Below are 1,153,433 nucleotides of genomic sequence, written 5' to 3'. Positions count from 1 at the left end.
AGAATGGACTAACAGGTACCAAAGGGAAAGGGACTGGGGAGGATGGGTGCGTAGGGAGGGATAAGGGGGGAGACAAGAAGGGGGATATTGAGACTAGCATGCATGGGGAGGGAGAAAGGGGAGTGCTGTACAACACAGAGAAGACAAGTAGTGATTCTACAACATTTTGCTATGCTGATGGACAGTGACTGTAAAGGGGTTTATACGGGGCATCTGGTAAAAGGGAGAGCCTAGTAAACATAATATTCTTCATGTAATTGTAGATTAAAGATAACAAAAAAAAAGAAAGAAAGAAAAGGGGGATTACTCCCTGATAGGATAAAACTAACTGTAAATCACCGATTAATGCATATTTTAAATATCCTTAATTTTGATAACTTAAAGGGTGTCAGATGATCGGCTATGGAGGTACACTTTTCTGATATATTCCTTTCTCTTAAGAAAAAAAAAAAGGAGTTCCTGTGTGGTGACCTCCAATGAGTTCTACACAATGGTATAAAGGGCTTATCAAAGTGTGGGCAAAGGGTCTGTTTGTGTTTATACAGAGGATCAAAGCCTAATTTGACTACCCAGAAAATGAACTAAGATATGATATGAAGAAGAACTTCCAACATCAGCACTCTCTGGAAGAGTCATACCAGAAGATGGTCATCAAAAAACCTCAACAAAGATCCAGGCAATGTTGCAGTTGTAGCTGCATTCATCCCACCAGTTCCTGGACTTGCCATTGGGATGAAGAAGGAGATATCTAAGCTGGCCTGTGCATACAGTAAGACAACAAATTTGACTGGATCTATACTGTTGGAACTCAACCAAGAATTAGGAGAAGTCCAAATTGTAGCGCTCCAAAATCTTACAACTACAGACTATGTACTGTTAAAAGAACATATGGAATGTGAACAGTCCCCAAGAATGGGTTGTTTTAATTTGTCTGATTTCTCTCAGACTGTTCAAGTTCAGTTGGACAATATCCACCATATCATAGATAAGTTTTCACAAATGCCTAGGCTGCCTAACTGGTTTTCTTGATTTCACTGGAGATGGCTGGTAATTATAGGTCTGCTTTGGTTATGTAACTGTATTCCTATTATGTTAATGTGTTTACGCAATTTAATTAGTAGTTTAAAACCTATACATGCTGAAGTTACTCTACAAGAAGATATGCCAAAGAAATAATCAATCTTCCCATGTTTTCTTCCGTCTGCTACTTCTGTAGCTTTTCTTCTTCCTTCCTAATTACAACCCTTAAATAGAATTTGTGCCTCAAATCGAATTTACTGAGTATCGTAATTCTTCCAAGTGATAAAGATACCTCAAGACAAATACTGGGCATAGAAGCCACAGGGCATAAATCTGCAAAGAAGTAAAAAGCTAACCTTTTCAAACAATATTGCTTCTCTCTCACTTACCAACTTTACATTTCCCTGTATGGCCCCGGAAGATGACTGGTTAGCCATAGACGGGTAAGATTCCTCAAGGGAGGAACAACCTAAGACAGGCACAGTCGCAGGGGGGCCATCAGGTGAGAAATTGGGGATCAACAGAGATGAGGCTTAGAACCTCACCCCCCCCTGTTTTGAGAGAAATCTTCTGCATCCGTGGATATTTTATTGCCCTTGTCTAACTTGGATTAACACTTAGTCTACAGGCACACACCTGATCATCTACATTTGCTCTCTTACAGCACTGAACTACGTTTTCTACCTTTATCTTGCATCTACCTACCACTTCAGCATTTTATTTAAAATAATAATAATAATAATAATAATAAGGGAGAAATGTGGGATTCACATATAAATCAACTATAAAAATCAAATTAATATTCATATTTGACCTGATTGTTTATAGTTCATAATGCGTGATCAAAACCGAAAGTTTCTGTGATGACTGCCCTTGTACTGTTCACCACGTAAGAACTTACTCACTGTGTAAGAATTTGTTCACCATATAAGAGGTTGTTCGTTATGCTTCAGAAGTTTGGAGACTGATGAGAATTAGGCTTTGGGTGGATTAATGATTGTGCATTGAGCATTGACTCCCCTATACAGAATTTTATTGTTGTTAACAACCATTTGATCAATAAATATGAGAGATGCCCTCTCAAAAAAAAAAAATCAGTTCAAATCAATTAATTGGATGCTACAAAGTAATTAGAATAAGATTATGGAGGAAGAAAAGAAGAAAGGAAAGCACGAAGGTAGGGAGGGAAGTGGGACAAATGAATGATGGCAGGATGGTGAGAAGGGAGAAATAAGCCTGATGGATTATGGTACACATGCCAGTTGGATATTGTTGATGTCATGGTATCATGCAGGTGTGTGAGGTATATACTAATAAACAATATTGGAGATGTATCAAAATACAATTTTATTTTCAATTCTTTTACATCTATTTGTTTAAATATGGTCATTTGGTATCCTTGGATAAACCTGGCAGGCTCATTAATTATCTTGAAGCTACCAGCTAATAACCTTCTTGTGTTCTTTTTTGCCATGAACATGATTTTAATTTGAAAATAAGAATTGCTAGTACTAGGTTACAATTTTAAGTTTTCAGATCTATTAATATTAATTCTCCTCCCTCCCAAGTCCACTACCGCACCGGATGCTTTCTCTACCAGGGATGTGAAGTTAAAGAGAATGCTTAGTCCTCATTCTTTTCTTTCTCTCTTGCCTTCATCTAAAACGATCATAACTTCAGTCCCTTTGGGGTTGGTTGAAGGGAGAGAGAAGGGAAAGAGCAGAAACATTTCTTTGTTGCTGAAAGCTTTAATTTCTCTGGGTCTCAAGAAGATTTATAATTTTTCTTTTCTCTTGTGAAGCATTTTTGTGAATTATTTAGATTCTTATCATGAGGCTCTCTGAAGCCTTAACTCTTATGGTGCTAGTGTTAACATTCCTTTCCTGAGACAGGATTTTTACACTCCTGTTTTGGATCATTAGTGATTTATCTCACACAGACTCTTTATTTTCCCAGAAGGTTTTCTTGAGAAATATTAAAATATATTCAGCCTGCTTTCCCCTTTTGAGACATCCAATTTTAATTCACCAGTGGAGACAGCTGTCTTTACAACTCCAGAAGTACAGAACTTACTTGCCTCTGACAAAAAAAATAGCCATTTTCTTACCTGATTGCAGACTTCCACACAGGAATAAGACACCTGAAGCATCCTCAAGAAATTCCAAAAAGCTCTATTCACTCTGGGTTTGAATTAGAAGGTAGCAACCCACTATCCTTTTCTTTGAGGAGATGCAAGGGCTATTAGCATTTTTCCGAAAGGAAATCTGCCACATAGCTTTTTTGTGACCCCTTTATATGACCTTGATTTGACTGGGAGTCCAGTAGTAATAGAAGAGATTCTTTAACTTTTCTTCTAGTTGCACATTTACTGTTTGTCTTAAACTTATTTTTGTTCTTAATCTCAATTTTATTAACATTGCTTTGAATATCAGAGCAGGAATTATCCCACTTCAACATAGTACAGATAATGTTATTTTTAAGTTTATAAGACTGGATTAATTTAGGGAAGTAAGTAGCTATGCCAAGAACAAGGAAGAGTCTGAGACATAACCCTACTTTCAAGCTGACAAGTTAGTCAACCAGTGTCATGGATGCTGGTAACTGACATAAGATTCCTGAGACTAAAGTGGTTTATTATTCACTATAAAAATAGTAACAACATCAGAATTTCTGTGCTAGTCTCCCAAGCCCCAGTTTCCAAAGGGTGATAGGAGGAAGGCTAGATGATGTTTGCACACATAGTAGGTTATGTTCAGCAGAGGAACCCTGAGTTAAGGGAACCCAAATCTTTTATAACTCGTAGTAAGTATGCCTGTCCTTTGTTCCAGAGGGAGATATTTCATTACTACACTGGAAAGTAAACATTCCTGTCTAATGTTACAGAGTAAAACACTATACCCTTCTTCTAAGCTTGCTAAGCAAATCAACGTGAAAAAATACTGTGGGAGAAAAGGATAGTCAGTGCCTATTTTGAGTCATGTGAACTCTAAGAGAACCATGGAGAGTTGGCTCCTAAAAGATAAAGGTGCTTTATAACAAAATATGAATTCAATTGCTGTTATATTTTATGTGATAGTTCAATATTTAGATAGAAATTTTGCATAAATAATTTGAATTTAGAGGTTGAAGCTTATTACACTAACTTATGTTAATTTAACTTCAATGGAAATCAGTTTATTAATCTATAATAAGGAATTGGCATAATGTAATTCACTTAACAATTTCATGATTCTGTATTAGTGACAGATAATGTATAATAAAAGGAAGATCTGGAGCATTTCTTTAAAGGTACTAAAGATTTATAAAATTAGTTGCTTATTAAAAAAATTAAGATACTCATGGGATCTTGTGAATTGATAACAGTGTGGTTTTGTTATGGTACTTGGTGATTGGTGTTTTCTGTTTAGTAGGGAGTGATATAATAAATTATGTCTTTTTTTCCATTCTGAAATACAATTTAAGAAATCCATAGTGTTGAATTCAATATGAGGTCTTTTATCACTGAGATGAAACAGTTTGGGACTATTACAAAGCCTAGCATCACTGTTCACAAAATGTCTAAGTGCTCTTGAAAAACAAATTATATTTATCATTTTATTCAATTTATTATTTTGAAAAAACTATTCAACTCCCAAATATAAATTCTTTAAAGATGATAATTGTTTCATTTCTTTAATGAGTGCCTTAAAATAATGCCCCTTTCATTTTCCCATGATTATTTCCTCATTCAGGCACATTTATTTCCTTATCCATACACTATTGCAGTAGTTTCTTAACTGTTCATCATAGATAAATTTTTTCACATGGATTTTTCAGTTCACAGTATTGCCAGAGCAATCTTAAAATACCTTAAAGCTTCAATAGCTTAATAGATCACTGAAAACCCCTATTTTTTGTTTTTTAGTTTTTCTATGAAATACTCTGTTATTAACTTCCACTCACCTGTCTTTCCAGGGTGCTCTTAGAACATGACTATTTAAGATTTTATCCCTTTGTGTTATCATAACAAAACCACACACACACACACACACACACACAAAACAAAAAAAAAATGATTTCTTTTTGCCTCAGGTTTACTTCAGTATATGTGGCCAGTTTCCTATTTTCTACTCTCCACTCCTGTTTTGAAGTACAAATTAATATTTATAATATTATTACATTGATGTTTCCTTTAATGCTTGTTTGATTTTATTTTGTATACATTATTTTGGCCATTAAGAGTTTTATTAGAGGTAATGAAAATCAGCTAATTCAAAGTGAAGAGTGTCAGATGACCTCTGGCATACAATTAGAGCTTTATAATTGCCATAATATTTTCTTCCTCCTGTAACTATCAAACCATTGAACTACAGGCTTGTAGACCACTGAGTTGTTATTCACCTCATATAGGCCTTTGGGGTACACTGTTATGCTATAAACTTTGCTCTTAAAAATTTCTAAATGTCATATGTTTAGATTCTTCCACAATGCTGAGCTGTTTGTTGTAATTACTGAGTAATTATTTGTTGAATAGTTAATGCTCCAGAAACATTATTAGACAATTTCTCTTGACCTATTATAACAGAAGATTGTCTGCTGTTTAACAGGCTTATTCAATAATGCATATGGCTTTCATACATATTTTTAAATACCCACATATTATGCTATCAGACACCAAGGTATATTTTTTGTAGTGAAACATTTCCAGTTATTATGTTAGTTAGCAATCTCCTCTTGTGAATCTTTACAGAATATCAATGTTTAACTCATCATAAAACATAGGAAGAGATGTTCAATATACATAGATGTGAGGATCCTTGTGTTATTTTTTCCAAATTGCATTTTAGGCACATACTACATTCCTATTAGTGACATCATCTAAGTTCACCTGTGTTAGGAGAGCTAGAGGGAAAGTGGAGCAATGGGAGAGGCTAGGATGAGACATAATCAGTTTGGGTCTCACGTATGAGTTCCCCTTTGTGCTGAATTTGTTCCATCTGCCCCTTTGCTTTGTGGCTGACTTGTAGGAGATACATAAATGGGTACTTTAGCCTTTTGGAATTCAGTTGATTCAGCCATTAAAGAAAACCAGCAGTCTTGAAAGATGGAAGAAAGTTAAGCTGAGGTGTCTATTTTCCTTTTTCGTCTTGACAGTAGCTACAGGTGCATGCCTCTTTTTATGAAATGTTAGGGTTTTTATCTAACAATTTCTTGCACTCAGTTCTCTCTCTGTGAGTTCTTGTAGCTATTGTCTCTTATATTTTAGGGCCCAGTGATGTATTTTAACTTGGTTTCTCCCTCAAAAACCTGAGTTAAGGACTTGGGTGTAGTTAATCAGGAGTTATATCCAAATAATTAGGACAAGACAGAAGGAAATATTAATAAAAACTATGTTATTTAACTTGTTAAAACTTTGTGCCTGGGGTTTAAGCTCACTAGAGACCCCCTACGGAACTATGTAGAATGTTCCTTGGGATTTTCTTTCTGAAAGATGGAGGGCTTGAATTTACACATAAATTCCCTCTTTAACCCCATTGCTCTGAGATGACTAGCTTCCTTGCTCTTCCCTGAGGTTTCTATCCACATTGGCCTCCTGTGGCTTCAGAATAGTTCTTAAAATCACAAGAGAAGTCTGGCTAGTAATGGGAGTAAAAATGTCCACCGTACCTGGGTTGAAAATCAAAGGAGGTTACAAGGATGTAGAACAAGGCACCAAACACATATGCAGCAAAATAAGAGCTGGGCCATCGTTACTAGCTTTAGGGCCCAGCACATTTCCCTAGGGTGTCCTTCTTCACTGTCCACATCTTTTAAATAGTAACCTAATTAAAATGTTCTCAAACGAATCAGTTTGACCATAGGATCTGTTTTCCACCAGGCCCCGATGGATTCTTCTCCCTCTGTCAGAAATAGTTGCCCCATGACACGATGCTGTGGTCCATCCAGCAGTTGGTTCTGTCTTTCCTAACCTTTGAATAGGCTTCTGCATCAGTACTAAACTCACCTCGTATGAGCTGATTATATTTCATTAAAGTAGGTCTGAGTCTGTCAGGTTTTACGTGTCTAAAATGAATAAATAATGTAAATGTGTTAAGAGGAACGCAAGGTAGAATAACCCCCTGTGGCAGGAGACCGACAAAAGATAGTATTCTGTCCTGAGCCTACTGGTCAAGAAAGAGTAGATGGCATTAACTTGAGAAAATTCAGCTCTGGCTCTGTACAACTGAGGCCACAGAGGCACAGTGGTTTTAAGTATTTCTTGTAATAGAAAACTTTTATATAGTATGGTCTTTGGGGGTCTCATTTCAATTACAAAAGTATTTCTAAAGTCGTGTAGTTATTAAACATAATAAAGTGCCATATGTCTCTGTTTGGTAAGGTGTCTGATCATAGTGTTTTAAAGAAACATTTTTTTTTCATCATAATTAACATGAGGGTTCCTTCGTTATTGATTGAATGAATTACAAAGGACAAGACTACAAATTATGTACTGTACTTTGTGGCAAAGAAAATGTACATATTATAATAAAACAAAATTTTTTCTTTCCCTTATATTTTCATTTTTGTCACTGTAGAAAAGTGCTATTCTCTAATAGAGTGATTTATTAGAGAAGATATACCTGGTTTGGTTTTATAAGCATAATTTCTTTATATATTTTGCAAATCAGAGCAGGAATTGTCATTTGCACCATGACATTTTTTCCATAAAAGTGGAGTGAGAGGCCCATAGATAGTAAGAGTTAATATTGTAAGGGTAAGGACACAATTACTAGAGTCAAGGAAAAGGGTTAAGTGTTGTGCCATTTATTTTATTTTTTTCTGTATTATAGACAAGTGTTTGTATTTATTTTAAACAAATTGTAGCTCACGTTAGTATTAAAGTTACATTTCACAGTAGGATGATATATTACCTGGAGCTGTTTTTCCCCTTTGGAAAGGGCTAGTGGTATCCAATCAGCTTTGAACACACTGAATTATCTTCTTATTTATGCAAAATGGTAAATAGATTTTAATGGGCAGTATCCAATTCCTTTTTACTTTTGTATTTTGCTTTAAGGAATTTTTCATTATAAACTGCTCAGTTTATTCCCATATCATACTATCTAAATGAGTACTAAAATCTGAAAGAATATTAAGTAGTGAGATTAAGTTTGTAGAAGATAGAGGGCTCAGTAAAATTAAAGTGGCTGAAATTTTAAGAATATAATGAATACGTTTAACAGTGCTCTAAGGGTGAAATCTGATATTCTTTCTTTCAGTCTCATTCCTTCACATTTGCACTGATTCAGAAATGTTTGAGTAAATATTTTGTGCCAAGCACTCTGTTATTTTCCATGGGTGCAAAGATTGAGCCAACATCATGAATGTGACCTCATTGACCTTGCAATTTAGTGAGACAGACTGATGTTAATTAATCATACAATAATTTAATTATACATTAATAATTCCTCTACATATAAAATATGAGTATATAAAAGTGTTCACTATAAGAAGAGTTGCAATTGTCTATGGGATCTCTGAGGTGAGGTCAGGTAGGCTAGGACTGCAGTTGACTAAGCAAAGGGAGTGGGGGCAAAGTTACTGAAATATTCTGAGTTAAGGAAAAGATTTATGCAAATACCTTGATGTGCAAAGAATCATGGTCACAGTGGTGGGAACGCAGTGACTGATAGGAAAAAAGTATCAAAATGCCTGGCGGGATAACCAGGTGTTGATTCTTACAGAAACCTAAGATTCTGATAAGTATCATGTTCTTCATCTTAAGAAAAATTTTCATGACATGTCCAAATTTGTATTTCCAAACGGTGTTTTTTTAAATACTGTGTGCAGAACTATTTAGAGGGGCCAGATGAAGATGATGTTTGTCCATTAGGGTGTAATTTCATTACCCATGTGAAAGGCCATATCAAGAAGGAAATTCAAGACAGAACACAGGGATGTATCTGTGAGATACAATTTGGAAGTGAAGTCCAAGAGATCTAGTGATTAATTTTAAAAAGAGGAAGTCATCAACTATGGTTGCTGTGTGTTCATGTTGGGGAAAATAAACTCATAGTTTATCTATATTTTGAGTTAGAGACTACTTGGAAATAGATTCTTGGAAGGGAATAAGTTTATATGTTTATTTTAAGATATATTGAGTTTGAAGATATTTGACACATGCAAAAAGGTGTTTAATGGACAGTGGGTTATATTGGTCCACAGTTTAAAACTCTGGACTAGGTGCACATCCATGTGTGATTAAATGGAAACAATGAGGAGTACTTCAGAGCAGAATAGGTACTTGACTCTGACAGACAATTGAATGACGTTCAATATGACATTTAAAAATACCATTGAATTCAGAAATGCAGAGGCCATAGATGACATTGGTGAGGAGTGTATCCATTGGGTGTAATAGGCTGCCAATTACATTGGAGCTGAGGAATAGGAACCACTGATCATAAACAAATTTTTAAATATTTGGTCCTGTAAAGGAGAGATCTATGTTAACAGATGCTCTGATAGCTAAGTTACATTTTGACAATATCTCACAAAACAGGTCTTTATCATTAAAAAGAAAGGACTTCTACCATTTAAAAAAATCAATTATAACCAACTTCCCTAATTCTGAACATTTTTAGAAAAAATATACAAACAATACTGTATTCTCAAAATATGTGTGATTGAGTAATTAAATGACCCTATATGATTTTTTTGACTTCTTAGCTTTTTCAACCATAAGAACAGCTTATAACTATAAATAATAATGCAAGGGATAGAATAGTTAACAAATATCAAGTTGATTATTTTTTAGATAAAAGATGAGATAGTATAATAAAGTAACTTTCATGAAAACTAAGACCTCCAAGAAACATTGGGGAGTTTCAAAACTAGTTTCAGATATATACTTGTTGCCAAGGGAGAAATGGTTTTTCAAGAAGTAATTTGTAATTGGCTTTCCTTTTGTCCGTAATGGACCAAAAAATTTAATATTGTTCTGATGTTCCAAAAGTGTACAGCATTGATTTCTTACTTCAGTTTTGAGCGCCCGATCTGTTTTAGTGTGTTTTTCATATACAATGGCTAAGACTCTAATCATGTCACTCCTTTGAGTTAATCTGTAATATGATTCTCCATTCCACAGTCAGGATCATTTTCTTTATCTTTTTCATTTTTCATTTTATTTCAAATTCTATTCTTTTCTTCCATCCTAACATTCCTCTTTGAGGTTATGTTCTGTCTCTAATTCTTCTTCATTACTTTCCAAGTGTTTTGTTTGTTTTCTTTTAATTGAAAAATTGAAAGAAAAGAAAAAAATACTCAGTAATTAATTCTTAAGCTTTAAGAAATTTTTCAGTTTTAAACCATATATTATTTAAACTATTTAGAAACTTGAAGTCTCTTTGTGTATCTTTGTATCAGGGATTCAGACTAACAAAATCTTCACAATTTAAAGACATTCATTGTATGTTAAGAAAAATATTTCATAGCTCTATGTATTAATTAATATCCATGTTTAAATATATTTACCTTTATAGAAATCTTCCACATTTGAATTTCACTTAAGCAGTTTTGTGTTGAGAATACATACTGAAGTGCAGAAATAGAAGTATCAATCATTTGTACAATGTCTCTTCATGTCTGAGATCTCAATTCCACATTTTCTAGCAATGTTTTCTACTTTTCATACTCAGTAAATTGAACACTTTTTCATTATGTCTAGTCTTGCACCATTTCTATCTCTTAAATTAACCATATTTTAGTTCCCTAAAATGAATGTGTATGCATGTCTGCATGTGTGTGTGTATGTGTGTGTGTTTGGCAAGAAGATCTGTTGAGATATTTAATTGTGTTTGCTCTTCTGTGGTATTTCCACCCTGTTCACCCTTCTTTTCTCTCTTTAAAAAATTGTGTGTTGGTATTTTGCACTCTGTTACTTCAAAGGCAAGAATATCCTTTAGGGTGAAAGGCATTAACCTTACCTTCCTTCTTTTTGAAGGTGTAATATTTTGTATGAGTTTTACTGGAGGAGGAGAACAAGGCAAGCCCTTTGGGGAAAAGTCTGGAAAAGAGGAAGAGCCCAAAACCAAGAAAGGAGATAAAAGTCTGGTATTTTGAGATACATGGTGATAGAGGTCTCACTCTTCTGTTGTGCTCCACAAAATTGAAGGCATCTAGGGCCAGGGTCAACAAATAGCTGCAAATATCTAGGAAACTTGTATCCTAGGCACTGGGTTTCCAGGCTAGGCAAAGATACCCAGGCCCTGTATATGACAACGAACTAAGCTCCTAGACTTCAAGGGGCTGTGTGCAACTTGGAGAGTTGGCAACTCAGTGGGAACCCTGGGACCCAGCAGTAGGGACCTCACTGCATGTGCCAGACACCTCAATAATGACAGATTGAATTTTCCATCAACCAAGTGAAATGGATGACAGGGAGTCACATGTAATTTCATATAATAAAAAAAAAGTGAAGTTTTAGCTACTACTACACTTATAATATTTTAAGGGAAATAATAGATGGGCTATTAATATTATACTCATAAGATAATTGTGAGTTATTTTCCCCTCACTTGCCAGATGTCAGATTACCCTCTTTCCTTTCTTATTGGCACTTAGATTGTTTCTGTGTGAGGCCTTTGTGTTTGCCATCCCCTCAACTTGAATAATATAGCGAACTCCTTGTTATTCAAGACTGACTCAGTTAACATACCCCTCCTCGGTGAGGCTGTCACTGAAAGATAAATTTATGTTATGCCTCCTACCTAGAGTCAACCCTTTTTTGTCTTTATAGCATTTACTCCAAATGAAATTATCTTGTTAATTTACTGATGTGGTTCTATATTGTTTAAATCACCCACTAGAAAGTAATTCCCATGAGCACAGTGCCTTTGTCTATCTTTCCTGCTTAGGGAAGCCTATGTAAGCCAGTCACATAAACCTCCATGAGTATTTTCTTATATGAATACTGACCTTCTAGTCTGTTTGCATCCTGGCAAACATCATGAGTATATTCATTTATTATTTCACCTTTTATAATTTTTGACTTCAGGTTATATAGTTCTTTAGACTCTGTAGTGCATAATCACTGAGTGGTTCATTCATAAACTTACCATTGTAAAGTTTTGATCAAGCAGAAAATCTCAATTTCTTTCTCATATTATTTATATAAAATATGTCGGGATACTTGCACTCTATCTTTTTATTGGTGTTAATGAAAACTTAGTAAAGTGCTGAGTCAGCCATGAAAGAACACAAGATTAATGAAGACGTTAAAAGAACCATCGAGTTCTGTGCAGTTTTCCAAGGCAGGCTGTTATTTAAAAGAGTTAATGAACTAGAGGTATGTAATTCTGAGAAACAGATACAATTAAGCAAAGTATTGATTTACCCATTAGAAGACAATTAATCATTTTTGCTCTAAACAAAATGATATTCTTTGGTTGCGGGTCAAGAACTTTGTTTCAACTTTCAATTTTAGATTGCAAGGTTAAACTAGATTTTTCCACCTTTATTAATACTACAGATACTTCTCTTAGTCTTAGAACAGGTGATATATAGATAATAAGGATCCCTATAATAATATGAAGAATGGTGAAACAAGATAACTATTAATTTGAAGATAGAAATTATATACCACAAGGAAACTACTTTGATAATAATTATTATTAACATTGTTCCAATAAATGGAAAGGAATGTGGCTTCTTTAAATTTCCTCTAACTTCATGACTTTTGAGAGTTAAAAATTTCATAAACCTCAACTTTTAATAGTAGATGGGTTTTACTAAAGCTGCCTATTCTTCTTTGGGTAGAAAAAGCAGAAAAAGGATCTAGTATTGTTAACTCTTTGCTATCCCTTCAAGTATTAGAAACTTTTTTGACTGTACCCTAACATAATAAGGGTCATGTAATATAATTGCAAGGTTTTTGTGTGCAATTAAAACAAAATTTGCAAAAATCAGTACTTGACTTTACAACATCAAATGTTTTGTTGAAGTCTGTTGCATATTAACAAGTGCTAGGGGAATGACTTGAAGTTTGAACAATCATGTCTTAGATTGAAGGAGGGCATTTTTGTGCATGTGGCCCTGTGTGGATTATATAGCCCGCAATTGTATGGAGTTCTCTTGGTGTTGGGAGGCCTCTGGTATTTTTCTTCAGAGGGAGAGACTTGTATGGAAGAGTAAGGTTAATCTTCACAGATGCCCTTTCTACTGCTAGTATGAATCATGGGAGAATTTTACCAGGATCGAGGAAAGGGCATCACTAACAATGTCAGTGATGGTATTGCAGTATTCATTAATTCCAACTGGTACAGTTTTTTCAGAAATTCCTTGCTGATCACAAGCATAATGGCAAGATGAAAGGTGGTTCCTCAGTTTTGGTAGCTGGGGAAGGTTAATTGGATGTCTACATGCCTTTGTCTCCACTGATTTACCTGTTATTAGGGGTATTGAGAGTCAGATACAGATGGAATTTTTAATGACTTGGGCTTGAAATACTTACTTTGTCATCCCTAGTTACTGCAGGTAGCAAGGCTGACTTATAATAATGAAATCATGTCATCTTATAAAGACCAAGATAGATTTTTCTTTATAGATCTTTCTATAATGGCAGAACAGGAGTGAAGAGGATTGAGATTATTCAAAACTGTATCAACTCATTAATATATAGTTGAAGGGAAGAGAGAACCAATATATCTCTGTGACTCTCCATAGGAAATGATACAATTGATTTCAAGTTCCTGCCCACAAGTCCTACTTCTATGATAAATCTGATCCTAAGCCCACTGCTGACTTGTGCCCATGAAGTTAAACATCAAGAGAAGACTGTGTGTGTTGTTTCTAAGAGATTTCTGTGAAAGACAATTAAGAATATATCAGTGGAATATCCATACCTAAATTATCTGGTTCCTTAAGTAGCACATTGATCTAAGTAGTCCAGATTTGCAACCCTCATCTTTTGGAAGTTTACAGCTATTTAAAACCAGAAGACTTTTAGGCTTTCAAATCTATGGCAAATATTCATTCAGTTAGTATAATGTTTTTGATGATATTATGGATCTTGAGAAGTAGTCATAACTTTAAATGCCAACAATTTTGGAAATAGGGGAATGCTTACTTTAGAATTATAAAAGTGTTCTAAAATGTCTTTCATAATTGTAAAAATTTCTGAAGAATGATCTAATCACATATATACAAGACACATTCGTGTATGACATATAGTTTTATCACTTTAGTCCCAGTTTGCACATCTCTCTGCCCTCCCCCTTTTTATATTTTTATGTCATTTACTTTTTGAAGAGAGAAGTCCAGTTGTCTTTTAGAACATCCCATATTTTGGATTTGTGTGATGGCTTTCTTGTAGGATTTTCAACGTGTTCCTTTAGACCCTTGACTTGTGTGCCAAATCTAGCTTGTGACTTCTTTTTATACAGTATTCTAGCTAAGAATGCATTCTATATTTTAAAGGTTATTTTTAAACATGAATGAAAAAAACAAATAAGAAAAAGAATATGCAAGTAAGATAGTATGTGGTCCAAAAGCCTAGAATATTGTTTATCTACCTTTTAGATAAAAACTTTGCTAACCCCTGTTTCTACTGTTAAACTCATGTAAAACATTTTACCTAGATTAGCTTATAAGTTTAATGAGCACTGTGTATTACATTACCTCAGGAATCAATGTTGTCCCAGTCTGAAGTATGCTATTTTTGAGAATTTGATTATGATGATATAGCCAGGTAACTTCTTTCTAAAAGTATGTTTTCCCCTTCACATTAGCATATAATGCCAGAGTTACCTTGCTTGGACACCTTGGGAATATCTTACTTCCTTTCTATCTTTCACAAATTGGTATTAGAATCCATTGATTATGCTTGGCTGTATCAAGTATTCCATTAGGGGTTTCAAAATGTGATTTTCTAATTTTATTTTTCTCTTCTTTTACTGTATGGCATTCTTCTATAGTAAGAAATGTCCATCAGATTCTCTTAAGGAGGAATGGTGGCAAATAGTTTAATTTTGGCCTTAATCATTAATTTTCAGAAAAAGTACTTGATGTAGTTATGGTTTCCATCAGTGATGGTTAATGGATTTTTTTCCCCCAGAACTAAAGTCCACCTCTGACTCTTATCCAGTGTTTGCTCCTTCCATCTAAGCTATGTGTGCATTGCTGAAGTACTTTTTCTAAAAATGTCCAAGTTAAAACATTTCTAACAACTATAATATGCATTGAATAATTGAGGTTTTATCTTCTTTGAATGAAGAAGTCATTTGGTAGTTAACTGGTGGCTTATAATTGTATCAAGGAAAATTTAAATTAATGTTTTCCCCAATAAGTTATCTTTGGTAAAAATAGAGATTGCCAATCCTTCTCTGATTTTTCTCTTCAAAATATCCTTTGCCGAATCTTTTACCCAAGAGCATTGGAATTTGAGCTCAGTGAGTTGCTACTATAAACAATTTTATGAGATTTAACAGATCACTTAATGTCTGTAAACTCAGCGCATAAGGTATTAAGTTAAAATAGATGTTGAAAAACAATTCTTGGTAGGGAGAATAATGAAATATGAAAAAAGCAAAGTAGTTCTATTCTAGTTACCAAAGTTTCTTTTTAACTCCATGACTCATCAAGCTAGATTGTAAAGTTGGTGTAAAAATCTTACTCTTTCTTCCTAATTGAATTATATCTGTTTTCTTGTTGACTGACTGCATATGACACAGTTTTAGAGATGCTGCTAATGAGGATAAAGAGAAAAAAGAAAAGGTAAAAAATTGGGAAGTTAGAATAGAGAATTCAAATGCAGTTGGGAAAGCTGGGCAATGGGGAAATAATAAATCAATGAACTAAATACAGGTAAGCCCCTCAAAATGGTTTCACTCTCAGGATCAATAAATAAGGGATGTGAAGTTACTAGAATTTTTGTCTTCTGCAAAAGAATTCAAATTTATCTTATCCTGGGTTAAAATAATTGACTGAATTTGAAACTGGTAATAATTTACTATGGAACACTATTTTCAACTAATAAAAATATGATTTCTCCTGAATTGGGGTATCGTGGTCATATAATGGCAATTTGTAATGTGAGATCAAAATAAGTTCTACTGAGGACTCCATTCACTATAACAGCTGAAATGTGGTTTCAACACTATCTACCTCCTTGCCCTGGTTTAAAGTACAGTATTCCAGTAGTCCTGCTATTCCCAAAGGTTTAATAATGTGGAAAAACTGATATGCTCATCATGAAGGGCAATACATTTAAGCTTTACACACATCCTGACATAAAAATATTGCCTCAATTTGTTACAAAAGTCTGGATCTATTCCAATATCACAACTTAAAAGTTGTTGTCCCACATATAGGGATAATAAAAAATTATTACTGATACTATTTACATAGCACAATATTAGAAAGTTTTTATGGGCTAAATTAATTTGTACAATATACTTGGTCAAAAATTCTAAAATCCTTACTGAGGTTTAGCCTATCCCAAATTAAGACAATTGCTAAGCCCCTTCTTACAATATATAATAACCATAAAAATGACTACAACTTCTTCAGATATAGGTCATCAAAAAACCACCCATCCTTCAGTTTTTCTTAGTTCTCAGAAAAAATATATTAGCTTGAATGTAATTTGTAAAATTACTGTTTTATTTCTAAATGATTAATTTATAATGCAACACACTGAAATACCAGTAATCATATATAATCCCTGGAAATTTAATCCAAGAGAAAAGATGAGAAAGGCAATCAGATTGGCACAAATAGCAAAAACTTATATAATATTGTAACTTAGATATTTTTCTCCCTAAAAAAATATTTATACTAAATAAATGACTATTATATATGTACTTAAAGTGATAATGGCAACCCCCCCAAGAAAATTATATGTGTGCTTACAGGTTTATGTGAGTATATTTGGTTATATATGTATATTTCTCATGGACATAACTATTTACACATTTACATGCATTTTATACTCATTCTTTTAAGGATTTCTGATAAAGATACTGAACTCTTAAATGCCCATTGTAATAATACTGGGTTCATAGAAGTTCTATTTTTTCACAATCTGAGAACAGAGAAATGAATAAATTTGTAAGAACTTACAGATTTCCACTAATTTTACTGTATAAGCTATGAAGAATATTTATACTTTGTATTTTCTGTATAATTTTTCTAGTATTTTTAAAATAGGAAAAAATCTGTCTTTCTTTTTAAGGAGTCTTTGTACCAGGCAGCTGCTTTGTAGGGGCTTAGATGCTACTTTTGACATCTGAAGTTAATGCCCCAAATTCCCAATTTAAGATCTGTATTTGCTTTTATGGATTTACTGTTGTAAAAATGGATTTTGCTGTATATACTTCCACATAATGAATAACAAAGGGTCAGATGAAGCCAGGTTAAGGTAATAAAATATTCTTATGAATATAAAGAAAACAGTTTTGTCTTTAAACTTACATATTTTTAAATTTTGAAAAGACTCAACATTTGATGATTCTCTTTGGGACTCAGTATCAAATTTTTGACATTTAGGGTTATATCCATACTCTTTTCAAGTGAATGTGAATTAAAATAACAAAAAAGTTATGTGCGAGAGGCCAGCTAGACTTTAGATAGAAAAGTGTTTGAAAAAATGTTATTTTCAGAATAGCTATGCATGAGAAACATTTCTCAATTATTGCTATTAGTTGTTAGTTCTTCTTTTTGCCTTTTAGGACCTATATTTTTATTGGCATACAGTTGATCTATAATATTGTATTGTTTCAATTATACAACATAGTGATTCTGCAGTTCTCTACATTATGAAATGTTCACCCCAAAAAGTGCACTTACTATCAACATAGACATTACAGTATTATTGAGTATATTATTTATGCTGTACTTTCATTTCTGTGACTAATTTATATTATTGAGATTTTGTGCTTCGTTATCTCCTTCAACTCTTTCAACTATCCACCCTACCCACTCACTCCACTATGGCAACCACCAGTCACTTCTCAGCATCTATGAGTCTATTTCAGTTTTGTTTAGATTCCACATATAAGTGAAATCATATGATATTTGTTGTTCTCTGCTTAGCCTATTTCACTGAGCATAATACTCTTTATGTCCATCCATGTTGTTGCAAATGGCAAGATTTCATTTGCTTTTTTTTTTTTGTCTGAATAATATTCCATCACATGTATGTACCACTTCTTCTATCCATTCGTCTGTTGTCCATGGATGGACACTTCACTTGGTTCCATGTCTTGACTATTTTCAATAATGTGGCAATAAACACATGAGTGCCTACATCTTTTCAAATCAGCGATTTTTTTTTTTCTTCAGGTAAATTCTTAGCAGTGGAGTTACTGGGTCATACAATATTTCTATTTTCAGCTTTTTGAGGAACCTCTACTACTTTCCACAGTGGCTGCACCAATTTACATTCCAACAGTGCAGGAGGGCTCCCTTTTCTCCGTATTCTCACCAACACTGGTTATTTCTTGCCTTTTAGAGATCCGTTCTGACTGGTATGAGTTGATATCCCATGGCAGTTTTGATTTGCATTTTCCTGATGATTAATGATCAATGATTGTCCATCTGTGTGTTTTCTTTGAAAAAAATGTCTATTCAGGTTCTCTGCCCATTTTATAATTGGGTTGTTTGTGGGGTTTTGTTTTTTTTTGGTGTTTAGTTGCATGAGTTCTTTATATATTTTGGATATTAGCCCCTTATTGGATATATCATTTGCAAATATATTCTCCTATACAGTAAGAAATGTTTTTTCAGTTATGGCTATTAGTTGTTAAGTTTGATTTTTAAAATTTTGTTGGATGAGGGATAGTTGATTTTTTTCATGGCATTAAAATAATTTATCTTAACTATAAAATTCAATATGTTCTCAATGTAGATTCAGTTTCTCACTCTTACATGATTAATCTCTCTTTACTGGACCATTCCCAGCTGCATTCAAGTATGTTCTTCATCTGGCATTTTAAGAGGTTCCAGACTCTTTTCTCTTTTTTCCTTCATAGCAAAACTCTTCAAAATGTATCTTCTGTGTTGCCTTTCACCACTTTCTTACCTCTAGTACATTCTTCAGTCACTCAAATCTGTTGTCAGTGCAATTATTACAGTTGCATCCTTCCTATCAAATACAAATGGCACTTCTCTCACTTTTTATTGGAACTTTGAGCAAAATTGGACAGATTGTATCACACTTTTTAAACACTGCCTTATAATGGCTTCCCTAACAACACATATTCCTGGTTTTCTTTCTGTATTGCTGATAAAAATTAGTCTTCTACACTATCTTAAATACTGAAATTTATCAAGGCCTCCTCCTAGATTCTCTTTTCCTCTGTTACGTATTGTCTTGTTATTCTAGTGTCCTTTGTTCCCTTTGAGGCATAGATGTTCACACAAATATATCTGCCATCTCTCTATCAATTGATTGATCAACTATCTCATTCCCAGTTCTCAGAGGGTAAATTCTTTCTCCTAGTTATTCTATCAATCTCTCACTAAGCACCAAATACATTTCTACACTTGTTTACTTATTCCTAACAATCATGCTAGATTGCTCACAAAACTTTTACTAAACATTTAAACAAAGTCAAGCCTCTCTTTAAACATTATTTTCTTAACAACAGCAACACAATCATAATTCTCAAGCCAGAGGACTCAGCTAGGTTCAAAGTCCCATGCAGATTAAGTCCAAAGCTCGTCCATTCCAGCCAGCACAGGGCAGCTGCAGCCAGGGGCGCATCCAGGACACAAAGACCATAGAAGCAAATAACGATGATTGTCCAGGGCCAATTTGTTGTTATTACAGGAATATACAGAGGCCAGCTTCTAGGCCTTTTCCCCAAGGTGCCAGAAGAGCCAGTCATTGTTGGTCCATATGTTGAAATGTCCAGGGCCATGTCCATTTTACTCCTAATTGCTGCACCCATCCTTGCAACACATGTCCAATAAAGTGAGTGCCTCGATCGCTCTCAGCAACCGGCGACCAACCACAGGCTGCAGAGAGATGCTCTAGGCCCCTCTTGGTGGTTTGCTGATCTGCACAATGTGCAGGGCACTCCTTCCGGGCTTGGCTGACTTCTTCAAAGGTGAAAAGCATGCCCCACCGACAGGCCCACATTGTCTTTTGCCCCATGTGCAACAAACACTGATGTAGCCATTGGGCCACATCAGAGGCAGGCTATCCTTCTAGCCAGCACATCTGGGCCAATGTGTCCACTTCATCATTCCCTGGGGATGCCAAAGGCAAGTGGCCAGTCACATAACATATGGTAGGTGTCTGTGCCACGCCACTCCGTGGCCTTTCGGTCCAGTCTCACACCCACCCCACCATGGGATAGGAGGTTATTACCTTGGTCGGAGCTGTTCCAGCGATGGGCTCTGTAGCCAGCAAAGCGTGGTACACAGCAGCCAGTTGCTTCTCTATTAAGGTGACCCGGACCTCTGCTCCTTTCCATGGTTGTGGCCAGGCTCCGGAAGGCAGCAAGAGGAGCAACAGTGGCAGAAGCAGTAGCCTTAGGTTTGGGCCACGGGCCGGGGTCAGTGTGGCCAGCAGCAGTGGTGGTGCCTCCACGACCACACGAGTGTAGACACATGTCCCTCGGCGCGAGCGCCACTTCTCCCCATCATTTCTAGGGGCGGCCCACCCAAAGGTCACACCCATTATGACAGATTTCAGGTTCACAGGAATCCTGCCAATACTACACCAATTGTTGGTCCAGGGAAAGGAAATCCTGGGGCAAAATACCCCTAAAAATCAAAATCAGTCAAAGGGAGAAACAAAGTTTAAAACCTGTTTATTGCTCACAAACTGCAGTCCCAGTCCGTCTTTTTTCTCTCCTCCAGCAGCCACCACCGGCCCTCCCACTCACTTCTCAGGTACAGATAAGCCCTCTGTTGCCCAGGTAATCACCCACTGATACAGAGATGAACTTCTCCACCCCTGAGGAAAGATGCAAATGCACTAAAGCCATACTTCTTTCCACCTCTGAATGCCTATTGACATACAGATACACTAAAGCCAGGCGAGATATTCTGGAAATGTTTCAATTTTACCCACAGATGGTGAAGCACAGGACGGGAAAACAGAGAACCTGTCTTCCGATAAACCATCTTTTAATTAAATCTGTGACTCTGTGTATAAAATTGGTAATAGGTTGCAAGGGCCAGATAGTCTGCACTTTTAATTTTTATATCAGTTTATTTTTTGTTAACTCATTAAACTAAAAATATTTGGTTATATGTGGTAGTCAAAAAAATGCCTGGATTTTTTTCTTTTTGGAATGACCTCCAATTCTAAGGCTGTGAAAATAACTTCTCATATAATGATATCTATCTACTCAATGAGTGGAATAATATATTTATATGAATCCAGTTATCATTGTTACATTAAGTTAATGTTGAAGACAAATTACACCCATTTGTTGGTAATATTTTTGTGTGTGTGTGTGCAGTGAATTAGTACTTTTAGAAAGAGAATGGCCAGTACTATTGATTAAACAACACTTTTGCAAATAATCATCCATGCTGAGCATGCATTCAGTGCAGTGTCTTTTCAAATCATGTTCAATAGCATTTAAAATGCAAGATACATGAAAATAAATTGGGACTTCCAAATAAGAAATAGAAACTTAAAAAGAATATTGTGAAGCTTTGTTATTTCACAAATGGTTATTGCTAAGAATTCAATTTTTTTCCTTTTAGATTTTATTCAGGAAGCTTTGAATTGCCATAGTAGTTTAGAGCCAACAACTGTAACTACCTAATGTTCTTTCTTAAATTACCGCAAAACAGCTAGAACAGTATTGCTATCCCTAGGGGATTTTTTTTCCCCTTTCTATTTAGTATTCAGATGTAATCATTTGTCATTAACCTCACTGGAGACCTATCCAGTGTAACAATAAAACAATGAAGAGATATTTGAATTCTGGCAGGAAACTTGAACATCTGACTGAAATGGTAATAGATTAGAACATAAACATCTTGTTGATTACCTTAAAATGTCTAATTAGCAAGGATGGTTTATGCAAATATGAACTATATATTACCTATTTTTAAAAACATCTTTGCACACACAATACTGAGTGGAAATTTTCAGAAAGTTTAAAATCAGCAACTTACTTTGATTGGGTTAACTTCCTTTATGCTTTCCAAGATTAGAATGTTAATGTTTAGATAGAAAGATATGTTAATTCCTACTTCATGGTCCGTAAGTCAAGTCATATCACCAGTCATTAGGTGTACTATAAAATAATTTAGGAGGCATTTTTCTAAATCCAGATATTTATTTTACAACTAAATACAACATTAAATTCTTTAAACACTATTTTTTGAGACATGACATGTCATTAAAAGTATTCTTTACTCAAATAGGTTTAGGAAATGCTGAGATAAATGAAGTTACATAGATATGTTTGTTGCATAATACTGTCTTCAATAAGCTTATTTTCATAATAAATCTCTAATAAAAGTACAGAGGTTACATATTTGTCTCTCTTCTACCTCAGATTAAACAGCATAAGAGCTTTCTAGTAGGTCATTGTTATTTTTAATTTGTGTAAACCAGTTTATGTAAACTTTATAAAAAGATTAAACATTTTATAAACTTGTTATGCAAAGTGTTTTAAGACTGTCAGAGTCCTCTTATGATCACATATAGATCTTTGAATAAGGGTGTATGAATCACCTCTTCTTAATTATATATTGTGGTAAGCTTAGTTAACTTCTTCAACTCAGCTTCTTTGTAAAGAAAACAGACAGAAAAATATTGTCTCTTGGGATTATAAAGGGTTTTCAATTAAGTAATCTATGTAATATAAATAGAACCAAACTTGGCTCATATTAAGTTACTATTATATGAATCTTTAATTTTCATTCTATTGATGATGTCTCTACCGCATTAACCCATTGTTATGTATCTTTAGATTGTCAAACTCAGATTTTTCTTCAGCCTCATGTCCTGAGATATGTGTATTTCCCAAATGACTTATTGATACTTACCAACTCATATTGCCAGCCTGCATCTTAGAAAATAGATTATTTGCCTACCTTATTCATTTCCTACTACTTTTCTCCAAATCTGACCAATGACTGGTTTTATCCTGACTGCAACCTCCCCATCAACTTGATAAATTGTTTATTTTGAATATATGCATTTTCTGTACTTGAATAGGGTCTGTTCACACTCTGTGTTGTGTGTATCTGTGTATATAAGATGTTATATGGCACATTTCTTGTTGGCTTAGCATTTGAGATACAGCTCCAAATCTGAAGACAACTGGTAATAAGTACCAATATGCATAGAGGTGCTAAACAAATATGCATTGGACATATTAAAAGATAGGACACCAGTCCAGCAACTACCATGCCTTTCTGATCAAATGAAAAGATGTTTCCAGTAAAACTCCTCATAGATACTGGATATATTAATTTACTATTGTTGCCAATTGTAAATTACCCTGCACATTGCACCATAAAACAACAAAAACTTAATATCTTACATTCTGTGGGGGCTGGAAGCCTGGCACAGTGCTGACTGGGCTACAATCAAGGTGCTAGAAGGGCTGCATTCCCTTCTGGAGGCTCTAGGCTCAAATAATATTCTTGTTATTCCAAGGCTCTACAGGCCCCCACATTCCTTGTCTCATGGCCCTCCAACTCTATCTTCAAAGTCAGCAAGTACAGCCAAGTCCATTTCACACTTCACATTTCTCCCTCTTCTTATGTCATCTCAGCTCTTTGATGGCAGCCAGAAGAGGTTCTCTGCTTTTTAGAACTCAAGTGGGCCTAGGCATACCAGGATAAATTCCTCATCTCAGTATCTTTACCTTTAGTCACAGCAACAAAGTCCCTTTGACCATGTAAAGTAACACATGCAACATTTTCAAGGATTGGAACATGGGTGTCTCTGGTGACTATACTGTACCTTCCACACTGGGTTTTTCTAGAAGAGGAGGAGATTGTTTTTCATATTCTGCAGTAACTCATTCCAAGGTAACTGATCCAAGTGGTCTGTTCAGTATTCGAAAAGGAGTGGTAAACTGAGTAGAAGTTCTCAGGAGAATCAAAATAATTTCCTTATGAGTTTGTGGCTAACACAGAGATGGAAATCTGTTTATGCTTCTCACTTGGAGAAAGCTAAAGGTGGGGAAGGTGACTGAAATAGCCAATCCTGGCATAGAAAGGAGAAAACAGCTGTTGGGAAGAGCCATTTCAACCTGTGAATGTACTTGTGTTTCCTTTGGTCTTTTGGACATTCTATGATGAAACATGTTGCTGGGGGGTCCCCTCTAAGCATTCTTTGCATGTGTCAGTGGACTACAGTTATGTCAACCTTGGGGCATGATACAACAGGACAGGAGGTGGAGACTATCACAAAAATTAGCTGGCCAGTAAAGAATCTAGTCAAAGATAGTGTTGATGTCCTTGGGGAATATTCAAAAACTCTTAATCATATTACATGAATTTCTGAGCATATGGTTACCTGCCATAAAAGAGCTAGATTATAGCAACTTCTAGTTCCTCTCCCCTCATCCCATTCCCATGTCATAATTATAGCACCTGGTATGCACATATGTGCTTTCAAATAAATAAATTTCCTTGAACAACACCAACAACCTCTTAAATTTCTTTTTGAATTGCAAAACAGAAGTAAAAATCACTGAAATTAATCTATTTTCAAAGATGAAATATATAGGGTTGTCATAAATGATTTTGAAGAATGGGACTAGTCATAACCTCAAGTGTAACAGGTTAAGTGGGCTGACATAATCTGAAGAAATTGATAAGCTAACTTGGAGGCACCGGGTATTGCCAGTTGGAAAGACAAAGTAAAGGATAGAAACTAGGAAGTGATTTAAAAGTCCATATTAGGAATAGTGAGTTTGAACTCCATCCCCCTCCCCCACATGTGCAAACTAAGAAAAAACCAAACATCTTCATGTTAAAGTTCTCACCCAAGTGACAGATTTCCTTCCTAAAATCCTTAAACCTGAACTCCTAGTCAGAACTGTTATCATATGATTTGAGGTTTCAAATGATACGGTCTGCCTGATTCTGGACGCTCAAATATGAGAAATGGATTTAAAGTGGTTCCAGTGTTCAGTTAGATCTGGAAGCAGAGAACAGACAGAATGGGGCAGGGACAAAATGTGATGAGAAAAATGGTTGAGGATTTTGAAATGGGTAAGAGAAATATTCACCTTCAAGGGGGATGAAAAATCCAAGACAGAAGTATGAGTTCTTTCCCACTTAGATACATTATAGTGAATTAGAAAAACAAGTAGAAGTCCTCAAATAAATAGAACAGACATTTTTCTGCTATCAGATGATGGACTAACAGCAGACATCTCAGGGGCCTGCATAGAAGTCAAAGACAGACAATGGTTAAAAAAAAATGCAAACCATCAGTCAGATTCTTTAACTTAGAAATGTATGAACAAATAATCAAGTAATGATGAAGCAAACTCAAAGCCATTTCAGATTTTTTTTTTAAATCAAAGGAAAGAAGAAGAAAGAAGCTTAAAAAGCAGACTAAATGGAAAGTCACAAAAGCAGTTAATGAATTCAATTTACAAGTTTATGACTAATTACAATAAATGCCACCTTTATGATGTTTTCAAAAGACTCCCATAAACCTGAGGGTACAAACTGGAAACAATAGAATGGGCAAAGATATTTTATGCAAATACTAAAAGCAATTTTCTTTAGCCACATAATATCAGAAAATATACTTTTAAAAACAAATATATGTACACATATTGCCTTCTTTAAACACTTTATTTTGGTCCTTGCTATCACAATGTGAAAATAAATGAGATGAAAATGAAAAAAGGATATGATAAGCTATATAATATATTATTATAGTATTGTGAACTTAAACTAGAAAATTTAATCCTTGCCTCTGTCATTCATTAGTTGTGTGACTGAGCAAGTCACTAAATCTCCCTGTGTCACCTCAGTTCAATTACTAAATGAGAGCCATAATAGTAATTACTTGATAGGGTGGCCAACTGTCCTGTTATGTCCTCCTGAAAAGATTCCTCAGATGTAGGACATTCTGGGCTAACATCAGAACAGTACTCAGAAAACTGGGAATTTAGTAACCCTAACTGAAGACTAAATCATTTAATGACCCTTAAAGTGCATAAACTTTTTTTTTTGGCAGAGTAGCTATTATTACTACAAACATTCATGCAGACATGTGAGGTTCTTATATTTCCATCAATTCATCAATCATCTAGTCATTGAAGATACATTAAAAAGCATTATGATGTCCAATATGCAGATGTAACAAATTTGGTCAGAAAAATAAATAATAGCGGATTCTTAATAGAACAAAACAGACATGTTAACAAACAAACATACACTGTTTCTGCTGCTATGCACAGTGCTGAACAATGAATGCCATGAAGGATGGGTGTTCTCAGTCTGTCTGGGTGCATTAGTGATGGGGTGAGGCAGAGTTCAAGGTGAAAAGAAAATCTTCATATATAAAATAAGACTTGAAATGCTTGAATGGTATGTATGCTTCTGTCAGTTGGACTGGATATGAAAATCGTGGGAAGAGGAAAGATATTGAGTAAATCATGGTTTTCCAACAGATCCCAGCTTCTTAGTTATCTCCAAATCTCTGGAACAAAGAAAATTCTAATTTAGAAACTTAGCTTTTGTTGACACTTTTATTGCATAGAACTGACCTGAGTATATATTTACCAGGTGAGTTTTGATGTCCAGATATTTAAATTGAAATTTCTATTTACCCATAATTCGTAAGATCAGAGGAGATTTGGTTCCTATTCTCCGAAACAGCTTTGAGCATTCAAGGGATGAGAGCAAAGAAAATTGCAGTAGTTTCAAGCACAAAATGGTCAAAGGTATGTAAAATGTAATTAATTTCATTAAAATTTGTTTGACAGTTTCAAGACTATTGAAACATACATTCTGCTGTCTATGTGGTATTTTTATTTTTTGAAATAGCATTGAGGTAAGAAGATCATTTGTAAATCAGAAGAACTGGGAAAAATGGATGAAGATGTAAACAAACAAAAGAACAAACTCCAAAGCATGGTGGCTGATCATGATAATGTTATTTCTCATGATTTTGTGGGAAAAATGAAGAATTTATTGACACAAGGAATATTTCTTAAGGTTAGACTAGGTTTCCAAAAGGAAGGTTTTTTGATGATTTTCTATCTCTTAAGTATCAGTTCTCTTGGTATTCTAGCTTGCTATAGAACCAGCCTTACCATGTAGAAACATTAGCCAATGTTGGTTTGGCAGACACTGACTTGTTTGTCATGAATGGGTAGTTATATGACACCTGTTTCAGGGTATAAAAACAACAGAATCCCTAGTAGTAACTTGCAAATACCTCCTTATAGATGTTTTTACAAGACAAAGAACTTCATCCATCGAAATTGTCTGGGAGTAGGATCCTTGGGCAAGGGAAGGGAAGGTAGAGAAATATATCCATCATAGTGTAGGTGAGTGGCATGGCAAGGAGAAAATCATTTTAACCGGTGAACATGTCCATAAAGGGGCTACACTGATGACCTTAGGGGAAGAATTGGAGATTTTTGCTCCTGTTGTGAGTGAAAAACTTTAGGCAGAGGAAATGTATTTAAAGTGGATTTGCTTGAAATTTTTATTTCATGTGTTTTAAAAATCCTCTTTGTATTCCTCAATGAGCAGAGCTATAATGTAGACACATTTTTTAAAGCTTCTAGAGTCCAACTGGAATGTGTTGAATATTTTTTTATTCCCTATATTTTGTAAACCTTGAGGGACAGAAATATTTTTCAAGACAGCCCAACTGGATTTGGAAGAAATAGATGTCTCATTTCATATTTGAAGAGAGCTCACCTTCTTTCTATGTGCAAATGGTTAGATAGATATTTCACCTATTTGATTATACTATTTCTTTAAGAAAACAAACTGAAGGCTTTTATGGCATGTCATAGCATAATTTTAATATGTATAAATTACATAAATTAGCTATTAGAGTAATACAACTAAAATTCATTTCAGGTGCAGTTAAATTCAATAGAAAAGTCTAAGAGAAACAAAAAGAGGGAGAATTATACATGAGAAAGTACAGTCAGAATGTAAAAGACCTAATTAGACTAATTTGTGAATTTATTAATGTCTAGATTATGTCAAAATCATAGTTAAAAATAGAAGGTAGATACTTAATTATCCAGATATTTAGAGCAAAATAGGCAGCCTAGATATGTTACTAAATACAGAAAACTGAAGGAGAGAGTAAACAGAATAATTTCTTTTGTTTAGGAGAAATGATTTGATGCTAACTCAAGAGCATAAGATATTAAATAGAAGAACGAAGAATGTTTTGTCTGGTATTTTTTTTCAAAGAAAAAAGAGCATGAATTCTCTATCTTCATTTGCTGAATTGAAAGTACACATGTGCAAATGTTACCACTAGAGAATGGTAATTGGCTTTTTGAGCACATAAATGTCCCTTTTGAATTGGATTGCAGGTTGGTGTTAAGATTTCAGATCCATAATGGATGATCACCAATCATTGCCCATTTGGAGGGCAAGTAGGGCAATTACAGATACTCACAAACATTAAATATAGTACAAAATATTGTTGCTTTTATTGAAGATGCATTTATCTACACTTCATCCCTTGAACTATGTAATTCTGCAATTTTATATATAATTAACCAAAACCCACCTTAGGCAGCTATTACACTATAAAAAATCTTTTTTAAAAAACTTGTTTTAAAAATATGCCTCTTTTTGTGTTCTAGTGTTCCCTTGGAGCCACAGACAGCCAAATCCTCTTCTTAAAAGAGCTATGTAGAGTTTGAAGTCATTTTTCACTTCAGGATTTGCTCCTTCAAGCTTTTGCTCCCATTTCAAGTATTAATTCCTCATGTAATGTTGTTATCACCATAACCATTCTTGAATGTTCCTTTTACCTTATAAAAATATAGGGTCCAGCTTAAGAGTAATAACTCTGGAATCAAATTGCTCTGTTGTTTATTATCTATGTGACTGTGGGTTGCTATTTAAATTCTCTGTTCCCATATTCTCACCTATAAAGTGAGTGTAATAATAATGCTTAATTTATCAAGTTGTTGTGGAGATTAAATAGGTTAATTTTACAAGAGCAATTAGGCAAGTGGTAGGCATTTTTGTTGTTACTATTATAAAATCATCTCCACTCTCATTCTAAATTCCCATTTATCATGCAAGATTTTTATTTGTTGTAATACATAGTCAACTCATTGACTGTTACTAAAATCCCAACGTGAATTCCCACTTCCACTTCACAGGCACAGTTGCTAACTAATCTCAGATTCCCTTATGCACTTATTTTATGGAGCTGACTGTGAAGTCTTATACTGGTCTATATTACATTCATTTTTATCAGTGCCAGCCTTTGTTTCACCCTAGCAAATGTGGTTGGATCCTGACTTCATTGTTTAGTGCATTTAGGTTTAAAAAAATATATTATCAAAATACATTCACATATGAGATTAATGTATTTTCCAAATTTTAATTCAGGTCCTAGGTAACAGAAGTTGTGAGAGGCTTCTCAATGAGGCTAAGGAGATAAATTTACTAAATGGCCATGAGAGGCTTTTCTACAGATTGAAATTATACATATTTTAGATACTTTTAGATATTGTCCTTCTGAAAATTGTTGATCTAAATGACTTTACATTGGCCAACATATGCCTATATAGTTATGTTTTTGTAATAATTTGTCAAATACCTTTATGATGAATACACCATTATGAATATCATTTACATAAGGACCACTGTGCTCTCTGCATCTTCTAATCTTAGCCCTATTTGAGAAATTATTGAGTTTGAGCTATAGTAACTTATTCTTAATGCCTCTATGCATATTATCAGGGAATATTTTTCTAGACAGTCATTTAATATTTCTGAAACAGTTCTTGATTTTAAGACTAATTTCTGATATTTGGGTTTCTTTCATTGAAAGTATTAATATTTGCCATCTTCCAGTATTCTGTATTCTAATTCCTCAAATATCAATATTAGTGATTTAGTGAAATCCTTGCAAAGCTTTTTCAGATTTTTGAAAAGATAATGACTGGGCTAGAAGGTTGCTCAATTCAGAGTAGCCAGGTGTTGTCACCCATGTTAGTTCGTGATGCAGTTAGGGACAGAAGGGATCAATTTGGAATGATCATCACATCAACGTATGGACTGTCATTCTAGAAAACTTGAGTTCTAAAACCTGGAACTGATTTTAGTGATTCAGGGATCCCCATTGTGCTGATTTCCAAGTTATACATATTCTTAATTCATTACACAGCCCTACTGGTTTTCAATACACTTTGCTTTTATCTACTCTTCACAGTGATTTCCCAGTCAAACTAAACTTTCAATTCAATGCCCCTACCCACACCATACACCGTATCTCATGTAAGTAAGAGACTTGGCCATGCTGTTCCTTGTGCTTCTTATTTAAGAAAATTCTTCTTTTTCCCTCTCCCTCTCGATTTACCTTACTAATTTCTAGTTATATTTAATGTTTGTCTGTTAGGTCACTCCCTTTGGAAGCCTCTTTTACACTGCCACTTCCCATCCCTCCATCCAGCTAGTCAGCTAGTTCTTACTGCTGTGTGAGCACATATCTCTGTGTGACATACAAAACACTTATCGTACACAATTTTAGCAGCTACTTCACACATCTGTAAGTCCACTGGATCCTTGCAACAATAAGAAAAATAAGACTATGATTTATTAAGTGCAATTATGTACAGGTATACATATCAACATATTTATAACTATATATAAATGTATGTTTAGGCATATATATGTATATGAATGTAGATATGTACTTCACACTTCTAGGAAGGAGTTATATAAAAAATAATTTAAACAGAACACTTATATAACTTGTTCAAGATCATACATCTATCAAGGAGTGAATACAGAATTTCCTGCTGTAGGCACCTAATAACTAAATCAGTATCCTTAAAAAATCTAAACTGAAAAGAGTTCCCAGATGATCAAGGTGTGACATAACAACACTTATTTTGCATTTATTTTCTAAATGAGATACAGAAATACCCAATGATAATATACTGGAGACAGTCCTAATTTTCTCACAAAGAAACCTCATTGTTATATGCCCAGAAGAAAATGCTCAGCAAGTAATGGGTGCTCAAAATATTTGTTGATGGAAATTAGTCATTTTTAGGGAGTATCCAAAAAGAAAGCTTTCACCTAAGGAAATTGTGTGACTTGCCTTGTGACTTTGAACCTGGGATCTCAGTCATTCTATGACTGCATTCTATTACACATTCCTTGATGTGTAATTGTATAAATCCTTAGAAGCCTCTATATAACATATATACATTACACATTATATATATTTATATGTATAATTATAATACAGATAATTATAAAAATAAGAATAAGGCTGCACCTGAAAAAAACACAAAAAATATGCATGGAAATTATCTCAAATTCATATTTTCTTTCCATATGCTTTAGGAGTACAACATTAACTTCAATATTTCTAGGACACTGCATTATGTGACAAAGGTAAAACTATATTAAAACTATACTTTGGTGGTTGCTCAGAATTCTGACTTACTCAACCTTTTATAATTCTGAATGATTTTGACAAAAATATATATAACTGAGTTCAAAAGAAATACTTCATTAGGAATAAAAGGCCAAGGTTTTTCAATGTTGTGAAAAAAACCAGGGTGCAGAGAAATATTATTTATATACTGGTTGAGTATAAAACCTTTTTTCAGGCTTTACATATGTATATGTGTGTGTACATATAACACATATATTTATATGTATATATTACACAAGTATTTCCCATTAAGGTGTTTTACGGAAAGTGTCAATATAAATGGAGTTTTCTTAGTTGAATATATCATGCTGAATTTTGCAGTACTTCTTTATCTGAATTGTGTTCTCTGAGTTTTGCCAAAGATAGTTAGCACATGTGATCTTTGTCAGACATGTATTTTAATCTTTTGGCTATGTCTGGCAAATCAAAATCTTCAGTGGTCAAGAGATCTCTGAAATAATAGGGTTCATTGAGCCTTTACAGAATCTAGCCAGAAAAAAAGACTAGTCCTGGGACAGGGAGTTTCTGTTCCACCAGGGGCAAGGCCAGTTAACAGGAACAACTTGTCCACCAGACTCAAGAAACAGGGCACATTTCTGAGGGGTCTCAAGGAAAGAAAGGTTCTTTAAGTTCACATTGGCTATAGATAAGAAAGATAGGCTAATGTGAAGCGGGGAAAGTCCAGGAATGGATGGTTAGTCCACAGACAAGGCTCACATATTGCTTGTTAATTATGGTCAGACACTACTCATGCACAAGGGGGATGTAGTGGTTCTGAGAACCTTCTAGATAATTGTTGAAATGACTTCATCCAGGAATCTAGAATTTAACTATGGCCTATGGCTGTTGACTGATTACCTTCCTTGTCTCTATCCCTCATTCTTTTACCCTTTTATCACTTAATTTCCTTATATTTCAGAATCTTTCCTTTTCAGCCTTGTCCCTTTCTTGTATGTGTATGTAATTTAGGAATTTACCCCAGTATCCCATCATTTGTTCTGTGTGCTTTATTTTCTGACTTAGAAGATAAATGCAAAATGGTATATTTATCTAATAACTTGTTCATTTGGAAACTGATTTTCATTTTAGACTCTTACAGATATTAGGTTAGTTATTAGGGGTATTTATTTGGCTTTTACAGATATATGTGTTGCATGTATATATCCCTCAAGCCAGGGTAGTGTGTGTGTGTGTGTGTGTGTGTGTGTGTGTGTGTGTGTGTGTGTGTGTGTGTGTGTCGGGCTATTTGTTACCATATAGAGTTAGAGTGTTCTTATTTCTTCAAGGTCTAGCTTGATGAAAATGTTAGTCCCTTAGATAATTGTAACTGTCGTGATGTCAATAAGTCTTACACTTCCTTCACATGAGGCAAGGCACACGTTTCATTTAAATTAGCCCTAGTTCTGTCACTTCAGCAGTCTGCTTGTGTAAACAGTGGTAAAGCGTGGCTAGTCACCCTTGTTTTCTACACTTACAGTGAGCAGTTCTGAAACTACTTTCAAGAGACATGATTGAGCACACTGAAATAGGCGCATAAAATTAAGATTTCATAACCCACAAGAACTACCTACACTAAATAGCAGCAAATTATCAGTGTTGCTTATACCACCAGCATAGATGCAAATTAAAACACCCTTGGATTGCAAATGTGAAAGTTTCATATGATTTAGACAAATAAATATTTAATTTCATACATAAGGAAAGCATTTGAGAGAGATTTTAAGGAGTGAAAAACTGATTTTCTGTATCTGCAAATGTGACCTAAATTAAACCTAGCTTTAAAATATGTATTTAATGTACCAACATACATTTTTAGAGCAACCCCATCTCCAAATATGTATTTGTGTGTAAAGAATTGTTCACCATCTATGCAGCTTAAAAAATCAGATGTTTTCATTATTCTGCTTTCCCTTTTCTTATTTATATGCACATGTGTTTTACCATAGCATCATAAATTCACTTTCATGTTCCATACATTTTACTTAATTTATTAATCATAAACTTTTTCCATGCAGCTACAAAGCACTCATAATTATAATTTTAATAATGGAATACTATTTTATCATAAATGTTATCATTTTAAATTTATCACTGAAATTAAATATTCAATGGCACTGCCTCACCTTTTCTTCTTAAAATAATTCCAAAGACTGTGCTTACTGGGTGGAAATGCATGAGTATTTTTATGACATATTATTTTAAAAGGGCTTCGTAAGTAGCAATATTGTGATTTAGGATGTCACAAGGTCATAAAATGTTTGTATTTGATGTATCTTAAAGTATTGTCCTAGTATCATTTAAAATACCTTAAAGATATTTTCCACTCCTGAAGCCCTATGGGCAGCAGCTGTCTGAGTGGTTCTAGTACTCTAAACCTAAAGGATTTCCTCCAATTTCCAAAGGGTGGGCTAAAAAAATTTCCTCCTTGGCTATAGTACTCGGTAGGATACTAATTAAGTAGTGAGGAATAGTTACTTTTAGACTGAACACTGCTCTGGACACAGCTAACAAATAAAAAAAAAACATTCTAGAAAGACTCACACTTGTTCCAAGTAATGTGCCTGTTTCCTACAAATACGTACACGAGTGTTTAGAGAAATACAAAACCTCCATGATGCACTAAGGTAAAATTCATCATGTCTTGACATCCAATAAAATATTGCTCGGTATTCAAAAAGCAAGAAATTTTGACCAAGAATAGTAAAATAAATAAATAAATACAAAGAAACAGATCCCTAGATTACAGATATGATAAAAGTAACAGGCAAAGGCTAAACAGTTATTATAATAATACTTCAAATGTACAAGACAATAGCAAAAAGCTTGAGCATGATAAATTATGATAGAGTCATGGGAAAAAAAAAGAACGATGTGTGATATAGAAAAAGAGTAAAACAACTGTAAAAGAAAAGACTAGAGAAGTTGAAGATAGAATAATAGAAACTACCTGAAATGAAAGACAGAAAGGTTAAAATACTGAAGACACAGTGAAGAGACCACCAGTGAGCCTTAGGAAAATAGCAAGTGGCTGTGTGTAACTGGCATATCTGAAAAAGGAGTAACAGAAAAAAAAAAATTATGAAATAATGTCTGCAGACTTTCCAAATTTGATGCAAGCTATACCAATCAATTGAATAAGTTCAACAACTCCCAAGTGTAAGAAACATGAAGAAAACTATAAGATATATAGTAATAAAATTCCTCAAGCCTGAGGATGAAAAAAACAAAACCTAAGAGCAGTCTGAGAAAAGTTTAAAGAAAAGATGGCAGCACTATAGGACTTCATTTAACACAATACAAGCTAGAAAACAATGGAAAAGCATAAAATTCTGAAAGGAAAACAATAGCTCTTAATCTGTAGACTACATTCTCTAAAACCATCTTTCAAAAATGAGAGTGAATACGACATTCTCATCACCAGCAGATCTGCATTAAAAATAAGTGTTTAAAAATGTCCCTCAAGATGTAATGTATAGCATAAGGAATATAGTCAAGATATTGTAACAACTTGGTATGGTGATAGCTGGTACCTAGAATTATCATGTATATAAATGTTGAATCACTGCGTTGTACACCTGAAACTAATGTAATGTAATACTGTTGTCAACTACCCTTCAATTAAAAAAAAAAAATGTCCCTCAAGAAAAAGGGCAATAATATAAGAAATCTGGATCTATACATGGAATGAAGAGCAATGTAAATTGTAAATATGTGGGAAGCATATTATTCTTTTCCTGTTTTTTAATCTCTTTTTATTGATAATTGACTCTTTCAAGCAAAAATAATAAACAATGTACTGTGGCACTTACATGTAGAAGTAAAATATATGAAAAAATGACAAAGGCTGGATAGGGGAGTTCTTAGTATAAGACTGTAATTTCCTTATGCTGTAATATTGTAGGTGAAGTAAAATATCACTCAAAAATAGGTTGTGATAACTTAAAGATGATAAATCCTAGTTCAACCATTAAAAATGGGATTATAGCCAATAATCTCACAAGGGATATGAAATGCAATCATGGAAAATACTCAGGAAATCCGAAGAACAGGTGCACCCAGGGAAAATATTTATCAAGTTTGTAGATTTAAACCAAATGATGCAAGTAATCACACTAAAACACCCAATTAAAATGCAAAGAATGCCATATTGAAAAAAGAAGCAGGATAAAACAAATGCTGCCTAAAAGAAATCTTTATAACTATGAGGGCACACTAGGTTATAATAGAAGGGTAGGAAATGTATACCTAAAGAAACTGAGCTGGTTATATTAATATCAGACAAAATAAAGACAGTATAACCATGGCTGAAAAGTAATCTCTTAATGACAAAGAGTTTAATTCATCAAGAAGTCACAGCAATCTCAATTAAAAACCTAAATAAGAGCTGCAGAATATGCAAGCAAACGCTGGTAGAACTGCAAGGAAAAGAAAAACAACAAAGCCACAATTACCACTGAAGATTTCTTCACCTCTCAGTAATTGATATGAGCAGACAGTGGGATGCTGGTGGAAATGGTAATTGATATAATACCTTGGAATACAATTTGTCCACTTTTAAAAAGCTATACATACACCAGCCATTCTTTTCCTAGGTGTATGTATAACAATTCAAGAGATAGGATGTATTGTCAGATTTCCTTTATATACAGTTTTTTTTTAAATGCAAACTATTATACAGTGACGGGAGACAAATCAGTGGTTTCTTTAGGGATGGAGGTGGGAGTGGGGTGGGTATAAGAAAAAAAAAGGAAGGAAGAATTACAAAGGAGCACAAGGGAATTTTGCAGGTGATGAGTATAATCACTTTGATTGTAGTGGGTGTTTCATGGGTTTACATGTATGTCACCATCTATTAAGCAGTATATGCAGTCTAATGTATATTGATTCTCTCTCAATAAAACTGTGAAAAGCAAAATATAGAAACCAACCTAACAAAGAACAAAGGCTCTATTCTTTCCATTTTTATTTCTGGTTTGCTATATTATCTCTTTACCCAGCAAAGCCTAGAACAAATTTTCTTTGAATTTACTTAGTGATCCAGCTCTTTTTCTCAGCCTGCAGTGCCAGCTCAACAAAGCAAAAGCCTAAGTAGTTAGTTGAATGTTGCTGACCATGTCCCTCTAGAATATCCTTTAATGATTAGTGATTTCAATCCTTATTTTACTTTTATCATTTCCTTCTAACATATATGATATGTATATGTAATGTATGCATAATATGCATATGACTATTATAATATACACACATATGATGGAATATATAACATGCATATGCATATGTGGCATATACACATGTATTACATAACATACTATATGTCTGCATATGTGGGTTATTATATATAAATACATATTTGTGTGGCTATATGTGTGTGTGTGTGTGTGTGTGTATATACACATACCCATATAGTCAGTCACAAAGACACAAACATACTATATTATGATGATACAAATTTGGACATTGATTTTCATGAGTAAGCTAGTTAGAGTTAATCTAAGTGATATTATGTTAGATTATTTTACTGTTGATTCAAAGGAAAAATTAGTTTTAATTAGGACTACAAAACTGAGGAAAACTTTTGAATTGAAATGTGGTTGTGTTATGGAGAAAAAGGCATGTGGCTTTTCAAAAGATACAGCAAACCAATGCACAAGCATACATGAATGAAGCAAAATTTCCCAAAACTATACTGTGTGAGATGCATGCTGATATTTCTTACTGTGTAATATTCATTCAAAAATATGGTAAATTGATTCCTCATCCACTAATGGGTCATGACCTACAGTGAATATGCTTAAATTTATTTGTCCAAATTCATAGTATGCTATAGCTAATATTCTGTTGTGTCAAACTCTAGCAAAACTCTACTTTATGAAATAGAGTTGAAACATTACTTCAAATATCCCTAATCTACACATTAACACCTTCCCTCTGTGTCTGCAAAAGCTACAGAAGTTATAGCACATTGTCTCAGAGCTGGCTGCTCTTTCTGACTGCTGGGAATAAATTATCATTCATTAGTGCCTTCCTAGTGGTCTCCGAGGTTGTTAAAACTTTTCTCACCTCATAGTTAAGTGGAATTGGAATTAAAGGCTTTGTTGCCTTTCAGAATTTGACCTCAAAAGAAAAACAGCATAATTTTTAGCCTTAGAGAAAATGACCTCTTATTTCCCAAAGTTCCCTTGCAAACCCCATCAATGATATTATTATCATGATTTTGTCTTCTTAATGTCCTAAGGCATCTTATAGACCTTTGCATATCTGCAATGTGATGGATTGGAAAGGGGCCAGGCCTTCTTTGTTTCTGGATCTTCCTGTGGCCATAATGAGGCCATACCATTTCTAAAATTTTTAGAACATGTAGTTTAATAATAGAAATGTGGAATGACCAATGAAAAACCTGTGATGTTTTTCCACTCTGACATCATTCCCTTCTGCAAAATTTGCATGCACTTTTTTTTAATAGCAAAGTGGAAAAATTGCACAGAAAGTGATTAAAGCTGCTTATACTTTCTAAATGTTTAGGGGCTTCTATAGGAAAATTGGAAGGGTATTAAATTGGACAGGGCAATTCAATTATGTTAGGGTCCTGCACGGAGGTGCCTGGTGATCGATTTTAATCAGTAATTGAAGGATTTTTAAAGACACTGTTGCTTAATATATACTTTTTTATTGTTTATTTTGCTGCATGGTAAACAAATACTTCATCTTAATGTCTTAAGTCAAATTCCTATATGAATTGTTTTTGGGAAAAATAATGAACATCAGTTAATTTTTCTAAAGAGATGCCAAAGAATAAAAGGAAAAAATATATTGTAGGGGGAGGGTAAAATATTAGTGAGATTGAGCAACTCAGTACAAATGTCCATTAAAATGTCCCACTGGAGTAATATTCAGGAATTTTAGTGAGAATGTGGGATTAGAGCTCAACCCATTCTATTTCAGTTAAAACAGTCAGGTAAACACTATTTTATATCTAGATTAGTATATGTGAATTTAACCAATGACTTATACTTCAGTGTCATTAATGGCTTGACAAAACAGTACATATCAAATGAAAAAAATTAGTAGCAAATCCCACAATCACTTCTCGTAAAACAGAAGGAGCATCCTACTTTTGTCCTAGTCTAAGCAAACATCTGGGTTAAAAGTAGTCCATACTCCCTTTCTGCTCATGAGTTGGGATGCTTATGCTGACATTCTGTTCCTTTGGGAAATTGCTTCTATAACCTAAAGCCACTGGAAATGGAGACTGGAATTACACTGACAGCTAAGGAAAGAAGGGATGTCAATAATATTAGGACTGAAAAAAGAAACCCTGAGAACACCCTTAGAATCCTAGAGTCTCCAGACATTACTTTGATCCCAAACAAAGAAGGACCTCCACTGAAAATCACATGTTAGATTTGCTGGGTACTGCGAGCCATAGATTAGCATAAAATTCAGATAACCAAATTCATAAATCACATGGTAATCACTAGAGGGAGATAAAAAATAGTATTTAACAAATTCCAACATACAGATTTGTGACATAAAATTAGATTTGTCATCTTTGGTTAAATGTCCATATTCAGGAGTATTTGACCTGGAACTTAATATCCAAAGCCCACCTCTTCCTCAGACGTTCAGGTATATATTTTTCATGGACAAAGACCATGCTCTTTTCCCTATAACTTTGAAAAATAATTATACATTTTATGCTATTGTAACTCTTTGTTTGTTGGTTTGTTTTAAGCACAGAGCATAACATCAGAATAAGGGCTGTTCTAAATTCCAGATGACCAGCCTGAAATGTCTGTGTCTGTTTTATGGGATTCTCTGTGATCTGTTAATGCACCAGCCTGCAGATATACAGCCTCATAGATGTATTGCCATCTTTTCTGTACATACCCAGGAAAACTGGCTTCATATACCTTTTTAATTTGCATGATAACTGAATTTACTGTAAAAGAGCCAAGGTTTTAGAAAGGCATTTAGACATGTATTTCTACTGCAGGTACAAGGTTCAAATTTATAGTTATTTTTCTGAAGCTATTTTGCCATTGCCAATAACATCTTCCTAATAATCAGTTGCCAAAACATATTTCTTTTTTATTGTTTAATTTACTTATGGTAAAAAAAAGGGGCTGGATATTATTTATCTTCCTTGATTTTATATATATATATATATATTATATATATATATATATATAATATATATATATATACTCAACCAGAACCACAAATTACGATAGAACTCAAGATATTTCAAGATAATAGCTTGGGTCATAAGTTCAAAGTATTAATTTTGCTTATTGGCCTTCTTTGGAGCTAGTTTGCTTATAAGCACCTTTGTGAAATAGTGTCTTTCTCAGTGAGGGGAATTTATATATCCTCCTAAAGGACCACTGAGTAAATTATCTTAAGAACATTATTTCAGAGATGTCAGAATCCTTCATATATTCCCTTATTAGTTTATTAGAATAGAGTCACAAGTAGATTAGCCTGGTTTTTTGATTCCTACATTTTAGTTAATGGGACTAAGGCACAAATTATTATTAGGCAAAGTTTGCCTGGCTAGTCACTTACAAAGATGATGCTAGAATCTAAAGGTGTTCAGGTAGTCAATATATATATATAAATACAGAATGGAGAGTCATTCATATTCAAGTAATCAATTGAATATAAGACTAGAGCAGTTTTTTCAGAGAAAGTAGAAAAAAAAGCAGAGATCATAGGACTAAACACTGTGAAATTAGGGTCAAGAGAAATAAACAATTGCCTTTCACAGACGTAAAGACTTTGACCATGACCGTGATCATTCTCGCCTTTCTGTGCGTATCATTGCCTCGCCCCTTAGCCTGACCTGAACATATTAGGATGGGAATCAGCAAGGTGGTATGACATTGTTTTCTCTTTAGTCTCTTTTGTTTATTTTTCCATAGAATTTTCACAAGACAACCAGGCAATTTTTCATGTAGGTTATTTTCTATTAGTCTTATTTCCTTTTGGTGTCTTTTACCCTATCCCTTTATTCCCTGCATTTCCTGTAAACTGTAAAACAGGTCTACAGGTTAGATTAGAATCAGGTTAAACTTTTTTGCGAAGACTATTTCATAGATAATATTATACACTTCTTGATTCATCTCATTAATGGACTCATAGTACCATTTTGTCTCACTATTAGTGATGTTAAATTTTGTTACTTAAGAAAGTATTTTAATTTTCATTATAAGAAAGTATTTTAAAGTTTTTCCAGAGATACTAGCAAGTAGCCTGTGTTGTTTCACTTTGCCACCTTTAATTGTCCTCTACCAAAATTTAATATATGTAATATCCTTAATGATTCTTACTTGAATCAATTGCTTGATTAATGGTTTTAAAATGGTGATTTTTCTAATTATATCATTCCTTCTAAATATGTTGGTTATCATTCTTCTGAGAAGTACCTTCTCTCATTAACTAGGAATAAACAAACCACAGTTCTTCCTACAAAGAAATAGCAAATGCTTATCGCTTTTTCCATTAATTATCCATTTTCTGTTCAATGTTCAGAATAATGGTCACCTCCAGTGGGGCAATTCCTGCTTTTGTTTTCTTACTCCTCTTCTTCTCCCCCCCCACCACACCCCATCTTATGTTTTGATATTATCACTATGAACTCATGGTTTGTATTTACCTAATGCTTTATACTCATTTACAGTCATTATTTTAAGTTTTTCTGATCATGTCCAATAGTGTCAACACTATTCTATGCATATAGTACGTCCTTTAGTTGACTCTGTAAGAGGACTTGTGTGTAATAGTATTCTTCCATGTTACTGTTCATTTATAACCTTTTTCTATAGCCCAGAGGGGATATGTCTATGTGTTAAGTATTCTGGGTCAGTTTGACCAGGAACATAGTGCACCATTTTAATATGCACTTTGATAATTGCCAGTACCTTTTTAATGATATTAATTCATATCAGAGTTATGTATCAGTTTTCTTCTGTTTTGATTCTGTTTTTTTGGGGGTGGGGGGGAGTTGCTAAAAGTTAATTTTTTTTCCTACTTTCTTCTTAAGGTAATTTGTATGTATTTGTTTTACCAGATTAGGTTTGTGTTGGATTTTCGCTTGAATTCCACAAAACACCCTGGTGTATTTGTCATGTATTTTCCTTTTTTTACTTATGCAAACTGAAAGTGACTTCTAATAGAACTGCAGGAGATCTAACCAATTCAAATACATTCCCTCATTTTCATCTTTTTTTTTTTGTCCTTTCCCTTTCTGCTTGGAGAGAACTCCTACTCCACTACCATTCCACTTGACTTCTGTGTGACAGCTATAATATTTCTTTCCCACTCCTGTGTTTAATAATGCTCTCCTTGAGACTTCAGTATTGCAGACTGCTACTGCTCCTTTCACGGGCTTCTCCTGTTTATTTCCCCCTGAAATGCTATTCAGCCACATCTTACTGCTTTGAAGCTACTCTGCTCAAGTGGAGGGAAAGACCTTTTATTCTACTAAACACATTTCTATGAACTACTCTCTTTCATGTTGAACTCAAGGAAGAGTTCAAATCTCAAGTAAATTGACTGTTATATGAATACCACTCTTTCAATTTCTGCTTCATTTTTCCTCAGGATTCTGCTAACCTCCAAATGCCACCTTCTTTTCTTTAGTAATGATTCTTCTTCTGCCAAGATCTTTCTCCTCCTGTTCAGTTTGTCTACTCTGCGTATACAGGTACATGCTTTACTTTGAAGTTCCCACTGCATTTGCATATGTCTACAAAGTAGAGAACACAGGTGCAATTATTCCCACATGATAGCTGAGGGAAGTGAAAGTTACAGAGGTTAAATGACTTGTTCGTATTCACTTGTCCAAGGTTCAGAACTGTAACAAAAATTCAGACCTTTTGATTCTAACTGTGGGGCTTTGTCTACTATACCAATCTGCATCATCTAATTAATGACAGTACAGTTCAGTGGTTAACCATTAGACAGAGCTAGGTTCTCTCTCTGGCACCACCATTATCCTGTTGACCTTGAGGATATTACTCAGTGATGTTTCAGTTTCCTAAGGTATAATATTATAATAATATTTTAAACAAATTTTAATTGAAATAATTACTAATTTAAACCATAAAGATCTTGAAATTCCACCATTTTTACCCTAATGGCAAGCATATAATGTGCACTAAATATTCAATTTGTTACATATTATTATAATCAAATGGTCTTGGATTATTGCTGAATAAGAAAATGCCAATTAATGCTAACAATTTTTAAGAAGATGTCCACATCTTAGATAAAGAAACAAAATCAACTTTTATCATTATTAAATATATCTCATTCTTTGCTTTTCATCTAAGACAATGTCTTCTTTGGAAGAGTAGAATTCTCTAACTTTTACCCTTTAGAATGGAAAATGACATTGTGTTATTATGGTTGTTCTTATTGCTTTTAATAATACTTCATTTTACATGTATTTAAATGCATTTGACTTACTGTAAGTCTGCAAATTTGAAAATCAGTGCCACTTCTTGGGTTATTTATTAATGTAAATGAATCTCCCACACATAGATAAAAATCATGATATAACACATTGCTTAACCACATAAACATTATCTGATTTCAGCAAACAAATCTGAGATCAGCAATCCCTGGTCCAAGGAACAATTTCTAATGGTATTTACAATTTTTAATATCATCTACACTGAATGGTCCATGGTTACCTATATCAGCAACCAGATCTGTATACCTCTTCTGTAAAAGTATAAATAGTAAATGCTTTAGGTTTGGGGGAACATATGGTCTCTACCATGGCATTTTTAGAGCCAAAACAGCCATTAACTATAATTAAAAGAATGGCTGTGGCTGTTTATTTACACAAACAGGTGAGCAGCTAGATTTGTCATGCAGGCGGTAGATGGTAGACCCCTGAGAGAGAAGGAGGATATATCTCAGGAAGAGGGCCAATAAAGATATCAGAAATAATACTGTGTGGACTGTGAGACTAAGGACTAAAAATATGGAAGTACATAGGTAATTAGTGACGCTTTAGGTAGGAAGAGCACTAGAGAATAGATATTTTAATAGGCCTATGATGTCAGTAGAAACACATACATAGTTCTGGGGTTGCAATTGGGTGACGGTAAAGGAGGGCATGCGAGGCTGGAGGGTTTCAGGCGTCAGAGTAAAGAGCCTATTTAAGACCTCTTTAATGAGTTTTCATTTAGTTGTGGTATGTTATTAACACACTCAAAGGTCATAAATTAATTATGCTTCTGGAAGCATCCTTTCTACATAACTCTTCCAAAGCTGCAGGTTTTGTTTCAAGACAAATGTGTAAGAATGATTTCAGTATGAAAAATAATTTTATTTTGTAACTAACCTATAAAATTATATTCTGATTATTTACTTACAAGGTTGTGTACTACATAAAAAGGAAAAATCAGATTGATTTTGTGGATATGAGGACATATTCTATAAATGGTTCAAGTTTTTTTTTTCTTTTCCATTTAACATAGCTACATTTGGAAAAGAGGACTGTGTCAGTGACTATGGTGCTAACAGACCCTGTCTATTGGTATTGTTTTATCTATTTTTCTTTATGAGAACAATGTGAACATTAATTAAAAGTTTTGAAATTGTATAGAACACAGAGCAATTGCTTTTTGGCAAAATGATTACAAAAACCAAGATACTTTTCTTTATTGATATCTGAGATAATAATTGTTTGAAAATATTCAGATGAGAGAAAAGGAAAACAAAGAGAAAAGCTCTTCTTTTTTTGTTCTTTAAGTTGTGGAGCAATAGGATTCTTTGGTATGTTAATTATACCTCTGTGTTTCAGCCTTCATCCTCCCCAGTAATTTATTAAGTATTATTTAAATTGATTCTAACAGCTATACACCAGAGTTTGATTTGTTTCCATTGCCAAGAAAGTTTCAAAAACTAATTAATGCAAATAATTCATTATTGAACAATAAAAAAGGAATGAATGATTTTGACAGTTAACAAAATTTGAAAATGATCCCATATCAGAATTCACATGAAATTTCTGAAGCAGCTTTTACACATTATCATTAAAATAAGGTCTATGGGACTATGTATGTATGAAATATATTCAGGAATTTATTTAGATATAACCTGGAGTTGTTACAAGACAGCATAAAACCTAAATGTGATTTATTCCATCAGGAGTTTTAAACATTTTAACAGTAAGGTATTAACAAAGGGCCATGTGGTGGAAAATATGCCAGGAAGCTGCTCAGGCTGAGAGTGGGGGCGGGGGTGGGGGTAGTTGGTAAGGGCCTGGCTATACCTGTTTGATTTGAGTTTTGTTTTTAAACATACCAATAAAATTAAGACAAATGTAAGGGAAAGATATAACTGGCTTAGGCGACATCTGGAAAAGAATGTGAACCCTATAGTACTCAGCCAATGAGGAACCAGGGGAAGGACTCACACACTAGGAGATAAATTACTGGTGCCACTCTCCCCAGGTGTGCCTGCTCACTAGACACCCCTTCTTGCAAGACCATCATTAAAGCCTCGCTCCGCTGTTCTCTTTGTCTCCGTGTCCACTTACTGAGTTTGGACCGGTGAGTGTGTTTACTACATGGAGGACTCCACAGTCATAGCAATGATCCAGACTTTAAGAAATGCTGCTTTAGCAACTGCTAGGGGCTGAACTTAATGGTAGAATGTGAAAATACAGAGGGAAAGATAAAGTTCAACCATAAAGACTAGGATAATTGACATTTTGTAGGACAGTCAAGAAGATAAAATGCTTAAATAACAGTGTAACAAGGACTATGAGAAAGTTACATCTAGGATAACACTGGCAGACATTCCTTCAGTAGAGACAAGGGGATGGAATAACTTCTAAGTTATTTGGGTTTGAACTTTCAAAGTTGATCATGCGGGAGTTAAAAAGAGCCCAGGAGAAAAGGGTGTGTTTCAAATTTTCTAGATTTCTTGAGGAATTGAATGACCTAATCCTTGTGAACAGTTTAGCACAGTCCTGAGATACAGTAAGAACTTAAGAAATGATGACTTGTGTTGGGCATTATCACTTGTTATTTGTTTTCTGCCATCCAAAATAGTGCCTAATGCATAATAACTGTTCAATTTAGTAGTTGATTAATAAAAAAACAGGAAACCTTTAGTAATACATTTTGAATTACCCAGTCTTCAAGGAAAAAGAAATATAGTCATTGGATTAACATTCCATTTATTTGCATTCTATAAGAGACTTTGTTGGTAATTGTGAAGAGAGCATTGCTAATACAGATGTACCTCATTATTCCCAGTAGATGAAGTTCTAAAGTGGGATGTTTTGTTCAACTTTTTGTGAGTTAAATCATACATTTTTATCCCATTCTATTAGAGGAGTACAAGGAGAATGAAATTATATGCAGTTAACAATGATTCTCAATACCTGTTCTAAGGATTTGTCTAATGTAATTGCTCCATCAAGTAGTAAAATCACCTATAAATGCTTAATTTACTAGAGAAAAATCACTTTTTAAAGGTCCCATATATTGTTTGATACTTCAAATTTAAGAATCACTTTTATATCTGTGCAATCACCTTGTAAACTAGGGGTTTAAATTTTGGGGGTACACAAATTGGTTTTCCTGATGTTTGTCACAGCTGTGTGTCTAAAATGACCCAGTGGTCACCGTTATTTAGCTATTGGGTATCTTTGTGTTACAAATATAAAAATGCAATTCAAGAGCTTGTTCTTTCCCTGTGTTCATTATCTCAAGGAGCCCTGTAGTAAGGAGACTCCTCCTCTAGGATCATTGTTTTGACAGGTGCAAACATGTGGGCTATTGAAACATGACTGTAAGAGCACGAGAAGCAAAACTTGTAAGTGAACAAAACACCCAGTGTCTTCCAGAGGAAGAGAACCTGGACCTGGGTTATGACATCTCTCATCTGTATACCACTGATTTCACAATTTTTGGAGAAAAAGTCATTTTTATAGTCCCTGAGGTCTTTATAGTCATTTAATTTATATACATAATATGTTTTCCTTACTATGATACTAAACTCACCAGTACATTTCCAATAATAATATTGGCTTCTTATATAGGTTTTACTGAGAGAAAATTGAGTAACCAGAGGAGAATTGGCTAATGTATTTCTCAAGGTAAATTACTGAATTGTCATTTTGCTATTAAATCAGTATGTCTGACTAATTCATGAACTGAGGGAAAAAAAAGTGCACATTATATTTATTTATATAACACAGGTCAAACATTACACCAAAGGAGTCACTTTTTTTACACAAAAGGAATCACTTTGGAAAGTATAAACTAAGCAGGGAAAACAGATTTCTGTTGATGTTTTTGCTGATTTCTTCTGACATCTGACTGAAATGTGGACTGGTTTTTTAGTCACCAGCTTCTGTGTTCATTGATTAGCTACTGAAAAGGGCACAGCTGGTAGAAAATGCACATAAATGTCTCTACTTGATGTCTACACCTTGCTACTTATGCCATAAAGCTACACAATTCCTCTGACTGACTTATGGCTGGTCTGCTGGTCCTGTGCTTCTCAACCATGCCATGCCCCTGCTTTAAATTTAGTCTTACTTTGGGCTTTCTATGAGTTTGCCTCTTAGCACAGGAACTCTCTAGCAAGTTGGCTTACTTGTAATTCACATACTCCTTTTGCATCCCACAGAGTCATTTGAAAGCAAGGACCTCAGACAAAAGCTCAGATACACACACAGTCACACAGAATGGCAGTGAAGTAATGAAATAGGCAATTATAAAAGTCACTGTAGTTGCTTATTTCATCTTTCTTAACTGATTTGAAAATAAATTATATGCAAAATATGTATATAAAAGTATTTTGGATCTATAAATTATAAAATATATTTTGTAAGAGCATAAAGGAGGTAGGCAGAGCAAAGCTGTATTGAAGTAAGGAAACTATACCCAATAGTAATTTATATCCATTGGAATAAATGAAGTGAACCAAAAATGTTAAATTGGAAATCTAACATACTCTATAAATATATACTTGCCCTGCTTTTCTCTCAGCTTCTTGAAAAAAATGAGATATTTGTATAAAGTAATTCTGATTTAAAATTTTTAACTTTAAAATTATATAAAGTAATGAATATAACAATATGTTAAAAGGTTCCAATATATATATATATCTATAATATGAATGACAATAGAACAAAAAAAGAGTGAAGAGAATAGAGCTATATGGAATAGTGTTGCTATATTTCACTGAAGATAAGTTAGTAGAAAGCTGAAGTAATTCAATATAAAATAACGTTTGTATTATAACTACTAGATTGACCACCAAGGAAATAACAAAAAGTGCAGTATACATATCATTATAGAAATTTAAATATAGTGCTAGAAAATACTTAATGAAAATTAAGGCAATAAAGAAGAACAGAAGACCAAAAAGCATTATAGAACTCCTGAACAACCAGTGAATCAAAAGAGAAATCAAAATCAAAATCAAAATATATATATTTTTTGAAACAAACACTCATGGAAACACATTAAAAAATAAAACTTAGTTGATGGAGCAAAGCACTTTTAAGAGGTGTTTAGGAATGTAAGAGTGGTTCAATATACACAAATCAATAAATGTAACCTACATTAATAAGCAGAAAAATAGAAATCATGATCATCTCAATAGGTGCAGAAAAAGCATTCAACAAAATTCAACATTCTTTCATGTTAAAAACTCTACAAATTGAATATTAAAGGAATGTACCTCAACATAATAAAGCCCACAGCTACCATACTCAATGGCAAAATGGTCAAAGCTTTTCCTATAAGACCAAAAATAAAACAAGAGTACCCATTCTCACCACTCATACTCAACATGGTACTGGAAATTCTAGCTAAAGCAGTCAGGCAAGATAAAGAAATAAATGGCACGAATTGTAGTAAAATTGTCCCTGTTCCTCACGATAGGTTCTTATGTATAGAAAATTTCCCATCAAAAAACTTTTAGAACTAATAAACAAATTGAGTAAAGTTGAATGATATAACATCAATATACAGAATCAATTGTTTTTCTGTACACTAACAATGAAACACCTGAAAAAGAAATAAGGGAAACAGTCCCATTTACAGTAGCACTGAAAACAATAAAATACTTCAGAATTAATTTAACCAAAAAGGTGAAAGATCTGTACATTGAAAGCTATACATTTGTTAAAGAATTTGAAGAATACATAAATAGGTGGAAAGATATTCTGTGTTCATGTTTTGGACTAATTAACATTGTTAAGATTTCCATACTACCCAAAGTTATCTATAGAGTCAATATAATCCCTATAAAAATTCCAATGACTTTTTTTTTTACTTTAAAGAAAAAACCTTTATTGAGATATAATTCATGTATGATACAAATCTCCCCATATTAAAGTGTATAATTCAGTCTTTTTTAGTATAGTCAGAGTTGTTCTACCATTACCTCTATTTAATTCTAGAAAACTTTTATTACCCCAAAAAGAAACCTCATGCCGATGAGCAGTTACTTCCATTCCTCTGCTCCCTCCCTCCCTCCCACAGCCCCAGGAAACCACTAATCTACTTTCTGTTTTCATAGAAGTGCATGTTATGGGCATTTCATACAAATTGAATTATCTAATATGTGGCCTTTTAAGACCAGCTTATTTTACTTAGCACAATATTTTCAAGGTTCATCCATGTAGTCCATTTACTTTTAAGGTAATATTTTATATGTTTCAGTTTAAGTCTATCATTTTGCTATTTTGCCCTATTTGTTCCATATATTCTTTGTTTTTTCCCTCCTCTCCTATAATACTTAGTCCATAGGCACACACCTGATCATCTACATTTGCCCTCGTACAGCACTAAACTATGTTTTCTATCTTTATCTTGCATCTACCTACCACTTCAGCACTTTATTAAAATAATAATAATAATAATAAGGGAGAAATGTGGGATTCACATATAAATCAAGTATAAAAATCAAACGAATAATCATAATTGACCTGATTGTTTATTTTTTAAGAATTCATTTTTTTCTCTGTTGGCTTTTTAGTTATTCATCTTCTTTTTCAGTGGTTGCTCTAAAGTCTACAATACGCATCTTTAATTTCTCACAGTCTACTTTCAAATAATATTATACCACTTCACATATTACAGAAGAAACTTAAAACCCTGTACAGTTGACCCTTGCATAGCACAGGTTTGAACTATGTGAGGCCACTTATATGTAGAATTCTTTCTCTAAATATATTGGAAACATTTCTGGAGATGTGACAGTTTGAAAACACATTTTCTTCTCTCTAGCTTACTTTATTGTAAGAATACAGTATTTAACACATGTAACATACAAAATGTGAACTGACTGCTTATGTTATTGGTAAGGCTTCTGGTAAACTATTAGCTGACCAATAGGCTATTAGTAGTTAAGTTTTGGGTGAGTTAACAGTTATCTGCAGATTTTCAACTATGCACTTCAGGGGGATTGGTGCCCCTAACTCCTGTGGTGTTCAAGGGTCAGCGGTAGTCATTTTCCTGCCTCTCTTGTCCTTTGTGCTTTTTGTCATACACTTTACTTCTACATATATTATCAACTCCACAGTGTATTGCTAATATTTTTGCTTTAAATTTTTATTTATATTTTACATAAATTTTTAAATGAGGCTAAAACATCTCATTTCTTTCCATTTATTTCTTGGTGGGGATCTGAGTTTCCACTGGTATCATTTCCCTCAGGCCTTTAACAGGTCTGCTGACAATGAATTCCTGCAACTCTATTACTGGAAACAGGATTCTATGTTGACAGTTTTTTGTTTGATTCAATTAAATGTTGAAGATTTAATTCCATAGTTTTCTGACTTGTATTATTTCTAATGAGAAGAATCAGAGATTATTGTATTTTCTTCCCTGTAATGTTTCTTTTATCTCTGGCTCCTTAAAAAAAAATTGTTATTCATCACTGGTTTTAGACAATCTAAATATCATGTGCCTTGGTGTGATTTTCTTTGTGCCAGGCATGGATTCTACTTCTTGGATCTGTGGATTTATATACATATACATATATATATATGTATATGTATATATTTTTTATTCGATTATCAATAATCTGCAATTACATGAAGAACATTATGTTTACTAGGCTCCCCCCTTCACCAAGTACCCCCCACAAACCCCATTACAGTCATTGTCCATCAGCATAGTAAGATGATGTAGAATCACTACTTGTTTTCTCTGTGTTGTACAGTCCTCCCCATGCCGCCACCCCAACATTATACATGCTAATCATAATACCCCCTTTCTTTTTCCCCACCCTTATCCTTTCATTCCCACCCATCCTCCCCAGTCCCTTTCCCTTTGGTAACTGTTAGTCCATTCTTGGGTTCTGTGTTTCTGCTGCTGTTTTGTTTGTTCAGTTTTTCTTTGTTCTTATACACCACATATGAGTGAAATCATTTGGTACTTGTCTTTCTCCACCTGGCTTATTTCACTGAGCATAATACCCTCTAGCTACATCCATGTTGCTGCAAATGGTAGGATTTGTTTTCTTCTTATGGCTGAATAATATTCCATTGTGTATATTGTATCATATCTTCTTTATCCATTCATCTACTGATGGACACCTAGGTTGCTTCCAATTCTTGGCTATTGTAAATAGTGCTGCGATAAACATAGGGGTGCATCTGTCTTTTTCAAAAATGGCTGCTACATTCTTAGGGTAAATTCCTAGAAGTGGAATTACTGGGTGAAATGGTATTTCTATTTTGAGCTTTTTGAGGAACCTCCATACTGCTTTCCACAATGGTTGAACTAATTTACATTCCCACCAGCAGTGTAGGAGGGTTCCCCTTTCTCCACAACCTCGCCAACATTTGTTGTTGTTTGTCTTTTGGATGGTGCTGATCCTTACTGGTGTGAGGTGATATTTCATTGTTGTTTTAATTTGCATTTCTCTTATAACTAGCGATGTGGAGCATCTTTTCATGGGTCTGTTGGCCATCTGAATTTCTCTTTGGGGAACTGTCTGTTCAGCTCCTCTGCCCATTTTTAATTGGATTATTTGCTTTTTGTTTGTTGAGGTGCTTGAGCTCTTTATATATTCTGGGTGTCAGCCCTTTATCATATCTGTCATTTATGAATATATTCTCCCATACAGTAGGGTACCTCTTTGTTCTACTGATGGTGTCCTTTGCTGTACAGAAGCTTTTCAGCTTGCTATCGTCCCACTTGTGCATTTTTGCTTTTGTTTCCCTTGCCTGGGTAGGTATGTTCATGAAGAAATCGCTCATGTTTATGTCCAAGAGATTTTTGCCTATGATTTTTTCTAAGAATTTTATGGTTTCATGACTTACATTCAGGTCTTTGATCCATTTCAAATTTATTTTTCTGTATGGGGTTAGACAGTGATCCATTTCATTCTCTTACATGTAGCTGTCCAGTTTTGCCAGCACCATCTGTTGAAGAGACTGTCATTTCCCCATTGTATGTCCATGGCTCCTTTATCGAATATTAATTGACCATATATGTTTGGGTAAATGTCTGGGGTCTCTATTCTGTTCCACTGGTCTGTGGCTCTGTTCTTGTGCCAGTACCAAATTGTCTTGATTACTGTAGCTTTGTAGTAGAGCTTGAAGTTGGGGAGCGAGATCCCCCCAACTTTATTCTTCCTTCTCAGGATTGCTTTGCCTATCCGGGGTCTTTGGTGTTTCCATACGAATTTTTGAACTATTTGTTCCAGTTCATTGAAGAATGCTATTGGTAATTTGATAGGGATTGCACTGAATCTGTATATTGCTTTGGACAGGATGGCCATTTTGACTATATTAATTCTTCCTAGCAAAGAGCATGGGATGAGTTTCCATTTGTTAGTGTCCTCTTTAATTTCTCTTAAGAGTGTCTTTTAGTTTTCAGGGTATAGGTCTTTCAATTCCTTGGTTAGGTTTATTCTTAGGTATTTTATTCTTTTTGATGCAATTGTGGATGGAATTGTTTTCCTGATTTGTCTTTCTATTAGTTCATTGTTAGTATATAGGAAAGCCACAGATTTCTGTGTGTTGATTTTGTATCCTGCAAATTTGCTGTATTCCGATATCAGTTCTAGTAGTTTTGGGGTGGAGTCTTTAGGGTTTTTTATGTACAGTATCATGTCATCTGCAAATAGTGACAGTTTAACTTCTTCTTTACCAATCTGGATTCCTTGTATTTCTTTATTTTGTCTGATTGCCGTGGCTAGGACCTCCAGTACTAAGTTGAAATAACAGTGGGGAGAGTGGGCATCCCTGTCTAGTTCCCGATCTCAGAGGAAAAGCTTTCAGCTTTTCACTGTTCAATATGATGTTGGCTGTGGGTTTATCATATATGGCCTTTATTATGTTGAGGTACTTGCCCTCTATTATCATTTTGTTGAGAGTTTTAATCATGAATGGATGTTGAATTTTGTCAAATGCTTTTTCAGCATCTAAGGAGATGATCATGTGGTTTTTGTCCTTCTTTTTGTTGATGTGGTGGATAATGTTGATGGATTCTTGAATGTTGTACCATCCTTGCATCCCTGGGATAAATCCCATTTGTTCATGGTGTATGATTCTTTTGATGTATTTTTGAATTCGGTTTGCTAATATTTTGTTGAGTATTTTTGCATCTATGTTCATCAGGGATATTGGTCTGTAGTTTTCTTTTTTGGTGGGGTCTTTGCCTGGTTTTCATATTAGGGTGATGTTGGCTTCATAGAATGAGTTTGGGAGTATTCCCTCCTCTTCTATTTTTTAGAAAACTTTAAGGAGAATGGGTATTATGTCTTCTCTGTATGTCTGATAAATTCTGAGGTAAATCCATCTGGCCCAGGGGTTTTGTTCTTGGGAAGTTTTTTGATTACTGCTTCAATTTCTTTGCTGGTAATTGGTTTGTTTAGATTTTGTGTTTCTTCCCTAGTCAGTCTTAGAAGGTTGTATCCTCTAGGAAGTTGTCCATTTCTTCTAGATATTCCAGCTTGTTAGCATATAGGTTTTCATAATATTTTCTATTAATTCTTTGTAATTCTGTGGGGTCCGTCATGATTTTTCCTTTCTCGTTTCTGATTTTGTTGATGTGTGTTGATTCTCTTTTTCTCATAAGTATGGCTAGAGGCTTACCTGTTTTGTTTATTTTCTCAAAGAACCGGTTATTAGTTTAATTGATTTTCTTTCTATTGTTTTGTTATTCTCAGTTTTATTTATTTCTTCTCTGATCTTTCTTATGTCTCCCTTTCTGCTGACTTTAGGTCTCATTTGTTCTTCATTTTTCAATTTCAATAAATGTGACGTTAGACTATTCATTTGGGATTGTTCTTCCTTCTTTCAATAGGCCTGGATTGCTATATACTTTCCTCTTAAGACTGCTTTCACTGCGTCCCACAGAAGTTGGGGCTTTGTGTTGTTGTTGTCATTTGTTTCCATATATTGCTTGATCTCTATTTTAATTTGGTCGTTGATCCATTGATTATTTAGGAACATGTTGTTAAGCCTCCATGTGTTTGTGAGCATTTTTGCTTTCTTTGTACACTTTATTTCTAGTTTTAGACCCTTGTGGTCTGAAAAGTTAGTTGGTAGGATTTCAGTCTTTTTGAATTTACTGAGGCTCTTTTTGTGTCCTAGTATGTGGTCTATTCTAGAGTATGTTCCATGTGCACTTGAGAAGAATGTGTATCCTGCTGCTTTTGGATGTAGAGTTCTATAGATGTCTATTAGGTTCATCTGTTCCAATGTGTAGTTCATTGCCTCTGTGTCCTTTCTTATTTTCTGTCTGTTGGATCTATCCTTTGGAGTGAGTGGTGTGCTGAAGTCTCCTAAAATGAGGGCATGCATTCTATTTCCTCCTTTAATTCTGTTAGTATTTGTTTCACATATACTGGTGCTCCTGTGTTGGGTACATATATATTTAAAATGGTTATATCCTCTTGTTGGACTGAGCCCTTTATCATTATGTAATGTCCTTCTTTATATCTTGTTACTTTCTTTGTTCTGAAGTCTATTTTTTCTGATACTAGTATTGCAACACCTGATTATTCCTACCTGTTGTTTGCATGAAATATCTTTTTCCATCCCTTGACTTTTAATCTGTGCTTGTCTTTGGGTTTGAGGTGAGTCTCTTGTAAGCAGCATATAGATGGGTCTTGCTTTTTTATCCATTCTATTACTCTGTGTCTTTTGATTGGTGCATTCAGTCCATTTACATTTAGGATGATTATTGAAAGATATGTACTTATTGCCATTGCAGGCTTTAGATTCGTGGTTACCAAAGGTTCAAGGTTAGCTTCTTTAGTATCTTACTATCTAACTTAACTCGCTTATTGAGCTATTATAAACACTGTCTGGTGATACTTTATTTCTCTCCCTTCTTATTCCTCCTCCTCCATTCTTTATATGTGGGTGTTTTATTCTGTACTCTTTTGACTGTTTTTGTGGGTAGTTGATTTTATTTTTTGCCTTTAGTTGGTATTTAGTTGGTCTGCTTTCTTGCTGTGATTTTATTTTCTCTGGTGACATCTATTTAGCCTTAGAAGAGCTCCCATATAGAGCAGTCCCTCTAAAATACCCTATAAAGGTGGTTTGTAGGAAAATTCCCTCAACTTTTTCTTGTCTGGGAATTGTTTACTCTCTCTTTCATATTTAAATGATAATTGTGCTGGATATAGTATTCTTGGTTCAAGGCCCTTCTGTTTCATTGCATTAAATATATCATGCCATTCTCTTCTGGCCTGTAAGGTTTCTGTTGAGAAGTCTGATGATAGCCTGATGGGTTTTCCTTTGTAGGTGATCTTTTTTCTCTCTCTAGCTGCCTTTAAAACTCTGTCCTTGTCCTTGATCTTTGCCATGTTAATTATTATGTGTCTTGATGTTGTCCTCCTTGGGTTCCTTCTGTTGGGAATTCTGTGTACTTCTGTGGTCTGATCAACTATTTCCTCCCCCAGTTTGGGGAAGTTTTCAGCAATTATTTCTTCAAAGACACTTTCTATCCCTTTTTCTCTCTCTTCTTCTTCTGGTACCCCTATAATGCTGATATTGTTCCTTTTGGATTGGTCACACAGTTCTCTTAATATTGTTTCATTCCTGGAGATCCTTTTATCTCTCTCTGTGTCAGCTTCTATGTGTTTCTGTTCTCTGATTTCTATTCCATCAATAGCCTCTTGCATCTCATGCATTCTGCTTTTAAGTCCTTGCAGAGATTGTTTTATTTCTGTAATCTCCCTCCCTACTTTGTCAGTTAGCTCTTGCATTTTTCTCTGCATCTCCATCAGCATGGTTGTGACCTTTATTTTGAATTCTTTTTCAGGGAGATTGGTTAGGTCTATCTCTCCAAGTTCTTTCTCAGGTGTTGCCTCTGTGGTTTTGGTCTGGGTCAAATTCTTCTGCCTTTTCATGGCAATAGAGACAGTTGTGGGGAGCTGGTGTGTGTGTCGGCTGGAAGAATGTCCCTTCTTGCTAGTTTGTGGCTTTCCTCTCATGGGAGAACAGTGACCCCTAGTGGATTGTGCTTGGCAGCTGCACGCAGATGGGGTCTCTGATTCTTGCCCGGCCGCTGTGAAGAAAGCTCTGCGGTTGCTGTGGGCGTGGCTGTTCTCAGGCGGCTGCTCCACTGTGGCGGGGCCTCATCGGAAGGGGAATGGGCAGGAGGCTGTTTATCTCCATGAGGGGTCTCAGAGCTGTGCTGCTGCCCAGGGGGTTAGGGTGCCCGGAGTTCCCCGGGATTCCCAGCTTCTAGGCTGGGTGCCCCGGGATGCTTCCATCCAGTTGTGGGGTCCCTGTCCCTTTAAGTCTTTCAAAAAGCATTCGCTTTTCTTTTGTCCCAGGGGCGCCAGCTGTGGGGACTCGCTCACAGGTCTTACTGCCCTGTTTCCCTAGTATCCACCACACCATGCACTGTGTCTGCGCTCTGGTACCGTTGGCTAGGGCTGGGTATTTAGCAGTCCTGGGCTCCCTTTCCCTCCCCGCTCCGACTCCTCTTCTCCCACCAGGAGCTGGGGTGAGAGGCGCTTGGGTCCCACTGTGCCACGGCTTGTATCTTACCCCCTTCGTGAGGCACTGGGTTCTTGCAGGTGTAGATGTAGCCTGGCTGTTGGCCTGTATCTTCTGGTCTCTCTTTTTGGAATTTTGGAATAGTTATAGTTGTTGTATTTTCAAAAATATATATGATTTTGGGAGGAGATTTCTGCTGCTCTCCTCACACTGCCATCTTGGCTCCTCTCAAATTCCAATGACGTTTTTCACAGAAAAAAAAAAAAAATTCCTAAAGTTCATATGAAACCACAAAAGATTGAATAGCCAAAGCAATCTTGAGAAGAAAATAACAAAGCTGGAGGAATCCCTCTTTGTGATTGTAAGCTATATTGCAAGGCTATAGGAATCATAACAGTTTGGTATTCGTATAAACAAGGCACATAGATCAGTGGAACAGAATAGCACAGAAATAAACCCATGCTTAAATGTTTAATGTTTGACAAAAAAGCCAAAGAAATTCAATGGGGAAAGTACAATGTGTTCAATAAATGGTGTGAGGAAAGCTGGATATTCACATGCAGAAGAATTAAGTTGGAACTCTATCTTATTCCATTCATTAAAATTAATTCAAAATGATTAAAGGCTTAAATGTAAGATATAAAACTATAAAACTCCTAGGAGAAAACATAGGGAAAAAGCTCCTTCTTATTGCTGTTGGTAGTGATTTTGGGGCACATCAAGAGCACAAGACACAAAAGCACAATGAACAAGTAGGACTGTATCAAACTAAAAGGGTCTACATAGCAAAAGAAATAATTGGAAAAGTGAAAAGGCAATTTATGGAATGGGAGAAATGTAAGCTGTCTAACTGGTAAGGGGTTAATATCCAAAATATATAAGGGACACATACAACTCAACAGCAAAATCATCATCATCATCATCATCATCATCATCATCATCTAATTTTAAAAATACCTAAATATACTTTTTTCCAAAGAAGACATAAAATAGCCAACATGTACATGAAAAAGTCCTCAATACCGTTAATCACTAGGGAACTGCAAATCAAAACCACAATGAGGTATTGCTTCACTTGTTAAAATGACTATTAACAAAAAGATAAAAGACAAAAAGCTTTGGCCAGGATGTAGAGAAAATGAAACCCTTGAGCACTGTTGGTGGGAATGTAAATTTATACAGCCACTATGGAAACAATGTGCAGGTTCCTTAAAAATTAAAAGTAGAACTGCTATATGACCTAGACTCCAAAAACATGAACAAGGGAAGAAAAATAGGTAAATTAGACTTCATTAAAATTAAAATATTTGTGCTTCAAAGATGTTATGAAGAAAGTGAAAAGACCACCAAAAGAATGGAGAAAATATGTGCATGTAACATATAATGAAGGACTTATATACTTAGTATATAGTAAAGAACTAAAAAAGTCAATAATACAAAGGGAAATGCCTATATTAAAAATATACAAAGATTAAATAAAATGGTTAAAAAATGGCTAATAAACACATGAAAATATGCTCATAAGTAGCCATTAAAGACAAGTCAAAACCACAATAAAATACAATTTCCCATATGCTAAGGATGCTTCAATTAAAAAGACAGATTATAAACAATATTGGTAAAGTGAAGAAATTGAAATCCCATATATTGGGAAAATATAAAATGGTACAGGCACTCTTCAGAACATTTGGGTAGTTACTCAAAGTTTTAAAGTAACAGTTGCTGTATAACCAAAGAATTGCCCTCTAGTATACACCCAAGTGAAGGACCACAGGACTCTACAAACATTTGTACACATTATTGCTGTTTGTGGGAACTAAAAATGGAAAATATCCAAATGTCTATCAGCTAATAAAAGGATAAGGATAATATAGTATAGCCACAAAAGATAATAGCAGTGAAATGAATGAATATGTATGTTGTATCATGAATAAATCTTCAAAACACTATGCTAAGTGGAAAAATCCAGGGAAAAAAGACCACATATTGCATGAGTTAACTTGTCTGCCATGTCTTGAATAGGGAAATCTAAAAATACAGAAAGTAGATTTGTGGTTGCCTAGAGCTGGAGCTGTTGAAGAGGAATAAGGAATGACTGCTAATGAATATGGAATTTATTTTTTTAATGAAGAAAGTATCATGAAATTGATTATGCTGATGGATGCCAACCTCTGTGAATATAGAAAAAAACACAGTTATGCCCTGTAAATTGGTGAATTGTATGGTATGTGAGTTATATATCAACAAATCTCTTTAAAATGCAATGAGAATGTAAAAGGAATAATTTCATCTCTTTGGGGGCATGTTTCACAGTAATGGAACTTAGCATTAATTCCAGTTAAATTAAATAATTTGATAAAAAATGTATGTGGTAAATAGTATGTAATCCTGATGAAGGAATGTAGGAGACATGAAGGAAAACAGAGAAATATAAGTTCAGAAAGTTAATATGTGAGTAGAATTTGGACGGTAACACTGTCAAGGTGAGTTTATGTTTGATTTTGTGTTTGTAATTTGGAGCAAGTAAAGGTTTCTGTGGAGAGAAAAATGATATTAGCATCAGTGGGTACTTCAGGGACTTTTATGATCCAACTCAATTTTAATAATGCTGATCTTTTAAATGGTATATTTTAAGCACCCAAACTCTTACAAAGTCCATTATACAATGTGGCCTTAATGTCTGGAAACATGGGCAAATATATCTAATGAATGGTTCACAATCAAAGAGTCAGTTGATGTATCATCCCTTGGCACTGAGGAATAGTTTAGTGCACTCTCAAAAGTTGCATTGAACTTAGTGTATTAATGCAGAATTTTCATTTATTTCTGCAAAAAAAGTCATATGATACCTAAGATGATTTTTGTCTCTGACTTTTACTGAATACACTGCATGTTTAGCATAGCCCAGAAAAAATAATGAGGGTTCAAAAATTTTTTTCTACATTTCTGGACTTTACAGTCACCCTGTCAATAACCTATCACTATTATTGTAATCTCTTCACATTATCCACACCACAATTTTATGGTCTCTCATGCCATGGGATTTTTAAGTTATTTTTAAATTTGGAAATAAGCGTAAAACTATCTGAAGGTAAAATCTATGTCTTTAGTAACAAATACACAAGAAAACTGTAGAGAACAGATAATGGTACAGAAAATATTTCACAGAATTTAAGTAGTATTGGCAGGCATCAAATGACAAGTTTATTTACTAATGTCAAATTGATGATCTAAAAATCTGATTTGTAGTTTATGTACACAATTTTATTTTAGGAAGTCACCATTCTTTGCTGCCACTATCATATTTTGAACGTCTCCGTCTTAATTTGTGTTCAGGGTACACTGGACTGAGAATGCAGGTAAATGGACCTTTTAATTTATATTCCTTATAAGTAATATGAACCTAACCTTGGTATCTCCTGAACACAGAAACAAGTGCTAAAGCAATTGTCTACAGATAAGGATTTAATTTTACTTTACACAGCTTTCAGAGTTATTACAGAGTCAATTTAAAAGTAAGAGTGCTACAATATAATAATAGTTGCTCACAGGTGGAGCTTGCATATAGAATCTGTAATTAAAGTATCTAATTAATACTGTTCATCTATGGTACTTGAGTTTAAAAGAGGCCAGCTTTTTAAGGGATTTCATCAAGATTTCCTTAGTAGGATGAGGGCAGTAATTACGGAAAACAAGTAGATTTTTTAGGCCTCTAGCTGTCAATTGGCTTGATGCTGATGAATCTACTATATGAGACAAATTTTCGAGGATAGAATAGTGTGATACTCTTCTATCCCTGTGTGCCTGTGTCAGGTTGTGGGAGATGAACTTGTATCTTTCTAATCTTCCTTAAAGGATGATCAAGTTTTTCTATTTCATACCTACTTTTCTTTTCAACTGGTGGGGGATCTGGGTGAGGAATCAGGATAAAACACTTCATTTATATAAAAATTGCTACTGTCATCAAATCCATCAGAAACTTTAATTCATAACTACTTGCAATTACTTAGCTTTTTGTGGGTAACTGATTATATACAATTAGATTGTGTTTGAAGACAGAGTGGTCTTTAAGTCAGTGCTATAATCCCTGTCCCAGGATTTTTATTATACCTCCTGATTTGCTTTTTACTCAATGATTCTGGACAATGTTGTAAGACTCTTTGATTTAGGGAAAACAAATAAAACAAGCAACACTAAATGCTTTCTGGAACAACAAAGCACAGTAGATGTGGGTTATGATGATACTTGTAAAAATTGCAAAAGACTCTATAATCACAAAAAGTAGAGATTATCCTAATAGCATCTTTATTTCCCTCTCTCTAGTGTCAGTGCTTCTTAAAATTTGGGATGGATAATAAGGGAGAAATGTGGGATTCACATATAAATCAAGTATAAAAATCAAATGAATAATCATATCTGACTTGATTGTTTATAGTTCATGATGCGTGATCAAAACCGAAAGTTTCTGTGATATGACTGCCCTTTCACTGTTCACTGTGTAAGAACTTATTCACTATGTAAGAACTTGTTCACCATGTAAGAACTTGTTCGTTATGCTTCAGAAGATTGGAGACTGTTGAGAATTAGGCTCGGGGTTGATTAATGATTGTGCATTGACTCCCCTATACAGAATTTTACTGTTGTTAACAATCATTTGATCAATAAATATGAGCGATGCCCTCTCAAAAAAAAAAAAATTGGGGATGGATATAGTGATTTCTACCCATTTATATATTGTAGCACACATAGGAATGATTCTACTTAAAAGGCATGTTGAAGTAAATGAGGAAGATTGCTTATACTCTAGTTAACTGCTCTGGGGAATTAAGTGGATCAATAATTCAGCTCAACGGGAATTCATTTGTGGCCCACCAGTGTGAGGCTGGACTCCCCCTGTGTATAAGAATAACCTGGGGATCCTGATTTCAGAGGTTTGGTGTGGGGCTCAGAAATCTGTACTTCCAAGGGATACCCCATGGGGCTCAATGACAAGCTTCAAGGAGTATATGTGCTGATTTAATTGCTGCTGCTCAATTGAACAACAAACAATATAGTTCTTTTTAGAATCCAATTGATAAAGTAGTGCCAGACTAATCATGGTTGAGAGCAGTAATTTGCCAATATCAAGTTAGAGTGGTAGGTCAAAAGGAATAACGACTTTAAGGTCACAGGACCTGATTTACTTCCCAGTTGTGAAAATTACTATAACCCTAGGAAAATCATTTAATCTTTGATTTAGTTTCCTTGACTATCACAATGGAGATAATTAAAATCCTTCAAAAAGTCTTGGTGAAGATCAAGATAGACAATGTGCAAACACATTATGGACCACTCAATGTTTTACAAATGTCAGAAGTGTATTATTATTATTACTATGATTATTTATTATCAATATTATTATTACTATTGCCACTTTGGAATGTAGAGGTTAATTTCTTATTTGAGTTGTGATTATCTTAAAGTTACTACAAAAATTACACAATGATTCATTTGAAATAAATGACTTGTTTCTGCTCAATAGAATATCTTACAGAAAACATTTATAAAATGACAAGCAGAAATCTATCAGAAAGATTAAAGTAGAGGATATTATAGGTCATCACTTTGTAATACTTTTCAAATGCTCATAAATGTGATTTTGAAATAATTTTATGTATCTAAAATGAACATTAAATTGTGATTTTATAAAGTGGACCTACAGTATACTGTAAAAAAATGGAATGCAGTTTCAAAGGAAATTAAGTAAATATATATCAATTGTGCCAATAGTATTACTAATGCATAATTCTGACAGCAACACATTATAAATTATTCATAAGGGGAACAATTTGTAAAGACCTTTTATTACTCAATTAAGGAATCCATATACACTTGATTATATCTGTCTTACTCAATGTATCTTATTAGGTTTGTTCATTCAATCAAACAACAAATGTTAATTGAATTCCTACTCTCTATCAAGTATTTGGAGTGTAAAGATGAACTCCGGCTAGGACTTCAGAAAGCCTTCTGTATTGATGGAAGATTAATATAAGGATACTAATATGTAAATATAACATAAAATAATAATCTTATCATTGAAAGGATTATAATTTCTATGAGAATGATAAATAAAGTACTAGATAGAGATTCATTAAAAGGACATCTTAACCAAATGAAGGCATTCAAAGTAGGCTTGCCAAAGAGATCAGACTTGTGTTGAATTCAGATATTCCAATGAGAGGAACACAAGAATTAACAAATGGAAAGAAGAAATTAGAAACAAATGAATGAAGCAGGCCAGATATTAGAAAGTAGAAGTGTTAGAAACTGCAGTGTACTGAAGAGCAGAGTCCTCACACAGTTCCGGGTTATTACTGCCATCCAAGATTGCAAACCCGCTACCACGATACCTTCTAGTATTTTCCAGAAAGCCCAGATATTCAGGCTTGTGTGTGAAATTTCCATTTTTTCACATATGAAAAACAGTTCTGTATGTTCTGTTCTGATAAAATGTCATGTTTGTAAACAGAGTCTCTGGGTTTGCTCTGAAATCTTCACTCACCAATCTTGTTTCCAAAGTAGAAGTTTACTATTGTCAACTCATACTTGTTAGTGAAAACTTACGTGATGGATTCTGCAAATTTTATACTTAGTTTCCTTGTTGAAAAAATAAAATTTCAGAGGTAAAATTCTTTGAGAAGAAGAAGATTTATGCTAATATGCATGAAGCCCTTTTTAGTAATGCAAAAGTCTCACAGCCTTATTTTAGATGTTCATTAATATCCAATGCCCCATCACCTAATAATACATATACACGCAGAATTAATTTTTACTTTATTTTCTGTTGTCATGTCAATCTAATGTGATGAATGACTTAAAAAAATGGGGAGAGGGTAGAGAAGATGAGAAAAGAAACACTTAGGTTATTTAACTAGAAAAATCAGAGAAGTGTGAATGTTTGCTAATTATGGATTAGATGAGGGAATATATAATTTTCCCTTTGCATCTCTTTGAAGCCCTGAGGCTACCTTTTACCTTTAAGAAAGACAAAGGTGAAAATAGTGCTGGTGTTAACAGAAAGCAGAATGAACTGTAAAGTATTTCAGGCATTTTATTTTCTTCCTGATGTTTCTAAAATTTATGAGCATTTTAATGGTATCCCAAATTGTACAAAATTTGTAATCCTGCCTACTTTTCTGGAACAAAATCTTAGTTCACATTTCACAAGAAAGTAATATTTAAACTACTGAGTTACATATACTCAGGGGGAAACACCAGAGACAATGTAAACATGTCTGCAATATAAAGTTATGCCCTGGCTATTCAGCAGGCATGCATTAAGTGCTTCCTGTGGATCAAAACAGTACAGAGACAGAAGACATAGGAAATGAAATAGAGAATTGTACTGTAGTGTGTCAAAAGCAAAGATGGAGATGCACGTGAGGTGTTCTAGTACTTGGGGAGACTTTACATTTGGGGGTTCACAGAAAGGAGCTTAAAGGCAGATGGCTAACAGTTTTTTTCAAAAACTGAAAGTAAGTCATGCACAGAAGGTGGGTGATGTCATTTCAGGCTATCAGACTTTACTGCAAAATAGAGCAAACATTTTCCAGGAAAGAATATTTAGGGAATATGAATTTACAGAAGAGAACAAAAAATCACACTGAAATATATTTGAAAGGTGACTGTTAAGGAAAAGAATATCAACATTCTGTATACTCATAAAATGCAAGTACATTTATCTGCCTTTCATAAAAAGAGAAGAATATTGGGACATTAAAAGCAAATGTTTGATATGGCTTATGTCAGAATTAGTGCATTGACCTTATTGATAACAGAATATAACATTCCTCTCCAAAAAACTAAGATACTGAAGTTCAGATAACTCTTCTGTTAGAGGACAGAATTGTTCCTGATCAGTTTGACCCTTACACCAATAGATATATAATAACCTCATGGAAATGTGTACTGATATAATTTGTACTGATATCCTCCAGCAATAAAATTTATCACATTATTTTATTTTTGAAACTATTCGAATATGCCTCAGTTTACCAATTTGTCAAGGCAACAAGACTCAGTCACATTCACAATCTTTCTTATTTCTGTAATATCCCATGGGAACCCTGAATTTATATCTTCCAAAATTTGGGGAAACCACCTCTAATGTTAAGTTCTTCATTATATCAGGTTCTCTTACTCCTCATTTTTTTTGAGCCAGACTTGGATGCACTGATTGCTCAAGTCCCCAGGTACAGGTCTAGCCTTCCTGGTAGACCTTACTTGAGCTACATTCTCTACTTGTGCTTGACCTAATAGTGCAACATACAGGGACTGTGATCATGGTGCAGTGCACAAGTAAATTCAGTCTCTGATTGTGGTATGCTGGATGTGCATGCAGTTTGTTTTACTCTTCATTATGTTGCTGAGATGAGGAAGGAGTCCCTTAATGAAGTCACCTTGGAATGTGATGTCTTGCCATTCTGTTCTTATAGAAATATTTGCCCATTTGCTCAGACTTCAGCTGCATTCTTTGCACAATTTTTGCAGTTTTAGGAATGTAGACTCTCCTGTATTTCATCTTCGTGTGTCTGACAAGAAAATTTACTTGCTTAATTCTCCAAATTGATATATTCTGTGTCTACTAAATGCAGAAAATATTTCCTGCCATGCATATATAACTTCTTGATTAAACCTTACACCTCTCCTCGCCAAATGCATGTTGCATATTTATTGTCGACCTAATACACTAACATTATCCTGTGTAATAGGTTTACTTCCCGATCAGTTCTATTCACCACTCTCCCATCTGCAGCATGAACCTTCTAAATATCTTAACTCCTGATGAAAAGAAGCCAACTCTACACTTATCCTCTTTCTACTTCTCTGGTTATTATTTTCTATCACACTCAGTCAACTTCCTGTTGGGACTCACTGTGTGGTAACAAGTGTTATTCACCAGGATGCAAACCATCTACTAGTCCCTTCACTTGAGAAAAATCCCAAGTCCCTTCCCAGTTTCGGGAAATAGCATGAGTTGGTGGTTGTGGCATTCTCTACTCAACTGAAATGATCGATTTTCATTTTTCAACTTGCAAAAACCAACTTGATCCCTTTAAAATTATTCAGAGGAGATATGACATATAAGGTGACCTCAGCTCTAAAGATAAATAATGATGGCTTCTGCTCCTCAGAATGGAAGATGAGGAAGTGCATGATTTATTTTTCCCTCAAAATCACTAATACAGCTTCTTAAAAATAGACACGTTTGAAAAAATTATTTCAATAAATCACCTTATTAACCTTGTTATTTATTTAAGACAAATAATAGATTTGGTAGTTATCGGTGTTTACATAAGTATCAGCTAGGAAATAATGTTATACTCTACCCACATTTGAAATAGAGCTTCACTTCTGCTATAATTACCTGTATACCACAAATATATTAAAAAGAGGATGTTCATAGAGGCAAAATTGTTTAGTGATTCAATAAATACAGTTTTGGGAAGAGGCTAAGTGTGATAGTTAAATGAAAAATGAAAAATTGGTATTCTCTAAGTATTTAATGTATACAAATTGTAGCACCTTGAAGAATTATTTGGCATGTTTCAGGATGGGATAGAAATATTGATAGTGCAGATAATTTCAGCTTAAGAAGAAATTTTCATACTGGATTTTGAAGGAGCTTGTTTTTGAAATACATTTGTAAAAAATTACTCAAATTACACATTTTATGTATAAAATTTTCTATTAGTGTTTATACTTTATGTAGAGTCTTCTTAGACTAGTAGTCCTTTGCTTTGCACGTTATGAATTCTTATTTTATATGTGATTGGTGAATTAATGAATGAGTATGTGATTTTCTCACCATCCCCAGAAGGAAAACTTCAAAGGTTCACATAAGATCCATATCTGTGAAAGCCCTCTTCTGGTTCATGGACTCCTTTATTCCACACAATTTTGAAGATTTTTTTTCTTTATACATATTTATATCATTAGTATCTGAAACAGATCCCCACATTTTTGTCAATGAAATAAATGAATTAAAATGAAAATGTGAAATGGCAATGGAAAAATTGAATAATTCACTTTTTATGATTGTATGAGAAAAATACAGATTGGGTGATCTATTGAGTTGAAAGTGTTATCAAATTCAGCATTATTAAAAGTCCAGAGATCAGTTCTTCTGCAATTCTAATGTATGGCTTTCCAGTATCTGTTTGATGATTTCTGCTGATAAGTACCGTACGACTTCACAAGACAGATTCTTTTGTAGAACATGTCTGTTAAAATTTCTCTTCCTTACAGCCAGCCTAAATTTACTACATAATAAAAATTTTCTTCTTAGAGTGACACAAAATAAGTCTTCAGATTTTGATGATGTTGCAAGTATTTGAAAACACCTGTCATGAGTTTTCACATTATTCTACCTACCAAACTAAATATTTTTAATGCTTTAATCATCAGTTATATTAGCAAATCAAAGGCCTAAAGACTACCTAGTCTTACATGTGACTAGTCTTGGAGAAGATAAATCATTAATTGGGGATGTTTAAACACTTGTACACCTACATAGTAAAAGAGTTGAGATTAAAACCCAAGTTATATTCTTTAAAAGTAGTTTTAACTGAAAAAAAAAAAAGATAACTGCAGTGTCTTCAATATTTTAGGTTCAGTTGCTGTCGTCATTTAATATCTCAGTAATATGAATGCTGAAGCTTTCATGCTGCTTTTGGCTTTTATTTCATGGGTACAAAATGATTTCTGCAGTGCCTACTATTAAAACTACATTTCAGAGAAAGGAGAAGGAAGGAGAAAGGTTCTTGCCTCTGCAAAGAAAATAAAGACTCATTCAGAAATCCGCCCCACACCCCGCTCCTGATACCAAGAGAAAAATAAAGCCTTCCACTTATCATTTTCACAGAAAAGTGGAGTTGTAGAATGGGTTATTGGTCAATCAGCCAACAGTGTATGCCATAGGTATCTTAAGATCCTTAGACATGAACCTTGTTTATGATAACACTGTCTAATTCATTCCTTATATCATTACTTCCAGAATGATAAGCATTCTGGTCATCTTTTAATGCACATAATACTATTTTAACAAAAAATTTATCATAATTTAACACTGTGGTTTATTATATGATTGTTCCATATTATTTAAGGATTGTTCCTGTGGCAATCTGGCTTGTCTAAATGTCTTGTTTTGCCAGTCATATGGGGTCAAGGTGACATATGCCGCACCCAAGGAAGGCGTCCTAAGGTCCATCTTTCTTTTATTCCTTTGTACAGTAGTGGCATGCTCTTCAGACTGCTCCCTGAATGAAAGCAACAGACAGAGAAGAGCAGTCAGTATCAGTCAACAAGAATCAGAGATGACAAGACTCTATAGTCAGAAGTCACTGAAGTTTGGGGGTATTTAGTTATCCCAGGCAACTCTGAGAAAAGCTGACTATTCTATGAATAGCTTAATAGGGGCTTCATGTATGTTTTCTAATGTAATATTCAACACATATCTATGAAGTAAGCCCAGTTTTAGTTCTCAGAGAAGAACTGAGAATCAGAAAGATTTAATTCACTTACTAATGTCCCACAGTGGATAACTAAGGGACAGAATGGACATTTCCAGAGTGAGACCCATTATTTGAGATATGTTCTCACTGCTAGGATGTCCCATGGAAAGTGAGCAACTTTGATCTTGCTTATTAACAGATTTTCTGAGGAAATCTCAGACTGAATTGTTACATTTTAGCACAGTTGTCTCAGACAGGGTGAAATAAAACTTTTCTCATTTTTTCAACATAAATATTTTCAAACTATGGCATCACAGGAAAATAACTGAAGCAATAAATATCTTTTACAATTAGGTGGTATCAATCTCTTTAATTCTACCATGTAAATTTTCTAAGATATTTCATTACCAGTTTTGAATTTCTGCTCTAAAAAGCTTCTACTTCTTTCAATCGATTTTATAGCAAGAAAGTGTGCAGATAAAATTTTAGTAGAAAGCTGATACCATATTCACCCTTGTATCAATTCAACAAGAGGAAATTTCCTAGGAGAAACATAACTTTTTTTGGTAATTACTCATATTTCCAGATGTCCCAAATGTGCCATTGAAAAAAGGGCCTATCATTGTACAATGCACATTTGACCATATTTTTTTCTGTATATCAAATGTTATACTCAGTGTTTTGGAAGGCTTCTTAGGTAGGTGATATGCTCTAAAATTTCTGAAAATGCTCTTAACTGTGATTAGTGAAAGAAAGACGATGTAAGTGCTTCAGAGAGTTGACGTTGATCATGTGCTGTTTATTAAATTTTATTTTTACTGTTTAATCTAGGGTTGCTGTGAACAGCACGGGGCTCCTACCACCTCAGTTTTCTCCATTAATTTCTGGTAGTTGAATATGAAACTATTACAAAAGATGGGGGATACACATTCTCTGTTTTCCATGATTTGCAACTCTCCCACCCAGATTCTACCCCAAAGCAATATGATTATAGAGTTATCTTTTTGAGATAGTCAATTTAAGAATGATGAAATGCAGGCAATAATTATAAGCAGGATTCATGAGACAAAAATTAAGGCAGAGTCTACAATAAATTGCAGCCCTTGCAGAGCATTTGGCTTTCTAGACTATTTATATGGATCTTTTTAACTGCCATAGCTTTTCTTCCAAATGTTCAATTAGATAATGGGGCTTTCTAGTGCTGGTTACAACTAATATCATTCAGAAGTAAACTGATAAATCCTCTGTAGATTAGAAAGCTTGTCAAAGACAGATTAGGTCTCTCTTGTCAATGTCTCTACTCAACTGGCCTGCATTCTTTATGTAGGTACACACATCCTCTCTTTCTCTCTGTCTCCTTCACACACTCACACAAACACAAACACCATGGTGCCAAAACAAAACAAAGCTCACCAAAACAAAACTCACAACACTTTAGTGGAGTTTAATTTTAAGTGTTGCCTAATGTCAGGAAGAGCTCAATTTATTCAGGTAATAGGAAGGAAATAGTTCCAGACAAGTAAGCTAAGGTGGTAAATAAAATTAGACTTTTAAGTTTACATACATTTTACCCCATTCCATTCTTCATGTGTTAGAGAGTTAATAGCCTTAATCTCTCAAAGTAGACAATTTTCTTTTATAATTAGCAAATATTTTTTGCACCTCTAGACATTAAACTATGTATGTTGGCTTCTGTAAGTATACAATTCTCTTTTTATTAATAATATAGAAAATACCTTAGAAGAATATTTAAAAATCTTAATTTTTCTGAAATAATCTTGAGATAATATTTTAAAAATTAAATTAATGCAAAGTAGCTACACTGCACAAATATGAACATTTTAAATAAAGACAGGGCCATATTATTTATTTGTTAATTGTGTCAGTCTCCAATCTTGGTATGACACTGTTTCTGTTTTTCTTTCTTTTTTGAAAGCCTGTTAAATTTTTCCCCTTATATCCTTTCCCCCTAGCTTTATTGAGATATTACTGACATTATGGCATTTCAGCCTTTAAGACATATAGTGTAATGTTAATTTTCATATCATTGGTAAACACATATTTTTAACATCGCTTTTCTGTTATAATATTTAAACTTATTAGGATCAAAATCCTTACAATTTTGGTACTATGCAATGACACCCAGTTTATTGTGATAGTTAAAAGAGGAAATCAAAAAGGCCAAGACAAAAATGAAGATATATTCATTTTATAAAACCTAGGGTTAACACATCATGTGTTTTCTCACATCTAGCACTAATAGCATTAATAATAATTTTTAATGAGCATGGTTTGCTTCAGTTAAATACCAGTGGATAATTAACAGATTAAAATATGGCAAAATTTGGCAAAATGTTAAATATTTATTTTGATTAAATTCTTGTTTTTAAATATCATAATTTAACTATTAGAAAAGTTCACTGTGTCTGCCTCTAGCTGCTCTACTCTTACTACCCTTAATTTATAATATTTGGATTATGCTCTTTGTACTCATTGTGTATATTTATCTTTTGTAGTTTATTGGTTTGTGGATATTTTTCACTCAAGACCCTTTCCCTAATCTTTTGTGAGACCTCACTTCCTAAATATACTGAAGCCTTCTGAGGGCTTTGGCTACTGGGAGGTAGTCTTGCTTTATCTTATTTTTTTATGGCTTTTATTCTTAGAGTGTTTCCTTTTTTTTGAATCCAAAATTCATCAGTTCCCTCTTTGGTCACTTATGTTTATTTTTAATTCCTCAAGATATTGTGCACTGGATGAGATTTGTTCTGTGACCAGGATCCCTTTTTTCCATAAGAAAATACATAGAGTCAAGAACAGGATAATTGGGCGATGCAATTGTAAGACATAATGAAGGGAAGGAGAGATTGAATTTTCCTCAGAGGAGATAATGGCTGAAGTTGTGAAGGTAAATGTTCCTACAGTGGGGGAATATCATTACCATTCTTGTGTTTTATTATATTTTCTCTCTGTCCTCATTCCTATTATTCATTTCCATTATTTTTACTTCATGTCCTTCCTCTAATCACTTAGTAAACTTAAGGTAATATAGTGGAAATAATGAGTAGGAATTTGTACTAAGCTCTATATTTCACTGCTGGTGCATCCAGCAGTTATGTGAGTCAAGGAAGAGAGTTGCTTAAGAGACTGTGTTCTAGTTTAACTCTTGACTTTACCACTTCTAAGCTGTGTAATACTAAGTTAAGTTAGCCTGTATATATTTAATTGTCTTCTACCTGCAAATGGGAACATACAGCTATCTCATAGTCTTGTGGAGAAAATTTAAAAAGTTCATGTCTGAAAACTTCAGTATTTTTCTCTCTTCTGGCTCTCTTTCAATTGTTAATATCTTCTTTAAGGAGTAAACAAGCCCTGGTTTGATATTTTGAACCTGTGTATCCAGCCATGGCTCAACTTTTTATTTATATCCACCAATCAATCCCCTTCTTACATCAGTGTCATTTTAGGATTTATGTCATTTATAACAAAATGAGCCTAATTGATACAAGCTGAAATTTATGTTTCTTAGAGAACATGCTTCTTCCTCCAGATGTAATGTTGTTGATAAATGAGGCCCTTCTATGAAATCTGTGCTTTTGCAGTACAACTGTCCTTTAGATGTGAATGATCTGCCTCAGAATGGAGCTTCCAGAAAAAAACTGGAAGAATGAAAAATGAAGACTTGATGACTAGGTACTAAAGCAAATGCTTTACTTCAACTTTTCCTGATTATTCCCTTTATCCCCACATTTTCATTTCATGATTCTCAATCAGTCCTGCCCTATTACCTAAGCACTCTTTACCCTCTAACATGTCTTTGTGTTCCATTCCTTCTGACTAGTCTGATGCACCTGGAATAATTGCAGTGTCTGCTAACCAGTCCCAGTCGCCTCTGTCCTATGAAGTCTGGTGACTAATGTCCCAACATGCAGTCCCATTTATTTTTGAGAACCAACTTTCAAGAATCCTTTCATTGTTGTTACTGTCCTATTACTTGTTCAATCACTTATTTATTCAATAGATAGTTAATAGTTCATTTATTTATTCATTAAATATTTAATGGAAATCTGTTCTTTTGCATGCCCTATGCTGAGTACTGAGAATAAATGTAACAAAAAATTACTCTGAATCTAATGTCAAGGGACTTTTAGTAAAATGGAAGGGTAGCTTAATTTTCATTATGGTTAGGTGCTCTGATAGGGATAAACATACAGGGCACAGAAAGCTCACAGAACACTGATGCCAGTCCTGAGGATCAGTGCTGGATTTCTCAAAGGTGACACTGATTTAGTCCAATCAAAGAATAATTTATTACTTTCAATGGTGAAACTAAGAACATTTTTTTTTTAACCAAGCAGACCATCAGGCAAATAAACCTAGACACCCAAATGTCATGACAATAAAAGATGCTTTTAATGCCACCTTCTCCTGACCTTCAGAACAAGAGTAAATGAAAAGTGAATTGAGGTGTTTGCTCAGAAAGATATACTGCTCCCCACTTGATACAGAAGAGATTCTACTGATGACAGAGGCGGGTATTAGGGATGTCTTTGTAGCCTTTGGATCCCTGAGGAATCTAGGAACTGCTTCTTCTAGGCAGGGGAAGGATAATTGTGTCAGAGAATCCCTGCAATGCAAAAGCAGCCTTGTCTAGAAGAGTTCACGGTCTTTACTTCATGGGGCTATCTTGGGGTTGTCTTCACTTTCATCGAGAATGCCCAGTTCTCATAGGGTTTGATGTAGCCACACAGATTTCTCACTGATTATAAATGAAAAAATTTCTGTAGTGAAAAAAGCAATCATACCTAAATCATACTATTGTGTAATCACAATTCTACATCATTTGATTTGTTTTGCTTACAGACATAAACAAATTTAAGGAGCAATTTGGGGACCTAAGAAATTTTCATATTTTCTTGGAGAGCACCAGCTCCATAGAAGGAAGTATTCCCAGTGGAAAATAATGATAATAAAGGCAAAAACCAAAATTTTAGTAAGGATTCATGTAGCCTGAAGGGCAGAGGTCAGTAGACCAGAGAGTGAAAACACAGGTAGTAGAGACTTTGAACTGAATTCAATATCTGAAGTCTTTATCACAGGACAGTGCATTATGGAATTGATGGTCAAAAGTGAAAATGCTGAAAGGTAATGGAGAGGGTGGTTTGGTGTGTGTGGAAGAAGAGTTGTTTTCTCATTCATTTTCTTGATATATTTTGAATAATAAAAGCAAAGGAAGAAAGACATATATAACTATCCTTAGTGAAACTCAGAGATTTCCAGAGTTACTCTTTTGGACCATACCTGAAATATATTTGGAATATCTTCAGCATCTTATATAATAATCTAATCAATTTGGGCTTTCCTGTTTGGTAATTGTGTCTTGTTTTCTGCAGAGGAAAATATGCATTTGAATTATAATTAAGTAACCAATGATATACTAATGTACCCTCATGGAAATGAGTCATCTCTTTTCTTTTCTCTGTGACTTTGCCATGAAGAGGGAATTCAGAGTGATGGTGTACCTACAAAAAACAGACCATGAAAGGCTACATGTCCCTCCCAAGATCCATTAGGTTTGTGGTTGACATATTGCAGTTGTACTCACATCTATTGGTTACTTTCTATTTTCCAGAAAACTTACCATGTTCTGAAGGGATAGCAGTTATTAGAGAATACCCTCTGCAATTTAGGACCTAAGCATCTTCAGAGGAAACAGACATTCCTAAAACGTACTGCATATTTTACTAGTAGTATGAACTGACTCTGTGCTACATCAGCGATGGAGGGATTAATGGTGAGATTTTGCACATTTCTCAGAAAAAGAAAAGAAGGCATTTGGATCATTGCCATGCGTGTGACAGCTGGGGAATGTTCTGCATCCTAAAGAAAAACATATCTAATAACATAATATGCTATATAAAATCACTGATTACTACAAACTTGATGTCTAGTATATATTATACCAGAGTATAGCTTTATAAATCCATATCCCTTATCTTTTGTATTTCCAAAGGTATTTTTCATTCTCTCTAATTCCCCTCCAGGTATTTTCCAAGTAAATTGACAGGGGAGTGATAGAAAGAGACCATCTTTGAGAATTAGTTAAGGGTCTAGTTCTGTGCTAAGTATTTTACTTATCTCTACTAAGGAAAAAAAAAACTTGAAATCCTTAATCTCTTTTTATGTAATATATATGCATTTATGTAGGCATGCATTTATTTATTTACTTCAACTTGAGCTTTGTAAAATTGCTAGCTGTTTTGAAATAGAGTTATATTTTAATTATTACAATGGATATTAAAGTGGAAAAGAAGCTAAATGATCTAATCAGTATACATCCCTTCTATTCAGGGTTGTATTTTAAAGAGCATATCCATAAAGAATAGTCATCTGGCTGATAATCCTGGCGCACACTTTCAACGCATCGATAATATTCTGGCACTCTGTAATTACAAACTGGGCATTGGATTATCTTTATGAACAACCAGACTTGATTTCTCTCCTCAGTTGCCTAGACAATATCAGGTTGTTGGTAGTTTAATGCTGTTAGAAAGCTTATTCCACCCACAGACTGAAGGAAAGGGCTTTGCCTCTTCCTTCCTTGTTTTTATTAGAGACTCCACTCTGTAAATCTCTGGATTGAGCACCATTACCACATGTACTGCTGAACGGGATTAACCAAGTAAATTTAATCTGAGTGTATTTAGAAAGCAAATCTATTAATCTTCATTAAAAATATCATATTAAAAATGAAATATTAAGAGGGAACAACTTCTGTATTCATGATGTACATGCAATATAGTTTTGACAGAGCACCTTTGCATAAACCAGTTATCTTCACCCCTGTTAATTCTCACAGTGGGGGCATTTGTGGGAGTCCAGCTCCAGTGGGGGGGGGTGAAGCCCAAAAGGATGAGACGGAGTTGGCGTATGGAGAGACAGGACACAGAGTCAGATGGAGGTGGTCTCTCGACAAAGTGTCGATGACAGCTTTATTTGTACCATTTTGCACAAGGATATGATTATTTTTTATTCTGATGATTCATTAGTATAGGCAGTTGGTTAATAAGTATAGGCAAGCTTTTTTCTTTCTTTTCCTTTCTAATCTATTCATGGTTGGTCAAGAGTTAGACAAGTGACTGTTTTTCTGTTCCTTGACTGAAACTTTTCTTATTAACATGAACTCTATTGTGTTTTACGTTTCTATGCAACGCAGTTTCTAAGTAGTGCATGTGACCGTAGGAGCGTGCAGTATGTAGCAGCGACTATGGAGTCTATCAGCTCAGGGTGAAATACAGGTCACCTAGTGCCACAGTTAGCTAGGACTCTTTCCCACAAAAATATTCTTAGAGGCTTTAATAAATTTATAATCAATCTAAAATCATTAACTCATATCTTCACTTTATACCCCTTTATAGGGCACAGTAGGCAGCAAACTAAATTTCTTCTTCTTATCTACATTTCTCTTTCTTCTGTGTGGATACTAAAATCTCCTTAACATATGCTACACAGGTCTCCATGACTCCACTACTGCAGGGACTAGACAAGTTCTTACATGGTGAACAATGCAAGGGCATTCATATCATAGAAACTGTTTCTGTTTTAACTACAACCTTTAAACTATAAACAAGTAAAATATGATGTATAATTATTCATTTGATTTTTATACTTTATATGTGAATCTAATAAAGTGTTAGTGTAGTAGGTAAATGCAAGATATAGATAGAAAGCATGATTTAGAACTGTAAGAAGGCAGGTGTAGATGATCAGGTTTGTGCCTACAGACCAAGTCTTATTCCAAGCTGAACAAGGGCAACAAAACATCCACAAGTGTAGAAGATTTCTCTCAAGACTGGGGGGGTGAGGTTCTAAGCCTCACCTCTGTTGGCCCCCTTTTTCTCACCTGATGGCCCCCCTGCGACTGTGCCTGTCTTAGGATTTTCCTCCCTTGAGGAATCTTACCCATCTCTGGCTAACCAGTCATCTTATGGGGCCATACAGGGAGATGTAAAGCTGGTAAGTGAGAGAGAAGTAATATTCTTCGAAAAGGTTAGTTTTTCACTTCTTTGGAGATTTATGCTCCATGGCTTCTATGCCCAGCACTTGTTTTGAGGTATCTTTACTTCCTGGAAAATCATGGTACTTGGTAATTTCACATATGAGGCACAAATTCTAGTAAAGGGCTGTGATTAGGAAAGAAGAAAAACAAACTATAGAAGTAGTAGAGGGAAGAAAACATGAAATGATTAGTTAAGTGTCAACAGAGTTATTCTATTCAATATTTTCTCATGACTCTACTTCTATAAAACTTTCCATCACTAGTTTCACTAGCATTGTAAACAAGGGGGGCATTCTCAGTGGAAATGGGGTGGTCAATGTTTGACTAACAGCAGGTTTCAGTACTTTTATGCCAAGATCGCCATTTGGCCCCTGCGTGTTCTATTCTTCAGGAGCACTGTCCTGAAAAGCTTCTGGGAAGTTTATGTTCTCATCTTTTCTGTGCTGCTTAGCAGAGGTTAGCTTAGTCTTTGGCAACCATGCAAGTAAAAACCGCAAAGCCAATAGTATAATGGAAAATAACAAAATCAAGGTGGGTAATAGAGGGAGCCAGCTGGGAAGGCCCCTGATTTGTGGGGGTCTTCCTCCAGCCTGAGCTTTGCTACACAGCTTGAGTAGCATGGCTCCCGGCAGGCATTGGGCCTCATATTCATTTGGGACAAGACAACTCTATCCAGCTTTCTAAGAATTATAGCAATACTCTCTTTCATGACCTAGTTTCTTTGAAAATCCTTGCCTTCTCAGACACCCTGTGATTGTCCTAGGACATGACATTTCTTATGTTTGCATACAATCTGACACTGAACCATTGCAATTTCAGAAACAATCCAGAATCAACTAATTAACTTGTTGCATTAGAAATGAAGGATGATGGTGAAGAATTTATAAAAGCATGATTTTATTTCTTTGACAGCATATTTGGAAACTGCATAACTGTGTTCATCTCATAATTTCTCAACTGAATCATTGGGCATGCTAGGATTTTATGCATTTTCGTGAAAGGAGTACAGCATTATATGCATTTATGATTATAAACTAATGGCCAAGAGAATTTAAGGAATTAAAGGCTGTGTACAATTTCTAACATTACCATTTTATCTAAACTTCATGCTTGAGGGAAAGGAAAAATAAATGTTTCTGATATTGTTCTTTTATTTCAGTGTATCAACATCTTTATAATGTGGCACTGTATACCTGAGACAGAATCTGGACTTTAAGACCAAGCGTTTGCTCTGCCACTCATTTATTAACTGTGGGACCTCGAACAACTTCTCCAAGAATTGCTTTCCTTGGATGAGTGTGAAAGGAGGATAGCAATTTCTGCTTCTTTGTGTAATTTTGTGACCAATTCCAAAATAGGTAATCGAAAGTGCCTACTATATAAGAGATGTTCAATAAGCAAAAGCTAATTTAAAAATAAATGTATTTCGGCTGCTCCCTCTCTGGAAGCAGCCATTTTCTCTTTCAGATAATAAAATCTCTTGCATGGGAAAAAAATAAATAAGTTAATGTATTTCCCCCATAGTATATCTTAATTCTTTCCACATATTTTTGTTTCTTTATACCCCCCCCACCTTTGTCTTGTCGCCACAGTTTCTCTCTTGATCTTTTAATGAGCCACAATACCCAAAGTGGCACATAGAAATTTATCAGAGCTGTGGAAGTGGGGCATGGCTGGAGCGGTGCGACAAAATTTGAAGATTGCTAGAAAATTGTTCGGTTTTTGTTCATTTGCCTGATTAATGCCTTATTTTTAGTTTTTCCTTATTTTAAGGTACCCAAGTGCCATGGTTCACTTTGATGGTAGAGCAAGACAGAGAACCTGTCTCTTTTATGTTCTTATCTATTATGCTATTATATACCTTTATCATTGTAAATATAGATGAACAGAAGCTATAATTTCAATAATTATGAAACTATATTGCCACCCTATTATGTATATTTTGTATCAACCTTAGATTTTTAAAAATTCACCATATCATTAAACTTAAAGCAGAGTAACTTGGGAGGGGGAAATATTTATAACAGACATAAAAATAAATTTCTGTCTGCTGCAATCTAAGATACAGGTTGCAATTAAGTATTCCCTTTCTGGTAATATTTAGATGGAAGATAAAATCACCTTGGATGCATTGTCTAAAGTACAACATTTCATAAATAGGCAGAAATCAATTGATTATTTCAGTTTCTTCCCACCTTAAGATTTAAAATTAAAATATAATAGTTCTATGAAAACAGCATTAAATATACTTCCATTGCAGATCATCTAATAACTTTACAAAGACCAAGTTAAAAACAATACAAATCCCAAAGGGCAAGGATTTCTAGTTTTGCTCTGCTTTTATCTTTGTTTAATTTCAGAGCATGAGTTACTTCCTTGACATATATCAAATTCAATAAAAATAACAAATTGAGGCCATCGATTTCTTCTTAAAAGAAATAGAACAATGTCATAATTGAGACCAGGCAAAACATATCTTCCAAAAAATGGCGATTATTATTTGTGCCATAATAGTAATACTGTTTGGCTAAAGTGCACTGAGAATAAATGGCTCTGGCATTTGCAGTTACACAACTTGGCTTGGCAGACTGTTGTTTTTTTGGCATTGTGAGAGGGACTGAGCTCTTCACATTGTCCTGACAAATGAACCATGTCATTTATATAACTGCTGAAACACTGCCATCAAGTGAAGAGGTGCAGAATGTTATGTTTATACAAATAGGGCTTTGCACAAAATCCAGATTGTTTTTGATTTATAGATTTCATTTTTGTTTTTGGAGTAACAGTATCATATTCAGCCTGTAATGGGGAGACACTGTAAGGGTGGTACAAAGTGATCATATCGTCTAATCTATTTTATTTGGAAGTCTGAATGGTCATGATTTTTATACCTTTTCTTTAACTGATGAACAAAGTAGTTAGCTTCAGCTTACAAAGAGGTAATAAGTAACGCTTTGCAACCTCTAACTGAAACACTGTAGCGAGCATTTTGTCATGTGTATAAATGTCAAATCACTATGTTGTACACCTGAAACAAAAAATAAATACATAAGAATTTGGAAGAGTATAAAACTGGGCATTTTACACTCAGAAGTCACAACTTCAGCTGTTTGATGATGTAGCCACTTCCCACTCAGGATACACTGTGGTGTATCACTTTATTGACAGGATATTCCCATCATATCCACTCCTCTCTCTTTGTACCTCTCACCAACATTGTTAGGAAGCACATTCTTTTTCTGCATTGGAGTAAGTGAGCGGCAATGGAATACTTATAAATATTTGGCCAACCAGAGAACAAATTATAATTTGAAAGATGAGAGATATAAGCCATTATTTGTTGAGTGAACTTGGCCCTGTATTATACATGTTGGGGAGATAATCCCCCAATACAGAAAGGGGAACCTGCCATCAAGGAGATGAAGCAGTTCACCCAAGTGGATGACATCCAGTAAACACTAAATGCAGCAAAAAGTCTACCCCTGTGGCTGTCTTTAAAGTCCACTGTCTTTCCCTCACTCTCCTCCATTTATGGAAGTGAATAGCTAGTGATAAAATGAAGCTGAACTTAGGCATGCGATGAATTTATAACATTATGCACTAGGAGTACATTACAACCCTTTTCTGGTAGTAGAAAATTATGCCTCCTGTGTAATGGCATTTAATAATTTTCTATGGCAATACTGCATCTCTTAGTTTGGTGTATCATTGTATCAGCTCCTTCAAATAAGATAATGAGACCTGCATCCACTTTTGTTTTCTTACCCTGCATTATGATACATGAAAATGGGTTCCAAGTTTTATTGATTAAGCCCAGCTACTCAATATTAAGATATAAAATATAATCTCTTTCTGGGATGTAAGTGAGAGAAGCATTTTTTGTTTGTGTCAGTTATATTAAACTGTTGTTGGATTTGTGACTAGGATTTTTTAATCAAATTTTTGGAGAATTTGTAGCACTGTCAAGATTTTGTTTGTATTTATCAATAGGGATTGCTGGGGAATTCTATTAAGAAATATTGATCTTAACAGTATTCAGACATATAATCACAAAATCATAACTCGTTGCTGAAAATAAATTAATCTTTTCTCCTTCTTGGTAAAATTAAATATTTTCTAAATATGTTTTATATAATTTATTCCTAGAACTTTTGATAATACATACAGTATTTGTATTTATTTTACAGTAGGTAAAAAATAAATGACTATGAATATTTCACTCTTACTTATTCAAACCATTTCATTAAGGATCTTACCTATATAGTTGACAAACATCAAGTAATTTTCAGTGGGATTTTCCTGAAGAAGTAGTGGATTATCATACTAATTATATAAGGACTTCCAAGAGCTTCAATGTAGATATCAGGTAAATTACCACTAGACATTGAAAAAAATATGACATTTAAGGTGGAAAGAAATCTCTAAGATTATCTGCCTACAAAATATACAATGTGCGTGTGTACATGCACATGTTAATTGCTCCAAAGTGAGGGAAGGATACTGTACTATAATCTACATTATTGGATAGTTTAGATTATCACCATGTATAGTATTGTTAGATAATGAAATTATCTCTCATAAACACTGAACTCTAGATTTGAAAACAGTGCTAGAGATATTTCATAGGGACTTGATACTGATTGATGAGTCTCTGCATAATAATTTCACCAAATAATTCAAGAAAACTTCAACCTGGATGGATTGTTTGGGCTTCTTTTAATATCTGCTTAGTGGTTGTAATCAGAAGGCCTAGAGCACAGATATCTCTGTGGGAGCCAAAAATCTAATGCTTCATTCATCTTTTAATAATTAATCCTTAAGGCTACTGCAGTGTTACGTGATGACTGATACCATCCTAACTGCCTCATGACAAGCTAAAATAGAGGGCTTTTCTGGAGCTTAGCATGGTTATTCTGAAAGCAAAATGCTTTGCTAGAGGAACTTTCCTACATTAGGACTGAGACACGAACTGAGCCACTTAGAAGTCTGCTTCTACTCCATGTTCTTATACAGCAGTGAACCTGATATCTGCAGTGACTTACTGTTTCTACTTTATGCATTTCCACATGTGCCTTTTTTGTGAAAGCAGATGTGGATGTATGTATCTTGGTGATAGTTTGTGTTAAAAAAACAAGTGACAGCATGCTTTTAAAGTCAAAGGCAACCTTAAAAAATTCTGCAGAAGGCACCTACGCATTTTTCTGTGCAAAAGTAATGAAACAAATTAATTTCTGCCTTCTGAAATTCAAACAAGTTTATTTTTTTCACTCATTTAGATAATGCTTTAACTAAGAGCCAGCAAACTTTATCATAGATTTAGACAAATTTGCTCACATCTTCCCATGGATTGCCCTAATCAATATTGCGAGATGCTGCCACCCCGTTCCCAACCCCCTTTCCCAACCCTGACCATTTTCACAGTTAAAACTTACCCCCTTCTCCTATCATATATAATGAACTTGTTTTATGGTTATTATATTTTGCTTATTTTCTATGTATTACTATATGGTAATTGCCAGAGTACAAGACTTTAAAAAATTTGTCAATATATTCCAGATACCTAGTAAAATGCCAATTATACAAGCTACAGAGTGATCAATAAAAATAGGTATTAAATGAATACATACATGTTTAAGCAATTAGCAGCAAGAACACAGAAAATCTAAGAAACTTTGAAATTTCTCTATTTTCAATGGGCATACATGCTCCTATGATAAAAAGTCATAAGAAGAATACAAAAGTGTGGATACTAAATTGTGTTCAATCATCAACTAAAAAACAATTCTAGTAGTAGTATTAAACACTTACAACCTTATGGATTTATAAGCTTCTGAATTTATAAACTGATATGCTTTATAAATCTATTTTTCTCTTAGCTGCAACTGAAGAAGATAGCATCATTGAATCACAAACATTTGTTTTTGTATCCTTGTGATGAATAATAAAATTGGAAAATATTAAGCCAAAAAGTTAAAGATTTTTAAAATAATTTAAGGGGGAACAATTTCAACATCAGATCTTTGCATCATCTTAGTGTATAACTTAGATTCACTTTATATTCATCTGATTTCCACAAATAAATATTCTACATACAGCAAGTGATTTATTTATGGGAACTTCATACTGTTGAATTTCTTTTCATGTAATTTTTCTTTTAAGTAGCAGTAGTTCCAGATGAGTCCTAATTCCAGTCACATATGTACTGCCTCACCTTAAATAATACACTATCTTCAGGGCATCATTTTACACCCCTGAAAATGTAGGGTTCAGTCTCTGTGATGTCCGAGTTTCCTTCTGCTTCCATGATTGTGTGGTGCCTATGCATCCTCCACTCCTACAATTCTGTGTCTCTTCCTACTTCACTACATATGTTTGTTCTTATGTTAAAACACTTAGTATTAATGAATCTATCTGGATCTGCTTTTAATTTACCATGTATACATTTAAAAATAAGCCTGTTATAGTGAAGCAATGGTTAATTTTAGAATTAGGCAGAATTTCTTACACTATTTATTATGTATATATTAAAAAATACACTATGGGGAGGGAGCCAAGATGGCAGCGTGAGTAGAGCAGTGGAAATCTCCCAAAACCACATATATTTATGAAAATATAACAAAGAAAACTCTTCCTAGAATAAAGACCAGAGGACACAGGACAATATCCAGACCACATCCACACCTGAGAGAACCCAGCACCTAACGAAGTGGATAAGATACAAGCCCCAGCCCAGCGGGAGCCTAGCGCCCCTCCCTCCAGCTCCCGGCAGGAGAAGAATAGGCAGAGCTGGAGGGAGACGGAGCCCAGGACTGCTGAACACCCAGCCCCAGCCATCCAGGCCAGAGTGCAGGGCCCTCGATACTAGGAAAACAGGGCAGCAAGAACAGTGAGCGGGCACCAGAGGCCTGGCGCTGGAGGACACCAGAAAAGCGAGCAACCATTTTTTTTTGTTTGTTTGCTGTTTTGTTTTGGCGAGTGCCTTTTGGAAGTCTTAAGGGCTTCCATACTTTTGGAAGTATTGGGATAAGGAACCCAATACTAGGGAAACAGGGCAACAAGACTGGTGAGCAGATGCCTGAGGCTGGCGCCGGAGAATAAAGAAAAATGAGAGGCCACTTTTTTTTTTTTTGTGGTCGTTGTTTTGTTTTGGTGGGTGCTTTTTGGAAGTCTTAAAGGATCAGGGAAGGACACAATCCAGAGGTAGGGAATCCGGGGATCTCTGGGCACCCTAAACCCTGGGCTGCAGGGAGCAGGGAGGCCCCTTATGGAGATAAATAGCATCCCAGCCGCTCCCCCTCCAACGCAACTCCACCACTTTGGAGCAGAGGCCCGAACCAGGCAAGGCCCACAGCAACAGCGGAGATAAACTCCATAGCAGCCAGGAAGGAAGCAGAAGCCCTGTCTGCGTGCAGCTGCCCAGCACAAGCTACTAGAGGTCGCTGTCCTCCCAGGAGACGAGGGCCACAAACCAACAAGAAGGGAAGTTCTTCCAGCCGTCACTCGTCCCAGCTCTGCAAACTATTCCTATCAACATGAAAAGGCAAAGCTACAGGCAGACAAAGATCACAGAGACAACACCAGAGAAGGAGACAGACCTAACCAGTCTTCCTGACAAAGAATTCAAAATAAGAATCATAAACATGCTGACAGAGATGCAGAGAAATACGCAAGAGAAATGGGATGAAGTCCGGAGGGAGATCACAGATGCCAGAAAGGAGATTACAGAAATGAAACAAACTCTGGAAGGGTTTATAAGCAGAATGGATAGGATGCAAGAGGCCATTGAGGAATTGAAACCAGAGAACAGGAATGCATAGAAGCTGACATAGAGAGAGATAAAAGGATCTACAGGAATGAAACAATGTTAAGAGAACTGTGTGACCAATCCAAAAGGAACAATATCCGTATTATAGGGGTACCAGAAGAAGAAGAGAGAGGAAAACGGTTGGAAAGTATCTTGGAAGAAATAATTGCTGAAAACTTCCCCAAACCGGGGGAGGAAATAATCGAACAGACCACGGAAATACACAGAATCCCCAACACAAAGGATCCAAGAAGGACAACACCAAGACACATAATAATTAAAATGACAAAGATCAAGGACAAGGAAAGAGTTTTAAAGGCAGCTAGAGAGAAAAAGGTCACCTATAAAGGAAAACCCATCAGGCTAACATCAGACTTCTCGACAGAAACCCTACAGGCCAGAAGAGAATGGCAAGATATATTTAATGCAATGAAACAGAAGGGCCTTGAACCAAGGATACTGTATCCAGCACGACTATCATTCAAGTATGATGGTGGGATTAAACAATTCCCAGACAAACAAAAGCTGAAGGAATTTGCTTTCCACAAACCACCTCTACAGGACATCTTACAGGGACTGCTCTAGATGGGAGCACTACTAGAAAGAGCACAGAACAAAACACCCAACATATGAAGAATGGAGGAGGAGGAATAAGAAGGGATAGAAGAAAAGAATCTCCAGACAGTGTATATAACAGCTCAATAAGCGAGTTAAGTTAGGCAGTAAGATATTAAAGAGGCTAACCTTGAACCTTTGGTAACCACGAATTTAAAGCCTGCAATGGCAATAAGTGCATATCTTTCAATAGTCACCCTAAATGTTAATGGACAGAATGCACCAATCAAAAGACACAGAGTAATGGAATGGATAAAAAAGCAAGACCCATCTATATGCTGCTTACAAGAAACTCACCTCAAACCCAAAGACATGTACAGACTAAAAGTCAAGGGATGGAAAAACATATTTCAGGCAAACAACAGCGAGAAGAAAGCAGGGGTTGCAGTACTAATATCAGACAAAATAGACTTCAAAACAAAGAAAGTAACAAGAGATAAAGAAGGACACTACATAATGATAAAGGACTCAGTCCAACAAGAGGATATAACCATTCTAAATATATATGCACCCAACACAGGAGCACCAGCATATGTGAAACAAATACTAACAGAACTAAAGGGGGAAATAGACTGCAATGCTTTCATTCTAGGAGACTTCAACACACCACTCACCCCAAAGGACAGATCCAGTGGGCAGAAAATAAGTAAGGACACGGAAGCACTGAACAACACAGTAGAGCAGATGGACCTAATAGACATCTATAGAACTCTACATCCAAAAGCAACAGGACATACATTCTTCTCAAGTGCACATGGAACATTCTCCAGAATAGACCACATACTAGGCCACAAAAAGAGCCTCAGAAAATTCCAAAAGATTGAAATCCTACCAACCAACTTTTCAGACCACAAAGGCATAAAACTAGAAATAAACTGTACAAAGAAAGCAAAGAGGCTCACAAACACATGGAGGGTTAACAACACGCTCCTAAATAATCAATGGATCAATGACCAAATCAAAATGGAGATCCAGCAATATATGGAAACAAATGACAACAACAACACTAAGCCCCAACTTCTGTGGGACACAGCAAAAGCAGTCTTAAGAGGAAAGTATATAGCAATCCAAGCATATTTTAAAAAGGAAGAACAATCCCAAATGAATGGTCTAATGTCACAATTATCGAAATTGGAAAAAGAACAACAGATGAGGCCTAAGGTCAGCAGAAGGAGGGACATAATAAAGATCAGAGAAGAAATAAATAAAATTGAGAAGAATAAAACAATAGCAAAAATCAATGAAACCAAGAGCTGGTTCTTCGAGAAAATAAACAAAATAGATAAGCCTCTAGCCAGACTTATTAAGAGGAAAAGAGAGTCAACACAAATCAACAGTATCAGAAACGAGAAAGGAAAAATCATGACGGACCCCACGGAAATACAAAGAATTATTAGAGAATACTATGAAAACCTATATGCTAACAAGCTGAGAAACCTAGGAGAAATGGACAACTTCCTAGAAAAATACAACCTTCCAAGACTGACCCAGAAAGAAACAGAAAATCTAAACAGACCAATTACCAGCAACGAAATTGAAGCGGAAATCAAAAAACTACCAAAGAACAAAACTCCTGGGACAGATTGATTTACCTCGGAATTTTATCAGACATACAGGGAAGACATAATACCCATTCTCCTTAAAGTTCTCCAAAAAATAGAGGAGGAGGGGATACTCCCAAACTCAGTCTATGAAACTAACATCACCCTAATACCAAAACCAGGCAAAGACCCCACCAAGAAAGAAAACTACAGACCAATATCCCTGAAGAACATATTTGCAAAAATACTCAACAAAATATTAGCAAACCGAATTCAAAAATACATCAAACGGATCGTACACCATGACCAAGTGGGATTCATCCCAGGGATGCAAGGATGGTACAACATTCGAAAGTCCATCAACATCATCCGCTACATCAACAAAAAGAAAGACAAAAACCACATGATCATCTCCATAGATGCTGAAAAAGCACTTGACAAAGTTCAACATCTATTCATGATAAAAACTCTCAGCAAAATGGGAATAGAGGGCAAGTACCTCAACATAATAAAGGCCATCTATGATAAACCCACAGCCAACATTATATTGAACAGCGAGAAGCTGAAAGCATTTCCTCTGAGATCGGGAACTAGACAGGGATGCCCACTCTCCCCACTGTTATTTAACATAGTACTGGAGGTCCTAGAAACGGCAATCAGACAAAATAAAGAAATACAAGGAATCCAGATTGGTAAAGAAGAAGTTAAACTGTCACTATTTGCCGATGACATGATACTGTACATAAAAAACCCTAAAGACTCCACCCCAAAACTACTAGAGCTGATATCGGAATACAGCAAAGTTGCAGGATACAAAGTCAAAACACAGAAATCTGTGGCTTTCCTATACACTAACAATGAACCAGCGGAAAGAGAAATCAGGAAAACAACTCCATTCACAATTGCATCAAAAAGAAAAAAATACCTAGGAATAAACCTAACCAAAGAAGTGAAAGACTTATACTCTGAAAACTACATGTCACTCTTAAGAGAAATTAAAGGGGACACTAACAGATGGAAACTCATCCCATGCTCGTGGCTAGGAAGAATTAATATCATCAAAATTGCCTCCTGCCCAAAGCAATGTACAGATTTGATGCAGTCCCTATGAAACTACCAGCAACATTCTTCAATGAACTGGAACAAATAATTCAAAAATTCATATGGAAACACCAAAAACCCCGAATAGCCAAAGCAATCCTGAGAAAGAAGAATAAAGTAGCGGGAATCTCACTCCCCAACTTCAAGCTCTACAATAAAGCCATAGAAATCAAGACAATTTGGTACTGGCAGAAGAACAGAGCCACAGACCAATGGAACAAACTAGAGAATCCAGACATTAACCCAGACATATATGGTCAATTCATATTTGATAAAGGAGCCATGGACATGCAATGGTGAAATGACAGTCTCTTCAACAGATGGTGCTGGCAAAACTGGACACCTACATGTAGGAGAATGAAACTGGACCATCGTCTAACCCCATATACAAAAGTAAACTCAAAATGGATCATAGACCTGAATGTAAGTCATGAAACCATTAAACTCTTTGAAGAAAACATGGGCAAAACCTCTTAGACATAAACATGAGTGACCTCTTCTTGAACATATCTCCCCGGGCAAGGAAAACAACAGCAAAAATGAACAAGTGGGATATATTAAGCTGAAAAGCTTCTGTACAGCAAAAGACATCATCAATAGAACAAAAAGGAACCCTATAGTATGGGAGAATATATTTGAAAATGACACATCCGATAAAGGCTTGACGTCCAGAATATATAAAGAGCTCACACGCCTCATCAAACAAAAAACAAATAACCCAATTAAAAAATGGGCAGAGGAACTGAACAGACAGTTCTCCAAAACAGAAATACAGATGGCCAACAGACACATGAAAAGAAGCTCCACATCATTAATTATCAGAGAAATGCAAATTAAAACTACAATGAGGTATCACCTCACACCAGTAAGGATGGCTGCCATCCAAAAGACAAACAACAAGTGTTGGCGAGGCTGTGGAGAAAGGGGAACCCTCCTACACTGCTGGTGGGAATGTAAATTAGTTCAACCATTGTGGAAAGCAGTATGGAGGTACATCAAAATGCTCAAAACAGACCTACCATTTGACCCAGGAATTGCACTCCTAGGAATTTACCCTAAGAATGCAGCAATCAAGTATGAGAAAGACCAATGTACCCCTATGTTTATCGCAGCACTATTTACAATAGCAAAGAATTGGAAGCAACCTAAATGTCCATCGATAGATGAATGGATAAAGAAGAAGTGGTACATATACACAATGGAATACTACTCAGCCATAAGAAAAGGGCAAATCCTACCATTTGCAGCAACATGGATGGAGCTGGAGGGTATTATGCTCAGTGAAACAAGCCAAGCAGAGAAAGAGAAATACCAAATGATTTCACTCATCTGTGGAGTATAAGAACAAAGGAAAAACTGAAGGAACAAAACAGCAGCAGAATCACAGAACTCAAGAATGGACTAACAGGTACCAAAGGGAAAAGGACTGGGGAGGATGGGTGGGTAGGGAGGAATAAGGGGGGGGAGAAAAAGAGGGGTATTAAGATTAGCATCCATAGCGGGGTGGGAGAAAGGGGAGGGCTGTACAACACAGAGAAGGCAAGTAGTGATTCTACAACATTTTGCTATGCTGATGGACAGTGACTGAAAAGGGGTTTATAGGGGGGACCTGGGATAGGAGAGAGCCTAGTAAATATAATATTCATCATGTAATTGTAGATTAGTGATACCAAAAACGAAAAGGCAGTTCCTTTGTGGTAACCTCCAATGAGTTCTACACAAGGGTATAAAGGGCATATGAAAGTGTAGGCAAAGGGTCTGTTTGTGTTTATATAGAGGATCAAAGCCAAATTGGGCTACCCCGAAAATGAACTAAGATACGATATGAAAAAGAACTTCCAACATCAGCACTCTCGGGAAGACTCATGCCAGAAGATGATCATCAAAAAAACCCAACAAAGACCACGCACTGCCACAGCTGTAGATGCACTCATCCCACCAGTTCCTGGACTTGCCATGGGAATGAAGAAGGAGATATCTAAGCTGGCCTGTGCATACAGTAAAACAATAAATTTGACTGGATCTATACTGTTGGAACTCAACCAAGAATTAGGAGAAGTACAATTGTAGCGCTCCAAAATCTTACAACTACAGACTATTTACTGTTAAAAGAACAGATGGGATGTGAACATTCCCCAGGAATGGGTTGTTTTAATTTGTCTGATTTCTCTCAGACTGTTCAAGTTCAGTTGGACAATATCCACCATATCATAGATAAGTTTTCACAAATGCCTAGGCTGCCTAACTGGTTTTGTTGGTTTCACTGGAGATGGCTGGTAATTACAGGTATGCTTTGGTTATGTAACTATACTCCTAATATGTTAATGTGTGTGTGCAATTTAAGTAGTAGTTTAAAACCTATACATGCTGAAGTTATTCTACAAGAAGATATGTCAAAGAAATAATCAATCTTCCCATGTTTTCTTCCACCTGCTACTTCTATAGCTTTTCTTCTTCCTTCCTAATTACAACCCTTAAATAGAATTTGTGCCTCATATCAAATTTCCCGAGTATCATAATTCTCCCAAGTGATAAAGATACCTCAAGACAAATGCTGGGCATAGAAGCTACAGGGCATAAATATGCAAAGAAGTAAAAAGCTAACCATTTCAAACAATAAGGCTTCTCTCTCACTTACCAACTTTACATTTCCCTGTATGGCCCCAGAAGATGACTGGTTAGCCATAGATGGGTAAGATTCCTCAAGGGAGGAACAGCCTAAGACAGGCACAGTCGCAGGGGGTCATCAGGTGAGAAATTCGGGATCAACAGAGGTGAGGCTTAGAACCTCACCCCCCCTGTTCTGAGAGAAATCTTCTGCATACGTGGATGTTTTATTGCCCTTGTCTAGCTTGGATTAACACTTAGTCTACAGGCACACACCTGATCATCTACATTTGCTCTCTTACAACACTAAACTATGTTTTCTACCTTTATCTTGTATCTACCTACCACTTCAGCATTTTATTATAAATAATAATAATAAAGAGAGAAATGTGGTACCCACATATAAATCAAGTATAAAAATCAAATGAGTATTCATATTTGAACTGACTGTTTATAGTTCATAATGCATGAGCAAAACCGAAAGTTTCTATGATGACTGTCCTTGTACTGTTCAACATGTAACTTATTCACTATGTAAGAATTTTTTCTCCATGTAAGAACTTGTTCGTTATGCTTCAGAAGATTGGAGACTGATGAAAATTAGGCTTGGGGTGGATTAATGATTGTGCATTGAGCATTGACTCCCCTATACAGAATTTTATTGTTGTTAACAATCATTTGATCAATAAATATGAGTGATGCCCTCACAAAAAAAATAAAATAAAATAAAAATAAACACTTCCAATTGTAAAGTAAATAAGTTACCAGGATGTAATGTATAGCATAAGGAATATAGTCAAAATATTTTAACAACTTGGTATGGTGATAGCTGGTACCTAGAATTATCATGTATATAAATGTTGAATCACTGTGTTGTACACCTGAAACTAATGTAATGTAATACTGTGTGTCAACTACCCTTCAATAAAAAATAATTATCTATAAAACAAAAAACAAACAAAAAAAATACACTATTGTAAATTACACCATACCAAACACTGAAGATATTTTTATAAAATATATTTTACATTTAAAAATACATAAAATATATAAGAGGGAGAAAATATTTGTCATGTTTTTCTTGAAACTATATTTTAAAAAAGAAAGTGCTGTCATACTTATCAGGAGCCTGCCTAGTTCTAAGCTGTGAATTGGGTGTTTTACTTCGATTATCTCATTTACCAAGACAAAAACCTGACAAATTTGAAGATAATATATTTTTAATATCATCTTAGATGATAACTTTATTATCTTGTCCTGAATATTAACTTGTATCTTCTCCCAAAGCCAACAAATTAATTTATTTTTTCAAGATGTGAAATACATGCTAAGCACATTATTAATATTACAGTTACTTTGCCCAAAATTTTAGTTATATACCCTTTTAAAAAGCTAAATTATTGCAATTGTAATGTAGTACCCATGCATTTTTGAATAAATGAACATACTAAGTTTATATATAAAAGAAGAACATTTTCCTGTAAATTATTTCATTTCTCAGATATAATCACTGTCTATGCATTTAGTATATGTATTTAGATATATTTATTGTCCAGTTTAGTTAAAATATCGTGTTTATCAAACCTAATAATTATATTATTTATGCATTATCTCTGTTTATTGTGAAATTGGAAGAATTAGCTTTCAAAATGATCTAGTATCTGGATCTATAAACACTTGAAAGTTGTGTTATAACATTTAATCAGAAATAACACTATTTAATGGTATATGCATGCATTATATTTGTTTCTGTCTGTAAGAACATACAGGACAATTTATAAAAATTACATCAGTACCACAAGTTACAAGGAAATATTTGATAATTAAGAAATAGTTTTATCTTAATTATATAACTGCTTTTCAGATTCATATTTGAAAATGCATAACTCATCAGTTCTTTTCATTTACAGGAATTTGCAATGTCATGTTTCTGAATAGTACACACAAGACCTACAAATAAGGTATAGTACATTTTCTTTTATATTGAGATTTACATTTTTAAGCCTTAAGTTAACAGTTTACATTTAAATAGTTTTGTCAATACAGCTAAGTTGTATGTCATAAGGCAAATAATAAGTGAATTGTTGGTTTTGGGGATCCGAGTAACAGCCATCATCACTATGCTGGCAATTACTTTGTGGTTCCTCTTTTGTTTTAATTGAAAACTTATGTATATGCATATGCCTTCCACTAGCTGCTTTTCTCAAGTATCAGTTTTTCACAACAAATAAAAATGTTTGATTGTTTTAGTTGCTCTGCCATTCAACAAGGCCTTTCTTGCTAAGCTTCATATGATACATTAATTGATCCACTGAAAGGATCTCATGTCGAAACTTCTGTCCAAATCCAGTAGACACAAGGACAAAATCATGGGAAGTATGAACTTGTCAATATCAGAAAAAAACAGAGTATCTAAAATCTGAATGTGGGGTGATGTTAAGAGAGAGAAAAGAAATCCATTTTTTAAAGTATAGCTCTTTATTCTCAATATATAATGGCTTATCTGAATTATTAAAAGTGATCAATGTTAAAATGAATTCACATATTACATGAAATTGTAAATTAATTGTAGAAATATTGTTTAGTCCTTTATATATCCTGGGAGGAAATTTTGTATTTAACAAGAGCACTTTGATATGCAAATCCATTTACTTGGGCTCTTTTTCTTTCTGAAGAGACCCTTGTTGTCAGTGTGCTGGCTGAGAGCTTGTTAAAAAAGGAAACAGAGTTGGAAAGGCAGAGATGTTGAAATATAAAAAGTAAATGCCAATACTCAAACTCCTGCCTTTTACAGAAGTTTAATGACAGGAAGCACGTTTTTTGAAAGGTCTTATTGGAGTGACTTGGGTTCAAATTGTAAATAAGAATCTAGTCTAAGGAGATGAGCCAGTCCTTATGAATTCCTAGGAAAGCTAGTTACTTCTTAGTCTAGGAAATAAATCCAGGAACAAGCATCACATTTCATTATTTTGTTCACGTTTTCATTCTTAGCTTCTCACCAGAACTTTAAAAAAAAGTCAACAGCTGGGTAAGAACTTTGAATATTTTCAAACCTTGTATTTCTCAGCTGTTTCTCCGCTGGTTTTGGAAAGATGCAACATTAATATGAATACTTTATGAGTATAGCTCTAAACACATGAATATAGTAAAATAAGCTTGACAGTGAAGTGACAGATAACTGATTTGCATTTATACTGAACTGTTCTGTTTCTTTAAAAAATGCCCTTTGATACTCTTAGATATTTTTCAATTAATTTGTCAACTTTTGGTCATATAGATTTTAAAAGAAGAGTAGGGCAATATGTGTAACTTAAAAAATATTCCTGGACATATTCAGCTTGTCTCTTCTAGTGAAACATACCTCAAAATCATAAGAACTAATTATTCCTTCAATCCCTGACATAATAACACAAACAGAAAAACATCTTGCAATAAAACAGTCCCAAATTAAGCACAACAAGGTTTTACAGAGGAAATTTCTTGCCTTCTTCAGTAATCCTATAAGGTTGTATAATGCAATTAAATTTTAAAATAATTTTACTAGCCTGAAAAATTAAGTTCCCCAAGTAATACAAAGTGGCAAACTAAGATGTTCAGAGAACAGTAGTTATACAAATACAGTTTGGGTGAAAGAATTTACTCAAATGCAGAGCTGTCCTTGTCTTTGAGGAATTTCTTAGTTAAAAATTAAGGCTCATCCAATCAGCTCAAGAATTGCTATTTCAAAAGTCTCCTATCTATGTGTGGACCTATTTCCTCACTGCCTGGATGGCTGTAGTTATGAACAATCTGTAGAGGTATAATTACCTAGGCAGTAAGTCTAGGATTTCTTGTAGATGGGTTTTGTTATTTGCTTTTAGGAGAAGAGAGAGAAATTAAGAATATCCATAACCCAAATGGTCTATATGCTCCTTTGCTCTATGCTCATCAGGATACAATTAAGATACACTGTAGTTATTGTACTGTTCATTCTAAGAAGCTGTCTTTGTATGTCTATTTTTATATATGTCCCATATTTAAAGGATAAAGCAATGCACATCATGTTTTCTTATCTGAAATTTTATTCTTGATTCTGCTGTCACAGTGATGAATATGTATAGATAGGTACATAGCAAGACAATTTCTGAAAGTGACGGAGATAAAAAAATACTTAGTATTCTTAGCAGATACATGAAAAGGAAATCTCTTTGTTATATTTGGTATTCAGTGCTTTTAATCAGTGCTTGTAAGGCAGGCTTACACAGCTTTTTAGAATATTTAACATTCACTCCTTACGTACGAGCCTGAATGACATTAACCAAGCAGAAGATGACTGCTTTGGCTAATTTCATCTATCCCATTTTTGTAATGCATTATTAGGAACAGCCTTCCTGTGTTCAGGTGTCATATATGTTTTTTAATGAAATATAGTCAACATACAATAGTATATTAGTTTTAGGTGTACATATAGTGATTCAACATTTATATATATATTACAAAATGCTCATTATGATAAATGTACCATACAAAGCTACTATAATATTGACTATCTTCACTATGCTAAACTTTATATCTGCATGGCTTACTTTATAACTGAAAGTTTGTATCTCTTAATCCCCTTCACCTATTTCACTGATCTCTACAACCTTCTGACAACTACCAGTTTGTTTTATATTTATAAGTCTGTTTCTGCTTTAGTTTTGTTTGTTCATTTGTTTTGTTTCTTAGATTCTGCATGTAAATGGAATCAGATGGCATTTATCTTTGACTTATTTCACTTAGCATAATACCCTCTATGTTCATCCATGTTTCAACAAATGGCAAGATTTCATTCTTTTTATGGCTCAGTAATATTCCATTGTATATATGTACCACATCTTCTTTATCCATTCACTTGTCAGTGGACACTTAGGTTATTTCCATATCTTAAATATTGTAAATAATGCTGCAATGAACATAGGGGTCAATATATATTTTCAAATTAGTGTTATACTTTATTTGGATAAATGCTCAGAAGAAAAATTGCTGGATTGTATGATTTTTATAGTTTTAATTTTTTGAGGGTGTTATATGTTTTATTTATTAATGAAATTTTGTTTCTAGCTGGTTGTTAGGATAGCTGGATAGAAATAATGCTAGTTCATCTGAGCTAATTACAAGTTACAGTACAGAAATAACAAATAACAAATATTTGAAGTCCAGAATTCAAGTTTAGTTTAATTTTTAGGCCAATCTGAATTACCTCTTGATTGTATGCCTCTTTTTTCCTGTGTTATGTTCTCTATTCCTCAGTGTGGCTAGCCAATATTACACATTATTTGTTTTGGCATATGTTGTTTATAAAGTGACTTCTAGATTCTTCTGTACCTACACTGCCTTTCATCACTTAATGTCTTGTACAAGCCCAACCCCTATAAATCCTTCCCTACACATTTATAGCCTTGCTATACCAAAATAATTTTACTCTTATAACATATACTATGTAAATAACCACACATTATAATTCCCTTGTCTTCTAACAACACTGAATAATATATTATAACAAATGAGGTACAACAAATAATGCAAAATGGCAAAACCCTCTTCTCTAAGATGTTGTTCAGAGAATAGTAGTTGTAAAACTAGTGGTGTAAGGATTTATTCAAGTATCACTACATTATTGTCCATTGACTCTGTATTATATTAACAGTACCACCCCCACTAGATGGCCACTTTCTGGCGGGATCAATCATGTCACTATGAGAAGAGAAAGATGAAATGAAAATCGAATTAATTAAAATAACCATGTCATATGTATATGCTTTGCAAAAATAACTGAGAAGAAAGTAATAGACATTTTATTAAAGGAGGTGTCTTATGAGAAACTGATGAATAGGTTCTTATAAATATTGCTTTTGCAGTGATCAGACATGTACGGCTACGGAAAGGACAAATGTTTAATATAGCACAACAAAATAACTTCTCTAGAATTTTTGAATTGGTTTACATCTCCACATAGTTACCTTCTAAGCATTTGTCAGGAACCAGACCTGATCTGGCTTGTTTGGAGATCTATCGACATTCAGTGATTCCATAACACTTGTACCTTTCAAAATACAGATTATTATATATAAAGAAGTTTTTACTCTTTATTTTGTAAAATGAGGAAGAGAGGATGTTTATATAACCAATGCCTTCTTAGCATTTATTAATTTGGGGTTATAAACTTCATTGTTTTCCTTTTTTAACTACTATTTAAAAGTTTTTTGTCAGAAATGCACACACACACACTCATGTACCAAGGTATGCTATCCTGTTCAAGGAGAAGTTACTTTCCATCTGTAAGTCATCAGTGAGAATATTGGGGTAGAAATAGGGGCTAGAAATATTTGCCTAACACAAATGATCTAGAGATTAACTGTGTTATTATAACTAATAAGCTTAACAAAATGTCTGGCACTTATTAAATTATTAATAAATAGTGTGATTAATAGTAATCATAGACACATTATTAATATTCTCATTTTCAGGGCATTATAATACATATTTTATAATTATTTTTTAAGTTATTGATTATTAATTATCTTTCATGGTCTTCATGTTGGCTATTTAGAAAGGATAACTTGTATTTTTTTACTGTCTGGGTCCTACTATATCTCAAAATGTCTTCCTACTACGAACATTACAACATACTATCTGGAACAGAATACAGAAATAACATACTTGCTGGAATAGAACTTTTAAGCTAAAATACTCTTCCTTTATGAGTTCTGTATATGGTGGTCTGATATATTAGTGTTTAATGATGTAGACAGTTCAAGGCCCAATCTGATTCTTATATATTTGGGTGTTTTTCCCATTCAAGCTTCTGTCTTTGTCATTAATATTTGAAAATTCCAGAAGGAAGTGTTTGGTGTAATATTTCTCATTAAGTTTGTCTGGAAACTCTCTCTCAGTTTTTAAAATCTGATTTTCCTTAAGGGAGAAAGTGTTTCTTTTATAACTTTTTCCATATTATTTCTGTCCTCCCTTTTCCTTTACTTTCTCCAGATAATAGATTGACTCTTCCATATCATTTTCCATTGCATTAGTTCTTTGTTTATTGGTTTTTCTCTACCCTATTACTTTGAATTCTGGGAAATTTACTGCATTACGTCTAGTCTTATAGATGATTTTGTTCCTTATTCCTACTGCTCTTTATTGTCTTTTTGTGATTTTCAATTTGACAATTGTGTTTTCCCTTGTTATACTATCTTTCGTGAGTTCACATATTTTTATAGCTAGATCACATGACTTTACTGACAAAGGTAAACTTTGGGTCTACAGAAAATATAAATTTCTTCTCTTTAGACTGTTACTAATCTGAACTACATATCAAGCATCCAAGTTCCTATTAGCTACAAGGAAAATAAATAAATAAAGCAATCCAAATTTAATTAGCCCAACTATGCAATATTCAGTATCTCTTGGATTAAAGGAAAAAAATCAGTTTTTTAGTGATTGAATTCCTCCTATTTTTTTTCCCTAAATAAGTGTCTGCGCATATGTACATGTTGTAGTGTGTGGGATGAGATGTATGCAGCATAGTGTAACTGAGAAGACCACATGATAACATAAAAAAAAATGTGGCTTTACACACTCTGCTTCCTTTAGTCTTTGATACAACATGCCTTCTTTTCCTGGGTCTTTTTCATCTGAAGTCATGATCTGTGGTCTTGATTAGGGCCCAGTAGTGACCTATACCTCACTCTGTGATGAGGTTTTACTCTGAGTCTCATTGGCTGTGATGATTAAGGCACACTGCATAGCCCTCTGCTAGGCCACCAGTACCTAGGCTCAAAGATAACTGTGGTCCACAACTTAACTAGATTCTCAGTGAAGATCACATCTATGACACTGAAAAAAGCTAAAATTCAGAGCTTCTCTCTCTCTGACAAAAATAAGCTTACAAGTTTTCTCTGATGGGTCTTCCTCAAGGGTGTGAGACACCCTATGTTCCCTTAGTGTTACCCTTCCTAATGCAAATCTCTCTCTGCTTTTGTCTGCATTTGTCACTTTTCTGTCATCCTGATTTTTCTTCTCACAAATACCATAGACTAGAAAAGGGATGGCCAATCTTTAATTCCCATATTGTCTTTGTCAGTCAGATGTAGGAACTATAATAATCTGAAGGGAGATCACTAGAACTGAATCCTATGTATTCAGTAGTTTTATGCTAAATTGAATGCGAAGACCAAAACATTCTCTCCCAATACAGTGACCTAACTCAGAAAGCTACTGACTCTCTGGCAAACTGATTTATATGTTAGAGGCTAAAATTCTCCTTGTTCCTTTTCTCAGCAAAGCCTCCCACTAATATTTTCCCCATCCTCATAATAACCAGCAGAAATTCCACATAGTATCTGTTAACTGGATTTTGCCAAACATAAATTTAAGCACTAGTGTACAATTTTACTCTTCATTGAAATTTGTATTTTATTTATATGTTTTTGTTTTTGCTTTGTTTTCTTTTGGTTTACTTGCCAAACTAGGTGTTAAGCTCACAAGTATACCTCACAGTTTTTGAGTATTTTAGTAATCCTATGGCTTTAATCCTACTTCTTAAATAAATATATTTAGAGATTATATCTGCTTTCCTCTTTGAGCTCTATTTATGTAAAGCTGTCATATCTTTTTCCATGATCACTTAATGATGAGCACTTTGCTTTTACTTTGAAATTCTTTACTAAAGATTCATAATAAGATTTAGTGTATATCATCTAAGTTTAGCAAAGTGATCTTCCCACTTCAAAGGCCAGAGACTGTCTTGAGCTATGTGTGCACAATATCTGAGTGTATGGCACATTCCTGTGAGTAAATGCATTCCCTCAGTCCAAACAGCACTACCAAGGGCATTATTTCTAAAAGGAACTTCTTTCCAATTTAATCAATTGTTCAGTAAATTCTGGGTTAAAATGATGTGATGTTGTCTCAAAATTTAATCTTTCTCTAATTTTATTTTAAGATACTATGGGTGCTGTGAGCTTTGGCTATGATGTGTTTTGCCCTCCTTTCAATATATACATGGCATTTTGAAACTTTAGAGGTTTCCTCCCACAAAAATAAAACTGATTGTTTATACTATATTCTCTCTAAAAATTTTTAAGGACTGTTTGTTTATTCACTATATTTAATACAGTAAAGCCTTCTCTGTACAGTCTGTCATATCTGCCTCTCAATCTTACCAGGATTGTTTTCTAGGAAGTACATCATTATAGTCAATTTATCAGAGAATTTTTTAGAGTCTGGAGGATCGCAAGTAGTCATGTTAAAGGCTAGAGTGACTGTTCCACATATGGATTTATCAGGCTTTTCTCTCGCATGCAGGAAAAGAGAGAGTATCCCTGTGCCGTGCTGATGTGGCGCATGCAGGTCATGGCTGGTCTCCACAGTTAGCTTTTCAGAGTATTTTTAAACTCACATCTGCCTGACAATAAATAAATGTACTATTTCTTTCTGTATGCATGTTTGGGACAGGATTCTGTTTTCAGTATCATCATCAAAGTACTGTTGATAATAAGGAAGTACCTAATCTGTGTTGAGTACTTAGTACTTTACATGGACTACATTATTCAGTCCTCCTAAAGCCATAGAAGCGGCATCATTTTCCCTACTATGCATGTGTGGAAAGTAGACAGAATTATATTGTACATGATTAGCAGAACTGATATCGCCCAAAGGTCTGTCTCACATCAGGGATCATTACTCCCAATTTTACTTTGCTGCTGATTAACAAGAATAGCAGTAAAAATATGGGAGTTCTTAAGAGGTGGAGAGTCATCAATTTTTCAATGAGCCAGGTCACTGATGCATATTACCTTAAACTTGGATTCTTTTTGTAACATAGTGAGATTAATATGTGTGGCTTACTGGAAACATCGTGTGTGACACATTGTGTCAAGTGCCCCACATGGAGCAGTGGACAAGACATACTGTATTCTAATTATATTCTCACAATACAATGAAAAAGATTCAAAACAAGCCATCATCTAGAGGAAATTATCTGCAAATCACACATTTATAAAGGATGTGTATTCAGAATATATAAAGAACTCTCAAAACTTAGTAGTAAGAAAACAACCCAATAAAATAAAAACAAAATAGTTGTATAATCACTCCACTCAAACCAAACTCCACTTCACCCATACAGATGAAAAATAAGGGCATGAGAAGATGCTTAACATCATTAGGGAGACACAAATTAAAGCCACAGTGAGGTCCCACTACACACATTAGAAAATCTAAAATTACTAAAATGGTGCAACTGTTTTTGACAATCAGCTTGGCCATTTTTAAAAAAATCATTGAACATACACCTATTGTATGAGCCTGTCATTCCATTCCTAAATATTTACTTAAAAGAAACAAGAACATATGTTCATGCAAAGGTTTGCCCATGAATGTTCATAAGAGTTTTCTTTGAAATAGCACCAAATAGAGACAACTCATATATCTACCAATAGATAACTTATAAGCAAATGGTGGTGATATATCAGTGCAATGAAATATTCAAAATAGAAGGGAATGAAATATTGGTATCCCCAGCAACATGAATACATCTCAGAGTAATCAGGTAGAGTGAATGAAGCCAGACAAAACAAATACCACATGCTCTGTGTTCCCAGATATACAACTAGACATCACAAAGCAATCCACAGCAGTAAAAGAAGACAACTGATTGGGAAGGAGAGTGCATAGGGGAGGAGGGAGGGGTGACCAGGAAACACGAGTGAACTTCCTGGAGTGACGGGTATGCTTGTTATCTTGGTTGAGATGACAGTTTTTTTGGTGTTTACATATATGTTAAATTTGCCAAATTATACACTTTACATATGTGAAATAAAGTGTATGGGGATTAAAATTCAGCAAAGCTTTTTAAAAAAGTATTCATTTTGAAAGGGTTTAAAGAATCAATGAAATGGACAAACATTCCAAAATTTCCATGGAATATCACATCCTGATTGTGGGTGAGCCAACTATGATTTCTAATTAGGAGTTTTAAAAAAAAGGAATGTACAAGATAAAGCAATAATTACTTATTTTCCATGATTGAAAAGAAGTAAATAAGTTATTTTTCCTGGAGTGTATATAGTGTTATTTCATTTTTCTATAGTTCTCTGAAGAAAAATAATGAAACAAGAACCAAAATAAGAAAAGGCCAACCCTGTATTATATATAAAATATATCACTTAAATTGTGTTGCATCATAAGCATTCCAAAACTTCAAATGAAACGTGTAATATCCCCCAAATAGATGTCTTTTTAGTTATATTTAATATCTAGATGACATTTTATAATTTGTTCTCATTTAATTTAAAATTATATTGCATTATTATGTTTTTAATTTTATGTTCTGTTAAAATAGTGTTGACATGGGAATGATCAGACTTAATTCTAAACACATAGTTGCATATTTGGATATGAAAGAAAAATACAGTTAGAATTTCAACTTATAAACTTAAATACTTTATCAAGTTATTTTTATGTAAATCTACACACAATAAGAAATGTACGTATGTATATTTTGAAAAGGTAGCTCTTCACCATAGAAATTTTCACTTGACTTTATTACTAATTGCAAAGGCCTGTTGATGTGATGTCTTCTCTAAAGATCCCAAGGAGAGTAGAGCATATATAGAGACCTTGACTTATCAGTTTAGATGTTTTAGCTGAACTGGATTCGGTCAGGAAGTACAAATGTTGTTGTGCCCTCTTTGTGTTTCTTCCTTTTTCTATTGTCTGATCCCTCAGTCAAATATAAAAACAGGCAATGAACTTGGCTGAGCACTGCACCGCTCTGTTCCCTGGTGCAGGCCTTGGGAATTTGGTTAGTAATTTGGCATTCTAAGCTAAGTGCAATACAAACAGCACAGAAATTTTTTTTTGTCTTTAAATTAATTTTATTAATACCATCTGGAGGTAGAAAAATATTTTTCATTTACATGCTTAGACACACAAACATATAGATTGAGATGTAATGACTACAGTTAGCAATACTTTTCATAAAAGAACATATACACAGACAAACTGTACAAAGATTTGAGTTACTGATATCCAGTTGCTTTCTTTCCTTTTAGCTTATTTGACTAAAAGTATCTCAGTTTTCAAGAATACACTCTAAGGGCGAGCAGTTTGCCTAACTGGGTTAAGGTTTAGATGGCCCAGAACAGGGCCATTAAAGGCTCTGAACTGATAGGGACTGTGTGTGTCCAGGGGACTGGAAATGAAATGCAAGTACAATTCTAGCACCAGTTATTTAAAGCCAGGCTATATTGTAAAAGATAAATTTCTTCTGTTTCAAAGAGTTTAGTTTAAAAACCTACCAATTTCTGAGGATAATGATGAACCCATAAGCAGAATAGATTTTCACCAAAATGATTTAGAAAACTAGTTTCATATTGTAGTAGTTCACGGGACTTTTGACTATTTTCTTTCCTTGCATTAAAATAAATTTGGCTGCATAACCTTATTATATTGTATACTTCTCTCAAGGACCAAGCCTCTCCATTAGAAAGTTTGTATTGAGGCTAGGTTTGTGTGCAGAAGATAAGACAATTCTTTTTCAGGGTCTGGGGATCAAAATTGCTCCCAGTTCTTTAGAATGCAAGCCAGAGGCATGTCTGGCTTTAAACTTGAAGAGGAAGCTCCCACCTCTGAAGTTAACCCAGGCGAGCCCCCATTCATCCTGCTCATGAAGCCGAAGAATGAGCTTCACAAACACTCAAGGTAGGAGAGCAAAGTACAGGCTTTTGTTGAGAAATGAAGTGAGAGGAAAGAGCTCCTGGCTCACTCCAGGAGGGGACAAGAGAGCCTCTGCACAGAAATTTTTGGTAGAGCAAACTGTTAAAAGAGCCTGATTCAAAAGATTTATAAATATATTACTATTTTATAATGTAAGTGCATAAATTAAAATTATATGTCTGTGTACATACAGAACTCATAAGTTTAGGTATACTTTTTTACTTTAGAAGTGTGGACAGAAATAGCAAAAACTTGGTAATTCCCAAATGATCTGTCTTCCCAAAGTAACTAGAATGCAGAGAAAAGAAAACTGGCAAATATAATGTCTGCATCATTCTTGAGGTAAATAAGTTACTGGAAGAAACAACTGAAAAATATTTAATAGTTCTTATATATCTTTCTGGTGTAGAACTCTAGAAACAGGAGTTTAATATTTCTCTTAAGTCAGATATTAGACTTAATAGAGTTACAGGGAAAAGCCAAGGTGTTTAGTTCTATAAGCTTAGAAATCAATTTAGGGAAATGTGTTGATAATGGAAAACTATTCTAATTTCTAAAAAGTAAAAGAAGATAAAGAAGGAATATTTTTACATTATTAAATATAAATGGATTATCATATTTATATAGATCTTTTGATTTACTGGCTTTCAGTGAATTTATTTCATTGAACAGTGTAATGACCTGTCTTGATATTTGCAATATATAAAAAACCATGCTAAAGAATGTAAGTCATTAAACTGCTTATTCTGAAACTTCTTATTAAATGAAACAACTAGTTATGAGAGAGACAGAGACAGAGAGAAAAAGAAAGAGAAAATGCGTTCTTTTGTTGGGCATGTTTAGATTAAGTAAGTCAACATTCCCAAATATCTAAACTGTCAAAAATTTGTGAGTGTGACTTTTTTTTTTTTTTTTTTACTGTTTATGAGGCAAGTGTACTGGATGTTCCAGTGTTATCAGCCAGGGAGAAATAACGCATGCATATTTCCTTTAACATCCGAACTATATAGGTCTTTGAGATCTGTTTTTTCCTTTATGTAGGAACTTCGTCTCCCCTGGGGTTGCTTTCCCTGAGTTTTCCTCTGTCAAGAATTATAGCCTATGGAGTAGTGAGAAGCAAAACCTATTACCAAAAAAAATGCCTATCTCTGTCTTAGCCAAATATGAACATGTTTAGTGTTTTCTTCATATTTATTATTTGACTTTATTATTTTTACTGTGGTCTTTTATATATTTATGAAGTACCTGAAAGGGTCTTTTCTATTACTTTTCCCACTTCTTCTTTTAATCCTTCCCTACTGGATTCTGTGCTCATACTGCTGATCTTCTTGTGACCAAAGCTAGCAAAAATCTATATATTCTGAATCATTACTTTCTTCTCAGTGGAGTAGTTGTAAAACAAAAGCTTTATTTTTTTTCTTGATAATGTCCATAGCTTCTTTTAAGAGGATTTTGGTGTGGCAGTACGATATTGTTGTACATGAAAAGCTGTCCAAGTAGCCTCTGTTTTCCCTATCAAGATTTCAGTGGACAGGTGCTCAAACTCAAGTTAATTTCCCTTCTCCTTTCTTGAAGCCCTTGCAAGTATGAAATTTCTCTCCATCACCTAACCTATGAATAGAACATTTCTGGCCTAGTGTATTCTACTGTTAGTACAAGAATTAACAGCTTTTTCTCGGTCATATCCACTTAATAGTTTTCCAGTTTATTTGTTCAATTATTATGCCAGTTGCTGTAAATAAAGTTGTGAGTAAAACAAAAAAAAAAATCTATGCTCTTAAGGGATAGACATTTTTGGAAGGAAGAGATTAATCAATAAATGACATATTTATATATAAATAATATATGTAAAATGTTACATATATAAAATATTCCTATATATACAAAATACACATAATTATTAGAGTTATCAGGGCAAAGAGTAAAATAGACCTGTGTTATTATATATAAAATTGGAGGTAATCAATATTCCATTTTAAACTAAATATGTAATCAAATCAAGACTCTTTTCAATACATGTTTAAGAATATTGAAATGGAAAACAGCAAAATAACTCTATTGATATGCAAATAAAAGGATTTGGCTTTAGTTTTCAAAGCACCAGAATCATATTTATTTTAAATTCACGTTACACTGAGAAAACTATTACTTTCAAGACATTTCAAATAATTTAGCTAATCACTTCAGTGTATCTCTTTGTAGTGCCACAAACTTTCATTAAAGCCTGTTTCTCTCTTCCAAGTGTTTGAAACATGTAACTTTTAAATCTTGGCCCATCACTGACTTGGTGCTATGGAAAGAATTTATTCTCATGAGATTCTGGTCTTGAGATATTAAATGTGTCTAAGAGCTATTTGATAAAAGTCATAAATATGCACACACACACACACAAATGCCTGTTTTAGTATTCAGCCCATCATAGTTCTTGTTTTCACTCTACTTTTTGTTTTAAGCAAAGTTGTAAAACTCAGTGGTACTTTATTGATTTTGACTCTCCTCCTCTAAACCCTATGGTAAAGTAGAATATGAATCAGTGCATTTATCTGATTTAATGTGTCTCTTTACATTTAGTGTGAATAGCTTTTTTATTAGCTTGTCCAGCTTGTCATTTACCTCCTTATGCCAGGCACTACACTGATCTGTCTTGCTTAACATTCAACAGAGGAAATTTCATAGATAAAAGGAAAAGAAGGGATGCAAACTCAACAGTCTAATCAGGTTTATTGCTAAACCTGGAAGGGACCCTCTGTTCTGGCAAGCAGAACAAAGAAGGCATCTCTTATGGGCTAAGAGACTTTTTAAGGCCAGGTTTTTTGGTGGACTTTCGAGGGGATGTGTCAGGGAAAAGGTGGGCTTGTGGCTTGCTGATACGTCCTTCAGAAAATGCTTGTAGCCTAAGTAAGATGAAACATAGGTCTCTTTGAGGTGGTGGGTTGGCTTATTCAAAACAGTGGTACTTCTGTCCAGGCTCTATCAATACATATAAGAATACTACTCAGAAGAAAAGAGAAAAGAGGTTTTTAGGACATCCTTTCCTACTGTTTTCATTTTATTCTTAGACCTCGGACCCCAAAGGTCAAACCATGATCAGATCAAAACTGATTTGAATGTCCAGTTGTATCCTTTTGAGCCACACAAGATAATAAATCTCATAATGCTTCCTCATTTTTAACTCAAATATGTGTAAGCAGATTATCTGTTCAATTATTTTCCAGTTATGAATAAAGTAATTTATTTCCAGGTAAAAAGTTATGCTGAAACAAAATAATGTTTCACTAGTAAGGACCATTTCTTACATATTTTCCACTGTATAAAATTACTATGCTTAAAACTATATTGCTATATTTTGTGTTTCCTTCTAAAATTCACAAACATAAAAAAACTGGCAATTTTATTGGCTGCTGAAGAAAGTCATAGCTAGGAAAGTAATTTGAAAGTTATACATTTCTTATTATGTATAATATTCTATTTTAAAACCATTTCCTTCCCAGATTGATAATTTCTATGGTATAATGATAACAAATAAAAATGTTACAGTCCATAATTTATACATTACTCTTTCCCTTTACTTGAAGGTAATTTTTTCATAGTTATATATCTGGTGATATGTAAATAGGCAGGTGATTGCTTCTTAGATAACCATGTTTTCTGCAAGATATTTGTATTTTCTTTAAGATATTCCTGTTACTCAAGTATAAAGCTTAGAATGGAGACAATATTTACCTCTTTCATATTTCTTAGAGAAAGCCCTCAAAATTTAATTAAATTAGATTCTAGGGTACATACACTAAAATATATGGATATACATTTAGAGCATTCATCCTATAAAATGATCCAGTAAAAATTTATTCTACAATAACTTTTCTTTAGAAGAGCAATGAAATGTGTGATAGAAATTCTGATATTGGTTTTGCTTCTATTTGCAAGTAATATTTTGGAACACATTTATTTGTTTTATTCCAAAGCTTTTCATCAAACAGAGCTTAAGTACTTTTTAAGGGCTATAGTTTAGTTGTGGAATATAAGCCTGAATAAATTCAAGAGGGTAGCTGTTTGTTTCAGTCTCCCCAGCTGACTGTTTGATAGGAAGATAAGTTTGGGTCCATGTTAAAAAAAAAAAATTTCTCTGTGGCCTTAAACTCTAACTTTTAAAGTTAAATATTGCACAGAGTTAGTTCCCCTGCCAACATAATTTTCAACTGGTTTTCTATGGATTACCTTCCATCTTATTGAACGAGATTACAAATAAAATCAATTTGGCATGAACTACATTCACTTTGAGGACATTAGTGCTCCCAAGCTCATACTTTGGTTAAACATGTAAATTGGCTACTCATGACTGTAGGGACAGTACCTGCTACTAATTCACATTCAGCTCTAGCATCCTGTTATGGCGCTAACTGCCAAGACTGTGCAGCAAGAGATGTTTGCATGGTTGTATTTCTGATTAGTTAGATGATCATATTACTATTCTGAACAAGATTGTTTTTTGAGGACTTTGCTTTACATTTTGCCTGGAAATAAAATGGAAAATTCAGTATAGTTATTGAACAACAGATCCATAAACCCAGTTTACATCCATTTTTTCCATAAAAGAAAATATCGAAGTATTTGAAATATAATTATAGATAATACATCATTAGAATGAATATAATTCCTAATACTACATAGCTTATTTGAAAGTCTAATCATTTTGGGGATCCAGTGGTGATGGAATTTTATTCACTGTGTCCTCCTGAGGCATTAAGAGAAATTTAATTACATAAATTAAGCACCATTTTTTTAAAAATAAGGGGATATTTTTTATCCTTTGCTGACTCTTTAAAACATCAGTAAGACCATAACTGTGAAGATCAGGTATTTTCCAAGTTCACGAGACTATGGGGAGAGTCAACATTTCAGACATGCCTCCTATGGCTCCTACTTTTAAAGGTAAAAATAAGAAACCATAAAAAAGGCTATATGAAGTAAATTTTATTATTTTACCTGGAAAGGTAAAAAAAATTGTCTAGTGTATCTGTTCAGAATGCTAAGAAAAGCAATATTGTTAAAAGTCCATTTCTTAAAGGTATTATAATAAAGATAGGAGACACTTTCTCTTTAATAATTTAAAAAATATTTTGTAATGCTAAAATAAAATTCTGCTTTTAGATTGTGTATCAGAATAATGCAGTTTATCATGCGACAAATGAGTACTGCTCAGGACAGTTACTGTTCTAAGACTGAATATACAGTCATGAACAAAACAGAACAGAAACCTGCCCTCTAAGCACTACTGATATTTTCTCATTTACATTCCTAATGAATTTATCTAATTAAAACATTTAACTGGGAATATTTTTGTCCATTGCTTCAAAAGGCCTTTAAGATAGCATTTTAAAATAAAATGATACATTATTTAAAAGTGTTTGCTTTAAGATAGAGATAGCATGAAAAAGTGCCCCCAATTGATTGACTTAGATTTCACATTATTCTATTGATTCAAGTTAATCTTCAAAAATGGAGGTGTAGCCTAATCTATTTCTGTTATGGTTACTAGGCTCCTAGTGATACTGGATTTTGAGGTGGAACAGATCATTTATAACAACAGATGATTCACATTGTCAATTATGGCTCCTTATTTAGTGAATAAACTTTGAAGTCTGCATCAGGAATCCAAATGTGGGAGGTGAGAGAATAGAAGACGTTTTTAATAGAAAAAAAAGAAAAAGAAAGTTTTTCTTTTGCTACAGTGTTTGAGGGATTTATGCTATTTTTCTATCCTAATATATGTTAGGCTCTCAAATAAAATTTTTAATAAAGAAAAGCACACCCTTTTAACTGTTAACTCAGAAACTCAATACCCACGACTCTGAACTCAGATAGAATGTGAATTAAATATTGCTTCTGAAAAACTCTATAGAGACCATATTTGTATGCCTTAAGGCATAGAAGAGGCAAATCACTTCCAAACACACATTCTCCCAGAGGGGAGTACAGTCTATTTGTTACTCCTCTTTATTTTCTGCTGACTCCGCTAAGTTATTCCTCAAAGGGTCCCTGCTACAAAGTTGCCAAGCCCACATGGCAACTAAAGTACTCTCCCATTTTACCCTGGAGAAAAAATGAAAGTATCAAAGACATTTAAAATCACCACAAATCACAGAGAATTTCGTCCTCATTTTTCAAGTGCTGTTTAAAAGTCAAAAAAGATGCTGAAAGTCAATGTTGTATTTATATTTAGCCCTGCTTATGTACATCCATCTGAAATCTCAGAGGAACTTTTATTGCCAATATAAAACGTTCTTGGTGAGAACCTGGAGGATTATTCTTTTTTCCTTAAGATATAACACTTTTAAATTATATACATTTTATTTTAGCTGTTGTTTGTTGATAATAATGAGAGATGTGGTATATGACATATTTAATATGGAATCTGTCTCTAAAAATATTGAATACGGATTTGGAATTTATCCTAAACATACACGATCTCCTTCATACATTAAACTTCAGGGAAGTGTTAACCATTACAGAGATGGAGACGAAAGAGAATTTCAGCTGAATCTCTGTTTTCTTTGTTTCTTTCTTTTATTTTTAATGAGACCTGAAGTAAATTTGGAGAGTGTTAACATTAAAACATCATGGCAGTTGTAATGTTAATCAGCAAACTTCCCTCAAAGAGCTACTGAAACTCTATCACTGTAAATTTAAAATCAGTATAATAATATTCATTTATGGTTGTATACAAATAAAATATTAGTTATATTGCTATATATAACATAATATGAATCAACATTTCTTTATGAATATTTTATCTTAAAATATTAATTTCATTAAACCTTTTATATTAAGAAAAAAACTGACATTCAGTTGGATTTTTTTCCAACATTAAATAAATCATTTGTATGCACTCCAAAAGCACTCTTTTATTCTTCTACTCTGCATTCCAAAAGCACTTTTCTACTATAGTTTACTTCACTAAATATTGTACTAGTTTTCCATTTTCATGTTTTATTAAATAAAACGTATCTTTAAGAACCAGACAGCTCTTAGTTTGAACGCAATCTTTATATCTTTCTGAGCATGTGTCATTGAAAAACCCAGTTAGAATTGGTGAGCTTCAGCTCCTTCAGTACAAGATGGGGGGTGGCAATATCTACCAGGAGTTTTTGTTGAAATGTTTTCAAGATATTCTAAGTGAAATCCCAAGGGTGTACATATAGCATGTCTTAAAAAACAAGGATTTATTACTATTGTCTCTAAATGTTCTCATTACACCTGAATACAAACTACAAACATATATACACGAATCTACATATATGGTCTACTCTTGACTTTGCACGGATACACACAAAGTCATTTACACTAAGTACATTTGCGCCCAAAGTTCTTAATCGGACAACCATTGAATGCAGTTCTAAAATACTAACATAATGTTATAATCTGTATACTTCTTATCATTACCTATCATTTTGAAGTTAGGATGGAGTTTTATAATAAAAATAACATTGATCCAGAGTACAATAGTAGAAACACATATTGAGCACTTCATATGTGAGGCTCAATTATAAATACATTATTTTATCTATAGCTCACATCTTTATGATGTAGGTGCTGTTATCCTACACATTTTAGAAAAGAAGTATTTAAGAAGCAGAGAGTTTGAGTAATAGCCCCCAAATCATAACTGTGGGTTTAAAGACTTGAGGGTTTCTTTTATCACCCCAAAGCAGAAACAACAGAATGAGCTCTTCTAGATAAATACAAGTGGAAGATAGTCGTAGATTGATCAAATAATGTAGGTTCTGACTCTCTCCCTTACAATGCTGAGACACCAAACCAAAGTTTCAAAGGACAAACCTGACACGTTGGAAATGTTTTAGGGCCATTTGTAAATTCTAAAAGTTAAAGAAAAAAATGAACCAATTTTCTAAAGGTGAGGTATTCCATAAGTTGCACCAATTTTTCGTGCAGCTCTGTCTTGAACAAATGACAATGTTGACCTTTTATTATAAATGTTGCAAACTCTGTGGAGTATCTTTTTGTCTGTAGATAGCAATAGGCACCAATACCATGTACAAGTGGTAAGCAAGGATGTCTAGATGGTAAACACCGGTAAATCATTTTGCCCTGATAAATGCTTGATTAAAAACTCTTTGAGGTAAAGATTCAACGTCTTATTTCATTGTTTTGTCTCTCACAGAACACCTAACTGCTGTTCAATATATTTTGGTTCATATCTAATGCTTTAAAATTCACAAGAAAGCATTAATGATTGTCTTTGAGGAAGGAGCTGCTGATGAAAGTGATGGAAGAGATTTTGTCTATTAGTCAAAATATAGATATCCTCTCTAATACTTCTCCAAACTCTGTTTGAATTAAAATGCAAATTTCATGCAAATTGGTTTGTATATGCATATATGCTCATATTTTTATTAAACAGTACTACATTATTTGTTTCTTTGAGATGATCAGTGTTTAATAGGGTAAGAAATTGTATTATTGAAAATTTCAATCATCCATTGACCTCAGGGATATATTTCATCAGGCAGAGATTCTTTAGCAGCAAGTATATTTGTTAAAGAAAACACATATCATATTCATGGGCCAGTATCATAGAACTTATCTTTTTAATTGCTTTTATAGAAGTTTAATAATTATAACCTTAAATTGTAGGTAGCTATTTTCATGAGGTACTGAATTTGAAAAATCTGTGGAATAAATTAGCTTTATTACAATTAGCTATTTGTAATATGACTATGATAACAAATTGAGCTTATATATATTCAAGGTCCTTTCAATAAATAATAAGATTTCTCACAGTTTGGTTTTGTTTGGATAATAAAATGCAAATCATATGAATAAGTTATTCATACTGTAAAACAAAAGTTGATAAATGGCTAGGATTGTGAATAAATTCTTTAAGTAAAACAATATATTGGAAATTTAGGATGATCATTATTTCTATTGAATAAGGATTTTATCCTCTAAGATAATTTGATTTGCATTCAGAAATCTTAAAATGTCAGGTAACATTTTATTCCCATGAAATTTTTCTTCTGCTTAAGGAAAACCAAGCACAGTAAGGTTATAATTAATTCATTAGCATAACATTTCTATATCTATGTACTGTCTGAAATGTACTGTACAGATGTTCACTTAGCTAATATGTAGAATACCCTCTTGATCAACACTATTATTTCACTTGTGCCAGCAGAGCCAGCTTATATAAGAAAAAAGTAAAGGAGGTTCTTTACATCTCCTTCACAAATTTATCACCTCAAGGTAATATGCAGGGACCACATGAGAAGATCATGCATTTAGTAGAAGCTACTTAACAGATTACATTAGCTGTTTAACAATTGACCAAAGCGTATTTCACAATGTAAGCTTTGTTTAGACTTATCCCCATTAGAAGTTTATAAGGACTCATGAACTTGTTAGGTGATAATAATAGAAATACACAATGATTTTAGACATTATTAAAATATCTGAAAATATTATAAACATCTACAGATTTATAGAAAAACAAAAGTACACCTTCAAAAAAGTGTTTCAATTCATTTCGGAGTTTGCAGGTATTTGTAATAAAAGGTCAAAATTGCCATTTGTTTGAGACAAAGCTGCCCAGAAAATTGGTGCAACTTATGGAATTCCTCACCTTTAGGAAACTGGTTCATTTTTTTTCTTTAGCTTTTAGAATTTGTGAATGGCCCTAGAACATTTCCAATATGTCAGGTGTGTCCTTTGAGACTTTGGTTTGGTATCTCAGCATTGTGAGCTTCACTTGTCTAGGAATGAATGCTAAAGTGTTTCTTTTCCATAGAGTTCTTACAAATGAGACATCAAAAATTAGATTTTTATAGACTGTATTTTTCTTTGGTATTCCTGGCCTATCAGAAATTGATGACTTCTCTATGTGATTATTTTCTATTTCCAGTAGCTTCAAGACTCACTTTGTAACTACAGGAAATAACACAGTTCCATAATCTAACCCTTATAAAAAGAAATTTGTCAATGAATGAAATCAGTTTGTATCATCTTCATAATAAGGTTAAAATGGTGATTGTTAAACTTCTTCAGGAAGCTCTTTGTAGTGCTCCACAAAATATTATATGGTGAGTCAAAGTATACTGTCGCTTAATCAGATGAAATAATCTAGAGCAAATGAATGGAGTGGTGCATTGAAATATAAATTTTCATTATGCCAAAATACTCCATACAGAAATCTATAAATACCCCCAAATCATTATGACATGTTATTCACTAGTATATTTATGATTAATAGATTGAACATATGCATATTGGCTTAAAGTACATAGTGTAGATATAGGTTTTATAATTTTACCTGGACATCTGCTTTCACAATGTTTCTATGTCATCATCCAGATTGGTCATTTTCTGAGATAAAGTGGGTCTCATTTCCTAATAACTAGAAGGACCTAGTGAAAACATAAGGAAATTGCTTTCTCATAATATATGACAAATACATGTTAGGAAGGAAGGAACTCGGCTTGGTGTCGCAGGGAAGTCAGATATAGTGAGACAAGAAACCAAATCAAGAAAGCAAAGTAAGTTTTAATGCACTCTGCATAGAGTCACAGAGCAGGCCTACCTAAGGAGAGATGAGCCTGGCTGCTCCTTCTGAGGCTTATTTTATGTGGTTTTTGGCAAGGCAGAGAGGTCCTTGGTTGACAGCTCTTAGCTCTCCAGGCTTGTTCTGATTGATGAAATGAGGCCATGAGCTGTGCCATGCCTGTGCTTCTGATGTTTCTTATCTGGGGGACCCTGGACATCTCCTGAGTTACTCTTGGACCCTGTGGCTTCATCTGATTAACTCTGTGAGTGATTGTGAGCTCTCTGGCTCTATCTGATCCACTCCCTGAGTCATTTTTGGGGTGCCCTCTCTTCTTTTCATCCACTCATTTCTGCTTTCTGCCTAACACATAATTTCTCTCTCTTCTACTTACTTATTAAAGATAGTAAGTAAGTAACTTCTGGGTTAAAAGTAAAATTATGTGAGGATAGCAACTTCTAAAGTAGATAAACAAGTTAAAGACAATTTATTTCAAATCTTTTTAAGCATTACCACCAATTGGTTTGGTTAGGTTGGGGCTCCAGGATTTCTTTCTGACACATGGTCATGCCCAGATCTGCTTACTCCAATTCACTGGAGCAAAATCCGTTTTCTTCTCACCCATCTTACAATGAAAATGTTACACTCAAAGTAGTTTTTTTTTTGTCACCAGCTTATTTTCTATTCAGATGCTCTCATGGAAAGATAGGAAAGTGATGTAGGGCAGGGACCTGGGACAGCCACCATGGTTACCTTTTCCTGCCTATGATGAAAAAAGCTACAATATAAACAGTATAGTAAGAACAGGATAGATTCCATCTGAAGGGTAAGATTCCATTTCAAAAGCCAGAAAGTTAGGAGGTAAGAATCCTAACATATTCTTTAGCAAACAGACAATAACTCAGCCCACCTTGGGGTCAGGTCAGGCGGTCTTGATTGATACGTTCTCAGAGGGAAGCTGCTAACCTCGGGAGGAACTGACCGATTTCTTGTGTTGTTAATTTTGCAGAATTACCTGGAGGACTGATAATAGAAGAGACTTAATGTCTCTCACCAGAGATAAGCATTTTGAGACCACTTTACAAGTCTGTACACCCTGGCCCTTTGAAAAATCTTTAAAAAAAGGGAACCCCCAACCTTTTAGGACCCCTCCTCTCTGAGGATGCCGGCACTTTTTCTCTCTTTAAGTGCATACCTTTAAATACAGCTTTCTCACTGCTCAGTTTACAGCGTTTTGTTTTTGGGCTCTTTTGTTTTATTTCCAAGTCTCCATTTACCCCTGATAAGTAGGGAGAGGCTGCTGAGAGCTCAGATTTGGGCCTGCAAGTTCCCGCCGCCTGGGTGGCCCAGACAGAACTGCAGATTCAGGAGCCTGTCTGAAAATCTCCTGTCTTTGGGAAGTTCGCAGAACGTAATCTCACTCCATCCCACGCTCTGTGGCTCTCCAAATCCCAAGGTAGTAGCGGCTACTCCCCACACAGTCTAGATACAAAAGGACATGGGCTAACAAGTGACCCTGGCTTTAAGAAATCGCAAGGAAATCCATCCTCTACCAAGAAAATGTTTAGAAAATTTTCCCTCTGCACCTCTGTACTTTCCTGCTCTCAGCTGCTTGCATGGCCGCTGCTGTTCATTTCTACTCTGGCTCTAATGAATTCCTTTCTTACCAACACTCTATCAACCTGCTCGAGAATTCTTTCTCTTTCAGTCAAGAGCTCTCTGCTATCCAGATTGAGGTCTCACCTGGTGTACCGGGAGAGTCCTCCCAGATGGAGCTGCCTGGCATCAAAAGGATGCATGAGTATTTGAGTAGAGGGCATTGGGTGGCTTTTCAGTCATGTTTGATTTAACTGTTTAATCTGTGAGGATGAAAATATGTAGTCAAAGTTAGGAATTAAAAGTAATTAATAAGTCTGTGTCTCATTTATTAGTGTAAAGTAATATTAATTTAATAACAATTTATTCAAATTAAAACTTAATCAGTATCTAAACCTAAACTTTTTTTGTTAATTTTATTTTGTTAGAAGAGAGGTTTCAGGCAGGCTAGAGTTCTTTGGATTTTCTTTTTTTTCCATATGCATCTCTCCTCAGGATGTTTAAACTAATTGATTATATGTGGGTTATAATATTTCCTTCTGTTTAAACTTCGGTCACATTCCACATTTTTTCTAATCCTTTGTTTCTGAAGTTTGGAGTGCCCAAGAGTTGCTAGTCTGACTGTCTACAGTTTCAGGCTATACACATATTCTGTGAAGAATCCTGACATTATGCGAGTTCCAGAAAAACCAAGGGTACAGTATCAGAGGAGTATTTTCCTTGTTATTAGGCAGAGACCTTGGTCATATACCCTCTGATAAATACAGTTCAAGCAGTGTTTTTCAACCCTGGCTGCACATTAGAATTAATTTAGGAATCCCTGTATCCTGGGATTGAACCAAAATTTTTTATTTCATTGGTCTGAGGTGTGGATATTTTAAAGCTCCCCACACCATTCTAAAGTTGAGAGCCACTCTAAAATAGGGCTAAGGAAGCTAGAGCAGATCTGAAGACTCTCCTGGAGCTGCAAGTAAAATCCAAAATCAATCAATAAATAAAAGTAAAGACTTTACTTTTCACAAAGAAGTCATGTGTGTAACAGTTTGAGGACCTTTACTGGGTACATCGAGTTTAGTTGAATGGGGGATAGGAATGAGAGAATTATGTATGAGATATTTTTATGTTGAATTTTGATCTAAAAACTTGAAACCAAAGCAGGTGATTTTAGATGTTTAATATATTCAGATCTTTTCCAAAACTATTCCCCCAAAACATTAGGCTTTAATGGATCACTATTTCAAAGAGGTTGGTCTTTCTCAAAATGTGACAGACCACCCTCAACAATATCACACGGAGAACCTCTTGAAATCTGACATTTCTGAGTCCAACTCTGCCCTTATGTATCATAACCTTGGGAGCTGGGCTTTCTAGGTGATTAGAACACACTTAGCTTAAGAACTACTGATTTCACTCAAGCTATCATGACCCTTGATGTGCTTTTCCTTCTTCTTATATCGTAACATCTCTGAGTAATGCCAGCCTATAAATCCCAATTTTATATAGATCTTCTTTCCTGATGCACAGATTACTGAGATTCCGCTACCTACAAGACAGTGTGCTCACTGGGCAGATACACAGATCAGAAAAATACGTTAAGTCCCGTGAATTCAATGGTGATGTCACTAAAAAAGGGAAATAAAAAGTGAAAAATATATTCACTTACATTCTAAGTCCATTGACATATATGGCAGTATGTAACTCCCCATTTTCAAGAGGATTGGGGTGTTGCTAGAGAGAATTATGCACATCTAGGTGCTACTGGGGTGACTTCATGTGACCGTGCGTTAGTGTGATGAGAGGGGATAGTGGTTCTGTGGGAGAGAAGAGACTCATTGGTTATGCTTTATATCTAAGTGTCATTTCATTGGGTGGGTCTCTGACCTTTAGGGTCACTCATACCAGGTCACTGTATTTGAAAAAGTACATAAGTAACAGTTCAGAGCTCTTATAATATCCCAGGCAATAGGACATGTGCTTTTTGTGCTCTACTTTTTCATGCTACAATTAAATGAAGAAGATACAATTTTTATTTCCTTTTCTACATGAGGAAATGGAGATTTGAAGAGGACAAATTACTTTTGCAAAGCCACAGCTAGAGCTGAGACAAAGCTCATCTTTTCAAATTCAGAATGTGAACCCTGATCCTTCAGGTGCATGATTCCTCTTCAGTATAGGGTGACTCACGACACTTGTGTTCATTTCCTAGGGCTGCTATTATACACCACATGGCCTTAAACTACAGACATCTAGTCTCTCATAGATCCAGGGCCTAGAAGTTTAAAATCAGTGTGTTGACAAGGCCATTCTCTTTCTGAGGCTTCCAGGAAAGATCCTTCTTTGTTTCTCCTAGATTTTGGTAGTTTGCTGGACCACCTCGGCATTCGTTTGCCTTGCAGATGAGTCACCAATCTCTGCCTGCATCATCACATGGCATTTTCCCCATGTTTCTGTGTCAAATTGTTCCTCTTATTATAAGAACATGAATCACTGGCTTAGGGTTACCCTAATCCAGTGTGACCCCATCTTAATTACATCTGCAAAGAACCTATTTTCAAATAGGTCACATTTACTCTTTCCAGGAAGGAGGGAGGAGAGACACTCATTCAACCCAGTATGGCATTTGCCAGTGCCTTGTGGAAACTCTGAAGCCATCTGACAATACATTTTGTAGTCACTGTTGTGAATGGGCTTATTCCTAGTTTCCCCTATTCAACCTTGGCTCCAATTTCATATGTCCATTGAAATGTTAGTCTTTTTTTCATATTACTCTTCCTGTGATGTCTATAATATTTTTAGAGGGAGGACACCGGGGAGCATTCATTACACATTAGAATATATATCTCAATTCTTTTGTTTTTTGTAGATGTACCAAGACAAGGCTTTTCTGTATGGCAGACTTTTGCTAATAGTTCTGATTAATAGTATAAATAATAACACTGATTGCTTCCTAACTATTTCCAAAGTGCATGTTCAAGCTTCTTTCCACTAAGTAATGCTACCTCTGTGATGCACTGATAGTAGTAAGAATATAGGGAATGGTTTTGCTGAGAAAGAGGTTTGGGGAAAAAAAAGGTGCCCTGATTTATTATGTAAAGGAAGAGAAAACAGTCTAGTTTACAATTTTGGAGGGAGAATAGAAAGATAGTGAGGTCAAGTCAGGAGGGAAGATAATCAAGATGGTTCAAAGTTGGTCTAGAATGTGGAATGTAGTATGATGAAGAACCTGAATTTTGACATCCTAAGATGGAAGGTTCAAGTTACAGCTCATCTGTAGGACCGACCTACTGACGGAGGGAAAGGGAATTCAAGGAAAATGGAATTAAATTATTTCTTCAAAGAAATTACTTATCCAAGACACAGCAATCTAAGTGCTTTAGAGAAGGAGGTGTCTATGCATAGTCCTCAAGAACTGAGCACTGCAAGTGAACTACATTGATGCTAGGTACCTAGGTACACAGCTACATGTTGGGAACCATGAGCTTTAGGGAATATAGATGAATATAGATGACAATTTGCTGTGCACATTGTACTCTTGAGCTAGAGGACAAGTGCATTGGTCTAGCCAGTAATACAGCTATTAGGTGTAAATTATAGGAAGAAAAACTAGCTTAGTGGGGTTTTTGGTTTTGGTTTTATATTTAACTGTTCCCCAATCTAGTATGTTTGGTCAGGAATGAGTTGGAAGAGAAAAATAATTTTAAATATTAAAATATCTGGTATAACATTGCCAATAATCAGTGTATTTATCCCAGTTATCCCTATTTAGAGTTCCCATATCCTTGGAAATAGATTCTAACTCTCCTTGCAATGCTCTATTTTGATCTGACTATTATCATTGTCAAAAATGCATGTGTCTATTAGATAATGTCAAATAAGATGAGGTGAAACAGAACAGCAAAATGTGAAATGCCTGGAATGAGGATACATCTCTTGTAATAATTTGCACATAGTAGACATCGAATAACTATTTTCTGAATGGTTGGAAGTAACCCGAAGTCAAACAATCTCCAACTGAACAGCAAACGTGAGGGCCACTAGTGATAGCACTTGGAGAGATGATAGTTCAGATTCTCTGGAGACTGAATTACAGTGCATAGCACTGTACTGTGCAAGCTCAGAAAGTATGCTCTTTATATTTCTTCCCACACTGATGCCAGAATTTGCCACCCATTATTTCTCCAGATCAATATTTTGCCTCATAGCAATGCCAAGGAATTAGTGATGGGGAGCAACAGGTATTTCTTGATTCTGTGTCATATATCACAACTTATTTTTGATAGGTAGAATGTCTGAACTCTGAAGGTGCCACAATTACTGAAATAAGTGTGAAGTTTTGTCTTTCCATGAACACAAAGCAATATGACACTGTGTTCACTTCTTGTCAAACAAGAAATATTCCTAAGAGACCTTTTTCTTGTTCAGTGCAAAGTCTAATAAAATTTGACAGCAGAGAATGTTTTTCTTTGGGAAAATATTTTGCAGTAACTAGATATCTGCTACAGGTGCCAGGTTGTTAATTTCATCTAGAAATCTTTCTTTACATTTTTACATTTTGTTCTCTATTCAGAGGTTAAAAAAATGTAACACAGTTTTTCTCCCTTACAAGAGAATAGAAAATACTGTTAATGTATCTGTGATTCTATACAATTTTCTTCTTTGTAGAATTAGTGAAAAAGAGAAGGACAGAAAAAATCAACTTCTAAATACAAATTCTGGACCTTGACAAAACTGAGAATTCAGCTGTTTTCATATTAGATTGAGTTTATTCTGAAAGTATTACTGGAACATTAATAATTAGAAAAGATTTGCCATCTTTGGTGTTGAGTTCATCCTTTAGCTAATAACAAGATAAAGGTTTTTAAAGCATTGTATGCAAATATAACAAAGTCTACGGAAGAACAGACATTTTGTTTTTCCCACTGACAGTCTCTTAGGAAATAAAAAAAAAGTCTGTTCTAAATTATTATAGTAGATGTCTCACAAATCATTCTGCAAACATGGATAACAACTCAGTCCTGAAATGTTCATCAGTAAAGGGGTAGGAGTTTATGATAACTGGCTTAAATTAATCTACTGGGGTAATAATGGGTGTTAGGAAATTGAACACAATGCCTTCTATAATAACACTTGTTTGAATTAATGTTCTAATTATATGAGAGAACTGAAATATTCAAAACTTTGCCTGGAACATTATTAGGGTTCAGTGCATGGTTAGTATTCTTAAAAGTGTTCTATGATTCTCAAAACTCATATCCATTTGACTGATAAAATCTGTTTTATTTACTCACATGTCTGAGAGAAGTCTATTGTAATCTTTATAAACATTGATCATATCCAGTTTGCACTACTCTGGTTTTCTATTCACTGTCTTCCTATTTCCAGTTTCAAGCCTTTTTTCATTAAACAGAAGTTTTATTGTTCTTTTAAGTTCTGTTGTTCTGCCCAAATTATTTTTTCTTGCCTCACTGAAGTATACAATGAAATTACTATTCATTAATTACTTCAAAATGACACTAAGTTTTCTTTTCTCCTTATTTCGGGTGCCCAAACACTTACATCATTTGATCACATCTACTTAGTTTTCTGCTTCTTTTTTCTAGTTTAACATTTATTTTTCTGTCATGTGCTACCCACATTATGTTCATTTCCTTTGTAGCTTTGATTTTCCTTATGGTTGAAGTGATTAGATGACCTGCAGCACAATTCAGAGAAATTTCCTACTATCAAGTGTGAAAGGCAGCCAGGGTAGCTGCTTATGGCCCCTGCCTCCTGATATTTGCACCATGTTTAGTTCCCTCTTCTTGGATGTAAGCAGGAAATATTGAATTGATTCTAATGAACAGAATACAACTGAAATGATGGCGGGTCCCTTCTGAAGGACCATGGCATATGTCTTGGACACTCACATTTGTTCTTTATTAAATTACTCACTCTGGGAGAAGTCAGCTGACACGTGAAAGCAGCAGTGGAGAAGCATGGATGGCAAGAGACTGAGACCAATAACATGAGTGAGTTGAAAAGTGTTCTCTCCACCCAACACCAGCACTACCAGTCAAGCCTTTACATGAGGCTGCAGCCAGAGTCAACAGCTTAACTGCAACCTCATGAGAAAGCCTGACATACATTTACCCAGCTAGGGATTCCTGACCCATAGAAACTAAGATAAGAAAAGTTTGTCTTTGTTAAGCCACTAAGTTTTGGGCCAGTGTCTTACATAGCAAGAGCCAATGTATACATCTATCCTTGATGTAGATTTTCCCTGTATTTTGCCATAATATCACCATATTTTAACCCATTTCTTTCATTGTTATTTATATAGGTCTTAGAGTTGAATAGCATGTTATAGTTTCCTTTAGCAATTTTATATATGACATTTCATATAAGAAAAAGTTTTAGCCTTTTTCTTTTTATTGTCTTTGGTCTACTTTCTTCTAATACCACCTCCATATTCAGTGGTTATTCATAGCTTCTTCTTATTTGCAAGGCCACTAATTTTGTGTCTGTTAGGTTTTTCTTTCTGATGTATTTATCCCTGATATGAAAAAAATGCCATGTATATGAAAGCATAGAAAAAACATTTCTTTCTATTTCTGAATAATGTCACATGCATTGTTGAATTCATAGACTATTCATTTGTTAGACTTTATGGGATGTCCACTCCTCTGAAAATCCTTCTCTGAATTTTTGCTGATGTACGTGTCATAATAGATTTTTAAAGAGACTTCATTAAGAAGAGCTTTAAATATGATAGCTTATTAACTGATGAAGTCCAATTAGGCAAGTGTTCAAACATAACTGCTGCATTTTTGACATCATTAAAAATTATTACAGTTGAAGAACTTTCAAAACTTATATCTTGCACACAACCTCCCTAAACAACTTCACAGTTTTCCTTTTGACTGGAGGTTCAGTGGCAGTTCTAACCCTGATTCTGATACAAACCATCAAAAATAATGAAACTTGACAAATACAGCTTAAATCTCCTTCTTCTCCTCTTAAGTTTTGGCCCCACCAAAGCTTCTGTCCACTGTATATAAAAACAACAACTATTCTCTATTCTGACTCTTATTTCCTGATTAAAGAAAATGAATGATGCACTTATATATATTGTATAAGAACATTCAATGAAATACAATATTGTGTAAAACAAAAATCTTAGGAAAACTGCTACTGATCATTTGCAGGAAACTTATATCATCATAAAATTAATGAGATAAGTATCATTATAACTCTGATCATCTATAGAAGATTAAAACAGGATAAAAAATTTCATTAAATATATGGTTTAACCATATCTTGATGAAAATTAATGATAAGAATAAAGGACATTAGAAAACAAAAACATGAAGTAAAATACTTTAGGTATCTATTATAATATATGTGTAATTACTATAATTGATGAAAGTTTATGTCCTTTTCAAAAATGGCTGACTGTTATTTAAATGAGCATAAAATATTACTCACACCTCATCTAAAATAAGTTTTTTCTCTAAATCCTCCCTTCCTGCTATTGACAGGTAATCTGACTGAATATAAAATTTATATTGATGTACTTTATATATTTTTTCAGCCTTTTACCCATATGTGCTTCAAACTTTCAAATTATTTTAAATTTTAAAATTCCATCTACTCAAAATAAAAAAGTAATAAGTTGAGTCAAATACTTGCTAGAAGCAGTTACAGATATTGATCCCAATATTTTCATTTTCACTGAATTTGTCTGTAATTGTCTGTGTTCATTGTTTAAATCGTATTTTTACACGAAAGCAAATTCACTGTATAAAGACATATTCTACAACATTTTATACATCTTCTATGTCTGAAGATTCTTGTTACACATTTAGTTCCTGGGAAAACTGACTCTGTAAACTAGTTTACATTCATGTAACGTAATGTCTGTAGGCTTACTCCTTAAAGTTAACTAAAAGTGTATTTAACTAGAAGCTCTATGCGGTGTCCTAAAGATCTACACTAAAATCTCATTTCCTAAGAGGAGCAACTACAAAGAATGTTTAAATATGTCTTTGCTTCCATTCCATATGTCTTTTACTCCAGAAGCCAGCAAATGAAAGTCATAGGAGAGGATGAATTTTATATATTTTGAGAAATATGATATTAAAATTACAGTTATTTTTCTCTAGATTAAGAAGGGACACACAGAATTCTTAATAAATATTATAAATAAATGAACCAGGCAGACAGACAAAATTTGATTAAAATGTTGGAATATAACATTCAAATGAAAAGAAAGCATTAAATAGAATATTCTATATTTGGCTTTAATATGTCAATTCTGTGTGGAAAAGTCTATGGGGAATTGCTTTAATCACCATTCATGTGACAAAAGTACCCAGGAAATACAATTACTTTAAGGTTAATCTAAATAAAAAATGTTCTGAATCTGAAAATAATCAATATATTTGACAAAGCATCAAAATACTGACAAAATACTATGTTAGACAACATTGGTACAATGAATTTCAAATCTTCAATAGAATTAGGGAAGAAAAAAAGGTAAATGTATATTTTTCAAAAACTGGTAATGAAATAAATAATTTCTGGCCTGTGCCACCCTGGTCAGATGACAGCAGCAAGTCACCTGAGTGTCTGAGGTGTCATAGTTCATGAAAATGCATTGGCCAATGGGAACACATGCTGAAGAGTGTAATCAATTCAGGAAAAAGCCTGGAAAATCGCATGAGTTGGAACATTAAAAAACTGAGACCTGTATACCAAAAAAGAGAGAGAAATATGAATAGCATTACAGTGTCATATTACTGTATTCAGCATTAGAGATGTTTTGGTCATATGAAATTCCACAAATTACTTAACCTTTCTGAAGTTTTGAATTACTTAGCCTTGCTTTGTAAAATGGAAGTATCTATATCACAAGTCTGCAAGGGACACAGTTGTAGCTCAGTAATTGTTCTGTTCTCCATATTTTACTAATGTGAAACATCTGAGTGAGAAGCAGAAAAGATAGAGGAGGGAGGTAAGATGCACAGGAATATGTGGAACTTGGCAAATGATTTTTCAGTTAAGTTCACATACACAGTGAGATGAATTTTAACTAAATCGTTTTAGGAAAAGGAGACACAAATCTCATAATAAGAGGTTGAAAAAGTTTTCAGAAAGTTATCAGAAGTCTTTTAAGAAGGAATTTAAACTCTGTTTCCAGGAATAAGTATACAGAGGGAATAGGAAGGAAAAAGAAGATATAAAAAGCATGGTTGAGAAGGACAAATATGAAAGGATTATGCTCCTTGTAATGGAAATGAACTATTACTAGTTAGAGTTGGGATTCATGAATATTAATTTGAGGGAAAGTAAGGTATATAAATGAGAGTTATTAAGGTGTCTTTACAAACAGAAGCAGCTTCATATTTCTTCCCATGTAAGAAAAATGAGAAGGCAAGGGAGAGCCATATAAAGAGAAAACGAATTCAGTTGAGACATAGCTGGAAGATAATAAAAAGTGGGCTTTACCCTTAGGAATAACGATGCACTCCTAAACTGCAGCCATGCTGATTTAGTTGCCATATTAACAGTACATATTACATAAAGCTACATTTATACATCTTTTAAAACTAAGAGGACATTTCTAAAGGAAGACTTATCCCATTACGGTCCTATCATTTTTTCTTCTTATTCAGTGTATGTGACACTCTCCAGTAGCTATTGTTTCCAACAAGCTGTTCTATTCTGAAATCAAGGTATGTGAAATAAAGTCATGCCACTCACCACAAAAGATCTTGTTATCCACTGCAAATTATATGTTTAAATATGCATTTACAGTTGACCCTTGAACAGCAATCCCCTGCACAGTCAAAATTTTTGTATAACTTTCGATTTCTCCAAAATGTGACTACAGAGAGCCTACTGTTGACTAGAAGCTTTACTGGTCATGTGAACAGTAAATCAATACAAATTTTGTATGTTGTATGCATTATATACTGTGATCTCAGAGTAAAGTAAGCTAGAGAAAGAAAGTTTTTTTTTCAAATTGTCACAACCCTCCAAAAATTTTTTCCAAGAGATTTATTGGCAAAAATCCTTGTATAAGTGGACCCATGCTGTTCACTGTGTGCTGTCCATGGGTCAACTATATATATACATATACATAATTATTTAATCAAAAAGGTCTTAAAAAGCTAAACCAGGTGTAATAAAGTGATTACTTAGCTATAGTAATTATTTACAAGATAAATATTTATAACATAGCCAAACCTCTGTGTTATAACTCTAGAGATTTGTATAGTTTATAAAGGAATAACAAGTGAAGCTCAGATATGCATTTGGTAGTTCTAGTTCTGAACATCACAGTCCCATGCTGATGTTGGAGAAGGACTCTCTTCCAGGGATGGGAATTTTACTCTCATAGAACATCAAAAAATAAGCAGTGAAAATATGTGAGACCTTAGAAAAATGTTTGCAATTTGCTGGACATCCCCATTACCAGGGCCCAAACCCCAAAAGTAGGTCACTAAATTTTCGATTTAAAATAGTTTCATGATAGTTACATAAATAAGGTAAAGCTTTCCACTAAATGTGGAATAATTTTTGTACAACTTTAAAAGACATTTAGCATTTAAAATCAAATAAAATTATCAAATGTTTTATGAGGAATTACTAGATTTAAGATTTAGGGATTTTAGATTATAACCCTGCTTCATCTGTTATTGAATGGTATGCCTGCAAATCCTTAAGATTTCTTGTAATTGTTATTCTTGATGAAATTCAGGACTTAGATTAGTTTGTATCTATGATTTGACTTGATTTCAATATCATATGTTTCTAAAAATATGTTTTTATGATTCTCCTTTCATCTAATAAATACTTGAATTTTGATAGATGCTTGTGTAAGTGATAGGGGTGCAAAGGGGAAGTCATCATCCACTACCCACGGTTTAGAGGCAATGAATAGGTGGCAAGCACTGGACAGAAAGTACACTTCAGATCGGCTTGTCAGTTCTGACAACTTTCCCCTAGTAAAGTCTTCAGAGAGTTATGTCAGTCCTTCTCAGATTCAAGTGTGAAAAAGGAATATTCAGCATTAGGAAAAAAAATACTGTAAGAGAAGCTGTCATTCAAAGCCATTAGGATAAAGTCCAGGTCCTGCCTCAGCAGTTTGTTGGAGTTTTTGTTGATAATCCACATGATGGAGATACCAAGGGGTTGTGACACATCACAAAGGTCTCAAAACACCACTTTCAGACACTGCTGTATTTCTGAAAGCCCATGTAGGATCATTAAATGAGCATCTGATGAAGCTGGTATTAAGCCTAGAGCTGGAAATAGAATTCTGGAATCAAAACCATATGTATTTATTAGGGAGAAAAGTAAGAGCAAGTTGGGGTGGGTGATCAAGGTTCAGTGCATAGAGATCAGTAAGGATTGTGGTGTAAACTTTGAGGCCAATTATGTTGTTAGGTCTCAATTGCTCGGGATTTTTGTTTGTTTCTTTTTTTATTCATAATTCATTTCCAGGGAAAACAAGGTGTGCTATGGACAAAGATTCTGGTTACTAGGGGATTGAAGGTTAAGGAAGCTAGAAACTACAGGCTAAATTTTCTGTAATGGTCATTTATGACCATATTCCTTCTAAAATGTATTTTGAAGCTAGGTCAAGTCCATTGGGGTCTGAATCTTTGGGATATTTTTCTATCAGTTTTACAGTGATGATGTCATTTGATTAGATTTTAAGCAAGTTGTCTGTGCACCATTCTACACAGATGCCTGCCCTGTACTGCTTCCTGAGTTAGAGGTAAGGTGATGTGCCTTCCCTGTAGAAAGTGTTGATGTCAGAAGACTTCACTGTCCCCAGGCCCCATATAACAAAGTCCCAAGATCACTGTGTAGGAATCTCAAGTGCCTCATACTGTAAGAGGAAGAGGATGTCCAGATGATGTTTCAATTCATGAAGCAGTTTATCTGCCTAAAAAAGATACCACTTATACTGAGGGGCTTTATTATTTTTTCAGAAAGTAGTTAATTTTGATATATCTACACCCAGTACAGGCATACCTAATTTTATTGTGCTTCTCTTTATTGCACTGTGCAGATACTGTGTTTTTATTTATAAATTAAAAGGATGCGGCAACCCTGTGTTAAGCAAGTTTATTGGTGGCATTTTCCTAGTGAGCATTTGCTCACTTTGTGTCTCTGTCACATTTTGCTTATTCCTGCAATATTTCAAACTTTTTTCATTATTATATTTGTTATGATGATCTTGGATGTTACTATTGTAATTGTTTTGGGGTACCATATAAGATGGCTAACTTAATTGATAAATATGTGTGTTCTGACTGCTCCCCCGACCAGCCATTCCCCTGCTCTCCCCATCTCCTCAGACCTCCCTATTCCTGGAGACACAACAATATTGAAATTAGGCCAATTAATAACCCTACAATGACCTCTTAAGTGTTCAAGTGAAAGGAAAAACCCATATCTCTCACTTTAAATCAAAAGCTAGAAATGTTTAAGCTCAGTGAGGAAGGCCAAGAAGTGTTAAAAACCAAGATGGGTCAAAAACTAGGTCTTCTGTACCTATTGGCCAAGTTCTGAATGCAAAACAAAGGTCCTTATAGGAAATTAAAAATGCTCTGATCACATAAATGAGAAGAAAGCAAAACATTATTGCCGATATGGAGAAAGTTTTAGTGGTGTGCACAAATGATCAAACCAGCCACAACATTCTCTTAAACCAAAGCCCAATCAAGAGTAAAGTCCTAACTCTTCAATTCTGTGAAGGCTTAGAGAAGTAAAGAAGCTTCAGAAGAAAAGTTGGAAGCTGGCAGAGGTTGGTTCATGAGGCTTAAGGAAAGAATCCATCTCCATAAAAGTTCAAGGGGAAGCGATAAATGCTGATGCAGAGGCTGCAGCAAGTTATCCAGAAGACCTGCCTAGTTCATTAATGAGGTGGCTGCACTACACAACAGCTTTTCAATGTAGATGAACCAGTCTTCTATTGGAAGAAGATGCCACCTAGGACTTTCATAGCAAGAGAAGAGAAATCAATGCTTCACTTCAAAGGACAGGCTTACTCTCTTATTAGGGGCTAATGCAGCTGTAGATTCTAAATTGAAGCCAGTGATCATTTTCCATTTCCAAAATCCTAAAGCTCTTCAGAATTATACTAAATATACTCTACTTGTGCTTTATAAGTGGAACAACAATGCCTTGGTGATAGCACATCTGTTTACAACATGGTTTACTGAATATTTTAAGCCCGCTCTTGAGAACTACTGCTCAGAAAAGATTCCTTTCAAAATATGACTGCTCATTGATGATGCGCCCGTTCACCCAAGAGCTCTGATGGAGATGTGTAATAAGATAAATGTTGTTTCCATGTCTGCTAACATAACATCCATTCTGCAGCCCATGAATCAAAGAGTTATTTTGGCTTTCACATCTTATTTAAGAAATACATTTCATACAGCTGCCATGCATAGTAATCCTGATGAATCTCAACAAAGTAAACTGAAAACTTCTAGAAAGGATTCATCATTCTAGATGCCATTAAGCACATTCATGATTTCTGGGAATAAGTCAAAATATCAATATTCACAGGAATTTGAGAGAACTTGATTGCAACCATCATGGATGAGTTTGAGGGAGTAAGGTTTCCATAGAGGAAGTAACTGCAGATGTGGTAGAAATAACAAGATAACTAGAGTTTTAAGTGGAGCCTGAAGTTGTGACTGAATTGCTGAAATCTCGTGATAAAACTTGAATTGATGATGTGTTGCTTCTTAGGGATGAACAAAGTGGTTTCTTGAGATGGAATTTACTCCTGGTGAAGATGCTATGAAGATTGTTGAAATGACTAAATAGCGTTTAGAATATTTTATAAACTTAGTTGATAAATCAAGGGCAGAGTTTCAGAGGATTATCTCCAATTTTGAAAGAAATTTTACTGTGGATAAACTGTTATCAAATAGCAGCACATGCTACCAAGAAATTGTTTGTAAAAGGAAGAGTCAGTCGATGCAACAAACTTCGCGGATGTCTTAGGAAATTGCCACAACCATCCTTCAGAAACCAGCACCCTGGTCACTGAGTAGCCGTCAACATCTGGACAAGACCCACCACCAACAAAAAGACTACAACTCACTGAAAACTCAGATGATGGTTAGCATTTTTTAGCAATAACGTATTTTTAAATTAAGCTATGTACATTATTATTATAGACATAATGATATTACACATTTAATAAACTACAATATAGTTTAAAAATAACTTTTATATGTACTGGGAAAACACAAAAATTCATTTGACTCATTTTATTACAATATTCACTTTATTGTAGTGGTCTGTTGGTGGGACCAATCCCATAATGTCTCTGAGCTATGCCTGTATAGCTAGGGTTCACATCTTCTGCTTCCAAGAGCCACATACCTATTAATTCAGATATTGAGAAGTAAGTAAAATAATGTAGCTTATATGAGGCTATGCAATAAACAAATGGAATAAGATTAAGAGGTCTTGGTTAAATTTTCACATTAATATCCTGAAACTTTCTTGGCTAAACATATTTCTCAGAGAGGAAGATTTATTCTTAGAATGAAACTTTAATTTTTTTTTATTGTTTTAGTGTAACAGTCACAACTCAGGACTAACAATTTGCAATATAAACATCCTCAAATAGTAATATTTGTGATTTTTAAAAAGTTAGTGTAAGATAAATTCTAGCTGGAATAAGCAGGCAAAGAGAGGCAACAAAGGGCCAGGTACTTTATTTAAATACCCCCAGTGATGTTCTGGCGGCCTGGGTACTACAGGCCGGAGAAGTCGCACCCGGTCAGGGAGGTGGGGGCTTATAAGGGGTTAGGAGGGGGAGGAGTGGGCAAGCTATCCTAGGGGGGTGTTGAGAGGTAGGATTGGCTAAAGGTGACATAATAGACAACTAGAAACTTTTTTCTTTCCAAGAGGGAGGAGGCTGACATCCGGGTCTTAGTTGGCACATCAGGATGGAATTCAGGGAGAGCTGTCCCCTTTCCATATACGGCACAGACTTTGGGGTCTGGTCTGTTCTCCCCCTATGGCATCTCTCTGTTCTGTTTGCATGTCCTTGTTTTTCCTTTCTCCAGCCTAACAGTCAGTATCAAAGTAATTTAGGAATCGTGTGAACTGGAAACTTAGTTGAAGCCATCATGCTTCAGCACATTCGAGGACACAATTTTCTTAATACAAAGAAAGGTTTTGGTAGAAGATAAAGATGGCAAAGGGAGTTTTGAAGTAGGATGCTATGGCATCATGTAAGTCCACAATCTCTTACCTTAAACATTTGCTGCCAATACTAAAACTTAAAATAAATCTTTAAGGGAAATACACATATCCAATAAATTATATAATACCCTTGGCAGGTTCTAGACAAATATTCCATCTTCAAACACATTAATATTTTTCCAATAAACATGTCTAGTTAGTTCAGGGTTTGCTGCCAAATGCATAATCAATCAGTGAAAAATAAAAACTTTTGATTTTTCAGAGTTTTTTAGATTTCAGAAATATAAATAAGATATTGTTATAGTAGCATCTTAAAATCGTTATTTATCTCTATATTATCTAAAACTAAAAAAAACTTATTTTAAATACTTTATCACAATACTTTTTCATATTTTTGGTAGGAGTTATAACAGAAAGCTCAGGCATCATTTTCTTGTGGAAGATTTGTAACATAAGTGCATAGTGTGAACTAATTTCACCTCCTCAGTGTTCTCAAATCCTTTCTCTCTGAGATACTTTCCACCCACTATCATAGCAATCTCTTTATGCTTAATTCTTTCCAAGCTGTGTGTATTCTTGAAGTGTCACAGTTCAGGGAAGGGATGAGACATTAGCCATTAGAGCAGAACCATTAGAAACAATTTTCTTAATACAAATGTTAGGCTTTTTCATCCATACCTTGTGACTTCACTAGATTTCAGAAACAATTCAGCGATCACTTCTCTTTGTTGCTTGTGACTGCTGCCCTACAGTGCTTATTTTTCTACATCTGCTAATATAATAGATCCTTGGACAAAAGTAAAACATATTACCACCTGGATTATCAGTGATGTGTGTATTCCATTTAAACTGTTATATACTGCAGTATAAAGGGGGATTAGCTCAGGATGAGAGCAGGTTAATTCACAAAATGACCAGTTTAGCAGTTTTCCAAAAGCAAGTGTTATTTTAAAACACTCATTTTGAGTACTAAGAATTGTGTTAAACATATATGATAGTTAGAAAAATATATTTTATCATCAAAAAAAAGAAAATCAGAATGTTGTAAGAAAATATGTTAGTCTAAGGAAATATGATTATTGTTAAATAATACCTAAGAACAGTTTCTATAATCCCATTTGTATGTTTTTTTTTTAATTATCCCAAGGATTCTTTTGCCAATTTCTCAAATGGCATTTCAACATTAATTTGTCATTTACAGTAACAAACTACTATGATATTCTTGTATTTTCTAACTTAAAGGGTTTTTTAAAATACATTTAACTTTTTTTCCTACTTAATTTTTTATCTTTCTCTCACAAAGTCACATTTATGTATAAATTTAGGTACTATTCACAGTTTATTATGTAATACCTTCTAGGTTTTCTTCTTTCTTTCTGATCTGAGCATCTTACCCTTTCAGTGTAAAACTTTCTGCAGTCAACTATCAAGGCAACATATTCTAACACATTGCTACTGTTAGAAATCAACATTTTATCATTTTGTCTGACAGAGTTGTTTCAGAGACTTTCCCTTTCTTCAGATATTTTTTGAAAATAATTTTCTTAGAATTTAAATGTAACTGCTTGTATTGTAATTTGCCAAATTCTCAAGTAACCATATATCTGACTTAATTTTATACCTCTAGTGGTAAGGAACCCAAACTTTAACATTTCAATTTTATGAGGTGGTGTTAGAGCATTTATTTTGATTTTATGTTTATATTTTACTATATTGTGTATCTCATTGTTGAAATTCTCACTTTGTGTGTGCATTGTTCTCCCAACCCTGATAAGCACCTTTATGACCATCTTAAAGTCTAATTCTGGAATTTTCATTTGTTCTTTTGTTTGGAACATATTCCTCTATTTCTTCATTTTCCTTGACTCTCAGTGACGGTTTCTGTACATTAGATAAAACAGCCACGTCTCCCAGTCTTCCCAGAGTTGTCTCATACAGAAGATGTATCTTATTGTTCAACCAGGTTCTTGTTCTTGGCTATCTCCCAAGCCTTGTGATTGTCTAGTTACCATCTTTGTTCTTAGTATCTTCCAGTAGTTGAGAATGTGCCAAGACTTGTCAGTCCCGAAGGGAAGGGTGTTACCAACCCCTAGTTGCAGGCTGAATAGAAGTTGAGCTGCAGGCAGCAGCATTTAAAGTGTGCATGTGGACCACATTCAAAGGTGGACTGGGAGCTGGGTTTCTCTGCTCCTTCTGTGCTGACTCCTGGGTGGTAGCTGGTTAAGGGCTGTTTCTCTGTTTACTATATTCCTGTGTGCCCCATGAATGCAAGACTCATTAGCCATCAGAGTCAGGCAGCCTCAAGAATCTGGGTGCTAGGTGTGTGTGCCCGCTCCTTTGAGGGAAATATTGGTGATTTTGGAGTGGGCTTCAGGGAGAATACTGAAGTGATATTTGCCAGCTTCTGGGTCCTCAGGAAAGATCCCAGTTTGTAGCTAGATGTGTGCTAAATTAGAAGCCTGATCCTCAGGCTACAGCTTTTAAGATATGCAAATAGACCTCTTTCAGGGAAAGGCCAGGAGAAGGTCATTTTTGTCTGCTCACTTTGCTCTGGGCCTGGGTGGTTAGCCACAGTGAGTCCTCCCACCCCAGCCAAGAGCTGTTTCTTTCTTTTCTATACTCCTGTGGGTCTCATGAGTACAAGTCCCATTGGCTTTCAGAGTGTGGGTAAAATTGTAGTATTTCCAGAATCTCTCACATGGCTTTAGTGCATCTGCATATTGATAGGTGTTTCCAAGGAAAAAGTAGTTATCTACATATCAATAGGTAATTAAAAGAGTGTGTGAGGGTTTATCTGGACCAAAGAGGTTGGGTGGGGCTCTCTGTTGCTGCAGCCTGGTCAGGAGAGAGATGGGACAGATGCTTGTAAGAAATAACCAGGTTTCTTAAACTTTATTTCTCCCTTTGACTGATTTCAGTTTCAGAGGTATTTTGCACCAGGATTTTCCCCCTGGAGTTACACAGAGTAAAGTGATTTGGATGTAGAATTCTTAAATATTGGAGGGCAAGTGTTGGGTCTGATCCCTTCCCTTTTCAGAGAGAAGCTGGAAGTTGTGAGTTCCCTCCCAATTGTATGTCATGGTGCTGGGGTAGGGTTTACAGTGAGAATGTGTTTCAGCCTTTCCTGCCTATTTTGATGTGGATATTTTCTCATTTGCTAAATTTATAGGAGTTGCTCAGCTAGTTTCTGAATTTCTTTCAGAGGGAGTTGTTCTGCATGTAGTTGTACATTTGATGAGTGGCAGTGTTGGGAAATAATTTGGTTTGGAGACACAGGGAAATCAGAGTGGAAGGTAAGGAAGGAATTCATTAAAGTGAGAATAGCAGGGAATGGTGACTGCCTTGCAGGCAGCAGAGAGCAAAGAACAGGGGCAGGAAAGAGGCAGAAAAGGGAACACATTGAACTCCTGCTGGGCCTAGGGAAGATCCCTTGCCACCTCCTAAAGTCAGGGTCACCTGGCTTCCTGTGTCTGCTTGAATCTACACAGCAGGGGAACTAAGTCCCTATCAACCCAGGATTTGGGGAGCCACAGATGGAGTGAGATTATGTTCTGGGAACTTCCCAAAGCAAAGAAAGGGGATTTTCAGGCAGGCTACTAAAGAGCATGATGGTACAGCTGCAGGTCCATCTGGGTCACCCAGGTGCTGGAAACTTGCAAACTCAAATCAGAGTTCTCAGTAGCCCCTCCCTACTTATTTGAAGTAAGAGACAGAGTGAAAACTTGTGCTTAAATCTGGAGAATAGAATGAAACATCAAAGTAACAAAGACACTACTGCAAGAGTGCAGAGACAAAATGTGTAAGTTGAGCAGTAAGAAGTCTTAAGGTAAAAAGGTGTGCACTCAAAGAAAGGGCAGTATGGGCAACCTCGGGGAGGAGGCACCGCTAAGGATTTAGGGATTGGGGTTTTATAGGGCTTTTTGGGTAGGAGTCAGCATAAGGCATGTTGTATACAGGTGATTTATTGTTCCTTTGAAGTTTTGTCTTAAGAATAGGTTTATTTAGATGACTGTGTTGGTCTGGATCTCAGCATTCTTTATCTATATAGGTTTATTTACACTTTAGAGGTCTATCTCCTGCCCTGGTTACAAAGTTACCTGATTAAGGGGCTGCAAGAAGAGGAAAAGCAGCATATAAATTTAAACAATAAGCTGGGACTTTTTTGCGGGCCAAATTGATTTTACAGTAGCGTGATCTAACTGGTACCATGAAGACATGGGCTGCTCTCTGATGCTTTTCTTTATCTGGGGAATATCTGGGTATTCCAAGTTGCTCTTAGCCTTTAAAACTCCAACCAATTACTTCATTAACTCTGTGAGTCCTTTCTGGCTCTTAGTTTTATTTGGTTAACTCTTTGAGTCCTATTTAGTGGGCTCCACTGTTATTCTCCCTCCACCCACTCATATCTTATCTTTCTAACAGAGTTGAATTCAGGAAACTTCTGTGTCCCCATTTAGGACCAGAATCTTTGTCTACAATTTATATTGATAATGAATATACCAGATTTGGAGGCCCAATTTTATGCAGAAATTTTGCTTACAAATATTAATGAAATATACATTTTCAAATATTAAATTTTTATAAGAAGACTAAATTACCTTATGATTTTTATTACTCTACAAGTATTCATATAAATGCTACTAAGAAGACTAAATAAAATCTTGTCAGCAATAAATTAATCAATATTATTAAAAACTACTAAAACCATGTTAGGCCTTATGAACTGCTTTACATTTTTAAGTACTTAAACATACATCTTTGTATATTTGTTAAATTTTGAAAATTTAGAGAACGTATTTTCTACAAATATTCATCTAATTGGCCTGGAATGCCTAAGAACATATTTTATTCTTAGTATTTGATACTTCTCCTTATCCCACCATATATTTTACCCTAACACAGATCATGTCATGATGTACCCTACAAAGCAGTCATAGATTCATTTAGTCATTATGGATATCAAATGATATCTGAAATAAATATCACATCAGTTCAACCACATTATAAGTATTTGAAAAATATTAGACACACAAAGATAAATGAATCAAGGCTCCTACCTTTGAGGAACTTTCAACTTCATTTCTAACATAATTTGGGAGGTGTATGACTGAATGAAAATCTATACATCCATGATCAAAGGAGTAATTAGGAAATCAATATTACTTTCCATATTACATGGAGCATCAAGGAATCAAAAGATAGCTGAAACTGCAATGAGTTTTTGGAAAATAGTCAACTGAAGAAAGGGCAGAACAACTGGAGATGTAAGTGCTAACTTAGAAATAGGTGCATTGGAAATTACTAATGGCCTAAATTAAAGCTTCACATTTAGTCACAGAAGGAATAAAAGTAATAGCCAAGAGACTTGGAGAGAGGTTGGGGAAGATAAAAAGGAAGCAGAAAAGATAATTAAGCCATCATTTCTGCTAAAGACATCACTCAAAACAGTTCAGATCCCAGGGCTCAAAAGTAAGCAGAAGACATACAAAGGTCTTTGTGAAGATTTAACAATGTACTAAAAGCCAAGGTGGGCAGAAACTCAGCAAGGGCAATTTTCCTTATTTAAAAAAGGTAAAATGTACTAAGTTTTATCTTGCTTTGTATTGTATGAAAAGCAAAAAAGAAAGCAATCCTTTACAAACATGTTAATAAGCAAAGGAAAATTACATAATTTTGCAAAAATAAGTTACTTGAAAAAATTTGACTATAAAAATTTTGCAGATAATAGCAAATTATGATATGTAGGACAGTAAAGAAAAATGCTTTAGCCACTCTATCACTTAAACGTCATATTAATTGTTAAATTGTTTAACAGCATTTTCTCACTGGAATACATTTCTTTCAGTTTTCACTTAGTTAAACCTTAATAATGATTTTAGGGCTCAGCTTAAATATTACCTTTTCAGGAAGATCTCTAATCACCATGACAGCTTAGTCCTGATGTCTCCGTTTACAACCAATTTCTGAAGACTGATAGAGATCAATGCATTTGAAGTTTGTAGAATCAAGCAGTCACAAACAAGCACTAAAACTGTCTTCGTAGTACTGTTACCAGGATTAGTACCGTATCTTACACAGTTTAAGTCTGGGATCAAAAGAAATGTATTCAGCTCTTGATTGCCATGGGTTAGCAGTCTGCCACTTGAGGAATTTTTTTGACACTTTGTATTCCTTCTGCTATACCTTTTAATCTATGTAATACCTATGCTAAAAGACAGGAACCAACACTCTGCTCTCTAAATATAGTCTTACAAAGACTCCTACAATAATGTATTACTTAGATGTATTATTTCAAATGTACACTATAGTCTTATTATGTGTTTTTTCTTATATTTTCATTTTGGCTCCTGTCTTTTAGAATAGGTATTATATGGATTAAAAGACATAGTGGAAGGCAAACAAATTGATTTTGTTTTCATGATTATAAAATATGAAAGTCAGGCAAGGTCTTTGCATTTTTAACAGATTCAAGAAGAATCAGAGAGAACAGTTAGTAAAATCTCAGAAAGGTGTATCAATGACAAAGCTATTTTGGGATATTCACTAATTTGAAGCTGAAACTATGAATTCTAAGTAATAAACTTTACACAAAGTGTCTTTCAAATGGTAAGTTTTGATAAAGAGTAGGATAAATGATATGGGTGATAAAGTAATATAAAATATATGGACAGTATGTACCTTGAGTATTACATCAGACCTGAATGTATGTAACATCCATACTTTCCTGATAGCTTTTAATTTAATTTCATATCTTTTTTTTTCCCCCTGAAGAGATAGGTTCAGTAGAGATCACTTAACAGACCTGTCACCTAGAGCAATTAGTGTATTGGCAGGAAGGATTTGGCTTAATAACTGGATACAGGTGGAAGGAAATTATGCCAAGGTCGATTTATGAGCCACCACAATATATCCTTGCACATCTCTTCTTTCCTTCCAACCCCTACTTTAAAAAAAAGAAAAGAAAAGCTAGACTGTTAGAAACCAAAGAGAAGCAAAAGCAAATTTTTCATATTTTGAAGAGGAAGTTGCTTTTGGCATGATGGCATGGTGTCAAAATCCTGGAGATGCCTTTGTTGATAATCATTTTTCCATCCTGCCTCAGCAACCCTTCCTGCAAAAACCTTCCAAAATGTAGAAGACTAGGTCCTAATACAATGTGATGTGCACATTTATTTTCAAGATGGAACAGAAAGGTTCTTTCATTGACTGATTGATTTATTCAAGATTTGTCAGACCCTGTGGAATCTGCAGTTTGGACAAGCCACAAACACATACAAACACACATTTTTAGGTATTTTAAATAGCTGACCTTGCAAACATTTTCTATTTGGCTATTATCCATTCCTTTCAATGTTTGACTAATGAGAGAACAAACATTAGTAACATTTATCATATTCTGGATTTAACTGTATTGAAGTTCTGTTTTCTAGCATGTCAGGTTGAGGTGGCACTGGTCTTAGTGAGGTAGGGAATCGCAACACCATCAGCCATCACATTAAAGAAAAGAACATTTTCAGCCATTACTAGATTTTCTCTGGTGTTAACACTCATATGCAGTATAAGTAAATAAGTAGTATAAGAATATAGAAGTCTGTAGAATGTTTTTTAGAACATTGTGTAACTATTACACAGTAACTAGCTTCCAAATACATTTCAGGTACGCTTTCTACAATGTGGGAAGATTCCTGCATTTCAATTTGTTTACCTGGTACTTGGACATTGAAAGTGGTTAAAATATAGTATTGAGGAAGTTAATTACTTCAGGTCAATTTGCAGCCATTTTCATTTCTGAAAAGATTGTGTATTAAGGACAGTAACATATCCCCTTTGCTTTTATCCCCTGTGGCATTTCGCTCACAGTTTATATTACACCCTTCTACCTTTTGTATTACACTTTGCTACATCCACCTGAATGTAAACTCCAGTAAAGTAAAGTCCTTTTCTTTCATAGACATTGCATTCTAGGTAGCCACAGTAGAATTCTTTTGAGATTTCATAAAGAATTTTAACATAATAGATAATATGTGCTCTCAGAAGGTCTGGCAATCAACTAACCCTTTATGTGAAGAATTATGACCATGCTATTCAGTATAGCAGTTAGCACCAATAGCACTTTGGATTAAACTTCAAAAAGATAGCCTTTTGGGTGGGCTACAGTACAAAAAGTGCTCCATTCACTGCATTGACTCAGCCTTGATTCAGGATGCAAGTACTATCAGAGGATCTGCATTTAGATGTCAGTGTCCACCTGCCCTTTCAGCCAGAGTCCTTTGCTTGGTACACAGACTGCCCTCCTTGCTAGAGGATCCTCAGTTTCTTCACAGGTATAGTGTGATAATTTGGAATTAGCTACTCCATTTTGTGTCTACTATTTTCTTGCCATAATAAGTTACATATCACTTAAAATTATAAAAAGTAACAAAATACACATTCTAGGACACACTTAAACACACTGCAAAAAAAAAAGATTTTTCTCTTTTCACTTTTCAAAGAAAAAGATTCAAAGAATTCCTTAAAAACTCTTAATCAGTGTGATTCTTAAATTTAAAAATGTATACAAATTTAAATTAAAAAAAATATATGTAGTGTAAAAATATACATTTAAAAATATATAAATATTAAATAAATCTTTAAAAATATAAACTTATCTTTAATTAAAAATAATCCACAAAAGCAGAAAAAAGTAAATGAGAGCAGTAAGAAATTCTGCTCTTTGAGGCTAAATCTAAAAGAATTGTTCTGCTACATTTAATTTCAGCTAAGTTTTTAAAAAATAATTTTCTGAAACATATCTGTGAGTAAGATGATAGTCATCCTAGGCATATACAAGAAATACATTAAAAAGTCCCCACAAGATTTATAAACTTGATTGGGTATTTTAATAATTAACCCAGATGGATTCAGATTGAAATTTAGTTCAAAACCACAAAGCATGAGGAAGCCCTTCTCTAGCCACAGATGCTTCACCAGAGCAAGAGTCATGGAAAATAAAGGTATGTAGGTATTATGAAGGCACATGTCTGAATTTCTGTTATCAGAATAAGGAAAGTAATAAAATGGCAGGGCTCCAGTCCACAGGAGATGTTGATTTTGGGTTCCATTATCTCCCCAAACTGTGTCTTAATAGCTTGACTTTGACAAAGACAGTTTGTTCTCTTTCTCTCCCTCGCTTATTTTCTTTTTTCAATGCCTCAGTTTCTCAATCTCATACACACACATACAGTTCATAAAATAAAGATTTCTGACAGCATTACTGAGGCTTTCTAAGTCATCTAAATAACATAGCGCCTCTTCTCTAACCTAACTTCATATATATGTATGCCAGATGGAATTGGCTCGTAAGACCTGATACATAAGGATGCATAATGACATCTAAAGAAATATCTGATGATATCTATAATGCTTCATTATGTATCAGCCCTTATTAGTGACAGGTGGTTGACAATATAGACTTATTTTTACTTCTTTTAAATTGTGCCTTTCTTATCTCATTGTAGTAACATAGAGATATTAATTAATATGAAAGGCTACCCCAGCTATATCTGTATTATATTATGATGCAAGCATATTAGATTCTGTAATAAAAATATTTTCTTGTTTTCACAGTCAAAGACATATTAAATAATATCAATAATGTAATACTATTTATTATTATTATTTTGTTCAACTTTGCATATATTTTCAAACTGGGGACTTCTAACTCTGATCTCCATATTTAGAGTCTGTAATGCATTAGGAAATATCTCTTAAGACTTTAATTGCTTATCTAGCAATTTTACTACATGTGTTGAAGCAAACTTGTTTAAAGAACTGTGTCATTTCAACAGTCCTCAAAATACCTTAATGACATTCACTCTATTACAGTAATGCTAAAATATAAAGTTTTAGTAAAGGGAAGGTGTGTATATATAGAAAAGCTTAGTAACCATTAGAGTATAAGGTCGATAAACAAAACCTTTCATTTGAATTATATCTCTCAGGACAGAAAAAAGGAATGTTAAGCCAGTAAAAGAGTAAGTAAAGATCAAGTGTCAGCCTGTCAGACACCTATAAGTCACAATTAAGTTGTTTTCTAATTATAAATGCATTCCTTGGCATTCATCTCCTGCTCTGGCATGTCAGAAAGAAATGTTAATATTCTGACCCAGAGGTCTGGCAGCCTTAAACTTCCCTGATTGTTAAACTTACATATTAATGTAGGATGTACCTCTGGCTCAAATCCGTTTCCCTTGAAGGACGATGCCAATTATTGTCCTTGCCAGTTTTTCCACTGGCAAGGCACAGCTCTGCCTGTTCAGTTCTCCCTGAAGTTCATGAAGCCAAGCGATGCAAAAACAATGAAAGGAATGCTTTATTTAGACTTTTTAAAGTGTTTCCTGGATATTGCCGAGAAGATAGGCTCCAGTAAGTATCATATTTCAAAACGAATTGAAATATATTAGATTTCCCTAACTCTGTAAGGATTGTAAAAATTGGTGATAGGCTTTTTCCACTATGCCATGCATGTTCCTCTTTCCAATCATCAACTTGCATTATGTTTGCATGTCATGGCACTTTTTACATTTTGTTTTGTTTCGTTTTTCCCTGAATAGTGTCTGCCCTCCCTCTTCTTTCTTTGGCAATATCAAACCTTATTTACTCTGGGATTTCTGGATGACAACTGGTTTCTATAAAATAGTTTAAATAATCTATATCCCCTGGTCTCATTCTGTACTATGAAAAGTATGAGTTTAATTCATCCAAAAGATGTTTTAGTTTATTTCAAAGAAATTTTTTTTTAGATAAGATATCATTGCATAAAATAAAGTTTAATTTTACTGACTGTATGCAAATAATAAACAAGAGATTCTTTGATGCAGTTACAGAAATTGGGTCAGAGATTGTAAGAGGCTCACAACTGCAAAGTCCACACATACATTAAGTTCAGTTTGACTTTATATGTAAGTAACATAGCACTTCACATTATTCCTAATCTATGCTTGCCTCTCAAATCTGAAAAGAGATATCTTAGTAGAATTCCATAACATATTTTAAAACTAGAATTTTAGTTAAGTCCTTATAGGACATAATTTCAGTTTTCTCTTGGGGTTTAAACCTTAATACATCATTACAAATTCATCACTATAAGAAATGGAAATGAACAACAGGCCACAAATTACTGAGCATGGAATGCTAGAACCAGAGATAATGATGTTGGAAAGGACACCTAAAGAAAAGTTACTTCATAGAAGCAGAGGATGCTAATAGGTTTAATAATATAATTAGATGGAGAGAAACAAAAGTTTACAAGGATTCTACTAATTAAATCATTCTCATTTGTTCACTCTTTCTCTCTTTCAATTGTCCCTGCCTCTCTCTCTTTCTGTCTCTCTCTCTCTCTATCTGTCTCTCTCCCCTCTCTGTCTCTTTCTGTCTCTCACACACACAATTGCTCTTTCCCTTTTCTGCTGCCTTACAGATTTGAAATTACCAAGAAAACACATGAATTTTGTAGCAACATAGAGAAACTAAGTCCAAGTTCTTTGGTATAAAGGTCTTCACCTGTGACATGATTTATTCTCTTTATGCTGACCCTTTTCTCCCTGTAAAAATTATATATGTTCATTAAAATGAGGTCAAGCAATAAAGAGCTAGTACACTGTCATAGTAAAATACATGTGGTTTGCCTGAGGTTATTTTCAATCCTGACATCTCCATAGACAAACATGCAGGCAGAAAAAAGAGATAACTACAAGTTTAGCTAGTTAACTAGAATGAGAAATATATATATATACAAACAGATTATAATATAATGCTATATTTAATAAAAATATTTAATTCTGTTTTTATTTAAGAAAAGAAGTTAAATGGAAATTGAAGCAATTGATGAACATCCAATAATAGATTTTTAAAGATATAAGATTAGTATTTAAGATTAACAAGATTGTAAAAATATTACTAAGATAAAGTCATTGTGTTTTAAACTGCATTTTAATAATACTTTATTAAATATTATATAATATATTATAATAATAATTATTACATAACATAGATTGATTCCTTGATATGAAAACCTGATATAATCGATTATCATTTCTCCCAACTTTATGAATCAGATTATTGTTTTTTAAATCTTGTAACAGTGTGCAATAGTTATATTCAGTTTTCAGTTATAGTGCCAAATTTTTTATTCTTGTATAATTGCATTCAATTCTTATTCATTGTCTTTTAAACATGTTTCTTCCAATACTTTCTGAGCTCATTATTTTTCTTAATTTTTAGTTGATTCAATCTGTTTATGTGTCTATGTGTAAGTGCATCATAGTAGGTGTATCAGCTAGTTTTTCTTCTACATTTAAGAATGCTATCATTGGTTTGGTTTTGTTCTGTTTATATATACATCAGCAGTATCTTGGCAGGTATATCTTTAGAGCACACTTTCCTTTGGGAACTTGTGGACATTATCTGCGAACTTCTAGTTTTGATTGTTACTTTGGAAAACTCTCAAGCTGGTTAAATTTCCCTTTTTTAAGAAATTTTATTTTTTTTGCCTGGACAGCTAAGGAAAAATTATCTTTTATCCTTGATTTTCAACATCTATGTTATTGGACTTGTAATTTTTATCCACTTTTCTAGAATTTGGTTTGTCCTTATAAGCTTTATATTCTGCTCTTAACAGAATTAATAGTGTCTTTTCAGCATTTCCCTTAAAATGTATTGAATATCATTTTGATCTTTTTTAAAGTTTTTAACCTCAGTGATAATAATTATTCTTACATTAGACTCTCATTGCCCTATATCTCTTATCTTCTAATTGTTTGAGGTTTTACATTCACTTTGATTATCTCAAATTGTCCTGTATCAGTTGATTTTCAGTTTGTCCTTCTTTTTGTTAATTATTCAATCTGCAAAGGTATCATTTTAAACCATTCATTATTTTGTAGTTCTCTTTTAAATGCAGGCTATTGTTATTTCCTTTTCTGAGTTGGTTTATTTAACTTATGATATTACTAATGTAGTCAGTAATGTGAAAAATATAGGTGAGATACTCATTTTCTTTCTTAGGGTAATATTAATTCTGTGCTGAATTCCTCACATCTCTCTTGAGATATGTATGTCATTTTCAAGGCTTTTATTAAATTTCTTAGATATGACAACTATTTAACTCCTCTGATACAGGGTGAGTTACTTTTCCTGTTCAACAAATATGAAATATGTTTTTCTCTGTTTTGAAGATAAAGCTCAGTTGAGCCTGCAGTTTTATAACATGTGTGTATGTATAAGTGCATATGAGTGTGAGAGAGAAACAAGATATTGTTTCTGTTCTTTCTTTTGAGATTTTATTAAATGTGCTATAAAAAGCTTCACTTAACCCTGATATTTATTCCATCTCAGTTGGGAATACCCTTTATTTCTGATAATTAGGTCAACTGAATTTGAAGCCATAGCATTTTTATTTCTGTCTGATTGAGTCAACCTCTGCTCTTCAATTCTTACTTGTTAACCATGCCTCCCCAGAAACTCTAATTTTCTTCTTCTCAGATTCAACGACATCAAGGATGAATCTCACAATTTTTTTGAACTTACCAGACTTTTTCCTGAGATGTGGGGATGGGTTTAGGTCCTTCTTGTGTTCCAAGAAAATATTCAATTTTTTTGCACCAATAGATTTCTTGGTTTCTTTGAAGAGTATCACATTAGTTTTAATTTTTTCTTTGTGAACTGTTCCTTGGTTTTTAAAAAGAGATTCAAGTTTGTTTGTTTTTATTTTTGCTTTTTCTACTGTATTTTTCTTGTTTTGTAAATGACAATTTGTTTTATCCTGTATAAGGGAGGAAGATTATCTATGACATACCTACACTCAAACATCTTTACTCATTATTTCCTTCCAGGTGATTTAACACATGTGATTTTTTATGTAGAATTCTGTGATAAGAATATCTTTGAATCTCAATGCATTGTATATAAATACAGAAATATTGTTATTCACTTATAATTATTTCTGCTTTGTATGAGTGAAGGCTATGTGAGCATGGAGATATGTGTGCACAGAGGGTGTGCATGTTGGTGAAGATGTATGTGTCAGAGTTGTGTGTATTACTGTCTGGGGACATGTATAGTGGGCAGTACTATGTGTATGAAAGGATATATGCATTTGTATGGGGGCCATATGATACATGGGGATGTGTATGTGGAGGGCTGTTTGTGTATGTGCAGGAGAGATACAGAGAGACAGAGACACACACAAAGAGAATTTCTGTGTGAATGGAAGCTTCTAACACTGGCAAAATCAAAAGAAAGTTGAAAAAAATCAAAATCAAAAGAAAATTTCATGATAAAATTTTGAATTTCTAGGTTTGGAGATAAATATTGGTGCTTCTAACAGTGCTAGGATTAACTCTCAAGATCATTAATTGTGATCATGAGGGTATGCTTGCATCCCTTCTGCAGTGTAGTCTACTGACGGTGTTGTTTGAAATTCTTAATCACACTATCGTCTCTCTTCAATGTAATATTATAATTCAGTGGCTGACTAAGCTATCATTCTCTTTGCTCTTTACACGACAGTAGCACTGAGATTCACCAAGAAGCTGTTCACTCCCAGTTGTATTTTAGCATTCTGCAATAAGAAACCACTGGGCATGAGCAATGCAGAATGCAATTAATTGATCTTTAACTCTCACTTCATGTGCTTCATGAAATAAAGGTTCTCAGCAGATTTTTTAAAGTTGAAAATACAATGGGTGCTGTATCAGCATGAATTTAAAATGGTCAGAGGTTAACAAAATGCATGCTAGATAGTAAAACAAACAAACACTTGTAGAACCAACATTATAGCTTTAAAAATGTCTATTGAACAAATAGAACAAATAAACTATTACCATATTTACAGTGTTTCAATTATTGAGTACTAAATATGGTCTAAAGAAACCATATAAGCTAAGACATTTTATACATGCATACAACATACAGTATAGCATTTATTTTAATATTACACTTTTAAAATGTTATATATTCTCTTTCCAAGAATATGTAAAGATAGATAATTGTATGTAGATTTTTCCTTAACTACCTAATTTACACCCTTCCTTCCTTCTTTCCCTTTCTCCCCCTCCTTCCTCTCTCTCCCTCTCTCTCTTTCTTTGAGAGCTATCATGCACATTGCAAAACTCTGAGTTTTAACCAGGTTACAATAATATTAGACCTATTCTTAGAGTTTGAGATGGATAGTGATGCTGTGTTAAGTACTGGATGTCCATTACATTATAACCCATTACTTGATGTCCATTTAATATACAAGTGCTATTAATATCTCTATCTTATAAATGAAGAAATTAAATAAGACTCTGATAGGTTGAGTAATCTGACCAATAAATGACATTCAAAGAGGGAAAGCAGGTTTTTCTCATTTTAGAGCCAAATGTCCTAGCAAAATGGTCGGACATATTATTAGAATATGTAAGTACTAATTAACAGATAGTTAATTTGCCAGGACTCCAGTCTACTGACAATCAAATACTGAAGGAGTATAACCCGATATGAAAGAAAGTCTTCAGGAGTCCCATGAACTAAGACTGGAGTCAATTTTGATTAATTGATGCCCACATATTGACTGCTAACAATTTTGTATTACTTCTGTGTGTTATTCAGGGCTCTCCAGAGAAAATGCGCCCATGGGGTGGAAGGATGTATGCATGTATGTATGTATGGATGGATGGATGGATGGATGGATGGAAGGAAGGAAGAAAGGAAGGAAGGATGGAAGGGTGGATGGATGGATAGATGGATGGAAGGAAGAATAGGTGGATGGATGGACAGAAGGAAGGAAGGAAGGAAGGAAGGAAGGAAGGAAGAATGGATGATGGAAGGAAGGATGGATGGATGGATGGATGATGGAAGGAAGAAAGGAAGGAAGGATGGATGGAAGGAAGGAAGGAGAGGAGATAGGGGAGATAGATAGAGAGAAAAATAGAAGGAGAGGAGAGAGAGAGAGAGAGAGAGAGAGAGGAGAGAGAGAGATTGATTGGCTCTACATGACAGAGAGGGCTGACAAGTCCAAAAAGCATAGGGCAGGTCAGTAGGTTGAAAATTCAGGTAAGATTTGCTGCTTCAGTCTTGAGTCTGAAAACCACCATGCAGGTCAGCAAATTAGAAACACAGAATTTCTCTGCTGTAGTCTGTAGTCTTGAGACAATTTCTTCTAATTCAAGAAACTTTAGTCTTTGTTCTTAAGGCCTGCAAGTGATTGAATGAGGCCACTCACCTTGCGGAAGGTAATTGGCTCCCCCACAAGGTGAGTGGTAAGAGTCTACTGTTTATAAATGTTAACTGCATCTAAATTAGAACATCTAGAGTAATGTCTAACAAACAACTGGGCAGTGTTGCCTAGCCAAATTGACACATAAAATGATCAGTAATGCTTTGTAATATCTTAGCTTAATAATGATGCAATTTTTAGAAAGCTGTTTATCTTTTCTAAGACTATTTCCTATCAGAAATAAATAGCTAATGACACATGTATTATAGCATATAGCATATATACATGGCTTACATATACACAGTACATATAGCATTTGTCTATTTCTTATTCCTTTTTACTTGCATGAATGTATGCCTGACACTCATTTGCCATGTAATCCTATTGATTTCTCCCTTATTAATCCAGTTTTCTCACCTATGAAATGTAGCATACTGTGGTACAACTCCTTGAGTTCTCTTCCACCTGTAATGTTTACTCAACCTGTGGGCCATCACTTCATTGACATTTGTTTACCTCATCATTCATGAAACTCCTTACTGATCTCTATTTTTATCTGTTGACAGAAGAAATTTTGCCATCACATGGCACTAATGATCAGGCAAAAGAAGGTCCTCATTTACCTATTAGTGGGAATAACTTCAAACTGTATTTTCTACATTTTTGGGTCTGGTTTCCCCAGTGACCAAAGTCATACATTTGTGGGAAATGAGGTCAGTACTCAGGGAACACAATTTTTATCTCAGTGCAAATGTACTGGCGAGGATTATGACTAAGTGGCATATTAGCTCTACGGGATGGGATGGACATGGGCGTGGAAATGTGTGAATGACAGAGAAGGAAGCTAAGCCTTTCATAACAGGGTTATACTGCAAATGCATTTATTTACCACTTCTAGTGTTTTCATTTTTCTCATTAAAACATTCCACACAAACTTTCCATACTTACACATCTAAATAAAGTTGGCATTTAAAATAGACATGTTACAAAAAATGTCAACCAGTGCCTTATTTATATATACCATTGATTATTTCTGCTCAGAGTTAATTCAGGTTTGACCAGACTGCTGTGACTGACTCAGATTTGCAGTAATGGACTATCACTGCCAAAGCTTCTCCTGGGCAGCTCAGCCTGTTCCAAATCAGTCTCTGTGTAAACAGCCAGCAGGGACATTAGCTCTGTGAGTAGGTTTTTTATGAGCCCACTTTGGCATCGAGTTAGACAATGGGAACACAAAAGAAGCTTTAGATATGTAGATAGTTCAGTAGCACTAAAAATTTTGTAAACAAGTTCATATTTCCCAAATTAAGGATCTTTACAGCCAGTGGAAAGTCTACCTAAGTGAATATACCAAATGGCCATTCTTGAGTCTGTACACTTGGTAACTGATTTTTTGTTTTCTCCTGCAGCCAGTATAAGTCAGCATAACTATCTTAGATTTGAAGCTCTTTAGGGAGATCTTTATATTATGTCTTTCCACTGTTTATGGGATCTAGTGAAGTACTATACCCAGTTGATGACTTAATAAAGTAAATGTTTATGATGACAGAACCCCAAACTCTTCAAAGTGAACTTAATTACAGTAACATTCTTTCAAATGTAATTTGTGCCCAGAAGTGAAAACATATCCATTGACATGTGCAGTTCAAGATTACTTCCTTCTTGAATTAGCTTTTAGTTATGATACTGTGTTCACATAATTCCAGTTTGTTTCATGTCAAGCAATACTGCTTCTGAAGCTACAGTATTTGGTTCACCAAACATTGAAAATTTGAGTTATGAGTAAACTGAGTCTCCAAAAAACAAGTTTTCAATATATCCTTGCATGTTAACAGACATCACACATGAAAAACTGATAAAATGGAAGAAAAATGTGATTATTTAAAAATGATCCAATGATATTCTTATTGAAATTATCAACATGCTGGTATTTCTTTTGAAATGTGTTTAATATTTGAATGGCATCCATTGTTTCCAATGTTGAAACTATTTTTGGCTATCACTGCAATAACCTTTTATGTTTCCAGATATCTCACAAACAATAAAATCTTAAGAGCATGAAATAATGCCAACATGAATAACTTTTTGTTAGCTCAGGGATGAAAAAAAGTATATTCGTTATCTTTTATCCCAAATCTCTATTTCCAGGAATTCAAATAGAAATGCCTCTGTGATTACATTTATTAAAATTTATTAAATTAAGCCCTGGATACAAATGCATAGTGATGACCTACTTCTTCTGAGAATAAATTAACTTTCTGTAAGGACAATCATCCTCTGCTAAGGTAGACAGGTTATTTTTCATTTGTGCCTAACTGTATTGATTTTGTTGGTAGCTGCTCCATTACTCAGTCAGCCTTTGCTTGTTCATTTTGCATCAGGTAGTAGAAGTTGAGAAAAAGCAGACGATTTGTTTGTTGGATTCCCTCTCCACCATTACTGGAGAATATTTTATGTGTGTGTCGATATGTATGACAGAGCTTCCTGTTTGCTTTGAGCATTATTTTTTTCCTGAGGCAATAAGTATTATTATAATTGAGAAGCAAAATATATTTCAATGTTGAAATAACAGAATTGGAAGACCTGAATGAAACTGATAAAAGTATCTCCCAGCAAGCCTCCAATTTATGAGGCATTATGACACTGGGAAAAGGAACAAAAGACATGTTTTCAGATAAATGGGAAGATTTGTCCACTTTCAGAGGCACTCTGATAGGTCATCTTCTGACGAGATAATGCACAACCAAAACAAAACAAAAAAGTCTTTGGGAGCTTTAGATTCAATGGCTTATATAATTTAGGATTAAGGTAGATATTTTTGAGAAGAAAGGGAAGGTTTTGTTTATTAATAAATGGAAATAAACCATGACTGCCTGACAGGTCCAAAGTCTCCTCATTGATTTAGACAAATACGAAATGGCATGGATGTTTGAAGCCTGGTGAGGAGATGCACTGATGCCATTTTATATCACAGAGTAAGCACTCGCTGCATGCCTTTTAAGTTGAGCACAGAATTTACTTTGCATTGACTAAATTTAATTCTTGGCTTCACCACTTACTAGGCGTTCAACTTTGGGCAAGTTATTTAACATCTTTGTACTTCACTTCTTACTAAATAATAGGGTTAATAGTATCCATCTCCCAGTATTATGGGGTAATTTTGTAAGATTTTATACATGAAACACTTAGAAAAGTATAAAGCATCAGTTATTCAATTAGCAATATTTACTTGTACCAAAATACTTTTTCTAGTGGGACTGTTATTACTATGATTGGTTATAGCCCCATAATTAGAGCTTTAAAATGCAATCCAGGCTGCAAATCAATCTCATAACAAAGCTCCCTGTTTTCACTTGACCACAATTACTATTTCATTGTTTCTAAGACTTTCTCTTCACTACAAAACAACCAGAGTAATTATTTTAAAATCTTTCATAGTCTATTTATCATTCTTGAAGTAAAATCCAAATCTTTCACCTTAAGGCCTTTATACAAAAACTGTCCCTGGGCATCCAAATGCCTGTCCTTCCTTCATTGCTCAATTGCACATAATACCCTGTCTTCTTGCAGTTTTTATAAAACATGCAAAATTCATAGCCCTTCAGGGACCTTACCCTTGAAGTTCTCTCAGACAGGGACTCTTTTGATCAGATCCCCCAAACTGAATTCATTATATTCAGGTCTCTCCTTAATCCCCACGTGAGAAAGGACTTCCCTTACCCCTTTCTGATCACTGTTCCTTTACCCTGCTTTATGTTTCTTTGTAGCAAGGCCACTACCCAATATTTTGTGTCTGTTTTCTGTCTCAGCCATTAGAATATATGTTTGAATATGTCACATATGTTAAATGCTGTGCTGTAGTACATGGAAGTATGTCTGACACATAGGAGCTACTGAAAAGAGTTATTTGTTTAATGAATACCTGAATGAATAATAAATGAAATAATTGAATGAGTGAATGCGTCATAGGGTAATTCATGTTTAAACAAACAGATGAAAATGACAGAAAATACATTGTCAACAGTAGTTCTATTAAAAACTAGGTTATTTTCTGAGGGGATACATATGTGTGTGTATGTATGTATTTGCACACTTATACATACCACATACATCATACATATATATGCACATATTTTATGCAATATTGATAAGAATGTTTGATGGAATAGTTAGGTTCTAATTTGAAAGCAAAATTTTTTTCAACCCAAATCTATAATTATACATACATAGAAGTTAAGTCTATTGCTAAAGGTCAGAATATATATAGGTCAAGTGCAATAAAACCTGAAGAATTCATAAGGTGAATTATAATCAACATATAAACTTGACTGTACAGATTATCAAGATCCTAAATTCTATTCTGAATCTACTATTACTCATTTTTAGTGACCCTGGGAAGGTTATCTCCTTTCTCTAAGTTTCTTCAACTGTAGAATATAATCATTGTATTTTATGATCTCTCTCACACTCCAAGAACAGATAGTATGAGTCTAAGCCAAGGTATTTTAATCTTTCTAATATACTAAATATTTTACTGAGAAGTGTATCTAAAACCTTTACCTCCCTGAAAACCAGTTTATATTTAATCCAGGGGATAGTACAAATGAAGTTGATCACATAAGCCATAGCATTTATGAAGTACCCAGAACAAAAAGGAACTACTTTTCCAAACATTATAAATGTGAGATACACACACACACACACACACACACACACACACACACACACACACACACACACACACGTTTTAAAAGTAGCTTTTTTGGAGGAAGTATAATTGATTTACACAAAAGTTTCTTTTGTCACCTGCAGTTAAGTTATTTGAACCTCCATCCCATATCACCCGTACTGAGAATCAGCCTTCTCATACATTGTTGAGCATCATGTTCAGAGAACTTGGAACATAGTATACAATAAGTATCTGTTGCCTTTGCCAACTAAATGAAAATGGTGATTAGCTCTATAATAATTTTAAGGCTTTCAATAAGCCCAGCAGGCAATTTAATAAGATGTGGTTATTTTCTGCCAGGTCTTCCATGTTGAAAATCAGGACTCTGCTCCCAGTGGAGAGAAAAGGAATGAAATGTATTTGATTTAGATGACTATGTACTGAAAATTGCTTTTCCTCCCACTGTCTATCTTGCAGACTTCAGGAAAAAATAATTAAAACTAAAAAGTACAATACTGCAAATTTAGCAGAATGAAGATACTTTTAAGAACAAGACTCAGGAGGCTAATAAAAAGATTTTCAATGGATCATCTTTGAGTCACTGGTTCAAATATTGCCCAGTTTAGGATTACTGGATATTATCATCTGTTGTTTGACAGTTTATGAAAAAGGAAGTGTTCTCTCCAGTGTTTCTTGAGCAAACATTTGAAAACCCTTATAAATATTTCTATTGTGACTAGTGGACCCAAGAGAGACTGTGGCACTTTCATACTGAGGAGCTGTTCTTTCAGAGAGCACTTGAGCCGTGTCAGTGACTTCCCGCTGCACACATCATTCTCCTGCCAGAAGTGCCACAGCCACCCAGAAGTCAACTGGCTATCTGGGCATCTGCTACCATAAGACATTTCCTGGCTTCCATTCCCTACAGCACTTGCATTCCTGTATGTGTGTTTGGAACCTGGCACCTGGCATGCCCAGAAGTCCAAACAGAATCTTCTTAGTGTGGTTTCAGTAGAAAAAGCAAATAGTTTCCAACTCAAGAGACAACTCCTACTGATTGCTTGTGTGTGTATAGAATGCTGTGTCCAAAATCCTGAGTCTGCATCCAAACTCAATAGAAAAAATGCTAGCATTGATTAATTATACATGATAGGGAGGGAAGAGTAGTCATAGACTTACTTTATATCTTCCTTCCCTGGTATAGATTATTCTATCTTTTATGATTTAGCAAATTGGGAAAATGAGGACCTTTTAATACCTCACTCATATTTTTACTGTGGATTTTTTTATCTTTAAAAGGAGTACCTTAACATACTTAGAATCTTATGGGCATTTGTATGATACAGTAGGAAATCATGACTCATTGTCGACGTGAAGGTTTTACCCCAACATACCAATTTTGTTTTTAAGTATAAATCAAATTTGATTTTACAACTCCCTTTTCCCTATATCCCATGTATATGCCTCATGATTTGGCATAGTGCTTCAACATGCCCACAGATTACTTCTTTTGGGGGGGCTAATATCATTTTGAATTTTGTTTCATTGGTGCCTTGACATTCTATATTGTCCTCACACATCTACCATTTGAAGTCTATTTTGAACATAAATAACAGTGATCTGTTTAACCATACTTTTATTAAACTAAATATCAGGAATAATTTCCACAAAGCAATCTAGGCTGACTGAAAGTTCTGACATATCAGACCTACAGATTGATTTGACTAGCTTATCAGTCAACAAACACTTTTTAATCAGTCATTAAAAAATTGACTGAGTCTCTAAAAAGGAAATTAGGGTCCTTTGCTGTCTTCCTGAGATACCAATACAAAAAGATAGGGTCTCTACCATGTAAGGGATTAAGATTTCAAACAATTATGTGAAATGTACAGAAAGAAACACTAACTTTCTGAAGGCATCAGGCAGGCACCAGTGTTTTACTGGAGAAAGATATGCTGCCCTGCAATAGAATTCTTTATTGAAAAACTGAGTACTCACTGAAAAGTTTTAAATTGATACCATGATGGACTTAACATGGTCAAGAAATCACTCAAGATTGAAGGCTCTAGGAACAGGTTCTATGCTTATATAATGGAGAACATGGTGCTTTCTGATATTTTGTATGTTCAGTGCACTGTGTACCATGTCTACGATACCACTAATTAATTCCTTATTCTAGCACTCAAGAAAGGAACATATTAAGTGATATTTGTTGATCAGTCAAGACAGCTGGGGTTAAGATGTTACTAGATATAAGGAACATTTAAATTGTATAAATAAGGTATTTAAAAAATCAAGACATATCATTTTCATGTTTTCATGGGAAAAAGTCGCGATAGTATTTCCACCCATATATTTCCCCCTGTGCATTTTCTCTTGAGATTTTGAGTTAAATAGAGATCTGTTGTTTGTTTACTTCCCTTGGATACAAATAAGGGCACATCTGGGCTGCTGTAACATGCTCAGTCTTGTCCACAAAATCAGGTAAGTAAAACAGAACTGAATCCACTATCTTCTTGCCTCCTATATCTTCTCTTTCCCATTTTGTCCTAAAGAACTTTCAGCTGATGCACATGACAGGAAATAGTGGAGGCATTTGGGAGCCCTGTTCTTTAGATGAGAGATCACAGGAATAGGTTGAGTGCCTCCTGATGTACTCATGAGGCCAAGTTATCCTTGCTCTTCAATGTAGCAGGTGAGAGAACTCTCCAATGAAACCTACTAGGCACCTAGATGCCTGCCATCTTTTCTAGAATTATTGCTGTTCTTGTTTCTTCTCTGATGGACCTTGAAAGATGACAGTAACTTGGGTCAAGTAAGGACTTTTATTACTTTTGGTTTCTCACTCATTATATCAGTTATCACTGAATAATGTCTTCAACAGTGAGCTTCAATACATATATCTATATATACACATTCAAATTCTATTGCAAAACTTTGGAATCCTTTTAGCAAGTGAGAAATGTAAACAGGGACTGTGAGAATTGAACAAAGAAAATAAAGACTCTTGAATTTTATGATGGCACCCCTGTGGAAACTCTTCCACAGGCATTTAGACAGAAGATGTAAGGCTTCCCTCAGAAACATAGGAACAATAGATAGTACTAACATACTTTGATAGCAGGAATGTGGCAGGGCTTTGATAGTATGCTAGATACTTTGTAGATTATAGGTGATGAAAGTAATTTTTTTTGTCTTTTCTGTTATAACCCTGGGAATGCAGGGAAGAAAATTTGTATAGACTGTTCACAAGTTCTACAAAATCTAAATCAAGTATAATTTCTTGGATTGTATGAAGCTTTTCAAGAATGAATTTTTTTTTCTTCGTTTTTTACCTAAGACATACCAATTTCTGTTCAGCTTTTCCTATTTAAAATTATATGCTAGAGTGAGCTTCCATTGCATAAAATGAGGTAGACCAGTACGATTTGGTACAAGATTTGTAATCATGTGGCTCATTTTTCACTGAGAAGATAATTATTAGACATTAGTTCTGTTTTTAAGTAAACAGTGCTGGCTTTAAGGTCAGAGAAAAGTGAATTCTGTCCTGGTACTTCCTATCTATGATTCCTTAGCTCCCTCTATGCTTCACTTAATTTAAAATAAAATAAAATAAAAAGAATATAAACGTTACTTTGTGGTGCTGTAGGAGGTAGGTGTAAAGCAGTTACAAAGTACTTTGAGTAGTACTGGAATGTTACCAGTGTTACTAGCTTTTACCATTATTTAATCACTTTTTTCCTCAGCTACAAAATAAGCATAGTAATATTATCTCTTTAGAGGAAGAAGCCACCTAAGTTGAAATTTCAGAGCATCGTACTCTCCTACAGTGCCATACCCAGCCATATTAGATTCTGATGCAAAATGAAAATGTGCACTTATGGGTGTGTGTGTGTGCATGTACATATGTGTGTGTGTGTACCTGCTTGTGTTTCATTGTATTATTTATATTATTATTTGTCTTGCTGAGTTTTTGGGGGGCTCTCAAATTTTGTGCTCAGAGTGCATGCCTCACACACTTCACCTAACCCTGGCCCTAATCTCATGGACCCTTTTAAAAACTAGCAGACTTATCAAAAATAGCACAAACATAAATCTGAGTGATCATACTAGCCAAAAGACTGAATTATCTTCCAGTTATCATGAGAGATATTAGTAGTACAAAATTTTCATCCTATTAAGATGCAATAAAATATGGGGAACTCAAAACATGTAAGAAAAATAAGTATTCTGGTTCTGTATCTATTTATTTATTTATTTATTTATTTATTTATTTATTTATTTTGAGAAAAAATTCCTGGCTACGGTGATGGTGGTGGTATATGCCAACTACTAAAAATTTAATCAGTCATGATTTATTTTTTGATGTTAAGTAAATGTTCATTTTTGCTCTTAATTGTGCACTTGTAAATTTATATTATCTTTTTCTTAAAGTCAGAAAATTGTGTTTTAGGCCCTACAGAAATGTAAGTGGCACTGTAATGACCACATTGAGATTCTCATGTAGAGAGTTTGGTCATTGTTTGGCATGGGGCTGTGCTCAAAACACAAAACACTTTGATATTCAAGAGTAGCTTTGATGCTTAGTCTAGAACTCTACTGTAAATATATACATTAAAATAGAACTTGAAAATACTGTTAATAGATTCTATTAGTCATAAGGTATATGCTCATGAAAAAGGAACATCTATCTTTTATCACATCACTGGCAAGCATAAGATAATTACTTTGAATTTAATTGTTAATAGTTTTATGGAATTAAGATTGGCCAAGTAGAAGTATAAAGAAATGATAATAGTTTCATGGGAAAGGTATTCACTTATCAAGTGCTTATTATTTTATATGTAGCATTTCCCATTCAAGCGCTTAGCTATTTTTAAATGTTTAGAAAACATTAAGTAAAAATGTGTTTAAAAGCACTTTTGGGCTTATAAAATGCTTAAATTTTCTTTTCTTTTAAAGCAAATTTTACCATATATAAAATTAATATATCTCATCAATTGGAGGAGACAACTGAATTGTTGACATGTAGTTTTAACTATAAATGTCGGTTTTCCTATTTAAACACCATAATATAGAGATCCTCCCTAAATTTCAAGAAACAAGTTTCCCAGATTACATATAGCCATACAGTACTTACAGGGACTAAAAAAATAATGAAAGAGCAGCAGGGTATTTAAGAACATTTGAAAAAATAGTTTCTTTTAAAACCTATGTAATAAAAAGTATATAAAGTCAATAAAACCAAATATTGCCTTGAATATTTTTCAAAATGATTCAACCAAGCAGGACCAATTCTATTCAATATTTCTTTTTAACTTTGAGAACACTTTTTAAAAAGAAAGAAAGATAAAAGTGAAAGAATGTCATATTCTTGAACCCAAAAAGACTAAGAATATTGATGTGGCATAAAGTTGGCAGCAAAAGGAATACATTCTAAGAAACAGAACTTATCTTCACGCTGGTGAGTGAATCATTTCATGAAGAATATGATGGTTGGAAAAAAATACCTTTGTGAAAGCCACATTAATGGTTTTCAGGGTGTGAATGCATATTTAGGTGCATGTCCACACTGGACTTGGCATACCTTTCATCACCATAAGATTGAATTTACCAGAAGATGGGTCTACTGAGGGAGTTTCACTTGCCTTGCCAAGATTATCTTCCTTGTTCCTGTGGGAATGATTTCTGTGGGGAAGACAGCAAACCTTTTCACATGTTAAGCACAATCACAGACCTTGAGGACAATTTCACAGCCATTGCTTGAGTTTTATTTCAGAAAACTAGCTTTGGCCACAGTTGATACAACTTCAGTCAAAATATGCTTTCTCATAAAGTTAGAGGCTATTCATTTTCATTATAAAGATAGAAAAGAAGGGAAATACAAAATAAAAATCTGTAGCATTTCCCTATAGAGAAAAAGTATAATTGTAAACAAACATGACATGTAAATATATTGAATTAATCATTTGCCAAAGGCACATATAAGTCACACAATAAAGGTGGGTGATTTCCCTGTCTTGGGGATAATGTTTTGTATGGTTTTATTATGATATATAGTACCCTTAGTATATATACCTTTTATTTTGTATTGGTGCATGCCAAACTAAGGGTAAAAATTTTGGGGAAACATTAGTGAAGCTAAGAAATAGTTTTTAACAATTATATAAAACATCTTGCCTAATGAATTAGGCAAGATGTTTTATATAATTGTATTTTTACCCAACCTTGATAAGACAATAGTCTCTAAAATCATGGATACTATAAAATCTGGAAATCTTTTAAAACAAGAGGAAAATACTTAAGATACGATTTTTTTCAATAAATGATGCTAAATCAGTCAGCTATCACTTGTAAGAATGCAAAAAAGAATTTCAGTTTTTAAAATTGAATAGGACATGGTTGATATGGACAAGTATTTATGAGTTAAAGATGCAAAATATAAACAAGGGCAATAAAGTACACTACATGAAAATTTTTCCATGTAATATTTTGAGAGTTGCTATTTCCCTATTTTATTAGTTACCATGAATTTTTTATATGTAATATTAAGGACTATTCGTGTCCTAAATAAAATGGATCTGATCAAACCATCAGCAAGTATTTCTTTTTTTTTTTAGTACCTGCAGGTACTTAATTTTGTCCCTCTGAGAGAGTTTATATTCTAAAGAAAAATTATTGTTCCAGTTACTCTGGTTTTCTAACAAATTATTGGAAAACATAATGGCTTAAAGCAACTATAAAATATTTTCTATTTCTTATGGTTTCTGTGAATCAAGGCATTTGGGAGGTTCTCAGCTACCAATGCTGGCTCAGGATCTCTAATACAGTTGTAGTTAAATGGCAGATGGAGCCCAAATTTTGTCAAGGAGGAACGCAGCAACACAGAGAGATTTCCAGGCATATCTGTCTCTTCAGGTAATATCACAGATTCTTCATCTAGTCCACCAGCCTGGCCTAATCTGGGCTTCCTCACAGTGTGGTGGTAGTCACACTGCTTACATAGCAGTTCAGGATTATATGTGAGCATCTCAAGAGAATTAGTAGAACCTGTATGACCTTTTGTCACCTATTTTCAGAAGTCACAGAGTATCACTTCCACTAGAGACAGAGTAACAAAGCAGTACAGATTCAAGGGGAGAAATCACATATTTTACCTTTAAGTAGAGAGAGTGCCAAAGACATATTGTAAGAGGAACATTTGTGATGAGAGATACTAATATGGCCATCTCTGGAAAGCACACTTTGCCAAAATTAGTAATCACTAAATAGCTTTACCAAACCGACCCTATTGATTAACCAATTTGATTCTCTTCCTGAAAAAATAAACACCTTTACCTGAGAAATGTTCCATTTTAAATGGATATTTGTCTCATACCATTTTAAGCTAACTATTATGAACACATTGTGATGGATAGGTAGACTAAGTTAAATAAAAATAATCAAGGCTACATGAATAGATGGATATATGAAAAAGGAAAATGTGTATTATATATTTTGATAAACCAAATTTTAGCATAACAACTATGTGAATTACAGACTTTGATACACCAACTCTGAAGCAGCAACTTGTATTAAACTGTATGCTAGGAACTAGGAGGACAAAAATAAGAATGAAATGTTGTATCTTCCTTAATGTAATTTACCATCCTTTGAGGTATTTAGGCACATAAGTAATTACAATTTAAGAGAGAATGAAGTGTATGCTTTTAACATATGTATGAATGGAAGGTGGATTGTAATAGACATAGATAAGATTAGTAAAATGAAAAGATCATCCAAATATTAGTGTCATTGTATGAGTGTTTTAACACTGTTGGTAACTTTAGCATTTCATGTACGGAAATGGGATTACAAGCAGGCTTTATAAGAATACATTGTGTTAATAATGTATGTGGCCCTCAAGGTAACCCCAAAAGCATAGTGTATAATTCATTGTGGGATAGATTCAATGCAAATGAATGGATTGAAATTACCATACATTACTCATCTGTGCTTAAAATTTTACCAATAGAAATCTGTTAGTGATAAAGATCTAGGGCAGCAGTTTTGAAGTGATGTGCTGGGCCATGGGATTTATCTTCCCTTTTGAATTTCTTTAATATCGAGGCAATTGATTGAGGTGATTGAGAATATAAGTTTTACAGACAAGCAGATTGATTATCTCCCTCTACCTTTTAGTGGTTATATGATCCCAAGAAGTTAATTTTGCATCATTAAGTCTCTATTCCCTCATTCTTAGAATGGAGATGATAATATTTACTTAAAATGATTTATGCTAATTGTTCTGTGTAAGATAGCTATGCTATTATTATTATAGCTTCTAAGGCTATTCTTCAAATAGAGTATACTATGAACATTTTTACACAGAAAGGTTTTATTACATTCAATTCTCAGATTAATATTTCTGGAAGTGTCTTTCAATATATTCCATACATTTAATGATAGAATTTTAACACAATTTCCCAATATACTGATAATCTTTTAATTAGGTAGATCACAACAAAGCCCTGTTCTGGTTCAAAGACTTGCATGAATGACAGCCAAGATTCAGGTTGCTTTCACTTCAGTTAAGTACAGAGGAGCCAATAAGTTAATTCAAAGAATACACAGAATGATAGATATTAAGATAATAGTAAATATATGAGCTCCCCTTGGTTATCATTATAGTCCATGAAGCAGGAAGAGGGACCTGTAAGATTAGAGTAGCTCAGACCTGTCAAGTTACTACATTTTATACAATTAGATAATAAAACCATGTAAGGGCAGGGGAATGTTTGCTTAAGAATGTACCCTTTAACCACATAAGGAATGTTTCTAGGCCTTTGTCATATATTCCTAATTCAATTTTTTTATTGCAGCATTGGTCCTACAAGAGATCTGCTGAAGTCCACCCTGTGAGCAAGTGTTCTAATTTACTTACCATTAATTTCATATTACTTTTATTTCATTAATTTTGGATTAATAAAAGGGAATCATTTTGGCTTTTGTTTATTTGCTCAGTAATGACCAAAACAATGAAATAGATTATTGAGCTGAAAACACATTTTTTTTTTGGCCACATAAAGGGCATAAAAAAATTGGTTTTTAATTTCCCTTTGGTAAAACATTATGTCCACAAACATGGCTAGTATGTTGACACAGTGATTTATCACAGCCTTCTGATACTGTGAAATAGTTGTTTCCTAACCAACTAATAAAGTACCTTGAAATGCTTCTAACTTAATAATTATGTCTTTCTTTCTCATTCAGCATCCTATAGAGCCTCAAATGATACACTAGATTTTTGTTACATTTATTACCAATTTACTAATTCTTCTGCATATATTGCAAAGTCATGAGCTGTGCAAGAGACAGATCTTAGTTTAGGTACTAGCTCTTGTATCCATTTATTTCATACTATATAAGGATATGTGAAGTGTCTTCCATTTGTCACCTACTCCCCTGGGAACCACCAATATAATGTTGGTGAATACAGTCTCTGACCTCTAGGAGCTTGCAGTTCATGGAGGAGACAAGTACATATTTACTTTTCAGGGATATGTGTTAGGATAAAGGTAAATATTGGTTGTGCTGGTGTGCAGGAGGGACACTTAGAATTTAGTGATAAACAAGCTGTTACCATGTTGACTGTAACCTCCATGTAGAGCATTCAAAGGAGTCGGCACCATTTCTAATGTCTAGGGTTTGGCGTGAAAGTCAAGAGAGAAAACGTGTCCAAGGCAGATGAGGAAGCAAGGGGAGAGACTCAGAAGTTTACAACACATTCAATGAAACTACAATAATGTACCTCAGCTGATATATAGAACATGAAGGAACAACAAGAAAGGCTTTTAATGCTGAAGAAAGTGGTAGCCAGATCAGAAAAGATCTGTTACATTATTAAAAAGATTTTGCCATTTATCAGCTGCAAGGTATTGAAAAATAAATTATCTGAACTCAGCTTTCTCCTCTCTAATAATGGAAATAATAGTGACTACTACTGTGGATGAAACATTCGTGTGTCCCCGAAGTCCATATTTTGAGGCCCCAATACCCAATGTGATAGTATTTGGAGTGGAGGTAGCACTTTAGAGAGGAAATTAAGTGTAGATGAGGTCATGAGCATACAGCCCCTTTGATGGGATAGGTATCCCATAAGTGGGTGAAGAGACCAGAGCACAAACCCCCATGCTCTCCCTCTTTCTCTCTCTCTCTTTCCAGCCTGCAAGTATACAGCCCAGAGGTACCTGTCTATAAACTAAAAGAGGGCCCTCAACAAAAACCAGATCTCAGACTCACAGCCTCCAGGACTATGGGAAAGAAATGTTATTTAAGCCACTCAGTCTATGGTATTTTTGTTATAGCAGCCCAGACCAGCTAAGACAACTATATTGAAAAATCAATGTGAGGATTAAATAAAAATCATACACAAGTACTTTTGCACGAGGCTTTACACATTACATTTGCACACTTATTTCTGTGTTGGCATTTCCATATTTTCTCAGTCAAATGAAAATGGCTCAAGCAGCTGTATGGATGGGATCATCTATTGCAGAAAGGAGGACACTGAGCTGTGCGAACACTGTAGGGGATGGAGATGTTGGAGGGATTTCAAATTTGTCTTGAGGTTTGGCATCCATATGGAGACATCTAATAGCAGATTAAAAATAAATTCCAATAAACAGATAATTATCATTTATCTGCTCTGTGCCAGTCATTATGCTAGATTTTGGGATTTGATAGAAGGGAGAACCAGTACTTGAGCTCACTGTACTTATGGTTCTCTGGACAAGATCAACACTGAACCACAAATAGAGGAAGAAATAAAGTATACAATGCATGGATGCACATAAATTACCTTATAACACAGTTTAATTTTTCAGGATCTCATATTTCAGTGACACATAAAAATTAGTTGGGTGTAGTATGAGTGTGGAGCCTGGGGTGAGGATCAAATTTATTTCTTTGAAGCAAAATATTAACATTTGTGAGCAAGACATGACCATTTATTAATTAAACACTTTGAGAAGGGATTGCAATGAAGCAAATTTGGAAGAAAAGAAGGAGGCCTGATACTAAGAGATTTCTGAGAACATTAATGGATTCTAAATGGGATGTGACTTAATCAGAAATGTTTTTCAAATATCACTTTGTGATATGCAGAATAGATTAGAGGGAGTCAAAAATGGAAATGGAGAGTTAAGAGACTCTTGCTCTAGTCTTGAGAATCAGTGATGATAGTACAGAGTGATAGATAACAAATAATAGATCGAGAAATGATTAAGAGGTATGTTTAACAACATTTATGCACATTTGATTGGAAGGAGGTGAAAGTATTTAGGAATCAAGTGTGGCGCTCAGGTTTTTGGCTCAAGCAGCTGTATAGGTAGAATCATCTATTGTAGAAAAGGAGGACACTGAACTGTGTGTACACTATAGGGGATGTTGGAGATGTTGGAGGCATTTCTAATTTCTCTTGAGTTTTTGGCATCCGTATGGAGACATCGAATAGCAGATGGTTGTATGGGAATGGAGTTCTTGTCTAGAAATAACAACGTGAGAGTCATCTACTTCACTGGAAAATTCATTTATTGCAGTAGACAAAAGCCTATGGAGGGAGATGAGGTGTGTAGTACATTGAGAAGAGTGCCTAGGATAGAATCTAAGTGTTTTTAAAATGTAAAGAAAAGTAGAGAAACAAGAGCCAGTGAAAGAGACTAAAAGGGAACAGACATAGGCCCAGGAGGAAACCAAGAGAGTACGGTTTCTGGCAACCAAAGATAATAGGCTCTAGTAGGAGAGATTGTCAGAGTTTCCAAAAAGTATTGAAAGGGTAATAAAAGGGAAGACTGAAGATTAAGACACCTGAGAGAAGCAGTAAAATGTTTGGTAGGTTAAAGAATCCACGTTAAAGTTTTAGAGCAGTAAGTGGGAGGTAAGGGCAATATTCTTGAAAAGAGTTTGATATTTAAGGAGAGGAAGGAGAGAAGAATAGCTGAGAACAACCAGTGATTTTTATTTATTTTTTTTACTTTATGTTTGGCTTGATTTTTGAGCTGCTGGTATTGTGAGAGAATTTGAAGATCTGGGAGAAAAATTTTATTCTTCTTGATTGGGTACAACTTTGAATGTTTGAGCCCATGGTATGAAAATGCTTTATAACTGATATTCTCATAACATGTTCAGCATTTCTGTTGGTTGCCTGTCTTATTACCTTGATGAATTGGGATTATGAAGATGCACTTAATCTTTGGAGAGGGATTTATAGTTAAGCTTCTTAAGTAATTAGGAGTCTCTTAGAAGTGTGTTCATAAATTCTAGGGAGGATTGGATGTGACATTTTTTAAAAATGAAAAAATAAACCCTAATTCTAAAGAGGACTTTTTTAACTACCATTTTGTAAACATTCATCTCTTTCAACTCATATGACTATCAAGTTTACTTACTTTTTACTGATAATTCTAAGAACAACAATGAATGTTTTAAATGTTAATAATGTGGCTATCACTGATTTATTGCTAAATTCACTGTTTCATAAAAAATCGGCAACCTAGCAAATATTCAAACAGAACTGCACAATTAAAGCAACTCAGAATTGGAATGCTCCAAGAAATCAACTAAACCAAATATGGCATCAATGCTTGAACCCCTGAGAAATTTATATGTGATCCACCCCCAGAAGTTTTTCTCATGTAAAATAGTTCATTTAATTATGTAAAAATGCTATTAGAAACAAATGCCTGAAAAAATGCTCAGATTTGTTTATATTTCTAATATATAAAGAATCTGTTTTACTATGAGGAAACTATGAGGAAAATTTTATGGCAAAATAGTCCAGAAAGATATGTAATGTCCATGTCTAGTAGATGATCAGCCAAACCACCAAAACGATGATGAGGGAGGCACACACTCTTTAATATAAATCTAGTATAGTACATTAGAGGCATCCCACACCTGGGAGAAGGAAAATTCCAGATCATGTACCGGAGTTGTGGTAAAAGATGGACTTTTTCTTGGACATATGAAGGAAGAAATAAAAATAATAACACTCATACTTCTGAGATGAAAATGAAAACCTGAGACTTATTATGCCTCAATATTGCATATAAATCTTCTCCTCACAGAAAATCCCAAGGGTGACAATGAAGGGAATCCAGAGCTGTGCTTATCGTTGATTTTTGAAAATTGACTAGAGGTTCCTGAGTGATCATTTTTGGGAAGAATATTTTGGGACTATTTAAAAGCATACAGATTATTTGAGAAACCATTTACCAAATTACCCCTTTTCAGTAGAAACTATATTGACTATTTGATCAGATTAACACTGAGAGATATGTACTCTGAATATGAATAGTTTTCCCCCAAATTCTTACAACTCTTACAGTCACTAATAGTTACAGTCAACAAATTCTGTCTAACAGGTCTCTCTTTGACCTATTGAAAAATAACCCAAATTTGTTCTACTGGTTCAAAGGGAGAATTCTGGCTTCAGCAAACTGACCACAGCATTTCTTTCCTTGTCTGCCATGCTCCCTTCGATTATTTTCCTCTTTCTGTGATCCAGACACATTTGAGGAATATCTGTGCTTTTCTACATCCTTTATCCACACTGGCCTTATTTACTACCTTGTTGCCAGTTGCTACACCTTCCCCTAGCGCAGTGTTCACACTCACTATTGACTGAATAAGTGTGCAACACTGCTGCTGCTTCAGATGAAATATCTCTTGATTAAGAGGAGATAAGGGTTTGAAAACAAGATAATGTCATGTAAATATAGTGTATAATAGATGTACCTCTACACAGCAAACTGGATTCTCACCATAACTTTATTTAAATGTTTGCTGAGCTTATTGCTTATTGACTGCATTGGCATTAACATAGCAATGGTAAGTATTTCAGCATTTATGTATTTTCATTGCTTGTCAGGACATCATCCCTTACAAACTTTTTCAGAACTCGTGTTCATTGATTTACTCAGGATTGTGTGGAAATTACAGAGAGAATCAGTGATGTTAATAGACTGGATTTTATGCCTCCTTTATTTGCACCTATAAATTTTAGTAGAGTTAATTCTAGGAAGTTGTTACCACCAGAGAATGTTGATAAGAGCTTGATTAAGATTGGAACAATCTCTCCCAATTCTAAACCCTAACAGCTTGCCAAACATGCTAGAACAAGAGACTCTTTGGTTAAATAACTTACAAATAATAGTCACACCTAACAATGTGCAGAGTATTCCCCAATGTAATTTATATTCTCTTACTATAACCATACTTATGTCAGTTTTTATCATGTAGAGTAGGAAAAAAAAGTGTTTCTCAGGCTGTCAGTGTTAGAATAGCTTTTTAATGCAATCTGTATGTTTTTCAATCACTTAAATTCTCTTCAAAGCTGAATCAACATAAAAATGAACATAAGTATAGTTAAGGGTATATGGATCTTGGAAGGCACCCCTGCTTCTATATTTCCACATACTTCCATTAGTTACAGAATTATCCTGCCATGTCACTTTGAGTCTGGAGTGGAACTTGACCTTATTCCAAAATATGTGACATGGTAATCTGTTGCTATGGAAATTATGAAGCTCTTTTAAACGAATCTATAAAGCAGTTATAAATTCCTTCACTCCAGTGGGATATGGATTTGAAGGAAGAGTATATATTTTGGAGATATCAGAATAATTGACAAGAAATAAATCAACTGTTCATAATCCTTGAAGATCCAGGTGCTGGTGATGCCTCTAAGAGGCAGCAGTCGGAAGTAAACGAAGTGCCTGCCTGAGTTACTGACATGCTTTTGGTACAGTGCCAATGTGCAGAATGACCTTGGCCCTTCCACACCCATCAGCTCATTTCAGTCTCCTCCGCCATGGGTAGAGAAAGCTTGTTGGCCTTGGAAGTAACTTGGACTCTCAATTCCCTCTGTCTGTGGGGTTTGGTTTGGGAAAGCCTGGCAGATGTGCTCTCGGCTTTGAAAGAATGAGTTTTCCTTCAACACACTTGCCAATGACTGCTTTTGGAGGAGAGCACAAGAGGAAGGACAGAAAGACACAGTAGAATTGTCTAAAGATTTAGGGAACAAGTTTGTCTCCCCAAATGCTGCTCTTTGAAATGGCTAAAATAGTGATAACTGAGTCAAAGGAAAAAACTAGTATAAATCAAAAAGTGAGGTAATATAAGTCTCAGTTATGCCAAATCTTAGTGATTCGTCTAATTTCATCTAAAAATAATATTTTGTATAACTGCATCTAATGTTGGATCTGGTATAGAAAATGCCAACTAGTATTTGCTGAGAGTGGAGCTCCTGAAGGATCATAAAATGTATACTAAATGTAAAATTGTAAATGTAGAATTATAAATAACTGAGACCATTTTAAAGTCAGCAAAATATTATGCTGAGGATTTCTAAGAAGGTGATTCATAAAACTCCTCTTCTCTCTATCACCTAAAGTCAATTGATGAAAGCCTTATATGACCAAAATAATTCCGTCATTACCTATTTAATAGCTTTGTGTATGTTTATGTATGCATTTATCATATACATATGTATGTACATAAATAGATCGTGTATATATATATATATGATAGCTATATCTAAATCTATCTATCTACCTATCTATCTATCTATCTATCTATCTATCTATCTATCTATCTATCTATCTATATCTATACCTGTGTTTAGTAACAAGACTTTAGGCTGAAGAAATCTAAGAGAATATCTTGGTAATCTTCCCTGAGTTTTTCTATTACAGACTGGGAGACAACACAAAGTTGATGAAGTTTTATTTTACTTACTACAGCAAAAAAAGATCCCCAATCCTTAGCAAATTATATAAAAGTACAATCATAGTTAGCATTACCTACCCTACAATATGTGATCCTTAAATACCTCTGTTGCATTTAGCTTTAGGTTATATTGAGATTCTTTTAACATTTTTTCTTTGTTTTTGGAAACATTTTCCTCAACTACTCTGGTTTTAAATATGTCAACCAAGTAAGTATCCACTACATGGAGTTTAGTGGAAGTTTTATTATAATTTTTTATCTCTGATAAAATAATATGTAATTTCAAATATTAAAAAGTCCTATAAGGTTTTCAAAAATACTGCTGAAAGTAAACTGATTGTTCAGAATCCTTTCTACTTTATTTTATTAAATTACTATTTATGCATAGTATATATGCATAATATGCAAGTATATAATTTGGTGTTTAGCTATATATATTAAATATATTAGGAATTAATCCAGTGTAGTAGAATGAATTCTAAGATGGCTCCATGATCTACATCACCTGGTGTTATGTCCTGCCTAATCATCTCCCCTCAGACATGGGAGGAACCCATAACTTGCTTATAACCAGTAGCATATGGCACAAGTTACGGGATATCATCTTGTGATGATGTCACAAAAGAGATCTAAGGCTTTGTCTCACTAGCACACATAGAGAGCTTGTCTTGTAAACTAAGAAGGAATTTACATGTCAGAGGGAAGAATAGGCAAACTCCAACACCTGAAGTCAGTCACCAATCAGCAGGCAGTAAGAAGGCAAGCCAGGACCTCAGTCACACAGTTGTAACCACATGAAATCTGCCAAAGGACTTGAGTGAGTTTGTAAATGGAGTCTTCCTAGTTGAACCTCCAGAAAAGAACTCAGCTCCAGCCAACATTTTGATTACAGCTTTATAAAATCCTGCCCTGGACCTGTGACCCATAAACAGTATGAGATAATAAATGCATTGTTGTTTTGAGCTGCTAAATTTGTGGTGACTTCTTGCACAAAAATGCAATGCTAATACATCTAGCATATGAGAATTAGAATTGAGAAGAGGTAGCATAAATAATACATTTTTTCTATTTAAACAAATTATACTATTTTATAATGTCTGTGTTCTCTTTAGGACAAAAAAAGTATCCCTAAGGCAAGAATGAAATAGCTAAAAAAAAATAAGCATTGCATTTAGTGAATATTTTATAACACATATTCTCTACTCTTCTTAGTTTTATTTTCCTGGTTTCAAAAAATGTTAGACTATATGAAATAGTCAAATAACTTGACTTTTAATGTCTAATATCATTCAAGATTAAAAATAGTTCCTATATTTGAAAATCCATCAGATGTACATAGAGATAAGTTTCTTTTTCTAAATTTAATCTTTAAAAATTAAGTTTTAAAGAATGGCATGAACAGTGAAGCATCTTCACATATTTGTATATGTATATGCACAAGTATATGTTTATGAAATTAGTTATTCCTTTCAACATTGCCCTTGAACTATTATATTATATCCTCCATTTGTTTTTCTAAAACAATAGTCTACCTGTTGGAAACCTCAGCGCAACTAAGTATTAAATGAAGATTATAGTGTGTCTTATCCCTCAGGCTTTCTCTCTAAACAGACAAGTGCTGGGTTAAAAAAAAAAAGCTATTGCTGGCAAAACAAAAAAAATCTACGTTAACTATAGTTACCTTGAATCCTGACAATAAAGGAATATCAGAATCAAAACAAAGTTGTCCAACATGAAATCATTACAAAGATTTATTGGTATGAATACAGATGATTCCCCAGCCCCAGATCCCTCGTTGAGGTTTTATTGTGTGGTTATATCCAAGAGCTTTGAATCTCAACTCTGAATAACCATTGACAATAAGCCTAGAATGGCTTGATCCCAGACAACTTGGTGAGATGCTGCTTGTAATGATCAAGGTTATTTTGATAATACTGTGGAAGCTTTTGTTTGTTAAAGCTTAAATCTGGGTTTAAAAAAAAAAAAACCTTCTCCACTTCTCTTTACTTTGCAGTTCCTATTGACTCAAGAACTCGGTCCTCCTTCTGGAAGGAGAGACATAATCTCCTTATGTCTTTCTCAATGAGCTATACTTGAGTGCAATGCATGCATTAGTATTGGTTTGATTAACTTTAATCAAATACTATGAAAAGCTCACTACCAGCAAACTGGAGTCTAAAGCCCATAAGAAACATGCTTTTAGTATATAAATTTGCTCGAGCTAGTGAATGGAGTTAGCAGCATTTCAAGCTTCTTAATAACAAGAGAAGTAACTTTTCATTATATTATATAAACCTGCTGTTAAAACAAGTCAAGATTCCGAATATTTAGATACCAAAAATAAAATTTCTATCTTTGACCAGCTATTTGCTTTATATTGTTCACTTAATACCAGTGCACAGATGAATTGGCATGAATACAAAAATATGTGGTAATATCCACAGCTATATGTAGGATATAGCTGATTTTTTGGCTTACAGCTAAAGCATTATGTGCTCCTACTTCATTGCTCTATAAAATGTGTAAAATTCATTGTTATGAAAGGTTCTCACAAAATACTAATATAATTAGTTTTATGATTTTTTTTAGAATAATACAAAATCTCCATTTTCCACAAATACAAACAAAAATGCATGTTAAACATATTCAAATGGTTATCTATGGAAGGGGAGGTGAATGATAATAAGAGGTGCTAAAAATAAATTTAAGAAATAAAAATTCATTAAGAGACATTGGGGGGTAGTCTACCATGGTGTCTGTGCAGTGATAACCATCAAATTTATGTTCACAATAATATCACTAGTACATGTGTCTATGTGTATATTGGAAGGCAAATTTTAAGAGATAAATACTATTTATCTTCAACTTTAAAATTGGACATATTTTGTTTTGACAGTTTATTGATAGATTTCATGATTAGGAATTTAAAGGCTACCTAACTATCCTTAAAGTTATGTAATGTTTTACATATCCACTTATTCATTGTTGGTTAACTTTATGTTTAATGATTCATTTTTTAAACTGTACATAAGGCACTTTTTCATTTTCTAAAATGAATTCTGAATCTTCGGTGTATGTTTTAAAATATCAACATGTTTTCAATGCTTAAAATCTTTCTAAAGCATCTAAAATAACCACTTTCTTTAATAAAGCAGACTAAAATTAATTTTACATGTGCATTACTGACTGTTATACTTCAAAGAATGCGTCTTCGTCAGACCTTGTGCTATGCAGGTTCGTATCTTCTCTCATGTAACAGAGCACTCTGTTATAGGCAGGCTATCTAACCTACCTATACCTCCATTAGATTTACAAAAGGCATCTGTGGGCAGCTGTGGCATGGCATTGCCTTTGTGAGAAGAAAAAGTACTCTTGCTCTGAGTAGATGCAGCCCAAACAGAACACAAGGGCTCACAAGCCGAGCACATTGGACTTTAACCGCAGTTAACTGCTCCCCAGGCACCTTTACTCATAACCTTGGACTTTAAAGGTATTAAAATGAAACTCAGGAAGTTAAGTGTCTCAAACTGGATTCAAACCCAAGTTTCTTTAACTTTCAAGGCTCTTCTCTTTCCCCTGTTTCCATGAAAGATGATCATCAAAATCATTATAGGAGTTACATTTATTGAGCATTTCCTACATGTTTTATATGCACTCAGTATATTCTGGACCTGTGAAACAATGCATTACACACACATTCTGTTTAATCTCAAAATACTAGTTCTATCACTATTTTACAAATGAGGATATTGAAGTTTAAGAATCAAGCAGCTTGGTGAAGATCAACTGGCTGGTACATGTCAGGATGGAGTTTTTGATACCCATGGTCGGCTCCAAACCACAAGTGCTTAGCCATGGCATTGTGGGCCATTGCTGTGAACCTTATGAGCTGGAGCTGTGACCAGGGATCCAGCTGTCTGTGGACAGTGAATGGACAGAAACTTAGCTTCAGTTGCAGACTTGTAGACCTAATCCATAGCTTTTGATTCAGTCTCCTTGGGAGTCTGCATTTTAACAATTACCCTATAGCAACTACCCTTTGGCAAATAAAAACTTAGAACACATGGCATATGTGACTGATAACAGGACTTACTTGCCTGAAAATCTATAGTGACTTCCTTCTGTCTACATGATAAAAACTAAACTTTAGCATTGCATTTCAAGAATTTGCTTTATTTAGAACTTGCCTACATATGTTGGCTCTCCCTTATCTGCACCTATAACCTAATCATACCAAATTTTGTGTTAAAATGATAATACTAATACCTAAAAGTTACTAAATAATATACCATGTTCCATTTACTGTTAAACCTATTTGCAAATTATACCACATTTAAATATATTAGTAAGTCTTTGGAGTAGGCATCATTAATATTTTAATGTCCAGATTACAAATCAGAGTCTCAAAGAGGTTAAGGAGTTCAAGTTCATTAGTTCTCAGGCACTTACATGCCAGCCCCAACACTTTTGCATATGATACTGATATGCCTCCCAAATTATAGACAGATTCACCAAAGCACAAGAAAATATAACGTGGTTCTTTAGTAACATAATGAAAGAGCTTTCATTTCTCTGTGATTTTTTTTTTTTGCTGTAAATAAGGAGCCTGATTGAGACTTAATCAGGTTACTTGCCCAGGTTACTAGCTGAATACAAGAGGCAGAGCCAGAAACCAAATACAAATCCATTTCCTAACCCTTCATAGCTCCGCCAGCTTCTCTGATATATGTTCTTGATATAGCATGGTGCCATTTAATCCACTTTGCTGGAATCCCTCCCTTTTGAGTTAGTAACATATTTCCATTGTTGTGTTCCAATACTGAAATTCATCCTAAATCATTAAGTGGTGAGACTATATATACCTGAAGCAGAAGTATGTTCTTTAATCTTTTTGAATTCCCCTAATAGTAAGAGGTACCTAATTCATAATGGTTCTTGCTTCCACATGTATCTTTTACTTAGTCTTAATTTGTAGACTTTCTTGTTCTCTAATTTGAGAGCTCTGTATAGTCTTCTGTTGCTTGTGTTGTTGTTTATGGCCCTTTGAAATCTACCTCCTGCTCTATCCATTATAAGCTAAGCCTTTTTTTTTCTTTAATGTGAAAAGATTATGGTAGAGTGTTTAAAATCACTTATGTCAAGAGAATATTATACAAGCAAAATGCTGGAGTATGGGAATATACTTTATCAATAGAACAAGTCAATTCATTAAACATTAACTTTAATGTAAGCCTCTTGGATAGAGGCAGTAAGGCACACAAAGATAAATTAAGCCCCATCTTCGTGGAAGTTAAATTATTAGGGAGGGACTCTAAGAAACACAAAAAAGATCATAAAATATCATATATAAGAGCTCACTTGATAGCAATGAATGACCAACTCCCTTAGACCAAGTATTTCTATTTCTATCAAGTTATGTTAATTATAATCAGAATATAATAAATTATGTTTCTACAAATAGATTAAAATTACAAGCTACTTAAATATCAATATATAAGTATTTTGTTAAAAAAATTACATATGCACATATATTGAAGCATCTCTAATTAAGATCATTTAAATCTAAATTTACTGTCAAAATGTGTCCATGGTATTTTGTTAAAAGATAAATGAGGTCAAAACGTAGTGTGTAGAGCAGGAATTTCGCTTTAAAATTGCATGTGTGAAAGAGAGACGGAGACACAGAGGCACAGAGAGATCAAGAGAAGTCTAGATCTAGAAGTCTAGAGATCTAGTCATATTTTTATCCACCATCTCAGGGTACTGGTTCTTTCACTGACTTTTTTACTTTTGTTTATTGCTTTTTTAAAATTTGTTCCCTAAAATTCACCTATGCTCAACCTGTACTACCTAGTGCATTTTTTTGACATCTTATTAAATGTTTTCCCCAAATCTAAATACGGTGATCTAAAATAAAAGAAAAACAGAAAACCAGTCATTGTCATGCATAAGAGTTCAATTGACAATAACCTAATTCCTCATAGGAGGTAAGGAAGAGATGAAATTTTCTGTATTCTAGCTGCCTTTCTGATGTGTTATCAAAGTTATATGTGAACATCACCAGAAATGAGGCTGGCTTTGTCATGAATAATAACATTAATAACATACAAACATTTAATAATACCTTTTGTTAGTGAAACAATCTTCATAATACCAGCCTCTTTATTTAATGAACAATATCAATGTATAGATTTTTCCATATGTATATCCCAGTGAAATGAAAAAAAAAGTCTTCTCAAACAAAATATATATGACTTTATTTAAATATGGTAAAGGTATCATTATTAAAACATCAATATTTAAACTTTTAAAACATCAGTTCATACAACTGCAAAATGCATCTGTCTCTTACAAGTCCCCACCACTGCCCCCTAACCTTCTATGTTTTGAAGGAAGAAACGATTCAGTTTATTTGAGCTGTTTCTAAAATAAGAGTAACAGATTCCACTTGAGGGTTCTAGGGGTTTACCTATGATTTATTTATGATTTACTCACCCACATTTACTGCTTGACACTTATGATACATTTGCTGACTCCAGATTATTTCCACATCCTTCAAGAATTTTTCTTCTCCCTAATACATCTATAGTGTGTTGGGACACTTCATAACAGAAGACAAAATACATTACGGTTAATTTTGAGGCAGAGTTAGCCACTTTAACTTACTCATCGCCTATAGCTTCAAATTTAAAATATAAGTGAATTTTATATTAAGTGAGATGTTACTCCCTGCAAATGTATATGTATAAATATGGTGAGACACTGTGTGCTGTTTTTTTTCTTAAATATAATGACTATATCATAATGATAAACAATCCATCTTATCCTTGAAGACAACAGATGCTATGGGGATTTTGTCTGTGTCCTTCACCTTGTCATTTTTAACCAACCTCAGGATACTTGCTCTGTCACAACTGTCTATAATACCTTCTGAAATTGCTTTTGCTTTTAGATTCTTCTTTCTCAGAGGCTCAGATGAACATTCCCACTAAATATGATATACACTTGAATAAATCATAGACATCATAGATTCCTTAAGAAATGTATACCTGATGTAGATAACAGAGTAACTGTTTTTTCTTTTTCACCAGTGTACAGATCCATTCTCAAAACATTGTTGAGGGATCTCATATAATATTTAAGAAATATGATGTTACTTATAGTATGTTTATTATAGTATGTTTCTCCATAACACATGAGCCATATGTGCCTGTTAAAGCCAAAAGTCTATTTTTAGCTCCTAGAGAACATGTGAAGTTTTCGTAGACCCAGAAGTTGTGGAGATGTGGAGGGCTTGATACCAAAGGGTGAATTTAAGGAGGTGGGAGATGAGAATAAATGGTGAAAGAAGTCTAACAGATTATTTTGACTTGTCCAAAATACTGTCGTTGAACGTAAGCTGCTAAACTTCTTAGTACTGATGATGTAAAACAGTAAAACAACCTGACAAAAGAGAAGAGAGAATCACCAGACAGGCTGGCAGGACACAGTACAGTAACGCAGCCAACACCGCTGATCAGTGGGGCATCGATTTGTCTTGTGGGCTGTAGCACCTGCTACGAATTGGTGCGAATTGCTCACCAGGAACTGTGGTTTAGCTCACTCGGCTCTCCCCTGCGTGCGCTCTGAGGAGCAGGACAGCTAATTGCTGTGACTTCCGTGCCAGTGAATCAACATGCTGAGCTAATAGCGACAGATAGAGGGCAGACAGATTCTTGCTAGCAGCTTACAGTTAGTAGCATGCTATAACTAAGGCAGTTCGCATACATCTCTGAACGGGGAGAAAGATAGTATGCCTTCTGGGTTAAGGTGTTGTGTTTTTTCTTTTTAATCTCTAGTAACAGTTTCTTGATGATGCGAGACTGGATATTAATGCTTTACAGAAACAAGAAGTGTAACGTGTGAATGAATCCTCTTGGACCTAGATTATGAGCCCGTGTTGTTTTGAAAGGGATGTTCAGGAGGCAGCCTTGGCAAGAAAACTTGCTGCATAATCTTACATGGGCTAAAGAGGAAACTTTAAAACGGCAAGTAAGTTCTCCCCCACCCCTGTCCTTTTTCTTAATCTTTCAAATTTAAAACAGCACTGAAGTACAGAGAAGTCAAGACTGTTGCAGTATAATGGGTCTCTGTCATGATCTCACTTTCTGTCAAGCTTGCTCAAAGAAAGAGTAGTAACAATGTCCAAGTAATTCTCTGCTGGAAGAATGAACACAACTCCTCTGTCCTCTTATTCTCCTTGGTTACGGAGTGCTATTGTAATTTCGTTGAGCTGTTAATGTAATATTTAGGAAGACACGTACTTTTGAATTATAAGTCCGTGTGATTTGTCATTTTTAACAAAAATATTAATCCTTAACTACTTTCTTACTTTTCTTGACAAAGTATAGAAGGGCATCAGTACTGATATGCTATGTTTGGTTTTTTGTGTGTGCAAATACGTGTGTGTGTGGTGTTTGGTTTTGTGTATACTCGTTGCTGGAAGCTATAGGTGGTGAGTTAAAGTGGCTAACTCTGCCTCAAAATTAACCGTGCTGTATTTTGTGTTCTGTTATGAATTGTCCTAATGTTTTCACTATAGATGTGTTAGGATATCTGCTTTCTGAGTAAAGTATCCAGGAGCATTAACCATTCAGTATTCTTATCCAGGTGGATTTCATTCCTTACAATACCAAATTAATGCTAGATAGTTCTCACAGCTTTCTTGCTTTGTCGTGTGGCCTTTGCTTTAAAAATATACTTTGGTAGCTATAGGGAAGGTGGGCCCTGAGTAATGTTTCAGGCCCAGGCTGCTATTACTCAGATCTCTAGTATGTGCAGATGGTCATCAGTGTGATGCATGCAGAGAGCCATTGTTAACTAGAATATAATATGACAGCCTCATATAAGGGTAACTCCAAGTCTGTGCTCATTTGCTTTCACAAATAGAGTTCACTGTCGAATCTAGTAACCAAATACTTAGGGGGTAAAACTGTGTTGCTTAACATCAGAGAAGCCAATAATTTGTGAGAGAGACATATTTAAGTGTAGAATCCTTCCTGTAGTTTTCACAGCAAGTTTGCTGCTTTTTATATATGTTCATGTGAACTTATGTTTCATCATAAAGTGGCTTTAGTTCTTTTAATTTTCTTCAGTTGTGGCTAAATGTGAGTCAGTACATTTATCTGCACATGTGAGTCTTCAAATTTCAGGAACCTGATCCCCTTGACTGTGGACTCATTCTCCTACGAAATAAAAGTACAATTTAATGTGCATTCAGTTGCACTGAGTAGGGACATCCTCATCTCTCAGCTTTTACAATGATATGATGAACAGGGAGTGGAAATCTGCATCACTTTGGTACAAAAAGACCCCTAAATATGAAGCATTAATGGGTCTGAACAGATCAGAGTATGTGGTCTCTTACCCTTAGCTGCTTTTCTGGGATATTATGTGGTAAGTTTTTGAGTATTTGTTACAAAGAGATTTAAATAAAACCTAGGTTTACTAAGAGATTTTAAAATATATTGATTATATCCATTTTTATATATCCATTCATGATATTATTTAATAAGCTTAGCGAGTGTCTGAACTATAAAAGTAGTTTTAAAAGAAACAGTAATTAGAATTCTAAAAGAAAAAGAATTCAGAGTTCAAGTTAAATGTTCCTTACAAACTTGGTTAGGCTTTCCACATTTAAATTTTGCATAGTATTCATTGTCTTTTTATCATACAACTTTAACAGCAGACAGGTAGACATAAACTGAAGGCATTTGAAAAAATGCCCCAGAATTTTAGTACACCGTCTAAGCATGAAGTTAAGTGCAAAAGGTAATTATTAATTTTCTTGTCAAAGAAAATCACTATTTTTCTTTCATCACAAAATGCACATAAAGCCAATGTATGTTAAGTAATTAATGATTCCTTTCTATAATCACTTTACCATACGGGTTCTTTCTTCCTAAATAAATAATGAACTTTTACAATAATGGTAAAAAGTAAAACCAAAAAATAAATTAAAAGTCTCATAAATGTGAATAATTTTTGAGGGTAGTAGATGAGTGTAATCCCCCTTGTTGTAAATGTGCAGGTATAATTTCAAACAATAGGAACTTTCATTCCTACTTAGATGGTGTAAAATAATACAGAACTCCTCTCATAAATCAGCTGCTATCTCAACTTTTTTCTAGCACAGAAGTCCCCTGTATACATTTACATTTTATTGTAGCTTTAGCACTTGGGAGAAATATATGGCTTTAAGTTTTCCTCAGGATCCCAATGTATGAATAAATTCAAGTTTACAGAAATAATAATATCAACAAAGAGACCACATTGCTTCTAAGTGGAGTGCATGTGTATCATCTAGAAGTTTAGTTTTGTTTGAGACTCTGTGTTAATAACAGGTTTTGGTAAAAGTTATTTTCTTTTTCATCTTTTTTTTTTTTTAAGAGTTGTTCTTACTATTGGGATCATCAGTGTTCTTGAACCATTTTGTCTTTCTTTGTCTCTATGGCTTTCATTGGCATACATAGGAAAGGGTATACGCTCATGGTATTGTTTGTTATCACTTTATAATATGACAGACTGTAGATTCAGAATTAATGATGACATATGGGGCTTCAAATATTAGTTTCATGCTCAAACATCATTGGATTGTATGAGGATCTATTGGAAGGAAGCATTGGAATTTATTAGTACTTATAGTCAATTTCATGTGAGAAAAGAATAACTAGGAGTAATTTATGGCAAGATTATATTCTGTTAGTAGAGTCTCTGTACAAATTCCAAAGGTTCAAAGTACTCAGAAACTGAATTAATTTATAACTGTAAAAGTTTAAATTGAACAATAGAGCCACTTAAACTGAAATGGTGACAGGACCAGAGAATGTATAGAGACATTCTAAATGTAACTATTACTTCCTTGCACATATGGCTAGGGGAGAAGGGGTAAGAAGGAGATTTTGAATGTGAGTATGAATAGTGTGGCCTTGAAGTAAAATCACCACCTGTGATGTGTAAACCAAAGTGCCAGATTTGCAGGACTGTGAAGGTGAACATGATTTGGTCTCAGCCTGCAAACTAGTCCCACACTTGTGAGCAACATATACACATACACTTTATTCATTGATGTAGGAGCATAGAAATCTCAGATTCTGGTACAAAGACAATCCTTTTCCATGTTAACCTTGAAACATTGCCTAGACATTTTTGCCTCAGTGATCACATCTATAAAACTCAGCCTATCAGACTTTCTTTTTTTTTAAAGATCAGCCAAGATAATGAATAAGAAACCTGTAAATTACTAAATAATCTAAAGTGCATTTAATCATTCTCATCTTATACACTTACTTATCCAGATGACTGTGTGTGTGTATGTCCGTATATTAATAAACAATACCAGAAGCAAGATAATTTCCACTCTAATGAGTTAAAGTTTGTACCCAAGCTCCAATTATAATGAACAAATTTCCTTTTATTTCACAAGTTGTTTAAAAGTTGCACTCAACCTTAAATATCAGATCATGGCTATTGAAGCTATAAATGTAAAAGGTAAAAGCAGTCATTATTTCAAAAAACAAAAGAAAACATTTCTTTCCTTTGGACTGGTAAATGGAAAAATTCAAAGCTTGTTTATTGTGCTATGTGATGGATTAGAAATTGACAGGAGGCGTGACTTCCTTTGTGGCTGTTAGAGTGTAAGCTTTCTCAGGCCATAGGAGATGTGTAGCTCCTATTACTTTGAAAAGTCATTCATTCTAATGCCTAGTGAAAGGGTGGGTTTCAGACAGATAAGTACTGTTTCCTGAATGGGGGGAGGACAGCGGTGTGTGCAATGAAGTGTATCATTCAAATGGAAGCCCAGCTAATGAATGCTCTCCCTGTTGTTTTCATGGAGATGTCAGAATGAGCCTTTTCTGATTCTGCATCACTGAATCCTTATGGAAATGCAAATTGTTTATCCAAGGACAGTGACTTTCCTTTTTGCTCTATCACTTAAGGGACTGATTTCTTCAACTTTGCAGCACACCACTGGAATCCAGAGAAGGATCATTAAAACTGGAGGAGAGGTTGTTATTTCTTTAGAATCTTAAGTCACTGTCTGAGTCAGTCAGAGACACAGAGATGTCACAGAGAGATATTCAGAGATACACACTCAAAGAGATACACAAAGATAGTCAAGAACAACAGGAGAAGCAGAGAGACTCACAGAAAAAGAGAGAAAGTTTTTCTCACATACTAAGAAATGGGCAAGAGAAAGAATGGGGGCAAAGAGAGAAATTGAAATACACAGTGAGAAAAGGGCAGAGAGAGAAAGATAGAGGTGGGGAGAGAGAAGAAGAGGTAGAGGGACAGGAAGAAGCAAGACAGTCAGAGAAATGGACAAAAAAAACCAGACTGACACAAAGAAAATAGTAAAAAAAAAATGAGAAAAGGAAATAGAGACAAAATGTCTGAAAAAAGAAAAAGAGATTGAGACAAAGCAAAAGAGACAGAATTAAATATTCAAGAATTGACGAAAAGCTCAGTTCTGCTCCAGTCTCTTGCTGGTGACAAGCTCGTTCCTCCACCTCTCAGCCCTGGTTTCTGTCTGTAAAGGGTGGGGAAAGGAAGCAGCTCACATTTGCAAAGCACCCTAGCACAGGACCTCATCGTTGAGGTGCAATTCTGGCGGTAGAGGCTTTGGAAACAGAGTTAGACTCAAGTGCTAGTCTTACCTCTTACTCTGCATGGAATATAATAAACAATTTAACATTAATAAGCTACAGTTGCTTCACCTTTGAAACTCAGAAATTATTTTCTACTTCATAGCCCTGCTGTGTGAATTAAATAAAAGCACATATTTCATTTGGGGCTTTGCACAATGTATTTTAGTAGTTCCACTAACTAGCTCACTGTCCAGAATTTAGTAAGTACTCAACAAATATTTAATCAATGAGTGCATATTTGCTCTGAATATTAGTTCCCATGGAGTAAGGGAAAGCTGAAATGATGTTTCGGTGTTTTAATGTGAAACACTGCAGTAAAATAGTTTCCTACCTGCTTTGCAGGGAATGGAGATATTGATTTGCAGAATTGCCAAAGCAGAGGTCTCCCTGCTGTCCACCCTACTTTCTTAAGAACAATTAAAATAATACTTGTGACCATAAACATTTGTGACTTTTGGTTATTGTTGCTTATTTATTCATTTACTTAATGTAGGGACAGTTTGTAGAAGAGAAAGGTGATAGGGATTTGGAGAAACTGAGTGAATGTAGTAAGGAGAGTGAAGATAGACTAGGGACCAAAGTGGGCAATTTAAATTAGAAAAAGACATAAAACTGAAAAGGGAGAAGGAGGAATTTGTAAAAATGAGACAAATGTGTGCTTACTTTTATAAATCTCAGGAAGATATGGGAGAAAGGAACATAAAAAGGAATGTGTTTAGTTTAGAAATGAAAATGTGTACTATAAAAGCACGAAAGTTATACATAGCTATAAGGTAGAATATGAGAAAATAAAGCACCTGGCCAAAAAGTAGTTGAAGTGTTCAAAATTTCAATTTTATTTTTTCTTATATGTGAACTTCTCTTTAATTCTTGAATTTTTAAATACTGAGCTCTCTCCACTAAGTATATTCCTTATACATGAATATATTTGGAAGAAAGCACTCTAAGAATGTATGCAAGAGTTTGAGTTGAATGTATTTTCTCTGTTTTATGTGTTATTGAATTTGTTTGGTGAATAAAGTAAAGAATAAATATTGAGTTGTCTACTGTGTATTCATGGTACTTTTAAATATGTCATCCATTTAACCTCTGCAATGTAGATGATGTAGAACAGATTTACCTTCCCTGAATAATTTTATTTTTGAATATCTCTGCGTGAGTCCCTTCATCCGAGAAGTGTTGACAGTTTCTTAAACAACCTTACTTTCTATCTGATGCTATGTGCATGAAATAGAATGCTCTGTTTTGGAACCTTAGCTTTGTTACATTGGTGTGTGAATATTTTACAGAAAATGGCAGTGAACAAAAACTTTAGGCCTCTTTACAAGGTTTACTGAGAAATTTTCACACAGGATATACTGAGTTCTGAATAGCATACATTATATGAATTCTTATTTTATATTCATAAATAAGGGCTAAGACTAGAATAAAATTCAACACAGCTTCACATAATAAGGCTTCACTCTATTATAGTAACAAATAATTTTTTCAAATGTGGTAACTTCAATTAAAGATATTGTGTGAATGAGAAAATGCAAAAGCAAAGAGCATCCCTAGTGTTTATGGGAGGTAACACATACTTAGCAAACAGTTGCCATTGGATGTAGATTACTTTTCCACCTCTTTCATGCACACATACACACACTCACACATATATATGCATATATATATATGCACATGTATCTAAATCAAAGCCATTTCTTTCAGTTCGTGTTTATTTTAATCAAAGCAGTAGTTCATGGTTAAAAAATCAAATTGTGCACATAATTAAATGCATACTAGTTCCTGCCTCTGTAGTTAAGTCCCCATCCACATAAACAGCTTTTTCCAACTTCTTTTTGAGGTGTTTCTTCTTTAGTTAGAGGTATATTTCTAAATAACATGCTTATATGCTACCTGTTGATTTATCGATTCAAATCATTATTTATTTTCTATTACTGCACTTAAAATTTGGCTGCTCTTACCATCACCACCTTTTCTATCCTACCCCAAGTTCCAAATTTGGTAATATATAATAAATTCTACTTGCATTAATATGATAAGACAATATCAAAAATAGGCTATGATTTTCTGTTTCAATTTTTGTTTTTCCATTGTTAATACATGTTAATGTAGATTAACATCTACATTGCAGAGGTTAAATGGATGACATATTTAAATGTACCATGAATACATTTCTCCCTTACTCATCCTTTCTTTTAATATTCAAGTTTATTTATTCTGAATATTCTCTTTAATTTTTTTTTTGTACAAGATTCTCCACAGATCATGCAAGTCAATAATTTTTCCCAAGTCCTCAGAAACATTGGTCTCTTAGTTCCATTGTTTTCCCAATATGGCAGCCTTCTTCTCAGTAGTATTGGGACACAGACTTATATGGCCTCACTGCCTCTGAGTAGGGTGTCAAATCAGCTGGCCACGAGACCACACAAGCCACTGGGAGTGCTAGTGGGGAGAAGCAGAGAGCTGTCTCACACTGCTTTATTGCTGCGTGGTCTCTCTGCTGAGCCCTGCTGACAGTGGTCGGGGCAGTAAAGTCAAGCATGCTTCTGCTTCTGTCTGGTAGTACATGGAAGATGAGCTTCCCACTCTCCCAGGACTCAGTCTGGCTAACACCATTGTGTTCATCAAGGTTCCAGTTATGTAGAACTGACAGAAACATACATGTCTTCTATTGAGAGAGAGAGAGAGAGAGAAGTTTATAAGTATACATTTATTTATAAGGAATTAACTCTTGTGATTATAGAGACTGAGAAGTCCCAAGATCAGTTGGCAAGCTGGTGACCCAGTGGTGTAAATTCTAGTTCCAGTCTGAGTCCAAAGGCAGGAGAAGACAATGTTCCAGCTTGAAGATAGTCAAGCAGAGACAGCAAATTCTCCCTTACTCATCCTTTCTTTTAATATTCAAGCCTTCAATGAATTAGAAGAGGCTCTCCCACATTAGGAAGGGCAATCTACTTTACTCACTGTACAAATTCAAGTATTAATCTCATCCAGAGACACCCTCACAGACACATTCAGAATGGCGTTTGACTAAATATCTGTGTACCTCTTGGCCCAGTCAAGCTGACACATAAAATGAACCATCACAACGACCTTGGTAGGGAAATTGGTCAGAAGTGGTTTTATTGTGCGTTTATTGTAAAAATAGAACCAACATATTTTATTGATGGTGAGGAGATAGGGCATGAAAGAAAGAGAGGGATCTTACCATGTTGTACAGCTCCGTGATGTTTAGAGTTGTTATGAGATAGGGAAGCCTGAGATGTGTTTAGAAAGGCAAATCTGGATTTGATTTTTGAACTTGTTATATCTGAGATGAATATAGTATATACAAATTAGGTGACTCTGCAAGTATAGTGTTCAGAGAAGAAGTTGGATCTGTATATAAATGTGTAAGAAAAGATGACTGAGGATTGAGTTCTGGGGTCCTGGAAAGCTTAGAAAAAGGATTCTTGTATGAAATCTGTTGATGGTTCCAGGAAAATAGGAACTGAGAAATAAATAGTTTTCAACAATCAGAAGTTATTGGTGTCCATGACAAGCACTTCAGGTGCTATGTTGTTGACTGAAAATTAATAGGCCTGGAAGTATTTTGGTCTTTGTTACTATTTTTATATTTTACACTCTCAAGAGTCCTGCTTGTTCCATTGCTTCATTTGTTTTTTATGGACTTATTCTCACATCTTTGGGAGGATATTACAGATTTATTTATTTATTTATATAATAAAGTTTTTTGACTGTCTGTGATATTTTCTCTCCCATTCCTACCTTTTATTATATGTGTTACTTCATTTTCCCTTTTCATTTCCTGGTTTCCCTCAAAGTCATTGATGGAGTGATTATTCATGTCTTTCCACTCACAGTTAAGGATTTATTAATTAAGGTATGGAGGCCAGGGAAACAAATATACCCTCATATGTAATGGTTCAACATTTATATTTTGTTCATGTGACTACCTGCAAGAGGTTTTATGTCGACAGGATGCTGGGAGTCTGGGGAGTGATCTTCAATAAATAGCTTCCAAATTTTCTCTGAGGGTTTGTCATCCAGACCACCTTCTATGGAAAACACGAAGCATACATGGGAGGTTTTCTGGGTCAGCACGAGACTGGATGAGGCATAAATGACTTCCTCTCACATTCCTTTGCCTAGAACTATGTCACATGGCTGAGTTTTTGCTACAAGGGAGGTCTAAACATGTATTTTTGAAGTGTGTCCAGACAGCAGCGGGAAATGATTTTTTACGAGCACATTGGTGTCTGTATCACTAAAGGCGAGGCATGAAATGCTCTTGGGCAATCCTGTGTGTGTGTGTAGGTATGTCAACAGATGGGCTTTACTGTGATGTATTCGACCAAATAGGTTATATTGCATTTCATGACTCTAAGCACAGGGGTTCTGTGACTAAGTCTTGAGAAAACACTCTAATATGTAAGCCATGGGGCTCTAGGGGAAGATTGCTCAGCAATTGGGGAGGGAACCTGGTAACTTAACACCCTTGTTTAAGGTGCCTTGGCTGATATTGCTCCCCTGCACTGCCTCTTATGGTGCTTCCACTGACTGAGTTTCTGCAGAGTCAGTTGGCTGTTTTTTATTATCACTGTCTTCCCACTTTTGACATGTGCTATGCAATTTTCTCTACTCAGTAAGAAAGTTTTGGTTTTCCACTTTCAAACGTCAGCAAATCTATTGAAATTACATTTTGTTTTGCCACTTGATCCTTGTAGTTCAATATTTCTTTTATTTCCTATAGTGAGCTGAGTTTGTGGACAACAACAGGTAAGTAATTTTGAATAATCTACACCTAATGTCACAAATTTGTATCTCAAAATTAAGTCTAAAAATGTGGTTTTTGGAATGATTCATTCATAGTTTCATTTAAACATGGAATCTAAATATTAAAATGCTCATTGCATGTTTTTTCTTGATAACAAGATATCATAAATGTATTGATTGCTCTTTGTAAAATGATGATTATAATCATTGATTCTTTGGAAAGATTTAAGTATATGTTAATTCCCTGTCAGTAAGTTACCTCAAACATCTATCTTTTGCTTAAAGGGTATGTATGTACACACATATGCACACACATACAAACACACTGAGCCAGCCTTAGTATCACACTTATTTTTGTTGCACTGCAATTTAATATGGAACATCGATGTTGGAGACATAGCAGGAGAATAAGCTGTTACATAGCTCATCAGGAAATTTTCCTTCCTACAGCTTTTCAGCAAGTCACAGGGTAGGAATTTAACAAGGAACAAAATAGAAACAAGCTTTTTGGATTAAGTAAAGCATTTACACAAACAGTATGTCTCAAGGTTTTTTTTTTTTTTTTTTAGTCATATCAAAGAGAGTCTTGGAAATGTTATATTTCTTGGTTGTCAAATCAATTTTAAGTTTCTAATGTTGTGAAGCCCCTCACTGTGTTAGAGGTGCTTATTTTGTCATGATGGAAAGATCAGCCCCAATTCCTGAGACATTCAATGTTGCCTCCTAGCCCGGGTCATCAGGATCCTTCTCGTGGAGAAAGTGATATTCTTTCCTGAGTCTTATTTAGGAAATGACCAGGTTTCTTGGGGTCCTTGATTCTATAAAGAATTTTGTTCATAAGTTTGAATTTAACTTAAAATTCAATGACACATTAAGTGAATTACTAAAGCAGTTCCACTGTTTCCACTGAAGCCCAGCTCCCACCCTCCCTACTTACCTGAAATGTCTCACACCATGTGACCCCTGACCTCCTACTAAATCCAAGGAGAGACTGCAGCCTTATCTTACACTCATCTGCATTATTAAACATTACTGACCACTCCTTGTTGAACCTCTCTTCTCTCTTATTTTTCATGGCATGAACTTGCTTTTGTTTTATTGTTACTGTGTTTGTTTTTTAATCTTATTTCTTTAGAAACATTTCAGGATCCTTTTTAGGCATGTATTCCTACATATGTCTTACATGTTAATATTGCCTTACTTTTTCTTCTGTTCTCTTTTTTCACATTACTTCTGATTTATATTCTTAACTAATTTAAGTTTATATTCTTAACTGTTAAATTCTTAACCAATTTCTGCCAGCAGAGGACACCAAAAATTATCTCGCCCATATCCTCAAGGTTCATTCCAAAGCTAAAATCTGCAAAACCAACTGTTTCTTGCAACTTCCATTTGAATATCCCATGGGTATTTCAAGCTCATTAAGTGTGAAACTAAGTTCTTAATGTCTTCCTCACCCTGCTTCCCAGCTTCCCTTTTGTCTACCCTATAATCTTATTACATTGATGAATAACACCCGACATCAAATTGCACCAGCTCAAAACCTGTGTATCAGCCTTTGGTTTCTCTTTCCCTTTCTCCTCATATTTCTTCAAATGGCTCAGTTTTGCTGCAAATTCTACCTCTTTAATATCCTTAGGATCAAACCCTTCTCCCATCCTTCCCTTAAGGTCCTCATCATTTCTCACCAGATACCCAACTCACCTGTTGGCCTTCCTCCACTTCCTGTGCCTCTCTTCTCCCTTCTGCTTTCATTTTTTTTCCTTCTACGGTCCTGCCAATCTCATCATATTACTGCCTTGCTATTTTACTATATTTCATTCTATTTATCCAGTTTATCCTTTGGATCCTCTCTCTGTACCCAATTAAGTTTTTTTCTTTTTAAAGTTTAATGTTCTGTGTAGCCAAAAACCCAGAGATACAGATCTGACTTGCCACAAGAATTAAAGACTGAAATATGGCTTTGTGATACATCTCTCCATTTGCCTCCTTTGCTTGTTGAATCTTTCTCAAAATCCCTGCATTGGCTGTTGGCAGCTTAGAGATCACACTATTATAGCATCTAGTACAAGAGAATTTAAGAAAGTTTGTGCTCTGATAATTCAACTAAAAATCTCTATGTTGGGTATGCTTCTGATTTTGGGTATGACTCTGATTTTTCTGAACTAGTTCATTTCCCCTATGAGGGAAGGATGAAAAATATAGATTGGCTCATTCTAAGTCATATTCTATACTCTTGGTTCTTAGAGAAGGGTCAGTTCTAGATAATATCGACATACTGTGCCTTAGCTTACAAAAGAGAGTACTTGAAAGTAACTGAAGTGATAAAATGTTTAACTGTGTTTCATCCTGAACCAAATAGTTTAGTCTTTTGACACTAATGTTGACTATCATATCATTATGTGTGAATTCTTAGACATGTTCCCTAAAAAGTCAAATAGAAAAAATTCGTAAATGTATACTTTCTAAGCACAGGACTGTAGCATGAATCATGTATACTTCCTTATATAATAGTCACAAACTATTATAGATTGTCATGTTTGATCATTTGGATTCTTGTTGAAGGGAATTTTCTTCTTTCCATCTTTAAGTAGAATTTTTTTGAAAACTTTTAAACTTTGGTATATAACTTATAAACTGCTTTTACAATGTAGTTGTCATCAGTTGTTTAGAGATACTTTTCTAATTAAAAAATAGTTTAAATAATATGGCATGATTCACTTATAAAAGAATCAAGAATTAATTTTTACATCAAAATTGACTTTCTGAAGCAAGATCTTCAAAGGCAGATAATTTAAGCATATCAGTTGTTACTCTTCTAGACTGGATAAGATAAATATAGAACAACTTCAGGGATGTTACATAGATTTTTCCGTAGTTAACCTTGGGAGGAGTTAGCAGAGATAATTGCAATGGATACAAACTGTACAATGAGTTATAGTGATAAAATAATATCAGAGCTTGCCTTTCCATGTTAGATTTTCTTCCCTTATTTTAATATAATAATTGTTATCTTAGTAACAGATACATGTTAAGGGGAAGAAAACCCCAGTCATATAGTAAAAATAAATGATAAGAAACTACGGTTTGTCATTTACTTGTACTGACATAGATTCAGGAATTTATCACTCATTGTATTCTAGACAGCATCCTCCTCATTAGAAGTTCTACTATACTTATATTTTTTATATTTACATTTCCAGCAACAGTGACCTGTATGGTATCAACAAATGTTCATTAAATGAATACATCAGATTAGTTTTTCAAGACAGCTTTTTCTTGTGACTAATGTATTCTTCATATTTTTGATTTCTATAAACAGAGCATTATTATAAACATTTGAAATATGACTTGCCTGATTTCTTGGAAAATTCTTTGATAAAATTTTGTCTATGCTTTTATCTGATCTTTTGAAAGAGTGCTATTTGAAAGAAGGTATCTTTCTAGAAGCACTTACTTTAATTGGTGTCATATAGGGAAGCAATATCATAATGAAGTGCCTATTTTTCTTAGTGATAATACACATTATATATGATTTATTCAAAAGCTACATTATAGGATTTAACTGTGGGCTTCCCAAATGACGTGATCCTCTTAAAATATCTCTGAACATTCATATACTGACAAGAACATGAAAGTCATATTCTCATCTAGTTGCTAGTTGTACTTCATGCATTTTAAAATCACAGAGTGATCATGGGGATGATGAGACTCACTTCCTGTAAGAAATCAGTCTTTTTTTTTCTACATTAATGTACCTGGAGAATTGAAAGAGCACTTTGTGTCTGTCATAAGTGTGTCCACTTAATACAACTGTTGACTGAATATAGGAATAAATGTACAATCCACAACAAACTTTTCAATCTAAATCTCTAGGAACTCAAGAACAATTAAAAAATTGAAGGAAATGAAATCTTAGAAACAAAGTATTACCTTCTTATATGGATTTCAATTATTTATTTTTCATTTCAGTTAAAGATTTAAATAATATAATTTTAGTGTTTATAGCCACTATTTATTAATATTAGAAATATATCCTTTTTTGTTTTACTGAATCAAAAGTACATATAAATAGCTATTTAAAAAGTTCTATATAAACCATTTGAAAAGTTTGGATTATTTACTGTTCTGATGTCTTTAGAGATATCAAATAAAAAGATAAGATGTCCTTATTGAGCAGAGGTACTTTAAAAAGCATCCTATTAAAAACACATCATGATGTTTAAAAAGTGTGTATGTATTTTTTTTAAGTCTTCTTTGGATTCTAATTAAATAAGTCTAATCTTTAAAACATGGACAATCATTTGAATGAGAAGAATATTATGTTTCTCCCAATCTTACTCTTTTACCTACAGAAAATTCTCCCAAGCCCAGATAAGATTTGGGTAGTGAAAGTTTTCAAAAGAAAAATAGATTTTCTTTGTATACCCTACTAATAATTATTTTGTGGATATGCAGAAAAAAGCATGAATAATATGCATCTCTATGTGAATCAAAATGGATTTATTGCAATTATCATGTTATAATATCTATTATTAATTCTGATTATTATTTAGCATTATCATATGACTATGTTGAAGAAAAAGAATGAAGAAAAAGAATTAAAAAACCTTTCCATAAATATTTGGTTTGTTTAACCTAAATAATGTATAGAGTAATACCTACAGACTTTATAATTAATAGGTTCATGTACAAATGCTTTTGTCTTTATATATATATATATATATATTTTTTAAATAATTATTTTTTATTGAAGGGTAGTTGACGCACAGTATTACATTACATTAGTTTCAAGTGTACAACACAGTGGTAGAACATTTATATACATAATTCTAGGTTCCAGCTATCACCCTACCAAGCTGTTACAATATCTTGACTATATTCCTTATGCTATACATTACATCCTGGTTACTTATTTATTTTACCATTGGAAGTCTGTCCTTTTTTTTTTTTTTTTTTTTTTTTTTTTGTGAGGGCATCTCTCATATTTATTGATCAAATGGTTGTTAACGACAATAAAATTCTGTATAGGGGAGTCAATGCTCAATGCACAATCATTAATCCACCCCAAGCCTAATTTTCGTCAGTCTCCAATCTTCTGAGGCATAACAAACAAGTTCTTACATGTAGAACAAATTCTTACATAATGAATAAGTTACATAGTGAACAGTACAAGGGCAGCCATCACAGAAACTTTCGGTTTTGCTCATGCATTATGAACTCTAAACAGTTCAAATATGAATACTCATTTAGTTTTTATACTTGATTTATATGTGGATACCACATTTCTCTCTTTATTATTATTATTTTTAATAAAATGCTGAAGTGGTAGGTAGATACAAGATAAAGGTAGAAAACATAGTTTAGTGTTGTAAGAGAGCAAATGTAGATGATCAGGTGTGTGCCTGTAGACTATGTCTTTATATATTATAATATTATATTATTATACTTTTATTTTCCTTTTTGTGAATATTAAAATAATTAGATGAATAATAGCACCCAATCGTTGTTTCTTTATGTTTCCAAAATTCCTGGAGATTTTGACTTAACATGGTAATCAATGGTCATTTTAAGGAATGTGAACACTGACTGAACTGGGATGGTTGATCAGATATTAAAGATTAGTATATAGCTCATTTATCAGTCATCTACTGTGAAAATAATTCTGTGTAACAAATTACCTCAAAACCTCAGTAGAACAAAACAATAAGTAATTATTGTTCATGCATCTGAAGTAGTCAACATGACATTTCTGGTGACTTGACTAAGCTCATTTTTATCTAAGTGTTAGCTGTCTGTTTGCTGCTCTAGACTGTCTTTAGCTGAGAATACTGAGGCTACCTAGCTGTGTTTCATGTGTCTGTTTTCTTCCTTCATGGCCATATCACATTGATGAAAAAGGCACGAAAGGCCAAGCTTAAACCCTTGTGTGCTTTTTAAGCTATTCACCTGTTAAAGCAAGTCACATGGCTGAAGTGAGTCTGAGTGGGAGGACACTGCAAAGTCACATGGCAGAAGCGGAGGGCAAGAGAAAGATAAAGAGGAGGGGTCATTTGGGACAACTTTTGTATATAAAACTCTACCTCAAAATATTTCTATTAGAAGATGGTTGGAAAATCATTTCAGGAGCTTGTACAGCATTTTCAGTATTGGGGCAAAGAAATACAGAATTCAAATGGTGATTCATGCTTGGGAGTCAGACGGATAGCGTGTCTGAAAAATCTCTCTGTGAATGGAAGGAGCGCCATCACTGCCTAGGTGTAGAGTTTGGAATCTTGTTCTGAAGGAGAGCTAGTATGCCCTGTATGGTTGCTAGACAACAGATTCTAAGAATCAGGGGAAAATGTCATTCTGGTGCTCTAGACTAGGTAGGTGACCAGGAACAAGAGAACATGGAGAAGTAGATGTGGATTGCCAGAAACCACTCATACTGCTAGTGTCATGACATCCAAGTTCAGCCACGAAAGTTGGGGAAAAATTAAACCCCTCTGTTGAGACTCTGCCACCTGATTCTGAAATAGAATGAGAAAGTGATTTCTAAATTATGGGAGATGAGGGAGCTAAAGCTATTACTTTGTGTTGGTGGTGATTTAAGTATAGAACAGTGATGAATCACATGGGACCCTTTGCCTGACTCAAAAGGGATTGGGAAAGGGGCATGGTAGATGTTACATTTATAGATAGGCACGTAACGTTCCTTCAGAGTTTTCTTCCATGCTGTTTACAGGTCAGCTGTTCCTAATCATAGGAGGAAACTGTCTGATGTCTCCAGTGGATACGGAAATAGAGAAATACAAATGACTGTGGAGATTTGAGTATAAGATGCCTTTTTGAAGATTAGTGTCCATGGTAAGACAGACAGAGGTATCTCTTACCCTAATGCCAGGATTTAACATTTCTCCAGAATACAATGTATTTGTTTTTCCTTACAAAGGAGATAGGCTTGAAAGATGAACAGCTTTTTACATTTATGTTGATACTCAGGCTGATCGTACAAAGGAATTGTGAGGTTTTGCCCTTGATGGCTAAAGAATGTTGGGGAACCAGAGAACTTCTTAGGAACATTTTTTCAGACCAACAGGGACCAGGTTATACTTATTACAGGTTCAGGGAGTCGCCGTGTCAGGTGTTTCTTAAATGGCCTGTCAGGAAGGTGCTTATTAGGCACTGCGCCACCTTGCACCTTATTAAGGGGATAGAAAATGAAGGTAGAAAATGAGAGGGATTTGGGGAGAAAAGCAAAACATTTTTTATTAGGCATTAATTCTAAGCAATGGGGCCTAGCAGAGCATTAAGGAGACAGAGATTGAGACAGGCTCCTGTAGATAAGAACAAGTTAAACAGTTAGGTTCTAGAATAAGCAGTTATTTTCCAAAGGGAATTGATAAGAGAAAGAGACACTTGAACTAGCTCTATGCTCTCTTTGCTTCTCTTTGTTTGTTTGTTTTCCGTCTCTTTGTCATCCTTTGACTTCATTTCTGGGTCACATTTGGGCAGTAGCTGAAGGTTTTTTCTGTTCTAAAATGCAGACATGCTTTTCTTGGTCAGATTTGTCTCAGGGCTTATATAAGGACTGAAAACTTGTATGGCAGGTGGAAAGCCCATAGTGGGTCCAGACTGGGGTCAAGGGGATGAAGTCAGAGGCATTAAGCCAATGTCTCACATAAAAATTAATTCACATATTAATTATTCAAGTCTGAAAGCAGTAAGGTATAAGGATATAACGAAAGTGAGAAAAATATGTTCTAATATATGTTTATACATGTTTATATAAATACTGCCTTTTGCCCTGTATCCATCATCTCCTGGTGATAACACTGTAGTTTGCCTTGGGAGATGCCAGTATCCCCCTATTCATTTCAATTCATATCATTAACAGTGGGTGATGACCCACTGTCCTCTGTGTGGGACAAGCAGGAAGAATCAGCAGCATGGTGATTGGCCAACACAAGAAATGTGTCCTAATACAGGCTAATTAGAACCAATGTGTATTGCATTTGGGAATTTGTTGTGACTCTCAGGAGAATATCACTCTTTCTCCTGCAATATATAGACACACATACCTGCATATATCATGTTTTAAAAAATAATGAGTGCATCCTCTGCACATCATTAGTTATTTTAAAACGTGCCAGATATGTTGGTTGGATTATAGTGCAACCAAGGTCAATGTTGTCAATTGGGTAATGTGTCCTGTATAAATATATATTATGTTAATTTTTTTCTTATTGCCAAGGAGAATGCTCATCTGAGTTCATAAAGTTGGATAGGTCTCCTGAGGCTCTTTGTGTCCTTAGGGATGGCTGAGTATAAACCTGAATGAAAAGCACTAAGAATTATAATTGTGGAGTTTAACATGAGATGCCCTTGGGAGAAGTTGGAATTGAGAAAATGGGTTCTTGTTCCCTCAGGGAAAACTGGGGATCCTTCTAGGGAGCCGGGTGGTGGAAGCATCCTCCTAGAGTAAGTCAGCATCATCTTATCAGACCACAGTGCTCTCTGTGCTGGAGTGTGAGTTAGACCAATTCTCTTTGGGACTGCCTGAGCCTCTAGGAGACTGGGAATAACTCAGCAGGAAGAGGAAGTTCAAGCAAAAGGTACCAGACTTCTTTGCTGCTAATATGGGTGAATTCTTCTGTAACTAATTAAAAAAAGAAGAAATTTGATGGGTTAGTACTTGTTCACCTTATTTTGTATACTAATTGGCCAATGATCTTTCTAAATGATAGGGAAAAGTTGGTGACCATTTGGAATACATTTCTAAGCATTTCACAAAATGCTTATGTAGGCATTCTTAGCCTAATTTTAAAGAGGGTTGGCAACTAAGATTCACAGAGTTTAAGAAGGTGAAAATCACTGATGGTAAATTGTGGAGTCAAGTCTAGAACTCAGGTTATGGCTGGCTGCAAGTTCATCCTTTTTCATGGTATCATATTATTAGACCATGCGATCATATGGCATCCTCGAAACTGACCTCTCCTCTGATTGTGTAAGCACTACTATTGAGTGATTATCAACAGTTCTTTTCATAGCAAGTGACTAAATCATCTGTGCTATGTATAACACTTTCAAACGCTGGTCGATTCTGTTTCATAGGTTTGTTTTCATAACCTCACTAATTATAGATTGCATTTTGTTTTTTTAAAGTCATTTATCTCTGAGACTTAAAAGCTTATTTGAATTATTTTGTGTTTTCTCTCCATTGTGAAGAATGTAAATGACTTAAAGTTGCACAACGTGTCTTTGTAAGCTTTCTTCTGTCTAAATGTAAACATACAACACCAGCTGTTGAGGTAATTGAAAGAAAGAAACTTGTGTTTGAAACATTTCTTCATATGGGTAATATTCTTTCAAAGCACTGTCTTCCTTCCAGAAGAAAGGATGTGTCTAGAAGCAGCAGATGGTAAAGATATTGAGTGAGCTACCATATCTAAATCAAGTGGGAAGTATTAAGATTTAGAGAACTGATATCCAATAGCTCAACTATAGAGAAATAATTAAGTTTATTTAAAAAAACTGATAATATTTATTTAAAATATTGTTCTCATGAGCTTAATAAGTCTTAAGTACATTTACTGGAAAAATGTATTAAAGTGATTGCTCCATAAGGATACTTTATTTCAGCGAATAACTTTCACTAGTTGTAAAATACAGTAACATTTTAGTAATAATTTATAGGGAAAAATACACATACTAAATGTAAATGAATTCTGATAATGAGTGCATCCTTACCACAAAGGCATTAAAATATTAAAAGGACACATTATAACCAAAGAAATATGGTATATTTCTTCCTATAGATGAAAACTATCTACATAGATGTGTTAATTTTTGTGAGTTGTGTGCATGTCATGTAACATACATTTGACATTTCCTATATGGCTTAGGTATCAAATGTATTATATTGTTAACTACTGACAACATTTATTTTAAGAGGCTAAGTTAGAAGTGAGAGACAAAGTAGGATTTGAGGTGACTTTTCCATATTGCAGCTGTCATTACCATAAATAATGCATGCCAAATTTTCTCCTTCTTTATTTCTATATTTGGGACATTATGGCAATGATGGTTTTCTAAGGAGCTTTCCATTTTGCTGTAGCATTTTGTATTTCTGCTCTGGCTTTGACCTTTACTGCCAATCAAGTGTCTACATCTTTCAGTGCCACTGTGGTTAATCAGCTAACAAATGTCTCCAGAATCGTTGCTTCTCGTTTATAAAAAGGATTATGTACATCTCAGAATTTTCCTTTGTAATTGCCTTATCACCTAATGAATACAAAAAAGGCCACATTTTTTCAGCTTTAACTGAGATATAATTGACATATTGTGTGCAAGTTTATGATGTACATTCTGTTGATTAGATACTACTAAATGATTGTCACATAGCATTAGCTAATACCTCCATCCTATTGCATTATTATCATTTTGTTTTGTACTAAGATATTCAAGATATACTCTCTTAGCAACTTTCCAGTATATAATACATCAGTATTAACTATAATCACCATGCTGTACATTAGATTTCCCAGAACTTGTTAATCTTATAACTGGAGTTTGTACCCTTTGACCAACATTTCCCCACCCTCACCCCTTCCCAGCTTCTGGTCACATAACCAGCACTATGCTCTCTGCTCTCTGTGTGAGTTTGGTTTTCTTGTTCACATTACTTCACTTTACATAATGCCTTCAAGATTCACCCAAGCTATTGCAAACAGCAGGATTTCTTTCTTATGGCTAAATATTCCATTGTATGTCTGTATGTGTGAGTGTGTGTATCACATCTCCTTTATCCATTCATCTGTTGACAGACACGAAGAGATATTTTCCCTGCCGTGTTCTTAGCATTATTCACAATAGTGAAGATATGAAAAAGAGGTCACATTTTTACTCACATCTCAAATCTTGGTGCTTCAAGCCCCTCTCCTGGGCTAGAAGCTTAAAGACTCTTTTTCAGAGATTCCCTTCCTCAAAAACGTTTCCAACAGTTTTTGATATTAGAAGAACAGCTCACCTTTGTCATATTGTGTTCGTTATGCATTGGAATCTCACACCATTTATTAGCAAAGACTATAAAGAATAATGAACCCAAAAATTCCCCATCCTCAAAGGAAATATTTCTGATTTCACATCTCCATTTGAGAACAAAAAATTTTCCTAGTTCTCAAGGCTTACAGATTTTGCAATAGACAATTGACCCTCAGTTAGCTAATGGTGAAATAATTTCATCATGTTGGAAAGATTTTGATATTTACCTTAGAGATCAGATTGGTAACTTTCCATTGCATTCATGCTATAACAGCTGACTTAAATTTCTGTCTATCTTAAGTATGTTCTCTTTGTGCTAAGGGTATTCTAGCAGATCTTGTTCAAAAGTAATCAAGTATTTCCCTAGAACTAGTTTGTTGTACCTTGAACAAAGGACTTTCTTATCTTAAATGGATGATATTGTGTATATTTGAGAACTATTTTAGGAAACCCATTGTAAATTTATTATTAAAATAAATCAAAACATAATAAAAGACTAAAGATTTTAGTATTTTTTCCATTGGTGTATTTAAAAGCAAGTGCAAATCTTTCTCATACATGTGGTATGCTCTGCTAATTATGATTTTTTGCACTGACAGAAACCAATGTGAGTTGTTTAATCATAAAAGGAACTTTTATAAAAGGAGGATATTTGCCTGCAGAATTGATGAGAAGTCCTGAGAAGGAGGCTAATCTATGAAAATACTGCAGTAAAGTCTCAAGGGCCTAAGTAGGAAAATTAAATTGACAGTGTTGACAGAGCATCACCAACTGAATGAATGAAGTTGCACTCATTTTTCTCCTTCTTGTGTCATTGAACTTACAGTTCAAATGACTTGAAATGAGAGTCGTAGTCACTTATGTTGCACTAATTCTTTGCTGAATCCACCTTCTGGCTAGGTGATGGCAGGCCTTTTGATTTATGTTCTAGCCAGAGAATCAGAGAGCAGGGGAGAATCAGGGTTCTATTATCAACAGGAAGTGGAGGAAATGTTGGGGTAGCCAACAAAAAATGCTAATTAACTACAGTTAAATGTACTCGTGTTTGTGACTGAATGCTGGTCCCGGTTGCAGCCAACCCTGGCAGAACTGAGTCACAAAGTATGTGACTCAATGCTGATGTACAGCTCTGTTCACCAGGCTTGGCTCCTTACTTTATCATGGTGTATTTTGGCTCTAGACTATAATTACCTGTTCCTAAATCTGGTTTTAGGAAGCCGCAGTTAAGTGTATTTTGTTTTTATATTCTTGCCACTTAAAAGAGTGTTTAAATTCTCTTAGTCTCCTGAATTAGAAGTTGTAAATGTTTTTTTAAGTAAGAGAAGAAATTTCTCTACACACCAGCAGCATCTGAGTCCCTTGAAACCAGTAGGTAAACTGGAAGCCCGGGGAGGATGAAGCCAGTGTCTCTCTGGAAGGGCCACCAGCACAGCCAGTGTGCCCTTCATCTGCAGGTTTTCTTTTGATGTCATGTCTTAATTTAATGTGAATGAAATGGTAGAGTCTTTGACCTCTTTATAAATTGTGATTATTTTTTGGCCTGCAATTATCAAAGGCTTTTAAACTTATTTCAGTAATTATAGTATGAGATTCAATCTGACCTTTCAAGAATGGAGAAATAGTAAGAAACATTTATTTCAGAGTTACACTTAATGAAACCTGAACTGTTTATACCCCTAGATGTGTGCTCATTTTAAGGAGGATGGTATATCATTCCAAAATTTGGGTAAAAACACCAATCGGAAACAAAAGTATAAGCAAAAACCTGACTGCACAATCTTTATAAAAGTAAGAGCAAGAAAACAAGCTGTTCACACACTGTGAGGTTTCTTCCACAGTGCTTCAATATAGTAGAAAATATTTAATGATAACTTATCCAAAGAAACAACAGCTGCTAAACCTCTATGGAAGTACTAATGGGTTCATGACCAGCATTTAATGGAACTACAATATCCTCAAAAATACTTGGCTAATGCAGTATAAATAGGGAATCTGTAGAAAGCACCTGTCTCTATACACTAGAAATTTATGCTGGTTAAAAGCAAGGGCATTCATCAATAAATCAACCTGAGATCAAATCCCGTGTTGAACCTACCCATGCAAATACATAGTATGTGTGTTAGCAGCATTTCCATTGCTTTGCCTAGCATCAGTAGATCAGTGCAAAATTAAGGTGTAATAGTGGCTCCTTCTTTGTTTCAGTGTCTTAGCGAGTATCTTCTGATCCTATCTGAACACAGTATGTACATAATTAATAAATCTTTTCGGGGTCTTCATTCCTTTGCTGGCTCAACTTTACAGATCTCCTGAACTGACTCTTATTTCCAGCCATATTGATTGCAATAAAGAAAAGATCTAAAAGCCCATACTACTTATTGATATACTTTGGAAAACTCTTAAGAAGCCCTCATTTTCAGCTTTGCTATAAATTACCAATATATTTTGTTGGAAGAAATAAATCTCATTTTTTTCCTTTTCAATTTTCCTTCTTGTAAGTACAAAAGAGTTACAGAAATTATTTAAAATTAGAACTGAATGAAAACTTTTGTGGAAATGATCAGTAATAGAAGAAAAAGAGCTCCTTGAAACTGCAAAAGGATAAGTATACTTAAATTGGATGGATGCTCACACTGAGGCAGTTCAAGGCTTGTGTACATCATAGTGCCTTCATTAGGTCTGGTTTATTGTGAGGACAGCCCCCCATATCCTTGAAATTCTCTTCTAACCCAGATCAGTTGACCCTCTTACAGGAAATCTTGGCTTTTGCTTCAATGCCTCCTTGAGATTCTGCTTCACCTTTCTATAATGGTGTCTTGCCAAGGGGTTTCAGCCCTGGACAAGTTCACTATGGATTCAGTGAGACCAAAGAAAGACAGTGGAATGTTCTTGGGGTGAAAGGGTTTATATCCAGCTTTATTTCCACAGTGGCAGGTCAATCACTAGAATCCCATCCACTTAGAGCGAGTCTGCCTGCAGCAAGCTGGTCTCTGTCTCTGGGTCTCTCCAACCCTGCAGCTGTCTGTCTCTGTCCTCGGCACTGCCACCACTCTAGTTTCATTTCTGCTCTCCTGCAGCCATGCAGCTGTGCCACTGTATCGCCCAGAGCACTGGGCAGATCTCTTTACATAGAGTCAATAATGACATATTGCCCACATGGGTGTAGTGAGCTAGCCAACCAGGGGCTGAGAATCCTGGCCATAAGAACTTTCACTTTATCCACAAATGGATACCTCTAAGGTTGCTTTTTTTTTTAATTGAAATATATTTGACATATGACACTGTAGAAGTTTAAGGTGCGCAACATGTTGATTTGTACATGACATTATGATTGCCATTGTAGCATTATCTATCACCTTTATCATGGCATAATATTTCTTTTTGTGGTGGGGATAATTAAGATTTAGTCTCTTAGTGAGTTTAATGTTTATAATACAGTGTTGTCATCTACAATCATTATATTGTGCGTTAGATTTCCAGGATTTATTTATCTACTAGTTGCAAGATTTACCCTTAAACAATATCTCCCTAATTCTTTCACCCTCCAGTCCCTGGTAACCATAATTTTATTCTCATTTTTTTTTTTGAGTTTGGCCTTTTTAGAATCTACATATAAGTGATGTCATAGAATATTTGTCTGTGTCCGGCTTATGTCACTTAGCATTTTGTTCTCAAGGTCCATCCATGTTTTTACAAATGTCAGGATTTCCTTCTTTCTCATGGATGAGTATATACTCTGTGTGTGTCTGAGTATTACTGAATATCCTGTCTATATACTAGATTTTCTTTACTCCTTAATTATTTTATGGACACTTACATTGTTTAATAAACCCATAGATCAATGGAACAGAGTAGAGCCTAGAATTAGCCCTCTGCATAATGGTCAATATTTGACAAGAGAACCATTTCCCCAATGAGGAAAGGAGAGTCTCTTCAACTATGGTTTGGAAAAACTGGATGACAACATGCAGAAAAAATGAAATTGGACCCCTATTTCAAACCACTCACAAAAATTAACTTGAAATGGCTCAAAGACTAAAACATAACACCTGATGCCATAAAACTCCTAGAAGAAAACATGGGGGGGAAGCTCCTCAACACTGGTTTGGCAATGACTTGTTGGATATGACACCAAAAGCCAAAATCAACACAAACTATGCCAAACGAAAAAGCCCTGCACAACACAAAGAGCCCTCAGTAGGACTGCTCTTTCACCCCTCTAAATGTCAGCAATGTTGACTGCTGACAGCTCTCAAACTCATTCTCAGTTTAGAAACCGTCTTCAGTCAGAGAGCTGCTTGTGCTCAAGATCACACCCAGCCCCTGATGGGCAGCCAGCATCCAATGAGTGGTCTGGCCATGGTGTTGGGGTGAGGTAGAAAGGTGTTAATAGAAACATCTGCAATAATTTCATGAAGGTGATAAATCGTAGGTGTTAATTCTGATTGTGTGACTGCATGAAAATAACTACCAGTAAAGTTTGCTTCTTGAGCAACCAACCTAAGCTATCCTTCATGGTATTTCCCAACACAAATTCAATACATTGTCAGAAATTGTTATTTTAATGAAATTTGGAAAAAATGTTAAGAGAATTTATATTATACTCTGCAAAGCATAAATGTAAAAAACAGAAAACATTCCTTTTCGAATGTATTTCTCACAACTCCCTTGTTTTTTCTCCCCTTAGATCTCGTTTTGACATTTATGTCTCTCACACTGCCTCAGTCTAGGACCACGTCCTGCCCCTCACCATGCCCTGAGGTAGCCTCACCTGCCCCCACCTGCAAGAAACAAAGAAAAACCTAGTAATTCAAGCCCAACACCTTACAAAATCAAGCTTTCGGTTAGAGGAAAATTCTACTTGTAGAATATTTTGGATACATTTTTATTTTTAATTCCCATTGGTCTGAACTGAAAACTGAAGCTTTCCGTAAGGTATCCTCTCATGAATTGTGTCTACCGGAAGCTGCTTTTCTTCCCTCCATGTACCTCCATGTATGCAGTATAAAATATTGGTAGGAAACCATTGCCCTAATATTTGATTAGACACTAGGCTGAAGTCTGAGGCCTGCCAATATGAGCTGCTATTCAATCTTTTTTTTTCTTTTTTTTTTATACAGGGTTATAATCTTGTTCAACAGTAGGGAAATGGTAATTCTAGATACCTGGTAACTTAAGTTGGGACTGGTTAGTTTTGTCAACCATTTTGAGGAATCATCCCATTGAATTAAAATATCAGTTGATGAAATAATTTCATTGTGTTGAGACCCAATAGAAATTGCAACAAAACCTCAGTATATAAATTCCTTAATCTAGTTAGGCAATGGTAATAAATCAAATTATTTCTAGGATTACTATTCTGCCCAAGACATTCTCAGCTGTTGGATATTATCAGGCTTTTGAGGCATTTCTCTCCCTATGATTCTTAGTATGTTAAGTGATGTATATTTTAGTAAATGATAACATTTGCATATTCCCCACGTAATTAGATTATACTTTTAGCCTGCTGAGCTGCATTTAAAGTTTAGTAATACATTGATATGATACAGTCCAAATGCCTTAGAGTGCATATTACAATGGTGACACTTGAGTTTAAGTAAACCTCAAAGAAAAAAAAGCAATTGTTTCTTCTTTATTAAATAGATTATCTTCAAAGAAGGGGGACATTTAATAAGAAATAAAACAAATATGGTAAAAAGTAGTAAATGTCAGATACTGAAAGTAGTAAGCCGCTATTAATGACTTACCTAAGATTTCAAGAGCTGGGGTTTCTATTATTTATCTACTCATTAAACACTGTGCTAAATTTTGACATTTAGATTTTACCTACCAGTGAAATTTAAATGAAAATCATGGTCTCTGAGGCTTAGAGGGTAATACTGTCTGAAATAACTAACCATTTGGAATTTAAGTATACAGTGTTTGATAAATATAGGTTTTAGTTAACATTAATCTATATGGGTGTATATAAATATGCCTGTGGGGGGGGGTGCTTATTCTTGGAAAAATGTGTATTTAAAATTTGTGATGCTTGTTTCTCCTTTGTTTTTAGTTTCATGATATAATACGTTCATATAGACTCATTCATTCTAGATTTCCTTCCTTATAGTGAACTCTGATTATTTTTACTGCCTTTAATGATTATGACAGTAATGTATTTGTAAGACTATGAAGAATGCCAGTTCATCTAGACTTGACTTTTATGAAGTGTTAAGTAGCAGGTGTTAAGGAATAGATTGTCAGAGATAAGAATTGGGTCTTAGGCAGGTGCAAAGCTGACTACATGAGAAATCAGCTTATCCTTTGCGTGTGATGCTGCTAGAATTTTTTGGCAACATTATGTGGTATTTATTTGGCATTTTTTAAAGTGATGAAAACAGAAACATCTGGAAACACTCAAGAACTTTGAAAAATAGTGTTCTAGCCAGAGGTGAGAAGGACACGTTATTAACCCATTAGTAATGGTCTGACATAGAAGGACCAAGAAGTGCTGGAAGCAATATGTCCCAGGTGACAAAAATGGCAATTATCTCTGCACCTCCAAAGCACTTATAGTTAAAAGATTTAAGCACATCTCTCCTTTCCTAATATGATACTGGAAATGATTCTTCCTTGAGACTGCATCTGCAGATGCAAGCCATTGATGACAAAACTGAGTGAGATGCTAGCAGCCTCATGGCAAAGCTGAGTCCTAGCTGTACCTGCTTAGTGAAGATCTTACATTTATGCTCTTTGATGGCCCATATGCTCTGATGAACCCAGTTCTAATTTGTGAAGGAAAAAAACAAAACTACAGATTAGGAGATTGAACATTTGCACACATTTGTATGTCATTTGTAATCCATGGCTCATTTACATCTAGCTTCTCCTGCCAAGACAGTAAGTCTAATTATACACAATATGTTATAAGTGTGCTATACATTCTGAATGTAGTTATAATACAAAGGAGTATTTTAAATTATTTCAGGAAACAAATCTCTATTGTAAAATATGCTTGAATATGGATATTACAAAAAGTAAAGTGTGCTTGAGACTATGTATTTAATGTCTCTTCCTAAATGGATTTACTGAAGCCTGGACTGTAGCTGAAAGACTGATAAAATGAAAGTAACTACATAAATGTATATAGTTTACAGGTATAAAAACATGCTGGATGTTTCATGTTTTTGGGTTCTTAAATTTTTTTCTTTATTATATTCCTCAAATGTCTGTTAAAAAACAGGGGAAAGGAAAACACTGAGTACACTACTGGTAGCTTTTCCTGTTAGAGGTGTTACATTTAACAGCTAGCACCACAACATGTTTTGTACTGTGATCCTTAACTCCACCATATGCAGAATTCAGACCCTCTCTCTCTCACGGTGTGGTACAACAGAGATTTTTTAGAGATATGACTTTGCTTGAATTCACATATACATATACTTTTACTTATTAATTTTTATTCATATGGATATGGTGATAGAGACCAGTGCCTGTGAATAAGTATGTAAACAGGGCATTTTGTAAACTTTTTAGGATAGATATATGAATTTAAGTCAAACATCAAACTGTCTTCTGTATCCTGACCTTAAATATGGATATGAGTATATATAATTATGCCTAATATTTATTTATCAAATGTATGTTTTATTTGTTTTATGTTATTTCATACTGGTAATTTTTGTTAAGCTTTAAGCCCTTTTGAGTTTGTGGAGTCATTGTCAGCATACCAAATTTTTCATAATTTCTGAACCAATTCAAGCCTTGGTAAAATTTACTTATAAACTAACCCCTATAATTTTATCACTCAATCCTGATTATTTTAAACTATTAGGTTTTAGAGTGATTTGTCTTATAATAACAACCTTGAAAAGATAGTTCAAGAAAATACAATATTAAATGTCTAACTTAAAGGTGTTGGATTATATATTGACACAGAAAATGAGAGTTAAATATTTTTTTTCCAAATTGATCATTTTGACAGCAAGGTTTCTTTAAGATCTCCAACAGATTTAACAAGGTAAAACCTATCTAAAAATATTAGGTTATTTTCCTCCCTTCTCGTTGCCAACATCTCTCAGAGCATAAACAGATGGACATTTAACTTCAAATAGAATTAACAATTATGGGGGAGATTAAAGCAATATTCTGGCAGAATTAGGCAGAACCATTCCTAAGCAGCTGAATTCAAAGTACCCATCTGGGCCACGGTGAATATATCAACAATATGTGGAGTTACCGTGGCATAGGGCAAGGAAGCCTGAATGACAATGCAGAATGTAAAGTAGACATCCCAAGTAGATTTCAGTATGGGCACATCAATATTTAGGGCTCCCTCCAGCCCTAAATACTTTCCTATAAACCAACTGGCTATTTTAGAATTTAAAAATAAGTTAAAAATTAAAGTTCAGAAGAAGACATAGCCAAAAGGAAAGTTAATCAAATTTCAGGAAGGACAAAATGAGGACAGCTCTGGGGGTCTAGAGAAGAGGAACCAAATAATGAAGATTTGTGTCAGGTAACTGCTGTTGTGTTGAATTAACACCATTTAATTTTGCTTCTTGTGGTAAATTCCTGCAGCATAATCCAATTGGTTAACTTGTTTCTAAAGTCAAGCACTAGGCCTGGGGAGGAGGGGTAGATCTGTCTTCACTGACAGAAGTACCACGGGTGTGTCCATCAGAGGAGATGTTTAAAACTGGAACAACCTCAGAAAAAGGAAGAGAGGTGTATGCTAGGCAGGTACAAACAGTAAATGCCCACCTCACACACTGCATTTCAGGCATGCTTGAATGAAAATGAACAGTCAAACCAAAACCAGAAGTGTTTGTCTAAAACAATGAATCTGCTAGTGTCAACATTTAGATTTTACTAATAGAGTTTAATATCATTCATGAGGAGGTAACTGGGAGGAAACCTTTAGTGTTTTGGTAATGAGGTTTGATTTTTGTTACTCCAAAATGAAATGAGCTCTGTATCTAATTTGATCACTTGTAACCTTACTAGCAAAATCAAAAAGAATAATGGACTGAAGGTTGAATGTAGTATCACATGGTATCAAGATCATAACTTGAAACTGTTAACGGAATGAACCAGCCCATTAAGAAAGTCTTCTCTAATCTAAATGCAGACATGTATGCCCTAGTCAAGTTGTCTTATGCTTCAGATCAGTGCTGTCCAATAGAACGGTCTCACTGATGGGAAAATTCTATATTTGCATTGTCGAATGCTGCTAACAACATGTGGTATAGAGACCCATACAAAAACAAAACAAAACAAAACATGTATTTGCTAAGGAATTCAAGAAACATAAGCCAGAAAAAAGAAGGCTTATACCAATCAGTGTTCTGAATCACAAACACTGTATTTCACACTAATGAAGTTATACAGGAAAAAAAATATTTTTGAGAGATTCAGACACCACAGTTAGCCTGCTGACTCTTGGGCACTGGATTCTAGAAATTTTGTCACAACTACTTCCCAAAGGGAGATGCTTCTGCTCTCCCCTTCACCAGAATAGATTCTGTACAGAACCTGACTTCTTATGACATTTTTTTATTGATGTCTTCTGTGAAATAACCACATTTGTGGAACCCATGTTGCATGCTGGCATCTCAACCACATGGAAATCTAAGCAGTAGAGTTTCTATGTTCTGTCTCAGGATGTACAGACTCACAGGTGAGTTTACAAAGGTTATCAGCTTCCCCAGCATCACTGATGTTCACAAACTTAAGAATGAGTAAAACTTCATTATAGTATCAGGTAAAATGCTCTGAGAAACATTCCTGCAGATGTTACAAGCATCTTTTAACTTACAGAAGTTCAATTATATATGCTAGGCAAAGAAACAGTGATGGGAGATTTTAAAAATTGCTTGAGTGCTGTTGGCAAGTATGACTGACATTCTATTCAATAAGTGTATTCCCTGGAGTGACTGGCTGCATGAATCCACTGTTATCTTTATCTCTGTTTCCTATAGCTCTCTATGTGGAGTATCTTGAAACTTTGATTACGACTAGTGTTTAAAGATAGGTATTTTTTTCCTACTTGCTTCCTATAGAGAAACTAGCTACTCACAGAAATCTGATTTCATATATACAGACACGATTTTCCTTCAAGTCATTTGGTTGATTGAGAGAAATGATGAATTGGTCATTTCTGCAGGCTAAGAAGATCCAGATAATTTGGGGAATTAAAATAAATGAAAATTTTCATATAGTCTCAGAGTTTCATCTTTTCTCAGCCAAAGTGCTGTTCTTCATATAGCAGACCATCTAGGTTTAAAATTTAACTTTTTCTGGAGTTTTTAAGATTAAAGATTAAATCCTTGTCCTGGTGCTTAACTTTCTCTGCTTTCTGACTGCAGGAAATGAGCTTTTCTTTATATGGCACCAGGAGACAGTCACACTTAATTTTCAGTGGACCATTAATCATCCCCAGCCTGTCATTGTGCTTCTCAAAGCACTAGTTGCCCCCAGAAAAAAAAAAAAACATTCCATTTCATTGTTCTTATAATTACTATTTTCACATAATCCCTAACATTTGTTGATATGATACATACCACTTTCTAGGGCATTTCCTTCCACTAGTACCCTATCTAAATTCCCTATCCCACCAGCGAAAATTGTTATCATAAACTACCTTATTCCGTGGGTTCTCTTTAATCTACCACACCTCATGGCCTGCCAATCACCAAGTAACCCAGCTCCAGCTCATCTTCATGTCAGTTTTCTCAGGCCATTTGTGGCACCAGTGATTGTAACCTGGGTTCCCCATAAAAAAGACTCTGAAATGGAGGTTATTATGGAGGGCATGTATTAGGAAGTGATTCCATGACCAATATTTCTATTTGCTGGCCTGTATCTATCTCTCTGTTTGTTTTTGATATGTCGTGTTTTCTACTCATGTGCTTGATGTGTGTGTGTGTGTGTGTGTGTGTCTAAGACATAATAATTGTAAAACTGTTGCAGAGAGAATTTGAGGCTTAAAAGGATGATACTTGCCTCCAGAGAGGAATTACATTTGCTTCTGAAAGGACACTTGCAATCTAGGACCACATCCATCAGTTTCTGGAACTGACAGAATTAACAGGTGAATGGCAACCTGCATGCGGACTCTGTATCTCCAGTTCCTTCTACTTTGTAAGTGGTAACATTCAGATTCCCTGCTGAAAGTAAAGAGTTCATCAATTCCTGTTTATCAGGCTATAGGCTTCAATTTTTTCTCCCTAGATCCACAAGAATGGTAAATATCTCACTTCACCCTGTCAACCTCTCCATAGTCCCTGTTGGAATAAGGAAACATCCATTAAAAAACATCCCCAGTGCTCAACTCACCTCCCTGAATTTCTCCCTACCTTCTGGTCCCCAAATCCTGGTAGGATAATTCTTCACTGTTTTGTTAACCCTCTGATGCTTTCAAGCAGATTTTCAATATGGTTGTCCAGTTTTCCTAATAATTCTCAGAAGATAAATTTATGCCAATTATTTAACCCCCCATTAACACAATTCTTAATCAGTATCTGTTGAAGTGTATTAACATTGTAAATGTATTTACAAAATATATTTACATTGTAACTGACCTAGCAGGTGCTAATCTTTAAAATTTTTAGCTGAAAACATGATATATTTATTACCACAAAACCTACAATGCCACAGTACAAATGTGAAGAAATGCAAACACCAAAGATACAATCCACACTGTGGATATTACTTGTCTTGGAACATATATGCATATATGTTTAATAGTCACCTAACCAGAAAAAAGAAAATGTGAAACACACATCTTACCTGTAGCCAATGTAACTGTGATGTAGCTATAGTTTGCTTTAGAAAACTAAATTGTGTTTGAGTAGTTGAAGAAGATTTTCAAAAAGTCCAAAACAAATAATAAAAAGATATGGCAGGGAGCTATCACTCTAACATAGTGTTTTTCTCTATGAGGATGTAATATGTTTCTCTCCCTGGATTAAACTGAGGAGTATTGTCCCTGGGAAATCAATACAGGAAATATTATCTGTGGCATTTCTGTCTTTCTTCGGTACATAGAGAGAAAAATGTTTTGCTGACTTAAGGAGAAGTTTTGCTTTCATCTAATCTGTCTTACTTAATGCCTCAAATACCACCATTAAAAAGGAACTCAAGATACAAACCAAAAAAAGTTGCATTTGTCTTCTAGGGCATAGGAAATAAAAGGTCAGTGAAAGTATAACTTTGAGGGGGAATAATGCAAGGAAGAGAACCGAAAAAGTGTTTATTTAACTTTGGTGATATTTGCTGATTCCTGTTTGGTGTAGTTCCAGAGAGACTGTATAATGTGGATACTTGAAAGACACACAGATTTAGAAAATAATAAAGGAATGTGTCACAGCATGGGGTGGGGGCATCTATGGTATTTATCGATTAGTTCTGTTGAGCAAGCATATACTGTTAAATATGACTTTCTCTTTGTTCCTCCTAGATGCCCATTACTTATTTTTATGCAGTAAGATTTTGTTGAATGAATTCCTTGGTTCAACTATAACAACTATTTATTGGGCACATATATGTGTCCAACAGGCAAGTAAAATAAACTTAGTATCAGACAACCTGGTTTTAATTCAAAACTCAAATGCAGTATATGACACAAAAATAGGCACCCCGTAACAGAAGTCATTCTCAGTCTTCACCACCAACATCACCATCACCATCACCATCACTACCACCACTGTCATCATCATTATCATTTGCTAGGTACTGGTTTAGATGTAAAGATTAATATGAAATGACCTCTTTCATTGAATGAATAAAGGGAAATTAGCCAGTGTTTGCAATACTTAGGGGAGTGATAGATGCATTGACTCACCACTGTGAGAGGCAAATTAGTGCTCTTGTTGGAAGGAAATTCTAAAGGAAATAAAGGGATTCTCAAAATTACAAAGGTTTCTAACAGTATAGTTTGTGCAGGAAACTTAAAGCTGCTCAGAATTGTGATACTATAAATTGATTCCTGAGTGGCCTCCCCAGAGCAAGGTACTTGGATTTGGTGCTATAGGTGATGGTGAGGCACTGAGGGATTTGAAGGAATGGTTTAACTCTCTCAAAGCCTGAAACTGAAGTGCCATGAGAAATTAATGTGAACAGTCAGATTCGAATTATTTGGGATGTAGGGGGCCCTTCACTTCATCTATCTCCATCAGTTTTTCAAAGTGGTGCTTCAGTTTCTCCAACTTCTTACTTCCTTCGTAAAGCTGTTCAGTTTCTCAGGGACCCTCAGGACATAAACACAGAACAGGACCTCAGCATTTAGCTCTCTTTCTAAATTTGTCCTATTTTGTTTTGTTTCAATGTTAGCAAGTATTGCTTTTTCACATAGATTGTCATCTCTCTGAGGGTTACATCTTTTCATAGATTAATTAATAGAAAAACAGAGCTAGGTGGTGCCTTAGAACTCTGATAGTTCTGTTCTTTCCCTTCACAGCAAACTGGGGATCCGAGGGGCTAAAGCCTTATCTAACTGTACACAAGCATCTATGGCAGAACAAGAAGAGAATGGCTGCCCTTCAAGTTCTCTAGTCTGTGTACTTTGTAATATTTCCATGTCTTCATGCTGTGAAGTACCTAATATTTGCACATAACCAAACTTACATTTAGAGTCAGATAGTACTTAGGCTACATACTATCAACATAATTTAGTTGTAACTCTTGGTATTGACTTTGATCACCTGGCTGAAGTAGTGTTTGTCAGACTTCTCCACTGTGAAGTCATTTTTCATCTCCTTCCACACCGTACTCTTTGGAAAGAAGCTACTACATACAGTGCACACTTTAGAACTGAGGAGTTACACTTTCCCTCTTTTAACTGGAGCACCTACATCATTATTTGAAATTCATCTTAATGGAAAACATGTCTCTTCCCCCATCTATTAATTTCTTCAGTCATTTATTTATATCAGTATGGACTGATATAAATCAGTATATGGATATTTGTTCTGTACTTTGGATTATCATCCAATATTAATATGTTCCATTATTGAGGTTAAAGGATTTTCTCCTCATTCATTTTGATACATAAAATGATCTTCAATTTTCTAAATTGTAATTCAATATTTTAAAATATTTTCTCATTTTAATGAATTTTGAGCCAATTACATACAGATTTTTCAAAAGCCTAAAACAATGTTTACAGATTAAAGAACATGCAGACATTATATTGTGTTCTGTTTAAGAAACAATGCTATGAAATCTATAATGTTAAAATACAGCTTTTGTCATTGCAAGCATAATAAATATGATTGCATGTTCAATAGGAAGTTTATGTTAAGAACAAAATTGTATAATGGTTAAATTTAAAAATTTATTTTCATAATATTAAAATTAACTGCTTCATATCAATTTAATACACATTATTGATCCACCAAACATTCATTAAATACTGACTATGTTTCCCACCCTTAAAGAGGTCATAAGTGGTTTAATTACAACCATGTATATAAATGATAACATAGAGATACCTAAGACAGATAACTTTTTTATAGTGTGATAAATGCTATACTAGAAAGGTACTGAAAATCCCTGCTAAAAGTGTTTAAATTTCTTTAAGCTAAATACAAGATATGTATTAAAAAGATGAAATGTTATGTACGTTTGGTATTGGTTTTAATCAAAGCAGAAGAGATTTGGTTTTTTTTTTTCCTAACTAGAACATGTTTTAGATACTTAATTGTTCAACAAATGAATGAATGGATGGATGAGTATACAATTAAGTGCTGTATTTCAGCTGTAGTTAAAATTCTCAGGTCAAATATAAGAGGCAGTTGGCACAAAATGGGAGCACAGTAAGTGCCTCTATAACAGTTTACTGAGTTGTTTTTAACCTAGCATGCTTAGTTCAGTTGTTCTGCTATTTTAAAACATTTTCCCCGGCACTGCTTAATTAAAGCACTCTTCATTAATTCTTCAAACTCACACACACAAGAGGAGCTAATCTTTGTAGTTCTCATTAAAATAAAAAATAACAAGGAGAAATCATACTGTGTCATAATTTTAAACTTTAATTACAACCACGTATATAAACGATAACATAAAGGATAAGTGAAGAGAACAAAGGAATGTAAAGGAATTTATAATTTTTTCTTATATCACAGATCAGATAACAGCTGAGTAGAGCCACCATTTCATTAAGTTGACTGTTTCAGATAATAAAGCTTGATAATTTGCTACATGCATATGGTTTTAAACCTTAAAGATGACTTTTTATATTTTAACTAAAATAAAACAGCAAAGTTTCTATAAAGCTGTTTGCATACATATTTAACAAAAGTGCATACATAATATTTTAAACACTTATAAAGTAATGCATTTCACCATGCCATCTCAAGAAGAATTCCATCTGTTTAGAAATAAAATGGAGCATCTCTTGTTATTCATACTTTCCAATACACTACTGCAGATCACACATAGGCTTATGTACTTTGTGAAATCTCCTTTAAAAATAGCAAGGTGATGTCATCCTAATTACTTGAAGACATGACATATGGATTATTTCCCTGTGTGATTATGGGATTAACTTCATTCTGAGGTTGAAGTAAGATGTTTGAAATCCCAATAATATGTATGGGCACCTGATTCCTATTGACTTTTTTTTTTTAACTTTTTGTGTAGTGTTGAGATTATTCTCATGAAGGCCAAAAGAAATTCCAATTTTCCTATTAAATGAAACAAATTTCCCTGCTTAATACAAATATCAGTCTAAGCTCCCTCTCTCACGTGGCTAGTATAGAACGGCGCTGGAATAGGTGTCACACTGCGGGTGAGAACAGGGATGAAACTTGACTGGAGCAGCCAACCACACCAGATTCACAGTGTAAGTTCCAATACTGGAGATACAATAATGCTGCTATTGTTTTATTGGTAGTTGACATTGCCATAATTTAATGATGGGGGTTAAAATGTACTAATAATTTGTTATATACCAGGTACCTATTTTTATTGAGATTTTTTAAGGCGGTATAATAATTACCTCACGTTCATAATCTGAACTCCAAACAACCCTCATAAATAGAATGGATGTATGACCCCCAAACACTGACGGCTTTGAGCATTTGAATTTTGTGTGGCCCTTCACAAGTGGCTGTGAGTCTTCTCAGCTTTCTGAATTTTAAAATGGGAAGGTGTATGGATTAAAATACATTAACGCTTATTGGCTCAATTTACTAACAACAGTTAAATTGTTGAAGTTATTATTATTGCTGTACATGGGAGAAAACAGGCTCAGAGAGGATCAGCAGCTTGCCTAAGGTTGCACAGCTACTGTCTGGGTTGAGATTTGAATACCCATCTTGGCTAGATTCAGAGCCAAATCCAAAGAAACCAAATACAAAGACCAACTTTAAAATGAGAATGTCAGATAGGAGTTGGAGTCAAGGGTAAGAATTATTTCAGGGAATTAATTGAATGGGACCCTATAAAAAAGAAAACTGCCCTCTGTGTTCACCACGTTTTGTTTTGAGGTTCTAAAGCTATACATGTGGGTATTTCAGATTGACTTAAAGGTCAAGAATGAGAATAGATTGTAAAAACCTACTTTTCTTTATATTTGCCAATTTATATACCATTTGATAGCTAAGGACATTCTGCCTCTTCCCTGTGGAGGTTTTGAAATGATGAATAGCTTGGTAGTTTGCTTCCAGGGGTACAAAAACCAGTCTTGGAATATAGGAATTTTCACAGCATTGTGCTGGATTTTCATAGCAATTATTAAGAATTGACACATCTTTAATCAAATTTTCAGACATAGACTGCCACATCTACTCTTATTGACCTTATTATCCAAAAATTCCCCAAGATTAATATTCCTGCATGCTGGAGAAGAGAATCATCTGTCTCCACTGTTAAGGAAACATATTTTTATATGTCACATTAGTAAATCCAATGCACTCTTATTTGTTTCAAAAAAGCATAGTTGCCTGGTTTTAAACATACGGTCAAAATTCTATAAACATACACATGTCTTTCTCATGAAAGAAGTGAATAAAATGCTCCTTTTATTTTTATCATGATGGCACTCAGCTACTGGATAAAATTATTTCTGAAATGTAAATTCCACCAGAAAGCTCCTGAAATTCTATTAAAATTAGGATTATTTGAATTCAAACTTGCATACATCGATATTATATAATATACACAAGTTGTTTTATATTTTCTTTTAAACTGTTTATATTTTTTCTACTTGGACTTGAAATTATATTTTTGAAGGTAATATGCTAATGGAGTCTACTGGTAGGCTATGTGCAGTGTTTGATGTCCTAAATAAAAATAGCAAAAAATGCTAGAACATTTCTAATTTGACCTGCCACAAGATATTTTTTTATAAGGTCTACCTTTTAAAAGGGTGATGTTTAAGGTTTTGAAGCTCCCATATGCATGCATGATTTTTCTCTCCTCATAAATTCCAAGTTAACTTGAATAATAATATATTATCTCTGCATTCAACTGTAACAAAACAAAAACAACAAAAACCTAGTAACAAATTATAGTGTCACTTAAAAGTAATTCTGACCAAATTAGTTAGCTTCATTTTATGAAATAAGATTTTATATTGTTTGAGGCATGGGAAAATAAAGTCCAGATATAATCCTGAAGTAAAGCCCTAAAATAAAAGCTCTATTATTGATGTGTCATGGTGAATCTGGGAATGTTTAAGTAGGGTCAAGAACTGGACTAATATACTCCCAATAGGATTCTTTTTCATTTATACTTGATACTTAACAAGATCCAGAAACTTTAAAAAGTTTAATATAAAGAAATGATAATGATAAGGTATTCAAGTTATGGTTTTAAAAGAAAATATCTCAAATTATTTGCATTTAAGGACTCAATGGAAACTGAATGAATTATTTTTTATGCTGCTTCAGAAAATGTATGGTCTCCAAAAGGCTTCATAAGCTATCACTCCATTGGGAATATCCACTCATTTCTTGCTTACATAAATCACAGCAAATTGCAATGTGTGTTTAATAAAACCTGAAAAATAAACTATAGTAGATTAGTGTATAGATAGACTATATGCATTTTATCTTCAAGGAAAATTACTTCAAATGTTGTCCTGTTTATCTATATTTTAACTTAAGTTCATAAAATAATGATTCATAGTAATTAAGATTATTTTTAATTTATTGTATAATTTTCCCACATGTTTAATGTGTTTCATTTCTCTTACACTTATATTTTCATGATTTACTTTATATGATCTTTTGAGAGCAATGCAAAATTATATTTAATTATTGAGAAAATAATAGATTCTACTGGCAAAATTTCTTAGGTTGTTTCATTCAGTGTGATTTTTATTCTCTGCAGTCAACAATACAAAAATGAATATGGTGAAAATCAATTTTTGGTGCTCTGATTTACCTTTGATTTTACGGAATTATCAACACATATATGTATGTCCCTCAAGTCAGTAGCCAGAAATCATTTGAAGAGAGTTATTTGTAATATGTTTTTAATTGATAAGTATAAAAAGAAGAAAAATAGGTTCATGATAGAATTTATTTGATAGAAATGATAGAAAGTGTTTATTCTTGATTTTGTTTCAATATTTTTGCAATTGTTATGGAGCCAGTACTATGAGGAAGTATTTGAAACTTCCAAGATAGGATATTGAAGTATGATGGTAGTTTAAGGCCCCCTGCAAGGATAGCCACACCTTAAACCTCAGGACCTGTGAATATGTTACCTTACATGGCAAAAGAAATTTTGTAGATGTAATTCAGGTTACTGACCTCAAGACAGGGAGATTATTCTGTATTACCTGGGTTTCCTCACTTTAAATAAATAAGCCTTTAAAAGGAGATAACTTCTCTGGCTGGAAGCAAGAAAGATGTGGCAGAAGAAGTCAGAGGGATCTCAAGTGCTGGGATTCAGAATGCTTGCTCTACGATGTGGGAAGACAAGTGTAAGGACCAGAAAGAAGTTCTGAGAGGCTAAGGGTAGCTCCTGTGACAGCCAGCAAAGAAACAAAGGCCACAGATCGACAAGAAGCTGAATTCTGCTAACAACCAAAGTGAACTTGGAAGCAGCTTGTTCCCAGTGCTTCCTGCTCAGAGCCCTGCCAGCCAGCACCTGAGTGTCAGCCATGTGGGACCCAAATCCAGCCTGAGCGTCGGACCTCCAGAACGATGACACATAAATAGTGTGTTGTTTTAAGCCACTGAGTTTTTGGTGATGTGTTATGGCATCAATAGAAATCTAATACTATTTGAATATCTCCATTAAATCAGTAAAATATTGTTACTATTTTTAAATGTTTCATTCAGACAGTCCCAAGTAGATGTATACTGTTGGCTGTTTCAGTTTTATAATATGAGATAAGGAAGAGAACATTTAAGTTACTGAGCAAACAAAATAATTTTCATAAAATTAAGATTCAAAATTCCTAAATAAAAATTATATACTCAATAATCTTTTATTAGCTCATTTGCTTCCATGCTAAGAAATTTTGGATCATAAGTAATAGAGAAATTTGATGATTTTAGTTATATTTAAATTTTAAAAATTATATAAATGGAAATTATTTTGGAAACTGGTGAATTGCTTTATTAAGATAGTCACTGAATTCTTTACATCAATAGAAGTACAATCCTTATACAAGTAGCATTCTATTTTGTTGGAAGAACTTTAAAAAATGACTTTTAATTTCTTAACAGCAATTTATTAACTCCTTGGCTGTTGTGGAGGAAAATAGGAGTTAAGCCTAAGAGCTTAAAGTTCTGGCTGTCTTTCTCACTTCTCTCCAGTTTATTTGATGGCTTTTTATATAAAAATTTATCATCAATAATGGTAATGAGTAGCTGATTAATTACTTAAACTTACTGTATGTTAAAGCAATGGGTTGAGTGCTTTACATTTAAGAATCTTAATAAGACCACAGAGGAAATAGTATTATTCTCTGTTTTACCAATAAGAACTCGGAATCCCAGTGAAGTTAAGTAATATCCCCAAGTAACCCATCAAAGTAGAAGAGCTGATACTCTGAATCACAAGTACTTACCACAAAGCCCATGCTTTCAAGTGCTATTTATCCTGTTTGCTAATTAGTCAATACAGATGTGGGCACTGGTGATTTTTCTACCTACTGAAAATAGAAAAGTGAATTCTAGTATTTTACTTCAACACTAACTATAAAGTAATCCATGCTAATAGTTCTGATTTAGATTCATTATCCCATTTTTAAAAAATAATATAATGATAAATATTTCCAGTTTTATATATATTCTGCAAATAATTATTGTTTTTTAGGTCTAAAAACATCCTTATTCATCATCTGCTGTGTGATAGGTATTATTTTAAGTTTGAGCTTATGATAGTGAAAAAACATACCAAAAATAACTCACAGAGTTTATATTCAACTCTGGATTGACCATGAAATAATTGACAAACAAATTAATATTTGTAGATCATATGGTAACAGGTGGTACAAAGAAAAGAAAAGCAGATCAATGAAATAAAGCATGGTGAATAGGGGTCATTTAAAATGCTGAAATCAGGTAAGACTTTACTAGTGAGCTGACATTTGAGCAGAAACTTGAAGAAGGTAAGGGATCAAGCCAGGTGGGTGTCTGGAGTAAGAGCTTTCCAAAAAAAAAAGGGAAACGGAGGTACAAAGTACAAAAGTCCTGAGGCAAGAATATGCAGAACATGCCTAGAAGCACATCAAAAAGGGTGTGGTTGGATCATAATGAGTGAGGGAGAGAGAATACTACTATTAAGGCATAGAGTCTGTGGTGGCCAAATCATGTTATAGTTTGTTGATCTGTTGAGATGGGGTGATGTGATCAGACTTATTTTGACAGAATTACTATAGATACTGTGCTGTGAATAAATTCTATGGATGGTGAAGGTAGGAAGGATACCTATAAAAAGGCTAATCCAGTAAGAAGATCATAAAGCTTAGATCAGGGTGGTGATTGCAGAAGTGATAAGATGTGGCCAATTCCTTGTCATTAAAGAGAATCAACATTATATCATTATGGATAGGATACAGCATAAGAGAATTAAGAGAAGTCATGGATGATTCCAGTAATTTTAGCTTGAACAACTTGAAGAATGGTATTGATTTTGAGTAAAAGTGGAGATGACAGAAGGATCTGGTTTAAAGGAGATATTTAGGAATTTGATTTTGGACATTATGTTTAAGATGTTTATTGGACATCTGAATGAAAATAAGGAGTAGAATATGCATATGACTACAGAGTTCACAGCAGAAGTTCAGATTAGAAATATAACCTTTGCAATTTTTAGATTATAAATGGGATTTCAAGTCATAAGACTAGATGATACTACAGAGAGAGAGTGAATGCACACAGAAAAAATACTAAATCTAAGCACTAAACCTTTTTACTTCAATGATTAATGATCAGAGATAGGGGGAAGTACTAGAAAAGGGGACTGAAAAGTTAGGTAGAAGGAAATTCCAGAGAGTGTTGTGACCTAGAAGTACAATGAATATTTTTTCAATAAGGAGAGAGTAAACAAGTGTATCAAATGCTGCCAATAGTTCAAGGAAGATGAGGATGGAGAACTGAGCATTATATTTAGTATTCTGGTCATTGATATTACAGTTTCAGGAATAGGACAGAGATAAGAGACTGAGCAGAATGGGTTTGAGTATGAATGAAAGTAGGGAAATACAGAAGTATAGAGAGCTTTTGAAAAAAGTTATTAACAGGTTGTAGAGGTTGCTATGAATAAAACTTCTGAGGTGTTTTCATAGGAATAAAGATATGGGACTACATGCCAATGAGAAAGTTAAAATAGAGAGGGGACATGTTATGATACTGAGAGGAAAAACAAATGCTGGAGTAATATCCTTGAAGTGATGAAAGTGGAGGTAATTATAAGATCATCTGGAATAACTTCATAGAAAAATAATAAAATAAGTCCTGCCAATTTTTTGTCTATTCTAAGTTTAACAGGGCAAGTGTTTTGATTCATTTTAGTCTTAATGTGAGTAAATCCAGCTTTTTGTTTTTCTTAATAAAAGATTAACTTGAATTTTTTTTCCACAAAACTAAAGCAAAGTACTTTCTTTAACTTCAGATTAAGTCTACTTATCTTATGTGAAATTGTTTTCACTGTGTGATTCATTTGTATAATGGGACATCTTTTTTTCTCGATTAGTAATGTCATAGTTTGAGTTAATCACATTGACCTAGGTAATAGAAATATATACTTAGCTTTTATGCTTGACAAGATGCTAATGCTATCAAAGATATATACAATAACTAGTAATAAGTTTTTAAGAGTAGTTAGGCCTTGAAATAATTTAAAGCAGAATCAAGTCAGAAGAGAATTCATTTCAGTATGTTCTTTAGCTCTAGTGTAGTGTTAAAATATTTCATAGGACGCAATGCTCTCAAAAGGACACTCTTTACCCTATTTCACTACACTGAGATCTCTTTCGATACACAGACAGATGGAACAATAGATTGGTCATTACCACCCACGCTTGTTTTTCCATGTCTCTATTTCGCCCGTTCTCTTTGGCACATTTTTTTTCTGGCAGTGGAAACTTTAATATATTACTCAAATTTTTATTGTTGATATAAGTTTTATTTTATTCCAGGTATATTACATGATTATTTTCCTTCAAGTAGGAGATACACAAGATATACAGACTATACTGTACACAAAACATGGCACATACCATTGCAGAGAAAAGGTTATGATTCTTGCATAACTATTTAGTAAGCAGCATAGAGTATGTAGCATAAAGTTGTGAATCCTAGGACTGAGATCAGAATGAAGATTGCCATGACATTGGCATTTTCTCAATACCATTTTCTTCTGGGTGATGATGCCATCTTGCAAAGGAAACAGTCTGTACTTTGACACTAGCATAGCTTTGGACAACTTATATAACATATCTGAAATTCCAATTTCTCTTCTGTAAAAATGAGGATAATGCTCTTTTTCAAAGATTTTCATAGTGATTACACAGGCTAATCTGTATAAAGTATTTTTCACAGAGAATGGCACTTAGTAGAAAGTCAGTCGATAATTTATTCACTCTAATACAAGTTATTTTCAATCTTCTAAAATTTGTTCAGTCATTTGATAAATCTTCTGAGTACTTATGTATGCAAATACAATTCTGAGTAGTGAGGACGCAGCAATAAAAAAATAAAGTAGGCAAAATTTCTGCTCTTGGGGAGTTTATATTCCATAGTTTTCTTCACGCCATTTTGAATTTGTCTATTTGTGATTATTATCTACAGGTCCTTTTCTGTTTCATCTTTTAAATAGACTTTTTTCCTAAAAAAAAAAAAAGAGTTTTGATAGTGTTTCATAAAAGTCATTACCCCTCAGGGGTGTATAATAAACCCTGAAAGGCAATAGATGATAAAAGCTTGACTGTGGGTTTAATAGACCACAATCTTACATCTCGTCTTACTACTCATTGTGTTATTTCCTTTTGCATCAGCAAATCTCTGTATCTGGCATGGCATAACTGAGTCCTTTTTTTCATCTGTCTGTGCCTGGAACAAAGCTAAATAATAGCGATAACAAAGTTCATAAAATGCTTAGAGACCACTGAAAGAACACACAGTTATTTTCCTTCTTTTCCACTCCAATTTGCTTTAATCATTCTGTGTTGATCTCAGGACAAGGGAATCTTCGTAAAGGTTCTCTCTCTCTCTCTCTTTTTCAAGTCAATTGAAAATTGAAAAATCCCTCTTTTCACTTTTAAAACTTGACCCCAATAGATTACATTTGCATGTTAATAGTTTCCTAAGGAAATCTACAGGTCTCTCTTGAAACTTAAAAGGTAGTGTAAATATTTGCTAAACATTCTATATTAACATTTTAACTTAATTACCACCCATTCCCATAATTACTCCCAAGAATTCTTTTCTGTAATTAGCAATATAAGAACAGGCACTTTGAGAAAGGGAGGATTTTATGGTAGTATTAGATTCCGCCCTATTGAACTTTGAAACTTCTACCATCTGTGTTTTTAGTGTCTCATGGAATCTGAGCTACAAAATGTGAATTATATTCTGGCTTTGTACACATATGTGACATAGGGATCTCAGTGGTTGCCACCTGTTGTAGTGTACAGAAATATTGCAAAGGTTTGCTGGCAAGGCCCTGGGGACTTTTTCCTCCGTATTATTCTTTGTGTTTGTCTGTACCAACCACCTGGCACTCTTCTGCTTCCACAAAAAGCCAGGGTGGGCCCTTCCTCAAAATAAATCTCCCTATTCCCTGGGAGACAGATGAAATAATGTCCTCTCCCAGATGGTCGGCCATATACCTTAGCTGAATATCTAATCATGACAAGTAGTCAAGGATTAACAGCAAGTTGCTAGAATCAACTTAAATTGTAAAACAAACCTATGTTCTAAAAGCATAGAGTAAAGAAAATAAATCAATAAAAGCATAGAGCAAAGAGATATTATTTTAAGATGACAACATTGGCAATAATCCCCTACCAAAAATGTGTGTTTGACAGTTTCATTGCATTTCATTGAGACATGTCTCAACAGCTCAAATGTGTGAATGCAATTGAAAAATATTACTGTTCCATTATAAAAATATTATTTTGTCTGATTGTACTTTTTAAAAATGCTAGTTAACAATTTTTAGGACTTTCACAAGTGCTTCCTCTAAGAAGAACCTTTTAACTATTAGGATGATTTAATACAAATTATGTATTGGATTTTTCAATGGATTTTTAAAAACTAGACAAACTTAAAGCTCAGATCATAGCAGTACGGTGTTTAAGAGACTCAAGTAAGTTTGTGTTTGTTTTTTCTTTACTAAATGATCTGTCAGCTATGCTTTAGTAATTAGAAATGTCAACTCCCTTTTTTGAGGTAGAGAAAGAAAAAGTTTTCTTTGATTCTCATAGGGTCCCTGGCTTGGTCTGAACATTAAACTGATAAAGACAGATTAACAGGAGAAAAGGATACATATGTGATCTCTGTGACATAGGAGTCTTCATAAGGAAATGAGGACCCAGAGAAACAGACCTGAGTATTTTTATGCTAGGTTTGATGAAGAATGGGTAGTCATGAAGTGAAGTTGATTTAGGTCAGGGAGTATTTTTCATTTTCTTAAATTGAAATATAGTTGATATGCGATATTGTATTGGTTTTGCATGTACAATATAGTGATTCAATAATTATATACATTACTAAGTGCTCACCACAGTTAAGTGTAGTTACCCCGTAACCATACCAAGATATTAAAATATTACTGGTGATATTCTCTATGCTTTACTTCCATTCCTATGACTAATTTATTTTATAATTTGAACTTTGTACCTTCACCTATTTCACCCATCCCCTCACTTCCCTCCCTATGATAAACTAGTCTATTGTCAGTATTTATGGTCTATTTCTTTTTTGTTTGTTTTGGGTTTTAGATTCCACATAGAAGTTAAATGATATGTGTTTGTCTTTATCTGAGTTATTTTGCATAGCATGATACCATCTAGGTCCATCCATAGGGATGCGAATCACAAGATTTCTTTCTTTTTTATAGCTGAGTAATATTCCATTGTGTTTATATACTGCTGCTTCTTTATCCATTTATCTATTGATGGGTATGTGGGTTGCTTCCATATCTTGGCTATTGTAAATACTGATGCAGTGAAAGTGGGTATACATATAACTTTTCTAATAAGTGGTTTTGTTTTTGTGGGGCAAATTCCCATAAATGGAATTGCTGGGTTGGATGGTATTTTTATTTTTAGTTTTTTGAGGACCCTGCACATTGTTTTCCAGAGTTGCTAGGCCAATTTACCTTCCCACCAACCCTGTAGAAAGCCCACACTGTTGCTAATATTTGTAATTTCTTGTATTTTGGATTGAATCTATTCTGACTGGTATGAGATGTTACTTCATTGGAGTTTCAATTTGCATTTCCTTGATGAGTAGTGACATAGAGCATCTTTTCATGTGTGTTGACCATCATGTGTCTTCTTGGAAAAATGTCTATTCTGTCCTTTGCCCATTTTTAATTGATTTTTGTTTGTTTATTTTGGTGTTGAGTTGTATAAGTTTTTATATAATTTGGAGATTAATCCTTATCAGATATATGATTTACAAATATTTTATCTCATTCTGTAGGTTACCTTTTCACTTTGTTGATGGTGTCCTTTGCTGTGCAGAAGCTTTTTGGTATGATGTCATCCCATTTGTTTATCTTTGTTTTTGTTGCCTTTATCGAAGAGATTGTCCTTTCTCCCATTATGTATTTTGGCTCCTTTGTTGTAAATTAATTGACCATGTATGCGTTGGTTTATTTCTGGACTCTGTATTCTGTTCCATTGCTCTATCTGTGTTTATGCCAATACCATACTGTTTTGATTACTATGGCTTTGTAATATAGTTTGAAATCAGGCAGTATAATACCTGCAGCTGCGTTTTTCTTTCTCAAGATTGTTTTAGCTATTCAGGGTATTTCATAGTTCTATACATATTTTAGGATTGTTATTTTATTTCTGTAAAAAATGCCATTGGAATTTTAATAGAGATTGCACTGAAGCTATAGATGGCTTTGGGTAGTATGGACAGTTTAACAATGTTAATTCTTCCAATCCATGAGTACAGAATATTTTCAGTTTATTTATGTATTCCTCAGTTTGTTTCTTCAATGTTACAGTTTTCAGTGTACAAGTCTTATCTCTGTAGTTAAATTTATTCCTAGGTATTTAATTTATGCAATTACAATTTTGGAATTGTTTTCTTAATTTATCTTTCTGATAGTTTGTTTTTAGTATATAGAAATGCATCTTATTTCTATTGCATTGATTTTTTATCCTGCAACTTTGCTGAGTTCATTAGTTTGAGCAGTTTCTTGGTAGAGTATGTTTCTCTATACATAATATTATTTCATCTACAAATAGTGACAGTTTTACTTCTTTCCCTCTGATTTGGATGCTTTATTTCTTTTTCTTGCCTAATTTCTCTGGCCAGGATGTCCAACGTTATTGAGTACAAGTGGTAAGAGTGGGCATCCTTGTCTTACTCCTGATCCTACAGGGAAAGCTGCCAGCTTTATGATGTTAGCTGTTATCTTGTCATATATGGCCTTTATTATGTTGAGGTCCTTTACCTCTCTCCCCCTTTTTATAAGAAATTTTATTATAAATTTATGTTGAATTTTTGAAAATGATTTTCTGCATCTATTGAGATGATAATATATTTTTGATCCTTCATTGCATTAATGTGGTGTATTGTCTTTATTGATTTGCAGATGTTGAACCGTTGTTGCCTCCCTGGAATAATCTTACTTGATTGTGGTGTATGATCCTTTTACTGTATTGTTGAATTCAGTTTGCCAATATTTTGTTGAGGATTTTTGCATCCATGTTCATCAGGGATATTGGCCTGTAATTTTATTTTTATTGGAATATAGTTGATATACAATATTATATTAGAGGTCAAGGAGTATGGAGGTAAGTGTAGTAATCTGGAAGAAATTTAGGAAAGCCTGTGATGATTCTTCTCAGCATTCCTTTTTTCTTTAGAGGTTAGGATGCTCTGGGTATAGGAAGGACGCCTCTCATAAGAGGACTGTATGACCTGTTTCAGGAGAGAGGAATAGCAGAAGAATAGAATGAGCTTCCAGCTTCTGCTGTTTTCTGAAATTCCTTCAGCTTAAATATTCAATATGTCGAAGTTCCATATTTGGAGGTAGTGTGTTCTAAACCCCATCAGTGAGAACATTTTAATTTCTTCACTGTCATAAGATACTTTTGATGAGATTTTAACCTAACTTTTCCTTCAAAGGACTTCACTATGCATAACCACATTTAACTCAGCCTAGACCAAATCTCTGCATTTTTTCTTAAAAGTACATGTTCTGCTGATACCTCCAGCAATATTTTTTTTAAATTAATTTACATTTAAGTACTATTTCAACATGAATTTTTAATTTAATTAGTATTTCAGCAAGCTAAAAACAATGAGCTATGAAAATTTTATTCTACATTTTTTCTATATGAATATGATTATATATGCTTCTGATATTATACTGTAACTCACAGGTGGGTAAAATATGAGTCAAAGTTAAATTAGTTGGATAGTTTATCTGTGTTTTTTCTCACTTACTTACAAGAAGATTTGGTTTCCTAACTGACTGTTAGTGGTGTGAACACTGTGTTTAGAATAACATTAGGATATACGTATTTTGTTATCACTGCCAGACCTTCTGTTTCCTTAACTTTTACTACCATCTAGTCCCTGGAATGCTCCAATTGCTTATGAAGAATGTTTCTATTCTGTATTAAAGATTTCTCTGTAATGTTTGCATTTTGATTTTAAAAGCAAGTTTGTTTTTGAATGACCAGAATCCTTCCTTCCTTATTTTGGTAAAAGAATGCTAGTTTTCTTTTGGAGAATTACCTTTCATCTATTCTTAGTCCATTGGTTTCAAAATCTTATTTCCTAGTTACAGATTTTTGTTCATTACCTAGGTCATTCTTTTCCCTGATAACTGTGAGTATTTTATATGTCATAAACATGACCCAAGCCAGACAAAATTAGAGTTCATTTTAGGATTTTTATTGGAAATGCTTGGTAAGAAGTTATTATGGGGGAACACCATGGGGAGGAAGGCAAGGGTTACAGGATGTGAGGGTGTGTAATGACCACCTTTGCCACCATGACAGGGTAAGCCAACCTGGAAATTCAGCCATCACAGAGGAAGCAGAGAAATAGAGAGGCAAGTCCCTGATGACATTGTTTGAAACTCTGAATCCAGCTTCTTTTCCATTTGAACTACCAGTTACTTGCTCTACCAGTTATTTTAATCAATAATTTCACTGTATTTTATGAACTATTTTGGCATTGATTTCTACACACAAAAATGTTGTGCTTACTATTTTGTCTTCATTCATAAATTTGAACTCAGATAGTTTCCCACCTTCCCCCACTATTTTCATTTTGTCTGGGAAGAGGAACTCCTATTAAAAAGTAGGTAATAGATACGTGAGAATTAAGCTTTTCAATTTTACCTAACTTTGCATTTTTCTGCCATCTAAAATCAACATTTAATTCTAAACATTTTAAATTGCTTACGATGTTCACAGTACTGATAAATAAACACAAAGGATGGTTCATTGAATTCAGTAAGTTCAAACAGAAAATGATCAAGAGTGGCAGCGTTATCAAACACTGCTATTAAAAACACAGGCTCAGGCAGCAGTTGGTGAATTGCGTGGATACTTCCACATTTTCACTGGGATCGGAGTTATTTTGAATAAGATATTTAGTAGCCATTTCTGCTCTTTTCATATTCAAAGTGTTAACAAATTAAATGGGCATGGGATAGGATGTGTGGAGATGTTCCTCACTTCAGTGAGGTCATTGAATGAAAAAAAAAATATATATATATATATAAAGATATATATATGTATGTATGTACGTATATGTATGTTGTAGCATCCAGATGTTTATCCCATCTTTTATAAAACAGTTTTTCAAAGAGGTCATGGTGACCAGAACTTCAAAGAATTAGTGAAGTAAATTTACAGAAAAACAGGGTCACTTTTTTATTTTGGTAATTTGTAAAGGATATTTTGAGAAAACAGATAAAGATATTGTTCCCTTAATAAATTGTATAATATCAGCACCAATCACTTCACAGATTATGATCAAGGCTTTCAAAACTTTGTAAGTATGCACTCATGAAACCTTCTGAAAGTAAAAACAGGTAAACATCACTAGATTTTTTGGAGCATTTTTTAGGAAATATAAATTATGCACTGACAGACAAATATCTATTCGTCCTCCCTCCTGAGGTCAGTGTGAACTAACTACCCTTCCTTGTTCCACACATGCGAGGAAGTCATGAAATGAAGAATATCTCCTTCTACAGCAAGGTCAGAAGAGAAGGCATTCATCCATTCCTGTAAGGTGAGGCTGTCTTTGCTTGGGGAATAATAGTGAAAGAATCATCTGGGATGCAGCTACATAGAGGTACAAAAACTTCAACAAATTCATCCCCAAAATGAGATAAGTGTGGGACAGAGAACCACAGTATAAATCTATTCCCTAGAGAAAATTGTAGGGTTTCTCAAAACATTGGGAAGATTTTATGTCTTCATGATTTGTATTGCTTGAAGGTAAATATACATCACAGGTACGGTATTATCTATTTCTTCATTAATAGAGATTTAAAAAATAGTTCCGAGAGATAAATGGTGTCCTAATTTTGTTCCCAAGCATGGCGTGATGTATTCTAAATTAAGACAGGGAAAGAATGGGGCCATATATTGTTAAGGAATTTAACTGCACACATGTGAATTGTTCCTATATTAAGAGAGAGAAAGCAGAAATATCAAAAGGAAACATGGAGATGGAAATTTCTTTAGGATTTATATATTTATTGCAAAGTCTGGATTTTTATTTTTTAATATATCATTTTTATGAAACTAATTTATATTATATCCAATTAAATTGATCACTCGTGTTTTGAAAGTTATGTTCTGCTTTATTGCTAAATTCACAACAAATTTCAAATACACATTTTGCAACCTGAACAAAGGAAAATTCAGATATTTGCTTTATAGTGCTTTGAGTGGAAATGAACACTTCAGGAAATGATTTGCTTTGAATATTACATATATTTTTTTATTTTAAAGAAAATGATGGTAATACCTTTCAGATGCCTTCTTAAAATCTAATTTATTATACCATGTGATTTTTAAAATTTGTTTGATTATAATGGTGCTGATAAGAAATAAGATGGAGGGAAACAGAAGGAGGAGACAGGAACAGAAGTAAAAGGAAAACGTAGGTAGTGAAAGAAATGCCTAAGGGTACATGCCACGGAGAGAAGAGAAGAGGAGAGTCAGTGGGAGATGGGACAATGAGAGGGCAGGAGAAGCCAGACCTAGGGGAGGCAAGGATAAAAGGAAAGTCAACACAAGTCAGGAAACTTGTAAGGATGAAATCATGTAGAGAAATAATATAACCAGGAAAGCCTCTGAAGAGGAGACTTAAAGAATATAATGTAATATTTACCAGATTTAAAAATTAAATGAAAGTATATTACTTCATTGAAAAGAAGCAGTTCAAAACGCAACCCCAAGTTCAGTGGTTAGGTTATTTGCACTGCCTTTGTAATATCTCTGATAACTCTACAGTCTGAATCATCTGAATAGTCTCTGTAATCTGTTTATGCTCCTTTTATATAAAAAAGCTTTAAGTATATAGGAGAGGTTTACATTGATATATGAAGATACTCAATATTAAGTGAGTTGGTATATTTCCACACTAAGAAATTTTATTTTGAGGATCTATTAATTAAATTTAGTGTGCTATATAGTATATTATTTGTATTAGAAATGCAATTGTCCACTTCTATCAAAAGTATATTCATGTTTTTTATTTTTCATATATGTCTGCATCAATATGCTACTCAGCTAGATTCCTTAGGACTTCTTTGGTTGTAAGGGAGAGAAAACCATCTCAAATAAGCTTAGGCAGTAAAGAACAGTAGAAGGAGTCCTTCAAGTATGGCTACATCCAGGGAAGCAAACAGACTCCTCTTTTGATGTCTTGTGTTCGTGTGTATGTTTCCCATGGTGTTGGGTGTTTATTCTCAGTTGCAGTTTGTCCCCCAGATATATGTTAAGGCTGTCGATAACCCTATTCTTAAACTCATGACTGCAGTTACTAAGGGAAGGAAGGCTTCTCTTTGCTGGTATGCATAATAAAACTTTAGGGAATAATCCAATTGGTTCTATTTCAGTTCCTAATTTGTCATTACTGGTAGACATGCCACTGTGACTGCCACATAGAGGGCAAAGGAAGTAGTTCCTCAAAGAAAAACCACTTAAAAAAGGAAAAAAAAGAAGGGATGCCAAGCAGGGGAAAAACACCAGAGGATAAACACACCTCAATTCTTGACAGCCTAACATACACACACACTATTCTAATACAGAAAATTTCTAATTGCCCCCCACCTAATGTAACACAACTATCCCAGCTATAGCTGAAATTACCCCTGCCCAGAAGAGAAACATCCATAGCTGTGTTTTATGTTTCTCATTTATCTTTCGTGTTCTCTAACATTTACTGTCATGTTCATTGAGACATGACAAGTCTAATGAATGGGAATTGCTTAATGAAGCCAATATTTACCAAAGTCTTCTCTATCTTCAGTCAAAATTAAAGGAAATCTAACTAGGAAACATTTAAAAAGCCCGCCCTCCTATTTATGAATTTTATTTTTATTAGCATTAATTTCACAATGTAAATATGAAAGAATAACTTAGAGACAATTAGTTCACATGCTGTATATTTACTAAATATGTAGGAACATTGATTGTGAAATCTTTTGCCCTGATCCAAGGTGAAACCAGGATGTATAAAACGAAAATCCAGAAAGTTTCACATGCAAAAACACGACTGGCTTAACAAAACATTGGTTTTTTAGAGAGGTTGCTTTGGTGTTCTCTATAAGCCTTTGTTCCACCAAGTCCATTGAATTGTTTCGTTTCTTTTTTTTTTTTTTTAAGATCTGTGTGAACATGTCTGGACTATTAGGCTATAGGTTTTAGGTTTTCTTGTTTTTGTTTTTTTACAAACCATTTCCATGTGTGTCTTGTCCTCAACTTGTAGCTGGAAAGTCAAACTGGAGCAGAGGCTCAAAGAGACCTGGAATCCAGGGCAATTAGGACCTTTCTCTGTATTTACGCACTCAAAAAAATGACTGTTGCTAGTTTCTGATTATGTTCCTGACACTATATAAAGGGTACTCTTTATGTATTGGTCTATGTTTAGACTGATTCATAATTTATGCATATGTTTAATACGTTGTAAATCCTGTAGTATCCTGTGTTATGTGAATCTTAGGACTCTATAGCTTCCTCTTTCCTGGCTTTTCCATTCATATTTCCTTTTCTAAAACATGTCTGGGATTTTAAGTAATTTTATTCTACAATGACATTTTTTTGAAGTAAGGTATAACTAACTAATGGAGATAACTGGAGCTAATGCCTTAAGCATTTTAAGAATGGGGCCTATTAATTCAAGTAAATTTATGCAGTATTTTAGCTTGAAATAACTTGATTTATTTCATGTACTGTCTGGACAAATCCATGTAATATTAAATTGTATCTTTAAGAAAAAAAATTGTATTGTTTCCTGTACTTGGTATCCCATGAGAAAATTAAACCAACATTGACATCCTTTCTATGTAAAGAAAATGTATGAGGATGAAAAAACATGACAAATGATGTTACCTTAGTCTTCCTAAAATATTTAAAAGATTGCAGTTTGAAACTGGGGAGAACATACATATGTGTATTGGCTCTATAATATTTTCCTGACATATGTATAATAACCCAATTATTGTGTGAACAACAGCATACTATAATTGGGTATTTCTGTCAATGTTTTCTGTTGATTTTAAATAAAGCATGTAAACAAGAACTGAAATATCCATATGGAATACTATCTTTGAATTAGAATCTAATCAAATATGCTAAATATAGCTTCTTAATGGTTGATGAACTGATAATAGTTAAATGGTACACTATATATCAGTGTCAAGATTTCTTATTTAGAATTTCTTTCTGGTGGAAATCCATTTACATCCATTAAGCAAAAATCATGATAAAATTCTCCTTAATTGACTGTATATTGTATTGATTGGGGTATATTGTTTTTGGTCTACCAAGACTTTAATAAGGATTTAATTTGAACATCCTTGGCTCAAATTATATTTAGTTTTATGTGATGTATCTTTTTAATATAAATTGCAAACCATGGAATGAAAGAGTTCATTTGTTATTTGTCAAACAGCATTTGCCAAAACAGCAAAAATGCATATTGGCTCAATGTTTGCTGATTGCACTATCTCAAGCCACTAGATTATCACTCTTGAACTAGAGTTTTATAAAGACTTAGCAATTTCTTGGTGGCTTTTAATCTAAAGAATCTAATCTAGAGATTCTTTTAAAGAAGTTTGATGATCAATCTTGTCCTAAACCACTAGTAAATTACTCAGTCTGCCACTTTGCTTGGCGGTAAAGATCTGGGTAATAAACTTCAAGTACAACCCAGATTTAGGGAAGTGAGCTAGCATTCTAGTACCGAGGTCACCTTTCTCTGCTCAGGGACATGCTACAAAGGGAGATCATTTTAGCGTCTTAGTCTAACATATATTCATTTATTGCTTTCTTGCTTTTCAAAGAGCTTTTATGTATTATGATATTTTGTTCTTAAAATAACAGTGGGAAAGAAAGACAAGATGTTTGTAAGTTAACATTAAAAAAAAAACTGAAGCACAAAGATTAAGTGACTTGGTAAAATCACATAAGTAGTTGGAGTAAGAATTCAAAATTTAAGTGATATTTTAATCCATGCTTCCCTTTCACTCATCCATACCAAGCAAGACCCTCTGCTGCTAGATGTATCTATACAATATGTATTCCATCTATTTAATATGCATGGTGGAATATATACATGGGGGTAACTCCTTGGTCATATGCATCTGTACTATGTGATAAATATTAGGTAGTCAGTATATGGCTGCTGGATTCAAAACTGATCTTTGACAGAGAATTGTATTGTCAGTACATTTATGCAATGGATTTTTGAAGAATCCATATAGTTTTTTCTCAATTCAGGTATCTCTATTACTGATTTATATGAACCCAAATGGTGGATTTATTTCTATATGGATTACTGATTTCCTCCCTCTTTTACATGTTCGGGTTATGCACTATCCTTCATGTATTTCAACAGTGTGTATCACTGAATACAGGGACAATAGGTAGGACAGTTTGAATGAATGCAAATCCCTCCTGACTGATTACAAACCACCAGGACACCCAAGCTTTCTTGTCACTTGGCTACATAACATTTTCATTTCTTAGAAATCCTAAAGATACAATGGCAGCATTTTTTTAGGAGCATAGAAAACATGAAAGAATGTAATAGAATCAGTTTGTTCAATGAATTCATTCAGGGATTTATATGCACCATAAAGACTGTAAAGCAAACAGGATTTGTAGGACACATAGGAAAGATTGTTTTATTCTTCAAGATGTTTAAAACAACATTAGCTTTATAGAACTTTTTCAGCAGTTCTTAGTGCTTATAAATATCCCTGTAATACATATATAACTTGCAAGGCAAATTTAAACTACTGGAAATGTTCTTTAATTTCCAGTCCTCTGGATAAATTATTTTGCATAATAGTTTCATAATAAAACAAGCTTTTTCTAGACATTTTATTAAGTATAGATATTGAAAGAGGAACATGAGACTTATTGATATTAGGTATTGTTTTCTTAGTAGTACAGACTAGAAACATCATGATATCCTTCTTCAAATATTGGGAAAGACTTTTAGGCAAAAAAATTTATAACAAAATATTAGTGCTTTTTAAAAAGCACTTTTTTTTTGCCCCATATGAGGAGGAATGATAAAGATACTGCATAGTTCTGAATATTTTCTTCCTGTTTATTATTGAGAATTGGCATCTTTTATCTTTCAGATTGGGTAAAGAAACATTGTAAATATTATAACTAAATCTGCTTTCTTGATAAAATACAGAGAGCACTACAAAGGGATTCAAAAGACTGGTGTCAAGTTTGGAGTTTGAAATTTTCTAGGTAGCAAATTGGCTGTCATTTAAGTCTCTTGGTCCAAATTCTCTAATATAGGGTGTTAGACTAGACTGGTTTTTAAGGTTCTGACTAGGTGCAATATATTATGTTGCAAACTTCCAAGCTTGCTTTGTTTGTGCTGTTTGTACTCAAATACCCTTGAGAATTTGAAAATATCAGGATATTATTGTCAGTTACATGTTTAGCAAGTACCATCTGTTTATGCATATTTTATAAGCAATTTTAAAAGCACATCTGTTTGAGCAACAGCAAGATAGACTAGAACAATCATGGAGGTAGAATTATACAAACCTAATTATGAATCCTAGTCTTCCTAACAAGTAGTTAAATATATCAGGTAAACTTTTAACTGCCTTGAGCCTCAGTTTTAGTTCTTCCACATAGTAAGGATAATAATTTTTATCTGGCAAGGTTGTAAATGAGCTACTGTCTATACTGCTTATCCATGGAATACTTCCTACTAATGATACTTTGCAACCAATCTATCTAATGTAAATATATTTTAATATTAATATTTGTAGTTTTTTTAAAGTACTTAGTATAGTATTTAATAGAGGCTGCATGTCTACTAAATGCTATTAACTCTTGCTGTTTTTTCAGTGTGTTTTTCACTCATGTTTTATAATAAGGACATTTTTTTTAAATTAATTAATTTATTTTAATTTTTTGAAGAACATTATGCTTACTAGGCTCTCCCTTACCCCAAGTCCCCCCCACAAACCCCATTACAGTCACTGTCCATCAGCATAGTAAGATGTTGTAGAATCACTACTTGTCTTCTCTGTGTTGCAGAGCCCTTCCTTTTCCCCCACCTCCCACATTATACATGCTAATCATAATACCTCCTTTCTTCTTCCCCACCCTTATCCTTCCCTACCCTCCCATTCTCCCCAGTCTCTTTTCCTTTGGTAACTGTTAGTCCATTATTGGGTTCTGTGATTCTGCTGCTGTTTTGTTCTTTCAGTTTTTCTTTTGTTCTTATACTCCACAGATGAGTGAAATCATTTGGTATTTGTCTTTCTCTGCTTGGCTTATTTCACTGAGCATAAAACCCTCTAGCTCCATCCATGTTGATGCAAATGGTAGGATTTGTTTTCTTCTTATGGCTGAATAATATTCCATTGTGTATATGTACCACATCTTCTTTATCCATTCATCTACTGATGGACACTTAGGTTGCTTCCATTTCTTGGCTATTGTAAATAGTGCTGCGATAAACATAGGGGTGCATCTGTCTTTTTCAAACTGAAGTGCTGCATTCTTAGGGTAAATTCCTAGAAGTAGAATTCCTGGGTCAAATGGTATTTCTATTTGGAGCTTTCTGAGGAACCTCCATACTGCTTTCCACAATGGTTGAACTAGTTTACATTCCCACCAGCAGTGTAGGAGGGTTCCCCTTTCTCCGCAACCTCGCCAACATTTGCTGTTGTTTGTCTTTTGGATGGTGGCCATCCTTACTGGTGTGAGGTGATAATCTCATTGTGGTTTTAATTGGCATTTCTCTGATAACTAGCGATGTGGAGCATCTTTTCATGCGTCTGTTGGCCATCTGAATTTCTTTTTTGGAGAACTGTCTGTTCAGCTCCTCTGCCCATTTTTTAATTGGATTATTTGCTTTTTGTTTGTTGAGGAGCGTGAGCTCTTTATATATTTTGGATGTCAAGCCTTTATCGGATCTGTAATTTACAAAAATATTCTCCCATACTGTATGGTACCTTTTTGTTCTATTGATGGTGTCCTTTGCTCTACAGAAGCTTTTCAGCTTGATATACTCCCACTTGTTCATTTTTGCTTTTGTTTTCCTTGCCCAGGGAGATATATTCATGAAGAAGTCGCTAATGTTCACATCCAAGAGATTTTTGCCTAAATTTTTTTTTTATAGAGTTCTATGGTTTCATGACTTACATTCAGGTCTTTGATCCATTTTGAATTTACTTTTGTGTATGGGGTTAGGCAGTGATCCAGTTTCATCCTCTTACATGTAGCTGTCCAGTTTTGCCAGCACCATCTTTTGAAGAGACTGTCATTTTCCCATTGTATGTCCATGGCTCCTTTATCAAATATTAATTGACCATATATGTTTGGGTTAATGTCTGGAGTCTCTCATCTGTTCCACTGGTCTGTGGCTCTGTTCTTGTGCCAGTACCAAATTGTCTTGATTACTATGGCTTTGTAGTAGAGCTTGAAGTTGGGGAGTGATATCCCCGCCACTTTATTCTTCTGTCTCAGGATTGCTTTGGCTATTCGGGGTCTTCGGTGTTTCTATATGAATTTTTGAACTATTTGTTCCAGTTTGTTGAAGAATGTTGTTGGTAATTTGATAGGGATTGCATCAAATCTGTATATTGCTGTGGGCAGGATGGCCATTTTGATGATATTAGTTCTTCCTGGTCAAGAGCATGGGATGAGTTTCCATTTGTTAGTGTCCTCTTTAACTTCTCTTAAGAGTGTCTTATAGTTTTCAGTGTATAGGTATTTCACTTCTTTGGTTAGATTTATTCCTAGGTATTTTATTCTTTTTGATGCAATTGTGAATGGAATTGTTTTCCTGATTTCTCTTTCTATTGGCTCATTGTTAGTGTATGGGAAAGCCACAGATTTCTGTGTGTTAATTTTGTATCCTGCAACTTTGCTGTATTCCGATATCAGTTCTAGTAGCTTTGGAGTGGAGTCTTTAGGGTTTTTTTATGTACAATATCATGTCATCTGCAAATAGTGACAGTTTAACTTCTTCTTTACCAATCTGGATTCCTTGTATTTCTTTGTTTTGTCTAATTGCGGTGGCTAGGACCTCCAGTACTATGTCAAATAACAGTGGGGAGAGTGGGCATCCCTGTCTAGTTCCCGATCTCAGTGGAAATGCTTTCAGCTTTTTGCTGTTCAATATAATGTTGGCTGTTTGTTTATCACAGATGGCCTTTATTATGTTGAGGTACTTGCCCTCTATTCCCATTTTGCTGAGAGTTTTTATCATGAATGGATGTTGAACTTTGTCAAATGCTTTTTCAGCATCTATGGAGATGATCATGTAGTTTTTGTCCTTCTTTTTGTTGATGTGGTGGATGATGTTGATGGATTTTCGAATGTTGTACCATCCTTGTATCCCTGGGATGAATCCCACTTGGTTGTGGTGTATGATTCTTCTGATATATTTTTGAATTTGGTTTGCTAATATTTCATTAAGTATTTTTGTATCTACATTCATCAGGGATATTGCTCTGTAATTTTCTTTTTTGGTGGGGTCTTTGCCTGCTTTTGGTATTAGGGTGATGTTGGCTTCCTAGAATGAGTTTGGGAGTATTCCTCCTCTTCTATTTTTTGGAAAACTTTAAGGAGAATGGGTATTATATCTTCTCTCTATGTCTGATAAAATTCCGAGGTAAATCCATCTGGCCCAGGGGTATTTTTCTTGGGTAGTTTTTTGATTACCATTTCAATTTCTTTGCTGGTAATTGGTTTGTTTAGATTTTGTGTTTCTTCCTTGGTCAGTCTTGGAAGGTTGTATTTTTCTAGGAAGTTGTCCATTTCTTCTAGGTTTTCCAGCTTCTTGGCATATAGGTTTTCATAGTATTCTCTAATAATTCTTTGTATTTCTGTTGGGTCCGTCATGATTTTTCCTTTCTCGTTTCTGATTCTGTTGATGTGTGTTGATTCTCTTTTTCTCTTAATAAGTCTGGCTAAAGACTTATCTATTTTGTTTATTTTCTCAAAAAAACAGTTCTTGGTTTCATTGATTTTTTCTATTGTTTTATTCTTCTCAATTTTGTTTATTTCTTCTCTGATCTTTATTATGTCCCTCCTTCTGCTGACTTTAGGCCTCATTTGTTCTTCTTTTTCCAATTTTGATAACTGTGACATTAGACTATTCATTTGGGTTTGTTCTTCCTTCTTTAAATATGCCTAGATTGCTATATACTTTCCTCTTAAGAAAGCTTTCACTGCGTCCCATAGAAATTGGGGCTTTGTGTTGTTGTTGTCATATATTTCCATATATTGCTGGATCTCCATTTTAATTTGGTCATTAATTCATTGACTATTTAGAAGCGTGTTGTTAAGCCTCCATGTGTTTGTGAGCCTTTTTGCTTTCTTGGTACAATTTATTTCTAGTTTTATACCTTTGTGGTCTGAAAAGTTGGTTGGTAGGATTTCAATCTTTCTGAATTTACTGAGGCTCTTTTTGTGGCCTAGTATGTGGTCTATTCTGGAGAATGTTCCATGTGCACTTGAGAAGAATGTGTATCCTGTTGCCTTTGGATGTAGAGTTCTATAGATGTTTATTAGGTCCATCTGTTCTAGTGTGTTTTTCAGTGCCTCTGTGTCCTTACTTATTTTCTGTCTGGTGGATCTGTCCTTTGGAGTGAATGGTGTGTTGAAGTCTCATAAAATGAATGCATTGCAGTCTATTTCCTCCTTTAGTTCTGTTAGTATTTGTTTCACATATGCTGGTGTTCCTGTGTTGGGTGCATATATATTTATAATGGTTATATCCTCTTGTTGGACTGAGCCCTTTATCATTATGTAATGTCCTTCTTTATCTCTTGTTACTTTCTTTGTTTTGAAGTATATTTTGTCTCATACTAGTACTGCAACACCTGCTTTTTTCTCCCTATTGTTTGCATAAAATGTCTTTTTCCATCCCTTAACTTTTAGTCTGTGCATGTCTTTGGGTTTGAGTTGAGTCTCTTGTAAGCAGCATATAGATGGGTCTTTTTTTTTTATCCATTCAGTGACTCTGTGTCTTTTGTTTGGTGCATTCAGTCCATTTACATTTAGGGTGATTATCGATAGGTATGTAATTATTGCCATTTCAGGCTTTAGATTCGTGGTTACCAAAGGTTCCAGGTTACTTTCCTTACTATCTAAGAGTCTAACTTAACTCACTTAGTATGCTGTTACAAACACAATCTAAAGGTTCTTTTCTATTTCTCCTCCTTTTTCTTCCTCCTTCATTCTTTATATATTAGGTATCAAATTCCATACTTTTTCTCTATCCCTTGATTGGCTTTGGGGATAGTCAATTTAATTTTGCATTTGCCTCACAATCAGCTGCTCCACCCTCCCTACCGTGATTTTACTACTCTGGTGACAGCTATCCAACCCTCGGAACACTTCCATCTATAGTAGTCTCTCCAAAATAGACTGCAGAGATGGTTGTGGGAGGTAAACTCTCTCAGGTTTTGCTTATCTGGAAATTGTTTAATCCCTCCTTCAAATTTAAATGATAATCTCGCTGGATAAAGTAATCTTGGTTCCAGGCCCTTCTGCTTCATGGCATTAAATACATCATGCCACTCTCTTCTGGCCTGTAAGGTTTCTGCTGAGAAGTCTGTTGTTAGTCTGATGGGCTTTCCTTTGTATGTGATCTTATTTCTGCCTCTGGCTGCTTTTAACAGTCTGTCCTTATCCTTGATCTTTCCCATTTTAATTACTATATGTCTTGTTGCTGTCTTCCTTGGGTCCCTTGTGTTGGGGGATATGTGGATCTCCATGGCCTGATAGACCATCTCCTTCCCCATATTGGGGAAGTTTTCAGCAACTACCTCCTCAAAGACACTTCCTATCCCTTTTTCTCTCTTCTTCTTCTGGTATCCCTATAATGCAAATATTGTTCCGCTTGGATTGGTCACACAGTTCTCTCAATATTCTTTCATTTTTATCGATCCTTTTTTCTCTCTGTGCTTCAGCTTCTTTGTATTCCTCTTCTCTAGTTTCTATTTCACTTATTGTCTCCTCCACCATATCCAACCTGCTTTTAATACCCTCCATTGTGTTCTTTAACAACTGGATCTCTGACCTAAATTCATTCCTGAATTCTTGGATGTCTTTCCGTACATCCATTAGGATGTTGATTATTTTTATTTTGAACTCCCTTTCAGGAAGAGTCACGAGGTCCATATCATTTAAATCTTTCTTGGGAGTTGTACTAACAATTTTACTCTGGACAAGGTTCCTTTGGTGTTTCATGTTTGTATATGGCGCCCTCTAGTGTCCAGAAGCTCTATTCTGGAGCTGCTGAGCCCCTGAAGCAATGTCGGGGGTCGCAAGGGAGCGGTACTGTTTCCCGCCTCCTGGCTGCTGTGCCTGTCTCCACTGCCTGAGCCAGTGGGCCGGGCACACAGGTATAAGTTTTTGTCCCAGAGCAGCCAGATATGGACCCCTGCTTTCCACAAGCAGCCATAATCCCAGTCTCCCCAGGAACTCTGCCTGTATTAACTTTCCAACCCGGTAGTCATGCAAGTTTCATGAAAGCACCATGAAATGTAGGTTTGTGCTCCCAGCGCAGATCTCCGGAGCTAGGTATTCAGCAGACCCAGGCCTTCCACTCCCTCCCTGCTCCGTTTCTCTTCCTCCCGCTGGTGAGCTGGGGTGGGGGAGGGGCTCGGGTCCCACGGAGGCACAGCTCTGGTACGTTACCCCGTTCGCTGAGGTCTGCTCTTTTCTCCAGGTGTGTGCAGTCTGACGCTGTCCTTTTTCCTGTTGCTCTCTCAGGATTAGTTGCGCCAATTAAATTTTCTAATTGTATCCATTTTTAAGAGGAAGCCTCTGTCTCTCTTCTCATGCTGCCATCTTTAATCCCTAGGACAGTTTGTTTTTGTTTTACTATAGTTGCCATTGCATGTAGAGGTCATATTTCTAGGCAAATATAAACTAGATACAACCACCAGTAATAAAATTGGGAAATTACTGAACTTTTTTTGCTGGTGATGATGTTTGAGTTAAAGTACATTTTGAATTTTAGATGTCATTGAATTTGCTGCTGCAATTCTCAGGCAATGTTTTGTTCATTTAAACTAACAAAAATGTACATACTATTGACTATGAAACAAATGTAAAACTGTAATACTATTTTTACCAATTTTCCTTATGTACTTGCACTTTATTCTGAATATAATAGTATTAAATTTGCATTAACAGCAGAAAAATAAGTTTATTATTACTTATGATTTTAAATGACATTAGGATGGTAGTAACAGAAAATTTTAATTGTCCCCAAAAATTATTATTTTCAAGGAAATTGAACTTCTTTGATTATTAAAATCAAAGAAAACACTTGAGGATGGATTGTATGACACAATGAAGTAAATTCCTTGTAATTTCATTTGTCACAGTGGACACTGATTCTTTACACTGTCTCTACCAAATCTTTGTCCTAATTTATTTGTATTCACTGTTGGTTGACAATTATTTAAAGAGGAAAATCTACAGCTATGAGTTATGTAAATGATGAGTTACTTACCTTATCTTTACCCTTTTTTGATCCTTCCTATATGTTAAAAATTTCACAATAACAGTATGAGCTCTCTCTCTCTAACTTGCCAATAGAATAAAAGTGTTTTTAAAATGTGACAACTAAGAGTTATAAAAATGGATATAATAATATTAAACTTGGAATACAATGAAATTAATTTTTCCAACTGTATTTGAAATACCCTCAAATAAAGGAAGACAGAAAAAAGAGGAAGAAAATGAGGGATGAAGGAAGGGAGGGAGGGAGAGAAGAGGAAAAGAGGAAAAGAAGGAAGAGAGGATATTGCATCTTTCTGGGTAGTATGCACCATGAGAATGAGTTCATAATATTAATGTTTATTAAAAATGAGAGCAGTAACACCCCTTCCTCCCAACACACACACACACACACACACACACACACATACACGCACGCACACGCACACACACCCTTCTTTAGCGCATGATAAAAAAATAAAAGAACTAACAGAAGCAACTAATCTGGGTAGTGGCAAAATCAGGATTCAGACCCAGGGACACCTGTGTGACTCTAGAGTCCATGCTGGCTGGCTAGTACATCATTTTCTCAAGAACAAAACTAGAACACTTCAGTTCTTAAATTCCAAACACTGCTACCACACTTTGTCAATTGCACTGACCTTTGGAACCTTTGTTTAAATGTTTAAAGATATAATAAAATTGAATAATAAGCAAAAGTACTTGGCAGGAAGTAACTGTCTGATTTCTGTTTATATCTAATAAGAAAGTAGGGAATCAATTTGAAGAGATTCCAAAAGAGAATAGCCATTAAAATGAGTTAAGTGGAGCTCTGGATTTTACAAAAGGAACTGGAGATGTTATAACATTAAAGTAGTTCAATATGAATTACCTTCTTGTAATCAGGCCAAAAAATAGATATAGTTTTGGATTCTTCTAATACGCTCCTCAGTGTTCATGGGGTGAAGTTCTGTCTTCATATAGGATCCAGGAAACAGTTTATTTAAAACCAACTACTTTATAATTTTTTCTTCTTAGTTCTAAAAGTAACAGTTTCTGCAAATTGTCATTATTATTACATACATGTTTACATTGCCATGAAAGTATCACATTTAGTTTTTTTAAAATAAGATGTTGTTATTTGAGGATAACCCTTGCATGTAGCAAAAACCCTAAAAATTAGAAGATTGGTTTTTATTGGCACATCTAACTAGTCCTTCCTTTCTGGAGCACTGTCAGTTTATTTTGTTAATTTTGTGATATTTGTCAAGGTTCCCTTCCAAACACATCAGCACTGGCTGAGTCTCTGTTACCTTTTGGAAAATAATGGGTATATAATAGTTCCCTTAAGATATAATTTTTCACAAAGAAACAAAAATTGCTAATTCAACAGAGAGAGAGGGAATGATATACAAACAAATGCATGGCCATTTAATGCATCTTACCTGTCTAACCGAGAATAATGGTAAAGGAAAAGGAATGAGGACAGCATTTAGATACAAAGTGTCCCATCTAATGATTGCTTTCCAACCGTGTTTTCAAAAACAGCAGACAATAGTATTTGTAGGGCACACTGTAGAAAGTGTGCCTGTTTCTGTCAGAGGAATCTGATAAAGTGTTGTGGCAACCTAAGGTCTTACCAAGCCCTGTTTCCAATCTTCTGAATCTTTGTATCATGGTGCAATTTAAACCCATTCTTAGAACACCTTAGAATCAAGGAAACAAATTGTATAAAGCATTCTGTTTTGTCTATATTATACCTTGGGATTTGTTTCTTTACTTTTATTTTTTGTTGTTTTTGCTTTTAATACCGTTTGCCTTAAACTAAGGACCTAAAATACCCTGTGTACGTCTGGAAGGACTCTGGACTCTGATCCATATAAGCTTTAAATTTTTAATTTTCTTTCAATGAATATTTGCTTACTATTTGCCACATACTGTGCAATGTGCTGGGGAGACCAACGTGAATAAAAAAAAAAAGAGTAAGGACACTGCTCTTATTAAAGTTTACATCCAGGATGTTGGAGGGGTGTAAGCAGACAGTAATCTAGTAATAATACCTAAACTAGCCCTCAGGAGAAATGTTATCAAAGAGGTTCATGTGGTAGTGGGAAGTGTTCTGCCATTCATTATCATAAAAATAATGATGCCTTCTATTTTAAAAAAATCTGATACAGCTAATTTTCTCAAACAACCCTATAATCCAGAGCTGTTTGTCTGGACTAAAGGACAGTAGAGAACTCAGTTATTAAAAAAAAAAATGTAACCATTGAGTGTTTTTATCTTTAAAAATGACAGAGGCTTCTTGGCAGAAAATTGTTATTTATTTATTCTTAGATTAAGTGTAAATTCCTCCTTCTCTTCGTGGTGGTGTTTGGAAATTATATGACCAGAACATACCTTATGACAGTTCCTTTTCACTGAAAATGGACTTCTCTTTGGCATACTGAATTGTTTGATGGTTTTCTAAAAATGCATCTCAAACCTAGCACAATTAAATTAACTAATATCGTCCTCTATTTAATCCCAAAATCTATGATTATACTTCATTGCCTGGAAGATTTCCCTCTCTTTAAGGCTAAGAATGTCTAAAGAGAGAAAGTTGATGAACTCTTTCAGAAAACATAAATGATTGATTAGTTAGTTCACTCATTTTTTAAGTCTCTATGTACCTAAAATGCAGTTAACACTTCATGAAACTTTGTGTAGGGAAGTGTGCAAAAAGATTTAGTGTAGCAGGACTGAGACTACTATCCTTAGAAAGACTTGCTTACAAGGTTGACCCTTGGCTGGCATTTGGGAACTTGGATTTTTTGAGCATTCTCATCATTACTAACTCATCAACATGGATCATGGTACATAAATTGTACTAACAACATGGTTTTAGCTACATACCTGCTTCCCTTCTCACACTGGAATTTTGGTATGTGCTAAGCATGAGCATTAAGTCCCTAGTGTGCTTCTCTGATGGGCAGAATTGTTACAACTCAGTGATGGAGGAATTACCTGCATCTGTGTGTCTCCAAAAGGAAAGGACTCTTGGAAGGTTGCACATGGTTTCTTCTGGACTTTGTCTCATGTGCCTCTTCTATTTGCTGATTTTGCTTTGTATCCTTCGACTGAAATAAGTTATAGCTGTGACTATGCCTATATTCTGAGTTCTGTGAGTCTTCCTAGTAATCATTGAACCTGAGAGTGATCTTGGGGACCCCTATGCAAGAAGAGTAAATATATTTGTATATATACATACACATATATATCCTTCTTGTGTCATATACACATATATACTGGTTGTGATCTGTAGGATTATAATCTTACTATAATCTTATTTGTACATGAGACATAGAAGAAGAACCTTTTAGTTTAGTGGTTCTCAACTGTGGGGAAAATAGGATTTTCTGAGCAGGATTCCTGCCTGGCCTTAATAGTGCCCATTGTGTATATAATAAGAGCATATTTGCACATTCCTGGCATGTTTACTGGCAACAGAGCTGCTGGTCAGTCTCAGGATTGCTGGTCCAGGGTAGGGGTGGAGAGGAAGCACCCATTCTTTCCTCTCCTCCATTCCTGGTGCGTAATTGGTTGTGTGCCTCTCAGTGGCTGGGGACCCACCCACAGAGGCCCTCCTGGTGTGGGAGCGCTGCCAAGCACACTGGGAGAGAAGGAGCAGAGCAGCCTGTGTTGGGAGTAGGGAGTGCAGCCAGAGGGAGCTGGGAGCTTGGGAGCTGTGAGCGAGGGCGTTCCCGACTGGTGCCAGAGAGAGTGCCTGTGTGAGCAAGGAGAGACTGAGCTGTTTCATCCTTCCACTGAAATAATTTCTCTTTTCCTTCCTAATTTCTCACCCTTGTCTGCTTTTGGTCTTAATGAATTCACAGGGAACTTGCTCCAGGAAGGGAACCCCCTCCCAAGAGCTTCATCAACCAACAGTGATTTTGCCCAAAGGGGACATTCAGCAATGCCTGGAGACATTATTCCTTCTCACAACCATGGCAGAGGGAGTTATTAAGCGTGTAGAGAGGTCAGGGATGGTGTTGAACATTCTTCAATACATAGGACATCCCCACTAGAAAGAATTATCTGGCCCAAAATGTCAATAGTTCTGTGCTTGAGAGACCCCATGTGAGAATGCAAGACAATATTCAACTAAAAACCAAAACAAAGAATGTGGAAAATAAATATTAAAGAAGAATGCACAAAAGGGAAATACTTTATTCTGAATTGAAGTCACTGCCAAGCCTAAAATTCCTTAGAATGTTTATGAAACTCCTAGAGACTTAAATAGCTATTTCCCTCTCCAATAGTTTCTCTATCTACATAGTCCCCAGTGTTAATGAATAGATGGCTTGAAATGTAGAATAGTTGTTTTAGTAGGAGCACCAACAGAATTCCTTTATTGCAAGATGTGTGTAACTCCACTGCATACTTTAAATGTGCAGTATGCAAATATTACCTATATATCCTCTTGTTGCTACCAGGAAATGCACTTGGATCACAGAGTTTCAGATACCTATTATCTCCGCTGCAATTCTGCAGTGGTTCTATAAATTATACTTCTAGTATTAATAAGAAATGGATACTAAAATGATTAGCTTACCTTATTCCTTCACTTCATAAAACAAAATCTTACATTGTGTAGAACTAATAATATGAATAATAATGACAGGGTGTTGGGTTCAATAAATAAATGAGTTATTTAAACTTTGTGCCCACAAACTGAGGCTATTTTCAGTATATAGGTATGGTGAATTTAGGGGGTTAAGAAAATGAGATAAAGCTTCAGGTCCTTCCAGTTCAATATAAATCTAGTCTTCATTATTAAACTGTATAGGCAGATGGCAGGCAAATCTTAAGAAAATAGGAAGGAATGGGAATGCTTGGTGTCAGCCATGGTTATTCCCAAATAACTGTTTATATAAAATATATATGGGCATTTAGGGAGAGAGTAAATCATAGATCTGCTGGGCAATGAGATCGTACCAAAAATCTGGGATCCATCGAGGGCATGGAAGAACAGTGTATGTAGGTGCAGATTTTTGGTGATAGTTCAAGATGAACTGAACATTTTGGAGTCAGATCTGAAGTCAAATTCCAGTGATCACTTATTGATTCTATGAATTTAGGTATATTATTTAACTTTTTTATTGAATTTTCTTAACTTGTAAGATTGTGATTATGAGACCTAACTGTATAAATCCAATGTGGAACTCAAAGTAAATGCTTAAGCTCATATTTAGCTATTGGAGTGACATTCCCTCCGATATGATGTACTGGAATGAAGGGAAGTTTGGAATCTTCTCACCACTTCCTGGCCAACTGAGTCAGATCATTTATCTTTTGGGCAACATGCGAAGGTGAACACATGGGACGCAATGACGTAAGAAAAACAGGAGCTGACAAAAACAGGAAGACAGGTGTGGCCACCCCAACCGCTCTTGGAGGTAAACTCTTTGCTGCCTTGAAACAGTCAAGTAGCATGGGACACTTGGTTCTAGAATCACTGTTTTCACGGAATGCATAGCATAGTCCTCTGCATGACTGGAAATTAAGGACTCTATGAAGTATTCCTGGACTTAAGTATTCTTTCTTGTAGTGTAGGGTGACCAGTTTAGGGTTTGAGGTCAAAGTGGTGAAAAGCCAATTTAAAGCCTACAATGTATAAGAATATGAAACTTGCATCTGGATCACATTTTAAAATGTTAGAAAGTGCTAACGACATAATAGCAAATAGGTTAAAGATGGGATTTAGTAATTTGGAGGTATTTCTCTCACTGTTCAGAGAGGAGGATGTTCTGACAACTATTCCAATCAGTTGTTGTCTTATTACTTAAATAATTACTTCATAGACTACCACAGAACCTGGAAAAAATCACGTAAAAATATCTTCTTTTCTATAATTTCAGAATCATTCAACAATACTGTAACCAGTTACTAAGCGTCCCAGACATGAGTAACTTAAAAAATGTGCTAGCCAATATTTGAAACTACTGGAGCCTTCACTGAATATTAATTCTACGTTCTGCTTTCACACCTCAGCCAATTTGTAAATCACTGCGTTCTGCTCACCCTCCCCTTTTAAAAAACATAATCAGTGCTCCATTGGCTTATAAAAAGTAAATTTCTAAACCTGCCTGGAATCCAGAAATCCCTTGAAGTAATAGCACTACTCAGAATCCAGCCAGAAAGACCCTGCCCACTTTACTGATTTCAAGTTCAACATCAGATTTGGTATATTGTGAAAGCAACCCACTCATCCAACATACATCAGTACACACATGCCTAATCAGGGAGAAAACAAGTTTATCTTTGAGAGGTATAACACACTTGTTGATTCTTTTTTTCCTGTGTTGTGCAATCCTTCTGATTAGATCACTTTCTTTCCTTTTTATGTTTTTTTTTCCTACAATGTACCTAAAGGACTTGGTTTTCATCTCACCTTCCTTTGAATAGTGATTCCTATGGTTATAAGCAATCAGCAATCTGAGTTTCATCTGAGCTCCAATCACATGCAATTTATAAAATCTTAGAAGAGCACAGAGAGGTACTAAGTAGTAATCAACTTAGCTTTGGTAGGACGATTTAATTTTTTATTATCTGCCACAGTCATAACCTGGTGATTTGATTTAAATCATTGAGGCATGCTTGCTTTTGAAAGACTTTTGATTTTTTGCTTTCTTATGAAGTATTTAGTAACAAAATTAAGATGTCTACATTCAGAAATTCACATAATTTTATGTCGTGAAGGATTATAAAATTCAATTAGTGATCAAAAAGAAAAAAAACTTTGTTAAACATAGGGGGCCTCTCAATTTGTTGGAAATGTTCACAGAAGAACAATTTGTAAGCAAAGACAAAATGCTTTTCCTAAAGTATGGGATATCATTTTTTGTTCCTTCACTGAAAGACAGATACTGCTTCACCTGGATTGTTGCTCAGACCTGCCATAAATTTGTTACTCAGAACTTTAGTGTAATATAGTGCTAGAGTGTCAGAGAAGGACACATATTTTCCTTAAAATATAAATTAAGTCTTTGATTTTTTAATACTTTTTATGTAACTAAAAACCCATAACCTCTCAATTTTCTGTCTTTTTAAACTTCACAGTCTACAGATTTCTGCAACATTCTAGTTTTCTATTTGAGTGTTTAGCAAATTATAAGGGAAGGACACTTCATAATATTCACATGCTAAAGTCAAATCATATGCTGACCTTTAAAAATTTATAGTAACTGTATCTAGCTTTTACATCTTTTTTTTCTCTCAGAAATGGTGTTCTCTCGTGTGTATGTGTATTTTTGTGCATTAATTTTGTATTTCTGTTTCACAAATTATCCCAAATCTTAGTTCACTAAAGTGACAAACATTTATTATCTGTTTCTATAGGTTAGAAATCCAGGTAGTGCTTAGCTGGGTTCTCTGGGTCCGAATATCTCACAAGGCTCTGACTGATCTCAGTGGGGCTGCAATCATCCTCAGGCCCATCCAGGAAGTGAGTGGATTATATTTCCCGTCAATCAAGCGGTTGTTGGCAAGATTCAGTTCTCCCTGGGCCTTTACACTGAGGTCTCAGTTCCTTACTGGCTTCTGGTCCAAGGCTTCCCACTGTCTTATACATGGGCAGTCTCCATAGACCAGTTGGCCCCATGGAAGGTGGTTTCAACTGAGCAAGTAAGATAGCAAGAAAGAGTGAACAAGAAAAAAGTCACAGCGTTTGGTTATTTAATCTTGGAAGTGATTCACCTCAAGCATGATTAGTCTCAAACTTGCTGAAAGGGAGGGGACTGGACATGGAAATCAGGAGGAGGGTATCACTGAGAGCCATTTCAGAAACTGCCTGTCATAGTCTGTGTGTGTGTGTATGTTATGAAAATGAAATTCCTTCTTTTAAAGCAATCTTTTACTTTCTTTGATTTTCTTTATACGCCAAATATTTTACCCAACAAATGAGGATAAGTAGAAATTTTAGCATATACCAGGTCACCCTTAATATTTAGGAGCAATATTTAGGAACACAGCATAACATATGTTATGTTTAGGATGCTGTGTTTGCCTGTATATTATGTTGGAAAGGATATATTCATCTCTCGTTCTTTTTTTTCTCTCAAGTGGTGGGATTTATAATGACTAGATTAAAGTATACTTAGGAACCAAATTAAGAACTATACTGAAGGGTATTAGTATAAGCTTATTAAAAGTATGGCTAAGTGGTTCTGTATGCATTTTCATAATCCACAAACTTTTATTTCCTATTGTATCATCTTTTTGTGTTTGTATGAATCAAATGCAGCTTTTGAAATAGGAACTTTTAGATAACATACAAATCAGTAGTGGCATACTGCTAAGAAGGAGTCATATACCAACATATAGGGAAAAGGGCTGGCTTTCAAGACAAGGCCTAAGCAAACGTTAAAGTTCTTCTAAAAACTACAGCTTCTTATGTACCCAGCACATGTCTCAGATTTCATTATTCTGATATCACATTTTCCTCAAATGCCTGAATATAAAGCTGGAACCAAATCTTATTTGATTATATGTAAGAATGTAATCATTTGCCAGATGTCCAGAGTTTCCAGTGACATGAATCTATTTAAAAATCCCAGGTTTTCAGTGGTTCCTCACCAGTGAAGATTCCTCACTTCTGACTTTCTGCATGCTCACCAGCTCTTTTCTAAGTACTTTAGTCGAGCTGTGGACACTTATCCATCCTTTCGGCAAACAGTGGGAGTAAAGTGTGTAACTTTTAATAAAATGCTGAAGTTTGTAAGAGAATGATGAAAATTTCAACAGACATTTAAAACTTACCACACAAATATGGCTGTTCTCAAAGAAAGTAAATCCTTAAATCTCTATAGTTGTTCAGTGCTGAGTAATGTGTTACCCGTGAATGAGGTAGACTTCTTATCTAACCCCAGGCTGCCACCCTAACACAGGAGCTAGTGTACCATCCCACTATAAAAGTGCCTATCAGCATGTCTCTCCTATTTAGAAAGCAGGCCTGAAATAGAAGTCTTTGAGGAAAGATTATGTCTGGACTTCACCTTGGTATAAGGCCTTGCCTCCAGAACTCTGATACTCTTACCCAGGGTCTATTACTCTTAATTTAGGAATCTACAATGGAAATCTACATCTCTTTAGGAGAAAACCAGTGTTCCAGGACTATGGGTGCATAGCCTTTCTCTGTGTCCTTCAATATATCAAGATCTTCAACATTCAAGATGAGTATATAAGAATATTTTCAAAGCTTACCTTCTTCAGTTTCGAGTAGCATCATCATTCCTTTGAAGGGACTATTTATTATCTATTGAGTGGCAATGACTAGGTCTGCACACACCCTGTTTTTATGTTCTCTACTCCCAAATCTCCTATTTGCCTTCTGAAAAGTGACTGTCTCTCCAAGGAAAAGCTCTATTAAAAATGTACTGGATATTCTAAATTCATAATTTGCAAAGTCTCTGGCATAGACAACCTCCCTTATGATTATGATCACACAGAGAAATGCAGTAGTAAGAGCAATGTGGTAAAATGTTGTTTTCTATAAATTCATTAAAAATAATTAAATGAGAGAGTTTGAAATAAGTGGTGGCATATATCCTATGACATATAACCCGATTAATTCTGTTAAAATTTATGATAAAAGCGAAAGATTTATCACCATCAGTTACATTAGGCCTATCTCACCATTTGTGGCAGACAGAATAATAGGTCCCTAAAGATGTTAATGTATTAATCCCCAGAACCTGTGAATATTATGGTGTATAGCAAGTGAAAATTAAAGTTACCAATTGGCTGACTGAGATGAGATTATCCTGGATTATCAAAGTGGGTCAATGTAATCACAAGCATTCTTTAAAAGGACAGAGGGAGACTGAAGAAAAGGTTGTTGCAAAATTAGCACAGTTTAGCATAGTTATATTAGTCCTGAAAAAGACTCAGCTGGCCATTGCTGGTTTTCAAGTTGGAAAAGGGCCACAAGCCAAAGAAGGCATAAAAGCAAGGAAAGAGATTCTCCCCTTGTGCCTACAGCAGGAACACAGCATGCCAATATTTTGATTTCAGCCCAGAGAGACATTTACTTCTTGCCTCCATAACTACACGATAATAAACATGTATTGCATTAAACCACCAGTATTATAGTAATTCATTACAACAGCAATAGGAAACAAATATGCCATTCTTCATATTTCTTTGCCAGCAATGATTATATGTCCTCCAATATATATTACTTTTTGTGTGATTTTAATCAGGTGGCCTCCTCTGTTAATCAGGACATTAATGATATCCTGGCATTGTGAAGAATACATGGCATCATGTCTGGAAAGAGTACTTTGTTAGTAACTAATACAAAAAATATAAAGTATTGTTTCCCTCTTTTTCTTCCTATCACAGTACATAGAGCCAAAATGTTACCTATTTATGATAGTGGCCTTTTAACTCTGGATCCCTGGAGACATGATTTGGGCATCTAGTCCACTCCAGGATGGGTAGAACTTTTTGGCCACTCTGATGGACATAACATTAAAATAAAACTAAATTAAAATCCTTGAAGTCATTACCTTAATGACTTTAAATGTTAGGTTAGCCAAGTTTTTGATTTTATAAAGTTTATTGTCGGATGTATTGTCTAGAAACTCTTTCCTTCCATATCCCCCTGTTTACTTCTTATTCTAACAGAGCAGCCAGAGTGATCCTTTTAAAAGCCTATGTCAAACCATATAATTTCTCTGCTCAAAATCCTCAATGTCTCTTCATCTCATTCTGAGTAAAAGCCAAATTCTTTAGATGTCCTACAGCTGCTACATGATCCAATCTCTTGTGAGCTGCCTGGCATCATCACCATAATAGTCTCTACTTCCACCAAGCAGCTCAAGTCACAGAGCTCCTTAGCATCCTAGAGCATGTGACATCTACTCCCTTATCAGGACACTGATTCTGTGCACTCTGCTAAGGATGCTCCTCCCCATTATCCATTTGGTTTGCACCCCTCCTCTCAGTGTTTCTGTGACGCTACTCTGGCCACCCCTGTTTATATTGCAGCCTACTTCTCTGGCTTCCTTGTACACCTTCCCTTCTTTTTCTTTGTAACTGATCACCTTAGAGCATACTACCCACTTTTACTTTGCTTTATGACTCCCCTCATTAGGATTTAAACTCCAACAGAGCAGGAGTAAGCCTCTTTTGTTCATTGCTGTGTTTTGTTCATTACTGTCTTATTAGCAACAAGAAAGGTGCCTAGCACATGATTTGTGCTCAATAATATTTTTTAAACTAATGTTTAATTACTTCTTTGCCATAGATTCAGGATCTTAAACACATCAGTTTCAAAAATCTTATCATTAAATCCATTCCTCTGACTTCATAGATTGAATAAATGAGGCTCAAAGAGATCACACAGCTATTTTCACCAAAAGTGAAATTCAAAATCTGCCCTGATTTAACTGTTTAACAAAGCTGAGAATAAGTCATTCACCTAACATCATATTTATAGAAGTAGGAGCCTAAAACTTTCCAATGTTAAACGTTTAGAAATGACTAACCTATTGATTGTGTTCATTATATTTTATTTTACTCATACGGAATTATTCACTTCTTATGTGACATCCACTCTTTTCTTCCCATTGCACTTTCTTGACACTGTTATTTGTTGAAGAATGTTTTTAATAACTGATATATAAAATACTCTTGTAATACAGTGAGTGTTTCAAAGATGGATATGGGCTTTACGATTACAGTTCTATGATGCATATACACTAGATCAGACACTGCTAGGTGCCACATTACATCCTTTCAGTCTCATCTGCCTCTAGGGCAATTGGCCGTTGGACCACAGCTGTGGGTCATCTGTGAGTGATCAGATGCAGCCCCTGACAGGACTGTGCTTCTCTCACCTCCCCCTGTAGGGCTTCAGTGTTGCCAATGAGGTGCGTCATCCTTTGGGGCCCTCTTTGCCCCCATACATATATGGTTCACTTTCACAGGGAATTCATCCTCCATTAGATAAACATTTGATCAGTGGGAAACAGAAGCTGGCCTACAATTTTGTCCCCCTGGAAAAAGCATATTTGACCTTGAAGACAGCCTTTCTATACTGAATGATCCATCACTCATGACACCAGTAGTGACCAGCTCAGTAACACACTTACGTAATATTGGCTCTGCCTCCCTTGCCCTGCCTCATTCTCTTCTCCCCTCACTCCTGGTTCTCTGGGCTATATTCTTAACAACTGTGGGACCTGAACTTATTCCCCAGGCTCAGTATTCCAGGAAAGACTGAGACATTGACTTTAAGGGTTTGAAACCTTGTAAAAGAAGGCATATTCAGACAAACCTAACCAGTTCAAAGTACCATGTGATATATCTTACTAAACACATAAAAAGGACTACACAAGTTAGAGGAAAGAGACATATTTTTTCAACTGAGACATGAGAGGGTTTTTGTTAAGAAGATGAACTTCATTGGGTATTAAATGGTGAGCTGGCTTTTGCTGGAGAGAGAAAGATGAGGAACATAAATATTGCTGCTGACAGTCATGGCATATAAGGATCTGAGCATGGGGTCTAAGTACGTAAGACTGATTCTCAGTCCATATGCTCTGTAGTAAACGGTGCTGCTTCAATTACCTTAAATAGAAACTTTCTACCACTGCTCTCTCATCTCTCTCTTAACATCCTCTCTAATCTACTTTTCTATTACTTTCTCACTATAGCTGTTCACTCTCTATTCAAACATACACATGCACAAACATGCCCCTCCATGGAAAATAGTATAACATTAGTGAGAATGCCTGTAGAATCAAACACATTATTTTATAAACACATGCTTATCTCTTTTTCATAAGTGCTTATCTATAATAATTCTTATTTTCTTGGGAGATTAAACTAAGTTGTTCTGGGGCATTTACTTTCTTATTAAATATTCCTGAGCTTGTAGTTCATTTTTCCTTTTTTTTAGGGAGAGATGTAAAAGGCTTTTCGTACTTCTATTCATCCCCAAACCTACAAAAAAAAGAAAAAAAAAGTAAAAATGTAGATAAATGAGAAAGCTCTCACTCTGACACTTGGACAAATCCTTGCTAAAAAGGGAAAGTTATGCCCTGAGGTTGTATGATTATGCTTGTCACCATCTCCTCCATGAAGTCATACAGATTTCAGTTTAAATCTCCCTTAGTTCACATGTGGACCTGCGACAGCCATATCAGCACATGTCAGCAGGATTTGTGACCAGAAGTGACGTCTGACATGGGACTCCCAGAATGCTAAGCCCAACCTTTAGTGCTCATCTCTACTTCCAACTATTAGTAAGCTCTGCCGCTCATACAGATGTTATTATTCTCTCATTCTGTTTTAGTTTGAGACTGGTCATTTGTGGAAAAAAAAAATCTGTAAAAATAGAATTTTCAAGTTTCCGAATAAGTTCTTACCTGACTTAAAGTGAAAGGTAAGCTGTAGACTATTTCTTTCTGAACACTGCAGTTGCAGTGTCTGCTTAATTACATTTCTTCTTACATTAGAGAAATGAACTACTAAATTATAACTTCGAATCAAATTTAAATCCCATGGCTCTCTCATAGTCCATCCAGCTCATCATTATAGTTTAAACCTTATTTCTTATTTGAGAACATGGACAGTCTCATCAGTGTTTTTCAGCTTGGCAATGTCCTCCTACAGGATAATTTAAGTGTGTATTTGCAAATAAGTAATTATATTCATAGGAATTTTAATTAGAAATTATCAAAATGGTAGTACCCATTTGTTGTTATTATCTATTTTTTTGAAATTACTGAGGTATCCCGAGAGTTGGAATATTCTGTAACTGAATGTAATAGGTCTTTATTTGGATACTCAGGACATTTAAAGTACAAAAAAATCATTTTTTTCTGTTTGCAACTACTAGGAAAATGATAGATAATAGATAGGTAGAGTGACTGACTGATTATGGATAGACAAAGGATAGATTTTTTTCTGAATCTCAGTCTTACTTTTCTCTCCTATTGAGTACTTAATTTCAGAAACCATTTTAAGAAAGAAAAAACATACATATATAGTTACTATTTTATACTAGTTTACATATTTTTTATATATTCTGTTAAGTCATTCAAATTTTACTCAAGCTTTCAGTGACAATATACTACTCTATATAGCTAATAGTAATTTATTAATGGATGGGAATATTAAATCTATTCAAATGGTTTATATACTTAGTCATATATATGTTCAAATATATAATTATTTTAATCCAAATTCAAATCAAGTATTGTACTGGGGATAAAGTGGTAAACTAAAACAGGTATGTTTCCTGCCCTTGAGAAATTCACTGTATTTTCCTGATATAGTTTTAGTTTTAGGATGGGCCTAGACAAAAAGTAGAATTACCAGTCTCAATATTTTTATTAATAAGCACATGCTTAGTAATTTCTATTAACTAATCATGAAAAATTGAGGCTTTATCTTTTTTTAAGAAAATGTCTTTTCCCTAAAAATCTAATATGAAAGAATGCACTACATAAAATGATGTTAACATTTTTTGGACTTGAATGTATTTGTTTCTATCACAAGTGTAGAAATTACAAAAATTTAACATTGAACAAAAAATATGAAGACATAAAAAATTATGCATGTGATCTAGAAAGATTATGGTTTGGCAATGATAGGGGGACATCTACAAAGTGGGAAGAGGCTTGACATATTAACTTCTGAAATCCCATAGCCAGTTCAATGAAATCAAGTCATTATGAAATGAAGTGCTGTCTTTAGTGAATTTCCTAAGTTATTTAAGAAGCCTCCAAGATCATTTTATTATGTGCCTTGGAAAAAGTTACTCAGTCAAATGTATCTTGTCAAAGTTATGATTCTTTTACAGGGATTTGATTATGATGCTAATAAATTCAGTGATTAAGGCTTTTTAGAAACTGCTTTGAGGATAAAGATTGAATATTTTACAGGACATACGTGTATGACATGTACATATCTGAACCTGTATATAGCACAATGAACACAGACAAAATCTGAATGTATGCTATAAGCTCTATTATTTCATGCACCCATCTCTCTGCTCACCTCTATACCACTGAAAAAAGGCTCCCTTTTGCAGTGGCTGGAGAAGCTATTTACAGACACTGGTGATGCTTGCGATAGAGAGTTCACCTCACAGGATACCCGATACTTTTCTAAAAAAGAGATCTCATCCTCTGATTACAGAGCTGTGTCCCACTTTAGTCTGACATTGTTCTCTCTATGAGGTGTATAGCTGTGAAGCTGTGAAAGAAAATATGACTGAAGAATAAAAGGGCTGCTAATGGTCAATGTTTCTGAAGTGAAAATTGAAGCTCAGAGAGGTTAAGTAACTTCACTTAGAGACACTGTTAACTTCACGCCTCCATTGTGTTCACTATACTGTGTTGCTTCATTGACAAGCATCAGGTACAGAATTAGGATGAGCTACTTAGTTTACAGGGAAACCAAAACACAAAACACTTGGATGAAGTTTATCAAGTCAAAAGTCAAATTGGCCTTGACAGGAAAGGGTTTAATCTTTTTGATAAATATAATATGTTTAGCTTCTTTGAGTCTAGGGAAAGATATTTGGTAATTTTTTAAATTTAATTCCTCCATCTAAGTAGATACTTATAGGCTAGAATACAACCTAATGGATATATGGGCAAATAAACTCAAGTATTCTTAGTGCTTTATCAAGAAATATTTAAGTGTTTCATGATAAAGTTTTTAGACATATTGATACTTTGCACAGACTGATTATATTCATGAGCTATACTATATACTGGGTTCTAAAATCTTCCATGGTCTGTAAAATTCTGAAGAGTTAATCAATCCAGATTATATTTAGACTGTCATTTCTTTAATTTTAATAAGGCCACAACAAAGCAGAAAGAACTGGCATACATTAGAAATTAGAGCAATGCTTACGGATGCTAGTATGCAAAATGAAACGTAGACTTCCACCCACTAGCAGTCTTATTTACCTAAATATGCTAGTCTTCCACTACCATCCATAGTGTTAAGCTACAGAATGGCAGGTGTGACTAGCTTCAAAACTTAATTGTGTTGACATTTTTTTCTTTGATATAAATAAGTGAAAATAACTTTATACATTTTGTTATTTTGAATCTTCATTAATTTGCAAACAGCAATGTCTAAGCACACATGCCAAACTGAATGAATTCTATAATACAAAATTTAAACAAGCAACTGTTCTAAATTTAGTCAAATTCACAGGGTATGTTCAAATGTATCTCATTAACTGCAGGCGATTTATGTACCCACTACTAGGGATATAAACAGATCTCCTTAAATTTTGAGTTAGAAACTGAAAGCTATCTTTTTGAGACTTATCCATGCCACCTTCTTCTACCATACAAATATTAAAATCTGATTTATAAATAGTGAATTTCAAAGTTGATCTTAACTATCCATTTTATGATTATTATAACACGTAAAATAAAATTAATGAATGTTGATATGCTATAACTCATAAGATGATTGATTCTGTGTAGTTTTTCAGTTTAGATCTATCTGTATTAGTTCCCAACCCAACTGGCTACTTATCTCTATTCTCGCCATCTTACTGAGTCTCAAAATGGAGCCTCCAGTTCTAGTTCAGAATGTCTTCTCCACAGCTGTATGAATGCTGAGTTCCTGCTCCCTCCGTCCTGTAACCCCAAAGCCCCAGGAGCACCTCCCTCAGCCACAGAACAGGCTTCCCCATCAACCTTGTTCTTCCTTGATGGCACTGATGCGCACAGTTCTTTCTCTCCTCTACTACAAGTATGAGATATTTTCTGATTTATTGTCTATAGTACTTGAACTTTTTCAAATCATCCCTGCTTATCACATCATGACTTCTTAAACTGTTTCTTTTTCCCATTATTGTATTTTTTATCAGTGTATATGTTTACATCTGTCTCTTCCACTGCTTTAATTTGGAGTGTAGATCTCCTCTTCGTCTAAATACCCACCAAAGATTTTAGCTCTGTTTTCTCTTTACCTACTAGCAGTTTCTGGCTTATGCAGGTACAATGTATTTGCGTTATCTTTCCTAAAACCTCTTGATCAAATTGAAGACTAGTGGGAAAAATACTAGATGATTTCATAATATCTTGTAAAGAATAAAATAATTTCTATTCTCTCCTAGCATTCAAATTTAGGAGTAACTCAGAAGACCCAATTATCCTGGCAGTACATAGAAAGGAAATATCTTTATCTATAGGTATTTTAAAATTTAATAATGTTTAATACATACTTTATTAATCAAGGGAAGAAAAGCCAGAAACAATTAAATGTCATATAAATCTAACCAGTATTAATGATGAAAGATCTAGGAATTAAACTAGGAGACATGATTATAGAAACAGAGGGTATTGTACATGAAAAAAATAAAATTTACTGCAAAATCAGTTGTTTCCAGTGCTTGAAGGTTAAAATTTTAAAAATCGAGTAAACTTTTACTGCATAGTTATAGACATTAGAATTAAGATCAAAAGAAATAACATATATTTGGGTTTCAAATTAAGGTTAAATTATGTAATTCATAAATGTATATCTTTTAACATATACATATGGGCTTCCTTTTGAGTATGTGATCTGACATTTAAGACATTGACATGCAGAGAAAAGCTTATTAGCAATCATGAATATTGTAAAGGTGATTTTTTCTAAGTGTCATGTTGGATATAGGTTCTAAGGTCTATACCTACTCAACTTAGTTGTTTCTGTAGTTTTCATTTACATAATGACTGAGAGGCCTTCTGTTTTCCTTATCATGTTACCCTGGGAATGGATGTCTGTGGCTTGTAGAAGAGCAATTGAGTTCAAGAAACTCATAGTGATGACTTATTCCATTTCAAGAATGAAATTCAATTGTTTCCAAGTATTAAAGGTAAAAGTTTGTCAGATTAAAAGTCTGAAAGTGAATGTCACTAGACCCAGGCATACTGTCATTGAAATAAACGGCCTCAGGGCTCCTTAAGGCTGCTTCAGTGATTTGTGGCAATGACTTGAAGTATCAAAGGAAAGGCATTTTCCCTCTTTAGAGTGATTAACAGATTAACCATTGGAACAGAACTCTTCTTCTCTATTTGTTCAGCTGCAACATGTGAGTAGCCTGAGGTGTGATAGCAAGCTGCCTCTTACTTGGTTGGCAGATTCAATAATCAGGTGGGTCAAGGAAATGAACTTTAGAAGAATCCTCAGTTATTTTAAATATAGTAGTTGCACACTCTCAAACACTGCAACTCCTACAGGTGAATCAAAACGCTGATTTTCCTAAAGCAGTCGTAGTTTGAAACAGAAATTAAATAGTCATCTTTTGCTAATCATAAAATTTGAAATCAAGACAGGGGGTAGATGAAGAAAACTCATGGACACCCAGGTCATTAAGTAAGGAAGTAAGAGAAATAAGAGTAAAACTTTTCACTTTGTGTTTTTTGTTATTTTCCCATTCGCATAAATGAAAGTTTCATTCTTTTCTAGACTAAGTATTTCTTGCAACACCAATTAAAGAAGCACTCCTGTCTTTTCCACTTTGTGGCAATAAATTATAGCAGGGTTGGAATAGGAGCTAGAAGAAAGTACAATTCAAAATCATTTTGACACAAAAAGACTGAACTCTAGTCTGTGGCCATAAAGGATGCTATTCTCTACAGTAGCCAGTAGATAATGAACAGGCTAATAAGAACATAATATATTGCTATTCCAAAGCTCTGAGTGGTCGGTAGATAGTCTTGAGAGAGAAATGTTTCACCCAGAAATTTAACTAACAGTGCGAATCAAATCATCATTGTTATTAAATACATTACATGTGATTAATTTTTAATCAAGCGATATCCATCATCATACTTTTCCAGTACTATTTATTGATTTCTCAATGTGGGTGACTCTTCAAGGCAAGCTCTTGTCACTAGATAACTGATGTTTCATTTATCGGTTTTATAAAGAATCATCTCATGACTCTTCTCTGGAATGGGGACTGACAGCATTGATTGGAATTAGTGCAATCAGAGGAAGAAGGATTACTCAGACTTTTGCTTGGTGGAATCATCAATATCTTTGTGAATTGCTATTTTATGCAAGATGTAATATACAGTTGGGATTGTTAGAAATTGCTGAGACTTCTTGAGTGTTTCCTTGTGTCAGCCATATCACTAAGGGCTCTTTTGCATTTTATCCTCACATCAACAGTAGATGGTAGATGCCGTTTTTTATAATTATTATTAATATTTTTATCCTCGTATTTGTTTTATAGAAAATAAAACTGAGGCTTAACGAGATTAAGCAATGAGTCTTTTAGAGGAAATTTACATTTATTTACTAATAAATAATAATATATGGAGTAAGTTTGTTTCCCTTTCTCCTCAGTCCATCCAATAATAAATACAGATGATTGGAAACAAGCATAACATTCTTCATTAACTAAAAAATAGATAAATAAATAAACAAGCTGTTTCTAAAACATGATTACATTTCAGACACCATGAAAAATACATTTGCAAAGATCTTATTTCACTGGCTAAGAAACTCATTTCTAATCAGAGAGAAGGTTAACTTCCATATAATGCATTGTTTTGCCCTTCTTTTCCCTTGAAATGAAAGAATCAATGATTGTGAAAATTTAAAACAAAAATCCACAGCCGTGCCCCACAGTCAATGTAGTTATTCTTTCCAAAACTAGGACACTTCACAACATGATGTCTAGCTCAATAGGTGAAAATTTAAAACTCCTCTGAGAAAGTGGCAAAAACATGAGTTTGCTTCAGAAATTTTGTTCCTGTTTTCGGTGATCAGTAGAATTATTACAGCTGGTTATCTAAGAGAACAGTTAATGAAATTCCATTCAAGCACTCCAAGAAAGAATGTAACCCCCAGCACCCCCACCCCCCACCACACACACATGTACACACACTTTATTCTGGCCCCTACTGGGTTAATGCTAACTCTCTTAAAGGTACACAATTGGAAGGAAAATATTTGAAGTTGTACAATTTAAAGCCTAGAAGGAAACCAGTGTGGTAATTAGTAAAATAATAGCTGAGAGACAATCTGGATGCTCAGGTAAAATCCTGAATATAGAAAAAGAAATAGAAGAGAGAAATTAAAACTAATTGCAGCAAAAGTCACAGGGCTGGCAGAATGTGAGAAAGTAGAAGCAATAAGGAGCAGCAAGCAGTTTAATAGTAGGAAGAAAAATCAGTTTTACATATAAAATTTCTCTCAAAATATTTTAGGTATGTATTTTTTAAATGCAGTTGCTCTCTTGCACTAGTTAAATATAAAAAATGAAAAAGATATACTGTTGTCATTATTTTATAATACTAATAAGGTTAGTTAGGTACACAGTCATTTCTCAGAAATATTATCAAACTACTTTATCCCCAAAACTACTGACATTCCTATATTCATTTCTTAGTTACTACTTTGATTTTACACATTTTAATTTATTTGCAGAAAAAAATTAATGGAAATTTTTACAGGTTTCATTAATTCTTTCTGAAGTTTTTATGTGCTGGTACACAATAAATAGTTCTTTTTGATGAACATTAGATTTCTTTCCAAAGAAGCTCTTTTGTCCAAGGAAATTTCAGTTCAGGAATGAAGGTGATGCAGCACACACACACACACACACACACACACACACACACACACTCACTCGCTCCTATACAACCATGAGGTAATGATCTTTCATTCTGTATTAATAAAATCATTGTATGTTCTATACAGCACCCAAATGGAAATGTTTCTGCCCTTTGTGTATATTTTCATAGGTGATATTATGCCATTTAATAAGTTATATATTGTATCATCTCTATGTAAACTACTCAACTTGTAAGATTCAGTGTATTTACCATATTCTAACCTGGTATTGTCTGTTTTATTGGATGCAAATTAAATAGCAAATACAAGCCCTGTTCCTTTGCTTTGTATCTTGCAGCCTTGCACACCACTCAGGCATGGTTGCCATAGCAATTTATCTACAATAGAAAACTGGCCTTATCACCCTTCTGTTTAAGATGTTGATGGCTCCCCTGTGATCATCCACATGACATACCGTACTCCTTGCATCACATTCCTGGCCTGCTTCCTTGGCCTAATTCTCCAGCACTCCCTAACTTGATGTTTATGTTACAATAATACAGAACCGTATAGTTCCTCAAACACATCTCTGTCTTTTACAATTGCTTCTACTTGCTCATGTTTTTCCGTTTGCCTAAAATAGAATAGTCCCTACCATTTACTTATCTACCCATTACCTACATTTAAGGTTTGTGTTGGATGTTGTAGTTTCCAAAGGACATTTTGGATCTAATGGACTGGGCCAAGTGTCCCTGCTCTGAGTTTATATAGTGTCATCCTTTTCCAGTTTCAGAATTACCTGCTGTGTGTTTATTCCTCTAGATTGCAGATTCCTTGATGGTAGAACAAATGTGTTTTTCATCTTTGAGTGATCATCATAGAGCATTGTATCTGGCAGGCATAAATGTTAACACATATTTTGGAATAAAATAGCCCAGTGTTTTTAATGAAGTAGGAATCAGAACTTTGTCTCAAAACGGTTTTGGCATTAATAAATAATTGTGCATTATTTTGAAATAAAAGCGTGTAAAAATGGAGTAAGGTAGACTAGATTTTTCCAATGTTCATAAATCCACACCCTGCTCTTTCTTCCCTGCTTAAAGACCATTCATTCATCATTCATACATTTATTCATTAATTTGGTTTCCATATGTTTATTTATAGGACTTCTGAGGATGGGTTCTTAGTCTCTGTAGTTGTTTCAAACTGTTACTATTTTCTCTAACAGCAACTCACTTCCAATAAAAACTATCCAGATATATTTAGACCCTTTTCCTCCTGAAGCACATAGGTGAGATTATCCGAGTTTATAATACTAAGACATTTCTGCTCAATGTACTATTTATTTCTCCCAGGGGTGGCTACTCTCACCAGAGTCTGCTTGCAATGAACTTCTTCAACTGTCTTAACAAGTCCTCTGCTTCTGCTTTGGGGCTGACCAGGCTTGCTTACCACTTCAAATGGCTCTTAAGTCAGTAGCTTAGATAGCTCAATATTCAACTCATTCATCACCTATAGAAATCAGCAATTAGGAGTACACCAAATTCATCAACAGACTCCGTATTTCTTATTAAAGACATATTGCAACCCTTTTAGAGTTGAATATCTGTTTCACATCATGTAGTTTGGCTGGATGCAGTTAGCAGAACTGTGTACCTCCTTTTTTATAAATTCTAATTTATATCCTCTGATTTACCATTTCCTAACAGTCAGGCCTCAAATACCTTCATGCTCCCCAGGGATGGTGGTTGAAAACTTAAAAATTAGGAAACATGGCAGTAATTCTAAAATTTTGCATTATTCTCCTACCCATCGAAGTCATTTCCTCTATCAAGAATTTGATATTTAATTTCTAAGATAAGCTCTGCATATCCTATATGTTTTCAAGATTTCAATGCATCTAAATTCTAGTAATGTTTTTGGATAATGTTTAATCATTAGACTAATATTAAACTTTATATGTATATATATATATATATATATATATATATATATATATATATACACACACACAAATATCTTACCTTTTTCAATTAAAGGCTAGTAGTTCCGTGAGGTCTGGGACTAAATTTGATATTATTGTATGTCTTTCAAAGCAAATAGTGGAGATGGTAACTAAAAACATATTTACTATTTTGATTCCTTTAAAAAAATAAGCTAATATTTGTCCAGTATGGCTAAAATCTGAGACTTGTTTATTGGGTTCTTTTATATGTTTCTAATATATAATGAAATATCCCAATATTCTCAAACACATTTGAGGAATAACTTTAGGAAGTGATGTGACTACAAAGAATTTGCATCTTTGTATACTTTGAACACATTTTTATCTTTATTCTTCTTTTCCTTTATCAGCAAGTGGGGATGACCTAAACATTTTCATAATGGATTATGCACAAAGCACATTAAAATTCAGTGGCACTATATTTTAAAAATCATTTTTTGGACACAATTTCATTAATATATATAGAAAAAGTAGTTATTACCCTTAAATCTCCAAATGCAGCAAATGGTGAAAAATAATGTATTGTGTTTCTTAAAATGTTTTTTATTTTGAAAATTTCTCTAGATATGACAATTACTTAATGTCACATTCTTACCCAAAATATGGATAGTCATCTTCATATCACGTAAGAAAAAAAGTGTTCATATTTGATAATACTTTAGACAATAAAATTTAAAAATTCTCAAGTATCAAAATATGGTTCTAATCAATTAAATATTGTAATTATTAATAAGGCATTGCTAATTCAAATAGATTTGTTTTAAATTATGGAATTTTATTTAAGACTTTTGTATTTTAAATGGGAGTTCAATGCAAATTTCTCTTACTTATCAGTCTTTCTTTCTGTTATTAATATCTCTGAAAGCAGTCAAACTTCAATTACCCTTAAAAGTAGCACCTCTTAAGTAATATAATATAATATATTACACATTTATTATTATTATGTCTTAATCTAATCACCATTATCTCTTCAGCTTAATCTCTCTATACTCCTGCTTATATCTGTTTCAGCCAAAACTCATTTTTTTTTGGTTTCTCTAGTAAACTATTTTTCCCATGTTCCTGGGCTTTAACATCAGCTATTTCATATTTGCATGAACCCTCACCTATGCAATTTCTTGCCTTCGGTGGCTCCTTTTCTCACTCTTTACACAAAAACCAAGCCCAAGTGGTTTGTAGACCTGCTAAGGATTCTAGAAGATGCCATAGGAGAGAATACTCATAAACTTGGGTAAAGAATGATATATGGGAAACAAAAACACTAACCATGGGGAAAAGATAGATAAATTGTTCTACATCAAAATAAAAAATGCTCATCAAAACACATAATTTAGATAGTGTGAAGGAAAAATTCATAGGAATATATTTGTAATGTGGGCCACCTAAACAGGGCTAGTATAAAAAACTTAGAAATAGTATATATAGGAAACCCAAACAAATCAATAAGAAAATTATAGTCAATTCATGGAGAAAAATAGGCGAGATAGTTCAGTTAGAACCTCACAAGGAGGCACCCCAATGTGCAATCAACTTTTGAAAATAAGTGCAACTTTATGAGGAAAATGCAAATAAAAACTGCAACTATGTACTACTACATACCCCTGAGGACCAAAGTTGAAAGGAAGGTAACATAAAGTAAGTGCAATGGCATGAATCATCCAGGATTTTCAAAGACTGCTTTTAGTATAAATGTGTGAAATCACTTCAAAAAATGGTTTGACATTATCTTCTAAATTTAAATTGATACATACACTATAATGTCAAAATTTCCCTACTAGGAAGATTATCATCAGAATGAAACCAAAATATCAGGATGTTTTTAGCAGCATTGTTTAAATAGTCTCAAACTGGAAACAACTCAAATGACTATCAACAATATAATAAATTAATAAATTGTGGTAAGTGAATAATATGTAGGAGTCCCCCTTTATCTGTGGGAGATATATTCCCAGACCTCCAGTGGATTCCTGAAACTGCAAATAGTACCAAACCTTTTACATATGGGTTTTTGCCCTACCCATATATTCCAATGATAAAGTTCAATTTATAAATTAGGCACAGTAAGAGATTAACAAATATAACATAATCAAATAGAACAATTATAACAATATATTGTAATAAAAGTTATGTGAATGTGACCTTTCTCTTCTCAAAATATTAATTGTACTGTATTTACCCTTCCTAAGATAATGTAAGATGATAAAATGCCTACATGGTAAAATGAAGTGAGGTGAATGATACTGGCATTGTGATGTAGTATTAGGCTACTACTGACCTTTCTTAACCTTCTGATGATATGTCAGAAGGAGGATAATCTGCTTCTAGATGATGGTTGATCCCACAGGCAACTGACAGCACAGAAAGTGAAACCATGGATAAATCACAGATTACAATACAACTAAGGAATGTTCAACATCCTTCTACAAGAATATGGGTTGACCTTACTAGTGAATATTGAGCAACATTAGCCACACACACACACACACACACACACACACACACACACAAATTCTGTCTTATGCCACTTCTATAACATTAAAAAATAGACAAAACTATTTTATGGTATTAGAAATCAAAGGGAAGAAACTATGACAGGAGTTTCTAGTGGGATAATAATATTTTTTTTCCTGCATTGTGTTTTCATGGTGTTTACCTGCTGTGTTAATTTACTGATCTGTACTCTAAAATTTGCTCAGTTTTATTTTTATATTATTATTATTTTTTTTTAATTAATTAATTTATTTTATTAGGGTATTATTGATATACACTCTTATGAAGGTTTCACATGAAAAAACAATGTGTTTACTACTGTCACCCCTGTTATCGGGTCCCCACCATACCCCTTTGCAGTCACTGCCCATCAGTGTAGTAAGATGCCACAGAATCACTATTTACCTTCTCTGTGCTATACTGTCTTCCCCCATGTGTGCCAATAATAATACAAATGAACCCCTTCTCCCTCCCTCTGCACCTACCCTTCCCCTCCCTTCCCCTTTGGTAACCACTAGTCCCTTCTTGGACTCTGTGAGTCTGTTGCTGTTTTCTTCCTTAAGTTTGCTTTGTTGTTATACTCCACAAATGAGGGAAATCATTTGGTACTTGTCTTTCTCCATTTGGCTTATTTCACTGAGCATAATGAAATAAGGATATTTCCAGCTCCATCCATGTTGTTGCAAATTGTAGAATTTAATTCTTTCTTATGGCTGAGTAGTATTCCATTGCATATATGTACCACTTCTTTATCCATTCATCTACTTATGGACACTTAGGTTGCTTCTATATCTTAGCTATTGAAAATAGTGCTGCAATAAACATAGGGGTGCATATGTCTTTTTGAATCTGAGAAATTATATTCTTTGGGTAAATTCCTAGGAATGGAATTCCCAGGTCAAATGGTATTTCTATTTTTAGTTTTTTGAGGAACCATATTGCTTTCCACAATGGTTGAATTAGCTTACATTTCCCACCAGCAGTGTAGTAAGGTTCCCCTTTCTCCACATCCTCTCCAGCATTTGTTGTTCTTAGTCTTTTCAATACTGGCCATCCTAACTGGTGTCAGGGGATATATAATTGTGGTTTTTATTTGCATTTCCCTGATAATTAGTGATGTGGAGCATCTTTTCATGTGCCTGTTGGCCATCTGAATTTCTTCTTTGTAGGATTGTCTGTTCGTATCCTCCGCCCATTTTTTAATCAGGTTATTTGCTTTTTGGGTGTTGAGGCATGTGAGTTCTTTATATGTTTTGGATGTTAACCCCTTGTCATATATGTCATTTACAAATATATTCTCCCATACTGTAGGATGCCTTTTTGTTCTGTTGATGGTGTCCTTTTCTGTACAGAATCTTTTAAGTTTGATGTAGTCCCATGTGTTCATTTTTGCTTTTGTTCCCTTGCTCGGGGAGATGCATTCAGAAAATAGGTGCTCATGTTTATATTCAGGAGACTTTTACCTATGTTGTCTTCTATCAGTTTTATGGTTTCATGACTTATATTCAGGTCTTTCATCCATTTCAAGTTTGCTTTTGTGTATGGGAATAGATAATAATCCAGTTTCATTCTTTTGTATGTCGCTGTCCAGTTTTGCCAACACCAGCTGTTGAAGAGGCTGTCATTTCCCCATTGTATACCATGACTCCTTTATCATATATTAATTGACCATATATGCTTGGGTTTATATCAGGGCTCTCTAGTCTGTTCTTGTGCCAGTACCAAATTGTCTTGATTACTGTGGCTTTGTAGTAGAGCTTAAAGTCAGGGAGCATAGTCCCCTCAGCTTTATTCTTCCTTCCCAGGATTGCTTTGGCTATTCAGGGTCTTTCGTGGTTCCATATGAATTTTAGAATTATTTTCTCTAGTTCATTGAAGAATGCTGTTAGTATTTTGATAGGGATTGCATTGAATCTGTAGATTGCTTTAAGCAAGATGGCCATTTTAACAATATTAATTCTTCCTATCCATGAGCACAGGATTTGTTTCCATTTATTGGTGCCTTCTTTAATTTCTCTCATGACTGTCTTGTAGTTTTCAGTGATAGGTCTTTCACTTCCTTGGTTATGTTTATTCCTAGGTATTTTATTCTTTTTGATGTAATTTGTGAATGGAATTGCTTTCCTGATTTCTCTTTCTGTTAGCTCATCATTAGTGTATAGGAGTACAACAGATTTCTGTGTATTCATTTTGTATCCTGCAACGTTGCTGAATTAAGATATTAGATCTAGTAGTTTTGGAGTGGATTCTTTAAATTTGTTCATTTTTAAAAGCATGCTGTACTTGAGTTCTTCAGAAAAACAGAACAAATAATATCTATCTATCTATGTATCTCTAGATGTTTTAGATATATATTTGTCTATATATCTCTAAATAGGTGGAGAGATAGAGAGCTCCATAAGGGGGGATTCATTATAGGAACTGGCACACATGGTTATGAAGGCCAAGAAATGCCATGATCTGCATGTGCAAGCTGGAAAACCAGAGAAGTTGATGGTATAACTCAGTCTAAGTTCAAAGGCCTAAGAATGGAGGGGCCAATAGTTTTAAGTCTCAGTGTTAGTCCAAAGGCCTGAGAAACAGCAGTGCTGATGTCCAAGGGCAGGAAAAGAGGAATGTTCCAGCTCGCCAGAGAGAGCAGATTTGTTCTTCCACCTACCTTTTTGTTCTATTCAAGTCCTCAAGGACTGGATGATCACCATTTTCACTGGTGTCCATATACTTTACTCCAACTACTGATTAAAATGGCAATCACTTCCAGAGACACCTTCACAGTCATACCCAGAAGAAAAAGAAGAGAAAACAGAGTTTTACCAACTATCTGGGCATCTCAGCCCAGTCAAGCTGACATAAAATAAGCCATCACATAAGTTATACTTAAAATATGTAATATTTAAAAGATTTAAAAATAAGTTTAGGTTTCAGTGAAGCCAGTATCATACATATGCTGTTGAAGTGAATTTAAATTGGTAAGGATGTTTATGAAGGGAAACTATGCAATATGTCTACTGAATATAAAAATAATATTAATGAGCTCCTAAGAATTTGTCTGAGGATAATGATCTTCGCTACACTGAAATGTATGACTGGGAAGGTGTATCATAGTTTTACTTGAGAGAAGTAGTCAAGCCAATCTTAAAAAATGACACCATTATCCACCTGAGACTTCAAGCTTTAAACCTATGAATCATTCTTATAACCCACTCTTTCCATTAATCCTGCATCCAGTTCAAAGCCAGTTATTCATTTTGTTTTGTACCTACTACTAACTTGTTCCCTACTCCAGTCTCTCATCATCTCCAGCCTTCTCTCCTTCCACTCAATACTTCTTAATATCCATTCTTTAAAAAAATGGTCTTTAAAAAGATGCATTAGTTTATATCACATCCCTGCATATACTCCTTGGAGCAAGGGGGGAAGGCTACAATATAAAGTACCCTTACAGACTCTCTCGATCATAATGTCCTCATTTCCCTTATAGGAATTACTACTCTCTGGATTTGTATTTATTTTCTTGTTTTATTTATATCTCTGCAATAGAATGTAGGCTCTGTGCAAAAAGAGTAATCTCAGTGCCATAAAATAGAGAAAAAAGTTGATAGTGAGTTTAGAACAAATTTGAATGTCCAGCCATAGTGTATTTAATGTATTAAATGAGATACTATGTGGCCATTAAAAACAATATTGATGATGAACCTTTTTTCACACAGAAAATGATTCAGTGTCTTCTTTTCCCCTCTAAATGAAGATGAAGGCACAACTATGTAAGACTCTTAGCATCAGTTGAAATAATATATTAAGAAGTAATCTATGAAAGTAAAAATATATACAAAATAATCATTATGGCATTTCACATTGTCCATTTGTTTTCAACTATATAATGCTTAACTTACCAGTAAAATAACCTCTACAGGAATTAAACTGTCTAAGAAATTAGGAAGTATTTATCTCCACTAAGATGTTAAATTATCTAACACTACCAGTATATTATTATAATACATGAAGAATATATATATGTTTCCTCCTAACAACCAATGTAGGGAATACTAGATAACACTGTAGTATGAAGAGAATTATATCCACCTGTTTTTATTTCTAAGGCTAACATTCTTCCAACCTTTTCCTTTCACCCTCCACCTGTTTTGTTATTGGCTACACAGAGAACTCCTGAGCTGTAGTTTCAAAGCTGAGATGGGACTGCAAAGTTATCATCATCATAATATAATAAAAATCACTTTCAGAGCATATGGCAAACAAGCAGAAATCCTTTCCTCAGAACTCTTGTTACTACTGGTTATATTCAGTTACAATAGGACAATGTAAATAATGATATTTCCATGGCAACCACTTCATAGCCCCTTTGACTTTTATTCCAAAATGTGGCAAACATTATTTCTGTGACATATGAACCAATTTTTCTTTTACACTTACCTTTTATCTTAGAATTGTCAAATCATATTACAAATTCCTCAACTTAGAAAGGTGGTAACATTAATTGATAAAAATTTTGAAGTATCATTTTGAATTACTACTATATTGTCTGAAGCTTATTTTTTCAATCCTTTGTCAAAATGGTCTTACTGCTTGAGACTTTAGTTTTTTGGCCTAAGAAGAGAAACACATTTTGGGCAAGCTTAGGCTCTCCTCCTCCCAACTCCCCTTCTGAAGAGAATATTACTTTTATGAACACAGTCCCTTGGTTAATACTGACTTTCCCTTTTAAATCAGAAGCATGGAGTTTAGTTTAGTTCCTTGGTCACGGAGCCCTTAAAACAATTTGAGGGCATAAAACAATTACCACAATTATCAAAGATAGCTTTAATAAGAAACTTTCACACAGAAGACACTATCAACAGTTAAAGAATGACTGTTCTCTGTATGCAAAAGAAAAGATGGTTCAACTGTCCTGGAAGAAATAAAAATAGAATGTACTTGATAAATTTTGGCTATTATGTGCCAGGTACCTTGTTAGAACATTTATTTATCTGTAATTTCTGAATTCACTGTAGGTAATCAGAGTAGCTAATGTTACCTTCATTGTACAAGTGATAAAATAGATAGATAAAATAAAGAATTTGGAAAGTTAGATAACTGATCACTTTTATGCTTCGTCAAATGACTTGGAGGATATTTAAACCATGTTCTGATGGATGTCATAGCTGAGGATCTTTGCAATACTCCATGGATGACAAATGTCCCATTTCACTCCCTTTCCCTGGCAAGATAAAGCAAGTAATTCATAGCTTTTGTTTCTGCTCAGCAACACACTTTATTAAAATACTTCTAAAGAGACTGTATATAGCATTTACCCATTGACTAGATTTGACACAATACTAAAACCTGGAGAAATATTCTGTCAAAATGTGTCAGTCTTCTGTAATTTTCCTTGGAGGGCCACATGCCACTTTATCTATGAGTGATCTTTTCATTGTTTGAAAAAATCATTTACATATTACTTTACCCAACCCTTCAAATATGCTCTTCCTCTCTAGTTTCCAGACATTTTAAATTTCCCTGTAGCCCATTAAATCAATCTATTTGGGTATGATTTCTAGCAAATGAATGCCAACTCTTTCTACTTGCAGTCCTTTGTTTGGCTGGCACCTTCCCTTTCTCTAGGTGTCTGTGACTCGGCGGAATGAAAGGATGCTGGTTCCAGGTAAACATGGACCAGTTTATCCCCTTGATTGCTTCATCACTTACAAGCATCACCCACCACATATTAAGGCTTTCTCACCAGACAGGTATTGATTTTGGAGTCTCTCTGCCAATGATGAGCAGGAGAAGTGCAGAGTGCCACTCAACAGAGAACTTAAGTCTGTGGCCTAAACTGTATCTGAGTATATTGCAGAATAAGAAATGGCCAATAAATAGAAGAGTATTTTTATGTAAGAAATGTTTTTTTCTTTCCCTCTATTTCTTTCCTTTCCTTTTCCTTTTTCTTGATAAACCATGAGAGATTATAAATGGCATGAACATAAATAAACATAAACATTTCTTCAGGGGTTGAAAATTGCAAATGTGCTAAGATATAAACATCTTCATTTCCATATTCATAGCATTGTACATAGTGGAAAATTAGAAACAGCACAAATGTCTAATACAATGTAATCAGTTAAATAAATTGAACCACATTCTCAAGATAATCATGTGCTTTCATTATTGGTGAAGATTTAATTTTATAAATGCATATACCTATAGATATATAGACCTAAATTCAAAAGTCATGCTGTGTGAACAAAAAGATTACAAAGCAGAACATCTGTTAACAGTGCTATTTTGAGGACAAAACTATGTATTTTTAAAATTCTCAAGAGTACGTAAATAATAGTTTATCTCTGAAATTTCAGATAATTTACCCATTTCTTTTGATAATCTGTAGTGACTAATTCTTTCTATCAAAAAGTCACTGCTTATGTAATAACTACAAGTAAATTTAAAAAATAATTTTTCTGCAAAGTCTTAACAACAACTATAAAAATTCCCTTTGCATCCTGTAGGACACCTCACCTGTACAATTGGGGAAAAGACAGGAAGATGTTAGGAGAAAAAAACAAAAGACATGTACATAGATTTTTTTAAAAGGCCCTGAGAAATCATAACTATATTATTTTATTTAAGTAGCTGAAAGTTTTTGGAATAATTGCAGAAGAAAAAATCAAAACAAAACAAAAACATAAAAAATGATCATGCTGAAGTATAATTTAAAGTAGAAATTTATTATAGATTTAAATTTTAAGTAGAATTTTAAGAAATTTAAAGTAGAATTTAGTAGAATTAAAATGCTAAAAGAACTTTTGTCAGCAATAACCTCTCAGGAAGAAAGTGAGAATCCCATGGGAAGCTTTCTGCTGCCAATACTATTATCCTTCTTTCTTTTTTCTGATATTCATAGCAGATTTTAAATATTTAAATGCAGTATCTTGCAACTAATTAACAAAAAGGATATATCCCTGTAACTTACTTTATCTTAAAAATACTATATAGCATTTATGGTTAATATAACATACTTTAGAATTATACAAATTGTCCTTAATGATACTTTTTTTTTTCTTTTTGGAGCTATTTAATTCATTTATTACTTGGTCAGTGAGGTCTGAACACATTTCTCCACAGTGCATTTTCCTCACTTTGGGACAGAGACCACGTACTCTTATAATGCTTATCTCCTATCACAGAGTAGGTTAATTTATTTTGAGGATTAATTTAAAGTATTGACTCATTTATCCCATGGATTTTTTAAACATCAAGAAACTTTCTTAAACTTGAGTAAAAACAGTTGAACACTATTTTTTCCAATTCACTCTTGATATTGACCATGTTGAGTTTTACACTTTGCAGTTATTATTTGACATCCTTCTAGTGCATCTTGACATTTATTTGACTATGCCCATAACTCCTTCTAAACAGAATAAACCCTTCTAAGCTTGACCACACTACTTTCATTTCTATTCAGATCATTTTTTAATTGTAGTCTCAAAGCATGTCATGATAATAATATTAACACAAAAGTTCATTAATATTCAGAACTTATGCTAAAATATCTGTGTATCATTTTATTTTAATCCTTGAACTGGTACACTTTCCCCCAATTGTACAGGTGAAAGCTTACATTATTTATAATAAAAAATCCTGGGCTGAAGCTCAGGCCTAGCTGAATTTCATTCATGCTCTTACACATTTTTCTTAGAGGAAAAAAACTCTACTTCTTTTTTCCTTGCCTCTCTTCCAATCTCTGATAATCATAGAAATGTCACTCCATAAATGGTGCAGGCTGATTGACAATCACTGAAGTGTGAGAACTGCTCCTAGTATTATCTTAGCGTTGACTCCTGTTCTGCAGGCATAGCTCTCCTCTTCTATCTAAGACTCTTTAATTTGGTTCATTCTAGAACTTAAATTTTTACATAATTCTCTACCAATCTAAAAATACTTCTTTGGGAAAAGGTGAGTGATATGAAAACAGAGATTTCATTGAAAGTTACATTACTGTAAAAACAATGCACTTTTTTTTTTTTAGAGGGCATCTCATATTTATTGATCAAATGGTTGTTAACAGTTAACAACAATAAAATTCTGTACAGGGGACTCGATGCACAATCATTAATCCACCCCAACCCTAATTCTCATCAGTCTCCGATCTTCTGAAGCACAACAAATAAGTTATTACATGGTGAACAAATTCTTACATAGTGAATAAGTTCTTACATGGTGAACAGCATGTTTTCCCTTCAGAAACCAAATTAGAGTATCAGTAGTCCAATAACAGCTCTCAAGTTTCCACTAACTTTTAATCCTCTAGGGTCATAAAAAGAGTTTGTTTCTATTCGAAAGATTAAGAAACCCTGTTCTCACAAAATGCTGCCAGTTTACAATGCGATCATTTGCTTTTTAAAATAAAATTAATTAAGTGTTGTTACATAGTGGTAACCATTTAGAATTTGAATTGCACACTTCACATCTAAAGATCATTTACTTCTATAAAGTAAGGTGCAAGTAACCATAAGGAAACAAACATTAAAGAACCTTCAATTATTAAGACTACAGATACATATATAGATACATAGAGAAAGATAAGGGAAAAAGTCATATCTCATAGGAAAGGCTCTTATTTACTTGAGAATTCTGCGCTTGTGTTTATGTAAGCACATGGCATCATTATCTCATTTAATCTTTGCTATTCCATCATCATTTTGTTGGCACTGCACCTGAGATTGGAGTTCTTACCTGATTGGTGAGTTTATTATTTTGAGTTTTTCATCAGACATGTTTGGAATTATTCCATTTTACATTTAAGAGTAGTTTAGGCATATGATTAGTTTAGAAATTATGAAATTTATATTTATAGATCTTACCTAACTGAAATCAAAAGCTTAAACTGTTTCTTATTTGTGGGCTATTTTCTATGCATGAGCTGGTTTAGGAAGGCTGAATCAGAGAAGAAGAATATTTAAACCAATTAGATCTCATCCTCAAAGCATTTGACTTGAGAGGAGATCAAAACTAGATGCCTGAAATTATTTTTATTTTTTAGACTTTAAGCAGTAAGAGATCATTTGACTCTCTGAATTTTGGTAGAATTAAAATCCTGCTGTAAACCAATGTATACTAGTTTGTTAAAAAGCAGTGATGGATTCTATAGATAGATTAAATCTACTATTACATTTTACTTCATATATATACTAGGCACAGAACAGGTAGCAGAATACATATTTCACCTTCAAGTTGTTTTTCCCCTGTATGTATGTATATATTATTGTATGATATGTATGTATATATTATTCTTCTCTGTCTCATATATATACATCACACAGTCAGTGAATATATTTAGCTCAAGAAATGCACAGGTGAGAATTGGAAATACATCTCCTTACCAAGGGCACATCTTGTGAGCTTGATCTAAATAAAGTAATCCATAGTTTCAGTTCAATGTATACAATAAAGTAAAGCTAAAAGGTATTATAAACCTTCATTCAAACTTATATATTATTTCTCCTGCAGCAGCAAGTAATTTGGGGACAAATAAAAATTAGTGCAGACATTTAAAATGATTAGCTCTGAAGTGTAGTTACAATTAAATTAAAGTTACCTTGAATTTCCTATGAATTTTAAAATACATTTTTCTTGAAAAATGGATAAACAATTGCCTTTAGGCCCTCAATATGTGAAGGAACTTCAATTTCTATTCCTTAAATTTGGTGTTTTCTCTGTTTCCTCCCCCCCCCAAAATAACATGATAAAGTCAGTAAAACTAAATTTCTGAGTGACTTGAACCCCATAAGCAGAAAGCCTCCAGCAAGGCATAGGATATTCAGTCCAAAGCTGTCAAACTATTGCTCTGTCTCATGTAAAATCACAAGCAGGGTGTAAAGATATTTTTAATTCAGAAATCCAATTTCCTTGAAGAATGGTGTTTGTATCTTCGATGTCTGTAAAATGCAAAAATTTAGGTGATAGTGTGCTTGAAAAGCTCAGCACTGTTATTAGTTGCCATTTCAGTGCCCTCACTTCCATACCCAGAGAGCAGAAAGCTTTCACAGTTAATGAATTGATGATGCAGAAGATCATTCTTCACTCAAAATTTATCACTCATGAGGTTTAATAGTTTAATCTGAGGCTGTGGTATTGAAGCAGAATTAGAAGAACACAATGGGTTCCCAGCTAAGGGATTTTAGGGTTGAAGAGTTACATCAGGAGAATTTCATGGTCTTCAAGCTTCTAGTGGCTATGGACTGTACCAATGCCATTTAAAAACCATCACACAGCAAGAAAATATGTAGTATATTACCACTCATTATTTTTAGTGAACAGGATTATTTGTAGGCTGCTCCTAAATACAAATAAAACATAAAAATGGACAATGTAGTGTTTTCAGAGACATATATACAGAGCTAGACACTGAAGTGACTGCTTTTTCAACAAAGACACAATCTATTTGTGGGTTCTTATATTTGACATTTCTATTAAGAATGTTTTGTTAATAAAATTTGATCAGAAAAACTGACTTTCCCTTTTCTTCTGTTAGGCACTCTTATGAATCTGTTCTATGCGATCATGAATCATTTTGTCCTTTCATTTCCATCATAACATATACCATCCCTCTTGGGGATCAATTGCAAACTAGGAACATAGACCCCCCCACCCCTGTTTAGAGATACTTCTTTCTCTCATGGGTGAAAATCTGAAGGAAAACCTGACATTTTTCTCACTGACCTTCATCCTTCTAAAACTATTATCAGATTCTCTAAAAGGTAATATCTTATGTACCTATTTCAGTACTTGCTATTCTAGGGAAACTGAGGTAATAAGCAGAGCTAAACATTATAGGCAATTTTAGAAGTTAGTGATTGATGTTAGTAGACCTGAAGAACATTAGTTGATTTATTATTATTACTATTATTATTATTATTATTATTATTGATTTAGAGACTTCTCCAGCCTAAAATGCAAATCTCCCATTTTCCATGCTGTTCTGGCACAGTTCCAGCTACACAAGCCTGCATGTGTACACACACACACACACACACACACACACACACACACACACATACACATACACACAGGACTTTCAGTACCATGAATGAACAAAACTGTTTCATGACTGCTTTTGACCATGCTTTTCATTTTAACTGTGTATTAATTATCTGTTGTAAATTGCTCCAAACAAATTAGGCTAAGATACAAACACGTACTCTCTCACACATCCCATGAATAGGAATTATAGGAGTGGCCCAACTGGCTGATTCTGGCTTAAGGTGTCCAACAGTGTCACAATCAAGCTGTGAACTGTATCACTGGGGTAAGACATGCTTCCATGCTCAGTCACTAGTTTATGGCAGACCTTGATTCTTTGCCATGTAAGCCTGTCCACAAGACTGTCTCATGACACGGCAACTGGCTTGGAACATGGTTTCAGAAATGAATGTAGTGTTTTGAGAAATTTCCCAGTAACAGTATCTCTCTGTTCCATGTATTATGTTCTGGCTTCAACCAACTCTTCCAACTTGCTCCTACTTAAGCATTCTAAAGTCCAGTGAAAAAAGTACTATTTCATGATCATACTTTATTTTTTATACCTCCTTTATTTTGCATGGCCTACAATCTGTGCCAGAATTTTCTTGTCTATCTAATGACCTCTCACTAATCCTGCAAGCCACATACACGTGATTAGTTTGTGAAATCTGCAACTGTTGCGCTACTTACATCCAGAAGAATTGTTTACATTTTCCCCAGTAGCCACAGGATTTGGCATCTATTTGTATTATAACACATACTCCATTATATTATTATTTATCATTTGCTTATCTTGTAGAGGTGAAGAACAGCTCGAGGGCAAGATTGTATATTCACTGTTATCTGTTCTGTGCCTAACACAGTCATACAAATAGTATTTGATATTTGCTTTTTCAGGATAGACATCATTATTTAATAGCATTTTTAATAAGTGGATGAATGGTGATAATGTGAGAGTTATCACAAATATGATGTAATTCTCTTCAATATTTTCTTCATTTCCTAATTAATACAAAGTGCTTTCCATGTCTGATAAGTTCATAAGGAAAGGGGTTAGAAGCAAAATGTAAGGTTTGACCTAAAACATTTTTACTATTGTACGTAAACCCTCATGAGCTGACAATAAATTTTTTGTTTAGAGACCACAATTTTTCACAGTTTTGAACATTTTTTATAATACTCAAGCTCTTTGCTCCTGGGAATTTTGTAATTACCATATCCGATAAAGAGTGCTTTATATTTGAAGGTTTTAAGTGAATAATGCAACATTTCCCATGTGTATTTGTAGAATTGGTTATATTACCATCATTTAGCTCAAATATTTAAAAATGACCTATTTTACCCTTTTGAATTTATGTATCATTCATGTAGATAAAGAAGTATAAATACTAATATTAGCAGGAATTCTTTTAAGGTTTTGGTAACTTTGACTACACAGTTATACTAAAAAATACAGCTGTAAGAAAGAAGAAAGTTTGGAAATGTTATTAATAAGGCAGAAACTCAATTTAGTAGATACAAAAAATACTGAATTATATTTTTAGCACTAGAATTTTTAAGCAGCCTCAGATCTCTTTATCAAGTTGTGTAATTTAAAAAAATTCATTAACTTCACTGTGACTTTATAAATGTTCTTAATATCCATATTGACTGAACTGGTCCAGATTTTCTCACTCACAGCAGTCAAGTATACATGCGAGATTTGGTGCTTTTTTTTCTGTGAAGAGACAGCTTGCTCCTGCTATGTGAAATTTTCCTCATGAATTTTTCTTATTGAAAGAGTAATTGCCTTTCTTAGTTGATTTAGAGATGCTGCTTCTGGAGTTCTTGAGTTGCACCAGAAATCTGTACAGTTCTTGTACAGTTCTTGAGTTGCACCAGAAATCTTAATAAGGGTTAGTTTATGTGTGCTTCATCACTAACTAGCAACTCTAATAGCACATGTTTAAATTTCCAAAACTAAGATGGAAGAAGAAAACTCTGTAAGCCTGCTTATCTAAGCACATTCTGACATATTTAATAACATCTCTATGTATTTTTCACAAGTGTATACTTTTCATGCACTACAGCACTTAATTGAATCTCTGTATCTATTAAACTTTGGATTCTGAAGTGTAACTATTTGGGTGGATATGAGGAAAGTTGATTAAACATTTTATTCAGTGTTTAGCCAGAGTCAAATTGAGCTGCTGTTTGTTAGGGACTATGATTTAGCATCCCAGCCGTACTCTTGGTTTAATATGATTAGCTCAACTCTGGAGGGGGAAAATTGAGGCTTAGAGGAGTAACTTACATGAGCCTAACTGATAAATGCCATATGAAACTCAAACCTAAGTTTTGTAACTTCAAATTCCATTCTTCCCATTTTTATATTCTTTCTACATTTATCCCTATTTAAAAAATAATGTCATTAGGCTTATAGGTTTGTTTTTCAGCTTAATTGAAACCTCAGAAATAGATTTAAAATTAGTCATTTTAATACTCTGAAGACTGTTTTGCTAAAAATATAAGTTGTCGACAACTCAGTAAAGCATTCCCTATTAGTATTTCCTTAAAAAAATAGCAATCCAAAACAAAACTCATCACATTAAAATTTTCAGTAATACTCCCTCAAACACTCTAAAGTATTAAAGAAACTTTAAACTTTTTATTTTTCGAAAAAAATCCATATATTTATAAATATAGTGCAATTAATAGTAGACAATCTTACTTTTTCTAAAGCATATAGGCCCAGGGTCATTATTAAAATTGGACATGCTGTTCTCTTGGACTTGGATATCCATGTAAGAATTAGAAAAGGAGGGACATTAGCTTGAAATTTTATATATATACATGTTATTTATACATAATAAATTAGAAACGAGTGTATATCCCCACATAATGAACAATGCTATCAAATTGTGAATAACAAATTTTTTTCATTTTATTTTTGTTATTGAAGTATTATTGATACACAGTCTTATGTTGATTTCAAATACACAACACAGTGGTTCAAAAGTTACCTATTATTATTAAATCCTCACCCCCTCTAGCGCAGTTGCTATCAATGTAGAAAGATGTCACAGAATAATTGATTCTATTCTCCATGCTGTACTACCATTCCTGTGACCAACTTATATTGTGATTGTGAATTATTGTGCCCCTTTATGCCCTTTACCCTCCCCCCAACAAACACCAACCTCTCCAGCTTGGTAAACACTAGTCACTTCTCAGTGTCTATGAGTCTACTGTTGTTTTATTACTTCTGTTTTGCTTTGTTTTTATATTCTAAAAATAAGTGAAATCATATGGTATTTGTCTTTCTCAGCCTGTCTTGTTTCACTGAGCATAATACCCTCTAGATCCATCCATGTTGTTGCAAATGGCAGGATTTCTTTTTTGGAATTGTTGAATATATTCTGTTGTGTATATGTTACGTCTTCTTTCTCCATTCATCTACTGATTGAATAGATTGTGTCCATATCTTGGCTACTGCAAACAGTGTGGCCATAAATGTAAGTGAGCATATATCTTTTCAAATAAATTCCTAGAAGTGGAATTACTGGGTCAAATGGTATTCCTATTTTTAACTTTTTGAGGAACCTCCATACTGCTTTCCACAGCAGTTGCACCAATTTACATTCCCAGTGTAGGAGGGTTCTCATTTCTCTGCATCCTCACCAGAATTTGTTATTTCTTGTCTTTTGGATAGTAGCCATTGTAACTGGTGTGAGGTGGTATCTCACTGTGGTTTTAATTTGCACTTTCCTGATGATTAGCAATGTGGAGCATCTTTTCATGTGCCTGCTGGCTATTTGAATTTTTTCTTTGGAGAAGTGTCTGTTCAGGTCTTCTGCCCACTAATCAGATTATTTGTTTTTTGGGTGTTGAGGAGTATGAATTTTTCATATATTTTGGATGTTAACCCTATACCAAGTGAATTGTTTATGAATATATTGTCCCATACTGCGAGATGCCTTTTTGTTTTGCTGATGGTATCCTTCGCTGTACATAAATTTTTAGTTTGATGTATTCCCACTTGCTCATTTCTTATTTAATTTCCTTTGCCCGAGGAAATGTGTCCTGGAAAAAAATTGCTCATGCTTATATTGAAGAGATTTTTTTGCTTATGTTTTCTTCTAAGAGTTTTATGATTTCATCACTTACATTCAGGTCCTTGATCCATTTCAAGTTTACTTTTGTGAATGGAGTTAAACAATAATCGAATTTCATTCTCTTGCATGTTGCTGTCCAGTTTTCCCAACACCATTTGTTGAAGAGGCTGTCTTTTCCCCATTGTATACTCACAGCTCCTTTATGGTAAATTAATTGGCCATATATGTGTGGGTATATATCTGGGCTATCTATTCTGTTCCATTGATCTGTGGGTCTGTTCTTGTGCCAGTACCAAATTCTTTTGATTACTATAGCTTTGTAGTAGAGCTTGAAGTCAGGGAGCATAATCACCCAGCTTCGAATAAAAGAAATTTTAATGAGCTTTTCCCATCTACTCTGTTGTTTCATGTTGAACAGGTTATTATTAACATGTTTTTCAATTTTAAAAAGTTATGTTAGATATAAGAACATGAAGGAATTGCTGAATTATTTATTCTGATACTTCTTACAGAAATAAGATTTTTTCTATTTCTGTTTATATGTTTATACCATATTATTCTCATACATCTTTTCTTTGAGGGAGTGAACTCTAAAAATTATTTGATTTGGGGAAAGGGGCATATTTTTGTTGCTGCTAGATTTTCTATAAAGAAAATGCATACTTTGAAGATTTAATTTAAATATATGGTTGATTTTGACCTAAATGCTTTCTGTACCTCATGAGTATTTCTTAAGTATAGAAAATGAATCTGGGAATATATTTATTACAGTTGCATTTTAAAAAGTTTGACATGTTCAAAAGTTGCTTTCCTTATTATCTATCTTAATATGTACAGCTTAAAAGAAAAAAATAGAATAAGCTTCTTTCATTATAATGGTGAGATATTAAATGGCATCTGTTCAGAGAATATACACGTGCCATTGGAATATGAAAGAATTTTTGTTTTAAGTGATTAATGCTTGATTTTGTATAATAGTTTCAACTTTGTCATTAAGAAATGCAAACAAATAATGTTTGTGATTTCTAGTAGAATATTTCATATGTATGTTTATATAAAATAGTCATGAAATACATATTAATATATATTTTATCAAATGGAACTTATGTTAGATTTTCTTTCAAGAAAGCATAACTTTGAAGATTCAGTATAAATGTTCATGTTTAATTAAACTAACTGATTTCATTTCTTCCTTAAAAATATCTTTGAAAATCTATTTCATGGTAAAAATATGATTCTTTTAAAAATAGATACATATACCATATTCCATCTATACTATACAGTTTTATCTCCCTATCTGTTCCTCCTGGGTGTACATTCTGATTGCTTCCAGGCTCTTGGTATTACAAACAATGCCTCAGTGAATATCCTCATTCCTCATATGAAATTATTTGGAGATATATGAGTATATCTGTAGGATAAATTTTTTAATATAGAATTACTATTTAATATAATACATGCATTTTAATATTTGATACATATTACTACATTATTTTCAGTAGAGGCTGCCACATTTACATTCACATTAACAATGTAGGAGAGAGTGCCTTTTTGCTCATATATTATCCAACATAAATCAACATATTTTACCTTTGATACATGAAAAATGGTATCTTCTGACTTTATTGTGTATTTTCTTATTAATGATACTTTAGTGTTTGCATGTACATATAGTGTATGTTTGTGTGTGATATATATATATACACATTATGTATTGTATGCATTTATAATGTATAGTATATATGTATGTGTGTGTATGTCACACATATTTACATGTGCTAAGAGAATTATTAACAAGTAATTCCCCAAACACCATGACTTAAAACAACAAAAGTATGTTTCTAACAAAATCTTCATTGTATCCTATTATCTATGGTAGCAATACTTCGTCTAGTGATTCAGGAAACCAGGCTATATTTGATCCTGAGGCTCAATATAAGTCTTCTCCCATAATTACCATCCATGGGAGGGGAAAATCTATACAGCTGAACTGGGTCTTTTTACTTCTTCTTTCCAGAAATGACAAATGACCCTTCCTCTCATGTTCCCAAACATCTAACATGATCCTGAGAAGTGTGGGAAACAGAATATCCCATTTTCCTAAGAAGGAAGGGAGAAATGCAATTTAGTAATATTGATATTTTCTACCATATTGAATTTTTTTTACCCAGAAAATGCAATTGAATTTATTTTTCAAACAGGCCCATGGGGAGATAAAATTCCTACTATAGAATTCCTTCTATGTCTTAAAACACAAATCTGTCAAGCAGCATATCCAAAGTCAAACTGATTTTTGTTGTGATATTTGTGTAGTTGGCATTAAAATTAGATAATCTAACTTAGAGGAAAAGTCTCCATCTCCTAATTGTAGCTACTCTAACAAAACTGGATATAAATCTTAAAATGTTTTTAAATTTAGTTTCATTAATATCAAAAACAGAAACTTATTCAATGTACATTTTTCTCTAGACTTACTTACATTTGGAGATGGTATAGCTTATCTTGAGTTTTGATTATAGTTATTCTAATGTGGAAAGAACAGTTGCTGAATTTTTTTCCTGTGATGATTCTGAAAAAGATTAACTTTGTTAGTCTTAGAAACTAGAATTTTCTACCCTGAGACTTACATCCCTGGTTACTACCATGGACACTGTTGACAAATGGTACTTGAACTTACACAATATGTAAGTAGGAATACATTCAAGTTTTTTACACATATTATAAATTAATATGTTAAAAATCCAAACCATAACCAAAGTGTAAAACAAAATAGTTACCATCTACAAGGTCAGGTTCCACTAAGTGTATTAAATATTGCAGTTTATTTATTTCATTTTGAAATACTAAAAGTAATACAGAATTCTGAAAAAAAGTATTTCCACTTTGTCATAGCAAAATTCTTCAGTAGACCAGAGACTGATAAACTTTATGACTAATGAATATTTTTTGGGAATTAAATGAAAAATATGGAGACTCTATAATGCCACATATATCCATTTATAACAAATGTTATACACGAAGTATTTTATTGTATTTTGAAATTAGAAATGTATTTTACTCAAATAGAATATGAGATTGTATTCTAGTATATTATGCACTTTCAAATTTGTTTTATTAAAAACATGTCTACTTCCTGAAAATAAATCCAAGCTCTACATACTTTTTAAAAGTAAATTTTTATTGTGATTAGAATATTCTTCAATAAAACTTTTTTAAAAATAATGAATTGAAATTCAGTAGTGTTTTTTGGCATGACAATGGTTCATGCCTGTGCATTTTTTAATCAAAATTTTTGTAATTCCCCTTTTAAAAGACAACATGTGTCCAAAATTATGACTAACAAAAGTTTGTGCTGCATACAAAATCCGAACTTCTATAATTACCACTGCTAGAAGTGACTCATTTTTTTCAAAAAAACATGGGATTCTCCAATTGCATTTCTGTCATATTATTTTCTTTGTTTGTGAGAGACTACATAATGAATGCAACTAATGCTCCACTTGCCAACATTATTATTTTCAGCTTAAAATATGTCATAAGAAAAGAAGTGAATTTAAGATTACTTCAGAGAGATTGATAAAATACTGTCATTAAGCCCTAAACTACAGAAGCACTTTCTCCACCACTGCTCTTTCAAGAGTGGTTGCTTGGCTCAATATCTATCTATCTATCTATCTATCTATCTATCTATCTATCTATCTATCTATCTATCTATCTATCATCTATCATCTTTCTATCCACCTACCTACCTGGCTATTGATAGAGATACATACATGCTTCAAATATATACACACACATATATATATGTAAATGCTTCAAACGGAGCTTTAGAAGTGGAACAAGTCCAAGTTTTAGTATGTTTACAACTTTCTCCAAACAGTATTTTTAATTTAAAAAATGCACTGCCCTATTTATTTTCAGGATGAGCAGATATAATGTGTTAATTCTCTTTCATTGTTTTCCTTTCTGCATTACTAAGGAATTTGCTATGTGTGAAGCTGCTGTTTATACTATCATATTTGATGTATGAGAGCCAAAGTGCTGTCATATTTTTCCATTTCACATTTTCCAACTTCCACAAGGCCTGTTTTAATCAGATAGAAATCCAAATTCCTAATAATAGGGTAGATAATTCCCATCAATAGGAAATTAATATATTCACTGTAATGTAAAACAATCGCACCTCATCTTACAATACAAAATAGCATCCTAAGTCCTGTTAGATATGAAATCTTACCTTAATACCATAACATGAGATTTCTTTTCTGTAAAAACAGTTTGAGAATATGAAATAAAATATATTGCTAACATTTCCATTTGAACCACTGTATTAGTTTCCTAGGGAAACTAAGGTAACAAATCACCACAGTCTTACAGACTTAAAACAACAGAGATGTGTTCTTTCTTGGTTCCAGAGGGCAGAATTCTGAAAAGGTATCAGCAGAGCCACGCTCTGTCTGAAGGCTCTAGGGGAAAATCTGTCTTTACCCTTCTAGCTTCTGTGGCTCCAAGCTTTGCTTGGTTTGTGGCTGCATCACGCCGATTTCTGCGTCTCTCATTACGGGGCATTCTCTGTGTGTGCTCCTCTTCCTTCTCTTCTAAATCCACACAGCATCGGATTTAGGGACTACCCAGTTAATCCATGTACATTTCATTTTAAGGTCCTTAATTTAATGACATCTACCAACACCCTTTTTCCAAATAAGCCATGTTCACACACTCTAAGGGTTGGGACTTGGACATACTTTTGGGAGTGGGACGGTTCACTATTTTGATCAATACAAACACTAAAAAAATTCTGTGGATTCCAGCTGAAGAATCCATATTGCCTAAAATATGAAAGTAGTCAAAACTAAAACATGATGTTAGGCTTATATTATAATTTCTGCTTTTGTAAATATTTACTTATATTTTCTTTCATCCAAATGTTATCTACACCTACAAGTTTCTTCTCAGATATAATTTCCCTAAGACATCTGGATGCTCTTCCAGATATAAGTGATCATTTTCTTACTCACTCAAGAAATCCTACTTTTTTCCTTTTTCTTATTGCACTGAAAACTTCCCACCTTGTAGATGGCATAATCAATACCTCTTTGTAGTCTATTTTCTCATAATCACTTTAACATTTTATGAAGGAAAAACTAAGGCTTTGGAAGATTCAAATACTTTCCCAAGGCAATGCAGCCTATAATAATCAGGATCATGTTTGCAACTCAAGTTAGTCAGACACGGGTCCAAGCTTTCAGTCAATACATAATGCCAGTACTTGAGACATACTGGGCTTGAGAGTGTTGTACAAAGACAGTGGGCATGGATTTGAAGACCTCAAATTCTAGACATGCTCTAATGAGTGACCTTGGTGGGGTCATCTAACCTCTCAGTCTTAGCTCCTGCCTTGCTCATGAAAGAAAGCTTTTATTTTTATAATTTCAGTCTGGAAATTAAAAGACAGCATTTATTTAAAGTGCCTAGTAAAGTATCTAAAATTAAAATGTAGATTGAATAGTTGTTAGTTGTATCTGAAACTTGGTTGAATCCATTCTGAATTCCCTCCAATACTTTGCCCATGAGAAGTATGTAATAAATGTCTATTGTATAAATAAACAATTTTAAAATTATTAGTAGCACATGCTGATGGATGGGAGTCTAGTTCTAGATAAATAGTTCATGTCAGTTTTCCGAACATGTACTTCTAATTCTGTTGTTCAGACCAAAGCAGTAGTTAACCTAATAGAAGAGAAAGAGTATACTTCCATTATTTGCAGCTACCCAGGTGAATAATTAGCACCATTGAAAATACTCATTAAAGGTTCAGTTATGAAATTTAAAATATTTTGTTTCATAGAAAAAATTTAAAGGAATTTATTTTAAATTATATTAAATGTAAAAATAAATCAGCATTTTGTGAACTCTGATCCTGCATCCCAGTAGCTGAAGGTGGTGACAGAAAGGAAACAACACACTGGAAGTGACCTGTCATTCCTTTGCAGTAACTATATTATGTTCCCTCAATTAACTTCTGTTATTCTCTTTCAGATGAATAGCTTATACCATCCCTCTTTCCTCAAACTTCCAAATAAATTTATCATCTCCAAACACCTACATATCTTAGGCCTTACCTCTAGAAATAATGGATGAACTACACGTGTCCACCGTAACTCATTCCCTTTTACCCAACTGAGGACTTCTGTCCTGTAGTTGTGCCGACTCTCCCTCCTCTGTTCTGCCTGTGCTCCCCTCCACCATGAATTATTCCTATTAGTAACAGCCCAGTCTTTAAAAACACAACCATGTACCCACACACCCAGTTCCCTGACTAACCATCACCATTCTCTCCCAACATTTTGCTCTTTACTTGTACAACACAAAACACCAATTCCTTAAATCCTCTATATTTCTTGACAGTCCCTAGGAAGGCTGTTTTCCCACTGCTCTACTGAAACTACTTCTTTCCAAGACATCAGTGACCTATGTTTTTCTGGATACCAAATGGTCAATTCTCAGTACTTATTTTCCTTGACCTGCCAGCAGCACTTGATACATACACACCCTCTCCTCTTTTGGAAACCCTTTCTTCACTTGGCTTCAGGGACTCCTTCTCACCCCTTCCCAGTTGTTTTAGCTAGATCTCCCTTATTTTGCTGACTGCAAAATATTTGCAAGTCCCATTTCCTCCCTCTTTATATTCACTCCACAGATAGTCTGGATCAGTTCCATGATTATTCCTTGACTGCCAACTGTATAACTCCCCTGACTTCCAAACTGATGGGTAGAATCCATGGCACATATTTACTTGGTGCTTTAAATGAATATTTCAAACTTCAGTTTTGCAAACCAATTATTGATTTCTATTCCAAGTCCATTTTTTCTCCAGCATAACACATCGAAGGGGTACCTCCATTTTCCTAATCTCCAGAGTTAGCTACTTCTCTCTCGTCACCTGCCACTAATGCCCTCTCATTAATTATGTCATAATTAAACTCAACTGTGTGCTGTTTCTCAACCATGACTGGCATGCTGTCAACTCAGAGCCTCTGAGACTGGTATTCCTTCTTCCCAATGATAGGATTCTGTAAAACACCCCTTGCTTATTTGGCTCTCAGTTCAAATGTTATTTTATCAAAGAGCCTTCTGTGAATATATTAAATAATTACTAACCCTTTCCCTACTCCAGTCCTCTTTGTCTTCCCTTACATCTGTTTTCAAGTACTAACATTACCTACATACATTTGTATATTTTGTCTTTTCTCACAAAAATATAAAATTCACAAAGTTCTTGTTAAATAATACTTTTCAAAGAAGGTGAAAAGAGGTTTAAAAAGACAAGTACATCTGGCCATGTATTTTTTATGGTTACTGTAAGAATAAATGCAGCTCAGCATGAGAAGTAGTGCACACTTCAGGTTTTTTCAGAAGTTGTAGAATTTTCATTATGGAAAGGAGGAAAACATCACCTCAAACGCTTGCCCTAAAGAATCTCTGCAGACACACTGCTGAATTATTGATCTTTTATTTTTGTTTGGTTAGGGGCTTCTCTTTATTTTCATTCATCTTGTACCACAATATTTGCCACAATGAACGTGAGAAATAGATAACTCATCACTATTATCCTGAGGGAGAAACCCTAGCTTGCTTTCATAAATGATCAAAATCTGTAAAGAAGTGAATATATTTAATCAAAGTTTAATGACATTTGTTTTTATTAGATATATTTTATCCAGACAGTTTACCATTCACATATTAATATATCATGTATACAAATAAGCACACAGCAGAAGTATCTTAGAAAAATTATCTTAATCCTTCAAATATGAGACAACCCCAAGAATTAAAATTATACCCAAAATTCAGAAACTTATGAGTTACTGGAAAATGATTGTCTGCTAAATTTGTTTTTAATAAGCTAAAATAAAAATAATACTTTTAAAATAACCAACAGGGTTTCATTTCAATTTACAATACTGTTTTACTTCTATGCAAGAATTTAAATAAACTTCCCTTATCAGACTAAGTATTTTCATTTTCTTATTAGTTTTTGTTTGTTCTATAAACAAATCACTCTTGCCAGTCTCTCAACTCCTCTGCAATTACTGTTGCTTAAGAAAGTTCCATTTAGAATGAGATTACAAGAAAATTATAGACATCAGCTGCACTTAAAATTGTTTAATATGACAGTTAGAATAGCTTTCGCTCGGCATGTATCGCTTGGCTGGTGGAAACTAGTGCACGATACAATTTTAGCACAAACTCAAAATATTAAAATTAGTCTACTTCTCATGTTCCCAAGAAAAGTGATTTTTAGAGGCTAATCTCTGTACACAGTATTTCCCACTTTAATTAGTGTCTGATGAAACAGAGTATGTGTCGCTAGTATATATGTTTGTCTAAAACTTCTTTTGGTAAGCATTGTGCGATCCAAATGAAGTTTCTTCTCTTCAATACAGTAATCTGCAAGGAAAATTTCTTAGATTATATAACCGTACTCTACTCTACAATATATTTTAGTGTCTATTATGTGTTTTGAAGTTCACATTTGTGATAGAAGTAGCATGCAAAGGTTTTTAGAATTGCAACTATATCAGGGCTTTGTTGTTCAGCATATTCAGAAGTTATATTCTCACCAAACATAATACTGTATATGCCTTGTCCTTCCATCTTTATGGTCACATACTAGATAACCCTAAACGTGGATTTGATAACAGTCTGAAACTCATTTTTCAGTATATTGAAAAATAGAAAAAAAAACAACCTGCAGGGAACAAGTTTTTTAATGAGTGGAGAAGCAATATTCATAACCTTAAAATCCAATATAGACTCTCATTGGAGGTTGAAATGCCAGTCTTAGTGATGACCACAAAAAGATAAGGAACAGATACCAAAAGTTGGCTTAAAAGATTTTCCAGAATGTCCTTGAATCTTTAAAAAAAAAAAAATTGGAAAAATATAGCTAAATATCATCATTGAATTTACCCTGGAATTTTGTATAAATTTTTAGATTGCTCACATGATTACAAAATTTAGAGTATAAGTCAACACTTGAGGCCAGGATGAAATTTGCAATGACTGTCCTTAAAAAGGCTTGCTTAACTTTGGTAAGGCACATGTGCTTCAAGTAGACTTTAGGGAGTGTGTGTGTGTATGTGTATGTAGTATTACTTTGTAAAGTAATTACATTGTGTTTCTGAAAATTCCTCTTGACAAAGTTCTGACAACAGCAGGACTGAAGTTCCCACCTAGGAGACTCTGGGCATCCTAACACATCTTTATAGCTATTGCATGTATTGAGAGAGATCTTTTTTGAGGCAGAAAGACACTCTAAACTATTATAATTCTCAAAGAATGTGACTTTGCAAAAAGTTTGGTGGGATGTGATGATAGTCCAGTAGTCCTAAATAGAAAGAGAAAGAGAGAGAAAAAGAGAGAGAACAAGCTGTGGTAGGTAACTGGCAGCCCCCGACAGACTCTAAAATCCAGAGTTTCAAGCTGGGGCACCATGGGCTGGACAGCACAGTACTTACATTTCCTTCAGTCAACCTCATAAGTTAAAAAAGGTTTAATTAAAACAGTTCAATAGTACATACTTCACATTAAAATCTAGACGTTCTGCTTTATCTAAAACACTGGAAACAAAAAAATGGGTTTGTACTTCCACAAAGAAGCTAATATTAATTTAAATTCATCAAGTGCCCAGTTCCCCATTTTCTCTCTGCCAGCTCCACTTATTTTCAGTATCTTCCTGACTGTTACAGTCGTATTCAGTTGTAATACTTTCTTTAAGCAACTGTGGCTAATTACACTTATTAAATGCACGCAACCTAAACAGACACACATGCACCTTCTTTTACCAATTTTCTCTTTTCTACAACTTAACACTCATTTTCATCCAACCACGTTAAATCTGATTATTTTTCAATCTTCATACAGCTATTGTTTACAAGCTATTAACAAAATAAACCTCTGACATGCATGATATATTTATGTGTATGGACAGAGGGATGGAATCTGTTCTTTGAATCCCCCTTTCACTCTACCTTTATCATTATTAAAATTGCAACTTCAAAATGACCCACAATATCTGATTTCATCTTTGCCCATGGGCATCACGTTAACAAGTTTCTAATCTTAAGACTTTTACTTCCTTTCATCCACAAAAGATTCCTGATTCTGATTTATTCACCCATCTATGAAATGGAAAAGTGGGAGAAAAAATGTTTCTAGCCATTCATTTGCATGAAAGCCCTCTTTAATATTTTCTCTAAGAGGAATATCTTGCTGAATCATGTAAAATAGGGGAGTTTTCATAATTTTGGAAGTTCCACTGCATGCTTTATGAATAGTATTTAAAAACTTGAATCTTTGAACTTCAGCATAATTCTAAGGGGAAAAATATTACTTTATAAAGTGATTATTGTTTAATTGGACAAGAGTGCTAATTAAGTAGAAAAGCTATAGTTTATACTTCCATACATGCTTTGAGGCTTTGTTTTTTTTTTCCCGATAATTCTTAAGGTTTTTATTTACCAATTTCCATTATTTTTGCCATTTCAACAAAAATATTAAAGTAGAATTATGTGGCTTATATTCACTCCCAGATAAGAAAGAGATGTTGTTATAAGTTAAAAGGGCTCTGCTAGTATCAATGCACTCAGACATTTGGGGGCAGATTTGCTTATTTTATTACCGGTAAAATGTAATCTGTATGCATAAGAGAAAATTATTTAAATTCTGTTTGCTCCTCAAGCAAAAACAATGTTGTATTGAATGACCATTGATAGATATGCCGAATTTTACAATTATAGTACTGGCTATCTTTTGTAAGGAATGCTCTAAAACCAGCTAATGTCATTCTTGTTTTGTTTATCTGTCCTGCAATTATTAAGCAACTCTGCCAGATATATTTAAACAGGTAATGTGGTTGGTGTAATTAGAGCATTAGTTATCACTTAGTCTGCCTGTTACTCATCATTTTCCCCTCAACTACATAGTTCTCCCAAGTTAATCTACATGTCATCCACTTTATGCATGGTCTTTTTGAAATACGTTATTGGTCACTATTAGTCTAAAAAAAACACAAAAACTTGTTACTGAGACCCTCTTTGATGTGTTGAGACCCCAACAAGTTCTTCTTGCTGAGTGTCACTTATGACAGTAGAATGAGACAGAGTTCAGGTCAGCAAAACAAAAGCTTTATTCTTTGATTAAGGAATGGAGAGGCAACAGGTCATTATCTAAAGACACCTTCTCCCCAAAATGGGACAGTGGGAGACTTCTAAGGGGCCAGGATGGCAAGGGTGGTGATGGCGGTGTGAGGATTTAGGGGAAAAGGGTGCAGACTTCCAGGGATGGCTAGTGTGTATGCAGTCTCTCGGACCCTGTTGCTCATGGCACCAATTGTGCCCAGCAAGGTGCATTTCTCTATCCCAGGAGGACAACTTGGAATGCTAATGTATTAGAATAATAGTATAATGAGCTTATAAGTAGGTCAGGTCTGATATCTTGCAACTGCCTGGTTCTGGCTGGTTTTGAGGTTTGGCTTTTTGAATCCTTGTTGCCTCATTTTTCTGTAAGTAAGCATAGCTCTAGAGCAACAGTTATTTTTCCTATTTTTTTCAGGGGCATTGCAAAACGGGGCAATCAAAAGCAATGGAAAAGACTGAGGAGTTTATATCCCAGTAAAATATCCTGGTGACAGGCTAGATTTTCCAGTTCCCTGTGATTTGGTAAGTAATATACATGTTCAAACTTGTCACATGCTAGTGCACTGTGTAGACTCTATCTCTAGGAATCTCTTTTTTTAAACTCATTTTTTGCTATTTTGTTTTTTACTTTATTTCTTCTACTTGAATGATTTTGCTCCTTTCCTTTTTCCCATGTAGATGTTATTGGATTCAATGCCCCATGGAAGTTCCATTATATCATTATATCCATGAAATAATCTTTGACACTCTAGTGTCAGCAACATGCTGGTCCATACTCCTATACTACATGCTACTGCTTATTATTGTTAACAGAGAAACGAGGCAGAACTGAAATTAAACAATAGCATCTATTTGGAGTCTCACGATTGCTATTTGGGGAGCAAAGATTTGGGCACTGATCCAAATTGTGTCCCACTAGGGAACAAAAGTTAGGGGTTTGTAAAGACAGAGGGAATGTTTGTATACATCGTTTACACAGAATTTTGATTGGTGTTGGAGGCAGAAAACTTTTTTTGACTGAATATTACAGGTAGCTAAGGCTATCAGTAAGCAGTCTCTTACTGTAGCATGTACTCTGGCTGAGTCCTTGGAATGTTTCTGGTTTCATCCAGTTCAAAAGTTCGTGGTTCCACCATTGAGGAGGTGCACAAAATCTGTCTCCTTAATGACCTCCCAGCACTATTTTTAAACTCCTTGACAAAAGTGATTCTATTTTATTTCACCCTTCACATTATATTTTTCTTTTTATTAAAGTATCACTGCTATACAATCATGAAGGATTCACATGAGTGACATTGGCTTTTAACATTCACCCATATTATCAAGTCCCCCCACCCCATTGCAGTGACTGTCCATCAGCACAGTAAGATGCTATGGAGTCATTTCTTCTCCACGCTATACTGCCTTCCCCGTGACCTACTGATATTGTGATTGCGAATTATAGTGCCCTTAATCCCCTTTTCCCCCGCTCCCCACCCACACTCCTCGCCCCCTTCCCTTTGGTAACCACTTGTCCCTTCTTGGAGTCTCTGAGTCTGCTGCTCTTTTGTTCCTTCAGTTTTGTTTCTTTGTTATACTCCACAAATGAGTGAAATCATTTAGTGCTTGTCTTTCCCTGCCTGGCTTATTCACTGAGCATAATACGCTCTAGCTCCATCCATGTTGTTGCAAATGGTAGGATTTGTTTTCTTCATATGGCTGAATAATATTCTATTGTATATATGTACCATTTCTTCTTTATCCATTCATCTACTGATGGACAATTAGGTTGCTTCAGTATCTTGGCTATTATAAACAGTGCTGTGATAAACACAGGGGTGCATATGTTTTTTTGAATCAGGAATCTTGTTTACTTGGGGTAAATTCCTAGGAGTGGAATTCCTGGGTCAAATGATATTTCTTTTTTTAGTTTTTTGAAGAACTCCCATACTACTTTCCACAGTGGCTACACCAATTGACTTTCCCACGATAGTGTAGAAGGGTTCCCATTTCTCTACATCCTCACCAGCATTTCTTTTCTTTTGGATGCTGGCCATCCTAACTGGTGTGAGGTGATGTCTCATTGTGGTTTTAATTTGCACTTCCCTGATAATTAATGATGTGGAGCATCTTTTCATGTGCCTGTCGGTCATTCGAATTTCTTCTTGGAAAAGTGTATGTTCAAATCCACTGCCCATTTTTTAATCAGGTTGTTTGTTTTTTTTAGTGTTGAGGCATATGAGTTCTTTAAATATTTTGGATGTTAATCCCTTATCAGAAAAGTCATTTTTGAATATATTCTCCCATATTGCAAGATGCCTTTTTGTTCTGCGGATGGTGTCCTTTGCTGTACAGAACCATTTTTGCTTGGTGTAGTTCCATTTGTTCATTTTTGTCTTGCCCAAGGAGATGTGTTCAGGAAAAAGTTGCTCATGTTTATATTCAAGAGATTTTTGCCTATGTTTTCTTCTAAGAGTTTCATAATTTTACTGTATGAAATTTTGGACTATTGAATTGTTGTTTTCATTTTTCTCCATACATAGCTTGATCTCTGTTTTTATTTTGTCATTGTTTTTTTAGGAGCATGTTGTTAAGTCTCCATGTGTTTGTGGGCTTTTTTATTTCTTTTGCGTAATTTATTTCTAGTTTCAAACCGTTGTAGCCTGAGAAGCTGATTGGCACAATTTCAATCATTTTAATATACTGAGGCTCTTTTTGTGGCCTAGTATGTGGTCTATTTTGGAAAATATTCCATGTGAACTTGAGAACAATGTGTATCCTACTGCTTTTGAGTGGAGTGTTCTGTAAATATCTGTTAGGTCCATCTGTTCTACTGCGTTATTCAGTGCCTCTGTGTCCTTACTTATTTTCTGTCTGGTTGATCTTTCCTTTGGTGTGAGTGGTGTGTTGAAGTTTCCTAAATGAATACATTGCATTCTATTTCCCCTTTTAATTCTGTTAGTATTTGTTTCACATATTTAGGTTCTCCTGTGTTGGGTGCATAGATTATTTATAATGGTTGTATCCTTCTGTTGGACTGATCCTCTTATCACTGTGTCATGTCCTTCTTTGTCTCTTGTTACTTTCTTTGTTTTGAAATATATTTTGTCTGATATAAGTACTGCTACTCCTGCTTTTTTCTCCTTATTATTTGCATGAAATATCTTTTTCTATCCCTTCACTTTTAGTGTGTGTTTGTTTTTGGGTTTGAAGTGAGTCTCTTGTAGGCAGCATATAGATTGGTCTTATTTTTCATCCACTCAGTGGTTCTATGTCTTTTGATTAGTGCATTCAGACCATTTACATTAAGGATGATTATTGATAGATATGTACTTATTGCCAGCGCACGCTTTAGATTTGTGGCTACCAAAGGTTCAAGGGTAGCTTCTTTTCTATCTAACCAGTCTAACTTAACTCACTTGGTACATTATTTCAAATACAATATAAAGGTTCTTTCTCTTTTTCTCCCCTTTTTCTTCTTCTTCCTCCTCTGCTCTTTATATATTAGGCATCATATTCTGTACTCTTTGTGTATCTCTTGCTAACTTCATGAGTTGTTAATTTAATTTCGTTTTGCTTCATAATTAATTAGTCTTCTACCTTTTACTGTGGTTTTATTTTCTCTGGTGACAGCTATTTAACCTTAGAAGCACTTCCATCTAGAGCAGTCCCTTCAAAATACACTGAGGAGATGGTTTGTGGGAGGTAAATTCCCTCAACTTTTAATTATTTGGAGATTGTTTAACTTAACCCCTGTTTCAAACTTAAATGATAATCTTGCCAGGTGGAGTATTCTTGGTTGGAGGCCCTTCTGTTTCATTGCATCAAATATTTCAGGCGATTCCCTTCTGGCCTGTAAGGTTTCTGCAGAGAAGTCTGCTAATAGCCTGATGGGGTTTCTTTTACAAGTGATCTTTTTCTCTCTCTGGCTCCCTTCAGTACTCTCTACTTGTCCTTGATATTTGCCATTTTAATTTTTATATGTCTTGGATTAAATCCTATGGCAGCTTTAGGGGCCTAACGCAGAGGCTCCTCCCTGCATGCAGGGCCCACTGAACACTGGCGGTGGAGACTGGTGTTATGGCCAGGAAGGCAAGTTCAAAATCCCAGACAAGCTCTTTCTTCCCAACAGGCACCAGATCCACTCACCTGTGACCCCAGCTGTTGCTGCAGGCACATGGCAGCTCCAGAGAGTAGAGCTTGTGTTGGGAGGATTCCTTGTGTTGGGAGATCTCTGTACTTCCATCACCTGACACCGTCTCCTCTACTTCATCTAATCTACTTTTAAATCCCTCCATTGTATGTTTCATTTCAGATATTGTATTTTTCAAAGCTTCTACCTCTTTAACTCCTGACTGAGATCTTGAATATTTTTCTGTATGTTTATGACTTTTATTTTGAAATCTTTATCGAGAAGATTGGTGATTTTAGTTTCACTAAGCACTCTTTCTGGCATTGTTTTTCTTGTGATTTTGTTTGGGCCAAATTCCTTTGCCTCTTCATTTTTTAGTGTTTCCTATGGCCTAATAACTTTGTGGAGGCAGCACCCTCTAGCTCCGAGGAGCTCTACTCCCTGAAGCTGCCATGTGCCCGCAGCAATGGCTGGGGTCACAGGTGAGTGGATCTGGTGCCTACCTGGAGGAAAGAGCTTGGCTGGGATTTTGAACTTGCCTCCCCGGCCATAACACCAGTCTCCACTGCCAGTGTTCAGTGGGCCCTGCATGCAGGGAGGAGCCTCTGCATTAGGCCCCTATAGCTGCTGTAGGCGGGGCCACCCTCTGGCTGGCCTGGAATTGGTGGGGTTGTCAGGTGAGTTGTACTGACACCTACTGTGAGGAAGGAGTGGCAGGTTGCATACCATAGTGAGGGGACCTCGGAGCTTCATTGCCCTCCAGGGGGATGGAATGTCTGAAGCCTCTGAGAGTTCCCAACCTGCTGGGCTGAGCTGTCAGAAAGATTTTTTTTGCATCTGTCCTCTCTTCTGAGCAGCAAGCTTTATGTAATCTTTGCCCTGTAAGTGCCCCTCTCACTGTTGGTAAGTCCTTCAAACTGCCTGCCTTTCTTTTGTCCAGGGGGCTGGTTATGAGTACAAGCAGTTGAGGACTGAAATCTCAGTCTCTCTAAGTATTCTCCTTGTCTTTGCTTTCTAACCCCATTAATCTCCAGAGTACCATGTAATGTGAGTTTGTGCTCCCAAAGATCTCTAGCACTAGTGTTCAGTATTCTTGGACTTCTGTTGCCTCCCTGCTCCATTTCTCTTCCTCCCACCTATAGGCTGGGATGGGGTGAGAGCTTATGTCCTGCCAGATCACAGCTTTGCTACTTTACCCTTTTCTGTGAGGTCTTCTCTTTTTCTCCAGATACAGCCAGTCTGTTCTGCAGTCATCAGGTCACTTTTTTCAGGATTACTGGTATTTGCTGTATTTTCATGTTTAATGTGATTTTGGGAGGACGTTTCTGTCTCACTTCTCATGCTGCTATCTTTTTCCCCTTCCCACATTATGTTTTGACTTGTATATATTTTATTCTCAAACCTAGTAATTCTTTAACAGTTGTCAATTAAAAAAATATATGCCACAGAGCCCTATTGACCATTAAAGAATTTAAAATGTATTAATTGAGAATATATCATTCCATCTTTAAAAAGTGTTTTCATAGCCATAATTTAATTTATATTCATTTTGTTTTCAACACACATTAAATATTCAAAACTTGACATTCTCAGAGTAATGATGTGAGCTACAAACATCCAAGTATTCAAGATATTTTTAATTTTTTATCTTTCAGCTCTTTTAGCCACATATAAATTAGATATATTTTAATATACAATTGTGTTATGATTATTTTTCTAGTTTCTAGAGCAATTGCTGCTTACAAGAACTTTTATATGATCCAATAAAACTCAGCATTATATTAAAATATATTTCCTTGTGAAAGATCATAATGAACTTAATGGAGTTCTAGCATGAATGAAAGGCTCACATGGTCCTTATATAATGTTGTTTTTCTAAGTTATATTATTCATCTTCACACTTTTGCCAGTTGAGAAGATTGAGCACTTCCTTACTTATATATATTTGTAAGATAAAGGGTAAAAGCTTAAAATAATTTCGTCAAAATAAAGCTTAGAAGTATTTCTAAGAACTACCTTTCTTGTATGTCTTTCTTTACTAAACTATCATTTGAACTACTATTTTTGATATGCTGTTTCTCCAAATAGCCAAGACTGTAAATTTCACTTATAATTTCTTAGTGTAAATAGAAAAAGCTCAAAGTGAAATTAAGTAGAACAACCTACCATTTGTTTGTCAAAATTAATAAAATATGTCTAATGAATTTAATAATAGTAATATCTATCATCATCAACATACTCATCTTTAACAGCATTTTTATCAACATCAAACATAGATTTAGCCTTATATAGTTTTCCAACTCTAAATTATGATAAATGAAATAGCTCCAATTTAGTTTTCTGAGGACCTTACCTAAAAAAATCCTGCAAAGACAATACAAATATGTTAAGTAGGTACTTTCTGTACCTGATTAGTTTGATTTTAAACAAACTTACTATAAGAACTTATAAGAACCAAGAAAATAGTTTAAGGTAATTATACAATCAACTGTTTTTGACCTTTTATTTCTTCATGGTTTAATCTCACAACTCCAGGAAAACAATGTTTGTACATGAGACTTCTATGGATACCTGACAAACAGCAACAGTTTCAAAAATGTTTAGTTATTGTACCACAGCACTGAAGTTTGTGTTCCTGATAACACTTCATCTTATTGAGACTACATCCATTGTTCTAGGCAAGACCATTATCTTCTTTGCTGAATGTAAATTGTGTTCAAATACTTCCATTCCTATTCTCAATCACATAAGCAACCATCATCTAAAGATTTAGAACAAGCACTAAACTTATCAACATTTTACATACATACATTTTTTTCATCAGATCCTTTGCTGTATTAATTTTCTATTGCTGGGATACAAATTACCATAAACACAATGGCTTAAAACAACCCATGCCAATTATCTCCCAGTTTTGGTGGTCAGGAATTTGGCCACAGTTTAGCTGAATCCTCTGCTCAGTGTCTTCTTACCAGACTGAAATTGAGTGCCTTCTGATCTGCATTCTAATCTATAGGATGGTTTGTGAAGAATCCCCTTCAAAGCTATTTAGAGAGTTGGCAGAATTCATTCAATTTTGGTTGTATGACTGAGGGCTGTTGTCTGCAGGCTGCCCTCAGGTATAAAAGGTTACTTGTATTTCCCTGGCATATGTATCTCTCCCTATGCAGCTTACAGTATAAACATTTGCATCTTCAAGCTGAGATGGAAAATCTCTCTTTCTCCAGTGTGTTAAGACTGATTTTTATATAACTTAGCTGAATCGAGGGGATGACATCTCATTACTTTTATCATGTTCTTTTAGAAGCAGGTCACAGATTCCACCTGCATTCTGTGTATGGGTATTATAAAAGTGCATGATTTGTTGTGAAGCATAATAGGGTTTGACTCTCACATCCTGTTAGATTGAAAATGCCACATGGACATTTATTTATTTACTTACTCATTATTCACCCCTTTTTGTCTCACATTGATGTAATCTCTGCATCTTATATAAAATGCACTGTCCATAATCACTCAATAAATGCTTATGCAGTAAATTTTCAAAATGAGTATTCTTTAGTGTTCCTATTTTTTTAATCATTCAACTTTTCATCTATGAACTGCAGCAGAATAAAGCATATTTTAATATTCTAATTTTTAAACCATGTCTCACAAGTTTTCACTAGTTTAGCATTCATACAGCAAGAAGTGGCAGAGCTCTGAATGCACCATCAGTCTCTTTTATTACAAAGCCAGGATTTTTTATTATAATACATCAAAAAAGTCACTGTCATTTTTTACACATTCAGTATCGATCTTTGTTAATTGACTTAATACTTAGATTTTTGTGAATGGATTTACTCTAGGAGAAGAATAATTATTCATTAATTTATTTGTGTTTCTTGGGATGTTTAATCTTCATCAAGGAAGAAATATTTGTCATAATTTGTTTCCTATGCCAGAGAATCGCATTACACAGAGCTCTCTGTCCAGCTTCCTTTTAAAATCATACATCCACTTTTCTGAGCTTTAAAACTCAGTTTTAAATTCACTTGGTTATATTTTTAAGTTAAGCATCCCACAGATAAAATAATGATTTTTTTTATATCAAAGTGGTCACTTCTTTCAAACTAAGCTTTTCCCTGTTATTTTTCTAAGAAATTGTGGGAAATATATTTATGTCTAAGAGTATTATTTAGGTAATAGCTCAAAAAACATAGATTGAATAGAAGTCCATTAAAATTGGAAATTAAAATTTAATACTCTCTAATTTGGAATCTATTTTGACATGATGTAATTATGCCAAGAATATGAAATGTGGTGCTTGCTTAATAGCAAAATCATTGTGAGGAATGTGAGAAAACTAAATTGATTTATTTCTGTTGTAGAAACAGGGTGTTTGATATGCACTAAATATATAATAAATTCTTAATGAGTAAATGCATATATAATCACTAAAAATAATATTCGATAGGATAGCAATAGTGGGCATAAATATTGAAATCCATTCTTTAAATTTTTGACTTACTAACATTTTATTAAACCAACTAGTGTGGCTAATTTATTATAACACAAGGTTCATACTCATTACTGATTAAATTGAATATTGACTTTCAAACGGATTCTATCTTTAAGTATAAATTGAATAGGCTAATAACATTTGTCAATAACTTTTTTCTTGATGAGGAGTATTACTCAAAAAGAAAACCGATGTCTATCCCTCCTTTATTTAGAGGTTTATGATTAAAACTGTTATTTAAAAAAGGATGGACCCTCTAAAACATGTTACGGCACAGTTTGAATGTTCCCAAGGTTTGGAAATTGAAAATAAAGGTACTGATTGAAATTTTCAAAGATCCATCAAAGTTTGTAGAAGAAATATATTTAATCTTGGACATTCCTTATATGTATCATGTGGCATCACTAAATGTATTTTGAGTTAAACTAGTCTCATTTAATGTTTACAGCTAATTAATATATATTTAAAATGTTTAAAACTGAAATGCAGAAGCTTGTCTATAAACAATTACAGTGATGGAAATATTAGTTCTTATGGATTTCTTCTCTTTTTCATTTTTAAAGTTATTTCAAGTTTGATTCCACCATATTTAAATTGTATGTATACATAGACAGACATATACATATATATATACACACACACACACATATATATATATATATAGAGAGAGAGAGACAAAGATTTTGTGTATGTGTGTGTGTGTGTGTGTATGTATGTATATATATGTATAACGAAAGAGAGGGGAGGAAGGTATAGGGAGAAATGGCAAATAACCATACATTTTAAAGTGAATGGTGAAGGTACACTCAGACATTGTAGAATATCAATAAACTGTAAACCCCAGCAAAGAGGTAAGCTGGGTTTGTCTGGCCCACACTGGAGAGGTGCCTTAGATTTCATAGTTCCCAGTGGAAACAAGGGTCATTTTTCTTTCCTTACCTAGAATGAGTTATAATCAGCCATTTCTGTCCTCAAAGCAGAATTTAGCTTATGACTAAAATAAATAAATAATAGATAATATCAATATTTATCTACATATAATATAAATTTAAATTAAATATAAATGTATTTATTTACATAAATTGTGTGTAAACAATGTAACTATGTGTTATGTAAAATAAGCAATTTTATAAATAGATATTTAATATAATGTATACATAAATTAAAATAAGAGAAAAATATAAAGTGATCTAGAAAGAGGAAATATAGCTGAAAGAATCTCTGGAATTTTATTTTCTCAAAGTTCATATTACAAATAAATAGAAGGAGATTCATAAGGTCATGCTAATGAGTGGTAACTATTCTCTGTAGCAATGAAAACATTCTTGACCTATCTACTATGATGAGGGGGATGAAAAGTTCCCAACCAGTCAGTGAAGGAAATTCAGTTTGGTGTGGTAAGATGTAGTAACTTTGGAAAGCCTTATTGTTTTCAGTTTGATACTTGAAGCTGCTCTGTAAGGAAGTTTGCTTTATTCTGGCAAGTGGATTGTATATATTTCTTGCAAGGAATAGAGAGCGGTGACAAGTTTTATTTTTATAGCTCTGTCTAGATGCTGTCACAGACAGGAAATTCCAGAGTTTGAACAGACTGTTGAAGGGCAGATGCATATGCACAGCCCCCACTTCACCAAGAGATTCTAGCTTGCTTCCTGACATTGTATTAATTTGGGATTTCTCATCGCAGTATTGGCTGTGGACTCCAAACCCTGATATATCAAGGAAATGAGTGGATTTCACATAGAAGCCAGGGACAGAATATAAAAAATAAATGAATAAATAAAAGTTAACATTGTCAAAATTGTGTCAGAGGGAATACTGCTGTGATGTCAACCCTGGCTGCTTTTGCCATGTGTCACCACTCCCAACCCGGGCACGGAGAACAGGGATAAACACACAAAGGGCAAAGCTTTGTGACTGCCAGCCTTTGGATTCATACTTGAAAGTGAAAGTCAATGAAAGGCCTTTCTTTAATCTCTTTCCAAGAGATGAACAGCAATCTGGACCCAGGACGGTAGACTCCACTGAGAGTGCTTTCAGCAAGCACTGTTGGAAAAGGCATGCGTTCCTGCAGAGGTCTCTTTCCATTATATTATCAGGAAGTATTTTGGTGGTTTGTACAGACATACTTCATTTTCTGAGTGCATATTAATTGTAAAATGACAGTATAAAACTTTGAAAAAGCAAGCTGGTATTTTCAAGTCACATATTACCTTTTAATATGGTATATAACGTGTTTGTGTTTAGGGTTTGTCTCTCTTCATATTGCTAGAATATTAGACTCATGAGAGCAGAGATATGAATGAGCTTTTGTCATTTGTATTTCCAACTACCTAGAAGAGTAAAGTGGCACCTCCCTGAATGCTTGTTGAATAAATGCATTTCTGAGACTATTGAATGCCAGAGAAATGAATATGAGCTTTATAATAGAGAATACAAATAAGGTAAATTCAAAATCGGTATATTATGTGTTGAGTAATTATTGTAAAGTATTCTAATGAGTATGGAAAATGCATCATAAATTTCATGAACCTTGCATTTACATGTAAGATTATTACATATTGGGAAAGTTGGGTTTTTTTCCCAGAATTTTTGACAACAGAATATTTCCAAATCACTACTGCAAAACTGTATCTTTATTAACAATACCAGTGTGTTCATTATGCCAATGAAATTATTTCCTGTAAAGCAAGTACAATGAATTTATTTACAGCTCAGCTTTGTTCTTTTTAAGTACTGGGCTTGATCTAGATTGCTAGAGCATAACATTATTAGCCAAGGAGATCTGGAAAAAAAATTTGTACTCAGTGAACATGGCAGAGTTCAACATGGAATTTATAATTAAAGTGTACTACCACATTAACAGTTTTGTTTGAAATGCCTCTCATTTACCTACAATCATTCAACAAAATTTGGGGTTCATGTATAAAAATTTGCCTACAATTCTAGAGATTGAAGAGAAATTAATGAAGATGGTTTCTTGTCTAAAGTTTTCAATCCATGCCAACTTATCTCATGACAGAAGTGCCACTGTTAGCTGATTGGCAGAGTAAGTGTATTCAACATGCTGGTCCTTAGTCTTTTGAATAAAGAAGCATAGCCTCTTGCCAGGAGGTATCTTCTCATTACATCTTTATTTAGAAAGTGGAGTTTTCTTATTTAGTCAACATGTACTCTGGGGTTTCAGTTATCAGTTTGATATGGTGAGTTTTACCTTTCAGGCTGCTGTAAATATGGAGCCTATTGAAATGATTAGAATTGCTTTGGAAATAATATAGATATAAATTGACTATTTTTAAAAAATAAGTGGGAAAGTTACTATCTTCCTCATTCTTCAAAAACAAACAAATGTAACACATGATCCCAAATATTATTATTATTATTATTCCAGATGGTAAGTGCTTTACCTATTCTAAATTAATGTTTATGCAAGTTTTTTTGTGATATTTTTAAGAGTATAAATATGATCCTCTAATAAAAATATACAAGATCACAGATCAAGAGGTTCTATTTTACAGACATATTAATAGCATTGTCTTTAATGATTTTAAAATTATGACACATCAGGTTGTTTTTATCTTGAAGGCTGTTAAATTAGACCAAATGGTTTGAGTGAGAAACAAAATAAAATAGTGTATTTGTGAGAGCATAATACTTAAAACTAAGCTAGTAAGAGGGAAGTCAAGACAGTAGATTGAGGGCCCATTATGGACCAAAACTTTATCCTCCTGTCATTTGGGAAGATACTACTTTCCCTTTAAGTGTTTTCTCTTCATTTTGTAATTTTAAATATTCTTTTCTGTTCATTAATGCCTCATTTCTAAATAAAACAAAAAAAGGAATGCAAGCCATCATAAATGTTAGGAAGGCTATAATCCAGGTTTGGGAAAAGGGATGCAGTATCTCTCCCGTGGGCACAGAGAGCTAACACAGCAGGCCTTTCTTGGCTTCCATGACCCCGGAAACCTTCTGAACGATTTGTTCTCCTTATCATTTCCTAGTTCTTTCCTGTAATGGAATGTGCAGAGGTTTCAGAATGACAAACTGCACCACCTCTTCAGTTAGTAACCAGTTTGTAATCTTGACCCAATGAGAATGACCTTTCCTCCACAGAATGGATGTCATAATCCCTACCTGAGAGAATATGCCAAAAACAAGTTCAGAAAATATATGTTCAAGTAGTTGGAAGATTTTATAGATGCTGAGTCAAAAATACTCATATAAGTCTTATGGCTCACTCTGAGGCACTCTTATAAGCATGTATTTATAGCCATTTACTTATTTAATCCTGAAAACAAACTTATCAGATAGTTACTATTTTATCTCCATGTTAATGATGAGGAAAATGAGATGGAGATGCTAATTAATTTACTGAAAAATATAACTGGTAAATTGAACTTGAACTTAAAAAGAAGGCATACTCTAGCTCACTGCTCTTGTAACTACTACCATTGGTCAATATTATTTCACTTTTTCCTGAAAGTAAGCATGAATTGTTGTTATATTTTCCTGCCTAATGTTGGGCTCTATTTTGGGCTCTTCATGCCTAGATCTTATAAAATCAGAAGCTGAGTCCTTTTTTCAAGGAAAAAAAAAATTGACAATCATGTAAAAAGAAAACTCATTTTTTTAAATGTAAAGAAGTACCAAAAAAAAAATAGATTCCACTTTAAAATGTGTGTGTTCTAGTGCAGTGGCCTTTGAAATCTAAGGACTGTATATCCTATGAGTAAAAAGAAATGACCTGTACTTTTAATACAATATTTAAATAAATTACATATATGTATATATGCTAGTGTACAAATAATCTTTATAAAACTCATAAAAAATGAATGATGATTTAAAACATTTTCTTTGTACATTCTGATGAACCTTATCTACAACTACTCTAAGAGAGAATCCTGGGCAGGAGGTATAAATTGAAGGACCTCCAAAAACAATATGGCTTGCCAGAGCATTTAGCCTACAAAGATTGGACAATCATTTAAACATTGGCAATCTCACATGGAAATTTGGATTTTTACCACCTTCTGGAAAAATCAGAAGATCTAGAAACACCATTGACAGAGGTTGAATACCAGCTGGCCTTTCAAGACAAATCCTATACTCCATATTTTATCACAGCCTTCACTATCCCTATTGTCCCATTAAGCTAATTCACTCTTTTCTTTTGTCTTGTCTCCTGTACGCATATGAGTTTAGAACTTCTGAGTTGCAGAAAAAAATTTCCTATTCCCTCTACTCTGATCTATAATCAGGGACATTTTAGAAATTCTGCATGGAAATTTCAATTTACAAAGAAATTGAGCACATCACTCTTTCAATAAGCCTTTCTGATATGCTCACTGGCCACTACTACCTCATTCAGTTTCTTTACTTTCTAGGCGGTTGCAAAGAAAAACAAAGGAATTAAAATGAAATTCATCCAAATGCTTCTGAAGACAGATGTATTAACAGATGATGGTTTATCCTTAGTCTTACTGGGCATAGTTAAATCAATTTCTTATCACTCTACTAGAATGGAATTAGCATTTTAATGATTTTTTTTCCTACTTAATTGTGTAAGACAAGTGTCCTTTGAAATTTTCATGTAGAATGCTAAAAACCGATTACCTCTTAAATTGTTGCAGAGCACTTCACACTGTATAGTAGAATTATGCTATGGGCAAGATAAATGTAGTAATGTAAACTGATTAACATTTGGTACACAGGGTCTCAATATTAAAAAAGGTGTGGTTCTGATATTATCAGCATATTAACTTCTCAATTTACTTGCTTAAAAGGAAATAGCAGAAAAGATTACTTTCCTTAGAAACTACTTGTCTGCAAATTCACAGTTCCAGAGCATTAAACAAGTGTGCTACTCTGTTAATGGATAAGGTAGCACAGCTAATTAACTATGAAGTCATTAAGGCTTTTCTGTTCTATGACAGTTCTGTTTACCTATAAGAGATTAATGAACTTGTCAAATGCTTCTTTCTCCCTTTTGTTATTTCAGATCAGCCTTGAAAGGAATTTGACAGAAGATGTTACAACATTTTCACTTCTGGAAATGGTTAGCTTCAGGAATTATCCTTGGTTCCCTCTTCAAAATCGGCTCTGGACAGTATGATGATGGTAAGACTGCTCTTAGACTGACCTTTAGAGTTAGCCAGAATGCTTTATTATTAAATTGAAAATGAAACATACCACAACAATGAATAATGCTAATTTGCAGTTTATTTTTAAAGGTTACTAGCTCTATCAATAATTTACTTTAATTAAAATAATTCTACAGAAGTGACATCCAAAACTCTGTGCTTCTTAATAAGGATTTTGCAGGATGGTAGAATATCCAACTCGAGACCTCTGTGTGAACGATTACTCATTCTTACAAAACAAATAATTAATTGCTATGAAAGAAAACACATTAAATTCTATTTTCTATCTGTCCCAGTAATCTAATGGGTAAGGCATTGGCCTCCTAAATTCTGTTTACTAACCCTTGAATAAATACAGACAATGGTCTGAGATAAAGTGTAAGAATATGAAAGATACCAGAAATTCCTATGAGAAAATTTCTCTGAAGGGGTCAAAAGTAGTGGCTATAAGTGATTTTAGTTTTAGCACTGTCACTGGGTATTGGAATAATTCATCCCCCACTATTTTATCTGGAAAGAGTGAAAAGAAGGTAAATGACATCACATTAGACTTTGTAAGTCATTCACCTTACTAGTAGCAAATCAGTCACTTAAGAAATATATATATGTATATTATATATTATATATATTGTATAATATGTAGTATTATATAATATATATTTTATAATATATAGTGTTATATAATATATATGTGTAAAGATATATATACATGCTATATACATATATACCTCATTTGGAATTTGCAGAGTAATTCACAATAGCATCTATTTTCATGAAGTCTGTAGCCTAATCCCCTGAAAAGTTATGCTAATTAACACAGTGTTTACTTCAAGTGCATCTGAATTTAATGTTCATGTCATTGCCATTTAAGGAGATTTTGACTCTCCAGTCTAAAAACAAGTTTTAAAATGCAATAAGAAATAATTAATGTGTTAGCTACTTTGAAGCAAAAATAAAAATCAGTGAAACTTTAAAGAGTATGACTGTATTAAACAGATGCATTTTTAATTGTGCCTCAGGAATAGATGACAATCAGTGTGTTGATATTTCTTTACGTCATAAGGCATTCTACCTTTATTCATATTTAGTGTTCAGGCTGAGCAATAAGGGATTCACTGTCATTGCTCACATTAGACATTCATGTGCTCTGTACTTTTTTATGTACTAACATAATTTAGGTTATAAGAGGAAATTACTCCTGGTTTAACCTGTAATGCTATAGAAATGGTTTCCTTAATAAGCTCATTTTAGCTCATGCTCTTTCTAAATATGCTTTCATAGTCTCGGAAATAAGATTATCAAGTTGCCATTGGCTGTCACATAGTGTACGTTCTGAAGCAGAGTGTAACTTCTTACCTGCCAGTGACAGTGTACAGAAGGGCTGCCCCCTAAAGGACCACAATACAGACGGCTCCCCTACAGCACTGTTAGAAAGCCTTCTCAGTTGGCCTCCTAGAAGTGACTCAGTTCTTGAGTAGATTGAAGGAATAGAGAAATGTTAAACTGGTCACAGAAATACAAACTTTGTCTAGTGTTCTGCAGAGATTGCTTAACTTTACATGCATTTCAGCATTCCTTCCATACTTGCATCTTCCAACATGCCCCAGGAGGTAGCAATGTTTTGTTCCCTTAGGTATCTTTATATCTCAGGTCCTCACCTCTCCGACCTCCCTCAACTAGGGACTCTTTGACATCACTTTTATTCAGTTGTTCAGCTCTGTGTGACTGAAATGGTTTTCATAACTATTACTTTTTTAAAATTCCATATAAAATTCTGAGCCCATGCTATGTAGGAATGAAATCAAAACTCAGCAAAGCATGGCAAATATTCAAAATAACACTAAACTGGAATGTGTGGTAAGAACTTCTTGAAGCAATTTCTTTTTATCCAGATGCTTAGGGATGCAAGTATGTGGTTAGATTGATCAAAGTTAATGATGATGGTCAGAAACATGCAAGAAACTTTTTCTATAGATAATCCATTGGTCGGATTAGCCTGCTGTGATAGTTGACAAAAGATTTACATACATGGTGAGAACTTCAGATAGAAAAAAATGAAGGAGAAAAAATTCTAAACTACTCAAAGGCTATTTGCATAACAGTCTAGGTTTCTCATATACTAAAGAATAGGATTATCCTTTTCATTGTAAACCATTTTTTATACTTTTCTATGTATTTCTTCAGACATAAGAAAGTTAGAAGGGAAAAAAAATTGAAACTTTATCCTGAAATTGAATATTCTAGTATTACCCAAATGTGTGAAACTCCTAAGAATAATATATTGTATAATTATTATTTAAAATATTTTTATAACAAAATTATTTACTTGAAATCTTTGGCTACGTTTTGAGTCTTTTTTTATATTTCTGATTCAAATTGCTGGGATAATTTTTTGATTTGGTAATAAAATTTGTGGATTGCCTCTTCCATAATGGACATTTTGTTTGTTTGATGACTATATATCTAAGCAAGAATTAATAATGTAAGATTGATAAAATTATATTAAATTTTAAAAGTCAGAATTTAGCTAACTGATAGAAATTTAAAGAATGTAATAGATTTGTAGTTTATAGTGTCTTTTTCTCCTCATAAGAGAGCATTAGCATTGATATTTTAGCTTATAGTAAAATGCATTACCAAAGCTGACAATTTTATTTGAATGAGAACATGTATCCTGATCCTAAATTAAGTGTGGGGAGCCTGGAAGGAAGCACCACGCGGAGGCAGAAGTAGCAGGGCCATCTGCTAAAGTATATGTTGTGTGGGAAAAAAGAAAAAAATATATATATAAAACAGATCCCTCATTCTAACATATTCACAGTGAGGTAAATAAGCCAAGTTGTGCATAGGATCTGTGTTTTTGTTTGTTTTGATCTGATTTTGAATTCATGGATGAATTCAGAAAGGGAGAGGAACAACAGGGACATGACATATGGGTAGTGGATATGTTTTATATTTATTTTTTTATTACTTCCTCTGTATTTTCAAGTTGTTGTATTGCTGCTGCAATTAGATGGGAAAAGACTTAAAGAAAAACTGTATATGGTAGCATTATGACTAAGTTTGAACCAAAGTATTACGGGAGTTTTAAAAGGTACATGTGCCTTTTAGGTGTCAGGTGTGTGCGCTTTTGAGAGTCAGGGAGAAAACAGACCAAGAGAGAGATTCCTTTAGTGTATGCAGACCACGACAGCCAACATGAGTTTATGAAGGAAAGGCTCCTCCCTGGCTGCTCAAGCACTTAGCCTTGAAAGCCAGAAATCTTCCATCTTGCCCTTGAGTCATTACATAAATTAGCATAGATCTATGATGTGAATGGAACTCTTATGTAGAACCAGAACAGCTATGAAAGGACCCTGTTTAAAACCTCAAAAGACCACAGTACTTCCTTAGGCTCAGTTATAATTAATAATTAATAATAATTATATGTTAACTGTTAATTTGTTATTAATATAAAATACTTTGTTAAAAATAATGAGTCTTGAAACTCAATTTATACAGCTTAGAACAGCATCTCATAAATGGCTAATATTCACTAAAATATTTATCATTATTGTTGTTATTAGTTCTCATTATAAATAATTCTTCTTTTATATAAACTTGCATATTTACTTATAAAGGAGTAATTTGTGCCCCTCTGTACTAAGTATATGTCTTTATGTCTCTCATAAACTTACTAAGCCTCTTGAAGACATAATTTTGTTTAATTACATTTTATTCCTAAAAGTATTAATAAATGTATCCTTTCCTTAGAAAGCTTACTGATTCACATGAAACTTTAAATGAAGTTTGAGGAACATTTCCAGGTTCATTTTTATGCTGGCTCTTAAGTAGTCCATGGAAGGTCAGTGATGAGATAAGCATGTCAATCAAGAGTACAACCATGTTCTAAGGTCTGATGCTAAAGCCTGGAGACATCATTTCTATCAATGCTTTCAGAAGCCATGAAGTAGAGTGCACCTGGTTTATATTAATTACACTTGAAAGATAATGAAAAATTACAATGCTGATAATAGAATCATAAAGAAAAAACAATTATCTTATGAGCCAAAACCCTTACTTTTCCAAGCAAGATGTACTGTCCCCACCAAGATGCCTTAACAAGAGATGGTTAAGTAAACTTACCAACTTAGCAAGAAGAGCTGAAGGATCTTACTGGTTCATCTTTCCAGGACATTAACAGCAGTCACATAGGGCAGTACTCTGTGGAACACTTACTTTCTCCCCTGGATCATGCTGGGAAGATTTTTTAAATCCCTTATTCTTTGAGTTTGCCTTTTCTATGCTTATGTACTTTATCTTCTACTTGTTAACATTATCTTTCTCTGAACATAGTACAGTGCAATAATTTTGAGTCTGCTTCATTAACAATTAAAGATGATTACTGGATCTAAGTACTTTTCAGTGAACTTGGTTGTCTCTGAATCTTCTTAATCCCTCATTTAAATATGATTTCTTAACTCAGCATACAAACAGTACAAATGTTTGCACACATACACACACATACACACACACATGTGTGGGTATAGCATAGTTGATACACATTTTAAACAAAAATAATCACTTGTAGCATATGTTATGCAGATTTAATTCATATATTATAGACATCTTTGTCTCTTTGTCTACCCCTTTTACTTATTCCATCTTGTAGAGGTTAAATTCAAGTTTTAAGAATAACTTAGTTAAAATCCTGAGTATTGTTTTTTCAGGGGAAGCTTTATAAGCTATTATATTTATATGCATTGTCATTATTATGTGACATTAGAATGGGAGGACAAAAAAGAACATTGCTATTTTCAATACTTTCTCCAATGAAATTTTCTTAAACAATCTCAGTGTCATGTCTAGATGAAAGCTTGACTGTGTCCTTTTTTTTAGGTTGTACCTAAACTTGCATTTATTTCATTTGCATTTATTTTTCCCTCTTTTCTTAAAATGGGTAATCTTGTAGAGCCTTGTACCTACCAAATGGACCTAGTTATAAAGACTTGAAAAAATTTATCTTTTATTGTTTCACCAACAATGTCCTAGTATGAAAGTTTAGAAATAAAAACTCTGTGACTTTGTGCCTAAAATAATTACTTTAATAACTTTTATATACTCCTTTAATAGACTCACTTAAAGCCCATCTGTGTATCTTGGAAGTCCTGAGAGTGAAAGAGCCGGGGTTGTGGGGGAATAACTCTGATAAATGGAAGACCAATTATTATTATTATTCTTAGGATTTTCTCTTTGCACATACACACAAACACACACACACATACACACTCAAAGAGATTATTCCACAATAACTTAGAATATCTAAGTTTTAATACTTCAGATACTCTCATATGTCCTGTTGTGGTAGGGAAAAGAAGTAAAATGTCTAATTCAGTGTCCAAGCAATGTAGGTAAAACTAATGATAAATGATAAGATGGACATTTCCATCTGTTGCTTAACCTGAAAAATTTGAACCCATTGAAAATAAAATGCTCACATCCTAATTGTGTGAAAAGGCAGGAATCACTTCAAATGTTCTTAATAGAAATTAAAATTGTGCAAAAATGTAATCATAATCTTGCCTGGCTCTGAGTTATCAAAGACTCACACAACTCATAATGGAGTGTCTAGTCATTTGGGTCTTTTCCTGCCAAGTCTCTGTACCTGTTACCACCACTTCTTCACCACTTCCCGTAAGCTTTGCAATTTGGTTTTTCTCTACTAAAAGTGCACTCTTTAAGGCCTCCAATGACTACTTTCTTGGGGAAAACCTATCATTTTATAGCTTTTCAGCAAATGGCATTATTGATCTACCTTCTTGAAACTTTTTCTCAGAGGTTCTTTGTACTGACTTTTTCTGATTGTTTACCTATCAGACTTCTTCTCCATCTTTCCTGTAACTATTCTACCTTTTCCTGTTCTGTAATTTTGAAAGCATCCCACTCTTGTTTATATTTCCATAAGGAGCCATATTCTATAATAAACAAATTTAGGTATTTCTGACAAGTAAACAAATTCCTCTCCTTGTTTTTTTTGGTTCCATCTGATTTCACTGGCATGGGGTATTCATCTAGCTGCATATCCAATGCATATACTATTACTTTTTCTCTAGTCCACATATTCATTTATTTATAAAACATTTATTTCATTAAGATTTTATTGAATATGAACTCTAGAAAAGACAAAGATAGTCAATATAATGTGATCTAAGAAAATGGAATTACATTCAGTATATGTGTTTTGGGGGATTACTAATGGAAAATCTGTTGAAGAATTTGGGTAGAGATAATAAGAAAATATTTGCAGACCACATTTTGAATTTTCAAATTAAGGAACTTAAGGAACATATGTAAATTTCAGAAAAACCATGAACACTGACTAGGTGTTCTTATTTAATATGGATACAGGCATCTCTGCAGCACTGAGGACAGTACATGCTGTTTTATGACTTCAGTCAGGGAAGGTTAGATATTAAAGTATCCAAAGGTAAGTATGTACTTTGTTGTGATCACTACCTATCCAAGGCATATTTATAAACTCAACTCCTTCATGAACCTCCAGCTAATAGCAACCACCTCTGTGTGTGTGTGGCGGGGAGGAAGACAGGGTGTGTATGGGGGGACACCCTTAGAATATATTTCTTGATTGCTTGTAGTACACAGTTTTTGTAATTGAATGTATTTAATGCCTTCTTATTTGCTACCGAGAAGTATTCCCCGCATGTTACATGCACATCACTACTGCATGTTCAACAAGTTTCTTGAAATGATGAATCATAAATATTTATTTTATCTGTAAAAAACATCTCTTAATAATAACCACTAATATCTATTTAGTATTTATCAATAAGCCCTCTCTATATTATTATATTATATTATATTATATTATATTATATTATATTATATTATATTATATTATATTATATTATATTATATTATATTATATTATATATGTATTAATATTACTTATTTCAATAACCACTAGTTGGGTCAATCTGCCAATGAGAATACTCATTTTTACCATTGAATATATTTAATGCCTCTCAAATATGGATTGAGAGATTAAATGTCTGTTTAACAATATTTAACAATAAGTGTCTAATTAGCAACATACAGGCAAGTTGTTCAGGTTTAAATATTATATATACATATTAATCTTCACAAGAACTCCTTGAGACCCTTGTGATTCTAATAACAACCACGTACTATTTCACTACTATTATGCCTTGTTTATACATCAGGAAACTATAGTGGCACAGAGAGGTTAAGTTGCTTTCCCATCTTGGGGCAACTATTAAGTGACAGAGCTGAAACCAAACCCGATATCTCAGCTCTAAGTGCAGTAATCACATGCTGTATTATTTTGCTATGACATCAAAACCTTAACCTTTCCTTCCAGATTTTACTCAAATTCTACTTATTTCTTGATACTAACTTATTCATTTTTTCTTTGATGTTGTTACTAATAACACACAATCAAAATTAAATGAGGAGAGGCTGGTCTAAGGGTACAAAATTCCAGTTATAAAATGAATATGTTCTGGGGATCTAATGTACAATATGGTCATGATAGTGTACTACATACTTGAAATTTGCTAAGAGGGTGGATCCTAAGTGTTACCACATTTTAAAAAGAAGGAAAGAAACTGTGTGAGATGATGGATGATTAATTAGCTCGACTGTGATAATGAACTCACAATGTATAAATACCAAGCCATCATGTTGTACACTTTAAATACATACCATTTTTGTCAATATACCTCAACCACACTAGAAAAAAAATAAATTCCATCTTCCCTTTTATATTATAATACATCATATAATGTTTGTTTTTATGTTTATATTATAAATTCCTGAAGATAGAGACTGTCTCATTTACTTTAGTTTCCCTCATTGACAGAATGACCCAATTAATGGTTATTGAAGTAAGTAAGTATTGAATTACCAAAAATAGATTGAGAGGTGAAATGTCTGTTTAACAATATATGGGCAAGTTGTTTAGGTTTGAGGAGTAGCTAGCGTTCAAACAATTCAAAAACATACTTAGTAAGAGTTTGATTTATGTGACACTGCTCAGGATTGACATAGCCGCAAAAGCAATCGATAAATTCCTGTGGTATGGAGATACAACTTACAACGTACTTTTTTGTATCTTGTAGGGAAAAGAACTTATGTAAGTTATATATGTAATGTTTTTAGAGATTCAGTCAATATGTATCTCATAGTAGTGTGTCATTTAGAGAAGTCTTTGTAGAACACTAAACTGGATCAATCCTTTCTTCAGATGTGTTTCCTGTCTTTCTTTTTCTGATGATTCGCTGCTTTCTGGACATTTGTTAAAAACGGTGGGTCACACTGCAGCAATTTTTCCTCAGATCAACAACCCTAGTCTACTAATATTCCCTACTCTTGTAGGATCCTACATTGCCCCTCGGGGCTGCTCAGTTAGACTGTTTAGTGATGACTGTTCAGCTAATCTGAGTTTACTGTTTTTATTAAACAATTGGAATACTGATGAGCGCCATTCAGTCTTAGATAATGTGTGAAAAGGACAATGGTAACTCAGTCATCAATATTGTATGTGATGATTATATCCAGGATTTGGCCACAGTTAGTCTCTTGGACACAGAGAGAATGCCGTTCTGATGATATCCCCATGGGGGAAAATACAGCATTTTAAAGTAATAGTAATAATGTATTATGTTTATTTTCATTTATTCATTCATTCATTCATTCAGGCATATCAAGCATATGCAATATCTACTCAGTTTTCTAATAATTAAAGCTAAGTAATTTCTATGTGTCAAACACCTTTCAAATACTATACACTCTGCCCTACTCACAATGCATATATAATACCCATAATTTATATATCATTATATTTCATTTACACAAGCTTACAAATTTTAACCCATGTATTTTTAAGTGGCTACTAGGTGTCAAGCCCTTTTCTAGGTGTTGTGGATATAGTGAACAACAAAACAGACAAAAAATCTCTTTATGTGGTTTGCTTTATATTGAAGGGAGACAGAAAATAATCCAAAATCAATAAGAAAATCATGTAGTGTACATGAAAGGGTTTATGTCAAAAATAAAGCAGGTAAAAAGAAGAAGGAATACCTTGGAGAATGCTATTTTAAAAATTGGAGGGTGTGAGAAGGATTTACTGAGAAGGTACACTTGAAGAGAAGTTTTAAGGAGGATGAGGGGAAAAGCCAGCCAGAAAGATTCTTAGGGGAAGAGCATTTGGACATATGAGACACCAGGATTTTTTTTTTTTAAGTGAGTGAAAGGACTTCGAGATGAGGACATGCCTTGTGAGTCTGAAGAAGCCAATTGCAAGAAAGCTAGGGTGGGTGGAATGTTCTGCCACATGAGGGAGAGGAGGTAAGAGCAGATAGGTGAGGCAGAAGCAGATTGTGCAAGGCCTTGTGGCCACTGGAGGGAGATGGTTTCTCTGAAAAGGAAAGCTACTGGAGTGCTTCAAACAGAGGAGTGAAGTGATTCACTTAAGTTTTAACAAAATTGCTTTGACTCTTGTATTGAGAATCAGCAGTTAAGATCAGGATGACCAGTGAGAAATGTATTAGCACTCCAGGCAGAAAATAAAGGTAGCTTAGACCAGGTCTTCATGACAGAAGTAAAAATGGTTGTCTATGGTGTTTGGAAGGTATAGCCAGCAAAGTTTGATGGTGTGTTGGAGCTAATAGAGACAGATTTGGTCTAACCATCAGGACAGACTGAGTGACCAACCTCATCAACAGGGTAAGCATAGCTAGGGCTGAGCCATAGAGGCACTGATCATACAGTCCTGTAAGATGAGAAAGAATCAAAAAGAATATTGATATATAGAGACTGTTTATGAAAAAAAAAAGAAAAATCTAAGAAAGAGTGGTTTACTAAAAACCAAAGGCAAGAAACATCTCAAGGAGAAAGTGATCAACTATGTCAAGTCTGATCAAGTGAAGTGAAATGTGAGACCTGAATGTAGGATTAGCGACGTAGCACTCATGACATTGACAGGGATGTTAAGGGTGAACATTTGGAGTGGTGGAGGAAGATGAAATGCAGGAAGTTCGAAGACACAAGTTAAAAAGGTTTTGTTTGTTGTGCTGTGTTTTAAATAGTGAGGCAGTGATAACAGGGAAGCAGGAATAAGGTTCAAGAACACATACCCCACCTAAGGTCTTAGTGATATAAGGATATGACAAAACAACTAACACCCCTTAGAAGGATATATATTCTCTTATTTATTCTACTTAATGTTCACTAAAATTCCATGAGGTAACTATTATTATTACTGTTTTCCAGATGAGAAAACTGAAGATACCAAACTATCTTGCTATCTTGTTTAAGGTCCCAGCTCCTACTCTAAGAGCCATGATCCTAGCTCAGGCAGCTGGGTGCAAGCTGCCACCCTCCTGACTGTTGCATCTTACGGCCTCCAGAAAGCATGAAAACACAATATTATAGACCCTGATGCCCAGAACCTTAGGAGAATGATGAAAGCTTTGAACAATTCCTATTACATGTTCATTAATTTGATATGTATTTATTGACATCTATAATATACCAGTTTTTTTGCTAAGTTCTAGGGATGCAAATATAAATAAGATACATTTATTGACCTTATGAATGTTACAGCCTACTTCATATGAAACATTACTAAAGGAACAAATAGAAATTACAAGTATAAATCAATATACTGCCAGTTATGAGGAACAGGTGTTAAAAGGATGGACCTCACGCTACCTGCCTTGAAGAGTCTTAAAGTCCGTGGCAGTTAGTCATAAAACGATTTCCGTAATGAGGTAGTTTTGAGTTACTTGGGAAATGAATGAAGAGCTACATGAGATTCAGTCCTGATCCATTATAAATTCATATGTGCAGGCAAAACAAAAGGGAACTTGAGTGGATTAAAAATAGATAATAAGCATTAGTATGTGGCTATGAAATATTATCTATGGCATAGTACTTGGAGCATGAGCTTTTGGATCACGCCTGTTTCAAATTCTGCAGAATATATGATTTCTGATGAGTTATGTAATCTCTCTATGACTCAGATCTCTAGTGGTTAAACAAAGATAACAGCAACTCTAATTAGATTGCCTTTAGGAGTAACTGATGTTATGTGTATTAACTGTTGAGCATGCTTTCTAGCAACAGGAAACGATAAATACATGTTTTTTTGTTATAGTATAAGTATTACTATTCTCAAATTAAGATGGACTTAATGTTTTCTCATTATTAATCAATGATTTTTTAGGTTTCTTTTGTCTGAAACATGTATACACACACACACACACACACACACACACACACAAAATCACACTATATAGGTTAAATAGACCATGCTTTTAATAGAATAATCATGTACCTTGTATCTTTTTCCATGTCCTATAATTCTTTGTATGATCTTCTACCCATCAAGCCTGTGAATTTTTCAGCTGAACTTACTAAGGAATCTGGCAGAGAGCAGAAACTCAGTAACTACTGGGTATTTGTACCTTTTCCATTTTTTCCTCTTATTTTGTCTACCTCCATTAATTAGTTTGTCAACTTCCTTTAGTTCCTTCTTTTGTATTTATCTTCCTTCACTCATATGCAGGTGTTTCTTTTACCACTTTATTCTTCTCATTCTTTTCACTCATTTCACTCTTCCCTGTCTTGAATTCTCATTTTTCTATCACCCTCCTGTTTGCCTTGTCTTTTAATGTTTGAAGTTCGAAGATACAAGTTACAAAGGTTTTGTAGAATTAAGATTTCTGACATGTTTTGCAGAGTAGACAAATAATGAATGAATTTTTAAAAATCAATGACTTAAAATATGAAAACATATTCAATAAGTTTTGAAAATAACTGAATCTTTCATTCTTTCATTCACAATTATATGCTTATGTGATTCCTACACCCATACTCCTACACCCTTCCTCTGTCTCTCCTCTCTCTCTCTCTCTCTCTCTCTCTCTCTCTCTCTCTCTCTCTCGCCACTTGCTCAACCTTTGATATCTTTCTCCCACCCTTTAGCTAATTTAAATTCTAGAGAGCACAATAAACATTTTCTTGGTTCCAGTCCCTTCATAATTCTAATAGCTGGGGCCAATTTAAAAAGCAATTTTAACTAGACTTTTAGCCTCCCTTGTTACAGAAGGAAATTAGGGTAGCATTTAAAAAAATTTTCTGATTGCATTCTTATAATATAGAAGTCCCCAGAGTGCACACCTACACATTTTAATACCTCTAAAGCTTCTTTCTATTGTCAGATGAGGAGCACTTTAAAGGCAATGCCATTCAATTTCCTCCCAATGATAGTGAAGTTTGAAAATTTTTTTCAATTTATTTTCTAAATTTCTAAGATTTAAATTCAAACTAGGACCTTTGTCAGATAGCATTTATTAAATATTGATTCCACGGGGGTTCATTTTATTATATAAAGTGAGGTATATTCTCATAAAAAGAAAACTGGAAGGAATATTGTCCAGTGAATTACTGACACTGGACCCAGGTCAGTGCATGAAAGCTCTGACTATTGCTAAGAGCTCTCTGGCTCCAGTAACCCTGATAGTAGCAGTCGCTTTCTCCTATCAGTTTAAATATGTTTTTTAAGAGCAGGTTCCCCAAAGTGTGACATTCAAAGACATTCATGATATGTTTTTCTTTCTTTTATAATATTAACTGTTTTGTGCCATAGCACAGATCAAAAAGACATGGAGAGGCTAAATTTACATATCAAAAACTGTAAGAAAATCAGCTTCTGTTTACTGAAAATTCTTCCTCTAAGAGTTTTCTGAGTGCAATGCCCACGCTAATATTAAAAGATACATTATGAGGATATCCCTGGCAAAGAAACTCTGTAATTCTGGATTTCCTATTAGCTTTAACCCATCACTAGAGAAGATTAATGGAAGGTACAACTGGCCAACAATGGAATCTCTAATAAAAATAACTAGAATCTTATGGAAAAGCACTTTGAAAACAAAAGAGATTCAACCAGATCCCCCTGGTTCAAGAACTGTCAGCTAGTAGTATGTCTTGTTGACTTTGGACAAATGCATTGTGGTATGAAATGCTGCAATTTAAGATTGCTAACATGTTTTGCAGAGTAGACAAATAATGAATGAATTTTTAAAAGTCAATGACTTAGAATATGAAAACATATTCAATAAGTTTTGAAAATAACTGAATCTTTCATTCAGAATTATATGCTTATGTGATTCCTACACCCATGTTTCAAATGGAAGTGGTTTTTTTAATCTGTACTAAAATACAAAGGCATACTGCTTAATTGAAAAAGAGTCCTTATTAAAATTATACACACAGACACACATATATATACATGTGACACACTGTCTTCAATTAAATATGTATAAGTATAGAATCAAATGAATTTCAAAAGTATGTACAAAGGCAAATGATATTCTAACCTCAGAGAATCTCAAAATAGGTCTCACAATGCTATATATATTCCAAGTTTGGCAACACATCCATCTGAATAAATTAGTAAATTATACTGATCAATTGGATTGTGTTGCAGAATTTCATTATAAACAACTAGAAAAAAGGAAATATCTTTGCTGGCACTACAAGAATGTACTCCTTATGTATTTGGTGAGCATTCTTTCAGATTTGAGGTTTGGAAATCATTTTGAGCAGGTTTAATACAAACAGTTATTTGAGGAGATGCTTTTGAAATAAATGAAAGAACGTACATCAGAATAGGTTTATCTAACTTTATCACCAATCCTTCTTCTTCTTCATATTGGAAGGTTATAAGAGATGTTTACAAGGAATAAACTTGGGTCAAAGTTACCTTATGGAACACTGATTCTTTCTATATAAATATATTTAAGGTATTTATTACCAAATATGCACTTTTGGTTTTGTTTATTTTCAGTGGATTTTGCTTTAAAATGTAAGGAAATAAAAATATGTAAAATGAACTCACATCTCTAGACTGATTAAACTCCATTCTGATTATTCTGGTTTATGACATAATCATAATTGCATCAGTCAGAGAAATAGATTTTCCTATAAATCACTGCATCTCTACTAGTAAAATTTTTTTTTGATAATTCATTGCGTCTGCTAATGCATATGTAGTATGTCAGATGTTCTAATTACTTTAGTCGCTATTCATTCATTTAATTACTTAATCACTCACTCAACACACTTTTATAGGGTCACTACTGTGTAAGGTTCCATTGCCAGAGGTAAATGTGACATGATCAAGAATCTGAATAAAGGTCAGTGTAAATCAAATACTGACAAAATTTATGAGTTATATTGGGACAAAGGTTGTTGACCAATGACAGTAGTTTTTATTTAGTCTTAATTGTAAGTGAAGCCATTGGTATTTTAACAGCAGGGGCAGAAATGAGGGAAAGGATGTGATATGATCCCATTTATTCTAAAAAATCATTAGCTATAGTGAGAAGAATGGATTTGTGTAATGACTAGTGAAGAAAAATAACATAGGCAAGACAAGTACCAGTGTCATAGTCCAAGCCAGGGATGATGGTAGTTTCAACCATGAAGGGGTCAGTGAGGATGGGTGGGGCATAAAACAGGCTTTAGAGACTAGTGGTGAAGAGATTCATAAATGAAAAATTTTACACAATGCACACACATATGATGTTTCATTTGTTGGGAAAAGGAGGGAGTAGAGAAAAGGGAGACAAAGATGGGCATAAGAAGTTACCGAGTAGAAACATTCACTGAGATAGAAACCCTAAAAAGACTAGAACAAGAGGAGAGATTGTGAGTTCAGTTGTGGACAGATTGATTTTTGAAATAGCAAGTAGTTTATTTAGAATGATGTTAAGTTTTTATAACAACAATAGATAATCCTCCATCTTACCCTAAATTTTCTAATGAAATCATTAGAAAGGTATAAAAGTATCAATTTTTACATTTATTCTGACTTGATCTTTTCTTAAAGAAAAATTATGTTTAATTATGATTATGTTCTGGATCTTTCACTCAATGTTGTATAGAATTCAATGAATTGTGTTTTATTATAGGAATGTCCAATATATAATTGGTAAGTTATCAGTTCAGTAAGTAAGATACAAAGTATAAAAATTAAACATAATCTTTCCTTCAAGAAAAATGACAATATTTTAATTTAATTTGTTAAAAAAATAATTAAAGCTAAAATGATAGAGAAATTAAGAAATGTTGATCTACCATTTAGAATGCAGAATTTTTCTCTAAAAATTTAGTTTGCTGGCTTTTTTTTTCTCTTTAAATATTATAAAATAAATAAATTTAGAATCTGCTTCAGGAAATATATTTTAACTCTTTGACCAAATAAGATTTTAAGAACCTAAGTTTGAGTAATATGTATTCCTCCTCATAGACTCTTCTTTTGAGGTCCTATTTGTCTGAATCTGTATACATCCTATTACAAACTATGGAAATTGAAAATAATTTAAAATTGTGTGGTAGCTATGTTACACAATACAACAAATTTGAATTTATAATTGATGTATATGAAACTTTTCAAAAGAAATTTAAGGAAAATGATCATGCATCCTTTTCCTTACCCACTTGTAATTCAATATGAAAACATTGAACACAACTACTAATTTTGGAAGATTAACAGTAATACTCACCTGAGAGTTTTTGTCCTTTTCAAGGGACACAGAAGATAAAGGGATAGTAAATTTTTTTATTATAGCATATAATAGAAGTATAAAGAAAGGAAGCTAGGTATTATCTTAATCTGATTAACTATTTCATTTTTCCTTTTCCTTTATTGTTCCTGCCTACATAAATTTTTGAGGTAATATCTTCAGGATTTTAATTATTAAATGCATTAATTGAGTATAACCAAATACACTCCAGATACCTCAATACTGTCAGGAGATCCCTGGAGGATATTTCTTCTCCCACACTCCAATATTGAATTGTGAAAGAATAATATTTATAAATCTGTCAACTATTTGGTGGAGCATATCCTCCTTTCCTTAACATATTCATTAGACTTCAATCAAAATGTGAGAGTAAAATGACTAATTTATCTCTGAAGTTGGTACCCCTGTCTGTCTCATAAATGTGTATATAAAACTTAAGGTCATAAGAAGAGGAAAAAATATTTTTTCATGAGAGACTTTGAGCCATCAGAGTTTAAGTAGCTCTTCTGTGTTGTGCAAGTTAACAAAATATAACACAGAATGGAGAGATAAATAGTGTCCCTATGTCTATGGAGAACATGGAGTGACTTCAGCATTTTAAGCATTTTGGTGAATAAAGTATTATTTTGATCCTTGAGGAATTTGGAAATTTGGGAGCATTGAAAGACAAAATCTTGACAGGGACATCACTGATGCACAGTGCTTCCTGACAGTCATAAGACTCAGGTGCTGCTTTCAAGAGACTTTGAGATCAAAGAAACCAGTTGTATAAGACCGTGTTGTCAAAGGAATATTCTAGAAATGACAGGGCTAAAATTTGAGAAGACATAAGCTTCAGCTATTCTACCAAAAGGTTGATGACCTTGAGAAAAGTCACTCACCCTATCTGGGATATACTTGCCTCATCTGTTTCATGAAGATGTTAATTTAAAGTAATTCTTTAACAAGAGATTCTTTTAATAAACTAATTAGTCAAGTAGGCCTGAGCATTGTCTACGTGGCAAGGTCCCTATATCCTTCCAACATCCAAACGTTTAATGTATGATGTGCTGTCCATGGTGCTGAACAGAACCAGAAAAGCCTAACTATGTCCTGAAACTTGATTGTTTCAACACCATATTTATTGAGGTCATGACACACACTAGATAATTTATTATTCCACTTGGAATAAACAGAATAATAGCTCCCCACATATTCCCACATCCTAATTTGTGCAACCTATGAATATGGTACCATGGGAAAGAACAATTAAGAATTTAAAAAAAATTAAATTAGCCTATCAGCCAAGTTTAAGATTAAGAAGATTATCTTGGATTACACTGAGGACCCAGTATAATTACTCGGGTCTTCAAATGTGAAAACTAATCCAGATTAATTCAAAGTCAGAGAGAACCATGACTATGAAGAAAGGAGAGTGATTTGTTGAGAGAGCTCATCTGGCTGTTACTAACTTTAAAGATGGAGGAAAGGCTGTGAGCCAAAGAAAGTAGGCAGCTTCTAGAAGATAGAAAGGACAAGAAAACTCATTCTCCATTAGACCTCAGGAAAAGAACACAGCCCTTTCCACACCTTGATTTTAGGCCAATGAGACTTATGTCTTTACAGAACTGTAATATAATACATTTGTGTTGTTTTAAACCACATAGTCTGATGATTTGTTATAACAGCCATAGAAAACTAATCTATCTCTTAAATATTTTACAGCATAGTTAGGGACACAAACAAGAACACTCATAAAGCTGTCAAAGTGGCATTCATAGAATATTATGGGGGCACAAAATGTCTAGCTAAGTCACTCTAGAGTTAGCCCATTAAGATTTTTTTAAATGAATGATTACGAGTTGAGTATTGAAGAGAAGTAAGAAAGACAGAGGCACAGATACATAATAGAAAGAAGAAAAAAATAGCTCAAAGAAAATAGTATATACTATGATATAAAGGTTTTTAAAAATTTTTATTGAAGTACACAATCTTACATTAGTTTCAAGTTACAACACAATGGTTCAACAGTTACCCATGTTATTAAATCCTCACCCCTACTAGTATGGTTACTATCTGTCAACATAGTCAGATGTTAAAGAATCATTGACTGTATTCTACATACTGTACTACTATTCCCATAACCAACTCTTATCATGATTGAGAATTTTTGTGCCCTTTTATTCTTCTCGCCCTCCACACCCACCCGCTCCCCCATGTCTCAGTGACTATAAGTCTACTGCTGTTTTGTTCCTTCTGTTTTTCCTTTGTTTTTATATTCCACAAATAAGTGAAATCATTTGATTTTGCCTTTCTCTATCTGGCTTATTTCACTGAGCATAATACCCTCTAGATCCAACCATGTTGTTGCAGATGGTAGTATTTATTTTCATTGTATGGCCAAATAATATTTCATTGTGTATATGTACCACATCTTCTTTATCCATTCATCTATTGATGGACACAAGTTGCTTCCGTATCTTGGCTATTGTAAATAGTGCTGCGGTAAACATAGGGGTGCATATATATATACTTTAAAAAATCACAGTTACTGATATCCTCTTTACTTGTATTTCACCATCAATATGTCTCAATACAGACATGGTTTTCCTTTATATGATTTTGGGTAAAATGACAAAATCTTGGCTCTGCTTCCTAGTATTAGAAAACAATAGGAATGTAATATTTGGAGACTTAAGTTTCTTTTTTGTCAGTTATAAAATTAAAGGCTTTGAAAATATTACATTGTATAGGCTTGGGCCTCTTTGCAACTTTCTATCATTCCTGTTATTAATTCTGAAAAAATAAAGGGTGATGCTAGCCTGTGACCCCATTGCCTTACCTTGTTCCTACTATCAGTTTTTCTTTTATTTCACCTTCTTTCTGTTTTCTACATTTCAGAAACCTAACCTCAAATCTTAAAGCACCCTGTATTTTTTACATGTGGCTTCTTAAAAACATATTTGTTTAAGATAGCTTCATGGTTTGACAACATCATTCATGATATTTATAAATTTCAGATCCAAAGGGAAAGTGTGATCTATCCACTTAACTGCAATTTTTGTTATACATTGTGCAGAAAAGAGACCTGAGACCATTGGCTTTAGAAAAATTTGCTTACAAGGACCCTTGTCTGCGAAAGTGATTGCCTCTGGGAGTGGATGGACAGGGAAATGGGAGATTAGAGAGGTGCAGAAGCATAGTATCAGGAATATTGTAGTTTTTGGATTAGACAAATTGCCAGTGTACATCACATTGTACAGATAAGTATTTTTTAAGAAAAACAAGTTCATATGGTAATGATGGTAGGGTATAATAAACTATGATTATTTCAATGAAGTACCTTCAAGATCTAATTTATGTTAATAGTGAAAAAAGAGCCTTGGAAACAGATTAGTATTTGATTTTTAGAATTATTTAATTAATAACTTCATGCCAATTAACCTTACTTTATCTTTCAGTTTCACTATTTAATAAATGTTAATAATGATTCTTTCATTTTTTTTGAAGGAGGCTAGCCATTAGACCCATTGCCAAATGTTTCTGATTCTCTGTACAAACACATTATAGGATTGACTTCTGCAGGTTTGTTTTTGTTTTTAAGTTATACACAACCATGATATTTGTGATTAAAAGTGAAATTATGCAGGTTGCCTCTGAAAGAAAACTTTAAAAGCGAGTGAATAATTCACCACATTTCCTTCCATCTTCTGAATGTGTCATTATTCACATCTGTTTACCTGCTTTTCTTAGCAAGTGTGGTCGCAGAATCATTTGGACACACGGAATGAACAAGAATGTATATTTATTCTATATTTATTCTACCTGTGTAACAAGGTTGTGGCAAAATACCAGATAGAAGAGGGAAATTTCAATGAGCAAAAGATTAGAACATTTCCCAGTATATGGAGATGTATGTGTACCCAAGTGGTAAATTGAGAGACATTAAATACAAATTCTGTGACCAATTTTTTTGCCCAAAGCTGTTCTTATTACTTGAATTGTTAGAGCAAAGCTTAGCTAAATAAGTATGTATTTTACATGAATTTCTAAATAATTGTTTCATTCCAGATTTGCCTTGATTGTGAGTCAAGAAAGCAAGTGCCAAAATTATTTATTTATTTATGAGTAATGTCTGCACATTTCAGAAACAAGCAAACTAAACAGTATATTGTTTAAGCATATTTATGCATGTGCCTTTTTTTTAGCAAGGAAAAGATAATCATAAAATTGTGGTGAATGATTACATTTAGCCATAGGAATTCAAAGCAGAGTTCATGGCTAGAAATCTCTATCTGTGTAAAGAGGTCACATACACTTAGAAATCCACTTAAAAAAATTAGCTATTTTGAGCTTGCTATTCAACATAGTGATGTCAGATGTTATATGGTGTTTGGGGAGCATAGAGAACATGAACTTTAGTTTTGTAACTGTAAAGAAGCCTAATCATGTGTCTCCCATTTCACTGAGATTCAAATGTTTTAGTATTTCCATAGTTGAAGCAGTTGGAAGATAGCATATATGCACAGGCATCTTTCAAATTAACTCTTTTAATTACCAAAGTTAAAACCAAATATATGAATTTCCTTCTTAGTCTCTTTTCCTGTTTCTTATCTTGCTTTCCCTTCTCCTCATCCTCTTTTAAGAAAATTTAGAGTCTTGATTCATACTCTAAGAGCACAGCCCCATTTTAGATGAACAAATAAATAATTCTTGATTTTCTAATTGAAATGCATATTTTTTTGTAAGGTACAATAAGTCCAGGGACTTATATCACCTTCAAGAGTTAATACAAGTAAAATATTCTTCATTTACTGTAGTCATAACTAAGTAGAACTGCTGTTGCTATCAATGAAGGAATATTTTGTAATTTTAATCATTTTTAAAAGTATTTTATATATTGACAGATCATATAAAAATAATTCCTAAGTATAGTAAACAGTGTCAAGATCTCACACTTTCACTTATAAAAAGTTCCATTCTCTTGAAATTGTGTATTTTTTTTTGCCCATGATAAAAATAATGATTGCTCCTGATGCAAGTATGTGAGAGTGCCCTTGTGAACTAAAGTTAGTTATTTAGCTGTGGACACAAGGAAACAAAGTACGGAAGGGATCTGTGAAGCTGAGGAAACCCTCTCAGAGGTGGAGACAGGTGCATAGCTAGAGTGTGAGTGTCCTGGAATATTGGGATACACAAACACATGGATAGTTCTGGCTGCCTCACTAATTTCTATAAATCTCTCTATGTGCCAAAACTCTCCCTATGATTTAGATTCCGTTTTTCCAATCTACATGTTTATTGTAGAAAGATCTCTCCAGAGTGAATATATTCATTAGCATTAAGTTAGAGGTATAATTGATTTATAGATACTTCTTATTTTCTGAACCTTGGAGATCACAGAAACTTACGTAAAATTATTTCAGGCTGTTTTGACTATTTGATTAATTGTCCTATAGGCAGTCAATCTAATCTAATCTCTAAAACAAAGTAATCATTATTCCCCCCACACTCCCTTATTTATTCATCTTCTACCTAACTGTTCAAGCCAATTTGAAAGGCAACCTGGATTTCCTCTCCTCATCACCTCTTATATATACTTAGACCCATTATATGTATTAGTTCTATTGATTCTAATTGTTATATATTGTTTCAGTCCCTTCCTGTACACTTTGCTATTTTACTAGTTAAGACTCTCATATTCTATTTATTCTGGCAGTTATAGTGGTCTCTTGAATAGAATTACTGCCTCGTCAAACTTGTACTTTGTCTTAAAGTAGTCTACTGAAAGATAACCACTGAAAAAATAATCTTAAAATGACCAAATCTTTTAGTCTGGCCTATTAAGTACTCCATAATTCACTCTGACTTTCAATTCAAACTCATCTTTTCAACTTTTACCTAATTAACAAACATGCCAAACACCTTAGAGTTAAAGCATGCATTTTATGCCTCCGTATCTTTGATTGTCCAGTATCTAATCTAGAAAGTTCCCACTCATCCTTGAAGAATCAGATCAGACATCTTTCCCTAGAAGCTTCCCTTCATCTTCATCCCTTGTAGAGTTATTCATTCTCTGTTATATGAGTCTAGTATGTCTTGCTCACAACATAACATTTATCACACTGAATTATTCACCTGTTACCCTCATTGGACTATTAAAACCTTGAAGATATAAGAACTGAGGCATATTTATCTCTATATATGGGTAATTTGTATGAAATTCACTGTCCAACCTTATAGTTTACCTCCAAGCACTACTTATTTTTCCTGTGGGCTTGACTCTTCTTCCTCTGTTGAAGATTCCTTCCATCTGCTTCAGCCAACATCTCTGTGGTTGGAATCATGAAAACTGCTTACTTTTGGTACCTGCCCTGGGTAGCAGATCCTTCAACTTAGATATAATTTGTGTTACTGGTGTGCCCTCTTGGAGATGGCTATTTAGACTCCTTTTTTCTTCAGTGTTCCAGAGTTCATTCAGCCTTGCCAACATGGCCACATACATCTGTTTTTACTCGTAGATGGAATTCAGCCTGAATCTCATCAGTGGATAAATTGCTCACCCACAAGTATACCAATATGTATTTTAAATAAGTTAATGGTTAGTTGAAAATATGCATATGTTTAAAATTATCTTAATGCCTATGTATTTTCCTTAATCTGGAAACAATATTATTTTTCATCATTAAAAAAATTTTTCTTACTCCAGTATGTGAATGAGAAGTACAAATCATTTATGCTCTGAGTTTATATTTTTGCTCATTCCTTTGAGAGAAAACTGCACAGATATCAAATCCCTAGTTTTATTTTTTAGACATGCTTTATGAAATCCCAAACATGGAATACACATAATGAGCAATAATAATTAATCAAAGTTGATTTTAGCTGTCTGAAGCATTACCTAAATACTCTCATAAAAATGTGTTGTTAATGTGCCACCAAAATACAATAATAAAACAAAAGATTAAGGATTTCTCCTCACATACCTTTCATTTTAACCTTTTCTATTGTTTGGTTTTTTTACTAGGTTTTGACAATCGCTTTTCCCCACAAATGACACATGATCTTTGTGAAATTCTGGGACTTACTTTGTTTTCATCTAACTGTTAGTTCTTTCTCCTTTTGATAAGCCATTGTCAGCATTAGAAAAAAAGAATTCTCTGTCAGAGGTGGACTTTGATGGGAAATAATCCTTAGTTTGCCATAATCAATGAATGTTTGCAAAGTACTAGACCTCTAAAGGAGATGTGATTGTGTTTAACCAACAATATGCTGCGGAGGGGGCAAAAAAAAAATGAGCTGTCTTAACTTTGCCAGTGGGCGGTTCTCTTCACTTTGTTCTAACACGCTGGCCAGCAGCTCCTGACATCCTCTCAGGAAGAACAGCTGCCTCTATTGCTAAGAGAAAAAGGGAAAGGGATATATCTAATTTCATGCAAAGCAATCCCATGCTCTTTATCTTCATAGGAAGCGAAGAACAAACTCCAACATTTGTTGCTTTTGGAGCTACCCTTGCCAACTGGTTTGTTTGTGGTTTCTGAGCACAAGTAACATAGGTAATACAGCATATAGTCAAAGTGAAAATTATCTCCAAAAAGACCAAGCAGGTTAAAAAGAACTCCAATCATTTGCCTAGAATCCACCCAATGTCATGTTCTCCATGTGATAAAATAATATGTTGCTTTTTTATTTATTAAAGTATCATTGATATACAATCTTATACTCAGGTTTCACATGAGCAACACTGTGGTTACTACATTCCCCCTTCTTATCAAGTCCCCACCAAATACCCCATTGCAGTCACTGTCCATCAGCATAGAAAAATACTATAGAGTCACTACTTGTCTTCTCTGTGCTATAATTCCTTCCCCTTGCTCCCCCTACATTATGTGTGTTAATCATAATACTCCTTAATCCCCTTCTCTGTTCCTTCTCACCCACCCTCCCCAACCCCCTTCCTGTTGGTAACCACTGGCATTCTTGGGTTTTCTGAGTCTGCTGCTTTTTTGTTCCTTCAGTTTTGCTTTGTTTTTATACGCCACAAATGAGTGAAATCATTTGGTACTTGTCTTTCTCTGCCTGGCCTATTTCACTGAGTAATACCCTCTGGCTCCATCCATGTTGTTGCAAATGGTAGGATTTGTTTTCTTCTTATGGCTGAATAATATTCCATTGTGTATGTGTACCACATCTTCTTTATCCATTCATCTATTTATGGACACTTAGGTTGCTTCAATATCTTGGCTATTGTAAATAGTGCTGCGATAAACATAGGGGTGCATATGTCTTTTTGAATCAGGGATCTTGTTTTCTTCAGATAAATTCCTAGCAGTGGAATTACAGGGTCAAATGGCATTTCTATTTTTAGTTTTTTGAGGAACCTCATTTTGCTTTCCACAATCATTGAACTAATTTACATTCCCACCAACAGTGTAGGAGGGATCATTCCCCTTTCTCTGCATCCTCGCCAGCATTTGTTGTTCATTGTCATTTGGATGTTGGCTATCCTAACTGGTGTGAGGTGATATCTCATTGTGGTTTTAATTTGCATTTCTCTGATAATTAGCAATGTGGAGCATATTTTCATGTGCCTGTTGGCCATCTGAGTTTCTTCTTTGGAGAAGTGTCCAGATCCTCTGCCCACTTTTTAATTGGGTTATTTGCCTTTTGGGTGTTGAGACGTGTGAGCTCTTTATATATTTTGGATGTGAACCCCTTATCAGATATGTTATTTATGAATATACTCTCCAATACTACAGAATGCCTTTTTGTTCTACTGATGGTGTCCTTTGCTGTACAGAGCTTTTTAGTTTGAAGTACCATTTGTTTTTGTTTTTGTTTCTCTTGCCTGGGGAGATATGCTCATGAAAAAGTTGCTCATGTTTATATTCAAAAGAGTTTTGCCTATGTTTTCTTCTAAGAGTTTTATGGTTTCATGACTTACATTCAGGTCTTTGATCCATTTTGAGTTTACTTTTGTGTATGGAGTTAGACAGTAATTCAATTTCATTCACTTACATGTAGCTGTCCAGATTTGCCAACAACAGTTGTTAAAGAGACTGTCATTTCCCCATGTATGTCTATGGCTCCTTTATCATGTATTAATTGGCCATATATGTGTGGTTTATATCTGGGGTCTCTATTCTGCTCCATTGATCTATGGGTCTGTTCTTGTGCCAGTACCAAATTGTCTTGATTACTGTGGCTTTTTAGCAGAGCTTGAAGTTGGGGAGTATAATCCCTCCACTTTTTTCTTCAAATAATATGTTGCTTTTTATGCAAGACTCTTCAATCTCTGCTTCCCCAATCATATTGTCCTCCCAGGGATATGCCAAAATATCATTATATCATTAATCTGTCAATGTATAAAGCTGCTGTGTCTCAAAATAGTTGCTATCTACTTACAGCTTCCACTAAGACTCAGGTTATAGATTTGTTAATGTTTACAAGTAAAGTATAATAAACATTAATAAATTTGAATAATCTCATTCCATGAAGGAAAAAAAACACTAACATAGATATAGATAAATACATATATATATATATATATATATATATATTCACACACATAAATACGCACTTGTATAATTTTCCAGTTTTAGGAAGGGCAACAATAAATGAGAATAAAATTGTTTCGACTACAAGCAAGTGCTTCATGAAGTCCATTATATTGTCTACAACATAAATACTTTATAAGGTCAATTTTTTAAAATTTGGAATGCGGGAACCTTCCAAACTTTAAGCGTTCTTAATACTTTAATACCCAGGTAAATACTTTGTATTCTAGTAATTACTCATTAATTTATCAATTCATTCATTAAACAGATACTTACTCATCTTCCATATTCTGCCAGTGTCTAGGTACAAGTGCAGTGGTAATAGGATTTATAAATGAGCAAAAGTTACTATTTTCTAGGTCTTTTACCAGACGATTCTTCACATGTATTAACTTTGATTCTAATTAAAACTGTATAAACACCTGAGGCTTATAGAGACTAAATTATCTAAGGTTATTAGATAAGACAAGCAAGATAAAACTGTAGTTACATCTTTTTCCAAAGCCCATGTTGTTCTTCTTCCTGCCCCAGTAAACACAACTCTCCAGGTGCCTACAAATCTGTTCCGCCTGCTCCCTGCCTTCCTCCCTGCCTCTCTTTATCTATCCCTTGGTTTTTATCTTCCCATCCTTCTTTCCTTCTGTGTTTCCCTCTTTCATAATTACTGACAATAAACCAAAATGAAAAAGTAGATTTGTGGTCACAAAGTGAAGTTCTCCATGGATACTACTTTCCTTTTAACCACACCTATTAAATATAGCAGATGTTAGATGATTTTAAAATTCTTTTCCAATTCTAAATTATTATCTCCTTCTATATCCATTAAATTGTAAGTTGGAACCCATTTGAAATTTACAGTAAAAGTCAGTATTGAATATTTAATGTTTTATTAAATATTTTTATTGTGAATTTTTAGATATCACATTTTTTCAGGTAAAATAAGGATATTTTTAGCTTGTACCCACCTCACCTACTTCTCAGGTTCTCTTCTGCCTTTGTAAGTATATTATTCTAATTATTTAATTAAATGGGCATAATTCTCCCTGTTCTTATCTAGTGTTCTTTTTATTCCTGGGAAAAAACATCAGTATAATCTAGATGTATCTTTTTTTCCCCAAGACAATGTGACATATGGTTTAAAAAATTAAAAATACAGATACTTCCGTAGAGTTATATATGAGGTAGCACATACAGCAGGAGGCACAATTTATACGTGGGAGTGTGCAGAGCTTCTGCCACCAACTGAAGAGTCAAAGAAGTTGAGTGAACAACTGGGACTTGAGTTTTACTCCAGTTGTTGGTGTCATTTGCTTAGATAAGTGGTGCTGAAAACAGCAATTCCTGGGAAGACACCAACACTAAGTAGAAACTAGTCCATGTGGAATGGCCTAGTGGAAATCAAGCAGGGAAAGTAATATTAGTTGAACCAAACTGTAAATGATTAGACTGATAAGACTGGACTTTATTTTGAGGTAAGTGAATCAAACAAGCATTCAGTCAAAGAACTAACCTGAAAAGAAGTGTGATGTTTTAGGAAAATGTATCTGAGAGTAGTAAGCAAGATGCATCAGGTCTTAGGAGACTGAATATAGAGAAACTACTTTCAAAGAAACCACAGGAAAGACTAGTTTATGGGGGACACTGGTGGAAATAGGAATGGGGAGGACCTTATAGAACTGTGATTCATTAGAGAGGAAACAGCCACTGGATTAAGTCATGCATTTGCAATTGGAAAAGAAAAAGGCACACGGATTATTCTGAAACTTGACAGTAGGGTTTGGAGTAATGAAAGGAAGCATTTAAAGCAGTTTTGTAGAGTAGGTTAAAAGCATTAGAATAAATGAGACCAAATCAGCCAGATTATCTCATTTCATGACCTGTGGAAAATGAAGATTAAAGTCTTGTCACTGATTATTGTATTTTTCAAAGTTAAGGGTATCGGTAAGTTCTCTCAAGCACTCAGTGTCCCTAGAGCTACAATTCTTCTCTTTGGAGACAGGAAAAGCCAGGGACATCTGCTACCTAACCGCTCCCACCTCCCACCTCCCACCTCCACATCTCAACACACACACACACACACACACACACACACACACACACACACACACACACACACACACACACACTTCCTCTAGCAGAAACACACAGCATTGGCCCTGATCCCTACAGCCCCCTACAAACATAAAAAGTAATCTTTCTCTTTTTAAAACAGGGAGATTATTTCATAATATTCTCCTTTATCATCTATGTATGTTGCCCACCCTCTCCACAAAATCTCATCCTTCCTTAGCCTCAGTCACCTGACTTGTAAGAACGACTTCTGGTTCAATAAATAATTCCATAGAAAATCTACACCTCATTCCTCACCAATAACTCTAACTTTCAAGGTTAAAAAATGACTCCTCTTACACTAAGTGAATAGTGATACGGTTTTTCTCCTTCCCTTAGAGCATTCAACGCTGTCTACCAACCCTTCCTCTAATTTCATTTTCCTTGGCTGCACCATCTCAAATATTTTCCATTGTCTGAATGAAGAAGATGGGATTATCTGCTTAAAATTCTTGACTTTAGGTAGATGAGAGAATTCTGAAAAACAAATCTCTTTGTACCTCAAATTTTGTGAAGTTCTAGTATCTTACTGTTTGCATATATCATACTGATTTTCTCACACAAAATAAACTTCCTTTACAAAATAATCTTGGAGAGGTATACAGATACCAGCACATTTAATAAACTGAGCTATTTAATTTGCACTAAGGAATCCATTTTACTAATAATAGTAATTATTGCTGCTAAAACAAGGTTCAGAAGGTCACTAATCAGTACATATTCATTCACTTGAAACAGAAGAATCCTAGCATTCATCCATTTTATGACAAGTGTTGCTTTTGTTATATAAATAATTAACAACCAAATTTAGCTTTACTGAGTGAATCAGATTTATATTCACAGTATTTATTTAAAATGAACTGCGACTGTATCATTTAAAAGAAATAATCATTTTCTCTACCTACACAGTAAACCTTAGCACATTGACTATACTTTAATCTGCTGTTTCAGTGGCTTTCAAACGGGATACATTTTCTCTCCACTGAAAATTCAGAGATTAGATGTTTTTATTCTTATTTGTTCAATAAAATTAGTGCTGAATCCCTTACTTTATTTTATTTTATTTTTTTAGGAAATCATATTCTTTCATAACAGGTTTTCAGTAGAGGGGAATAGTAGAAACATCATACGGATATTTCCCTTAGAATGGCTATAACATTAGTATAGACTGCCTCTTTTTTCTTTTGCAAACAAAATTCTATTCAAAATACAAACAGTCCTACAAAGTACCTAGAAGACATGTAAGTAATACAATTTTACAATAAAAGCTATTCTGTATGATTGTTGTAAGTATACTCTAATAAGAACAATTTCTGCTTCAATTTCTCAATGGCACCTATCATAACATGTGATTTTCAGCTTTCCTGAGAAGGTAGACAATAATGACATTCAGGGATTTAAATATGCTGATACAGGCTTCCTACTGAAGGTGTCCTGGTATTCTGTATCCTTGACCTTCACAGAACAGTAAAAAGAATCAATTTTAGAACCCAATCTATAATTTTTTTTATATCTATCATTTGATCATTTTCCCCAAAACTTTATTTTGGCTTAGTTTCATTTTATAAATTTCATAAAATTCATTTTATCTCTTTATTACTCTAATAGAATAAATTCATTGTATTTGATTTTTTGCATATGGTATGTGATTATAAGGTAATAAAATGGGTATTCTACCAATTTTGCCTAGATCACTTTCCAATCTCACTGTAATTACATCATAGGTTCACAGTATGGTTTTCTCCACACTGCTTTCAAATCTATGTAAACCTGAAATAATTTCATAGAGCAGCAGGCAGCAAACATTTCTTGTAAAGACCAGAGAGTAAAATAATTTAGGCTTTGTGGGCCAAGTGGTCTGTTGCAACTACTGAATTCTGCCATTGTAGCATGAAAACCATCAACAATATGTAAAGAGATGGATAAGACAATGAACACTGAAATTTAAATTTGATGGAATTTTCACATGTCAAAAAATATTATTCTCCCTTTTTTTCCCAGCCATTCAAAAATGTAAAAAAAAAAACACAAAACAAAACAAAGCAAAAAAAGTTTTCTTATACAATTGGCTGTGCAAAAATCAGGTTGTGGGCTGGAGTTTGCAGTAGGCCATAGTCTGACATATTCAGCAAACTGGCTTTTAGAGGCCCAGTCACAGCTTTGCAAGGGTACACATTTTGAACTGTGGAAGATTATTGTAAACTTGGCCCACACAGCAATGTTTCCAGAATTTCCATGAAAAGAGAGTCTTAATTGTGGCAGTCTAGAAAATGAAAGAGGGCAATCTACTTAGAAATGGAGTATGATGACAGTGACAGTATTAGATACTTGTTTTGAAGCCACTTTGCAAAGTAAATGTACGTACTTACTTAGATCCTCTATTAAGGGTGTCTCTGGTGGGGCTAATTCTTCTGCCCACCATCTCTGCCGCCCTCTATTCCCTACTACCAGTACTTACTTAAACATGAGTTATCTGTTACAAGAATACAAGAGAAAGGAGAACTCAGGGGAGAATTGTGTTTCTCATCAATTTCACTGTGTGTAATAGTTGTGTTAAATTCCTCAAACTTCAAGACTAATGTCAATGCCATTCTGAAACCATCCCTGTTTTTCTTTCATTTCATCTGTTACCCCAAGCAATGACTTATCAACCCTCCTTCCTTTAAATTATTTAAACAGTTTTGATCCTTATTAACAGATGTTAATTAGCAGTCTGCCATGCAGGAGAGTTGAGGACTTTTATTTTACATCTCTTTAAAGCTATGGAATCTGAAGATACAGAGCTTATTTAGTATCCTCACTAGTATCTCTAGGATGGAGCTTCATTTTTTAATGTCCTTAATTAAGCATTATATTTTTAAATTGTATTAAACCTATCAGATGAAATGTGAGAATGTTTCTAGGCTCTTAACTATTGATATTGAAAATCAGTGCTTGGCTTTCTTTTATTTATGCAAAAAAGGAGCATTTCTTTAAAAATGGTAGTAATAGATAAAAGCATGAAGCAAAAAACAATTTAAAAAATCATATTAACTATTTCCTTTTGATGAAAATGCCCGTTTGATATGTTGATATCCTCTTTGAATACCCTTTTATCTACAGATATGTTTTTCATAGAGAATAAAATGCTACTGATATCTCCATATAAAGTTACCTCTGTGTATCTTCATGTACACTTGCTTTATAGCAAGGTTATTTTGATTGTATCTTGGCCAAAGACCTAAGTATTTTGCACTTTGTTAAGTCAAATATGTTTATAATGGTATCTCAGCATAACCACTAATTTTATAACTGTAAAAATTAATAATGTAGCAACTACTCCTTTCAGCCAGCACACATCTGTGCGCATGCACATGTACAATCTCAAGTGGATAATATATTTCATTAGAATATGTATGCTTATTTACATACAGGTATAGCTAATGATAATCCTCATAATCATAGTAATGCATTTGTTGAATTGTTTCTCTTTGCTAGACATTAGATTAAGTACTCTACTTGCATTTCCTTGTATGGTGTGCTCACAACAATCTTGATGAAACATATAAATCTTCATCAATCATTGCTTCATTGCTATTAAGAATGAGTTTACCCATCACTCACTTGTGGAGTATAACAACAAAGCAAAACTGAAGGAACGAAACAGCAGCAGACTCACAGACTCCAAGAAGGGACTAGCAGTTACCAAAGGGAAGGGATGGGAGTGTCGGTGGGGAGGGAGGGAGAAGGGGGTTAAGGGGCATTATGATTAGCACACATAATGTAGAGGGGGCATGGGGAAGGCAGTACAGCACGGAGTAGTGACTCCATAGCATCTTACTATACTGATGGACAGTGACTTCAAGGGGCATGGGGGGACTTGGTAAAGTGGGTGAATGTAGTAACCACAATGTTGTTCATGTGAAACCTTCATAAGACTGTATATCAATGACCCCTTAATAAAAATAAAAATAATAATAACAATAATAATAACAATAATAATAAAGAATGAATTTACCTGAAATATATCCCTGGTTCTGCCTCATAGTATATGTACCAACATGAGGCTAGCCAGCCACACATATCTGCATATGGGAATTGTACCAAATGAAGAAAGAGCTGAACTCAATAGAGCTACTGTTATAGCCTAAATATCACTTTAGGAAGGATGTGTATGCTTATTGTGTCAGCTAAACAGATGTTTATGCTGTTATTTTGATAAATACTTTTCAATCTCAACTACTCATATTATATTTGGAAATAAACATAATCTGTTTTTAGCAAAACTAGAGTTATCAAAATATCCATTACCTTATCTCATACCAGGCTAAAAGGACAGGAGTTTAGAACATATTTACGCTAGGAAGTAGGTTATATAGATGAACTTCCTAATCTTTCAGTTCCTCCTGAAAACTAGTTAAAGTTGGACTGAAAACTCATTTCAGGTGCTATATTTGGATGATCTAAGGCACTTTCTTCTACCTCCTCATCCTCTTCTTTCTCCTCCTATTCTTATTCTTCGCATTTTTCTCTTGTCTAATTTATTATCAGTAGTAACGGCAAGTTACATTATATATTGTATGGCTTATCAGTGATACAGGTTTATAATCTCTCATTTTCTCAATTGAATGAAATCCAGCTAGCAGGTCACAAAGTTTTAGCTATATGGAACTATGATGTAATAATTTCCCATATATATAGTAAAGTGTAGGTTCTCTTTATTTTAATATAATTTATCCTGAGTAAGATTGCTTCTACACAAATTTATTGTCATTCAAAGGTAGGTTCACATATAGGTTAGGTGAAGAAATTGATAAATGTATCATCTTGAGGATCTAAAATTTTATCTAAAAGTTGCTTGTGGCTACCATATCACTAGATACAATCTTCCTAATACTCTCAGGTCATTCATAACTTTTGTCAAATATCCATGTTTTTAAAGTTGCAATGAAATTGAATTTTCAGTTATGTACTGTTTACAAACTAGGTTTTCTTATGTGGAATTTAAGTAAAATATAGGTCTACAAATTCCATTTTATAAAAAAATATATACTTTCAAATCACCGATTTTATTAGTAAAAATGGGCATTTAAAAAACCAAAATAAGACTTTACATAATGCAGCAAAATGTAGACTTCATGTATCTGAACACATATTAAACAAGTGTCCTTGGTTGCCAATGTTTGATCAGTGTTTAAGAAACTGTGGATCCAGTGGTATAATTCCAAACATTTACTTTCTATTACAATTACTTAAAAATACTTAGTTAAAAACCCAGATTTCTGTGCCAGCCAAGAATGTCCAATTGTATAAATCTGTAGTGGGGTCCAGGAACATGCATTTTAACAAATGCTCCAGGTGATTTCAGTATTAAAAATCCATTGGCATACTCTGATGGCTTATCCATCAGGATACACTTGGACAGACTTTTTTTCAAATCATCCCAAACATATTAAAATTTAGGGTTTCCCTAAGATGGAGCTTCTATGATTTTACTCATTTAAAGATTTCTCATCTATCTAGGAATACTTTCTTTATTCCTGACCTAATTTTGCATAGATAACTTGAGGAGACTTGCTCTTTCTCAGTATTCTTTCTGTCTTTTCAAGCTTTTTATAGTTCCTGCGGAGATCTCCTTTTTCCTTCTCTTTTGTGTTATAACTCCTTTTACTAAGGATCAAATGCTGGAAGACTTCAAATTGATTTCCTCCCACATGGTTTGGGGAATTTTTTTGCCTATTCAGCATCTGTGTTAAAATTGAACCAACCGTTAAAGTTTTTGCACACACACACACATTCTAAATATATTTCCTCTCTTAAAAAATATGAGATAAATTGCTAATGCTGAGACTATAGTTGTATGCAATAATTTCTGAATAGAAGCCACCTGCCTTATACAGAATGTGATATATCTAGTTTATCAGTATCTCTACCAATCCTTATAATTTCTCTGACATTCAGACCAAATATTTATGGTCATTTTTCACTGGGAGTATTTTTTATTATTGTGAAAATTCTCTCTATACTCATGTTTCTATTAAAAAATCATAGATCATAAACTTGGACAGAAAAAGCTGCATGTTTCAAGGAATTTTAGTGGAGAATATACTTTTAATGAAAATAACAATTTTATATGTGTCTATACTTTATAAACCTGAAATGCCTCAGACATTTTGTTATCTGTAGGCATCTGGTTTTGCAATTCCTGGTTTATGGGTTTTTCTCTCTCACTAGACTGAAAGTCTGGAGTGTTTTTATGCAGATTCAGATTATATCTCATTCATCTCGGTGCCCCAGGCACCAACCTAGCTATGAAATACCTAGCTTGGTATAGATACACATATGTTCATTGATTAATATTTTTTTAAAACTTTTTATGTACATTATAGATTGCATAGGTCCAATTATTTTATTATTTTCTTGGCCATATTTCCCAATCTATTGCACACCGGCTAGACTGTCTTAAATGTTCTTTTTTCCTGGAATCTTTGCTCCATTCCATAATTTCCACATATTTCTCCTTAGTGAAAGTAATACAAAAAGATCTGTTAAGCATATTTCCACACAGAACAAAGTATCAAGTTCAAAAGAATGATTTCATGTTCCACATACTTTTTAGCTTTATGTCTACCCATAGAAATCTCCCACCTCCCATTTATTACTTTATGTGCTCAATATATATTAGTTTACTTATTCTCACTTGATTCATGTTATTGTATCACTCACCTAATGTATGCTTATTCTCTGAAGTACAGGCCATATTCCAGTGTATTTTTATCCATATCTTTAGCAAGCATGATGAACATTTAGTAAAGATTGTGTGAATAAACACATGTCCAGCACCCAGTAAAAAATAAACCAATTAAAAATAAGCCCAAGTGAGCAATAACAGAAACTCTGCAGTGGTACTTGGTCTCCTGGTAGAAGTTTCTGTTGAAAAGGTTGGAGGAAGTCAGGACAACACGTGGAGAAGGCTGAGGAATGAGAAGAGCATCCTGACAACATATTCATTAGTAGTGACAGACCACTTCATCAGTGCTTATTTTGTTTAAATCTTTAATCATTAGGTCAGACAGTAGAACTGTAATGTGAAATCAATGTTGTATGGTTATTTTGATCATGAGAACTATTCAAATTTAAAATGCTTAAAACTTCCGTAAGGATAAAGTCCTGACTTTCAAAAACCTAAAAATTTAAGCCATTAAAGTTCTTTTGAAGAGCAATATTGCCTTAATAAAAACTTCTTAAAGATGAATAAAACTTTAAGCATTTCCAACAGCTTTCACATCTATTTTAAAAATTCTTGGAGAAGCAAAGTAGCATAGATTTGCTACTGGCAGGAAGTTGTGAAATGGTTGAATGATCCAACAGATGGTAAAACTCAGAATCTCTTCTGACCTCACAGCTCCTCTAGGCTAGTGATGGCTCAGTATTTTTGTAGTTACATTGGAGATATTTTAGGAATTTTTTTTGTTATATGAATATATAGTATAATTGTTATATATGCATATGAATGTGTATATGTATTTGCTATATATTCATATATGTGCATATGTATGTGAATATGTATGTATATATGTACATGTTGCTGTCTACTGCTTACTAATTCCCTTATAAATGGCTTTTTATTCACTTTGTCCTTATACATCACTAAGGCAGTTATCTTTATTTAGAAAAGTCATCTTTTTTAAGAAAAGTAGATAAATAAGCTGATACCTCTTTAGTGACAAATTTTATAACCTTAAAGTTGGAAATAGTCTTAGATTTCCTTATCTTTCCTCATTTTGGGGCTAATCTAAATAGTACTCATGGAAAGTCACTCGAGGTTGAGGAGCTCACAAACTTACTTTTAAATCTGGATTGTCATTTATTTCCCCCCTGCAGGGCAATTCCCAATAACCAACTAAGCCATTTTCCTCTTCTTTTTGGGGGGTGCTTGATCAGAATAAAACTGCTAACTTCTCCCTTTTAATACTAAACTCTGTTAATCTGCTGAAATATTAAAATTATCACAAATTTGCTTAATTATGTGTCTTCTCAGATTATTCCAGAAAGCATCTTGCACACAGAGACTCTTGACTATAGTACCAGCTACCATTACTCTGTGTGTGTGTGTGTGTGTGTGTGTGTGTGTGTGTGAGAGAGAGAGAGAGAGAGAGAGAGAGAGAGAGAGAGAGAAGAGAGGGATTGAGAGGAACAGGAGCTTTATATTTCATCTTGAAGTTGTGATGGCACCTGCTTCTCTGTTACTTTTCCACAAAGTAAATCACATTTGCTGTGAAATCATTGTTATTCCACAAACATAGGCTCCCCAGAACAATAGTCTTTCCTTTTCCTTGTTCATATTCTGCACGTATTTTAAACCTTGCTTTTAGGAGGCAGTAAAGTTTCTTATTCTTGAGCTGAGCATACTTTGGAGACATAGCAATACTATGTTTACCTAAAACAGACAATACAAAATATAAGTATTGTTTTTAAACCTAAATCAGTATTTTTGTCTGATCATCTGTATTTCTTTAGTTTCCCCAAATATTATGACTGCTTTAAATTAAAATGTAAAATTAAAATTACACTGTGCCTCTTACATGCTTATAGTATAATTAAATGAAAACATACACTTTTTGTCTAACAGTGGTGTTTTTATGCAACTGAGAAAGAAGCTAAGAAAATATTTAAGTAGATTTATTTGATTTTTAAGTATTGAAAGGGTATCTCGCCGCGACCCTCCTTACCCAGAATGACTCAGGAGACAGGGCCCACCACAAGAGATTTTATTATCTGAAAGAGAAGGTGGCTGCCCCAGAGGGAGGGGGGGAAGGAGAGAGAGAGAGAGAGACAGAGAGAGAGAGAGAGAGAGAGAGAGAGAGAGAGAGAGAGAGGGAGAGAGAGAAGGGGGACAGAGAGACAGAGACAAAGAGAGAGAGGGCAGCAGCGTGGTGCAGAGCGTAGTGCCTTTTATTGTGGCGGCTCTGCTCCGCCTGTTGCCTTGGGGGAGGGTCGGGATGTTTAGAGATAAGGCGGGGTAAGTCCAGGTAAGCCCCAGGCAAACTCAGGCATAATTCTCACCGGCTTATGTGCTTGGGACCATGGGGCAAATAGAGGATAAATTACTATATTCTTACAGATATCTGCTACAATTTTAAAGGAAGTGACTAAGAGTAAGTAAATAAATATTATCTCCAGGTGACTTTGTTAATAGCTAAGTATAATTAAATGCTCAGCATAGAGATCCAATAAATTTTGCATAAAATAAATACTGTAGTTAGAAAATAAATGTTTCTTCATCATTGACTTATTTAACTCATTTGTATTGCCAACATTATTCTATATTATTAGGGGCAGAACGATGAAGCAGACAAAAGTTCCTGTCCTTTTTTGGCTTACAAAGAGATGAAATTTCATTTATTATTGTACAATTTGTTCATCCACTCATGCTATTCCTTTGAGGACCAGAAAATTAATATTAAAAAGGAATATTAGAGCATAAACATCAAGATGGATTTTGCAAAATAAATCTAATTAATCCCAATAAGAAACTTGCTTGAAACTCATAACAGATTGTATTCAAAAAGTTTTATGCTATATAAATTAATTCTTTATATCCCATCTCAGTACAACTTTTGCCCAATTGTTAGGGGTCACATAAGATATATTATTGAAGTGTATTTCCACAACCAGTTTTATTTAGTTCACATAAGTAAGTTAAAGGCAAAATTTTCATCTCTCTAATAGTTTTTAATATAAAAGAGAACCACAAATAACATATTTTGCTGTTTGTTTTCCAAAATTTTAAATTACAATTTTCTCTAAAGATTGCTATCTTTATTTTTGGATTCATCTATAAGAAAAATATTATTTGTTCTCCCCGCTCAATCTGATCTAAAATAATTCAAATTAAATTTAAAAAGTCATTTTATTTGAAGGAAAAGCAATTATTAGAAGTCTAACAATGCAAAAAGAAGAGTAGTTTTTCTGTTGGTAATAGAGTTTTCTGTTAGCGAATAGCTGAGTGTAAATACTTAATTTTTCCATGCCATTCTTTATAACACCAATTTATTTTAATAAATGTTTTTATAAACCTTTAGCAATATGTCCCTTATTTCACTCCACACAAGGCCCTCACAAAATAGAATTTGTTAAACCAAGGATTTTGATTTTATTTCATGTGCCTTTTCTCCTTTTGGGACTATGTAATTCTTCATCTCTGTATAAAAAGTGATGTTTCATGTTGGCACTCTACCAAAACCATGATAGCCATTGTATAGAAAGAGCCAAAGAATTTTAAGACTTGTATATGTAAGAAAAGGTATTCATTTATTTGATTTTTGTGTGTGTTTTTGCTGTTGTTTACTTTATACCCTTTGAAGGAAGATTAGAATTCTATAGAAGAGGAAAAAGTCAACATAGAATCATATTTTCTTCTTTAGTCATTTTTCTTCTTACATTCCTCTTCCTAACTGGAGAAAGTTTTAAGTACAAAAGGAGTAGGAATATGGCTAAATGAGGAAAACTGATGACAAATATGGTACACTAAGATACTGACTTACTAGGCTAACCACAGATCTGCTTTAGGTATAGTTTGGACTCCCCTTAAGTTTCTTGGATTAAATGCAGAGTAATTAAAGCCTGATTTAGTTGTTCTCCTACATTTATAACATTGTCTTTTCAGATACCCAGCTGCCTCCTGTGTTCTATCATTATACAAAAGTCCCAGACCCTTCAAATTCTGTTCTCATTAACATTATGTGCTCTTTATTGGCTAGTGTGCATTATCTCAGCTTACAGAGTCAGTTGTTGATCTAGATATTTGGGCACAACAATTTCCCTGAGGCATACCTCATGCCTGTCCAATGGAAATTCTTATTTTAAAGAGGAATTTTAGAATACATATTAATAGAGTTCTAAAGGAATCAGAGGAGATACTTTTGAAGATTAGTGCTTCTGTATCCTTGGTTCCTATTTAAGTTAACCTCATTCCTTCTACTTAAATTATCTAAAAGTAAAAATAAAATAAATAAATAACACAATTATTCCTGATATATGTCATCACCTCCTTCTAACACTTGCAAAGGGACCCCATAGTGTCTGAAGACACATAACTTGTGGGGAACATGCGAGTTAGTGCAGAGAATTACAGATATTCAAAGTATTCAAAATCAAATTTTCACCTCTTAAACTTAAGAAATTTAAATTTAAATTGTAGGGAAAAAATGTGATACTGTGTTTAGTTTTTCGTTGTTGAATTTTGTGCACTGTCCTTTACTATGGTCAACCTCTGTCTTATACCTGTTATTTAACCAATTTAGATATTTTAATAAAATGATATATACAAAGATCTACAGAAGTCATCCATCCATGTTATTCTATCCTGGAGCAATGTTGCTATTTAAAGCAGTAAACAACAATGACAAAATACAAACAAAATGAAATAAAACAAAAGAAAACATATGTCTTTTATATGTAGTTCTCAAGTGTCACCAGCAAGATGCATTGTTCTAGGATATACTCTTACATTTCTTTGCCATTCACTATCTGCTGCCTCACCCCATTCTCTTCAATCCATGTTACCTTCAGAAAGTCCTCTCCCAGGTCCCAAGACTGCCTGTCTCTCATTCCTCTTTACCTCTTTCTCTTTTTTTATTTTTTATTAAGTTATCATTGATATCAATCTTATGAAGGTTTCACATGAACATTATGATTACATCATTCACCCATATTATCATGTCCCCACTCCACCCCATTGCAGTTACTGTCCATCAGCATAGTAAGAAGCTATAGAGTCACTACGTGTCTTCTCTGTGCTATACTGTCCTCCCCACTCCTACTATGTGTGCTAATCATAATGCCCCTTATTCCTTTCCCTTCTCCCTCTCTCCCCACCTCCTTCCCTTGGTAAGCACTAGTCTCTTGGAGTTTGTGAGCCTGCTGCTGTTTTGTTCCTTCAGTTTTTGCTTTGTTGTTGTACTTCACACATGAGTGAAATCACTTGGTACTTGTCTTTCTCTGCCTGGCTTATTTCACTGAGCATAATATCCTCTAGCTCCATGTTGTTGCAAATGGTAGGATTTGTTTTCTTCTTATGGCTGAATAATATTCCATTGTGTATATGTACCACATCTTCTTTATCCATTCATCTACTGATGGACACTTAGGTTGCTTCCATTTCTTGGCTATTGTAAATACTGCTTCAGTAAACATAGGGGTGCATATGTCTTTTTGAATCAGGGATCTTGTTTTCTTCAGGTAAATTCCTAGGAGTGGAATTACTGGGTCAAATGGTATTTCTATTTTTAGTTTTTTGAGGAACATCCATATTGCTTTCCACAATGGTTGAACTAATTTACATTCCCACCAACAGTGTAGGAAGGTTCCCCTTTCTCTGCATCCTTGCCAGCATTTGTTGTTCATTGTCTTTTGGATGTTGGCCATCCTAACTGAGGTGAGGTGATATCTCATTGTGTTCTTTGCCTCTTTTTCTTACTAAATTATTATTGCAAAAACCTGAAATAACCATTATAACAAAACATAGCTATTCAGAGGGCAAAATGGAAAAAATAAGTAGACCAAGACAGAATATTTTCAGGGGAGAGAGAGAGGTAGGCCCAGGAGTATTCTTGGATAAAAAGACAGAAAAACTGAGGGTAGCACAAAGATGCAGTTTATTATATAAATTTTGGAATCAGTACAGACATGGGTTTGAATCATACTCTGCAACATACTAACTATATGACCTTGATAAAGTTAGTTAACCTCTTGAATCCAATTTTTTAAAAATTGTAAAGTGGCTCAAATGTACCTATCTTATGGGATTTGTATAAAGATGGAAGGAAATACTTGGAGTAAAATATTTAGACAGTACTTTGTACTAAACACTCAGTCTAAGAAAGTATTTTTGAGATCCTAAGTGTTTTAATAACAAATGCAAAAGTTAAAACCATAGGACAAATATAAAGCCAGTAGATTGAAAGGCATAAAGTCTAATGCATAACATTTCTAAAGACATTCTTTGAAAGAATCAGTTTCTAAGGCTATACTCTGGCCAGACCACATGTACATTCCCTAGAAAGAAGAGTAATAACAGTGCTAGCTAGTGTGATACAACACTGATGTAGTAAGATAAATGTAATAACTAACAGTTTCCTGTGGCAGTTTTACCTATGATGCACCCTCACTATCACTGATAAACTATCAATAAATATAAATGGAAATGAAGTTTTTGAAACAACATTTAGAGTAGTTGTCTTAATGACATAAATATATGAAAATAATGGTACTACATAAGAAGTATTAAACCAATATTTAGTTATCTAATATAATATAAATAGATCTGCCTTTACACACATTTTCTCTGGGGAGCAAATAGAGTTATTTACTTTCTGTAGATATTCAGTGTTCTTCAAAGTGTCTCTCTTATAAAAATGTTAAATTAATTGGGAAGTGGTGGTTAAGAAAACACACTGCTTTATACCAGCACATATAACTATGTGATTTATATAATAAACAACCATAGTGGCAGTATATTTTCTGGATGTTAATAGCCTGAAATTCTTTTCAGTAGCAACATTAATCAGTCAAGGATGGGTTATTTTATGTTCTTTAATGGCCTTTCTTGATAGATGGAGACTTTGTTTACAGATTATTCTTCATTGAATTGCTATACATTGCAAGCTATGATTCTTAAGAGATGTTCTCAAAATACAAATTGCACTGCTGAGAAATCTGTTCTCAGCTAAATTAAATTAGATAGCTGCATTCTTTATGAAGCATAGGTAATGAAGCAGTATGCTAAAAATGCCTTTTCCTGAGACATTAGTGTGGAATGTCTTCAACATAGAATTTTTCCTAAAGAAATATTTTTCTGCTTGTGTGCAACTTTAGGAGCCTACTTGTTGCTTAGAGTAATTAATGTAGAATATATAGCATTTGAAGTTTACTTTATGATGTTTGACCATTATAATGAGTATCTGTCTTCAGGTCAGACATTACCAACAACTTTAATTTTTTAAAAAGTGAACAGAAACAGAAGTGCCCATTTATATTTTCCAAATGTTTAATAATGTTGAATATACTGAGAGTACAGTGGCAAGAGTTTTGGTAGTCATCACAATGTTTTGTTTCACAGAGGATATCATTTATTGTACCTGTGAGGGTAACATTATTCATTCACATGCTTGTAATACATCGTTCATCTTGATTCTAATAATATATTTTGCTCACATAAGTCTAGTGAATTGAGTAGAGTCTAAAAGTTTGGGTGTGATTATATTACTTCCAAATACATTTTTATTTCCTAAACATTATTGACCTTTAAAATCTCTTCCTAGGGATTTAATGTGTTTTAGTTTAGTTTTATTTGTTTTGTTTTGTTTTTAATTGAAACAATAGCTGTAGAAACAAATGTTTGTGTTTGACTGAACTATGCTAAATTAAGTCACCCATCAATTTAATTCAACATGGAAATTGGATTTTTAAGAGCATTTCAATGCCTTCTTCATAAAGGATATCATCTGACTAGATGACCATTTTATTGACTTTCTCCTTTTACTGTGGGTGACATTTTCCATAGAGTGCCCCTCACAGGCCACAGCTGTGCCTGATCCTCTTTTTAACTAGTTCTTTCACTTCAACAGTATTTGTCAAAGAAAAAAATATTTCATCTTAAAAATTTTAGTTTGAAAACTTCAATATTTTTGCAAGTCTTCTCACAGAGGCCAAGATAACATAGGTGAAGTCCTTTCAAAGGGACAAATGGAGTGCAGATGTGGCATGATTAACAATGTCTTGCCTCAGTCAACAGGCTTTATGGCACGTGTATTTCTCCCACCACCATTCCTAGTTATCTGTAAAGACTCTTTGCCCTAGACAGTAAAAACTTTCTAAGTTACTGTTGATTTATTAAGATAATCTAATGTTAACTCTAATAAATATGTAAAGATATTATAAATTTGGATATCTCCATTACCTTATAGTTCATTATATTTCCTTACTAAATAAAGTTTTTAGGATAAGGCAATTCTAATATCAAAGATCAGAGGTGATTTTTCTACTCTGAACCCTGAAACTAGAATAAGTTTGCACGCAGATAAATTGACAAAATGTGCAAAAAGTAAACTTATGCTAGAAAGGATGGAGACCTGCATGTCATTTTTTTAACCCTCTTTCCTCTGTAACAACTTATGCCATTCTCCCATATTTTTCCATTTTCAGTAACTTCACATACTATATTAGGTGGAGAGCAGGGGTTCACAGAGGATCAGAAAATTTGTCCTAGGATCCTCAATCAAGAAAATTATTACATTTAGATAAATTATGTAGTTATGTCCTATTATTAATTAGAAATCAAGTGTCATACATATAAATTCTGTAATTAAATCCTGTAATCTTATGACTAGATCAATTATGCTGTCATAGTTTATGATTTGCTGTATATAAAAGTGTTACTTTATAAAATGTAAATATTTTAAACAATTCATTTTTTCAAATACTTCTCAGCATTTTCATTTTTAAAATTTGCACTAAGCCTTAAAAATATATATAACCTCAAAACTGCTAGGAGATGAGATCAGAGAGAAATGCCAGGTAGAACCTTCTGGGATAGTGAGATAATATCATATCCCAGTTGTTCTCCAAATTATCCATTCAAAATAACTTATTGAGTAACTGGGTTGGAATAGATCAGTGAACAAAACAAAGATGTTATTAGTTTCTCAAACACTTGTAATAAATTTAAAAGTGGTACCAATAATATAACATCACTATTTTCTCTCACTGGCAAGCAACCATTCTGTTTTTCTGCAAAGTGGCACATTGCTGATTCTTAAAGACATTACAATATATTGCTTCACAAATTCCCACATACTTTTAAGCCTCTATGTTATGGAAAATGCCTATATTAATTATACAAATTAATATGTACATGTCTCTTAAAATATGAGTACAACAGGAACACTGGCAGAATGACTTTAATGATGTCAGTGAACAATGTAGCCCTAACTTACACATTTCAGTACTTTTTAAATTAAGTAATAAATACACTATAATCTAATGTGTAGCAAATATACCAGTGAGTCACTGTTTTTACTGCTAATGATTATATCATCACCTAGGATGCCTTTTCCATAAATATTTTTACCAAGATGATAGAGAAATATATACTTTAAAAAATATATACTTAGAAAAGTAAAACTTTTATCTTAAAATTAAAATAGTACTGTTCTCTCTTAAATATTTTTCTCCTGATGCAAAGCTGTGTCTTTCACTGTAAACAAACAGGAACAAATCAACTGAGACAATCTTCATTTTGCTTGGTAGTGTGGTACCACAGAAATGAAAATGTAAGCTAAAAACATATAAGGTAATTTTAATAATCAATGGGGAAAATTATGATATTTCCATGACCTTCATATTTTTGTCAAAATATTAAAAATATTTTAAGTTATAGATTTACAGGAAAAATTTTAAAAAGTAAAATTATATTTATTCAGCACACTGTAATTTATATTAAGCATTAAAGAATTAAAGTCAACCACTTTTTCTATAACTCTCTACATAAACTCAACTCAAATTTTACTCCAACGTTACTATTAACATTATTATTTTCATTTATCTGCTTCACTTTCATGTTTTCTGGCCCTTTTTCTCTTGTGATTACACTGAAATTAAAGAAGTAAAGTTTCTTTGTAAAAGGCGTAGTAAGAGCAGTTTGAAAGCCACTTGCTTTCTTCTCATCGCACAGCTAATTATAAGGAGTGAACATCTTTTCTAAGCTTTGACAAATTGCCATAATCGTAAGTATGGAACAGCTCTCAAAATCCCTGTTTTCTGCTGTCCATGTTATGAAGGGTGCCTGTGAGTTTCTTTAATGTGAAGTTTTTGTTGCCGTTGTTTGGGGTTTGTTTTTTGCTTGGGGTCACATCATCTCCTCCCCCTTTCATCACAACCACTCTGTTCACTTAACGCTGGTTGGTAAGTTCATCTTCGCTAGGTTGCTCTGCTGCAGCACTGTAACATGGGGAAGAAAATTGTCTACACTATAAGGTAGTTAAAAATATTAGAGTGGTGTATGTAGAGCAAGCACTTGATGGGCGGAGTCAATAGCTAATACAGGTTAGCTATTTGGATCAGTATATCTACTCTACAGACTCGAAGCCCCTTGAGGACAGGCACTGCTATGTCCTTATTACCTAGCACAGGGCCTAGAAGGTAGTAGGCACTCAATCAAGCAATTTTAAATGAATAAAACTTAGTTTCTCCACTCACAGGGCAACACCATCAATAAATAGAACTAAGCAACATATTTTTTTTCTCTCACTCTGTCAAAATTTATTTTCAGGAAAATTTCAAGGTTTATTATTCCACTTGCTCCCTTCCCCTGCCTGTGACATATAATAAAACAGTAAAGAATGCTGTTTTCTAAATGAAAATTATGTGACACACATGAGCATAATAAATACTACAAAACTGTGCCTAATTTTCCTGGAAAATAGTAGTAAAGGAAAAACTGGAAGTAATTTTGTTCTGATTTGATCTATCTATCAGTTTTACTAATCCTATTCTCCCTTCTTGGGACAGGACTATCTTTGTACAAATCTATGGGGATTTTCCAGATACCATCAGATTAACTCACTTGTGAATATTGTTCAGGCAGAGATGAAGTGGCTATTTTCCAAATCTCAAGTGCTCTACCAACAGGGAAGCAATATTATTTTTCATTTAATGAGCTTTAGCACATGGACAATTCAGATGACATAACTGAAAGAAGCTAATCAGCAAAAATGCAAGAGTTTGCCCATGGAAATCTGCTGACATTGCTGGCAGCTCTTATCTGTGGTGTTATTTGTTAAGCTGATAGTACCAGTGGGTGGAAACAAACTGACCAGTAATTGTACAGCTTTGGTACCCCCATGTTTTAAAATTGCTTTTTAAAAATACATATTGCTAGGAGGACTGCTGATGCTGATAATAAGAAAATGAAGCTATTGGTTAATCTATAGCTGTCACATTGCTATTAAAGAAGGCAAGTGAAAAAATTAAAAAAGAAAATTCTTTTCTTTAGTTATTAACAACTATTGTGAGGGTTAGCTTTAATTACTGTAAGAAAACTTTCTTGTTCTAAGGAGTAAGCTGTTTAATGAAGTAAAGATTGATTAGAACTTTTGTTCAAAACTTTAATAAAGACTGAGTTTTAAAAATATTCAGTTCCCTAAAGAAACTGGGAATTTCTGCCTCTCTTAGTTGAGAATGGTAATTCACAGGAAATTGCTATATTGGGAAAACCAAAATCAAGAAACGGAAAGCCTCCCAGGATTGATGTCCCAATTAAAGTAGCTTAGCTCACAGCTGGAGTGTACACTGGGTGGCTTAAACTAAACTTTTAGGGCAGCCAACGTCTGTGCGTCACTTACAGCTTTAAAGATACTTAGAGAACTTATATAGCTATAGTCTCTGAAAAGTGTCTTTCATCAATCAGGCCTTACATTACAGCATATTGTTCTTGGGATATTTTTTAGGTGTACAATTTGGAATATTTTATATTTTGTACTGTAAAATTTATTTGAAAATTTGATTTCCATAGAATGAAAGCCAACTTACTATTTGGTCAATATATTCTTATATGTGTAACTACTACTGACATCCCTGCACCATTTTTAATTTTCTTTTTGTTTTATTATTTGAAAATAGCCACATTATTTTTCTTTATATGACTAGACTATCATTCCTAATGGGCATTTGGCCAACTTACTTTTATTTACAGCCATGGTTTGCACAAATATTCATTCACTACTTGATTCTAGCTCTTCCATCCAAGGGCATCTCCTGCACAGGTTTCCACACAGGGAGAGAGATGGCAAATGAGGGATTAGCAGCTTGAATTGGAGTGAAGAAAACAGAGAAGACAATTATAAGGATGATATCAGAGGAAAGGGGACATGAATTAAGGAAGAATAACAAGAAGTGCTGCAAATTACTAAAGCAGAAGAAAAATGTTAATTGATACAATAAAAGATACAAAAAAGACCTTATTGTGGATAATATATTTCCATGATGATAGATTTAGATGATTATTTTATCAGTATTGTAGAATTTTCAAGACTTGTTTCATGTATCTCAATATTGAGAAAACTAATGTTTGCAGCCTTTTTAATAGAAGCAATTGTTTCTAAAAACATTTCTTATGCAATAATATTGAGGTGACTGATATATTTTACAGTTAAAAATAGAAGCCTTTATTCTAAAAGTTATGTATCTTTGTGGTTATTTACTTATTTATTTATCTTTCAACCTTAAATAAAACACGTATGGTATACTAATATCTTAGCAACAAATACCTTCCGATTGACCTTTTCATTCAGTCTTAATTTAAAATGATAAAAATGGTATTTACATTTAGGCAATAGTTTTTGTCTACCATTTGAACTTCGAGTATATAGTTGTTGCTAAGTAAATCTACTTTTGAAGGGTTATTGTGTAGGTGTTGAATATCCTTTAGGGAGTGTCTATTTTCACATACCTCCACTCTGATAGTAGAAACCAAAATCTCCTACTTTCCTTCCACACTTGTAGTGAGGTTTGAAACAACTAATGTAGTAGATTAGTATATGGGGATTTTTTTTAGGCAATATATGAGAGCTGATGATCTCACTTAGTATATGTTGGAAATTCTGTATGGGTACTATTATACCTATGGTTCTGCATGTCACTTTCCCATCTGTAGGTCTGTAGGTCAAGTAATTACATCCTTTGTCACTTTGATTATCCCTTGTTAGTATATAACCCTTCCTGTGTTCACTTTCGTATTATCTACATGCCCACACCCAAACTCGGGCTGTGAAATATTTATAATATTGACCTGACTCTGAAAAGGTAATATAAAACAATATTCCAATTTGGTTTAATATTCTATATGTTAGTATGCCCATTGGGTCAAAAATTCTTATTGCATAGATCAAGTATTCTGTATCAGAGTGTTTGCTTTGGTCTGTTGATCTATCCAAAACACGATTTCATTTATATGAAGTAAAAAAAAAAAGGGCAAAATTGGCCCATGTATTGTTCACAGATGCATACAGTATATAGTATGTATGCATTTGTAATATATATATATATATATATATATATATATATATATATATATATGTATGTATGTATCAGCTGATACAAGTAATAGCAGGAAATTCAGGATAGTTTAGGAAAGGGTATGCAAGAGAGTCTAAGGTAGCAGTAATGTTCTATTTCTTGAGATATTCATATTCAATTTGTTTTTTTTAATAGTGACTAGGACTATATACTGTTGTGTGTGGTTTTTTTTTTTGCAAGAAACATCATGATTAAAAGAGCTTATATAAATATGATAAGAAAAATGATGTCTTGATTATAACTTAATGGCATGTAGATATCTCACTGGATACCAAGTCTACTACTTAATCATTTCACATTTGATGTCACTGAGGCTATACCTTTTACCAATCATAGATTCAATGAAATAATCAGATGTTCAAAGGAATTTAGCATTCTTTGTAGAAGTGAAATAGTGTTGCTTTATATATAAGGACATGCTTATATAATAATAAGCATTTTCCTCTATACAAAAGTAAATTATTTATAAACAAACATTAGGCATTTTTACAATGTGGGAAACAGAAATTGTACATTTTCTATTTTTTAAAAAAGAAACTCCTTTTTAAAAAATGACACTACCGAATTATATAAGTAGTGAAATATGTAAGAGAAAATTTGGAAATACCCTAAGTAAAATGCTTTATTAGTATTATCATTAGTATTATTTTAGAGGTTTGCAGTTCATCAAATTTGTTGCATGTGCATTTATGTATATTTTTTTAATTAAGGTATCATTGATATACAAACTTATGAAGGTTTCACATGAACAATATTGTTTTCACTACATTCACCCCTATTATCAAGTACCCTCCACATACCCCGTTACAGTCACTGTCCATCAGCATAGAAAAATGCTATAGAGTCACTACTTGTCTTGTCTGTACTATACTGCCTTCCCTGTGACCCCCCCCTACATTATGTGTGCTAATCATAATATCCCTTAACCCCTTTCTCCCTCCCCTCCTGCCCGTGCCTCCCATCCCCTTTCTCTTTGGTAACCACTAGTCCATTCTTGGGTTCTGTGAGGCTGTTGCTGTTTTGTTCCTTCAGTTTTTGCTTTGTTGTTATACTCCATAAATGAGTGAAATCATTCGGTACTTGTCTTTTTCCATCTGGCTTATTTCACTGAGCATAATACCCTCTAGCTCCATTCATGTTGTTGTAAATAGTAGGATTTGTTTTCTTCTTATAGCTGAATAATATTCCATTGTGTATATGGACCACTTCTTTATCCATTCATCTACTGAGGGACACTTAGGTTGCTTCAATATCTTGGCTATTGTTAATAGTGCTGTGATAAACATAGGAGTGCATATGTCTTTTTGAATCTGTGATCTTGTCTTCTTTGGGTAAATTCCTAGGAGTGGAGTTCCTGGGTCAAATGGTATTTCTATTTTTAGTTTTTTGAGAAACCTCCATATTGCTTTCCACAATGGTTGAACTAGTTTACATTCCCACCAGCAGTGTACGAGGGCTCCCCTTTCTCTGCATCCTCACCAGCATTTGTTGTTCCCTGTCTTTTGGATGGTGGCCATCCTAACTTGTGTGAGGTGATATCACATTGTGATTTTAATTTCCATTTCCCTGATGATTAGCAATGTGGAGCATCTTTTCATGTGCCTATTGGCCATCTGAATTTCTTCTTTGGAGAAGTTCTGTTCAGATCCTCAGGCCTTTCCTTATTCGGGCTATTTGCTTTTTGGATGTTGAGGCATGTGAGCTCTTTATATATTTTGGATGTTAACCCCTTATTAGACATGTTGTTTATGAATATATTCTCCCAATAGTTTTGTATATATTATTAATCCTGAGATCAATACAGTTTATTTTGTATTGTGTATATATATATATATATATAGCCCCATTAAACAGATGGCAAAACTGAGATGACCTGAATGCCCTGTGTTCTATCACAAGTAAATGGCATAATTTTAATGTAAACAAAGCATTTCTGACTTCAGATGTGTTAGTGTTTAGAATCCAAAGGTAATTATCAGATAATCTCTGAATAACAATAAATATTTAGTAGAATTATTTATCTCCTTAAATCTAAAATGAAGAGTCCATACTTTGAAGACTGTAGGAATAACTTTAAATTGTATCATGTTCTTATCTTCCTAACTAAATCTCATCTATTTAATTCTACCTATCCCAAAACGGAGACACTACATTTCACAATGCTGTCTTGGAGTCCAGTTTTATAGGGGGATATATTTTTCCTCAGGGGGGACTTGGTGAAGGGGGAGCCTAGTAAACATAATGTTCTTCATGTAATTGTAGATTAATGATAACAACAAAAAAAAAGATCCCTTAAGACATTTCATTTATGTCAATAGACTCTGCTATGTCTTTTGGAGAGATTTTTGTTGTAATTTCAGTTTTGATTGTTTTGATCTGAGAACTCTAGGCAAAGCTTCTTAATACTGAACTATAGGTCTTTTCACATCACCTTTTCAAAGACTAATTTATTCCCTTTAAGGTGACTTATGTGCACAACCTAAGAGATGGTGGTCTTTCGGAGTTTGCTTTAATTACCTGTTTATTAGTTTTCATTTTCAAAACAATGGAAAGAATGGGAAAAAATAAAAATGACCAAATTATGGCAGTTAGAGGTGATTCCCAAACTATTTAAGTGTCAAGATAATCAAGAATATAAGCTCTGTAAAGGCAGGGATTGTTTTTCTCCCCCACAACTTTATCCACAAGGGCTAGTCAGTAAATGCATATTGAGTGAATGAGTGAAAAAGCTTGATTAAATTACTCCTGACAATACATTGAACTCTAGGTTTTCAAGAATCCATAAGGTTCAATGATTTCATAAGATCATATTATTTAACAAATATCCCCCAAGTGATTTTATGGTACTCACTCTCCTGAATCTGATGTTAAAAAAGTGAATTAAAGTTGTACAGAGATGAGGCCCGTTGAGAACAAAAACTGGAGACTTGAAAGATACCAGTGCATTTCTCACATTTCACAATGTATTTTCAATTATTAGAATTACTTTTTGTCTTCTGAGGCCCTAACAAAAATGGGAAACATCTAATCAGTTTCTTTAAAGATAAATTGAAAGTTGCTCTTTAAAAACTCTTTTTGTGAAGAGGTGGTAAACTATAAATAAAATAATTTTGTGGAAAAATGTGACTATGATACAGGCCAGAAGTCCCTGGGCACCTATGCTGAAATGGGTTAGAGTAGGCACTTAAAGACTTTTTTGTTTCTGTCCTATATTTCACATAGTTCAGCAATCATATAGTTTTATTTCTAAGATTATACTATCAGGGCACTCAACATTTCTTAAAACTGTAAAATGGTGATCAATCTTCTTTGTAAAATCCAATGTATCAGCAGCAGAGTTACCCTTAGGAGTAGGCAGAGGCGATATAAGTTGTGGGCAGCCTCCCAGCTCCCAGTAGTTATTCCTTGGCATGTTGTCCATTGCTCAACATTCAGATTTCATTCTTAAGGTCTTGATGTTTCCTCAGGGTTACCTGATCAAATGCAAATCTCCCTAAACCTCCTAACTGACTTTTTCAATTGAGATTACTTTGTTATTCATCCATTCCTTCCTTTATTCATCCACCCATTCATATTTGAAAGGTGTTTTTCTGCTAAGTAGTGAATTTGATTGATATTATCAAGTCTCAGCTGAGTTATCTCTACTGTGAAACCTTCCACGGACACCACTTTCCTTTGCAATCTCAATCCCCCTTGAATAATCAATCACTTCCTGTCCTATATTCATAATGAGTTGAGTTTATATTTAAGTTTTCCTACTGTTTACACTGTATTATATTATTTGATTACCTGTATTTTGCCTTTTATGGTATACAAACTCTTCAAGGACTGTGCTAGTGTCCACCTAGGTCCATCTATTATAACCAGTATAGTACCTAGCACCTAATATTAATTGTTTAATGTTTGTTACTTGACAAAATAAATGTATGAATAATCAATAAAAGATAACTGATAGGGTATCTACTTAAAAGACAGTAGTTTTAGGTATGGATATATGGCATAAACATATGTAACTATAATATAGCAGGATATTTGTGACACAAGAAAATGCTCAGAGGAAGGCATTTGTATTTACTTCCAACCTGAGAAAAGGTTCACCAGGTCTTCTCCAGTCCTATAATTATGATGACTAGAATTTTCATAAGTATTACATCAAATATAAAATGCAGTGCCTTGAGATTAAAAGTGCTAGAATTTGACTTTATATAGATTTATTTATTTATTAGGATTCAGTTTTTTAGCCACTTACTTGGAAGGCTTGTAATTATTCCGGAGGAAACCTTAAGATAGTTAAAATTTCAAATCATTATTAAGACTTGGTTCACCTTTGATTAGTATCTTTGGTCAATAGAAGAATCACATTGTTTAATGATATTTTCCAAAACAGGAGTAGAATTCACTACACAAATAGATATATTATGGTCATCCAAGTTTGATGCTTATTGAAGTTCTCATTTAAGTATTTTAAAATCAGCTTTGCCATTCCAATTATGTAGAGAAGAGAGAAGGATTAAGAGGCTTATAAAAAATGATTTAGATTAAGTTCTTATAAAGCAATTTAACTGCTCCCCATTAGCCTTCAACAGCTAAAAGAGCTGCACAATCCTGTTGTATACTTTCATATTTCTGACCAAGAAACAGACACCAGCTGATTTGGAAGAACAAAATAAATCATTTATTGGTTTGAATGTGCTATGTGTACTATTATTACTTTTAATCATTCAGGTTATTTCTTAAACCTCAGAGGACTATTCCTTAGAAAGACCTGCTAAAATAATTCCATTTAGCATTTCCTATAAGAGTAACAGTTCTGGAAGAGTTCATTCAAATTAAAATAAAGACTATTAAATCCAATTTTTGAACTATCAGAATGTTAGAGCAGTTTCTTTACCAATCAAGAGTTGATGCTTACACTGACAGGTGTGATTGATGGTACCATATTAATTAAAGTAAATGCTGATTTGTGTGTCTATGATCAATGGCTCTCAGTCTTTGGTGGGGGTTGGGGGGACAGATAAAAACTCTCTATAGAGATTCTTCCATGCTGGTTTACTTCAGGGACTCAGAAAGCACTTCAGAAAGTATAAGGATTCGATATAAGGAGTATAAGAATCAGTATTTTAATTTAAAAGTCTCCTCAGTTGATTCTAATATGCACTAAGGTTGAAAACTATTATGACCAAGTATAAAACTTTCAAAGCACCTATAATTCAGCTACAGTAATGTATACATCAATGTTAAACAATTTTAGTTTATGTTAATGTGATTTGGCTTAATTTAATTATGACATGCTCTTCAGAAGGACTCATCAGGGCTGTGGGTAAACTGTTAGAAGACTCTCAGAAGGGGAATTGTACTTGAGGCCAGAAGTCAAAGAATCCTTCACCCAACAGAGCTCTCCTAAGTTAGGCCCAATGACTGGAGGAGAGGCCTTATTTAAAGGCTGTATGAGAATGCATATAGACTGAGTAATCTAACCAATTTATTGGTTTCTGTAAAGGCTATCAGCAGTAATTTGATTGTGGTAAGAAACTATTACAGGAACGGCTGGCCTTGAATCTCATCTTTATAATTTGGGAGTTCTTGGTTTTTGGAGTAGTGATATGTGATTAATTAATCTTGACATTATTTTCTTTTCTGCATTATCTCCAGTATGGCATTCTATTATCAGAGAATACCTCAAGGTATTTTTTTGAGCACTGAGTGTCTTACAAAAGAACTCCTTACATTGTATATTCACTTGCGTCCATATTGCCCTTAAAAGCACTGAAGTGCTTAGAGCAAGGTGGATCAAGGAACAGGAGTCAAAAAAAATTGAACATTTCTGATCTCCCAGGTCTCCTTTCTTTGTCTCCTTTTATTTTGGCTACATCTCATTATCTAAGCTTTTCAGGTATCAATGCAGACATTTTTCTTCATCTTTGTATCAAAATGTCCAGGAAAAAATAACTTTACTAGATTGTATACTCCTTCATGGACAGATCTACCAATATACTTTTTGCTCAATGCTTAACAAAAAGTGGATATTTAACAATATTATTTGAAATAATGGACTAACTCTTTTACTAAAGTATATTCTTGATTTCTGCTAAATATTTTATGTACACAATACCTTAGGTCAAAGGGATATAAATCATGGTTTTGATTTGAGAAGATGAACTGAAGAAGGACAAAAGTCTAAGACACAGTAATCACATTGATCATGATCAACTGAAATATTTATGAAAACATCCTAAATTTTACCACAACATAATTTTTTAGAGTGATGTGGATTATAACATGTTGATCAATTTTTAATGTTTTCTTGGGATCTGGATAATAACCTGAAGTTTAACATCTAAAACTGAGTCTGATTGTATGCCTTGAAAATCCTAGGAATAACATTGTAATAACCTATAAGTCACTTTATAATCATTATCTTTGATAACTTCATGACATTAACAAAAAGAAGTTACCCTAAACAAATGTGATACAGATTATAGCCAAGGCTTTTTCCTAAAGCATAACAGCAGGTGACTTTATTCATTTTCCCTTTCATTTCCAACAAATGGCCTTTAATTGTTCAGTCATCATTCTGCAGGACATAGTCTTACTTTTGAAGGATGATGCCATCAATGTAGTGTTTATATCTTAGCTCAATATTTATTTCTTCAAGTTCTAGTCCTAAATCTAATCTCTAACCAAAGGAGTAAACTAAATATCCAGTGCTGATTTTTATAGGGGGTGGCCATTATGTACCAGAACCATGTATTTTAGTAATTCTAATTCACAAGGAGAGGAGATAGAAAGACTTCTCTTTCAAAAAAGTATTAAGTATTAAAAAAAAAAACTAGCAGTGTATTCTTGTGTTATATTGTACATATGGCCAGGATACTGTTTATGTAATAATACATCTTACAAAAATAACATGCAGAAGAGCTAACAGAATATAATATATAACATAGTAACTTTGATAGCAAAAAATTGCTCAAAAGAGATTATTGCACTGACATGCAACTTTTTATTGAATACAAGTAGATAAACAATTCTACGTCAGCAAAAGAAGATAAGGAAAATAAATACATTTAACCAACTTACTTAGAATTTCAAGGCTTGTTTGTTTTTTAAATAGTGAGGTAAAGAAGGGAAAAAAATACAATAGTAGTAGAGGATTTCAATAGCCCACTTTCAACAATGATAGATCATCAAACAGAGAATCAATAAGGAAACATTGACTACTTGTTAGACCAAATGGACCTAACAGACATGTACAAAACATTCCATCCACAGCAGAATATACATTTTTCTCAAGCACATAAGGAATATTCTCTATGATAGATCATCTGTTAGGCCACCATCAAAGTCTTAATAAATTTAAGAAGATTGAAATCTTATCAAGCATTGTTTCTGACCATAATTTTATGAAATTACAAATCAATTAGAGAAAACAGGAAAATTCATGAAAATGTGGCAATTAACAGCATGCTTTTGAACAACTAATGAGTCAAAGAAAAGTTCAAAAGGGAAATTACGTGTGTCTGTGTGTGTGTGTGTATCTTGAGATAAACAAAAATGGAAATACAAATACAATACACCAATAGTAATGGGATGCATGCAGGAAAAGCAGTGGTTTTAAGTGGGAATTTTTTAGTGATAAACACCTACATTAAGAAAAAAGAAAGATAAATACACAATCTAACTTTATACTTAAAGGACCCAGAAAAAGAAGAAAAACCTAAGCCCAAAGTTAGTAGAAAGAAGGAAATACCAAAGATCACAGCAAAAATAAGTGAAATAGAAATTAAAAGACAACAGAAAATATCAATGAAAATAAAAGCTTCAAACCATTTTTGAAAATATAAACAAAATTGGCAAGGCTTAGCTAGACTTAAGTAAAAAAAATGCTCAGGTAAATAAAATTAAAATGAAAGAGGAGCTATTACAACTGATGACAGAAAAATACTAAAAATCATAAGAAACTACTATGAAAAATTAAATGCCAACAAATTAAATAATCTAAAAGACATGGATAAATTCCTAGAAAGATACAACCTTACATGACTGAATCACGAAGAAATAGAAAATCTGAACAAATAACAAATAAGGAAATTGAATCAGTAATCACAAACCTCCCATAAAGAAAAGTCCAGAACAAGATGACTTCATTGATAAAGTCTACCTATCATTTAAAGAAAAATTAAAACCAATGCCACTGCCAAGAAATAGAAGAGGAAGGAACCTTTCCAAACTCATTTTAGAAGGCTAACATTAACTTGATACCAAAGCCCGAGGAGACTGTAACAAGAAAAAACTATAGACCAATATCTCTGATGAACATAGATTTAAAAATCTTCAATAAAATATTAGCAAAATGAGTTCAGTGGTATATTGAAGGCATCATTAGCCATAATCTAGTGGAATTTGTTCATGGGATTCAAGAATGGTTCAGTATATGTAAACAAAAAAATATGGGATATACCATATTCACAAGATGAAGGAAGAAAATCATGTGATCATGTCAATATATGCAGAAAAAAACATTTGATGAAATTAACATCTTTTCATGATTAAAAACTCTAAATAAATATAGATAGAATATACCTCAACATAATAAGAGCCATATTTGACAGGCCTACAGGTACCAAAATACTCAAGATCTGAAACAAGACAAAGTTGCTCACTCTTACCAATTTCATTCTGCATAGTCCTGGAAGTCCTAGGCAGAGCAATTTAGCAAGGAATAAAAAACACACAAATTAGGGAAGTAATATTGTTACCTTTAGTGAATGACAAGATATTCTATGTAAAAAAACCCTAACCACTGCATCAAAAAACAAAACTAATCAACAAATTCAGTAAAGTTTCCGGATATAAAATCAATATAAAAAAAGCTGCTATATTTCTATCCACTAAAAATGAACTATCGAAAGAGAAATTAAGAAAACAATCCTATTTACAATGACATGAAAAAGAATAAAATACCTAGGAGTAATTTAACTAAGAAAGTGAAAGCTCTGTATACTGAAAACTATAAAACATGGATGAAGAAATTGAAGAAGGCACTAATAAATGGAAAGCTATCTCATAGTCATGGATTGGAAGAGTTAATATTGTTAAAATATTCACACCACCCAAGGCAAACTACAATTTCAATGCATTCTCTATCAACACGCCAATAACATTTTACTCAGGCATAAAAATAAAATCCTAAAATTCATACTGATCCACAAAAGACCTCAAGTAGCCAAAGCATCTTGAGTAAGATGAATAAAGCTAAGGGAATTATACTTTTGATTTCAAACCATATTAGAAAACTATAGTAATCAAAACCATATGGTACTGGTGTAAAAACCACATAGACCAATGGAACACAATAGAGAGGCTAGAAATAAACCCATGCATAAATGTTCAATTAATTTTTGACAAAGTAGCCCTGAATATACAATGGGAAAGGATAGTCACGTAAATAAATAGTGCTGGAAAAATTGCGTATCTGCATGCAAAAGAAAGAAAGTGCATCCTTATCTCATACTGCACACCAAAATAAATTGCAACTGGATTAAAGAATTGTTATGTAAGACCTGAAACTGTAAAATTCATAGAAGGGAAATATAGGAGGGTAAGCTTCTTCTCCTCAGACTTGTCAATTTTTCTTTTTGAGGAAAAAAAGCAAAAACAGCAAAAGCAAAAATAAACAAGTGGAACTATGTCAAACTAAAAAGCTTTTTCACAGCAGGGAAACTATCCACAAAATGAAAGACAACCTATCGAATGGGATAAAATATTTACAAACCATCTATTTAACAAGGGGTTAATATCCAAAATATACAAGGTATTTATACAACTTAATAACAAAAACAAGCTAACAGCTCAATTACAAATGAGTAAAGGGTCTGCATAGACATTTTTCCAAAGCAGACATACAAATAACCAGCAGATACATGAATGGGTGCTCAAAATCTTTAATTATCAGGGAAACTCAAATCAAATCCATAATGAGATATCATCTCATAGCTGTTAAAATGACTATTAAAAAAAAGAAAGAGAGAAATGCTGACAAGGATGTGGAGAAATAGAAACTTCTACACTTTTGGTGAAAACATAAACTGGTATAGTCCTTATGGAAAACAGTATGGATGTTCCTCAAGAAACTAAAAATAGAATTTCCATATAATCCAGCAATCCCATTTCTTGTATATACCCAAAAGAAATTAAATCACTATCTTTAAGATATATCTGTACTTCCATGTTCATTTCAGCATTATTCTCAAGAGCTAAACTCTGAAAATAATTTGTGTCCATCAGTGAATCAATGGAATCAAGAAAATGTGGGATGGGTAGCTATAGATATAGATGGAGCATACAGATGGATACATAAATATAATATATATATATAATTCAAACTAATAAAGAAGGAAATCCTATCATTATGACAGCAGAAATACAACTTTCATTATACTAAGTGAAATAAACGAAATAAAGAAAGACAAATGCTTCATGGTATCACTTATATGTGGAATCTTAAAAAGAAAAAAAAGTTGAATTCATAAAAACAGAGAGACAGTAGAATGGATGCCAGGGGCTTGGAGGTGGGGGAAATGGAAAGAGGTTAATATAAACAAGATTTTCAGTTACGGATGGATAAAGTCTGAGGATCTTATGTAAAACGCTGTGACTATAGCTGATAATATTGTACTGCAAACTTGAAATTTGCTAAGAGGGTAGAACTTAAGTGATCTCACCAAAACAAATTAAACTAACACATAAATAAAATGGTAAATATGTGAGGTGGTGGATGAGCCAACTAACTTGATGATGGGGATCCTTTCACAGTACATACATGTATCAAATCATCACCTTGCACATTTTAAACATATTATAATTTTATTAGTTAATTATACTTCAATAAAGTTTTTAAAAAAAGAAGAAAATAGACAAAAGATTTATAGAATTTGGAAACTGGCCTTTATCTAGGGCAATAAATTGACTCCCTTGCTCCTGCAGAAATGCTCTTGTGACTTTGATGACCATGGGCAAAACTGGGTAGTTACCCATGAGCAAGACCCATTAAAATCAATGTTGTATAGAATTAATGTTGCACAAAATTGTGTGTCATTGCTTCAGGGCCAGTCTTCTGTTAAAATTAGCAAGTCGCATGTGAAAGTATCTGAGAATTACTTTAAAACTCTTGTAAGCAAGCAGCTTACTTATTTCTTACTACATGTATGGTGTTTCATTCAGTTTTTCATTTATTTAAAATTTTCTTTTTTCTTTTCTACTTAGGGATTACCAATAGACCTAAATCACTTGAGAGTAAGCATAATACAGCAAGACATTTAAGACATTAAACTTTAAATGATTAGGGGAAATAGGAGCATCTAGATATTGTTCAGTTGCAGATGTCAAAGTTTTCAATTTCCAGATATGTTGTTAAATCCTGTAATCACAAGCATAGTACGATTTTTTTGTATTTTACATTTTTAAATTTTGGCTAAATATTTAAGCTATTTTTGGCTATTACATTTCTTCACAATGAAATAACATGGTTAATATTTAGGATTTAGTTATAATGAAATTTGATCTAGGATATACCAAACAAAAAATTGACAAGAAAAGAATGGAATAATAAAACAGGGGAATTTAGGATTTTAATATAGGGATTACTTACCTATTTTTATGGTAAGGATTTATTTATAGGTTAAGAATACAGTTTAGGGAATACTACAAAGGATGATACCATCAGTACATAAAACTACTGTTAGCAGAATACTGTTTCCATTCTTAAATTCAAGACTGTAATCCTGAGAGAGTGAAGTATGGTGGGATTGCCAGAATCTGGAGTCAGAGAAATCTATAGAGAGAGACACCTCATAAGTGTTGTGACCTAGATATTGACCTATACATTTATGAAGTCTGTGTAATTGTCAACTATTTTTGCATGTCTTTTTATTTAGAGAAATTAACTATACAGCAGAGAGTTTGAAACTGTTTTTGAACAAATGGCTCAAAAATCAGAATTCGCCTTCAGGGAAAATGAGCCAATAGAAGTTGTTCAAATTAGGTGTTTTGTTAGATACAGAAAACTTTAAATGCTGAATGTTCCATCTTTATGAGCACCAAATTGGTATTATCTAACCATGTTTTTTTTCCTTCTAAGTTTGTGTATGTGTTTGATGATAGGGAGAGATAGAAGAAAAATAGTTTATTGTAGACTCAGCTTCACACTCATTTTAAAGCTTTTCATAAAGCATCATGCAAATATCAAGAAAAATAAAGAGAAATGGCATATTCCTTTTTACTCAACTAGTGCTGATTTCTTAAATGTATGGTATGTGGGGCAGTACTTTTGAAAGAAGATTTGGCAACAATATGGATTAGGGTGCTCATTTGTCTACTCTTCCTAAAATTGGGGGAAAATTACACATACAAAATTTTATATACATATACACATAATTAAACACATTTTCCTGTATACATATGTGTTTATGTATTTTATACATATATATGTGCATATATATGTAAATATCCATCCAGCAGATGCAAGGCATGATATAATTTAAAGAAAACATGAAGAAATGAAACATTGATATATAAATATAGTCAAGTGGAATGTGAGGTCGTGATTATAATCCTTGATTTGCTGATGAGGAATTAAAACTTGAAAAGGTAATATGATTTCTTCAAGGATACCAATTAACACCTGGGTTGAGTTTTTCACTTAGCTCTTCTACTTTACTGTGTATTATCTATGCACAGGAAATGCAAGAATAACAGTAAAGAAGTGAAAATTTCTTTCTTTCTTTTACTTCCCTGATTATCTGCTTGAACTCATCTTTTCTTCATTGTGAATTTTCAGAATGTTTCCCACAGGCCAGAAAGTAAAACTCATTAATTAATTAAGTACTAAAGGAACTAGAACTCATTGTAATAATAATTGAATTGGCAGCATAATAGATTCCATTTGAAGTTTCTACTATTTATCATTATCATCAAAAACCATAATATGTCTCCATGGGCAGAGTGCTTGACCTCCAGGACTCTATCTCTACTCATATTTAAAGAGAATTTGACAAGATTAAGCATTACATAGGGAATGACCTCTCTTAAATTCTCTTTTTGCTTCTCTTTCAAATTAATATTTGTTTTGGGAATTTCTAAAAGTAGCAAATTGAATCCTTTCATCTTCTCTGTAAAGATTAGGATTAATGCTGCTCTTCTGTTTCCAGAAGATAAACTGAGATAGAATCAGCTCTCTGTGATTCTCCTAGTCTTTGATGTTATTCGTAGTATTACTAATTATACTAACACTCAGTAGACATATGTAAGTGCCCAAAAAGAGCAAGAGTTTGGGCTTGGCTTTTTAACATGTAATAGGTACTTCTAACATGTAATAGGTACTCAACAAATAATTGTCAATAAATTAATAAATTTATTATTGCTTCTTATATGACATGTTGCGGAGGAATTTGGTTCAGAGATGCAGGGAAGTCAGAGTACTAGGTGAGGATGGAATTCATTAAAGCAAGAGTATCAGGGAATGACAGCTGCCTTTCAGGCAGCAGAGAATAAGGAAGAACAGAGGGCTGAAGGAAGTTCATTGATCTTCAGCTCAGCATGGGGCACATCCCTGCTAACTGGTGAAACCAGTGTCACCTGTTCAGGGTCTGCTTGCATCTGCATGGCATGAGAACTGAGTCCCTGCCACCTCAGGATTTGGGGAGCTGTAGAGCACTCAATAGGAGAAGATTATGTTCTATGCCTCCCAGAGGCAAAGAAAGGAGACTTTCAGGCAAGCTACTAAAGAGCATAACAATATAGCTGCAGTTCCGTCTGGGTCACCCAGGCGATGGAAACCTGCAAGCCCAAATCTGAGCTCTCAGCAGCCCCTCTTTACTTACCTGAAATAGGACAGAGAGAGTGAAGATTTGAGCTTAAGTCTGGAGGATTAGAATGAAATAGCAAAGTAACAAAGGCACTTACTGGAAAAGCATAAAGACAAAACATTATAAATTAAGCAGTGAGTTTATTTAAGGCAAAATGGCACACACTGCAAGAAAGGGGAGTGTGGGCAACTTTAGAGAACAGGTGCCCCTAAGGGTTTAGGGTCTAGGGTTTTATAGGCTGTTAAGGATTTTTCAGGAATGTGACAAAGGGCTAGGGGGTGTAGACTTGTCAGGTGGTCTCAAGATGCTGCTTTCTGGTGAGAGACATTAGCTCTCTTCTCTTTTTTTATCAGTCTTACAAGTAATTCTGCAAAATTAACCTAACACAAGAGATTTACTGATCTGGTTCCTCCCTGGGATAGCAGCTTCTCTCTGGGAACATATCAATCAAGACCACCTACCTGCCTTGACCTCAAGGTGGGCTAAGTTATTGTCTGTTTGCTAAAGAATATGTTGGGACTTTTACTTCTTAACTTCCTGATTTTTAAAATGCAATCTTAGCTTTAAGATGGAATCTTTCTTGTTCTTACAATACTGTTTATATCTGGGCTTTTTTGGAAATTAATCATGATGCTTGTTTCCTGCCCTAGATACAAATTATTTGATGAGGGGCTGGAGGAGGAGGAAAAAACAGCATATAGATTAAATTAAAGAGTAAGCAGGCCAAAGTAAATCTTACAATGTCATGATCTAATTGACACAATGAAGACATGGCTACACTCAGATACTTTTCTCTATCTGTGACATGAGTAAGTCAGGAAGTATGGCTCCACAGGGCAATGGAGTATTGAATTTAACACCCTTATGATTGCATGAATCACAGTTTATTTTGCAATTTCCTTTCATACAACAATCAAAGGGGGGATTAAACATATCTAAAAATCACACATATCACGGATCAATACATCTTATACTGGTCACGACTGATGGTTCAGGTCCGGGCTGTCCCAATCAGCCTCTCCTCTGTCCCAAGGGAAAATGATGCAGCAGAGACAGTTCCAGTAAAGTGGTGCATGCATGATGGAGGAGGAGCACAGGCAGATGAGCAGTAGCAAGCCTCAGAGCACACATCAGTGATCCAGTGTCAGGGACATCTGGGATGAGCTTGCCACAGGGGCTCCGTGTCCAGTCCCTCATGCAGTCCAGTCCAGCCATTCGGGGATCAAAGATAAGAGGGACAGTCCACATGTGGTGTTATTCAGCTCAGGCGTTCACTGGCACACCTGACATATGGAGTTACCTGGTTTGAGTGTTCACTGGCATGCCTTTCAGGGTGGGATATGTTTACAGAGGCAGCTGGTATGAAAGCAGGCAAGCCTGACATAAGCAACTCCATAGCGGAAACCTGACATAAGCAACTCTATGAAGGATGCTTGCATCAATCTGGAGAATATCTGGGCATTCTGAATTGCTCCTGGCCTTTGGAGCTTTAACTGATTAGCTCATTAACCCTGTGAGTCTTTTCTGGCTCTCTAGTTTTATCTGCTTAACTCTTTGAGTCCTTTCTAATGAGCTTTACTGGCTTTATTCTCCCTTTACCCACTCATACCTACTTTTCTGCCTAACATGACAGATTTTTAATTTTGTTATGTAATTCTTATAATGAAACTGAGTATCATTATTATGGTACACTTACTGAGGAACAAACACAGATTTCAGGAGTGGAAGTAACTTGTCTAAATTTCCTAAATATTAAGTTCCCCAAACTATTTGAGACCAGCTATGTTCCAAAGCCTCTGTCCTGAGCCAGTTCTTCAACTCACACCCTTCATTTTCCTATCTGCTAAGGAGTCCTGCCATCATTCACTCTGGAAATTTTCTTTCTTTTGATTCTTAAAATTTGCATATGGGTCCAGAGCCTAAGAATTTCTGCCTAAGCTAATACAACAGCAGCTTTTGAGGCCAGATCTAGTAAAATGTGAAAGGCATGAATTAAATATTTAGTAAAACCGTACCTTCTCCTTCCTACAAAGGTTAAGTTTCTACAAGCCTCCCATCTCCTTGCACCTGGCTATTCATGAATCCCATTTTATTTCTCTGCCTCCAGAAGGCTTATTTTTCAAAGTTTCCACTATTTCCCATTTCAACATTTTAAACTCAATTTAGAGCACTAAACCAATTGGTATGTTAACTGAATACTAATAAATTAGTATGTTGCTTTTCCAGGTGTTACAGTTGTATTTCAATGAGGGTATTGTGAAGGTAATGTCTTAATCCTCTGCATTGCTTTTAATGATGAGATTTATCAGACATTGACATATTTCAAAGAAAACCCATTGTATTTACTAGAATCTTGCTTTCCCCCAGGAAAGCACTTCTCTGCAGCTATCAAATTTGTGGTGATTTTTTCATACTCCCTGCATCCCAGAGCCAGGAGATCAACCTGGTATCCTCCCCTACTCACTTGCTAAAATCCTTGCTTTTTGAAGCCCATGTTTTCATATCCCTTGTTGCTAACTGCATCTGCCAATTTCTCTGTAGTGCCTCCTCACTCAAATTTTAGCTCAAAGGTCATCCTCCCTACCTCCGATTCTCCCTTAATCCTAGTGCTTTTACTATCTACAGGGATAATCTGAGGTATTTGGCTCTCAATTCCTTGAATTCCTTCTGATGGCCTTAACTCCACCTTGGGCACCCACAATCCAAGGTCAAACCTTAGAACTCATCACCAGGGTTGGGATTGGGATGAGACAAATGAGGCACACACTTTTGGTGTAAAACTTAAAGTATGCCAATGAAATTCAATAATCAAGATAAATTATATTTTATTGCTGTATTGAGAAATATTATGTAAGAATTCCATAAGGAACAGTTTATCAAAATATTAATGTCAGGATCAATAAATTGAAGTTTAATCAGTTTAATCTACTTAAAGTTATATTATATATTCTAAGTTTTATATTAAACTTATTTAAAGTTATTTAAGATATGGGTCAATAGAAATTGGCAAACATACAAATATTCTCAATTGAAAATGAAATAAACAAGGGAGTAGATTTGAAAATAGTATTGATGAATTTGCTTCCATGGAAGCCAAGAAAGTAAAATTATGATATATTCTAGTGCTAGAATAAGAATAAACTTAAAAATAATATTGTATGTTTCAATAACCTACTTTTCAATTTTTCATTATTTTTTCAAATATTTTAAATCTAGAAAAAATAACTATGAAAGCTTGTATATAGCAGTACACAATTTCTCTTTTGCATCTGGCTCCAATGCAGTTGTGTTGGTAAAAAATTTAGTTCAGAGACACAAGGAAGTCAGAGAAAGATAAGGAAAGAATTCATTAAAGTGAGAATAGCAGGAAATGGCAGCTTCTTTACAGGCAGCAGAGAACAAGGAAGAACAGAGGGAGGGAAGGAAAGCTCACTGAACCCCTGTTTGGCATAGGGCATATCCCTTGCCAACTCCTAAAGCCAGTGTCACCGAGCTCCAGAGTCCACTTGTATGTGCATTGAGTGGGAACTAAGTCCCTACCACCCTAGTATTTGGGGGAGCTGCAGAGCAGGATGGAGTGAGATTCTGTTCTGGAAACTTCTTAAAGGCAAAGAAAGGAGATTTTCAGGCAAGCTACTAAAGAGCATGAGCATACATCTGCAGTCCTGTCCAGGTCATCCAGGCAACAGGAACTTGCAAGCCCAGATCAGAGTTTTAAGCAGCCCCTCTCTGGTTAAAAGAGAGAGAGTGACACATTCGAAGAAAGGGGAGTGTGGGCAGCCTCAGAGAGGAGACACACTTAAGGGTTTTGGGTCTGTGGTTTTATAGGGCCTTTTGGATAGAAGTCAGCATAAAGTGTAATGTACATAAGTGATTCATAATTCCTTTGAAGTTTTGTCTTAAGAAGAGGCTTATTTAGGTGATTGTGTTGATTTGGATCTCAGCATTCTTTATCCACATAGATTTATTTACACTTCAGAGGCCTATCTCCTGCCCTGGTTACAAAGTTACTTGATTAAGGAACTGGAAGAAGAGGAAGAACAGCATATAGATTAAGTTAAAGAATAAAATGGGCCTTTTTGCAGACTAAATAGATTTTACAACGGCATGACACTTGGCCTAGGGCAGGGAAGTCCCTGAGGAATTGCTTTCATCTGGGGAACATCCAGACATTCCAAGTCACTCCTGGCCTTTGAAGCTTTAACTAATTAACTAATTAACTCTTTGAGTCCTTTCTGGCTTTCCAGTTTTATCTGGATAACTCTCTGAGTCCCTTTTAGTGAGCTTTACTGACTATTCTTTCTCCACCCTCTCATGTCTGTTTTTCTCCCTAACTGATGCACATGGCACTACCAATCACCACTTGTAATTGCTGCATCATGTCTGTAGATTTCCACCTATCCTTGCCCATTGCTGGGATAGTGAGATACACACATAAACACAAAGAAACTTTTTGGATTGGCAGGAGATTCTATTAGTTATGAAAGGTTAGCTTGATTGGGTCCAGTAGTAGGAGTTACTACTCTTGAACTCTGGATCTTATCTAAGTATCCTGCACAATGGAACCTAGCATAAGCTCTAACTCTGTGTATATGTGTATATGAGGTCACCAACTGTAAGAGAAGTCACAGCAAAATTTTTGTGGATCATACCATCTTGGGCAAGAAAGAATCTTGTATGTGACAAATTATTTCATGGCACAGTTGTCATTTCCTTTTTTAAGGTTTCTTATTTCAATGTTGCCAGTATATTGATTGTTCCCAGGGAGTAGAAATATTCAAGTCTAACCTATTGCCCAAGGCTTTGGCTTCTGACTTGGTCTGGAAATCCCAAAAGCTTGACTCTGTATTTCCTTTTAAAAAAAGTCATTAAAAATTTATTTTGGCACAATTATTTACACCAATTCCAACTCCACCAAACATCTGCTGACAGGAAGGGAGCATTTATTTTCCTTAATTTTTTAAATTAATTAAGGTATCACTGATATATAATATTATGAAGGTTTCACATGAACAACATTGTGGTTTCAATATTCACCCATATTATCAAGTCCCCTCCCCACCCCAATGACATCACTGTCCATCAGTGTAGTAAGATGCTATAGAGTCATTACTTGTCTTCTCTGTGCTATACTGCCTTTCCTGTGACCTACCTATATTGTGTGTGCTAATTATAATTCCCCCTACTCCCCTTCTACTTCCCTCTCCACCCACCCTCTCCAACCCCTTCACTTTGGTAACTGCTAGTCTATTCTTGGGTTCTATGAGTCTGCTGCTATTTTTTTCCTTCAGTTTTGCCTTTTTGTTATACTCCACAAATGAGAGAAATCATTTGGTACTTGTGTTTCTCTGCCTCACTTATTTCACTGAGCATAATACCCTCTAGCTCCATCCATGTTGTTGCAAAAGGTAGGATTTGTTTCTTTCTTATGGCTGAATAGTATTCCATTGTGTATATGTATCAATTCTTCTTTATCCATTCATCTATTGATGGACAATTAGGTTGCTTCCACATACTGGCTATTGTAAATAGTGCTGCAGTAAACATAGGGGTGTGTATGTGTTTTTGAATCAGGATCTTGTTTTCTTTGGATAAATTCCTAGTAGTAGAGTTCCTGGGTCAAATTTCTATCTTTAGTTTTTGGGGAACTTCCATATTGCTTTCCACAATGGTTTGGCTAATTTACATTCCCACAAACAGTGTAGGAGGGTTCCCTTTCTCCACAGCCTCACCAGCATTTGTTATTGCTAGTCTTTTGAATGTTGGCCATCCTTAATGATGTGAGGTAATATTTCATTGTGGTTTTAATTTGCATTTACCTTATAATTAACTATATGGATCATCTTTTCATGAGCCTGTTGGCCATCTGAATTTCTTCTTTGGAGAAGTGTCTGTTCAGGTCCACTGCACATTTGTTAAAAGAGTGTTTTTGGGTGTTAGGCATGTGAGTTATTTATATATTTTGGATGTTAACGCCTTAATAGATAAGTCATTTATGAATATATTCTCCCATATTGGAGGATACCATTTTGTTCTACTGATGGGGTCCTTTGTTCTACAGAAGCTTTTTACTTTGATATAGTCATACTTGTTCATTTTTGCTTTTGTTTCCCTTTCTCAGGGAGATACATTCACAGAGAAATTGCTCATGTTTATGTATAAGAGTTTTGCCTATGCTTTCTTCTAAGAGTTTTCTGGTTTCATGACTTATATTCAGGTCTTTGATCCATTTCAAGTTTACTTTTGTGTATGGGGTTAGGCAGTAATCCAGTTTCATTTCCTTACATGTAGCTGTCCAGTTTTGCCAACACCAGGGGTTGAAGAGGCTGTCATTTCCCCATTGTGTATCCATGGCTCTTTTATCATATATTAATTGACCATATATGCTTGGGTTAATAGCTGGACTCTCTATTCTGTTCCAGTGGTCTATGGGTCTGTTCTTGTGCCAGTACCAAGTTGTCTTGATTACTGTGTCTTTGTAGGAGAGCTTGAAGTTAGGGAGGATAATCCCCCTAGATTTGTTCCTCCTTCTAATGATTGCTTTGGCTATTCAGGAGATTTTGTGATTCTATATGAATTTTAGAACTATTTCTTCTAGTTCATTGAATGCTGTTGGTATTTTGGTATGGATAGCATTGAATCTGTAGATTGCTTTAGGCAAGATGGCCATTTTGACAATATTAATTCTTTCTGTCCATGAGCACAGGATGTATTTCCATTTATTGCTGTCTTCTTTAATTTCTCTCATGAGTGTCTTATAGTGTTTAGGGTATAGGTCTTTGACATCCTTGATTACATTTATTCCTATATATTTTATTCTTTTTGCTGTAATTATAAACAGAGTTGCTTTCCTGATTTTTTCTTTCTGCTAGTTCATCGTTAGTATAAAGGAATGCAACAGATATCTGTGTACTAATTTTGTATTCCTGCAACTGCTGAATTTAGTTATTAGTTCTAGTAGTTTTGGGGTAGATTCTTTAGGGTTTTCTATGTACAATACCATGTCATCTGCAAACAATGACTGTTTAACTTCTTCTTTATCAGTCTGGATGCCTTTTATTTCTTTATGATGTCTGATTGCTGCAGCTGGGACCTCCAGTACTATATTGAATAAAAGTGAGAGTGGACATCCTTGTCTTTTTCACTATCTTAGAGGAAAAGCTTTCAGCTTTTTGGTGTTAAGTATGATGTTGGCTATGTGTTTGTCATATATGGCCCTTATTATTTTGAGGTACTTACCCTCCATAACCATTTTGTTGAGAGTTTTTTTCATGAGTGTATGATGAATTTTGTCAGATGCTTTTTCAGCTTCTATTGATATGATCATGTGATTCTGTCCTTTTTGTTGATGTGGTATATGATGATTGATTTTCAAATATTGTACCATCCTTGCATTCTTAGAATAAGTCCCACTTGGTCATGATGGATGATCTTTTTGATGCATTTTTTAATTCAATTTGATGATATTTTGTTGAGTTTTTTGCACCTATGTTCATCAGGGATATTGGTCAGTAATTTTCTTTTTATGTGTAGTCTTTGTCTGGTATTGGTATTAAAGTGATGCTGGCCTCATAGAATGATTTTGAAAGTATTCCCTCCCCTTCTACTTTTTGGAAAATTTTAATGAGGATGGTATTAGGTTTTCTCTAAATGTTTTATGAAATTCAGCAGTGAAGGCATCTGGTACCAGAATTTTGTTCTTAGGTAGATTTTTGATTATCAATTTAATTTCATTGCTGGTAATTGGTCTGTTCAGATTTTCTGTTTCTTCCTGGGTCAGTTTTGGAAGGTGGTATTTTTCTAGAAGTTGTCCATTTCTTCTTGGTTATCCAATTTGTAAGCACATAGTTTTTTTTCATAGTAATCTCTAATAATTGTTTGTATTTCTGTGATGTCCATAGCGATTTTTCCTTTCTCATTTCTTTTTCTGTTTATGTGTCTATACTCTCTATTTTTCTTAATAAGTATGGATAGGGTTCATCTATTTTGTTTATTTTCTCAAAAAACCAGCTCCTTGTTTCATTAATTCTTTCTGTTATTTTATTCTTCTCAATTGTATTTATTTCTGCTCTGATCTTTATTATGTCCTCCTGCTACTGACCATGAGCTTTATTTTTTTTCATTAATTATGAGTTTAGCCTGTTCATTTGGGATTGTTTTCTTTTTTCTTGAGGTAAGCCTATATTGCTATATACTTTCCTCTTAGAACTGTCTTTGCTACACCCCACAGGTTTTGGGGTATTGAGTTGTTGTTTTCATTTGTCTCCATCTATTGCTTGATCTGTTTTTATTTGATTATTGATCCAATAGTTATTTAGGAACATGTTGTTAAGCCTCCGTGTGTTTGTGGGGCTTTCTGTTTTCTTTGCATAATTTATTTCTAATTTCATACCTTTGTGGTCTGAGAACCTGGTTGGCACAATTTTCATTTTTATAAATTTATCATGGCTCTTTTTGTGCCCTAGTATGTGATCTCTTCTGGGAGACATTCCATGGGCACTTGAGAAGAATGTGTGTCCTGCGGCTTTTGGGTGGAGTGCTCTGTAGATGTTTGTTAGGTCCATCTGTTCTAATGTTGTATTCAGTGCCTCTGTGTCCTTACTTATTTTCTGTCAGGTTGGTCTATCCTTTGGAGTGAGTAGTGTGTTGAAGTCTCCTAAAATGAATGTATTGCATTCTATTTCCTCCTTTAATTCTGTTAGTATTTGTTTCACGTATGTAGGTGCTCCTGTGTTGGGTACATAGATATTTATAATGGTTATATACTTTTGTTGGACTGACCCCTTTATCATTATGTCATGTCCTTCTTTGTCTCTTGTTAATTTCTTTGTTTTGAAGTCTATTTTGTCAGATACAAGTACTGCAACTCCAGCTTTTTGCTCCCTATTATTTGTATGAAATATCCTTTTCCTTCCCTTCAGTTTTAGTCTGTGTATGTCTTTGAGTTTGAAGTGAGTATCTTCTAGGCAGCATTTAGATGGGTCTTGTTTTTTATCCATTCTGAAACTTTATGTCTTTTGATTGGTACATTCAGTCCATTTATATTTAGGGTGAATATCAATAGATACGTACTTATTGCCACTGCAGGCTTTAGTTTTGTGGTTACCAGTGGTTCAAGGGTAGCTTCTTTCTGCCTAACAGTGTAACTTAGCTTGCTTAGTATGCTGTTTCAAACACAATCTAAAGGTTCTTTCTTTTCTTTGCTCCCCTTTTTCTTCTTCTTCCTCCTCCACTCTATATATTATGTGTCATATTCTGTACTCTTTGTATATCCCTTGACTAACTTTGTGAGTAGTTGACTTAATTTTGCATTTTCTTAGTAATTAATTGGTCTACTTACTTTAGTGTGGTTTTATTTTCTCTGGTGACAGCTGTTTAGCCTTAGGAGCACTTTCATCTATAGCAGTCTCTGTAAAATACACTGTAGAGATGGTTTGTGGGAGGTAAACTTCCTCAACTTTTGCTTATCTGTAAATTGTTTAATCCCTGCTTCAAATGTAAATGATAATCTTGCCCGGTAGAGTAGTCTTGTTTCTAGGCCCTTCTGTTTCATTGCATTGAATATATCATGCCACTCCCTTCTGGCCTATAAGGTTTCTTCTGAGAAGTCTGCTGATAGCCTGATGGGCCTTCCTTTATAATTGATATTTTTTCTCTCTCTGGCAGCTTTCAGTACTCTCTCCTTATTATTGATCTTTGCCATTTTAAATATTTATGTCTTGGTGTTGTCTTACTAGCATCCCTTGTGTTGGGAGATCTGTACACTTCCATGGCCTGAAAGACTATTCCTTCCCCGAATTGGGGAAGTTTTCAGCAATATTTTCTCAAAGAGACTTCCTATCTCTTTGCCTCTCTCTTCATCTTCTTGTACCTCTATAAAGTGAATACGTTCCATTTATATTGGTCGCACAGCTATCTCATTTCCTTTCATTCCTAGAGAACCTTTTTTCTCTCTGTCCCTCAGCTTCTTTGTACTCCTGTTCTCTAATTTCTATTTCATTTACCATTTCCTCTACCTCATCTAATTTACTTTAAAATCCCTCCATTGTATGTTTCATTTCAGATACTGTAGTTTTCAATGTTTCTATGTCTTTCTTGAAGTCCTCCCTGCCATCTTGAATATTTTTCTGTAGCTCTGTGAGCATGTTTATAATTTTTATTTTGAAATCTTTTTCAAGAATAGTGGTGTTTTCAGTTTCACTTAGCCCTTTTCTGGCATCTTCTCTTGTGTTTTTTTTGTACAAATTTTTTTTACCATTTCAGTTTTCAGTTATTCCTATGGAATAGTAACTTTGTGTAGGCAGAACTCTTTAGTGCCCAGAAGCTCTGTTCTCTGGAGCTGCTGAGCACCTGTAGCAATGACAGGGATTGCAGGTGAGCAGATCCAGTGCCTGCCTAGAGGAAAGAGCTCTTTCTTGCTTTCCATCTGTAAAGCCTGCCTGCACTGCCAGGTCCAATGGGCCAAGTGCACAGGGAGGAGCCTCTGTTCTACACCCCTGTATCTGTCATAGGTGGGGCTGCCCTCCAACTGGCCTGGTGCGATAGTGGGGGCACAGGTGTGTGGGACTGGTGCCTGCCAGGAGGTAGGAGTGACAGGTTGTATATTTCAGGGGGGCTTTCATGCCTGTGTTGCCAGCTCCTTAGAGTGTCTGAAGCTCCTTAGAGTTTCCAACCTGCTAGGCTGAGTGAGCTTGGATAATTTTATCCACCTGCTCTTTCTCCTGAGCATCAATCTCTGTGTAATCTGTGCCCTTTTAGCACCCCTGTCACTGATGGGAAGTCTTTCAAAGTGTCCACCTTTCTTTTGTCCCAGCCAGTTGTGTGTACCTGTTCTCTACAAATGGATAGAATCTGTCTCTCTGAGTATTATGCCTGTCTTTGCCCTCCAACTCCACTAATCTCTAGAGCACCATGTGATATGGGATCCTGCTCCCAGAGCAGATCTCAGGCTGCTGGATCACAGCTTTGCTACTTTAGCCTTTTCTGCGAGGTCTTCTCTTTTCTGCAGATGTAGCCATTCTGTTCTGCAGTCTTATGGTCACTGCTGCAGGATTAGTTGTTTTTGCTATATTTTTGTGTCATATGTGGTTTTTGGAGGAGGTTTCTGTCTCACTTCTCACACTGCCCTCTTTTTCCCTTCCACCTGTAATGGAGCACTTTCTAATAAATTAACCAAAATAATAATCAGTCTTGTGCATTACTAATACTAATGTTTTAGAAAAATAAGTATCTCTGTCCTTTTACAAATATTCAAGAATGTTGACTTTAGGAAGTTTTTTGACACAAATTTTTCCTATGAGAGTTGATAAATAAAAACCCTCTGACCAAATCCTATGATCAAGCAAGATAAAATAAAAAAATTAAAATCAAAAGATATTTGAGTGGCCTATTTTGCATGAACATTAGTGTATAGGTTTTCCTCACAATATAATTTTTCATATGTTTTATTCCTGGTATATTATATATGTGTTTTAATGTAAACATTTTGAGACATACCAAATTATTCAACTGTACTTCAGCATATATAATTATGTTTTTCTTTAAATTTCAGAATAAAAACATGTTCAAATTAATTGTTGCCTGCCATCATAATTGTTCCAAAATAAAAAGCAATTTAAATTTACATTAATCTGTTTTTACAGATTGTTTTTTGAAACCCAAATTTCAGATCTCAGTTTCACAAAGAAAAAATAAATTATGTATTATAATATGTAAATCTGGAAAAGGTAAATTCTTTTAAATGGTTCATAAAGTTTACTGAGATCTTAATTTTTACTGATGGTTGAGCTCTTTAGTGTAATAATGATAAGATTTTTAAAAACTTCATATTTGCTCTTAAAACAAAAAATAGTACCAATATGATTCATTTGCTTAAATGTAATACACAGAACAAAGAGTAGAATTGCATTTTTAAGAAGTTCTACAACAGGCAAAAGAACTTATGGTGAAATAAATCAGACCAGTGGCATGCCTCTGCAGGTAAGAGGAGATGTTGATTAGGAGCATAAAATACCTTCTGGGATTTTGCATATGCTCTGTATCTTCCCAGCGGCTTGAGTGACACAGGTGTACCCATTTGTCAGAACTGTTGAATTTTAACACTTAAAATCAACGTACTCTACTGCATATTAATTATATCATAATAAAAAATAAGTAAACAAAATGTACTCTTAGTTGAAGACTATGTTTTACTGATTTTTTTTTTTAGGTCAAAAAGTCTACTTCTTTTATAAACTAACATGTCAGGAAGTGATATGTAATAGTAAATTAAGATAAAATGAAAGAGGAGGGTAAGACCTGAAAGAATGTATGGTGGACTATTTTAGATGGTGTGGCAAAGTAGGCTTCCTTGAGAAAGTGACCCATGTATAGTGGCAGGAAGTAAATAAGGCCCTGAGCCACATATGCTATCTGGAATAAATACATTTCAGTCAAAGAAAAATACAAAGGCCAGACAGATGGGAAAGTACTTCTGTTTAAATTACCAACAAAATTGCTGAACCCAAGGTAGTGAAAGAAAAATTAAAAAATGAATGAATAAATAAATAAAAACTAAATTTTGAAAATATGTTTTCAAATATAATTTACTGTCATATAAACTAAATTGTACAAATCTGTTTTCTCTCTATTAGATATAATTTAGCTTTCTATGTGGGCATGAATCTCTTATTTCTTATAAATCTGCTTATGTGTTTAGATAAGTGTAGGTAACAGATAATTTTAACATAGAACTACTTAAAGTAGTTTCAGCAGATGCTGGAAACCATGAAGGATGAAGGCTTCTCTTACTGTCAAAGGAAATAATGCAGCAGGAGTGCCCTTCCATGATGTACAATTTCTTCATCTTTTGCTGGTTGCTCTTGACATCTTAATAAAAATTACTTACATATCTTGTGCCTTCCTTATCATTGCCTCCATAGATATATTTATAAATAAAGTGTAAAACTCCTCTTGGAATAATGAGAAAATACTACAGACAGCAAAATAGCTATTTCAACATTATAATGCTTGATTTTAGAGCATAGAGTCCTTAGCTATTAAAATAGTTACAAAACATTATGAAAAATCACTGTAGGATTTTTTTAGCCCTGCCAATTGAAAAGAGAAATCATCATTTCATTTTATAACACAATAAAAATATAATCACTTCATAATGGTTTGGAAGAATTAAAAGCATTGATAGAAAATGTGAAATTAGTATACAATCTCATTATATTTCTTTTTCAAAAGTATAATTTTATTAAAAGCTCTTATGCCTCAAAGTATATGGTTTTTACTCAGATTCTCACAAACCATTTAATTTATGCATAAGAAAAACTAGATTTATTTGCTGAACGCCTCTATTGAGGTATAGTTTACATAAATTAAAATGCAAGAAATTCAGTTTTCATTTTTGAATTTCTGACAGTGTTTTGACAGTTTCTTACAATTGCATACATCTGTGTAAATACTATCCCAAACAAGGAATAAGACATTTTCATCATGCCCCTTCCCAGCCAATTTCCTCTTCTATTGTTATTATCATCATCATCACCCTAATCATTCAGAAATCTCCCATGGAGCCATATTACTATTCAGTTTCTGTATTCGCATTTTTTCAACCTATAAACATAGTGCTACAAATAAAGACAGTTTGGCTATCACTGCTCTCTAGGGAGGCTGCCTGGTGGTTCAGGTCAGGCCTCAATGAATGGAAGCATCCAGGTGGGAATGTCAAGGACCAGAGGCAGATCCACATATCTAAAAATGGAAGTTTTTTTTTCAGTATATCTAGTTGTGATTAAACTCAGGGGAAAGGATCACACTAGCCAAACCCATACCAGGCAAATCCATGTAATAAATGCCAAATTGTTGAGTACAATAAGAAATATAACTGACAAAGGGGCTGCAATATTTGAATCTACTAGGTAATGCGTTTTTTCCCTGTATGAAATAAATATGCAAAGCCATTAGAATCAGAGGAAGTAGCTTTAATCCTGAGGATGGATTTAGCTCACCAAATTTTTCTAACCCATTGCATCCACTTGTGTTATAGGAATAGACAAAGTCAAGTTTTTTGTTTGTTTGTTTAAAGCATTGTTTCTTGATGGTGTTGAAGAGGGAGTAACATTCTTTGTCTTTCATTTTGTACGTTTTTTTTTCAATATATATAAATAGGTGACACATGGAAAAATATAGGAATTAATAATAATTTTAGGGTATTTCTTTGTACTTGGTTCCAAGCTAAGAACATTTTACCTACAGTGTTTTAATTTAATCTTCATGACAACCCAGAGATAGAAGTATTTTGCCATTTGATTGATGAAGTAACTGATGCAATATTTGCCAGTCCTACCCCCAAGACATACTTAATATTCATTTTCTAGGTTTTATTGGCATCTGGCTTCTTGATAAAAAAAATTAATAAGTGAAGATTGGCAACCTAATTATTTGAGATGGGCTCTATTTATTACCCCAAACATAAAATAGCTTACAAAAGGCTGTTTCCAACCATTTTTAAGATGGCACAGTTTTAGTACAATTCTGTTAATATAACGATTATGACGATTACGCCCACTTTACCCTAATCGCTAGTTAGCCGTAGTTCTGAATCTTCTTGAGGTGATGCAAAACTCCAGTTTCATCAGATAGAAATGTCTGACTTGATTTAAGATCTGTTAGGAATCTTTTCTTGATACATGACATTGGGAATCAATAGATTTTTAAAATTTTGCAAGTTTTAAGATTTGTTGATAATTTTGGTGAATTAAGTAGCATGTGGAAAAAATGATAAATCTATACAGATATGGTGATTTAGTGTTTGTTGTGGATGACTCAGCATTAATTGATTACTTTGGCATTAGGCAACGGCATTCTAGACCTCTCTTGCTTTTACTTTCTGTGTTCCTCAAAACAAGCCAATCAGCCTCTCCCAGGGCCTTTCATCTGTGTGGCTTATACTATAAATAGAATAAACTATTATTTGTATATATCCAACAAAGCAACCACTGAAATACTTGTTTTCCCTTATCATTGACCAGAGAAACAAGATGTTTTACACCTTTGACTTCTCAGGGTGCTGGTGGATTTTTGTTTTGCTTCAGTAGGGCTCTGTTGGTTTTGTTGCTGAAAAACACACACCCAGACCAGGGGGTGAATCCTATAGCTGCCACATGATCAGATTTTGAGCATGAGCTCCCATTTGACACCCCCCTTTGCTGGAGCAAGCTCATGCTCTGTCTTTTCAAAGGTATTGGTCAATGAGCTGCATTCCACTGATGTAAAGAAGCCTTCCTACAGTGTTTTCTAGAGAACTTTTGTCTGAGACTTTGTCTACACTAGTCAATTAATCTGTTACTCTTTTGCAACTGATCAAAATTGGAGGTAACTTGGACTCTAATAGGCAAAGGGATATCTCACTGGCTTGAGTATTTTCTTTGGCAGAAAAAATAGCACTGTACTTTGAGTGGATTTGCATTTGGATCTGCTGTCAGTGATACCTGGCAAATCCAGATGCTCATGCAATTACACATGTAAATCCATGGTTTTGTTCAATTGCAAGTACAAAACCCACCATATTAAAAGTGCTGCACAAAGCAGATGCACCCTAGGCCAGACATCTGTGGCTTTATGTTCAAGTAAAGCCAGCCTTAAGCTGGTGGCATTAACAGTCATGGCCGCCTTCAAAACCTGGACAATAACATGGATTTAAAGATATGTACTATTTTTAAAGAAATGCACCCATGATAAAAGAGGGATCATATGGTAACCGAAATGCAAATTGTTAAAATCCATCTTGGTAGCACTTTTTATTTTTTTTTTCATGTCATTTGTCAATTTCATTAAACACCTTCACACTCAAAAGTAAGTTTCTAAGCCCAGTGAGACATAATTCATTAATCTTTTTTCCATGATGTAGAAGTACATAAATAACTTTTCTGTATTATTTCTTCAAAGCCTGGATTCAACAAACTTTAGGTATCCTTTTTCTGCAATTTAGATAGATAAGTCTGTATAGTATAGAGAAATCATTTAGACTGGTAAGTATGATATTGACTTATCTGAACTGAAAAATCATTTTTTGGAAATGATTCAGTTAACTCTCTCTCTCTATATATATATATTTATATACATGCACACACATCATTTATGTCATAGTTGAATGATATGTATTTTAGATCTATTTAGAAAGACAGTTATATATGGAGATTTAGAGAGAATTATATATATATATAGCTGTATATGTTACATATATGTATATATGTGCATGTGTATAATCCTCATACTCATTGTTTTTTAAATAAACTTTCTTAGATATTTAATTTATCAAAGATAAGCTGGTCTGTATCATATGAGCTTGCATACCATGAGAGATTTTGTAAAAGTATTTATTGGCTTCATTATGCATAATGTGTTTTCTTTTTTCATTTCTTGATAAGCAATATTGAATTTCTGGATTACATTCTAATGTATCTTGTTGAATCCATACAATTTGTACAAGATTCGATGAGATGATACAATCATTGCATCATGCAATAAGAAATTACAATCAAATAGTTTTTTTTTTATAATCAATGAGTTCATGTTTTTTAGTGGGAAAAGGGATCACTGAACAAACATTAAAAATACTTGATAACAAATACCAAACAATTTATTTATGTATTTCATTCACTGCATAAAATGGATAGTGAATTTTCAACTTAAATTGGTTTTATAGAGATGATGAAACCCAGAAAGTGAAATAATATCAGTACTGAAAAATCTTCTACCCATTCCTTTTACTAAAATTATCACCATAATCACTACTCATTGGTGCATTTATCTAGTAATACAAAACAATATTGTTTGATTCTCACAAATCTGATTCATTCTGAATGGTTGCTTTCTTTATTTAAGCCAGATATATCACCACTTAATTATAATAGCCTTTTCCACCAGATGTCTTAATTTTATTGATAAAGATTACATATTCTGTTTGTTTCAAGTTTTACTTGCTTTTGATGCTTGCTCATTTATTACATTGCATTTCTATAATTAACATTTTATAATATACAAACATTTTCAAGTTGCAAGACCTCACATGGACTATCATTGCCTTTGTTTTTCAAATAATGGCATTAAAATTGCATTAGAAATTATGAAAATAAACTTCCTGGTGACTTGATGTTATGAATGTTTTCAGTGATTATCCTCTGAATTTCTTTCTGTAATGACACATGGTGAGCAGCAAAAATAGTCATTTTGGAATTGTACTTAAGATTTTTAAGCATCTCTTCATCTTTCTTTCCCCATAAAACAAGGCTTGTCAATTTATTTTTATAGGTTATTTACTTTTATCTTCTTACTTTGACTCTTTCTTTAAGTTTATTTACTATGATCACATTGTCAAGGTTTCTAAACCAGTGAGGGAGAAAATGATTCCAACAGAAGCTTTATTCAGAATCATTGTGCAGAAGGTAATAGATTTAGAGATTTTCCGTTAGATTTACTAGTTGGAAGGAACATATAGGTAAGCCATCCAATGTATTTTAATGGAAGCTCATATGAATCAGTATTTTAAAATGTAACAACTGTGCTTATTTGGGGGAATAAAAGGAATACATTTTATTAGCATCCTAACATGTACATTTTAAAATTAAGTATGTAAGGCATATTCTTTCTAACAATAAAATAGAACAAATATTCTTTTATAACATTAAAGAGTGAAAACTACAAAGCAAGTGGTTTTCATTAAAACTTAGAAAAATACAGATGACAATTTTACACATGGTTTGTGAAATTTTAAATATGTACACTGTCTTGGGAGGGCTATTTGGAAGATTTTAACATTTGTACCTACACCGTATTTGCTTTAAAGAGCGCCCAATTTTAAGAAGTTGCATTATAGAAATGATTGCATATTCTTGTATACTATATAAAATATATTCCTTGCAAAATTGTTTTAGTGAATATTGGAAACAAACTAAATATCCATGAATAGGAAAATAGTTCAAAATTATGCAATGACTTTAAAGAATTTGCTTCATATCTGTACTTTATTATTTCTATTATTTTTATTATTAGCATTATGATATTTCTTTGCCAAGTATTACCCAAAACATTGAAGAACACTCACTTTTAGAAATCCTGATCTAAGCCAAGAGATAGCAACAACATTAATCACTGTTCAGAATTTACAGAGGAAATTATTGTGATACTTTAAGTTTTTCTGATGTAGATTAATCCTCAGGTCATGATGTACAAAAAAAACTTTATGAGTAGACATTAGAACAATTCTCAGGGAAACTAGAGCAGAGGCCAGAGAAGTTTGCTTTGACAACAGGTTAGAAATGACCAAATTCTGAAAGCTCAAGGCTTCCAATTTTTAGCTCAGATGCATTAATGCAAATAATTTTGGTTGCATAAGTGGATTTCTTTTTTCAGTAGACATCGAAAGAATAACACACATGTGGCATTCTATGGAGTGACAAAACTTTACTTAAGGAATTAATTTAAATTACCTTAGCACCATAGCATGAGAGAATAAACTATTTTTCAGTCTAAGACAAATGAGGATGTTGAATAAACTTACTGCAGCAGGAACATAATTCCCATTTAAGTCTAAATTACCTCTAAAGTCAGAAATTAATTCTTATTTTGTTTTGTTTGCAAGAAGAGGTCATCATTAAAATATGCACATGTAAAGTGGTATTCCCCACTGTTGTTATTGGAGGACATTTATTGTTGGACTAAATCCACATGTGAAATAAGTCACATAGGGCTTTTGATAGAAAAAGATATTCAACCTTGCATTTCATTCTCTGAAGGGAAATCAGAAAATACAGCCTCCATCATTTATCTTCAGGGTAATAATCGGACCACATACACAAACACATACTCAGTGCCTTGGACTTGGCATCATAAGAATTATGACTTATTCTTGCTGAAGATGCATCATTGAATTTTTATGAAATATTTTGAAAACCTTACCTCTGTAGATGTTTTCATTTATACAGAGGTTGTTGATCTACTTGGGCTCCCAGGTGTATTAATATCACTAAGAAGATTATTGATGTTACAGTGCCTAATAAGAGCTTTAAATGCATTACCTTTCGGGCTCACAGGAGGTATTAAAATGTAATAAGGATCATTATTGAGTGCTTAGAATGTGCCAGGTCCTATGCTAAGCTGCGTCCTTGTTATGTATTTTTAAGTCTTACATGTAATCTATGTAGCAGAGAGTAAAAATTAAAAGAAATAAGAAATGGACTAAATAAGCCCATGAAAACAAAAGAGTTTATGTGTCTCTCCTGAAGGGGGTTGCCCCTGGGCAAGTTCTCTCTGGATTGTATGAGACCAAATAAGAACAACGGAACCCTAAGGGTAAAAGGGTTTATAGCAAGCTTTATTCCCAAGGAGGCAGGGTGAGTGCTGGAATTATGTCGGCTTTGGGCAGAGCAGGTCAGGTGGAGCACTTTATATAGTGACACTGACAAAAAATGGCTCATTGTCAATGAGTGTGGAAGCGTTAGCCTAGCAGTAGGCTAGTTACATCATCAAGTAATTTAAGGTTGGAGTGGGGGGATGCTGGCTATAGGAACTTCCATTTTACCTACGTTATGTTTGTGATGGTTATTTGTGATCAGTAATCTCTGATGTTACTACTGTAATTGTTTTGGGGCACCAGGAAATGTACCCATATAACATTGCTAAGTTAATCCATAAATGTGTGAGTTTTGGCTGCTTTATGGACCAGCCGTTGCCCCCATCTCTTACCCCTATCCGTGGGCTTTCTTGTTTCCTGAGACACAAGAGTATTGAAATTAAGCCAGTTAATAACCTTACAAGGGTCTTTAACTATTCAAGTGAAAGAGTCACACATCTGTCACTATATCAAAAACTAGAAATGATTAAGCTTAGTGAGGAAGTGTATCAAAAGATAAGACAAGGTAAAAAACAGCCAAAGTGGTGAATGCAAAGGAAAAATGCTTGACGGAAATTAAAAATGCTACTCCAGTGAATACACAAGTGATAAGAAAGTGAAATAGCCTTACTGGTGGAAAAAGTTTTAGTGGTCTGGATAGAAACAAGCCACAATATTCCCCTAAGCCAAAGCCTACTACAGAGCAAGGCCCTAATTCTCTACAATTCTGTGAAGACTGAGACAGGTGAGGAAGCTGCAGAAGAAAAGGTTGAAGCTAGCAGATGTTGATTTGTGAGGTTTAAGGAGAGAAGCCATTTCCATGACATAAAAGTACAAGGTGAAGCAGCAAGGGCTGATGTAGAAGCTTCAGTAAATTATCCATAAAATCTAGCTAAGATAATTAACAATAAAAATAAATGGCTGTACTTAACAACAGATTTCAGTGTAGCTGAGAAGATGCCATCTAGGATTTTCATTGGTGGAGAGGGGAAATCAATGCCTGGCCTCAAAGGACAGGCTGACTCTCCCATAAGGGTCTAATGCAGCTGGTGACTTATGTTGAAGCCAATGCTCATCGACCATTTTGAAAATCTTGGGGCCCTTCAGAATTATGCTAATTCCTATTCTGTGTGTGCTCTGAAAGTGAAACAACAAAGCCTAGATGATCACACTTCTGTTTACAGCATGGTTTACTGAATATTTTAAGCCTGCTGTTGAGACTAACTACTCAGAAATTTAAAAATCCTTTCAAAGTAGGACTGCTCATGAACAATACACCCAATCACTCAAGAGCTCTGATGGGGATGCACAACCAAGTTAATGTTGTTTTCCTGCCTACTAACTCAGCATCCATTCTGCAGCCCACAGATCAAGGAGTCATTTCAATGTTCAGGTCTTAATAGTTAAGGAATACATTTTGTAAGGCTATAGTTGTCATACATAGTGATTCCTCTAATGGATCTGGGCAAAGTAAATTGAAAACCTCCTGGAAAAGATTTACCATTCTAGATGCCATTAAGAATAGCATTTGTCATTCATGGAAAGAGTTCAAAATATCAATATTAACAAGAGGTTGTTAGAAATTAATTCCAACTAACATGGATGACTTTGAGGGGATCAAGACTTGCATGGAGAAAGTGATGCAGATGAGGTGGAAACAGCAAGAGAGCTAATCAATAAAGCAGTGGCATTGTTTCAGAGGATCGTCTCCAATTTTGAGAGATGTTCTACTAAGGGTAAAATGCTATAAACAGTATCATATGCCACAGAGAAATAATTCCTGAAAAGGAGAGTCCATGGATGCAGCAAACTTTGTCATCTTACTTTAAGAAATTGCCACAGCCACTCCAACCATCAACACCCACCACCCTGATAAGTCAGCAACCATCAACATCTAGGCAAGACCCTCCACAGAACAAAGGACTTGCTGGTAGTTCAAATGATGGTTAGAATTTCTGAGCAATTCCATACTTTTAATTAAGTATATACATTATTTTTTTGACATATGCCATTGCACACATAACAGATTACAGCATGCACTAACTTTCATATGCACTGGGAAGCCCAAAACTCATCAGACTTGCTTTTTTATGATATTCGCTTTATTACGGTGGTCGGCAGCTGAACCTGCGGTATCTCTTATGTGTGCATGTATTGGATTATGGTCTTATCTTTCCATGGTAACAGTGTTCTGAATCAAAACAAACAAAAGTATTGTTCATATAAATGGTCTCTCATTTCTCAGACTTTCTAATTATCTAATTAGATAAAAAGCCTAATCTGTAAGATAAACAGTCATAATCCAGATAAATATCAATTGAGATCCACACCACTGTTTAAAGGATCATGAGGTGAGGAGCAATTCAACCATTATGCACATCAGATTTTTCTGTTCTTCCATTGGATGACAATTTGTTGGGTCATGTATGGGATAGCGACCAAAGACACTTAATACTATGGAGATCACTAATGTGGATGGTTAATTATAGAGAGATGTTAACAGAAGGATTATGACTAAAGTATTTTATATTTCTAAGCGAGGAATCAAGGGTATACAAATTAAAGCAAGAGATGTGGACATATTACCCAAATTATCTATTTTTATTATTTATTTATTTTTCTTCCCCCCTATCTTAGTAACATAAAAGTCACCAGAAAGATCTGTAGGAGTATGAATAGAACATTCTTCCCCTAAAATGCCTCATGTTCCATCCTGAGACTGCAGTACTATTTCTGGGACTGCTGTTTTGAAACATCATCTTCCCAATATTATGAAGTTCTTAGGTGATGAGTTCTGTGTCCTTACTAACATTGTCCAGTGCCCCTGACAAAATGTGAGCCATGGCATGGTTTAAGGACAGAAGAAAATTATTCAGAATTACACATGAATTTTTTTTATGAGTTCCTCCCTTTATGATACCCAACTTCTTAAGAAATTTGCCAAGCTGTTTATTAATTATAGCTGGAGTTTCTGCTGAGGTCAGAAGCCCTGATGTTCTCATTGCATTCCCAAATTATGGGCTGTTCCACAGATAAAGCTACACACTCTCCTAATACTTTCTAATTTAAAAGCTCAGGTTAATAGGATAAGTTCTGCTTCCCAGGGTGATTTTTATCCTTGATTATTCAAGGCAAACTAACTTTTTGGACAGACATAGACAATCATGGAATTCCCCTTTTTAAGGGGAATTGAGTAGCAGGATACTACTAATTCTATAATGATGATTGGAAAGGGAAATATTCATAAAAACTCACAGGGGTTAAGCCTGCATTCTGAGAAATGCACATTTCCAGAAAAAGTTAAAAGTATAGCAAAAGGAATCAAGTCCATAGGAGTCTCCACTGCCACTATAATGGTTGGTGGTACTATTACCATTGTGATAAAAAGGGTGAGAAAAAAGTGGCACCTTGCCCTGTAGACAACGTGGGTAGGCTTTTACTACTAAGTCTGAAAGAAGGCCGTAGTAAACAGTTGGTCTTTAAACTGATTAAATTAAGTCAGAACACCGATATCTTGTCCAGATTTCCCATGTACAAATTGGTAAAAAAAGATTTGAGATAATTAGAAAGGACAGAAAAGCCAATTTTAAATTGCATGTGCACCTGTGTGCACACAATGTGCATGCACATGTGTACACACACACACACACACACACACACACAAATTTCATTAGAAATCCAGGGAAGAGATTCAGCTACCAAGGACTACGTTATATCTTACAGGTGTACTAATTTCAGAAATATTGGGAACTTACTGCTTGCAATAACCAATGAGATCCATAAAAACATCTTCTTGAAGATGTTTTCTTAACAGTTATAGGAAAGTTTTAAATAGTTTATACCACCTATACCATTGCAAGAATTAATGATTTTTTCCCCTGTGAGAAATTATTTCCAGGATGGTACATTTTGTGCTGACAAAATTGTAATTTTGCTTTGCAAATAATTACACATTCTAAGCTATAAGTAGTAGGTAGAGTCAGTCTCAAAGTTCATGTCATGGTTAGAACATAGCAAAAGTTGGCCTGCATAGATTTACAGAGAGATTCAAGGTCTTCAGATTCTGGTTGAGGACCTGAGAAAAGAAGGCCGGTGCCCCAGCATATGCTGGAGGGTAAAACTATTCAGTTAACAAGTATTTATTGATCTAAAAGGGACAATAAGGAAAACAGGACATTGAATTAGAATGATAAAACACACAACATCAAATGGCATGGAAATCAAAATACTTGATTTCAGAGAAATAGGAATAAGTATTTTGTTGATGGTCCCAAGGTCCTAAATGAATGGGTGCCCCAGTCCATTAGACTTCTTGACTCAGAGAAGGAGAATTGTTTTGGCATTGGTGCAAGGCATATTTATTTCTTTATTACATTTTTAACAGTGAGCTTTTGTCTTCTTGCTTTTGGTTTTGGGGGACAAATTTAAAAAGATATTTAAATGGGTTATTCAGAATGTGATCGGTTCTTCAGTTATTCTGTCAATATCAGTAAGATTTTTTTTGCCACACTAATAGTTGAAACCTGGAGAAATTCATTTTGGGATTAATTCATACTGGTAAGCCATTGTTCAAATTAGGTGTGATCTGATTATGAATCGGTAATAGGCCTTCTGGAAAGCATTGGTAGATAATTACATTTACATAGTACATCCTTACCCATTACATACTTAGGTGTGTTGTCCCAAAAGAGGAAATGATAATAAAGGTCAGAGGGTAAAAGGTATAAAGTAATACAGGTGGAGTGTCTGTGGACTTTTGCAGGTAATCATCTCCTAAATATCTCATTGACTCTGATCAAGAGACTGTGTGACTGTGGCAGAGTATTTGGATTATATCACTGTGCCTAAATCAATCAAAAGCTTTGAGACATTTGTTCCTTTGACTTGAAGGATAAAAAGGGGAATCTGGTGCATAATTACACTTCAAATCAGATTGGCATAAACTTTCCTAATCACATCCTCTTTTGTTTGTTTTCCTTTATTTTTATAGTACACAGGATAACTGTTTTTGTTTGTTTTTCCAGTGCCCTTTCTGCTTACAGCGTCTACTAATGTCTTTATTCAGGGAGGCTTCTTCCTATGGTACTTGATGAATTGGGTGAAAATATCTTGTTATTTTTTCTGTAAGGCTACTAATTTATTCTGAGCCTGATTCTGCTTTTGTTGTATATCTTCTTCAACATGTTCAGTGAGTAACTAGCCTCTAGGTATCAGTGGGACCATTTCCCATTCCACTTTTTCTTGTGTATTATGTACCCTAATCTCTTAGGTCTTCTCACAAAAAGTGAGGAGAGAGCTGAGTTTCCATCTCTTTCATGATCTACTCTGAACTCCTTTTTAAAGATGTTAAAGAGCCTATTCCTAAAATTTACAGAGGACTAGTACTATCTTTCTTAGGACTGGATAAGAGTCCAAACTATTTTCACAAGAAATTCTTTGGGGTAGACACCAAAAAATTTTCTTCACTATGTAGAGAAATCCTATATACTTCTGGTTTGCTCTAAAATGTAGGGTCTTTCCATTACCCTCAGTTTATCCTGACTTTGTATTTTTCATCCAATATTATTTAACTTCTAATTTTCTTACTAATACACGAAGCTTTTATATGGATCTAGGAGCCCTAAAGTATGTGTTGTTAGAACTACACTAAATTCCTCCATAAATTTCTATGAATCTTGTCTAGACTTTGGAAAGTATTTCACAGTGATTCTTAGCTCAGATTGAGGTGAATGCTAAAAATAAACTATCAGGGCTTTCCCATTTCTGAAGGGAATTAAAAGGCAATCAATATTTATGAATTTCAGACTCTCCAAAAGGTTAGAGGAGCAGATCAGAAAGAGGGGTAAAGTCAGAGGATAATGAGGGCCAAAGAGCAGGTGAAGATATAGGGTAGGAAAAAAGCCACTGAGTTCAAGTTGTTACCAGAATTTTAGCTCCTTTCTATTCTAAGACACTTCTTAGATTAACACTTTTCTTTATAGCAAATATTTGCAGATGGGCCCCTCTAATCTTAAATTATACTTGGTGAAATTATGCCTTTTGAAAAATAGCCATGTGAATTTGATTAAAATGTAAAAAGCAGGGATCCAGCCTGCGGGAGGTAAAATGTTAGTTTTCGAAGAGACAAAGCCATGAAAATCTAACAACAATTTGGTGAAAGTCAATTTTGCGCATTGTTTCTCAGGCTCCCAAGTTAATGGTTGGCTTTTTGAAAAGCACAGTCCAATAACCTGAGAGTCTTTGTGAGCAGAAACTTTTTGCAGATTTCATATACAACAGACTCTTACAGACTAAAGAAGGTAAGACTCAGGAACATTCACATAAGGTTTTGAAAAGCGACCCCAGGCAAAGTTTGTCCCAAGAAAACCAGCCTGGGAAGGAATCTTCTGAACTTGTCTGCCATAAGGCTGGCTTTAGGAAACAATTCTTCACGGTAAATGTCTGCTCTCTTCCCTAGAAATTTCTTCTTATAGACTCGTAAAAATGGGGATTGAAGGAGACAATGGGTAATGTTGGTTGTAAGGCAGATTTCCATCAAGAATTAAAGAGACTTCCCTTATTAGCATTTCCCAGTGGAGTGTGGTATTTCCAAGTGAAGGGTCTTGGGCTACAGGAACAAGGAGATCTCAAGTGGGACACATTTGTACTTCCAGGTAGTTGATCTCAAAATATCACCTGATAATCTGTTAGTGAAGCATACCTAAATTGATTAGAATTTGTAGAAATCAGAGAAAACATTACCTTGAAAAGATCTTAGCAGTATCTCAGATAGATAAATCAGAATGGGATATTTGTGGAGCTTTGTAGTCTAGGCTAAAGTGATTTAACACAGCTCTTTCAAAATGAAGAATTAATAGGGATTGGGAAAAGTCAATACAATAATTTAGAATTGGTGGACATAGTAAAAAAATCAATATCTTCGAACGATACACTATTGTTTGATAAGTGGACTGTATACTCAAATTAACAGACTCTTTCTCCAATAAACTGATCTGTAGGAATTTAATGGAAGAATAAACAAATAATTGTGAATTTATTTATTGATTTACAGTAAGGTGGTGGACAAAGGTTTCCTGACAGCAAAGTCGTTGTCATGCACTCCTACTTGAGTAATGTTGACATGAATAATCAGCTAATAATCTTGTATAGTGGGTATGAAGAGTTACTACTTAACAGGGCACTTATTATGTGCCAGATATTGTTGTAGCCACTTTACAATTACATCATTTAATCCTTGCAGCAGTTCTATGAGGTAGATACTCTTATTATCCCCTTTTATAAGGAAGCTGTGACCCAAAAAGTAAAAGTAACTTCCCCAAAATAAACCAAGAGTGAGCCAGTGGCTGAGATTCAGATGTGACCAAACTAGTACTAGAGGCTTTGTTTTTAGTCACTGCATTTTAATGTCTCTAATATATTAATAATGCCAGTTAAGTTTTAGAGATGATAGAGAACTGACAAAGTCATCATGGGATGTCAGGTAAGAGAAAGCATGGACACCTATGTCAATAGAGGCTTGACTTCTCAGTTATTTGCAGTAAGTAAAATGATGAAAAATTTACTTCATGTGTGTGAGCTACCTCTTCTTGAACCATAAACTGAGGATATTATATCATTTTCTTTTCTGGAATTTTGAAAGGTTTCATAATGGGGCAAGTACATGAATAATGACAAGGTATGCTCCTATGGAGGGTAGAGGAGAGAACATTCTAGAAGGGAAGACTTTAAATAAATAGGCAAAACTTCATATAAGCCAAATTCTTCAGAAATGTTTGTAGCTTGAATAAGATACTCATCCTGGGGAACATGAGGGATTAGTGGTTGATGTCAATGTAGTCCAGTTACATGAGTCTTGAAATGATTTACTGGAAGCTCTAATTGATGTGTCTAAAAGAAAAAGTGAAAATTATATTTTCATCATTTCTTATTTCAAATTATATTAGCAAACTTCATATTTATTGTTTCTTTAATAGTATGTGGTATAGGATTTGATAAAATGTACAGACATTAAAATGAATATTTCTGATTTCTGTGGGCTTTAGGTCAGCTCAAATTAATTTTGAAGTACAAAATACATTTGTACTATATTCTTCTAGGAAAACATACTATTTTTAAGGTGGCTGGAAAGAAAGAATTAAAAGAGATGAAGTATTTTTAGAAATCTGAAGAAAACACAGCAGTGAAATTGACAGCCTTATATGTTTTTAAGTCAACCAGTGTAGAACATTTTTCCAAGCAAAAGAAAGATATGTGTTACTCAAGATATTGAGGCATTGTAGTATACTAAAGTAAAAACTGAATTTTGATGGCAGTATTTTCTAATGAATTTTGGCATCTTATTTTTGTCATATTGTAGGCATTTATTTTTGTCATATTGTAACTCAGTATTGTTCTTTTAAATCATCACCAATGGATTTATTTCATTTTAATGTACTTATTCTAAACAGAGAAATTTTGAATTTTCCCTTAAAACGTAAGTTTAATTGTACCAGTTGACACAAATTAGGTGCCTCATGTAGATTTTCACTGTATTAAAAGACCATAAATAGTAATATCACTTGTTAAAAATGTATACACTTGAAAAAAATGCATTCAACTATATCCTGAATTCTAGGGTTTTTCAGCTATTCTATAGTTTTAGGTATTATCAGAGAAAACTGTTGCACCAAGCAATCTGTCTTTGCATCATTAAGTTACTTTTACATAAGGACAATTTCAAGTTTAGTTTCAGTTCACCAGAAAAAAAACAAAAACAAAGAACAAAAAAGACCATTCAGACCTGTATTCACGTGCGCAAGTGCACGCGCGCGCGCACACACACACACACACACTTACACACACAAATACAAGAGGGGATACAAAGAAGGAGAGATCACTGGTTCAGAAGGAGAACAGCAAAGGAGAGCTTTCCAAACCAGAGTTTTGCATGCACTGGATTTAACAGAAATAAGGTTTATATTTTGATGTCCTCAAATACTCTTTTTCTAGCTAGAGGGATTTAGTAGCGATTGTAAGAGAGAACAGTTGGCTTTCTGTTTCCGGGGTTTGGATTAACCAGAATTTCAGAAAACTATTTCCTAAAAATGCTAATAAGAAAAATAAAACAAAACAAAACAAAACTCTTTTTAAAATGTGTTAAAATGGAGAAAGAAAGAAAGTTACCCTGAGGCTAGATAAAATAAGAAAGTCTAAGTCTATTGAGGTAACCAAGCTTTGAAGTCCGCATTTGTTTTGGAGCAGCTGTAGATTGCTTATGGTTTAGATTCCATGTTTTGAGATTTTAAGAGTTTTGAGTATTTAAAAAAGTCAGAAAATAATATCTGGTGCATGACTAGGCCACGAAGTATTAAGGCAAAAATGTTACTCGTTGTAAAGACGGCCACTATATGGTGACTTAAAAGACTCAATTTATAACTTGACTGTGGTAATTATCTCACAATGTATAGTATATTAAATCATCATGTTGTAACCCTAAATATATGGCATTTTAATTTGTCAATTATAGTTCAGTAAATCTGGGGAAAAAATGTTTGGTTCACTAAGAAGGTGTAGCAGTTCTAAATGTGCATGTCATCTTTATACATATTAAATAAATGTAAAGAAAATTCACAGAAACACACAAAAAAATTGACAACATAGTCGGAGAAGTAAACACATTTCTATCAATAATTGATAGATCATAAGACACTCTATCAAAAGATATCGAGTATTTCAGCAATATATTTAAGTTATCTAATGGATATATATAAACCTGAACTCAGAAAGTTGTAGAACATACATTTGTTCTAATAATCCATGATATCTTTAAACTGTCCATGTATTAAACATTAAAGCAAGTCTCAATAAATTATTAAAAAACTGCTAGTATATCCACATTCTCAGACATTGACATACTTAGTTAATTCAGTAACAAACATAATTTAAAATAAATGTATTTGAACATTTTTAAAGTCATCTTCTAAATAATCCATGGAGAAAGAAGAAATCATCAGTAGAGGATAAGTTTAACTAAATGATAATAAAAATTAATTTTCAAGACTTTTGGACTGTAGATCTAAAAGCATGTACAGGGCAAGTTATAGCCCTAAATATTTATATTTGAAATGAATAAGGTCTGAAATCGATGAACTAAGCATTCATCTGAAATAATGTGTGTGAATGTATAATTAAAAGAAAATATTATGAAGGACAATAGAAAGAAATAAAAAGATCAGAAAATACCAAATAAGAGAATCAGCAAAGTTGAAGATTAGTTCTTTGATGAATTTGTAACAAAAGTGAGCAAGGAAAAATAGAGAGAAAAGGAGGAAAAGCCAAATAATCAATATTAAGAAACATATGGGAGAAACTATCCTTTCAAGAGAGAGATTAAAATATTTTTAATTAAAGATATTATGAAAACTGTATGCTAACATATTAAAAACATTAGAGAAATAGGCACGTTTCTAGAAAACCATTAAGTATAACTATCAACATCTGATGAAATAGAAAAACTGAATTCCAGAACCATCAAGTTAAAGTCAACCTACACAGAAAATTGCAATGTAACTTCAGTTCTGAAAGATACAAAATTATATTATCCCAAAATTCATAACTGAGTATGCAAAAAAAATAAATAAAGACCAGTCTCACAAACAGAGAGATGAAAAAATCTAACAAATCATTAATGAACTGAATCCAGTAGTATAAAGAAAGACAGTACATTCTGGACCAAATTTGTTTTATTTCAGGAAGACAGGTCATTTCATTATAAGACAATCTATTAAGATTTCTCACATTTATCAATTAAAGGAGAAAAAGTATTGCTTATCTCAAAGGTACAGTGAATACAATTGAAATAATTTAACCACTTTTCAAAAATATACAAAAACAAACAAAAACCTCTTAAATAAGATAGAAAGGAACTTCCTGAACTTGATAGTGGATATCTACAGAGCCTAAAGGACCATCTCATTTGATAATAAATTATATAAGAATTATCTTCAGAATCAGAAGGAAGAAGAGAATGACATTTCACTACTTATGTTGAACATTTTATTGGAGGCTTAGCTAGTACTTAAAGCAAGAAAAAAAAGCATTTGGTTCAGAAAGGAAGAGTCATTGCTGACTTTTGCAGATAAGATTCTCTATATTAAAAAAACAGTAATTTGTAGATTATTATAATGAACAAAAGTGGTAATAAGGAAGGTTCCTGGGTATAAAGTCAATATGATAAATTCAAAGTGTGTGTGTGTGTGTGTGTGTATGTGTTTTAAGCAGCAAGTACAAAATATAGTAATAAGGACTGCATTTAAAAGAGCAACCAGAAAATATGAGTGACCTAAAAAGAATCTAAGCAAATATGAGCAAGATCATTGTTTGGAAATTAATAACATTTATTGAAAGACCTTAAAGAAGACATAAATACGTGTATGAACAGACATGTATAACATTTGCACCGTCTAGGAAAAACCAATAGCATCATCAGTTCATCAGTGTAGAAAGTGATCTACCAATAAATGGCAAATTCAATCCAAATCCTTATAGGGTTTTTTTTTCTGGAACTTACCACCTGGTTTTTAAATTGATTTGATAGAGGGACAAACAAACAAACAAAGAAACAAACAAAATATCAAGGTCCATCAAGAAATTCCTAAGGAAGAAAAATCAGAAGGGTAGATTTTCCCTACCAGTTATGGAGACTCATTTTTAAAGCTGTGTCAAATACAAAGATGGGATAATAGTGCAGGGAGAGACCCAATAGACCAAAGAAGCTCAGTGAAAGGTGCAAAAACTAATTACCATATACCGTGGTATAAAACATGCCAGGAGCAAATGGAAGTTTAAACAGAATATGGCCATTGCAGATTGATGGGAATGTGATTTACTCTTTCATAAGCTGTTCTGAGATCATTGATTTCTCATAGAGAAATTTAATTGTTCTTCAACATTTGTTAAACAATTATAACAATCAGCTCCAAATATATTAATCATTTCTGTGTGAGAGACAAAACTGAAACTAAAGAAACTTTAGGGAAACATCCTTGCATTCTTATGACCAGGTTTTCTTAAATAAGACACATGAAGAAAAAATTCATAAGTATGCTACATTAAAGATAAGAATTTTCTTTGTTGGCAAACTTGAAAAAGGAGGGTAGTATATTCCATAAACTGGTAAAATATATTTTTAACATGTGTAACATAATAATCAATTAGTTTCCAGAATACATCACTTAAAAAAAAAAAATTCCCAGCAGAGGAGGCACTCATGTTCCTTACAAGTGGCCAAGTAGTCAGGACAAATGTAAATACAAGCACATGAAAGACTACATCGCAATAGTCAAAATGACAAAAATTCAATAGCAAGTGTTATAGAGGCCAGAGAGAAAGAGGAACTCTGAAATTTCTGGTAACTGTGAAATATTGCAAAAATTAGGAAAACAATTTGAAATTACTTAGCAAATTTAAATATATACTGTATTATGCCCTAAATACTCTTCTAATTACACACCAAGAAAAATATGCCATAATATGTATTGGAACTTTGTTTCTAATACACATACACAAACACACAGATACACACATACACAATCTTATCACAATAATAACCCCACCAATAAGAGAGCATATATGTGGAATATAGTCTAGTCTATAGCATCAAGTCTGTAAAGGTATATGGATTAGTATGGATTAATCTCAAAAGAGAATATTGAAGAGGAGGAGGAAAATTGCAGAATACATACAATGTGATTCTATTATGCAAAGCACAAAAACTTGCAAAATTCTACTGTATGGCACATAGAAGATTTATGATGTGCTAGTAATCTTTTATTTCTTATTGTGGGTGGTAGGGACATAAATATTCATTTTATGAAAACATTATTGTTTTTAAAACTGTGCAAATATATAGGTACCTGTTTTTGTGCATCTGATTTATTCGACATTGTTGAAAAGGAAAAACAAAGTAAAACAAAGAGACTAGTGACAGAAGATGGATGACAAATGGCTTGCTGTGTAAATAACACATTGTGCTTAAGAAACATTAAATACTATTCAAATGTCACGTTAAACTGCATGCTCAACTGTTTTATTTGTTCTTTCAAAAATATTACTAACTTACTTTGTTCATAGTGGAACCTATCTTGCTGTACAATACATGGAAAAAGATAAAGTAGAAGTAGAGAAAGGAGAGTTGAGTGCTTTAAACACAGTGAGTGCCAACAAATATTGACTAGATGATGGTTCTTCCCTGGTGTGCACTCGTCTTTGATCTGGATGAGAATCTTCTGCCTATCGCCTTCCCACAGCATCATGACAGGCTTCATGGAGCAGGGGCTCAAGCCAGTTGCCCAAGTGAGCACAAAGTCACTGAACCTTTGAGATCCTGTCATGCTGCCATCAGTGCCATGGGCCAAATTTCAAAATCTGAATTGATGAGGATCATGCTGAGTTAAAAGGAGCATTCAGGAATATTGTTTCTCATGTAGCAGGTGAAATGGCAGCTTCTGAAGGTGACAAGAAGATATCTCTCATTGCCTTAATGAAATTTTAATCTAAATGGGTTCTTATATAATAGGCTTTGCTACATTACAGCATTTCATATGTTATATTTTTATAGGGTTATTTATTCTATTGAGAATCCTTGTGATATTCTCTATGAATAGTTTTCAAGATAACTGAAGTTCCTTATTCTGCCTTCCAAATGTATGTGTTACATGTTTTCTTAGCAATGCATAAACAATTTAGGAGTTTTAAACAATAAGAAAACACTGATAATACTAATAACAGTGATCATTTATTAGCCTTTAATGTTGAAAGTTTTTATATATGCTTATTAAAAATAAATCAGAATTTACAGATAGCTCTAAAACATGCTTTTCATTTTTTTAACTTGTCTTTGTGATATCCAAATTTCTTCAACAGCATGAATATATTTTTTTGATCACTGATTTCAAGTTGTCAGATTTTAGATCACAAATGACAGACTCCAAATACCCTGTCTCATCTGGAATGGATTTATTACTCCATATCAGGTGATTTAGAAGGATCAGAAAACTAAGGCTGGATGCTACAGAGGCAAGATCAAGAGAGCCAGAGAAACACTCAGCTACAACTCATTTTAGTGGAAAGCCCAGTGCTGCACCCTCACTGTGTCACCTAGTATACGGTGGGCCTGACACTATTTCACCTACCCCAGCTTCCCACAAAGACACACACTCTGTGCATTGTGCTTACCTGAGTTCCCTTTGGCTCATTCGACCCTTTCTTTCTCTGGGGCATCCTCAGAGTGTGTTCTGTTTGGCAGGGTATAAGGCAAAGCCTACGTACAAATGAATCTAGGAAGAGAAGTTCTAAGATTGATAGCCACTATAGTACAAAAAAATCATACTAGACACTAGACAAGGGATGGAAGTGGGTGGCCCAGTCTACCTTATCTATGGAGTATGTTTGGGTCATAATGACTTAACAAAATTGTATAATGTTTTACTATTCTGGGTACCTTTAGCAATGATGTATACTTGTCAGATTATTTCTATATTAATGTATTCCCCAAAGTAAAATGTCCCTGTCGAGAAGCACTCTCTTAAAATTCTTGCCAATATTTTCTTTATTTCTTAAAAAAGAAATCATTTATAGCTCCACAAAAATCATCTAATAATTTTTATTTCCTTGTTCTCCAGCCAGTTCTGGCTATTATTCCTTTAATAAAATATTTGACAATTTGACAGAACAAAAAATATCACTTCATTTTAATTAGCATTTTGTTTTTATTATAAGCCTCATGGATTTAAATCTTTATAAAATATATTGTATACTATTCATTATTTAAAGAGTTTGCATAAATTAAATATTATGGTGATGAGCTGAGGTCATTAATGTAATTATTAATTAGTACAATGTGCCATAAAGTAATACTAGAGCTGTATTAGTTCAAAAAGACATTATTTGCTCCAGATGACTATGCTTTGTGATATGCTTTCTTCTATCTACTTTTAATAATTTTTACTCTCTCTGCCCTTGCTTTCAAATGGAAATTGCACCTTCCTTCAGGCATTTCTCTTCCTTCCCCCCCACATTCTCTACTTTTATTAATGTTTTATGACCTATTTTGGAAAAGAAAAGTAGGTTTGATTCTGAGTAGAAGTTTAGCACTTTCTCTTAGACTCAATTTTATGAGCTTTAGTATATAGTCACTTGGAATCACGGGGCTTACATTTATTTCATTTGCTGCTTCTTCACTCTATGATGATTGAAATTAAAAACAAAGACCTCCTGATGATAGAAATATTACCAAAGTTTATGAGGAAACAAATATAACAAAAGAATAACAAGTTCATCATCATATTTAAGTAAATGAATTGAAGAAGAGGTATAATATAATTATTTTAATGTTTAGAAGTTGCAGAGAAGATTGATTTTGTAGTGTTGTCTTCTTTTCCAGTATCATATAGAAAATTGCTGTGCTTATATCATCAGACATACAATACTAAGACTGGAAGGCTATTTGTAAAAGAAGAGACCGTGTAGCTTAGAAAGCAGCAAGGGAAGCAGGTGTTAACTAGGAAGTGTTCTTTGAGCTCACTGTTGGCAAAATGTGTGATAGGAGCAGACACAAATAAGATAGAGTCCCACCGTTGAGAAGGTCTTTTAAATAGCATCAGATCTTCAGAACCACAGACATCTGTATAGAGGGTTGATGGAAAATGAACCTGTGACTGTCAAACTCAATGGGACATTAAGCTTTCTTCATTATATATTGTACATTGTCTAAATGCCAAAGATGGTAAAAGACTTTCATCACTGCTTTATTATTTTCAGTTTTTGAGAATGCTAAAGAAAACTTCCAAGCTCCCACCCCCAAAATATTGGTTTATCAATAATATGTTTTTGTTCTCATGGCCATGTTAAAAACTGTAATGCCAGCTCACTTTCTCGATCAAAATAACTTGTGCATATGTATGTTTAAACCTGGGGCCACAGTGCCTTTTGTCAGACTTGACAACAAAAGTTTTGTCTCTGCCCCAAAGATGTCAGGTCACATTACTGCACTGACTTGGTTTTGGCATCCCTCTCTGCAAGGCTTATAATGCAGAAAAACGTTATTCCTTAAGTTAAAAAACATCATTTTAATAATAGTTGGCACATGCAGACATGACCCCTCTGACACTCATGTTTATTGTGAAACAGTGGGAGGAACCCAAGTTCATCTGGAGCTTGTGGTTCTGTGTTCAAGTTTCCTCTGGAATTACTTCTGGTTGTACGACCCTAAGCAAATTATGTTACTAGGTGAGATTGTATCTGAGGAAACACTGTGAAAGCAAGACGAGAATTATAGAGAAATAAGAAATGGATGTTTTGTGTTTTCTTTATTTTTTAGACTCTTACTCTTTTACAATTTTCAGCACCAGCCCTCTACCCAGGCCACTCTTAGGCTTTCCCCTTTGATAATAGAATCACAGACCCAGCTTTCTCCATGGCCTTGAAGAATGAGGAAATAAGATGGTGGGAAAAGGTCTCTGAATTTCCCATTATCTGTATATATTTAAATATATAATCTATGCCAGGCAGTGAAACCAAGTACTTTCTCCTGCTTCTCCTAACAACTCTCCTGCTTTACCCCTTCAATAAAGATAGTTATGAAGTTATAGCCTAGATGATGAAACAGGAAGTTAAATATGAGTGCACTCTTTTGGGGTTCCAGAAATACAAGCTTATGTAATTTCAATAAGTAGGAAAGTTACTTCAACATATAGGATCTTGTAAATCTGGCAGATCAGCTTCATGTTATAGAATGTGATGCCTGGAAACAGATGTGAGGCTCCCAGACACCCTGGTATCAGCTGGCTCCCATGTCAGCAGGCCCCAGCTGAGCTCCCCACAAGCTCCCACAAATTCAGGCTCCTGGCTCATCCTAGCACCAGTCAGTTCCTGCTGACTTGGCCAAGTCCAGGGGCACCAGGCTCCCTGCAATCCCCACAAATCTTCACACTAGATTGTTACCACATAATCCAAGTTCCTGGTGAGGCCTAACATCAGGCCAACTACTGTGGACTCAGACTTTCAACCCATCCCAGTGTCAGGCCAGTCTCCATGGACCCGAATCCAGACCAGCTCCTGTGGATTTCACTTTTATTCCACGCTAGTGCCACACAGACCCCTGCAGAACCAAACTCTCATTCGTAGACTACCAAGCTCTAAACTCACCCTAATGCCACACTGCTCCCCAGTACCCAAGCCTCCAGGTCAGCTCCCATGAAACCAGGTTCTAAGGTGATACCAGTACTGGACTGGATCCTGTGGACCAGATATTGTGGCCCCATCAGTGGTAACTGGCACCTGGTTGGCTCCCAGGGACCCAGGATCCAGGTTCCCCCATGCAGACCCAGATCCCACGCTATCACTGCAGACTCAACTGTCAGGCTTGCCCCAATGAAACTTGCAGTACCAGATGCCAGTACATCCCCCATGTACACGGTACCAGGCCTGTGTACCTTCAGACCCAAGTGCTAGGCCCTCCCATCCCAGGAAACAGCCTAAGTGCCCACTGGCTAATGAAAAGGTGAAGAAGGTGTGGTGCGTGTATACAATAGAATATTATTCTGTTGTAAGAAAGAAGGAAATCTTTCCTTTTGCAACAATTTGATGGAATTTGAGGGCAGTATACTAAGTGAAATAAGTCAGAGTAAGCCACATACTGTATTTTTCACTAATATGTGGAATCTGAAAAAGTCAAACTCATAGAAACACAGAGGAGAATGGTGGTTGCCAGGAGCTGGGGTTTGAGGGAAATGGGGAAATACTGGTCAAAATGTACAATCTTCAAGCTCTAAAATGAATAATTTCTGAGGATCTAGTGCACAGCATGGTGACTATAATGAACAAGCCTGTATATTATACTTGAAGTTGTTAAGAGAATAAATCTTAGATGTTATCACCACAAAAAATGGTAATTATGTGAAGTGTGGAGATTAACTCACCTTATTGTAGTAATCATTTCACAATATCTACAGGTATTGAATCATCACATTATGCCTACTTACAGATGTATATCAGTCATACCTCAGTAAAGCTGGGGAAATTGAAGTAAGAAAACAAATATGATGTTTACAAGGATAGGGTCTTTAATATTATAAGTAATTTAATGCTTACATTTGTCTCTTTATAACTTAGTGTGGAGAGTTTGCTTTTTTAATGGCAGTTTAGATACCCATAATTGGCTTGTGGCAAAGAATTTGATTTAAATTGGCAAAGGAGTCTGTAAACAAAGACTTATTAAGAATCTCACTGTTTGAAAAATGCAATTTTAAACAGTACTGTAAATGCCTCAGCTTTTATCTTTTGACCTTGTTCAGTATCTTAGCAAGTATCATGACTGAGAATTTCACCTGAGCTACCCCATTAGGAATAATTAGAAAATGAAATAACAAATTAGCTTTCAGAAGGAACATGGATGTAAACTCTTTAACTGCTTTTCATAAAGTATTTGTTGAATAATTATGTTTTCTTCATTCACACAAACCTTTATCCTTTCCTCTTTGTGTTTCAATTATAAAACATAAAGACAAATTAGATCATATGGTAAAACAAGGTGACAAACAGAAAAATCCTTTTAGGAAGATTCTAGAATAACAAAGTATTTAGAATATCAAGATACCCCAAAGAACTTTTAGAAGAGGCACCCAGGGCATTTTATACTAGATTATCAAAACAGTTTTTATTATTTTATTTGAAAGCATTCCTCTGATAATTTTAAAAAGGAAATTCTTTGCATGATTCAGTTCTCCCTAATGTATCCTCAGCAATCATGTGGCCTGTGATTAAGTGTATTGCTACTATTCCAATATGTTAACTGCTCATCAGAAATGCTAATATATCTTATGCCTATTTTGATCTGCTAATACAGCTTTCCTTTGAATGCTGAAAAACGTAAGAAACTGCTACTTAAATAATTAGAAATATGTAAAAATTATTGTTTTTAAAATGTAGACATGTATACATTTTGTTTGTGATTAGCCCATTTGGTTATAATACCATTTACCTAACAACTTAAAAGCACTTCTATATGCTAAGCACTATTCTATAAAACAACTTCTGTTTTACAAATAAGTTACAGAGAATGTAAGTAACTGTCAAAGTCCTAAAAGCTAGCAAATGGTAAAATGTTGCTAGTATTGTACCTAGACTTCCAAGTCTATCTCCATAACCCAATACTGTAATGCTTTTTCTGTCAGTGGTGAAGTGGTGACATTACACCTTGTACCAAGAATTATTCCACCCATCTCAGATTCCTCAAATGCAGTCATGGTTACTTGCTGGCAGTTTAGACACATAAGGAAAAAACTGTCACCATCAATAGAAGGAAAATCCAAACAGCTTCTAACTCATGCAGTATAAATTTAATGTAAAAAAACTACATTTGAGTATAAAGACACATATTTGACAATGCATTCACATTAAATTATAAAATTATGAATTATTGTAATATCCCAATTAAACACAAATAACCTTAAAAATATTTACTTAACCTTCTGATCAGACTTTTATGGATAGTTTATTTCCTGTCTGACCTTCTTCCTGTACCCCCTGTCTTATCTTTCTTTTGATTACTTAGATCCTCTTACTTCTTAAAAGCAAGAACGTTTTTCTCTCTCACCAAATGCCATCCACATACAAGTCTACTGTTGTTGATAGATCAATTAGAATAAAAGTAAATAGTACATTTTTTTAAGTAAGTAGAGACTGAGGAAGCCATGGACTCTACAGTAAATTGGCCCCATTAAAGCAGTGGTGTAGATCAGTAATCACTAATAACTTCAGTGGGCATTACAAGAACATGTTGGAACATCTTAACCAAATTATGTAATCCCATTAATGATTACACTAAGGCATCATCAAATATACCTTGTTCTCTCCATAGTAAAATTTGAAATCTATAAATGCTATTGCTAACAGAGTAATCATAGAAACCATATTCTGTTCTTGAATTGAAAATGAGTTACTGCCTATATCCTTAAATTCACTCACTTTATTTTGCTTTTCTTCAGTCATGGTCTAATTTCATATCTTTGTTTGGTTGACCCTAGTTTTAAATGACACAGGTTAGGATATGGTTCCATTGCTCTTATAAATTTCAAGGAAAATTCTTTTTCTTTTGAATGAGAGTCAAAATGTAAATTATAAGGAGATCCTATCTTAAGATATCACTTCTTTATATATTTTCCTGGAAATGAATATTCCAAAAATCAAAACGAGAATATTTCCTCTCCTGCTGCTTGTGACAAGCAAATTGGAAGTAAAATGTTTGTGCAGCATGACATTTAAAGAGGACACAATACCCCTTTGCAAGAGGAGTCAAATTGCTTTGAACTAGCCAACTGATTTTGTGTGTGTATGTGTGTGTGTGTGTGCAAATGCAAGCTTCTAAACAACAATGAACAGATGATTTGATTATGCAAACTGATACTAGGGCAATGTTGAGAAGAGCACAGGTTTCATAAAACCTGTAACTCTTCCTTGATCTTTCTGCTTAGCCATTTGGTCACCAGTGCACTTCAAAACTAACAGACCAATAGAAGACTGTGAGCACCCTGTTATTTTTTTGACCTGGAGTTCAAGGATTCTATTTGCCTCAGTGTAAATTCAATATGAATAGTGTATCTAGATTGATTTCTGGAATAGGAATCCCAGCATATTTCTGTCCATACAGACTCTCAGTAGCATTTCATGTTATCAGTGAGAATGTCCTTCACAATCATACACAGATAAGATTAGCCCTTACTGAATATTTACAGAAAGGCAAGAGATTCTCTACTGTCTTGGTCAAAGGAAAAAAAAAATAGGAATGATTTTCCAAATATATTCCTTCTGAAATAATGACATTGTAAAAATTATAGATATATCTACTTCCACCTGTACATTTCGCCAGGCTGTAGTCTAAGAAATTATAGAGTATCTCATTTATCTTTGTCATAATAAATCTACAAGATAGTTATACTATTGTTATGTAAACCGAGGTACAAGAAGAATCTTCTCTTCACTATTATGTAACAATTAAAAGGCAAATTAGGATTTGGAATTAGGTTTTCTTACTTCAAAGCACCTGTTCTTCACCTGTGTACTCTATTAGGAATCAGTTCCTTTAGCATCTTGATTGCCTTCAGCTCCACATGCCAAAGTGGCAGATTCTGGGGTGGCACATTCTGCTACCCTTCACACCACTGCCAAGGTAGTATGATGACCATATCTTTAGACAACTAATTTGTTCCCATTCTTTCCCCATCACTTGTGCATGAGAATAGCATTTCGAAGATTAAAAAGAAAGAAAAGATTGTTACAGAGGTTTTATTTTTATTGTTGAAATTTGGTTGAGGCTATTCATTCTTGCATTCAATACATAATTGTCTTGAATCTATATGTTGTAGGAACTTTGGGGTCACAACTCTGGGAGATAAATAAAAGATCTGAGTTGACACTGAAGTTTCTGTTGGTGAGGAATCAGACATACCTGTGAGAGTACATATAGATCAGGGAGACTGAGGATCAGAAATGGTTTCTTTGAGAAAGTGAGACACAAGCCAAAATTGAAAGGGTATGTAAGTGAATGATGGATTTAGTGTAAAGATTAGAAAGAAAGAGTGCAACAGAGAAAGGTCCACCTCAGGATAGAGCATAGAGTGATTAAAGAAAAAAAAATCTGGAATGTTGGGAGCAAGTAAGAGCATGGCAGGAGATGAAACTGTAGAGAGGGCCATGCATGTAGGACTTTGTAGACCATACACTCTGGTTTCCACCCTGAAGTAACACTATGCTGAAGATTGTAGGACATAAAAATAGTTTTAACTATTTTTAATGGCAAATCATTAAAAGGTAAGCAAGTTTTTTATGTATGAAAGATCACTGTGGTTAAAGATCGAAAATTAAAGAGTGGGGCAAGATGGCCTGTAGAGAGAGCAGTTAGAATAATCTATGTGATCAGGTAGGAGATTGGATTAGCATGGTGGCACTAGAAATTGAAAGCAGTACGTGGATATGGGAATTTTTTTTCAATAGGGATTAAATTCAAGACTTATTGATGAATTTAATATAAGAAAGCAAGGGAAATGGGTAGGCTTAAAGGCCATCTCCAGATTTCTGGTTTATGCAATGTGGTGCAAAACTGTGCCATTCACTGACATAATGCATACCTGAAGAGGCCAGGTGTGTGGGCTGTGGATAGCAATACATTTAAGGCACTTTTGAAATTGCAATTGCAGCTGTTGTCTGGCCAGTAGGACCTACTCAGAAGAGTCACATGGAAATACAATATGCAAGTTATTGGCATAGTGATGGCAATTGCCATATTAATATATGGGAAAAACATAAAACAAGTGGATTGATTTGAAATTTACTTGAAAACGTCTTGTTTGCTCTTAAAAAGAAGTTTTGAGAATGGGCTAAGGTGGACATAGGGTTTCCTGGCTACTTTGTCTTCCTGGTCAGAAGTGACTATGTTTAGACAATTACTGAATTGTAGCTTGCTTGTGACTTGTCTTAACTTTTGGCTGCAATAAAAAAAAATTACAGATTTAGTGTCTTTGAAACTAGTCATTAAATATCTTTCTAATATTTTCTGAGGTGTTTTAAATCTGACCTGTTGCAGGAGATTATTTAAAAATAGATGGTTTATTTTTTAGCTTGATGACAAATTTATAGAAATAAATCACACTGAGCCTTTAGGTATTTGTATTCATATCCTGCACTTTATAACAAATTGGATAAGCGAATAGGGTAGGGGCCTGAGAGGTTAGAAATTTGAGGCATGAAAAACAATGAATTTGTGATTTAACCAGGACAGTCAAGGGTGAAATTAAATAGATTAAGGAAGTCCATTTCCAAGGTGCAGCCATCATCAGCTAACCTGTCTTTCCTGTGGCACACAGATTATCCCTAGGCCACAGAGAATAAGATCACCCAGCCTCCAAATTGCCTTATAGTCTGTACTTTCATCTCCATTGGAATATTTTGCATACATAATACATCCCTGGCTATTCCATCCAAAATTACTGTTTTTTAAAAGACAATTCTGAGTATACTTGGCAATAAAAATATTTTTGTGCATTTCAAAACTAATTAATTGTACTTTCACAAGCCTATCATTCCAAAACAAACATTTTGGCTGTTGTGAAGAATGTTATTAATAGGTTGTTTTTATGTGTCTGACTAATCTCTCTTCATTATGTGTTTTACAAATTATTTTTGGTACAAATCTTGAATAAACAAAGTATTTTTTGGGCATAAAGTGTCTTATTTGGGGGATTTAGAACTTGCTGGAAGAATAATGCTTAGTGAAAGCCCTCTACAGAGGTCTGAGTGGAAGGAAATATAGCTTAGCCTCTACTCCTGGGCTGTTTCTGCTGGAGAGGATATGGTGAGAACTGACTTCTGAGCATGTTGAATGGAGAAATGTTGAATGGGAGATTGTAACTGGGCTGACTATAGTTCAGAAAAATTGTACAAACGTTCTTTTAGCACCACCTCTTGCTAAATCCTGAGGCTACTAACATGAATATAATACATCATTGGGCTGAATGAACTCTTGTGAGAAAGACACACTAATATTATTTCCGTGGATAATTTATCCAGTGGAATACAGAGTGTACTGAAGGAATGCAGAGAGGGGGGTATTTAACCCAGACTAACAAGGAAGATTTTCTAGAGGAGGTGATATCTTGCCAGATTTTAAAAATAGAAATAGTAATTAAGCAGGGGAAGAAGAGGAGGAAAGGTGTTTTAGAAGATGGCATGGCAAACATAAATTTGGTTTGTTATGACTTTCACTCTGAGAGTAGAATGGGGTAAGAGGCTGAGACTGAGTTGTACTTAGCTGAATAAAGTCTACTCGTGAATTTAAAGTAACCACTGGTGGTGAGTTTTAAGTAATTATACCCAGCTTCCTCCTTCTTTCCTTTTCCTTCATCCTTCCTGCTCATAAAGTTACCCATTAAATACCTATCCCTCTACTAATATTCACACACAAATATACAGCACTTGTCTACTCTCTGCAGCTACGACAGTCCTAATTAAGGCAGTGGCCATATATATGGGGCAGGGAGGAATAGTCTTGAAAACTACCCTCTAAAATACAAAGGAAGAAATGTTTGTTAATCTAAGAATTGCATCTTGTAAGAACTGGTCAGGTTTCCTTTATTGTCTCTTTGACAAATTGCCTCTGCTTTCTTGTATACCCTTCTCACTCTCCACACCTATTGTCTCTTTTTTTTTCTTTCGATCATTCGTTTTGTTAGTGAAATTATTAAAGAATTGGCTCCACATACAGTACGTGGTACTATACCTGTGTGATTGTTTATGAGTCTTTGTTCTAGCTCATCTCTAACCTTCCCCACCTGAGACCCTTGAAGAAAGGCGCTGTTGATTTTTTATTTGCATATTTAGCACATAGTAACGCATCTATAACTTTGACTGAATGAATACTTTTTGAATGCATAAAGGAATAAAAAACTAAATGAAAAAATATTATGAGTACATAGAGTGGAGAATAAATTCTGGCTGGAAGTATGAGTAAGTTTTCACAGAAGAGGTAAAATCTAGTTTCATCAAGAGAAGCAGAGATTTGCCAGGCAGAAGTAGAAGCAGAAATGCACATAGGTAACAAAACTTCCCTAAAAATACAAATTATGTTCCAGCAAAAATAAGGGGACTGATATGACCAGAGGGCACAGTGCTTAACTCTTTGCAAATGATGTGGGGAGCACTCATGCTTGAAAATGATATTGTAAATCATTTATTTAGGTTTGAAAAAGTTTGAATGGTAGCCTAAGGAATGTTTTTTTTTTATTGCAAAGGAAACATATAAGGCTTTTTGGGCGGAAAAGTGTCATTATTTTATGTTTGATTGGGATGCATGAAAATAATTCATGTGAAATGAAGACATGAAGCAGGATGACCGCAAAGCTTCTGGGCGATAAGTGAGGAAACCATCGCGAGAGTAGGGGTGACAGAGAAGAGCTCTGCTTTGTCATGGGGCATAGGAAGGAGACAAAGGAGTATAATGAGGATGAGGTCTTTTAGGTCTAAGAATATTATGACTTGAAACTCCTTGAATATTGATAAGAATGAAGAGAGAAAAAGTGGAGATCACTGAGATTTTAAGCTTTATATGAAAGAGCACATACTTTACAATATAGAATAGTGCTCGCCAAAGGCCTTACCCTTCATGTACATGGGCATCATAAATAACAGAATTCTAATTAATTAATGAAACCTTGAAATCATCTTCCAAATAACACATATACCTGGGTGGCTTTCAGCAAATCTGATAGATGCCGCAGTCACAGGAGTGTAACTGCACGACAGAGCCCTGCAGGCACACAGAGCACCTCCAAGGAGAGCGCTTCGTGTCTCAGAGGTGTCCATTGCACATCTTGCAGGCAAAGCCTTCACGTTTTAGTTACCATGAATAGTATAGCTCATGATACTATTTATATATTCATTATCATGAGATTTTTGGCAGGGTATTAGCAGTGCTTGAAATAACAAATTAGTCATCACTACTGATTGCAGGCACTATTCTTAAAGTTTGTTGAACATAGGGATAATTGACTGTCCGTAAGGTATTTTAACTTTTCATAGGAAACAAATGTTCATATTATTTTCAACTCAATCCATAATAATTTTAAGATACTTATATTTTTTAAGTTAATTATATCTTAATATATATTTAAATAGTTATATATTTATATAGTTAATATAGTTAACATATATTATTAAGTTAACACATTGATAGTACATATTATATACAAGTTAACATGTTAATATTGCATTGGAATTGCAAAATCTGACATAAGGATTTTATGTATTTGTTTTCCACAAATCATTAGGTGCTGTATCTGTTATTGTATAATACTTTTATATCTTTAAGTCCTCACTAAATATATACATGTACTCTCTCTTTCTTTCTTTTTCTTTCATTTCTCTGATCTGCTTCCACTGATGACTCTATACTTTTGACTCCAGACTGGCAATATGAGGGTAAGATGACAAAAATCAAAACCCCAAACAACCTCCTGAGCATTCCTTGTATGTCTTTGCTTTATTCTCTTTAAAATATTATTAAAATTCTATTCACTCTCTTTAATTAGACCCTTTATCACAATTAAAGTCCAATTATGTTTGTTTCTGTTGTGAAGCTTTAATTACAATTTATCCTTGTTAATCATCCCTTTATGTTATTTCTGGGTTAAATTACCATCCCATTATCTCTGTCATGAAGGACTTCAGCTCCCCTGTGGTCTCTGCTGGTGTTTTCTCAGTAAGATTGGAATATTTTTGTGGTGTACAGCGTGACTGAGTTATGATGTGGTAAAGGAAGCTATGTGTTTTCTATAAAATTAAAAAAATAATAAATTATTCAAAGTAATGATGCCTATCAGTTGAATTTCAGGCCTTTTCTTTTGTACTATCAATAAACATCTCAATGAATTTGATGTCAGGGTAGGTGCCCCTGCAGTTGCTACTTCTTACCCTTGGTTGTTTTCTTTCTCTAGATTGCAAACTAGCTCGGGGAGGACCTCCAGCCACCATAGTTGCTATTGATGAAGAGAGCCGAAATGGTGAGTGAGCTCTATGTTTCACAAATGACTTTTCTAAGAGGGATTTCTTCTAATGTCAACCGTAGATTTGGTATGTGCAGAAGTAATAAATGAAAACTTTAACCCAAATGCATGAACAGTTCCCCTTTAATGGTTTCCCTGCATGGGTTTAAATTATACCATATCCTGGAAATTCTTTACATATTATGAGAAACTCTTTCAATGACTAGAAGTGTTGTTTAGTTTTGATTGTGAATAAACAGTTTGAGTTGAGATCCGACCAAGAACACATCCAGCTACTGGCTGGAATTTTTCTTTGTCAGTGCGTAGAGTTGACTACCATGCATACAACACATCTAGTCATCTAAATAAGACACAATGTATCCTTCCAAACAAAGTGGACCACAAGGTAAACCTTACACTGCTAATTTAAATTGGCTAGACCTCCTAAAGTTTAAGGCCCATAGTCAGGGCAATTTAGCAATGGCTAACGGGAAAACTGAAAGGTCTTTGGAACAGAGGACCTGATGAAAGGTTGAGGGCAGAGAAAGAAGTCTGAATTTTCACTTAGGTTCTCTTCCATAATTAACCACTAATATCTAATTCATATTATGTTCTTCAAAAAGGTAATTTTACTTATCAAAACAAAAAATAAATGTAATTAGCACTTGTGTTCCATAACACTTCTAGCTTCTGTAAACTTAATGTACAACTATTTAAGATTTTCTCCCTCTATTAACCAGCAGTAATATGGTAACCTCTTGAGTCTTGGTTTTTATTTCAAACTATTCTGTGTGAGACTGTGCTCTGTGGCTCATTTTGTCTCCTAATTCTGTAATGGACCTTACATTGGACTTGCTTTATCTGTACTTTCTGTCTATTCTAAACACTGTATTTTCCATATTTACATTTTTAAAAAATTATGTCAAGAGGTTTTTTAGAGAATAACATTTTTCCTGGAATTCAACTTACATATATTTGAGAAGTCCTCTAATGTATATAATACTTTCATTGGTTCACTTCTTCGTGGATTTATTGTGCTGAATTAGAAATATTCCTTTTATTCCTTCAAAGAATTGTCATAAACACGTTTTTTTTCTTACACATCTTTTGGAATCAGCCAAAAATGTCTACAACATTCTTGGCCTCCATTTAAACAAATTTAAGTGTCTATACTCGATTTTAGCAACACACACACACAAAAAAAAAAAATCACAAAAATTAGTTTTATTTTTAAAAATTTAATCTTTTTAAACATAAAAGATAAAAGCATATTAACTTAATAAGAGTAATTATGATACACTTGAATAAATTGGAAATAATTCCTATATGTGTCTGAAGAAAAAATATATATATAAATACCATACCAGTTTTTATCTCATTGTAGCATTGTGGTATATTTATTGTTAACTATTTTCCTATAAACAAATCTATATTTTTATATGTTTTACAGTGAAAACAGTTTGCCTTTTTAACCAGAGGCAAAACATAAGATGAAGATAGCCAGTCTATATTTTCTTTTCTTATTCTTCCCAATTTCCTTGACCATATATGCCAAGCATTCAGTTTTACTAAAGAATTTTTTCAACATGTGCTTCCATGCAGAGTTCGTTTTGCTAGCCAGATATTAACCACCATGTCAATGATGGTGTTTTATCTCCCCTTGTGCTGATTAGACCCCTTTTCAAAAGAGCTCAAGAACTCTGCACAGATGTTGCCATGGTAGTGCTGCATGGTGGCATGTGGTAAAAGTTCAATATTTGTGTTTTAGAAGAATGTGGCATGATATCCTGTAGTGATGTTGTGCTCTTTAATTGGCATATTTTGTAGAAACTGCCAACTACTCAGAATGCTGCCAAAATTATCTGAGTGTCATCACAGTATAAATACTGATCTAGAGACTAAATGTTTTGCATTTTTCTTTTAAATAAAATTTTTAAGAATAGGATGATCAAATAGACCTCTGCCAGATATTAAAATTCAGTGTATAATCATCCTTGTCTTAAAAATCTAAAGGAAACTATGAAAGAATTTCTTTTTCATATTTTTCTTCAGCCAATCTGAGAAACTTGCCAGTAGAACAATTAATTCTAGTCCTGCACTTAAACTATCTTAATTTCTCATTTCCTGAATCTTTTAACTGGTAGTAATAAAATATATGGGTATCCTATTTTACCAGTAGAATAAGCACTAATTTTTAAAGATTCCAGGGCTTCTTTAAACTAAGGCATAGAAAACCTTTATTGAGCCAAACTAGTAAGTTTATTGTGTGCCAGCTTGCTTTTGGGGGACTTTATTAATGTTTACACTAAACAATCTTTATTGCTAAATACATCTTCTACTAAGCTATAGCTTTTAAATAGCCCAGTTTTTAAAAAAATCTGTATTTACTTTTTATAATAGTCACTGAGGTGTATATGTATAAAATATCCATTATTTGTCACATGTATCGGCATCTTTAAAGATTTTTATACCCTATGGGATGGACATATTCCCTCTTTGTGTATGCTATATGCATTGCACATATGTGTATGTTTGAAAGAATTAAAACCTTGATATGTGGAGATCCATAAACTTCTTTCTCATCCCAGGTCCTATTAGTTCTTCACCCTCCTTGATCATTGACCTCAACAGCCTAGCGACAATGGATTCATCATATCACCCTCTATCTGAATCAAGAGTTGGTTTTTATCATAACTACAGCAAATCAAGCTTGTGTTGATACAAAGTCAACACAGAAATAGACATATGTTGGTTCCTGACAACTGTCAGAAAGCTCTTGAGCCAGTATGCAGAGGGTGTTCAGTGTGTAATTTCATTTAGAGGAGAGAATATGTCCAGAAAAACAGACTTAGGATGTATAATCTTGTTTAACAAGATGAGAATGTCTAAATATTCTTTCTGGAATAGTTATACACATACAAAAACCTGCATGTGGATGTTTATAGCATCTGTATTCACAAGTGCCAAACCTTCAATGCAACCAAGATGCCCTTTCAGTAAGTGAAGAGGTATATTAATTGTGGTATAGCCAGACAAATTCAGCACTAAAAAGCAATGAGGTATCAAGTTATGAAAAGACATGGAGGAATCTTAAATGCATATTACTAAGTGAAGGAAGCTGATCTGTACAATTTCAGCTATATGATATTCTGGAAAAGGCAGAACTACGGAGAATACAAAAGCTCAGTAGTTGCTGGACATGGGCAGGGGAGAAAATAGGCAGGGAGCAGGGGACTTTTAGGTGGTGAAAATACTCTGTAGGAAATTCTAATGATGGATAGGTGTCATTGTCCATTCATCCAAACCTATAGAATGCACAGCACCAAGAGTGAATCCTAAGGTAAACTATGGACTCCGGGTGATTTTGATGAGTCAGTGTAGGTTCATCCTTGGTTTAAAAAAAAAAAGTAACATTCTGGAGGGGCATATTGATAATGAGTGAGGCTATGTATGTATGTGTGTGGGTAAACCTAAAGTGCTTGAAAAAATAAAGTCTAAAATCTTTCTAGAAATATGTTTACTAGTTTCACTTGACTCTGAGTTACTTATGACACTGAGTCCTTACTGGAAGGAGAGAGGAGCAGTTCCATGGGGACTATTTGAAGCCTGCCTTTGAGTGCCCACCAAATCAGAGTCCTGGCAGCTGCACAACTCTGGAACAGCATTTAAACAAGCTGTGGGGCCAATGGTTCAGACTGATTCTCTGAACCTGGGTAAATACATAGGTAGTGCCGAGTCAAGGGGACAAAAGTGATTTTTAAGTCATGGTTACTACAGAACACTGGAATTGACCAAAAATAGATTCAGAGACAAAAGGGTATAGCTATCTATGTGAGACTGGAAGGCCCATCCTGAAGGTCTTTTACAGACTTAAAGTCCAAAAGATATTGTGTGAAAGGTGATGCTGAGGGTCTCTACAGTTTGAAAATAGCTGTCGAAAAGGCTGACTCAATGAAGACGTTTCCTTTTCCTTGCCAAGGCTCATCCTAGAGCCAGGGCGGGAAACAGGGTTGAGGATCGTGGACCCTTACATGCTTCCAGAGGTAGAGAGGAGGTCACAGAAAGGAGCAATGAGCTCAGTTGGTCACTCCTTCCTCAGAATTTCTCTGGTCCAAGCATAATGTTAGAGGAGGAAGAAAGGGATGTGGAGATTGCTATTTCATTTGAGACGGTCATGGTATTGAAGGTACTTAGAAAGTGCTCCTCAGCATTCTTTTCCATTCATTGACACTTGGAGGAATTGGACATTAAATTATTTTGCTGGTGCTTTTCTTTCCTTATAGTTGCCAATTACATACTGCTCAGTTTACAGGAAGGAGTTTGCCAAACTCTGCCTGACATACCTCCAAAGGGTCGCAAGTGGGATCTCGAAGGCTCCTTGTAAAAGATGCCTTGCATTTGTGGACACAAAAACGTCAAATAACAAATATGTTTTTATGGAAAGTCCCAAAGTTTAAACAAAATGTGATACAATCAAGTTTTTTGGCCTCCAGATATTCAGAATCCTCCCCGATTTGCCTATTTTTATTCATTCTTCATTCTCTTAAGAGAAGAGTCTAACCTGGCAGAAAATTTTTGCAAGAAGAATAATCACAGTGGAAGAAGAGTAGAGTCTTCATAGAGTAAACAGCTAAGCGTAGAAGATGACTAGAGCCCCAGCTGTGAGAGAGCACAAGAAGGTCAGGAGGGAGGGAACCGAGGAGCGAAGATGGCACGTATCAGGCAGTCTGCACGACTGGGCTAATGTGAACGACCTGCAGAGGCCGTGGGTGCCAAGAATATGTAGTAGGGGGAACAATGTTTCATAATAATTTCTATAGGCAGAGTCTCTGGCTCTCGTCAATGTTTAAATAGATGTTATTGAATATTGACATTTTCATCTGGGCATGTCTTGGGTCATATTCCTTTTAATGTGTCAAAATTAGGACACTGATTTAAGATGTCCCTAGTTTGAATTCTGAGTCTCTCTGTCTCTGTCTCTCTCTCTGTTCTATAATAAATAACTATTTTGGTTATTTCAAATAAGACACGTAACAGAGTGTTGCCTACATAATTCTCATATCAAAGAAAATCTGAATTACACAATACTTTCTAACATATTAAACTTTGGAAAAATTGTATACAGCTTTACTCATGAAAAAAAGAAGGGAGCAGAGGGTGATCTAGTATGTATGTCTTACACAAAGGGTGGTTCTAAGTGTTCGGTTTTAAAGAATTACTTTCTGTAGGCACTTTGCCCCACCTGTGTTCTGCATTTTTGTCTCATTGCTAAGGTCTCCTTCCTTAAGGTTTTCATTACCAAATCCCAGAATAATTTTATATCTGAAATATGGAAAAATTATAAGGCAAATTGAAAATAAATCAAGCAAAATATGGTTTTAGGCAGCAGACTATATATACCCTTATGAAACATAACATCTGTAAAATAATAGAAGTTCTATAAAGATTAAGTAAATTAATGGATGATTGCACAAGTTCATAACATTTTTAAATGATTGTAATATTTTGCATGGGGTTATAGAGGATCATCAGTGGTGACATAAAGCCAGTGATCTTATGCACTGACAGTTTTGCTTTTCTGGGTAAATAGGAACAAAAATATTTTCTTTTTGTTATGTGATTTTATAACATCCCACCTTGATTTAATTTTTAACTGTGAATAAATTAAATCTTTTTATAAGACATTAGTGGTCTTCTGGCTAGATTGCTTATGGATATTGCATAGCACCAAAATCATGATTAAAAACTTCTTTATTGCCATTCCATTGTCTACTTTTCCCAGTCATCATCAAATCATTCTGAGTTATTTCCAGTGAAAAAATGTACACAATGATGAGGAAATAGAATTTTTCCATAAATTATGAAAGAGTTAAATGAAACTATTCAAAATGTATTTGCCAGTATTAGACCTAGGTTGATTTAAAACATAATCTTGTTCAATTCTTCATATATTTTAATCATTTTATTGTTATTGTGCCTATAAGACAACTGTTGCAATAGAAAACAATTTGGTTCTGCTCATTATTGGTGAAGTTACGTATGCAATGATGCATTCTGCTTCTTTTCATTTGTGCCAAAGAATCATTTTCTAAAAGGTCAGCAGCTGCAAACTTTCTGAATATATAACTGTGAAATGATCAGTAAATAGAAAAGTTTCTAAGCATTAAGGAACTGCATTACTTATCTCTGCAAGTTATCTAGAATTTTGTTGACATTTAAATTGTATATTATACTTCATTTATGATCTTTTTTTTCCTCTTTATTACTAAATACCCCCTGATATATAATGGGTTGCTGGAGCTAATGGAATGATCATTAAACAAGGGACAGGAGAAATACACCATGCAGACAGAAGTCAAAAAGGTCAGCAAGATAGGACACTTTATACAAGGAAAACAACTCTGTAAAAGTTAGTGGTCCTTTGTCTACTGTTTAAGTTTCACAATGTTGATATTATGAATGATAGTGAAACGATTGAATAGTGGAAAGTAATCCCTGGTGTCTAAGAAAAAGAAAAACATAAGAAGAAAACATTCTATACTAATTTTATTTTTCCTTGCTAAAATTTTTTATTTTAATCTCATGCTTGATAAGTATAAGTCAGAATTAATGTGGAAGTAAATTGTGTCACAGACATATGCATACAATTACAATGATACTGTTATAATGAACCACTTTTATATACAGAGAGTATTTAAATCATGTCATTAAGGCATATGACAGAAGCTAGTGTGGATTTTCTGTCACAGACTGTGAGAGTATAGGCTAGGCACCATGGTGGATGATAAGAGGGGGCCTGCGCAGTATAAGGATGGAAGGCTTATTAGATTCTATGCACTTGTAACCATGTAGAGAATATCTTTCCACAATTCTATTACTGGTTTTGGAATAAAGTTCCTTGGGACTTTCTCTGTCCAGAACCTTTCTAAGTAACGTCTATAACTGCTCTTCCTCTTGCATGCTCCCTTGTGGCTTTAGATTCCTTCATTCCCCTGCCCCACCCCCGCCAAGACTTTCTTTCTCCTTTGTCATGAATAGTTTTTCATTTCTTCTGTTTCTTGTGATCAAATATCATGTGAGGCCCCATTCTAAGCACCAAGGATGATCTCATGGAAGAAAACAGGCAAAACCATTCACCTCCTGGAAGCAGAGGCAGAAAGTCTAGGGAGAAAGAGTAAAGCAGAGCAAGAGAACAGGAATGACAGGTAAGTGGGGGGCAGTGATGCTATTTCAGGTAGAGGGATGTTTCTCTGAAGAGGTCATATTTGAGCAGAGTGATGTACAAAAATAAGACTGAAGATGCCAGCCATGCTTTTAGCCAGGCAGTTTACATTCCAGACAGAGGGAAAAACAAAATCAAAGACTCCAAGGATGAATATGACTGAATAAAAATATGGCAAAAAGTTGGCTGGACCAGATGAGTGATAACAAATGTGGTGAAGTAGAGAAGATGGATGTTGATTGAATATATGAAGGTTAGTCAGAAATTACTTTGTTTTTTTTTTTATTGATTTGCCAACAAATCAGTTGATAGTGCTTTCATCTAGCAACCTATAGTTAATAAGGATAATTCTCCTTCCCATCCCTGCTCAATGTCCTAGTTTTGCATAATTCAAAATCTGAATACATGTGTATATGTATTTTGTTTATAGTATCAGATAATTGTACCTTTTGAAGAAAATCTGCTTCACTAAAAAAAAAAAAATTCAAGAAATACATTAACTCATGCAATTTGGTTTGCTGGTATCACTGCCTCATTGAACACATAATAGAGGATTAATACAGTTATTCCAAAGGTCAGTGTGAACATGATAGATTACAGTCACAAATTAATACTGAGTATCTGAAGTTTGATAGTGTGGTGCTATGAAAACTATAACCAGTGATCTTATTGTTGTATTGTATTCAAAACGTCACTTATAAGAAGGGAATATTCAATACTACTGGATTCACATTTCAGAGAAATCCTTGCAAACATATTCACTTTGCTTGATAAAATGTTCATCTTTATAGGAGAGTGCTTGGTGAAAAAGTTGATTAATGTGCTTGGTTTTATCTTAATACTTTAGGACATGCAGGTGTAGGCATTATTAGTGAGAAAGTAGCATCCCATCAGTTATCTCTACAGGGTTCATTTGCTGTCCTTTATTTAGTAATGTGAGCACTCTTGTTGACAACAGTCAGACTAAAGGGTATAAATGAATTGAAAACAATGTTAATAATTTAAATGCTACCCTTGAGACTTTGTTCCAAATCTAAGAACAGTTGAAGATTTCTTGGTAGTGAATTAAGCCTATGGAACACTGTTTTAAGCAGTTTTCTTTTTTCTGTATTACTAATAACCAGTTAATATGTCTACTAGATTTCCATCCTGTAATGAGTAGCAAATATGAAGTGAATGTTTTATTTGTATTATTTAACATTCTTTTGATACCTTGAATCCTCATATCTCTAAAATTATGTCCAATTATGAGTTCCAGAAGCAAAGTAATTATTTCATTTGATTTCCATCTGTTTCAAAATGCCAGCTAAGTCTCACAAAATTCTATTTTTCTCCATAATTTTTCATTCTTCACTATGTACTACTTCCTGCTTTTTTTTCAATTGATGCAAAATAACTAAAATTGGTATCTTTGAGGAGACTAAATCTGAATTTAAATTAAATTAAATTCAGCAATCTGAAATTGAATAGAGATTATTATCTTCCCACATAGTATCGTTTAAGTTATGCATTTCTCTGATTGGAAATCTCTATTTTGTATGTAAAAATCTTTATCATTTTAGGCAAATGAAACATTGATAGGAAACTGTATAAGCATTCTAATGACTATATGTCTGTCTTTATTTTTTAGAAGGCTTCAGAAATCATGTTTTAGGCTTCAGTTTTATAGAAGCATGCTGTTTCAATGAATATATTTGTAGTGAGTATTGTATTTTAAGTATCAGTGTGAATTTAGCATTCTCCTCCATGGTATGTCTGTTTTTAATTAACTTAAATTTTGATTTTTAAAATTTTTGACTAGTAGCCAAAAATTAAGTCTCTCGGAAGATATTCCTTCTTTATTCTGTAAAATAGTCATTCAGAGATGACACAAATACTCCTGGTATAAGTGAGAGAGATGTTTTCTATGAGCCTTATACATGTGTAAGACATATAACTGCATATTAACAGGGTTTGAGAAATATGTATATATAAACAGTATTTATACAAACAGTGGTTGAGAAACAAGGGCAACCCCCTGCAAATACATAGAATTCAGTTACCTGTAAATATAAATCCATGCTTTCAGACAAGAAGGCAAAATTGTAAGCCTGTGCCTAATGTTTTTCTGTTAGCAACTGATGGTATCTTTTTTCTCAAAATAGGGAATATTAGGATTATTATATTAGATTGCAAGTTTCATAAGAGCAAAGACTATATCTGCTTTGGTTCATTGCTGTAAATACAGAAGGTAGTGAAGTGTTTGTAGGCACTAAAAAAAGCTACGTTTTGACTGAGTGAAAGATGCATACCACAAATGCCAGCAACCACCAGATGTAAATGGCACTTACATTTTATTTAGGATAGTGTGGAGTATCATTATCACTAAGTTTTTTTCAACATCATCAACCTTTAATCAAAATTCACTGCACATATAGAAATGGATATAGTAGCCTTTTTAACTGCAAATGTTCTTTTTACCTGCATGACAAAGTCTACAATGATGAGATGTATTTTCTTTTTGTGTTCAGTAGGATTTTATCTGAAATAATAGGAAATAGTTATGACAATATTCAAAAATAAATAAATGCTAATATATATTATATATTATATAATATATACAAATGTATACCCACATTTATAAAACGAAGAATGTCACCTAAGAGTGCAGGAGTCTGATGCAGACAAAGCTCCCTAAGGGACTGTGGAACCAGTAGAGTCAGTAAAACCACCTAAGTACATCTTGCTGCTGTCAGGCAAAAAATTGGATGAGTGCTGTTCCTTGCAGGTACTAAGTACAAGAGAGACAACCTGAAGAAATCCAGCCTTTCCAAAGGGAGATTCCATGAGGGAAAAAAAAAGAAAGAGAGAGAGAGAGGGAAGGAGGAGGAAAAGAAAAGAAAAATTTAAATTTGGTTATAGAGGAGGCAGTAAGAGAAACAAACTTAAATTTGGTTATAGAGGAGGCAGTAAGAGAAACATCCCAGAGCCACCTCTCCATCCCCGTAGGAAACACTGGAAGAGGCTGCCTTGTGCAGCCGAGGTCACCTCTCCCACAGTGGGAAAAGGACAGCACTGAGTAACAGCCCAGCAACTCCAGTTGGGTGATGTGACTGGAGAAACACATGTCTCATACAAGCTCTTAGAAGACTAAGAAGGGAGCTTTCCAACTGCAGGGACAAATTACTGGGAAAAAAGAAGACGAGAATTTCAAAGCATGCTTAGCAGAGAGTCCTACCAACAGGCCCCTGGGGGTAGCACCCCTGATATCTCCTTACTGGGTCCGCAGATGCCGCAAAACACCTGAGTGCCAAACCAACACCATCCTCCTTGTATGTGCTGCCAAGTGCACCCATGAGAATGAGCTCCAGAAAGCAGAGGGCACACTAAGAAAACAAACTATAGGCTGAGGGCAAGGGACATACTGTATATTTGAGCTGTTGCTTCACCTTCTGGAAAACAAAGGAGATGTTTACAATAGTCAGATGGGTGATTTGGAAGAACCAGAGCCATCTGTAGATTCAGTACAATCCCTATCAAAATTCCAATGCCATTTTTTCACAGAAATGACAAAAATAATCTAAAAATTTGTATGAAATCACAAAAGACTGGGTAGCTAAAGCAATCATAAGAAAGATAAATAAAACTAGAGGCATTACACTTCCTGATTTCAAACTTCACTACAAAGCTCTAGTAATTAAAGCAGAATGGTACTGGTATAAGATGACACACAGATCAACGAAACAGAATAGAGAGCCCAGAATCAAACGGTTACACATATGGTCAACTTATACATGATAAAGGATTCAAGAACATCTAATGGTAAAGGAATAGTCTCTTCAACAAATGGTGCTGGGCAAAGTGTATAACCACATGCAGAAAAATAAAATTGGACCCCTTCCTTATACTACTTAAAAAAAATCATTTGAAATATGAGACTTGGAACCATACAACTCTCTGAAGAGGACATAGGGAAGAAGCTCCTCAACATTGGTCTTGACAGAGTTTTTTGGATATGACACCAAAAGCACAAACTGCAAAAGAAACAATCAACAAGTGCAACTACATCAAACTTAAAAACTTTAAAAGCCAAAGAAAGGATCATCAAAATGAAAAGGCAATCTAGTGAATGGAAGAAAATGTTGGCAAACCATGTATCAGATAAGGCGTTAGTATCCAAAATTTATAATAACTCACACAATTCAATGACAAAAAAACAATCTGATTTAAAAAAGGGCAAAGAAACTGAACAGACATTTTTCCAAGGAAGACATACAAATAGCCAACAGGTACATAAAAATGTGCTCAACATCGTTTCTCATCAGGGAAATACAAATCAAAACCACCTTGAGATATCACCTTACACCTCTAAGAATGGCTATCATCAAGAAGACAACAGAGAACAAAAAATGTTGGTGAGGACTAGAAAAGGGAACCTTTGTATGTTAGTGGGATTTTCAATTAGTTCTGCCATTATGGAGAAGAGTATGAAGGTTCCTCAAAAAAATTAAATAGAGCTACCATATTATCCAACAGTCTTCTGGGAATATAACCAACAGGAATGAAAACAGGTTATTGAAGAGATATATGTACTCCAATGTTTACTGCCACATTTTTCACAATAGCCCAGATACGAAAACAACCTAAGTGTCAGTGGCTGAGTGGATAAAGAAAATGTGGAACATACATGTATAGTTGAATACTATACTGCCATGAGAAAAAAGGAAATGCTGCCTTCTGCAGCAACATGGATGGGTCTTGGAGATATTATGCTAAGTAAGATAAGTCAGTCAGAGAAAGAAATACTGTATGATATCACTTATATGTGAAATTAAAAAAACAAAAACAAAAATGGAATTCAAAGAAACAGTGGAATGATGGTTACCAGCTGGTATTGGGGGATTGGGAGAAATGTTGTTGAAGGGTGCAATTTGCAATTTACAGGTAAATAAGTCCTGGGGATCTAATATACAATATAGTTATTGTAGGCAACAAAAACTGTTTTATAAATATTAAACTTGCTAAGAGACTAGATCTTCACTGTATCTACTACCAAAAGAAAAACAAATCTCTTTGAGTCAGATACCATGGGATTTTAATCCCAGGTGTTCCGTTTCCTAGTTGCAGGGTCTAGGAAAATTACTTCATCTTTTTGAAGATTAATTTTACCAATTATATAATTGGAGGCATAATATTTGTCTTAGATAATTATTATGAGGATTAGAGAAACTAATGTCTATATTGCTTCTGGCATATAGTAAGGTGCTTAGTAAATAGAAACTATTTTTATTATCACTACTTCTTACACTACTAAAACCACTACTATACATCCACATGGAATGATTGTATTGTGAGTATTATAAAGTTGCAATACTCCTCCCTAAATTTTCCTGTGAGGAGTCTAAAGCTCAGATAGGAAGTGATTTTCACAGGTCAAAATGATAATTACTTGCCAAACTAGCATTCTAGAGGGTTCATCTAGCGTTTAAATACCAGATCCCAGAGGCACATTGTGATGGTTCAAATCATGGCTCTGTTACTTGCTTACCTTCTTGGGAAATTTTATTTCTTTGTGTCTCAGTATACCTATGTGTAAAATAGAAACAATTATATACCCACCCTAAGGAGCTAATGTGAGGGGTCATATGAATAAACTGTGTGCAAATTTGTTATGTACTTTATAAAACATAAAAACTAATAAATATTAGTTATCAATATTGTCAGCTTATCATTTTTTCCATTCTGTGTACCTTTGACAAAGCACTGATCATAAAATAAAATCCTATTTAAAATGTAAAAGTATTAAATTGAATACCTATGGTAAGTTTGTGTGTGTAAATTTTATATATGTACACACACACATTTATACTTATACTACCCTATGAAGAAATAATGGCATTTTACTATTCTTACTTAAATGGACGTTTGTAAAATGAAAAAGCAAGAGACCTCAAAAGCACACTGGGATTCTCAGTGTGAGATTATTAAAGAACTTTGCAGGTGTAAAATGCAAAACAAATACTACCAATAATACTGTGAAGTGTTCTTATAAGGAACAACTTGGTGTTTCTCTTTATATATGCATGAGGAAAAGCAATAGGTTATTAGCCATGTAATTATTAAAGGGACTCCAAAGGCATGCATTAGAGTATGTCCTCGTTAAGAAAAGCCAATGGGTGTTTAAAAATAACCATTACTTTGAACACATTTATTTATTTATTTAAGATCAGTTCATAAAAAAACGTGTTCTGGGTTTTACAAATCTGTCTACTGAATTTATGTCTACTTATTTCCAAATGGTGTAATGCCCTGGCACCTAGGCACAATCTTTAGAATAAAAACAGGAACTTTTATGTACTTTATTTTTATTTCTCCTATCCTTGGACAGTATTGATGCAGAATACTGATGACTTAATAATTGGCTATATTTTACATACACTTTACTCACATGCAAAAATAGTTTTTCTACTCTGGTTTGGCAAGCAATTCAATATCAGTTCACAGTTTAGTGGATTGGAAAATATCTTAAGAGTGTTTCTACTTTATTATTCTACTATACTCAAAGGTATTAGCCTTCAACCTTTAAAATTAGGGCAGAATAATGACCATTTGTAACCATTATCCAGCATCATGTTAGAAATTACTTACCAAGTGTAAGGTCAACATTCTGTATATTTTGGGATATATTGTTCCATTGAAAAAAAAACATTAATACTTTTTCACATAAACTTCCGTGTAACACAGAAATGATTTGATCTTTATTAAATATACAAACAACAGTTCATCTCAAAATTTTGAACTTGAGATATCCAATGTAAGCACGTTTTCTTCTAAACTTCATCCTTAATATTCATATTATATAAGGTGTATATTATATAAAGTGTTATTACCCACCAAAACACTAACTTTATAGAAACTATTTTAAGTTAATCAGCATATTTCCAGTATGCTTTATTTGGATTGAAAAAAAAACAACAAAAGTTGATGTCATATCCCTACTATTCTCTCAAGTCTTCAAGTGGCTTAGGTGATTTTCCCCTACAAACGTCTTAGCTTTAATAAATGCTGATTTACTTAACAGAGCTGATCTGAGTCTTGGGATGTGCATTTGACATAGCAAATAATGTGGTGGACAGTGTAAGACAGAAAATGTCTAATGATATAAGCTCTATATTGGTGCTTAGTGCCAGTAAAATTCTTACCAATAGTAGTCCAAATATGCTTTTTGACTAAGTGCTATTATCAGTAAATGAGGATCATGTTAAATAATATTGCTGCTATAGAAGGGAGACCTCCCAGATCACTAAGAATTCTATTTAGTTGTAGTTTAGTTAGGTCAACTTTCAGAATTTAATCTTATACCTTCTTAAAAAAACTGGGCCCGCAAAATTTCATTCCTCTTTTTAGTATGCATAAAAACTGTTTCAAGTTATGCTGAATTATATTTGTATGACTAAACTACATAGAACTTGAAGGGGAAAGTGTATTGGTGAATGATGAAAATCTGGCTGACTAGTATGGAAAGATTTGCATGGCATACATTGGCAAATGGGTTTTACGATTATGACCAAGGGAAATATCCTTTGCTTTCACATTATTATGTATATTATAAAAGTATATATTTATGTATATATAGAACCAAAAGGAACTTTAGAATATATGTATAGTTCCCTTGATAAAGGTCATATGACCTTGGATGAGTGAAGAAATATTTTCTTAAAGCAACCCATTTTAGAATATGGCTGCAACGTCTCAATTTGAGGTTACTTGTTTATCTTTTATAACTGCACGGTTTTGGGACAATGACTAATGGGAGAAATAGAGATTTATGAAAAATAGCAAGGGATAAAAGTAGATCTTTTTTTTCATTCATATTCACTTCTGTGACCCTACAACTCACCAAGCAGCCTTCCCTCTCCCTCTCTCAAGCTCTTTTTCTAAATTCCCAACTTCCCTATTTAAAATTAAGCATCAAGTATAGGTTAATAATATATTCTACATTATAAATCAGTTTATCATAAATTATTTTCTCCAGCCTGATTTATTTACTGATGGTGAGGTTCTAGACATATGTTTCTAGATTACAAAATCATGGAGTATGCAGAGCTAATGGCAACTCAACCTTTTCAACCATTAAAACTCTCTCTCTCCTCCTTACAATAGTAAGACTTAAATCAGGAGAACTCTAAGGAGAAATTGATATATGTAATGGGGATGAAAAAAATCATAGAACTAAGATTTGGACTTTACTCTTAGGTTTAGCAGAAGAAATGCTGAGGTTCAATAGCATTTATTATTCATTTAACATATGCCAAGCTGGAAATATAAAAGGTGATTAAGACATCATATCCTTGAAGAGCTTACATTGTATTTGTGAAGATAATATTAAAGAGACAATATGAAGGCATTAGCTAAGTACCTAGAAGACACAGACTTTATACAGAGGAGAAAATTATTAACCATCTGGTAGAAAGGAGGAATAATGGAAAATTTGGTGAGTAGAGAAATACTACCCTAACAATACTTGAGAGTATTGTGAAAAATTCATAACATTTTTACAGCACAAAAAGATTAAGTGGGAAGGGAAGGTGTTTGACCAAACAGATAATCATGAAATAGCCCGGTGTTTGGAGAACCTGGTAGCTCTGCATGGCTATATGGTATTTTATCTCACTTTCCCGAGGCATGTGCTAAAAGTTAAATTGTTAGGTCCTATCCCAGAACTATGGAATTTGAATCTTTGAATTTGAGACCCAAAGATGTGCATTATTATAAGCTTCCTGAGCCATCCTATGCATTTTGGATTTAGAGAAAAAATGCAGGTATGTGAAGTGGTCCAAGATAAAGGGGATGAAAGTTAAGAACTCACTGCTCATCACCAGGAGCCGGCAGTGAGACGCCAGCAGGGCAGTGCCTGTCAGTTTGCCCCTAAGACAATGACTCCCGGAATGTGGGTTTGCCTCTGGAGTGAGGTGGACCTATTATTAGGATGCTGTTTTGATCTAGGAGATAAATGATGAGGACTTGGACTATGTTCATTGCACTAGAAATGGAAAGAAAGGCACAGACCTACCAGATCTTTCCGGGTTAAGTACATGATCAAAGGATAGTTTGCTTTTTGATTCAGCACATTCTTCCTGGTTCCCCTTCATTTCTCTCTAGCCTTAAAAATAAGGAGTTAACTTTCAATGCCATGTATCCCACAAACTCATAGTTTTGCCAGCCTGATGATTAAAAAGAGTGCATACTAAATACACCTCAGAACATTGTCGTATGTCTTGGGAGAAAAGCTTTAGAGATCTCTTGGTTTAGAGGGAGCTTAGTCCCAGTCTGAGTAGCTTAGTCCCAGCACTAGCTTTCTAGATTTTTAAAAACATTCTCTCTACTCTGTTTCTATCCTTGTCTCTTTCTAGCTGAAATATCCCACTTAAGTTCCCTTGGTCATCGTAGGCCCATCACCGCAGCTGCCCTGGTTGCCCTTACTTCACAAGCCCCAGTTGTCTTCTTGCCTGGATCGCTGTAGCCTTAAGTGTGTTCTCTCCCCTTCTCTTCTGACTCTCATTTCCTTGCCTAGGATTGCATTTGATCTGCTTTGCAGCTTGAGATTCAGAAACTGTCAGTGGCTCCTAAGAGCGCCATAGACATTCCTTGCATACCTGTTGCCAAAGTAATCTTAACCTACAGGCACCTACACAAGTAAGATTTTACAATAACCTTAGAAAAAGCAATTTTACATATATCATACAAGAGGCAAAAGCATACACCCATAAAGGAGAATCATTACTAGCAACAAATGCTTATTGTATACTTATTTTGAGCTAAGCATTGTTATATAAACTAGAGACAGTAAAATGCATGATTTGAAGAGATTTACAGTCTCATTGAAGAGGCTAAATATGTGTTCATTAAAAAGATAAATACCATTTAAGAAATAGTGGAAAGAACACAAAATACAGAAAATAAAATTGGATTCAAGCCGAACTCTACAGCTCACTATAACTTTCAAGAAAGCATGTAGCCTCACTTTCATTATTTATAGAACTGAGGAAATAATACCTATCTTTATGGACTACTCTAATGCTAAATATAAAATGAAGTCACTCATTCATTCATTCAACAACTACATGTTAAATGAGAGGCTCTGTATCATACATTATATTAGGGAATAGAGACACAATATAGAGCAAGAAAACCTAAATTTCCACTTTCTTAGAGTTTATATTTAAGTGGGCAAGATGTGCAAAACAAATGCATATAATAAATAGATGGCAAAATACCAAACAGTGAGACAATCAGTGCTAAAGCTCTAAGAAAAACTTGGCCTGTTTAAGGAGCAGAGAGAAGTCCGGAAACTGACTTTTAGGTTAATTGTTTTAAGTGTTTCTTGACAATATGTGCACTGCTAAGACATGCATTGCTCTAAGTAAAATAATTAACACAATATTTTTTCTATTTGCACTTTTAAGAAAAAACATTTCGGGTTTGTTTAGAACATAAATGCAGTGGTGGTAGTGGGTGCAGAGTGGATGGAGTTACAGATAAAACAGAAGTGACCATGAGTTGATCATGTGGAAGCTGGGCAGTGGATAAATAGGAGCATATTACAGTATTTGCTACTTTCATATATGTTTGAAATTTTCCATCAAAGGAAGTTAAAAAGAGAGAGAAAGAGACAGAAGTATTGAGAGACTGAGATAAACCCTTACAAATTTTAAATTTCTATCACCTGAGATAAATCCTTACTAATTTTAAATTTCTATCACCATGGGATTCAGTGCTGAGCTTGGTAGAAATGTTGGAAAAAAGCTGAAAAGAATTATGAGCATGTTCCTTTGTGTTCTGATAAAATACATTAACAGAAAACTTCCAGAAACAGTGCGTTAACCAAATAAAGGGGTATCTTTTAACAGATGGAAGAAGTCTGTAGGTGGGAGTCTCAGGGCTGGGGTAGGAGTCCTAAGATACCACAGATCTGTTAGCTTCCTCTCCTTTTTGTTACTCTGATATGTGTGACCTTTGTCTTCATTGTCATAAGATAGTTCCTGTATCTCAAGGCACCACAATCAGATTCCAAGAATTACTGAGGAAGAAGGAAGTAATGGCAAAGAAAGTATAGTGCCTAATGAGGAAAACAAAAGTCTTTCTTGGAGGCTTCCTCTGTAGGTTCATTGTCCAGACTTGTATCATGGGAAACTCCTAGCTGCAAGGGAATCTAGGAATTTTAATTTTAAGTGGGAGACATTGCCCCTCCTCAGTCAAATCAAAGTAATACTAGTGAGGGGGAAAAAGAAAATGTACATGGAGTAGGCAGTAACTGATGGAATCCACCTCTTTGGCTATAGAACATCCACAGGCAAACTTTTGCCTCAGTATAGAGCATAATCCTCTCCTCTCACCTCCCTTATGAGAGATAATGGCCTGAAGTCTAATCTGTTTTTTATGTCACCCAAATCCACAATTTCACCCTGAAACAGAATCCTACTGTTAAAATAATAAGGAGAGACTTACAGATCACTCATTAAGAGGAGAGGACATTTAAAGAAGTCTGTGGAAGAAAAATCTGATTTGTAAAGGACCAAGTAGCAGACTATCAAAAAATCCAGAAGAGAGGCAGTTAGATAATGTAAAAGTGAGCCAAAAGAGCAGAATGTTAAGGTTTTGACATAGACCTCACTAGATCTAATAGATTTTGAATGGATGGCAGGATATCAGGAAGAGGTAGTTAATGAGAAAGAAATAAGGGTGATGCTATGTTTTTACAAACTCCCCATTTTTCTTCTTTGTATCATCTATTATCTCTGTGGAAGGAACAGAGATTATAATGTGCACCCTTACTGAGGAAATAATAATAATAAACTCTCTTGCTTTTGAATGTTACTCTTCAATTTGCAAAGAATGTTAATGACAATAACAAATATTATTTACTCAGTGCTTATTATGGCCAAGTTCCATGCAAACTCTTTCAACATTATCTCATTTAATCATTACAACAATCTAATAAGAAAGGAAATAAATGTACTCCCTTGCCACAGATGTAGAACTTAGAAAAGATCGTACAGCTGTGATCTTTTATTTGATCTTTTATCTTTAAATTTGCATTCCTACAAAGGACATGTTCTTCTTTTTCTATAATGCTACCTCATATACATTATCATTCATATCCACATATATTTGCATTTTTTTAGATGAGCCCTTAAACATAAAAAAATCTAACTTTTAAAATGGATGTGGAAAGCATGTTGGAAGAAAAATTCCTTTCTGGGGATCTTTGACTACTATTAGCATTTTTTTTCCTAGTGACTCTCATATTCTATGTCAGAATAAAAGGAATTTCAATCCAATCCACACATTAAAATTCTGGAAAGTTTCAGATTTCAAATACAAATAATTGTCAGTACTGCCAGAGAAAACAAGAGAGCTGGGAAGAGGAAAGAGTGGCTGGTGGAGGTAAAAGCTATTCGATTATTAACTCTTTGCTAAAGCCAGAGGTTGTGGATTATAAATTACTGGCTTCAGAAACTATGGCTTCAGGGATTGAACCACAAATTCAGACCACCAAGACATCCCCTCCTTTTATTTCTCATCCTGTCACTGTTTTTCTTTGGCTGTGGCCCTCATTCCCTCTGTCAAAAAAAAAAAAGAAATCTGAACTTAGTAAGGAGAGACTTTATTCAAATCGATTTTTGCAAGGAGAGAAGAGGAACTGCTGCCACAGAGAGAATGTTCTGACTGTAGGACCTGCAAACCTCACAAGGTTTAAACAATATTGGAAGTGGGATGCATGGAAGGAACGACTGGGTAATGTTTCAGAGAAAGTTTTACACCTAGGCCTGCTTATGTTCTGGAGGGATAGTGTGGTGAAACAGCCTGAAGATGAGTCAAAGTTTGAGGATCTGGGGAATGGAGAAAATTAAAGTTTGGTTAGTAAACATTTTTTCCCAATTGATCAGTAAGGATAAAACAGTTCAGCTAATCCTGTGTGAAGTAGAGAATATGAATTTGCATGGTCTGGGTCTGGCCTTGGCTGACGTAAATAAGAATGCATCCATTATTCTGATTTAAGTCACATGGAAGCATGATTCTTGGAAGTAAACCATTCACAAAAGGGTGACTTTCTTAACCTTCTTTCTCTCCCAGGACCACAGGGGTCAGGTGAAGTTCAACACTGTCATCCATTCCAGACAAGTTTTCTCTTTGTAGTGGTTCTCCTCAGGTACACACTTCTAAAGTCAGCTTCAAAGAGCAAAAGACATCTATCCATTCTCTTCTAATTTAGCAAATCCTAGCCAGGGATTCCAAGATGCCATATGCCATTTTCTCAGAGAAAATAAGGTACTGTGATGTAAAATGCTGATTTCACATGGGTGGGTAGGACTGGGTGGTGCCACAATTCATCCCTTCTAGGATTTTTTTCTATAGAGGAAAGAAAATACAGTTATCAGAGCTAGTCAGATACTAAATTACACTGGGCAGCCAAAGATAATAGCTACTGTAGTACACCATGCCTTGTTTCTTTGATTATTTTGTAAATTTTACTTTGCATCATGTACAGTTGGGAAATGATTACTGAATTCTGAAGATTTGCAGTGTCTACCTCAGCAGCTAAGATCTTTGACACTTGAATACCTCTGTACATCTCTCCACTGGGAGTGGTAGAGGTCTTTGTATCTTTCTCTCAAATGTGGGTATAGTGATGAATGTCTGTTAATGTTGACATGTCTTGCCTCTTCTACTGTTCAAAGGGCTCAGTGTGATAGTAACACTTTAAGCTACATCTTAAAATAGGGTCCCACTTTAATTTATTGCCATGAGGATACACAGCTTTTCTGGTATTAGAGCTATCTGCAGCTAATGGGAAACAAAAACAGTCATTCTGAAAGAATTGTAACTTGGTAACTAGGTATTATAGAATAATAACTGACATATAACTAAAGTTGGTAATCAGAGCATGCATAATATAAACTTAGGTTGTATTATGTAGTTTTGTAACTTTTGTCAAACATCAAAAACTAGATTCTCAATTGGTTATGTGACTTCTCGATAAGACTTTTTGTTCTTCATTTTGCAAAGAGTTTAGTAATGAGAAAATGTCCCTAAAAGTGAAAGCAAAAAAACCCCCAAATTATGGTATTTCAGGGAACATCATAAAAATTATATCAGGGTCACTTTGACTTTTACAGGTGAACTTAATCACATTCACTGAATTGTTTTTGAGGCTTAATGATTTTTAAGTGAGCATTTGAACACTTGGAGTCCTTAAACAAGACTTTTTTTTTGAAGAAAAATGTATTCTAAAGTAGTAAAAACCAATCACTAACAGAACAAGGCTTGTTGAATCTTCACTGCATTACTCTTGAGACTGAAAAAAAATTATACCTGGTTCCAATGCCAAGAAATTACACAATTGCTTTCCATATTTTTTTCCTAAGTAGCACTAAAGGAATATGAGGCACCTACTCTATAAACATTAAACATTGGAAGTTCACCAGATGGTAGTTTAAGGTTTTAAAAACTATGTAGATTGTTAAAGAAAGAATTCAGAACTTAATAAAAACTAAATTCAACTTCTTAATTTACCAGTTGCTAAGTGTGTGAATTTGCAAAATTACCTTAGGCTTTTTCTTAGCCACCATGTGAAGATAATAGTTGTCTAGTAGACTGTGTTAAGAATTTAAAAATAGATGGATTGGATTAAAGATGGTGGTGTGAGAAGTGAGACAGAGACCTCCTCCTAAAACCACATATATGAAAATATAATTAATACAACTAATTCTGAAAGAGCAACAGGAAAGAAGGCTGCACCAGACTGTACACACCTGGAGAAAAGAGCAGACCTCATGGAACAGGGTAATATACCAAAGCTGTGACCCAGTGGGGCCCAAGCCCTTCCCCCACCCCACCTCACCAGTGGGAGGAAGAGAAACAGAGCCGGGAGGGAGTGGAGGCCCGGGGCTGCTGAATACCAAGCCCTGGAGATCTGCTCTGGGAGCACAAACCTACATTGCATGGTGCTCTGGGGATTAGTCGGGCAGGAAAGCTAAGACAGGCAGAATACCTGGAGAGACATATTCCAGCTGCTGTGGAAAATAGATTCATATCCGGCTGATCTGGGTGGGCAGTCTGAGAGACTTCCTAAAAGCAAGAGGACTGCTAAAGGGGCAAGGATTGCACAGAGCTTACTGTTCAGGAGAAAGGATAGGTAGACAAAATTGTTTGCGTGCACTCTACCCAACAGGTTAGGAGCTTAAACGATCATCAGGCTCTCCATTCCCTGTCTGGTTATGCAGCTCCACAGACTCCACCGTGATATGTAGCCTGCTGTGCCTTCTTCCCGACTAGCCTGCACCTGGCTTGCAAACTGGCAACCCCTGCCCTGGCATCAGGCCAAACATAGGGAAGCTCCACCTATGGGAGCTACAAACATAAAGCATAGAGGCTTACACGTATGTGTTCGGCTCACTGGTTCTGGCAGTGGAGACAGGCATAGCAGCTGGGAAGCAGGAAACAGCTCTTTCCTCCCCCCAGGCACCATCACTGCTCCCCTGGACTCCCAACATTGCTTGAGGAGTAGAGCTTCTGGGCACTAGAGGGCACCACAGAAAAATATGACAAGTCAAAGGAACCTGGTTCAAAGCAAAATTATGAATACATTTGAGAAAGATTCAAATGAAGTTGACCTTATGAAACTTCCTAAAAGAGATTTCAAAATAAAAATCATGAACTTGCTCATGGAGGTAAAGAAAATATTTAATAACTTAGGAACAAATTTAGGATGGAGATCCAATCATTGAAGAACACAATGGAGGGTATTAAAAGTAGATTAGATCTGGTGGAAGAGATGGTAAATGAAATAGAAATTAGGGAAGAGGAATACAAAGAAGCTGAGGCACAGAGAGAAAAGGATCTCTAAGAATGAAAGAATATTGAGAGAACTGTTTGGCCAATCCAAATGGAACAATATTTGTATTATAGGGGTACCAGAAGAAAAGAGAAAGAAAAAGAGATAGAAAGTGTCTTTGAGGAAGTAATTGCTGAAAACTTCCCCAGTCTAGGCAAGGAAATAGTCTCTCAGGCCATGGAGGTCCACAAATCTACCAACACAAGGGACCCAAGGAGGACAACACCAATACATATAGTGATTAAAATGGCAAAGATCAAGGATGAGGACAGACTATTAAAAGCAGCCAGAGAGAGAAATAAGATCACATACAAAGGAAAGCCCATCAGGCTATCATCAGACTTCTCAGCAGAAACTTACAGGCCAGAAGGGAGTGGCATGATGTATTTAATGCCATGAAGCACAAGGGCCAGGAACCAAGAATAATTTATCCAGCAAGATTATCATTTAAATTTAAAGGACGGATTAAACAATTTCCAGATAAGCAAAAGCAGAGAGAATTTAGCTCCCACAAACCATCTCTACAGTGAATTTTGGAGGGACTGCTATACATGGAAGTGTTCCTAAGGTTAAATAGCTGTCACCAGAAGTAATAAAAAGGGACAAAGAGTACAGAATATGATACCTAATATATAATGAATGGAGGAGGAAGAAAAGGCAAGAAAAACAAACAAACAACCTTTAGATTGTGTTTGTAATAGCATACTACATGAGTTAAGTTAGACTGTTAGATAGTAAGGAAGTTCCCTTGAAACTTTGGTAACCACGAATCTAAAACCTACAATGGCAATAAGTACATACCTATCGATAATCAAACTAAATGTAAATGGTCTGAATGCACCAAGCAAAAGACATAGGGTCACTGAATGGATAAAAAAACAAGACCCATCTATATGCTGCCTACAAGAGACTCACTTCAAACTGAAAGACATACACAGACTAAAAGTGAAGGGATGGAAAAAGATATTTCATGCAACTAATAGAAAAAAGCAGGCATTGCAGTACTTGTCTCAGACAAAATAGAATTTAAAACAAAGAAAGTCTCAAGAGACAAAGAAGGACATTACATAATGATAAAGGGGTCAATCCAACAAGAGGATATAACCATTATAAATATATATGCACCCAATACAGGTTCACTTACATATGTGAAACAAACACTAACAGAATTAAAAGGCAAAATCGTATGTAATGCATTCATTCTAGGAGACTTCAACAGTCCACTCACTCCCAAGGACAGATCAACACAACAGAAAATAAGTAAGGAGACAGAGGCATTGAACAAAACATTAAAACCTGAGATGGACCTCACAGACAGTTGCAGAACTCTCCACCCAAAAGCAGCAGGATACATATTCTTCTCAAGTGGACACGGAACATTTTCCAGAATAGACTATATAGTAGGCCACAAAAAGAGCCTCAGTAAATTAAAAAAGATTGAAATTGTACCAATCAACTTCTCAGATCACAAAGGTATAAAACTAGAAATAAATTGTACAAAGAAAACAAAAAGGCTCACAAACACATGGAGGCTTAACAACATGCTCCTAAATAATCAATGGATCAATGATCAAATTAAAATAGACATCAAGCAATATATGGAGACAAATGAAAGCAACAGCACAGAGCCCCAACTTCTGTGGGATGCCATGAATTCAGTTCTAAGAGGGCGGTATATAGCAATCTTGACCTATTTAAAAAAGGAAGAACAATCCCAAATGAATAATCTTAATTCACAATTATTGAAACTGGAAAAAGAAGAACAAATGAAACCCAATGTCAGGCAAAGAAGGGAAATAATAAAGATCAGAGAAGAAATAAATAAAATTAAGAATAAAACAATAGAAAAAATTAAGGAAACAAAGAGCTGGTTCTTTGAGAAAATAAACAAAATAGATAAACCCCTAGCCAGACTTATTAAGAACAAATGAGAATCTACACACATAAACAGAAACAGAAATGAGAAAGGAAAAATCATGATGGACACCACAGAAATACAAACAATTATGAGAGAATACTATAAAAGTCTATATGCTAACAAACTGGGTAACCTAGAAGAAATGGACAACTTTCTAGAAAAATATAATCTTCCAAGACTGACACAGGAAGAAACAGAAAATCTAAACAGACCAATTACCAGCAATGAAATTGAATCACTAATCAAACAACTACAAAAAACTACCCAAACTACAAGGACAAAAAACTACCCAAGAACAAAAATCCCATACCAGATGGATTCACTGCTGAATTTTATTGGACACTTAGTAAGACATAGTATCCATTCTCCTTAAAGTTTTCCAAAAAATAGAAGAGGAGGGAGTCCTTCCAAACTCATTCTATGAAGCCAGCATCACTCTTATACCAAAACCAGGCAAAGACACCCCCAAAATAGAAAACTACAGACCAATGTCCCTGATGAACATAGATGCAAAAATACTCAACAAAATATTAGCAAACCAAATTCAAAAATACATCAAGAAGATCATACACCATGACCAAGTGGGATTCATCCCAGGGATGCAAGGATGGTACAACATTCACAAATCCATCAACATCATCCACCATATCAACATAAAGAAGGACAAAAACCACATGATCATCTCCATAGATGCTGAAAAAGCATTCGACAAAATTCCACATCCACTCATGATAAAAACTCTCAACAAAATGGGTATAGAGGGCAAGTACCTCAACATAATAAAGGCCATACTTGACAAACCAACAACCAACATCATATTTAATAGTAAGAAGCTGAAAGATTTTCCCCTAATATTGGGAAAAAGACAAGGATACCCACTCTACCCATTTCTATTCAACATAGTGCTGGAGGTTCTAGCCATGGCAATTAGACAACACAAAGAAATAAAAGTCATCCAGATAGGTATGGAAGAAGTCAAACTGTCCCTGTTTGCAAATGACATGAAATTGTACCTAAAAAATCTTAAAGAGTCCACCTCAAAACTACCAGAACTAATATTTGAATTCAGCAAAGTTGCAGGATACAAAATTAATACACAGAAATCTGTTGCATTCCTATACACTAACGATCAACTAGTAGGAAAAAAAAAATCAGGAAAACAATTCCATTCACAATTGCATCAAAAAGAAAAAAATACCTAGGAATAAACCTAACCAAGGAAGTGAAAGACCTGTAACCTTAAAGTTTCAAGACACTCCTAAGAAAAGTTAAAGAGGATACTAATAAATGGAAATTTATTCAATGCTCTTGGGTAGGAAGAATTAATATTGTTAAAATGGCCATCCTGCCTAAAGCAGTCTACAGATTCAATGCAATCCCTATCAAAATACTGAGTATTCTTCAACGAACTGTAACAAATAGTTCTAAAATTCATATGGAAACACAAAAAATCCTGAATAGCCAAAGCAATCCTGAAAAGAAAGAATAAAGCAAGGGGGATCTCATAAAGCAAGGGGGATCTCATTTCACAACTTCAAGCTCTACTACAAAGCCACTGTAATCAAGACAATTTGGTACTGGCACAAGAACAGACCCACAGACCAGTGGAACAGAATAGAGAGTCCAGATATTAACCCAAGCATATATAGTCAATTAATACATGATAAAGGAGCCATGGATATACAATGGGGAAATGACAGCCTCTTTAACAGCTGGTGTTGGCAAAACTGGGCAGCTACATGTAAGAGAATGAAACTGGATTACTGTCTAACTCCATATACAAAAGTAAACTCAAAATGGATCAAAGACAGAATATAAGTCAAGAAACCATAAAACTCTTAAAAGAAAACATAGGCAAAACTCTCCTGGACATAAACATGAGCAACTTCTTTGTGAACATATCTCCCTGGGAAAGGGAAACAAAAGCAAAAATGAAAAAGTGTGACTATATCAAATTAAAAAGCTTCTGTACGGCAAAGGACACCATCAGTAGAACAAAATGGTATATCCTCCAATATGGGAGAATATATTCATAAATGACTTATCAGTTAAGGGTTTAACATCTAAAATATATAAATAACTCACATGCCCAGCACCCAAAAAACAAATAAACTTATAAACAACTGTGCAGTGGACCTGAACAGACACTTCTCCAAAGAAGAAATTCAGATGGCCAACAGGCACATGAAAATATGCTCCACATCCCTGATCATCAGAGAAATGCTAATTAAAATCACAATGAGATATTACCTCACACCAGTAAGGATGGCCAACATCCAAAGGACAAACGACAACAAATGTTGGTGAGGATATGGAGAAAGGGGCACCCTCCTACACTGCTGGTGCGAATGTAAATTAGTTCAATCTTTGTGAAAAGCAGTATGGAGGGTCCTCAAAAAACTAAAAATAGAAATACCATTTGACCCAGGAATTCCACTCCTAGAAATTTACCCTAAGAATGCAGCAGCCCAGTTTGAAAAAGACATATGCACTCCTATGTTTATCGCATTACTATTTACAATAACCAAGAAATGGAAGCAACCTAAGTGTCCATCAGTAGATGAATGGATAAAGAAGATGTGGTACATATACACAATGGAATATTATTCAGCCATAAGAAGAAAACAAATCCTACCATTTGCAATAACATGGATGAAGCTAGGGGGTATTATGCTCAGTGAAATAAGCCAGGCGGAGAAAGACAAGTACCAAATGATTTCACTCATATGTGGAGTATAAGAACAAAGAAAAACTGAAGGAACAAAACAGTAGCAGACTCACAGAACCTAATAATGGACTAACAGTTACCAAAGGGAACAAGACTGGGGAGGATGAGTGGGAAGGGAAGGATAAGGGTAAACAGGGGCATTATGTTTAGCACACATAATGTAGCGGGGCATGGGGAAGGTAGTATATCACACAGAAGGCAAGTAGTGATTCTATAGCATCTTACTACGCTGATGTACAGTGTCTCTAATGGGGTATGTGGTGGGGACTTGATAATTGGGGGGAATCTAGTAACCACAGTGTTGTTCATGTAAGTGTATGTTAATGATACAAGAAAAAGAAAATAATTAAAAAAAATACCAAAAGCCTGCATGGCAGTTTAATGGTTACATAGTTACTATTAAAATTTCATCTTCAACGTTGAACTTGTCCTACAAAGTGCCTTTTTTTTCCGAATGACTTTCAAGCAATCTCTTAACTGCCACTGCTTTGAAATTCTTCTGTGGTTAGCTGAATTTGCTGTACTTACCTCCAAAGAAAAAACTGCTGAAAACTGCTTTAATTGTTTATTTTATTATGTATTTCCTAAAGCTCACACTTAAGTGAGGATTGTAATGTTGTCAAAAGGAAATATGTCCTGGCCAAAGTAGGCTAAATATAAAACTACCACCTAGTGCTGGTGAAGGCAGATCATCTGGAATCTTATGAAGTTCTTGAGTTTGGAGATACTACTTCGCTAGTTGCCTTTAGAAAAAGTGCCATTTTGGAGCATCTAGATAAAATTTTCTTTTCTGAGTTTATATCTTCAAAACTGCATTTGTTAGGTAAAGCTACAAAAGGAGTAAGTTGGCATAGAGTTCTTCCTATGAAATCCTCAGTAAATGTGACTAGTCTTTCAACTTTTGTCACCCATTAAATTCTTCAGTGAATATTTAAAAAACATTCTGCTTCAGACAGTCTGACTCAGTTGATCTAGGATGGGCTGGGCTAAGCTTTTAAACCTCCACAGCTGATCCTGGTATGTATCAGAATTTAAAAACTCCTGTTTTTACATCTTCAAGCATAAAGTTGGAAGACATACCATATGCCCACTTTTAGAGTTCTCTTAAGAAGAATTAGAAAGTAAAAACCTACAAGTACAACGATGCCTAAGAATTAATACCATCATATTAACAGCTACATTTGTTCCTCTTGACCACTCACTGTTTCTCTATAATTAAGTATAATATAATAGTATAAACATGTCAGAGTAGCTGAGAAATAATCTAATGATCCCCCATTTTGAATTTCCTTCCTTTTTAGGATAAGATTTATGACTTACTTAATTCTTATCATATACCTGTTATTAAAGTAAACATTGTACATAGATTCCTAGGATGTTTTTCCCTCAGATAATACCATAGGAAAGTGAAGCTGATAGAGTAGAGAATTGTGAAGGAATGTCCAAGTTCACATTCATTAACAAGGGACAGAAGTAGGATATAAGCTTGACTCCAGCCAATTCCAAATCTTAATCTCCTGCCTCTAAACCTCATCCTCTTCAGGAGTCAAATGAAAAATAAAACCTAACAGGTAGCTCTGTGTTCTTTCAGTCTAATTTCTGGTATTCATCTTTCCTCTTCTTTTCAGTGAGCTCCTCAAACTATCCTTCATTGTTGGAGGTCTAATTTATAGCCTATTGCTTTTAAGAGTTTTAGGTAAGCGTGATAAAAACCTAAACTTACCTTTTGGTCCCGAATGAAATAGTTGTACATTTATTAGAGGACAAAACATGGAGTACAGTAAAATCATCTATTAGGCTCTAGTATATAACTATTCATAAGAATTTGTAATAATGTTTCCCTGAGGTTAAGAGTTACACAGTCAGCATATTTATAAATCTCCAGAATGTACAGTCTCTGGAACATTCATATTTCTGTATATGCATATATCTCTCAGATATATGTGTGCATGCATGATGTGTAATATATGTATTTAAGAAATAATATACCTTGCAGAGTTAAAAGGGATATAAGTGTGTCTGACACACCAGCAAAGCTAACAAATACTAGTAATACTACACCCTACAGCCATGCATACTCTTTTTACAACTTCTTAAAAAGGCAAAAATGAAGACATTTGCAAGTATGACCCAAAGACATAGCTATTCTGTAACAGATAAAAATAAGCATCAAAGGGATATGTATTAAAACTGTGTTTGATAACCACATTTCTGTGTTCTACCTTAGTTAAAAAAATCAGTCTCCAAGGATAATTAACTTGATTTAATAGTAGTTCAAAATAATATTCTAGTGATATTAAAAATTTTCCCAGAAATCTAATCTAATCTAATTGAACACATACTTTTACATTTTTTAATAATCCTATATGGGAGTAACATTAGCTTAATTTATTAGTAAAATACCATAGAAAGTTCAGGAATTTCATATTAACTCCTTTTGTGAAGAAAACTACAGTTTTATTTAAAAATAAGATATAAAATGTATAGTTCTATCATGCTGTACTATTAAAGTCAGGGAAAAATACATGGTTTGAAAGGCAAATTATCAAAATAATCTGATTTGTCCAAAAATTTCTTTTGACTTTGTAACCTTGGTTTAGTTTAGAAAATATTTACTAGCTACTATTTTAAATTAAAGATTTTTGTTGGTGGCAGTGCTTTGTATTCCAAAAAAGGCAAATGCAATAAAGTATGAGAAGTTCAGTTTCTTCATTGTTTTGACAGTGTAAAAAAAAAAAGAATTATATATTTACACATCTAGCCCTTCTAGCAACTTTTGACCATGACTTTAGGAGGCTAAGAGGACATGGGGACTTTGATTCATATGTGGATCCTTTTACAAAGATGACTAGTCACTCACCTTTAAAAATAATTGATACATATAATTACCTTGGTAATATTTTTGACTGAAAGACACACATATCCTTCAATAACCCTACTAAAGCTAATACTGTAACATTTGTTGGAGTGATTTTCAAGACCTTTGAAGTACTCTGACTTGTAATATTAATTAATTTAGCATATGACTTAGTTCATGGAAGAGAAAATCCCAGAAAGGAAGTAACGGTTTGCTTCCTGTAAAGGAAGCCTGGAGCTCGGACCGAGCAGGTACGCTGCGGCTCTCTGCGTCCCCGCTCACTCAGGCCCCTCCCCGCTCACCATTCTCCTCTCGCTCAGGTCTGACCCTTCTCCTCTTGGTCTGCAATGGCTGCTCAGCCAGAGTCGCTGGATCCAAGTGCCAGCAAAGACACTTTCTCCAAGTTTTACACAATACAGTGCTTACACGTAAATAGGTAAAACTTAATCCCAAGGTCAGAGGTACTGGAGCAGGGATCAGAGGGCTTCATGGTCTTTTAGACTTAACAACTAAAAAAACAAATTTTAGTGCTAAAGAGAAAAGGGAAAAATAAACATTTGGTGGCAATGAGTAGCGTCTACCACGTAAAATTAAGTTAAATCTAAGTTTAACACCATGATTGTAAATCAGTTACTTAATTATACATTTTAAGTTTGAATAACAAAGTAGAAATTATTCCAAAAGGCCAAATTGTCTGAAGTATTTTAAGAACATAATCTAGCAAATATTCATAGATTCTAAATATTAATGCTCTAATACGGCACTCTTCAATATCTATATACGTATTTCTAAATCTTCCCACGGTAAAAAAAATGTGAACTCACTAGGAAAGCCTTTTTAAATCATGTAAAGGTCTTTCTATGACCTCCTTAGGCCAGGTTCGCAGTTGCCTTCTCAGCAAGCTGCTGACTAGAGTCTTCTCTGTGCCGCCGATGGGACTCACTGAGCCCCATTTACTGTTTCAATGTCAGTGTGGCTTTATACTTTGTAATGCTTAGATTCAAAATATTAGCTACCTGATTCGTCTGACCACTCACGGAAGATTAAAGTCAGTGAACGCCACCCATTATTCTATTCACGGACTAGACTTTACAATTGCTATGACTGTAAGATATTTAAATGTCTTCCTATATAATATTAAATATCCCTTCCTTCCATGGCTTTGTCTTTGTCCCAATGCTAAATGCCTTTCTACCTTAAGAGAGCTTTAAGGGAATATTTCAAGCTCTTTGTTGCCAGGTTATACCTCAAGAACGTGTGTTTTGTTTTGTTTTTTTACTAAATTTAGAGACAAACAGTCTTGTTTCCAAACTGAGAATGAATTGCGCACACTCATATGCATGCTTCCTGCTGAGAACTGGACTTCTGAAAAATAAATGGCTAAAAGTTTCATGGGCTGTAATAGGGAAAAACAGCAATTCCATCTGTTCAATTTCCTTCAGGCTGAAATTCTCCGGCTAGTTTCTTATCGTGAATATATCACAGTTGAAGTCAAGCAAGTGGCTAACATCTACCTTTTTGGGAAAAGGAACCAAGTGACTTGTTGCTTTTATTTTTCAAGTGACAGAGACCAAGTTTCTCGTAGAAAGAGAAATACATAAAATGTACAGTTTTATTATCCTGAATGTTGGATTGAATTGCATCTACTCACTTCTTTCCCAATATTCAACTTTGACCTTATATCAATAGGCTGCTTAAAAAAGAAGATAACAATTGCTTGGCTGAATAGCTAGACTTCCACATAACATATTTTGTAAACCGTTAATAAGAACCTATTTTCAGTTAATGGGGTCCTTTGATTTCCTAGAGTAACAAAGAAAAGAAAAGATTCTTATGTACAGAAATATAGAAGACTTTTATTACTCAAAAATTCTGACTGTCTTGAGCACTATTGGTAGCAATTACTTCTGCTTGATCCCAAAGATGGATATTCTGAGCACAATACATGATAAAATAAAAAAGCCTTCTTCTGTTGTGGATTCTCACAATTCCAACCCAGTTTCAACCTCATCTGCTATCTATCACAGAGAGGAAGTCTTGATTTTCCTATGGTCTTGACTTTTATATCTCCGATGTTCGGCCTGAGAATTCCTGTTTGGCCTGAGAATTCTTGTTTACACACCTTCTTCTTTGCCATCATCAAATAGTTTTTGAGTGGCTATTCACACACAACTGTGAAGTATTTTAGGGGATGTTTGAAAAACATTTATGGATGTGTTCATTTTGGATAAAGTTAACAGTATCAGTTAAGACTTCTTGGAACTTAGAGACTATTGAAGTACAGAGGTGTACACTTTTGGTTTTTAATTTTTTCTAATTCCCTAATTTGTCATGTACATTCTGGTTATGAGTCTGTTTTACTTCTATGGATTTTAAATTCATCCCAAGATTGAAAGAAACCCTCCCTTCCTCCTCTAAGGAGCTGGAATTGATTTTATTTCACACTTAGCTCGTTAATGTGACTTGTATCTGACTTGCGGCTGCTATTCCCTCTTCTGCTTGCTCGTGCCTTCCTGACCACTACTGGTTGCAAATTTCCCATTTGAGATATTCCAGCTTTCCTTTGAAGATTCTCTGAATTCCTGTAAACAGTATTAAAAAAAAAATGTGTATCTGTGGAGGCTACAGCTGGCGCCTCTTTCCAGGCAAGTGAAAGCACTCTAACTGGGGAATTCCATTATAAATGTAGTAAAGGTTGAAAAGCACTATTAGATGTTTGAGTGAGTCCCTTGAGAGCGTAAGAAGGAAACACAATCTCCTTGCTTCATGCTCAAAACAGGACACTTCAGTGCCTCTCAACACAGGTACTGTCAAAGAGCCAATTTGCAAAAATGCCACTTACTGTACTATTATGCTCTGTTCACATGGTAGAGGTGCTCTTTTCCCCCTTCCTCTCTGAAAATATCATCACTGCCTTTCCGTTCAGTTCAAACGGCTGGCATTACTTGTTGGGTTCCACTGCAACAGCAAAATTGCAATTTTGGATTGTATAAGTTATTTTTTCTCCTTTAAGTACCAAGGAAACATTTTTGAAGATTATGGACAACATAAAAACAAAACAAAACCAGCTTTAGGAGAGTAGAAGAAATCATCTAAAACCTAACGCACATGTCAGAAAGAGCATCGGGTTTACAAATGAGTCAGGCTCAGGTTTATAGACCAGCTCTGCTACCTATTAGCTACAGTTGCATGATTGAATGCCAATTCCTCTATCTGTCAAAATAGATTCATATTATTTATTTGATACAGTTGATGATCGGATTGAACTGGAAAATGTTTTAGAGTTAGGCATAAAACAAAAACTAAAATAATAGCTTATTCCCTTCCCCACAGTTTTGGAATTAGAAGGGTACCTTAACAAAAGAAAAAGTAGGTTAAAAGAAAGCAAAAACTAGAGAGGACCAAAGTGTAGCATTTATTTATTTTTGTTTCTATTTCTTTTATTTGTATCAGCTTCCCTGAAGCCCTAACACCCTCTGGTCAACATTGCAGTTTGCTGGTGGAGCTGTTCCTCCTCCACCACAGGGTGACCCTAGGGGGATTCTCAATTTCAGGCCATTTGGGAACTTAAAAAACAAAGTCACAAAATGATGAAAGGTATTAGGAGCTGAAATAACCTGATAGAAGCTTCTGAAAAAGAAAATCCATAAATTCCTGCAAATGGGAAAACTCAACTAAAATTTAATATCCAGTTATCTTCCTTCAGGAAAAAAATAAATTGTTCAACATCCCACATCAATGTGGCTTGTCCTTTGTCCATAGCATGATCTCTCTAGGCATTTGACTCCTCCCACATTCTAGTTCCAAACTCACTTGACCTCAGTCTGTGGATATTGACTTCTATGCTGCTCCTTCCATACCCTATGTTCCTGTTGACTATTTTTCAGAATCCATATATTTAATTCTCATGTTATTTTCTTTCCATTAAGACTTTCACTCACATGTGGAAATCTGAAAGATGGTACTGGAAGAAACAGGATCATTTCTTCTTTTTAGATTTTCTTTATGATAATTGATTGCTGATACCTTTTATTAGTCTGCCTTCCTTTCCACCTTGACTGTCTACCATGCATTTTTCTGATAGTTAGTAAATATACAGCTGCTTACCATTATTTTGATTCTGGTACCTGCCTACCAATTCATATTTTGCTTTTCTGTGCAGTCCTCTTGCCAGCCAGTATCCAAGCTTTATTCTCTGGTCCCCATTTCCTACATTTCTGATTCTGGGCCACAAATGTTTGATGAACCAGGTGAGTCCATGTGAAGTTCTATCCCAATCTCATGCCGTTCCACATAAACCCAGACCTTCTACTTCCAAATAATCATCGTATTCATTTCTTTTGAATGACCTGTTGGACTCACAGTTTTTTTTTCCTGCTTTATCAAGAAATATGGGACCATGTCCTAAAGTGTATGCATGGGAGTCATGTCAGAAAATAATATATCTTTGCAGAAGTAGTACAGTTTGGATTTCCTACACACCAGGAGTTATTTAACCTCCCTGAGCTTTTGTTTTCTCATCTGTGAATCATGAGTAACAATATAGCTTTCTTGTTATAACTTCATTAAACAATGAATGTTTAACAAATTTCTGTCCCCAAGGTCTGTTGTAAGAGAGGAAAAATAAATTTTCCTGTACCCTTCTGAATTCTTAGCTGCAATCCCTGTAATAAAAGACAGATTAATAAGAGCAAAGCAAATAGAAGTTTATTAGTATACATACCTCATGTATACATGGGAAATGCCTAGAGAAAAATGAGTAACTCCTTGAGGTAGCTTGGAATTCAGGTTTAAATACCATCTTAATAGGGAAGGGGGAGGAGGGATATAGGCCTCTTAGAGGAGAGTAAATGTTTTTAGGAAATGACTGATCCTTAGAAGAATATATGGGATAATGTTTACCTTGGTGTGGTGTCTGCTTCAGCTCTCCTCTCCTATGATGTCCATCGTTTCTGGTTGATGAAACTCCCAGGATGGAGAGCTACGGCAATTGGGTTACTTTTGGGGGATCTGTCTTTGGGCTGATAAGGGGAGTACAGAGAAAGCCTCTGTTTGCATTCACTCTTTGTCCAGCATTTATAACTCAAAATAATCAATATACCAAAGTGTCATATGTGCCACATCCAGAACTCCTACAGTCATATTTTGCAGTGGCATGTTCTCCTACTCTTCACTACTGTCACCTCCCCACCTCCTGCTTTAGTCCTCTGCCCTCCACCCTATGTACTTGTTTCTAACTGGTGAGACAGGGATCTGTGGACAGGCAGAAATCTGAAGTAAATTGACAGGGAAGCAGTTTGGTTTCTAAATCTCTTTACCAGTGCTTCAGTTAATCCTTTTATCTTAAATTAAATTTAACCTCACCCCACTGCCACTGCAGCACTGAGCACCGTCTGCTCCTGAGACCTTTCTGAGAAACGCAGCGTGTGCTGGGGCTTCCTATTGACTGTGTCCTGGTGGTGACTTTGGTTTCAGTTCTCTCGGCTCTGCTAGGTCATTTAGACACTTGCTATTATCTCCTGCTCCACCTTAATTTTATTGTTATCTCTCAATCTCAAGTATCTCTCTCCAAATCCCTGTACTTTTATAAATGAGATCTTTTTACTCATTTAGATAGGGCTCCTGGAATCTAGCCCCATCTAAATTCCTAACACTTCCTGTTATCTGGAACTCCAAGGAAAGAGACCTTGAAGCATTTTGCATCTGAAACTAGTCTAAATTACAGTCCATGATTTTAATATATGTATACCTTGATGCCTGCATTTTTATAAACTTTATCCACATTTAACTTATTTATTAGATATTAATTATAGAACATAGCACATACCCACTGAAATTGTGTTATTGCTTTGGGAATTTCAATAGAAAGTATATTGCTACAGTTTGTTTATTGTGATCATTTTTAGTATGCATTTATACTTTATTTTCAGAAACATAATGATGTTATAAATTTGTTTTGTTGTTTGTTATATAAACAAAGAAAAAATTTAGATGAAAGGTAGAGTTAAAGTATACTGTGTACATTTCTGCTAAACTGAAATTTGCTTTGTGCTCTAGAATATGTGAAGAGTCTCAACATCAGTTATTGAAATTGTGTGATGTGGCTTTTTTTCCTAGTTAGGTGGCTCTTATTCTTAGTATAATTTTGGAGTAAATTATAAGTAATAAATATTAAATGGCATATATTACTACAGGGATACCAGTGGGGTGCATTTGAATAAACATAATCTCTGCTTAGCTACTCATAATAAGCTGAGGGAACTATCTTTTTTTGTGGGACATTATGCTAATTTTCAGGACAATCTTGTCATTGAAGTGGGGTATCAGTTTCTAACTCTTGAACTTGCATTCGTATCTCTAGAATATAAAATCTATTCATATGATATAATTGTACTGTACCTCCATCATCCTATTTCACCATTATTTTGTTACTAAGGAGATTATTTCAATTTCAAATGAGACTCTTCTGGGAAGGATTTCCTAATAACCTAAAAAAATTAATAAATGTAGAGTTAGATATCCAACCAAAAATTCAAAATAATTTAAATAACTTTTTTCTTTAATAAGTATTAGAAGTCCAAATGATTGCCATATTTTTATTTCATATTAAAAGCTCAAGTATGCATATTCATATTTCCAAAAAAATCAGTTTATCCCTAGTGAACCATAGTCTGGAAAATACTTGCTTTGTTTTGAAAGACTGTTTCTGCAGTCAGTGGTGATCTCTCTGATACCTTATGAAGTTTGGAGTCTGGTCCTAAATAAGATCTTTCATTTTTTCCTTTGTATCAACATTTTCCTCTACACTAACATTAAATTCCAAATGAAGGAATTTTTAATATATGCAATGTAGACTAACTTTCAGTGGGCTTTGAAATCAGAAAACTCAGTGGAAATCCCTTTACTCATTTACCAAAGCTTATATAAGAATTAACAACTATTCAATAATAATAACAAAAAAGAATTTACATGTCTTACAATCCTATGTATTTTTGTTCATTGTAGAAAATTCAGAAAATACAAAATAAAATCATATGAAGTCTCATCATCCAGAAATTACCAGTGTTATCATATAAATGTATATCTTTCTAAACAAAACAATCACTCAATATATGGCAACTACTAAGTGTTACCTCATTGTGGTTTTGATTTGCATTTCCCTGATTAGTGATGTGGAGCATCTTTTCATGTGTCCGTTGGCCATCTGTGTTTCTTTTTGGAAAAATGCCTCTTCAGGCCCTCTACCCATTTTTTAATCGGGTTGTTTGTTTTTTTGGTGTTGAGGCATATGAACTCTTTATATATTTTGGGTGTTAACCCCTTGTTGGATAAGTCATTTACAATATTTTCTCCCATACTGTAGGATGCCTTTTTGTTCTGCTGATGGTGTCCTTTGCTGTATAGAAGCTTTTTAGTTTGATGTAGTTGCAGTTGTTCAATTTTTAATTTGTTTACCTTGCCCAAGGAGATGTGTCCAGGAAAAATTTGCTCATGCTTCTACTCAAGAGATTTTTGCCTATGTTTTCTTCTATGAGTTTTATTTTGAGTTTATTTTTGTGTATGGAGTTATACAGTCATCCCATTTCATTCTCTTGTAGGTAGTTGTCCAGTTTTCCCAACACCAGTTATTGAAGAGACTGTCTTTACTCCATTGTATATTCATGGCTCCTTTATTGTATATTAATTGACCATATGTGTTTGGGTTTATATCTGGGCTCTCTATTCTGTTCCACTAATCTATGGGTCTTTTCTTGTGCCATTATCTAATTGTTTTGATTACTGTGACTTTGTAGTAGAACTTGAAGTCAGAGAGCATAATCTCCACGGCTTTGTTCTTCTTTCTCAGGATTGCTTTGGCTATTCAGGGTCTTTTGAGGTTCTACATGAATGTTAGGATTATTTGCTCTAGTTCACTGTAAAATGCTGTTAGAATTTTGATAGGGATTGAATTGAATCTTGTAAACTGCTTTGGATAGGGAAGCTATTTTGACAATTTTAATTCTTTCCATTTACTTATATCTTCTTTAATTTCTTTCATGAGTTTCTGATAGTTTTTATTCAGAGTCTAGTTTTTCACCTACTTGGTTAGGCTTATTCCTATGTATTTTATTCTTTTTGATGAAATTGTAAGTGGAATTGTTTTCCTGATTTCTGTTTTTTGCTAGTTTGTTGTTAGTACATAGGAAACCTACATAGTTCTGTGAATTAATTTAAAATCCTGCAACTTTGCTGAATCCAGTTATTAGTTCTAATACTTTTTAGGTAGAGCCTTTAGGGTTTTCTATGTTATAATGTCATGTCATTTGCAAATAGTGACTGTTTAAGTTTTACCTTCCCAATTTGGATTCTTTTCATCTCTTTATATTTCCTAATTTCCATGGCTAGAACCTCCAGTACTATGTTCTTAACATTTCTTTAAATTTAGGAATTCTATGATACTAAAATCTGAGTTTAATAGCACATTATCAAATCACAGATTGTTAGAGTTGGAAGAAATCATGAATACTTATTTGAAAAGAATGTTGGTCTATACATGTAAACAACATAGGGTCCCCACACCTCTGGAGAAAGTGAAGGTACCTATGGCCAAGATTCTCACCTGGCCCTGGTCAGCTTGCTCACTATACACTTTTGGACGATACATTGTTATTGACTCTATATAAAAAGTTCTGTTCTGTGCTCTGGGCTGCATGGCTGCAGGAGAGCAGAGGCTGGAGTGGTGGCAGTGCAGTGGACAGAGACTGAGAAGGCTGCAGGGGCAGAGAGACCCAGAGGCAGAGACTGGCTTGCTGCATGCAGACTCGCTCTGAGTGGACAGGATTCTAGTGATTGACCTGACACAGTGGGAATAAAGTTGGGTATAAACCTTTCACCCCAAGAACATTCCATTGTCATTTTTTTGGTCTCATTGAATCCATAGTGATCTTGTCCAGGGCTAAAATCCACTGGCAAGACACCTCTATGAATTTTTACACTTGTAAATAGAAAAGGTTCACATTTTCTGTCCAGTATTTGCTAATGTTTACTAGAAAAACACATTTTGTCAAGCATGACAAATACTTCTAATGTTTCTCTGGAAAATAAGCTTCCTTCTTCAGAATAATCATATTAGTTGATTTTAATTTAATTTTTTACTTTTATTAAGTTGCCAAACATTTGTCTCAGGAAACTTTAAGAAATACCATTGTGCTGGCATTTGACATTCTAGTGCTTATCTTGAGCTCCTCTAATTAGATTTGCTAATAGTGTTGAATTTTGTCCAAGAATATTTACTTTGTGTGCATTCATGCAAGTTTTTGACTCTGGTAAGTTGATATTAGGCAAGTGTGACATGGTTTGTCTTGGGATAAGACCTCTTTTCTTTGTTTATTTTGAAGATAATCTGTTTAACCCTTTTATTCAGGCTCAGATGTTTGAGTTAGATAAGATGATGAAACTCCTTTTACATTAATATTCAACAATCTCACAAGCCTACTTTAGTTTCATTGAAGTCAGCTATTGCTATGGCACCTTTTGACTCTCATAGGCTGTTATACCTCCATTATGATTTTAGCTGTACACGAACCTCTTGACTAGTTAGTATCTCCCTACAACTTGATCCATTGACATAGACTCAAAAAACAGCTCAATGCCACCAATGACAATTTAATTCTGCAGTTAAAATTAGCCATTATTCATAATTATCAGCATCTGCTATAGTTTACTGATGGCTGGTCAAACCAGCATCCTGTGTTTCAGCCCAGGTGAACTCCCAACAGAATAAAATTAAATGAATGAGCTAGTTAACACCACATCAAGGAGAAGAACTATCCAGCAGAGCCCAGGCAACACACATAAACCTGAGAGAAAAAATAATAATAATTTCTAAGCACCCCCCATTAACAGATTTAATCCTGTTACTTGATCACTGTTCTATCAACTAGCTAAAAAACTACTTTGCTTTGCAGTAGTATGTGAACTTATTAATTTTGCTCCTAAAGTTGATTTTAATGACAACTCTCATTCCGACCTCTAAATGCTTCACAGTTATATTTTGAACCAAAGAATTTCATACCCACAGTCTTAGTTTGGGCTTCTATAATATAAATACCATAGACTGGGCGGTCTAAACCACCATTATATTTTCCTCATGGTTCTGGAGTTTATGGAGACCCCCAGTAAGCCTGACATCTTGTGAAGATCAGCTTCCTGGCTTGTAGATGGCTACCTTCTCACAGTGACCAAGAGAGACCATCTCTCCATGGCTCTTCTTATAATGGCACTAATCCTATGCCCTTATAAAATATGCATAATGAAGGCTCTGCCCTCAGTATTTAATTACTGAAGACCCCATCTCCAAATAGCAAAATATTGGAGGTTAGTACTGTAATAAACCTAACTTGGTCACAAAAAAAAAACCAAAAAAAACCAACTGAGGAAAGGTTTTGTGGAGGTGGCCACTGATTCTTCAATAGTAGTAGCTGAGGTAGTGGATTTTGGATAGGATGTGCACATACGACATCATTTATCCTCACATTTCTAAGAAAAATGCTTACTATCTGTTGTTTGTTTTTCAAATAATTCTGTCTGTGGGGGAGTGGTGAGGCCTTTTTACTTAGTTCATGAAGAGAAGTCAGGAACATTTTAGTGAAGAAAGTGCTAAATTACAGGACAAAAGGCATATGTAGTGGGAGAATGCATAGAAAAAGGCAGTAATTGTACCAAAAAATACATGGTTTAGATATATTTTCTTTTTTCACTTTCTTGTTTTCTCTGTTGGAAGAAGGCATTCTTTTACTTATTCATGTGCATAATAAGGGTTACTCTTATAGAGAGAATTCCTTCTGTATTATAACCCAAAACAAATTCAGGCACTTAGTGGAATATATAATGCATTTTATAAGAGTTTAGTGATTGCTAGAGTGTATCATTACAGACATTACACTAAATTATTTATTCAATATAGTATACATACACCTTTAATTTTCAGTCACAAATATAATGCATCTGACTTTATTTGCTTCCAAAAACAAATGAACACAAGTAAGGCATTAATGAAATAAGTAAACACCTCTATGAATAGCTTTAGGGCATAATTTAATTATGTCCACTCAAACTAGTAAATTCACAAAATTCAAATGGGATACTAACAATCTCACAGTCCAGAAAAACATTTTAGAGGCCCAATATTAATATATAGATAAAAGAGATTTCTCTCTGATTGAAATTTTAAGAAAAAATCGAATTAGTATACAATTTTTTTTCAAAATTTATTGCGAAATCAAAATTAAAATGTTGCTCTCTCTCAGTTTGTGTGGCTGGCACAATTATAATTTTCTCCCTCTCTTTCTCTCTTATTTTCCTAGTCTTTCCTCAGGTAGAGCATATTGTGCTCATTTTGTGAGACTAGATTCCAGTATGACACACATAACTCTGAATTTATACTGCATCTGTTATTTCTATTTTGCCTCCAGACTTGACTGCGATCCCAAGCAACACAATATGTTACCATTTAATTTTATAATATGCCATTTGCACAGCTTCTTCTTTTTTCCAACAGCTATATTAATGGAACTGCCAGAATAAGTCAGTTGAAGACATAGGCGAAAAAGGAAAATGACGCTATCAATGAGGATTTAAATATTCAATTATTTTTAAATTGCTTATTAGGTTGGCTCTTAGGTGGAAAGAGATGAAATCATGGAAAGAGAGGGTGGGGCAAAATACCATTTATTATGACTTCCTGTTCCCTCCTGAAATTAGGCAAATTCTTATTTTTATGTTAAATATGGGGTTTGTGTGACTTCTTTTAGAAGCTGAAATTTCTTTTCTTGTCAAGATTTGGTTTAAAGGAATGAGATAGATCTCTGTATTTCAAACTTGTCTATTATATACACTTTTCACATTTTTCCTTTCTTAAAAAAAATAAAGTGTAAATAACAGACCAGAATTTGGTGCTATCATTACAATTTGTGGGCATTTAACTTTTGGAGTTTACTACTCTACTATTTTCCAAGATTTTCTCCTAAGGACATGCTTTAATTGTTTCCTCTCGGCAGGCTCTATACTTAATAATTTTTTATTTATTTTATTTTTAAGTGTTCAAATTTATGTATACCTGCCAATCAGAATTTCCCATCAGAATGAGACACCAGTGGGCTCACTATGAGCAAAGAAGTTGGATATTTTTGTTAGTCTGTGTAGCTTTGGGTGAGCAGTAGGGGGTGGTTTGTAAATAAATGGCCAGTATCTTTAGGCTTTTGTAAAATACAGGAAATGTTAGGGTGATTATTTTGGCCCTTTGACCTTGACCTCCTCTGAAGTCCCTTAAAACAATAAAGTATGGAAGTCTATGAAAATGAACTTCAATATCCAAAATTAGTCTCAGGTTTTAAGGAAGACTTGATTTCATAATGGTGGGTGGTCCCCAACAACTGAGCATTTCTTTTTTTTCTGTATTTTATTTGTGCATTCATTCATATAAACATTATATATAAAGTACTTTATAAGCATCTAGTATGCAGCAGGCCCTATGCTACACCTGTGAGCAAAATGCTTAGTCATTGTTCTCAAAGATCTTAAGTTTAATGATGGGCACTGATGTGTAGAAGCAATTATAACAGATTGTTAGAGTGCTATTATAAGAACAGTAACAACAAAAATAAAAGGAATTGGCATAATTGGCATAATTGAGGGATCCAGGAGGGCTTCCTGAGAGAAGTGAGTTCTCAGTTGAGAACTACAGGTCATGTAAGAATTTGCTAAAGAGGAGTATGTGTGAAGGAGAGAAAAAGGGAGAATATTTCAGAAAAATGCAACAAGAAATGCTATGAGAAAATGCAAATGTTTTGGCCTATACTGTTTTATTTAAGTACATAAATACTTAAATACAGTAATAATTCAGTACTGTAAGATACTGAGAGATAAAACTAGAGTGATAAGTTAGTATTGAACCATGAAGAAGCTCATCTGATTGTGAAAGTAACCATGTAAAGGGTGCAGCAGGGGTGTAGCATGACCCTGTTTATGGATTTGAAGTCTCTCCCAGATAGCACTAGGAGAGCAAATTAAATGAGACAAACTAGAATCAAGGAAACAGGGTAGAGCCTATTACAGAAACCAGAGCAAGAGAAGTAGTACCTGACATAAATTTAACTTTTGGAGGATGGGAAGAAGTACCCAAATTTGATATTCATTAGGAACTGACAATAAATTGAAGTTGGGAGAGAAGAATGGTGACCTAGCCACGGCTTCAGTGCCGTCCTGGGGCCCGGAGGCTTGTTCATTCGCAGATGGCTGTGTCCCAATAGACAAATACAGATGACCTCTAAAAGAACCTGGGCTGCAGAAGAACACTGATGTCTACTCCAAGGGAGAAATGTGGCCCTTTCAATCCCTTGACCAACTATTGGTTTCAGAACACAAAAATAAGAGAATTCCAGTCAAGTACAGGGTTTCTATTCACCTGTTTTCTTTCTATGGCAGCCATGTGAAGCAGCATGAAGGGGCCTTCAAGTGTATGCATGTTGGAGTCAGAAATCCTAGTTTGAAATCTACTTCTATCACTCATTATCTTGGACCAGGTATTAAATATTTAATTTACCAAGTAGGAATAATCATCTCACAGTGTTATGATAAGAACTTGTAACATGGTACAAGTGAAAGTGCTAAGCATTTAGCTCAGGACCTCGATGTGCTCGGGCAATGTTACCACTCTGAATATATATACTGTTTGAAGGTGGGCCCTTGAAGGAAGCTGTTGGCAGTCTACATGCAGATCGATCAATGTAAGTTTGTTAGCACTTTTGAAATAACATTGTCATGTCCCTATAACATTCCCAGAGAGTAATAAAGAATTAACTTTACCTGCAGCTGTGTACACAAATTTCAGATGCCAGTTGTTTATGAAGTTTCTTCTCTGAAGCAATGTAGAAATGATAATAAATTACACTGATTTTTGATTCTGCTAACTGGCTTAAATTTTGCTTATCTGAGTGTGTATAAATAAGATACATTTCAGAAAAAAACTTTATCTAATCGCTATGATGCTTTAATACCTATAGGTCCAGGGAAATGAAATGCAAATGAATTAAGAGATTGAGTACCATATGCCAAATACCTTACTAATGCTTTACACACATGATATGTAATATATGCTAGGATTTTACAGGTAGGAATTGTTATCAGAATTTTAAAGATAAAGATACTGGGGTTTAATGTAACTTATTCACTATGTAAGAATTTGTTCTCCATGTAAGAACTTGTTTGTTATGCTTCAGAAGATTGGAGACTGACGAAAATTAGGCTTGGGGTGGATTAATGATTGTGCATTGAGCATTGACTCCCCTATACAGAATTTTATTGTTGTTAACAACCATTTGATCAATAAATAGGAGAGATGCCCTCTCAAAAAAAAAAAAAAAAAGATGCTGGGGTTTAAAGATACAATCAAATAAATTGTCCAAATAGATCCAGTTAAAACAATGACAGATTTAGGAGGTAAGCTTAGACAGGCAGTAGATGTAGATCAAGTTCAGGCTCCAATTGAAAGAAATGGTGACTACTATAATAATTTAATTTTTGCAACTTCCATACAGTGCCATAATCATTGGCATTAATTATTACTGAAATAGTAAATAAGTAGAATCAGTGGTTCAATGCTAACTTAATGGCTCCAGTACAGCTTAAATCTGCATGATGAAATTTAATTACTTTAATACCAAATATTTGAATAAAGTATGGTAAAACATTATGCTCCTTTGCTAGAAGTACCCTGGTCCAAAACATAACTAATATGTTTAAAAAAAACATTTCAGAAGAATAATTCCTAGGTTATTTAAAGTGAAAACACACCAGTATAAGCTTGATTTCATACTGCCTTCCATATAAAAAAAAGTTGGGCTTATCTTTAAAAAGTAAATAAACTTTATTTTTGGACTCTTAGGGAATTTAATTGATGAAGAAACTGGGGACACTCCTTCAAAATCAGGGTTAACTTTTCTGCAAAGTATTTAATAAAGTATGTCAGAGTTTCAGTCATCTGTCATTTGTAGCTTGAGAGGTATTTATGTTTTCTTTCTTATATATATATATTTTTTGTTGATAAATGATGTATTTCCTGAGTAGGGAAGAAATATCTGTGGATAATATTTGATTCATTAGCTAACTCAGTCTTGGAATGTTCTTCCTTCCTAGCTGCCTTTGGCTCTCTGTCTCTTCATCAGCAGCCTGTCCTGAGAACCAGTTAGGTGTTCAGCCCTGCTCTTGGGGAATATTGTTACTTGATTTGATTGTAAAAACTTCAAGATCATATGAACAGCTAAGCCAAATGCTTTCATATAGATGATCTAATGACCTGGGACAAGCTTATTCTAATGTCTTTAGCATTAGAATAAGATTGGACATAAGAAACCCTGGTTTTTGTTCTGACCTTGGAATTCTTGAGTACTTTGGGCATATCACTTCATCTTTTTGGATCCAATTTTTCCTAGTCTTTGAAAGAGAGATTGATTTGAGACTATTTTTTCTTCACCTGTAATAATCTAAGTATTGATTTTTCTCTAAAAGTTAATTTGTCCCAAAGATTTCTTCTATTTGAAAAAATCAGTGTACCATTGTTATAAGTGATATGTTAAGCAGCTGTCTTTTGTGTATATTTCATAAAAAATCCAAATAACTTATTTATTGTTGCCAAATTCCTTGCAATTTCAACATAGAAATGAAAGTTTCATTTCTTTGAATTTATGTTTAAAGTAAATTTTCTTTGACAAGAATCTTTCTTTGGGTTTTAATTGTTTGAAAGGCTTATGTACTTAATGCATTTTCTTGCTAGTTTGAAAATTATTGTTACTACCTAGTTATTTGATCAACTTTACAGTTATGTTTATAGAGATTTTTAAATAAATACATAATACTTTGGAAAATCTAATAGAACTGGAGATAATTGTACCCATCTATACAGAAAAGTGATTAATTGGAATTCTATGTTTACAAATTTCCTGTAAATTTAGAGGTATGTTTTTTATATGCTCCCAGGTTTATATATGCATTCCTTGTTTATTTGGAGATGATAAGGATTTTGATGGATTGTTACATTATTTTCTATGGTATCTTGATAATCCAAAGCCTTCTAATAAGCTGAGACACAGCACAATGTTGGAATGTTGAATGTGCAGGTGAATATTTAAAGCACTTATTTTGCCAAGCACATTAGTGAGAACTGATATATTAACAGTAAAAAAAAAAAGAAGTAAAACTTGCATCCAAATAATATTGTTCTTAGGGAAAAAAGGGAGAATCCATTCACCTAATTCATTCACCTGTTCTGAAGTCCTAAAACAAATTTCTGAAACATCTTTCTTCATAAGAATGATATTTATGTATGTTTAGTTGCCAGTCTTTTGCTTGATATAGTTGCAAATAGCACCTTACAAAAAGGTTTTCACTTACTATGACTTTACTTTCTTAAGATTCCCCCCACCAGACAAGGTATCTTTGACATGTATCTGGCCAAATTACAATCAGAATTTGCACATATTTTCATTTTAAATTAGTGTTTTTTAGCATTTTCTAGCTCTTAATCATTCCTGTGGCCATCACTTATAACTGATCTATAAAATTTCTGCATAACAAAAAGAAAGTCACCTCACCCAGACTTGCTCTCTCTTTGCCTTCCAGGAAATTATGATATAGAATTAATACACAGAAATATGAATTTCTCCTATTTCTTTACCAAATATTTTCTTCCCTGTAAAAGTGGTAAGTGGTAGTTACATGGGAGTTTTTAAAAATTACTGTCTTAAACTGAACAGATAATTTATTCAGTCTTTATATATATATGATATATTTCACATCTGGTTATACCTCTCTTTCCATTTCTCTGTCTGTGCCACTCTATGAAAGTTTGTCCCCTCCTTTTAACCCTTTTCTTCATTGTCCAAAACTGTGGTCCATCAAACTGGAAGCTTTTTTTACCCCATCTTTCCTAACTAAATCCACTGTCCAGCTGTCCCTGACCTGCACATTTTTTTTTTCTGGTTTATTTCTATCATACCATCTCTATATTGTGAAGTTCTTTTGGGTTTTGATGCCTAAGCACATAATAAGTGACAAGTAACTATTTAGTAAAGAAGTTCCTTGTGTCTCATATACTGGTATGGTTCTTTTAGTTATTTAGTTTTAATAAAATGACTTTTTGGATATAGGGCTTTTGAGTTGAAAGAATATGTGGCTCCTGACACACTGGCAACTTCCGTTACACTCACTAAAACTGCAGCTACTGAAAGTGACAAAAACTAGGTGAAAACTCTAAATAAACCTAATTCAAGGTGACTGATTTGACTTACCCATCAAGATAAGTTTTCGGTATTATATTTATATAACAGCAACCAAACACCCTTTTTTGCTGTTGTTCAGTTACGCAGTTTAGAGAGAACATGTTGATACAGATTCCAGAATTTAGTATTTTAGAAATTAGAGTATTTTTGCAACAGGGTAGTATGTAGATGCTCTTAAAATACATTTTAGTTTGGATTTTAATAAAGATTAAATAATACTTTTTATAATATTCTTATGAGAGAAATATAATGTCATGATTTTGTTAGGCCTTATTTATATCCTACTAAGTTATCTAATCTTTTCCACTTTGTCTTTAAATTTGCAAAGTGACTAGCAATATTTCACTGAAAATGCTGAAAAATAATTCTGTCATAAATCAGATTGTCCTACAAAAGCCATATTTGGTTTTCTGTGCCATGGTTGAGCATTATTCGACAAACCATAACATAAATACTTTTTTTTGATAAAAGGAAATGTGTAAAAATATGTTACACTAATTTAAAAATAAATGTTTTGCAGTTTATCAAAGTATATCTTTTTAACTTATGAGACCAATCTTTAATGTTTTGTTTTAAGGAAAATTGGGTTATACATGATTCACTGTTTCAATGTTTAATTATAGAAATAGCCTGCTACTTTGTTCAGACCTCATGTCTATTATCATTAATATGTGGGAAATGATATTCTATAGCAAACAAATCTATTTCTGAAAAAATTACATTTTAAAACACAAGCTTCTGCTCACTTCAATAAGTCAGCCATTTTATTTTTTAAATGCCTACTATATCCCAGGAGTATAAAATCTATCAAATGATTTCAGGAAATGAAATAAAAAGAGATTTGAATAGCTGCTTATATAAAAGAGAAGCTGTTGTAAGGTATCATAAGAATAATGACTGAATAACTATATAGACACTGATTGCTAGGGTAATTAAAAGAAGTAGTAATTCAAATATGGAGAACCTGGGAAGTGTTTTTAAAAGAAATGGAATATATGATTAATGAATAAAAATGTAAAAGAAGAATATTGCAGTGAAAAGTAGCAGCATGGCTGGTGTCCAAGAATATAGAGGCAAGAAAAGGGTTAAAGGTTAAAACTAGAACTCATGCTAAGTGAGGGCAGATTAGGCTATAAACAATCCTTAAAATCTAAATTTAGACCCTCTTCTTTCATTTAAGTCAGTGAAGCATCTTTTTTAGCTGCTGACTCTGTCTTCTCGTGAGCATTAACCTCTCTCTTTCCTCTCTCTCTCTCTTTTTAATGGAATTAGGTCACTCCTTTTAAAATAGATTGATTGGTTCATAGATGATTGAGAAAGATATAGATATTCGTCCTTGGAAATAAGGTCTTTTAATACCACACTGGGGTACTATTTAAGAGGCCTGTGCAAGGAATATTGAACTATGTATGCACCTGAGTTTGACTTTACCAGTTACCCTTTGATAAGAGTCCAGAAACTCTCAAGGTATGTGGTTGCTTGTACTTTTCTGTCCACTAGAGACAATGACCCCAAAGTTTATGGTTTTACTATGTGTGAGGTGTTATAACTATATTTAACACAGAAATCCTACCCAAATATATTTTCCTCAAAATGTATATATTAACCAGTTCTTCTAAATGCTCTGGAAATCAGATAACCAGATTTACCATTTTATGAATTCCATTATTAAAAAATTAATAAATTGTTGATGCATTCATTTCATCTTTATACAAGCATCTTGTTTTGAATGCTTTGAAAATTTAATTCGATACTTTCTTATATTGAAATCTTCCATTCAGTAGTAGTCATTCTCAACCTCCCCCCATTGTCACACTGGTTGCATTTTACTCAATTTTGCAATGTTCCTGTGCTGAAAGACTAAATGTCAACCACACTGAGGCAAAAATAAGGCAGAGTTAAGGTTGTTCCCGGTTCTTGAAGAGCTTCCTGAAAATGAGCGACAGAGAGGATGGTCTCTCTCTCCTGATGCTCATACACGAGGTTGGACATGGCTGTGCAGTTGGAGCCCTGCACCCCATGTGAGGGCTATCCCTCCTAAGCCACTACTACTGTCTGGCCAGAATCTTCTCCCGTGCTGTCTCTGGCTTCCCTACACCACTACCTAGATACATGAAGTGTTTTCCCGTTTTCAGGCCTCTAGCACACATAATTTTCTCTGTCTGAAATGTCCGTTGCCCCTGAATCCATTCCTTGAATACCTGTATTTATTTCTCGAGACAGAGTTCAAATGTCACTTCATATATAAAGCCTTCTTTCTCTAGCTCTCTTAGTGCTTCAGCAGCACTTTGCCATTAAACAACCGCAAATGTTTAATGAGGTCCTTCATGGTTGGGCAATTTGGAGGCTCTGGGAATAAAAAGTAAAATAAAACATAATCTCTGACCATATGGATCTTACAGTATGGCCAAGTGGTTACTGCATGATAGGGATGCTTATTCTCTTGCAATACCTGCTTTTATTAAAATAGTATGTCTACTTGGCTTTCCACTAGAAGATTGTGAGCTCTTCCTTGCCAGGATTTAGCATAATGTTATAAAATAATTTCTAGATGCTTAGAGCAAAGATTCTAAAATCAGACCACCCAGGTACAACCCCTGGCTCTCTGAGCAGCCAACTGTGTGGCCTGGAAAATTAAGTTACTTATCTCACTCCATCTGTTTTTTCATTGGTAAATAGTAGCAATTATTTCTCTTCTTACCATTATTCTTTTAGCTGGTACAAAGTAAGTAATGTTAATTTTTGGATTCTGATTGTGACGTTTAATATTAGATTATATATTTTAAATCTTATACTACATAAAAATGGAAATCATTACGGTATATAAAGTGAGTATTAGTAAGCTCAAAGCAACATTTTAAGACCTTTCTACATTCATACGTATGGATCTGTTTGTATTCGACTTACAACTTTTCATCTATAAAAATACTTCTTTGCTTGGAATGTATTTACATATAAACTTCTTTAATGGGTAAGCAGAGTTAGACGTGGACCTCTACTCCTTTCAGAGTCCTGATATCTAAACAAGTTTATTTCACCTTAATATCCCATGTATGTGAAAAGTATTCTTAAACTTCTTACATTGTTTTATATTTAATATGTGTTTTTAAGTACTCTAAAGTTCTGATGCTTTATTAAAAAATCAACACTACACAAGATGAAGGGTAAAAATACAAAAAAATGTGCATCAATCCAAATAGCTGACATATAACAACATCAGGGTTTACAAATAGCTGCTGAAGAACCTGGGAAGGAGTTTTGTGAAAAGTTTGTATTCAGATGGAAGATAACTAACATTACCGATGCAAAATAAACACATACCAAATGTATATCCAATGTACAGTTCCAGTTTGCATAAAATAGGACCTCATAAAGTATATATTATATTTTCCAGAAATTGAGACATAAATGTTAAATATGCTGGTTTAGCTCATTAAAAACAAACTTCACAGAAAGTGCTAAAGCTTGCCAACATTGCTGAGAATTACAATGTATTTGAAGGGCATTTCTCAGATTCTGAAAGTTAGTTACTCATTATATTTGCTTTGAGATACTATGAAAAACAGAGAGCCTAATAGCAAAAAGGACATCATAAAGTTAAGGTTATTTTTAATAAGTGTTAAAAGTGCCTCAGCTCATAACATGCTTCTATATTAAGCAAATTACTGTATAATAGGAATAGCTAATCTTTACCAAATTTTTGACATATGCCAGTCAGTATACTAAGAACCTTGCATGTGCTAAATTATTTAATTATTACACTAGGTCTAAGAGGGAGATTCTGTGTTATCATTGGTTTCATTGTACAGATGAGGAAACAGATGTACAGACATCTGTAAAAACTTGTTCAAGGTCCCAATCAGTATTTAAGATTTGCCCTGTTAATTCCAGAAGTCCCCACCTATGTGACATGTAAAGGGTTGATCATTGTTAATATGTGCTCCAGTGTATACTGGTGAAAATGTCAGATAGCTTGAATATTCTAGGCACAGAGTCATAAATCCCGTGGATGGTCTAATCTCAAGATGTTAGGACTTGGCAGTTCAGCCCCTTAGAGAGAAACTCACACTGATGTGATTAGCAGCAGTGCCAAGAAAAATCTTTTTTTTTTTTTTGACTAATCCATGTGAGGGGCCCACAAAAAATTTTAAAAGAAGAAAGAGATGGAATCTGCTATACATGAAACAGAAGTTAATGCACATAATTTTTTTTTCTGAGTTTCAGTATGTTACACCTAGTGCTAAAATAATCCAAATGTGTAGCCATTTTTTGTAGAAGAACAATTGCTAGAAGATGCTGGTAGGCATTACATTTTATTTATTTATTCATTTAGGATATAAGATATTTTTTTCTCATGGTATTCACAAACTAAGTATTGCTTCTGAAATGAATGAATAGCTGAGCATGCATGTTAGTGGCTATTATTTGATAACCCTTATAACAAGTGACATTGAGTAGCAATCCTGTATTATAACATCATCTAGCTAATAAATAATTTATGAAAAGGAATCATTTAGGTACCTTGTATCTGTTTATCAGACACTGCTCTAACTGGTATTGATTCAAAATATGTTCTTTCTATGATTTAACTTCTTTCTCACAGACATGTTTTTCAGTGAAGTGTTAATTACATTTGATTAGAAGTATGTATAAAACTATTAAACATCTTCCCTCTTAGATTTCTCAGTTGCACTTAAAACTCATTTGTTCAAAACTGCATCATTCCTCAACATCCCCTCCACCACCACCCCATTAAAACAAAAAGAGATTTTCCTCCAGTTTCTCTGTCTCATTAACGTCACCACCATCTAGCTAGTTCTTCAAGCCAGACAGATGAAAGTCATCTCTGATGCCTCCTGTTCCCTCATCTCCCATATTAAATGCATTAGGACCTCTCCTCTATTATACTTGTGTCTCAATGATTCTCTCTTTCTCTTCTGCCACCACCCAGATTCAAGCACCATGTTTTGACCAACAGCAAAGCCAGGCTTGTAGCAGGTGTTCAGTAAAAGTTTATTAAACAAATGAAATTGTTCAGGAAATCGTAATTCCCAAACAGTTCAGCATGGAATCACATGTCTTATTAAGCTTCCTCATACCCCATTTTATTCCTTTGTTTTAGCTCAGCAGTTGTTCCCTCAATATTGAGATTAGCCTGTAATATTCCACCTTTGTTACTCCTCAAGCCAACCGTGGAAGAGGAAGGGCACTTTAATGTTTTTATTATGAAATATTTCAATGTAGCATTATAATATACATGTAAAATTAAGATAAATGAAGATGGCTAAACCAACCGGCCAATATAAGGTCATAAAATGCCCAACAATATTAATAGTAGGATTTGACACAGATAAAATATATTGTGGAGTGTAGTCAAGGATAGTACAAATGTTTGGGTTAAAGAGACCTCTGAAATAGAAACTTAGTCCTCAATCTGCTTCTAAACTTTCTTGTGTGACATTATATGGCTTCAGTGTCTTCCTCTAGGGCTTGGAGAAGATTTTACATGAAATCCCTCCAGGACTAGAATTCTCTGGTTACTTATAAATGAATTATTCTCTCAAAGGGGTAATTTGTGTTATATTCCTTTCCCTTATTTCTACCCTGTCCCTCATATGGATATATCTATGTACCCAGTAGTAATACTCATGAAACATATCATGATGTCTCAGTTCTAAGGTCTTTACATAATATTGTCATTTATTCCTCACAAGACCTAAAGAATTTTTTACTTCTGTATGTTATGCAATAAACTAAGACACTGAGAGGTTAGTAACCTGTCCAAAGTCAGCACAGCTAGTATACGGCCCTGGGGTTCAAAGGTAGGAATCTGGGCTCCAGAATGTATTGTCCTAACCACTAGGCAGCATTCCTGTTGAGTTCAGTAACTGAAGGTTGGTCTTTAAGGGAGTTTTGGGGAGATGTGTGGTGGATGTCTGTCATCAAAGAGTGAGTCCTTCATGTAAATAAATAATTAAAAACATGAAATAATCTACAATAAAAGATGTTTATATAAAGTATTAGGTAATAAGGAGAGAAGTCACTCTATAAGCATCAGAGTGTGTAACCAAAGAGATGACACTTGAACTATTCATCTAATCTAAGTACAATAAGAGATAGCCTGACAAATGTATGAAAAGCTATGAGAAGGCAAAAGCCATGGATGGATTGTTAGGTTTTGAGGTTGAGTGAATAGTATGGGACAAAGAAACAGAAAACTTGTGTCTGTTTAAAGCGTCAAAGGTTTTATAGATCAGGCCAGATGTTTAACCTTCATGCCAAAACAATGTGGGATTATTTAAGATTTTTAAAGCACTGCACTCACACATTGGGAATTTTTAAAGATGATCACTTTTATGTGGAAGAAAATAATTGCTCTTAGACTAAAGGCTGCTGTTGGTGCTACCTTCAGGGACAGTAACTTTGATTGGTAAGAAACAGATGGAGAGAGTCTGAGCAAACAATAAAGTTCTGTTGTCCGAAAGTAAAAAACAGAAGCTACAACTCTAATAAAAGACAAACATATGGGAAGGCATCCTTTAAATAATAGAGGTATATAAAGCACACATAGGAATCACATATATTATTGTTAAACTGTTCTCATTTGGCAGCAACTATTACAAGAATGCCTTTGTGAAAACAGAATGTTTCAGTTGTATTCAGCAGCCATTGATCTATGGTAACAACATCCTGTGTACAGCCAAAACAACTCGCCTTGAGACAGAAGTATTACATTATGCTCATGCATAAAACAGTGCTGAATGCACAGTAGAAACTCTCTATGTGGATCTATACACTTTGTAGAGGAAGAAATTTTATGATTCGTGTTCACAATTACATTTTGATACTCCCTCATTTTATGAGCTTACAACTATAATTTATCATTAAATTTTAAGTATATTTTTTAAAATGTTGTTTAGCAATTTTAGATATGGTTGTATAATTTTTATGTCTAGAATCTTCTCATCAAAACACATTGCGAATTAGCTTTTATTTACCAGAAGAAAAATGCAAAATTTTAGATAAACTTGTTTTCTCTAAATTGAAGTGAGAGCAACAGCAGGTGGTCCACACACTGGGGAATAATCTGATAACATTCCAATTGTAAGACCGGAAATTCTGAAATGGTGCAATATAGGAATGGGATGTGAAAGCTAAAGAGCGCTTACTGGCTCAACACAACATCTTCTTTTGAAAAGAAAAGAAGGTATGAAAGTTAGCTGAAGAATAAAGTATACAGAGGTAATAGAAAAGAGAGGACAGTATTAAGTCCTTGGCTGTTACCCATTACATTACATATGGGTTTCTGTCTTCTCAATATTGCTCATTGTTTAGTTGTTACTGTCAGTAAAGTAGTGCACACAACTGTGAGGAAGGCTGACTTTAATAGCTCATTTTCTCGTCACTTTGACAGTTGGAGTTGAAATCAGTCATCTGCAATAAATACTGTTTTGTACCATGCACAATATTGTGCTCTGAATTAGCTGCTGAATTTATGATTTATATATGTCTTTGCAGGGTTGATCTGTACTTCATTATTCTTATCTGGACTTGAATTTTATCCCTAAGAAAGAAAAGTGGAAAAGATATGGACAAAAATTGTGAAAATAGACTAAAATATTTTAAAACTAATGAAATGTAGCAAGATATCCTTGGAAGGTGTTTGAGTCAGAAAAGACTAAGTTCAAACAAAAAGTGTTTCATAATATGTTTGAATGTTGCATATTTAATAGTATGTTATTTTTTAAAAGATTTTTATTGTCCATGGAGACTCTTTATAATCTTTAAGTGAAAATTGCTATCCTTATTTTACATAATAAACAATGAATGTTATTTTGTTTGGTTGTTGTGTTTGGCCTCAATAGCTCTGATTCCACTTGAAAAACCTTAGTAATAAAAAATTAAATATATATGGAAGCATATATATATTTATAAAAATGTTAAATATATTTATTTACATATATAAGTCAAGTTATTGAAAGGTGCTTGTATGTGAACTGTAGAGTGGAAGATAAAAAGTGAAGGAAAAGATAGAAAGTAAAGGAATTTGTGGCAACCTACTTTATTCCTAGGACTTTCTTGGTCATATGGCCTTAAGGGTGTATATTATAAATTCTTTAAAATATCCTGGTTAAGTCATTTATGATCATAAAATATGAGTCAAATTCTATCATAATAGAGCTTTTTGACATTAAGCAATCTATTAATCACTTGAAGGAAATGAGGGTATTTAGCCTGAACAGGAAAGTTTTTAAAGCTGTGTTTGACAGTTATTCTTAAGTATCAGAATTACTGTCATGAATTGCATTGATTGGACTTGCTCTGGACCTATGAGTAAGTTGCAGAATCACTTTTTGACTAGATATAATATGGTAGGGAGCATTTATATTTAATCCTTTCTAATGTCTACTGGAGATTTAAAAAAATAAATATGAAGATAGCACCTAAGTGATATATTTGCATTTGAATTGTAGAACCTTAGAGTAGAAATTGTATATTTTACATTCATTCTTCCTAACTGCTAAACACTGGTGAGCATAGGTTAAAAATCTATATGGGGAAGAACTACTCCAATTTATTTTGAATGCCTGTAGTATCCCCATCAGTTCTACTTAAGGTCAATTTAATAGAATTACCTAGTTCCCAACCCATTGGGGAAAGTGGCAAAATAATTTCTGGTTTAACTTTCTAAACCACAGATGTTAATTGTATAAATAAAACTCTTTCCAAATGATTTGGCCAGAATTCATAAAACAGAAACATCTGTTGTTCAGACTCACTTAAGGTATACCTTATTCTGTATTCTGTATTTATAAACTACTGCACACTATAAAGATACTGCACACTAGTTGTTGAAGTCTATAGATTTTCATGCATTATTTATAAAGTAAGTAAAAATTCCAATTATTTACATAATAATTGATGTTAGCAGAAAGAGTATGAGGTTATAAATAGTTTCCAAGTGCCAATAAATGCCAGTGGTGGAGATAAATAGAGAAAAGGTGATTTTATCACAGGTGATTTAATGCTGTTTTTCTTTAATATTTCTACAAATCCAGTGGAATCTTGGCAATGAAAAAGATAAATAGGATCAAATTTTACATTGCTAGAAATAACATTTAAATTATATCTGTGTATGTGAACATTGTGACAATAATAAGATTCTAGCTTTTTGATGTATTAGGTGTATTTAAGTATCTTTTGAGTAATTTAAGTTCATAGGCAAGATTTTGTGTATTCACTCGAGTAAAACTTCACTTTGGATTGCTCAGCTTTCTCCTTTATTTAGTAAATCCAACCAAGGATTTAGGAATGAACCTTTTACAGACCTGCGTTGTTATTGCTTAATTGTATTTTATTGACTTGGTCCAAGTGACATTTTGTTTACAGAGAATTTGTAAACTAAAAAATGTGATTAAAATACGTGGATGATTTGAATTTAATTTTCTTTCCTTTGACCGTGGAAAAGCTGTAAGTAAATATCATAGATTCCTTAAACTTATTTTTCGTCACTGAAACTAGTAAGATCCCTTTGTTATGGATATCTCTATGTACCTAAGCAAAGTTATTCATTGTTAACATTATTCGTAATTTTTTAAGTTGGTTACGGTCATTTACAAGTGTCTTTAGTAATCAGTTGTCTAAATGACTTTCTTTAGAAGGTAACTAATACAGTGTTTTTTATTTTTCCTCTTCTTTATTTTAATTTTTATTCATTTTATTTTGGTATCATTAATATAAAATCACATGAGCAACATTGTGGTTACTAAATTCCCCCCACTATCAAGTCCCCTCTACATACCCTATTACAGTCACTGTCCATCAGCGTAGTAAGATGCTATAGAGTCACTACTTGTCCTCTCTGTGCTATACTGCCTTCCCTGTGCTCCTACCCCCTGCTATGTTATGGGTGCTAATTGTAATGCCCCTTATTCCCCTTATCCCTCCCTTCCCGCCCTCCCTCCCCAGTCCCTTTCCCTTTGGTAACTGTTAGTCCATTCTTGGGTTCTGTGATTCTGCTGCTGTTTTGTTCCTTCAGTTTTTTCTTTGTTCTTATACTCCACAGATTAGTGAAATCATTTGGTACTTGTCTTTCTCCGCCTGGCTTATTTCACTGAGCATAATACCCTCTAGCTCCATCCATGTTGCTGCAAATGGTAGGATTCATACAGTGTTTTTTAAAAAGGAAAACAACACAAATGAGAAACCAAAATAAATTTTAAAATAACACTCTTATTTTCTAGAACCTTATTACTAGTTGGTTTAGTCTTCATTGCCTCCCTGCAATGGCACATTACCTGACAGGAAGCCAAAGACATTTTTTCAGTAGAGGAAGGAACAGTCACCTGCCACTTCAAACTTGCCTCTACAAATGGGAATGTTTGTCCCTAGAGGTGTTCTTCTCTTTTATTCATTTGAGCTCTTTGCATCTTATTATCTCTTGTTAATCAAATCTTGGGAATGTCTTGGATTTTCAAGACTCTTATCACCAAAGGAATAGCATGCAATCTTCCTTAAATCAGCAACAATAGAGTAAGTGATACACTTTTATAGACTTTACATACTTACTGTGAGATAGCAAGAAATCTTTGTATGACAATAACAGAATGTTCCTCTAGATTTCTGTGCATGTGCCTGAGTGTTTTATTTCTTTTGTTTCCTGGATTCTGGGCACCTGCCACCACCCCTCTATGCCTAGAATTTTATGCATGTCAAGGTGAATGACTCACAGGGAGCTGTGAATATCAACTGAATGTGTTACTCACCTTGTATTATTACATAGTAAAGAGTAAAAGGTTTTTCAGTGAAAAGGTCTCAGGTTCAGTGAGAGGGGAAACATCAGAGGGTGTGTGGTTCTAGTATTTAATGTAGTTTAGGCGTGAGCTGGAGTGAGTCTTCCCCTCCACCCAGAAATAGGCTGCAGTTTCTGTGTTTTGAGTTTCCTTAGCATAGCAAAGGGAGGGAGTCCCTGAGTTCTTATTGGTTGCTGAGGTGTGAATCAAAAGGCAGGGGGGGGCTTGAAGGTTGTTGGCAGTCAGCATCAACGATGGAGTAAGACTCTATCACTATGTAAGACAAATCTGAGAGGAAAATCAGAGAGGTAGTTTCTAGAAACTTAAGAATTTCACATTGGGCCAGAGAATAAGCATACATTCATTGAGCTCTTAAAGAGGAAGAGAAATTAAGTTTGGTTAACTGATAATATGAGTGCTACATTTAAGATATCCAGACTTTCAGAGAGAAAGACTGAGTGCCTGAAAAGATTGTCACTATCCCTGTTTGCCTCTGAAGATTAGAGAGGATTACACTCAGCATGCAGAGATAATATTGTTGTGACTTACAGTTTCAACAATAAATTTTATTGTTGAAATTCATTTTTTTAAAGTGAAATGGTCATATTTAAGGGAGTTCCTAAGATTCTGATTATTGTTTATCATAACCTTAAAACCTTCAGTTTTTCATTACATTCTTGTTAATTATGGACACTAGGTAGGACTGTAGGTGATTACCTTAATCTGCTTACAACCTATCTGTCCCCCCAACTCCATTTAAAACTGAAGATTTGGTTACTGGTATTAAATGATTTTATGATATTGGCAACCTACAACTTGCTTGAGAAAGTTATCAAATGATCGAGCATCTGAGGTGTGATTAATAGGCACTGTTAACCTGGCTTCTTCTCTTCCCTCCTCTGCTTACCTTCTTTGAGCATGTCACAGCTCATAATCAGTTTAGACAATAGATGAGATAATTAATCCACAGTAATATTTCAAAACACTTTTATTAGTTGTGTCAGTCCATAGTTTGAGGTTGGGTTGAGGAGGCAGATGTACTCTTAAAAGGAAAATAATAAATACTAGATTTTAATTATGCCTGTTTCCATGTAGCCCGGTGTTCATGAGTAAAGGACAAGACAGTATTTTTTGAAGGTTAGATAAATTCTGTATGTATTAGAGAGGAGATACTTTGCCATTGTAAGACTGAATAAAATCTAATTTTTTCAAGGAGAAAGATGTTATACTCAATTAAATATTATAATTAGTTACTATATAGAGATATCTATAGGAAAAAAAAATCAAATAATGTACTTTCCCAAAGTTTTAATTTAATTGTGTATCTTTCCACATCAGGTGGTTAGCATATAATAGTGGTTTTGTCCTTACAGTGTTTCTTGTTAAAGCAAAATTCATTCAAAAATTCATGTGAAATATTTATTGCCCATTCTTCTATAAATTATTTGATGAAATCGAAGTGACCCAACAGTTCAAGTCTAGAAGACTGACCAATATTATCTGTATATTTAATGCTAAGAAATAATTAATATTTGGATTTCAAATATGTTTGTTAGACCGTTACTACCATTTGACCCTTTTTAAACTGTCATATTTCCAGTTTACTCAAATGGCATATAATTGTCCAATGAGTCTGGGTTGTCTAGCAACAACTTTCTAAAAAGATAATGGAAAACTGAGATAACAGGAACTAGTGAATAAAGAAGAGATAAAAGCCAAATATAGTTTCAAAGAATTGAATATAAATAATTGAATAAGCAGCAGTATCTTTTGAACAATCTTGAAAATTGGCAAAGGAAAGCATTCGAAGGAATATGAATAATCTGTTTTTGCAAGCATTGCTCTGGACACACGACAAGAAAGTGTTCAGGATATGTTTGTATATAAAAGAATGTAAACTCTATCAGTTTGGAAACTGGATTTGGAGAGTATTGACATGTAGTTAATTAATCAAACCCTTAATAATAATTTCTCTAAAATAAAAACATAGATGGAAGGTAGCTGAAAACTCCAATGTGTATCCTGTGAAGCATCATCATGTCTAATTCTTTATGTACTAGTTTGTTTATGGAAATACTGGGCCTCAGGAGAATCAGAGAAAAATCAACTCAAGACTCCTCATTTATTCTGGGTGAGAAGACATTGTGTTTGCCATGGGTCCCAAAGAAACCGAGAATTCCAAAAGAGGGACGATCACTAGATTATATACAGTATCAAGGCATAAGTCGTAAAAGATACTGTCCAAAAAGAGCTCTGAACAAACTGGAATGCAAGCTCTTGCTCATGAAGGTAGATACAGAGAAGAGAGACGAGATAAGCTGGATGAAGGGGGGAAAGTCTAAGAAGAAAAGTAAAGTTAGGAAAAATCATCATGGAAGTTAAATAATGGACATCAGCTAACTGGGTTTTAAGATGGGTGAAGGAAAAGTCTAAGGGAATGTTTTAGAACAAGATTCTAGAAAAGTAAGATGCATACAGACTTTCAGCAATATTTAATGGTTTAATTTCACAGGAAAAATTTTAGACTTCATTAAATTAAAGACTTCATCTTCATTAAAGAAGATGGTTATAAAGAAAACTAGAGAATGGAGAGACACATTGATTTTACTCAACTTTAATAATTCTGGTGCATTGGATTGTGAATGAGATGTTCTGATGGTAGAATTAATGACAATATTTTTCTGAGAGCAGTCTACCTTAAAGGACATAGTGTACAGTTGCAAGCTCATAAATAGAAGCCAATGATTTACTCCCAAGAGAGTGGGCATTCACAAGCAGTTTAGTGCCATCAGGCTCATGATCAGAGTTCCTGTTTTTATTCTAAACCAAATTTTACTCCTGCCTCCTATAGAGCAATCTGCTTATGTTCATTTGCTTCATGGTTTGACATATTGAGATCAAATATAAGATAAAAGATAAGTAAATTTTCACTTGGACTCTCATAGCATATCTGAAATAAAAATAAAAACTGACAAAAAAAAAAGAATAACCACAAGCAAAGCAACTGACAAGTGAAAGGCTAAAGTCCTTAACTCAAGAGAAAATAAATACTATGGTAAGAAGCCTTTTAGGAGATGAGAAGATGGAACACAGGGTACAGAGTAGATGACTGACAGTTGACAAAAGGAGAGACAGCTCCATGGAAACAGCCAAGAAGGATTTTTTTCCTTGACCTCAGGAGAAAGAAAGCTATATACATTTTGGAAGATTAAATACAGATTTCTGTGGCCATGTGAAGACACATAATACAATATGAGAAAGTATATTGCTTGCATGTGAGAAAACATGGAAGACTTTGCTAATAAAAAAATATGCCACTTGCTGCTTAAGTTTAGGAAAGGAAATAGAGTGGTCCTATTAAATGTCAAGCACTACATGTTCACCAACGCCCTCAAACCGTCGCTGGCCCATAGTGAGCTCTTGGTCATATCAGATAAATAAAAGACTAACAGATGTTTAAGGAAACAGTGAATACATGACAGATAAATGGCTGAATATGTAGCAATATAACAAACTTCTGTCCCTAGTATGAGTCTCTTTTAGCTTTGAGAAACAGGTCAGTCTATCAGGTGCTTTCCCAGAGTAGAAATTTAAGTCATCAGATTTTAGGAAAGTATGTATAGTGTGATATCAGTTAAGGATTTATAAAAATCCTTCTATATGAAGGAATATAAAATGGAAAGGCCTAGAAAGTGGTCTCTAAAGAAAGATATTAAATTAATGTCACATTTTATTTGGTTGTCAGTAGGAGAGCAGGGATGCTTTTGCGTGTGCATCTTCAAAGAGGGGTAGGCAGGGGAAATGCTTGCCTGTGCCATTCTAATCATGGTCTACGGTGCTCCCCAGAGTTATGCAATGTGCCACCTGCCTTTTGAAGGTGGGATGTGTAATGCTTAAGGTGGGACAGCAGCTTTTTTTTTTTTACTGTATCTTCTATACATACATACATACATATATATATATAAACACACACACACACACATATATATATTTACAATAATTCACCCAGGTATATCTTTCATGAGTGAAAATGATAGTAAGAGAAAGAATCATCAAGTAAATATCTTCCTATTTCTTATCATCATAATAGTGTCTTTGATGATTTAACCTCATTAAAACATATCCTGGAAACGCAATAAATAGATGTTGAGTAGATAAGTTTCTTAAATTTGTGAAGACATGGAACTCTACAATTATTAATTCTGATTTCACAAACGTTTATTGATACCAGGTCTTTTCTTACTTATTTAACTCACTGAATTCTGTGGGCCAGATTCTGTGTGTTAGTGATCTGTTGAAGTTGTTACAGCTGGTAAATTGTGTATCACAACGCCAGCACTTATGCTCATGGCTCCCTCAGCTGATTCTCCCATATGAAGCTTGACCTCAACTAGCAGGTTGGGAATCACTGACTAGAAGATGGTCCAGGTCAGAAGAGTTGAGTCATGGACATTCCCATTGTAGGTAAAGAATACATTGGTTTTAATAAGTTCTTACGCTTTTAGTTTCTTAAAAATAGCAGTGCTGCTATTCTCATGAGTTAGTGGAATTTGGTGTTAGTTGGGATATAGATGAAGTATCGCAATAAAAATGCCTTCAGTGTCCTTTCCCTGCCTAAATGAATCATTAAAAAAGAAAATTCATTCTGCACATTAATATCTTTTGCCAGCCTCCTGACTGTGTGAGTCTTAGGAAAGACAGGAAAGTGAAAGGAGAGAAAGAGTATCACACGGCCTTAGAATATGATCAATTGTGTATTGTGACATGATTGATATTTCAAAATGCTTTACAGTAAAATTCAAACACAATTCATGAATTGCTTGCCTAATCTTATAGTTACAGCTATTAGACATAAAATGCTTCTTTGTAGCAAATTCTTTGAACAGAAAATGAGAGGTTAAATGAAGAGAGTAAGACAGCTAAGGTCACATGGAGAATAAATGTCACAGCTGGAAATTTGGGAAGGCCTTGCGATTCTGGTCCCTGTGTGTTTTTAAGTTTTATTTATTTATTTATTCATTCATTTATTCAGTGTAAACTTCCTTCATTCTTCTTTTCTAGTGTAGAATAATATTATGCCTAGCATTTTACTTTTCCAAATGTGATGATTTTTATTTATTGGATAAGCAAAAAATATGAACCAAAATGATAAGCAGTGATCCTAAGTATTTATAAAAATGGAAATTTTTTCCTTTTAATGGGTAACTGATATAAAAGGAATTATACAGAGGAAAAAAACATGATTCTAGAAAGGCATTTTAAATTAATTGTTTAATGCCCTTTTAAGAATTTGATTCTCTAAAGAAGGTACATGAAATCTGATACCATATTAGAGAAATAGAAGCTAAAGTAGTAGATCTAGAATTATCTAGAATATTCTAAATTATTAATCAAGTCAAATGGGATATAATTTTCATAGCACCTGAAGTACTAAAGGATAAGTAACTTGGTATTCAATTTACTTGGGAAATAGCAAAATAAACTTTAATTAGGTTTTCCTAAAGCTGTTAATTTTTAAGCATAGAAAATTGACCCAGTTTTTTTAATGATATTTTACCTCATGTCTAAACGCCACCTGCAAATGGCTTATTTGCATGGGGATGAAGTGCAAGGGCCTTCATCTCCCTTTTGCTTATTACTGGGATAACAAACCTCCGTTCATGAAGTACAGCATCGTTTTTGTTATAAATGAAGAATCAGCCAACTTTCTGCCACATCTGGCTACTGATCTATATAAGCTTTGAATAAACAGTAGACACTCAATTGCCAGCACCCAGTCCTTAAAAAATGGGAGTTCCCCACTCCCCGAGGTCAAATAGCTCTTTACTATAACTGCATTTCATCTTTCAGAAAACCAAGAATTTAAAAAGAGATAAGACTTTATAGCACAGGGAGGAAAACATTTATTAGATAATCTAAGAACAAATCTGCTTATACTTCATATACTAAATCTTTTCCCAATGTCCAACTACCCATAAAAATTAAAATGGTTACTACTGGCAGAATATTTTCACAGTCAACACTAACATTTACATTGAAAAGTAATTTCACTCCTTTTTGAGAAATTTACAGCAAAGTTATTAATTTTATGAAGAATCCAGGATCAACCTGAGTGAAATCTTAATGGCTTTCTGCTGGGCAAAGAGGAAGAGAGATTTAAACAGACCTCAATGGCATTTTAAAAGTATATTTACTTGATAGCACCAAGAAAACTCAAACTTCAGCATAGCATTTTTCCCACTACTTTGAAATGGACCTCATCCTCCTTACCTTAAACCTTCAGAAAGGTTACCTGTAAACAGAGTTATTAGTTACAGATGTATGGAAATATCTTTCAGTGAAGCTGCATGAAAATTTATGAAAGCAGGGATCAGCAAACTCTTTTTGTAATGGAATGGGTAGCAATGCCTCTTAAAAATATTTCACCAGATTGGATGCAACAATAAAATATAACAAGACTGTTTGTTCTCACATTTTGTTTGGTTTTATCCATAGAGCCTCATAATAGGACAACCTTTTATTTAGTTAATAGCCACAGCAAACTGTTGACCCCCATTGCGCTTGTAACTTAATAAACATACACCTTTGTCCCAGTCTTCTGCTTATTTGAATTCTTTCCATATCATTCTCAACCTTCAAGTTTCTTCAGGCCCCTGTTTCAAACTGAAGTTATGTTTTATGTTAATTTTTGCACATATTTATGTTATTGTGTATCACTCCCAGCTTAGTGTCATCTAAAAATTGATGCTAATTCTTTATAATTATTTGTTGCTTCTATCTACAGCTTATAATTTTTGTAGGAGGTAGACAGAATGTTTTCTCCTGTCTCAGAATTCTTATTTAATCCAAATGATGGCCACTCCTAGTTTCTAAAGAAAAATGGAAAGGTCTTTGAAGAATTTAATAAAAAATTGACAGATGAATTCTGTCTCCTAAACCCCACTGCCCATAATTAACTGTGCTCTTGTGTAAAAAGAGGACTAGACATTAGAGGAATCATACAGAGAGTGTGTTGTCTGCCTGAGTGAAAATGCTTAAAGTTGCTTCCTCCTTTCCTACGGGAACTAAGCTTGCTTTCTAATCTGTGGCCAGGTGGGAAAAGAACCGGAGTGGGCACGTGTTATCACTCTCTTGAACAGCAGGCACTTACGGGTTCCCTGTGGCGCAGTGGAACCATACATGATGAGATGGTTTTAGGAGAGCTTGATATGTGTCCTCTGGAGTTTGAGGATGAAACCAAACACGGCCAGTTCAGTCCTGGTACCTGCTTCTAGCTTTCAAAATTCTGAAGGCTAATGCGTGTTGAGGCAGTTTGTGATGGCAGGGTGAGGAAAGAGAAGAGCTGTCAGATTATCCTTCCACAAGCTGGAGGAGTAAATATCCTGTAGGTCAAGTAGGTGCGACAGGTGATGTAGGAGGCTTGTTCCCTCACCCTGTATCTCCTGGCTGGCAAGTTGCAGGAAGTCGGGGTGAGAGAAATCATCCAGGTCAGAGAACGCGTCGTGTTCCACAGAACTCAGGAATGCACCAATGACAGAACCAGCATTCCAGTGTCTGCCTCCCAAGAGAGCAAAGATCATATTACTTAAGAAACTTTCCATTCTTTCTTTTAATCCTTCCTGTTACAATCTTCCTGCTCCTCCTGCTGTAATCCCAGAGGAACCATAAACAGCAAAAGGAGAAGCTGGATAAGCAAGGAGAAGCCTCCCAACCGACCTGCGGCTTCCTGCTCCCTGCTGGGGGTGAAGCATGAGGAGGGGGAATGTTTGGATTTGGTGACAAGATTGTAGTTTTGATTTAGAGTGGGGAAAAGAGATCCCAGTGAGCAGGTGTGAAGGCCGTGATGGGAGGGGGGCAAAAACTTTATTTTTTCCTTTACACTCCTAAGTTCAGACTGACTGAAAGCCTATTATTGTAAGAATGATGAAAATCTTAATGAGTCTCCATTTGTTTCCTTAGTCATGTTTCTTTCTCAAACATCTGGCACGTTTGTCAGCATTATCTGAAAATGGGTTGTCTTCTTTCTTTAAATCTGTCCTTATATATGTATATATCCCATATGTATGATGAAAGGACATTCTTAGTTTCCTTCTTAGAGATGGCAAAAAATTAGGATCTAAATCCATAAGATACCTACTTTCTGAGTGATGTCTTATGATAGTATGATAGTTAAAGGTCAGTGAGAAAACCAACAGAATGGAATACTCTCAACCATGGATTTGTATAGACTTTTATTGAATTCACATCTCCAGGCTAACACAAATCTCCATTTTTCTCAAATACACTGTTCCATGTATTTTAGGATTGTGATGTTATATTTGTCTGACATACATGTGTCTATGTATCTGTATATGCATGTATTTGGATTTTATTGTTGTTATAGTATTTGTGGCTTATAGAATTGAACTGTGCTTTTGGGAGATAAATCCCCCAGAAACATAGGTACAATATCTATTTATTCTACTGAATTAAGGAAATAAATACAGAACTTCTTAATTACTGTGTTCAATTATAGAACAGACCCAATAGTTTTAAAAATTAAAAACTAAAATTTGCTTATTTTTTATGTGAACATATGTGATTTGCAGGAGGTCCAATTTACACTAGTGAAGTAGATACCCTAATTCTGTATAGTTTTGTTTCTCATCCTTCTGTTTCCCTGAAAAGGCTAAGAAATAGGTAAGTAGAAGTCCAAGGAAAATCTGGGTCCCTAGAGCAGAAGGCTAATTGGCTGAAAAATGAAAACTGGCTCTGAAGAGTGAGAGTTGAGTTGTCTGGAGATGCTGGAGAGAAAACAAGCCAGAGTAGGAATTTTGTTTTTGTTTTTTTTTTTTGCAGTAATATAAAATGGAAAGAACCTTCCACAAAAGAACAAAAATAAGAAAGTCATACCTTTTTCAGTATTTATTGACTGTTCCCTAAGTTTGCTAAAGAAAAAAAAAAAGACTAATCTAAAAAATCTTGTTTCTTATTACCTCTCCGAACACTTAGTGACCTTAATGTATTTCATTTTTTCTTTTCCTTGTGTTTATCTATTAAATGAGAAGGTATGATTCCTTAGAAGACAGCCAAAGTTCTTAAAAATATTTAATTGATATAAAGTATATAGGGTTTTTTGCAAATTAATAATTGCTGTTTAGTTGTAAATCATTTTCTCTTCAGTTTCCACTCATACCACAGCCTTACTCAGAAAAGTCCCTTGTTTCATGAGGTATTTTAGACCCATTTTACCATGTATGTTCTGGGCAACACCAAGTAGTTGACTTGCAAACTTGGGCAAGCTGCAAGTTTTCATTTAAAAGGTATGCAGGAGCAGAACATTTAATAAATCAAACCCAGTGTAGGGGTGTGGGGTGGTGGTGAGAACCCTTATTTAATTTAGACTTTGGAAGTGGAACTTATAGCATATTTTCCAATTCTAGAATAGAGCCAAATGGTCTGCATTTTTCCTTGAATAGCCTATTTTATAAAACAAATAGCCAATTTTAACTGTCTCACGGGTTGCTAGCTATTTCTATGTAACTGGGCCACAAAGCCTAGAATGACCCCTCATGTCCAAAAGAAAATTGGAAATCAGCTCTGAAATCAAAGCCTATTTCCAGATAATAATGAAGTGATTAAACATTTTTGAACAGGGGAATATCTTTCATTTGCTAATCAATGTGTTTGCATTCTGCTTTTATGATTAAGGGGTGAATTTACTGTTTGAGATAATGCAATATTAGAATAATTATTAAGAAGTACATTATAATAAAAGGTGTTCTTTGACTAGATTTCAATAGATAATTTTTAACTATTTCTTAACAGACATATTAAAAATACAGACTTACTTGATATGGCTAATCAGGTCAAAAAACAATTATGGAAATATATAGCAGTTACATGTAATCTAGTTAAATGTATTTCCCAATGTATTCTTAATTTTTTCTAAAAACCTGAGGCCATTTTATTACCAGAGGTAGATTAGCACTATATTGCTTTGTTCAAGGGGAGTGTATAGGAACAAATGACATAGAAAACAAAAGAAACTCCATGGCAAAGAAATTGATTTATATTAATTATGTATAAAAAAATCCTCTTATGATAATTTTGACAATTGTTTTTTCCCATGCACTATTTTCTGATGATTACTCTTTTAAGCACTTCATTTCTGTGCTTCTTTTGCCTCCATGACACCCCATGATTCAAAGTACCCTGATTGGTCAAGTTCATGAAGAACCCCAAAGATGATGTTTTCAATAGTAGGACACCTATTTTAAAGCACGTTCTTAAAATAGCCTTTTTTACTTACTTTGGCACTCTGTGTCTTAATTTATTTATCTGAAAATGAGGTGGATAATAGATCACTGTTTGAGTATTGCTTGAGTTCATATACATCAGTTTGCTTAGATGAGTGGCAGTATAGAGTCAATACCCAATAATTGTCACCTGTTACTATTGTTAGTAGTAGTAGTAGCAGCAGTAATCACAGCTGTAGCTGAGCATCCTCTTGTTACTTTTGGGCAATAAAACTTACATGCAGATATAGATAATATTATAAATGGGTATCAATCTTTACATTAGTTTTGACCATTCAAACCTTTTCGGCTCACGATGTTTTTCTCACTAAAAGTACCTCTACTGTCAAGTTAGACATGACTTTAATCAGATATAGGATTAAATTTAATATGATCCTAGATTTTTGTGGTTTTTAATAGGAGTCCATAAACAAAATGTCAAATAAGCTACTCAGAAAAAGAATGAAGTGTTAGATATTTGGTAAATAATAGATTTTAGTTAGCATCTAAAGCATTAATTAGAACACCTTTGCCCTCTCTGTCCACAAGCAGAAACCCTTTGTTAGCCTTTTATGATGTTGAAGAAGCTAATAATATAGAGGAATGATAGATATTGCCGAATTGTGGAGCTTATTGTTTTCGTGCTTTTTTTCAATGTTTGGCATTTTGAAAATTGTTTTTAGTTCAAGGCGAAAGAACAGAAGCTTGTTTTATGGACCAGTGAGGAATTTGCTGAAAGCAAACAACTACAGTTATTGAAGTGAATTCACAACATAACCTACAGGTGGTTTTGTGCATCATCTCCATGAATGTTCTTGGTTTGATGTTTAATGATATGGGCCATTCTTCTCACTTAACAATTCTTATGTCCTGTGCTGTGGGTGCCTGTCAACTCTGCAGGATATGTGTAGCAATGTTTACTCACTATCCCAGTAAAAGAGAAGGGATCTATTTCCAAATAAAGACTGTGCTTTTTTATGTGTGTGATAGCTGGCAAAGGGCATAAATTTTTACCAGAATAACAAAATTCCTTTTCAGGGCTTTCCCCTTCAATATGGAGCCCATGTTATCTAGCCTTGAAAGAGAAGAGAGTCCTTGTACAAATTTCTCTTACCTTATTAAACTAGGAAATTGTGGGTTTTTCAGTGGTCCACTTTTAATAACCACTGTCTGGGACCAAGTAGCAATCCAAGTCTCCTAGAGCAAACTAAGGTTGGAGGGAGTCCCAGCAGAGATAGAGTTGTGCTCTTTGTTTAGTATCTTAAATTATTAGACTACCATACTTTGTTTTTCCCACAAATGATCTTAAATTATTCATCCTTTAATTTTTTTCCACAAGGAAAAAGAGATTTTGAATCTTGGGTTTGTAGTAGGTTCTCTGTTTTGTCATAAAACATATGGGGTAAGTACCACAAATGGTATCTGGACCTTAATAAGTACTTAATAAATGCATTTCTTTTATGTTTGAGAAGCACAACATATATGGGCAGCATGTGTATAGCGCATTTGGTACGTAGGTTAAGGAAAGTCAGAATTTGCATGAACTGTGAAAAATACATATGAAAACCAATTAAATGAACCACTCTGTGTGCCTGAAATTTTAATGACTTCTTTAAGAATCTCCAGAGCTATAGTGGCCCTAGGACTAAAACTTCACAATCATTTGTTACTGTATATAGGCCTCAACTTTTAATATTTCAGAGAACCATTCTGTTAAACTCTAGGTTTTCCTATACATTTCTTTTTTCTTTAGATGTTTATTTTGTTCATTAATAAAATGTTTTATCTGAACAATAAACCAAAATATATTATATATAAAGGTCACTGCCTTGTCTTTTGTTATAATATCTAATTTTATTATAAGTCAGGGTAAATTTACTTTCTTTAATTTGTAAAATGAAAACAAAAACAATCAATAACAACAAAAACCTCATTAAATCAAGATGTATGTACTTTTTGAGTTTTCATTCTAGTTCTTTTTTATGAATGACTTTCTTTTCCATTTTTGTACCCAATTCTAATATGTCCTTTGTACTTTGTGTCTACTTGTAGCTTCTAGTTAGCCTCAGGTTAGAAAATTGGAAAAGTGAATTTAGAAGAACTGTATGTTACTTTGGTTGAAACCCAGAGTATAGTAGATGAAATAAAGACTCATTTTAGCTTTCAGCAGATATTTGTTGGGCACCTATTTTGACACCTGTCCTTTGTAGGTTACAATGCAGTTCACGTAACATCATAATCTCTAATCACAACATTGAGAAGTCCCAGGTGCTAGGAGACCTAACCTAATCTAGGTCATGCAGTGAAGCTTATTAAAGAAGGAACATTTTAGTTGAGATCAAAAAAATAAAAAAATAAAAGTAAAAGTAATTTAGAAAAAGAAGATCAAGGGGGTGGGAGAATGGTGTATTTTATCTGGCAACTGTATGTGTCTGGCATGCTGTATTTTGTCTGTCATTCTAGGCCTCAGCCAGTCCTGCTGGGAGCCCTTCAGAGTTGACTGAAATTGAAGCAAAGGGGGAATGCCTTTTTATTCTTACATTAGCCAGTCATGGGCCAATGGCTACCCACCTGAAGAGGCAAACCTTAGGGGAGTTAGTTCCTCTTGGGTTGTTGTAGGCAATACTTAGCAAAGGGTACACATGCTTCAGTCAGTGGTGATTCTCCCTCTGATTGTGGGATGGCTGTGCTCCCACGAAGAGGGGGTCTGGGTGTGACACAGACTATCTAGTACAATAATTTTCTCTTACATCAGTTTCTACAATGATGGTTAGGTAATATTTCTGTATCTTTTTTGTTTGTTTTGTTTTATTTTTACTGTTATGATTTTGTGCCCTTAACAGTTAATTTTCTACCTTTCTCTTATAGAAAACTGAGCAATTATAGCTACAGATAGTGACTGTATTTGGAAAGAAGAAAATTTATACTAGCTTACTTGGAGGTCTTCCTTTCTTTAGCTTCTACCAAGTAAGAAAACAAATCATAAAATGTATACATTTATGCAATTTCAGTCTATTAAAAATTTCTTGGTGGAAGTAAAAGCATAATAATTATCACCTGTTTTATTGTGAAAGATAAAGAAAAAATAAAATTCAATATTTCTGTTATAAAAATGATTTTTTAAATGACCTTAAACTGTTTTTACATAAGTGGCTCAATTTGACATTTGCATAGAAATAAAAGATAAAACATCTGCAGAAATAAAGAAGAGAGTAGCTTACTTGAGGAAGAAAAACAGACAAATAACAACAAAAAAGCTTGATAGCCATGGAATGTAGAGACACTCCATTAAGTGACCACCCAGGTTGATGAGATGCTGTAGCACTGAAGGCCTAATTTCACAACAGAACTAATCTGATATAAAAATCCAACCTTATCCTTATATGGTTACTAATTTTGAAAAACTGAACCTTTTAAGACTCTTTATTTATTAAAAAATGTGGTTAAGCAAAACACATTACTCAGTGCTGACACCTTTAAACACTCAACAAAGGTTTCTTTCATTGTTCCATGTATTGTTATTATGGTCAGGAAGAAAAACTGCTCTTTTAAGTATTCTGGAACTGCTTACTATGTTTTATCAAGTTAAAAAGTAGATATGTTTTGACATTGAAAATAAAATAATTGTTCTAAAGTAGGAGAAGTGAATTCAAAGTCAACGATCTCCAGGGCCAGATAGATAACAAAGAAAACAATAGAGACAATGGTGAAATGAAGATGACACACTCAAAATAAAGATACTCAAATTCAATTATAAAAACAACAATCTACTTTCCAGTTAGCCAGACTTGAGTTGAGAGAAGCAGAGGATTAGTTTGTAACTTTTGAAACAGGAGAGTCCGTCAGATTCCTGGTGTCATTACCAGTGAATGTTACTGTGTAAGGCACAGAACAGTCATGAGACATGAAGATGTCCCAGATATCATTTTCTTACAATACAAAGAAACATATTTAAATTTGCCTTGGTAAAGCAGGAATTCAACTGAAATGGTAAAAGAATTTCTTGGACTCCTAGGAAATGGAAAATCATTAGATAGATGCTCATTTTTCTCTGTTTCTGGGTCTACATGGTTTCTGTTCTCTATTCATCTATTCTGTCCTGAGACAGGACTCATGTCCAAGGCTGTTAGTATTTTCTCCCCTTGGCTTAAATTGACTGGTGACTTTATGTTGCCATGGCACCACTTCAGGGCCCATGCCAGTGGACTCCTACTTTAAATGCCTGTAATTAGTGCACTAGAATATCTGTTGTCCAAAATTAAATTCTTGAGAAAAAGTCTAGTCTATTATTTGCTTCCCCTTGAGTCAGGCTTCCAGCCTATTTTATTCACCTGTAGACAGAAAACAGAGTCGTGTGACACAGAATGGGTCTGTGTCAAGTTCTGTGCTTTATCACAATGACATTGTCTGTGACTCCCTTCTCTGAAGACTTTCTTTCTCTTCCCCTAACATTTTCTTAGCTCTTCATTCTGTCTACTCTCTTCTCTAACCTCATGACTTTACTATATATAGAGTAAGACATTTAAAGGCTCTTTGTGCTAAAAAGATTATGTCCATTGGTTATGTAATTCAATACTAAAACATTTTGAAACCATAAAATCCACACTTGCTGAAGCTAAATAGCAAATTCTAGTTTGCAAAGTTCTGGATAAGACCCTGAAATTGAACTTTTCTAATAACTGTATGAATGCATACATTTGTTGCCCTAACTGAAGCACATTTTCATCCTGAGGGAAATCCAACACAAAACTGACCACCCATTCAGGTCTAATCTCATTCTATCTCTCAGCCTTCATTAATGTTCCTAAACTCAGGTCATCCTCAGCTAAGGAACCAGGAGAACAGATCTGTAGATGTTCTCAAAAGTAGGGTGGGTGTAGCTTCCTTGCACAGGTAAGGTGGGTATAGCTTCCTTGCACAGAGATGATCAAAGTATAAGCTAACTGTGCACTTTCTGTCTGGTCTTTTAGCTGCAGTCTGAGGTTCCAGCAGGTTCAGGCTCCGAGTGACCACCTCACCAAGGCCAATGTCATGATCCCTTCCTATCTCCCTTCTCTGAAGACTTTTTTTCTCTTCCCCTAACATTTTCTTAGCTCTTTATTCTGTCTACTCTCTTCTCTAACCTCATTACTTTAGCAGGTCATATTATTGTCAGATTCCTAATTCATTCAGAGGGGATAATGGTAAGGAATAAAGGAAGAATGTTAGGTAAATACTGGTGCCATACGACCTCCCCCTTTCCTTAGCTGAGAATTTTTGGCTACTTTAGTAACTAAGGGAAATGTGTTCAATGTCTCCAAGCGATCTGGTGGCAGCATGGCATCTGCTCTGGGTGAGTAAAGCCCTGAATTTGCAAACATGACTTTTTAAATAAGGCACTCTCAATAAATTTTAACCTGCTGATGGTTGCTGAAGCTTCATAGAAACTTGAAAGAGTCATAAACCACCATTTAGAAACCTTATGTAGAAGAAACCTTCATCTTAGAGAAAAAATAGCTCTAATTAGATGTGAAGCAAACCCAGACAACTTACATAATAACAGGATTGATAAAGAGGAAATCAGGCAAATGGGATATGGGTTCGTAAGTTTCTTAGAGTTAGTTACACTGTGCTACTGTTTAATGAAAATTTACACTTTTTTAAAGAAGTGGAATTCAAAAAATCAATGTTTTGATAATACAGACTATTAGCATGTGTGCAGGATTTGTAGACCTGGAAGTTTCACAAATTGGAGGGGAGACACTACTGACATCTAATGGTAGAGGCCAGAGGTGCCAGTAAACATAACACAACACATAAAACTGTTCTGCAGCAGTGATCAGGCCCGAAGGGTCAGGGATGCTCCTGTTGGGAAGCCCTGTTCTAAACTGATTCTGCTTCATTACTCAATCAATTATATGTGTGAAGTAACTCTCACATAACTAATAACAAACACCATTTTACTAAGCATTTATTATGTGTCATTCTGAAAACTTTATATGCATTAACTCAGTTTATCCTCCTTGCATTATAAAATAGGTCATGCTGTAATCCCCATTTTACATATGAGGAAATGGAGACACAGAGAGCTAACTTGCTGACGATCACATAGCTAGAAGGTGATAGACCTGGGATTCATAGCAAGGCAATTTGGCTCCTGAACTTCACTCTTAAGAGCTATGATGAAGAGAATCGAATTCTGCTTATTATCTCCCTTCGTATCTCCCCATTCTCTTTCAACTTTAAGAAGCAGACTTTAGCAAATCTCAAGCTACAGAAGAATTCATAATTATGAGAGCTTCTCAGAAAATGGGATTTTTATACAGTATGCAGTGTTCTTCCACAGGTGTACTAAACTTTATCTGTAAAGTTAAGACTTTTTTATAATTTAAGGCTGACTGATTCATTCCTTATTCTCAAGTCTAGATTTATTTAGATTTATAAATAATAAGAGTAAAAGAGAAAAAGTCTTTAGCTCAAATCAGTAAAGTTTAAATTGCACTGGTCAAAAATTTAGGTGGGTATGTTTTTAGACATTTTACACTAATAAGCTATTTTACTTATTTTGTATTTTATAGTACTTTCTTTTCATATTCATTGTACAATATCCATGTATAAAAATTAAATAGTAAGTGTAATAGAATTTATTTTATGCAGTCTAGTATTGTAATGTATGTTGATGCCTAAATGATAATATTAAGCTATTTCTTTTGCTTTATAATTTTTGGAAGCGAACTCCAGCCAGATTCCAAATATTGATTTCATGTTATACTACTGAAAATATATAGTCAGAGGCCATTTTTAAATATTTTGCTTATAGTTTCTGTAAGGCTGGAGGCACCAGAGGGAGGAGTGAGCACGTAGGACAGTGATGATGTGCCAAAGTCCCCGGCTATTGCCCCCTCCCAACCTGAAGAATGTGCCTTGGACTAGCCAATCCTCACGCCGCTGTAATCTAGGCTCTGCCTCCCTCTACCTTCTTTAAAAACTCCCCACCTGTCTAGTTGTGCGTGACTTCCTCAGCCTGTGTTTCAGATCCGGGAACATCGCCCGAGAACTGCACTCAGACTGCTTGGCCCTTTGTTGCCTCGCATTGCCTGCTTATTTTCATTAGAATTTATCTTACAGTTTCATCCTCTATAAACATTTTCATTTTATTTTTGCTTTTTTTTTGTAATAGTGATCTCATTTTTTTAATGGAAAACAACACAATAATTTTTTTTCCCTTTACATATGATATTGGTGTTTATAGCTACAGTGATAATTGCTACAGGTATAATATTTAATAGACAACATCATTATAGTTAGTGAGGCAAAAGATAAACTTAAGTAACAGAATGACAGAAAATTGCAAGGCATAGTAATAATGAAGCACAGGAAGTAGATATGCTCTACCTTTTTATGTGGTATTCCAAGTCAAAAGGAGACATTCAAATGCCTGTTACATCCCATGTGGCTCTATGATCACATTTATGTGGTTCTATTTTGACAGGTTTGCTAAAGTATATCCTACCAGTAATATATGAACAGTGATAATTCAAATATTTATGTATGTAATATTTATTAGGAAAAAAAAGCTCTGGTTTTCCCCTTATGCTGAGAATTTTAGCAAATCCAGTCAGCTCCTCTTAATACTGCCTCCTTTCCCATTCAGCTGCTGCAACTGGAATCTAGGGTAACATTGTTTCTCATCTATAAATGTGTAATAGTCTCATACTATCTCTCTTTGCTTCCATTTCTGCTCTTCTATATTCTGTTCTCCAGAGAACAAAGAGATCTCTTAAGAATGTAAGCCAAATCATATACCACTCTTTGCTTACAACCATCCCATGCTACTCGTCCACTTAGAGTATCATCGAACTCCCTATTGTGTCCTGCCACACGAACCTGTTCAGATTGCATCACTTAAGCTCTACTCCCAAATCACTTTCCTCCAAAGGAATGGTCTTTTTTTGTACCTCAAATACTTTAGGCTCATTTTTGCCATAGGACATGTACACTAGCTCTTTCCTCTGACAGAAACATCATTTTCCTAAATTTTTGGCTAACTCCCCTTGAGGTTTCAGCTTAAATGAAATGTTCTTGGCATCTCTCGTGAAGCAGAGCAGAAATTCCACAGGAGTAGTCTGTAGGGAAAACTATGAAGAACTTTTTGTTTGTTTAAGTTGCTGTTTTCTCAAGTATATCACTATGGGAAATACTAAGTAAATGAAATATGAAAGGAATGCTATACATGTCTTAATTCATACCTTTCCTGCAATTATTTTCTGTGGGCCAGTCACCTAGTGTTTGGTAGAAATGTCTCAGGATTTCCTGTTTTTTGTATATTGAGTTTATTCCTTCTGGTCAGATTCTATTCAGTACCTTTTATAACTCAGAATGGTTAACTATTCTTCTTGTTCCCTCAGTGTCCTAGAGAAACACCTTCAGAGTCAGACTCTGTATATCCTGTACATGCCTCTGCTTTTTCCCTCCTAACAAGTGCAGGAGAGCTTTTCTACATTTATTCTACGTAAGATTCCCTTTTCTCTTACTTGGCTTTATGGTAAAAATTTGCACTCCTGCTCTGCCATCTGTTTTTACTATTCCTTTCTTGATCAGTTCCCTAATGGGCATTTTTACTGATCATCCTCAGCAGGATAAAGCTGTTTTAGGTAAAACTCTACTTAAGGGGAATTGACAGTTGGGGAGAAATAACTGTACAGGTTTGGGTAGTATTTATTAGAAGGCAAATCTATTGTATTAGAGGACAGAAATCCATTACTCAACAGAATATCCTGGGTCAGGAATTCAGCAAGTTTTTAGGAAATACTTTTGTGACAGGAATTCATTTAAGGTTTTGAATTTACAAGTTTAGTTGAACAAAATAGGCAGTTTAGTATTTTAATTCCTAAGCAACTAATTCATTTTTAAATATCAAGTGCAAAAGAAATACTACATTTAAATACAAAATAAATATTTTACCATGTTATAGCTACGTTACATAGCAATATTTTACCATATTATTTATTAGTGGGGTGGTACACATGTACACATGCTATTTTTTTTTGAAGAAAGTCTCAATGACAGTCTAAAGAAAAGCAAGATAATACAGGAGAAAGAAGAGGAATTCAGTTATGGCAGGAATCACAGGTTCTCGATGATGTGACTAACACTTTTATTCTTTACACTAGGCATTGGAAATGTGAGCTATAGAACAGAAATATGTATACAAATATGGAAAAAAATGGGAAGGCCTGACATAGGGTACATTAAATTTTTGATAATGTTTGCATTTCAAGTAAGAATATTCTTAAATATATATAATTTAAAACATTCTTGTCAAGGTAAGGGTTTAGGCTAGCAATTTAAGGAAAAATAATTAAAATCTTACATATTCATAGTCCCAAAATAGATTCCAGATGGAATTTTATTTGATTTAAATGAGAAACATAGAACCAAAAACATACTAGGAAAACAAGTGGGTAAGTATTCAGATTAGTTGAGGTTGTAAAAGGTGAGCACGATCTCAAAGATACACAAAGGAAAAGAGACAAACTATGGTATTTAAAAATTTTTAAATTATACATGCTTCCAAAAAAAGTCTATGAAAAGAGAAAAATCCCAAAATATGAAAAGAAGCATTTTGCTTTATTATAAGATCAAGTAATGTGTTTGGTTTATGCCTGTTTTCCCAGCATTATTATTAAGGCTGTATTTATTCACCCCTAAAGTTGTTCTAATCTGTACAATAAATTATTTGGTCACCTGAGTTACTACCCTTATTAAACAAGAGCTTAAAAATCAATAGAAAAAAAAAAGAACATGGATATTCAAATAGAGGAAATACAAGTAATCAAAAGGTCAAAAAAATATTTGAAAAAAAATTTCAGAGGAGAGAGCACAGAGAGGAAATGAGTAAGGTCGAGACCTTGGGGAAAAGACAAGGTGGAAAGAAGAAAATAAATACTTCACGTTGACAAGTAAGCAAGAAGACTTCAATTTTTGCTGTGAGAACACAACTTTTAGTACAATTTTCATGACGAACTTTTTGCAAGTAACTCCATTTGTAGAAGTTCAGTAAATTGTTGTGGTAGAGAAGGCAGAAACAGGAAACTAATTGTGATATTTTGAGTTCAATTCCTAGAAAAATTGCAGGTCCAGAGAAGAGCTGGACTTGTTCCAGTGAGTGTCACTTCCCTATTGTTTTCAGGGAAGACTAATATCTGAGTATAGCAGAAAGGGGATTTGAGGGGGAGGTGTGTGTGACAGAATAGAAAACAGGAAAAAAAGAAAGTATAAAAATAAATTTCCTGGCTCTTAATGTTAAATTGTAGATTAAACTGACACCCTGAACAATATTTAATCTTTCCATTTAGGATATGGTATGTCTGTTCACTGTATTCAAGTCTTCTTTTTTTGGCATTCTATGACATTTTATTGTTTCTTCTTCTATCTCCTATGCATACCTTGTTGTGTGTGAATTTAGTCATTGGCACTATTATAAATGGGATCTTTCAAAACATATAAATATGTTCAAAATTTTGGACTTGTCAAACTTTTTGAACATTTATACAGTTTGTTTCATTTGCTTATCTAAGTACTAAACTAGCACAAAGGTTTTGAAATGTTAGAGCACATAAATCACCTAAGTAGACTGCAATTATGCAGATTCCTGGGTATACTACTTACTGTCAGAGAGAGATGCGGGGACTGGAGAGATCCCCAGGAATCTGAAATTTCAAGTTAACAATCCGAGTGACCTTTGATCAAATAGTTCTTAGAGTTAGAAAACATTGACTTCAAATATGTAGAACAATGGTCACAAATAGTGCCTCAACAGTTAGATATCCATGTATTATTTTTCATTTGAATGGGAAGAAATTTAATTGTTTTTCTATTAACAGTGTTCTTTGCTACGGTCTAAGAGCAAGAGCTATATTGAATTATGACCATTCACTCCTTCAACAAATAATTAGAATGCCTACTGTGTTCCAGGAAATGTGTTAGGCTCTAAGGTTCTTGGTGAACCTACACTCATGGTTTCTGCCCTTATGGAATTCACAGGTCAGTAAGCAAGTGTGTGGGCCTTGTCCAAGACTGTGTTTCTTGTTGCCTCCTTGTCCTAGAAGATATGGTGCGTGCGAACCAGCTGTGTATCCTTATGTGTATGTAATATGATTCCATGTAAGCGTAACCTAGTCCTTATAATTATCTATGAGCAGTGTAACAAGATAATGTTGGTGACTGGAACCTGGATGGTAGAGCCAAGTGAAGCGGCACAAAAATGGCAGTTTTCCCAGTAAGAATTTTAGATTCCTGTATTTGAGTGTATCAGAGGACAGGTCACCTGGAAACTGGAAAGAACTCATCCTGGACAAGCAAAACACCAGCCATCACAACTAACCTCAGCCCATGTCCCATGAGGAATTCAGGAGAACTGAGATGCCTTGCTCAACCAAGTGCCCCAGCTTGAAATTTTCTGGCATGCTTTACTGAGTATTATTCTTTGGGCATTTTAGAGTAATCTGTAATAGTACAGGTCTCTGTGGGACAATTCTGGTAATGGCCATTTTAAAGATATGATATTAAAGCAGACCTATAAAGCTGACAGCTTCTTTAGTAACTCCTATTTTATATATATATATATATATTTTTCTAATCAGGGATGTATTTTAAGTTTTATCAAATGCTTTTACTTAGTTCTGTTCTTCAGTGTAGTTACCAACCTCCATCTATTCTGAATTCCTCAGTCTCTTTGGCAGATCACATGGCTTGAATTCCCAATGTACACTCTTCTGCTTACCACCTTAGAGCTTTTCTTATTTAATCACTTCAGTCATGCCCCCAGGTCACTGTTACAGATGAATAATAAAAAACTTTGACCCCAAAGAGCTGAGCAGTCAGTTCAGTATATTCCTATTATCATGAACTAAAGTTGGAGCAGAAAACAAACAACAGATTTAGCCCCAAGGATCTGTAGGGCCAATGTTGTGTAGTCCCTTGTTGTCTTTAGCTGAAAAAGAAGTAGAAGGGAGTAAAAGAGAGTAAGATAAATGACCTTGTCAAAGTAATCAGGGTAAATTGAACATACATCATACTGGACTCAATGTTGATCTCTCTGATGAGTCATATCAATTCAACTAAGCTTTTTGTGACAGACATTTTCTTGGAAACTGGGGATCCAAAATGAACAAGACACAGTTCTTGTAATCAGGGAACTTACTGCCTAGTGTTATATGAGAAGTATTGGTAATTATCTAAAAATATACTGATCATTTTAATAGTAACAGCCAACACTTAAGTGTTTTTCCAGATATAGCTCCAAGAGATGGACCTTTATGTGTGATATGATTTTTAGTTTATAAATCTGTACACCAGAGGTAGAGGAATTAAATAACCTTCTCAGGTTCACAATGCTAGTGAATAATGAGGTTGTGATTCAAACCCAGCAATCTGATTCTAGATATTAAGGACTTAAAATACTATTTTCTAAACTATGCCTTACAGTTTTACTGGTCTTTTTATTTTATTTTTTAAAAATCAATGAAGATATAGTTATCTATATTCTTTCTATTTTGAGTTTGTGATTAAAAATAATTCTCTATATATGTTGGAAATGGGTGCTTAAAATCTTCCGAAAGAAACAGTTGAAGTACATCAATTCAAAAGTGAAGTGAGTTCTATATGTGTTTGTAAAACAAGCATGTCTATGGTTAAATATTCTGTTATTAATGCCCCACTACAGAATCAGCTTGGATCAACCTATATTATGCACTTCATGATAAGGCCAGGAGCTTTTCCTTTGAATAACTTCTAAAATTTTCCATAGAGCATGCATGCAAACACACACACACACACACACAGCTTTAGATTCTGCATACATATCATTTCTTTACAAGTTCTACCAGTTGTGCTGTAGAGCAATACTATTCCAACCATTCCTATAATTGAAGCCTGCGGAGTCAACTGTTGAGCAGCAAATCAGAGCGCTGTTTCCCCAATGCTGGCTCAGAGAGATTCATTATCTTCTCTCTTTTGCTCACAGTGTGTCTGTCATTTTTGAAAGTGGCTGTTGCCTTTGCATTTCTAATAGAATCCTCACTAAAATTTATATTTTAGCCTAACTTGAAGGAGCCTACCTTCAAGGTTTGAAAGTATAAGTAATCATATTATTGTATCTTCTGGCCTCCTATTTCCATTTTCCACAGAAATTTTGTATATTGTGAGTTTCATCAAAAAGTGAACAAGACTATTTGGAAATAGAAAAAAAATGGACTCTGGGTAATTTATTCCAAAAAAATAGTGTTTCTGTGCAATTATTTACATAAATGTTAGCATTTCAAAAGCATTTATAATATCTGCTAGAACTATTAAACCCACTGGTTTCTGTTAGAATACTCCCAGTTAAGTATTTTCTTTGAACACATGATTGCCTTTGAACTCTAGCTCCCAGAGCTCCACAGTTAAGTAAAGGCTAAAAGAAATAAATTAAAAATTATGGCCAAATTCAAAGCCATGATCATTCTGCATCCTGACTTGTTTTGTTATGAAAGGTAAGCCAGAGAACTGTGATGTGCTTTAAAGCAATCAAAAAAGGAAAGATGAACCCAATTTTTCCCCTCAAGTTTGTGTGTATATAGGTGAGAAATATATATGTAGGCAGAAAGCTCTTCAAACCCACTCTCCCAGATTCTGGAGGCAGCAAAGTTGCTGGCCTTATTATGAACCTAGCCTTTTTCTCCTAATCACTTTAGTAGCTGAAAATTTGTTTAAATCCTATTTTAATAGATTCCTTAGGAGACAAGGACTATGGGTGTAGTCAGAGTAGGATAAGGGACTCCAGAAAAAGCAAGGCAAGATAATTACACTCAGAGCAGTGTAACAATATGCAAGGAAACCCTTTACCAAAACTCTGTTAAACATTAAGCTCTAGAGTCATTCTTCAGTGAGGTCAGTTAATATTCCCCAGATAAAGGAAAGTATCTCAGCATAGCCTATGTTTTTATTATGCTAATCATTTATAATCATATGTAAGATTCACTTTAGCATGCTAAAAGGGACTTAATGTTTCATCAAGGACAAACATCCTAAGACCACTTTTAACACATCCACACCCCTAAGCCGTTTATCAGTTCCCAAAAATCCTCAACTGCCTTAAATCCCCTAGACAATGCACCACCCTGGGCTCTCTTGTCCCCTCCTGGTGTGAGCCAGGAGCTCTGTCTGTCCTCTCACTGTGTCTCTCAATAAAAGCCTCTCCCTGGGTCTCCTACCTTGAGTGTTTGCTAAGTTCATTCTTTGACTCTGTGAACAAGAACCCCAGCATCACTTATGCATGAGGATTACAGTTGTGGGGTTCCCACAAGGTGTAGACAAAACTGAATACGACATTGGGAGATGGTTTTATTAAGACTAAGAAAACAGTTGAACATATTGTAAGTGGTTGTAACAGTAAATTGTATAATAATATTTTGAAAATGAGATCAATTTATATATCAAAAGCCAGTACTTCTGGGAATCAAGTACCTCGTCAAGATTGCTGACTGTTTCACATCACATGTTCCTGGGGGAAGACTCTAGAAGGTATCTAGTGACTCATCTTCAATAGGATGATTTTATGTAAAGTCCAATATGGTCAGGGACTTTAGTTATGAAAACATAGAACCCAATCTCACTTCTTTAAGCAGAAGGCATTTATTAACTGGTGTAAATAGCTCACATATTCTCACTGAAAGGGCAGAAGAGGTATATTCTGTTTTGACTTTTCAGGATAAAGTTGCAAAACTACAGCATAACTGGACTGCCACAGGAAATTCTACCTTTGTCATTAAGTCCAGAAGAGTGAAAAGCTGCTGCCATAGTTGCAAACTTCAGGACCGCACATTTCTACTCAGCCATGCCTGCAAAAACAGCTACCTAACACCTACTTTCCCCCATAATTCATTCTAAATAATGTCTCTTACAAAAAACATCTTGTCAGAGTAACCTGATCTTACACGGAATCCTAACTGTAGCTGAATCTTTAAAGTATAGTTTCTAGCTTCCCAGCTTATTTCCAGAACATGTTCAAGGAAGGTGGCTAGAATAAATATTTATGTGAGTGTATCCACAGCATCAGCCACATCTGACACAGGCTGGCATGTTGTCATCTGTCTCATTTATGACAATAAAAGTAGAGTCCAAGTAACATGTAACAGTGCATTAAAACTCATGGAAATGACAGATTTCCTTCAAAATTACTTTGGACTGTGAAATATAGTAGGGAAATTATTAACATTGAGTTTATAGTATTTTTTTATATCAAATGACACCACTCCATATTTTACAGAAATGGGATAATCATTATTAAGATTTGTAAGAAGATTATAGATGTATCGTTATATGTTTAGGAATTATGTGATGAGCTTCTCTATAATAGTACTTTTAAGAGCAGAATTCTCTTAAAAATTGTCTGTGGTGGAAAAAAAAACATGCCATCTTATAAGCATCATTAAAACCTCTATATGATATACCTCATGCAGAGAAAACAAGCATGCATGAGTTATTTTTTAAACATAGCTAGCTATGTTCCTAAATATAGTCAAGGGGACTACTCAGAGTCATCCTCCAGAAAGAAAGTTTTCTGTTTTCTTTGCTCTTTGTCTCCTCTTCTTCTTTAGCAAAAGAAATTGAAAACTCATTTAAAGTTCAGGAAAGAAAAAAAAAATTCCTGGATCAGTTGTTTCCCTTAGTGACACAAGTGGATAACTATAGCTTCATTTTTCTGGAAGAAAGATAAATAATCTCTATAAGTATTTTTGATTAGTGAGAAGTTGCAAGGATCTGGTAGTTTAACAAATTTGTGTAACATATTTAGCATGGTTAACACCTTCCTTTTCAATCTATACAGTTGATGTATATTTAATACTCACTTGAGAAGTCTTAAAATTTCAAATGTATAATGTAAATTGAATGCCATAATGAATCCTTATCTACCCATTACCCAGTTCAACAATGAAAACACTGCCATTTTTTTCAACTATACCTCTACCTATTGCTCACCTCCTAAGTGATTATTATTTATATGGCTCTTTGAGGTTAAATTTACTACAGTGAAAGCAAAAACATTAATTACACAATTTTAACAAATATGTATACACACACATGTTGTAATATATGTTAACACACATATTACCCCAGTCAAGATATAGAACATTTAAACTATTCTGAAGAGTTCCCATGTATTCGTTTGTAGTCATTCCTCCCCACACACTTCCCCAAGTAAATGTTGACTTACTCTATGTCACTATAGGTTTATTTTGTCTGTTTAAGAATTTTGTGTCAATGGATATTGAGCACTTCATATGGCTACTAGCCATTCATGCATCTTCCTTCATGAAATTTCTTTTAAATCTTCAGTCCATTTCAAAAGTTGTTTTCATATTATTAAGTTGTAGTTTTCTTTTGTTTTTGATTTTTTTTAATGCATTTCACATGTAAGTTCTTTTCTAGGTATGTTTTACAAATATTTTCTCCCAGTATTTATTTTATATAGAGATATCTTTTGAAGAACACAAGTTTTCAATTTTGATGAAAATCTAATTTATCAAAGTGTTCTTTTATGGTTGTTGCCAATTTGCCCTGCCTAAAATGTGCTGTGTCATCTTAGGCTGGGAACATACTCTGTTTTCCTCTATATGTTTTGTAGTTCTGGCTTTTATGACCTTTCTTATAGTAATTTTTGTTTTTGGCAGACGTAGGGTTTGGGGTTAAATTTTGTTTTTCATATGCTCACCCAATTGTTTCAGCACCATTTGCTAAAATGATTTTCCTTGCTCCCCTGAATTCCTTTAAGTGTTTGTCAAGTCAACTGTGGGTCTATTTCTTCTATTTCAGGAATTGCCAAACTATGACTCATGGTCTGTTTGTGTATGATCCATAAATAAATAACAGTTGATGTATATTCAAAGTATTGTCAAATAACAAGGAGCAACAAAAATAAACATCCCATATGCGACACACAAAACATTGAATGTCTGGCCCTTGAGAGACAAAATTGGCCAATCCTCAGTCTAGTCTGTTCTACTGATCTGCCTAGTCCTTTGCTAATCTCTATTTCTGTACCTTTATGGTATATATTAAAATCGGATAATGTAAGACCTCCTGCTTCAATATTCCTTTTCAAGATTGTTTTGTCTATTCCAGGTAATTTCTCTACCCATATACTTTTTTTTAGCCAGTTTATTAATTTCTATAAAAATCTTGTTGGGATGACAATTGAGGTTTCATTGAATCTATAAACACATGGGTTAAATTGCCTTAACAATACTGAATTTCCCAAGCCATGAACATAGCGTATTTCTGTATTTATGTAGATCTTTACTTATTTCAGCAACATTACAAACACAGTTTTCAGAGTTGAAATTTTAACAGTCTTTTGTTAAATGTGTTCCTAAGTGTTAGGTTTCTGGTGCCATTGTAAATGAATTTTTTTACTCTGACTTTCATTTTCTTGTATTTATATCCTTTTCCTCATCACATACTTTTGAATATTTATCTTGTGCCTTGACACCATGATAAACTTACTTATAAGTTCTAGTTGATAGTTGGATGATTTTTGAAGATTTCATATATGCTATAAATATGGGCAGTTAACATCTTCCTTTTCAATCTAACATCTTTTTTTCCTTGCTTTATTGCATTGGCTAGGATTTCCAGCCACCATGCTGAAAAGAATTAATATGATTGGATACCCTTGCCATCTTGTAGGTGTTAGCTGTAGGTGTTTTGTTTGCTGTGTAGTTTTTTAAGATATTGCATATCAGATTGAGAAAGTATCCTCTATGCCTAGTGTGCTGATTTTTTTTTAATTGTTGCCTAATTTTGATAAATGAATTTTCTATACTGGGCAAGTTGTTTTTTTTCCCCTCCTTCATTCTATTAATAGGACTTGACTTACTGTAATTATTAAACTAACCCTGCTTCCCTGGTATAAAACCAATTTGGTCATGATGTATTATCCATTTTATACATTGCTGGATGTGATTTGCTAATATTTTTTTCTAATAATTTTATTACTGACTATTTTTTCAGCTAAGGTAATAAAGATTTTAGTCTATACTTATTTTTCTTTGCTCTATCTTTGTCAGGTTTGGTACCATGAAACAGAATGGGATAGGATACCTCCTTCTCCATTTTTATAAGAGTTTAAGATTGTTTCCTATCTTATTCTATCTTGTTGTTTCATTGAACTAACCAGTAAAGTCACCCCAGCTGAGAATTTTCTTTGTAGATTAATTTTAATTAAAAGTGCAATTTTTTTGTAAGTATTGAGCTATTCAGATTTCCTGTTTTACCTTGTTTTTGTGGTCATTATTGTTTGAGTCAGATATATTATCAAAAAAGCTATTCATGGCAATCTCTTCTTATCATTTTAATGTTTGTAGGAACTCTAGTAATATCTTCTCTTTCATTCCTGATATTAATAATTTTTGTTTTCTTTATTTTTTACCTGCCTTACTAGTAGTTATCAGTACTGTTTTGTTTTTAACTAATCAAATTTTGGTTTTGTTTTTTGTTACAATTATTTTTCTGTTACATTGGTTTCTGTTCTTAGGTAAAAGCATTTCTGAGTACTCATGATAGTGTTCAGAACTTTCTAGCTCAGTGTTCAGTAGACAGTCTTGTGTGTTGAGAAGTGACTTTGTATTTGAATTAGAAGAACTGATTGCTAGGAATTTGAGCTAAAACCAATTAGGATATCAAAGCCCAGCTGTTAAGGTTGATCTCAAGTGTTCACTCTTCTCTAACACTGAAAGGCAGCTCTTTTTAGGAGTGGAATTATATTAGAGACATTAACTCAACCACTAGACTCAATACTAGAAACAGGGACCTTGTCAACTCTTCATTTTCCAGTGACTTTCATTTGCTAACTGAGACATTAAGTTTTCCCATGTTTTTGAGAAGCCTTTTGGTTTTTTTCTCCTGCAGTGGATTTCCTAAGTCACCTTTTGCCCTGTAAGTATGATCTTGAAGCCTAGAATATTCTAAGATGAGAGAACAGGAATTGAATGAGTTGATTATAAGATGGAGTTGATTAATTTGACATGAGATGCCTTCATTAAATAAAATTATTGAGAAGTGACGAGCCTGGGCTCTAAGTTAATTACTGTAGTAGAGTAGCACAGTCTCTCACTTCTGAATACTTCAAAAAGCATAAACTTCCCTAAGGTTTCATGCTGCAGACAGAGCTAAAAAGTGTCAATTTTTATTTTAAAGCAGTCTGTATTTACCACTCTCTGGGTTTCTCACATAATACCTACAAGTCTAATCATTAGGGATTAGAGATGTAGGTGGAATTATTGAATTCTGGACCTCCAGCTGTTATTGGTAAGTGGGACTCATGTTGAATTGAAGCATGTTACTTGCAAGGTTGAGTAGGCAAATGTTTATTGAATTCCTATTCTGTGCAAGATTTTCTGGGAGAATATAATTAGGAAATAATGCCGAGTTACAGGATCATTTGCAACAGTCTATCACTTAAAAATGAGTGAGGTATTGTGAAATAAATTTGTTTTATTGTATTTATTTTGTCTCTTATCCTCTTGTTTCATTTTCAACTTATATACAAATCCATTATTAGCTTTGTAACCACTATACCCATGTAACTTCCTTTTTCAACCTATAACTGTGATCTAAAATACGTGACATCATTTGAAATGTTATTTCAAACATATCCATATTACCACATATTGAATTAAATCATGTATAATTTGGTGTAACTTGGAAACAGCAAATACAAGACAGTATGTTTTTCTTTTTTTTTTGAACTTAAGTTAAAAAAATGTACTGAGTTTTAGCCTACATGTGAACAAATGCGCAAGCAATGAGTGTTCATACAATGTATGTAACTTTGTACATAACTACCACCCATATCAGGAAGTAGCTGAAAGCAGTGTTCACGTCCTTCCAAAATGTTATCCTTCTCCTTCCACATAGGTAGTAACCACTCTTCTGATTTCTAATAACAACCGTGTTACGTAAATAGAAGCAAACTATATGTGCTCTCTGTGTCTGGTTTCCTTTGCTCAAAATGTTTGTGAGATTTATATATGTTAATGTGTGTTCTGCACTGTATAAAATTCCACTGTATGATGATAAAAATGAATGTATCTGTTCTACTACTGACGTATATTCAAGTCAATGGATTCAACTCACTTTCATTTGTGTGAAACATATTCTCCCTCTCATTTTTTATTTTTGGTGGTTGTTTGCTGGCAGGTACCTAGAAAAATATGGATTCAAAATCAATTGTATTTGTTTTTAGCCTTTGTCATGGGAATGATACTTTGATGATGAATAACTTATTAATTTTCACTTTGCAAGAATAACAAGCTATATTAGATTCCTACTGCAGCCTTACTGAGGGAACTGGAAGAGTACCTATTATTCAGAGTATTAATTTCTGATACACATTTGTTGCCTAATCACATATTGGCTGAAAAGTTTATTTAACCACAGATGACTTGTATAATCACCTTTTATACATATGACATGATGGAAATATATGCATCTTATAACTACCAATTGATGATAAATTTGTTATGAAATAGGCTAGCACAATGAAAATCAAATAAAAAGATAACAGAAGGAGCTTTATCCATTTGTTTGTTAATAGAACAAACGTATTGTCTACCTTCATCATTTTCATCTTAAAGGTACTTAGTGAAAAATCCCACATTTATTATTGAATTATGGTCCATGCTACCTACTGGATTGGAGATTACTGGCTTTTACTAGTCATTACACACATATTTCTTCCTTTCGATTTTCTTGGTAATAGTTTTGTTTACTTAACAAATACTTTTTTCTTCTATTCTAAAGTAAATTAAACATGTAGGACTTACAAGTTTGCATGGAAATCAAATTTATAATTCCCCTATGATATTACTTTTGAGGGCCTGATTCTTCCTTGTTGCCTTGGATTCTGGGGTTTGACAACTTTGCTCTCTCATTGCCTTATTTTCTCTGCCTATTCTTACAACTTGCTGCGTACTGCCTTCTACCTCTCCAAGTTTGAGTCTAGAAGAAGCTGGAGAGGTACAGAGGAAGGAAAGGTCTTATTGCCACACTGTCCTGGTTTGGGCCACCTCTGAGAACCATTTTGTGAACCATTTTGATAGATTCTTTGGAGGCTTCTAGCTTTGGACAGCTCTTATTGGTGGTTCCTTGATCAAGCTGGTACACTCTCCATTTGGTTGCTTACTCGTACTACTGCTGTTGCATAGGGATGTACGGCCCAGTACCTTACTGTTGAAGTCTCTTCACTCCCCTTGGTGGATCTCTTGGGCTGGACCTAATACCATCTTTTTTGCTCTCTGTCTGACTCAGATCTGGTGTCAGGAAATAATCACTTTAGACCCATCTCCAGTTGGAATGCAGTGAACTCCCAACAGCAGCCCTTCAATTCTTACAAAAGCCATTCATCTAGATTTCACCCTAGCCCTTTAAAATAATCAATCATGAGTCAGACACCAGTCAAGTAATTTTCCTAAACTTCCATGCACTCAGTTCTTCTCAGAGATCTCCTTGAACCCCTCTCATCTAGCTTATGGACAAGTATTAAGAGTCTGAAACCTCACTCTTGGTAGGTTGGACCTACCACAAATTAACATCTTTTTCCTTCAAATCCAGAAGATTCCAGACTCTCAGAAATTCCCATCTTTGATCTTTTCATCCCATTAAATAAGTGTGAGGGACTTAACATTACATACTGACTTTCAGTCACTTCTTTTCCATGTCCTACATAAGTTATTTGGCACTTTCTTCAGTATGTGGCACAGTTTTGGCTAAAAGTTTCTTTTTTTATGTTGGGAAATTATTTGTAGCTATATAAGCATAATTTTATTTAGAAGAAAATGCTTTCACTCTAAGAGGAAGTAGCTCAGAAAGTCTGAAAGGGAAAAATAAATTAACAAAACAGTGCATATGGTAAAATCATTTGCAGTCTACAATAAATAACTAGTATTTTATTTTTTAGAAAACCAGCAACATATTACTGTAGCAGAACATACTGTTTAGTATAAAATTATGCAATTTAGGAAGTGCTTTTGGAATAGTCCACTAAAATATTTGAATTTTAAGCTTTATGTGCATAAACTAAAGAGTTGTCCATTTACTCGGTGGTATCTATTCTAATTCTATTCTGTGCTTAGTTCATAATGCAACCTAGGTCCCTGACTGTTTGTATATTTAGGCTTTCAGAAGACCTCTTGGTTTTCTGATATAAAAAAAAAGTACAAACAGAAAATGAAACAGCAAGGAATAAAATAATGTGAATTCTAAGCATCAGGGGTTTTGTTGATTTTTTTTTCAGGTTGCATAGGAAGTATAAAGTTTCTCTAGGAGAAAGAAACATTTCCTTGGGGTGATATTCTACGTGTATCTTTTTATTGATTGAATGTTGAAGGTATAGGCATCCAAGTGCTCTTGAATTTTTCTAAAATACCTGTTCAAATGGATTTAATCATTGCCCATTTTACACCCAAATGGCAATATATTGACTGTTTTTGTTGGCAGGATTTTATTGTGCATAAAATTCATAGATATGAAATTTTAGTCATCATTCTTAAGCATCCTTGATGATGCTTTTTGATAGATGAAGGCTTATATTGAGATTCAGAGGTGTGGGGACATATTTTCACAAATTTTGATTTATATAACATAATAACTTCAAGAGGATCCATAAATGATTTAAATAACTTTTTTCTTTAATAATATTTTTGTTTTGAGTTTCCTCAAAAATGGAACAATTATAATCACTCCTTTATTCTTTTTAGAAATAACTTTAAAAATTAAGTGTGACTGCTTTCTGTGTGTGAAATCAGGAGAAGTAGGAGTCAAAACAAGTTATGTGGGAATAAGTCTAATACGGAAATAATTACTTTAAAAATCTCACTCTATTGAGTTAAGAGTTAAAATTATTTCTAGTAAGCAATGAATAAGACATTTTAAGTAATAACAAAAACTCATACTCGTGACCAGCTCTGATGTTAAATCAGATTGGTTTAACAAAACGTGACTCAGTTGAATATTTGAGATGTAAGTAGCAACAGATCATTGAACAGGTCACCATAAAACTAGCCCTTAACTCTTAAGGATAAGGACCAAAAAAATGTGTACAATGAGTTTCAAACATTAATTTTTACATGTCTAAAATCCTTGCAATATTGACTAAAACTTCTGTTTTGCCGAAGTTACCTTCAGGCCAATCTACTGGATCATCATATCCAGTTTTTTTTTGGATCATCATATCCATTGTATTTAGGAAAACACAAACATTGTTACTGTGACATTTATACCTTTGCTATCCAATGCCTGGTTTGATACATATCATGTTTGTAGAAACATTTACTTGAATTTTATTTTATATTTGTGATAATTTGCTTCTTTTGTAATAAGAAAATATGTTCCACATGGAGCCCAATTCCAAAACAAGACTTAACTGGTTCTGTCAAAGAAGAACTGCATTCTACAGGGTTAAACAGGCAAGTAAAACTTTATTCAGATTATTGCCATAGGGGAAAGAAATTGAACTTAACTATTTTGAAACAAAATGTGAGAGGGTTTTTACACTCTGGTGTGAACTAGTGGAAAAATACTGGAGAAAGTTACAGGGAAGTTGGTCCATGTGATTAGGCCATCTGTATTTTCTAATTGTTGCTTTTTTTGGTTCCTATATTCCCACAGAGACTGGGAGATAGGGACACTATGTTTCTTGATGATTACATTTCAAAGTGACAGGCTACTAAGTTATTGTGAAAGACATTCCTGGGAAAAAAGCTGTCAAGGCCAGGAGCCTAGAATCAGGAAGAAACCTTTCTAAAGTTTAATCAACGGGAGGGGAACAGGAATGTTAAAGCCACCTTGGTCAATTTGACTTTTCACTGTGATTCAGAAGCAATTATTGAGGAATGCAAAAATGCACACAATATTGCAAAGAATATTAAGATATGTAAGAAAAATAATAAACAAAAGAAAATAAGTGCATAGATCCTTTTCTTGAACTTTTATTTGTGTAAGCATTTTCCACTATGGGAATATTTGAAAAGAACAAATTGGAAAAGAGCTTATCACATCCACACTTGGATTCAAATTCTCTTTAATTTAAAATTATATTTTGAACTCAGAACATCATCTTTCCACTAATCTAAGTATTTCTTAATGCTTACATTTTATAGGATATATCTTACATTACTTAATGCTTAACTATATAGGATATATCTGTGTTTAACATGAAAAATATTTCAAGGTATGTCCTTGCTTTTTCTTACTTTGAATTTGTACAATATTTTCCAAAATTTGAAAGTGACTTCCTTCCCCCCATATTTCATGTCAACTTCTAACAGGGAAACTGATTTTTAAGAATTATAATAAAAATGCAAAAACACAGTGTTGAAAAGAGAATGAAATGTGAATTCTGTGTTAATTCTAGTTCTCTCTCAGCAGGAAAATACTAGCCATATTGGTTCAGTGAGAACATTTTTCAAATGAAATCCCTCAACACCCTAACCCACCCCACACATATCTTCATATAATCTACTTACAATCATATGCTGAGCATTTATATACTGAACAGTATTAAATACCTTATGGCACTTAATGAATCACATCCTAAGCATAATTAAATGCATTGAAAGTGGAGCATTTGTATGTTATTATAAGATAGAAAAATATATTATAAGGCAGTGTATTTTGAATCAACATATTTGCATATATTGTATGTGTGACACTCACCAAAAAGTTTAAAAGTAGTTTTTATTTTTGTCCTTTTATTTGTGTATATCTTCTAAGAGGTCTACACAACATAATGTAATATGTATCATAATATATTTTGTAATAAGAATGTAAAGATGAATGTAATTCATGTAAGTGACAGTTAATTCTCTGTCTTAACACCTGACTTAGTTTCTACACAGGCTAAAATCAAGGCAAATTTATTATATATTTTTAATTTTTTTCATTATCTGTTCATTTGTTATCATTCTGCACTGCAGCTATGTTCTATTGCAGAGTTATAGTATGTCTAGATTTTAGTGTTGCTTACCTAATTTTCATTTCCTTTGTTTTTCATCTCTGTTGCTGGATGGCTGCGTCTAAAGATGTCTCTCTCTGCTCTCTAGGTGAAGCACTGGGAGAAACCTCAGCCTGGACAGGGGAAGGTTCTTGACTCTGAATGAGAAAGAATCCTTGAGCAGGTCACAAGAGTGTAGGTAAAGAAGGAATTAATTAGAGCGAGAGCAGCAGGGAATGGCAGCTGCCTTGCAGGCATCAGAGAGCAAGAAAGAACAGAGGGAAAGTTCTCGGCCTAGGGCAGATTCCCTTGCCAACTCCTGGAGCCGGGGTCACCTGGCATCCTGTGTCCGCTTGGATCTGCACATGAAAAATATGGGGACTGGCCCCTAACACACCAGGACTTGGGGGAGCCATGGAGGACAGGATGGAGTGAGATTATGTTCTGAGAACTTCCCAAAGAAAGGAGATTTTCAGGCAGGCTACTAAGAGTGGATGGCACAGTGGCAGTTCTGTCCAGGTCACCCAGGCGACGGAAACATGCAGGCCCAAATCTGAGCTCTTAGCAGCCCCTTCCTACTTACTAGGAATAAGGCAGAGACAGAGTGAAGACTTGAAAATAAAATGAAAGAGCACAGAGAAAAACGCCAATAATCTGAGCAGTGAGAAAGCTTTATTTGAAAGTACGCACTTAAGGAAAGTGTGGGTGTCCTCAGAGAGGAGGTGCACTGAAAATTTGGGGATTCTGTCTTTTAAGGCTTTCAAGAATGGGGCACAGGGCAGAGGGGAGTTGCTGGGTGTAGGCTTGACTTGTAGTCTCAGGTGCTTATCTCTGGTGAGAGACACCATGTCTCCTTTCCTTTATTATCAGTCCTCCAGCTAATTCTGCTAAATCAACCCAACACAAAGAATTTATTTATCCTGTCTTCTCCACAATAGTGATTACAGTAGTGGGGACATATCAGTTAAGACTGCTTGCCTTGCCTTAAGGTAGGCTGTTGAGCTATTGCCTGATTACCAGAGAATATGCTAGGAATTTTACTTCTCAACCCTCTACTTTTTAAAATGGAATCTTAGCCTTAAGATAGGGTCCCTCCTGTTCTTACTATACTGTTTGTATCTCAGCATTTTTCATCATAAGCAGGAAAAATTAATCATGATGCTTGTCCCATGTCCCTGCCCTACCTTGTCTTTTTCTTTCCTCTACCTACTTCTGCATTTCCCACCCCCAACCCCACCCGCTCCTTTCTCCCCTTCCCTTTTTATCCCTTTTTCCCCAAGCTAGAACAGCCAGTAAACCATCCTGTAAAGCATAACACTGGGTGATACGAGGAGTACAAAACCTACTTTAGAACAGCTCTGCCCATCAAAATCTGTCAACCTGGAAACTGAAATGGCATGTGCTTGTATCACTACTGGTTTGTGTATAAGAGCATTGAGAACTGTGTTGATGTGTAGTGTTGTCTTCAATGAAGCGAGATGGCTCTTTGTACTGAAAATACAAGGAAAAGCTTGCAGAAAAAAGACACTTGTGTGCATCACAAATGGTGGATAGAATATTGTTTTAAGTTCTTGAGATAAGAAAATACAGATAATAATTTAAATGCAGCAAGAAGACTATTCAGTTTCATTTTAAAAGTTTGTGAATGGAAACATAGGGGAAAGAAAGCTTGAAAAATAAGTTGACGGCATGTGATCTGAGTGATATATTTTCCTAAATCTTTCTCCTAGAGTTCATCTCTAAATACAATATTCTTGTTTTGCATTCCATTGTGTTCAGTCCTTACTGTTTTACTTTTATTCATGGTGACCATTACATTTTCTGAGTCTCTCACCCTGCAAATAATTTGTTAAGTGCTAAGACCTTGGCAGTATCTCCTGCTGATACATCTGTTTTAACAGAAATGTCCCTGAGAAAGAAAATTTCATCACCCAACACAGTCATTCAAATTATAGGTATGGCATTTTGATTTCAGTATATAGCAATTAGGGAGACTCTTATATTATCCTATTTAATAACTTTGTAAGTGGACTAATTTTACTTAGCAAATGTCCAGGCATCCTAGTTCTGGTTATATTAGAGCAAAGAATTTGCTCACAACTTGCATGTAATGAAGCTGATTCTATATAAATTTTAATTATAAAGACTGAATCAGGCTTGCAGAGTGTCTGAATCTGAATTCAAGTGGAAATGAACCAAACATCTTAAATTATTAATTTAAATCTCTCAGAACTTAAAAATTATATTAAGAATTTCAATCACATACTGGTGATACAAAGTTATGCACTTTCCTTAGCTGTAGTCTGGCTGAATTAGAAGTTTTCTCATTTTGCAACAACACAATTCATTACATTTTATAAGGAAACAGGAATGAGACATGACTTAGTGTGCTGTGTCATTATTTTCTGTATTAAAAAAAAGAGTCAAGTTGGGGAACATGAGAGAATACACAGCTAGAGAAGACTAATATTTTTATAAAGTGGTTAAGTTCATAGGGAGAAATAAATCCTCATTTTCACTCTGCTGAGTTTCCTCCTTTATGCAATAGGGCAACATTTCTGCCTAGTCAAAATTTTTAAGATAACAGTGAGATTAGCAGCAAAGCCATAAATATTCACTACTATGTTGAGGAAATGAGAGCTCCATTCATGTCTTTTCATGTCCTTCTCAGTTACATAGCCATTCATATCTCAAAATACTTCTTTGTTATGAAAAGAAGTTTCTTTAGGTTCTTTATTTGTCAGCATTCATTCTGTCTCCCTCCGCCTCCTGCGCCTGCTCCCCGCCAATGATCTGTGTTTGTGTGTGTGTTTGTCTCTGTGTGTGAGTGTATATATGTTAGCTGTAACACATGCACCCTCATAGCTCAAGTCTAGGTTTAAGACATATGTAGAAAGAATTTAGTACTGTTAACATCAGAGCTTCTCATTACTGGATGAGTTTCTTAGCTTGAAGGTAGAAGAGAAGAGGTTTAAAAATGGAATTCTATGTAGTAAAGCCCATGGTGTCCAGGGTTCTATGCTGACCTCTGAGGTTGCAATGACGGCGAGGACTTTCCTACCTGCCTCCTATATTAGGAGGCAGATCAAAGAAATACATAGAATGTAAGAGTAACAGAGTAATAATGATTGTCATTGAATGTCCATCCCCAAAGCAAATGAAAGAGAAACTCTCTTACCATGCACAATTAGTTCCCAGCACCTGTTACATGGTCTTCTAGTCCTTTGTTTTATTGGAATAATTGTTCAAGCAAGATGCGCTTGGCTTGAGGGTAAGGAGCATGAATTACGTATAATGTGAATAGTCCTGAATGGCTTCTTTTACTTAGTACTTCTTGAATCTGTGTGTTCCTCCTATAAATAAAAGTAATAAAGAAATAATGTGGCTTACTATGTACTTATCTTATTTATATTACTGATTTTTTCCTCATCTGATCACTTGTGGACATATAACATGTAAATGAACTTTCAAATGAAATTAGCTGAATATACCTACAAATAGACAATCTCTAGCTTAATGGACATTACAAAATGTAGTATTGTTGAAATTAAGATATTAAAATACTTCCTTCAGAGTATATAAACATGAATATACCTAAATTACAGTGAGAGCCTGGTTTGAAGAGTACAAACGTATCACATGGAATAACCTAGGATATAATGGGGAATAACCCAAGGATGAGCAACACAAACTTCAGTCTCAAAAGCTGTTAGGGCCTCCTCTCTCATCTCCACTCTATAATACTATTATATTTGTACCATCACACATAGCTGTGTATATAAGCTTTTGTTTCCTTTACTCTAAAACAAGTTTCTTAAAAATCACGAAATATGAGCTTTTTCTTTAAACTGCAGGCACATAAAAAGGAACTTACCTTTCTTTCTGAAATTCAAGTTCATAATTCTAGGACAGAGCTCTCTGCTTGCTAACCCTGTGCCATGTGCCCAAATGATTCCTTGAACAGTGGACCAAGCTGTATACAATGGCTGCTTCTGGACAATTGTAAAGATATGGCAGAGAAACAGTTACTGATTATTAAATTTATCCTATTGAAAAATTCTACTTCTAAGCACCAAAAGCCATTTGTTTATAAAACTATGTTTCTAATACTACATGTGAGTGTGTGCGTGCACATGTTTTTTTTAAAAAACTCAGATAAGTGGTTTTTTCCCCCATACTTGACTCTCTCTTTATTATACACACACACACTTGAACATACAATACACACACTTACTTGTCTTCTGATATACATCAGCAAGAGTCTTCTTTTTAAGTTGTTAATTGAAGTATATTTGACATACAGTATTATATTAATTTCAGGTGCACAACATGGTGATGTGACATTTATATACACTATGAAATGCTGACTACATTAAGTATAGTTGCCATCTGTCAACAAACAAAATTATTACAATAGTACTGACTATAGTCCCTATGTTATGCTTTTCATGCAATGATATTTATCTTATAGATGGAAGTTTGTACCTCTTAATTCCATTCACTTACTTTGCCTATCCCTCCTCCACATTCCTGTCAGGGAACCACCAGTTTGTTCTTTGTATTTATGAGTCTGTTTCTGTGTTTAATTTGTTTGTTCATTTTTTTTAGATTTTACATATAAATGAAATCATATAATAATTGTCTTTGACCTATTTCACTTATTTCTTCCATCCATGTTGTTGTGGTGAAAAGATTTTATTCTTTATTATGACTGAGTAATATTCCATTGTATACATACACCACATATTCTTTATCCATTCATCTACCAGTGGACCCTTAGGTTGCTTCCATATCTTGGTTATTGTAAATATGTTGCAATAAACATAGGGGTGCATATATCTTTTTGAATTAGTGTTATCATTTTCTTCTGGTAAATACCTAGAAGTAGAATTACTGGGTTATATGATATTTCTATTGTTAGTTTTTGAGGAAACTCCATACTGTTTTGCATAGTGGTTGTACCAATCTACATTCCCACCAACAGTACTCAAGGGTTCTCCTTTTTCCACGTCCTCCCTAATACTTGTTATTGCTTGTCTTTTTGATACTAGCCATTCTGATTTGTGTGAAGTGAATCTCACTGTGGCTTTGATTTGCATTTCTCTCAGATTGGTGATGTTGAGCATCTTTTTATGTGTCTGTTGGCCATCTGTATATCTTCTTTGGACAAAAGTCTCTTCAAGTCTTCTGTCCATTTTTTAATGGGGTTATTTGTTTTTAGGCATTGAGTCGTATGAGTTCCTTATATATTTTGGATGTTTTCCCTTTATTGATTGCATGTATCATTTGCAAATAACTTCTCCCATTCATTTAATCTATAAATAGTGGTAGTTTTACTCTTCCATACCCATTTGGATCTTTTATTTATTTTTCTTGTCTGATTCCTGCAGCTAGAGCTTCCAGTATTATGTTGAATAAAAGTAGAGAGAATGGACATCCTTGTTTTGTTTCTGATCTTAAAAGAAAATAGTTTTTTTTTCACCATTTTCTATAGCCACTTTGTTGCGAGTTTATATCATGACTAAACATTGAAATTTGTCAAATGATTTTTCTGCACCTATTGTGGTGATCCTCTGATTTTTAATCTTCCTTTTGTTAATGTGGATCACTATGATGATTTGTAGATATTTAACCATCCTTTCATCCCTAACATAAATCCCAATTGATTGTGAATGATTCTTTGTGCATTTACTGTTGAATACTTCAATGTATTGTTGAATTTAGTTCACTAATATTTTGTTGAGCAAAATATTTTTTTGTTGTTGAAAAAAATGTTTTTGCACCTATGTTCATCAGTGAAATTATCCTGTTATTTATTTATTTTTTTTGGAGTGTCTTTTTCCGGTTTTGTATTGGATAATTCTGGCCTTGAATAATGAATTTGGAAGCATTCCATTCTCTTCAATTTATTGGAATATTTTGAGAAGGATAAGTATTAACTCTTTTTTTAATGTTTCGTAGAATTCATCTGTAAAGCCATCTGGTACTGGAATTTTGCTTCTTGGGAGATTTTTGATTACTGATTCAATTTCATTACTAATAAAGGGTTTGTTCAGATTTTCTGTTTTTTCCTGATTCAATCTTGGAAGACTGTATGTTTCTAGGAATTCATCTCTTTCTTCCATGTAATCCAATTTGTTGGTGTATGACTCTTATAATCTTTTATAATCTTTGTATTTCTGTGGTGTCAATTGTAACTTTGCCTCTTTCATTTCTGATTTTATTTGAGTCTGCTTTTTTTCTTGATGAGTCTGGTTAAAAGGTTATGTTTTTAATCTTTTTAAAGAATCAGTTGTTAGTTTCATTTATATTTTGTATTTTTTTATCTCTATTTCATTTACTTCTGCTCTGATCTTTATTATTTACTTCTTTCTAATAATTTTTTTCTTCTTTTTGTACTTCTTTTAGGTGTCAAGTTATATTGTTTATTTTAGATTCTTCTTGTTTCTTGAGGTAGGCCTGTATACTGTAAATGTCCCTGCTTGAACTTCGGTTATGTCCCAAAGGTTTTGAACTTTTGCTTCATTTTCATTTATTGTGAGGAATTTTTTTATTTTCTCTTGATTTTGTCATTGATCCATTGGTGTTAGTAGTTCCTATATTGGGTGCATAGATATTTACAGTTGTTATATCCTCTTGTTGGACTGATCCCTTTATCATCAGGTAATACTCTTTTTTGTCTCACTGTCTCTGATTTAAAGTCTATTTTGTCTGATACAATTATTGCTACTCCACTGTTGTTTTCCATTTCTGTGTGCGTGAAATCTTTTCCCATCCCTTCACTTTCAGTCTGTATGTATCTTTTGTTTTGAAGTGAGTCTTTGTACACAGCATGTAGATATTTTTCTTTTAGTCTTCAGATCATATTCAGAGTGAGTTGCCCTATTTGTAGTTGCAGTCTTGTATCCATGGGTGGAGTTGAGCTCAGGGTCTTCCTACTCTGACATCTTCTGAGATAACCTAAAAATTTCTCTTCAGCTTGAAACTAGGAATAAAATTGTTAGGTCACAGAAAAAGATAATATGTTTTAGTAATTCTTTCTTTGTGCAAACAGAACACATAATGAAATAATATTTCTAACAGATTTCTGGATAGATACAAGATACATCATGCTATACTAAGTAGTAATTCTTATAGCAGATGAAAACATAAGATGATTTTGATACATAATAATATTTGAGAAGCTCTTTTAATTACTTTGTACTTACAATTTTGCTGTTTTGAAAATGGCTAATTACATATCTGGTGCAATAACCACAAGAACAATAACAAAACAAGAAGATACAGTGCATGAGCTTAATTGTTTATATGTATTTATATAATAGTTGTTTTCTGGATAATTTTTAAATGTGTAAAATATTATATGCAGCATAAATAAAAACTGAGGTGAAAGAAGAAAAAGAAAAATAAATAGGGATAAAAAGGAGAAATAATGTCTGAATCTAAAAAAAATTAATGCTATGTTATTGTATGTACCCATTAGAGAGAGAAAGAGAAAGAAATAGTTCCAGCAACAAAATTCAAAATGTCTGCAAGTTTAAAATAAATCCATTACTTATGATAACTACAATTCCTAATGCAACATAGAGGAATTAACCCAAGAGAAAAAAAGCAATCTGCTGGAGGGGTCAGGAAAATATAAATATATTGACATGGCATATTATGTTATTAAATAGTTAGAGAAGTCTTCATTGAGAAAGTGATATTGGAGCACAAAGCAGAAGGTAGAAAGAAGCAAGTCTGTGTTTTCCTAGAGGGAGGATATAAGGCAAAGGTGCTAAGCTGGGAGTGTGCTTGATGTTTTGCAGAGATAGCCTGCAGGCCAGTGGTCAAAAGGGCAAAATCAAGCCAGGCATTTTAGAACAATGTAAGTATTTGAGTTTTATTTTCAGGGATATTGGGAGTCACTAGAGAATTTTAAGCTGACGTATGTTTTAGAAGGGTAACTCTGGCTGTTGTGTTGAAAATGAACTAAGTCAGAGTGAGATCTAAAACAGGAAAATCATTTAGGGATTTATTGGAATATACTGAGGAATAAATATTTTTTAATTTGTTGGAATAGGAACATATTCTAGGCAAGAGATAATGTTGGCACAGACCAAGTTAGTAAAAATAAAGGTGGTAAAGAAAAAAAGATCAATTCTGGATATATTTTGTGTATAGTAGTATTTTTCTCACAAACTGGATATGGTGCATGAGGGACAGTGAGTCAACAATGACTAATAAAAAATTGGAAAGAAGGAGTTTCCTTTAACTGATGTGAGAAAGACAATATGAGGATTAGGCAAAGAAGTTTGTGGAAAGATCCTGAGCTTATTTTGATCAGATCTCAAATTTGATTTGCTTATTAGTTGTTTGAGTGAAAATGTGGAGGATGCAGTTAAAATGTGTGTTTTGGGTCCAGGTGAGACATCTGGCCTGGAGATTTAAATTTGGGACTCAATGAGCCAAGAGTATAGACAGGATAGAATGAGGCAATAAAAAAGAAAGAAGATAATACAAATAATAAAGTCATGGAGACACGGATGAATGAGCGAATGAGCAGGGGAGGTCAAGGGGAAGAAACAGTGATGTAGAAGTAAGTCTGAAGAGTATGGTGTTCTAAAATGTAAGTAAAAAGAGGTATATGGAGGAAAAAGTGATTAACCATATAAAATGTCGCTGATAAATTAAGTAATTGAGGATTGAAAACTGACTACTGAATTAACAACATGGAGGCAATTAATAACCTAGACAAGAGCTTTTGTAGTGGGGCATTGGGATGAAAGCCTGACTGGAATATGTTCAAAGCATGTAAGGAGAGGTTGTAGAAGAGGGAGTATGAGCTATTCTTTTGAGGATTTTCTTTTCCTAAGAGAAAATGCTTCAATTACTAACACAGCCTTGCCATATAATGAGTATTTTGTTTTGAAGGTGCTTTCATTATTATATTAATGTAGATTTTCATCAGTTTTGAGAGCAAGGGACCTGCACTAGGCTACACAATAAAGTTGTAGAGGAATTTGTTTAGAGCTGAGAGAAAGGATTTTCTAAAGTGGAGTGTGTTCCCATATGGCCAGCCAAAGTAATTTGGTCCAAAGTCAGTTATAATCAACTTATTCTTAGAAAGTTGAGCCTTCGGACTTCTGAGCTTATTGCCCTATTTGGGAATAGGTTTGACACTCAGCCAAATGAGGACCCTCTATAACATTCACTGGAGAACAAAGAGACTGTATTAGTAGTAATCTATGAGTTCTCTCCTAATTAAAAAAAATCAGTAACACTGTTAGATAAGATATTATGTATCTTATAAAAGAACCTAATGACAGATTTGATATTTATGGCATGTTGGAGCAAAATGTTGTAGGATTATTTGTTACAAGAACTTTCAACAGGACCTAAAGTTTTACGTATAAATTTTTTTTTTTTTGCTTACAAAAGAATCTTGTTCTTTATAGAACCTAATAAATTTTGTTTTCTTAAGCTAGGTTTAAAAATGCGTTTGCAGTTCTGATAGTGGGGATAGACAGAAATGGAAACAAAGCACGTATTATATAATACAAATTAGATAAGAGCTGATTTTAACATTAACACATAAATACACTATAGCTAAAAAATACCAAATATCACAACTTTATAATGTCTAATGCTGTATGGTCCTTACTGTCCTAAGCTAAATGCTAATTTTATTACACAAATGTGCCCTTATTTCCACTTGAATCTACAGTCCATAATCCACTACTCTTAGATGTTCCCAACAAGATATATTCAGGAGAGACTGTCTTGATATGAGGTAGACCAGTGTGCAGACATGGACCGTTTGCCCTTCCCACCCAGTTTCCACCTTCATAGTGCTTATGGATGACATCAGAAGGAGTCTGAGCACTGTGGCTTTCTGTTGGCTTCCACCAACGGGCAAAGTAAAGAGAAGATGGAGGGAGTGAGAAAAGTGACAGTCATGACTTTTCTTGGTTCCTCCCGATAGATTTTCCCCAAGGTGGCTCCCTTCTTCTCTAAATGTGGCTCTTGTGTTTTCTTTATGGATTCTTTTTTTTTCCTCTGGTGACTGTTTTCCTTCTGGATCCCTTGTTTTGCAGTGTATGACATTACCCTTGTAGTTGTCCTATATTTTGTTCACACCTCTGTCAAACATTCATTTACTAAATCCACATTAGATTAGTCTCATATGAGCATGCCATCTTCTTTTTCCAGTACCAACTAATACAGTTATTGGTGCTTGAATTGTCCCTAAGAAAAAAGAAACTCAAAATGAGATTCTTGGATTGGATTGTGTGCATATTTGAGAAATCAGGGATAATCTCCATTCCTGGGAACTGGGGGATCCAAATGGCATATGGCTAATCCATGCCAAGCATGGTATGACAGTTATTCAAATTAACACCTGGAGTAGCATGAGATGAAGGTGTAGAGTTTTGGGCAATCAAGTAGATGAAGCATTTAATCACTATGTCAACCTTAGTAATTATGATGACATTTGGGTTCTCTGGACAACTCTAAAATATATACATAGGGAAAATGTGAAATTAACAGCTATGAAATACATTAAGAATACACATGGGAACCAAAAGATCTCCATGGTAGCTTTAAAGGAGTCCTACATCTCTCTGTAATTGTTTTTCAGAGATGCTGGGCCACCTCTGTTCTCAACATTTTCAGATCCCTTAAGCCAACAAAATGGCACTAAATGGTAATAAGAGAGACATTGAGACATAAAACGGGAAAATGATGAGGCTAAAAACATTGAACTTTTGAATTCCATGAATCTCTTTGATCAATGAAGGTGAACCCACCTTTCCTCTATCTCTAGTCCCTAAGGAATCAGCCTTCTGCTGTTAACTGTCTTACTCTGACTATATTTGGGCAGTTTCTTCACAAGTTGATAATGATTCTTCTCAAGACCTTCACCAACTTTCCTCATTGCCTCTAGGCCCATAAGAAAGGTTAGTTCCAGACAGCTTGATAGAAAAATAAGACCAACTCCAAAACGAGATAGCCTATACACCAAAATAAGTGTAGAATATTGTCAAATTATATAGGCAGGGTCTAGAGAGAAGGTATGGGGGTAAATTCTAAATGTGTTAGACAATGGAAAATAAAATATGAGCCTTGCTTAGGCTGACTTCTTTTTCATGAGTGCGTGCATGCTGGATTCAGGTTCTAATGTGTTGACTAGCCTTACAGTAGAAGTGGTGTTAATAGTCTGCTAAATTAGGTAATAGAAATCAGGTTCCAGTGGTAGCTTATACTTAATAAGATCAAATTATCTCAACTTCCCTGGCATAATATAAAATTAAGGTTCTCAAACATTAACAAGCATTAGAGTCATATTGGTGACTTATTAAACACAGATTCCTAAACCCTCCCCACTAAGTTTGTAACATGATACTCTGTGGTGGAGATACAAGTATGGATTTCTAAAAAGTTCCCATGTGAAGCTGATAGTCTGCCTGGGGATCATACTTTGAAAGACATTATGAAAACCATAGTTACTTAAAGTGGCATATGCAGGCAAGCAGCATCAACACCAATAAGAATGTATCTACTATAAATACTAAATATATCTACTAAATCAGAATTTGTCATTCTAAAAAGGTCCCTAAAAGATTCATAGACAATTAAGTTGAGAAGCACTACTTAGAAAGGGATTTTAAAGACTCAGGGTGATAGAAAAATGAAATGGATTTATTTTTATGTATAACCTGATAAGCCACCTTTTATCCATGCCCTTCAAAGGTTCCCAGAGGACATGCACTATGCCAACCTTTAACAAATGTTTTAGTAAAGGGAGTATCCAGCTTCCTTTAAGAGCTCTATGTACTGATCTCTGTAGATTAGGATGATGGTAAAGGATGCTATAAGGGAAGCTGGTTTTCTGATCTGTAGGAATGAAGGAATGACTCTCTCTACAAAGTAATCATAGTGACAGAGATGGGATTAATATATACCCAAAAAGGTAGTCTCACTAAGGCTGACCTAGCTACCCCTATTAATAAATGCTCAACTTGCCAGAAACAGAGTCCACATCTGAGATGCTAATATGGTATCATTCCCTAGGGCAACCAGCTGACTGTCCAGCTGTCTAGTGCTACAGATCCTCTTTTATCATGGAGAAGACAACACATTATGCAGTATGGACTTTTGCAGTACCTGCCTGTAGTGCTTCTACCTGAATGACCATCCATATGTGGAGAGATTGCCTTTTCTGATGCCTTTACCATTTTATCATTGCAATGCAATGTTTTTTCCAGCCAATGTACTTATTTTAAGGCAGAGCACAGCATCTTTGCTCACATCCACAGAATAATTCAATGGTGTTACCAGCATGTTTCTTACCCAGAAGCACCTAGCTGGACAGGATAGTGGGACATGCTATTGAATCTCAGATTAGGGCTAGCTAGGAAATGATATTCTGTGAGGTCGCAATGCTCTCCTACAGCATGTGGAATATGCCATAAATTACAGGTCAGCATATTTTGGCTTCCTGCTCTGAGATCTCAGCCTGGATATATTCTGAGTTCTTATGACCAGAGGATGAGTATTTCTATCGGGAAACTTAGTCATGTTATAGATGAATTGGAAGCTAAGATTGTACTCTGGCATTTGCAAACTCATCATGCTGTTAAACCTCTCTCCAGAGCAGTGTTTCCTGTGTTATCTAATTGGTCTTCATTCCCTCAATTGAGGCATCAGCTGAGCAAGAGGACCAGGTATAAACCCAAGAACAACTGAGGCAAGAGGACCTGGTATAAACCTGAGAGATTTACTGAGATTCCCCTTAGTTCTCCCTTGCCTCAAAGTCCTAGGCAATAGAAAACCCAAAAGCCACTAAAGACAAGACAACCAAGGACACAAATCATATATGAATGGAGGTTTGCATCATCTCACCAAGTTAAAAAATCCATTCAACTGAGGTGCTTACAGAAGGTAAGAAGATGAATGAGTGGTGGAAGAAGGCAGCTCTGATGAACTTAGGCCTCCTGATCTGTTACTAAATGGGAATGGTAGCAACTGTGTTTTACCTTACTTTAATCCCTCCTTGTCCCTTGTTTGTTTTCTTTCTTTTAATGCTACTTTATATGAAGAACACTAGTGGTGACTAACCTTTAGAGAGTATAATGATATGGTAGCTGATGAGATTTCATATATCTTCTTATGGAGAACCCAAATTTTCTCTTCCATATTCACATTCCATTTGTCTCTGTTCTATGTTCTAATGTCACAGAGGCAAATCTATTCAAAGCATGCATGCATCAAAGGCCCGTCCTGGTCCACGAATTGTTTTTCATTGGGCTGTAAGGAGATGAGTGCAGAAATTGTAAGTAAGCTATTAGAAACTTTTGAAGCAATTCACTGGGACACTAAGTGCGTGATAGTGGACTCATATTAATGAACAGAGAACAGACCACTTCAGATGTGTGTGGGCTGATGTGCAGTGCCATCATGTTACAGTGTACAATAACATGAGGTTGATTTTCCAACTGTCATCCAAAATTCAGAGAAAATGCATTTATTTTATAACTAATTTTGTAATCATTTAAATTTATGATTCTGGAAATGGATTCTGGAGATGCACTGTTTCAGACCTTTAGAATAACTTTAAAAGTTCATAAAATGCTTTTTCTGATTTTCATCACTGAGACCAAGCAGATAAAATAACCTTCTAAAAATATCTGAAGAAAGCTTATTAAATTTAGTTTGGCTTATTTATTTGATTTTTCAAAAAAAAAAGGGTTATCTATACTATGAAAAAGGGAGAAGATGTAGAAAATTTATTTCATTAGTTGTTATAAAACAGATTACATTTGCTGGGTTGGATCAGCTTCTATTATCATGAGCCTATCTTTCTATGCCTGTTATAGTTTTACTTTTTAAATCTATGTATTTAATATAATGTCAAGGAAAATCCTTGAAAGAAGTAATCTTTTTTAGAAAACTTTTAACATTTGAGGGTATTTGTGGCTCTTTATTAATAAAACTGAAGCTTATTTACTTTCTTAGTACTGAGATAGTTACAGAGGAATGACAGAATTTACTATCTTAATGCATGTCTGTTTTATACACAAAAGCAAACTCTGTTTGATCACATAATGTGTTAAATATGTCCTCCAATTAATTGATTACTTTCAGGGATAAATTACCTATTGAAATAAAATATTTTTTCTGTGAAGTCTTTCTAACTGACATTTAGTATAATTCTAAGATCCTCATGTTTTATTCTTCACTCTGATTCCTCGTTGAAGAACCTTGCCTTTTAGTTTATAGCATTTATTTCTCTAAATGATTTTAGAGGTGAAAATAACAGATGTAATTTTAGAGTTATGAACCTCAGCATTCTCCCATAAGTACTGTAAAACCACATTGCAATTATACGAATTGGTCTACATAGAAAAATATTTTAAGTGCTTATTGCAGATTAAACCTCAAGTTAGAAATGGAAGATTAATGGTATGATTGTAGAACTTGCTACCTAGAACATGAAATCCTTTTGAATTAACTATAAACTCAGAAAATATAGAAAAACAAGGGTTGTGGGAAGATATGTTCATTGTTTCATTAGTACCATTAATTTTGCCCCCATTTCTTTTTACCATTTCCTTTCTGTCATTTATCTCTTTCTGTGATCCCCATTAAATGAAGTGCTTTTGCTCACTTAATTTTAACATTTGGGGTGTCTATGCATGGAAAGTTGCTTGGATTTTAACTAAAAAATTATTTACGTGGTACATGTAAAATCAAACCATATTTGACTGTAAATTCAAATATAAATCATTCCTGTAATAAATATAGGAAATTATTTAAAAAAGAGAACACCTCAATTAATGTTCTATTAATTGATCAGTTTAGTAAACCTAATTCCTCTACACTATTAACTTTTTGTGTAATTTTAATAATTTAACTTCCTTAAACATTTTAAATTTCATTTACAAATGTGATATAAACTCTCATCTAAAGGGCTAAACAAACATACTCAACAGACTTTTTTCCTAGATGGTTAAAATGTCCATCTAATCAATCACACTTATAAATATACTGAATTGAATCCTTTAAAACATTGAAATACTGTTTAGAAGCTTAGTCTAATCTCCTTTATTTTAAATCAAATATCTAACAACAATGAAAACTTCCTACAGTTAAAATTTCATAAAGGAAGCAAATTCCCATTCTCAACATTATGGGATCTTTATGTTGCTAGAGATTTGAGTTATTGTTAGAAGAGTTGAAAAACAGCCCAGGATTTAAGGCTGCTTCTAATTGATTCTAATGAAGCCTCGGGTTAATAGTTGAGTATCTCCAACAAGAACTTCTTAGGGTTTATCTTTCTGAATTACTCAACCCCTCATACACATTTTAAAACAGTATCTTCAATGATTTGGGGTTTTCTAATTTCAACCAAAGAGATTTTTTGTAAACAGCAACTACCCGATTAGAGCCTATAATCTTTCCAACGGTGGGGGTGTGGGGAGGGAGGGAGATTTAGCTCATTTTTAAACTATCTTACTATAATCATTATATTTAAGAAATATATGTATGTCTATTTCAACTGCATCAATTTGATGGTCTGAAAATGAAATCCTGCAGTATTCTGAGAGTATGAATGTTACAATTTTTAAAATTTTTTAAATTTTTAATTGTAGTCAACAAATAATATATCAGTTTGAGGTGTGCAACATGTTGATTCAATAATTAAATACATTACAAAATGCCCACCACAACATGTGTAGTTGCCATCTGTCATCATAAAAAGTTATTGCAATATTATTGATTAGATTCCCTATTCTGTACTTTTTATCCCAATGACTTAATTATTTTATAACTGGAAGTTTGTACCTCTTAATGCCTTCATCATTCTCATATGCCTGTGAATTTGATACTTGTGATTCATTTATAGTCTATATTTTATCATTTAGCCCAAGCAAATGTTGATGAACATTTTGATCTTAGTAATATGACTGCCCTTGCTTATTATCTTGTTCACGTTCATTTTACCAGGAAGAAATGTCCCTTTGCTTCATGACAATTTCTGGGTGAAACTGTGAATAAACTGTTGGCCCTCCTTTTATTTTATTTTACAGGTGCATGACCTTCTCTTTTTCCTGTATATTCTGTTTTTCTATGTATGTACTTCTTTCTCTGTCTGTGCTTCTTTTATCTCAGATCTTTAAAAAAAGTGATATTCTATTTTGAAATATTGTAGCTAATGTTCTCAATTTAATGAAATAGAATAAATGACCCCTTTATATTCTTCAATCTGTATAAACTTCCAGAAACAGTGGGATGAAAAGAATTATTCATTGAGCAATTATGTACATTACTTTATTTGTTCTTCATAATAATGCATATTACTGATTAGAATCTAGGGAACTTGCCTAAGAGTTCACAAGAAGTGCAACAAGATTCTGAACATAGATCTTTTGGCTTTAGAGAGAGAAAATCTTCAATATCATAGTCACTAGAATCTCATGTGATGCAACCATATAATGTATATGTGAATATGACTTCCCATCACCTTTGCTGTGTTTTCTTTTATGTGGTTAGAAGCAAGTCCCAGGTCCCATCCACACTCAAGGGAAATGTACCATATAAAACCGGGAGGCAGGCATCTTTGGAAACACCTTAAAAGCCATCCTCCATGAGGGCTTTCCAGCCTCTCTGAACTAAGAATCCAGTTAGCTTCTAAGCTCTAAGCTTCTGAAAGCTAAGGATCCAGCTTTTATGTTCAGAATTCATCCCTCTACAGAGGAAAGGAGGAATCATGGTTGTTCCAAAGGGACTCATAGTATATTCACATCTTTGATAGTTCAAGGCTGACCTGAAGTTTTATTGGGCTATCCTTAATACCAAATATATATTCTTTTTTTTTATCAGTCGTAAGCTATAAAGTCAAGGACTACATGTATCTGTATCTATAACAGGAAAATTGGCTCTAGGGTCAAGTCATTCATAATTACATTGTACTATTCTCTCTATATCTTATTTTAGAGTTGTTTCCATTTTAGCCCTTTAAATTTTGTCAAGAAAATTATAGGGCACAGAATTCCAAATAATGAATTTGCACATCTAGAGGATTTTTGTGTGAGTTTCCTATGAACTCAAAACAACACTAACAAGGTTTGCATAGTTTCATTTTTTTAAATTTGTATATTTCTAATGTGATAGCAAGATACAGGGAAAGGAAGTCTAGATTTTGAAGTAGTAAACCTGGGTGGTAGTCTTGGATAAGCTTCTATTAGCTACACCACCTTGGACAGGGCACTGCAGTGCCTGACACAGAAATGTAGAGATACCAGAGGATTAGATTCATTATATATAGTGGAGAGATGGCAGGTCTAAAATTCGATGATTCCATTTTTAGTTGGATAAGTTACAAATAAACAAAATAAACATGACTTCTACACTAAAATGAGTACTCTATGTACACTTAATACTTAATTCACAGTAGAATATGGATACTAGTAATTGGCTAAATGTCAAGGTACTTACATCAACTTCTAAGGAAAAAGTTAAGGATAAAAGTAAAACAAAACCAAAACCTTTACATCTGAAGTTTATACTTGTATGTCTATACCATGTTTGATACATCATCTATAATATATCAGGAATTAAAACTAATAAATAAATGAAAGATATTGTTACTTAAGTAATAGGAGTGAAGTACATTTGAACAAAGCTGCCCATTTTGTAATGGTTTGTTCCTTAGAGGTAAATAAAATACAAATTGTAAAGACCCACATAGTTTTGCAAAACAGTATACTTTTAATTTTTGTAAGTCTTCATATAATGACTATTGACTCAACTGGTGTCTTTTTTCTACCTTTAGTAAATATTGTATATGGTTAATATATACCTAACATTCAAACACAGCCCAATCAAAATTTGTGTTTTCTTTTGAGGCTTCTGGACTCACATATATTTACTTCCCTATAAGAGTTCACCAAGTAGTTAACTAGATATAATATGAACATGTATATACTTAGCTGAAATGTATAGTGCATATCATTGTAAACCAAGAAATGTAAAAAAATCAAAGTAGAGAAACTCCTCCCAGGAAAGTCCTAGAAGGTTGTGAGAAAGAAGAGGATTTGAGCATATGAAGAGTTTTGTTTAGCTTGTTGATTTTGGAATTTGAATTCTACCCTGTAACAGCTATATAATGGCCTTTTTTTTGCTTTAACCTCACTGAAAACTACCTATTACCTACAGTTCACTTTTTTAAAAATTTATTTTAATCAAATAATGTACACTTGGAAACTGTTTTTGTTTGTAGAAGCAACATGCAAGAGAAACTAATAGATGCTTCTGGCTATATGAAGTAGCTAAACATTCTTGGCTTAAACTTGGGAAAGATTGTTGCAAGATATTTTATGCAATCTATTGTTATACACCTTTGAATAATTGTTTTATGGCAATAAGTAGCAGGATCTGTGCAAAGAGTAATTTTCTTTATTTTAATGTTTGGAATGAACTCAAGCAGTCAATTACTTCCTCCCTGTAGAACTTAACTCTTTCAGCTTCATTGAATTAAGTTACTTAGAATTGCAATAGATCCCTCCCCACTGCTATTTCCACACCATTTCAGTGAGTAATCCATTTGTGTTATAGCTGCCTATTTAAAGAAGAACTTTTGCAAGAAAACATTAAATATCCAATCATGCTGTATACCATATATATATACAAACATATACATATAAATACACACACACATATATATATAATTACATATATATATAATTCCTACAATATACATATATGTATGTGTATGTGTTTAGTTCTTACTAGAACCAAGCATGGGCTGGGAATAAATAAGTGTGCAATCTAAAGATCACTATTAGCATGAATTTGTTAAATAAGACCTTCTTATTGCCATCAAATCTAATCTGAGTTTCCAGAGAAAAGTTAAAATTGTATGAGATGAGGAAGTGGAAATTTTGTCATTCCCTAGTGATCTCAGGCCTGGATGGATTGTCTATGACTGAAATGCTATGTAGGAAAACCTGGCCATTGAGACAAGGTGTTCTCTTTACAATTTTGTCGAGAATGAGCATTCTCTTCCTACTTTCTAACTTCCTAGAATGACTATTTTGGATTCAAAACTTTGAGTCCATATAAATTCTTCCAAACTACTTGCCACACCAGTGAATTGACAAAAAATGATAACTCTAGCTTTCTAACATGAATAGCAGACTTGGTTTGTAAAGTCTTCTGGGACATAAGTCATTTTGATTTAGTTCAAATGTTTCCCCTGCCAAAATGGAGTTAATAATATCAACAATAACCATAATTCATATTTCTTAAGTCCTTATTCTGCACTAAAGACTGCAGTTGACACTTCAGGTGTGTTATCTCATTTAGCCACCCAATGGCCCTTCTCTGATGCAAATTACGTTATACATACTGGCAGGTAGGAGGATGAAGTTGGTATAATTAGGAAATTCTATTGATTCACAAGTTATTTTGCATTATACTTATGTTTGAAAAATCCCAGACAAGCTTTTATAAAAAGGAAAGAGAAAGATTTAGTTATGTAAGGATATGTTAAGAAAAGAGCTAAAAATCTACTACAAAACCTTTATTTAGTACAAGCAGTCTGCCTTAGTGGATATAATTGTAGTGTTAATCTGGAGAAGCTTTGGGTATAGATGAAGGAAGTGAAGTTATTTCTCTAAATAGAAACAATAGGTTAACAGAGAAGGCTAAATGCTGCATCAAGTTTTTAATTTTGGTTAAAAAGTTCTCTACAAGCAAATGACCCTCAATCCTTATTTATTTATTTTTTTATAATTTTTAATTAAGGTATTATTAATATACACTCTTATGAAGGTTTCACATGAAAAAACAATGTGGTTACTACTTTTACCCATATTATCAAGTCCTCACCCATTCCCCAATGCAGGCACTGTCCATCAGTGTAGTAAAATGCCGCAGATTGACTGTTTGCCTTCTCTGTGCTATACTGTTTTCCCCATGATCCCCCACACCAAGTGACTAAACATAATACACCTCAATCCCCTTCTCCCTACCTCAGCCCTAACCTTTGGTAACCACTAGTGCCTTCTTGAAGTCTCTAAGTCTGCTGCTATTTTGTTCCTTCAGTTTGCTTCATTGTTATACTCCACAAATGAGGGAAATCATGTGGCACTTGTCTTTCTCCACCGGGCTTATTTCACTGAGCATAATATCCTCCAGCTCCATCCATGTTGTTGCAAATGGTAGGATTTGTTTCTTTCTTATGGCTGAATAGTATTCAATTGTGTACATGTACCACCTCTTTTTTATCCATTCATCTACTGATGGACATTTAGCTTCTGTATCCTGGCTATTGTAAATAGTGCTGCGATAAACATAGGGGTGCATATGTCTTTTTGAATCTGAGGAGTCGTATTCTTTGGGTAAATTCCAAGGAGAATATTCCCAGGTCAAATAGTATTTCTATTTTTAGTTTTTTGAGGAACCTCCATAATGCTTTCCACAATGGTTCAACTAGCTTACATTCTCACTAGCAGTGTAGGAGGGTTGTCCTTTATCCGCATCCGCACCAGCATTTGTTGTTCTTAGTTTTTTCGATGCTGGACATCCTTACTTGTGTGGGCTGATATCTCATTATGGTTTTAACTTGCATTTCCCTGATGATTAATGATGTGAAGCATCTTTTCATGTGTCCGTTGGCAATCTGAATTTCTTCTTTGGAGAATTGTCTCTTCATATCTTCCACCCATTTGTTAATCAGGTTATTTGCTTTTTGGGTGTTGAGGATTTCTTTATATATTTCAGATGTTAACACCTTGTTGGATATGTCTTTTACAAATATCTTCCATACTGTAGGATGCCTTTTTGCTCTGTTGATGGTGTCCTTTGCCATACAGAAACATTTTAGTTTGATGCAATCCTATGTGTTCATTTTTGCTTTTGTTTCCCTTGCTTGAGAAAATGCGCTCAGGAAGAAGTTGCTTATACTTATATTCAGGAGATTTTTGCCTTTGTTGTCTTCTCATAGTTTATGGTTTCATGACTTACATTCAGGTCTTTGATCCATTTTGAGTTTACTTTTGTGTATGGGGTTAAACTATAATCCAGGTTCATTCTCTTGCATGTAGCTGTCCAGTTTTGTCAATACCAGTTGTTGAAGAGACTGTAATTTCCCCACTGTATGTACATGGCTCCTTTATTGTATATTAATTGACCATATATGGTTGGGTTTATATCAGGGTCTCTAGTCTGTTCCATTAGTCTGTGGGTCTGTTCTTGTGCCATGACCAAATTGTCTGGATTACTGTGGCTTTGTAGTAGAGCTTGAAGTTGGGGAATATAATACAGCTTTATTCTTCCTTTTCAGTATTGTTTTTGCTATTCGAGGTCTTTTGTGGTGCCATATGAATTTTAGAACAAGTTTCTCTAGTTCATTGAAGAATGCTATTAGTATTTTGATAGGCATTGCATTGAATCTGTAGATTGCTTTACGCAACATGGCATTTTGTCAATATTAATTCTTCCTATCCATGAGCACAGGATGTGTTTCCATTTATTGGTATCTTCTTTAATTTCTCTCATGAGTGTCTTCTAGTTTTCAGGGTATAGATATTTCACTTCCGTGGTTAGGATTATTCCTAGATATTTTATTCTTTTTGATACTACTGTGAATGGAATTGTTTTCCTGATTTCTCTTTCTGCTAGTTCATTGTTAGTATATAGGAATGCCACAGAATTCTGCATATTAATTTTGTATCCTGAAACTTTGCTGAATTCAGATATTAGATCTTGTAGTTTTGGAGTGGATTCTTTATGGTTTCTTATGTATAATATCATGTCATCTGCAAAAAGAGACAGTTTAACTTCTTCCTTGACAATCTGGATGCCTTTTATTTCTTTGTGTTGTCTGATTGCCATGGCTAGGACCTCCAGTACTATGTTGAACAGAAGTCAAGAGAGTGAGCATCCTTGTCTTGTTCCCAATCTTAGAGGAAAAGCTTTCAGCTTCTCACTATTCAGTATAATGTTGGCTGTGGGTTTGTCATATATGGCCTTTATTATATTAAGCTATGTGTCCCCTACACCAATTTTGTTGAGAGTTTTTATCATGAATGGATGTTGAATTTTGTCAAATGCTTTTTCAGCATCTATGGAGATGATCATGTGGTTTTTGTCCTTTTTTTTGTTGATGCAGTGGATGATGTTGATGGATTTTCGAATGTTGTACCATCCTTGCATCCCTGGAATAAATCCTTCTTGATCATGATGGATGATCTTTTTTATGTATTTTTGAATTCAGTTTGTTAATATTTTGTTGAGTTATTTTTGCATCTATGTTCATCAGGGATATTGGTGTGTAATTTACTTTTTTTGGTGGGGTCTTTGCCTGATTTTGGTATTAGAGTGATGCTGGCCTCATAGAATGAGTTTGGAAGTATTCCCTCTTTTTCTACTCTTTGGAAAACTTTAAGAAGGATGGGTATTAGGTCTTCACTAAGTGTTTGAGAAAATTCAGCAGTGAAACCATCTGGTCCAGGGTTTTTGTCCTTAGGTAGGTTTCTGATTACCTGTTCAATTGCATTGCTGGTAATTGGTCATCCAGATTTTCTGTTTCTTTCTGGGTCATCCTTGGAAGGTTGTATTTTTTCTAGAAAGTTGTCCATTTCTTCTAGGTTATCCAGTTTGTTAGCATGTAATTTTTCACAGTATTCTCTAATAGTTCTTTGTATTTCTTTGGTATCTGTAAGTGATTTTTCCTTTCTCATTTCTGATTCTGTTTATGTTTGTTGATTCCCATATTTTCTTCATAAGCCTGGCTAGCATTTTATCTATTTGGTGTATTTTCTTGAAGAACAAGCTTTTGATTCACTGATTCTTTCTATTGTTTTATTCTTCTCAGTTTTGTTTATTTATGTTCTGATCTTTATTATGTCCCTCCTTCTACTGACTTTGGGTCTCATTTGATCTTCTTTGTCTAGTTTTGTTAATTGCGAATTTAGACTGTTCATATGGGATTGCTTTTCTTTCCTGAGGTAGGTCTGTATTGCAATATACTTTCCTCTTGGCACAGCCTTCACTGCATCCCACAGATTTTACTGTGTTGAATTATTATTGTCATTTGTCTCCATATATTGTTTGATCTCTGTTTTTATTTGGTCATTGATCCATTGATTATTTAGGAGCATGTTGTGAAGCCTCCATGTGTTTGTGGAATTTTTTATTTTCTTTGCATAATTTATTTCTAGTTTCATACCTTTGTAGTCTGAGAAACTGGTTGGTACAATTTCAATCTTTTTGAATTTAGTGAGGCTCTTTCTGTCGCCTACTATATGATCTATTCTTGAAAATGTTCCATGTGCACTTGAGAAGAATGTGTATCCTGCTGCTTTTGAGTGCAGAGTTCTGTAGATGTTTGTTAGGTCCATCTTTTCTAATGTGTTGTTCAGTGCCTCTCTTTCTTTACTTATTTTCTGTCTGGTTCATCTGTCCTTCAGAGTGAGTGGAGTGTGGAAGTCTCCTAGAATGAATGCTTTGCATTCTATTTCCCTTTTAATTCTGTTAGTATTTGTTTCATATCTGTAGGTGCTCCTCTGTTGGGTGCATAGATATTTATAATGGTTATATCTTCTTGTTGTATTGACCCCTTTTTTCATTATGTAATCTCCTTCTTTGTCACTTGTGACTTTGTTTGTTTTGAAGTCTATTTTGTCTGGTGCAAGTACTGCAACTCCTGCTTTTTTCTCTCTATTAGTTGCATGAAATATTTTTTTCCATCCCTTCACCTTTAGTGTGTATATGTCTTTGGGTTTAAAGTGAGTCTCTTGTAAGTAACATGTATATGGGTCTTGTTTTTTATCCATTCAGTGACTCTATGTCTTTTGATTGGTGCATTCAATTATTTACATTTAGGGTGATTATCAATAGGTTTGTACTTAATGGCATTGTAGGCTTTAGATTCATAACCATGAAATGTTCAAGGTTAACTTCTTTACTATCTAAGAGTCTAACAACCCACTTAATATGCTTTTACAAATACAATCTAAAGGTTCTTTATTTTTCTCCTTTTTCTTCCTCCTCCATTTTTTATATATTTGGTATCATATTCTGTACTCTTTTTCTATCCCTTGATTGACTTTGGGGATAGTTTATTTAATTTCACATTTGCTTAGTAATTAACAGTTCTACTTTCTTTACTGTGGTTTTATTACCTCTGATGATAGCTATAAAATCTTAGGAACACTTCCATCTATAGCAGTCTCTCCAAAATACACTGTAGATACAGTTTTTGGGAGGTAAATTCTCTCAGCTTTTGCTTGTCTGGATATTGTTTAATCCCTCCTTCAAAATTAAATGATAATCTTGCTGGATAAAGTAATCTTGGTTCAAAGCCCTTCTGCTTCATTGCATTAAATACATCATGCCACTCTCTTCTGGTCTGTGAAGTTTCTTCTGAGAAGTTTGACAACAGCCTGATGGGCTTTCCTTTCTATGTGATGTTATTTCTCTCTCTGGCTGCTTTTAATAGTCTTTCCTTATCCTTGATCTTTGACATTTTAATGACTATATGTCTTGGTCTTGTCTTCCTTGGGTCCCTTCTGTTGGGATATCTATGGATCTCCATGGCCTAAGAGACTATCTCCTTCCCAGATTGGGGAAGTTTTCAGCAATTACCTCCTCAAAGACACTTTCTATCCCTTTCTCTCTGTCTCCTTCTTCTGGTACCCCTATAATGTGAATATTGTTCCATTTGGATTGGTCACACAGTTCTCTCAATATTCTTTCCTTCTTAGAGACCCTTTTTTCTCTCTGTGCCTCAGCTTCTTTGTATTCCTCTTCCTTTTTCTGTTTCATTTATAGTCTCCTCCACCATATCTAATCTGCTTTTAATACCCTCCATTGTGCTCTTCAATGATTGGATCTCTGACTGGAATTCATTCCTGAGTTCTTGAATATTTTTCTGTACATCCATGAGCATGTTAATGATTGTTATTTTGAAATCCATTTCAAGAAAATTCATGAGATTGATTTCATTTGAATCTTTCTCAGGTGTTGTATTAATAATTTTACTTTGAACCAGGTCCCTTTGGCATTTCATATTTGTATATGGCACCCTCTAGTGCCCAGAAGCTCTACTCTCTGAAGCTGCTCAGCCCCTGAAGCAATGTCAGGGTTTGCATGGGTGTGGTATTGGTGCTGGGGTTGGGGAGGAAAGAGCTGTTTCCTGCCTCCCGGCTGCTATGCCTGTGTCTACTGCCTGAACCAGTGGGCAGAGCACACAGGTGTAAGCCTCTAACTTTACATTTGTAGTTGCTCCAGATGGGGCTTCCCTCTGGCTGGCCTAACACCAGGGTAGGGTTTGCCGGTTTGTGAGCCAGATGGGGCTGACTGCGGGAAAGGCACAGTAGGCTGTGTATCATGGACGGGGTCTTGGAGCTGTGTAACCAGCCAGGGAGCTGGAGCGCCTGAAGGTCAAGAAAGTTCCCAACCTGCTGGGCAGAGTGCACCTGGACAATTTTTTCTACCTGTCCTTCCTCCTGACTAGTAAGCTCTGTGCAATCCTTGCCCCTTTAGCAGCCCTCTTGCTGTTAGGAAGTCTCTTAGACTGCCCACCTTTCTTTTGTCTCAGAGCAGCCAGATTTGGATCACTGCTCTCCACAAGTGGCTGAAATCTCAGTGTCTCCAGGTATTCTGCCTGTCTTAGCTTTCCAACTCCCTAATCATGAGAGTATCAAGAAAGCACCATAAAATGTAGGTTTGTGCTCTCAGAGCAGATTTCCAAAGTTGGGTATTCAGAAGTTGCACGCCTCCACTCCCTCCCCCTCTGTTTCTCTTCCTCCCACCTGTGTGCTGGCGTGGGTGAAGGGCTTGGGTCCTGCTGGGCCATGGCTTTGGTACATGGCCCTATTCCATGAGGTTTATTATTTTCTCCAGGTGTATTCAGTTTCGCCCAGTCCTCTTTCCTGTTGTTCTTTCAGGATTAATTGTATTAATTATATTTTCATATTATATGTGGTTTTAGGAGGAAGCCTCTGTCTCACCTTTCATGCCACCATCTTTAATCCTCCCAATACTTATTTCTTTTTGAAATAAACACAAACCCAATCATTAAGACTATAAAAGATTGTGATGTTATGTAAAAATATCAAATAGTTGACTGTCTTAGTGTTTTTATTGTGATTTTGATTTTTTTAGTTATTGTTAGTGGTCTAGATACAAGAACACATTATTTTCAGGTACATACATATGGCATTATAGTAGAAATACCTCTTCTCTTGTGGTACCAATTTTTTAGAAGAGGAAAGTGGAGGTGAGAGGGGTTAAGTGATCTATTCACTTTCACATACTGGTAAATTGTGGATCTGGGACTGAATTTGCCAGTTTCAGACTCTCTTAACTTCAGTGGTATGTGTATCAAACTGAGTTTAATTCCTTTTTCCTGATTGCAGTCATTCTTTATTCTGACAAAACTAAATTTTCACGGCAGGGGAATCCCATCTTGGGTTCCACCTGTTCTGTGAGACAGGTATATTCAGAGTTAACACCTACTGATGAATTCATCCTATTATTTGTACAAAATATGCCTCTTCCCCTTTAGTAATATTCCTTGTGCTTTACTTTCTAATGATAATAGAGACATCCAGATTTCTTATTAGTGTGTGTAGTGTATATTATCCTTTTATTTTTTAATTTATCTGTGTCTTTATATTTGAAATGGAACCAGTGGTGAGAATGGGTTTTAAATATAACATGGAAGGGATTAAACAAAAGCTTGCAGAACAAGAGACGAGGGAAAGGAACCACCTTCTTGTGGTTCCTTTCCAATGTGCCCCAATATACTGCTGGGCAGCTTCTTGCCAGAATTGTCTCAGAACACCAGTGGCCCATATCTGGAAATTTCTGGGCCTGAGGGAAGATGCAGTCCTCACTCTTCCTGTAGAAATAGAAGGAAGCTTTGATGTCATGTACTCTTCTGGGAGGAGGGTGGAGAACAGGGTTGTCAAGCCAAGCCAGACTAAACACTAATGTTCATTAAAAAAAAAAAAATGCTCTACTTAGTTGTACTCTTTTCTCTTTCTTCTCCAAACTTTTGTTCTAAAGTAATATAGCATATGAAATCTTGAGAGATTTTTGGCAATGCAAATGAAATGTTCTGGTGAAGAAAAGCAAAGGTCTTTCTTTTTCAGCATACTAATGCTCGGAACAGTTTTGAGTTTCAGTCATGAAAGAACATTCGGGTGATGAGAGAGCAAGAACAAATATATTTAGATCCCTATGAAAATGTTTAAAAAATAATAAAATAAAATATAGGTCCAAATACAAATATAGGTTTTAGTTTCCCCATTCGAATAGTGGTTGCAATGACTATTACACTTCCCTGGTTATAATCCATTGCATTACAAAGGAGAGCTCTTTGCCCCTCCTTTTTGAGTGCCTGTGTGGTGTGTACTACACCATAGAAAGGCCTGCTGTTATTGTTGCTCTGCACTATTAAGTCAAAGCATAAATGGTAAGGTTTTTGACCTACCAGTTTCTCTATTTTTTTCTTGATCAGAAAATAGAATCCTTAATGATTTCTTTATTACATATCGAATACATACAATAACTTTTTCAAAGGTTAGTTGTGCAAAGTACTTGTAAACACTTGTGTACCCAGTCCTGAACATATTCACAGGTCAGAAAATGCCATCATTGTCTAATCTGTATTTTGGATGTATTATCTGTAGGTTATCTATTTGACATTTCAGTAAAATAATAGAAGAATGAGTTTCACTCAATATTTCATATATGTGGGCTAGCATGTGAAAACATAGAAGAAAATAATCTGCCATTTAGTAAAGTGAGTGTGTGAAAGTGCATGTATTTAAACATCATTTAGATTTATTGTTACAAGATAAGAATGATTCCCTTCCATAGACCCTAGGCAGGGAAAGTTCATTAATACAACAATACAATAATTCAACAAGGAAATATTATGGATAATAATAGTAGTAATTATTATTATTAATTAGCTGAGAAAATATTCCAAACAGTCCCCCCACCTTTTATTTGTGATTATGTAATGACACATACTTCGGTCAATTTCATGGCTTAAGAAAATGCAGTAAATATATCTTGAATTGTTATTCAAATTATATTCATATTTATGGATTATCTATATATTCTTGTATGCTATCCTAAGGCAATGAGGTCTGTAGATATATGTCATTTATTCTAATGTCTTTAGAAGGGTATGTTTTTATTTGCATAGCCACATCTCTTCTATATGCTGTAAGTTTAATAAAATGGATCAGCTGGAAATGATTGCTCTAAGATATAGTACATTATTGTTTAGCAATGGGATCATTGCTGTATGGGGAAAAAAATGGATTTGAATTGCATCCATGCTGTTTGCATTCAACTTGTAAAATGCATGGAATCTCTACCAGAGTAGGAAAGATTAGAGATGTATTCTCTTTCAACTTTTACTCAACAAATGTCTACAACATAGCTGACTGAAAAAATAATGAGAAAGTAAGCACTGAAATGTTACATCAGAATAATGTGTTGCTCTAGTCAAGTACCCCAGACATCACTTAGAGAAGAATGGTTTCTATTGCATATCTGCATGCTAGTTTTGTCTTTCAAGTTAAGATTTATGTTTTATGGATTTGCTCTAAGGTAAAAGAAAAAGATGCAGTTCTCACCATGGGAGATTCTGCTACTTCTTTATCTCTTCTTTTTCTTCCATTCTCTTATTTCCAGTTATCTCTTTTCACATCAGAAGTCTTACTGAGTGTATTGAAGTATCAGGCTCTGTTATTACAGACATTTCCTTTTGTTCAGGATAAAACTCTGTGATAACCCCTGTGAGAAGTGATGGACAGAGAGAGGAAGAGATTCATGTTGTTAAAGGGAAACAAGAAGTGGATGTTGAAACTCACCGAATGTTTGAATCTCTGCCTCCCACTGACATTTCCCAAAAAATATCACTTATAAATAGCATAATAAAGATATTTTTTTCCTTTTTGAAACAGGACATTTTTTACATCATGCTAGATATAAAGTAGAATGTTTTCTGCTTTAAAACAGATATGCACGTCAGCTAGGGTTTCAGCATATGATCTTTGTTGAAGAAGGCATACACGTAGAATGTTTTCAAATCACTTTCTCTGGTTTGCAGGTACGATTCTGGTGGATAACATGCTGATCAAAGGGACCGCTGGAGGACCAGACCCCACCATAGAACTCTCTTTAAAGGACAACATGGACTACTGGGTGTTGTTGGATCCTGTTAAACAAATGCTTTTCCTGAACAGCACAGGCCGAGTTCTGGATAGAGATGTTAGTAATTTTTTTTTCTTTGTCCCTGTGTTACAACTTTGTTTTAATTTAAATGTCTGCATGCGTTTGTTAATATATCAAAATTCCTGTACATAATTTGAGTTTATTTTCTGTGTTTACCAACAAAAACTTTTTTTTTAACTCCTGAAAGAAGGCTGAGAAAGGAAGGGACCATCTGTGTCTGAGAAAGCCACTGTATTTCCCTTCTATCATACTGGAAGCTTCTCAGATTTCTGAACAAGGAGAGAATAGAGTGCTCACATGAAGGGCTGGTAACCTTGGGAAAGAAGCATAAGCATGGCAATAATCCATTGTGAAATTTAAGAGACCAACTAGGTGTTGGCTTAAGAACAGAGATTTTGGGGGGAACACTAACAGGCAGCTGCTCGTCCAAGGAGTAAGCATTGGTTGTAAGATGAGGTGGTGGTGATGTTCTTACAGAGCTGTAGGAAGACTAAAAGAAGGTGAGCACAGGTTTATTGGCAATGTCCCAGGGCAGTCATTGTCAGGTGGCATTTTGTATTTTGTAATTAAGAACAGCTAAATTACCAAAGTCATTGAATGTCTCATTTCTGAAAAGGTTGAAAAACTTGAGGAGCTTTAAGTAGCTTTCAAAGGTTAAATTCATTTTCTCCATTTGCATTTCAGTCTTGAGAGTGGAGAAGAATGTGTGTGGGGCTGGGTACTAGTGGGTGGGCGGGAGTCGGTTTATAACCAGTAACTGCATAGGACCTTGGGAAAACTCAATGAGTACATCTAAACATGCCTACACCTAAATTTCCAGTTTTTGGAATCCAAATGTCAGATATTCACTCACTAGTGAGCCTGAATCATCTCTCTACATCACTGAGATTTATGATCCACTTTACAACGTAATGTGAAGTAGATGATCCCTAATCTATTTCACATCCCAAAGTCAGAGTCTTTAAGATCTTTGCAGCGAGGTGGGCAGTACATGGGATTTTCCCACCTGCATGAGCTGCATCTATGTACTTGGGGAGGCCCATCATACAGCTAACTAAACCTTGGTGGCAGATGTGAAGTCTGGGTAGCAACAGAGCGTAGAAATGTGACTGTTGAGCTCAATATAGGAAAAAAAGTCACCCCTGATTCTGTCCCCATCCCCACCACTGTCATTTCATCACTGCAACATCTTCACACTCCACAGTTTACAGTTTTGGCTGGATGGCAAAAAAAGGGGGAAAATGAAATAAGGACAGTTGTTATCTTAGAATTTATCTTGTCTTTATGTATCTTATAATAAGTCTTACTTTTATGAAAGCAATCTAGATAACAGCACAAACTAGCAAGCTGCAAGGGTCCCCCATGGCTGCATGAGTCACAGGCGTCCTTTTCTGGCCTTAGTTAGGGACACTTATATCCAAGTCATATGAATTTTGTAATGTTATGTTAGGGTAATTATAGAATATTTACCTATTTTATACCATTGTGATTTTATATTATGTTTTTTTTAATCACCCAAAAGCTGTTTAAAATAATTTACTGGTTTACTGGTAAATTCCTTTCTTTTTTGGAACCATGTTTTTTTCTTCATTTGATATTAAAACCACAAGTTCTGGTTCTGAATTATGAGTAGAAAGCACGGACATCCATGAATAAACTGCATCCCATTGCTTAAGATGATAACATCATTTTAATCACAATTATTTATCAAACGTTATTTTTACTTTTTAAGATAATTGTCTATTTTCTTCTTCTGCTGCTCTCCTCCTCCTCTTCTTCCTCCTTCTTCTTCTTTATTTATATTTCTGAAAAGGGAAACATTTATTGAGCTTTGGATAAACTGGAACAGTGTCATGGAAATACATTTAAGATTGATTTGACCAAAGGGTAGTAATTACAAAAATGTGCACAGGTATCACTTAAAGAACCATCCAGGCTAGTACTTTTAACACAATAATCAGAAATAATTTCCTTTTCATTTGAATGTTCTTTTGGATTAGGAATGCCATGGTCAAGTTAAACTTGAAAAGATAGTTTATAAATTAAAGTGTTGTCAGGGGACGTCTCGCTGAAATTAGCTGAAGATACTGAAAGGTATGACATCTAAAAATTATTAAATGTTTAATGAATATTACAAAGGGAAATCTGTAAGTACATAAATAAAACAGAACACATGCTCACATACTTGCAGTATATTTATCAGTTGACAGATAAACTTGTTGCAATAATGACAAAACACTAAATAAAAGATGCTCTAAACCTCAGTGATATGTGAATTTGAGCTTGTATGGCTAAAGAATGTCAAGCCAAACATCTGTCAGTGCCATCTTGTAAAAGTACGCTCACCTAGTGGTGGGACTGAAAAATCTGAATTAAAATAAACAGAGGACTTGAGCCAAAGGGGGCACTTTTAAGCTTTTAAGCTTTTATTTCCTTTGTTCTTCTTTCAAATAGAATCTGTGATCAGAGAGGAAGGAATGACAGATAAACAGTGAGATGTTATGCCTTTATCTTCCTCCCTGGCAACATTAGTTGAGAAAGACTGAGGAGGATGATGCTTTTAGTTCAGAACAATAAAATAGCGATGTTAAGAATGTCCTCAATAGAGACAATGGAAGTGTGAGGTTAAATGAATGTTGTAGGTTTCTCTTTAAAAACTAAGATGGTAGGGCCCTCATGGAAAGCTAATTCGGGAAGAAGAGAGGAAGAGCCAGATGGTCATAACAAATCAAGGCAAGAGTAACTAGACAAACTGCATATTTTTATTTAGTGGTATAGTAAAAGCCTGCTGAATATAGATGCTTTACAGAATCACTGAATTTTGGAGCTGAAAGGAACCTTAAAATTTTGCTAATTCACAATTTATTTTTGCCCATAATATACCATGCAGTAAATTTAGAGACAGCTAGTTTTTAAAATTCAGCACTTGTCTGTGGTGAAATAAGAAAAACATATCAATGGAGTGATTTGTTTTTCTCCAAAGCCTAGTGTATTCATTTTATTCTGATATAATGCCCTTTTTACATGTTTAGGCATTAAAAATACTTTTAATTTTTTAGCTTTGTAGATCATAGGTGACTTTTGCTTTGTGAAAGTCATTTCTTAGAGAAATAGATGGTTATATAACCCTTGTTCACCGTCCCATGTTTTTTATTGTTACATATTTTACTGGTCCACTGTTCTAGTGTTCTCTCTGTTTAGATGTAGAAAGTTTGAACTGGAAACTCTAAATGAAGTCCACACAGCTAATAATAAGGAAGCCAGGTTGAATTAAATTGAGTGAATTAAACTGAAGCAAAGGGAAGTGTAAAAGTGTAAAAATAATAAGTAAAGTAGCAGAGAAAAAATATAGAAGTAGTGTGGAAGAAGTGGCAAGGGCAACAAGAATACGAATAGTAAAATGTTGTGAAGTGTAGCTCGGCTAGCTTACAACAGAGGCCATTGAGTGCTGTGATAAAAGGAAAAAAATGGGGAAAAGCCTAATGTAAAAAACCCATCAAATCTTTATAATGTATCAGAAATGAATTGCATTACGAAAACATATTTCTTTGGAGGTACCCATTGTTATTCACCAGTATTAAAATTCCATGAGTCAAGGAAATAATAAAAGGTTGAAATAATAATTTTTGATTTATGGATTCTTCAGTAAGACTTCTTCTTTGGGAGGTAGAGAATATAATGAGTATTCTGATGAAATCTATAGACTAATTTCTTAAGAGAAAAAGCTTATTTGCACATGAATAAATTATTTACAATCACATTCAAAAGTTTCACTAACTACCAAGGCTACATAGGCTGCAGGACATAGATCTAGACTTGAGTGAAATAATCTTCCTATTTTTTTGTGTCAATTCTAAGAGAATTTGGCATCTCAAAATTATTAATTCTTAATAGAACTAAGAGAACCTTTGATTATTTACCACTGTTCAAATGTGCTGTTTCCTTATTGATTCTCTGATTGGACGATCTATCTGTTGTCAAGAGTTGGGTATTAAATTTCCCAACTAAAATTATATTATTGTTTATTTCTCCTTGTAGCTCTGTTAGTTTTTACTTTATATAGTTAGGCGCTCTCAAAGCTGGGCATATAAGTACTTACAATTGTTATATCTTCTTGATGTATTGACCCATTTATCATGATATAATGACCTTCTTTGTATGTTTGTTTTTACCATATATAGTAGAAAGTCTGTTTTCTCTGATGTAGTAGTTACCCCTGTTTTTTTTTTTTTCCTTTGATTATTATTTGCTTGAAATGTCTTTTTCCATTCCTTCATTCTCAGTCTATGTGTGTCTTTAAGGGTAAAATCAGTTTTCTATTGGCAACATATTGTTGGGCTTTGTTTTTTTAATCCATTCAGCAATTCTCTTTTTTGATTGGAGACTTTAATCCATTTGCTTTTAAAGTAATTGTTGATAGAAAAGGACTTAATATTGCTATGTTGTTAATTGTTTTCTGATTGTTTTGTATATCCATTGTACCTTGTTTTTATCCTGATGTCTTTTTTGTGTGTGTTTTGATGTCTTTTTTGGTGTCACTATGCTCTGACTTCTTTATTGTGTTCTTTTGTTTAATTACTATAAGATTTAGCCTTGTGGTTGCCATGAGGCTTATATAAAATATTTTAAACTCATAACACACTATTTCAAACTGATGTCAACTTAACTTCAATAGAATTTTATATACTTTACACTTTTACTTCTCTCCTTCACATTTTAGGTTATTGCTATTAAATTTACATGTTTTTTTATAGTGTAAAACTAATAAAATATTATATAATGGTTATATTTGTGTTGTTTTTTAAACTTTTAAATTAGGATCTTGAGCTATGCACCACTGTTACCATATTTCAGAATCTGTGTCTATTCTATACATTTACCATTACCAATGATATTTATGCTACTATTTTGTTTTTATATTGTTTAGTGTCCTTTTACTTCCATTCAACGAACTCCCTTTAGCATTTCTTGTGAAATAGTTTTCGTGGTAATGAACTCCCTTAGCTTTTGTTAGTTCAGGAAGTCTTCATCCCACCTTTGTTCAGCTTCACCAGGTAAAAATTCTGGGTTGACAGTTGTTTTTTTTTTCAATATTTCAGTATGTCATCCTATATTTTCCTGACCTGAAAAGTTTCTTTTGAGAAATCTTCTGATCATCTTAATCCTAATATGTAACTTCTCTATTTTCTCTTGCTCCTCTTAAAATTCTTTATCTTTGATGTTGGGCGATTTAATTATAATGTGTCTTAGTGTACTCTAATTCAGATTCAAACCATTTGGGGGTTTTTAGGTGTGAATGTCCATTTCTCATCCCAGGATCAGGAAGTTTTCAGCCATTATTGCTTTAAATATACTTTCTGTCCCTTTCTCTTTCTCTTCTGGAATTCCCATAATGTAAATGCTGTTTCTTTTCCTTGAATCCTATAATTCCCATAGATTTTCTATACTTTTTCACCCCATTATAATTATAGTAATAATTATTATTATTTGCTCCTCTGACTGTGTAATTTGCAATGTCCTATCTTCCAAGTTACTGCTCATTTCTTCCATATCATTTAGTCTACTTTTGAAACTCTCCATTGAATTTTTCAGTTCAATTACTGTATTTTCCAGCTCTAGGATTTCTGTTGGTTGTTTGAATGGTTGCTATTCCCTTATCAAACTTCTTGCTTTGTCCATGCCTTGTTTTCCTAATTTCATTAAGTGTTTGTATTCTCTTAGAGTTCACTACACTTGAGGATTATTCTGATTTAAATTCATTTCTTTAGGGTCAGTTATTAGCTTTATTAGTTTTCTTTGGTGGTGTCATACTTAACCTGATTTGTGTGTGTGTCTGATCCTTCATTGGTATAGTCTCCTCTTCCAGACTTTACAGGTTTGCTTTGGTTGACAGTTCGTCAGTCAGCTCAGAGTAGGTTTCTGGGTGTGTGTGCTGGGAATGTCTTTGAGCAGGTGGGGCCTGCTGTTATTGTCTCCTTTGGGACAAGGCAATCATTTGAGCTGTAAGGATGGGATGGGGGTTGTGCCACTAATTATAAAAAGTTTGATAGGAATGCTGGCTGGTTTCCCTACCCAGGTTAGGTGGTAGGATGGGCTCAGTGGTTGGCTAAATTCTCTGGTCAGGCTTTCTAGATAGTCATGATTAGGAATTGAATATCAATAATATATGGGCTATGAATTAGTTTTCCTTCCCTCACAGGGCAGCGGGCCAAGGCCCAGCACCTGTACAGCTCATTTCAGAGAGCGTGAATCAGGCTTGAGTGTTCACTGAGTTCTACAGTTAAGTGAGACCATCAGTTTTGCTCTGCAGATGGGGGAATCCATAGACTATGCTCTCTGTTCAAGTGCACTGTAGATAGGGCTGTGAATGGGCTACACAACCCCCTATATGCTCTGATTAGATTCCTTGGTTGGACAGGCTAAAAGCTGTATTTGTCGATGAGCAGGACTACAAATTAGAATCCCTGCCCAGGTACTGAAGGAAGCAGTTCCAAAATGGGTAAAGCATCTTGTTTCTTGTTGTAACTCAAACTAACCCATACCCCAAGTTCTCTAGCCTAACTGGGCCACTGCCTTTTCTCTGCAAACTATCAGTATGTCTGCTCAAGTGTCATTGGATCATGCAGCTTTCAGATGTTTCTGCCAGCCCTTCTGATCATATGGGGCCTAAAGACACTCTCCACAACAGGAGGGGCTAGGTCTCAGTCCACTTGCCTGGATGATGGAGGGAGGAGCTGTACCAAACTATTCACAACTCCCCGAACAGTCTCTCTGATTAGGAGGACCTGGAAGACATCCCAGCCTCATCTATGAACTAATCCCCTAGCCTGTATATAGCACAGGAAGTTGCCACACTGAGTACTGGCCACTCTGGGGATGACCAACTCTACCCACCAACCCCTCAGCTTGAGAACCACTAGGTCCACACAGCTTCCAAGGGTCGTCACTACCTCTTCTGGTCAGATGGAGTTGAAAGGCACTTCCCATGTGGGTAGGGCTGTGATTCAGCACCTTACCTGAGTGTAGCCAAACTGGGGTCTAGGGCCAACAAAACTTCTCTTTTGAGGACCTGAATCAGACAGCTCTGAACCCTGCCAAGTTCCCTAGTCAGAGTGTGCCCCAACTTGTTTCTATGGATGTGCAAAGCTGCTGGTTGAGATTACTGCCAGGGGCACTAGAGGTATGAAATCAGTCTGCAAAGATCCATGTGCTGGTTGATGCAAGCCCCACCCCCTTCTCCATCATAGATTCCCTGTGGCTGGTCACCACAGATTCCCCTGCAGTTCCTGTGGTGCAAGATCAGAGTAGTGGTTACCCACAATGTTGTGGAGGCTGGTTGTTCTTTCTAGGTTTACTTTTTCCACTGAAGAAACTGAGGAGCAAGAGAGACCTGCATGGTTCTGTCCTGGGGTAGGAGAATGGCAGCAGTCAACATGTACTGTTTCTCTTACCCTCCTAATACAGTCTGTCTTGGTCTCTGAGGTGCCAGGGGGATGATTCAAACAACTCCTGTGGTTCTAGGATTCACTCAGTGGTGTCTTCTTCTTGAATAAATGTTAGTGGCTCTTCTTGTGAGGGGGAAGGAGGTTAGAAATGACCTATGTCACCAGTTTGGTGACATTCAGTGATCAGTTCTGGAAATTATTTGCCCATTTCCCATCTGCTTTATGTGAAGCATAGACCATTGCTGCTAGAAAAGTAATGTGGTAAATCAGTGTTTTTTGTCCAAATCTAATCAGAACAGGAAATTATGACTTCATGTAACTGTAAAATAATATAAGCTTATGGTAAACATATCAGAAATATAAAGCATGTGTATGAAAATAAATGTATATCTAGGGAAATGTTTAATATTGATCCTGCCATATATTATTTAATGCATATATGTGTGTTGATATGTTTTTATAATACTTATAAATTGGATCACACTGTACATAATGCTTTCAGCCTGCTTAAAAAATAATTTGTAATATACATATTTCCATGTAAATGAATGTATATTTATATGGTCATTTTTAATGTCAATATAGTGTTTTATTGGCTTAGTAAATCAGTGTGATTTTTCAAACCAGTCTGAATTGTTATGCTGTACACTTGAAACAAATATAGTGTTATATGTTACTTATACCTGAATTTTTAAAAATGCAGTTCAGCTCTGTGTTGTATTTTGGGCATCAAGATTGTTTTGCAGTTCTTGCTGCATTGAAAAATGTATACATGCATATTTGTACACCTGTCCAGTTATTCTGTGATGATAAATTAATCTTCATTAAATTACTGGGATACTGAGTATATGCAATTTGCTGAACAGTCATTTAGATATGAACTTATGAATTTCCACATCAATACTGCTAAACATTATAATGTATGAAATAAAATAGTACATTTTAAACATTTGAAATGACTTTAGTGTACTTGGAGAGCTGTTGCATTTACTTTGTTATTTTAACATTATTTATATTGATTAGAATAAGAATTTTTTTTTCCTTGAGTATACTTCCCTATGCTCTTAGTTAACATTTAAAAAAAAAATCATTTGAAAAGTATAACTGGATATTTTCTCATATAGACTACATTTATAAATAATGTCATTCAGTATTAACTTATTAATACTGCAAATATAAATACAAGTATACATACCTGTATTTATGCTTTTCAATTTTATTTAATTTCAAATATGTTTCTACTCAAAAGCTAATAATGACAAAATATACAGTATTGTTGCATAACTGTGTTATTATATACTAATACCAAACATTTATAGTTTTTTTTAAAATATAAAGCTGAACAGCATTTTTTTAAATTCAGGTATAATTGACATATAAAATTTTATGTTTCAGGTGTACAGCATAATGATTCAATATTTGTATACACTACAAATAGATAACAAGAAGACTAGATAACATTCACCATCATACATGGTTACAAAATTTTGTTTTCATATGGTGAGAACATCTTAGATTTACTTACTGAACTTCCAAATATGCAATACAGTATCACTAACTATAGTCATCATGTTTCATATTTTATCACATGACTTATTTATTTTATAACTGGAAGTTTTGATCTTCTTCATCAATTTCACCTACCCATACCCCTCACCTCTGTCAACCACCTTTCTGTTCCCTGTATCTATGTATTTAGTTTTTCAAGTTTTTTCTTTTGTTTCATTTTTAGATTCCACATATAAATGAGATCATACAGTATTTATTTTACTCCATTTGATTTTTTTCACTTAGCATAATGCCCTCAGGTTACTTCCACATTTTTGCAAATGGTAAGATGTCATAGTTTTTTATGACCAAATAATATTCCATTGTGTTTATGTATGTGTGTATACACACACACACACACACACACACACATTTTATTTATCACCCATTGATGAACACAAGTTGTTTTCATACCATGGGCTATTGTAAATAATTCTATAATGAGCATGAAGTTGCATTTATCTTTTTGAATTAATGCGTTTTTAAAATGTGTTTATATTTTTTAAATTCTGTGGGGTTTTTATTTTAAATTTTTACTGTATTTTGTTTTTTATTGGAACACAATTTACTTTTTATTTTGTATTTTTTCTAGTTGATATGCAATATTCAAATGTACAACATAGTGATTCTATAGTTATATACATTACTAAAGACTCACCACAATAAGTGTAGCTATGACATGTTACTATACCAAGACATTAGAGAAATATTGGTTATATTCTCTATGCTGTACTTCCATTCCTGTGTCTAATTTATTTTATAATTTGAAGTTTTTACCTCTATCCCTTTCACCTATGTCACCCAACCCCCAAACCCCCATCCCTATGGTAACCAGCAGTTTGTTGTCAGTATTTATGGGTCTATTGAATTACTGCTTTATTTCATATAAATACACATAAGTGGAAATTTGGCTTTCTATCCTGTTCCATTGATATGCATCCTTTTTTTAATGCCAATGTCATACTGTTTTGATTACTATAGCTTTGTAATATCATTTGAAATAGGGAGCTTGTTTACCTCTAGCTATGTTCTACTTTCTCAAGATTACTTTGGCTATTCAGGGTCATTTTGATAACCATACAAACTTTAGGATTGTCCATTCTATTCCTGTGAAATACGTCACTGGGATTCTGATAGGGATTGCATTTGAATCTGTTGATTGCTTTGGGCTGTATGGAAATTTTAACAATATTAATTCTTCCAATCCATGAACATGGAATGTCTTTCCATTTTTCTCTTCTTCAATTTCTTTCATTAATGTCATATAGTTTTCAGTGTATAGGTCTTTCACCTCATTGATTTAATTTATTTCTAGGTATTTTCTTTTTTTGATGCTATTGTAAATGTTATCTTAATTTTTCTGTCTGATAGTTCTGTATTCATGTATAGAAATGCAAGTTTTTTGTATATTTATTTTGTATCCTGCAACTTTACTGAATTTGTTTATTAGTTCTAACAGGTTTTTTTTTTTTTGCTGGAGTCTCTAGGGTTTTCTATATATAGGATCATTGTGATCTGTAAATAGTGAGAGTTTTAACTTCTTCTATTTTCCAATTTGTATGCCTTTTATTTCTTTTTCTTGCCTAATTGCTCTGACTAGGACATCCAATAGTATATTGAACAAAAATGGTGAGAGTGGCTGCCTTGTCTTGTTCTTGATCTTAAAGGAGAAGCTCTCAGTTTTTCGCCATTGACTATGATGTTCGCTAGGTGCTTGTCATATATAAACTTTATTATGTTGAGGGGCATTCCCTCTATACCCACTTTGTTGTCTGTTTTTAATCATAAATGGATTATGAATTTTGTCAAATGTTTTTTTTTGCATTTACTTAAATGATATGATTTTTATCCTTCATTTTATTAATATGTGCATCACATTGTTTGTGGATCTTGAACCATCCTCACATCCCTGGAATAAATTCCACTTGATCACAGAGTATGATCCTTTTAAAGTATTGTTGAATTTTTGGTTTGCTAATGTTTTCTTGAGGATATTTACATCTGTGTTCATCAGGGATATTGGCCTGTAATTTTCTTTTTTTGTGGTTTTTCTGGGTTTAACATCAGAATGAAAGGATTCCCTCCTCTTCCAACTTGTGGAAGAGTTCAAGAATAATTGACATTAATTCTCTGATTTTTTGGTACAATTCACTAGTGAAACTCTCTGACCTGGACTTTTATTTGTTGGGAGGTTTTTCATTACTGACTCAATCTCCTTACTAGTACTTAGTCTGTTCAGATTTTCTATTTCTTCATGATTCAGTCCTGGTGGGTTGTCTGTTTCTAAGAATTTTTCTTTTTTTTTTCTAGGTTATCAAATTTGTTGCATTATGATTGCTCATAGTAGTCACTTGTAATCCTTTGTATTTCTATGATATCAGTTATAATATCTCCTCTTTAATTTCTGATATTATTTGTGTTCTCTCCCTTTCTTTCTTGGTGTGTCTAGATACAGATTGTCCATTTTATTTATCTTTTCAAAAAGTCAGCTCTTGATTTCATTGATCATTTCTACTATCTTTTTAATCTCTCTCTATTTCATTTATTTCTGCTCTGATATTTGTTATTTCCTTCCTTCTACTAACTTCTGCTAAGTCTACTTCCTTCCACTAAGTTCCTTATACTAACTGCTTTTACTGAATCTTATAAGTTTTGGTATGTGAATATCCATTTTCATTTGTCTCAAGGAAACTTTTTTATTTCTCTCCACTTTGTCTTTGACCCATTGATTGTTTAGTAGTATGTTGCTTAATCTACATGTTTGTGAATTTTCCAATTTTCTTCTTGTAATTGATATCTAGTATCATACAGTGTGATCATATAAGATGCTTTATGATTTGAATCTTCTTAAATTTATTAAGAGTTGTTATATGTACTAACATATGATCTCTCTAAAATGTATTTTTTTCTGATATAAGTATAGCTACCTCCACTTTCTTTTGGTTCCTGAAATGTAATTTTTTAGTGTTGCCAAACTTCTTTGAGTTGTTCACTTTATGAATATAATGAATAATAATAAAAAATGTGAATACTTTAAATAGCAAAACAGAGCCAACAAACAGGGTTTCCTCCTGCTAACAATTGCCAAAGCTCCATATTATGGTCATTAGCTATAATTTATTTAGTCTTTCTGAGGAGAAAATTACCATGGAAATTTTTTCTTAGTTAAATTTCTTCCACTGAGTCATTGTATCAGTAAAATGATAATTTTCTGTGTCTTAGTCAACTTGTGCTATATAACAAAATACCACAGACTGGGTAGCTAATAAACAACAGAAATCTTTTTCTCACAGTTCTGGAGGTGGCAAGAATGAGATCAGGATGCCAGCATGGCCAGGGCAGGGCCCTTTTCCTGATTCTAGACCTCTCCGTGTTTCTTCCCATGTGGAAAGGGACAAGAGTGTTCTCTCAGACATTTTTTATAAGGGCAATTAATCTCATGCATGAGTGCTCTGCCCTCATGACCTAATAATCAACTTTCAGATTTGTGTTATTAAAGAAAAATAAGAAATAGATGATGAAACTCAGCAAGTATTTGAAGTTTTGCCTCCCATGTTCATCTTCCAAAAAAAATTTTATGAAGTATAATAAAGGCATTTTTGCCCTTTTGAAGCAGGATACTCTGCATATCATGCATATATAATTTGAATATTTTCTACTTTGAAACATTTTTTGAGACAGTGAAAGGTGCATTGGTCATTAGAATTTGAACGCAGGAATTTTGGAGGGATACAAATATTCAGAAAAATTCGTAAGAATATTCTGATTTTGACCACAGTTCTTTGGCTTATAAGGAAGGTACAAAAATACTAAAGTCAAATAAGCTAAAGTCAAAGACTAGAGATTATTAAAAATATCTCTAGACAATACCATAGAAAGGAAACATTTGATTTTAGTAAAATTATAAATTCACTAGGGACAGAGGAAACAACTTGTTCTTGTACCACATGACCACAAATTTAAAGCTTTTTTATGCATGGGCTTGTTTTATTTTTCTTCTTCTCTATAGGTCAATTTCTTCCATACACTTGTAATTTTGCTCCTCTATTTCTTTGGTTTGCACTTGACTTTGACTCTTATTGATGTTCACTCCACCGCTGGTCCCTCTAAGCTTTCAATGTAATGCCTACTACAGACTAACAATAGTCATTGTATTTTGTTTTGTTTTGTTTTCCTAATTAATGAGAGAGAGCATCTAAGTACTCACTGACTTGAGTCAATTAGAGAGGGGGAAGTGGGGGTGAGGTCATGTGACAGATCTGTTTTCAATTTTAGCAGTTGAAGAAAGTGTATATTTTCTATAGAAGGCATTCCAAATCATCTTTCCTTCATTTTGTTCATTGAGGCCATATACTGTCTCTTAATGGAAACATTTGAACAACTATGAATGCATAAAACTAAAAGAAAATTTAATATACAGTGCGTATTTTTATGATTAAATGTAAGAAAACATAAGCTAATACACTAATGATCTTCATGAAAATTTCTGAGGGCAGAAATAAAAAATAAAAATTTCCAAGTCCCAAATATTTATATTTAATAGAAAGTTTTTATATGATAGTGTATAATATTGTATAAACCCATTGTATGAGCTGTTGACAATTTGCACTATTGGGCATGGGATAGTAATGGTCATGATAACATCAATAATTAAAATAATAGAAAGAAAAATATGATTCTGGCACAGTCCTGTTCTACTTATTTCAAAACCCTAAGAACATGAACTTTTAAAAGCTTTGAATAGAAATTTGTGTTCATGACAATCTCTAACATCTTAATTTCTCTTCTTTCAGACTTTAATTGGTAGTTGGTAGCTGTACAAAGAACTTTGAGTCCTCTTTTCAAGCCATATCCATTTAATTACTAAGCTTCCTACTTTTGTCTCCACAGTGTATCTTTCATTTGCATCCATCAGCATAACTCCAGTACAAGCAGTCTTAGTTCTCCCTTGGACTTTGTGACTATATCCTAACAGTCCTCTTTACCATAGTTCACAATTCAACCTGTTCTGTGATCAGTGCTCCAAAACAGTTCTGACCTTGTCAGCAGATGACTTCGTTTCAGCTGGTTTATTTGGCCCTTGTGGTTTCCTAGCTACACTCTATCTCACTTCCTTTTATTAGAAACATAGACTCTAATCTAGGAAAACTGAAGCAATTGCACTTCCTGAAACAAATTTTTTTTTTTCTTATGAGACCTTCCCTAATGCTCTTTTTTTTTTCCCACGCAAGAGATTTTATTATCTGAAAGAGAAAGTGGATGCTCCAGAAGGGTAGAGAGAGAGAGTGACAAAGAGACAGAGAGACAGAAAGAGAGAGAGAGGGAGCAGAGGGACAGGGGGACAGAGAGACAGAGAGACAGAGAGAGAGAGAGCAGCTCCTAATGCTCTTTTTAGCCTATTCCTTGAAATCGCCTTCATCCTTTGCAAAAAGTCGAATATGATCTATTACTAGGACATATTTTAAATGCTTCTCTCTACATAAAATATTTTCTAATAACAACACTGGTATGTAATTTCTTGCTCTAAACTCCAAAACCTTCAAAACTGGTTTTTGACTTGCATTATTTTTACTTGTGTTCATCCCATATCAATTTCATAGGGTTTGCTTAGTGCATAAGGACTATGTTGTATTAATCCCAATCCATATTGAACTTTGCACATAATAAGTACAATTAAATAAGCTTAATGTTCTTAATATCTGATTATGAAAAATCTGCAAATTTACCTAAATATTTCATATGCCTAATTATATTTCCAAACTGGTACTTTCTTCTTTAGGCTACTTCTATAAATATACCATTTATTGTGAAAGTTCAGTTTAGGAAGGACAGTCATAACTCTGGCTAGCCATTTCCTTAAGTTTGTTTCATTATTTAAAGATCATTTCTACAACACACTATGTCTTTTTTTTTCTTTTCACTGCTTTCCAGTTTATTTGTGAAATAATGAAGATTTTTCATTTTGTAAAGGTAATAAGAATGTAAGAAGAAAAATCATGACAAAACCTTTTTATTCCTGTGAGGATTGAATAAACATTGCTTAATGAAAAATAGAGTCAGTTTCTTTACAGGTTTTCTGAAAATTTCTTTCCCCCTAAATCAGTAAGCCCTCCAATAATGTGGTTTCTAGGAAAAAACTCAATTCTCCTTAGATTGAAGATATGTGCTATAATAGGCACTGTTCACATTAGTAAATTCCTTATAAAAACTTAACTTTGCATGTTGAATCCTTGGTGATTGTTTAAAAAGGTCATTCAAAAGTTTGTATTTTTGTCTCTTTTCAAATTACCAAAGTAGTACATATTTGTTTGAAAATTGTCTTCACTTTCTACTTTAAAGCCCACTTTTCAAAGATAACCTCCATAAACTGTTGGCATGTATCATTCCTAAACTATGTGCATATCAAACCTATACACACATATACACTAACATATAAATATACAAATATGCATTCAGAACATTATGTCAAACTTTCATTTTTAAATTAGGAAAATAGTTTGCACATCTAGGTATATACAGAATGCTTGTTCTTTTAAATAATTACCCAAAGCAATTTATGCATGGCTTTTTTTCTTCCGTTTTATAAATGACATAATTTAAAAGAATTAGGGAAGATAAAATTGACATGATTTATCTTTGCCACCAGTTATGAAAGATAAACCAAAATTTCCCTAGCATATTCCTAGGCATTTTGGAATCCCTAAACTCACACTAATAGACTTACAAAAGTACTTGATGTATTTATGACCTTCTTATATAGCAAAAGAGAATCTATTCCAAGGTAAGATTACAATGTGTGCTATGTATCCGCCACAGGGAATTCTTGTCTTCAATGTGATCATTATGGTTGAAATTTATTGCAAGCTAAGTACTACCATGCTACTAGCAGTTGCATAGAGAGCTAAAGTTGAGAGTGACCAGAGTTCGGGGTGACCTGGTTATATCTAGGTTATGGGCACTTAGCAGGACAAAGTAGAGGCTCAGTGCACAGTAAACAGTGATCCTCTGCTTGCAAAGGCTGTTACCTTTCTGTCCAGTGCTACCCCTCAATATAAAATTAGAAGTTGAGATAGAATGGTTTTATAGGTCTCTCCTGAACTATTTATAAGATAAATAACTTTAGAAGAGCATAATTCACATGATTGTCTTCTCTAAGAGATGTCCCAAAAGCTAATTCTACAAGCATTTATTCTGTTTTTTACTTTTCAATTGAAATATGCAGGACTTCCCTTAAAAAGTCTATTAAAGCAAACAGTTTAAAACTAGTGGTAAAGATGGAAGTCATCTAATTGAAATTATTTCCAGAAAACTTCTAAGATACAGTCTTCTCAAATGCTCTTTTAGCCTTTGTAGATTTTTCTGTGATGGGGTTTGCTTTGTAGGATAGTCCATTCTATTCTGTGCCACTTTGAATTAATAGAAAACCTCTACTTATGTTGAAAACATACACTTTGTTATACTTTTTATTCATTGTTCTACTCTCTGGGACTACAAGGAATAAACTAATAGATCTTTTCTCAGCAACCATTCAGATATCTGACAAATACTGTGTTTTCAGCTTAAACATCCTCAAATTTAATAAAAAATTCTCAATGTTCAGACTTCACATCCTATTCCCCCATAAAATGGTGTTTATCATAATCTACCCATCTCTGCATCTAATAACGTTAATGAATATGAAGTTTGAATTAGTGTTCCAGCAGCCCCTTTATAGTGTTCACATGTAGACTCACCTTTTACTCATCAAAATTTCACAATTATGTTTTTATATTACTGTTTGTAGTCATTTATTAGACTTGAGTAATTAACTTTTTTTCCTAATACAAATAAGGTGATTTTAATTTATTATTGTCAGTGTAAATCATTTTTGTAACCTATTATTCTGAGTTATTAAAATGATTTTGAGCCTTTCCTTTTGTCATTAAACATTATATATCCTTCCAAGCTTTGTGACATTAAGAGAGTTTATATACATGACTTTAATGCCTTCATTTATGTCAGTAGTTGAAAATGGAATAGGGCAGATATTAGAACATAGAGCTATATAGGACTTCATAGATACCTTCCTCCTTATGTTAATGATGCTTCATTTTATTCTTCCAGATACAATTATTTGTCAAGGTAAAAATCAATTCAACTGAGTTTTTCTTTATTGGCTATAACAATACCTTGAGATTAAACATTGTTCCCTTCATTTTAGATATAGTTTCTAGAACATTCTTCTTACTTAGAAATGCAGCGTGTAATATTTTTAATAAATCTATTCTAGCTTCCTATAGTCATTGCTCTAACTTTAAATAGGTTTTAATGTAAATATTCAATAATTTATTTTATAATCCAAGATTATCAGTTTGTATGTTATATATTCCATGGATTTCACTTCTTAAAAACATTCAGCTTTAAGTAAACAAAAGTTTATATCTATGTGTTAATATGTGCCTAGCACACAGTAATCATGTAATAATTATGATCTATCATATCAGTGTTTAGTATTATCATCTCCACTTTTACGTGAACAAACTAAGCACAGAGATATTTTGCATCTAGTTCATAAAGTTAGTAGGTTACAGAACTGAGACTGGAAGCCAAGCAGTTAGCCTAGGCACTGTGCTGGTCACGGAGTAAGAGAGGGTTAATCAGGAGCAAAACATAACTCCGGGTCTTATGGACCTTTCAGGCTAGTGAAGGGAGACAAACTAAAACAAATATATAAAATGTGTAATATGCCAAATGGTACATGAGAGTAACTAATAAAAAAAACAGGAGGGGAGAAATAAAGGAAGAGAGCAGGCTAGAGGCATGGTATTTTTATTTTAAATGGGGTGATCAGAATAAGTCATTCTGCTAAAATGACATGGAAAATTTCATGAGCTTGGACAGATTTTAGAATCACAAAGAAATGACTTGTAGTGTTAAACACTTTGACTCTAGAGTCAAAGAGAGATGGGTGTGTATCACAGTTCCGTAAGCTGTTAGCCATGGGACCTGAGTAAATCTATGTCCCTTTGATGATGCCTTTCAGGAATTTATCAGATTTCAAGGAATTTATAATTAAAAAATTAGGCTAGTTAGTGCAGAGTTATAGTGTGTTTATTGTAGTATTATTTACAAACACAAAAACTGACAACAAAAAACTTCTCATAATTTTTTACATAGATAAATTAAGCTATAGACTTATAATGGAATACTGTTACACCACATAGCTTCGCAGTAGTATACGCCAAAATGCTATAATAAAGCTATATTTACAGACATGGGATGATGTTGTCTGTGTGTGTGTGTGTGTGTGTGTGTGTGTGTGTGTGTGTGTGTGTGTAATATGTGTATATTTGGAGAGAGGAAAAGATCAAAATAAGCATTTGAATATATAGAATAAATGTGGTTGGATTATGAATGGATTTTCTTCTTTTGATTCTATTTTACTATTTATCAGATATGATGAACATATACTATTTTGGCAAAAATACAAATGAGTACAAATTTTATACAGTCTCTTTTCCCCAAGGATTTTATCACTAACTTATTGCTTTTTATACATTAGAAATTCATATCCTTGCTTCAGAGGGCAAAAGGTGCTTCATTCCATCAATCTCAGAATTAATTTCAGGACCATATTTATAACCACTCCTCTAATTGTAAACACAATGCTCCCTGAGACCCTAAATTTTGAGGAACAACGGTCAACAATTAAGTAATCATGGTTGCCTTCTCTTATCCTTGAAACAGCACAACAGACCATGTTTTTGTAAACTATTCTCATTTAAAAATAAACATGCATGAGAAAAATTTTAAGAAACAAACCAGTGCTTTGACAGTAATGAAAAGCTTCAGTTTCAATTTTTTTTTTTAAGATGTAATTTCTGTATTTTAGCCACCAATGAACATACACTCCATCGTGGTGCAAGTCCAGTGCATCAACAAAAAGGTGGGCACTGTTATCTACCATGAAGTCCGGATCGTGGTGAGAGACAGGAATGACAACTCACCCTCATTCAGGCACGAGAGTTACTATGCCACAGTGAATGAGGTCAGTGTCTTTCTATTCTCTTTGGGTGTTTTTTATTGATGCATGTAACTCAGTCTAAACTATCGATGCTTTGAAATGATTCCCTAACAATAACTGGCTTAACTCTTTAGAAATATCAAGAAAACATGTCAAGGAGCAGAGCTTTAGAAGAAGTTCTGGGTGACTTCCAGTATGATTTCAGGAATTCACTTTGCTTCAGGAAAACTTTGGCTTATCTATAATAATGACCAAATTGTTGGTATGTTTTGTTATCTTGGACAAATTAATGATTGAATTTAAATATATGCTTACTGAGGCTCAACAGGAGTTGTTTATTCTCGTTAAGAGGTGTTGAACTCAATTTATTTAAATCTCTGAGCTATATGTGGTGGTAGCATAATTAAATGCTGGAAGAAAGTATCTATTCGAGATTCTATTCATTTAAAGTTATTTTCTCAATTGTAAGATCAAGTTCGGGGGTATTCAAAATATCTAAATATAAATTAAAAACTAAATTTTTAAAAGAAAATGCTGGTCAAATTCTAACAAGAAATTTAAAGGGCTATTATTGCTTTTATTAGAACATCCTGTTTTGCAATTTGTGGGTTTGCTTTATTTCATTTTCCCTGGGAGTCAAAATGCATAAGCCAAAACCCTGTTTGTGTTATTTTTTTAAACAGTGCTTACTGTATTAATATTTTGTTATTCCAATAAGTTAGGAAGTATTTCTAATGTGTCTCTGTCATCACCTATTATGCATACCTTAGACACACAAAAAAACGAACCACATTTTTAATAATCCGTATTTCAGAAGATCAGTTATATCCACAATAAGCTTTTTTTATCTTAAAAAATACATACCTGCTTTATCATGTGAAATCAATGTAATTTGAATGTGAAACACAGCATTGGGCCTTTAACCTTTATATATTTGCTTTTCAAAATGATTTAAAATGCATCTTATTATCTCAGCATTCTTCTATTCATAAAAAGTCTGAAGAAACAATGTTTCTCATAATCTGAGACTTCTCAGATTTTATTATTTAAAAAAATTTCTCTTTTAAATTTAATAGAACTGGTTACTGTCAGTCAAGGCTTAACTTTGTTGAGCTACCTTTATTTTAGAGGTTTCTACTGAAAAAAAAAAAAGAAAAACAGATGCTAATTAATCATGTTGCATGATAATTGTTTTAGCAACTGAAACATCCTCTTTGGATGAGATTTAGCTTTGTTTCTTTGAATGCTAAATTCATTTGGGTATAAACTGATAGGTGAAGTCTCTTAAGCAACAGATCTAATTGTGAAATCCATTCTGTACTATATTTAACTCTTCCTGGATTCATATCTCTTTAGTTCATATTTTGTAAAGAAATGCACAATGATCAATCTGAATTTCAAAGTATCCTATGTGACTTTTCTACTTCCACTACCCTTCTTATCTTTTCAGCTCCTTGCTGAAAAATAACCTTTTCAAAAAGTATTTTAATCATGTCACTGTCCTATTCAAAAATTTCATAATTTTTCATTATTGTTAGGAAAAGTGTCATCACCCTTGGCTGACTTTCAGGGCCTTCTATAATCTGACTTTTTGTCAATGTATTCTTAACTTTAAATTCTCTCTGAAAACTCCTCGCTCTGTTCAGATTAATTTCCTCGTCTCACAAATATTTCCATTTCTGGGGCTTTGCTCGCAATGTTTATTTTCTTAGAATGGGACCCTCCTTACCTTGAAAGTCTCCAATTTGTTTTCATTTTTTAAGGTTTAACTCAAAACCGGTTTCCATTTCCTATTTCTGTATTCCTCCCTGACTTTTCACATTTGTCTTCAGTTTCTCTAAACTCTAAACTCCTATAGCATAAATATCAATGTCAATTACAGTGTAAAATTTATAGAAAAGTTAAACATTTTATCTTAAACATTATATGGAGCAGCCCAGATTTCTTTTGGTTTTCTCTCATTTCCCTATAGTCAACTGAGGCAATCCTATCCCACAGATACTTTGGCCATATCTCTATGGTTTGGTTGTATAGAATGTGTAAAATTGATGAGCATATGTACCCCTTTGATTTTGTTCTATTTTGCTCTGTATCTATTTTCTCAAAAATAATAAAAATGATACTTAAACCATAAAATATAATCACAAGAAAAAAGTGAAATTTAGCTATTTGTCTCATCATTTATTTGATAGGAATATATATGTATATCATCCTGTCTTCTTCAAGTACAATGCTGCCTGTAAAATAAAGCGAAATGTATTTTACTCTGTGCAAGATTGCAAGATATTCTCCATACTATTTCTCCTTTAAGCATAAGACATGCAGTTAATGCAGTTAAGACTAGAAGAAGAATCTAAATATTTTTTTAAAAAATCATTCAGGATTTAATAGATCATTGGTGTCAAAATATTTTACACTTCCTTAAATCCAAAGGTAAGTATGAAGTCATTATCACAGATTTATAAAATAAGTTTCCAAAATTAAAGTCCTGATCAGTCACTATACTTAGTCACTATGAGAAAACTGAGACTTGGAGCATGAATCAACTATGTTGCACAATAAACTATCTATGAAGCTGAGAATAAAACCCAAGTTCTTGGTTCAATCATCTCTTCACTGCTTATTAATAGATATCCTGTTATGCTAACCACTTCTATGTAAATGATTTTAAAAATAAATATCAGGATTTATAATTATGGCATTATATCATATCACAGCCAGTATTTTTATAAATGCATTGAATGTCATTCTCTTACATTCTTTGTAGACATGTGCTTCTATTAAGTGTTTCAAGAATTCACCAAAACATTAATGCCTATATCTAAATGCTGGGTGAGGATTATAACAGGGTTTGTAATTCCTAGTTTGTGATGAAGATAAAAGACATTGCCAGGGCTTATCTCTGTCTGGGTAATTAGAGACTCTCAATTAATTTAGGACAACTATCTCATTAAGTAATTAGTCTGGTTGGTTTGAAGAACAAATTGCACAGTATAATTGTTGCTGATCATTCCCTTAAGCAGTTTTTGGAGGATAAATATTTTCTTTAATAACACATACATCACATCCCCAAAATTTCCTTTCGCTATAATAAAAGTAAACAAGGGGAAGCCAAGGCAGACATAATGTTTTCTTTGGCCTGGAAAAATTAACATCAAGGTAATTTGGAGGTTATTGTTGTCCTTGTCTTTAATGATCTCTCCACAGATGGGGCAGTTTTTTAGTCAATATTAATTTGTTCCTTTTATCACGTTGAATATCACTTTTAATATACTTTGCTGCTATGATGTGATGTGATTTATTGGACATAATTTGTTGGTACTTTCTGGAAGAATGTGTCCTTGCATTTCTCTTGACAGGTAGTTGATTTTCAATCAGGAAGGAAGGAAGGAAGGGAGGGAGGAGTGAAAGGAGGGAGGACTGATGGAAAGAGGAGGAGAGGGAAAGAGGGAGAGTTCAAATTTTGAGTTAATTTGTATCTATAATCTATAGTTTATATAGCTTTACATTTTCTTTTACTTTGAAAAATATGCTTACTGCAATATGTTTTATAATTCTTAATAGTTTAAAAGTAGTACACAATTTCATTGTATTGTATAGGGTATGCTTTATTGGAGTGATATTTTCTATCCTTTTATTTGTAATCTAATTATTTCTTGCTTTAGCTTCAGAAAGAAAAAGACTTAGTTCAGATATTGCCTATGTTTTCTAGAAAATGTATCTTCCTTCATATTTCACTATTCTATATGTCGTTTAGACTAACTGTGCTTTATTATTTTATGACTTTATTTTAGGTTATTTACTTAGGATCAAATATCAAAAATAGACGCTATGTAGTTTAAAAAAATTATAATACTAAGTAAAGTGTATTCTCTTAGTTTATTGTTTTCTTACCATATTTATTTTAATGATTTAGTCCTGTATTCATTTCTTGAAACATGTCTTTTAATTATTTAGTCTTTTATGGTTTCTTAAATAATTGCTTACAGAATTGCAATAAATCTTTGATTTACAATTTTTTATTCCAATAAATACCACAGGGGCAAGGGCCTAACTTTCAATAAATTTAAAACTTAGTAACAACTTTGCTTTGGATATTACTCTTAAAATATAAATAGTTGTATGTGTAGTGAATTGCATCATATTGGAACAACAGTGGTTGAGTTAGAGTTCTAGAATTATATGATTTTTAAAATTTTTATGATTTTTGGAACTTTCATAAGAGGCGATATTTTGCCTAATGGATATACAAATTCCTAAGGATTGTGTTTTAATGTAAAATATTTTGTTAAAGTAGAGACTTTAAGTTCAAAAGATCTGCTTTTTCACTCCTGATCAGTGTTAAATAATGGTAGGGTAGCCTTTTGAGATATACATTTTTAGGTAAACTATGTTCCACAAGTAAAATTTGGCCTTCCCCTGCCTGTTTTCATACAACATGAAATCTCAGTGTCTGTAAATAGAATGTGTTTGCAACACGGCCATGTCCATTCATCATGTATTGTTGTTATGCTGCAGTAGAGTTGAAAGTTTCAACAGAGTCGATAAGACTTACAAAGTGGGAAATATGTAAAATATGGCTCTTTGCTGAAAACATCTGCTGCACCCCTATTACCTCTCCACTTGAGATATGTTAAGATATCAAATAGCTGTAGAGAATATGTATCAGACTTGATACATTTACTTTAGAATATATATATATAGCTTCTGAATTGTATTTTTCCAAGTTTCTAATTGAGTTAGATATTGTTCAGAAGTAATTAAAAAGTTGAACTCAATAAAATTGCCAATGTTCATCTATTTTTGACCTCTAAAAATGACAATCTAATATTCCATAAACAAAAATATGTTAAATAAAATTTGATGCCATTGTATTATAGCAATATTTATGTTGTAACCTTAGACTAATCAGAAATATGTACACTTGTCTACCAATAGCATTTTGAATTTATTTGATCAACAGTTTCTATTATCACTTAATTTTTATTTAATTTAGTAGACCTTATTTTCTTTAATTGCCACTACCTTAATTATAAGGAATGCTGTATAACAAGCTTAAAATAAGAAAGGACAAAGCAGAGGGAGGTGAAACTGAAGAGTAAAGTAGGGGATGGATCCTGAAAGGCACCGTCACTTATAAGAGGAGTGGCAGGCAATAAGAAACCAGTGAGTGGCTTAAGGCAACAGAAGTGCATTCAGTTTTGCCACTTTAAGACTTCATTCCCACAGCTGGTATGAGAATTCTTGGAAAAGGTGAGCTGAAAAGAGATGCAAGAACAAAGTCTTGAATTGAATTAAAATGGCCAAAGAAAGAGTGTATTTAGGAAGGATAATTCAGTGGATAACTAAATAGGAAAGGATGAGTGGTTGCAGAGGGTAAGGGAAAACAAGATATTGACATTCTATGCATTGTTTGGATCAACTTTGATCTTCTGCCTCAGGATATAGCCTTAAATCTTACTGAGAAAATATATTAGAGATGAGCACTTTGGAGAAGATTTGCAGTCTGGGGAGAATTTGATGATTTCTAATATCTGTGAGGTATTCAGCTGTGGCAACCCAGCATGGAATGTTCTTTGATCTTGAAAGGTCCAGGTAGAGATAAAGATTTGTGAATCATAACTAAGTAAATGTAAACTAAGACCTATTGCATAAGTAAGATGTTTTGTTTTATTTTGGGTCTTTATATTGTAGGAATAACATTTGTAGTAGATATTGAGAAAAATACATAAATCATCTGTCAGATAGTAGCTGCATATGTGCTATATTTGTGCAGTTTCCAGAAAAATAAGTTGTAGCTTTCATCAGATTCTCACCGGAATCTATACACTAATGAGGGTTAATGACCAGTGTCCCCAGATAATTTGGAAAGTAAGAAGACAAATCACACAGAAAATTCAACAGAATGACAAACCAGAGGAGGAACAAGAGAATAATAGAATATTGTCACTAAAGGAAAGTGCACTGAATTAAAAAATGTCAAGCCCTAGTTCAGTAAATTAGTAAAAGTTTTAATCATATTTTGTTAAATTAGGAAGAGTTTTGAAAGGAAAGAAAGAATAATACTTGACTGAAAGGGAAGCAGAGATAGAGCAGTTAGGAGATAATGAAGGGATCAATTTAAGGGATAAAAGACATGAGTATATTCATATCATGGTACCACATATCAAATTTCACATTAAATTTAACATTAGTTTGACGCATTTCATAATCACTTAAAATTAGTCAGTAAATAATCAAACTGAAAAATTCTGAGACTGGCAGTTATTCCCTTCCATTCTCAACTCTACTCCTAACGTAAGTGGTTGCTGGAACTGGCAGGTGAAGTCTAAGGCTCTGAGGAAATCTGCACAGAGAGACTTGGAGAGGAGCTTTTCCACAACTGAGTAGACCCACCAAAATGCACATATAGGATACCACCTTCAGGAGTCCTTGAGGGGAGGAACTGAATGCTAGAGATCCTGAAATAAATCTGTGGCTCAAAGTTGGAGGTAAACATCAGCTACTTGTGTTTGCCTGGTCTTTATACCCACTTCCTCCATCTCCAATAATTCAGGAGAGGGAGGACAGGTGCACTTGCAACGTTACTACTCTTAAAGTTGTAATTGAAGAAGACCAAGAAAGAGATCTTCCTTCATGTACTTTCTTTAATCAGTGACTGTCAGTAGGTCTGCTGCTATGCCAGCTAATGGGGTAGAAAAAAAATGTTTTACCTACGATCATACTGTGAACTTCCCATTTTTATCCAAAGATCCTAGATGGTGAATGAAAATTGTGGACAATAATAATAGTGGATGCTTGATGTTTATTGAGCATTTACTTTATTCCAGATGTGTAAACATATTCATATTTGACCCTTACAATAGTAGACTCACAGGCTCATATTACTACCTACATTTTACAGAAAAGAAATTCAGGTTAGAGAATTTGAGTATTATCCATAGTTAAGTGGATTTGGTAAACATGAGATTTAAAAGCAAATCTCTTTATCTAAAACGACACCTGTAAAAGACCGTGTTCTACTGGGATACACCAAAAACCAATCTGGTACCAGGAATAGCATTAAAAGACTGCTTTTTGAAAATGAATACTTTCTATTACTTCCAACAGCGGCCACTTCCCACAAAGTATTACCATGCCAATTATAACCATTCAGTTCTGTGATCAAAACTGTGAGAAGGTAATTTGTGAGAATTGTTGACTATGAGCTGTCAAAAATAAAATTTCTTTCCCCATTAAAAATATTTAAATATCTATTGTTTTGTGCAATTACAAGACAACACATAAAACACAACGAAATTAAAACACTCTTCCCTCCTGCTTAACTAACTTCAACATTTTTCTCTATCATTGCTTTGGGTATCCTGTTTCCCTATGAACAAAAATTTTTGAGCATTAAAATGGGGAAATGCTCAAATTGGAAGATGAAAGGTTTCATATTAGATTAAAAAATGTAGGCAGTTGACACAAAACAATTAAATCTAAGAATTTAGAAATTTTAAATATATATGCAGTCATTTTACATACAAAAGCTGTTGTAGCTGTGCTATTATCAGACAGAATAGACTTTATGGCAAAAAATATTGGTAGGGTAAAAAGGAGTTTGCCATAATGATAGAGATTCAATTTACCAGAAAGTTATAGCAATTATGAATTTAATTGCATTAATAACATGGCCTCAGAAATAATAAACTATTCAAAGAATTAAAGGGAAATAGAAAACTCCATTATTATAGAGGGATATTCTAAAACCTGTGGTAGGTAGAATAATCGTCCCCCAAAGACCTGATACCGTCCATGTCCTAATCTCTGATGAAATAATCTTTGCAGACATGATTAAGATTATGGAAGTTAATCAATAGATTATCCTGGCTTTTTCTTGTGGGCCCAATCTAATCACGTTAAACCTTAAAAGGAGAAAACTTTCTCTGCCTGGAGTAAGTTAAAGTCAAGGGAAGAGGAAGTAGGAAATATGAAACTGAAGGGAAGAATGAAGAGAATCAAACAGTGAGAAGGACTCAACCCATCGTTGCTGTCTTTGAAGATAAACGGAGCCATGAACCAAGGAACGCAAGCACTTCTTGAGAGCTGAGAAGGACAGCAGCTGAAAGCTTCCAGGGAATTAGGGACCTCAGCCCAACAGTATCAAAAGCAATAAATTCAGTCAGTAACTTGAATGAGCTTGGAAATGAATTCATTCTCAGATTCTCCAGAAAGGGACCCAGCCCTGGTGACACCTTGATTTTCACTGAGTAAGACCTGCCTCTGATTTGTGACTGATCTAAGTGTGAGATAATGAATGGATTCTAGTTTAAGCCACTGAATTTATAATAATTTATTATGGGAGCAAAAATAGACATTAATGTAAAACCACTCTCAGTAACTGAGAGATAGGTAGAGAAAAAAATAACAGTATAGGAAAAAGAAGATTGGAATAATGGAATGATCAAAATTGACCTAGTATGTTCTTACAGAAGGAATGCTATACCCAACTGCAGAACTCATTCTTTTTAACACATGGAACATTTGTAAGAATTTATCAAATGTTAGACTATAAAGGAGTGTCAACATACTCTTAATTACTAAAATGAAACATGATGTATTTTTTAATCACAGTGCAATTGAGCTTAAAATCAATTAAAGAAAACAGAAACAAACTAGAAATTTCCCATGCATTTATAAAATGATATATAAAGCTCTCATTATTCACAAATGGCATTATTGTAAAAGTAGAAACTCAAAAATATTTACATCAAAATTATTATAATTAAAAATGAGCTTAGTAAGTTTGTTGGAGACAAGGTCACATTCTTTTAAAAAGAAATATTTTTAATAAGCAAGCAACAAACAATGAATTGTAATAAGTGATTCCTTGATCATAGCACCTCCCAAAGTGAAGTCTCAATTACATCTATTTATTTTAAATTATTATTATTTTTTTAAGAACAGGCTGTAGAAAACAAAAGTGGAAGCAGGGACAGGAGGTGACAGTGGCTTACAGAAGGTTTCCTCTAATGGTCTTTAAGACATCATGAACCAACATCATTTGGGAAGACAAATCCTGTGCCTTGGAAAAGATATAGAGTAAGCACAAATTTCACACTCTGGATGGATAAGTAAATAGGCACCCTTACTTTGGAGATCCGTTTGAAGTGTCTTCCAAAGATGAACAAGCAGTTATACTCTCTGACTCAGCAATTTGGCTTTTGTATGTATACTCTTAACAAGTCAGTACATATGTCCACCAAAAAACAAGTACAAGAAGATTAATTGAAGATTTTTCCATAATCGTATAAACCTACAGACAGCCTAAATGTCCAACAGATGCTAGAGGTGGTTTACCATTTGTTAGTTGTGTGTAAAAAAAAAAAAAAAGTTAGCTTTTCTCCATGATTCCATTTCTTCACCTAAAAAATGGGAATAAGAATATTAGAACATCTACTTCATACAGTTTAAGGATTACATATAATAAATTTTAAAACAGAAAAGAAATAAGTATAGCATTTAGTATATAACATCTTATCTACTTTGTAACTATTTAAAGGGAGGCTGAAATGAGTTATCTTTTTTCTACTTATTTAAACCTGATATTATATATGTATTTATTTCTTTATTGTGTATCTGCCCCCTGAGAACTGAATTGCTGAGAGCTGGTGCCTTGTTTTGTTCATTGAGAAGAACAGTGTCTGGTACATTGTAATAGTTCTATAAATAGACTTATGAATTATGAATGGAACTATCATAAAACAGGAAAGTATGTTTTCTCTCTTTTTTTAAATTGAAGTATAGTTGATATACAATCTTATATTGGTTTCAGGTATATAACATAGTGTTTCAACAGTTACACATACTATTAAACCTTTACCCCCACTACTGCAGTTACTATCTATCGACGTAGGAAGATGTTACAGAATCACTGGCTATGTTCTCCATGCTGTACTATCATCCCTGTGACCAACTTATATTATGATTGGGAATTTTTGCTCCCCTTTATCCGCCTCACTCTCCTGACCTACCCACCTTAGCCTCTCCCTGACAGTAACCACCAGTCACCTCTCAGTGTCTATGTGTCTACTGCTGTTGTGTTCATTTTGTTTTATTTTTAGATGAAACAGGGAAGTATTTTTAACATACATTTTCACTTTGATTTTTCCTGAAATAAGAATGAAATTGAAAGTTAAGAGTTCATTTTGAGTGAAATTTGAAAAGAAGCTCATACATGGTAAATTTTTTCTTAAGAAAGAATAAAAGCTTTCCAGGTTATTGTGATAAATTATATAGGTTAACACAATAGTAACAAAAACAAAAGTAACCCACTTTTCTTTTTTACTTTTAACTCAGTAAATATGAGCTATGTGAATTATAATTCTTTCTGTATAACTCCAGAGGGGAATTATGTATTTATGTGAATTATAGCCCTTTTTAGATAACTCTCAGGGGAAATTTTGTATTTATTCAGATATGACTATTATACTGCTTGAGAATCTCTACCCTACTTTTCATATCCCAGAAAAACTAAAGTCATTTTGATTAAATAACATTACTATGATTCCCCTTTGACCAAATGTCCTTTTTTTCTTTACAGGATATTCCTACATGCAAAGCTTTATGATACCCAAGAGCATCACAGTCAATTTTATAAATCTGTCTTTGATCAAATTCCCTAAGTTATTAATAATAGGAAACTTCAAAGGATGCTCCATAAATCTAAATTTAAAATACCTTTTACAGTTTAGGGAGGTGAGGTTGGAAGCTGAGATAACCTTGGGGTTGAGAAACAATCAAGTTGTTTCATAAGTATTGTCATTACAAGCATATCATAAATTATGTCAGCTTGAATGTCTGTGAACTTTAGATTTATAATAATTTTAGTATTTTTTCATTCCTTTTATCATTAGGCATATTTATTAAGAACTGACTTCACACCAGATCAATTTTAAATTTCTTCTTATCCAAAATATATTCATAGTATGATATCCACATAGGTCTTCCTGTCAATTTAGTGGCATATCTCCTGAAGTTGAATGCAATAACAACAGATTGCATTACAAAGATAAGTAGATTAAATCTAACAATTATCATTTAAATATGTTTATTAATGCTAAGTGTTTCCCATGCAACATCTCATTTAAAACTTATTCGTGCTTACACACAGACTCAAATTTTGTGTACCTTGTTTTCATTTTACAGATAAGAAAGTGTAAAAACAGAGAAGCATTTAATTTGCCCAAGATCTCACTGTTACTAAGTGGCAGAACTAAGCCAGAAACCAAGGCAGACTCACTCCAGGTCTGAGTGCTTGATCACAATATCTGCAAATGCACCAGGCAAGAGAATGATAGAGCTTAGATATGTAAAAAAATTACATGCAATTTTGAAAATTTATTATTTCTTGTCCATGTCTGCCAGAGTCCAGCTCCAGCGGGGGGGTGTGAAGCCCAAAAGGATGAGACGAAGTCGGAGCACGGAGAGACAGGACACGGAGTCAGATGGGGGTGGTCTCTCAACAAAGGGCTGATGACAGCTTTATTTATACCATTTTGCACAAGGATATGATTATTTTTTATTGTTATGTTGATTAATTGGTATAGGCAGTTGATTAATAGGTATAGGCAAGCTTTTTCCTTTCTTCTTCTTTCTAATCTATTCATGGTTGGTCAAGTGTTAAGACAGGTGATCGTTTTCTGTTCCTTGACTGAAACTTTTCCTAGCAACATGTACTCTTTTATGTTTTACATTTCTATGTAACGCAGTTTCTAAGTAGTGCATGTGACCATAGGAGCATGCAGTATGTAGCAGTGACTATGGAGTCTATCAGCTCAGAGTGAAATACAGGTCACCTACTGCCACAGATAGCTATGACTTTTTCCCCAAAAAATATTCTTAGAGGCTTTAATAAATTTATAATCAATCTAAAATCATAAACTCATATCTTCATTATACACCCCTTTATAGGGCACAGTAAGCAGCAAACTAAATTTCCCCTTCTTATCTACATTTCTCTTTCTTCTGTGTGGATACCAAAATCTCCCTGACATATAATACGCAGGTCTCCATGACTCCACTACTGCAGGAACTAGACAAGTTTTTACATGGTGAACAATGCAAGGGCATTCATATCATAGAAACTGTTTCTGTTTTGACCATGAATCATGAACTATAAACAATCAAGTCAGATATGATTATTCATATGATTTTTATACTTTATATATGAATTCCTACATTTCCCCCTTATTTTTTTAATAAAATGCTGAAATAGTAGGTAGATGCAAGATAAAGATAGAAAGCATAATTTAGTGCTGTATAAGAAGGCAAGTGTAGATGATCAGATCTGTGCCTATAGATAGGTATTAATCCAAGCCAGACAAGGGCGACAAAACATCCATGGGTGCAAACAATTTCTCTCAACACTGGGGAGGTGAGGTTCTAAGCTTCACCTCTGTTGGCTCCCAATTTCTCACCTGATGGCCCCCTGCGACTGTGCCTGTCTTAGGTTGTTCCTCCCTTGAGGAATCTTACCCGTCTCTGGCTAACCAGCCATCTTCCGGGGCCATACAGGGAAATGTAAAGCTGGTAAGTGAGAGAGAAGTAATGTTCTTTGGAAAGGTTAGCTTTTCACTTCTTTGCAGATTTATGCTCCATGGCTTCCAGGCCCAGCACTTGTCTTGAGGTATCTTTACTTCTTGGGAAATTATTGTATTTGGTAATTTCACATATAAGGCACGAATTTTAGTAAATGGCTGTAATTAGGAAGGAGGAAGAAAAGTTGTAGAAGTAGCAAATAGAAGAAAACATGAGAAGACGGATTAAGTGTCAAACAAGGTTATTCTATTCAGTAATCTCTCATATCTCTATTTCTATAAGACTCTCCATCACTAGTTTCACTAGCTTTGTAATAAAAATGGGGGCATTCCCACTTAGGTGGAGATGGGGTGGTCAATGTTTGACTAGCTACCTGCAGGTTTTGGTATTCCATGCCAAGATGGCCGTCTGGCACTTGCCTGTTCTATTCTTCAGGAGCACTGTCCTGAAAAGCTTCTGGGAAGTTTATGTTCTCTTCCTTTCCATGCTGCTTATCAAAGGTTAGCTTAGTCTTTGGCAAAAATGCAAGCAAAAAGCAAAGCCAATAGTATAATGGAGAAAAACCAAATCAAGGTGAGTAATAGGGGGAGCCAGCTGCGAAGGCCCCTGCTTTGTGGGGGTCTTCCTCCAGCCTGAGCTGCACTACACAGCTTGAGTAGCATGGCTCCCGGCACATGTCTTAAAGTAAGGTTTTATGAAAGAGAAAGGAATAAATGAGACCCTTAATGTAAATAATACTAACCTGAAAAAAGTTTCACTTCATGATTCAGTACAATAATTATGTGCCAGAAGGAGTGTTATAAGAAAAGAATGCGGCCTTTGGGATCACCATGACCTAGATTCTGATTTCAGGGAGACCACTTCCTTCTGTGATTCCTAAAAAATCACAGAAAATTTATTAAATCTCTACTAGACTTAGTTTCCTCAATGGAAAAAAATAATATTGTATTTAGTAGCTATTGAAGATTAAAGGATATTTAAAATATAAAATGAAACCTATGGCCCTACATACATTCTAAGCACTCATTGAATAGTACGAACAGTGATGACAATGAGCTTCCTAATCATAACTAGCTGCCACCACTTCGACCAGTCACACTTGCCAAAACTTAAGTCTCAACATAAAATATACCTGTGTATTTTCACTATGAAACACTTCTTTTTTGCTAAAATGTTTTATTACACCCTATTTTCACTTTTAAACTTTTTAAGGATAATTGTATACATCATATCCAATCTGATATATGCTGCTAGTACTCATATTTCTTAAATTAAGGAAAAAATTGTATAGAATAATCAAACAATATGAAACAGACTAAATCCCATGTAACACTGAGACTAGTAAATATTTTTACACTTCATTCTATTCACAGATGGCCACTTTTCTTATATATTTTTTCAAAGTAAAACCAACAAATATTTTTTCCACTCTGTCCAAACTTTGTGAGATTAATAACCTTGGAAACTCCCTTAAATGCATCATGAGAAGGCATTGTAAAATATCTTACTTATCAATAATGTAATAACTATAGAATAGAAAGTAGTTTGTAGGATGGTGACAATTGTAGCATCACATATGGACATTATATACTGCTTATGTGTATGTATATCATATAGTCATATATGTAATATATATTATATATCATATATAGATATATAGTTTTATGCCAATGAAGAGTAAATTGTACATATGAAACTCCTTAAATTCTTAACACTTCATCATGCATTTCCTAGCTACAAGTACACTTTTCTCTATAACTATATAACCATCAAAATCAGGAAATTACATTAATACAATATTAGTATTACTGTTCAGACCCCATAAAATTTTGCCAATTTTTTCCAATCAAGTTCTTTATAGGTCAAAGTTTCAATCTAGTATCACACATTGTATTTAGTTGCTATGGCTTTCTAGTCCCAATCTTAGTTCTTTAGTATTTCCTTGACTTTAAAGACCTTAATAATTTTCAGGAGTGGGACAGTTTATAGAATATTTCTCAATTTGGATTTACCTGATATTTCCTCATAATTATAGATTTTGTTCAGGAATACCACAGAAATGATACTGTGTCCTTTATAATATATTATAAAAGAGACACACAATATCAGTGTGTCCCATTACTAGTAATGCTAACTTTTATCTCTTTGGCTGTTTCTGCCAGGTTTTTCTACTACATTTACTAATTATTTTGTATTTAATAATTAATAAGTCATGAAAACTATTTTGTGAGGGAATGGCTTTAAGGTTTTGTAAGTATCCTACTTCTCATCAAATTTCACCCAATATTTTTATTAGTGATTTATGAAACATTGATTTGTTGAAAAACTATTGATGGAAATGGAATTTCAGCCAATATTGTGGTGTTTTGATACAGTTTCATCCTTCTTCTGTTTGCCCCTTGAGCATTTATTGAATGCTTTCATGACATCATGCAATAAACTAAAAACAAAGATTTGATTACAAATGAAAAGGTTAGCATAAGGAAATGGTGAATTTAAGAATTTATGAAATAATTTGCTTGCTGAGAACCAACCTGTTTTCAATAGCAGTGATTATTTAATATGAGTTTTCTAAAATGTAGGCACTAGCTGAGTTGACTTCCTTCATCTTTCTGTAAAATGTTGCAAAAGTAGTTTTCCTTAGGGCCAAAGATAATTTAACTTTGATAGAATATATCCTCCAGATTACATCATTCCAGATTATCTGTGTATCTAGAAATCTGTTATATACCATGTTATATTTATTTCCTCTTTCATTTTCCCTTTTCTCAGTTTATTAATAGCAAACTAGAAATTTCTGAAATAGTATATTTTACAGTGTTTGGGAATTCATACTTTGAAGTCGGAGAATCTGTGTTAGAGTTCTTATCTACTAAGTATTAGAATTAAGGCATCAGGCAAAGCTCTTAACCTATGATTCCTTAACTATCAAATGAGTGTAATAATGAAGGATAATGTTAAAAGGTTGTATTAGGAATTAAGAGAGAAAATGCTTTTAAAATACTTAGTATAGGTTCTGGTCATCTTTTCTGATCCTTTCTTGTAAGCACTCTCTTGGAAATATGCTTTAGATTTAGTTACTTATTTGAAAACCAAGGGGTATCCATAAATAAAATACACAAAATATATTTGTACATCGGCAGTAATAGTGGAATATCTTGAGACCTCAGTTTGTCTCACAACAGTGAAAAGACATTGTGTCTGAATCTATCGAATTTGAACTTTCACTTTCTGATCCAATTTCTAGTTTTGTGCTCTTCTTTCACATTCCATTGAGACTGTATCATCTACTTCCATTTAATACATGACTTTTATAACATCTTCACAGAATCATTCTGCTAGGGTGGGTGTACTCTTTGATGAAGCTAACAGTGAAATTCTATTTATAGTTAAGATCCTTTTTACACTTGTTTTCCTTACAATTTCTAGATAAAATAAGATAACTTTTTAAGGTTAAGTATATTTTCTTTTAGAAAAATGGTCCATGCTACTGGGGACTTGATAAATATCTTCAGCTACCCAAGAAATACAAAATCACTGGATCTTCAGAGCCATTCCCGTTCACAGAATTTCTTTGAATATACTGTGCCAGAATTTAATCAACACATTAAATTTTGTGAAGAAAAGAAATAAGACTAAACCCTAATCTATTTTACTTGTTCCCTTTCTTCTCCAGGGATTACGCACATTCTTTCTGGGAAGCAGGAGACAAGTAAGAGAGGAAAAAAGAGGACATAAAGGGAAGGGGAAAAGCACATAAAAGTGTATTTTCTACTTTAGGCATGGAAATGGGCAGAAAGCTTATTCACAGAAATAATAGCTGAGAACTTCCCAAACGTGGGGACACACTTAGGCGTCCAAGTTTGCAAAGCTAAAAGATCACACCTTTATCTCAGTGCCACATGACCTGCTCCAAGATACATTATGATGAAACTATCAAAAATTACAGATAAAGAGAATTCTAAGAGGAGCAAAACAAAGATACATATATACATGTGTATATATATGTGTATATATGGTTATATTATTGACTACATTGTTGTTATTATTTTGAACATACTGTTACAGTTTCATTAAAAATTTTAAAAAGTTTTTATTTTACCTGGGCTTATTCCTTCCTCGATGCTCTCATTTTCTTAATGCAGTTCCCAATTTCTTGCCTGTATTATTTTCCTTCTCTCTAAAGAAATTCTTTTAATATTTCTTGTAGGCCAGTCTACTCGGCAAGAAATTCTCTCAAGTGTTCCTTGTCTGAGAAAGTCTTCATTTCTCTTTTAATTTCAGTGGATAATTTTGAATGGTACAGAATTCTTGGTTGGTTTGTTTCTGTTTGTTTAGAATGTTAAATGTTTTGCTCCATTCCCTTCTTTTTCAGATGGTTTCAGAGGATAAATGAAATGTAATTCTTATCTTTGTTCCTCTATAGGTAAGCTTTCCACCCCAGATCCCCACCTTCTTTCAGGATTTGTTTATCTTTGATTTTCTGCAGTTTGAAAATTACTTACCAGTGTGTAGGGTTTTTTTGTTTGGTTTGGTTTTTTGTTTTATGGGATGCGTCCTCAGTGTTCTCTGAGCTTCTTGGATCTGTGTTTCAGAGTCTGACATTAATGTGGAAAAATTCTCAGTCATTATTCTTCCAAATATTTCTTCTCTTCCTTTCTCTCCCTTTCCTCCTTTTGTGATTCCTATTCTGTGGGTCATACTTTTTGTAGCTGTCCCATAGTCCCTGGATATTCTGTTGCTGTTCTTTCCAGATCTGTTCTTTTTGGTTCTCAGTTTTGGAGGTCCCTGTTGCTGTAGCCCCAAGCTCAGAGATTCTTTCTTCAGAAGAATCTAGTCTACTAATAAGCCCATCAAAAGCATTCTTAATTTCTGTTATGATATTTTTGATCTCTAGCATTTCTTTTTGGTCCCTTGTTAGGATTTCTGTCCTATGCTTATATTGCCCATCTGTTCTTCCATGGTGTCTACTTTATCTACATTTATTGATAAGTGATATCAATCATAGTCATTTTAAATTAGTGGCCTGATATTTCCAACATCCTTGAATGTATAGTTGGACATGATGTGCTAAGTAAAAGGAGCTGCTATAAATAGGCCTTTAATAATGTGGTGGTGAGGGGTAGGTGGACCATCTAATCATGTTTGTATGATTAGACCTCAGTCTTTTAGTGAGCCTGTGTTTCTGGACTGTGAACTTTACAAGTTCTCTTAGGTTTTATTCACTTTGCTTAGGTGGGACTTGACGGCTTGAGCTGACTGTAGTTGGATATTTCCCTTCCCCCAGGTTGGTTCAGCTGTAATAATGCCCCATCCAATTAGGGTCTGTAATGAGTTTCCCCTGAGAGTAGGGCAGTTAAGGAGAGTGAAAAACACAGTGTTTCAGGGCTCCTTCAAAGTGGCTCCTTTTCCCTTTGCAAGCCAGAAACACAAAGGGATTTTTCTCTGACATTTGCTGGGAGAACCTGGTTGAGGTCCTTGAGGTAAATCTCACTGATAGAACCCCTCTATGACTGTCTCCTGGAGTTTTTAACTCTCAGAGTGGCCCACCCTGAGCCTCCAGCAATTCATCAGTTACAAGTTGGGTTTTCCCTTCTCGGTGGTTCCCAGGGTGGTTTCTGCATGTCAATCTCTGCCCTGGCAAGCAAAGTATCCCTGTATTTGCCTGTTTTTATTCAATCTTGGGGTCAGCACTTTGCCACATATATATATATATATATATATACTCTCTTTGTTTAAGGATCTAGAAAGAGTTGATTTTTCAGTCTGTTCAGCTTTTTACTTGTTAGGATGGAGTGGCCGCCTCTAATCTTATCTGTGGAACTGGAAGAGAGATACCCATTACATTTCTCTGTTTATCATTAATACTCCATTGTTTTTGACATAAATATGCCTGCTACATGTTCATTTACACATTGTTGTCTGTTACTTCTTTAATTCATTTTCCTCTGTCATGATATTAAGGGAGTTGGTGGCTTTGAGATACAGCATTTAAAAGTTATATACTAAATATGGAATAGCTTACATTGCTCACAGTGTTCTAATGGTAGGAAATAAATCTGCATTTGATTATGTGTGGCTTTCAAACTGTTGCTGGGCAAAATTTATTAAAAACTCATTGTGAAGCAAAATGCAAAAAAGGCTAATATAATTTTATTAGCAATAACATATCACGTTTTTATTTACTGGTCTATACTATCTTGTCCAATTTTATTTACTTTTTTACTCATTTCTGTAATTTAGTCGGACTGCATTTTAAAGAAAATATTCAAACTTAGAATCCCCTGCTGTGACACCAATTTTCTATTCATTTATTACTGGAACACTATTCCTTAGAATTGCTTCTGTGTAGTAGAGTTTGTGTTGTGATATGTTTCAATAAGTTGGTGATATTGATTTTAACTTTTTCTTTACCTTTTCTTTATTTCCATTTATTTTGTAATAAGTGGGTGATGTCAGATATGGAGATGCCGTACCTTAGTGATTAACTGTTATTTCAAAACAAATATTTTCTATTTCTGTTGCCTGTCTCTTGCTGAAGCAAGATAGTATGTTTTGAAAAAGTTTCTTAAACTCACTCTTCTTATACCCACAGTCTGCTTGCAAAAATCTAGACTGACTAGGAAAAAAATTATTTTCATAGCCTATGGGAATAAAAATACCAACACCAGCACCACCGTATCAGGTATATAAAATATTCAGTACATACAGATACTTAACATACATTTTTATTTTTAATCCTCTGCTATTGACATTAGAAAATCAAAAGGCAAATTAAATTGATATAAATAAGAGAAGAGAAAAGAGATACTGGGCAAACAGGAAAAATTGCCCACCATAGTGTTTTGCTGTTATTGTTTGTTAAAATTTTTATTAAGTAAAATTCCTAACATATACAATGGTCAATACCCATCACCCAGCTCTAACAATTATTAATTAGCAAAGGACAAAATTGTTTCATTCATATTACCCACCTCCTAACTAAGATTATTTTGAAGCACATCTTAGATATCATATCACATAATTTGTAAATATTTCAGCATTTGTATTTAAAGGATAAAAGCTAATATTAAAATATACATTTATTGAAATACTACATAGTTGATTGAGTTTTCCAAAGTAAACACTTAAGTGTTACCACAAACCAGATTAAGAATGGAATTATTACTGTCTTCCAAAGCCCACCTCTCTGTCACGAAATCCCCTTACAAAAGGGAGCCTGCTCTCTAATACCATTTTTAGTTTTTCTTACTTTGAACCCTAGTATAGATGGAATCATATGGCATGTATTCTTTTTCTATCAGGCTTTTCTTTTCAACATTATATTAGCAATTCATCTACACTCTTACAGTAGCATATAATATTCAATTATATGAACATCACTCCCTTTATTTAGTTATCTATTGTTGATGGACATTTGTATTGTTTCTAATTTAGTGCTATTAACACTGCCTTTAGATAATTTTTTGGTGTACATATGGTCATATTCCTGTTTGGTATATAGAGCAGAACTTTAAGAGGAAATGCTGAGTTACAGGTTATGCATATTTTCTGAATAGTAGATTTTGACAAGTCATTTTTTAACGTAATTAAGTGAATTTACTACCTCTTTTTGCAGTGGAAGTTGCTCCACCTTCTGGACAAAACTTGGTATTTTCTACATTATTAATTTTAGTCAACCTGGTGGGGTATATAACAATGTTGATTTGGATTTGATTAGAATTTTCTGATGCGTAGTGAAAATTTATACCTTTTATATGTTTATTGACTATTAGCATATACTCTATTTTGTGAATTTTCTATTTAAGTGCTTGTCATTTTCTTATTGTATTGTAGAGGATTTTTATATATTCTGAATATGATTTCTTTGCTGAATATATGTATTGCAAATATCTCCACCAATTTTGTTACTTATATTTTCACTTTCTTTTTAGTGATAATAGTTAGAAGTTCTTATTTTTAATATAGTCCAATGCTTCAACACTTTTCATGCTCTTTGTTCTATATGTTTGTTTCATAAATCTTGGCTGGTTATAATGTCATGAAGATATTATCTTAAGTTTTCTTCTAGAACTGTATCTTATGAGATATAATTGACATATAACATTATAATAGTTTCAGGCATACAACATAAAGATTCAATATATGTATATATTGCAAAATGACCACCATAACACTAATATCCATCATCATACAAGACTACAATTTTTTTTTTCTTATGATAAGAACTTTCAAGATCTACTCTCTCAGAAACTTTCAAATATACAACACAGTATTCTTAACTGTAGTTGTCATATTGTACATTCCTGGGACTTATTTATTTTATAACTGGAATTTTGTACCTTTTGAGCCTCATCACCTATTTCACCTACCTCCCATTCCCTGTTTCTAGCAAGTATCAATTGGTTCTCATACCAATAAGTTTGGTTTTTATTTTTTAATTAATTAATTTTTTTATATTCTAGATATAAGTGAGATTATATATGGTATTTGTCTTTCTCTGTCTGACTTGCTTCATTTAGTATAACACCCTCAAGATCTATGCATATTGTTGCAAGTGGCAGGGTTTCCTTTATTTTTAATGCTGTGTATGTGTGCATGTATGTGTGTTTGTATTTGTGTGTATACAGACACACACACACTGTATTTTCTTTATCCATTCATCCATTGATAGGGACTTATATTAGATTTGTTTCATGTCTTGGCTGATATAAGTAATACTGCAATAAAAATGGGGGTGCATGTATCTTTTAGAGTTATTGTTTTTGTTCTCTTCAGATAAATACCCAAAAACGGAATTGTGGGATCATATAGTAGTTCTATATTTAATTTTTTAAGGAACCTCCACACTCTTTTCCATAGTGGCTGCACTGATTTGCATTCTTACCAATGGTGTACAAGGCCATCTAATGTTTATTTTATGTGTGCTGTGAAGTAGCAATCAACATCAATTTTTATTTCCATGTGGATATCTAATAAATGCAGCACCATTTATTGAAAAGGCCACAAATTCCCACCACATTGTTGTATGAATCAAGTGACTATGTGCAAGGATTGGTTTGGGACATTATATATTCTTCTATTGATGTATTTGTTTACTCTTAAGCTACAACACTAGTGTCTCGATTTCTACGGCTTTATGTTGAAGTCTGTAAATTAAGTAGCACAAGTCTTCTCACTTAGTTCTTTAATACAGATTTTTCTGTTCTTGGTCCTATGACTTTTCATGTATATTTTAGAATCAGGTTATATATTTCCACATCTATTGCTAAATTTGTAAAAAAGTGACATCTTTTCCTTAGTGCATATGCAAGATTCCTTAAATCTATTGACATAGCCTATATTTCCATTTATTTGGTACTTGAATAAACAAACAAAACATGGATCTGAAATGTTCCTCATTAGTACTTCAGTCCAATTCTAACATTCAGAGGAAGGAAACAGTTTCAAAGGAAGGGGGATCTTAGAGCTAAACGGAGGCAGAGCTAAGACTCAAACCTGTCTCACAATCTCTGGTTGATTGGGTCTTTCAGCTGCACTTCTAATGAATTACTATTTTACTTTTATGCACAACTGATCTTCATTATTTGCTGATTCTGTATTTGCAAATCTGCCTACTTGCTCAAATTTATTTATAAGTCCAAATTCAAGACTTGCAGAGTTTTCGTAGTCATTCACAGATGGAGAATGAAGAAAATTTGAGTCACCCACTGTGCACATTTCTAACTGAGGTCAAACATGGCAGTGCTCTCCCATTTTGCTTTGTCTGTCATACTGTAAACAAGTGTCCTTTTTGAAGTCTACTTTGTGTCACACTTTTCACATCTTTGTACTTTTTGTTGATGATTTTGCTACATCAAATGGTCTCCGAGTGTAGTGCTGAAGTGATGTCTGGTGTTCCTAACCCGAGAAGATAATGATGTACCTTATGGAGAGAATAAATGTGTTAGATAAGCTTCATACAGGCAAGAGTGATAGTGCTATTGGCTGTAAGTTAAGTGTTAATGAATCAAAATATATATTAAATAAGGTGTCTTGAAACAGAAACACATATAAAACAACGTCACATATTGATTGGTTGATGAAAACGTTGTAACCAGAGGTTTGCAGAAACCTACTCCCTATATTCTCTGTAGCAATGTAATAACCCTGTGACCCTTTGGATAAATGGCCCGGTGTTCATGTGTTCATGGAGACTTAATAGAACATAATTATCATACATAAATGAGAATCAACTGTATTTATATGAAACCATGAAAACAAAGCTTATGTGGGGAAATATTGCAAGTAAAATTGATGAGGACAAATGTTCTTTTTTATGGAGCATTGTTCATAATTTTTAGGTTGGCCTAATTAACTATGGCACACAAGATATACAGTTAATGGAGAACTGTTCACCTTTTATATTCACATGCTGATTTCTCTTATGCAGCTTCTCTAAACATTGAGTTTCCTTGCTGTGATTTTCACTTAGTTTTATATTTGCATTTATCTATTCCTTTACTTTTTTATCCAGTGTAAAATCATTTGGGGAAAAAGCCGTGAACTAAATAAGTAAGTGACACCCTCAAGCAGCTGTCCAAGCTGGAAGTCATTCCATGCTTAGCATATCTTTCAGAAAACCAAATTAATATGTCTGAGACTTGTTTAAATGTTAAAAGACAGAGAACATGACCATCTGCATGGCAGATGTGCCCTGAAAACTGAATAATAATGTATAGGGCAAGACAGATTATGATAAACAACCTGACTATCATGTGAAGAGTTTCAATCCCCACATAATATTCAGAAATTCAGAAAGCACCAGTGTGCCATGTCACCTATAATGAGTATAAATACTGGTGATATGTGCATATTTTTATTTATGTAGTTTTTCTGTCTGTAGATATGTACAAATTTCCGTTGAAAATATGTGTATATATAAGTAAGTATATATAAAATTAATGAAATAGGAGTCTGAAATCCACTATATTTAAAACCGTTTTGTACGCTTCCACTATCTTTTGCTTATTTGCATCTAATATAAGCCATATCAACGAAGCCTTTTTAGTCTCACGAAACCTTCCATATTAGCACAAAACACCTTATCTTCCTTTGCTTAGCTATTTCCCTTATAATAGCTTCAGACATTCCAAAACCTATCCTATCTCTGAATAGGTCCACCATCTGAATTGTAGATCATGGATAAATGTGTTTAATTCAATTACTGATCTGTTTTAGGATTACATTTTACATGTGTTTGTGTGTGCATGTATGTGTGTGTATTTGCTTTTTCTAGTAGTGGGAATGAGTAGGAACAATTTGTGTCAAGATTTTGGCTTAAATGTACAACTATAGAGGAGAGCAAAATTTACTAGTTTATACAAATGCTGAGCTAATAACTTGGTATACTACCTGAGTCCTTTACTGTGAACAACTAAATATCACATTTTCAACGTTGGCAGAAAAATCTTTAATTTTTACTCAAATTGTGAACAGAGACAGCACCATGAATGAAATATAGGATGCTGAAATCTACTACTGATATACTAATGTTTACCGTTAATGTTCAAGGACCTAAAATCTTCTTTAAAAGAAAGATTAAATTTCATAACCTTTATATGATATCATTACAGAAATAATAAGCTTTATTCTCTATTTCCACATCTAGGCAATTGTTTCTCTTTTATTTTCCATTCAAAGATAGAAACTAACAGAATTTATTGTAGGATCATATTTTTATCTGTAATCTCAAGGAATAAATAAATATGTAGACACATAAATGCTACTTGGGAGAATCATGTGTGGCACCCCAAAATAAACTCAAATCATAAAATTAAAATGATTGAAATTGAATTACTTTTTGGACTAACCTTACATTTCTATCATACACAGTACATAGTAAACCATTTTTCACCTAGTTTGGTAATAACCTTTAGAAGACTTTATCACCCAGTGTATTTTTTTAGGGTAACCAAAGAAATACAATGTAGTGTTTATTTTAAATGATTAGATATTAACAATTATCACCTATTTATAAATGTGATTATTTTTTAAGTGGTGAAAGAGGTGTGTCAGTGACAAAGAAGAAAAACATTAATCAATGATAATATATTAAGGCACCATAACATTTTTCTGTTGCCTTTTATGAGTTTCAAAGCATTTATGTAGCTGAAGAAAAATATAGATCTTTTTCACAGCTAGGGTCTTTGAACTTGCAAATATCTCATTGTAGCAAGTAAAATCCTTCAGATAATCTATCCCAACCAAATATGATCATATAATATTTATTTCTAGAAACTTAATCTTGAATAAGACTGGGAAAATTAGACAGTGTTAGGATTTAAAGAACATTATGCTTTATTTTCTCCTTAACTAAAAAGGAGAAATATAGCTTTTCCTATAACACTTGCCATTCTATGGCTTAAACCACCAGGGAGGTTTCATTTACTTCTTGGATTCTGAGACTCAAATGCCAGATTAGTTATTTTTGTTTCTGAGTACATAGATAATACTTGAAACTTTACATCTAGTCAAATTGCATTTGTATTATTAAACCAGCATGAAGAAAACTGTCAACCCCTCTTTATATAATTTAACATCTGCAAAAGAAAATAATGTCATTGTACAGTAAAAATGCAGTTGAGTGTTAAACAAATTGCCATATTATTAGATGAGAGGTTCATAAGGTTTTTCTTTTGTTTGTTTTGCTCTTAAATAAATATGTAATCACAGACTTAAGTCTCAAAGTTCTATAATGTATAGGTGATGTAGGGGTGTTCTGTCGAAACCTTTCTTTCCCTTAATTAAAAAAAACATGTTAAAAAATAAAAATATTGTTTTTAGGATACTGAGTTGATATTAAAAAAGTCAATGTTATAAAAACTATCTTTTTAGGTACATATTAAATGGGCTAGCAGAATTGATTAAGTAGAGAAAGTTGTTTCTAGCATCCTTTCCACTCACTTTTTACTCATTGATCTCAGGATCTTCAATGTTTCGGCCTATAATCTGAACTCCCCTGGATCTTATATTCCTCCGCTTTGATACTAATGTTATTGCCCTTAGCTATAGTACCTCTGGATCCTGCTCTGTAATGAATCTAATCCAGTAGGGCATGCTGTGTCAGTGAGTGGATTGAAAGAGACACAGTTTTCCAAATTTCCAGACACTTACTGGTTAACTTTTTTTCTTTTGTTTGTTTTACTTCATTTTATTTTTAAAATCAGTCCATGACACAGTTTTTTTTTTCTCTGATTAAGGAAAAAGAGCTTTGATTAAATGCTATAAGTTGGTTTTATTAGATATCTGGAAACAAATCATTGCCATTTAATTTAAAATTTTCATATCTTAAAACAGTAGAGCTACATAAGAATGTTTCTGTCATTTCATTCTCAGTTCTCTTTGAACTACAGAAAGTCAAAGTTTGCCTTTTAAAGCTGCCTTCCAGGAGGGCTGGCTTTATAAATGCCCAGTACTTTGTACTTATGGTTTATTTCTGTAATCATAATTGTATTCTTTTTCTAAATCAGAGGTTGCAAACTACTAAGGTTACTAGGCCAATGGATGTTATTTTGTTTGGCCCATTAAATTCACAGTTTAATTCCTTAAAATCTGTTGCCAACTTTAGAACCAAGAGATTTCTTTTAAAATTAAAGTATTACAAGACCTAATAACATTGGCTCCATATTCTATTATGGCAAGAATTTGCTGGGGCCGAGTAGCAACTGCCGCTTTAGAGACAGCATGTGCTGCACAGTTCGTCTCCAAGCGCATCAGGCTTACTTCATTCATTTGCATTACCTCATGGATCCCTGTGGACTTTTTAGCCAATGAAAATGGAAGTAAATGCGGCAACTCTTTTTTTACTCTCAAGCATTGTTTCTCCATGAAGGAAACCCATTTAAAAACCAACAAAATATATCTCAGAACAAAATGAAAAAGCCTCTTTTCCATAGAGGCACAGGGCTTATGCTTATTGACAAAATTCATTGATTCATTGTGACATTGCGGTGATTAAGGGAGTGGAGAACAAAAAGGGCCCCATATTATTAGGTGGGGCAGAGAGCGCTAGATTAGGGATGGTTTAGGAGATGGCTAGGGGCAGGTGACAGCTGATTAAGTTGAAATGTAACTAATGAGTAGGATTCCAGCTTAAGCTTGAGGACTGGAGGCTCTAGGTGTAGGAAAACATTATGCAAAGACCTACAGGTAAGAGAAATTAACAGTGATGGGTGGACAGCTATGAGAAATAAAGCTAGACACATAGGCCAAATGTCAAACCATGGTCTTTTTGCCATGTTAGCTTTGTTGTTATTTTGTTAATTTGAAGTGAAAAAATATGACCATCTCACCAACTCCTGTCACATGATGGATTTCTATTAAACTAACATTACAAACTCAGAAGAAACCTCCAGCTTTCTCTCTCCTCTGATAGGCAGGGCATCCATTGCCTCCAATTTTTCTTCTTCAAACTTCCACTTGCATAGTTACCAATCTGGATTTCATTGATCTCTCTGAAATGGTGTTTGATTTCAAAATAAAGAAACTAACTTCCTCATACAGTTTAAATTCTGCTTGTAGATAGCTCAATGCATTAAGGTCTGTTCATTTGTTTTTTTAAGGAAGAACGCTAGATGTATTTTCTCCACAGTAGCTAAGATGCTAATGGACATAAATTGGTCCAAATGTGCTTCACACTGAATTAGGGCCTTCTATTTCTTTACCCAAATTGAGGATTATGATGTTGGAAATGTCAACCTTTATAAGAACTCCTGTGTAAGGTTGGCAAAGTATTCTTTTGAAACATTTCAGGTCTGTGGTTGTGAGCAGCTGCCAACTCTCCCTCTTTGTGTAGTAAAGGGCTAGTTCGGGTGCTGGAACCATTCTGATGTGCTGCTGATGAAATGAGAATTGATCATTTTTCTTTTCTTTTCAGCTCACTCCAGTTGGTACCACAATATTTACAGGATTTTCAGGAGACAATGGAGCTACAGACATAGATGACGGCCCAAATGGACAGATAGAATATGTTATTCAATATAATCCAGATGATCCGGTATGTAAATACCTACTTGCAATGTGACTTCACTTTGAGGAATAAAAGTCATATTTACTTCAGCTGACACTTGTACTATTACATTACACAGCTCTGAAATCACATTAGTAATCATACTATTATTAAAAATGATCTCAAAATTGCATTCTTTTTAATATTTGTTGGGTTTTTCAGGTAATAGTTTAAACTATGTTTCTAGGTATAATAGGCTGTTTTTCCTAAATTTCCATTATGTTTGTGGGCTCAGAAGCATTCTCAATAAACCATTGAAGATGATATAACCAATGTGATGAATATGCTTTATGGAAACTGCAAATTAACACAGGTGCTGCCACCTCTCCGAAAATGAAACCTAAGAGAGAGAAGAGGACAAAGCCTTTAGCAATAGATTTTTTTTAGTAGACCTTGGGATTTCTACCACTTTTTTAGGCTTTTATTTTTGTCCCCTTCCATATATATTTTATATAACAGACAAAATCAGAATTGTTTTGTTGAAGCTGTTTGGAGCGGCAAGTCCTGACTGCTATCTTCCCCTTTTTCTTAGCCCCAGGCAACTTCTCGGAATACCACGGCCTGCTAAAAGTGTAATTTTAAGATCACTTTAGTGAGTAAATTAATGCTTCTCTTTTATGTTGAATATTAGGAGTATATATATTTATTGTATAAACTTTAAACAAACAACCCATTGAGATGTCAGAGATTAAGAACACAATAAGTTCTACTTCACACACTGTGAGAATTAAGTGAATCGTGGATGCATTTCCTCGTTTTCTTCTCAAATATCAGTAAGTGAGGAGGAGTATCTCTATTGCGTAGGAGAGAAAACAGGCTTCTGCGTGAACTAATTTGCCTGGTATCTCACGGCCGCTTCTAAGCTGTGGAATGAGGACTCCAGTTTCAGAGTAGCACACTGTTCCACTCTTCCTCTACTGTGTTCTAATAAAACAGGTGTAGTTCGTGTGTTATGATTTTGAAAAAAATTGGAAAAGTGAAAAAAATAAAAAGCCTATGGGCACAGTAGAGTCAAGGGAAGATTTGGGGGGATTTTTTGGTTTGTTTGTTTCCCCTAAAAGTATGTCTCCACATGTTCTAGGCAGAACAATGAAACCAAAAAACAGGGAGATAATGAGAATGTGGCAAAGAAGGACAATGAGTAGAAAGGGTTATATAAGAAATGGAAAAGATCAAGGAACAGCAGAGGAGAAAAGGGCAAGAGAAACACTTTTAGCTTAAAAGTAGAAACATGCAGCAGACTGCACATTCTATTTCTAAACCATTTATTTCCCTTTCTGTTTAGGTTTTATAAAACAATTGTATGTGTGTTCCATGTTTGTAGCTTATATTTTGTGAAGATCATTTCCTAGTCTACTCCTCAAGCTGTAAAAATGAAACTCCCAACAAATAGACAACAGGCTGGCCATGTATTTTAGGGAAATATTTATTACATTGCATAAAAAACCAAACCTATTCAAGGTTTAGATACAGTGTGAGACAAAAACATATTACTTAGAAAATATTTTTTAGAAGTTTTGTTGGGCTGAATTTTCTTGTTAGCTATGCTATAATTTGTGCTGAATATTTTGCCTTTTCAGGGACCTGTGGGCTTGGCATCAAAAATAATATGTACCTTTTAGTACCTATACATTGGATAAGCCAATCAGCCATGTGCAATTTCCAAATAACAAACAAACAAATAAAAAAAGCCAGAGAGAGAAAGAAGGAAGGAAAGAAAGAAAACTGTACTCTAGTAAGCTAGCACTACTGTGGAATAAGTAAATAAATTATCTGGGCATGGTCCTAATTTAGTGAGTCTAAAGAATAAGACTTCATGACAACACTTAATTTAAGGTATGTTGGAGGAGAAAGCATTAAAGAAGGCACATTCATACAGAGGAAATCCATCTTTAGCCATCATAGAAATTTAGTGTAAACCTCAGTAGGAGTTTCCTCTGTAAGATCTATGAAAGAGAAATACCAGATAATTTATATATTCCACCAATGTTTAGTCTCTAGTAATACTGATAACATTAATAGCACCATAATAGTCTCCTACTAATTTCTTAATTTAAAAAATATTGTATAGATTATAAAACATATTTAACTTGAAAAGTGGTTACCTCTGGCTTTTGCAGATGTAATTATATTCCAAATTAATCTCACTTTGTATGGCAAATAGTAAATAGTACATGGTCTATTCTTAAAACCTTAAAAAGGTTGATTTTTGTTTTTTTGTTTTCCTTCTGATGTTGCATGATGCATGAGCAGAAATCACAAATTAGTGATCTGAAGTTTTATTCAACCCATAGGCATTGTGTTGATCACACACTAATTTAAATAGTTTTTGAGCCAATATCTAAAAATCATGAAATTTCACATTCAAATGTAGATTATTCTTCTCTCTTAGGAAATAGACATATGACATTAGCTGTCCTGATTTCCAATAAGACAACAATCAGCTGAAGTTAAATTGCAGCTTCCCATTAGGAACAAACTCTTGCCATTCATACACTATTTGTATATACACTTCTTCTCCAGCTACTTCATTCATTTCCATTGCCTGCTTTATCCTTATAGAAACTTGCAGATGTCCCTCTTGCCTTAAAATAATGTAAGGTATTATTAGTTAATTCTTCCCATCACTTTATATATGGGCCTCCAGTGTTTCTGATAGAAGTAAATGGAAATCTGAATCATGCTCCCCAGTATGTAATGTGTCATTTTTTCTGGCTACATTCAAGATTTTCTTTCAATCTGGAGTGTTTGGCAACTTGACTATGGCTTGCCAAGGTGTAGTTTTCTTTGAAATTATTGGAGGGGGTGGTTTACTGAACTTCTTTCATCTCTGAATTTGCCTTTCACTAGTTAAAGAAATAATCAGTCATTATTTTTTCAATAGTTTCATGCCTGTTTCCCCCACTACTTTCCCTCTGAGATTCCAATCACCAGTATGTTAGGCATTTAACTCTTGTTCCTCAAGTACAGACTCTGTTGAAATATTTTCAATATATTTTAATTACATGTCTATAAATTGGATATTTCCTATTCATCTGTATTCAATGTCACTGTGTTTTCTGCCATCTCCATTCTGTTCTTACACCTATCTACCTTTTTCATATTTTTATTTCTTTGCTGAGATTCCCAAAATAACATATGAGCATACATATTATTTTTATATATCTGAGTGTAAGCACAGTTATAATACCTACTTTAAAAATCCTTGTCTGCTTTTTCTAACATTGGTCTTCCTTGATTTCCTCTCCATTTCAAAATGAATCACATTTCCTGGTTCATCATGTGTCAAGTTATTTTTAACTCTATCCTGGACATTGCGAATGTTATTTGTGGAGTGTAGCTCCAGGCTGAAGGGGGTTTCAGCTCCAGGCTGAAGGGGCAAGTTCACTCTGGATTCAATGAGACCTAAAAATGACCAAGGAACACTGGGGGTGAAAAAAAGGGCTTATGCTAAGCTTTATTCTCACGGTGGCAGGTCAAGTGCCAGAATCCTGTCCACATCTAGGGCAGTCTGCTAAGTAGTTAATCTGTTCCATGCAAACTGGAGATTTGGGCATAGTTTGTAAGTGGAATTTTGTTCTGTCTCTTTCCACCTTTCTCCTTTGTAATATTCTCCCTTCATTTTCCAACTTTGGTTTCCCAAAGTCTGTCTCCTGATTCTTCAGGCCAGAAAGACTTTAGGCTTTCTATCAGAGTTTTAACTGTCTCCCTGAGGTGCTAAATTTGGCCTTTATTCAGGCTAATTACCATAAAACCAGAAACAGAAAAAAATATGTGGTCTCTTGTTTCAAGTGTCTAACTTGCTCCAGAACATGCCTGCTTTGTTTATCTCTACAGGGATGTCAGGTACTTTTTGTTTGTTTGCTTTCTGTATTTTTTCCAAGCTGCATAGTTATTATTGGTGGAAAGATTGAGTCCAGTGGGAGTTAATCAGTCAGAAAGAAAAATAATGAATTCCCCATAAGTTCCTTTCTTCAGTATATCTTTAAAAGACTACATTTTTTTTTACTCATTTTTTTGCTTCTGAACCATTCTGGTTTCCTAAATATTAGGCAATAACAACAATGATAGAATAATTTAAAGTTCTAACAACAACAAAAATATACATTTATTTCCTTCAGGACTGTAGACCTGCAGTGATAAGGTGATAAGCTGTCAGCTGGTTTGCCACTGGAACTAATTTATAATCAGAAACATTGAAATTTAGATTTATAAATATAAATATTTAGAATATAAATTATAGATTTAGAATATAAATTTAGAAATATAGATATCAGATGTTTTCTCTTTCAGAAAGGGAGAATTGGAGAAAGTATTAAAAAGGGAAGGGAGTTGAGTTGTCTATTTATCTCTCCATGTAAAAAGGGAGGAAAATTCTTTCCAATACAAGAACATATGTGAGCGCATCCTCAGGTCAATATTTCCCTAAATATCAGAGAAGTGAAAGTATAATATCACTTGATATTATTAAGTTGAAAACTTAGCAAATATAATAGTTATCAGTTACCATTACTATATGTCACCATCAGTCCTTTAGACAAGCCTTAGGGATCATCTATTTCTATATACTAAACTATTACAAACTTAGTGGCTTAAAACCAAACATATTTACTTCTGCAGTTTCTATGGTTTAAGAGTCTGGGCTCAGTTTAGCTGGACCCTCAATTTAGACTCTTATAAGGTTGTAATCTAGGTGTTGACTATTAGTTCCCATGTGGAGGCTTGACTAGGACCTTCACAAGTAAACGTCACTAGGCTTCTTCATTCCCAAATGTGTCCTTTCTTTATTTTAAATAAAATTCGATAGAAAGAATGGTGAAAGAAAAGAAAAGCTCGATTTTCAGTCTTCTGATTTTGTTCACGGATTAAATAAAAGTGCCTTCTTTTAGCAAAGAGTGCAACATTTGACAACTGAAATTGTCAAACAAGTACAAGTCACCACTTTCCCTCCCGCTGCTGCAGTAATGGGAGAAAAACATATTTAGGTGAAACATTCATTGGCCTGAGTCCCTGGATGATGACATATACTTAACCCACTTGCTGACAGTGACTAAGAAAATTTAAAAAGTGGATAAGAGATAAAAATGTTTTACATTAAGCTATCAGTTTGGGGGTTTTGTTCCTGCATGATAACCTATCCTTTCTTGACTGATGTATTTAGACAAAAGTAATTTAGTAAATACCTCATTATTAAAGCCCTCTAGACAGTGAACTAGAAGAATTTGTACTGTGCTTATCACAGTTATTGTGAAATATTATTTTTGCGACTTCTTGGTAATACAAAGTAAGGCCATCAATAATGCATTTAACTAATTAGATTGTTTACGAAAGAAGAGGAAAAAGCTCTTTAGTTTAAGATGGATCAGAATTTCTCATCACATGTCACGCAGACGTTTTTCATTTTGGGGAATTAATCTTATATGGAAGAATGCCATATAATAGATATCAGTCTGGTATTTTGATCCCATTGTTAAGTCAGATTGATAAGACTTCATGCACTATACTATCAGAGAACTCTTCTTATCATAAACTTTTTATTTTTTTCATGCCAGACTGAAGTGACCTTTATTTATCATTTTAAGCATTTGGACCTGAAGGGGTAAGGAGGGAGCTGATGGCGTATCCCTTACAGTAGTCTCCAGCGCACCTAGTGAGCAGCAACTGCAGCTTTATTAACTACCCCCACCACTCAGCAGAGTGCCAAGGACATTTGAACAGTATGCTTCTCTCTTGGAGGCATTAGTGTGGTGCTTCAGTGCATGCTAATATTTTTATCAGCTCCTGAGTGAACAGTCCTTTTGTAATATTCTTGAGTCTCTATAGCTTTGAGAGCATTGAGAAAAAAGATCAGACATCATTTCTTTTGCAATGGGTAAGCATGTAATACATTTGACTTTCCTGAGTCAGAAAGTTTAAACCACAGTTTCAATGCAAAATGTTTTTAACAAATCATCATCCTGAAGTAGTTTTGCCTATAAGACAAAGTCCAAATTTCAGATACTATTGAAATACCTTGGGCTAAGCAAAAACAATGTTGCTTACTTATAAGTAAGTTACTAAGAATGTTACGTTTTTCCAGGTACTTTATATCATGGCAGTCTCATGGCCCTGTAAAGTCATATTTTTCTTCTTTTACAGTGAATACTCATATTTAATTAAGCCATTATCTAAAGTCTATTTGTGTAAAACTTTGAAACAGGTCTTTATTCTGTGTAATTCTGTGACATTTTAACTTCATGGCATATATGCCACTGAAACCAACCAGAGACTTCTTAATACAATTTCCTGGGAAATTAGTTGGAACAAGGTGAACTGCATTGTAATCTTTAATGTATCCTTAAATGTACATATGTATGTTTCATGTGTATGTGTGTATAGCAGAGAGGGAGAAGTTTGTATAAAACAGAAATAATGATCAAAGTATTGATATTCTACTAGGAACAAATTAATGTTGCTGCTCAAAGTCCAGTCCCTTCTGAGTGGACAAGTGCTATGTGATCTTGCTTAATACTCCACTTCTCATTTCAGGTAACTTAGATTATGGGATTCATCCCATCAATGGTACAACCTATGGATGGATCAGCAGCTAACGGCATGGTCCCTGATTTAATTAGTGACCAGGTTAAGAGTGAATGGACACTGATTAGCACACAGAGTTGGTACTGCTTATTGGGAATAAGAAATAGAGTCACAGTCATTCTTACCATGAACAAATGGGGAAATCCTAGAAAAAGAGAGAGAATGAGTGAGAGAGACTGCTTCCAGAAAGATATAGAAAAATAATAAGAGAATTTATAGTCCCTGAGAGACAGCTACATCTTCCTTGTTCCCTAAACTCCTACCACTTCCCAGTTACAGGCCTAGTGGGGCATATTCGTACCTTGGCTCTGTCCTTAGATAGCCAGGAAATAGATTTGCACAAATATGCATGTGTATGTGTGTGTCTATAAAAGATAAATCTCTTCTTTTGAACTGAATCTCTAGTCCTTATGATTGAATGGAGAATGTCACAAACAATATTTGTAAATATAGCATTGATATGAGAGGCCAAACAGAATATTTCCTGCTTCCTAAAAAAATGATGAATGACCAAGCTCTTAGCTGAGAATAGCATTAAGTACCCCATATTCTATTTCCAGAGCATCTGACTGTGGGGCCCCAACACCTCCTTTTGGGACTGGTAGAGGGGTGTTATTTTTTCTACAGTGGTACTACCCTAGCTTCTCACATAAAATAGAGAGAGTCACTGGGCATGGAGTCATCTCTGGAGAAAGACAGAACTGATAGAATGTCTACATTCCATCTCTTCTTTGCTAAAGATAGTGTGAGTGTGTGTGTGTTGGGGTTGCCATTACATTTGCCTCCTAAACTTTTCCCATCATTCCAGCAGTGATAAATCACTTAAACTGTCCTATGCTCTCGCTTATTAAATGGAGGATTGCCCCCTGTCAGATAGTTGCTGAGTCACTAAACTACCATGGGTCTGTGACGGGCCTTTCTTGATGGACACCAGATGTTTGGTGCCTGTGGGTATGAAAAGGCTTAGCCACCATTGGATTTCCCACATTAATACTGTGCAGGTAGAGGTCAGTATTTCAATTCCCATCACCCAAATAACCCAGAGCCAGTTTGTATTTTACAGAGCCCTGTACAAAACTAACAGAAAGAGGGCCATGCCCATACTTCCAAAATATAGGTTGCTTATGGAAATTGGTGTTGCTATGATCCTACATCCCTCTGCTTTATTGCTGATCCTGAGCTCTAAGCATTAGAGAGAGGAAAACAAACAGTAGTGGAGAAAGAATGCAGACTCCACCTCCCCTCCTACCTTAAACAGCTCTTTGACAAGGTCATAAGACTGGAAAGTTTTCTAAGACACACACATACACACTCTCACACATATCAGAGCTACCAAAAAGTTATAGATACCTTCTGACATATTGTTTATTATTAAGGGAGTCAGGATTAGACAAAGCATAGTTTTTAGGAATTACTAAAAATGGAAAACATTTAATGCTCATCTCATATTACCTTTGGCAGTCTTCACTTGAAGTACATTTAAAAGTTCCATCTCCTAGTCCATTGTTTCTCAAAGTAAAACCCAAACCATCTACATGAGAAGCACTTCAGAGTTTTGTTAGAAATGCAGACTTCTGAGGATTTCTGGAATTTCTGGAACAGATACTTGAATCTACAATCAAAATGATACATTTCTGTGATCCTTACACTTGGAGAATCATTATCATATTCCTTTATGGCTTTGTCATACAATATTTTTTTAAAAACTCTGTTTTCTTACTAAATTTTGTTTTTTATTCCTTAATTAAAACTTAAGAAATATTATTAGAGCAAGGCATTTACTATTGAGTTCCAATATTTTTTTTCTGATAGAGGGAAAAATAATAAGCATCCTAAAGATATATCCACAGTTTGCATTTAATTTGTCTCATGATTATTATTCTATTGTTTTCTTAGGCAGAAGGATACTGTATAAATACTTGCTTAATTAATAAATTAGTTAATTTTAATGCCAGGCTTTCCATATGCAATACTTCATGAGCAACATTAAATCATGGAGCAGATATTTCTTCTTATGTTTCTTAGAAGGTAAGTGTTAGTGAAACACCTCATAAAATAAAAATCTCAGATATCTATAAAACATGGTTTTAGCTAATAAGGATAAAGTTCAATTAAAAAGTGCCCTTAAGAAAAATAAAATCTTCAATTACTAACTGTATTGTTTGTAGTAATTCTACAAATGTCCAATGCAAATTTTCAACTAAAACAAGGTCAAAAACATCCATTAAGTTGCTTTGTTAAAGACATAAAGATAAGTATTTTCACATCACAGAGATCCTTGAGAGGATCCGTGAGGGGAAACAGAAAATACACGAAAAACAAATGTTGTTTAGAAAAAAAGTAATGTAACATCAGAGCAAAGATTAAATCCTAAATCAGATGACAAAAAAGATTTCCTTGAGTAGATTTGCAAGATTTACGACCCAGGGAAATGAGCTATAGGATGGTTAGGCAGGATATAAACAGGAGCAAATGTCAGGTATGAAGAGTCATGGCATATAAGGAAAAGAGAGGTAGGTTGAGGATACATAGACAGGAGATAATCATGTATCATAGTTCTTTCAGTTGCAAATAATAGAAAAGTAAATTAAAAGTGGCTTAGCCAACAAGGCCATTTATTATTTCTTCTAAGATGCTGTTCAGAAATGGGGTGGTATCAGGATTTATTCAGCAGCTCAGAGACAATACAAATCCAGGCTCTTTGCATTTTCTGCTCTTCCATCTTCAGCATTTTACTTACTTTTGATTAACTTTGTCACTAGTCCTAAAATGGCTGCAGAAAGTTTCCGGTTTTGTATCCTTGTAGCAACATCTCTTAGCAGAAAGGAGGTATTTTTTTTCCTTATCTCTCTTTATGATTAAGAAAAATTCTCAGATGTACACAGATTAGATCTCATGTACATTTCCAAAACAATCACTGGAAAGAACAGTGGAATTACCATGGATTAGATTAGTCAAGACTCATCCCATTTAGGAGCATAGCCTCCCCTACAGCATGAGGCCCTAGTTATCTAACTCATGTGAAGTTCTGAGAATAGGGATGAGGTGTTTTATGTTAAGCAATCCTCAGTGTTTTCCATATATATGCTAGGAATTAGTATATATATATCTGTAGTTATTGAGTTTCTAAAATTTAGCAATAACACTGAGTTGTATTTTACAATATATATAGCAATTACTGAAGTTTTCTTTATAATTAACTTAGATATTTATGACAATTCATTTCTACATTCCCCTGGCATGATTGAGAGCCCTACTCATTGGTATATTTAAATAGCATATAAGAAACGTTTAAATAGGAAAAAATTTAGGGAAAATGTCAAATGCCTGTTTTTAATTGTAAATATCCTTTATGATACATTTTCAGTGTTTATACTTAATATCATTATTTTTTAAATCATTATATCCAAGAAAGATCTTCGAGGCCAATTACAGGAACACAGAATAAGTCATTTAAAAATAGTTATCAGTGTGAACTCTGTGTGTATTCATATGTAGCGGAAAGTAAGGGGATCAGGGAGGGAAGGAGAGAAATAGGAAACAGGAGAGATCACAACTGTAGATACTGAAGGTTAATTTGCCCACATTTCCCTCATTGAGCCTGAGAAGGGAGATTTGAGTCAAATATTCTCTCATTAAGTCCCACTTCCTACATGATTAGTCAAGACTCATCCCAGTTAGGGGCATAACCTCCACTACAGCATCAAGCCACCAGTTATCTGAACTCATGTGGAGGGTGTACACACACACACACACACACACACACACTGCTTTCTTTCTTCCCTTCTCCTTCTTTAGCTTCCTCTTCCCACCTCCTTTTTCTCTTCCCTTCCTCCCCCTTCAACTCCTGCAACAATCTAACATAGATCCAAGCTAGTATTTCATCTGTTGCTCACAACCACCACATAATCACAACTATACAAACCAAACAAACAAGCAGAGAAGTTCCAGTGCTGGAAGTAAAACTGATTTGTTGTAGTTATTGAGATAACTAATTTTTCATTCTTCAAAGTGGCATGAAAATACAAGAGTGATGTAAGATCTTTTTAAGGGTGAGACTGATCTTATAAATTACATTCTCTTGAGGTAGGAATGCTCTGGCCTGCACTGAGGACTGCTTATACAGGAATGGTAGTGCTGGAAGGCATTTTAGAGATTGTCCTTATGAACTGCTTGTTACCTGGAAAAAGTTTAACTCCTGACAGTGTAGGAGACTTAACTAATGAGCAGCGGTTCTGAGGTCGGAAAAAAAATTGACCTATAACACAGATTGTTTTTCACAAAAACACAGAGTTTCAAGTTAATAGTTGCATTTAATACTTGAAAATGCTGAGACTACAGAATGGGCACTGATTTTAAAAAGGATATTATGTAGAAACCACAGATTGCAATGTTTGAATTCTTTGGTGATAAAACAAATGGTAAATGATAATATGGTAACAAGGAAACTATTATAGAAAGCAGGTTACCTGGTTATTTTTAGCAAAGGGCTCTGCTGAAACCTATTGACCAAAAGGAAAAGTTTTTAGAAATGATAAGAATATTAAACCTGAAGCTTACACTGACATTCTGTTTTCGGATAATAAACATGCTATCTGTAATTTTCAAAGGTACTGAACTATAATACCAAATTCTCTAGTTCATTATATACTCAAATGGCCTGAAGTCTATATCTTTGCTATTTGCAGGCATCAAATGACACCTTTGAAATTCCCCTCATGTTGACTGGAAATGTAGTGTTAAGGAAGAGGCTCAACTATGAAGATAAGACTCGCTACTTCGTCATCATCCAAGCAAATGTGAGTATTCAATTTCTCGTTCTTTCTTCTTGGGAACTTACAAAGTAAAAAACTTGTCCAAAATGTGTAAGTGTTCTTAGAGTAACTTATGGCCTCCACAGGGTAGCCCTGCCCTTGGTGTAATTTACGTGTTTTATTCTTCTAGTTGGGAACTGATATGGAATGGGGCAGGAGGATTGTTTCTACTCACTGTGGTCGTCACTCTATGAATCACTCATACCCACTATTCCGTAATTTGTTTCAAGCTTATACTGAAGTATTTCTTAAAGTGTGAGCCACCAAACATGTGTACCAGAATCACCTTGGTGAAGGTAATAAAAATGCAGATTCCCGGACCCAAATTCAGACCCTCCGAATAAAAAATTCAAAGGTTAAAAGTGGAAAACCTGCATTTTGTATTAGCTCCCAGGGGATTCCAAAGTACACTAACAGTAGAAAACAACTCTCAGATTGGTCCTCTTTTCCCCCATTGATATCACTCATTGAATAGCTGCTCCCTGGATATCAGCTACTTTGACCACAGACATGGTATGTAGACAACAGTAACAGAAAATCTGAAAAATATTGCTTTAATAGCAAGGACATTTATTATTATTATTATCATTATTATTATTATTATTATTCCAATTCCTTATATGGCAGGTGCTAATCCAATGGTCATATACATCACAACTGCATTTCAAGTTAAGTATAAGAAGGTGAAAAGGAGGCAAAACTAGGACTCATTTTATGTTTGACACTCCTTTTATTAGAGAGGAAATTTCCCCAGAGTCCTGTCCCACCCAGCTTCCTCTTACAGAACTGGACCATGTGAGTCAGCATACAGAAAGGCAGGTTGAGGATGTGTGTACGTGGTAAAGGGGAATGAGAAAATCATTTCTGGATTATACCAAGTATGGTTCATCTCCTGGGGCTGGGCACATGGACAACCTGAAAAAAAAATTACAGCAAGAAAAATGGGGTATTATAGCAAAAAGAATTTACAGAGCTGGCCACAGATAGCTTCTATTGAAAAAGTTTCATAGCAAGTGACAGGACAGTGGTTCTTAACAAGTTTATATGCAACAGAATGTCACTAAATGGCCATTTTTTTTGCCTTTCTTAGACATATTTTGCCAGAAAGGGATGTGTGCATGTGTGTGTGTGTGTGTGTGTGTGTGTGTGTGTGCCTGCGTGTATAGTATAAGTAGAAATCAAACTTTTGAGGCTAAATTTCTAGAATTTCATTCCTAATTGTTGCTTTTTATTTGTTTTATTTTGGTCTTTTTAAAATTCCAAGTCTTGGTGTCATCCAGTGGCAGAGACTACAGTAAAAATTGTGGATATAGGAAAAACTAAACTCTGTTAGGAGGGGCCTCTCAGAGCTCCTCAAAAACACTGAAAACTTTGTTTAGAAATGTTTCTGTGCAAGTAGAAATGTGAAGAAAAGATACAATTTCCCTTGCTTAACTCAGGATAGCTAATAAAATTTAAAGACAAGTTAGATTGCTGTGAAATAACATTTGAAAGCTAGTTTTTATTGTGCTATTTAAAATGAGCGAATTTTTTTAAAGAAATGAAAGCTGAAAGAAATCTGAATTGCTGTCTAATCTAAAATATTTATAAAGACATCTGGAACAATTTGTATTCAATTCTCTAGACTACTTATAACTGAAGGAGAGAGAAAAACTAGCATTTCAAGGATAAAATGAATTAGAAGGATATGTATGACTCATCAAAAAGGAGGAATGGAATGGTGTGAAGTTAAAGAATATGTTAAATTATCTGTAATAATTTTTTTATTATAAATTTAAATCATACAGTACAGAATGTGAATGTTAAATAGAGGCAATTATAAATTTTTTGGTGTTTCGTAGAGTTTTCAGAATTATTTCCTTTTAATAGTTGTAGAATGCATCCAAAATTAGGATGCATTAATTGATTCAACTAAACTTTGGGGCCTTTTTTGTTTTGTTTTTGGCATGGAACTGATAGCTACCTCAAGACTTTTGCGAAAGGCAGTGAGTGGTGAAATCATGAACTCTGGAACCATACTGCCTGGATTCAAATTCCAATTTTACCAATTATTATCGTGTGACTTTGGGCATACTCTGTATGTCAGTTTCATAACTAGTAAAATGAGAATATTAATGAAACATATCACATAGAGTTCTTGTGAGGATTAGTGAGTTAGCAAATGCAAAATGCACTTAGATTAATGTTTGGAATATATTTTTGTATCATTACAGTATTACATAAACTACTGAAGTACCAGAACATTTTTATTTAAAAAATAGATACTTAAAAAATGGAATTACTATGAGAAAAATTATATATATGTACGAATATATATATATATATATGTATATACTTTAATATTAGTAAGTAAGTCCATATTATTTTCCAAAGTATCATACCATGTCACAATCCTAAAAATGATAAAGAATGCCCATTGCCTCTACATTTTAGATATATAATTTACTTAAAATAGCAGACTTTTGGAGCTGGGAAGTTGGCTCATACTTACTTGAGGGCTGATTTTAGGTATTTCTTCCCAACTCCAAGTTCAGTGAGATCACATTTGTGGTCATAATGGGAGTATTTATAGTATAGAAAGTGACTAATGCTACAAATTAAAGCTGCTTGTCTCAGAGGATGGTTGTTAAAGTTTGCTGCTTTGTATACACCAATATTCATGTAATTTACATCTTTGTTTATATAGGATAATGGTATCCATATATCATTATATCTTTTTATTTTTTAATATTCTTTGTTTCTATAGTTATTTTGTTGATGGTATGTAAGCCCAAATGTAAGCCACGTGCATTAAAAAGCTACATTTTCTCCTGGAGTTGTAGGAGAGCTGAAATAGGAGCTCTATTTCAAAACAAAATCTATTTTTCTTTTAAACTAGATGGTATCTAAAAGGTTAGAGGTCTGAAGACAAATTACTGAACCTTACTCAACTTTGGCCTGGCTCCATTTATGATACAAAGATTTAATTTTGTGAGAAACACGTTCACTGGTCCAAACTCAGTAAGTGGACACAGAGACAAAGAGAACAGCAGAGGGAGGCTTTAATGACGGCCTTGTAAGATCCGGTGTCTGGTGGGCAGGCGCACTCAGGGTAGTTACAGAAGAAATTTATTTCTTGCACCGGAGTCCCTCCCCTAGTTCCTCATTGGCTGAGTATTACAGGGTTCACATTCTTTCCCAGATGTTGCCTAAGCAAGTTATATCCATATTAGGCTTTCTTTACATTTGTCCTAATTTTATTGGCTGATTCAAAACGTTTTTTTCCCTGAATACACACAGCCTGTTCCATCTCAATTTTCTTCCCCATCCCAGCCTGAGCGACTTCCTGGCATGTACATTGCCACCTGTGTGGGCTTTTTGTCAATACCTCATTGTTTAAACATTTAAATCCCCTGGTGGGAATAAATCACATTTAGGTTTTATGTTTTTTGTAACAATTTGCAAAGGGAACTACTTGAATTTCATGTAGTTGGAAAGTTCATTTTTGTCCATGTGAACATGTCAGGATTCTTAAACTGAGAGTTTTGGCTAACTCAAATTCAAAAACTTATCATTTGTTTTCTTGAGAATATTTGCAACATTATAATTGCCCACAATTTACTCTAAATATGAATATGCAATGAGATTATGATTAATTCTAGAAAACAGAAGGAAAAAATCAAAAAGAAAGTTTAGAGAAGTACAGAGATTGATGAGTTTTCCTTCTGCTGAAATTTTTAATAGATTGTATTACCAGACTCCACTTTTGACATGTTACTTTAAATCACAAAGGAATCAAACTCATCCCTTTATATCTAAATATTCTTCAAAGCCAAATATCTTTTGTATTACTGTTATCCTGAGGGAAATACTAAGGGTTCTTTAGTACTCTTAAGTTCTTAATTGTCAGAAAGAATAAGTTTACATTTAATTTAGAATCGTAGTGTGAGTAATTTCTGAATTATCATTAATAGGGCTATTCTATATTTTCTCAAGCATCACAAATCTAAAGGGATCCTAGCTGTTTTCATAACAAAATATTATAATTTCTAAAAAAAACATAGCATTACTATTTCTTATCTCTGTCTTAATAGTTATAAATATTCAAAAATGTATGTAAACATTGCAATTATATGGGTTTGGTTTTTAAAAAATCATTTTCTATACCTCTGGATTTTAACCTATGTAAACAACTCCTCAGAAATAGCCCCCATCCAAACTTCCCTCACCTCTGTTACCTATTGATACATGGAGTAAGTTCTATTTTATACCCATTCTTTTTTGTGCTGCCAGTTTCTTGGGCGTATGTTGGAGAGTGGGAATGAAAGTGGAGGATGATGGTTGACAGTTTAACAAATGTTTATAAAATATTCAAGCAATGGAGATACGTAAACAAGTGGATATGTAAAATATACTATTCTGCCTATTAGTACTCATAAAAATTAAGGAAACTTAGGTAAATATCTCTAACAAAAAGACCTTTTCAAAGAAAGAAAAAAAAATGTCACTTCTAAAGTAATTTAGGCCAAGGCAATCTCGCTGCTGTGATTTTCTTTCTTGAATAAAGCAATCTAACAGAATCAAGTTTCTAGGATAAGTTTTAAAACTTCAGTCAGTGATACTCCATGTACCACTTGAGACCAGAAGCAAAACAAACACCTCTGTGCTTAGGTAACTGGGTCAGTACAGAAGAATCAGGGCAACTTATATGTGACATTTTTTTTTCTCTACTGCAAATACCTGATAAGGTAATGAAAGAATCCTTAATATATGTATCTATGGGTGAGTCTGTTAGGCAATTCTAGACATCTCGTTAGATAACAAACCACTGAGTATGTCCATGTCGAAAGTCTCTGTATCCTAAAGCCTCAAAAATAAATCAGAATATCATGTCTCTTTCACACTCATTTTCAAAATGGGTTTTGTACAATTTCATAGTATTTGTTAGAGTCTACTTCTTTCCTGGCTCCACTCCACACAACTAATATTTAACTTAATACACTTCTAAATACAGAGCAGGTATTGAATGACTTAGAAATTAGCATTTATCTCTAGATAGAATAGCCCTATTAATGATAATTCAGAAATTACCAGAATTATCATAGAATAATTGATATTTAAGCCATTTTACAGCAAGAAAGCCTTTTGATTGGTATTGCAGGAATTGGAAGGAATTGAAGTCTTACTTATCATCTGACAGTTAGAGGCATTTTTTGCCTTAACATTATCCCAGCTGAAATGTTTGCAATTTTACAAAATGTGCATTGTAAATTTTATTTGCAATGTAAAATCTTACAAATGTTTGCATTTTATGAAATGTACCTTGCATTGTGACACTGATTTAATTATATCTGGGCTTTTTATAAGAGAAACTGTTTTGAAGTTCTAGTAGGCACTAAAACGTTAGTTCTTCCTTGTATTGATGAAGATTTCTACTTATTTAGTAAATAATTCATTCCAAAACAGTGGATATCTTTGATATGCCAGACATGATGTTACAATATCATTCCAAAGTGTTGTGCATTGTGTAGTCATAATATGGTGCTGGAGGATAGAAGTCTGAGTAAAGGTGCTAAGGATTCAGGGACAAGGTCCGTACCACTTCCTTGTGAGGCACTGACACAAGGATCCAGCTAGGTCAAATCCCACCCTCTGCTGAATATCCTCAGGGCTTTCTTGATTCTGTGTTGAAGATATGTGTATGCTGAAATTCCTGCATGTCAGTTTTACAAGGATTATTCTTTGTGTCACTTACAATCCCTGGCATTGTTGGTTTTTTCTTCAGCAAGAAAGAATTACTCACAATTTTAAAGTAGTGATTTATTTTTATGGTAGATAAGTCAGCTTCATGCAATTAAATCTTTAATGTTGGCAAATGTGCAAATGATATGTGAAATACTAATGCATATTGAGAAAATATAAATTAAACAAACTTGAATGACTTTTAAAAGAGATACGTTGCCTATTATAGTCACAGTTTCCTAAATTAATGAAATATTATCTCATTATTAAATGTTTTAAATTTTTAAATATTTTCTTTCTGAAAAGGAAAGAAGAGAAATGAGGAAGGAAAATGGAGGAGAAGAAGGAAGGGTTTTTTTTGTTAGTTTTTAATGTTTTGGATTCTCACATAGCAGTGAACTAAAATGTAAACTTCGTGAAATCACATAAAATATTTATGCAAATAATTGTTTTATTTATGTCACTCTCAGTTTAGAATATTATTTCTTTTATTGAGAACAGTCTTGATAAGTAGCCTTTTACTAGAAAGAGCAAAAGGTTTTTTTAATTTGGTTTTTATCTTAATCGCCAGGGGCTTTGTTTAAGATGAAATTTGGTTCTGAACTGAGAGAAGAGCATTATGGATTAACACCTTCATGGGCTTTCCAGTTATTAGTGTTCATGAGACCCATTTTCTTATCTCCCTTTATGATACATGTATGTGACAAATCATGATGAATCTCTCCATGTGTAGAAACTATGTTGGCAGTTTTCATTGCTGCAGCTCTGTTCATAGTAGCAAAGCAGAGCAGAATTTGTTACCCCAAATATGCCTTTTTGGCATAAGAATTTTTTAGGCTTTTTTTTCCAAACAGCAGACACCAGAGATGCTCTGAAAACCAAGTGGAAGTTATTCTCTTCTTTATTAACAGCCATTTATATTTGTAAGGGGGATTTCCATTTGTAAGGGTGTCTGCCTCTCTGTACCTGGGAAAAGAGGATAATTAAGTCTGTAGAAACTCATCAGTGGACAAGATGTGGACTTGAGTCTGGATAACAACCATACCCATGTTTACTGTGCTTTATCTGAAAACCCAGCTTCTACTTATTCCAATACCTTCTTTGGTTTTTAGTTGGAAATGGTATTTAAGGTAGTGGCTTGGGCCAGTTTGGGGAGTTATTCAGTTTTCCTGGGTCTTTCCCATGTATACAGTAGGTATACATGTTTTGAAACTTCTGCTTGTTTTTCTCTTGTTTATCTTTTATTATTATTATTATTATTATTATTATTATTATTATTATTGTTGTTGTTGTTGTTGTTGTTGTTGTTGTTGTTACTGGGAGGTCTCAGCCAAGAACCTCGAAGGGCAGAGGGAAAATTGTCTTTCCTCCCCCACAATAGGTTCTTGTCTTTTGTTTTTTCACTTAGAAATTCACATTTTTATAGATTAACACTTTGTAAGCAGTAACTTTTCCTTATATGAAATAAAAGTCTACATTACATGTTTTGGTAAATATACACCCTCTTTTATGCACTTGTATCCATTTTGTAGAGTAGTGGCAATGCCCTGTACAAGCAGAGAATGGTGAGTGACACATTCGTTGCCGACAGACTGAAAGACAGGCTAGAAAACACGGTGACTTGGTAGTAACAAACAAAGTCTAAGGTTGAATGGCATGTAAGTGTAGAAGTACTGTTTCTGGGGTATTAAAATATTTTTTGTTACATTCAATATCATATAAAATGTTATTAACTTAATATTTTTCATAGATTGATTTGACCTTTTTAAAAACTTCATCTTAAGCAATCATGCAAATGGTAGGCCTAGATGACCTTCTCAAACGAAAAGCAAACTTTCTCATGTATTCCTGATGGAGATAATTTCACAGCTTGGAGCAAGTCTTCTATAGAAGTCAGGCTCCTGCCCTCCCCCAGAAACTGGGAGACCGGGTCTTTACATTCCTCAAGTATTACATTTCAAAGGGATGATTCTCAGGTCCTTTAGAAAGTATCCTGGGCTGTAAAACTGGCAAAAGTTTGAACTGGGGGCAGATTGACATTTCAAAGAGACAGATAAAAGTATTTACAATTGTAAGTTTGCTAAAGTAAATGCTCTTAGAAAAGGAAAGTAACTGGCCTGTAGTCAGGAAGAGACCCATTAAAGTTTTGTCAAGCTGAAGGGAACTTAAGTCCATCTTGTTTTTTCATTTATTTTTTTATGTTTTCCTCTCTGAAAGGACCGCGCACAAAATCTAAATGAACGGCGAACCACCACCACCACCCTCACAGTGGATGTTCTGGATGGAGATGACTTGGGTCCAATGTTTCTTCCTTGTGTCCTGGTGCCCAATACTCGTGATTGTCGTCCACTCACCTATCAAGCTGCCATACCTGAGATGAGGGCTCCGGTAAATATACTCCTATCTCTTCCCCTTCACTTACACCTCTAACCCAACAAGATCCTGAGATCCTGTTCAAGTATTTCGCAGACATATTGGGTGAGAACAGCAAACTTCACTATATGGGTGTTGAAAAATACTTATGTCCAAAACCATTTCCTGAGCATATAGGAAAATTTTGCTCACAATGCCTAACTATGTAACTTTTAAAGTGAAAGTATGTCCTGAAGCAACAATCCATTCGACACCTTATTTTATTTTGTTTTTTTTTTTTTTTTTTTTTTTTAATAATTATTTTTTATTGAAGGGTAGTTGACACACAGTATTACATTACATGAGTTTCAAGTGTACAACACAGTGGTAGAACATTTATATACATAATTCTAGGTTCCAGCTATCACCCTACCAGGCTGTTACAATATCTTGACTATATTCCTTATGCTATACATTACATCCCGGTTACTAATTTATTTTACCATTGGAAGTCTGTCCTTTTTTTTTTTTTTTTTTTTTTTTTTTTTTTTGTGAGGGCATCTCTCATATTTATTGATCAAATGCTTGTTAACGACAATAAAATTCTGTATAGGGGAGTCAATGCTCAATGCACAATCATTATTCCACCCCAAGCCTAATTTTTGTCAGTCTCCAATCTTCTGAGGCATAACAAACAAGTTTTTACATGTAGAACAAATTCTTACATAATGAATAAGTTACATAGTGAACAGTACAAGGGCAGTCATCACAGAAACTTTCGGTTTTGCTCATGCATTATGAACTATAAACAGTCAGTTCAAATATGAATACTCATTTGGTTTTTATACTTGATTTATATGTGGATACCACATTTCTCTCTTTATTATTATTATTTTTAATAAAATGCTGAAGTGGTAGGTAGATACAAGATAAAGGTAGAAAACATAGTTTAGTGTTGTAAGAGAGCACATGTAGATGATCAGGTGTGTGCCTGTAGACTATGTGTTAATCCAAGCTAGACAAGGGCAATAAAACATCCACGTATGCAGAAGATTTCTCTCAGAACGGGGGGGTGAGGTTCTAAGCCTCACCTCTGTTGATCCCCAATTTCTCACCTGATGGCCCCCCTGCGACTGTGCCTGTCTTAGGTTGTTCCTCCCTTGAGGAATCTTACCCGTCTCTGGCTAACCAGTCATCTTCCGGGGCCATACAGGGAAATGTGAAGTTGGTAAGTGAGAGAGAAGCCTTATTGTTTGAAAAAGTTAGCTTTTTACTTCTTTGCATATTTATGCCCTGTGGCTTCTATGCCCAGCATTTGTCTTGAGGTATCTTTACCACTTGGAAGAATTATGATACTCGGTAAATTTGATATGAGGCACGAATTCTATTTAAGGGTTGTAATTAGGAAGGAAGGAGAAAAGCTATAGAAGTAGCAGGCGGAAGAAAACATGGGAAGATTGATTATTTCTTTGATATATCTTCTTGTAGAGTAACTTCAGCATGTATAGGTTTTAAGCTACTACTTAAATTGCACACACACATTAACATAATAGGAGTATAGTTACATAACCAAAGCATATCTGTAATTACCAGCCATCTGCAGTGAAACCAAGAAAACCAGTTAGGCACCTTAGGCATTTGTGAAAACTTATCTATGATATGGTGGATATTGTCCAAATGAACTTGAACAGTCTGAGAGAAATCAGACAAATTAAAACAACCCATTCCTGGGGACTGTTCACATGCCATATGTTCTTTTAACAATAAATAGTTTGTAGTTGTAAGACTTTGGAGCGCTACAATTTGCACTTCTCCAAATTCTTGGTTGAGTTCCAACAGTATAGATCCAGTCCAATTTTGTTGTTTTACTGTATGCACAGGCCAGCTTAGATATCTCCTTCCTCATTCCCATGGCAGGTCCAGGAACTGGTGGGATGAGTGCATCTACAGCTGTAGCAGTGCGTGGATCTTTGTTGGGGTTTTTTGATGATCATCTTCTGGCATGAGTCTTCCAGAGGGTGCAGATGTTGGAAGTTCTTTTTCATATCGTATCTTAGTTCATTTTCGGGGTAGCCCAATTAGGCTTTGATCCTCTGTATAAACACAAACAGACCCTTTGCCTACACTTTTATATGCCCTTTATACCCTTGTGTAGAACTCGTTGGAGGTTACCACACAGGAACTGCCCTTTTTTTTTTTTTTTTTTTTTTGCTATCACTAATCTACACTTACATGACGAATATTATGTTTACTAGGCTCTCCCCTATACCAGGTCTCCCCTATAAACCCCTTTACAGTCACTGTCCTTCAGCATAGCAAAATGTTGTAGAATCACTACTTGCCTTCTCGGTGTTGTACAGCCCTCCCTTTTCTCCTACCCCCCCATGCATGTTAATCTTAATACCCCCCTACTTCTCCCCCCCTTATCCCTCCCTACCCACCCATCCTCCCCAGTCCCTTTCCCTTTGGTACCTGTTAGTCCATTCTTGAGTTCTGTGATTCTGCTGCTGTTTTGTTCCTTCAGTTTTTCCTTTGTTCTTATATTCCACAGATAAGTGAAATCATTTGGTATTTCTCTTTCTCCGCTTGGCTTGTTTCACTGAGCATAATACCCTCCAGCTCCATCCATGTTGCTGCAAATGATTGGATTTGCCCTTTTCTTATAGCTGAGTAGTATTCCATTGTGTATATGTACCACATCTTCTTTATCCATTCATCTACTGATGGACATTTAGGTTGCTTCCAATTCTTGGCTATTGTAAATAGTGCTGCAATAAACATAGGGGTGCATCTGTCTTTCTCAAACTTGATTGCTGCATTCTTAGGGTAAATTCCTAGGAGTGGAATTCCTGGGTCAAATGGTAAGTCTGTTTTGAGCATTTTGATGTACCTCCATACTGCTTTCCACAATGGTTGAACTAACTTACATTCCCACCAGCAGTGTAGGAGGGTTCCCCTTTCTCCACAGCCTCGCCAACATTTGTTGTTGTTTGTCTTTTGGATGGCAGCCACCCTTACTGGTGTGAGGTGATACCTCATTGTAGTTTTAATTTGCATTTCTCTGATCATTAGCGATGTGGAGCATCTTTTCATGTGTCTGTTGGCCATCTGTATTTCTGTTTTGGAGAACTGTCTGTTCAGTTCCTCTGCCCATTTTTTAATTGGGTTATTTGTTTTTTGTTTGTTGAGGCGTGAGAGCTCCTTATATATTCTGGACGTCAAGCCTTTATCGGATGTGTCATTTTCAAATATATTCTCCCATACTGTAGGGATCCTTCTTGTTCTATTGATGGTGTCTTTTGCTGTACAGAAGCTTTTCAGCTTAATATAGTCCCACTTGTTCATTTTTACTGTGGCTTTCCTTGCCCGGGGAGATATGTTCAAGAAGAGGTCACTCATGTTTATGTCTAAGAGGTTTGTGCCTATGTTTTCTTCCAAGAGTTTAATGGTTTCATGGCTTACATTCAGGTCTTTGATCCATTTTGAGTTTACTTTTGTATATGGGGTTAGACAATGGTCCAGTTTCATTCTCCTACATGTAGCTGTCCAGTTTTGCCAGCACCACCTGTTGAAGAGACTGTCATTTCGCCATTGTATGTCCATGGCTCCTTTATCAAATATTAATTGACCATATATGTCTGGGTTAATGTCTGGATTCTCTAGTCTGTTCCATTGGTCTGTGGCTCTGCTCTTGTGCCAGTACCAAATTGTCTTGATTACTATGGCTTTATAGTAGAGCTTGAAGTTGGGGAGTGAGATCCCCCCTACTTTATTCTTCTTTCTCAGGATTGCTTTGGCTATTCGGGGTCTTTGGTGTTTCCATATGAATTTTTGAATTATTTGTTCCAGTTCATTGAAGAATGTTGCTGGTAGTTTCATAGGGATTGCATCAAATCTGTATATTGCTTTGGGCAGGATGGCCATTTTAACGATATTAATTCTTCCTAGCCACGAGCATGGGATGAGTTTCCATCTGTTAGTGTCCCCTTTAATTTCTCTTAAGAGTGACTTGTAGTTTTCAGAGTATAAGTCTTTCACTTCTTTGGTTAGGTTTATTCCTAGGTATTTTATTTTTTTTGATGCAATTGTGAATGGAGTTGTTTTCCTGATTTCTCTCTCTGTTGGTTCATTGTTAGTATATAGGAAAGCCACAGATTTCTGTGTGTTGATTTTGTATCCTGCAACTTTGCTGTATTCCGATATCAGTTCTAGTAGTTTTGGGGTGGAGTCTTTAGGGTTTTTTATGTACAGTATCATGTCATCTGCAAATAGTGACAGTTTAACTTCTTCTTTACCAATCTGGATTCCTTGTATTTCTTTATTTTGTCTGATTGCCGTGGCTAGGACCTCCAGTACTATGTTAAATAACAGTGGAGAGAGTGGGCATCCCTGTCTAGTTCCCGATCTCAGAGGAAATGCTTTCAGCTTCTCGCTGTTCAATATAATGTTGGCTGTGGGTTTTTCATAGATGGCCTTTATTATGTTGAGGTACTTGCCCTCTATTCCCATTTTGCTGAGAGTTTTTAACATGAATGGATGTTGAACTTTGTCAAATGCTTTTTCAGCATCTATGGAGATGATCATGTGGTTTTTGTCTTTCTTTTTGTTGATGTGGTGGATGATGTTGATGGACTTTCGAATGTTGTACCATCCTTGCATCCCTGGAATGAATCCCACTTGGTCATGGTGTATGATCCTTTTGATGTATTTTTGAATTCGGTTTGCTAATATTTTGTTGAGTATTTTTGCATCTACGTTCATCAGGGATATTGGTCTGTAGTTTTCTTTTTTGGTGGGGTCTTTGCCTGGTTTTGGTATTAGGGTGATGTTAGCTTCATAGAATGAGTTTGGGAGTATCCCCTCCTCCTCTATTTTTTGGAAAACTTTAAGGAGAATGGGTATTATGTCTTCCCTGTATGTCTGATAAAATTCCGAGGTAAATCCATCTGGCCCGGGGGTTTTGTTCTTTGGTAGTTTTTTGATTACCTCTTCAATTTCGTTGCTGGTAATTGGTCTGTTTAGATTTTCTGTTTCTTCCTGGGTCAATCTTGGAAGGTTATATTTTTCTAGGAAGTTGTCCATTTCTCCTAGGTTTCCCAGCTTGTTAGCATATAGGTTTTCATAGTATTCTCCAATAATTCTTTGCATTTCCGTGGGGTCCGTCGTGATTTTTCCTTTCTCGTTTCTGATACTGTTGATTTGTGTTGACTCTCTTTTCTTCTTAATAAGTCTGGCTAGAGGCTTATCTATTTTGTTTATTTTCTCGAAGAACCAGCTCTTGGTTTCATTGATTTTTGCTATTGTTTTATTCTTCTCAATTTTATTTATTTCTTCTCTGATCTTTATTATGTCCCTCCTTCTGCTGACCTTAGGCCTCATCTGTTCTTCTTTTTCCAATTTCGATAATTGTGACATTAGACCATTCATTTGGGATTGCTCTTCCTTTTTTAAATATGCTTGGATTGCTATATACTTTCCTCTTAAGACTGCTTTTGCTGTGTCCCACAGAAGTTGGGGCTTAGTGTTGTTGTTGTCATTTGTTTCCATATAATGCTGGATCTCCATTTTGATTTGGTCATTGATCCATTGATTATTTAGGAGCGTGTTGTTAAGCCTCCATGTGTTCGTGAGCCTCTTTGCTTTCTTTGTACAGTTTATTTCTAGTTTTATGCCTTTGTGGTCTGAAAAGTTGGTTGGTAGGATTTCAATCTTTTGGAATTTTCTGAGGCTCTTTTTGTGGCCTAGTATGTGGTCTATTCTGGAGAATGTTCCATGTGCACTTGAGAAGAATGTATATCCCGCTGCTTTTGGATGTAGAGTTCTATAGATGTCTATTAGGTCCATCTGCTCTACTGTGTTGTTCAGTGCTTCCGTGTCCTTACTTATTTTCTGCCTAGTGGATCTATCCTTTGGGGTGAGTGGTGTGTTGAAGTCTCCTAGAATGACTGCATTGCAGTCTATATCCCCCTTTAGTTCTGTTAGTATTTGTTTCACATATGCTGGTGCTCCTGTGTTGGGTGCATATATATTTAGAATGGTTATATCCTCTTGTTTGACTGAGCCCTTTATCATTATGTAGTGTCCTTCTTTATCTCTTGTTACTTTCTTTGTTTTGAAGTCTATTTTGTCTGATATTAGTACTGCAACCCCTGCTTTCTTCTCACTGTTGTTTGCTTGAAATATGTTTTTCCATCCCTTGACTTTTAGTCTGTACATGTCTTTGGGTTTGAGGTGAGTTTCTTGTAAGCAGCATATAGATGGGTCTTGCTTTTTTATCCATTCTGTTACTCTGTGTCTTTTGATTGGTGCATTCAACCCATTAACATTTAGGGTGACTATTGAAAGATATGTACTTATTGCCATTGCAGGCTTTAAATTCGTGGTTACCAAAGGTTCAAGGTTAGCCTCTTTAGTATCTTACTGCCTAACTTAGCTCGCTTATTGAGCTGTTATATACACTATCTGGAGATTCTTTTCTTCTCTCCCTTCTTGTTCCTCCTCCTCGATTCTTCATATGTTGGGTGTTTTGTGCTGTGCTCTTTCTAGGAGTGCTCCCATCTAGAGCAGTCCCTGTAAGATGTTCTGTAGAGGTGGTTTGTGGAAAGCAAATTCCCTCAGCTTTTGTTTGTCTGGGAATTGTTTAATCCCACCGTCATATTTGAATGATAGTCGTGCTGGATACAGTATCCTTGGTTCAAGGCCCTTCTGTTTCATTGTATTAAATATATCATGCCATTCTCTTCTGGCCTGTAGGGTTTCTGTTGAGAAATCTGACGTTAGCCTGATGGGTTTCCCTTTATAGGTGACCTTTTTCTCTCTAGCTGCCTTTAACCCTCTTTCCTTGTCCTTGATCTTTGCCATTTTAATTATTATGTGTCTTGGTGTTGCCCTTCTTGTATCCTTTCTGTTGGGGGTTCTGTGTATTTCCGTGGTCTGTTTGATTACTTCCTCCCCCAGTGTGGGGAAGTTTTCAGCAATTATTTCTTCTAAGATACTTTCCATCTCTTTGCCTCTCTCTTCTTCTTCTGGGACCCCTATAATACGGATATTGCTCCTTTTAGATTGGTCACACAGTTCTCTTAATATTGTTTCATTCCTGGAGATCCTTTTGTCTCTCTCTATGTCAGCTTCCATGCGTTCCTGTTCTCTGATTTCAATTCCATCAATGGCCTCTTGCATTCTATCCATTCTGCTTATAAACCCTTCCAGAGTTTGTTTCATTTCTGCGATCTCCTTTCTGGCATCTGTGATCTCTTTCCGGACTTCATCCCATTTTTCTTGCGTATTTCTCTGCATCTCTGTCAGCATGTTTATGATTCTTATTTTGAATTCTTTGTCAGGAAGACTGGTTAGGTCTGTCTCCTTCTCTGGTGTTGTCTCTGTGATCTTTGTCTGCCTGTAGCTTTGCCTTTTCATGGTGATAGGAATAGTCTGCAGAACTGGGACGAGTAACGGCTGGAAGGACTTCCTTTCTTGTTGGTTTGTGGCCCTCCTCTCCTGGGAGAACAGCGGCCTCTAGTGGCTTGTGCTGCGCAGCTGCGCGCAGACAGGGTTTCTGCTTCCTGCCCGGCTGCTATGGAGTTAATCTCCGCTGTTGCTGTGGGCGTGGCCTGGCTCAGGCAGCTACTCCAAAATGGTGGAGTCGCGTTGGAGCAGGAGGTGCTGGGAGGCTATTTATCTCCGTAAGGGGCCTCCCTGCTCCCTGCAGCCCAGGGGTTAGGGTGCCCAGAGATCCCGGATTCCCTACCTCTGGATTAAGTGGCCCGCCCTGCCCCTTTAAGACTTCCAAAAAGCACCCGCCAAAACAAAACAACGACCACAAAAAAAAAACAAGAAAAAAAAAATTTTTTTAATTAAAAAAAAAAAAAAAAATTTTTAATTAAAAAAAAAAAAAGGTGGTCGTTCCTTTTTCTTTATTCTCCGGTGCCAGCCTCAGGCCTCTGCTCACCGGTCTTTCTGCCCTGTTTCCCTAATATTGGGGTCCCTGTCCCTTTAAGACTTCCAAAAAGCGCTCGCCAAAACAAAGCAGCAAAAAAGCAAAAAAAAAAAAAAAAAAATGGTCGCGCGCTTTTCTTATGTCCTCTGTCGCCCAGCCTCCAGTGCCTGCTCACTGTTCTTGCTGCCCTGTTTTCCCAGTATCGAGGGCCCTGCACTCTGGCCCGGATGGCTGGGGCTGGGTGTTCGGCAGCCCTGGGCTCCGTCTCCCTCCCGCTCTGCCTGCTCTTCTCCCGCCGGGAGCTGGGGGGAGGGGCGCTCGGCTCCCGCGGGGCCGGGGCTTGTATCTTACCCCCTTCGGGAGGCGCTGGGTTCTCTCAGGTGTGGATGTGGTCTGGATATTGTCCTGTGTCCTCTGGTCTTTATTCTAGGAAGGGTTGTCTTTGTTATATTTTCATAGATATATGTTGTTTTGGGAGGAGATTTCCGCTGCTCTACTCACGCCGCCATCTTCCGCCCCACTCTTATTTTGTTTTGTTTTCTGTTTATGAATCATAATAAAGTCCGGTTGCCAACATATTCTGGGAAACTCCAGGAAATAACTCCAGCATTTCCTTAAATTCATTGTAAACATGCCATCCTAGGTAGAAGGCACGCAGTCAGCAGGATACTCTTTAGCTACCTAGAGTCCTGAAATGTTATGGATATTATGCTAGGCTGTTTGGGGATGGGATCTAATGAATCTTGAATGCAAACATGTATCATTTAAAGTAGTATTTTAAAGGAGCAGAAAGGTAAGACATGAATACATTTTTTTTCTATGTTCTGCATCTGTTTTTTAAATTCTAATGGAGTGATAAATTGCTGTCAGTTTGAAATTCACACCTTGGATCTGCCTGGATGATAAATATTCATACCTGAGAATGAAAATTGTAAGGCAAATAGATATCATGCTAAGGCTAAAACACCAATTTCTCCCTAAAAAGTAAAAAAAATATTAATTTTCTTTTAGATAAATCAAATTCCTAGGAGACAAATGTCTTTGCTTGACTAAGGTCTTGTTCCTCTGGGAATCACCTCCTTTCTGGGTTAGCAAAGTGGTTTAGGATGTCAGAATTTCTTGGAAGGTATTGAAATTTTTTCTTGAATTTGTGAGAATGTGGTTTGGGAGATCCTGTTTGTATTTGAGATTTTTAAAGAATAAAACAAATTTCTTCTTCTAAGTGTAAATTACCTTGTATTTTATTCTTTTCAAAGAGGTCTTATGCAATGTTTTCTCTTGCAGCCTTAATCACTGTAGATCTTAAATGGTTGAGGTGCACTTTTGTGTTAACTGGCATAATGATGACCCGTCTAGCTGCTTCAGTGAACAAAAAGAGTTGGAGAAAAAAAGAATAAATGTTACAGTGTGCATTGAATGAAGGAGATAATGTGAATTATCAGCTACATGGAGTAATTTTGCAGACAAAAAGGCTATTTGTCTGGACAAATAGTCAGAGATTAACTAGTTATGTGTCATGATATTATTTTGCTGAATACCAGTAAGAAGGCTGTTAGTGATGGTGAACACTAAACTTTTATTTGAAAGGCTTAATTGAAATTATGAATAAAAAATAATATTTTTAGTAGTAGTTTATTTTTCTGAGTTAATTTGTGTAGCTGTTGTAGTAGTGAAATCCCAAGAAAAAGGGCATACTGGTATAATGACGACTAAAATCAGTACATCAGTCCAATGACTGTTTAACAGCAAGTGAGATGTTGAGAGAAGTAAAGGAAGACAGAGGTTGTTGCTTGAGAAGTGGAGTGTATTGGCTTTATAAAGGATCTGAGCATCCCTTCCTATTTCCTCCAGTGTATAAACTAAGCTCTTATTTCTCTCATTCCTATGCAATTTCATGCTGTAGACAAAGTTGTGCTCCAGATTTGGGGCAATAATATAAACAATAATAATGATTAATTAGTAGATACATTGTTCAGTTTGTCATGAGTGTGCTAAACTCTGCAAAGCATTAACTGGAATCCTTTCAGATAGTTACCACTATTATTATACCACTGGTTGCAGATGAAATCTCTGAGGTTACAGAATTTAAGTAACTTTCCATGGCCTTATAGCTAAAAGTGTAAAGTTTTCTTTTAAAACCACATATCTCGAATTAAATATTATGCTATAAATCCAAAATGATAAAACTTTATAGGTCAGTATAATTTTTAAAAGATTGATCCATTCTTTAACATTCTATGAATGTTAAAAATTTCAGTTTTATCATAAAATAATTATTACAAATATTTATTCATAAAGGGATTTATGTTTTGCTACCATGTAGGAAAAAAATATGTTTTACCTGCAAAATTAGGCACTTGTTCCAATTGTTGACTGCAGCATAACAAACCATCAAAATGTAGTGGCTTCAAACTATAGTCTTTACATTTTTTCATAAATGTGCAATTTTGGTAGATTTGAAGGAGCATCTCATCTCCACTCCACATAACATCAGCTGGGCACCTTGTGTCTGAAGGCTGGGTACCACTTTCAGAATGGTTAACTCAGTGAGTTAATGCTGGGTGTTGGCCAGGGCTGTGAGCTGGAGGCTTCATTTCCACTCCTAAATGGGTATTTCCTAAGCTGGGCTTCCTTCGCATCAAGGCACTGGGTTCCAAGAAAGAACAAGCTTACCAAGAGAATTAGGCAGAACCTTTATGAACCAACCTTGCAATTTGCAGTGTCACTTCCTCTGTAGTCAAAGCTCTGCTAGGGTCAAGGAGTAGAAAGTATGTACCTTCTGATGGGAGGAGAGTAGGAGTCACATTGTAAGAACAACTGGGGAAGAAAACTTTACTGTGACAAAGGTCAGAAAAATAATACCAGCCATAGTCCCGGCATCAGGTTTCCACTGCTCTTCACGTGTCATTTAGATCCCCCCTGGATCACTACTATGGTTAAGGAACTGGAGCTGGTTTTTGAGTTTCACATTCAAACTGCTGTACTTATGTCTGTCCCTTCAATTTTTTTTAACTTTAGTTTTTTCAGTTTTCCTTTACATATTTTGCTAAAGTTTCTAGAAATACCAATAAATGACATCTTGCTATTCAGAGTGAAAGAACTACCCATTCATGTCAACTAAACAGGACATGATGACTCTAATTACATACTTGCTGATCCTTTTCTGAAGTAATTCTTCAAATTTTGAAAGCGTTGACACCTGCTCACCTTCTGTGTTGATATGAAATTTTCCACCAATTACCTCAGTGGTGTACTTGACTTGAAAAACCATTCTTAGTTCCACTACAATGCATGCAGAATTTATCAGCCCCGAAAAATCTTAAAATGCAGCCTAGCACAATGTTTAACTTATGAACCAGGATATGATAAAAATAAAAATTTACTATTTATTGAAATGCAAATAATCATGTTTAAAGAAAAACATATTTAATGTTTTATGTTTTTCTACTACAGAAAATTCTTCAGCAAAAACTGCTTACACAAACACTAAGATTAATATTACATTGAATATGTAAATATATAAATCTGGTGTCTCAGGGATACTAAAGCAATTTGTAGTCCCGTTTTCATTATTATTATTTTATTAATTTGATAAATATCTAGTGGACCCTAAGGTATGTTGAGCTCTATGCTAATCAAGGACACTGACAACTGGTATGAGTTAAAACCCTTCCAATATGTTGTCTAAATTTACTCTTACTTTCTGACTCTGTTGTAGTTGTTATTATGCCTATCTAGTTGAAACATTTTAGTACTATGGAAAAATTCTGTAAAATCTGCATAGTGTAGAATCCATAGCTCTATTTTCTCAATTTTCTGTTAGAGTTCAAAGATACAGTAAACACTTACCCTTTTTTCCCAGAATTGAGCAGTTGTGTACTTTTCAGTTGGTTGCTTGGTCTTTTGCTGAGTAATTTATCCCTGGATAAAAATACCATGGTATGTGTATGATAATATTGACATACTATATTTGTCTTTAGACGTATCTATGCGTTTACCATACATGCCTTCCTTTATTGTTCCATGCCGTTTTCAGTATTTCAGCATTAGTGGCTTCCCAGACATAGTCATCTAGTAGCTAGAATCAACACTCATTAATGAGCTCTTCCACATCCCTGTTTAAAGCTCTGGGTTGGCCTCCAGGACCTTCTAGCCGCAAATACTTCCACTATAATCTTGCCATAAAGAACTCTAGTTTCCATGTAACTGTCAAAGATAGCTCCTCTGCTTTATTTATGGTGCTCTTTCCTTCCAGGGAAGCTTTCTCAGTTATTGGAAAGAGTGGTGGTGATTTGCAGTGATGTACAACATTTATAATTTCCTTTTAGCTCATAGTCATTAAATGTGTTACAATCTGGGAAACTACCTCCTCTCTTGTCTTTTATGGAAGCACTGGTTCTCTTCCCCTTGATGGCCCTGGATTTCTCTTCTTAAACCTTTGATAGCTTTTTTTTCTTTTAACTGAGTCTCTTTGCTTGGGCTCTTTTATTTATTTATTCTTTTTTCTTTGTTCTTAAAACTTAGGGATTTTCTAGACTTCTATCCTATGAAAATTTTGTGGTTTACTACAGTTTTCATTAAGATTCATTAAACCTCTGTGAATGAGTCCTATTTTTCTCCAAATTGGGATTGTATGGGATGTTGAAGTATTTTCTGACTTGAAATCTCTCCTAACTTGCAAGCTTCCATTCATTTTTTTAATGTATTTTTGCCAGTTTTTCACCCAGATGTCTCATTATCCTTTCTAATGTGCTATAATGCATCCATGCCTGCTCTCACAGTACCTCCTGTTGCCTTGGGGTCATTGTTGCTGTGGACTTGACTCCAGTGACCCTCTATGCCAAATGCAATCAATCTCCAAAGGCACTTTCTACACTACCTATGGTATGTTACTCAAATGTGTTTGCTACTTATTTGCACTGCCAAAATGTCCACTTAAAGACATACTCTTAACTCTGGACCCCCAGCCTTTAGTCTCTCCCTCCTCCCACCATCATCTCACTGAAGGCAGTTATTTTTTTTGAAACACAATTCTGACTTGATTTTTCCCTGTTTAAAATGAAAAGCTTCAGTGTTTCCCATCATATGCAGAATTGGTTCCAAAGATTTTGGAGTATCATTTAAAGTGATTTTATGTTTGACCACTTTCCAGTCTCATCTAACCTGCATAACTCAACTTGTCTTAAAACTCAGAGCCTTTTTCATATGTACTTGAACCTTTATGAGAATTACCCTCCCTTCTCTATTCTTTGTTTCACATATTAAGCTTATATTTTTTATTCAAGAGTCATCTCACTTAATCTAAAATGATAGGTCCTCAAAACTAAGTTTTTCTTTGTGTCTTCATGTATTCCTAATATAATTACTGGACTCCTCTTTGTGTTAGAGTTGTTTACCCTTTTGTCTTTCATTAGACTTTGTGTTCTTTAACTTCCTATCTGTCATTATATCCTAATGTGTAACCCATTTGCTTCACATGGTAAATGTTCAGTAAATATTGAATTTGAATTGACTCATTAATTAAAATTTCAAGACCTATTACACTTGGAGATACTAAATGTAAATATGAATAGGCATGGCTCCTGCCTTCTCACTCACAATGAGAATATATTTATCATGAATATGGAAAGATATATATATATATGTGTGTGTGTGTGTGTGTGTGTACAAAATCATTTATTATAAGTATATATTTCCCAAATAATATCCATGATATATAAATATATATATATACACACACACATATATATTTTAAATATACTTTAATTGTTTTCAAATAAGAATAGAATGGCAGCTCTACCATACTTGGTTATTGTCTAGTTGAGGATAACCTTCACAATAAGTGTAATAGATAGCCTAGATAAAATAAGAATATTTTCTTGTTGCCATAAAGAGTCCCAATTTATAATTGCCCCAGTATATTGTTAATAATGCCCCCCTTTCCTTTCAATAATGTTCCAAATATTAAATTATATTATCCTTCAGTCTTTAGTCCAATTATTTTCAAAATGTGTTCTATGGAACTCTTTTTTGGGGCCAGCAAAGTGAAGGAGGGACAGAGAAACAACAGGCAACCACCACACTGCCAAACCTTTTAATGAGACGATTGTCAAAATAGGTTGAAGGGAGCACTGGTAAGTATATCTAGAGTCAATGCACTGCATTGTCCGCCATTTTTTCTTCCCATCAACAATCACATCCACACTCTATTAGCAGCAAATAATCAAAGAAACTTCACATTCTGTTTGGGGAAATAATAGCTAAACACCAAACAAACACTAGAATGCAGCAACTTTTGTCTAGAGTGTGAAACTGTATTACGGTAATTCTAAAAGTGGTGTGTGAAATTATAGGAGAGCAAAGACATCATTTGTTCTTTACATCATTGGTCAAATGTATGTTGATTATGCTCAACTATGTCACATCTCCATTTACAGACAATGTGAAGATATATTTTCAGTCTTTTTGTGGAACAATTAAAGGATGAAAAACAGTAGGAGATTGAGTTGATGAAAATCAGTTAAAAGAACAAACTCACTATTCTGCTCAGTAGTAAGATGGAGGTCTAACTCTTCTTGTTGAAGAGTCTGTTCAAAATATCACTTTAAATTAACTTTGGAGATGAATTTCTCTATGAAACACATAAAAACGAAAGACACAGATGGACTTGATGTTTAGAACTTCAAAAACATTTATCCTGAACTCTCTGATGGCTTATACATTATGTTGAAAAATTTTGCGAAGGTGTTTACTGTCACAATATAGGGTAGTTTGTAAGAATTGTAAGAATGCAGAGTCCAAGTTGGAACCTGCGTGATTTTGCAAACATTGCGTCATGTTTCTAAACCTGTTTGAGTTTGCTGTCAAATGGGGATAATAATATTTAACATATGGGATTTTCATGCGTACTATAAAAGAAGATTCACGTAGCACCATTAATTTGTTCCTAGCAAATACTAAGGATTTAATAATACTAACTGTTGCTATTATTATTATCATTCACTGAAATATCTTCATCTTGGATGGGTGTTTACTCAGAGACTCACAGGAGAAAGTAAGCTAATTCAGATTAGTTATTAAATATCGAGCTCTAGCTATTTTTAATTGAAGTTTTGTCTTTAAAAATAGAGTTGTATATGTAGATACAGCCTAATTTATTCTGATTGTGCTATTCCTAATTAATTCCCTATGACTTTGGTACTTTAAAAGAATGCAATACCTTTATTGAGAAGAACAGTCATTTTTTTAAACAAACAGATTTGGCATAGTCACTACTTGTGCTGAATTAATTATGCAATGTGTTATTGCTTCGGGAAGAGGCAGCAGCTGATGCAAAATGCCACGAGGTAATACTGTGAGCCAAAAATATATTAATGAATCAAATTTAAATGTCTGTCAAGGAAGCAAGTATCCTGCTCCCTTTCTTTTTCTTTTCTTTTTAAATGAATACAAAAACAATGGGTTTCAATAAAGTTTTCCAAATTGCCCCACAAAAATGTCCAGTTCTGCAGAGGCACCTCTGGGGCTTCTATTGCAATTAAACATAGGAATTCCACTCCAAAGGAATTCAAAATTCTCCTTTTGTCCGACTTGCTACTTTAGAAAGTTTTCCATTATTAATTTTAATTTAAAAAGGATTGGCTGCAAACTGTAAATTATACAGAAAATTTTTATAAAATTATACACAGTAAAAACTGGAAACCCTCAATTCTCAAAACCCAATCCCCAAGATAACCATTATTAATTTCTTACATGCTTTTCCAAATATCTGGAGCTCATTGGAGGCAATTATATATTTTTTATTCCAACAAACAAATGACTCTGGTCTATGAAATAGTGAAGTATTAGATGTTCACTGGGACCTCATAGAATCCACTTGTGGCATTTTAAAGGGATTAGTAAGTAGAGACTGGGAGTACGAGTCACAACTCTGTGTTGTGGGTGTAAGGGCGTGATCATGTGGTCTGGATGTGACTATGGGGATATTCTGCACTTCTCTGGCAGTATGGGGATTTACTTCTTTGACCCTCCACTCAACTGCACATTTGAGGGAGAGAGAGAGCAGCTGATGGACCTACCTTGAATCACATGCTAACTCTTTGACTTGAGGGGATGGAACCTGCAATGGTTAATTTTATGTGTAAACTTAGTTAGGCCATGGTACCCAGATATTTGGTCAAATATGTCTGGATATTGTTACACAGATATCTTTTAGATAATATTAATGTTTAAACCATAGACTTGGGGTAAAGTGGATTACTGTCCTTAATGTGCATGGGCCTCATCCAGTCAGTTGAAGGCCATAAGATAGAAAAACATTTTCTCCCAAAGAAAAGGGAATTCTGCTAGCAGACTGACTTGGGACCCAAACTGTAACATCAGTTCTTCCCTAGATCTTCAGACTGCTGACTTCCCCAGCAGATTTTGGACTTTCTAGCCTCCACAATTGTAGCATGAACAAATTTCTTAAAGCAAATCTGTCTTTCTCTCTCTTGATGATAGATGGATAGATAGATAGATAGATACATACATACATACATACATATATACATACATACATATAAATACTTGTATGATATCTTCCTCTTTCTTTCTTTCTCATAACACATACACACACACACACACACACACACATCCTATTGGTTTGTTTCTCTGGACAACCATAGTTCAGAGCCTCTGATGAAACTGTGTCCAAAGGACAAAGGCAATTTCTCTAAGTAAACAGAGATAGTGTTAATGGAAAATGGATCCTGGACAGCTGAAAACCCAATATGTAAAGCAAAGAAATAATCAAGCCATCACAAATTCCTGCCTTGAGTCCTACTGTAACTGGCTTTTGAGTCTGCTAATCATAGTGGTATTGATAAAAGGATATCAGACCATGTTTCTCACCTGCTTCAGTGCTCTGATAGCTTCTCATTAAAGGTTTTCTCTGTCTTCCTATCATGTTTTATATTGTCCTAAAGAGTCCTTTATCGCTGACTGCTGTAGACTGAGTACTGTGTCCTCCAAATTTTGTATGAAGAAAACTAATCCCCCGTGAGACTGTGTTAGGAGGTAAAGCCCTTGGGAGGTGATTAGGTTGTGAGGCGGCACCCATGAATAGGAGTAGTGCCCTTCTGAAGAGACCCCTCCCTACTCTCTCAAGTGCAGGCACAGTGAGAAGATGACCATCTATGAACCAGGAAGTATGCCCTCACCAGATGCTGAATCTGTCAGTGTCTTGCTCTTGGGTCTCCCAGACTCCAGAACTGAGAGAAATAAATTTCTGTTGTTTATAATCCATCCAGGGTATGGTAACTATTCGAGTTATTAGCGTCAATTGTCTGACACTGACCCCATCCCCCAACTGTTCCCTGGCCGCCTTTCTGTCCTTTATCATGCCATGTTCTTTCAGTTGAGGGAATATGTGCTCATCTGCCTCTTTCTGGAATGTTCTTTTCTGATATCTTCATGTGTTTGGTTCTTTCAGTTGTTTGGTTCAGCTCAAATGCTACCTCTTCAGAGAAATCTTCCTGACCACACTGTCTGAGTAGCCTGCTTCTCCCATGAATTCAGTAATGCATGACCTTGTTTTATTTTCTGCAGATCAGTTTTCTAGGCAGGAATTTCTTGTACATTTGTTTAATTGGTTAATGTCTGCCTACTTCCTCAGAAATATAAATACTGTGAAAAGGAACCTTGCCTATTTTCTTTGCTATCTTATTCCAAACTCCTAGAACAGTGCCTCAAATGTAGGATGCCCAGTATTTGTTTACTTATTTAGAATGAATTGATTTTTTCCTTTTCATGAATATATAGCTATGTTACAAATAGCTACATGGAAACAATAGCTGCACAGTATATCATTGTATTAATGTTCCTAAATTTATTTATCTGCTTTATATTTTGGAATTCTGTGTAAAGCATTACTTGAAAAAAAATCCTCCTATTTAAAAAAAAAACTACGTAAAATATATTATCCTATAAGAAACATATTTTCATCTCAATGTTTACCTGTTAGCAAATCAATTTTATTTCACATATTCTTTTGTCTAGTTCCTCTTGATTAAAATGAATAATTAAGGACATGGTAATATATTTTAATAGTTTAACTATTGTGAGGCTTATATATGGCCAAAAGATGAGAACAAAATGGGTAGTTCAACTCAACTGAGATCACCACAAAATAAATTAAGTAAGTAATGCTAGGAAAAGTGATAAATGTAGCCCATGCAGTTATTCACATTCAGCTTTATTTTTTAGAAAGCTAAGTATGTGGGGTTCGCATTTTGGCAAAGCTTTACTGAAAGCTTATTATTTCTCTGCTATAATAGCTTTATACCAATTTGATTTGTAGGCTGTCTAGTAGTAATCTCTCTGATTTGCATTTTGTTTACTAACATCATTTGCAAAGATACTCAAAGATGAGAAATAAATAGACCCCAGGCAAAGCAACTGATAGATTGTCTTCCCAAATGATGTTGGTTCATGATGTCTCAAAGACTGTTAGAGGAAACCTTCTGTAAGCCACTGTCGCCTCCTGTCCCTGCTTCCACTTTTGTTTCCTATAGCCTGTTCTTCAGGCAGTAGCCAGAGCAATCTTTTAAAAGCATAAATCAGTTCAAGCTACTTTCCTGCTTAAAATACTCCAGTGGCCTCTGATTATGGTTAGAATAAAATTCCAACAACAGAACATGGCTTACCGGGCCACACATGACTTAGCTCCTTGTTTATCTTGTATCGTGGAACTTCTCAGTTTCTCCTCTTGTCCAGGCATTTGCTGTTCACTCTGTTGTAAAACACCTCTCTCAGATATTCCAATGGTGGCACATTCTCATCAATCAAATCCAGATTTCAGCAAAAATATCACATCCTCAAAGAGACCTTATTTGACAATCCTCCATCATATAGATTTTCTTTAAAAAACAATTGCAAATTCATACAGATTAATGGAAGAGTTTTATTTTCAGTTGTTATAGAAAAGTGAATAAAATTTATAGTAGCTCTATTTCCAGAGAGATTTTTTTAAAACCTGCAGCTGTTTTGTAGCAACATTGATAATTTAAGGTGAAAAAATGATATAGGTTAGTAAGTATTATACAAGATAGGTATTTTCATCTTAATGTAATTGAAAAAAACTTTTTTCAAAATAATCAAAGAATAATTATTATAGGTATTATAAACATTTATACTGATAATGTCAAAGAATTGTAATAAACATCCAAAGAACTCTCAATCCTCACTCAGTAAAATCTTGGTGGACAATTTATCTGAAGACAGATGAAATAAGAAGAGCACTTATTCCTGAAAATTATTTTTAAGGTGACATTTCACGTGAGAGGAAATGTAGAATGATTTAAGTATGACTCTGCAAAGAAGTGTCTCTATAATATGATTTGAGAGTCATATAAAAGAGTTTGCATTTATCAGCATGGCATGCATGCATTGTATTAGCGACTTATTTTAAACATTTCCTTCTACTCAGAATGCTTATTTCTCAGTCTGTTTTTTTCTTTTTATATGAAGTGTCACAAATAAGGAACTTCTTGGATTGTACACTTAAGTTATGTTTTCTTTGTTCAGAATCAAGTTTATATCCCTTAGTGATATAGAACTCACAGTAGGTCCTTATAAGTTATGTTTTGTTGTATATATTGTAAAACATCTTACTTATAGCACATGTGCATATGACTTTCAATTGTGTCACTGTAGATTTCAAGTTCTAATTATTTTCACTATAAAATGGCCATACACTTTTACATGATGAAATCTGTAGAGCAATTTAAACACACATACATATTAGAGACAAAGGGGAATAAAGGGTATTATTTGCTTTATACTCCAAATATTGGTTTGTACATTAGTTGTTTGAAATGTTGAATAGTTTCCCTTAGAAACAATGTTATTAATGATAATTTAAGAAACCTTCTAGAACACAAAATGTGTTTGTCCTGCCTTTTTTTTTTTTCCTGTGGAAATATGGAGGCTTTGGGGGAAAGAAAATACATGTAGAGATTGAGATTGGAGTGACAGCAGTACATTGATCTTCTCATCAGTTTTCTGCCTGGTAATTTGCCTCTGTGCTCTACTACTCTGCCTGCTGGGTGATGGCAGCAGCTCTGAGCCAAGGACTCTACCATTCCTTAAAGTATCTTTCCTCTGAAACCTTGACACAAACTGTCTGAACTATACATAGAAATTTAATGAAATTCATCATTCAATATTTTTTTTCTCCTTTTTTTAATTCCCCATATGTAATTGAGTCAAATTTAAACAGGGAACAATAGGGCTTACTTTGTTTTTGTTTTTAATTTTAAAAGTGAGATTAAAGCATTTTTGAAATAAAATTTTTTAATTTTCAAAAGGTGGTCTGGGGTCCCAGGAGAAGCCAACTAATAGAAAGCCTGTAATTGTTAGGTGTGGAATATAAACTCTCTGATCACAACATAGGAATCATCACAACTCAGAATCTAGAGTGACACAACTGAAATGTGTATCACATATACTTTATATATGCTATGTTTTCTCTGTATATGTTAATACTTAACAGCTAAAGATCCAGCACAAGTTATCAGCCTGGAAATTACTATCTCGAAGTAACATGACCAATACTACATTTCTAGGAAGTGAAGGAATAGGGATTAAGGTTCATGTATCAAAACCAGTCAATATTATCTTGAAATAAAACACAGAAATAATTCTTTGTAGATCAAGACTGCTAATCTAACAGGTATCCTGTTAAGATAGGCAGTATGTCGCACTGATTTTGAGGTAAATTCAAAAATGTTGGTTTTATATTTTATGCCATGGAATGATAATATTTAATTTAAGCACTATAAAAACAAACCAGACCACAATGTGGTTGTTGTAATGGCTATTGCAACATTTCTATGTTGATTTGAAAGGGTATATAAAAAATATGAAGATCAGAAGGAAATTACAGTAAAAATATTTTGGTCCTCTTAGATATAGTAGATGCTATATGCATCTAAGTGCCCACTTCAGAATTGAGACACTAAATCTCCCTTCCCAACCATCTCCTTCCCTGGGGGATAGGAGTGTTGATGGCTAAAGGAAATTACCAAGTCTCTCTAGAGGAATTACCATTTAACAAATTACCCTTTGTTCAAAGAGAGCCAGTTCACCCAACCTCATGCCCCATTTCTGGGAACTCCTGCATCCAGTGCCTTGTCAGTGGGTGTGGAGTAAACAAACAAATGTCCAGTCATCTGGCCTGAACTTGTGAGCACTTTAGAAGGTACCCCTTGAGATCATCTCTGGTTTGGTTGTGTCTGCTTGGGACTCTATTGCTTTTAAACTCTTACCTCTGCACAATCCTCCTCCCTATGTTCCTTTGACAGTTAATTCCCTGATAAATTCCCTCCATACAAAGCCATCTGAGTCTGTTTCCCAGGAAACCATTCTAAGACAATGGACTATATTTACTTTGTTCCCAAAAGAAATGCTTGAGAAGGTTAATTTTGTACAAAAGAATGAAAGAAGACATATTCTGAACACAAACAATTAGCATTTGAACTGACTCATAAGACTAATGTAATTAGCTTGTTAATATGCCCCAAAACTCTGATTCCATATGTTTTAGATGAGAATTGAGAATTTGAGGCTTCTATCATAGGGATTTTGATTCAGTATGTCCAAAAATTTGTATGTCTATATGTCTGTATTTAAAACAGAAATTTTCAATTATATACAAAAATGGAGAATATTATGAACCCCCATGAACTCATTACTCAATGATCAGTCCATGGGTTCTTGGTCCAACTATGTCTTCTTTAACCCTTCTTTTCTCCATTATTTGAAGCACATCTCAGATGTCATGCACTCTATCTTAATATGTTTCAGTGTGTATCTTGAAATGATAAATCATACCGAATGCCATTAGGCAAACAAAAGAAGTTAAAGTTAGGAATTTGTATTTCTAACATGGCAAAATCATTCTAGTGATCCAGAAATACTGAGACATAATGGACTAATTAAAGATTTGGTATGTAATTCTTAGTAACTCACGTGAATGTGAGCGTGTGTGTGTGTGTGTGTGTGTGTGTGTGTGTGTATTACTGTTCATTTCAGATGAGCATCTTTGAATTATGCCACGTATGTACTTAGTCATATTATAAAACTATCATTATACAGACTGACTTTTGGTAATTAGACCTTTGATTTAGTGGATTTGTATCTTTTCCCATCTTGATGAATTCTGATTTAATAAATTGCATATGCATTAAGTTCATCTGAGGCAGAATAGCAATCTTCAAACTTTACCAGAGAAGTTTAGTTCAGGTCGGTTCAAGTCAGTTGGTCAGTTCCAACCTTTTCACTTGTTAATAAAGCTTCTATCAATAACCCTTACATTATAGCATAATAGTAGTAGCCTTCAACTATATTGGTTAGAGAAAAGGAATCCTCTCTCTCTCAACATCATGAACTGTACAAAAATTCTTATCATGAATGGCAGTTCAGTTCCAAGTTCTCCCCATTATGTGGAGCAATGTCAAGGAGGGTGAATTCTAAGGAAAAGTTTTCATCTAGGCATTTTATCGCATGCCCAGAGTCCATCTTTAGCCAGAGTAGATGTTATATGTTTGTCATTCCAACTATGAATATGGAGAGAACGTCAATTATCTTAATAGAATTGAATCTGAGGTGTCCATTCATTGGCATGTTCAGATAGAAGTAACATCTGTTAATGAAATTAGTGGCATGCAAATTAGGGTATTAATCTTGTCAGAATTGCATGAATACAAAATAACACAAAGTACCTATATTTCTCATCCTCAGTTCTTAAAACATGACATCATGATTTGCCTTGGAACAGGAAAAACACACAAAATGAATTTTGTTTAAATAAAGGTAAATAGATACTCATAGGTTAAATTTGGTTCCTGATATTATAAAGGGCTTCCTGATAAGAAGAGTATTCAACCAGGAGGGATTCACTAAATTAACAAACTAACAAGTTAACAGACTCCCAAATTAACAAACAGAAAATTGAGATATTAGAATTTAGCTTTGCAGAAAAAATACCTTTTAAAACACATTGCAAAAGAAATGATCTAGCTACACCATGCATAACTTAGTATCTCTAATATATCCTCATATACTATGAATCAAACAAAAAAAATTAGAATTGTTACATATCATAAAAAATCTTGATGAATAGCTAGAAGGAAGCCTAATTGTTATCAGATGCCAAATGCTTGCTTAGTGACAGTTTTCTAAAATGTTTTTCCTACTTAATGCATAGATGGGTGTATAACTCAAAAAAGGTGAAAAGAAGTTTTGAAACATCAATAAATACAAATATAACCAAAAGTGTAAAAATTTTTGAAAATGTGCTATTCCCAACAACAACAAAAGGCTTAGAATTATTAGGCATCTTGAGTACAAATCAAATCAAATAATATATAACATTGATTTGTATAAGGCCTTATACTATTGGTTTCTTTTTCCATCTTATTTATATTCTAAAAGAAGATACAAGGAAAAAAATAATTGTTTACTAAGTATAATAAAGGAGAATGAGAAAATATAATAACGTTTCACTTTTTTTGATACATATATATATTTATTGAAGTATACTTCATATACCATATTAGATTGGAGGAAGATGTTACAGAATCACTGGCTATATTCTGCATGCTGTACTACCATTTCTGTGACCAACATACATTATGACTGAGAATTTTTGTGCTCCTTTATCCCCGTTCCCCTGCTATGACCGAGATTTTGCACCTCTTTTTCCCCTTCACCTATTTCACCCACCCACCCTGACACCTTCCCCATAGTAACCACCAGCCACTTCTTGGTGTCTGTGAGTTTATTACTGTTTTGTTCATTTTGTTTTCTTTGTTTGTTAGTATATCTAAAATGACTATTTTTTTTCAAACACCAAGAACAGTCATATTTTTTAGAGGACAAATTTCCCTTGTAAAATAAACTAAGTGTTTATTGTTCACTATATCACTGCTTGATAAATCTTACTGATGCTGTTGAAATACAGTATTTTGAAAGGCTACAATAAGTTATTTTTGTTTGTATTTGAAACCAGACATTTGGAGAAAATGGGAAAAATGAAGCATGGGTCTAGGATCCAAAAGGTCTTTACTTTCTGCATGATTTTCTTATCAAATGAATTCCAAACACATAGAACAGGACCATGAAAGGAGTAGTAATATCTCAATAAGTATTTGTTGATTAAAATTTATTGAAAAATATTTGTTTGAATTTTATTAACATTTGTTGAAAACATTTATTTTATACAAAATTTTCGTAAACAACATAAAACTGTTATTTGTATTGTTTTGATGTGTGTCGTTTACTTTATTCAGTCTCTGAGCTTTTGGGTAGTCTAAAAGATTGAGATGGTGAAGAGGCTTGTGTTACCTCATAAAAAGGAGATGGTTCTCTTGGACACAGTATTCCTGATTCATCATCTACTTTCTCTTTCAAGGCAAAAAAGTTTTAGGCAATGTCATATAACATGAACACTCAACTTATCACATTTAAAATATGTTTATGGCACACTGTAGAAGAATCCTAAAATGTGCCACAGAATGTCTAGTCATAAGAATAATGACTTGAGTAGAAATTTTAGTTTCTGAAAAATTCAAAGAACTAGACCCTATTATCTATGTAATTAAAATGAGGGAGTAGCTTCTTTCAAAGAATATTTTCAATTTTTCTTTTATTAAAAATAGGCAAAAGATTTAACAGGCATCCACACACAGACACACATACCTACATCTACTCCCCAAAGCTTTGATTTAATGGTCTTATCCACTTTATTAAAGATCACTTAAAATCCTTTATTATGGTTTTAATTTTGGCATTTCTTTACTTAATCCATGCCTCCTCTCAGTTCTCCTGAGGTCTGAATCATCAAATGAGGTGCATCAATTAATCTATTTCATCTCATTGAAAATGCCAAGTTCCTAGTTTTCATTTTGATATAACACTCCAGTACATATAGGAGTTTTTTTCTTAGTATTTTTCCATTCTTGTTTTTTAAGTCAGTATTTTTATTACTACAAGGAATATGCAAACCATAATTATATTTATTTATTATTGTTATAGAGAAGTAGCAAAATGCATAGCCATTTATTACAGGATGACTTTTAAGATCTCAGCACTCTAGTGAGACTTGACTTCTAAGTCACCTTTTACCTACATGAACTCATTTTTATAAAACTGCCTAAGACAACTGAAGATTAAAGATGGCAGTGTGAGAGGTGAGACAGAGGCTTCCTCCTAAAATCACATATAATATGAAAATATAACTAATACAACTAATCCTGAAAGAGCAACATGAAAGAGGACTACACTAGACTCCATACATCTGGAGAAAAGAGCAGACCTCACAGAACAGGGTAATGTACCAGAGCTCTGACATAGCAGGAGCCAAGCCCTTCCCCCACCCCAGCTCACCAGCGGGAGGAAGAGAAATGGAGTGGGGAGGGAGTGGAGGCCTGGGACTGCTGAATACCTAACTCTGGAGATCTGCTCTGGGAGCACAAACCTACATTTTATTGTGCTTGCATGATACTCTCGTGATTAGGGGGTTGGAAAGCTAAGACAGGCAGAATTCCTGGAGAGAATGAGATTCCAGCTGCTTGTGGAAAGCAGGGATCCATATGTGGCTGCTCTGGGACAAAAGAAAGGTGGGCAGTCTGAGAGACTTCCTAACAAGGAAGCTCTTAGCAAGAAGGCTGCTAAAGGGGCAAGGATTGCACAGAGCTTATACTCCTCAGGAGAAAGGACAGGAAGACAAAATTGTCCAGGTGCACTCTGCCCAGCAGGTTGGGAGCTTTCACGATTTCCAGAAACTCCAGCTCCCTGGCTGGCTACACAGCTCCAGGGACGCCCTCCGTGATAGGCAGCCTACTGCGCCTTTCTCCCAGCCAGCCCCACCTGGCTCACAAACTGGCAAACCATACTCTGGTGTTAGGCCAGCCAGAGGGAAGATCTGTCTACAGCAACTACAATCACAAAGCATAGAGGCTTATACCTGTGTGTTTGGCCCACTGGTTCAGGCAGTGGAGGCAGGCATAGCAGCTGGGAAGCAGGAAACGGCTCTTTTCTCCCACAAGGCATCAATACTGCTCCCCTGTGAACCCTGACATTGCTTCAGGGACTGAGCAGCTTCAGAGAGTAGAGCTTCTAGAGGGAACCATATACAAATATGAAATGCCAAAGGAACCTGGTTCGAAGTAAAATTATTAATACAACTCCTGAGAAAGATTTCAATGCCATTGACCTCATGACTCTACCTGAAAGGGAGTTCAAAATAAAAATCATTAACATGCTCATGGAGGTACAGAAAGATATTTAAGAACTCAGGAATGAATTCCGATCAGAGAACCAATCGTTGAAGGGCACAATGGAGGGTATTAAAGTAGGTGGGATACGGTGGAGGAGATGATAAATGAAATAGAAACTAGAGAAGAGGAACACAAAGGAGCTGAGGCACAGAGAGAAAAAAGGATCTCTAAGAATGAAAGAATATTGAGAGAACTGTGTGACCAATCCAAGCAGAACAATATTCGCATTATAGGGATACGAGAAGAAGAAGAGAGAAAGGGATAGAAAGTGTCTTTGAGGAGGTAGTTGCTGAAAACTTCTCCAATCTGGGGAAGGAGATAGTCTCTCAGGCCATGGAGATCCACAGATCCCCCAACACAAGGGACCAAAGGAAGACAATACCAAGATATATAATAATAAAATTGGCAAAGATCAAGGATAAGGACAGACTATTAAAAGCAGCCAGAGAAAGAAATAAGATCACATACAAAGGAAAGCCCATCAGGCTATCATCAGACTTCTCAGCAGAAACCTTACAAGCCAGAAGGGAGTGGCATGATGTATTTAATGCCATGAAGCAGAAGGGCCTGGAACCAAGATTACTTTATCCAGCAATATTGTTGTTTAAATTTGAAGGAGGGATTTAACAATTTCCAGATAAGCAAAAGCTGAGATAATTTACCTCCCACAAATCATCCCTACAGTCTATTTTGGAGGGACTGCTATAGATGGAAGTGTTCCTAAGGTTTAATAGCTGTCACCAGAGGAAATAAAATCACAGTAAAGAAAGTAGAACAGCTAATTGCTAAGCAAATACAAAATGAAATTAACTATCCCCAAAGTCAATCAAGGGATAGAAAAGAATACAGAATATGATATCTAATATATAAAGAATGGAGGAGGAAGAAAAGGAGGAGAAAAAAAAAGAACTGTTAGATTGTGTTTGTAACAGCATATTAAGTGAGTTAAGGTAGACTCTTAGATAGTAAGGAAATTAACCTTGAATCTTTGGTAACCACGAATCTAAAGCCTGCAATGGCAATAAGTACATACCTATTGATAATCACCCTAAATGTAAATGGACTGAATGAACCAATCAAAAGACATAGAGGCATAAAATGGATAATAAACAAGACCCATCTATATGCTGCCTACAAGAAACTCACTTTAAACCCAAAGACATAAACAGACTAAAAGTGAAGGGTTGGAAAAAGATATTTCATGCAACTAATAGTGAGAAAAAAGCAGGAGTTGCAATACTTGGATCAGACAAAATAGACTTCAAAACAAACAAAGTCACAAGAGACAAAGAAGGACATTACATAACGATAAAGGGGTCAATCCAACAAAAGGATATAACCATTATAAATATCTATGCACCCAACACAGGATCACCTACGTATGTGAAACAAATACTAACAGAACTAAAAGGGGAAATAGAATGCAATGCATTCATTTAGGAGACTTCAACACTCCACTCACTCTGAAGGACAGATCAAGCAGACAGAAAATAAGTTAAGGAGACAGAGCCACTGAACAACACATTAAAACAGATGGACCTCACAGACATGTACAGAACTCTACACCCAAAAGCAGCAGGATACACATTCTTCTCAAGGGCACATGGAACATTTTCAAGAATAGATTATATACTAGGCCAGAAAAAGAGCCTCAGTAAATTCAAAAAGATTGAAATCGTACCAACTAGTTTCTCAGACCACAAAGGTATGAAACTAGAAATAAAGTATGCAAAGAAAATGAAAAATTCCGCAAACATATGGAGGCTTCACAACATGCTCCTAAATAAACAATGTATCAATGACCAAATAAAAACAGAGATCAAGCAATATAAGGAGACAAATGACAACAAAAATTCAACACTGCAAAATCTGTGGGATGCAATGAAAGCCGTACTAATAGGAAAGTATATTGCAATACAGGCCTACCTCAGGAAAGAAGAACAATCCCATATGAGCAGTCTAAACTCACAATTAATGAAACTAGAAAAAGAAGAACAAATGAGACCCAAAGTAAGTAGAAGGAGGGACATAATAAAGATTAGAGCATAAATAAATAAAATCGAGAAGAATAAAATAGAAAGAATCAATGAAAGCAAGAGCTGATTCTCCAAGAAAATAAACAAAATAGATAAACCCCTACCCAGATTTATCAAGAAAAAAGAGAGTCAACAAACATGAACAGAATCAGAAATGAGAACAGAAAAATCACTATGGATACCACAGAAATACAAAAAATTATTAGAGAATACTATGAAAAATTATATGCTAACAAACTGGATAACCTAGAAGAAATGGACAACTTTCTAGAAAAATACAACCTTCCAAGGCTGACCCAGAAAGAAACAGAAAATCTGAACAAACCAATTACCAGCAATGAAATTGAACTGGTAATCAAAAACCTACCTAAGAACAAAACTCCTGGGCCAGATGGCTTCATGCTGAATTTTATCAAACATTTAGTGAAGACCTAATACCCATTCTCCTTAAAGATTTCCAAAGAGTAGAAGAAAAGGGAATACTTCTAAACTCATTCTATGAGGCCAGCATTACTCTAATACCAAAACCAGGCAAAGACCCTACAAAAAAAGAAAATTACAGACCAATATCCCTGATGACCATAAATGCAAAAATACTCAACAAAATATTAGCAAACAGAATTCAAAAATACATAAAAAATGTATTAACTTCTTCCTCACCAATATGGATGCCTTTTATTTATTTGTGTTGTCTGACTGCCATGGCTAGAACCTCCAGTACTAGGTTGAATACTGGAGGTTCTAGTGGGGAGAGTGAGCATCCTTGTCTTGTTTCCAATCTTAAAAGAAAAGCTTTCAGCTTCTCACTGTTAAGTAAAATGTTGGCTGTGGGTTTGTCATATATGGCCTTTATTATGTTGAGGTACTTGCCCTCTCTATAGGGCATCCATTATGATCATCCATTATGATCAAGTAGGATTTATTCCAGGGATGGAAGGGAGGTACAACATTAAAAAATCCATCAACATCACTCACCACATCAACAAAAAGAAGGACAAAAACCACATGTTCATCTACATTGATGCTGAAAAAGCATTTAACAAAATTCAACATCCATTCATGATAAAAACCCTATAGAGAGGGAAAATACCTCAACATAATAAAGGCCATATATGACAAACCCACAGCCAACATTTTACTTAACAGAGAGAAGCTGAAAGCTTTTCTTTTAAGATTGGAAACAAGACAAGGATGTGCACTCTCCCCACTAGAACCTCCAGTATTCAACCTAGTACTGGAGGTTCTAGCCATAGTAGTCAGACAAAACAAATAAATAAAAGGCATCCATATTGGTGAGGAAGAAGTTAAACTGTCTCTGTTTGAAGATGACATGATATTGTACATAAAAAAACCTAAAGAATCCACCCCAAAACTACTAGATCTAATATCTGAATTCAGCAAAGTTGCAGGATACAAAATTAGTATGCAGAAATCTGTGGCATTTCTATACACTAACAATGAATGGCAGAGAGAGAAATCAGGAAAACAATTCCATTCACAGTTGCATCAAAAAAAATTAAATGCCTAGGATTAAACCTAACCAAGGAAGTGAACGACCTATACTCTGAAAACTACAAGACACTCATAGAGAAATTAAAGAAGATACCAATAAATGGAAACACATCCCATGCTCATGGATGGGAACAATTAATATTGTCAAAATGGCCATCATGCCTAAAGCAATCTACAGATTCAATGCAATTCCTATAAAAATACCAACAGCACTCTTCAATGAACTAGAGAAACTCATTCTAAAATTCATATGAAACCACAAAATACCCTGAATAGCCAAAGCAATCCTGAGAAGGAAGAATAAAGCTGGGGGAATTATGCCCCCAACTTCGAGCTCTACTACAAAGCCACAGTAATCAAGACAATTTGGCACTGGCACAAGAACAGACCAATAGACCAGTGGAACAGACTAGAGAGCCATGATACAAACCCAACCATATATGGTCAATTAATGTATGATGAAGGAGCCATGGACATACAATGGGGAAATGACAGCCTCTTCAACAGCTGGTGTTGGCAAAACTGGACAACTACATGCAAGTGAATGAATCTGGATTATTGTTTAACTCCATACACAAAAGTAAACTTGAAATGTATCAAAGACCTGAATGTAAGTCATGAAACCATAAAACTCTTAGAAGACAACAAATGCAAAAATCTCCTGAATATAAGCATGAGCAACTTCTTCCTGAATGCATCTCCTCGAGCAAGGAAACAAAAGCAAAAATGAACTCATGGGACTACATCAAACTGAAAAGTTTCTGTACGGCAAAGGGCACCATCAACAGAACAAAAAGGCATCCTACAGTATGGGAGAACATATTTGTAAATGACATATCTGACAAGGGGTTAACATCCAAAATATATAAAGAACTCACATGCCTCAAGACCCAAAAAGCAAATAACCCAATTAACAAATGGGCAGAGGATATGAAGAGACAGTTCTCCAAAGAAGAAATTCACATGGCCAAACAGACACATGAAAAGATGCTCCACACCACTAATCATCAAGGAAATGCAAATTAAAACCACAATGCGATATAACCTCACACCAGTAAGGATGGCCAGCATCGAAAAGACTGAGAACAACAAATGCTGGCGAGGATGTGGAGAAAGGGAAACTCTCCTACATTGATGGTGGGAATGTAAGGTAGTTCAACCATTGTGGAAAGCAATGTGGAGGTTCCTCAAAAAACTAAACATAGAAATACCATTTGATCCAGGAATCCCACTCCTTGGAATTTACCCAAAGAATGCTTCTCAATTCAAAAAGACATATGCACCCCTATGTTTATCACAGCACTTTTTACAGTAGCCAAGATATGGAAGCAACCTAAGTGTCCATCAGTAGATGAATGGTTAAAGAAGATGTGGTATATATATACAATGGAATACTATTTAACCATAAGAAAGAAACAAATCCTACCATTTGCAACAACATGGTTGGAGCTGGAGGACATAATGCTCAGTAAAATAAGCCAGGCAGAGAAAGACAAGTGCCTAATGATTTCCCTCATTTGTGGAGTATAACAATGAAGCAAAACTGAAGGAACAAAATAGCAGCAGACTCAGAGACTCCAAGAAGGAATTAGTGGTTACCAAAGGGGAGGGGTGTGGGAGTGTGGGTGGGGAGCGAGGGAGAAGGGGATTGAGGGATATTATTTTTAGTACACATGGTGTGGGAGATCACGGGGAAAACAGTGTAGCACAGAGAAGGACAATAGTGAATCTGTGGCATCTTACTACACTGATGGACAGTGACTGCATTGGGCTATGGGTGGGGACTTGATAACATGGGTTAATGTAGTAACCACATTGTTTTTCATGTGAAACCTTCGTAAGTATATATCAATAATACCTTAATAAAAAATTAAAAGAAAAAAAGCTGCCTATATCTGTGGTTTATACACAGCCTGCCAAGTGACTACCAGATTTAAATAGTAAGTATGGTTACGTTACTCATGAGAAGAGCTGGGAGTTCAGGTTTGTTAATTACTAAGAATTTTAAAAGGAGGGTTGATAAGGAAAAAGCAAGAAGTTGAAAATGAAATAGGAATAAGATATATTCCTTCTCCTCAAATAAGCTGAGGCTACTACTAGTAGTCGAGCTGTACTGAAATATCAGATAGTGATGGAATGAAGTTGAAGCCCTCCAAAATACTGCCTAAAAATTGCCCTAGTTTTTCTCCTCTGTCAGCTTCTGCTTGTTACCTATAACATTTGAATATCTTGAGAATCCTTTACTCAGGTTCAGCTGGTGAAGACTACACTTTTCTGTCTTGCTATACTTTTCTCTTAGTGAGTTCTACCTCTTCTAACACTAATGGATCTATCTTTTCATCCATCTTTCAACTATGTGCCATAAATTTTCTTCACAATCTCATACAGAAATCTTTTTTCATATTCTTCACCCCCAAGGCACTGACCAGTGGTAACCCACAAAAATAATGAACTTAAGCATGATACAACTTGATAAGATTTCTAAGTTTTATCAATACTTTCATCTACAACAGATGTATTTGGTTCTATTATTTGGCAAATAGTCATTCAGACCTCCAAACTCACTTTTAGTGGGGTCCAAAAAACCCAGAATTCACAGCAGGTCTAACAGCATATTTATTTACACTGGAAGATTCCTTACTCTAATATTCCAGTGATTTTCAAACTAGCATTCACCAGAATCATTTGGAGAGCTTAGTGAAACAGTGATTGCTGGCCTTACCCTTAGAGAGTCTGATTCAGTTGGACTGAAGTGAAGTCAGAGAATTTTCAGGTTGCTGGGTGATGCTGGTCTAGTCATAAGTGACTAGTTAGATAATTTACACCATTGATAAAAGAAGCGGATGTACGAGATTTTAGTGATGTCTGAACTTTGGGCAAAGGTTTTCAGTAGTGAATGTCAAAGAACACTGAGTCTACCCAGAAAGTCAAATGCTATGCTTGGCTCCAGAAATTAAACTGTCACTTAAGATTCTATGGTTTTAATACTTCAGACATGGTCAGATGCTATTGTTTTATTACCTTCACAAAAATAATATATTTGGTGAGTTACTAGATATTTTATTCATTTAGTACCTGCAATATTACTTTAAATTAAGGGCTTGATAGTTATCTGCAATTACATAATAGGTACATTGTGTTGGCATGGGCAAGTTTATTTAAGGGTGCCTTCATTCCTTATTTATTAATCTCTTTTATACATGGTGATGCTAAAATTATCCTGCCTGGTGTACAGTTATCTTGGCACCTGTTATTGCTAAATATGATTTAAAAATACTACACTGAGGAATATTATAAAATAAATTGTCAAACAAAAGGTCAACTTCTCCTAGAGGCATATTTTGCTCCCATTGTGCCCCCTGAATACATTTAGTTATGACTCTGCTTGTTGTTGACTGCATGAAATTTATTCTTAGAGAATATTCCAAAGACAATTTCACTTTAAAATAGTATTTCAGATGTTCAAGAGAGGAGATGAACACAGCCAATGCTTATATTTCCATTTAATTAAGTTTTACCCAAAATGGAGAGCATAAATTAAGTTTTGGAAGCAAATAGAATTGTCACAGTATCATAAAACTTTTCTATTTTACTTTCATACATTTTTAATCATGATTTCATGTAGCATTCTTTAGTTTTGGGTTTTTCTGGAATATTTTTCTTCTATTTTTCACACTATGGACAAAATGAAAGTAGATATTATAGCTAATTTCTTTGAAAGGTTACAAATTTGTTACTTACATAAGAAATATAGAAATATAAAAACTTGCTTCCAAATTGGGAGCAATTTAAGTATGTTGAAAATTTCTCCACCTAATTGAAGACAAGGCTATGTCCCTTCACATCACTCACTTCAAGTCAAGCTTTGGAAAACTTGCCACATTGACAAGGTAAAAGTTTGCACAAGGCATCTAATAATTTATAAATATATAATTTTAAAGTTAGAAAGCCAACCACCTTTGTTTTAAAAAAGATTTCACTTATCATTTTGGGTGATAGTAGGTTTCACTTAGTCAAACATTGTGTTTTTATAGGCAAAGCATTTACTATACCGGCCATGTTTGCTTTTACATTTGTTTTTTCTACAGGTCAGAAAAAACTGAGAAGCAGGACAGTTATTTAGTTTAAGGTGCTGATATGCAAGACCTCCTTCCAGTGGGACCACCTAAAAAGGCAGACAATGAGATCCTCTGAGGGTGATGAGGCAATGAGCTGGGTACTTTATAAAAAGACAAATATGTAAGAAATTGAAAAGGAGTGTTGAGAAGAACCCATCTATGTGAAGATAATATATGACCACTGAGAGTAGAATTTCAAAGCAAAGAGCAGGTTTGGAACTAAAAAACGAGACATTGAAGGGATAAAGGCTTTATTATAGATCACTCACTCCAACGTTTAGTAGTGAAATAAAGAAGATTGAAATTCAAGGGTCAAGAGTTGAGTTCATGGATCAGAAATCAGGTCTTGATGAATACAGCAGGGATGGCAGAGAGAAGGATACGTGGAACAGAGACTTGACTGTCTTTTAAGATAGAGATGCCTGGTTGTGTGTGGTTAGAGGCACAGCTTTAAAAAAATATTTTATTTCACTGAGCTACAATAGAAGCAAAGTAAGGCTCCAAATGTTGCTAATCAATTTCTGATAAAATATAATAACCACATGAATAGGCAATCTTAATTTGTTCCTAAAATGCAAAGGTATTTAGAAGGAAATCAAGTAGGGGGTTATATTAAATCCTGTGATCTTGTAGGTGACCTTGATTTTATTAATTTGAAATTAGCTGGCTATAATCAAAGAAGTTCCTTATCATAATTAAAAAGTAAGGTAATGGGAACTTTGAACACATTTTCACCATAAATGTGTAATTGGTGAGGTGATGGCTTAATGACAACAGTGATCTTGCCTTAATATTAATTTAATGGGATATGTCTTTCAGCCTTGTCAAAACAAGTTTGATGAGCTAATAACTTCTAGGAAAGTCTCAGAGCACCATTGAAAGCTTAATGTCCTACATTTTTTTCTCCCCCCTTGTTTGATAAATCAGATGTCCACCATATGCAGTCACCTGATAACTGTTTTAGATAAATGTCACTGTAAACAAGTGAAGCATAAAAAGGTTAAATTATAAAGATGTGAGCTCCAGGTAATTAATTTTTATATCTGAGACTGCTCTAAGAGGGGTAGGGATAATTAAAAGAAACCACTGCTATATGTAATGGGAAAAATGAGTGAGATTTTAGAAGACAATCAGTATTACATCCTTTTATAAGAACTGTGTTTTATCTGGAAATGCTTAATAGGAATAAGAACTATCTTCCACCATATTGGGGCAGTTAACTGCTAGAATATTGATTTAAAATAGTAACAGAGTTTTCTTATGATCTAAAACTAATACCATTCAATAACCTTCTCCACTGTAGAGAGCCCTCCCACAATAATTTTCTCTTTAACTTGTGAGTTTCCAAAGTTATTTCATTACTGTATAACACAAAACTGTATATTTTGTGCCTTAACGGAAAGATGAGAGATAATTTAAAATAAATATTTTAAAAACCACATTTTGAAGTTGGAGTCATCAGAGTATCACTATACTTAATTTTATCATGTAAATGGAATGATTTTCCCAACAGAACATGTTGCTGTTATGGAATTTAAAATTGTAATCATAAGTTTTTGCCCACAAAAGAACTGCCCAAATTAGCATGCCCAGCTATTTTTAATACAGATTTATTTTTATTATTTAAACTTACATTTTATTGAATGAATATCTAATGTCAGTATTTTATATTAATGTTAATTTGTTATTTGTATTCATTTTGCTGTCCACTGACACTTGTTAGCAGAGACATGATGGGAATATATTTAAACAGGAGGGTTTAGAAGCAAGTTCAAAATGTATCTTACTGTGTATGTAATACATAAATGTATAATTCTAGAGATATAACCCTTGAGTGCAGACTATGGTTGAGAGAGGTTAAAATGGATCCAAACTAAGAAGAATTTAGTACAAATTTTTCAAAGTAGTGAAGAAATCTTGATATATTCTGAGCAAATAGAATAACATGAGGAAAGGTACATATATGGAAATTATGGTCCTTTTTTATAATTTATGTCTCTGTTTAATATCTAATTTTATTGGAGTATTGTTTTCCTGATTTCACTGAATTGTCTGTGTTCTCTTATAGTTTACACAGCTTCCTTAGGATATTTAGTTTGAATTTTTTGTCTGGCAATTTGTAGATCTCTCCATTTTTGGAATCAGTTATGGAAAATTATTCCAGTGTTCCTTCAGTACTGGCAGATTTTCTTGTTTTGTGTCTTTCTTGTAGCCTTGTGCATATCTTGTTGGTGTCTGTGCATTTGATTGAGCAGTCACCTCTCCAGATTTAAAGACTGGTCTTGGTGGAAAAAGACCTTCATCTGCATGTGGTTGTGAGAGCACTGGTGGGTGCATTATGCTGGTTTCAGGTCCAGAGAAGTCCCAGCAGCATAGTCTCCATGTAGCTCTATGAGCTGAGGTCAATAGTACTGAAAATTACAGTGGTCTTCAGGGACCAGGGGTGCAGGTGTCTAGAGCTGTGTTAAGAGGTGTTGGGGTCTTTGGTAGCAAAGGCTGCTGATAACCACCTGATCTCTTTTCCTCCCAGTGGGTATATCAGGGCATATTGTGGCCAAGGGGGTCTTTCTTGGCTCCAGGTTCGGTTTGCAAACACCCCTCCTAATGGGGGTGGCACTGGTTCTGATGAATGGTGCTTGTAGAGCAGCCCCAGAGAACAGGGACTGGAGCACAGGCAATTGCAGAGTGACAGTAGCCCTGGGATTACAATAGCCCACACTAGTGATGGGTCCAGTGCTTGAGGCACGGGCCCACACAGAGCAGCTGTGTAGCCAGGGCGTAGATGCACAGTGACAAAGGGTCCAGGGTGCTCACCCCACAGTGACGATTACATGTGAGGTGTGGGTGCATGCTGAGTGGCCACAAAGCCAGGGTCTGGAACATAAGCATACATGGAATGCCAGTGGCTCTAGGGTGAGGGGGCTGACAAGCCTGCAGGAGCTTTGGCTTTGGTGCCTGAAATTCACATACATGCAAAGCAGCCACAGTGCTGGAGTCTGGAGCCAGGGACACACAGAGCAGCTGCAGAGCTGGGGCTGGAGCATGGGTGTGCATGCACAGAGGGGCATCAGGTGGAGATCTGCAGTGCAGGCTAGCCACAGCTCGGTGGTCTGGGGCATGTGCAGGGTGGTGGGGGCAGGCAGCCCCAATCCTGGGGCAGCTGAACAGCATCTCCTTCTGAGTGAGGGGCAGCAGAGTCTCCTTCCCCAGGCATCTTCAACAGCGATGGCTATTAGTTATTTCAGTGAAAAAAAGCTGTTGGCGTCCTCTGTAGAGCTTGCTTTGGAGGTGCTCCCTGATGGGCACTGTGGGTCCTGCACTGTGAAAGTCCATGGCTGTTGTGGGGCAGGTGAGATCCTCAGCAGCAGAGGCCACTGTGGACTGAGACGGCACCCAACACCGTGCCGCTGCTGAAACCCCAACCTTCTTTGTTCCTTGCTGCACCATGGCTAGGCTCTGCCAGTTTCCCAGCCATGCTCCCCAGGGCTTATTCTCTGTGTTTTGTTTCACTACATCGCTGAAGACTTTCATTGGACTCTTGAGCCCTCCTAGGGCTAGTTTCCTTCTTGGACCGCTGTTGTTTTTGGTGGAAGAAATGGAGGCTGATATCTCCTGCTCTGAGGTCTTGCTGATGTCCTGTGTGGATTTTAAATTAAGAAAACATTTTTGTTGCTTCTCAATGTTAGTTTTTAAAATGTATGGTTTTTAATTGGCTACAAGAGAGTCATAGGAACAGTGACAACTTTTACATTTGTTTTGTTTTCACATTGTGAAAACATTGTTTTGTTGTCTCTTTTACTGTAGTTGTAGTTTCCCTTGCAATCTTAATGTAGACAGCTTTATAGCCTGTAAATAATAACATTCTATATTTTCTTTCTGATACATGTCTCTTATTTCTTTTTATTGCTTTCATCCCTAATAGTGTGCCATTTGAAAACACTCATGTTGCCAGTTGTCTTTATCTTGGTCTTCATTTTAAAGGCAGTGTTTTTAATAGTTAATTATTAAGTATGATATTTACTACAGGTTTCATAAGTACTTTAAAGGCAATTAGTAAAGTTCCATTTATTTCTCATTTGCTAAGAATCCTTATCACGAATGAATGATGAATGTTAAAGACTTTTCTGCATTTTTTGAAAAGGTTTAGGGTATCTACCCCTTTATCTGTGAATATGGTGAAATATATTAATGCACTATATAATATTAAGACACCACTAATCCTGGGATAAAAAGTGGGTGCTTATGGTGACTTGCCATTCACACTCATCATTGAATTGAGTTTGCTAATATTTTATTAGAATTTTGTACTTATGAACTGAAGTGAAATTGGCCTATAATTTAATTGATTTTGCCACCTACTTCAGGTTTAAATTAAAGGTACACATAGTCACCAAAAAATATGTGGCACATAGTACTGGCTGCTATGTCCAGATCCTGTTCTAGGCTCTGGAAGTATAAAGGGGATTGGGAATGAAAATGAAAATGACAGAATATTGCATGGGTGATCATTATAGGCTTCTTTAAGAATGTGACATGCAAACAAAAATTTAAAAAGAAAGGAAAATAATATTCCATAGGGAATAGCTAGTGTAAAGCTCTGAGTCAGGAGTACAGCTGGTGTATCCTAAAATTGCAAGCAGTTAAAATGGAGAGTTCTACCTTACTGAGAGTTCTTCCTTAAAGTGTGGTGTATGTTCAGCTGTCAAACTGTCTGGACCTATACTTTTGGAAGAATAGATATTGACTCTCTGTCTCTCTCTCTCCTTTTTCTCTTCCATTCCAATCATCCATCCATCCTTCATGTTGATGATGTGTGCATGTTATATTTTTCCTTTTAAAACTGTTCCTGAGTCATTTCTGTTCAATTGTTTATTTTCTTAAAAAAGTGTTTTTTATCCATATGTTCAAAAGGGGGTTGATAAAGTATTCTTTCTTTTTTTCTTATTCTCTCCTACACCTATAGTTATAGTCTTCTTTTCATTCATCTTTTTATAACCTGCCATCTGTGTTTTTCTCCTTTTTCTTTTCTCTTAATAATCCAATTTGGTGAGAAGCTTGTCTCTTTCATTTGTTTTTAAAGAATCACCTTGTTTGTTTTTCTTTTCTGTACTATTTCATTTTCTTTCCTTTCATTTATTTTTGTTCCACATTATTTCCACTTACTTTGTATATTTACATTTCCTATATAATTTCAACTTCTGCTGTATTCAGCAGTTTATTTTTCTTCTTTTTATGTGCTATTTTCACTGTCATTCAGTTCTAAGTGTAGCATGATTTCCACTGTAATTTTTCTTTGCACTATAGTTACATGTATCTAAATAAAAAACAGATCATTATTTGGCTCTCTCATTGGTTTTTAACTACCCTATATTTGGATCACATAATATGATCAGTGTAAAGTAGTTTTGTTAACCTGTAAACTTTTTACTAATTTCACTAACAACACATTCTGATGATGGATTCACTAGCCAAGATGTTTTCCGTTATGTACTACAAGTTGTCCCTTTTCTGGTCAATATTCTCAAGAATAATTCTCAAGAATACTTTTGCTGACATTTACAGAAATGTGAAGGAATTAAATGAATTTACATCAATTTGTATTACATTGTTAAGTATGATTTTATGGATGACATATAAACTGAGATTAATAATTGCTTCCTTAGAAGGAGATTTCCTGTTTGCTAAAAGACAGTCAGTGGAAGAGTTTGGTGTGGTTAAGATGCATAATAGTAAGAAAAACCATTATTATATGTCCCACTATCTTGTTTTTTTTTTTCAAATGGATTCATTTACTTTATTATCAAATTATTTCAATTTTTGATTGTCTCTCCTATAGGGGTCTACATTATGTTTGCTTGATAACACCCTTTGAATGATCAAGTTCATGAGAAACTGTCCTCTCTTCCTCAAAATATTCTCTCTCTCTCACGTGCTCACCCACTGTCAATAAAAATAACTTGGAATAGTAGCAGGTTCATAGTGAGCATCCAAAACTATTCTCAGGATAATTTCCAAGAAAGATACTGTGTACCTTTAGTGGTTTTTGATAATTTTTCATAGGAGTCAGTAATCCAGTTGAATGGAAATGGCAATTTGTCTTAAAATATTCCACAAAATCCTACTCCCTGCATTCATCCATAAATGATATTTTAAGAATTAAAGGATTACATTTAAAAATATTCTTACAATAACAAGTGATCCATTGATTTTACTTGAGGCATGTATAATTGTCATCAGATTACTATATGTGCTAGAAATACTTTTAATTTTTATATCAACTGCCAGAATATTAATTTAGACCACAAATAGATGCATATATACAGTAATATAAGAATATTTTTCCACTGTTCTTGAAACAGTGAGAACCCTGAATGATTTGATAGCTGTATAATTAATCAAATAGCCTACCTAATTGAATTCAAGTGGGCTATAAATAGAAAATATATCTGTAGATAGCTGTAAACAAAATTAAAATTATATCCTCTGTGTCCCTGGGGTCTTAATGCTATGAAGACCAGCAGGCATGACTTTAAATGATGATTCACATTTACATACTACTGGGTAGGAGGTCTGGTAGCAGATTTTCTTTCTAATATGGGAATAAAAATGGTAGAGTCTGGCTCTAAGGATGATAATCAGATTATGTGGTAGGCACCTACGAGAGCAAATAATTTTATTTTTATTGTTCTGTGCCCCCAGATATTTGAAGATAAAATAGTAACATATTATTTTTCTTTAATTTTCCTCAGTTTCTCTTTCTAATTAACTTCTAGAAATACAAAAGTTATGTATGATTGAACTCATATGATGTAAGAGCAAACAGTGAGTATGAGAATCATTGCACTTTATTCTTTCATTATCTTATACGCTTCTCTTATTGGTTAAGTTGGTAAAGACAAGGAACAGCTAAATAACACTAAGTCCAAGGCTTATCTAAAAATAAAATGTTATACTCATGGAAAAACATACAATGCCTGTGATAGAGAGAAGGGAATCTGATTGATGTCTGATATTTCTATGTAAGAGTATCACATGCTAATGTGAGTGAAATAGAAAATTAAAATTTTTATATTAAATTCAAAGACAAATCATAGCTGCAGTCATAAGAGACAGTCAGATTAAAGCTAGATGTCTGACTATTCTTAATATGTCACATTTTGGAAAAATTTAGCTCTTTGCATCGAACTCACAGATAAATATTTTCAATTCTTCTTTCTCTCTATAATATGGAAGATGTTTTGATTGTATATAATTCAGAACCAAATAAAGTCAACAACTTATATACTCACTGACAGTGTAAATGGAACTAAAACTTATATAAAAGCATTATCAAGAAAATATTAATGTAAAGGAGAGGAAATTATATCAAATTGTAGGTTAGCTCTGTCTTTAGTAACTAACATCTGAACAACATTCCTTTTAGGAACATCTGTTAACTTCTAGGGAAAAAAATTTATATTCAACTAGACTATTCAGATGCTTTGAAAAGACTGCAGACTATGGATAAAGTATTGTATAAAATAAAAATAAAGCTAGGAAAGGGAATTTACTTATCCAAAGGGAACATTAGAATAAAAGAAGAAATGTAGACAGGAGTTGTAAATAATCATCATCAAGTGCATGCACTTAGTCTAAGTGTTACACGAAGTAGTAAATGTGCTATGGACAAAATTGTATCTTCCCTTAAAATTCATATTGTGATGCACTAACCCCTAAAGTGAGGGTATGTGGAGATGGGAACTTTAGGAGGTAAGTAGGTTTAGATGAGGTCATAGGGCAAGACTCCCTCACTGTTATGTGTGTCTTTGTAAGAGAAACAGGAAAAACCAAAGCTCCTTCTTCCTGTCATGTGAGGACACGGTGGGAAGACAGCCATCTACCAGCCAGGAAAAGACCCTGCGCCAGGAACCAAATCTGCCAGGACCTTGATCTCGGTCTTTTCCAGCCTCCAGAACTGTGAAAAACAAGTATCTGTTGTTTAAATGACCCAATCTGTGGTGCTTTGTTATGGCAGCAAGTCTTTGAAGTGGGGGTTTTACAAGGAGGCCTCTACTGAGGTACATGACAAGAGAGAAAGAACTCTTAGCCATTACGGAGCACATGTGGGATACGCTTAAAAGATCTTGAAGGATATATTTGGCCAGATGTTTTAAAACAGTATTTAACTAAATCTTATGAGGAATCCCTGGATATAAGGAACAAATCAAATGGAGCCACTCCAGATGAAGCAGAAGTGGCCTAGGTCGTTGCGAGGGCCCCTCTTTCTCAACCGTCGTGGCCACTGATAAAAAAATCTTAGGGCTTCTTAGAGAATAGTTAGAAAAATGTTGTAGGGCATCAATCTTGGGTAGCTGAGAACTACTTAGAAATTCAGTATATATCTTCTGATCAAATCTCTAGACTAAAACTCTCAGTTCTCATACATTCAAGCCTGAGTGAGTGAGATAATATGTGTATAATGCTGTCATGGCAATTAGATGACAAGATGTCATCTGAATAACGTGATCATACTCTTTCCATCCTCTGCCCACCACTTCCTCCACCTTTCTCTCAGGTATTTTCAATCCCATGGACTTAATTTCTTTACTTGTTCTGCCACTTTTTAGCTGTAGCCTTAGGTAAGTTTTTCTTATCCACACTAATTTACTGGTTTTTCATCTTTAAGGTGAATACCAGTGACCTAACACATAGATTTTATGTGAGAATTAAATGAGAGGATGCATGGTAACACCAGTACATGGTGATTGCCCTATGAGAATGGTGGATGTCTTTTGTAAAAGCATTTGCTAGCTAATACTTGAGGATATATGCAAACTTTAAGTATTAGCCAATCAGCATGGAAACAGGAATCATTGGAGGGTCCACTAGTTGGAGACTCTAATCATAGACTATTTCGAGAGAGAATGCAATTCATTCTACTTTATTAATAAAACAGCTTCTTCTGCCCAGGAAGGCTCCTGTGACCCTTCTGTTATTAAGCATAGCAGGTGTTATTTCCCCTCAGGCCCTTTGATGATGTCCCCTCTGATTGGTACTCCCTTTCTCAGGGTGTCCCTCTGGCTGGCTCTCTCACTTTCTTCAGAACTTTCTCAAATAGTAAAAAAAAAGGCTTTTAGCATCATCTCCACCCTCTTCTAAAGAATTCCTAGGGCTACTCAGAAAATAGTTGACACGATTCAGAAAGTGTTTGTTTTCAAACATCAACACTGCTGACTGTCAAAATTTTGAATGTGTTCATTTATTCAAGGAGCAAGAACACATGCTATGTTCTGGGCAATGGGTACTGTAGAGGATACAATGACAGAAATAAGGCCATCCTCTCTCAGTGGAATAGCAATCTAGTAAGGAATATAGGACCAAAGGTAAATGCCATCTAATAAGAAAGTTTATTTTATTTTAACACACAATGCAATGTATTAAAAAAATTCAAAGATAAAATGAACATTTCTGAAACAAAATATAGGGTAATTCACTTTGGTTGATGTATTATAGGCATAACCATAATGATTATCTATTTGTTATATGTAACATAAAAATATCTATAGAACATTTTGTATTTTTAACTTATTTGTGGGCCCTTGTTGAAAAGGTCAAGTGGTTCCCCAGAAATATTTGGTTATAGGTCTCTTATCCTTTAAAAAGAGAAATCTAACATTTATAGGCAACAACATAGTTAAGAGGAAAGAAAACTAAAGAAATCGCAGAACACTGCTTTTGTGAAGGAAAAATAAAATGTCAAGGAAAAATTTTATAGTTCTTTAATCACAATCATCAAATTTTAACAAATGGAACCTTCAATTGAATTCCTCACTTTTGCCTGAATTGCACATGAGATTATAGCTGCATGCCAAGTGAAGAATCATATTTCATAATGCATTTCATTTGGCTTTCAGCATAGTTATTCTGTTGGAGACATTTCTGTAAAGCTTGTCAGATATAGAAAAAGCAATTAGTAAACAACATGATCAGATACCTATGCAATCCTTTTCATCTTTTGTGTTATAATTTCAAGGCTTAGATGATCATTTCTAGAAAAAAGTGTGCTATTTCCTCTTCACTCTGATTCATTAAAGTGTATTCATTGTTCATTGTAAAGTTGTTTTGGTACACCTCACTAACCATCAATTTGAGGAAAAGGTTGGTTGCTTTTATTCAGTGGAAAACACGCTGTTAATAATATTGTTTCTTAAAAACACATATGGGCTTTTTTTTTTTTTTAGTTTCTCATTTATCTTCATTTATTCACCTTCACTGGAAGCTGAATATATGCAGTTTAACAACTTGCACTAATTGAATATGTTTCTTACATATACTCCAAATTTAATTTCTAGTTGCTCACTTTTCTACAATTACACTATTGAGAGATGTGGTTATACCTGATAGAATAAGAACATTTATGACAAGTACTCAGATTTAATGCAGGGTATGTTCTAAGGATCTTTGGAAATAGAGAAAATGTCTGGAACTAGATTGTATCCAAGTAGATAGCAGATAAGAGTGACAGTTATCCAAGGACATGCTCTTAAAAAAAAATCTCATAGATATTCTTCACTTGATAAGTTTCGGGAAATCTTATTAATCAAGGAATAGCTTGAATCAATGAAATTTTCTTTGATCTCAAGACAAAATTAGTGGCCCTTCATTCAAAAGAAAACCATGTGTGATGAGAAGCTGAGGTATATGAGAAAGAGTTCTCTTGTATACTAGCATTTAGCACAGCACTTAGTATGGTTATTCAGAGAGTAAATCAGGAAGTGAGTTACTAGGAGCTAAATTCTCTCTCTTGTGTATAATTTTCTATAAAATCTTCTGCTTTCTTTCGAGGACAATCTGGGAATCCATGAATAAAAAATGGGAGAGACTCCATAAGTCTGAGTCACTAAATGAGACCTTGATCTTTCACTGAGGAATAAACAGTTATTATACTGGACCACAGAAAGTTCAATATCTGTCTCATACAGCAGTGAATATTAGCTGAACTTAGGGTCTTAGATTTGTAGATAAGAGAAAAGAAAAGAGGACAATGATCCTATCTTCCTATACCTATCTACCTCCTTGGATTCTCTCCAGATTGGCAGCCTTGAAAGGCATGAATCAGTAGCCTTCTTGTCTTGGGCCTCAGCTGAACAGAGCTTGTTCTCCGTGCCCAAGGATACACATAAGAACTTTTCTTAGGCCAGTATCAGCATTCCAACAGGTTCAATACCCAGTAAACATATCAATAAACAATGTAAAAACATCTCAGTCTGTTTCTAAGGTCCAGATTGGCAAAGTATCCTACTTCCTCTCTTGTCTTTAAGAAAAGAATCATCTTTTTACCACTTTTTGTTCTCCTGAAAGATCCTAAATAAACACCAGAGTAATGAGAAGGGAAGGAGGTGCTTTACTGTCACTGGCATATGGGTTCTTAAGACCCATGAAGAGGAGAGTAGATAACTGACCTGGATTTGTTTGATAAGTGACTTTGACTTAAATAAGGCAAAACTTATATTCTTGGATCCTTCTTCTGAATAGAAACTATATCAACTCAAAGTTACTCCTTTTTTGTTATTATTAATTATATATGTTATAATGATGAGGAAGAAAATATAAATGCCTTGACAACATACTACATAGCAAGTTATTTTTCATTTATGTATTTATACATGTAAAATCAGATAATTTCTCACATACTTAGGGAAATCACTTTTGTACAAGTTTTGCCCTTTTTGTTTTCTGTCCTCTTCCTTTTCATTAATTCAACACTGACTGGTATGTATGCCAACATTCAATTCTTCTTTTTTTCTTTCAAAATTCCTGGTTTGTTTTAAAATTAATTAAATGATTTATTTATTTTTTACTGAAGTATCATCGATATACAATCTTATATTGGTTTCAAGTATACAACACAGAGGTTTAACCATTACCCGTATTATTATATACTCACCCTCACTAGTGCAGTTACTATTTGTCTGTATAGGAAGATGTTACAAAATCATTGGCTGTAGTCTCCATGCTGAGTTACCATCCCCATGACCAACTTATATTATGATGGAGAATTTTTGTGCCTATTATCCCCCTCACCCTCTCCGTGCACTCACCCTAATCCATCCCCTCATGTGAACCACCAATCACTTCTCAGCGTCTATGTGTCTACCACTGTGTTTTTTTCATTTTGTTTTTAGAGTCCACGAATAAGTGAAATCATATTGTATTTGTCATTATCCATCTGGCTTATTTCACTTAGCATAATACCCTCTAGATCCATCTATGTTGTTGCAAATGGTAGGATTTGTTTCTTTCTTATGGCTGAATAGTATTCCATTGTGTATATGTACCACATCTTCTTTATCCATTCTTCTACTGATGGACACTTAGGTTGCTTCCATATCTTGGCTATTGTAAATAGTGCTGCGATAAACATAGGGGTGCATGTGTCTTTTTGAATCTGAGAACTTGTATTCTTTGGGTAAATTCCTAGGAGTGGAATTCCCGGGTCAAATGGTATTTCTATTTTTAGTTTTTGAGGAACCTCCGTAGTGCTTTCCACAGTGGCTGCACCAATTTGCATTCCCACCAACAGTGTAGGAGCTTCCTTTTTTTCCACATCCTTGTCAGCACTTTTTTTTTTTTTTGAGAGGACATCTCTCATATTTATTGATCATATGGTTGTTAACAACAATAAAATTCTGTATAGGGGACTCAATGCACAATCATTAATAAACCCCATGCCTAATTCTCAAAGTCTCCAATCTTCTGAAGCATAATGAACAAGTTTTTACATGGTGAACAAGTTCTTACATATTGAATAAGTTCTTACATGGTGAACAGTGCAAGGGCAGTCATCACAGAAACTTTCGGTTTTGATCACACATCATGAACTATAAACAATCAAGTCAATTATGATTATTCATTTGATTTTTATACTTGAATTATATGTGAATCCCACATTTCTCCCTTATTATTATTGTTATTATTTTTAATAAAATGCTGAAGTGGTAGGTAGATGCAAGATAAAGGTAGAAAACATAATTTAGTGCTGTAAGAGGGCAAATGTAGATGATCAGGTGTGTGTCTATAGACTAAGTATTAATCCAAGCTAGACAAGGGCAATAAAACATCCATGGATGCAGAAGATTTCTCTCAAAACAGGGGGGGTGAGGTTCTAAGCCTCACCTCTGTTGATCCCCAATTTCTCACCTGATGGCCCCCTGCGACTGTGCCTGTCTTAGGTTGTTCCTCCCTTGAGGAATCTTACCCGTCTCTGGCTAACCAGTCATCTTCCGGGGCCATACAGGGAAATGTAAAGTTGGCAAGTGAGATAGAAGCAATATTGTTTGAAAAGGTTAGCTTTTTACTTTTTTGCAGATTTATGCCCTGTGGCTTCTATGCCCAGCATTTGTCTTGAGGTATCTTTACCACTTGGAAGAATTATGATACTCGGTAATTTCAATATGAGGCACAAATTCTATTTAGGGGTTGTAATTATGAAGGCAGAAGAGAAGCTATAGAAGTAGCAGACAGAAGAAAACATGGGAAGATTGATTATTTCTTTGACATATCCTCTTGTAGTGTAACATAAGCGTATATAGGTTTTAAATTACTAATTAAATTGCATGCACACATTAACATAATAGGAATACAGCTACATAACCTCGTCAGCACTTTTTATTTCTTGTCTTTTGGATATTGGCCATTTTAACTGGTGTGAGGTAATATCTAATTGTGGTTTTGATTAGTATTTTCTTCATGATTAGTGATACGGAGTGTCTTTCCATGGGCCCGTTGGCCATCTGTATTTCTTCCTCAGAGAAATGTCTGTTCAGGTCCTCACCCCATTTTTTAATTGGGTTGTTTTTTTGCTATTGAGATAGATGAGTTCTTTATATATTTTTATGTTAACCCTTTATCAGATAAATCATTTACCAATATATTCTTCCATACTGTAGGATGACTTTTTGTTCTGCTGATGATGTACAGTAATTTTAGTTTGATGTAGTCCCATATGTTCATTTTTTATTTTGTTTCCCTTTCCCAAGGAGACGTGTGCAGGAAAAAAATTGCTCATGTTTATGTTCAAGAGATATTTGCCTATGTTTTCTTCTAAGAGGTCTAAGGTTTCCTGTCTTTTATTTAGGTCTTCATGTATGGAGTTAGACAGTAGTCCAGTTTCATTCTCTTGCAGCTGTCCAGTTTTCCCAAAATCAATTATTGAAGAGGCTGTCTTTCCCCATTGTATATTCATGGCTCCTTTATCATGTATTAATTGACATATATTCATGGGTTTATGTCTGGCCTCTCTATTCTGTTCCATTGATCTATAGTTCTTTTCTAGTACTAGTACAATATTGTTTTGATAACTATAGCTTTGTAGCATAGCTTCAAATCAGGGAGCATGATTACTGCCAGCTTTGCTCTTTTGTCTCAGGATTTCTTTGACTATTTGGGATCATTTTGCTTCCATATGAATTTTAGGTTTATTTGCTGTAGTTCACTGAAAAATGCTATTGGAATTTTGATTGAGATTGCATTGAATCTGTAAATTGCTTTGAGCAGGATGGTCATTTTGACAATATTAATTCTTCCTATCCATTTATTTGTGTGTTCTTTAATTTCTTTCATGAGCATCTTATAGTTTTCAAAGTACAGGTCTTTCACCTCATTGGTTAGGTTTATTCCTAGGTATTTTGCTCTTTTTTGATGCTGTTTAAGTGAAATTTTTTCTTGATTTCTGTTTCTGCTAGTTCATTATTAGTACATAGGAATGCAACAGATTTCTGTGTATTAATGTTATATCTTGTAACTTTGCTGAATCCAGTTATTAGTTCTAATAATAGAACTAATTTGGTGGAGTTCTTAGGGTTTTCTATGTATAATATCATGTCATCTGCAAATAGTGACAGTTTAACTTCTTCCTTACCAATTTGGATGCCTTTGTTTCTTTATCTTTTCTGATTGCTGTGGCTAGGATCTCCAGTACTATGATAAATAAAAGTGGTATGAGTGGAGATCCTTATCTTCTTCTTGATCTTACATGAAAACCTTTCAGCTTTTTGCCATTTGTTAGCTATGAATTTGTTATATATGATCTTTATTATGTTGAGGTATGTACTCTATACCCATTTTATTGAGTTTTTATCATGAATGGATGTTGAATTTTGCCAAATCCTTTTTCAGCATCTATTGAGAGGATCATATAGTTTTTAATCCTTTTTGTTAATGTGGTATATGATGTTGATTGATTAACAAATATTGTTCCATCCTTGCATCCCTGGAATAGACTCCATTAGCTCATGATGATCCTTTTGATGTATTTTTTAAATTTGGTGTTCTTGTATTTTGCTCGGGACTTTTGCATCCACGTTCATCAGGGTTATTGGTCTAAAATATTTTTTTGTAGTGTCTGTGTTTGGTATTAGAACGATGCTGTACCCATAGAATGAGTTTGGAAAGATTCTATCCTACCTTTTGGAATATTTTAAGAGACTTGGTATTAGTGCTTCTTTAAATATTTGGTAGAATTTGGGTGTGAAGCCATCTGGTCCTAGATTTTGTTTGTTGGCAGCTTTTTGATTACCAATTCAATTTCATTGCTGTTGAGTGGTCTGTACAGATTTTTTCTTCCTTCTGGGTCAGTCTTGGAAAGCTGTATTTTTCTAGGAAGTTGTCTATTTCTTCTGTGTTGTCCAGTTTATTGATATATAACTTTCCATAGAATTCTCTAATAATTATTTGTATTTCTGAGGTATCCATTGGGACTATATGTTTTGCATTTCTGTGTTTATTTGTGTACTTTTTTCTCTTGATGAGTCTGCAAAGGGTTTGTCTACTTTGTTTATTTTCTCAAAGAACCAGAATTCTTAATAAGTTGTAAATTTTTTCTATTGTTTTATTCTATATTTTATTTATTTATGAACTGATCTTTATGGCCCTCTGTCTATAAATTTGGGTTTGATTTGCTATTATTTTTCTGGTTTCTTGTGAGTTTAGATTGTTTATCTGGTTTGTTCTTGTTTTTGAGGTAGGCCTATACTACTACTTCCATCTTAGAAGCATTTTTGTGACATCACACAAATTTTGGACTGTTGTATTTTTGTTTCACTTGTCTCCATGTATTACTTGATGTCTGTTTTGATTGGTTCATTGATCCATTGATTATTTAGAATCATGTTATTTAGTCTCCATGTGTTTGGGCTTTTTTGTTTTCTTCCTGTAATTTACTTTGTTTCTTTTATTTAATTATTTTAATATTTTTTATTAACGTTTCATTGATATACAATCTTATGAAGGTTTCACATGAAAAGCATTGTGGTTGCTACATTCACCCATATTACAAACTCCCACCAATACCCCATTAAAGTAACTGTCCAACAGTGTAGTAAGATGCTACAGTCACCCAAGAATGAACTAGTGGTTACCAAAGGAGAGAGGTGTGGGAGGGTGAGTGGGGAGGGAGGGAGAAGGGGACTGAGGGGTATTATGTTTAGTACACATGTGTGGGGGATCACGGAGAGAACAGTGTATCACAGAGAAAGGACACAGTGGATATCTGGCAACTTGCTGCACTGATGGACAGTGACTGCACTGGGGTATGGGTAGGGAGTTGATAATATGGGTAAATGTAGTAACCGCGTTGTTTTTTCATGTGAAACCTTCATAAGAGTGTATATCAATCATACATTAATAAAAAACTAAAAAAAAAAAAAAGATTCTACAGAGTCAGTACTTGTCTTCTCTGTGCTACACTGTCTTTCCTGTGACCTTCCCCACTTCTCCCTCCCTCCCTCCCCATCCACCCACTGCCAACTCTTCCCTTTGGTAACTGGTAGTCCCTTCTTGGAGTCCATGAATCAGCTGTTGTTCTGTTCTTTCAGTTTTGCTTTCTTGTTATACTACACAGATGAGGGAAATCATTTGGGACTTATCTTTCTCCACCTGGCTTATTTCACTGAGTATAATACCCTCTAGCTCCATCCATGTTGTTGCAAATCGTAGGATTTTTTCCTTCTTATGGATGAATAATATTCCATGGTATATACATACCATTTCTTCTTTATCTATTCATCTGTTGATGGACCCTTAGGTTGCTTCCATATCTTGGTTATTGTAAATAGTGCTGCAATAAACATAGGGGTGCCTATGTCTTTTTGAATCTGAGAACTTATTTTCTTTGGTAAATTCCTAAGACTGGAATTCCCAGGTCATATGGTATTTCTATTTTTAGTTTTTTGAGGAACCTCCATACTGCTTTCCACAATGGTTGAACTAGTTTACATTCCCACCAGCAGTGTAGGAGGGTTCCCCTTTGTCCTCATCTTTGTTGTTCCTAATCTTTTTGATGTTGGCCATCCTAACTGGTATGAGGTGATATCTCATTTTGTTTTTAATTTTCATTTCACTTATATGAATGATGTGGAGCATCTTTTCATGTGCCTGTTGGCCATCTGAATTTCTTCTTTGGAGAAGTGTCTGTTCATATCCTCTGCCCATTCTTTAATAGGGTTATTTACTTTTTGGGTGTTGAGGCATGTGAGTTCTTTATATATTTTGGATGTTAACTCCTTGTCAGATATGTCATTTACAATTATATTCTCCAATACTGTAAGATGCCTTTTTGTTCTGCTGATGGTGTCCTTTGCTGTGCAGAAGCTTTTTAACATGATGTAGTCTCATTTGTTCATTTTTTTTTCCCTTGCCTGAGGAGATCTGTTCAGGAAAAAGTTGTTCATGTTTATATTCAAGACATTTTTGCCTATGTTTTGTTCTGAGACTTTTATGGTTTCATGACTTACATTCAGGTCTTTGTTCCATTTGAGTTTACTTTTGTGTATGGAGTTAACCAATAATCCTGTTACATTCTCTTACATATAGCTGTCCAGTTTTGCCTATATGAGTTGTGGAAGAGACTGTCATTTCACCATTGTATATCCATGGTTCCTTTATTGTATATTAATGTACCATATACACTTAGGTTTATATCTGGGCTCTGTATTCTGTTCAGTTGGTTTATGGGTCTGTTCTTGTGCCAGTACCACATTGTCTTGATTACTGTGGCTTTGTAGTAGAGCTTGAAGTCAGGGAGCATAATCCCCCCAGCTTTATTCTTCCTTCTCAGGATTGCTTTGCCTAATCATGGTATTTTGTGGATCCATATGAATTTTAGAACTGCTCTGGTTTGTTGAAGAATGCTGTTGGTATTTTGGTAGGGATTGCATTGAATCTATAGATTGTTTTAGGCAAGATGGCCATTTTTAACAATATTAATTCACCTTACTTAAGAGCATGGGATGTATATCCATTTAATGGTGTCTTCTTTAATTTCTCTCATGAGTGTCTTGTAGTTTGCAGGGTATAGGTCTTTCAATTTCTTCGATGGTTTTATTCTTAGGTATCTTATTCTTTTTGATGCCATTGTAAATGGAATAGTTTCTTTGATTTCTCTTTCTGGTAATTCATTGTTAGTATATAGGAATGCAACAGATTTCTGCATTTTTTTTTGTATCCTACAACTTTGCTGAATTCAGTTATTAGTTCTGGTAGTTTGGGGTAGATTCTTTAGGGTATTTTATGTACAATATTATATCATCTGCAAACAGTGACAGTTTAACTTCTTCCTCACCAATATGGATGCCATTTATTTATTTGTCTTGTCTGATTGCTGTGGCTAGGACTTCCAGAACTATGTTGAATAAAAATGGGAAGAGTGGGCTTCCTTGTCTTCTTTCAGATCTTAAAGGAAATGCTTTCAGCTTCTCACTATTAAGTATGATGTTGGCTGTGGGTTTGATATGGCCTTTATTATGTTGAGATATTTGCCCTCTATATACATTTTGTTGAGGGTTTTTATCATGAATGGATGTTGAATTTTGTTGAATGCTTTTTTGGCATCTATGAAGATGATCATGTGGTTTTTCTCCTTGTTTTTGTTGATGTGGTGGACGATGTTGATAGATTTTTGAATATTGTACCATCCTTGCATCCCTGGAATAAATCATACTTGATCATGATGGAAGATCTTTTTGATGTATTTTTGAACTCAGTTTGCTTATATTTTGTTGAGTATTTTTGCATCTATGTTCATCAGGGATATTGGTCTGTAATTTTCTTTTTTTGTGATATCTTTGTCTGGTTTTGGTATTAGAATGATGCTGGCCTCATAGAATGATTTTGGAAATATACCCTCCTCTTCTACTTTTGGAAAACATTAAGGAGGATGGGTAATAGGTCTTCACTAAATGTTTGACAAAATTCAGTGGTGTAGCCATCCGGTCCAGGGGTTTTGTTCTTAGGTAGTTTTTGATTATCAATTCAATTTTGTTGCTGGTAATTGGTCTGTTCAGATTTTTTCTTCCTGGTTCAGCCTTGGTAGGTTGTATTTTTCTAGGAAGCTGTCTATTTCTTCTAGGTTATCCAGTTTGTTAGCATAAAACTTTTCATAGTGTTGTCTAATAATTCTTTGTATTTCCATGGTGTCCATAGTGATTTTTCCTTTCTCATTTATGATTCTGTTTATGTGTATTTACTCTCTTTTTTTCTTGATAAATCTGGCTAGGGGTTTATCTATTTTGTTTATTTTCTCAAAGAAGCAGCTCCTGCTTTTATTGATTCTTTATATTATTTTATTCTTCTCAATTTTATTTATTTATTCTTTAATCTTTATTATGTCCCTCCTTCTACTGCATTAGGTCTCTTTTGTTCTTCCTTTTCTAATTTCATTAATTGTGAGTTTATACTGTTCATTTGTGATTGTTCTTCTTTCCTGAGGTAGGCCTATATTGCAATATACTTCTCTCTTAGCGTGACCTTCACTGCTTACCACAGATTTTTGTAGTGTTGAATTATTGTTGTCATTTGTCTCTATATATCACTTGATCTCTGTTTTTATTTGATCATTGTTCCATTGATTATTTAGGAGTATGTTGTTAAGCCTCCATGTGTTTGCGGGCTTTTTTGTTTTCTTTGTGTAATTCATTTCTAGTTTCATACTAGAAATAAGAAACTGGTTGGTACAATTTCAATCTTTCTGAATTTACTGAGGCTCTTTTTGTGGCCTAGTATATGATCTATTCTTGAAAATATTCCATGTGCACTTGAGAAGAATGTGTATCCTGTTGCTTTTGGATGGAGTGTTCTGTAGATGTCGGTTAGGTCCATCTGTTCTAATACATTGTTCAGTGCCTCTGTCTCCTTACTTATTTTCTGTCTGGTTGATCTGTCCTTTGGAGTGAATGGTGTGTTGCAGTCTCCTAAAATGAATACATTGCATTCTATTTCCCCCTTTAATTCTGTTAGTATTTGATTCACATATGTAGGTACCCTGGGTGCATATTTATACTGGTTATATCCTCTTTCAGACTAACCCTTTTATCATTATGTAATGTCCTTCTTTGTCTCCTGTTACTTTCTCTGTTTTGAAATCTATTTTGTCTGATACAAGTACTGCAACTCCTACTTTTTTCTCCCTTTTAGTTGCATGAAATATCTTTTTCCATCCCTTTACTTTTAGTCTGTGTATGTCTTTGTGTTTGTAGTGAGACTTTTGTAGGCAGCATGTAGATGCATCTTTTTTTTTATCCATTCAGTGTCTCTATGTCTTTTGGTTGGTGTATTCACCATTTACATTTAACATGATTATTGATAGGTATGTACTTATTGCTATTGCAGGCTTTAGATTTTTGGTTATCAAACATTCATGGGTAACTTCTTTACTATCTAACAGTCTAATCAAACTCACTTAGTATGCTATTACAAACACAATCTAAAGGTCCTTTCCTTTTTTACTCCCTTTTCTTCCTCCTCCATTCTTTATGTATTAGGTATCATATTCTCTACTCTTTGTCTACCCATTGACTAACTTTGTGAATAGTTGATTTGATTTTGCATCTGCTTAGTAATTTATTGTTTACTGTATTTTTTTTTTTTACTCTTTGGACAGCTATTTAGTCTTAGGCACACTTCTATCTATAGCAGTCCCTTAAAAATACACTGTAGAGATGGTTTGTGGGAGGTTAATTCCCTCAACTTTTTCTTATCTAGGAATTGTTTAAGCCACTCTTCAAATTTAAATAATAATCTTGCTGTATAAAGTATTCTTGCTTCTAGGCTTTTTTGTTTCATTGCATTGAATATATCATGTCATTCCCTTTTGGCCTATAAAGTTTCTGCTGAGAAGTCTGATGATAGCCTGATGGGTTTTCCTTTTAAGTGTTCTTTTTTCTCTCTCTGGCTGCTTTTAATACTCTGTCCTTGTCCTTGATCTTTGCCATTTTAATTATTATATGTCTTGGCATTGTCTTCCTAGCATCCCTTGTGTTGGGAGATCTGTGCACCTCCACGGCCTGGGAGACTATTTCCTTCCCAAGATTGGGATTTTCAGCAATTGTTTTTTTAAAAACACTTTCTATCCCTTTTTCTCTCTGTTCTTCTTCTGGTATCCCTATCATGTAAATATTATTCTGTTTGGATTGGTCACACAGTTCTCTCAATATTCTTTCATTCCTAGAGATCCTTTTTTCTCTCTGTGCCTCAGCTTCTTTGCATTCCTGCTCTCTAATTTCTATTTAATTTACTTTATCCTCTACTTCATCTAATCTGCTTTTAAATCTTTCCACTGTATGTTTCATTTCAGATACTGTATTCTTCATTTGTATCTCATTCTTGAATTCCTTCCTGAGTTCTTGAATATTTTTCTGTAGCTCTCTGAACATGTTTATGATTTTTATTTTTAAATCTCTTTCAGGAAGATTGATGAGTTCAGTTTCACTTTCCCCTCTTTCTGGTGTTTTTGGGATTTTGGTTTGAACCAGGTTCTTTTGACATTTCATATTTGTAGGTGGCAACCTCTAGTACCCAGAAGCTCTCCTCTCTGGAGGTGCTCAGCCCCTGGGGCGATGGAGGGGGTTGCGGGCATGTGGCGCTCATGTCTGTTGGGAGGAAAGAGCTCTTTCCTGCTTCCCAGCTGCAGTGCCCCTTTCCACTGCCAGGGACAGTGGGCTGTGTGCTCAGGGAGAAGCCTCTATCCTTGGACTTGTGTCTGCCCTAGGTGGGACCACCCCTGGCTGGCCTGGCTTAACAGTGAGGGCAGCCAGTTTGCAAGCTGGTGCCAGCCAAAAGGAAGGGAGAGCAGCCTGCCTATTCCAGTGGGGGACCTTGTCGCTGTCTTTCCTGCCAGGGGAATGGAGTACCTGAAGTTCCCAACCTGCTGGGCAGAGTGTGCCAAGACAATTTTGTCCACCTGTCTTTTCTCCTAAGCAGTAAGTTCTCTGCAATTCTTGCTCCTTTAGCAGCCCTCTCACTGTTAGGAAGTCTCTCAGACTGCCTGCCTTTCTTTTGTCCCAGAGCGGCCAAATGTGAATCCCTGTTTTCCACAAGCAGCTGGAATCTCAGTCTCTCCAACTATTCCTCCTGTCTTAGCTTTCCAACCCTACTAATCTCCAGAGCACCATGTAATGTAGGTTCGTGCTCTCAGAACAGATTTCCAGGGCTGGGTGTTCAGCAGTCCTAAGCCTCCTGCTCCCTTTCTCTTCCTCCCTCCAGTGAACTGGGATGGGTGAATGGTTTGGTCCCTCCGGATCATGGTTTTGGTGCTTTACCCTTTTTTCTTGAGGTCTGCTAGTTTTCCCCAGGTGTAAACAGTCTGTCACTGCCTTCTTTCCTGTTGCTATTTCAGGATTTGATGTATTTGCTATATTTTCATATTATAAGTGGTTTTGGGAGGAGGTTTCTGTCTCACCTCGCTGCCGCCATCTTTAATCTTAACTACTTCTAGTTTCATACTTGAGAAGTTGCTTGATACAATTTCAATCTTTTGCATTTATTTAGTCTCTTTTTGTGGCCTTGTAAGTGATCTGTTCTGGAGAATGTTCCATGTACACAATAAAAATGTCTGTCTTGCTGCTTTTGGGAGGAACATTGTGCAGAAATCTGTTAAGTCTATCTAATCTAATGTGTTTACAGTGCCTCTATTTTGTTTATTTGTTTGTTTATGTTTTCTGCATGGTTTATTTCTTAATGTGAGTGGTGTGTTAAAGTCCCCTAAAATGAATGACATGCAATCTGTTTCCCCCTGTAATTATGTTAGTATTTCTTTTACATATTATATATTTCTGTGTTGGGTACATAGGTATTTGTAATCGTTATATTCTCTTGTTAGACTGATCTCTTTACATTTTGTAATGTCATTCTTTGTCTATCATTGCTTTCTTTGTTTTAAAGTCTATTTTGTCTGATGTAAGTACTTCTACTCCTGTCCTTTTCTGCCTTTTATTTGCAAGAAATCTTTTCCCATCCCTTCACATTAAGTTTGTGTATGTGTTTGGGTCTGAAATGAGTGTCTTGTAGGCAGCATATAGATGAGTCTTATTTCCTTATCTATTTTGCCACTCTTTGTCATTTAATTGGTACACTTGGTCTATGTACATTTAAGGTGATTATTGATAGGTATGTACTTACTGCCATTTTATTAATTTTTGTGTGTTTTTTTTCATAGTTTCTCTCTGTTCCTTTCTTTCTCTCTTATACACTTCTGTTGTTATCTGATGACTTTCTTTAGTGTTGTGATTGGATTTCTCTTCTTAAATTTTTTTGGTATCTACTATAGGCTTTAGGTTCATGGTTACCATGATGTTCAAGAGTAGCTTCCTAACTATATAAGATTCTATATTAAGTGAACAATTGTTCTATTTCAAACGCAATGCAAAAGTGCATTTTTCTTTCTTTCTTCTCCACATTTCATGTATTAGATGTGATAATCTGCATTTTTTATGTGTATCCCTTGACTGTTATTGTGTATGGTTGGTTTTACTACTTCTGTTTTGTTTTAGTTTTGTATTTGTTTGGTAATTATTCTACTACTATTATTTTAACTGTTGAAAGCTATTTAGGGTTAAGAACATTTTCATCTACAGAACTCCCTTTACCATATCCTGTAATGCCAGTTCAGTGGTTATAAATTCCTTCAGCCTGCGTATATCTGAGAAATATAATGTCTCCCTCAAATGTGAATAATAATATTGCTGAACTATCATTATTGATAACTAAGAGACTTATTGGTTGCAATTACTTCTGTTTCAATACTTAAATATTTCTTGCCACTCCCTTCTGACCTATAAAGTTTCTGCGGAGAAGTTGGCTGATAGCCTAATGAGATTTCCTTTATCAGTAATCTTTTTCTCTCTCTGGCTGCTTTTAGTACCCTCTCCTTATCCCTAATCTTTGTCATTTTAATTATTATTTGTCATGGTGTTGCTTTCCTGAGGTTCCTTTTTTTAGAGACTCTCCCCATTTCCATAACTTGAGTGTCTATTTCTTTCCCCAGATTGGGGAAATTTTCAACAATTATTTCTTCAAAGACACTTTCTATCCTTTGTCTCTCTCTTCTCCTTCTGGTACCCCTAATATGATAATATTGTTTTGTTAAGAGTTGTCAAACAGCTCTCTTGGCATTCTTTCATTACTAGAGGTTCTTCTTTTTTTTCTCTGTTTTTCAGCTTCATTGTTTTCCTCTTCTATAATTTCTGTCTTACTGACTCTCTCCTCTACTTGCAGCACTCTACTATTCATTTGCTACATTGTATGTTTCATTTCAGTTACTGTATTCTTCAATTCTGAGCATTTATCTCTTTATTTAAGTCCTCCCTGGGATCTTCAATACTTTTCTGCAAATCAGAGAGCATATTTATGACTTTCACTTTGAAATCTTTATTGAAGAGATTGGTGATCTCTGTTTCATTTACCCCTCTTTCTGGTGTCTTACCCCATGGTCTTATTTGGAACAATTTTTTTGCCTCCTTATTTTGTCAGGTTTTCTATGTTTCTCTCTTTGTATTAGATGAATCTGCTGTGCTTCCTAGTCTACATAGTAACGGTTTTATGAAAAAGGTGTCCTGTGGTGCCCAGTAGCTCAAGACTCTTTCCTCTCCAGGGTCTGGTTCTCCTTTGTGGTGGAGCCCCAGTTGCTGTTGGTGGGCAATGGGTGGACCATCTTTCTGTCTGTGTGTTGGAGGTGGTCTATCACAGTCTGCTGCTCACAGAGATTTTCGCAGGCCAGCCCTTTGTGAGCCAAGCAATGGAGTTTCTGCTGGGATCATTATGGGTGGGGCCACCTTCTATGTGCCCCAGAGCAGAATCAACAGGGTGGGTGGGCAGTCCTGAGGCTCTGGTGCAGGTGCATGGCAGCGAAGAGTTCTGCCATGGCCATGTGGCAGTGTGCACAGCTGCATGATTAGGCAGCAGTGGCAGTGTACACACCACTGTGCTGGGCTGCACAGGAGGAGGAAGAAGCACTTGGAGCTGGCTTCTGCAGATGCCTTTCTAATTGGGCTGAGACAAGGCTGAGAAAGCCATGAAAGCCTTCCTCTGTTTCCCAGGCAGTAAAGTCTGATGCAGCTGACCCAAGTGGGTGGGTGCATGCACAGGGAAGCAATTCAGGGCTGAACCACCAGTGAGGGGAATGGAGCATAGGGGGCTTCTGAGAGTGCCCTACCCATTGGACAGAGGGAAGGCTGGAGAAGTTTCATCCACCTGCCCTTTTTCCTGTGGAGAGTGCTCCATCCAACACCCACCCCTCTGGTACACTTCCTGCTACTGGCAAGTCTTTCAAACTGCTGCCTCGTTTGAGGTCTTAGCTGGACCAGCAGAACATGACTGTCTTCCACAGGTGGCTGGAGTCTCTGCCTCCCAGGTGCTCCAATTCTGCCTGGTGTCCATTCTCACTTATCACCAGAACGCAGTGCCATTTGGACTTGTGTTCCCAGAGCAGATCTCCAGGGCCAGGTGTGCAGAGTTCCTGAGCACCTGTCCTTGCCCCACTCCCTCCTGCCTGTGGGCTGGGGTGGGGGAAGAGCTGGGGTCCTGGCTGATTGTGGCTCTGCCACTTTACCCTCCTCTGTGTGGTCTTCTCTTCTTCACCAGGTGTAGGTCATCTGTTCTGCAGTCTTCAGATCATTTAAAGGTTAGTTGTATTTGCTGTAGTTGCTTCTTTGGTGTGTGTGTGTAAGGAGGTTTCCACCTTGCCTTCCTACTACACAATTTTTTCCACCTCACTCCACAAAATTCAATTTTTAATATTCATAAAATAAAATGTAATATGTGTGTATGTATTTCTTAAGAATAGAGTTATTATATACACATTTTTAGGTATCTTTCTGTTCTTTTTAGGAAATGCCTGTTTAAAATCCCTATAGTTTCTCAGGTATAGATCTGATACTTAAAAAAAAATATTTGCACCCATTATATCCAAATATCTAATGAGTCTGAGCATTTTTTTTCAAATATTTACAAATGATATGATTTGCTCATCTGTGTCTATTAATAATTCTGCACATTTTTCCAATTGATTATTTTCTCCTTTTCTATGTGGAGTCTTATAATTATTATTAAATTTACATTAATATTATTGTAAGTATTAGGCTTTATTCTGATAGGTAATAATATTTTCTGTAATCTATAATTTACTCATTGATTTCACTTATAATATGTGGGGGGATTTCTACAAACATTTCAATTATTATGTAACTAAAAATCTATATATCTTTTTAATAGTTATTGGTTATCCATGTTATCCATTAATTATGGATTAAATCTCATAGAGTTTATATTTTATATGTAGTGATGTATATTTTCATCTAAAATTTTATTTATGGTTTTTGTAAATGATTTCCAAACATTTTGTACATTTTTTTGTCTCTAAAATTCTAAGACCACAAAAATAGTCATTATTAACCATAAATAAAATAACTGGTTAAATATAATGAAGGTTAATTGTCAAAACCAACAGTAGATATCATTATGAACAATGCAATTTTGAAGCTATTTGAAAATTTAAGAACATAAGGATTAGTACAAGAGGCCCCCTAAATTTATCATTGAGAGTGCTTTGGAAGTTCATATGAATTTACTAAGATAAAAAATGATAATAATTTTTTTAAATGTTGAGGAAAAAGAGGTAATGATATGATGGCCTATCTGAATATGTCAAATGTTGTATTAACAAAGAAACCTACTAAAATTCATAAGAATGCAGTGACCTTAATTTGGTAACCCTTGGGTTACATATAAATTACGCATTTCAAAAAGTTAATAGGATTCTATTGTGTTTCCCAGGAACAGGCATGTATATAAATCATAATAGTGGTTAAACTGTAATAAATTTTAACACATCAAGTTGATCTAATACATGGCCTTCTGGTATTCATTGTATTTTTAAATATCATTTTGACATCAGTATTTGTTTAAAGGCTTATTGTGATTTTATTTTACTTATAAATGTAATTATTGGCATTATGTAAGTAATGATCCTTCAAAATGAATCATTTCTGCTCTTGCTTTCTTCTGGTGGCATGAATTTAACAGTCATGCTCCTGAGAATTCATGGAAAGTCTATTTTAATCCTTACAATTCTTAGGACAATTTTTATTTTAGTCTAGATTGAGATCATATTTATATTTCATACACAAATAATCATTTTCATTTCCTTGATCTTTGGAAAGGTGTAAGACTTATTATTGGCCAGGTTTATTATTCCTTGACCCAGGGATTTCCGAAGTGGTAGAGTTTACAATAATGGTGCATAGAAAATGCATAGAGTTTCTAGGACAAAATTGAGCTTTTTCCTACAGATTCCTCTTGAATTCAGAAAACACCCAGAGAAGAATCAATCTGTAATGCCCATGTCCATTCCACTTTGGTTTGTTTAGATGGTCCATCAAATTAGTGGAAAGAGTCATAAGAACTGTCATAAAGATTTGCTAAACTTAATTCAGGCACTACTCCATGCTACTCTCCCGCTACTCGATTCCTCCCTCTTCTCTTACCATTTCGTCTCTGTCTCCATCTCACTTTGGCTTTGATTTCTATTCTCCTGATCAGTTGGAAATGTCTACATTCCCTCCACTCTTACTTTTTGATTTGACACCTCTGTACTATACCTGATAATTTCTTCTCATCTGTCTATGCTGCTACCACAAACAAGATGCATCCTGATTCTGAACCCATTCAGGGCCCTCAGGACACAACTCCAGCTAAATCTGAGGTGACCTCTGACAGGGGCAAGTGAAGAATTCAATACATTGGCAAGAGGACTTGGTTTGAAAGTGATTTTATATCCAAGGCTGTAACCTATTTAGTCATGGACTATTAAATGCAGTGTAATTTGTTATTTTCTAAAAGTAAAACTTTTTGCCTTCCTGTATCATTCCATTATGATGAAGATTACTTTTAAAGTGATTCTAAGTCACTGTCTCCTCAAATGCAGAAGTTCTACAATTTTTCAAGAAGCTTTTCTTTCATGAATATATTTTATAAGATTGAAGTGAATAAGAAAGTTGTAAAGAATACTTGGCAAAAGAAAAGGTGTCCATTTATTTAGGGAGCACATATTTCTTATATAAAGTAGAAATAAGAAACAGATATAAACACAAAGTAAGAAACACAAATAAATGGAAAGAAAAGAGCTTTTTAATGTTTTATATCAAAATTTTATACTGTGAGCTATAGCATTAATAGAGTTTGTTAGATAAGATTTGGGGAGAAATATGGCTATAGAGTTATCAAAAAATTAATTTTGGGACTTAACATTGGTTCTTATTATTTAATTGTGCTTATTTCTTTTTAACAAATTATTTTTTGTTAGAAAAGTGTTAAGAACAGAAACAAGTATTTCAAGTATAAATTTAAGGAGATACCTGTGTTGTTCACTTTCTGCACAAAGGTTATTTTTATATAGAGAGCTCAGGATTGAGCTCCATTGTACTTCTGGCTCTGCTCCTGAATCAGTGATATAATGTAATTCTGCTTGTTCTTTAGCAATCATTTATTTTTAGGTTAGTTTGGGGATTTTCCTCAATTAAAACTATCAATTGATCCATTTTGGTAGAAGAAATAGTCAATGTTTAGGTTCATATCTGTGTATTCTAGGTGGATTATTACTATAATAATAATATTCATTGTGCTTTTCCTTATATCTATCCTTTTTTTAATGGATTTCATTCTGTACCAAAAATAATGTCTTCCCTTCCTTGACTGTCCATATATTCCTACTCCATCAGCAAAACAAATTCTGTTTTCAAACAAGAACCTGACATCAATCTAATTTCCTCTTTGACCTTCAGCTTCTCCGTGCCTGTGCGGGCTTTGGTGTATCTATGCAACCTCATCTCCAGTTTTTCATCACTTGGCAGAAATGGCTCTGAAATAATGGGTAAAAATTAGAGCACAGAAAGTTGTCCCCAAAATGAAAAGAGCCACCAAGAGACTATGAATTTACCAATTTATCAATTATATTTTACATGTGAAACATGACATTGTTTTCCTCCCTAGCTCTTTGAATACTAACCAGATGTCATCTACTCGGTCAGTTCTAGGCCAGACCTCATCATGCACAGAACTGTGCATATAGCTCTATAAAAGCTGATCCTCAGCACTTTTTAATTGATTATCTGTGTTTAAAAAAATGGACAAATAAGGGTTTTTTACATATGATGTCAGTTTGGCAAGTATGTTGTTTGAAAATTCTTTCAGTGTATAATTTACTTTAAATCAGTAGCTAACTGTATTTATATGACATTTTACTCTAGTGCCACTGATTTACTAGAATATGCTGGACGCATATGCATATACCCTTCACCTGTGTACATCTAAACAATCGAATGTTCTAGTTTAGGAAATAATCTGATTCTCTTGTCAAGCTAAATACCAACAAATACCATGCATGTTGTAACAGTAGATTTTTTTTTTTTTTTACATTTAACTCCTCATTTAGCCTAATTTTCTAAAGTAAGAGTAGGTCTATATTTCTGAAAAGAATAAACAAAAATGGATAATATTTCCCACAAGTTCTGTCTTCTTTAGGGAACCACATCTTATCACTGGGTTTATGTTGTTGATGTCATTTAACTTCTCTGTAAAAAAAAAAAAAAAAAAGAAAAAATGGATAATTCTCCACATAACACTGCTCCTGACAGACTCAAATGAAATAAATTATTAGACTGTAAAACTCTGCAGAAATGTGAGATAATATTCACATTTTTCAGGTTCACAGTTATTACCAAACTCTCTGCCTTCTGAGTAATTCAGTAGAAAGTTAATGTCATATAGGATACACTGCTTTTAATTATTAGCTGCACTATGTATTAAGTCATCTTTTCTCACAATTATATTTTAGGCTTCTTGACAAGGGAGATTTTTGTCTTCTTAATCATCTAAAAAAGAATCAGTCTGTCAGTTATAGAGAGATACATACCATATCTCTGTCTGTCCTCTGTCTATCTATCTGTCTATCATCTATCAGAATGAGAAAGAGAGAGGGAGGGAATGAGAGAAAGGTTTCATTGCAAGACAGTCTTTTGGGTGCTAGGGATATAGAAACTGTGATCATACACCTTCAGGGAATTTACATTTTAGGAGAGAGAGAAAATTAAAAATTTCAATAAATAAGATAAATGCAGACACTGATACGTACTATGGAGAACAGAACATAGTGAATAACATGAATGTGAATGAATGAAGGGGTTTTGTTAGGTAGAGTGGTCAGGGACGGCTGCTCTGAGGAAGGGGCTTTTGCATTGAGACCTGAGGTTGTAGATAGTAGACTAAAGAAAGAGCAAACACAGAAACTTTGGAAATGGAAACATTTGGCATATTTTAATAAGAAAAATAAAAATTATGTGGAAAATTACTAGTTAACTTAGTATTTCAGGAACTTTTTAGTCTTCTTCTTTGTACTTTCATGGGTGATTGAGTGGCATTCATTCTCCGTTTGTTTACAGTACTTAGATTGTATCTGTCAGTGTCCAGTGAGAGAAACAAGCACATGCCCTCAGTGTTCAATCATGAATTCTACAAATATCTCTTGAATATCTCTTCATACTATGTATTGAAGTGACACAAAATTGAACAAGACACAGTACTTGTGCTCACCAATCTCACAATCTAGGATAAGAAATAAACATGTACAAATGATCAGAAGTAGGCAATAGCTGTTTTATGAATATTCTAAGGAAGAAAGGATCAGTTCCAGCTGAAGTACAGGAAGAACCTCAGAAAAGAGAAGCCATTCAAGCAGGTCCTTAAACTGTTTTGATATTGGGAAATCATGGAAGAGCCTAAACAAAGGAGTGGAGTTAGGGAAGGTAAGTGATTTACTATGAATGGTAAATAGTTTGACCAGAGCACAATGTGATTGAAAGTAATGAGAAATATGAATGGAAAGGTAGTAAGCTGTAGCCAAATCATGGAAACCCTTTGAATACCAAGCTTCAGAATATAGACCTCAGAAGCCGGGGGATAGATTGGCAAAGTACAGTCCAACTGTAGTTGATGGACTGATGCCTGTTTTTATTGCGCCCATGAAGAAAGAATGTTTTCACAGATGAACATTTGCAATTTATTTGATGATAGAGAACACTAGCTTTGAACACCAATTGAATGAAATCTTATCTTTCCCCCACCCCAAAAGAATTCCATTCTCGTTTGTAGACCTCTATTACCAAACAAATGTACTCTTATTACTACATGTTTGATTTTGCCAACACAAATTTTGGAAAAAAATTTGAAAAGGCCAGAGATGCTAGAGTACAGGGAATGAAAAACACAGTAGTGGGAGGTGCAGTCAGATGGGTAAATGAGGACCAGAAACCTTGACCTTACGTATATAATAGTGAAAAGTCAAAATGTCCCAAAAACATAGGCTTTAAAGTTAGATTCTGAGTCACACTGTATCATTCTAAAGGCCTCTGACAGATTTCATAACAATAGTATTGTGAAAATTAAATATAGAACCAGACACAAGTAGAATTTTAGTATTATTCTGCTTCCCATCTTTTCCCTTTCTTATAATAAGTAATGGTAGGTTAATTGGTTGGGACAACCTATCTCAAATATTTTCTGAGTAAATAAAGCTGAACATCTGATTCCCTTTCATTTAAAACAATATTAATTTTCTTGTTCTTTATTAGATCATTGCGGGATAGTTCAAATTTTCTTCTGTTTGCAATTCCACTTTTCCCTTTTTCCCCATATTTAATTACCAGCCTACTTATTGCTGTGCTTGCTTACCAATTAATTGAATTCAGCTGAAAAATAACATACTTTCAGTTAAGTTGTGGGTCTGTGGATATCTTCTGATACATTTCTACTAGTTTGAGTAGTTTACTTTCAACCAGTAGTTTTAGGAATAAATTTAGCAATAGGATTTCTACAAGTGGGCTTTCCAAATATTCAAATTTTGATATTTGGAAATATGTCTTCACAAGAGTATAGTTATGGTTTTCAACAATAAAAATAAAAGAGCACCTAAGGAAATCCTAAGTGATAAGATTTGGCCAATACAATGTAAGTTCAAATACACTGTAAAGAGTCATTCATTCAGATTATAGAGGAAGTGGCATGCGCTGTACTACATCCTGCGAGGCATTGCCTCCCGTCTCTTTCTTTTCAAAGAATGTGGAGAAAGAAAGAGAAGTCAGGAATTGGGAAAGACTGTCAGAAGAGGTTAGAAGGGTATATATAAGTGGTTTTCATACATGTTTATTGTACATGTAAGTTTCTTGAGTTACTTTTCCACAATGCAGATTACCTAGGGCTAGCCTCGTGTATTACCATCGTATTTGCTCTCTGCAGTCCGGCCCAACAGCTGTGATTTTTTAAAAAACAAAATCCACTGCTACAATTGTAATGGTGCTCACACTTTGAAAAATATCAATATAGTGGGAAATAAGTACATCCCATGTAGAAGGCATACTTGTTATCAAAGCAGGAATGGGAGAGAAAAACTATTACATTGAACTTCTGAAGAAAAATTGAAAAGTTTAGAGTATGCTTCCAGAGACCCTATGGGCAAATATCAAGAATACCATTTGAGAAAGATTTATGAAGCATCTATCAGTGCCCCGCAGGCATCAGCATCCAGAGTTATCAACTGCACCCCTGTTGTGGTTTAAAGTAGCAGCCTCTCTTGCAAGGACAAAATAGAAGTCAGAAAACAAGCCTGGGTCATACTTCTTTCAAACCTTAAAACCAAGTGTTTCAGTTTAAGCTTCCACAAAAAGAGCTGAATCTTCCAGGGTCCTTCGGTGGGCTGGGGATTTAAGTGTGGCTGATAGTTTTGTTTGGGGAAGTTCATATTCTCATTCAGAAGCTAGCTGGGTTAAAAGTACAGGGCAAACTTTACTATAGGTTACCTCACATGCTCTGCCAACTGTTTTATACTGTTTGTGAGGCAGACACAATTCCACCAAGATATAACAGGGTAGTTATATCTATCCAAGAAATGAATCTTTATTTTTCGTCAGCTTACATTTTCAGGACATTCAGGTGATATGAGTTCTACAGTGTATTAGAACTTTATTGTACTAGTGTTACCCTGGGGTGCATTTCCATCTTCGTGTTGTTTTATAAATTTTCTGTTTGCCAAGAGGAGGCTTGCATCATCTTTACAAATTCTCTTCTTTGTTGTTAAGTCATGCAGAGTAACTTTGGGGTGAGAGAATGGGCCCTGTTGGAGACAAGAAGATGCTTCTTTTTCTTCATCCACCTTTCAATAACAAGAGACAGATCAAAAGTTTAAGGTAGTTTGTGTTCCAAATCAACATCTAGTAGGATAGGTTTGATCTTTTCAATGCCTGGGGTAATAATAATGTATTATTTTATATATATATATGTATATATGTGCTATTGGTCATCCAAAATTACTTAGTTATATTCCCTGTTTTATTAATTTCAGAAATGTTTCTGCAAAGTGAAATAGGAGTCAGGGTATAATTACCACTAGTATGCTTTTCCTAAAGCTGATGCACAAACATATTCTATGTTTAAAAATTTCCATATATCAGATGAAATATAACTGGAATATGACATTAACATCTTTTGTCTCTAGCTAGCATTTAATATCTAATTTAATGTCTACTAAATTAAAAAGACAGTATTTGATATCTTAAATTTAGTTTAAAACACATTGAAACAATATTTTTCAAACAAGTCATGAAAAGGAAAATTCATTTATATTATGTAATTTGCAGTTATTTAACATGAATGTTTTAATATTAATACAGTAAGATGGCATATTTACTTTAATAAATATTCCTAAAGTTTCAATTGTATATATAAATCAAGGCACTAATCACTAATGTCTTTTCTTCACTGGTGCAGATTTATAAGACAACAAACACATTCATATTTCTGCATTTAGTGAATAGTTTGTGGATGTTCTTACATCTTCATTTGGCAATAGGTTGTAGAAAGGAACATATAATGCTCAGATACCTAAATAATGCTTTAAGTTATCATTCTTAATAATAAATGTTCTACAACAAACATATCTATCTTCTTAGAAGCATCTAATCATGAAATTCTTTCTGACTGAAATTTGAATTTCCAACAAACTCCAAATTCACAATAAAATCTTTAACAGTAGAATTTGAAAACAAGAGGATCAAATACAGAAGTTAAATACAATGATAGAGTTCATATTTGTGGCAAACAATTCAGATGATTCCATAATTTACACTGTAAAAATTTAATTACTTTATATAATGAGAGAGTGCATTTTGCAGAGCAACTATTTATGGTTTATGCTATGCATTATATAGAACTATAAGTCAATAAAAGATATGATCTACTGCTGTCACAGATTTTTTAATGTTCTCAATGTTCATGAAGCATCTGTAGTTTGCCAGGCAATGTGCTTAGTGGAAGATATTATTGTTATCATAACTATTAGTATGGGCTACTTTGTGATAGATTGGTGTTATAAAACATAGCCAAAAAGATATAGGAAAAATGCAGTTAACTTTGATATTCTCATATAGAATGGTCTAATTATTATCTGAACATTGATATAAAAATACTGAATTAATTCCAATTTTTTTCTATTTCTTATTTTTCATTTTTCTGCCTCTGAATTATGATTTTAAAATTCATTTTTCTCCAGTAACCCAACTCCTAATAAAATGTACCACCATTTATTCCCTGAGGTTTGCCCCTATGATTAAATTGATGCGATAGTACATCAATTTGATTGATACAATGAAGTGTAACCTAATGTTATTTTTATGCACTTAGAATGCTGACTTTCAGAATGATTCAGTATTCATATCATTAATAAGTTTTGGAACCCAGTTTCCTATCTCGGCCTTCAAGCTCTGATGGCACCATGCTTTCCTCTGGACTGCGCTGCTCTGTAATATACTCAGATGGAAGAAGAATCTGAGAGTTCTAGCAAGGGCCTAATGCAGGTTAAAGCTTATGGATACAAGAATAGTGAGGAAAAAGCAATTGTTCTTCTGTCTGGAAAAGTTAGAGGAGAAGTCTTTCCCGCAAATTGTCAGTCTTATTCACAGATGAACACATAGTTTTATCTGATACCTCTTTTACCCTGTCATTTTGCTGTTCAAAATCCTAGAGTAGAAAGATCTGGATAGAAATGGCAGGTAGCTTTGGCTGCCTGCCTTAGCTTTGTCCGTGCCTTACCGAAATACTGATGGAGAGACACAAAGAGGTGAAGAGTTGCATCAACACGGGAAACAAGGACTCTGAGTCTGAGTTTTGCCAGGACTACTGTAAGATAGTCATGAAAGAGAGTGAAAAAAAGTACAGATAGGGTGAAAGGGGATTTTCAAGTCCCCACCACAGAAATATGGGAACTGTGCAGTCACACAGGCATCAATCATCCACCTAACACACTAGTTCAAGCACACGTGAATCCCACAAAAGATTCTGCAGCATTAGAGGAGTAAAACATTTTATATTCAAGATAAAAAGGAAAAAAAATCTCTTCAAGAAGATTTACTAGACAAAACACGAGTTATTTATTTATAAAGGTTTGCATTTCCAGTAAAACTTAATAAAGAATGGGACATATAAGACATGAGACTGAATATGAATCATCCTGATAGAGAAAGAAATAGAATTGAAATAAAACTAAAGAGATAAAAGACAGAAAATTTACAACTAAAGGGGCAGAAAACAAATGCAATACAATTAACACCTACTAATAACTAATACTAGAAATTAGAAATTGCCAGGCAGGTTGTGATTGGTATTTTATAAGCATTGTTTCAGTTAATTACTAAACCTCTTAGTAAAAAAGGTACTATCACTCTTTTTATTTTGTAGATCAGCAAAGGGTGAAGCTCACAGAAGCTAGCTACCTTGAGAGGCAAGACAATCTGTATCACCCTGGTTAACAATAGATAACTCTTCCATTTTACAGTACTCCCATACGCACTTGAGAAGTCTTCCAGACTACAAAGTGACTGACAGAGAGAATCAAACACTAAAGATAAGATGGCCAAAGAAAAATATAATCCGTTTGTAGTGACAAAGAAACCAGGCGAATGAGAAAGTGCAGTAACAAAGACAAAGGAAGGAAGGAAGGATGGGTGGGGGCAACGGAGGGAAGAAGGGAAGGAGACCCCTTTAGGATTTCATACAGCACCTATATTTGAAGATTGAAAGCATTCAAACATGAACTATAGTTAAAGTAAATAAACTAGTACTTAGAAAATGACTGGTATACTGTTTATTTCAAAATAAAAGTAAATTTCTACTAGACACGACAGTTAAAGGAAAAGCATGAAGTAACCAAATCTTAGGTAAAACTCAGATTACTGCTCCATAGAAATCAAAATGGGGGATAAAATGGTGGAAAGTTTATGAATAGAGAACAAAAATTCTGTCAAATTTTCATTCTCATATATACAAGGACTCACATGTTCTTGTGAAAAAATACTCAAGGAAATATGTCAGCTGACTGTTGAATAAAAGCAATTAAAAATAAATAAATAATGATATAACATTTAGATGTGAGAATTACAATCAATAAAACAAAATTAAATATAAATATAAACCAGGAAAAGTTTAATGTGTTTGTGTATGTGTGTTGTATGTATATATATGTTTGTTTGTGTATGTGTGTGTGTGTGTAACTAAATGTAGAATGTAAAATAATTCTTAAAATAAATGTAAAATATAGAAAATAATGTGGTTCTCAGTTCTCAAATTTTATTTTAATAAGGGCAGCGATTTTGTCGGGGGTGTGTGTATGCTTGAGACTGGGTGGTAGAACTGTGTCAAATCAGAGACAATAACAAATAAAAGTATATGGTATTCTGTTTGGCATTCCATGATAGTTATCTCCACCTGTTTTGTTGCTAGTTTTCTATAAAGTGAGATTATTTGGAGCCCAATTCCTTATTTTAAGTCATTGCATATCTTTCCAGTATCTAGTTTTCACATATAAACCCAATCCTAAACTTCATAGGTCTCATATAATAGAAGAAATCCAAATTTATATTTTAAATCATTGTAGACATGGGCAAATTAAAAATTTTAAAACAGTGTAATAAAATATGATAGAAACAAAGGAACATTAAGTTTTCAAAGGATATTGAATTTTATAGAGATGTCCATTTTAAGACAAAGAAGAAAGAAAGCAGAGAGTTTTTTTAAACTAGTTTTACTTCTGCTAAAGAAAAAAAAAAGGTAAAAGTTCCAACCACAGTTTAGTGAATATAAGTTTTTCCTGTTCAACTTTCTTGATAGATTGAAGCATTAAATTTAAAATGTTGAAACCATAATACCTGTAAGTAAAAACAGTTCAACATTTTTATGACTTTCAGATAGTGGAAGACTATCTAAGCAGAAATTGAAAAGGGATATATTTGAGTACATAAAAAAGCCAAGCTTCTAGATGTCAAACACAAATAACATTAAAAGGAAAATAACAAACTGAAAATATTTATAAGACTAATGACACAGTGTTGATTTCTCTGCCATGCACATATACCATCTGAAATAAAATTTTTAAATGCTAAAATTAAAAATGCAGATAGTCAATGTAAATGAACAGAAGAAATACAGTTAAATATATCAAATGCATTATGCTACCAACCAAAGAAATGCAAAACTAAATCTTACACTTATTTAGCAGTGCTCTAAACATACATCACAGTCAATATTGACAAGTATGTGCTGTTATAAACACTCACACCTCACTGGGAAGGAAATATATCATTACAGCCTTTGTGGAAAGCCATCTGGCAATTCGTACAAAAGAACTCAACATGTTCTCATTCTTTGATCCAGAAATTCCACATCCAGGAATCTAACCTATGAATATAATTAAAGACACAGTATAGTAATGAATATAATACATATGTTACAAAAACAATGCGAGCAACTTAAATGTACAACTATAAAGCCTAACTTACAATATTAGTGGAGGTTGCACATTACTGTAAACTGTGTTTTTAAAGCATATTTAATGGCTTAGAACAATGGTGCAATATGAGGTAAAAATAATTTAAAAAATGTATTGTATTTATGCAAAGGGGTGAAATACCACATTTGTATAAATGGGTAAGTAAACCTGTCTATACAAAGACATTCTGTCTTTCTGTAGACAGTATGATAGGCACAGAAAGATAAATACTGATAGTTAATAACAAAATATTAAAAATGGCAATCAGTTAGTTGTAAGGTGTTAAATGTTTTTTTCTTTGTAATTCTCTTTATTTATACCCTAGGATGATTATTTTCATCAAAAAGAGAAAAAGAATATTTGTAGTATTTATCTTTAGAAGTTTTCCATTGCACTGTTAAACTCCACAAAATACCCTTGATTACCTGTTAATCACCTATCACTATCATCTGTCATCTATCATTGATTGTGTGCTTTTTTAAACTTATTTTCTCCAGCCTCTACCAGATACAAATATATCCTTTATCTCTACCAATCTCTTCTTCTGTACATCGATCAAAATTTGCTTTATTCAAGGCACACATGCTTGAATATCTCTGAGTGTAATTTTGAATAATTCACTTACAATACTTGAATATGTGAGTTTTCTGTCAGAGTTCCTGTTAATATTTGTTGATAGGTGCCTTTATTTTTAAAATTATCAACTAACTTGTGAAATGTGTTCTTTGAGTTCCCATCTCTATGCCTGTTTATTAATAAGTTAAGGAGTTATCATAACATTTCTATAATAACAGAGTAGAGAATGAGTTTACACATTTATGAAAACTGTATTGTGTCTGAGTCTATTGAAAAGGATTCACTGAAGCTTTCTTTAAATAAAGGAAACTTAAATGTTCATTTTAAGTGAATATTCAACTCCCTAATATACTATCATAAAATTAGGTTTAAGTTTTGTCATTAATTTGCTTTACAGGTTTTACATCTGAATCTTAGCTTAAAATTAAATTACAATGATAAATAATCCCCCTCCATTCTCTCAAATACTTGATCAATTATGCACTTCTAAATAAAACCTTCAAAATTCACATCAATGTTATGTTTTCAGGAAAATGTGCAAGCTGTGTTTCAAATAAGCTTCTAGATTGAAATGAAAAATTTTACATCTCTCTGCTTATAACCTGAGTCAATTTTAATGTCAACGTTACAGTTAAAAGATAATAAAATTATTTTAAATATTAATAACTATAATAATTTCCTTTTATTAAGCATATCCTTCCTGTTTTGTTTATATACTTTTTTAAATGAATACTGACACCAATTATGAAATGTAGCTATTATTAACCTCACTTTGAAAATTAGAATTCAAGCTCTGAGGGATTAAATTGGAATGAAAAATTACACTGCTACTCATTAGCAAGTCTGGCATGTTTAGTGTAGGGTACAGGAGTTCACCACTCAGTCTACCGGAATATTTATGAGACTGTTCATTGTACTACACAAAAGGCCATTTTAGTGGAGTACTTTGAACCTCTGTCTGTGTATTTTGATCCACTCTCATGACTGCATTATTATTCCCCCCAGTTGGGTTCACTTAACTTTGTGAACACAAAGATCTCAGTTATAAAAAGATATTCCTAAACTCTCAGTATTTATATTTGGATATCTTGCAGGAACCCAGAGAGCAAAGCTAGGGTCTATGAGGCTCAAGAATATGCTAACAATTTAGAACTAAGAAGTTCTTGATTCAGCAGTTCTTGAGTGCCTCTGTGCCACGTATGTTTCTGGTGCTATAGATATAACAGTGGATAAAGGTTATATCTGCTCTCAAGAAAGTTATGGGCAAGGAAATTCAGACATACAATTAGCATGAGTGTTTGACAAATTTTGATATGGATGAGCATAATATTCTCTGTATGGAAATAGGTAGGTAAAGGAGTTATCAGTTATACCTCAGGTGGTTAGGCAGAGTATCTGTACAGGTAGAGTGAATAGTCAACTACAAATTAAAAAGACAAAGGGATAAATGCTATATTAAAATTAGGGACTCTCTTCAATAAGATAGTATTAATAGGATCTAAGTATAAGCCATTGAGTGGGATATAATGTTTATAAAAAATTAAGCCAAGAGACTTATATTGTAATACATAAAGAACTCTTATTAATGAGTAAGAAAAGATAGATAAGTCAAAAGAAAAATGGGCAAAAGACATGAACCAACACTTAATATATGTCTGGTATCATTAAACAGTTGTTTAATACCTTTAGTAATTTAGAAAATATAAATTTAAACCACTATAAGATAATAATACATGCCTATCAGAATGGCCAAGCTTAAAAAAAAGAAAACCTGAAATTACCAACTGTTGGCAAATATGTGAAGCAACTAAAACTCTCTTATATTTATGATAGAATGTAAAGTGATATAACCACTTTAGGAAACTGGAAATAATCTAGCTTATCCAGAACATATGCATATCTAGCAGTTTTATTCTCATATATAACACAAATGCATCCACATGGACAAAGATGTTTATAGTAGCATTCTTCACCATAACATACACTGGAGACAACCCAAATTCCATCACTAGTGGTGAAAAATTAGTGTATAAAGTTGGAGGTATTCATCTAACAGAATACTGTACATCCATTAAAATGAATGTGCTAAGACTATGCTTAATAATGTACAGAACTCTCACATGCATACATATCATGTAATACATCATACTGAATGAAAAAGTCAGTAATTAAAGATTTTAAAGTATAATTGAATTTATATAATCAAAACAAAATTAATTTATGATACTAGTAGTCAGGTTATCTCTAGGATGTCAGGAGGAGTAGTGATTGGTAGAGACTACAAGAAATGGGATGCTGGCAATATTCTGTTTTTTAATCTCAGTGGTGTTTAAAATGAAATATAACTTTGTGACAGTTCATCAGTCTGTGAACTTATGATTTATGATGGCATAATATATTTTACTTCAATATACAATTTATTTAAAAAAAGCAAGTTGTGTATTGTTACAATAAATATCCTTGTAAATACATCTCCGAGCATTTATTTCATCATTAATGGAAAATAAATAGCTCAAACTGCAAACCTTAAGTCTAAGCAAATAAACATATTTAAAAGGTAAAGAGATCAAAGAAGTGTTTTTAAAACAAGGAAAATATTAGTAAATGATGTCAAATGCAATTTTGAATACAAGAGTCAAAATATCTTAGGTAAAAGTAAAACTGAAAAAAAGTTCAGAAACACATTGGAATAAAGAGTATAGCATTGAAAGAGTTCTGAAGTTTGCTCATGGAAATAATACAGTGAGTATTTTTTGCCAGCTCTGTGATGTATCTGATTTGTTTGTTTGTTTGAATATGTGACAAACAGGAACTGATGTTATTTTCATGGGCCATGGCTGTATGAATATTTCCCACATGTTCTCTTTGCTCTCCTGATGTAGAGATAATAACTATCAAAACTGTTTGGAAGACTGAAAACACATCATACTTATAAACACATCTTATAATATATGAGCTTTAAAGTTGTATGTGAATACAAGATACAAAATTGTAATTATTTTAATTTGTAAATTATTACATGTTTTTTTTCTATAAAATTCTTACTTATTCTAAGGAGTTGTTTCCCCAAGGATTTTCTTCTTATATCAATTATCCTCCCAATGTCTGGTTATATTTACTATAGAGATTTTAGTGGAAGAGAAAAGTTAAAAATATGATGCATATTACTTATGTTGTTTCTTCTAATGAATACATACATACATAATTTTTTAACCTGACAAGTTCATTTCATCTTTAAGACAAATTATATTCAATATTTTAACGGTATCATCCTAATCAAAACACAATATTCCTTAATGCTATATTTCTAGTGTTAAAAGTTATCAAGATTCAAAGATCAAACGTACTTAGGAGGTAATTTTAGAAATCATAATTTACTTTTTTGTCATTTAAGAGAACTATACTTCTTTCAACTTTCCAGAAATGTACTGAAGCCTTTACCAAGGAGATTTATTTTATTTTGTTCTTGCCAGTACAATTTATGTATTTATTTATTTACACTATTAAATATAGTACAGGATATGGTAATTACATAGCCAAACAGGTCTGAATAGCTTTAATTAAATATCTTCCATCTCACCTACCCTCGCTTCCAGACCCACTCTTCCAGAGATATTTACATTTTTCTATTTCTATTTTTAATTCTTCTGATGATTACCAAGATTCTTTTTCAGTTTTTTTTCAGTTCTCACTATGTGATATTTATTAGTAACTAACTATGAAAGATGAGGAATTTAATTAGCACTTTTCCTTCCCTCTTGGTTTTGTTTGCTATATTATTTTTACTTTTTCTGTCATTTATAATACTTTAAATAAAATGACTAAAACTACAAAATCATGTTCCAATGATTATCTATAATATAGAAAGATTATTTTAAATTATGTGACTAATTACCAAAACTAAAGCCATAAGTGTTAGTAACTTAACAACCCCACAGAAATAAGCAGAGTGAAGGTGTTCATGAGGGACACCTTAAATATCATGATGTCTTTATATTTAGCACCTAACAGAAGAGCTCAGATTCAATATTTTAAAATTATAGGGAAGTAGTTATTTCAAAAAGGTGAAGTCTATTTAATAGGATTCCTTCATCTATTTCCCTGACCATGGGAAGTAGGTTGGGATTGTGGAAAATCCTGAGACTTGAAATGACTTACAAAGGTCTGAGTAGAACCACACTCTTTGAAAAGCTACTGCAGATTTACTAGTTAAACCAGGACTAAAGTACCTTAGCTGTAAGCTGACTTTGGCTGATACAATAAGATTCCTTTGAGAAATGACTAAGAAGAGCTGATCAAGCCTTAACTCCTACATTCAGACATAAGTTCTTTGAAGAGCCTCAGATTTTTTTCATTTTAGGGAGAAATACAGGTATTACATAGGCAGTAAACTGACTACTGGAAAGATGCTTTCATTCATACCCATGTGTATGTGTGTGTGTGTGTGTGTTATAGAGAGACAGAGGGACAGAGGTGGGGGGTGATAGAGTGAAATACAAAGGAACAGAAAGGGAGTGGAGGGAAGATTTTACGATGAGTTTTGTGCTGTTGAATTGTGGGAGAATACTAGTCATCTGGATTTAATGGAGGAATTTTGATATTAACTTAACATTTTCATGTTTCCAAATCTACATTTAAAGAAGTGAATAGAATATTAGTAAGTTATCCCTACCAAGAGCTGTTAATTTTTAGGAAAATATAGATAGCATTTAGACCACTGCAAGTGAGCCTGTTAAATATTATGAATTTAACAGAGTACCTAAGATGTACATGAGCTACAAATCACTGGCCAATGATTATCTTTAAGTATTATAATTTCAACTTAATGCTAACTTAATATAACAGTACCATATTTATTCCTAATATAACTTAATAACATAACTTAGTCAAAATTAAGTAAGTGCATAATAGTTTAATATCTATGGTTTCTTTCATAGCATGCCATCACTATATATTTCTGCTGAGATTAGAAACTACTGATTTTGTATTATAAGAGTGCATGATATAATTCAGTGTTCTGTTATTTGAAAAGAAACAATGTAAAAGAACATTACAGTCATTCCTGAGAATGTGAGGTTGTCAGATACTAAGGTACACTTTATTTCCCTTTAGAAATACCACTTACATATTTGGACTGAGGACTGCAGAGACTTAAAACCACATTTCCCAAACTGTGTTCTAAGAATATTTATTCAGGGAGATGTTAATGGGTGTTTGTAGAAAATGTGCAAATAAAACTTCCTTCTTAAACAGTCATTATTCAAATTAATATACTTAATTATCTGAAATGATCTGCAGTATAGCAGATTAGCTTTTTGAAACTTTATTTAATACAGTATTTCCCAAGGTTATCAGTTCAGTGTCCACGTCTGTTTTTTTCACCCTTTATGTTCTAGCACAGCGGTCAACAAACTAAATCCTACTCACCACTTGATTTTGCATAGAAAATTTTACTGCAACATAGTGATGCCCACTTGTGGGTTTTATGCTCCGAAGGCTGACTTAAGTAGCTGCAACAGAGACTGCATGTCCTGCAAAAACTAAACATATTTATTATTTGGTCCTTAACAGAAAAATGTTTAACAACTCTGATAGTGGAACAGAATACACTGGACATCAAATTGGGAAACACTAACTTACAGAAATGTAATATAATTTTAAACAGAACCTTCATGCAGATAATTAAAAGTTAAAAGTATGTATCTCCATAATATGTAATTAATTTTAGCTATGTGAAATTTATGATGATGGGGTTTTGATTTCTATTGATTTAAAGCATTAATTTTTACAAGTTTTATTTTAATGTTATTAACATATGTGAAGTCTTAAAACATACAGGTTAGGAAGAAAATAATATCTTGTCTAAAGCCAAAATGAAAAAACCATAGTTGACAGATAGCTTTACATTTATTTTGATTAAATATCGAGGTAAGACTAAAATTTATTGATGTATTTCTTCTTTGCTTTCCTTTTAGGAAAAATCCTGATATAAAGTTCTATGTATGTAATCACCATGTATTTTCATTTTGATTTTGAGGATACCTTTCTCCCTCTTTTGATTCAAAATGAATTAGTCTAGTGCATTAAATTAAAAAACCTTGAAACTTAAGTTTAACCAGAGGTTTAGATGTCATCTAGCTGTCCAAACTGTAATATCTAAATGTCAATTCTCCATGAGGTATTAGTAATGAAGCTGAACTAAACTCTCTAATTTTTTTTCCAGGAAGAACTGAACCCCATCGTTGTTACCCCACTGATCCAAGCCATTGATCAGGACCGGAATATTCAGCCTCCATCAGATAGGCCAGGCATCTTCTATTCCATCCTTGTTGGTTAGTATCTGCTAACACTTTGTACTTATGTTATCACTCTAAAATCATGTAGAAAATGCCTCATCTCAAAGGATGTTAACACCTTTAAAAACTGAGATTTTCTTCTTTGGAATTTTTGTTCTATGTAAAAATAAATTTAGGAATAACCATTTTTCTTCCTTGGAGTTAATGTCAGTGAAATGTGTAAACAAATAGAAAAAAGTTTATTAAAGAAGCAAAAACTTAGAAAAACTAGGATATTAACCTACATAATGGTAGTTTCCTCTGTATCACCTCATAAAGAATTCTCTAAGAAAACATTAAAAAATCAGTTGAGAAACACTGTTTGCTCTGCTAGTATCTTATCTCTGGTGCGATGCAATTAGAGAATTCTGAAACTATACGATTGAATAAAATAAGGGCTTTGGAGCTATCTAGGAGAAGAAAAAGAATCATGATTACCCTAGAGCACAGAACACATTATACCTTTGGTAATATTTGCTTGAAAATTTTCACGGTTGTCCTAATCCACCCTTCTGCATATACTACTAATTATACTGAAAGCAAAAATTATGAGAATATAATTCTGCTACTATTCTCAAATTGGTTTTACTAAAATGTGGATATTACTGCTTTGCATGGTTTATAGAGAGACAGACCCTACATCTCTTAATGCAGAAGTGGTCACTGTTGAAGTATACTTGAAAATAAATTCAATGAAATTGAACATTATCCTCAAACCTGTCCTATCCCCCAAGCCTCCAGCTTGTGTGTTGTGCACATACTTAACATCCCGACAACCTAGAAACATTAGATTGCAAAATATTATCCTACAGCCTGCTTAAAATGCTGTCTGTAAAGAAAATTTAAGTAATTCTCTTTCAAGCCTTTGGTTTCTAGAACTATACACTTATCATAAGCCAGTTACACAAATTAGAATATTAAATTTAAAAAAACCTTATGAACATGATAGGATTAAGCCTTTTTTTTTAAGCCTATGAAGTCCTTGACATAAGTAAAAGGAAATAGGCATTATTCATTTCATTAGTTGAAGGCTTGCTAATACACAATCACTGTGCCAGATGCTGTAGATACAAAGGTGAGAAAGAAATGTTCTAGGTTATGCCATGGTAGAGTCTATGGCTAGAAACATATAAAAAGATAAATTAAAACATATAATTCTAAGCACTATAAACAAAGCATGAACCACATATCATGTGCATTTCATGAGAGGAGAGTGCTAAGTATGTCTAAGATAAAATGCTTAGGGAGAGTTATTTTAACTGAATGGGGTTTCCAGGTTGGAAATGGGGGGGAAAAAACCTAGATAGGTGATAGAGCCTATGCAGAATCCAAAGGATGAAATTTAAAGATATTTGTAGGGAAGGATGCTACTCAGAGTAGGATGGTATCCATTGATATTCTTAATTTCTTTCACTTTCAGAAATTACATTTATTCTTCCTTTCAATAAATGAGCACTTACTCCACTGGAGAAGACAGATTCCTTACTTTATGGAACTGGTTTTCTGGCAGCAGAGATAGGCAGTAGACAATTAATATAATAAAAATATATTTATTGCAAAATACAGATGGTGGTCAGCCCTTTGGGAAAAATAGAGCTGAGTGAATGGGATTGAAAATACAAAAGGTGTTACAATGTAAATTGCAGTGTTAAATAGGGTGGTCAGGCTCTGCCTTAATAAAAAGCTGATATTTGAGCGAAGTCTTACAGAAGTTGAAGGAGTTAGCCATGTTGATATATGGGGGAAGAATTTCTAGGCAGAGATAAAACCCAGAGCATGCTTGGTGGGTTTCAGAGGCATCAAAGAGGCCAATAGCACTAGAATGGAGTGAGTGATGGGGAAGTAGAAAGAGGATGTGAGAAATAAAGAAATAATAGAGGGGCAGAGAATATAAAGTCTTATATACTACTTGTCCTACTTTGTCTTTTACTCTGAGTGAAATGAGCCAATGCAGTAGTTAGAACAGAAAAATGACATGATGTTAAATTCCATTAGCATCCTATTTTAGGAAGATGGATTCTCTGAAACAATAGATGTAACTCCTAACATTAACTTTGCTTTCACAGCTAAGTTAAATAAAATGATATTGTTTCATAGTATTTACATTTTAGAAGGCAGGAAATTAAAGGGTTGTGAGCATAGCCTCTGAAATAGCACTACCTGTGTTCAAATCCCAACTTTTAACACTTACTGGTCATATAATGTTAGGCAAATTAGTGCCTTCTCTTTAAAATAGTGTTGATCAAAATAGACCTTCCTACAGAAGTGTTTTGAGGATTTGATCTAATGCATGTAAATATGTGATAGTACCTAGAAAAAGTTAGTGCTCAAGAAAAGGTGATAACTGTTATCATTAGGAAGAAAAATAAAACTTGTTTCCTAAGTCATACAAGACCAGATAAGAATAGAAACACACACACTCAAATAGGATTTCCATGGCTCTGATTTTGCTTTGCCATAATTCCTAATTTTCCTTAAGTCCATCCAAAGAATTCTGAATGTGTATATTCCTCAGATCTAGCTTTCTCAGTTACCACGAGGAGAACTCTTCTGCTCTCGCACACTGAGGATAGTCTGTTTACTAGATGTGAGGATATTGATTCTGATGGCTGTAAAAAGGCCATCCAAGGACTGTTGCCAATCCCTTCACTAGACTAGACCTTGCATCACTATCAGTAATGGTGGAATTATTGCTGCTGCTACTGATCACCCACAGCAACCTGAGTCAACCCTTTGTCACCTTGATCCATGATTTCCTATGGTGTGACCCACTGGCTTTCTTTGCAGAAAATTGTTACCATTATATCTGTGGGGACTGAGATTGGCAGGGATAATCTGAATCAAAGGTACTCAGAATATGAGCAGAGTCAAAAACTCAAAATTGTCTCCTGACTTAAGTAGAAAGTTTTTTATCCCAAAATGTGGTGAATTTGGAGTGGGGGTGGTAGGCAGAACTCTGGTAGTCTGCCCAACCAATATTCCTTCCCATGTCTAACTAATAGAAGGATGAAATTTTGGCTTAAATTGGAGCATGTACTGCAGAGAAAAAAATCACAATAAAATCTCAACTGATAAGAACCAAATAGGATTTTTTGGTGAACTAAAGTTTTCCGTAAAATAGACAAAAACTTAGATACACTGCATTACTATTGTTTGGGTATTCATGATTTCACACACTGAGTTATAACTTTAAGGAAGTCTCTCAAGGCTGTTATACACAGTACAATAAAAATCACAGTGGATATAAGATAGATAAAAGTTTTAGTAATTTAAATACATATCTCAGGTACAGTTAATGAAAATAGTCAAGTGACGACCTCTGAAAATTTACCCTTCCATAAAAGTAATTAAAAATGGTAAAAACAAAAAATTAAAATAAATTGTAGATTATTAATTTCAGAATTAATCAAGGGTACAGAAATCCAGAGAGCATTTATTGAAGAAAAATAGACAAATCTTGCTAATAATTATTATTTTTAGCTTTGTGGCACTTTTCACTTGCCTGAGTCCTATTGCCTGCCCTTTTGTTCAGCAGTAGCATTAAAAATAACAACCTGCATTCCCAGGTCAGCTGGACAGACTTTTGGATGGGGCAGAACAAAGCTAGAGTTCTTTTAATGTCTCATTCACAATTACAATTACAGTCAGGTGTTCTAACTTTGTTGTTGCCTAAAGCAATAGATAACAGTTGGGACAAGCAATAGGCTAACCAAAAGCTTAAAAAGAAAGCTAGGGAATCATGTCTACAAATCTCAAAAATGCTTTGACATATTTCTAGGAATCTAGAAGGATAAGAGGAATGGTGCTGTGTGTGTTTTCAGAAAACACCTGAGAAGGCTTAAACATCAACAGCTGACCTTGAGTTCTGCAAAAGCATCAAGTGAAAGCTAAGGCAAAGCTGTAAAAAATAGAGTTGAAGACTAAAAACGTGATATAATGTGCACAAAGTAATCCTCAACAAGGACTAAAAGATTTATTGCTTCCATCTGTGTAAAAAATTTTGGTCCAATCCTTAGCCAGTAAAGTAAGTACTGATTTCAGTGGCCACACATGACAAATATAGACCTTAGAGTACTAGTTCAGAAAAGTTAGAAAACAAAAGAACACACCTAAAATAAGCAACAACTTCAGCAAACCCTGGGAAAGGAAGCAATCTGATTATCACATAATACTGTTTTAAATGTCCAGTTTTTAACAAAAATTATGAGACTGGCAGGAGACAAGAAAAAATAGCTGATATAGAGGGTAAAGAAATCAACAGATAAAGTTCCTGAGGAAGCCCAGACATTGGATTTACTAGACAAAGACTTTGAATAGACTATTTATAATATTTTCAAAGCACTAAAGGAAATCATGTGTAAAAAATTAAATTGAAATATCGGAATGATATTTCTCCAAACAGAGAAAATCAACAAAGAGGCAGAAAGTATAAAAAAGAACCAAATAGAAACTCTGTAATTGAAAAGTTCAACAACTGAAATTAAAAATTCACTAGCAGGAATCAATAGAAGATTCAAGCAGGGAGAAGAAAGGATTAACAAGAGAAGTCACTTGAGGATCAAATATGAGTGGGAGAAAGAAAAGAAAATGAAGAAAAGTGAAGAGAACCTCAGAAGTCTGTAGGATACCATTCTGTATGTCAATATATGCATAACAGGAGTCCCAAAGAAGAGAAAAAGTCAGAAAGACTATATGAATAAATACAAAAAATTCCTAAGTTTGAGGGTATCAATCTAACATAAAAAAGCTCAGTGAACTCCTAAAAAGGGTAGGCTGAGAGAAATCCACACTTAGACACATCCCAATCAAATTATCAAATGACACAAAGAAAGAATGTAAAAGTAATAAGGCAATGTTTCCCTGGGAAGTGATCCTCAGTAAAATTATAAGCAGACTGAAAAAGAAGATCTCTAATATGTAATTGTTCACAGTAAGACACTGGAAAAGGATGAGCAAACTAAAGCAAAGAAAGCATAAGGATAGAAATAATAAAGACTAGAGTGGAAATTAATGAAGCAGAGATGAGAAAAACAAAAAAGAAAATTAATGAAACTATAAATATTAGTTCTTTGAAAGGAACAAGGAAATTGACAAACCTTTAGCTATATTGACCAGGACTAAGAAAGGGAAGCATTACTAACACTAGAATGAAAGAGAAGACCTTATTATTGATCTTTCAGAAATAAATATTATAAAACATTTATAATGAAATATACCTGGATTTGAATGCAAGCTCTTACATTATCTATTTGACCTTGGACAAGTTATTTAATATTTCATAGCTCCTGAGTTCTCTTCTGTAAAGTGGGAATGACTTACAGGGTTGTTGATTACTTATATAATACATTTAGCACAAAGTAGGCTTCAATAATTGGAAGCTATGTTGTATTATTCTTATGGAAATTGTTTTTTGTCAGATGCATATACTATATAGTTATATAATTTGACTTCTACTTTACCTTCACTTTGGAAAAAAGAAGGATGAAACAATTGAAGGAAATTTCTGCAAGAAGAAATGTATTTCAACTCACTAAAATGCCTACATTTAAGAAATAACCTCTATAGACATTAAGAGTATTAGAAGATGTTTTTGTTTAATATAATTGATGAAATTAGATGGATACTTCTCTTAAGGAAAATATTTGCCCAACTGGAACAGAATATGTTCATTTTCATTTATAAGCATCTTTATATTTGGTACAAATTATTAGCCATTTTTATTAGAAGATATGTTGAAAGACCATGCAAGCTATAGTTAAGATTTATGCACCATTAAAATACAGTTTTATAATTCAAAATTTGCTCTCCCTATACTTAATATCTCTTTTCATGTGATGAAGTTTCAGATTAATTAAAGAGCTCTCTTAATAAAAGATATTTGGAAAATCATCCATACAAGAAATATTTTCCATCTTCTTACTTATAAGCTAATTAATTATATACCACATTGTATCTGCTTTCTCTAGACTGCATAATTTTGAAACAATATACTAATGAACTAATGAAATTGTGATTTTGTTCCTTAGTTAATGAAGGGAAATAGATATAACAGATACACATATTACTTATTGTTCTCAATTATGTGCTGAAATCTTAATGTCTTTCAGGGACTCCTGAGGATTACCCACAATTTTTCCATATGCATCCTAGGACTGCAGAACTGAGTCTCATGGAGCCAGTAAACAGAGACTTTCACCAGAAATTTGATTTGGTTATAAAGGTAAATTAAACTAATTTCTTATTTCCTTGTGCTTATAAACTGCTAATCAAAGAACCTGTAGAGACAGACTACTGTAGGCATGTTCATGTTTCAAAAATTAAAATTAATTTGGATAGCAATTAGACAATTTTTCACTTAAAAACTGAAGTGCAGCAGTTTTAATATATGGTGTTACTCTTCTTAACTTTTTATATTAAGGTGTGATTCAAGTACTTAACATTTTTGTATGTGATAAACGTTGTAGTCAAATTCTACATACTCTTACATCTAACAATTTTTAATTAAAGAAATTAATTTTCTATGACAATAGCTTAACCAATGAATGTATTTAAAATGTGCGTGGATTTATATTTTTATTTTTAAAATATTCTTCCTGACATAAAAAGAAAATAATCTTGTTTGCCAACAAAGTCTTTTAATGTGTGTCTCTTTATTTTCTTTATTTTGAAAGATAATCCTAGACTGGAAAAATTTTCAAAGCTATGGGACTCCATTTGGCATTACAATTTTGGTTTAATGATATCTAATTTATTTTAATAAAATCATTTATAGAGTGCTGTGGAATCCAAGATGATCTGTCAGTTAATTCTGATAGACTGAATTGAGAAGGTAAGATATGAGCTGCACAATGAAGGAAGAATAGGAATTTACCAGGAATGGGGGAAAGGCATTCTGAGTAAAGGAACAGACGTAAACAGGCCACAGAGGAGGTCTACCATGTGTTGTATGACATTTTCATATCTACATATACAAAAAATAGCTGCAGAAATGCAGCCCTATCGCATTTTTAAAAATGTAAACGTGTTAAAGGGAAAGGAAGTAAGGTAAGGAAGCTTGCTGAGCAGGAACATTGTACAAGGTGTTTATGTACATTTTTGTCACTGAATTATAGCCACAACCTTAGTAGTATGCTCATTGGTAGCAATGTGGAAACTGAAGCTCAGATAGGGTAAGTGACTAGCTCAGAATTACATCTAATAAGCAGCAGAATGGAGATTTAAATTTAGATTTATCTAGGTTAAAGCCATACTCTTTTCACTCTGCCAAGATTCTGTTGCTTAGAAATGTTTGTCCGGTGTAACTATCTGTCAAACCAACTGCAAACAATAATATGCGCACATTTAATTTTAGCTTAAATTATAGCATATTTTGTTAGCATGAGTTATACATGTTAAAGCCTGTGTTTATTTGCTGGTCCTTTCTTCTTGAAGTATTTGTAATCTAGAAGGGGAAAGAGTTTGATAAGCCAATATATCCAGTAAAAACGCATTAACTGCTTACAGGAAGACATGTAAACAGTGCTGATGGAACACAGAATAGGGACATTTAAATCAACCTGGGGACTCAGGGAAGATTTTATGGAGAGCACCCCAAACTAAATGTTGCTATATGGAAAGGATTTGGCCAATGCATAAAAATGGGAAATATGTTTGAACATAAGCAAGAGCAAAAATTAAAAACCTGGAGGCATGATATAGCAGGCTACAAGCAGTTAATGGGGAAATGATATATAGAGCCAGACCAGGGAGACAGCCTTCTATGCATGCAATTTCCTTGGATTTCACTCAGTAGGGGTTTGGGAGTCATTCAACAAAGGATTCCATTTACCATTTGTATAAAATGGTCATACATGAGATTTACCTTCTTGCATTGGTTATCTTATTTTTATTATCATAGGACTATATAAAACTCAAAAATAACATACACATTGTCTACTACCACTCTATTCAGAGCCCTGTGGTGCAGCTCTCTGTAGGAAATAAGAAACTTGACAAAGCACTGTTTTCAAGCTACCTCATTGGAAACCTGAAATCAATTATTTTCCTTTATTATCAAAGTGAGCTGTTCTGGTGTACCCCAATACAGTGAGAATCAGTCCATCCATTATAAAAACAAAAAATCAGTTAGAACAGGCCACAGAAAATTTGTTTTAATGTTTCAATAACACTTTATATTATTAGTGAAAATTTTTATGGACATTATTAGATCCAAATTACTGTATTGTGTGTGCAGGCAAGGGAACAATAACAAAGGTATCAATCTGTAAGAATAATAATGTGCCACCTGCATGAATAATAGCTGAATATTGTGGCTTTGTATAGGGATTCATTGAAATGCTACAATCTGGCAGTTCTCTGTAGTAAGTATTTCTACTTCTTGTCTTTTTCTTATTTTAATAATACTTCATTTTTCATTGGCCATAAAAGTTTTTACTGGACATTATCTTAATTTCTATTTTGGAAGCTAGGAAAAATAAAATAAAATGAAGTATTTTCTTCAGACTTTGGCGAAGAAGTCTTTTTTAAAAAGCTATGTATGTATTAACAGGAGTTGAACATCATGAATAGAGACTGACCATCTTCATTTTATCTATTTCAGCCAATGATTTATTCAGCACACTGACAAAAATAAAATGTAAAGGTGAACTGGGAAGACAAAATGGAGTAGTTCACAGACTTAAAAATACTAAAGAATTAAAACCTATCCAACTAAAAGAGGAAAGGATGTTCCATTTAAAAACTTTAGCCCAAATTTTAAATAATTGTAATCATTTAAGCAGACTCTAAAATGAAATAAACATTTTGAATAAGAATTATACATTTGGTTTGTCCAAGGACCTGTTGTCCTTGTATAATTATTCATACCTCTTTGACTGTCATAAATGTCCCAGTTTGGATGAAAAGTTATGTGATCTCCATACTTACAAAGCAAACAATGAGATGGAAATAAGAAAGCACATTTTTGTGCCTAGATGATAGTGAATTAGTTCATGCGCAGAGAGTCTATCACAAAGCCCAGAAAATTCACCTTCATTATTATAAGTGCAGCATTAAAAATATATATATATATATATATTATTACTTGGTATATTTATATCATGGGGACCTAACAAAAAAATTAAATGGATAAATCATTAATAACTCACTGTTTCTCTGTTGCTCAAACATTACTGTGATTTTTTTAAAAATCTGAATCTCTTGAGTTAGCAACTATTAGCAAGGATCACAATGATATTGCAGACATCTATTGTATCATGGGCTCTCTGATTTTCATGCTGTTATTCAGTGACCCACGTACACTGAGTAACAGGTTAACCCTTAACTTCCTTTCCTTGCACATCAAGGGCATAGTAATCCTAAACTGTCTACCCCTGCACACTCACTGTTCAAGCAATCCTGAACCCTTGCAGTGCCCTAAATTCATTGTGTTCTTTCTAGCCTCCAAGAATTCATAGATGCCATCCCTTTCCTGAATCATTCCTTTCTTTTCTTGTCAAAAGTCTAATTCACACCGATGCTTCAGTGATGCTTCAGGCAATCCCTCTGGAAAGGCAAGCCCCCCCAGCATCCTGCTATCACCTTGGTGGCCCTAATCACTCTATGCTGAATGTGCCTCTGCATTTTTTCTTGACCTTTACAGGAAAGACTCTAATATATTTCTTTACATTGTGGCTCAAGCCCTACTTTTATCCATGTATAATGCATAGAAGGTGTTCAAATAATTGATGTTTTGGTTTTCTTCTCGGCACAGTGAATCTTTTAAGTCTGCTGGATTTGGGCACCTAGATCTACACTGTATTTAAATACATACATTTGAAAATGTATGTGTTTGATACAATTTTATCTTATGTCTCTGTCCAGAATAAGGATGCAGTGAACTCAGATCAATCCCTGGAAAAAAGTCCAGATCTATGTTAAGGCACAGTTCAAAGTTATTTATGACTGTACTTAAAAAACAAAATGAAACTCCTGCTGAAGAAAAGATATATTTTGACACAAAAAATGAGCCAGAGAATTGAAACTGATGAACTTAAATATTAATGCTGATATGCCTGTTCTCCTGGAAAGTTACTTTGCTTTTATAATTTGGAATCACAGGACAAGAGCATCTGAGAAATAATCGGTGCCTAAGAGAACAGCCACTACTACCCTTGACTGTACACGTGAATCTCTGATGCCGGAACCCGAGAAAATGTTTGGCTTCTGTTTTAATAATAATATTGATTATGCTTTACTTCACAGGGAGTCAATGGAAAACTCATGTCCACTGTTTTAAGGCATATGATATTTGTGCATTTTTCATTTGCCAAATCCTCTCTGAGTGCTTGTTAGGTGCCTGACATTTTGCTTGATGTTGAAGAGACAGAAAAGTATGAAAGCTCTGCCTTGAGGAAATCACAAGCATGGAAATTATATTTTTAAACTTCTTTTCCCTCTGATTTCTACAACCATATTTCCAATTGCTGGCTGGATAACTACTCCTAGTATTATGCAACTGTGTCAAATTAAGAATGTAACAAATTCTATATGTATTCTTTAAAAATGTCAAGGCTTCTACTCTTGCTTCTCTTTTAATTAATAATATTACAATTAGTCAGTCACCCAAGCTAAGAGCTCCCAGTTTCTGTTAGGTGCCTGCTCCCATATGTTCCCATCCAAGCATTTTTCCCATCCTACCCACAAGCTTCGGAATATTTCTTGAATGTCTCCAGAATTCTCCATACCCACTGCAATTCTCTAGTCCTCATCATCTCACACAAGTGATCTCTCAAAACTTAGCCCCTTTTCCTTGCACCCTACCCATCTCCTCACATCACCAGCAGAGTATTGTTAAAGAAAAACAAAACAATATATATCATGCTGTTCCATATTACCTTCAAGCCACTTGACAATATACCCCTCCATGAATTTCCAACAGAGAACTTTGTCATTTTGAAAGATCACAGGTGTCAGGGGCAGACAGACAGAGTAGCAAGGCACAGAGCATCTGTCATCGCTTCTCAAAATGAAAAGGAGGACATCTCCCATGAAAATGAAAGGACTATAAAATTTCATTAGATCTCCTAAGGAGATTGTGGAGCATAAGTCACTACACTTTTTGCTGTAGTGTGCGTATAGTCAGTTTAATCAATAAAGAAAGAAATAAGGAGGAGAGAAAAAAGGCATGGACACTCCCTTGGGAAGACTGCACAGGGATCTTCAGCGAACCAGGGTTAAGAGAAGGAAAAAAGAAAAATCAGAGCTGATGTCATCCAGCCACAAGAAAGAAGATAAATGCTATGGATGACATACCTTCATAATTCTGAAAATATTCTAGCCATATATTCCTTTCCTTGTTTTATGGATTCCTGTTGAAAGAATGAAACACACACATACCCTAAAATCTTAATTCAGGTCAGCAAAGGATAAGCTCTCTTCCTCTTCCCCAATAGCAAGATCTCTAAAGTGAGGAAGTTTGAGTCCATTAAGAATGAAATCCTTTATTCATTTTGGAAATAATTATCCCACAGAAATTTTAGGCATTAGGTCTTGTAGTAATGAAATAGCCAGCCCTCCACGCATTTCATGGGTGAATGAATAGTACACTTACAGAAATCCATTGACATACGTGATACATTTGCTAAATGTTCATCTTTTATTTTAATTTTATGTGCCATTTCAGTAGATTGCTGCATAAAATGTTATTTTTATTTCCTCAAAAAGAATCCTAGAACATTTTATTTTTTACTGGTTCACATTTCTAAAAATTCTAAGTACTGGGCTGAAAAATTGACTAGTGTGCCAATTATGGGAATTAATGAAAGGAAAGAATGTATTGTGCCCTCTCATCTCTTGCTGTCATTCATCCAGCTGGGTGAGTCACAACAGCAATAGAATACAGCAGTTGAGCACAGAAGCCGTCCAAATGTGCAAGCTGACAGAAGACACACAAAGGTGATGTTTTGCTTGGCCTCTTTCCTTCTTCACAAGGTGACGTGCAAATACTTGGAAGAAGAAAAGCCATTTATCCATTCTCATCACGGTACCTTGATTTTGGCAAGGTCCTCTAGTCTGTAAAGGTCATTGGAAGAGAACAATAGCAAATCCAAATATTCTAATGTTCAAACCAGGCCACTTTCTGAACAGTCCTTGCCTTGCCTCCCAACTACACACCCAGACACATCTACACCACCTCAGCCCTTCTCCATGATTGTTCCCAGCTAATCTTTCTTCATAAGCATCTTGGTTGTTTCAGAAAGAACTAAAACTAAAAGGGAATATAGATATGTAACTTGGAAGCCAATGAGGTCTACTCACCTTTCCCCCGCCCCCCCAAGAACAACCTGGTACATTGGAGAAACATTAAACCCCCATTCTCACTATCTTCCAGCCTCTAAAAAATAACCCACTTAGGGATTGAATTTTTCGGCTATTGATGATTTTTTGAAATCCAAATATCCCAGGATGGACTATTACAGTTGCCCAATTCACATACGGCACTTCAGTGCGGTTCTCACCTGGTTGAGAGAAAACTTTTGGGGACCAGAACTCAGCATAGTTCTTTGCTGGATGGAGAGCCAAGGTCAGGGAAAAATAAGGGGGAAAAGCTTGAGTTAGAAGCATTGCAGAAAAAAGTTATTACTTCATCACTATCATAAATTTGTCTTTGGCCGGCCTTGCTGTTTATAGCTAAGATGATTCTCATGTTTAAAACAAAAGCCAAGTAGCCTGACATACTAGTGATCAGCAGGAGTTTCTCAATCTGCAGTCTTCCCTAGAACAACTGGGTATTTCTTCTTTAAATGATTCACATTGCTTTAGTCATTCTAGTGTCAGTTCATATGTCAAACTCTAAGTAAAGAAAAATACTTTTTTATTATTGAAAACTAAACAGGAACTACAAGGATTCACCATAATACATTATAAACATGATGGGCATATTCTTACTTCAAGTGAAGACAAAATATACTTCACTTTATTAAAAATATCCCCTGGGTTGGAAGTATGTCAATATTATTTTGTTGCTATATTATAAGCTCTTTTTGGAAGTGTGTTCTCTATATTCTGCCTAGTGAAAGTATCTTTTACTTTTGTCAAAAGAAAACATATTTCCAACCAAAATGTACTCTTTTGCTCTATTTATGACATTACAAACAAATAATTACACAAGAGTTCTCTGTATTTTATGAAAAATTTTTGTGTAGTTTCATAAGTTTTCAAATATTTTTAGTAACTGTCATAAATAGGCTTTCTGTCATACCTTTTATACATCCTTTGATTTTTAGAATATTAAAATCTAAATAAAGGAAATTCCTGTAGGTTTTAAGGCAATATCATTTTATAAGAAGGGTCAAAAAAAGCAGTGGAAATACACCTACCTTTAATTATAAATTAGTTGGCAATAGTAATATGATCTTTGACCCAGGAAATACAGGCTTGCCCCAGCCATCTCTCCCTAAGGCATTCCAGAAGAAAATGTATATACCTAGAAAGGAAATGTAACCTTCAGTTCCTGGAGCTTTGCCCCAAAGCTCTTGTAGCTCTCTAGTAAACTGAACAGAATCCTACCAAAAACTCCCTTACATAAGTGAGGTTCCTCCACTTGCATTTACAGCTCTCAGATCCAATTGAATTTGAAATTTTGCTTGAAGGTGAAGAAGAGTGACAATTACTTGCATATGAGGCTGGAGCAGCTCTGCTGTAAGCTGCTCATCTAGGCTATTTTTAGAGTAACAGATTCCTGTAATACTGTGTGAGAGAAGCCAAACTGCCAGTCCCAATTGAGTCTCAAAAGGCTATTTATTAGACATTTTGGGAACATGTAGTATGCTTGTTTTTTAAAAATTTTAATTGATACGCCTGTTTTTAAAAAATGTTTCAAGGCTGCACCCACTGAATCAAGGTGGACACATGCTTTTCAAGGCACGAAAGTGTGAGAGCTAACCATATATTAAAATCATCTGGGAACTTGGTAAGGCAGGGTACAATTAAAGTAATAATAAAGGAAACAAGTAAATGAATAGCAAAAAGCCCTGATTGAGCCCCCAGGAATCTGCCTTAACAATTACCTGAAGCAATACTGCAGCATCAGACGAGAAGCAGGGCTTTGGAAACCAGTGTTTGAGAACATTGGTGGAAAATGTACAGAAGGATGAGTCTGCTTTTGGGGTCTGCCTTTAATGATTGCATATATTTGAAGAGGCAGACATCTGAAATGCTTAAGTATCTTAATAGCGTTGGTTTTTCAAGTCCCTTCCTGGATCAGCCTTCATTAAACTGTGTTATTTGTACTTAAGTGTACATAAGGTAGTTAGTGCAAACTTGTGGCCATAAACTAGTTTACTAGTTTACTGTGCTGGGAGTGGGAGGGGACCTATGTGCACATTTTGGGGAGCAAGTTTATAGCATTATTTTTAGTAACATTTTATTGTAATACTCCTTATATACAGAAAAGTGTGCATTTTGATTTGTTTTCATCAAGAAGTACAAGTGAATGAAACTCACAAGTGAAGTGCTCAGATATATAAAAAACGATATTAGGAACATCTCAGATGTGTCTCCCCTCTCCTAAGCACTACCCCTCATACACACCCAAGAATTCCCACCCAATCATTCTCCCACCAAATAATTCTAACAGGATAGGTTACTGTTGTCTGTTTTATATAATTGGATTAAAGTATTGTACTTGTAATCAGAATTTGAGTTTTAGATACTTCCCACCAGTTTTGTTTTGTTTTATATTTTTACTGTTGCTAATTTAGGAGGTATATGTTCCACAACCAGACTCCCCACTTATGAAGGAACTCAATAACAGTGTATTGTCCTGGTATGAGGAAATTTTTGGATTTTATAAACTACGCTTTCAAATTAAAGGCCACATAAATCATGTTTGGACCCCAAGGCAAACATGTTTAAGTGCCTGGCTTTTTGAAAGTTACAAACGAATAATATTGCTAATGCTAGTCAATAAATAAATTGGTTGAAAGCTTAACTAAGTATATTTTAACAATCTAATTTGATGAGGAAACATGTTAAATGAATGTAATTTCTAATCACAAAGAGAGAATGGAAGTATAAATTAAGCCCTACAGTGCAATTCTGCAAAGCAAACACTCCTCATTGTCTACTTGAGAGTTGAATTTAGAATAGGAAATAAAGGGATGTAGACATTTGAGTGAATCTTGGGTAGCTGGGTAGACTTGCCAGTTTTTCAGAGTCAGCCTCCTGTGAAAGTAAATAAGCAATCTTAGCTAGAATACTACACCTTGAGAAATATCATCCTTTATATATTGAAGGCTTTTCCAAAAAGGATAACAAGGGCTGTGGTGTCCAGAAAAGGTACAGAGCAGAGTGAATGAAAAGGAGAGTAGTGTGATAAAAGCAGAAAGAGTTCCGATCCTGTAGGGCCTGAGACAAACTGGAAGTCCTTGAAGGGTTTTAACGAGAGAAGTGACATGATCTGGCAATTATTTAGCAAACACGCCGGGCTGGCAATTATTGGAATGGGCTATTGGCAAAGTTAGAAGTTGACGAAGAAGTTAAAATAATCCAGGTGACAGATAATGGTAGGTGGGATCAGAATGGTAGCAGTGGAGGAGGTGAGAAGTAGTTAGATACTGCATATATTCTGAAGTTATAGTCAATACAATTTCCTCATAAATTAGATGTGAGTTGTGAAAAGAAGCAAGGACTAACAGTGGCTCCAGGGGTCTTGGCCTGAGCTCCTGGAGTGATGGAGCTGCTATTAAACAGGAAAAACCTGAGGAGCAAGTTTGTGAGATGGGAGATTAAATTTCCCTTTTCTGAAGAGATTACATTTTAAATGGGTATTAACTATCCAAGAAGTGTTGTTAAGTACGCGGTCTAATAGAGGTTCTGGAATTCAGAGGAGAGGTTCAAGTTGGAGATACAAATTGGGAGTCATTATGTTACTGACATTTTTAAAGCCAGCAGGTTAGATGAGATCATCAAGGAAGTGTGTATGAAAAAGAGATGACGTGAAGACTGACGTCAGGGCCATTCCCACTTTAAGAAGTTGGGGCAAAAAACAGAGAAACCAGCAAATGAGAATGAGAATAAATGGATAGTAATATCAGAAGAAAACCAAGAGAAAATGTTGCCTTGACAAGTTAGTGAATAAAGCTTCAAATGCTGAAAATAGGTCAAATAAGTGAAGGGCTGAAAAGAAATACTGCTTTTAGCAATATGGGAGTCACTGGTGATTTCAACGGGAACCACTGTGTTTGAGTGGGGGAGGCAAACACCTGACAGAAATGAGCTTAGGAAAAACTGGTGAGAAATGAGTGCAAACAAAAATGAACATGTAGGATGTAAAAAGTAGGTAATATCCACACACAATAAATAATTCCTGACTTTCTTAGAAAAAATGATTTCTCCTTTCCTATAATTTATTTAAATGTCTTGATAATCTTTCCCATTTTATTTTTTTCCCCTACATTATTTTATCTACTTGTAATGGTTCACATTAGAGATTGTGGAATTTGATAAATTGCTTGCCGCCAAGCCAGCAGGAAAAAAATTATTCTGTGTGCTCAGTTCTCTGGTGCAAGGAGCTAAGAGACTATCATATTGCTTGTTTTAACAGAATAGTGTGTCTCTTCCAATGAGTGTCCTCCAAACTAACTACATAGTGTAATTTTTATACCTCTCGTTTTTGGCTTTAGTTTTACTTTGGTCTCATTACTGAAAATGAGACTCATGCCCAGAAATTCTCCAAACAAAACCTGGGTTTTAAATAGAATGTTTAACTTGTAACTACAGAATTTGTAGATATAAGTAAGGTTATCTTACAGATTAAATGACTTTTTAAAAAGGCCAATGTGTTTCACTTGACCTGCTTTGTTATAGTGCTCATTCACTAGTGGTTACAGAAGAACAGAATAGGTCAGATTTTTGAGAATTCCTATTTATATTGTATAGATGAGAGGTTTGGATGAAAGGCTTGATGCATGAGCTCACAAAAGAGCAATGTATAATAGCATTAATTTGTTTTAAGCCCCATACTTTCAGTCTGGAGTATCTATGTTATTAATATTCTTTCCTGCCATTAGTTTCTCCCATCACTCTTGCATTTAGATATTCATTTGCATTCTCTAAATTGGAGAAACATGTGGTGCATTTCCCTGTGTGGCTTCTCATAAATCAGGAGACCTGACTCTGGGCCCTAGTCTGTGTGTTTCTTTCATGCGGTGTGGCCTTGAACATAAAATGAACCTTTTTGTTTCTTCATCAACACAAAAGTATATGTTTTCACCTTTGGAGAATCAAAATAGCATGGGGGCTAAAAATGGGGACATTAGAGACAGAGACCTGAGCTACCTTAAATAGGACAAAATACTGTGGCAACCCAGAAATATTAGTCATATTAATAAGCGAGCTTATACATGTTATCTTTAAAGCTATGGGGAATTTGATCGTCTTCATAGATCTAATTTGTGCTCTATTTTTCTTTTCATTAGATCACTTCGTTTTTATCCTGCAGATAATGCATGTTTTTTGTGGCTTCACAACTGGAAGTAAAAATTAACAACATATGAGCTGAATGTAAAACACAAGCTTCTTTCATTGTTTTAAAATTACGCTTTTTGTTCTCCCCTCACCATCCATAAATTGGGTATTGGTGTGTCTATATTGAGGGAAGGGAGCAAATTATAAATTTTGTGACTTCATAGCATTATCAGTATATGACATAGTGACCTTTGAAATTATTAGATACAAAATAAAGGGAAAGAAAAACATCCTGTTCAGAACAACTTGTGTGTATGAACTACTCCTCCCTTAAAGATCAGAGTTATTGGGCTGGAACCCCATATGGACCAATTATCTCATCCAGTGTAAAAGCGATGTTTTCTGGTCATAGACTCTACCTCTTGCCCTGGTCAGTTGGGTCCAAAAAGCCTACTGTATGGCTCACAGGGAATTCCTAGAACATCCATGGCTCAATGCAAATTAATCACACCTCCTGGATGCAAAACAAGCTTCTCCATATTGATTATGTCAGGAGCACATATGGTGCTGTGTGGAGAAGAATATGTAATTCCAGAAATGGCTGCCATTATTCCCACAGTATTGTCCTTAGCACAGAACAGAGGTTCATAAACATTTTGTGTCATGGATCACTTTGGCAATTTGCTTCCAAAGGAAAATTTAAATGCATGAAATAAAGTACACACCATTACAAAAGAAATCTAATATATAAAAATAGTTATCAAAATATTAAAAAATAAAGATAAGTAGTTTATCAGTGCTTTATATGACATTATTTTACAATTAGTTTACTAATTACCATACTTTCAAATTAGTAATTAACATCAATATTTCAAAATATCTTTAATATTACTAATCATATGAAGTGAAAATATATTGTGATTTTTCTTAGTGCTGACTCACCAGTATTGCCAAATATCACTTGATTTGTTTTCTACCCTCTTAATTGATGAAAATGCTAAATTACAATTAAAAGAAAGAGCACAATTTTCTTTTAGAGGTTCAAGTTCTTGCCTCTGGATTGAACAGAGATATCTATCTGAACTACTTATAAATTTTCATGATCAAATGTCACTATTGCATCCAGAAAGCATTCCAGAATTTAATATAAAGTATTTAACTTTTACTTTGAGTTGATTTCAAAATGCAACAACTGCAACAATGAGGAAAACATAAAAATATATGATAGGGACTTTGAATCCATTTCACTAAGTGTGTATACTATTGGCTTCTGTCAATGATTTCTCCTAGAGTTTGAAGGAGATTTTCTAAAAATCAGTTGTGATGAAATCTTCCCTTAAGTAAAATTTTTGTATTGCTATATAGTAAGGTTTTTTTCTTTTTAAACAGAAAGTTAAGGAATGGTGTTTCCCCATTCATAACATGACCATGTGGTGATCTCCTAAAAAAATTGACTGGAAATATAAATTGTTATCATTTTTAAAGCAGAAGGAGAAAAAAAGCAAGAAAATAATCATATATCTAATAGGTGAATGTTAATTTTTTTTTTACTTGAGTAAAATATTTCTGGGTAAATAATATTTGAAATTCCATAGCTACTAAAAATATTTCATTGAAGTTATCTCTGTCCTTTATATGATGCTTTTGAGATAGATGTTCCAAGGGAAATAAATGTATTCTTAACATATTAATTTCATATATAATTCTGAATTATTTGGAGATTTAATCATTAGTGTAGAATGAGTAGATGTGAAAGAGACAAAAATAGGCATAATGCTTTGAGTTATTTTTTCTGTTTTATTTAAAAAGTTTATCAGCAGTTCACTCAAATGTCTTCACTTCTCAATTTAATTTTCTAACTGTACTGAACCACAGTGATCTTATATAACAACATGCAATAACAGATTCAATAATTCATCACTGTGATTATTATTATTATTATTAAATTTACACAGGGTTTCAAGACAGGAGACCAAAAAATTGATGAACCCTCTCTGGCTTCCATTTCTTCATTTGTGTTGTTTAAGGGTATTTTAACTTTAAAGCATTTCTTCTTTCTGTAATGATATCAGTTTAAAAGAGAATTCCCAAATGTAGCATGAAAAATAGCACTCCGAAAGGATCCTATAACATAGAATTTTTTAACTTTCTTTATGCTTTTCTAGGCTGAACAGGACAATGGTCATCCTCTTCCAGCATTTGCGAGTCTACATATTGAAATATTGGATGAAAACAATCAGAGCCCTTATTTCACAATGCCCAGTTATCAAGGCTATATACTGGAATCTGCTCCAGTGGGAGCAACTATTTCTGACAGTCTAAATTTGACCACTCCTCTAAGAATTGTAGCTCTGGACAAGGATATAGAAGATGTAAGTTAAATATAAATTCTGCTCTTGTTTTGTTAAGACATCTGTTGTATTTATGTCTGAACATTCCTGTTTGCAATAGGAAATACTGCAAAGGTATGGTTGCATGACCTATCGAATAGAGAACAATGTCAGTATAAATAAGAGTTTAGTGTTGTAATTTAATTCCATATCAAAGGTATTATTGTAAAACCATGTTTGAATTCAGCAACTGTTCTTTCTCATTTTACAGATATTCAGTATAAGGAAGACATTGAATGGTTTATTTATAGTTTGCTAAACCAACAGGGCAGTCTTTTTTAATCAGGATTGAAACTGTTTATATAATTGCTGGTAGGGAAAAAAGATGGCATTACCTGATGAATATAAAAAGTCATAAAGACAGCCCTGGAGTGTGATTTGGGGGACTTTTCTGATGGTATGTTATTAAAGAAAACAGTTAGGGGCAGCTGGCACACTCACACTTCTTCCAGGGGCCATGCTGATGCCCACACTTCCTCCACTCCACACATCACTGTCCTTTTTCTGTGTACTGACACTAGCTACGTGAGTGGGAAATGGTCCAAGCTCGGAAGATCAGAGAATTTTAAAACCTCTTTAGTTAGCGTGATTGCTATAAAAAGAGTCGACGGAAAACCTATCCCAGGTCAGAGTCCTCCCAAGAACTGAAAAGGAAAAAAAAAAAAAACAACAATGGAGCTGGAAGACTCTGGCATCAAGTATGAAAGAAGCAGAAATGAACCTGAAGCTATTTTAGCCAAGATGGCTGATACCATGGAGAAAGTCCACCATCAGTGGGAGAAATGAAGCCTGACAGACAAACACAGAGGAGAGTCCGGCTGTGTTCCTGATTTTTAGGTTTGAGGTCTCCAGAGCTACATGAATCCCTGAAGATCTTCTTTTGGTTCCGTGACCTGCCATAGTATTTTCCCACATCTCTTATTTAACATACTACGTGACTGATCCCTGTGACTTAAGAAGTCCTGATTCAGCATTACGCTCTGTGGATGGGAGCGCTCTGCGCTCTGCTGTCCGGCACAGCAGCTACTGGCTGCAGATGGCCACGGTGCACTCGAGATGTCACTAGACTGAAAGCATAAGCTTAACATTTTCTTTTAGATTGATTTAATTAATTTAGTCACTTGTTGCTAATTGTACATCGCAGTTCTTGAACATCCCCAAAATATCATTGCATGGAGCTTTGCCATCAGTTCAGTAAATTAAGAGGACACTTTCAGACTCTCTTTATCTCTTTCCGGAAAAATTTTGTAACCCTTAACAGACAGCTTTTGTGTGCACTCCACTTCTCACCAGATGTTTTATTTTACTCTATCTCCCTCTGCTTTCCTTTGTTCTCTTCCCACCTTTTTTGTCCTTAATCTCTCATTTCATTTCATCACGTTTTAATGGTAGCGGTCATTAAGTTCTTAGTACCTGCCAGACAATATATAGATGTTTTATCTTCCATTAATACCCTTAAATCTCACAGCAAACATAACAGATGCAATTTTCCATATTGTAGAAGGGGAAATTGAAGCTATCATAAATGACTTGCTATGATCACAGAGTTAGTAAATGGTGGAGCGGACCTTGAACCAAGGTCTATGGGAAGCAACGTCCTTTAATTTAAGCACCAGGCTAGATAACCACTGTCTTTTTATATAGTCTGACTATAGTCTGACTATGATAACAGCTGATAAATATTATAGACTGTCTTCCTAGAAACAGTGCGTATACAGACACAATTACACATCCTAATTCGGGGGACTTAGAGATCCCTGAAATCCAGTTACATGAATCACAGGCAGAAAGTCTTTATTTGGTGAATCCTCACTAGGAACTTCACAGCAGCCACCTTAATCAGTTTTATATAGGCTCAGCCGATATATTTTGCAGTTCTGGAAATATCCCACAAATGTTGGTGGGAATTTTATTTCATTTTTTAAAAATGTGAATGCATAATTATGCTTTAAGCAGTGACTAGTCAGTTTGAAAATTTTGAATAGTTTAAGTCACATCATAATCATAGTGATGAGCAAAAACTAAATCCTGAAGAAAAAATGCAGTGTAATTTTGCCATAGTAGCAAAATTTATGTATTTTTACTTGCTTGGTTTATTTGTATTATTTAATAGTCACATACAAAGCCCTACATTTGCTTATGTACATTCTTACTTTTCTGGATTGCCTTTCACTTTAAATTAAAAATGTTAAAATTATGTTCTAAGGGACTTTATAAGGCAGTGAGACTTACAAGGTACTGCTGAGGTGGGGTGGGGAGAACTCCGGGGTCTAAAACTTTGGGGAAATGCTACTTAGATTCCTATTCTTAGAGACTTACACTTCCAACTAGCCTTTCAGATGCTCTGTTTGAAAGGGTGGTGAAGCATACTTTGGATCTTAGGAGTTTGTGCTTTGGAGTTAGACAGCACTGGGTTTGAGTCTTGGTTGTACTAGTGTGTGAAAGCTACATAATACTGTGAACCTCACATTCACAGTTGCCCCAGTTTATTTAATCACCTGTGATCCGAAAAGGCTTGTGGTTGCAACCATTGCTACCTTGGCCTGGGACTGGTGGGGATGGTCATGGAGAGGAAATTTCCCTCAGATGATGCCATATATATTGAGCATGACATGATTAATAGAATTTATAAAAATGTCAAGTAATTAAACTATGTGTATCTGGCCATTTTTATTTATTATTAAGGCTTATCCTCTTTCTAAATGTATCTACAGTGAGTGCCTAGAAAGCAAATAACTATACCTAATACCCTAGGGGCAAAGTTTTTATATCACATATAGCTTCTACATATCTATAATTTAAATAACTCCATAAAATATTAAACATAGTTTAATCCAACTGCGTAAACTAAGCAAAATGTTCTCTTAAAACACATTCCTCAGGAACTGATATAACACTTCATTAAACCACTCAGGTTTGAAACCCGGAAGTCATCCTTGATTTTTGTTTACTCACAACTAAGACATTTTCAGATTCCTCCAGTTTTGTCCTCTGAATATTTCTTGGTTCTCTTTTCTTCTCTCCATCTTTGCAGCATCCACGCTATTTGTCTCTTCATAGAATTGCTTCCTGAGATCCTTGCCTCCATTTTTTTCTTGCTCAAATCCATCTTTCACTCATCCACTAGAGTGATTTGTTCAAAAGCTCAAATCTGACTATATGACACTTATGCCTAATATACTTTCATGACTTCAATTTCCCTAAAGAAGAAAATTCACCCTCATGTACATGGTTTCCTGTTACTTTAGCCTGAACATTGATCCTGGCCATTTCCTGAAACTTCTTGCTTCACCTATTACACTGAGCAATGGCATTGTTTCCTGGCTATGCCTGGCTTCTTCTTATCTAATTACCTTTGTTTTGAAATCTTTCATTTCCATTACACAAGCTGGCTTAAACAATTTATGCTCAGTGTTGAGAATTCAGCTCAGGCCTCCCCTCATTCAAGAATCTTTTCCAGACACTGCATTCTCAGTTGAGTTGTGTGACTCTCCTTGCTGCCTTTCTCTAATGTAATGCTTGTGTCATTGTCGTATGTGTCTTTCTCCCTCACTGAATTTAAATTGAGGATAGGTCCTAGATCTTAATAACTTCTGTATGCTGAAGATTTAACACAGTTCAGAACTCGGTGTGTTGTAATCATCGCTTAATGAACTAAAAAACTCAGGCGGAATGAGGATATCTAACATACCCATAAAAAATTCCAACAATATTGAATTAACTCTTTCACAATACGGTCCATCCTGGGGCTGGACAGCTAATTCCTGGAAAGCTCTTCATCATACTGATTTGTAACCAGTCTTCTTGTAACTGATTCATTATTCTTTATATCTTCCATTTGTCATCACACAAAGTGAATCTGTGGAATAGTCATTAATATGTTTGAAGACAGATTTATGTCCTTCTGAATCATCTCCTGGCCAAGTATTCTTTATTTTTAAAAGTAAAACCTGTTTATTGCTCAGTTATTTAAAGGTCCACATTAACACCAGAAAACATCAAGGCTCCTTTAGTTCACAGGCAAGAATTTTACTACATAGTAAATTCTTACTGTTTTCGAGTGTCAGCATTAGTGAAATTAATCAGCATAGGAATAAAGGATTTAAGAATAAATGAAAATTAAGTATCAGGCATGAAAAGAGCAGTTGTCACAACAGGAGGTGGTTCTTTTGAATTGCCTCAAGAACAACTATGCCACATGGCAAATGCCAAGAAAAGGAGAGACTTGGATGTATTTGTTCAAAAATTAGGTTGTATTTGTTCCTTAAATTCAGTGGGATATAAGACAAGGTTTTTAGGAATAGTACCAGGGATTGGTGAGTTGTAGTGTTACTAGCAGGGTAGATAGTGAGTCAGAAGGAATCTTAAAGGTCACGGTGAAACTGAAAAAAAATAGTCAAAAGTATTTGTACTAATGTTCCCTTTCTATAGATATATGGATATTGACACATGCATAAACAAATATATTTATATTATCAAATTTATATGTTTTTCAAATACTCTTACCTCATAGCTTTAAAATAGTTCAGAATATGGATGGAGTAGGTAATATGCAAGGGTTTGAAGAGGCATGTCTCAGATCACTGCGGTTTCCATGGCAGAACCACTAAAAGTTTATTATTGAATTGGTTATAAAAGAAATGGAATAATAATCACAAAAGTTACCCATGGCTTGTAGAAAAGCAGTGATTCACTTATACTTCCATGTCAATTCACACCCCTGTAATAAAAAGTGTTGATTGTTTCAAACTAAAGGTATCTTTGAAATTTAAAACAATGTACACTGAAAATATAATATACACATATATACTTTATAAATAATTTCATGCTATCATATGTATATTATTATGTTTGAGAATACTAAGAAAAAATACATGTTTGAAAAAGTTGCTACTTTAAATGCACTGGAAAATGTTTTTTGATTGTTTACTTGTGTACAACTATATGTCATATGTATGTTTGTCATCTTTTATATTTACATTTTTATTGTTTAATTTGCATATAGGTTCCACCTGGTGGAGTTCCTGTAGGTACCAGGTCTTAAGTTTGTGTTTGTTTTTTTGTTAATTGCTGTGGCTCATTTCTTTGTTCTGTTTCTTTTCTACTAAAACAAATAAGCAATTATTTCATTATTGCTTATAAAGACATCTACAACCATTTAAAATATATCTATGTATATATAGATGTAAATTAAATTTACTTATATCTATTATTGGTATAGTAGAAGGAAATTGTGTAGAATCCAAATTGCATGTCAACTTAAGGTACTTAATTATTAAATATTGTTCCAGCCCATGACACACATTAGTAATTCATCACCGCCTATTTTCTGAAAGATTCCAAGTTTGGAATCCCTTTTAAACAAGGTACTTAAGGTAACTACTGTCAACTAATTCAAACTGGCAGATGAGATTAAATTTTTGGCATATTCCTACAATACTTTTAATTTATATGCACAATTATGCATACATATGTATGTGCACATATATTTGTATTTCTGTGTTATATGTGTATATATATATATGAGGATGCACATACTCTTGTGTGTGTATTTTGATTCCCACTAGAAATCCAAAGTTGGTTTCAAAACCAATGTCTGTCATGTTTGAATGCAGTATTTATTCTTTATAACTTTCAAAATTTTTATATTCATTTTCTTTTCACACTCATGTTTGTTTGCTTTTGCATTTATATGTGTTTGTTTTACATTCATTTTTTTCTATGCTGTGAGTGAATATCAGAGTTTATTTTACCTTCCAAGAAAATAATATACAAATCAATAAAGTAATATTTTATGCTTTTAGTACATACTGAATGTATACTTTAGAGTAAAATAATATTATCTTATGTCAAAGGGAAAAGAACATTTATTAATAAGTCCTCTGTGTACATATTGAGCTAGAAAATGAATACTTATTTTAAGTAAATTTATAGATACAAGAACTACATAAAATCTGTCCCTGTGAGAATAATAAGACAGCATTATCAGACCATTTATAGGCACAATATACCATACCTGAAACTAGTATTACCCTTACAAATGAATTTAAGATATTAAACTTTGAGTGACAATTGTTGGAACATTTCCAAATCTGCTTTCTAATTTTTTATACTTGAAGAAATATCGAGATATTAAATAGTATCATCTATGTATACTATATATAGATTTTTAAATGTTACTATTTTATGTATTTATTAACTTTAAAAACTATATTTTAATCAGATATTAACTGTGCAGGACACTTTAAAATGAGCTATAATATGCTTTGTATGATGATAGCTTCATGTATTTTGTTATATTTCTTACATACAACAAATAACCTGAAGTTCAGAGAGAAATATTATTTTAGTCTCCAGTTAGTTATTATAAAATGACTTAAAGTGGAGACAGTTCAATTATCAAAAGGTCTTAATGTTTCTGGTTATCACATGAGTCTGTTTATGAATTCTTTGTGTGCATATCATCTTCAAATGGGAAACATTTGACAATGGTTTGTGGCTTTCACAAATTGGCAAAATGAACAGTATTGTTTGTGACACAACCATATATTATACCATGGTCACCTAGACATAACTATACACATTATTTTAAAAGTTGGAATAATCTATGAAAAACACCCCAACTCCCTGTATCATCCCTGTTGGTTTTTTTTTTTTTTTTTCCAAAGCCTCCTTAGTGATCTACTCTCTCAATATTCTTTTATTTTCTCCACCTACCTTCCTGCCTAGGCAGACACCAATCCAAGCCTACCTACTTTACGTCTTTGGTCTTTCTCTGAAATGTTAATATTAATGCTTATCTTTCAGGAATGATAATAAGATTGTGAAGGGTTCCCAATGCTTAGTTAACTGTCTCTGTTTTAACCTTTTATAACCACATCCTCCTTTATGTATGTATGATTTTCCTCCAGACTCTTTTTTCAGACACACAATTAATTTATATATTTCCAATCTAGTCATTTGAAATATTTTAATTAAATATTACACTTTATTTTGGAGAATTTTTACAGCATTAAAATAAGAAAGAATGAGCATTATTTATAAGTAATGAATTTTACATGACCTATTTTATTTCTACTTTATATTAAACTTGAGGACAGAATAGCACCATGCATATTTGCAGTTTAACACTACAAATGAAGTAACTATAAAGTCCTACAGCTACAATTCTGGGTTCCACTTTCCTTTTCTTGTGTTTCTTTTTATTTTTCTAGCCCAATGAAGTTCTCAAAAACTATACTAGCACATATTTCAATATTTTGCTTTCCATAAAATGAGTGTCTTAGGATAGTTTAACTCAATTATAAGTAAATATCTAGTTAATTCTCTCTTTAAAAATGAATACAGTGATGTATATTTTTATTTGAAAAGTTAATTTCCAGGTAATATGAGCTAATTTCCAGGTACTATTTCCAGGTAAAATGAACTAATAGCTGCATTATTTATTCACAATTTTAATTAATGGCATTTTTTTTTTTTCAAAGACAAAAGACCCAGAGCTTCACCTTTTCCTGAATGATTACACCTCTGTCTTCACCATCACACAGACTGGTATCACTCGCTTCCTCACCTTACTTCAACCAGTAGACAGGGAAGAACAGCAAACTTACACCTTTTCGGTAAAGAGATTTCATATACATATATATTATGTGATAGAAAGAAATGTCTTCTTAAATTGAAAAGGTCAATTATTTGAGAGGAAAATGCACTTTTTTCAAGAATAGCATAGAAGATTATCAATAATAAAAAATTCTTTACATGCATTTCTCCTTTTACTGTTCATAAGTTTGTTTAGTTGTGTTATTATTCTTTCCCATAGAAGGAAAATTATTTTTGAAATGAAAACAACAAAATGGGAATTTTATTCTTCACCATCCACTCAATTGACTTAAATTGATGTTACAATATAGAATCCATAAAGTATTGTTTCCTAAACTTTATTTTATTTTACTTTTTCGTGTCTGCTTTTTTTTTTTTCATTCTTGATTTTGTCATAGGGTTAGGTCAGTGGTTCTCAACTAGGGGTGAGACCTGCCCCCCCACCCTCTCCTTCCCCCAGGAACAGCTGACAATGTCTGGAGACATTTTTGATATTCACTACTGTGAGAGGGTGCTACCAGCCTCTGGTGGGTAGGCACAAAGGATGCTGCTAAACATGTTAAAATACATGTGACTGACTCCCACAACAAAGAATTGTCTGTCTCAAAATTTCAATAGAACTAAGATGGTTAGGTTAGGTCAAGAATTGTAGGATAGGTTAATCAAGAAAAAAACAAGGGAAAATTATTAAAGCTTTGATTGTAAATAGGTATTACGATGTGTGTGTGTGTGTGTGTGTGTGTGTGGTGTGTGTGTGGTGTGTGTATGTGTGTGTGTGCAGTAGGGTTGAGGGCAGAATACAGATAAAAAGTAAGTTCTATTATCCAATTTCCTGAACTGGATTTTATTTGGATATAAGATAAAAATGAGCTGATAGAAAAGTATAGGTTATGGGACTTACACAGGAGTTCTTTCTGAAGTTACACAGCAGACCCAGAACTTCTAAAAAACTTAAAGTGACAGTTACAACTTAGATACAGAGTGGATTTCAGAAATTATTCTGAGTAAAGATAGTAGTGTAGCTTTGTTTACCAAACTGTCTCAAAATGTTATTATAATTAAGATATCACTATTAACTAATGCCAATGAATCCTTTAAAAATTGCCATTTTATGATTTACTAGAAAAATTATTACATATTGAGGGCACCTACTTTCTTGCCTGGATATAAACATGTTAGTTATGAAAGCAACTGTTGTGTTGTACACAAAATATGTAAAAGTGGAGAATACTTTCCTAACCATTTTTTAAAGATTATATAGCAGTTAGCTTTTAAGAATCAGCAATATTACTGGCCTGCCTTAAGCCTCTAGGATATTTTACATAGCACACTATATATATACATATATATGTACATATATATGTATATATATAGTATATAATAAATACTAATAAATAAGTTAATATATCTATACAGTATAGAATTAGATAAATAGTTCAGAGTATTAAAAAAGCTGTCTAAACACCTCAACAATATACTGTTCATTTAAAATGTGCTTGGAATTTGATACATTAAAAATAAAACAGAATCCTTCATAACTGTTTCTCAACACATTAGAATTCTTTGATTATATGTACTATTATAGTTGTTCTACTTCCTTTAATCAATAAAACATTTTAGCACCCTTTTTAAACTGTAAATTGCATGTAAGAAACTTCTTAAATCATAATAGTGAATTCTATACTACTTATGTTTACACAGCTTCTCTAGTAAATGTATTTTTTCTATCCCCAAGATAACAGCATTTGATGGTGTGCAAGAAAGTGCACCAGTTATTGTCAATATCCAGGTGATGGATGCAAATGATAACACTCCAACCTTCCCTGAAATATCCTATGATGTCTATGTTTATACAGACATGAGCCCTGGGGACAGTATCATACAGGTAACTACCCATTTAATATGAAGACATACTCAAAGCAGTTATTTCCATGGGCATTATACAATGGATCTGTTAAGAAATTGCTTAAGAAATGAAAATGAATTTCAGAGTTATTGGATAACATAATTTTAAAAACTTTAAATTTGTGTTTGCTTTTCAAATAAAAGTATATCTATATGTACTTTAAAGTAGGAAGAATTGGTGATTAGATATAAGCATAACTATTTGACCTGTTGATACTTGATTTTTTTAATTAACATAATTAATATATTTGATTAATGTATTAAATATATGTAATGTGCTGAATTTTCAAGTATTAGACATGCAGTTTAAAATTTGAAGTAATTTTGAACCATTGTATAAGTGGGTTATATTTCCCTTGGTTATAAATATAAAGGACGGCATTAACAATTTGCAGATAGTATTATTAGGCATTAGTTACCTGGACATAAAATGGAACCATTAAAACAGAAAAAAATAAGATTAAATAGTAAATGTTATCTTTGAAAACACAAGAAATCTGGCAGAGTCTTTCTCCTTGTTTTATTTTCACAATTAATGATGCTTATTACATTTAAACAAGTTTTACGTTATCTTAAAATCCTTTTTTTTGTATTCTGAGTATAAATCATAGATAATTAATAATATCCTTCTTTGAGGATTTTTAGAGATCTGAAAAATAGTTGACTCTAGTACTTTCAAACTGGCTGTACATGAAAATTATTTAGGGAGCTGTTTAGAAATACAGATGACCAAAATTCACTTCAGCTTTCCTGGATCTGAAGCTCTATGAGCAAATCTATATTAAAAAACAAACCTGAATAGTTTCAGTTGCCCAGCCATGAAAAGACCACTGATCTATATTTTCCTCTAAATTTGAGAGTCAGGTAATAATTTCAGGTTACCTCTAAGGCCAGTAAAGTCATGATTTGATATGCTTTTTAGAGTATTTGAATGGTTCCTAGTTATTACTAAATTTCATATATGACGTATATATGTACAGCTTCTATGTATAGTTTAATCACCTCCTCTTTTCCTTTAGAGTCCTTTACTTCTAAGGAAGGATTCGTTAGTTTTCAGTAGGTAGTTCCTAGTAATTCTTCCTTAATAGTTCTTGCTCCTGCAACCCACCAGTAGAAACACAGTAGTTTATAGCTAAGGTAATGATACAGTAGTGTTTCCTCATCAGTGTGAGATATATAGGAAAAAATAGTTAAGAATATGCCTCATGGCTTTTGCACTACTTTCAGTTAACCAAGAACACTCCTGTTACCCCAGATTTTACATGGCTAACTCATTTTCGTCCTGTAAGTTCCAGCTCCAAAGTCATCTCCTCAGAGAAAGTTTCCCTAACAGCTTAGTGTCAATAGCCTCGCAGTGTGTGCACACACACATGCCTTCATTCACATTCTTTGTCTATAACTTTGTCTATAACACTGTGACCATCTGAAATTATCTTATTTTCTTCTTTCTTGCACCCCAAACTGAAAACACCAAGAAATCAGCCACTGTCATATTTGCCAAATGCCAGCACATGCTAGACCTATTAGCCATGCAGTAAATATATCCTCAAAGGATGAACTACTAATTCATGATATAATTATTAATATAAATTTTATATTAATTTATAAATTAATATAAATATTAATATAAATTGGAAATAATTCAGTGCTATCACTATTTTACTTATTGGATAAAGAGAGGCTTCCTTGAGTTCTGTAGGCAGGTGTGACCTTATAACCTTGGTTCTGGAAGTTGACCTGAAAGTATATCTCATGTGCAAATTGTCCTCTGCTGTATATATGCTAGACAGGGAAAAAAGTTTCAGTCACCTTACTTTTTTTTTTTTCATATCTTGGTTTATGACACTTGTCATATTGATGAAATCCACCTTTCCACACAAATGTCTTGAGGGCAGAACCGTAATTAGTTTATTCCTGTATTCTTAGTATCTGTATCCATAGTGCTTCGCATGTAATAGATGCTTAATAAATGTTTATTTGAGGATAATGGAAAGGAAGATGTGCAGACAAGTAGATTTGAATGAATGGGAAGGCATGAATGTATTGGCCTTTATTTCTAGTCAACTCATGGGCCTAGAGAGCTACATTTATCTTTACTGAGGTACACTTTCATAGGGCGCCAAATTATAGTTTATACAGATAAAGGAATGTCAATTATTGTCATGTTCTTATTTAATTAGACCTGATTCTCATCTCTATAATAATATAATTGGAAATGAAAATAAGTTTATACAGAAAAACTGCCAGCAGGGACCTGGAATGTGTAACTAAGAAAATGATAGCAATTATGTGGTGGAACCATATCTCAAAAAATGTTTGCCTTAGGGGATCAAAAGCATATTTCTGGTATTTCTAGGCTACAAAATTTAATTTCCCTTATGTATCTCTTTATAAAATAGATCTTGTCTTGCCTTTAAAGATTCATATTTCATATATTTCTTTGAACTATGCAGATTATGAAGACAGAGTGTTGTTTGTGTCTTTTTGCCTCTTATTTAAAAAAAATTATTTCAATGCCAAAAAGGAAGCCTTATAATTTGTATTTTCAGTGTTATTCCTGGTGTGTGGTAAAAGAGTTGTGTGGTTATAAAACATCCTCCAAGGGCCTAGAAATAAAGGGAAATAGATTTCCTATTGAGAGAAAACATTTAAAACAAACAAAATGTTTCAGGACAGTGATCCACTTCTGACTTTTAAGGGTCACAAAATAGGTTCTTAAGCTTCACCCGCCCAACCCCTCATCAATCGTGCCTTTTCCCATTAATCCAACAGATTGATTAGTTTACTTTTGGTTTGTAATCTGATATCAAAAAGAGTAAAAGTACTAGAAACAAAGAAGACAATGTATACTCTCCAGCAAAAAGAAGCTTGGATAATAGGCTTTAAGTACTATTATCATATAATTTTTAATCTGTTATTTTCAGTGCAGCCATGAGACTGTCTCTACCTAATGTAAGCACGTAGTTAACTGAGTCTACTATCTTCTTATAAGGTAGCTTTCCTTGCTTACAAGAAGTGGGTATGTTGGTCATAAAGACATGAGTAGCCAAGTCCTTATTAAAAGTGCTCATATAATTATAAATTGGTCTTCTAAATTTATTTATATCTTTTATGCTTTATTATTATATAAAAAGGAACAGAGTGATTCTGATATATATGGTGCATGAACCATACTTATAGGAGCACTGCCAAAAAGTGGCATCTGTGTCTTTCATAACTGGAAATGAAGTGTAATCAGATTATTAGCACATTTTGTGTTGAGGGGGAAGTTACTGGTATGAATGAGAATGATTTTATGCCGTATGAAAGCCCCTTGGTAGGTCTACACTGAGATCTTACAGGTTGATGATGATGGATACCAAGCTCTGTTGCCTTAAGGTCTTATTTCTCACACATTGCTAGTTTTCTTGAAAAACCAGTTGCTTTATATTAAATATATAAATTTTGATAAATAATTTTAGTATTTTGAAGATGTAGATTTTAATGTTACTAGGTGACTATCTATTCCATGTTCCATAGATGCTATTGCTAAATTTTTATCATTGTCCTAAATTAATGGTTCTTAATCCTTACAGAATGGTAGAGTTCTACCTGAGGAATTTTTTAAAATACTGATGCCTGGACCCCACCTGGAGATATTTTTATTTAAATGACCTGGCTACTCATAGTAATGTCACTTGGAGAGATTTTATTTAATAAAACCAAGCAGCTTTAATATGCCACCCACTGTGCAAAAAAATGCCTTAAACTTTAACTATTTTTGTACTTCTTAAAATGGGAACCCTTGGTAGAAATATTCCAAAGAAAGAAGTAACAAAGACATAGCTCTCTGAGATGGAATCCCATCTGGAGCTGAATCCTTTGATTCTCACCTCACCTCTTTCCATTTTTCACATTCTCTAATTCTTCTGTCATGCTTCTTGTTCCTCTTCACTTATTTAAAGTCCACCCCTTCCCCTCACCTTAATCTGTGGTCCACTAATTATTCCATTTCTTTCCATTTTCTTTCACTACAATAATATCTTCCTCTCTACTGATTCTTTCCCTTTGGCCTATAAACATTCTTAAACCTTTCCATGCCCTGGTCTAAACACACCAAACAAAACCTCATTCTGTTATCCCACTCAGATATCACACTGATATATTCAGGCACTTGGATTGATAGAAAAATTTAGAGAATTAATTAATTTATTGTTATTCACCAATTTTATTTATATATAGTTATATAATCTGGCTTTCCCTCACATCATAACACAAAAATAGCATAAAATCATAAATCTAATGAGTCTATCACTAATTCTCAAATATAAAAGCTTTTCTCAGTCCTTAGTCTAAATAAAATTCTCAGTTTATCCTTTCATAGAAAACATCCCTGGTTCTCATTCTACTTCCTGGTGACATTGGTGCTGGCTCCTTGTCAGTTCTCACTTTCTCCAAAAAACTAACATGAGGTTGTCCTCTATTTCATCTTACATGAGTTTTCATTCATCTCCCCTATGTAAACTGTTGTCTCCCAAAGTAAAATGCCCTGTGATGGCCTGAGCATCAGGCTGGCATTACAGGCATCTGTTGGACATGGCAGTGTAGGTTTTTGAGAAGTACTTTGACAAGTACTTCAAACTGGACATATTCCGAGGTAAATTAACCAATCCATTATCTTTTTTTCTAATACAGAAACACACACACACATACACAGAGACTCAACCACACACATCCTGTCCTCTTTGGAGGCTATACTGTGAAGGGCCCAGTTAATCTGAGATTACACAGGCTCAGTCTAGCCATGTCAGAGTCATATTTCTTTTCTCCCTCCTTCACTCCTTCACCTGAGTATATCCAGATGATTGTCCATTTCCTGAACCTGCTGTTTCAGAATGTATCTGTCTATTATCATTTCCTTTCCCATGCCTGTGCACTGCCATAATTTAGGCTACTGAAGTAAACTGATTGACAACCCTATTTCTGTATATTCGTTACCCTGCTTCAAATGATTATTCTGAAACAAAAGTCAAAGAAGATCACCATCCTGGAAAACTTACCCAAGAAAGAGCCCAATCTCCACATTTACAGTCAAGATGTTTTTCTCAGTCCTGCTACATCTCTCCATGTAATTGATTATCAGAGCATATAGAAAATTTTGTTTTGTTTTATTTTGTTCAGTTTTAGCATGGAATATCCTTCCCATTCTATGTGTATTGACATCTCTCTCTGGCTTCAGGGTTTAATCCAAATTATATCTTTCTTTCTCCATACTTCAATGTACAGTTCTAACATTAGTTGTAAAATTAAGCCTTTATTTTCTAGCAAGTAATTAATTGTTCTTTCCACCATACTCCCACATATTTATCTGCATTTTACTGTGCCTTGCATTAAGGTTAGCTTTTACATGCTTGCCTACCCTACTGAACCATACATTCCTTTAGGACAGGAACTCTTACTGATCTCTAATCACCAGTGCCCAGCACAATGACACACAGTGGGGTTTCACCAAATATCCACTGAATTTATTCCATCAATTAATACATTCTCAATCAATTTAGAAAAAGTCTCATTCAAGAAATGCATTCTGTTTGGCTTAAAAAGTCTCTCTGTCATACACAAAGTGTTATCCCCCATATCTTTCTCAAAATGCTTTCTAACTTCATAGATTCAGCCAGGATATCCCTTTACTTCTGTTAAAACGGAAACATACTTTACATTGAAAATATTCTGTTCTATTTCTCCTAGTTATGCTGTGCCATGGGTCATTGAGTATTAGAGCTAGAAATTACTTTGAAAATATTTCTTATTCACATCCTATGTTTTAAAAAACATTTGAGTGAACACACTGATAAATAACTGGTCCAAGTTCACGTAGTTTATAAGTGACAGAGTTGATGTTGAATCCTATTAAAGACCATAGAATCTGGAGTTAGACTAGCTCCAGACATAATTTGAAACATAAATAAAATTAGGGTAAACTTGAGAGAGGGACTAAAGATGGCAGCGTGAGCGGTAAGACAGAGACCTCCTCCTAAAACTACATATAATATGAAAGTATAATTTAACAGAACTAATCTTGAAAGAGCAACAGGAAAGAAGGCTGCACCAGACTGCATACACCTGGAGAAAAGAGCAGACCTCACCGAACAGGGTAACATAACAAAGCTGTGACCCAGCAGGATCCAAGGCCTTCTCCCACCCCACCTCACTGGTGGGAGGAAGAGAAACAGAGCAGGGAGGGAGTGGAGGCCTGGGACTGCTGAACACCTAGCCCTGGAGATCTGCTCTGGGAGCATGAACTTACATTACATGGTGCACAGGCGATTTAGTGTGGTTGGAAAGCTAAGACAGGCAGAATACCTGGAGAAATGGACATTCTAGCTGCTTGTGGAAAACAGGAATTCATATCTGGCTGATGTAGGTGGGCAATCTCAGAGACTTCCTAAAAGCGAGAGGGCTGCTAAAGGGGCAAGGATTGCACAGAGCTTACTGCTCAGGAGAAAGGAGAGGTAGACAAAACGGTCTGGGTGCACTGTGCCCAGCAGGTTGGGAGCTTAAATGATCTTCAGGTGCTCCATCCCCCTGGCTGGCTAAGCAGCTCTAAGGACCCCACCATGATACACACACAGACTGCTGCGTCTTCCTCCAGGATAGCCTGCACATGACTCAGGCTCTAAAACCAGCAACCTCTGCCCTGGCATCAGGCCAGCCAGAGGGAAGCCCTGTCTATGGCAGCTACAAACACAGAGCATAGAGGCTTACACCTGTGTGTTCAGCCCACTGGTTCTGGCAGTGGAGAAAGGTAGCCGGGAAGCAGGAAACAGCTCTTTCCTACCCCCAAGCACCAACACTGCTCCCCTGCGACCCCCAACATCGATCCAGGGGCTGAGCAACTCCAGAGAGTAGAGCTTCTGGACACTAGAGGGCACCACAGACAAACATGAAAAGTCAAGGAAACCTGGTTCAAAGCAAAATTATGAAGACACCTGAGAAAGATGCAAATGAAATCAAACTCATGAATCTTCCTGAAAGATATTTCAAAATAAAAATCATTAACATATTCATGGAGGTACAGAAAAATATTTAAGAACTCCGGAATGAATTTAGGATGGAGATCCAATCATTGAAGAACACAATGGAGGGTATTAAAAGCAGATTAGATACAGTGGAGGAGATGAAAATGAAATAGAGAATAGGGAAGAGGAATGAATATGAAGAAGCTGAGGCACAAAGAGAAAAAAGGATCTCTAAGAATGAAAGAATACTTAGAGAACTGTGCTACCAATCCAAATGGAACAATATTAGTATTATAGGGGTACCAGAAAAAGAAGAGAGAGAAAAAAAGATAAAAAGTATCTTTGAGGAAGTAATTGCTGAAAACTTCCCCAATCTGGGGAAGGAGATAGTCTCTCAGGCCACAGAGGTGCACAGATCACCCAACACAAGGACCCAAGGAGGACAGCACCAAGATATATAATAATTAAAATAGCAAAAATCAAGGATAAGGACAGACTATTAAAAGCAGCCAAAGAGAAAAATAAGACCACATACATAGGAAAATCCATCAGGCTATCATCAGACTTCTCAACAGAAACCTGATAGGCCAGAAGGGAGTTGCATGATATATTTAGTGCAATGAAGCAGAAGGGACTAGAACCAAGAATACTTTATATGACAAGATTATCATCAAATTTGAAGGAGGGATTAAACAATTTCCATATAAGCAAAAGCTTAGAGAATTTAGCTCCCAAAAACCATCTCTCCCACAAACCAGTGTATTTTGGAGGGACTGTTATAGATGGAAGTGTTCCTAAGGTTTAATAGCTGTCACCAGAGGTAATAAAAAAGGATGGCCAAAGAGTATAGAATATGATAGCTTATATATAAAGAATGGAGGAGAAAGGAAAGGAGGAAAAAAAAAAAGAACCTCTAGATTGTGTTTGTAATATCATACTAAGTGAGTTAAGTTAGACTGTTAGATAGTAAGGACGTTACCCTTGAACCTTTGGTAACCACAAATCTAAAGCCTGCAATGGCAATAAGTACATACCTATCAATAATCACCCTAAATGTAAATGGTCTGAATGCACCAATCAAAAGACATCGACTCACCGAATGGATAAAAAAAAGCAAGACCCAACTATATGCTGTGTACAAGAGACTCACTTCAAACCCAAAGACATGCACAGACTAAAAGTGAAGGGATGGAAAAAGATATTTCATGCAACTAATGAAAAAAGCAGGTGTTGCAGTACTTGTATCAGACAAAATAGACTTCAAAACAAAGAAAGTAACAAGACACAAATAAGGAGATTACAGAACGATAAAGGGGTCAATCCAACAAGAGGATATAACCATTATAAATATCTATGCACCCAACACAGGAGCACCTACAATATGTGAAACAAATACAGGATTAAAAGGGGAAAATAAAATGTAATGCATTCATTCTAGGAGACTACAACACTCCACTTACTCTACAGGACAGTTCAACCCAACAAAAAATAAGGAGACAGAGACATTGAACAACACATTAGAACAGATGGACCTCACAGACATCTACAGAACTCTCCATCCAAAAGCAGCAGGACTCACATTCTTCTCAAGTGCACACAGAACATTTTCCAGAATAGACCACATACTAGGCAACAAAAAGAGCCTCAGTAAATTAAAAAGATTGAAATTGTACTAATCAAGTTCTCAGATCACAAGGGTATAAAACTAGAAATAAATCATAGAAAGAAAATAAAAGGGCTCACAAACACATGGAGGCTTAAAAACATGTTCCTAAATAATCAATGGATCAATGATCAAATTAAAACAGATCAAGCAATATATAAAGACAAATGAGATCAACAGCACAATGCCTCAACCTCTGTGGGATGCAGCGAAGGCAGTTCTAAGAGGGAAGTATATTACAATCCAGGCCTATTTAAAGAAGGAAGAACAATCCCAATTGCATAGTCTAAATTCACAGTTATTGAAACTGGGAAAAGAAGGACAAATAAAGTTCAAAGTCAGCAGAAGGGACATAATAAAAATCAGAGAAGAAATAAATAAAATTGAGAAGAACAAAACAATAGAAAAAATTAATGAAACCAAGAGCTGGTTCTTTGAGAAAATAAACAAAATAGATAAATCCCTAACCAGACTTATTAAGAAAAAAAGAGAATCTACACACATAAACAGAATCAGAAATGAGAAAAGAAAAATCATGACAGACACTGCAGAAATACAAAGAATTATTAGAGAATACTATGAAAATCTATATGCTAACAAACTGGATAACTTAGAAGAAATAGACAATTTTCTACAAAAATACAACCTTCCAAGACTGACCCAGGAAGATAAAGAAAATCTAAACAGTCTGATTACCAGCAATGAAATTGAATTGGTAATCAAAAAACTACGTAAGAGCAAAAATTCAGGACAAGATGGATTCACTGCTGTATTTTATCAGACATTTAGAGAAGACATAATACTTATTCTCCTTAAAGTTTCCCCAAAACTAGAAGAGGAAGGTATGCTCCCAAACTCATTCAATGAAGCCAGCATCACTCTAATACCAAAACCAGGCAAACACGCCACAAAATAATAAAACTACAGACCAATATCCCTGATGAACATAGATGCAAAAATACTCAACAAAATATTAGCAAACTGAATTCAAAAATACATCAAGAGTATCAAACACCATGATCCAGTGGGGTTCATCCCAGGGATGCAGGGATGATACAACATTCGAAAGCCCATCAATATCATCCACCACATCAACAAAAAGGACAAAATCCACATAATCATTTCCATAGATTCTGAAAAAGCATTCGACAAAGTTCAACTTCCATTCGTGATAAAATCTCTCAACAAAACGAGTACAGAGGGCAAGTACCTCAACATGATAATGGCCATGTATGACAAACCCACAGCCAACATCATACTTAACAGTGACAAGTTGAAAGCTTTTCCTCTAAGTTCGGGAAAAGACCAGAATGCCCACTCTCCCCACTTTTATTCAATATAGTACTGGAGGCCCTAGCCACAGCAATCAGACAACACAAAGAAATAAAAGGCATCCAGATTGGCAAGGAAGGAGTCAAACTGTCACTGTTTGCAGATGACATGATATTGTACATAAAAAAACTTAAAGAATCAACTCCAAAACTACCAGAACTAGTATCGGAATTCAGCAAAGTTGCAGGATAGAAAATTAATACAGAGAAATCTGCTGCAGTCCTATACACTAACAATTAACTAGCAGAAAGAGAAATCAGGAAAACAATTCCATTCACAATTGCATTAAAAAGAATAAAATGCCTAGGAATAAACCTAACCAAGGAAGTGAAAGACCTATACCCTGAAAACCACAAGACACTCCTAAGATAAATTAAAGGGGATACTAATAAATGGAAATTCATTCCATACTCTTGGGTAGGAAGAATTAATATTGTTGAAATGGCCATCTTGCCTAAAGCAATCTAGAGATTCAGTGCAATCCCTAACAAAATACCAACAGCATTCTGCAATGAACTGGAACAAATAGTTCTAAAATTCATATGGAACCACAAAAGACCCTGAATACCCAAAGCAATCCTGAGAAGGAAGAATAAAGCAGGGGAAATCTCACTTCCCAATTTCAAGCTCTACTACAAAGCCACAGTAATCAAGACAATTTGGTACTGGCACAAGAACAAACCCACAGACCAGTGGAACATAATACAGAGTCCAGATATTAACCCAAGCATATATGGTCAATTAATATTAAAAAAAGGAGCCATGGATATACAATGGAGAAATAACAGCCTCTTCAACAGCTGGTGTTGGCAAAACTGGGCAGTTACATGGAAGAGAATGAGACTGAATTACTATCTAACTCCATACACAAAAGTAAACTCAAAATGGATCAAAGACCTGAATGTAAGCCATGAAACCATAAAACACAAAAAAAATATAGGCAAAACTCTCTTGAATATAAACATGAGCAACTTCTTCATGAACATATCTCCATGGGCAACAGAAACAAAAGCAAAAATGAACAAGTGGGACTATATCAAACTAAAAATCTTCTGTACAGCAAAGGACACCATCATTAGAACAAAAGGGCATCCTATAGTATGGGAGAATATATTCATAAATGACATATCCGATAAAGGGTTGACATCCAAAATATACAAAGACCTCATGCACCTCAACAAACGAAAAGCAAATAACCCAATTAAAAAATGGGCACAGGATCTGAACAGACATTTCTCCAAAGAAGAAATTCAGATGGCCAACAGGCACATGAAAAGATTTTGCTCATCACTAATCATCAGAGAAATGCAAATTAAAACTATAATAAGATATCACCTCACACCAATTATAATGACCAACATCCAAAAGACAAACAACAACAAATGTTGGCATGGATGTGGAGAACGGGGAACCTTCCTACACTGTTGTTAGGAATGTAAATTAGTTCAACCATTGTGGAAAGCAGTATGGAGGTTCCTCAAAAAACTAAAAATAGAAATACCATTTTTCCCAGGAATTCCACTTCTAGAAATTTACCCTAAGAATGCCACAGCCCAGTTTGAAAAAGACATATGCACCCCTATGTTTATCGCAGCACTATTTACAATAGCCAAGAAATGGAAGCAACCTAAGTGTCCATCAGTAGATGAATGGATAAACAAAATGTGGTACATATACACAGTGGAATATTATTCAGCCATAAGAAGGAAACAAATCCTACCATTTGCAACAACACAGATGGAGCTAGAGGGTATTATGTTCAGTGAAATAAGCCAGGCAGAGAAAGACAAGTATCAAATGATTTCACTCATCTGTGGAGTTTAAGAACAAAGCAAAAACTGAAGGAACAAAGCAGCAGCAGACTCACAGAACCCAGGAATGGACTAACAGTTACCAAAGGGAAAGGGACTGGGGAGGATGGGTGGGAAAGGAGGGATAAGGGGAAACGGGACATTAAGATTCACACACATAATATGGGGTGAGGGGCAAAGGGAAGGAAGTATAGCAACTACAATGTTGTTTATGTAAGTGTATATTAATGATACAAAAGAAAATATTAGGGTAAACTTATGTAGTATTTTAATGCCTTTGACAATTTATTTTAGGTCAAATAGTGATATTATTTGTGGTATGTGTGTTTTTGTGTTATGTTTATGATTATCATAATTAAAGTTTGAGGGTTATGTTTACTTCAAGTCTTAGTAGGTTTTAGTATTTCAGCAGATACCAGATAAAAATTTGATGAGAAAACCTTACAAAAATATAGACATTTTTTAATTTGTATGTAATTTTATTTATTTTTGATATTTGTAACTATTTCATTTTACTAAAGACTATACAATATCTTACCTAACATCATTTCCATTAGAATCAAAGCGTATAACCAAAATCATGATTCTGAACTTATATAGGTTACTCCTTATGTTGCAGACTGTAATTGAATTTAAAATTTTGTTATAGCTTCTGTATCATGTTCATATCGATGATGTTCCCACCTATGAAAATAGCAATACTTCAATTCAGTTGCTCAAGCTGGAAACCAGAGATGTATTCTAGACATATTCTTATTTGCTCTCACCTCCCAATCTCTGTCCAAGTCCTACCAATTTTTCCTCACATACTTACTGAGCACATCTACTTTATGCCCTACCCACTGCTGCCATCCTGGTAAGAACCACCATCAATTTTCCATTAGACCATGGCTGTATCCTTCCTTGACCTTTATTTGCATCTCCACTCTTCCTTTTCTCCTTCCAGCAACCACACAGTTATAGAATAAATCATTTGATTCCTATATTTGGTCCTGTCAATGATTTTTCATTGCTCTAAGAATAAAGTCTTGGTAGTGTCCTGCATGACCAGTCTCCTGATTACTCTCCAATTTCATTGCTTACCACTCACCTTTCTCTTGCTCTTTTAATGCTCCCACTTTGAGTAGATAACTCCTGTTCATATTATTTTATTCATTAAGATCTCAACTTAAATGCCACTTCTTAAAAGAAGCGTTCCATGACTCCTTTGCTAAATTATGCTCCCATTGTTACCCAGAGCATTCTTGATTTCTCCTTCACAGCACATTTCAGAATTTCTAATTATAATTTTAATTGTTTCTATTAGTTTGCAGGTGCAAATGGACGGTAGTATTTATCAGTTTCTCTTTACTTTCCTTCTTTTTTCACTACTATTGTATTCTCTACCTCTTGACAGCACCTGGTACATAGTAAACACTTTACGAACTTTTTTTAAACAAACAAATGGATAAAGGAACTAATAGATACAGATTAAAAAATTGTGTAATTTATGTATGTGTGTTGGAAAATTACCTGTATTTCAAGGTTTTGCATTAAAAAAATAAACTACACTGTATATATATATATATATATATATATACATATATATATAATTATATATATATATATTAGTATCCCTAGAACATAACACTGCCTAACTTGATTATCCAAGATATTTCCAATAAAATCTCTCGAGAGGCTAAACAGAGACTGAAAACGTGATGAAAAATTAATCGCATATGCTTTAAGAGACAAAGTTGAAAGATTAACACACTTATTTGAGAATCATTTATTGTGTCAAGTTTCTAAAATGTTCGGCACTGTGACACATCTTAGGGATTAAAAGAACTAACATTGAATTTCTGACCTTAAGCTACTACTATTGTAATAGGGAAGAAAGGCATATTGCATTTTAGTTTTATCATACATGATAAATATGACTTATATCATCAAATTAAATGCTATGAAATTGTTAACATCTAAATAACTCTTGAGATCTTAAGAGTTCTGTTTAGATTGATCTTTCCCACTCAGTAAATTTAGGGAAAATACTAATAATGTCAATGTAGTAATCACAAACATCAGCATTTTGAATTTGTATAAGTTAAAAGAAATTATTGTCACATTTGGTTTTTATATTTTTAAGTCATTATCCCCCTTCCTGATATATTTAGAAACAGCTTTTCAAAACAAAGTATTTGTAAATGCAATTAAGTTAATTTACTTTTATATTCATCTGCATGTTTTTTGGGCTATAGTGAAAGCTAGTCCTATTTCAATAATTAATGCCTAGATGCTTGCATTTTTATGAAGTTTTTGTTTAATTGTATGTGATTGTTTTTAATAACATATATGTTGTGCATTTTTAGTTTAGACACTATTATTTCTCATTAGACTGTCCTAGATACTGCTAGTTTACTAGATAATTGACTTTAAATTTGATAATACCCTAAAAGAAACAAAACTCAACAATATATTTATACTTTTTTTCTTTAGTGCATGTCACCAAAATATTTTTTAGCTGTTGTTTTAAAAAAGAATCTCTCCCTTTCAACTCCCTCTTATAGTAAATTCTGTTTTATTTTCAAAGCAGAGTTATCTGAATAAAATAAAACTGCTTGGATATTGAGATATTGAAAAGGCAGGAAAACTTAGGAGGAAAAAAAAACCCAACACTCCAAATAGAGCAGTAGAAATTTCTTATAAGCCCAGTAAACTTTGGCAAAGAAAACAGAAAACACTGCTGGGTAAACTCTAATACATATGTATTATAAACACATATATATGTATTTTCTTGGACAAATTACAATTTATTGGATATAGATTTTATATGCTTGGTACTAAGCTAGATAGTCTGAAAAATATGTAGAATGAATAAGACACAGTTTGAATCCCTAAAGAGTTTGATGTCTTGTATAATCCTTATTCCCAGTGAAATAATCAGAAAATATCACAATTACTGAATTGCTAAATTAGATAGAAGGCTAAGTATATTGTAAGTGTTCATCGGAAAATGAGTGGGGAGGATGGACTGTTAAGTCTTGAATAGTTGGGAAGTCTTTCTTGCTGATCAGAATTTCATGAACTTACTAGGACATTTAGTACTCAGGTGGTAAAGAGTATATAACATTATTGGCGATGTAATGGTACAGCCAAAGACGTGGTAATTTCATGAGGCATTGAGGGTCCCAGTTTGACTGCTATTGGAGAGGGAAGGAATGGAATGGTAAGAGATTTGCTCTCCTTTTATGAAGTCAAATGTGTGTTAACTTATCTTTCATCCCCTTTGTCTTACATCTTTACTGTACTTTGTGGTGTCTTTTTGTCTTTCTCTCATAGCACTCCTATTAAAGATACTTTTCTTCCCTGTCTCTTCCTCTAGACCACAAGCTGTCTGACAGAAATTATTCTGTCTGTATCCTCTGCACTCTTTGTTTTTCAGAACCCAGTGTCTGGCACAAAGTAAAGTCTAAATAAATGTGTCAGTTATATATCAATTAAGGAAGGAATATCCTGCATAATGGAGTAATTTAGATTTGGCATTTTAGACACTGTAAGATTTCTTGAAGAAGTTTTTAAGGCTGGATCCTTAAACTGATAGGTTTAAGCCTGAGGTATGGGAACTGATGGAAGCCAACTTTGAGGAAATCTTTATTTGAGGTAAGGAGCATAGAAGTTGAGCATGAGAGAAAGCAATAGCATTAAAGCATTTAGGTTTCCAGTTTCCAGTCTCAGAGTATGAGTAATGAGATTCAATGAACCTATGCAGAATGCTCATTAAGTGGCCACAGAAAAGAAACAAGCCCTCCTAATTCTCAAGCAATATTACAAAATATTTTTTTAATTGTAAATAAAAAAATAAAAAAAGTCCTGCTAAGGTTTATTGTTTGGCTTTTTCTCAGGAAGAAGAATGTCTAAGTGAGAGATTCATCTCCAGGAACATGCCTTTTAATGGTCCATAAAAAATTAATGATGATGGCACTGTTAATGGTACTGATACATCCTCCTGAAATTATATGCCTTAAAGATACATTTGCCATCTACCTTCTCTACAAATGTCACCCTTTAGATTATTCTAGGATACACTAAACAGAAGAGCAACTGATAGCCTAGTATGCTTTTTAGCTTGAATTCATCACTGGTTCACATTAAAGCTACAGAAAGCATAATCTGAAGGTGATTAAATTATACATTACTTAAGTTGCTTGACCTTCAGGAATGTACTTAGGTTCAGGCTGACTGCCAACCTTGAGACCTAATAGAGCTCCCCTACACCTAGTTTATTTGACTTTAAGCAAGAGTACAAGACAGACAGCAGCATAGCTTTTATATCAATAGCATAGTGGAAGGCTTGTGACCTCTAGATATTATATCTAATGTCTTCTAAATCATCTGCAAACTCAGGATGTACTATCCCTTTGCTACATATTTTTGAGACATTTTTCTAATACTTTTGTTATAGCAACTTTTATAATATCTAGTGCATAAAAGTAGATTTAATGAAGCACTGGTAAACACCAGAATATCTTTTATCAGGTAAGGAGTTAGAATTCCCTCTGCAAAATACCTTAGCAACATATTGTTCCTTTTCCTAAGTTGTCTGATATTCCTTTAACATTTGAAAGATTCTTTCTTTCCTTCATCCTGTGTTACCTATACCTTTTTGTAAGTGTTGACAGACATTCAACTGCATATGTAAGTTTTCCAAATGTAAACCAAATTCTTCTGGGAAATCTGTCTCCATGGTTATTACCTAGTCTGTGAGTTTTAAGCTGCCTTCCCAAAGACAGTGATCTGTCCAAGAGATCACTATCTATTCAAGTTTCATTTTCATTTAACTGAATAAGGAATTTAAAATCCCTTATCATATAAGAGAACTGAAGCAGAGAGTTTAAATGTTCAGCATAACACACTTCAATTAATATTTCCATGATATTTTCTCAACATCCCCAACAAAAACAGGTTTTTTTCACATTTTATATACATTTTCCATTACCAAAGTAAGTGTTAGAGACAGTTTTTCAGGCAGTTCTGAGTTTCATCTGCTCTGGCATCATAACCATGCACCAGACCTCAGTATAAATCATCACTGGCACAAGCTTCTAGGTATCACTGCAGTGCATGAACCATTTGTTTTCATGAGGCAACATTGTGTTGATTCTTAATCTGTCCAAACCTCATCAAAAGTATCCCCTGAAAATGAGTTTCTTCCTTCCTTCCTTCCTTCCTTCCTTCCTTCCTTCCTTCCTTCCTTCCTTCCTTCCTTCCTTCCTTCCTTCCTTCCTTCCTTCCTTCCTTCCTTCCTTCCTTCCTTCCTTTTCCTTCCTTCTATTCTTTCCTTCTCCTCCTCCTTCATCATCTCCTTCCTCTTTCCCCTTCCTTCCTTTCTTCTTTCTGTTGATGAAGCAATAATCATTACAGATTTTATTAAATCTCAACCCTTTCATATATATCATTTTACTATTCTTTGTGACAAAATAGGAAGTATGCACAAAGCACTTCTGATCAAATTCTCTAAGCAAAAGAACTTCTACAATTAAGTTGCAAGCTGAGCTAGTTGTTTTAATGGAACAATACTTTTATTTGGAAGAATGATCAACAAACTATGGATTTCAGACTTTAGCATTTGGCAGACATTTTCTTGAAAACAAAGAAAGGCAGACTTTTGCTTCAAGGAAGAGAACCAAGAACATTCTTTTTCAATAATAAAATTTCATCTTTCAGATGAATTTTTTTTCAGATTCATTTTCAGGTGAAATTAGAATTTTGGAAACTTTCTATCTACCATCAGGAGCTTGACAGCTTCCCAACTCTTAAAGACCTTTCTGATGATAACACTGGTGATATTAATGAATGTAATGATTCTGATACACAGTTAAATGTAACAACCTCTGGAAGGTCTGCTGGATTCAATCTACTAATATTTTGCAAGGGACAAGTTTATGATGCTACAAAATCATGTATAAATTAAGGAATCTACTCAAATGCTAGATGTACCAATGGATTTTAACAGTATCAAAAGTTCATTGATATGGTTTCAGTTTCCTTTTGCAAAAAACCCTTAAGACTTATCAAGTCAAAAAACCCTACTACTGGTCAAATTTCAGTATAATATCAAGGAAGAATACGCACAATTTTCTAAATACATATCCGCAGAAGGCCCGATTTTCTTTATGAACACCAAATAAAAGAGCAGATCAAAACAGACTGAATGCAAAAAGACATGAGAATTAAGCAGTCTTCCATTAAGTCAGGCATTAAAGAAATATGTGAAAGTGAAGAAGCTTCTTTTAATTTATGGAATAATCTTTCCACATGCTTCTAAATTTCTCTCAGTGATGTTGTAGATTTTGGTATATGGGTTTTACACTTATTTTGTTAGATTTTTTCCTAGTTATTTTATCATTTTTGATGCTACTGTGAATAGAAATAACTTTATGCTTGGATTTTTCATTTTTAATATATAAAACTACAATAGATTTTATTTTACCTGATTAATCATTTGTTGGTTCCCATAGTTTCTTACAAATTACTTTGTATTTTCTGCATAGATGATCCTGTCTTCTTCAATAAAGATCATTTTACTTCTTTTCTAATCTAGTGTCTTTTTGTTGATGCTATTCCTTTATGTGTTTTAATGGCACTAATTAGAACATCCAGTACAATGTTGAATAGAAGTAGTGAGAGCATCGTTTTCTTATTCTTGATCTTAGGGGAAAGCATTTTGCCTTCATCACTAAGTATAATGCTAGTTGTAAGATTTTGTTTATTTCATAAGTGGGTGTTGAGTTTTATCAATTACTTTTTCTGTATTTATTCAGATTATCATGTGGCTTTATTTATTTATAATATGATATATTACATAAAGAAATTGATTGTGTTTATTTTCTTGAATTTGGAGGATAGTTTTGCTGGATATACTCTACTTGATTGACAGGTAGTTATTGTTTTTTAACCCAGCACTTTGAATATGTCATGCCTATGTCTTGTAGGCTCTATTGTTTATAATAAGAAATAAGCCATGAGTGATACATTGTTTCCTTTTATGAAATGATTTTTTGTTCTTGTTACTTTTAAGATATTCTATTTGTCTTTCAGCAATTTGACTGTGATATGTCTTTTATATGCCAAGTTTATATATAAACTCTCTTTGCCAAGAAACTCTCTTTTCATTGAACTCTTGGCACAAACTTTATAGGCTCCTATGAGGCCTATTTTTAGTCTTCTTCCTTGGTCCTTGTCTTTGTCCTGATTACACTAGTTTTAGCAACAATCCTGCCAAGTCATTTTATAGGGAATCCTCAATCTTTAATATCTGATGAAAATCTTCATCACCCCACCTTGATATCTGATCACTGTGGCTTGCCTTCAGCAAAAATCCTTTTATGACCGTTTAACAAGAATCCCTCTACCCTTGATGTCTTCCCTTAAAAACCTTTCATCCACTGACCTCTTCACACTACTTGCTATTATAATTTTCATCTGTCTTACCTGTACTTGGAGTTGAGTTGAGCCCTATCTCTCTCCCCTGTTGTGACAGTCTTGACACCTATCACAAAGGTTTTGAATGTCTTTCTTACCATTTTAACAAGTGTCAGAATAACTTTGTATTTAACAATCTCTAGATTTTGTTTTTGGCTTTTTTAAAATTATTATGTTTGTTTTAACTGTATATTATAGTACCTCTGGATATTAATGTTGACCTGACCTTGATTCCTTTTTTAAATAACATATGTGGATTTCATCTGCTGAATCTGTTTCCCTTAAGTATGCAGTCCCTAATGTCTCTGCACACTTTTTACTTTGATTCTTATTTCTTATTTTTAGTTGTTTTTTATGAATTATTCCTCTTTCTGGATAACTTAATGTCAGCCAGTGGTTTGCACAAGCCTATAAGTCTTCCATGCTTTGCCAGTTGATCTGAATTAGGGTTGGGACAGCACTAAAATTTCAGGCACTTCTCAGGACATCCTTTCAGCATTCATATTCCCCTAGGTCTTTTCATGTCTACTCTATACATGTGAATAGTTTCAGAGATGTGCAGAAACTTATCCAGCCCTTCTATACACTCTCACTTTCTGGTTCTTTCTGTTAAATTTCAGGCTTGTTCACAGGTTACCCCAACTGGGACACAACTTGTATTGACAGAACTGAGATCATTCCTCATTCAAGTCCCAATGTGCTTGCTTCTTTTAGTAACTCTAGCCAAATTCATCCTGTCCTCGCTTAAAGGAAATCTGATCCTTTTCATGGTCCTCCTACTCTTATAAGCCAACCATATTTGGGGTTTGAGAGTGGAGGTGAGAGGAGAGTAACACCCAAACAATAGGGTCAGTGACTCCCACTTCTCTTAGCTAAAGTTGCAAAACTTTATGAATAATTCCTCTCAATTTGTCCACTTAAGTACATTTTTAGAGTCCTAACTTGTGTTTTGGACAATTTTGCTTAGATTTTTGCTTTTTAGAAAAATAATCATCTGATCTCCTGATACTGCCAAAGGCAGAAGTCCTGTTTCCTAGCTACCCCTATTTTCCATTTTAATAGAGCAATTCAGTCATGTGGTAGTGATGGGACAAGATATATAGTATAAAGGAAAGGACAGAATTTTGAAAATAGGGATATGATGCTGTGGAGGGAAGAAAATGAATTAAATAAAGACACTGAATTAACAGGAAGGAAATGCTTTTTTTTTTAAACTGAAATAGTTTAAACAAATACTTCCATAAATCAATTACAAGTCATGGATAATAGTTTAATTTTATAAAAGGAAAATTTCATATGGATTCCATCACTATTGTGCATATATATTCATTTTATAAGACCCTAAATTTCATATTAGACATCAATCCCTGTGTCTAATAAGAAGTATGAGACAATAGATGTGTTAGTGTACTGAAACCTTACTCCACTGAATTAAAATAATCAAAGAAAATACTATCTGAAGGAAATTGGAATATCACAATTTTTTAATGTAAAAGTAATTCTGTAACCAATTATAGAAGTCTTCAAGAACTATGTTTCTTACACTCTTACAGGCTTTTCACAAATAGACCAAAAAAGAAACAGATCACATTTACCTTATTAAATACAAAATACAAAATGAAAGGAATCAACATGACATTCTATGAAACAGAAGTGAATGTCTAGAAACACAATGTAATCTGTTTTCTACCTTAGCTGAAAATTAAATTAAGCCAAGCCTCAGACACTATTTGAGATTCTGGGAAAGCAGAGTGTCTCCTCAATGAATATTTCTTAAGGGAATCCTCACCACAGCACCATCACTCACCCTTTATGCTTTCTGGGTGAAATTCATTGAAAGTTGGAATACAAAGAAATATCTCCCTCAGTAATAAAAAGCATTAAATTGAAATAAATACTTAGATGATAAGGTTTCCAGAACAGAATACTTCTTATCAATAAAAGTGCCAAATTTATGTCTCTACATTTAGAAAATCCCTTCCTGTAACAGCAGAAGGCTATATGGTATAGATGTAGCCTGTGTACTTTAGCAATGGTTTCATTCTTTATTGTGTGATTGGTATTTATGCTGTTGATCAAAACCTTTATTTCTTCAAATGTGTTTTGCTACATAAATCAGGTGTGAGATGTTTCAGTCCATTTTTTGGAAACCAACACAATTGTGTTGTAATTTTTATTATAAATAAGAGCCATTAATCACTGTCATCCTCTTGTAACCTTCTTATCTAAAATCATGTACTCTCCCCAGCTTCTCCTGCCCTGAAACAAAAAATAAAAAGACCAAACAGGCAGAAACTATATATTAAACTATATACTATAAACTATATATCAAATATAAGTAAATCCTTTCATCATTTAGTTGTTTCACTCAGTGTTCTCAAACTCTTTATGGCAGCCCATAAAACCCTTCATCATCTAGTTTCTGTTTGTCTCGGCACCATCAACATTTTTCTTTCTCTGGCTCATCACATTCAGCTTCCCTGAGAGCTTTATCCATTCCCTTTATCTCAGGGGCCTCGCACATGCCCTTCCCTTTTCTGTGAACTGTTATTAATCCATGTTCTTAATTACGTTCTTATGTTTTGGATCCCGCTTAAATGTAACCTTTACGAAGTATTTTGATGATGTTTCTACCTGTAACCCACTCATTATTTTTTATGTTCATTTTTAATAGTACTTGTCACAACATGTCAGTATAGATTTATTTATTATTATTAATAATATTCCTCATATGACAGTAAATCCAAAAAATCAAAACAGAACAAAAGTAGGACCCAATTTTTATTTACTAAGTTTAACTCACACATGCTCCTAGGTCAGTGCCTGAGACTATTGTAGGTTTTCATTAATTACTTTGAAATAAATGTTTTTCTACAGATTATTATTTTCCTAAATTTAATTTAGAAATTAACTCTGTTATGATTACAAGCATGTGATCTCAGTTGGCTTACTTCTGTAACTCTTCTGGTGGAAAAGATACCATATTTTCCAAGCTCTTCTAAATTCAGATTTATGTTTTAGCAAGCCATCAATCCAGAGTTCACTTTGCAAACTGAACTTCATTTTGAAAAGAACTAAACCTGAACATTCAGGACCTTATCTTATAATACATACAGCAAAATTTTACACAGGGAGCTGTATTATTTCCTGCCTTCCTAGTTTGAATGGTTAACCTAAATAATAAAGACATTAAAGAAGACATGTTACAAATTACATATTTTTATTTAATTTCAAAATTTAGATAATTGCTTTGTTTAAAAGTCCAACCATTATTATGAGGAGATACATACATGCTTCTGGTTATTTATCAGTGTGTGTGTATGTATATGTACATATGTATATATATATATATACACATATGTGTGTGTGTGTGTGTGTGTGTGTATATAGTTACTTGTTAAACAGGTAAACATGATTTTTATATAAGGGTTGACTCCCATTTCTATAGCATGATCTGTAGTTATTGCAGTGAATAATCATGCATTGAATCAAAGATAGTTTGATGTATTAATGAACACATGGTACCACATATGAAAATCTCAAAGTACAATAATCTTAGAAGAATAAATAATGATAAAGCAAGCAAAGAAGAATAATTGGAGACTTTTTCTACACTTATGATTCTAATGGTTTCAAGTGATATAATTTCAAGTTAAAGTACCTCTTTTTTAAAAAAAATAAATTTTTGGTTTGTATGTCAAAGTACCGTGACATATTTGTTAGGCATAATTGGAAAGAGGGTCATCAATGATATTTTCTCCTTCCTGGTATTGTCTACTTCCTGGGCCTCAGTCTTAAGCTGATTCAATATAGACATGAAGATCAGCCAAAGAAAGTCAGATATAAATTTGCCAGTCTAACTCTAGAGGAAATAAGAGCCACTCTTTCTAGTAGTTCTAGGAATCATCCTGACTATACCAGCTTGGATAACTTGCCGGTTCTTGAACCACATAGTGTCCAGACCTGAATCTTATTCTTACTGCTGGAGCTGTGCCAGCCCCATGCAAATATGGACTGTGAAGGGGATGAATATAAAAATGAAAAATTTTCAAAGGAAAATGAGGGACTCTTACTAGAAACAAAGGCCCAGGATGCCCAGGAGGCAAAAATTGTCAAGTAGTCAGCATACTTATTCATTATCAATTTAACCATAATTCATTTCTAGTGAAAACTTAATTCTTTATATACTAATACTATGTTCATGCTTTGTATTATAGTTTAGGTCTGATGATTATTCTTTATCAACTATGACTTTTATTCTATTATGCTTCATTTTTGAGACTTCAGTTTGATATTTTTTGTCATTGTTCAGGTTATGATCCAATATTCTTTACCTCTTACCTTTTACATAAAGTCAAGTTTCTCAATTTTTCAGACACAAGAAAGAGAGATTGAAGAGAGAAATAAACTGCAGCCAGAACTGGAAAGGGAGTCACAGGAGCAAATCCAAATTTTTATTTGTTGATTGATGTGGAAATGAGAGGTGGCTGAGGATATCTGAAATATGTATGTATGAAGGAACTGAGAGGAAGGAATTGTGGGAGGATAAGATTAAACTTCTGAAAAGGACTGTAGTACTTTTCAGAAGTACTACAATAGAAATATATCAATAAGAGCGTTTCTTATTGATATATATCAAAAAGAACGTTTCTTACTATTTAGATTCCATAATATTTAAGTAAAAGAATTAAAAAGTATCCATTTTATTTTTCTTTCATCTGATAACATATAAGCACCATTTTGGTTTCTCTATGAAAATCAACCCCTCCTGCATTCTCTCTTTATTTAGGATGTAGATTTCCCTTCTAAAGTAGGAACTATATTACCTCTATCTCACACACTGCTGACCACAAGGTCATTGAATTGCAATTGAATTAAATCCCCACCAAAGTTTAGTCTCAGGGTCTTTCACAGGAAACATTACCTATTTTCTGGCTGTTCAGAGTCATTATCTCAGCCCGCTTGAACCATCAGTAACTTCAAAATATTTTTGTTTGTATGTGTGGGGACTCCTTTGTGTTATTTGTTTAACCATTTTATTATTCTGTACTAAAACACAGAAAAATAATATAAAGCTACTTAAGTAACCTAAGTGTAGAATTCATTTTGAGCTTATTTGTTAAGCTTCCTATTTACTAAAGGTTTCCATGGCACTAACTGTATTCCCTGAGTATATTAGCTTACCTGTAGTTGGCTGGCTTTGCTTTTTCATGGGTGTTTCGATCCCTGTGCTGTGCAATAGTGTTTGGTATTTACAGCACCTCCCAGATGGGTGCCTTCTTCAATTTAATTATCATCCAGTTTATCTCCCTTCCAACATCATTTATGAAAATGTTAAATAAGACCAGCCATAATACCTATATCCCTGAAGCACGCTCCTCAACACTTTTAAACTTGATTCAATGCCATTTATCATTAAATTCCTTGAGCCAATTTAAGTCCCAGGAAGAATGTTAATATTGAATCCAATTTGAACTAAATTTTAATTAAGATTTCCTGAGACATTGTGTTAAGTGATTTACTATAATCAAAACTGATATCTCCTCTGCTACCCACATCCCCTTATTTTCTAATTTTACCCATACACCAAAGAATAAGTTTGTCTGGCTTGAATAATTCTCCATAAATATACATAATTTATTTGGTCTGTTTCTGCAATAGTTGCCTTCTCTTTTGCCTTTAGGACTATGCCTGTCATTTTCAGATAAGTCCCAGAATCATTTTATGAAATGTTTCTCCTTCTGGCAGCCACATCTGTCCACTCCCAAATACCCAGGCTCAGACTTAGCTGAATTTATGCCAGTCTATCAAATTTCTGGGTTTTTCTTCTCAACTATTTTTGTTGCTACTATCTCCATGCACATGATCATCTAAATACTGTGGATAATAAAAATAGAATCAGAGTATGCACAGTATAAGCATGATGGGGTGTGTAAAGTACTTTGTTTACACATCATCAGGATAGTAAAATGAACCTTTGAATGGGCCATTAACACAGTATGCCTGAAACTGAATTCAAGTCGCAAGGTAAATGTGAACACTCACATTTTACCTAAGGAGCTACACCAGTGTGTCCAGTAGCTACCTAAGGAGTCTATGAATGCTAAAGAACTATTACTTTAGAGAAGTGAAACTCAGGGGTTAGAAATATATAAGAATATATGAGTAAATAAGAAATTTTTTTCTACAGGTTTATTTATTATAATCATATGTGTTTCTCTACTCAACAGTTTCCCCTTTTGTATAAACTGAGGCCACCTTTCTTTTCTTCATCTATCGCTTTTGGTATAATGAACACAGAAAATTCTGTGAACATTTGTAAAATGCATATTGTAAGATTTGCCACTGAAATCTGTTTTTTCCCTTGCTTCCCCCCTAAGTAAATTTATATTTATCTGAAAGCCAAAGGGTCTTACTTAACATATTAAATAATTATTACCTTAATTTTGCTTTATTAAATTAATAATGGCTCATTCTCTTTTCACACACAATGATCCAAATACAGGTTTTAACTATTATATACTAGTTGCCAAAATGATTATAGACATGTACATATTAGCCTTACAGAAGCTTATGTGGTATGATTTCAGGATCTCAGAATTGAATCCCTTTCCTCAGATATTTCTTGGGCTGGATATTCTAACTTTCTAATTAGACATTTTATAATTAGAGATGAATTTATTTGACTTTGAGAAGGTAATACTCTAGCCCTTGTTGGTCCTTTATAAGGCTATGTGAACAAGATTATGAAGATCTTTCTAAAGCCAAGTGTAAATAAAAAGGACTTGAGGCCAAAGGAGTCTCTGGGAGACAAAAAGGAAAACATTACAAATGGAAAAAAATGAGAGCAAAAGGAAGAATGCGAGTAGAAAAGGCAAAGCTCATCTATTTTTTATTTTCCAGGCCTTGGTCTACAATGGTGTGGGTTTATGTGTCAAGAATAGAAGGTGAGATGGAGAAAAAAAATTGAACTTCCTACAGGGATATTAGATTTGCTGTTAGGGCTTTCCTCTTTTTTTATTTAGTAAATTAAAATAACGGCAGTCTTCAAGATCCAAATACTTTTGTCACCCTCACAAGGAAAGAAAAGAAAATCCTGCTGAGATTACTTGGTGTCTTAACAGAACACGGTGGCCTTGATTCAAGAAAGCAAGAGTGTGTATACCACAGGAATCTTCTTTCCTTATTTTTTGTCTTTGAGAGCAAGCTGCTTTTGTTGGGGGAAAAAAATGACACAATGGTGAAAAGTGGAGTCCCAAGAGGATTTATGCTGTGATTTTCAATTTCAGCTCACTGCAGTCGACGCGGATGAAGGGTCAAATGGGGAGATCACCTATGAAATCCTGGTTGGGGCTCAGGGAGACTTCATCATCAGTAACACAACAGGGCTTATCGCCATCGCTCCGGGGGTGGAATTGATAGTCGGGAGGACTTACGCGCTCACAGTCCAAGCAGCAGATAATGCTCCTCCTGCAGAGAGAAGGTAATTTATATTAGAACCAATGCAGTCTTTTCATCGCTCCTGTTTAACCCCATAATTAAATTCAAGAAGCACAGCAAGTATCCTTTTATCCTATAAACATCTAAATTAGATCAGAAAAATCAGAGAGACCAGATTCTCAGGAACTGCATATTCGTATTTGGTTAAATTGTGAGAAAAGGACAATAAAGAGAAGATAAGACCACAAAATAATTAACTATGATTTCACAGATGTGAAGGATGTATGTCTCCGTTCTGGGAGGAAACTGGCAAACATCAGAGGCATGTGTTCAATTTATTACTGAAAAGCAAGGTTGCTGATCTTGAAAGGTCACAGACATAGTAGTGACATGTAATGTTTCAGGGTTTTGAAGCCACCTCTCACTTTTGAGTAATTAAAATACACACACACATATGCAAATACATGTATTCTATCTATGTAAATTTTTAGAATTTATTACAGAATTTATCATGTATAGACTATATCTACATATATTCTATATGTAAGTATTCAAATATATAATAGAGTGTAAGGGACTGAAAAGCAAAAGATTTCCCACTATTACAACCACATTTATATGGTCCCCCACCTGAGATATTCCTTTTATTAATTTCTTGCTTATTTCTAGATAGTCAGAATGCATTTCAAGAATATATGAATAAATATTAATACATTCCCCCTTACAATATATCCTAGGGTTCTTATGAATTTCCTTATGAATACTGGATAATTCCCCCAAAACCTTTTTCACAGCTATATAATATTTCTTCACATTAAAATTCACTATCAATGGACTTGCAAATTTCAGTACCTCTTTTACTGACACTGAAGAAATAAAGAACACTGAGCATGCACCATTTGGAATGTGTGCAAGTATATCAATACAGTAGAGTAAATTCTCAGAAATGAGACTAAAAGGTATATGCATTGTAAATTTTGCAGGTAACTACCAAATTGTATTCTATGGGGTTTATAATAATTTATAAGTCCAGCTGCCAAGTTTGAGAATGGATAATTCTACAGTTACCCATGCTGTGTATTATATCAAACATTTGGGTTTTTGCCAATTTTACAGGTAAAAAATTACAACTATTTTTTATGCTCTTACTTATGACTTTGAGTATATTTCTTATGTTTAGGAGCCAACTCTATTACTTTTTCTGTAAATTTTGTGTTAATAACTTCTGCCCATCTTTTCCATTGATATGTTAATCCCAGTACAATTATTCTGTTTTCTACTAGTCATTTTGTGGATTCATAATGTATGTTTAAAGACTCCTTTTCATGGCTTCTGTTTTGCATTTGGGATTTATTGTGGTGTACAGTAGGAGGTATTGATCCAGCACTTTTATTTTTCAAGCAACAATGCCAATTTCCCCACACAATACTTTGAACAGTTCATTTTTTTCACACTAATATGAGATGTTACATTTATTACATCATACATTTTCTTAAGTGTTTGAATTTGATTCTAGATTTTCTCCTTATTCCATTAGTTCACCTATCTTTTCATGAACTATTATCATACAATTTTTAAGGTTTTAAACTATTCTTTGTAATAGAGTGGTGCTAACTTACCTCAATGCTGTTTTTCCCTGAAAAATTTCCCAGTACTCTTTCTGTTACTTTTTTTTTTCTTTGACTTTATATAAGGTAGTTCTGTGGTTTTTAAACTGTGTTTTCTAATGAACACATAAAGTTTATAAATTAATTATGTAGGGTTAAATTTTGTGTTTTTGATGTTGGAACTTACTGTCCAAGAACTTTCTGTCTCTTCTTCTGCATCCTTTAGTTGCTTCTATTTTTAGAATGTTTTCTTTATGCAAGTCTTTGTTGGTCTGTTTCTGTACCTCTTGTTGTTATTGTAAATATACTTTTTTTTCCCTTCTCTTTCTATTTGGTTAATGTTTATACATATAAAACCTTTAATCTCTTTATATTAATTTTTAACTCACTTTCTTATTTAATTCTCTTGGGTTTTTTGTAGTTTTCTAGTTGATTATCCTATATAATCCAGGAATGTATATTTTAAATTGTGATAATTTTATATACCCTTCTTTCCATTTTCTTTCTTTAATTCCATTTGGTAGTCCTGCCAATAAAAATGCTTATTTTGTTTTTAACTTGAGTGGGAATGCCTCCTAGGTTCCCCCATTATATCAGCTTATGGTTTTAAGAAAATATTTTATTATGTTAAGAAAGTGTTTATTCCTATTTTATCTGCTTTTAAAATAAGAACGGTTGTTAATCAGGTGGAATAAATATCCATCATCTATGATGAAAGTAATGGCTTTTCTTCTTGAGCTAATGGTATGATTATTGATCTTAAAATAGTTACTAAATAAATTTATTTGACTTTCCTAGTATGCATCCCACTAGGCCATGATGTTTTAATCTTGAAATAAACTGCTGGATTATGTTTGTTATTTTATTTATTGAAAGTAGTATGTGCCTTTCTTTTGGAAAAAAGTTTATGAAAATTTTATATAGTTGTGATACCTCAAAATAGAAAGAAACAAAAAACACAAACACAAAAAATTAACAAATGTAACAGCAAGTATCAATGATTTATAAACAAATAAATAATCCAAATTTAGTTCTCTGAAAAAAATAAATAAAAGTATGATTAAATGGATAAGCTACCAGTTAAATCAAAAAGGGAGAAAGTGCAACATTATGTAATAAATTCTAGGAGGGAAATAATATAGAAAGAGAATAAATTAAAAGAATCATAAGAGACAATCTTGCTTTAATACAGGCAAAATTTGGAAACATGAATGAAATGGATAATTTTCTGAGAAGATATAATTTACCAAAATTGATCCCAAATATTAAGAAATTTTAAGAGATCAAACTTATAGAGGGAATAAAGTTCTCAAAGAGCTACTACCCAAAACTATACCAGGGGGAGGAAGTTTGATAGAGTTGTAATAAAACCATTATGAGTGGATCATTTCCCTCCTTTTACCCATCTCCCAGAACAAAAACAAAGCCCTTTTCCCTACAGCACACCCAGATAGGGGATTTTTCTCTCCACATCGCTCTTATCATTTATCATGGAGATATGGTAGGTGGACCCCTAGTTCCTCACTAATATTTCTACAGTATCCTTCCTCCTTTTCCTTAATATCTTCCCTTTGAATCTTGTATCACAAGAGCATGCCATCTACTACACCTCCTTGCTATTGTCATCTACACATGACAGCTCCCTCCCCCAATATCTCCTCTTCTCTCTAACCTCATCTCTCACTCTCATTTACATACATTTACAGACCTGCAGGTTGCCGTGGAAGAATTTGATTTCTGAATGTCTGACATTTCCATTAACAGTACTTTTGTCAAAGTTCTTGGTAGCTTCCATATCCAATATGTGGTTTAAGTCGTCTCCAATCTTGCAGTCACTCTGCCCAAACAAACATGGAGCCATCTTCAATGCCTCTCTTTCTCTCAAACTTCAAAAAATAATCTTGAACATCTCCTCTAAGCTTTATTCTAAAAACGTATTCAGGAACCAACATTTTTCCCCTCTAGTAATTAACAGCCAGTCCAAGCTACTGTTCTCTATAGTCTGGAGTATTGAAAACCTTTCTGATTAGACCTCAGTCTCTTCTCAGTATAATAGCTTGATTGGTTCTAGTGATGTAGAATAAACATCTCTTTGACCAAGATCTCCCGTGGCTTCCTATCTGATTCAAAGTACGAGGAAAAATCATTAAAATGGAGTATGTAAATACTTAGAACAAATTGTAGATATTTCCTTCAGCCTTTTTAAGGCAAAAATACCCAATATTAATTATATTTTAATAGGTGTTAACTGAGAAATATTCTAAAAGAGCTGCAAAACTCTCATAACTCATAAGGAAAAGGAACAAGTTTTGAAAAATACAAGGAATATCTATTATCATGCAAATGAGGAGATAACACACTTGACTTCTTTGGAACCATTTGTTTTTGGACTTTATGCCAATGACATCTAAGCTTTTTTATATAATATCTAAGCGTACTTGTGAACTTACACCAAATCATAACAAACATTTTTCCTCACTAAAAAATAAATAAATAAAAGTCTAGTAGAGCCCAGCAGTCTGCCAGCTGCCACCAGCCACAGGACACGGCCTTGTGTTACTTCTTCATACTAACATAATCTGCTCAACCCTGCTTCTCTTGGGCCCATGCCAGTCATTACACTTGTCTCCTCTGGGTCCCTGAGGCTCACAGCTCTGTTCAAACCTTTGAACTTGACTTTCATCTCTCAGCCTGTATGGCTCCTCCCTCAGATTTCTCTATGGCCTCATGTCATGACTCAGTTATCACTTTCTTTGTGAAGTCTTTTTTGACAACCAATTGCCAATTGCAATAGCCACTCAGTAGTTTCATACCCCTGTCCTGTCAATGTATTATTCACTGCACTTATCACCACAGGATATGCTATTATGTATTTTCATTTAGAGTACTAATCCTACTATCTGCTCCCCTCTCCCTTTCAGAGTTTAATTCTTAAGGGCAAAAATCATGTGGTCTGGTTGTTTCTTAAGTCTTCAGAAGCCAAACAATTCCTGGAATGCTTCAGGTTCTCAACAAACATCTTTTTTCCCCTAAGTTCTTAATAAACTTTTTTCTTTAAATTAATGAATTAGAATATGGAACAGTATAATACAAAACTCAAACATCAAGTGTCTGTGACTACAAGATTTTCTATGCAGCCCAACAAACCATTTGTTATGTAACTGACATTTTCTATGCTCTGGAAATACAAAGATAAAGTAACACTGTTGGCAGGCAAAAATAAAAAAAATACAGTAAAGTTCAGAAAGAATAACTATAAATTCAGTTTAGTTTGAAGTTTGAGATTGAGGTAAATCTCCAGATTTCTGGGGCATTGAAGGACACGTGTCATAATGAAGGAGTACTTAGAAGTTCTCCTAAACAGATGAGTTTAGGAGAATAAGTACAGGTTGGCCAGATGAAAAATGTGTGTCACATTATTTACATAGCCTGATGTTTATGAAATACTTTGATGTTTACAGATAATTATCAGTCTAGTCAGTGTTACCAGTATGTAAACCGTAATTCAAAGAGGGAAAAGAGAGTTAAGGCTAGATCATGGAAAATTTAACTAGTTTTTTAAGAAGCTTGAACTTATCCAGTCAATGCAAAGAATTCTTGGAGGGACTTTAACTTAGAAAGTCAAGTAAGATGATTTTAGTTTCTGGACACTAGTTTCTGATGTCCCAGTGGAAGACGTAATTGAGGGGGACAAAACTATAGGCAGAAAACTTAGGTAGAACGTCAGGTAGAGTCTGGGGAAAATATTATTGCTAATGATTTGAATTGAACATGCTAGGAAAAATAGAGAAATGAATTGTTAAAAAAAAAAAAACTCTCAGGTTTTTGTCTCAGGTAACTGGGTGGTGGTGATGTCAAAATAGCGTGCAAGGTTTGGGAGAAGGGGATGAGTTCAATTTTGGACACATTCAGTTGGATTTGGCCATAGTCCTTATATTCAAAAAGCAAATAGATATATATGCCAGAAGAAGAAAACAGTTAAGGGTTCTTGCTTGTGAAGAAAGATACAGAATATTTTTATATACTGAGTAGGTACAGAATCTTAAATAAGGGTCAAAGTTGGAATGAATTTAAATAATAGCTTCATTTATACTGGGTTATTCTGAAAAGGAGTTAAAGATAATGGATACTATTTAAGTAGCGTGCACTAGGGTCAGACACCATGCAAGTGGCTTTGTATACATAATTTCTAAGCTTGAAAACAACATTGTGACTTCTGCATTACTATACTTATTTTTGCAGGCCAGAAACCTGAGGCTTAAAGTGAATAACTGACTTGTCTAAATCCTGCCTTGAAAACCATAATTTGTACTAGGACTGTGGGATTCTAAAACTTTCTCCTCTATTCTATTCCATATCTATAACTTTTTGTAGTTACTGTTCTGGAGAAAAAGATACTACATTTGCTTAATAGCAGTACTAATAATGCTAATTTTAAGGATAAAGGCACCTTTTGTTTTTATCATTTAAACTTTTATTAAACCCTATTAATAGTCATCAATTTATTTTATGACTTTTTTTCATTGAGGATAGTGCTATCTATTTAGATCTCATCTAATCTGTACGTACGTACATATTACAACAAAGTGTTTTTAACTACTTTATAATTTAATGAATGAGATTTTATAATCTGTTTATCAGTTCCTATTTGCAAGTCATGTTACTGATTTGCCTAGATAAGCTCTCACCTACAATAATTAGTACAATAATATAATTTAACTCAAGTAAAATTGTATTCCACTCCAAGAAATAAAGTGCCATCTTCAAAATGAGAATATACAAGTCTTCAGTGACACTAAGCCTTTAGTTGACCTAATCTCATTGTTTTCCTTATAGACAATTGTTTGGGCACTAGAAGATCACCTTATAATGACTGGCCAAATATCAAGTGGAACATGAGGAGAATGAAATCTGTAAATATCCACTCTACCTGATGGGATAATGTCATGTTCCCTGTAGGATAGTGACATTTGCTATTTTCTAGAGGATAATTAGTCCTTCAAATTGATTTGATGAATGAACTGAAGTTGTGAGGATTTGCTTGCAGTATTTCCTTTGGAAGAAAGATGCTATTTGAAAATTATGAACATAAAAGTATAGACTGTGATGTATTTAACAATTGACCCAGCCAGTAACAATGGCATGTAAACTCAATTAAATAATAACATCAAAAAGAGTGACAATTTTCTACTTTATTCCTTTCAGATTGGTAACCTTAATCCAAAAATGTAAGGCCCATATGAGTTAACTACTTTTGTATTTGTTATTCTAATTGAATAAACTAGCTAAAGATTCAGGGAATAAGAGGAGTAATGTCTGTATTTTTTTTTCTGTTTTGTTTTTTTTGTCTTTGATAAGCATAAGAAGACAGATAAAAACCAAAAGATTTAAAAATATATTAAGACATTTGAAGTAACATTTATTCTATTGGTATATGTAGATCTCCTTATAGTTATTTAGTTGAATTAAATTAAATGAATATTTATTTAATCTTAATATCAATAAACTACTATTAATAGGTAGTTATGAAGACATGTAGAATGAAAGACAGCCTTGACCCAAAATATCTTTTAACAAAATTATGATAAAATGAATGATGCATGCTTTTTTTGATCCCCCACCTTTTTTCTTTTCTCATGGAGTCCAAGGCTTTATCTAACCCAAGATTAAATAATCCATTCTCAAATACAATTATTCTTCCATTGTGAATATATGTTTTCAGTCATTTTATATGATATATTTCACATTAATAAAAAATTATGGAAGTATTCATTTTAACAAAAATTTACTGAGATCCCCCAATTCTCCGTTCCTTGGTGATGCACTAGAGAAAAAGACAAGTAAGGTGATATCTCTGCCCTCAAACCATTCATATGTAAGTACAGGCAAATCTGGACATGCAGTAGTAGATAATTACAAAGGCAGTCTAACTTTGGCAGGTGTGACAATGGGCTATCCAAGTACAGGCAACAATCAAAGCAAAGACACAGGGTCATGACAAAACATGGTGCATAGTTGGAACTGTGTATTATTTGATACATTTGAGCATATCACTAACTTGCTTAAAATCTAGAAATTAATCCCCAGTGTTGTCAAGATGAAGTTTAAATCAGCAAATACAGAACATATGTTCCTGAATGATCTGGACTTTGCCCACGTCCATAGTTTTAACTCCTACTACTGCCCTATTTATACCCTTCTCTTTAGTGGTACAAAAAGTTTGGTTTTCTTACTTATTACTCTGTGAATTTGTACATGTGTTTCGCCTGGCTGAAATACCATATGGTTTTTATGCCTAAGTACATTCCGCATCTTAACATTCTGTTCTTGTAACTTCCCCTGAGAAGCCTCTCTGACCTCCTATGTTGGTTTTGTATCAGAAATCTGTGGTTACAGATTCCTATATATACGTCCAAAACAGTAAAACAGAGCCTATGAACATTGAACTGTAAATATAGCTTTTCTAGCACAATGTTGATAGAAGACAAAGGAAATGGAAGGTAATTTCTCTGTTTTAAGTCTACTAGGAAAAGCAATATAAACATTTGTAACTTTCATCTTAGAAACAAAGTAGAAATGTAGATTTTGAAATAGATACTTTATAGCATCTGTTGACACATTTAGTATAAAATTACCATACAGAGTGTACAATCCTCTAAATTCTATTAACATCATCTTATTATTACTGACTATTATTGGTATATCAGAAATAATTGACTTTTTATCTTTTTTAAATTATAGCATTTTTTTAAGCTAAAGTCACTTAAGTATATATCTTCCCAACCTCTTTGTAATTTACTTTGGGCTTACAAAAAACATGATATGGAAGATGTTTCATTCATGCTATAAATGATTAAAATTAATTGTGATATCCTACCCTAAGCTCAAGACTTGAAGTAATTTATCATTTCCTATAAGATAACATCCTTTATTATAAACTGATGTTTTATGCCCACATACAAACACCCACACATTAGTTAAGTAAAAATTCCCCAATTTACTTCCCAAATTTGTTCTTAAAGGATGTGGAGGGAAAGGACAGGCAGATTTTGAATTCAGGTGTCTTGCCTTTTAATTTTTCTGTTGTTGCTAATTAACTATATGACCCTGATTCAGTCACTTAACCTTTCTGATTTTCTAACCCTTTTTTGTAACATGAGAATTAAATCAGATGTTTTCCAGGGTCTTTTAAAATCACAAAATTATCTAAGAAAGCACATCAGCTCCTGTGTTCTACTTTACCATTACCAAATAAGAAAGAGATGAGCTCTATGATTTTCATTTTTAGAAATGGAGATTTATCTACATCTACTGGCTTTATTACAAAAGTAAAATTTGTATCATATAGGTGCTCAACTTTATGCACTGAAGACTAGCTAGCTATAAGATGTAAATACAAAATGTTCACCAAAAAGTTTATTATTTGTCTAGTGACTGGCCTGTTTTATTATGTGCTTAACTGATGTTGTTGAATTACTACCATGTATTACAGCATCAACGGAATATCATTTTATTGTTAATACTATTGGTATTCAGTTTTAGGAAGTAATCCTGACACATGCTGATATTTGGGATAAAAAGGAGGTAGTATTTTAAGAGGCAATAACCTTCTAGAAGGTTGGTGCTTATTTAAACACATTGTAGGGAGTTTCAGGATTTTAGACATGAAAAATGCAAAACCTTGGAATATGATCTTCCTCAAACAACTCTAAGATGTAAGTCCAAGGGGAAAAATAATGTAATTTGCAATTCCAGTATTTGAATTATTGTGGAAAGAAGCAGAGGAGGCAAAGGAGTAAGGACAGATGAAGGGCACGGTCATGTTGGACCATAGCTGCTCTCTGGCTTCTGCCTTGGGGCCTAGGGTCATTTTTGCTTTGCACTTAAAAATTTTCTCTGTGGCAGATACACCAGCTTCATCCAAGTTAGAGGTCCTTATTGTAGTATTATGGATGTAAACAGTTTCGCCCTCTAGTGGGAAACAAGGAGTCAAAGGGGGAAGAATAAAGAAATACATAAAATATAGTAAGTTAGGAAAAGCTATACTTTCTTAAGTAGAAAGAGACTCATATTTTGCTAAAGATTATATAAAGTATTCCAGACTAGTAAACCGAAGCTTTAGAGAATATAGAAAGCAAGAAAAGCCTAGCTTTTTTAAAGAAAGCTTTGAATTTGGAGTACAGGTGTATTCTGGGTCAAATAACATTAATCAGTCAGAGAGTCTCTTACCTGCATGGTTATGGTGGAGAGCTTTAGGTCAGTTTGTAGAGGAATCCACCAGGCTGCTAACTGAAAAACAGGTGAGCCTACACACTGTACTTGCCTAGAGTTTCTGGCATAGCTGTCTTCAAAATCAAGTGTGTGTAAGGAAAACATACCCACAGAAAATTTAAATTGTTTTGTTTTGAAAATTTAAATTATTCACAAAAATATTCTCATCCAATATGTCCAAAACCTAGTTCACACCCCACTCTGGGAAGAGGAGGGATGGTACCATGCCTGTAGGTATTTAGCCTAGAAAAATAAAAGGATGCAATTAAAATATCTAAAATATGATAAGGAAAATGAATAAGATTAAATGAAAGCTTGTTGACCCCATCCCGTGGAAGAGAATAAGAATCCTTATTTTTAATAATAATAAGTGCCTTTTGTATGTGTACATATCTGTAATACATATACAGGCATACATGTGCTTGCATATACATGTAATCTTATTTAACCTATATGCTAACCTTTGATGTTATTATTTTCAGACAAAAATGGGAAAGACAAAAGACATAACTTGCCAAGACCACACAGTGGTAGTAGCATTAGAATTCTAACCCAGGAGTGTGTGGTTATACAAACCCTGTGCTCAACATCATTCACCTGGGGTTTCACCAATTTGGTGGAGGGTGAATGTTAAAGGACTTACGTATAGCAAGTGTGCTGGCAGAAAATAAAGAACAGATTTATTTAAAAAGTCACATATAAATGACTTGACTCATAGACACCAAAAGAAGCCAGGATCATAAAGGATAATATCAGTGGGAGCTGCTTTTGGAGCCAGATCACCTGGGAGGATAATACATCTACTTCAGAATGACAATTCTTTTGTCCCCACAAAATGAGAATTGAGGCGCTTTGCAATGCACAATAAGTATTGTAACTTCCCGTTGTTTTCCTTTCCACCATGTTTTTCTTGTACATCCCACCATGATACTATTAAAACCTTAATCTATAACATTTCCTCATTCCATTTTAAGCTACTTTAAACATCTTACCCTTAAAGGTTCAGCTGTGAAAAACATATATATTTGAAAAGAAAAGAGAAGCAATTAGAATTTGATTCAACTGACTGGGAAATTTTAATAAGGTGAAATCAGAGGCAAGAATAAATACAGATGTTTAACTGATTATGAAAGTCAAAGATTTTAATTAAAAAAGATTACTTTGGAACAATACTGTGACAAGTGTTAAGTCTGAAATTATTTTAAATCATGGCAGCTTTTTAGAGGTGCTTAATATTCTATAGGTATCTAGTCTACAGAGGACATCTTCAGAAACAATTAGATTTAGGCATATCAAAAGGTGATAAGCCAAGAAACAATTTTAATGTGTAATTGCTGTGCCTCAGTTTAGTCATTTAGATGAAGGAATAGGTTTTGCTGAGATTTCCATTTGTAGCTCCAGATTCATAGGCATCTGAGTTACTCTGATATATATTTTTCTTAAAAACTTGTCAAAAAGTCAGTGACTGTAATGGGGTAATGGGGTATGTGGTGGGGACTTGATAATGGGGGGAATCTAGTAACCACAATGTTGCTCATGTGTATATTAATTATACAAAAAAAAAAACTTCTCAAAAAGTAACTATTTCATATTTTTGGTGACCATGTCTTTGAATTGAAGCTCTTAGTCAAAAGAGCTTTGGGATAATTTAAGAAAATCCTAAGCTCCCAAATAGAAATGATAACAAATGAATTTTGAGTAAAAAGTCATGATTTTCTTACGTTCAAAGCCTACGACTCAGGAAACAGTGGTGTGTTCTTCAAGATAGAAGACAAACTTTCTTATTAATATATTTTAGCCAGTATTTCTTTTGTACAAATCTTGAACATCTTGTTTTTTCAGCTTTTGTGTATACAGAAATTAAAGTGTTCAGAGATATCAAAGAAGATGATGTCAATGCTAATGTTTTTGTCCTTACCATAATAGAATATGTTCTCATCCTTCAAAAAAATTATCTGTCTATATGAGGCTTTAATTAAATCTAACTTCTAGCTTTGCATATTATATACACTCTTTAAAGAAGATTTAAAGACATTTAGTTTTGTTTGCAACTATTTTATGCAATGATTGCTTTATAATCCTGACTCTCAACATCTATTTACATTAAGGCCCTGATGTCAGCAACAGAACTAATAAAACAGCCCATATTTTGGGTTTTTTTTTTTGTGTGTGTGTGTGTGTATGTGTGTGTGTGTTATTTTAATCAATACTCCCTCTGTTGTTTTAACAGAAAGAGAGCCCTGAGGACAAATCATATTACCAGATATTTATAAAATGTTTCTTGCTATTAGAGACATTAAAAAATAAAGTGAGAAGTCAAAGCAAGTTAATTTATTAGCTTTACTTGTACAGCTATTCCTTTTGAATTCACACTTTTTATCTAGAAGGGAAAATCAGTACTTGAGGCATTTCCTTTCCTTTATTAAGACAATTTCATAAAAACACATGCTGGGGGTAGCTTTTGTTTTTCCATCTTTTCATTCTGAATTATTTTATTATTTTCCATAAAAATTTAAAAGTTCCTCTCCTATAAAACCAGCAACAGAATACAGAACACAATCCGTTATTAAATGTGGTCTAGGTTTTTACCCATCTTGTTCTCCTCTTTCTCTGCAGGCACTCCATCTGCACTGTGTACATTGAAGTGCTTCCTCCAAATAATCAAAGCCCTCCCCGCTTCCCACAGCTGATGTATAGCCTTGAAATCAGTGAAGCCATGAGGATCGGTGCAGTTCTATTAAATCTACAGGTATGCTCCTTAGTGTGTATATATATATATATATATATATATATATATATATATATATATATATATGTGTGTGTGTGTGTGTGTGTGTGTATATATATATATACACTATATAAACATACAGTCTGTAGTGACAGCCTTGAAGGCTAATGGGTTAGATATGCGATTGCAGGAGTGGAGAGGAAACTCACATATCTGCTTATACTCCAGTGAATGAAAATTCCATCTGGAAAGGAAAGCAGGGGTAATATGAATGGAGGGTTTTCACAGCTAATCCATTCTATTGATTGACACAATTGAAGAACTAATGTTAGCTGGCAGGGATTAGCTGCAATCATTATGAGAGAATGAAGGGATTGAAAGCATGCACTTGAATATTTTGTACTTGCATCCAAAGAATCTTCAGCTGACTATTATTTTTTGTCTTGGATTTTTTTACCCCAGCAGAAATTATTTTTGCTGCAGTGTTGTATTGAGAAAATAGATTCACCGGCAAATAGTAGGCATTCTAATTCAGAGGCAGACAACTTAATTCTGTGGCTACGGGCAATTATTGAAATTGCTGTACCTCAGTTTAGTCATTTAGATGAAGGGATAAGTTAAGTTGGGATTTCCATTTGCAGCTCCAGATTTAGGGGCATCTGAGTCACTTGCAGGGTGATGCCACTTGCTCTAAAAATCTAAAGACCAAAGCATGACATATTGTTTTACTGACAGATGTTTAGAGGGCATAGAATTTATCTCCTCCTGGTTTTACGTGGGAATGGCAGGAGTTGCTGACATGAGAATTCAGGACGCTGGCCTTGAAGGTTACGAGAGATTTTAAAGTGATGATTTAGGAAAATCCCAATATCTGTCTTTACCCTTAAATGAGGTGACACAAAGCAAAGCTACCACTTGCTCAAATCCCATTGGTATACTGACACCCTCTCACTCCAATCCTGATGAGGTAAAAGCGAAGAGTCCGTAGAATGCTTCTATTGAAAGGGATGTAAAAATAATGAAACACGTCAACCTCATGATCCAGATGTGGAAAGTGAACCCAGAGAAAGTAAATGAGGCCTAAGATCAGTTGATTAAATTCTCATCATTTCCAAAGCAACGCTCATTCCATTTTATCCCATGTATGACCTGTGGCTGCCAAAACGTTGTTTGGCATTACTGAGTACATCTGTGTCTCTGCTTTAGAATCTATTTTGTTGCTTTTCTCTAGGTAACTAGAGAGTTTGTTTTTGTTCATTTATGACTGAAACGTGTGAGAAACAAAATTATATAAAAGTAGCCAAGGAAATCTGCGGTATTTTAATGGTCAGAATAAAAGAAAGAAAAAAAATCCCACAGTTTCTTTAGTGGTGGGAAAACAGTCAGTTAAATCATTACAGTAATAAAATATGGAAAATTAAATATTTAAAGAAGTACATTTAACAGAATAATGAAAATTCTTTCTATATGGGGATTTATTTGTTCAAACAAGAAGAAAGGAAAAATAAATCCTAGATTTGTAAGATTCTTGCCAAGAAATTGTACATGTTTTACATTCAAATATTCCTTAAGAATATGCCTTTACATAATCTAACTCCCTATGAGGTAAGACATAATTTTACTTGTAAGATGGCTCAGGTTTCATTTCAATAAATCCCAGGAAGATCTCTGAACCATATTATAGGAGAGTAATTCTACTTGTGAGCTGAAGATGAAAAGGAGCTGGCCTTTTTCATATCTCAAATTTCTCTAGCACAAAAGCTGAGAAAATACTTGAAATGACATTTCTATTCAGCCTTTCTGCTTCTGGTAGAATCAAGAGAAAGGGTGCCAATCGCACTGGCAGTGTCTATTAGGAAGAACTAGGGTGACACCATCAAGGCATTTTTCATAGGCCACCAACCATTTGCTTTTGCTCATGATCAGCTGAGATGGAATTGAAACCAGTGACCTGCAAGTTGAAAAGCTTCCGCCAAATTACTCTTCCAAAGACTTCTAATAACAGAATGCATTAGAGGTACTGCTGGCTGCCTCCTCATCTTTTTCACACTTGGCACTCCCCTCTGCTGAGTCACTGTTCAATTTTAAGAGGCAGGATTTGTGGAGAAATATATTTTCGAAGATAACAACAGACTGGCTTCAAAATCATCTGTGTTGACTGAGATCAAAGTATTTTCTTTTTAGACAACAATCCTTGTTTCTCCTCTTCCCCTTTTTGAGCATATTCCTTTCATTCTATCTAAAAGCTATTTGGGAGGCTATGATTCTCCTCAATGTATTAAGGCAGTTTTGTCTGGCTGTTGTATTGAGGAAAATGTTAGCCAGAGCTCTGCTTTTTTCAAACTTCTTAATGCTGATCAGGGTTAGTATAGGCAGGATTTTTTTTTTCTTCCAGAGTTGGTCAGATCTTTCCCTAACGCTTGAAATCAGCCATGGTGGATGTATTTATGCCACAAAAATTGATTAAAAAGCAACAAATCTGTCCCCCAGTCCAGAACTGTTCAATTTGTTCAAGGATTTAAATTGCTAAAATGTGTTGATTCCAATAGCTTCTCCATCTTTGTCTCTCTGAAATTTTGAAACCTCCTTGTCTCGTTACTATCATTCTCATCCTCGTATAACTCTAGCTAACACTTATGTGCACTTAATGCCAACACTGTTTAAGTCCTTTACCTATGTATCTTTAAGGATCACTAGATCATATTATGCACACACTCAGACTCAAAATGTCAATTATTTCTACTTGAAAAGTTTTATTTCTTATGCTGTGTGTCCATCATGGATCAGCTCCAACTCTGTTCATTATTTTCACTCCCCTTCGGAATGATGGAGTAGCCTCTATCTGCAGCAGTGTTTTTCTTCTGAAGAGTGAAAAAAGAAGCATGATAAACTGCAAATTGGCTCTTAATGTTTCTCCCAGAAGTCACACATGACCCTTTTGCCCACATTTCACCTACCAAACCAAGGAACAAGGCTGCTCCTGGACTGATCGTGGCCGGGATATATAATCGTCCCATGGGAGGCACACACTCATCACATGGCTAAATCTGATATCAAGAGCTACGAGTTCTTTTGGTTTACTGTTTGCCTTTCAGGCTATTGCACACAACAGTTTTGCTATGATTCATCACTGCCTAGTGTGATTTCTCATCCTTACAACACCCAATCACAGTTTCTTCACCACCTTCCACTCCCTGGTAGCCACTGCTATATATTTTTGGGATGTTTGCTCTAGCACACTCCATTTGTGAGTACCAAACAGTGAATCTGTTAGGAGACCTAGATTTTTGTTGCCAAATTCTATATTCAATGCCTTCACAAGGCAGAGATGACTCTATTACATTCAGTCATCACTCCACAGCCCAGGCCAGTGAAATAGTCTATCTAGAACTATCGATCTCTAGACTAAGGGTGATGTTTGCTGTGGAAAGCAAAATAAAACAAAACAAAATCTACTTGTTTGTTGTTACCCAGAAGCAATGTATGCAATATCTACCCAGATTTTTCCCCTCCATTGGCCAAAGCAATTCATATGGCTACTACTGACTTAATAGGTCAAGAATGTGTAATCATATATGCAAATGGTGCCACAAGTCACATAGCAAAATCTGATGTCACTGGGCAGAGATGTCTTATTTTTCCTAGAAAGGGGCTACCAATATTTTCAAAATATTTACTTTAAACATTAAAATAGATAAATCTATATGTTAAATTTTCTATAAATATTTTAATGCACACATAAGATTCCTCATTTAATTCTTACAAAAACCCAATGTATTTGGACCTGTTATTATTGTGATTTTACAAATGGGGAAACTGGGCCACAAAAAAAATACATGGCTCCTTTTCCAAGCTCATTGTCTTCTATTCCAGCATCGTAGAGTAAATGAAAAGAAAAAAGACCATTATGAGTAAGAAGATCACACTCACTCCAAGTCCCTACGAAGTTGGTTTTAAAAGAAAGTCATATTAGTCATATTAGTAAAATAGCAAATTTATCAAATAGCAGTTAAAGACTTAAATTAAGACATCATTTGTCAGCGACATAACAGAAATGGAGGTGATTAACACAGCAGCTTGATAGGAGCTTAGGGAAATAAATCCATTAAATTTCTTTTCTGGCAGTTGATATTCCTGATTTAAACTGGGTTAGGATAATCAGAACTGAACTTTCATGCTTACAATGAAAGCTGATATACAGTCTTTTGAAATGAAAGCACAAAGGAAGGAAATATTAGGGAGATTATATTGGGGTGCAAATCTCTACTATTTGGCATTTAAAACAATCAACTCTGGCCCTGCCTCACTACATTCCTGATTCATAATTGTGAGATTTTCCTGCATTACTTTTTGAGCAAAGTGATAAAGTATATTATTCTCAAGCCCTTGACATTGTTCCTAATATGAGTTATTCAAGATGGAAGGAATACTTAGTTCCTTTCACATTTCTGCAAGTAGTCAAACTATTCAGTAATCAGTGGGAAGCTTATGCCTAACTGCAAAGAATGAATCTTAGTCATGAATGAGCTTTGAATCAAATGATATATTCACCTACTACTGGTAAGGTCAACTCAATGAGAGTTCAATTACATTTTGCAAAACGTGCAACAAACATGTAAACAGTAATGGAGTAAAGGTATGACTCTCCTTGGATATGGTATGTTCCTTAGGGGGTGAAGGATTGGAACTGGTGGAAAATAAGAACTGGTAATTGTTCCCTGATTTAAAATGTCTTTCTTGTTCTCTATTTTGGCTACCACTCCTCTATTTTGTTGAAACATGCACTTATTTCTGAAAATGAATAATAGTAGAAATAATAATTTACTTGAAGTAATACCAGCATGTTTTTTTTTATAAAACAGGGAATGAATATAGTATGGCCCTGGTGGACAAACTAGAGCCAATGGGCCAAATGAATTGTTTGTATGGCTGGTAAACTGAAAATGGTTTTGTGCTTTTAAAGGTTTGTTAATAAAATATAAACAAATAGAAATGAGAATGACCACAAAAAAGATACAAAGAATAATATGCAGATGCCATAGTAGCCCACAAAGCCTAAAATTTTTATTGATTTTTATAGAAAAAAAATTGCTGATTCTTGGAAAGGAAAAGGGGATGTGAACTCAACAGTCCAAGCAGGTTTATTGCTAAACCTGAGAGGGCCCCCCTGCTCCAGCTAGCAGAAAAAAGAAGGTGTCTGTTACAGACTAAGAGGTTTTTTTATGGCCAGGATTTTTGGTGGACTCTTTGAAGGGAGGGGTCAGGGAGAGGTGGGCTTGTGGCTTGCCTATGTGTCCTCTGGAGAATGATTACAACCTAGGCAAGATGACACCTAGGTCTCTCTGAGATGGTGGGTGGGCTTATTCAAAAGGCAGTACTCAGGTCCAGATTCAATCATTCCTGCTCTAAAGGGCATAGGGAGACAAGTCACTTCTTTTCTTGGCTACTTCCTACAGAGAGGGGTCAATGAAGGGGGTTTTGTGGTATTTTGAAGCACGAAGGCCTTTTGAAGGTGTTCTTGAGTAATTGCCTGGGAGATGGCTGCTATTCGATTCTGTAAAAATCTTTGCAATAGGTTACTTGAGCAGGGAAAGAAAAGAAGGAAGAGGGTGATAAAGGTAAATGGGGCCAGGAATAGTAGAAGGTAGCCAAGAGTTGTAGAAGCTGAGGGTGTAAGACGTGGACTTGGACCAGGAAGAGAAGGATTAGAGCCCAGTGGCTGAGAAGGTCCGAAAGGTTGTGTGAGCTGTGTACTTATAGGGGCTGGTAGAGGGCAATTTTTTTGGGCTTTGGGGGTAAGGAGTGCAGCTGACTCTCAGACCTGCAAGCAGAGGCCAACCTTTTATCACAAGGTCGAGTTGTTTGGACAAATAGGCAATAGACTGGAGGGAGTCTCCAGCTGATTGTGCAAGTAGCCCTAATGCTTGTCCCTTTTTGCTGGTTAAGAAAAAATGGTTTGTTATGGTTAGGTACAGTGTGAGCAGGTGCCTTGAGGAGTGCTGGCTTAAGAACCTAGAAAAAAGCAGGAATTAAGTGTGTCTCTGGCATCCTTTCTTGGGGATCCCCATGGGAGGCCTCGTAAAGGGGTTTTGCAATGAGTGAGAAATTTTGGATTCAGAGTCTAGAATAACTAAGAAACCCTAGGAAGGAGAGAGGATCTCACTTTATAGTGGGGAAAGGGTGATTACTGATAGCTTGTTTTAGAGAGTTGGGTATGCAGCAAGTGGTACGGTGAGGTCAAGACCAAGGTAAGTGACCTTTTGCTGTACGAGTTGAGCTTTGTGTTCTGAGACACAGTGTCCCTTTTCCCCAAGGAATCTAAGGAGGGAAATAGTGTGGGATATAGAATCATATTTTGAGGGACTGCAAAGCAAGAGGTTGTCGACATATTGGAGCAGGCAGCTAGAGGCAAGGTTGAGAGATTGGAGGTCCTATTGTAGTGCTTGGCCAAAGAAGTGGGGACATATCAGTTAAGACTGCCTGCCCTGCCTTAAGACAGGCTGTTGGGCTATTGTCTGACTACCAGAGAATATGCTAGGAATCTTACTTCTCAGCTCTCTGTTTTTTAAAATGGAATCCTAGCCTCAAGATGGAGTCCCTCCTGTTCTTACTACACTGTTTATATTTCAGCATTTTTCATCATAGGCAGGAAAAGTTAATCACAATGCATGTTCCTTGTCTCCGCCCCACCTCATTAACCCCTCAAGGAATGTGGATCCTTGAAATCTTTCCAGGAAAAGTGGGTGTCAGTCACTCTTCCTGCTGAGTAGGGCTGTTGTGCCTGCCTGTGGGTCCAGCAGTTCCTTGCTGTCAGGGAAAGGAGGAATCATGGAGCCGTTTTAGCAGAGGCAGACATGGAAAAGGGCACATGAACGGAGGAGGCAACTAAGTTGCAGGGTTGCTGATGTGCATCTTCATCAGCATTACAGTTAATTGAAATCCTCTTCTGAGCAACATCTGGAGTTGGAATTTTTGTTCTCGAGGAAACAAACTTGACAAGGAGATTAAAAATGAATGGCTGAATATGAGAACTAGAAATAATAAAACTCTAATTGAAATGATGGGAGAAAACTGAAACATTTGGAGAGTCATAGCCAGATATTTTGAAGAAACTAGAATCAGGATCTAGTCTATTTTACAATGAACAGTATTAGAATCTAATAGTGATAAGGCTGCACTATTGAAACACAACTTTCTCTCTAAAATCACCCTAATTTTTATTAATATAAAATAAGTTCAGCTTTAAAACAGTTGGCCTGATTATTTATGTAAGTGCAGCAAGAACAGCCATTGATTGCAGAGGCTCTTTTAAATGTGCTTTGCTGGAACTTTTTATAAGGAATTTCAGATTGATCTTTTAAAGGCCTCTCAAAGCCAGAAAGCCAAGCCGGACTTGCCATCAGATTTTGCCTGCAGTACCTGCAGATTTGGATGAATTCCTCTCTTCTTGAGGTCCCCAAGATATTCTGAGGTTCCTGTACCTGCCAGGAAGTGACCTTCCTTACTCACCTGGTAAGGCTTCTGGGAACCTTGTAAGCAGGGTACCAGGCCAGTTCTTCCAAGGGACTTTGTTGGCTTCTTAAAGTCAATCTTAGTTCCTTAAAGCTGTCTGTTTATATCTGAGTCTATGCATGTGTCTCAAATATAACATTCCAGTCAAAGACTTGATAATATAACCAGTGTTTTCAATTGGTCCTATCACAAGGAGAGCAGATTCTATTTGAACTTATGCAAATAAACATATTTCTATACAAATATAAAAATACTGAGAGTTTTTAAATTCTGGAGGGGTTCAGGCAGAAAGATAAATCTTTCAATTCTGCTTTAAGGTATAATTTAAGGTTTAAACTAAACTGTTGTAAACTAGCTTAAGATAAAAAGGTTAAAACAGACACTTGTTTTTTTGTTTAAGAAATTAGCAAGATTTGCATAAACATTAAAATCACTTTCCTCAGTTTACTTGTTTATGTAACTAATTTTTGCTCTGCTTGAATCTAGTTCTTTATTAATTCAGGAGTAAAACAGTAACTATAAATGACAAAAGACTTAGAAATAACAATGGTTAAAGATTCAGTGAGAGTTTGAAGACAGTTGACTTAAGGATGTTCGGGTATTTCTGTAACATAAGGTTTCAGGTTACCACTGTTTTTAGGTATACATACTGTAACACACAATTATTATTAAGAAGTTTGCTTACTACACTTATTTAGTTCACTCATTCCTAACAAACATGCTAGATTAGTCACAAAACCTTCATCAAACATTAGACAAAGTCAAGCCTCTGTTTAAGCATTTTTAAAAAAATATTTAACAGATAACATCAACTTAAATGATTTTAGGTAAACCTAGGCAGCTGATAACTGTAAAGACATGTCTGTTTTAGCTAAACAGAAATTAGCATTAATGTTGAGTATCTTCTATCAGAATTTCTGGAAGTTTTGGAATACCCAATTTTTACGAGCGCTTATCTTTAAATCAATTAATTTTTAACAGTACCATCCAGAGGTAGAAAAATCCTTATTTACACATTTAGACATACAAACATATAGATTGAACATAATGGCCGCAGTTATTTTAGGCTGTAATTCCCATGAGGGCTGGCAGCAGTTTGGTAGGGCCCAGCTTGCAAATGGAGGTTTAACTCACATTTCTCTCTTGACCTATCTGGCCGCAAATAGAGTGTAACCTACTTTTCTTTTTGGTCATAGGGTCTCCAGTCTGATGGTTATTAAGGCAAATTCACAGGACACAAAACAAGCTTAGATTTAAGGCTACACACTTAGAAAGTGCAGGCAACCTCAGAGAGAGAGGCGTGCACTGAAAGGTTGGGGGGTTCCCCTTTTAAGGATTTCTTTCAGGAATGTGACAAAGGGCTAGGGATGTAGACTTGCTAAGAGGTCTCAAGATGTTTATCTTTGAGGAGATGTTAAGTTTCTTATTAGTCCTCTGGGTAATTCTGCAAAATTAACATAAGAAACTTACATCTCTGGTTCCCTCTCAGGGTAGCAGCTTCCCTCTGGGAGCATATCAATCAAGACCATCTGCCCTGCCCCCATGCGATGGAAGATATCTCTTCTCAGACAGGGTGTGGGGCAGTGGGGGTTTACCAAAAAGGAGTGAGTCAAAGTAATATGGACCAAGGAGCAATATAAAGGAGGGGTTTTGAGACAGGGACCATGGGTGTAGTCAGAGTAAGGTGAGGGCCTCTGGAAAAAAGAAGACAAGATATTTACAGTCAAAGCAATCTAACAATGTAAAGTCCCTATGGAAACTCTATGTTCAGCATTATTCAAAGTCAAGGTCACACTAAGTCTCTAGGATAAAGATACTAGACTAGGAATATAGACATCTTCAGTGAGATCAGTTAAAGGTCAAAAGGCCAGCAGCAGCTTGGCCTGGAATGTTTGAGTGTTCCGCAAGGGTATCTCAGCATAACCTGTGTCTTCACTGTAAACAGCCCTAGCAAACAGACAACAACCCAGCCAACCTTGAGGGCAGGGCAGGTGGTACAAGTGCACACCCTAAGCCCTCAATTCCCCCAAATCCTCAACTGCCTATAAATCCCCTAGACAAACACACCACCCTGGGCTCTCTTGTCCCCTCCTGGCATGAGCCAGGAGCTCTGTCCTCTCACTGTATCTCTCAATAAAAGCCTCTGCCCTGGCTCTCTTACCTTGACTGTTTGGTAAGTTCATTCATTGACTCTGCAAACAAGAACCCTGGCATCAGTTTGGGCTGGTGTTTCCATTAAGCCTTTCATTCCAACAACTGAAATAGAGGAAAGGAGCAAAGGTCCCAAGTATTCAGTAAGCACAGAGAGGCTGGCTCCTGTGTCAACCAGGAAAGAAACCTGACTTCCTGCCACCACCATTGTTACCCGTGGATCTGCTGGTGTCATTGTGGAGGGGGCTTTGGGATCTGGGCCGTGTCAATTGCTTGCTGAAGACAGGGCCATGAGGGCCACTTGGACCTCTCTAGATGTGTTGGGTCTCCTGGAGGGGAGAGAACTCAAGGGAGGGGCTGACTTTCCTAGAGGGCAATTCACTCTCCAGTGACCCCCACTGTTGGGACACGGCTTGCCCAGGGGCCCTGACTGCCACAGCCAAAACAGTTGCTAGGTGGGTGTGGAGTGGAGCCTTTTGCAGGCTTCTCAGCTGGAGGTCGAATTAGGGAGACCAGAATCTGATACTTGGTTTTAGCCTGATTTTCTTTCTGAGTTTTTTTGTTCATTTTCCTGGTTGTTGAAAACTTTGAAGGTGGGTCTACAAGCTCTTTCCAGGGTGTTTGGGGTCCATTTTCTAATTTTTGGAGCTTTTTACAAGTATCTGGGTAAGACTAGGAAATGAAATGGAGGTGTAGGAGAATAAGGCCCTCAGGGGAGTTCAGGCTGGTGTTTGTTATTTGATCATAACCTCTGAAAGGCAGTTCTAAAAGAGGGCTGGGTTTTTATCTGCCCCCTAGGTAATTTCCCTGAGGCACTTATAGTTGACCTGTTTATTTTTATTTTTATCCATCCCTGCCAGGAGGCAAGTGATCACGTGATCACAACTTGTCCTACCAGGGTCACCGAGTTGGTTTGTCTACTCAGGGTTTGGGGGCTCAGCCCTGGGGACCACTGGAGCCACTGTAGCGTGATTAACAGGGTGCTGGTGGTGCAACTCATCAACATTATTTTTAACTGCACATCAAATGTGTTCCCTCTCGTCATCTGTGAGGGTGGATGAGAGGATGAGTAAGTGTCCTGGCAAGTGAAGTTGTACATTTGAATAACATGGAGGAACTCTTTCCTGATCTTTTGTCAATATGCTCCAGATCATTAGTTTTAAAGGAGACGTGAACACAAACGGGCCTTTCAATGCCTGCTTCCTCAGAGGGGTAGGATAGGGCAAGAAGCAGTCTGGGGAGGTATTGGGTGGGGAGCAAGAGTGTAAGAGCATATCTGAGGCTGGGGTGAGAGTAGGGAGGGGAAGGGTGGGTCTGGAGGGGGGTGGGATTAAAAGAGCAGACATGCCAGCAGAAAAGAGGAGGGGGAAGGTGTTCAAGTAAAGCTGATGGAGGGGAGGGATTTGGACTTAGCTGGGGCTGTTGGGGAGGAGGAGGAGGATGATAAGGTGGAGGACTGTCATCCAGGCCGAGCTGGTCAACAGAGGAGGAAAGAGAGGCGCTAAAGATGTAGCATTTTCAGGGTAGGGGTAGAGGATTTTTATTCAGTAAGGAGAACATTAGAGGGATTTTGTTTGACTCTCACCCGAGCTCTTAGAGTCAGCAAAGGGCATAAAGGGAGTGTTTTTGCCAGACAAGCCTCCCGGATATCTGGGAGCCTCTTCCAGGGACAATAGGAAGTCAAGGTACCGGGGAGACTACCAAACTAGTTAGAAAAGATCATCTCCGGTTGCCTGGGCTGAGGCAGGCAGCTGTGAGAAAAAAAAAAAGAAGAAAAAAAACTGCTGTGCTAAGAGGTTTTGGCCCCTGTCTATGTTTCTCCTGCAGGCTGCAGGCTAGGCCAGAGAGGTGGGTTCTCAGTTGGAGGTCAGACAAGAGGAGAACAAAGGGAGGTTTCTCAGGGAGGGTGGAGGCTTGGACTTAAGGAAACCTCTGACCATTTGCCAGTCCTCTGGAGGAAGTTACTAATATCCCAGAGAATTTAGAAATAGAAATTGCCCTCAGGTGGCCAGTATGACCCATTGTTGAGTTTATATTAAGGCCACATGGTTTGGTCTAATGTCTCCTTTTAATCCCAATTGGGAAAGATTACGTAGGAGAGAGCTGAGGGGGGTGTCTCCTGATGTCTCTGAGGGAGGATTGCCCATTGTGGGAGGGTGAGAAAGGTTGGCCAGGGTGGGAAGCAGGCCTCCGGAACATCTCCCTGTGATCAGGTTCCCAGCCTGAGTCCATAGGCTCCCGGAGCCAGACGAGATTTTCCTGCACACTGAAAGAAAGCGTCCCCCCAGTCAGAGTGCAGGAGGTCCCCTTGTATTCTCAACTGGAGAACACAGAGAAAGGGAAAGGATGGAAGGAAAAGGGGACCCGGACCAACTTTCTCTCAGCACCAAGAGAAAGTCGATGAGAGGCCAAAATCTTACCCTCCTGGATAATGGCTGTGGTGGATGTGTAGATTGAGGTCTGGCAAGATGGTTCCTGGGCTGGAGTTCATGAGCGGGTGTTGGGTGAGGCGGAGAAGGGAAACTAGACAAGACACAGGAGGCTCTCAGGATCTAGGCGTTAGCCCAGGATGAGCTGTCGCTGCCCACTGCTTCCTAGGCTGCAGAAGAGCCTCTGCTCTCGGCTCCCACTCCCAGGTTTTGGTACCAGATGAAAAGAAAAGGGGATGCGAACTCAACAGTTCAAGCACGTTTACTGCTAAACCTGAGAGGGTCCCCCCTGCTCTGGCTGGCAGAACAAAGAAGGTGTCTCTTACAGACTAAGAGGTTTTTTTACGGTCGGGGTTTTGGGTGGGCTCTTTGAGGAGAGGGGTCAGGGGAAAGGTGGGCGTGTGGTTTGCTGAGTGTCCTCTGGAGAGTGCTTGTAGCCTAGGTAAGATGAAGATGGTGGGTGCACTTATTCAAAAAAGGTGGTACTCCTGTCCAGATTTTATCAAGTGTCATTTAAAAACAAACCAGAAAAAAAAAAAAAGTCCTACAAAAATACCCATCCATTGTGTTTAAATAAAGTGTACAGGTGCCTCTAAAAGAGAAAAGATGTAAAACGTATCTTTACACCCTTAAATCCTAGAATTAGTTTTGTATATTAAATTGAATTAAGGGATCATTTATTTAAACAGAATAAAAATACTGTTTTCTGAGATGGGTCTCACATTAGTTAGCTAAAAACAGAAGCAACATCAGTTATCAAGGTATCTTGTGTGTATATAAAGATTTGGGTCAATATTTATTACTCAATAATATTGTTTAAATAAAATAATGGGAACTAACTTACCCATTGACATATGTCAGAGCGCAGAATTTTAAGAGTTTGGGAAACAGGAGGGAGATCGTTGTCTCTGAGGTAAGGAAGTGGAGATTAAGTGAGATAGCAAGTAAATTGCATAGCTGTGTGCCTGAAAGAAAAAAAGAAAGTGCTTAGCTAATGATAGCTATTTTTATACCTATTCTCCAAGAGGAACCTTACGATTCTTGTTTCTCTGTTAACTCATACTTAGTATTTGGGATTTTAAAAGTAAGCAAGAGGGTACTGGGGATTTGGAATGATGGGTAGGAAAGCAGAATGTCAAAGAACATGGGAGAATGGATACGTTTCAAAGAATATATTCACCCACTTTATGATTTTTGAGAGCTCTTCCATTGAGAAGAAATAATCAGTTGCAATTTTAGGAACAAAGTGACCCTTTGGAAGCCCAAGAAGTAGGTGGCAAACAGATCAGTATTAATATAACAGCATCCACATCTAATTGTAATTGAATGCTAATGTACCCCGGGAACCACATTAGCCATTTGAAAGCTTCCTCATCTTATATACTCCCAACAAAGCAGAGCAGTAACTTTTCCACTGTGACATAGAACCATGTTGCAGGGAGGATTCCATGCAAATCTGTGTGACCTGGAGTCCTTCTGCTCAGCCTTGCTCCGTTCTGCACTTCCGAGAGACTGAGGTTTCCTTAGTGCCTTTAGCTTTGCTCAAACTTGCAAAGCCCTTCAATAACAGAGTAAATCAGCCCATGAGGCTAATTTTTCTTTTCTTTCAAAGATCTGCTTGACCAGCCTTGATTTTATTTTCTTGTGATAGCATCTTAATTTTTTACAGAAGTGAATTAAAAATCATACAGATGATGTCCACTGACACTGGGAAAACTTAATTTAGCCACTGCTTTAAACTTCTGGTTCTGCCTCTCAGTGAACTGACTGGCTCTGCCAGTTGGAGCCTCCTTCCTCCCCCTGACTTCTCCCCTTGCTAGAAACTGTAGTAGCATGTGAGACAGCTCAGACACAAACAGCAGGAGAAAAGAGAAAATGGTGACAAGCAGACCAGGAAGTTGGATGTTCTCAAATGTTGTTACCTGAGGGGGAGGAAAAGAACAACCAAAAAACGTGTTTTACTACTGAAGCCACTGGGGGGTGTAAGACAGGACTCTGGTTAGCTTGCAGCACCTGTTTTCTTTTCATCTTTACGCATTCTTCTCATTTTTTAAAATAATTTCAAAAAGCCATATAATTTAAAATATGTGCCTCAAGGAATTAATATTTCAGTTCTGAATAAAAGTTCCTGCTCCTTGATTTGATACCGAATTGATCCATTTCCAGAACATTTTGAAAGACTCATGTGCCATTGTACAGCATGTTCCTCTGCATTAGCGGGTCCTGTCAGAGGTGCTGATTTATTTTCTGACCTCTTTCAAGTGTTCTAGAAATTTGAAGGGGTCTTTCTTTTCACTTTTATTTTTTATGATTTTTTCTTGTAAAATAAGTTTGTTTCCCCCATCCCCCCCACTCCCAAAGATGATAACAGGAGTTTGTGATTCATGGATGTTTCTCAGCCAGTGCTGGTAGAGTGTGCATGAATCACACATAGAATTGGAAGCGTCATTTATATTATGGAGCTCACTTGGGATATGTCGCTTGGAGATTTGCTCTTCTGTCATCAAAGAAGCTTTCTTTCAGCATTCAGATTTATTGTGTTACTGCACAGAGTAACACTGCAGATTCTATTAAAAGATGACTATTTCCCTTTCAGTTTCATAATATACAACTTAGTCTATTTAATAGGTTACCCTGATTTTGTTAAATTTGAGGAATGAAAGTCTCATTTATTTTCCTCTTTATTTTCAGTTCGTGTAGTGGAAAATACAGTTTCTCATCTTTCCTTGCACTAGATTTCAGATGGTTCTTTAATCATTAACATTATCTCAAATGAGTAATGTCATGTCAGTATACATAAGGAAGCTGAAATACACTGAACATCAATGTGGCTTACCTGGTTCCAAAGTATCATTATATTTTGTGTGAAGGATGGATAGACAGATACATTGATAGATAATTTGAGAGAGAGAAAGGTCTCACAATGCCAAGCAACTCCTTGACACTAGGGGAGGTATGTTATGTGAGATGATGTTTCATCTCTAAGTATGTAAAGCTGTCAGAAGTCAGGAAAAACATTCTTAAAAATGTATTCTCTATTTATATTTGTATCTTCTCCTTTCCAAAGAGTAACTTGGCCCCATGTAAATCTTCCATAGATAACAATATGCTCATAGGAAAAAAGCCAGAGAAGTGTCAGGGAGGTTAGGGGAAGGAACCCTAACTCAGATAGATTTTAGAACAGCTATCCCCTAAACCATGACTGGCAGCTTAGAAACCTTGATGTGGTGTAAGAAACAAAGCCACATTCTCAAATTCTTTTGAAAATAATTAAAAATTAGTTAATAAGATAAAATAGTCACTTTTGAGATGATTAAACATAAAGCAGAAGGTCTATGGCTGGTTGGACAGTGCGCACGGATGACAGTCAGTATTCAGTCTAGAGATGGAGAAACAGTTGTATGAAGACTTCAATAGCCTCTTCTCACCACATCTACCAATCTCTGCACCTGTGTGCATATGTTTTGTTTTTCATTCTGTGATTAAAAATTAACACTCCTTGTTCTAATCTGAACTGTTACCTTCACTTGCATACTAGATTGCCACTTCTCAGAGCTTCTGTAATGAAGGTTGCATTTAAATCAATTCCTAGAAAAAAATGAAATGCTGAAGACATAAAGAAATAATACAAGCCCATATTTTTTTACTGTTAGATTCAGCAGATATAAAATGATTGTCAAATCACTTACTTTTTTTTCCTAAACTACTATAAATTCTACTCTAGAGTGATTTACTCTAAATCTCTTATGTCATCATGATCCATAATAACCACTTAGCAAAATGGACACTGCTCCATGGACTACATTTTGAATAGCACTCACGACTGGCTACATAATTGTGAGGCACAGTCTAAAACGAAAACACAGCACGTTTTAAGTGTGGATCCTTTGCCCTGACCCTGAAAGCAGGCTACTAGATTTCATGCACTCTGGCCTCAAAGACATTGCTCTAGAATCAATTTTTTACCTTCCTGCGTCATGAGCATTTCTTGTTCTGTCTGATCATTTCCATCAGCAAAAGAATCTACTGTAACTTCTCAAGATTAAAGCCAAAGCCACAATAAAATGTTCTTGATTCCATAAACCAGTCTGACTACTTACACACTTCTCTGCTTCCCTTCACTATAGAAACCACTCAAATATGTTATCCATACTTCCTGGGTTAAAGTCTTGGCCATTTTCTCTCTATTCCTCTTGACCACATTATATATAAATAAATATAATTAGATTTCAATCACACCAATACATTGATACAGCTCTTTTTGTGGTCCCAGTGCCCTTTCCATTGCCAAACATATTCCTCATCTTACTGTATCTGTCAGCAAGATGTGACAGAATTGGTAATTCCTTCCTTCTTTTAAAACAAATTGGACTTGAAGCTTACCACAGTCTCCTGGGACTTTTCCCCATCCCCCCCTGGCTATTTATCTCAGTCTATTTTGATGGTCCCTCCTCATTTCTCTGACTCTTAAAAGTTGAAATGTTCCCAGGACCAAGCTTCTAACCTTTTCTTTTCGTGTTTACCTTCACTCCTAAGATTATTATTACATCTGATCTAATGGGTTTAAATTGTTATATGCTCATCACTTCTAATTGATATCTCCAGCTTACCTCACTACCCCAAAATTGTAGGCCTATGTCTAACTGTACAATTAATACTTCATTTTGAATATTAAATAAACATCTGTCTTAGGTTGAATTTCCAGAGAAGCAAACGTTGAGATTAAGATTCAGTTGCAAGGTGTTTATTAGGGAATGTTTTTGGAATCAACTGTGGAAAAGAGAAAAATGGATCAGAATTAGATTTAGGGGAGAAGTTGAGCTTCAATGCAGTACCAGTAAAGGTTTCCACTGACCCCATGAAGAGCTGTAGAGCTCATATAGAACTTTGGAGTTGGAAGGCTGATGTAAGGAAGTTGGCCCTTTATATACCTGCATTGAGTACTTAGATGCAGGTTGCTTCAGAAGCCTGCTTTACCTTGGCAAGGTAGCTCTCTTAAGGAGAGGCATTCTCTGAATAGGGCTGACAGCTAAAGTCTCCCAGTAGGCAACATTTCCAGCAGTCAGGCGGATACTCTCTCTATTCCTTAAGTGAGATTTGGGAGGCATATCATAGTGTTATCATAGCATGATAAAATTAATACATCCCACTCATACTCAACACCTGGTACTTACTTCCCCCACTTGGCAAGGAAAATAACTGGTCCTCCTGCATTTTCCCCTACTCAGAAAATTGCATCCTAACTTGTCCAAAGTCTTAGGCCAAAACCCTTCAAGTCAACTTAGACCTTTCTCTTTCTCAATAGCCCCCTCTCATTTCCAGTCAATCAACAAATCTGGTTGGTGCCAAAATATTTACAGAATTTCACTGTCTCTCACCATCCCCACAGCTTTCACTCTACTCCTAGTCACCACCACCTTCCATCTAGATTATTGCAATAGATTTCTACTGGACTTTACTCCTATACCTTTATGGTCTTTTACTCAGACAACAGAAGAGTAATTCTTTAAAAAACTTACCTAAGATAACTTCATTTTGTGCAAATCTTCCAATGGCTTCTCAATCACTCAGGATAGAAGCATATGTCCCTCTGGTACTTATGATACCTACCTGACCTCATCTCCTTCTCATCCTCCCAGTGTTTCTACTCAGTCCCACTGGCCTCCTTGCTTCCTGAGTAACTCCTGCCCCAGGGCCCTTTCACTTACTTGGTATTTCCATTGCCTGGAATGTTCCTTTCCTGGATATTCACGTTTTACTTACTGCTTCCCTTCCTGCAGGTTTCTGCTTGCCCTCCTCCTTAGCAGACCATGTTAAAAAAATAACAATACCCCATCTCCCTGTGCTCCATATCCACACTCCCCTGTGTGCTTTTACCCTATGTGCACTCTTGCTTCTTTGTATATTGTATCACTTTGCCAAATATTGTATCCGACCCACAATGACAGACACTTTTATTCACTGTTATATCCTCAGTAACTAGAGTAATGCCTAGGATATACTATGTAATCTGTAATGATCTGTTGAATGTCTGAAATATCTAATTTCAAGAAAGGCTGGAACCTAGGTTTCAAAAGAGTGTCATCAATTTCTTGCATTTTTTCCCCCTTCCTATTGCTTAGTTTTGTGTAGATTTCATTTTCAGATATCCCCTGTAGTTAGAACATAGAGTGATAAAAACCATCTTGTTCTTAGTTAACTTGAGCACTTGGGGCCATGCAGTCTTAAGGTAAAGAGGAATGGGTGGATTGAGAGCTTTCTGAAAGAAAAGATGCTAAAGTAACAAAATGTAATACATACCCCCTAGAAATTAAAAACAAATTAAAGCATAATTTTTTTTGAAAACTGCTTGACTATATTTAGAAATGGAAAGTGAAATTTCAAGATTGATTTTAGCATCATCTCCAGAGATTTTTTTTTTCTGTTCCAATAATTGCATGCCTTTACAAATGAATTAATGTTAGCTTTTCTGAGGTGTAGGGATGGAGAAGGAACAGCATATTACAGATTTGCCCAGCCCAAGATTTTAGTGGTGCTGAAACTGAGAAACCCTGGCTCAAAGAAATACGGTCACCAGAGCAATAAGGTAGAATATGAGATCTTTGTCTTTAATGGAATTTTATGGACAACCACTGGAGGATTGTATTTAGTAATAAAGCCATATTTTGAGGTGTGGGCATGAGACAATTCAAATAGACCTCTGTTTCCTATTTACTTTCTTATTTTAATATTTACTCTTATTCCTATCATGTCTCTTCTTAGAGCCACGGAGGACTCTTTCTAGTTTTCTAGATGATAGTCAACAGATACTCCTTGGTCTCTTTTAATCAAATTTTGTGGAGATGGTGGAAACTGCCTTTGCCAAATCCTCCTTATAAAAGATATTTCAACAAAAGTATAATTGTAGTAGAAAGTGGTGATATTCATTTACTTCAAGCCAGAAGGCTATTGTATTATCCAAAGAAAAGTTTACAATTTCCAAACCTGCTTGATAAGAGTTTTTGTCGTTTCTTGTTTTTTTTTTTTCTTTTTAAATGTGGAATGCTTGTTGGGAAAGCTGTTTGATAGCTACTACTATTTTAATTGTGGTAATCAGTATTACCTTTAGTAAACTGGCAATAAATGATTCTCTGTGCTCCTTTATAAATCAACCTCAGCATGCATGGAAATTGTTTATTGCTTCACATACTGTCAGCTATTATTGATTAAAGCTTACATGTAGAAATGCAGTTATTTCCCTGAGATTTTGATAAATAGAAAGGAACATGGAGGTACTAAGGTATACTCAACAAACAGTGAATAGATGTCAGTTGTCTCGGGAAAACAACAGGAGACCCAGCTGATGTTGAGAAGTTTCTATGGTGATTCTACACTTAACTATGAGGAATTAGCTGATTTGGAGCTAAGAAAACAATTTATTTTAGATAAAAAAATAACTAATATTTGCATTGAAATAGTTACTTAAGAAAACTGAAGAATTCAATTGCATGTCTCTTCTAGTTTTGAATACTTTTTCACTTTACATGGATTCACAAATTTTTATAACAGTTTTAAAAAGAAAATAAAGGAGAAAGTCTTCATTTCTATGATCTTCTCCAGTCACACACCAATCTCACACACATGCATGCACAAGATATTTTTAAGACCCTCCAGATTAAGAAATCATATGTTTCAGAGATAGAGACAAAATTATCTGGCAATAAAAGTTAACTCAGCTTTGCAAGAGTTATTCCCTATCACCTACCTGAAGATAACAGTAATTCATTTTGATTTTGATAAAGAAATTGTTATAAAGAGTGGCAAAACTTGATTGCCACTACAGTGCTCCTAATTTAACCAGCATATGCTGGGTGATTTTGAATCAGAAGTCGCCTTTGTGAGTCAAGAAAGATTCAAAGATTAATGCCAAAAATAGCAAGCTGAAAGACCTATATGTATACTGGGTTCCCTTGTATAATTTTGCTTTTACAATTAATATACATATTTTCATAAATGCAGTCATGTCATACAATTATTTCTTTTTAAGGCATCTTTCATTTTATTTTCTGTTTTTGCTTCATCTCCCATTCTGTTTCCTTTCCCCACTTAACTTGCCATTCCTCCTTCATCAGGTAACCCACTTAACCAATTGGTATGTATATTTCCACATGTATTCCCATTATGGTTACATATAATTATATAAGGTATATATGTGCATATTTGTTTACATAGTCACACATAAACTACATACACATGTGATACACATATAGGTGTTTTTACCATTGTTATATTATATGCATACATTTATTTTATGTTTATCTTTGTTTTAAAATATAAAACATACAGAAAAAAAGTGTAAGAGTAGTACAAAACATTTGAGAATAAGTTGCCAGTATGATGTTCCATTACCATCAAATAGTCTAGTTTCAAATTACTGTAACAAACACTCTCCTACACAACCACAACACAGCCATTAAAATTAGCGGTGACTTTGATACATTTCTACTATCTAACCCATTCAACTTTTGCCAGTTGCCCTAATGTCCTTTATAACAAAACAATCCAATCCAGGATATCATGTGACATTTAGTTGTTATGCCATTTTGTTCTCCTCAATCTGAAACAATCTTTCCTTGACACTTTTCAAGATTGCAGTGCACTTATTTTGAACAGTTCCTCTCAATTTGGGCTCATTGATGTTTCTACATGTTTGGTAGAGATTACTAGTGAAGCCTTTTCTATATAATTTTTCATTTGTATGTTTTTAGATTATTAGTTCAATGTTTTTACTTGTTTGAGGTCTGTTCAGAGATTCTTTATCACCTTGAATCTGTTTTGGTAGTTTGTGTATTTCTAGAACTTTGTTAATTTCTTCTAAGTTATTTAATATGTTGTCTTACAGTTTTTCTTTTTTTTTTAGATAATTATTTTTTATTGAAGAGTAGTTGACACACAGTATTACATTAGTTTCAGGTGTACAACACAGTGATTCAACATTTATATACATGATAATTCTAGGTACCAGCTATCACCATACCAAGTTGTTAACAATATTTTGACTATATTCCTTATGCTATACATTACATCCCAGTTACTTATTTATTTTACAATTGGAAGTGTGTAATTTTTTTTTGTGTGTGTGACAGCATCTCTCATATTTATCGATCAAATGGTTGTTAACAACAATAAAATTCTGTATAGGGGGGTCAATGCTCAATGCACAATCATTAATCCACCCCAAGCCTAATTTTCATCAGTCTCCAATCTTCTGAGGCATAACAAACAAGTTCTTCCATGGAGAACAAATTCTTACATAGTGAATAAGTTACATAGTGAACAGTACAAGGGTAGTCATCACAGAAGCTTTCGGGTTTGTTCATGCATTATGAACTATAAACAGTTCAAATATGAATACTCATTTGATTTTTATACTTGATTTATATGTCGATACCACATTTCTCTCTTTATTATTATTATTTTTAATAAAATGCTGAAGTGGTATGTAGATACAAGATAAAGGAAGAAAACATAGTTTAGTGTTGTAAGAGAGCAAATGTAGATGATCAGGTGTGTGCCTGTAGACTATGTGTTAATCCAAGCTAGACAAGGGCAATAAAACATCCATGGATGCAGAAGATTTCTCTCAGAACGGGGCGGGGGGGGGAGGTTCTAAGCCTCCCCTCTGTTGATCCCCAATTTCTCACCTGATGGCCCCCCTGCGACTGTGCCTGTCTTAGGTTGTTCCTCCCTTCAGGAATCTTACCCGTCTCTGGCTAACAAGTCATCTTCCAGGGCCATACAGGGAAATGTAAAGTTGGTAACTGAGAGAGAAGCCTTATTGTTTGAAAAGGTTAGCTTTTTATTTCTTTGCATATTTATGCCCCGTAGCTTCTATGCCCAGCATTTGTCTTGAGGTATCTTTACCACTTGGAAGAATTATGATACTCGGTAAATTCGATATGAGGCATGAATTCTATTTAAGGGTTGTAATTAGGAAGGAAGAAGAAAAGCTGTAGAAGTAGCAGGCGGAAGAAAACATGGGAAGATTGATTATTTCTTTGACATATCTTCTTGTAGAGTAACTTCAGCATGTATAGGTTTTAAACTACTAATTAAATTGTGCACACACATTAACATAATAGGAGTACAGTTACATAACCAAAGCATACCTGTAATTACCAGCCATCTCCAATGAAACCAAGAAAACCAGTTAGGCACCTTAGGCATTTGTGAAAACTTATCTATGATATGGTGGATATTGTCCAACTGAACTTGAACAGTCTGAGAGAAATCAGACAAATTAAAACAACCCATTCCTGGGGAATGTTCACATCCCTTATGTTCTTTTAACAGTAAATAGTCTGTGGTTGTAAGATTTTGGAGCGCTACAATTTGCACTTCTCCTAATTCTTGGTTGAGTTCCAACAGTATAGATCCAGTCAAATTTGTTGTTTTACTGTATGCACAGGCCAGCTTAGATATCTCCTTCATTCCCATGGCAAGTCCAGGAGCTGGTGGGATGAGTGCATCTACAGCTGTAGCAGTGCGTGGATCTTTGTTGGGGTTTTTGGATGATCATCTTCTGGCATGAGTCTTCCAGAGAGTGCTGATGTTGGAAGTTCTTTTTCATATCGTATCTTAGTTCATTTTTGGGGTAGCCCAATTAGGCTTTGATCCTCTGTATAAACACAAACAGACCCTTTGCCTACACTTTTATATGCCCTTTATATCATTGTGTAGAACTAATTGGAGGTCACCACACAGGAACTGCTTTTTTTTTTTTATCATTACTCTACACTTACATGACAATTATTTTGTTTACTAGGCTCTCCCCTATACCAGGTCTCCCCTATATACCCCTTTACAGTCACTGTCCATCAGCGTAGCAAAATGTTGTAGAATCACTACTTGTCTTCTCTGTGTTGTATAGCCCTCCCCTTTCTCCCACACCCCCATGCATTCTAATCTTAATACCCTCCTTTTTCTCCCCCCGCCTTATCCCTCCCTACCCACCAATCCTCCCCAGTCCCTTTCCCTTTAGTACCTGTTAGTCCATTCTTGAGTTCTGTGATTCTGCTGCTGTTTTGTTCCTTCAGTTTTTCCTTTGTTCTTATACTCCACAGATGAGTGAAATCATTTGGTATTTCTCTTTCTCCGCTTGGCTTGTTTCACTAAAGATAATACCCTCCAGCTCCATCCATGTTGCTGCAAATGGTAGGATTTGCCCTTTACTTATGGCTGAGTAGTAATTCCATTGTGTATATGTACTACATCTCTATCCATTCATTTATTGATGGACATTTAGATTGCTTCCAATTCTTGGCTATTGTAAATAGTGCTGCGATAAACATAGGGGTGCACTGATCTTTCTCATACTTGATTGCTGCATTCTTAGGGTAAATTCCTAGGAGTGCAATTCCTGGGTCAAATGGTATGTCTGTTTTGAGCATTTTGATGTACCTCCATACTGCTTTCCACAATGGTTGAACTAATTTACATTCCCACCAGCAGTGTAGGAGGGTTCCCCTTTCTCCACAGCCTTGCCAACATTTGTTGTTTGTCTTTTGGATGGCAGCCATCCTTACTGGTGTGAGGTGATACCTCATTGTGGTGTTAATTTGCATTTCTCTGATAATTAGCGATGTGGAGCATCTTTTCATGTGTCTGTTGGCCATCTGTATTTCTTTTTTGGAGAATTGTCTGTTCAGTTCCTCTGCCTATTTTTTAATTGGGTTATTTGTTTTTTGTTTGTTGAGGCGTGTGAGCTCTTTATATATTCTGGACGTCAAGCCTTTATCGGATCTGTCATTTTCAAATATATTCTCCCATACTGTAGGGTTCCTTTTTGTTCTGTTGATGGTGTCTTTTGCTGTACAGAAGCTTTTCAGCTTAATATAGTCCCACTTGTTCATTTTCGCTGTTGTTTTCCTTGCCCGGGGAGATATGTTCAAGAAGAGGTCACTCATGTTTATGTCTAAGAGGTTTTTGCCTATGTTTTCTTCCAAGAGTTTAATGTTTTCATGACTTACATTCAGGTCTTTGATCCATTTTGAGTTTACTTTTGTATATGGGGTTAGACAATGGTCCAGTTTCATTCTCCTACATGTAGCTGTCCAGTTTTGCCAGCACCATCTGTTGAAGAGATTGTCATTTCGCCATTGTATGTCCATGGCTCCTTTATCAAATATTAATTGACCATATATGTCTGGGTTAATATCTGAATTCTCTAGTCTGTTCCATTGGTCTGTGGCTCTGTTCTTGTGCCAGTACCAAATAGTCTTGATTATTATGGCTTTATAACAGAGCTTGAAGTTGGGGTGTGAGATCCCCCCTACTTTATTCTTCTTTCTCAGGATTGCTTTGGCTATTTGGGGTCTTTGGTGTTTCCATATGAATTTTTGAATTGTTTGTTCCAGTTCATTGAAGAATGTTGCTGGTAGTTTCATAGGGATTGCATCAAATCTGTATATAGCCACAAGCATGGGATATGTTTCCATCTGTTAGTGACCCCTTTAATTTCTCTTAAGAGTAACTTGTGGTTTTCAGAGTATAAGTCTTTCACTTCTTTGGTTAGGTTTATTCCTAGGTATTTTACTTTTTTTGATGCAATTGTGAATGGAGTTGTTTTCCTGATTTCTCTTTCTGTTGGTTCATTTTTAGTGTATAGGAAAGCCACAGATTTATGTGTGTTGATTTTGTATCTTGCAACTTTGCTGTATTCCGATATCAGTTCTAGTAGTTTTGGGGTGGAGTCTTTAGGGTTTTTACAGTTTTTCTTAATATTGCCTTATAATCTATTTTACTGCTGTGAGGTTAGTAGTAATGCCCCTTCTTTTGTTTCTGATTTTAGTAATTGCAGTCTTCTCTCTTCTTTTCTTAATCTTGCTGATAGTTTGTCAATATTATTGATCTTTGCAAAACACTAAATTTTGGTTTTACTGATTTTTCTCCATTGTTTTTCTACTTTTAGTTCATTACTTTCCACTTTAGTGTTTATTATTTCTTTCCTTCTGTTTGTGTTAGGTTTATTTAACTTACCTTTTTCCATTCTTTTAAGGTAACAGGTTATTGATTTGAGATCTTTTCCTTTTTAGACATAGATGTTTAAAGCTATAACTTTCTAAAAGAGCTGCCTTATAATATCACATAAGTTTTAGTGTGGATATACTTTTTTTTTAAATTTTCATTTATCGTTGAAGTGTTTTCTGATTTTCTTTGTATTGTATTCTCTGTCCATTGGGTATTTTGGAGTGCCTTGTTTAATTTCTGCATGTTTATGAGTTTGTGTGTAGAAATTAATAAATTTTATGTTATTGATTTCTAATTTCATCCCATTGTGGACAGAGAAAGGATTAGAGACATCTCAGATGCTGAACTTTAATAGCATGGAGTAGGGGTTTGTAAGAAATGTTGTTGGCCTGTCCCTTCAGGGCAGATACCATAGTCTTAGATGGGAGCTATGGGGAAGAAGTTCTCTGATCCCAGCTCTACCCGCCTGAAGTAGAGCTTCCTTCATACTGTGTTGGCTGGGCATTGGAGGGGTAGCAGTGTTTTGCTCAAGTGCCACAGACTCTTGGCTAGTCTTGCTGAAATTTAGTAGATGTTTTAAATAAATATTTCTTTAATTACTGTATGCTTTTAGAACAATTTCCAGAGATTTATTCTTTTTGTATTTTAGCAGTAATAGTTGTTAGAATGAGAGGGTGTCCAAGAGCCCCTCGCTCTATCATTGCAGAAGTGTCTCCATTGTGTGCTCCATTCTTGCTCAGTTTTGAATGCAGATAACAACTGCAAAAAAATGTATTGAGAGAATAATCTTGAAAGTTGGGCCTGTTTTTTGGCCTAGAATAATGCATATTGGGTATTATTTGTTATAAATTATGGATTTCACTGAATTTGTCCTCTTGGGCTCCAAGAGTTCATGACTTTTTTTTTTTTTCATCATTTCTTTCTGTCCCACCCCCACCCCACTCCATCTCTGCCTCTCCAGGATTAATCTATTAATTAATCACATTCAAAATGTCTGGTATATCTCTCAAACCCTTCCTGGAGTTTTTATCTCCATTTATCCAGACATAAAATAGATAGAACAAGCAGTGCTAAGGTACCCACACAATTTTATAGATAAAAAGTTGTGTATGAGACTAGGAAAAAGAGAATCTTCAAGTGGTTAGGAGGAAATTTTATGTTTTACCTCTTTGCTGATATGGTTAACATTTCACATGTTCATACATTGTCAAGTCTTCCATAAGGTGAGTTCTATTGATGATCAAAGGGTACCCTTTCAGAAAACACTTTATAGATTTTTTATTAAAATTCATATCATATATTTTTCTTCTTTCTTAATATTAACATCAATAAAAAATATTCATTAAGTGCATGCTATACCCTAAGCTGCATCCTAGACATGTACTCTTTCATCATTGTTTGATCATCACGACGATCCTGAATTAGATCCCACGCTATTTCAATATCATACATGGAGTCACTGAGACATAAATTGATATAGTGACTTGCCCAAAATTACATAGATAATAAGTGACGGTCGTTTTCATCCCTGACTTTTTTTACTCCAAAGCCCAAGATTTTTAGCTACCAACTTAATTCCTTAATCAATACTTTCTATCTGAGGAGATTGCCAAAGTGTTCTAAACATCCATTACCTAATCTAGTTCTACATCAAGTATAGTATGCATTTCAAGTGTTATTTGCCCCATTTTATGATTGCAAAATTATGTCCAGAGACAAACTGCAGTTAGGTAGTTAGAAGTAGGATAATTAGGACTAGGCCCTCAGTCTGATGATTACTAGTTTACTAGCTTACTAACTCTAGGTTGTTTTCACAAATTTGTGTTTAATCAAGGTTTACTGCACATTATTTAACTTTTTACCTGTATTTATGTCACAAATGATAGAATTTTCTCCAAGGTAGGAACTATATTACATAACATATTCTTGATTCCTAGCATTAAATATTGTGTTTGTAATAGTTGCCCAGTACATTTTTATTTTGGCTTATTGAACTCAGGGTACTGATACTAGTAGTTCCTAAATTAGATTCTGCATTTATATGAAGAGATAGTACCATGATATGTGAGGCTTAATGGACAATTTTCCTCTGATCTCCTTGCTTTTGTATCTCATCTTATTTTAGGTAGACTTTTCTCTTTTCCCCTCAGTACTGTTAGACTCTTCGCTATATACATGCTTCATTCAGTTTGCCTGGTTATGTTAATTTTATTATTTAAAAAATCTGGTTTTAATGTCCTAAAGTCTGGGAAGACCAACTAGTTGGCTAGTATGTAGGCTCTTAGGGCCTAAGAAACCGTTGAACTAAAGTGTAGAGAAAAATATTACTTTTACTGTAAATATAGCTGATTGACATACGAGACAAAACTGGATCACTCTATGTGAGTAAAACTGCAATATTTCCAGAATCTCTTGCCTGGCCTTAGTGCATCTCCATATCAATAGGTGTTTCCAAGGGGTGGAGAGAAGTATGCCATCTCCATATCAATAGGTAATTACAAGGCAAGCAAGGGCTTATCTGGACCAGATAAATTGGGTGGGGCCTCTTCTTCTGCAGCCAATTGTAAGAGGCACGGGAGAGCAGAAATGGACAGCTTGTAAGAAAGAAACGGGTTTTTCCCACTTTATTTCTTCCTTTGACTGATTTCGGTTTCAAAAGTATTTTGTTCTGGGATTTTCCCTCTGGAATTACACTCTACTTCCCTCATTGTGCTAAATTTACCCTCTCTGTCACAGGAAGTATAAAAGCAAACCCAAACTTAAAGTACTAAGGCATATCAGTAAAAAAGTAGATGGCAGACCTGCCTTCATGGAGATTACATTCTAGAAGGAGCTGAAGGAAATCAACAAAGTATATAAGTGAGTTATATAGAATTTTAGAAGGTGATAAGTGACATGTGGGGAAAAAAAAAACATAAATGAAAATGGAGAGGGAGTACACAAGGAATTGCAATTTGGTCAGGGATGTTTTCACTGTGGTGATGTTAGCAAAAAAGGCCTTGAGGTTCATTCAGACCTGCCTGGTGTGTTTGAAGAACAGCAAAGATCCTAATAGGACTGGGGTAAAGTAAGAGAGGAGGAAATCTGTGGGAATAAAATCACCCAGTAATAGTGGTGATGTGGAGGTAACTATTCTCAGTGAAATTAGGTGCGACAGGAAGAATTTGAGGAGAGCAGTGATATGAAAAAACAAAAGTTAAAAGGATCACTATGGATTCTGTTTTGAGAATGGTCTTCAGTGGAGGAAGGTCAGATATTATGGAAATTAGGGTGCTGCTTCAATAGTCCCATCTAGGCCTGGAGTGGTATTTCTGGAAATGGTGAGAAATGCTTCCATTCTCATTATTTTCTGTACATAGACTATGGGACTGTTGATGATTGAATGTGGGAGAGGCAACAGAAGTTAAGAATAGCTATTAAGATATAGCCTGAGCAACTGGAAGGATGAAATCCCCACTAACCAGAATAAAAAGAATATCAGAGAAAGAGTAATTCATTTTCGGACATATTAAATTTGAATGTGTTTTTTTTGACACCTAAGTAAAGCTGTTGAGTTGGCAGTTGGGTATGTGTTTGGGGAGGAAGTATGGGCAGTTAAAGTCTTGAGCACTGAACTACTACCTAAAACTTTGAGATTGGCTGGGGTTCTTAAGGGAGTGAATGTAAGACATCCAAATACTGATTTTTTTTTATCAAAATATAGTGATATACAATCATATACTGGTTTGAAGTATACAACACATTGATTCAACTGTTACGCACATCATTAAATCCTCACCCCAACTAGTGCAGTTAATCTGCCAAAGATTGATTTTTAAGGTGTTAAGGAGAGGAGGACCAGGAATGGAGACACAGAAGAACATATGTCCTGAAAACTAAGGGAAGAAAGTGTGTCAAGGAAAAGGGAAAGATCAGGTATGTCTAATGCTACTCATAGGTCACATTAAAAAATAAGCAAACAAACAAAAACAGGGATTGTGAACTCACAGTGATTTTACTAACACTGAATTAACTGATGTTGAAAAGGACAGTCTCTCAGTAGTGGTAGGAAGATTGGGAATATGATTGAAGTGGTTTTATGAGAGAAAAAGTAGAACAATTAGAAAAAGTAGAATGCAAAACTCTCAAAATTTTGCCCTAAACAGGAGTTCACACAGTACATTATCAATAATAGGAGGAGAGACACAGTATGGTCACTGGAAGATATAAATATGAATTCTAGGGAGCTTGTGGAAAATTGCTTCAATTTTCTCAGTGAAACAGTAATCAGGGTTGCCAGCTGAGAATAAAGATGGAGTAGGATGAACTGGAGACCTGAGGAGAAGGTGTTAAGTAATCATATAGGAAAGAGGGAGAGGGAATGAAGTCACAAAATACAGTTTAATAGATGGACAGGATTAAAGGATTTATGGCATACTCAGGTATTAAGAGTGTCATTCTAGATTAGCTGCATTTCCATGCTTCAGCTATGTTATATTTGCATATTATCATATTATTTACTTTGTATTTTTTAGAAAATTGAATAAGCTGACTTTTTTACACAATGAAATTATTTCAAAAAGGAAAATTTATATCAGAACCATAAATGACAAAACCACCAGTTGACATAAAAAGTATGAATTAATTCATATTGAAATATATTCATAAACATAAACATTTTGTTGAAGGGCCAACAATTTAACACCAGAAATGCACACACACAGTTTTGGAAATACTGCTGTACTAAACTGAAAGCTTCAATTCTTGCTTTCAAGTAGTTTAATAACATAAATCAGAACTTGTTTGCCTAAGTGAGAAAAGAAAAGATCATCTAAATCCGCTGATTTTTATCTATTTTAGAATCCCTAAGGGCAGGTACTTTGTCTTAATGTCCTGTGAAATGTGTAGAATCATTCTGTGCTCATAAAGTGCACTCTACCAGATGGCATTTGATAGCTGTGTTCGTCTTTAACATGAACAGAATATTAGTTTAGAGAAGATTTGTTTTCTTTTCTAAAATCCCTATTTTCTGGTGTCTAAGCCCATTGCTTATTTAGATAAATACTTTTGTGTTGCTGTTGGTGCTTCTGAAAAATGGGCGACTTAAATTTAGATGCAGTGAGTAATCTTGTTGAGCAGACTGGAAAAAATAGTTTATCTGATCTTTAAAGATACTCTTTGCCCTTTAAGTGAAAACTAAGAGAAAAACTAGCTTTATCTAAATTCATCGTGTTGTTAAACATGAATTGGCAAACCAATTCTGTTCCTTGCTAGCTATCCAAAGTGAGCAATATTCAATCATTTAACCAGAGGTATTATTGAATCTGAGATATTTAACCTTAGGTTGTTCACTTGAGGCCAAAGAAAGCAGGAGATAGTCTTAGGCTTTCTGGCTGTTTCTGAAACTCAGCAAGGCATGTTTCCACTCACGGCCTTATCACCTGATATTCCCTCTGCCTGGAATGCCTTTCCTGACATGACTTGCTCTCTCACCTTTTTCAAGTGTTTGCCAAAGCTTCACATTTACCTGATAGTTTTCCTGATTACCTGTATTATGTGCAAACCTTCCCCCTACCCTCCCAATACAACCTTCCTGAATTATTTTATATTTTAGTAGCAGTTAGATGGATCTGAAATCTCTACATTTTATTTAATTATTTGTTCTCTGCCTCCCCCTACTACAATGCAAGCTGCACAAAAGAAGAATGTTTGTCTGTGTTGTTTTCTGTTGAATCCCCAGTGCTTAACACAGTGTGGGTGTTCAATAAATTCTAAAATTAAATTAATTCATTCACTTAATGAGTGAATACTCTCTGTGTTATTATTATTTTTATTTTGTGGTTAGGTGTATTGCCTGAGAAGAGATGGTACAGCCAGGCTGGGACCCAGGTGGGTGACTCCTGTGATAAATCCAGGGAAGACAACTGCCCCCCATACTTCTCTCAGCCCTTAAATGCAGTGCTCAGATTGGACTTGACTGATCAAAACTAAAAGAACAGGAAATGTATTTGTACTAAGGATGAGTAATTCCTGTTATGATATGAAAAAATATTAAATAGCACTACACTCTCCCTTTTTAAGATGAAACAGTTACTATTATCTCCAGATAAAAAATATGTATCTTCCAATTTGTAAATTATACAGAACTCTAATTGAAATGGTGATGGAAAGAGGAATGTAATCTAAGTCTTTTGCATTTCCCTTTTGCCTATAAGGTTACTTTTAGGCTTAAGTGTGATAAAGCATACATATATAGTTTCTGCTGTATAGTAACTAGTCAATAAATTTGAACTAAAGGGTTCACTATTCAATAGCATATATAAATTTCTGCCCATCATTTAGAGGAGGATGGCTAGACTAAAAAATAGAAAATATTTTTTTTTAGTATTTTTAGAAATATATTTTAGGCTTCAAATGATGCACATGATCAAATCTTAATTCTCTAAGAACAATCACTTCTGCTGATTTTTCTTATTATTTCTTTTACACATTATTTGTTTCTGTAGATATTGGCAAGTAGAGATACAAGGTATTTATACTAGTGTTAACACATGTAATGGTTAGATTTCAGAACTCTGATCCATATAGCACCATTTCCCCTTGCTTAGTTGATTGAGAAATTATGAATCTTTCTTGATTACTGTACCATTTGCTATGGATCCTGAAACAACAAGGAAGGATTGGTTTAAGAGGATAAAAGGAAGAAAACAATCAAATGAGGATTTCCTTCCAAATCCTGGTTTTTCAATGTTTCCATTATGGGCAGAACCTCACATAAGAATGAAGTAGTCAGCTCATTGGCTTTCACAAGTCTTGAAAGCCTGAGGTATTTAAATGGTCAAACAAAACTGAAGAAATATTTCAAGATACCTCAGGGATTGAGCATAATTAATTTGGCTGAAAAACTGAGAAGCATCAAGGAATTCATCTCTGTTATTATTTTAGTAACATAACAAAATAATGACTTATATCAATAAAACACAGCATTCACAGTGCTTTATCCCACAAAAATAATATTGAATATTTGAGTAGATCTGATACATTAGAAGAAAGGTTCAACATTAATGTGTACTTGAACTTATTTATACAAGCTATCTTGTTTCAGAATCTATTCTTTTATGAAAATTCAAGACAATAAATTCTCTCAAAACCACTCTATTCCAGTGAACTAACCAAAAGTAATTTTTAATACCTGTAACAATATTATAGGTAAAAATAACTGAATGAAAAAGAAAAACAACAGAAAATGTTTAGTGTGAGCTTTTTAGTGATAAAATGCAGTCTTCTACTATAAAATGACACTGCATTTCTTTAAAAAGTGAACTGAGTATCATTATTTGTAGTCCCATTTTATCTTTTTTTTTCCTAATACTTGTCTGACAGAGAACAGAAAACCAAGGGAAAATATCAAACAACTGCTATCAATCCCACTGAGTATGTTTCTGAAAATTCTTTTGTTTCTTACTCACTACTTTTAAACTTCCATTATAATAAATTTAATGGAATTTCATATTTTAGATTTAGATATAAATGGAATGTTTCAAAGATATTGCCCTAGGTAGTTTTATATTTCATTGTATTTTACTATTTTATTTTATTCCATGTATTTTAGTGTATGTATATTTGTGAGTGTGTATATCTAATAACACAATAGTATTACGCAAAGAAATAATATTTTGGACTGAAAAAAATGGTCACTTTACTTAATTAAAAACTAAGTTCAGTGAGGGTAGAAGGGAGAAAGCAGGGCTGCCAGGAAGATGACTATTATAATCTGTGAAGAAGACAGTGGTATGGGAAGGAGTTCAGATACTGTCATATACTGCAATTAATGTAAAGGTACATGCAATGGGATTTGCTGATGGGCTGCTTCGGGGAGTAGGAACGAGGAGTTAAGGTCTCAATATGAGGCTGCTGTTCACTGGGATAATGAAGACCTAAAGAGCAGGTTTTTGTTTTCTTGAGGGGTGGAGTCTGTGGGAAGAGATCGGGATTTGGGAGTTTCAGCATTTTAAATTGGGGATGCTTATTATTTCAGCTAATTGGACATTCAAGTTGGCAATGAAGGTGTCTGAAATTCAGAAGAAAGGACTGGGTTAGAGATATGAGCGTCTTCCACATATGGATAGTATTCGAAGTTTTGCAATTTGATCAAGTGACTAAGCGAGTAAGGTCCGAGGACAGACCTTCAGAGCAGCCAGGTGTGAATAAGTCTTAGAAATGAGGAGAAATCAGCAAAGGAAAATGAGAAGAAGCAGCCAATAAGGTGGAACTGAAATATTGAATAGGATGGATGTAGACCATGTGAAGGACATGTTTCATAGAGTGGGCATAGATTATACAATCCTGCAAAAAATTATAATGATAATCCTGCAAAGCTTCTCCCACAGAACCGTGCATTTTGTAAATATTTTCTGTAATTTTTCAGTCATCCCTGGACTCAGGTTTTTGTAGCCCAACAGAGGCTTCTGGCCATCTCCCTTGTGGTAGCCAATAGAGCTATTTTATGACTTCTGCTATGTAGTGCATATCAAAGGCATCTGATCTACCAGTAGAAACACTGCCTCCCTACCAATCTGGGCATGGGATTTCACACTCAGGCTCTTATGACTGAGGCCATTCCTGTCTAGTCGGTGAAAGGACCCCACACAAATACCCTTTTCTTAAAGACTGCCAACTTTAGGGCAGTACCTGTCAGTCAGAAAGGTTGGTATCTCTGCCACGCCAGTAATCTATAAATAAAATTCCTCCAGCACGCTCTCATTTCCCCTCTCCTCAGGGTTCTACCTGGGCAGATCCCTCCCACATCCCTTTTATATCATGCAGATTTCTTTCTTTGCCCATGTCTTCCATAAGGGAATTTTCAGACTCATCAAAAGACAAAACTCTTGGATGTTTTAGAAGGTCAAATCCAAGACTCCAGTGACACAAACTAGAGTGTATGTCTTCTTGAATAAGAGAAACTTAGAACTCAAAGTCAGAAGCTGTAAGCTGCACCTTCTCTAACTTGAGTGAAGGAGAAAAGGGGGAGAAAAGGATAATGTTTATTAGAAACTAACAATGTGTCAGATGTTAGTCTGTGTGCCTAGACACAGTGTATTTCAATTAAGCCTCCTAATATCTATTAACTTCATTCATAAAATGAAGTTGAAAATAATTACACAATTTAGTAAGTGGAGCCTGGTTTTGAATTCAGTCTCTGGTTCCAGATTCAGGGTTCTTTACCCATAAAATTTCCTGACTTTATGTAATCTCAGAAGAAAACGGAAAAAAAGTGGATTAAATAACTTCCCTATACTGTAAATATTTATGGAGAGTTTAACATATTTGTTTAAATTGTAGAGAAAGACTCATGTAAATTTAAATACATAAACCTTAGGAAAACCATTACTCTATTTCCCCTCCAGGAAAGATTATGTACATTCAGAGATATTATTCATTGTTACTATCTTCAGATGAGAAAAATGACAGAAATGCTAGGATCAGATATGAAACTCTTTACTTTACATCTTGCCATTAGCTCATTTTAAAATCTTTATTTTTTAAGAGTATTGTGGTTATTCTGGTCTATTAGTTCCAAGCTTCTGTATTGCACTGTTTGAATAGGAGTCATATCAATTATTTGATAATTAAATTATGTTTTCTCTCTGAAGGCAACTGACCGAGAGGGAGACCCAATAACATATGCCATTGAGAATGGAGACCCTCAGAGAGTTTTTAATCTTTCAGAAACGTAAGTTAAAAATGATTTCTAAATTGGTTTTTTTCCTTTTTAAAATGTTAAACAAGGTAGTGGTAGCAGGAGAACAGACTTCTAATCAGACGATTTCAACTGTTTGTAGCTTTATTTTCCTTTTTTTTTTTCCTATGAATGTTAATGAGAGCTGGGAGGTATAATTCTGAACCCAGAAATCTTACCCAGAAGACTATTTATTTTAAACATTTTTTCCTAGGTAAAATCCACTGAGGTGGAAACATTTCATTTGCAGATGGGGATTAATTAGATCCTTTTAAAGTTGTCAGCAACTCATAATAACAAGGGCATTTCTACAAAGAGTAACTTGGCACTAAATTGTTTATTTGAAGAGAATTTTGTTAGACACAGTGTAATTCAAACACATTAAAAGACCACCAAGGTCCATCCTTCAATTTTTCAGTAATGTGGGTATATTTTATATTTGACAAATGAATTAACACAAAAATACTGCATGTCCATTTAAACTTCTTTGAGGTTTCTATCAGGGCCAGTCTGCTCACCTGTCTGAACACATCAGAGATAAAGTTAATCCTAACTATTGAGATGACTGGGAAGCAGCATTAAAGAAGCATTTAGGATTGTGGAGAGATCATTTGCCTCCCTTCTGCAATAGCAAAATATCTATTCTGCTGTGGCATGTGTCTGGTTATTAAAATTTGCTACCTTTCTGATGTTTTCTGTATGGCTATGCATGAATTTTACTCCCTGAAAAAATGGAAACCTACACTTAGCCCAGGATTATAAAGTGAAAATTTTGATAAGTGAACTAGGTACTGCTTCAGTCCAGGAACATGTGACACCTCATGTCGAATAGGGGTCACCTAGTCTTGTGAGCAACACCTGCAATTTCACATTGAATAGGATGTTACAACCATGAGTAGAATGCTTGGAAACAGTATTTCCCAAGCCTTTAGATTGCACAAATGAGTAAACTTCCATTTAAAAAATGGAAAGAAAACTATTTTGAATTTCCCCCATAGGTACAAAACAAATCATAAATTAGCTATAATTTATAATCACCCTTAAAGAAAGAAAGCTTTTTAAAAGGGGCACATTAACAGTAATCAAAACTGTGTGGTACTGGTACAAGAACAGTTGTAGAGGTCACTAGGGTAAACTTAAAAGTCCAGAAATAACCCCTAACATTTATACTCAATTGATTCCCAAAAAAAGGGGCAAGGCAATCCAATCAGGAAAGAATAATCTTTCCAACAAATCAAGCTGGGACAGGATGTGAAAGAATTGAATTTGAATGTCACCTCACATTATTTGCAAAAATTAACTCAAATTGGATTATAGAAAGATTTGAAAGAGATAAAGCTATATAAGTCTTAGAATAAAACACAAAAGTAAGTCTTCAGTATTTGGACTGGGCAGTGCTTCCTTACATGTGACACAAAAAGCACAAGTGATTACTGAGAAGACTGGTAAGTTGGTCTTCATTAAAATTTGAAAAAAAATCTGCTTCAAAGGACACCACTGAGAAAGTAAAATATAAGCATAGACTGGGAGACAATATTTTTAAGTATGTATATCAAGACTATATAAAGAACTATTACAATTAAAAAATAAACAGAAATAGTATAAATGAAAATAGACAAGAATTTGAATGGATGTTTTTTCAAAGAAGATACATGAATGGCCAATAAGCATGGGGAATTAGGCTTATGCTTAGTAGTCACTAGGGAAATGCAAATTAAATCATGGCCTTCTGCTTCACACCTGCTTGGAATGGCTATAATGAAAAGAGAAAGTCAACAGCAAGTATGGGTGAGGATGTGGAGATAGCAGAATCCTCATATATTTCTGGTGGGAGTGTAGAATGTACACTGTGGAAAACAGTTCAACAGTTTACATTTCCTCTAAATATGAGATAGAACATTACCATATAACCCAGCAATTCCTCTTTTATCTACTCAAGAGAAAGGGAAACATAAAAAGTTGCTATTTTAAAAATGAATGTTTAATTTTCATATTTACTCCTAAATAGTACTTGGATTAAATATGTATATGTATGGTGGACTTTTGAAAAAAAAAAAAAAACGAAGAGCAAAATAACAGAAGTCCTTTCTTATAAATATTACTTTAACTGCAAATAGATTCAACTCCCTAATTAAAAGGTAGAGATTGGCAAAATGGACTTATATAAAAATACATACTGTCTACACTTATCAAGGTCAGCATTTTGTAAAAAATAAAGTAAAAATTTTTTAATGCAAAAAAATAAAGTTGCTTTTTTAAACATGAAACATTCAAATAGAAAGTTGCACAAAAACATTCATAACAGAATTGTTTACAACAATAAAATGTGGAAACAACCCAAATGTCTATAGATGAATGGATTAGCAAAATGTGTGTCCATACAATGGAATATTATTCATCAATAAAGGGGGATGAAGTACTGAAACATGCTACAACATGGATGTGCCTTGGAAACATGCTTGGTGAAAGAAGTGACCACATATTTGATGATTACATTTGTATTAAATTCCCAGAATAGGCAAATGTATAGAGACAAAAAGTACACACTAAGGGTTGCCTGAGGCTGGGGTGTGGGGCTGACTATGGAGTGACTGCTAATGGGAACAGGGATGAAAATGTCTTAACAGTCATTGTGTAGTGGTTGAAGAATTCTTAATAGATAATAAAATTCATTGAATTGTACACTTAAAGTGGATGGATTTGATGATGTGTAAATTATATGTTAATGAAGCTGTCAAGAAAAAAAGACAACAACGAAGCTCTCACTTGCCCTGGGAAGCAGGCAGCCCAGGTCTTACTCTGTTAAGATTTCCATTCCTGGGTTTACCTGGTTTTCACTTGATGCCAAAGTAAGTACAACTGGTTGTGAAATCTGATGAGCCACCAGTTTTACCAAAGAAAATTCTCTGCTTGTGTTGCGATCCTTAGCAAGTGTTTCTCTATTCTCTCATCTCTGCTTTTGGAACAAGACACCCAGCTGGGTCACAGAGGCCCCTAAGGTGTAAAAGATTCAATGCAGCATCCTCTTTGTCTACACTGACCACAATTCTTAATACCACAGTTCTTAGGTCAGTTCGTACAGCCATGTCCTTAACTGCAAACTGCTGCCAGGACAGCTAGACTAGGCAAAGTCACTGTGATGGCAGCATAGTCTCTTTTGGTGAATGTTCTTGACTCAGGGTCCAGTACACTGGGCCCATTGCCTTCTATCCTGTGGCCATTTCATTTCAGCCACCCCATTGCTGTTGCTCTCATTGATATTTTTAGGTTGGCCTAGATCATTAGCAATATAACACATTTGGAATGGGGAAAAATTAAATTTTCAATCCCTTCCCTCTTCAAAACTTCTGGGATACTTGTGCAAATTTGTACCACCATGTCCATGTGAGTTTGAAGGATTTGAATAATTTGGGTACTCCTTCAGAAAACTATAGAAAAGAAATAATGTTCTGCTTATCAGACATTTCAATTCACACAAACAGTGTTTTGATTGCATTTAACTTCTTTAAACAACAACAAAGTACATGTTCATTGTTTAAATATTATTTTATGCTATGATGCAAATTTTAGCAATAATCAGCATTACAGTACCATTACTTTACCTTTTTTCCATTGAAATAAAAATATGCCAAAAAGTTTTTATAATTCATTAACAAATATTAGTAGTAATGAATAATCATTTTATTGCTAGTGTGGATTTACAAAGTGTTGAATTGTTATATACAATTTAATGAATTGGATTATCATACAGCCAACAGAGAAACTTACTCTTTAAAAAAAAGGACTTGTTCCTTAAAAATCACAACCACTAATCATAAAAATCATTCAATACCGTGTTTTAAATGGCCAGCTCTGTATTGCTCTGTACAGTTTTGCATTATATTAATAACTTTTCAGTGTCTCTGTAGATAGTTGCATATAATCCAGCAAATATTTATTCAGCAAACATTCACATATAAGAGAACATTTAAACAAGATGTAAGTAAACTTCCTTTATGAGTAGGATAGCCAATATTTAAGTTATTTAATGCATAAGGTTGAGGAATTCTTATACATTGTCTTCATGAAGTGATATAACACTTGAAGGCTAAATGCTAAGCAAAAGAGCTTCATAGAATTATTTATGCTCTTTTTAGAATTTTATTTGAAAAGTTTTGATCTTCCCTGACATTTTAATATCTTTCTATGAGACTAAATTCATTTTGACACTAAATTTAAACCTTGATTATGTTTTTCATTTTAGTTGGAACTTTATGATTACAATCAAGGTTAAGTAACATAAGAAAGATGATATGCATTTTCTTTTCATCAGGTCTACTTTTCAAAATATATATTCAAATGAAACTACTCCTCATACCTTTCACTCTATACCAACTTAGTCCATGCCCACCATCATCTTTTCCCTGAACTGCCACCATACCCAGCTTCTAATGGTCTATTTTTACTAACCACTAATTACTATGTAGCGTGGGATACCATATTAAACTTGAAGCAATCACACATTTTGAAGTATTCTCTATGTAACATTTTGAAGAAACTCTAAGTATCGTTCTAAGGCCTAAAACCTGACACCCAAAAGCAACATGATAAAGCTGTTGAAGGCTTAGACATGTGTAAGTGTAAATGACATTAAATTGCAGCGAGTAGAATGTATTGAAAAAGTTTAAAGGAAGCTTAGAATAGAAAGCATGAAACTTATGAGATAATCTTTCAGTCCATATGGTGCTGATGCAGTATTTCCTAATAAACAATGCAGTTGGGGAAATGGGTCTTTACAGGAGCAGGTTTTAAATGCTAGCAGATTGGTTTTTTAGGAAATAGAAGCCCTCCACTACTTTTTATTTACATTGTTTAAACAACTTTTGAACACCATTTTTATGGTTAGGCATGCCAACTCATCATCTGAAAGAGCTAGATTTTGTCAAACATGATATATTTCAGGAATATAGCTGTCAAGTTTGGTGAGGGAATTCCATGCAATATCATTAATGTAACTGAGGTGAAATTCACATAAAATAAAATTAACCGTTTTAAAGTAAACAATTCAGTAGCATTTACAAGACTCACAATATTGCACAACTACCCATTCTACCTAGTTCCCAGATATCTTTATCATTCCCTAAGCAAACCCAACCCATTAAGTACTGCTACCTACTTGCCTTTACCTCACCCCCTGACAGCTTCCAGGTGGTGTCTTTCTCTATGGATTTATCTATTCTGGATAGTCATACCATCATGACCTTTTGTGCAGTATGCCTGGCTCTCTTCACTTAGCCCAATGTTTTGATGTTCACCCATGCTGAAGTCTGTATCAGTACTTCATTCCTTCTCATAGCGGCATAATATTCCATTGTATGTCTACATAGTGATTTGTTCATCCATTCATAAACGGATGGGTATTTGGGCTGTTTTACTATGTTTTAGCTATTGTGAATACTGCTACGATGAACATATATGTACATTTGTTTAAATACCTGTTTTCAATTCTTTTGTACTTTCTGTACTCAACTAATTGAATGCCAGGATTAGAATTGCTGGGTCATATTGTAATTCTACATTTACTTTTTGAAGAACTGCCAGACTATTTTCCATAGTATTTAAACCATTTTTCATTCCCACCAGCAGTGTCCCAAGGTCCCAAATTCCTCTACATCTTTGTCAGGGTGATTTTTTTTGTCCATTGGCTTTGTTTCATTATATATTATTTTATCCATCCTAGTGGATGTGAAGTGATATTTCATTGTAGTTTTGATTTGTATTTCCCTGATGACTAATGATATAGAGCATCTTTTTAGATGCTTGTTTGCTATTTGTATATCTTCTCTGGTGAAATATCTATTCGAATCCTTTGCCTATTTTTTTAATTGGTTTGCCTTTTTGTTGTTGAGTTTTAAGAGCTCCTTATATATTTTGGGAACCAGACCCTTTTTGGATATATGATTTGCAACTATTTTCTCCCATTTTGTAGGTTTTTTGATATCTTCTACTTTGTTGATATTGTCCTTTGATGCACAAAATTTAATTTTGATGAAGTCCAATATATCTATTTTTTTTCCTTTTGCTGCTCATGCTTTTGGTGTCATATTTAAGAACACATCATGAAGATTTACTCCTATATTTTTGTCTGAGTTTTTTGGTTTCAGTGTTTATATTCAGACTGTCAATCCATCTTGAGTTAATTTTTGTAGATGGTGTAAGATACACCAATTGCATTCTTTTGCATGTAAATCTTGAATTATCCCAGCACCATTTGTGGAAGAGAATATTTGTCCCCCACTGATGATCTTGGCATCCTTGTTGAGAATCAATTAGTCACAGATGTATGGATTTCTTTCTCGACTGTCACTCTATTCTATTCCCCACTATACATGGTCACTTCCAAATGTCCTAATTTCTGAAGAAATTCTCTACCCAGCTCCCAAACACATACCGTGGCTTGGGGACCTCTTTTGTATGCCTTCACCTAAATCTCTTGCCTTGGATGGCTACAGGTTGTTCCCTGCTTTACAACGCTTTCCAGGAATTCCCACTGGTTTTCCACCATGAATGAGCTCCGAGTTAGGTAGAACAAAGAAAAGCGCCACGTACCATTCCTTCTGGCAGCCTCCAGAGGAGTGGGGGTGGACAAACACAGTTCTGTTCCCCCTAGAAACAGGGACTGTTGACTGCCATCTTCAAGACCACTCTGAGCCAGGGAAGGGTGGGGAAAGGACAAGTGAAAATGCTACAAAGCTTTTGACCATTTCTCTTGCCTTTTTCTTGACTCTGTTTTCATTTGGTTGTTGTCAACCTTTAACTGCTGCCCAGAGTTCTGCCACAGTTGGTTCTTTTGCTTTTTCCTTCATTTTTCAGTGTTTTCTGTGGAAAGACCAGGTCTGGAAGCTGCCTACTTCACCATTTTCACTGACATCACTCCTGTGTGATATTTAAGATCATGTAAAATTTAAGTAGCATTATTATTGATGTTCTTTTGGAAGTAATTCTTACATATTTTTAATTTAAATATTTACTTCATTCTTAAATGCACTCATGTATCCTGCTCTAAAGCTTCCTTCTAGCTGTAGTAAAACTCCTCCTTGCCAGTATTTCTGGAATTTCATAAAAGGATACTTATGTGTACCCATAAACTAGTGTTGCAGTTATGAATACCAAAAGACACCACCTGATCTTTCTCTCCTCCATCTCCCAAATATCCTATCCAACTACATACTCCACTGGGACACAAGGCACATTTTCTTAAACAGAGGACTATCTCCATAATAATAACTATGAAAAATTAGCTATTTCTATATAATATGGTTCTAAATTGGAATACTATATATATTTCTAGTGATTTTTTTAAGTTAATGCACAAAGAAGACTACAGAGTCTTGAGCCTTAAACCTAGGGAAAAAACTGGAAAACAATTACTCAATTTTCTTCTTCCTTTCATTACTCCATGGCTAAGTTTTCAGATACCTTATATCTTAAGTTATTCTTGTGAATAAACCTCAGAAGCTATAAATGTCATACTTTTCTCTTTGAATGTCATTTTACAATGAGATTATTTGAACCATCTGTGGTATGGGAAGTTGATCCAAACCTGATTGTTGTGAACTGCTCTGGGAATTGGTCTTCAGTTATTTCAACAAAACATTTAAAAATGTATAAGAAGCAAAGTCAGTTTTTCTGAGTCATACAAACAAAGTAAGTGTGACTCACATTTTGATTCATTGGTGTTGACTTTCTGTACTCAACTACCATATGTGCTGTGAATTGCTTAAGTTCCACTATAACAATAAAGCACTTGCATTAAAATGAAATCTTTTTATCAGTTAGAAAAAAATTACGTTTTCATACTTAATATTTTAATGTTTTATTATATTAATATAATCCACCATAGCAGATGCTTATTAAGCCTTAATTAAAATGTCATGTACAATATCAGTTTGTAATATTTCAGATGTAAATGTGGAACTTTTTTTTAGAGAGCAGTACGTGACCAAACTGTTATGAAACAAATTACATTGGAAAAGAAAGTCTTAAATATTAGGAAGTATTTATTCTGAGCATTGGAAAGGTAGTAGTATTAAAAATATTCTAAGTGTGAGAATTTGCCCAAAGTTGTTCATCATCCGTTATATATACCCAGTTAAATTAAGAAATACTTAAATTTTGAAAGAATAGGAAAATGGTAACATTGCTAGTTTATTGACAAAAGTTTGACTTTATAAATTATAACATGAGATAGTGAATACTCATAACATTTTCTGAAAAAGAATAAATTATGCAGCCTGATTCCTTTTTTGAAAATAATCACATATATTTACATATGGTTATATAGATAATGAAAGGAGATATTACAAAATAATCATAATATCTATAAAAGTTTTAGTATTCCACTGTATATTTTCTAATTGTCTACAGTTCTTAATTATTTTGAAATGAAAAAAGAAGGAAAACTGAATTTTAATCACTAGAATTTGGTGAGGATGGAATTTAGCTGTTTGTAGCTCCATAGTGGACACATATGTGACAATGAATGGAAATGATATAAATTAGTTACAAAAAGCTGTTTTTCAACTCTAAGGATTTAGGAAACAGCTGAAAATTCGTTGGGTGTCTTACCTTTAAAATAATCACAAACAAGATAGATAACTTTCTTCCTGGCATGATTTAAGCATAGTTTTGTTTTTTTCTTGGAGACTAAAGAATCAACTCAGTTTCATCATTCGCTGTTGCAGTTTTTCATTACTGCTAAGAAGCTCAACACCCTTAAAAGCCATTTTCAATTTTCAACATGAATCCTGGAATCATACATCTTTAATACCCAAGATATGTTTGCTGAAGGGAAAAACCTTTAATACTCAAGCTACGTTTGCTGAAGGGAAAAAGTAGTTCATGATAGTAGGAAGTCTCCCTGTGACATAATTCCTTTTTGTGTCTTATTTGTTTATTTTCTCTGTCACTAGTACTGGGATTCTAACCTTAGGGAAAGCCCTGGACAGAGAAAGCACCGATCGCTACATTCTGATAGTCACTGCTTCTGATGGCAGGCCAGACGGGGTGAGTACTCTTCCTGGTAAGGGTTTAAATAAATATTATTAAAGGAACTGAGAAAGCCTTGTTGTTTTACACTTTAAACAATCCACTACAGTCATGAATTCATGAATTAATCTTTCTCTCCTGCAGCACTTGTGATTACTTGGAGAAGTGCGCTTTTCTCCAGTGGGCTCTTTTAACAGATGAACCTGTACTCTCAATTTGGTTTTGAGATTCTTGCAACTTTTGACGTGACAGAATAGATACTTGTGATTGGCCTTCTTACCCAACTTATGGGAAAATGAACTTAGTCTAAGTATTCCACTGTGCCTGTCATCAGCACAGCACTCTGAAATGCATTCTGGCAGTCTTACTATGTTGGGACCTGTTTCTTTAATGGTACCTTTGTGGTGGGAGGAGGGAGGTTTTGATTGGAGGAAGAAAGGAATTTGTGGATAAATACCTTGAAGCACTTAGGATAGCAAGCTGATTGATTCCACAGGTTATTTATAAATAGCACTCAGAATCCTGACTAATCTTTGACAATTAAAATTGTTTAAATGGGCCCATATTTCTTGAAAAGATACGTTTTATTTCCTCGGCACCTCAAAACCAATTTTAAGAATGAATAAATTGTTTAGTCATTCTGGAGTGACTTTAAATCATTTGATTCCTTTCTTCAAACTACCATGTCCACAAACACTGTTATTCTGATTTTTTAAGCATTGTAACATTTCCACGTTGGTAACACATCATTGTGCTGTAATGCCACAAGGTAGCAGTCAAGTGCTTGTAAGCCAACTCAGCACTGGTCTCTGGAAATAATTTCAAATTCAGTATAGGTATATGGGCAAGGCTCACCTAATTCAAATAGCAACCTATCTCAGTTTACCTGAAATCACTTCTTTGATTTATATGCTAGACTGGTTGGGGGCACATCCAATGCTTTCCACACACTCATTTGAAAAGTATTGCTGAAAAAATTTTGCCATGATAAAAATGCATAAAATCATTAACCTGAACAATTTTAGTATCTTAATTAAAAATTAGAAAAATAGATACAGATAGCTCATTATATTTGATAATTACAACCTTTCCATAATAAGCTATTTGACATTTTTCAGACATTAGATAAACAGCTACATGTGGAATATAAAATATAGGAACAGTTTTAGTAAATAGTGGGGCTAATAGTATTTAAATATTAGATGAGTGAAGAAAAATAAAATCTAAGATTAACTTTTCTGTATGCATTGCCCTTGATTAAGGTGTACCTGCGTTAGATGTATGTAAAGAAGTCAGTGAGAATCTCAAGAAGAAAAAAATTGAAGAACTTGACTAATGATGAAAGTTTAATGGGTAATTTGACTAGGAAATAACTGAGGGGAAATCCTAAGTAGGAGGAGTAATTATTCAGCATTGAGTAAGGGGTATAATGAGAGCAAAGTAAAATTAATAAGGATCATTCAGATCAACCACTGGGAGAGTAAAAAGAGAAAACATCATATAATAGCTTTGAGGTATATCACACTGTAAATCAAAAATTAATGGCAGTAATATTAGCTAGGACCTTTTAAGTCAGTCCTTAAAAATAAAATTTCTTAGACAAGAAAACACACTGAAAGGAAATAGTATATGAAGACATCTGTCATAGTCTCAGTCTTACTAATTATGGTTTTGCCCACATAAAAAACTGAAAAATAATCACTATGCTATACACCTAAAACCAATATAACATTCTATACCTATTGTATCCCAATATAATATAGTATATATGAATAAAATGTAAAAATGCAAAAAAATAAATAAAAAGTCTAACAATTTAAGAAAATGAAAAGTTTGGGGTTAAAGTTACTGTTTTAGTTCCTTAGAACATTTTCTTTTCAGTTATGTATTTCAATTCCCCCTGCCCAGGACCACTTAGCATTTCTAGGGGTCCAGTTTTTCATGCTTCACATCAATAAGATGTCATTTGGTTTTAAAATCCTGATCTTTTAAAGTAAATTTGTTTTGTTTTCAAATGTTTGCATTGAGAATTATCAATAGACAAACATTTAGGTTTCACAAAAAAGCTTCTTCAGTTAATTTTATCATTTTGTAATTTTAAGAATGGACTTATATATAGTTTACTGAAGAAAGTGATTATGAGATAATATTAGTCTCACATTTTGACAGCAAATGTGAGACTTGTCTATACATTTAAGCTTATGTCCTTTGTAGAGTTATAGTAAAATTAATGTTTTAACCTTAATAATTATGGGTTTCAAAAAGATGTTTAATAAGCACAGACCCTTTGTGGATGGACTTTTCTTCAAATGGTTACCAGCAATTTGTATGAAACAAATTGAGAAGCTACCATTTGAAAATTTTTTAAAAACTTACCTCTCCCACTATACCAACATGGATTTATAGGAGAGGAGAGCTCATATTCTGTTGGCTATCTCTAATTTTTTATAGACAATCAAGGAAACTTTATTGATATTCTTACATATTTTTCTATTTTCTAAATTCACTGTCAGTGATAGTTGAAAAAATGTATACATTTAAGTTAAATATCTCATGTTATACATTATTGTAACTATCAAGGCCATCAGCTACCATGAATATAGATAAAATCATATTTTCTAGATTTTTAATAATTACATTCATTTGGAATTTCTTGCAAATTTATGAACTTGCAAATTCCTTAAGAAAGATGCTACCATTCTTTATTCCAATATTTTCACATTTTAGCTGCAATAGACTTTGAAAATTTTATGTATCTTTAGTTCTTTAAGAAATTATATTTTGCCTAATTTATTTATAATAACATATAGGATAGTTCCCAATGCATTTTTTCTTTTGAAGGAATATACACTTGATTTCCTCTTTTTAGAAGCTACTTGTAACATTTTTACTTCTCAGCTAAATTAGGTCCAACAAGTCTAAGCTAAAAAGACATCTTGTTGTAAAATATGTGCAAATTTTACTATGTGATACATATAATCTGATATAATCTGATTAACAATGCCAAGGAAGAAAAGGTTTTCCTTGATTTTCTTAAGGTCTCTGTCTGGATCTGAGCATTAAACTGACAAAGAAAGATTAACAGGAGATGACATATAAATTTACTTATGTAAGTTTTTCATGACATGGTAACTCCCATAAGGAAATGAAAATGCAAGAAATTGTGAAAGCAACTTGCTTTTGTATTACTTTGAACAACAGAAGCAGTTGTGAAGAAGTTATTAAACTATGTGGGGAAGCTAAGGTATGATAGGAATTATTTTAACGAGGTCTGTTTTTATAAAAATGATCTTGGTCTCACCTTCTTGTTCTGGTCGATAATAAAAATCTTACTCTTTCTAACAGGGAAGACATCTTTCATACAGGAAATTCATGTGCTGTTTTTAAGAAAATGAAGATCAGAGTGTTTTTCCTGTATGTGCTATTTTTCAAGTGCCTTTAACTCAAAATAGTCAATATGTCAAATGACTCATTTTGGGGTGACATGCTCTGAGGTTCTTTAATAATCAATGGCAGCATTGGCCTTTAGGAATATGCCTATAAGTAGCAAGAAGCCTAAACAGTAGTAGCTTAAAGAAAGCAGGGCTTATTTGTCTCAAAAAAAAAAGAGAGCAATCTAGTTGACAAGAAAGGGCTGTGCAGGGCCTCAGTAATACCATCAGGAATGCCTGCCTCTATCTTCTGCTTTGCCATTTATAATGTGTTTACTTTCACCTTTACCCTTGTTACCTAATGGTCTCAAAATAGCTACTCCAGTGCTAGGCACCTCCATTCCGGAACAGCAAACGGTAAAGATGGATGTCAGAAAAACATTTTCCATGTGGACCTAATGCTTTATCAGAAAGCACATCAAACGTATTTTCTTTTACGTCTTACTTTTTCCTGAGTAGCCACACTGAGCTGATGTATAGCTAGCAAGCAGGGCTTGTGGATTGTGATTGTGTGGATCAACCAATAACACAGCAAAAGACGTAAACATGCAAATCACAGTGAAAGATATACATATGCAAATAATGACCAGGATTTGTTTTTCTTAAAACAATTATGTAAGCTGTCATTTCCCAACAGGCAAGCATCCTAATTCAAAATACAAAGTTGTTCTGTGGTACAGATCTTTCTGCCCAGATTCTTTGTGTTCAGCAATATTGTTTTCCTCCTTAAAATATGTGATAAATAACTTGATTATGTCATGGTTTTTGCTATCTGTAGAATGTTCTTGAGTTACTTGATTACGGCTTTTATAGTGAGCACTACAATGTTTTATAATTTCAGATTGGCAGGAAGCTTAGCATCTTTGCTTGGCCTTAAACTAATATTCCCTAAATGTCTTTTAAACATGAAAATATCAATAAACAATTAGAATCTACAAGTTGAATGTTAAACTGTTTAATTAAATCTTAGGAAACACTAGCAAAAGGAAAATATATGTGCAAGAAAAACGTGTGTGAAATACAAATAACAGATTCCAATATAGTTGATTTAATAAAGTGTTAAAGTAAAATAATGATAGTTATATATATGTGTGTGTTTATATATATGTATGTATATATGTAAGTTACACATATATACATATATATGTATGTATATATATGTGTATATATGTATGTGTGTGTGTGTGTGTGTGTGTGTGTGTATCCTGGTATTTTTTTTAACTGTGATATGTTTCTTTGAGTGTGAACTTTTATAAAAAGAAATAATCACATAATTTTAAAAAAGAATCATCCACTTTTCATTCTTTCTGAAAATCATACATTTATATTTCTTGGTAGTTGGGAATAAAATGCCGATATTCTAGTGTTTTCTGAAATACATCTTCCTGAAGTGTGATTTTTTTAAGTGAAATAATTTATAATGTTCTAATAGTTTTATTACATTTATATTATATATAATAAAATATATTTATAATATATAATATTAATGTATTATATATAATAAAATATATTTATAATATATAATATCAATGTATTATATATTATAAGATATGTGTTCTCCTCACACTACACTCAGATGTGCAGAGAAAACAAAGCTTGTTTAGTTTTTATACCTCTTCTAATCTTCCCCATGAGCCCCACTCTGCTGTCTAGACAGTATTGTGTGCTTGCTCTGTGTGGGTTAGGCTGGCTTGGTATACTTAATCTTGCTTAAAAGAGGTCTCAGCCTCTTTTTCTTAAAAGTTCTTTCAAGGTGAATACTCACTAATTAAGCTTCCAGTAGTGTTCTTCCTCTCTTCCCTGCCCCCATCCTAGAACTGTTGCATGAATGTGGAATGTGTTTCGTAGTCCTTGATGCTGGGAGGAGGGGAACCAGCTCAGATGCTGTCCATCTCTGCTGGTCTCTGGTCTGTGTCGTGTGTCTGCTTTGATCTCCAGTCTGCTGGCTTCTTTGGTTCCTTAATGACCTTTTGAAAATTTGGTGGCATCTACTACCTCTGAGGGCTGATTGCTGTTGGCCTTGGCCATCAGGGTCCTTTGTCCCTATCCAAGACCTTGCTCACATGAAGTTCCCTCAGGTCTTCAGGGTCTTTGGGAATTTTAGGATTCCTGAGCTGCACACACACACAAAACCAAGCTTCTCTTTTTCGCCACCTCTCTCTACCATTGCTGTATATTCACTGCCATATCCTATTAAACCTGATTTCCCATGAAAATTCTCTTGAGGTTTGTGTGTTTCACAAACTCTGCCACTATTTCACCCAGAGTTCTCTTACTTTATCAATTCCTATCACCACTTTCCTCAAAATTGTTCAACAATGCCTCCTCTCTTAAGATGTAATCAGAGTAGTAGTGAGGAGGTGAATGAAGAGGATGACTTTTGCATCCTACTCTTTGTCATCTCTGTTTCTCCTCTTCTTGTCATAATCCAGAGTAGGGAGAAAGTCCCCTTTTTGGCAGGCATTTTATACTCTTTTTTCCTCAGAAGGAAAGAAAGCCTCCCAGGTCAGCCTTACTGGTAGGAAGGGCATCCTCTCTGCACTGTGAAAGGAACTTTATAATCTGAGTCAGGATGACTTGATGTTATAGCTATTGCTGTTACAGCACCAGGATGATTTCTAGGTAAGAATTTTAAAAATTGTTTTAAATTAGTGTTGCCTAAAGAGTATGCCCATATTAGAATATATGTTTTTCCTTATTGATCTAAAACAAAAATGATCAAATCCTAAACTATACATCCTCATTGTCCCAAACTTCCCATTTTTATTGAAAGAAATTTTAGATGTACTAATAAACATTAGTTTCAACACTTACTGTTAAAGAACATTTTAAAAAGTGGATCATTTTATACATCGACAAAAAAAAGGCAACTACATCAATGCATTCTCTATTTCTCAGTTGTATAACATATAGTCCACATTTTTCTGTTTGTCAGTTTATGAGTATGTATTTTCATGTAGATCTACCCATAGCAATAGAAAATCATCATGATGATTATATCTTCAGCAGCTGGAGAATGGATACATTTTGAATATCCTAAGTATCTTCTAGTAAAATTAAGTTTCTACTAATTTAAGAAATAGGCTTGATAGATTCAACAAAGTCCATAATATAAAATTAAAGATTATAAAATACCTTTTTAAAAAATATGTTCTTGTGAATTAAAAAAATGTAAGTGAATGTACATGTGGGTTTTTTTTGACTCTGATATTATATCTCACATTTTTTATACTATATTAAACCAAAGATGGTATATTAATATCTTCATTTCAGAGCCATACTAGTTTTTAAAATAAATGTGCCTTCAAATTGCTTCCTACAGCAGAAATATCTGCTTGCATTATTGAGAATGGAATGTATGTTGTGAGGATTCATCATGATTTAAAACAAAATAAAATCTATACTATATTATAGTTAAAATAAGTTATGACCACAAAAATGATCACTTATGGTAGAAATACTAAAATGCAACTAGTTCCAGCTAGTGGAACTATAAGTTGATGCAACTTTTGAGAAAATTAGCAATAAGGCCAATTCCCTTAATAGGAAACAAGTAGGTTTTCATTTATTAGGTCTTATAGTTTGAATCTTACCATTTTTCTTTTAGTTAGCATAATATAAATTGATTTTTAAAGTAATTGTAAGAATATGTTAGCTGACCTTATTCTTTTTCATCTATGTAAACTGATCTGAGTTGATTTCCTAATACTTGAATTTACCTTACTAAAAATCTGTTCTTAATAAGATACATATATGCATTCTACACATCACAGATCCATATTGAAGCACATTGTTGCCATCTTTCTGAACCAATACAGAAAAAAATGTACATAGTTGTTTAACAATTGACTGTAACTATTTTGTAACTATTTCAAAAGATTTTAAGAACAGAGATCTAGGTCTAATGTATAGCCTAGGTATTTTAATGATTAAGTGATTCTGATGTAGGCAGTTTTCACTTTTCAAGAAATATATCATCTTAAAATTATTCTGTTTGTGTTTATTACTTTATATTTATGCCAGAGACATGGATATTCTTCATACAATATAAAATAACTAAGATATAAAGAAATACACCTATATGATCAATAAGTTTCAGTCCCTATTAGCACAAAAATGGCCGACTTGTTAGGCTTCTTAGTTTACCTAGTGATCCATTTATTTTCTGTATTACCCAGTTAAAGTCCACAGTCTTTGAGGACCCAGAATAGTCTGAAAATATCCTACTCCATAGTGTCAAGAATGGAACTTTTAAATAGGGTGAAAACCAGTACAGTGGATTAACAGAGAAATACAAATAGGCTGGCATAAGGAGGTCAAGCTGTTTGAGGGAAAGTCAGTGGCAACTCTTAGATTTTGGCTCTAGGCTGCCAATTTTTATTAGGCAGATTAGGAACTGATGCTACTGCAGAAACACATCTTTTTACTGGTCTTAATTTTAAAACTACTTTTAAAAAATGACATTTGTTAGGAATGTCTGCCATCTTGGAGAAAATTTGGAAAATATATAAAAGGAAAAAGGATAAAATAAAATTATCTGCATTTCATTTAATCAGATGATATTTGAATCTATGTATGTTAATATTCATCTGTGCACACATGTATTTTTACATAGTGAACACATCTATGTAATCACTGCTAAGAACAAGAAACAGAAATTAATTAGCATCCTAGAAGCCCAGCCTTATGACCCCTAGTCCTTCTTTACAAAAGTGATTCCTATCTGGACTTCTGTCACACTAGAGAGATTGTGCTTATGTTTGAAATTTATATATTTGGAATCATATAATATGTACTGTCTTGTGTTTGACTCCTTATATTGAACCTTATGTTCATGAAATTCATCCTTGTGATTACTTTTAACAGTAATTTGTTTGTTCTTAGACTATATGTTATCCATTGTATGCATGAAACACAATCTATAAAATCAACTACTATTGATAGGCATTTAAGTTGTTTCCATGTCTTTGAAATTTTTATTGGACTTTTAAACACAGAAATATGTATGAGTAATACTGAATAGTTATATGAATTTTCACAGAATAAGCCTACCAGTATAGCCAATACACAAAGAAATAAGCCATTATCAATACACAGGAATTCCCTGCTAGGTATGGTAATTTTTTAATGACTGTTGGACATTATATATGAAAAAATTATAAAGGCTTGGGATAAAGTTGTAATGCTCAAAAGAGTATTTACTTTGCTTCTGTTAAAATATAGGAGAACCACCTTAATACAATCACAGTTTGAATGTTGGGTTTTAAGTTGAGTAACACCTGGTCTAGACTTCAGACAACATTACCCAGAGAGTACAGAACTTCAACGATCCCGACAGAAAGTATGGGGTATTTACTGGGACTGCTCCTCCTCGATGGCTACGAAATCTAGTTTTTGACCCCTAAGCCCCCATGACTGCTGCAAAATCTCTTCAGATTCAGTCCTTCTTAGTCACTTCTTTTATGCTCAGCTTTATAGCCTTTGACCCACATCATGTACACATTAGGACAAACTGTGTCTACATTTTTAAAAACAAAAGTGGAGTAATTCTCTAATGACCATTTCATCCTTGTTCCTTTATTAAATACTCAATATCACAGAATAATGGATCTTTCATGTTCCTGTCTGTGGTCCTTTCTTTCTATGATTTTTGTCTCAGCCTTCTGTGATCTGTCCGACACTGTGACAGAGTGGAGGACCTGTGCTGTCTGCAGGGGTTGATTGGAGAGAGCAGTTTCCAGTTTGTGTCATATGAATATGTTCCTTGATTGTGTAAAAGTCATCGGCTTACATCCTCTGGTTTCAGCAGGTCAGGGTGGAAGTTTACCTTTTAACTAGTTAGCACACACTACTAGTAGGTTTGCTTGCTTACAATTTCCTTAGGCTGTATAATCGTAAGGTAAAATCATTTAACTAGTGGTATAATGGTTCAGCTCTTGGTTTACATGTGAACCTAGAAAGTTACTTATGTAGTATTTTCTAATAGCAGTTGTTTACCCGAAAATACACATTTGATGTGCTTTTATGATATACTAGTTTTATATTTAAACCATGAAAAATACATGGTAAAAACTACACAAATGTCACATTTCAGAGAAAAGGGGGTGCATGTGTATATAAACAAAAGCTTGCCACCCATAAGATATGAACAAGATAAAAGTCGAATCATTTTCTAAAAGTGAGCCTCCAGGAAATACTTGACATTTTCAAGGTATTTTCTCTTTAATTAATCATCATTTGCTTTCTCCATTTGTTTTCTGAGGTGCTTGAACATTGCACGCTTCCTGCTGTTTATTTTTCTTTTTGGAAAAACCAAAGAATAAGAATAGTAATAAGCTGCTTTTCAGATAAACAAATGTCAGGATAACCAATTAACTGACATCAAAATAAAAATAACTCTTCTCATATGTCAACCTTTTTTTTTTCCCTTTAAGACCTCAACTGCTACAGTAAATGTGGTGGTGACAGATGTCAATGACAATGCTCCCGTGTTTGATCCCTATCTGCCTAGAAATCTGTCTGTGGTGGAGGAAGAAGCCAATGCCTTTGTGGGTCAAGTAAAGGTAAGTGGAATATTTTTATGTATCTGTATAAAATGTATTTTTTAAATGAATATGTTCCTACATTTCAATTTTGAAAAGACATTCAGTTTATGCAATGTGTTAACTGATGGAGCATCAGGATTATTTGAAAGCGGTCCATGGGATCACTTGCATTAAGGTGAGATGGTAATAAAGTGCTTTCACTCTCAGTCACTGTTCTGGATACTCTTAAAGATTTATTTTTCATATATTATATAATATCCATTTGGATTTAACTCACTCAGCTTGTTGATTTACATTTTATGGCCATCGTGTAATTTAAACATTGGTTTATTTAAGAGTATTTTCTTATTTAATATATACTTTTACTTTCTGGAATTACAGTAAAGTACTTTTAGAGAAATACATTCATAGCCATACCATTAAGTATGATTGAAAATGCATACCTCAAATCCAAATATTTAGATGTAAATTCATTGGGCTGCATAAACATATCTTTAGCATCTACTGTGTACATTTCACACACCTTCCTTGTTTAGCATAGGCAACACTTCTTTCTAGGAATGTTCTCCTGAATTCTAAGTGGGCATATTAGCCAGTTTCTGTAATTCTTTTGACAAAGAATCCCACTTTCTTAAAGCAGAGACAGTGCTCCTCAGTTGGGGTATGCTTGATCTTTAACATAGTTAATGGTCTAGAAGGTATAAAGTGAGGGCAAATTTTGAGGAAGGTGGATACACATCTTGAAGTATCTACCTCAGACAAGGTATCTACAAGATCTCCAGGCAAGGAAACCACCCTTCTCTAGCAAGGAGTGGATCACCCTCATATCCCATGGAGGTTTCAGGGTCCTACCTCTTCCCTGTTGAGTTTTGAATGTGAGGTTTGCTGTTCTTGGAAGTAAACCTTTTCTACAATTTAGCTACTCTTACAGTCAGACAAAGGATCTGGTTTTCAATCCAATCTTTTCTCTGGCTACAAAAGAGAAGGGTTTCATTAAATGCTGTTGTACAGACCTTCTGACTTCCTAACCATGCCCTAACATTCTATGGCTAGTTTGAGCCCATTGGCTTGTTCCCTCAGTGCACTGACAGTACTTACAACTACTATCTCCATAGCATTGTTATCATTGTCACTATCTTTCTCAAATCCTAGTGAGAGTACATAAGGCATACGCCCCCTTATACTTTTATGTCTTCCCAATTTGGCACAGGGGAGAGTCTTAGTAATTATGCTGTTAACAACATGCCAGGGGGGTCTTGATGTCATATGGCCAACAAGCCATTCAATTCCCCACAGAAAAGCATTGGTATCAAAAATTTTACTGTAGATTCTACAAGGATCCTGTAGACAGAAGATTCAGGTATAAAGCATTTAGAGAAGTGATTCAGAGAAGACAAGGCAGCCAGTAAAGGAATTGCTACAAAATCAGGGTCGTTAGGAGGACTGGAGCTCAATCCCAAGGGCACATTGTAGGGAACTTCAGAAAACACGTGCCGAGAATGATTGATCCTGAGAAGTGATGGAATTGACAAATTCATTCACTAAATCCTGAGAGTCTTGGTCACCAATGCTGTGGAGGGGGGCACATTTTCAATATGTCCTGACTCCAGTAGGAGCAAAAAGCCAGTTCTCTACAATTCTTATATAAGGACATTTAGTCAGACTGAATACTGACTAGCAGATGAAAGTTGGCTAAAGAGTATACATGCTCCGACGGATATGCTTTGGCCACTGACAGTTTCTATTACACCAAGCAAACAAGGTGATATGGTATAAAGGAGGGGCATGTGCTCATGTGAACTCATAAAGGCTAAATACTGGTGGAAAGAAATCGGGAGGGGTTGGAAGGTGTCTAGGGAAAGGTATTGGGTGAACAAAAGCATAGACAAATGGGAACATGTGACATTATAATTTCAGTAAATAAGGTGAGTCATATCATAAACATTTCTTTGTGCCATATTGTAGAAGGTGCTGGGTGTAGCATTATCAGATTTTTATTTTATAAAGATTATCATTAAGTAGATTGTAATGGGAGATTCTAAATCTAAAACGCTAAATTAGAAGGCAATTATAATAGAACAGAGATATGAAGCTTGAACTAATAACCTAAGCACATTGATAATTAAATTACATTACAGTTTTTTACTCTATAATACCATATTGGTGAAAAGTGAAAAATTCATTTATTCATATCTATTAACTTCAGATAAAATAGATATCAAAATCATTTAGGAAAATAATCTTTCTCATATCTCTTAGTTTAATTAGCTTTTGGGAAATGGAGACCATATGAAATATACAATTGATAATACAAAAATAGACATTAATACAATGATTAATTTTTAGTTAATTTTAGTTGAATTTATTTTTCCTTTCTCAGCTTATTTTGCCACTTGTGATTCTTTGACGGAATTATAACATTGTGTCCTAGTTCTTAAATTTGTTGAGAAATGGTCTCTGTATTTCAGCTTTAAAAATTGAAATATTATGCCAAGTGAAATAAATTAGACAAACAAGAACAAAAACATATTATTTCATTTATATGTGGAATCTAATAAAATAAAAGAACAAACAAACACAGAGAACAGACTGATGGTCGTCACACAGGAGGGGGGTCTGTTAAAGAGGTGAAGGGGGTAAGGAGTCACAAACATCCATTTATAAATAAATTGGTCACAGGGTTAAAAAATTAAAATTAAAATTAAAATAGAGATCTTAACACTCATAATTTGGCAAGACAGTAATTGTCCTGGTCTTTACACTATAACATTTTTTCATAAAAACTAAAATGATTTTGTAAGTATAAAGGAAGAGGAAAACTTCCAAAGCAGGTGTATCCAACTGATTCTGCACGGTTCCAAAGAAGCTGTAATGTTCAGAGTGTAATTTTGATGCATCATAATGGTCTCCTGCTGCTACTTAATGATAATTATATAATAAATTAATTTCACTAAATGACTCGTGCTCTGCTTATAAAATTTAATTTTAATTCACACCAAAAATTTTAAGACACACTTACAACCAAGGTGTGTGTGACTTTGAGTTTTTGTTCTAGTATTCTGAAGTTTTACTAAGAATAATCCAATATTTGGATTCAAATGTCAAAGGAACATTTTTCATTTACTTTTTGTTTATTAGGGTAATGCAGCATCAAGTGTTATTGAATAGGGAAAACTTCTGATGTGACATTTATGGTTTATACAGAGCCAGAGTTTTATCGGCATATTAAAAAATTACCAACCAGTAATTTGTGTAATGTAGAACTTGCTGTACAAAGATATAGTGTACCGCACTTAAATTTGAAAACCTTTGCCATGTTCTCAAAGCACTCGCAGTAAAATATAGTTAGAGAAAAAAGATGTAAGCAGAGTAAAACCTAGCAACCATGGTAAGAATAGACTGACTCTATTTCAACTGTCAAATTGTCATCCTGATTATTTACTAAAAGGAATGAGAAACACCACAAAGAACTAAGGTGGCTATGTCAGGACTCATGAGAAAATGTATCCTCTGCAGTACCTTGACAAATTAATGAGATTTCAGGTTGAAAAAAAAAAAAGACCCCAGACAGATGTGACACAGGAGAGAATTGAGCTGAAGAGGCAGTTTAAGGACAAGTCAGTAGTATGACAATAACGGAATGTGTGTTTAGAGGCGTTCCCGACCACTGATTAAAAACATGTTGGGTCTTTGATGGGAAGGCCAGGGAGCCCTAATGAAATAACCTGCTGATAGGAAGACTTCACTTGTCAGCATAATGTTTTGTTTAGTACCTTTTACAGGATTTCACAAGAGACAGAATCTAGGGTGTCTCTGTGCATATTTGGGCTCTGGACCACAAGCATGTGAACAGTTCATCTTCAGAGTGGGTCTCAGATATAAGAGGCCTCACACCAGCTGTGACAGACTCTCCGATCTCCAGAATCCTGGGTGTGCAGACACCCAACAGAAGACCCAAGAGAAAGAGAAAGAGAGATGGATAGATCAATTGATTATGTAGTTGAGAAAACATATATATTTAAGTATGTATGTTGAGGGTTAAGCTGGTATATTTTTGGAATTATATAGTTTTAAACAAGTGTGGAGAATTATGTGGATGTGTCTCTCAGATCCTATTTATTCCTAAAACTAAAGGAGTGGCTAAGAATAATTCATCTTACTGTGTGAGAGTCAGGTAGATGAGGTTGGTCCCATTATGATCCCTGGGTCTTCAGAAATGGGGTATCATGACACTTAGTTCAATATGGTGTATGTCATTTTCATTTATTTTCTCAACTGATCGATTCAATCTTGCTTGAGTCCAGATTGGGAAGAGAGAAGAAGATAAGGGGAAATGTATTTCAATACATACTGTCTTTGGTAAAGAGGCACAAAATGAACTCCTTTACCCTTAGAATCTAACAATTTAGCATAAAGGAGAGAATGAGGTGGTGATTTTCCTTTGGTGTACTTGTCACTTCAGAGCACCGCTGCGTGTGGGTATTTTGAGTGAATGGAGATCACAGGGCAGGCAGCGGCGGGAGGAGGCCTTAGTGAGCGCTCACATCAAAGATGTCTAGCCTTCGTGGTAGCATCTTGTTGAGCAGGTTCTTAGAAGCCAGAATTCTCCACAAATTCTTCATCTGTGCTTTTCCAAGTAGCCCTGGGCTTGACTGTGTGCACAGAGGCATCAGAGTCAGCACACTTGGAAACATTGCCAGTTAAGTTTAAACAAGTTTCTTAGCATTGTACACAATATAGAGTGAGCCGCTTCCCAGCAAACTTCCAATTAATACCCTGTAGAAATTCTTATGCTGAACTGACTTCTTTCAGCTCCAGGTAACACAACCAGAGCCCTGAGTCAACAAGACAGTCTTCTAGTTCTAAAACAAAAGAGGCTGAATTTATTTAACCTGAAACTCAAATGTATTTCCGATGTGAAATCTGCATGCTGAATCTCAGCTGTGATGAAATGGTGGTAATTCAGTTTTAAACCCTTAAAGCAATTTTAAAATCGTTAGTAAACTGCAGTGTTTAGAAGGGTAGTGATGGTGTCATTTTAAAAAGAAATTGGTATTTCCTTCAAACATGCCATTTAATATTAAGCAAAATAAATCTGAACCTCAGTGGTCTGTCTCTGATTAATGTAGTTGTCATCTCTGTGTGTGGGATTCTAAAAATGAAAGGAAGGTGGGGAGCTTTGTGGTGTTTTATTTATTTTTTTGTAGCTCAGTGTGACATTGAACAGTGCCTAAAACCATAATACTTCTTTTTTAAGTGAGCCACGAGTGGGGAATTTTATGGGTTCACTTGTCAAATCCAACTATATAATGCAAACACTGTACTCAGTAAAGAAGAAAGCCCACACAACTTGAAAACTTGGTGACATCCATTTTAATGCTGCTACTGAAAAATATTTGTAATAGAAATCTATCTATTGCTTGTGAATATTTTTGAAACTCGATTATCTTTCAGAGATTCAATTAGCGGCCCCTAAATGGATGAGACCATTTTACGCTTTTATTTGTACAATATTTACTTAGGACCTACCCTTTCAGCAGTTTTTAATCCTACTGTCAGATGTTAACAATAAATACATGTACATGTGCAAGCGTTTGTGTATATGTATAAATATTCATAGCTGTGTCATCCCAGATATAAAATGAATGATATCCTCCAACCTCATGGCCACCAGTGACCTCTTTTTCTCTTAATGTTACCTTTATCTGAATAGCTTCACTGCTGCATTTGAAATAGATCTCACTCTCTTTCTTGAGATTCAACCACCTGTTTGCTTCTGGCTTTCCTGTTTAACCATGTTTGATTATCTGTGCCTTCCCTTATCAGCTTGCTTCTTAAACCTCTTTTTTTAAATACTGTATTATTATTATTTTCTAGATTTATCAAGGTGTAATTGGTATACAAAAGACTACACATGATTAACGTATAAAAAGTGGTGAGTTTGAGTTTGGACACATGGATACACTCATGTTTACCATCACCACAGGCAAAGTGATAAACATATCCACCACCTCCAAAGTGAGCTTTGGATTTTAAAAGTATCTTTTCAGTTATTCTGATTTTACACATTCCTTTTGGGAAATTCCACTCACATGAAAGCCCACAGTTTGTCTCCCACAGTTATATCTTCAGCCTCTTCTGTTCCTTTAACGTGCAACCTTATTTATCTCTCAAACAAACCCACCTGAGTGTCCTATAGGCACCTCAAATTAAACATCTTTAAGACTGGACCCTATTTTCTTCTTCCCAAGAAAGGGCTTCTTCTGAATTCTTCATCTAGGTCATCATTCCTAAGCCAAGTGTTGGGGAGCCATCCCAGTTACCTCTTTCTCCCTCACTTTTCATATCCAATCAATCACCAATCCTGAGAATTTTATGTATTTCAAATTGTTCTCAAATTCTTTCCTCTCTCCAACCAGCTGTAGTCAGGTTCTCATTATTTCTCACTTGACCTATTGTTATAATCTCTTAATTGGTTATCCTGACCCTAGTCTTAACACCTCACAATTATCCTTAATGTAACTGGAATGATGTCTCTAACAAACATAGTTCAACTACAAGAAGTGTTCCTCCATGCAGCTAACAAGGCGCACTTCCCACTACTATTTTTACAACTTTACACCCGAAATACTAACCTGTTTTAATTACTAACATATATTCTCAAAACTTTCCCATGTCTCTTTGCCTTGGCTGTGCCCCACCCTGATTTCTCCTATCTGCATTCTCCATTTAAATAAATCATCCTTCAACATTCTAGTCAGATAAAATATCTTCCAGAAAACCTTTTCTGAACTTTTCTATGTCCTAAGTGCCCCATACTAATGCCCCATATTATACCGTACACAACTTTTTTATAGTACTTACCGAAGTATATTGGAGTTACCTATTTATACAAATTTCAAAATTTTTGATATTGAATATCTGTCAACTTTTAGAATTTCAACAGTTAGAACAATACACATAGAATCTATTTTATTTTATTTTATTATTTTAATTGAAGTATAGTTGATACACAATCTTTTATTAGTTTTAAGTGTGCAACACATTGGTTCAACAATTACCCATATTATTAAATCCTCGCCTCCACCAGCACAACTACTGTCTGTCAACATAGAGAAATGTTACAGAATCATTGACTATATTCTTCATGCTTACTATTAACCCCATGACCAACCTACATTATGACTAAAAAATTTTCCACCCCTTTCTTTTGTGCCCACATTGAGCTAATTTTAAAAAGCTGTGTTAATACAAGGAACAATTGGAATTTGTATTCTGTACAGGGCAAAATATTTACCACCTGTGAAACAGGAAAACAGTAATGAAGGATATGCCCACCCATTTAAAATATATACTCTATTTAAATTATTTAATATCCGTGTAAGAAGAAATACCAACAGGTTTGCTTCACAAACCCCTGCTCCATTTATCTAGCTGTGCCTTTTAATGCTACATTACTTATTTATGAATTCCAACTTTATAAAAATTGCACTTCTGTTTTATAGACTGATGAGAATTCATGGCCTCGTCACTTCAGTAGGATTCACTTATCCTTCCCTACAAATGTTACAGCTCATTACAATTACACTGACTTTACTGTCTCACTGAGGGAGAAGCTTGGCAATCAACTTTTGGTTTTACAGGAAGGATTCCAGCTGTATGTGAAGCCTTTCATTGACACCAGATCTTGTCCTTTAAATTTAAAGAAACATGTATAGCATAGAAAGTGATTTAAAAATGAAAGTGCTCTTTAGTAAATTATTATAAACATAAACACAAGTACAACCCAACTATGTGATGCATCGCCAGGAAGGCCCCCTGCATGCTTCTCCCAGTCACAGTAGCTTTCCTCCACCCACAATTAACCACTATAATTAGTTACTTCCTTTCTATTGTAGATTTACCAATTAAGAAAACCTCCATAAAAAATAGTTTACATTCAGTTGGGCCTTTTTTTTGACATGGCCATAAACAGACTTGTATGCTTTAGAGTCTGCCTTCTTTCATTCATCTTTACCTTTTTAAGAGTGAACATTGCTGCCTGCTCATTCATATATTGTGTTTTCTGCCTGTGGCTATACAATTCATATTTTTTTTGGTATCATTAATATACAATTACATGAGCAACATAGTGGTTACTAGATTCCCTCTATTATCAAGTCCCCACCACATACCCCATTACAGTCACTGTTCATCAATGTAGTAAGATACTACAGAGTCACTACTTGTCTTCTCTATGCTATACTGCCTTCCCTGTGCCCCCCTACATTATGTGTGCTAATTGCAATGGCCCTTTTCCCCCGCTTCTCACCCACACCACTACAGTCCCTTTCCCTTTGGCAACTGTTAGTCCATTCTTGGGTTCTGTGAGTTTGCTGCTATTTTGTTCCTTCAGTTTTTCCTTTGTTCTTATGCTCCACAGATGAGTGAAATCATTTGGTACTTGTCTTTCTCTGCCTGGCTTATTTCACTGAGCATAATACCCTCTAGCTCCATCCATGTTGTTGCAAATGGTAGGATTTGTTTTCTTCTTATGGCTGAATAATATTCCATTGTGTATATGTACCACCTCTTCTTTATCCATTCATCTACTGATGGACACTTAGGTTGCTTCCATTTCTTAGCTATTGTAAATAGTGCTGTGATAAACATAGGGATGCATATGTCTTTTCCAACCTGGGCTCCTGCATTCTTAGGGTAAATTCCTAGGAGTGGAATTCCTGGGTCAAATCGTATTTCTATTTTAAGGTTTTTGAGGAACCTCCATACTGCTTTCCACAATGGTTGAAATAGTTTACATTCTCGCCAGCAGTGTATGAGGGTTCCCTTTTATCCACATCCTCACCAGCACTTGTTGTTTGTCTTTTGGATATTGGCCATCCTAACTGGTGTGAAGTGATATCTCATTGTGGTTTTAATTTGCATTTCCCTGATGATTAGCGATGTGGAACATCTTTTCATGTGTCTGTTGGCCATCTGAATTTCTTTTTGGAGTAGTGTCTGTTCATATCCTCTGCCCATTTTCTAATAGGGTTATTTGCTTTTTTGGGTATTGAGACATGTGAGTTCTTTATATATTTTAGATGTTAACCCCTTGTCAGATATGTCATTTACAAATTCATTCTCCCATACTATAGGATGTCTTTTCGTTCTGCAGATGGTGTCCTTTGCTGTACAGAAGCTTTTTAGCATGATGTAGTCCCATTTGTTCATTTTTTATTTTGTTTCCCTTGCCTGAGGAGATGCGTTCAGGAAAAAGTTGCTCATGTTTATATTCAAGATATTTTTGTTTGTTTTCTTCTAAGAGTTTTATGGTTTTATGACCAACTTTCAGGTTTTTGATCCATTTTGAGTTTAGTTTTGTGTATGGGGTTAGACAATAATCCAGTTTCATTCTCTTGCATATAGCTGTGCAGTTTTGCAAAAAGCAGCTGTTGAATAGGCTGTCATTTCCCCATTGTATTTCAATGACTCCTTTATCATATATTAATTTACCATATAGGCTTGGGTTTATATCTGGGCTCTCTAGTCTGTTGGTCTATGGATCTGTTCTTGTGTCAGTACTAAATTGTCTTAATTACTGTGGGTTTGTAGTAGAACTTGAAGTTGGGGAGCATAATCCTCCCTACTTTATTCTTCCTTCTCAGGATTGCTTTGGCTCTTTGGGGTCTTTGGTAATTCCATGTGAATTTTAGAAGAATTTGCTCTAGTTCATTGAAGAATGCTGTAGATATTTTGATAGGGATTGCATTGAATCTGTAGATTGCTTTAGGAAGGATGGCCATTTTGACAATTTTAATTCTTCCTATCCCTGAGCTTGGGATGTGTTTCCATTTATTGGTATCTTCTTTAATTTCTCTCATGAGTGTCTTGCAGTTTTCAGAGTATAGGCCTTTTACTTCCTTGGTTAGGTTTATTCCTAGGTATTATATTCTTTCACTTCCTTGGTTAGGTTTATTCCTATGTATTATATTCTAGTTGATGTACTATGAATGGAATTGTTTTCCTGATTTCTCTTTCCACTAGTTCATCATTAGTGTATAGGAATGCCACAGATTTCTGTGTATTAATTTCATATACTGCAACTTTGCTGAATTCAGATATAAGATCTTGTAGTTTTGGAGTGGATTCTTTATGGTTGTTTATGTACAATATCATGTCATCTGCAATGGACAGTTTTAAGTTCTTCCTTGCCAATCTGGATGCCTTTTATTTCTTTGTGTTGTCTGATTGCCATGGCTATGACCTCCATAACTATGTTGAATAAAAGTGGGGAGAGTGGGCATTCTTGTCTTGTTCCCGATCTTAAAGGAAAAGCTTTCAGCTTCTCACTGGTAAGTATAATATTGTCTGTGGCTTTGTCATATATGGCCTTTATTATGTTGAGATATTTGTCCTTTAGAGTTTTTATCATGAATGGATGTTGAATTTTGTCATGTGCTTTTGCAGCATCTATGGAGAGGATTATGTGGTTTTTGTCCTTTTTGTTGATGTGGTGGATGATCTTGATGGATTTTTTAATGTTATACCATCCTTGCATCCTTGGAATAAATCCTACTTGATCATGATGGATGATCTTTTTTGATGTATTTTAGAATTCAGTTTGCTAATATTTTGTTGAGTATTTTTGCATCTATGTTCATCAGGGATATTGGTCTGTAATTTTCTTTTTTTGTGGTGTCTTTACCTGGTTTTGGTAGTAGAGTGATGCTGACCTCATAGAATGAGTTTGGGTGTATTCCCTCTTCTTCTGTTTTTGGAAAACATTAAGGAGGATAGGTATTAAGGTCTTCTCTAAATGTGTGATAAAATTCAGCAGTGAAACCATCTGGTCTATTTTATTCTTCTCTATTTTATTTATTTCTGTTCTAATCTTTATTATATCTCTCCTTCCATTGATTTTGGGCCTCATTTGTTCTTCTTTTGCTTGTTTCATTAATTTTGAGTTTAGACTATTCATTTGGGATTGTTCTTCTGTCCTGAGATAGGCCTGTATTGCAATATACTTCCCTCTAAGCATGGCCTTCTCTGAATCCCACAGATTTTTGTGGTGTTGAATTATTGTTGTTATTTGTCTCCATATATTGTTTGATCTCTGTTTTTATTTGTCATTGATCCATTGGTTATTTAGAAGCATGTTGAGAAGCCTCCATGTGTATGTGGAATTTTTCATTTTCTTTGCATAATTTATTTCTAGTTTCATACCTTTGTGGTCTGAGAAGCTGGTTGGTACAATTTCAGTCTTTTTATATTTACTGGAGCTCTATTTGTGGCCTAGTATATGATCTATTCTTGAAAATGTTCCATGTGCACTTGAGAAGAAAGTGTACCCTATTGCTTTGGGATGAAATGTTCTGTAGATACCCGTTAGTTCTATATGTTCTAATATGTTCCTCAGTGCCTCTGTCTCTTACTTATTTTCTGTCTGTTTGATCTGTCCTTTGAAGTGAGTGGTATGTTGAAGTCTAAAATGAATGCATTGCATTCTAATTTCTCCCTTTAATTCTATTAGTATTTGTTTCACCTATGTAGGTGATCCTATGTTGTGTTCATAGATATTTATAGTAGATATATCTAGTCTCTGGAGCTTCCCAGCCCCTGGAGTGAGTTTGGAGGTCACAGGGGAGTAGCCCTGGTGCTTGGGGGGAGGAAAAAGCTATTTCCGGCTTTCTGGCTGCAGTGCCTGTCTCTGGTGTCAGAACCATTGTGCCAAGCACACAGGTATAAGCCTCTGTGCTTTGTGTCTGTAGCTCTCATAGGTGGGGCCTCCCTCTGACTGGCCTGATGCCAGCGCAGTGATTATCAGTTTGCAAGTGGTGCCAGCAGGCCAGAAGGAAGGCGCAGCAAGCTGCATATCACACTGGGGGCCTAGTAGCTGAGTAGCCAGCCAGGGGGATGGAGCACCTGAAGCTCCTCAAAGTTCCCAACCTGCTGGGCAGAGGGAGCCCAGACAACCTTGTCCACCTACTCCTTCTCCCACAGCAAGCTCCATGCAATCCCCATCTCCTCAGCAGACCTCTTGCTTCTAGGAAGCCTCTCAGACCACCCCCCTTTCCTTTGTACCAGAGTGGCCAGATGTGGATCCCTGTCCTCCACAAACAGCTGGTATCTCAGTCTCTCAAGTATTCTGCCTATCTTAGCTTTCCAACCCCACTAATCTCCAGAGCACCACGCAATTTAGGTTTGTGCTCCAAAGCAGATCTCCAGGGTTGGGTGTTCAGCAGCCTTAGGCTTCCACCCACTCCCCACTCTATTTCTCTTCCTCCCACCAGTGAGCTCGGTTGGGGGAAGGGCTTGGGTCCCACCAGATCAAGGCTTTTGTACATAATCCCATTTCGTGAGGTCTGCTCTGTTCTCCAGGTGTATATATATATATATAGTCTGGTGCAGCCTTCTTTCATTTTGCTGTTTTAGGATTAGTTGTATTAACTATATTTTTATATTATATGTGGTTTTTGGAGGAATTCTTTGTCTCACCTCTCACGCCGCCATCCTGAATCAATCTACAATTCATTTTTATATTCTACTTTTAATTAGTATCTGAGTGGTTTCCAGTTTTGGGTTATTGTAACGAATGTTGCTGTGAAGACTTTTATGTAATGTCTCCTATGGATATGTGCTTGAGTTCCTTAATGATGTGAGGATACTTAACTTTATTAAAAATGCCAAATCTTTTTCCATTGTGATAATATTATAATTATATGATAGAAAATCTCTTGCATTATTTTAACAAACATGTTTTGTTATTTGTAATTAAGTCTATCATCTGAAATTGGTTTTTGTGTATGACATGATAGACAAACACACTTCCATTTTTTTCTCCATACAAATACTCATTTATTTATTAGGCAAGCTTCTCCCCTTTTTTTCTTCTAGGATTTTACAGTTTTGTATCTTATACATCTTTAATACTTATAAATTTATTTTTGTATATAAAATAAGGGTCCAATTTCATTCTTTTGCATGTGGATATTCCATTTTCCCAGCACCAATGCTTGAATGCACTATACTTTCCCAGTTGTGTGTCCTTGGGTCCCTTGTTGAAGATCAGTTAATTGGGCATGGATTTATTTATGGGCTCTGTACTTAACTATTGGTCTATTGGTCTGTTTTTATGCCAGTACCATACCATTTTGATTACTATTGCCTTGCAATATCTTTTGAAATCAAGAAGTGTTATGCCTCCAGCTTGTTTCTTCCTCAAGATTGCTTTGGTTATTCAGTGCCTTTGTAATTCCATATGAGTTTAATTATTATTTTTCTAATTCTGTTTTTAAAAATGCCTTTGGGATTTTGACAGATATTTCATTGAATCTGTAATCTCTTTGTTGAGTATGGCCACTTTTACAATAGAAATCTTCCAATTCATGAACGTGGGAGATTTTTCATAGATTTATATCATCTTTAATTTCTTTTTCAACAATGTTCTCCTATTTCAATATTTGCCTTTTCATCAAGGTTTCATCTATCACAACAAAGGTCATTATATAATGACAGAAGGGTCAATTCATTAGAAAGATATAATTATACATTTATATGCATGCATTATCAGAGCACCTAAAATATAAGCAAACAGCTACAGATCTGAAGTGAGAATTAAGCAACAGGGTAATAATAGGAGATTTTAATGCTTCACTTTTATTTATAGATAGACATCTAGACAGAAAAATCAATAAGAAAACAATAGACTTGAACACTCTACAGTCCTCCTGGCCATAACAGATATAAATAGAATATTCTACCCAAAAGCAACAGAACACATTACTTCTTGAATGCACATGGAACATTCTCCCAGATAAATCACATGTTAGGTCATTAAACAAGTCTTAACAAATTTAAGAATACTGAAATTATACTAAGTACTTTTTAAAACTATAGTTGGAATAAAACTAGGAATTAGTAATAGGAGGAAAACTAAAAAAGTCACAAATATTTTAAAAAACAATTAAACAAAACACACTTGGGAAACCAATGGGTCAAGAAGAAATCAAAAGGAAAATCAGAAAATATTTCAAGACAAATTAAAACAAAAAAACAATGTATCAAAGCATACAGGATATACCAAAAGCAAGGCTAAGAGGGAGGTGTATAGCAGTAAATGTCTACATTAAAAAAGAAAAAAGATCTTAAATACACAACTAACTTTACATCTCAAGAAACTAGAAAAAGAACAAAGTAAGTCCCAATATAGCAATAATATATATTAAAGAAGAAATAAATCCAATAGAGAAGAGAAAACAATAGGAAAAATGTTAAAGTAATTGAGAGTTGTATTATTGAAAAGATAAAGAATATTGACAGATTTTTATCTAAATTAACAGAAAAAAGAGAGGGCAAATAAAATCAAAAATAAAAGAAGATATTACAACTGATTCCACAGAAATATGAAAGATCATAAGAGACTACCATGAAAAATTATAACCCAACAAATTGGATAACCTAGATGAAATGGATAAATTTCTAGAAGCATATAGTCTACTAGTCTGAATCATAAAGAAATAGAAAATTTGAACAGCTCAATAATGAATAAAAGTAATCAATAATGAAAAATCTAGCAAATTAAAGCTCAAGATCAGGTGGCTTCACTGGTAAATATTAACAAACATTTAAAGAAGTGGGAATACCATTCCTTTGTATACTCTTTCCAAAAAACTGAAGAAGAGAGAACATTTCACTCTCATTTTATGAGGCCAGCATTGTCATTATACCAAAGCCAGTCAAAGACACTACAAGAAAACTACAAATCATAGCCCTAATGAACACAGATGCAAAAATCCACAGCATACTAGCAAACTGAATTCAACAGCACATTAAGATGATCATACACCATGATCATGTGGAATTTACCCCTGGCATACAAGGATAGATAGTTCACCATATGCATACCAATTAATGTGAAACACCATGTTAACAGATGAAGGATAAAAATTATCTCAATACATGCAGAAAAAGCATTTGATAAAGTTCAACACCCTTTCATGACACAAACTCTTAACAAACTACATACTCAATTTAACTCAGCCTGATAAAGACCATCTGTAAAAAGTCCACAGCTAATATCACACTCAACAGTAGAAAACGGAAAGCTTTTCCTTTAAGATCAGGAACAAGCCAAGGATTCCCATTCTTATCACTTCAATGCAGTCTTAGTCAGAGCAATTAGCAAGAAAAAGAAATGTAAGGCATCCACATAGAAAAAGAAATAAAATTTTTTGTTTGCAGATGACATAATCTTATATGTAGAAAGTCCTACAGATTCAACACACATAAACACACACACACACACACACACACACACAAATGTTACAAGTAATAAATTCAGGAAACTTACAGCTAATAAAATTCTCCTAAAAATCAGTTGCACTTCTACTTTAACAATGAACTTTATGAAAAAATAAGGAAATAATCATTCAACAATTTTATCAAAAAGGATAAAATTGTTAGCAGTAAACTTAATGAAGAAAGTGAAATACTTGTGTATTGAAAACTGCAAAACATTGATGAAAGAAATTTAAAAATGCACAAATAAATGGAACAGCATCCCATATTCATGAACTGGAAGACTTACCCCTTATTTATTATAGGTCATTGTTTTGGGGAATAACTCAGTAGTGAATTACAATCAGCCCAGATGTTCTTGCCCCAATTATAAGTACCTCTACATCAATCAACTCTTTCTTATTCATACTCGTAATTTGCTCCATCCACTCCCATCCAACACTGTAAAGCTACATTCTCAGGTACATTCTCCTGGATCCTGCCGGTACTTGTTAACCATATCCTGCTGTTCTTTTCGGTAAATAATCCTTTTCTTCCCATAGCAGGGACATTTTGCATTTTGCAGCTTGACCTTAATTATTGGCTCAGAAGCAATGAAGGTAGGTAGTTACAGATCTTGAGGAGGGCATACCTCATTTTGTGAAATGTCTGCTTTATGTGGATAAAATCATTTTATAATCCCCTGGCAAGGGAAGACTGTTATCCTCTAGCAATAAAGACATGGCAAATTTTTCATTTAAAGGTTCCTGAGAATTAGGACATTCAGGATTTTGAAGTGCTTCCAACCAGATGTGCTCAGCCCAGCACTCCTTCCCTATCAGTACTCTGAGTTGACATAGGAGTTGTCAGACTGATGCATCTTTCTTTTTAATTATGTCCTAAGCATGATTTTGAGTACAGCTGTCCTAAGCTGTGGATATGATCTTCTTATGCTGTAATAGAGATCTCGGGCCTTTACCTCACACTCTGAGTTCATATCAGTGGTTCTGAGCTTTGTTTTCTTTTCTTAATACTTCTATTTCACTTAACAATCAATTTCACAATTTTTATAAATTGTTATTGACCTATAAGTCCCAAACTACAGAGATATGACAGTAGCCAGGGTCTCACCTTTCCCCAGTTTGCCATCCCAGTTCACAAGTGAGCTATTCCAGTTCTTAGAGAGCCATAAATGAGTCTCAGGTCCCAGGTAGTAGGAAGGGAGCTCAAGTATCCATCTGACCAGTGAATTATTAAATTCCAAAATCTCATACTGAGTATCACTTTTTTTTTTGGTATCATTAATCTACAATTACTAAAAGAACATTATGTTTACTAGGTTCCCCCCTTCACCAAGTACCCCCCACATACCCCTTCACAGTCACTGTCCATCTGCGTAGTAAGATGCTGTAAAATCACTACTTGTCTTCTCTGTGTTGTTCAGCCCTCCCCGTGTCCCCCACGCACTATACATGCTAATCGTAATGCCCTCTTTCTTTTTCCCTGCCCTTATCCTTCCCTTCTCACCCATCATCCCCAGTCCCTTTCCCTTTGGTAACTATTAGTACATTTTTGGGTTCTGTGGTTCTGCTGCTATTTTGTTCCTTCAGTTTTCCATTGTTCTTATACTCCATATATGAGTGAAATCATTTGGTACTTGTCCTTCTCCACCTGGCTTATTTCACTGAGCATAATACCCTCTAGCTCCATCCATGTTGTTGCAAATGGTGGGATCTGTTTTTTTCTTATGGCTGAGTAATATTCCATTGTGTATATGTACCACATCTTCTTTATCCATTCATCTACTGATGGACATTTAGGTTGCTTCCATATCTTGGCTATTGTAAACAGTGCAGCAATAAACATAGGGGTGCATCTTTTTCAAACTGGAATGCTGCATTCTTAGGGTAAATTCCTAGAAGTGGAATTCCTGGGTCAAATGGTAAGTCTATTTTGAGCATTTTGAGGAACCTCCATACTGCTTTCCACAATGGTTGAACTAGTTTACATTCCCACCAGCAGTGTAGGAGGGTTCCCCTTTCTCCACAACCTCGCCAACATTTGTTGTTGTTTGTCTTTTCGATGATGGCAATCCTTACTGGTGTGAGGTGATATCTCATTGTGGTTTTAATTTGCATTTCTCTGATAACTAGCGATGTGGAGCATCTTTTCATGTGCCTGTTGGCCATCTGGATTTCTTCTTTAGAGAACTGTCTATTCAGCTTCTCTGCCCATTTTTTAATTGGATTATTTGCTTTTTGTTTGTTGAGGTGTGTGAGCTCTTTATATATTTTGGATGTCAATCCTTTATCGGATCTGTCATTTATGAATATGTTCTCCCATACTGTAGGATAACTTTTTGTTCTATTGATGGTGTCCTTTGCTGTACAGAAGCTTTTTAGTTTGATATAGTCCCACTTGTTCATTTTTGCCTTTGTTTCCCTTGCCCGGGGAGATATGTTCGTGAAGATGAGTATCACTTTTAATACTTGGATTCTCTGTTCTTTCTGAAGCATATTCCAAAGCAAGCATTCCTCACCTATCCTTAGCCAGTCACTTCTCCCCTAGATTATGTTACAGTTTTCCACCTTGTTGACCTGGGTTGCTCTTCCTCTCATACAGTCAATTTCCACACTAGAGCAAGAGTTTTATTTTAAAATGTATACTCAACCTCACCACCATGCGGCTTAAACCTTTCAGTGAATTCTCATCACATTCAGAACAAAATCCGAAGCTCTGTCCAGTTGGCTTACAAATCTCCACATGACCAGCTCCTTCCTCTCTCTCTGTGAAAAATTATTCCCATCACTCCATTTCAACCAAACAGGGCTTCTTGCAGTTCTAAAACACAACTATTCCTACTTAACTATAGATGGATTTTGTCATTGTACCTCTTCCTGGAGCACTGTTTTTCTAACTCTCCATGTGATTCACTTCCTCATTCAAGTTTCAGAGATCTTCCTGGGAAAATTTATTAGCTTTCAAAGTTCCTGTTTTATATATTAGATTATCTATATTCTTTCTGAAGGAAGAGTTTCATAATTCCTTTTCTTTTCATTTACTATCCGGCTTTAAAGAAATACAGTTTATTGACTTCTTAGTAGGTGAATTTCCAGTTCACTCTATGTCAATTTATCTTTTTCAAAAAGTTCCACTGCTTAAATTTTGGCTTGCCTTGAGAAAAGAGAATGCAAGATTTTGTTTCCTTCTTTCATTGGCTTCACATTTACCATAGAAGAGCATTATCAGTTGGAGAATCTGTTTTATAACAAATAGATCTCAGACAGACTTCAAAGGTACAGCAATCAATAGGAATTTCTGAACATAAATAATAACATTTTCCACAGACATCATATATACAAATATTTTTATATATCACTTGGATTCACTGGCTTCTTGATATATAAACAAGATTGAATGGAACTCAATATTTCTATAAGAGTTGGCCTATTGGAGAAAGTTGTATTCTAATAGGCCAATTCTATCTTTAGGTTTCTGCCTCAGTGAATACTCTCTCTTTCATACCCTGAAACTGTCTATGTAAAATTTAATCCCTGCACTGGTCAATTTTGCTGCAATAATGCTATGTAGCAAACAACATCAAAATCTTTCTGACACACAACAGTAAATATTCATTTTTCTCACTCTTGCCTCTATAGGTAGGTAGAGGTTCAGCTGGAGTTTGGCTGATCTCAGTTGGCCTCAAATGGGTGTGGCTCCAGGCCACAGCTCAGGTTTAGACCTGCTTCACTCTCTTTGCACCTACCTTGAACATGTTTTAATTAGGAAAGGCAAGAATGCAAGAGTCCAAACCTAACCAGCCTGTACATACAAAGTCTTCTCTAATTGGATTATTGCAAAGCCACTTGGCAAAGGGAATGGAATGAAAAAATCAGTAACAGAGAGGAAGCAGAAAATTGGGCACAATAATTCAACTTACCATAATCCTTTTTTAAATTCCCACTAAAATCCATTTGCACAAATTACTCATCAGGGATTCAATTATACTAGGTAGGTCAGAGAAGATGGGGACATTCAGGAAATACAAATAACTTCTTATTGTTCAATAGTGTTCTTCAAATTTTGTCAACTATCCCGGCACTAAGGATTTTTCCTTCTCCTCCCAGCCTATATCATCCTCAGCCCTCCCTAAGCACATTTAGCTAACTTTTCTGCATCTCTTCTCTTCTTCTTTCCTCAAAGGAGAAAAAGAAAGAGCTTTTCTTTTAACTATGCAGCAGTTTAATAATTATTTTTTGACTAGACTCCTGTAAACATCTATGCCTTCTCTTCCTTATTTTTAACCTTAAGAGTGGCAAGTCAGTGTATTTTCCTTCAGGGGAAATTGTATTTTCCTTCTGGAGAGTCATTTTTATAGACATTCTTAAATATGTTTTTATAAAATTGTACATATACTATTTTTGAATTGTTGAGTGTCATTTAAAACTCCTTTAATTATGCAAGAGAAAAATCTACATATTTTAAAGTATATTGATGCAAAATAATCACAAGAATGCTGTTATTTTAAAACAAGTTTGTTATTTTTGCTATTCTCATCGTCTATTTGTGCCATATACCATAATTGACAAAGATTTAAAATATGAATGGGGTACATACATGAATATTCATTAGTACTTTTTTTCTTACAGTACAACAGGGATGTCCCACTTATAATATTGCCCTGTTTTACAGATAAGGTAACAAAGGGTCAGAAAAGTTAATGTGGCTTCCTATTTTCACACATTTACTTATTGATTCAGCTACTATTTTAAGTCGAGTGTTCCTTCTCCCAAAGAGAATTATATTTTTCTACCATAATGCACTACCTTCTTTGAAAACTTTCACATCTCTTCCTATCAAGTTGAAAAGTAAAAAAAAATGTTTGTAAGTAAGGATGTGAAAAAATTCTTCAAAAAATAAAAAACATGATGTTAAGCCAAATAAATGTGCATAAGGTTGCTTTACATTTTTTTTACTTTTCTATTTTCAATTTTTCATATGTAATGATCATGTTTCATTATTATCCCTTTAGAGAAAAAAGTCTAGTCATGAACACTTATTTTTATGTGTCCTAGCAACGAAAGATGAAGTTAAGGCACCTTTTAATAGATCCATTCATAATAGCATATTCTACTTAAATAAATATGTATTTATATTAATCATATTTTTTATTAACAGCTGTTGCTTATGTAGCAAAATAATCATATGTCTAACTTTTGTCTACCCAGACTTGCTCTTTTTCCTTTAACAAATCTTCTATCAGGGCTATATCATAGCAACTAAGATAAATTATAAAAATATACAATCTTAAAGGTGGAAAGAACCAATGAAATAACTTTCTCTGGAACAGTCTTTTAATTTTAATTAATTAAGAGAATGAGAAGCAATGACTACAGAGTTAGTATGTTAGAACAAGGGCTCAAATTAAGATATTTCACTTCCAATTTTAGTGTCCTTTCAATTACTTCACATAGAGGAATCCTACCACTTTTCCCATGTCTAGCCAGAATCTTCTGATAGGTCTTCACATCATACTGTGTATTAGATATCTAAATTATTTCTGAGCCTCCTGTTCATCCAATTATATGAGATTGCATTGCAATAATACATTTATTTTTCATACTTCAGTTATAATATGTTATTGCAATGATGACACTCATACATACAAAAGAAAGTCTGGTTTTGGTTATATATTTTATTTCTACTATCTTTGCTAGTTTAATTTTTAAAAGAAAAAATATAATTATAATTTTTTGCAGTATCTAACCTGACATTGACATTGTAACACAAAATGATTTCCATAAATAAATATCAAAACACAAGTTACCATAAAATATCCAAGAAAGTTTATTTTTAAAATGCTGAACATGTGTACAATGAATAATGATTGGCAAATCATCTAAGAAAATAGTTCAGATGTTTATATTATAAAGCAGGTTGAAGAAGGCTGTGTGGTACTTTTGTTTTTCAACTTTATTGAGGTATAAATAACAAAATTGTAAGATATTTAAATGAAATAACATCATTATTTGATATACACACACGTTGTGAAAGGATTCCCTCAGTTGATGTGTAACTCACTTTTGAAACAACATAAGATACATGAAAGGGAAAAGGTTTGATTATTGCTGATAAAATAAATAGTTTAAAATGGTTAGATATCAATGTTACTGAGTTTAGGTTCATTCCACAATAATTTAAATTTTTTAGGAAATCTAAATTGGTCAACTGGTCAGCCCTAGAATATTAGAGAAAAAAATACCAAATTGTGTAGCCCAACAAGCTTCAAATTATGTCCCTTTGGAGCTGAATTTAGTCTTTCTTTCTGGAAAACCAAGATTTGCTGTGATTGTTTACTACCTGGACATTATTTTTATAGCTAAAACTTTGCATTGGAGTAGTATCTACTTCACTTTCTTTGAGTTCCCTTTTCATATACAGTCAACGTTTCACAGGATATAAAAGAAACATAATAAACAGGAAGAAATAGTGAAATTAAGGGAAATCAGCAGAGTCACAGGATTACTAAAAACACATTTGGACTTTATCAACACCAGATACTTCTTACCATTTTATTGCAGATAAAAATGTAACCTAGAACAGCACAATGAAATTATCAAAAAATTGGTTATTTATGAATTGTTTCACTTTCATTTAATTGAGGTCTTTATCAAACTGCCTGGTACTGAATAATTCTATTTCATAGGACTTTTCTCTTGAGCAGTGGGAAGTTTAATGCTGATAGAAGGGTTGGAGGAGACACAAAGGTGAAGGCTCGGGAGGGGAGGACAGAGAAAGAAAGTAAAATAGGAATAATAGGGAGGTGAGAAGATCCCAATGATCAGGTTCCCCTTTGTCCTTTCAAATAAGGAATTCATTTTTTTAAATTCCAGTGAAGAGAATACCTACTTTCCCCTCTGAAATCCTGGATAATTTGACCATACCCTCCTCTAATTAATGGGACATGTATTTCAGGTAGAAATATTCATACCTAGAAAACTTTACATTCAATTTATAGTCTCATTAAAAATTGCATCTAGTGTTGATACTGCAGAGACTAAAAATCGATATTAGAGAATTAAAATAACACCATTCACAGGAAGAGCTTAATGAATTAAAACAGCTCAACAACACTTTATTGGTTCAATAAATTTAGTTGACTTTTCTGAACAAGTTTGCTTTTATGATTTTCTCTTTGATTGCCACTCAATTACACATCACAAATACCATGAGCTCAAGAATAATTCACAAACACATGTCTGCCACAGACTTAATGTAGATCACTTGGTACTTTGAATTTTTCCCTTAAACAGTACTGTAGAAAGCAATATTTAAGGAAAATACTTTTAGAATGATAACATCACATCTTTCACAATTTTATTTTCTTCCTATATTTGGCTTACTGTCAACTTCTGAAATAAGAGTGTGTCAGAATCTCTGGGACCTTTTTAGAATTTATTGAAAATTAATAAATAACAATGAATGAGTAGAAAATGAGTTTTTGAGAGTTTATCTAGATTCCACACAGATCTGTGGACCATTAGCCATAGTTACAAATATAGGAAAAGATTTATTATAAAAATGTTAAGAATATTCGCATTACTAACATCTATTGACTGTTTATTACATGCCAAATACTTTTCCAAGTGCTTTCTATGTATTGGCTCATTTGATACTCACAAAATCTGATATAGTAGGTATTAATATTATCTCTACCCCTGGGAACTCTTAACATGTGAATTATTTACCAAGACTGGTCAGTGACAGAATCAGTTGCATCAAGCCTGAAATCCTAGAGAACTTGTATTTACCTTGATCAAAGGCAGACTTAAATTCCGAATAAGAGCACTGACCTGCACATTAGATAGTCTGAGGTTTGAATTCTAACTATTTCACTTAGCAACGTTATGACTTGGGCAAATTACATGACATACCTGAAATGCAGTTTTCTGGTTTGTAAAATGGAGAGAGCAGGTCTAGTTCATAGAGTTCCCGAAGGCTTAAAGGAGAGATCTCATTATCCCCCACATACAATAAATAAGAACTCTGATAGGCAGTGATAGATAGTAGCGGTGGCAGAGGTACATTTTTATGCTTGAATTTTGAAACCTACATTAAGATTTATTTTAGTCTTGATTCGGCCATCTGTGGTATGAACCATTTTGCTAAGCTTCATATTATCCCTACATCTCAAAATCATGTCCTTTATACTTTTATAAAATTGGCCGGCAGTCCTGCGTGAATCACTCAGTACTTAGAGGAGCTTGCTGCTAGCCATCATAGTCTTATCCAGTTTGACGTTCAACGCCAGGGTGATTCTTCAGTCAGCTCTGAATCTTAAGTCATTAGGCATCATCTAGGAAACATTTTTTTCTATCTCAACCACTAAAATGCAATGAAAAATTGTCTCAAGACGTTTGCTGAAATCAAAGTGCCATTTTTCCTAAGAGGAAATACATACTATTACTTTGTTATGACTGGTACTTACTAGAAGCAATGTGAAAGTCACCAAACTTCCTGAGCTTTTTAGAGCTACAGCTTAGGAGTGACGGGTATGAGTTGAATGTCATTTTCTTTTTGCCCCGTAATGTTGGATTAAGTACCTGTATTTATATACTCTCATGCTTCACTGTACTTTTTTCCCTAATACTCATTAAAATTAGAGATTGTTTATTTGGGTAAACTTTTTTCCCTTTTTTACCTTTATCTTCCCATTTAAAATGTAATTTTCAGGAGGGCAGATTAGAAGACCTACTCTATGCTGGAATTCTGCAATGTAGCTTTATCACTTGAAGTTTATACTCTAGTAAATTTTTAAAGACAGTTATTGTTTAATACCTACTATTCCCATTACAAGTGATCATCCTAGTTCAAGTGTTGTTAGATCAAAGAGCAATTTGCTCTTGCCCTTCTTTATAGTGCCAGCAACTAAAATGCTGTCAAACCCAAATTTGACAATAAATATGTATGAATAAATGAATGAATGAACACATGAATGATTGAGCCAAATCAAATTTAAGCAGTTATCATGTATTTTTATGTATTGATATATCCTTTCTAATATAGGAGTGTAAAAAATAACACTACTCAAAAGAACTGAGTTAATATTTACTGAGATTAAAACTGAGTTCTACACTAAAATGTTAATGGAAGCAAGGCACATTCTCTGCTCTTTTAGAATTTACATTAGATAGCAGAGGTATAAATGCAAATAATTATATACAATGCAATGTGAAAAGTGCTGAGACCAGCATTTACAAAGTGCTATGGGATCAGAGAACAGTGAAACTAATTTAATTTCTCAGCATTTAGACAATTCTATAAATATATTTTAAACTTTATCTTTGTTCATTTGGTTTTATTTGGAAAAAGTAGCAGTAAGTCTGTGTTTACAGAAACATGTTTCAGAAAAGTGCTCCATTGAGAAAATTTTCTTTATTTGTAGCATACTTTCCTGAAAGGGAAAAATAATATCCTGTGTCTTTATCCCTTCCGTGTTTACTCCTTCTTTTTATTTATTCAAGCATAGACTCTCTGATTCCAAACATTATTTAGTATTAAGTGTGTACCTCTACCTCAAGTCTTCTTTAAACAGATTTCTTGCCTGTTTTGATTTGTATGAAATCCCAAAAGGCCTAGTTAAAATGTACCTGTAACAACAGAACATTGCTCAAGTTTTAGAGCAAGTAATTACATCCAAATCTTCATATGCTGACACACTCAGCTTTATGAAGCCTGACGTTATCACTGGATAGTGTGCTGGATATCATGCTGTATGTGGATCACTGATAATTTTGTACAGAATTCAAAATCCAGTTTGAAAGGTGATTGTTAATCTAATGGTGATATTTTCCCATCATCTCTGTAGTACACCCTGTCAGGCCCTGCTTTTATAAAGTATCTACTTACATAAAACCAATTAGGACAAGGAAGATAAGATTATCTTAGTTTATTTTCCATGCAATAGAATTCTTTTTTGAGACAGATAAAGATTAATTTTACTTTATATCTGGGACTAGGGTTCATTATTTTATTAGTTGAGCAAAGTTTATAATTACTATTTTTGTTGTTAAGGTATCATTGATATACACTCTTATGACGGTTTCACATGAAAAACAATGTGGTTTCTATATTCACCAATATTGAGTCCCCCCCATACCCCACTGCAGTCACTGTCCATCAGTGTAGTAAGATGCCCCAGAGTCACTATTTGCCTTCTCTGTGCTACACTGTCTTCCCTGTGACCACCCCCACACCAGGTGTGCCAATCATAATACCCTTTTATATGTTTATGTCAGTTTTCAGTGAAGCTAGTTTTTAGGTAATCTGAGCATGTTGGGATGAAGGGTAAGATTTAAGGCATGTATGGTATGGTATCATACTTTCCTTCATGTATTATCATGTAAATTAGCATATATACTAAAATGAACAGAAAGAGCAAGAAAGAAAGAGGCAGGAAGAAGATTGATATAGTAGGAAAAGTAAGTTTCATAGCAGAAAAATATGGATTGGAGTTTTAATTACGCTACTTACTAGCTGTACAAATTGGTCCATTTATTTAAGTTCTTATAATGTCAGTTTTCTCATAAGTAAAATGAAGATGATCATAAAAACTTTCTTATACTTTAACATGATTAAGAGAGATAATATACATAAAAGCAGCTTTTAAATTAGAAAGTACTAAACAAATATCAGTTACTATGTATATATACAAACATAGACATAATTATGTCTAATTGGCCTGTAGCACTTCATTAGCATCAGCACTCAGCATCCAGCTTTATTCATAGAACATATTTAGTGTTCTGCTGAGCACTGAATATAGCAAAGATTTAATGTCATTCTTCATATCTTAGTTTTAGTTTTTAAATAACTTATTGTGGCATCTTTAAGAGCAATTAAGTAGCTGGTATTTGGTACTTGGGAACATATTTTATGTTTTTGCATATCTAACATCAAGCAGAGTATCTGGCAAATATTACATGTTTAATACATGTGCTGGTAAAATGAATGATTGAAGTAACAGCTCTGAGAACAAAGAGCAATATAACAACTTCAACCCTATCAGCTGGGTTAAAAGTTGGGTTTACAAAATTTGCAGAGTCATTGTAAACAATGATTTGTAGCAGGTAAATGTCTCTAGAACAATTTGAGACCTAAATTATTTTCCCACTTTACTGGGATGGCTTTTAGATGTAAATAAATGAGTGGTAATTGTAACATAACTAGTGAGTAAAAGAACTGGGAATAAAAAAGTAAATTTTTCAGGCCAAAAGTTTAGGATTTTTTTAGTTACACTTTAAGATCATAATCTAGGGCATGCAAGATTATCATGATTAGTATAATGTTCCTTACCCCAGAGAAAGTCATTTATAAGTGTTTCTGATTGTAGACTGAAAAACACCTTGTTCTGCCTCCTTTGAAGAGTTAGATTCTCCATCAGTCACAAATGAGATGGTAGCATTTTGTCAATAAATTTTCTGCTCAACATAAGTTGCATCACTGTATTTTCTGCTTAGTTGGTTGGTTATGATCCATTTTATTTTTCATTAACCATTCCTTTAATGAATATTATGGGGGGAGTGCTGGACTCACACTGCTGGAGCAAACAGGAGGGTCTCTGTTCTCATGGACCTTACAGACCAGTGAAGTGTCAGACAATAAATGTGTAAGTACACCATTAAATACAATAGCAATAATTTGTGGTAAGCACTATGAGGAAAGATAGAGAATATTCTGTGTGTAAAGGATCCTCCTTTTATGAGAGGCCTTTATTGAAAGCCCCCAGTAAGCAGAGTTCTGTAAACAGAACTAAAAAGTAAGTAGATCACTGTGAAAACTACTCCAAGTAGAATAAAATGCAGACTAAAATAGAAATAAATTTGAAAGTTTGACATGACAGAATCAGTAACTAAAAAGTAACACATGAAATGAATGAATGTAGCAATAGAGATAATGTATGTTGACCCTTTCTCCCCCTCGAAAATTGGGATGTAAAGGGATTGTAGCAAGATGGACATTGTAGGAAGTGATTATTTCTTAATTCAACATTATTTTTTGCAATGATAAATTCTTCAGCAGGTCTGAAGGCTGATGGAAATAGATTCATTAAAGAGGGATGTGGAAGATGGTAAAGAGAGGCAGCAGCATCCCAGAGCATAGCCCTTGGAATGTAAGAGAGAATCGAATTCACTGCTGGAGGTTCTCCTCACTTTCAGTATCAGGAGAATGGAGAAGACAGGTATAGATGTCGGATGGTTTATAGATTTATTTTGAAATGATTACCTCCATGTCTCAAATTTTCATAGCCTCTGAGTACATCGCACATTGTATTTCCAGGATTCCATAGACTTTGCTGAAATACTTTTTTTCCTTCTGGTATCACTCCAGACAAACTTGCAGCAGAATAAGCATGAATGTGAAGGGAGCCCATGGCAATTTCCTGTAACATCAGTTACATAGGTTTTTATGTGAAATAAATACGTGGAATTCTGAGCTGCTATGTAATAATATTCTTCAAGGTGTGGATTTCTATGATATGGCTTTTCATTTCCAAAATTAAAATAAGTCAGTTCTTTCAGAGTGAATTCTAAATTGTTTCCAGGTCATTTTACTGCATATTTCTGGACTTCAATCTAACACGAAGATAGAATGATTTGTAATGGTATACAAACTATAACGGCTCCCCTCCCTTAACAAAGATCACAAACAGATGGCATGTTAATGCACTAAATCCAAATCCATGTTCTTTTATTTACCAGATATAGGAAACTGAACAATTTTCTCAGCTTTTCTGCAATATTCTTATCTGTAAAATGTGGACAATATATCTTGCTGAGTGTTTGTAAGAACTAAAAGATAGAAAAAATGTAAAGCTTGCCATATCTAGGACTTTTGCTCTTACATGAGAATTACATTCAAAAAGGAACATATCTTTGGGCACAGGAATAGAAATAAACCATTACTAGTTTGGATCAGAAAAATCAAAGTATGTAATATTGTAACTTTTAGGCCATATAGCTCTGTAGCTGATTATTTCATTTGTAAACAATGAATACTTGATATTGTAATTATTCTAGGTGTGTGTGTGTGTGTGTTTGTGTGTGTGTGTGTGTGTGTGTGTGTGTGTGTGTACAGTTGACTCTTGAACAACATGTTTTCATGACTCCTCAGTATCATACTCATCCAAGTCTGTACAGACAGATTTCTGTTGAGAGCTCTCAGTCTGTATGAAACTAGCAAAAGTAATCCTTCCTCTGGGCAAACCAAATCAAAGTGGTTCAAACTTGTCATGTTGGACCTTAGCTTCAGTCTCCATTTAGATTCTTCAGACTTTAAATTTGAAATAAATCAATCATGTTCTTTATTATCTACAGATTATTGGAAGATTGGAAATGCTCAAGTCCACTTACATGTGCAATTCTTTCATTAAACATATTGGAAAGCTTTTTATAGATTTGTTACAATTTGAAAAAAATTTCTTTAGCTTATTTTATCATAGTAATATAGCATATGATACATATAACATAGAAAATATGTGTTGATCAGCTGCTTATGTTTTCCGTAAGGCTTCTGGTCAATAGTAGGCTATTGGTAGTTAAGTTTTGGGGGAGTCAAAAGACATACATGGATTTTCAGGTGCATGGGTGATCAGTACCCCAACCCTGCATGGTTGGTCAACTTTGTGTGTGTGTGTGTGTGTGTGTGTGTGTGTGTGTGTGTGTGAGAGAGAGAGAGAGAGAGAGAGAGAGAGAGAGAGATTCATTATATTCTGTTAAATAGGGGGTTTATAATCTCTTGAAAAGGCAGTACAGATATAAGCTTATATTGGAGATTTATATTATATAAGGCACCCCACCTAGATCCCCCATCAAGGACCTAATGTTCCAGCTTCCTTGAGTGATGTAGGTAGATATCCTTAACAGTTTAGCTCCTTCAGGAATTACCTCAGCCGCAGAGCACTGCCTTACCCTTCTCCCTGTAGCTCACATTCTGCCTCATGCCTGGTTGTGAAGGCCTGGCAATTTGGGCCCAATTCAGTATAATTTGAGAATGCAATTCTAATTCCAGACTCCTTCTGGATTTGGCCAAGGCTATTTTTGGCCCTGAATATTAGTTAGATTTCTCTCTCAATCCAATCCTTTCTTCCTCTGCTTTGCACTTACGTGGATCCAAAAGATAACCCAGTAAACCGCTAGCAACTAATGTCTATCTAGTTGTCTTCTTCATAGGGAACCCAACTTGCAAACAAAGCCAATATATAGTACAGTGTTTCTCCTCAAGTTATACAAGAATCAAAGATGGGAGGTACTTTTTTTCTTTTTAATCCTAGTTCAGTCTACAAAATAAATAAATAAAAACAGTCTGCAAAGTAAATAAAAACAGGCAGTATTTCTTCAGCTTGTTTTCTCACTATTTAGTTTATGATATCTCAGAAGGATTAGTTCATTGGGATTCTGAAACCCTGGACTAGAAATATTCCCTATGGGTATCATAATTCACGATGTGGATATATAGTGAATACAGTCTCTTTTTCACTATCTTATTCCTTCTATCTGAACATTTTTATGAGGAGCCCCTCTGAGCCTAGTCTTCTCTAATGTTTTTATGACTCCTCAGTATCATACTCATCCAAGTCTGCACAGACAGATTTCTGTTGAGAGCGATCAGTCTTTATGAAACCAGCAAAAGTAATGCTTCCTCTGGGCAAACCAAATCAAAGCGGTTCAAACTTGTCATGTAGGACCTTAGCTTCAGTCTCCATTTAGATTCTTCAGACTAAATTTGAAATAAATCAATCACATTCTTTATTATCTACAAAGAATCTTGGAAGATGGATTACAGAGTTTCAGTTTCCTAGAGTAATACACATTTTTTGGACTTCTGATTTTCATCTATTTTTTTAATAGCAGGCTCCAGTTCTTTTATATCACTTAATTATACACTAAATTATATTGACTAGACTGTTCCTAACCATCAACATAATTCTATAGAACAAATTCTGTTATTCTCAGGGAAAATTCCTGTTTGGCCAATTGATATTAAAATGTTCTTCTTGTTGAGAGTAGGTTAATCATTAAAACAAAAAACACTTGTCCAAAAGTTTTCCTCCACTTTTTAAAATCCCAAATCGGGCTGATAGTCTCTCATTTAAAAAAAACAAAAACTTTAAGAATTTTGATAGACTATCTGATTCTTTTATAAATCTGTCACTTAAAAAAAATCTACATATATTTCTAATTTTAAGGTGAGTGGCAGTGCCATTTTATACCAAAATTAAAGGGAACAAACAGTACCTTGCACAATGCCTGCTGCTTGGTAATCACTCTAAAATAGATACCAACTGTTTATAAACTCAGTGGTACATATGGATGTGCATACGGAAGGAAGGCAGCTGGAAAAGAAAGACTGTAGAAGAATTTGAATCCAACATCTGTAATTCAAAAGGCACTTCTACATTTTGCACATCTCAACTCTTTCATCTGCACATGAATGCAGTCCTAGGGAATAAAGAAAGATAACATGTCTTCTGATTAATTCTATTCCTCTAATTAAAATGAACATAATAGGCAAGACAGTAGAAAACATAAGCTTCACTTCCTTTGGTACATGGCCAACAGAGAAATGAAATTAAAACAGGCATATCTAAATCTACCAGTTTGGTGATATCCCTGATTAGCAGAATGGAACATAACTTAAAATTTCTAAGTTTTAGGCCTCTCTCAAGAAATGATGGTAATTAAAAAAACGGGGGGCAGAAAATATTCTGTTCTACCCCAGTGACTTTATCAGGGTAGATGAATATTATAAGATTGTGACATTGCATATAAAATGGAAAAAGCTCGTTTCATTTTATGGTTGTTATTTCAGAAACAATGGGTGCTTATATCAAGTAAAAGGCCTTATTCAGAGTATCTGGGAATTAGGAGATATTTTTCTCTCATAGGATGGGTGTCATATTGGCTAAAGGCATTTTCTATTTCTTTTGCCTTAAATATACATCCAATAAACTAATGCTTGACTATTCTCCAGAAAATGCAATTATAGAGAATTTCACAGAGAATCAAACCTAGCTGTCACATTTTTCTCCCCAGTTTAAGTTATGATTTTCTTCCAGAACTGATACAAGCAAGTCATGTGTGAGAAAACATGGTAGAGCAACAAAACCTTTGCAACGGATAGAAGGGCAATACTTAGGGATAGATCAGTCTTCGATCTTTAGAGAAACCTATGGACATCTTTATATTTAATACAAAAGAATACCAGATAAAATTAAAATTTGCAATTAGTGGAGAGGATCACAACAACATCTGATAAGCAAAATATACCTTCAATAAGCATAGAGGAAACTATTTAAATACTGAATTAAAAAAAAACAAGAAAACAATACTTTATATCAGAACTTGACAGACAAAAAAAAAACACATGAAGAAACAATTCCTGAGCCAGGCAGATTATTACATACAATGAAATTCATGGTGATGGTATTTTTCTCTTTTTTCATACTTCTTTACTAAAAAGTGATAACTATTGATTGGAACTCTAGAGATGCCTTGAAAGAGTTACCCTACATAATAACTGGGGCAAATATTTTTGAGAGTGATGCCATTGTAATGAATTTTGAAGAAATAGTACTTACATTGAAGTGTTTATTTATGGTATATTAAAAAGTTACAGTGCCCTTTCTTTTGACTGGAGCATTCATTTGCAACAGAAACATATCACCCACAAAATGAAAAAAATTGGTTCTTGAGAGGCAACCAAAATGTACTCTTCCTATGTATAAAACACAGATAAACCTATGTACATATACAGATGTCTGCTGCATCTATGCTAATAGCATTTCACGGAGTGTGAATAGGCCTATGGTAAAAAAATGTACAATGAACTGCAGGAGCCTAGGGAGGAGGCTTTTAACTTACATGCCTCTGAGAGAGGTGATACGAGGGCTGAGGAACAACTGGGTTGGGGAAGTAGAGGGGGAATTTCATGAGAGAATAAAGCAGGCATGAGACAGCATGGCTAGTTTGGCAAAATGCACTTATATTTAGGGGCTAGGACATGTTTGCTCATGAAAAAGAGGTGAGACTAAAGATGTTGGAGAAGTAAAAGTGAGAAGCAGTGGGAAAACAAAATATAATTCCAGCATATGGCTTCCCACAATCACACCACATGTATAACACACACCGAAGCCACAGTGCAGAGTTACCAAATGCAAAGCAATAGTGGAAGAAGTATGAAAAGCATCGGGGGAGCCCTCCTAGATTTCCTATCCCCTTCCCACACTGTAGGAAATATTTGAGAAAAGAAACTGGCAATCTCACTCTAAACTATATAAAAATATTAATGAAATGAAATTTACTCTGTTTTTGTATGAATATAAAACTGTCAAGAAACCTTTTCCTGAAGCATCAAAGTCCTAGTCTCTGAGTGCTTAGTATTCTATGACAAATGAATATGTAAAAAACTTTGGTTCAAAGCTACATACTTTCTTCATAATGCTTACTTTTTAATTACCTGGAGTAAATTTATATTGTATCATTAAGAGAATTGCAGGCTGTGTTGTAAGTGCTTAAACGGGTTTGCTTAATTTGACACTCTCAGTTTATTTACATTAGATATTACCCAGCTCTGGGAAGATAGTTTATTTCCATTTGCCTGCCATCAATTTTTCTTTTTTACTTTGCTTTCTCATTTCCACTGCTACCCTAACTTCCCACTTCTCATTACCTGTACCTTCTCTTGTCAAACAATTCACAGATTCTTTTCCTTAAGGTGATTCCCCTTATGTAACAGATGGTTGAGCTCTGACTTATAGGCTTAATATTTAATTGTACAACATGCATAAATAACAATGAAAAGTGGTTTGTGCTCAGTACAAGAGAAGTCAGAAGTCTGGGTGGACAGAAGCAGCTTCCCAGAAGGATGATGAGTGAAACTGGAGGTCAGTTTTGAAGAATTAGATAGGACTTCAAAACAGAAAACTATCAGGGAAAGTGGAAGAAAACATGGTACATTTCAAGGAACACCTAGGGTGGTAAGTTGTATTATTGTTTGCAATTTCTTGTTGTCCCACACTGTGAGAAGATGCTGCTTGCCCACCATGACGTCAAAATTGATCATGCAATATGACCAAAACAGTGGTAGTGCAGGTGATATGTTCCACTTCCAAAGAGGAGCATTAAGAGCTGTGGCTTGGTTAGCTCATCTATTTATTTTTTTTTTGCACATGAATGACACTTTCTAATAGAGGCTGCTCCTCCAGCCTCCTTCCTATAATAAAGACATACAGAGCAGAGCTGCAGGGAATTTAGATGGACGCTGTGTGGGTGAGAAATAAACATCAGGGATGGCAAACCACTGAGGTTTTGGAGTTGTTTGAAAGCTGACTGATACAATAAATAAACTGTTTCACTAAAATAAAGTTTGTGTCAGAGAGTTAGTTGTAGGAAATAAGTACATAAAGGTAAGTTTGAACAAGATCACATAGAGCATTGCAGGTTAGGTTAGGATAAAATGTAATTTATTGTGTAAGTGGGAGCAGTTGCTTTGGCTGTTGGTCCATTCAACAAAACTTTCAAGTAAGGTACCTACTGCTTGATACAAGGAAGTCCTCAAGTCAACATTTTTTTTTAGTAAGCATTCATTGAACACTTATGAAACACAGGCTTTAGAAAGTCAGCTGAGAGCAATGCAGTTTGCTTATCCTCAAGTTGTGTGAAGTATAGGATAGGAAACAAACAGGTACACGGGCAATTACATTAAGTGGTAGAGCTAAAGGGAAACAGAATGACAGGGAGTCTCAGGGGAAGGACAGCAGTCTTAACTTGGGGGAACCAGGGAAGGCAGGTAGCCCAGAGAAATATCCAACCTGCTAAAGACAGTTTAATTGAGATTTACTCCATGGTAGAACGGAGAGGGTTTAAAAATATTAGAAAAGACATAGGTTTGGAGAAAAATACGGAAGCTGTCAAACCTTTTGTGTGGGGAAATACTATGCACTGAATTCTCTCTGTAGAATTTATCTTTTCAGATTTGGAAGGATGGCCTGCAATGGTTATGACAAGAAAGGAAATGTTTAGTGGGAAGTGACTTTAGGAGCCCTTTCAGCTCTCACTGTAGTAATTTGAAGAGCTCACAATTCATGATCAGGATATATCACTCACCTATTGACATATGTGTTTGTTTCCCAGTCCATGATGAAATCATATTAAAATGCAACTGGAAATTGTTGTCTCCCCTCTTCTACCTTCCAGTGGAATACATTTTTGATTTTTCAAAAATACAACTGCTTTTTCTCAGGTCAGATGTGGCAAATATTTCTCAGTGTGGCAATATCCATATAATCTTCAGATGTACTTTTTCATAGAAATTCCTTTATCATGTATCTAATGCTACCTGAATTTATGCATCAAAAGCCTTTAATCTTCATCACCGTTTCTTGTAATAATTAAAGTGCTCTTTCCTTTCTGCTATTGACCATCTGATCATGTAAGTTTTCCTTACATTTGTGTATGTTACACTAAAAACACTGTAGACAGGTTTGATGATCTGATCTTTCACATATGAATTCTTTAAAATTAATACAGACACCAAAAATTCTCAGAAAATCTTGACAACAACAATGGTAATAAAATATAATAAACCCACTGTACCAGGATAAACATGATTCTAAGGAAATGAAATATCTAAATAAGCCAAATAAAAGTAGGCTGATTTGTTCTACCCAAAACTACTCCTGCAGTACTTGAGTTCAGACATGAGCTTTTCTTATAGTTTCCAAGTAGGTATTGAAAACCATAGTAACAATAAACTTAGCTAATTTTTTATTGATTACCTAACATGACCCAAGCATGCTGTTAACTGTGTTCAGTTTTTAGGAAGGAGTGAGATAAATACTCATTATTGTCATCATTTTACAAATTAAGAGTAGCATGGCTGATTTACCCAAGTCTTTCAAATTAATGTGGGAAGAATTTTGGCTTCTAACCTAGAGCTTAAGCATGTAAGAAATCACTCATTTGGGTTTTCTAGATTCCTAAGGCCCGAATATCTGGGAGTTCCAGTATTTGATGAAAAATTATTTACTCTGGTTATTTTTTTTTAAGATTTGAGCTTAAGTACACTTGTTACTTTCTAGCCAGTGTGTCTATTTGCCGTTGTTCAATAACAGATATGAGGCGTTTGTGTGGTGAGAAGAAATATTTACCAGCATCTTAATGACTAAATTGCTTCTCTCCTTTTAGACTGATAATCCCAGCCCTTAAAAAAAAATAGCTTAGCTTCTTTATAAATAAATGAAGACAAGTACTTTATATCCTTTTGAAATTGATAGATAAGAAAAAAACGTATTTACATTAGTAATATCATTAGGGATGCACTACCAACTTCTTCTGACCTCCCTGCTCAACAACTTCTATGGTTCCCTCTTCAAGGCAGGAAAGGAGTGCGCAGCCTTTTAAATTATTGTGAAGGACAAGCCAAAGATAAAGCTAAACTCCCTCTTAGCTTCACACTGGCCTAATTAGGTGCTCCAAGGTCGTTTGCACCTTTCTAATAGCTGTGTTTTCTTTCTGTTTTCAAAGTTCCTTGCATGTACTTGATTTTTCTGAGAATAAACAAATTATTTTACATCTAAATAATTAATCTGAGTGGGTGTGAGTAAAAAACATATTTCAAACTGGAATTAATCATTGAAAACATACAAAATTTACCCAGAGAATTCTCAATGGAAAAGGTGTAGATATCAAACTGTTCTTTGAAGTTTTATCCCAATAGATTCCACCTAAAAAGGCATGCTTTTAGATCACTATAGACTTGGTAGCCCCCAGTGTAGAAACGCCAGTAATGGGCTTCCACTCTAATAAGATAATGAGAAAAAAGAAGGATGTGGTAACTCCAGGGGGAAGATCTGTTCCCAGCCCAGGGCAAATTACCTTTGAAAATGAAATCAGTCAGAAGGACAAATAAAGTGGGAGAAACCCATTTATTGCCTACAAGCAGTCATCCACTTCTGCTCACCTATGTCTCTCACAACCCGGCTGCAAAAAGGGGACCCCACCCAACCTCTTGGGTCCAGATATCCCTTTGCTCCCCCATGTAGTCACCTACTGATATGGATATAAGCTACTTCTCTCCACCCTATTGATACCAAGATGCAGTAAGACCAGATGAGAGATTCTGGAAATACTGCAATTTTGCCCACAGGTGCATATGATGTTTTCTTCCCATTTCCCTTTCTAAGTGGTATGCTGTAAAAAGGTGCTCAAAAATATTCCTAAGTCTTTTTTCCACAAATGCCTTTGTACATCACCTTATTTCTTTCTTAAGTAATTATTTCGTTGTCTCTAATATACTTTAACTTTGATTTTAATGACTAAGGGTTTCCAGAAGTTTTCTAGCAAATCATCAAAGTTTTGTCCAGCGAGGTCTTTATTTGACTACAGACTACCAGCCAATTTCCCAGCAATATGCATTCACAAATAAGTAGTCGCAAATCAGGCCCCACAGTAAGGTGTATATTACAAAGCGTGTTAACCATGGACAGATGATTATAAAGTTGCAGCTATTACTGTTTATTGCTTTGATGTAGTACAAGGGAAGAAGAGATGTGTGATTTTTCTTATTAACAATTTTAATTAACTTTTAATTGATTTCTGGAAGATAAATGGTTTCATTATAGCATCACACACAGCTCCTTAGGTAGATATTAAACATCAATGCAAACTTCTCGACAGAACTGCTGATAATAAGGGATTTTATGTTTGGTTATCTTGTCTAGCATCTACTTACCCATCTATAATAGTAAACAAATGAAACTACCTTGCTTAGCCAGCCCTGTCACTTAACTTACATGACCTAATTCATGCTTCTCAATTAATTAGGGAATAGAAATGAAAGGAAATAGCCCTGCAGTTTGCAAACATTCTGGTTCCTTTGTTTCTATTACACACGCGTCTGACTTACCTTAAAAATGTTAGAGCATTTTCCTATAGAATATTTGTCTTTTATTCCATTAGCATCAAATTCACTTTCTTTCATGAAAGCTAGGCATTCACTAAATTAAATATGGTAAATCAAATCAAAATGTCTGTATGTATGTGTGTGTACTTGACTCTGAATATATAATTTACATTTTATACTTAAACTGACTTATAAGAGTGCCCTAACTAACATTTATTTTCAGTCCACTGTTGAATATGTGTTTGGATATTTTCTCTCAGCAAAATAAAAATTGCTGTATATCTGAAAAATTGAATAAATGAAGAATTATGAGACATGTTCCTCCTAAAAGGACTTTTGGTTGAGCAAAAAGGGCATAAATTTAAAAGCAATGAAAGGAAGCATTTGTCAAGTATAAAATTCTGATTCATAAAATGATCTCTAAATGCTAGAAAGTTTCCTAGAACAGGTGGAATTGGGGTTGGTATTTGAAGAATGGATGAATGATTGGAGGTTCAGAGGTGAATAAGGTATCATCGTGGTAAGGCTTGAAGAAAATGTCAAAAAGTATATGCTGAGTCCCAGGGAAATGTAAAAATTGTTTTGACTTGATCTGAGAGTTTATGCAAAAGAGTGAATAGTAAGAGAATGCTGAAAATGTACATTGGAATTAAATATGCATAGGAGTTTGGACTTCTTTCTATAGTTTGATCAACATATTAGAAGGCTATATTTCTATTATTAAATCTATTACCAAATCTGGTGCATAAAATATCCCCCTTGAGAGCTTCACATTGCTCATTAAAATATTAATGTCATTAAAAAATTTTTTAAGTAATGAAACATCTTTAATGTTCTTTGTTCCTAATATCCCAACTTCCTTTGTTTGAACACAGACATCCCCTTCTCCCTCTACCTCTCCTTACTTTTAGGTTTTTAAATATTTAATGCATGCCTACTAGGTGCCAGACACTTTGCTAGGCACTGAGCATGCAGTGAAAAAACAAAAACAAACAAACAAAACTCTATTCTCATGGCTTACATGTATAAAAGGGAGAAAAGTGTTAAATAATCACACTGATAAATATATAATTAAACATTTTAAAGTGGTGTAAGTGATAGGTATATGGAGCTATTGACATATATAACAGGACAGTCTAATTTACATTTCAGGAGTCAGAGCAGAATGGTTTCAAAATGTGATGTTTAAATTGACACTTTCAAATAAATGAATATTAGCCTGGTGAATAATAGCAGAAGCCCTTCAAGAAGAGGCTTTTGGATAAGTTTGGAGTTGGAGAGGTTTTCAGTATTCTGAAACACAGTGCAAACAGCTTTTAATGTGGAACCTCTTGGCTATGGTAAAGGTTTGAATATTGCTCCAGGCAATGGAAATCATTGAAGGACATTAAGCAGAGGATTGATGTCATTATTTTCTCTTTTATAAAAGATCTCTGAAGAGAAAGAACTGAAAGAAAATAAGAAGTAACTTAGTAATCTTAGCCACATTTGACTGTGGCTCAAGTCAAGGTGGTTAGCACTGAGATATTGTATATGTGTTGAAAAACCATAGATAGGGATTTTTTTGTAAATGACATTAGGTCTTAGACCTTGTCACTTAATACACCACACAGATATCTCACAGCTGGGAGATGAGCCCCATACATGGTAAGAGTATTAAATAAGCTTTCCTCAAATTACTGAATGAATGAATCATTGAGAAGATGAGGAGTTCTCAGAAATACCTTCTTTATTTCTTATATTATCTATTTCATTGCTATAAGAGCCATTTATTGAAATAGGGTAGATTAGAAGTGAAAAAGATATGGACATAGAAAAGAACAAGAGTTCAATCAGGAGCATATTAAGCCTCTGATGCCTTCATAGACAGCATAATGCCCCCCAAATGTATCCCACAAGTGAATATGTCACTTTACATGGTGCAACTCCAGGGGGGGCAATCCTGGGGCAAAATACCTTTGGAACCAAAATTAGTCAAAGGGAGAAATACAGTGGGAGAAAGCACTTATTTCTTACAAGTAGTCATCGCACATCTTTCTAGATCCAGCTACAGAAGAAGAGAGAGCTAAACCCAACCTCTCAGGTCCAGATATGCCATGCCCTCACTCACCCTTGTAATTACCTATTGATGCGGAGATGGTCTACTTGTCTCCACCCCTTGGAAACACCTATTGATATGGAGATGCACTAAAGCCATTCAAGAAATTCTGGAAATGTTTCACTTTTATTCACAGTTCAGCCCTCCAGAAATCTCACCTTACAATCTACTCACTCCCATCTTCCACAATGGCCCCAGGGCAAGAAAACTGGAGCATTGTGAACAGACTAATAACATAAAATAACAGCACCAATGAAATCATGATAATCCTCAAGCCAGAGGATTTAGCTAGGTTCAAAGTCCTGTGCAGATTAAGTCCATAGCTTGCCCATTCTACAGGCAGTCAGGAGCTGAACAGGCAGGAAGTTCAGAGGAATCATCATGCAGCAGCTGCAGCCAGGGGGCAGATCCAGGCCACAAAGACTAGAAGAAAATAACCTTAAGGGCAAGAAGAAACGTTTTAATGACACCAGCATATGCAAATCTTGTCCATCAGGTAGGATGCATGCAAGAGAGTGGTCCTGTGATAGGATAGTGGCAGGAATGGGATCTCGTCCTGGTCTAGTACACCAGACTTTCACCCCCCTCCCTATGGGAGTTACAGATGGGTCAGTATATAGGGCTATGGGAGGTACATGCACTGGCCTTAAAGATAAAACAAAACTCCCCCCTAAGATGCTCTTACCTCCTGGATGTTTTGGGTACACTACCATGATCTTTGGGGGCCACTCTGCTACTACTTCAGGAATACACATGAGGCCAGCTTCCAGGCCTTTTTCCCAAGGTGCCAGAAGGGCCAGCATTGCTGGTCCATGTATTGAAATATCCAGGGCCACCTCCACTCAACAGTGTCTCCAGGGATTAATGCAGTTGCGGCTGGCAGCAGGATGTTGCTCTGATGGCCATATTCTGGCTTCAATAACTGCTCTTTGGTTTGCACATACACTTGTAGAGGAGAGGCAGCAGTGTGTATGTCCACACAAGTCATGACATAGCAATATCCTTCTGATATGGGCAGAGGCCCAATGTAATCTATCTGAGCACACAAGGCATTCCTTTCTTTCTTCAAAGGTCAATGGCAAGCCCCACTGACAGGCTACCACCAAGATTGTCTTTTACCACATGTGCAACAAACGCTGATGTAATCATTGGGCTATATCAGAGGCAGGCTGTCCTTCTAGCCAATGCACCTGAGCCAATGTGTCCTCTTCATCATTCCCAGGGGTTGCCAAAGGCAAATGGCCAGTCACATGATATACAATAACAATCTTAGTCTGACTAGAGGCCCATAGGTCTTGCCACAACTCTTATCCCCAAAGAGGAAAGTGACCAACCATCCAATACAGAAGCAAGTTCTTCCTGCTTTCCACTGGTATATATCACTGGCCCCAATAGGCATCCACAGCCTTTAGGTCCAGTCTCACACCCACCCCACAACAGGATAGGTGGTTATTACCTTGGTCAGAGTTGTTCCAGCGATGGGATCCCTAGCCAGCAATGCATGGTACACAGCAACTAGTTGCTTCTCTATCAGGATGTACCAGACCTCCTCTCCTTTCCATAGTTGTGACCAGAATACAATAGGTTGACATGTCCATTCAAGTCACTGCCAGAGACCCACCCTATCCATAACCATCTTTGGGTACATATAGCTCATATGGCCTTGATGAGTCCATTATACTCAAGGCCTCTATGGCCTTGACAGCTCACTTAGCAGCAATAAAAGCAGCTGTACATGTTTCATTCCAGTCCCACCTGATGCCCTTTAGTACCAACCTGTGTAAGGGCTTCAGAATTTGTGCCAAGTGCAGGATAAACACTCTCCAGTAGTCCAGAAGACCCAAAACTCTTGCAATACTGCCACAGTGGTAGGGGTAGGAAAAGCATGGACCTTGTCTATGACTGCTTCAGGAATAACTTTAGTTTTACCTGACCAGACAACCTCTAAGAACTTCACAGACAAACCAGGTCCCTGAACTTTGGTGCTGATTACAGCCCATCCTTTCACCTGTAGATGTTGCAGCAGTCTAGGAACTGCCCCTTCTAAATCTGTAAGAGAATCAGACTTGAGCATGATGTCATAAATGTAGTGATACAGCCATATTGTTTGCAGTTTCTTCTGTGTGGCCAAGTGCTGAGCTACAAGTCCATGACAGATGTTGGGACCTTGGAGGAGGTATCCCTGTGGAAGGACAGTGAATGTCCACTGCTGGCCTTCCCATGTGAAGGCAAACTTCTTGTGACTTTCCTGTTCTATGTCAATAGAGAAGAAAGCTGTGGGGTCCACAGCATAATGATACGTCCCTAGTTCATAACTGAGTGTGTCCATAAGAGCTTCTATTGAGGGGAAGACAGCATGCAGAGGGGGTGTGACTTTATTCAATTCCCTGTAGTCCATAGTCATATGCCAGGAGCCATCTGGCTTTTTCACTGGCCACACTGGGGAACTGAAAGGAATATGAGTGGGCTTTATGATGCCCACCCTCTTCAACTCCTGTAGAGTTCTCCAATCTCCTTGTGTCCCCCAGGCAATTTATACTGCTTATTATTTGTCACTTGCTAAGGTACAGGAAAAGCTACAGGTGGGTGCTTAGCATGTCCCCTCCAAACTGCCTTTACCACATGTACCCTCAATCTGAACTGCAGGTCCTCCAGGATATCTACCCCTAAAATATATTCAGGGATGGGAGAAATGTACACAGTATACTCCTTTGGGGTAAACACCTTATCTCCAATGGGATTTAAGCTTTCTTCCCTCTAATTGCCTTACCCCCACATCTATCACAGCAGGGGTCCCAGGATAATGCTCAGGTTTGTCGTAAATCAGAGAACATTCAGCTCCTGTGTCCACCAGCACCAGGACACATTGTACATTCACAAGGGACTGATGAATTGCTAATTCTACATGTGGCCTCTGGTTCCACCATGTCCCCCAAGGTGGCGGCCTTGACTCTCCCCTCAGTCGAACCAAAATGCCCACTGGTAGTCCTGTGGGGGTGAGGGCCCAGGCAGAGCCTGAGTACTGTCCCCCAGGAAGTCTTGCACGAACACAGGCCAAACATGGGGCTTTGCCTTCGGCTTCCATGTCCTGGACCTCAGCGGTTGGAAATGCTGCTCTGGCTTTAATTGGTGCCACAGTTCTAACAAGGTCCTATTGGATTAAGTCCATAGCTTACCCATTCCACAGGCAGTCAATAGCTGAACAGGTAGGGAGTTCCTATTGGGCTGCCCATCAAGTTTTTCTTTCACTGCCCCGGCCTTTATCAAATCAACCCAACATCTGGGTCCTCAAGACCTTCAAAGGGCCCTTCGCACCTCTCCTTTCAGTCGTAGCCTGAACTTCCTTCCATGCTCTTACTGTTTCATCGTCCCCCAGATCTGCTAAAGTATGAGTAGCCTCACTTATGGATTGCCCATGTGGGGGGTAAGAATAGTCACTAGGAACCCAAAGAGAGATGGAGGAGCTTTATGCAGCACCAGATTTCTCATTCCTATGGTGAACAACTCATTGAGGTCCTGGGGGTCCATATTATAGACAATATTTTTTATGCCCAGCTCCAAAAACACCTGCTGTAGCTCTGCATACATTTTAAGCTAGTGGGTAAGTATGGTAAATCACCCTGATTAGGCCAAACTGCCTTGACGGCTGCTGTCAGCCAATCCAGAAGTGCCAATTTCCTGAGGTGTGATGGGCACTTTGCAGCCACTGCCAGAGAGATGAGTGAGTCATCAGGGAAGCCATTTCAGAACCTGACATAACAATGTTTTCTACCCCCATATCCCAGAGACACAAAAGCCATGTAGGCAGAGGTTCCAATGGCTTCTGCTGATACTGGGCACTCATATCCAGCAGCTCATCCTGCTTATAGGGGCAGAGCATGGAGCGTTGCACAACCTGGGGAGGAGGAGGCTCCTCCCCCTGAGGAGCCTGGGGTTGTTGCATTTTTACTTTCTTAATTACAACCATCTGGGCCTTTAATGCAGGAGAGGCTGGTGCCTCGGGCGATGGCCTCAGCAACAGATCAGCCCTCGGCCACACACCCTCATCCTCTCCTGATACCTTCTCTACCATATCTGGGGCTGAAGGCACTGCTCTTTCCTCCCCCTCCCCAATGGCCTCCTAAAATGCAAATTCTTTGGCTGCCTCTTCCCTCACTGCTAAATTATCCTCTAGGAGTGCAACCAGTCTTCTCAATAACTGTCTCTCTTTCTTAGGACATCTATGGGTCATTGCCTTCCAAGAGATGGGTTCCTCCAAGCAATGCTGAAGTGTTTCTCTCTCCTGCTGAAGTCTCTCTCTCCTCTATAATCTTCTCTCTCTCCTTGATAACACTTTCTACTATCTCCAGGAGAAGAGATCCTACAATGCCAAGTGCTACACAGCCATTCAGGGCCTCTAAGCAATCTTCTTTCTGATGGAGGGCTCATTCTAAAGCTTCTGGTGTCTCCACCTGTCCCCAGTTCTGGGGAAGGCCCCACCCCTCTGGGAGATGTTTTACCCTAGACCAGTTGTCCACTAGTGGCTCCCCAGTTGAAAGCCCCACATATAAGGGGTTACTGAGTGAAGCTGCACCCTCTACTGCTGCAGCCACTGGGGCCTCCCCACCATCCTTAGAGGCAGCCTGCCCAAAGGCAGCACCCATGTAAACAGATTTTGGGTTCAGAGGTTCTGACTACCTCCAGATGTAACTCCAGGGGAAAAATCCTGGGCAAAATGCCTTTGAATCTGAAATCAGTCAAAGGGAGAAATAAAGTGGGAGAAATCCATTTATTTCTTACAAGCAGTTGTCCCAGTCTCTCTTGACCCAGCTGCAGAAGAAGAGACAGATTCACCCAACCTCTCTGGTCCAGATATGCCCTCACTTACCCTGTAATTACCTATTGATATGAAGATGGACTACTTCTCTCCACCCCTTGGAAATACTTATTGATATGGATATGCACTAAAGCCCAGTGAGAGATTCTGGAAATATTGCAGTTTTACCCATACATGGCAAGACAAATTTGTAGATGTGATTAAGGCTAAGGGACTTGAAATGGTAAGTGTGGGTAAAATTACAGTATTTCCAGAATCTCTTGCCTGGCCTTAGTTCATCTCCATATCAATAGTCATTTCTAAGGGGTGGAGAGAAGTAGTCCATCTCCATATCAATAGGTAATTATGAGGGTGAGTGAGAGCATATCTGGATGGGAGAGGTTGGGTGGGAGTCTCTTCTGCAGCCGGGTCATGAGAAACATGGGAGAGCAGAAGTGGACTGCTTGTAAGAAATAAACAAGTTTCTCCTACTTTTTTTCTCCCTTTGACTGATTTCAGTTTCAAAGGTATTTTGGCCCAGTATTTTTCCCCTGGAGTTACAGCAAGATTATACTGTATTGTCCAGGCAGGCCCTGTGTAATCATACAAGCTCTTAAAAGTGGAAGAGGATGGTAGAAGAATGGGTCAGAGATAAGAAGGAAGAAGAAAGAGCAGAGATTCAGGAAGTGTTAGAAGGACTCCACCCCTTAATGGTGACTTTGAAGGTGGAGGAAATGGGCCATCACCAAGGAATGTGGGTGATCTCTAGAAGTTGGGTGTGGTCCCTAGTGACAACCAAAAAGGAGGTAGAGATCTCAAACTTACAACCTCAAAGAACTGATTTCTGTCAATAACTTGAAGGAGCAAGGAAAGGAATCTTCCCCTATGGCCTCTATAATGAAATACAGCCCAGTCTTATACCTTGATTTTAGTCTGGTGAGACCCTTGTTGAACTTCTGACATATGGAGAGGTAGAACATTATATATACAACATCCCCCCCAAACACACACATGTGCACACACATACAGACACAGACACATTAATCGAATTGAATTATTTTTTCATAATAAATCTTTCATTTTGTTAATGAATAAAAAAATAATTTGAGTAAGGATCATTTAAATTACAGACTACATAATTGATTGATTTTTGTCATCTTAAGAATTCAGACAGAAAAAAAGCACTGAATTTTTCAAGAGTGTAGGTGTTATTAGGCACAAAGACAAATATGAGCAGGATGAAAAGAGGATGAGGCCCACCAAGAACCTAGGGAGTTAATCAGACTAAACCAGAGACCTAGAAAGGACTCACACCCTTTGAAATGTGAGTTCATTCTACCTTCTCTTAATCTGCGCTGACCTTGAAACTTGCTCTGGCTAATGCAGGTGAGATAGGGCAGAGAGATGGGACAAGCATTATGATTAAATTTCCTTTAAAATGCTGAGATTAGTATAATAAGAACAATAGGGACTTATCTTAAGGCAAAGATTCCACTTTTGAAAGAGAATTGGGAAGTTAGACTAACATTCTTTGATAATCAGCCAATAACTTATCTTAAGGCAAGGCAAGCAGTCTTAACTGATGTGTTCCCAGTGCTTGGGAGGGGCCACTGTCTTAGAGAGAAACAAAAGGTTTATCCTACAGAATTACCTAGAGGACTAGCTATAGACAATGACATATAGTCCCTCAGGGGAGATGGAATCATGAGATGAGACTGCCTGACAAGCCTACACCCCCAACATTTTACCATTGTCCCATTCTTGAAAGCCTTACAAGACAGAATCCAAGACTTTGGGCACACGTCCTCCTCTCTGAGGCACACGCACTCCCCTATCTTGGAATGTGTATTTTCAAAATACTTCTTACTGCTCAACTTACTGTACTTTGTCTCTGTGCTCTTCCAGTGGTGTCTCTGTCACTGCTATTCCATTCTATTTTGCAGTCTTTAAACACAAGTCTTCACTCTCTCTGTCCTATTCCACATAAACAAGTAAACCTGCCTTTATTTACCTTGACTCTAGCCCGTTCCTCCCTTAGTGTCCATTCAAATAAAACTTTCATTCTTCTTCACTACTGTGTCTCTGCCCTTCAATTCTTTGTTGTGGTGGGGACAAGAACTGAGGAGAACAAACACATTGCCCCAATTATGAGATGAAACCTGTTTATATATATTTATTATATTTTTATATTTACTTAGACAGTGATTTCAATCCCACCTACATACTCTGCCACACTTTGTAGTTGGATATATGTGCTGTTAAAATATATCACATTGCTTCCAGGCTTTGTTGGATATTAAGTGACTACAGTGTCCCCAGCTCATAATGCAGCCAAATGTCTTGTTTTTCTTTTCCTTAGTGACAGTTCAGGGCACAATTATATGACATTTTATGGCTTGTAATATTTATTCCAGTTTCTTTGAAAAACAACATAGAATGATTTAACACAAATGCACAATATTTGATGGGAAGAGGCCATAATATATGTCATAATTAATTGAGTTTTAGATAAGATTAATGCTCATAACATTCCATTAGAAGAATATGCATTCAAAATTTATTCATTTTATTTGGTACAAAGTGATTTTGTATGACTTAAAATTTTTAGTTAATATGTTATAACATCAACAATTCTCAATTATCACTTGGAAAATAAATTCTAATATTAAAGAAGAGCTCTTAGCAGGTGCTTTATAGTTACTGTACGTTCACTGCCCTTTGAGTTTTAGAGCAGATTTAGTTTTTGTTTGTTTCTTTCTCTGCCCTCTGAAGTCATCTCATAAGGACTTCAGGGCCAGCACTGACTGCCTTCTCCATAAAACCCTTCTGTTTACAGCCAAACAGTTGCCCTTGCTGGTTCCCTCCCACATCATATGGCTTGTATCTTTTTTTTTTTGAAATAGACTTTATTTTTTAGAGTAGTTTCAGATTCACAGAAAATTGAGTGGAAAATACAGAGACTTCCCATATAACCCTTGCCGCCACCCCCCAGAGTGTCCCACGTAATTAACGTGCCCCACCAGAGTGGTGCATATGTTACAATTGGTGAACCTACATAAACATATCATTATCACCTAGAGAGTAAATTTAGTTTTAAATCTCAATTCCATGCATTCATTTATCTAACATTCATTAATTCCACAAGTATTTTTTAGTTTCATATGTGAGGAATTGTACTAAGAAGTGGGCACTGAGACACTGATTTCTTGTGTAATCCTAAGCAAGACAATTAAATTAAATAAGCCACAATTTTTACATTTGTAAAATTAGGCCAATTATATTTATTCATAAGACCATCTTGAGGATAAAGTGAGGTTGTATATATATATATATATATATATATATATATATATATATATATATATATATATATATGATGCTTGAAAGGGTAATATGTATATGATGCTTGAAAAATATATATGAAAATGAATTTATTAAGTACTTGAATAGAAAAACTAAAGAATCTTAAGTTGTCATTTAGAAGATTATGTTGTTAGTTAAAATCTACGTGTTTTTGTTATTTTACAATCATAATCAATTAAAAATTAAATGAGAAAAAGTCAGTATTTTTATAATATGTGTTTTCTGTTATAATATTGTTATGGTTAATAATACTATTATAAGTTATGAGTTATGCTCACTTTGAATGACTATTAATTAAACTATAGTATACTTATCATGTTCTAGAATGTTGCATTACCTTGCTATGCATTATCTTTTTAATATTCTCCCTAGAGAAAAAGGAACATTCAGTGAGAAACATGCTATAATTTAATTATCGCTCTTTGGTAGGGCAACCTAACAAAAGGAAACATGAAAAAAGCATAACAAAATATACCATGTGAATTTCTCTGTTTTTAATTTCCTTTAGGCAACAGATCCTGATGCTGGAATAAATGGCCAAGTGCACTACAGTTTGAATAACTTCAATAATCTTTTTCGGATCACATCCAACGGGAGTATTTACACAGCAGTGAAGCTTAATAGAGAAGTCAGGGACTACTATGAACTTGTGGTCGTGGCAACTGATGGAGCAGTACACCCTCGTCACGCAACTCTAACACTGGCCGTGAAAGTTTTGGATATTGATGATAACAGTCCTGTGTTTACCAATTCAACATATACAGTTGTTGTTGAAGAGAATCTGCCAGCTGGAACCACGTTTCTTCAAATAGAGGTGTGTGGAAGCAGCATTAATTTCATGAATTCATCATTTCAAGACTTGCCATTAGTATAGAAGGGCCAGATTTAGCAAATAAAAAAAACAACACACCCAGTTAAATTTCAATTTCAGGAAAACAATGAATACATTTTTAATATAAGTATCTCTCAAATATTGCATATTTCATTTTATCTAAAAGCCCTACTTTAGTGATATAACCAAAATTAAGGGGAGAAAAGGTGCATTTGTAAGAAATGAAACAACACTTCTTAATACACTTTTTATATTTACAAAATTATGCTGTATATTTCTTGTAAAAGTTGACAATACAGTAGTCCATAAAGAAAAGGTTAATCATCTCCTATCTTGTACCTCCAAAATACTCAGTATTAAATTTTTATGTGTATTCTGTCATATTTATCTTTGTGCTCACACAAGTATCAAATAAATATTTTATATTCATAGATATTCATGTATATGTAAGTATGTGTATATATATGTATACATACATACATAAGTATAGGCTTTCCTCTATTTTACAGAAATGTGATATTGTTGTACCCATTATTCTGAAAATTTTCTTTTTACTTTCAATACACAACTGGTATCTTTCCAGAGATCTAGCTCTCCTTTTTAATAGTGTCTCCATACCCAAGCCTTTTTTTCTCAGTTTCCAAGTACAATATTCCCAAAATATCTGGACATTTGGATTCAGTAAGTTAGGTTGGCCCAGAAATCTGCATTTTTAAGTAACCATCCCTTTAATTCTGATACAGGTGATCTATGAAGTATGTTTTGGAAAAAAAAATTATGTTTCTTCCTTGACCTGCAATCTACAACTTGAATTGTATGAGTTTCAAGAACATGTATTTCTGTCGTAACTCAACTCAATAAAAGTTTAGGAAATAAGTATTAATACATCTTAAGAGGGTAGATGCTGATCAGGGAGAGGTCTGTTATTTCTTCATTTATTCTTCTATTCATTTGTTTGTTAATTCATTCATTTATTAATCAAGCATATTTTCAGTGATTGTATGCTAAGCCCTCTGCTAGACTGTGGGGATTCAATCATGAACAAGAGAGATCTCCTAACTTCATGGAGTTTTCAGTCTAGTGTAGCAGACAGACAAACTGGTCATTAAGTTAGTGGTCCTCAATGAAAGGGACCTAGGAGATCACAGGTGGAGCACTTAACCTAATCTTGAGAATAAAGATAAGTTTTGTAGAGAAAGTTACTTTCTAAATTGTGAACTGAGGGGCAAGTAAGAGTTATTCAAACAGAGAGGAGGAAGATTATCCAAGGCAGTGGCAAGATTGTGCTCCAAATCCTAGTGAAGAGGAGAAAGTGAGGAGCTAAACTGCTGAAAATGTATGGGTCCTTCTCATCATGTTAAGGAGATTACGGTTGACCCAAAATCAAATGGAACACAGGAAGGATTTTAGGAAGGAAAAGGACATCATAGTTGTGATGTTGGTAATTGATTTGAGGGAGCCAAGACTAAAGTTCACACAGGAGGTGTTTGCATTGCTGCATCACATGAGAACAAGCCCTGATGTTCTCCACTCCATTTCCTCTACCAGAGGTCCCCTCCAGTCTGTACTAATGATTGAAGTAGGGATCCTACAAAACTTGCATAAAACCTTTCCTTTCAACCGGAAGATACCACTCCCAATTCTGAACACCTGTCTGCCAAAATATCACTCTTTTCCTTCTGGTTTGTGTATGTGTCATATTTCTTCTCTGAAACAGTAACCTGGAGGGCAAGAATTCTGTCTTGATTCATCTTGTACTTCTCTATCGCACCTCATGCATAGTAATTACTCAATAAATATTAATTAAATGAAGGAAGTTATAATAGAGTGATGTCTAGAAATGTATCATAGAATCCTATGAGAAAAAATTATTACTTATATTTTCTTGGTTTCTTATAGTCCTTTAATATATTGTGTTTATGGAAAGCACTCAATAACATTTATTTTTAATTAAAATATTATTTTTCAAGGTTATACAATCAGCAGAAAATTATAAACAATCATTTATGACAACATTCATTTCTTTACCATGATATGACTCTTTTAAGTAGTGATTCTTTATGTACAATAAATATAGTGACCAGGATCAACAATGACAAAATTTCATGAGTCTGTGTCTCTGTGTCTCCCTATCTTTCTGTCTCTCTTCTTCCTCTCTCTGGAAAATTACTTAACAAAAGTGCTTTTTTCTGAAACATGTCTCCTGTTCATGATCAAACTCATGCTGTTGTAGGCATTGACATGATTTTCATCAGTCCTACATTCCTCTAGTTTGGTAAAACCCCTGATACAACCAGTCTTCTGCTTAACCTGTTTACAGGCCAAAGATGTTGACCTTGGAGCAAATGTGTCTTATCGGATAAGAAGCCCTGAAGTGAAGCACTTTTTTGCGCTACATCCATTTACAGGAGAACTCTCTCTGTTAAGGAGTTTGGACTATGAATCATTTCCAGACCAGGAAGCAAGTATCACTTTTCTAGTAGAAGCCTTTGATATTTATGGAACAATGCCACCTGGTATTGCTACCGTCACAGTGATAGTAAAGGTAAGGAATATAGATGACTTCTGGTTCCCACTTTGTATTATCTGCATAAAACTTGTTATTCATACTTTACCTATAATAACTGGGGGCAACAATTTATAATATAATACAGTAGTATCATACACATAATACATATTTTTTTAATGTGAAGCATTGATGAAGGCTTGAGAAATATCTTCATTGTTTAACTATGAAAGACAAATTTGAATGAAATACTAAATAAGAGAGCCAGCTCTGTGGCAGCTATTAGCTCTGTGATTTCTATCAAGTCAGAATTTCTACACAGTACAGTTTGGTTCAAACTCCACAGCACCAAGGATACTAACTCTGTTCAAACCCTTCAATTTAAAAAATTCACAAAAGAAAACTTTGACTCTGAAAGATTAAGAGTTCTAAGGCTCAAAAACTAATTAGTTTAGTTTAGGTTGGTAACCCAAGGTTCTGGAATGAAGTAAGCTTTGGAATCAGAATTGGAATTAAGTTCTGGCTCAACCATTTTCAAGTTCTGTGACATTGGGGACTTTGTTAAACTCTCTAGATTTGTTACCTCACTCACTATAATATCCTGTGCCAAATGATTGCCTAAAAGAGCATGAAATCATCAACATTTTTGATTTATAGTGATTTTTCACTTATGCCTTTCAAAGAAGATAATAGGACAGATTCATTGATTCTCAAGTATTAGTGTATATTAGTATGAGCTGCATTCTAAATTTTCAGGTTCTTCTGATCCTACCCAAAAGAGCACCTTTCCCATGGGGAAAACATCATAAAAGCATTTCTTCAGATTTATGTCTGCCTAGAATAAGAGAAAGTTAGGTTCTGGGGATGACTCCAATTCTTGAAAGACACTTTCAGTAGCAGGCTCTATGTATACAAGGTAATAAATTTCACATGGTCATAAAGTAGGTAAGATCATAGGAACTTTTCTACAATGCTCATTTTTATAGGACACTGCAATGTGTAAATGATGGGATAAGAAATCATCAATTATCTTGAGTTTTTGTTTGATTGTTTAACTGATAAGTAACTAGTATATGCTATTGCTGTTCTTAGACAATAAAATATTGATAATGGTAACACAGAAAATTGTTAAAGATTTCACCAGTACATAATTAGCATAACATAATAGGTAAATGCTCTAATGCTGTTGACTGTAAGATCTTTTTGGGTCTGGGCTTTTTCTTGCTGTTAATGATGTTGTTTGCCAGTTTCTTTTATAGATAATCCTGAAATCAAAGTGAGACACAGGATTTATTCCACTGTCTTTTCTTTGCACTTGACCTAGTCTTATCTGCTGGTATACACAGTGCCATTTCTTTTCTAGAGTCCTGATGTCTCCTTTAAAATATGTTAGAAAGGGGAACAAATGTCCCTTCCATCCCTAGGTACCCTAAAACTGTCTGGAGGGTTTTATTAGGGTCTGAACTGCTTCTCTCTCAGCAGTCCACAATGACTCTATCCCTATTTCTTCCATTTTGTGCTTCTCTATCCTAAGAAATGTATGTATTTCAAGGAGTTAAAATTTTATTCAGCATTAAGTTCTCTTTGGGAATAGAGTTTGAACTGTTAAAACATTATCTTGGGACACCTGCATTTCTGTTTATATGTCTCTTTACTGAGGCCATAATTTTTAGTGTTCTGGTGGCCATGGGAAGGATTAAGGGGCAACACAAAATCACGGAGGACCTGAGGGGCTTCAACTCATACTTTGAAATAGTATTGTGCGACACTACTATAGTAGGACATTTAGAAATTTAGAAACATGTTTACAAAATCATTTTAGGAACATGATAATATTGGTGGTTATGGATATATTGTGATGGTAAAGAGATGAAAAGAAAGAAGATGAGACTAATTTAGCTTTTGCTCTCCCTGGTCTACCCTTGCCTATCCATATGGTTTGGTGGGATTGAACACTAAAAATATTTAAAATAGAAAAAGTGTCCATTTATTGACTGTTTTGGACAATAAGAGAAGAAAAGACTTGTTACTAATGACGTTCCTCATATTCTTCCCAGATCCAAAGATGGATCCTCAAATGATAGAGTCTTCTCTCTCAGGATCTCAGGGTGGTTGTGGCTGATAGTAGAGAGTTATAAGCCCTCCTGTCTTCCTTGGCTGCTCTGGATTCAGTTTACATTTATTTGCTTGGAATTTTTTTTTATGTATAAAAGTCATTTTGGGTTCAAAACTGGAAGTCAGATTGGGTCCAAAAAATGTCATCTACACAAGCAAGATGTGCACAAAATATGTCTCATTCTCTATCTGGGACTCAAGTCTCTTAAACTGCAGTCCATGTTCCCTGACCACCCCTTTATTTTAAGATTAGCCTTCTTCTACATCAGCTTGTGGAAAAGAGTTGCTCAGTGATGGGCTCATTCCTTCTTCAGAAACAGGAGAGTGTTGACCTAATTTTCATTGTCTCAATGGCTTTATCTTATTCAGAGAAGTCAAGCCATTTCATTGGCTAAGTCTCCCTGAGCTATCCAAAATTATTTCTGCTTTATTATATATTTAAGACAAAAGTTAATAAATCAATATTTCACTTCAGATGTTTTCAATGCCACATTTTTTTTTCTTTTTCAAGGTAATGTAAGCATAATAAAATGTATAACATGTCTCCTCAAAGTCAGGCTGACACTTAACCTTTCTCCTGATCACTCAGGATGAGATTATTACAAAGAGAACTTTAAAACTTTATTATGTACTAAAATTGGGGCCTATGAAAGTATCATATTTGTTTGTTTTGAAGGGAAAAATAGCATACAATTCTCATCTCTCAACAAATACAGATCTTTCCCAAGCTTTCAAATTTTCTGCTATTGGGCTGTGTACTTGTAGTACTGACAAGCTGTTTAGCTGATAACATAATTGCATAGTATTTGCTAAGAGATATTTCCATCCAAAACAGTCACCACATGGGAAGCAACTTAAAGATCCCTCTTTGAAAAGGAACAGAAACATAATTTCTTTTGTAAAGAAGTGAAAAAAAAAAAAGATCAAGCACTTAATATCTAGTCTATCAAATTTATTTAAACCTGGAATTGAACATGGGAAAATTAAAGGAATATTTTGAAGGAAAATATATTCATGATAAGGAAAGAAAATAGAACTTTATTCCAGACACCAGCAAAAAGTTTTCTTAGTGTCAAATTTCACAGATTCAAAACAAAACCGGTGATAATCATACAAATATGTATTTTTGTTGCAGTGCTTTTGCAGAATATTGATGACTTTTTTCTTTGCATATGTACTGAATATGTAAGAGAATTGAATATTTGATCATAGTAAAAAAATAGTAGCTAGTAAATAGATAATAATAATTGAAAATTTTATATGGATAAATCTCTGAAAAATTACTATGGAGTTCTTAACTGTTTAAAACATAAAATCCAAAGGAACATCAGCCCTTACAAACTGAGTTGGAAAATACAGAGAAAGAAAATTTTTTTATATTATATTTAAATTTTTCTATAATAAGCCAAAAGCTGAATACAGGTTAGAAAAGTTGAAATATATAAACAGATACATAATACTGAGTAGCAGAGGGCTGTAAAGGACTCATCTAAGATAAACAGATGACTTAGCCATCTTGCTGACTGTGATTTTAGGTAGAATGGCTGCATAGGAGTAGGGGAGAGTGAGGGAGAGACTTCTATGAAGACTGGAGTCTGCCATGAATAAGAGCTGCTATTATTGGGAAACAGTGAGTCTTGGAAGACTGAGCTGGCATTTCACCTTTCCAGAAGAGTTTCCTCATCCAGGAAGAAAGTAGTTGGTCCTATCACCACAGGCTATTGGAGAGAAGGTGGCTTTTCTAGGTAGAAGCTCAATGCCCAGCACCAAGGTGACATTCACCATACCAAGGACATCTGACAAGAGGCGATGTTCCACTGGTGCTCCATGGTGACAGTACTGGAAGGGTCCTGGTTTTGATTTGGTCAGAGGAGCTGTGGTGTGTGTGAGCAGCAAGTAGTCCAAGACTCAAACAACTCAGAAACACAGGATACTTCAAGATTTTGGCACCCTTACTTCCCTTACTCTAGAGGACGGAAATTGCATAAAAGATGATTTCGATGAACCAGCCAAGGGGAGGATGGTCCAGTAGAGTGATCACTATTTTTTACAACTTGCTGATTTCTCCCTTAGGATTGGTTGACCTGGAGAAAATACTTACTTTGGGCTATGGCCTTCACCTATTTTCCTCTATTCTGTTCTGCACTGTCATATTCTTGTTAGCGCATTTCTTTCCAATACTGCCAAGTTTAAGGGAAGTAAGACATCAGGGAGAACATGTCATGGGGCTGAGTCAGATTGTTTCTTCAAGTATCTGCATACTCTGCTATTCTAGAATTTCACGATTAGGATGTAACATATCTCCTCTAAAAAAATCCAGCTAGAGGAAACAAATAAAAATATACCTGCTCAGAGTTCAAAATAGTACCCATAGCAATAATAATTCATATTTCTATGGATCTTTCTCAGGGCTCTCCAGATGTCATCACCCACTGATTCCTGGGAGTCCCAGGAATGCTTGTTTATACAGTTAAGTCCTTTTACCCTTCAGTGATGCTCACAATCTCCCCTGCTTGCCAAGGCAATGAGACCAGGCTTGCTACTGCCACAAGTCTCTAAAATTAAACTGCCTGACAGTGGGGGTAAAAAATGCTGATAAAACCTGATAAAAAATATGTAGCCAGTACCGATGGCTAAGCACTGCCACCATTCCCATCCCATCCTTGCTGTGGCTGCTATCCTCACCTTGATAAAACACAGCCTTGGGGGTCCTTTTGATACAATGCAATTCTCAGTATATTGTCTGAAAGCTTTAATTCCTCAAAGTCATAAGATATTCCAAGCAGTAATAGTTTGTGCCTTCAATATCTCAATACCTGTAGGATCTCTCAGGATACATTTCATAAAGTATTAGCTCCTCAAATGGTAATAAGTATCTCATATAAAAGAATTTCATGAACAAACAGATTTGGGAAATACTATGATACACAAAAGTAAACAAATGTCTACACTGCAGGCCTTCATGTAGGAGCTTTTAATTTGTTAGTGTCATTGTGAATCTCAAGAAAATAAAGTATAATTTCCCACATTTCCCGCAAACTTGTTTATAAAGCTTCTGATAAGATGAATTCTCCAAACAATGAAATTTAGGGAAAACTTTTTGGTTTCAGTGAAAATAACTATTTGTAGGGTTAAATATTGAGTAAGTTATTGTTTTAACTGTACAAATACAATGGCTACAAGTCTTCTTTAACCAAAAAGGGGTTTGTAAATAATTACAAAAAATTATCTACAGAGAAACAGATGAGCATTATGAAATGTTTAGAAGTTCACCAGGCTGCCACAATAAAAAAATAGTAACTAGTTGGAAGAATTTCGAAAATGTGAAATATTTTCAGAGACCTTTAAAAAGTTCTATGTGGATTTCAGTGAAAACCCTTATAAAGTCAACTTATAGATAATCTTCTGACAACTTTGTCAATTCTGCTTCTTCTTACCTCCAGATATCAGAATAATTCTTTTAGGATCTGACACAATAGAATTAAATCATAGTTTTTTCCTTTATTAGTTGGATAACCATGAGCCTCTTAATCTCTCTATGCTTCAGTTGCCTTATATTTAAAATACGAGTAATAATAATAGTTAACATATTTTAGGCAAATTAGTTCAGATGATAAATTTAACATACCTAGCATAATGCCTGCCATACAGCAAAAATAAACTGTACATGCACACTCATACACACACACACACACACATGCATAACTATTATGCACATTTGAGGAAGTATAAAATAATAGGGTAATTTTGTTATATTAGCTTAATAATCAGCTTAAAGATTCTAGCTCAGAATATGCACATATTCGCCCAGTTGACCATAGCACCTTGGCTTAGAAAAAAATTCAAAAACTTATCAGCTCCCTTCTCCCCACATTACCATTCCAAAACAGGGACACCAGTTAGGAGTGGAATTTGCATTAAAGCTGTGGGTTTGTCAACATTGCACAAAGTTATCCTCCTCTAATTTTGCCATCAGTCTTGAAGGGCTGTTTTATCTGCCAGTATGCATGAGTGATGGGACAGATGCTAAGGTAACAGACACGCAGCCTATGTTAAATTTAAACTCCTTGCTATATGCTCTTGTCCTATCCTTGTACTTCCTCTTTCATAACGTTCATCACACTCAATGTTATTTAATTTTTGTTTCCACACTCAACAGTAAGCTCAGTACCAGCAGGCACTGTGCCTTTCTCGGTGGTAACCAATCCCCAGCACCTCAGGTACTGCCCTACTAACCAGAAGCTTCATCAATGTCTGTGATACGGACAGCCATTGTGTACATCTTGCTCCCTGTGGCAAAGCATAATTTTGATCATCTCTACGTTATTCCCCAAGAATCTGGAGTAGCTCCAAATTCAGAAATAAAACCTAAACAAAACAGAAAGAAATTTAGGCAGTTAAGAAAGACTCCAGTACAGGTTTTGATGAAAAAAAAAGAGAGACAAAGAGAAGTTTATGGTTTGTGTTTAAGAGAACCCCATGAAAAACAAACAAACAAAATTTGGCTAGAGATGGGCTGTGCAGAACCACAAGAGAAGGGAGAGAAGTCGGGAAAGACGCAAAGACAAGTAAAGCAACTAAGAGGGAACAAACAGCAGAAGGAAGATTGCAGCAAATGGGGCAGCAAATAGAAGGTGCCTGGTAGTGGAAAGCAGGACTGGTAACAGGCAGAGAAGTCAGCTGTGCAGACTGCCAAAGAACGTGAGGCATCAGCTTCACAAGCCTGAAGGGGCTTCCGAGAGCGGGGCAGCCAAACAGTTCCAGGTGGGCGGCGCTTAAGGCAGACAGACAGCGTTACAGGGATCGCCCAGTCCCTCCCACGCTGGCGTCCACCATCCGGGTCTCCTCGTGGAGCATGCCTGAGACTGCCTGAAGGTGAGGGCTGGCATTCACTCTATTTTCATCATCTCAAAAAGACGATGTGAGTATAACCAGTTAGGACTCTTGTATCAGGCAAGAGTCTCTTGTCCAGAACATTTTTTAGCCTTGAGTCCAGAAAAATCAAAGTTTTTATCATCTCTTTCTCTTTGCTTTCTGTGGAGAGCTTGCCATTAATTTCTAATCTCCCCGGGGAAGTTTCTGTTTTCCTGTTATACTCATTGAAGAAGGTTCCTTAAATCTACCCGGTGGTCTGCTGAAATAGAAATGGTTTCTGTGATTATGTTAGACTTTAATTTAGAAAATAAATAAATGAAATTCATATTTTCTCTTCCTAGATAACTGGGCCTTCAGCTGCAGTTTTATTGCTCTGTATGTGGAAACAAATTATAAGTTCACTAAGTACAACAATTTCTTTTCTCTAAAAAGAGCATGGTGTCCTAGCCGAGAACCATGGTAACATTCAGAGTACGCTTTAGAAACATGACAAGTAATTTTTGTTCAGACCAGCAAAAAATTATAACCACAGAAAGCAACCTATTATGGGTCTTAATGATAAAATTGCTAATAAGAAGACAGAGAGGAAATGTTTCTTTGTACCAATACTACCCTCTAGTGGAATAATGGGCTTTTGAAGAGTGGAGCTCATTCTTAATTTTCTGTATAATAGGACATTTGGAGAGAAGCAGATTTATGTACATTTTTCTTCAGACATCCCTGGAGCATAACTGTAATGAGCTATTGATTATGCTCATTGGCATTGCATTTCAATAAATTTTCTCATCTGAAATAATGCATTGTGCAAGAACTACAGACAACCGGCGGCCCATCTTCACCACAATAAAAGATTGTGACCCCGAAATGTGTACAATGTACCATAAAAAGAAATACTGCTACAATAGCAGTATTGATTTATTCTTTATCATGTCAATGGCAAGCAAACCAAAGGTGAGGGTGGGAGCTATACCAGTCTCTTAATAGTGTCTTTAGCTATCAACAGCTGTAGGTTTGTGTCTAATTGGTTTATGAGGCCACATTCTAAAAATGTCCATTGTGCTTTTGGTTAGAAGGTAAATATTATCCCAGGAAAAAAAGGCCACTATATTCAGCACTGTTAGTAACTATAGGTCATAATTGGAAAAATCAAAAGTCATTTTTTTTCCCCTAAAGAATCAAATTATTCAAAAGTACCTTGTAACATTAAGGTTTTAAATGTCTCCTGGGAGAAAAAGAAGAAAATTGGTAGAAACATACTAAGTTTATGTGAGTTTTTGGAAACTCATGTACAGAAAGATTGCAGTGTGGAGACTCCTTTCCTAATCATCAGGAGTCACAGTTCAAGGATGTAAGAGGATTTCTACCCTGTTAGTTACGAGATTCACTGACTAAATTAATTGGCATTCTTGAAAAGAGCAGGACAAAGTGTGCATGAAAATGTTTTACATATATATATCCCTTACTTGGAACTCATGATCAGTACCCCACACACCCTCATTATAGGGAACCAGGACTACCTAGGTTCATTGACTGGTCATATTCTTTTTTTTTTTTTTTTTTTTTTTTATTGAAGGGTAGTTGACAACAGTATTATATTACATTAGTTTCAGGTGTACAACACAGTGATTCAACATTTATATACATGATAATTCTAAGTATGACTGGTCATATTCTAAAGCCCATAATTTATAAAGGAAGTCTTCTTTTTCATAGGGAGATGGTGAAACTGAATGTCAAAACCGAGGAAATGATATTTTTTATATTTCAATTTTGCTTACAGTTCAAGACCTCCTATTTCTTAACTAAAGTCTGAAGGTTCTTGATATTCACAACTCGGTTGTCAACATAAAAGAAACCTATATTTGATTGTAATAGATAATTACCATGCCCGCTTTGCAAAAAGGCATTTATAATCAGTTAATTAGTGTGCTTCAAATTGACATTGTGCAGGAAAAGTGCTGTTATCAGAGCAGATATCAAAGACTCCGTAATTTCATTCTTTTGTTTTTAGTAGCAAGTGAGAAAAAAAAAGATGGGTAAAATAAGATATTTAACAAATACAGCTTTGGGGCCAAATACGTTTAACCCAAAGTACCCAAAGCAATGCAGGGTGTAATGGCTATTTTAAAATAAGTAAATTTAAGAATATAAATCATACATGTTAATAAGCATGATTTTTGAGAAGAAAATGATAGATACACTACTCTCCATAAAAGATAAAATGATTGAGAGAAAAATGGTCCTGCTCTCATGGGGCCAGATTTATTAGTTGCCTCTGCCAGATAGGCAGATTAATTTAGACAAAGTTACTAACCTATCTGCAGAATTAGGACCTTCATCTGTCAGATTGCCAGTAAGGGAAATGAAGTCAGAGACATTTTTTTCTTAAGTCACCATAGCATCACCAGTGCCTAGCACTGGGTCATAAAAATGGGAGGAACTCAATGAATATTTACTTAATGAGTAACTACATAAATAGCAATGAACTTATATCAATGAATTATGAAAATAAGATAGATGTCTATAAATTACTTTGAAAAGATCCTTAAGAAAATTAACACTTCTCCATCTATAGGAACATTTGATCTTACGTGTCATTACTGTAGTGTGCCCTATGTGCATTGTGGTGTGCATTATATATGTGTATTTATACATTTATAAAAATGTCAGATGGCATTAAGGGATATTTCAGCTTACATTTGAAATGTTCTAATTATATATTAGTGTGGTAAGTAGATAATTTATAGTTGCAACAGAAACAGTAAGAGCTTTCATAAGAAAGCAATAAGAAAACAAACACCATCTTCTACACCTATCTCATAAAACGGCACTTTTTATAAAATTTGTTCTTACTTGTTTTCAAAGTTTAAGTACATCATACCATTAGAAGTATCTTCAGAGAAAGTTTCAAGCATTACTCCAATCTCTAAAAGGTGTATTTTGGGGTAGGAGGAGGCAAGACAATGGTGACAGATTATATACTGGAGTGGAATGGCCTTCAGTTGATAGCACACACACTAACATCACATAGGAAGGCTGGCAGTTTCCTCTAGAGTGCCATTCTGAAGTGAGAATGACGGAATTGGGAGCATAGAAAGCTGACAGTGGCAAATGGGTTGTGTGATATAAAGAGATGGAGCCAGTGTAGCAACTGTACCTAACCCAGTTTCAACCAAAGTCCTAAACCCTTAATTGTGTTTTCCAGGATATGAATGATTACCCTCCCATATTTACTAAACGAATCTACAAAGGAATGGTGGCTCCAGATGCTGTCAAAGGCACACCTATCACAACAGTTCATGCTGAAGATGCAGACCCTGCTGTAAGTACAAGACACTGATTAATACTCTGAATTGTAGTGAAGACAACCTTTCACACTCAGAAATGACCCAATTCCCAACACAGCATAGGCGGTTTGTATGAGTTTCACTCTTATTTCCTCATGAATTTGATGTACTGTTGCCTGTTGCAGCCACAGGTACAGATCCTATTTGAAATCATTATTATTGAGTTTAGACAATTAAGGATATGCTTTTTGTTTTACTCGAATTCAAAATTTACTATTTACCAATTTCTCTAGCACTAATGATAAATATATGTAAAAAAAGAATCATCCACATCTGGAATCAGTACCATCTGGTTTCTTTATCTGGAACTGTGTAAATTTAGTTTAGTCACACTAGGTATTATCCTTACGTATTTTCCATTTTATTCACCTATGGCTATTTTGCTAGCAAACTCTAAATCAACATGTGGCATAATACTTATATTGAGTGTGTCAATTTTGGTAAACTGAAATCTTAATATTGCTTTTAGACCATATTTATAGATCCTCTTATTTTTCAGAATGTTACCTCTCTTGACATATCCCATAGTACCTCACAAGAAAGTGGGTTTTTAATGAAAACATATTATAGCAGAAGTGAGGTAAATTTTACTTAATGTTATCATATTAATGTATTGAAAATAGCATATAGTAGTAACAGTACCTATATAAAAATGCTCTCTAAAGTAACTTGAGAGCTTCGTAAATATTAGCCAGTTATATTTTATAACAGACAAATGATGAAGATATAAATTCTTTATTTTGAGTGAGCTCATACTATGAGTGAGAGACTGATACATTCCAGAAAAATACTTAAAGTATTAAATAAATCTTTTTTAAAGGTAAGAAAATTGAAAAAAGACCTGAATTTTATGAGTGATGTGACTCTGTTTCATATTGCTAATGTAAATAGTGTTTATGTAATGCCATTTGTTTAATCAAGGGTGACTGGTAGTCATAACATTTTTCAACTTCAGCTGTGACAAACCGTATAAAGTTGTTTGTGACTATCAGGTCTTGAAAAATAATAATGTTAACATGAAAGCAATGACCTTTCACTCAGAAGTTCCTTTTCTCCAGTGTGTTAAGATGTCTTTGAAACTGATTTATTGTATCATGGGAAATATGATAGGCAAAATTCATAACTTGAACATACTAATAGAGATGGCGAATGTGAAATTATGGTTTGTTTGCCTGTGAAGTAAACTGTCAGAGGTACAAAATACTTTGAAATTAACAATACACATTCAGTTCTATTCAGGACATGTGTTTGAGCACCAGCTCCATACTGATCATTGTGCTAACCATTTTTTTTCACCAGAAACTGACAATCTTGTAGGAAAAAATGGAACTGCCCAGAGACACTGTAACACACTGTTACAATGAGTGTAAGCAAACACAGCACCTTAGCATACTCGTATATCGAAGAAATTTTGGTTAGCACAGAATTTAAGATAGTGTTAAATTTAATGGCATTAATGAAAAGAAAATCAGTCTTAATATAGACAGCAAAATCCTCACTTCACCTTTGGCAACTGTGACCCTGATAACTGGTTTAACATTCAGATGGCTCCACCAGTATGAGAGAAGTTGTCTTTTTTTTTTTTTAGCTATAGTTGGTACTCAATATTATACTGGTCTCAAGTATGCTATGCAACATAGAGTTTCAATAGTTATATACATTATTAAATCCTCACCTGGGCTAGTGTAGATACTATCTGTCAATGGTGGTTACCAAGGGGTGAGTGGGTGAAGTAGGCGAAGGGGAGAGAAGTTGTCTTTGTCTATTATCTGTTCAAAGAATTTATATTACTTATCTGAAATGTTTATCTAGAGAGAAGGCCCAGGTTTTACTCCCTGAAGCTCTTTTGAGGAAATTTACCAGGCTCAAATTCTGTATTTCTTTGGAAGAAGTTCTTAGGTTTGCATTCCCAGTAGTAGTTTTTAACTTTTAATATCCAATGCTGGCTTTTCAGAAGATGAAAGGTGGATGCCAGTCACTCAATTGGAATACTGAGCATGCTTATTTCAGTTAGTGGATATATATTTTATCAGACTCCGCTTTGATCTTTCAAACACTAACAATCTTTAGGTATAACTGGTATTCAGTATTGAGCTTTTCAGTCATTGTTGCAAATTGGGTTCCTTAAATTAGCAAAATTAAGCCAATCAGAAATAAAATCTCAAGTCCATGAGATGAAAATTTTCCAAAGACAAATATTATATTACACAATTTGGAAAAATGTGATTGATTTTTAATTTTATTATTTTAGGTTTTTGCCATAAACAGAGTAAGTGTTTTTTAGATGGGTTTGCCAATCTACTCTGTTACAATTATAAACATTTATTAATTAGAAAAAGTTTCAATTTCATACCCTTCAGGGCTTCTGTGTCAGTTATTCTGTTTGGGGCTGTAAGGACCTGTGGTGGTACTATGTTTATTTAATGGTCTCTCTTCCAAACTAGAAGGTAATGTCCTTGAGGGCAAGTATCAAAATTCTTTGTATTCCCACATCTAACTCTATGCTTGGTACTTAGTCTGTTAGGAAACATTTGTTGAATAATTGAATATATGAATAAATTAACAGTTGTGTCTAAGCTCTTCAGAATTAGCAAAATGTGCCAGATCTTCAGAAATTTAGTTGTTTGTGACCCAGAGAAAATTTCTTAATGTCTCCAAGCCTACCTATTTATGGCCATTTGAGGGCTGTGAAATAAGTGGGGTAATTCATATATGATGTTTAGCACAACTCCTATACCCTCATAGAACAGGTTTTGTTATAATTCAGCAGTAAGAATGTTCATCTCTAGAGACTGGCCATCTTTTTCAAGGCAGCGTCTTTCTTTTGAATGAAGTGAGAACCAACCCATTTTAAACTCGGAAATAACAACAAAATCCTTTGCAGCATCGGACAGAGAAACTGGATGAGTTCCTAAAGCCAGAGAAAGTGTCTTTGCTGAATATAAATCAAGAATTATAAAATGCATGTTGTGCAAAACTAATGCACAACGAAGAGGGAGAAGAAACAAAAGCCTTCCAGGATATTTTTTTTCCCCCACTGATTTACTGCTATTAGGACATTTTATTTTCTGCCTTCCTTTTGGGACAACATTAACCTATGTAGATCACCATAGATGTGAATAGTGAATGACTGATCATTTTGGGTATGAAAAATTGCTAACCATTTTTTCTGCTCACCAGACAAATCTGACTGCAAACTTCCACAAAACAAAATGGCAAGTGTAATTTCCCTTTACATATTTTTATTCTTTCTGAAGCTCCAGGCCAAACCCCATGATAGAAGAGTTCTCTGCAAGCAGGGTAAATGCCTGACAGAATAGTGTCCTTTGTGAGCACATGGACACTGAAAAACTGGGAGAAATACATGAAGCTTACATTTTTCTCATTTCAAAGAAAGTATGTGGAACCCACCGAGGATTGGTTTCTCATTGCTGTATCGTTCTTTCCATTTAATGCATGTTAGGGATTCATAAAATTCTTGTTTAAAGTAAAGCAATAATTGAAACATGTCTAATATTATCAGTTTTGACAGTTTCTTATTTGCATGTACTAGTGTGAGAATTATTTAGATATCGACGTGTCCTTTCTTTCAGGTTTTGATATTGATTTATGAAATAAGTATGCCTCATAAAAAAGATCTTATAAGTTCTCAGAGGTAATTGGCTTTAAAAATCAATGAGTATTCTCACTATACTTTCTTAGAAATAATTTTTATAAAAGGACAGAAATTACAAGTGTGAGGGGTATTCTTTTCCCCGTTGTTGAGATTTTGATAGCTATGCCAGCCTTTCTGAGTTGAGACAAGCTACCTGAGGAATTATTTTTAAAGTGTTTTCAGAGATGTCTTTAACATCCTTCTCAATCATTCAAGGGCACTTTTGTTGATCTCTAGAGTGTAAGAAAGATGGTCCGTTTTTCTTATCACTGATGCATACTTTGTGTGTTATTAAAATGTCATGATGTCACCAAATAATGTCAGGTAGTTATGAAAAAATTAATGCTTAACCCTCCAAATAGTCATTCTGTTAGTAGTCATTAACAGAGGGTATAACAGTAGAACAAAAGCACCAGTTGTGTTTACCTACAATTTCCTGCTCACTTGCTTTGTGTGTAATAGTTAAAATTATTCAGGTCCAGGACTGTTAAAGGGTTGTATTTTTATCCCCAGATATTATGGCTGTTCTGTATCATTTTTGCATCAATACCTCTACATGTCTATTTTTCATCGCTTACCACATACTGGCTGGTGTTATGCTGTATTGATTTAGGTTATTGCCTGCAATGTAGCGGAAGCTCTGGTGTTAAAGATCAGTTTCTACTTAACCATATTTGCTGACCCTTGTAGCATGTGGGGAAAATGTACTTAGCTCAGTATTGTGTTTTGTTTTTTTTCCCTTCACATCAAAGCTGTTAGGGAAATAATCAAGAACTATTTTCATGATTCATGTCAGCTTGTGAAAATTGAGATGATGTAGCCTCAGTCTGAGTCCCTTTGGTCTCCAATACTTAATTAAAAAGAAAGCACACCATGAAACAGCTGGGACTTGATCTTTAAAATGACAATGGGTTATAATTAGATTTGAAAGTGTAAATGAGTACAAAAGGGAAGGTTTTATGAGAAAGTTTATACATGATTAATGTCTAGAAAAGGCTTATCTAAGTGTTTTAAGATTGTGTCATTTTATTTCCTTTTTGTGGCTTATAGTTTCCTTTCAAGAGCAATTAAATTGTTAACATTATTTGAGATCAATACTAGATTTAAATGTTTCAAATGTAAATGTTGCCCTAATTAAGAAACAACCAGGCTTACCAGGGCTAAAGGAGCTTTTTACTTTTGTTATAAATGACAATATCTGTAAAGTTGAAGGTTTTTTTTTAGCCTTTGCAAAAGTGTCAGCCAGTGATAGATACATCAAGGATTTATATCATTTTTTTAAATGAGAATGAACCTCATGGGATTAGGGTTCCATGCACTTCAAGAGGTTTCCAAGGGAATTGAGTTGAAATATAACAGGTTATCTCAAAGGCTCACTCATAGGCCTTCCTTATGACTTAAATGATGTGCTTTATTTTGAATTACTTGCCAGAGGAAATGAGAAAAGATCCTTTGAAAGAATATCTTGGCTTCTCATGGTCTAGATTCTTGGCTTTAACACCCTCAAAACTAGACCAGGGGTAAGTATTGGTCTTCTTGTTCCCCACTCCACAATTCTTCCAAATCCTTAAATGATGACAATACACAGGGAGTATACCCATAATCACCAAATGTGCCTGCACCACAGAGACGTTTCATAATACTTTTTGAATGAATAAATAAATCAGAAAGCATTTACTGTGGATATAAGTAAGACTATGACAAGATAAAGACAAAAACTAAACCATGATAGTGTATATGGAAAATGCCAAGAAGTGCTGTATTTACTCAAAGAATGGAGAAATGAATGTGTTCTGGTGTGTTCTGAGCCTGCCCTGGACAGGAATTCACCTTTAAAAAATGCAGGGGATTCATTTGAGTGAAGAGTAGAAGAAAGTGGCTGAGGGAATGTATCCAAAAATTTCATAGTCAAAAATATCCATCATATATTCACAATCTGTATAATATGATTTGAACTATGTCTGATTCAATAAATGCTAACTATTTAAAATAATACATTAGGAATGCCTTTAGAGACTCATTTGTAAACAGTAAATGTGGCAGATATGGTTTTATGAAACCCATTTTATTATATGGAAAATGGAAATTTACTGATGACTTTCCGACAGGACAGTGACAAAAATCAAATCTGCATAATAGAATAGTTAATGTCCTGTAATGTGTGTCTTCACTGGATGAGATTATAAATGATAGCTAGGAGATGAGTTAGTAGCTATTGTTTTCATTTATGTATAAAAAAATAGGTGGACAATGGAAATGGAGAAAATAGAAATACTTAATAGCCATTGAAATGGACAAATTAATTGTGATTGGGTAGGAGGTTGAAGATCACACACAGAATGAAAGCACAGTCAGGAGTGAATCAAGAGTGGTAAAGATATTTTTTATATTAATTGATAGAAATAAGGTAGGTAAAAAAATAAAGCTTTTTTTAAGGAGAAAATAATGAGATCAACCAGGACAAATTAAATTATTTTTGAAACATCTAAACGCAACCATATATAGTATGATAGAAGTTGTCCAAATTCCCTCACTCAGGCATGGAGGCTGAGAAAACGGAATCGGAATGTAACTATACTCACCATTATCTATTAGCCATCATACCACATCTACCCAGGAGCCAGAATGCCAGGGCTGCCAAGAAGGTTACCTCTTGCCCAGAATGGTAGGTTCATCAGACTCAGGAATACATAACATCTAGTGCTGAGAGGAGACTTGAGGCAGAAGGCAGGGTGGGGCTAAGATTTCTTTGAACAGGTCAATATCATGAGGAAGACCCTGAGGAAGATACTGCACATTTCCACAGCTGCTTTGATGCCATATGATTGCTGCATTGGTCAGATATGTATCAGGTAGAAAATATGGGGATAAAGGTACAGGAAGAAATGTGGAGTAGGAGCCAGCTGAATAGCACTTGAAGGTATGAGGGTAAACATTCTTCAAGAGAGAAAGTATAATCAGAAAACAGAATAACTTGGAAATAAATCCTCAGATTATGTATGCTCTTTGGAGGATGGTATGAAGCTGAAGAATGGAAAATGTCAGAGAAAGGAATGATTGGCAGGGTAGAAAAGAAATCGGCTTTGTTTCATTTTTTTCTTTTGCAGGCTGGACAAAGTAAATGAAATTAAGCTAAATAGAGGGGCCATAGCTATGTGTTGATTAGAAACTCATCAGTAACCTTCCTGATAAATTGGCCCCTGTTCTCCTGAAGCTTGCTTACCCTTGTGTATTTCATTGTCTAGAGTTTTTTGGGGTGTGACTTTTATATATAGATTAATTTTTTGGTTTTGACTCTTTTGGTTTATTTTTATTACATTTTCTATAAATAATTACCTATCTGCATTCTCAATAAAATTTACTTGTATCATTTAAATTATACTTCCCATATTGACAACTATTTATATTTATTCCTGTATTTAAGTCTACATATGACTTATGATTCATATGTGAATATGATTCATTTCATATTCTTAAGCATCCATTTTTAACTTCTTAATTTTGTTTCATCTCTTAGTTTACTCATATATGTCTTCAGTTTTTTAGAAAGATACCTTGTGAGTTCTTATACACAAGAAATTTTATTTTGCTTATACATATACAGTTTGAAGAGTCTCGGGTTCAAACTTTGCACTTTAAAACTATATATATGTTGTCCTATTTTCTAGTTTTTAATGTTGTAAAAGTATGAATCTATATTAATTAATTAATTAATTAATCTCTCTATATATAATATTTCCTCTGAATTAACTATGTGGTATATGATGATCTTTTCAATCTGAAAACTTAAATAGTTCATCATCCCAAGAAACTTTTAAGTGGCTTCGAGTAAAGACTCTAGAGTGAGATTGGCTGATTTCAATTCCTAAGGCTCCTACCGACTAACCTTGTGGTCTTGAGCAATTCACTTAGTCACTCTGACACTCAGTTCTCACATTTGTAAAATGAAATAAAATATACCAGATCTGAAACTTTATACACCTTTGGACAGCAACCACTCCTTTTTCTACTTCCCTGAGCAACCACAATTCTATTCTTTGCTTCTACAAATTTCACAATTTCAGATACTTCATACAATGAAATCATGCAGTATTTGTCTGTCTTTGGCTTATTTTACTATCATAATATCCTCAAGATTTATCCATGCAAATGGCATGATTTTATTCTTTTTTTTTAAGACTGGATAATATTCCACTGTATGTATATGCCACATTTCTTTATCTTCTCATCCACTGATGAACATCTAGGTAATTTCCTTGTCTTAGCTATTGTGAATGATGCTTTGATGAACATGGAAATGCAAATATCTCTTCAAGATCCTGATTTCAATTATTTTTATATATACCTGAAAATGGGATTGCTAGGTCATATGGTAGTTCTATGATTCATTTCTTTAGGAACCTTGTTTTCTTGTTACCCATAGCAGCTATACCATTTTACATTCCCACCAATAGTGTACAAGATTTTAATTTTTTCACATCCCCACTAACATTTGTTATCTTTGTTTTATAATAGCCATCCTATGAGATAATATCTCATTGTAGTTAGCATTTGTATTTTCCCAGATGATGGGTGACACTGAGCATCTTTTCATATACCTGTTTGCCATTTGTATGTCTTTGGAGAAATATCTATTCAAGTCCTTTTCCCATCTTTTAATCTATTTGTTTTGTTTTGTTTTGATTATTGTTTTAGAGATCTGCTGTACATTAAGTCTATAGTTAACAATACTGTACTGTACATTTAAAAACATCTTAATGGAGTAAGTAGATCTCATGTTAGGCATTCTTACCACAATTAAAAAAAATAATACTTACCTGGTGGAATTGTGTGAGGGTTACACAGTATCATTTATGTGGAGTAGTTTGATGCTTGCCATATAATAAATACTCAGTAAATATTATCTGTCATAGTTTTTTATTTTTATTCTGGTCATTCTCAGGCTTTGGATCTCTGATGTTTGTCTTCTATGTTAATTGTTTGTATTCTGGTATGTTCTCTTTGTCCTTCTGCATTCTGGGAAAGTTTGTAAAGGTTGAAGGTCCAGTAAACTGAGCAAGGGGGAGGGGGAGGATGTATAAGGTATGGGAGCAGTGAAGAAGGAACTGGGCCTCTGAACCATCACTGTGACAACTTTTTCCCAACCTGATCTCTTCCCAGGGTATGTTGGAAAAGTAAGTGCTGTAGCTGAGTATTTTGTACTCAGGTTTCTATTTGACCAGACAACCATTATCACTACACGCTACACCAGGTCTGGCATCACACCTGCTCTTCCATCCAGCACAATAACATAGAACCCTTTACCTCCATTCTCTCCCTAACCCCAAGCCACCTTTACCACAGAGTCAAAGAACACCAAAGAATTCAGGAAGACTTCAGTATCAGGAACATCATCAGCTAGAATGGGGGTTAACTAACACATCAAACAGATTCCCATACACCTGTGATCATGATTAAGTGTGAAGTATTCTGTGAACTTCTAGCATGTCAAGATTTATACCATAGCAACAAGGTTGAAATGTAAGAACCTAATATTCAGTGAAAATTGTAAGAAAAAGAAAAGAATATCATATGTAACATTAAAACAAAAAAGCTAAAATGCACACGATATAGCATCAATTAGGTTTTCCTACAAAAATGCTGCATAGTAAAACATTACCAAACTGTCACTGCTTCATTATAACAATGATTTATATTTTTACTCATGGGTCTTTGAGCCAGCTAAATGTAGGCTGGCCTTGGATTTTTGCTGAAGTTTGAGCTCATATCTATTCCACATGCCTCTTCATTCAGGGATTCATGACCAAGCACTTCTCTTCACACAGTGAAGGACAGGATCATAAGAGAACTTGCCTAATTACATAGTCACATGTAAAGCTTCTGCTTGTGTATCACAGTATCTCATGTTCCATTAACCAAAACATGTTGTGTGGCCAAGCCCAAAACCAAGGGGGTAGAATTGGAGGAAAAACGAGTGGATATTTGCTAAATAACAATGAAAGGTACCACAAAAGTTTAGTTAAAAGACACTCCCTAAATGTATTAGCATGGTTGCCTTTGATGGAAAAAGGAGATAGGAATGAGGTGTGAGAATAAAAAGAAGTAAAGAAATGAGAAGTAAATATGCCTGTTGGGTCCATAGATGACAATGTTCCATAAACTATGGATTATATTTAACTTAAATCTGTGGTCCAAAGAAAAGAAAAATCCCTCAATATTTATTACATGTGTGTGTATCCAATATAATTTCAGGGCACTGCATTAAATATTAAGGATTAAAATTGTTATGTTTCCTAGATCAAGTAAAATTAAGCAGTCTATGGAAAGCTCCAAACAATAAATTTTTAGGATGCTGCAAAACCAGGCAAAAGGGAGCCTGATTTGTCTGGATATTCAAGAAAGCTTCTGGAGAAAGTGACTGAGAGCTGAGATCTGAACAATGCAGAGGTAGTGCCAAGGCAACAAGCATGGCAGAATTAGGTGCTAAGGTAGGAAGAAAACTAAGTTTTAAAAACCAAAAGGAGGCAATTCTGTCAGGAGTCCAGAGAAGTAAATCCGAGTCAGATTCTGTGAAGTCTGATAGGCCATGAAAACAGTGTCAAGAGTTCTTGTTTCATCCTAAGAAAAATGAGAGGCTTTGAAGGCAGAGGGTCAGGCTCACTAGTTACTAGCTCTCATTCTGGTTCATTCTTATTTTTAAATTTATTTGGTTTTGTGAGTGGGGAGAGAAGTTGAATGTGTGCCACTGTTATCTTCATACATTTAAACCATATCTAAATGTATTATTTGTTATTTAATATCTTACGGATTGAGATTGACAAACCTATTTCCCAAAAGACAGTGGTAAATAATCCTGAGACAAATATTTCTTAGGGTCTTTAATAGCTATGTTAATACCGTAGCTGTAGAAACTAAACTATATGCACACATTATATTGTCAGTGACATTTGCCCATAATGGACTTGCCTATAAGAGTGTGATCCTACCATACTGTCAAAACATAGTAGTCACTGCAGCTGTTAAAAATTGGGAAGTGGTGGAGAGGAAGGAAGGAAAGCACATGATCATCTCGGTGGTTATATGGAGAGTCTGGTCTGCAGTTTTTCCAGGTCCCTTTTAAAAATACCTTTGTATCTAGTTAGATCCACTAAAAAAATGATTAAGTCATTATGACTGCAGAAAACAATACTAACCACTTTACAGTAATCCCTGATGCTCAATCATACTTGGGAGATTTTATGAACTACACTGTTACAAAATTAATCAGATTAGTTTCTTTCAGAGACATTGGGAGAAAGAATTCTGGAAACCCCATCAGAGAGAAACAAATTTGTGTACTTGAAAATAAATTACTTAATGTTTGTGTGTAATGATAATAATAGGTTTAGTATTCCTTGTCATAATGTGATTGCCATTATTATAAAGAAAATTATATGAGTCTGAGTAAGTAATTTCTTGATAATTATGTATTTAAGAAAAATGACTAAATTAAGATATCCCCTGATATTAAGGACTTAATTATTTGGCCCATTATAGTCTCATTGAAATTCCCTATGTTTGCAAGTTTAAAACATCTTTCGTACAGATCGGCAATTACTTTCTGTAGTAATTACATTTTCACCATCAAGTCAAATATTGTGTTTAACACTATAAGAATGGAAATCGAAAGTAAAAATGTATTGAGTAATAAAGAAAATAATTGAAATCTTAAGGATATAGCCTCTTGTTATAAGTTTATATTTATTTTGTTATGCTAATTATACCCACCTTGTTATTGTATAGAAATATGTGACTCACAGACACTGAGAAGTGACTGGTGATTACCATGGGGGAGGGATTGAGGTGGGTAGGTGGGATGGGTAAGGGGGATAAAGAGGCACAAAATCTTAATGATAATATAAGTTGGTCATAGGGGTATAAATGCAGCATGGAGAATACAGTCAATAATTCTATAACATCTTTCTATGTTGACAGATAATAACCACACTAGTTGGAGTAAGGATTTATTAAGGTGTTTAACTGTTGAATAACTGTGTCATCTATTTGAAACCAATGTAATATTGTATATCAACTACAATAAAAAAAGGAAAAAATGAAAAGTCTAACATAAGCACCATCGTGACAGGTTTTTATGTCTGTCATATTCCCATCATCTAGAAAAATTGCTTGGTTCACCAAATCACCATATTACTATATATGTGCTGAATAAATGGCTATTTCAGGAGTATGATCTCATACTAATGCTTATTAAGTGTTATACATGCTTAATAGATAAAAGGGCATCACAGAGTTGATGTCATACCTTTCATGTTTGGAAACCACACAATATTTAAATGTCACCATATTGCCTCAAATTATATTTGGAAAGAAACCTCATACATGAACAAACAAATTAGTTTATTTAGTAATAGCTGTCATAAATCATGTCCTTCCTGAGGGCAATTAGGGTTGGCAAACATCCCCCAAAGTCCTTCAAAGCTATTGACTAATGTCATTGGTGTTGGTGTTGGTTGAAAAATGGTATTTGCACATTGGTAATTGTGGAAAAATTATGTTACTTAATTTCTTTAAGCCTCATTTCCGTATAAAAGTAATAAGACCATTTCACTGTATTAGTACTCAGGTTTCATCAAGAATGAGCCCTTAGCCAATGTCTGTCAGGAACACGGATATTAGTTAATATTTCCTCCTCATCCCTGCTTTCGGGTTGAGAGCAAACATGCATGACTTTGCCTGTGGTTTGGTGCAGGACTTACACTTTCATCATTTGTAAACTTTAGGATAGCCATGTCTGGTCTCAGAGTAATTCTGTTGTCATCTGTGACACTGTAAAATATGAGGAAAAAAATTTTCATGAAAGCATCTTGCTAGTTCGGTCTTTATAATCCCCCCAAATAAATAAGCACATATTCTAATAAAGTTCTTACCAAAAATTAGAAATGTATGTTGTTTGTAAATAGATACCTTTAATTTCTGTCACTTCATAATGATACATATCTACTTTTCTCACCTTGGGTTTAAGAAAACATGTCCAAAAATCTTAACACATAAGTTAAATATTAGTTTGTCATGATGCATTATTTAAATAATCAAACTAATACTCAAGTGACACCATATATAACACAATAACTACAATCTTTATAAATTAAAATACACTTTAAGGCACATCACATTTTCATATGTAATTGCCTACACAATGAGATACAAAATCCACTTGGCTTTAAATCTGAAATTCTATGCTCTATTTCTAACACCTTGGTTTAGTATTACCCATGCTTCTCGGATTAGTAGGTAACTGTGTGTCTCCCCTTCCAATTATGAGGTCCATAAGTACAGAAATGCATCTGTCTTTCTCATCATTGCTTGTCATCTTGAGAGATGAATATTAGCAGCTATGGATGAGTATCTATGAGCAGATATTGGTGGGTTTTAAACTGAAAACTTGCCAAAAATTTAGCTAGGTAAGGAAATCCTTAGATGTCTTCTAACCCACACAGAAAATTACTGCTGTAGCTATTATTCTTGCAGTTACCAAAAGTATTACTCAGAAATCTCAATCTTGTTCAACAATAGGTTAACCCACTGAATAACTGATTTACTATGTTACACAGTGTTGTTGTTACGAGAAAACATCATCTATATGCCATTAATATACGTCATATGAGGATTCACTCTTTAGAAAAATCCAGGAGATTATGTCATTATAGTAAAGGATTAGATGAACTATAGAGTGTATTAAGTTTAATTTAAAAACATATGTTATGTAACAATAACACTGTGTAACATATTAAATCAGTTATTCAGAATATAGGCACAGGAGGTATCATTTGAACTTTAGGCATTAGAAGGAACTAGCCACATAGGAGTCCTGTAGGCAGAGTGAACACCAAATGGAAAAGTGCTGGGCTAGGAGTGAGCTTGGTGTTTTATAAGACCAACCTAACTGAATTATTTTTAATGTACATCAGGAAGGAGGGGATATGAGGGGAATTCTCTGCCCTACTCAGCTGTGAGCTTATTTATTTTTGTACTCTCAGGACTCAGCAGTGTCCCATCAGTAAATGTGTTGAAAGAATGAATGAATGAAAGAATCCCACACATAAAAATTAATCCCTGTACTATAAGACATATGAGCAAGATGATACATGTTAGGGAATAAACAATTAAAAAATTTTCAATTGCTAATATTTTATATATTCTTTAAATTTATCTCTTAAAAATTACCATATGTGAAATAATTGCTTTATGATTTCATTCTATGCTATTAGTTTTTATTAAGTAAGTTAAATATGTTTTATCTGATAGCAAACAAAAAGTCCTTTGGCATTAGTTCTAAATTTCAAAATTTTATTTGATGCCAAGACAAGGTTCTCAGCACCCCTTGAATGATTAATCTTCCTGTAATATCATGGTTCTTTCAATCATTTTGTTTAGGAAAATAGATTCCTCTAAAGAAAAGTGTCATTTATTTGAAAATTCAGGAAAATTACCAAAGAATGTTTTGGTGAAGGAAATTGCCATTAAGAAATATTGTACAAGCACCTTATTAGTCTTTTAGGATCATAGTTACCTGAAGTAACTCTTCCTCTACCAGAGGAGGTCATCTGGAGTTATACAAATGCTGTCATGGTAAATGAGGAGGCTTCAGACAAAGCTGTCATGCCATGCTTCACACACGTCCTCAGTTTTCACAAGATTTTAAAGAAGGAATTCACCTGTATTTACCCTTCAAAAGAATCCAAGAGACATAATGATAGGTAACTCCATTTTGACACTGCTGCCTGCTTAGAAGAGAATCTTTGCAGACAATTTTATCTCTTTCCTATTAAATTAATGCTTATTTTCTGGTTAATGCTTTCTGTAATTTTTTCTTTGATAACCTCTTCATGGTGGCTAGGTAGATAGGTCAAAATGCCAAAAATGTTTAAATAGTCCTCTTTCTATGTGGTATTTCCCACACATTATGAGATTATTTACTCATTTTCCATAAACTATGTTGGACCAAAGTCTATTTTATAGTCTCATTTTGAAATTTTACATTGCCTGAAATGGCAAAGTACATTTCATGTCATGAGATGAAAATATTGCGCTAAGGAAGAGACATTGTAATTTAGCCAATTGAACTAAAGAATAAAATTAAATGGATTTCTCCAGGTAGATATCTAACATATTTGTTTTCTTTGATGAGGACCTGAAACAGATCATTGTTCCTTAGAATCCATTTCCTAAACAAATATTTGAATACATTTCCTAAACAACTGTGATAAATTTAAAGGGCTTGGAGAAAAGATAGAAGGCAAGAAAAAGAATGTCTAGGATGATGCAAAAACAATCAGAAATATCCATTCTAATAAGGCAAGGATCGGGGTGAAACACTGGATGTCAAAGCTGTGAAGAGTTATGCTGCTTTGAAGAGAAGGAGAAACTGTTCTCTCAGTCTGAGGATAAAATGAGGTTTGGTTTCAGCAAGTGTTTCAATGAGGGAGAGTCTTTCTAATTGCCAGTTCTTAAATGCTACGACAACAGTTACAAACTTTCCTTTGCTAAAATCTTTTAAAAATGTATCTGAATGCTATGGTTTAGGTGGTAGGGTCTAAAGACAAGGAGCTAATGACATTCCAACATTTATTTGGTCCTAAATAAAGTTCGGTAAATCTGTTTGATCAGAATGCAGCACCAAGTCATTTGCTCATCATTTATAAACCATTCCATGGCCTAATTTCAGTTTTATATGAACTTCAAGAAAATAATTTTTGTAAACTGCTTTCAGTGTTGGTATTAGTGATTTTTTTTTATTATTTAGAAATACTATGGAAAGGAATCTATTGCCATAGTAATAAAATTTTAAAGATTGACTTCTTTGTAAAAAAATAGCTCCTCCATTATTGATGGTCCAAAGAAAACACATAAATACATATATAGACATACAGCATATTCTATATGCTATATTATAGATTGAAGTAGAACATAATAATTAAATGTTTTAACTAAAATTGAAGTAGGTTTTTATAGCTTAGTTTATGTTAAAAATAAATATTTTTAATTAAGGTACTCAACTGAGAAAAATACCAATTAATTGGGAATATGTCAGAATAAAGAGGGAGTCCTATATTTCTAGAATAAGTTCAACTAAAAAAATCCAAATTTTTGATAAATTAATATTTATCTAAAGACAATTTGAATATTTATATCAATTGTCATAATTATTAAAATGCATAATCCATAAAACTCAATGGATAATTTTTTACCTATAATAAGTAAATCTTACATATAGAACACTTTGAATTATGTCTATTAAGTTTTTAATGGACTCAAGTATTAAAGGATATTTCATGAATAGTAATGATAAATAATTTTAAGTGATAAAGTTTATAATGCTCCTTTTATTTTTAGGGTGCTTAAACTTCTGGATTTCACAATGACATTGTTTTTCAGATTAAAGCCATGTTAATTTAATTTTTATGGCAGCTTAAAGACCATGCCTTTGACCTGATTCATGTTGTTAATGTCCCAGGAAAATGTTAGGCATGTTATTTGAAGCTGTTCCCAAAGCGAATTACTTCACGTATTATGTAGATTATTTAACTATAAAAGCAAGACTATTTTAAAAAGGTTTTGGAAAGAAAAAAAAGAAGAAAGGGAAGGATGAAGGGGGAAAAGGAAGGAAAAATAGGGGGAGGGGACAAACAGAGGATGGGACAAAAGAGGGAGGGAGGGGAAAAAAGAGAAAAAAGGCCTTAAATGTTTTCAGAGAAAATCCCAATCCTTTCAGGTATTTATTTATTTTAACATGCAATATCAAATAAAATGTGATGTCTTAATAACAAGGATATTAGAGGAGATAATTAAAATTCCTCCTTTGAGCTAATGATGTCATATCAAGACCATACTTGCTTTATTTTATGTAGTAGTAATCTGTGGACTAACATATCATAGAATAAGAAGTTTATTGATATAGTTGACATATTACATATATGTTCATATATACACACTCATAACTGCAACAATCCTCCAGGAAGGTTCTAGGATGTTCTATATAGCAAAATATTTAAGGCAGGTGAGAGATGGCACTCCATCATATCAAATTCAAATCTTTTTATTTTATCAACTAAAGCCATAATTTGAAACATATCATACATACTTTGGCTTTATTAAAGAGAGAAGCTAAATATGATTAATACATTTTAAATTTCTTGATAACTAATTTGAGATAGTCATAAGAATTTTAATTATTGTACTATAGACCAGGTGGTTACTCATGTTTGCAGAAACTGAAAATTTGTACTTGGAATAGTTTGTTGTATAATTTTGCTCATTCATCAAGCATTCCTCTTCATGGAATAGTGCTACATAACTTCTTGGGCGATGTACTAAGGTCAGATTAACTAGGGCATTCTATTCTAAAGCTCTTTCCCAAGTAATTTTGCTCAATTTTATTGCTATTTGTCCTCATGTTAAAGGACTATTGCATTTAAGATACCATAGATAAATATTAAGTTGTTATAGGTTAAGGATCTATGGTTTATTATGAGGCATATTTGATTCTAGTAAACTGGCATTTATTAGTTGAGGAAATTTCAAAAAATAAATTAAATCTTAAAGTCTTAATTTAATCATTTGTAAAGTTTGGATACTATTCATAACAACTCCTGGCTTTCTCATAAGTATAAACATGAGGGTGCATGTAATTCATATTGTCTGTTACATAGTAAAACACTCAAATTAATAGCTGACAATTCATGTCATTATTTTTTAAATGCCAGTGATGTTGCCATTGAATGATTATAATATGTCTAATTCTGTCCAACTAGAAAAGAGTTTTGTAATAAATATGCCCCATTTCTATACTTACTCGGTAGCTAAAATGGCCATCCGCCACTAGGTGAAATTAGTTTTCATATGCAAATATTATCCCAGAGCTGACAATTTCTTGACATTCTCTCAAGATTTCACCAGTGTGTAGTATTTCCAAAATATTGAAATATGTGAATATTTTAAATATCAATAGGAGGGTCTGGGCACTTTTGACACATGAGTATTCATCCACTAAGTCATGCATTCAGTCAAATGCTCCTTGGCTACCTTTATGGGTCAGGTAAGTTCCATGCAAGGTATTCACAAAGAGTCTCCACCTTTGTGAAGCATTCGTTCTTATGTTGGAGACCAACAGTAAGGAAGTAAACACAGAATGTATGTGATGATTTCCCAAAGGGTTTCTGAAGACAAATAAACTAGAATGATGAGTAGAGAATGCCTGGAAAAGAAGAGGGTAAATTTAGAAGCTGAAAATCTGGAAGAAGGGTGTGGCAGGCATAACATAAAGGCAGTGAGGCAGGAACAAGGACAATGTAGTCAAAGAATAATGAACAAGGAGATGAAGTTGGCAAGTAAACAGAATCAGATGTTCTCTAGATCTGGTAGTCCCTAGTAAGGGGTTTAGATTTAATTTGTGTCTGTGAAGGAAAACCATTGGGAGTTTAAGCAGTATTGATAAAATGGTTTGTATTTTAAAAGATAATTTTAATAGAATAAAAGCAGGAAGTTAATGAAGAGTCCAGTGTCGGAAATAGATGGAGGGAGGAGATAAGTGATCTGCATTAGAGCAAGCTTCCACTGAGGTACTGGCAGGACTTGCAGATAATTTGTGGAGTGTGAGAGAAGGTGAATGGGTTAATGATCATCCCTAGGCTCTGAGAGAGACCACATAGGTGAAAGGCCACTGACCTCCTAGAGGGGAGGATGTACAAGTCTAGGGGTGGAAATTCAGGATTCCAGTTACAGTATTTTGAGTTGAAAATGGAATGTCTTAGTTGACATTGTATGGACTACTTTGGGGTTTAAAGGATGAGGGTTTAGCCAGAAATTTAAATTTAGGAATCATGAACAAATAGAAGGTATTTAAAGGTATGGGACTGTAAGAGAATTCTACAGGCCTAGAGCAGAGATAGAGGTGATAGAAGTCCCTATGACAGAACCTTGGAAGTGTTTTCCTCTGAAGAATTTAGTGGTGTAATGCAGTGTCTGCCTGGGTTTAAAGTCAAACTCTACCACATAATAGCTCTGTGCCTGAATTGTCTACTTGGCTTCTAGGACTGGCTAAAAGATTTAAAGTCTTAAGCATTGAAAAGGTTGTAGTGTCCACCCCACTGTCACCCTATATAATTAAAAATAAATCCAATCTAAACCCTAATATAAATGAGAAGGTTCACTGAATTTTAATTGTTCTCATTATAGTCTCTTTTAAAAAAAATCCCAAATATTAATTTTAAAGAAAAAAAATTTCTTTCTTTAAAAATGAATTTTTTGTTTGATATTCCAACTAGTGTCTAGAACAATTAAATATTCTTTAATTCTCTATAAGCATCAAGTTCATTAACTAAAAATGGGAGGTGGCGTATACATGTATTATCTTTAGGATGCACATAATAAGCATTCAACAAATGTTAGCTATCATTATTTTACTATTATTACTATCATCATCATTAGTAATATTATCCTAGAGGATTGTTGTGAGGATTAATTTATTTATGGAAAAACTTACCATGGTAAACAGTACACAGCAGATGGTGGATAATTTTCATTCACTTCTATACCCATTCCACCACTTTATCACAATCTTCTGCACTTTATCAGTCTCTGAATATCACAGAGTTCACTAAGTATAATAAAAGAAAATAATTTATAATCATTTCAGAGGATAAAATATTAAGCAGATACGGTGTTTAGAGAGGAAGATGAGATACATGTAGTTAAGGGAAATTGAAAGAGAAGGTGCCCAAGGCAACCATTAATTTATTCTTTCACATAAATAATTTTATGTAACATGTAGTAAAGATACTTCACTGATTCAGACTGAGATATCCTAAAAAAATTAAGATTCTGCTGTATTTCAAGCCTGAAAGTATGAATGTCTGAAGTACAGTTTTTAACTTCTACCAGGCCATGAATGTTATAAGGCACTTTAACGTCACTGCACTTTGTTTTCAATTTGTGAGAGTAAATTAACAACATAAAATTTCATACCATTTCATTATTTCTAACTTAATTTCACTTTAGGGATTACCTGCAAGTCATGTGAGGTATAGAATAGATGATGTCCAGTTTCCTTATCCTGCCAGTATTTTTGATGTAGAAGAAGATTCTGGAAGAGTAATAACTCGCGTCAATCTTAATGAAGAACCTACGACAATTTTTAAGGTCAGTGCAGTGTTTTGCTTATGTTGTCTATTTGATGTTTTAGCTTTTGATTGAACATTTTGGTTTAACAGAAGACTACTTCTTTCCATTTTTTTGCTTTTTAATTTTGTTAAAACTGCAAAGCAATACATTTTCACTGCACAGACACTTAGAAAGTACAGTTAAGTAAAAAAAAAAAACTTGATATTTTACACCTTGGAGATAACTAGAATTTACTATTTTAATTTCTATCCTAATGATGACATTCCACATAAATACAAGTATACAAATAAATGTTTTAAAATAACAGGATCATATTATTTATCTTTTTTAATTAATAATATATTGCCCATGCCAATAAATACTCTTAATGCTATTATAATGGTTTTATGATGTTCTATTGTATGTTTTTTTAATTTTGTCTAATACCTTATTGTTGGATAATTAGGCTGTTTCCAATTTTTTGTTATAATCTTCTTTGTAGTGAAACTTCTTGTGTAAATATCATTTGCCATATCCTGTTTAACCTTAAGATAAGTGCCTAGAGGCAGAATTGCTGGATCAAATTTAAATTCTCATATACTTTGAGAAAATTTAAAATAATACTGCCCTTTGCTATTATCATAAATGATCCATTTTATTAAATGTTTGAATATTTACATTTCTTACAATTCCTTAGAAAAACTTGTCACTGTGAATAAAGCCTTTGACCTTATAATGGGGAAATACCTTCATCAGTTAACCTTGTGAATATCAATGAGTACTGCTCACCTAATTTTATCATTGTTTCAAATGATTTTTCTTTTTGCAAAATATTAACCTGAAAGTAAATTGTGGCTTTTAGGATGATCTTTGGTTATAGTTCTATGACAAATTTGAATAGTTTAGATTAGTAACTTGCAGCTTCCAAATTATATACATTCCAGAGAATCACATCGTTTTGCAACATTCAACATTTCTTGAAATAAACATTGGAATTCTTCTTGATATACTATATGTTACCAAAATATGGTCATATAAAATCTATTTTAGTAATAATGTGTAGTTATCACATCTTAAGACTAAAGCTTTATTTAGTTTGCATCATTTGAACAATTTCTGCTATATAGTATAAAATTGGTTTTATGTATTTTAATTATTTTTAAGAGAGTATATATCAAAGTCTGTTAAACTATAAAGATTTCCAATTTCATCTTCCAGAGTGAAATATCTCTGCTCTATAATCTTGCAGGCAATTAATTCACTTAAAAATTAATTTCTTTTTACAAGCAAGCTAATTAGTTTTTTGCTATCAATGTGATTGAATTTAACACTTTTTAAATAAGTGTTGATACTTCTAGTGGCACGTGTTTTACTGTAGGTACCAGTGGAATTGCAGAAGAGAAAAGAGTTTGTCACTGAAGAAATGTGATATCATAAACTTGTTTTACTGGTAGTTTTTTTATCTTAGAGTTAGAAACTTAACTCTAATAAGTCTCATCTGAAAAATGAAAATAAAAACACCTACCTGGCAGGATGGCTGTGAAGATTAAATGAGCATATATGTAGCATAACCTAGGGCAAGGTCTGCTACCTGGCAGGTAGTGAGGAAATGATAATTGTTCCCCCTCCTGGAACAAAGCAGTCCAATGATTAAAAATGATGTGTTTATTTTTTCCTTGTTAATAATCTTTAACATGAAATTTTATTAATTTTTAAGTTGGCGGTTGTGGCTTTTGATGATGGTGAGCCTGTGATGTCCAGCAGTGCCACAGTGAAAATTCTCGTCTTACATCCTGGAGAAATCCCTCGCTTCACACAAGAGGAATACAGGTATCGATTCTTACTAGGTTTTGTAATATAAAGGTTTTTATCTTGTTTTGTTTGGGCCTTTCAAAATTGATGTGATATGAATTCATCAGTGAAGTTAGCTTTCAATTCTGGTTTAAGCTTTTCTACATTACAGAACATTATGTTTATTTTAAAAGCTAAGGTAATTCAAATGTCAATTTAGTGTAAAAACATCACTTTCAATAATGTTTTGATGAATAATGGATACTCTAAAAATAAATAAAGCAAGCTTTGAAAAATACAAAATTATATTTTGGGTTTTATAGTGCAACTGATTAATGATGTCAGTGGTGAGAAGTTGACATTTAGTTTCTTGCTATGCCAGATACCTTAGATAATCTAATGTTGACATGTATCTGAAATGATACTTCCCATGGAAAGAGAGAGAAAATGTGTGTGTGTGCATGTGTAGAATGCATACATTATATGTTATAACTATAAAATCAGAATATATACTGTCTTAGGTTAGGCTGCCATACAAAATACCACAGATGGGTGGCTTGACCAACAGATACATGTTTGCTCACAGTTCTGGGGTCTGGAATGAGGGTGGTGACATAGTCAGCTCCAGATGAGGACTCTCTTTCTGGCTTGCAGGTGGCTGCCTTCTTGCTGTGTCCTCACATAGGAAAAGTGTGGGAATGCCAGCTCTCTGATGTCTCTTCTGAGGGTACTAATCCCAAAATAAGGTCCCCCCCTTATGACCTCATCTAAAGGTCATTATCTCTGAAAGCCCCCATCCTCAAATTATCATCCCATTGAGAATGAAGGCTTCAGCATATGAATTTTAGGAAGACACAATTTGGTACATAGTCTATGTGGGTGTGGTGTGGGTGTGTATGTATAGATAGATAAAGATAAGGAAACATAAAGATATAGATTGGATATAGATATAGATTAAATATAAGTATACATATATCCATCCTTAGGAAGTGCAGAATTTATATAAAATATAATTAAATTAAAGTTTGTGTATTTCATTGTTGCTTCATGACTGGATATTAGTGAAAGTCTTATAATGCTGTCTTGAACATATAGTAGAATTTTATTTCATGATTTTTTTTATCTCCCATAAGTTAAAACATTAATGTTCTTTTATTAGTATGTTAGGACCCATAGGAGATAGTTTTCTTACAAATATTTGAAGAAGATTCACTATATATTGTATATTTACTATTTAATTATTCTGAACATAGCTTTAAATGTAGCCAGTCATTGCATTCCATAGGCTTACAACCATGGGTGGAAATTAGGAAATGTATGAAAAATATAATACACTGGAATAATAGAAGCTCATAGTACTAAGGAAGCATGTTAGAGAAACACTTAATGGTATCTAAACATGATCAGCATAGTTTTGAACTGTATCTTGAAGAAAAAGCTGAAGGAAGGATGTTCGATGCCAAAGAATCAGAATTACAGAAGTATTAGTAAGAAATATGGGATAACATATTGAATTCCAGAATATTTTAGTAGATTAGTCTACCTAGAGACAAATTAGATATTAAATGCTAATTGAGGCTCAAGAAAAATGAAAAATTCATATAATGGAATAGTTTTTCATTGTCTAGAATTTGGATTATATTGCTCTTATAATTTCTAAGAACAACCCACGAATGCTAAGCTAGAGTAAGGCCTCTGATACTGAGGGAGGAGGTAGGTGATGCATCTGGGATCATTTACCACACTGAACCAAGTAGTTTTCTGCTTTCATAATATTTATACAATATTCAAAAAATTATTATGTAATACTATTACCTGAAAATTCTACATAACACTAGGTAAACTAATGAGATGTAAACTATATTTAAAATAATAGGAATACTTGGTCAGTTGTGTTAAAGTACATTTTCTTCCTATGTCCTTCATTACCAGTTCCCTTCCTTGTATGTTGGCATGGTGACCTGTGGATGCCAATAGTTTACTAGACATACAGTTTTCTGCTTTTTGAGAACTTCCCTGAATGTGTTCATTTTGGTCTCTCAAGAACCAAATGTAAACTCACTTGTGTTTCTAACTTTTCTATATCAGATGCTCACAAATAAATGTACTTACTATTTGAGGAGGGTACACAATCCCCTATAGTTTCAGCTCAACAAAATTCCCACATTTGTACTCCAAACTTCTCACCCCAAGTCCAGTCATTCCTTGGAAACCCCGAGAGAAGAAAAAAGTTTTGCGGTACTTAACACTTTCCCATTAAGTAAACTCAATAAATGGTGTCCCTTTTCTCTGGGCTTTTATTTGGGGCTCATTTCCTGTTAATAGAACTATTCTTTCTGACTTCTCTATCACCTTGCTCATTAACTCTCTTAGTTAAAATGCTGTGACATTAAGGCCAAGGTCATACATTATATCAGGGCATTTAGCTTTTTTTAAAAAAAATTGTCATTATTTAATGCAACTTTTTAAAAAAATAAAAACGTTTTGTTCAATGAATAATTCACCAGTTCTTACATTCTCTGCATAGAACTACTCACTGCAAATAAATTCAATTAATAAAATTGTTAACTTAGAAAAAAACTAGCCCATTATTTGGTGCTAAAATTAGAAAGAGTCACGTGAGCATAGTAGAAGAATTTGGGGCCTTCCAGAAGAACATTTCTAACAATTGCAAACAGCATCCTTGACTATCCTAGTTCACTTATTTTCTAACACATAAAGGTAATTTGGTAGTCTTACTGCATCCTGCAGTCTATGAAGAGGCTCTTACAGAAGGATCAACATAATTGCCATAATGGATTGGGTACTTGGGTATTATTTTGTTTTCTATCAAACACCAGAAAACTTGGATAATAAAAAATGTCATATAACATATTGGGCAAAAACATTACTTTTTGAATAAATACAAATAATTGAATTTAAATGTGTACGTAGGCTTATATTTAACCAAAAACATGGAATGAGCTATTAAAAAAAACATGAGATTGATGATTATCTACTTCATCAACTATCTCTGATGCTCTTGAAGATTTTTGGAGATGTAAATTGCAGAGAGTTCTGGAAGCCTCCTAAGTTCTTTCCTGTTTCTCCTGGGCACATGGCTAGATGACGTTTCTGCTAGATGGAGCCACGTGACTGAGTTCTGGCCAATAAAATGTGGGATGTTATGTCTGTACCATTTCCTGTCCTGACTTAACCTTTTCCTCTTATGAATGGGTGAAATGGAAAGGAAAAAAAATTACTGGGAAAGTTTGGGAGCCATGTGTTGACACTGTGGAAATATCAAATAACAGGAGCCCAGGCCTCTGAATCACAGCTTGGAGGAGGGCTACCTAACTATGAATGCTCTGAATGAACTATTATGTGAGCAACAAACTTAAGGGCTTGCCTGCCATAATGGCTAGTACTTTTTCAACTAATGTAGTTGGTCAACATTTTATTGATATGGAACAACTAATCATATAATATGTTAATCATTTAAAGAAAATTTTTCTCATTTATATCACAGTATTTCCTATTTATCATTTTAAAAATAGTATTCATGGTAGAATATTTTTATTCTTGTATGTTATTTTCTTTTCATATGTTCAGCTACTAGCTTTATCAAAGTGAGTACACCATTTAGATGGCTGTGAAAGCCAACAGTTTCCTGAGAGAGAGAGAGAAAGAGAGGGAAAGAAAAGAAAAAGAAATATAGAATGGCTATTGCAAGACTCATGTCTCCTTCCCTCTCTTATTTTTTTGAAATTCATTTACTGTCTCAGCTAAATGCAGTTACTCCCATAGAAGCTAACCAATGTTATCAATCCTTGATTATCAGGGTGATTCAAGTATGGCAGAATATGCGCCCCCTAAAACATGCTTTTTGGCATAACAATTATTTTGAACTAAAAGCACTTAAAATTAGCACATGCAGCAAGAGCATCCTGATCTCCCCTTTTCTTCCTAAAAATAGGAGATTAAAAACTTCCATGTAAATATGCCCTTCCTAGACCAAGAGGAAAACTTTCTTTAATGAGGGGTCAAAGCCAAGAGAATTCTATACACACCACCTTGTTAAAACAATGTTATATCTCCCTTCAGTCTCCCCACAGGGTTTACTTTTCCACAATTGCCTCTCTTTCTTCAACCTAACATTGAAGTACGCAGGCTTAGCCATTTCTTTGGGTCTTTATTTCCTTTTGAGAGCTCCCATAAAACTTATGTGAATGTGTATACTTTCTCCTGTTAATCTGTTTAAGTCGGTTCAATACTTACATCCAGCTGAAAAATCTTAAGAGAGGAGAGGTAAAATTGTACCTCCCCTACAGTATTACTTCATGTGATCAAATTTGGGGAGGCACACGAAATGACAATGCAAGACTTCTGTTCTTGGTAGGATGAGGGCAGAAGGATGCACATGGGTTACAAATGAAAACTGTATCCAAGATGAGTAGCATTGTGAACTGAGGGGCCTATGATTTTTTTTTTTGCCACACTTGATAATTTATATGCAGCATTCCTTTTTTTATTGAAGTATCATTGGTATACTATCTTGTGTTGGTTTCAAATATACAGCACAGTGGTTTAACAGTTACCATATTATTAAATCTTCACCCCCTCTAGTGTGGTGAGGGTCCTATGATTTTTACATCTCAAGGATGTCTTCATTCCAACGTGGACTTTTGAATCCCTGAGGAAAAACTGGTAATAAATGAAATAAAATATTCATTTACTTTAGAATTTGGAACTGAATTCTTAACCTGACTGTTAGGCAGGAAGGATTCCATCTTTAAGATTGCATTTTATACCCAGGAAGTTGAGAAGTAAGATTCTTAGTTTACAACCAGACAATAACTCAGCCCACTTTGGGGGCTGGGCAGGCAGCCTTGTTTGATCTGCTCCTAGACCAAGAATGCAGGTATCCCAGGGAGAAATCAGAGTATGAAGTTCCTTGTGCTAAGTTAATTCTAAGCATTCAAAGACCACTTAACAAGTCTGCACCCCCAGCCCTTAGTCACACTCCTAAAGAATCCTTAAAAGGGGAAACCCCTAGCCTTTCAGGGTGCTCCTCTCTCTCAGGTCGCCCACACTTTCTAAGTGTGTAACCTTTTAATCTTAAACTTTCTCTCTCCAAACCTTTCAGGGCTCCTCTCCTTGCTGAGGTGGCCTATACTTTTTCTCTCTTAAAGTAATTTTAAATAAAACGTTTACTCTGCTTCACTACGGTGTCTCTGCCCTTCAGTTCTTTGTTAACAAGGACCGAGGAAAATACACAACGCTCTCCCAACATGACCACTCCCTCGGACCCAATTATCTTATTTTGGGAATGGCCAGTCATTACATATTTACACTCAGGATAACAAGATTAGTTAGGATAGGTTAGGCTGCCATAAAAAGAAACCCCTTGAATTTCAATGGTTTAAGCAACAATAGAACACGCAGTTTGGCTCACCTGACAGTCTAAAGTGAATGTTTCAGGCTAGTGGTAGTTCATTACGCAATTCTTCCATGCAGGTATTCAGGGACCCAGGCCAATTTAGGTTCTTCCAACTTTGACATTATCTTTCAAAATAATTCCAACCATTGCCACTTCAGTCCACAGAGAAGGAAAAGGAGCAGAAGTGGGGTAGGAGATACAAATTTTACCTCGGCTCACATTCCATCTTCAAAATTCAGGTATATGATCATACCTAGTATAATAGGACAGAGGAATGCTATTTTTTAGGCAGCTGTCTCCCAGTTCTACCTCTGTTCTTGAGGAAAAAGAGAAAATGATTTTGGAGGAGAACTAGCACATTAAACATATAATTTTAGATAAGTTATAGATTTTAATTGTAATTTAAAAATTACTGGGTTTCTATTAAGAATAAACAATATTGGATATATGAACTAATGATATAATAGTATGGAAATATTTTTTAATTTTAAGTACTAATTGGTGAAATATATTACTTCTTAAACTAATGATGGAATGATACTTTTTTTCTATGATTTCAAAGCAACTCAGATGAACATTTTTGAATGTTTTAAATTATTTTAGCAATACCAGCTTATCAAGTATTACTATTACATAATCCAAACTAAACCTTCTGGACTTCAAGCTAATGTTTGGCTATTTGATTATGATTATTTGCATTCTCCATTTTTTTGTGAAATCTAATTGTTTTGAACATAAAAGTAAAAGAAAAAAATGAAAAAACATTATGGCAGAGAGTAAATGAGAATTATAAGCTGTAAACTAGCTCTGTGGAGAATATCAGAAAGATTTGATATGTGGCATTTACTATTTGGTGAAACATTTTCCACTTTACCATTCTATCAAAACACAGTAACAAAGTCCATTATTCTTTTTATAGAGTTAAAAGCATGCAGATGTTGAGGTATTGGTAATTGCTTGGTTACTGGGAATATAATAATAGACCTATCATTGTCTTTTCTAAAATAAAAAAAGTACAAATAGCAACCAACAAATAATAAATATCAGAGTAAATACTTCAACATTTTCTAAAGGAAAAACCTAATAGATTGCCAGCTAAGTTTTTTATGACATAATTAGTAGGTTAACCACATATAGCTAAATTAGCAATATAACAAAATTAGCAATATAACAAATAGCCAAATCCGCCTTCCACATACTTAATCCTATTATGCTTTTGTTTCTTTTTCATATTTAAAACATCCTTACTTTCTGCCAATGGTTCTTTGAAAATGAAATAATGAAGCTTGTAAAATTATTCAAGGATTTTACAAAGACCACCCTATATTGAGTGAAATGATTTAGCTTGTCAAAATTTGAAGAGAAATTTCTCATATTATTTTCTTGTTTATAATTTATAATGTTAGGATATTTTATATGTGTTGGGAGAAGATTTGATTTTGCCTTTTCTCAAATCATGAGAACTTATGTTGTTTCTTGATGGGCTGGCTTCAAGTAATTTTTAAGGGTAGGAGGAATCCCATAATGGGAAAGCAATTATGCACCATACAGATATGTTTACTTTTAGAATGGCCCAATTTGTAATTCTTAAAGTAATATGCACTTGATTCTCTTTGGTCCTTATGGTGGCTGCAATACTTGAAATAGATTCTTTCTGTTAATTTCATGACCTCCTCAAACCAATCTTTCCTTGCCTCATTTAATTAGGGTAAATGGAGGCTCAAAATATCACTTGCTCCATCTACTTGTCATTACATGAACATCTACATTTTCCAGAAAACATACGAGTTCTTCTTAAAACTTTTGAGAAGTATGTAACTCTTCAGATTGTAACATTCATTTCTACAATTGTAAACATTCATATTATTTAGAACATACAACCACAATTTTCAAAATTTTAAGAAATTCCCATTTTTATGCATCATTCCTCTTTTGTTTGGTTCTTGCAGGTTCTCGTTTTCATACACACACACACACACAAAATCAGTAATTTCAGTGTCTTAGAGTTTGCATTCCCCTAATCATAATTCTCTATTCTTCCTCTCCTCCCTTTCCTTGAAACAGATTTCTTACAAGAGTTAATGGCATTTCTTAATCCTTTGTTGTTGAAACACCCCTCCCTTCTCAAAATAATCTCCATCTGGCTTCCTTTTTTAAAAATAAATTAGGCTCACAAAAATAACTATAGATTTTTAGTTAATACCATTCAGGCCATTAAAGTTTCTCTGTATCCATATGCAATCTCATATCTTAATTTAAACCATTTTTCACAGTTTGATTTTCATCACAAGTAGGGAAAAATAGGTTAATCTTACTCATAAAAATTATGTTTTCAAAGTTACACCGTTTAATGGATGAAACAAACCATAGAGATCTTTTAGTCAGCCTAATAATTTAATACTTGATTCCTCTAATATCCTTGCCACAACATTGACTAGGCTTTCTTTAAAAACTTAACCACTGTGGGAAACTCACCCTTCAATTTGTGGATAGCTGTGGATGTTAAGAAGTTATTCCTTATGCTGAGTTTATTATTACTATATTTATTCTTTTAAATTATTTTCTATGCATTTTTCTCTAAGACTGTATCAAATTTAGCATTCACTTCCTCTTTCAAGTAGTAGTACAATGTTTGGGGAAGAAAAATAATTCGCCCTGGGTCCTTCCAAGTTCTTAGCTGAGACCCTGGTAATAAAAGACAAATTAATAAGAGAAAAGCAAACAGAAGTTTATTAGTATATATACCTGATATATACATGGGTGATAGAGGGAAAATGAGTAACTCAAAGGAACTGCTTAAAATCAGGAATAGATACCATCTTAATAAGGAAAGAGGAGGGCTCATGTAGGTCTTTTAAGGAGAGAGTAAATAATGTGTAGGAGAGATGACTGAGCCCTTAGAAGAAGAGATAGGAGGTATGATAGTTTGTGACAAAGTTTGGCTCGGTGTGGTGTCCACTTCTTATCTCCTTTCCTGTGAGAAGAGTCAACTTTTGCTGGTTGATGAAACCTTTGGGAGAGGATCTGTGACAACTGAGTTCCTTTTGGAGGATCTGTGTTTAGGTAGATAAGGGAAGTTCAGAGAAAGCCTCTCCCTGCAATTGTTTCTTAAGTAACTACTGTAAAAAATAATCAATAAACCAAAGGAGCATAGTTTGGGGTGGCATGTGCTAAACTCCTAGAGTCTTATTTTGGGGTAGTATATTCTGCTACCCTTCAATTAAAACTGAGCTACACTCCTTACTTAAAACAAATGTGACAAATAATGCTCTCCTATCATTTATTATCTGGTTATCTTGACAAGAATTATGCTTATTGGGAAAGAGAACTCTGCATACCTGGTAATGTCTGCCATTAATGTAGAAAAAAGAGTGATAGTTACTGTGTAGTTGCTGACCTGAAAGAATGTTAATTCAAGTTTTTCATACTAGTTTAATGCATTCTACAACATTTGGCAAACTCTTCTACATTGTTATAATATTTAAATAACAATTAACTATAGCTCTCAAAGCTAAAAAAAAAAATTGTCTCCACATAAATTAATGTGTATTCAATCTATTCAATTTATTTCACTTTGACATAGCATCATAATATTAATACTTACTTTAATATACATTTAAGTTTTATATTCATATCTTACAAATTCCCTATCTTTATTTCCCTAGAACTGATTTTCTAAATGTTCATGAATATTTTGTATTTAATTTATATCTTTCAAAATACTAATTCTCCTTTTCAATTTTAGTCCCCTTAATGTCCTGTGTTAGTTCACGTCCATCCTCTAACAGTTAGACATCAAGATGAGATTTTTTTTTTTTTTTTATTGAAGGGTAGTTGACAACAGTATTGCATTACATTAGTTTCAGGTGTACAACACAGTGATTCAACATTTATATACATGATAATTCTAGGTACCAGCTATCACCATACCAAGTTGTTACAATATTTTGACTATATTCCTTATGCTATACATTACATCCCGGTTACTTATTTATTTTACAATTGGAAGTGTGTTTATATATATATATATATATATATATATATATTTTGTGAGGGCATCTCTCATATTTATTGATCAAATAGTTGTTAACCACAATAAATTTCTGTATAGGGGGGTCAATACTCAATGCACAATCATTAATCCACCCCAAGCCTAATTTTTGTCAGTCTCCAATCTTCTGATGCACAACGAACAAATTCTTACATGGAGAACAAATTCTTACATAGTGAATAAGTTACATGGTGAACAGTGCAAGGGCAGTCATCACAGAAGCTTTCGGTTTTGTTCATGCATTATGAACTATACACAGTCAGTTCAAATATGAATATTCATTTGATTTTTTTTTTTTAATCATTATTTTTTATTGAAGGGTAGTTGATGCACAGTATTACATTACATTAGTTTCAAGTGTACAACACAGTGGTAGAACATTTATATACATAATTCGAGGTTCCAGCTATCACCCTACCAAGCTGTTACATTATCTTGACTCTATTCCTTATGCTATACATTACATCCCGGTTACTTATTTATTTTACCATTGGAAGTCTGTCCTTTTTTTTTTTTTTTTTTTTTTGTGAGGGCATCTCTCATATTTATTGATCAAATGATTGTTAACGACAATAAAATTCTGTATAGGGGAGTCAATGCTCAATGCACAATCATTAATCCACCCCAAGCCTAATTTTCGTCAGTCTCCAATCTTCTGAGGCATAACAAACAAGTTCTTACATGGAGAACAAATTCTTACATAATGAATAAGTTACATAGTGAACAGTACAAGGGCAGTCATCACAGAAACTTTCAGTTTTGCTCATGCATTATGAACTCTAAACAGTCAGTTCAAATATGAATACTCATTTGGTTTTTATACTTGATTTATGTGTGGATACTACATTTCTCTCTTTATTATTATTATTTTTAATAAAATGCTGAAGTGGTAGGTAGATACGAGATAAAGGTAGAAAACAGAGTTTAGTGTTGTAAGAGAGCAAATGTAGATGATCAGGTGTGTGCCTGTAGACTATGTGTTAATCCGAGCTAGACGAGGGCAATAAACATCCATGTATGCAGAAGATTTCTCTCAGAACAGGAGGGGGGAGGTTCTAAGCCTCACCTCTGCTGCTCCCCATTTTCTCACCAGATGGCCCCCTGCGACTGTGCCTGTCTTAGGTTGTTCCTCCCTTGAGGAATCTTACCCGTCTCTGGCTAACCAGTCATCTTCCGGGGCCATACAGGGAAATGTTAAGTTGGTAAGTGAGAGAGAAGCCTTATTGTTTGAAAAGGTTAGCTTTTTACTTCTTTGCATATTTATGCCCTGTGGCTTCTATGCCCAGCATTTGTCTTGAGGTGTCTTTACCACTTGGAAGAATTATGATACTCGGTAAATTCAACATGTGGCACGAGTTCTATTTAAAGGTTGTGATTAGGTAGGAAGAAGAAAAGCTATAGAAGTAGCAGGCAGAAGAAAACCTGGGAAGATTGATTATTTCTTTGACATATCTTCTTGTAGAGTAACTTCAGCATGGATAGGTTTTAAACTACTAATTAAATTGTGCACACACATTAACATAATAGGAATATAGTTACCTAACCAAAGCATACCTGTAATTACCAGCCATCTCCAGTGAAACCAAGAAAACCAGTTAGGCACCTTAGGCATTTGTGAAAACTTATCTATGATATGGTGGATATTGTCCGACTGAACTTAAACAGTCTGAGAGAATTCAGATAAACTAGAACAACCCATTCCTGGGGACTGTTCATATCCCATATGTTCTTTTAACGATAAATAGTCTGTGGTTGTAAGATTTTGGAGTGCTACAATTTGCACTTCTCCTAATTCTTGGTTGAGTTCCAACAGTATAGATCCAGTACAATTTTTGTTTTACTGTATGCACAGGCCAGCTTAGATATCTCCTTCATCATTCCCATGGCAAGTCCAGGAACTGGTGGGATGAGTGCGCATCTACACCTGTGACAGTGCGTGGATCTTTGTTGGAGTTTTTTTTTTTTTTGCTGATCATCTTCTGTCATGAGTCTTCCCGAGAGTGCTGATGTTGGAAGTTCTTTTTCATATCGTATCTTAGTTCATTTTTGGGGTAGCCAAATTAGGCTTTGATCCTCTGTATAAACACAAACAGACCCTTTGCCTACACTTTTATATGCCCTTTATATCATTGTGTAGAACTCATTAGAGGTCACCACATAGGAACTGCTTTTTTTTTTTTTTTTTTTTAATCATTAATCTACACTTACATGACGAATACTTTGTTTACTAGGCTCTCCCCTATACCAGGTCCCCCCTATATACTCCTTTACAGTCACTGTCCATCAGCGTAGCAAACTGTTGTAGAATCACTACTTGTCTTCTCTGTGTTGTACAGCCCTCCCCTTTCTCCCACCCCGCTATGGATGCTAATCTTAACACCCCTCTTTTTCTGCCCCCCCTTATCCCTCCCTACCCACCCATCCTCCCCAGTCCCTTTCCCTTTGGTACCTGTTAGTCCATTCTTGAGTTCTGTGATTCTGCTGCTGTTTTGTTCCTTCAGTTTTTCCTTTGTTCTTATATTCCACAGATGAGTGAAATCATTTGGTATTTCTCTTTCTCTGCTTGGCTTGTTTCACTGAGCATAATACCCTCCAGCTCCATCCATGTTGCTGCAAATGGTTGGATTTGCCCTTTTCTTATGGCTGAGTAGTATTCCATTGTGTATATGTACCACATCTTCTTTATCCATTCATCTATCGATGGACATTTAGGTTGCTTCCAATTCTTGGCTATTGTAAATAGTGCTGCGATAAACATAGGGGTACATTGGTCTTTCTCATACTTGATTGCTGCATTCTTAGGGTAAATTCCTAGGAGTGCAGTTCCTGGGTCAAATGGTATGTCTGTTTTGAGCATTTTGATGTACCTCCATACTGCTTTCCACAATGGTTGAACAAGTTTACATTCCCACCAGCAGTGTAGGAGGGTTCCCCTTTCTCCACAGCCTCGCCAACATTTGTTGTTGTTTGTCTTTTGGATGGCAGCCATCCTTACTGGTGTGAGGTGATATATCATTGTAGTTTTAATTTGCATTTCTCTGATAATTAGCGATGTGGAGCATCTTTTCATGTGTCTGTTGGCCATCTGTATTTCTTTTTTGGAGAACCATCTGTTCAGTTCCTTTGCCCATTTTTTAATTGAGTTATTTGTTTTTTGTTTGTTGAGGCGTGTGAGCTCTTTATATATTCTGGACGTCAAGCCTTTATCAGATGTGTCATTTTCAAAGATATTCTCCCATACTGTACGGTTCCTTTTTGTTCTATTGATGGTGTCTTTTGCTGTACAGAAGCTTTTCAGCTTAATATAGTCCCACTTGTTCATTTTTGCTGTTGTTTTCCTTGCCCGGGGAGATATGTTCAAGAAGAGGTCACTCATGTTTATGTCTAAGAGGTTTGTGCCTATGTTTTCTTCCAAGAGTTTAATGGTTTCATGACTTACATTCAGGTTTTTGATCCATTTTGAGTTTACTTTTGTATATGGGGTTAGACAATGGTCCAGTTTCATTCTCCTACATGTAGCTGTCCAGTTTTGCCAGCACCATCTGTTGAAGAGACTGTCATTTCCCCATTGTATGTCCATGGCTCCTTTATCAAATATTAATTGACCATATATGTCTGGGTTAATGTCTGGATTGTCTAGTCTGTTCCATTGGTCTGTGGCTCTGTTCTTGTGCCAGTACCAAATTTTCTTGATTACTATGGCTTTATAGTAGAGCTTGAAGTTGGGGAGTGAGATCCCCCCTACTTTATTCTTCTTTCTCAGGATTGCTTTGGCTATTCGGGGTCTTTGGTGGTTCCATATGAATTTTTGAATTATTTGTTCCAGTTCATTGAAGAATGTTGCTGGTAGTTTCATAGGGATTGCATCAAATCTGTATATTGCTTTGGGCAGGATGGCCATTTTGACGATATTAATTCTTCCTAGCCATGAGCATGGGATGCGTTTCCATCTGTTAGTGTCCCCTTTAATTTCTTTTAAGAGTGACTTGTAGTTTTCAGAATATAAGTCTTTCACTTCTTTGGTTAGGTTTATTCCTAGGTATTTTATTTTTTTTGATGCAATTGTGAATGGAGTTGTTTTCCTGATTTCTCTTTCTGTTGGTTCATTGTTGGTATATAGGAAAGCCACAGATTTCTGTGTGTTGATTTTGTATCCTGCAACTTTGCTGTATTCCGATATCAGTTCTAGTAGTTCTGGGATGGAGTCTTTAGGGTTTTTTATGTACAGTATCATGTCATCTGCAAATAGTGACAGTTTGACTTCTTCTTTGCCAATCTGGATTCCTTGTATTTTTTTGTTTTGTCTGATTGCCGTGGCTAGGACCTCCAGTACTATATTAAATAACAGTAGGGAGAGTGGGCATCCCTGTCTAGTTCCCGATCTCAGCGGAAATGCTTTCAGCTTCTCGCTATTCAATATAATGTTGGCTGTGGGTTTTTCATAGATGGCCTTTATTATGTTGAGGTACTTGCCCTCTATTCCCATTTTGCTGAGAGTTTTTATCATGAATGGATGTTGAACTTTGTCAAATGCTTTTTCAGCATCTATGGAGATGATCATGTGGTTTTGTCTTTCTTTTTGTTGATGTGGTGGATGATATTGATGGACTTTCGAATGTTGTGCCATCCTTGCATCCCTGGGATGAATCCCACTTGGTCATGGTGTACGATGGTTTTGATGTATTTTTGAATTCGGTTTGCTAAAATTTTGTTGAGTATTTTTGCGTCTACGTTCATCAGGGATATTGGTCTGTAGTTTTCTTTTTTGGTGGTGTCTTTGCCTGGTTTTGGTATTAGGGTGATGTTAGCTTCATAGAATGAGTTGGGAGTATCCCCTCCTCTTCTATTTCTTGGAAAATTTAGGGAGAATGGGTATTATGTCTTCCCTGTATGTCTGATAAAATTCCGAGGTAAATCCATCTGGCCCGGAGGTTTTGTTCTTTGGTAGTTTTTTGATTACCGCTTCAATTTCGTTGCTGGTAATTGGTCTGTTTAGATTTTCTGTTTCTTTTTGGGTCAGTCTTGGAAGGTTGTATTTTTCTAGGAAGTTGTCCATTTCTCCTAGGTTTCCCAGCTTGTTAGCATATAGGTTTTCATAGTAGTCTCTAATAATTCTTTGTATTTCTGCGGGGTCCGTCGTGATTTTTCCTTTCTCATTTCTGATACTGTTGATTTGTGTTGACTCTCTTTTCCTCTTAATAAGTCTGGCTAGAGGCTTATCTATTTTGTTTATTTTCTCGAAGAACCAGCTCTTGGTTTCATTGATTTTTGCTATTGTTTTATTCTTCTCAATTTTATTTATTTCTTCTCTGATCTTTATTATGTCCCTCCTTCTGCTGACCTTAGGCCTCATTTGTTCTTCTTTTTCCAATTTCGATAGTTGTGACATTAGACCGTTCATTTAGGATTGCTCTTCCTTTTTTAAATATGCTTGGATTGCTATATACTTTCCTCTTAAGACTGCTTTTGCTGTGTCCCACAGAAGTTGGGGCTTAGTGTTGTTGTTGTCATTTGTTTCCATATATTGCTGGATCTCCATTTTGATTTGGTCATTGATCCATTGATTATTTAGGAGCGTGTTGTTTAGCCTCCATGTGTTTGTGAGCCTTTTTGCTTTCTTTGAACAGTTTATTTCTAGTTTAATGCCTTTGTGGTCTGAAAAGTTGGTTGGTAGGGTTTCAATCTTTTGGAATTTAGTGGGGCTCTTTTTGTGTCCTAGTATGTGGTCTATTCTGGAGAATGTTCCATGTGCACTTTAGAAGAATGTGTATCCTGTTGCTTTTGGATGTAGAGTTCTGTAGATGTCTATTAGGTCCATCTGTTCTAATGTGTTGTTCAGTGCCTCTGTGTCCTTACTTATTTTCTGTCTGGTGGATCTGTCCTTCGGAGTGAGTGGTGTGTTGAAGTCCCCTAGAATGAATGCATTGCATTCTATTTCCTCCTTTAGTTCTATTAATATTTGTTTCAGGTATGTTGGTGCTCCTGTATTGGGTGCATATATATTTATAATGGTTATATCCTCTTGATGGACTGAGCCCTTTATCATTATGTAATGTCCTTCTTTGTCTTTTGTTACTTTCTTTATTTTGAAGTCTGTTTTGTCTGATACCAGAATTGCAACACCTGCTTTCTTCTCTCTGTTGTTTGCTTGAAATATCTTTTTCCATCCCTTGACTTTAAGTCTGTGCGTGTCTTTGGGTTTGAGGTGAGTCTCTTGTAAGCAGAATATGGATGGATCTTGCTTTTTTTATCCATTCTATTACTCTGTGTCTTTTGATTGGTGCATTCAGCCCATTTACATTTAGGGTGATTATTGAAAGGTATGAATTTATTGCCATTGCAGGCTTTAAGTTTGTGGTTACCAAAGGTTTAGGGTTAGCTTCTTTACTATCTTACTGTCTAACTTAACTCGCTTGTTGAGCTATTATAAACACAGTCTGATGATTCTTTATTTCTCTCCCTTCTTATTCCTCCTCCTCCCTTCTTCATATGTTGGGTGTTTTGTTGTGTGCTCTTTTTAGGAGTGCTCCCATCTAGAGGAGTCCCTGTAGGATGCCCTGTAGAGGTGGTTTGTGGGAGGCAAATTCCCTCAACTTTTGCTTGTCTGGGAATTGTTTAATCCCTCCTTCATATTTAAATGATATTCGTGCTGGATACAGTAGTCTTGGTTCGAGGCCCTTCTGTTTCATTTCATTAAGTATATCATGCCATTCTCTTCTGGCCTGTAGGGTTTCTGTTGAGAAGTCTGATGATAGCCTGATGGGTTTTCCTTTTTAGGTAACTTTTTTTTTCTCTCTGGCTGCCTGTAATACTTTGTCCTTGTCTTTGATCTTTGTCATTTTAATTATTATGTGTCTTGGTGTTGCCCTCCTTGGATCCCTTGTCATGGGAGTTCTGTGTACCTCCGTGGTCTGAGAGGCCATTTCTTCCCCTAGTTTGGGGAAGTTTTTAGCAATTATTTCTTCAAAGACATTTTCTATCCCCTTTTCTCTCTCTACTTCTTCTGGAATACCTATGATTCTTATATTGTTCCTTTTCAATTGGTCACTCAGCTCTCTTAAAATTCTTTCATTCCTGGAGATCCTTTTATCTCTCTCTGCATCAGCTTCTCTGCTTTCCTGTTCTCTGTTTTCTAGTCCATTAATGGTCTCTTGCATCTCATCCATTCTGTTTTGAAGTCCTTCCAGAGCTTGTTTTATTTCTGAATTCTCCTTCCTTAGTTCTTGCATATTTCTCTGCAAGTCCATCAGCATGGTTATGACTTTTGTTTTGAATTCTTTTTCAGGAAGACTGGCTAAATCTATCTCCCCAGATTCCTTCTCAGGGGAAGATGTAGCAGATGCCGAAGCTGTCTGGGTTAGTCTTGTCTGGATCATATTTTTTTGCCTTTTCATGTTGACAGGTGCTATTGACTGTCAGCTGGGAGGGCCAAAATTTTCACTTGCTACTGGCCTTTCTTTACTGGGACAACTGCGACCCCTAGTGGCTTGTTTTGGGTAATTGCGTGTAGACTGGGTCTTTGTGTCTTGCCTGGCTGGAAGAGAGAAATTTCCCTTTCTGTGGGCGGAATTTGTCTCAGGCTGCTTCTCTGCTTTTGCAGCGCCCTGTGGGGTAATGGATGGGGGGGCTGCTTGACTGTTTGCCTCCGTGAGGGGTCTCAGAGCTGTTGCCCAGGGGGTTAGTGCACCCAGTTTTCCCTGTAATTTCCAGCTGCTGTACTGTGACCTGGGTTGTTTCCGTCAAGCTGTTAAGTCCCTGTCCCTTTAAGACTTTCAAAAAGCCCCCGCTTTTCTTTGTCACAGGGGCATCAGCTTCGGCACCCTCTCAGAGGTCTTACTCCCTGTTCCCCCAGTATCCAGGGCCCCCTGGGCACGTACTGTGTCTGCGCTCTGGCCCGGATGGCTGGGGCTGGGTGTTCAGCAGTCCTGGGCTCCGTCTCCCTCCCGCTCTGCCTATTCTTCTCCCGCCAGGAGCTGGGGGGAGGGGCGCTCGGGTCCCGCCTGGCTGGGGCTTGTATCTTACCCCTTTCACCAGTCGCTAGGTTCTCGCTGGTGTAGCTGCAGTCTGGCCCCTGTCCTGCGTCTTCTGGTCTCTCTTTTAGGGCTAGTTGTGTTTGTTGTATTTTCAAAAGTATATATGTTTTTGGGAGGAGATTCCCACTGTCCTACTCAAGCCGCCATGTTGGCTCCGCCCCTCAAGATGAGATTTAACAAGCAAGTATTCTTTGGGACAATACTTGTGTGAGAGAAATGAGGAGGAAGCAGGTTAAGCCACTAACCTTCAAAGAACATACAGTCTGACTCTAAGCAAAGAAGAAAGAGAGGAGTTTGTACAGAAACATCCTAGCCTACTGTGTCATTGAAGGGACTACTGTGTCATTTTAGTAATGCATGATGAGCCACGGATCCTCAAAACAGAGTCAGATGTCAGAGAAGTCCAGTGTCTCCCAGGAAGGGACCTGCCTTAGCACCTCTGCTTTTTCTCAGTCATTATCTGCAAGCAGCCTCTAGGAAGCATGACCTTTATAAACATAGCAATAGACTTCAGAGCACTGCAGTCAGGACCTTGATCAAGTGTGCTTCCTCCTTGGAGATGTGTGAGGCACCGTCTCATTGCCACCACATGTCCATATCTGATAAAAGGTTTTCAGTCAGTTATCTACTTGAATCTTATTGAAAATAGTTATTCTGTCATAGTTAGAAAATACACTTTATATATTTTTCATTTAATCCAGATATAAATATCAAAATCCTAATGGTAGTTCAAACACATAATATTACTTAAAAGTAGATTGACTCCTGTAGGTCAAGTGAGTTAGCATTCAGAAAAATGACATTTGACCTTTATCTCAGGATGATGGACTAAGACTTAAACACACTGGGACTTACTTGTCATCAGTTTTAGAGGTAAATATCATGGAAAGGTCAACACGTCTGGAATAGATCATAGAGCCTAAATGTGAATATTGATTTGGGGTGGGAAATGCAGTATTTTACACAATTTATCAAGAAGTTTACCAAAGGTAATTTACAAATTTTCCAAACATATATACTACCAATATAGACATACTTTAGTATATATTTAAAATGGAAGTGTATCAAAATTGATTATTAAACTTTGCATGATATAATGCCACATTTATATTCATTTTAAGGTTTCATGTATTTAAAAATGTAATTTTAAGATTTATATCTGTGTGTACAGAAAAGAGAAGGAGCAAATGTTCCTAAAGTATTTTTATTAACCTCTAAAATAAGTTGATATTTGTCTAACTCTTAGAAAAGTATTGTGAGTCATTTTCAAGTTACAGTATCATTCAAATTTAATATATCAAATCCATAAAAATACTATATATAGAAATATCTTGGTATCTTTTAAAATTCAAATACCTTTGAATGAAGAAGATAATCTTTTCAGCTTCCCTATTAAAATAAAAATTTGATACTTTTCTGATTAATGTAAATTATTCTTGGAACAAATAACAATGGAAAAATTTTATACAATCTATATTTAAAATAAGTTTTTCAAGTGGCTTTATAGTAAAGAATAAAAATAGAGTAGATTTTACAAAGAACTACAAAGGATTAACAGTCCACCTCCTGATATATAAAAACAGAGAAAAAGCATATTTAAAATCCAGAAATCCATTTTATGTACTATGAGAAATGAAAACAATGTTATCACAATGGCCACAGGAAGAGTGAGTGAGAAGTTCTAGTTAACAGCTCATCACTCAGGAGAATTAAAATCACCTTACCTTGAGGAACATGGCCATCATTCTTATATAAACCACGTAAGTTTAGACTTGAGGATTTTCAGAAAATATTTTTAATCAGTAAGTACAATAGTTTAAGCAAAAATATTGATGTTCAGTTCATATAATGAAAAAGGATAACTGAAAACTATTAATATATAATAAACCCACATGCAGAGAGTCTTACTTTTTTGCTAAGATTGTTTTCTATTTTACTTTAGATTTATTGCCCAATATGCAAGCTGACTTAACCTGAAGGTAACCTTTCCTGTCTTTTTATGAACCTACTAAAATCTTGCCTCAAAGATAATACATACTGTTTCTTTTAACTATTGAAAGGTGACTGTAACGATCCTTCATTACAGCTTTCATGGGCTGCCTCTGTATCCACATGGAATTTAATTTCTCTTTCACATCTTCAAGGTTAAGTATAGTGTGACATTTGCTCATAGAGCAGAGTGAAGCAAGTCTTCCAGCAACAAAGGACTCTAGTTTGAGCAGTTCATTTTAAATCCACTGTTTAGAATTTAAAAAGTTTTTCCATTCAGAGTGTTATGATAGATTCCGTTCTTCTTTCATTGCATTTCATCTATGAAATTTTAGTTCAAGGACAACATATAACAGCATACATTACTTTGATTTTATTAATAGTTAATGCAAACTTTTTCTGAGGCAAAATAATACAATAAAACCAAAAGTTTGAATCCTAGCTATACCACTTATCAACTATTGGTTGAACTTGGGTGAGTTACTAAAGCTCTCTGAGGCCAGGTACTCTAGAGAGTCAATATTTTATTTATGAGAGAAAGAGCTTTGTGAAGTACCTAGTACAGAGAACATGACTAAGAAATAGTTGTAATATTATTATTGAAAGGCTTATACCAGGTGTTGACCCTGCAAGGATTTTTAAAATGTAGTCCTTGTTCTAAAGTTTAGACTCAGAAAGGAGAGAAGCAAACCTAATTGTCTGAGTCTTGTGGCTACCTCAGGTGATGAAATAAAAAGCATTCTGCTTCTGTGATTAGAAGAAAGACACAAATATACCATATTACCAAAATAAGAGAAGTGGGAAGAAGTAATTGCTGAACAGCAAATTTGGATATGCAGAAGGAAAAAAAGATGCTAAGCAAACATTAGTGTTACAAATCCATTTCTCTGCCCTCTTTGGTTAATGGATCAACACCAATTTCTTGATAAAAAAAAAACAGCTAGGGAAATATCACTCTACTTACAATGTGGAGAATGGATTTCTCAATTTGAATGTTGTTTAATAATACCATGAATACATATGTGATGGTTAAAGATGTATGGTTCTCATTACCAAATATGTTTTGTTATTCTTGATATCATCTTCTAATCATCTTCATAAGCAAATTAGTTCCTTCAACTATTGTCATACACATATAATTCCCATACATTAGAGTCACGTTCCTAATGTTTAGGGTGAACATAGCCAGGACAAGCCACTTACAGAAATGTTTGTGAAGCTTATTTCTATCTCACTGCTACTGCATTTTACTTATCTATTTACAAAAGTTCCCATAATGGCAAAAAGGTTAACTGAAAACTATTAATATAGAAAAAACCCACATGCAGAGAGCCTTACTTTTTTGCTAAGGTTGTTTTCTATTTTACTTTCGATTTATTGCTCAATATGAAAGATGACTTTACCTGAAGATAACCTTTCCTGTCTTTTTATGACCCTACTAAAATGATTTCAGTTGAGGTAGGATGAAATAGACAAAGGGGAAAAAAACGACTTCTCACTGAATTTTTTTAATTCATCTAGTATCTCTGTCCACTAATTCAACAAACATTTTTTTATCTAAGCACAAGTCTATGAACAATGTCTGCAATAATACAGTTAGTAGGTAGACATGGCCTCTCTAAAGCTTGCAAGACAAACACTGAAAAGAGTTATCCACGAGGTAAAATGAAGGCTGTATCCAAATGGCATTCGTTCCTTACTTCATCCTGCCAATGAATACTTACCAAGCACCTACAGTGCACTGAGAGTAATAATGCCCAACAAAATATACTTGGTTCCTACCCTCAAAGATCTTATCATCTTTGGAGCAGGCAGAAAATAATCAAATGATCATTGTTATTGAGCAACAAAAAACAGAGCCTTACACTGAGTGAGGTTCTTTGTCACATGTAAAAGCAATAGACTTTTCAGTTAAGTAAGACCACATATATAACCAGCTTGAAAAAAAGAAACATGAGAGAAGGATCTGTCTCATCTACTATTGGACCATGTAAAAACAAGTGTGGCCAAATAAATATGGAAAGGTACAGCCTAACAACGAGACCGGGGCCTGAGGTGCACGCCATGGGGAGGCAAGTGGAGCAGTGGAGTTTCAGCCAGCCCGTGGTCCCTGGAGCATGAGGCAGGATCCGCACCCACGCCAGCTGCCTGTTCTCTCGTGACCTGGCTCTTCCTTTGGGTTCTTCATGCAAACTGCCTTTTCCTCATCTGCAGAAACTGATGTCCTTTTATAACTCTTCTTTACTGCAGTGGATTCAAGATTTTATTGGATGTGTTCCATAATAAGACATGCCTTTTACAATGTGATCCTTTGTGTGTGCACACATGAACACACAAATACACAAATATGCAAACAATTTTAAAAATAAATAAATGAAATGTAGAATAACTGTCCTCAGCAATACATAAATATGCAATATACAAAATTGCACAAATTCTCTTAGTAAAAAGAAGAAAAACCTGATCTTTTACTGGGGAAATGAAAGGCAGAACTAACATGAACTATCATCGTCCCACAATTTTAGCTTTGGGAGAAAGCCCTTAGTCACCAAGATAATTTAGGTATCCTTAAACAGTTACCCACATTCTGCCTAAGTACACCCAATGATGAGGAACTCAGCTCTTTGGGGGAAAAAAATGCTCATAGAAATCAGATTTCTTTGGGAAAAACATTTGCCTAGGGATCAGGTTATAATTAAAACTGCTAGGTGATATTGAAGAAAAGAACATGGTTTTATGGAAACATAGCAAAGCACGCAGCAGCAGCAATGGGAGACATCAGAGATGAGTTCTTAGGAAGCTACGGGAGTTGGCATGTGAATAAGTAGAAATCAGCCTTGTAGGTGAAGAGATGGGCTCAGGAATTGGGAGGAAACTGAGTGCATAAAATGGCCTACATTGGAAAGAGGAACACATATTCCAAGAATTTAAAGAAGGTCAATATTATTGAAGAAAAAAGAATGAGGAAAAAGGTCTATAAGGTGAAGCAGAAATGTGGGGCATATTAAAGATTTGATTCATAACTTGTGCACACTGGGAAACCATCGAACAATGGTTAGCATATAGTGGGCTGAGGAAGTGCAGAGGGATGGTGACCTGAATAGATACGAATTTAAAAAGATGACTGACCACTCTGTGGAAGTCAGATGGGAAAGGAGTCAGTGTGGACGTTGAGTTGAGTTGAGTATGGGTTAGACAAAAGACAACTATAGTATTTCAAGGAAACAACAATGACATTTTGTCCTAGAGTAGGAGTAGTGGTAAAGGAGAGAAATAGGTGAGACTTATAAGACAATCTCCCAGACAAGGCCTTGTCAAAGTGAAAACCCCAAGAATGATCTGAAGAATTAGTCCATGGAAGATTGTGCTAGGAAGAGAGAGAAGAATGCATAAAAGCCCAAGGGGAGGAAAACTGTAGAATGCTTTATGAGTTCAAAGTCCAATAGAGAGCACAGGGATCTCCAGGAGAGAGGGGCTGCCGTGAGCCTGCGGAGAGAAGTAGAGTCAGACTGTGAAGGGATTAGGAGCCGTGTTAAAGACTTCATATCACAGAGAAATTTGGGGACATTTGAATGATGTTAAACAAGTGATATAAGCAGAGTCTCTTCATGCAAGATCACTCTGTGCTTCCACATTCTGTATGGAAAATAGATTTTTACACAATTTAAATGTTGATTTGTAATCATGACACTTTTATCACCAATTTTTGATGGTGAAATTCATTCCAAACTCTTCTGGAGTTTAATAGCTGTGCCATTTACTCCATCCTCTTCTAATACCGCATGCTATGTCTGGTAAACTTTTCACACATGTATGTATGTCATTAAACAGCATATTTAAGTCTCTCTCTCACACATACACATATACATGCAAATAGAGTGATAGAAAAAGCCATATCAAGCATTTGTAAAAAAGGGAAAGGAGGAATTACAATATAGTGTATAATGCTAAATGATGTATAATTCAAAGCAGAAAGAACTAAACTTCTGGTTATGTACATACTTTGTCTCATTAATAGAGTGTGTATTCTTAAGTGATAGAGCTACATTTTCTGCTTTACTATATCCACATAGTGTCTGAAGTAGTTAATAGCATATAACTTATTGTCCAAAGCAGGGCACTTTTGAGAGCAAAGGAAGGCTCTCTATTAATTTAGGACAATGGACATGAACAGAGACTGTCATAGGTAAACTGAATCATGATCATTGGTACCTCTAAATACAGTACTTTGCTCATGACAGGTATCCTATAAATGCTTGGTGACTACTGGATTGGTATTTGTGACCAGAATTTTATTCAATGAAGATTTGACCTATGTGTATCTATTGCTGCGTAACTCTCCTTCTAAATTTAATGGCTTAAAACAAAAATCATTTACTACTTCTCATGATTCTGTGGGTTGGTTGGTCTTACCTGGGCTCAGTTATGCTACTATCAAGGCAAAAAATGTACTGGACAAGTTTAAACAGGCAAGAATTCATTCAAGGCGATGTAGAGGATGTGAGGCCAGAACTCGGTCTGAACTCTGCTGAAATTTACTGAAATGAAGGTCTGGAGAGTGGTTAAGAGCAGGGGTGTGGAAGTTATGGGCCACCACTGTTTGCCAACTGGCCCCACCAAAGGAAGGTTAACTTTCTCCTATCTTCATGACTGAGATTTGACAATTCAGAGTCAGATGCCTATCAAAGTTAGGATCCTACCTTTCCACAGAAACCAGAGGTAGGGGCTATGTTTCCCTTGAAAAGTACATTTCAAAGGCATGGCTCCCAGGTCACTAAGACAGACATTCGTGGGTTGTAAAATTGGCAAAATTTTTTAAGAGGATTTTAAAATTTCATCTCCAAGGGGAAGAGAAAGAACTTACAATTGCAAGTTTTTCAAAGTAAATATACTAAGAAAAGAGAGGTCAGGGACCCTCTTCCTAGAGTCAAGAAGAAACCTGTCTAAAGTGTAGTCAGGGTGAGGAGAACTTTAAGCAGGTCTTGGTCAATACACAGGTATTCACTCCTCCCATGTGCAAAAATAGATAAAAGCAAACACACTCTTAGCATAAACACAAACAAAACACACTTCTGCTGTTAGGATCTCTAAAAGTTTTATCCGAGAATTCCATCACATCCTCCAAATCCTTTCTGTTACTTATTATCTCTTGTCTTTTTGGTGATAAGGATTCTAACAGGTACAAGGAGATATCTCATTGTTTTGATTTGCATTTCTTGAATGCTTAATGATGTCACAGAATTTTTCTTGTTCCGGTTGGCCATTTGTATGTCTTCTTTGAGAAAATGTCATTTCAGTTCTTCTGCCCATTTTTAATCAGAGTTTTTTTGTTTTGTTTTGTTTTGTTGCTATTGAGTTATATAAGTTCTTTATGTATTTTGGATATTAACCCCTTATTAGATATATGACTTGCACATATTTCCCCCATTCCATAGGCTGCCATTTCATTTTGTTGATGGTTTCTATCACTTTTTTAAAAGGCAAATAAAAAATATATTTAAAAATCAGTTAAATCTAGGGACAGATACATTTCTTACGATAACTTCCTTATTTTAATTATGCTTCAAGTATTTCAATATTTAAAATATTTTTTCCTTTTTATTGCTTCATTGCCTTTGGCTTAAAAATCAAACTATGTACAGGGGGAAGAATTTTTGTTTATAGTTCTTTTGATCATAATAAATACTAAATCTAAATAATATATTTATTATAACTTCTTTAGCAAAAATTTAATGAAAGTAAAGCACCCCCATTTTTTAAATATGATGAATTTATCTAACTTAAGGTATTGAATACTGACTGTATGTTCTCCTCTCTGGATAGCATGACTATAAATGTTTACTATCTTTCTATGGTATCAATAATATTTAATGAAAAAAGGATTTATCTCTTCCTAAAAAACCTGGCAGACCTCGAATGTCTATTTTTTATTATGCTATTTTTCAGGTAGTACATTCATTCAACAGTTAACGTTAAATTGAATGGAAATGTCACATGCTCTAAGTATCTATTTTTCTCTTTTTTGTTGTTATTTGTATGGCTACACTAATATATTTCAAGATTCTATGGTGATTTCTCAACTTTATATGACTATTCATACCTAAAAGCATAGACTCTAATCAGTAGGAAAAAAAAAAACATTAAAAATTCTGTTTCAAAAGTTTACTGTCATGCCCTTCAAAAAGTCCAAATGTACAAATTCATCTGTAAAGGAGAAAGGAGCCATGAACCACCCTATATAGTAAATGAGCCAAACCAAAACTATTTTCTCAGATATCATTACTAAGTATATGAACACCTACATCATAGCCTATTTTTAATGAGTAAATCAATCATCTGTAAATGAATATACCTGGTCTAGCCATGCCACGAAACCATGAAGCCTCCAATTCCACTCACAGTTATTTTGTAGGTATTTGGGGAATAAAAAATATAAATAATGAATGCCATGTCTAGTACTAACCTTTTATGAGGGACATGATATTAATGTACTTACCACATTTTACCATAATTGTTTACACAACTGTCTGGTTTGCCTGTAAGGCTATAAGCTTTGTGAATGCACAATCCACTTGTTTTCTTCTCTTGATATTTTTATTGCCCAGTGGATTTCAGGCACATGGCATGTATTTATATAAATATTTATTTAGTGCTTGTTTAAACCTCTATGAATAAAATCATTGGATTTTAGGTGATTTTGTTATTTTTTTATAAGTCTCAGAGCCAATCCCACCCATTGTAGCTGTTTTTTAATTAAGCCAAAAAAGGTCTGTGGAAAAATAGTTATATATATACATATGTGTGTGTGTGTGTGTGTGTGTGTGTGTATGTGTGTGATATATCTATCTATCTATATAGATAGATATATAATCACATTTTTCAGATGTAAAATTGATGTATGATTAAGAATTAAGATGGAAAAATCAGAGTGCATAACACATAATCCGTAGCATTAGCCAAATTACTTATTAAAAGTATTCAAGTTTTATTTGTAATTGTTCCTCTGTCTATGAGATAAACTTACATACGGTAGGCCCCATGGGTTAGTTTTCCACAGGGTCAGCCACCTGTGGTCAACTGTGGTCTGGAAGCAAATGATCTTCCTTCAGACATATTATCAAAAAGTCAATAGTAGCCTAACACTAGTCACAATGCCCATATCATCACTTCACTTCATCTTATCACATAGGCATTTATTCATCTTGTACTGATATTTTGTACAAGATATTTTGAGAGAAAGACCACACTTTTACTATAGTATATTGTTACAATTGTTCTGTTTTGTTATTATTATTAATCTCTTACTGTGTCTAATTTATAAATTAATCTTTATCACAGATCTGTATGTATAGGAAAGAACACAGTATATATGAGGTTCAGAACTATCTGTAGTTTCAGGCATCTGCTGGGGATCTTGGAATGTATCCCCTCTGATACATTCGGGGGACTATATCATCATAATATTTAAGCTAAACTTCCAAAAATATAGCTTATAAAATAATGTCTTAAGAATAGCCATAGTTTATTGAGTACTTATTATCTGCTTGGTGTAAGGAAAGCTTTTTGTATACATTATGTCCTTTACTACACTCAACAATTTTCAGAAACAATATCTCCATTTTACAGAAAAAGAAATGAGATCAAGGAAGGTAATAATTTTCATAAGGTCACACAGCTAGTAAGTCTGAGAGTCAGAATCCAAACCTGGATCTAGTAGAATCACAGGAGAGTGCTCTTAGCTTAATTCTAGTCAGTTGGAAGGATGTCTATTGCAATTGGCTTAAGAACTAAAGGTTGGTGGAAGACAGCAGAAAGAGAGAAGCCCATTATTCTCAACAATATGATTTTCAAACCACTGTTATATGAATCACCGGGGACCCTTTAACAAATGTTATTCCAGGTCTGACTCCATGGATCTACTAAATCAGAATCTTTAAATATGATCCAGAAAATCTAAAAATTTTAGTAATTTCCTCAGCTATTTTTTATGGTTTTAAAGTTTGACAGATGACTAAGAGAGATTAGATAAACCCTATTAATGAGAACAAGAAATGAAACACACACACAGAGATTGAAGATTCAGCTTTCAAAGAGTTTTCTGAAACTGAGAAATTGTTTCCTACTCAAGACTTCAGTTTTCTTGTCTTCAAGATAGATATATCACTTAGGGATCTGAATAGAAGAAAAACTCTTAACAATAGTAAGCTTGCTTTGGAAAAGATCTAAAAAACAGTGTCTAGCCATTCGGTCCTTTATTAATTTTCTTATCTACAATCTATTCTAAGAATTCTGGGAAGGCTGGCATCTCTCTCCTAATTCATGTCTATTTAAATTTGTTTTTCTTGGTTAAATATGTAAAATTAGATCATCCTGATGCAATTACTCCAAGGTTACAAATAATAGGAGTTCCACTGGGTGTTTTTTTTTCTTTTACTTTTACATTAAATTCCCTCATAGTAGACATAAAACAGTTCTTAATTGGTGCTGATTTACAAATATATTGAATTCAAACATGTCAAAATAATTAGATTTGTCTCTCAGTAGAAAGAAAGCAATAGAGCCAGATTGAATCCCAGTAAAATTTTATAGCTTCTATTTACAAACAATTTTATATCCAAAACTGCACAGCATTTAAAATAATTAGGACTTTATGTGACACATATAATATTTACTTTTATTGTTACTTCTTGAACCCAAAAATAAATGTAGATTTTAAATTGTAGAATAATTGTTTCATCTATATTTATACTGTAAAATTGGGTCTAACATTTGGAAACTGCAAGTTCTGTTACTTTACTATACTCATTATTCAGATGACTCAGATGTGCTAAAACTTATTTCATTAAGAGGTACTTATATAATCTATGCTTTTAAAAAATCAATTTGATATGTTGAACAGCTATATATGAGTTCATTTATATATACATCCATAAGAAAATTATATTGTAGTTATTTTGCATACAAATTCTGTAGCAGTTAACTTTTCTGGTTTATTTCTAAACAACAGATTTATAGTTATTTTAATCAGTTTCCTTCTTACTAAAATGCAGCTGTTTGTGGCACACCCATGCAATGTAATATGACTGAGCAATAAAATGTATCAAGCCATGTAAACACATAGGGGAAGCTGAAGTACATTTTGCTAGAGAAGCCCGTCCAAAAAGACTACATAAGGTATAACTCCAACTATATGATGTCTGGAATAGACAAAAGTATCCATATAGTATAAAGATCAGTGATTGCTGGGGCTTAGGGGGAGGGAGGGATAAGCAGGTGAGGAAAGATGATCTTTAGGTCATTGAAACTATTCTGTATGATACTGCAGTGGTGTATATATAACATACATTGGTCTAAACCCATAGAACTACAAAACACAAAAATGAAACATCATATAAACTATAGACTTTGGTTAATGATTATGCATCCATGTTGGTCATTGGCTCTAAGAAATGGGCCACACAAAGGCAAGATATTCATAATGGGGAACTGGGTGTGGGAGGCACATATGGGAACACTATACTTTCTGATCAATTTTTCTGGAAACCTAATACTGCTCTAAAAAATAAAGTCTGTCTATTTAATATGCAGCTGTTTCACATGTAACATTTAGGGGAGGTGAGAAAAATGCAAAGATTAATAAACTAATAAAATGTAATTTTACTTAATATCTATTTCATAACTGAGGTTTTTTTTAATTGAAATTACTATTTAGGCTTTATTAGTCATTTATAGCCTATTATTTAGGCTATAAAGCCCAAAGTGTTGCCTTTAGGGGATAAAAAGGAGCCAAAGCTGCCCTCGAGATGTGTCAGGACACATGGGCTCCAGACTCAGTTCAAATCAAGCCTTGTGAAAGAGGCTTTGGTGGAGGCCCTTTTGAAGGCATTTTAAAAATAAGAAACCATCAGTCTCTCCAGCATTCATGGTCCATATGTGTTCAAGATATGACCATTTTCTTTAGCATGCTCTTAGCAATCCTTTTCTGGGGAATGGGAATCCAGTGTTAAGATTTATCAGTAAAACAGTATAGCTCTGCTTTTGAGCCCTGTTTCAAACTTTCAAGAGTGCTTTTTCTCAATTCTATTGGCAGTAAATAAATCTAGCTTTAAAAAGTAGAATTCTTGAATTTCATATAACCAATAACTATTTGTTTTGAATTAGGTGTTAAAAAGTTAAATTAGAAAGGGGATAATTCATTGTTTATTATCAAGTATATGAATTACAAGTTATGAATAATAGCAAGAGAAAATATTTGTTTTTTTAAAGCCTTCTGAGGAATACTTTATTGCCCCTAATTGTTTCCTTCTGAAATTAATCAATAGAGTTTGTACTCAAAGAAGAGGGGGAACGATTAATCACATTATGTCAGACTAAGAATGATATAACTAGAAAATAATTCCAGACAGTTTACTCTAAAAATCATAAATTATCAGCTCATTGATCAAACTGAGTCAGATGATACTTTAAATATTTTTTCCATTTGATTCCAAAATGTGATAGTTCATAGAATTCACACAAAAATTAACTTCCTTTTTCCATTTTAAAAATCACACTGCACTCATATTATTGCCTAGTAGTTGGCCCTATTGAATATAGCATGCAGCATCGAATTCCTTACATCCACCCCTTTTCTGATTAATTTATGCCCAGGCCATTTTATTCAATTTGTTATCTTTTGGTTGTTTTTGTCATCTGATTTTATGGCTCCTTATTTACACCATCTCCTTCATACTGTATTCAAGTTATATTTGGCTCCAAAAGGAATATGTAATTTACTCCAATCACATAACTGGTACTTTCCAGGGTGTAAAACAAAAATTAAATGGGTTGTCCCTGGCAATAAATAGAAAAGAATGAAATTTGTAATCTAATGCTCAACATCATAGAGGTTCATTAAAGTCTAGCCAGGGGAAAATTATGTTTTACAGTATGCTTTGATTCTGGAAGAAAGAAGTATGTCAGAACAATTTAAGATAGAGGTTAATGAAGTATTTTGTCTACAAGTATATCTGCTTTAAACATTTACTAACATTTGAATTTTAAATGTGTATATTATATGTATAAGATTTAAATTCCTTCTTAAAGTATGCTGGTTACTTTTTCCAGTGTTAATCATTTCCATCCTGATTGTATAAAAATATGCATAAAATATTATTTTTAAAGTTTGAAATAAAAGATGTCATTTTTCTAATGTTAAAGCTGAGGTTAGATTAGCTGAAGATATCATATTTCTCTACTTTGTAAGGATCAAGAAACAAATTCATTATGGAAAGTATAAAGTTTAGCTCTTATCTCAAGTAGTAACAAGATAGAGATGTAAACTATTTAAGCAAAGTTTACTTCCCCAAAAAGAAATTCAGTTTATGATTAATATCCCAAAGCATGACTTAAATGTTTTATTATATTAAACTTAAGTTGTACACAATTTGATCTGTCCCAAGTTAACAATTCATTGCTCTTAACATTCAGGCCATGTGTATTAGTTATCTATTGCAGCATAATAGTATTTTCACAAACACAATGAGTTAAAACAAGACATATATCATCTTGAAGTTTCCCTAAGTCAGGAACTGGTTATCTGTGTTTTCTATCTTATGTAGGATTGAATCAGTGTATTGGCTTGGACTAATCTTGTCTAAGTAAGGCTTGACTAGAGCTCATGTGATTGTTGGTAGGATTCAGTCACCTGTGGGGTGTTGGACAGAGGGCCTCAGTTCCTTGCTGAATTCTGACTAGACATTGCTATATGGACAGTTCCACATGTCCATTTAACTTCAGTAAATTCATCAAGGGAGATAGAGTCCACTATCTCTACTACAGATAGAATGATGTTGCTAGTTATAATCTCAGTAATGTAATCACTGAAGTAATAGCCCACTTTCTTTGCCATATTTTATTGGCAGAACTTAAAACGTAAGTCATGTTCTGGCTCTCACTCAAGAGGAGAGGGATGCACAAGGGCAGGAATACTAGGAGGGGAAGATTACTGAGGGGCATTTTAGAGACTATCATGTTTCCATAGCTTTCTGATTTTAACCCTTTTTGAGTTTTTGATTTCACAACCACTATAGTCAAACACTAAATAATGTGACAGACAGCAACTTGTCTAAATGTCTCTTTATACTCTAAAATATTGTACAAAAATTTATCTATTAATAATCAAAGCAGTCAATCAAAAGCTACCTTAGTGTCACTTCTGTGTCTTTCTTTTTATGATGAACTACTGTCATTTTAGTTCAAGGTTACCAAAAACACCCTTATTTCACTGAAATGACACTGTGACAGTGCCCAAATAAATCACTTAGAGAATATAATTATGCTATCTCAGATAAAGAGAAGTGTCTAGGCAAATGTCTCCTTTTATAATTTAAACATATTTTTAAAAATTAGTTGTGACCCTTTCAATTGGAAGTTATAGAAATCTAGACAAAGGAGAAACAAAGGAAAATTTGTTGTTTCATTAACTGAAACGAACTTACTTAGCTTCAAGTATAGCAGCATTTACAGTATTAGTTAACATGTAGGAGATCTGTTTTCAACCTTTGGTTATTTCATTTGTGTTGGTATTGTTATCAAAAAGAACCTTCTCAAAGGGTACAAACATTAAAATTCTTGCAAAAAAAACACCGTTTTTTTCTAATACTTACAGTAAAGTTCCTGGCCAAGACTTTCACTGGTTTTGCATAAGACATATACCACACATGAACAAACAACCAAGTGCCCTCATTGGCCAGAGATAGGTAATGTGTCTATCTGTACATCTACGGAAGGGTAGCCCTACTAGAACCACTTAAATGGAGAATGGAGGAGATGTGTTTTTCCAAACCAGAATTTGAATGCTGTAATAAAAGAAGGCAGAAAAGATGCAGGGGAGTAAATGAATACAGACATACATATATACTTTATAGTTTTTAATAAACTTACATAGGTGAGTCCTTGTTCTTTAGCAAGAAATAATTATTGAAATTGCAATGAATATACGGACCACCATTAGGTGCTGGAGCACATGTAAAATAGATCAGTTTACATTTAGATAGCACAGTCAAGCATATGGACTACAGGAAAGAACATAGCAACTTGGACAAGATGTTTATGAATAGTTGTATGTAATTAATTTTTCAGACTATATTTGTAGCTCAGGATTTGTCCTAAAAGTCTTCACTGAAGGCACAATGTAACTGCACAATATAATCTAGATTAGAAGAACTGAGGATAGGGATAAAAATGAGGGCTAATGTTTTTTAAGTACTGGAAGAAAAAGACCATGTGAAAGAAATGGCATAGAATTTATCATATCAGCTTGAGAAAAGAGGTGAATGCTTATGAAAATCAGATTCATTAGACAGATTGACTGAACTACTAAAAGATTCAGAGATATTGTTAAAACCTTGATTTACTAATTATCTAAATCTATTGGAGATGGGTGATATAAACACCTATGAGTTATAAAAGTGAGATTATTTACACTAATTTATGAATATAAAGTTATTATATACTAGTTAGTGATCAATATTATAAAATCAAAAGGGATATTTTGGGGATGAAATAATGTGTTGCTAAAATACAATTTTTGAAATTAAGTATATCATAGTACTGAGGGCATAACATGGTTGCAATTAAGCAAGATAAGTGAATTCAAAAGAAACATATTTTATGAGGCTAACCATTTAAATATTTTTAGTACAGTGAAAGCTTTGCAGTAGAGCAAAAAAGAGGATGAGAAAGAAATACCTGAAAGCTGTTTGCTCAAACATGCTAATATATTTGAACAACACAAGAGCAACATTTTACTTTAGAAATTGAGGTACAAATTGTATACATTAATTGTTTTCAGTACATAAGGTATTTTAGAAACGAGTGATAGAGATAAAGAGATGGCAGATAATAAAGTAGCAGTATGTTTCATCTTAAATTAAAACATACAGGTGACATGACATTCTTAACCAAGAGAATTTACATAATTTTAAGCATGATTTGTTAGGGATGGAGTCTTAATGTGATACTTCCTTGAACACCAGAAAATATATTTATTCAAACATGTACATAAACTAACATATTCTATTATTAAATTCAAAATTCTGTGATGGCAAAATGGACTAAAAAATGACTCATCTTCTTCACTTGCAGACCCCCTCCAGTAAGTGAACTTGCAACCAGAGGGACTATGATTGGTGTAATTTCTGCTGCAGCCGTCAATCAGAGTATTGTGTACTCCATTGTTTCAGGAAATGAAGAGGGTGAGTAGATATTTAGTCTGTGTTTTCACCATAAACTAATAAAATTGGATTTGAAATTAATTTCTGATAGAATGATTTACCCTATTTTTCTAATAAAAACCTGCCCACCTTATATATAATTGGTAACCATGTGCTGAATCTGATTAAAAATTTGGTTGTATTAACAAACATGATTCTACCCCCACCCAGTAAATATTTAGTATCCCCTCACCCTCATTTAGAGATATTTTAATGATGTTTCTTCAAAGTTAACATATCATCCTTTCAGCTTTTGGTCATAATTATTGCTTAAAGTAGTCTCTTCCCACTGTGCTGTACCATCCATGGCACATTCTCCTATCATACCTTAGCTTATCTTGAAGAAATTTTAGGATCAAAAATAATTGTGAATGCCCAAAGAGCCAGATCCAAGATAAAACCCATGAACATTGATTGTATCATATGATTTCTCAGTCAATTTAGATATACAATTAACAATTATAAGTTAATGGAGTTTTGTCTACCAATCACTTTTCAGTGAGATAGAATGGCTTGCTACCCTGTGGGTATGGGTCAGTCTTTCTCACTCATTCTGAGTTTCACCTATTATCCACAGATTAGTTGTCCTCTATTTTTCCCTTTTGATAAGCTGACTAACCTGACATATTATAGATGATCAAGAAATCATTAATACATATTAAATAAGCACATGAATATTCAATATTTAAGGTTATAAATGAATGAGTATTAATGCTGGTAAGCGGTTTGCCAGGAAATTATAAAAGGCCCTTTCCAAGTATTTCAGTGAGAATTACTAGCATTGATGCCACTGCAGCAATTCCTCACCCTGCTTTTCTTAGCACCTTTCTTCTTTGTGTCTATCATGCTGCTATGCCCCCCTCCCTAAATATCACTGAATTTCCTTTTTCCTTGACTTGTAACATTTGTCTGAAGCTATACTGTCTTCATTTATTCCAATACTTTATCCCTGTGATTCTGTCTGGTCTCATCCTTGAAGATAGCAGAGCCACTCTACTTATTACCTTCCTTCCCCCACAATGGCTATCTTTACACTCAGGTCATTGATTTATTAAATTAATTCAACAACTATTAATTGAACATGTACTAGGTTGTCTTCCAGGCATGCAGGAGAGAGCAATGAACATAATGGGCACATCCCTACCCTCACAGAATTTAACAGTTTGATAAGAGAAGATAGGAAATAAAAATCATTAAACTAATAATTATAAAGTATTTTACATGGTGATAAATGCTATGGAGAAAAATAAATTGAGGAAAAGATATGAAGCATGGATGAGATAGGATATTATAAAGTTTACTCATGTGCCCTACTTCCAGTCAAATATATATGAGCAAGTTTATTTTAAAAATGCATCATGGAACAAATCCTACCATTTGCAAGAACATGGATGGAGCTAGAGGGTATATGCTCAGTGAAATAAGTCAGACAGAGAATGATTTCCCTCATTTGTGGAGTATAACAATGAAGCAAAACTGAAGGAACAAAACAGCCGCAAACTCACAGACTCCAAGAAGGGACTAGTGGTTACCAAAGGGGAGGGTTGGGAGAGGTGGGAGGGGGAGGGAGGGAGAAGGAGATTGTGGGATATCATGATTGGTGCACATGGTGTGTGAGGGGTCAAGGGGAAGACAGTGTAACTCAGAGAAGACAAATAGGGACTCTGTGGCATCTTACTACACTGATGGACAGTGACTGCAATGGGGTATGAGGGGGACTTGATAATAAGGGTGAATGTAATAATCACATTGTTTTTCTTGTGAAATCTTCATAAGAGTGTATATCAATGGTACCTTAATAAAAAAAATTTCATCATGGTATTTTAAGATATTTAAAATAACAAATTATTTTTTATAAATAATCAATATATGAGCTTATGTTTTTATCCTAAAGACTTCTCAACAGAAAATGAACTCTAAAGGATAATAAGGTGCTTTGAATGATAGAGTATAATAATCCAATAAAATTATAAAATTTTTGGTCAAACAAAATTAAATTGGATTCTTTAAAATAGAACATCTTATTGTCTTTTGGCATGATGCAGGACCTCATGAATAGTGAGGGATATAGTATTCGTTTCTGAAATTTAATTAACCATGGAAACATTGATTTCCAGGAGAATCTCAAAATAACTAGAAAATCAAGGTATATACTTAAGGATACACCAATGTTGATCATTTGAAGAGCTGGAACATAGTTTCTGAAAGCCAGCGTCTTGTCACCTTTTATGCATCACTCTTGTTACAAATAGCATTTTTAAAATCATGGTGCCTTGTAAAGAGAATTATTTTTTCTTAGTGTGTGAGGAAAGTGACCAGGGAATTGTATCTTAATTGTAGATACATTTGGAATTAATAACATCACGGGTGTTATCTATGTGGATGCTCCTCTGGATTATGAGACAAGGACGAGCTACGTACTTCGAGTCCAAGCTGATTCCCTGGAAGTGGTCCTTGCCAATCTCCGAGTTCCTTCGAAAAGTAAGTTTACATTACTTAAGCGTTTCAGAAGGATTTTATGATGTTTCTACTACTTTCCTAATGAAATACAAATATCTAAAATAAAGTTACCAGTGGAGAACATAAAAAAACCATCAGTTCTTGGAGATTATGGATTGCATGTTCACTTTAACAGCTGATATGTGACAATGCAGAGAGTGGCTCATATTCCTGAAATACCAAGGAGATAACACACTATTTTCATACTTTGTATATGATACTTTTAGAATACCATCATTCTAAAATGTGTATGTTAAATAATAAACCCTATTCTTAATCCTTCTGTAAGGCTCTGGTTAATTCTCTAGAATGTATATTTTTAATGGACACATGACTGGTAGACATTCTCTGATTTGTGTAGCTTCTTGAATTTATGTATTTTTTGAAAGCAGAGGAAGGTACATCTTAAAAAGAGTGACTAACATTTATTATAATTTATATGTATCATATTTAATTAATATCCATTTCCAGGAGAGGAGAATTATTATCCCCATTTTGCAAAGACAAGTAAAGGTTAAGTGATTTTTTAAAATAATGACACTGTCAGTAGATGAAAAGGCAGAGATTTAAGCTCACATCTTTTGACTCCAAAATCTTTCTTTGACATTTGTGTTTTACGCAAACATAGTTTACCCACACAGAGAAGCAAGAAAAAGTCAGTTAGTGAAGAGGGCCAGCAGAGATTCTGACAGATATTACCAAAATGAGATCAATGCTATTATTTTCCATCTATTGAGGTACATCCTTTGCACTTTAATAAACAGTTCCTCTTTTTTATAAACAGACCCAACTTTTTTAGAATCCAGAAGACTCAAGAAAACCAAATTTAATTTAACCAGTAGTAGTATAGGGACCCAGAGAATGCATGAAGTGGAAAACAGGATCTGAAACATTCACCTTGCAGTGTGGAACCAGTCCTGGACATCAGTCAGAGCACTGCATCCATCAGCATCTTTAGAAGCAGAAGGAGGGAAAAGAAGAGCTCATGAGAACCAGAGAACGGGTACACGTATGAATGCCAGAGCAAGACAGCCCAAGCAGGGTGCAAGAAAGGAGAATAAAGTGAGAGTAACTGGAAACAATGAATTCTAGAATTTTCTCCATCAGTTCAGCAATTGATGATCATAAAATTATTCACTCCATTTCATTTATTTCAAATCTTATTTACTAACCTAGTGTATATAGAGGGCTGCACAGCTGTAGCCAAATCAGATTATACACAGTGTGTCTTTGGAATTAAAGTAATTAAGTTGTCTTCAATGATTATGTATCACTTGCATAATTAAATTGTATAAAAATAGCAGACTGGTCCCTTGAGTTTTTAAAATCTGTAAATTGTATAAAATTATATTTTTAAAAAATATAGAGGATGCTTCAAATTATAATTGAATTGACTAAACCAGGAGTCTGAAGTTTAGAGTTGCTCTAAAGTATGTAATGTAACTACCTCATTGAAAATAAAAATAAATGTCATCTTTATTTGAAACAAATGAACAGTTAGATTTAGAAAGAAAATTTTGCTAAATTTTTAGGTTGTAGAACAGCATTTTTCAAGAAATAGCTCTGATTTCTGGGAGCAAAAACATATTGATATCTCATATGTGAATATAATACAACTAGTTCTCATTACTATAACTTAAATGTAAATCTAAGGCTAATAAAAGTTTAGTTAATATACTCACCTATACTCATATGTACCCAAGTATGCATGTAAAGCTTACACCAATTAGCAAATTGATGAAATACCCTCAAAGAAATGCATGAAGCCTAAAAGCTAAATGTTAGTTGTTTAATGCCTGATACTTTGAATATTGTTATTAACATTTTATCACTGACCTTTGCCTCCTGAAATACAAACACATGTATTTCAAACACAGTTTCATTTATTAATGACTGTTAATGGCATATAATCAGTCCTTAGTTCATTAGCTGTGCAAATACTAAGTCCATTATGTAAGTTGAGAGTAATTAATTAATCAATTGTTTAAAAGTTTATCCCTGCTTCAAAGTTAGCTGCCCCATAATTTTCAGCTCTACCACATATTATATGAATAAAGGTAAACAGGCGGTTTGATTCATGAAGGAAGTTTTACTGTAATCTCTTTACCAAGAATTTGTTAATGAAATCATTTTCAAAGTAAGTTTTACAACTATGCTATAACTGGATTTAATATTTAAATGAAATTAATAATTAAAATAATGCAAATCAGTAATTAAAATTTTACAATTTGTTTCATAAATTCGACACTAGGAATATTCAAAATTTAGTATAGACATTTCAAATATATGTAAAATTACTGGGAATGTTGTAATGAACTCCAAGGGTCAACTCCCCAGCTTTTTCCTTATCAAGTCCTGGGAAACACTGATCCCACACTTTCGGCTATTCCCCAACTCTGGTATTTTGAAGCAGATCAAAAAAATACTATTTCATTTTTTGAAATGAAAAATATGTTACTCTTAAAAATTAATCACAATATCATTATTAATCCCCCCAAATTAATAAACACTCATCAATACTGTCATATTAAAATATTAGTATTCATTTTTAAATATATTAATATAATACACAAAAGGTCCGTACATTGTAAATGGTTGATAGGTCTTTCAAGTGTCTTTTAATCTATAGGCTTATCCGTGGCCACCCCCTTGTATTCATTATATTTGTTCAAGAAACCAGACTTCTGAAGCCTGGATTTTGATCTTGTATCTCCAAGAGGTCATTTCATATTTTTGTTTATCTCCTTTATTTCCTGTAAATTGGTAGTTCAAGCTGGAGACTTTCTTAAAATCAGGGTTTTTTCTTTTACAAATAGATCCTGTGATATTCACTCCTTAATTTAGGAGGCACCACAAATCCCTAGGACTCTCATTTTGTGCTGGTTACAGCCTCTGATAGTCTTTTCCTATCTATTAATTCCTTCCTTCAATTTCTTCTATATTTATTAGCCAAACTTTTCTGCCAAGAAAATCTCTATATTAAATATTTGGTTGCCTTGAAGTCCTGCTCTTACAGGAAAAGCAAGAAAAAATTATTTCATTTATTTACTGCTTTTCAACATAATGAGTTGATTCACTATGATACTCCAATTGTAACTGCTGAGCAAACAAATATTTTTGATTTATGGGCCATATGGTCTCTGTTGAAACTATTTAACTCTTTTATTGTAGAAAGAAGAGACAATATATATTTTTTAAAAAGAGTGGGCTGTACGTCAGTATGTACACAAATAGACGTGGCTGTGCTCCAATAAAATCTTACTTACTAAAACAAGTCGTGGGCTGGACTTGACCAAGGGGATGTAGTTCGCTGACCCTTTTTCTAATTCTTCTACTTTATCCCCCTACCCCACCCTTTGCTATTATTTGTATATTTCCGACTGTGAGCCGTGCTTCTGCCTCATATACTTCCTTTTTCCACACATCTAATTTGAAGTAATATTATGTTATCCCTGTTGATACCAGTAAATAAATTATCTATGGCTTGTCCTTTAGAGAACTCCTCAGAGTAGACTTATAGGAACACCATTTTCTATATTCTTGTGCATTAATAAACGTTTGTCTGTGGTCCTTATAACTGAACATGAATTTAATATAAAACCTTGACTCATTTTTCTTTCTTTGACTTATATATTTCACTCCATTGACACAGGATTGCCCCAAAGAGTGTTTCACCATTTCTTAGTAGTGATATTTAAGTTGGAAGTCACCTGCCTACCTTACCAACCTTACCTCCTCCATCTCCAACACCAGATGATGGTAGCCTGAGTGTTAAAAAAAAAAAAAAACAGCTGCTAGTAAACAGGTTAGGAGATGATTAATAAAGAAAAAAGGAGTCTCTTATAACCTCTTCTCCAAAGGTAGGAGATTATCCAGGAACACATCTTAGCTGGGAAGGAAGAACAGTTTTACTTTTAAGTGAAATTTGAAGTATTGATTAGTATATTGAATTAGATTACCTTTTTTTAAAAAAGCTTAACCATAACTATAGTACTTTCTAATAACTAAAAAAAAATTTTTTTGTGTCATAGGGTATCTTGAACTTTTATTCAACAGCAGTAAAAAGACTACCTCAAATCAGCAGAAAGAAGGGAGAGTAGAAAATAAAAAATAGACTTTTATAATTATATTCCACATTTCCATGTTAAGCATACCATTTTAGAGTGGCTGGAGAGTAGAAGGGAGTCAAAACATTTTTACTGAATTTACACTGTTTTGTATGAGGGCAGGGAGTCCTGTCTGTTATGTTCATTGATATATGTCAATAGTATAAAATGCAAAACACATAAATGTATTCAACAAGTACTTGTCCAATGAGTGAAAGTTCAAAATACTTGTCAAGTGGATAATGGGACAGTTAAGGCCATGTTATGAAAGGACTTGAATATCAAGCTGATAGTATGCAAACATGTAGCATATATACCACCCCTAATCCCTGTACCATAGCCTACTCAGAGCCCTTTCATTGCCATAATTTAGGTAATCATTGCAATAGATGGAGACCATGTGCTGTTTTAATCATGGAAATATGCATGGAAGCTCCCTCCTGGTACTTGACATTGTAGGGACTCTGGAAAGCTTTGAAGGATTTCTTTCCCTCCAATACAACTAGAAAGTAAGTGTTGATTTCTCAGCTCTCCTTCAACCAAAAACTTTCTTATCCTCCAGATTCCCAGTTTATATTTCTCTTCTGCTGGTCCCATTCTGTTCGGTGTCCATATTTTCTTCCCTGGCTCCTATATTGAGCATTATTTTGACTGAATAAGTATCTTCATTTTCTGAGTAAAAGATAAATTGAATGCATTAATATTTCTAATGTTATTTCAAAACGGAATCATCTTTTGTTCCTGTCTACATTCCCTACCTCCCTAGACAAACTCAATCTCTCTTAGGTTTTTAGGATAGAATGTTATTGGTAGCAAGGAGACTTGAAGGAGTCTGTGTCCAAGAAAACTTCCACAGAAACTTGTATAAATGTTTCTGCCACTAAGTCATCACCATTCTTTTATCTTTATGTAGAACAAAAGCAATAATATACACCTTGATAGCTCAGTTTGATTTATGGAATTCCATAATTGAAGTGCAATTTTTCTTCCATGGTAAAATTATAATTATCTTTAAATGTGGAAAAAAACCCGACATTTCTTTATATGAAACATCCTTGTGTTTTGATTCAATAACTAGCCTTTCAATCAGGAATAAGTGACAGGACAATTAAGATAAACCTTAAACTGGTGATAAAACAACTCAAATGCTATTGATTTCATTTTGCGGTTTTGCTTTAGGGTACAAGCTTGTAATACATTTCATTTCCTTAGCTTTCCTGGTTCTAAACAGAAGGTCTGACAAATAGTGCTAATGACTCTTTACTCATGATTAACCAACTTACAAAAGCATTCCTCATATAACTTGGATAACAACATTGTAACATGTTGCATGTTATTTTTTCAGTCTTAAAATCCCAGGTATATTCAAGACCTTTTATTTGTACTATAAATATATGACCACAGTTTTTAGAGACTAAATTCATACTTTATTACTTTAAAACTTGGACAACTAATCCCCATGATATCCTTTATGGTATTTTTGTCTTAAATATTCTAGATTTCTTATATAAATATACAGTTGAAACAATTATATTTTTAATGAAACAAAATTTTGTCTGTCCAAGAAAACAACTGAGTTGTGCAAAAAAAGCTTTGCTAGGAAATGTAATTTTTGAATAATTATGGAATTTTATTAATACAGTCTGACCAAATGTATTGAGGCAATATGCTTCCATTGACCCAAACAGTAATTTTTTGAACCAATGCCAAAAATGTGTGATCAACCTTTCTAAATTATAGATTATAATATGTATTTCTTCATGTGTATCATGAAGGAATCATGTTTCATGAGAAAATATTTTATCTTGCTTTTATGGGTAATTAAAGTTAAAATATTTAAGAGTCTAGGACTGCATAAAATTGTTCTGCTTAACTTATACCTAAGTTTAAGCCCAGGGCTTAAAGACAGGAGGTATAATTTTCTTTATACTTGGGAACTTCTGTTTAATGAAAACAGTTAATAATTTAATTTTTTTCTTTGCCTTTTTAATCTGAATTTAAATCAGGGTTCAAAATGGAGGTCATTCACTGATAAAAAATATAAATATTTTTGCAACCAACTATTCTGTTACTGACAGCAGTGATCACGTGGTTAATAATGAAGCTCCAAAACTATACAATAGAAACTTAAGCTTCAGAAAAACTTGTCTTTCAATAGAGTCAAATTAAGCCCTATTAAATGCACATGAAACTGCACAGAAGAAATAAAATCTGTTAAGTCATATATATTATAGAAATATCAACATTTCCAGAAATGGAAAGCTGAAGCAACTATCTGGATTACATAAGCATATGTACATAATCACATTAGCCATTAAAAATATGGGGACATTATCAGAATTTTCTGCTAAATACATTAATTCTTCATACTATTCACGAGTGCAGTCACTGACCCTCTATAGTCTGTTGTTACATAATTAAGGTGAGACCTCATTTATAGAATAAGGCAGTACAAGTCTTTTTAATATTTAAATTTTTAATATTTAATTAAAATTTTAATATTTAATTAAAATTTAGATAGTTATTAGATTGATTATTTTTATTTCTTATAATAAATAGAAAATGAGCATTATTTTCTCTTAGTGACACATTCTATTTTGACCAGCTTTAACAAGCAGCACAACTGGCTGGTTAATTATTTTAAGAAAAGAAAAGCTTCCATTAATAAACAAAAATTAATTCCAGCATTATGTTTAAATAATATAAAGAAATATGGAGGGAAATGCCGCATAGGTGGAACATAAATAGGATGAACCTTGAGAAGTTTTCATTTTCTCAACTTCAGTGGCATTCTCAATCCTGCTCAGCATTTTCTAAGTCATTGCATTTCACAATTTTCGTATTGAGTTTTTTTCCCTTGATCTCAAAGAATAACTACACTTAGCTGTCTTTCTTTGCATTATTCCCTCTCTAAAACATCCTTCCTTCATTGTATTCATATAAACTCCTAATACTTTATAAGGCACATTTTAAAGTCCATTTAATATTTTAAACTTTCCTTAATCATTCATTGTCCCTGTCATATGGAGAACAAATGTATTGGTCTGGGAGTTCTCAAAGGCAAGGATTTGATATCCAATGCAGTATTGTCCCAGGAACATGGGTGCTATGCAGGTGATCTCAGAAAAGTTTAGTTTGTGATGGATCTTGAAGGAGAGTATAGATATAGGTGGAGAAGATCTATTTTGAGGAAAAATAGTAAATACTTCTTTGCCAATACAACAGAGAATTTCCCTAGTTCATTATGTTTGAGGCCATGCTTTAACATTTTCTATCAAAAAAATGTTATAAGGTTATCTATTGCTCTACTCAATTTTACCTTTTTCACATTTACTATTTATATTAAAAAGTCATATTGTACTTACTCCTCAATCTTCTTATAATTGATTTTGGCCAAAATGTATGTCATTTTAACCTGGAATAATTAACAGAATGATAATTTTATAATTCTTCTCAGTGATTGTGAATTGCATCACATTTACAAAGACCTTTTATGAGTCAAATATATGAAGTGATAATAATATGCAAGATGTAGGATCAAACAGCCAAATCCAGAGCATTCAAGATAAAAGTGGTCTATATGTATACAGCATAGGATACTGGGATTGTACTATTTTGATCCTGGTATCAGTTATCACTTATTATCTTTGATTATATTACATGGATTGGTAAAGACTTGTGGGTCCCCTTGTAATTATTATTACTCTTTAACTAATGCTAGTGTTATTCATTACAGTTAAGTAGAGTCAAGATAATTAAAATGAGACATGAAGACTTGGACTGTATTTCATATTTAATTAGTAAGAAAGTTGTGTATCTTAATTTTAAGAATAATAAATTGTATTAATGGACACAATGAGAAATATATATAAGAAGTAAAGCAAGCAATGATATATGTGGTTGTATGTATGTGTATGTATATACACATACACATATATAGGCTTTCAAACAGATTAGCACTTTTTAAGTTATTTTACTTACAACAGCTGTGTTCATTTAATTTTGAAACACATCTAATATGATTCTGTTTCCTTTCACATAACTCTTCAAATATTTCTTTCATGCTGTAGGGATCATGATAAAACTGTACATTAAACAAACACTTTGAGTATTTGATCAACATAAACATTTTTCTAAATGCTGTAAGAGGGTAGGTATCTATAAGAAGAGATCATGGTCTTTGAACTGTCTGATGATAATCACTTGAGATGCTTGTTTAAAAATATTTTTTGTATTCTTTTCCTTCAAACCTACTGAATTAAGATATCTGGAAATAGAAGATGGAAATTTGAATGTTTAGGATGCTCCCTGTGTCTGTTTTTCACAACTTGTAGATTACTTTTTTAGGCAGAGAAATAAGTTGACAAAAGTTCACATGTAGGATAACTTGGAAAGAGATAGAGTGAATGTTAAAAAATATAGTCCAGTCTTCAACAAGTATTAGGCCAATGTCTTAGGGCTCTCCAGAGAAACAGAGCAGTAGGTTATAGGCATAGATAGATATAGATATAGATATAGATTCAGATATAGATATAGATGATATAAAGGTAGAAAAAAAGATTTATTATGAGGGATTGGCTCTTGTAATATTGGAGACTGAGAAATCCCAAATTGGCTGTCTACAGTGTGGAGGCAAAATTTGATAGTGTAGTTCCAGTCCAAATACAAAGGACTGAAACGTGGGGAAGCCAGTGGTAATGCTGTAAGCTCCAGTGTGAGTCTGAAGGTCCAAGAACCAGGAGTACCAGTGTTTGAGGGCAGAAGGATGACCATGCTCAAGCTGAGAGCAAATTCACTCTTCCTCCAACTTTTTGTACCATTTAGGCCTTCAACCAATTAGATGATGCCAAACCATTGGTGAGGGTTGTCTTCTTTAGTTAGTCCACTGATTCAAGTCCCAAAACACCCTCAAAGACATTGACATAATGTTTTGCCAACTATCTGGTCTTCCCTTAATCCAGTCTAGTTAATGTATAAAATTAACCTTCACCAGCCAGTGAGATGGGGAAAATGTTAGGACATACTCAAAAGAAAAGTTGACAGGACTTGATGACTAGCCAAAAAAAGAAAGGAATAAGTCAAGGATAATTTTTTACTTTTAATTCTGGTAACATGAATTAAATCTAGAAAGTAGTCATAAATAAGGAAGTGAACTTTCAAAGACTAGACATATAAAGTTCGGAAGAAGTCATATAAAATGACTACTTAAGCCAAGGAAATGTTATAGAAAGGGTAACTAGCATCATATGGTATAAGTATAAATGAAATACCATGAGATTTAATTGGGAGAATCAGGCAGAAAGGCATCAAATTAAAAAAGCAGCTGTCTAGCTTCTATAGCCCACAGAGAGAACTTAACTTGCACATACATGAACATACCCTTAAAGTTGCCAAAAGCAAGGTACTCAGAATGGTACTGGTCAATGTATTTAGAGGGAATTAGGAAATGAAGGTAAGGAAAAATTCATTGGCCATGTAACAATGGTAGTTTCCTGGTCAAGGAAATATATCCTAAAGCAGGAAAGCTGATGAAGCTAAGGAGCTTGTATCAGAGAGGCATTTTAGTCCATTGAGCTAACCCAGATCCAGTGACTTCATTACTCATGAATGTGACAAAAGAGGAGAATTAATGATCCTCCAGGGCCATCTGGCCTGTCTGGGAAACTGGCAGTATAGAAGAACAGAAAAAGACTGAATTTGAGGGAAATCCTTCATTTAGTGAATGAAAGAAAAGAACAAACATTTAAAAAGCCATAGAAAAGAGGAGCAAACTTTATGGAATGATGCCTGTTAGCCAAAGGAGAAGGAGGGGTTTAAGAAAAGCAGAGAGTGGTGAAAGCATCTAATGTTACAATATTCAAGAAAATTCATGGCTAATAAGTTGCATGGCACTTAGTTGGGCAATATGATGACTACAGGTAATGTCAAATAAGTAGAGGGGACTTGTATGTAAAGGAAAACAGGGAAATTATAGCAGGTAAGGGAATTTTGGGCTTATCTGCATATTAGACACAATTTAAAATTTAATGTATTCTTGAACATCTCTTGATTTTTCTATTTTTTATATATTTATGAAGCATGCATTTCATTTTAATTTACATATTATATGAATTCAAGAGCAGAGACTAAAAATTTTATGTTCCAGAGATAAGAATCATAAATTTAGCTTGTCTTTCTTTTTAATCATTATTCAAAACACAAGTCTACTAGTCAATTCTTCTTCCAAAGCTAATTCACATTTTTCATCCCCAGGAACTTTTATAAGTTCAATCAATCAATCTTGTTTTTCTCCTTGGCATCTTGTACCTAATTAGTTTCTAATGTACTATCTTTAAAATAATTTCAGACAAACAATTTAAAGGAAATCATTATTTTAAATGCTGTCACTTTCAATTCTGAAAGTGTTGCCAATTATTAATTTACAGCATATGCTTGCCATCAAGATTCCTTGATAGAGTTGCTATGGTTTTGTTTTATTAAAAGGCACAAGAGTTAGATCCTCTAACTAGGATAGCAATTCAGTTTCATTTGCAGAAGCTTCCTATTTGATGATATTCTATAAATGCTAAGATAAACATGAGATCAAAGAAGAGGTAAAGGAAATGTGTTAAAAATGTATTAAGAAAAACTTTACAATTGAGATGATTTATTAATGAAACAGCTCAAAATCAACATTACCATAATATAACAGCAGAGAAAAGGCAGATACCTAAAAATCTAATGTAATAATTTAAGATCCCCAACTTCAATATCAGACAGGCCTAGATTCCATATATATCTTTGATCTTTACTAACCTCTCTCACCTTCAGAACTTCATGTCAGGATAATTATGTCTCTACCTCTTAGGGTGTTTGAGAATTTTAAGGAAAATGATGTCTGCAAAGTACTTGACTTAGAACATTGAAAACCCCCAATACAAGAGCTGTAATAATTATTGTTACTATTATTTTTATTATTATAGCTGTGATATATTTGAGTGACACTTAAAAGTATAGCAATCACATACTAAAGTCCTTCATCTACTTGTGCAGGCTATTGTATGTAGATTCTCCATGTTTCTAAGTTCTTTGTATTACCAGTGGTTGTAGGTTGTGATATGATAGAACTGCAGTCTTTTGGAGTCTTTTGGTTGAGTTAACCCCATCTTGATTGATAACCAGATAATGCGTCTACAAAAATACAGGACATTTTTCTCAAAAAAGAATGGCCAAAGTAATGTTATCATCCGTGATGCCAAAGGGGAAAATATGCAAATTATAAGATTAAGTTTGACAATGCTTAATGGAAAATTTGCATTTATAATGTCTTTTTATACCTTAAAAGGAAAAATGCAAACTTTCGCTATTGGTAATGAGAAACGACCTATTCTCTGATGTGGACTAAACTGGTCATTCCAAACAGTACTTGGGATGGTTATTTGGTATGAAGCAACAGGAACCATCTGTGATGGCTTATACTAAAAAAAACTTATCAGAAGAAAACTTGGTGGCTTGCACAATCAAAAGAGAAGCTGAACAGGACCCAAGGAAAAACAAAAGCCCAGATAAATTTTAGGAATCTTAGTAAGAAACTAAAAACACTGCTCTTTTGGGCAATAGCATTAACACAGCTAGGATCATGAACATACAAGCAACTGGCAGTCAGCTCAAAGGTCAAGTGCCTAAGGCAGGGAATATGATTAACATGGTTGAGACTTACCCTTGGACAAGTGTGGAATACAAAACACTGTGACTGACAGTTCCACTTAGAGCACATGGAATATGGAGATACAGTAACCCAAGGAGGAAAAGATGGAGGTCTGTGTCCAAAATAAGGGAGGAACAAATGTTGGGTAGACAAACTAAAAACATTCTACTTTCTTTTCAGAATTTAACTTAGGACCCAAATGTGGTTGACCAAAATACTTAGGTGGGCATTGTGGCAGATAGGTATATAAGAGTGGCATATAACTTAAAAGTTACAGTGCTAGATTTTACTTTATATAATAATGAAAATTTTACTTCCATTTTTACTGTGACTAGTGCTTGAGAATTTTAACTGATTACGTGAACTTTTGAAAGCTTACACTTTTTTGCTTCAAAAAATTATTTTTTCCCTTTAGAAGTTTTAGAGAAAATTAAAGATAATGCTTGTACTTAACGACATAGTGCAAGAACTATGAACCCCTATTTGACAAGCATTCATTAAGTACTTTCTAAGGACTATATTTAATAGTAGTTAAATTGTTTTATCTTATATTCTAAAATTTCTGCAAAAATCTAATTATTAAATATGATATGTACCAGATGACTAATGAACTAAACAAAGATACACAGATAAAGAATAATTAGATCATGCTTAGAGAAGGTTGCTTCGCTCTTTAGTCATTGCTTTTTGGTTAAGTCTTCACAAGTAAATCATATATGCCTAGGTATCTTCTTACAGACAAACGAGCAACAAAAAAACAAATTTATTTTATTTTAGCAGGAAAAAATTATATGATTAGCTAGCATCAGCCAGGGCTTTTCAATGCAGAAAAAGTAAATATTCACATGGTGTTTCCTCAGGCTTTTTCGATACAAAGGTGACATTTTGGAAAAGGCATAGAAAAGAACCAATAAAGTTTATTTCAAGATACTTCATTTTTTTCTATATTATGTTTTGTAGCCTCTTGTCTTGCCAATGGGTTTCAGCCCCGGACAAGTTCGCTATGGATTCAATGTGACCAAAGAAATTGCCAGCAAAACGTTCTTTGGGGTGAAGTGTTTATTACCTGGCTTGTTCTCTCTGCAGTATGTCGAGCACTGGCGTCTCTGCCTCCGCCCAGAACACTGGACCGAGCTCTGTATATAGCACAATAGTAGCTTATTGCCTAAAGGTGTGGAAGAGGTAGCCTAGCAACAGGCCAGTTACATCATCAGGTGGTTTAAGTTCAGTGAGGATCCTGGCCACAGTAACCCCAACTTCCCCACACCTCTGTTTTCTCTTTTCCTCTAGTCTTTCAACATATTGAACACTAACTTTATCTTAATCATAAAAGTAGTACCATCAGTACATAAAATGAGGGAAGATGTATAAAGGAGAAAATGATTACAATCTTACAGTTTTGAATGTTTTTAAGATTTACATATTTTCTTTCAGGTTTTTTATTTCCTGTGGCTACACACACACACACACACACACACACACACACACACACACACACACACACACACACACAAGCACACATTCTGATCACACATTTTCAGTCTAAAATCTTGGGCTTTTTCTCTCCAATCAGTATTTTGTCAAAAATATTTTTATGTCATTAGATTCTTCAAAAACATAGTTTTTATGATTGTTTTATATTCCAACATATGGGTATATCCTAATTTACTTCTGACAGCAGATAGACGGGTTTGTCATTCATCAATCAATTCTCTGTAATTCTAGCTGGGTATCCTACAATTCATTTCAATTCTGACTCTAACTAGAGTTAGCACAGACCACACAGGTTAAGCTCAGACCCACAACTGCCTCCCACTTCAGATGCCAGGTGAAAATAGGAGGTCCCCAAGTTACCCACAATTTCTATCCCACTTAGCTGCAAGTCAGAGGTTCCCATGAACCCCTTCCTTGGATTCAATAAATGACTATAATAGCTCACAGAACTCAGGGAAACACATTTATCAGTTTATTAGTGTAGGGAAAATGGAAGTTACTATGGCCAGAATCCTCACCTGACCCTAATCTACTTGATGATATAATTGGCCTCCCTGGTAAGTCAATGCTTTCACACCTGTTGACACTGAGCCATTGTTGTCTGTGCTCTGCCCTGGAGGCAAAGGCTAGATGGTCTTGCTGCCTGCAGGCTTGCTGGATGCAGATGTAGTTCTAGCACTTGACCTGCTACTGTGAGAATAAAGCTTGGTATAAACCCTTTTACCCCTAATGTTTCCATTGTTATTCAGTCTCACCAAATCCAGAGTGAACCTGCCTGGAGCTGAAATCCCCCTCCAGCCCAGAGCTACAATTATATAGGAAAGGATAAGAATTGACAGCCAGATGAAGAGATACACAGGACAAAGGTCAGGAAGGATCTCGGTGCAGAAGCTCTTATCCTGGTGGACTTTGGGTGCCATACTCAACTATAGGTGGGTAAGTTCTCCAAACCTCATATTATAGGAATTTTTATGGAGGCTTCATCAAATAGGCATGATTGGTTATTCACTCCATTTTCAGCCCCTCTCCTCTCTCAGGAAAACAGGGGTAATAAGGCTGAAGTTTCTAAGCTTCTAATCATGGCTTGATCTTTCTGATGACCAACACCATCCTGTAGGCCACCAAAAGTTGCCTTATTAGAACCAAAGACATTCTTGTCACCAAGGAAATTCCAAGGGATTCAGGAGCTCAGTGTCAGACTGTCTTGCCAATGGGTTTCAGCCCAGGCAAGTTCGCTATGGATTCAATGTGACCAAAGAAAATGACAGCAAAATGCTCTTCAGGGTGAAAGGGTTATACTCAACTTTATTTCCAGGTGGCAGGTCAGTCACTAGAATCCCATTCACTCAGAGCAAGTCTGTATGCAGCAAGCCGGTCTCTGCCTCTGGGCAGCTGTCCACACAGTGGTCCTCTGGGCTTCTCTGTACAGCTGTCCCACACAGCCATCCTTTGGGCCTCTGTCCTCGGTGCTGCCACCACTCCAGCCTCTGCTCTCCTGCAGCCTTGCAGCCCTACCACCGTGTCATCCAGAGCACTGGGTGGAGCCCTTTATGTAGAGCCAACAGCCATATATTGCCCACAGGTGTACAGTGAGCTAGTCAACCATAGCCAGGTGAGAATCCTGGTCACAGGAACTCTCATTTTATCCACACAGACACTCCTATCACTCAGGAAATTAAAAAGGTCTTAGGAGCTATGTTTCAGGAACCTGGTTCAAAGACTAAATGTTAGAACAAAAGATTCTCCTAGCATCTCCTTACAAGGGATTTTAGGAGCTCTGTGCCAGGAACCAGGGGCAGAGACCAAAACACTATATATATCATATTTCTAATTATTTCATGTACATTTATCCAAATATATACATATATAGTATATATAAATACCCTTATATATACTTTTATATAGTTTATTCACTATGCAAATGTTTTGAAAGTAACATGTATATCAAAACACTTCAATTTTTATGGATAGCAACTCTAAAATTTTACATTTTTATGGCAGTGTGGATAAAGTGAAGGGTCCTATGGCCAGGATCCTCACCTGAACTAAACTACTTGATGATGTAACTGGCCTGCTGCTAGGCTACTGCTTCCACACCCATAGGCAATCAGCTATTATTGACTGAATCACTATATAAAAAGCTCAGCCCAGTGCTCTGGGCAGAGGCAGAGATGAAGGAGGATTACAGGCCTGCAGACTGTTGGATGCAGACATAATTCCAGTGCTCGACCTATCACAGGGAGAACAAGCCAGGTAATAAACCCTTTCAGGAACCCAGGAACATTCCATTGTCATTCCTTTGTCTCACTGAATCTATAGTGAACTTGCCCGAAGCTGAAACCTATTGGCAAGACAATTGGTGATAGCAGGATTCATTGCTGACCAAGGAAAAAGAACAGGCTGCCCTGAATGGAGGAGTGTTTCAGCACCTGCACCTATGAATGGGGAGACATTTTAGTGTCCCCCAGTGCACATGTGGTACTGAGAAGAGTGGTGGACTGGGCTCCACCTAAAGAGAAAGAAAAGTTGTTTCTGACTGGAATGGCATTACTATGAAGTGCTTTGGAGATAGTAAAGGATGTCTTGGTAGCCCAAGAGGAAGCAGCATGAGAGTGCAGGATGCCAGGTGCCATGGGGCAGGTGAAAGAAGTAGTGGAGCTGTCAGCCCAGAAATGGAGGAGCGGAGGTTTGATGAACAGGTGGGGGTGGAGGCCCTGCCAGTGCTGGAGGATTCAGCCCCTCCAGCACTGGGAGACCCCACCTGGTTGAAAGCTGGTGGAAAGCCAGAAGGACTTGACAACCACAGGTTCTTTCAGGAGAGGAGCAGCCACCTCCTCTGGTTGTGGAGCACTCTATGCTCCACTTCTATCCTCAGGCTCAAGCACAAAAGGAAATACAGTCTGCTTCTCGAAGGAAGAATTTAAAGGGCCCTGTGAAAGTCATGAGGACCCAGATGTGAGTTGGTTTGAAAAGGCAGGAGCAGACAGAAAGAAATTGGATGAATGGAGTTATGGCAATAACTAAGACTGGAGCAGTGGTACTGAGGACTGTGGGGAAGTTGAGGTTCCTATGGCCAGGATCCTCACTGAACTTAAACCACCTGATGATGTAACTGGCCTGTTGCTGGGCTGCCGCTTCCACACCTGTAGACAATAAGCTATTATTGCACTATAGAGAGAGCTTGGCCCAGTGCTCTGGGTGGAGGCAGAGATGCTAGTGCCGGAGAACAAGCCGGGTATTAAACCCTTTCACCGCAAAGAACATTTTGCTGTCAATTTCTTTGGTCACACTGTATCTATAGCGAACTTGCCTAGGGCTGAAACCCATTGGCAAGACAAGGATGAAGCAGAAGCACCGATAAAGCAACAAGATTGGCCTGTGTGTCTGCAAGACTTGCTGCTGGAGAGGCTGGAGAAGATGGGTATTGAAAAGCCCACCCATGGTTCTTTTACAATGTTCAGCTTCCTCGTTGCAGAGTATTGAGGGCACATAGATTGAGAGGCAAGAATCCTGGAGGGCTGGAGTGTGGATAAAGTGAAAGGTTCCTGTGGCCTGGATTCTCACCTGGCCCTGGTTGGCTAGCTCACTACACATGTGTGGGCAATACGTTGTTAGTGACTCTATATAAAGAGATCCACCCAGTACTCTGGGTGACACGGTGGCATGGCTGCAAATCTGCAGGAGAGCAGAACAGAGTGGTAGCAGTGCCAAGGACAGAGATTGAGACAGCAGTGGGGGTGGAGAGCCGCAGAGGCAGAGACTGGCTTGCTGCATGCAGACTCGCTCTGAGTGGACGGGATTCTAGTGATTGACCTGCCACCATAGGAATAAAGTTGGGTATAACCCTTTCACTCCAAGAACGTTCCACTGTCATTTCTTTGATCTCATTGAATCCATAGTGAACTTGCCTAGTACTGAAACCCACTGGCAAGACAGGCGGTGATAAGTTCATTACAATATTTAATCATCAGAATTATCCTCCTGGTTGATGAGAAAGCAGGCCTTTGTCCTTGTTCAAGATCAGTCAAAAGCTACTCAAGTATGTGGAAAAGGGATTTCTGATTTTGAATTCATGGTGTTTCTACTTTGCCTCAAACTCTTATGAAGTAGAGATGAAGGGTATTTTCAGTGAGAGATATAAAAAATACTTCCATTGAGCAGTTTTAATTTTACACCAGATTATACACGTAGTCTTTCAACCATTTTCCTGATGTAGGCTTGCTTTACCTGGCCTCATTCTATAACATTATATTCTCAGCCTCTAGGACATTTACAAACATTTAGAAAACCTAGAAATTACCCAGTGAAATATTAATTCTCTTTCTGTGATTCTAGGCATAGAAGTACATAAACCCAAAAACCAAATACCTAAATATAAATTTTAAACTAGTTGATACAATTGTCCTGGTCCCCAATAAATCACAAACTTTAGAGAGACTTAAGGATTATATTGGGTTTTAAAAATTACCCAAATGAAGGGAGGCCATAAAGTGAAATGGTTAAGAATCTATGCTGTCTGAATCCAAACCAAATAAGGTTTAGTTTGTCTTTGAAACCAAACCAAATTAAGATTTGGTTCTGAATCACTTGCCTCTTCATAGTTGAGTAATCTTAGACCCATTGTTTGATCTAGACAAGCCCCATTGTGTCCACTGAAAAAGTGTGAATAATCAGTAATGTGTTATTATGGGAATGAATTGAAATAATGCACAGAAAGCAGTTATCTCTGAAACTTCTCAATTATTAAGTGATAAATACTAATTGTACTAGTCCACTAGGGCTGCCTTAACAAAATACCATAAATAAATAACAACAGAAATGTATTTTCTCACAGGTCTAGAGGCTAGAAATCCAAGATCAAGATGATACTGGGGTTGATTTCTGGTGATGCCTCTCTTCCTGGCTGGTAAATGGCTGCCTTCTCGCTGTGTCTTCACATGGTGGAGTGGAGGTGGTGGGGAGAGAGAGACCGAGAGGGTGGGAAGGAGGGTGCTAGCTCTCCAGGGTCTTTTCTTACAAAGACACTAATACTTTTGGATCACAGTCCCACCCTTATAATCTCATTTAAATTTAATTACTTCCATAATGCCCCTATCTCCAAATATAGTCACATTAGAGGTTAGGGCCTACCCTATGGAAGTGCAGGAGATACAGTTCAGTCTTTAGCAACCATTAAGGTCCACCGTCAGTAATGTTGTTTGTACATGAAAAAGAGCTATGGAAACTCATATTTATATTGTCACAGAATTTTGCTTTTCCTAACTTTGTCATTTGTGTGCACCTTAAAACTTCTGTTTCATAAACATAGTATCTTCTCTGAATTTTGCATCTTGTAACAAAAGCACCAATATACCTCTTGTAGGCAGAATAATGATTCCTCCCCCAAGAGGAATCCTAACCCCTATGTCCTAATCCTTGTTACCCTACATGGCAAAAGAGACTTCACAGATGTGATTTAATTAAGGATTTGGGATGGATTGAATGTCAGGGATTATCCAGGTGAGTTCAGTATACTTAGAAAGGTCCTAATAAGTGACAGAAGGCAAGCCAGCCAGGGCCAGAGTGATACAAACTGAGAAAGACTCCTTCAGCCAGTGCTGGCGTTGAAGAAGGGAGGGGACCACAGCCGAGGAAGGCAGGCAGGCAGCTTTTAGAAGCTGGAAGCAGGAATACAGTGCTAACGCCGCCAGAAAGGAATGTAGGTCTGTCTACATCTTAGATTTAGCCCAGTGAGACCCACTCAGACATATAATAGAACCACCATATAATAGATTTGTAGTGTTTTAAGCCACTAATTTACAGTGGCATTAGAAGACTAATATGATGTCCATATTTTCTTTGCATTAAAGGACAGAGGCTTGTATCTGTGCTGCTATACAATACTTCAGCATATCGTTTGAAATGCTATTTTTTTCTCTTGATTCAGCAATGCTATAGACATTTATAAATCCCTCAAATCATTAGCCATTACTCTTGGTCATAGAGACAAATATAGAAGGAGTGACTAGTAATCTTCCCTTTGAAACAGCCTAACCTTTTAATTAAGAAAATTTTATTTTGTTTCTTTTAAAAAAACATTTTATTTGCTTGTCTGTAGTCTAAAAACTGGGGGGGGAATTATTTCTAGTCTCTAATGGATATTCACCTTGTTTTTATTTCAAATCTTATTTTTGTTATGGAGAGAAATCTGGGTATGAATTTTATCCATGTCTGGATATAAAAGTCTGACCCTTCCTTTCAATAGTTAATTTAACCTCTTTAAATCTTAGTTTCTTCATCTGAAAAGCAGAAATGACAATAATCGTGTATCATGGATTATTTAAAGAGATAATCAAAGCAGCTAATATAGGAACTAATATAGAGAAACTGTTCAAATAAGAGTAATGCACCTTCTCTCCCTTCCATTAAAATATTATAAACCATAGTTGGCTTATTCATTTCTTCTTGATGGATTTTTTTCTTTATCTTTTTAAATGCAGCTCCTTTATAGTCTCAAGAAAGAAGACCATAATGTTTCTTTCTGATTGTGTGTGTATGTTTATATGATATGGTAATTCAAGACTGCCTGTGTGACATTAGTTAATAAAGTCAATGTACCTTTTTAAGTGCTTAGTGTATTACATTTCTAAGACAGTCTTTGCTCATTGGCTTTTTTTCCTTTCTTTATAGATTTACCAAATTTATCAGTTGTTCCTTCTATTTAAATAAAACACTGCCTTAAAAATGTACTTTTGTTTTTAACTATATGTCAAAAATTATTTTTCATTTAATGATCTATTAAAACACAATTATGTTTCTCTGCTACGGTTTTCCATTTTGGGATAAAATGATTCTTATTAAGTTTTTTATGTCAGCAGAATAGCTTTTACATCAATATTACATAGTATGTCTCTGTTTTACTAAGACTGATTTTTAAAATGAGTTTTCTGTGAATTTATAGTCTTGTCATGTTAACAAAAGTATGGATATTTAATAAGGCACTTTCACTATGTTTTCTAATATTATCTCACCACCATTTAAATTCTTCTATTTGCAGTAAAAATATGAATTTTCCACTACATGATTTGATGTTCCCTATATAGTACCCCTTATAAAAACAAGTTTCTTTTACAAATCTGTGTGAGGAAATTTTTAAAAACTAACTCCATGGCACGGCTATTCTCCCTCCTCCTGATAATCATAATGTTACGAGTATTTTCTCTGAGTCAATTTGAAATAGTAAGATCATAATGCATTTAATGCTTTACATGTATTTACCCATTTACTCTATGTTATTATGACTGTGTAGTTATAAATGATCACTACCACCTTTTTGATGGATAACTTTAGCCCAGAAAAGGTAAGTAACCTGTGTGAGATCACACAGCATACATTGGTTATTTCTGGCATTTGGCCCAGGTTCTGGCTTTACAGGGTGTGCTTAAGTTTTCTATTACAGCAGTTTTGTTGGTGCTCATGGGTCCTCTATTCAGCTGCTTTTTGAAGAGAGTTGGAGTTAAATAGATATAAATGGATACAAATAGTGTCTGTTTATTCTGGATGGCAACAGTTTGAGCGAAAGTCATAATCATTCATTTGCAAAGGCCTCTAAATGCATTATTTTTCTCATACAGGATTAACACACCATGCTAGCAATACCAATAAAAAGAAACAATATTACATTCTTAGCTTCTAATTTGATGGTTACTGTTTACAGAAAAACTTAGTTCACTAAATTTTCCTAATGGGAAAATATGTTAATATGGACACAAAGCCAAACTTTCATTAATATTTAGAGTATTACTCTTCTGATTATCTTCTCATCACTATAGTAGTAAAATAGTCCATATGTCATTTTCTTCACTAAAAGGCTTAGCTAAAAATCAAGAATGCATTATACTAATCTTGAGTGTCAGTTTTGGAAGCCAGTAGTTAGTTACACACTGTTTTTTCCTTAATTCAGTTATTAACCTTTCAGCAAATACATACACAAAATACATGTTTTAGATACAGGCAATTAAAATCATGCAAAGGCTAATTAAATCAACATCAAAGCCAAATTAGAAAACTATTAAGATGAACCTCAAAAGATTCAGTCTGTCTGGCTGCCTAGCACTGAAAATAAACAGTGTATATAAATACAATGAAGTATAAATTCCTGCAGAGCAAAGTGCTGAAAAATAAGCAGTGAACTTTTCTCATTTTTAACACTTTATTTTTCAGAAGATCATGTAAATATATAGTCTTGCTAATTCCATATAATGAACACACAATGACATTTTTCTTCTGTTTCTTTTGATTCAAATCCTTTTATTTTAAAGAATATGAACCCCTTAGTAAGATTGGATTAAGTGCTTATCTCAGATGATCCTTTTGTTCTTAAACATTACTTTATCTATAGTACCAGAAATTACCTGGCATATAAACTAGGGCAGAGTAACAGAGAGGAAATTAACAATAGCATAAATATCAAGTCTTCAAGTAATTCTACATTACCCATAAAATTATGTAATAGGCTTCAGATTCAGTATTTTCCTAATATTAATCTTTTTTAAAAGTCTATTATCTTTAAGAGATGTATTCTTAATCTTAACAACACCCAGTTGTTTTGTACTATGACTTTTAAGGGCTTAAAAATATATTATCTCATTTAATTTATGGGTATAAAATAGAGGGACTCATTTTACTTAGTTGGATACCAGGTGGGCAAGTAATTCAGTCTAATTCAACATTTACTGAACTCCTGTGTGAAAGTCACAGTGCTTCTAAAGAATTAATTTGCCAGTAATGCATATACAAAAATAGTATTAATGGAAAAACAATGTAAAAAGATTGCATTTATGTGTGTGTGTGTGTTTTACTAAAATCAATTTCTTGGCACCAACAAAGTAACAAATATAAGTCTGGTAGTTCAAGCATTTTGAAACTTCTCTGCAATAGAATCATTGGAGAATGTATAAACCATTTACCATCGTTACGATACAATTTAAAAAATCTATTTAATGCATTAGACCATGAAGAATATATAACAATAAGAAAAGCACACTCCTTGTCTTCATAGTTTTACAATCCAGTCAGTGTATGTTTTCTAAGCAGGCTAAGCTCCTGTATTCCTAAATATGATGGTAAATATTTATTTAATGCATATATTAGTAATAATTATAGATGTGGTTGGAGTTTGGAGCAGATGCCAACAGGCAGTGGCAGGACTGGAGGTGAACAGGGTTGAATCCCTTGCTTTAAAGAACTTAAGTCAAAATGGGGGTGACCAATGCATGTTCAAATAATTGCAGCCTGTTTTGATGGAGTCACACACTAAAGGCATGTATGCAGGTGGCCTCAGGAGAAGAATTTATATATTCACACAACCTTTCCATTTTTTCTTAACTGCTCTAATCTCTGTCTCTTTTATTTTATCTTGGGGTTTTTCAACCTCATTACTATTGACATTTAGGGCCGGACCATTTTTTTGTTGTAGGGACCGGACCATTTTTTTGTTGTAGGGATGTAAGAAACATGAGATGTTTCTTATTATCACTGACTCAATTCCAGTAGCACTTCTCTCCACCTGCCTACCTTCTGCAGTTATTACTACTAAAAAATGTCTCTAGAGGGGCACAATCTGTCATGGTTGAGAACCACTGCTTTAACTCCTTGGGTCATTATTCAGAAAGTCTTTTTGAGAACGCTTCACAGTGTAGGCAATAGGTTGGTCATGTGGATAGAAGAAACACACTCATCTTGAAAATAATCGAGGCCCCCTAGGAAGGGAAAACTAACAGCCCAGAATTAATTATTAAAAGCAAAGGACAGAAGGAAAAAATACAACTAAATTTGGTCTTGAAAAACAGAGTCAAGTTAAAGTTAATGATGTTTTGAACTACACTTAACACTTCTGACCTTCTTTCACCTTGTTTAGTATGTCTAAAATAGGATAGAACGGCTATTTAAGGAGGAGTCTAGTCTGACTCATGCTTCCTGTTCTGAGCTTTACTACTTAGCAGTTCTATTTTTCTCTTGCTTTAAACTAATAAATCCCAAGAAGGTATCTCACATTGTCTTATCTCAGGGATCACTACTGGAACTTCTTGGCTCATGGAATCTAAAACTGCTGCCCAGAGGAAAGGTTCTCTCAGGCAAAATTGGAGAAAAATAATGTCAAAGAAGAAAGAGAAATGAGGCACTGGAACCCAAGTACATAGAAAGACCACAATGTCTTCTTTTTTTTTTTTCTGTTTGCATTTTTTTTGTTGTTATTATTAATCTACAATTACATGAAGAACATTATGTTTACTAGGGTGCCCCCTTCACCAAGTCCCCCTCACAAACCCCATTACAGTCACTGTCCATCAGCATAGTAAGATGCTGTAGTATCAGTATTTGTCTTCTCTGTGTTGCACAGCCCTCCCCATGCCACCCCCCAGATTATACATGCTAATCATAATACCCCTATCTTTTTCCCTGCCCATCTCCCTCCCTTCCCTCCCATCCTCCCTAGTCCCTTTCCCTTTGGTAACTGTTAGTCCATTCTTGGGTTCTGTGATTCAGCTGCTGTTTTGTTCCTTCAGTTTTTCTTTGTTCTTATACTCCACAGATGAGTGAAATCATTTGGTATTTGTCTTTCTCCACCTGACTTATTTCACTGAACATAATACCCTCTAGCTCATCCAGGTTGTTGCAAATGGTAGGATTTGTCTTCTTCTTATGGCTAAATAATATTCCATTGTGTATATGTACCACCTCTTCTTTATCCATTCATCTACTGATGGACACTTAGGTTGCTTCCATTTCTTGGCTATTGTAAATAGTGCTGCAATAAACATAGGGGTGCATCTGTCTTTTTCAAACTGGGCTGTTGCATTCTTAGAGTAAATTCCTAAAAGTGGAATTCCTGGGTCAAAAGGTATTTCTATTTTGAGCTTTTTGAGAAACCTCCATACTGCTTTCCATAGTGGTTGAACTAATTTACATTCCCACCAGCAGTGTAGGAGGGTTCCCCTTTCTCCACAACCTTGCCAACATTTGTTGTTGTTTGTCTTTTGGATGGTAGCCATCCTTACGGGTGTGAGGTGATATCTCATTGTGGTTTTAATTTGCATTTCTCTGATAACTAGCGATATGAAGCATCTTTTCATGGGTCTGTTGGCCATCTGAAATTCTTTTGAGAACTGTCTGTTCAGCTCCTCTGCCCATTTTTTAATTGGATTATTTGCTTTTTGTTTGTTGAGGTGTGTGAGCTCTTTATATATTTTGGATGTCAAGCCTTTATTGGATCTGTCATTTATGAATATATTCTCCCATACTGTAGGATACCTTTTTGTTCTATTGATGGTGTCCTTTGCTGTACAGAAGCTTTTCAGCTTGATATAGTCCCACTTCTTCATTTTTGCTTTTGTTTCCCTTGCCCAGGGAGATATGTTCATGCAGAGGCCACTCATGTTTATGTCCAAGAGATTTTTGCCTATGTTTTTTTCTAAGAGTTTTATGGTGTCATGACTTAGATTCAGGTCTCTGATCCATTTTGAATTTACTTTTGTGTATGGGGTTAGACAGTGATCCAGTTTCATTCTCTTACATGTAGCTGTCCAGTTTTGTCAGCACCATCTGTTGAAGAGACTGTCATTTCCCCATTGTATGTCCATGGCTACTTTATTGTATATTAATTGACCATATATGTTTGGGTTAATGTCTGGAGTCTCTATTCTGTTCCACTGGTCTGTGGCTCTGTTCTTGTGCCAGTTCCAAATTGTCTTGATTACTGTGACTTTGTTGTAGAGCTTGAAGTTGGGGAGCGAGATCCCCCACTTTATTCTTCCTTCTCAGGATTGCTTTGGCTATTCGGGGTCTTTGGTGTTTCCATATGAATTTTTGAACTATTTGTTCCAGTTCATTGCAGAATGCTGTTGGTAATTTGATAGGGATTGCATCAAGTCTGTATATTGCTTTGGGCAGGATGGCCATTTTGACGATATTAATTCTTCCTAGCCAAGAGCATGGGATGAGTTACCATTTGTTAATGTCCTCTTTAATTTATCTTAAGAGTGTCTTATAGTTTTCAGGGTATAGGTCTTTCACTTCTTTGGTTAGGTTTATTCCTAGGTATTTTATTCTTTTTGATGCAGTTGTGAATGTAATTGTTTTCCTGATTTCTCTTTCTATTTGTTCATTGTTAGTGTATAGGAAAGGCACAGAATTCTGTGTGTTAATTTTGTATCCTGCAACTTTGCTGTATTCCGTTATCAGTTCTAGTAGTTTTGGAATGGAGTCTTTAGGGTTTTTTATGTACAGTATTATGTCATCTGCAAATAGTGACATTTAACTTCTTCTTTACCAATCTGGTTTCCTTGTATTTCTTTGTTTTGTCTAATTGCCATTTGTAATTGTTTTGTTGAAATTTTGTGTTTCTTCTTTGGTCAGTCTTGGAACGTATTTTTCTAAGAAGTTGTCCATTTCTTCTAGGTTTTCCAGTTTGTTAGCATATAGGTTTTCGTAGTATTCTCTAATAATTCTTTGTATTTCTGTGGGGTCCATCGTGATTTTTCCTTTCTCATTTCTGATTCTTTTGATATGTGTTGATTCTCTTTTTCTCTTAGTAATTCTGGCTAAAGACTTATCTATTTTTTTTCTCAAAGAATCAGCTCTTGGTTTCATTGATTTTTTTCTATTGTTTTATTCTTCTCAATTTTATTTATTACTTCTCTGATCTTTATTATATCCCTCCTTCTGCTGACTTTAGGCCTCATTTGTTCTTTTTCCAATTTCAATAATTATGACATTAGACTATTCATTTGGGATTGTTGTTCCTTCTTTAAGTATGCCTGGATTGCTATATACTTTCCTCTTAAGACTGCTTTCGCTGCATCCCACAGAAGTTGGGGCTTTGTGTTGTTGTTGTCATTTGTTTCCATATATTGCTTGATCTCTTTTAATTTGTTCATTGATCCATTTATTACTTAGGAGCATGTTGTTAAGCCTCCATGTGTTTGTGGGTCTTTTTGCTTTCTTTGTACAATTAATCCTAGTTTTATACCTCTGTGGTCTGAGAAGTTGGTTGGTAGAATTTCAATCTTTTGGAATTTACGGAGGCTCTTTTTGTGGCCTAGTATGTGGTCTATTCTGGAGAATGTTCCATGTGCACTTGAGAAGAATGTGTATTCTATTGCTTTTGGGTGTAGAGTTCTATAGATGTCTATTAGGTCCATCTGTTCTAGCGTGTTGTTCAGTGCCTCTGTGTCCTTACTTATTTTCTTTCCAGTGGATCTATCCTTTGGAGTGAGTGGCATGTTGAAGTCTCCTAAAATGAATGTATTGCATTCTGTTTCCTCCTTTAGTTCTGTTAGTATTTGTTTCATGTATGCTGGTGCTCCTGTGTTGGGTGCATATATTTTTATAATGGTTATATCCTCTTGTTGGACTGAGCCCTTTATCATTATGTAATGTCCTTCTTTATCTCTTGTTACTTTCTTTGTTTTGAAGTCTACTTTGTCTCATACTGGTACTGCAACACCTGCTTTTTTCTCCCTGTTGTTTGCATGAAATATCTTTTCCATCCTTTGAGTTTTAGTCTGTGCATTTCTTTGGATTTGAGGTGAGTCCCTTGTAAGCAGCATTTAGATGGGTCTTGCTTTTTTATCCATTCTATTACTCTGTGTCTTTTGATTGGTTCATTCATTCCATTTACATTTATGGTGATTATTGAAAGATATGTACTTATTGCCATTGCACGCTTTAGATTTGTGGTTACCAAGGTTCAAGGTTAGCTTCTTTAGTATATTACTGTCTAACTTAACTCACTTATTGAGCTGTTATAAACCCTGTCTGGTGATTCTTTATTTCTCTCCTTTCTTATTTCTCCTCCTCTATTCTTTATATGTTCGTTGTTTTATTCTGTGTTCTTTTGTGTTTCCTTTAACTGCTTTTGTGGGTAGTTGATTTTATTTTTTGCCTTTAGTTAGTATTTGGTTGGTCTGCTTTCTTTGCTATGCTTTTGTTTTCTCTGGTGACATCTATTTAGCCTTACAAGTGCTTCCATCTAGAGCAGTCCCTCTAAAGTACGCTGTGGAGGTTGTTTGTGGGAGGTAAATTCCCTCAACTTTTGCTTGTCTGGGAATTGTTTAATCCCTCCTTCATATTTAAATGATAATTGTGCTGGATACAGTATCCTTGGTTCAAGGCCCTTCTGTTTCATTGCATTAAATATATCATTCCATTCTCTTCTGGCCTGTAAGGTTCCTGTTGAGAAGTCTGATGATAGCCTGATGGGTTTTCTTTTGTAGGTGACCTTTTCCCTCTCTCTGGTTGCTTTTAATACTTTGTCTTTGTCTTTGATCTTTGCCATTTTAATTATTATATGTCTTGGTGTTGTCCTCTTTGGGTCCCTTCTGTTGGAAGTTCTGCGTACTTCTGTGGTCTGATCGATTATTTCTTCCCCCAGTTTGGGGAAGTTTCAGCAATTATTTCTTCAAAGACACTTTCTATCCCTTTTTCTCTCTCTTCTTCTTCTGGTACCCCTACAATGTGGATATTGTTCCTTTTGGATTGTATACACGTTTCTCTTAATATTGTTTCATTCCTGGAGATCCTTTTATCTCTCTCTGCATCATCTTCTCTGTGTTCCTGTTCTCTGATATCTATTCCATTAACGACCTCTTGCACCTGATCCAGTCTGCTCTTAAGTCCTTCCAGACATTGTTTCATTTCTGTAATCTCCTTCTGGACATCATCCCTTAGCTCTTGTATATTTCTCTGCAGCTCCATCAGCATGGTTATGACCTTTATTTTGATTTCTTTTTCATGGAGATTGGTTAGGTCTATATCCTTCTCAGGGGTTGTCTCTGTTAGTCTGGTCTGGATCAAAATCTTCTGCCTTTTCATGGTGATAGAGGTAGTTGTATAGAGCTGGCGTGTGGCTGGCTGGGAGAGCATTCCTTCTTGCTAGTTGTGGCCTTCCTCTCCTGGGAGAACAGCGACCCCTAGCCGCTTGTGCTGGGCAGCTGCATGCAGATGGAGTGTCTGATTCTTGTCCGGCCGGCTGTGTAAGAATCTCTGCCTGGTTGCTGTGGGTGTGGCCTCTGCTGCTATGGTGGAGTTGTGCTGGAGGGTGAACAGGTGGGAGGCTGTTTATCACCATGAGGGGCTTCCGAGCTGCGCTGCCATCCAGGGGGTTTGCGGCACCTGGATTTCACAGGGATTCCCAGATACTGGGCTGATTACGCCGGGGCACTTCCGTCCAGCTGTGAGGCCCCTGTCCCTTTAAGATTTTCAAAGGGCACTCGCTTTTCTTTTGTCCCAGAGGCGACGGCTGCAGGGACCCCCTTGCAGGTTTTACTGTCCTGTTTCCCTAGTATCCAGCACCCCACACACTGTGTGTCTATGCTCTAGTGTGGATGGCTAGGGCTGGGTATTGAGCAGTCCTGGGCTCCCTCTTCCTCCCCGCTCTGACTCCTCTCCACCTTCTGGGAGCTGGAGGGAGGGGCGCTCGGGTCCCGCTGGGCCGGGGCTTGTATCTTACCCCCTTTGTGAGGCGCTGGGTTCTCGCAGGTGTGGATGTGGTCTGGATGTTGTCCTGTGTCTTCTGGTCTTTTAGGAATAGTTGTATTTGTTGTATTTTCAAAAATATATATGGTTTTGGGAGGAGATTTCCACTGCTCTACTCATGCTGCCATCTTGGCTTCGCCCCCTCCACAATGTCTTTTAACCAAAACACTTGCCTAATGAATCTTTCATCCAGCTTGCAATTTTGTTCAGCCCCTGTGCTTCTTTGAATGCTTGCATTGTCTCGCCCAACCTTCTGGGAGACTGCGAAAGGACTTCCCCAAGTCAGGCCCTTACGTTTCTTCTTACAACATTCTCCTATCCATCTTATCAACACCTTTTCCCTTCCTGCTCCCCACAATCTTTCTCTTTCGGTATGTGTATCACAACTACCTTAAATAAAGAATATAATATTGACAAAAAAAAAACCTACAAAAAACAAAACAAAAACAAGATTCTGCAAAAACTCAAAGAGAGAGAAAATATAGATTCCCTTAAAGGAATTTAAATTAGAGTTGCTTTCAAGTTTCTGTCTTTGAAATAATCAAAACCCATATTTGGAGAAAGGTCATGTGGTTGGCTGACACACAATTAGTGAAAGTGTGTGAGACAAGGAAATTTGTGGAGTCATGCATGTTGTATGTTAATGAATCAGAAAATCTAAGTGAATCCTATTCTAGTGATTGAATTATAAGGATACATTTAATTTTTTTGACAAACTCACGTTTTTTGTGCATTCTTTAATCAGACATATCACAGTTTTTTTCCAGCTTTATTCAGGCATAATTGACAAATACAATTATGTATATTTAAGGTATACAATATGGTAATTTGCTATAATATATATTGTGACATGAATACCACAATGAAGTTAATTATTGTATTCATCAACTCTTATAATTACCATTTGCATATGTGTATGTGTGTGTGTGCAGTGAGAACATTTAAGATTTACTCTCTTAGCAGATTTATTCATATTATTAACATAAGTCACCATGGAGATCACATTAGATACTCAGAACTTAATTCATCTTAAAACTGAAAATTTGTACCTTTGACCATTTCCCCATTTCCTGTGTCCCATAAAGGGCAACCTCCCTTCTATTCTGTTTCTATGAGTTTTGCTTTATGTATTCCACATGTAAGTGAAATCACACAGATTTATCTGTCTTTGGCTTATTTCACTTAGCATAATGCCCTCCAGGTTCATCCATGTTGGCCCCCTACCCTTCATTTTCTACCTTTGATACTATATTCTTAAAATAATCTTTTATTTTTCTGACTAAATCTGATTCCTGACAACTAGAGGACATTTCTTAAAGTAGATAAGTAAATGCAAGGCAAATAAAAGAACATTCTGTTTCACACAATGAATTAAAAATATTTATTATTATTTATCATTTAAAGTACATTCAATAAAATGCACAAATCTTAGCATACAGTTTGATAAATTTTGACATTTGTATACACACCTGTAACCATTACCCAGGTCAATCACACAGTGAATTGTACACTTATAAAATGTATTTTCCTAAGGGGATGACAAGGCTGAAATCATCAACAGCAAAAGCAAAATATTAAAATGTATTAATTAAGTAATATATTTATTTGTTTACTTTTTCAATAAAAACTTGATATAGAACATGCTATCAAGTATCTCATATTCTAATTGGGGAGTCAGATAAACATTGAACTAAATTAAATTCAGATGGTGGTAAGGACTGCATGGCAAATAAAAGCAGTAGTGGGACTGAAATGACTGGTTTTGGGGAGGAGTCAGTGAAGACATCTATGAGATGGTGATTAACTGCAAAGTAAATAGAGTCCTTATGAAAAATTAAAGAAAGTGAAGGTGCTTATGACTGTAATCTTTACAGTGCTCCTGGCAGATGAATCTAAAACTTCTTTTCATCCATGTTAAGGTACACATGTTTGTCTTTTTCCTAAGGAGGTAGAGACAATAGTAAACATATTTAAGTGTTTGTTTTCTGTGGTCAGATAAAGGGCTCCAATTCCAGCCATTCCATGTACTAGAGAGAACATGGGTCAGTTACTTCTTTGTTTCTCATTTACTCTCCTATATAAAAGTCAGAATAATATAGGTAGAACGGGTCAATCCTATGGCACTGAAGTCTTTTGTACAACTTAGAACAATATTCACCACACACCATTCCATTAATTGTCAGCTACCAATATTGAGTAAAGATAGACATAGAAAGAAGATGTAAAAAAGTTGATTTGTATTTAAATTTTTCAACTTTTGAAGAGAAATAAAGGAACTGTTAAAATAAAATATTTATGCTGATGATCTTGAATTTGGATAAAGTCATCTTTAAAATGAAAATATTTTCAAATAGTTCATATAAATGTAAAAAGAGTAGTAGTCATACTATTATCTACCCTTTAGTTTTTGTTTCTCTGTTTTCAATAAAATTGTGTTTGTACAAAACTCACTTGTGAAATGCAGTGAATAAGGCAGTAGTGATTATTACAACATTATTTGGAATAAAAATAGACCAGGACAAGACTTACATGGAACCCAATAGCATTATATACTGAGTATATATAAAATATTCATAATATTTCATTTCTATTTCTTTTTCTGGCATATAAGTTAGAAATTATACAATTCAACTGTATGGATTTATCATCCAGTTCCAGTACAATTTAATTATACTACAGGGTTGTTAGGCAAATATTTTAAAAAATCAACACATAATCATATTGAAAAGAAGTTAGAGGCCAGAAGAACAACCAAGAAAAATCTGAGATAAGTAGGTAAGTTAAATATACAAATATTTATTATTAGTAGTATTATTATATAAAGTTAAAGATGCCCAAACCTGGAAAATGAAAAATAAAAGAAAAAAATTGAAATAAATATTTAAGTACTACAATGATTCTTCCATAATTGTGCTTGCTCTCCTAATATAATTTATGGCATGGAAATATTATCACAGCTTATTTCATGGTTTCTTTAAAGCTCTAAATTAAATATGGTTAAATTCCATATCAGTCTCATAACAAATATGGACTTAAGCACTATTCATATGAAAGTATATTATAATAATAATGTTTATAAGGTGAGTATATTATAAAAGAAAATCTTGAAAAACTTTAGTTCAATTGTTAAAGTTGGAAAATTATTTTATAGAAAATTATATTCAGTGAATAACACTACTGTGAATAGATATTTATCTATGGATGTTAATTTTAGAAATTTTAAATAACTGCTTAATTGATCTTTTAAAGAATTATTTTACTTCAGTCTCTCTGGAGTTTAGAAAATGTATAAGAAAATATTTTTATGTAGAATATAAGTGTTGCTTTAGACTGCAACAGTGACTTGCACATTTTTTTCCCCAATGCCTAAGGAAATCATTGCTCTTAAAAGATTTGCTAAAGCACAAATTGTTCCTAATGGTGTAATACAATACTGCCTGGGCCTAACCTTCTGTCATCATTTTGTAAAGTGCTAGGAGAAAAGAGGATAAATTTCACAGCATAAATCTGTTCCTTTTCCGATAATTGAAAATCAAATATTGCAAATAAGGACCATAACTAATGTGGTCATTATTGAAGAACATAAAAAAGTTATGGGAATGGTGATGTTACAGTTTAGGAGTCCTTTTCTTAAAAAAAAAAAAATTAAATTTAGAGCTGTTAGCTCCTTTGATTCCAGAGGTAAAAATGATCTTCTACCAAGATAAAAATGAGTGTCAGTTTGGATGAACTCCAATTGCTGGTATGATTCCCTGCACTGGCACCATGGGACGGAGTAGCATGCTCCGCTTTCTCAGAGAAGTATAGCCTGACTTTCTGCTGGTACTCTTTTCTGTTGACCTACCACATTTTTTTCTCTTGATTCTAGCTCTTCCAGTTTAAGAATGGTGGGAAAGAGACAAATATTAGGGAAACTAAGTGAGTAGCAGCCGGATAGGGCTAAAACTTAGGAGCTAACTCTCTTTTCCCTCTGACCTTTCCCAGGGCAAGCAAAAAGTAGCCTGTTTCTAAGGTCTTACTTACATAATGCAGGTTATTTATTCATTTATTCAATCAACATAGGTATTGTTGTACAGCCATGATATACCCACTGTGCTAGTAGGTTGGTGTTCATTAGGTATACTTAGGAATCTGATGAAGCAACAAAATTAGAGTGTCCCTCATAAATAGTTTGTGGATCAGTTGCCATGTATTTGACTGCAGTTGAAATGCATAAGGAAAGTTATTTAGGTAATATATCAGAATAGTCATATAATTTGAATCTACTTTTTGCAAAATAACCACTTATTCCTCATTTTGTCTGGTTATTACATCAGATTTTTTTATAAACAGTCATTCTTGGATTGGTTAAAAAGCTGCCTTGCTCAGTAAAGATAATTAAAGGGGTGAGATTCTAACACTTGCATTTGATGATGAAATGTATTAAACTTAGAAAACCTAGCAATTATAAGTGATACGACAATCATCTCTCCAGCTATATCTGTTTCAGTGAATGATAGATAGCCTCTAATGCATGATAAAACTGGCTTTCCGTTTATGGAAATAAGCACCTCAACCAACCATTGCTTACTTTTCATCTTAAAATAAAACAATTATAGTATGTTTTAAGCTAAAAGGATATCACTTCCTGTTTTATTCTTAAAAATATATATTTTTTAGTTTATGGGAATATCTATTATTTCTTAAGGTGTTTCTATATTTGTGCCACTTTGGTGTAATTGGTAATGTGCATGAAGTATTTGTGAACATGAACATTTGAGTTGTTTCATTAAAATTAGCACAACACCATTCTTTAGTGCCTGTTGAATCAAATAAAATGAATTACTAGGACACTGTAACTAAAAGAAATAACAGCAACTTAACATTATGATGCCAGAAGCATTATTATCAGTGTCCTCTATGGATTTGGGGGTATTAGACATGCCAGTTAGGAATTACTTCTAATTTAAGTTATTTCCACTGTTTCAAAATAAAAAAGTACAATAAATATTTATTCCAGTGCATTTTTTCTAATGAATAGCCACCAATAAAAAATGTATTATTTCTTATCCTCCAGGCAATACAGCTAAAGTGTATATTGAGATTCAGGATGAAAATGATCATCCCCCGGTGTTTCAGAAAAAATTCTACATTGGAGGTGTATCTGAAGATGCAGGAATGTTTGCCTCTGTTCTCAGAGTTAAGGTATGAGAAAATTTCTTAGACACAGACTAAAGTAAAAGCAAAGAGTTCAGGTTTTGCAGATAAATTATAATCATATGGTTTACACTAACTGAGTACTTAATTCATTTTGTTTAAGTAGAAGTCTAAAACTCAGAGATATGTGAGTTTAAGTAGCAAAACTAAATGCAGATTGATATAAGCTGAATGCTAAGCAACTTTTGAATGCTATTTTTTACTACAAAAATGGGAACAAATTATTTATGATATTGTACATTGAATAAGATATTAGAATGTATGTTTTTCTAGTAAATGTATATGCCTCTAATATGTTTAATTCAGAATAACTCCAAGCTTTCTTAAAATGGGGTTTCTCTATTATATAGATACATATTTATCTATAAGATTACCATTTTCTAATATCATAAATTCTGATTATTTTTCTGCAATAATTTAAAAAATTCATACTAGTTAAGTAAATGTAAAAACAACACTAATTTTAGTATTTCACTAAAAGTTTAAAAAAATTGGATATGTCAGAAAAAATTTACTGATCTACATAGAATTTAAAAACAGTATCTAGGAATAACTTGATAATTTTCCATTTTTCTCTAATTACTATCAAATATGTTTTAAAGGCTCTAAAATGGTTGGCAGTACATAAAGTTGGAAAGTTTATTACTAAGAAATAAATGGATAACATGACATTGCATTGGGGGAAAAGTTTAGAGGCTGGAGTATTTTAGATTTGCAATTACAGTTATTTTTCTGGAAATAGATTAATAATCAATTTTTAAAATAGCTATTAACAAACACACATAAAACCTAAGCAAATCCAACTGTTGGTTCCCTCTAGTTTTGTTCATGAGCAGTTGCCATTCTTTTGCTATTAGGAGAATCATGATTAGAGCTCTGCTTGCATATAGTTTTATTCACCTTAAACACACTAAGAAAGAAAGAGTAAACCAAGCAAATAAAGCATGTGTGGTGTACTTATAAAGTATGCCAAATGCTGGCTCCTGATTCTAATCACCAGTTATAAAGCAGTGCACACATTTAAGTCAGTCATGTTATACCCAAATCACATTATGATTTACAAGTGGACAGTCCTTTGGAGTTCATTTTATCTTATTCATATTTTTAGACCCATTAACTATTGATTGACTCAGGTCATTCATTTAGTCGGTAAATATTTTTCTGAGTACTTACAGTGTGTACTGATGTAAAAGTAGGGCATCGGAGATTTCAAAACACAAACTGGTAAAAAAACCAAAGGTACCGCCCTAGTATTATAGACAAACTAGTGAAAGAAAAAGTAGATCAAGAAAATAAAGTAAACAGTTATTTAATATAAACTCATGTGGTCCAGAGTGAGACTTGTGGATTCCTAGGTTAAGAGCATCCTGGGCATTCCAACATAAGGTCTATAAAGCTAGTGGGATCTTGGAAGTCAATGTGACTGAAAAAGACTGGAGATGAGACTAGAAGTACAGCCCAAGACTAGAATACAGAATTTATTCTAGATGTGTTAGAAAGTTTTTGGATGCTTTTGTCTAGAGATGTGACATATTCCAATATAAAAGGATTATTCTACATGTTGAACAGGGTTGGGAACAGGGAAGGGTAACACAGTGTTTTGAGGTAAAGTAGAAACAGAACCTGATACAATTATTTTCCAGGCAAGATTTGATAGTGGCTTGAACCATGGCAGTAGGCTGGGGAGGTGATGAGAAGGAAGCAAAAGCAGCCAACGGGATTTGCTGATGGGTTATGCGTGGGGTATCAGAGAAAATTTAGAATGACTCTGAGCTTTTTGTTCTGAGAAGGTCCCCAGCCCTCCCCTAGGTATTGTGCTAGCAAGAATCAAGAGTTCATTTTTGGAGATTTTATAGATGTGGTGCTTTTTCAATATGCAAACCTGCCTCTTAGCAAGGCAGTTATAGATGTTGATCTAGATTCAGGAAAGAAATCATGGACCAGGATGAAATCACCTAGAAAAGGCCAAAGACTCCTAGGAACTCAACACTTAGAAATTAGGAAGGAGATCCATCAAAGAATACTGAGAAGTCACTGCCAGTAGTTAGCAGGATTGCAAACTAGGAAAATGCAGGCTCTGTGCACCACTTGAAGAACAAGATTGATAAGAGCTGCCAAATGCCACTGCAAATAGAATATCCCTGTGGATTTTTACATGACCACTTATGATAATAAGAGTATATCATAGTGTGGGAAAGAAACATTAAGCCAATAGCTAAAATATTCCATTAATAAAGGAGATTTTACAAGAAGTCTATAGATGTCTGTAGCAAGATAATTTAATGGGGGATATAATATGATAAGGCATCTCCTTTGGGGAAACTGAGAGAAGGAGATGGAATAATATTCCAGAAGCAACACTTCAGAGACAGACAGATAACTGTCATCCATCTACCTCTAGACCCTGCTATGTAAAGTATGGAAGCCACTGTGTGAGAGCTGCAAGCAGTGTGTTGTGTGGGGGAGAGGTGGAGCTGGAGAGGAATCAGGAAGTAAAGGTAATATTCAGAGGGAAGGTTGACTACTTAGAGGATATTGCTAATGGTGGGCTCTGAATTCTGGGGAGTCCTGGAGAAAGCTTGGTGGTGGATGTAAAGGTGAGATGGGAAACTGAGTCATGGGGTGTGTAATGAGCTGCCTGGGGAGACGTATCTGGGTGGTGAGAGCTGTCTTGGAGGGAGCACATGGACTTCTTTTGGTACAGTAAACTGTGTGAGGTTGACATTTTTCCCAGAACTAATGAGAACTCTCTACACTCCTCTCTTCAATATATCAGTAGGTTATTCAGGCTAGGGAAAGGAGGTCTTCCCAGGAAACCAATTTTCTGCATTTATTTCTAGGTAAGTTAGGGAAGAGACATAGGAAGTTTGGCAATGTATTGATGCAAGTATATGCCATAATGATCAATTCAATTAGGCAAGCACACATTTCCATGTGGATTCAAAGGAAGGAGACATTTTAATTGTTGAAAGAATATGAAAGGTTTTCTTGGGAAGTGAAGAATTTGAGTGGCACTGAAGGGTGTTTTGATTTTTTCATAGTGAAGCTGAAATAAAGCGGATAATCTAAGCAGACGGAACAGTGAGCCAAAACCCAGAGGAAACCAAGTACAGAGTATGTTGGTGAAACAGTGATAGGAGGCATAACCTGAGGAGGTGATGGGAGTAATAAATATTAAATGGTGAACACTTTCAATTACTGCCTTTAGCCTTGAAGCCTGGAATCTTGTCCTTTCCAAATTTAATCAGTGAAAGTGACTTAAGCAGTTCTTTTCAATTCACCCTGAGAATGGCAAAAATCTTATGAGAAACAGCACTGAATCAGGGCCAGCCAAGTTCTGGTGCTTGATGGAAAGATGTTGTAAAAAACAGGGAAGCAGTCCACAACTGTGAAAGAGGTGTTTATACCCCTTTCTATATAATGTTAGGGTAATATAACATTTCATCTACCATGCACATATATTAATTTTTAGTTCATAATGAAATGCATAATGATAAATTTCAAATTAAAAAGTTGTTTTTATATGTAGGAAGGGGAAGATGAAACATAGAATTGACTAAGAAAGATGAAGCTTTGAAATATTAATGAGTAAACTATACTTACTAACTTAAAATACAAATAGTGGAATAAGGGCATTATTAAAGAACATGTTAGGAGAAAGGCAACACAGTGAGCATTATTGAAATGAATGATCCAATATAAGTGATAGCAAAAGAAAGTTGTATATATACGCTCGAAGTGTCACATCTATTATGCTTAGAGACTTGTTCAAAGTACTTTTTTTTACAAAATATATGTTATATTCCTAGTTTGTGCTGAAAATAGAGGCAAGCAAAACAAACTGTTCCTCTGCCCTGAGAGAGTTAATATTCTAGTAACCTAGAGTAAAAAAAAAGGAAATGAAAAAGGGCTTTTACTTATACAGACATATAGAGATTTGCTTTCTGGCTCAAAAATGGAAGTTCATGTCATGTTTAAGTAATTCTTGGATTGTATCTAGAGGACACAGAACTAATTTGGGAATATCTGCTATATTTACTATGGCTTAATGCTGATATCTGTCATAACTGTTTCCACCAAACTGATTTCCACTGGTCACAAACAGTCATTTTAATTGCAAGGAGATGGAGAAGAAAATCAAGTGGTAATTTTAATCTTCAAACTTTAATACAAGAACCAACATCAGTTAAAAGTATTATTTTAAGCAGGGATTCAGGTATTTCTACATCAGTGTTCATAGCAGCATTTACTCATAATAGCTAAAAGATGGAAACAACCCATATGCTCATTCATAGATGAATGGATGAACAAAATGTTGTATACACACACCATGAAATATTATTCAGTCTTTTAAAAAAGAAGGAAAATTTGACATATCCCATACCATGGGTAAATCTTGAAAACATTATGCTAAGTAAAATAACCCAGACACAGAACAAATATTGTATGATTCATTCCAATTTTATGAGGTTCCTAGGGGAGTAAAATTCATAGGAACAGAGAATCGAATGGTGGTCGCCAGGGGCCATAGGAAAGAAAGATTGGGGAATTATTCCTTAATTGCTATGGAGTTTCAATTTGGGGAGATGAACAAGTTCTAGACATGAATGTTCGTGATGGTTGCTGAACAATATAAATGTACTTAATGTAACTGATTGTACCCTTTAAAAATGGTAACTTTTATGTGATGCATATTTTAGCACAGTAAAAGAAAAAAAATCCCAAAGTTGGGTGGGGAGAACTGGAGGGAGGCTAGGCAGATCATCACCAATATTGACAGAACTGTTCTTTTCAAAGCTATTTTTCAGTGGTAACCATTCCTTTTAAATTGAATCTGATGTTCAGATTCCCAAATTAAGATTTGTGTTAGTCTATTTTTCTTGATTACATTACTGTTCCTTAACATTTTATTTCCCAGCACATCATCAATGATTTTCAATATCAGTCGCAGCAGCTTGGCAGTGATGGTCACTGTGGGGCTCTGTCACCCCTTTGCAGCCTCCACGGAGGCCATGTCAGAATCTACAGTACCTTGTATGTTGAAAAAGCCCCCAGAAAATAATTCTGATTCACCCTTCCTTGGGGGGCAGGCCATTATTTGAATATCAGTAACTGAAATGTCCTATGCTAACTAAAAAGGAATGATTAATTTGGGTATATCAGAATAACAAAGGTGTTGTAAATGATTAAAAGACAAGGAATAAGCTCAAAGCAAGTGTTTGCAACATATATTTTAAAAAAGCAAAGAACCAGTGTTCAGAATTTAGAAATAACTTTTTAAAAGCAACTTCTTCACCGATAAACAAAGGTTGAAAAATCATGAATATTTGTCATAGTACAATAGTTTTCTGCATGCGATAAGGAACATCAAGCTCGACCTTTGAACATTACCTTTTTTGTTCCTCCTGGGACTAAGGGAAATATTAACCAATGAATGTTTCTTATTAATAACAATAGCTGCCATCTATTTGTCATTATCTTTCTGATAATTAAAAAGCTTTTCTTTTATTTGAGCCTACAAAATTCATTTAAATAAGCAAATAGATAAAGCAAATAAATAAAACACCTGCCTACAAGGCAGGTGCAATTATTCCTTATTGTGTTGTTGGTGTAAATGAAGATTAGTAATGCTGAGTACTTTCTAAATTTCACTTAGCCAATAATCAGGGAAGTCAGAATTCAAAGTTAGATCCACCTTAGTTCAAGGCTTTTTCTTGTAATCCCTACATCATGTTGCTACCCATGGGAAGTAAGGAGTAGAATCTTGGCAGAAATAGAATGTTGGCAGAAAATAACAGAATATATTAAGTTTCTATGAAAAAGTAGGAAGTAATTAACAAGGCAACTAATTGCTTTGCAAATTGAGATGGCCTCTGTGCATTGTGATCCCTCTTATTAAAGTAACAAGTGAGATCTGGTTTCAGAAACCCCCTGAATTTCTTTACTATTTACAGATTCATGCATGTACATTTTTTTTTTGGGAGGGCATCTCTCATATTTATTGATCAAATGGTTGTTAACAATAATAAAATTCTGTATAGGGGAGTCAATGCTCAATGCACAATAATCAATCCACCCCAAGCCTAATTTTCGTCAGTCTCCAATCTTCTGAAGCATAACAAACTAGTTCTGACATGGAGAACAAATTCTTACATAGTGAATAAGTTACATGGTGAACAGTACAAGGGCAGTCATCACAGAAACTTTCGGATTTGCTCATGCATTATGAACTATAAACAGTCAGTTCAAATGAATACTCATTTGATTTTTATACTTGATTTATATGTGGATACCACATTTCTCTCTTTATTATTATTATTTTTAATAAAATGCTGAAGTGGTAGGTAGATACAAGATAAAGGTAGAAAACATAGTTTAGTGTTGTAAGAGAGCAAATGTAGATGATCAGGTGTGTGCCTGTAGACTATGTGTTAATCCAAGCTAGACAAGGGCAATAAAACATCCATGTATGCAGAAGATTTCTCTCAGAACAGGGGGGGTGAGGTTCTAAGCCTCAACTCTGTTGATCCCCAATTTCTCACCTGATGGTCACCCTGCAACTGTGCCTGTCTTAGGTTGTTCCTCCCTTGAGGAATCTTAACCGTCTCTGGCTAACCAGTCATCTTCCGGGGCCATACAGGGAAATGTAAAGTTGGTAAGTGAGAGAGTAGCCTAATTGTTTGAAAAGGTTAGCTTTTTACTTCTTTGCATATTTATGCCCTATGGCTTCTATGCCCAGCATTTGTCTTGAGGTATCTTTACCACTTGGAAGAATTATGATACTCGGTAAATTTGATATGAGGCACGAATTCTATTTAAGGGTTGTAATTAGGAGGGAAGAAGAAAAGCTATAGAAGTAGCAGGCGGAAGAAAACATGGGAAGATTGATTATTTCTTTGACATATCTTCTTGTAGAGTAACTTCAGCATGTATACGTTTTAAACTACTAATTAAATTGCGCACACACATTAACATAATAGGAGTACAGTTAGATAACCAAAGCAGACCTGTAATTACCAGCCATCTCCAGTGAAACCAAGAAAACCAGTTAGGCACCTTAGGCATTGTGAAAACTTATCTATGATATGGTGGATATTGTCCAACTGAACTTGAACAGTCTGAGAGAAATCAGACAAATTAAAACAACCCATTCCTGGGGACTGTTCACATCCCATATGTTCTTTCAACAGTAAATAGTCTGTAGATGTAAGATTTTGGAGCGCTACAATTTGCACTTCTCCTAATTCCTAGTTGAGTTCCAACAGTATAGATCCACTCAAATTCGTTGTTTTGCTGTATTCTTAGGCCAGCTTAGATATCTCCTTCTTCATTCCCATGGCAAGTCCAGGAACTGGTGGGATGAGTGCATCTACACCAGAAGCAGTGCGTGGATCTTTGTTGGGGTTTTTTGATGATCATCTTCTGGCATGAGTCTTCCAGAGAGTGCTGATGTTGGAAGTTCTTTTTCATATCATATCTTAGTTGATTTTTGGGGTAGCCAAATTAGGCTTTGATCCTCTGTATAAACACAAACAGACCCTTTGCCTACACTTTTATATGCCCTTTATACCCTTGTGTAGAACTCATTGGAGGTCACCACACAAGAACTGCCTTTTTTTTTTTTTTTGGTATCATTAATCTACACTTACATGACGAATATTATGTTTACTAGGCTGTCCCCTATACCAGGTCCCCCCTATAAACCCCTTTACAGTCACTGTCCATCAGGATAGCAAAATGTTGTAGAATCACTACTTGCCTTCTCTGTGATGTACAGCCCTCCCCTTTCTCTCACCCCCCCATGCATGCTAATCTTAATACCCCTCTTCTTCTTCCCCCCCTTATCCATCCCTACCCACCCATCCTCCCCAGTCCCTTTCCCTTTGGTACCTGTTAGTCCATTCTTGAGTTCTGTGATTCTGCTGCTGTTTTGTTCCTTCAGTTTTTCCTTTGTAGATATATTCCACAGATGAGTGAAATCATTTGGTATTTCTCTTTCTCCGCTTCGCTTGTTTCACTGAGCATAATACCCTCCAGCTCCATCCATGTTGCTGCAAATGGTAGGATTTGCCCTTTTCTTATGGCTGAGTAGTATTCCATTGTGTATATGTACCACATCTTCTTTATCCATTCATCTATCGATGGACATTTAGGTTGCTTCCAATTCTTGGCTATTGTAAATAGTGCTGCAATAAACACAGGGGTGCACTGGTCTTTCTCAAACTTGATTGCTGCATTCTTAGGGTAAATTCCTAGGAGTGCAATTCCTGGGTCAAATGGTATGTCTGTTTTGAGCATTTTGATGTACCTCCATACTGCTTTCCACAATGCCTGAACTAATTTACATTCCCACCAGCAGTGTAGAAGGGTTCCCCTTTCTCCACAGCCTCGCCAACATTTGTTGTTGTTTGTCTTTTGGATGGCAGCCATCCTTACTGGTGTGAGGTGATACCTCATTGTGGTTTTAATTTGCATTTCTCTGATAATTAACGATGTGGAGCATCTTTTCATGTGTCTGTTGGCTGTCTGTATTTCTTTTTTGGAGAACTGTCTTTTCAGTTCCTCTGCCCATTTTTTAATTGGGTTATTTGTTTTTTGTTTGTTGAGGCGTGTGAGCTCTTATATATATTCTGGACGTCAAGCCTTTATAGGATGTGTCATTTTCGAATATATTCTCCCATACTGTAGGGTTCCTTTTTGTTCTATTGACGGTGTCTTTTGCTGTACAGAAGCTTTTCAGTTTAATATAGTCCCACTTGTTCATTTTTGCTGTTGTTTTCCTTGCCCAGGGAGATACGTTCAAGAAGAGGTCACTCATGTTTATGTGTAAGAGGTTTTTGCCTATGTTTTCTTCCAAGAGTTTAATGGCTCATGACTTACATTCAGGTCTTTGATCCATTTTGAGTTTACTTTTGTATATGGGGTTAGACAATGGTCAAGTTTCATTCTCCTACATGTAGCTGTCCAGTTTTGCCAGCACCATCTGTTGAAGAGACTGTCATTTCGCCATTGTTTGTCCACAGCTCCTTTATCAAATATTAATTGACCATATATGTCTGGGTTAATTTCTGGATTCTCTAGTCTGTTCCATTGGTCTGTGGCTCTGTTATTGTGCCAGTATCAAATTGTCTTAATTACTATGGCTTTATAGTAGAGCTTGAAGTTGGGGAGTGAGATCCCCCCTACTTTATTCTTCTTTCTCAGGACTGCTTTGGCTATTCGGGGTCTTTGGTGTTTCCATATGAATTTTTGAATTATTTGTTCCAGTTCATTGAAGAATGTTGCTGGTAGTTTCATAGGGATTGCATCAAATCTGTATATTGCTTTGGACAGGATGGCCATTTTGGTGATATTAATTCTTCCTAGCCATGAGCATGGGATGAGTTTCCATCTGTTAGTGTCCCCTTTAATTTCTCTTAAGAGTGACTTGTAGTTTTTAGAATATAAGTCTTTCACTTCTTTGGTTAGGTTTGTTCCTAGGTATTTTATATTTTTTGATGCAATTGTGAATGGAGTTGTTTTCCTGATTTCTCTTTCTGTTGGTTCATTGTTAGTGTATAGGAAAGCCACAGATTTCTGTGTGTTGATTTTGTATCCTGCAACTTTGCTGTATTCCGATATCAGTTCTAGTAGTTTTGGGGTGGAGTCTTTAGGGTTTTTTATGTACAGTATCATGTCATCTGCAAATAGTGACAGTTTAACTTCTTCTTTACCAATCTGGATTCCTTTTATTTTTTTGTGTTGTCTAATTGCCGTGGCTAGGACCTCTAGTACAATGTTAAATAACAGTGGGGAGAGTGGGCATACGTGTCTAGTTCCCAATCTCAGAGGAAAAGCTTTCAGCTTCTCGCTGTTCAATATAATGTTGGCTGTGGGTTTATCATAGATGGCCTTTATTATGTTGAGGTACTTGCCCTCTATTCCCATTTTGCTGAGAGTTTTTACCATGAATGGATGTTGAACTTTGTCAAATGCTTTTTCAGCATCTATGGAGATGATCATATGGTTTTTGTCTTTCTTTTTGTTGATGTGGTGGATGATGTTGATGGACTTTCGAATGTTGTACCATCTTTACATCCTTGGGATGAATCCCACTTGGTCATGGTGTATGACCCTTTTGATGTATTTTTGAATTCGGTTTGCTAATATTTTGTTGAGTATTTTTGCATCTACATTCATCAGGGATATTGGTTTGTAGTTTTCTTTTTTGGTGGGGTCTTTGCCTGGTTTTGGTATTTGGGTGATGTTAGCTCCATAGAATGAGTTTGGGAGTATCCCCTCCTCCTCTGTTTTTTGGAAAACTTTAAGGAGAATGGGTACTATGTCTTCCCTGTATGTCTGATAAAATTCCGAGGTAAATCCATCTGGCCTGGGAGTTTTGTTCTTTGGTAGTTTTTTGATTACCACTTCAATTTCGTTGCTGGTAATTGGTCTTTTTAGATTTTCTGTTTCTTTCTGGGTCAGTCTTGGAAGGTTGTATTTTTCTAGGAAGTTGTCCATTTCTCCTAGGTTTCCCAGCTTGTTAGCATATAGGTTTTCATAGTATTCTCTAATAATTCTTTGTATTTCTGTGAGGTCCGCTGTGATTTTTCCTTTCTCGTTTCTGATACTGTTGATGTGTATTGACACTCTTTTCCTGTTAATAAGTCTGCCTAGAGGCTTATCTATTTTGTTTATTTTCTCGAAGAACCAGCTCTTGGTTTCATTGATTTTTGCTATTGTTTTATTCTTCTCAATTTTGTTTATTTCTTCTCTTATCTTTATTATGTCCCTCCTTCTGCTGACCTTAGGCCTCATTTGTTCTTCTTTTTCCAGTTTCAATAATTGTGATGTTAGACTATTCATTTGGGGTTGTTCTTCCATCTTCAAGTGTGCCTCGATCACTATATACTTTCCTCTTAAGACTGCTTTCACTGCGTCCCACAGAAGTTGGGGCTTTGTGTTGTTGTTGTCATTTGTTTACATATATTCCTTGATCTCTATTTTAATTTGTTCATTGAGCCATTGATTATTTAGGAGCATGTTGTTAATCCTCCATGTATTTGTGAGCCTTTTTGCTTTCTTTGTACAATTAATCCTAGTTTTATACCTTCGTGGTCTGAAAAGTTGGTTGGTAGAATTTCAATATTTTGGAATTTACTGAGGCTCTTTTTGTGGCCTAGTATGTGGTCTATTCTGGAGAATGTTCCATGTGCACTTGAGAAGAATGTATATCCTGTTGCTTTTGGATGTAGAGTTCTATAGATGTTTATTAGGTCCATCTGTTCTAGTGTGTTGTTCAGTGCCTCTGTATCCTTACTTATTTTCTGCCTGGTGGATCTATCCTTTGGGGTGAGTGGTGTGTTGAAGTCTCCTAAAATGAATGCATAGCAGTCTATTTCCCGCTTTAGTTCTGTTAGTATTTGTTTCACATATGCTGGTGCTCCTGTGTTGGGTGCATATATATTTAGAATGGTTATATCCTCTTGTTGGACTGAGCCCTTTATCATTATGTAGTGTCCTTCTTTATCTCTTGTTACTTTCTTTGTTGTGAAGTCTATTTCATCTGATATTAGTACTGCAACCCCTGCTTTCTTCTCTCTGTTGTTTGCCTGAAATATGTTTTTCCATCCCTTGACTTTTAGTCTGTGCATATCTTTGGGTTTGAGGTGAGTCTCTTGTATGCAGCATATGGATGGATCTTGCTTTTTTATCCATTCTATTACTCTGTGTCTTTTGATTGGTGCATTCAGTTCATTTACATTTAGTGTGATTATTGAAAGGTATGAATTTATTGCCATTGCAGGCTTTAAGTTTGTGGTTACCAAAGGTTTAGGGTTAGCTTCTTTACTATCTTACTGTCTAACTTAACTCCCTTGTTGAGCTATTATAAACGCGGTCTGATGATTCTTTATTTCTCTCCCTTCTTATTCCTCCTCCTCCATTCTTCATATGTTGGGTGTTTTGTTCTGTGCTCTTTCTAGGAGTGCTCCCATCTAGAGCAGTCCCTGTAAGATGTCCTGTAGAGATGGTTTGTGGGAAGCAAATTCCCTCAGCTTTTGTTTGTCGGGGAATTGTTTAATCCCACCATCATATTTAAATGATAGTCGTGTTGGATACAGTATCCTTGGTTCAAGGCCCTTCTGTTTCTTTGCATTAAATATATCATGCCATTCTCTTCTGGCCTGTAGCATTTCTGTTGAGATGTCTGATGTTAGCCTGATTGGTTTTCCTTTACAGGTGACTTTTTTCTCTCTAGCTGCCTTTAAAACTCTTTCCTTGTCCTTGACCTTTGCCATTTTAATTACTATGTGTCTTGTTGTTGGCCTCCTTGGATCCTTTCTGTTGGGGTTTCTGTGTATTTCCATGGTCTGTTCAATTATTTCCTCCCCCAGTTTGGGGAAGTTTTCAGCAATTATTGCTTCCAAGATACTTTCCATCCCTTTTCCTCTCTCTTCTTCTTCTGGAACCCCTATACTATGGATATTGTTCCTTTTGGATTGGTCACACAGTTCTCTTAATATTGTTTCATTCCTGTAGATCCTTTTATCTCTCTCTCTATGTCAGCTTCTATGCGTTCCTGTTCTCTGGTTTCAATTCCATCAATGGCCTCTTGCATCCATCCATTCTGCTTATAAACCCTTCCAGAGTTTGTTTCATTTCTGCAATCTCCTCTCTGGCATCTGTGATCTCCCTCCGGACTTCATCCCATATCTCTTGCGTATTTCTCTTCATCTCTGTCAGCATGTTTATGATTTTTGTTTTGAATTCTTTGTAAGGGAGACTGGTTAGGTTTGTCTCCTTCGCTGGTGTTGTCTCTGTGATCTTTGTCTGCCTGTAGTTTTGCCTTTTCATGGTGATAGGAATAGTTTGCAGAGCTGGGACGAGTGATGGCTGGAAGAACTTCCCTTCTTGTTGCTTTGTGGCCTTCCTCTCCTGGGAGAACAGCGACCTCTAGTGGCTTGTGCTGGGCTGCTGCGCGCAGACAGGGTTTCTGCTTCCTGCCTGGCTGCTATGGAGTTAATCTCCGCTGTTGCTGTGGGCGTGGCCTGGCTCAGGCAGTTGCTCCAAAATGGTGGAGTCGCATTGGAGGGGTAGTGGCTGGGAGGCTATTTATCTCCGTAAGGGGCCTCCGTGCTTCCTGCAGCCCAGGGGATTAGGGTGTCCGGAGATCCCCGGATTTCCTACCTCTGGATTAAGTGTCCTGCCCTGCCCCTTTAAGACTTCCAAAAAGCACCCGCCAAAACTAAACAACAACAAAAAAAAAGAAAAAAAAAATTTTTTTAATTAAAAAAATTAATTAATTAATTAAAGAAATGGCCGCTCATTCATCTTTATTCTCCGGCTCCAGCCTCAGGCATCTGCTCACCCCTCTTGCTGCCCTGTTTCCCTAGTATTGGGGTCCCTGTCCTTTTAAGACCTCCAAAAAGCACTCGCCAAAACAAAACAGAAAAAACAAAAAATGGCTGCTCGCTTTTTTTATGTTCTCCGGTGCCAGGCCTCTGGTACCCTCTCACTGTTCTTGCTGCCCTATTTCCCTAGTATCCAGGGCCCCGTGCATGCACTGTGTCTGCACTCTGGTCCAGATGGCTGGGGCTGGGTGTTCGGCAGTCCTGGGCTCTGTCTCCCTCCCGCTCTGCCTATTCTTCTCCCGCCAGGAGCTGGGCAGAGGGGCACTCGGGTCCCACCGGGCTGGGCTTGTATCTTACCCCCTTTACGAGGCACTGGGTTCTAGCAGGTGTGGATGTGGTCTGGATGTTGTCCTGTGTCCTCTGGTCTTTATTCTAGGAAGAGTTGTCTTTGTTATATTTTCATAGATAGATGTGGTTTTGGGAGGAGATTTCCACTGCTCTACTCACGCCGCCATCTTGGCTCCTAGTTCCTCATTACTTTTTTTTTTTAAGAGATAGAAATATTACCAGAAAAATGTACTTCCATAGCTGATCATCCGACACCCTTTAAAAGATCAAAATTAAGGATATATAAAGCATGCATTAATCATTGATTTGCAGTTAATTTTATCCAATCAGGGAGGAATCCCCCCCATTTTTTTGTTATCATTAATCTACAATTACATGAAGAACATTATGTTTACTAGGCTCTCCCCTACACCAAGTCTCCCCCACAAGCCCCATTACAGTCACTGTCCATCAGCATAGCAAAATGTTGTAGAATCACTACTTGTCTTCTCTGTGTTGCACAGCCCTCCCCTTTCCCCCACTCCCCACATTATACATGCTAATCATAATAACTCCTTTCTTCTTCCACACCCTTATCCCTCCCTACCCTCCCCATTCTCCCCAGTCTCTTTCCCTTTGGTAACTGTTAGTCCATTCTTGGGTTCTGTGATTCTGCTGCTGTTTTGTTCCTTCAGTTTTTCCTTTGTTCTTATACTCCACAGATGAGTGAAATCATTTGGTATTTGTCTTTCTCTGCTTGGCTTATTTTACTGAGCATAATACACTCTAGCTCCATCCATGTTGTTGCAAATGGTAGGATTTGTTTTCTTCTTATGGCTGAATAATATTCCATTGTGTATATGTACCACCTCTTCTTTATCTATTCATCTACTGATGGACACTTAGGTTGCTTCCATTTCTTGGCTATTGTAAATAGTGCTGCAATAAACATAGGGGTGCATCTGTCTTTTTCAAACTGGAGTGCTGCATTCTTAGGGTAAATTCCTAGAAGTGGAATTCCTGGGTCAAATGGTAAGTCTGTTTTGAGCATTTTGAGGAACCTCCATACTGCTTTCCCCAATGGTTGAACTAATTTACATTCCCACAAGCAGTGTAGGAGGGTTCCCCTTTCTCCACAACCGTGCCAACATTTGTTGTTGTTTGTCTTTTGGATGGTAGCCATCCTTACTGGTGTGAGGTGATATCTCATTGTGGTTTTAATTTGCATTTCTCTGATAACTAGTGATATGGAGCATCTTTTCATGTGCCTGTTGGCCATCTGAATTTCTTCTTTGGAGAACTGTCTATTCAGTTCCTCTGCCCATTTTTTAATTGGATTATTTGCTTTTTGTTTGTTGAGGTGCGTGAGCTCTTTATATATTTTGGATGTCAAGCCTTTATCGGATCTGTCATTTACAAATATATTCTCCCATAATGTAGGGTACCTTTTTGTTCTATTGATGGTGTCCTTTGCTGTACAGAAGCTTTTCAGCTTGCTATAATCCCACTTGTTCATTTTTGCTTTTGTTTTCCTTGCCTAATGCATGTCTTTTTAACTGCAACCAATAGCCTAATTTAATCCAAGTAGTCGGAGAGGGTAAATATGATCAAGATTAATTAAAAAATCTCTGAATAATAAAGATATCTTCCAAAAGTTAATGCAGTCCTTCTCCCTACCAGTTGCAGGTATGAAACAATGTCAGAAAAAATGAATTAAAATGTTGACTTGATATCTACTGAAAAGAAAGTCAAAAAAGATGACAAACATTAAAATTATTTTAATAACTCAAAATCACATCTTTGAGTTATTAAAAGAGCCAGATGAAATAAATTCATGGACTATAAGAAAATAATATTTTGGAAAATCTTTAAGACAGGGAAAATTCTAACTCTCAAATTTTTAGTTCTTTATTACACTTTTAAATGAGTGTGAAATGATGGCAAGAGGTTTAAGCAGAATGATGCTATTGAGTGCAAAAGCCACCACCACAGTTTCAGGATGCAAATATCCCTAGGGGCAAAAAATATTGAAATATGCAAGTTAACTATGCAGAGAACATTGTTTATCTTTTGAGTCAGGCTTGCTCCTAGACAGAGAGTAGTTCTTCTAAGTACTCCTGGCCCCCAGTTCTATCTGTGCTCATGTGGGTCTAACAGAAACAATTCCAACACATTTGTGAGGATTTAATTTGTGTTTTCCCAGTGTAGCATTTCCTACTAGGCCAGACTCATGCCTGCCTCACATCCAGAACAGTATTATGCTAAGTATTCTAAACACTTCAGGAAATAACTCATTTATCCCCCTCAGAAACGCCATGAGGTAACTACTATTATTTTTCTCAATTTACAGATGAGAATGCTGAGTCACAGAAACAATACATAAGCTGCCCAAAGTGTTGCAGATGATCAGGATTCATAGCCAGTGACTTGCCCAGAGACAATGCTTTACTGCCTGCAGGTGGAAGAACATTGAGCAGGGAGTCAAGTCACTTCTATTCAGTTCTAGATCTGCTCTTAGCTATCTATGGGATGTTACACTTCATCACCCTGGGCCACAGTTGTCTTTTTTTCTGCAAATATTGTGTTAGAACTAGGTGCCCTTTAACATCTTCAACCATTTCTGATGGTTTTTAAGTTATTTACTTGAGGAAAATAATAGCAGGGGAAAGAAATGCCAAGGGCCCTAAGAGAACTATTATATCTGAGAACTACATTTTAAAGGTCAGATAGTCTAGATTACTTACGTCTGAAATCCAAAGCACCATTTATGTCTCCCAGTTTTTATGGTTTATGTCACTTGAAACTAGTGGATTATTTTATGACAGTTTTATCCCTACTTCTATACAAAAGATATATAAATAAGTACCAGTCTGAATTAGGGACTCATAAAATACTAATTTTGATTTCCCTTTGTCAACTATGGGAAACCCAGCTTTATATCAACACTTTTCCTTTCAAGATAGTGGTGTTTCTTATACCTGACTAACCATTGGTTTCCCTCACGACTGGCATAAGCCATCTGACCGTTCTTATGTGACTTGGACCTTGAACAAAGGGAATGCGTGTAGGTGCCTGAGTCTTCCTTGCCTTCTTGGCTATGACCCAATAACAGAATTACTGTCTGTCTAATACAGCATTTAAACATATTACACTGATATCATATATCTATGTACCTGTGTTCTATACTAGAATTCAAATTTTATCATAGCAGGTTTCGTGCTTCTCCACAAAACAATACAGACATACTGTGCTTAATAGCTCAAATTGGTGTTTGTTTCAATTTTATTATTTACTTTTATGTAGAGCCATGCCTTTAACTGTTTCATCAAGACTTTCCATTCAATGAGTGATCAGTTTTCAAATAAGTGAAATACTCTTTCAAATAATCTCTTGGGCCTGTTTACAACACTGAGAAGTAAACTGACCTGTTGTTTCCCTGGGCATTTCCCTTCTTGTCAAAATTAGGCATTTAGATTGGATGATATCTTTATGAATGTTATGCATCTACCTTAGTTTTCCATTGACTTAATTTACCCAATGGAGAATCAATTAAGAAATTATTTTTTATGTAACAGGTATGTTTTTGTTATTTGTTCACTTCATGTTGTAGCTAATAATGTTTTCCTTTTGGTTTGTCTGGTGGAGCCTCAAATACTTGGTTCATCATTAGCAATTTTAGGAGATGAATGTAATGCATATGTGGCATGCTAAATTCTCTGATTTTCTTGAGATATTCTGCTCATATTTTCTGTCATCTTTCCCTTTAACTATTGTATATCATTATGTCTTATGCATATTTAGAAAATACCTCATATCTACTTTGGAATTCTATGAAGTATATGCAAACAGATGATTACTTAATGAAATATTTCTAAGAGCCTATGCATTCTAAGCCTGCATTTTTCTTCTGTACAATTTGAGAGAAGTGAAATGCCATCACCAGTTTCTGATATATAACATTTGTCCTTGTTGATCTAAACAAGTACAAAATTATAGTTTTGTTGCAATTAGTGTAAACTGGCAAAATCAAGTCTATTTTTGTAGCCACAAATGGATTGTCCAGATAAAATAATAATGCATATGATTTTTATTCATTCTTTTTCTCTTCCCCTTCACACAAATCAGGCTTTTTTGTCACAGAAGGGAGATCTAAAATCACCTAATTCACATAGTAGCAACTCAATTTACACTTGTTTGAATGTAACTTAATTAGTAATTGCCCTAATTTTTAATTGCTGAAAAAAGTAATGGAACTATTTTTTTCCAGGCTATCAATGTCTGAAGAATAAGGGAAGTTTAGGTCCTTAAAAGTAAATGAAAATGTCAGTTTCACAACTGACAATTTCCTTAAAAATAGAGAATTTGGGGAGTTTTATGAGTTTTAAGCAATGGAATATGGCATACATAAAGAGAAAGTAGTTTATTTGGTGAATGGCCAAATCATTTGCCTTTCCTAAATTCATTGGTGACTCAACATATTTCAAAGTCAGATCACATGCTGGTGGGATTAGACATTTATTTAATGCCTGCATGCTTTGAGTTGATTACATGAGTAACAATCCAGAGTATGGATGTGGAAGTTTATCTTTTGGGTCAAGCTTGCATTTTCTGGTAGCAGATTTTATATATTGTAGAGCAGTGATGATTGTGTGTATGCACCTATACTACATTTGAAGGACTCTATTTTTTCATCATCTGGTAGGAATGTTGACACTCAGTTTTAAAAATCTCAGAATTCTTGTGAAAGTAAGGACTGTACTGCAAAACACAATTCCAAAGATAATTCAGGCAAATAAGAGCTACTTGTTTCTGAAAATTCCCTGTACTTTCTTAAACCTCCAATTAACTTTGTGTTGTACTGGTTCAACACACAAGACTTATAACACCAGTCTAAGGAACTGATAAAAATAAGCTTTTAAAGAAGGTTTTATTCATATTTCTCTGAATACATTTTAACTTTGAGTTGTCTGTTCATATTGCCAATAAGAGTAAAATACTAGATTTCTTTAAAATGTATTATGAAGAAAATTTAATTATAAATTTATGAATGTTATGCATCTACAGAACGGATGACTCTACCTAGTAGTTCTACCTAATTTATATCAATGAAAACCAGAAGTCCTGGAGCAGAATTATGTACATAAAGAGAATATAATTTACATTGGTTAGTTCATTAGTCACTGTACATCTGAGAATTGCAGAGACTTTTAAGGATTTTTTTTTAAAAGACACAGAAATGTCTAGATTCACAAAACTAACAATCTAATGAATAAGAATAATAAAACTAGAGTTTTCTATCAAGTTAATCCTGAAACTTTATGTGCTTGCTAGTTTTCATATACTTTTATCTCCTTTTTATAGTGTTTCATTTTATTCGTTCCCAGGATTCTTTTCCTAGACAGCCATGGCCCCTTACAATGCCAGTAATCTATAAAAAGAATCAATGAGGTTCATAATAATTTGAAAGACTTGATTAATACCAGAAGCAAAAGACCCCAAAGATATCCTATAAGCTAATGTGAAAAAGCTTCAATCCAGTATATATAAAGAACTCTTAACAAATTGATAAATAACAATAAAACAAAAAGCCCAAGATAAAAGTATAAAAATAAACTGGAATCAGCACTACATAAGTAAGAGGATATAAAAATTGGAAAAAAAATACATAACGAGGCATTCAACTCTATTAACTACTTGAAATTACAAAATAAACCACAAAGACCACCAAATGTTCATCAGAATGGCTAAAATAATAAAGATAAACAAAATCAAATTTCAGAACAACCAGAGTTCTTGGATATTGCTGATGGGATATTAATTAGTACATTTCTGAAAAATGTAAATTGACATCATCTATTAAGTGTGAACATATGCATATCCCCTGACTCAGAATTTCTACTTCTAAGAATTTACACAACAGAAATGCATGCATATGCTCATGAAAGATATGTATAAAAAATCCAGTTTGTAGACATGTTCATTATTTATAACATCAAAAAGCTTAAAACAGCCTAAATGTCCCATAAGAGTATACACATTAACTGTAGTATATTTGTACAATGGAATTCTATATAGCAGTGAAAATAAATCAGCTATTGCTACTGAAATAATATGGATGGATCTCAGAAATACAATGTGTGGAAATGAACTCAGACAAAAAATACAAATTTCCTATGTCCATTTATATAAAGTTCAGAAACAGGAAAAGCTAATCCAATCAGAATAGTTGTTATTCTTTGGGGGAGACTCATAATGCTGTATTTCCTGATTTAGATGCTGGTTACATCTAGAGATATCATTTGAAAAATAAGAGAAAAATTATAAAAGTGTTTTAAAAATTCCAAATTTATAAAAACAAAAGGAAGAAGGTTGTTTAACTTTCTGGTAATTGTCAGCTATTCTTCTTGGAGGGTAAAATTAAACTATTCTGACAAAAGGGGAGGGGTTCATAGTTTTTTCTTGTTAGTTCTATTTTCAGTTAATATTAAGGAATATCTTTTTTTTTTTTAAGGCTTAGTGAAACAATGCCACATAGTTTTCTTACAATATCTAGCAAGAAAACATGTTTTAGGATGATGGAACACAGCATTATTGGTGGTAGTGACCAAGAGATACTGGGAATCAGGTATAGCAGTTGGGATCTGGAAGATGGAATTGGTAGAGAGAATGCAAGTTTGTATGGCCAAGCACAGGGGTTTATCTGCGTCTGAGTTTCAGAATCAAGAATTGTAAGCAGAAGAGATGAGATTTGCACCTGAAAGTTGTGTGATCAGGTTCACATGTCAGAAACAGGTTTGTAAATCCTTGCAAGACACATGAGCACAGGCAAAGACCTAAAACAGGACATTAGCTGGGCAGGAAGAATAAGTCTTCCTGGGCAAGGGAACAGATCCAAGTCTTAGAAGAGCCAGGTAGAGGAAGGGGGTAGGCACTCAGCAAAGGCCTCACAGGGAAAGAATAGTGGACCTTCCAGACTTAGCGAGACTGGGCAATGGACTCTGAACACTCATTGCAGGACTAAAAGGCATCAAGGCATCTGAATAGGACAAGGCCAGGTGCTCCTGCAATGACCACTTTTGAGAAAGGTGCTCTCTGTGGGCTTTCCGTTCAGGGTTAGAGCTAACATTAGAGCATGGGATGAGGCTGAGACCAAGGGGCAAAACAGAAAAAAAAAATTTAGACAGGAAATGAATAAAAGCTCCTGCTCCTTCTCTCATGACAGGAGGTACTAAGGGACCTAGGGAATATGTCATTTAAGTCAATATTGGTTAAAGTTTAATCAAATGTTATGAATATGATAAATCCCAAAATGATGGATAAAAAAGGTTAATGAATACAAAACATAAAGGCCATAAAAATAAAGTTTAAATATTCAAAGCTTTGCCTCTTTTTCCAAAAGTATAATACTGATGTCAAACCTGGGTTTTTAGCCTTTAATAACTTCTGAGCTGTGTAACCTTGGACAAATTTTTAAATTCCTGTAAGAATCAGTTTGCAAGTGATGGCAATACTACCTAACAACATTCTCATGCTTATAAATGGGAAAAAAGCATATAAAGCACTGAGCACAGTATCTGGCTCCCTAAAACCTTTCAACAAATGTTCAGTCATTCTTATTTTATCTGAGTAGTTCTTCTTACCTATAAGATAATAATAATCTCAACTAAAATGTTTTTAATTCAACATATGGTGAATAGAAATTATTAAAAACACAATTCCGTGGAATGCTCTGGGCTTTTATCATTGCCCTTGAAACTAAATAATGGGCCTGTCTTTCTAGAATTCACCGTTAATATTGGTGTAGAATACTAATTTTTCTTCTTATCTTAATGGTAAAATAAGAACAATTATAAAAGCTGAACATTAATATAAGAGAACAGTTTCCTCTATTATGTAATGACTAGGTAAGTTCTATCTTTAAAGTATACTTTAATCTGCCATTTCTATTAAAATATTATTTCACTGAGAAATAATAAAACTTTTTCAACTTGCAGATTGTAAATGAGATAATCAGTTCTCTTTTATCAGCAATGGTCAGATTCATATTTATGAGACATAGTCACATGCTTTAAATGAGTAGTATTATATTCACACTGCCTTATGAAGTATTTTTGTACATATTTTCTTGTAGATACTTGTTGGTAGCTTGGCATTTCCCTTTCAGGAAGCCATAGCAAATTTAAGAAAAAAATAATCTCTCTATATATAGGAGTGAAGTTCTCAGAAACAAACCCTAACAGCGTAGGTAGGAGATATTTCAGCCTTCAAGTACTATCAGTATCAACTTATTGAGGGAAGTTTTTAAAATAATAAATTTTTTTAAAGGCATATTAGATTTTTTTTTGCTCTGAAACCACCATGCTGTAGCAAACCATAAAATGGCCTGCGGTTATCTACTAGTAATTAATATATAGCTGAGAAATAGAAAAAATATCTTGAAGTTCTCTTAAATAAAATAGAAAAACAATCAAGAAGTTAGTAAAATTACTTTACTAGGCTTTTTCAGAAGGAAGATTCTAAAGTCATTCAAAAAAATTAAAATAATCGCAGACTAGGAAAACAGACCAGCAATTGAAGAATGTTAAAGAAATCCCTTAAATTCCCTCCTTGTAGATAGATATCGTCAAAAATGCCATTTTTTTAAAGGAAAAGTATTAATAGAAAGTTCTAAACAGCAGAAAATGTATCTTTCAAGATTATAAAATGAATTATCTGTTAAAAAGCTAAGAAATGAAGCAGTCTTTTCTTTGGCTTTAATGAATCACAGCATGACACATAATCTCTTCTGGCACCTCCGGAGCATATTAGTGTTATGTTATGTTAATAATCATCCTGAAAATTAGGGATAACTAATGTGAAAAGGAAAAGAATACAATGAAAATGTGTAACTACACCTACATTTATAAGGGTCTGATTAGCACTAAATGCAATTAAAACATTGAATTCTCTTTCAACATGTCATTTACTGGAACAGCACCACCAGGATAAAATATAAACAATTGTTTCCTGCCTTGTTTCTGTTCTGCTTTGTTCCAAAAGAGAGATGTGGAGATAAAGCTGCTTGTCTTAATCTAATTCCTACTGGACTCTGATAGTATCTGTGCAGAAGGAGGAAAAATGAGAAATATTAAATTTCAATTTTTAATGAACTCTTCCATTCAGTATAGGTTTCTTTTCTCTCTGAAGCAAGGAGCCTGGAAATAATCTTCAGCCTCCCACATACTTCTCCTGTACAATCAGCTATTGAAAATCCTACATGGTTCCCAGAGTCAAAGATTACAGGCTCTGCTCATCAAGTGTGATATGGGGGCATTTACTGAGTCTTCTGCAGTTCAGGAATGGCATCTACAGAATAGCTTTTGTTCTTTTTACCTGCCAGAGTTAAGAAAATTAAATGATGATGTATAAATGAAGTAGGAAGCCCATGCAGGACGCTAGGTAGTTTATTTCTTTTTTTTCCCACATCTTTCCTGAATATAATCTATTTATTGCTCTTTTTCATTGTTGACATTCAATCTGCATTTAATCATTCCAATCATTGTCAGTGCTAGTTCTTCACTGCTGAAGAACTATTTAAATTAGGGCAGGTTGGCCAAAGGTAATTGGATTAAAGAAAGTTGGCCAATGCTATTTTTTGACCAAAACAAAACAAAACAAAACAAACATTAACATTTTTATTAAACATAAGTGTTACTGGTAACTATCATTTCAGCTTTGGTACTGTAGTACATATCTGTATTCTGTGGGGTGATTTTACAACAGTTTATAGACTTTATGTATCCTTTAAAAATGCTTCTATTTTTAAAAATAATTTTAATTATTAAAATTTTTTATCCTATTCTTATTGTGTGTTGTTTGAAATAGAAATATGCCCTCTTTTGTTGGACATAGAATTCTCAATGCCTGATTAATGGCTGAAAATAGTAGGTTATAAAGATCCTAGTTACAGAAAATGTGTGTGTGTGTATGTGTGTAAAATACATATGTATTTTATAGTATATACATTATAAGGATAAAAACAGATATATGTATATAAAGATTAGTAATGACTAAAAATGGATATAATTATAGAGTTTTTAGTATTTCTTTGTTAATTTACATTTGCTGGTATTTCTCGAATAAGCAGGAAGTACTAAAATACTTTATACAATTAGATGCATTATAAAAGACTATGGCCATTTAAGTTGTTAAAACTTTTCATCTTTACAAGTACTAACAATGAGTACTAATAATTGGAAACGATTTAGGAATTTTTAAAAAGGAAAACAGAGGGAAAAAACATGTTAATAATCTTGCAAAAATAAATTCATAAATTATTACAATCACATCCATGGCCTTCAAAATACAGAAACAAAAACATTTCTAAAAACTAGCAATTACGAATACTAATATTTTACCATATTTTCTCCAGATGGAATTGTAATGTTGGTCAGTCTGCTGTATAGCATATTGTTTTGGGGCCAATTCTTTTTAGAATTTTATCCAGTAAGATACTTTGCAGAAATGTTAGTTTAGTGTTTTATCTATTTCTTCTTAGCAAACATATTAGATATACATTTAGACACATAAGATGCATCATGTTATAAATAGCAAAAAGTATGTATATATGCTTATGTGGTGTGTGAGGGAGACAGAGTTTTAAACACCACCAATTTAAATTATCAACATTGTGGAGAACAATTTTTTTGTTGTTGAATGTGTTTATATTAAAATATTGCAACTTATGGTCAGTGTCACTTTAATAATACTAAAGGAAGCTTTTCTTTTGGCAATCATTTATTGTATCATAGCATGTTATAGTCAATATATTTTTTAAAGTTCTCAATTTATCTTCCATAAATTGAATTCTGTTTCTCCTTGACATACTCTTCCTACAAAGCAATGATAAAGGTTTCTCTTTTTGTAGTAAAGCTTTTTGTTTGTGCTTGTTAATTTCTTATTAGGTAGGAAATAAAACATCAGAGAGAATGCATCAATGGTTCAGTATTTGGATTTAGTTTTCAAATTTACATTTTCTGGTATTATTCTAATAAGCAAGAAAGCCTACTATCTGATTTCATTGATCCTCTATTAAACTTACTAATTATAGGGTAAGTAGGCATCTTATACCTTATAGTCTAAACCTTTTGCAATAATGAAAAATGTCATTATTTATCTTTTAACATTATCTTTGCTTTAAAACTGTAAAAAAGTATGTGAATGTTTAAATGAAAAGATACTCAAATTTTTTTATATGGAGCAAAGTGGTCCAAATTCATTAACAAAGGAAGGACATACTGTGTTGGATAATCTAATGATGAGAACAAGGTAACTTTAAAAAAGGTTCAAGGGAATTTTTAAAAAACAAGTTTGTATTCTACTTTAAATGTTAACTTTCATTTTTGAAATAGACTTAGCTAGTCAGTCTGGAAACCAGATGACAAGAAATATATAAGATGAGAATAATAACTTTAAAAGAATGTAAGATTAAACATGGTTCATAAATCTTGTGTTCTTAAAATATTAAATCAGTTTATCTCCAAGTTAAATAACCTGTACAGTTAAACTTATCAAAATAAAGTTGTCTTTTCTATTATAAGTTTGGGTCCATGGGTTAAATCCACGGTGTTTTAATTTTAAAATACATGTTACTTATAAAGTGTGCAGTCTTCATTATATGTACTATACGTAATAGCTATTTGATTTGCCTTCTTAAATGTTTTAGTAGTTCTTGATAAAACATTAAAAAATGACAAGTTTAATCTCTGATAAGTATCATATCACAGTAATATAACAACAGAAATCTCTTACTCAGATACTTTTGCTCTGCTAGCCATACAAAATGTAGCATTTATTAAAAAGATGCCAATAAATATACATTCTCAGTGGCAGATTGATGCAGACACTGGCCACTGAGGATTGTGAAATACAAAAAGGATTTCGAAAATAGTCCTGCTCCCAATGAATTGATTTGATAGTCAAGTACAAGAGGTAGAAAGTGATGTATCTTTAATGTAAAATAGATGAAAAGAAACAGAAGAGATTAGCTGGACAGATACAACATATTTATAGAGAAGATGACAACAGTAGAGTGACAACAATAAGTACTCTGAATTGTTTATTTTGTGCCAGGTACTGCATTTTATACCTCAGTGAATATTCACAGCCACACCATTCAGCACGTCCTATTTTCCTCATTTTACAGATGAAGCACTAAGTCCTAGAGTGTTATTTCCCCAAGTGCATAGAGCTAATAAGTGGTAGAAGCAAGCACATCTGTTATGTCTAAATACTGATCTCTGATATTCTTGTACTGACATTTAAGCCAGCCATTATTTGACTACTCACTGCACATATTATTGTATTTTAAAAAAATAGGTGAAATGGTGAAGGGAATAAAGCAATACAAAATTCCAATGAACAAATTTTATGGGTAATAGAGATGCATAAGATTACAACATGCCAAGGTAAACATTATAGTAAAAAATATATAAAATATACTACTAGAAACATGCAGATGAAAGCAATCCTCCCTAGGGCAGGTAGGACAATCTTCAGAAAAACGGCCATTTAATCTGAGGTGTGACTGCTTTACTCAACATTATATATATTTAATGTGTCTGTGAGTGTATGTTTGTGTGTGCACATGCACCATAGTATAGCCAAGAGTGGACATCATTCAATCTAACAGACAAGAGACATTTTAAGGCAGAAAAAACTGTGTGTACAAAGGATTAGAATCATAAAACAACATAGATTATAAAAAAAAAACCCTCAAGAAATAACAAGTGTTGGTAAGGATGTGGAGAAAAGGGAACTCTCATACACTGCTAGTCAGACAGTAAATTGGTGCAGCCACCGTGGAAAACTGTATAGAGGTTTCACAAAAAACTAAAAATAAGAATACCATACAACCCAGTAATTCCATTTCTGGGAATTTACCCCAAAAAAAGCAAATCCCAATTCAAAAACATATATTCACCCCTATGCTTATTACAGCATTATTTGCAATAGCCAAGATATGGAAGCAACCTAAGTGTATATCAATAGACAAATGGATAAAGAATTGGTACACATACACAAAAGAATAGTACTCAGCTATAAAAAAGAATGAACTCTTGCCATTTGCAACAACATGGATGGACCTAGAGGATATTATGCTAAGTAAAATAATCCTGGCAGAGAAAGACAAAAGTCAGGTGATTTCATGTATATATGAAATATAAAAAAGCAAAACAAATGAACAACCAAACAAACAAAGCAGAAATAGACTCTTGACCCAGAGAACAGACTGGTGGTTGCCAAAGGGAAAAGGGGTGAGAGGATGTGTGAAATGGGTGAAGGGGATAAGGAGGTACAAAATTCAAATTATGAAATAAATTAATCATGGGGATGAAAGTACAGCATAGGGAATATAGTCAATAATTCATACAGTAACATCTTTATATGATGATAGATATAACTATACATCATGGCAAGCACTTAGTAATGTATATGATTGTAGAATTACTGTGTTGTACACCTAAAACCGACATCATATTGTATGTCAACAGAAAAAGAACTACACAGAAAAATATCAATTCTGAAAAAAGAATGTAGATTGTTCAGAAAAACTAGGTAATATGGCTTTGGAAAAATATAGGTAAATATAAGATAAGAGGTTGGAATGGCAAGCTGGGATCGGAATGAGAATATTTCATGGACTTAACATTCATCTTCTGAGAGGGGAAGCTATCAGTCGTTGTGAAGCTATTGCTGGAGTTAAAAATAAGACGTGAGGGACTGAAATTGAGCAGCATCAGCTTGATAGATAATCACTGAACGGAGAAATATAGCAGAGATAAGACCCAGAAGGCTGGCTGATGGACTGGAAGTTGGGAGGCAGGGGGTGAGATAAAATTGTTGAAGAGAATACTGAAATGTTTAGCTCAGTTCAACTCACAGGTGCTGATGCCCTTACCAGGTAAAGAGAATACAGAAAGAGGAACAAGTATGGTGACCAGAGTGGGGATGAGAGGGTGGGAGCCAAGAGGAAACTAAACTTGGAGTGACTGAATGTAATGTAACTAAGGAAGAACCAGAGGGACAGAAATAATAAGAAAGTTATTTAATTTGAGAAAATACAGCATAGGGAATAGAGTCAATAATTCATGAATGCTGAAGGATTTAGCATTTTTAACTACAGAATTATTGCAAAAGTACAAATATCTTAAACATTTTAATAATAAATAAGCTTTCAGTAAAATCCATAACATTTTATGATCCAAAATCAACATGAAAACCTAGTTTTCTCTCAAATAGAGGGCTCAAATTGTACATGTGTTTTCCTGTGTTACTATGTCTACCGAATAGAGCACAAATTTCTTTCTTTTCCACATGAATGAAAAGTTAGAACAAATGATTTCAGAGTTCGTTTCAAAGCATCATTAAGGAATATATGATCAGTCACTTTATTAGCAATAAAAATGAACATAACAAAATCATTATTTCTGAGGTAATATTTATTTTCCAAGATACTTCACAAATAAAATAAAACAAATACTTCATTTATTACATAAAAGCAAGTCTTAGTTATTTTGAACTTTCATGCCTCTGTCTTACAGAATATTTCAGTGTTTTCTTTTAAATATTTTACTTTAAAAAATAGTAAAAACATTTTGCTATTCACTTTATTTAATTTTTCAAATAGATATTATTATATTATATCCAGCACCATTCTTTAAATTAAGAGTTAATTTTGGCAAATTGTAAATAATAAAATAATAATAAAACTCCTGAGAAGGTCTAACTAAAACTGTGTTGCTTGTCTCTACATACAATTATTAAATTTGTTGTATCTACACAAGTTGTATTTTACTTATTAAAATATCTTGGAGTTATATTAGACTTTTACATTGTCTACAAATAGTAAATAGTCATATTGAAAAAGGAATTTTTAATATTGGACTGTGGTCCCTTTTTTGAGATTCTTATGAAAAGATCAAACATTAAGCCTTCTTATTTAAAGTGTTTCTTTCCTTTTTTGTTTTTTTAGAAGTCTTGAAAAGCCTTATAAATAGATCAATCCACCTGACATTCACTGGACATATGTATTGTCTTTAAAGGTTTTAAAATGAAGGTTTCTTTGTAGTGCCTAAAAATACAAGAACCAAGTTAAAGTATTTTCAGAAGCCAAAACGGTGTGCTTTTTACCCCTTGCAAATACGGCTTGACATATTGACATTAGTAGGTGGAAATGTAAGGTCTGAGTATTTTTACCCCAAGATTCTAGAATATTTTTGTTCTATTTCAGGGAAAGTGAGTCTTTAGTGCTGTTCTGTGTTAAAATGGGGTCCAATTGAGAAGTCTAAAAAAAGTTAGCATTATTGGACTTTAATGGGCTTTGAGTGTTCTTAGGACATCACTAATTATTCCACTAATATTTCTGCATCCATACAATTCATTTAGGCAACAATTATTTAGGCTGTTAGAAAATTAATAGTCTCACCTATTCCTCTGTACAACAGAGGCAATTATTTGGTGATTTTCTCTTTATGTTGGGTGCCTGTGTGCATTAAAATTTCCAGTTGAGGTCTTAGAAATGCATAAGTGGCTCCCTGTGTCTTTGCTTTCATTTAAAAATATAATTATAGCAGTATAATTATAATATTTGTTTCTGATTTTAATACTTTTAGAACAATCCTAGACATAACTTTATTTCGCTAAGAGAAGCCCACAAATGTCAGTGAATCAAACTTTCCAGGGTCATTTCTTCCAGATAATAATGCCTATGTCAGGAACCCAGTATATGTGTATATTTTATTATAAAGAAGCTGATAGAATAAGTAAAGTGACACTGATTCTTTAGTAAATTTGATTCATTCACAGTTTTCATAATGTGTCAGTTTCAATTTTTAGGCATTAGTTTTACCAAACTTGTTAGATGTCCTCTTATTACTATCTAAAAAATGATGGAATGGATTTATGAGTTTTTAATTTTTTTCCTTTAATAGAATATCTCTGAATTTTCCCTAATTTTTAGAGAAATAATGCAGGTTATGTTTATAATAACTTATTTATTAAAAAACTAACACGTAGCTGTCTTGCTTTATTTATGCTTCAGTTCACTAATGAGATTTTAGGCAAATTGTTTCCTTTCAGACTGGTTCTTCTGAGCCACACAACTTATCAGGCCTAACTTCTAATATTGTGATAACTTTAAAATAAGTTTTTCCTGAACTTCCCCACAAAATGCCAGAAAGATAAAATTCCACCTGAAAATAAATGAGTTCTAAATATAAATATAAGTCAATTTTGACTTATGTTTCCAATCACTTTCTTTCTTTTTTAGATTATATTTTATGTATTAAAATAGTGTGTATCCTGTCCAGTGTGATTAACCTTGTCTGTTAAGTGGAAGACTTAATTAAACTTAATACTTCATTTTTTAAATTTCTTTCTAAATCTTAAATCTTCTATCTGAAATCACATTCTTTTCACTTAAAGCACACAATTTAGAACTTTCCAGTGGCATTGTTTCATGCCAAACTCTTTCTTAATTGTGTGGAAAATTGTTCATGTCACTGTTGTTTTTGAAAGACATTTTCATCAGCTCTAGAATTCTAAGTGCACAGTTATTTTCTCTCTGCACTGTGAAGCTATCATTTCCCAGCATCTGTCATTCCATGTTGCTGTCATGGACAATCATTCTAGTCCTAAGACCTTCTAAGACTGCACTTTTGAACTGGAGTTTGGATGTGGGATGTTGTTTAGTATGTACATGATGTGTGGACTACTTGGTATTTGCTCTATAATGTTTTGGGCTTCTTAAATCTGTTGGTAGCTGTCTTTTATCATTCTCTGTGTTTCATTCTCTCTTTTTCTTCTTTCAGAAACTCTAATTACATATTTGCTAAACTTTCTTATTCTAAATTCTGTGTCTCAAACCTGCTTATAGACTTTTCATCTTTGTCACTCTCTGTAGAATTCTGAATCATTTCTTTTGCCCTGTCATTCAGTTCACCAATTCTCTCATCAGTTATGCTAATCTGCTAACAACGTCATCTCTGTGTTTTTAATTTCAATGATGAATTTTTTCATTTCCATAAGATACTTTTTATTTATGTTCAGCTATTGTCATTCTTTATTAAGCATGTATTTTGAGATCTCTATAATTTACTGAAGCATATTGCTTTATACTCTGTCTAGTTCAAATATCTAAAGCTTATGTGGGTATGACTTTGTTTTTTTACCTCAACAGACTTTTTTTGTAACATTTTATTTCATTTTCATTTTGAAAATTATTTTACTCTAGCTTTCTTTCTTGGAACTTATTTGTTAGAATTATTTGAGGCATAGGCTAGAAGTAGCTCTATTTTGAAAAAGTAGTTGCTTCTGAGAAGAGACAAGGCCATTACTAGCCAAAGGTCACTTTTCTCAAATTCTTAATTGTGGTTTTTTGGTTCATTCAGCTACAGCTCAGGACCACAAGATTGACAAATTCAGAATATTATGGTTTCTCCTGGAGTTGAGCAAATTGGCAGTAAGGGCTCATGTAATGAGCCAGTAATGTTGGGTGGATTGGTTTCCAAGGAAGTTTTTATTCCTGCTGCACTCAACATCAGGGCTTAAGCCATACAGTTTTCTTTGAAGTTTTGGTGGTGGTGGTGGCAGTGATATTAGAATGGAGAGAAGAATTTCTCATTTACTCTTAATGTGACAATTTAATATTCTAGGGAAGCAGTCTCATTAGACTCATTTCCATGAGTGGGCCTTGGATCTTGCCTCCTATTCTTTGAGACACTCAATACCTCATAAATTAATTTTAAGCTTACCTCCAACAGTCAAAAATCCTCTTAAGTGAAACCATTAGTACTAAAACCTTTGTATTCTTGTCTTCATTTAGTTTTGAACTGCTTACGTACCATTTTCTTCCTAAGTCCCTGATTTATCTAGGAAGAATTCTTAAGATCTTTTATTCAGCACTTACTATTATTTGCACTCAGATTTTAGTCCTGGTAGTAAGTATGACATATTGAATGCTGTGGTTGTAGTATAGGTTTTAGAGACCTACCTAACTATGCTATCAACTATCTTTGTGATTATAAGCAAGTTACTAATCTCCCTTTGCCTTCATTTATTCACCTATAAAATGATAATAAAACTTACTCAACAGAAAGAATGTTGTAAGATATCTATGCCAAGTATTTACTAGTACCTGGAAAATTTTAAGTGTCAATAAATGTTCGCTTATGACAGCAGCAATAACATACAAATAATGTAAATGGACTTTGTGGTTTAAAGTGCACCTGACTGGTTGCTGATCTGGGACTGACCCAGCCTCAGTTACTGACTTTAACAGCTTCAATGGTATGATGGGGGTAGAGTTCTAGCTGCAGTTAAGGAATGATTGTAAAGTAAGAAATTGGAAACAGTGATGATAGAAAAATCTATAGGAACATAACTGTGATAAAAAGGTATGGAAATAGAGGGGATTTCAGAAGTGGGTATAGAGTACATGAAAGGTGTCATTTTGTTTCAATGAGACATAGATGACTTACAGTCTGTAGAGGTAAAGGTTAAAAGAACAGAGATAAATGGAGCTGATGAAACGTTAAATGCAGAAGATATGGGAGGAATTTAGATCAAAGCATGAGTACTTTCAATGGGAGAGAAGAGTTAATGTTCCTCTGAAATTTGGAGGAAGACAATAAAGGTGCAGATATAGGTACTTATTCAGTTGATGATGAGAAGTTTAGAGATTTCACACTTGATAGTCTCAATTTTTATGTGAATTTCCACTTCCTCATTTCTGGAGGAGACTGAAAAAATACATTATTTGAAGAAAAGTGTGAACTTTTGGAGATAGAAAATTCACCTACACAGCAAAGGTTTTACAAATAAACCATAGACACAGTTGAACTCACAGACCATGGACTCCTAGTAACACTAGTCTGCCTGATAATTCACTTTCTTCCATTACTCTTTATTCACCCTGAAGTAGGCTGCTGGTCAAACTGATTTAAGAGGAGAAAGTTCCAGGAGTTGTGGAAGGACAAAAAAATGATAACCATGTGACCACTGTGACATCTGTAATGGAAAAGGAAGGGACATAAGCCTGAAGTAATGAGAGCTGAGAGGGTGTTTGTGGAGAGGGGGCTTATAGAACTGAAAATTCAATGATCTCAAAGAACAGGTCTTAACTGAATGAGAAAGTGGTGGGAGATTATGCTCAGAAATATGCAAATTAAAGGTTATGCTTCCAGAGCTACAGTGTGTCCTTAGGAGGAATGTCCCCATAAGCCAAAAGACTAAAGTGTGGTTCTGGAATTGAATTGATGCTGTGAGGCGGTTCAAAGATGGATGAGAATTATTCATGCCTAAGATCCTGAAGAAGGATTTTGTTGAATATATCATCTACATGAACACTGAAATTCATGGAGGAGCAGAAAGTTGAAGTTAGAAGAGATAGACTAGATACCTACAGCATCATTTATGTTCAGCAACAAGGAAAGACAGAGTATGTACTATGTATAGATGCATGCATATCAGTTGAGTAAGAGGTTTTGCAAAGTTGATTCAAAAGTGACCTGGAATCAATAAGGTTAGCAGGAAAAGAAAAAAAGATTTTGAGAGCAAAGTGCATGCATCCTAAGCTGTGGAAGAAAAAAATGATTAATACATTATTTTAAGGGAGTTGCAATCTTATGATAATATGTCTGAAGTTAAAGAGTTTAAGTTGATTTTGTGCTTAAATTTGCATATTCATTGGCAAATGTTGTGTAATAAAAAGTATCAAAAATTTTTGAGCATTATAAAAATTTAAATAATTATAATAGTTACACTGTACTAAGATATATATATGTGTGTGTTTATATATGTATATATGTATACATATATATATATCTTCAAATAACGTTTGTTGATTAATGTTCTTCTCACTTAATGAATAAGGAAACATGAAACTGAGGGATTAATTTTTTTCAAAATCAGACCTGATTTTTGAGTCCACCTCTATCTAAAACACAAAACAAAATAGAAGCAAGAAAAGTAAATTTAAAATTATTAAAAGTAAGAAGCAAATAGATGCATATACACTCTTTGAAATGCTCACTTTTCACACCTAGAACCAAATTTAAATTCTTCTATTAGTTTAGTCATCAGTATATTTGGTGTGACTTGGTATATATTTAAACATGTCATATTCTTGTCATTTATTTGATAAAAAGAAGATTTGGTTGTTAATTGGATATCATTTTAATGTACATACCCAATATTAATCGGTCACATCTTATATATAGGTTTTAGTCTTAAACCACGTGTCTATTGAAAATTCAATAGGCTCAAAATTGATATTCGTTGTTTAACTTACTAGTATTCAACTATATACAGTAGGCAGAGATGGGGGAAGTTTGAAAGAATACTAATGACCTTGACACCATCCCTGAGGAATGTTTTCTGAAATGAGATTTTTACAATTCCGAAGAGTATCAAGCCCATTCAAAGAAATAGAAATTTAATGGAGTCCTTACTGATCACATACTATGACTACAGTTTTATATTTTTGAGAAATAAGATATAGTAAACATGCTTTTTAAAGCCCTGTGTCTTATTTTTGACAATTTGCTCCAAATGTACTATGAAAAATCATAACAGAAAATAGGTATGTATGAGTTATGACTACCAATTCCATACCCAATCTTTTTCATTAAATCATTGTTTATTTCAGGAAAGATATATTAAAAAAGCACCTTAACCTGTTAAAATAGAATATGATTACTTTGTAGTTATCTTAATTTAAAAAATTTTAGGACTAATACAAAGTGAAATTACTTGTTTGTTGAAGTTGGAAGTTAGTCAGTAAGAACTGGGCAAAGAAACATTATGTACCAAGCAATCATGTTGATTTCATTGTAATCTCATTTATAAATGTAATTCCATTGTTACAGGGTTTATTTTAAAATTTAAAGGTTTAGAATATCACAGCACAAAACTGAGTAAAAGTTAGACAGAAAACAGAGCATATATTATGATCCCAATAATACAAAGTTTAAAAATAGGTATAACTAATCAATGGTGTTAGAATTCAACATAGTGGCCTGGGGAGCTGAGTATGACTGAAAGGGCATGAAGGACATTATGGGATATTGGTAACATTTTATTATTTTTTTTGGTGCAGACACTGGCCAAATGGATGTGTATATTTTGCAAAGTTGTATTGAACTTATGATTTGTACATTTTTGTGCATATTTGTAGGCCTCAATAAGTTTGTATTAACAGTAAAAAGTTTATTTCAGGAGAAATGCCTATGTTAATCATAAGTGAAAGGATAATATTCAACCAAACCTTTGACTAATTTGGCTTTAGTCCCAGATTTGCTCATAGTACAAAAGAAATGTCTTTGATTCATTGGTTAAACTCTGATTTTAATTTTAGCTGGGAATGTGCTTTTTATTTCTTATGCTATACTTTATTAAATGAATAAAAATCTTAAGTTCAAAGCTTAAGAAGAAACACTTTGATAACTATTTTTTCTTTGTTCTTTTTTTCCTTTCTGTGATAATGTGACCTAATGTTGAAATTTAATTACTATTCTTCTAATACCAAAACTAATTTCTGCCATTATGTAAACATGCAGACCATCTAAAAGAGATGAGCTTGTCCTATTCTAAAGCTGAGAACTTCACCTTATTAGAAAATTCAAGAAATATTTTATCCTTAAGTAAAATATCTGGGTTTTTATTTTAAATTACCTTATCTAACAGGTGGATAGAGTTACTCTGAGATGTTTTAAATGGTGAAGTACATATACAGAATCTGAAGCTAGAGAGTCAAGATCATGTTAAACCTTAATACACAATTATTATCATTACTTATATCCCAACTTTACAACTTATTATGTAGCCTTTGGCTATTTACATTTAATTAAAATTCAATTTTAGTTCCTTAGTCACATCAGCCTCACTTCAAAGTTCAATAGTCATGTGTGGCTCATGTATACCGTATTGGAAAGAGCACATTTTAAGCATTTCCATCATCACAAGCTCTATTGAACAGCACTAATTTACATAATTAAAATAATATTCCTCCAAGTGTTTAATTTTATTACATAAGATTATTTTTTATAGAATTTTTCACATTGTAATGGCAAATCGTAAATTCTTGATACATGATATTTAATAATAATATCTTTGGTAAAAGTAAGAATAACCAGATAAGGATAATAATAATTATTATTATTAAAATATAAAACTTACCTAGTGTCATGAATAAGGTGTATATAGCTTTCTATAAATTCACTGACTCACCTTATTTATTGTTTCTCTTCCAAATATTTCACTATGAAATAATTCTCAAATTTGCATTCTGAAGAATGTCTCTAAGTAACAGCCATGAAGCTGATATAGGCTAATATGTCATGCTCACTGCTTTATTTTTTTTTAAAAGAAAACATATTCTAAGCAAATATTTACATTTTTTAATTCTAAATTTTAAGAAACCCAACATTTAGATCATAAGTACCTACAAACAGGAACAAATCTGGCTTATCAGGGCACAGGATAATGAGAACAGAAGCTGCATTAGTATTCTAACCCTCCCTAACTATGATATGGTACAACTAATTACAATATGTTCATATATTTTTAGATTAATGGAGTAAAAGCTCTGAACTTTATCTTATTTTCATTTGAGTTATTTTAATGCATTATTTTATTTCTTCCCCTTTAGAAAATAGGTCAGATAGAAAACACAAACAAATACTATGTCTATTACGAAAGACAATAGTTAGGTAAATCAATCCTGTCCTTAAACTAGTTCGAACAGCCCAGAGTTGAACCTATCAGACATGCCAATCAAAACACTTGATTCATTGACTAGACTCTGTTAATGTCTCTGCCCTTTTATTCATAGTTCATAGTTATTATCAGTCTAATAACAACAATTTAACCTGTAGACACAAATGTCTGTAAATCTACATACACAATAATCAAAAAAATAGACTCTTAGGAGGGCTTTATTGTGTTTACACACAAGAAAAATCAGTCTTGCAAATAGAAATAAGCCCTTTAATAAAGGTTATTATTTTCCCTCTTATTATTAACCTGTATTTTTTCCCTCCCAGGCTACTGATGAAGATACTGGCAATTATAGTGCCATGGCATACAGACTCATAATACCACCAATTAAAGAGGGAAAAGAAGGATTTGTGGTGGAAACATATACAGGGCTTATCAAAACTGCTATGCTCTTCCATAATATGAGGAGGTCCTACTTCAAGTTTCAAGTCATCGCAACTGATGATTATGGGAAGGGACTAAGTGGCAAAGCAGACGTACTTGTAAGTAGATAAATTTTACATTATTTATTTATTATTTTAAATATATTTTTTATTCAAAATTTTAAAATGCTTTACAGAATCATGCTGCAGAAATTAAAATGTATGAAATTTTTATCATTGTTCAAATCACTGTTAGGACTTATGTAATTAAGAAAACAAAAGGATATGCTTTGGAATAAATTTATGTTCCAGTAGATGTGATTTCCTTGTTTTAGCAAAATCCTCATTGATAATCCTTGATTAAGTTATATGTGGCTTCAGTCTATAATATCACTTTTCTATTAAGACTTCTACTTGGGTTGTACACAAGGTCAATGGTAGCTTATTCCCAAGGATAGTTTGATATCAGCTTTTATTCAAAATATTCAACAACAATGTATCTATCCTGTGGAATCTCTAGCAACTTGAAAGTGTGGATTATTTGGGCTTTTCCCCAATGAATCTAATAAGACATAAATAAAATTATTATTGTAAAAACTTGTCATATAAAGACAGAATCAAGTATAATTTTTCTTTTGCTGTTTACATCATATTAGATCTTCATTTTCACCATTCTTCTCATTTAGTTCTCTGGACTAGTTTAACCTTCTGTATGTGTAGATATCAATGATCAAATGTTTTTCTTAGATTGTGGTGAAGACCAATCACTGTGACTGTGGTGGGTGTGATGGCCAGAACATTCCCATCATAACAGTAAAGATATAATAGAATAAAAAAAGCCCAATCTAAGCCAAAGACCTTTATCATAGAATATATTAAGGTTAACATAGACTTTTGATCAAATTAAGATCTATAAACCTTCTGAAATATAATGTGGTCATTTCTCTTCCTGTTATTTAAGATATGCACATTGTGGTGCTTTAAGGCTAAACAATAATGGCACTACACTCAGTGTAATTAAAATAATATAAAAACACAAGATGTAACTCGATTATATGTGTAATATATATAAGCAATGTAAAGTTTAAGTGTTTCTTACTTGAACTCTATAAACTATTGTGTAGAAATTAAAAAGCATACCTTTAAAATTATCCAAAATATATTGAGAAACATTCAATTTGAAGTAATCATAATGGGATATATGTATAAATCATAGTATATACATAAGGAAACCTTTCTAGCAAAATGATATTTATGATAAGATCTAAAATCCTTTCAGTCAAGAATAGGGACATATGAAGAGAAATAAGACTTTTATACAAAGGGACCAACAAGTGACAGAACCAAGAAGGAAGTGACATGATGACAGGCCTGAATGACACAGATATTTACACCACCTGGAAGAATGAAGCAAAAATGAATGAGAGGCAGGACTAGAGTTGGAAGTAGGTGGTTCATGTAAAAGCTTTCAGCCATATTAATAATATTGAAACTTTTTCCTCAGGGTAATAGGAAATCACTGAAAAAAATTTTTAGTAAACATGAATGAGGATAGATTTTTAATTTAGATAAAACCTTCTTGCTTAGTGCAAATATGATTATCCCCTGAAGATATTATTTCCACTGCTGCCTTCTCAAGCAGTGGCTTTGTTTGCATTCTTCTCTGATTTTGTTTGCCACTGTCTTCATATTATCCACTGGCAGAGAAGGTTCTTCGAGGCACAACATTGCTGCTTCTAGATCTTTCTTCCCTTCCTCCAAATCCCACCTGTATTTTCACCTCTTTCTATCTCCAGTAACTCCCCTGTCCTAAGTGTTGGCAATGTCATTACATGCATATGTGATTCTTCCAATATGCTGAAATCCAAGTTCCTTGAATGCATTTACTTCAATGGTTTTACCCTTCACCCTGTTGCAACCATTTAAGGTCAGTGTTATTTTTGCCGTATCTATTACTACCACCCCTCTAAGTCTTGCATTTCAATCCTCCCACTCTTTGAACATAATACTGAAAGCATCCAGCTGTCCCCAGCACTCTTTTATCTCCCCCAGGACCTTCAATTCATTTAGCTTACTCTATTTTCATTCTGTCCCTACAAATCCTGTTTTCTCTTTCCTGCTTACACACTCTCTAGTGCATCAGCAACTATCATAAACACTCAACCACATACAAATTCATCTTGTTTGTCCTCCCTCCCTATAGCATACTTGACAAAACCACAACCCTAATTCCAACTTTCTCCTTTCTTGAGACCAATACCCAGTGTGATTAGCCTTACTTCAAGTCAATAATGACAGCCCCCAACTGTGCTTCCTGTCCTATCCTCACACTTCTCCTCACCTAGACAGCTCCACTTTTACAATCCTCCATCTCCTCATCCTCACTGTTGCCTAATTAATTGACATCTTATTTCACTGACAGATAAAATTAAAGTATTTTGAAGAATACTTCTACAACTCCGACCAGTAAATCCATCTACCCACCAGAATTTATACCAATATGCTTTGCCTTGTTCTTGTTCATTTAGATGACTTCACTATACGTTTATCTGGAGCCATTACTTTGATCCGTGCAACAGATACAATTCCCATTCACCAGCTTGAGGACATTGTTCCAGCAGCCCTCCCATTTCTTTTATATACTATCAGTATTAATCTCCCCCCCTTATTTGATTATTTCCATAACCCAGCTTTTCTTTTTCCTTTCTGTCTTCAAAAAATAATTTAAAAACCCTCTTGACCTACATCTTCAGTTACTAATCCATTTCTATGTTCCTCTTTCCAGAAAAATTCATCATTAAAATGGACTCTAATTTCTCACTATCTAATATTTCTTAAACGTTCTCTAATCATAGGTCCACTCCCAACACTTATCCAAAACTGCTTATGTCAACATCATCAATGACTTCCATGTTACTAAGTGCACTGGTAATTTGTTGTCTTCTTATTTGAACAATCAGCAATATTTAACTGATTATTGCCATTACTAAGATTTCAGGTCACCATTCTCTCTTGTTTATCTCTAATCTCACTGCTCTTTCCTTCTCACTCTCCTTTGCTGGTTCATTTTCTTCTCTTAAACTTTTAGTATTGATGTGTCTCAGGGCTCAGCTATTAATTCTCTTTTCTGTCTGCCCTCACTGACTCTGTAATTTAATTCAGTCCCATAACTTTCAAATATCATCTATTCACTAAAATGTCAAATTTATATCTTCACCCCACAGCTCATTCCTGAACAGCAAATATATATCTATGTGTGCATGCAACAATTACACTTGCATATCTAATAAAGACATTTATTTAATGTTTCCTAAACTGAACTCCTCTTCATCATCATGTCTTTGCCATCTATAGTCTCCCCAATCTTCCCAATTTCACTTGATGATGAAATCATCTTAGAGATCCTAGGCTAAAAGTATCTTGATTTCTTTCTTTTCCAAGCCACACATTCAACCTCTCATTTAAATACTTCTGTGTATATAAATATATATATATATACACATATATATATGTTTGTTATAATATGTGCTATATATATGTTATCTATTCATTAAGTACTGTTGTGTGTATATATATATATGTACATTATAATGTATGCTATATATATACACACATACGCACATATATACATGTGTGTTATCTGCACATTTTTAACTACTGTTGCAACATGGTTGAAACCATCATCATATTTTACCTGTATCATTGCACAAACTCATTAACTTACCCCCATGCTTTCACTCCTGCCCTACTAAAGTCTGGTTTTAAAAGAGCAGCCAAAGTAATCCCATAAAATGTAATTCAGATCTTGTTATTTCTCTGCTCAAAACCTCCTGATATCACCCCAATTGTTTCAGAGAACTTCTTATATCATTACAGAGGATTATGAGGTACTGGGTAATCTGGCCTCCAATGGCCTCATTTTCTACTCTTTTTCTCTCTAACTCATTCAAACTCAATAATGTTAGCCAGTAGGCTGTTCCTCAAACAACCAGACATGCCCTCACCTTAGAGCCTTCAGTCTCTGCCTAGAATGCTTTTTCCCTAAATATGCTCAGGAATTGTTCCCTCATCTCTTCCATATATTTACAAGGATGTATTTTACAATGAAGTCTACCCTAGCCATCCCTATTTAATATTGCAACCAAATGCCATCACTTCATACTTCATTATTGTTTTGTTTTTTCAATGAGCTTATGATATTCTTGTTCATTTTTCCCCACAGAAATTCCATCAGTTTTTCTGTTTTTAATTAATTTATTTTATTCCCTGATGTTATCACAAGCACCTAGAATTGTATAGTGAGTACTCAATGTCTGTTCATTCAATTAATGAATGGCCCCTCCCCTACATTGTTCTTAAAGTGTGGCCCATGCAACCTTAAGGGTCTTCCCTGATCATATCAGGTCTCCATAAGTCAAAACTCTCTTCGTTAGAATACCGAGATATTGTTTGCCTTTTTACTATGTAACATTTGCACTGCTGTTGCCATTGTATCTTTCATAGCCATGCATAAACAAAAAAAAAAAGCCTATTTCAGCCAAGAATGCCCTTACTTAAGCAATAAAAAATTAATTTTAGCAAATCTCCACTCTTGACCAATATTTTTTGTAATGAAGCAAGAAGTACACATGAAGCACTTTTGCTGTTCTTAGAAGTGTCACAGGTGTCTCAAGAAAAACTAGTATGTAGGTTCAATTAGCTGATTTTTCCAAGGAATAGCTTTTTATTTGAAATAATAACTTGGGGAAAAAATATGGTTATTCAGACTTGAATATTTGATGTAGATTTACACAAAAACAAATGAAGTGAGGCTGTCAATGCCAGGAAAACAACTGACAGTATTTGATGCTAATGATAACATTCACACTGTCAAGCACAGATTAGAATATTGGAAAGCTTGTATTCACCACTGTGAACTTGACAGCTTCCCATTGCTTAATGACTTCTGATGAGATCAGTGGTCATATTAAAGAATGTGATTTTTTTTCTTTATATTGTGAAATGACACGTGTCAACATTTTTAAATCCACATTATTTAGTGAACCAGTGTTTTCCAAATGACCAATGCAACATGTTAAAAAACCATTCATGGGTAAAAGATTCACTCAAAATGCAAGAAAGATTAATGTCTTTTAATGTAACTAAATATGGTTTTACATTTCACATAAACTAACAACCTTGAAGAAACTATCACGTGGGTTTTGGTGTATCAAAGAAGAGTACATACAAAATTATCTTTTAAAAAGCTATTAAAATATCTCTTCCTTTTCAAGGAAAGTGAGATTGCATCCTCTGATGGCAAGGATCTCTAGAGTTTGCTGCCCAATATGTTAGCTATTTGTTGTATGTGGCAACTGAGAACTTGAAATGTGGCTAGGTTGTAATGAGATGGACTACAAGTGTAAAATACACACTGGATTTCAACGACTTGGTATGAAAAAAATGTAAAATATTTCCTTTACAAGTTGTTATTGATTACTTGTTGAAATGATAATATATGAAATATATTGAGTTAAATGTACTATTGAATTAATTTCACTATCTTTTATCTTTTCATTGTGGATACCAAAGAACACATATCTGGCATGTATTTGTGGATCACATTATATATCTATTATAGGACCTTGTCTAAACTATATGGAAACAAATGAAAAAAAGATAAGAGATTTATGAAGAAAAATTAAAAGAACTTGGAAATAATTATGTAAATTGACAACTTCTGTTTTGGAATTTGTACTTCACAAATGCTACTTCTTTTTCTTTTTGACCATACCTGCTAATCTTAATCCTTACAAAGATTGATCCCAACAATAATAGAAATATTTTTCAAAAGCTTTCATTAATAATCAATGCATAAAGAGTTAAAAAGTAATTTTATGTACAGAATTTTTAATGTTTGGTATAATAAACTGATGTGTACTTCTGGAAATTTTTACATAGAGGCTACACCAGAGAAGTAGCATAAATATAATCTAGTAATCTTAAATAGCTAAATATCTTTCTAAGAGATGACAGAAGAAACTAAAGATTCAGGGATGTAGGAGTTCTTTTAAAGATCAAAATTCAAGCTATGATAGCGTATTCTCTTCATTCACATAGTAAAAAATGTGCATGTTCTGAGTAAATCGTGTATTAGCACTTTAAGGAGATTTAAAATTTTTAAAATAACTGTAGGGTAAGTCTGAGACACTACTTTTGGAGTTAGATGCAGTCTGACTTTTGTTATTTTATCAGAATATACATACATTATTTTTTTATCTTGTGAATATAAAAGTATGTTTTCAAAATGTAATACAGATCACAAAATATTTCTTGATAAATTGTAAGCTTAGTATGTGTATATTCCAGAGGACCTTAAATCTTAATTCACTTTTTTGGGTCAGTCAGAATTGAACTCCAAAGCTCATAAACAAATAAAAAATTCCCTTTGAATATGTACTTTATCCTTCTGAATAAAGAAAAAGTATGGACTGTCCTTAAAAGGTAAATGGTAGAGTTATTTGTGTTTTCAAGGCCAAATTTTGCTTCTAAATAGAGTCCCTAGCAGATGAAGTGATTGCATTCTAAAAGTTTACTTACAAATGAGCTTCATATTTATGCGAAAGGAACTTCTATCATTTCCCTGCATCCATATATAATTAACATGCTAGTTTTTCATTGCCCTACAGTAGAAAAGAACCTAGCAGCCATGTGAAATAGATCCCTGGGTGTTTGTCGTAGTAGGCCGACTATGTAACAAAAAACTCCAAAATTACAGCGACTTTACCTAACAAATGGTGTTTTTCTCTCATCTGACACAGCAGTGAGCACGTATGTGAGGGGATGGTGTTCTTGGCAGGCTCCTGCAAGTAGGGATTTCAGGACTCAAACTCTTTCCATCTTGTTCTTTGCCCTTTGCTGTGGTTTGTTTATTCAGAAAGAGATTGGGAAAGAAAGGGAATATTCACACATGGGAAAGATGTAAGAATATTCCTTCCTTCCTTTCTACTAACTTCACACTGGTCAGAACTCCTGTGTTTCCACCAAACTACAAAAGAGAGTGAGAAATCTATTATTGCTGTGTTCCCAGTAGCAGGATGGAAACATTAGGTGAACTGCCAGCCTGTCCTTGCTGCAGACTGTACTTCTGATTACCAATTACCCATTTCATTATTTTCCCCACATAGAGAAGAAAATCTCACCAAACTCAAAGTCCTGGATCTCAGCTGTGCTGTGACATGCTGTCCTCTTCATTGGGTTCAGAGGGAACTCTTGGTGGTCCAGTGATGTGACAAATACAGTCACCAATTATAGACGCTGGAGAAGAAACAGGATATCCAATAGAAATTTCCATTTGAAGAGGGCAAGAATGGTAGATACATGGCAATCACTAATCCAAGCAAATTTTGAAAATTCTACGCATATATAACCTAGTTCCCCAGTTGTAGGGGTGGGGGATTTCTGTAATGAAATCCTGTTTGACTGTAGGGTAGGAAGGCTTTTGTTTGGTTTTCCTCTGTGGCTGCTGAATCTATACCATACTAGGTAGTTTTTTGCCCACTTTCATCTTTGTTTACATCTAATGTAAGACTGGGCAAGTGCGTTTTCTTTCTGGTATATATTCCTGGTACCTGCTTTTATTTTGGGATCTGTATCAGTAAGAGCTTTGCAGGGAATTCATGCAAATGCAGATTGGGTAATTCAAGGAGTGTTTAATGGAGAGTTTATTTATGAAGGTGTGTGCCGGATGGATGTAGGGAAGTGAGAGATAGTGCGGGACCTTGGGGAGCATGATAGCAGAGGCCCATTAGAGCCTGCAGACCTGAAGAGGTGAGAAACTCATGTTTACCAGGACCAGATGACAGAGAGCTGTGAGAAGAGAAAAACCCAACAGAATAGGCAAGCATGGAGATCTTGTATTGAAGGAAGAAGCAATGAGGACTTACCTCTACTCCTCGCCCCTTCACTAGTCTCCTGTTGATGTTCTCTGCTGCTCACCCTGTCTGCAATTCATGTCATCACTCTGAGCCTCCCAAACAGATAATAGAATTAGGAATTGCTTCACCCCAATCCCCTGGAATGGGTTCTTTGCCCTGAGGCCATGATTCCAGCACCACTGGGAGTTTTAGCGGTCATTAGATGAAGTCTAATGATAATACTTCTTGTTGAAATAATACTCCGTGGTACTATTTATTCCAGGCTGTTTGCTTTTGGCCAGATTTTTTTTTTTAACTTTCCATGGTCCAGTGTTGAAAAAAAGGAAATAAAAATTGGAAAGGAAGGGAAAATAGAAACATGAAAGGGAAGGTGGAAAGGAGAGAGGAAGAGGGGAAAGAGGAAGGAAGGAAGGAAGGGAGGAAGGAAAAGAAAGAAGGAAAAAAGAGAAGAAAAGAAAGAGGAGAATACATAGTTTTACAAATCTCATATACACATTCTGAAGATCATTATCATGTATTTTTACTAGTAATAGCTAAATATGTGTATGTATATAAAATAAAATGCTTTTATATAACTTTGTCTCAGGACCATTAAGACAAAGTTACACAAAAACTGTAATCCTTTTTGTAATGAAGTTAGATCTTTTTTGTAAAGCCCAAATCAAGATTTATCTATATGTTCAAGGGAAACTTATTCATATGGTCCCAGCTGCCTATGAATTAGAGATATAGGATGGGAACTGCCGGTGTTAACTATTTGCTCCTAGGTGGTAGTCAGACCCCTGGCTTAATATAATCTGCAGACATGAATTAACAGGCTCACACAATGGTTTGAAAGATTTCTAAGTAGTTGAAATATTTCATGTACCGTTTGGGATTTCTTCTCTTGAATAATGGAAAGATCCAGCAAATCTGGAGCCGTTTTCCCACATGGCAACATTCATTAGAGATGAGTAGTAGCTGACCTCTTCAGATGAGTCATATACTCTCTGATTTGTCACATTCCACTTTTCCCTATCATTTCATACTTTTGCCTACTTCACTCATTTAAGTTACTTGCCTGGTCATGAGGTATTTGTCTGAGATTCTGGATAGGAAATCTATGGGCAACTATATGTAGAGAATTTGGAGCCTATATCAGAAATACATGGCAACATGATGCCACTCCTTAGTACAAATTATATTCAGATATATGGTGATAAATATACCTAATCCAGAGTATTCAATTCATGGTTCTGGTGCACTGAATTAACACAGTCTTAACAGTGTGTAAAGTATATAAAGGACAATATATAATTTGACTTTCCTTTTTTCATATCTATACTGGGTAAGAGTTAACAGCACATGTTCTAGACCCAGGCAGCGTGCACTAATTGGGTGCAAGATATTAAAAGTCTCTCTGTTTCCTTATTAAAAATTGGAATGAAATTAATAACTACTGATATAGTTGGTAGTTAGAATTAAATGAGTGAAAACCTGTAGAGTATTAAGAAGAAAAAGTAAATGGTACATTGTAAGCACAGAACCAATGCTATTATTTTTGCTCTGTTTTTCTAAATAAGAACATAGGAATTCAGTAAATGTTAAATGAATAGGATGGATGCATAAACAGCTGTTCTGTTAGCTCATTTTAGCCCCATGTGTAAGTTTGTATGTATAGATCTCTATTAACACAAATATAAAGTTGGCTGAAGTAGACATAGACTGTATATGATGATATAGAATGAATTCTTTGAAGTAGTCATAGCTCAGATTCTTAGTCATAATGAATAAATGGTCTCTTGAGACATAAAATCTAAAGGCTGTGTTTCTATTATCCTGAGTCGTTTTAAACTTTTTAATAATTCAATTTCAAAAATGCCTTCTTCCATGGCTTAGAAAGTAACCAGTAAAACAAACACAAAACTGGCAATAGTCATGTATCTTCAGGTTCTGTAACTTCTAAGCAAACAACAAATTACCATTTTCAACCTCCCCCCACATTTAGTGGAGGTCGTGTCACTAAAAATATCACTTATTCTTAAATTTAAAAGTGGGAAACCACTGTGTGCACTATGCAGAATAAGGAAGAAATAATCATATTATTTTTTGATTATAAAAATATTGGTGAATAAAAGCTAACTGAATTCTGTTTCTTCTTTCAGGTCTCTGTGGTCAATCAGTTGGATATGCAAGTTATTGTTTCCAGTGTGCCCCCTACTCTGGTGGAAAAAAAAATAGAAGATCTTACAGAGTAATGGATTTTTGTGTACTTGTATATTTAAATTTGTTTACTTATATATTTATATTTGTTTACATATATTTAAATTTCATATGGATGTAGTTTTATTGGATTACGTCATTTTAATCATTACAATGTTTGAATTAAACATGTATTTTAAAACACTTTCTTAATAATAATTTAGCTTACTCTTTTCCTAAAATAGATAGCTTAATTTGAAATATGTGAAGTTTCTGATATTATCTTCAAATAGGAATGAAAAATAGATATGGGAAGATCTTGGTATTCAGAATGCTTTGGTTGCTGCATCAATATGACCTCAAAATGCTACATATAAGAAATAATAATGGCTATTATTTGAGTATCTGTCTTGATTTTATGGCCCCAAATTATTCAAAAAGCTCATTATCTCAACAATCCAGCTAGTCCAAGGAAAGTGTTTATCAAAGTGATGTAAATAGATGCCTAAAGCTTATTCCTTACAAAAACCAAGATAATTTTAAACAATATGTATTTTTAATTATCCTAAAATATATGCCATGCCCCTCTACCTTTTGAACAGTTTGCAATGCACATGGCTGAACATGTTATTGACAAAGTTATAACTGTTAAGCTATAATTTTGTAATATACTGAATGCTAGCTATCAAGGATTACTTCACTCATAACTACCCTAATGCAGCCTGCCACCATTTCATAATTTTTGTGTTGGTATTTATTTGTTACTCTGTGTCTTATATTGAGGTCAGGTTGACAGATATCAATTAATCACTGTCAATTTACCTCTTTCTAACAAAATTCTCCCACTTATCAGGAAAAGCTTCAGATAGTTAGATAGCTAACCTTTTAGTAATTAAATGTCAAATAAAATGCAATAAGAGCTGATTAAAGCATGAGTGATTCTCCAGTAATAGAAGCATATGGTTTTTGTAATAATTATTTCTCAATATTTCACAAATTTCACCTTTAAGTGTCACATACTCATATTTTTAATGAAGAAAGTGATTCTTAACATGTACGCATGGAATAGCTATCATACAACGTTTTGTTTACTTCTGCAAAAGTTTATGTATGCTTATATGGTTTATATACACTTAACCTTTATCCAAATGATAGCTGAATACATCTGAAAATTTTCAGAATTATGCCTGACAATCTCTTAGCTGCTTTAATGTTTTCTATTGACGCAGGCTTTGCTGATTACATTATCAAAAGAGATGACACACTCTTCAACCTCTAATTTATAATTCTGCTTTATTTTTCTTGAAAACATTACCTAATATTTTTATTGTATTTCAATCTCCCATTAGAGTACAAATTCCACAAGGGTAGGAATTCCATTTTTCAGTGCTGTGATTCAGTGCTCAATGCATTTTACTGAACAAAAATTTTATACATGTGGAATTGTGATTCCTTTTTCTCAAATTGAGACAGAATTTATGAAAACTGAAAAATGGCTACATAAAGGAATAACTTCATAACTTCATAACAACTTATGATTCATTCCCTCTTAAGTGAATATGAAGATCTGAGTGAGAAAAATCAAGCAGTTTTCAAGTCTTGAGAGAAATGTATGACTATGAAAGGAACTTTGACTTAATATAACATTATCGTTGAAATAGAGCGTGGGCAAATAAATTAATCTCTGCAGGACTCAATCTCACCATTTGTTCGTAAGAGCTTATAAAACTTATATCACAGGATTGCTAGTGTGAGAACTAAATAATATGAGCCATCTAGGACAAAAGAAATTGGGAACATTCAATTAATAATGGATATTCTATATAAATAGGTTAACAGCCCAAAGTCAGTAGGGGAAGGCAGAGAGATGCAGGAGTGTTTTTTTGTTGTTATTTTGTTTTTGTTTTTTTATTAAGGTATCATTGATACACACTCTTATGAGGGTTTCACAAGAAAATGTGCTTATTACATCAACCTTTATTATCGAGTCCCCCCCCATATCACCTTGCAGTCACTGTCTGTTACTGTAGTAAGATCCCACAGAGTCCCTGTTTGTCTTCTCTGAGCTACACTGTCTTCCGTGTGATCCCACACACACCATATGGACCAATCATGATATACCACAATCCCCTTCTCCCTCCCCACAACCCACCTGCTGTGCCCCCACAGCTCCCCTTTGGTAACCACTAGTCCCTTCTTGGAGTCTGTGAGTCTGCTGCCATTTTGTTCCTTCAGTTTTGCTTTGTTGGGAAATCATTTGGTACTTGTCTTTCTCCACCTGGCTTATTTCACTGAGCATAATACTCTCTAGCTCCATCCATGCTGTTGCAAATGGTAGGATTTGTTTCTTTCTTATGGCTGAATAGTATCTCATTGTGTATATGTACCACTTCTTCTTTATCCATTCATCTACTGATGGACATTTAGGTTGCTTCCATATCTTGGCTATTGTAAATAGTGCTGCGATAAACATAGGAGTGCATATGTCTTTTTGAATCTGAGTAGTTGTTTTCTTTGGGTAAATTCTTAATAGTGGAATTCTTGGGTCAAATGGTATTTCTATTAGTTTTTTTGAGAAACCTCCATATTGCTTTCCACAATGGTTGAACTAGTTTACATTCCCACCTGAAGTGTAGGAGGGTTCCCCTTTCTCTGCATCCTTGCCAGCATCTGTTGTTCCTAGTCTTTTCTATGTTGGCCATCCTAACTGGTGTGAGGTGACATCTCATTGTGGTTTTAATTTGCATTTCCCTGATAACTAGTGATGTGGAGCATCTTTTCATGTGCCTGTTGGCCATCTGAATTTCTTCTTTGGATAAATGTCTGCTCATATCCTGTGCCCATTTTTTAATCAGGTTATTTGCTTTTTGGATATTGAGGTGTGTGAGTTCTTTATATATTTTGGATGTTAAACCCTTGTTGGATATGTCATTTACAAATATATTCCCCCATACTGTAGGGTGCCTTTTTGTTCTGTTGATAGTGTCCTTTGCTGTACAGAAGCTGTTTAGCTTGATGTAGTTCCTGTTGTTCATTTTTGCTTTGTTTCCCTTGCCCAAGGAGATGTGTTCAGGAAAAAGTTGCTAATGTTTATATTCAGGAGATTTTTGTCTTTGTTTTCTTCTAAGAGTTTTATGGTTTCATGACTTACATTCAGGTCTTTGATCCATTTCAAGTTTATTTTTGTGTATAGGGTTAGACTATAATGTAGGTTCATTCTCTTGTATGTAGCTGTGCAGTTTTGCCAACACCAGTTGTTGAAGAGGCTGTCATTTCCCCATTGTATATCCATGGCTCCTTTATCATATATTAATTGACCATATATGCTTGTGTTTATATCTGGGCTCCCTAGTCTGTTACACTGGTCTATGGGTCTGTTCTTGTGCTTGTACCAAATTGTCTTGATTACTGTAGCTTTGTAGTAGAGCTTGAAGTTAGGGACTGTAATCCCCCCAGCTTTATTCTTCCTTCTTAGGATTGCTTTGGTTTTTCGGGGTCTTTTGTGGTTCCATATGAATTTTAGAACTATTTGCTCTAGTTTGTTGAAGAATGCTGTTGGTATATTGATAGGGATTGCATTGAATCTGTAGATTGCTTTAGGTAGGATGGCCACTTTGTGAATATCAATTCTTCCTATCCATGTGCATGGGATATTTCCATTTATTGGTATCTTTAATTTCTCTCATAAATGTCTTTTAGTTTTCAGAGGATAGGTCTTTTACTTCCTTGGTTAGGTTTATTCCTATGTATTTTATTCTTTTTGATGCAATTGTGATGGAATTGTTTTCCTGCTTTCTCTTTCTGCTAGTTCCTCATTTGTGTATAGGAATGCAACAGATTTCTCTATATTAATTTTGTATCCTGAGATGCAGGAGTTTTTGGACATTCTGTTCAAAGAGCAAAATTTAGTAATAGAGCTCAGACTGTGGATTCAAATAAACAAGTTTGTATGTCTGTGTGCCGTCTGGGCAAGAGATTTAATGCTTAAGGCCACATTTCCTCATCTTGAATATCAGAATATCAATCTTGTGTTACTTTTGTTGAATCAAATATAAATTTGCTAGTGCAAAAAGCATAATGTGCACATACCTGATTCCTTTTCATAGAGTCTTAAAAATCTGTATTAATTTACATATTCTTAAGCACAAAAATTTCTGAACCCTTTCTTAAAAAATAAACTATTTTTTAAAGTAGGTTTGTATTCACAGCAGAATTGAGCAGAAGATATAGAGAATTGCCGTATACTTCCTTCCCCTCCCCCCACATACACAACTTCCCTCATTGTCAACATCTGGCACCAGAGTGGTATCTTTGTTGCAATTAATGGACCTACATTGACACATCCTCCTCCTCCCAAATCCAGAGTTTACATTACCATTTAATCTTGGCGTTATGCATTCTGTAGGTTTGGACTAATGTATAATGAAAAATATCCATCATTATAGTATCATACAGAATAGATTCACTGCTCTAAAAATTGTCTGTACCTATTCATCCTTCCCTTCCCATTAGCCTCTAGCAATCACTGACTTTTCTACTATCTCCATAGTTTTACTTTTTCCAGAATGTTGTACAGCTGGAATCATACAGCATGTAGCCTTTCTGATTCCTTTCTGAAAACTACTTTAATAGATAGAAATAGTGATAAGGACTGTTAGATCTGATTCAGCATCATGAGCCCCAAACATTCACTCTTAGCATCCAGGGGGGAAATAATGAAAATACACTCATAACCACAGTAGACAGCGGTGTGCCAATTTACTAATTAAAAATAACAATTTATTATTCCAGTGATGAGACTAACAAGCACATTCATTTCTTATAGACATTCTTAGATGACAAGTTACATCTTTTTCAAAGCCATTTTCTGCATTTCCCATGAGACATCCCTATCCTGTGAAGTGGGAAACTTGAAATCCATGTGATCACCACTTTCATTTTTTTCCTTTAGGCAAACCTATATATGAGGCCAGATCATAATCCAAACTTACCTTGGTAAGCATGAAATCAGTACAAAATGGGAAAGTTGATGAGAGAAAAATTTAATAACATAATGTATCCATTTCATAAGGCAGAAGGTTTTGCAAAGTATTCTTTAATGGCTAAGAAGAGCACAGTGGTTAGAAAATAGAATGCTCTGAGTAAATGTCAGCTGCTATGTGATGATAATCATCATTCCCTAGTCCCCTGAACTTTGAAGGAATGGCTCTACTGAAATTTTTTATTACTTTTGTTGTATTATGCTTATAGAACTAGACAATGATGCTTTGTAATGAAACATGCCTCTTTTCAATTATATTGATATATTCAGCAAATTCCAGGAAGAATGTATGCCCCCAACAGGTGGCTTTTCATCTATATTCTAAGTATTTTAGGTTGACCTTAGGATTTATCTCTTTGTGAATTTTGTGTTTCTATTACTTACAAATTCTTGAGATTAAGGAGAAGAAACAGCTGTGAGGATAAAGACAGGGGCATCTTATTATAACCAACAAATGATTGGCAGTAATGTCTAAAGTTGAAGCTAAGAAATGTTTTCATTTTGTGTTTTCTTCCATTCTCCTTCCACACCACCATGAAGTTCAAATGAATAAAAGTTTGGGATTCTAAAGTTTAAATCATTAAATATCTGCAGAAATGCATTTTTTAAAGGTAAAAGTTAATGAGTTTAGAAATACTGTGTAACAACATTCCAATTACAAAATATACAACTGTAATTGATACTTTAGGTTTCAGCATTGCTCAAACACTTCTCTTACTTTCTAAATACAATATGAAAACTCAGTAAAGTACTTTATTGAAGTAATTATTGATTTAGTGTGGAAGAACCCATCTCCATGAAATATTTACATCTCTGAAATATGTCTGTGTAGTTAACTTATGGCTCCTAGAATTAAGGTTACAAAACATACTTTAGAAATCTAGCCAAGATACATTTTCTAGGATGAAAATTATAAAGTCTCTTGGGAAGAGAACTTACGAAACAATGAATGCTAGCACTTATATTTTCTTCAATTAGTGTAATAACGGCTAGTGTTGAGGGAAAAGATTAAGTTGAAAGGCAAATCCAATTAGCTTTGATCATTTTTACCCTTTCTTTGCTTTATAGTTGGGGATAAGGAAGCATTCTGTAAAGGGACAGATATTAATATTTTAATTAAAAATGTTAATACTTTAATAAATTTAAAAACAGCATTTTTACAATGTTTATAAATGTTATTTAAATTTGTTTTTACTGAATTATTTATGATGTAATATTTAAATATTAACACTAATTTAAAATATAAAAATAATTGTATATTAATTATTTTAATAACAAAATACTTTTATAAATGAAACCTTATTTTTAAAAACAGGATTTAGCCTTTGGGTTCTAACTCCCCAACTCTTAATTTAGAACATTGTACTCTCTAGATAGAAAAGTTACAATGCTTGCTTATTCTATTCAAATTCCCATAAGAAACCACTGGGGAAAATCATATGTGAAATTCCTAAGCAATGTATTTACTTTTTTCCCCCAGAAAGCCTGTTTCTTTGAATTCAGAGATCCTAGGCTCAAGTTTCAGCCCATCAGTGACTAGCTAGGAGGTCTTCAGCCAGTCAATTAAATTCTTTGAGTCCAAATATCCATATATGAATCTGGAAATTTATTCATTAAATGAAAAGTAGTTATTGGTTATAAGCATTGGAGATGTGGCAGTGAAAAAAGCAAAAATCCTGTTCTCATGGAGCTTACATTCTATTGGGGAAAACAGCAAATAAGATAGTAATAGTAAGTAATCATATAATAATATGATGTTAGGTAGTGATAACTGCAATAAAGACAGATACAAGTAATAGTATAAGATTATGGAAGAGAGGTACTATTTTATACAGGATGATTGAGGAAAGTCTTTCTAATAAGTTGACATATGAACAGAAACCTGAAGAAGTGAGGAGATAGTCATGTGGCCTTTGTGATGGGTGCATGGCGGCAGTTTTCCCAGAGAGGAAACCATAGCTATGAAAACTCAGATGTAAGAGTATGCTTGTCATATCAACATAGGAATTGAGTTATACAGGACCTCTTAGACCACTTGGAGGATTTACTGTTTTACTCAGTGTGAGATACATCTCCTAGAACTGTCTGTCCAATACTGTAGCCACTGGCCACACGAGTGCTTGAAATGTGGCAGGTCCAAGCCATAAGTATGAACTACACACTAGAGTTAAAAGACAAAAATAAAAGCACAATATCTCATTAATATTTTTAGATGAAGTAGCCTTTAATTTAGTAGCCTTTTCTATTTAGATTGAAATGATAATTTTAGATATAAGTTAAAAATACATTAAAATTAATCTCAACATTTTTATTTCTTAGTGTGGGCACTAGAAAATTCGAATTTGTATGTGCTTTGCATTATATTTCTTTTGGCAATGTTGTCTTTGAAGTTTTTACACAGAGAAATAATGTTCTAGTTTGTTTTAAAAGGTTGTTGAGTATGAGATCAAGTAGCCAGTTTTGAGTCTATAGCATTAGACCAGGAGAGAGATCACTGTGACTTGGACTGGTGGTAGAGGTGAACACAAAGAGAAGTGATTACATTAGGGGTGTAGGTTTGAAAGGATGGCCTACAAAATTTGTGATGGATTAGATGTATGAGCAAAAGTAAGGATCAATAATGACTCCTCGGTTTTACATCTGAGCAAGTGGACAAAATATTTGCCTTACTCGGCCACTGAAAATTTGACAAAATTACACATGTGAAAGTAACAGCACTGTGTTCCTGGAGAGGATTGACTTTACTTAGCGATACTTGGCTCACATCAATAAATGTCCTGAATGTCAGCTCCCTCTCTCACCTTCATCCTGCTGATTTCTCAAGTTGGTACATGGAGAAGGGACTAGTGGTTGGGGAGGGTGGGTAGGAGGGCGAAGGGGATAAAGGGACACAATAATTCACAATCACAATTTGAGTTGGTCATGGGGCAAGTAGTACAGCATGGAGAATACAGTTAATGATTCTGTAATATTTTAGCAACATTGATAGATAGTAACCACACTAGAGGGGGGTGAAGATTTAATAATATGGGCAACTGTTGAACCACTGTATGTGATATTTGAAACCAACATAAGATTGTTTATCAATGATACTTAAAAAGAAAACAAACTCCATTATCTCCTCCCCATATCCACTTTCTTAGTCCAACATTAAGGTTATTTTCTTTTATCTCACTCATTCCACATGGACTGAGTATACTATACATATCAGTTACAGTGTTATCCTATGAAACCAGTGAAAATCTGTTTAAAAATATAAGTGAAACATATGAAATACATTATTGTATCTGAGAGTTTTTTTAGTTGTGTAGTCTATCTTGACTGCTGTATTCAAAATTAAATTTCTTTAAGTATTGCCAAGTACATGCCAATTATATTTAAGTATACTTAGTACAAAGATGTAGTTGAAGTTGAAGAGGTTATCAACTGAGAACGACTGTAAATGATTTAATTTTTATCAGATAATGAAGTGTAGACATTTCAATAGTACAACTTTTGAAAATAATAGGCATATAATAGCTGTAAAATAAATTGAAGCTAGTCATAAACATTAAACGTGAACTCGACATAAAATGCAATCTTACTTTTTAATATTCAAGGTATGATTCATGCTTCTTTAAACACAAATGTGATTTGGTATTATTCAAATTCTTGGTGATTCATTGTTTTGACACAAAGGGAATTTACCTGTGATTTTTCTTAAATATGCTGTATGGGTTATCATTTTGGCAGAGAAGAAGTAACCTCCTCTCCTTGCAAAAAGAAATACTTGTTTTTAACATATCGTGCTGTAAGAAGTCAGTTTTTACACAAGTGCAATTAGACTTTTACAAAATAGCTTCTGATACTGTTACTCATGCAGTTGCAGTAACATCTTTCTTGCTTAATTCCCTGAAATGTGGAAAAGTGTAGAGATTTGAAATCCAATTAGTGTTTAGGGTCATTGGCAGAATTTCAAATTACATTGGTACAGTGATGTCACAAAGCCCTACAGAGTCGCTAGAGTATTAGGACCTTGGTTTCCACCATTTTAGGGCCAAGGTAAAAGACATAATATACGAACGTACAAGAAAAGACGATCAGGTACCAAACTGAAAATATCAAACCACTTCTGGTGTAAAGGCAGAGCGATTTTCTGAGTCAAATGCTCAGATTGGAGGGATTTATTTTTACCATGTGGAACATCACAGAGAGGGTGTCTCCTAATGTAATGTACAAATGTTCCATGGTTCCTGGAATATTACTTAGGATAGAGTCATAGAGTCTGGGCAGAGTCTCTGCAAGTATGTGTTAATGGAGGATATGTGTGCAGAATATCAGGAAAACCTGTATTGCACATCCTTCAGGCCGTCTGCAATGCCAATTGATTCTGTTCGCCAGTCTTTTGAAAAAACATTGACTGGGGTGGAGTAGCTAGGTGGAGCTCACTAGGCTGCCAGTTAAATATAAACTGTTTACTTCAACAAAGGGCAAATGAGGGTTTAAAATTATGAAATCTGAGGGGATTCTATCACCACCCCAGCAAATAGCTAACGTTTGTGGCACTCTTTCTATTTGTTGGGTTTTGTGAGCTTCATGGGTGCTATATAATTAATGTCTCACACAGACCCTTCGAGGTAGGCCTGATTACTTTCACCATTGCACAGATGAGCTCCTCAAAATTTTGAGAGGTAGAATAATTCTCCAAAAACACAGATAGCAAGTGGTGGAGGTTTAACTTGAATCTGCACCTGGTGGCCGACAGAAGTATATATGAAACATATATATAAAATTGTATATGTTAATAATATTGACATACTTCTTTAAAAGTTTGGAATTTCTGGGGCTTTGTCTAAAGGTGACATAAATTACTAAAGTTGACATTTAAAGATGGTAAGATTACTAAAGATGACATATTACTAAACACTATGTTATAGCTCTTTTAAAGTAGAACAAATCCTAAATAAAGATTTTATTTTTGTTTAATGCTTCTAAGTATCATACTAATTTATTTACACTGTATTCACTTCTTAGATGATCAAAGGCAATTCTCTTGTTTTGAGAAATTTTTTTGCCATATTCAAATATTCTGCCTTATAGTTGCACTGCTTGTATTTTACATTAATATACTGCTCCTACAAATTTAGATTCAGGGCAAATTTAAATGACTGGATTTTTCTGTAAAACAAATTATTATCAAACTCTTGTCAGATTTAGGCAGAAAGCAAATAAATGGTCAATAGAATTACAAAGGGTCTGGTAGGACCAATTAGACTTAAGAATCAGACAGATGTTGCTACCATGAGAGAGTTAAAAACAGGACTGGTGCTTTGGTACAGATGGACTTAAAATGAATTATGCATAATACTAATGTGCTAGAAATTGACTTCAGCAAATGGATATTTATTGGAAGCTATGGGTAGCTAATATCAGTAAGAGAATGGAAAAAATAGTTTGAGAAATAGGTCTAAGAACAGCTGCAGTAGACTGGGAAGCAAAATTTGCAGGATTAGGTGGATAGGCAATTTCAGTCTGATGAGGACATAGCCCCTGGAGTGGGTGAATTCCAATTGTTTTACTCTCTTGTGTCTTTGTCTCAAAAACTGAATTCCAGAGAGAAACTGACCTGGCCTGAGTCACCTGCCATCTTTTTTGGCATGGGATGAAGGCAGGATAGTACCACTGATTAAAGTTCTAGCAAATGTGACAGTCGGAGACATGGCTAATTCCTCAAAATAAAATCGGGGGTTTTATTTTTAGGAAGAGAACAGAAATGCTTTACAACCAAAAAGCAGCAAAGTCCACTTCTGCAATGTTGGTATTAATGTCTTTTTAAACAATGCCTTCTTTTAATGGGTCTTAGGAGGATTAAATGCAATTCTTATGGTATAAATTGCATAATTCTAAACACAGAATTTCATTCATGTTGGCAACAAATCATCAAAGGAGAATTGTAGTTTTCATCCTGTAGACAGTACCCAGAGAACATTTCATAACCAAAATGGGCAGTGTGGGGACTTGACTAGATCTTACTTATTATTGTTTGTCATTTTTAGTGACAGGAAAAAAAACCCCAAAACTTTTGGACTTTATTATTTTATAGTTTGTTTGAAGAGTTTTTAATTACAATTAAACAGTGCTGACCAGAATTCATACATATTAGCTAAGAAAAAAGCAGCTAATGCAACTGGAAATTTTGAGACCTCATGGCTGTTTCACCTCCTATTCCCTTTGGGAATAAGAAGTCATGGAAAAGGAAAAATGAATGATCTCTTGTTTCATGTATTGTTTGCTAAAAATTCTTTGTATATCACCTGCTGTGGCTGGTAATACACAGATTCATTTAATAAGACTAAATGGGAGCATGAGAAATAATCTCCTTTAGCTACATACCTAGACCATGTGTCAAATAAAAACAAATCTGGATTTAAAATGATTATTCTAAGGAGGACAGGGATGGGAAGGAAGGAATGCAGAAGAAGGAGTGGTGGTGGGGGGGTCTGTTGTCATAGGGAGCTCTCTCTAGCCAGAAGGTCAGCCAGCACCAAAGGATAGGCAGAAAAAAGGCCTTTGGAGAAATAAACAGGGCTAGGAAGAGCCAGTAGTGGGGAAGTAGGATGATCACAAAGTAAATTTCAAATCAGGGAATGTTTTACCCTGATATCAGCTTGTTCTGGGAGGAGACTTTTAGAAGGTTGTTTCATTTCAGGCTATGGTGGGCGGAAGTTTAGAGACTTGGAGAAAGCAGAGACACTTAAGCAAATGTTTGGTTAACAAAAATTTTCTTCTGATTGTTCAGTGGGACAAAACAATTCAGCTAATCACTTATGAGGCAAAGCATGGGAATATGCTGGATCTGTGTCTGGCTTTGTCATAGATAAATAGAGGGGCATCCATGAGTCTTACGAGTCTTAGCTAAGCTATAGGGGGAAGGATAGTTCTTTGCAGTAAGCAGTTTCCTGAAACACAGCAGGATGGGGGTACTTCTTAACCATCACTATTTTTCAGGAGCACAGGGCTTAGGTAAAATCCAACATTATCAGGTGTAAAAGGGGGTATTGTCTGAACCCAAATCTTCTGTTTCCAGGAATGTAGTCAACATACTTTAATGTGTATTTCCTTGTGTCCAGATAATATTACTTCATTAGAGGTCCCAAAACAGTATGCATTTTATGTGAGGTATTAAACCACTCAGCAATTAGGACATTATATAGGCCCCATCCCTTCCTGATCCAAAACAGAACCTAGATTTCCTTAAAAAATTGTTTTATATCAGGTACATCTCCAAAACAATTCTTCTATAGGCTAATGTGATGGTTGGGGAAGGTGAAAGAAAGCAGTCTCCCAAGGACTGTGGGGAAGGAGGGCAGAATTGTTTTATGGGGCTGTAGCAAGAGAGGATCGGCTGAAGTTTAGCTAGTTTTGAGAACAGAAGAATTGCTGGTATGGATTAGCAGTCACGGTTGGAGTTCAAGATAACTCAGACAAAACAGAGAAGGGATCTGGCTCTATATTCAATAAAAAATATGACAGAAAGAAGTAGCCTAAACTCTGAAAAGATGTTAGCATCTTTTAAGAGCCACCTATGTCTAGATACACACATGAAGATAATAAAGCATTGTAAATTGATCTCTAAGCTTTAGTCTCTCCTTTATGTTTTTCTTTAAACAAAGAATGATCTATAAAAATTGAACTATTTTAAAATGAAAAACCACAAAAGGCCAGCACTTATCTAGATCAACCTTTAATTAATATAAGTATTTGTCCAGTTAAACATTGCAGTTATTGATGTTAGAAGACTTAGGTCTCCTACAAATTTAATCAGGTTTAAAAATAATGCATATAATAGAACATTATTATATGGCTTATATATGGCTAATAATCAACTATTATGTCATGTCTTCTCTTCCTCCAAATTATTGACTAGACTAGGCATTTAATAAGTCCCTCAAATCCTTAAAGTCTTTACTAATCTATTGCCCTAATTCTACTCTGCCTGTTTTCAACATAGAGGCCAGTGTGCTTCTTTTAAATGTAAGGTAAAACATATTACTTCCATGTTTAAAATCCAGCAATGGAACTTTATTAAAGTCAAAGCAAAAGGTAACGTCCTTACAACTCTTAAAATTCCTCATGTGATCTGCCCCCAGCCTTTTTTACTCCAGCCACACACTTCTGCTCAGGGCTTTTGCATGAGCGGTTGGCAATTTCCTTTTCCTGGAATGCTCTAACCTATAATATCCACATTGCTCATTCTCACTGTCTTCAAAGTCTGCTCAAATATCAACTTCTCAATGACATTTTTCTTGAATATTCCTACCAATCTCATTATTTTATTATCTTGTCTGTCTTGCTCAGTTAGAATTCAAGTTCTATGATGTCAGAGATCTTTGTTTTGTTCACTGATACATTCCAAGTGTATAGAACAGTGCCTGAACCATTATATGCATTCAATAAATACCTGTTGAATGAATTAATAACAATAAATGAATGAGTGAATGAAAAATTTCAGACTTAACCCTTACCCATGTTTTGCTGTAAATTTATTAGACAACTGTGAGTCCAACTTAATTTTCTATATTTCCAAACTCTGAAAACATATTTATATAAAGCTTTTTTGTTAAATGCTGGAGAACAGGAATAGGGAGTTAAAGAGATTTTTTACATATGAAATTGTTTTATTGTTTTATTATAGCCATTATAAGAAATTCAGGCAACATGATATATAAAGAAACAAGGTTTTATAAACTTTTTAGAGCAAACTGAAAATCATAGCACCCAGACCTAAGCATTATTAAACTTATGTAAACATCATTACAGGTATCATCTCTCTCGATATAGAGTGTGCATATGATAAAGATATTACAGATTAGATGAAAATATTGTAGATCTCTCTTCTCTTTCCCACTCTCTCTGACTTTGTATACATGTATGTATGAATATATATGTATATAAAATAAGAGAACTTTTATTATTAATTAAAGGCTTACAAAATCCAGAATGTCTTAAATTGGCAATGGCCTAGTAGCATGTTAAGTTCCAGCTACCAGATAGGAAATTCTTATGACATTGGATTCCAAAATGTATGTATGAATTGGCTTGATGTATTAATAATTTAAGGTAAATATAAGCATAAGAAAAATTTAAACACTGGTATTAATTTATATGAGTCAATTCAAAATAAGAGACTTCAGAGATTTATAAATTATGAGGTCAAAAAATCTTGTACATTTGCAGATTAAGGGCTAAAAATCCATTCTTGATCAATATCATATGTATATGCATATATAATATATATGCATATATTATATATGTAATGTAGTTTACATATGCGCAATGGAGACAGACTGTAGAAATGCTTAGATATACAGATATAGATAAGTGGAAAACTAGATTTTTATAAAATTCATTCTCATTTTAAAATAATTCAATTTAATTTAACATATCAGAAAAAGATAAGGAATTCAAATTTGCACACATTTTTCTTTATCATAGATATTTCAATCATAAAAGATATTTAATCCCAAATGAACTCTAAACTCTTAAGAAAAAAATGTTCAGGAAGAAAACATTTTTATATATTTTAAATGACATGAATCATTTTTCGACTTCATTGATTTATGATTCCCTGCTATGATAAAGGAATTAGTATAGTTATATTATATTCCACATCTTAAGTTTTATTGACATATGATTCTGCTATATTGCATAGAAATACAGAAAAAAACACTCTTTATTGCAGGAAAACATATAGTTTATGTGTGCATATGTGAACGGTTTCATTGGAACATTTAATCAATGTGTAAATGCACTGTAGCAGTTATAAATTGTCAAATTGCAATATTTAGACAGAAAGCCACCTTCTGCAATATATTTAACAAGGTATTCACATTTGTTTTTGTTTTTGCTTTTTTTGATTTGTGAAATAGTACCAGTGAGAAATGTGCTTTCTTAATAATTCCACAAATTCATTAAATGTCTGGAATGAATCAGAGGTAGGGACGTAGCTTATTAATACAAACATTTAAGGCAAGTTAAAAGTAACCATAATTGTATTTTATGGAACAGTGACTATGTGCTAAAAGCTGTGTGAAGATTTGCGTAAAAGCTTTGGTTGATTTAATGTACGCAACTATTTCATGTGGTAGATGATTTCCTCATATTGTGGTTAAGGAAAACGAAACTTGGAGAGCTTAAAATTACTTGTCTCAATTTCGCAGCTGGTAAGTGAAAAAGTTGAAAACTGAAGGCACACCTCTGTGCTCTCCACCACTACGTGATTGCTGTTTGTGCCTCCTGCAAAGTGTCAAGAGTATAATACAGCTTGATTATGAGGCCTTTCTTATTTTTGTTAAGGGAACGTAAGTCTCACAGAAAAAGAATCCAAAAACAAAGGCTGAACAATGTTAGACAATTCAGTTTCCTGGGGCAGCAAGCATTCAACTCCTGACTGTTATTTGCTGAAGTTGATTTTCCACATTTTCTGTTTTCCACATCATCTTTTCTTTATTCTTCAGCAAGATCTCATCAGAAAAATACTGTAAGGCAGACTGACCAGTGGGGTGGGTGGTGAGAGAAAAGGAAAGCGAGTAAGTAGTAGTTCAAGAAGACAGACTTTAGCTATGCTGGTCTGTACAAATGTAAAAGTGAACAAACACTTCATTATCCTCGGCCAAGTCTCTTGGCACGCACACGGTAGGCTTGCGCTCGATGTCCTCCTCTAGTATCCTGCTTGTTCTCTTAACAAGGTCAAACCAGGCACCTACCAGACACCCAAGGCAAATTTTTTTTTTTCAATAGAACATAAAACAGATCAATTTGGCATGTGAGAGAAGTTCCTTCTTGAGGTATCAGAGGACTTTAAAGTATAGTACCTCCCTCCCAACCCCAAAATGCTTCACAGTATGGACTCCAAAAGGAGCATTAAATAAATAAATAAAATATTTGCCATGAGTAGTTATTAAAATGAATGCATTTACATTTAAATGTCTATAAATATTTAATAATATGCATTCTAATGTTAATCTACAAGAATTAATAATATAAAGTTTTTAATAAGGAAAAGGACATTAAGGAAATTGCCATTTGTGTCAAAACATAGAACAAATACTTACAGGGAAATAATTTGCACTTTCAATTAAAATCAAGTTATACCATTAGAAAAAAAATGTATTTTCAAGAAAACTACCTATAAATTAATATTATTTCTGTCTTTTCTTTTGAATATTAGTAATTCTATACCAATAATATAGTTTTTAGTTGTTTGTATTCATTTAAATAACTGCTGAGAAGTGCAATATTTTTCTTAATCGGGTAATCCTGCCATAGTAAAATATCTATACATTCTCCCACTGCTATAATGCTCTACAAGTGTTTATGCTTTTAGGAAAACAAGTAGCCTGATCCTGCACCTTGGCATATAGCTATGTGCCACATATCACAGAATCAGGTAGAAGCTATGATTTATAATACCAACCATATGAACTCACAAGTTCTAAGACACCATGGCTCCTATAAGCATAGACAGCTTTATTTGTACAACATAGTTGGCATTTCCCATGAGCCATGTAAAAGCTCAAACAGCATCATAAATTCAAAAAGGCTGGACTTAAATAGGACATGGTTGATGACCTCTTACTACCTTATTCAGCATTCATCATTGGGAGTTAAATGCTGAAAACAGAATTTTTTCAAGGGTTCATATTCAGTAAACATTAGCAAAAACCAGGCCATCATCATTTTTCATTTAATAAATGTCATTTCAAGTTGAGAGTGATTTTTTTCCCCAGCAGGCCCATCAGAATGTCATATGTGTGCTTTGTTTGATTTATAGGATTTTAGATCGCTATGTTCAGGAACAAATTCCTGGTGCCAAGGTTGTGGTGGAGTCCATTGGTGCTCGCCGGCACGGAGATGCATTTTCTCTGGAAGATTACACCAAATGTGACTTGACTGTCTATGCGATTGACCCCCAAACCAACAGGGCCATCGATAGAAATGAGCTTTTTAAGTGAGTACTTTTACTGTCTGTAGCACTTCTCTGGTAATAGTATCACCCAAATAACTCTGATTTAAGGCTATGAGTACTTAAAGTTTAAAGCCCACAAAATTGTTGTTGAAAGTGAAAATGTAAGCAAAAAAAAAAAAATCAAAGAGACAATACTAGAATCCTCATGCCTGGAAGTTCTCAGGTCCAAGCATGGATTCAGGTCCAAGTAGACTGATTTCAGAGGGTCCATATACTTATGAGCAAGCAGCAGTGTCACCTCCCATCAGCTTCCACTCTTGCTCCAAGGCCCTCGCTCTTTGAGAGGAAAGCACAGACTCCTTCTTAAAGTGGCAGTTTGCCTCTAACAATATAATTAAGCTTGAGTTTTAAGAACAAATCTAGCTTTCTTCAAGGTCTTACTGTTTCAGAAAAAACTGGACTTGGTGGTGGAGTACAGAGGGGAGAGTGACTTCCATCTAAGTCCATACCCTATGGTAATATTTCATCCTGGTGTGTATTTGAGCTATAAATCCTAAAAGTAGAGAAAATACAGAATCTTAACAAAACACTGTTAGACATTCACCCTTGGAAGTCATTTTAGAAGAGCTTAATAGGCTTGTTTTTAATGTTAGTTTCTGCTTTACTCTAGTGACACCTACTGTCCCACAGATTCTTAGAATGCAATTATTATTTAAATTGAAATACATTTTTACTTAAAAACATATTGATATATAATCATATGTATATATTCTAAATATTTATAGGTATGTGTATAAACACACACAACTATGTAACAAAATCCATAACTGCATAATATAGTTTTTTGTCTACATATACTAAAAAGCATATAAATATGTGCATATACAAATTTACATATATATTCAAATGAGGCTACATTTATTTTAGTAAATATCTATTTATCCATTTATTTATCTAAAGTCCATCAGTTCTGAATTTAGTTTACTTTCTTTTCATCAACAAAATTTCACTACTGCTATTTTAGCAATAATGAAATAGTGATTTAATATCAACTTGATTTTTAAAAGAGCCAAAGTTATTAAGTATGTTATTCATCAATTTACATATAATAGGTGTTTGGGCCATATGCAAGATAGTATATTAATCATTGTTGGGAAATATTGATGACTGATGCACTCGCCTCCACTCAGGCTTTAGAATCACTATCCAAATGAACTGGAGCATTTAGCTCCACCAAACCAGTATTTTCATAGTTTATTAATTTAAATTTTTATTTAGGAATATACTTGAAAAACATTTCATATATTCGTTCTATTTTCATTATTAATATTTATTTAAATCCATCTGCATTCTGTGTTTTTCATACATTAGTTTTATTTTTAAATAGTGTGATAGATTATTTGAATTGAGGACATTTTTCCTAAATATAAAAACATCTATTATCTTTAGGCTGTTAGCCTAGCTTTAATGAGTAAAATAATGATGATTATAATTTGAATTGTACTTGTAAATATTTTAGAGATAAAAGATTTGGAAACTGAAGCCAGTTGGATTTCAACTGACACCATACATATAAGATAAACATCTTTGATTCTAAACAAGCTTTCCCAAACCTTGATTATATTGTAAAGAGTAGAGATATAAATTTAATTGAGTAACATAGCCAAAAAGGGAAGGAAAAATATAGAATAACTATAAATCAAAATTTGTTTATACTCAGGAGAGGATAGAATGGACATGAAGTATTAATTCCTTTAACAATCTTCACCTTTAACTGGTAGCTGAGAATCAGTGGTCTAATTTAAATCCTAGAATTGTTCCTTGAAATATTTTATAATGGAATTGGATATATTTCATAATCTGAGGCTGATAATACACAGATATTTTATTTTCAGTAGCTATGAAAGTTACCGAAAATTTTGTCTTTAACACTGAACAAAAATATACTACAACTTAAAAGATTGTTGCCTAAGGTCCAGGACAATGAAAGTAGAATTTTTCTCTCAATATCCTCTTATCCTAAAATCTAAGCTTTTTAGGATACTGGAATTCTCAGGCCAAAGAATTAGAAACAAACCAGATACTCCCGCCAAAGAGTTCATTTTGATTTTAGAAAATGATTTAATCATATCAAAACTTTTTAAAAATCCTGTAAAAGAATAAAGAAGACTAGAATAATTTTAATGACATGTTGATTACTTTTGTTTTACAAGACTATGAGTATTTTAATTTTTCTTATTTTTGGTTACCTGAATTATTTAGGTTTTCTGCAATCAATATATATCACGTTTATTCTGCTTTTATTTTTCTTGTGGTTCTTTGAACCTTGGATCTGCATCTCTTGTTTGTTTTTTGGAGGGTTGTTTTCATAGCTGGAATAGTCTCTGACATTATCTTTGCAAATGTTTTTTATTCCCCATTTTCTCTTTATTCCCTTTCTGGGACTTAAAATACACTTCTTGTCATGGCTTTGGGATGCTCTATTCTTGTTCTTTCCCCCAACTCCTTTTGTGTTTGTATTTTAGTTTGGATAATTTCTATTACTGTTTTCAAGTTCACTGATTCATCTGTTTGAGGGTATTTGCTATGCTCATTGAGGGAATTCATCTTTGTATCTTTTTAAAATTTTTCTTGAATTTCTATTTGGTTGTTTTTTATAGTTTTTACCACTTTACTGAATTTCTCCAGCAGTTCAAACATGTTCCACGTTCCACTGGATTCTGTAAGTATTAATTAGAGTTGTATTAAAGTCTCAGTCTGATAGGTCCAATATCTGGGCTATCTCTGTCTGTTTCTATTGCTTTCTTAATCTTTCTGCAGCCCCTGCATGCCAGCACCACAGAAGGGGTCCCTCTCCATTCTTTTAACTCTCCCCATGTTGTTAATTGCTCTTTCTTTTTGCTTAGTTCTACTCTTATTGTTGGGATAGGATAACAGGGATGTTAGGTTAGGGGGTCTTCTTTCTCCGTGTTTAGCCTGTATGCCTTGGACTTGAGGTCAGACTTCCTCAGCTTTTCTTCCTTCCCCAAGAGAGCCCCTGCTCCTTGCCCAGAGGTGGTAGAATTTTGCTTATACCTCTTTCCCAGAGATAGTGGAACTTTGCCTGATCTCTAGGGATTGCACCACTAAATAGTCCTCCACCTCTTTCTGGCTTAAGGTTCTTGCTTTGTATGAGATTCAGGTCCAGGGAACTGCAGAGTGCCCTTGCCCTTACATCTCTGCACTACGAAGGGATTTCTCTTATGTCTCTTGCCTAGCCCCCAATCTGTCTTATGGAAGTGGATGGGAAAGAATTTCCGAGTGAGTACCAACCCCACCCCTGGTATTTTTGTAGGTCTCTTACTCTAACCTTATATGTTGGTACACACTCAGATTCTAAAAAATGTGTTAAAACTTTAGCAATTCCTGTTGTTTACTCTTATGCCATCCACCTTAACTTTGCTCTGCAAAAGATGAAACAATGCCCGGTCTCATCTCACTGTGGAGAAAACTGTCACTCCTTGGAATTTGGTTTCTGTTGCAGAAACATTTATGTTTTGAGTATTACCTGACATTTTTTGTCATCAGGGTGGGAGGCACATTCTCTTGTGGTTTTCTGCATCCTAAGCAAAAAGCAAATACAATTTTAGCTTATGCACCTGTCTGATATATCAAACCTGTTTAACATTATTCTGTCCAGATGGTAAATGTGAAATGGAGAGGGTCCAAAAAACCTGTGTGCTCTACAAACTGTGTTTAAAATATAATATCTAAAAACACACTTAACACTTTAAAATAGAATCTGACATTGAAGCTCTGATAAAACTTCTTTCAAATTCAAAGTCTAACAAAAATGCACAGTACTGAAAATTCAAATAAATGGAAAACTATTAGGATCTTGTTAAAATAATTTGAAGCTGTACAGAGGAATAATTGTTCACCCTTGATTTGTTTATTATGCCAAACAATCTTATCCAAGTGAAATGGATGTGAGCAGATGTGTTAACAATTCCCACTCTGTAAACCTGTTGCAGAGACACCAACTGTGCACCTGTAAGAGAAATAGGCAGCTGCCCCTCTACTGTTTAGGTGTGGGGATTGTGCAGTACTGAGTACATTCTCCTGTTCACCCTTCCCTTTATTTCTACATCCATATGTACACTGCAACACCAAAATCATCAAGGTAAAATGCAGGGTGGACTAGTTACACACTGTACTTTGAAAGCTGTGTTCACTCAAGTAATGGAGGCAGGAATACATGTTTGCACATGTTCCATCAGTTGAGTGAATCAGAAGACATGGAATTGGCTTAGGAACTTATCTCATCTCAGGAAAACAGCAGATCATATTTATCAACTTTCTAGAATGACATGGCAGAGGGGAAAATGGGACCAGTAATAACTACTGAAAACAAAGTAAATGAAATAACATACTGATGACTCAGAGGTAGAATATATTTCTGGAAATACTATCCTACAGAACTATGGTGGATCAGATCCACCATATGTTAAGGAAAAATGTTATGACTCAGGAAATTTTAACTAAACAAGTTATTTTGCATGTATAATGATATTCTAGATCAGGTATGAGTTCAAAAGTGATCAAATCTTCTAGTGAACCATTACTTATGACATTTACCTAAATTTAGAAATAAACCAAAATAAATATCTAAATAATGGAGCTATTGTCGTATGAAAAGACTAACAAATCTCTATTCAAGTGGTTTGGATATCCAGTGCAGGAATCCAATAGAATTGTAATCTCTCTAGCGGATCCTGCATCGTAAGGGTTATTTTTTCCCCTGCATTAATGATCTTCCTCTATTTCTGATCCTTCTCAGTTTCTAACGTATATTTCTTGTGACAAACTCTTAATCTGTGCTTTCATTGGAATTTCTTACTCTGACTGAACAATTCAAACAAAATATTTTAACATTCTATTCTAGTAGTTGGAATGATTCAAACTTAATTATATTTTTTAACATGTCTAAAAATGACATAGGAAAATTGCTATGAACAGTATACTTGTCATCTACAAAAGTATATTTGTAAAAAAAGAAAAGAATTAGAGGCATCCTACAACCTTAATGTTATAGTATGGAAACTTGAGTAAAAAAGTGTGTAGCTGTAAAACCAAAATTGAATTATCTGAGTCATTAGGTTTTTAAATTGGAAGACTAATAAACTACCCAGTGATCTGAACTATCTGATATCAGGCATCTCTTTGTTTTTTTTCTATACGGAAGCTATGAACAGTGTGTTAACTAATTTTAAAGGCAGCATGATCACTTGTGAAATTAGAATAAAAAGTCTCTAAATAGATAAAGTTTTAGATGCACAAGCATGGTATTCTTTGGTTATCCTTTGATGATGAAATTTTGGGCTACTTTTATGCTTTCTTTCGTATTTGTGTTTTCCACATTTCATCATAAGTATGATATTTTATATTATAAAATATATTTCTAAAATAATTTTACTTTGCATATGTTATGTAATCACAAGTACATAAGAATATTTATTAATAGCAAAAACAAAAAGGTTAGATTTGAGTATATCAAGGTGTTTGTAGTAGCTGTCTTTGTGTTGTGAGACTAATTTTGCTCTTTGAACTGTGGTTTCCAATTTTCTATAGTAAGACATTTGACCTTTATAGATAAAAATCTTTAAAAACCAAAAAAAGAAAGTACCCAAGACGTGTTGTGGCTTTATGGTATTAAGAACACAACTGTTGCATCAGTACTGAAGGATTTGTAAGGGATTATTCAAAAGTTCCCAAGGAATTTTGGGGGAAAAAAATTACCTGTCAATTAAATCATAAAATATGTAACAGAACTGTTCAAACTGTAACAATTATTCCTTTATTCTTCTTCTCAATGCAATGCCCATAATTGGAACTGCATGATTTAGAGAAAGGGTTTGTAAAAATTACTGGATTAAACTGCATCAATTCCTGTCATCCTGACTACACTGATTTGCTATCTGAACCATTTATTTAGTCTTCTCTTTCTAGGGAGAAAACACCTTTTAATTTGTTCATGCTTTGCCCACAGAACATTGTTTTGGTTTGAAGTTTGAGAGTGTCAACATTTAAGATTGGGTGGTGGAACACAAATACAGACTTTGAGTCTGAAGGCTTGTGCAGTAAATCTGTATTGTAATGTTCAATTTTAAAGGATTATATTCTGAGGATTCAAGGACATAAAATGCAGGAATATAATTTTAAGCTAGTCAAAATAACTTAAGATATTATATTTTATTCCACCTGAATAAATGCATAATATAAATGATCTCAACATGGTGATATTAAGTTCAATGATATTGACCATTACTTTTCTCAAGTCTGTAAGCAAACTAAGTTAAGGGTTGTTGTTATGTTGGATATGTGTATATAGATATATAGTTACTCTTGTTTATTCTTGCTTTATATGCTTTTCTTATTCATAATAAGACTTCTGACTCAGCTTGTGTTTGAAATAAAGGAAATATTAAGAGATATTACAAAATATTTTATTTTTTAGAAAGGCCTTTCTGTTAACATCATTGGTTTTACTATTTATCTAAAAATAAAGATTTTTGGACGGCAAATTGCTCGATATCAATAAAGACTTTCAGCCATATTATGGGGAAGGAGGACGCATTCTGGAGATCCGGACTCCAGAGGCCGTGACCAGCATTAAAAAACGAGGAGAAAGTCTAGGCTACACCGAAGGCGCCTTGCTGGCGCTGGCCTTCATCATCATTCTCTGCTGTATTCCTGCCATCTTGGTGGTTTTGGTCAGCTACAGACAGTAAGTGTTTACAGATGCTCAATAGAGGAAGGTTCTCAAGAAGGTAGGATCGAAAAAACAGCTCTGGTAACATAGCTTTGCAATTGTAAAACATTTACAGTGCAACCATTCTGGGACTGCGGTATCCTTGCCACTGACTTTCCTTGAAGGGAAAACAAACTTCCCATACATTTCTTACATATCATTCAGTGCTCCTACTATGTTCTTATCTAATATAAATATTAGGTAAGCTCTTGTGGCTTTGCATATGCCCTTCATTGGGTTAAGAGCCTTGGAAGAGGAGGTACTAGGTACTCTAGGGAATTGGGAGCGAAGGTCATATCCAGAAATCCCTGGTCCAAAGGAAGGTCTGTAAGCAAAGCATATTGTCATTATAGGTTTGTATCTATATTGTTTAATTTACCTCGTGCAGATGATCCCAGTGTTAGTAGAAGTATTTGAAATCAAAGCACACTGTATCTAACGTTCCATGTGGTTCTTCCTTCCTGGATAGCCTAGCTCGAGCCTACATGGGAACAACTGACGGTATTTTGGCCATACCGGCCTTCAATTATTCTGGTTCCTATAGGCAAATACATTCATTTAAAATCTCTGTTTTTCTTATTTAGGCCCTTCAAAGTAGTCAAGTAATTACAGCTAATTTAAACATCTATATATGAAGTAGTCTAGTAAGCTATCCCTATTTGACACTCACTATGCAGAACCTTTGTGATTAAGAATATTCCCCATTGACAATGACAGGTGAAAAAAATGTGGAAGAGGTTATGAAGAGAAGTAGCCCAAAGAGTGCCACAAAATGGAAATAAGTAACAGGAATCATAAATCATATAAATTAATTAACATGACAAATAGTAAAAACTAGGGGTGGAATTGCTATTTATCATGTAAAATATCTACAGGGAAAGTACTGAAATCACCCTTATATATTCTTAAACTGTTATTTTTGTTCTCTAACACTGAGAGTTTTCTTTTCAGTTAAATAAGGTAAGGCCATCCCAACCTGAAAGTTGGAAAGTATACTCTGCATGCAGATCCTATAGGAATATTTTCCATTAAAAGAACAATGTGAAGTTGCAAATACAATATTCAGGTCGATATATTGGAGTTCAGTTTATCCTTAAGAAATCAATGAACATGCCAAATCTAAAGCCTATGAACAAAGTTAATATTGGACAAATGGTATTAATTATTAAGTATTAACCCAATATTAGCTTCCATATTAAATCTAAACTGTACTACTCTTATTATTTTCATTCTGTTTCCCAAAGGAACTTTATTATATGCTGCTAGCAATAAAATTAGTGAGAAAACTTCTTATACTTGGCACACAATGCAGTGATCAAAATTGAAGCACCCTGGATATTGTACTCAGTGGTCTGAAATTTAGCAAAAAATGATGATGCTGAATATTTAAACATTTTGTAGATGCATTATTTGTTTTTTAATCAAGCATCAGCTTAACACTGTATGAATTAATTTTAGTTATTTCTTGTTAGAGATTCACAGAATTAAAATGAGTTTTTCACAACTCAGGTTGGAAAGTAAAATTCTAATATTTAAAAGTCTAACTCTTGTACCTTCATGCTGTGCTTTTAAGATTGGAATGGATGGTTCTTCTTTTATATTAACATATGTCTGCAATTTGCTGTGCATAGGAGGTAAATATGATGAAAAAAAGTGTCATGAATTCATTCCCCAGGAATGGTATCTTCCAATTCTGACTTCAGCTTCAAAGTGAGGCCAAGAGTATAATCAGGGCTTACCTCCTGACCATTCTTTTAATATTCTTCAAGTGAAGAAAGCCAATAAGCCAATTATAAAGATCAGATCATCTTTAATATCTCTTTTTTCTATCAGAGTTGAATTCACATATCCAGTGAATTTTAATCTAATTTTTCTTATTCCATTTGGTTTTATTTATTTTTCTCTAATGAATGTTTTAATAGCTTGTATGACTGTGACAGTAATAATAAGTGTTCACCATTCTCACCTCCTGAGTTGAAATACTTGGTTTCCCTGCTATGTCATTAAGTGTGTGTCATTATGAGTTTAACCAGTAAATTATTCATAATTTAGAATAAATCAGACATTAAAATACTATGAATGCAATATTTCTAATGGAGCTTTCTCTTTTTTTTTTCCTTACCCATTGCTCTCCCAAACAGGTTTAAAGTGTAAGTATGATAGTAATATCTTCCTATGACTTTATGGAATATGAAAAGAGAAACCCAGATAATACAGATAAAGTAGTCAGCCTGCCCAGAACCATGTATTATTTGTCGGTTTTGTACTTGCAGGAGGCACATACCTTCTAGTTCAAATTCCCTGTGGTTTTGTATATTAGAGAAAATTTAGCTGGTTTTGTGCAACTGGATTCAAGTGAAGGAAATGTGAAAAAGATGGTTTGCTCTGGTGGTTTCCATTCTTTAAGATCTTTATGTTGAGGAAGGAAATAGCAATCAGTGTCCCAGACATTCAAAAGGAGCAGCCCACCTCTAATGCAAGAGTCACAAGCATCCATGGATTCCAAAGGAAATAAAAAATTCCAAATCTCCCTCCTAAATGGGCACACCTACACAGCCTTTTATAAACTAATATCAAAGTGTTTCAAACCGTTTTTAAATGAAATGACTTCTCTTTAGATGGAAAATGAGTAACAAAGGAGAATTACGTATCTTCTATATGCCTTACATTATGAAAGAGATTTGTTTAACGACCACCAATTATTAATAACATTTTTAAAAATTTGCCTTCTCCTTTTAATATTTTCATTTAACTCAGTTTGCCAATATTTCTATTGACTTCTAAAACTGTTAGTCAAGGGGTAAAATTTTTAAAGAAATTTTAAGCGAAGAAGATATATGCAAATAATACTTTCCTAATTTCATCAGTTTATAAATTCTAATATTTGGGGAAATATTTTTAATTGGGTTCCCCTAATAACTGTATTTTACTATTAAAAGGTAGCCTACTGATAAGTATATGGTCTCTAAAATGAGTTTTAACAAAACATCCTTACTTTACCGAAGTCGCCAAGCAGAGTGCACCAAGACCGCGCGAATCCAGTCGGCGCTCCCCGCGGCTAAGCCTGCGGCGCCCGCCGCGCCCGTGGCCGCGCCCCCGCCCCCGCCCCCGGCTGCACATCTCTATGAAGAGCTCGGGGACAGCGCAATGTAAGTACGCTTCCAGCAACCTTGAGAAACAGATGGGTTTTGAGTGGATGCTCTGTGGTGAGTATGTAATTTCAACCTGCTGTGGAAATGTCGTTTACAGCTACTTTGATTGCATTTTTTTAAAAACAGAAAGTGCTAAGACGAGAGCCTTAAGAAAAGTTGAATTGAAACATAATTACCAAAAAGCAAGCAAACAAAACAAAAAGAACATTAAACAATGAGAAAGAGGAAAGAAGCATTCAACTTCAGACACTTGCACATGAATAGCTTGAATGGTATATTTACTCTCTAACCCTTTAGAATCATGCAGACATTTTTTTCTTCTAAAATTAAAGGTTTTGAAAAATTTTTTCCTCATAGGAAATTAAGAAAATAAAGCATGGCCATAAAACAAGAATTCCTGATTTGGTATAGAAAGCCAACTCCTTAAAAAACAATTCTACCATCTAAACATAGACTTTTCTAAGATACTATTTTAGGATGTCATAAAACTAATTAAAATCTGAATGAAAAAAAGGAATTAAATAATAAATACCCAACCATTTAAAGAGTATCCTTTTCAGTACATTACTCTCAAAAAAGACTTCTGTGATAGCTTAATATTTCTCCTTTACTTGGACTCTCTAAGCAATATTAAATCGTACATTTTTGAAAGACTTTTAATTACTGTTCAAAGATTTCACAGATGTTTCTACAATGATACGACCCTCCTAACCTGATTCCTTTTGGAGATATCTGACTTTTCTATATTTTAAGAATTCAAGAGTTAAGTATTTCTGGACATGAAATGTGAAACAACAAAGGATGTTATAAAATTTTCCAATCCAGGAAACCTTTTATTAACTGGAATTTGATGGTTGTTGTTCTATCTACTATGTAACATTCATAGCATTTACTAGTAGGAATAAAGCAAGCCTCAAAAATTAAGAAGTGAACCTTTTAATGGGAAATCTGGTTTTAAACAAAAATGTCAATATTATTTGCCATATTAATACAAGATTATGTTAAGTTATAAAAATGTTAAAACTAATTTTAATGCATATTTTAATGCTAAAATTGAATTGAAAACAGCTTTAAAGCTTGACTTTCTAAGATATAAGACTCATGCTTTAAATATTTTTTTCATAAATCAAAATGATAGTCTCTTTTTTTGGATCATTGGTGAATATAGGAATTGAGCCAGTATGATTTGATTCTCTTTATGTTAACCACTTCTCACCAGCAAAAATTTTTAGGAACTAAAAAAGATTTATGTATCAAGTTAAGTGTGTTTTATATTACATTAGTGAGGGATATACATTTATTTTTATTTAACAAAAGTGGACTTACTATAACATCATATGGAAACATTATAGTTTCATGGTGATAATTTCAAATAGAAATGCTTAAGTATGATTCTCATTTGAAAAATTGTGGTAGATTTAGAGGATTTTGCAATCACAGTATGTATTTAAATATTGTAAATTCTTCACATTTAATTATCTTTAACAAATGTTTGATCTGTGTATTAAAAAACTTTTCACAGGGAATCTAATCATAAGTTTCTAGAAAATGAAGTATTTCCAAATGAATTATCATTAAATATTTTTAAAAGGAAAAACAGTTGTAAAAATTCCTGAAGTAATTAATAACTTCGTATAGATTCAACAATTTCTCTGTCATCATAGTACTTACATACTTTCTTCTAAACAATACTTATATCTTCTTTATAATTCATTGTGAACTAATTTTTCAGTTATGATGTAGAAGCAAATCTTAGAATTTATAATTTCTGTTTTAGGATTGAAATCATTCATGTTTAAAAGAGGTGAATTTTACCAATGTATCAGAAATAGCTAGATTATAATCTTATATAATAAGACAACCAAATAATTGCCAATATGGTTTTATCTAAAACATTTTTGCATATTATTCTTTATGAACAAATACAAAGAAAATATAGAAACATGCATTTTCTTTTTTGGATGTAAATATTAAATGTTTAAAATAACTTCCTGTTAGTATTTTCATAATCATCTCGAATTAACTGTAGTTAAAACTCTTTTTTTTTTCTATCGCATGTTTTCTCTTTCTCACCTGTGGATACATAGGCATAAGTAAGTAAATAATATCATTCTAATTCAAGGGCACTAGGAAAAAAAAAAGATGCAGTGAATAGATTAAGTGCTGTTTTACTCTAAATACAGTAATTTTTACCTTTTACCATGGAGTCATTTACTTTTAAAAAGAAAGTTGTATCTTCCACACCTCATTCCCTTTTGATGTCTTGAAATGAGCTTAAAACAAGCGTTCCCACTAATAGTACCTGTGCCTACCAAGAGAAGTATCAAAATCTCCCTAATTTATAATTTGTTAGCAATATTTGTAGATATCTTTCAATCAAAAATGGTATGATGTACTTACATAGATAGCTCCTTCCAAGAAAAATTTAACTAAGAACTGATCTACACAAAAACAGTTGCCATATAATGTCAAGAATGTTGTTTAAAAATGACTTTTCAAGATCAGGGAAAGTGCTGTGTGTTTAGTCCAAATTGTCTGTACTTTCTGAATTAGTATGATGGGTCTGATAGCCCAAGTCCACCTGTAAGAATTTTCTCTTATAATTAGTATCTTTGTCAAATAACACAATGACAACTTTTGCTTTGTATATCAGGTGTGTTTTTTTTGCCTTATCTGTCATCTTAACGTTTCAATATGGTTATTTAATCTTTATTCAAAATACTTCCCTTCCATTTCATTTCTGCTATCTGGGTAAAAATTAAACACTAGCAAAAATAAATCTGTCACTCCCTTTGAGCTTGAGATCAAAGTCTAATAAGAGACTATTCAAAACTATAAATAATCCAGCCTTTCCAGAGGAAATGTCCAAATATTTTCATTAGAGGCACTTATTTGTGTCCCTTAATTTATTCAATTTTATTTATCACTCACAGCCACTATAACTCAGTGTCAGTGTATAAGCAAACCTTTCAGTGATATCAAAACTGTTATTTTAACATAAATCTTTTCATTAAATATAGATCATATTAAAAGGAAATACCAATAGCCCTTCTTCTTATTTGTAATATTGATAGTATTTATTAACTGTTGAAGCATAGAAAACTGAAATAGAAGAGAAAATAACTGTCAAGATTCTATCATATATTCAGTTTCTCAGCTGACTTTGATCTCTGTGAAATTCTCCCATCTGTCCTTGGGACTTTAATTCTCTTAATCTGGAGAATTGAAAATTCTTTTCTCTATTCTCTTGCAGGCTTTATCTCAGGAGAATACTTTTAGCTTCATAAATTTAGAATTACTGGGATGAGAGATAATGGACAGGTACTGAATGAGCTACAGCTCAGATCCTTTTCCCCAAAACAGCTCTGAGCATCCTCAACTGAGGCGAAGGGTATGAAATCACTAGTCAAAATGCCAGTCTACAATTTGGGGAACTATGATTTATATATGAGAGAACTGTTATGTGCAATCAGGAACACTTTGCTATATAAAATCAACTGAAAATAAGAAAAGTCAGTCTACAAATTGATACATTTTTAAAAATTAAAATTTCTCATGCTACTTACAGCTCTCAAGCTTTTCCTGCCCTGCCCTTTTGAGAAGAGGGACATAAAAATAATATCTTGCTTCAGTAGATTACTGTTATTTGGCCCTTTATAGTTTGAAGTAGTAATGAGAATCATAAAACATCTTTCACATGAAAGCTATGTCACAACCTGTTTCCTTATATTTCATTATCTTCTTTTCTTTCAAGTCTTTTCCTTCTCTGCCATTTCCAACAAAGCAGGGGAAATAAATCAGTCTCAGAAGACAGGAAGCATCAGCACATGGTGATGCCCTTTTCTTCCAATACTATTGATGCTCATATAGATGGATCACTTAAGAACAACCGGCTCAAGTCTCCAAGAAAATTCACATTGATGTCTGATGAGGAAGCCTTAAGTACCCACAACACCCTTTATAAGGAAAAGATAGATCAAAGACCAACAGATTCAGACTTTTCACTAAGAAAACATTTTGTAGACTCCTTTTTACCCAAAACAAAAGCCAAGAGTAAGTTCATGGGCCCAAAAGAAAAGACTCAGAGGATGTGGAACCAGCCAGTCAGCTTCCCTAGGATGCCAGTGTGGGAACATCCCGATAGACCAGAAACCATAGATCTGGAGCAATGGCAAAGCAACAGAATGAAAGCTGAAAATGACAGCATTAGAACCTCTCCAAACACAAGAGGTAAAAGTAATCCCTTTCTTACAGCTGAAGATACAAATTTAACAGAAAAAGAGGAAATAAGGCAACGTGAATCCCTGATTATACAAGGAAGTGAACAGTTGAAATCTCTGTCTTCAGGCTCTTCATTTTCCTCTCCTTGGTCTCACTCCTCATTCTCCACTTTGCCAACTGTTTCAAGGACTGTGGAACTCAAAGAAGAGCCTAATGTCATCATTTCTCCTGCTGACTGTTCCTTGGAACTTTCTCCTTCAATGCCTTGCATTTTAAGTTCCCCGCCCTTTAGGAGAGAGACACCCACTTGGATGCTGACTGTTGAAACCAAAAGGAACATTTCTGAAAACCTTCCCCATCCACCAAATCTACCTCCCCCTCCTTCTTCTCCTCCTCCTTCTCCTCCTCTTGTCCTTACTCCTTTTCCTCTCTCCTGTCCTCCTTCTCCTCTTCCTCCTCTTCCACTTCTTGCACTTCCTGTTCCCCCTTCTCCCTCTACATTTTCTCCTCCACATCTTTTATCTTCACTTCCTTCTCTTCCTCCACCATATCCTCCTCTTCCTTCTCCACTGCCTCCTTCATCTTCAGTTCCATCCCCCAAGTGTGTTTGTATTCCAGTTGTTAAACACACTGTCAGTGTGACACAAGCCAAGGAAATGAAGTCCTCTAGGATACAGCTGTCAACATCAACAGCAGTGTGTAATGCAGATCCTCCAAGGGAACCAAGAGGCATCCTCAAGCATATTAAAAACCTAGCAGAACTTGAAAAGTCAGTTGCTAACATGTACAGCCAAATAGAAAAAAACTATCCACCAACACACATGTCAAAACCTCAAACTAGTTGCCCTTCAGAAATAACAAATAGAGAAATGACATCTGAACAAAACCAGGAGAATCTGTAAAATATTGTCAAGGGAACTGAAAAACAATCTCCCAGTCCATCTACTTCACTGTAATCTTGCTTTTCCTGTTTTAACTGGACAACCCTTCTGTTGGCAATAATCTTCGAGTGGAGACAAATTTAAACATTAAAGAAGATTCAGTTCTTTCACCCTAAATGCAATGCAGTGCTGTTTTTTACTCATTTTTAATTTAAAAGATTATTAACCTCATCATTACTAACTCATGTTATAGATTTACCTTAATTTTCTTAACTACGAACTAGCATTATTTGTCTACATTTATTTAAAAAGTAAGTAATTTTAACCTATTTTTCAATGGGAATATACGGGCTTGGAAGTCAGATATCTTAATTTATACCAGTGACTTGCTTATTATGTTAACACAGTAACTTTTGCATTTATTTTTTCGTCATAGTTTTATAGAGTGCTCCAGGGGAAAAGTAGATTGTTAAAAATAAGTTTAAAAATGACATCAGAGGTTCTGTTATTTCCTTGAAGCCTATGTATTTGGTAAGAAGAAATATTACCAGAGTAAGATGTTATGTATCTAGAAATGTAGTCAATGATAGTGTGAGATTCTAAAATAAATCCCAGGTGCTATAAGATGTAATCATCTGTTTTCTTATAAGAACATTCTTTACTCTGGCTTGCTTTTATCTTACTAGTATGCTGATACATTTGATAAATCATTTACTTTTTTCAATTGCTGTTTTATTCTATTCATTTCTCATTGTGCTTTCTTTTCCCTTCCTTACAATGTAAATAAATCTTGAGTTGTTGACTTTTGTAAGACATTTCATTGTTCCCACAGATGTTGAAAGTGCTCTTTAGTTTTGCTTGTCTGCATTATTATATCATCTCTTTAATCATAATTTTATCATAAGATCCTTCTTCAAAGAAAATATTTATCTCCAGTTTAATAAAGAGATTCTAACAAGTTTCATCAAAAGAAGTTTAAATTTTGTCTCCAAAGGCTTACCTAGTAAGAATTTAAAGGTTATTTCATTAATGCAAATTATATTTTCTCTTGAGTTTATCAAAAATATGAAACATGCTTGTCTATTAAAATTTTAGAAAAGTGCATTACTGCCTTCATTCCTAGTTACTTTTACCTATTTATTTTTCATAGTTACTTTTAATTACTGTGGATAAATCATCCAAACTTAGCCTATTGTATATAAATAAAATATAAAAATTAAAAATAGAAATCCAGAGGGAATATATCTGGTGAGCTGTCACCAGTTTTACATGGGCCTTTGCTCTTTGAGGCAAAGAAGATAAAAATTTTAGATAGGAAGAAGTTCCTATAGCTTAGAGCTCAGCCTATTAAGTTCTTAAAGGTATCAGCTAAGATAAATACTACTTTCTTGTTTTCTTAATGAAAGCTACACTTGACCATCAAGTAATTACTTTGATTTTTCTATCTAACATGTGGAATTTTATTTCCTGGAAACTCCCACTTTAAGACAAGTACAATTATTTATTTTATTCTGCAGTTTTAGTATTTTAGAAGATATAAATCTGCATAGAGAAAAGCACAATTCCAAAACATAGGCAAAAAATCTTGCTTGATAATTACCATTGTAAATATATTAATATGTAGGCTCAAGAGCCCTACAATGCATCATTTCAAAGGTTTTCGTCAGCTCTCAGATTATGTGACATTTCCCCAAGAATTGTTGTACATCATACAATATCAGATTTTTTTTTTAATCTGTAAACTAATTATTTCATTAGCTCCTCTGCTTCAGATTCTTTTCATCCAAATCTAGAGTAATTTCTTTCTTGGGGTTCATGAACATGATTTTTTTCTTTCTTTCACTGAAAAACTTCAGTTGGAGGTTTTGTTGGCAGCTGGTCATATGCATGAGAACTTGTGCTATTTGGCGGACCCTGACAAGGTATTATTCACAATTGTGTAAGACTGTAATGTGAGTGTGTCTTTTTAAGCAATTTTTGTATCAACATCTTGGAAATATAAAAGAAATTCCTTGTTAATGAAACTTCTAAGTATTTACCAAAGAAACATTATAATAAATCCAAATAACTATTTTATTAGGTACCTAAAACCTTCCTAAATCACTGTCCTTTTACATAACATTTTTATATTTGTATAATCTAAAAATTTTATTAATATTTTATACTTTTCAAATGAAATACCCATTCCCATGTTTTATATTTAATCTGCTCTTTTACTGACACATTATATTTAGAGATTCCTGACTTCATCATAAAAGTCAATTAGAATATCTTCTACATGAGACCTATAAATATGCTTTGCATACACAAGCCAAAATATTCTTCTTCTTCTTATTTTCTAAACTCTACAACCTGACAACTAACCTCTAGAAAAATAATCCTTTTTGTCCTCTGCATTTATGTTCCAATTAGTCATAATTATTAGGTACCTCATGAAAAGACATGAACAGGTTACCACACATTTTCCTTATTGTTAAAAAGAAACTATAATCCATACAAGTGGTGTAAGATGAATAATATACACATTGGATATAAACTATGTAAAAAGATGCTTCAATATTATAGGACTGGTCTTATAAGGACGAATAGAAAGTCATGTTAATTGAAAGTACACAGGTAATTGTACATATTGATTCTGTTGTGCACCTTTTCTAGTCACTTTTTTTGCCCTTGAGTTAAGACAGACAATACAAATAACCAAATGAAAGGCAACAACAAGGTTAATGGAAACAATATAGTTCATCTATTGATATTTTATCACTAATGGAAAGAGGCAGTTTAAATATCCTTGGCTACACATTTTATATAATGTATGTGACTTAAATGTCACTATGAAAACCAAAGTATGAGCTTTCTCTACTTTATCTCGAGTAAAAGTTGCTACAAATTGAGTAAAAGGTGAAAATATCTAAATTTCTAAATATTTCCACAGGATGATCATTCTCAAAGGACTATTGGGAGAATCATATCAGCCCTCTGTAAAACTCACTACAGAACCATTTCAAATAATAAATTGCTGATAGGATTAAGTAGACATTATACAACCATTACTGCCAGCAGTTTCAATCAACAATGCCTTAAGCACATTGTAAGACGCATTCAGATAAGTAGACTTATTTTGTAAAAGTCTGGTAATACTTTAAGGAAATTTTCTAAAGTAATTGGTTGTTAGGTTTTAGAAAGTTATGTACATACCTCTTCATAATAAATACTCATTTAAGTTGTTTATTAGTTCCATAAAGCATGGTCAACAGCACCAGTTTAATACTTTAGGTCAACTGTTTAATGAGTAATAAATAAAAAATCTTCAAGTTAATGAAATTCAGCACTGAAAACACTATACACTTTCATCCTTCCCAGGTACAGCCAAATGTTTCACTATCTTGCAGTCTATGAACTTTATAAATCATTTTTGCAGTATGAATAGTTGGTTAATACATCATTAAAAATCTTTTCATTTATGTCTAACAGTAGAGTTGACCCTTAAAGACTAGTAAATATTTTGCTTTCATTATTTTTAGAATAAAATGACAACAAACAGAAAAAAAAAGTCATCTTATAAACATTTGCAAGAATATATTCAAGTCATGGAAATAAGTTTTTATCCTGTACCGTTGTTTTTCATGTGTGAAATACATCTTTTCCCCAAATAAGTATTTTATATTTATCAGGACGTGTCTAGAACAGAGATGGTGTAGAATATTTTTAATCCAGTAGGTCATATAGAATCAAACTGTGCTATTATATACCATTGAAATAAAATAGATTGCACATGGTCTGGTGTTCATATGGAAGGTCTGGGGCGCTAATTGTTTTTAGTAATGCAGGGACAAATCCTTGATCCTCCTGTCTTGATACTGCCACAAAATACATTTTTTACTGAGGAAATTTTTTAGCAAAAATTGTCTTCCCAGTTTTTCTCAGACTTTTTAAAAACATCCTTATCTATAATTTTAATTCAATCTGAAAATCCAAGACGTTTAATACTGATTTCTTTGTTTCCACCTTGCAGGAGAGGTTATGCATCAGAGGTAAGGGCCATCTGGTGTTATGTTCTATCAAGTTTCCTCAGGAAATATTTGCATTATAGGCAGCACTGACTTATATTCCTTCAAAACTAGGGTATTTTCCTTTATTTCAACAAAACATATAAATATACTATGCTATTTGTTGCTTTTTTGTTTGGGTCTTTAAGTCTATTATTCAGTGGGTGAACACAGATCAACTGCTCACCTTTTCAAAGATAAATTAATGTTTTAACCTCAATTACTATTTCTCAATATTGTGACATTCCCCCAAATTTCTTTTTCCTAAGCTATAAACCTAATTTAGAAACTGTGGGATTACTTAAATTTTGTTCTTTCTATCAGTCCAAGGCTCCTTCCTATCATATTAGGGCTTGAGATTGTAAAGAGTCAAAAGAAAAAAAAGTCAGACCATTAGAAAGCTTGGATTTTCTTTTGTGCTAATTTGTTTCTTGGTCTATACAAAAAACAAAACAAACAAAAAAACACCGGGCATTCTGGCCAACAGTATTTGACTAGCCACACTGTAAGTGGTGCTGTCTTTGAAGTCATTGAGAACCTAGCATACAGATTCTCAGTGAAGAGAATGAAATAAGGATATGACCTAATTGGCTAATAGTTCAGAATGTATGAATCCTAAGTTATTTGGAAATCAAGGTGAATGCACTTAGCATAATTGCTCTGGAGGAATAGAGGGATAATATAAGAACTAACAGATTAAATCAGAATATTTCTAACTTAAAACTTCCCACCCCTTTAAATGAACACCTTATCTAAACTAACTCACTAACATCTGTACCATGGAAAGTCTACCTTTTCAGTCAACTAGTTGTTCTAATGGTGATTTCAAACAGTTGGTTCATTGCTGGAATTATCTCCCAGAACTTCTATGCCCACTTTCCCAATACTTACTTTAAGATGTGTGTTGTATAACTACCACCTCCAATCCAAGGGCTGATAAGCCAAAATTTGACTCGTGTATCTTATTTCCAATCTGGCTAAAGTATAAATTTTTATGAAGCGGATCAATAGAGACCGTGTTTCCTTTATGAAAGAATGGGTCATGTGAGGAGGCAGAAGGAAGTGATGCCTGCAAAATCCGAGGAAGGATAATCCCCTAGTTACAGAAGCATTTCCAAAAACATTCTTAATGCCTGAGTATGAGCAGTCCACATTTTGGTAAAAAGAAAAATGGGAAGCATGTCTTATGATGATGACTATATTACAGTTATATTATTTTGTGTACTCTACCCTTCTTCCTAATGAACCTGATTACATTTAATGTGATTGGGGAGAAAAAAAAGGGACAATTTAAAACAAGGTTAAACTTGTTTAAAAACAATTGTGTAACATTTCCAAGTGCTTTTAGTACTATAAATAACTCTTTGTACTATGAGTACAAGTACTTTGTACATATAGTACTATGTACTATAAATTACTTGTTTTTATTTATTAAAGTTATTAACTTTTATGTTAATTAAAATGATGAAATTAAAGCGAAAAGTTATTTATACATTTTTCTTTATTAAGGTTATTAACTTCTGTGTTAAGTAAAACAATGATGAAATTAAAAACAAATTGTTTTTTATGTTCCAACATGAGTAGCCAAAATAGTATTTAATGTTGTTGGTAGCTACCACATAAGTAATAAAACATAATCCCAAGGTAACCAGTTTTAAGCTGTGATCTTTTTTTTTCTCTCTTCCCATCATAAGCTCCTTTTTCCATCTGAATTATTTTCTAAACCTTTTTCTATTTTAATTTCCTTTAGCAGCAACAGCAGCTGCTGAGACCTTCTCTTCTTAAACCAGAGGTATCAAGTTTCTTTTTCTTTCCAATTCGCTGAGCCTTCACAGTACTGGTCCATCTTACATGTAGATAGAGTTGGGTGCTGCCAAGGTGGCATGATTTTACAGGTCAAAGAAGAAAGGGCTTTACATTAAAAAAAAAAAAATCGATAAATAAGCAGATCACTTCCTCCTGCTTGCTAGTGGCAGAAATTCCAAGTTTTTAGCTTTATTCTCTAAGGAATTAGATGACTAAGACCTTTGCTCCTATTAAAAACAAGCTGGCATTGAATGAGACAAGTCATGAACCTGATCTGTCAGTTGCCTTCATGAACCTAGATTCATCAGAACTATTCCTGAGATGGGATTTAGATTAAACAAAGTTTGAGGAAAGAATGCTGACATCTTGTGCTGAAATAATAGAAGGAAGTAATTGGGTTATGACCAATGGTCTTTAATCATTTTGTGTGATTCAAAACCCTACCTTTGGGCACAGGTCTATTTCAAAGGGTCTAAGTCATTTTCTACTGCAATGAGAAAAATATATTCAGAGTTATATAGTAAATGCATGTCATTTATATTTATTGATTATGCTATATATACTGCCTAGATTTAAAAAAAATTAAAAGTGATGTAAATGTTAAGTATCTCTTTCCTTTGGCAGATTTAGTATTTTATAAGCTCCAGTTTAAAAAGGTATTTCTTTTATTCTTTTTCCTTAACAATAGAATCTTAGCTTTGCTAAAGAAAGGAATTTTGTGGTTAGAATTTACTCCCCAAAATCTGAAAGTTGAATGGCAGGAATTCAAACTTCTGTAAAGTTTTAGCAAACATTGCCATGGAGGCATCTCCATAGACTATTGAACCAGGTAATTCTGATTTAAAATCCAAATGCCAATTACTAGATGCAAAACCTTAGTCAACAGATGCATTTTCCTGAGCAACAGTTTCATCTTCTATAAAATGTTGGCAGTAATATTGAATACTCAAACTCCTACTCAGTAACTGGGACAGAGTAGGAAGAAATTGAGTAAATGGTAGTTGTTATTGGTATTTTTGTTTGATCATTTTATTATTATACTTTGGTCGAAAGATACTAAATTAAGTCTATATCTTCTCTGTGTGTTCAGCAAAAATGACTTTAAAACATTAAGCATTTGCCCATAAAGTCACTTTTAGAATGCTACCTAGTATAATTTTCCAAACTCTTAAGATTCTCCTGCTAAGGGGATGGCAATAGGGAGCAGCAAAAAGGGTCAACATTCTACTGTCTGTCCAGGTCATCCTAAGTCACCAGGTCCTTCTGCAATTTTTTTTTCTCTGAAGAGATGATGTTCTATCCTTCAGTAATAGCTGGTGCAAGAATCCAAGAGGGACCCTTCAGATTATTCCCTTCCACTAGCTCCCATGTCTTCTTACCCAACTCAGACTATGGATTGACTGAATCAGGGATTAAGTTTCCTGGGTTTTTTCCCAGTTGCTTCTATCCTATTATATATTTTGAAGTCATCCACTGCCGGATATGTGTTGTAGCTAGCAAGAGCTGAGCTCTATTTTCCTTTTAGGAAAAAAATAGTATGAATTTGTAAAGATAATTATTTAATTTTTAAAATCTGAAATCCACCAAGTTACATTATGTCTCCATAAATACTTGTTTTTATTACTGCTGTAAGTTATTAAAATTCTATTGCAAAACCATTTTTTTAAATTGTTAAGAACATGTAACTTGAGGTTTTCTTTCTTAACAAATTTTTAAGTGTGTAATACAATATTGTTAACTATAAGCACAGTGTTTTACAGCAGACCTTTAGAACTTTTTCATCTTGCATAATTAAAACTTCATACCTATTGCATAGCAACTCTCCATTTCCCCTTACCCCCAGCAACCATCATTCTACTTTCTGCTTCTATGAATTTGACTCTTTTAGGTATCTTGTATAAGTAAAATCATGCAGCATTTGTCCTATGACTGGCTTATTTCACTTAGGATAATGTTTTCAAGGTTCATCCATGTTGTCACATACAGCAGGACTTGTTTCTTTTTTAAGGCTGAGTAATATTCCATTGTAATTACTTTGGGTTTAAGAAGCAGCAAAAGTCTAAACCTACCAATATGAAACATAAGTATTTTTAAAGTATTTAGTTTTGATAACTTAAATTTAGACATTCACCTTGTCCCAGTTTCTTATTGGTCTCTCTTGACCTCATTCCCCACCCCTTTTCCTATAATAAACATTTTTTTGTTAAAACAAAACTACAGACATAAAAGTACACAAATCATATTGCACAGGTAGATGGATTTTACAGAGTTCATGTGCCCTACCTCCTGGCTTTTCAAAAGCCCCTCCATGTCAACACTCAGATGTTATTTCTCCTTTCCCTAACCACTCATCTGGCACCTTTTTTTTCCCCCAACATAAATACTTGAATATTTAAAATATGTAAAGTCATATATATGTGTGTGTGTGTGTGTGTGTGCATATATATATATATATACATATATATATATATATGTTTCTTTAAGCTATAAATGACAAAATTATAAGACATTCAAAGTGTACATTGCAGTGATTTGATATATAGAGATATTATGAATGAATTCCCATTATCTAGGTAATTAGCAGGTCCATAACCTTTTGTATTTATGTCTTTTGATGAGAACGTTTAAGCTGTACTCCCTTAGCAAATTTCAATTACACAATACAGTGTTTTCAATGGTAATCACCATGTTTTACACTAGATCTTCAGACTTTATTCATCTTAGAGCTTAAGTTCTTTTACCAAGTTCTTATTCCTCAGCCTACAGCCCCTGATGGCCACTATTCTCTGTTTCTACACTTTGACTTCTTATTTTTGTATTTTTTATATTCCACATGTAAGTGATACCATGCAGTGTTTGTCTTTCTTTTTCTGGTTTGTTTCACTTAACATAATGCCCTCAAGTTCCATCCATGTTGTCACAAATAATAGTATATCCTTCTTTCTAAATGTAGGATATTGTTGTGGGATGTACTGGTAAATGCATTGGTTCCAGCTTTTGGCTGTGACAAATGAGGTATTTCAGGGCACAATTGTACACACTTATGTTGGGGATATAAATTGAACTATATTGAATTTCTGTGAGAAGATATACATATACTTGACTTTAGTATTCTTGCCAAATATTTTCCAAATGTTGCTAATTTATAAGATCTCCAAAAGTGTATGATAGTTCCAGTCACTCCATGTCACTGTCAAAACATGATATTATTGGTCTTTTTCCTTTTCAAAAACTTTTAGTTATTCTAATAGGTAAGCTGAAGCAGTTTTAACATCAAAACCTCATTCCTTTGCAGTTGGTTCACTCAGTATTTGTAAACTGTAAAGCCATCAAATAGTAAAGTAGAGGTATTAAAAAGTTAAATTAACATTGAAAGACATAATATAAATGAATGGAGTCTATTAGATGTTAACAAAAAGAACAGGTGGGAGATCCCATGGTGACTGTGTATAGACATAAAACAGTATGTCTGAGGATACACTAGTAACCGCAAGAAAACATGATTGCTCTAAGGAGTAGTGCCAGCAATTAAATTCAAGACATGTAAAATCATGAGGGCAGTGTTCCTATTTTTTTATTTTTCAAAAGAAATCAAAATCCAGATTTTTTTTAAAACATTTTCTGATTAGAATTTTGGCAACTAATTCAATTTTTCTAATGATGTTTGCTAAACAAAGTACAAATGAGGTTCATTGGCCATATCCTTCATTCAGGCTGTGAATGTCCACATTTTCAATATCTTTCTTCCCTCAGAGGATGTCTTTACCTGCCTGATTCATTACTCTACTTGAGCCAATAAAATTAATTCTTACAAATAATATGTCTTAGAAATAAGTACCCGCCTATTTTCCTGTGGATACCTAGATGGTTTCCTCCCTGCCTTTCCTTACTTCACTGTAAAATTAATTGGTTTATCTCTGTAGTTCAACCTACTAAAATGTTAAAATATCATTAAAAGGGAAATAAAACTGAATGTAATAGTTACTTACAACTAGTTCTATATGTGTGTCTCAGGAAAAACATCTTTCTTTAAGAACAGAGTGACAAAAGTCAGTATTGTCTAGAATTTAGAACTGGAAACCTTGACAGGGCCTGTTCCCTGCCAAATTTCTCTTTTAAAAAAATTCAGAGTTAGTGATATGCTTTAAAACGTAAATATCCCTGGGAGATAGCACATATTAATGTTTTGTATTGATGTATAAATGGTATTATCAGATCCTTTTCATAAGAATAGCTTTTGATGAATAGAATTGTTCTAGATACTAGAAAACTGTTATTAGAAGATGAAATAATGCTGAAAATAACATTCTTTTTCTAATTTTCCTTAAAGCCGAGGTCTGTTAAAAATATAAGTTAAAATAGAGTGAAATATTGAAAGTCTATTGGTACTTTATAAAATTATTCAAAAACAAGTTCTCATCTGTAATCACTGGCAGACTTACCATAAGAAAAAATTTATTTTTTTACATCTTTAGTTCTGATAACTTTATTTCATGTAAAATAGTTATAGCCAGAGAAAAATATTTGAACACGTTTAACTAACATTTGTAAGTAAACTTATTTTGGCAGGAGTGTTTTGAGAGTCATCAAATCTAGGTCTGGAATTCTGACTTTGAGCTAAAATATGATAAGAATTTATTTTCAAATGCAATTTCTCTTTTTGAACAATAGGAGTTATCCACGGAGTCTGGAATTGATCCTGGCCAGGAATATGGACAAGAGTATTACAGTTATGAGCATGGGTACAATGTCAGATTTTTTTATCCAGTATCTTAATATTTTTATGACTAATGATTTATTAAGTGATTATTATTACTAGTATTTGTCTTATAAATTCCATTTCATCAGTTTCACCTTTGAACGTGAGTTATATATCTAGTTTTATGTACTAATTTCATTCAAGTTCTATCCACCTTTCTATATTGAGTTCTGTTTTGATGTTCTATATTGATATTGACTATAACTAAAAATTCAGTAAAATTATTCAGTTATCTAAGTGAGAAATAGAAGTCAAACATATTTGCTCAATTCCTGAATTCACCATTTCTTTCATATGAGATGTTTAACACTTTATCTAACCAGTCATCCTTAAGATTTGCCCAAGAGAAATTAAGAAGAAAATGTACTTTAAAATCCAGGTAGAAGCATTTCAAAAGTTACTTCTACACAGATAAGTTAATTGAAAAATATAGTAGAAGAATGTAAAGACCATTACAGATCATGTTTGAGACAGATCTTTATTTTAGAGACTTTATGTTCTGAATAAGCTTATTATATAAGGAACAATATGTCTTTCTTTTTACTCCCCTTTCTCCAAAAGTTTAAATCTGAAATAACTCAGTACTTTTTATTTTTATTCCAGGGCACCGTTATGGCCAAAATCATTGGTCATCAGGTTATAGTTCTTAACCTGTGGTTTTATAACTAGTTTACAAAGGCACCCAATAGATGCTACATAAATATTTGTTGTTTGAATGATGCAGAAAAAGAGAAAAACAGAGACCAGTTATGGTTACACAGACCACATGAAAACATGTTTATAGTTGTAAGTTTCTGTTACAGGTATGAAATGCCTCAATATGGAAGTCGCCGTCGTTTGTTACCACCTGTTGGACAAGAGGAATATGGTGAGGTAGTTGGTGAAGCTGATGAGGAATATGAAGAGGAAGAGGTAATTACTATAATTTTCTTATGTAAGGTTAATATTACAACACCAGTATTTTTTAACGTTATTTGAATAGCAGGCTACATAGTGTTTCAAAAATCAGAAATCCTATTCATTTGTTTTCCATAGAAATTTAATAATGCTGGCCATGTCATTGCCTTGTCTACAGAAATTCATTTTTATGTTTATTTTCTCCTATGAAATGTCAAACACCTAGAATAAAGCCACAATAAAATTTACATTTTCTAAAATCCTAAATGTTACCCCATAAATAAAATATTATAACCACATACAATAAAATATGTTTTGCAAAACAGTAGTAACTTTGGTTCCCACATTATCTAGCATACCTGAAAGTCATGAAAAAGTGCATTCTCCATCTTTCAGGTATTAGAAAAAAGTAGAATATTACCACCAATATTATTAATGGAAGTTTGTCATTTGTGTTTAAAGTTAACATGAGTCATTTATATCAGATTCTTATACTTTGCCTTCAATATTTCCTTGGACCATTTATCCCCCCCCAAAAAAGTCACTCAAATAAACTTCACTGTTGTTTTACCCTGTTCAAAATTAAGAAAATAGTTAAATTTTCCATAAACTATTCAGATAAACTATCATAATTTCCTGATTCTTTAGAATTTTGTTAAAAGAAATACATAAAAACATTAATCAAAGTCTAGGAATGGGAAAAGGAAAAGGTAATAATTATATCTTTCTCTTTCGATCTAAGATGCAAAATAAATTTTGAATAACAAAAAGAATGAGAAAACATTAGATTTTGGTATTATAAAGTACAATCCAAAACTAAAATAATTTACTTTTCCTTGATCACATTCTGTGTCTATGCAGTGGGGATAAACAGTAGAGAATTGTGTGATTGTTCCCTGGAAGTAGTTCTGTAACACACAAGAAACTCACTTTGCAGACTCATTCCTCCTGCTTAGTTTATGTGAGACAGAGTCATGTCATAACCATCCTCCAGCTGATGCTTCAATTGCATTTTCATGATTTTCAGGAAAAGGCCAAGGAAATAAAAAAACCGAAAGTTGAAATTAGAGAGCCTAGTGAGGAGGAAGTAGTTGTTACTCTGGAAAAACCACCAGCACCTGAGCCTACATACACAACATGGAAGAGAGCCAGGATATTCCCGATGATCTTTAAGAAAGTTAGAGGACTGGCGGACAGAAGAGAGGTCACTGGCCTGGAGGGTGAGGAGTGGCAGAGAGGCCTTGAGGAAGAAGATAAGGATTATTTGAAGTTAACTCTGGACCAAGATGAAGCTACAGAAAGCACCGTAGAGTCAGAGGAAGAATCCTCAAGTGACTACACTGAGTACAGTGAGGAGGAGTCTGAGTTCAGTGAGTCTGAGACAACGGAGGAGGGGTCTGGATCAGAGACACGGTCAGAGGAGGAGGAAAGTTCTACGCCTGCATCAGAAGAGTCAGAATCTACAGAGTCAGAAGGAGAAAAGGCAAGGAAAAACATCTTTATTGCAAGAAGACGACCCGTTGCTCAAGAGGTCAAGGAAGTCGAAGGCAGAAAAGAAGCAGCACCCAAAGAGCCAGAAGTGCCAAAGGTGGAAGAAGAAGAGCACCCAGCGGGAGAGGACAGCGAGCTGGCCGCTGAGCGGGAACCGACAGGCCGTGAGTCTCAAGATGCCACTGAGGAGGGCAGTGCAGAATCAGCTTCGGTCGAAAGCAGTTTGGAAAGTGAGGAGGAGTCAGGATCGGTCAGCAGCAGTAGTGAAAGTCAGTCCGGAGGTCCATGGGGCTTTCAGGTGCCAGAGTACGAATCAAGGAAGCGTGCACCCCGACGGAAGTCTCCGGGAGCCAGTGAGGGTTACAACACAGCCCTCTGAAAGAGATGGCAGTAGGTGGGAGTTTGCGGTGCTGAGTGCCCCTGTGTGCAGTGCTTCTGTGTGTTCTCTGAAGCGCCACTTGATGCGGAGGAAACCGATCATGATTTTTATCTGATTTAAGATTAGAAGCATGCCAGAAAAGTGATATCTAGGCTTCCAGATACATTTGTGTATTAGAGTGTTATTAAAACTGACTTATCTTTCCTATATTAGTAATTCAGAAGACACACGATAAGTTAATCAATATTTAATATTTTCCAGTAGGATTCTGTTCATGCAGTGTGACCTTCTGTATTACCAGTGAGGCCCTTCCTATTGAAATGGATTATGGAATATATAGGGTGCTATTTATATTGTCTTTTGAAAGCAAATGCTTAGGACAAGCTGCAGCAAATGAGATCTCTAAAAGTCTACTTCTGCATATATGTGTATTTCAACTTGCAAAAGTATATCAGAAATATCATGGGTGTATTCACCTAGGTTTGTACCTGGAGCTTTCAAATATTAGGAATTAAATGAAATAAATATTTTGAAAAATAAATTTATTACCATTTCTTTTCCATTATGGATATGAGTTAAAGAGAATATAGAAAAAATAAATTGTAACAGTTATAATTTTGGCCTTGGGTAAGTAAACATAATGATTTTGAAATACTATCCTGAAATCAAAAAGCATGGCTTACTTACGGCAATGGGTTAGCAGTTTACATATCCCAAAAATGCAATAGTATTTTGAGAATACTGTTTTAACCTTTGCTTCTTGCCATTTCTAATCTGGATTGGTAAGAGAAAAATAAATTTGTGAAAAGGCTATTGTGTTCCAGTTGCTTACTAAAGGAAAATTTACAATAATTAGTTTTCATTTTTTGTGTAATACTAAAAAAAGAAAATGCAACCTGAGAAGATATTTTCTTTTCAGTTACATATTTAAATGAGATGACCCAGAAAACACAGGATACTTCAAGTGAATAAATGCATTAAATTATACATAAAGTGTGGCTAATAATGAAAGATTAATTAGAATGCAGGTTTAAAAATATCTTTAAAATACTGGGTATGGAAGTATCAATATGAACAGAATACACAAACGCTGTGTCTTTCTTTCAAGTTAACTTTTCTGAAAAGTATAGCAGCTCTCAAACAATGATTCAGATCTTAGTCAACTATAAATTATACACATTTTATTTTTCACATGGAGCAGTGATTTGATCTAAAAGAATAAAGTGCTTCCAGAAATGTCTGTTTCCTAACTCAGCAACACTCTCTTCAGAAATTAGGAAGCTCTAAAACCAACTGGTGGAAAAGAAACTGATGTTAATAAGAGTTGCTTCCCTCTACTTCCTTTGAGTTATTTACCTTTGAGAGCTACTACCTAAGATTTTGAATTTTACAGGCATTGTAATCTTTGATCTTTTAATGCCTTTGATAATGACTCACATACTGATTTTTTTTTCACAGTGGGCAAGAAAAAGAATGATCAAGTTAGTTGTTGATCGAGATCATGAAACTAGCTCAGCTGGAGAAGACAGTGCACCTGAATGTCAGAGAAACCGTCTTCACAATACTAATATTCACAGTAACATCAATGGCAATATATATATTGCACAGAATGGTTCTGTGGTGAGAACCCGCCGGGCCTGCCTCACTGATAACTTAAAAATTGCTTCTCCCATGCGATTAGGAAGGCACTTTAAGAAACTAGACAAATTGGCAGTAACTCATGAGGAGAATGTCCCTCTGAACACATTATCCAAGGGGCCATTTTCTGCTGAGAAAATGAACACAGGACCAACTCTGGTTACATTTGCCCCTTGCCCTGTGGGGACTGAGAGAACAGCCGCAAAGCCATTGGGGAAGAGGCTGAAAAGCACAGTTGAACAGGAGTCTACAGTTGACAGTAAGAACATCAAGGAGGCACTGGAATTTCACAGTGACCACACGCAATCAGATGAAGAAGAGCTTTGGATGGGCCCCTGGAACAACCTCCATATACCAATGACGAAACTGTGACCAATTTTTTAAAAGTTAGTTTGATTTTTACTTCAGTTTTTGATAAATTGTGCTTTTTATCGTCCCTGAGAAAACAATGTATGGAATTTATATCATGCACACAAGCTAAAAGTTTGAACGATATGCTTTAAAGTTTAAAGAGACAGATTTGCACTCCCATTTGTATCTATTTAATTGTTCTTCCCAGAAAATCTTTTTGGACAGACTCTCAATTCACTAAATAACATATCATGTAAACATTTAGCTGCTCTGTTGGGTCTTGAATTTTATTTTCATTTTAATAAACAAGAGATAATTTACTAAGTAATCATTTATATTTTGTTGATTAACATAGATTATTCTTCATCCCTAGCTTCACAGAGCTCGTTTTGGGACATGTAGTTTACTTTTCATAAAAAAATGGAAAAAAATTCTAGTAAAAGATTTTACAGGTAATGGGTTTATACAGCTGCTGTCTACAACATCCTGATTTTTAATGAAAGATAGAATTACAAAGTGAGAGTTAATTTGGGAATGTTCTGTATATCATGTAGAATCATGAACCTATTTTCCTTATTGTCCAATATAAAGTTTTTCAGATTTTTACCTATGTGTATATTGACCTTTTAAGGAATACTTGAAGTCATATCTCATTTATAGATATCACCCACAGTTTTCCCTGGCACATGCCCCCCACTTCCCTCCCCACAGCCCCACACACAAACACACACACACTCTACGAACACCATGCATAATGAACATAATTAAGTTTAGCCATTCAAGTTAAAGAATTTTTTGGAGCATCAGAGAAATCTCACCCCAGAGAAAGCTTACTGAGGTGGGAAAGGGTCAAACAAGCAATGATGCATCTAGAACCACAGCGTCAATACAGATGTAGTAAGATCGCAGAAGTCTCACGTTAATGTCATTGGAAAATAATATTTCATAAACTCAGTATAAAGGAACTTGTGAAGGTTAAGAATTTATATAGTATGTGAAATGCTCATAAAGGCCATAAGTCCATAACTTACAATGTATTATAGTATATCACTTCTCCCAGCTCCAGTTTATTTATAGAATATTTCTAATGCACAATATTCATGTGCATAAAGTGCAGAACCAGAAAATGGTTGTCTGGGCATTTTTTAAATCAAAGAACAGTCTTGATTTTTCACCATTGAACAAAGCACAATTTTTCACCATTAACAGAAAATGAAGTATCCTTTCAAAAAAAAAATCCCCAAAACCTGCCTTGTGTATTGCCTACTCTCCAGATGTAAAAATGATGAAACAATATAATTCAAGAGAATTCAGAATTCTGTTGACTGTGGCTTAGTGTGATAGAGCTCACAATACTTTCACAGTATTGACTAAATTCAGATTTCAATAAAATCTTTCATGCATGCTTATTTTTATGGTTGAAAATTGAGTAATGCACTATTATTTCCCTTTTAATATGTTTCATATTTTAAAAGTTTGTTTATTTTGATGCTATTTCCTATTTCCAAAGTGAATGAATTGTATGTAACATAAACTTGCCAACTGAGTAGTATGTTTTAACTTGAGATGTCAAAAGTATTTGAATTCAAATACAGTAACATCTTATTTATCTGATATTATTGGAAATTAATGCATTCTATACCCTTGCTAGAAAAGCTGTAAGCACCAGCTGGGAGTGTATTAGAAATATAGAATTTTGCCTATACCCCCCAGATCAACTAAATAAGAATCCATGTTCTAGTAGGATCCCAATGTGGTTTGTGTTTGTAAATTTTGAGAAGTAATTATCTATATGGTTGAACATCGGGGCTTACTCCTTAAAGCACCAAAGCAATGTGTTTAGTATGAAATAATTTGGATAGATGTTAGATTAAAAATACAATATTTTCCTACTTGCTCAATCAGATTACTAGGTGTAATTTAATATTGTCCTGATGTCCCAGGGTCATCTCAATTGGTATCCCATGATCTTCTCTCTGCATAGAACTTTATGTACTTTTTCTCTTTTCAGGCTGTGATAGTTAACTAATTTTGTCACTGTGCCTCTCTAAAGTATCTTCCAGTTTACTTCTAATTTCCTGGTGAGAAAGTTTGCCTTTGTTTTGCTTGCTGTTATTGAAAAACCATTAAACCTGAGATAAGGATCAGGTATGTGGGTTCAAGCAAAAGTTTTGTGATTCTCAGAAGCATTTTGGTGTCACTGGTGAGTCTGAGCACTATTCTAGAGATCTGAAGTTGGCAGAAGACTAGTGCCCTGATATATAAGACGTCACTGTATTTTAAAGTTCAATATTTACAAGGTATTTGCAAAATACTACAAGCTACTTAGCAGACATATTTCAGCAATTTCCAGTTGATCATTTCAGTAAAAGTAATCATGAAGTTAATCTATCCCTAAGTTAATGGAGAAAGTATAAAGGTATGTAGTATTTATACAGAGAAACCAAATTAAATATTTGGTCAGTATATCTTGAGGTCAAGTAGACATGGAAGCAGAAACATTACCAGCTAACTACATAGGTCTGGACAGATTGAATAGTTACTTTGATAGGAGTTTCACTATTCTATAAAATTCTGACTCAGTAATAAAATTGTGGAACCCAGGGGAGATATCCAAATATGTCTAAACTTAAGAATACTTCCTATAAATGAAGGTTTTATGTAAATGTGTATATTGATGGTTATTTCTCCTAGGTAGGTGTAGCAATATTTGGTCATTGTACTTAATCAGCACCAGCTTTCAACAAATCAGAATAAATAGCAGATTTTGGCCAGTTAAGATTAGAATGGACTAATAAGATGATAAAATTGCTAAACCTATTAATTTCAGGAGAGGGTCTCATGGGCAGAAGAGCAAGGGGAAGAAGAATGAAAAGCTGAAGTCAAGGTGGCACAGAACATTTGTGACTCAATGACCATCAAATCACAGATGCTAATCTCTTTGTCTAGACTTCTCCTTTTTATTGATTATAGACCCTGAGAGTTGTCATAAAATTATAACTGTAGGTTGGCCAAAAGCATCTTTTTAAATCCAGGAAAAAAAATTTGCCTTGAATTTTATATATGATACGTTGTTCATGTTATTAGACCACATTGTTAACAGGGATGTTAAAACATGTTATTTATCCTCAGCAGTTTTTCCAAATGGGATATGGTGACTACTATTAAAATATTGTTAGTTGTATTTATACATCATAGAGACAGAAAAAAATTGAATATTGATTCTTGAGCGAAGACATTTGCTTTATTTCATGAGCTTTGTTCTTGTTCTGCCTCACTTTCTGTACTTTATACCATAAGTGGGATTTAAATACCTCTTCAATTAATTAATAAAATAGGCAGAAAGTGCTAATAATCTATTCTCAGGGCAGATGCCCATTGATGCCTGCAGATAACACAGTGATAGGCTGAGGGATAGGTTCAAGATTACATTGAGAACCTCTACATTTTAATGATAGTTTCTCCCCTTCTCAAATAACATGAATTCCTTTGTTCTACTTTTTGCCCTCTTGTTTTTGCATTTGCTCACTTTGGTCTTTGTAATAACAGTCTTTACTTTTAAATTGGGTTTTTTTTTATTGCAATCTACTTTAAAATATGGTAAGTTAAGCACATATATGAAAGACTTGAATTTTGTCTATAGTTTGAAAAATTATCAACACATTCACCAGTTTCCCAATTTCTTTATACAAATATCTGTTTCCCTTAACAAATATTATGTTACTGTATGAAGAATATGAATTAGAAAATTTAAATTACAATGCATTGTTACTCACTACACAATGTTTTAAAAATAAATTTCCATCTGAAAAAATGATTTCTCATTATTCTGTCAGGTGGGAATAAAAAACTATTTTCCATTTACATATTTAGTGTTTCAGTTTGATAATACAAAAAGAAGTCCTACAACCTCTTTATCTTTGAACAATGTGAAGGAGTGCATTTTAAAACTTTCAACCTTTTTTATACATTTCAGTCATGTACACATGTCACCAGTTCCTAAGAAGTATGGACACTGTTTCCTAACACAGCTCCTATCCACTTATTAAAAATATATATAATCACATAAACAGTAAGGTGTTCATATATGTCAGTTATGTTCATTGAAATGCTGAATAGCAGCATGAATGTATCAAAAAGCGTAGTCAACATGAAGTTACATTATGTCTTTTAACATGATTGAGCCTGATATGTTAAAGTTTCGTAATTCCTATACTTTTGTCTCTATCATCTATCCATTCACCTGACTATATGAAATATATTTTCCTGGCCACATGAAATATGCCTTCACTTTATAATGAAGCTGATGACATAATAATTTCAATAATTTTTTTCTCAGATTATCAGGATTGGGAAGAACAGATTTTCTAAAACAACCATCTTGAATAGGGAGAATTCTTCTCCATTGATCTTCTGTTCATATCATAGAACAGATTTTATTTGTCCCTCTATTTTCAATGCCCGTATACCTCAAACAACAGCTGTTGAGAAAAATACTGTATTAAATAGAATAAATTATTAAGTTAATTCTAGTTCTGTCCTCGTGTAACTTTGGGCATGCCATTTTATAACTTACCCTATTGAAAAATTGCAATATTAATGTCCATCTCAATTAGATGAAATTAGGTATTTAACTTGAAAATATTTTGTCATCTTTGTAACACTTTATGTAGAGAATAAAAGATTAGAAAGCTTTGTTTGTATTCTTCAGAAATATGGCCAGATTCTAAAATTTTATTAGCTAAATGCCAGTGTAAATTTTATTGACCTATTCCACATAGTGGATATTCTGTTATTAGACAATATGTTTTCCCTTCATGGTAATGAAAAAGGGGCATGCTGTCAAAGAGAAGTAAAAGAAACTTAGAGAATAATGGTCCTCTCTGACTTAGACTTCTTTATAATAATAAAAAAAATAATAGAAAGCATGGTTAAGGAGCGTCATGCAGTGCCTGGGCTATAGGAGGAGGGTTCAGTGGTTTCACAGGCAAGCTAATGAGAGGAAGTCTTATCTAAAACATGTCCCATTTTAATCCAAATATGGACCATAAGTACACCTTTCATGTAGGATAATCACTGAATTAACAATGGCTCTTTTGGATTTGTTGTGAAAGAAACTAGGTTTTTATCAAAATCTAGCCTGAATTTAGTCTGGAAAGCTTAAGCTTTCTCCTTAATCTCAGCATCACAGTTCACATGTGAGTGTTGTAACAAAAGATGGCTTGGACTCTATGTACATACTTCCTTTACTATCTATTTCCAGCATACTTACTTACCTTTGTCATCTCTGATAAAGGGTACTGAAATCTAATCCTATAAAAATATCAGAGTAAAACAAAGAGGAGATAAGAGCAAAATTATAGCCAGCTTGAATATATGTATGTATATATTTATCTGCATGTATATATACAGAGACAAATGGTATGAACCAAATCCACTTGTGTTTAAATTGTTACTTTAGTTACATAGACATATTTAAATTCATATAAATAAAACGTATTTTTTCAAATATTTCAAAATAATTGTTTGCATAAACCTCATGTCATGTGACTGTATTTATACTATTGAATTCATCATGACTATCAGACACTACATGTCTTTTCCAGATGTACAGGTATGCATTCACATAATATTAAAACAGGTTTGTTTGTTTTTTTGCAGTTATGCATTCACATTATACTAAGGTTCCTTTTTCTATTTTGGAGTGAGAAGGGATGAGACTCAGGATTTATATTCCTGGTGCAACAAATGTATGCCTTTGAAAAGTAAGGCATGTATACTTCATTGAGATGCCATATAACTGACATACCGTAGACATAACTTTCTTGGTAAGTAATACATATTGGCTAGAAAGAAGTATCTAAATAGCATTATTAGATTTATATCAGGTTCTTGCTACTGACAGACAAATTTATCCAAAGAACCATCAGTCTTGACCTAGAGCTGAAATAATTTGGGTGCTAGGTTACTAACATATTAACTAGTAATTTCTCAGTGTTTGTATCTATGTGGAAGCTTGAAGAATCAGTTTTAGTTCTAGTCATTCCTTTGTTATTGTATCACACTGATCACATCCTAAGCTCTCTGGTTCAGTTTCCATAACTACGAAATGAGTTTGGACAAGAGTCCTAGGGCCATTTTGAGTAGAAGCTGAAAAAATGATAATACCTTGAAATAGTAAAGCCTTACATGTGCAACTGTGCCTTACAGAATCAGTCTCTGTGCCCATCTCCTGCCTGTGGAACTTACTGATATTCCATTTCAGGACAGAAAGGTCCCTGGTGATTTACACAAAATGCCTAGACCACAAGAGGTAAAATAAGGTTGAAAGAATGAGATAAAGGGAAATAAAGAAAAGGGAAGAGTAAATATAATGCTTAGATTAGCACCCATACTTATGTGTCTCATGGTTCTATACTTTAGTTAGGCCACAAATTAAGCCTTAATGTCCCCCAGCTGTCAGATCAAAAAGGAAAGTAGAGTTAGTTACAAGATTCATAGTATGCATAAAGGTAAAAGGCAATTATTGAAGAGAAGTCCGCTTTGCTTGCTGTCAAAACCTGAGAGAAATGCTTCCTCAGACCTTTATAAGGACACAATATGATATACTGGCTTACTGGCAGTCACTCGAATCTTATTTCTTTGTTTCTCAATGTTTCTTGCAGAGCTCACAGACATCAACCTTCCTTTAGGAGACCTTCAAAGTGTTTAAGTCACTGACTCTTGTCACCCTGTTATCAGTGTTTCCTGCAAAGACCACGGAAGGGTAGATTGCCAGAGTATCTTCTACAATTGCCGGCATTCTTTCTCAAAAACAGATTTATATTAATTCCAGTTTAATTAAGTCATTGATCAAAGGCTGGGGTATAAAGGTGGACAATTTTCACAGCTCAATAGCTGTGCTGTTTGCTGAGGATGGCATATGTAAATGCAGACCTATTTCTTTATTTCTGCAGAATATAGGTTTTTTTCACCCCTTGAAACTCAAGGCTGAATTTAGGGAACATTTTTTTAAACAAATGAAACTGGCTTTTATAAGGTATGTAAAAATATGGAGAATTTGCTATTGCTTTAATTACTTGATTAATATGTTTCTTTGAAACATGAAAGTGAATTATTGGTAGTTTTTTGAATATATAACTTAATTCTCTAACATTTCTGGCTTTTGACCAAAATGGTCTTTTGGCTTGACTGACATCTTTTATATTCTGTTGTTCTTTCCTGTCCTCTCACCCCATTGTATATGGAATGAAAGCCAGAATTAACAAAAAGATTACAAATAATAGAAAGAGCAGGAAATTACAACACAGAAGGCCTAAATTCAAACCTCAGTTTACCAATGAATACACTATTGTTAAGCCCAAAACCACTAACAATGTTGTATTTCCCCATTCCTCCTTTTGCTGTGTAAGTTAGCATTACCTGCTCTTATAATATGGCTTTCTTATCTATCTAATCTTTCACCACCTTTAGGATTTATATAGTCTTCCCAAATTCTTTCATTCATTTTCATACCTCAAAACAAAGCATGAAAAAAAAGTTTGAAAATATTAAATTAATATACTTTCCATTCATCTCTAATTCATGTTTCTCAGCCAACCTACCTAACCATCTAATGGAGAAGAATTATAGCTTAGATTTGAGCTAGATTCTCATTGGTCTGAATGCTCACAGTGCCTGTAGGAAGCTAAGTTCTTTATCTGTAGAGGCAATGATAGTATTTATCTTCTGGGTTAAGAGGATTAAATGAGCTAATTATTGTAAAACTTTTAATACAACACTGGCATATAGTACTATAACTCCTGGGAAAAGAAATCTTGGGGCAAAATACCTCTAAAACTGTAATCAGTCAAAGGGAGAAATAAAATTTAAAACCCGTTTATTGCTTACAAACTATGGTCCAGGGTCATTTCTCTCTCCTACTCTGGCAGAAGCAAGCAAAACCTCCACCTAACCTCTTAGGTTCAGATAAGCCCCCAATGGCCCAGGTAATTACCCACAGATATGGAGATGAACTACCATTCTCCAACCCTGAGGAACACCTATTGATAAGCAGATGCACTAAAGCCAGGCAAGATATTCTGGAAATATTACAATTTACCCACAAGTATACACTACATAAGAGAAACAAAAGGAAGTGTGTGTTTTGGGGGAAATATCACTTCAAGAAGAACAAAGGGATAGTTAGGGATCTAGATAATCAGACTAGATAAGTCTGATCTAGTAAGGAAGAGGAAATAGAAATCCTGTTTACTCCATCCTTGGGTGGCTTGTGAGAAAGTGATAAATACACATCTTGCAATTACCCATCTCCTCACCCACACTGTCCCCAGTCACTGAATAGTGAAGCAAGTTAGAAGTCAAGAGTTTGTGGTCTGGGTTCTTGTTTGAGACTTGAGGAACCTTTCCAAGGGGATATCTATGCCAACATGGACATGCTCATCAGAGTAACATCGATAGCTGGAATGGTGGACAGAGGAATGTCTGTCTATTTAATAGGTTTGTCTATTTAATAAATGGTACTGTAAAGGATACAAGTTAACAACCAGATGAAGAGATAAATAGGGCAAGGTCCCAAATAAACTTTTATCCTCATGGAGACTGGGGCCTGGCTCAGTAGCATGTGAAAGTGTTCTGGTTTCCCAAGTGTGGAAGCTCTCTCTCACACAGGTAGACAGGATACAAAAACAGAGGGCAAAAGCTCTTCTCTTGGGTTTTTGTGAGGGCTTCATTGCATAGTCCTGATTGATGAAATTATTGGCCATCAGCGGATTCCAACTCCAGCCTCTGCCCTCTCCCCCACCCCCAGGTTTTGGGGTCTATAGGTTGGGGGCTGAAAGATCAGAGTTGGTTCCCCTGGCAACCAGCCCTACAGTTGGATGGGGTCAAAGTCTCTCCAATAACATAACAAGACACCGATTTTACCTTTATGGCTCTGAAGCTTTTTCGGGATCTGTGGATGAAGACGGAATATATCTGAGAAATATATTTTGGTCATATGAATGAGCAAATATATATTTATAAATCATTGTAACTCCAGGGGAAAAACCCCTGGGCAAAGTACCTTTGAAACCGAAATCAGTCAAAGGGAGAAATAAAGCGGAAGAAACCCGTTTATTTCTTACAAGCAGTTCACTTCTGCTCCCCAGGCCTCTCTCGACCCAGCAGTATGAAGAGATCCCACCCAACCTCTTCGGTGCAGATAAACCCTGATGGCCCTTGTAATTACCTATTGATATGAAAATGGTTACTTCTCTCCACCCATTGGAAACACTTATTGATATGGAGATGTATTAAGGCCAGGCAAGAGATTCTGGAAATATTGCAATTTTACCAACAATCATTATATCTCAGGGATCTTAGGTTAATTCAATATGTTATTGTGTAGAAACATATGATTGATATTCATGTGTCTTACATGCTTGTGTTATAATATTCAGTCAGAGGAGATTCTTGTATTTAGTGACTGCTGCACATAGAGTGGTGATCCTTGTCCTCTCCCATGTGTTCTAACAATAATTACAGAGAATTGCAGAGAAGAAAACAATAGCTTTAACTGAAGACTTGGTGGCTGCTTCAGCAGTTAGAGAGGCTACTTCCCAGTACAGCAGTGCCACCTGCAGGTCATAGATCCATTTTTTTTTTGGCAATTGAATGCCTAACACATGAATGCACAGTGACTGTCTGCACTTAGACTTAATGACTAGTAAGGAAAGGATCCTACAGTCTTGCTAGTCAAGTGAAAATGGTGTTTTCCACTGATATGGCCATATGTCATCTTGGTCTTATACAAAGTGATGGAAACAACCTCCTTGGGGGAAATCTACCCCCTCAACCACCTGAAACAAAGCCCTTAGTTCAGTGAGGCCTTCAACACACACATTCCCCTAAATGTGTGGCTCTAGCTCACTGAAGTTTTGCTAAACTGAAACTGGGCCTCTGCAATTGTTCAAACTCAGTATCAGCTATGCAGAACTGGAAATGAACTGGCCACTTTGTTCAGGGAGCAGAATTCAGGGTCATGCTCATAGCTTGCACCAATACTACCCTTAAAAATCCCTTAAAGGATGCCAGTGCCTGGGGCATTGACTTCGCCCATTCTTGACAGATTGATTATATCAGATTTTTTAACCACCTCTCAGGGTTATCACTGAGACGTCTCCACTACCGACATTTTCAGATTACAGTGCGACTGCTGCTACCAGATCCCCAAATCTAGATTCTCATGCATGCTGACATGCAATAAAGCAATCTCTGAGTTACTTGGTTTGAAGCAGAGAAAGCTTATTATCTGAATGACTGCTCAATGAAAAGGCCGGGAAAGGTTCCAAATCTGCCTTGTGAGGTTGAGCTGAGGGACAGGTTATACACTACTGGCAAAGGAATGTATAAATGTGTTTAGGGCAGAAACTGGAAGGGCCTTGAAAGTTCTTAGAATTATGCACCAATCCCATCTTCCCAGCACCCCAGGAGAGGTTTTGGCATGGTCTGTGTTGACTCCATGCCTGGTATTGACTGTGCAGCATGTAAGGTGACTATGGAGGAAGAGCCTAGTGAAGGTATAGGGAATAAAGAAATATATGTCCAGCTTACTCTTCTAGCCCATCAGTCTATTCCAGTCTTAACATTGTAGGTTCTTGAAACTCATTCTGGTTTTCTGGACCATTCACAGTCTGTCAGTGTACTTTACTCACAAAAATTATGCAAGAGTCAAGATCTTCTATGAACATTCTGTGTTCTTTACCACCCCCAACAGACATCTGGAATTGTTGAATATATTGGTATGGCAACCTCAAAAATCAACTCAAAAATATTTCTGATTCTACGTTCCTCACCTCCTCTTAGTCCACATACCTTGATAAGACAGTTTAGTCACTAAATGTGGCTGTCTTCCCAAAAAAGGGTCATTTCTTCTTGTCTGCTTTCTACATAATAAACAGAACAAAAGAGATGGGGAACTACATAAACCTATTTTAAATTTGGGGATTTTTGCCTTGACAATTCTTGGGTTTGATGTGTTTTTCTTGCCTCTAAAAGGAACCCCAAGCTAACTTAGTTTACACCCTCTGGGTGGCCAGATGACCAAAACAAGTCAGAAGGATTCACATACTATTCTGATTCAGCCATTTGAATTAAACATTTCTTGTTCCTTTTGTATTTGACACTTAGGGTTGAAAAGCCTAGGTGCAAATAGGAGGTGATTACAGAAAAGTTGAAATTATAGGTACTAAAATGGGACACACTAATTTTGTAGTGGTGGAGAAAGAGTAACATCCTTAGTACCTAGGATTAGACCCAAGGAGTTATAAGGGGTCTGGTTGGACACCACTCCCTAAACCAAACTTCAGCTACACCTGCTGCTGGCTGTGTCAGCCTTTCTCATGTGCCCCAAAACAATAAACCCCAAAGTCAATTGCCCTTTAGGTTGTGTGTTTGTGGGCAAGATAGCCACAGACTATCTCCATTAGGATCAAGGCTCATTTTGACCCATCTATATTCCCTTTAATTATTATCAGTGATACCAGAGATCAGTAGGTCAATCTAAATTCCTTTGTACAGGTCATAATAGATAGTGGCCTAGCCTCAGACATCTTGCCTATCAAAAATGAGAACTACTGGTTCCCTGTGTCAGCTGCGTCCAGTGCCCTGGGGGACATCACTGTGAGCAGAACTGCAGAACTGGGAACCCGGTTGATAATCGCCTTAATTACATGTATATGACAAATTTATTCCTAGCCCCCATCAGATTAATTAGGATGGCCAGTGGAGTGGCATACTTCTGTGATTTTCAAATCCAATTAAGAAAATATCAAGCATAAGGGTAGATTGTTGATAAAGGAAATGCACCAAGATTCATGAGCATCCATCAGAGTTGTTAGGGCACCACCCTGAGAAATGGCCCTGAGTGAAGAGCAATTCCTTTGCACAGGTCAGATAGATAATGGCCTAGCCTAATTAAAGGGAATTATATACATATAATTTTGAGGGTGAAAGTCTGATGGCATGTTTATATTTATGTATCTATTTCTTTATGTTAAATGTGGTTAAACAGAATTCTTGAGGTCATTGGTGTGAATGAAAAATTAAAGGGGGCTTGTTTGTATTTTTATCCCCTATTATTTAATTTCACAGAGTGAAGGTGTTAATACGTCATTTCATAATATGAAATGAAACATATCACCAAACATCAGGTAGCAAAAGCAGAGTCTCTTGACAACAGGGAATATTCTTCCCACTAGGCCAGACTGAATAATTTTTGTGTCTCTCACTTTTACAGATAACTAAAAGCATATCTCTACCATGTGCTTTTCATAAGGTGAAATGTTTCATTTCACTTCACAGAGTGAAAAATTAAAGGGGGCTTGTTTATATTTTTATTCATTATAATTTAACTTTCACAGAGTGAAGGTGTTAATGGGTCCCTCAGGGAACAATGTTTTGGAAATGAACTTATTTAATATTTCACTTAATGATCTGGAAGAGAGGAAGAACCTGGCCTTTAATGAACTATCTAGTTTGGGAGGTGCTAAATACACCAACAGGGATAAGTAATTCATAAAAAGTAACATAAAAAACAAACAATTGAAACAAATTCATATTTTGCACAGAAATCTCAAAGCAGTCTAAATAAAATGAAAATAATGTTCCCATATTAGCAAAAGGAACAATGAGATTGAGAAAGAAATTGCCATGCATGATGGACCATGCTATGATTCAGTGCTGATATTTTTAATGTTTTTGATTTATATCAGTTTATGTGTTTGTAACAGTAAACAAATTTTTGTTTTGGTTGAAGGCTTTATTGTCTCTTTCTTGTAACAAGATAGAAATGATTCTATATTTATTCTTGCATCGATGTTACTGATTTATTTAGTGAGTTCCTCACTCCTCTCCCCTCAGAAGTGTCTGAAAATTCTAATTTTCCATATCTTTCAATTTTGATATTATCTAACTTTTAAAGCTTTGTCAGTCTCTTAGGAGATGAAAATATCTCATGGTTTTAGGTTACATTTCCCTGTACATTAATGAGATTGGCAATTTCATGCTCTTATTGGCAATTTACATTATTTCATCTATGGGCATTCCTGTTTGTATGCTTTGTCCATTTTTATGTTAGATTTCTTTCTTCTATCTTAAAAATAAATCTTGTAAGTTAAGAATGCTAAATCTTTATCATGCATATTATAAAAATTTATTCCAATGTGCAATATATATATATATATTTTTTTGGCTTATGGATTCTGGTCATATAAAAAAATAAAATTATGGAATTTATTTATTTCCCCTTATATCTTTCCCCATTCTTAAGTGAAACAAATTTTGTCCTAAATTTTATTCTAATCTTAAAAATTAGATTCATTATGCATCTGACATTTATTTACTTATTGATCTCTTTTGGTAGAGATGTGCTTTTAGTTATTTGTAAGAGTGAGAGACACACATTATTCAATGTGACCTAGTGGGAAGAATATCCACTGTTGTCAAGAGACTCTGCTTTTGCTACCTGATATTTGGTGATATGTTTCATTTCCTGAAGTCTTAGTTTACTTAAAAGAAAAAACAGTTAAGGGATTAGGTCTATGTCATGTCAAACAGAGCTATCCCGAGAGTGTGTGTAGGGTGCTTCAGGAATGTACTTATCATGGAAACCCTATTTATTAAACAATTTGAATCACTTATATCAGCCTGTTATTCACTGCTCTGTGTATCCAATCTCATGAGATCCTTCCAAAAAAATAAAGTGCTGGCCCATGGGAAAAATTTGCCATAGTGGGCAGACCAGGGCTGTTTGGGCATCTGGTCAGCCCCATTGACTGAGAGGAAGAAGATCAGAGTTCTCCCAGAAAGGGAGAAATGGGGTCCTGGCCCATCTGGGTTCTAGGTCAGGTTCAAGGTTTCCATTGCTAGTCCTAGGTGCCAGTGGGAGACTTAGGAAATGTTGAGGTTGGCACTTGAAAGCAAACCTCCCACCTTGCACATGTCTATGAACTTTTCTGATCTCAAAGCTTTCACCCATACAATTTCAGAATGAGGACATTCAAATTAGGAGATTAATGCACATGATTATTTTCCTTTACATCATAGCTTCATCTTGATTAAAATAGAGACCACACACACACACACACACACACACACACACTTTTTTTTCATTGCAAATCTTCAAGAACTTCATAAGTTTTGACCATTTAATGAGAAATGCTGTCCCTTTTAGGGGATCAGTGAAAAAGCTTTTCAGAGAGTCCCCAAAATGTAAATATTGTTACTATTGCCTGATCTATAGTTTAAAAAAAGGCACTAGTTATCCCTTTAAAAGAGTCTAATATCGTTATTTATTTACCCCAGTGACAAGTTTATAAAACACAGTTTTTAATCCTTCTTGATGAGTAACACTAGTGAATTATATTGATGGAAGTAGAAGGGATCTTTGCTTTAAAGATAGATGCTCTAGTTGGTTACTCAAATTAATTATCAGTGAGGTAGATGGTACTCAAAATGCCTTGTATTGCAAATTTGAAATAATTTTCTCATATACATTTCACAATTAGCATATGATATTTTATTGTTGTCATTTTACCAATGTCATACTTAGGGCATACCAGAATGAGTTACCATTCAATGTTCATCTAAATAAAAACAATAGAAATTACCATTAATTCATTATTTATCTGTTCCCCCTTCTTCCCTGTATGCAGTAATTATCCTCATAAGTTAGTAAAAAGGACATGGATTTTGTCATGGGTCTGATTCAAGGGTCTGTCACTATTAGCCAGGTAAATTTGGTCCAATTATCTAACACTATGAAATGGAGATGATAATCTTTATTTTACAGGTTGCAAGTATTAATGTGGTTATGTATTAAAGACTAAGTATGGTGCCTAGTACACAAGAAGCATACTTTCCTCTAACCTAAAAGAGTAAAGAATGAATTCTGTATAGAGATAGTAGAAATAGTCCATCCGTGAATACACAGAGTATTGAAACAAACTGTTATACACAGTCCATGGTTAGGGTTCAGCATATAGGTCTGGTGTGGGAGGAAGAAAATGCTTATGGACTTGCTTTTCAATAGAAAGCTGGTTTCAGCGGACTGCACCGGCTGGGAACTGCAGGACAGGGGGGTGGCTGGTGAATCTAGAGACACTACCAGTTATAAAGCAGTCATGCACACGTGCCCATGTGATCCGGGACTCAGAATGGAATTACAAAGGACTAAATGGAGGAAACTGTACTGAAAATGGTGATGCTTATGATTCAATTAAATAAATGCACTTTATACACCTTGGAGAGTTTCTGCAAACTAATCACTTAAGTGAGGTTAAAAGAAAGATGTTATGAGAATTTTCTAACTGGACTTGGGTATTCAGAGGCTTCTGATTAGCTTTGAGGGGTCTTCCAAAATGATCACCTGCCTAAGGGTTGCCATGCTTGTTTGTCTTTGCATTCCTGCTCTGTTTTCAAATCAATTATTTGAGCCCACATAATTAGTCATCTCCTGGACTCATTTCCCCTGATCAAAATTCCTGCCTAAATGTTCCTAATAACCACAGTAATTTTCTCCCCATTAAAAATTTTTATTTGTATAATTTATACTTCAAAAATATACATTTTTTAATACTGATGTGGTGTGACTAAGAGCTCTTTCTGTAAAAATTTCAGAAACACATTCTATTCTTTTTTTTTTTCTATCCACCTATTGTCTCATTTTCAGGAACTGGAATTCTATTTATGTCCTCCTTCATTTTTTCTTTATCAAGGTACTTTTCACCTTCAACATTCACATTCCAAAATCCATTCAACTTCAATAACGTGCTTATTTATCAACTGAGATCCATCACTTAGTTGGTGTGGATGGATAGATTTATAGGTAAAGTGTCCCAAATATGCTAGGTGCTTGATGAAGTGCCAGACTTTCTTGGCTCCAATTGAACATATATTTTATTAAAAATAAGCAAATGACTTTTGCATTATCCATCTCTCACTCAGAGAATTGCACCACCTTCTGAGCCACACAGTTTATTGTCATGGCAAGAATAAATTCATAGCTGATGATAAGCTCACTTGTCATAGTAAATACCGTAACTTTAAAACCTTCAGATTCCCTTGAAAATATTCACTGAAGTATTCACTGGAGAAAAGGTGGGCCTCTGAAAGAAGCACTTATAAATTCCTCACTTAAGGTGCCAGCATGATAATATAGTAACAGGGTAATATAATCACATGGATTTAGGTGGCTTCCTGAACACACCACCTTTAAGTAGGATACATGGGCAAAGATTCCAGGAAATTTCTAAGTATAGTACCTGTTTACAAATACATTATCTCATTTCTTTCAACGAATCATTTTATCTACCATCAAATATAGGACTTTTTCTATTCCATGAGTTCTCTCTTCTGACGGCTCCTCCCATTTACATTCCCTCTCAGGAGTACTTTGCGTCCATAACTATATTCACAGAATGTCCTAGTTTGGGGGTCAAGCTAGAAAACTACCTCCTTTTATTGGTTCTTCTTGTTATTCTTCAATGAGTCTTCCAGGTCCTGCTTCTCTCCTCTTTTCTGACCCCCAGTATCTACAATTTCAAGATTAGCTGTTTTATCAGTTGTTCAGGAAGCTAAATCACCACTAGTAACAATAGCAATCACTTACTGGACGTATAATTAACTCCAGTTATTGTGAACTAAAATTACACAATGTCTACAACAACTCTATGAAAATGTTATCTTTATTAATTTCTATTTTACAAATGTGAGTCAAAGAGGCACACAAAAGTTACGTTTTTTACTCAATGTTGCATATCTACTAAGTGGAGAAGTAAGAATTTGAAAGCTGGTGGTCTGAATTCAGAATCTGAGTTTTAAGTACTTTGTTAACTGAGAAAATGGCCCTGAGCCGATATGCAGAAGGGAGATCTTTGAATGAGAACTTACAGGTATATGACTTTAGTTCTTGAGAGAAGCTGCATATCAGGCCCTCTGTACTATCAGTGCAACTCCAACTCTGGAGGTGGGCTTTCAGTGAGAGATCTATGCATAATCATGTAGACCTAGTCCTGTACCTTGGTCACTGGTGACACATTTTTATAATAATTAGATATACTGTGCAAAATAAATTTTAGATTTATTATTAATATACATAAATATACTCTACATAAAAAAGCAAATTTTATTGTACCCACTTAAAAAAATTTCTATGAATCTACTAACTTTCTTTCATCAGTAATGACTAACCTACCTTAAATTGCTTATATTAGTTATATTAGTCAATATATTGCACTTTTAGATGAGTAATGGTTTGGACCAGTTTATTGTCTTCCTTATATGATCTTTAACATTTATTTCACTCTCATGTTTTTCTACTTGATGTTCTAGGAATTTAAATCTCATGTACTCCCCACTCTTCCAGATAATACTATGGTAATATCAATCCCTTTTAGCTAATTGTATGTCAGCATTGAGTACCTCTTTACCAAATGAACATTCTGGTCCAGGGATTTCCCTAACTTTACCCAGAGTAGGTGGGAAAAGGACTGCCTTCTTTAATGAAACTGGATACACCCAGGTTGACCCCATGAAATGGAAATAAGTAATTTTCTGCTTTTGTCTTCTATTGTTTTTAAATTTGGGTGCTTACACACAATAAGACTTGTTATGTATGTTTATCTTTTCACATACTGTCAAGCAGGATTATGGAAATCTTCGATGAAGCAGTTTTGCAAACAGTTTTTTGATAACTGGGATTCACAGTGTTAGGTCACACATTTACATGTAAACTGGAAGGAATAAACCCAGGGAAGGAAAAATAGTAACTAGGAGACCCTCTGACAAGCTTAGAGCTTATATGTCTCTTGAGGACTGAATGGCAAGTTACACTGAATAGTTTTGATTTCAGGCTGGACAGTGAGGCTAATACCATCAGCAAATTGAAGACTCGCAATAACTATTTATTGGTCTATTATACACAACACTTTCCATCACATGATGAGAATTTTGTAAAAGCATATAATCATTTTAAGTCCATTCTTTCTTTCTTCAAGAACGTCTTTAGCTCTCCACTGGTACAGAGAGAAGGTCGGAAACACAACAATATCATCCCTGTAGCTGGGGGTGTTGAAGTTGAACACTTTTTGACATTTACATTTGTCTCTTTGTAGATACTCCTCACTTCCCTGTAGGCCACTCTGAAACATTTTGTTTCTGTGTTCATGGAGAAGTTGGACAAAATTTCTGGGAGACTACTATTTTCCCTAGTTTCCAATGTTGATGAATATTCCTCCATTCTCCCCATACCTGCATTTTTATATTAGACTGTTCATCTCAAAAGGACATTAAAATGTATGGGAGGTTTGATGATTCTACCTTACAGAAAGGTGTTCTTTATCCCTATCTCTTACTAATTCTTCAAAGCGTCTCATACTCAGAGAAACAAAGAATTGTACTCCCTCATAAGTTTATCAGATTATATATTATTTTATCATTATTTATTTGTATATTGTTTTTTGCCACCAGACTGAGAGCTCTTCCAGGAGATAAATTATGTCATATTCATCTTGCAAATATATTGAAAATATAGATATGAAAACATTTTGTTTAAGGAATAACTGAACCAATGAGAAATTCCATGCAAAATTTAGGGAAGTATTTTGATAGAGACTTCTTCACATAACACTTCCAGTCACTTGAGATCAGCGTTTACAAATCCGCCATATGATTTTGAGTGAAATAAAATAATACAAACTACTTTATTTCAGGATGTGATTTAGTGGATAACTTTTATTCTACCTATTTATTTAAAAAATAATTCACTTAGGACAAAGTGCTTTTATAAAACTTCTGGACAAGAAACACACTGCACTAATATACACTTTACATTTTTAATGAAAATTTCTTTGGAGCAAAGTTATTAGATATACATTAGAAGTGAAAGTCTGTCCTTTTCCAATATTAAATGTCAGTCAAATGTCACAAAGTACTAAACACTCAGCAAATGATGTGAAGTTGAAATATGAAACCAAGCTTTTTCTATATACTTTCCTTGTAACTCATAAACCGAGAAAAGAGGCAGAACTGAAACACAACAAAAGCATTTATTTGGGGTCTTAGAACTGCATCTGGGGAGCACAGATTTGGGTAGCAACCCAGATTGTGTCCCCCTAGGGAACAGAACTCAGGGGCTTTTAAAGACAAAAAGGGAATGCTTGAACATGTTGTTTACAAAGAATTTTGAGTGGTACCAGTGGCAGAAAACTAATTTTGGCTAAACACAATTGGTTGCTAAGGCTATCATTAAGAAAAAGTTCCTTTAAAAGTTCCATTTACACCTGTAGTCAAGTTGTGGTATCTTTGAAGAGTCCTTGGAATATTTGGGTTTTGGCCCAGTTCAGAAGTTCATGGCTTCACCTGATAAAGATGTGCATAAACCCCACCGTTTTTATCGCCAGCTGGGTCCATTTTCAAACCCCTTGACATAAGTGACTCCATTTTCTTTCACCTTTCACACGCACTTTTATTGTACTCACATTTCTTCTGACATTTAAAAGGGTTACTCAGTACTCGTTTTTTAACCAGATTGATTACCTTCTAGTGCCCAATAGTATGGGAGGAATTTGCATAGGATAATAGAACACAAAGTGCTAAGTGTGAAAATATGCCAGCTTTGACACCAAAGTGGGGCTTACTTGAAGAAAAGAAAGGAAAATGCACCAGGAAAAAGAAGAGCTGGCAGACAAGAAAGAAGTTGATGGAATGGCAAAAACAATTCTGATTAATCTGGCTAGGGCCTTACATGTGGTGGTAAATAAAGTGAACATTAAATCCAACTTTCAGGGATTCTCAAATGGTAAGAGGACTATTTATTCCTGAAAAGCTGATTTCTGTTTTACAAGAATACCTGGGTCCGTCTTAAAGTTCTTCACAGTAAAACCTCATATAAGCATAAACATTACATTCTTATTTTACAGGTTATTCACATAATTAATTTATATCAGGATCTAATTTAAGAAGAAATGAATCATTAAACACAAAAACTTAAAGGAAACTTAGGCAAAATCACCTTCTTGGTTCACATATTCTCCCTGGAAATCTCCTTGGCCAGATCCATCAGTTCTGGAGGGCCATTTTCTGTTTTCCATGAAACTTCATGTAACTATTGAGGTCAGCTTTCCCCGACTACGACGCAAGAGAGTCCTTCCCTTGATCCTCCAGTAACATTTCCCTCACTCTTCTTCAGGTTTCGGTAGCCCTCCTTGCTGAGGCCCATGGGGCGTCCTCTGACAGTTTCCTCAAGGCCATTCCTCCTTCTGAGCATCATCACCTGGCACCAGAAACAATGACCTATATTCCAGGCATCTGTGTGACTTCACCCCACTCCAAGATATCAAGTTAAGTTCTGATTACTAGTGCTATCTAACACGTTTTTTCATCTAAATTACAAACATATTGGCAAAAATTTTTATCGTTTTTTAAATTATCCTTTTGATGTGTGCAAATTCTGTAGCATTCGTTACTATTCCTTATAGTGGTTACTTTGGACATTTTTTTTCTTTTTTCTCAATTGGTCTTACCAGGAGTTTAATCAATTTTATATTTCTTCCCAAAGAATCCATTTATGACATCAACTTTTTCCTTTATATTCATTACATTATTTATTATCTTTCTTTACTGTTTCTTCATTCCAGTCATTTTATTTTAATATGATCTTGTTTATAAATTTTTAGATGGAAGCTCAGGCCATAGACTTTTATCTTTTTAAAAATATATGCATTTAAACTATACATTTCCCTCAAAATACAGATGGCTGTACAATCCATAATGATATACAGTCCATATTTTGTCATTATTTTCATTATCATTCAGTTTAAAATCTAACCAATTGTTATTCATATTTTTCTTTAATCCCCAAGTTATCTAGAAGTGGAATTGCTTATTTAAAAACAAATAGAATTTAAAAAGTTAAAAAAATAATTTGATGTTGATTTTTCTTAATTCTATTTCAATTAGAGAACATACTCAGTTTATTTCCTTCACTTAAAATTTGTTGAGGCACTATTTATGGCTCAGGATATAGTCAGTTTTTGTAATGCACTATGCATCCCAGAAAATAACACATTCTCTGAAGTGGTTGGATGAGGTATTCTATGCATGTCAATTAGAGCATGTTTGTTAATTTCAGTTCAAAATTTCTCTATGCTTACTGATTGTTTACTTGCTTGTTGTATCAGTTTCTAAGAGAAATATGTTATTTCCCATCATGGCTTTTAAAATTTCTCCAAAACCCTGTCAATTTCTTGCTTTATGTATCAAAACTTTATTATGTACGCACTCACATGAAAAAAAATGTTCTGTTTTACTGGTGGGTTAATATTTTTATCAATATTAAGTGTTTCTGTGTCAAGAAATGCTTTTGGCCTTAAATTATACTTTAATATTAGTGTAGATGTATCAGTTTTCTTTAGGTTAGAGTTCTCATGATATGGTGTCTGCAAAATTTATTCTGCTCACCTCTATATCATGGTACTTTAGGTCCTTCTGTTGTAGTCAAAATACTAATTTTAAAAATCCATTCTGATGATCTCTGTTATTTTGAGAATTTATTTAGATTTAATGTAAGTACTGATGAGTTGATGCTCGAATATTCCTTTTAACTATTTACTTTTTTCTGTGTTATTTCTTCCCCTCCTTTTGTGAAGACTAATTTTATTTTTATTACTCAACTTTCCCCTTCTTTTGGTTAATGAATTCCAATGCTGTTATTTACTGGTTATACTAGAGACTTCAGTAGGTCTCCTTAATACCTTTAGCATTTTCCAGGAAACTCACTGACAGTCTTAACTCCTTTTCCATACTCCCAAATAGATATTATAGATATTGATGTATAAACAGTATAAAAATGATATTAAAGATATTATGTGTATGTTTCTTATCACCCTAATACATATGTTTCTGTGCTTTTATACAAAGTCCACTCTTTGTTGTTCTACACAGCCAATGTGTATATACCCAACATTATTATTCTACAGAGTGAATTTATTCATTTAAACCTATTGACACATTCACCCTTTCGATAGCTTTTATGATTTTCTGCCGCAGCATTTGTATGAAATCATTTTATTTCTGTCAGAAGAATACTCTTTTAAGTATTTCAAATTGTTCTCTTAGTACTTAAGAGTATTTATTTGCCTTGAAACTTCCTTATTTGGCCATTTTTTTGGACAAATAATTTCAAGGTTGGACAAATAATTCCTGGTTGTTGTGTCCCCCAAGACTACCTTCATATTTGCAGGTTTACTGGAAGGAGTTGTGAAACTCAGCACACAGCTGTGATAAGGTTTATCACTGTGAAACCTAGTAAGGATATGTGCCTATGTTGGAAGGGAAAAAGACAGAAACAGTGTAGAGGAATCCAAAGGCAGGATTCCTTATGTTTTTTCCCATCTGGCAACTCACAAAGGGCATGGAGCAACATGAGTGTGATATTTCTGTGCAGGGAAGCCTGTAAGTGGCTCAGTACCCAATGATTTTAAAGGGCTGGTTACATTGGCATCTGCTGCCTAGCACATACAAAAATTCCAGGCTCCCAGAAGGAAAGCATGTGTTCAATATAAGCTATAATGTTTTCATTAAAAGTCTAAGCATATTAAACCATCCTTTTCAGTTAACTTATTACTGAGAACATCCTTAAAAAAATACATATTCTAAGATGCTACCCAAGGGCAAACAGTAGTAGAAGGAGGCCTTTCTAAGCATAGTAGTCTCAAAGTTGATATGCTAATGTTTTTCTGTTTAGTTAGCAATTATTCTTTTTAATAATTTGCAAATATGATTCTTATGTCTCTGTCTTCCTATCCTTACTGTTTTTAAGTCAGCTGCTAGTATTGATGCACCTTTGAAAATAATGTATTTTCTGTTTCTATTTAAGATTTTTCTCTGAGATTGATCACAATATGCCTAGATTTGGTTTCCTCTGTATTTATCCTGCTTTGGTGCTTTTAAAATGCAGTGCTTTAAATCTGTGGCTGGATATATTCCCTAAATGGTGGAAAATTTTCAGACACATCTCTTCATACATATGTTCACACTTTTTATTTCCCTTCTATCTCTGAGATTCCAGTTATTTATATGGTTAAACTTTATGTCATATTTTAAATATGGTAGTAAGCACCAAGGTAAACAAACACCATTACCAATAACTCAGAAGCTGTCTGATAACCCCTTAAGTCACCAACCAATCTCCTGACTTTCACCTTGGTTTAGTTGAATGGTTTATTTTTTATTGTTATTTCCAAGTAGTCAACTTGCAGCAACACACATTAACATCCTTTATGTTTAAATCAGTTTGTCAAAATAGTGCTATCAACAATAAAAACAATATTAATTCAATCATTACTTTTGATGGGGAAAAGCAAGGCTCAATCTCTCTTCTCATGACCTGCCAGTTTACCTGTATATTCGTCTCCTTCTGGGATGTACTCTATACCTATGAGCTAAATAAAAGAGTATTTATGAGAAAATTTTCTTGAGTAGTTAATGTTAACTGGAGCCACAAATTGGATGAAATTTGTTAATTCACGCACAGCTGATTCTATCAGTTCCCTGGTTAAAATCTTTTGACAGCTTCTCACTGGTTTTAGGCTAAAGTCCAAACCTGGTATAGTAGTACTCATAAGATTAGTGTAGGCTTCCCCACCAAATCATCCAGCCTCTGCTTCCATATCGAATGTGAATCCTCTCTATTCCCATGTGCTGCAACCGTAACTCAGGTTTAGTAAAAGACTCAGTTCCTTAGCCACGGTCTTGCGCTTCGCATCTAGATATTTGAATAGGTTAAATGCTCTTTTTTGTTGTGTATTTGCCAAAATATATTATTCAAATATTGTAATTTAATTGCAACTTTAACCCTTGATAAATACCATTAATTTCTACCATACAAGGGAGTGAAATATTTCTGAGTACTAATCATTCTCTTGCATCTACTTTAATATCTATATTATGATAGGAATGATGTTTATATCATATTAAACACTCAATAAAGGGAAACTTTAAAATAACTGTTATTATTAGTTAGCAAGACATATTTATAATCATAAATAAAATTGTATTTAGCCAATGAGTTGTCAAAACACTGCTTCAAATAAGCATATAGCCATGTAAAAGATTTGAAAACCTTAGTTGCTTTTTAATTTAACCTAATAACTTTTTAACTTTTCTTTGTCTCTGATCTATGAAGATTGAAATAATATACTGGGGAAGTCCATTGGATCCTTCTTCAATTTATCTGGCCAATAATGCTCTGATTCCCACATTAGCCTTTTTTACTCTGAATCTTATAAATGAAATTACATTAAAGATTAACAGAAGTCATCTTTTCATTATATTCTGGGAAAAGAGAATATGGGGCAAAAATGGAAGGAGTTGTTAATGTTTATACCACACGCTGTTACTTCTTCCATTCATTCTTCCTACTTAGCTATGGAATCTGTGACAGATCTTATTGATTACAAAGCAAGTAAGACGTAGACTCTGCCCATAACCAGAAGAGCCAACAAACATTTGCAGTAATATATTAGTGTCTTTTTATGAAAATGGGAGGAATTTATGAGAACTGAGAAGATACATTGATGCTGTTTGGTTTTTGAAATATGTCTATTTTCCTTTCTTCCATTACATTTGTACAAAATTATAGTAACCACAAAGAATGAATTAAACACATTATAATGAGACTACAGAGTCTGTTGATTAAATAAGCTAATCATGCAGAGACTTAAGGTCATGCTAAGAATAAATATGTTTGAATCACATTAACATCACTGTAATTCAAATTTTACAGTTTAATTCAAATTTTTACAAAAAAAGTAAATACTTGATAACTACAATTCCAATTACAAGCTTCATCAGTTGACATTCTATTCTGTAGACAAAACATCTTTATTTTTGCATCTTAGAAAGAAAAATTCCACATGTATTCAAGGGACAGATCCTTTTCACAAGAGGTAAATAGCAGGGTTCATGCAGGTGAATGATTATCTTTAATTTGTTACGATGCCTCACTGTTAAATTAAGAACAAGATGAGATTATAGCTCACATTTGAAATGTATGGGGAAAAGCATCACAATTATTATTAAATACATCATCCATTGTAGTCAGCAAGTACAATGATGCCACGTTTTTGTTGAAACAAGCTGGCAGCTGGTAAGCGTGGGTGCACATTTACTGCTTTAGAAAACTTGGACCCAATAGAAAACTTGAACCTATTGGCATGGGAAAGTTGAAGGGAAATAGAATTATAATGAAAAATTCCAAATTAAATTAAAATCATGTTATTAAAACATACTTTATTTGGCAAAAAAGAGTCTGATTATAATGAATGTGTGTATATGTACGTGTATACACAAACATATATATGTCTCTCTATATATATGACATGTAACATGCTTTACTTCTCCTACTTCCCTGTCTTTGCAGGGTTTAAGCAGTCTTCTAGTCCTTTCTGTCACTACCTGACAATTTCTTGATGATGCTCTAAGTACTAGCATAAACTCTATTTCTTCCATTAAAAATTTTATCACTAACTATCAGAAATGTCTCCACCTCTTTGTAGTCATAGAACTTCTTACTTATTATTCACTCATTCATACATTGTCAAATAAATTATTGAATACTGTGTGTGAGACACTGGGCAGTGAGGGGGTATAGCATGGGTGAAAAACACGTTTCTTAAGGACACATTAGAATATGGAAAAATAGTGTATTTTGGGGGAAGACATTATCTGTGGAATGAATGAATTAATAGAACAGGAATTAAATAAATTAATTAAAATGGACTTTTTGGAGGCTTTTTCTGTGATGAACAGTATCTCTTTCAATTATCAGTTCTACCAGAGAAATACAGAAAGCCCTCCAGCTTTAAAACCCTTTTGAATCTCAACAAATATAATTTTCCTAATGAAGGGATCATGTAGATGAAACAGACAGCAGAGCAAAATCTCCCCTCTAGAGCCAACTACTGTAGGAGAAAATATGGAATTTCATTTTACCTGAAAATAATAACCATCATTTTTTTATTATTTACTAGCTTTGATACTTAATAAACACTTCACATGTACTATTTCATTAATTCTAATTACAGTCTGTGAAGTAAATTATCATCATTATCTTATGGGTGAGAACAGAAAAATAGTAAAAATGACTTTCCCCATATCTTACAGTGGTAGAGTGATGACTCAAAAAAATATCTGTCATAGCCAACACTCCACACCCCTGGACTTGTTTGCCTCCATGAAAGACCTTCTGCAACTTTGGTAGCTTTGTTTCATTTTAATGACTTAGCTCCTTGCATGTATGAGGCAGTTACCTCACTTTCCCTGTGCATTAAATAGATAATGAAAGGGGTGGGTTTTCACCTGGATCAAAAAAAAAATGACTAAGGTAGGAAATGGGGAACATAAGAGTAGACTGGGGAAAAGACAGGCTCTAGTGATGTAACCTGTTAAGGTGAATGTATAAGACAAAAATAAATAAATATTACATTAAAAAATAAATTAAATGATACATTTCTTCTCATGTTTTGTAAAATTCATGATTTGGCAAGAATAACGGTGGAAAGTTAAGAGTGCATCCTGATTTGAAGTTTTTCACTAATGGCATAAAATACAGTATGCTTTTCTGGTGGTGAGACATAAAAGGTAATTGTCACTGAAGTCCAAATTTAAACAATTTCAAAACAAAGTAGGGAAAGCATTTTAACTGAGGTAAGATATGGTTGAGTTACCTCATGTATTCAACTATAATCATTTGACAAATATTTATTGAACACCTATTGTATGTCTAGCACCAAGGTAAGTGGTAGATATTCGTCCATGAATACAGATGAATACAAAAACATGTTACAGCCCAGAATGCTAACTCTTTAGGCCTAAATCCACTCTAATGGGTTTAAGTTTTGATCCTTTTTTGTCATTATAATACTTCCAACTTTTCTTAAGAGCAAATCTTTTTTTTTCTATTTTCTTTGGAAAACTACTTCTCTCATATTCACATGATCATGGCTTAAGTTTGGCCAGTTTATCTGGGGAACTTAGACCTTCAACCAAGACTTATAAGGAGAAAGACATTTGATTTTGAGTTACTGTGTATATTATTTATATTCTTATGGTATATTATATATATTTCATACAATATCACATACACATATAGTTTTATAATAATGAAAGAAAGAATAGAATGAATAACAAGTTCCATTTCAATGAGCAATTATATATCAAATAATTTAGCTTGTTAACACCATTTGAGTAGGGTAAAAGGAACAACTGACATTGTGTAACTGATATTTTTTAATTATCCCAGGTAGAAATCATGAAGCCAATGATTAGGTTGAAGATGTGAAATATTGATAATAATGATTCAGAGTATAAAAGCAAGAAGATATAATATTTGAAGGGGCATAATTAGTCACATGCAACAAACTACTTGAAAAAATCTAACTTTTCATGTATTTTGCTTGTGTAGACATAAGGATAGATAGCCGAGCCAGGTAGAAAAGTAGGCCTCAGATTAAAATCGAAATGATAAATGAAACAAAAGTTAAGATGGGAAGTAACTGAAGAATTAAATACAAAGAAAGGAGAAAACCAGTATCAAAATCACTGATACTATTGGTATTGAAACTGTTTCTCCCTTCTCATCACCCTCTCCTTCCCTTTCTTTTCTTTTCTGTCCTTTCCCTCCCCCTTTTCTTTTTGCTCATGGCTTTTTGTAAATTAGACTTGGAGAGAATTCTGTGTTCAGTCTGAATATTTTCTCAAAACTATTCAAGCCTGTAGTTAGCAAGTCAGATAGGTAGATAAATTATTCATGTCTAATTTGTCAAGTGGCACACTTTCACTTTTCTTTTATTTACTATTTTTCACCTACTGCACTGTGTTCCCAGAACGAAATTGTTTAGGAAATTGAAAGTTGGCTTAAAACTGAACCCTGTATTTCTTATTACTTTTAGCTGGGAAATATTACTTTTACCTAATAATCTCATATAAAAATAAGCCTGAGAGGGTTTCCTAAAGCATACAACCAATAAATGCTATACCCACCTGATTTAGTTGTTAGAGTTATTATAAAGTGTAGGTGGTTGTATACAGGTGTAAAATTGCAGCCATCAAGACTTCGCAACTTCCATATTTCTATTGCAAAAAATCTGAGAGATCTTTTGGGAGCATTGGGAGTAAAACCAACCACCCAATTAACTAACCAAAAAATGAAGTTATTCCAATAAAAACTTTAGGTAATGTATTAGGGTATTCCGGGGGGAACCCAAACAAACACATCTAAATGTATTCATGATTAATAGAAAGTTGAGTTATAACTGGGTCTAAAAGAGAAGGGCAGATTTTCATTGTTTCCATATACACCTGAAAAACCAGTTGGTATGGCTCAGCCTAAATTCCCTTACCCCCGCTTCTTGAATTGGTGCTGATCCCAGAGAAAGGTTAGGACAGAAACGGATAGAGCTGATTTGGACAGAAATGGATAGAGCTGATTTGGACAGAAACGGATAGAGCTGATTTGGACAGAAATGGATAGAGCTGATTTCTTGAAAGATTTCACAGAAGCAGAGTACAACAAACACTAATTCAAGGACCAGATGACAAAGCAGGACACAAGCTTAAGGACAGGCCCTTCCACCGTAGCTCTGGCCTCTACGTGGAGAACTGAGGGCTTTGTGGGTATCAGGAAGCAGTACCACTAGCATGGACTTTATTCAAATCTCTTGAAACACCGTCGACAGCCTTGGTTATAGTGAGACTGTCTTGACCAGTGTTGCTTCTAGAGATTTTACAAGACAGTGAAGCCAGAAGAGAAAAAGAAAACCAAAAACAAGGAAGACACTGTATGACAATCAAAAACTGAGGGTATGTGAGGTGTACCTTGGGAGCCATGCACCATAAGTGGAGCCTTTGGAGGGAAAGCGTCATACTGAAGGGTCAGAGGCTCCTGAAATCTCATCTGAATATATGAGGCTGAGTATGTTCTGGATAAATCTTTGTTTGAAAGTTATATATGGCACCAAGCTTTTTGAAATGTGAAAGTGGACGCTAATACAACATTTAGCAAAGTCAGTGCAAATTCTCTTACATTTAGCAGTCAGAGTGCAAATTCCCTTGCAGATGCTGAAGCTATCAAATCCTATTTGCTGACTAGGGAGGTTTCAGTAGTAAAGCATAATTGCTTTTATCTGAGGTGGCCATAAATGGATTGGGCAAATCCTGATAGAAAATCCAGCATAGTGCAATAATAATTATTCTTACTAATATACATCTTGTCTGCATGTTAAAAAATTAGAAATTGAGCCAGATTTTTTTTAAATGTGTATTTATTTTTTCTAAAGGAAAAGATACATACCTTATATTTCTCTTTTTAAGGAAAACAATGTATATGTAGTCATACCAATTAGTGAAATGGTGGAAGGAGATACACATTTTTTTTCATGTATTTTTGTTTTGTTTCACTAGTGGGTATAAAGCAGCAAGTCCATTTCTGAAGACATATGCTTCAGAAAAGTATCTATTTTCTGTACCAGGAGGTTTATTGCAGCACTGATTTTACTACCTCTTTCTTAAAAAAAAAAAAAAGAAAAAACGAAAAGGGCAGAAAAAGAAAAAAAGAATATAGCTTCAGTATACAAGAGTGGGGAAGAAAAATCTTCCCTTGGTGCTCTTGGTACAGACAAGATGAATTACTATAGAGTTGGCAAAAAAGGATGTGAATATATATAATTATTTACTTTGAGGGTATCTGTCATTTGATTCCAAAGTAAAATAGAAAATCACAGGGACATTAATTGTATGATAGCATTTTGTAAATAATAAGAAAGAAAAACTGTATGTTTTCTATGTACCTTTTTTGAATTTGGAGAAAGGTGTGGAATGCATAATTCAGGCTAACATTTGTATATTGGGAGGTGACAGGCAGAAATGGGCTTGCTGCACCAAATTTAAAACAATAGCTATTTACAAAATTTTATTTTATTAATGAACTGTTTGTCTTTTTCATGACAAATTGTAGGCTTCATTGTTACCAGTGGGTATTTTGTCAATCAGCACTCTTAGTTTTAACAATGTAAGCTGACTCAGGCTGAGATACGCAGAAAAGTTAATGAAAGTATTAAATAGTTCACTGGATTATTGAGACAGCTGAAGATCCATATTTGAAAAAGGAATATTTCTTCACATCATGGTGCATAACTGTTATTGGTAAATGAAGTATAGCTGACAGGAGAATAGGATAATAGCTGTTTTGTTCAATTTCTTAGTGTTCGGTCACAAATTTTAATTAGTGAGACTTTTTAGTAGGTACTTCTTGTTAGAGTGGATCTAAATTTGCTCTTCTTCTTCACAATGCCCTTGCTCTCTGTAAAAATGTACTTTTTTTCTATAAATTTTTAAATTAGTCTCCCACAACTCTGCAACTTGCTGAAAATTAATCAAAATTCCACTGAGGAGAATAATATCTTTATATTCTTCAATTCTCCACTTTATTAATTTGACATATCTCTTCATTTACTGAGATTATTTTTCACACATTTATAACATTTTAAAACTTCCTCCATAATTATATATATATTACAATTTTTATATTACATACATTATATTAGTTATATATTATTATGAATAGTTGTATAATTTTATAATATATATTTATAATCATGTATTTGGTTAAGTTGATTCCTGAGTATTCCAAAGTTTTTGTTGCTATTGTGGATTGTAAATCTTTTCTATTACATTTTCTGAATGCTTTTTGATGTCTGTAGAGGAATTTCCCTGACAGATTATGCATTTTTTCAACATTGTTGAAATTGTTTAATAGTTCTAATAGGTTTTTGGTTTTTTAGGTATTCTGCATAGATTATAGTATCATCTGGAAATAACTGCACCATTATATCCTTCTTTCCAAATGGTAATCCTCTTTTTTCTTTTTCTTTTTCTTGTTTTGGTTATCTCTTATGTAAAATGGTGAAAAACACCACAGACCATAGTATTTTTGTCTTGTTCTTTCTCTTAAACTATTTCTAGAATTTTCACCACCAAAAATGATGTTTACTGTATTCTTTTATTGGCTACTCTTTATATATTAGGAAATGCTCTTAAATTATTCTTTTTCTACAAGTTTTATTAAAATGTAAATATGAAACTACAGGCAGTATCTTTCATTACTATACTAAATCCAAAATAAGTATGACACTTTATACCGTGCTGTTCTTATTTTATTTCACTTATTGTTTTACTTGTTTAGTCAAATACGAGTGAAATACAATAATACATTTTCTGATGTTAAACTACTCTTAAATAATGGGATAAATAAGCTTTAGTCTTTACACATACTTTTATATATGTATGTATGCTGTGTACACATTTGGAGTTAGCTAACAATGGCATTAAGAGTTTTGTATTTATATTTACATATGAAATTAACCTGCAATTTTGTTTACCCTCCTATTTTATCTGGTGTTTTTAATTCAAAGTTGTATTAACTTAAAAAATATCGATTGGAATTTCAATATTCTCACATTTTTGTAGAATTTTTGTTCCCCATGATTTTCAAATTGAGCTTTATATGTTTCTGGAATGCTTGCAAGTCAGATCAAGAATGTAACGCTCAGTGAGGAAGCTCTGTTACTTATTTAATATACAACATGTAAATTTTAACTTAGGGCAGGGAATGAGAAGCTCTTCAATAAATTGCAGCATAGATTGTGGAGAAGAAAAGAATCTGTGTTCTAAAATGTAATAGAAATTTTAGGCTGCCCATTCCAATGTTACATATTTGAAATTTATAAACAAGACCAATTGAAATAAATACATTTCAGTTATAAAAACCTTAAGAGACCCTTCATGGTATTTAGCAGTGCCTGTTCCATTCTAGGCAAAAATTTAACTTCACTATCTTGCAAAGTTTCCTTCATCGCAGTGCACACATGGACATAAGTATCAACAGAGCTTCTGTGATACTGGAGGTCTTCTGACCAGCCAGCTGTGAAGATGAAGACATAGGTGAACGTGATCCTGCAGGTTAATCACTGTGAAGCCTGGAGAAAGTGAGCTGGATGGCTTATCTGCTGATACCAAAATAACTGGGTCCCTGAAAAGAAGCACTTGGAACTCCATTTCAAGCTAAAAATATAATATTCTTGCTCCTAATTATTGAAACATGCTGGCATCTTGGAATCATACTGATCTAATTCTTTTGCCTACTAATAACTAAGAAGATTAAGGTAATTAGAGCATGAGTACTGCTAGGACCCAGAAAGGTAAAAGTTATCCAACAACAAACCTCAGTTTAAACAGGTTTTTAACCATTTATGTGCTATTTGAGTACAAGGGGTCTCTGTCTTTATTTTTTTTCTCTCAGAAAAATATTTAATCTAGTGTTCAGATAGTTCTTTAGATCCAGGTTACAGTGCTAAGATCAATGTTAGAAAATACTAAGGAAACATAAAATGGATAGCTAAAGGTTTTCAGCAGCAGTGATTTTTATTGAACAAAAAAGAGAATCTCAATGGTAATGATTCTCAAACTTTTATAATGGATCTAAACTATGTCTGATAATTTTCTGGCAAACTGAGATAATCTCAAAGGACTCCATGGGTTTAGAAAATGTGAAAGTAATGAGAATTCAAATGAGATGGCCCAGTTATTTGCAATTAAATTATAAAACAGTCATAATTTTAAGACTAAGCTCTAAAATGCCATCAAGTAGCTTTATGAATGATAGAAGATGAAAGAGGATAAAATAACACATAGGAGCTGAAACTGATTATTCCTTATCAGACTCTCTTCGTTGGATGCTGAGAGCATATGCTCGTTGTAATGCTTAATTTGTGATGCTGAGCCATCATAATCCCAGCTTCTGTCTTTCACAAAACTGTTTATCTCATTACAAATCTAAAATCCAGTTGTTCTACTGTGGGACTTAGAGTGAGGGAATCAGTCTTGTGGGTACTAATCGAAGCTTATGGTGAGAGATTTACCCTGTCGTTTAAGTATGTTATAAGGAAGCTGGAAGGAAAAGAGACTTTTCACTTCCATAGCGTACATTAGCACAAGTTAGGCCTAATGTGATTTAGAAGGCAATGATATTTTATATTTCTTTTTTAATTTTAACATATGCGGTTGAGTATTCAAGCATTTCCTTTCCCTTGTGTGAAAAATCAAAATATACCCTAAGTATGGCATAGGAAAAAAATATGAACTGTATATTCAAAGAACACTAGTTTCCTTCTTTCAAGTTCCAAAGTAAACACACTACACAATTTAGAAAAAACAGAGTATTACAGTTATCTCAGAATTCTTCCCTGTTCAACTTTTTATTTACTACCTCTTCTCCCCCAAAGGTAACTACTATCATGACTTCTAACACTTTGGATTAATGTGACTGCTTTTAAATTTTTATCAATGCAACTATAGTTTATTTAATCTTCTGTAACTCCAGGCGAAGGGAAGGTAAGAGTGGTATAAATGCTTTCTCAGTTTCCTGAGATGACATTTTCATCTAATTTTTTTTTTTAATCTCCTGGCCTTACCCCAATGAGTTGGTAATATTGGATAATCAAATTATCTCTTATTGGAATTCCATGGGCTACTTAGTCTTTTAAATTTATTTGACTTTTTGCATATAATACGTGTTTTCTTTTTTGTTAAGTGTAATAGGAATAAGGCCTCTTTTTAGAGCCATGCAATGACATTTTTCTCCTTTTCTAAAAATGTAGTATTGGGGATGACTTCAAGAATAACATTTCCAAAGGGAAAGAGACAGATGCTGAGAAGACTGAGAAGGAAGAAAGTGTCCAGGGAAATAGCAGCCCTTCCCAGTTCATCGTGATACCGAAGAATGGCTTGGGTGGTGTCTAAGGGCATTTGTTGTTTGAGGTATAGTGTACAGCAAGTACTGTCTTGTTCTCCTAGAAAATCATCAGCCATGTCTACTAAGCATATAAATCCTTTGGAATAAATGGTATTCTTAATGAAAAAAAAAAAAGATTAACTATTTCCTCCCCCTGGTTTTAATGGGAGAGAGTTGTTCTGAATAAATAACCATTTTTTTCTTTGTCAATTCCATTTAGATAAACTTATGTGTCTTTTAATAACAAATAAATGCAAATATATTTTATTGCCAATCTATGTTAAGAAATGGTTTGTCTATCTGGTTAAACTGCAGAGGTAGGTATACTGACTTCAGTTTTCTTGAGTAATTAAGGACTTTATATCCTCAAAGTTAGAGATTTCTAATTAATAGGACATATAATTTTTAAAATTTGCTTTAATCTATGAAAGGATTCATATATTACCTGGAAAGGATTAAAACTATATTTCAACTTTAAGCAGTGAAATGCAAACATTATATTTTTTCAGAAGTCTTTTTTTCACATTTAAAATAGATAAAGTGCTGTGCTGTGACTGAGGCTGGGAATTGAGTACCCCAGGGCTCAATTGGTTTGCATCACTTAACATTTCATTCTGCCACTGAGTTCCATCCCTGACTCATGTGAAACAGTTTGTAAACAATTATTTTGGATTACTAAGAATGGTAATGGCAAATTGGAAAGAAGCCTGCATATTTTCAGAACTTTCTTTGAAATATGTGTTGTGGGACCCAAACCCTTTTGCCAAAAGCTGAATGGACTGCCAATGGATACCTAACTCAACTGGAAGCAATACATTTCTGCTCAGCAAATAATAAACATCTTCATGTGGGTATTCTAAGATGAAGCCTATGTTGATAGTGGGCACTGCACCAGTAAAGTCCACACTGGTAACATTATTTGGCTAGGTCAAGCAGAGGGTGCTAAGACAGAAGATTTAAAGAAGAAATGAGAAAACAAGGCTGTTTTAGAATGAGATAGAAGAAAGCATTTGTGTGTAAGATGAAGTTATTTTAGAGTTGGACTGTAACAACTGTATGTTTGTCTCTGGGTATGCCTGAGAGACTGGTATTCACCTTTTGCCAAAACAAAAAGGGCTAAGTAATGATTTTTACTGTACTATTTAAAAGGCTAAAGACACTCAGAACTAGCTGTTTACATTATTTAGCAATGTGTAGACTGATGGCTTACATGTCATTAAAATAATTTAAAAAACCTGATTTGGATATGTGACCAGTGAGATATAAAAGGTCCTGTTGGAAAGCGTTTGCCTGTTCACTGCTGAAACCAAGATTAATCCCTGTGCATAACAGGTTGTCTCATCACCTGGAGACAAAACGTGTCTTGGGTGGCGAAAACCCTAGGAAATCTTTCCTAGAAGGCCCTTGGCCCCTGAGGCGTGCCTGTCCTTTGTCCTCTTCTACTATAGTCTTCACCTCTATTAAAGTCTTCTATGCATAAGTTCTGTGGAGTCTGTGAGTCTTTTTATTTATCCAGCCCTAGGTAAGTATTCATTGCTGCTTTGGATCACAATGGCTACTCAGGGCTCAGGACCAGTTTCATTGCCTGTCCTTATCATCCATTTCCAAACAAATTTACCCTTTACATAATTTGAGTAGATTTCTATTGCAGCCAAAGGGTTTACTAGAACAAAAACAATACAAATGTGCTTTGAGCAAGGGCATGATACATGTTGCCTGAAAGAGCTGCAAAATCTGGATAGAAGAAATTTTGCATTTACTCTGTGAATGATTTTTAAGAGATGCCAAAGGCACCTGTAGAGGAAATGACCACAGTATGGGAAACCAACTCAGTGTCAGGACTTCCCAGATAAAGGACTATTAAATCAGAGTTGTGGGGTGGTCTGCAGAGTATTGACTATAAAGTTGGAGTCAGAATATTGTTCAAGTTCACTGTTTTTCTTGTTTTTTTAGAAGAAACTGGCCTTGCTGATACTGAGCATGATGTTAAAAAATCTGGGGATCCTGTTATGTGGAAATTATTCCATTAAATGAAAAAAGCACTACTGTTTGTGTAAGATCTCCCTGAATGATAATGAGAGCTTTGAGTAAAACAAGCAGTGAAGAATCAAGAGCTATTTCCATAGCTGGTGAGAGGTTCCCCTGCTCTGACAGTGAGAACGGCAGAAGTGTGACCCCCTTTATGGTTTCTGGCTGTCGAGGAGAGTTATGCTGTAATAAAGTGCTTGTATGCCTGCCTTCTGTGGCCATGCCTTTTTGGAAAATATTTTATACTTTTGACTAATTAAATAACATGCAGACAGCTTAGTGGAGTGTTTATGTGTAACCAGAAACTGATTTAGAATCCACAGAATTGCTGCAATGGAACAAGTGCTTTAGGAAGTATTATTTACTCTTTGTCTCATCAGACACCCTATCTCATCTCATCTCCTTCCAGCCTTTCTCTGTGCCAGCCAGCCCTTATTTCCTGCACTAATGTTAGACAGTAGGAGAGGAAGAGGCGGAGCAAAAGCAACAAGAAAATTGCCTTAATAGAGGATATATTTGTGTACCTGTGTGTATTGGTGTTTTTAAATGCCTTAATTTATTTTTCACCTTCCTTCCTTGTCTACAAAGGTTGCTAAATCTTTTAGAGGATACAGAGTTTGTTTTGTTTTAAAGTTATGTGCTCATAAGTTGAATTCTGAGGTCTAAAGTATAGTTTTGGCAGCTGTAAGGTGATTATTCTAGAAAGACCACAGCGGTCCTTGGCACGTTCTCCACTGCCACCACTGTAATTCCCTCAGGTGTCTTGGCATTCAGCCCCCTTGCCTGTCTCTATCAGTGCAAGATGCTCTGTCTCCAGTGCTTTTGAGAACAATATAAACCTTATCTATTGAATTTTTCCTTTTGTGAATGAGACCCAAATGCTCTGTAACTTTCCTGTCAACGATTTGATGATCTTATAAACTAATTAATCATAATGCATCCCTAGAAAAAAATTTGAACTACCATGAGAGTCTTATGTGTCCTCCCAGATAACATCTGTATTTTCTTATTTGCAATTTTAGATAATGTTCCTAGGCTTTATGTTTAATCTAATTTATGATTATTTTGATGAACTGTTCAGGACAGTAAGAAAGAGAAAATGATGCTAACAATAGAGGGAAAGACATTTAGTAACTCCATTATGAACTCCTAGATTACTACTGCTTAATAAACTTTAAGTGAGATCTAGCATTTCTATGCCCAAAATATTAGAATTAAAAAAGAATTTCATGAGTAATTTATCCCAATGAATGAAGATGATAGAGCAGGGGAGTGGGACAAGGGTCATTCTGTTGTAAAATCTACTTACTTGTGAAAAAGGCCCAGTTGATTCCTTAACTTAATCTATATACTGTTCTTCCTCTTCTTTCAGCCCCTTAATCAGTTAAGTAACTTTGTAGCAAGCACAGTGACAGACCTCTGAGCGTAAATGAACCTATGAGGGTAAAGAATGCCAAGATACACAGTCACCTAAGTAACCCTATTCTTTAGACAAAACTTCAAAAGAATTATTAACCACCTGTATACATCATGTCTTATGCCAACCCCTACACAAAAAGCCCTATAAAATCCCAAATCCTAAACCTTGAAGTGTACCTCCTCTCTGAGGTCACCCGCATTCTCACCTGAATGTATAGTCTTATCAAATATACTTTCTTGTTGCATAAACCAATTGCCCTTCGCCTCTGAACTTCTGTTCATGACAAAGACAAGAACTTGCTGACCTCCACCTCCCATAGTGTCTTTGTCACTTTGCTGTTTCATTCAGCTTTCTAGATTTAACGCAATCTTTTTCTCTCTCCCTGTTTTGTTTCATACCAGTAGGGAAGTGGAAGTTCTCAGAACATAAATTCACTCCATCCAGTGCACTGCGGCTCCCCTAGATCCTGGGGTGCTAGGGAGATAATTCGCAGCTGTGCAGATCAAGCAGATATCGGATGCCAGGTGACCCTGGTTTAGGAGTTGGTAAGGGATTTACCATGTGCTGAGCCAGAGTTCAGTGAAATTTCCTTTTCTCCCTCTGCTCTTCCTTGCTCTCTACAGCCTGCATGGATGCTGCCATTCACTACTACCCTTGCTTCAGTGAATTCCTTTCTTACTGGCATCTCTTCAACCTGATCAAGAATTTTTTCCTGCTCAGAGTCAAGAGCCTTCCCTCCCCACATCCAGTTGAAATTTCACCTCAAGTGCAGGGAGAGACCTTCCCAAATGAGGCTGCCTGGCAAAATAGAAACTGAGAAAGTACGTTCAGCAGTAGGCCTCAATTGGTTCTGGTGAATATCAGATATCATTCTTATTGTTGTTACCTTTCTTCCCTATAAATGTTGTTGAAAACAAAATTCAACTGAGTAAAACTTAAAGATCTCATTGGCTGTATTCAACAATTCATGAATTGGGGGAGCATCCCACCTAGCAGATAGAAATTAATGTAAGCTAATTCTACAAAGGTTTTCTGTTTTTCTTTCCTATTGAATATGGTTTTTTGTTTACTTAACTGTTAACTGTTTAGCTATTTTTATTGTATGCTAGACATTGTAGATGACACATAAGAGACTTTGCAATCTGTTCTCTTTTCTGAAATGTTTTACTAGTAGGCAATGAAATTGCTAGTATTTATGTCAAAAATAAGGGGAAATATTTTTGTAAAATAATTTAAATAATTTACTATTTAAAGAACACATACTTTGTAAAGAATTACTTTTACATTAGGAGAAACAAACTGACAGCCATAGGGGCTCATCTTTTCTCTTTTCTGGAACATTTGACATTACCTGGTTTTGCTGGACTAAGCCAGATTACAGAAGACAGAGGAGTGAGAAAGGATTCCTCCACTGACACGACCCAAGTTGTTACGAAGCCCTCCTGACTGAGCAGTGAAAGTCCTGCAGTATTACCTCCTATTATGTAGAAAACCTGGTATCCTTACACTCAGCTGATGAGTGTATTTAGTGTGGGGGCTGACTTTCCTTCTGATGGGGTACTGTTACTGATGTCCAGCTCTAACAGCCCAAGTGTGCCACAAAAGGAATAACTATGGGGGCTCAAGGAATCCTATGGTTTCAGATACACCCTTGCTTACAAGTTGTTTCAATGAAACTTTGCATGTGAATTATACACATTGCACAACTTTGTGTCTGAATTATGATATTTTACAAAAATCTTTTTAATGAACAATTGTCACATATAATTATACTGCAAGATGTTTGTTTTCTAATAAATAAATAAGAATAACTGCATGAAATGACCTTGTAAAATGAAATATTGTATTTGCATTTCAGATTATATTTGTTAAAAGATAACTGAAAATGCCCCCAAACTGATATTAGTGATTACATCAATGGCTCTAAAACAGATTTTTGTATGTATCACCTTGACTATTAAAATAGTCATTTCATCTTAACTTATGGAAATTAGCTTAGTTATATTACGTTTGCATCTGGAATATCTCTAGTTCTGGAAGAAAAGTCACTCAAGTGAACTGAATCCGAAATAAAAATAATATAAATGTTATTGTCGTAAATACTTACCATGTCTGATATCTCATGAACAATATACACTAACAGAAACTTTTATCTAGTTTTGACTCTCCAAAAGACTTGGTTATGAAATACAAGTCCTGGCTCTGATTATTGATCTGCTATTTGTATGATTTTTGGCAAGTCACATAGTAACTTTCAGAGCGTAGATACAGCTTAAAAAATTTTTTTTTATTCTATCTGTGTGTTGGTAAGATCTACCCATGGGTGGTTGTAATAAGTATATGAAATTATATGTGATTTACTAGTGGTACAATACTTGACAAAATGTAAGTACACAATTAAAGTTAATTTTTAAATTACTATGAATAATTCAAAAAAGAAAATTTTGATTATATTCGTGGTCCCACAAATTGTGTGTACCTTTAGTCCACACAGTTATATTTAATGTGGGAAGAATACTTTGCTAGATAGATGTTAAGCTCTCCACTTTTAAACTAGATTGGTTCTGGTGGCAAAGCAGATACTCCATTTTACTGTATAACTTAAAAAATAAGTTGTGACTAACACTCACATTACTGATAGGCTGATAGGGGAAAAAAATCAAGGAAGTGAAAATACATAATACAGTTACAACTTAATCTCTTTGGCATTCTAACTGGGGCTGTCAGGAAAGAAAGCGTTAAAAACAATAGAAGCCAATTTGGAATAAATACTTTCTGATACTTGTGAAATCCCACCAAAAGGAAACATCCCTAAAATGTAAGTATCTAAACATCTTAAATAAATTTTCTTCAAAAATGAATTTCGGAGCCAAGATGGCATTGTGAGTAGAGCAGCAGAAATCTCCTCCCAAAACCACATATATTTTTGAAAATACAACAAACAAAAGTCTTCCTAAAAGAGAGACCAGAAGACAAAGGACAACAGCCAGACCACATCCACACCTGCAAAAACCCAGTGCCTCACGAAGGGGGTAAGATAGAAGCCCCGGCCTGGAGGGACCCCAGCACCCCACACCCCAGCTCCCAGCGGGAGGAGAGGAGTCAGAGCAGGGAGGGAGACGGAGCCCAGGGCTGCTAAATACCCAGCCCCAGCCATCCGCAACAGAGCGCAGACACAGCGCATGTGTGAGGTGCTGGAAACTAGGGAAACAAGACGGTAAGACCTGTGAGTGGGTCCCTGCAGACATTGCACCTGGGACAAAGGAAAGAGAGTGCTTTTTGGAAGTCTTAAAGGGACAGGGACCCCACCGCTGGACAGAAGCATCCTGGGACACTTAGTCCAGCAGCAGGGAATTTGGGGATCTCTGGGAACTCTAACCCCCTGGGCAGCAGGGAGCACGGAGGCCCCTCACAGAGATAAATAGCCTCCCAGCCATTCCCCCTCCAACGTGGCTCCACCATATCAGAGAAGCAGCCCGAGGCAGGCCATGCCCACAGCAACAGTGGAGATAAACTCCATAGTAGCTGGGAAAGAATCAGAAGCCCTTTCTGCACACAGCTGCCCAGAACAAGCCACCAGAGGTCGCTGTTCTCCCAGGAGAGGAGGGCCACAAACAAACAAGAAGGGAAGTTCTTCCAGCCGTCACTCGTGCCAGCTCTGTAAACTATCTCTATCATCAAGAAAAGGCAAAATTACAGGCAGACAAAGATCACAGAGACAACACCAGAGAAGGAGACAGACCTAACCAGTCTTCCTGAAAAATAATTCAAAATAAAAGTCATAAACATGCTGACGAAGATGCAGAGAAATATACAAGAGCTAAGGGATGAAGTCCGGAGGGAGATTACAGATGCCAGGAAGGAGATTACAGAAGTGAAACAAACTCTGGAAGGATTTATAAGCAGAATGGATAAGATGCAAGAGGCCATTGATGGAATAGAAACCAGAGAACAGGAACACATAGAAGCTGACACAGAAAGAGATAAAAGGATCTCCAGGAATTAAACAATATTAAGAGAGCTGAGTGACCAATCCAAAAGGACAATATCCGTATTATAGGGGTACCAGAAGAAGAAGAGAGAGAAAAAGGGATAGAAAGTGTCTTTGAAGAAATAATTGCTGAAAACTTCTCAAAACTGGGGGAGGAAATAATTGAACAGACCATGGAAATACACAGAACTGCCAACAGAAAGGACCCAAGGAGGACAACACCAAGACACATAATAATTAAAATGGCAAAGATCAAAGACAAGAAAAGACTTTTAAAGGCAGCTAGAGCGAAAAGGTCACCTATAAAGGAAAACCCATCAGGCTATCATCAGACTTCTCAAAAGAGACCTTACAGGCCAGATGAGAATGGCATAATATATTTAATGCAATGAAACAGAAGGGCCTTGAACCAAGGATACTGTATCCAGCATGATTATCATTTAAATATTAAGGAGGGATTAAACAATTCCCAGACAAGCAAAAGTTGAGGGAATTTGCTTCCCACAAACCACCTCTACAGGGTATTTTAGAGGGACTGTTCTAGACGGGAGCACTCCTAAGACTAAACAGATGTCACTAGAGAAAATAAAATCACAGCAAAGAAAGCAGACCAACCAAATACTAACTAAAGGCAAAATATAAAATCAACTACCCACTAAAAGCAGTTAAAGGAAACACGAAAGAGCACAGAATAAAACAACCAACATATAAAGAATGGAGGAGGAGTAATAAGAAAGGAGAGAAGAAAAGAATCTTCAGACAGTGTATATAACAGCTGAATAAGCGAGCTAACTTAGGCAGTAAGAAACTAAAAAAGCTAAACTTGAACCTTCGGTAACCACGAATCTAAAGCCTGCAATGGTAATAAGTACATAACTTTCAATAGTCACCCTAAATGTAAATGGACTGAATGCACCAATCAAAAGATACAGACTAATAGAATGGATAAAAAACCAAGACCCATCTATATGCTGCTTACAAGAAACTCACCTCAAACCCAAAGATATGCACAGACTAAAAGTCAAGGATGGAAAAACATATTTGAGGCAAACAACAGAGAGAAGAAAGCAGGGGTTGCAGTACTAATATCAGACAAAATAGACTTCAAAACAAAGAAAGTAACAAGAGATAAACAAGGACATTACATAATGATAAATGGCTCAGTCCAACAAGAGGATATAACCATTCTAAATATATATGCACCAAACTCAGGAGCACCAGCATATGTGAAACAAATACTAACAGAACTAAAAGAGGGAATAGAATACAATGCATTCATTTTAGGAGACTTCAACACACCACTCACCCCAAAGGATAGACCCACTGGACAGAAAATAAGTAAGGACATGGAGGCACTGAACAACACACTAGAACAGATGGACCTAAAAGACATCTATAGAACTCTATATCCAAAAGAAATAGGATACACATTCTTCTCAAGTGCACATGTAACATTCTCCAGAATAGACCACATACTAGCTCACAAAAAGAGCCTCAGTAAATTACAAAAGATTGAAATTCTACCAACCAACTTTTCAGACCACAAAGGTATAAAACTAGAAATAAACTCTACAAAGAAAACAAAAAGGCTCACAAACACATGGAGGCTTAACAACATGCCCCTAAATAATCAATGGATCAATGAACAAATTAAAATAGAGATCAAGGAATATATGGAAACAAATGACAACAACAACACAAATCCCCAACTTCTGTGGGACGCACCAAAGCAGTCTTAAGGGGAAAGTATATAGCGACCCAGGCACACTTAAAGAAGGAAGAACAATCCCAAATGAATAGTCTAACATCACAATTATCGAAACAGGAAAAAGAAGAAGAAATGAGGCCTAAAGTCAGCAGAAGGAGGGACATAATAAAGATCAGAGAAGAAATAAACAAAATTGAGAAGAATTAAACAATAGAAAAAATCAATGAAACCAAGATCTGGTTCTTTGAGAAAATAAACAAAATAGATAAGCCTCTAGCCAAACTTATTAAGAGAAAAAGAGAATCAACACAAATTAACAGAATCAGAAATGAGAATGGAAAAGTCACGACAGACTCCACAGAAATACAAAGAATTCTTAAAGACTACTATGAAGACCTATATGCTAACAAGTTGGAAAATCTAGAAGAAATGGACAACTTCCTAGAAAAATACAACCTTCCAAGAATGACCAAGGAAGAAACACAGAAGTTAAACCAATTACGAGCAAAGAAATTGAAACAGTAATCAAAAAACTACCCAAGAACAAAACCCCCAGGCCAGATGGATTTACCTTGGAGTTTTATCAGACATACAGAGAAGACATAATACCTATTCTCCTTAAAGTTTTCCAAAAAATAGAAGAGGAGAGAATACTCCCAAATTCATTCTATGAAGCCAACATCACCCTAATACCAAAACCAGGCAAAGATCCCATCAAAAAAGAAAATAACAGACCAATATCCCTGATGAATGTAGATGCAAAAATACTCAATAAAATATTAGCAAACAGAATTCAAAAATACATCAAAAGGATCATAAACCATGACCAAGTGGGATTCATCCCAGGGATGCAAGGATGGTACAACATTCGAAAATCCATCAACATCATACACCACATCAACAAAAAGAAGGACAAAAACCACATGATCATCTCCATAGATGCTGAAAATGCATTTGACAAAATTCAACATCCATTCATGATAAAAACTCTCAGCAAAATGGGTATAGAGGGCAAGTACCTCAACATAATAAAGGCCATATATGATAAACCCACAGCCAACATCATACTGAACAGCAAGAAGCTGAAAGCTTTTCCTCTGATATCGGGAACAAGACAGGGATGCCCACTCTCCCCACTGTTATTCAACATAGTACTGGAGGTCCTAGCCATGGCAATTAGACAAAACAAAGAAATACAAGGAATCCAGATTGGTAAAGAAGAAGTTAAACTGTCACTATTTGCAGATGACATGATATTGTACATAAAAAACCCTAAAGACTCCACTCCAAAACTACTAGAACTGATATCGGAATATAGCATAGTTGCAGGATACAAAATTAACACACAGAAATCTGTGGCTTTCCTATACACTAACAATGAACCAATAGAAAGAGAAACCAGGAAAACAACTCCATTCACAATTGCATCAAAAAGAATAAAATACCTAGGAATAAACCTAACCAAAGAAGTTAAAGACCTATACCCTGAAAACTACAAGTCACTCTTAAGAGAAATTAAAGGGGACACTAACAAATGGAAATTCATCGCATGCTCTTGGCTGGGAATAATTAATATCGTCAAAATGGCCATCCTGCCCAAAGCAATATACAGATTTGATACAATCCCTGTGAAACTACCAGCAACATTCTTCAATGAACTGGAACAAGTAGTTCAAAAATTCATATGGAAACACCAAAGACCCCGAATAGCCAAAGCAATCCTGAGAAAGAAGAATAAAGTGGGGGGGATCTCACTCCCCAACTTCAAGCTCTAGTACAAAGCCATAGTAATCAAGACAATTTGGTACTGGCACAAGAACAGAGCCACAGACGAGTAGAATAGATTAGAGACTCCAGAAATTAACCCAAACATAAATGGTCAATTAATATTTGATAAAGGAGTCATGGACCTACAATGGGGAAATGACAGTCTATTCAACAGATGGTGCTGGCAAAACTGGACAGCTACATGTAAGAGAATGAAATTGGACCACTGTCTAATCCCATACACAAAAGTAAATTCGAAATGGATCGAAGGCCTGAATGTAAGTCATGAAACCATAAAACTCTTAGAAAAAAACATAGGCAAAAATCTCTTAGACGTAAGCATGAATGACCTCTTCTTGAACATATGTCCCCGGGCAAGGAAAACAAAAGCAAAAATGAGCAAGTGGGACTATATTAAGCTGAAAAGCTTCTGTACAGCAAAAGACACCATCAATAGAACGAAAAGTTACCCTACAGTATGGAAGAATATATTTGTAAATGACAGAACAGATAAAGGCTTGACATCCAAAATATATAAAGAGCTCACCCACCTCAACAAACAAAAAGCAAATAATCCAATTTAAAAATGGGCAGAGGAATTAAACAGACAGTTCTCCAAAAAAGAAGTTCAGATGGCCAACAGACACATGAAAAGATGCTTCACTTCACTAATTATCAGAGAAATGCAAATTAAAGCCACAATGAGATATCACCTCACACCAGTAAGGATGGCTACCATCCAAAAGACAAACAACAACAAATGTTGGCGGGGTTGTGGAGAAAGGGGAACCCTCCTACACTGCTGGTGGGAATGTAAATTAGTTCAACCATTGTGAAAAGCAGTATGGAGGTTCCTCAAAATGCTCAAAATTAACTTACCATTTGACCCAGGAATTTCACTCCTAGGAATTTACCCTAAGAATGCAGCACTCCAGTTTGAAAAAGACAGATGCACCCCTATGTTTATCGCAGCACTATTTACAATAGCCAAGAATTGGAAGCAACCTAAGTGTCCATCAGTAGATGAATGGATAAAGAAGATGTGGTAGATATACACAATGGAATATTATTCAGCCATAAGAAGAAAACAAATCCTACCATTTGCAACAACATGGATGGAGCTAGAGGGTATTATACTCAGTGAAATAAGCCAAGTGGAGAAAGAGAAATACCAAATAATTTCACTCATCTGTGGAGTATAAGAACAAAGAAAAACTGAAGGAACAAAACAGCAGCAGAATCACAGAACCCAAGAATGGACTAACAGGTACCAAAGGGAAAGGGACTGGGGAGGATGGGTGGGAAGGGAGGGATAAGGGGGTGAAGAAGATAGGGAGTATTATGATTAGCATGCATAATGTGGGGGGTGGGAGAAAGGGGAGGGCTGTGCATCACAGAGAAGACAAGTAGTGTTTCTACAACATTTTGCTATGCTGATGGACAGTGACTGTAATGGGGTTTGTGGGGGGGACTTGGTGTAGGGGAGAGCCTAGTAAACATAATATTCTTCATGTAATTGTAGATTAATGATAACCAAAATATAAAAAAGACAGAGAAAGAAAAGGGGGATTACTCCCTGACAGGATAAAACTAACTGCAAATCAATGATTAATGCATGCTTTACATATCCTTAATTTTGATCTTTCAAAGGGTGTCAGATGATCAGCTATGGAAGTACATTTCTCTGATAATATTCCTTTCTCTTAAAAAAATAAAGCAGTTCCTGTGTGTTGATCTCCAATAGGTTCTTCACAATGGTATAAAGGTCATATCAAATGTGGGCAAAGGGTTTGTTTGTGTTTATACAGAGGATCAAAACCTAATTTGGCTACATAGAAAACGAATTAAGATACAATATGAAGAAGAACTTCCAACATCAACATCCTCTGGAAGAGTCATTCCAGGAGATGATCAAAAAACTTCAACAAAGATCCTGGCGCTGCTGCAGTTGTAGCTGCAGTCATCCCACCGGTTCCTGGACTTGCCATTGGAATGAAGAAGGAGATATCTAAGATGGCCTGTGCATACAGTAAAACAACAAATTTGACTGGATCTATACTGTCGGAACTCAACCAAGAATTAGGAGAAGTGCAAGTTGCAGTGCTCCAAAATCGTGCAACTATAGACTATCTACTGTTAAAAGAACATATGGGATGTGAACAGTCCCCAGGAATGTGTTGTTTTAATTTGTCTGATTTTTCTCAAACTATTCAAATTCAGTTAGACAATAGCCATCATATCATTGATAAGTTTTCACAAATACCTAGGATACCTAAATGGTTTTCTTGGTTTCACTGGATATGGCTGGTAATTGTAGGTCTGCTTTTGTTATGTAGCTGTATTCCTATTATGTTAACGTATGTGCACAATTTAATCAGTAGTTTAAAACCTATACATGCTGAAGTTACTCTACAAGAAGATATGTCAAAGAAATAATCAATCTTCCCATGTTTTCTTCCGACTGCTACTTCTATAGCTTTTCTTCTTCCTTCCTAATTACAACCCTTTAGTAGAATTAGTGCCTCATATCGAAAATTACCGAGTATCATAATTCTTCCAAGTGGTAAAGATACCCCAAGACAAATGCTGGGCATAAAGGCCACCGGGCATAAATATGCAAAGAATTAAAAAGCTAACCTTTTCAAACAATAAGGCTTCTCTCTCACTTACCAACTTTACATTTCCCTGTATGGCCCCAGAAGATGACTGGTTAGCCAGAGATGAGTAAGATTCCTCAAGGGAGGAACAACCTAAGACAGGCACAGTCGCAGGGGGGCCATCAGGAGGGAAATTGGGGACCAACAAAGGGGAGGCTTAGAACCTCACCCCCCTGTTTTGAGAGAAATCTTCTGCATCTGTGGATGTTTTATTGCCCTTGTCTAGCTTGGATTAGTGCTTAGTCTATAGGCACAGACCTGATCATCTACATTTGCCCTCTTACAGGGCAATTATGTTTTCTACCTTTATCTTGCATCTACCTACCACTCCAGCGTTTTATTAAAAAAAAAAAAATAATAATAATAATAAGGGAGAAATGTGGGATTCACATATAATTCAAGTATAAAAATCAAACGACTAATCATATCTGACTTGATTGTTTATAGTTCATGATGCATGATCAAAACCGAAAGTTTCTGTGACATGACTGCCCTTGCACTGCTCACCATGTAAGAACTTGTCCACCATGTAAGAACTTATTTGTTATGCTTCAGAAGATTGGAGACTATTGAGATATAGGCTTGGGGTTGATTAATGACTGTGCATTGAGTCCCCTATACAGAATTTTATTGTTGTTAACAACCATTTGATCAATAAATATGAGAGATGCTCTCTCAAAAAAAAATGAATTTTCACTCTTCACAAGCTTTGTCAGATTATAAAAATTTTTCAGTATTTACCATTGATTTGTAAAAAAATAAACAAAAAACACAAAACTTTACTTTAGAGATTGTACCAAATGAAGGTTGTACTAAATGAAGTTATAGCTATCACATTATACACACTCCATGAGTTGTGTTAGAAAAGTATCCTTATCATTTTCCAGTAAAGAAGGACATACCTAGAAATTGATGATCTAGAAAAAATACTTGGGGACAGATAAAGTAAATAACTAATGAGACACATTCAAAGCACCTTTTCAGAGATGTAACAATGATTTATGTAATCTTGTTACCCGATTGCTGAAGACCCGATTACAAACTTGAGTTTCAGTGTTGTAAAAATGAAGACTGGACGCCAAAGAAAGCAAGCAGGTGGAAGTTTATTAGAGATAGCTTTTATATAAGGTTGCCGACAAGAAAAAGAAATGTTGTGCTTCTCGAAGAGATTGTGCATAGCGCGTATAAACGCAGTTTCAGAGGGTGAGGGGTTTGAGAGGAATGACTTTGATGAATTATTTCACGAGGTTACTTCCGTGCTTTGTTTTCTGGGGGCGCCCCTCCACGGTCAGCAAACGTTGATCCATAGGTTTTCCCAAATATGGTCAGGGCCTCCTTTTTGATGTTTCTATAGGAGAAGGTTAACACAAAAGAATTTTATAAATTCTTCTCCCCTCAAGGTAGTGATTTTAATGAAAACAGGGACTAATTCCTGGGAGCGTTTGTTCTGGCTTAAGATATGGTCGAGTGATTGTTAGTTACATGGATGCTTAATGGAAATTCTTTGTTTTTGAAGATATTGTAGGAATTATCTTTTAACTTTCAAGCCTCAAGATAGAGATTCAGGTTCCCTCTTGCTCTTAAATCTGGTTGCAACATTGTAAATTGAGCAACCAGGATGCTAGTGTGCCTGAGAATCTTTAACATTCCGTCCTGGTTAGAATTTGTCAAAAAATGTGTTTTCTGATATAAAACTAAGTATCTTCTCTTTGATCAATATTAGATTTCAAAGATTGTTTTAAGTTATCCTCTTGAGGTCAGAAACTTGCTTATATTTTTTAATGCAGAAGAGAGCTGGGCTTTCCTCTCTTCTTTTCTGTTCTCAATCTTCATGTCCTGCAGCTCATGATTAAAGAATTTACAGCTTCCCTCCTGGTAATCTAAATATTTGCCTCAAGTATTCAACTTTTCAAAATCTCAGAGGATTATTCCATGGTAAATGTTGAACAGGTAGTTGAAATTGAGATTTATCATACTACTTTTTCATGTAGGAGTTGTGGTGGTGGTTTTAAAACTATACCTGGAAGTTAATTAAAAATTATTTACAAATGTAATAAAGAAAAATAGGTCACCTAATTAAATAACAGATGCTACAAAAAGCCCTCATTTGATAAATACAAAAATCTTCATAGAGGCTTAAAATAAATACTTGTTGATGAACAAAACATACATATCCTTTAATTCTTCAAAAGAAAATAAACTTGATAAGTGATTAGAAGTCTTTGCTCCCTAAGAATAAGTATTCATTTATCAGAAAGAAAGTATAAAGCACTTCAATCAGAGTAAACTGTGAACTTTTTACTATGGTATCTAAAGTGGATGGTCAAGAGCTTGGAGAAGGTGATGTTCTGAAGTTTACAAGGCTAGGTCATATGAAGCTTTAAACCTTCTGCCTGGGTCTCTTTTAGATGCTTCCTTTTCGAACTAAGCTTCCATACTATGGGAAGATTGGGCCATACAAATGGATTAGAGAAGGCCACAGTTTATGGCCAGCATCAACTGACAGCCATGTGATTGAAACATCAGAGATACCAGCCCAGTCAATCCTTCAGATGACTTGAGCTCCCGTAAAAATCTGATGGCAACTACACTTGATGCTCAAGCAAGGTCTGCCATTTTAAATTCAGTTAACCCACAGACTGAGAAAAGATATTAGTAAAATTCTGTTTTGTGCTTATAAATTGTTGAGTATTTTGTTATGCAGCAATAGAGATGTGTAGCAATAAAGAGAAAATCACCCTTCACTAAAGATTCAAATCACACAGCATTTTTCCTTCCTCATATTTATTTAAATATTGTCATTGAATAAATGTTTGTATATTTTTCTTTACTTGTGTGCAGACTTTTGTAAATTTCTGTAGTCACATTCAAAAAGGGGTACTGGGTGCTAGTGTGTGGACATATCCTTGTCTGATACCCACTGTGTACGTGCAATAAAGTAATACTTAGCCTACTGTGCAGACACATGCTCACATACTGGTTGGCAATAAGGCACTACTGCTGGTAGTTATAAAAAAAAGGTTCCTAAGGGCTAAGCGTAGAGACTAGAGAAGAGAGCATGAGAGCAGGAGAGAGGAGAGCAGAGGCCAGGAGCCTCTGAGACATAACCTGGAGTGGAGGCAGCATCTGGGGCAGAGGCTGAGATGGAGGCAGATGGAATTCTAGTGCTTGACCTGCCATAGTGAGAATGAAGTTTGGTATGAGCCCCTTTTTACCCCCAACATTCCATTGTCATTTTTTGGTCTCACTGAATCCATAGTGAACTTGCCCAGGGTGGAAACTATCAGGCAAGACACTCCTAATCCAAGTTTCTTGAACCATATACAACCTACCTAGAGAGATCCCATCAAGCAAAGGTGACAGGACACTGTGTGGCTTACATCTGAAGATCCGTAGAGGGTGCATGTTATACACATGGGCCTTTTCAGTGTATAAATCCACTTGTTACAAGCATTACGTAACTTACGTTAAAGCCAAGATGTGGTCTTAGAGACTAGACCAAGGACTGGTTTCACATCTGTAAAGTTAGAAAAACCTCAAGTACATAAGCATCTTTCAGAAAGTTGAAACAAGAAGTCATATGTGAGACCTCAACAGGAATGCTGAATTAAGAACTTGCAATATTGCTTCTTCATAAAAAGCAATGAGAAAAGTGGAAAAAAGAGTCAAAATCAGATTTTTTAAACCTCTGGAAATGACCAACAGAGAGAGGTTTATTCAAGAAAAATATTGAATCTTGGTAAAAACATTGTAACTGACCCTCTTTCCATTCCTCCATCCCAGCTCTGTGGTAACCTTGAAAAACAATGACCCTTCAACCATAGTGAAAAAACAACAGCCTAGCAGCCATTAGAGATAGGAAAACAAGCTTGGAATTCCCCAAAAGCATTGTTTTCAGAGAATTGCCATTATTTGGCCTGTCTGGCAGGCCCCTAGAAATCTTCATATGTTTTGTCTTTATTTGATCGAATATAGAGATCAGTTAGTACAAACAGCCTTTTCTCTCAGGGCACTTGTCAAAAACAATAAGCAGCAATTGCTTAATATTGCAGCTGCCTGTGGTAGTGATAAACATGTGGGTATAACAAAAAATCTATCAAATAAAACAGTAAACAGAAAGCTTTGGGAGTAAGATGTCCACTGAGGGCTTTGAAAAGTTCCAGTATATTTCAGGGTATCTAGAAGGCCACACATATGCATAGGACTGTGCGCATCATTTGGGCTGCTTATATTCCCAGGAAAGAAGTGACAACATTCAACACTCTCACTTGTGGATGACCTTGAGGCTCTATGCCAGTAGGAAGTGAAGACTGACACAGAATTGTAAATTACCTGCCTGAGCTTTACAGATGTGCCATAACACCCACATAGTCCCACAACAAAAAATGGGGACTTACTGATTCCAGGCACTTAAGGGAAAAAGTGATGAATTGGAATTTATCATAATTACAATTTTCTGCTCTTAAAAGACTGTAAAATAAGCCACAGGTTGGAAGAAAATGTCTGCAGATAATGTATATGATAAAAGAACTTGTATCCAGAATATAAAAGAACACGCAAAATTTAATAAGAAACATACCATCCCAGTAACAGACAAAATGTTTCAACATACCAAGGATACATACGGATGGCAAGTAAGCAAGTGAGGAATGAATAAACTATAGTATATCCATATAGTGACAGAGGAGCAACAAAAGGGAATGAGCTATTATTGTTATGACAGTATGAGTAAATCTCAAATGTGTTGTGCTGTGATGGAGACAGAGTTAAAGTTTGTATGTTGTGTTATTACACTGATAGAACATTTTTGCAAAGGCAAAACTGTAGCAACAGAAAACAGGTAAGTGGTTCATGTGGGCTGAGTTTGGAAGGAGGCTGACAAAAAAAAGGGGCCAGGAGGGAGGTTTCCAGGGTAATGATACCAATCTGTTTCTTGATATGCATTTGTCAAAACTCACTGAACTGTAAAATAAAAAGGTGAATTTTACTATATTTAAATCATACCATAATAAAAATACAGAAGGAAAAAAAAAAAACCCATTACAACTGCATAAATAAATGCCATACAACATCTTCGCTATGGTGGGAGTAGGGTGGAATATCATTCAATTCAGTATTTTTTCTGTAATATTGAAAGATAGAATTTTAGTGTAGTACATAAATTCAAAAAAAGCTAATTTGGTTCTTAGTGATCAGTGAGCACATCCCAAAGACATAGATATCTTTAATAGGTGGTTTCAGAATTTCCTGAAGAAACATCTGTTTTTCTAGAAGGCAGTGCTTTCCAAAGTCAGCCAAACTAAATAGAATATTACACATTTGAATCATTACTACAGCGGAAAATGAGAATAGCTCTCCAAGTTTTCTACTGCAGGCACAATGATTGTTTGCTACACAATTTCTAAATTTATTTCTTCTGCTACTATTGGCACTGTTTATAATGATTTTTTTTTTTAAAAGTAGTTTTGTATTTTCCTAAGTACTCAGAGCTTAGTGTTTAGTGGTACTTAACTCACATAGATCATTCTTCAAGTTCAAGAACCACAGACATGAATATGCATAATTTTTACACTTAAACAATGTGTTTAAATGTAAGAACTGTTTATATTTTTCTTATCACTGGAAAATAGAAGCTCTTTCATCCTTTCTTATGACATTAGCACAGAGGAGAGTCCTGTCCTTCAAATAGAAAAATATGCATGGACTACTTTTCATCATTTACTACTTCTTGAAATATGATAAATATTGCTTAATGGTGTCTTTACTTTTGCCTCACTTATCTATTCCCCTTCTTACCATCTTAATTATTTAATTTGTAGCTTAATAACATCACTAGCATTGCAGGGGGTGGAGCCAAGATGGCGGCGTGAGTAAAGCAATGGAAATCTCCTCCCAAAACCATATATATTTTTGAAAATTCAACACATACAACTAACCTTAAAGAGAGCAAAAGACACAGGACAACAGCCAGATTACATCCACACTTGCGAGAACCCAGCGCCTCATGAAGGAGGTAAGATACAAGCTGCGGCCCAGCGGGACCCAAGCGCCCTTCACCCCAGCTCCCAGTGGGAGGAGAACAGTTGGAGCGGGGAGGGAGAGGGATCCCAGGAATGCTAAATACCCAGCCATAGCCACCCGCACCCGGAGTACATACACACAGGGCGTGGGGTGCAGGATAGTAGGGAAACGGGACAGTAAAACCTGTGAGTGGGTCCCTGCAGCTGGTGCACCTGCAACAAAGAAAAACGAGTGCTTTTTGAAAGACTTAAAGAGACAGGGACCCCATAGCTGGATGGAAGCCTACCGGGACACTTAGCCCAGCAGTTGGGAATCCCAGGGAACTCCAGGCACCCCAACGCCCTGGGTGGCAGCGCAGCTTGGAGGCCCCTCACGGACATAAACAGCCTCCCGCCTGTCCCCCCCACCCAATGCTGCTCCGCCATAGTGGAGCAGAAGCCTGAGGCAGCAGGGTGAAGCTTCTTCCACAGCAGCCGGGCAAGAATCAGAGGCCCCATCTGCATGCAGCTGCCCAGCACAAGCTGCTAGGGATCACTGTTCTCCCAGGAGAGGAAGCCACAAAAGAGCTAGAAGGGACATTCTCCCAGCTGACACACGCACCAGCTTTCCGCAACTACCTCTATTGCCATGAAAAGGCAGAAAAATTTGATACAGACCAGATTAACCCAGACAGTCTCCCCTGAGAAGGAATCTAAGGAGATAGACCTAACCAATCTCCCTGAAAAAGAATTCAAAATAAAGGTCATAACCATCCTGATGGAGCTGCAGAGAAAAATGCAAGAGCTAAGGGATGATGTCTGGAAGAAGATTACAGAAATGAAACAATCTCTGGAAGGAATTATAAGCAGAATGGATAAGATGCAAGAGGCCATTGATGGAATAGAAACCAGAGAACAAGAACGCATAGAAGCTGACATAGAGAGAGATAAAAGGATCTACAGTAATGAAACAATATTAAGAGAACTGTGTGACCAATCCAAAAGGAACAATATCCGTATTATAGGGGTACCAGAAGAAGAAGAGAGAGAAAAAGGGATAGAAAGTGTGTTTGAAGAAGTAATTGCTGAAAACTTCCACAAACGGGGGGAGGAAATAATCGTTCAGACCACGGAAGTACACAGAACTCCCAACAGAAGAGAACCAAGGAGGACAACACCAAGACACATAATAATTAAAATGACAAAGATCAATGACAAAGACAGAGATTTAAAGGCAGCTAGAGAGAGGAAAAAGGTCACCTACAAAGGAAAAGCCATCAGGCAATCATCAGACTTCTCAACAGAGACCTTACAGGCCAGAAGAGAATGGCATGATATATTTAATGCAATGAAACAGAAGGGCCTTGAACCAAGAATACTGTATCCAGTACAATTATCATTTAAATATGAAGGACAATTTCCAGACAAGCAAAAGTTGAGGGAATTTGCCTCCCACACACCACCTCTACAGGGTATGTTAGAGGGACTTCTCTAGACAGGAGCACTCCTAAGGCTAAATAGATGTCACCAGAGAAAATAAAATCACAGCAAAGAAAGCAGAGCAACCAAATACTAACTAAAGGTAAAAAATAAAATCAACTACCCACAAAAGCAGTTAAAGGAAACACAAAAGAGCACAGAATAAAACAACAAACATATAAAGAATGGAGGAGGAGGGATAAGAAGGGAGAGAAATAAAGAATCACCAGACAATGTTTATAATAGCTCAATAAGTGAGTTAAGTTAGACAGTAAGATACTAAAGAAGCTAACTTTGAACCTTTGGTAACTAAAAATCTAAAGCCTGCAATGGCAGTAAGTACGTATCTTTCAATAATCACCCTAAAAGTAAATGGACTGAATACACCAATCAAAAGACAAAGAGTAATATAATAGATAAAAAAGCAAGACCCATCTATATGCTGCTTACAAGAGACTCACCTCAAACCCAAAGACATGCACAAACTAAAAGTCAAGGAATGGAAAAAGATATTCCATGCAAACAACAGGGAGAGAAAAGCAGGTGTTGCAGTACTAGTATCAGACAAAATAGATTTAAAAGCAAAGAAAGTAACAAGAGATAAAGAAGGACATTACATAATGATAAAGGGCTCAGTCCAACAAGAGGATATAACCATTGTAAATATATATGTACCCAATACAGGAGCACCAGCATATGTGAAAAAAATACTAACAGAACTAAAGTAGAAAATAGAATGCAATGCATTCATTTTAGGAGACTTCAACACACCATTCACTCCAAAGGATAGATCCACCAGACAGAAAATGAGTAAGGACACAGAGGCACTGAACAACACGCTAGAACAGATGGACCTAATAGACATCTATAGAACTCTACACCCAAAAGCAACAGGATACACATTCTTCTCAAGTACACATGGAATATTCTCCAGAATAGACCACATACTAGGCCACAAAAAGAGCCTAAGTAAATTCCAAAAGATTGAAATCCTACCAACCAACTTTTCAGACCACAAAGGTATAAAACTAGAAATAAATTGTACGAAGAAAGCAAAAAGGCTCACAAACACATGGAGGCTTAATAACATGATCCTAAATAGTCAATGGATCAACGACCAAATTAAAATGGAGATCCAGCAATATATGGAAACAAATGACAACAACAACACAAAGCCCCAAATTCTGTGGGACACGGCGAAAGCAGTCTTAAGAGGAAAGTATATAGCAATCCAGGCATATATAAAGAAGGAAGAACAATCCCAAATGAATAGTCTAACGTCACAAGTATCAAAATTGGAAAAAGAAGAACAAATGAGGTCTAAAGTCAGCAGAAGGAGGGATACAATAAAGATCAGAGAAAAAATAAATAAAATTGAGAAGAATAAAACTATAGAAAAAGTCAATGAAACCAAGAGCTGGTTCTTTGAGAAAATAAACAAAATAGATATGCCTCCAGCCAGACTTATTAAGAGTAAAAGAGAATCAACAGACATCCACAGAATCAGAAAGGAGAAAGGAAACATCATGACAGACCCCATAGAAATACAAAGAATTATTAGAGAACATTCTGAAACCTATATGCTAAAAAGTTGGAAAATCTAGAAGAAATGAACAACTTCTTAGAAAAATACAACCTTCCAAGACTGACCAAGAAAGGGACACAAAATCTAAACAAACCAATTAACAGCAAATAAATTGAAGCCGTAATCAAAAAACTACCCAGGAACAAAACCCCCGGGCCAGATGGATTTACCTCAGAGTTTTATCAGACATACAGAGAACATATAATTCCCTTTCTCCTAAAAGTTTTTCAAAAAATAGAAGAGGAGGGAATCCTCTCAAACTCATTCTATGAAGCCAACATCACCCTAATACCAAAACCAGGCAAAGACCCCACCAAAAAAGAAAAATACAGACCAATATCCCTGATTACCCTGATTAAAGTAGATGCAAAAATACTCAACAAAATATTAGCAAACCGAATTCAAAAATACATCAAAAGGATCATACACCATGACCAAGTGGGATTCATCCCAGGGATGCAAGGATGGTACAACATTCGAAAATCCATCAACGTCATCCACCACATAAACAAAAAGAAGGACAAGAATCACATGATCATCTCCATAGATGCTGAAAAAGCATTCTACAAAATTCAATATCCATTGATGATTAAAGCTCTCCGCAAAATGTGTATAGAGTGCAAGTACCTCAACATAATAAAGGCCATATATGATAAACCCACAGCTAACATCATACTGAACAGCAAGAAGCTGAAAGCTTTTCCTCTGAGATTGGGAACAAGACAGGGATGTCCACTCTCCCCACTGTTATTCAACATAGTACTAGAGGTCCTAGCCATGGCAATTAGACAAAACAAAGAAATACAACCAATCCAAATTGGTAAAGAAGAAGTTAAACTGTCCCTGTTTGCAGATGACATGATACTGTACATAAAAAACCCTAAAGACTCCACTCCAAAACTACTAAACTGATATCGGAATACAGCAAAGTTGCAGGATACAAAATTAACACACAGAAATCTGTGGCTTTCCTGGACACTAACAATGAACCAATAGAAAGAGAAATCAGGAAAACAATTCCATTCAAAATTGAATCAAAAAGAATAAAATACTTAGGAATAAACCTAACCAAGGAAGTGAAAGACATATACCCTGAAAACTATAAGACACTCTGAAGAGAAATTAAGGAGGACACTAACTAATGGAAACTCATCCCATGCTCTTCGCTAGGAAGAATTAATATCGTCAAAATGGCCATCCTGCCCAAAGCAATATACAGATTTAATGCAATCCCTATCAAATTACCAACAGCATTCTTCAATGAACTGGAACAAATAGTTCAAAAATTCATATGGAAACACCAAAGATCCCAAATAGCCAAAGCACTCCTGAGAAGGAAGAATAAAGTGGGGGGGATCTCACTCCCCAACTTCAAGCTCTACTACAAAGCCATAGTAATCAAGACAATTTGGTACTGGCACAAGAACAGAGCCACAGACCAGTGGAACAGATTAGAGACTCCAGACATTAACCCAAACATATATGGTCAATTAATATTCGATAAAGGAGCCATGGACATACAATGGGGAAATGACAGTCTCTTCAAAAGATGGTGCTGGCAGAACTGGACAGCTACATGTAAGAGGATGAAACTGGATCACTGTCTAACCCCATACACAAAAGTAAATTCAAAATGGATCAAAGACCTGAATGTAAGTCATGAAACCATAAAACTGTATAAAAAAAAATATAGGCAAAAATCTCTTGGATGTGAACATTAGCGACTTCTTCATGAATATATCTCCCCGGGCAAGGAAAACAAAAGCAAAAATGAACAAGTGGGTGTATATCAAGCTGAAAAGCTTCTGTAGAGCAAAGGACACCATCAATAGAACAAAAAGGTGCCCTACAGTATGGGAGAATATTTTTGTAAATTACAGATCCGATAAAGGCTTGACATCCAAAATATATAAAGAGCTCACGCTCCTCAACAAACAAAAAGCAAATAATCCAATTAAAAAATGGGCAGAGGAGCTGAACAGACAGTTCTCCAAAAAAGAAATTCAGATGGCCAACAGACACATGAAAAGATGCTCCACATCGCTAGTTATCAGAGAAATGCCAATTAAAACCACAATGAGATATCACCTCACACCAGTAAGGATGGCCACCATCCGAAAGATAAACAACAGCAAATGTTGCGAGGTTGCAGAGAAAGGGGAACCCTCCTACACTGCTTGTGGGAATGTAAATTAGTTCAACCATTGTGGAAAGTAGTATGGAGGTTCCTCTAAAAGCTCAAAATAGACATACCATTTGACCCAGGAATTCCACTTCTAGGAATTTACCCTAAGAATGCAGCAGCCCAGTTTGAAAAAGACATACGCACCTCTATGTTTATTGCAGTGCTTTTTACAATAGCCAAGAAATGGAAGCACCCTAAATGTCCATCAGTAGATGAGTGGATAAAGAAGATGTGGTAGATATACACAATGGAATATTATTCAGCCATAAGAAGAAAACAAATCCTACCATTTGCAACAACATGGATAGAGCTAGAGGGTATTATGCTCAGTGAAATAAGCCAGGCAGAGAAAGACAAGTATCAAATGATTTCACTCATCTGTGGAGTATAAGAATAAAGAAAAACTGAAGGAACAAAACAGCAGCCGAATCACAGAACCTAAGAATGGACTAACAGTTACCAAAGGGAAAGAGACTAGGGAGGATGGGTGGGAAGGGAGGGATAAGGGTGGGAAAAAGAAAGTGGGCATTACGATTAGCATGTATAGTTAGCATGTAAGGGGGGCATGGGGAGGGCTGTGCAACACAATGAAGCCAAGTAGTGATTCTACAGCCTCTTACTATGCTGATAGACAGTGACTTTAATTGGGTTTGTGGGGGGGGACTTGGTGAAGGGGGGAGCCTAGTAAACCTAACGTTCTTCATGTAATTGTAGATTAATGATAAGAAAATTTAAAAAATGGCATTGCACCATTAAAAAAATAAATAAATAAATAACATCACTAGATTAAGAGATCATTTGATAGTACCTTGTGTACCACTACTCAACCATGTGTTTCTAGATCTATTTGTTCCTTATGTCTGTCCTTAGGGGTACACAGAACAAAAATATTTTAGACATATGTCAGCAGCTAGGAAGTTTATTTATAGCATTATTTTACTTAATTCTCACCAAATTTTACTGAAGAATGTACTATTATTGCCCTCAATTAAACAATGTGGAAGGATTTTTCCAGGGGTAAGGCAGAAAGTTAAATAGCTACAGAAGAAAACCTTGTATCTTACTTCTCTTTAAGAAATGTATACACAAAATTATATTACTTCCCCTTTGATCAAGGAAAATATACAATCAGAAATGTCAAGTGGATCTCATGTTAAAGTTTTGTGACACATGCACATAGACAGACACACACACACACACACGGAGGGGGAGGAGGAAACTGTTGGGGATCATGGATGTATTTATTAGATTGATTCTGGTGACATATGCACACATTCAAGCTCAAAAAATTGTATACAATTTATATCTCCTTTTTTTTGTATTATCAATTAAACCTCAATAAATCTGTTTTTAAAGAACTAGATACACCTTAAAGCCCGGAATCAGCTTTAATTAATGAGAGACTATAAAACAAATCAGATGGGCCTCTAGAAGCCTTGTTTTTTAGGCTCTATATTATAAAACACTTCTCTGCTGTTAAGAAGAGCTAAGGAGATAAAATGCTCAAGACCCAGGTTGTTAAATAATGAATTTGCCTGATGACTCATCAAGATAGAGAAGAAAGTAAAACTAAAACTTGTTTCTTCTTGCTTATATATGGCAAATTCCCTTGGATGCATTTTTCTGCCATTGACTTAAAAATATCAAGTATTCCTTGTCAATATTTTACTGAGACAGGTAGTCTTCAATAGAATCATTAATATTTAAATTTTAGAAAATAATTTGAGTCATTGTCTTAGTTTGGGTCTCTATAACAAAAATACCATACTGGGTGGCTTAAAAACAAGTCTATTTCTCATATTTCTAGAAGCTATAAAGTCCAAGATCAAGGTACAGGCCAGTTTGATTCCTGGTGAAGCCCCTGTCCTGGCTTGCTGATGGACACCTTCTTGTTGCATCCTAACAAGATGGAGAGCGCTATCATCTCCCTCATGTCTAAGGGCACTAATCCCATTCATGAAGGCTCCACCGTTTTGACCTAATTACTTCCCAAAGGTCCTGCCTCCAATTGAATTACAATGGGATTACAACTTCAACATACGAATTTCAGGAGGACACAAACATCAGTCCAAGGTGGCCATGAAAAGTGTTCTCATGGAAACAGTTCTAGGTTTATGTTATGTTTTAAACTCAATGTATACATGTTATTTTCCCATTCTTTCCTTTTTCTTTAAAAAAATAGAAAAAGTTAAGTTTTATTTTCCTCAGAAAACTGTTCTTGCTCAGTATGTGCCTCTTGCAAAAGTTTAAAAAGCTAGATTATTTATAAATTGTTAAAATGTTAAAGTTTTATGACAACTTCTAAATCAAAATAAATGCAACACTTCGTCTTTATGTCAACTGTCAATAGGCAGGACCTTGACTAGGAATTTTTATGACTTGGAGCACAGTGATAACCAGTAAGCATTAACTGTGTGTTTTCAAGATCTCCAAATACTTTGAAAGAGCATCTCCAAATACTTTGCTTTATTGTTTTTGCAGTAGATATACTAACATTGTGCACTGACTGATCCATGCTCTCTGTGTCCCCTGTGGTCAATACGAGCATTTATGAAAGAGTCAAGATTGGGGACTTCAACTTTTCTAACAGAAGTAAGCTCTTTTCATCAGATATTCTTGGTCTTAATAAAAAACAGAGTTGTCAGCATGGCTGAAAATTTCCATAAAAAGTGTGTGTCATTTAGAGGTAGCTGAGCAAAAGGTCCAAGTTAGACTATGAGATTAAATCAACATTTTTTATACATCAAAATTCTCTTTTGCAAAACTCTAGCCACAAATCATCTGAAATTATCTTGGCATGAGGTAGAGGAATTCTTAGTATTTCCGAAATTAACTGTATTTGCTAAAAGTCATTGTTTTATAGATGACCTTGATTAAAGATAAATGATCCTCCTTGTCAGAATTTAAATTTCAACACCAGTGGAAAAGTCATAAAGGTACTAATTTTGAGTTTAACATTTAGCATAAAATCTTTTGTCATCTTCTAGTTTAAGCTGATTTTACAAATGAGTCACAGCTTCACCTTTCCCTTTGTAGCTTTCAGCTGAAATGCTTACTATATTCAACTGTATATCCTACTGTATACTTCAGCATTGTGAGCCCTTGATTATCAGTAACGAAGACCTACAATTGAAGGGAAAATATCACTTTTTTCATTTTTTGGTGTTTAAGTTAAAATGTTGTTTGACACAGAATGAATGTATAAAATAGAGAATTTTAAAAAAATATTGTATCTTAGTTTTCATCAACTAAGTACAAAATATGAGTAGATAAAACAGACATTTTTCATTTACATAGATCCTGCATTACTCAAAAACAAAGAATAAAGGTGTTAAGGCAGGTAACTGAATTCATTCTCAAATTAGGGTTTTTATTTCAGAGAATGCACATATTTTTAGTTATTACTTTTGTTCGTTTAAAGTTAATTTTTTGTAAAGATAGAGCATTTTTTAAACAAGCATTTAGTCATTTCAAATACTCTTTTCATCTTTGTTGGCTCTTTAATAACTACTGAAGTAAATATTGATGGCATAGGTTAACCACTGGAAATTGGGTTGTAGCATAGTGTTCAGATATGTCCTTATAATGTTTTATAGAATGCATAACACATTTAACGAAAGATTTAATGCAGTTTAACTAATTCTCATTAACTTTTTACTAATAGTTTAATGCCAAGCACTGAAACAATAGTAAAACTCATGACAAATGTACTAATAAAATTCTCATTTTCAAAAGTAGGCAATTTCTTATTCCAGTTAATTTTTCCTTTATCAGATTTTATTTTTACTACTCTCAATGCTGGATGAAAGACAAGGTTTTTGATATTGAAATGTTCATATCTATTTGGTGCTTATATTCTCAAACTTAATTACCTTTATCTAGGAATCACGTTACTGATGCTAAGTTACGAGAAGCAGCTCCTGGTCCTCACAGTTCGGCCTTTTGAATTTCCCTGCCACATAAACGTCTTAATAAAGTGAGGTGGTGGTAAGTTCTTTTACAGGAAAAAACGAAAATGCCCCTAAATACTCTGAACTTGAACAAGCCAATTCATGGAAGCAATTATGTTGTGGCTCTAATATTTGGTTAAACAAAAAGTCATTTTTTCACATTTTAAAAATGATGTATGTCAGTATTCATTGTACTAAACATATAGTTTATTTTCAGATATGTTTCTGTTTAAATATTCTTTACAGGATGATTCTTCAGTTATTCTTTGCCTCATACAAGTGTGGTTTAAATGTTACCACTGTTGGCTGCACTCCCCTCTCCCCATCCTATCAGCCCATGATTATTTTTTTGAATTCTAAGTTGCTTGAACACAGATGGAAAATCAAGTTCAAACAAAGAGATGATAACCAGTTCCAGGTATCTTGTTAAGCAAATGAATCTGCTCCTAGAATTTTTTATTTTTCTATCTAAAGCAACTGTATGTTTTAAGGAAGACTTCAAAAGGAGCACACTTTCTCTACAGAGCTAATTTATAACCCATAAATGTTAATTATGTTTGCCAGGTTAATTTTCACTTAGAACTAAATTGTAGAAAAGGTTTAAATGTGATGAATATTCTGCCATTTGAAGAGCCCCTAATGTGACTGAGAAATAACTATAAGAATTTTAGGGACACAGCCTTTTCAAGGCTGGGAATCAATCTTGAGAGTGAAATTTGATGCTTGTTCAAAAAATTGCCTGCAAAAGATTTGGTTCCAATTTATTTTTATCTTTACAGAGAGTGATTTTATTCATTTCATCTCTACTTCATAAAAGTGATTTGATTTTAAACAATTTTTAAATATTGAATTGGGCAATTTGATAAATTTTTACTTACATGCAAAACTTTTACAATTGTCAACATTCCTATTACCCCCAAATTGTGCCTCTTCAAGATCCCTGCCTTTCATACCTCTATGCCTCACCCTGTTCCCAAGGGACCATAGGTTACTTTGTGCTTTCTAGAATTTACATATTCTTTTTTTTGTATTCAGCATAATTATCTTGAGAATCATACATGTTATACTGTGTATCCACATTTCATTTTTTAAAATTGCTGAGTAGTATGCCATTACATAGATGTAACACAGTTTGTTCATCTATTTACTTGATGGACATTCAGGTTGTTTTTGGCCATTACAGATGCAGCTGCTATGAATATTGGTGTGAAGTCTTTACATGGACACATAGATTCAGGTATTTTTATAAACAGGAAGGGAATGCCTGGAGTATATGGTAGGTGTATGTTTAATCTTATGAGACAAATACCAAATTTTTTCCAAATTGTGACATTTACATAACCACCAAAAGTTGATGATTGTTCAGTTGCTCCACATCTTCACCAATACTTCATGTATTCAAATTTAGCCTTTCTAATATGTGTGTAATGGTATCTGATTGTCATTTTAATTTGCATTTCCATTATGACTAATAGTGTCAAGCATCTCTTTGTGTGCTTACTTGTCATCATTATAGCTTCCTTGTTAAAGTGTGGTACTTTAAAATTGATGATTGTTCCTCAAATACAAAAATACGATTAATTTTTGTACATTGATTTTGTATCCTGAATCTTTGCTAAGCCCATATATTAATTCAAGGGTTTTTTTGTTTTTAGTTTGTTGGTAGATTTTCTTTACAGATTCCATAAATTTTTTTTTGTAAAAACAAAACCAGTGTCACTTTTTTGCTTCCAATACAGATTCCTTGTATTTCTTTTTCTTGTCACATTGCACTTCTAGAACATCTAGTATAATGGTGAATAAAAGTGGTGAGTGAAGGAATCTTTGTATTGTTGCTGCAGGAAGCATACAGCCTGTGAGTACACTTTTCGGTATGATGTTAACTAGGTGTTTTGTTTTTTATTCTTTTTGTGTGTATTCTAGTTATAGGTTGAAGAAGTTCCTTTGTATTCTTAGTTTGATGACAGTTTTTATCAAGAATGATGTTGAATTTTTCAAATGTCTTTTTGTGTCTAATGAGGTAATCATATAATTTTTTCTTTACTATATTAATGTGAATTGTGCTTAATGGTTTTTTGGTAATAGACTTTTTTTAGAATAGCTTTGATGTACAGAAAAAATTGAGAAAATAATATAGAGAGTTCCTTAAATCTTTGTACTCAGTTCCACTTAATAAAAAAATACATACATAATACATATACACATATGTATATTATATAAGACATTTTTGTTAAACTTAATGGACTAATATTGACACATTGTTAACCCCAGAGTTTATTTGGATTTCCTTAGATTTACCTAATGTACTTTCTCTCTTCCAGAATCCCATCCAAAATATCACTCTACATTTATTTGTCGTTTCTCTCTAGGGTCCTCTGGGTTGTGATAGTTTATCAGACTTTCCTTGGTTTTGATGACCTTGACAGTTTTCAGGAGTAATCCTCAGTTATATACTAGGATGGGAATTCTTACCTTACCTGTCTGTATCATACCTTATAGAGGTAGGACAAGAATTTATCTGATATTTCCTTGTAATTATACTGAATTTATGGATTATTAAGAGATGACCACAAAGGTACAGTGCCATTTTCATCATATCATATCAGGTGTACATATTACTGATGATGCTCTTGTTAATCTAGCTGAAAAAGTGTTTTTCAGGTTTCTCCACTGTAAAATGATCTTTTTATCCCTCTTTCCATTCTGTAATCTTTGAAAAAAAGTCACAGGCATAGTTCACACTTAAGAATTGGGAGTTAGGAGGAAGATTGTAGAATAGGAGTTTTCTACCATCATCTCCACAGTAGCATCAGTTTTGACGACCACCCACAGACAAGAACACCTTTATGGAAATCTGGGGGTATAGCGAAGAAGCTCCAGCACACCACTGGAGAAAAGAATTTCAACAATGTAAGTATTGGAGAGCTAAGAAAAACTTTCACTTTATCCAAGATGCTCCTCCCCAAGGCAGCAGAGCTCTGTTCCACAAGAGAACACGATTTTGTCCATGATTTCTCCACTAGGGAAAGGTAAGAACATAGAATCAGTACCCAATTTCCCTAGCTGTGCAAGATGCTACCCAAGAAGATAATTTATCTCTTGCCTCACCCAGAATACTGAGCTGATAGGCATGGCTTAATGTTTAGGAGAATCCTGAAACAGGGAAAAGAACTGGGGACTCTTGGAGCCAGGGCTCAGAAATCAAGAAATGGTCATGGATCCTACTAACTGCTTTGCAGACTCCATCTGGAGGCCTGCTCGTGAGCCACTGCATGCCTTACCTACCCATCAGCCACTTGAGGCCAGAGGTCCCAAATATCCCACAGGTGCCCCTGATGTTCTGGGTACCACACACTCTTTCCTTTCTGGGCTGGCTCCTTGCACATGCCACAGCAGATGGTGAGTATGACATCTGAAACAGTTCATAGGCACGCACACAGACAATTGACTTGAATCTGCAGTATTGAGAGAAGACATGATCTTGAGCATTGCTGGGTACTACTTTAGGGATGACACACACACACAAGAGAAAACAAGAGGTGTGGAAAGGGCACATCCATAGAAAAGAAAAAGTCTGAGAGAACCTCAGAATCCCTAGTATGGTTGAATGTTGAAAGTGTTTCTTAGCCACAGCCTGTCAATAAAGACTGGAGGAGGTGAGTGACTCTTCCAATGAAGAAAACAACACAAAGCTTCAAGATACACAAAAAAATCAAGGAAAATGACACCACCAAAGGAACACAATTTTTCAGTAACTAATACCAAAGAAATGGAGATCCTCAAATAGCTTGACAAAGAATTCAAAATAAGTTTGTTGGGGAGGGGATGTGTTTTATAATCTTAAGATTAAATCTCAGTGTTAGTGGGCCTGAGCCATTGGGCTTAATTCTATGTTAATTTTAAATGATTGACCTATGTATTATGGTTTGTATTCTTTTATGCATGCTTTGAACTTTTTAAAATTTGATTCCAGAATGTGAATTTTACCTTATAGCATTCCAATATTTTGGTATCCCTGTAAATATTCTTGAAAATAAAATGAAAAAAGTGATTTGAATAGTAGAGTGAAGAGATTTAAAACTATTTCTTTTACACATGATACAAGTGTTAACTTACTTGGATTTTATTTAAAACCATACTAGAATTAATCAGAACATATCCTAAGATGACTGTATGCAAGAGATATAAAAAATATTTTATATTAGAATATGAAGTACCAATAAATTAACTAATATACATCATACTCACACAAGTAACTGAACTACAAAATCCTTACTGAAAAATTTAACAAGTAAGGCAAGGCATGTTACAGGAAAAAATAATGAAAAATCCTAGAATCCTTGTAAAGATGTGCATTTTATAAATGGAAATGTAATATTGTATTCAGGGGACAAGTCTGTGCAGAAAATATAATTTTGGAAGTTTTCAGTGTATAGATGGAACTTTTAAGTCATGGAAAATAGTTGAAATCATCTTGGACTGTTGTCTAGAGAGAGATGCAAAGATTCTTGAGTTTTAAAAAGGAAGAGAAAACAGAAGAGAAAATTGGAGGGACTGGCCAGTGATGTAGGAGATTCATAAGAGAATGCTTACCGGGAAGTCTAAGTAAAAAAATGTACCAAAATTGAGTGATAAATCATATGCTGTTGATAGATCAGTAAGATTAATCCTGAACTGGTTTGGGGAATCTAGAGGTAACAGGAAACTGTAATAAGACTTTCAATTGAGTGATAGAGATAGAAGCCTGAGTAGAGTGAACTCAAGAAAAAAATATAAGGAAAGAATGTGGAGACAGTGGATACAGAGATTTTTTTTTGAAGTGTTTAACTCTAAAATTTTTTGGAAAAATAGGGCATTTGCTGACAGTGAGCTTTGGAGGGGGGGTCAATGTAAATTTTTAAAAATTAACTAAGATACTAGATATTATCACATATTTCTATGATGGTAGAAATGATAAGTTAAAAGGGAAAATATTTGTGATTTACGACATGAGGACAAACTTTTGGACTGGCAACATACTGAATCAGTGAGAATGGATGGCTTCCTATACGCAGGTTTTATAATCCAGGCATGGACAGACAGTTCATGATTGTTACAGGAAGAGGTAACCTACTTGAACACAGATAAAGAAAAAAAAGGTAATGTGATAACAGGAGTTGTGGTAATTTTCTTATGATTTTCTTCCAATATTTCAGTATAACTGAAGCAAGTCATACAAAAAGGGAATTGATGTCATTGTGGACATGTACTTCTGCTTGCCTTGTTGGATTTATTATGTTGGAAAAGGAGGAATAAAGACGTTTTTATTATATGGATAGTTTAATTTCTCTCACACTTAACTGGCAGGCATACCATCCTTACAACTCTAAGATGATTACCTCAGCAGAGTAGAAAGTAAATTGTAGTTTCACATTGAAAGGCTTCTCGACGCTGGTGATCCTGGTTTGATAAGGCTTCTCTCATCAGCAGTCATTTCTTACACTTCTGCCCTCTTCTCACACACACACATTCACCCTCATTTGAGGCTTTCAACTATTTAACAGAAATCTGGGAATGCAAGATTTATTCAAAGCTTTGTATTTCTAAAGGCTATGTTTGGTAAAGGGCAAATCCGGTATTTCAACAAGTATTCATTATGCTATTACAACAAGTATTTGTTCTTTTTTGTGCATATTTTCCCCTTTTACACATCAATTTTTTTAATGTAGTCTCCAAAAAGATGCCAAACAACAGGTTGCTTAGAAAGACTAAAACTCATCTATTTGCCACACAAGCTCTCTCCCTATTGATGCTCCTTTTTTTTCATTCTAGTGTCAGACAGACTGTATAGTGATGATTTTACAACAGATTAAGGATGTGTTACTTTTTTCCTGAAATCTACACGCAGGAATTGATTCCTACTATTAGTATCGGCTTACTATAACATTTCACAATGGAATTATTCTAATCAATCACCTCTGTGAATATTCCCTATCTTTAGCTCATTCCAATATAAATTTTTATTCCAGTTTTTACTCCTATTTAGAGTTTTCCTACCTTCTGACCAAAAATAAATATCTAGTTGATTCTCCACAAATCTACTTCCTCTTCCATCCACCACAGATCAATAGCATCAGGACACATTAGGCTATATTTTTTCTGAAATGAACCACACTTCTTGTCTGCACTACTTTGACACTTAGTAATAGACTATCTTGAAATGATATATGTCTCAAAGAAGCTTTCTTTCTTTTTTGATTAGATAATAAATTCCTTGAATACAGGAATATTTTTTGTATCACTAAAGAGCCTCTCAAACTTGAAAGAACCTGGTGAAACGCATTACATACTGAACTTAAAGTCAGTGAAACATATCGGGGTGTGCATATTATGTATGTGTATGTAAGTATAATCACCTAGCTCTGAAATTTAAATACAATTTCCTCAGAGAAATCTATGTGCTTAATTGGTTTAAAACCTTCTTTTAGTTTCCTCAAACTCCGAGATAGGGCCCTATACTATTTCTTATAATTGCAATTAGTAATTACTTGTGCTTTATTTATCTTTATGCTTTGCCTTTCCATTAGTCTGTAATCACCATGAGAATGATAAGAACTGTACTTTTTCAGAGTCAGGCATACAATATGCACTAAACAAACAATTACTGAATTAAAAATACAAGTGGAGGATTGATAAATTGAAGGTGCTATCATACGTTGATCCAAATTTGTGATGTAAACTCTGAATATTTGTGTTGTATATGTTGTTTGACTAAATAGCATTTCATTTTCTGTTTATTGTTAACTTGAAATTTCTTATTTCATCATTAGATTAGATGCACACACTGTCCATTTAAAAGGGGCCCCCCATAAATTTAGTGATTTGATGAAAGCAACAGGAAATGCTGATCAAGGAGACACAGCATAGTAGAAGAAGAAGAAACATACAGCCAGCCAAGTTTTCCGAGATATAGCAAGCTAATTCTCAAATTTATAGAAATAGATAACATGATTTTTATAAAACAAGAGAGGCAAGAGTTAAAAGGGAGAAAAAAAGATATTTCCCTGCACTGATTTTTATGAATTATTTAAACTAAAAATATTAAAAATATTTTCTTTGGAACACAGCTCTACATCTAACCATTTTAGATGATGTGAAGGTCCCCTAAAGAGGCAGAATCAAAGCTATAAGGCAATAGTCACATACAATTTATTACAACCCTCTTGCTTAGAGGTGGAGCCTTTCAGACTCAGAGTATTTAAATGACTTCTCCAGGAGCACATACAGCGAGTGACATGACAATGCTTGAACAAAGAGCTCCTGACTTGTGTACCAGAGCTTCCTTTTAAACATTTCCAAATGTCATTATAACCAAAAAAACAACTAGACATTTAGTCATTTTCAATTTCTTTAACTAGTTACTTCAGTGTAGCAGAATCTCAAATAGCCTGGAAGTCATTTGTAGTTGACTCGATGACACATCTTGAGCGTATGGTTAGTGAGTAGCTTAATGTACTGAAGGCTTATGTTCGAGAGAAGGCATTTTGACACAGATTAGGGAAATAACTGCTCTCTACTGGTAGCAATAATAGTAACCACATCAAAGACAGCTAGCACTGCATGTTTTTGTCTGACCAAGCTTCATTTATCTTCTGGCAACAGCACCCAGATTAGGCTTTGAGAACCATCTTTTGGCCCTCACGTGCCTTGGCTTGTGATGAATACATGACTGAAAACATGTCACTGGAATGTTAACTTATATGATTTATTCTCAGAACAATCCTATGAGGTAATTAGTACTATGATTTATTATTTTTTCTATTTTGCTAAAGGAGGTTAACAGAGTTGAAAACCTTTGCCCTGGTAATCTTGCTGCTAGAAGGAAGAGAATCGGTGTGAAAAACAGAAAGTCACAGCAAAAGTTGCACCAGGTAAGGTAATTAAATAGGCAAGAGAGACTCGTTCAAGGTTGTTACAACAGGAGAGACTGACCTCAGCTTCAGTGAAACAAAAAGTGGGAGGGTCTCATGCACTGAGTGATCTGTAGAAAAGTACTGAAGGTGTTGGAGGCAGGAAGGTTGATCACTGGGATGTACTGAGTGCACTGAGTTATTCTGGATTTTGCAAATGTTTTTCTCTTTGATTAGGCCATTTGTGCTTGTTAATGGTCATCTATTAATGTTAGACTACTGCTCTCTCACAGAGACGGGAAGACAGGAGCGTTAGCTCAGTCTGCAGGCCCTTGGAAAAGACATTTCTTGAGCTGTAAAGCTAGTGGGAGTCTGGGGAATTTACATATATTACAAAGGGACAGAGAAAGAATTTACAGTTGCAAGTTTTTTAAAGTAAATGCACCAAGAAAAGGGATGTCAGGGCTCATAGTCAGAAACATAAGTGTCTAGGCAAGATGAGAGGAAGGCTAAGGTCATCTAGGTCAAGACATACCACACACCCAAGCCCATTCTGTTAACCATGTTAGTGTATTACCACCTTCCCTGGTCTTCATTTTTGTTGCAGGAAAACAGATTTCTGCTTTGGATGGTATGTGAGTTTGAGGAAGCAGTGTCCTCAAGCCTTGTGGAAAGTTAAGCCAGATAGCTTTACTTCTCAAAGGTACAGAAAATCTTTGTCTCAGATTGACAGGAGGAAGCCGTCTTTTAAACTTGTCTCTAAGAGAGAAATTGGTTTACATTTATTTTTAAAGATTATCCTACATATGTGTAAGTTGTTTGAGTGCTATTTTAAGAATAAGATGCAAAACTATCTTTTAGAAACCCCCTTGGAGACAGCATTGAGAATTGCTAATTGAGGGAAAACCTCATATTCTCTAAGGACTAGTTTTTAAATTGGGATGCACATTGGGCTCATCAGGGAACTTTAAAAAGTACTGGAACCTTGATCCTATATGCAAAGATTCTGACTTAATTGCTTTAGGGTACAGGCTGGACATTCAATTTAGTATTCAATTAAGTATGTCTCCACCTGATTCCAATGTACAGCCAAAGTTGAGAACCCCTCTGTGAGGGGATAACCTCCGGAATCCTAGAAAAATTTTACTTAGAGGATTAATGAGGAACATTTGCTTTTGTATGAAAACATTTGGCAAAGCCAATTTATTCCTGAGAAGTACAGTACTTTGTACTCTTTTTTGAAGATTCTCAAAGGCCACTCTGTACTATATTACTCTAGAATAAACTAATTTTTAACTACCTCATGATTAATTGGAGACTTCTGATGCATGAAACCATAGAGGAGTAGATTTCTTAACATTAACTAAAGGCATTTTCCCCAAAGGGTCAATTAAATATCAGTCAATGAAAAAAAAATTAATAATATTGCATGTATTTCTTTTTATGGTCATATTCTATATACATAATACTTCAAAATCAATTTTTCTTTTGAAGGAGGCTAGATTTGCATTTGAAATGAAAGTCAACCCAGTTTCCCCCATGTGAATGTCTTCTTAATTTTTTAGATCATTTTTTTTCCAGGCTCAGCAAAAATCCCACTTTGATGAGAAACTCCCTTAACACCAGCTCAGCATTAACCTGCATGTTTGCTGTTCCATAGGTATATGCCCTGCCTTTTGAAACAGGATTACAGACCTCAGTTTCTGGATTATATTTTGACCACTTTATTAGCCCCACTATGTATAGTATCAGGAACATTCAAATAATTTTTTTTGATGAATTATGTAGGTAATCTTCCCAAATTGAAGTGTCTGCTTGTTTTATCGTACTTAGCCTAAGACGGTAAAGGCCTAACTTTTACACATCTTCTCTTCCAGAGTTCTGTCAAAGTATATATTTAAAAAATTGAAACTGAATAGAATACAAAGCTGCTCAATACATTTCAATGCAGATTTTGTCTTGGAAAAAAACTGACTATTGAAAAATGACTTAGGCAGAGGTCAAACTTGGAATTGTTATTTCTTCTGATCTTAACAGGAGAATAATTTGCAGCAAAGACTGCCTCGATTTCTCACTTTTAGGGGGGAAGCTAGGAAGAAGTCATGAAGGGAGGAAGGGAGCAAAAGAAAGAGAGAGACACAAAGAGGGAGAGAGACAGACAGAAAATGCTAGTTGTTGACAGGAGCAAGAAGAGAATCTGAGAATGGGAATGTCAAAGGGAAAGTCAAGTTTTCTGCCACTGAAGCCCAATGTCATTGAAGACCAATAAAGCAAGGCTTAGTAGACAGCAGGCTATTAGCAAACTGGTTTCTCCTTTTCCCTTTTGGATAAGAGAAATAGTAGAAGCAATCAATCACCTGCCTTTATCCAATGGACACGCATAGGGCCACTGAATAAAACACATTAGTTCCTTTGAATGATGATGTTACAAGATAAATATTTATGGAAACCCTCAAAGGACCAGTTTTCAAATTGCTTAGAAAAAAACTGTTAAAGCAATTATTTTAAATAACAAATATGAGGGAAAGGTTACACTCAAATATGATGTGGATTAAATTTTCTACAGTAAACTGACTACATATTAAAAGTCATAAGGTTATTATAAATCAGGAAATGGAAAACTAGAGAAAAGACTTTATAGGTAATTTGATATGGAAAATTAATGTATATATTTTTAAACTTCATATCATGTTCTGTGGTGACAGTGTTTTCTAAGCATAATTCTTCCTGAAACAAAATCTTAGAAGTTATAAAGTAAGCAATTAAGCCAAGGAAAAGAAAGAAAAAAATCAAGAAACATCAACTCACTAAGAATTCAATGTGCCAAGTCTTTCCTTGGGCTCTGATTTACACATGAAATCTGACAGTGATCTTTCTTAAAACCTCCGAGAATTTTAATTCAATGCAATTAAGTACCCTGGTTAATTGCCTTATCTCTGAGTGTATTGAAAAGTTAATACGAACTCGAAATGGATTAGAGATGGAATATAAGAACTGAAGCCATAAAACTCCCAAAGAAAACACAGGCAGTAAACTCATAAACATCAGCATTAGTAATTTTTTTCTGGATATGTCTCCCAGGCAAGGGAAACAAAAGCAAAAATAAAAGAGGGACTACAACAAACTCAAAAGCTTTTGAACAGCAAAGTAAACATGGAACGGTAAGATACTGAATGGAGAAAATATTTGCAAATCATAAATCTGATAAGGGGTTAATATCCCAAAGACATAGTACTCATAAAACTCAACAGCAAAAAAAACCCCCAATCTAATTAAAAATGGCAGAGGATCTGAATGGATATTTTTCCAAAGAAAACATATAGCTGGCCCACAGACACATGAAAAGATGCTCAACATCACTAATCATTAGAGAAATGAAAATAAAAACGACAGTCAGATACCACCTCACATCTGTCAGAATGGCTACTATCAGAAAGACTAGAAATAACAAGTGTTGACAAGGATGTGGAGAAAAGGGAACCCTTGTGCAGTGTTCGTGGGAATGTAAATTGGTACAGTCACTATGGAAAGCCTATGAAGGTTTCTCAAAACACTAATGGCAACTACATTTTTCATGGTGAGCATTTAGTAATGTATGTAATTGTTGAATCATTATGATTCACCTGACATCATTATATTTCATAGCAACTATATTTCAGTTTTAAAGATACAGCTATTTAGCTTATTATGTCAATGATTTTTTTTTAATATTAATTCTACCAGAACTTTCACTTCTCAATTTAGAGACTGAGGTTTTCATGAAATAATCCTTGAAATCACCAAATCCTGTTTGGTTTCTCTTCCCATGCTCCCAGTCTTGTTTGCCTGACTGTTCAATAATACTAAATTTCTCGAGAGGGAACTTTAGTGTTATGCTCATCAATGCATTCTCAAGACTCAGAACAATATACCTGCTAAAAAATAGTTTTTGAATAATAAAAATAGATTATCCCAAAATATATGTCCCATAATATACAGTGTAACAGTTATCATTGTATATAACACATTTCTTTTTCCTTTCATCTAAGAGTAAATAACTCTTAAAAACAAATGTAAATAATCAAATAACATCAAATTGAATAGGGAAGATTATAAACAATTAAATTTATATAACTTTTATTAATTTGAGTTTTTCTCGACAACTTCTGTCTGAACAACACAAGGTATAATAGATATTTAGTATTATTTTATGAATTATTATTATTAGTATTAGTATTATTATACTCAGGAGGAAAATTAAGCTAGAGTAAAACTTCATCATTTAAGTGCCTCTCCATGAATTTCTAAAAAAACTATTTTTAAAATTTAGTTTTATTTCATGACATGAACATATAATTTTAAAATAAAAGCAATTAATGTCATAAATTAGAGAAAATGACAATGTCTTAGCCTGGGTTTTCCTGAAAGCAAAACATAAGAGAAAACTTTATTCTTGAGAAATTTATTTGGGAATTTGATGCCAAGAAGCAAGAGTGAGACCAGGGCAGTGAAACAGCCAAATAAGACTGTGTTTTTAAGTTGGCCACTGCTATAGTTGATCTATTGCTTGACCTTTGAGGACCTTCCTAAATGGCTTATAAAAAAAATCTCAGAAATGTCTGCTCAAGGGAAGAAAGGGACCTAGGCTTACCGATTATTTCCTGTTCCCCATTGGTCAAGTGCCCCATGGGGCACTGTCTAGCAGTTCCAGCTTGTTCATGAGTGACTGCTGAGTGCATTCGCAGAGTACGTGCCATCTGGAACATCACAGAAACCTCTGGGCTGGAAACAGCTTGTACCTGCTCTGAAGTGGTTTTAGCCTATGTGAACTAGTTGCCAGAGCAGTGGATGGAATAAGGTGTAACCCTGAGGATTTAAAGTGACACAAAGTGATAAAAAATACAAATAGCCTTTAATACAAGGTTGTTTTTTGTTTATTTCTTTTTTTCTATCTCTATTGAATTTTCTGACTGCTGGAAACCATTAGTTATTTTCATTTCCTTTTATATATACATTTTTCATTTTATATTTTTCTTGCATCTCAAATCAAACTATCTTTCCAAACTTGTTTCTTCTATGCTTTGCATGTTTTGTTTTACTGCTGTCAATATTGAAGTGACTACCCCTTTGCCATGGCTATGGCCATATTGTTATTTCCTGTTCATTCCCTTCTTTCCTTAAAAGGAAAAAATCTGGTTGATCAAAGGCCTCTTGAGATAAATTTTTGCACAATTAAAAAATTCTTTTAGTAAATTTAAAGACACATAAACACAAAACAATAAAACAAAATGGCACATTACACCACTATTTCCTGAAGACATGTCAACACAAATTTGGTATGACAAGAAAAGTGTTTCTATTCCAATGAAAAAGTCATAAGTACTTCTGGCCCTTCATTGAAAATGGTTGGTTACCCCCCTAACCCACAATGTAAGAGCTTTTTTTCCTCAAATCTTTTTGAGCAGAATATTTAAAGGAAATTACTTAAAGGTAGCATATCGTTTATATTGGTACTACCTTCTTAACTGTAGGGCATTTAACAGTAGCTCTCAAAAAGATATGCCCAAATCCTAACTCCCAGTATTCTGGGGATGTGGCTTTATTTGAAAAAAGGGGTTTTGCAGATAATTAAGTTAGAATTTTAAGATGAGATCATGATGGATTGTTTGAGTCCTAAATCCAATGACAAGTGTCCTTATTAAAAAAGAAGACATAGAAAAGGAGAAATACAGGGAAGAAGGCTATGTGAAGATAGAGACTGGAGCTATGCAGCTACAAGCCACAGAACCATAGAGATTGTAGGCAGAAGGTAGGAGAGAAGCAAGAAACAGGTGCTTCCCACAGCCTTCAGAAGGAACTACCCTGCTGTCATTGATTTCAGTCTGCTGACCTCAAAAACTGGAATAAATCCTGTTGTTTTAAGCCACCCAGTTTGTCACAGCAGTCCCAGGAATTCAATAAAGGAGAGAAAATGGGTCACAATGCTTCAAAAATAATTCCAATTTGCTATCAAGTGCATTAACAAATTTCCCTTTCAATGTGCATTAAAGTAGACGCATCTTCAAATTGAATTTGAATGGGCTAGTATAGACACATATGGATTGCTTAAAATATAATTTGACCAATGACAAAATTGATGACTGATATGGTAAAGGAGATACTCATTTAGAATCAACTTATTTTACATTGCCCAGACAGGTGACTATCAACCTATAATTAATGAATTTGATTGCATTGGACAAAACACAACACACAAGTATGTATGTGAATGTGGGAGTTGTGGGAGTTATGTGAGAGTTGAACTCGAGACCTAGTTTTCAGAGCTGCTGTATTACCTTTTTACCAATAGCTGACATTTGGCCCTGCCAAGACTTGAAAAAGTAACACAATGTCTTTATACTTGTAACATTGATTTTCTAGACATCACTGACCTTATTGATTTCCACTGCTAAGGTCTAGAGAATGAAGATGTAATATAGATACTGTAGTGACATATTCACTTTTGGTCTAAAAAATGGGAGGAGTTATTAGTTGCTTCAGAGGCAATCAGCCAATGTGAGAATTTAAGAGAAGCTGTGCTCTTGGCAAAAGACAGTTCATTTAAGTTTCAATTAACATTTCTAGTTGTTATCTAAGGTGCCCAGGGCTCAAGTGCTCATAAAACTCATTGAAGAATTATACAAATCTCTTATTCTAGAATATATTTAATTCATAAGGTTGGACATTCATACAGAGAAGTTACCTATAGTCAATGTACTTGGAAAAATCATATAATACAGGTTAACTCTTTTGTTGTTATTAGGATTAGAAAAGAGCCCATATTTAAAACATATTAGCTTGGCACTCATAATTCAAGAGCTCAAAATTATTTCCAAGTTCTCTGGTTATTATCAGCAATCATTATCCATATTTCATAGTACGTTCAGGCAGACCTGACTTACCTTCAGCTTTTTTTTGTATGTGTGCTTATATTCTCTTTTATATATGTTCTATTCTGAAATATTCTGTACTGTGATTTGTTTTCCCAAGGAAGCTATAGGCAGAGCCTACCTGTTAACGTGCTCAGTTGGTTTTGCTGTAAGTGTGTGAAGGTAACATTAGGTCAGTCCTCTTGATTCGGTCCCCTCACCACCCCACGAACACATAGTCAGTGCTTATTCTACCTGTGGGCAATCAAGTGAGATCATAATTTCTGTTTGTTGGTGACATGATACTATCTCTGAAGAAAATTTTGTAGACCAAGATAGACCGATCTGAGGACAAATTGTTAAGATAAACAAATTTTAACTATGAAGCCACTGCATCTTAAATTATTAAAAATTCAACATTAAGTCTTACAAGAATGGAGATAATTTATATGTCTTACTTATAGAATATCTAAATTATTTTACTGGTTATCATAAATATTTTTAACTATATTGTAGTACTTTGGTTAATTGATAACTGTGAATTTGTACATATTATCAGCAAGAATGATTTTGGTATATAATTGTCAAAGTTTGACTTTGGAATTAGGGAATTCAAGTTTCAAATCCTCCCATTACCATTTATCATTCATGTGAACTTGGAGGAAATTGCCTATTCTTTATCCTCAGAAGGCAAACATACTCATTACTTTACAATGTTTTTGTAAGGATTAAATTAATCAGTATAAAATGCTCAGGATAGAACCAAACACATAGTAAGGGATCAATAAATAGTGCTTATGGTGAAAATGTTGCTTTGCACTTTCTTTTTTTGGTAATTGGAAACCAGAAGGGGAAGAAAGTTTATCTTTATTTCAGCCAGAAAAATAATATTTGCAAAATCTAAATTAGATCACGCATGCCATTCCTCTTTCAACCCTCCCAGGAAGATTTCCCTTCGTATGTGACACAATCCAGGCTCCTCTGAGGGTTGTATGAGACTATCAATGGCTTGGCACTGGTTTCACTTCTTTCTCTCTCTTACTTGCTCAGAATGTTGACCTGTTACTGCTTCTCAAGTGCATCAAGCGTTGTTTCCCTCTCAGCTCCTTGGCCCTAGTTGTTCCCTTTGCCTGGATATTTGTATATTTGGCTTCTTTACATTCTTCAGTTCTGTGCTGAATTAGCAGATCTTCAGAAAGGTTTTTCCTGACAGTCCTACTGAAATTAGAACCTGTCCCCTTAGCCTGCATATATATCCATAAGCCTAGCATATAGGAATAAATGGATGCACGCAGTGTCAAAAGTAATATCCATGAGATCAGGGATATTTTTTTTTTGTTTGTTTGCTGCTTTAACTTCAGCTCCTGGAAAGAATGGTGCATTGTTAAATCATAGTTTCCTCATTTATACAGATTATAAAGGTAAAACATTCTAAAGATTATGTGAGAAGCACTTAAAAAAAATAGCATCCTGCTTCCTACCATGCTTAATAGCTTAAAATCAACAAAAGAATGGGTATATAATTACATGAAATAAAAGATAAGAAAACACCATTCAGTGTGCTTATCATTGCAAGAGCCTTGTGGAACATGAATTGTTTTATTCTCACTTTACAGCTGAAGAAACTGAGAAATACAGAAGTTTGTAATCAAAGACATCATGAAATGTTTTCATTTTAAATTTATATTCCTATAAGGTAGTACTTGTTTATGGATACCTTACAATTAATTTTTTTATCATTCATTTATTTATTTATTCATTCAGCAGTATTTCACTGATTGTTTTTTTCTGTGCTAGGCACTGGACTAATCAATACATACAAATAAAATGTAACACCTACAGATTTAGGCAGAGGAATTACTTCATATTTCACTGTTTTAAACATTGGGCTGGGATCCATGACATCTGATACTCCTTTCATAAGTTCCTTGATACTGTCTTTCTGTTCAGACTCCTTTTGGAATGTTCCATCATTTAAGGAAAAACTGACTGAACTGAAGTCTTTGGATAAATGTTCCAGTTTTTAAGTTTCAAAGAAGAAGTTAAAATTAACCTGTTCTGACAAGAGTGGGTACTTGATAATTTGGACATTGACTGAATGAATGATTCAGATGAACTGCAAACTAGCCAAAATACCTTTTCAACTCAAAGATTTGATTTAGAATCTGACTTAACCTACTTAACACTAACTCAGCAAATGAGCACCAGAGAAAGTTCTCATAAATTAACCATTAGCTTATTAAGAAAGGCCTTGAAAATTTGGAGACAATCTTCTGACTAAATTGATTAGGCATTTGTTGGACTCTAACATAGATCCAAGCTCAAAACTGACTATATTTATTACCCTTTAATATATGTTTCTACCCTTTAATTAATAAGAAGAGTGAGGATCTCCAGAAGTTTGGGTAAATTCAGAGAATCACTTCCACAGAACTGGAAAACCCCGTCATTGTGTAAGTTGCATGTAGTTGCCTCTGATTCAAAAGCATAGCTGAAAACTGAGTGGGTCAGTTTCTGTAATAGCTAGGATTTGATAACTAAAGAGAATCCTTCACCAACACAATAATACCAAAATCAAAGACCCTTTAAACAATCACCTGGTAGTTATGATACTACTAGGCTACATGTTCCCTAGGGGGATTGATCATGTATCCTTGACCTTCTGATACCATCTTGGTACGCTCTAAACTCCCCAGTGCTCCTGTGTTGTTGGAACATTTCATTTGCTCAAGGAATAAAAATATGATTACTAATTAACCTATACTTGGCTTTTTATATGCAATAAATGCATGTGTCTTTGACACAATGTTTCATATAAAAGTTATCTTTTAAATACCTCTTAAGCTTGAATTAAAAGTCACATCATAACATTTAAAGCAGGCTTATAGACCTGTTGTGATACTATAGTAGACGAGCATGAAGCATAAGTTAATATTTTAATAGGACAGTCCATTCTCTCAATCTTCTTTTGAGGAAACTCTGATTTGGGAAACAGCTTACCAGTGTTTGGTGGTTTTGCTCTTATTAGATGGTTTGGTTTATTTAGCTTTAACCCGTATATATGCTGCAACTACAAACTGAACTCCAGACTCTTGTTTTTCATTGTGTTTCATTGGCTGCTGGTTTCTCCTTCTCTCATGTGCCTCCTGATGACAACGGGCCCTGGGACTTGGCATTTTCCTTCATTATTTTAAACTCTTCCTGGGCCAGTGTTTACAGATTTATTTGACTGTGACCCAGAAAAGAAACATATTGTACATTGTGATCCATTACAAATGCATCTGAGGTCATAACTGAAACAAAAAGTTCACAAAACAAAATACGTCTTTATTAAGTGTGATAAAATCTTGCATTTTCTATTTAATTAAAAAGTCCCAATCACATCCCACTGAATTGACTTCACAATGCCTGAATTATCCATAATAAGCATTAACATACCTCCTCGCAAATGAATTATATTTATCCGAAATGCAACATGTAACAAACTGACCTGCCAGTCCATGCCCACCTCCTCCCCCTCATAGTCATTCTTTTTCTTCCCCATGCTTTCTCATTCTAGTTAATGGAATCATCATTCTCCCAGAAACTCTGACCTCCTAAAGGAGGGGTCATCCTTCAGCCTGTCCTTTCCTTCAGCCTTCTCTCCCTACATTAATCTTAACTGTTCCTAAAATATATTCTCAATTGGCCCACTTCTCAGTATCCACAGCTTCTATCCTAGTCCAAGTGAAGCTATCAATTATCAGCTTTGGCTGCAACTTAGTAACTACCTAACTAGTCTTCGTGCTTTTACTGACAGGCTTTTATAATTTATTTATTCTCTTTTGCACAAAAATATTCATGTCAAGAGGACGTGAAGCCCATTTTTTTTCCTAAAGCAAATACACTGGGGATTTGAGAGGGTATCTGAAGAATTTAATTCAATCACATGTCTCTACTTGTTTCCCAGTGTCTTCCCAGTGTACTTAGAATTGCATCTATTGACCTCTCTAAACATCCTAGTATTTTCTTCCTTGATTAATATTCAACAGTCATACCATCTTCTTTGTGACTCTCAGGGCCTTTTGTCTTTGGTGATGTGCTCTGTGGGTAGATTTCCAACTTGAGACCCTACAAGGCTGATGCCTTCATTTAAAAGTCCCCTCTTCAGATGTGAACAGTGCCCAGGAATGGGTTGTTTTAATTTGTCTGATTTTTCTCAAACTATTCAAATTCAGTTAGATAATAACCATCATATCATTGATAAGTTTTCACAAATGCCTAGGGTGCCTAATTGGTTTTCTTGGTTTCACTGGAGATGGCTGGTAATTACAGATATGCTTTGGTTATGTAACTATACTCCTATTATGTTAATGTGTGTGCGCAATTTAAGTAGTAGCTTAAAATCTATACATGCTGAAGTTACTCTACAAGAAGATATGTCAAAGAAATAATCAATCTTCCCATGTTTTCTCCCGCCTGCTACTTCTATAGCTTTTCTTCTTCCTTCCTAATTACAACGAATTCTTAAATAGAATTCGTGCCTCATATCAAATTTACCGAATATCATAATTCTTCCAAGTGGTAAAGATACCTCAAGACAAATGCTGGGCATAGAAGCCACAGGGCATAAATATGCAAAGAAATAAAAAGCTAACCATTTCAAACAATAAGGCTTCTCTCTCACTTACCAACTTCACATTTCCCTGTATGGCCCCGGAAGATGACTGGTTAGCCAGAGACGGGTAAGATTCCTCAAGGGAGGAACAACCTAAGACAGGCACAGTCGCAGGGGGGTCATCAGGTGAGAAATTGGGGATCAACAGAGGTGAGGCTTAGAACCTCACCCTCCCTGTTCTGAGAGAAATCTTCTGCATACGTGGATGTTTTATTGCCCTTGTCTAGCTTGGATTAACACATAGTCTACAGGCACACACCTGATCATCTACATTTGCTCTCTTACAACACTAAACTATGTTTTCTACCTTTATGTTGTATCTACCTACCACTTCAGCATCTTATTAAAAATAATAAAGAGAGAAATGTGGTATCCACATATAAATCAAGTATAAAAATCAAATGTGTATTCATATTTGAACTGACTGTTTATAGTTCACAATGCATGAGCAAAACCAAAAGTTTCTGTGATGACTGCCCTTGTACTGTTCACCATGTAACTTATTCACTATGTAAGAATTTGTTCTCCATGTAAGAACTTGTTCGTTATGCTTCAGAAGATTGGAGACTGATGAAAATTAGGCTTGGGGTGGATTAATGATTGTGCATTGAGCATTGACTCCCCTATACAGAATTTTATTGTTGTTAACAACCATTTGATCAATAAATATGAGAGATGCCCTAACAACAACAACCAAGAAAAAGTACACACTTCCAATTGTAAAATAAATAAGTAACCGGGATGTAATGTATAGCATAAGGAATATAGTCAAAATATTGTAACAACTTGGTATGGTGATAGCTGGTACTTAGAATTATCATGTATATAAATGTTGAATCACTGTGTTGTACACCTGAAACTAATGTAATGTAATACTGTGTGTCAACTACCCTTCAATAAAAAATAATTATCTAAAAAAAAAAAAAAAAAAGTCCCCTCTTCAGAAAGATCTTCCTTGAATAGGTACACTGTTGTACGTTTTTATTTTCTTTATATATTTTGTCATTATTTGAAATTATATTATTGGGTTATTTTACTTATTTTTCTGTGTTTATATTATGCTTCTCAGCAACAGAATGTAAGTTTTGAAAGGACAGGGATTTGTCTGTCTTGTTCACAGTGATGTTCTCATCTACTGGAATTGCAAGAAGAAATCAATAAAAATGTGTTGAATGATTAAATAAATATTATTTTTACACATACAATAAGTATTTTTTCAAGTGTCCAAGTTATATGTCTGTAAAGCATAGAAGATTTATCAGATTTATCAAAGCACGCTGGTGCATGGCCACTCATAATTTATAAAAGTAGTAAGTCTCCAAAACTTAAATAGGCAGGAACTACTTTTACTTTTGAGAGTCCCAGTATATTTAAAGATTTAGCAATGGAAAATCTTAGTAATAAAATCCACATTGTATGTGTTGCCTAAAGGAATTAACAATTAATATACACAGGGAAATTTATAGTGACATCATTTGGAAATAATGTTTGAAGTTTAAATTTAAGGTTAGTTGTAAAAGTAAGCTCAAGGCCAAATAGCCCTTCTGGATTTCCTTGTTATGATGATCATGAAGCATAATGTTCAAGGTGTTATGGAAATTAATAATGTGTAGGAATTTGCCTATACTGAAGAGAACAAAATCACATTTTTCTCTCAGTAATAATAAAAACTTCCCAGAAATTAGAGATGTTTAAAGATAGAATTGCCTTCAGGAGGAATGAATTTCAAGATTTCTGAGGCATTCAAGCCAGATCCAACAACTATTTGTTACAGATGTAATGGTTGCATAAAAGCAGAGGATGGGTGCTTGCCTGGGATGAATATTAAATTGACTTCCTGTACTTAGAATCTATGAATCTAAAATTGGCTTGCATCTTGAATAAATATTAAATTTACCACATGATTTTTAACACTTTACCATTTGCCTAATATCTAGCTTTCCACATATAAGATTCCTTAATTGTAATACTTGATTCATTTCAAATTTTATGTCTGCTACCTCTAAAAATCATGTATCTGGGACTCTACTGTTTACTATTTTTAAAAGCTGCATCTTTAAAGTTTACAGTTTACCTCTATGGCAACAGTTCACACATTCTCAATCATTCTCTTTTTGATTTCTACTCTTAACAAAGCCAGAAATTGGAATTTTTTTCTACTAAACTTAATTTTTTTGGAGCAGTTTAAGGTCTGCAGCAAAATGGAAGAGAAGGTACAGAGATTTCCCATATCCTCCCTACACCCTGCAAGTATCGCCTCCCTTTTTATCAGCATCATCAGAGTGGTACATTTGTTACAATTGATAAACATACACTGACACACCATTATCACATCAAATTCATAGATTATATCACTGTTCATTTTTGGTGTTGTGCGGGTTTGGATGTAACATTGCAGATTACAATATATGACATGTCTCCATCATTACAGTATCACACAGAGTAGTCTCACTGCTCTAAAGCTCCTCTGTGCTCTGCTTATGCATCCCTTCCCTCCACCTTAATTCCTGGCAACCACTAATCTTACTGTCTTCATAGTTTGCCTTTCCAGAATGTCAAATAGTTGGAATTCCACAGTAGTCTTTTCAAATTGGTTTCTTATATTGCTATGTTTTTAAATTTCCTCTATATCTTTTCACTGGTTGACAGCTCATTTCTTTTTATGCTGAGTAGAATTTCATCGTCTGGATGTACCACAGTTTATTTATCCATTCACCCACTGAAGGACATCTGGGGTCCTTCCAAGTTTTGGCAACTATGAATAAAGCTTCTGTAGACATCTGTATGCAGGTTTTTGTGTGGACATAAGTTTTGTAACTCCTTTGGGCAAATGCCAGGAAGTGTGCTGAAGCATTTAGAAAGAGTATGTTTAGTTTTGTAAGATATCAGCAAACTGTCTTCCAAAGTGGCTGTGCACTTCCACAATCCCATCAGCAATGAATGAGTTTCTGTTGTTCCATATCCTCACCAGTATTTGGTGGTGTCAGCATCTGGAATTTTACTAACCTTCTTTATCTGGTTATATAAACCAAGACCTACTTTGGGTGTATTTTTCTAACTCTAGCCAATTAACTCTTAACAATTTTCGTATTAACTGTTTCTTGAAGACAGAGGTAGGTAAACTTTTTCTGTAAAGGTCCACATACTAAATATTTTAGGCTTTGGGGGCCATTTGGTCTGTGTTGTTAGTCTGCCTTTGTAGATTACCGGCAGCCATGGACACTATGTAAGCAAATGAGTACGTTTGTGTTCCAATAAAATTTGATTTACCGAAACTGACAGCAGGCTGGATTTGGCCAGTGTGAGGACCCCCACTGTAGGCTAGCAAGGGAATACTGTGGATAAGTACTAATTTATTTACTCCTCAGTTGAACATTTAAACTTTTTTTTCACTTTTTTAAGGAAAAACTTATTTTAGAAAATAGTTTTGTTTGTGAATTATGTTTCTGAGATTTATTGAGATGGTTGGGTTAAAGAAATTATATTGTTCATTAAGTCTCATTGTACAGTATTATGTCGTATGACTACACCACAACTAATTTATTCCTCCTACTGTTTTTGAATACATGCATTGTTGCTAGCTATTGCAAATGGTGCTATGAATATTTACATCATTTTTGATAAATGTATGTAAAGGTATACAGCTAAAGTTAGCTGTTGTATGTAGGATATACATATGTTCACTATTTTCTAATGTTACTAAATAGTTTTTCAAAGTGGTTGTACCGATTTTCATTCCTACCAAACTTAAAGGGAGTTCTAGTTGCTCCATGGCCTTAATACAGTACACTTATTTAGGCATTCTGGTAGCTGTAAACTGGTCTGGCATTGTGATTTTAATTTATATTTCTCTCAAGACGAAAGGTTGTGAATGCCTTTTTAATGTTTTTAGTCATTTGTCTATTATATTTTATAAAGTGTCTGTTCCAGTCTTTTTCTTATTTTTCTATAGGGTTTTTGGCTTCTTTTTTCTGTATAAGTTCTTTATATATTCTGGATATGAATTCTTTGTCAGATATATGTAAATCACAAACTCTCTGAGGTTTATACTTTGCTTCTTTTAATGGGATTTTTGTCAGTGACACATAACTTATTTTTAAAGTAATCCAATTTGTCATTTTTTCCTTTATATTTGGCTTTGTTTTATAGTTCTGTTCATATTATCTTTACCTAACTCATGTTAATGAAGATACTCTATATTTTCATTTAAATGGAACAAGATTTAAATAAAATTTGTTGGGATTTTTTTTGGTTTTACTTTTAAATCTATAATCACACTTAAACACTTTTTAGGGGATGTGGTATTAGGTTGGCATAAAGGTACTTTTTTCCCATAGTGTATCTAATAGACCCAGAACAATTATTTAAAATAAAATTCCAAATGCATTTCTGTGACCCCTTTGCCAAAAATAATGTTACTAGGTTTGTGGGTTTGTTACCTTGTATGTTGCAAAGTATCTATCTCAGTTTATACTTTACCTTTAAGTTTATTGTGTATGTATATGTTTAAGACAAAATGTTTTTAAATTTTAGTACAAATGGAACCAGTTTTTTACTTTTTAAATTTGTAAAGGGTTACTTTTTTTTTTTTTTCATACCCTGGAACACAAGTGCAAACAAACAACTGCAGAAACCCAGTAATAACTATTATCATAATTATAAAATAGAACATGCAAACTTGTTAACTATTCTTTTTTTTATTATGATATCATTAATATACAATCACATGAGCAACACTGTGGTTACTAGACTCCCCCATTAAGTTCCCACCACATACCCCATTACAGTCACTGTCCATCAGCATAGTAACATGCTACATAGTCACTACTTGCCTTCTCTTACTTTTTTTTTTAAGGTATCATTGACATACAATCTTATGAAGGTTTCATATGAGCAACATTGTGGTTACTACATTCACCCATATTATTAAGTCCGCCCCACATACGCCATTGCAGTCACTGTATGTCCATTGGCATAGTGAGATACTATAGAGGCACTATGTGTTTTCACTGAGCTATACTGCTTTCACCATGCTCCCCCTATATTATGTGTGCTAATCATCATACCACTTAATCCTCTCCCCCTTCCTCCCCACACATTTCCTTTTGGTAACCGCTAGTCCCTTCTTGGAGTCTGTGAGTCTACTGCTGTTTAGTTCCTTCAGTTTTTCCTTGGTTCTTATACTCCACAAATGAGTGAAATCATTTGGTACTTGTCTTTCTCCACCTGGCTTATTTCACTGAGCATAATATCCTCTAGCTCCATCCATGTTGTTGCAAATGGTAGGATTTATTTTCTTCTTATGGCTGAATAATATTCCATTGTATATATGCACCACATCTTCTCTATCCATTCATCTACGGATGGACAGTTAGGTTGCTTGCATATCTTGACTATTGTAAATAATGCTGCAGCAAACATAGGGGTGCATATGTCTTTTTGAATCTGTAACCTTGTTTGCTTCAGATAAATTCCTAGGAGTGGAATTCCTGGGTCAAATGGTATTTCTATTTTTAGTTTTTTGAGGAACCTCCATATTGCTTTCCACAATGGCTGAACTTTCCACCATTTACATTTCCACCAGCAGTGTAGAAGGGTTCCCCTTTCACTGCATCCTCACTAGCATTTGTTGTTTCCTGTCTTTTGGATGTTGGCCACCCTAACTGGTATGAGGTGATGTCTCATTATGGCTTTAATTTGCATTTCCCTGATAATTAGCGATATGAAGCATCTGTTCATGTGCCTATCGGCCATCTCAATTTCTTCTTTGGAGAAGGTCTGTTCAGATCCTCCACCCATTTTTTAACTGGGTTATTTGCTTTTTGGGTGTTGAGGAATATTGAAGAGTCTTTAATTTCCCCATTGCAATCCATGGCTCCTTTATCATATACTAATTGAACATATATGGGTGGGTTAATATCTGGACTCTCTATTCTATTCAATTGATTGATGTGTGTGTTCTTGTGCCAGTACCAGATTGTCTTGATTACTGTGGCTTAGTAGTAGAGCTTGAAGTTGGGAGCATAAGCACTCCTGCTTTATTCTTCCTTTTAAGGATTATTTTGGCTATTTGGGGTCTTCTGTGGTTCCACATGAATTTTAGAACTATTTGTTCTAGTTAGTTGAAGAATGCTGCCCCTTTTTTATAGGGATTTCATTGAATCTGTACATTGCTTTAGTCAGGGTGGCTATTTTGACAATATTAATTTTTCCTTTCCATGAGCACAGTATGTATTTCCATTTATTGGTGTCTTCTTTAATTTTCCTCATGAGTGACTTATAGTTTTCATAGTGATAAGGAAAATATTTAACACAGTTAACAAGGTCAGCAGAAAGGAAAAAAAAAAAAACAACCTTGGCCCTCTGGCAAGGTCAGCAAAAGAAAAATATATCTCCTGGTCCCTTCATACTTGTTCATTCAGGCACTCACTCCCTCAAATTCCCTTTTCACCCTGCTTGATGCCTACTTGCTGTGCTTGCAAAGATGCCAAAGAAGTAGGAAAACATATATTGCTCCTCTTGCCTTTGTTTGGGGTTCAGACCTTGGGAGATTACTCCCCTCTGAGCCTGCTGGTGTAAAATAAAACTCAACCCTCCAAGACCTCAGAGGGCTGCTTGGTTCTTCCATCAGTGATCCAGTCCAGGTTTTCAGGTTTTCCCATAAGAGTCGTATAGGTCTTTCACCTCCTTGGTTAGGTTTATTCCTAGGTATTTTATTCTTTAGATGCAATTGTGAATGGAATTGTTTTCCTGATTTCTCATTCTGCTAGTTCATCATTAGCACATACGAATGCAACAGATTTCTGAGTATTAATTTTGTATCCTGCAACTTTGCTGAATTCGGTTATTAGTTCTAGTATTTTTGGAGTGAATTCTTTAGGGTTTTTAATGTACCATATCATGTCATCTGCAAACATTGACAGTTTAACTTCTTCCTTACAAATATGGATGTCTTTTATTTCTTTGTGCTGTCTGATTGCTGTGCATAGGACCTCCAGTACAATGTTGAATAAAAGTGGGGAGAGTGGGCATTCTTGTCTTATTTCCAATCTTAAAGGAAAAGCTTACGTCTTTTTGCTATTAAGTATGATGTTGCCGGTGTGTCTGTCAGGTATGGCCTTTATTATGTTGAGGTACTTGCCCTCTATGCTCATTTTTTTGAGAGTTTTTATCATGAATGGATGTTGAATTTTGTCAAATGCTTTTTCAGCATCTATGGAGATCATCATGTGATTTTTGTCCTTTTTTTGTTGATATGGTTTATGATGATGATAGATGATCTTTTTTATGTATTTTTGAATTTGGTTTGCTAATATTTTGTTGATTATTTTTGCATTTATGTTCATCAGGGATATTGGTTTGTAATTTTCTTTTTTTGTGGTGTCTTGCCTGGTTTTGGTATTAGAGTAATGCTGTTCTCATAGAATGGGTTTGGAAGTATTTCCTCCTCTTCTACTTTTTGGAAAACATGAAGGAGGATGGGTGTTAGGTCTTCTCTAAATGTTTGATAAAATTCAGCAGTGAAGTCACCTGGTCCAGGGATTTTGTTCTTAGGTAGTTTTTTGATTACCAATTCAATTTCATTGCTGGTAATTGGTCTGTTCAGATTTTCTGTTTCTTCCTGGGTCAGTCTTGGAAGGTTGTTTTCTTCTAGAAAATTGTCCATTTCTTCTAGATTGCCCAATTAGTTAGCGTATAATTTTTCATTGTATTCTCTAACAATTCTTTGTATTTTTGTGGTGTCTGTAGTGATTTTTCCTTTCTCATTTCTGATTCTGTTTATGTGAATAGACTCTTTTTTTCTTGATAAGTCTGGTTTATCTATTTTGGTTATTTTCTCAAAGAAACAGCTCCTGGTTTCAGTAATTCTTTCTTTTTTATTTTTCTCAATTTTATTTATTTATTTTCTGATCTTTATCATGTCCCTCCTTCTACTCACTTTGGGCCTCATTTGCTCTTCTTTTTCTAGTTTCATTAATTGTGATTCTAGACTGTTGATATGGGATTGTTCTTCTTTCTTGAGATAGCCCTGTATTGCTAGGTGCTTTTAGAATTGTCTTTGCTGCATCCCACAGATTTTGCAGAGTTGAGCTGTTGTTTTAATTTGCCTCCATATATTGTCTGATCTCTGTTTTAATTTGGTTATTGCTCCATTGATTATTTAGGAGCATGTTATTAAGCCTCCATTTGTTTATGGGCTTTTTTGTTTTCTTTGCATAATTTATTTTTATTTTCATACCTTTGTCATCTGAGAAGTTGGTTGGTACAATTTCCATCTTTTTGAATTTGCTGAGGCTCTTTTCGTGGCCTAGTATGTGTTTTATTCTGGAAAATGTTCCATGTGTACTTGAGAAGAATGTATATCCTGCTGCTTTTGGGTGGAATGTTCTGAAGGTGTCTGTTATGTCCATCTCTTCTAGTGTCTTGTTCCATGCCTCTGTGTCCTTACTTATTTTTTGTCTTGTTGATCTGTCCTTTGGAGTGAGCGGTGTGTTGAAGTCTCCTAAAATGAATGCATTGCATTCTATCTCCCCATTTAATTCTGTTAGTATTTGTTGCACATATTTGGGTACTCCTTTGTTGTGTGTATCAATATTTATAATGGTTATATCCTCTTGTTGGACTGAACCCTTTATCATTATATAATATCCTTCTTTGTCTCATTACTTTGTTTTGAAGTCTATTTTATCTGATACAAGTACTGCAACTCCTGCTCTTTTATCCCTTTTTGTTGCATGAAATATCTTTTTCCATCCCTTCACTTTTAGTCTGTGTGTGTCTTTGGGCTTGAAGTGGGTCTCTTATAGGCTGCATATATATGGGTCTTGTTTTTTTATCCATTCAGTAACTCTATTTTTTTTTAATGGCGCATTCAGACCATTTACATTTAGGGTGATTATTGATAGATATGTACTTATTGCCATTGAAGGCTCTAGATGTGTGGTTACCAATGCTTCAAGGGCAGCTTCTTTACTATCTAAAAGTCTATCTAACTTGATTATGTTCTTACAAACACAATCTAAATGTTCTTTTTTTCTCTCTCTTCTTTTTCTTAGTACTTCACTCTTTATATATTAGGTGTCATATTCTGTATTCTCTGTGTATCCCTTGACTGACATTTTGGGTAGGTGATTTAATTTTGCATTTGGTTAGTATTTAGTTGGTCTACTTCCTTTACTATGGTTTTGTTTTCTCTGGTGACAGTTATTTAGCCTTACGAGAATTTCCATCTAGAGCAGTCCCTTTAAAATATACTTTAGAGATGGTTTGTGTGAGGTAAATTCCCTCAACTTTTGCTTATCTGGAAATTGTTTAAGCCCTTCTTCTAATTTAAATGATAATATTGCTGGTTAGAGTATTCTTTGTTTGAGGCCCTTCTGCTTCATTGCATTAGATATATCATGCCACTCCAATTTGTCCTGTAAGATTTCTTCTGAGAAGTCTGATGATAGCCTGATGGGTTTTGTTTGTAGGTAATCTTTTTTTCTCTCTCTGGCTGCTTTTAATACTCTGTCCTTGTCCTTGATATTTGCCAGTTTAATTATTATATATCTTGATATTGTCTTCCTTGGGTCCCTTGTGTTGGGAGATCTGTGCACTTCCATGGCCTTAGAGACTATTTTCTTTCTCAGATTGGGGAAGTTTTCAGCAATTATTTCTTCAAAGACACTTTTTATCCCTTTTCTCTTCTTCTTCTGGTACCCCTATAATGCAAATATTGCTCTGTTTGGATTGATCACAGAGCTGTCTTATTATTCTTTCATTCCTAGAGATCCTTTTATCTCTCTCTGCCTCAGCTTCTTTGTATTCCTGTTCTCTAATTTCTATTCCATTTACCATCTCCTCTACCTCTTCTAGTCTGCTTTTAAATCCCTCCATTGTATGTTTCAGTTCAGCTAAGGTGTTTTTCAAAGTGTCTATCTCTTTCTTGAATTTATTCCTGAGATCCTAAATATTTTCTATAGCTCAGTGGGCATTTTTATGATTTTTATTTTGATATCTTTAGCAAGAAGATTGGTGATTTTAGTTCCACTGAACCCACTTTCTGGTGTTTGATGGATTTTGGGTTGAACACAGTTCTTTTGAGTTTCATTCCTACTTGAATACTATGGAATGATAACTTCGTGTGGGTGCACCCTCTAGTGCCCAAGAGCTCTATTCTCTGAAGCTGCCCATCATCTTGGAGTGATGGCAGGGGTTGCAGGCAAGCAGCACCATTGTCTGCTGGGAGGACGGAAGTCTTTCCTGCTTCCCGGCCACAGTGCCTGCCTCCATTGTCAGGATCAATGGGCCAAGCATGCTGGGAAGAGCCTCTGTGCTATGCCCCGGTAGCTGCTGTAGGTAGGGCTGCCCTCTGACTGGCCTGGCATGATGACAGGCAGCAGGTTTGTGAGCAAGTGCTGTTTTGGGGGAAGGAGCAGCAGGCTGTCCATCATCAACTCCTAGGTGGGGGGCCTCACAGTTGAGTGGCCAGCCAGGGGGATGGAGCACCTGAGTCTCCTGAAAGCTCTCAAGCTGCTGGGTTGACTGTGCCAGGACAATTTTTCCCATCTGTCCTTTCTCATGAGCAGCAAGCTCTGCGTAATCCTTGCCTCTTTAGCATCCCTCTTACTTTTGGGAAATCTTTCAAAGTGCCTGCCTTTCTTTTGTCCTGGAGCAGCCGATTGCGGGTACCTGTTCTCCACATGTGGCTGGAATATCAGTCTCTCCGAGTATTCTGCCTGTCACTGCTTTCCAATCCCTCTAATCTCCAGAGCACTATGTAATGTGGGTTTGTGCTCCTGGAGTAGATCTCCAGGGCTGGGTGTTCAGCAGTTCTGGGATTCTATTCCCTCCCCACTCCATTTCACTTCCTCCTGCAGGTGAGCTGGGGTTGGGGGAGGGCTTGGGTCCCACCATCTCTCAGCTTTGCTACTTCATCATTTCCCTTGAGGTCTTTTCTTTCCCCATATGTAAGCCATCTGTTGCCGTCTTCTTTCTGGTCACTCTTTCAGGTGACAGCATGGAGGAAGGAACAGCAGGCTGCCTATCACTGTGGGGTGTCTCAGGCCACGTTGCCCGCTAGGGGGAATGGATTTATTAGTTTTATTTGCTGTGTTTTCATGTTATATGTGTGCTTTTGGGAGGAGATTTCTACCTCGCTTCTCATGCCACCACTTTTTTTTTCCTGGAAGCCAGGTTTTTAAATTTTGGGGTCTGTTACTGAAAACATCTTCCCATTGTATAGAAAAAAGAAAATCCTGCATTTTTCAACCATGCTTTGTGAATCTCCTTTACTATTTCTAAGTGTATATGGGGGAAATTATCAAAATATCAGACTTTTTTATGTTAATGTAAGTCATTACATTTGAATTAGATTTTACTTTTCTTATTTCCTTTCCCCTGTAATCCAGAGAAGGTTAAAGCAAGAATGTGGATGGCTTATAATGTTCTCTGGTCAGTATATATGTCTATACCCAGCTTACAAATGTGTAAAGGATGTGGTCTGATTCAGGAATACCTCTTCCCCCAAACCTCTTCATGAATTTTCTGAGGCATTGGAGTACAGTTGAAGGAAACATTTCTTCATTTAACTTCCTGCTCTCTCAGTCTTCTCTCTGCTATCACTGATTCTTTGGGTAACATTAAATGAGTGACAGGAATTCAAATGCTGCATGTCTAATGGGGTACTAGTATAAATTCTTTGGTATTTCTGCTTGTTGAACAGTATACTGTCATGAGGATCCATTGCCATTCATGTAGAGATATGGCTTCTTATGTCTTCCTGTTTCCACCCACTCTTGTACTAGCTGTGTAACCACTGCCTTGTACTGTTGGAGTTCCTTCTCCAGACATTTTTCTTGGTGGGGATGGGATGAGGAGACATACCATAAAGATGATTTTGACTAGCTATCCTCCCCTTGACCCACAATACTCCTATACTTTTTACTGTGTTGCATAGTGCAAATTATGAAAAAAACTGAATTTGAGAAAATTGAAACAAAGCAGGGGAAGCACAGGAAGATAGAAAACTTATCAAGAAATGATATCATAAAAAGGGACCAAAGTGAGTGACATAGATTACTTTGGAAGTCATTAAAATAAAAGTGAAAAGCAAAATTCTAACATAAAAATGGGAAAATACCATTTTAAAGTTTCATTGCTATTGGTATTCAAAGGGAGAAATTCATGACTAGATATACCAAGCAAATAATAACCTTATCCCTTTGAAATAAAATGTTTTGCATGTTAGAAAAGGGAATTTAAATACTCTCATTTTCTTCCTAAAATTATTAGTAATGGACCCCTAATTATTTTTTAGTTTACACTTTAGGGCATGAAAGATTCTTCCAGAAAGTTTTCTCCTTTCTCCTTCTTGTTTCTCTTTTGTGGCTGTGGTTAGGCATTCTTCACCCTCTCTCTGTGATGTTTCATTGCCACTTCTTGTTTCTGGTTCCATATGTCTATGTCTGAAGGAAGAATTGATGCAACCGTATTGAGAAAATTTCTCACTGGTACTGGCACCCTGCATTTTTTTCTTGTGTTGACTTTAACCACACTTATTTTCAATTTAGCAGCTCTGGAGTATAAATAAACATTTATCCAACAAAACAAAAAGCAGTAGCAATTTAGTGGAGGAGATGGTGCCATATTCAGCATAAATAAGATGATTTTTTTTTTCTTCCCTGAAAGGCTGTTTCCTTCAGGGGGAAAAATGGATTGCCTTGAGCTTTAGGTTGATTTCACTGTAATGAGATTTGACCCATTCCTCTCAATATTATGTCAACCTGTAGAATAACTATCTGAGAAGCACTATGACACTGTGATTGGTATGGGGTGTTGAGTCAGGCTGTTTGGATTTGAATCCCACTGTGTCATTTATTATCACTGTCTTTGGAGAAGTTAGAAAATGCTCTGTTTATACATTTTTTCACCTATGGAATCAATAACAGCACTGGCCTCATAGGTTTGCTATAAGAAGGAAACTAAGAATAACTTTCCTAAGTAGGCATTCCATAAATAATTAGCTGTTATTATCATTTTGAAAAAGGTCCTTTTGTGTTTCACTTACCTGCCCAAGAACTGAAAGCAGTTTCCGGTGGGTAATACATGGCTCTGTGGCCCACCCCCCGTGGCTGCAGCTGTAGCTCACTTATCTCAGTTCACCCGATTCTCAAGTGACCCTTAGGCTCCCGCCAGCCGGTGTGTCACAGCCTTCTGTTCATCATGCTAGCTCTGCCTTTCAAAATGCCTTTATTCTTTATGAACTTTTTCTTCCCCCATTGTGTGCTTCTGCCCTTATGAGATGCTTACAAATAATTTGGTCCTCAAGAAAGGATTTCCTGATTCCATAGAGGTTCTTTAACTTCAGAAACTCTCAAACGTTGAGCTGTATTTATTTACAGTGAATGGTATACATGTATCAATCATTTTTCCATCTACTTACATTCTGATAATAAATTTTCATGTCATTGAGAGAAATTCTTTCATAATCTTCCACTCACTGAAGAGGCTTTTCAAGATGTTAAAAACACAGAGAATGCTCAATACACAGGTAGCTGAAGTCCATTATAAAGCAACCTAGCATTACATGTAGAGAATTATATCCATAGTTTTTGCTTTCTTTTTAGATATCACACTTGCTTTTAAAAAGTAAAGTGTTTTCCATTACCATCCCTACGTGTGTTCTTATAGTTCTTATAGTAACCATGCAAACAAATTATTGAACTTTAAGAAGTTCACAAGATGTTTACATGTTTAATTTTGCAGAGAATACATCTGTCTTAACGATACTGTGTTTTGTGCTCCAGAGCCTTATTACTTAACTAAAAGATGGACTTTGTCTCCTCCCTTTCAAGTCTACTTTTCTCTTAACCATTAATTCACACACTACAAATAAATGGACATTAAGTCTTAAATTACCATGAATAAAACATTGTCTCAATTAACTGTTTTTATTATGATTATACATTCCACAAATTGCTGGATGATATTAATTTTATTATAGAAAACTGCCGTTATATGAATTACTCCCTTGGTGCATCCTGACTGGCTTTCTAGTTGAAACTTAATTCTTCTAATGTCTCATTTCAGTTGTTAACACAGTTGGGTACCCAATCTCAAATTTAGCCCTAAAATTGTGAATCTTGTCCCAAAAGCATTTACAAGAGCCCTGAAAGGTTAAGTGGCTATACTACTAAAGAGGAAATTGTTTCTATTTATCTATCAGTTCAGCCCAAGAGAACAATGACACTGTTACTCATAAAAACTCTTTCAACAAAAGGTGGTCAGTAGTGATTTATTAATTTAATCTGTGTAAAATTACAGCTACAATACTCTTAGAGCATCTTATAGTTTATTGACCTGCTTGATATAAAGTCAGACATTAAAAGTTAGTGATTATGATTGAGCATATTGTAGTCTAAGGGTTTGGTAGCTTTAAAATCCCTCAGTAAAATGTGAAAAGGCAGTGTTTGTATTTGTGTTTGAGTATATTCTATTCAAAAACACATATTTATTGACTACCTACCAAGTATTGGACAAGATTATTGAGAAACAATGTGGAAGTAATATGGCTTTCAAAGATCTAGTCTATGAGGGAGATAAAATAGTTAAAGAGACAATTAATATTGGGGTAATAAAACTTAGGATATAGTTAATAAAGATGGTCAAAATGTGATGTTTTGACAGCATAGACAAACATTAGCCTGGTTTGAGAAGCTCAGTTTCCAAAGAGCACTGATGCTATTAACCAGAGACAATGTCTTGCCACTTCTGCTATTGCTTTTGTGCTCTAATTCATCATTTCTCAGCAGTGACAAGAACCAAGTCAGAGGAATGCTAGATGATGTCTAGCATTAGTTCTTAGTGACAGAGGGCAGGGCCCAGCCCCACCTCACACACTCTGTTACCATGGATTCCAAACTACATGTTTCCCTGATCAAAGCTCACACAGTCTTGTTCTATTCACCATCATTTTACCAAAGCAGCTGCAGTGAACATCTCTGATCATTCTTGCTCCTGACAGCAGATGAACTGAATGTAAATGATTAAAAACACCACCTGCTCAGAGCTTCATACAATGGAAAAGATGTGGCTGTGCTGTTTGGAATGAAAATTCATTAGCTGAAGCTCAGCAGGTCACTTATTACCAACCATGAAGTGTAAAGTGACTGGGTGCATGAGCTGAAATATTGTGTGACAGATATGTTTTCTTTTGGGAATTTCCCTTTGAAAACTGTCAAGGACAGAATGTGACTGATGAGGCCACTGTAGGCCTTGTCTCTAGATTCAACTCTTACTGTTTAGAACATGAAAATAACAGTAGTTGTCTTGAAAATAACAACTTATCAATAAAACACATCAGAGGACCCAAAAGGTGGCTTAGCAAACATTCAGTTGTGCCCTACAGCTGCCCCAAATGACAGAAAAGAGGGGTTTCAGCTCAAAACCCAGAAACTTTTAGCTTATTTCTACAAGCAGAAGTGAGGAACACAAGTCTTCTGGATTTGCCTTCACTTTTGGGCAAAAACAGTTCAAGGGAGCCATTACATTGTAAAAAACAAGGAATATTCAGAGTAATCACTAGCAAATCAAAGTTTTATCTGTCTCTTTTCTGCTTCATCCATCTTCTTACTGAAAATTCCTCACCTTTAGGCACTTTTTAATCTCTTTTCCAGATTTCCACCTCAGTTGCTCAAGTGGTAATTAATGCAGTAAAGTTGTATTTGACTAGAAGTCCAATGTTTCATTAGAATGTATAATAGAAATTCGGCTCTCAAATTTTGAGAGTATATATAGGTTTATTGTTTTTAAGAAAACTGGCCAGATAGCACCAAGACTTACACCATAGAATTAAAATAAAAGCTCAGTAATCAATTTACCATTCTTTTGATTAGTGGGAGCTTGGATGTAGCAAACAACCTGAGATAAGGGTTCTAACTTTGGAAAAGTGGGTTGGGTTTCAGATTATAGAGGAAGGAATCAGGAATGAGGTTGATTAGCTGGTGATAAAACCACAATGATAGCAAGAGTTGAAATTCATTAACTACCTGCTGTGAGTCAGACACAACAACTACTTACATGCATTATAATTTAACTCATACTAGTCTTATGAATTAGATGTCTGTAGTAGACAGAGTTTTAAGATGGCCCCAAGATTACCATCCCCTGTGCATAATTCTCTCCCATAAGTGTGAGCAGGATTTATAAATATGATGTAACATTGCTTCCAGGATTATATTGCTTTATAGAACAGAAGGCAGTATGCAGGCATATTTAATACCTCAATTAGTTGATGTTGAGTTAATCAAAACAGAGATTATCCAGAGTGTGTCGGAAGCAATTAGGTGAGACATTAAAAGAGATCAGAGAAGTTTTAAGCATGATAGATGCTTCTGCTGGCTGTGAAGGAACAAAGTGCCACACTGTGTGGGACTGGTGGGTGACATGCAGGAGCTGAAACACGTACCTGACTGACAGTGAACAAGACGGAAGTGTGGAACTTCTCAGTCTTAACCATGGCAAAGAATTAATTTCTGCTCACGATCAGTGATCTTGGAAGGAGCCTTTGTGGCCCTGGTGACTCCATGATTTTAGCCTAGAGACCACCTAGACAGAACATGCAGTTAACCTTTGCTTCTACCTCTGAAAACAGAAACTGTGAGCTGGTGAGTTTCTGTGATGTTAAACTGCTCATGTTGTGAAAAGTTGATACACAGTAATAGAAAACTGATGAAAGGCCTAGTATATTTTCAATTTTTCAAAAAAGGAAACTAAGACTTAGGGACATTAAATAACTGTCTAAATTCACATGGGCTTACAAGTCAAGACTCTCTAACTCTAGAACTTATACTGTTACCTCTCCATTTTACTGAACAACAGTGTCCATAATAGTTCTCCAATATTAAGCATGTATCTAAGATCTGGGCAGAAAGTTAGATACTGATAATAGACAATAAGACAGAAGCAGAAGTACTGGAACCCTGAATTCAAGATAGGGATAAGGAGATAAGGAGGTAACTAGAGAGTGAAGCATCAAGAAAGATCCATGGTGCGCCACAGACCTGCAGAAGCATAGTGAGAGGCTGTAAAGCCCATTCAGCCAGTTCAATCTATTGCTGAACTGATTAACCCTTCATTAAAATAGCCAGAGTTGTGGGCAAGAGAGAGTTTTGCCACAGTTTAAAGCATGTTTTATTCTATTCAAGAGAATAGAATGGCTCCGAATGAATGAAAACAGTAAGAGAAATCAGGCAAGCTTTACAGAAAGAGCTGATGCTTTGGGAATGTGAGAAAAATGGTAAATATTGGAGCCAACCATTCTGAGGAATGAGAGAAATTCACATAAAAATACATTAAAATACCTTATGTAGATAAGGAATGAAAGATGTTGACAAATTTCAAGTATACAGTTCAGTATTATTAACTTATAATCACCATGCTGTATATTATCTCCCCAGAACTTATCCACCTTAAAACTGAAAGTTTGTGCCTCAATTTGACCAGCATTTCCCCATTTCTCCCACATATTTAAATAAAGCCAGTCAACAAATTATGCAACTTTCTTCTGAAATGTTTGATAGCCCAAAAGTAAGAGTAAGGAAAAGGATGAAGGGAAAGGAAGGAAGAGGTAGAAAGACAAGTGTTGAGCGATCTGGTTGCTGATTCATTAGGAAATAAGGTCCTGAAGAACTGGATTCCACAACCAGTTCAAATGGAAATTTAGTAAAGAAAAGGTAAATACCTGGGGGGTTAAGGTACTGATCCATTCAACTTTGGGGTTCTTTCACCTGAAAAAGAGCACCCCCACCACAAATGTGTTCTTTGGGGGAATTGCAGGGTAAGTTTATCACTCCTTATTCTTTTACAAACTCAGGCATCTAGGAACTAGGTGGGCAGGGGAGGCTTCAAATCTGTGTCTCTGACTCAATGCCTCCTTCCCATGATAATAGGATTCATGTAAACCTATTAAAATTTAATCACATGAATAGTCACATACTATGTATTTCCCAGAAACATATAAGGAAAATCTCTTCTGTGTGAATAGATAGTAATAAATAGTTCTCAAAGTCATGGCTAAAACTGCATGCCCCTGGATGACCTCATTAGGCTCTTAATACAGAGATTCAGGGAAAATTGTGGATGATACATGGGTTCAAAATGCCACATTATATGACTCACTCAGGGTACCATTACCTCATCACCTTGCAATTAATACAGAGCCTTATGTCCTTGGCAGGGTGATAGCTTCTTACACAGTGACTTAGCAAATCAGAAAATAGAGCCAAGAATTGTTCTTAAAGATGCATAGATTGTGTCCCTCAAAGGAAGAATATATAGAGCATAAAGGGGAAAAATAAAATTTTTCTTAATTCCTAATGTCTAATTAAAATAAAATAAAAACAAAATAAAAATTTACTGGGAAGGGACTAGTGCTGAGTCTACACAGTGATGTAATTGGCTCTCTTAAGCTGATCACAAAGCCCTTTTCTCATACATAAACTGGCATTGATTTAGAGCAGGAAGAGAACTTGATTAGACATGCTCTTCAGTATTACCCTTAATTCCACACTTGGGGGTCTCATAAACTCTATGCTACTTCTTAAGATAAATGTGAGCTACATCAAACTCCTAATGAGCTGAAAGAAAACTTTGTCAGTATAGTCCTTCTACACCTACTTTGCAATAAGTAATTTTGATTTTTAAAGAAAAATTTCTAGATAATTTTATAAAACTGTTTTTTATTTTTAAATGCTCTTATAAATTACTTTCTAAAACTATGACCAAACCACTAAGATAATGCATAAACCATTAAAAAATATATAAACAATGACAAAACAACTTTTCAACTTTTCAGAAATATTGTGTTATTTGAGCCCAAGTCCTGACAAATTTTACTAAATGTGGGAACCTGAGGATATCTCATTGTTGGATCACGTGGTTTAAGTTATGAAGAAAATTCAGAAACTAAAAGGACAGTAATATTAGCCTAATAGTTATAATAATCAATTTGAATAACAAAGTTATTTTTAGAAGTAAAAGGAGATTTTTAGGTGCTACAGTGGTATGGTAAAATGATAACCCCCCAGCACTGGGCTGACGGGTCACACCCAAACTATTCAAGAGTGCTTAGCTCTGCTGGAACCCTTCTAAGTATGCAGAAAGTCTATCAATTCATCAGTTCCAACAGGAAGATGAAGAAACTTCAAACTTATGTGAAATAATTGAAATAAGAAAAGACGTAGGTATTATTGTGGGGACAGGACTGTGATAATTTACTTCAGATACAAGAATACTCATTACGGGTTTAAAATTTGTAAAGGCCATAACCTTAATCATCACTTCTTAGGGATCCTGTGGAGGAATTCAAGTGTCAAATGGGAAGCTGTATTTGAGCAGGTGGCAATTTGGTGCTTTGGGGCTAAATGCAGCCTCATGATCTGCTTGCCTGACTGGAAAATACTACTTAAAAAGAAACAAATTTCCCCAGTCCCTTTCCCTTTGGTAACTAAACAAAAAAAAAAAGAAACAAATTTATTGCTAACACGTAGTATTTAGAACACTTCACATAAAAATCTTTATTTGTTGCATATCTCTTGGTATTTCAACATCAGAATGTCTGGTAAATTTGTTATTTGTGGCAACAATAAAAAATAAGAAGCAAGGAGTTAGTGACTTTAGACTTTAGACAGATTTTGTTGTCTTCATTTAACCACAGATGGAAATATGGTTTCATCTCCAATTCCCAACATTGACTATTAATTGCCATTTATCACCGTGCTTGAGTTATTGTTATACTTTCTTTACCTTAACAAAACCCATATGACTTACAGACATTCCAGTTTTTTGTCTTTGGTTTAGATAAGAGTGGATGGCTTTTGACCTAGAATTTTTAAAATTCTTTATTCTGACTTGATAATAGAGCCTGCCAGGCACCCCCCCCCCAATCAGTTCATTTACGCTAACGTACTTATACGTTAAATGATCCCACATTACTATGAAGAATTAATTGAATAAACAGTTCCCACAAGATTCCATAGCTACTTAGTGACAGATATGAAAACAAGACCCTTGACTCTTGACTCCTGGTCTACTGGGAACTATAAACTGTTAATTTGATTCAATCATATTAACAATAGTAGAGTACTAAACAGACAAATAATCAGACACCTAACAAACATATATAGACTTAGAGAAATCACATTTTTTCTGCAGTTTGTTTCCAAATAGCCTATATACTTTAAAAAATTAAAGATATATCTTTTTAATAAATAAAGTGGACTGCTAAATAGAAGTACAGCCTGTGAAAGGTATAAAACTGTCTAAACCAGAGATTTTCCAATGTCATTTGTGATTATCATTTCAGTAATGAGTTATTAACAAAAATATATGAATGGGTATAAGCAACCAAAACCAAATTGGAACATATGTTATTTAATTTTTATTTAAAAGGAGAAAATGTAAAGCAATACACAGTAACTACAGAGTTCTTACTTCCTACCTGACACTGAACTAAGCTTCTTAGATTTAGTATCCACTTTAATCATCACAGACACACTATTAATTAGATAACTTTAGTATCCCTATTTTGTAAATTGGAAAACAGAGGCCTGGGAAGGTTAAGGTCACAGGTTAATCAGAGACAGGCAGTCTAATTCCAAAGCCTGTGAACTAAAACTGTCTACAATATCTAGACAACCATTCTTTTCACTCCCTTGCCTTTAATGTGATCTATTGAGTAGAAGCAGTGGTAGGTCCATAGGACTAAGACTAAGTGTATCAATATTCACCTAGTATGCATGTGGAGGGGGTGGGGGAATTGTAGGTAGGTGGATTCAGAGCCTAGAAAGTTGATAACACCAACCACTGAGTCCAGCGCCTTTAAAGTAAGTTATGACCTAGTTACACGTTGACTCCACCCTCTGGTGCCATTTCAGAATTATTTAGCTATTTCATGATCATGTGGTATTCTGACGTTAGGATTTACCTAGTGTAGTAATTTGTAATTCACATAAAACCCGTCAGAAATATTCTTCCATTGCCTCAGCTATGTTCAGAAAGGACCTAGAGAGGACTTCCTTTGGCAGCCATAATGGAGTACAGAGAGACACAGGGCCATCCTTGCTCTCGTGGTTTATAGGTTAATGAGAGGAACCCATCCTGCAATGATAAAAAAAATAAGAAATGAAACAATTGGTGCAAATGCAGAATAAAAACATATTTATAGCAATGTAAACCACCTAATTCTGGACCTAATTGCCTAGTCTATTTACACAAATATAGAAGAATTATGGATGGATAAACTAAAGCAATAAAAAATAAAACTAATTACAGCAACAGATATTACCCATAATAAGTGTTTTCAAAGGTCATTAACTTCAACACATATTAAAGCTGTGACTAAACTTATATGAAAAATTAAAGACTCGAACAAGAAAAGCCTTTGTGTATGTGCTCGTGTGTGTGTGTTTGGTATATTTGGGGGGGGTCTTAATCAGCTCAAACAAAACTCATTCAAATAGACAACACATGATGTCGTCAGTAGCAAAGGCTACAGTTCTGGAAAAGTAATTAAAGGGAAAATTATTTTTCGAGCTAGGAAAGCTTTAAGGTGTCATCATTAAGGCTGAGTTGTACATTGCTCAAGGCATCCTTTATGGACACGGCCAGACAGAACACTTTCTCCATGAATATCATTTCCCAACTCTTCTGGAGGTTGATTGAATTCACATCTCTACTATGCCTAAGTCAGAAACCTACACTTAGGAAATAGATTAAGTCCTTATAGATGATAGATGATGTTATCTATATGGCAGAATGTGGTTTAAAGAAAAAAGGAAAGAAGAAAGAAAAGGAAAGCATGGAGAGCTTATTCTGCTACAGTATTACTCATTTGACGGCTTCTAGTTCATTTATTAGTTTGGTGCCTTCATTTGATTGGAATGAATACAATATGAGAGGAAAAACTGTGGAGTTTCCTGTGTCCTTACAGATTTTTGTTAGC

General features: G+C 34.6%; 1 protein-coding gene and 1 pseudogene across 3 annotated transcripts; both read left to right on the top strand.

Annotated features, from left to right (window-relative positions):
* Nucleotides 1-125,576: 125,576 nt before the first annotated feature.
* On the top strand, nucleotides 125,577-128,795 carry LOC130684473 (tigger transposable element-derived protein 1-like; annotated as a pseudogene).
* A 160,887-nt stretch (nucleotides 128,796-289,682) lies between these two features.
* On the top strand, nucleotides 289,683-1,050,889 carry PCDH15 (protocadherin related 15). 3 transcript variants are annotated; one of them, XM_057505880.1, is made up of 39 exons: nucleotides 289,683-289,789; nucleotides 303,878-303,996; nucleotides 410,629-410,643; nucleotides 411,159-411,224; nucleotides 534,331-534,491; nucleotides 553,320-553,475; nucleotides 580,951-581,070; nucleotides 592,350-592,460; nucleotides 600,414-600,584; nucleotides 679,443-679,551; nucleotides 685,662-685,774; nucleotides 699,168-699,374; nucleotides 706,877-707,011; nucleotides 708,727-708,876; nucleotides 735,451-735,644; nucleotides 748,096-748,228; nucleotides 782,940-783,019; nucleotides 791,977-792,070; nucleotides 801,918-802,046; nucleotides 850,014-850,319; nucleotides 852,658-852,882; nucleotides 863,039-863,155; nucleotides 882,892-883,032; nucleotides 884,711-884,823; nucleotides 918,404-918,513; nucleotides 920,872-921,012; nucleotides 954,890-955,017; nucleotides 991,769-991,984; nucleotides 1,001,925-1,002,013; nucleotides 1,018,815-1,018,991; nucleotides 1,025,497-1,025,715; nucleotides 1,027,881-1,027,889; nucleotides 1,028,745-1,028,888; nucleotides 1,035,850-1,035,915; nucleotides 1,038,006-1,038,024; nucleotides 1,039,790-1,039,831; nucleotides 1,044,517-1,044,587; nucleotides 1,045,408-1,045,516; nucleotides 1,048,830-1,050,889. In XM_057505880.1, exons 2-39 carry the CDS (start codon nucleotides 303,906-303,908, stop codon nucleotides 1,049,379-1,049,381), a joined length of 5,229 nt encoding a protein of 1,742 aa, XP_057361863.1. In that variant the 5' UTR covers nucleotides 289,683-289,789; nucleotides 303,878-303,905; the 3' UTR covers nucleotides 1,049,382-1,050,889. The 3 variants fall into 3 exon arrangements, with proteins under 3 accessions (XP_057361863.1, XP_057361862.1, XP_036784661.2); XM_057505879.1 differs by lacking the exons at nucleotides 410,629-410,643; nucleotides 1,027,881-1,027,889; nucleotides 1,028,745-1,028,888; ... (4 more) ...; nucleotides 1,045,408-1,045,516; nucleotides 1,048,830-1,050,889 and having other exon boundaries at nucleotides 1,025,497-1,027,072; XM_036928766.2 differs by lacking the exons at nucleotides 410,629-410,643; nucleotides 882,892-883,032; nucleotides 884,711-884,823; ... (13 more) ...; nucleotides 1,045,408-1,045,516; nucleotides 1,048,830-1,050,889 and having other exon boundaries at nucleotides 863,039-863,173.
* Nucleotides 1,050,890-1,153,433: the final 102,544 nt, after the last annotated feature.

This window comes from Manis pentadactyla, chromosome 8 (assembly GCF_030020395.1).
Source record: "Manis pentadactyla isolate mManPen7 chromosome 8, mManPen7.hap1, whole genome shotgun sequence".
NCBI lineage: Eukaryota > Metazoa > Chordata > Mammalia > Pholidota > Manidae > Manis > Manis pentadactyla.
The sequence above is the reverse complement of the archived record's forward strand: the minus strand, read 5'-3'. Positions and strand labels throughout refer to the sequence as shown.

What these genes read in the sequence shown, in the direction of transcription:
- PCDH15 (XM_057505880.1), top strand. Translation starts at nt 303,906, where the DNA reads ATGTTACAACATTTTCACTTCTGGAAATGGTTAGCTTCAGGAATTATC. An exon ending in GTTTTTAATCTTTCAGAAAC is followed by an intron (nt 783,020 to 791,976) that starts GTAAGTTAAAAA and finishes CTCTGTCACTAG; the next exon opens with TACTGGGATTCTAACCTTAG. An exon ending in CCACGTTTCTTCAAATAGAG is followed by an intron (nt 850,320 to 852,657) that starts GTGTGTGGAAGC and finishes ACCTGTTTACAG; the next exon opens with GCCAAAGATGTTGACCTTGG.